Here is a 947,318-nt window from a genome sequence, read left to right on the forward strand (position 1 = left end):
TTGTTTTCTCAAGCATTACTGTTCACAGCTGCTTTCTTAAACTCAGGCTTATGCTAGAGGTAAAAATTGTGAACTTAGCCTCTATTTTGTATGTAAATAATTGTTATTAGAGAAACATGTGGCTGGCAAAAATACTGTTGGCTTCTTTACTGAACAGACCATTCAGTAACAATGGCCATACCCATTAATATACACCAGGACATAGTAGAGAAGATGTGTGTACAGTTGACCTTTGAACAACACAGGTTTGAGCTGTGTGGGTCTACTTATATGTGGATTTTTTTCAATAGTAAATACTACAGGACTATATGATATATGGTTGGTTGAATCTGTGAATGTGGAACCATGATACAGAGGCCAACTATAATTTATACTCTTATTTTCAACTGCACAGAGGTTCAGTGTCCCTAACCCCTGCGTTATTCAAGGGTCATATAGCATGACACTTTAAATGTGTCACATATAATCTCACATAAAATATATATTGTGTTTGGACTTCCCTGGTGACACAGTGGTTAAGAATCCATCTTCCGAAGCAGAGGACACGGGTTCAAACCCTGGTCTGGGAAGATCCCACATGCCATGAAGCAACTGAGCCCATGCGCCACAACTACTGAGCCTGCACTCTAGAGCCTGCGAGCCACAACTACGAAGCCCATGTGCCACAACTACTGAAGCCCACGCGCCTAGAGCCCGTGCTCCACAACAAGAGAAGCCACCACAATGAGAAGCCCACGCGCGCACCGCAACAAAGACTAGCCCCTGCTCTCCACACCTACAGAAAAGCCCACACGCAGCAATGAAGACCCAACGCAGCCAAAAATAAATTTAAAAAAATATATATATATAGTGTTAAAATATAAAAGACTGCAGTGATATTTACAATGATAATTATGTCATAATGGTCATTAAATTAAGGATCTTGATGTTTTAGTTTGATTCTATTGGGTTCCAGTGAAAATTTTAAACACGGAAAATATTATACAATACACTCATATAAAAGTCTCCCACAGCTGAAGGAATTTGCACACATACATAACGCTGTATACATGATTCATTCGAAATATTTGTGATATTTTACAAAAACACATGTACTACAGCGGCTACATACATATAAATATTTTATTATATTTAGCAAAAGTTTTGTTACCAAAACATTTTTCTAAAAAAAATTTGTTTTCTAAATTGTTTCCCTCAGTAAAAATTCTCTGAACTGTAATAAAGTATGTTTTACTGAAAACTTTCAGAAAGCCAAACGTTTATAAAGTTTTACTGTACTCTGATTTACCTGAGGTTCAGTGAAATATCACCTTTTAGTAAAGCCTTTCTACATTTGTTGTAACCAATAGATTTCTTGACTCTGATTTTTCCCATTACAGTGAGTTTGATTCATGGATGAGGCTTCTAAGCACTCAGGATTTTGACAGGAGTCTCCACTCTTGTGTGAGTTCACCAACATACAGTGCATACAGACCTCTCAATGGAAGGCAACTACATTCCTACCCCACAGAGAACAGAGAACACAAAGGACTGCCACGGAGCCCATTATGTCTCAGACCTAGAAGTGAATGACATCATTATGCTCACATTCCATTGGCCAGTTCTCATTCACATTGTCCAACGTGGTTGCAAGAGAAACTCAGAAATACAGACTAGCAATGTGCTGAGTAGCAAAATGAAATGTATATTGATAAAAACACTGCCAGGGTTTCTTCCGTGTGAGTTCTCTGATATAAACTGAAGGCTAACTTCTGGCAGAAGGACTTCTCACATTCATTACATGCATAGAGTTTCTTCCCCAGATATAGTTTCTGTCATACCAAAGGCTCTGAATTGTGGGAGGAGTGTTTTGTATAAATGTCTTTACATTGTTTCTCTTCTGTGTGTATTCCCTGATGTGTGGCAAGAGTGGGTCTGTGGCTGAAGGTCTTCCCACACTCATTACAATTATAGGGTTTCTCCCCTGAGTGAATTCTCTTATGTTTAACGAGGGATGAACTATTATAGAAAGATTTTCCACATTCGTTACAATCATAGGGCTTCTCTCCTGTGTGTGTTCTCTGATGTACATTGAGGGAGGCCTTCTGGCAAAACATTCTCCCACGTTCGTTACATTCATAGGGTCTCTCCCCTGTATGAATTCTCTGATGTTGAATGCGTTGTGACTTTTGGCAGAAAGCTTTCCTGCATTTGTTACGTTCAAAGGGTTTCTCCCCGGTATGAATCCCCTGATGTTTACTGAGGGTTGACTTCTCAGAAAAGGTTTTCCTACATTCAACACATTCGTAAGGTTTCTCCCCTGTATGAGTTCTCTGGTGTTTAAGGAGAACTGACTTCCCACAGAAGGTCTTCCTACATTCACTGCATTCATATATTTTCTTCCCGTGTGAAGTCTTTGATGTTTATTGAGGGTTGACTTCATATAATACATCTTCCCACATTCACTACATTCGTAGAGCTTCTCCCCTGAGCCTATTCTCTGATGTATAGTAAGTTTTGACTTTATACTGAAGAATTTCTCAAACTCATAACATTTATAAGGTTCTTCTCCTGTGTGAGACCTCTGATACACAGTCAAGTCTGACTTTTGGGAGAAAGATTTTCCACACTAACTACATTTATAAGGCCTCTCCCCTGTGTGTGTTCTTTGATGTTGACGATGGAGAGCTGACTTCTGGTAGAAGGTTTTCTCACACTTAGTACATTCACAGGGTCTCTCTCCTGTATGAATTCTTTGATATACAGTGAGGGCTGGCTTATGGTAAAAAGATTTCCCACATTCATTACATTGATAGGGTTTTTCTCCTGTCTGTGTTTTCTGGTGTACTGTGAGGTTTGACTTCTGGAAGAAGGCTTTTCCGCATACGTTACGCTCGTGGTATTTCTCACCCATGTGAAGTCTATGACGTTTCTTCCAGAGGACTGACTTATCACAGGTTTCCCCACATTCATTAAGTTTATAGTGATTCTTCCCTGAGTAAATTACCCCATGTAACATGAGGTTTGACTCATCCTTGACCGTTTTCTCACATTCACCATAATCACAGAGTTTCTCTCTTGTGTGAGTTCATTCTTGAGTAATGAAGAGGGCATTATCGTGGAACGCTTTAATGTGTTCATTATATTCAAATAGTTACTCCACACTGTGACTCTCCTGTTGCTGAATAAAATCCTCATTATGATAGCAAGTGCTCCCATTTTTATTAAAATCATTAAGTTTCTCTCCAATATGAGTTTTCTCATGATTAATTTCAGGAATCAATTTCTCGCACCCATTGGTATCATCAGATTTCTTTCCTGAATAGTTTCTATTATTATTGGTTAACTCTGATGTATTTTCTAAACTGATTCCATCTAGGTTATATTTACTGGGCATTCTTCTGGAAGGAATACAGTCTATGCAAAAATTAAATGGTTTTCTTAATACATTCTCTTTCACAGTAACTACTTTTTTGTTATTGATAAATGCAGCCTGCCATAAATGTCTGTCTTGGTTTTCTTTGCTCTTTATCATGCCATCAACTTTCAATTCACCTAAAAATAAGAAAAATTAAACATACATTATGAATTAAACTACTTATAAAATTGGGCTAATACACAAATACTATTTATCTGACTCTTTGGTTTCAGAATCATTCTTTTGAAATAAAAGTTCCATATAAATGTTTCCATTTCCTCCACTTTTCTGAGGAGCTGAGGGGACGGGGTGACAGTGAACCAACTAATCAAAGCTCCTGGGGTAGAAAAGGGGAGAGTAAAGTTGGCAATGAATGTACATATATTTATGTGGCCCTTCACGAATATACCTTCCAAAATGGATAGAAGGGGTGAAAGAAACATCAGGAATAGAGAATTAAAGGTTCAATAAGAATGGATGAATTACAAAGAGTGGAATTCACAGTAAAATATGCCCAATCAAGAGAATTATGCAGTAAATGTGACAGGGAGCACAAGTAGACAAGGATGTTGTTCTAAGAAATTACCAGAGGAATGAAGTATTTAGAGGAGGTAGATTAGAGTCCATGTGCCAATTTTGTTAACCCCACTATCAACATACACCCAGAACTCCATCACTTTATACACTCTGTCCCCCTAAACCTAGTCAATGGCATTATCTCTTTTCCTGACTGGTCTCCTTGCTTCTACTCTTGCCACACCTGTACATCATTTTCTCACAGGGCAGTCAGGTTCCTGTGTCTGTTTCCTGCTAATAAGTAAATTCCCTGAGAGCAAGGGACTTATTTCACCCACTGCTGTATCTCTTTCATTTAGAGTATGATTGGCATGGACCAAGTGCTCAAGCAGTATTGGTTAAGTTAATTAATTAATTAACTCCTGAAAACAAAAGGAGTCCTTAATAGAAGGGAATGTGGGCAACTGAGAATGCTTAGAGGAAAGGGGACTAACTAAGATAAAATATTTATTATGAGATAGGAATGAAATTCAAGGTACAGGTAATAGGGATTAAACTACTAAAAAGCCAAGCGAAAAAGAAAACATTTATGTGTGAGACTATATCTGGTGGTGAATTTAGGTATCTGAGGCATGTAGGCTAAACATCCTTAGTCAATTCCAAACAGATGGAGCCTCTAAATAGATTTGTTCAAAATGCTCCAAAGATGCTTATATCTAAAACAACCACCTGGGATCTAATTTCCCCTGGATTACTCACCTGGGTAACAATGGCTTGCAAATTCTTCCTCTAATATCCATGGTGCTTCTTGCTCTAACTTGAAGATCTCCTCTGGTTTGGCAATGCGATGCCCTGATAGTGGAAAGTGATACAGGACATAGAGAACACTGCCTGGCTTCAGGAACTCAGAAGAAAAACCAAGGACCAGCTTCAGGAACTGCACAATGAAGGAGCCCACTGGAATCTTTCAATGGGGAGGTGAAAACACAAACAATATTCCTAGTGTCCAAACCTAAATATCATTAAACTCTACAAAAGATCCATATGCTTTGGTAACAAAGAAAGGATAGGTCTGATGTTGTTACTTAGAGAAGCTCTGCTTACCCAATGAGATGAGGATTCTGTAGTTCTCCAGCGTCACATCCCTGCACAAAGTCCTCTGATCAGGGTCCAGCTGACCCCACTCCTCCTGGGTGAAGTTCACAGTCACATCCTCAAATGAAACTGATCCCTGTAAGAGCATATATCTGATCAATCTGAAATATTCACAACTGTATGACAGAGAAAAGATATTTAGGAACTAATTCCTCACCATGTTCACTGTTGAGTTTATTAGAAAAAGTTTTTATGTTTACCATATTCCCTGTTTTGTGTATACGTGGTGGGACAAAGAGAAACATAGTGAAAATACCCAATTAATCTATTAATTCATGCGTAATGTTGTCAGAGCGGAAGAAATTTTCCTCCACCCTTCTGGGTTCTTCTGGCTGCTCTAAGAATTAAATTGACATGAGAGTTTTACCTCTTCATTTCCAATTTGGATACCACAGAGATATAAAAAAAAATCGTAAAAGAGGCTTTGACACAGTTATATGCCAACAAATTGGACAACCTAGAAGAAATGGACAAATTTCTAGAAACACAGAGCCTGCCAAGACTGAGTCAAGAGGAAACAGACAATTTGAACAAAACAACCACTAGAAGTGAAATTGAATCTGTAATTTAAAAACTCCCTTCAGGAATTCCCTGGCAGACCAGTGGTTAGGACTCAGTGCTTCCACTGTAGGGGGCACGGGTTTGATCCCTGGTCAGGGGATCACAGGGGAATTCTACCAGATACATATCTCAAACTATTCCAAAAAACTGAAGAGGACGGAACACTCCCAAATTTATTCTATGAGGCCACCATTACCTTGATACCAAAACCAGACAAAGACACTACAAAAAAAGAAAATTACAGGCCAATATCTTTGATGAATACAGATGCAAAAATCCTCAACAAAATATTAGCAAACCAAATCCAATGATATGTAAAGAGGATCATACAACATGACCAAGTTGGATTTATTCCAGGGTCACAAGAATAGTTCCACATTTGCAAATCAATCAATGTGCTACACCACATGGATAAAAGGAAGGATGATATTCTCTAGGTCAAGCTTGTTTTCTGTATCTATGAGTCTGTTTCAGTTTTGCATATGCATTCATTTGTATTATTTTTTAGATTCTGCATATAAGCGACGTCCTACAGTACTTGTCTTTCTCTGCCTGACTTATTTCACTAAGCAAATATTCTCTAGGTCCATCCACATTGCTGCAAATGGCAGAATTTCATTCTTTTTTATGGCTGAGTAACACACAGCTTCTTAATCCAATCATCTGTTGGTGGGCTCGTGGGTTGCCTCCATGTCTTGGCTATTATATATAAAGTTGCTATAAACATTGGGGTGCATGTACCTTTTTTTTTCAAAAGATTTTTTTGATGTGGACCATTTTTAAAGTCCTTATTGAATTTGTTACAACATTGCTTCTGTTTCTTATGCTTTGGTTTTTTCGCCACGAGGCATGCGGGACAGCTCCCCGACCAGGGATCGAACCCATTGGAAGGCGAAACCTTAACCACTGGACAACCAGGGAAGCCCTGCATGTACCTTTTTGAATTAGTGTTTTCATTTTTTTCTGGGTATACACCCAGGTGTGGAATTCCTTGGAGAGTATGGCAATTCTATTTTTAGGTTTTTGAAGAACTTCTATACTGTTTTCCATAGTGGCTGCACCAATTTACATTTCTACCAAGGGGAGAGGGAAAGGAGGAGGGGTATGGGATTAACATAAACAAATTACTATGTATAAAATAGATAAGTAACAAGGATATACTGTATAGCACAGGAAATTATAGCCATTATCTTGTAATAATCTATAATGGAGTATAATCTGCAAAAATACTGAATCACTATGCTATATAACTGAAACTAATATAATATTGTAAATTAACTATACTTCCATAAAAAAAATAAACTGACATGAGAGAGATTAATAAAAGAAAATCAAACAAAAGTTTAATAAAATGTATACAGCAGAGAGACCCAGGAAAGCTAAGTAACTTGCCAAAATGGCTGAAACCCTCACTTTAAATACCATCTTGAGCAAAAGATAAAAAAGGATGTTAGTGGTAGTGATTTGGGACTTCAAAGGGGAGGAAGGCAATTTACACGGAAATGGAAAAGCAAAAGTTTGGTGAACAAAGGTTTACTGGGCCTGCAGAGACAATGGGACACAGAATAGACACTGATCTCTAGGCCCTGTAGAGCACAGGTCCCCAAACCCTGGGCTTTGGACCGGCACAGCAGGAGGTGAGTGGTGGGCAAGAAAGTGCTGCTCCCCATTGCTCCCCATCACTCACATTACCGCCTGAACCATCCCCGAACACCGCCCCCATCCCATGGAAAAACTGTCTTCCACAAAACTGGTCCCTGGTGCGAAAAAGGCTGGGGACCGCTGCTGTAGAGTTTCCCCAACCACATATAGCCTTCATTCTTTGCAGCTTCTCTGGTGACAGCTCTACTCCAGGAATAGGCCCTATATCTAAATTCTTTAGGTAAAAAGAAAGACTTCCTGAGTCTTCTGTTTCTTAAAAATAATCAGCCTAACGTATATACAGTGGTATATTACTCAGCCATAGAATGGAAAAAAATTGAGTTGTTGGTCATGAGGTGGATGGACCTAGAGTCTATCATACAGAGTGAAGTAAGTCAGAAAGAGAAAAATAAATACCGTATGCTAACACATATATATGAAATCTAAAAAAAAAAAAACGGTACTGATGAACCCAGTGGCAGGGCAAGAATAAAGATGCAGACGTAGAGAATGGACTTGAGGACATGGGAAGTGGGAAGGTTAAGCTAGGAAGAAGTGAGAGAGTGGCATGGACATATATACACTACCAAATGTAAAATAGATAGCTAGTGGGAAGCAGCCGCATAGCATGGGGAGATCAGCTCGGTGCTTTGCGACCACCTAGAGGGATGGCATAGGGAGGGTGGGAGGGAGACGCAAGAGGGAGGAGATATGAGGATATATGTATACAAAGTCGATTCACTTTGTTATACAGAAGAAACTAACACAACATTGTAAAGCAATTATACTCCAATAAAGATGTAAAAAACTAATAATAATAATCAGCCTAAATTCATCCTCATGCCAAAGAGACACATTTTGGTGTGGCAAATTTTGCTCCCTTACAGTGTATATACATACATAGATGTCCACACAAGCATAAAATACATTATATGTATGAAAGTGTCCTAGTTTCTGTGGATATATAAAGTACATAAAACACTGTTTCTACCCTCAGAAAGCTTAGAAACTGGTATGGATGCAAACTGGATTAACAAACAGCATAAAATCAGGAGAGAACTGAGTTTGGGGCTTCAGTGATATAAAATGCCCTGGTCTAGGGACTTCCCTGGCGGTCCAGTGGTTAAGACTCCACGCTTCCAGTTCAGCGGGCACGGGTTCGATCCCTGGTTGGGGAATTAAGATCCTGCATGCCGCATGGCATGGCCAAAAAATAAACAAATTTTTAAAAATGCCCTGGTCTGTTCAGGGAATAGATGATGTGTAATCTTGGGATTATTCCTTTACACAAAAGTGCTCCTAAGTCTCTGATAACCTACACTGCCAGGCACAACTTTTAAGCATCTACAAATTTGTGTTAATAGATAGGTATGTATGAATGTTTATGTCTATACAGATAGTCCAACTTCGCATGGTTCTAATAGGCATGAATTTCAGTCACCACAATTTAGTTAAATAACACCAGCCCAACAACACGGGTCAGATTTTTAGTTACTAGGATAACTGTAATTGCACAAAGTAGAAACTGCTTGTTTTTCAGTCCACAAATCACTACGAGATAACAGACACACATCATGAACAATGATCAATCATGTCGGTTTTTCCAAAGTCTGCCTGTGACTGGTTGCTGTGCATTCACCACACACAGCAAAGCATGTAGTTGTGTTGCCTCTTGTCTCTCAGCAATAAGACATTTGCAAAAACAGTTAACTGCAACAGGGAACTGGCCAACAAAGATGAAGGAGCAATAAAGAAATGAAAGGGGTTTTTTAGAAATGAAATTCAAATTGAATATAAATGGTGTTTTAGAAGAAATAGCTGTGGGACTGCTGACATTGCTGCCACTGGAGACATTCTAGACCTGCAGCTAGAGGAACTCAGGGAAGGGGAACTTGGTACTAAATATCAGCTGTATTATTTTTCAAATTCCATATATATTTATAACTGACAATTTCCAGCCTACCAATTTGCCCTACAAATTTTAGACTTGCCAGTCTCCACAATCACGTGAGCCAATTCCTTAAAATGGATGTATACATGTATGAATATATATGAGTATGCGTACATGTGTTATATGCATATATGTGTACAAACACACACACACACACACACACACACACACACACACTATTGGTTCTGTTTCTCTGGAAAACCCTGACTGATACAGGGTTTAAGGAATATTTTTCTTCACCTTGGTTTTCTTTCCATTCCATCTCCTCCCTCTCTCCCAACAGCCACCAGAAGCCAAAAGAGATGGGGAACAGAGTCTTCTCTAGAACCTTAGGCAGGAGTGCTGCCCTGACAACAGCTTGATTTCAGACTTCTGGCCCCCAGAACTGCGAGGCAATAAATTTCTGTTGTTCTAGGCCGCCAAATTTGCAGTCACTTGTTGCAGCAGCCATAGGAAACTAATATACTAACTCTTTGCAAAAACCCTATAGGAAAAAATCAACAGTTTGCTTTGAAAATATGTCTGGCCAGTGATAGGTCTTACTTACTTAACGAGGCACAAAATTCAGCTTCTGAATTTCAGATTTGGAGCGGTTGTCTCATCCTCGGATATAGTTGAAAATCCACATGGTATGAAATTAGTCAAGAACAATAGTAAGGTAAGAATTACAATGGACCGAGGAGGAATGCGTGGGGATAAGCTTTGCTAAAAGGCAACAGGAAGAAGACCATACCAAGAAGCAGACAGAAGAAATCATCACCTTACATCAACTGAGTCATGCTTTGGCTCTCTGCCTCCTGTGCCCACTAAAGAACAGTCAGAGAAGAGAAACAGAGGTAGCATTCACTTCACGCTTGTTAAGTGAGGTTGTCAACTACCACACTTTCATTAAGACAAAGAAATTTTTTTCAGACTTCAGGCCAGAAAGTCTTTATATTCCATGACGAGTTACTTTTGTTTATTCTTAGAGTCAAAGCAAAGCATTTTCCTTTTGTACAAAGTATCAGAGATAAATCTGCACATAATTATTATTGTAAAAATGAGTTATAAAATATGTGTAATATACATACTAACAAAGCAACTATGATTATCTCCATATAATTAAATGTTGACTTTTCCTTGTTTTAGATCTGTTAACTCTATATATTCCTTAATAATTTTTATCATTTTAATCTTGAATCATTTTTGCAATGGAAGACAATGTGAGAAATGAATAAACAAACAACTCACCGGGGACTTGTTCTTTTTCTGTTCCTTTTGGGAAAGTACAGAGAAGGCTGTATGTACAGCTATGGGAAAAGAAAACAGGAGTGGGTCATGTGAGATCTGGCTGCTAGGAATCTTTGAGCTTCCTAAGAACTTCTGCCTACCGGCTGGTTAAATGCCCCTCTGTGGGAAAAAGTTTCTCTGGCCTCTGAGGAGTCAGCAAGAACTATGTGGAGGGAGAATTCACATGTGCAACTCTGACAGCCAAGTTATAGAGCCTGGCTGAGCAATTTAACCCCGGATTTACTTCCTAATGATTTATTAATTTCATTTTTCTTTTAGAACCAATTCAGGACTAATTGAACAAATAATATTACATCAGAAGACAAACCATTATTTTCATCATCAACGCTGTAGAAAAAGTACTCAAGATATGTTTGCTTATATCCTACTGAGTTGCCTACCCTTCGAGTCAGAGAAATCACCCTGCAGAAAGGGATGGGGGAGTTCCTTCAGGAAAAGGTCTATTTAAAAACTTGTTTGTTTCTAACTGAGTTGTAATAAAACCTGGTGGGTGACTTACCCGTTATAACATGGACAGCCTTTTTCTACTCCTGGCTCCACCACTAACAAACTGGGCATCTATGGGCAGGTTACTTGTACACTCACAGTCAAGGTTTCTCAGCTTTGAAATGAAGCAGACACAGATGACCCTATTCTATGATGTCAGGGTAGATGCAGCAGCCAGCATCCCTCTAGGGGGCACACATCATGACGGATGTCACAGGAGAGCAGCTCAGAATTTGGAGAAAGTGAGTGGAGGCTGAAGGCATGGTATGCTTATTAAAAGCTGGGCCTAGTGATCTCTCTCTGCAGACCATGCCCACGTGAACCCTCCAAAGAATGAACACTTCCTTGCCCACCACTCTCAGGGCCCCACTCACCTATCTTTCCTGAAACTTGGTCCAGACCTTTCACCATCATGGTGAGGTCTTCTGGATGCAGTGATATTAGCGAAGCATTGCTCATTCTGAGCAGCATAAAGATTGTTACTTGCAAAGGAACAGGAACCTAGGCTTAAAGGACAAAATCATCTTATTTAGAAGTTTCATTCCGGGCTCCAAATGTCACAGAACTTACTTGTCTAAACTCCAAGGCGACTGAGGATGCTGAAGATTGGACAGTGTTGCAGTCCAAGCAACACATTATGTAGTCTGCCCCAGGGGTTCCGAGATGGCAAGAAACCCCAGAATACCTGACCACAAGGTGAGATTCACTCCACACACTTTGGGATTGTTTCCCTGTGCCCCGCGGGAAGTGCTGTGAGGAATACACTGCTGGTTTTAGGCTGGATATCTACCGTGGCTGTGTGACCTGGTGTATTTCACTTGAACCCTCTGAGCCTCAGTTTTCCTTTTTTGTCAAAATAGAAAACAGTTACATAAAGGCTGTTGTGAAGATTAAACAAAACAGCTAATGAAAACAGCAAAGTATCTTCCAAACACCTTATCAGCTAATATCAACTATACGTTATGTGCTATATGTAAAAACTTTACGTCCGTATTTTCAAAACGTATGTAAAAACTTAATCCTCAGAACAACCCCGTGTGGTACATATCAATACTCTCGTTTTACAGATGAGAAAACCTCGTCTCAGGTAGATCAATCATCTTGCCAGCAGTAATTAATTTACACCTGGCTCCGCCTGGATACAAAACTCACACCCCCCCTCCCGCAGTCGCGTGGATTCGGCAGCCTCTCGGGGCTCCGTACGTCCGCATCCCCACGACCGAGGCCGCCCCTTCCCCTGACAGAGGCGCCCCGACCCCGCCATCCCTCCTCGCAGCCGAGGCCGCCCCCATCCTTCCGCGCAGGCTCTCTCACCGGGGGTCACACCGCGGGGTTCCTTCCCACTGCTACCTCCCACCAGTCCTCAAGCCGCACCGGAACCCCTCGGCCCTCACCCAACTCGGGCTCACCCGCAGCTCTGACTCAGGCAGCACCCGCTCTCTGAGCGCGCGCAGACCTAGACGGTCCAGGATTTTCTCCGCAAGACACGGAAAAGCGAGACACCGGGGCTAGTGAACTGCACGTGCGCAGGACGAGCCGCGGCAGAGGGGCTTACTGAACCACGCGCAGTGTGAGCCAGGGAACGTAAGACTACATTTCCCATAAGCCCTGGTGCTACGCCCTCCCGGAGAGTTTAAAGGGTTATGCATGAGAGAGGAGGCTTCTCTACCCCGCGTGGCTTGGCTCTGTAGCTCACTGAGGCTAGTTCTTTCAGGACTGCAAGAGACTGCAAAACACCGCAGTGGGATGCGGAGCCGTTGAGTGAATCTGTTTGAAAGAATAACTTTCAGGGCTTCCCTGGTGGCGCAGTGGTTGAGCGTCCACCTGCCGATGCCGGGGACACGGGTTCGTGCCCCAGTCCGCGAAGATCCCACATGCAGCGGAGCGGCTGGGCCCGTGAGCCATGGCCGCTGAGCCTGCGTGTCCGGAGCCTGTGTTCCGCAACGGGAGAGGCCACAACAGTGAGAGGCTCGCGTACCGCAAAAATAAATAAATAAATAAAAATTAAAAAAAATATAATAATTATTATTATGGCAAAAAATGTTCAAGAGGAGCTACAGAGGACTTGAGATGGTACAGGGCCCAATTGTAAGCTTTCTTAAAAGTGATGGGCAGGCGGATTCTTAACCACTGTGCCACCAGGGAAGTCCTCAGCACCAGAATTTTTTCCTTTTTTACCTCTTTACTGGTATTTCAATTTTGTTTATACATTGTTTTCTTGACTTTGTCCATATCATCTTTTAGCTCTTAGAGCATGTTTCAGTTTTAAAGTCTTTATTTACTACGCCCACCATCTGGTGTTTCTCAGAGACATTTTCTTTAAATTCTTTTTTACCTCTTTCTTTGTATGCCTCGTGGTTTTTTTTTTTTTTTCTTGAAACCTGGACATTTGAATCGCACAACGTCGTGTCTCTGAAGATCAGATTTTCTCCCTTCCCTGGCTTTTAAGTGTGTTATTTGTTTGTTTAATTGTTATAGGATGTCTTTGGGCTGGGATCAGTGTGAGGTGAAAACTTAAGGTCTTCTCAAGTCTTTTCTGAGCCTGCACCTCTCCTTGGGCATGTGTGGTACTTTCTAAATTTTCCTGTATTTGTGGTTGCTTTTGAATATCCTCGTCTTTAAATGTATGATTCCCAAAGGGTGAAAAAGAGAAAAATGAAGGAGAAAAGAGTGCCAGCCCTTTAAATCCTAAGAAGTCAGTTTATTCAGAGGGGGAGTGGCTTACAGCAGTGGTATGGGGGGTGCAGCAGTGGCTGCCTGTCTCCGTGTCTGCCTCTCCACAATCAGAAGCAGCAGTGAGCAAACAGAGCACAAATCCCTCATATTTAGAGGACAGGGTTCTTAATGTCCACCCTGTCTCCTGCAAGCTGCATGCAAGGCTCCTGCAACCTGCATGCTCCAGGAACATGTGAATAGCTGACTGCCACAGGACTAGGAAGTGGGGAATGGATAACCACTACTACGCTAATAACTAAAATTGACTTAAATTAACTGCAATTTACTACCCAAGCCTTTCTGTGAAAAGTTTTTGGGTATTTGGGGCTCATTTTGATCTCAGGTAGACTCTTATTCGTCTTTTCCTTGCTTCTCTCTAGTAAACTACCTGTTCTGTGGTTTAGCCTAGATCTCTCATGAAACTACCAGCCTCTTTTTAATTGCTTTTCACCATACCTTCACTGATTTTTGAGTGCCTTTAGGCTTAACCATCCTGTACACTCTTTTAAATAAAGTCAGTTCCTTGGAGAGAGCTTTGGACCTCTTGATTCTATGACCTGCCTTTCCCCCTTGGCAAAAATCTCTGAGCCATGCCCCAGATGTAGGAGTGGATACAGCGGCATTCTTCTCTCTGTGACACAGGTATTTTAGGCGCATAGTGCCTAAAATATGGCATGGGCCATATTATGGGCATAGTAGCCTGTGGTCTTCTCATTTTCCCTTTTGGCCTGGAAGCTCTACCCTATTTAGTCAAAATGAGGGTGACTGGGGCCTCAGTATTCTCAGCATGGTACACCTGAAACAGGAGTGGGGTCTGGAGGAACAGGAGCTCTTGACTTCTCTTTAAATGGCACTCGCCTACAAGGCAGCCTCTAAAAGAGATTGCTGGAGGAATACAGGAAACACTGGGAGCCTGCCCCTCCCAGATAGATGCCATTGCATGCGACTGGGAGCTGGGAGGCAAGACAGCTGTTCTTTTGGCTGCATGTGACTGGAGTTACTGTCACACTGAGCTGGGGGGCAGGGGAGCTAGTTGAGGTTCAAATATGACAAACTCTTGCTGTTCTTAATGAGTTTTAAGTAGATTTCCTTGAATGTTTCTTTTTCGCCATATGCCTTTAGGACAATTTCCAGAGACTTTACTTTTTAAAAAAAAATTTTTTTTCATCAGTTTTGCTTGCTTCATGTGGGAGTGGATCTGTGGAGTGAGTCATAAGTACCTGTTTGTACTTTGTTGTGCCCATTAGAAAATAAGCTCTATAAGAAGACAGAGGTTTTTCCGAGCTTTATTGAGATATAATTGACATATAACATTGTGTAAGATTAAGGTGTACAATGTGATGATTTGATACACTTGTATATTACAAAATGTATACCACAGTAACGTTAGTTAACACATTCTTCACTTAACATTGATTACCATTTTGTCGTTATGGTGAGAACAATGAAGCTATGCTCTCATAGCAACTTTCAATTATACAGTACAATATGGTTGACTATAAAGTCCCCATGCTCTTCCTTAGATTCACGGAACTTACTCATCTTATGAATGAGTTTGTACCCTTTGCCCAACATCTCCCCATTTCCCCCACCTTTCAGCCCCTGGCAAACACCATTCTACACTGTTTCTATGAGTTTTTATTTTTATTTTATTTTTTTTGCGGTACGCGGGCCTCTCACTGTTGTGGCCTCTCCCACTGCGGAGCACAGGCTCCGGACGCGCAGGCTCAGCGGCCATGGCTCACGGGCCCAGCCGCTCCGCGGCATGTGGGATCTTCCCAGACCGGGGCACGAACCCGTGTCCCCTACATGGGCAGGTGGACTCTCAACCACTGCGCCGCCAGGGAAGCCCTCTATGAGTTTTTAGATTCCACATATAGGTGAGAACATACAGTATTTGTCCTTCACTGTCGACTTATTTCACTTAGCCTAATGCCCTCAAGGTCTATCAGTGTTGTTTCAATGGCAGGATTTTCTTCTTTTTTAATGGTTGAATAATACCTCATTGTATATATATATAATATGTATATATTATTTCTATATTTTCTGTTTATTCATCTGTCAGTGGACACCTAGGTTGTTTGTGTATTTTGGCTATTGTGAATAATGCTGCAACGAACATGGGAGTGCAAGTATCTCTTTGAGATAGTGATTTCATTTCCTCTGAATATACAATGAGTGGGGTTGCTGGATCATATGGTAGTTCTATTTTTAGCACTTTGAGGAATCTCTTTAGTGTTTTCCTTAGTAGCCTTACCAATTTATATTCCCACCAGCAGTGCACCAGACTACCCTTTCCTCCACATCCTCACCAGCATCATTTGTTAACTGTCTTTTTGATAAGATTCATTCTAACAAGTGTGAGGTGATACGCCATTGTCATTTTGACTTGATTTTCCCTGATGATTAGTGAGGCTGAGCACCTTTTCGACATCATTTGTATGTCTTTTTTGGAGAAATGTCTATTCAGTTCCTCTGCCCATTTTAAAATCAAATTGTTTGGGGGTTGTTTTGTTTTGTTTTGTTTTTTGGCCATTGTGTTGTGTGAGTTCCTAATATATTTTGGATATGAACCCCTTACCAGATATATGATTTGCAAATATTTCCCCCCATTCCATAGTTTCCTAGATCATTTTGTTTCTTTGGTTGTGCAGAAGCTTTTTAGCTTGATGTGGTCCTACTTGTTGATTTTTTCTTTTGTTGCTTGTGCTTCAGGTGTCTTATCCAAAGAATCATTGCCAGTGCCAAGGAGCTCTTTCTCTATGCATTCACCTGGGAGTTTTACAGTTTCATGTCTTATGTTTAAGACTTTAATCCATTTCTATTTTTGTGAGTGATGTAAGATAGGGGTCTAGTTTCATTCTTTTGCATATACCCAGCCCAATTTCATTCTTTTGCATAAAGTATACTTTGATTCCCTTTTCTTTATCTTGAGTGTATCTACTATAGGTTTCTGTTTTGTGGTTACCATGAGGCTTACTTGAAACATTTTATTGACATGACAGTTTATTTTAAGCTCAAAACAACTGAACTTCCATCGCATATAAAAGCTATACTTCTTTATCCGTCCCATTTTATGTTGTTGTCAATTTACATTTTTGTACTGTATATCCATTTACTATTATAGCTATAGCTATTTTCAATGCTGTTGTCCTTTAAGCTTTATACTAGAGTTAAATGTTTAACACACCACCATATTATAGTGTTAGAGTATTCTAAGTCTGACTTAGAATACTTATATTTACCAGTGTGTTGTATATTTTCATGTTATTAATTAGCACCTTTTGTTTGTACTTGAATAACTCCTTCTATTGGTAATGAATTCCCTCAGCTTTTGTTTGGGAGAGTATCATGCCTTCATTTCTGAAGGACAGTTTTGCTGGGTAAAGTATTCCTGATTGGCAGGTTTTTTTTTTCAGCACTTCAAGTGTATCATCCTACTCAGTCCTGGCTTGCAAGGTTTCTGTTGAAAGATCCACTGATAGCTTTATGATGGTTTCCTTGTATGAGAGAAAATTTTTTTCTCTTTTTGCTTTTTAAATTATCTCTTTGGCTTTGATTTTTGGCAGTTTTATTATAATGTGTCTTGGAAAAGATTATTTTGGATTGAAATTATGGGGTGATCTATTAGCTTCATGTAACTGGCTGTCCAAATCTCTCTCTTGGTTTGGGAAGTTTCCAGGCATTATTTCTTTCTTTAAAAAATAAATAGATAAATAAATAAATAAATTTATTTATTTATATTTGGCTGCGTGGGGTCTTCGTTGCTGTGCGTGGGCTTTCTCTAGTTGCAGTGAGCGGGGGCTATTCTTCATCGCGGTACGCAGTCTTCTCATTGTGGTGGCTTTTCTTGCTGTGGAGCACAGGCTCTAGGCGTGTGGGCTTCAGTAGTTGCAGCTAGCAGGATCTAGATCACAGCCCAGTAGTTGTGGCGCATGGGCTTCGTTGCTCCACAGCATGTGGGATCTTCCTGGACCAGGGCTTGAACCCATGTCTCCTGCATTGGCAGGCAGATTCTTAACCACTGCACCACCAGGGAAGTCCTGCCATTATTTCCTTCCTTCCTTCCTTCCTCCCTCCCTCCCTCCCTTTCATTCATTTATTTTATTTTATTTTTGGCTGCCTTGGGTCCTCGTTGCTGCGCACAGGCTTTCTGTAGTTGTGGCTTGTGGGCTCTAGAGTGCAGGCTCAGCAGTTGTGGCACATGGGCTTAGTTGCTCCATGGCATGTGGGATCTTCCCAGACCAGAGATCGAACCCATGTCACCTGCATTGGCAGGCAGATTCTTAACTGCTGCGCCACCAGGGAAGCCCCATTATTTCTTTAAATAAGCTTTCTGTCTCTTTCTCCCTCTTCTCCTGGGTCTCCAGTGATGTATACATTGTTTCACTTAATGGTGTCCCATTAGTCCCATAGTCTTTCTTCACTCTTTTTTTGTTTTCTCCTCTGACTGGATAAATTACAAGTGATATTTTTTCTTTTTGGGGGGTTCATTTATTCTTTCTTCTTTAAAATCCAGTCTGCTGGTGAAGCTATTCAATTCTTCAGTCATTGTGTTGTTCAACTAAAATCTTGTTGTGGTTTTTTTTCATGTTTTCTCTTCATTGAACTTCTCAATTTGATTTTGTACTATTTTCCTGATTTCACTAAATTCTTAATCTGTGTTCTCTTACAGCTCTCTGGGGATATTTAGAACAATTATTTTGAATAATCAAGCAATTCATGAATCTCTATTTCTTTGGGGTCAGTTACTGTAAGTTTACTGTGTTCCTTTGGTATTGTCATATTTCCCTAATTTTTCCTGATCCCTGTATCCTTGCATAGGTGTTTGTACATATGAACAAGCAGTCACCTCTTGCAGACGTTATGGACTGACTTTAGTAAGGAAAGACTATCACCTGTGAGTGGGGACATGCCAGAATGTTCTGTGATGCAGGTTTACTGGTGCAGGGTGCCAAGTGCTAGAGTGTGTGGCAGCTCTGGCTTGGTGGAGGGGAGGTGTGATGTCTCACTGGCTCAGGCCACTGGGGGCAGGGCACTGGCAACTATGTGGCCCTTGGTGGGTGCTGTGGGGGTCCCCAGTGGCTGCAAGGACTGATAGGGCTCTCAGCAGCACCTCCAGGTCCAGCAGCTAAGGATCAGGGCAGGCAGCAGTGGTGGCCAGAGCCAGTGGCACGCATACACTCAGCTCTGGGGCCGGCCGCAGTTGCTGTGAAGTGGCAGGGGTTGGTTGCAGACACAGAGTGGTGAGGACCAGGGCCAGAAACAAGGACCTCGGCCAACTGTGGGCACACTGGCTGCCGTGGGGCCCCTGGCTGTTGCTGTGCACTCCTGGGGCTGCAGCGTGTCTCCACAGGCACTTGCATGGCAGTGAGGCCAATGAAGGGAGTCAGGCCAGGAGCGTGCAGGTGCACAGCTGCAGGGGAAGCTGCAGGTGAGCCCAGTGGTGCAGGCCAGTGACTTGAGATACGGCTGAATCCAGGCCCAACAGCATTTATGCGGACCTTGGCTGACAACATGCACTTCCATGGCCACGGGACGGCATACCAGGTGTGCACATGGCAATGGAAGTTGCTGACAAGAGTTGGGCTGGCAGCATGCAAATGCACAGCTGGAGGAGGTAACCCCAAGGGTGCATATGGTGGTGGGAGTTAGCTGTGAGGGCTAGGCTGGTGCCTTGCACTCCTGCGGCTGCGGAGGCCTTCACTAGCTGCTGCTGTGGATCTCAGGCTCTGGTGGACGGGGGTGGAGCAGAAGGGCCTGAGGCGGACTCAGGCAGCTGGTGTCTGTAAATGCAAATACCTGTTGGGCAAAAACTGGTGACACCTGCAGGGAGTCTGTGGCTGTGCTGCCTATTGGTTTCTTCAGTGGGAAAGCTGCTGGGATCCTCTGCAGAACAGGTCACTGGGAACCGTGGTTGCTACTGCTGTGTGGGTGATACTGGTAGCCTCTGTTCTTCTTCCGTGTTCCTAGCTACCTCTATACATCTCACCTGTGCCGGTCTCTGGGTGGAGTGAAACTGAAGTGGGTCCTTCCTCTGGAACCCTGAAAGGCTGGGGAGGCTGGTTGCTCACCTGCTCCTCCTTTTCCAGTGAGAGCTCTTTCTAGCTGGGTTGGTCCGTCTGGCATTGAGCAGCGCGGGCCAGCAGGGTGGGACGATGCAGGCAAAATGAAGTGGTTCTTCCTTCCCTTTTTGAGTAGTTCTTCTCAGGTTTTTTGTTCTACTCTGTTGCTGAAGTTTGTTAAGTGGATTCCTGAGCTCTCCCACAGCTGTTTTTGTTCCTGGATAACTTGTCTAATTGTTGACCTTTGTTGGGGAAGGCTGGGGTCTCCTACTTCGCTGTCTTGGTGATGTAACTCTCCAGAGTTTTTTCTGTTTGATTTTCAAATAACTCCTAATCAACTGAGAAACTGACTCATATCTATTGATTGAATAAATATATTTAGAATTTACTTGCTTATCTTATTTAAGTCCTACAACTCTATAAAGTAGGTACCGCCATCATTCACATTTTAGGCAGGGATAAACTAAGGTTTTCAGTGGTTAAACTGCCTATCTAGACTCACAAATGTATTAAGTAATAGAATCTGGACGTGTATGCAGACAATAACTCCAAAGTCTATGCTCTTGAACCATGTGCTTTACTACAGACCACTAACACCCCACAGCCCCAGCTCTTACCGGACAGCCTTTAACAACCCTTCTCAATCACACTCATGGACCTCACGCCCTGGCGTACACAGCTTCAGAAAGATCTTCTGGAATAGAGACGTATACATTTTACTGCACACATCTGGCCACCGACATAGGGAGCTTTCCTCAAAGAAAGTAACAAATGCAACCACAGCTGATCCCCTGCTCAATTCCAGTCCTCACCCTCTCTCCTCTGCACCCTCCCCTTCACTCTAAAACACAGACCCTGGAGCACAGCCTATCCTCAAAGGCCTTTATCTGAAGGTAAGTCCAGGGTAGGCACAAAAATATTATGGACACAAATTAAAACATTAATGGGCCCAATTCAGAGGCATTTGGAGAAATTTTGGATCCTACCCACTGTAAGCTAGTCTCAACTCCTTTTCTCTCTGCCAAATTCCACAGAACCCAAAAGTGCACAAACTTCCTTTCCCGTTCTCTGTCCTGAACCAGGTCTCCAGAAGGAGCCTTAGGAGGCTGGAGACTGAACTGCACATGTGCTGAGCAAAGGGCTGCACCTTCCTTCCCCAGTGTCATCAGGCCCAATATGTCACATTTCTGAATTCAGCATCCATTAGCCTCAATGGTCCCTCCTTTAGTGCTCCCCCAAATAATCTCTTCTCTCTGGAGGTATTGCTCTTTTACAATTCCAAGGACATAGTTTAAAAATGGGCTATAATCACACCCTGACTCTATACTAACATAAAACTACCGCAAATATATGCCACAAATATATCCATTTCAATTATGGATATACGTAAAACATTTAAATAAAGCTGAAAACAGAGGCCAACAATTAAAAAGTGTCATATCCATGATCATCAGGGTTTCTCCTGGGTTGCAAAATACGTTAGATTCGAAAAATTACACAATTATTAAACAAAAATGGAAAAAAATCCAAAAAAGAAATACAATCCAAAAGAAGACCCCTGCTCTCAAAATTAACTTTAAGCACCAACTCTGACTTTTTTTTACAAAGGGTATAATGCTGTGTGACTGTCTTTTCATTAAATATATAGTGAAAATCTTTATTGGTAAATATATATATATATATATATTTTTTTTTTTTTTTTTTTTTTTTTTGCAGTACGCGGGCCTCTCACCGCTGTGGCCTCTCCCGCCGCAGAGCACAGGCTCCGGATGTGCAGGCTCAGCGGCCATGGCTCACGGGCCCAGCCGCTCCGCAGCATGTGGGACCCCCCCCCGGACCGGGGCACGAACGCGCGTCCCCCGCATCAGCAGGCGGACCCCCAACCACTGCGCCACCAGGGAAGCCCCGGTAAATATATTTTAAGAATATAAAGTGTCCCCCTTCTGTCCATGATGATAATATAGTCAAGAGGTATACAAGTTCAAAGAAAATAATATCTAGACATAAATAAAAAATATGCAGAGTCTATATGAAAGAAACGAACTTTACTGAACAATAGTTTAAAAGATTTGAGTAATAAGAGGTACAAATCATTTTCCTGACTACAAAATGAAGTATGTTACGGCACAACATTCCAAACAAAATCTCAACGAAGTTATGTGTCTTCACATTTTTTTTGTTCCATTGCTAGAACGAATGTAAATTTTATGTGGAATAATGGGAAGAGCCAAACATTTTGTGAAAATAAAGACTAACGCTTATCTAAAGATGTGTTGTTAATGGCTATAATAATCTAAATATTTTAGTTTTCAGTCGGGTAAAAAAACATGTGAAGTCCTAAGATTGTCATAGGAATTCAGTATATGATATTGGTAGTGTTTTAAAAAAAGTGAAGAGAAATGGGACTATTTAATAAATGGTGTTGGGGTGGCAGAAGATTAAGTGAAAATAACAGATTCAACAGGATAAGCCTTCCCCAGAAAAACACAGATAAAGGGGTAGGTTCAGGGCAACTACAGCTGCAGTCTCCAACTGGGGGCAATAAACAGGGGTAGTGGCTGAGGACCTCTAGGATACCCATGAATTAAACCCTCCCAGAGGCTATGGCTCCACCTTTCCCTGCCAAGCATAGGCATGATGATAGCTCATACCAAGCAAGGGGAGGTCAAGTTCAAGACAGAAAACGGGCCCAATTTTAAAAAAAAAACAACAAAAAACAAAAACAGGTTACACATGTGTATGTATTACACACATATACACACAACTTCGTCCAGATATCCAAGTGGCTCTTTTCCTCCACTTTGGCCTCCCCAATGAGGTCTTTCCCTCTCCACACTACATAAAATCAAACCATCTTTCTGACAACTTTTCCCATTTTATTTTTATAACACTTGTCACCATCATCTTCTCCCTTGCAGATATATTTTCTTGATATGGCTGCTGGTAGCAAGAAGGACACAAACTACCTGGTCACGATGACTTCTCAATAAAAATATTCTAGGATGGGTTCTCATTGGCCCATTTTAACAAAGCATCATTCCTGGATGAATACAGACGTGGAGCCAGGAATAGATGGTGCCATCTGGAGTAAATGCCAACTCCATGCTCACAAGAATAGGTTACATTACTAGAACAATGTAGAAAAGTTGCAATAGCCACTACATATTCTTGAGGAACTGACGTCTACTCTTACGCACCACTGTTTGAGAGCAAGTTCCTCTCAGATGCTTGAGGAGGTAGAGAAGTGATGCTTAATATCCTGCATGCCCCACCTTGAGCATGTCTGGAGTCCACAGGATGGAATGGTTGATGCTCTCTGGGCTCAGTATCCTCATCTACAAAATAGGGGTAGTTATCCCTATGTGAAAGAGCAGATCTTACCCTGAACTTACTTCCAATAACACACAGCCAAAAATTCTCAGTTGTCTAACCCCCCGCAAAGAAGCCCAAGTCCTTGAAGAATAAGACGGGGTTCAGAATTCCTTGAAGCCCCTTGTGAAGACATGCTCTGCTCTTGTCAGTCTTTAATCATATTCCTTAAAATAGAAGAGGAACTTGGAGAAGCATGGTGGCCATGACTGGTGCCCAAGGAGGCAGCGAAATTTCCTAAGCTTTCCTAGGACTGTGCTGATTAACCAGGGCCCATATTGAGAGAAGAGGGCATAAATACTCTTTGGAGTATAACGGATGACTACTCTTCAGACTCTACCCCAACAGTTACCTCCCCCGAAGTAACTATTGGCTTTTAGTTCAGCAGGTATCCTGGGCCTTTTGCCATGTATTTTAATCCATATATATCTACCTATAGAGAATTTATAAATACACTTATTTTATGCGCATTTGAATTTTGCCAATCAGAAATACTGTCAAAATATTATATTTCAATTAAAAATCCACACAAAAATGTACTCATTATAATATGTGAGGTAAACACCTACTCTTATTATGCTCTCGAGGGGGGTAACCAGTTATCCCTACTGGTCATATCAAGCCAACAAGAAAAAGGATGAATTAATCAAACAGTGCAGAGGACTGGCTATTTGGAAGAACAGAGAGCTGCTAACCTCACACAACTATGACAAGAAACACCATGTAGGGCTATATGAATAATCAGTTTAACATGTCTGCTTCACATATGCCAAAGGAAAGACATACCTGCCACAGTGCTCAGTTCCAAAAGGAATTTACTTTATGACAACGTAACAGCACAATGAGGCAGAAACACTTAACTTTCAACGAGTAGAATAACTTTATTTCTAATACTGAGCCTTTATATAGGAATTTACAGGAATAAAAAACATTGTGATGCTTATTCTCCAATAGCTCCACCCAGACCTTCCCTTCTACATTCTCTAAGCCCACTTGTGCTCACCTGCACGTGGCACCTGAGGGCTCTGGGGATTTGGTGCCAAAATTTTGGTAGTGACAATATCTCCTATGAGGAGGCCCCTTCTTCATAAGAGCAGCTCTTATTGGGCTCTGGTAACACTTGCTTCCATCCTTTGCCCCTTAAGGACTTAGAATGGTAATGGCTTCCTGGTGACACTAGTCTCTAGGTGCTTCAATATCCCTTGTTTTTGGCCCAAACTACTGTACTGTAATAAGTCTGCCACTAAAGTCTTCTTAGTTGAAGCAGAATTCTGTTTTTCACCAGAACCATGGCTGATACTAACAGCCATCCCTATACTAACTTGTCAAAAGAAGTAATTCTTCCCTAAAATTGCTGTATAGAACATTAACACTTAGACAAGAATTCATCTGTATCAGGGAACTGCCTTCAGGTCTAAGTAACAGACATCCCTGAGAATAAATAAGAAGCCACTTATTGCCACAGTAATACAAACTCCTAGTAGAGAGCAGGTCCAAAAAGAGTTGTGCAGCTTAGTGACGTCATCTCTGAGCCAGGCTTTTCCCATCTTGTGTACTGTTATCTTCAGGCTATTGTCCTTCAGGGTCACAACTATAATCTAGTGTAACATACAGACATGAAAATGTCCAGCAGAAGAGAGACAATCTCTTCCCATGTCATGACAATACTTTATCACTGAGATCTTTCCCCAAAGCACTGCAGAATATTTTCCAAATATCTCACTGCTCCCATGTCCATCCCAACAAAATCATTAGTATAGAATCTTCATGATTAACTTAGACTAATGTGGATTTACCCCTAAATCATCTGGGGGAAGGACGGACAAAGAGACAAAACAGCCCAGCAACTAAGAAGTAGGGATTGGCTGTTGGGTGGGCAGTATCTCTTGGAACTGCTTTCAATGTGTTCCAAGGAAGCAAAGGAAACACTAAGACAAAGGAGAGAGAGACAGTATATTACAGTCTATTAAATTAAATACATAGTTCCTTTGTTACATACAACTCGGATTACACACATCATGCCTAAATAGATACAGCAACAAAGCACCAAGAATATGACAGAGGCATTTCATTATACACCACTACTTTTTATTTGTAGAATGCAGTGAGCATTACTGTTCATAACTGATGTTAACCTTTGCGAAATTTATGTAAATATCGTTGTTATTAATAGCATTTGCATTATTGACTGACCCAAGGCAGCTGAGTAACCTCAGAAAAATATTGTTTGGCTCTTTTATGGAAGTGGAAGCTCAGTAAAAATGGCCATACTCATTCACATATGCCAGCAAAGTCAGAAGAAAGGTAAGCAATATGGTTGTAAAATAGCATATACTGGCCATACTACAGAGAGACTCTGGTAGTATTTAGAATAGGATTGATGCAGAGGTAGTTAAAAACCTCACAAAAACATATTTTGGCTTCTTTATTCAAGAGGCCATTCAGCAATAATGGCCACAGCCATTTATTTATATCAGAAAACGGAAAAAGGGGTATGTGGCTTGTACTTTAAATTTTCCAAATGTATTTTCATAAATACACAGTGATGTGCTACTGTAAATATGTGACTACAGGTTCTCTGAGAAAACAAAACCCTGATTTGTAGAGTTTGCCAATTATCATGGTGTAAATACTCCCACTAAAGCCAAGCTACCAACATGATGGCACTGAATGTAGAGCCGGGAAGAGATGTCCAGTAGCACATCATTATACAGTATTCACCATGCAGATTCAACAATACAAATAACCTAAAGAACAAAGATAACAGCAAAATACTGTAAAATAATTAGGAAGTAATGAGTGTTGAGTACTTATTACCTTGCTTTTTTAATATTTAACTGTAAGTTTATATAGTTTAATTTTTAAATAATGACTCTTTTTAACAACTGGCTCACAAAATTTCTGAAAATTTAACAATCAGCAGTACTTGCAAGCCAGTATAAGCTTACTGCAGTACACCACTGTGTGTTGGTATGTGTGTATAAACATATTTACATATCCATATGTACATAATTGTGTCAACCTATAAAGACACTGATGATATCTAGTGTGGGAAATATTAATATAGACCATAATAGTTACTTAACTAAGGGTTCAGAGTTTCTCTTCACAAGCATGTTGGGCTCTAATATACATATCAAGAATACCTCAAATTTCTATGATATTAGCATACTCACATAAGGCCTGCAAACATCAAGGACTCTTCACATAAATGTTTAATGCTGTTGTCATTTAACTTTTTTAAACTTATGATTCTGTGAATATGACTGTAAAAGAGTATCATCCATTAGATTTACAATTTTGGCATCACATCCAGAATATGGCACTACACAACATAAATTTGAGATAAAGGTTTTTGCCATATTATTTAAATGAATTTCCCCTCAATATAAATTTTCTGATGCAAAGTTTTAATTTTTCTTGAAAGCTTTCACATATTCAAAACATTATAAGGTTTTATTCTAGTACTAATTATCTGAAGCACAACAAAACTTCACTTTCTAATAATTTGTGGCATTCTTTGGGTTTCATTAATCTAATTTTAAAAACCTGTATAACGAATTTGAAAGAGTGGATAAAGGCTTCAGAATGTTCAGGATGCTGAAAGAGCTTTCACCCTTGTGTGAATTCTCTGATGTTTAGTGAGTACTGACCTCTGACTAAAGGTTTTCCCACATCCATTACACTCATAGGGTTTCTCCCCTGTGTGAGTCCTCTGATGTTTAGTGAGAGCTGATTTCTCACAGAAGGTTTTCCCACATTCGTTACATTTATAAGGTTTCTCTCCTGTGTGAGTTCTTTGATGTACAATGAGGTTTGATTTCACACAGAAGGATTTCCCACATTCATTACATATAAAGGGTTTCTCTCCTGTGTGTGTTCTCTGATGCACAGTTAGGGCTGACCTGTGGCAGAAGGATTTTCCACATGCATTACATTCATAGGGTTTCTCCCCTGTGTGTGTTCTCTGATGTTCAGTGAGGTTTGACTTCACACAGAACGTTTTTCCACATTGCTTACATTCATAGGGTTTTTCTCCTGTATGTGTTCGCTGATGGTTGGTAAGATGTGGTTTCTGACAAAAGGCCTTCCCACATTCAGTACATTCATAGGGTTTCTCTCCTGTGTGTGTTCTCTGATGTTGAGTGAGGTTTGACTTCTCCCAGAATGTTTTCCCACATTCACCACATTCAAAGGTTTTTTCTCCTGAGTGAGCTCTTCGAAGTTGGGTGAGATGTGACTTCTTGTTGAAAGTATTTCCATTTTCATTGTGCTCATAAGGTTTTTCCCCCATGTGTACTATCTGATGTCTAAAGAGGGTTGACTTTTCCCACATTTTGTGACTTACTTTATATTCATGGGGGATCTTTCTTGTGTAATTTCCCTGATGAATAATGAAAGCTGAACTGTCACAGAAAATCTGCCCATATTCATTATAAGGATTTTCCCCTGTAAGAGCTCTCTGATGCCCCAATCTTAAATCCATATAGAAGGACTTCCCACAAATACTGCATTCATATGGCTCCATTTCCAAATGAGTTCTCTGAGATAAATTAAGCTTTAAACTTTGGATGAAAGTTCTTCCACATTCATTATACTTACAGTGTGTCTCTCCTATCTGAGCTTTCTTGTTTGTGAAAGAGTCTGCCTCCCCATGGCAGCCTTGTCCATTTTCATTATATTCAAAATGTGGGTCAAAAATTGGCTGAGTGAGATCCGGGCTACGATTCTTTTTTTGATTATATTTATAAGATTTCCCTCCAGTAGGAGTTTTCTCATGCCGAATATCAAGGAGCAATTTCTCATATACATTAAACTCATCAGGCTTCTTTCCAGAATAGTTCTTTCTATTAATAATTAAGCCTGAAATATTTTTCAAACTCATTTCACATGTGTCACATATCTTATACAGAAAATTTCTTGAAGGAACAGAGTCTGTACCTAGATTTAAAGTTTTCCTTACTCTGTCACCACTATCTGTACTTAATGTTTGGTTGGTGAAAGCAAGTTGCCAAAAATGTTCATCTTCATTTTCCTGGCTGCTCTCTATCAGGTCATCAACTTTCCAGTCTTCTAGAAATGAGAAAAATAACCACGTCTTATAAATCCTAGTACATTTCTAATGGAATTGGACTTTTACATTAATGCCCTATTATGCAGTCGATTCTTCTGTTTTAGGCTCAGTTTTCTGGTGTAAACTAAATCCAAGTATACATTTCCTTTACCCTTCTAGTTTGAGTGGAAAATAAATACACGCTGCAGTGGAATACTTTATTAATATAACCTTTAAAGCTGGACAGAAAAAGGTGAAATAAATTCAAAGCACAGGGAACCGGTGAGTGGCTGATTCAGAAATCAGGAAGCTCAAGAGAATGCAGTGAGCCCAACAGAGACACTGAACACTGAATAAAGTGACACTGAAGATTAGCAGACAAGGGCTTTCAGGGGATGAACTATGTTTGGTGGAGACAGAACAGTCTAGTCCTAATCCCCTCAGACACTGATTGCTGGGTGGGATTCCTACTAGAGTACTTGCTTCTACTCTACACATCAACACCAGCCTAAAGTTCTGAAAACACCAACTTCCTCAGGTTCAGAAGAATTGTCCGCTAGCCCAGGATCTAGTTTTTCCTTTAATTCACAAGGAATAATTATTTTTTTTAATGCTGTAAGAGCAGCAGGCTAGAGAAGGTGAAATGAACTCAAGACACAGTGAGCAAGGGATGGAGATTTTCTGAGCATTGTTCATGTAGGGAGCAGGAAACTCCGAGAACTGGATGAGTTCAACAAAGGAGGTTTTTTGTTTTTGTTTAGTTTTTTTAAAGGAAAATAGGCTGTCTGAGAAACATATTAGAGGAAGCACTCAGTTTGACAGAGACAGATTATGGTTTCTTGTCCTTATCTTCCCACACCTTGATTACTGTGGTAGGATCCTCACTAATATGCATGTTGCCATTCCTCTTTTTCCCATTTGATATAGCAACATCAAAATAAATTTCTGAAAGCACCTATTTCCTCATGTTTTAAGGGACAGTGCTTTAACCCAGACTCTAACTCTCTATCTAGCTGTGATTCACAACAACACAAATGTCCAACAGGAAATACAAAATAGAGGAGGGGCAGACCATCTCTGCAAAACGACCAGGTTCATTTGGTTTTCTCACAGCTGTTAATGAAGTTGTCCCAACCATCAAGTCATATGTTTCTTTACTTCAGTCTGCTGGTCTACTTTTCCCCATAACAATTTTGTTTCTGAAGCAATACTGATTTTTAAGTCTGCTTTTATATCTAGGTTTATCTTTACAGTGAGGTTTTCTGCTTTCATATCTAGCCTCATCTGTGGCTTTTACTTACTGGTGAGACCCATAATGATCACATTTTTCTATATGGTTCTGAGACCTTCAACAAACTTTATCATAAAAAATTCTTGTCTATACTTTACTGTTGGTACCCAATGCAACAATGTTAATTACGTGTTAAAAAAAAAATCTAGAACAGTCCTGAGCCCACTGCTCCAAAGGCTAACTGATAATTGTTTTTATACTGGCAAACACAAATCAAAACAAAAACTAGATTCACAGTAAGAGCTCAAATCACAATTCCACAAATCCACTAAAAACTATCTGCGCAACTCTAGCTGGAGCGCTCATAAACTGTTCATTCCTAACAACACACATTTCACTTAATTAGCTACACTCCAGCCTTGGCTCTCCTTGGGACCTGGACATCCTTCAGGAAATGCTACTTACTTTAATTTAAAACGACAAACCACAAAAATATTAATAAAAGAACAAAAGCCAACAAACTCTACAACATCCCTACCATGTTTAGCTTCCACTTGCTGCCTTAGAAGAAGTTACTGTCTGTTTAATTCACTGTAAAATAAAACAAATCCAGTGCTCAATGCTAAATCCTTTGTCATGACCACAGTCTAGCTCTTGACAGGTGTTACCAAAATCCTGTTTCCTCTGACTTCATTGAGGACACGGTACATTAATCATTCTTAGAAAGTAATGTGCATATGAATTACTTCCAACCTGTACATGAGGACAAAATAAGGAAATGTGCATTTAGGAAGAGTACTACAGAATGCTTTCTGAATAGATGAAAAAGAGTGATCTCTTCTAAACTTGGCTCAACGAAGTAATTATTAAAATATCAGAATCAGGAAAAATATGAAAGGGCCTTCTCTTTGGGAAAACAAAATCTCAACAATGATAGAAACCCCAAGCAGCAGTCATATGGTCAGGTCTGAGTTTTGGGGATACAGATACTAGTGGGTTAGGGTTACAAAATATGGACTATTTAAGTTGCAGCAAAAAATTGATCTCTAACTTAAAATAAGTGAAATAATAACAAGCCATTACTATATACCATGCAATATTTAAACACTTTACATTTACAATTTTAATTAAGTTTCTGAAAAGGCAAAATAAAAGTAAAAGTTATAGAAAAAGGATAAAATATTTATAAGTGAAATTTAAGACATAAGATAGTATGAGTTTTAGTATAAACTCTGAAGAGCAGAAAGAAAGACTCTGAGATATATAGAACAGGACCACATTGTGACAGTCAATGGAAGGAGACTGTAAATTCATTTATTAATAAGGAGCAATTTTGTTAGGTTAGTGAAAGATAAATTGGATGCTTTAGGTAAAAAAATAAAAACCAATTAGGAATTAGATCAAGTCAGGAACGACAGAACAGAGACACAGTTATGGTTTTGAGTGACATCAGTGAAAAGTGAGAAAATGAAGACATGAAGAAGATAGAAAGGAAAACAATATCAGGAGTATTTGAAAAAACTAGTAATAGGGGATAACGGGTTCCATACCCTGATCCCATGGTTGCCATTTAAGGCAGTAATGGATGGTTGAATGTTCTTTATTTGACCCCTGGGAAACCAGGCTCTCTAATTTTCTTGTACCTCAGACTGTTCCTCTCAGTCTCCTCTAATGACGAGATTTAATGGATTTACACACCTTGTAAAAGTGGTACCATCCCAGGACTACCTCTCTCATTTACAATCTCTCTCTAGAAAAGGAGACAGCAAACTATGATTATAAGGCAGTGGTCCTAGAACTCAGGATGTTTTTTATGTTTTTAGAGGGAAAACAACAGAAGAGGCAGCAGAGAGGAGTGAGGAGGAAGAGGAAGAGGTAAGAGGAGGAGGAAGAGCAGCAGCAGCAACTGAGACCATGTGTGGCCCACGAAGCCTAAAATATTTACTCTCTGATTTTTTACAAAAAAGTTTGCCAATCTCTAATCTAAAACTCTTCATCTAGCCCCAACCTTTAACACCACCTAAAGCTGATGCCTTTCGAATGGATACTTCTAGCTCTGGCCTCATTATGTACTTCACACGATGTACATATGAAATCGCCTTTTCAATACCAGATTCTAACAGTTACCTCAGCTTCTTGTGTCCAAATGTAAAATTCGTAGTAACTCCCCTATAATCTCTCCTCCAAATTTTCTCTATCTCAGTAAATGGTACGCTAAGTTATCAGGTGCTTGAGACAAATCACTGGAGTCATGCTCAACTCCTCTCTCTCTCACACTCTGTATCCAACCCAATAGCAAATCCTCTTGGCCTCGTCTCCAAGATATATGTACAAATCCACCATTTCTCAGCACTTCCAACATAGCCTTAGCCACTAGCCTCTCTCCTCCCGAGTACATAGTAGTGTCCTGTTATTCCTTCCTTGATCGTGCCTAAGCATCATCTACCCACCACATGTTCACCACACAAAAGTCAGAGAGATCCTTTAAAACTGTAAATCCAATCTTATAGCTTAATCTGATTTATGTTTACTCAAAAAAGCCTGAGGATTTCCCACCTCACTCAAAACAAAATTAATGGGTCTCCCATGGTACATGCTACTTATGACATCATCTACTACCAATCTCCCCCAGGCCTTCTCACCTCCAGCCACACTGACATCCTTGCCATTCCTCAAACACCCTAAGAGCACACCTGTCTGAGAAGTTCAGCACCTGATGTTCCCTCTGTCTGGAATACTCAGAATCCACAGAGCTCACATTTTAATTTATTAGAGACTTGTCTATTGTGGACCTCATCAAAAAGGTTTTCTCTTGACTTCCATACCAAATAGCACATGCCATCATTCTCCAACCCCCTTTTCACTGCTTTAACTCTCTACAGTATTTATCACCACCCAACAAAATGTGTGTGTATACAAGCATGTATAACTCCGTATACATACACACACCTACACCTATACACACACGTATGCTTTTCTGTCCCTCACTGTAATAGACACTCTGTGATAATAGGGACATTCTTTTAATTACCTATAAACATAGTTGGGTCATATTGGGCGCTCAGCATATATTTGTTAAATGAATATATGGAAGTATTGCATGAATACATACTACCTAACAAGAGATATCCAAAGACAATACAGAGAAGGTGAACAATTTTAAAAGAGAAGGTGAACAATTTTAAAAGATAAAGTAACCAAGAAAAATTATCTCAGATGAAGCCAAATGAGTTTGGATTATGGATATACGTAAATCACTCTAAAATGTCAAATAACAAAGGGAAGCATTTATGAGTGAAAGTGACATATGGAGGAATGTGATTAAGGTAACAAAGGGATGTGGGCCAACTGTCCTTAATCACTTCCAAAGGTCTGGGGCTAAAAAATGTTTTTTTGGAAAAATAGTTCAAAGTTAATAAACCATAAACCAGTGCCCTAAGATCTCATTTCCTCTGGCTTCCATCTGCCTGTGAACTCACTAACTCACCTGAGCAGCACTGTTTTGGGAATCTTTCCTCTAATATCCAAGGTTCTTCTCCTTGCTCGATCTTGAAGATCACTTCTGGCTTAGTAATGCAATTCCCTGTAAAGAAAATAACACAGGACTATGGCTGAACAGCCTGGCTTCGGGGACTCTGAAAAAATGATAGGGAAGAAATGTATAGCTTCAGGAGCTACCTAAAAGAGGTGCCTAAATGAACCAATCCTTAAAGAGGTAAGAATATAGCATTCTTTATAGTGGCCAAAAGGGATCAGTCATCTGATCCCTTGAATCTCCATCAGAAAATTCCACAGAGAGTTCTTATGTTTCATCAACTAAGAAATGCATGCTCCTCGTTCACATGGAGAAAAAATTCTTACCTACTGAGACAAGATGGCTGTAATTTTCCAGGATCACGTCTCTGTATAGTATCTTCTGAGCAGGATCCAGCAGGTACCACTCTTCCTGGGTGAAGTCCACACACACATCTTTGAATGACACTTGTTCCTGTAACAGTATATTCCTTTTCTATAATGAAATTGTCAGAGCTCTATGAGTGGTAAATATTTAAAAGAACCAATCTCTTTAGAGTTTACTAAAAATTGGTATATAGGATTGCCTTCTTTTATGCTATTCTATGTAGGAAAAAAGTAATATCTTGTACAAATTGAGTTTCCACTAAGGGGGTGGAACTAGTTGCTACAACTGTTATTCCTGATAAGGAGACATACATATTAACATTTATTAAATTAGACATTGTAGGAGCTAGCATTATGCACAAAGTAGAATGGGGTTACCAAGAAAATGTTCTTTCATATTATCTTTTATATTATAAAGTTAACTGTCACTAAAGAAGTAAAACTTTCCGTTGTTAAAATGAACAGAGGAATTAAAATTAATATGGTACGGGCCCTAACCAAGCTCAACCCGTGACTGATTAAAGTGACCAGTCCTGTACTCTACCTGCCCAACAGAGAAACGGATGAATCCTCTCTGCTAAAAGAGATCATTTTCTGGAGCCTCTACCAATATTTGTGTTGTTAAATACAATGTTTGGCATCCAATAAAAAATTTCATGTTATATGAAGAGACAAAGACCAAGGAAAAAAAGAAAATAAAAGCGTACCCATAGGACACTCAGATATTGGAACAAACAAGAACTTCAAAATGAGTTATGATTAATAGGTTCAATAAAATAGAGGAAAATATGAACAAAATAAATGAAAGGATGGGAGAAGTTCAACAGATATGTGGTATGTGTGTTGTGGAGAAAGAATTAATAGAGCAGGCCTGAGACTGCTATCCTCTGAACGATCTGCTACAAGGGTGTTCCTCGGCTGGCATCTGGGAACTTGGATTTCAGGAGGGTTCTTACCAGTCCTTAATAAGAATGGTTCACTGAACCTAAACTGTTTGTGTAAACAATATGGTTTTTGCTGCACACATACATTCCTTCTGGAGTCTGGAATTCTGTTATATGCTAAGCAGAAAGTACCTATGTTACTAGCCCCTGATAAACATGCTGAACACTGAGTGTCTGTTGAGCTTCCCTGGCAGACATTTCACATCAGTTGCCACATCTCACTGCTAGAGGACTTAGGTGTGTCCTGGGAGAAGACTCTTAGAAGCTTGTGCCTGGTGTCCTCTGGACTATGCCCATGTGCCTTTTCCCTTTGCTGATTGTGCTTTGTACCCTTTCACTTCAATAAATGATAGCAGTAAGTACAACTACATACTGAGTCATCTTAGCAAATCACTGAACCTGGTGATGGTCTTGGGGACCTCTGATACATGTGTATACAAACACACACAGATACATACATACGTGCATAAAATGGGCATTCCAAAGTTGAAAATTACAATATCTGAAATTAAGAACCATTAGATGGGTTCAAATCATATTAGAGAAAGAAGACACAATCTGAAACATATTCATCTAACAAAAGAGTATCAAAATACATACAGCAAAAACTGATAGAAATGAAAGGAGAAATAGACAAATCTAAAACCATAGTTGGGGTCTTCTATCTTGAGTGATTGAGCAGGCAGAAAATCAGTAAGTATACAGATGACCTGCACAGCACTATCAATCAACATGATCTAACTGGCATCTGTAGAATATTCCACCCAAAAAAATAAAACACACATTCTATCATTCTATTCTAGCTCATATGGTCCATTCACCTAGATAGACCATAGTCCTGGCCACAAAACACACCTTATCAAATTTAAAACAATAGCTATCATATAAAATATGTTCTCAGACCACAATGGAATTAAATAGAAATCAATAAGCAAGAGATAACTGAAAAATCGCAAAGAGTTGAAAATTAAACAACATACTTATAAATAACCTGTAAGTCATACTTATAAATAACCTATAAGTCTAACCTATAAGTTTTAAATAACCTATAAGTCAACTTATAATAACCTATAAGTCAAAGAAGTCTCAAAAGAAATTTTAAAATATTTTAAATGAAATGGAATAAAAATGAAAATACCATGTATCAAAATTTGTGCGATGCAGTGAAAGCAGTGCACAGAGGACATTTATAGCATCAAATGTATACATTAGAAAAGATTAAAAATCAAAACCCTAAGCTTCTATCTTAGTAAACTAGAGAAAAAAGGCAAATTAAGCCTAAACCAAGCAAAGTAAAGGAAATAATAAAAATTAGAATAAATCAATTAAATTGAAAATGTGAAAAAAATACAAAAAGCCAATGAAACTCAAAGTTGCTTCTTTGAAAAGATCAATAAAATTAATAAACCTCCAATCTAACCAAGAAAAAAAGAAAAAAGAGGCAAATTGGAAATCTCAGAAATGAAAGATAGGTTGACACTACTAAGCCTAATGACATTAAAAAAATAATAAGAGAATACTACAAATAATTCTATTCCTGAAAAATTGGTAACATAGATGAAATTGACAAATTCCTTAAAAGACACAGCTACCAAATTCACACAAGGAGATACAGATAACCTGCATAGACTCATTTCTGTTAAAAAAAAAAAAAACTGAATCAATAATTAAAACACTTCCAAAATAGAAAGAACCAAACCCAGATGGCGTCACTGGTGAATTCTACTGTACATTTAAGGAAAAAATAATAACAATTCTCCATAATCTCCTCTGGTAAATAACACCTCCAAACTCATTACATGAGGCCAACATTACCCTAATACCAAAACTAGATAAAGACATTATGAAAAAAATAAAGACTAATGTCTCTCAATAACATAGATGCAAAAATTCTCAAATATTGGCAAATCAAATCTGACAATGTATAAAAAGAAATACAAACCACAACCAAGTGGAATTTATTGCAGGTATGGAAGGCTGGGTCAGCATTAAAAAAAAACAATCAATATAATCCAACATATCAATAAGCCAAAGAAGAAAAATTACATGATCATATCAATTAATGAAGAAAAAGCATTTGACAGAATCCTACAGTCATTCATGATAAAAAACTCTCAGCAAACTAGGAATAGAGGGGAACTTTCCCGACTTAATGAAGAAGCTAACATCATACTTAATGTTACGAGACTGGACACTTTTCCCCTAAGTGCAGGAACAGGGCAAGGATGTCCTGTCTTAGTACTCCTATTCAAGTCCTAGCTAGTACAGAAAGACCTACAACAAGACAAAACAAACAAAAAGGGCTTCCCTGGTGGCGCAGTGGTTGAGAGTCTGCCTGGCGATGCAGGGGACACAGGTTTGTGCCCCGGTCCGGGAAGATCCCACATGCCACGGAGCGGCTGGGCCCGTGAGCCATGGCTGCTAAGCCTGCGCGTCCGGAGCCTGTGCTCCGCAATGGGAGAGGCCACAACAGTGAGAGGCCCACATATCGCAAAAAAAAAAAAAACAAAAAAAAAAACTGAAAAATAAAAAACTGAAATGTGATTAGAAAGAAAAAATAAAATTGTCTTTATTTGAAGTCAACATTGTCTATGTAGAAAGTCCCAAAGAATCTACAAAAAGAAAAAGAAAAAAAATCCTGGAAGTAATAAGCAAATATAGCAACATCATAGGATATAAGGTCAATATTAAAAAGTCAACTGTTTTCCCATATCAGAATAAACAATTGGAATTTCAAATTTTTGAATGAAAAAAATACCATTTACAATATGACTACCAAAAACAAAGTATTCAAATATAAATCTAACACAATATATTTCAGGGATATGCAGAAAAACAAAAACTGATGGAAGAAATCGAAGATCTAAATAAATGGAGAGATATTCCACATTCATCAATCAGAAGACAGTATTGTTAACATGTCAATTCCTTCCAACTTAATCTATAAATTCAGTGAAATTCAAATAAAAATCCCAGCTATTTTGTAGACACTGAAAAAATGATTCTAAAATTTAAACAGGAAGGTAAAGGACCTAGAATAGCGAACGTAATATGGAAGAAGGAAAAAGAGGATATACATTACCTGATTTCAAGACATATAAAACTACAAGTAACCAAGACAGTGTGTTATTGTTGAAAGAGACATATAGATCTGTGAAACAGAACAGAGGTCCCAGGAACAGATCCACTGATATATAGTGAACTGATTTTTTTTTATTTTGTAATTGAGGTATAGCTGATGTACACTACTATATAAGTTTTAGGTGTACAACATAGTGATTCACAATTTGTAAAGATTATATTCCATTTATAGTTATTATATAATATTGGCTATATTTCCTATGTTGTACAGTATATCTCTGTAGCTTATGTATTTTATACATATTAGTTTCTACTTCTTACTTCCCTACCCCATCTTGCCCCTCCCCCTTCCCTCTCTCCACTGGTAACCACTAGTTTGTTCTCTATATCTGTGAGTCTGTTTCTTTTTTGTTATATTCACTAGTTTGTTTTATATAGTCAACTGATTTTTGACAAAGGCACAATGGCATTTAAATGGAGAAAAGATAGTCTTTCAACAAATGATTCTTCAACAACTGTACATCTATGCAAAAAAATGAACCTAGACACAGACCTTACACCTTATACAAATATTAACTAAAAATGAATCACAGACTTAGAAGTAAAATGCAAAACTATTAAATTTCTAGAAGACAATATAGAACATAGGAAATCTATGTGATCTTGGATTTGGTGATGAGTTTTTAAATACAACAGAAAAAAGCACATTCCATTAAAAAAGTACATGGGTTGGGTTTCATTTAAAATAAAATATTTTGCCCTGCAAAAGCCATTTGTAAGAAAATGAAAGGTCAAGCCACAGACTGGAAGAAAATATTTGCAACATATATATCTAATAAAGAAGTTACATTCAAAATACGCAAAAGAACTCTGAAAACTCAATAGTAAGAAAACAAATCACCTAATAGAAAAATGGACCAAAGATATGAATAAACATGTCAAGCAAAGACATATGGATAGCAGATAAATTTATGAACAAATGCTCAATATCATCTGTCATTAGGGAAATATAAATTAAAACAAAAATGAGATACCATGACACACCTACTGGAACAGTTAAATCCAAAACAATGACAACATCAATTTCAGTTCCAGATGCAGAAGAGGAATTCTGATTCACAGTTGGTAGGAATGTAAAATGATACAGCACTTTTGTAAAATTGGCTGGCAGTTTCTTACAAAGCTAAACAGTCTTAACATATGATCAAGCAGTTTCACACCCTAGCTATTTAAAAATGTATGTCTATGTAAAAACCTACATGTTTCTAGCAGCTTAATTCATAATGACCAAAAACTGGAAGGAACCAAGAGTCCATGGGTTAATGACTCAGAAATCACTTATACATGTATGCTGGAACTGAACAATTAAGTAAATGAAGTGCGGATGGTGGTAGACAGATTGCTGAAATGGGAGTTACAGACAAGCAAGGAGAGAATGCTAGAATGTTCCATGTGATAATGATTACAGCAGGGGACATCAGTGCGAAATAATACTTAGCTTAATGCAAACACAGACGGTTACATACTGAAACATTTATAGATATGTGTATACATGTGAGTTAGTATACATATATATTTTCTTGTTCAGTCAGCTGAGAGGGTCTCTAAGGAATTAGAAACCAGTAGCAATCCAGCCCCCCAATCTTGGTTTCTAATACCATGCTCCAATAAAAGGAACCAGAGCTCTTCAGGGAAAAATGGCTAATTGTAGGGCAGGAAATATAAGATGAGCCTGGAATATCTTCTACTACCAGAAAGTATAGAAGAAGTACTCAAACAAAAACACAATAATGGGGTACATCAGAAAGACACAGGAACCAGTTGAAAGTGCTCTATTTAATAACCAAGCTGAAACAATTTCAGCAACAAAATGACCAAGGTAGTACTGGACTATAAACAAGGTAAAAAATAACTAGCCGTGAGTTCATATTGATATTAAACACTGACTGAGTTAATAAATACACAAGTCTCCTGTGCAGAACTCCTAATAATTTATGTGGATACTCCACCATGAAGGAGGTGTAGCATAACTCCCCACTTTCTTCCAAAGGGTACAGTATGAAAACAGACGAAAAAAGAATAACTTTGCAGTGGAGAAAGTTGACCACATGACCTCAGCCACGTGATCAAAAGTGATTCATCATCTGTTGAAAAGTGAAAAGTCATGTGAAGAGCATTTACCCTGATAAGATGTTACCAAATGGCACTCTACCTCTGTGGCCTTTCTACATGAAAACAATTACCCCAATATAATCACGAGAAAAACAGCAGACAATTCCCAAGTGAGGGACATTCTACAAAACACCTGTCTTGTACTCCTCAAAAACTGACAAGGTCATCAAAAAACAAGGAAAGTCTGAGAAACTGTCACAGCCAAGGGGAGCCTAAGGAAACTTGATGACTAAGTGAAATGTGGTATCCTGAAGCAGAATACCTGCACGGAGAAAAAAAAACATGAACAATCATCAAAAGACAAATGATATACCAGAAAATAACTCATATAAAAGACAAGCATTAGTATCCCTAATATACAAAGAGCTAACCAGACATTGAAAAAAAGAAAAAAGCCAGAAACCTAAGAGCAAAATGGGCAAAAGATATGAACAGACAGTTCACAGAAATAGAAAAATAAGACACCTTTTAGATGCATGAAAAAAATCTTCAACCTCCCTCATAGTTAAGATAATTACAGATGTAAAGTACATAAAATACTAATTTTTACCTATCAGTTGCCAAAATCCAAAAGTGAACCACGTATTTCTATGGGAGAAGCTATGGAGAAAAAGCACTATCATGCAGTACCAATGAAAATACAAAATGATACTATCTATAATCCCACCAAAAGGATCAAGTTCATCAATTGTATTCAACCCTTTGACCTGGCAATCTCACTTCTGGGAATTTATCTGGTAGAATAAACCTACATGTACAAGGCTATTCATTAAAACATGGTTTGTAGTAGCAAAAGGTTGGAAATAGTTAATAACTAGTTTAATAAACTATGGAACATTCGCAATTGAATTACCATGTGATTGTTAACAAAGAAAGATGTTCTGTTACAGAAAGATCCCTGGGAATAGGCTGAAAAAAGAAGTGAAAAAAGGAAAAAAAAAAAAAAAAAGAAGAAGAAAAAGAATGGGAAATAGTGTATACACTCATTACTCAGTGTGGTTCCCTGAGCAGCAGAATCAACTCCATCTGGGAGCTGATTAGAAATGCAGACTCCAGGGCCCCACCCAGATATACTAAATCAAAATCTGCATTTTAACACGTTGCCAGGGATGTACAGGTGCATCTAAATTTAAGAAGCTCTAATAATAGATTCCCTTTTAAATAAAGGCGGGGAGCACATATTTTCTTTCAACTGAATAAAGAAACACTGGGAGGACAAACAAGAAATAGAAATAATGTATACTATAGTAGGGTGACAGTACACTGCAGCTCATCTGGGACTGTCCCAATATATGCCAGCTGTCTCAGCATAATTGTTAATAAAACTGCTTTCACTCTCAGTGAAAGTATCACAGTTTAGATGAGAAATAAATGGAGGAAGCATCAGCTACAGAGAGGATGGGGTGTGAATTTTTACTTACTTTTTTTTTTTTTCCATGTTTTAGCCGCACCAAGCAGCATGCGGGATCTCAGCTCCCCGACCAGGGATCGAACCCACATCCCCCCCACAGTAGAAGCACGGAGTCTTAACCACTGGACCAGCAGGGAAGTACCTTTACTTACTTCTTTTGTATCACTTACTTTTTTTTAAAACCATGTTAATATACTAACAATTTTTAATTATTTCATTTTTTAAAAAAAGACAAAAGCAGTCAGGAAAAATAGGTATACTGGGAAGGGCAGTTGGCTAAGGATAGATAAGCAGGGGATAAGCAATAAATCCAGGGATAAGCAATGTTGGGGCAAAAGGCAAAGCCAACTTCATGAGGGACAGAAGTTAGGAAAAGGAGAGCTAGGAGGGTAGTATCATAGACAACAACAGAGGAGACTTCCAAAACAAAGAGACTATGGATAATAGTACTAAATGCTGCAAAAGGGTCAAGTAAGACAAAGACAAAAACATGGATTTGATTACAATTTGGTGATCTTTTCCAGAACTGATTCAGGTGAGTGGTGGTGAAGAAGCAAGACTGCATGTATTAGGTGGAAATGGAAATGCAGAAACAAAAGCCAGGACTACCTGCTACTTAAGCTAGAAATACAAATGAGCTAACATGAGGTTTTATAAACCTTTAGAAACTTTAGAAAACGCATTTTAAGACAAAATGGCAATAAACAACAAAAAAAAACTCACCTGGGATTTGTTCATTTTTCACTCTTAGTGGAGGAGGGAGAGCTGAAGGAGAAGGAAGAAGGAAGTAAGAACTTGACCTGCCTTGTAGTTCCTGGATTCACCTGCCTACACAGCTCCACACACAAGATACTTACTTGTCCATGTGTGGCTCCGATTTATGTTGAGCTTAGACATGATACTTTTCACTGAGTGAATGTAAACATTTGTTTCTTATTGATTTATTACCAATTTAGGTTCTGTGACACAGAAAAATTAAAAACATGAGATGAGTTTAACATTGAACAGTAATCTAAAGGAAGGAACACTATGGATCTGCCAAAACTGATGTTGTAGGGGGAGAAAAACACCTCAAACCATATTGTTCATCTGGTTATCTGCTAACACCATTAATCCTATGAGGTCAGATAATCCAAGAAACCTCTGAAAAAAGGGATGGGAGTGTTTAAGGCAAATTCTTTTTTTTTTTTTAATGTTCTCACCTGCTTACAATTTTCAGAAGGATCTTTTAATAAAAAAACTAACTTTGACCTAACAGTCACAAAATGGGCAGTGGCCCACGAATCTGCAGACCTGACTTTCAACCTCGATTCTACCACTAACAAATTGCATGACGTCAGGCACTCACCTTCTCAGGCTCAATTCTTTTTTTTTTTTTTTTTTTTTTCATTTTTCAAGTAAGCAACAGATAACCCAAAAAGGACCTGCCTGCACTACCATCCTGTGCGTCTATCCAGCCGGGGAGCAGGAACCTCAGCACTTCTCTAGATGCCATGAAAAATGGGACACTGAGGGCGGCTCACCTCAGGAAAGAGTGACTGGAGAATGAGGGGAGGAGGAGGTGTTAGGGACAGACAATGACAGAATTTCCTTAGCTATGGCTGGTGAGCCTTTCAACCCGGACCATGCCTTCACAAACTCTCCAAACAGGTGACATTTCCTGTGCAGCCTGCATGCCCACCCATCTCAGCTCCAGCTCACCTCTCTCTTCTTAAATTTGTCTCAGACCTTCCACCGTCACACAGCCTTCGATGGCTTCAGGATACCGTGTCATGATTATACACAACAAATAACAAATGAATACATAATAAATAATAACTTGGGATCTGGGTGATGTTAGAGCCAGGAAAAGGCCTTGGTGGCTAGCTGGTTTAGCCCCCTCCAATCCCATTTCACAAACGAATTAACTGAGGAATGGAGGCCCTAGAGACTTATCCAAGCTCCAGCCGCCTGTATTACATACAAAACAATTAAATACAACAGCAGCCAACAAAACGTGAGCGCTCAAAACAACACAGTGGGGCAAGCACTCCAGATATCTGCATTTTACAGCTAAGCAAGACAAATCTCCCAGCGGCTATTTGGTCCAGGAAATTCATGTATTTCCGAGCCCCTTCCTGGGGCAGTCGTTCTCTCCCACATCCTCCCTGCGCCCCGTAATCCCAGCACGTCACTACGTAAAGCACACACACGCGCGCACACACACCCACACACAGACAGACACACACACAGAGACACACACACACAGAGACACACACAGACACACACAGACACACAGACACACACACACACACACACACACACACACACACACACACACACACACACACACGTCGCGCACGCGCACTCGCTCTTCCCCGCATTCCTCGCCCCTCCCCGCAGGCCCAGATCACACGTCACGCACGCGCTCTCCCCTTGACAACCCCGCTCCCTCCCCGCGGGCCTAGCGCACACGTCACGCACGCGCACTCCCCACGGGCGGCCACACGACGGCGCCGCCCGCTCAGCTCAAGGGCTGAAGAGCTGAGGACCGAGCGAGCCCGAGAGTCCGCGTTTCCGCGCGGGACTCCGGCCTCTCCAGGCAGAGGCGCCGCCGCCTGCAGTCCCTTCAGTTCTGCAGGCGCCGCAGACTCCTGGGGTCCTGCCGATGTTCGCGGGGCTCCAACCTACCACCCGGCACCGCTGCCTCCGCCGGCTCCCCGAGCCGCGCGGGGTCCCCTTGGCCCTCGCCCCCACCCTCTGGGGCTCACCCGCAGCTCCCTCGCCGCGTGGACCTGGAGGCCAGGGATTGTTTCCCACGAGGGGCTGGAGGCCGGGGAAGGACGAGCCGGGAGGAGAAGGCGGGGATGCACATGCGCAGAGGGAGGGAGCAGCGTGGCGCGGTGGCGGCGAGTTGGAAGTTGGCTTCTGGCAGCTTGGCTTGGAAAAGTGGCTCTACCTTTAGAAGGAATGCCTCACTCCTAAATTGTACAAAAGTAAGCTAATAGTAGTACAGTACCTAGCTAACGGTTTTTATGAAGATTAAGGGCGTTTACATTGTAAAAGCACTTAGGATGACGTCTGGCACATAAATTGTTCAGTACGTTTCTTAAGATTACCTTGCCCAGTATACGCCATGCGCACTCCTTTAGAAATCAGCTGGGAGAGTTTCTGCCTTGTTGACTGGATTGAGATATTACTCTCTGATATATTCACTCCTGCTACCTGGACCCTGGATTCTGTCCGTGTCCCAGAGATGTATGTCAAAGCAGTGTGCGTTTTCGACTAGACACAAACCAAGAGAAGCAAAGTGGTACATGAATTTAATTTATGAACGTGGACAGATGTTATTTTAGTTTTGATAAATTTATCTTCTATAGTTTAGACAGTAAATCTATGTAAACTAAAATAATATCTGTGAGCAGCCTAGTTATTCCGCGGAATGAGGAAAAAAGCAACCTAGCAATTCAGTATTAATAATAAAAACTGTTCCTATGTAAGAAACTGTTCACACACCAAACTTACGAAGAAAGCACTTTATCATCTCTCAGAAATGCTTTACCTGGAACCAAATATACATTCTTTTATGTGGGCATCCTCATGACATTTTTAGCACAGTATGAGCATATGGGTGTATTATTTTATGATGAACTTTTCATAAAAGAATATGTAGTTAACTCTTTTTGATCAATGTCATTTAACTTTTTTTTACTACAGATTTACAGAAGAGTTGCAAAGATAGTTCCCATATACTCTTCACCCAGTTTCACCTAATTGTTAACATTTATTTATTTATTTTTATTCGGCTGCATCAGGTCTTAGTTGCGGCACACATGGGACCTTCGCTGCAGCGTGAGGATTTCTCTAGTTGCCGCGTGAGGATTTCTCTAGTTGCCGCGCGTGCGGGTTCAGTTGCCCTGTGGCATGTGGGATCTGTTCCCCCACCAGGGATCAAACCTAAGTCTCCTACATTGGAAGGCGTATTCTTAACCACTGGACCACCAGGGAAGTCCCTTTAATTGTTAACATTTTACATAACCATGGTTACATTTACCAAAACTAAGAAAGTGATACGGGTACAATTGTATCAACTAAACTACAGAGTTTATTCCGAGTTCATCAGTTTTTCCATTAATGCGCTTTTACTGATCCAGGATTCAATCCAGGATACCACAGTACGTTTAATCATCAAGTCTGTTTGGTCTCGTCCCATCTGCAATAGTTTCGTGGTCTTTCCTTGTCTTTCATTACCTTCAGATGTTTGAAGAATAGTGGTCAGATATTATGAAGAATGTCCCTGACTTTGAGTTTGTCTGATGTTTTCTCCTGATTGGACTGAGGTTATAAATTTTTAGAAAGAATACCACAGAGAGGATGTGTCCTACCTATATATGAGGGGACACATGATATCAACACAACTTATATTAACCTTGGTTACTTGGTGAAGGTGGTGTCTGACAGGTTTCTCCACTATATCTTTAGGATTTTCCCCTTTCCAATCTATGCTTAGGTGTGGGTTACTAAGTCCAGTGCACTCAGTGGGAGCGGAATAAGCTCCATCTCAAATTTAGGGTCATATTTTTAAATCACCACATTTAGTAGTAAATTTGGGGCGAGAACCTTTAAGGCTATGCAAATATACTATTCCTACTTAGAGTTTTGGCCACTAATTTTAGCTTTCACTGGTGGCTCTTGCCTGCAACAGTTATTACTGTGGTGTTCCAATTGGTGATTTTATATTCCACCTCTTTCTTCTATATTTATTAACTGAGAATCCCCTGTAAGGGAAAACTTTCATTTCCAGCATTTATTTATTACATCATTTATTTATATCAGTATGGATATTTATTTTATTCCCAACCATGGTTATTCAACCCACCTTCTCACTCAACCATTGGCACTCTCTGATCTGTCTTCTGTTCTATAATTTTACCCTTTTCAGAATGTCAAATGGAATTACATGTATCTCCTGGGTTTGGCTTAGCAAAATTCATTTAAGATTCATTCATGTGGTTGCTCCCTTTTTTTTTAGGTCAGTTCCTTTTCCCTGACTCTTTTAATTTCATCCAATACTATTATGTTATTATGTTGCTCAAATTGTTCTGTGTTTGGGCATTGAGAGCTATCGTAGGTTAGCTTTTGGATCCTCTTAAAGTATTCTTATCATTTTTAAGAAATAACAGTTTTATTGAGATATAATTCATATAACATACAACTCACTCATTTAAAGTGTACAATTCAGTCGTTTTTAGTTTATGCACAGATAAGAGTGATCATCACCACAGTCAGTTTTAGAGCACTTTCATCAACTCAAAAGAAACCCCATATGCTTTAGCTATCATCCCCCTATACCTTCATCTCCGCAATGCCATGCAACTACTAATCTATTGTTGTCTCCATATAAATGGAATCAAACAATATGTGGCCTCTTGTGACTGATTTCTTTCACTTTACATAATGTCTTTCAAAGTTCTTCCATGGGCTTCCCTGGTGGCACAGTGGTTAAGAGTCCATCTGCCGTGCAGGGGACATGGGTTCGAGGCTTGGTCCAGGAAGATCCCACATGCTGCGGAGCAACTAAGCCTGTGCACCACAACTACTGCGCCGGTGCTCTAGAGCCCACGAGCCACAACTACTGAAGCCGGCACACCTAGAGCCTGTGCTCCACAACAAGAGAAGCCTCCGCAATGAGAAGCCCACACACTGCAACGAAGAGTAGCCCCCGCTCACTGCAACTAGAGAAAGCCCGCACGCAGCAATGAAGACCCAACACAGCCAAATATAAATAAATGAAATAAATTTATTTTAAAAAGTTCTTCCATGTTTTAGCACGTATTAATACTTCATTCTTTTTTATGACTGAATAATATTCCCTTGTATGGAATATTTTTGTTTTGTATCAATTTTCTTTATCCCTTCATCAGGTGATGGACATTTGGATTGTTTCCACCTTTTTGATATTGTGAATAACGTTGCTATAAACATTCATGTATAACTTTTGCTTGGACATGTTTTCGTTACTCTTGGGTATTTACCTAGGAATTAAATTGGTGATTCACATGGTAACTCTATGTTTAATATTTTGAAGAACTGCCAGACTTTTTTCCACAGTGGCTTCACAATTTTTCATCCTCACCAGAAGTGTATGATGGTTCCTATTTTTACACATCCTTACACACACTTTTTTTTTTTTTTTTGGCCATGCCACGTGGCTTACAGGAGCTCAGTCCCCCGACCAGGGATTGAACCCAGACCACGGCAGTGAAAGTGCCAAATCCTAACCACTAGACCACCTGGGAACTCCCCTACACAGACTTGCTTTTATCTGATATTTTATTCTAGTCATCCTAGTGTTATGAACTACAACTGCACTGTAGTCTTGATTTGCATTTCCCTGATGAATAATGAGGATAAACCTCTTTTCCTAAGTTTATAGGCCATTTGTATATCTTCTCGGGAGAAATTTCTATTCAGATCTGTTGCCAATTTTTAAATTGTGTTATTTTATTGTTCTTTTAGTATTGAGATGTAAAAGTTTTTGGTGTAGTCTAGATGCACGTCTCTTATCAGATATATGATTTGCAAATATGTAATCCAATTCTTTTTTTTTAAACCGATCAAGGCAAATAATTATCTATTTATTTATTTATTGGCTGTGTTGGGTCTTAGTTGCAGCACGCGGGATTTTTCATTGTGGTATGCACGCTTCTCTCTAGTTGTGGCGCCCAGGCTCCAGAGCGGGTGGGCTCTGTAGTTTCAGCACGCAGGCTCTCTAGTTGGCGTGCGAGCTCAGTAGTTGTGGCACGCGGGCTTAGTTGCCCTGCCGCATGTGGGATCTTAGTTCCCTTACCAGGGATCAAACCCGCGTCCTCTGCATTGTAAGGTGGATTGTTTACCACTGGACGACCAGGGAAGTCCTTGTAATCCAGTTCTGTAGGTTGTCTTTTCACTCTCTTGATACTGTCCTTTCAAGCACAAAAGTTTTGCATTTCAATGAAGTACAGTTTATATTTTGCTTAGTTGCTTGTACTTTTGGTATCATGTCTAAGAATTCATTGCCAAATCCAAGGTCATGCAGATATACCCCTATGTTTTCTTCTAAGAATTTTATACTTTTAGCTCTTACATTTAGGTCTTTGATCTGTTTTGAGTTAATCTTTTCCTATAGTATGAAATAAGGGTTTAACTTTATTCATTTGTAAGTGGCTATCTGGTTGTACTAACACCAGTTTTTTTAAACTTTATTGGAGTATAATTGCTTTACAATGTTGTGTTAGTTTCTGCTGTATAACAAAGTGAATCAGCTATACGTATACATATATCCCCATATCCCCTCCCTCTTGTGTCTCCCTCCCACCCCCTCTACCCCACCCCTCTAGGTGGTCGCAAAGCACAGAGCTGATCTCCCTGTGCTATGCAGCTGCTTCCCACTAGCTAGCTATTTTACATTTGGTAGTGTATATATGTCAATGCCACTCTCTCACTTCATCACAGCTTACCCTTCCCCCTCCCTGTGTCCTCAAGTCCATTCTCTACATCTGCATCTTTATTCCCATCCTTCCCCTAGCATCTTCAGAACCATATATAATTTTTAGATTCCATATATATGTGTTAGCATATGGTATTTGTTTTTCTCTTTCTGACTTACTCTAGGTGCATCCACGTCACTACAAAAACTCAATTTTGTTTCTTTTTATGGTTGAGTAATATTCCATTGCATATATGTGCCACATCTTCTTTATCCATTCATCTGTTGATGGACACTTAGGTTGCTTCCATGTCTTGGCTATTGTAAATAGTGCCGCAGTGAACATTGTGGTACATGACTCTTTTTGAACTATGGTTTTCTCAGGGTATATGCCCAGTAGTGGGATTGCTGGGTCGTATGGTAGTCCTGTTTTTAGTTTTTTAAGGACCCTCCATACTGTTCTCCATAGTGGCTGTTTCAATTTACATTCCTACCAACAGCCAGCGCCGTTTATTTTTAAATTATTCTTTCCCTATTGAATATTCTTGACACACTTGCCAAAAATCAGTTGCCCACAGATCTATGAGTTTATTTCTGGACTCTTAATTCTATTCTGTTGATCTGTATTTCTATACTTACGTCCATACTTCACTGTCTTTGATACTGCTTCTCTACAGTAAGTTTTAAAATTCATAAGTGTGAGTTTTCTTCTTCAAGATTGTTATGGCTGTTCTATGTCCCTTGTTAATCTATATAAATTTTAGAATCAATTGTCAATTTTTATGAAGAAGCCAGCTGGGATTATGGTAGGAATTGCATCAAATCTGTAGACTAATTTGGGGAGTATTGACATCTTAACAATACTAAGACCTGTGATCTAAAACTTTGGGCTTTTTTGGAACTTCCCTGGTGGTCCAGTGGTTAAGACTCCACACTTCCACTGCAGGGGGCACAGGTTCAATCCCTGGTCGGGGAACTAAGATCCCACATGCTGCGTGGCCAAAAAAATAAAATAGAATGAATAGTTTCTTTCCTTTAATTAGATTTTTGTTTCCTTTGATCAATGTCTTGCAGTTTTTAGGTGCAAGTTTTGTAATTCTTTTGTTAAAGTTATCCCTAAGTATTCTATTCTTTTGGTACTATTGTTAAGTAGTATTGTTTCTTTAATTTTGTTTTTAGATTGTTCATTACAAGTGTATAGAAATAGAATTGATTTTTTTATATTGACCTAGTATCCTGGCACCTGGTTGAACTCAAGTATTCTTTAGGATTTTATATATACAGGATAATGTCATCTGCAAATAGAGATTTACTTCTTCCTTTCTTTTCCTCTCTTTTCTTTATTTTTTTTTTTGACCACACCCCTTGGCTTATGGGATTTTAGTTCCCCCACCGGGGATCAAACCTGGGGCCCTGCCAGTGCGAGTGCTAAGTCCTAACCACTGGACCACCAAGGAATTCCTACTTCTTCCTTTCTAATCTGTATGATTTTTATTTATTTTTCTGGCCTAATTGCCCTGGCTAAGGCGTCTAGTACAGGGGTCCCCAAGCCCCAGGCCACGGACTGGTACTGGTCCATGGCCTGTTAGGAACTGGGCTGCACAGCTGGAGGTGAGCGGTGCGCGAGTGAACGAAGCTTCATCTGCTGCTCCCCATCACTCGCCATCACTCGCATTACCGCCTGAACAATCCCTCCCCATCCCCCAACCGTCTGTGGAAAAATATTCTTCCATGAAACCGGTCCCTGGTGACAAAAAGGCTGGGGACCACTGCTCTAGTACACAGTTGAATAAAAGTGGAAATAATTGGCATCCTTGAATTATTATTGATCCTAGGGGGAAGGCATCCAGTGTTTCATCATTAAGTATGATATTAGCTGTAGGTTTATATAGATGCTCTTTACCAGGTTGAAGAAGTTTCCTTTTATTCCTAACTTGTTGAGAGCTTTTATTATAAAAGGGTGTTGAATTTTGTCAAGTGCTTTTTCTATGTGTGCTGAGATGGTCATGTGGTTTTTAGTTTTATATTATTGATATGATATATGACATAGATTATTAAATGTTAAACCAACCTTGCATTCCTGGGGAAAATTTCGTCGTGATTTATAATTTTTTTGTATGTTATGTAAGATTTAGTTTGCTATTCTTTTGTTGGGGATTATTATGCCTATATTCATAGGAGATACTTGTCTCGTTTTTATTTTTATTTTTTGTCATGCCTTTGGTTTTGTTTTCAGCATAATACTGACCTCACAGAATGAGTTGGGAAATGTACCATCCTCTTCTATTTTTTTGGAAGTGTTTGTGAAAAATTGTTATTGAGTCTTCTATAAATGTTTGGTAGAATTCATAGTGAAACCACCTGGGCCTAGGCTTTTCTTGCTGGTAATTACTGATTAGTGACTTGATCTCTTTACACGTTGTAGGTCTGTTCAGATTGTCCATTTATTCTTCAGTCAGTTTGGATCCTTTGTGTCTTTCTAGGAATTTTTCCATTTGTAGTAAGATACCTAATTTACTGGCATACAATTGTTCCTAGTATTTCTTTTTGTTTGTTTGTTTTGTTTTTTTTGTCTGTTTGTTTGTTTGTTTTTTTGCGGTACGCGGGCCTCTCACTGTTGTGGCCTCTCCCGTTGCGGAGCACAGGCTCCAGACACGCAGGCTCAGCGGCCATGGCTCACGGGCCCAGCCGCTCCGCAGCATGTGGGATCTTCCCAGACCGGGGCACGAACCTGTGTCCCCTGCATCGGCAGGCGGACTCTCAACCACTGCGCCACCAGGGAAGCCCCCTAGTATTTCTTATAATCTATTTTTATTTGTTTCTGTAAGGTGGATAGTAAATTCCTCTTTTTTATTTCTGATTCTAGTAATCTGAGTCTCCCCTATCTCACTTCCTCCCTTCTCCCCTCATCCCCCCATCTATCTAGCTAAGGGTTTCTCAGTTTTATTGATCTTATCAAAGAACTGGCTTTTTGTTTCATTGATTTTCTCTATTGTTTTTCTATTCTGTTTTATTAATTTGTGCTCTAATCTTTTATTATCAGTTCTTTCTACTTGCTTGAAGTTTATTTTGCTCTTGCTTTTTAAATGTCTCAATTTGGAAGGTTGGGTTACTGATTTTACACCCATCGAGGAGCCCATGGAGGAGCCAACCCAGAGTTGCCTCATCAGAACAAAAGGAAATATCACCCAGGAAATTCCCAGAGTTTCATAAGCACTGTCAGGAACCAGGGTCAAAGACCAAATATTAGAAGAGAAATGCTTCTGGTGTTCTTATCACTTAGGAATTTTCAAGTGTTTTAGGAGCCCTGTGCCAGGAACTGGGGGCAGAGACCAAAATATATTTTCCATTATCGCACAGGCCCAAATAAACAAGTCTCATGATGCAGCCCAAGAGATCTTGATAAATTAGGCTAATTGACTCTCTTCTTCCTGCATTCAACTAGAACTTTAATTTATTTACCTCCAGATTTATGAGCATTTCTTCTGTGTGGAGGGGTTGTTACAGAAAAATTTTATATGTATATATATATATTTTAAATAAATTTATTTATTTATTTTTGGCTGCATTGGGTCTTCGTTGCTGTGCGTGGGTTCTCTCTAGTTGTAGCAAGCGGGGGCCACTCTTTGTTGTGGTTCACGGGCTTCTCATTGCAGTGGCTTCTCTTGTTGCAGAGCACGGGCTCTAGGCATGCAGGCTTCAGTAGTTGTGGCATGTGGGCTCAGTAGTTGTGGCTCGCGGGCTCTAGAGCACAGGCTCAGTAGTTGTGGTGCACGGGCTTAGTTGCTCTGTGACACGTGGGATCTTCCTGGACCAGGGCTCGAACCCATGTCCCCTGTACTGTCAGGCAGATTCTTAACCACTGCACCACCAGGGAAGTCCCTGTATGTATATATTTTTGAATTTTTCAAATATATTGAGCCTAGAATAGGGGTAAAGAGAGAAAAGATAAGGTCCTGGATTGTTCTTGAAACCCAGGTTGCTGTCTTGTGCTCAAGTAGGTCAACTTGGTGACCTCCAGGATGAACGCTTAGGGCCATAGTAACCTGCTATCCTAAGGGAGAGGCTCATAACATTGTGTGAGTGACCATCACAACTATATTCAACATGAGCCAAGACATAATTAAAAACACTATTGTTGAGAATATTTGTAAATATATGCGTGTGAATCAAGAATGGCACCACCTTGGCCCTACTGCTCCTACTACATTTACTTTAAGGGGGAAAACTTGTACGGGCCCTGAGGCCTGGAGTCTCCTCAGGCTTGAGGATTCTCTGAGTTTCTAAGACCCCTGAGGCCCCCAAATCTTGTGGACTAGGCATGTGAAGGTATATTAAAAACTCTGTCATTGATTTGGTAGTACCAAGAATGCTCCATGGGTGCTGGGAGCCTAGCAACCATGGGGAAAGGGGCAGTGACTTATGCTTACTTAAAAGAATATACTACATTCCTGAAGACACTATCTATCCTCTCAGGATATTGTCTTCCAATTGGCAACATAATTGAGTCTTTAGTAAGCCATTCCACCTTTCAAGTTAGGCCAGCTCCTTCTGGGTAATAGAGTATGTTGTAAGACCAGTTAATTCCATGGGCATGAGCCTTTGCTGTGAAATGAGTTTCTTGACCAGATACAATGCTATGAGGAATACTATGAGGTTGATAAGACATTCTTTGAGACCACAAGGGGTGGTGCTGACAGAAGCATTACACGTAGGGAAGGCAAATCCATATCCAGAATGTGTATCTATTCCAGTAAGAATGAATCTCTGCCCCCTCCATAATGGAAGAGGTCAAATATAATCAACCTGCCAGGAGGTAGCTTGCTGGTCCTCCCAGATAATGGTGCCACATCAGGAGTTAGTGTTGATGTCTGTTGTTGATGACAGATTAGACACTTAGCAGTAGCATTAGCCAAGTCAGCCTTGGTAAAGGGAAGTCCATGTTGTTGAGCCCATTCTTTTTTTGCCACCCCATGCAGCCTGCAGGATCTTGGTTCACGAGCCAGGTCAGGCTGAAGCTCCTGCGTTGGGAGCTCCAAGTCCGAACCACTGGACTAACAACAGAGAACCTCAGACCCCAGGGAATATTCATCAGAGTGAGGTGTCACGGAGGTCCTCATCTCAGCACCAAGACCCAGCTCTACCCAACAGCCTACAATCTCCAGTGTTGGAAGCCTCAGGCCAAACAACCAGTGAGATGGGAACATAATCCCACTCATAAAAAAAAAAAAAAAAAGGAGGAGTTACTAACAAAGAAACACAACAGTACTTCTTTTTATATTTGCCTATGTAGTTATCTTTACTGGTATTCTTTATTTGTTAATACGGCTTTAAGTTACTGTCTAGTGTTGAGTATCCTTCCTTTTCAGGCTAACAGACAGTTTAGAATTTCTTGTAGGGTAGGTCTACACTGACTTAGCTTGGACCAAACTTTAATCAGGCTTCTCTCGCCCTCATAAGCCCCAAACTTTGGCTGTCCCCCAGTGTGACCAAGCACAGAACTACAGAATATATCCTCCCATCCCTTAACAGCTCATTCCAAAAAGGGCTTAACAGAGTCAGACAAATTTCCAGTCAGACTACCCCATCACGCTGTTTGTTCACCTCCTCCACTCACTCAATTTCCTCTCGAGTTCCCGCTAATCCTTCTTATTCCTCCCTAGAAAAGAAAAGTCTTTTTCTATTTAATTTTGAGACGCTTTCCGATCCTTAAGTCAGGGCATTATTTCTATTGCAGTAGTCTTTTTTAGAGGCTTCTCTTAACCCGAAGCCTGGATTTATTTTTGATATCCAACGCGCCATCTTGCTATCTTTTTCACTGCTGAGAGAAATGCTACCATATACTGTTTACTTTTAAACAGTATCATCTTATTGCTAGTATTTCCTAGTATTTAATTCATTTAATTTCTTAGTATTTAAAGTAACTTTCCTGTTCATATTCATAATTCACATTGATTTACAACTTTGCTTCCTTGGGTAGCCTGGTGTTTAAAAGGCACACTGGCTGTGAGACTGTTTTTATGAGGTACTAAAAGAACTCAGGGCTGCATACAGTAGAAGTGATAACCCTAGCCCACAATCTCTGAATTGCTAAGGAACAAAAATGTTACTGAAATTCTTTCAAGGTACTGGGCGAGCAGGCTTCTGGGAAATGGAGTCTGGAAGTTCGTGAGCTCACCGCGCATGGTCACGGGAACCGGTCTCTTTTTCGCGTCTCCTTCTGCGCATGTCTGATAGCCTGGAGGCTCTGCCTCTAGAAAGCCTCGGGACGATTGTGGCAGACGGTCACGGAGCGTCCGGGTCTGCGCGCCGCTCAGGGCGCTGGTGCGGCCCTAGTGGGAGTGGCGGGCGAGGCAGAAGGGTTGGACGAGGGCCGGGGGGAGGGAGGGGGCGGCCCTGCGCGGCTCCAGGGAGTAGGCGGGGGGACTGCGGTGCCCGAAGGTGGGGAGGAGCAGGACCCGCGGCGTAAGAACCTGAGAGGGCAGGTGGTGGCGGCCTTGGCGGAGTTTCTTTCTGGAGAAGTCGTCGGCGTCGGGCGTGGGGACGCCAGACCTCGGTGAGGCTGCAAATTCCGCGACGCAGGCCGCCTGGTCTCTGCGGCCACGGGAGTGGGGCATGTGCACATACGTGATGGGTGCGCCCTGCCCGCGAGTGGGGGGCGGGTTTGAGGGGAGCTTGGGTGCAGGGCAGAACTAGGTATAAAGGAATTATCTGGGAAAGTTACCTACGTGAGGCTTCATTCTCTCGTCTGTGAAACTCAAGATATTAATAACGTGCCTCGTGGGGTTGTTCAGAGGATTAAATACCATAGCACAGTGCCTGGCAGTAAATGTTAGCTACCGTGGTTCATAGAAATAATTCTTCTTACTCGTTACTTTATGGCTCACAACCTGTCACTTAGGTCAGTATAACTCTCCCCACTGTAGCAGATTAGAACACTGAGACTGAGAGGACAGTTATATAGACAAAGCCACAAAACTATCAGATAACAAACTAGAAGACATACTCAGATTTTCTCCGAATGTCATGGTCTTTCGCATTTACTGTCTTGGTTATAAAAGCCAGCATTGCATCCTCCCCAGAACTTAGCAAAAATAATTTGACGTGTGAAGAAATAATTTGAACGGTTGAGTATTACTATGTAACAGCTCTGTTTCTGGGATTTCTAGATGTCTTCGGAGTCCTGGGGACAGACAGCATAATTGTTTCTGAGTTAGTTCTGTAACAGTCTAGTTTTGTGTTCTGAGCAGCCTTGGTTTGAGTTTATTGAAGGTCCGACCTGAGATTCTATGGAATAATGGATACTAAGAGTTGAACTGCGGGCCTGGGTGAAGGTTCCAATGAAAATGAATTTGTTCCTTAGGTGCATTTCTCATCTACCTTGGAATAAAGTACCTCTTGTGAAGTAAGGAGGAGTCTCTAGGAACAGAATCTGACGTGGGAGAGAACCACTCCACCATTTGAGCAAGTGTCTTAGCAGAGGCAGTAGTTCCTAGAAGGGAGCAGATCCCAGGTTTGCACCGCCTGCTCAGAATGAGTGAGATTTGGATGTTGCCACATTCAGAAGTCGTCACAGGCTGCCTGATGGAGGAAAGTCTGGACAAGTTTTCAGAAGGCAGGGGAACTGGGCTGAGAGGAATGAAGGAGGGTTAGGCTACTCAGGAAATATAAGTTCATTGGAGAGCTTTTGAGGACATGGTGTGAGGAAAGGAGCTTTACAGCTAGATTGGAATGAATTCTGTTTTAGCAATCCCAGTTAAACCCGCACTCTCTATTTTTCACTCACTCATCCCAGATTCTGAGCTCTTAGCACAGTGAATCTGGCATCTAAAAATACGCTGATGATTTTCTTATACAAAACAGTATAAGAAGAACTTTCTATTTGTCTTGTTAAAAGTTGGGAAAAATTGGTCCTGAGGGTGTAAATGAATTTCCCTGGCTTTGTGTTAGTGGCAGAGCCAAGAGTAGATGTTGAGTCTCCTGATACCCAGGCCGGCTGCTGCTGCATCATCATTGGTAAAATGTTTCTTAAAAGGCAGTCTTTTGAGGATCTATATATACTTTTTTGTATTTTTTTTTACTTTTATCCATATTAAAAATTTTTTTAATTAGTTGATTTTTAAAATTGAAGTATCATTGATTTACAGTGTTTCAGGTGTACAGCAAAGTGATTCAGTTACACATATATATATTCTTTTTCAGATTCTTTTCCATTATAGATTATTACAAGATACTGAATAGCTTTATATATATAACTATATTTTATAGTTCCTTGTGCTATACAGTAGGTCCTTGTTGTTTATCTATACACATACTTTAGAAAAACACTTAAAAAGTAGCCTTGAAATGCCTCCTTCCCTTTTTCCGTAGCTTTGGGTGAATTCTCTACCTCAAGCAGTAAATAAGAAAATATATGTGTACATTACAACATTTGCTGTATATCTTAATGAAAGCTTAGTGTTCCTTCATTTAGGGTATTGTTATTTGACCAATTTCCTTGTAATTTTTAAATTTCTTTGAAATAAAGGGGTACATATATTGTTTAAAAAAAAGTAGAAAATAATTACATTCACCCAGTGAAAAATTGCATACCCAAGCTCTGCATGACCATATCACAGTCACACATAGACATGTGAGTACTTTTTTTCATATGTCCCTTCCTGCCCCTTCTGCAGGATGAAAAGGATATTCTCCCACATAGAAACATTTTACCCGGGCTATTTTTGTAGCCATTTAAATAGGCAAATCCGGGAGTTGCAGGCAGTCTATATCTCTAATGACTTTATTCCTCTCTTTCTGTCCCAGCTATACCTTCAGAGATTTCAACATTTTTCCAAGACCAGCAAAATATGAAGAAATCTTATGTGAGTTGTTAAAGTCTTTCTACACTGTTTAACAATGTATTTTATGAGGTTAATGACTCCTATACTTGAAATGGAAAAGTAGAAATAGGTAAAATGAAACTGAGGGAAACAGCATAGCATAATGGTTCTCAAACTTTAATGTGCATTAAAATCACCTGGAAAGTTTGCAAAACATGGAATGGGGCCTGAGATTGCAGGTGATGGTGATATTGAGGTCTACAGGCCAGTAACATTGGAATAGCAGGTCACTAGAGCAGAATTGGCAAGGAGACACATACACACAGATCATAAGAAATTATGTGGTTACCAAAATTAAGCTGCAAATATTTATTTATTTAAAAATTAATTTTTATTGGAGTATAGTTGCTTTATGATGTTGTGTTCATTTCTACAGTACAGCAAAGTGAATCAGCTATATGTATACCTATATCCCCTCTTATTTTTTGGAATTCCTTCCCATTTAGGTCACCACAGAGCGTTGAGTAGAGTTCCCTGAGCTATAGAGTAGGTTCTCATTAGAGCTGCAAATATTTCTGACCATTCTGGTAGTCATGGCCAAAAAAAAGACTATGTTACATGGCTTTTATTGATCATGTGAATAAAGCTGCCTGCTTCCTTTTGGAGCCAAAAGATTTTCTGACATTGAAAGCTGAAAGAAGAAAAAAAATAAACCTTTTGTTTCTTTTCTTGTAAATGATGAACAACCTTTTGGTGGCAACCATGAAATCAATGCCTGTAATTATTCTTCAGTGGATGCAAAAGATGGTACCAAGCAAAACCCTTGGTACCAAGATGGTACCAAGCAAAACCCAGATTTTTCAGGAGGCCATATTACTGATGCTCATGTAGACAGCTTTCTGATGGTCTTGGGTTTTTTGGGGGGGCCCACCCCTGCATAAAACTAGAACATCTACAGAATAAATTGACTGCATGTCCTTAAAATAAATTTCTAAAATTCTTTGTCTTGCTCAGTATATAGAGTGTTCAGTTAAGAGAAGATTTTCTGGCAGGTGTTTCTGCACCTAATCAAATTTCAATCTGCTTCATGCAGAATGGATTCTGCCTCATCATTTGCTGGAATTTGGTCAGTGAAAGTCACCAATAATATATATTGTTTAAGTACATGTAAACAATTAACCATTTTAAAGTGTACATTTCAGTGGCGTTTAATACATTCACAGTATTGTGCAACCATCATCACTATCTAGTTCCGGAACATTTCCATCATCCCAAAATAAAACCTAATACCCTTTAAAGTCATTCTCTATTCCCCTTTTACCCCAGTCCCTGGCAACTACTAATTTACTTTCTGACTCTAAGAACTTGCCTCTTGTAGATATTTTACATAAATGTAATTATACAGTATGTGTTTTTTGTGTCTTTCATTTAGTATGTTTTCAAATTTCATCCATATTGCAGCATGTATCAGATTTCATTCCTTCCCCACCCCCCAGCTTTATTAAGGTATAATTGACAAAATTGTAAGATATTTAAAGTACATATCATGACAATTTGATATACATATATGTTATGAAAGGATTCCTCCCATCTAGTAAATTAACACATCCACCACCTCACATATTTTTCTCTTTTTTTGTGAGACATTTAAGTTCTCCGCAGATTTCAATTATACAATCAATACAATGTTATCAGTGTAGTCACCATGTTATACATTAGATCCTCAGACCTTTTTCATTTTATAGCTGAAAGTTTGTACCCTTTTACCAAGATTTCATATCTTTTCATGACTCAATATTCCACTGTATGGAGGTACCACATTTTGTTTATGCAGGTATCAATTGATGGACGTCTTTGTTGTTTCCACCTTACAGCTATTGTGAATAGGGCCACCGTCAACATTTGTGCACATTTTTGTTTGAAAACCTGTTTTCTGCCTGTATCACTGCATCTTTTCCAGTCTTGAATAGTCTCATTAAATAATTGTATTTCATTAAAAAAAAAGAAAACCTGTTTCAATTATGGGTATATACCTAGAAGTAGAAATGCTGGGTCCTATGTTAATTATTTTTAACTTAATGAGGAACCACCAAACTTTTTCACAGTGGCTCCACAATTTTACATTTTCACCAGCAATATATGAGAGTTCCAGCTTTTCCTCATCCTCAGCAACACTTGTTAACATCTGTATTTTTTTATTATAGCCATCCTAGTGTGTGCGAAGTCGTATCTCATTGTGGTTTTGATTTGCTTTTCCCTAATGACAAATGAGCACCATTTTGTGTGCTTCTTGGACATTTCTATAACTACTTTGCAGACATATTTTTTCGTGTCCTTTGTCCATTTTTAAATTGGGTTGTTTATTATAAGAGTATTTCGGGTACTAGGCTTCTATCAGTTATATGATTTTCAAATATTTCCTCCCATTCTTTGAGTTGTCTTTTCATTCTTTTGATAGTATATACTTTGAATCAAAAAGGGTTTTAATTTTTTTTAATAAATTAGTTTAGTGGTGCTTGATTCTTTTTTTTTATAAATTTATTTTATATTTGGCTGCGTTGGGTCTTTGTTGCTGCGTGCGGGCTTTCTCTAGTTGCAGCGAGCGGGGGCTACTCTTCGTTGCGGTGGGTGGGCTTCTCATTGCAGTGGCTTCTCGTTGTGGAGCACAGGCTCTAGGCACACAGGCTTCAGTAGTTGTGGCTCGCAGGCTCAGTAGTTGCGGCTCGGATCTAGAACACAGGTTCAGTAGTTGTGGCTTACGGGCTTAGTTGCTCCATGGCATGTGGGATCTTCCCAGACCAGGGTTCAAACCCGTGTCCCCTGTATTGGCAGGAGGATTCTTAACCACTGCACCACCAGGAAAGCCCAAGGGTTCTAATTGTGATGAAGTTTGGTTTATCTATTTTTCTTCTGTTGTATGTGCTTTTGATGTCGTATCTAAGAACTCATTGCCAAACCAAGATCACGAAGATTTACTGTGTTTTCTCCTAAGAGTGTTACAGTTTTAGCTCTTACATTTAGGTCTTTGATCTATTTTGAGTTAATTTTTGCATATATAACATGAGGAAGGGGTCCAGTTTCATATATTTGTATGTGGATATCCAGTTGTCCCAACACCGTTTGTTGAAGAGACTGTTTTTTTCACGTTGAGTGGTCTTGGTACTCTTGATGAGAAATAGTTCACCAGAGATGTGTAGGTTTTTTCCCAGATTTTCAGTTCTGTTCACTTGATCTATTTGTGTACCCTTATGCCAGTTCCATACTGTTTTGATTCTCTAGCTTTGTGGCAAGTTTTGAAGTCAGAACACGTGAGTCCTCTGATTTGTTCTTCTTTGTCAAGTTTATTTTGGCTATTCGAGGTTCCTTGCAATTCCACGTGAATATAAAGATCATGTCCATTTCTGCAAAAAAAGGCTGTTGGATTTTTCATCGAATTTGTGGAACACTGGGGAGTATTCTTATCTTGACTATATTAAGTATTTTATCCCATGAACAAGGAGTGTCCTTCCATTATTTAGGTCTTTAATTTTTTTCAGCAAAGTCTTGTAGTTTTCAGTGTATACAAGTCTTGGACCTCCTTGGTTAACTCTGTTCCAAAGTATTTTATTCTTTTTGATGGTATTGTAAGTACAGTTGTTTTCTTAATTTACTTTTGGATTGTTCATTAAACTGATATTTTGTGTGTTAATCTTGTGTTCTACAATTTTATTGAATTTATTAGCTCTAATAATTTTTTGATGGATATTTTAGGATTTTCTGTGTGTAAGATCATGTCATCTAAAGACAGAGATAGTTTTACTTCACTGTTTCTAATTTGGATGGCTTTATTTCTTTTTATTGCCTGGTTTCTCTGGCTGGGACTTCTTTTACAGTGTTGAATAGAAGTGACCAACGTGGGTATTCTTGTCTTGTTCTACATTTTAGTGGGAAAGCTTTCAGTCTTTTACCATTAAATACTAGCTATGGGTTTTTCGTAAAAGCCTTTTTATCAGGTTGGGAAGTTCACTTCTATTCCTAGTTTATTGAGTGATTTTATCCTGAAAAGGTTTTGGATGTAGTCAAGTGCTTTTTCTGCTTCACTTGAGCATCGTGTGGGGATTTTTCATCTTCATTTGGTATATTAAATTGATTTTCTCATGTTGAACTGCTCTTGCATTCCTGGTATAAATTCTACTTCGTCATGATTCATGATCTGTTTATTTATTTGTTTATTCATTCATTCATTCATTCGTAATGCACCACGCAGCTTGTGGGATCTTAGTTTCCCAACCAGGGATGGAACCCTTGCCCCCAGCAGTGGAAGTGTGGAATCCTAATCACTGAACCGCCAGGGAATTACCTATGAGCCTTTTAATATGTTGTTTGGACTCAATTTTGTAGTATTTTGTTGAGGATATTACATTTATATTCATAAGGAATATTGGCCTGTAATTTCATTTTATTGTGATGCCTTTATCTAACTTAGATATTAGGGTAATTAATGCTGGCCTCATTGAATTAGTTAAGAAGTACAGTTTACCCTTGAACTACACAGGTTTAAACTGCATGGGTCCTCTTATATGCAGAGTTTTTTCAATACTAGATATTACAGTACTACACAATCCATGGATGGTTGAATCTGCAGGTGCAGAACCGCAGATAAGGAGGGATAGCTCTGAAGTTATACTCGGATTTTTAACCACACTGAAGTCATCACCCCTAACCCCTGCGTTTTTCAGGGGTCTGAAAAAAGTTTTTCAGGGTTTTTCTTCCTCTTTTTTGGAAGAGTTTGGGAAGGATTAGTGTTAATTCTTCTTTAAATGTTTGTTAAAATTCAGCAGTGAAGTCATCTGGTTCTGGACTTTTCTTTGTTGAAAAGTTTTTGATTACTGATTTGATCTCTTTGCTTGTTATTCACATTTTGTATTTCTTCCTGAATCAGTTGGTTATTTGTGTTTCTAGGAATTTATTCATTTAATCTAAGTTTCTGATTTTTTGACGTAAATTGTTTTTAGTATTGTCTTATAACCCTCTTTATTTCTGTTAGGTTGGTAGTAATGTCTCCATTTCTGATTTGAATATTTTGAGTCTTTTTTACTTTGTCAGTCTAGCTAGAGGTTTGTCAGTTTTGTTGATTGTTTTTTAAAGAAGCACTTTTGGTTTTGTTCATTCTATTTTTTTCCCCCACTTATTTGTCTCTCCTCTAATCTTTATTATTTCCTTTCTCCTGTCAGAGACAAAGACCAAAATATATCTCTATTCCTTACTGTATCACAGTATCAGAAGGATAGAGACAAACAGAGAGAACACCATGTGATGACAGAAGCAGAGATTGGAGTAATGCAGCTTCAATCCAGAGAATGTCAAGTATTGCTGGCCACCATCGGAAATAAGGGGGAGGCAAGGAAAGTTTCTGTCTAGAGTCCCAGAGGGAGCATGGCCTTGCTAACACCTTGCTTTTGGACGTCTAGACTCTAGAACTATGAGAGGATAAATTTCTCATTACAAACCACCAGTTTGTGGGAATTTGTCATAGCAGCCCTAGGGATCTAATCCATGTGCCATAGATTTGTAATTATTGTTTTATGCTTTTAAGTTAGATAGAGAAAAAAGGAGTTATTAACCAAAAATATAATAATATTGGCTTTCACATATACCTTTATAGTTTTTTAAATTATTTGTTTGTTTGTTTATTTATTTTATTTATTTATTTTGGCTGTGCCAGGTCTTAGTTGAAGCATGTGGGCATGCGGGACCTTTAGTGGTGGCATGTGGACTTCTTAGTTGTGGCATGCAGGCTCCTTAGTTGTGGCATGTGGACTCTTAGTTGCAGCATGTATGTGGGATCTAGTTCCCCAACCAAGGATCAAACCTGAGCCCCCTGCATTGGGAGCGCAGAGTCTTACCCACTGGACCACCAGGGAAGTCCCTACCTTTATTGTTTAATGGTGTTCTTTGTTTCTTTAACTAGCTTTGAGTTAGTGTCTTCCATTCATTTTAGCCTGAAGGACTCTTTAGGTTTTCTTGAAGGACAAGTCTATTAGCAACAAACTCCCTCGGCTTTTGTTTATCTGAGAATGGCTTAATTTCTCTTTGTTTGGAAGAACAGTATTTTTGAATATAGAATTCTTCATTGAAAGTTTTTCTTTCAGCACTTTAATATGTCATGCCACTGCCTCTTGTCCTCCATGGTTCTGATGAGAAATTGGATATTCCTTTTCAGGATCTTCTGTACATGATGAGTCACTTCTCTCTTATTTCTTTCAAGATTCTCTTTATCTTTGACAATTGATTATACTGTGTTTTAGTGGGTCTCTTTGTGCGTATCTTACTTGAAGTTCCTTGAGCTTTTTGGATATGTAGGTTCATGTTTTTCATCAACTTTGGGAGGTTTTCGGCTTTTATTTTTTCAAATATTTTTTCTGTCTTTTACTTTCCTTCTGGTACTCCCAATATGCAAATGTTGGTGTGCTTGATGGTGTCCCACAGGTCTCTTAGGCTCTGTTTATCTTTCTTTATTCTTTTTTCTTTCTCAAACTGTATAATTTCAGTTTACCTATCTTCTAGTTTGCTGATTCTTTTTTCCATCTGTTCACATCTGCTGTTGAACCCTCTACTGAAGTTTTTATTTCAATTTTTGTACTTTTCAACTTCAGTATTTCTATTTGTTGATGTTCTCTTTGGTGGAACATCATTCTTCTGGTTTCCTTTAATTTACCCCCCATGGTTCCTTTACTTCTTTAACCTTATTTAAGACAATAGATTTATAATCTTTGTCTAGTAAATCCAAAGATTAGGCCTCCTCAGGGAAGGTGTCTGTGAATTTTTTTCTTGTGAAAGGGCTATACTTTCTCATTTAAATGCCTTATAATTTTTTGGTGAAACTGGACATTTTGAATATTATAATGTGTTAATTCAGAGATCAGATCTCCTCCCCAACCCTCAGAGTTGTTACTGTTGTGTGAGGCATAGTTTTTTGTTTGTTTTGTAAATGTCTAAACTATTTTTGTAAAGACTGTCTTCTTTGTTGCATGTCATTACTGAAATCTCTGTCCCATTTACATAGTGCTCAACTAGTGATTTAACAAGAGATTTCCTTAAGTGCCTGGAGTCAACAAAACCAAAAATCTCCCCAGTCCTTACTGTAGGGTTTGTATGTATTGGAGCATATCCTCAACACCACACTGGGCAGTTTAAAACTCTTCCCTCACCCTCACTTCTTATTTGTACAGAGCTTGATAGTCACCCAGAGTTGAGAGCTTAGGATTTTGTCAGGTCTTTTTTGAACATGTGCTTCATCCTAGATATGTGTGGGTCTTCTAGATTTCCAGGACTATATGGAAACTTTTCAAAGCCCCAAAGCATTTCACTCCCCAGCTTTTCTTCACAGACTTTTTTGACATATCTTTTGTTTGCTCCAGCTGACGTCCTTTGCCCCAGTGGCAGTAGCTGGTTCATTTGCCTTTAAATGTTTTCGGTAAATGCCCTTCATGTAGTCATTTCTCTGATGTAAGAGGTTCTGAGCATTCTGCTGTAGTCTTTTCAGGTCTCCACCAGACAGTTCAAAACAAACAACCCCAATTGTTGAGAAATAACTCCATTCTGCTCTCTCTGGCACCAGGAATCTACACCAAGAATATTGGAGTCCATCTTCAAGACCAAATGTTACTGGTTGAACTGCCTCCTGAAAATTTATATGTTAAAGTCCTAATCATTGATATCTCAGAATATGATCTTACTGGGAGAAAGGGTCTTTACAGAGGTAGTCAGGTTAAAGTGAGGTCATTAGAGTGGGCCCTAATCCAATACTAGTGTCCTTATAAAAGGGAAATTTGGACACAGAGCTACATATAGCAGGAAAACGTTGTAGAGTTACAGGGAGAAGACAGCCATCTGAAAGCCAAGGAGAAAGGCTTTGAATAGATTCTTATCTCACAGCCCTCAGAAGGAACCAGCCCTGCTGACATCTTAATCTTGGACTTCTAGCCTCCAGATCTGTGAGATAATAAACTTATGTTGTTTAAGCCACTCAGTCTGTATACTTTGTTATGGCAACCGTAGCAAGCTAATACAGCCTGAGAGGGTGAGATGGAGCAAGGGTAAGTTAAAACAACACAAGATCCCTCCTACCAGGTTTCAGTTGCATTTTTCTTGATTAATCATTCTCTTGATTGTTGTAACCTTTGTCTATTTTCCAGAGTTCTGCTAAAGTTGATTCTGATAGTTTTTGCCAGGTTTTTAGGTGTTCCTTTGGAGGGATGTGGCCCTGAGAGTTCTGTGCGCTGCTGTTTTCCCTGGTCAGAGTCTGTTACCAATGATACATTGCAGTTTTGGAGTTACTTGACCTCTCTGCATCATTTGACCCCACTGCCTGCTCTTCTGCACAGCCTCTACTAGCAGCTCCTATAACTTCATACAGCCCTCCTTCTACCCCTCTAGTGATGTCTCCTTCAGAACAATTAAGGACTTTGACTCCTGGCAATTAATGTATCCCTGTATATTAGTTTCCTGTTACAGCTGTAACAAATTGCCACAGATTTAATGGTTTAAACCAACACAAAGTTAGAGGGAAGTCCAAATTAACCTTACAAGGTGATGACAGGACTTGTACCTTCTGGGCTCTGGTGGGAGAATCTGTTTCCTTGCTTTTTTCAGCTGTTGTGACACCTTCCTCCATTTTCAAGGCATATCACATCAGTCTCAACTCTTTATATTGCCTTCTCCTCTTCTGTAGTCACATCTCTTTCTGGCTCCTTCTTATTTATTAGGACACTTTTGATTATCCTTAGCGTCCACCTGGATAATCCAGGATGCTCTCTTTTCAGGATTCTTAGCTAATCACATCTGCAAAGGCCCTCTTGCCGTATACAGTAATATTCACATGTTCCAGGATTAGGACATGAATATCCTTAGGCCATTATTCAGCCTACCACAGCTGGGTTTTCATCCTTGACTCACTGTTCATATACATGTTTATACATTTATATATATACATTAATTTCTCATTCTATTTGTGTAAGTAGACAGAAATGTATGTATCATGGAAAAATATATATTTTGTTTTATATGCTTCTTAGAATTATGTCAGTTATCTCATTTGATATGTAGGTTACTGTATCTCCGTTTTAAAAATTTTAATACTGTACTTAAGATTGGTCCAAATTTTTAATTTTTAATGTCATATAATATTTTATTATGAGACCATACCACATTTTAGTTTTCCATTTCTTTACTGAGAGATGCTTGCTATTTCCATTTTTCAGTGTCATGTATAATACAGGTGTACCTTGTTTTATTGTGCTTTGCTTTACTGCACTTCACAGATACTGTATTTTTTTTACAAATTGAAGGTTTGTGGTAAATCTGCATCGAGTCTTTTGGCACATTGTTCCAAAAGCATTTGCTCACTTCTTGTCTGTTGTCATATTTTGGTAATTTTCACAATATTTCAAACGTTTTCATTATTATTATATTTGTTATGGTGATCTGTGATCAGTGATCTTTGATGTTACTATTGTAATTGTTTGGGGGCACCACAAACCACACCCATATAAGACAGTGAACTTAAATGTATCTGTTTCGACTGCTCCACCAACCAGCTGTTCTCCAGTCTCTTTCCCTCTCCTTGGGCCTCTGTATTCCCTGAGACACAACAGTATTGAAATTAGGCAAACTAATAACTCTACAATGGCCTTTAAGTGTTCAATGAAAGGAAGAATCACACATCTCTCACTTTAAATCAAAAGCTAGATTAAACTTAGTGAGGAAAGCATGCCGAAAGCCTAGATAGACCAAAAGCTAGGCCTCTTGCACCAAACTGTTAGTCAAGTTGTGAATGCAAAGGAAAAGTTCTTGAAGGAAATTAAAAGTGCTACTCCAGTAAACACACAAATGATAAGAAAGTGAAACAGCCTTATTGCTGATATGGAGAAAGTTTTAGTGGTCTGGATAGAAGATGAAAGCAGCTACAACATTCCCTTAACCAAAGCCTAATCCAGAGCAAGGACCTAATTCTCTTTTCTTCAATTCCATGTAAGGCTGAGAGAGGTGAGGAAAGCTGCAGAAGAAACATCTGAAGCTAGCAGAGGCTGGTTCATGAGGTTTAAGGAAAGAAGACGTCTCCATAATATCAAAGTGCAAGGTGAAGCAGCAAGTGCTGATGTAGAAACTATAGCAAGTTATCTAGAAGATCTAGCTAAGATAATTAGTGAAGGTGGCTACACTAAACAACAGATTTTCAGTGTAGACAAAACAGCCTTAAATTGGAAGAACATACCATCTAGGACTTGCATGGCTAGAGAGGAGAAGTCAGTGCCTGGCTTCAAAGGACAGGCTGATTCTCTTGTTAGGGGCTAATGCAGCTGTTGACTTTAAGTTGAAGCCGATGCTCATTTACCATTTGCAAAGTCCTAGGACCCTTAAGAATTATGCTAAATCTACTCTGCCTGTGCCCTATAAATGGAACAACAGAGCCTGGATGACAGCACATCAGTTTATAACATGGTTTGATGAATATTCTAAGCCTACTATTGAGACTTACTGCTCAGAAAAAAAGATTCCTTTCAGAATACTACTGTTCATTGACAGTGCACCTGGTCACCCAAGAGCTCTGATGGAGATGTACAATGAGATTAATAATGTTTTCATGCCTGATAACACAGCGTCTGCAGCCCATGGGTCAAGGAGTGATTTTGATGTTCAAGTCTTGTTATTTAAAAAATACGTTTCATAACACTATAGCTGTCATAGACAGTGATTTCTCTGATGGATCTGGCAAAGTAAAAACCTGGAAAGGATTCACCATTCTAGAAGCCATTAGGAATGTTTGTGATTCATCAGAAGAGGTCTACGTATCAACATTAACAGGAATTTTGAAGAAGCTGATTTCAGCCCTCATGGATGACTTTGAGGAGTTTGAGACTTAAGAGGAGGAAGTAATTGCAGGTATGGTAGAAATAGCAAGAGAACTACAACTAGAAGTGGAGCCTGAAGATATTACTGAATTACTCCAATCTCTTGATAAAACTTTAACGGTTGAGGAGTTGCTCCTTCTAGATGAGCAAAGAAAGTGGTTTCTTGAGATCGAATCTACTCTTGGTGAAGATTGTGTGAGACTGTTCAGTTATGGGAAGAAAATACTCAGGTGCCTACCTACATTTTTTTAATATGAAAAAAAGAATGAAATTTTATATATAGATTGACAATATAAGTTTACAATTTATAAATAAATAAAAAGGTTTCCCAGAAGGAAGAGTAAGCAGATATTTTGGACACCCCTATTCTACAGGAGTTATATCCAAAATTATTCAATAACTCACTCCCTGAATAACTCCATAGCTCTTTATCTTATCATAGTCCCAAATGGTACTCTCTTATGTGCTAATTGCTTTTCCTTTAACTACTATTCTTAGAGGTATCCATGGTTATGCTGTTGCCCCAGGTTCATGACTGTTACTCTAATGTTGTTTAACCACTCAGAATTTTACCTCCTCAGTGAAACCCACCCTAATAGCAGGAATAGAACTTTTGTCCCCTTTGAAACCGCAATCAACTTTGCTCATCTTTTCGCAATAGTAACATCTTATTGTAGTTATATGCTTGTATATTTGTCTGTTTTTCAGATTATATGCTTCTTGATAACAGTAACATTGCTTTGTCTTCAGATTCCCCCAAAGTAGGATAGTTTTTATGGCATGCAAGCATCAATAACTTATATTAATAACTGGAGGGAATTAGTAGGGAATATCTGTTAGGATTTCTCCCTCTCCAGCCAAGTACAGTGCAGAAGTAGACATCCCAAAACGTATTTTGATTGACTCTGAATAGTGAACAGTATAACCATTCTCATGTAGCTTCTCCATGTCTTTCAATTCTGGTTACTTAAATTTGAGCACAAATGTGCTATTTCAGGAATCCTTATCATTTGAGGATGTGACTTTGGACTTCACCCAGGAGGAGTGGCAGCAGCTGGACCCTGCTCAGAGGACACTGTACAGGGATGTGATGCTGGAGAACTATAGTCACCTCGTCTCAGTGGGTAGGGATTGTTTTCCATGTAGATTCCTAGTATGCATGTCCTTTCTTGGTTGCTGACACCTGTGGAAATTTTTTGAGTTTGAAGATACTTAGGCTTGAGATCCAGGGTGATAAGAAAAAGGACTGCTGAAACACCATAAAGAATTTTTCTTATCCCAATAATAGATTGAAATTGGTCCCTGAAGCTTCATTTTCTGTTTTCTTCAGGAGCCGTAAAGCCCACGAGCCTAGCGCAATTCCCATGTCATTTCCCATTCACAGGGTATTGCATCCCTAAACCAGAACTGATCTTCAGGTTGGAACAAGGAGAGCAACCATGGGTATTAGAGGAAGAGTCCCCAAGCCAGAGCTCCCCAGGTGAGTTAGGCTGTATTAAACAGAAGGACACCTGGTGATAGGTACGAATTCTTATTAATCTTAAGTATTGCTCATGTGTTCATTTTTTCTTTTAACATCTTTATTGGAGTATAATTGCTTTACAGTGTTGTGTTAGTTTCTGCTGTGTGACAAAGTGAATCAGCTGTATGCATATGTATATCCCCATATTCCCTCCCTCTTGCATCTCCCTCCCACCTTCCTTATCCCATCCCTCCAGGTGGTTGCAAAGCACCAAGCTGATCTCCCTGTGCCATGCAACTGCTTCCCACTAGCTATCTATTTTACATTTGGTAGTGTATATATGTCAATGCTACTCTCTTGCTTCATCCCATCTTACCCTTCACACTCCCAGCGTCCTCAAGTCCATTCTCTACGGCTGTGTCTTTATTCCTGTCCTGCCCCTAGGTTCATCAGAACCATGGTTTTTTTTTTTTTTTTTTTTTTTTAGATTCCATACATATGTGTTAACATACGGTATTTGTTTTTCCCTTTCTGACATACTTCACTCTGTATGACAGACTGTAGGTCCATCCACCTTACTACAAATAACTCAATTTTGCTTCTTTTTTATGGCTGAGTAATACTACATTGTATATATGTACCACATCTTCTTTATCCATTCGTCTGTCGATGGGCATTTAGGTTGCTTCAATGTCCTGGCTATAGTAAATAGAGCTGCAGTGAACATTGTGGTACATGACTCTTTTTGAATTATGGTTTTCTCAGGGTATATACCCAGTAGTGGGATTGCTGGGTCATATGGTAGTTCTATTTTTAATTTTTTAAGGAGCCTCCATACTGTTCTCCATAGTGGCTGTACCAATTTACATTCCCACCAACAAGGCAAGAGTGTTCCCTTTTCTCCACACCCTCTCCAGCATTTATTGTTTGTAGATTTTTTGATGATGGCCATTCTGATCCGTGTGAGGTGATACCTCATTGTAGTTTTGATTTGCCTTTCTCTAATGATTAGTGATGTTGAGCACATTTTCATGTGTTTGTTGGCAATCTGTATATCTTCTCTGGAGAAATGTCTATTTACGTCTTCTGCCCATTTTTGGATTGAGTTGTTTATTTTTTTGATACTGAGCTGCATGAGCTGCTTGTATATTTTGGAGATTAATCCTTTGTCAGCTGCTTCATTTGCAAATATTTTCTCCCATTCTGAGGGTTGTCTTTTCATCTTGTTTATGGTTTCCTTTGCTCTGCCAAAGCTTTTAAGTTTCATTAGGTCCCATTTGTTTATTTTTGTTTTTATTTCCATTTCTCTAGGAGGGGGGACAAAAAGGATCTTGCTGTGATTTATGTCATAGAGTGTTCTGCCTATGTTTTCCTCTAAGAGTTTTATAGTGTCTGGCCACACATTTAGGTCTTTAATCCATTTTGAGTGTCTTTTTGTGTATAGTGTTAGGAAGTGTTCTAATTTCATTCTTTTACCTGTAGCTGTCCATTTTTCCCAGCACCACTTATTGAAGAGGCTATCTTTTCTCCATTGTATACTCTGGCCTTTTATCAAAGATAAGGTGACCATATGTGCATGTTTTATCTCTGGGCTTTCTATCCTGTTCCACTGATCTATATTTCTGTTTTTGTACCAGTACGATACTGTATTGATTAGTGTAACTTTGTAGTATAGTCTGAAGTCCAGGAGTCTGATTTCTCCAGCTCCATTTTTCTTCTCAAGATTGTTTTGGCTACTCGGGATATTTTCTGTTTCCATACAAATTGCGAAAATTTTTGTTCTAGTTCTGTGAAAAATGCCAGTGGTAGTTTGATAGGGATTGCATTGAATCTGTAGATTGCTTTGGGTAGTAGAGTCATTTTCACAATATTGATTCTTCCAATCCAAGAACATAGTATATCTGTCCATCTGTTTGTATCATCTTTAATTTCTTTCATCAGTATCTTACAGTTTTCTGCATACAGGTCTTTTGTCTCCTTAGGTAGGTTTATTCCTAGGTATTTTATTCTTTTTGTTGCAATGGTAAATGGGAGAGTTTCCTTAATTTCACTTTCAGATTTTTCATCATTAGTGTATGGGAATGCAAGAGATTTCTGTGCATTAATTTTGTATCCTGCTACTTTACCCAATTCATTGATTAGCTCTAGTAGTTTTCTGGTAGCATCTTTAGGGTTCTTTATGTATAGTGTCATGTTATCTGCAAACAGTGACAGTTTTACTTCTTTTCCGATTTGGATTCCTTTTATTTCTTTTTCTTCTCTGATTGCTATGGCTATAACTTCCAAAACTATGTTGCATAATAGTGGTGAGAGTGGGCAACCTTGTCTTGTTCCTGATCTTAGCGGAAATGGTTTCAGTTTTTCACCATTGAGAATGATGTTGGCTGTGGGTTTGTCATATATGGCCTTTATTATGTTGAGGTAGGTTCCCTCTATGCCTACTTTCTGGAGGGTTTTTATCATAAATGAGTGTTGAATTTTGTCAAAAGCTTTTTCTGCATCTATTGAGATGATCATATGGTTTTTCTCCTTCAATTTGTTAATATGGTGTATCACATTGATTGATTTGCGTATATTGAAAAATCCTTGCATTCCTGGGATAAACCCCACGTGATCATGGTGTATGATCCTTTTAATGTGCTGTTGGATTTGTTTGCTAGTATTTTGAGGATTTTTGCATCTATGTTCATCAGTGATATTGGCCTGTAGTTTTCTTTTTTTGTGACATCCTTGTGTGGTTTTGCTATCAGGATGATGGTGGCCTCGTAGAATGAGTTTGGGAGTGTTCCTCCCTCTGCTATATTTTGGAAGAGTTTTAGAAGGATAGGTGTTAACTCTTCTCTAAATATTTGATAGAATTCTCCTGTGAAGCCATCTGGTCCTGGGCTTTTGTTTGTTGGAAGATTTTTAATAAAAGTTTCAATTTCAGTGCTTGTGATTGGCTTATATTTTCTATTTCTTCCTGGTTCAGTCTCAGCAGGTTGTGCTTTTCTAAGAATTTGTCCATTTCTTCCGGGTTGTCCATTTTATTAGCATATAGTTGCTTGTACTAATGTCTCATGATCCTTTGTATATCTGCAGTGTCAGTTGTTACTTCTCCTTTTTCATTTCTAATTCTATTGATTTGAGTCTTCTCCCTTTTTTTCTTGATAAGTCTGGCTAATGGTTTATCAATTTTGTTTATCTTAAAGAACCACTTTTAGTTTTATTTATCTTTGCTATCGTTTCCTTCATTTCTTTTTCATTTATTTCTGGTCTGATCTTTATGATTACTTTCCTTCTGCTAACTTTGGGGGTTTTTTCTTCTTCTTTCTCTAATTGCTTTAGATGTAAGGTTAGGTTGTTTATTTGAGATTTTTCTTTTTTCTTGGGGTAGGATTGTATTGCTATAAACTTCCCTCAGAGAACTGCTTTTGCTGCATCCCATAGGTTTTCGGTCGTCGTGTTTTCATTGTCATTTGTTTTTAAGTATTTTTTGATTTCCTCTTTGATTTCTTCAGTGATCTCTTGGTTATTTAAAAGCATATTGTTTAGCTTCCATGTGTTTGTATTTTAAATTAATTAATTAATTAATCTATTTATTTTTGGCTGCATTGGGTCTACATTGCCACGTGGGCTTTCTGTTGTTGCGGTTAGAAGGAGCTACTCTTCATTGCGGTTCACAGGCTTCACATTGTGGTGGCTTCTCTTGCTGCAGAGCACAGGCTCTAGGCGCACGGGCTTCAGTAGTTTTGGCTTGCAGGCTGTAGAGCGCCAGCTCAGTAGTTGTGGTGCACGGGCTTAGGTTTTCTGTGGCCTGTGGGACCTTCCCGGACCAGAGCTCGAGCCCATGTCCCCTGCATTGGCAGGCAGATTCTTAACCACTGCACCACCTTGGAACCCCACATGTTTGTATTTTTTACAGTTTTTTTCCTGTAAATGATATTTAGTCTCATGGCATTGTGGTCGGAAAAGATACTTGATACGATTTCAATTTTCTTAAATTTACCAAGGCTTGATTTGTGACCCAGGATATGGTCTATCCTGGAGAATATTCCATGAGTGCTTGAGAAGAAGCACTCTGTTGTTTTATTCTGTTGTTTTTTGATGGAATGTCCTATAAGTATTAATTAAGTCCATCTTTTAATGTGTCATTTAAAGCTTGTGTTTCGTTATTTATTTTCGTTTTAGATGATCTGTCCATTGGTGAAAGTGGGGTGTTAAAGTCCCCTAGTATTATTGTGTTGCTGTCCATTTCCCCTTTTATGGCTGTTAGCATTTGCCTTATGTATTGAGGTGCTCCTATGTTGGGTGCATAAATATTTACAATTGTTATATCTTCTTCTTGGATTGATCCCTTGATCATTATGTAGTATCCTTGTCTCTTGTAATTGTCTTTATTTTAAAGTCTATTTTGTCTGATATGAGAATTGCTACTCCAGCTTTCTTTTGATTTCCATTTGCATGGAATGTCTTTTTCCATCCCCTCATTTTCAGTCTGTATGTGTCCATAGGTCTGAAATGGGTCTCTTGTAGACAGCATATATACCGGTCTTGTTTTTGTATCCATTCAGCCAGCTGTGTCTTTTGGTTGGAGCATTTAATCCATTTATATTTAAGGTAATTATCGATATGCATGTTCCTATTACCATTTTCTTAATTGTTTTGGGTTTATTATTGTAGGTCTTTTCCTTCTCTTGTGTTTCCTGCCTAGAGAAGTTTCTTTAGCATTTGTTGTAAAGCTGGTTTGGTGGTGCTGAATCCTCTTAACGTTTGCTCATCTGTAAAGGTTTTAATTTCTCCATCGAATCTGAATGAGATCCTTGCTGGGTAGAGTAATCTTGGTTGTTGGTTTTTCTCTTTCATCACTTTAAATATGTTCTGCCACTCTGTTCTGGCTTGCAGAGTTTCTGCTGAAAAATCAGCTGTTAACCTTATTGAGATTCCCTTGTATGTTATTTGTTGCTTTTCACTTGCTGCTTTAATATTTTTTCTTTGTATTTAATTTTTGATAGTTTGATTAATGTGTGTCTCGGCGTGTTTCTCTTTGGGTTTATCCTGTATGGGACTCTCTGTGCTTCCTGGACTTGATGGACTATTTCCTTTTCCATGTTAAGGAAGTTTTTGACTATAATCTCTTCAAATATTTTCTCAGACCCTTTTTTTTCTCTTCTTTTTCTGGGACCCGTAAAATTCAAATGTTGGTGCATTTAGTGTTGTCCCAGACGTCTCTGAGACTGTCTTCAATTCTTTTTATTCTTTTTTCTTTATTCTGCTCCCTGGGAGTTATTTCCAACATTTTATCTTACAGCTCACTTATCCATTCTTCTGCCTCAGGTATTCTGTTATTGATTCCTTCTAGAGTATTTTTAACTTCAGTAATTGTGTTGTTCATTACTGTTTGTTTGCTCTTTAGTTCTTCTAGATCCTGTGAAATGTTTCTTGTATTTTCTCCATTCTGTTTCTGAGATTCTGCATCATATTTACTATCATTACTCTGAATTCTTTTTCAGGTAGATTGCCTATTTCATCTTCATTTATTTGGTCTTGTAGGTTTTTACCTTGCTCCTTCGTCTGTAACACATATTTTTGTTGTTTCATTTTTCTTCTTTTTGATGGGTGGTGCTGTATTCCTGTCTTACTGGTTGTTTGGCCTGAGATGCCCAGCAATGGAATTTGCAGGCAGTTGGATAGAGCTTGGTCTTGGTGCTGAGCTGATGACCTCCGGGAGGCCTCACTCTGATTGATATTCCCTGGGGTCTGACGTTCGCTGTTAGTCCAGCAGTTTGGAGTCAGAGTTCCCACCACAGGAGCTCAGGCCCGACCTCTGGACTGGGAACCCAGATCCCACAAGCTTCGTGGCATGGAGAAAGAAAGAAAGAAAGAAAGAAAGAAAGACAGACAGAAAGGAGGAAGGAAGGAAGGAAGGAAGGAAGGAAGAGGCAGTATAGTATCAAAGAATATAAAACAAAATAAAATTAGAAAAGTAAAAAATATATTAGGAAAACTAAAACTGTAATTGAAACAACTGCAGCAAGGTAAAATAAAACCACAACAGAAAAAAAAAGGGGATGGGGTGGGGAACAAGCCAAAAGGAGAGATCATTAACAAAGTATAAAAAATAAAATAAAATTAGAAAAATAAAAGACTTATTAGGAAAAATATAAAAGAATCAACAAGGTAAAACAGAACCCCAGTCTAAAAGAGGAAAAAAGAAAAGAAAAAAAAAGCCTCGACTCTGGAGGCAGAGTTTAGGCAGGGGTTGTAACTTAGGCAGGACCTAGGCGGGTGGGGGAGTGACGTTTGAGTATGGGGTAGGGCCTTGGCGGGGTGACGTTCAAGTGTGGGGCGGGGCATAGATGGGGTGACGTTTGAGTGTGGGGTGGGGCCTCTGCTTCGGACCTGCTTAGAAGGGGAGAGGCAGCAGGCGGAAAGGAGGGCCTCTGGAATGTAGAGTTCTGGAGTTTGGAGGCAGGGCCCTGAGTGAGGGTGCCTGGGTGGGGTTTAGGCCCAGCCCGTTGGAGGGGGTCTCAGAGGGGGTCTCCGAGTGCAGAGGTGGGGCCCCGGGTGGGGGTGCAGGGCGGGGCTTGGGCTCTGCACGGCAGGAGGGAGGCTCCGAGGGTAGAGGATTAGGCCCTGGAGACCAAGAGGCTCCCCCGTGCCTAAGTGGGCAGGGAAAGCGCTGGCCCCATTACCCTCCGTTCCTTCATGCCCCTCCCCCACCATCTTCCCCGTAGCCACTGGACTGCTAAGCGTGGGTGGGTTCTGCTGGGTGTAGGAACTCCTTCCCTGCCCCAGCCACCCTTCAGGGTGCCGGTTCTGGAGGTCCAGCCTTTACTTTTGCTCCCCCTTCCCCCCCACCCACTCCCTCAGGATTTGGGCAGCTGGAGGAGGCCTGGGTGTGCAGAGGATCAGGCACGGGATCTCAGCAGATTCCTGGGGGTCCAAGTGGGCAGGGGAAACCTGGCCATGCTCCCTTTTGATCCTCTGCCCTCCCATTGGTTCCCCAAATTTCCCCTTCCTGTGTGGTATCACTTTCCCTCCCCCAGCCACCCCTCAGGAGCGCCAGTTCCCTGCCGCCTCCACTTCTCCTCCCCCTTTACTCCCCCCAAGCCTCATGTCCTACCCAGTCGCTGGGGGTTACTTCCGGCCCCTTAGGTGTCTGCGGTTCCCCACTGGTGCCTGGTAGGTGCTCTAGTTGTGAGGAGACGTGAATTCCACATCTTCCTAGTATGCCATCTTGACTCCCCCGCCCCGCCCCCGTTTTTTCATTCAACAGATATTGAGTACCTACGTTCATTACTCTGGTTTTAGGTGTTGGAAATATATCAGTGAACTAAATTTTGCCCCTGACCTCATGGAGCTTGCATTCTGATAAGGAGAGAAGGATAAGAAACAAACAATTACACATATATACACTTAAATGTGCCAGTAAATAGCTAGGAAATTAGAGAAGGTTAAGAATGATGGAGTATTTTATTTTAGAAAGGAGATCAAGAAGGCCTTTCTAATATTATCAACTTGAATAAAATGAGGATGAGAATCATGGGGAGTCTTAGTGGCAGAGATTACATCAAATGTCAGTCCACCAAGGCAGGGATATACTTGGTGTTTTTGAGGACACATAAATATGACTGTGGATTGGGGGAAATGAGTGAGTGAAGAGTAGAAAGAGTTGGCATTGTAGAGGTAACAGGAGCTGAAATTATGTGGTGCCATTTGGACCACGATAAGGATTTTGATTTTATTCTGAGTGAGATGAGAAGCCATTGGTATAATTTAACCCAGTAAGCAACATATGCTGATATGCTTTTTTAAATTGATTTCTTTGGCTGCTGAGCAGAGAAAATACTACTGAGGGCAGAGGGCTGAAAGCAGGCACATCAGTCAGAATAGTATTTTAATCTCTGTAAATGTGATGGTAGCTTACACTTGGTTGGAAATAGTGAGGAAGAATAAAAGTGATTGACTTATGGATTTAGTTTGAAGGTGGGACCTATAAGATTTGCTCTTGAATTGGGCAAGGACTGTGAGAGAAAGAGACGAGTCAAGAAAGACTCCAGGGATTTCATCCAGAAAAATTGGATGAATGGGCACCAATTGCCAAGATTGGGAAAATTGGAGAGAAACAACTTGGGAGGAGTTATTAGGAGTTTAAATTGCATATACCAAATTTCAGGTGATTATAAAATATCCAAGTTTATTGTGAATAAACATATGGGTATATAAGCAGAGGTAGATTAGGGGAGAGTCCTAAATTGGAGATATTTATTTGGAAATTATCAGCCATGGCAATATTTAAAGTTTTAAAATGCAGTATTTAAAGCTAAGGGATTAGATAACGTCTCTCCTTAGGAGAAGGAATGCACAGATTTGAGAGGCCTGAAGGCTGTACCCTGGGACACTACCTTTCAAAACCCATGAGAATGAGATGACTCAGCAGAAAAAAAGAGAAGCAGCAGTTTGGAGATTAGGGGGAAACAGAATGTGGTGTCCTGTAGCCAAGAGAAGACAGTGTTTAAAGGACAGAGTGAACTTCTTCAAAGAAGGACGTGTGAAGTCAGCATTGTCTCTATCCCTGCCTGCAAATCATCCAGAAACATTAAAGTAAGTGAGCAATATAAACTCCATTTAATAACACTAGAGAACATCTAAAGTCCCAATCAGTACAAATATAGAAGCTGCAAAATCACTGAAAAAATCAAGCAGGAGTGTATGTATCAGCAGATGGATAAAAAACAAAAGCATTTCTGACACTAAAAGGAATTGGCAAAGTACTTATCAGGGACAAAGTAAACGCTCTGAGGTGTGAAACCTAAATGTTTTGATTAACTACAATGTTGGGCACAGGATAGCTGGAGCCTTTTTAGATACAATTTGGTTCTGCAAATCAGACATACTAAGGCTACGTCTGGAAACAGACACATAAGCCATGTTTTTCAGTAGCACTATTGTTTCTCTGACAAGTAAGAAAAGAGAGACTTTCCATCTGTGGAAAAAAAACCCTCACAGACGCCTGTATGTGGGGAAATAAACATACATGTTATCTTAGTGGATGATCCTAGAACACAGAATTTAAAGCAAAAACTTACTTGATAAGTTAGTTAGGATGTGCAGACCTTAACAGTTACAAATCTGAGCAACACAGAAAGGCTATATCTCTTGATAAGGGGAGGCTAAAAACATGGAAAGGAATATAGTAATACAGTGAATTCTGTTAAAACAGGATGTGTGCATTCCTAAAAAATCATTGTTTTATGCAAAATAGTATATTAAAAATCACATGGCAATGGGAAAATGGGGTTGGGGTATAACACTTAAAAGCTGTCTGTGACACATTGAGAGAGCAGTATTGAAGTCTCTAGGTATAATTTTGCATTTGTTTATTTCTCCTTTTCAGTTCTATTGGTTTCTGCTTTATGAATTTTGAAGAATTATTAGATGCATACATATTAGGATCTTTATGTCCTCTTGATGGATTGATCCTTTTATGATTATGTAATGTCTCTCTATCCCTGAGAGAACTCTCTGTTTTAAAGTTTACTTTGATATTATTATAGTTACTCCAGCTTTCTTTTAGCTAATATTTCCATGGTATACCTTTTCCCATTCTTTTATATTTAAAGTGGATTTCATACAGATAGCATATGTTTGGGTCTTTTTTATCTAATGTGAAAACCTCTACTTTTTAATTGGAGTATTTTGACCACTTAAATTTAACATAGAATTTTCCAGAAATCCTTCAGTAAGACCACATATGTGGACACAAAACACACACCAAGCAGGATAAATAAAAAGTAATATATACTTAAGTACTATTAGTATAACTTGAGAACACTGGATCTTAATAGCAGCCAGAGAGAAAAATCACGTTACCGCCTAAGGAATGAGACATTGCCAGAGACATCTAAATTGAAGCAAAAAATATTTGTCAATATAGAATAATGAACTCAGGAAGCTATTTTTTAAAGGATGAGAGTTGTCAAAGAGAAATAAAGCCAGATACTAGTTAAAGGCAATATAGATTTTATTCAGTAACTATTGAAATAGAGGGATAAAATTTCAATAAAACTGAGCTTAACTCCAAATACAGCAAAGGCAGCTGGGAATTTGTAGCCAACAAGCAGAGTGAAGGTGTAAGTGAATAGAAAATTACTAAGAGGAGACATCAAGGGTAGGGATATTCTTGCTAAACTGGCCTAACAGAATTCTTGCTAAATGCAGGCCAAGGGTTTATAAATCATGGTTGGAGCATGAGGAACTTATGGGTGAGGAGATATCAAGGGTGAGGAGATTGTCACTAGACTGACAAGGTTTCTTGCTGAAACTGCTCAGTAGAGACAGACATGAAAGGCCAAGGTCAAGACCTAGTCAAGAATAAGTCTCAGAGGAGCTTAACTAAAATTTAGTCAAGGAGAGAGTCTTTGTCAGAGTGTATGATTAAATTTGGATTGGTCCTGAAATAAATTATAGGAACAATATCTTTTATTGTATAATTTTGTTAGTAAAATTAAAATAGAAATACTACAGGAAGAGAGAAAATGAAACCCAGAAGAGTGCTTGAGATGAGAGGAGTGGTAAGTTATAAGAAATTAGGAAATTTATAGCTAAGTCTAAACAACATGTGGATAGAATCATTATGATATCTAATTTGTAAGGCTAAAAAAGATACTATGATAAACTAAAAAATAGTTGCATAATTGAGTTGGGAGGTGATCAAATGACATTTGACTCTTCTCTTATTCAGAAAAAGAGGTTCAGGTTATAGAATCACCTTAGATTTTAAGTTAAATATTAATGACAGAATTTAATGGACAGCCACCTAAAGTGGAGAAACAGGTATGTATAACCTCCAAAGTTGTAAAGACAAAAAAGTGGAAAAGATTTTTAAAAAATCAGTCTAAAACAAAGAAAGAAAGGTACAATAAAAGTAGTAGTAAAACTGTGACAAATACAAAGTAGCAAGTAAAATGGAGACAACGTGACATATTTTAATAATCACCATAATTATATATAAAAGGACTAAATTTACCAGTCAAATTGTCAAATTGGATCTTCAAATAATAAAATAACCTATATCTAAGACATCAGGTTTTAGTAACTTTGTATCTTCAGCATCTTTTGCTCACTCAGCATTCTGTGTTTTATGTGTCTGCAGAACATCTCTAACAGGATACTCCAATTCCTCTAATGTGTCAAGAACTACTATTAAAATCATCATTCACAAATCACAATCTTCCCTACTAATCTTCATTTGTTAGGTTCTGTGAACCTTCTACTCTTAAAACTGACATAGCAGCATTTTATTTTTCTCTCTATCATCCTTTCTTACTGATATTAGATCACTGTTATTGGTTTTTTAAAAAATATTTATTTGGGTGCATCAGGTCTTAGTTGCAGCACACAGGATTGAGGCACACGGGATTGCAACATGCGGGGTCTTTCATTGTGGCACACCAGCTCTTTGTTGCCATGCATGGGATCTTTGTTGCGGCTTGGGCTTCTCTAGTTGTGGTGTGTGGGCTCCAGAGCACGCGGGCTCACTAGTTGCAGCACGTGGGCTTAGTTGCCCTGTGGTATGTGGGGTCTTAGTTCCCAGACAAGGGATTGAACCTGTGTCCCATGCACTGAAAGGTAAATTCCTAACCACTGGACCACCAGGGAAGTCCCTAGATCACTATTATTGTTATACTTTTGTAAAAGTATTTAAAAAATATTTTTATTTTCTCATTTTCCACTGACACCACCCAAAACACTAACCATATTGTTTTAGTTTGTTCTAGTTTCTAAGTGAAATTATACTTTTCCCCCCAAAGCATCTAATTTATCATGTTAGTAGCCTGAGTTACATTTTTCCCAATGTGTAATATATGAAATTTAAGTTTTTCTCTTTTAATGATTTTTTTTTAAATATTTATTTATTTATTTACTTAGGCTGTGCCAAGTCTTAGTTGAGACATGCGGGATCTTTTTTTTTAGTTGCGGCATGCAGGCTCATAATTGCAGCATGCGGACTTCTTAGTTGCAGCATGCAGACTCTTAGTTGCGGCATGCAGACTCAGTGGCGGCATGCATGCAGGATCTAGTTTCCCAACCAGGAATCAAACCTGGGCCCCTTGCATTGGGAGCATGGAGTCTTACCCACTGGACCACCAGGGAAGTCCCTTAATAATGCTGGCACAAAACTGGGGGTGCTAAACTCCCATTTAATCCTTCCTGAGTATCACCCATATATATGCTTTCCTTCCCTACAGCTCTATGTTTGATTCCTATGTACTCAGTGATTCTCATGAATTAATATGTGAAAAGTACATGGAACAGAGCCTGGCTCATAGAGATGGTTTGTTATTTTTCTTGTTGTTATTATCATATTAATATTTTTAAGCATTTTTCTTGTTTTTTTGTTTTTTTACTCTTTTTAGATTATTTCTTGACTTTGTCGAACATCTGAGGCAAAGGAGAAAAATAATATATTTCCATAAATAATTTTCTGAGCAAAAAAGAGCACTCTGCTTAAAATTATATTTTCACAAAACAAGTAATAAGATGAAAAATACCCAAACTCATATTTAGAATTTGGAAATTATCCCCTCTACATATTAATGACTAAATTGGTCATAGTTCAGTATTTGTACAGCAGATTCATATAATGCGTCATTTACCATGTTAAAAATTATTAATATTCAGAGGGAGCTATACATTTTGCCATTGTTTGATTTTCTTATTCATTTCAAAATATAGTACTAAAAAATGTTTTATAGTTTTTATATCCTTTGTAAGTCCAGAACAGCAACAACAAAAAAATTTCTACCCTTTCCTCTAAAAAGCCTTCATAGATCCCCTCAAAAAAAAATCTCTACCTGTTCCCACTCTCATAATCCTTCATTTCTCTTTTATGTGTTTATTACATTCTGCAATATAGTATAGCTGTATTTGTGCATCCACTTTCCACATTTCCTCTACTATGTACTAAGGTCCTGGGGTCAGGATTAAGGTTTATTCATTGATGTGCCCCTCCCAAAGAATTTGGTCTAATAGCTGGTATAAACTCAGTACTAGCATATTTGTTTTTAAATAATTTAGCCCTTTTTGGTTAGTGATCCCAAAAGGGATGTTATTCCACTATATAGAATGCTATATTTATTAATTAGTTTTTTTTTTATAGTCAGTGCTTGCCTTAAGGTGACCATCCACTGATTTTTATTTAAATACTTGTGGTTTTCTACTTCCTTTGTCTTTGTGCTTCAGATCCTGTCTTTACCATTCATGAAACAGAATAGAAACTATATCCATTAAAAATCAGTTTAGGATTTATTGATATAAAAGAGAAAGCTTGAAAGTCTCTGTATTTATGTGCTTTTTAACAGTGCTTTGAAATGAATGATTTGTTTTAAATATTGATTATATCCATTAATATATTTGTACATTATTTTCATAATAAAAATTACAGATTTAATAAGCAGTTATTTTTAAGAGGTATTTCCAACAAATCTTGGTATTTCCCATTAGCTTATAATATATGTGTATACATGTTGCAACATGTATTCACTTCAGTTTATTTTTAATTTTTATCCTTTGAAGTAAAAATATTTTGATAAATTTTAAAATTTAAGCTCAAGGTTCCCCAGCTTTTATGAAATGTTTTGTACTTGTTTTGATATACATTATCTGCTGTAGATTCTAATTCTTGATAGTGTATGGATATTGAATGAGGCTGTTTTCTTATGTATATTATGCTTTCTCCAAAGAGAGCATATCTTATTTTGTTATATAACTTATAATGGATATTGGATCATTACTTAATTGTTACTCTTGAGTGAGAGGGCCTTTATATTGATTCATTCAAAAGACACTACAAAAGAATTAACTTCTGAATGCACATATTGAATTTTAAACCTTTAGATTCTTGTTCAAAAATTACAGGTTTGAATAAAATTTGAGATTTGTGTTTTGAAAAGCACACTGCTTGTTAAGGACTATTATTAATTCCATATCCACTCAAGGTATTCAAAGGAAATCAGAGGTAAACACTTGTAAGACCATGGGTTATATTTGGGAAAAGAAGGGGAAAAAAAGAAAAGACAACTGAGTATTTTAAATTTCAGCAATTAATAGAGGATGTTTATGTTACAAAGGAGTATTGTCCAGTGTTGTGATAGAATGAGATGTACAGAATGTAATAAATTTTAAATTTCAGTGTGAATAGAACTTGAAATTGTAGAGATGTTTGTAAAGACATATTGGGAAGCAGATATGAGACAGTGTCATTTCCCTGATGTTTAATGTTTAAATTCTAAGCAAAGCCAAAATGGGAATGTAAACCAGCTTAGTGAAAGTCTTGGTTGAACTTGAACAATTTCTGGCAAATTAATAGTCTGTCATTTCTAGAAAGAATACATTTATTATGGCCTTGTGGAGTGATATTGTGGTTACCCAATATGAATATAGTTGGAAAAAGTATTTTTCCCCCCAGAATGTTAACTACAGTCTATTTTGTCTAATGATGCTTGGAGACAGTGGGCTCTGGACAGGTTTTTGAACAGGGTCATCATTGTTATATTGCAAATACTGAACAGGAAGATAACAAGATGAAGTCTAGCTGAGAATTCTTAGGATAAATAAATGTAAGTATCAGTGAATATTTTAGGTCAGGTCCTCCATGGTTTTAAATATAAATAAAACCCAGAAATGTAGAGGTCTGGGTTTAAAAACAAAAAATACATTAACATATTAAATTTGTCACAGAAAATTTAAGATGAGGAAAAGTTAGCATTTGATGGTTGGATAGGTTAACTTTTGCAAAAACTCTTAGAGAATAACCTGAATATACTAAAACTAAAAACAGGCTTCCCTGGTGGCGCAGTGGTTGAGAGTCCGCCTGCCGATGCAGGGGACACAGGTTCGTGCCCTAGTCTGGGAAGATCCCACATGCCGCGGAGCGGCTGGGCCCGTGAGCCATGGCTGCTGAGCCTGCGCGTCTGGAGCCTGTGCTCTGCAACGGGATAGGCCACAACAGTGAGAGGCCCGCGTACCACAAAAACAAACAAACAAAAAAACAAATGGATCTGGCCCTCTGGCAGTCTTCCTTGTCTCTTTGATTTTACATTTCTTGGTAGACATTTGTATTCTTTGTAAGTCACATGAGTAGAGAATGAATAAGAAAGTAAGCTACAGGTCTCCTTAAGCAGGAACAAATTAGTACTTTTCCATAAATTTAATTTGGTATTAACAGTATAATAAATTAGCAATATATAAGAGAAAATTAAAATAATTTTAAAAAGAGGAGAATTGAACTAGAAACATGTAAATCATAGAGATTTAGCTGCAGTATTTTAAGTATATCATGTAAAGTCTAATCTGTATCCTTCAAAAGATCAAATCAGTCCTCTGATATTTCTCCAGGGTACTCTTACCTACTAATCATTGCCTCTCTGCTTCTCTGCATTTCCAACACCTGGATCAGTCTTTTTTTTTCAAAGTCTGTCTTCCTTTATTCACTGTGATTTGTATTTATTTTTAACCTATATTAAGTCTTGAAGTACATATTTATAAATTGTTAAATGTAGGTGGGTTCATTCTAAGTTTTTATCCCCCATTTCTGCTCTGTCAGGTTTTGTTTATTTCTTCTAAGCCAAAAGGATGAGGGACACGAACATCTTGGATTACTCTTATTTCAAGAAACTGAGTCAATCATATAAAAGGGCATTTGTATGTAAGTGTAAGTTTATCATAATAGTAATAAAATTAATAACTTATAGTGTTTTTTTTCTCTTTTCCAGAAGTCTGCAAAGTTGATAATCAGCTAGAGCAGAGTCAGGAAATCCAGGACAGACATTTCGGGCAAGCTCCGTTTATCAACAACAAAACACTGACTATAGAGAGAGGTAATGTATTAGGAAAAATGTTTAATTTCAGCACATACCCAGTTTCTTCTGTAAAAATACCTTGTAAATGTGACACAAGTGGTATGAGTTTGAAATATATTTCAGAATTAATTATTGAGAAAAACTATTTAAGAAAGAAGTCTGATGATCTCAGCGCATATGGACAATTATTCCTTCATATTAACCATGAAAAAACTCATGTGGGAGAGATACCTTATGAATTCATTCAAAATGGAAAGTACCTCAGTCATAATGAAGACTTCATGCCATATGAGAAAATTAAAAATGTAGAGCATTCTTTTGACTACAAAGAACGTGGGAAAGATTTCTGTGAGAAGACACTTTTCATCACATATAAACAAGCTCACAAGGGACAGAGTCCTTGTGAACATAGGGAATGTGATAAAACATTCTGTAATTATTCAACCCCCCAAAAAAGAGAAAGTCTTTATGAGTTTAATGAATATGGTAAAGCCTCTGAGAAATTATCTCTCTTGAAACATAGAGTTCATTTGAAGGTGAAAGATTATGAACATACTGAAAAAGTAGATAATTTCAGCAGATCAAACTTTCCTGACACAGGAGAGAGAACATTTGAATCTAACAGCCTGAGGGAACCTTTCTGGGAGAAGTCAGTTCTTAATGTAACTCAGAGAACAGGCATAGGAGACAATGTCTATGAATGTAATGAATGTGAAAAAGCATTCTGTGAAAAATCAAAACTCACCAAACATCAGAGACTACATACAGGAGAGAAACCCTATGAATGTAACGAATGTGGGAAATGCTTCTCTAGGAAGTCACTTCTCACTTTACATCAGAGAATCCACACTGGAGAGAAGCCCTATAAATGTAATGAATGTGGGAAATCCTTCTCTAGGAATTCACACCTCACAATTCATCAGAGAACTCACACAGGAGAGAAACCCTATGAATGTAAGGAATGTAGAAAAAGCTTCTACCATAAGTCATATCTCACAGTACACCAGAGAATTCACACAGGGGAGAAACCCTATGAATGTAATCAATGTGGGAAAACCTTCATAAGCAACTCAGTTCTCACAGTACATCAGAAAACACACACAGGTGAGAAACCCTATGAGTGTAGTCAATGTGGGAAATTTTTCTCCAGGAATTCATACCTTACAGTACATCAGAGAACTCACTCAGGTGAGAAACCATATGAATGTAAGGTATGTGGGAAAACCTTCTGTCACAAGTCAGATGTCACTAAACACCAGAAAACTCACATAGGGAGGAAACCCTACAAATGTAATGAGTGCGAGAAAACCTTCAGTCGCAATTCAGGCCTAAAAGTACACCAGAGAACACACACAAAGGAGAAACCCTATGAATGTAATGAGTGTGGGAAATCATTCTCTGAGAAATCAGTCCTCACGGTACATCAGAGAATACATACAGGGGAAAAACCTTATAAGTGTAATGAATGTGGAAAAACCTTTTACAATAAGTCAGATCTCACTAAACACCAGAGAACTCACACAGGTGAGAAACCCTATGAATGTAAGGAATGTGGGAAATTCTTCTCTAGAAATTCATACCTTACAGTACACCAGAGAGCTCACACAGGGGAAAAACCCTATGTGTGTAAAAAATGTGGGAAAACCTTCTACTATAAGTCAGACTATACAGTACATAAGAGAACACACAGAGGGGAGAAGTCGTCTCACTGTGATCAGTGTGGGAAAACCTTCACTTGCAATTCAGTCCTCAGATCACATCAGAGAACTCACACAGGGGAGAAGCCCTATGAATGTAAGGAGTGTGGGAAATCTTTCTCTGAGAAATCAGTCCTCACTGTACATCAGAGGATACACACAGGGGAAAAACCTTATAAGTGTAATGAATGTGGGAAGCCCTTCTATCATAAGTCAGATCTCACTAAACATCAGAGGACACACACAGGGGAGAAACCCTATGAATGCAGTCATTGTGGGAAAACCTTCAGTTGCAACTCAGGTCTCAAAGTACATCAGAGAAGACACATAATGTAGAAACCCTATGAATGTATTGAGTGTGGGAAAACCTCTAAGAAATCAGTTCTCACAGTACATTCAAAATTACATACAGGGGAAAAAATCTTTTAAATTTAGCAATGAGAGAAATCTTAGTATGTAGCATTTCATACCTTGAAATACTATGGAGAATTCACACAGAACATGACCCCTATGAATGTCAAGTGGCAAATTTTTTTACCCTAAGTCATACTCCAAAGTAAATGAAAGAGTAACCACAGGGGAAATTACTATGAATGTAATGAATATCTATTAATAAGACAACTAAAAAATGAACACATGTAGAAGAAACCCTACTAATGTATATGGGAAATGGGGGGAAATATTATAAGTTAGGGCTTGTTAAACAAATAACTTATGTAGGAGATAATCCTGTGAATCAAATGTATGTAGGAAAATGTTCTTCCAGAACTTGGCCATTACTAACAGTCAGATAAACCACACCTGGGGAGAACTGTCAACATCTTGTTTTTTTTTGAAAACTTCATACACAAGTTGTATTTGCTGTATGTCAGGGAAATAATAGGGAAGAGACCTGAAGAATACAGCAAATATAGTTGAGCCTATTTCAAGAAATGCCATTTTACTGAACAAGGCGATGTTGAGATGAAGTCTTAAAGATGTTTTGTATGTGAAGGCTTTAACAGAATTCAGACTTTATTATATCTGAAGATTGTTTTGAAGGAAGTCTGTCAACTTAGGAAGTATGGACAGAAATTTTCCTTTAGATATGTTATTCTAAAAGTTATATTTTGCACTTATTTCAAATCTTTTAGTAGAAATAAAACTGAAAATAGACATTTATAAAAATATTAAGTGGAATATGAAGCTTTTTTAAAAGCACAAATAAATTGAATAATCTTCTCAGTCTCTGATTCTACTTTTGGAGAAACACGTATCAGCCCATGGCCTTCCACATCATGAGCCATCACATGTTTTTGATGAGTCTGCACCCCAACTGTGCTGTTACCCATGCAAATACAGTTGGTCCTTCATGTCTGTGTTTTCCTATCTGCGGTTCTGTGGTTGGTTGAATCCACATATGCAGAACCCAAGAGTATGGAGGGCCTACTGTAAAGAACTTGAGCATCAGCTGATTTTGGTATTTGAAGAGGTGTCCAGGAACCAGTCACCAGCAGATACTGAGGGATGACTGTACTGCCTAATTGTCCGGTTCATCCAGGGGCCTACCTCTAGGGGATCTCAGAATGGACTAGATCCCCAGAACAATTGCCAGGATCAGCCAGGGGCAGCATTGAGACTGCTTCTGCTTCCTCTTCTTAGGTTCAGTAACCAGAAACATTGAGTGTGAATGAAGCTAGAGTACTGGCTAGAATACTCTAGGACATAAGACCTCAGTGCTCCCATTTAAATTTACAGGAAGCTTTTCATAGCCCATTCTACATCCTATAGCTGTTACCACCTTCCACAGTACTCTAAATTTGGTTAATACTGATCCCACATGTCTCATTACTTTTACAATAATACACATATATTATTGCGTGTATGTGTGTGATATAACATTGTTTTACAGGTATATCACTGGGAACGTGTTCTGCAACTTTTGTCTTCAAATGCATGGTTTTGGTATTTATACATGTTGATATATTTTGCTTTAGTTGACTCATTTTAATAAAACGTAATATATGGGGTCTTCTGTGGCAGTCCAGTGGTTAAGACTTCACTTTCCAATGCAGCGGGTGTGGGTTCAATCCCTGGTCAGGGAGCTAAGATCCCACATGCCTTGTGGCCAAAAAACCAAAACATAAAGCAGAAGCAATATTGTAACAAATTCAATAAAGACTTTAAAAATGGTCCATATTAAGAAAACTTAAAAAAAATAGCATAATATATGACTATGTAACTATAACAATATTGTCCATTTTTCTATTTATGATTTTTAAATTTTTCAGTTTCAATATAAAGTAATAAGGTTTGCGTTTTTTTAAAATCAACTTTGAAGTATAATTTAAATGTGGTAAAATATACCCTATTTAAGTAGCTGATTTAATGAGTTTTAATAATAGTATAACCATATGTAATCACTTCTGCAATTAAGAAAGACAGCATACCCTTTATGCAGAAGTGTTCCTCATTCCCCTTCCCAGTCCCTCCTGGGATGTCCCTCTCCCTTCTGGCCCCTGGCAAACCAGTGATCTGCTTTCTAGCACTAGGTTAGATTGATTTTTTTAATTGCATTTCACATAAATGGAATTATACAAGATGTCCTCTTGTTTGTCTTCTTTCATTCAGCATGATTTTGAGATTCATACATGTTTTAGCATGTATCAGTAAATACCTTCATTTTTATTGCTGAGTGGTATTCCACTGTATGCATATATTACAGTTTTTTAATCCATTCGCCTGTTCTTTGCAGTTTTTGATTGTTAAGAACATAGCTGTAATGAACTTAATGTGCATTTTTGTGTAGACTGGTGTTTTTATATCTCTCGGTTAAATACTTAAGAGTAAAATTTCTGGGTTGGTAGGGTTATTATGTGCAATATCAAACTTTTTTGAAGTGGTTGTTCCATCTTACGTTTCCGTCAGCCGTGTGCAAGAGTTGCAGTTGTTCCACATTTTTGTCAATGCTTGGTATTGTCACTTTTTGATGTAGCCATTCTAAGGAGTGTATAGGTTTTTCATTGTAGTTTTCATTTATATCCCTGATGAATAATAACATTAGGCATCTTTCAGTTACTTATTGGCCATTTGTATATCTTATTTTGCGAAGCATCTGTTCATATCATTTGCCTCTTCTTAGTTTGGGTTGTTTGTCTTCGTATTATTGAGTTATAAGAGTTCTTTGTTAATTGTGAGTATTTTCCCCAGTCTGTGGTTTTTCACAAAAAGCTTTTCATTTTGATGAAGTTCAGCTTATCAGTTTTTTCTTTTCTTAGAAACCTTTGCAGATCCAATGGCATCGAAGATTTTTTTCCCATGTTTTCTAAATGTTTTAACTCTATGTTTAGGTGTATGATCTATTTTGAGTACATTTTGTATGTGGTCTTTGGTAAGGGTCTAGATTTATATTACTTCATTTGAATATTCAACTGTTTCAGCTCCATTTGTTGAAAAGACTACCCTTTCCCCACTGAATTAACTTGGCATCTTTTTAAAAATCATTTGATTATTTGTTTATGTGGGGGGATCTATCTATGGACCCTTTATTTTGTTCCTCTGACCTTTATATCTTCTTTACACTGTCTGTGTTCCCTTATCTTTATAGTAAATCTTTTTGGAAATAGTATAAGTTCTCTAACTTTGTTCTGTTTCAAAATTGTTTTGGTTATTCTAAGTCCTTTGCATTTTCACATACATTTTAGAATGAACTTGTCAATTTCTTTTAAAAAAAAAAGACTGCTTTAATATTGTTTTATGATTTCACTGACCCTATAAGTCAGTATGGGGAAAATTGGCCTCTTAATATTATTGACTCTACTGATCCATGAATATGATATATCTCACCATTCAATTGGTGTCTCAGTGAAAAGAGAAATCTTAGCCTGTGGAGGCAAAAAGTCTTCCTTGACAAGGTGCTTGTGCTGGTTGGGTGTCTCTTGTCATTTCGGCCCACCTACCTCTGTTTCTTGGTAGGGGAGGGGGGTGCCTCCCCAGGCTGCCTGTTGTTGGATGGGATCTTCTAGATCAGTCCCCTTTGCCAGCGGTTCTGGCTTGCCTGGAGCTGTCAAAAGGACTCCCTTTTAATCTGGGGAGAAGAATGAAACTACCTACTTTCTGTTGCTAGGTTGAGGGTTGGGAAACAGTGAGTCTGGATGGCCTTCTTCTGTTGAGTGGAGGGACGTGCTACAGTTGTTCCTCCAGTCCTGGGGTCATAAACCAGTTTGCCTTTTTCTTAACACTTTTCACAGTTCACTGTTGATTGTCTCATATTGTTTCATAGGAAGAGTTTTACAGAGAGGAGCAGGGAGAAATGGCTCTACACCATATTGTATAAACCAATAGTTTGCTTTTGTTTTTTATTTATCTCATCTATACTTTTGGCCTCCTTTCCTCTCACCTTTTTGAATTTGAATGTATATTTTCCATATTCCATTTTATCAGTGCTATTGGCTTATTTACTATACTTCTTTTTAAAATTACCATATAGATGTTTCTTTTAAATTTACAGTACGCTTCTTTAATTTGTTGAGTCTACTTTTAAGTAATAGATCATTTAATATTTAAAATACATGAGTGTACTTAAATTTCTCCTATTCACTGTTTTTATCATATTTTCCATTTCTTTGTTCATTATCAATCTCACGATATACTATTGTGCTTACTTTAAAATTTCTTTTTAAATAAATTTGAGTGAAAAGTATTTTATATTTGTCTCATTTTACCAATTTTGATGTTTCTTATTACTTTGTGTGTATTCACATTTTCATCTGATATCATTTTGCTTTAGCCTAAGAGAATTTCATTTAACATTTCTTGTAATGCAGTACTTCTGGTAATGAATTTTCACAGGTTTTCGTTTCTTTATTTGGAGGGGAGTTATTTTGCCTTTTTGTGAAGGTTATTTTAGCTGGATATAGAATTATATGTTGGTAGTTTGTTTTCTTCTAAGGCTTTAAAGGTGTCATTTCATTGTCTTTTGCCTTAGATAGTTTGTGATAAGTCTGAGGAAATTTTTATCTTTGTTCCTCTGTACATGTTCCCCCCCGCCCAAGACTCATATAAACTTTTTTTTAAACTTTTTTGTTCATATCTTTTTCAGGAAATTGATTATGATGTGCCTTGGTTGGGGTTTTTTTGTTTTTTGCATTTATCATGCTTAGGGTTCTTTGATCTTAGGGTTGTAGTTTTGGTCAGTATTGGAACCCATTTGCCTATTTATTTAAAAAATATTTTCCTGTCTCTCTTTTCTCTTCTTCTAATGCCTTAGTTACATATATTTTAGACCAGTAGGTTTGTGTCATTGACACTAAGCCTTTTATTTTATTTTATTTTGTTTTGTTTTTTCTGTTGCTGTATACCCCACAGCTATTTTCCATTATTAATATCTTTATATGGTACATTTGTTATAATTAGTGAACCAATATTGACACCTTATTGTTAACTGAAGTTCATATCAGTACTTTAATATTTAGATATCCTTAACTTTTCTCTAATGTCCTTTTTCTTTTCCAGAATCCCATACCTATCAGCACTTAGTCCCAATTATACCCTCATCCTCATCCCTAACAAGCACTAAATCTTCTTTCTGTCTCTATGGAGTTGCCTATTCTGAACTTTTTATATATAAATTGAGTCATATACTACGTGGCCTATTTTGTCTGGTTTCTTTCTCTTAGCATTATATTTTCAAGGGTCATCCTTGTTATAGCATGTAAGAATACTTCATTCCTTTTTATGACTGGATAATATTACATTGTAGAGTTACCATATTTTGTTTATCCATCCCTCAGTTCATGGACATTTGGATGGTTTCTGCTTTTTTTTTTTTTTTTTTTTGTGGTACACGGGCCTCTCACTGCCGTGGCCTCTCCCGTTGCAGAGCACAGGCTCCGGACGCGCAGGCTCAGCAGCCATGGCTCACGGGCCCAGCCGCTCCGCGGCATGTGGGATCCTCCCAGACCAGGGCACGAACCCGCGTCCCCTGCATCGGCAGGCGGACTCTCAACCACTGCGCCACCAGGGAAGCCCAGTTTCTGCTTTTTGACTGCTATAAATAATGCTGCTATGAACACATATATTACATGTTTTTGTGTGAATTTTTTTATGACTAGGAGTGGAATTACTAGGAACTTGCCAAACTTTTCCACAGCAGCTGCACCATTTTACATTCCCACCAGCAATGTATGAGGGTTCCAGTTTCGCTAATACTTACCAGCACTTGATATTTTGTATTTAAAAAATTTTAGGCATCCTAATGGGTGTGAGTGGTATCTTATTGTGGTTTTGATTTGCATTTCCCTAATAACTAATGATATTGAGCATTTTTCATGAACTTGTTGGCCACTAGCATGTCTTCTTTGGTGAAATGTCTATGCAGTAGATTATTTTCCCATTTTTAATTGGATTCTTTTGTTTGTTTTTGAGATATAAGTGTTCTATATATATTCTGGGTTGTATACCTTTATCGGGTATATAATACGCAAATATTTTCTCTCATATTGAAGGTTGTCTTTTTACTCTTGATAATGTCCTTCCTTTGGTGCAGAAATGTTTTAAATTTCAGTCAACTCCAATTTATCTTTTGTTGTTTGATTGTTTGGTTTCATATATAAGAAATTATCTAATTCAAGATTATGATTTTCACCTATTTCCTTCTAATAGTTTCATATTTTTAGCTCTCACACTTAGGCCTTTGTCTGTTCTGAGTTAATTTTTGTATATATTCTGAAGGAAATGTCTAACTGCATTCTTCTGCATGTCAATAACCAGTTGTCCCAGGACGATTTGCTGAAGAGACTGTTGTTTTTCTATTGAATGATTTGGTACCCCTACCCCCATTGAACATTAAGTGAGCATAGATGTGTGGGTTTATTTCTGGACTCTAAATTCTATTTTATTGGTCTATATGTCTATCCTTCTGTTAGTACCACACTGTTTTGTTTTATTTTGTTTTTGTGGCCGCATCATGTGGCATGTGGGATCTTAGTTCCCCAACCAGGGATCAAACCCATGCCTCCTGAATTGGAAGCACAGGGTCTTATCCACTGGACCAACAGGGAAGTTCCAGTACCACACTGTTTTGATTACTATAGCTTTGTAATGAGTTTTGACATCAGAATACGTGAATCTTGCAACTTTGTTCTTTTTCATTATTGTTTTTGCTGTTCGGGGTCCCTTGCAATTCCTTGTAAATTTGAGGATCACCTCTTCCATTTCTGCAAAAACAAGCTGTTTGGATTTTGATAGGGATTACATTAAATCTGTAGATTGCCTTAGGTAATATTGTCATCTGAACCATATTAAGTCTTCCAGTCCAGGAACATGAGATGTCATTTCATTTATTTAGGTCTTTAATTCTTTCTGTGATGTTTTGTAGTTTCAGTGATTTTTGTGGGTTAATCTTGTATAGTGCCACTTGATGAATTGTTTTGGATTTAATCCCTTTTTGTGTGAATTTATTGGGATTTTCTATTTGTAGCTTCACCTCAAATGCCATCCATCACCTTAGGCAACATCAGTCTGTAAATATTTTTGACAGATGCCCCCCAGGAAGCAACTTTAGCACTGGGCCAGTTTTGAATTAGCTGAAAGAAATACAAGGCCTTTGAGCTGTGCTATCAGACAGGTCAGATAAATATAAGTGTTTGTGAGTGGGGTTTGTTGTGATTCTTCTAATATTGGAAATGTGGGCTATTATTTTGACATTTTATTCCTAAGCTGGAGAGTGAGGACCATGATGGGGGCAAGTTAGAATGTCCCACAGTTTCACTGTTCTTACCAAAAATCAGCCATGTTCCTTGAATTTGCATTCTGACTTGGATGCAAGGCTTTAATTAAATTCCAGATTTCATAACGTTGATTCTGACAGTTTTTGCCCATATTTTTGTTGCTTTTATGGAGTTACATAATTTTGAGTTCCTTACTCCACCATTTTTGCTGACACCACTGTGATCTATTTTGAGTTAACTTTTTGCTAAACTTGTAGGTCTGTGTCTGTGGTCATTTTTTTGGATATGGATTTTTAGTTCACTCCCGTTTGTTGACAAGACTATCCTTTCTCCATTGAATTCTGATAAGAATGAGCTGGGTTCCTAGAGATGACTCTCTAAAGGCACAAAGAATGTAAGTTCTGGGACTTCCCTGGTGGTGCAGTGGTTAAGACTGTGCACTCCCAATGCAGGGGGCCCGGGTTCAATCCCTGGTCAGGGAACTAGATCCCACATTCATGCTGCAACTAAGGAGCCCACAAGCCACAACTAAGGAGCCCACTGCTTCAACTAAGACCCAGCGCAACCAAATAAATAATAAATACATATTTTTTTAAAAAGAGGGCCAACTTTTAAAAAAATTTATATATATATATATATATATATATGAATACAAATTCTACCAAGAAGGACTTTTGTTCCCTGAGTCCAGATTTTTAACAATATCTATAACACTTTTGAGATGAATAGGGAAGTTTTGGGGATTGGTAAAAAGGTTAGGTGGGCTTTGAATTGCTTCTACAGCTGCATTTTTGTTCTTGCTAAGACTAAATTCGTAAGACAAGGACAGTTGTTCTTAATTCCTTAGAGAGTTGGGTTGCAACCTGAATGACATCAAGAAGCTAACCCACTCATCAGACAGTATTATCTTTAGCTTGCTCCCTTATGTTATAGAGGAGATCCTCAACCACGATGGAAATCAGAAGATTCCATTGGTCTTGATTTAGAGCTGTTTCCCTTTGGAATGCTTTTCTTCCTCTGGGTACACAGTTTCATTTCAGCTTAGGGGAGAAGGCCTTTAAGAAGTTCCTATGGGGCTCTGAATATCAGCTTCCAGTTTGGTCAACTTTTGATCATAGTGCCCCTTAAAAAAATTTTTTTTCCCGATATCTTATCAGGTTTCAGCTGAGACAAACAGTAAATATACCTGTCAGTATTGAATAACCTCTTGGACACAAGAGGCCTCCCAAAAAGCGGGTGCAAAAGATACTGCCCTCCCAAGATGCAGAACCAGTCCCAAAGATAGCCAAAAGAAAGTAAGACAGTCCCTCTGGGAGCTAGCAATGGTTGATAGGATCCTAGCCGCAAATGGGGTGCAACCCACCTTTTCTGTCAGGCCACATTTTTTGGCCTCCAACCTGACTGTTGAGCTGCCTGCATATGTAAGAACCAACAATTTCCATGTCCCAGGCATGCAGAAAACCAAGCCAGTTCTCAGAACACAATATAAGACAAACAAGAAAGCAGTAGTTGTCCTTGGAAGAGAAGGGATGACAACCAATGGGTATCTCAAAACCAAATTCACAAGAATCTGAATTTGGAAAGAAAGGGACAATATGAAATTTTATCTTTCTCTCTCAACCAGGCACTACATAGATCTAGGACAGTTGACTCTGGTAAGAATTCTCACCCTTTGCTGGCTCTGCCAGTTTTCCTAGGATCCCATCTACAGGCTGTGGAGCAATTTGGGTAGAGAGAGAGTTGTCCCAGAACCTACCATACTTTGGCACTTTTCCACTAATTTTTAGTTTTGTTGCAGGAGAGAGAAATGTCATGTCCTGGGACATGTGAGTGAATCCCTGGGATGGACCACCAAGTAAGGGTCCTTGGCTTCAAGCAGGAAAGAATTCAAGAGTGAGCCAAAGTAAAGTTAAAGCAAGTTTATTTAGAGAGATACATATTCCATAGGCAGAATGCAGACGGGCTCAGAGAATGGCCCTGGGGTATAGGGTTGTTAGTTTTTATGAGCTGGGTAATTTAATATGCTAATGAGTGGGAGAAATGTTTTAACTATTTTGGGGAAAGGATGGAAATTTCCAGGAATCGGGCCACTGCCCACTTTTTGACCTTTTATGGTCAGCCTCGGAACTGTCATGGTGCCTGTCGTGGCACTGGTGGGTGTGTCATTTAGCATGCTTATGTATTACAGTGAGCGTACAATGAGGCATAATGTCTCCTGGAAGTCAGATCTTCTGCCATCTTGGGCCTAGTTGGTTCTAATAAGTTTCTGTCATATTCCGTTTTTCTTAAAGGCCATGTCCCCCTTCTCATTCTTTTAGTGGTTGTGCCCTGCCCCCCTTCGTTCCTTTCTCAGTTTCTCTTAGCTGTTTAAGGGAATAATTGCTAGAAGTTTGCTGGAGGATTCCTCGGAGTCCTGTCAGCCCTGGGAGTGCCCCATATGGTGTCTTCTCAGGGTGAAAATGGGGGCATTCAAGTTTTTATGGAAGGATTTGACAGAGGACAAACTTTTTTCCACTATCCCAGTTTATTACAAATGAGACACTAGTTTCTGGGCCAGTGTTTTGGTAATGGACCCCTAGGAGGGTGCAACAGGGGAGGCTCAGGTGTTCTAGGTTTCTGGCCTTGGAGCTGTTGCAGCTATAAGGCGACTAACTTGGTAGTCTTTTGTTTATAGCCTTACAATGTCTTCAGAGTGGAAAGGCAATTAAGATAGTTAGTAGACTGAGTACTCAGGTAAATGAGGGTAGAAAGGGAGTGGTTGGAGACACATCAGTCATTTAGTCTTTTGTTTCAGGTACCTTTTGTGTCTTTAATTTTTCATTAGCCTTTGTAATGAGTCTTTCAGTGATGCTGTTTTGGAATCTTGAAGTCTTTTGGAGGCTTCTGCATATAAAATAAGTATCCCATTCTGTTTGTTTGATTTGGGAGCCCTTGCTTTCAAGTGTACTTCTCAAATGAATGATCATATCTAATTGGAACATTCCCCATAATGGCCATTGTAATTCTAGGTTATCTTAGTAAAATTTTGCCATTTTTGGGACTACAGCTTTTAGGAGCACAGTTCTTGAGGTGTGCTGGAAGGTGGCACACTCAATTCTTTGAAACTTGAAGATCCCATTTCTTTAATCTTGGATCTCTCAGAACCATATTAATACCTAAGAGGGATGTGCCATTGGGTTGGGGATTTTGCGGTGCTTTACAGTGTACCTCATTGCAAGGAAATTTTCTCGAGGTTGACAGCTGACCTAGTGTCAATCTAACCCATTCCATGACTAGCTTATTTTAGCACAGGAGTCTTAAGAGTTAGGTGGCGAACACACCATTTAAGCGTTCAACCCATGCTCACCAATTTTGCAGGTTTGGTTTCTCAGTGAGATTCCCATTAATAACAGACCTGTTATTCCTTTATGTCATGTGTACATTAGCAGAAATCAACAGTAATTGAAGAAATAGAACTGTGGACAGCAGCAGTAATCAAAGAAATGGTCCTTTGGAGTGGCCAAGAGAAGGCCTTAGGTGTACACCAACAAAACCAGCAGTTCTTAAAGTGGAACTATGGACTGATCCAGTAGAACCCAACAAAGCAGAATTGTGGACTAACCACATTGAGGGTTAAATGTAAAATTGGGAAAAAATAAAAGAATTCATAAAAAAGAGAAAAAGGAAGGGAATGGATAGGAGAGGTAAAATTAATAGAAGGTACAGAGTAGATGGAATTTTAAATATATCAATATTAATTACAGTAATTGTAAATTGACTAGAGTACAGAATTTGACAGACCCCATTTAAAAATAGTATCTACATTTTATTTACAATAGATATAAAACATAGTGATATAGAATGAGTGAAAACAAAAGTATGGAAAACGTTTTACAAACACACCAATAGAAAATTAAAGTAAAATTATCTGTATTCACAGGTGACATGATCTAATATATAGAAAATCTTAATTCACTAAAAAACAATTAGAACTAATAAACCAGTTCAGCAAGTTTGCAGGATACACCAGTATACAAAAACTCAATTGTATTTTTACACATTTGCAAATAACAACTCAGAAATGAAATTTAAAAAGTCATTCTATTTACATAGCATCAAAAAGAATAAAATACTTAGGAGTAAATTTGACAAAAGAACTGCAAAACTTATAATCTGAAAAATGCAAAACATTGTTGAAAGAAACTTTGAAATGACCTTTAAGTACCTGGGAAAAACATCTCACATTCATAGATCAGATGGATACAATAAAGATTACAGCTGAGATAAATAAAATAGAAAAACAAGACAAAATGTAAAAAATTTCTTTGAAAAGATCAACAAAATTGGCAGATCCTTATTAGCTAGATTGACTTTTAAAAAAGAATTCATATTACTAATATCAGAAATGAAAGTGGGGATATTACTAATGATTTTACAGAAATGAAAGGATTATACAAGAATAGTATGAGCAGTTGCATGACAACAATCTAGATGACCTAGATCAAATGGACAAACTGAAGAATTTGTCCATTTCTTCGTGGTTGTCCATTTTATTGGCATATAGTTGTTTGTAGTAGTCTCTTATAATCCTTTGTATTTCTGCAGTGTCAGTTGTGATTTCTCCTTTTTTATTTCTGATTTTGTTGATTTGTGTCCTCTCCCTTTTTTTCTTGATGAGTCTGGCTAAGGGTTTATCAATTTTGTTTATCTTCTCAAAGAACCAGCTTTTAGTTTTATTGAACTTTGCTATTGTTTTCTTCATTTCTCTTTCATTTATTTCTGCTCTGATCTTTATGATTTCTTTCCTTCTACTGACTTTGGGTTTTCTTTGTTCTTCTTTCTCTAGTTGCTTTAGGTGTAAGGTTAGATTGTTTATTTGAGATTTTTGTTTCTTGAGGTGAGATTGAGTTGCTATAGACTTCCCTCTTAGAACTGCTTTTGCTGCATCCCATAGGTTTTGGGTTATCGTGTTTTTGTTATTTGTTTTTATGTATTTTTTAATTTCTTATTTGATTTCTTCAGTGATCTCTTGGTTACTTAGTAGCACACCGTTTAGCCTCCATGTATTTGTGTGTTTTACAGTTTTTTCCTGTAATTGATTTCCAATCTCATAGCATTGTGGTCAGAAAAGATGCTTGATACGATTTCAATTTTCTTAAATTTTCCAAGGCTTGATTTGTGACCCAAGATGTGATCTATCCTGGAGAATGTTCAGTGTGCACTTGAGAAGAAAGTGTATTCTGCCACTTTCGGGTGGAATGTTCTATAAATATCAATTAAATCTATGTGGTTTATTGTGTTATTTAATGCTTGTTTTTCCTTATTTATTTTCTGTTTGGATGACCTGTCCATTGGGTTAGTGGGGTGTTAAAGTCCCCTACTATTATTGTGTTACTGTCGATTTCCCCTTTCATGGTTGTTAGCATTTGCCTTGTTTATTAAGGTGCTCCTGTGTTGGGTGCATAAACATTTATAATTGTTATATCTTCTTCTTGGATTGATCCCTTGATCATTATGTAGTGTCCTTCCTTATCTCTTGTAACAGTCTTTATTTTAAATTCTATTTTGTCTAATATGAGTATTGCTACTCCAACTTTCTTTTGATTTCCATTTGCATGGAATATCTTTTTCCATCCCTCCACTTTCATTCTGTATGTGTCCCTAGATCTAAAGTGGATCTCTTGTAGACAGCATATATATGGGTCTTGTTTTTGTATCCATTCAGCCAGCCTGTGTCTTTTGGTTGGGACATTTAATCCAGTTACACTCAAGGTTATTATCCATATGTATGTTCCTATTACCATTTTCTTAATTGTTCTGGGTTTGTTTTTGTGGGTCTTTTTCTTCTCTTGTGTTTCCCGCCGAGAGAAGTTTCTTTAGCATTTGTTGTAAAGCTGGTTTGGTGGGGCTGAATTCTCTTAGTTTTTGCTTGTCTGAAAAGCTTTTGATTTCTCTGTCAAATCTGAATGAGATGCTTGCTGGGTAGAGTAATCTTGGTTGTACGTTTTTCTCTTTCATCACTTTAAGTTTATCCTGCCACTCCCTTCTGACCTGCAGAGATTCTGCTGAAAAATCAGCTGATAACCTTATGGGGATTCCTTTTTATGTTATTTTTTGTTTTTCCCTTGCTTCTTTTAATATTTTTACTTTGAATTTAATATTTGTTAGTTTGGTTAATATGTGTCTTGGTGTGTTTCTTCTAGGGTTTATCCTGTGTGGGACTCTCTGCACTTCCTGGACTTGGGTGACTATTTCCTTTCCCATGTTAGGGAAGTTTTCCACTATACTCTCTTCAAATATTTTCTCAGACCCTTTCTTTTTCTCTTCTTCTTCTGGGACCCCTATAATCCAAATGTTGGTGTGTATAGTGTTGTCCCAGAGGTCTCTGAGATTGTCTTCAATTCTTTTTTTTTTTTTTTATTCTGCTCCTCAGCAGTTATTTCCACCATTTTGTCTTCCAGCTCACTTGTTCATTCTTCTGCTTCAGTTACTCTGTTATTGATTCCTTCTGTTGTATTTTTCATTTCAGTTATTGTGTTGTTCATCTCTGTTGTTTTTTAGTTCTTCTAGATCTTTGTTAAACATTTTTTGTATTTTCTCAATCTGTGCCTCCATTCTATTTCCAAGATTCTGGATCATCTTTAGTATCATTACTCTGAATTCTTTTTCAGGTCGATTGCCCAGTTCCTCTTTATTTATTTGGTGTTGCAGGTTTTTACCTTGCTTCTTCATCTGTGACATTTTTTTTTGCCATGTCTTTTTTTTTTTTTGGTGTGTGGGATTGTGTTCCTGTCTTACTGGTTCTTTGACCTGAGGCTTCCAACAGAGTTTGTAGGCTGTTGGGAGGACCTCCAGGAGACGTCACTCCAGTGAATATCCCCTGGAGTCTGAGGTTCTCTATTTGTCCAGTGGTTTGGACTTGGAGCTCCCACTGCAGGAGCTTGGCCCGACCACAAGCTTGTGAACCAAGATCCTGCAAGCCACATGGGGCGGCCAAAAAAAAAAAAAAAAAAAAGAACAGTAACAAAGAGTAAAATATAAAATTAGACTGGGAAACTAACAGATATATTAGAATATAAAAATAGAAATATAGATGAAACAACCGGAAGGTAAAACCACAATAGTAAAAGAGAGGAGAACAACAACAACAAAAAGGTGGAAAAGGCCTTGGCTGTGGAGGGCCTGGCCTAATCAGAGGTGGTGTTTGGGTGGTGGGCAGGGTTTATGCTTAGGAGACACAAGGCTAGAAAAGGCCCTGGGGTGTGTGGGGGGTGGGGTTTAAGCTCAGCAGAACAGAAGGAGCCCAGGTGTGCCCCTGCTCTCAGAGGGTCGGGGACCCTGCCTCGGAGTCCAGCAGGCTTCCTGGGCCCAAGTGTGCGGGGCAGACATCCTCCGCTCCTTCTCCCACTCCAGTCCTGGAAGGCCCCACCCGCCTGTGTCTCCTGTTCTCGTCCTGGCTTCCTTCTTATGCCCCCAAGGCAGAGTCAAGATGGCGGTATGGGAAGACTCAGAGTTAGTGTCTCCCCACAACACCAGTGCCTGCCAGATGCTGGTGGGGGACCTCAATGCCCAAGGAGATGTGAGGAACCCCAAATGAACCAGTAGGATGTGCGGGGACTGGGGGATGTGGAGAAGTGGAGGCCTGACAGGACTGGCACCCCTGAGGGGTGGCTGAGAAGGGGGAGGGGTTCCCAGGGGACCCTCTGGGGCTCAGATCAGTGGGGCGCACACTGAGCATTTCCCCTGCCCAGCCGGCCAGGGAAGTCTGCCCTGCTCTCAGGCCAGGTCCTGTGCCCCCAGAGGCCCCCTCCGGGCCATGTTGATCCTGGGGGCATAGGAAGGAGGCCGGAGGGGAACAGGAGAGGCAGGCAGGAGGGGCCCTCCAGGACCAGAGGAGCAGGAGAGCAGCAGCAAAAGGCATTTGCTCTGCCCACTCAGGCCCAGGAAGCCTGCTGGGCTCCCAGGCTGGGTCCCCTGCCCTCCAAGGCCCCCACCACAGGCTGCATTGGTCCAAGATGGCAGAATTTAGATTGGAGCAGCATTTAACAATTCTATGAAGCGTGGGCAATAAAATAATTTTACTAGTAATGTAGCTGGTGGAGTTGGGTATTCTATTTTGCTTTTGTTATTGGGTTGCATTAGTTAAGTATGACATAAAGATGTAATTTATTATGAGATAGTGAGAAAATTAAAAAATGATACAGGGGGACTTCCCTGGTGGTCCAGGAGGTAAGACTCTGCACTCCCAATGCAGGGGACCCAGGTTCGATCCCTGGTCGGGGAACTAGATCCCGCATGCCACAACTAAGAGTCTGCATGCTGCGACTAAGAAGTCTGTGTGCCACAACTAAGAAGTGCGCATGCCACAACTAAGACCTGGCTTATTTTGGCTCAGCCAAAATAAATAAATAAATATATTTTTAAAAATGATACAGGGAAAACTGGCCACTGACATGGAAGAAAATACAGGAATACTGTGAGTAGGCATCAATTAATTTAATTTAGACAATGTTTACTGCTACATTCCATCAGGAAATTTGCTTTGATGTTACAACAGTCCAGCAGGTAAAACACATTTGAAAATAAATTCTAATGCTTAGTCTTGTAACATATAAATATAATGCACATAATATATTGGAAAAACCCCCACCTACCCATAGATTGCTATATTCATCATTTCTGAAACACATACCATATATAAAAGTATACCTTTACATTGGCTGTGATGTTTTCAGCTCTAAGAAAACTTAAATTTGTAAAGCACCAGATGGTAACTATCTTAGGCTCATTTTAGGCATGTGAGGCATAATACTCACCTCTGCTACTGTAATGTGAAGGCAGCCACAGGCAAAACAGGTACGAATGTTTTTTGCTTTGTTTTTGTATTAGTGTTGTAATAAAATTTGTATTTATAGACACTTAAGTTTGAATATCATATAATTTTCACATGTCACAAGATATTCTTTAATTTTTCTACCATTCAGAAATGTAAAACCATTCTTAGCTTGCAGGCAGTGGGCCAGATCTGAATCACTTGTGGAAAAATGTACAACCAAACCAAACAAAGGCACTACAGCAATGAAGTGAGGGATGAATGCTGGTAGTCAACCTTTTATTTATTTTGCAACATAATTCAAGAAATACAAATTATAATGATGATAGTATCTAACATATAGCTCTTCCTGTGTCTCAGACACTATTCTAAGTGCTTTAAAAATATTAACTTTTTACACCTCACAACAATCCTAACACATTATCACTTCTTTTTTATAGAAAAGGAAACTGAGGCACAGAGAGGTTAAGTGCATGCTTCATGCTGGAAACTGAGCCTGGGCAGTAGGAGTCCAGAGTCCACACTCTTAACCTCTATATCACGTTGCTTCTACCAGGAAGAAAAAGGTAGTGAAGAATGTTTAGGACTCTCATACAAAATACAAATTCAGACAGCTCTGCAATCTGCTAAAACAACACTAAGACAGATGTTTCTTTACATAGCATTTTTTTTATTGTGTAGGGTGTTTTCAGCTTTTTTTTAAAATGAACTTAGGTTTTTCCTATAAATGTATCCCTAATGTAAAATTTGGCTGACCATGAGTTGAAAAATTTACAAAAACATTTTTAGCTTCTTTCTGAAAGATTAGTTCAGTAAAATCCAAATCCATTCAGAAATAGGAGGAAAAGATACATTATAATTATAAAAGAGTATTACACTTAAATACACATTCTATTAACAAGAGTCACTGCTGAGACTTAATATCTTCATATACATAAAAGTTACTGAACTAAGGGCTTCCCTGGTGGCGCAGTGGTTGAGAGTCCGCCTGCCGATGCAATGGACACGGGTTCATGCCCCGGTCCGGGAAGATCCCATATGCCGCGGAGCGGCTAGGCACGTGAGCCATGGCCACGGTGCCTGCACGTCCAGAGCCTTGTGCTCCGCAACAGGAGAGGCCACAGCAGTGAGAGGCCCGTGTACCGCAAAAAAAAAAAGTTACTGAACTAAATAAGGCTACATATTTCCCTATGTACAGTTATGGATGGGTCCACATGCACATCAAACATCCACAATCTGTGTTCTGTAGCACACTGACATTCACACATAAGTCCTACATACTACAGGACTCTTCACATGTGTTTAATGATGTCACCTGGTTATTCAATTTATTTGTGCTTTTTAAGAAGCTCCATATATCTAGATATTTGCAGGTTTCTTTAAAAGAAAAACAATTTTGTAATCAGATTTCTGCAACATGGCTTCTAGTAAAAGTGTTACCCTAGGTACAGATTCTCTTGGAATTTTTGTTTGAAAGCTTTCACATATTTAAATACTTATAAAGGTTCTATACTTTATCACTGATCTGACATTTACCAAAACATCACTTCTTGATAAAGCCTTCCATATGTGTTTCAGTCTTTGTGATTATCCCCTTTTACAGTATTTTAAGTCCAACTGATATAAAAAGATTTCTGAATGGTCAGGATACTGATAGGAATCTCTCACTCACGTGAGCTTTTGGATGTCTAAATGATGGCTACCCTGACAGAAATTTCCTTACATTCATTTACTTACAGGATTTCTCTCATATGGTTTCTATGCTGTACAATAAAGTATGACTTCTGAAAGAGAGGTTTCCCTCATGTTTTACAATTTGTAGTGTTTCTACCATCTAAGTTGTCTGATACTTAGTAAAAGTCTGAAATATGGTAAAACTTTCTCCCTAAAATATTTACAGACTTTCTCTCCATGATGAAAGACTGTGGCTGAAATTTTCCCATACTGGTATTTCATAAGGTTTTTGTCTCATGTAAATTATCTGATTATTCTGAAGGATAAATTCAGAGAGAAGAACTTCCCAATTTATACTCTTTATAAGCTTTTCCCTTTGTGTGTGTCTTCTGATGTGCAGTGAGTTTTGATTTCTGGAAAAAAGTTTCCTTACACTCCTGACATTCATAGGGTTTCTCTCCTGTGTGTTTTCTCTGATGTATGACAAAATGTGATTTCTGAGAGAAGGATTTCCCACATTCTTTACATTCATAGGGTTTTTCTCCTGTGTGAGTCCTTTGATGTAATCTGAGGACTGAATTCACAGAGAAAGATTTACCACATTCATTACATTCATAGGGCTTCTCCCCTGTGTGTTTTCTCTGATGTTTAGTGAGGTCTGATTTATAGTAAAAGTTTTTTCCACATTTATTACATTCAAAGGGTTTCTCCCCTGTGTGAGTTCGCTGATGTACTGTTAGGGCTGACTTCTGGTAGAAGCATTTCCCACATTCCCTACATTCATAGGGTTTCTCTCCCGTGTGAGTTCTCTGATGAGTTTTGAGGTGTGAATTTCTAGAGAAGAATTTCCCACATTCCTTACATTTATAGGGTTTCTCCCCTGTATGTGTTCTCTGATGTACTGTGAGGTGTGATTTCTGGGAAAAGGATTTCCTACATTCCTTACATTCATATGGTTTCTCCCCTGTGTGTGTTTTCTGATGTACCATGAGGTATGCCTTAACGTAGAAGAACTTCCCACATTCAGTACATTCATAGGGTTTCTCTCCTGTGTGTGTTTTCTGATGTTCCATGAGGTGTGGCTTCTGGTAGAAGGATTTCTCACACTGATTACATTCATAGGGTTTCTCTCCTGCATGAGTTCTCAAATGTCTACTGAGAGATGACAGGTGGTAGAAAGTTTTCTTACATTCTTTACATTCATAGGTCTTCTCTCTGGTAGGAGTTTTCTGTTGTCTTGTGAGGTCTCCATTCCGAGAGACAGATTTCCCACATTCACTGGGTTTGTCCTTTGAATGAGTATGCTCATGTATTATGAGGACAGACTTCTGGCAGAAGGACTTTCCACATTCATTGCATTTATAGGATTTCTCATTGGTATGAGTTTTCTGATGTTTTGTGAGTTCTCCATTCCTAGAGAGAAATTTGCAGATTCATTAATGTATAAGGCTTTTTTTTTTTTTTGGGTCTGCTGTGTATATTTTCCAAGTAACTCTGAGAACCAATTTCTAGAGATTTTTGCAATATTCATTAGATTCATAGGGCTTCTCCATTGTGAATATTCTATGTTGAAATACATTATGGCTTAACATTTGGTAGAAGGAATTTCACTTGCATTATAGGTCTCTTAACTGCCTGAACTCCACTTTGTGTAATAAAGCCTCCCTTATCGTGTAAGTAAGAAGAATCAAAGGACTGTTGCAAAGTTGTAATCTCCTGATCTTGAATTATAAACAAGGTCTCTATTATGAAACAAGGCTTTCCCATTTGGATTATGTTCTTTGGAATTTTCTCCAGTGTTAGTTTTTTCACATTTATTATTAACTAGTGCTCTCTCACTTCTAGTACCCCCATCAAGACCCTTTCTTATGAAGCTTCTAATCTCAAAATTGAATTCTTGAACTTGCCTTGAATTTTTAGCTTGGCTTTCCTGGTATCTTGCTCCTTGGTCATGAGTATTCCATAGGTCTTCTACAAAGGAATCCAAAATTTAATACCATATAAATCTTAACACATTATTATGGTCATAGGGTGGATTCTTAGGCTTCAGGCCAATATCCTCAAATGAAGGAACTCTCAAGTGTAAACTTCCTCTATCTCAGTGGTTTAGAAGAAACATAAATAACACTAAAAACTGCTATAGCAGAGGGGAAGGGACCTGGTTATAAACCCAAGTATCTTTGACATTACAAATATGATCTTAAAAACCTGGAGAAGGTTAAGCCAAAAAAAAAAAAAAAAAAACAAAGAATTGGGAGCAGAGAACAAAGGACATTCAAAGTGCTGCTGAACAGGAATGTGAGACACAGAGAATGCTGTGAGTCCATTAAGGACAATGAATAGTAAGTAGGGTGAAAATAAAAATTAGTAGACAACTGTGTTCACTGGAAATATCAGAGGAAAGATTAAACTGGATGAAGGAGCTAAAGTATAGGTCTTTACCCACTCAAACCTAGTTTACTGTGTTAGGATTCCTAGTAATCAGTAGACTATAAACTTCCACTTTATTTCTCTTTACCCATAATACAACAATCTCGATGTCAACACTAAAGTGATTTTCTCAAAACATCCATTTTCTAATGTTTAGAGGAAAATTCCGCTCTGTCTAGTTGGCTTAATTTTTGCTGGTTCAGAAGACCCAGAAACACATACATCCAAAAGGAAAGATTAAAGAAAAGCAGAGTGCAAGCCATCCTTATAACAGAACGAATTCCCAGTTGTAGCACCAGAGATTTTCAATGCTGACCACCAAATACTGCATCTCCAAAAGAGAGTTACCTATGACTCAACACTAGTTTTATTCTGCTTTCACATCTTAGCTCCCACATGTCTGCTTCAATTTGCTACCTGATCTTTAAAGAGTAATTATTCAACATTGTTCTAAATCTTTATGGACCTTCATATTTATTCATCTTTAAATGCTTGAAAGAAAGTGAAAGATTATGAGCAGAGGCTTGGGGTTAGAATTTCATGGCATTTGTGGGGAAAACATAAAAAAAGTTGTTTGATAAGGACATGTGCAAGGTTAACTTGGATACTCATGAAATAAGATCTTACATATGAAAGACATTTAAGAGAGCAGATGAAATGAAAATTAGCATGTGTTCTGGGGCCACAAGGAAAAATAAGAAACAGGGCTTCCCTGGTGGCCCAGTGGTTAAGAATCTGCCTGCCAATGCAGGGAACACAGGTTCGAGCCCTGGTCTGGGAAGATCCCACATGCCACGGAGCAACTAAGCCTGTGCACCACAACTACCAAGCCCGCGCTCTAGAGCCCGCGAACCACAACTACTGAAGCCTGTGCACCTAGAAGCCTGTGCTCCGCAACAAGAGAAGCCACCACAATGAGAAGCCTGTGCACTGCAACCAAGAGTAGCCCCCGCTCGCTGCAACTAGAGAAAGCCCACGTGCAGCAACCAAGACCCAACACAGCCAAAAGTAAATACATAAATAAATAACAAGATGCAGTAGGCAATAAAGCGCCAGACTAGTTCTTGACAGAAAATTAGGTGTATTTTGTATCAACTCCGAAATAATATAACCAATGAAAGGCATAATGATTTGTAAACTGATTTCAGAGTTTAAAGAGAGAATAGGAAATTAAAATGGGTGCTGAAAAAACTAAGGCATTTTGTTGTTAATGAAAGGAGGAAAATGGCATTTGACAAAATTTATAAGACAGATTTTAAGATTATAGTTGCATACTTTAATGGCAAGGAGTAACTGGGAATTCTAGAAAAAAGACAAAATGGAAGTTTAAGTCAAAGTTAGTATATAGGGAAGAGAAGTAAATCTATTTTAAAAATGTCAAGCAAAAGAGGGAATTTAGATGGAGAACGAAAACTGGAATTGTGATTTATGTTGCTTACATATGCAGATCAAGTATCCTCAATCATTTCCAAAAGTACAGGGCATTTAAAAAAGAGATTCCTGAAAAAAAAAATTTCAAAAGTCAAAGGCACCAATCTCCTCACAGGTTATAATTTCTAACTTACCAGGGTACTTCTGACGTGGAAATTCTACTTCTAATATCCATGGCTCTTTTCCTTGCTTCAACTTGAAGACTGCATTTGGCTTATTCACACAATAACCTATTAATAGAAAGATAAAGAAAACAATACAAATTGCTTGGAATACAGCAACTCTGAAGGATAAGGAAGTGCAGTTTAGGAGCAGAACAAGGAAGGTTCCACATAGGCTTGGCAAATTTAGATTGCATCAGTGGAGTGCATGGGGACACACATATTTTTCTGGTACCCAAAATGGATTCATCAACTTTGACCCCTAAAACAAAGCTAATATTCAACCCTATAGGGGACTTAACAAATTCCAGTAACTGAGAAAGGAAATGCAAACCACTGGGAGTTACAGATAGGGAAGATTTCCTCACCCACTGAGATGAGGTGACGATAGTTCTCCTGCATCACTTCCCTATACAGGGTCCTCTGAGCAGCATCCAGCAACTGCCACTCCTCCTGGGTGAATTCCACAGTAACATCCTTGAATGTTACTGGTCCCTGAAACAACGTACTTCAGTTAAAACTGAAGCGATCAAAATACAGTACCATCAAAAAGACATGTGAACTGTTAATGTGCTAACTATAGTATTTATTCTGGAGAGTTAGATATACTGCCACCCTGCTTTATACATATATAAAATATTTGTTCAGTATATATTTACTCAGATACCACTCCATGCCTGGAACTCTGCCAGAGATACAGAGATGAATGAAAGCAATTCTTTTTTTTTTTTTTTTTTTTGCGGTACGTGGGCCTCTCACCGTTGTGGCCTCTCCCGTTGCGGAGCACAAGCTCTGGACGTGCAGGCTCAGCGGCTGCTCCACGGCATGTGGGATCTTCCCGGACCGGGGCACGAACCCGTGTCCCCTGCATCGGCAGGCGGACTCCCAACCACCACGCCACCAGGGAAGCCCCGAAAGCAACTGTTCTTGTCATCAAGGAGCTTACATGCTGACAGGGAGGCAAAGATTAAATTCTTAAATGCAATATGCATAGCAGTTGCTATGACAAAAGTATGTACAAGATGAAAGATGGTCACAAAGGATGGCCAAGATGGTGGAGAAGGAAGACTCTGAGCTGAGCTCCTCCCACAGGCACACTGAAATTACAACTATTCACAGAGCAACAATCTCTGAAAATTATCTGAAGAGTAGCAGAAAATATTCCCCACAACTAAAGATACAAAGAAGGAACCACAGTGACATGGGTAGGAGGGAAAGAGACACGGTATAGTCAAGACCCACATGCCCATGTAGGTGACCCACAGATGGGAGGATAACCAAAATTGTAGAGGTTGTCCCCAAGGAGTAAGGGGTCCGAGCCCCACATTGGGCTCCCCTGCCTGGGGGTCCTGCACCAGGAAGACGAACCCCCAGAACGTCTGGCTTTGAAGGCCAGTGCGGCTTGAGAGCCAGAGGACTGTAGAAAACAGAGACTCCACTCTTAAAGGGTGCATGCAAAAATCTGACACGTTCCAAGTCACAATGCAGAGGGAGTAATTTGAAAGGAGCCTACCTCAGACCCACTTGCTGACCTTGGAGAGCCTCCTGGAGAGGGAGGAGGCAACTGGAACTCCCCCTGGAGACATAGACACTGGCAGCAGCCATTTTGGGAGCCTGTTCTACCATGAGGACACTGGTGCTAATAGGGACCATTCTGGAGTCCTCCCTCTAGCCTATTAGTGCTGGAGGCTTCCATGCCCACCAATGGGTCATCACCAATCCCAGGACACTTCAGGCCATGCAGCCAGCCACGTTGGGTCCCATTCCAGGCACCCCACAGGCCGTGCAGCTAGCCAGGCAGGGACCCAGACCCTCCCAACAGTGGGCCGGGAGCCACTGGATGAGGCAGGGCCTGGCTTCCAACAGGGCTGAGGGTCAGCCCTGCCTACCAGTGTGCCCACAATAGTCGGCCCCACAACAAGGAAGGATTCATGTAGCCCACATATAGGGAACTCGTAGAGCTTATAGCTCTGGTGATCAGAGGGGAATATACTGCTGGGCCTCAGAGGACATCTCCTACATACGATTACTTTTCTAAGATTGAGAAATGTAACCAACCTACCAAATGCATGGAAATAAAAACAGAGGATTAGGCAAAAGGAGGAGACAGAGGAATATGTTCCAAACAAAAGAACAAGACAAAACCTCAGAAAAAGAATTAAATGAAGTGGAGATAAGCATTCTACCCTATAAAGAGTTAAAATATCTTTTATGAATATAAAGACGAAAACCTTTAACATATTACTAGTAAATCAAATCCAACAAAATTAAAAAAATAGATTATAATCTATACCATGACCTTGTGTGATTTATCCCAGGAATGCAAGAGTGGTTCAACATACAAAAGTCAATCAATTACAGTAATAGAGCAAAGGGGAAAAAGTAGAAGATCATTTTAATTGACACACAAAAAGTGTTTGACAAACTTCAACACTCTTTCATGATAAAAACACTCAGTAAACTAGAAATAGAAGGAAATTCCTCAAAATGATAAACAACATTTTAATCCACCTCTACCCCAGGTAATATCATACTCAGTAGTGAAAGACTGAAAACTTTCTCCTCATGACCAGGAACAAGTCAAGGATGCCTGCTTCTGCCACTTCTAATCCACACTGTACTGGAAGTTCTAGCCAGAGCAGTTTTACAAGAAAAGGATATAAAGGCACCCAAACTGGAAAGGAAAAAAAAAAAAAAAACTATATTTGCAGATGACATTAATCTACATATAGAATATCCCAAAGAATCCACAAAAACGAAAACTAATAGAGCTCATAAACAAAGTCGGCATGTTGCAGAATTATAAGATCAACCCACAAAAATTGGTAGTGTTTCTATATACCAGTAATGAAAATCCAAAAGAGAAATTAAGACAATTCCATTTAATGTAGCACCAAAAAGAATAAAATACCTAGGGATACATTTACTCAAGGAGGTGTAAGACTTATACACTGAAAACTGCAAAACATTGCTGGAAGTATTAAAGAAGACCTAAATAAAAGAAATGATATTCTATGTTCATAGACTATAAGATTTAATATAGTTCAAGTGACAGTACTACTCCAAGGAATCTACAAGTTCAGTGCAATCCCTAATAAAATCCCAATGACTTCTGCACAGAAATGGAAAAGCCAATCCGCAAATTCATATGGAATTGCAAGAAGTCCCTAATAGCCAAAACAAAATTGGGAAAGAAACAAAGTTGGAGGACTCACACTTATTTCAAATCTTACTATAAAGCTACAGTATCAAAACAGTGTGATTGGCATAAAGATAGACATATTGTGCAATGGGATAGAAATGAGAGTCTAGAAATAAAACCATACATCTATGGCCACCTGATTTTCAACAAGGAAGACAAGACCATTCAATGGAGAAAGAATAGTTTCTTCAACAAATGGCACTGCGACAACCAAATGTCCACATGCATAAGAACGAAACCTGACCTCTACTTCACCCCATATAAAAAAAAATTAACTCGAAATAGATCACTGACCTAAATATTAAGAGCTAAAACTATAAAACTCAGAAGAAAACATAGGAATAAATTTCCTTACCTTGAATTTGGCAATGGATTCTAGATATGACACCAAAAGTACAAGCAGTAAAATAAAAATAAGCTGACTTTATCAAACTTTAAAATTTTTATGGGGACTTCCCTGGCGGTCCAGCGGTAAAGAATCCACGCTTCCAATGCAAGGGGCGCAGGTTTGATCCCTGGTCAGGGACCTAAGATCCCACATGCCATGTGGCGTGGCAGCCAAGGAAATTCTATGTATATATATATATAACTTGTATGCATCATAGGATATTACCAAAATAGGAAAACGACAACTCACAGAATGTAATATAATATTTGCAAATCGCGTATCTGATAAAGGTGTTATTATCCAGAATATATAAAATATACTTACAATTCAATAACAGAAAAGATAACCCAGCCAGAAAATGGGCAAAGAAATTGAACAGACATTTCTTTAAGTTATACAAATGAGCACATGAAAAGATGCTCAGCATCATTAGTCCTTAGGGGAAATTCAAATCAAAACCACAATTATACCACTTCATATTTACTATGATGGGTGTTTTTTTTTTAAAAAAAAAAAACAACAGAAAATAACAGGTGATGGAGAGGTTGTGGAGAAACTGTAACCCTTATATATTGCTTGTGGGACTGTAAAACGGTACAGCTGCTGTGGAAAAGTTTGGCAGTTGCTCAGCAAGTTAAACATACAAATACCATACAACCCAGCATACTTGTACACAAAAGTTCATAGTGGCACTATTCACAACAGCCAAAAAGTGAAAACCACCTAAATGCCCATCAGTGGATGAACAGATAAACAATTGTGGTATAAACATACAATGGAATATTATTTTGCCATAAAAATGAAGTATTGATACATGGTATAGGGTGAATGAACTTGGAAAACATTATGCTAAGTGAAAGAAGCCAAATAGAAAAGGTACATATTATATGATTCCACTTATATGAAATATCCAGAATAAGTAAATGCACAGAGACGGAAAGTAGATTGGTAATTGCCAGAGGCTAAAGGGAGAGGGACTAGGTAATGATTGCTTAATGGGAATGGGGTTTTCTTTGGGGATGGCAAAAATGTTTTGGAACTATATGTTGTAGTGGTCCCACAACATTGTGGATGTGCTAAATGTCACCTAACTGTACACTTTAAAATGGTCAATATTATGTGAATTTCACTTCATTTAAACCAACAAAACCTTCTAACAAAGAAATCTTCAGGTCTCAGTGGTGAATTCCACCAAACATTTCAGTGGTGAATTCCACCAAACATTTAAGGCAGAAACAGTACCAATTATATGCAATCTCTTCCATAAAACAAAGAGGAGAGAACCGTTCTCAACTCATTTTATGAAGCCGACGTTACCCTGATACCCAAACCTAACAAAAGGATTATCAGAAAACTACAGTGGTGGCTTGCACCTGTTTGTACCAGATCAAGAGTGCTGATTGTCAAATTTTGGGCAATTGATTAACATCATTTTGTAGCTTGAAATTAGCCCTGGCAGGGGTATTTATACCATAGAAATTGGTAAACAGTACAAACCAGATTTCTCTCCCAGTCCCCAAAATCTGATTAAACATTTACCACCATAGTGACTACCAACCAATATCTTTCATGGTTATAAGTACAAAAATCGTCAACAAAATATCAGCAAATCCACTACCTGATTTCAAGACTTATTGCAAAGCTATATTAATTGTGTTACTAGCAAAAGGATAAACACACAGATCATTGGAACAAAAACAGTGTCTAGTAATAGAACCACACATATAATTTTGACAAAGGTTCAAAAGAAATTCAGTGGATTAAGGATAGTCTTTTCAAAAAACTAGTGCTGGAACAAATGAGTAGAATGGTGGTTCCCAACGTATGGGGGGAGTGGGGAGTTAGTGTTTAATTTGTGCGGAGTTTCAGTGTAGGATGATGAAAAGAGTTCTGGAGATGGATGGTGGTGATGGTTGCACAACAATGTGAATGTACTTAATGCCACAGAGCTATACATTTAAAATTGGTTATGATGGTAAATTTTGTTATGTGTATTTTACTACAATTAAAAATAAGTCAACTATAATTTTAAAAAAGAAAAATAAATAAAAGAAAACAACAAAACACTAAAAATAGCTGTACAAAAGCATCAAATATTAACTTAAGCACTAGAATTTGAGAGGTAAAGATCCAAGAAAAAAGTGAAATTAATTATGATGAGTCTTATACCTCTGGTTAGCATTTTCAGGGCATTTTCCAATTTCATAGCCAGGGCAAAAATGTAGAGCAGAAAGCAGCTCAGAGCCAGCATCTCTAAAATAAGCATAAAGAAAGAAATTCTGAATAGAAACAAATTCTGAGAAGCAAAGGAGAAGTTGATCTTAACCTTAACGAGAACAAGCCTCTAACCTAGTGTTTTCTAAAATCAGAGATCTGAGAATCCAAAGGTGAACAAAAGATAAAATTCAGAAGAGACAAATATTTCAAAAGACAACAGAAAACCACAACTTATTTCATTCTTGGGGGCAAGTAGGGAAGAGAGGAAACTGGTTCAACTTTTAACAAACTTTTAATGTTTGCTTATGGCCTTGTGTGATGTATTAGCATCCCTAAGACCCCTGGTCACAAAGCAAGTCAACACCAACTTGCCTTTTGATACTACCTGGTGACTGAGTGGGAGTTTCATATTCAAGAGGTCCCCAAACATAAGCTTAGTATTTGTAGAACTTTTTTTTTGTTGTGGTGGTGGTGGTATGTGGGTCTCTCACTGCTGTGGCCTCTCCTGTTGCGGAGCACAGGCTCTGCATGCACAGGCTCAGCGGCCATGGCTCATGGGCCTAGCCACTCCGCAGCATATGGGATCCTCCCGGACTGGGGCACGAACCCTTGTCCCCTGCATCGGCAGGCGGACTCTCAACCACTGCGCCACCAGGGAAGCCCCCTCTGTAGAACTTTTTTACTTCCTATCAAATGTCTCAAAGTGGTCAGTTTATTTTAAGTTGGGGAAGCAGTTTCTGGAACCAAAGGAAAGCTCCATAATTTATATGGATGCTCTGAAATACAAACACTCACCATTTTCCCCCCACAGGCCTTTACTGAGTGCATGGCCACAACCCTCCAAAGGCTGGAAGCAGAGCACCAGGGCAGGAAGAGATGTCTCTGGTGCTTAAAGCTCTACAGGGCAGCAACTCCTCAGTCATCCAAAAGAAAAGCTGGTGGCTAAGCTAAAAGCACATCAGTGGAGCTCTGGTGGTGTTCACAACCCAAGCCCCCTGAAGGGAAAGCCTTGATACTGCCCTCAATCATGTGAAGCTTGGTGGTGAACAGTACCTCACTAAAGCCCAGGGCCATCTCAGCTACGTATCTGACTTAGCGAGCAGACAGAGGAAGGGACGTGACTTTTTCTGGAGGTATTATTTACTTCAATCCCTACTGTACTTTTATATATAATGTCTAGCAATAATAAAGAAATAGGAGACATGCAAAGAAGTAGAAAATTTTGATTCATACTGAAGAAAGGAGCCTATTGAAACAGACCTACAGATTAACCTCGATGTTGGGATTAGCAGATAAGGATTTTAAAGTAATTACCCTAAAACTAAATAAATAAAACTAAATGACCTAGTGAAAAAAATTGAGAATATAAATGAAATGATGCGAAATCTTAGCAGAGAAAGAAAAACAAAAGAAAAAACAGGAATTTTTAGAACTGAATGATACAATATCAGAAGTGGATTCTACAGGCTTATGAGTGAAGAGAACTGACAGAGCAAAAGAAGGATGCCATGAACTTGAAAACAGTCAGCTCAACAGAAATATCCAAACTAAAGGACACACACAAAAAAAAACAACCCAAACTGAACAGAGCATCTGAACATTTAGGACAATATGTACATATTTCAACACTGTGTAATTGGGATTTTAGAAAGAAAAAGAGAATGATGCAAAGAAACTATCTGAAGAGTGAGTTCCAAGAATTTAAAAAAATGATAAAAGGCAACAACCTACTGGGCATATACCCTGAGAAAACCGTAATTCAAAAGGAGTCATGTACCAAAATGTTCACTGCAGCTCTGTTTCCAACAGCCAGGACATGGAAGCAACCTAAGTGTCCATCAACAGATGAATGGATAAAGAAGATGTGGCACATATATACAATGGAATATTACTCAGCCATAAAAAGGAACGAAACTGAGTTATTTGTAGTGAGGTGGATGGACCTAGAGACTCTCATACAGACTGAAATAAGTCAGAAAAAAACCCAAATAACGTATGCTAACGCATATATATGGAATCTAAAAAAAAAGGGAAAAAAATGGTCAGAAGAACCTAGGAGCAAGACGGGAATAAAGATGCAGACCAACTAGAGAATGGACTTGAGGATACGGGGAGGGGGAAGGGTAAGCTGGGACAAAGTGAGAGAGTGGCATGGACATATATACACTACCAAACATAAAATAGATAGCTAGTGGGAAGCAGCCGCATAGCACAGGGAGATCAGCTTGGTGCTTTGTGACCACCTAGAGGGGTGGGATAGGGAGGGTGGGAGGGAGGGACAAGCAAGAGGGAAGAGATATGGAGATATATGTTTATGTATAGCTGATTCACTTTGTTATACAACAGAAATTAACACACCATTGTAAAGCAATTATACTCCAATGAAGATGTTAAAAAAAAAAAAGGCAACAACCCACAAATCTTTGTCATCCTTCAAAAGGGATAAATGCAAAACAAATCATGCCTGTGTGCATCATGGTCTAACTATTGAAAACTAAAGATAAAATGAAAATCTTAAGCACAGAGGAAAAGAACACATTATATTCAGGTGGATAACAGTAAGATGAAGACTAGCTTCTCATCAGAAACAATAGAAGCCAGAAGACAAAGACATCCTAGAAATGCAGATACAAAGAAAACTCTCGATAAAGTTCTATATCCGGCAAAATATCCTTCAAAAACCAAGGTGAAATAAAGACATTTTCAGAAAGACCAGCCAAGTAAATTTGTCACCATCAGTGCTGAAATAATACATGAAATAATAAAATGAGTTGCTTAGGCTGAAGGGAAAAGATATCAGAGAGAACCCCAGACCTGTAGGAAGGAATAAAGAGCTCCCAAAGCAGATACGTACATAAACACAAAAGAGTTTTATTTACACACACACACACACACACACACATTTCTTTAAAAGATGAATACTGTTTAAAGCAAAAATAACAAGTATTGGGGGGTAAAAATATATGTATAAGTGAGATATAAGACAAGGACCACAGGGTGAGGAGGCTGTAAAGAGAATTATACTGATAAAAGTTTATTACACTGTTCATGAATACAGTATTTGAAGACACCATTATTTTAATGGTGCATGTTGTAATCTCCAGATTCAGCAATAAACAAAATAACACACAAAAATAAAGCTTCAAAGTCAATAAAGGAGATACAGTGTAATACACAAAATACTCAAATATTCAACCCAAGGGAAGTACAGTAAATCTAATTAGGATAAAAAGAAATATAGATATAAACATACTAGGATAAAAGATATCTTAAAAAGCAGCTAGCCCAAAACACAAATTTATTTCAAAGGTGTGACAAGTTAACAGGTGAATTTTCAATAGTACCAGTAGTAGAAGACAATGAATGCTTTTCAGTGTTTTAAAAGGTAAGAACTGTCAACCAGTATTTCTATACACAGTGAAAAAGCTCTTCGTGGATATTTCATATAAAGAAAACTGAGAATTTTCCACCAGCAGACCCTCACTAAAACAACAAGCAAGCAGAATAAAAACAATAACTATAAAGGATGTTTTCAAACAGAAATTGATGGCAGCAGAACTTGACAGATGCAAGAAGGAATAAAAAAGACTTTCTAATCTGGCCAAAATGCCTTTAAAAATCCAATTATCTGCACAAAATAAATTTTTCCAAGAGTAGGTAGTGATGACTGTACTTAAAACTACTTCAAAAAACAAAAAGGCTCACTAGTTATTTCTTTTGTTCCAGACTGACCACTCAGCAGTTAATTACAGAGCATAAGGTAAGAAAAACATCATGTGCCACACCTGAACAAATGCCGGATAAGGAAATTTTCATATATAAGGTATAAATGTGTTCAAGACTGACCAAAGCAGAACCGTAGAATAGGTTAAATTTTTCTAGAGTCTCTTTCTTTCCACCATCAGGCCTAAAGGCTATGATCTCTAATTAATAATAATGTCCACACTGAAAATTTATGTTATAGTAATAATAACAACACTTCAAAAGTTGGCTGTGAGAATTATGTAAGATAAACTACGTCAAGGGCTTACCAAAGGGCTGGGCATTTAATTAATTGCTAAATATGCTATTTTCTTTTTAAAAATTAAGTTTAAAAAGCAAAGAAATGGTTACCACAGAATTCAGGATTCCTTTTCTCTGGGTAATGGTGGGATGAGATTAAGGAAGGGCATACAGGGGCTTCAAAAGTACTAGTAATTTTCATTGCTTAAGCCAGATATGGGATACAGTGGTGTTACTTAATCAGTATTCCCTAAATTATACATATACATTATGTACATTACTTGCATAAAGTATGATTTTTTAAATATTTAATGAACCAATAAAATCAAAATTCATGTCTTCTACAGCCTACAAAGTCATATACATTCTACTCCCTTCTACCTCTTAGATCTTACCTCTTACTGTTCTCCCCCAAGTTCACTTCTCTCTAGTTTCAGTATCCTAAATACTGTTTCTGGAACATGCCTCAGGGTGTATGCATTTGCTATTCCTTCTATGTAGTATGCTCTTCCTCCAGATTTCTACCTGGCTGTCTCTCATTTAATTCAAGATATTCCTCAAATATTACCTTTTAGAGTGGCATTCCCTAACCAACTTATTCCCTGTTCCTCACTTCTAACACTCTGTCCTCTTAAACTGCTTGAGTTTGCCTCTGAGCAGATACATCAGAAATATTACTCAAGTGTTGACACATTTTATTATTTAATAAAGAATCACATTTGTTAATATCCTTACCAATCTCATCAGAAAAGTCTTTAAGTATCAGCATTTGTTAACTTCACAAGTTTTCCAACATTCTAATTTTCACTTGAAAGCTCAACTTTTAATATTAGCAACAAATACTAAGTTATTTTCCTTGAAATGACAGGCTCACATCACTCATTGTTGAGAAAATGTTTGAATACCATGTGAATACCGTAGTTTGTCTGCCAGTTGCTCTTTTACATAAAAATGATATTCCATGAAAAAAAGTGGCTAGGTGAGCTCACAAATCAATCACACAAGTGCTTTTCCTCAAGACAACCAACCATCATACTTCAGTATGCCGCAAAAGTACTTTAGCTGAACTTGCCATTTCATCCCACTGAATATTAAAAAGATGTGTACTCAAGGGTCAAGATTTAATAACATTACTAACTTTTACTGTTTCATCAAAGATATCCTTAAGTAAAGGTGGCAGTTTTTTTACTACTGCAGAGGAAGACAATGTCATTGGTGTCATCATCCTGATGTATGCCAGATAGGCAGCAATCTATTGCTTTTACACCATCAGTGCTAATGTCGTCAGTGTAAAAGGCAATTTGCATCCTGGTATTATGTTTTGACTTCACAAACCCTCGGAAAGGGTCTTGGGGCTCCCAGACTACACCTTGGAACTGCTGTTGTATTCAAACAGTATTTTCCCTGAAGGTGATTTTTAGTGATTTCCACTTTTCTAATTTAATATATGGGCTCTCTTTCATAAAATTCACTGAAAACACACACACACACAGAGTGAAATAAAGTTAAGAGGTAAATAAATGACTCACCCGGAACTTGTTCATTTTCTGCTGCTATTGGAAAGTATAGAAACTATGAAGTCAGAACAGGGAAAGTTGGAAGACAGAAGTCATAAGAGACCTTATCTTGCCGTCAGGAATCACCTGTGAGAAATTTACATACAACATTTTAGTAAAAGATAAACCTCTGGGAAAATGTCTCTTTGAGACATGAGAAGGAATAGGAAGGACCATGAGAAAGGAGTACCCACCTGTCCACTGGTGACTCTCATATAATCTTGATGAATCTGGGACATTTTTGAATCTAAACATTTCTTTCCTATTGGCTGTTTTGAAAATTATATGTCCATTACTAAATAACACAAAAGAATATAAAACTTAAATGTCCAATAATAACAGATTAGTTAAGCAAGGTATATAATATATATCCAAAGTATGGAACCCTATGCTGACATCACAAATGATGTTGAAGAGAAACATCTATTGATATGGAAAATCTTTTAAGTTACATGTCATAACAATTTTTCCTATTGATACTATAAACCCCACAAGGTTAAAAAGTCTTCAGAGCTCTCGAAAATAAGATGTTTCATCTCTCTAAATTTCAGTTTCTCCAGAATCACTTCTCCAAAAACCCTATTTTGACTAAAATATGGTACAGTGACAGGGAGGCTTCAGTTCTATGCTAAGCTCTGCTATTAACAAACCTAGTGACTATCTTAGTTTCTATGTTATTATCTTTTTTTTAACATATTTATTGGAGTATAATTGCTTTACAATGGTGTGTTAGTTTCTGTTGTACAACAAAGTGAATCAGCTATACATATACATGTATGTCCATATCTCTTCCCTCCTGTATCTCCCTCCCACCCTCCCTATCCCACCCCTCTAGGTGGTCACAAAGCACCGAGCTGATCTCCCTGTGCTATGTGGCTGCTTCCCACTTATGCTATTATCTTTAACATGAGAAGGAGTTAGGTAATTTTAAACAATCATGTACTATTCTGATTCTATAAGTCTTCATTCAGTACCACAAATCCAACAGAACCCCAGAATTCACTGTCCCCTCCAACCCTGGGCTGGGGCCTAGAGTAAAATGTAATTAGGCCTTGATGAATTCTGACATGGCCATCTAAACTGTTGACACTAACACAAATATAACTTCTAAAATAACAATTTGGCACCATAATCCCAAAATAGGCACTTCACATGGGGAGCAAAAGGTGCCAAATGCCGAGGTCCTTCTCATATGCAGAAGAAACCACTTCCCTGGTGCTTACATGATGCCTACTTACTAAAGCCTAGATACACCATCCAATAAGAGGCATTATGATATCACCTTCATAATATGGAGCATGGATGAAATCGCTGTTTTCATCTTTAAAAAAGTCTGTCCCATTTCCCCTCTGGCCTGGATAGGATTCTCATCTTCTCCAGTAAAACTTAAAATTCAGGGTTTCAACTATGGTTTAAATTCACATGTGTAACAGTCGTCTGGGTATCGAGACAGGTTAGAGAATGCAGGAAGGGCCTTAATTAACCTTTACACAGGAGTTTTAAGGAAGCCTCAAGAATTTTTGAAAATAGAATACTACATTGTACGATTAGGTCCACTACACTGTACTCTGGTGGTGCTTAGGGACAATCACTGGATTAAATACAACCCAAGCCTGTGGATTTTAGGGTGGAAAACAGCATGAGATACAGAGTAAAACAAATCCCTGCTAATGATGGCTAAGCCAGTTATCTCTCTGAACCTTGGTACTTGTATTTATTAAAATGGAGGTGGTAAATACGGATTCAAAGGATGGTTATGATGATTAAGATGATTAAATGAGCCAATAATGAAAAGAACAGCATACCTTTTAATGAGAAAAGCAGCTCACCTTTATTGAATCCTTAACGTACTTTATATACACTACCCTATTCAATACAAAAAACGACCCTAAAGCCTATTATAATTTTACAGATGAGTATCCGAGTCGTACCCAGATTAACCTGCCCATTTACCGGCGGGCGCTGGCCTTAAGCCCGGGCCCCTCAGGCTTTACAACCCACGTCTCCAACAGCCTGCGCCGCCCACGTGCCAGCGCCGACGTGACGGGTTTGGCATCCACGTCACAAACGGCTGTTCTCGCGCGCGTACGTCCCGCTATAAGCCCGGCGCCCCAGGCCTCCTCTAGCCGCCCCTTTCACGCAGGTCGAGAAACAAGGCTTCTGGGGAGGAACCGCACTGCGGACAGCCAGCCTCCCCGCCAGGCCCCCTGCCTGGCCTCTTCCCCAGACCTCCTCGGAGGCCAGTCCGGCGCTCAGAGTGGGGGTGGGGGGCGGCGGCTGCCAGGGCCTCCGACTCGGCGCGGCCGTGGAGACCGGCTTCCCCCCGCCCCCGGCCTAGCGCCCGCACCGAAGCCTCCGACACACCTGCAGGGGCTCGGCCTCAGCTCCCGGCCCGCGCAGGTTCCAGGCCCCGCCCTCCGCGGCGCCGAGCAGACTGGAGGCGCCTGAGTCCTCTCCCCGCCGGGGAGCGAGACGGAGAATGGCGGCTGCTGAGGGGAGGTGGATTTGCTCATGCGCGGAACACTCCCGCGCCCCACGCAGGCACTGCGCGTCCCGGGAGCCTCCCGGCGCCTCCACTTCGGATGACGTCACGAGGGTCGGCTTCTTCCCGCGGTCCGAGTGTTTTCTGCTGGCCCGGTCCTTTCCTCACTCGCAGCGGTAACGGATTAGAACTGGCCACCCGCTTGAAAGCAGGAAGCTACCTTGAGGTAGTGCGATGAATATCGATAGTAATCGAAAGGTAGTACTCGGAACTAAGTACAGTAATACATTCAAAGAATAACACCCTGTAACAGCTGACTTTATTTTAGGAGTATTAGCTTTCAGAATTATGGAAATGACACATGAAACGTGATGAAAACATGAATAAGCTAAAACAGAAGACGAGTCGCACACATGCCACTTTACAAAAGGAAAAAACCTCGCTTAATGTTAGGTGCACACTCTTCTGAGATTTTTACTCAAATTTTACGCTAATGGTATATTTTGACTATCACTTCACTAAGGAATATATACTGAATGTATGCTGATTTTCTGATCTAACTTTATGACATCAGTTTACTCTGGGCCAACAATAGAAATGTTTCCTCTCAAAGTAATTACAAAAATACTAAATTTTTATAATAAAATTAACTTAAAAAACGTGGAATCCATATAGAGAAAATATATATACATATCTGAATAATGTGTGCACATGTGTGCATAGCTGTATACACACACACACACATACACACCCCAATATTCCTGGGTGGGAGGTGTTGGGGAAATGATTAAAAATAGTCTCTTGCCAACCCAGAAAATCCTCTCCAGAAATGGAGAAAGAAAAAATTATTAATTATTATTAATTATTTTATTAATGAACTAAGCATTAAACTAGACTGCAATGCGCATTCCAGGCAATCTGCTAATGAGTTTGCAGACAGAAATATCACACTTTTATGTAACCAGGCAGATACAACCCTTTCTATGTACTAAGAGAACTTAACAACACCATTTACTACACACTGTTCATCCTAAATTCACACGGTAATTGGGGTGGCCATTTCTATTAGTTAATTGCCTTTATCCAAATGAAAAGTAAAGCTTCTTGCATCTCTATGACAAGCAAGTAGCTACAACTTGTAGCCAAAAGCCTAGGAGTTTACCACAGACACAGGGAGATAGGGTGCTATCTTCCTTGATGTTTATTTACATTTCAAAGACATAGCTCCAAGGCCTTTAACAAAGATAATCCTGGGTTGTAAAACTAACAAGAAGTTTATTTACTTTTAAAAACATTTGCATGCATCTCAAAGGGACAGAAAAAAGGATTTCAGTTACAAGTTTTCTCAAGGAAATGCTCTAAGAAAAGAGGGGAGAGAAATCTTTTCCCCTTTTTGAACCAGGGAAAATTCAATTTTTAAATATTTGTATTTACTCTTACAGGAAACTATAAAGCTTAACAATTTAAATCAAAATGACAATTTTTTTCTGAGAGTTTGGTTTCGTTTTCCTTGACAAATAATTTTAAACTTCATCAGGAAATATATAACCTCAGAGAATAGGGAGGAAATTTTATTGGAAATGCATATTATTATAAACATAATTTAAAAGTTTGGTGCTGGCTTCAAAGAAGAACGGAAACAGATCCAAATACATAAGAATTGAGTATATGTTAAAATAGTTATTTCAGGGCTTCCCTGGTAGAGCAGTGGTTGAGAATTCGCCTGCCAATGCAGGGGACACAGTTTCGAGCCCTGGTCCAGGAAGATCCCACATGCCGCAGAGCAACTAAGCCTGTGCGCCACAACTACTGAGCCTGCGCTCTAGAGCCTGCGAGCCACAACTACTGAAGCTGCGTGCCTAGAGCCTGTGCTCTGCAACAAAAGAAGTCACCGCAATGAGAAGCCCGTGCACCACAATGAAGAGTAGCCCCCGCTGGCCGCAACTAGAGAAAAGCCCGCGTGCAGTAACGAAGACCCAATGCACCCAAAAATAAATGAATACATAAATTTATTTTTTAATTGTTATTTCAAACAATGGAGATAGTTTGGAATGTTCAGTTAATGATTTGAGAAAATAAGGTTAATGGTACATGAATTCAGCATGTGAATTTAAAAAGTAAACCATCAATTACCTAGAATATAAATAAAAGATTTTAAAGAACATAATTTGATATAGCATGAAACAAAAGGCAGAAACCAGAAAGGATATAACAGAAAGTTAAAACACAAACTGAGAAAATATATTTAATAATTACGAGACACAGATTTCACACTCTTGATAAACTGCTCTTACAAATCAGTTGAAAGATGAACATCTAACATGCAATAAAAATAGAAAAAGAATATCCTGCTGCAGCTTTTCATTCAATCTACAATGCAGTGGACTGCCAGATGCCTCAATATTCTATTTACTATTGCAAAAGAAAATATATGGACAATTAAACTATGACATACCATTTACTTTAAGATGCATTACAAGATCCAATTTCAGAGCTGTTAACATACGAGAAAAAATGCATGTCTTAGAAATATTGAAATGTAATTATAAAAGAGAAAGTACAGGGACTTCCCTGGAGGGTCCAGTGGTTATGAATCTGCCTTCCAGTGCAGGGGACACGGGTTCAATCCCTGGTCGGGGAACTATGATCTCACATGCCGCAGGGCAACTAAGCCCAGGTGCCATAACTACTGAGCCCGTGCATCACAACTAGAGAGCCCGCGTGCCACAACTACAGAACCCATGCACTCTGGAACCCGTGCGCCACAACTAGAGAGAAGTCCACATACCGCAATGAAAGATCTCACCTACCACAACTAAGACCCAATGCAGCCCCCCAAAATTTTTAAGTAAATACTAAAAAAGAAAGTACAACTAGTCACTAAGTATATGAAAAATATGTAACATCACTAGAAATCAAAGAAATATTAAAACAAACATGAGACACTATTTTGTCTACAGTATTTCAAATTTCATTTCCTTTCAAATGTACTGCCTTAACTAAAACCCCACCTAGAATTTTCCCCAATTTTATTTTCTTCATACCACTTATCCAAGTGATTTGTATTTGACTGGTCCCAGGAAATGACAGTAGAATAAATTTGTAAAATGATGCTATTCATGTGGTCTAGACAGGAACTACTTTTAGATTTAGAGTAAATGTAACTTTTGAAAGTTTAGAAAGTAGGAAGATTTGAGATGGCATTTGTGGAGATTTGGAGTAATAGTATCATTATGACATTTTTTTTCTAGATACTAAATAGAGCCAAGGCTGAGTGAGAGAACACATTTTCAGCTTGTTGTGAAGAGTGGACAGTTCAATGAGACAAAGAACTGACTAGACTGGGGCAAGGGTTATTGATTATGGAGCTGTAGATTGGTAGCTTGAAAATCTGATGGGCATTTAGTTGGTGTAAATTTTGTTTGCTAGAATGATGACTTGTAATCGTTTTCTATGTGGTACTTGGTCAGTGGTTTTTCAGCTTGGGATAGACTTCGTTGCACTGGATAACAAATGTGAACAAGACTTTCTAAATGGTAAATAAACATGATTGTTACTCATTTTCTAAGACTGGATTGAAAAATATGTCCCTTAAATTCTAATAATATGTAGAAGCCTGAAATGTAGAAATGTGAGATGTGAGATATAAAGCAAAATTAAGTGTTAGTATTGTGGCACAGGCAAGGTTTTAAGGAAAAGTAAGTGAAAGTAAATGTGATTATCATGGTAGTTTACCTGTCAAACAACTATGATAGATCAATATTAAGGTATCACAGCCAAAATAGTCAGAACTAGATTGCCACAGGTGACTTAGTCTGCCATTGTTTTGTACTTTCTTTTGTACATTCCTGTGAATCATGGCTAGAAGGAAAATTAGAGTGCAATCTAATAACTCTTCCCTCAAACATGAGGCAGTTGGTGCATTCAGAGATTTACTTTGCTGTTATGTGTAGAATGGAAATAAGGGAAGTTCAACTGGAGCATGAAAACTTGTCACAATGTTATTAAAAACAATGTAGATTTGAGGGTATTAGACCTACTCTGTAGTCCATCTCTTTATTTTCCCCGTTAACACGTTTATCTACTTGTTTTCCTTGTCACTGAAATTACTCTTCATTAGCTCAGTTGTACCCATCCCAGTCTCTGTGATTTTCCTCCTACCCGAAGCTACCACTTCTGTAAAATCTTCCATCCTCTATTTGCTGTTTCTTGAGTTTACATTTTCATTTCTACCCACTTTGAAATTTCTGTTTGTAAAATGCTGAATCATTACGTCTGCCTATTATTAGCTTTTCTCCACATTTGTTTTCCCAAACAAACTAGATGGGGAAGAGTCACTTTGATCTTGAGAGACTCCTGAAACCAAAAGTCAAATATATAGTATGACATTTGTATCTTAGTCCAATTCTATTAGAAATCTGTTCAAATTCTTATGGTATGTTCAATATTTTCATTTCTAGAAGACTGCAAAACTCATGACCTAACATAGAGAATCCAGGACAACCAAAACAAATATTTGCCACAAGTTGCATTCAACAACAAAACATTGACTTCAGAGAAAGTTAATGCTTTAGGAAAATCATCTAATATGAGCACAACCATTGTTTCTTCAAGAATAATGCCTTATAAATATGACTTATATGGAACAAGTTTGAAAAATACTTCAGTATCAATTAGTAGTAATAGAAACTTTTCAAGAAAGAAGCCTGATGTGTTAAATATACATGAGAAATTATTTGTTATTAAGGAGGAAAAGTCTCATACTCAAGGGAATTCTTATGAAAATAATCAAAATGAGAAAGCCCTTGATTGTAATAATGGTATTATTCAACACCTAAACATCCAAACTTCAGAGAAGACGTTTAAATATAATAATGGTGGGAAAGCCTTAGAGAAAAAGACTGTGATAATCCCACATAGGCAAATTCATACAGGAGAGAAACTCTGTGAATATAACGGACATGAGGAAAGTTTCTGTGAGAAGTCCTCTCTTTTGAAATGTCATGGAATCTACGTGGAAATGAAGCAACATGAAAGCAGTCAAATTGAAAATAATTGCAGCAGAATGTCACACTTCACTCAACTTCAGAAAAATCAGAGAGGAGAGAGGCTATTCAAATGTAATGAATGTGGGAAAACATTCAATCACAAGTCAAACCTCACAGTGCATCAGAGAACACATACAGGGGAGAAGCGCTATGAATGTACTAAATGTGGGAAGTCCTTCCAACAGAAGTCAATGCACATGGTCCATCAGAGAGTTCACACAGGAGAGAAACTCTATGAATGTAATTTATGTGGGAAGACCTTCAGTCACAAATCAGCCGTCACAGACCATCAGAGAACACACACAGGAGAGAAATCCTACAAACGCAATGAATGTGGGAAGTCCTTTTACCAAGAGTCATCCCTCACTCAACATGGGAGGACTCACACAGGGGAAAAACCCTATGAATGTAATGAATATGGGAAAACTCTTTTCCCAGTTGAATGGTGATGGGTGATTCCATTAGGGGTGCCCTGTCCTGGGTGGGTGAGAGCAAGTGTTCCTGGGAGTGGGCAGTGGGGCCCCAGGCCACTCAGATGTGTGCGATGGGGCTGGTGGGGCTCATTCATTCTTCACATATAGAGGAAGGCCCACTAGGTGCAGGCGCTTTTCTAGGAACACCCATCATTTAACGCATCGAGCAGACATCAGTCCTGCCCCTCAGGGCTTCCGTTCTACTGGGGGTCACACTGTCACACCAGCTATCACATCCAGGTGTGTCCTCAGGACAGTCCATGTGACGCCTTCTTGGCCTCCTCTAGTTATGGATGCATCCTCCCTTACTCTGATGAGGACGGTGGACCCCTGCACCAGCTGAAAATGTGAGTGGGCTTTGTATGTATTCTTTTTTTTTTTTTTTTTTTGCGGTACGCGGGCCTCTCACAGCTGTGGCCTCTCCCGTTGCGGAGCGCAGGCTCCGGACGCGCAGGCTCAGCGGCCATGGCTCACGGGCCCAGCCGCTCCGCGGCCTGTGGGACCTTCCCGGACCAGGGCACGAACCCGCGTCCCCTGCATTGGCAGGCGGACTCTCAACCACTGCGCCACCAGGGAAGCCCTGTGAGTGGGCTTTGGTTCAAGAGGGAGGGACTCCCTTCTCCAAAGAACTGCATGGAGATGTGGGGTCTGTAGATGGGCAGGGCTGGCAGAACCCTGGATCCCACTCATCTGATGGTTTGTGCTGAGGGCAGAGGTCCGAGGGCTTCTCCTGGAAAAGAGGAAAGGAGTCCAAGAGTGCTGCGGACGGGGCTGGGGTGCCGTGAGGAACATTCAGGAGGTCAGAGGCCAGAGTCAGCCCCTAAGAGAGTCCACACCCGTCCCCTCTCCATCCCAGCCCTGCCTCCACCCCCCATTCTGGGACCCAGAACACAAGATGTGGAGAGCATCCGGCTCACTGTTTGATGGATCTGGTTAGCAGTGGTGCTCAGCAGTGGTGCAAGTCCATTTTTAATATTTTTTATTACATATACTAAATTGTTTATTCTATGATATGAAGTTCACTTAAAATAAAATTTAATAGTTTGATTATTTTAAATTGTACATGTAAATGGCAGTAAGTACATTCACAGTGTTACATAACCCCCTCTAACATCTATTCGAGAACACTTGTACCCTTTTGGTCGCTGAATAATTTTCATTCCAGAAACACACCACAGTTGGTTTTCCTTACATCTGTTGATGGACATTAGGACGGTTTTACCTTTGGGCTCTTGTGAATAGTGCTGCTCTGAATACTTGTGTACCAGCATTTGAGTGTCTGTATTCACTTCTTTTGGGTATTGATTGATCTAGGAGTGGAATTTTGGGGTTGACTGAAAACTGTATGCCTGTCCTTTTGAGGATCTGCTCAAGTGTTGTATACAGTGGTTTTTACAATTTGACAATCCCCCAGAATTTAGATGTACTATTCACTTCTTCATCTATGTTGCAATTTCCTCTCTCTCTCTCTCTCTCTCTCTCTCTCTCTCTATCTTTCTCTCTCTCCCAGGTCCCTCACTCTGGGGAAGAAGCCTGTACATTTTGAGTTGCTGACTGAAGAGGTCCCCGTGGCCTGGCACCGAGGGAGACCAGCAGACAGAGGAGCACCTGGGTCCTGACTCGAGTCCACAGCCCCAAACCCCTGGGAGACATTGGCAGAGGCCTCCAGCTGAGTCCTGTTCAATTCCTGGCCTACAGATAGTGTGAGATAATGTTTGTTGCTTAAGCCACTAAGAGTGGCTAATGCTGTCGCACACAGTGGATCACTCCCACGGCCATCAAGCACCAGGCCCTGGCCCTGCCCTCCCTACTGTCCCCTACTGTCCTCCCAAGCTCCCACCAGCCACACTGGCCCCCTTCTGACTCCCTCTCTGGCCAAACACATTCAGCTTCTATGTTTCGTGCCTTCTTCTAGGCTAATTCTCCCCAGATGTGTGCAGGGCTGGCTCCTTCTCGTCTCACTGCTGGGAACAGACATGTCACCTCAATGCAGCCTTTCCAGATCCCCTCACCTAGTGGACTCCAGGACCCCGTTGTGGCACCCTGCTGTTTTTCGATATAGAACTTGCTGTTTTCTTTCTTTTGTTTCTGTATTCTTGGTTTTGTCTATTTTCCCTTCCAGACTGTGAGCTGCTAGAGGGCAGGGACCCTGGTGGTTCTTTTCATCATGGCCCCATTTGAGGGCTCAGGGCACAGCTGGTGAGTAGATAAGAGGCTCCATCCTGCCACTGACAAGCTCAGATGTTAGAGATGGATGCTAATAAGAGGAGGTACAGGCCAGGTCAGGGGCAGGGGAATGTTCAGGAGTCCAGGGGACACTCTCCTGGCCCCAGTTGCTCCAGTAGAGCACACTGGACACATCATTCCCCCTGATGGGAACCACCCATACTACACACCAAGCAGGGAAGCCACAGCACAAAACATTCCTTTGTTTCAGAGACTGCAGGGCATCAACTTTCCTTGGGCCCCGGCATGTTGGGCCCCCCCCCGGAAAGGGGCCCTCTTGTCCACATTGGCCCTGTGGTGTCCAGTTCCCTTACAAGGACTCCTCAGCACAGCCAGTGCAGTGGTTCTTGCCTCAATTTCAAATGAGGACCCTGATGGTCTAACAAGGGGGAATTTCTTTTAATCCAAGGAAGAGTGATCCAGGTTTCAGTTATTGTCTTTCTTCTTTTCCATTTTTCACCATCCAAAGGTCCACTCCTTCCCTGACCCCATGCCCCATGGTCCCTCCCTATAATGTGTGAGTGTCGGTGTACACTTGTGTGGACATGCAGAGGAATCTACTCCACATGTTCGGGGGTCCTAGGAGTTCTAATTCCAAAGCAAGCCCTGTGGGAGGAGGCAGCCCTAGCCTAGGAGGTCCAAACTCTCCCTTCATCTCAAGACTCTGCCCCTGCCCAGTGCCCTGGGTTTTCCCTGCCCCCTTCTGGCCCTCAGTTTTCCAATTGTACAATGATGGGTTAAAAAAAAAAAGACGTTCTAAAGCCTGCACACAGTCTGACTAGCCTTCCACATCCCTGGGCTGGGTATGTCTTGGTGATACAAGCACCCTCAGGCATTCCTTACAGGTTGGAGTCACCCCAGTGGCTCTTGGGTCCCTCTGACCTGCAGCCAGGAAGGGGTTTCAGCCTCAATTAACCTTGTACACTGAGGAACAAGGGACAGTTCCCCAAGATGTGCTGAGGCACTGTAAGTAATAGAAGATGACATGGATGCGGACCAGGCCAAGGAATGGGATCTTCAGAATAGATGAGCCACCTTCAACCTTGCGACTGCCATGGTACCTACGAGGACGTTTCTGAGATGGGGATTGTCACGTCAAAGTTCACACCGTATTTCAGTGCAAAACCAATAGTTTCCTTAATATTAGATTTCCGTAATATAACAGAAAACCCAGAACAATACAGGCTTAGACAAGAGGCAGAGTTTTTCCTTTCTCATGTAAAAAGATCTATGAACTTGGACAGTCCTTGCTGACCCTGAAATGCACATGATTATAGTCAGCCATCATCTGTCTTTCTGTTCCAGCAGCTTTTACGTAGTGTCAATCCTCAAGTCAGTCTCCTACCCCAAAATGGCTGCTGGAGCACCAGCCTAGACCAGCCACCATGTCTTCATTTCTGAGGCAGGACGGAGCCGAGATGAAGGGCCATAGCTCCCACACAGCTGTGTCTGCTCTGTCTAAGCAGTCCCCAAAGCTCCAGGTAATCTTTCTATTCACAATTGATTTGCCTGAAGTTTGGCCACTCTGAGCTGCTAGAGAGGTTAGAAATTAGAGCCTTGAATTTGGTGAACTGCTGTCCTCAATAAAAGAATGAAAACCAAGTGTTGATGACTAGTACTCTTTTCCTACAGTAAACAGCAGGATGAAGAGTTAAAGATGGAATACTCTTCAGATGAGTTGTTCATTCATTTCCCCACAACAGTCTCTCCTTGTTGTTTCTTCATTCCCAGAGAAATTAGAGATGTGGTTTCTAACCAGGATATTCGAGTATTAAAGATTCTTTCAATTCCTGCTGGTGACTGGAAACTTTTGGTAGCTTTCGTTTGCCTGTACCTTGAAAGCAGCTCAGAGAAATTCCTCTTCTGTTCTCTAATGAGGTGGAGAGACATGGAGGGTGGTGTCTTTGGGGGAAGCAGCATGTTCAAAAAGCTGGATCAAAATTCAGTATCTGTCAAAAAAAAGATCTCTTTGATCAAGGAAGTAGAACTATCAGACATCGCCATTTTGACACTAGGAACCCATGGACCATCGTTTTGATTATTAGTAAAAATAATCCCCCACCCAATAAAACCCCACATGGTAAAACTTATTAGTGACTGAAAACTGATGGAAGGAGAATATGATTTAAAATTTTTTTGATACCCGTTATTTGACTCAGGTTATTTGACCGAGAACCAGTTAAGATCCCCTAAAGAAATCTTACAAAGGCAGACTCTGTAGTCAGTAAATTATGATTTGGACAAGAAAATGTGTCATTTATTTTTTTAAAATTAATTTCAAGTAAAACACTTTCAGGAAATTAAAAATAAACACGGGTATGCAGACCTGGGGTCCTGAGGCCGGGAGGCGCCCCGCCCCATCCCCTCCCTCCCGAGGAGAGAGCGCAGGCGTGAGCGGAGGCAGGTGAGAGGGCTACGCCGCTGGGATGCTGGGGCTCCTGAAGGACCGCGTCCCGAGGAAAGGGAAGTTGGAGACCGAGTCGGTCCCCACACTGTGACGCTCCCGGCGAGGTAGCAGTGCAGAGACGAGTAAGTACAGCTCTACCCGCAGCCCCTCACCAGGCGCCCCCCGGCCGCCGCCCCCCGCCTAACCAACAGCCAGGGGCCCGACCCCTCCAGCCCCGAGGGAAGCGAGCCTCCCTCGCTCCTCGGCTCCGGGGCCGCCGCCACCGGCCGCAGGGTGAGGACGCCGGGCCGGGGCCACGAAGGCGGCCGTTCAGCGGTGGGCGCCCCGCGCGCTCGCAGCCCTCCCTCCTCGGCGCCCCTCGGGCCTCCTCGCGGCGGAGCTGTCCCCACGCGCCCGGTGGGGCTGGCCTCTGGGTCTGCGGACGCCGGACTCGGCCCCGTCGCCGCGGGCTCGCGGGGCCTGGACGGGGAGGCGCCTCAGAGGAGCCCGAAGACGGGGCCGCGGGGCGGGCGTGTCGGGCGCGGTGTGTCCGGAGCGGTGCAGGGGCCTCTGCTCTCGGGACGCGCGCGGGTGATGGGCGCACGCACAGCTCGGGGATCCTGGACCCCCGACCGCCAGGATTGGTGTTCAGACGGGGGCCTCTGTGCCCTTTCCTGAAGCCCTCAGGAGGGTCAGCTCCAAAGGCTGAAGGTTCGCTTTCAGCGTTTTCACCCTTGATTAACTGAAATGACTCGTAACTGACTCGCAGAGCGCTCTCTGGAGGGTGACGTGGGACATAATAACATCTAACCAAAGTTTGAAACAAGGAAATTCTGGGCTTTTTGCGTATGGAGGGCTTTTTGACCAGTATGTTTCTCTGGTTTGTGTTACTCTTTTCCAGCAACAAGCCCTTGCGAAGCAGCGTTACTCTTAAGTTAAATGAGCATTTAAAATTTCATTTTTGAGTAGTTATCATAGATGCTCAAATATTTGAAAATTCTAGCTACTAAAAAGGGCTTGGTTGTTTTGGGGGGCTTTTTGGTAAATGTTGCATGAGGAAGGGAAGATTTCTGAATCATGAGAAACGTTTATTTCATGATATTCTGCCATGCAGCACTATTGTAATTTTGAGTATCTAACAGTGGGTGAATCTCGATTGTCCCCAGCAAATGCATAATTTGTTTGAGAACAGTTTGTTTTTTGTTCTGTGGGGGGTTTTTTTGTAGTATTTTGTTGGTACCAATCTACCTAATTAGCTAGCTTCAAATCATAATAGAATGTAGTCAGAAGTAGTGGTTGATGTAAGGTACAGTGCTTTGTTAAGAGAGATAGGTTGCCTTTCTCTATTGAAATTTTTTCTTGACTTAGCACATTTTCCACACAAAACACTCAGGAATGACTTTTAAAAACACTTCAGTTCCGTCTCTGGTAATGAGGAAGCAAGCACATGTTTTCACTGTTGAAAATAATGACACACATTTCAAAGATGGGGATCTGGTAACAAGAGGAATTGGAGCATTGAGTTTGGTGAATTGGCGGCCTCAATAAAACTGAGTTTCTCTTCTAAGGGAAAAAGAACGAGAACCACCTGGTGATGACCAGGGCTCTTTCCCTACACTAAACAACAAGAAGGGGAGGAGATGGAGTGATTTTCAGATGAAATGGACATTCATTTACCAACCACATACTTTCTTTTTGGTGTTTCTTGATTCCCAGGGAAATTAGAAACGTGGTTTCCTCACCAGGATATTTGAGTGGGAAGATTCTTTCAGTTCCTAGACAGGTGACAGAATCTGTTGTGTAGCTTTCATCTGCCTGTCCTTCTAAGTAGCTCTGAGAAAATGCTCTTCTCTAATGAGGTGGGCAGAATGGGAGGGTGGTGGACCCTTTTGGGGCAAGTGTTTTAAAAGCTGGACCAAAAGTGAATTGCTGTCTTCAAAGAAATGGACTGACTAGACCCCAGCATTTCGAACTTAAGGTCACTTGCAACGTCATGGAGAAATAATCCACACCATATAAAAATCCACCTCATCAAATGAATTATTGACTGAATATTGATGAAAGAAAATAACATTTTGAAGAATTTTGATGTCTGATATTTGACCTAGGCCAATCGACTGAGTACAAATAATGATTAGTAGACAGAACTTCCAAAGAGAGAATTTATAGTCATTCAGCTGTGATGTGGACAAGAATCCTGTCGTTTATTTGTTAAAAATAGATCCCAACCAAAATATTTTCAGTTTATTAAAAATAAACATGGATAAACTATAAATAATTTACTGTGCTGTGTTTTCAAAGCAGGATCAAGGAATTAAAATGTCTTTCTCAACACTATTTTTCAAATATTATTATAATGCTGATTGCAGTGTTTATTAAACTCAGTAAAAATTGTTGAGGAATTTAAGTTCTCTGAGGTCAGATCACTGGGTCAGAAGAGCAGGGTTAAATTGGAGGGCAAAACTATTAAAAATACAAAATTGACTTTTGTCATTTTAAATGTATTAGATCGATGGCTATTTAAGTTGATTCTATGATTAAAATTTTTGTGGGTATAGTAGTTTATGCTGAATTACCAAATAACTCAAAATTTCAGCAGCATATCACTCTCTATTTCCCACATCTCAGCGCTGGGTGGGTGTTCACTTTGAGGAGGCTGCACTCCTTCACGTGGTCGTTCAGGATCCCAGAGTCTCCCATCTTGTGCCTCTACCATCCCTAGGACCTCCATGAGCAGAAGGACCAAGAACCAGGAGAAATGCATGTGGGAGGTTAAAAGGGCCAGGTCTGGAGGGACACACATCAGTTCCTCTCCTGCTCCATTGACAACAAAGTGGTCCTGTGGCCACAAAGGAGGCTGGGAAATCTTCCAGCTGTGTGCCCCAAGAAGGGGAGCATGGATTTCCATAGACAAAGTTGTCAGCAACAGGAGTAATTCATTAGATTTACTGTGTTTTCAAATCTATATTGAGTATTTATCATACACCAAGCACTGTGTGGAGAGTAGAATGAGATTTGATTTTTCTTTAAGTATAATACTTTTATTGCACCTAGGTTTATTTTTTTTAATTTAATTTCATTAAAATTTTTTTTTAGGGCCTCCCTGGTGGCACAGTGGTTGAGAGTCCGCCTGCCGATGCAGGGGACGCGGGTTCGTGCCCCGGTCTGGGAAGATCCCACATGCCGCGGAGCGGCTGGGCCCGTGAGCCATGGCCGCTGAGCCTGCGCGTCCGGAGCCTGTGCTCCGCAACAGGAGAGGCCACAACAGTGAGAGGCCCGCATACCACAAAAAAAAAAAAAAAAAAAAATTATTCCTTTTTCGAATTCGTTTCCCATTTAGGTTATTACAGAATATTGAGCAGAGTTCCCTGTTCTATACAGTAGGTCCTTGTTGGTTATCTTTTTTAAATATTGCAGATGTACATGTCAATCCCAAACTCCCAGTCTGTCCCTCCGCCCCAGCACCCTTCCCCTCTGGTAACCATAAGTTCATTCTCTAAGTCTATGAGTCTGTTTCTGTTTCGTAGATAAGTTCATTTGTATCATTTTTTTCTTTTTTTAGATTCCCGATGTAAGTGATATCATATGATATATTTGTCTTTGTCTGTCTGACTTCCCTCAGTATGATAATCTCCAGGTCCATCTATGTTGCTGCAAATGGCATTATTTCAGGGGCTTCCCTGGTGGCACAGTGGTTAAGAATCCGCCTGCCAATGCACGGGACATGGGTTCCAGCCCTGGTCTGGGAAGATCCCACATGCCGCGGAGCAACTAAACCCGTGTGCCACAACTACTGAGCCTACACTCTAGAGCCCACGAGTCACAGCTACTGAAGCCCATCCACTTAGAGCCTGTGCTCCGCAACAAGAGAAGCCACCACGATGAGGAGTCCTTGCTCACCGCAACTAGAGAAAGCCTGCGCGCAGCAACGAAGACCCAACGCATACAAAACTAAATAAATTTAATAAATTTTTAGAAAAATGGCATTATTTCATTCTCTTTTTATGGCCGAGTAATATTCCATTGTATACATGTACCACATATTCTTTATCCATTCATTTGTCGATGGACATTTAGGTTGCTTCCATGTCTTGGCTATTGTAAAGAGGGCTGCAGTGGGCATTGGGGTGCATGTATACTTTTGAACCAAGTTTTTCTCTGGATATATGCTCAAGAGTGGGATTGCTGGATCATATGGTAGCTCTATTTTTAGTTTTTTAAGGAACCTCTCCGTACTGTTCTCCATAGTGGCTGTACCAATTCACATTCCCACCAACAGTGTAGGAGAGTCCCCTTTTCTCCACATCCTCACCAACATTTGTTATTTGTAAATTTTTTAAAATTTATTTTTTAGCTGTGCCATGTAGGATCTTAGTTTTCCAACCAGGGATGGAACCCGTGCCCCCTGCAACGAAAGCGTGGAGTCTTAACCACTGGACCGCCAGGGAAGTCCCCATGTTTGTAGATTTTTTGATGATGGCCATTTTGACTGGTGTGAGGTGATATCTCATTGTAGTCTTGATTTGAGTGTCTCTAATAATTAGCGACGTTGAACAGCTTTTCATGTGCCTCTTGGCCATCTGTGTCTTCTTTGGAGAAATGTCTATTTAGGTCTTCTGCCCATTTTTTGATTGGGTTATTTGTTTTTATGGTATTGAGTTGCATGAGCTGTTTGTAAATTTTGGAGACTAATTCTTTGTCAGTTGCATCATTTGCAAATATTTTCTCCCATTCTGTGGGTTTAAACTGAGAATTGATTGAGCAGCATCTTGGTCGGGGAGAAGCTCTGAATCCATAGAAGCAGAGAGGACATGGTATAAAGCGCCTGCCATCCTGGGAGAAAAGGATAAAGACAACCTGATCTGGAAGTTCGGGGGATGATTTTATGTTGGGAGCCATATGGGAAGTGCCTTTGAGTCACAGCACAGACGAGACCCATAGTATCAAGCAAAGTTGATGCTATCGGGTATAAATATGGAAAAGCAAAGTTCTCGTTTGCAAAGCTTCCTGCCTCCTGATGGCTGGTGCCGTGTAATTGGTCTCTCTTGCCCAGTGCTGTAAGCTGGGCCCTCTCTGGAGGAGAAACCTGGGTTCCCGAAGACATGTGATCAGAGCCGGGGCCCCGCCAGTTGGCGAGGGAATCCCAGGGCAGGTGCTGGGCGTGGAGGCCACGGGGGCATAGGCTACCAAGGTGACAGAAAACTGACCTTCTCTGGGGGCGCTGCACCTCGCTCACTCGCACACCTCACATCTCCCTGCTTGGCCCCGGAGGATGGCTGGTTAGCCAAAGACGGGTAAGATTCCTCAGGGAAGGAACAACCTAAGACAGGCACAGTCGCAGAGGGGCCATCAGGAGAGAACTTGGGGGCCAACAGAGGTGGGGCATAGACCCTCACCCCCCCAACTTTGCAGGAGCCTGAACCCTCACCCCTTTTTGAGAGAGGTCTCTTGTCCCCATGGCTGCTTCGCTTCCCACGCCCAGCTCAGATGAGAACCCAGGTAGCAGACCAGAGACCTGGCCAATGGCAACTGCTCTTCCACCGCAGCAGGGCTCTGTTTCCCATTTCCTCCGTGAACCACAGCTTTTCTCTGTGTGGAAGCAAAGCTTTCCTCTGTGTGGCTCCCCTTGTCTTCCCCTGCCTTTGCCTAAGGTGATTTTTATAGGATTGCTTTTGGTGTTGGGAAAAATGTATAGTTTTAATGCAGGGGTTTAGGAAAGACCCCAATTTAGGGTAAAAATCAAGAGAAGGATTATAGCTACTTTGGCTCCTTTAATGATTATATTTGTTAGGGAAATACAATGGTGGGAACATTTCTGCAGCAGCTTTGTACTTTAAAAGAAAAATTGCAAGAGTTATGGCCTCCCAGTGGAGTTATAAACATGCTGGGAAATACCTGGGTATGGTGACAAGGTTTTATGCAACAGTGGGTTTAATCAATGAGTTTACGGTACAATGTCCGCTCCCATGGTTTTTTAGAAGTATAAAAAATGATGTGTATTGTTTTGATTGTTTTGATTACTATTGTAGGTTAGGAAATTTTTGGGTATGGTGGTGGGAAGGTTTTATGCTACAGTGGGCACATAATAAATTAGATAGAGTAGGCTACTTGGTAGCTTTTATAAGTAGAATTGTTTTTTGTATAATTTAGTGCCTTGTTTTGATTATAAAGGTAGAAGAAAATAGTCTATAAATATTTACAATTGTTAAAAGAATAATGTGCTTGAGTTTGTGCTTTGAATAGTTGGCTGATTGAACAAGAACATATAGGTACAAGAACATTTAATTTTCTAAGGAAGATGATGAAACCACAGACTGTGTTCCTGACGTAGATGTGACCAACATGTGACTAACCACAGGAGAAGAAAGAGACTCTGGGCGATGGGAAAATTACCTAACCTGTTTTAATCAATCTGCTGATGTAAATTACCTTTGTTTTGTGACCTATGTGGGGGAATTTTTGGCGTGGGAATGAGGATGTTAAATTTGAAAATGAGATCACTTTATAGTATAAAAGCTTTTGGAATCTTGAAAATAAATTTGTCAGATCCTTGCATCCAAGAAGAGGTGTACTGAGTTCTGTCCACGCCGACTCCATCTTCTCCTTTGGGTGAATCCTGTTCAGCTGGGGCTGGTCCCCGGCAATTTTAGATTTGGAAGCTGCCTGGAGATAATAGGATTTGGACTCCACTTTCAGAGATGAGCAAGATACGGGTGTGGAGGAAGATGCAGCAGGAGCTGTAGAAGCAGGTCTTTTAAGTACAAGGTGTCATAAGGAATATAATGCAGCCATTAAATTCATATTTTCTAAAATTTTAAATGGATGGAATAATTACTAATGTTAAATGAAAAAGTGACCAGTAAATAAGCTAATCTCATTTTTTAACTCTATATAAATTTGGATGGAATTATATAGATATGTTGAGTGACAGTCTTCTAAAATTTTTTATGGTTAATTTAAACAGAAAAGTGCCATAAATTACATTGGTTGGATAGACTAATTCCTCCAAACCAGATACACACAGCTGGGATGTAGACAAGTGAACGCCAGCACTTTCTCACCCTTTCCCTGCAGGTCCTCTCCCTGTGAGGCATCGACCTCATCTCTATTCTCTGCTGTGGACCCAGGGCCGCCTGACTGAGGGGCTCATTGGCCTATTGTGTCATAGTCCAGACAAGGACTTCCACTAGAAGGCACCCCTCAGAAACACTGAATCTACAGAATTTGGTTTGCTCTAACAGCAGGACTGTGAAGGTGGGTAAGTGTGATTGACTTCTGCTGACAGAACTATAGAGCCCTGCAGCACTCTTCCCATTTCTCACAAGGCCACCAGCGGGCGGTGTGTAGCTGCTTCTGACAAACACACTGCCCCCTTCAAAAGCAGTCATTTCCAAGTTAGCCTTCATCAGAATGTGTTTTATAAACTTAGAGGAATTCTTTAAGGTATATTTGCTTGCTTTTCTTCTCCAATCTCATTTGGAAACTAGTGAAAATCCACTAAAAGTAACAAATATAAGGTGAGCCACTGACTGGATGTTGTCCCTTGTGATCTTAACAGGCATTTAAAAGTATGTGTCCATATATATGGAATCTAAAAAAAAAAAAAAGGTTCTGGAGGGCCTAGGGGCAGGACAGGAATAAAGATGCAGATGTAGAGAATGGACTTGAGGACACTGGGAGGGAGAAGGGTAAGCTGGGACGAAGTGAGAGAGTGGCATGGACTTATATATACTACCAAATGTAAAATAGATAGCTAGTGGGAAGCAGCTGCATAGCATAAGGAGATCAGCTCTGTGCTTTGTGATCACCTAGAGGGGTGGGATAGGGAGGGTGGGAGGGAGATGCAAGAGGGAGGAGATATGGGGATATATGTATACATATAGCTGATTCACTTTGTTATAAAGCAGAAACTAACACACCATTGTAAAGCAATTATACTACAATAAAGATGTTAAAAAAAATAATGCCAAAGGGAGTTCCCTGGTGGCCTAGTGTAAAAAAAAAAAAAGTATGTGTCCAATTCCTCCCCATGTCTGTCCACCTCTGGACCTTCCTCTCTCCCTCCAACCATCTATAAACATCTGTTTATGTAAAACATCATCTATGTAACATATTAGAGATATTTTTCAATCACATTGCCCCTTCTTTGTGCTGTGAATCTTTGGGTGGCACGTTGTCTGCTTGTAAGACAGTGAGAATGTCCCTGATGCCCTAGGAGACAATTGAAGGTGGGCAGTAGGTCTCAGTGGAGTCGGTCAAAAGTGGAGATCTCCTACTCAGCACAGCGAAGATCGGGTCCACATGTCTCCTATCCCCAAAGCACTGTCTGCTTTCCCCCTGGGGAACTTTGCTAAAATCCTGTCTATCCTAAAGGAGCATCAAGGTCATTATTATAATGGTTATAATAATTGTGGGAGAGAGGGACTTCCCTGGTGGCACAGTGGTTAAGAATCCACCTGCCAGTGCAGGGGACATGGGTTCAAGCCCTGGTCTGGGAAGATCCCACATGCCGCGGAGCAACTAAGCCCGTGAGCCACTGAACCTGCACTCTAGAGCCCGCAAGGCACAACTACTGAGCCCACACACCACAGCTACTGAGCCCGCACGCCTAGAGCCCGTGCTCTGCAACAAGAGAAGCCACCGCAGTGAGAAGCCCGTGCACCGCCACAAAGAGTAGCCCCTGCTCGCTGCAACTAGAGAAAGCCTGTGCACAGCAACGCAGACCCAACGCAGCCAAAAAAATAAATTAATTAATTTAAAAAAATAATTATGGGAGAGAGATGGGTTATGATTCTAATTACCTGGTACTCTGCCTACAACAGCCTTCACTGTATTACATTACAACTGATGCTCAACCTTCTGGCAGCAGAGTCTACACCTTGGTTTCAGTATATTACAGACCGCCAGCCCTGCACTTGGCAAAGAAGACAGGCCAATACTGCTGAATGAATACATTTGGGAAGCAAGATCTGACGGGTTTGAGAATGTATTTGAAATCAGGACTCTCCTAGAGCTGTCCTGACAGGAGGTCATCGTAAATCGGCTGCCACCTCACCTGCCAGGCCCTTTACACCTGCTGGCCTTCTCATAGCACCCTTCAGCCAGGACCCAGCTGATCCCAGGTATCTCGTAGATCAAATCTCACCATCTGCTGACTTCTCTTCCTCACTTTGGCCTCCTTGATTGTCCTACTGTGTGGCTGTCCACTCCAGGGCTCAGGGGATGCCTCTGATTCCCTTGGGGATCATGTTAGTGTACAGGAATGCACATGATTTTTAACATTGACTTTGTATCCTGTTACTTTGCTGAATTCATATATTCTAACATGATTTTTGTGGCATCCTTAAAATTACTCCATATGAAATCATGTCATGTGTGAACAGAGATAATTCTGCTTCCTCCTTTCAAATGTGGATGTCAGTGATTTATTCATTTATTAATTAATTAATGTATTTATCTATCTTAACTGCTGTGGCTAAAAATACTAGTGCAATGTTGAATAGAGTTGGTAAAACACAGCATTCTTACGTGCTTCCTGATCGCAAAGGGAAAGTTTTCAGTCTTTTACCATTGAGTGTGATGTTGGCTGTGCGTTTTACATACATGGCTTGGATTATGTTGTGGTAATTTCCTACAAACGTAGTTTTAGAGCGTTTTTTATCATGAAAGTGTGTTGAATTTTTTTCAGTTGCTTTTTCTGCAATAACTGAGATGATCATGTTTTTTACTTCATTCTGTTAATGTAGTGCATTACACTGGTACATTTTCTTAGGTTGAAACATTCTTGTATTCCAGGAATAAATCCCACTTGTTCATGGTATATATTCTTATTACAAAGTAGTTATAACTGATTATTATATAAATAGATGTATATGTTCTCCCAACCTCAGCTCAGGCTTCCCGAGTCCTGGTAGAGTGGCAGGTGATGGCCAGGACACAGCACTGAACCACAGAAGTTTATGCCTCTAATTAGTCGTGATTATTGTTATTACTAATCCATGACTGTTGTTTCACACAGTCAATGACTGTCTGACTGAGACCTGCTTCCCCCCATCTCCTGCCTCCGTCTCTCAGACTCCACTCCTTCCTTCTGGGATTCACTCACTTCTTCCTTCAATACATCTTTCCTCACGCTCAGTGAGAGCCTGAGAGAGGCAGACTCTTAGTCTTTTTTATCTGAAGATGTTCTTATTTTGCTTTTATTCTTGAGTGATAGTTTAGAATGAAAAGTACATGGACCTCACTTACCACCTCAGTAAAACAAAATGTCCCGCACTCCCCACCTCCACCCTGTTCCTCTGTTTACTTATGTTCAGACGCTGGCCTTATAATCAGACACTGGCTGCCTGAATCATGGGCTGTCTTATTCTGTTTGGGCTGCTATAACAAATACAAAGAGACTGGGTGGCACATAAACAATAGAAATTTATTTCTTGCAGTTTTACATGCTGGAATGTCCAAGATCAAGGTGTCTGGTGAGTGACCATCCTCTAGTTTATAGGTGGCCCTCTTTTTGCTGTGTTGTCACATGTGAGAAGGAGCCAGGGGGCTCTCTCAGGCCTTTTTTACAAGGGCACTCATCCCATTCATCGGGGCTCTGCCTTCTGACCTCATCACCTCCCAAAGGCCCTGCCTCCTAATATCATCAGCTTAGAGGTTAAGTTTTCAGCATATGTACTTGGGGGGACATAAATATTCAGTCCATAGCAAAGGCCTAGTAGCTTTCCCCTCAGGGGGGTCTCTTTCTTGCTCACCCAGAGCCCAGACAGTAAAGCTTCCTCAGCGAGTAGAATGTTTTCTAGTCCCCCTTCTGTTAGGGGCACAGTCCACTAGCAGACCTGGCTTTCTGTGTGTGTCCATCCCTGATCCCTGCCTCCTCTCCCACCAAAAGGCAGTGAAACTCAGTCCCTCACCTGGTTCTGTGGACCAGTAGCAGGAACCTCACCTGGCAGCTGAAACATTAGATCACAAACTTGCACCCAGCTTTCCTTTCTCTCTTCACTCCCAGAGCCTTTCCCTTGCTCTCTTCTGAGCTTGGCCAGGCCATCACACGACTGGGTGTTTTGTAGCACAAGGGTGTTTGGACTGTGTGGTCTGCATCTTTCCTGGACCAGGAGCTGTCACCTCCTTGGCAGCTGCAGTCTCCCTTGTTAACAATGAGAACATGCGTAGGCCTTTAGCTAACAATACTCTTGTGGATTTTTTTATGTAGTTTGTTTTTTTTTAAGCTTTCTGTGTGTAGAAAATAATTCTGGTTCTCCGTTGCTTTCTTTTAAAGTATCCTTTTAAAAATAAAATTAATTTAAGAATTCTGGGAAGATGGCAATTGTCGTGGAAGCATAGTCTTTGTCTTCCAGAATCCCCACATAAACACAGAGCGGTATTAAAAACAAAACCCATGGGCAATATTTACAACAAGACTAGATGACAAGGTATCCCCCTGTTACCACAAAATACAAGTGAACAACAGCCATGAGACCTGCCCAATATCACCGTGAGTGTTGGGAAAGGAAAAGGAAGCAACAGCGTAACGGGACGCCTGAGGGCCCTGCGCATGCTCAGTACAGGAGCAGGTGCGCCCGCGTCCGCCCCCTTCCCGGGAGAGCCCCACGCATGCGCGGTGCCGGAGCCAAATGAGGACCCGCCGCAGAGCCTTGAGCTTGTACAGAGCAGGAGCCAGGCCGGGAGCCGCAGCTGAGACTGGGAGGACTAGGTTCACTCCACCAGTGAGTGAGGCAGAGGTCTAAGGTAAGGCATGAAAGTCCTTGACTTCTCCCACTGAGCCCCCAGGGCTCCACTGGGACTGCACCCCACAATTGACATCCATTATAAGGTGTGTAATCAAAATAAGTACGATGGAAACAGTAAAGAGGAAGGACAGAGAAGCTCAACTCAATGCTTGAGCCAGGGTGAGGTGAGAAAGGCACTGGCATTAGGCACAAAGTTTCAGGGACACCAAACAACTCAGTAATCAAGATAACTGAAATTTTAATGCAATAATTTTTCGAAAACCAAATTCAATGCCAAAAAGTCCTTGATGAACAAAATATCAAACTTTGAAATAAAGATAGAATCATTAAAAGTCCCGTATTGAGCCATATTGGAGCTGGAGGCAAAAGGAAGCGCCAGTAATACTGACCCTGTCTTTATTACAGTTTCAGGAGAGTGTTCCAGGAGCCCTCCTTGAGGAATCTACTGAAGAACCAGCTTCAGAAACCACAATAACTAAAGAGACATTGCAATAAGGATTAGTGTGAGCAGTAAATATATAGTTACCTCTAGAAGTAAGATTAAATGCGGGTTAAAAAGAAGAGGTTATACTATGTAACTGATACAGATTTGGGCCCTTGGACTCTTCAATCAACATAAATTGATAAGAGGCCAGACAAGGAATTCAGGCAAGCCTTTATTGGGACTCATGCTGAAGCACAAGGGATAAAAACAAGTAACAGGCGCCCTTGCTAGCTCTCCAGTGGGGGGCCGATTCCTTCAATGGGATGAGGGTGGGGGAGGATTGGTAAGTCGGACTGAGGTGTGGATTAGGTATCCTGTCCACCCCCTTTGTGGTGCTGTGTGCAATGATCATGTGCAGTACCCTGCCTTTGCTCCTGGCACCTCAGAAGTGGTGGTTGGTTTGTGGCCTTTTAGTATCTTATTGTTCCTAATTGCCTCTACCTGGCTGGCATGAAGCTATTTTTAGTCCCTTATAGTTGCCTTCTATTCTGTTGCTGGAGGAGACGTTTGTCCAGGTGCAGGTACAAGCGCTCAGGTAGAGGGTCCCATGTCCCAACCCATCTCATAATGGCCTTATGATCTAAGAATATAGATATGGTACAAACAAAGAAATGGGGAAGGGAAGGAGAGAATTTCATGCAAAAAAAGTTTTAACTGTTTTCAGAAGTCACAACTAGTTCTGATATTTTATTGTTCTAAGGATATTATTTTTTTCAGGTATAGGTGACATATAACATTATGGTACTTTCAGCTGTACAACATAAGGATTCGTTATTTGTATATATTGTGAAGTAATCACCACAATAAGTCTAGATGAAATCTGTCACCATATATAAGTACATTTTTTTTCTTTCATGAGAATTTTTAAGGTCGACTCTCTTAGCAACTTTCATGTATTCGATATAATATTATTATCTATGGTCAGCATGATGTTTCTTACATCTCATGACTTATTTATAGCTGGAAGTTTGTACCTTTTCACCCTCAGTCATTTCACCCCACCCACCTCCTAACTCTGGCATCCACCAGTCTGTTCTATGTATGAGCTAGGATTTTTGTTTTTTTTCTTAAAGATTCCACGTGTAAGGGAGATCATGCAGTATTCGTCTTTCTCTCTCTGAGTTATTTCACTTAGCATAATGTCCTCAAGGTCCTTTCATGTTATCACATGGCAAGATTTCATTTTTTTATTTGGCTGAATAATATTCCATTGTATATCTATCTATACCACAGTTTCTTTATCCCGTCATCCGTCTTTGGACAATGGGTTGTTTCCCTATCTTGGCTATTGTAAATAGTGCTGCCGTGAGCATAGTGGTGCATATATCTTTTCAAATTAGTGTTTTCCTTTTCTTTGGATAAATACCAGAAGTGGGATTGCTGGGCCATATGGTAGTTCCACTGTTAATTTTGTGAGAAAATGCTATACCATATTCCATAGTGGCTGCACCAAATTCCATTCCCACCAACACCTCACAAGGGTTCCCTTTTCTCAACATCCTCTCCAACATTTGTTATTTCTTGTCTTTTTTGATAATAGCCTTTCTAATTGGTGACAGGTGACATCTCGTGGTTTTGATTAGCATTTCCCTGAGGATTAATGATGTTGAGCATCTTTTCACGTAAATACCTATTGGCCACCTGTGTATCTTCTTTGGAAAAATGTTTCTTCAGCTCTTCTGCCCATTTTTTAAAATCAGAGTGCCTCTTTGTTTGCTCTTGAGTGGTATGAGTGCTTTATATATTTTGGATATTAACCACTTATCAGATACATGATTTGCAAATATTTTCTCCCATTCCAATGGGCCTTTTCACTTTGTTGATGGTTTTCTTTGCAGTGCAGAAGCATTTTAGTTTTAGTTTTTGTTTTTTAATATTTATTTAGGCTGCACCCAGTCTTAGTTGCAGCACGTGGGATCTTCTTTGCAGCATGTGGGATCTTTAGTTGGGGCATGCAGGCTTCTTAGTTGCGGCATGCATGTGGGATCTAGTTCCTGGACCAGGGATCGAACCCAGGCCCCTTGCATTGGGAGCGCGGAGTTTTACCCACTGGACCACCAGGGAAGTCCCGAAGCTTTTTAGTTAGATGTAGTTCCACTTACTAATTTTTGCTTTTTTTCCCTTTGTTTTGGAGTCAGATCCAAAAAATCATCACCAAAACTGAAGTCAAGGAGCTTACTGCCTGTTTTTTTTGTGATTTCAGGTTTTCCACTCAAGGCTTTCATCCATTAACTTTTGTGTTTGTTGTAAGATAGTGGTCCAGTTTCATTCCTTTGCATGGGGCTGTCGAGTTTTCCCATCACCATTTACTGAAGAGATTGTCCTTTTTCCCATTGTATATTCTTAGCTATTTGTGATAAATTAACTGACCATATAAGCATGGGTTGATTTCTAGGCTCTCCCCCCTGTTCCATTCATCTATATGTTTGTTTCTATGCCAACACCATAGAGTTTTGCTTACTATAGCTTTGTAATATAGTTTGAAATTAGGGAGTGTAAATCCTTCAGCTTTGTTATTCTTTCTCAAGATCGCTTTGGCTATTGGGTGACCTTTGTGGTTCTATAGAATTTTAGGATTGTTTCTTCTATTTCTGTGAAAAATTCCGTTGGAATTTTGATAAGGATCGCATTAAATCTTTAGATTGCTTTGGGTAGCATGGTTATTTTAACAGTATTGATTCTTCCAATCCATGAGGTGGAATATCTTCCCATTTAGTGATGTCTTCTTCAACTTCTTTCATCTGTGTCTTGTATGCTATTATGGATACTGTTAATCTGAACTTGTGTGTGCATCAGTTGAGATGAAACAAATGACTAATTGGATATTCTAATTCAGTTATTCCACTGTGTCCTTGAGAACCAGATTTCCCAGTGTGGAGGAAAGGAAATACAGATGTCACAGAAGAGGTTAAGTAAAAACCTTACAGTTCTCAATTTGAATTGGGTATATCTGTATAACCTACCAGAGTATTGTCTCATATGTGTAAAATCTATCTCTTCCCACTGAAAAGACTAGAAACAGTGATCAGACCAGAAGCAAAGAGGATTCCTAACTTCACAGTGTTCAGTATTTAATATTCAATATTATTTCCCACTAAAGGAAACAAAGGCTTCTTGGAGAAATGACTGATTCTAGTCCTGGGAAGGAAATATACAAGATGAACTTGAAACATCTTGCCAAACGAGATATCATGGAAGTATTCAGACTATTAGGGGCATGTCAAAAGGACTTAAGAGTTAACCTGAAGAGGGTCCACCATGTAAAAGATGGGACAATGTGAACATCAACAGATATAATAACGGCCATGTATTGAAATCTATCACATATGTTTTAATTCTTCACTTCATCCCGGTGTGTTTAAATTAATTCATCATCTTTGGAGTATGACAGGGTAGAAATTTATTATCTTGGTAACGGATAAATAAATGAAAGAAGCATCTAATCTGCCTTTCCTTTATGAATGGTTCTACTGGGTGATGAAATAGTAGATGAAGGGAAGTATTTGTTTATTAGATTAATCCAGCTGATAAATAAAAAAATGATGTAATTAGAATATCATAATTTTCCACCCCCAATGGATTAATGAATGTAAGCATTGAAAATCATCCCTGCTGACATCTCAGTAAAGACAGACAACCTGAGATTATGTGCCCCTTGATGAAAGAGCACATCAATACCTAGAGTCTCATCAAAAATATTTATTCGAGTCTGGTCAAGCCTCTGAATACAGTTGAAAATTTGCAGGAAATAGAGAACAGAGGGATGTGTTGAACTGCATCCTGAGAACACAGTCTACAAAATTCTTACTGGAAAATCCCATGGGGGCAGGGCTAGGGTTCTTCCATGGATACAGTGTAAGAAAGAGAAAGGGATGGAGAAGGAACTTAGTGGCTAAGAGAGGATTAAAAGACATCAACAACGTGAGCAAGACTAAACTGTAGGTTCTAGAGAGCACACTTGGGTGATAAAAACTAAAAGAAACTCAAGGAGAGTAATGACTATAAAAATCAGGACAGTGAGTCCTTTTGGAAGTAGGAAGGTGGTTGAGATTGGGATGGGGCACAGGGAGGGTATTCTGCCATGGATGGAAAAGTAAAATTTTCACCTGGATGGTGGTCACAATGGTGTTCCTTTTTTTTAAATTAAGGTATAGTTGATTTACAATATTATCCTGGTTTCAGGTGTACAACATAGTGACTCAAAATTTTATAGATTATGCAGCATTAAAAGTTATTTAGGACTTTTCTGCTGGGCCAGTGGTTTAAGACTCCTGACTTCCACTGCAGGGGGCATGGGTTCAGTCCCTGGTCGGGGAGCTAAGATCCCGTGTGGTTCAGCCAAAAAAAAAAAAGAAGAAGAAGAAAGAAAAAGTTATTTAGAATACTGGCTGTATTCCCTGTGTTGTACAGTGTATCCTTGTAGCTATTTATTTATTTCCTTGTAAATCTCAAAATATTTATGGCTATGAGAAAGCAGCCAGATACAGAAAGATGTCATTCATATAAAATGCAGTGTTATCTCTAGTAGAAGAAATCAGATTAGTGGTTGCCTGGGGATGGGAAGGAGGGAGGTGTGGATTACAAAGGGACATGAGGAAACTTTTGGGGGCAATGGGTATGTTTTTTATCTTAATTAGGCTGATGCTTTACTGTGTATATACATATGACAAAACTCATTGAAGTGTATACTTTAAATATGTGCAGTTTTTTGTACCTCATTGGTACACCCATGAAGCTGTCGATAAAGCAGCACAGAGTGAATGATTTGAAGAGTGTTTCCCCAGTCTTTGTTGATGTTAAGAAGCCCCTCGTGCTGTGAAAAGTCCATGCTCCTGGTCCTGCTGCTGAGGCTTCCGTGAAGCACCAGGTGAACTCTGCTTCGAACAAGGCTCCCAGGAACTCTCATGCTCAGGGAAATTGGGAAACACTGGTATGAAGTGGGTGATAGCTGAGAAGGGGCCTTCCCTCCTAACGAAAACTCCGCCATCAACAGCCAGGGGAACACAAGTCTTCTGTTTCCTAGTGTTTCACACCAGTACATGATGGTTAACTAACATATAACGAAGGTTTGTTACCAGTCTCTCCTTGAAGGAGTCTTCTCAGCCCCCCAGCATCTTAGATCATTTGATTAATTGGGAAAAAGGTAAGCTGATGGGTGAAATGGCTCCTCCATAGAATCTGTGCTATTGCAGTTATCCAATCAAGACCCTATAACCTGTGAAAGAAGCACAAAGAGGTGTGCTTAGCCTTGCATCTTGAAGGGTATTTGCTTGTTTCTGTTGTGAAAGAGGTGCATTTCGTGCCAGGTAAAGCATGCTGCAATTTTTAAAAATTTGTATAAAAGTAGTGATTGGAAGTCATTTAAAATGCTCTTTTCTCATGGCTAGCTAAGGTCAGGGATAAATTTGAAATTCACTGACAATTGCAATTCCTTAGATGTGAGTTTTTGTTATGCCCTTTGTCAGATTTTCTATTCTTTTTTCTTAATTTGTGGTAACTTTGTATGTAATTGATTTTAACTCTTTGTCTTATCTATGGGGAAAATATATTCTTCCATCTATCACTTACTATAACTTCATTTCTTGTGTCTTTTTTCACTTATGGCAGCTGTGCTTTATTTTTTTCAGTAAAAACTTGAAGTTTTAAATTACAAGTATTAATTACAAAAAACATACATTGAACCTAGGAATGGAAGACAAAATTTTGTTTTTGTTTTTGTTTTGCGGTACGCGGACCTCTCACTGTTGTGGCCTCTCCCGTTGCGGAGCACAGGCTCCGGACGCGCAGGCTCAGCGGCCATGGCTCACGGGCCCAGCCGCTCCGCGGCATGTGGGATCCTCCCGGACCAGGGCACGAACCCGTGTCCCCTGCATCGGCAGGCGGACTCTCAACCACTGTGCCACCAGGGAAGCCCGGAAGACAAAATTTTAAACAATGGAAATGGAGGACGAATTTAAAATGGAAAACCTAAAATAACCAATTGTAGAGCAAACACTATGCTTGACAGATACAATTAAAGGCTGCTTTTTGGAAAAGGACAGTCTTGTTTTTCGATTTGGAAATAGACCCTGTCAAGCAAATAAAAAAAAAATTAGAAAAAATTAAAATTAAAAAAATAAAAAATAATGAAGAATTTCATACCTAAATAGTTCACGTTAGGCTACTTTATTTCTATAATGGAGTATACCAGATTTACAATGTTGTGATTGCCATATCCTCTGTAGCTCTGTTTTTTAGATTTTTAAGGAAACTGCATACTGTTCTCCAGAGTGGCTGGTAGCATTTTACATTCCCACCATCAGCGTAGCAGGGTTCCCTTTTCTCCACGCCCTCTCTGCATTTCTGTTTTTAGACTTTGTGATGATGGTCATTCTGAGTGGTGCGAGGTGATACCTGTTTGTAGTGTTGATTTGCATTTCGCGAATATTTGGTTGGCCATAAAGGGCGTTGGGGTTTTTCCATAAGGTGTTATGGAAAAACCCCAATGCCCATTAGGGCCAACCCAGTCATTGGCGATGTCCAGTGACTTGACTTTAATGTCGAGTCCAATCTACCTCTTGAAATCCGGTTCCTGCAATTCTGCCTTGTTTTCAAGTCCTTTTTGATTACTTACCCAAAGACATTTTTCGAGGGCAGGTGTCCTTTACAACCCTGCAGGCCTTGTGAGCGGCAATGTCCCTGAGCACCGGTTTTCAAGTTGTTGTTTCAGGAAATGGCCATAAGGGGACAGGATTTCTTCAAGCCCCACTCGGGTTACTGGGGCAACCTGAGCCTTCGAGAAAGTCCTCTTCCTGACTGGACATTAGAGTGGCCTGTGCCTGTCCAAAAACCCCAGGACTTGTGTCTCATTCCTCCCCCCCCCTTACCCTTCAACCCCGGACAAATACCAATCTGTGCAAAACTGGCTGTTGGAGGGTGCTGTCTTCCCCAGGTGGGGAGACTCTAAGGAAAGAGGCTGGAGGTGGGAACCCTACCACCAGGAGATGTGGAGATTAGGTGACTTTTTATATCTCTTCCTGCCCAGAGGGTGCACCATCCTTTGGGTGTCCCAGGCATGTTTAGCTGTAGGTTGGCTCCGCTGCACCTGGAGATTTGGGACGCATGGAGTGGGGATCAGGCAGTACAACTCCCGTGGGGCTGCATTGGCTGGCACATCCTCACCAGCTCCCTAAGCCCCTTGGCAACTCAGCCTTGAGAGCCAAGCCAGCGCTTGCTCCAGGGATGTGAGGCTGTGTTGGGTCACTGGGCCTGAACCAATTTAGTAACCATTTCTCTTTTTGTTGTTGTTGTTTGCTTGTTTTGCTAATTTAATGTTAATCATATAACGGATACAGCTGATTTACAGTGTTGTGTTTTTGTTGTACAGCAGCTGGAGTCACTTACACGGAGACATCTATATATTCTTTTTCCGATTCCTTTTCCATTGACGAAATTATAATGTGTTGAGTCGAGTTCCCTGTGCTATACAGTAGGTCCTTATTGATTATCTGTTTTCTCTCTATAAGGGTATGTATGCTAATTAAAACCTCCTAATTTAAGCCTCCCTCCCCCCACCTTTCTCCTTGGCAGCCAAAAGTTTGTTTTCTAAGTCTGTGCCTCTGTTTCTGTTTTGTAAGTTAGTTCATTTGTATCGATTTTTAGATTCCACCTATAAGGGATATCATATGAAATTTACCTTTCTCTGTTTGATTTATGTCACTTAGTATGTGTATCAAGGTCCATCCGAGTTGCTGCAAATGACCTTATTTCATTCATTTCATAGTTGAGTAATATTCCATTGTATATATGTACAACATGTTTTTTATCCATTCGTCCTTTGATGGACACTTTCATTGCTTCCAAGTCTAGGCTCTTGTAAGCAGGGCTACAGTGAGCATTGTGGTCCGTGTGTCTTGTCGATTTCTGGTTTTCCCCAGATTTACACCCAGGAGTGGTTTTGATGGATCCTAAGGTAGCTCTATTTTTCTGTTTTTAAGGACCCTTCATACTGTTCTCCAGAGTGCCTTTTAGCACATGTTAGCATATTTCATTCCCAGCAGCAGTATAACATGGTTCCCTTTTCTTCACGCTCTCTCCAGAGACTTTGTGGTGATGGTCATTCTGACTGGTGAGAGGTGATACCTCGTTGTAGTCTTTTTTTGCACTAGCATATAATTTCTGATGTTGAGTAGCTTCTGGTGTGCTTTTTTAAAAAAAATATAAAATCACTGTGAGGGAAATTTACATCTTGATATCTGGTTCCTGAAATTCTGCCTCGTTTTGAATTTGTTTTCCAAAACTAACCCCAAGACACAGGTGTAATTTACAGCCTTGAGGGCCTTGTGAATATGCAGGACCCCCAAGCACCAGTTTTCATGTTGTTGTTTCGGGAATCAGCCACAAACCTGCCGGATTTCTTCATGCCCCACTCTGGTAATTGGGACAAACTGAGCCTTAGGGAAAGTCCTTCTCCTGGTTGGAAATTAGAGTGGAATGTGCCTGGACAAACACCCCAGGGCATGTGTATCATTCCTTCTCCCCTCCTTTTTGTAGTTAGGATTTGCATGTCTCTAATAATTCGTGATATTGAGCATTTTGCCATGTCCTTTTTTTTTTAAGTGTGAGTAAAATTTACATCTTAAAATTTTCTTCTTGAAAATTTGACCTGTTTTGAATTTTTTTTCCATTACCGACTTAAGGACACTTTTTGAGGGCAGTTATCATTTATTACCCAGCAGTCCTTGGAAATATGAAGTGACTGTTAGCACTAGGTTTAAAGCTGCTGTTGCGGGAAATGACCACAAAGCGGCAGGATTACTACATTCCCAACTCTAGCTATTAGGGAAAAAGGACTTTCCTGGAAGTTGTGTTCCGAGGTTGTAAATTGGAGTGTAAAGTGCCAGGACAAACCCCCAAAAGCTTATGTCTCATTACTTCTTGCTTGCTTTTTTTTAAATTTAATTTTTATTTAACAGAGTAAATATCTGTGGAAATGTATTCATTGGTATCAATTTTTAGATAACACCTATAAATGATGTCATAAGATATTTGTCTTTCTCTTTATGACTGATTTCACATAGTATGATTATCTCTAGGCTCATCTATGTGCTGAAAAGGACATCATTTCATCCTTTTTAGGGGCTAGTATTCCACTGTGTACATGTACCGCTTCTTTGTACATTCATGTGTCAATGGACATTTTGTTTGCTTCCATGTCTTGGCTATTGTAAATATTGCTTCAGTGCCCATTGGGGTGTCTCTGCCTATTCGATTCTGGTCTTCTCCAGTTACAGGCCCAGTAGTGGGTCGGCCAGATCATATGGTAGCGCAATTTTTACCTTTAACGGCACCTCCATTCTGTTCTCTTTGGTGGCCGTTACCAGACTACATCCACAAACAGCATAGAGGTTGTGCTTTTCTCCAAAACCACTTCAGTATTTAATGTTTTTAGACTTTTTGCTGATGGCCATTCTGACTGGTGTGAGGTGATATTTTTTTTCTAGTTTAGATTTCCATGTCTCTAATGATACATGATGTTGAGCATTTTTCTGTCATTTTTTGTTTGTTTGTTTAAAAATTACAGTGAGAAAAATTTACCTCTTGAAATTATCTTCTTGAAAGTTTGCCCTGATTTGAAAGTTTTTGTAAATTCCCGATGCCAGGACATTTTTGAGTGCTGGTGTCTTCTAAAGCCCTGCAGTCTTTGTGAATATTAACTGACTGTTGGCACTGGGTTTAAAACTGCTGTTGCGGGAAACCGCCACAAGGTGACAGGATTTTTCCATTCCCCACTCTGGTCACCATGGCAAGAGAGCCTTCCTGGAATTCATGTTCGTAGGTTATAAATTGAAGTGGAATGTGGCAGGACAAAACCCCAATCTTATGTCTCATGACTTGTTGTTTCTTTTTTTTAATTTAATTTTTATTTTCTATCGGAGTAAATTTGATTACAATGCTGTGTTTGTTTTAGGTGTGCAGAATTTGGTTTATTTATACATATACATATACCTATTCATCTTCAGATCCTGTTCCTATGTAGGTTATTACAGAGTGTTGAGTAGACATTCCTTGGTACAAGGTGATCTTTGGTGATTATATATTTTACATGTATTAGTATATGTATGTTAAGTCCAGTATCCTAATTTATCCATTCCTCCCACCTTTCTTTTTGGTTAACCATAAGTTTGTCTTCTAAGCCTGTGAGTGTCTTTCTCTATGGAAATATGTTCATTGGTATCAATTTTTCGATAACACCTACAAATGATATCCTATTATGTTCATCTTTCTCTTTCTGACTTACTTCACGTACTATGATTATCTCTCGGTTCATCTATGGTGCTGCAAAGGGCTATGTTTCATTCTTTTTTGTAGCTAATATTCCACTGTGTACCTGTACCACTTATTCTTTGTCCATTCATGTGTCGATGGACATTTTGCTTGCTTCCAAGTCTTGGCTATTGTACATATGGCTGCAGTGCTCTTTTGGGTGCCTCTGCCTTATCCATTCTGGTCTTCTCGGGTTATAGGCCCAGTAATAGGTCTGCTGGATCATATGGTAGCTCAATTTTTACCTCTTAAAGGCAGCTCCGTTCTTTTCTCATTAGTTGCTATTACCAGTTTACATATCCCCAGCAGCATAGGAGGGCACGCATTTCTACACAACCCCTTCAGCATTTATTGTTTGTAGCCTTTTTGCTGATTGCCATTCTGCCTGCTGTGAGGTGATACCTCTTTGTTGTTTGGATTTGCATGACTCTAATTATTCGTTATATTGACCATTTTTCCATGTCCTTTTTTTTCTTTAAAAATTACAGCGAGAAAAATTTACCTCTTGAAATTATGTGCTTGAAAGTTTGCCCTGTTTGGAAATTTTTTGTCAATTCCAGACCTCAGGATGTTTTTTGAGGGCAGGTGTCATTTACAGCCCTACAGTCCTTGTGAATATTAAGTGACCATTAGCACTGGATTGAAAGCTGCTAAACAGCCACAAGTTTGCACAATTTCTCCATTCCCAGCTCTGGTTACTATGGCAACAGACCCTTCCTGGAAGTCCTGTTCCTAGGTTGTAAATTAGAGTGGAATCAGCCAGGACAAACCCCCAAAAGCTTATATCTCATTAGTTCTCATTTGAATTTTTAAAATTAAATTTGTATTTTTATCAGAGTAAATTTGATTACAAAGACATGGAGACAAACAAAATGTCCATGGCCAGATGAACAAATTTTTTTAAAGTGATACATGTACACAATGGTATATGACTCTGCCATGTAAAAGAATGAAATAATGCGATTTGCAGGAACATAGAGAAAACTAGAGATAATCATAGTAAGTAACGTAAGTCAGAATCAGAAAGACAAATATTATATGATATCACTAATAGGTGGAATCTTAAAATACACACCATTGAAATAATTGAGAAAACATAAACAGACTCAAGGACTTAAAAAAACACCATGGATACCAAAGGGGACAGAAGGGGACAAGGGAAAAATTAGGAGGATGGGATTAACAAATACAAACTATTTCATATAAAACAGATATTCAACAAGGATGTACGTATACCAAGGTAGGGCTATCAACTCTCTAATAATATATATGAGAAAAGAAGCCAAACATGCATATATATCTCTATATGTATAACAAAAAAATGATTCCCTATACCTACAACATACACAACATTGTATATCACTGTTACTCCAATAAAAACTAAAAATTATTCTAAAATTAATTAATCTAAAATTAATCTAATTTAAAAATTGACACGAGATTTGGGTGTTTGTTCTGGCTCACTCCTCTTCAGTTTACAAGCCACAAACAGCATTTGCCCTAAGGCTCTGTTTGCTGGGCAAGATGTTGGGCCGGAGGAAATCTGGATAATCAAACTCAAAACGATTGATTATGGGCACTTAATATTCACAATAACTGCTGAGCTCTAAATGATACTTGGCCTCAAAGAATGTCCAGGCCTAAGTGTTCAAAAATAATTGAACACAGGGCACACTTTCAAGAAGGCAGTTTCAACAGGTAAATTGTACTCACACTGATTATGAATAAAAACAGCCCATAAGAACATGCTCAACATAGAAATTAGCAGAGACATGCAAGTCAGAACTACAACGAGACATAACTTTGCACCGATTGGGAAGGCCATCATCAAAAATCGATAATGAATAAATAAACGGTGGAGAGAGCAAGGAGGAAAGGAGATACTTTATGGTCCTGGTGGGATGTAAATGGTAACAGCCTCAATAGAGAACATTACGGAAGTGCCTTTAAAAGTTAAAAATAGAGCCACCACGTGATCCGGCAGTGCTACTTAGGTAGTGCCTAAGACTATATGTAGAAAATACCAGAATTCGAAAAGACACATGGACCCATGCGTGCACTGATACAAAAGATGTGCAGACATTCAAAATGTCCATGGACAGATGAATGGATTAAAAAAAAGTGATACATGTACACAATGGTGTATGGCTCTGCCACGTAAAAGAATGAAATAATGCCATTGGCAGGAACATACAGAAAACTAGAGATAATCATACCAGGTAAAGTAAGTCAGAATCAGAAAGACACATATATGATATCATTTACAGGTGGAATCTAAAAATACCCACCATTGAAATAATTGAGAACACATAAACAGACTCAGGGACTTAGAAAGTAATCCTGTGTTTACCAAAGGGTACTTAAGGGGTCAAGGGATAAATTAGGAGGATTTAGTGCTTAACCAATACAAACTGTTTTCATATAAAATAGATAATCAACAAGGACCTATTTATACCTGGGAAGTCTATCGACACTCTCTAATAACCTATATGGGGAAAAAAGCCGAACATGCTTAGATATCTGTATATGTATAACTGAAAATGATCCTCTATACCTACAGCATATACAACATTGTATATCAATGTTACTGCCATAAAAAACTAAAAATTAATCTAATTAAAGAATTGGTAATGAAACACAAGATTTGCCTGTTTGTTCTGGCACATTCCACTCAAATTTACAACCCCAAAAAGATTTCCGCTAAGGCTCTGGTTGCCAAGTTAACCAGAGTTGGGCCCGAGGAAATACTGCGCCTTATGAGCATTTCCCTCAAAAGCAACCTCCAGACGATTGCTTCTGGGCACTTAGTATTCACAAGGACTGCTGGGCTCTAAATGATACTTGCCCTCTAAAAATGTCCAGGCCTAAGCGTTCAAAAATATTTGAAAACAGGGCACACTTTCAAGAAGGCAATTTCAACAGGTAAATTCTACTCACACTGATTATGAGTAAAAATGGCCCATAAGAACATGCTCAAAATAGCAGTTAGCAGACATGTGCTAATCAGAACTACAACGAGGGTTCCACTGGCAAGAGTGCAACGCCATCATCAAAAATCTGCAATGAATATATGGTGGAGAGGGCATGGAGTAAAGGGAACCCTTTTATGGTTGTAAATGGTAGCAGCCACTCTAGAGAACATTACGGAAGTGCCCTTAAGAGGTAAAAGAGAGCTACCGTATGATCCGGCAGTACTACCCCTAAGACTATATGCAGAGAATGCCGGAATTCGAAAAGACACATGCACCCAAGCGTGCACTGTAGCACCATTTACAAGAGCCAAGACGTGGAGGCACACAAAATGTCCATGGACAGATGGATGGATAGAGAAGAAGTGGTGCCTGTACACATGGAGTATGGCTCAGCCATGAAAAAGAATGAAATAATGCCGTTTGCAGGAACATAGAGAAACCTAGAGATAATTAAACTAGTGAAGTAAGTCGGAACAAGAAAGACAGATATCAGAAGGTGTCACTTATAGGAGGAATCTTAAAATGCACATGAATAAAATAATTGAGAAATCATAAAGAGTCTCAGAGACTTAAAAAAAAGTTACCTAAGTTTAAAGAAGGGGGCAATTGATACATTCTGAAGATTGGATTAAGAAACACAAACTCTTTCATATAAAATAGATAATCAACAAGGACCTATATATACCAAGGGATGTCTGTTAACACTCTATAATAATCTATATGGAAAGAATCCAGAGATGATATGTGTGTGTGTATAAATGAGAAAGTTTGTGTACACCTACAACAGAGACAACATTGCATATCAGTGTTACTCCAATGAAAAATAGAAATTAATAAAAAGAAGACCTGATGAGACCCGAGCTATTGGGTGTTTGTTCTGGAAATTTCCACTCAAATTACAGCCCCAAAGCAGGATTTCTACTAAGGCTCCAGGAGACGGACTAACCAGAGTTCGGAACAAAGAAATCCTGCCATCTTGTTGACATTTCCGGCCACAGCAATCTGAAAACTATTGCTTATGGGCGCTTAATATTCACAAGGACTGCTGGGCTTTAAATTATACCTGCCCTCAAAAAATTTCCAGTTGCAAGTAATTGAAAATAATTAAAAACAGGGCAAACTATCAAGAAGAAAATATCAACAACTATGTACAACTCACACCATTTTAAAAAAAACACATGAAATGATGCTCATCATGGCAAATTACTAGAGACTCGCCAATCAAAACTACCAAGAGACACCGCCATGCACCAGTGAAAATGGCCATTATCAAAAAGACTATAGACAATAAGTGCTAAAATAGGGGTTAAGAAAAGGGGACCCTCCTATGGTGCTAGTGGCATGTAATTGGTAACAGCCACTATAGAGAACACTATGGACATGCCTTTAAAAGGTGAAAAGAGAGCTACCGTATGATCCGGCAGTCCCAGGTTTAAGAGTATATGCGTTGAAAAGCAGAATTCGAAAAGGCACGTGCACCCAAGTGTGCACTTCACTATTTACAATAGCCAAGGCATGGAAGCAGACAACATATCCGTCGACAGATGAATGGATAAAGAAATGAGACATGTACACATGGAATATGACTCAGCCATGAAAAAAATGAAATAATGCCTTTTGCAGTCACCTATGGACCTAGAGATAATCATAGTAGGTTTAGTAAGTCAGAAAGAGAAAGACAAATATCCTAAGATGTCACTTACAGGTGGAATCTATAAATTCCTACAAATGAACTACTTTACAGAACAGATACAGACTTAGAAAACTAACTTCTGATGATCAAAAAGGAAAGGTAGGGAGAGGGATAAATTAGGAGGTTGGGATTAACAGATGCACACTAACATATATCAAACAGATAATCAAAAAGGACCTATAGAATAGCATAAGGAACTCTACTGAAAACACTGTAATATCCTATATGGGAGAAGAACCTGAAAAAAATACATATATGTCTATGTATAACTGAAGCAAGGTTCTGGACACCTAAGATGAACACAACATCAGAAATCAACTCTACTCCAATATAAAATAAAAATGAAATTACAAAAGAAAAAAAAATGTTGGGCCTGAAGTAATGCTTCTGCTTTGTGGCCGTTATCCTGTAACAACAACTTTAAAACTTGTGCTGATGGGCGCTTAATATTCACAAGGCCTGCGGGGCTGTAAGTTAAAAAAGCACCTGCCCTCAAGAAACGTCCTGGGGTAGGTCATCAAAAAAGAATTCAAAACAGGGCAGATGTTCAAGAAGCCAATTGAAAGAGGTAACTTTTACTCACACTCTTTAAAAAAAAAAAATCACATGAAAAGTTTTCAACATCGCTAAAGATTAGAGAAGTGGAAATCAAAACTGCAAGGAGGTTACCGCTCAGAATGGCCATTGTCAAAAAGTCTACAAACAAGAAATGCTAGAGGGGGTGTGGAGAAAAGGGAACCCTTCTACACTGATGCTGGGAATATAAATTGGTAAAAGCCACTGTGGCAGACAGTGTGGAGGCTCCTTAAACAATTAAAAAGAGAATGAAATAAGAATACTCCCTAACCGCCCCCCCCCACAAAAATAAACTCCAAATAGATTAAAGATCTAAAAGTAAGGACGGATACTATAAAACTCTTGAGGAAAATATAGGCAGAACACTCTTTGACAGAAATCGCAGCAAATTCTTTTATGATACACCTCCTAGAATAATGAAAAATAAAACAAAAATAAACAAATGGGACCTAATTAAACTTCAAAGTGGTTGCACCGCAAAGGAAATCATAAACAAACAAAAAAGACAACCCTCAGAATGGGAAAAATTATTTGCAAAGGAAGATACCCCCAAGGAATTCATCTCTGAAAAGTACAAACAGCTCAAGCAGCTCAATATCAAAAAAACAAACAACTGAATAAAAACATGGGCCAAGGATCTAAATGGACATTTCTCCAAAGAAGGCATACAGATGGCCAGAAAGCACATGAAAAGATGCTCAGCATCACTAATTATTAGAGAAATAGAGATCAAAGCAACAATGAAGTATCGCTTCTCACTGGTCAGAATGGCCATCATCAAAAAATCTACAATAGATGCTGGAGAGGGTGTGGAGAGGAGGGAACCCTCCTTCACTGTTGGTGGGAATGTAAACTGGTACAGCCGCTATGGAGAACAGTATGGAGGTTCTTTAAGAAACTAAACGTAGAAATACCACGTGACCCATCAAAACCACAGCTGAGCATAGATTCGGAGAAAACCAAAATTTTAAGACACCTGCACCACCACGATCATGGCAGCACTAGGTACAATAGCCAAGACAAGAAAGCAACCTAAGGGTAGAAGGACAAATGAATGGATAAAGAAGATGTGGTACATAAACAGAATGGAATATTACTCAGCCATAAAAAAGCATGAAATAATGCCATTTCCAGCCACAGGGAAGGAAGTAGAGATGATCATACTAAATGAAGTAAGTGAGACAGGGAAAGACAAGTATCATATGATATCATTTCTAGGTGGAACGTAAAAATGAATACAAGTGAACTTCACAAAACAGAGACAACCTCACAGACTTAGAAAGAAAACTTATGGTTACCAAAAAAGGGAAAGGTGCGGGGCGGGGAGAAATTAGCAGGTTGAGATTAACATATGCACATTACTATTTATAAAATAATCAACGAGAACCCACTGTATAGCACAGGGAACCCTACTCAACACTCTGTAATAAGCAATACGGGAAAAGAACCCAAAAAGAAACACATATATGTCTATGTATAAGTGAATCAAGTGGCCGTACACTTTAAAAACCCCCACAACATTGTAAATCACCTATATACTCCAATTCAAAATAAACATTAAAAAAAAGAAAGAAAAGAAAGAAATGCTGACCCTATTCCCGTCAGTCCTTGGTGATCTGGGCTGATGTCACATCCCTGGAGCCTGGGCAGGCTTGTGTTCCAAAGCTGGACTGTCGTGGGGCTGAGGGAGCTGGGGAAGACGTGCCAGTGAGCCAGTGAGGATGCCAGTGAGCCACTGAGCCCCTGGAGTTCCTGTTCCCCTCTGCGTGAGCCCACAGTCTCCAGATCCAGGTGGGCCCTCCTACAGCGAAAGCAAGCCTAGTGCACCCAAAGGATGATGGAGCCTCGGGGCTGGAAGAGCTTTGAAAGGTTTCCTGGGCTCCACGTCTCCTGGTGGTGGGGTTCCCACCTCCAGCCTCCTTCCTTAGGGTCGCCCCACCTATGGATGACAGCACCCTCAGCAGAGTGGTGTTTCAGGAGTTGGGATTTGTCCCGGGGATAAAAGGTAAGGGGGAAGAAACAATGAGACACAAGCTTCCGGTGTTTTTTCAGGCACGTTCCACCCTAATTGACAATCCTGGAAGCGGACTTTCCCTCAGTCTCTGGTTGCCCGAGTAACCAGAGTTGGGCATGATAAATGCTGCCGCCTTGTGGCCATTTCCCATAACAACAACTTTAAAACCGGTGCTGATGGGCACTTAATCTTCACAAGGCCTTGCAGGGCTCCAAATGTCACCTGCCCTCAAGAAATGCCCTGGGGTAAATCATCGGAAAAGAATTCAAAACAGGACCGACTTACAAAAAGCCAACTGCAAGAGGAAAATTGTATTCACACTGTATAGAAAACAAGCACATGGAAAGACATCCAGCATCACTGATTATTAAAGAAATGAAAATCAAAACTACAATGAGGTATCACCTCACACTGGTCAGAAGGGCCATCGCCAACAAAAATCTACGAAGAATAAATGGTGGACCGGGCATATGGAAAAGGGAACCCTCCTACACTGTTGGTGGGGATCCAAGTTGGTGCAGCCACTGTAGAGAACAGTATGGAGGTTCCTCAAAAACCAAAACATAGAGTTCCCATTGGATCCGGCAGTCCCACTCCTGGGCTTAGATCCATAGAAAATCATAATTGGAAAGGACAAGTGTACCCCTGTTTTCAAGGCAGCACTAGTTACAAGCCAAGACAGAGAAACCAAATTGTCCACTGACAGAAGAATGAAGATGTTGTACAGATATGCAATGGAATACTACTCAGTCCTGGGGGTGGGGCGGAGCCAGGATGTGGGTTCCTGGGCCTCTGACCGCAGGTGAGAGCAAGGAGGAAGACCAGTCCTGAGGGCAGAGGTTCACTGAAGTCTGTGAGCCCTGGTGCCCTGATGGGATTCATTCCCAGTGTGGACAGGAGCAGGGCCTGCGGTGGTTCTGTTTTCCACCCGGGCCCCTTTGATGAAGCCATGGCAGCACTGGGCCCAGACGTCTCCTGGTGGTGTTTCAAACTGTCATAGCAGTTTTACAAAGGAACAAGAGAATGAAGCTGAACCCCTGATGGCCACTCCTTTCTGGCTCTGAGTTGCTTCTATCAGGACCGCAGTCACACATAGTCTGCTGTGACCCACCTGCTTCCACCTGGCCTTTCCTCTTTCTCCCTGCGATGATTCCAGTGACGTTTCCAGCCTGGACCCCTCTTCCAGGCCAGATGCCGCTGTCCAGCCATTGCATCCCCATCTCACCTTGGGGGCTAACAGGCCCCTCAGAGGACTGTGATCCTGCAGCTCCCCAACCCACGAGGCAGCCCCACCTCCCCTGGCTGCTGAGCCCAGACACCTGCTGTAACCAGGCAGGACCCTATGGGGCCTTCCTGGAACAGACCCCTCCTTCATATCCTTTGTTGTAACTCCTCTATGAAGTACCTAGATAATAGTATCTGATGCACACTTCCAGAGTTTCACTGATACTAAAACCACCACCAAATGGAAGAAATTAACTACTTGATGATCATGAACACGTAGCCCCAGAGCTACTGGTGCCTAAGACTTTATAATGTTAACCGCCTTGTTACCTCACCATCAGCCAGAGAATTGTGCACCAGATGATCAGTTACCCTATGACCCCCTTCCCTCACCTGGCCTTTAAAATTGCTTTGCTGAAACCCTTCAGGTTTACCACGCATGGGTGCGTGGAACCAAGTTTGGTTTGGCAACACTGGCGCCTCCCTGGCTCCCACTCTCTTTGTGCCCCAGTGACTGTCAGCTCGTCCTCCAGAGTCTGTGGCCAGTCCTCAGGCTAATTCTCCTCTACACCCACAGCCCTGGCCCAAGCCCCATCTTGTGCCTGGTTCCTCCATCAGGCCCTGACAAAGCTCCGCCCACCCCCCCCACCCCCCCACCCCCCCCACCCCCCGTAACAGGGGAGAGCTAAATCAGACTCCAAGTCTGATCTGTTTCTTTGACTTTAACCTTTGCTTTTCATTGCTTTTGTTATTATAATACAGAATGTTCTGCCTAAGGGAACCCTGCCCCTCTGCCTGAATGTTAAACCAAAGTGCCTTTGTGCTTCCTGACCCTGACCGCCTGTGGCTGGCTGCAAGAAAGAAGACAGTAACACATGCCCTCCCGAGGCTGGCCATTCCTGGGGACATTTGCAAATCTTACAGCCTTTTTACTTTACTTCCTCATCTCCTCCCTCTCTCTGTTCTATAAAAGAAACCGGCATCCAAACCCCGAGAAGTTGGTTTTTCAGAGACAGTAGTCCGCCATCTTCTCGACCAAAGTCTTACTCCCTGCCTCAACACCTCGTCTCCGATTCATTGGCCTGTTGTGTGGCGAGCAGAGCGACCTTGGACTCAGTAACGCACTCGGCTTAGCCAGCAGGAGGCCTGCTGCTCTTGGCTAGCCGGCCCCCAGCAGGGAATATTGGGGCAAGTCCCCAGCAGCTGCCAGGACAGTTTGTTCTGAGGACCTTCCCTTCAGAGTTCCCTGAAGCAGCACCAGCTACCCCACCGCTTGGCGGTTGAGGCCAGGAACCGACCAACTCCCATTTGGGGCTACGGGTTGACGGACTCGATTTGATTCTGGAGGGTAAGTCACTCCGGCGTGCACGCCGGGAACATATTCCCCCCTCGATCTGGGCTTTTCCTTTACGGGATGAGCCAGTCTGGTTGGGTACCCTGCTGCAGGGGAGAATCGTTGTTAGACTCTACCTGATTCTGGGAACCGGTTCGCTGGGAACGAGTTCATTGGTTCTGTAGGGTAAGTCTACCTGATCTAGGAACTGGTTCTTTGGTTTTGTCTTGTTTTTTTGTGCATCAGTGCTAGAGTTTGTTTGTGCCTTTTGTGTTGGAATTTGCGCCTTTTGTGTCTTGGTGTTATCAAACTTTTGAAAATGGAAAATACTCCATCTATCCTGAAGGAGAGCCTTTTGGGGAATATATTATAAATGAGCAAAACGTAGCCGTGAGCCTATGACTAAGAAAGACGTGATATACTATTGTAATAGGGTGTGGACCCAATATATGTTAGGATCAGAAGAACGATGGCCCCTGAATGGCTCACTCAACTATTATACAATCTTCCAGTTAGAAATGTTCTGCAGAAGAGCAGGGAAAAGAGATAAGGTTCCCATATGTAGGTGTATTTATGCTGTTGCATGAGGGGGAAAGGAGTCAGAGGGCTGCCCCCTTATGGTGCAGCGGTCTGAAAGGAAACAGGGAGGGAAACCTGTTCTACACGGGAAGAGGGAGAAAATGAGAATGGGGACATGTCATTTCAAAACTTCACCCCCCCCTCCAGCCTATCCAGCTCCCCCTGTGGCCGAGCAGGCTGCACCGGCAGTTGTTCCACACGCTGCCAACATATTCCCCGCCTTCTGTTTCCCCTACCCATGGGGATCAAATAGAAGTTTCTATGGTAACCTCTGGGGCACAGGGACCTGGTTTAGTATCACCACGTAAGACCTGACAGGGCACCCAGTTTGGACCGGGAGCCACTTCTGCAGCAGGGCAATTTCCCTTGCCCCGATATCCTGAAGAGGCCAGGGGACTTCCGTGGACTTGAGGCGTCCGATTCTGATTTCCCCACAGGAGCCCGGGTAACATTGACAGCGGGGAACGAGTGGATTGATTTTCTAATAGATACAGGTGATCTTAAGAGGCTTGTAAATATTAAACAAAGGGGAAACAGTCATCTGAGGAAAAACTTGCCTGTATCTTTGAGATACAAATGTCCTATCAGATCTTCTCAGAAACCCTTACCTCTGCCATCTTTTTAAAATACAAATTTTAAAAAAGAAGGTAGTTATTTTTTAAAATTTAATTTAATTTATTTACTTCTATACAGTAGGTTCTTATTAGTTATCCATTTTTTACACATCGGTGTATACATGTCAATCCCAATTGCCTGATTCATCACACCACCATCCCCCCCTCCCTGCCGCTTTCCCCCCTTGGTGTCCATACGTTTGTTCTCTACATCTGTATCTCAATTTCTGCCCTGCAAACTGGTTCATCTGTACCATTTTTCTAGGTTCCACATATATGTGTTAATATATGATATTTGTTTTTCTCTTTCTGACTTACTTCACTCTGTATGACAGTCTCTAGATCCATCCACGTCTCAACAAATGACCCAATTTCGTCCCTTTTTATGGCTGAGTAATATTCCATTGTATATATGTACCACATCTTCTTTATCCATTCGTCTGTCGATGGGCATTTAGGTTGCTTCCATGACCTGGCTATTGTAAATAGTGCTGCAATGAACATTGGGGTGCATGTGTCTTTTTGAATTATGGTTTTCTCTGGGTATATGCCCAGTAGTGGGATTGCTGGGTCATATGGTAATTCTATTTTTAGTTTTTTAAGGAACCTCCGTACTGTTCTCCATAGTGGCTGTATCAATTTACATTCCCACCAACAGTGCAAGAGGGTTCCCTTTTCTCCACAGAGGGTACAGTAATTTAGAACTTGACTTGTTTTCCATAAATATTAGTAGAAAGGGTTTAGCCATCTAGACAAGTAAGCTTGATTTGCTCCATCTTCCAGAAAGCCAATAATCCAACCTCTTTTGTAAACTGATGGGTTTTATATTGCTGTACCTGACTTGGGGCTGAAAATGAAATAAGAACGATGATGTCTCTCTGTTAGTGTGTTTGATGTGTTTTTGTCTTTGGATAACATTGCTGAGGTTAATCTGTAAATGAGCTCTATTTAATTGGCTTAAAGAAAAGTAAGTGCTTACAAACCAAACAATTCTAAATATAAGAGAAATTGAGTTTCAGGTTCACGTGAACTGGGAAATATTTAGTATTAAATTAATACCTGGTATTAATGTTTAAGTTTGTTGATCTAATTAATATAGACATGTCTTTAGAGTCATCAGCATTAAGTATAGTACTTTCACTGCACGTAGGTTCAGTAAAAATTAGATAAAACCTGTCATATCTGTTGCAAATTTGTCAGCAAGAAAAACAACTTGATATAATGAAACTTTAAAGTAAATGTAAATGAGATAAGAGCTTTTAGGTAAACTGTAAAAATAATTATGTTCTGAAAATCATCTAAAATAGTTTCTCCAGATTTTGGAAACTATTACTTGCCTCTTATTTGTTACTAGAAATTAAGGTTTTTAAGAGTCGGGGATTCTAATTTAAATATATAATTAAAGTTACTAAAAATAAGACATTTCAGTGTTGTAGAATGTGTGTTTTCAGTGAAGAAGGTATGAGAAATGGAATTACATTTTACTGAGAAAGTTTTATACATGGTCAGGATTAACTAAATTTAGATTGAAGTTAACTAAGTAAATGGATTTTGTTAAGGTAATACAAGACTGGAATTTGATCTCTCTCTGTTAGAAGTGCTCCTTTTGATAACAGATTATGTAAGTTTCTGTGCCCTTAGGTGATCCATCTTTGTTTTCTTTTGATCACCCCAAAGGAGACCCCCCTCCCCCTCCCCTAGCCCTTGGCACCACTAACCCACTTCCTGTCTCTGTGGATTTGCCTGTTCTGGACATTTCATATAAACGGAATCATATAGTTTGTGGTTGTTCTTGGCTGAATGTTCGTGTCGCTCCAAAATTCATATGTTGAAATCCTCACCCCCAAGGTGATGCTATTAGGAGGTGGTGCCTTTGGGAAGTAATTAGGTCATGAGGGTGGAATCCCTATCATGGGATTAGTGTCCTTATAAAAGAGACTTCAGAGAGCTTCCTCACATCTTCTCCCTGTGAGGACACAGGGAGAAGATGCCACATACAACCAAGAAGAGAGCCTCACCAGATAACATTCAACTTGATTCAAACTTTATATTTGATGTTTTAAAACAAGGACAAATAGGCATCACTGTATATAATTCAAATTACTGTGGTGACAGCAATCCTCGTGCATTTACTGGCAATTCAGAAACTCTGAGCCACTTTACCAGGAGATTTGATTTTCCAGAATGTCAGAGAATTCTTGGTAAAGTTCTGAGTAACTGTGAGAACAAGCTTTCCTAGAATCACATTGTTGTTCTATTCCTGCAAAATTCAGCATATCTTAAAGCCGTACAGAAATAACTGGTGTGTGAAGTAGAACAGAGTCAGATTCTCGGCTTACAAAATCACGGGCAGGTCCTTCCCAGGAAGGGCGGGGAGCACGGGGCAGCCCTTCCTGCAGGAGGCCTGGCGGCTCAGGCCTCCCGCACAGTGTGCCCGAGAACCCCAACCTTTGTGTCGACCACAAAGGCACAACTCCACGTGTGCGTGGGAGAACCCAGCTGAGACCAGAGGTTCCCAAACAGGGACATGTGCCCCCCTGTCCAGGGCATGCGAGAGTGCATGGTTTGGAAGGAGTCACTTTGCAGCTGCCCCTGAAACTGGCCTGCCTGGAGCCCATGCGTGCAGAGCAGCTCACGTGCAGTGGGACCCTGGTGCAGTCCCCTCTTCCTGGGACATTAACTCCTTAAGGCCCCATAAACGCAAGGTGTCATAACTTGGCTACCATAACAAACACAACACACAGGGCTGCTTAAACAACAGACATTTATTTCTCACATTCCTGGAGGCTGGAAGTTCCAGAGCAAGGTGTCAGCAGGGCTGGTTCCTGCTGAGGCCTCTCTCCTTGGTGTGTAGACAGCCGTCTTCTCCCTGTGCCCTCATATGGTCATCCCTCTGTGTGTCCGTGTCCTAATCTCTTCCTATAAGGGCACCAGTCACGTTGGAGTGTAGCCCATCCTAGTGACTTCATTTTACTTTAATCACTTCTTTAAAGACCTCTTCTCCAAACACAGTCCCATTCTGAGGTCCTGGGGGTCAGGACTCAACATGTGAATTTTGAAGACATGATTCAGCACACAGCAGGCATGCCTGTAACACAAGACTGCCTGCCTTTCCTGGCCCGGGGATGTTTGTGTTAAGGGCGAGGACAGGAGATGGGACAGGTGGCCTCACCGGTCGGCAGGAAGTCAGCTGTGGGTGGAGTCAGGACAATTCTGCACTCGTGCCCCGTCCATCCTCCAACCACATGAGAACCACTGCCCCTGAGTGGGAGCCTACGAGGACAAGGTGTCCACAGCACTCGTGAGAGGGATGAAAACAAAAATGTGTCACTTTTTTTTTGAATTTTATTTTATTTGTTTTTTTATACAGCAGGTTCTTATTAGTCATCAGTTTTATACACATCAGAGTATACATGTCAATGCCAATCGCCCAATTCAGCACACCACCATCCCCACCTCCCCGTGGCATTCCCCCCTTGGTGTCCATACATTTGTTCTCTACATCTGTGTCTCAACTTCTGCCCTGCAAATCGGTTCATCTGTACCATTTTTCTAGGTTCCACATACATGTGTTAATATACGATATTTGTTTTTCTTTCTGACTTACTTCACTCTGTATGACAGTCTCTAGGTCCATCCACATCTCAACAAATGACCCAATTTCGTTCCTTTTTATGGCTGAGTAATATTCCATTGTATATATGTACCACATCTTCTTTATCCATTTGTCTGTCGATGGGCATTTAGATTGCTTCCATGACCTGGCTATTGTAAATAGTGCTGCAATGAACGTTGGGGTGCATGTGTCTTTTTGAATTATGGTTTTCTCTGGGTATATGCCCAGTGGTGGGATTGCTGGATCATATAGTAATTCTCTTTTTAGTTCTTTAAGGAACCTCCATACTGTTCTCCATTGGGCTGTATCAATTTACTTTCCCACCAACAGTGCAAGAGGGTTCCTTTTTCTCCACACCCTCTCCAGCATTTGTTGTTTGTAGATTTTCTGATGATGCCCATTCGAACTGGTGTGAGGTGATACCTCACTGTAGTTTTGATTTGCATTTCTCTAATAATTAGTGATGTTGAGCATCTTTTCATGTGCCTCTTGGCCATATGTATGTCTTCTTTGGAGAAATGTCTATTTAGGACTTCTGCCCATTTTTGGATTGGGTTGTTTGTTTCTATTGAGCTGCATGAGCTGTTTATATATTTTGGAGATTAATCCTTTGTCTGTTGATTTGTTTGCAAATATTTTCTCCCATTCTGAGGGTTGTCTTTTCGTCTTGTTTATGGTTTCCTTTGCTGTGCAAAAGCTTTGAAGTTTAATTAGGTCCCATTTGTTTATTTTTGTTTTTATTTCCATTTCTCTAGGAGGTGGGTCAAAAAAGATCTTGTTGTGATTTATGTCAAAGAGTGTTCTTCCTATGTTTTCCTCTAAGAGTTTTATAGTGTCCAGTCTTAAATTTAGGTCTCGAATCCATTTTGAGTTTATTTTTGTGTATGGTGTTAGGGAGTGTTCTAATTTCATTCTTTTACATGTAGCTGTCCAGTTTTCCCAGCACCACTTATTGAAGAGACTGTCTTTTCTCCACTGTATATCCTCGCCTCCTTTGTCATAGATTAGTTGACCATAGGTGTGTGGGTTTACCTCTGGGCTTTCTATCTTGTTCCATTGATCTATGTTTCTGTTTTTGTGCCGGTACCATATTGTCTTGATTACTGTAGCTCTGTAGTATTGTCTGAAGTCAGGGAGTCTGATTCCTCCCTCTCCGTTTTTTTCCCTCAAGACTGCTTTGGCTATTCGGGGTCTTTTGTGTCTCCATACAAATTTTAAGACTTTTTGTTCTAGTTCTAAAAAATTCCATTGGTAATTTGATAGGGATTGCATTGAATCTGTAGATTGCTTTGGGTAGTATAGTCATTTTCACGATATTGATTCTTCCAGTCTAAGACCATGGTATATCTCTCCATCTGTTTGTATCATCTTTAATTTCTTTCATCAGTGTCTTATAGTTTTCTGTATACAGGTCTTTTGTCTCCCTAAGTAGGTTTATTTCTAGGTATTTTATTCTTTTTGTTGCAATGGTAAATGGGAGTGTTTTCTTAATTTCTCTTTCAGATTTTTCATCATTAGTGTATAGGAATGCAAGAGACTTTGTGCATTAATTTTGTATCCTGCAACTTTACCAAATTCACTGATTAGCTCTAGTAGTTTTCTGGTGGCATTTTTAGGATTCTCTACAAATGTATAGTAGCATGTCATCTGCAAACAGTGACAGTTTTACTTCTTCTTTTCCAATTTGTATTCCTTTTATTTCTTTTTCTTCTCTGATTGCCGTGGCTAGGACTTCCAAAACTATGTTGAATAATAGTGATGAGAGTGGATACCCTTGTCTTGTTCCTGATCTTAGAGGAAATGGTTTCAGATTTCACCATTGAGAATGATGTTTGCTGTGGGTTTGTCATATATGGCCTTTATAGGTTCCCTCTATGACCACTTTCTGGAGAGTTTTTATCATAAATGGCTGTTGAATTTTGTCAAAAGCTTTTTCTGCATCTATTGAGATGATCAGATGGTTTTTATTCTTCAGTTTGTTAATATAGTGTATCACATTGATTGATTTGCATATATTGAAGAATCTTTGCATTCCTGGGATAAACCCCACTTGATCATGGTGTATGATCCTTTTAATGTGTTGTTGGATTCTGTTTGCTAGTATTTTGTTGAGGATTTTTGCATCTATATTCACCAGTGATATTGGTCTGTAATTTTCTTTTTTTTGTAGTATCTTTGTCTGGTTTTGGTATCAGGGTGATGGTGGCCTCATAGAATGAGTTTGGGTGTGTTCCTTCCTCTGCAATTTTTTGGAAGAGTTTGAGAAGGATGGGTGTTAGCTCTTCTCTAAATGTTTGATAGAATTCACCTGTAGAAGCCATCTGGTCCTGGACTTTTGTTTGTTGGAAGATTTTTTTTTTTTTTTTTTTTTTTTTGCGGTGTGTGGGCTCCGAACACGCAGGCTCAGCAGCTCATGGGCCCAGCTGCTCCATAGCATGTGGGATCTTCCCGGACCTGGGCACGAACCTGTGTCCCCTGCATTGGCAGGCGGACTCTCAACCACTGCGCCACCAGGGAAGCCCTGTTGGAAGATTTTTAATCACAGTTTCAATTTCATTACTTGTGCTTGGTCTGTTCATATTTTATATTTCTTCCTGGTTCAGTCTTGGAAGATTATACCTTTCTAAGAATTTGTCCATTTCTTCCAAGTTGTCCATTTTATTGGCATAGAGTTGCTTTTAGTAGTCTCTTAGGATGCTTTGTATTTCTGCAGTGTCTGTTGTAACTTCTCCTTTTCCATTTCTAATTTTATTGATTTGAGTCCTCTCCCTCTTGATGAGTCTGGCTAATGGTTTATCAATTTTGTTTATCTTCTCAAAGAACCAGCTTTTAGTTTTATTGATCTTTGCTGTTTTCTTTTTTCTATTTCATTTATTTCTGCTCTGATCTTTATGATTTCCTTCCTTCTGCTAACTTTGGGTTTTGTTTGTTCTTCTTTCTCTAGTTCCTTTAGGTGTAAGGTTAGATTGTTTATTTGAGATTTTTCTTGTTTCTTGAGGTAAGCTTGCATAGCTATAAACTTCCCTCTTAGAACTACTTTTGTTGCATCTCATAGATTTTGGATCATCATGTTTTCATTGTCATTTGTCTCTAGGTATTTTTTGATTCCCTCTTTGATTTCTTCAGTGATCTCTTGCTTAGTTAGTAATGTATTGTTTAACCTCCATGTGTTTGTGTTTTTTAGTTTTTTTTCCCTGTAATTCATTTCTAACCTCATAGCATTGTAGTCAGAAAAGATGCTTGATATGATTTCAATTTCCTTAAATTTACTGAGGCCTGATTTGTCATCCAAGATGTGATCCATCCTGGAGAATGTTCCGTGCGCACTTGAGAAGAAAGTGTAATCTGCCGTTTTTGGATAGAATGTCCTATAAATATCAAGTAAATCTATCTTGTCTATTGTGTCATTTAAAGCTTCTGTTTCCTTATTTATTTTCATTTTGGATCATCTGTCCATTGGTGTAAGTGAGGCGTTAAAGTCCCCCACTATTATTGTGTTTCTGTCAATTTCCTCTTTTATAGCTGTTAGCAGTTGCCTTATGTATTGAGGTGCTCCTATGTTGGGTGCATATATATTTATAATTGTTATATCTTCTTCTTGGATTGATCCCTTGATCATTATGTAGTGTCCTTCCTTGTCTCTTGTAACATTCTTTATTTTAAAGTCTATTTTATCTGATATGAGTATTGCCACTCCAGCTTTCTTTTGATTTCCATTTGCATGGAATATCTTTTTCCATCCCCTCACTTTCAGTCTGTATGTGTCTCTAGGTCTGAGGTGGGTCTCTTGTAGACAGAATATTTATGGGTCTTGTTTTTGTATCCATTCAGGGAGCCTGTGTTTTTTGGTTGGAGCATTTAATCCATTCACGTTTAAGGTAATTATCGATATGTATGTTGCTATGACCATTTTCTTAATTGTTTTGGGTTTGCTTTTGTAGGTCCTTTTCTTCTCTTGTGTTTCCCACTTAGAGAAGTTCCTTTAGCATTTGTTGTAGAGCTGCTTTGGTAGTGCTGAATTCTCTTAGCTTTTGCTTGTCCTTAAAGCTTTTGATTTGTCCATCGAATCTCAATGAGATCCTTGCCGGGTAGAGTAATCTTGATTGTAGGTTCTTCCCTTTCATCACTTTAAGTATATCATGCCACTCCCTTCTGGCTTGTAGAGTTTCTGCTGAGAAATCAGCTGTTAACCTTATGGGAGTTCCTTTGTATGTTATTTGCCATTTTTCCCTTGCTGCTTTCAGTAATTTTTCTTTGTCTTTAATTTTTGCCAGTTTGATTGCTATGTGTCTTGGCGTGTTTTTCCTTGGGTTTATCCTGTATGGGACTCGCCGCTCTTCCTGGACTTGGGTGGCTATTTCTTTTCCCATATTAGGGAAGTTTTTGACTATAATCTCTTCAAATATTTTCTCTGGTCCTTTCTCTCTCTCTTCTCCTTCTGGGACCTCTATAATGCGAATGTTGTTGCATTTAATGTTGTCCCAGAGGTCTGTTAGGCTGTCTTCATTTCTTTATTCTCTTCTGCAGCAGTGAATTCCACCATTCTGTCTTCCAGGTCACTTATCCTTTATTCTGCCTCAGTTATTCTGCTATTGATTCCTTCTAGTGTAGTTTTCATTTCAGTTATTGTACTGTTCATCTCTGTTTGTTTGTTCTTTAATTCTTCTAGGTCTTTGTTAAACATTTCTTGCATCTTCTCGATCTTTGCCACCATTCTTTTTCCAAGGTCCTGGATCATCTTCATTATCATTATTCTGAATTCTTTTTCTGGAAGGTTGCCTATCTCCACTTCATTTAGTTGTTTTTCTGGGATTTTATCTTGTTCCTTCATCTGGTACATAGGCCTCTGCCTTTTCATCTTGTCTGTCTTTCTGTGAATGTGTTTTTTGTTCCATATGCTGCAGGATTGTAGTTCTTACTTCTGCTGTCTTCCCTCTGGTGGATGAGGCTATCTAAGAGGCTTGTGTAAGTTTCCTGATGGGAGGGACTGGTGGTGGGTAGAGCTGACTGTTGCTCTGGTGGGCAGAGCTCAGTAAAACTTTAATCCATTGGACTGCTGATGGGTGGGGCTAGGTTCCCTCCCTGTTGGTTGTTTGGCCTGAGGCAACCCAACACTGGAGCCTACCTGGGCTCTTTGGTGCAGCTAATGACAGACTCTCAGAGGGCTTACTCCTAGGAGTACTTCCCAGAACTTCCGCTGCCAGTATCCTTGTTCCCACGGTGAGCCACAGCCGCCCCCTGCCTCTGCAGGAGACCCTCCAACACTAGCAGGTAGGTCTGGTTTAGTCTCCCCTCCACTAGCAGAGGAAGGTCACTGCTCCTTCCTCTGGGTCCCGATGCGCACACTACTTTGTGTGTGCCCTCCGAGAGTGAAGTCTCTGTTTCCCCCAGTCCTGTCGAAGTCCTGCAATCAAATCCCACTAGGCTTCAAAGTCTGATTCTCTAGTAATTCCTCCTCCCGTCTCCAGATCCCCAGGTTGGGAAGCCTGATGTGGGGCTCAGAACCTTCACTCCAGTGGGTGGACTTCTGTGGTATAAGTGTTCTCCAGTCTGTGAGTCACCCACCCAGCAGTTATGGGATTTGATATTTACTGTGATTGGGCTCCTCCTACCGTCTCATTGTGGCTTCTCCTTTGTCTTTGGATGTGGGGTATCTTTTTTGGTGAGTTCCAGTGTCTTCCTGTTGATGACTGTCCAGCAGCTAGTTTTGATTCTGGTGTTCTCGCAGGAGGGAGTGAGAGCACGTCCTTCTACTTCACCATCTTCTCTGCTTCATCAAAAAATGTGTCACTTTTTAAATACAAGTAGTTCTTTTCAGCTTTTCTCTACGTGAAAGGAAAGATCCCAGGAAGGTCAGGACAGAGTGATATTTTAAGGCAAGGCAAGACAAATTTAAGACATAAACTTTTTCTCTGCCCTTTGGCCTCCTCCCTCCCCACTAGTGTGCATGTGCATCTGCATTATGTGTTCACCTGACCTCCCAAATGGCAGGAATCTGCTCAGCCACAGAAATCAATTTTTTTCCTTCTGGCGACAGCCATGTAACTCCTTAGAAGATAACGTTCCTTTCCTCATCCTGTAAGGGGTCATGATGACCCACCACTCACCTTGTACATGCAGATGTCTTTGGTGGGCTTTATGGACAAGGCCACTATATCATGTCCCCTTAAATAGAATGGTTGGTGCAGAACAGACCGATCAGATGACCTGGGGAGATACTGGGCTGCACTTAAAGAAGTTCTTAGCTTAAATACTTATTTATGACCTTATTAGTGTCACTAGCTATATTACTTGTATTCTGCCCACTTTACAAGATTTTTGTTTCTTGCATTACCAAATGTGTGACTGAGCCTCTGCTAAAAATAGTGATGAGTAGGTGATCTAAAACAATTGTCAAATACATAGTTCTATAAGATCAGTGATTGTAATAGTGTAACTCTAGATATGGGAAGAAGCCACAAGAGGGAACCATTTCCTGGACCATAACAGACTAGTAGGACAGGCAGCCCAGAGGCTTTGGGCTACTGTTAACAGGGCCTGGTCCAGTAGCAGCACATTGAGTGGCCTATCAAGGAAATCCTCGCCTGACCTGGGAATGAGCATTCCTAGCACTGTGGGATAAATTGGTCATGAAATGCCTCCTAAACCTTGGTGAAAATTAAGACCAAAAGGGAGGGGATTGTAACATAAAGAAGGTTGCCCACCATCCAGTTCTACAAGAATTAAGTCATCAACCACCACAGTCGCTGACTTGCAGGACATCCTGAAAGGAATTCAGGGTAAAGACCAGGATGAAGCACTTTGTGCTCTGGGGAAACTGGCAGAACTGGCCCTCAGAGAGTTCAGTATTTTCCAGAGAAAATTTTTATGAACCTGGATTCTTGCCTCTTCCCACATTTAGAAAAGCACAAAAACCATTAAAGTGTCCGTTCCTCCTGAATAGCGTAACCTCCTACCAAGCTGTGTGCTTGGTTGCAGGTACCCCTTCATCAAATTCACATGTATATTGGCCTCCCCCCTCACCTCTTCGGAACAGTCCTCAGAGCTTTCTGAAAAACTGTGTCCTGGGTTATAATCCTCAGGTTGGCACAAATGAAATTTTCCATTTCTTTCTTAGATTGACCATTGATTAATTTTTCATTGACAGTATAATCATTACCTTGATGGGGGTACATGTGTTTCAAAACCTACCACATTGTACATTTTAAACGTGTGCATTCGTCGTATGTCGATTACACCTCAATAAAGCTGTTAAAATATCCCAGAGTTTTAGGTAATAATGCATCATTGCATGTTCAGCGGCTTAATGAGAAGCGGCGTTTTGATCTGTCTTGTTTTTGTGACTTAAATAGGAACCGTGTTCACCCCAGCTCCATTTTATTCTGATCTCAGCGGGGCTGCTTTCAGGGATGCGTTCTGCAGTTTGCCTCTCACTAGTTTGGTGAGCCTCCTCTCAACAAAAACACACACATTTTTCTTGCAGTGAACATTGAAATGAGTCTTGACTGTCAGAGAATCCAACCAGGCTGGTGGGCCAAGCAGGGAGGATGGACACGCCAATGATCTTCCACAAGCAGGATAAGCTAAAATACGCAGATTTGAAGAAAATGCACTTAAAGCACATCCTGCCGTAAGAGCCCTTTATTAAAATAAAATACCACATGCCCAAAGGCAGAATAAGATGGACAGTGTTGCAACTTTCCTGGGCCATCAGGTTAAGCAGGACTTTCTCAGTGAAAGAGTAGCTGATCAAATCGACAGCTGCTCAGTTCCTGAGCCTGGTGAAGCCTTTGTCCTGCTTCCCAGACACTGAAAAAGGATTCTCATAAATCCTCTTGAAAGGTTCCCGTGGTTTGCTTTCAACAAGATTGAAAGAAAAGCTAATCACATTGTCAGCTGGTAGGTTGCCAAACCTTGTGTGTAATATTTGGGTATTGTAATTGGGAAGAAATTGAAAGAATAAGTTTTTTTTTTTCTTTCTGAAGGTTTTTTTTTTTTTGATGAAAGTTCATAATACTGCAATTGACAAGGAAATGTAGTTATTTCTGAGATATACATTTTAAAGTAATAACTAGAATTATGACTTATAACATTATACCAGAACATATAAGATTTTTAGAAATTTCGTGTAATGTCTGAAACATTTACATTAACATATTTCCATACAAATAACCCAAAGAAAGTTTAATATTAGTTGTTGTTTTGTTTGTTTTTTATACTGCAGGTTGTTATTAGTCATCAGTTTTATACACATCAGTGTATACATGTCAATGCCAATCGCCCAATTCAGCACACCACCATCCCCACCCCACCGCGGTTTTCCCCCCTTGGTGTCCATACGTTTGTTCTCTACATCTGTGTCTCTACTTCTGCCCTGCAAACCGGTTCATCTGTACCATTTTTCTGGGGTCCGCATACATGCGTTAATATACGATATTTGTTTCTCTCTTTCTGACTTACTTCACTCTGTATGACAGTCTCTAGATCCATCCACGTCTCTACAAATGACCCAATTTCATTCCTTTTTATGGCTGGAAGCCTGGGAGGCTGGAATCAGGCCACTTCTTGTCTGTTCTTGCAGGAGACGGGGCTGCACTACAGGAAGTTCCTGGCTCACCCCTGGTTCCTGACCGTCACGTGGCCAGAGAAATTGGTAACATTTTTGTTTTGCCTGTTGAAATGTTTAATGACAAAAATTTTGTTCAGTTTCCTGATGTGGGTGAAGGGTGGAGCCTGATGTGATTTATTCTCCAAGAAATGTACATCCTAGTTCCCACATGGGGGTGAGCACCCTGTCCAAAGATGAGAGACCCCATGTCTGTGACCGGTACCTCCTAGGAGATCAGCCCTAAGCTAGTTTAAACCTGATCAAGTTCTGTCTACACAGTAGATTTAGACCTCTCCATGTCCTGTCTGCTGATTATGTTTAGAGCTGACCATGTCCCATCTGTAATAAGAACATTTAGACCTGACCGTGTTCTGTGTACGCTAGGACCATGGGGACCTGGGTAGAGACCTGGCCTGGCCTCAGTACTGGGAGCTTCATGGGGGATGTGGAGACTTGAGTAGAGCTCCGGCCTGGTCTCAGGACTGGAAAGCTCCATGCCTGCATCTGAATGTCAGTGCTTAGGTGTCTGGGGTCTGGAGCTGAGGTGGGCTTGTCTAGGTAACAGCCTCTGTTCTCAGTGTGGTTACCTGGTCCTCCCAGGGGTCAGTGCTGTGGTCAGGGCCTTAGTCTTTATCCCTGCAAGGTTCACCTTCCCTGGGGCTCGTGGAGAATCCTCAGGTGAGCTACCTGGAAATTATTCCAATTTACCAGCACATGCATGAACAGGGAGGCAGGTTTACCTGGTGAACTGATTGCAGGTTACACGGATCAGGCAAAAGGCTGATGGGCAACAGGTGAGGCAGCTGCTGTGCTCTCCTTCCGGTCAGCCGTCCCTACTCAGCAGAAACCTGAGCTGCCCCTCGTCTTTCAGCCTTGCTGTCCTGTGAGCTTTCTCCACACATCAGTGAGACAAGAAAGGACTGGGCCTGTCAGAACCAAGGTCGTGTGTTCAACTCTAGCATGAAAGCTTTAAAAGCAGTTGAAATCACACAGAACCAAAGTGAAAAGAGGAGAACTTGTCTGGGACAAGTATGGGGAGAGGAGACCAACCCTACATTTCCTTCTGCCATCCCAGGAGTTCCCAGGAACCCAGCTTGTTTCCACATTAGGGGGCCAACCAGCAGAGCCATGGTGTCCTGACCAAGGGGACGTATGACCCCAGGTGCAGGGTCTTGGGAGGTGGGGTCACCCTGGAGACTGTGGACGTGTGACCCCAGATGCAGGGTCTGGGGAGGTGGGGTCACCTGATGAGTGTGGACCTGTGACTCCAGGTGTTGGAGGTCTGGGGAGGTGGAGTCACCCTGGAGACTGTGGACGTGTGACCCCAGATGGAGGGTCTGGGGAGGTGGGGTCACCGTGGTGAGTGTGGATGTGTGACCCCAGGTGTATGGCGTAGGGATTGTGCCGGTCGCACCCCATCTGCATGGGTCAGGATCACGTGTACGGGGAGACCCCATATCTGCTGTTTTCCTGCAGTGTTTCTTGTCCCCTCTGAGATTTCCAACCTCTGTACTGAGGGTGTTGCCCTGATTAACCTGTGGTTCCTTTTCTTCTTTTAATCTTGTCACATTCATATGAGGTCAGGCACGTTTGAGTGGGTAGCTGCTCTGTGTTCTGGTGAGTGACAACGCTTGGTGGTATCATATTAATATCATAGCATATCATATATCTAATCCATGGGGGTCACCACTGTCTCGGTTCCCCTGACAGAGCTCAGGTGAGCACAGACTAGCCCCCCTAAGAATGGTCTCTCACGTGCCATGGGAGGGTACCATGATGGCCCCTGAGGTGAGGGACTGTGCTTGGGTCTCCCACATTTGTGATGAAGGGGAGTGGAAATGGAATCTCAATTAACAAGACATTATTTTAAGAATTTATTTTAAGTGAAATAAAACACACGTCACATACCCTTTACCATCATCACCATTTAAAGTGCACGTTTCTGAGGCATCAGATCTATTCACTTTCTCATGGAGCCATCGCCACCATTCCTAGAACTTGTCATCTTGCAAAACCAAAATTCCACCACCATGAAAGTCTCACTCCCCACTCCCTCCACTGCCCCTGGCACCGATATCCACTTCGGTCCCTGAGTTGTCGACTCCAGGGCACCCACTGGAGTGGAATCCTGCAGTGTTTGCTGACGGGTCACTTTGGAAGAGCTGACTTTCAGTCTGAAGCTCTGCCTGTTTGCATCTGAAGAATCTACATTTAAGGAGAGGGTGTATGAGGAAGGGGGTGTAAGAGGGACAAGGGTGTCCGGGGTGCGATGAGCCAGGACCTGACCAGCTGCCTTTTGGGTCCTCTGGTTCCATCTCTTGGCCTGGGCCTCATCTGCATCATCACTGGCCCCGCTGGCGCCCCTGGGGTGTTGTTGTCTGAGTGAGATTCCCCTGGTGCCCCTGCTCTCCTCCCCTCCTCCTGCTGGTTGGGGAGGGAACTGCTTGCTGTGTGGTCTCTACTCCTGAGGCATGAAGGACCCTGCAGCATGGACCTGCAGAGTGTGGGGTGTGGTCCCAAGAGCATGGGACCCACATAGGACACAGCACTGGGGCATGACAAGTGCTAGGGCTGCCTCATCACTGACAGAGAATGTTGCCAAGATCCCCCTCGGGAGGGCGTGGTGGGTGGCCTGGGACCCCAGAGACCCCATTCCTATCCTGGAGCTTGGAGAGTGCATCCCGCATGGGCTCCAGATTCACCCCATGTCTCAGCCATATCCCTCTGTCCTGTCCCTGAACTCAGGAAAACGACCTCTACTGGCCACTGTCCACAGCACAGGCCTGGTCCTGTCGGTATTAAGATTCTTTAATTTAGCCCTCCTGGGATAGCAGCTCTTTTTAGGCCTAAAGAAGGAAAAGCTCAGTAGTGTAAAACATTTTCAGATGAGACTAATATTCAATGACGTATCTCAACTCGGTTGTTGACTTCTATTAGTCATAAATCTCCTGTTTTAGATCTGATGTGGGGATTACAGAGGAGCCAACATTTAAATCTTCCTAATCTGGGGCTTCCCTGGTGGCGCAGTGGTTGAGAGTCCGCCTGCCGATGTAGGGGACACGGGTTCGAGTCCCGGTCCGGGAGGATCCCACGTGCCGCGGAACGGCTGGGCCCGTGAGCCATGGCCGCTGAGCCTGCCTGTCCGGAGCCTGTGCTCCATGGCGGGAGGGGCCACGGCAGTGAGAGGCCCGCGTACCGCAAAAAAAAAAAAAAAATCTTCATAATCTGTGTATTCGTAGCTTCATTATCAATACTGACCCATAGTTTTTATGGTTTGGGAGGAGTTATTGATTTCATGTATCACATAAAGGATTCACAATGATGATAGGGCAATTAAGATGATAATAATGGCTAGTAAATTGTTCAAATTTTCTCTACCTGTGCATCTATTTTATGTATATGAGTCAGTTTAGTTGTCAATAGTAGTGAAGTAATATAGAGGACTAGAGAACTTATTATAAAAATGATTATGAATATATGATTATGAAAAAGTAAAAGTTCTTCCATAATCGGTGATGTTGCATCTTGAGAGCTTGGATGAAATGGATATGCCTTAGTGATATACAGGATTTTAGCCTGTGTGACAAAGTTACATCACTTTTTACTTTTATCTCGTTTATTGAGACAGACATAATGGTTATGGTGTTGGCTTGAAACTGGTTGGAAAGGACTTGAGTCCTTCCTTCCTTATTTTATATTTCCATAGGTAGGATCTTCAAACATAGGATATGGTGGAGGGCATCCGTGTAACCATTCTGGGTTAGGAGTAGCCGTTTCCACTGCTGAGACTTCTTGTTTGGAAGCAAATGCTTTTCAAACTATGAAGATTATTAGCATTACTGCTCTTACTGAGATGAATGAGCCTAAAGACAAAATATTTCATGTTGTGTGTGTATCAGGATACTCGGAGTAACATAGCGACATCCCTGAGAGGCCAAGAAAATGCTGCAGGAAGTCACATTTACTGCTACAAATATTTGAATTTCTGCTCATGCTGAGTTAAGTGTATAACCTGAGAAGAGTGGAAATCAGTGTAGGAAGCCTCCTATGACAGTGAAGACTGCTCCCACGGACATTACGTAATTGAAGTGTGCTACTACGTAGTAGGTATTGTGGAGGAAACCACCTACTGTAAAAAAGGAAAATAAAGCCTAAAGCTCATAATATAGTGGAAGGTCATATAATATTACCTCCATGAAGAGTTGCTAATCATCTAAATACTTTTATTCCTGTAGGGATAGAAATAATTATGGAAGCTGATGCAAAGTCTGCTCATGAGTCGACAGCTGTTCTTCTGGTAAACAAATGATGGGTCCACGAGATAAATCCTAAAAAGCCAGTGGACATAACTCATACTATTCCCAAATAGCTGAAAGGCACTTTTTGTCCTAAATAGTATGTAATGATATGTGAGATTATAACAAACCTTGGTAGGCTATGAATACAGACTTCAGGGTGACTAAAGAATCAAAATAGGTGTTGGTATAGGACTGGGTCTCCTCCTGCAGGGTCAGAGAAAGTAGTGTTGAGATTTCTATCTCTTAACAGTATGGCAATTCTGGCTGCTTGGACTGAGAATGATAATTATAGTAATATGGCTATAGTTGGGACAGATTAAACAAATAATGGTGTTTTGGTATTGGGATAGAACTGCTGGTTTTATATGAAAGGCTATAGTAATAAAAATAATAGCACCAAGAATTGAAGAGACACCTGCTAAATTTAAGGAGAAAATGGTTAAAGAAAGAGGCTCCTGCGTGGGCCAGATTGCAGCCTAGAGCTGAGTATGTGGTTCCACTGATACCAGAACCACCTTCTACTGCTGGTGATACGAGCAGGAGTAAGAATGATGGGGGAAGTAGTCAAAAGTTTATGATTTTTTCAGGGAAATGCTCTATCAGGTGCCCCAGTTATTTGTGGGACAAGTCAGTTTTCAAACCCTGCAATCATAATGGGTCCAACTGTAAAGAAGATTATTACAAGTGCAGGGACTGTAATGACTACGTTACAGGTCTGAGCATCTCCAAGCGCTCCAGGTTAGCATAGCTCAGCCTGGATTAATAGACTTGAGGTGCTGCCTGCGACTCCAGCTCAAGCACCAAGTAGTAAATATAAAATGCCGATACCTTTGTGATTTGTTGCAGATAATCAGCAGTGTATGAACAGAGATAAAATGACTGAGCTAGCATTAGACTGTAAATCTGAAGACAGAGATTGACCCTCTTTTTAGCAAACCCTGTGGTGAATCAACAAATTGAATTGTAACTTCAGAGAGAAGCAACTTCAATTCTGCCGGTGATTTTCCTGCTTTTTTTTTTTCTTCTTTCTTGAAGGTGGGAGAAGTAGATTGAAGCCAGTTGACTAGAGGATTTACCTGTTAAATAAAAATAAGTTGGGTAGGGATGTCCCTGTAAATCTCCATGAAACAAATGTTACTCTGTTCTACAAGAAAGGGGAAGGTCGCAAGGCACGGCTTTCACCCTTCGAGGTCCAGGCCTGGCTGAGAGAAGGGGGTTCCTGCGCGGGGGGCGGGGGGCGGGGGGCGGGTTACCCTGCCCCAGAGCGTTCGTCCAGCCCCCAGTCTGGGTCCTCCCGCCAGTGCCCAGGCCTGGCTGAAGAGGCAGATCTCAGTTGGTGGCTCCCTCAGGGCCGGGTCCCCAGACCCTGCCCAGCCGTCATCGCTGAGGGAGCCAGGCACCCAGCACCCAGCTGGCCCTCAGGCTCCTCAGGCTGTCCAAACGGTGGGGGCCCGGTCGCTCAGACTGTGTCCCATGCAGCCTGCCGCTGCCATTAGGTCGCAGAGGCAGGGATGGGGGAGAGGTTGGTTCACCGCCGCCTCAGGGCCTGGGCCCGGCCAGTGGGCGTCGTGGCGAGGGCTCTGGAGCCCTGCAGGACACACCCCCAGCCTGTTCCCTGGGCCCCCAGCTCACCCGCCAGCCCGAGGCCGGGGAGCTGAGGGCCCCAGGGAGAAAGAAGGCCGGGATCTGCCTCTTACCTCTCTCCCCACCTGACGACAACCACTCCCCAGACCATTGGCTCAATGCCCCCACTAAGGGTCGCTCATTGACAGTTGCTCACTTGGGGGCGGGGCCCACTGTAGCGCCGACCAATGGCTGAATGGGGCCCTCTGTGGTGCTGACCAATGGCTGAGCAAGACCTCTAATGCAGCTCTAACCCTATGCATTAATGGTCTCCTGGTAACCGTTGCCTGTTAAGGGAGTGCGGCGTAAGGGCGCACAGCAATGGCCCAGTGCTAACGGCTGCGCCCTGCAGCGCTCTATCATACCTGCACCAGCTGAAAATGTGAGTGGGCTTTGATTCAAGAGGGAGGAACTCCCTTCTCCAAAGAATTGCATGGAGATGTGGGGTCTGTAGATGGGCAGGGCTGGCAGAACCCTGGATCCCACTCATCTGATGGTTCGTGCTGAGGGCGGAGGTCTGAGGGCTTCTCCTGGAAAAGAGGAAAGGAGTCCGAGAGAGCTGCGCACGGAGCTGGGGTGCCGCGAGGAGCATCCGGGAGGTCAGAGGTCAGAGTCAGCCCCTAAGAGAGTCCACACCCGTCCCCTCTCCATCCCAGCCCTGCCTCCACCCCCCATTCTGGGACCCAGAACACAAGGTGTGGAGAGCATCCTGGTCACTGTCTGGTGGATCCTCACCAGTGGGTACTCAGCTGGTGCTCAGGGCACCCAGCGACACTCAGGGGACAGCCGACCCCACCCTGTGCTGTGGGAGATGAATGTCAGTGGGGAGCGCAGTGGGGAAGGAAGGCCAGGCCTCTGACTCTGCTGTCCACCTGACTCCTGCCTAGGATGTCCTCCATCCTAGGCACCTGGCTGCACCATTACCCTGAGCATTTCCACCAGCCCCCAGAATTTCCCTGCCTGAAGATGCTTCCGGCTTACACAGAGCTCAGCATGCCTGGCTCAGACCTGGAGCAGCAAACCCACCTTCTCCTGGCACAGCTGGAGCACCTAGAGCCCCCTGAGGCAGAAGGTGATGGTGAGGGGGACTCAGGGTGGGTGATGGGGTGAGTGGGGAGGGGAAGGGGCAGAGCCACACAGAGAGAAGAGCCTCCAGAGGCTGGAACTGGGCCAGGAGCAATGAGGAGACTCAGATCACTGTTCCTCTGGACTGCAGTCTGGGAAGACTTCCTGGGGGTGGCATCTTGGACTGAGACTTCGTTGCTTGGCAGTGAGAAGTTTCCTGTCTTTGGGAGACCTGTGGGAAAGCAGTCCTATTGATGGTATTTTCTCTTCTTGGAGCTACAGCACCAGCTCCAGAACAAGCTCTTGAAATACCTCAAGACCTAGAGCCAGCAACACCTCTACTGCCCACTACAGCTCCAGAGCCAGAGCAAGCTCAAGCCACAGCTCCTATTCAAGTTCAAGGGCTAGATCATGCAAATATGGTAGCTCCAATTCCAGAGGCAGAGAATGCTCATGCCGTAGCTTTCATTTAAGCTCCAAGTGATGAAAAGCACCTACAGAGGCTCCAAATGGAGATCCAGAGAAGGTACAAGAAACAGTTCTCCTTCCGTAGTCAAAGGCTGAATCATCACGGAAACCTGTCGTGGCACTTCCTCTACAGCCTCAGCCAGTGTCCTCAACAGCCTCAGTTCCAGAACTTAAGCCAACCTCAACCAGGGAGCTACCCCTGGCTTTGGAGCGCCATCGTGCTTTGGAACCAGCTGTGGCCCCGGAGTGTTATTCAGCTTCAGTTCTAGATCTAGAGACCACAGCAGACCCAGTTCTTCTAGCAACTCAGGTGCTGCTCCCAGATTAGCAACAAGCACCAGCATTAGCAGTGCCTTCAGGGCCAGATGAGGAGTTGCCCCACTGCCAGCAGCAAAACTGGAGCCTTTCTTCTCCTCCCCCATAATTCCATTTTTAATGTATGTTTTTAAATTACATATACTAACTTGTTTATTCTATGATACAAATTTCACTTAAAATAAAATTTAATTCTTTCATTATTTTAAATTGTATATGTGAGTGACCTTAAGAACATTCACAATGTTACATAACCCCCCTCTGACGTCTATTTCAGAACATTTGCATCCTTTTTGTCACTGAATAATATTGCATTCCATGAACACACCACACTTGGCTTTCCTTTCATCTGTTGATGGACATCAGGGTTTTTTTCACCTTGGGGCTCTTGTGAATAGTGGTGCTCTGAATACTTCTGTACAGGCATTTGAATGTCTGTGTTCACTTCTTTTTGATATTGATCTAGGAGTGGAATTTGTGCTTTGACTGAAAGCTACGTGTTTGTCTTTTTGAGGAACTGCTGAAGTGTTATATACAGTGGTTGGACCATTTGATAATCTCCTAGAATTTAGGTGTACAATTTCCACTTCTTCATCTTTGTTGCCATTTTCTCTCTCCCTCTCCTCCCTCTCTCTCCCCTTGGTCCCTCACTCTAGGGAAGCAGCCTCTGAAGAGACTCTTGTGGCCTACCACTGAATGAAGCAGATCCTGACTCAGGTGAGTCCACAGCCTCAAACCCCTGGGGGATACTGGCAGAGGCCTCCAGCTCAATTATGTTCAATTCCTGGCCCACAGATAGTGTGAGATAATAAATGTCATTATCTTTCTTCTTTTCCATTTGTCACCACCCCAAGGTCCACCCCTTCCCTGACCCCAGGCCCTATGGTCCCTTCCTCTGATACTAGTGTGAGTGTCAGTGTATACTTGTGTAGACACACAGAGGAATCTACTCCATGTGGGTGGGGATGTTCTGGAGTCCTAGGTGCTCTAATTTCCAAATTAACCCTGTGGGAGGGGGGCAGCCCTAGTCTAGGAGGTCCAAACTCTCCCTTCTCTCAAGACTCTGCCCCTGTTCAGTGCCCTGTGTTTTCCCTTAGCCTCTCTGGGCCTCAGTTTTCCATTTGTACAATGATGGGTTAAACAAAGAGCTTCCAAAGTCTGCACACAGGCTATCCAGGCTTTCACATCCCTGGGTAGGGTATGTCTGGGTGACATGAGCAACCTCGGGCCTCCCTCACAGTTTGGAGGCACCCCAGTGGCTCTGTGGTCCTCTCTGTCTTGCAGCCAGGAAGGGGTTTCAGCCTCACTTAACCTTGTGCACTGAGGGACAAGGGACAGTTTCCCAAGAGCAGCTGAGGCCCTGTAAATAATAGAAGATGACATGGATGTGGACCAGGCAAAAGAATGGGATCTTCAGAATATACAGGCCATCTTCACCCCTGCTCCCACCATGGTACATGTGAGGAAGTTTCCCAGAGATGGGGATTGTCACGTCAAAGTTCACAGTGTTTCAGTGCAAAACTAGTACTTCCCTTAATAGTAGATAGCCATAATATAGCAGAAAACCAAGAACAAAACATGCACAGACAAGAGGGAGATTTTTTTCCTTTCTCGTGAAAAAGCACTATGGACTTGGATAGTCCTTGCTGACCTTCAACTGCACAGCACTGTAGTCAGCCTCATCTGTCTTTCTCCCCATCATCATTAGCTGGTATCCAACCTCAGGGCTGTCTCTTGGCCCAAAATGGCTGCTGGAGCACCAGCCTTGACTGGCAACCATGTCTTCATTTCTGAGGCCAGAGGGAACAAAGATGAAGGGCAAAGGAGCCCATACAGCTGTCTCTGCTCTAAGCAATCCCGTAAATTCCACATAATCCTTCCATTCACATCTGATTTGAAGTTTGTCTGGCTACTCTGAGGTACAAGAGAGGTTAGGCTTTAGAGCATTTAATCTGGTGAATTGCTGTCCTCAATAAAACTGAGTTTCTCCTCTTAAGGAAAACTTAATGAAAACCAATTGGTGTTGACCAGTGGTGTTTTCCTACTCTAAACACCAGGATGAAGGAGAGGAAATGCAGTAGTTTTCAGATGAATTGTTCATTTTCCCACCACAAACTCTCCTTGGTGTTTATTCACGCCCAGAGAAATTAGAGATATGGTTTCTAACCAGGATATTTGAGTGGAAAAGATTCTTTTAATTCATAGGCAGGTGATTGGGAACCATTTTGTAGCTGTTGTCTGCCTGTACATTGGAAGAAGCTGAGGAAATCCTGTTCTATTATTTAATGAGGTGGACATACATGGAGGGTGGAGTCTTTGGGGGAAGCAGCATGTTCAAAAAGGTGGATCAAAGTTCAGCATCTCTCAAACAGAAAAAGGATCTCTGTGATTATTGAAGTAGACCTGTTGGAAACCCACATTTTGACTGTAGGGACCCAATGATGGTGATTATTAGTAAATATAATCCACACCCAATAAAACCCCACATGGTAAAACTTATTAGTGACTGAAAACTGATGGAAGGAAAATATGATTTAAAATTTTTTTGATACCCGTTATTTGACTCGGGTTATTTGACCGAGAACCAGTTAAGATCCCCTAAAGAAATCTTACAAAGGCAGACTCTGTGGTCAGTAAATTATGATTTGGACAAGAAAACGTGCCATTTATTTTTTTTAAATTGATTTCAAGTAAAACGCTTTCAGGAAATTAAAAATAAACACGGGTATGCAGACCGGGGGTCCTGAGGCCCGGAGGCGCCCCGCCCCGCCCCACCCACTCCCTCCCGAGGAGCAAGTGCGCAGGCGTGAGCGGAGGCAGGTGAGAGGGCTGGGATACTGGGGCTCCTGAAGACCCGCGTCCCGAGGAAAGGGAAGTTGGAGACCGAGTCGGTCCCCGCACTGTGATGCTCCCGGCGGGGTAGCAGCGCAGAGACGAGTAAGTACAGCTGTACCCGGAGCCCCTCACCGCGCGCCCCCCGGCCGCGGCCCCCGCCTGCACAACAGCCAGGGGCCCGACCCCTCCAGCACCGAGGAGCGCGAGCCTCCCTCGCTCCTCGGCTCCGGGGCCGCCGCCACCGGCCGCAGAGTGAGGACGCCGGGCCGGGGCCACGAAGGCGGCCGTTCAGCGGTGGGCGCCCCGCGCGCTCGCAGCCCTCCCTCCTCGGCGCCCCTCGGGCCTCCTCGCGGCGGGGCTGTCCCCACGCGCTCGGGGGGTCTGGCCTCTGGGTCTGCGGACGCCGGACTCGGCCCCGTTGCCGTGGGCTCGCGTGGCCTGGACGGGGAGGCGGCGCAGAGGAGCTCGAAGACGGGGCCGCGGGGCGGGCGTCTCGGGCACGTTGGGTCCGGAGGGGTGCAGGGACCTCTGCGCTCGGGATGCGCGCGGGTGATGGGCGCGCGCACAGCTCGGGGATCCTGGACCCCCGGCCGCCAGGAGCGGTGTTCAGACGGGGGCCTCTGTGCCCTTTCCTGAAGCCCTCAGGAGGGTCAGCTCCAAAGGCTGAAGCTTTGCTTTCAGCGTTTTCACCCTTGATTAACTGAAATGACTCGTAACTGACTCGCAGAGCGCTCTCTGGAGGGTAACGTGTGACATAGTAACATCTAACCAAAGTTAGAAATAAGGAAATTCTGGACTTTTTATGTTTCTGCTTATGTAGGGCTTTTTGAACGGTTTATGTTTTTCTTGTTTGTGGAACTCTGTTCCAGCAACAGGCCATCTTTTCGCGAGGCAGTGTTCCTCTAAGTTAAATGATCATTTAAAAATTCGTTTCTGAGCAATTATCATAGACGCTCAAGTATTTGCACATTCTAGTTACTTAGGTGCTAGGTTGTTTTTTGTTTGTTTTTGTGTTAAATTTTGCATGAGAAAGGGAAGACTTAGGAATCAGGATAAGTGTTTATTTCATGACACTGTTCTATGCACTATTGCAGTTTTGTATTTATTTATTTATTTAATTTATTATCTCATTTATGTTTTTGGCTGTGTTGGGTCTTAGTTGCGGCCCGCGGGATCTTCGTTGAGATGTGCGGGCTCTTCATTGCGGTGCACGAGCTTCCCTCTAGTTGTGGTGTGCGTGTTTTCTCTCTCTAGTTGTGGCACACAGGCTCCAGGGCGCGTGGGCTCTCTAGTTGAGGCGCAAGAGCTCAGTAGTTGTGGCGCGTGGGCTTAGTTGCCCCACGGCATGTGGGATCTTAGTTCCCCGACCAGGGATCAACCGTGCGTCCCCTGCATTGGAAGGTGGAGTCTTTACCACTGGACCACAGGGGGAAGTCCCCAACTATTGCAGTTTTGAATGTCTAATTGCAGGTAAATCTCAGATTGTCTCCAGCAAATGCATATTTTGTTTGAGAATTTGTTTTTTGTTCTGTGGGTTTTTATGTATTATTTGTTGGTACCAAACGGCCTGGTTATCAGACTTCAAATCATAATAGAATGTAGTCAAAACTAGTGATTGGTGCCAGGTACAATGTTTGGTAGGACAGGAGTAGGTTGTTTTTCTCTATTGAAATTTTTTCTTGAGTTAGCAAATTTTCCACACAAAACACTCAGGAATGACTTTTAAAAACACTGCAGTTAGGTCTCTGCTAATGAGGAAGCAAGGACATCATTTCATTTTGAAGACAAAGGAATATGCATTTCGAAGATGGGAATCAGGTACATAAGAGTCTCCTGACGTACAAGTGACTGTGGCTTGTATCCACTAAGAGGCAACTGTTAATGAGTATTTCCCAGGCAGCGTGGGTTTTTAATGATTGCCATCATGGTTTAGTGAAGTTTTGATAAGGGCACTTGCCAATGATTGTGTTTTATGAAACTGTACTGCCTGTGGGGACATAAGAGGGGCAGAGAAACATTAATTAGGCATCGACCACAGCAAAGATGAGGCAAAAAGAGCAAAAGAGAGCAAGTGAGAGAAAGAGGAGAGAGACTGAGACAGAGACTGAGAGGGAGAAAAACAGAGATGGGCAAAGGCAGGTGGATGGAGAGAATCAGAGACAGACAAAAAGATGGACAAAGAAACTGTCAGGGTTGAAGGGGAGAGGAAGATGGAGAGAGAGGGTGTGTTAGCGAGCTCATTCTGGCATTGGGAAAGCAAGAATTGTCTCCTCAATCACGGATCTTTACTTTGGTTACTAGGAAGATGACTAAAGGAGAAATGATTATTTTCATGGATTGTAGATTGTGTATTTTGTGGAATTCTGTGCTCTTATTCAGAGATAAAAGCATTATTCTTTGTATAGTCTAGAGCCACCCATCAGAAAATACCTCAGGTCCGCCCCAAACTGGTGCTTGGTAGCAGCACGGGCCCTTTGAGCTCCACCTGCTTCTCAGTGTTCCTGGGTTCTTGTGGTGAGTTCTCCTGGTAGCTGGACAGCATTGCTTTAAGTGATGTTCTGAATTTTACTCGAGCTATTTTTCTTGGGACTTGGAGTGCTAAGAGGGTACTGGTTCATTCCCTAGGCAGGGATTCGGGGGGAAATTACTAGGCAAGCACCCGGGGTAAATTTAGAGTGAACTGGGTTGGAGCGAAATGAAATTTAGCTTAAATTGGAAAGATTATGTATATATGTCTGAACACACTGCTTGCTAGTGAAATGAGAGACTGAGCCTGCTCAGCTCTGAAGGCAAGAGGGGCTTGCTCCTTCTGGCCACAGGTGTTCTCACGCAAGCGGCTGAGAGAGAATGTAGTGGAGGTATCTGACGATCAATCCTCTTCACGGTTAGTGGTCCTACAGGGGATTGCACGCTAACCATTAAGTAAATTCCGCTCACCTGAGGGCACAATAAGACTGATCACCTCGTGCTCTGAGCATCCACAGCAGTGTTTCTGCCATATAGGGAAACTGAGACAAGTGAAAGAGTGGAACAGACTCAGGGGTAACTCCTTAGGGAGCTAGACCCAGAAGCAGCCCAAATTTGATCCATCACTCTGCCCTCAGAAGGTTGTTCAGATCATATCTGAATTAGGTACCAGATTAATAATGAGAAACCATGCCTCGAAAGCCAAACAGCTCCCTTGACAGACAGCTACCCATTGAAACTCAGGCTGACTTCATGTAGAATTGGAACAAAGGCAGTGCTTGCAAGCACTTACCTCTTAAATGGAGCTCTTTTGACATTCTAAAGCTGTAGAGAAGGCCAGCTTGAGAAAATATCATTTCAAAATTCTGAGCCTGAGAGAAAAAGTATTCCTAAGAGAAAGCTTGAAGTTATAACTCTCATTGTGTCCTGAAATGTAAACACAGCCTACATCACATGAGACTACAGCCTTGGCTCAGTTAGTAGAACTTAAAACTGAAAGGGAAAGAAAAGGAGGTTTTTTAAAACTCAAGCAAGGAAACTGAAATCTCTGTCTGTGTCTGTATGGATGGATGGATGTCTTTGTGTCCAACGTAGTGAAATTTTGTCCCATATTTGCTTCTAAGAGTTTCATAATTTTAGTTCTTACCCTTATGTCTCTGACTGATTTGTGAGTTAACTTTTATAAACGGTGTTTGCCGTGTCCAGCCTCTTTCCTCTGCACGTTCATATCCTGTTCTTCCAGCACCCTTTGTGGACAAGACTGTCTTTCCGGCTTGAATGATTTTGCTACTCTTGTCAAAAGTCATTTGACCATATGTGTGAGGGTTTGTTTCTGGGCTCTGAATTCTATTCCGTTGATCTTTAATTCTGTCTTTATGCCAGTACCACATTGTTATGATTCCTCTAATTTTGCAGTAAGATTTGAAATCAGGAAGTGTGCATCCTCCCACATTGCTTTTCTTCCTCAAAATTGTTGGCTATTTGGGGGTCTGTTGAGTGTAAGGTGAATTTTAGGATGGGGTTTTCCATTTAGGATGGGGTTTTGATAGGGATTGCATTGGAATTGTAAATTTCAGTGGGCAGTATTGAGGTCTTAGCAGCGATACGTCTTCCAGTCCATGAAAATGGGATATGTGGCATTCTCTTCGCAAAGTTAGGCAGTTTTCCTTGTACAAGGCTTCACCTCCTTGGTTAAGTTAATTACCAAGTAGTTTATTCTTTCTGATGCAGTTGTAAATAAAATTGTTTTCTTAGTTTCCTTTTCAGGTTGATCATGTTAGTGTACAGAAATGCACATGATTTTTAATGTTGACTTTGTATCCTGATACTGTGCTGAATTTATTAGTTTGGACATTATTTTTGTGACATCCTTAGGATTTGTACACATGAGATCATGTCGTGTGTGAACAGAGATAATTTTACATTTTCCTTTCAAATCACTGGATGTCAGTGATTTATTCATTAATTGTAAAATTTATCTGTCTTTCCTAACAGCTATGGCTAAAACTACCAGTGCTATGTTGCAAAGTGGTAAAACCCCGTATTCTTACATGCTTCCTGATCGCAAAGGAAAAGTTTTCAGTCCTTCACCATTGAGTGTGATATTGATATGGGCTTTACATATATGGCTTGAATTCTGTCATGGTAATTTCCTTCAAACCTAGTTTGTTGAGTGTTTTTTTTTTTTTTTTATCATGAAAGGGTATTGAATTTTTTCAGTTACTTTTTCTGCATTAATTGAGATGATCATGGGTTTTTTTCCCCTGTATTCCATGAATGTGGTCCATTACACCAATGTATAATATTTTCCTGGGTTGAAGCATTCTTGCATTCCAGGAAAATTCCCACTTGTTTATGGTGTATAATTCTTATTATATAGGTAGATATAAATAGATATATATACACTCCCAACCTCAGCTCAGACTTCCCTAACCCTGGTAGGGTGGCAGGTGATGGCCAGGACACAGCACTGAACCACAGAAGTTTATGCCTCTAATTAGTCATGGTTATTGTTATTACTAATCCATGACTGTTGTTTCACACAGTCGATGACTGTCTGACTGAGACCTGCTTCCCCCCATCTCCTGCCTCCGTCTGTCAGACTCCACTCCTTCCTTCTGGGATTCACTCACTTGCTTAAATGCATCCTTCCTCACTCTCAGTGAGAGCCTGAGAGAGGCAGACTCTCGCAGTCTGTTTAATCTGGAAATGTTCTTATTTTGCTTTTATTCTTGAGTGATAGTTTAGAATGAAAAATACACGAACTGTTTCTGTGATGTTTCATCCTTTGTGTCCTCAGAAGGAAGGGGACTCTCTCAGGCCTTTTTTTATAAGGTGTTCATTGAATTCGTGGGATGACCTAATGACCTAGGCACCTCCCAAAGGCCCCACCCCCCAATAACATCACCTTAGGGGTTAGGATTTCAGCATATGAATTTGGGGGAAACATACTTACTCAGTCTGCAGCACAGGCCTACAGTTTCCCCCGTTAGGGTAGTGTCTTTCTGGCTCACCCAGAGCCCAGACAGTAAAGCTTCCTCAGTGAGTAGAATGTTTCTAGTCACCCTCCTGTTAGGGGCACAGTCCACCAGCAGACCTGGCTTTCTGTGTGTGTCCATCCCTATCCCTGCCTCCTCTCCCATCTAAAGGCAGTGAAACTCAGCCCCTCACCTGGTTCTGCGGACCAGTAGCAGGAACTTCACCCTGACAGCGGAAACATTGGTCCCAAAGTCGCACCTGGTTTTCCCTCCTCTCTTCACTCCCTGGGCCTTTCCTGTTCTTCCTTTTGAGCTGGGCCAGGCCATCACAGGTCTGGGCGTGTGTAGCACGTGGGTGTTTGGACTGTCTGGTCTACATCTCTCCTGGACCAGGGGCTGTCATGTCTCTAGCAGTTGCAATCTGCCTTGTTAACAATGAGAACATACATATGCTTTGAGCAGACGATAGAGTCTGGTTTTGTTTTTTATGTAGGTTTTTTTGTTAATCCTGTCTGTACGTGACAAAATAATTCTGGCTCTCCACTCTTTTTTTTTTTTTTTTTTAAGTATCCTTTAAAAATAAATTAAGGAGTTCTGGGAAGATGGCAGTGGTGGTGGAAGCATGGTCTTATGGCTTCCAGAATCCCTATGTAAACACAGAGCGATAGGATATTAAAACCAAAACCTATGGAGAATTTTTACCAAATTAGGTGACAAGGTATTTGTCAGTGCACAAGTGGGAGCACAACAGCCACGAGACCTGCCCAGCATCACCATGAGTGTGGGGAAAGTCGAAGGAAGCAACAGGGTAACTGGATTCCTGAGGGCCCTGGGCATGCTCTTTGTAAGGAGCAGACTAGCCTGCACCAGCCCCTTTCCCAGCAGAGCCCCACGCATGCGCGGTGTAGGGACCAACTGAGGACCCACAGGAGGGCCTTGAGCTTGTGTGGTGCAGGAGCCTGGCCAGGACTTGCAGCTGAGACTGGGAGGGACTTGGTTCACTCCACAGTTAGTGAGGCAGAGATCTGAGGTAAGGCATGAATGTCTGTGAATTCTCACACTGAACCCCCAGAGCTCCATGGGACTGGAGCCCATAGAGAACAGCAACTGTTGGGAGTGAAATGAGCATTAAATATTTAGGATGGGAACAGTAAAGACAAAGGACAGAGAAGCTCTAACTCAGGGCTAGAACCGGGTGAGGCAAGAAAGGCACTGGCCTCAGGCACAAAATTTCAGGGGCCACCAAAAAAAGTCAGAAATCAAGATAAATGAGGTTTAAAGCAATAGTTTTTCAAAAAGCAAATTGTAATGCCAACAAGTCCTCGATGAGCAAAACATCAGACTTTTAAATATAGACTCATTAACAGTTCTGTGCTGAGCCATACTGAGCAAAAGGAAAAATCAGTAATATTGGTGCTGTCTTTATTATAGTGTTTCAGTACAGAGTTCCAGAAGCCCTCCTTGAGGAATGTACTAAAAAGTCAGCTTCAGAAACCACAATAACTAAAGAGACATTGCAGTAAGAAATACTGTGTGCAGTAAATATATAGTTATTGTAGAATTAAGATCAAATGAGGGATGAAAAGAGGAGATTGTAGTACGTAATGGCTTTATGTTCTAAGAATGTAGATAGGGTACAAACAATAAATGGGAGTAGAGGAGGAGGGAATTGAAATCTGTAAAAAATTTTTTACCATTTTCAGAAAGTCATAACTAGTTCTGGCATTATTTTTTTCCTAGGATACAGTAGTTACCTTATTTTTTATTGAGTTACAACTGACATAATATTATGTTAGTTGCAGATATTCAACATGAAGTTTCGATATTTATAGATATTGGGAAATGATCACCACAATGAGTCTCTCTAACATCTGTCTCCGTACATAGTTAGACATTTTATTCTGTAATGAGAACTTTTAAGATCTAGTTTCTTAGCAACTTTCAAATATGCAATACAGTATTATCACTATGGTGTTGCCATTCTGTGCATTACATCCCCATGACTTACTTACTTTGTAACTGGAAGTTTGTATCTTTTTACCTTAACCCATTCCACCAATCCTCAAGCTCCTTCCTCTGCAACCACCAATCTGTTCTCTATATTTATGAATGTCGGGTGTTGGAGATTTTTTTTCAATTAAAAAAAAATTATTTCATTTATTTATTTTTGGCTGCATTGGGTCTTCGTTGCTGCGTGCGGGCTTTCTGTAGTTGTGGTGAGCGGAGGCTACTCTTCATTGCGGTGCGTGGGCTTCTCATTGCAGTGGCTTCTCTTGTTGTGGAGCATGGGCCCTAGGCACACGGGCTGCAGTAGTTGTGGCACATGGGCTCAGTAGTTGTGGTGCGCGGGCTCTAGAGCGCAGGCTCAGTAGTTGTGGCGCACGGGCTTAGTTGCTCTGCGGCATGTGGGATCTTCCCGGACCAGGGCTCGAACCCGTGTCCCCTGCATTGGCAGGTGGATTCTTAACCACCACGCCACCAGGGAAGCCCTTATTTTTGTTTTTAAGATTCCATATATATAAGTAAAATCATGCAGTATTTGTCTTCTCTGGCTTATTTCACTTAGCATAATGCAAGATTTCATTCCTTTTTAAGGGTGAATAACATATATGTGTGTGTGTGTATATATATGTGTATATATATACACACTCACAGGTATATATTTCTTTGTTCATCCATGGATGGGCACGTTGTTTCCATATCTTGGCTGTTGCGAATAATGAACATGGAGGTGCATATATCTTTTCCAGTTAGTGTGTTCCTTTTCTTCAAATCCCCCGAAGTAGAATTTTTGAATCATATGGTAGTTCTATTTTTAATTTTTAGATTTATTTATTTATTTGGCTGCGCTGGGTCTTAGTTGCAGCATGTGGGATCTTTAGTTGCCGCACGTGGGAATCTTTAGTTGCAGCATGCAGGCTCTTAGTTGCGGCATGCGGGAATCTAGTTCCCTGACCAGGGATCAAACCCGGGCCCCCTTCATTGGGAGCGCAGAGTCATAGCCACTGGATCACCAGGGAAGTCCCTATTTTTAAATTATTGAGGAAACTCCATACTGTTTTCAATAGTGGCTGTACCAGTTTACATTTCCACCAAAGGTGCACAAGGGAACCCTTTTCTCCACTTTCTCACCAACATTTGTTATTTCTTGACTTTTTGATAATAGTCATTTTAGCAGGTGTGAGGTGGTATCTCATTGTGTTTATTTGTGTTTCCCTGATGCTTTGTGATGCTGAGCATCTTTTCATGGGTCTGTTGACCATCTGTATGTGTTCTTTGTGAAAATGTCTATTCAGAGCTTCTACCCATTTTAAAATCAGATTATTTGGGGTTTTTTGTTTTGTTTGCTATTGAGTTGAATGAGTTCTTTATATATTTTGGATATTATCCCCTCATCATATATAGGATTTGCAAATATTTTCTCCCACTGGGTAGGTTGACTTTTCATTTTGCTGATGGTTTCCTCTGCTGTGCACAAGGTTTTTAGTTTGATCTAGTCCCACTTGTTTGTTTTTGCTTTCATTTCCTTGGCTTTTGGAATTCCAAAACACCATCACCAAGACTGATATCAAAGAGCTTACTGCCTGTGTTTTTTTCTAGGGAATTTTATGGTTTCAGGTCTTACATTCAAGTCTTTAATGCATTTTGAGTTCTTTTTTTTTTTTTTTAGAGGGTAAGGAATTTATTTAACAATTTAATTTGATCACCTGAGCAGGAAAGCTCATGTCTGCAAACCATACTTATGAATCCCAGAAGCTTTTTGAAATTGAGTAATTTCAGATTTAGTAGCTGCATACACTGCTGTATCCAATTAGTGACCTCTAAGGGAATTTATTTTCCCCCTTAGGAATTTATTTGTTTATATCTCTGGGTCCATAAAAAGAAAAGACAGTTTCTTGTGGTCCTTTAAAAAAAATCAGTCTCATTACTATTGAACCACTGAGCCATATGATCATCAGGGGCAGGTCACACTCACCCTGTAAGATGAGCACAACATCACATATATATAGAATCAGATCGATCGGGAATCATTTCTCAGCTTTGTTCCTTATTAGCTGTGTGACCTTGGGCAAGTAACTTTATCTCTCTGAGGGCAACGTTTTTGTTTTTAATTAGTCAATGCAAATATTTTCTCCCACCTTGCAGGATTTTATGAGTTGAAGCACTAATGTATGTAAACCTCCACCAGGTCAGTAGGCTACATAAAGTATGCAGACATTGAGACTTCCCTGGTGGTCCAGTGGTTAAGAATCCGCCTTCCAATGCAGGGGACAGCGGTTCGATACCTGTTCAGAGAACTAGATCCCACATGCATGCTGCAACTAGGAGTTTGCATGCTGCAGCTAAGGAGCTGGAGAGCCATGACTAGGGAGCCTGCCTGCTGCAACTAATGCCCAGCGCAACCAAAAACAAGTATGCAGACATTGTTACAGTCCTTTGAAGGCTTCTGGAGACTAGGAGAATAGAACACGTTTCATAACAGTATAACATTTCATAGTGTCGTGAACCATATACCTAAGCTTTAGGTAGCGCTCAGGGCAGTTTGCTCTTGAGTTATAAATTGAGTGTTTTCTTTGAATTCTACTTGAATTCGTCTTGGTTGGTGAAGTTCTTGCCTACCACCATCGACTATGGGAATGTTTAGGACACACATAAGGATTGTTAACTGCTCAAATCCACAGCGCTGTGTGTATCTCAAACTTGCCGGCACTTGGGTGAAAATGCAGATTCTGATTTGGCAGTTGTGGGGTGGGGACCTGAGCTCTGCACTGCAAAGCAGCTCCCAGGTGATGTCCATGCTGGGAGTCACTCCTACCAGCCAGACCTCTTAGCAGGGCTCCTCAACCACCTCCGCACCGCAGATACTTGGGTCTGGAGCATTGCAGTGGCACGGGGTGGTCCTGTGCATTGTGGGAGGTTCAGCAGCATCCCTGGCTGCTTTGCCCTGGATGCCGGTAACTCCCACCCTCCAGCTGGGTTACCCCAAACACCTCCAGACATTGGCAGATGCCCCCAAATCGGCGGGTGGAGGACCACACCCTGTAGGATGCTATGAGCAAGGTTCATGCACCTCGGGGCAAGCCGGTAGGGATCCTGGAGGTCAGGGTGCAGTTGGGGAAACTGAGGCTAGGCTGTGCTGGCAGTGCCTGTGGCCCCTTGAGGCTGGATGGAAACCTCCCGTCCCTCCCGGAGCACCGCGCCCTCGCATGCTGCCCCCCATGCACTGCGTCCTCACTTGCAGCACGGCTACCAGAAGTGCCCCTGGTGCCCTCAACGCTCGAGTGCTGTGTGGCTGGTTTGATGTAGCCCTGGGGTCCCTGCCGCCTGCCTGGGGGTCCCGCACACTGCCCTGCTGCGCCCAGCTCTGAGAGCCTGCGGCCTACTCGCCCCCCCACCTGACAGCTCTTGTCTGAGCTGGCCGCAGGCTACCCACCAGAAGGAGGCCGTCCATGTCAAGGAGCAGTTGGCGGCCGTCAGAGCTGGGTGGGGGTGGGGGCTTGAGTTCATTTGTGTGTGTGGTGTAGGATTGTGATCCATATTGCTTCTTTTGCATGTAGCTGCCTGGTTTTCCAAACACCATTTATTGAACAGAATGTCCTTTCCTCATTGTATATTCTTGGCTGGTTTGTCATAAATTAATTGTCCATACACGTATGGGTTTATTTCTGGGCTTTCTATTCTGTGTCTGTTTTTATGCCAGTACCATAGTTTTGGTTACTGTAGCTTGGCAATATAGTTTGAAATTACAGAATGGGAGAAGATATTTGCAAACAATGCAACTGACAAGGGGTTAATATCCAAAATATACAAATAGCTCATACACTCAATATAGAAAAAACAGACAACCCAATAGAAAAATGTGAAAAAGACATAGACATTTTTCTAAAGAAGACATCCAGATGGCCAATAGGCACATGAAAAGATGCTCAACCTCACTAATTATTAGAGAAATGCAAATCAAAACTACAATGAGGTACCACCTCACACTGGTCAGAGTGACCATCATTAAAAAGTCTACAAATAACAAATGCTGGAGAGGGTGTGGAGAAAAGGTAACCCTCCTACATGGTTGGTGGGAATGTAAATTGGTGAATCCACTATGGAAAACAGTATGGAGAGTCCTTCAAAAATTAAAAATAGAGTTACAGTATGATCCAGCAATTTCACTCTTGGGTGTATATCCAGAAAAAAATGAAAACTCTAATTTGAAAAGATACATGCACCCTAATGTTCACCACAGTACTCTTTACAATAGCCAAGGTGTGGAAACAGCCCAAGTGCCCATAAACAGATGACTGGCTTGATATATATTTTATACACACACACACACACACACACACACACACACACATACACATACACACACACATACACACACACACACACACACACACACACACACACACACAATGGAATATTAGCCATAAAAAAGATTGAAATATTGCCATTTGCCCCAACATGCATGGACCTCGAGAATATTATACTGAGTGAAGTAAGTCAGAGAATGACAAATGCTATTTGATATCACTTATGTTTGGAATCTAAAATAATACAAATGAATCTGTTATTCACAGACTTAGAAAACATGGTTACTGAAGGGGAGATGGAGGGAGGGACAAATTGGGAGTATGGGATTAACAGATACAAACTACATAAAATAAATAAGCAACAAGGATTTCTTAGTACAATACAGTACCTTTGAATCATAAATAATTCCACAGGGGGCAGACAGCCAATTCTGGGTTTTCAGTTGTTTGTTTGTTCTGGAACAGCAAGTAAAACATTGACTAGATTAAACTGCTTTTGCCTTAGATTTTTGATCAATCAAATTGAAACAGCACCAGCTTAAACTGGTTGTCTCCTTAAACAGATTGTTGATTATTCAAACCTTGAGGCATTTTACAGAAACAACACTGCGCATGTGCAAACTGGGAACCCGTATCTCCAGGATGACCCTGGAACCAAGAATCTCGGTCTGCAGAACTCAAGGAATAGAAATGTTGCCACCTGAGCCCCTTAATTGAGAAGCCATTCAATAAGGAAAATCTGGCTTCCGGCAGCACGAGTAGCTTATATGGACTGATTCAAGACTAGCCAATGAGCTTCCAACTTTGAAATTCCCCTAACCCTTTACAAATTGCCCCAGACTCGGAATCAGGGAGACAAATTTGAGAGCCTTGCAGGTTAACCTCGCAGTAAAGCTCTTCTTTTCCAAAAGCCAGTGCCATAGTGTTGGCTTCTACGTGTGTCCAATAGGGAGCCCTTGCTAGGTAACAATTTGGGTAACAGAGTTTTCTACAGTGCCTGAGGCACTGTAGCTCCTGGTGGAGCAGGTACGCGCTCTTGCCACCATCCTTGAGCGGCTATCTAGACCAAATTTGTCTAGAGGGTCAGCTGTGGGGTTCCTGCTTCCCAGCCATGGCTCTTCAGGCTCCTCAGCACTACTTTCATGTTTTAGAAAAGAAACGGCTCCTGGACCAGACGCCTTTTGGGTGAGTAACGTTGTTAAAATGCTCCTGTGCCTAAATTGTCTAATAACCTCATCAGGATTGTGGGTTAGAGTCTTACCCTGGGGAGATTTTTGTCAAGTTAGAGTTCTGAGACAAGGGTTAGAGTCCCAAGGCTAGGACTGGGGATGTAGTCCCACTTTAGGGAGACAAGATAAAAGGTTACGGCCAGCGAGGTTCTCAAAAGGTTGGGTTAGAGTCTTGAAGCCTGGGTTGAAGTCCTAGCATCTTGGATTTCTTTGTCCATGTTTTTCTATGTCTAACTGTTTTATTTGTTAGGATTAGTTCATAGGGGTTTGTTCTTGGATGATTGTAGCAAAACTTTATTAAACCTGATATCAGTGAGGGTCCTCTGACTCAGGAGATTAATTACATTGCTCCCTGACTAGAAATGTTGCCTGCAGGAAGTGTCAGGGTGTTTCACCTGGGCCTAATGTAATTTCCTGGTGGTATTGATAAAGGTGTGCATTCTTTTTTTTTTTTTTTTTTTTTTGCTGTACGTGGGCCTCTCACTGTTGTGGCCTCTCCCGTTGTGGAGCACAGGCTCCGGATGTGCAGGCTCAGCGGCCATGGCTCACAGGCCCAGCCGCTCCGCAGCATGTGGGATCTTCCCGGACTGGGGCACGAACCCATGTCCCCTGCATCGGCAGGCGGACTCTCAACCACTGCGCCACCAGGGAAGCCTAGTGTGCATTCTTAATAGAACGAACCCTGATTACCTCGTTGGGGTGAGAGGATAAAGGAGAAAGGAAGGAGTGTAAAGCAGGAAAATTCACCCCAGAAGAACATACCCCATGCCTGGGTTAAAGGAATTTTATACATTTTTGGTTTTTCCTCACTGAGAATTTTAATCTTCTTTTGTATGAGCCAAACTAACAGGGAGTTAGCATTGAACTGCTCTCAAGTGTGTGTGTTTGTAACAGATTTACCAGGAGGAAGAAATCAGTGGTGGTGCTAGAGGCCATGGCCCATATGGAGGCCTTGGGATGAATAGTTCTACATGGAAGTTGCCCAGACATCTAGATTAACTTGTCTGTGATCTCTGCTGGGGAGATAAAATGTTTTAGTCATCTACCAGGAAGATTATACCTGTACCTGCTCAGAGAGGAAGTGAGGGCTTCAGTATTTCACCCTGTATATTCTTGAATTCCTCCTCAAATTCAGCTCAGATGTGTCTAAAACAGTCTCCTCACTTGCATTTCTTCAAGGTGGTACAGTCATCTCTTCTACCCTCCTCCTCATCCAGCAAATTTTTCAAGGTGATGCACGACACAGAGCCTGGACTTTCATAGGCTTCTCTGTAATAGGCAAGCCTGCCTTCAGCACATGGGGTGGGGGCAATTAGGAACCTCTGACCAGATTGGCTACAGCCTTGGACAGATTCCTTGGTTAGCTGGGTAGCATGTGTGACTTTCAGGCTACCGTGCTTGACAATCATCTCTAATGGAAAGCTGCGCAGTGTTCCCTAAGTGAACCCTCACATCCAAACTGGTCATCATTGAGACTGTCCATCTTCTGCAGTGGCTTCTCCAGGGAATTCTTCCAGCCAAATCGTGGATAGTTGCTACTGCATTTGCTTGCTTCTTTCCAGAAACCAAACTAGGAGACGGAATTGGTTCCTAAATCCTAAGACTCTTGCTTTCTCACGCCTCTTGAGGTTGTATGATTTCCCTGTGCTTTTTTTTGTGGGGGGGGGGGGGAGCTGAGGGAAAGATATTTTCTAGAGATTAGCAATCCATAGACTGTTTTCAGTTCTTGGGTTTTAACTAAGAACTGGGGTACTAACTAAGCCTTTGACTTAGGAGTTACTTGCATGTTTTCTCTCCCCCATCTCTCTCTCCATTCTCAGAGGGGCAGGCTAACCCCTCAGAACCGGCACTAAGGTGGAGAGTAGTTGAGGGGGGGCAAGCTGCTAGTGTGCCCAGGTGCTTCCTATAAAGGAAAGTGTGTTCTGAGCCAACAATTGACAAACCATGGCCCTTTCATTTTTCATGAACTCAGGGATTTTCCAGGTGCAGCCAACATTGCTGCATCACACAGCCCTGAGTTTCTGATGAGACTGCTGTTGACATTGGGCCCAATCCATGAAGCCTGGGAAGAGGTGGCAGGCATTTGCTAAAGGCACTTGTTCCAGGCTCTTCCGGGTTCTTGTTGGCTGAGAACTAAACTGTTGTGAGCGCTCACTGGAGGAAATCCAGTCAGCCAAGTGCAGAGTGCTGACTTCACTAAGGACTTGTTTTTCTTCGGAGGATAGACTCCCAGATGGAGAGCTCTTGGCTGTCCTCCCATCAGCTCTGCCTTGCACTGTGATCATCAGCTTTCCTCAGATCAAGAGTAGTCAGGAACAAGGAGTGGGCTCACAGCGTTTGACCTCGACTTGGCTTTTCTAGGTTATTCTGTACCCTGTTCAGCAGCTACCGGAGAGGCCCTCAGAAAAAGCCTGTCTTGCCTGCATCAGAGCCTCATGATCGCCACAATATTTGGCTTCTCCTTTGGTGCCTCCTGCGGTTCCCCTGCTGTATGAAGGGGGGAATCTCTGCGAGCCCTGCGGAGGCTTCCGCCAGCAGTGCTCCTAGAGCCACAGGTCTAGCCCTAGCCCCTTCCTTACCAGTTAGTCAAAAGGGATTGGTCTCCTCTCCCCGTACCTGCCAGGGTACTCAGTTCAGCCCAGGGGGTACTCTGCTTCAGGCAGGGCAGTATCTGCTGAGACCGGTTCCCGAAGGTCTAGATGACCAAAGTCGCCCCGGGGGATTTATATGTGTGAACTCTCCATTTTCTATCTCTGATCTATATAAGTGAGAAAAAAACATTTAAAGTACAGGTTTCTGTATGTGCCTGAATGTCCTATTCTCTTCTTGGGGCAAGATCTACTAACAAAACTAAATGAATTTTATCAGAAGAAGTAGGCATTAAAGTATTCCTAGATCAAGCCTATTCCCTCCAAGCTGGGCTTTTACTATTGGGAGGCAAGCCTCAACCAGAAGTCCCTGAAGAAATTCTACAAAAGGTAAGAGTGGATATTTGCACTGATGTAGGCCAGGAAGAGCCAAGACAGCTAACCCAATAGCAGAACTCCATCCATCCACCAAGGCTCCCAATTTAAAGCAATACCCTTTAAAGAGACTTGTGAAGGAAGGTATAAAGCCACTGATAACCACCTTTCTCAAGTGCCAATTAATCAGACCTTGCCAGTCCCCATATAACACTCCAGTCCTGCTGGTACAAATACTGGGGACCAGAGATTATTGTTCTGTACAGGATTTGAGAGCCATTAACCAAATTGTAGAGGATATACATGCAGTGGTGTATACTTACACTTTGCTTACAACTTTATTTAGAGACTTTTGCTGGTTTATAGTTCTGGACTTAAGATGCTGTTTACTACATACCCCTAAGTCCTGAGTCCCAGGAATTGTTTGCCTTTAAATGGCGCTACTGAAACACTAATATAAAAAAACAATATTGTTGGATGGTACTTCCACAAGGATTTAAGAGTGTCCCCACCATCTTCGGGGAACCCTTAGCCAAAGACTTAAGGAATTTCCAATTAAATGAGGGAGTCTTACTATGATACACTAATTGCTCGTAAAACTAAGGAAGCTGTAGGAAAAAATACAATCCTCACGTTAAGCTTTCTGGCAGACCAGGGATATAAAATCTCCAAGGGAGAAGTGTAAATTTCTCAACCAACTGTAAAATATCTAGGGCTTGAGTTAGCAAAAGGATGAAGAAACGTATTGCTGGATCAAAGGGAAGTATTAGCTTGGGTTACCATACACACCACCAGAAGGCAATTGAGAGGATTCTTAGGAATGGCTGGGTTTTGTCATATTTCGATTCCTAACTTTGGACTCGTGGCCAGACATCTATATGAGGCTCTTAAAGAAAATGGCATTGAGCTATTAAGCTGGGCTGCAGCTTGCCATAAGGTGTTCCATACCATACAAATAATTGAAGAAGTCTGTTCTCATGCATCTGACCTGACTGATGAGCCTTTAGAATATACAGTTAAGGACACGTTTATGGATGGGAGCAGCTTCATGGACCACAGACTTTGAAAGGCTGGGTATGCAATAGCAGCTCATCAGGAAGTCCTGGAAGCAGAAGTACATCTGCCCAGAAGATGTACTCTTATAGCCCTTATAAGATCCCTGCATCTTGGAGCTAAGAAAAAGGCAACTGTTTACACTGATTTTATGTACGCCTTCTCTGTCGTGTATGCACATGGGGCCATATGGAGAGAGGTCTACTGACAACAGGAAGGAAAGAAAGTAAACACACAGAGGTGATACTCACCTTACTAGATTCTGTTATGTGTCAGAAGAAATAGCCATGGTACATTGCCCGGAACACCAAAAGACTGATATATATAGCTAAAAGAAGTAATTTAGCTGATCAGCCATAAAACAGACAGCCAGAACCAAAACCCCAGATTCCCAAGGCCCTACACTCAATTCTGAGTGTGGATCAATACCTGTTTAAGCCCCAGTATTGTGAAATAGATCTAGGGAGAGCAGACAAATGGGGATTTCATGCTGATTCTTGAGACTTCGATGGTGATCAGTACCAAACGATCAAAGAAGGCTGGATTTATTATGAACAGAGAGACTTGTGCTTACACCCAAGCATTTAGTGGAAAAAATAATTACTCACCTACATCAAGGAAGCCATTAATGGGAGGGATGCAACCTGCCCCTGGCTACAAATGTTTATAGTTGGTTCACAAATGCAAAGGACCATCCAAAAGGTAACACAAAACTGATCTGTTCCAGAAACAATCCTAAAACCGGGTCACCCCCAATAATAAAAGGGGTGCAAACCTTAGGGACAAAACCAGGATATGGTTAGTAAATAGCATTTACTGTTACGCTAAGAGCTGTGGGAAATTACAGATATTTGCTGGTAATTGTGGACAACTTCAAAGGATGGGTCGAAGCCTTTCCATGCTGAACGGAGAAGCTTCTGAGGTAACAGTCCATACTAAAAGAAATTATCCCTCATTTTGGGTTGCCTCCTTCAGTTCAAAGTGACAACCGAGGAGCTTTCGTAACCAAGGTAACTTGGTGTCTGGGGCCCTCGGAATACAATGGAAGTTATATGCTTCATGGAGACCTTGGGCTGTGGGAAAGACTGAAATAAATTACACCGTAAAGTCAATCACCAAAATATGTCAAGAAACCAACCAAACTAGGGATGTCTTACTAGTTGCCCTGCTTAGATTAAGAGCAGCCCCTAGAAGCAAGCTTCAGTTGAGCCCTTATGGAATGTTATATAGGAGACCCTTCCTTAAGACTAAGTATTATTGCCAATTGAATCACTAAAAATGTTTACAATAAAATGTTTTCATGGATTCCCAAAGTAATGAGGTCTGTTTTGGAAGGACAGTTAAAATTAGGAGTCATAGTTCTAAGTATATTAGGGTTAATCTTTTCATTCACCAAATTTTGTACTTATTGTCTATCTCCTGTATTTAAAAAGCCCTCCCCCATTGGCAAGATGATTGTCTGAGACTTAAGGGTTCAAGGTGGGAATCACGAATATTTACAATTCAATGAAAAGCAATGTCATTTATCTTATTAAAAAATCCACGCACCTAATCAGAAGCTAGAATGGTCCTTGCCCTATTTCCCTTGATTTAGGAATGTACCAAAAAAAAAAAAAAAAGAGTTGAAGTAGCACATAAAACACTCACCAGCTTTAACTGGATTTGCCTCCATAAATAGGGTTTTGAATAATCAAACCTTGAATTATATTAGAGACAGCACTGCACATGTGCATGACAGGAACCCATGTCTACAGGATGACCCCAGAAGCATGAATTCTACGCAATTTAGTCTATGGACTGAAAGAATAAAAGTGTTGCCATGGGAGCGTTAAGATGTGTAAAGGCCTTCAATAAGGAAAATCTATGTTCCAGCAGCATGAGTAGCTTATATGGACTGATGTGAGAATAGCTAGTCAGCTTCCAAGTTTGAAATTCCCCTAACCCTTAAAAGTTCTCCACGAACCCTGGATCAGGGAGACAGATTTGGGAGGCTTGCCTCCTGTCTCCCTACCAGTTGACCTCACATTAAACTTTTCATTTTTCAAGAAATTTAACTATACTTGATTTACAGTATTGTGTTAGTTTCAGGTGTACAGCTTCAGATTCTTTTCCATTATTGTTTATTACAAGATATTGAGTATAGTTCCCTGTGCTATACAGTAACTTCTTGTTGTTTATTTTATATGTAATAGTGTGCATCTTTAATCCCATACTCCTAATTTATCCCTCTCCCCGCCCCCGGCTTTCTCCTTTAGTAACCATACGTTTTCTATGCTGTGAGTCTGTTTCTGTTTTGTAAATAAGTTCATTTGTATTATTTTTTTAGTTTCCACATGTAAGTGGTATATGATACTGGTCTTCCTGTGTGACTTATTTCACTTAATATAATAATCTCTGGGTCCATCCATGTTGCTGCAAATGGCAATATTTCATTCTTTGTATGGCTGAGTAATATTCCATTATATATATATATATATATATATATCCCATATTTATCTATTCACCTGTCCGTGGACATTTAGGTTGCTTCCACGTCTTGGTTATTGTGAACACTGCTGCTGTGAACATAGCGTGAATGTATCTTTTCTAATTAGCGTTTTCATCTTTTCTAGATACATGCCCAGCATTGGGATTGCTGGATCATATGGTAACTCTATTGTTAGTTTTTTAAGGAACATCAGACTATTCTCTGTAGCGGCTGCACCAATTTACATTCCCACCAACAGTGCAAGAGGGTTCCATTTTCTCCACACCCTCTCCAGCATTTATTGTTCGTAGATTTTTTGATGATGGCCACTCTGACTGGTGTGAGATGATACATCATTGTAGTTTTGATTTGCATTTCTCTAATGATTAATGATGTTTAGCATTCTTTCATGTGTTTGTTGGCAATCTGTGTATCTTCTTTGGAGAAATGTTTGTTTAGGTCTTCTGCCCATTTGGATTGGGTTGTTTGTTTTTTTGATATTGAGCTGCATGAGTTCCTTGTATGTTTTGGAGATTAATCCATTGTCAGTTGCTTCATTTGCAAATATTTTCTCCCATACTGAGGGTTGTCTTTTCGTCTTGTTTATGGTTTCCTTTGCTGTGCAAAAGATTTTAAGTTTCATTAGGTCCCATTTGTTTATTTTTGTTTTTATTTCCATTTCTCTAGGAGGTGGGTCAAAAAGGATCTTGCTGTGATTTATGTCATAGAGTGTTCTGACTATGTTTTCCTCTAAGAGTTTGATGGTGTCTGCCTTACATTTAGGTCTTTAATACATTTTGAATTTATTTTTGTGTATGGTGTTAGGGAATGTTCTAATTTCATTCTTTTACATGTAATTGTCCAGTTTTCCCAGCACCACTTATTGAAGAGGCTGTCTTTTTTCTGCTGTGTATTCTTGCCACCTTTATCAAAGATAAGGTGACTGTATGTGCATGGGTTTATCTCTGGGCTTTCTGTCCTGTTCCATTGATCTATATTTCTGTTTTTGTGTCAATACCACACTGTCTTGATGACTGTAGCTTTGTAGTATAGTCTGAAGTCAGGGAGCCTGATTCCTCCAGCTCCGTTTTTCTTTCTCAAGATTGCTTTGGCTATTTGGGGTCTTTTGTGTTTCCATACAAATTGTGACATTATTTGCTCTAGTTCTGTGAAAAATGCCAGTGGTAGTTTGATAGGGTTTGCTTTGAATCTGTAGATTGCTCTGGGTAGTAGAGTCATTTTCACAGTGTTGATTCTTCCAATCCAAGAACATGGTATATCTCTCCATCTGTTTGTATCATCTTTAATTTCTTTCATCAGTGTCTTTTAATTTTCTGCATACAGGTCTTTTGTCTCCTTAGGTAGGTTTATTCCTAGGTATTTTATTCTTTTTGTTGCAGTGGTAAATGAGAGTGTTTTCTTAATTTCATTTTCAGATTTTTTGTCATTAGTGTATAGGAATGCAGGAAATTTCTGTGCATTAATTTTGTATCCTGCTGCTTTACCAGATTCATTGATTAGCTCTAGTAGTTTTCTGGTAGCATTTTTAGGAATCTCTATGTATAGTATCATGTCATCTGCAAACAGTGACAGCTTTACTTCTTCTTTTCCAATTTGAATTTCTTCTATTTCTTTTTCTTCTCTGATTGCTGTGGCTAAAACCTCCAAAACTATGTTGAATAATAGTGGTGAGAGTGGGCAACCTTGTGTTGTTCCTGATCTTAGTGGAAATGGCTTCAGTTTTTCACCATGGAGGATGATGTTGGCTGTGGGTTTGTCATATATGGCCTTTATTATGTTGAGGAAAGTTCCCTCTATGCCTACTTTCAGGAGGGTTTTTATTATAAATGGGTGTTGAATGTTGAAAGCTTTTTCTGCATCTACTGAGATGATCCTATGGTTTTTCTCCATCAATTTGTTAATATGTTTTATCACGTTGATTTGTGTATATTGAAAAATCTTTGCATTCCTGGGATAAACCTCACTTGATCATAGTGTATGATCCTTTTAATGTGCTGTTGGATTCTGTTTGCTAGTATTTTGTTGAGGATTTTTTCATCTATGTTCATCAGTGATATAGGCCTGTAGTTTTCTTTTTGTGACATCTTTGTCTGGTTTTGGTATCAGAGTGATGGTGGCCTCGTAGAATGAGTTTGGGAGTGTTCCTCCCTCTGCTGTGTTTTGGAAGAGTTTGAGAAGGATAGGTGTTAGTTCCTCTAAATGTTTGATAGAATTCGCCTGTGAAGCCATCTGGTCCTGGGCTTTTGTTTGTTGGAAGATAGTTAATCACAATTTCAATTTCAGTGCTTGTGATTGGTCTGTTCATATTTTCTATTTCTTACTGGTTAAGTCTCAGAAGGTTGTGCATTTCTAAGAATTTGTCCATTTCTTTCAGGTTGTTCATTTTATTGGCATATAGTTGCTTGTAGTAATCTCTCATGATCCTTTGTATTTCTGCAGTGTCAGTTGTTACTTCTGCTTTTTCATTTCTAATTCTATTAATTTGAGTCTTCTCCCTTTTTTTCTTGATGTGTCTGGCTAATGGTTTATCAATTTTGTTTAACTTCTCAAAGAACCAGTTTTTAGTTTTATTGATCTTTGCTATCATTTCCTTCATTTCTTTTTCATTTATTTCTGATCTGATCTTTATGATTTGTTTCCTTCTGCTAACTTTGGGGTTTTTTTTGTTCTTCTTTGTCTAATTGCTTTAGGTGTAAGGTTAGGTTGTTTATTTGAGATGTTTCTTGTTTCTTAAGGTAGGATTGTATTGCTATAAACTTCCCTCTTAGAACTACTTTTGCTGCATCCCATAGGTTTTAGGTTGTTGTGTTTTCATTGTTATTTGTTTCTAGGTATTTTTTGATTTCCTTTTTGATTTCTTCAGTGATCTGTTGGTTATTAAGTAGTGTGCTGTTTATCCTCCATGTGTTTGTATTTCTTACAGATTTTTTCCTGTAATTGATATCTAGTCTCATAGCGTTGTGGTTGGAAATGGTACTTGATAAGATTTCAGGTTTTTAAAATTTACCAAGGCTTGATTTGTGACCCAAGATATGATCTATCCTGGAGAATATTCCATGAGCACTTGAGAAGAATGTGTATTCTGTTGTTTTTGGATGGAATGTCCTATAAATATCAATTAAGTTCATCTTTTTAAATTTTGGATGATCTGTCCATTGGTGAAAGTGGGGTGTTAAAGTCCCCACTATGATTGTGTTTCTGTCCTTTTCCCCTTTTATGGCTGTTAGTATTTGCCTTATATATTGAGGTGCTCCTATGTTGGGTGCATAAATATTTATAATTGTTATATCTTCTTCTTGGATCCATCCCTTGATCATTATGTCATGTCCTTCTCTGTCTCTTGTAATAGTGTTTATTTTAAAGTCTATTTTGTCTGATATGAGTATTGCTACTCCAGCTTTCTTTTGATTTCCATTTGCATGGAATATCTTTTTCCATCCCCTCACTTTCAATCTGTATGTGTCCCTAGGTCTCAAGTGGGTCTCTTGTAGACAGCATATATACGGGTCTTGTTTTTGTATCCATTCAGCCGGTCTGTGTCTTTTGGTTGGAGCATTTAATCCATTTACATTTAAGGTAATTATCAATATGTATGTTCCTATTACCATTTTCTTAATTGTCTTGGGTTTATTACTGTAGGTCTTTTCCTTCTCTTGTGTTTCCTGCCTAGAGAAGTTCCTTTAGCATTTGTTGTAAAGCTGGTTTGGTGGTGCTGAATTCTCTTAGCTTTTGCTTGTCTGTAAAGCTTTTAATTTCTCGGTCAAATCCAAATGAAATCCTTGCTGGGTAGAGTAATCTTGGTGTAGGTTTTTCTCCTTCATCACATGTCCTGCCAGTCCCTTCTGGCTTGCAGAGTTTCTGCTGAAAAATCAGCTGTTAACCTTATGGGGATTCCCTTATGTGTTATTTGTTGTTTTTCCCTTGCTGCTTTTAATATTTGTTCCTTGTGTTTAATTTTTGATAGTTTCATTAATATATGTCTTGGCATGTTTCTCCTTGGATTTATCCTGTATTGGACTCTCTGTGCTTCCTGGACTTGAATAACTATTTCCTTTCCCATATTAGGGAAGTTTGCAACTATAATCTCTTCAAATAGTTTCTCAGTCCCTTTCTTTTTCTCTTCTTCTTCTGGGACCCCTATAATCTGAATGCTGGTGTGTTTAATGTTTTCTCAGAGGTCTCTGTGACTGTCCTAAATTCTTTTCATTCTTTTTTCTTTATTCTGCTCTGCAGTAGTTGATTCCACTATTTTATCTTCCAGGTCACTTATCCGTTCTTCTGCCTCAGTTGTTCTGCTATTGATCCCTTCTAGAGAATTTTTAATTTCATTTATTGTGTTGTTTATGACTGTTTGTTTGCTCTTTAGTTCTTCTAGGTCCTTGTTAAACGTTTCTTGTGTTTTCTCCATTCTGTTTCCAAGATGTTGGATAATCTTTACTATCGTTATTCTGAACTCTTTTTCAGGTAGACTGCCTATTTCTTCTTCATTTGTCAGGTCTGGTGGGTTTATGCCTTGGTCCTTCATCTGCTGTGTGTTTTTCTGTCTTCTCATTTTGCTTAACTTACTGTGTTTGGGGTCTCCTTTTCGCAGGCTGCAGGTTCATAGTTTCCATTGTTTTTGGTGTCTGTCCCCAGTTGCTAAGGTTGGTTCAGTGGGTTGTGTAGGCTTCCTGGTGGAGGGGACTAGTGCCTGTGTTCTGGTGGATGAGGCTGGATCTTGTCTTTCTGATGGGCAGGTCCACGTCTGGTGGTGTGTTTTGGGGTGTCTGTGGCCTTATTATGATTTTAGGCAGCCTCTCTGCTAATGGGTGGGGTTGTGTTTCTTGCTAGTTGTTTGGCATAGGGTGTCCAGCACTGTAGCTTGCTGGTCGTGGAGTGAAGCTGGGTGTTGGTGTTGAGATGGAGACCTCTGGGAGATTTTTGCCATTTGATATTACGTGGAGCTGGGAGGTCTCTGGTGGACCAGTGTCCTGAACTTGGCTCTCCCATCTCAGAGGCACAGCCCTGATGCCTGGCTGGAGCACCAAGCACCTGTCATCCATACGGCTCAGAATAAAAGGGAGAAAAGAAAGAAAGAAAGGAAGGAAGGAAGGAAGAAGGTAAAATAAAATAATGTTAAATAAAATAAAGTTATGAAAATAAAAAATAATTTAAAAAATTTTTAAGTAATAAAAAAAGAAAGAGAGCAACCAAACCAAAAAAGAAATCCACCAATGATAACGAGTGCTAAAAACTATACTAAAAAAACAACCAAACAAAAAAAACGGACAGACAGAACCCTAGGACAAATGGTAAAAGCAAAGCTATACAGACAAAATCACACACAAAAGCATACACATACACACAAAAAGAGAAAAAGGGGAAAAAATATATATGTATCATTGCTCCCAAAGTCCACCTCCTTAATTTGGGATGATTCATTGTCTGTTCAGGGTTCCACAGATGCCGGGTACATCAGGTTGATTGTGGAGATTTAATCCGCTGCTCCTGAGGCTGCTGGGAGAAATTTCCCTTTCTCTTCTTTGTTTTCACAGCTCCCCGGGTTCAGCTTTGCATTGGGCCCCGCCTCTGCGTTTAGGTTGCCTGAGGGCGTTTGTTCTTGCCTCAGACAGGACCGGGTTAAAGGAGCCGCTGATTTGGGGGCTCTGGCTCACTCAGGCTGGGGGTGGAGGGCGGGGTTAGGAGTGCAGGGCGAGCCTGCGGGGGCAGAGGCCGTTGTGCCGTTGCCTCAGCCGTGTGTTCTCTCGGGGAAGTCATCCCTGGATCCCGGGACCCTGGCAGTGGCGGGCTGCACAGGCTCCCGGGAGGGGAGGTGTGGATAGTGACCTGTGCTCGCACACAGGCTTCTTGGTGGCTGCAGCAGCAGCCTTAGCGTCTCATGCCTGTCTCTGGGGTCCGTGCTGATAGCCGCGGCTCGCGCCTGTCTCTGGAGCTCGTTTAAGCGGTGCTGTTAATCCCCTCTCCTAGTGAACCGGGAAATAAAGAGGCAAGAAAAAGTCTCTTGTCTCTTCGGCAGCTCCAGACTTTTTCTCGGACTCCCTCCCTGCTAGCTAGCTGTGGCCCACTAGTTCCTTCAGGCTGTGTTCATGCAGCCAACCCCAGTCCTCTACTTTGGATCCAACCTCCTAAGTCTGAGCCTCAGTTCCCAGCTCCCACCCGTCCCAGCAGGTGAGCAGACAAGCGTCTCGGGCTGGTGAGTGCTGGTCGGCACCGAGCCTCTGTGCGGGAATCTCTCCGCTTTGTCCTCTGCACGCCTGTTGGTGCGCTCTCCTCCGTGGCTCCTGAAGCTTTCCCGCTCCGCCCCCTGCAGTCTCCGCCCGCGAAGGGGCTTCCTAGTGTATGGAAACCTTTCCTCCTTCAAAGTTCTCTCCCACTGGTGCAGGTCCTGTCCCCATTCTTTTGTCTCTGTTTTTTTTTTTTTTTTGCCCTACCCGGGTACGTGCGGAGTTTCTTGCCTTTTGGGAGGTCTGAGGTGTTCTGCCAGCGTTCAGTAGGTGTTCTGTAGGAGTTGTTCCACAGGTAGATGTATTTCTGATGTATTTGTGGGGAGGAAGGTGATCTCCACCTCTTACTCTTCTGCCATCTTGAAGCTCTTCTAAGAGTTTTATAGTATCTGGTCTTACATTTACGTCTTTAATCCATTTTGAGTTTATTTTTGTATATGGTATTAGAGAATGTTCTAATTTCATCCTTTTACATGTAGCTGTCCTGTTTTTTCAGCACCACTTATTTCCTTTTTTTTTTTTTTTTTTTTTGTGGTACGCGGGCCTCTCACTGCTGTGGCCTCTCCCGTTGCGGAGCACAGGCTCCAGACGTGCAGGCCCAGCAACCATGGCTCATGGGCCCGGCCGCTCCGTGGCATGCAGGATCCTCCCAGACCGGGGCACAAACCCATGTCCCCTGCATCGGCAAGCGGACTCTCAACCACTGCGCCACCAGGGAAGCCCAGCAGCACTTATTGAAGAGACTGTCTTTTCTCCACTGTATATTCTTGCCTCCTTTGTCACAGATAAGTGACCATAGTGTGTGGGTTTATTTCTGGGTATTCTATCCTGTTCTGTTGATCTATGTGTCTGTTTTTGTGCCAGTACCATACTGTTTTGATTACTGTAGCACTATAGTATAGACTGAAGTCAGGGAGCATGATTCTTCCAACTCTGTTCCTTCTCAAGATTGTTTTGGCTATTCAGGATCTTGCTTCCATACAAATTAAAAAATTTTTTGTTCTAGTTCTGTGAAAAATGCTATTGGTATTTTGATAAGGATTGCACTGAATCTGTAGATGGCCTTGGGTAGTATGGTCATTGTAATATTGATTCTTCCAATCCAAGAATACGGTATATCGGGCTTCCCTGTTGGTACAGTGGTTGAGGGTCTGCCTTCCAATGCAGGGGACACGGGTTCGTGCCCCGGTCCAGGAGGGTCCCACGTGCCGCGGAGTGGCTGGGCCCGTGGGCCATGGCCGCTGAGCCTGCGCGTCCGGAGGCTGTGCTCCATGGCGGGAGAGGCCACGGCAGTTAGAGGCCCATGTACCGCAAAAAAAAAAAAGAATACGGTATATCTTTCCATCGGTTTGTGTCATCTTCAGTTACTCACATCAGCATCTTAGGGTTCTCAGAGTTCAGGTCTTTTGCCTCCTTAGGTAGGTTTATGGCTAGGTATTTTATTCTTTTTGATGTGATGGTAAATGGAATTGTTTCCTTAATTTTCTTTCTGATATTTCATTGTTAGTGTATAGAAATGCAACAGATTTCTGTGCATTAGTTTTGTATCCTGCAACTTTACTGAATTCATTGTGCTCTAGCAGTTTATTGGTGGCGTCTTTAGGATTTTCTGTGTATAGTATGTCATCTGCAGATGGTGACAGTTTTACTTCTTCCTTTCCAATTCGGAATCCTTTTATTTCTATTTCTTCTGATTGCTGTGGCTAGGACTTACAAGAATATGTTGAATAAATGTGGTGAGAGTGGGCTTTCTTTTCTTTTTCCTGATCTTAGAGGGAATGCTTTCAGCTTTTCACTGTTGAGTATGATGTTAGCTGTGTGCTGTCATATAGGGCCTTTGTTATATTGAGGTATGTTCCCTCTATGTATACTTTCTGCAGAATTTTTATCATAAATGGATGTTGATTTTTGTGAAAAACTTTTTCTGCATCTACTGAAATGATCATATGGTTTTTATTCTTCAATTTGTTAATGTGGTGTATCACATTGATTGATTTGTGGATATTGAAAAAATTCTTGCATCCCTGAGATAAATCCCACTTGATCATGGTGTGGGATTCAGTTACATCCTTTTAATGTATTGTTGGATTCAGTTTTCTAGTATTTCATTGAGGATTTTTGCATCTATGTTCATCAGTGATATTGGTCTGTAATTTTCTCTTTTTGTGATATCTTTGGTTTTGGTATCAGGGTGATGGTGGCTTCATAGAATGAGTTCGGAAATGTTCCTTCCTCTGCTGTTTTTTGGAATAAAGAATGATAGGTGTTAACTCTTCTCTAAATATTTAGTAGAATTCACCTGTGTAGCCATCTGGTCTTGGACTTTTATTTGTTGGGAGTTTTAAAATTACTGATTCAATTTCAGTACTGGTAACTGGTCTGTCCTTATTTTCTATTTCTTCCTGGTTCAGTCTTGGGGGATTGTATCTTCCTAAGAAATTGTCCGTTTTTCTAGGTTGTCCATTTTATTGGCTGTAGTTGTTTATAGTAGTCTCTTATGATCCTTTGTATTTCTGTGGTGTAACTTCTTTTTCATTTCTGATTTTATAGATTTGGGCTTTCTCCCTTCTTTTTTCTTGATGAGTCTGGCTAAAGGTTTATCAATTTTGTTTATCTTTTCAAAGAACCAGCTTTTAGTTTCAGTTACTTTTTTCTGTTGTTTCAGGTTTTATTTCATTTATTTCTGCTCTGATCTTTATGATTTCTTTCCTTTTATTAACTTCAGGTTTTGTTTCTTCTTTCTGTAGTTCCCTCAGGTGTAATGTTAGGGCACTTGAGATTTTTCTTGTTTCCCGAGGTAAGATTGTATTGCTCTAAACTTCCCTCTTAGAACTGCTTTTGCTGCATCCCATAGGTTTTGGTTTATCATGTTTTTGTCTTCATTGGTCTCTAGGTATTTTATTTCCTCATTGATCCATTGGTTTTTTAGTAGCATATTTCTTAGCCTCCATGTGTTTGTTTTTTGCAGTTTTTTCCTTGTAGTTGATTTATAGTCTCATAGCATTGTGGTTGGAGAAGATGCTTGATATAATTTCAATTTGCTTAAATTTACCGAGGCTTGTTTTGTGGCCTAGTATGTAATCTATCCTTGAGACTGTTTCATGTGCACTTGAAAAGAATGTATTCTGTTTTCAAATGGAATGCTCTCTCTCTGTATATATAAATTAAGTCCGTTTGGTCTAATTTGTTAAGACCTATGTTTGCCTATTGATTTTCTTTTTCCATCTGTCCATTCACGTAAGTGGGGTGTTAAAGACACTTACTGTTGATTGTGTTACTGTTGATTTCTCCTTTTATGTCTGTTAATATTTGCCTTATATATTGAGGTGCTGCTATGTTGGGTGCATATATATTTACAATTGTTATATCTACTTGGATCGTTCCCTTCATCATTATGTAGTGTCTCTTGTCTTTAAAGTCTATTTTGTCTGATACAAGTATTGCTATTTGTTTACTTTTGATTTCTGTTGCATGGAATACCTTTTTCCATCCCCTCACTTTCAGTCAGTACCTGTCTGTAGAGCTGAAGTGAGTCTTTTGTAGGCAGCATATTTATGGGTCATGTTTTTGTATCCATTCAGCCACTTTGTTTTTTGGTTGGAGCATTTTGTCCATTTACATTTAAGGTAATTACCAATATATGTATTTATTGCTACTTTGTTAATTGTTTTGGATTTGTTTTTGTAGGTCTTTTTTCCTCTTTTCTTTTCTCTTGTGATTTGATGACTATCTTTAATATTTTGGTTGGATTCCTTTTCTTTCTTGTGTGTATATCTATTATAGATTTTTGGCTTGTGATTACTATGAGGTGTTTGTAGAGCAGTTTGTGTATATATATATAGACACACATATATATGTATGTACATGTATATGTATAAATATATCTGATTTTTTTAAGTTGCTGATCTCTTCATTTCAAATGCATTTTTTAAAAATAAGTAAATTTATTTATTTATTTATGGCTGTGTTGGGTCTTGTTGCTGTGTTCGGGCTTTCTCTAGTTGTGGTGAGCAGGGGTTACTCTTCATTGCGCTGCGTGGGCTTCTCATTGCGGTGGCTTCTCTTGTTGCAGAGCATGGGCTCTAGGCGCATGGGCTTTGGTAGTTGTGGCACACAGGCTTCAGTAGTTGTGGCTTATGAGCTCTAGAGCTCAGGCTCAGTAGTTGTGGTGCACAGTATGTGGGATCTTCCTGGACCAGGGCTCGAACATGGGTCTTCTGCATTGGCAGGCAGATTCTTAACCACTGTGCCACCAGGGAAGCCCCCAAATGCATTTTTGAAATCCTGCATTTGTATTCTCTCCACTCATGATTATAGTTTTCATATCATAGTTTACCTCTGTTTTGTGTATCCCTTAACTGCTTATTGTGGATACAGGTGGTTTTACTACTATTGTCTTTGAACCTCCCTATTAGCTTTGTGTGTGGATGATTCCATACCATTACTGTATGTTTGCCTTTACCAGTGAGCTTTTTTATTTCATAATTTTCTTGTTTCTAGCTATGCCCTTTTCTTTTTCACTTAGAGAAGTTCCTTTAACATTTTTTGTGAAGCTGGTTTGGTGGTGCTGCTTTTTTTCAGCTTTTGCTTATCTGTAAAGCTTTTGATTTCTCCTTCAAATCTGAATGAGAGCCTTGCTAGGTTGAGCAATCTTGGTTGTAGGTTTTCCCCTTTCATCACTTTAAATATATCATGCCACTCCCTGAGTTTCTGCTGAAAGATCAGCTGATAGCCTTATGGGGGTTCCCTTGTATGTTATTTGTTGCTTTTCCCTTGCTGCTTTTAATATTCTCTCTTTATCTTTAACTTTTGTCATTTTGATTACAATGTATCTTGGTGTGTTCTTTGGATTTATCCTGCCTGGGACTCTCTGCTCTTCCTGGAGTTGGGTGACTGTTTCCTTTCCCAGGTTGGGGAAATTTTCAGCTATTATCTCTTCAAATATTTTCTCATGCCCTTTCTCTCTCTCTCTTCTCCTCCTGGGACCCCTATAATGCAAATAATAGAGCACTTGATGTTGTCCCAGAGGTCTCTTAAACTGTCCTCATTTCTTTTAATTCTTTTTTCTGTTCAGTGGCAGTGATTTCCACTACTCTGTCTTCCAGCTCACTGATCTGTTCATCTGTATCATTTAGTGTACTATTTATTCCTTCTCGTGTATTTTTCATTTCACTTATTGTATTCTTCATTTCTGTTTGATTGTTCTTTATATTTTCTTACTCTTTGTGAACAGCTTCTAACTTCTCGCTCTGTGCAGCCATTCTTCTCCTGAGTTCTTTGATCATTTTTACAATCATTACTGTGATCTCTTTTTCAGGTTGATTGCCTATCTCCACTTCACTTAGTTGTTCTTCTGGGGTTTCGTCTTGTTCCTTAGCCTGAAACATATTCCTCTGCCACCTCATTTTGTCTAAGTTACTATTTTTATGTATTATGTGATAGGTTAGTTATATTTCTCAACCTTGGGGAAGTGGCCTTCTGTAGGAGATGTCCTATACGTCACAGAAGTGCACTCCTCTCTTGTCACCCAAGCTGTATGCACTAAGGGTTCCCCCTAGAGGGCTGTGTGGGTCCTTCTGTTGTGGCGAGCTGGCTCTGGGTGGTCTGGTAGGCTCGGTTGGCCCCTAGTCTGGTTGGTTGCCAGCCCCTGCCTCGTGTGGATGCTGCTGGCTGCAGGACCTGGTCACAAGGCAGCCGGCTGCAGAACCCTAGGTGGCCTTGGGGCTAGTGGTGGCTCAATGGTAAGCGGAATCAGGGTCCCAAAGACTCTGGGGCCATTGCTCACCTATTGGCAGGTGAAGCCAGATCCTGGGATTAGTGCCAGACTGTTGGCAGGCAGAGCTGGTTCCTGAAGTTAGGCTGCAGGGCCCAGGGATCCCAGATCTGGTTTCAGATCATTGGTTGTGGGGAAGGGGCAGTTCCTGACACAGTTGGGTATGGGGTCCAGGGTGTACTGAAGGTTGCTTTGGCCTGCTAGTGGGCAGGGCCAGGGCCCAGCTGGTCCCAGGGTAGGGTCTAGCTTGCTGTTGGCAGGCTCGGTCCGTAGGCTGCAGGATTCTAGTTTGCTGCTTCTGGTGTCTGCTCCCCGGTGGGTGAGGCTGGTCTAGAGGCCAGTACAAGCTTCTTAGCGGGAAGGGTCAGTGCCTGCCCACTGGTGGGTACAGTCCAGTATTTTTGGTGCAAGGGCTGTATTTGGTATGGATACCTGCCACATCTTTCCCCAGGGTGTGCTGGTATTTGTCCCCTTGATAGGGGGTGTGTTTGGTGTTGTGGTGACCAGAGCCTGCACTGGATGTTGGGTGGGGCCTCCTTTTTGCTCTGTGGTTGTCACAGCCCTGTTGGGGGCAGGGTCTGCTCCCCATTTGTTGGAGTAGAAACCCACAGGTCTTGTCCTAAACTGCATTGTGAGCTAGGTGGGACTGGAACGCTCCCTCTGGGAAAGGATTTCCTCCCCAGGAGCTGTCCGCTGGAACGTGTGACTCTGTGACACTACCCGCAACCCACTGTGCGTGCCCACAAAGTCAGCCCCACCTCTGCTGTGGGAGCACCGGTAATTGGCTCACGCGCCAGCCCCTCCTGCTTGCGACGTGTGCATGCTTGCAAAGCCCAAGTTCCCCGAGTCTGCCGAGGCCACGAGCTTTCAAAGCCCCCTGAAGCTGCCCCCCGATCTGGGAGCACCAACAGTTGGCTCGGATGTCAGCCCCAGTGTGTGCACGCTCGTAAGGTCTGCCACGGCCGGAGCCATGCCCCACTGTGAGCGCGGTGACAGTGCGGCTTCTGCGGCTGACCTGTGCCCTGCCCTTCACATTGATAATGGGGCTTCTGTGGCGGACCGGGGCTCCATCCCACGTGCACCCCCAGTTGCAGCCTGGTCCACACTCCAGGCCCTTTGGGCTGTCTCCGCAAGCCAAACCAAGTCCTCTCCCCTTGTCTGTCCATGAAGCCTGAGTTTCAGCACCCAAGCGCTGTGCGCAGCGGCAGGCGTGCGTCTCGGGCTGGGAAGTGCAGCGAGGTGGCAGCCGTTGGCACTGGTACCTCTCTGTCCTGCTTGGCAGCCAGCCAGCCCGTGCACATTCCTCTCAGGCAAAGTTCAGGCCCCTGCAGCTCCATCCCCGCTGGCAGAGGAGTTTCCCAGGGTGAGGGAAACTTTCCTCTTTCACAGCTCCCTCCCAAGGGTGCAGGTCCTATCTCAATTCCCTTTTTTTTCCTTTAGTCCTGCCTGGTCATGTGGGGATCTTTGTTGCAGATTTGGTTGCGTGAGATCTTCTGCCAGCTTTCAGTTGGTGTTCTGGGAGGACTGTTGCACATGTAGTTGTATTTTTGATGTGTTTATTGAGGGGAGGTGAGCTGCATGTCCTTCTACTCCACCATCGCCATGTCCTCCTAAAGCTTTCTTAAAAGCTGGTGCCGGAGTATTGAATTTTATGCTTATAGGGCAGTGAGTCTTTATTTGGTAACAGTTCAATTGTGAATCACTAGTTAACCTTTGCAAGTATGTTGACAAGGATTAAGTGACAGTCAGTTACTTTTGTGCTCAAGACAGCATTGACTCAAATCCTGGCAATGATGGTGCATTCTTTGGGAAAATGTGGCCAGAGTTATTTTAGTGGCTATAGGCTCATTCCAGTGGATGGTCAGAAAGGAAAGTTCATGAAACAGTGAAGCATGAGGCTGGTTGTACCATGGGTTTGTTCCTTTATTGCTTTTCTCCAAGGAGCTACCTGTGCCGAACACTTCATCTCTGGTCAGGTCTGAAAGGAATAATTAAAGGGTGCTAGCATCTGACCACAGTGCCTGGGACGTTACCTCAAGTCCACAGAAACTGGTTGTCTTTCTCTACTGAAGGTTTTTCTAGATTTATTAGAATTTCCACACAAAACATTCAGAAATGACCAAAAAAAAAAAAAAACGCACTGCATTTCAGTCTCTGGTAATAGGGAAGCAAGACTATCATTTCGCTGTTGAAGACAATAGCACACGTTTCGAAGATGGGGATCAGGTACATAACAGTCTCCAGATCTAGAAGTGACTGTGACATGTATCCACTGAGGTAACTGTAAATGAGTATTTCCCAGGCAGCGTGGGATTTTAATTACTGTTGTCCGGGTTTAGTGAATTTTTGACAGGGGCACTTACCAATGCATTGTGTGTTACAAAACAGTACTGCTTATGGGGACATAAGAGAGGCAGAGAGGGACTTCCCTGGTGGTCCAGTGGTAAAGAATCCACCGTACAATGCTGGGGACACGGGTTCGATCCCTGGTCAGGGAACTAAGATCCCACGTGCTGCAGGGCAACTAAGCCCGTGAGCCACACCAACTGAGCCCGTGCGCCTCAGCTAGAGAGCCCCTGTGCCACAAACTGCAGAGCCCATGCTCCCTGGAGCCTGTGCGCCACAACTAGAGAAGAGAAAAACCTGCATGCCACAACTAGACAGAAGCCTGCATGCCGCAACGAAAGTTCCCACGTGACGCAACTAAGACCTGATGCAGCCAAAAATAAATAAAATAAATAAGAAATATTCTTGAAATAGTAATTTAAAATTAAAAAAAAAGAGGCAGAGAAACATTACTCAGGCATCGACCACAGGAAAGATGAGGCAAAAAGAGCAAAAGAGAGCAAGTGAAAGAAAGAGGAGAGGATGAAACAGAGACAGAGGCTGAGAGGGAGAAAAACAGAGATAGACAAAAACTGGTAGAAGGAGACCGAGACAAAAGCCAACAGAGAAACTGTCACTATTGACTGGAAGAGGATGATGGAGAGAGAGGGTGTGTTAACGAGCTCATTCTGGCTTTGGGAAAGCAAGCATTTTCTCCTGTCATGAGTCTTTACTTTGGATACCATGAAGATGACTTAAAGGAGAAATGATTACTTCTATTGATAGCAGATTATGTATTTTCTGAAATTCTGCGCACTTATTCAGAGATAAAAGCATTATTCTTTATGTAGACTACCACCTTTGAATCACATATTTCCACTGGTGACAGATGGCCATTCTGGGTCTTCACTAGTTTGCTTCCTTATTTGTTTGTCCTGTTGTAAATCACTGCAAAAGATCTTTGGAAGTATGTTCATAAGCACTGAGTGACATTGGGTTCCCTATGTGTGCTTAGGATCGGTTTCAAAACCAATGAAGAAGAAATCTAAGGCAGAGCCAGGTGGTGTCCCTGAAAACCTTAAGAGAAGGGGGCAATTAAATCATCATCAACAGCCTCGGCCTTGGATTCAAAGTTAAGTACCCAGCATTTCCAAGCGCATTTCCTCAGAGGATCTCCTGGAGACAGGATCACCTCTGAATGTGAACGATAAATGTGTGGCAAAGAATGCTTAGGAGAGAAACCAACGGTAATTTGGTTCTTGCCCCATTAGTGTTGCAGATATGAGCATCATGTCCCTGGTTGTAGGGTGTGATGATGCACGGCCAGGAAGTCTTTGAATCTTCTGGTCCTGAAACTGCGAAGAAGTCAGAGTTCCCCTCTTCCACCACCTCAGCAACCTTATCCTAGGGCTACTGAGCTAGGGTTGTTGGGTGAGTACTTCTGAGCACTCAGTGGGGAGAAAGGTGGTGAGAAAAAAAAATATATGTATATACCTACATATATATGTATAAGATAAATTATATATAAATGATATTATATTCCATACATATCACACATTGTATCTGCACTGAATGTGCAACTGGCCTAAATCTCTTCTTTATTTGTTCTTCAGAATGCTTCCATAAAGGGGCCGGGAGAAAGTGGACATTCACCCCTCCATCTCAAACAAGTATCCTTGTACAAGCCTTCAAGAAGAACTGATTTCCTGGCATTGCAACCAGAGAAGAATTGGCTTGTCAAACAGGAATTCCAGAATCTCAAATCCAGGTAAGTTCTCAGTGAGTGGAACATGATTTGTCCCGTGTGGAAGGGTTGTTAACCCCTGAGATGGTGCTGGATACATGTAGGCTCTAGGGGTGGTTATCCCGCTGATTGAGGGCAAAGCTGTGGGTTGGAAAGGCCTGGCATTGCAAGTGAGAGTCCTTCCAAGGTAAGAGTTTCAAAATCAAATTGGCAGCAGTGCATATACGTGTAGAAAGAGTGGCAGGACAAAAGTGGGAGAAGTGAGCATTGCTCTCTCTTTGTAAGAAATAGCATCACTGCTGTTCAGGCTTAGCAGTGCTGTTATATTGCCCGAGAGATGTCTTGGTTATAAAAGTGGAGGCGCTGAACTGTGTGGCAGCACGTTTGTCCGTATCACATCTTGGGCCTCAAGGCCCTTGGACCTGTGCAGAGCCTGCCCTCAACCCACCCAGCCTCCCTCCCCTCTTGGAAGGATGCCTTAATGACGTAGCGTCTTTGACATTATCCTCAAGTGGGGGGAGGGACTGTTGCCCGGGTGAGAATTGTTGTTCTCCATACGTTACTGACACAGTGTTTGTGAATATAGGCGTCAGGAAGCAGATCCACAGGTATATGGAGACAGAGTCTCTGAAAGACTCACATTTGAATCAAGAACCTATGGCTGTGCTTCAGGTGGCTTGCATCTGTTCACCATGGACTGGGAGGAACCTCAACTCGATCAGGAGAGCCCCTTTCTTGATCCAGCCCAGAAACTTGGGAGTTGAATCTACACCCAGGTGATTTTCATCTGGACTCGGTACCTACCTGGCCCTGGATCCCTGTCCATAAGAGATGGGCTGGTGGACATATTCAGTGGACGTAGGGACTGGAGCCATGTATGTCAACTCACGCCTGATCCAGGAAAAGCATGCCATCCAGGAAAGGTGACTTTTCATTTGCATCCCAGGCACTGACAAATATGGGAAAGATTTGGAGCAATGCCTGTATAGCTGAGGACTTAGAGCCTAGTGCATAAGGAAGTGCAGGCAAATCTCTAACCATTCCCCACTGGACTCCTAGGGGGCTGATCTGAAGGCATCCATTTCCAGAAGAGGAGAGGGCAATAGAGGTGCTGGGCAGTGTGTGAAGGGCCTGACATTCTAGCCAATCAATAAGGGATCTGCTGGAAGCCAGGTGTCCAGTGTTGACATGACGTACACCTCATTTCCAAGGCCCAGGTTGCAGGTCTAGATCAAATTCCCCTGAGATTAGGCCTAACCGAAATTGCCCTCTGCCAGACAGATCGGGGCAAATCGATCTGGAATGTCTTACTTCTGATGTGCCTGCCTTCCTTCTTCCCTAGATGTGGTTTCAGAACTGAAGAGCTCTGCACCCAGAGCAGAGCAGAGGTGGGCCCGTGAAGGTACTGGCAGAAGGCCCCAGTGCCAGACTAGCTCTGACTGTTTCGTGGGACCAGAGCCACCTGTCCACTGCCCACAGTAGCTCTCATCATTTTCCTCCCTCCAGTCTGCTTGAGAGCATCCAGTCCTTGGCCACAGCAGCTCCTTTTCTCTCCCCCACGTTCTTTGTTCCTCGTGTTCCCTCTGGGGGCATGGGGGCTCGTCATTGAGGTCCATGGTGGTGCAGCCCACTCCGCTGTGCAGGGAAGAGAGAAGCTGAACCTCTGGGAGCAGTTGCAAGTCACTCCTAAGCAGGACCAAATCCGGGACTGGGTCTCCACCTGTTCACACAGCTCTCTGGCCTCCATCCCAGGGAACATGCCAGGAGAACAGCCTGCACACTGGCCTGGCCGCACTCCCCCTCCAAGACTGCCCTCAGCCTGACCTTGGCAATCCTCAGCCGCACCTGCAGGATCGGGCTCGGCCATGCACATCCCAAGTCATGCAGTGGTGGCGCTAGGGGACCCAAGTTGTCATCTCCAGATGGGAGCCTCAGGAATGGAGGGTTCTGCAGCCTGCACAGGCTGAGACACACGTCTGGCCACAGCAGGCACGCAGGTGAAGAGACATCTCCTCCGCTGGACCAGCACCCAGCACTTGGAAGCTCATCAAGCCTCTTAGATGGACTCTTGTCAGCCTCAGACATTCAGGGCAAGGCACAGCCTCTCCTGAAGGCGGATGCACGGGGAGAGGAACCACCGGGAATCCCGGGAGCAGCCCTCAGCAAGGAAGAATTTCAGGCTCTTCTCGACACGCTCCCAAGCTCACCAGGGCCTCAGACTTAGGAGGAGGAAGGAAACCTTCTCCCGAGCTCCTTCCAGGCCTTCTTTCCTGGGATGCAGGGCCATAATGATAAAAAGAAGGAACAAGCAACCCTTAGTGTTCGGGAGCAGCACCTAGGCAAGAAGACCCATCCTTCACTTGAAACCCCTCTGTCCTATTGGCAGCACTTGGTTGCCTCAGTGAGTGTTGCCCAGCTCCACACAAGCTCTTAGGAAGCATGGACACCAGGAGGGGCGCCCTTCCTGAAGCCTTAAGGAAATCTAGCATTGTAATGACAAAGGTGACCCAACTCTTCTGTCTGCGCCATCCCTGAACTGGAATCAAAACAAGTCAAGGAGATTAGGTAGAAGAAGGACTCATTCACACACGTTACCTTCCTGGCAAGATGGGAAGGTATATCTGAAGTGTGCTTGGTGTATAGAAGAGGAGGAGATGTGACATGGCTCAAACGTGGGTCCAGGAACGTGAGCTCTTACCATGGCTGTGAATGTCGGCTCTGGCGACTGGAAGCAACTTAAGCCTCTAACTAGCGATGATTGCTTCAAAGCTTCAGTCCTTCATACAGTGGCGACTTTGCATATTATTTGCCCCGGGAACATTTGCAATGTAAAAAATGGTGGGGAAAGGTACAATAGCATCTCTAACCCATCAGGAAAGGATAGGAACTTTGCTCTTTCCATCATTTTAGCATGTTTGTATGTATGGGCCTGTATATGTACCTGTACTTTTTCCATGTGGATTTTGAAAAAAGTCTGTGTTCTGAGGCTCTTGCATCAACAGGACCTGCTGCCTTCCTTTGAAAAGTGTGCCTTGGAGGCTTCCCTGGTGGCGCAGTGGTTGAGAGTCCGCCTGCCGATGCAGGGGACACGGGTTCGTGCCCCGGTCCGGGAAGATCCCACATGCCGCGGAGCGGCTGGGCCCGTGAGCCATGGCCGCTGAACCTGCGCGTCCGGAGCCTGTGCTCCGCAACAGGAGAGGCCACAACAGTGACAGGGCCGCATACCGCAAAAAAAAAAAAAAGTGTGCCTTGGATTTTCAGGTTGTATGTGACATTCCACTGATTCAACAGATACATCTTTGAACTCAGTCTGACTTCTTGGTTGTGGTTTGGTCCATTCTTACTTGTCCCAGCGTTCCGGTTCCCCTTATCTATATGTACAGATCTACCTCTATTTTCAGTTGACAGGAAGACTCTGTTACAATGGCCACACATAGTGGGATAGCGCTTCTGGAACAAGAGCCTGAACACAGTAGCCTCAGGACAAATGGGGCTTGAGATTTGGAAAGGGACTCCTTGTGGAAAGGATTGTGTCTTTCAATATAGTGAGAGGAAGCCTGCATCAGGGTGGCTGGAAACATTCAGATCCTTTGTTGGCAGGACTTCTGCAGACTGTAGACAGAGCTAAGGGCTGTGGCTTAGCCCCTTGTGTGTCCAATGCTGCCCGCTGTAGAGGAGCCCAGGGATGGGCACTGGAGCCCGCACCATCATCTGATGGCCTGTGTGGAAGTACATCTGCGTTCTCTAGGGATACCCTGGATGCTCTGCATATCAAAGCCTCTGCTCTGGGACTTCCCTGGTGGTCCAGTGGTTGGGACTCCACGCTGCCACGGCAGGGAGCCTGGGTTTGATCTTTGGTCAGGGAACTAAGATCCCGTAAGCCACATGGCACTGCCAGAAAAAAGGCCTCCGCTCTCACAAGCAGCCTACCACCTGAGTTGTCCAGTTGGGAGCTCGTAGAGGTCTGGCAGCCAGTGCTTTGGTGAGAGCAGCTATCTAATCAGAAGCTTCAGGGAATTTTATCCACAGAAACTTCCACCTTCTCGAGAAAGACTGTCCTGATCCATCAAGATGGTCCCATCACCCTTCAATATCTGGCACCTGAGAACAAGGGACCAGAATCTGGGTGTCTTCAAGACATTCTCCTGAGACTTGAAGACAGCTCTGGTCCCGGTGGCAGCCATCCATGGTACCACGTGATGACCATCTTTAGAGTGGACAGAGAAACAAGCGAAAACATGTAGCAGCCAGAATGGAGGAGCCCTAACTAAGACACAGATCCTGGACCGGGTTGGGGGTTTTATGCTTTCACAGATGCTACAGTTGAGGCCCTCCTTCTGAAAGTCGTTGGGCCCACGCTGGAGGCCTCAGGCAACCGCTTGTGCTGTAGGGCAGTTCTCAACAAGCCCTAGCTGCATCTGAGGGTGGAGAGCAAACTCCTATTTGGGAGGAATCCCGTGCTTCCACCAAACAGCATGTGGAGTTAAAATATGATGTTTTGGTTATGTAGAGCCAGTGGCCATTCTCCCAAACGTACATAAACACAAACACACATGTAAACACACTCACATCAGCATTATTTTAACCTAATTGATTTTAATGAATTGCTGGTATAGTTATTCTCATTCCCAATTCTATATAGGCTTACTTGTCTTCATCTAGTCCACATTTCTGAGTTTCATAAACCTGGGTGGGAAAAGAATACAGTAAAGTTGGTAATTTGTGTATTTTTTTTAATTTTTGAATTGTCACGAGACCAAACTAAACTGAAATGTTGGTGTGGTAGTATTTTTCATCCAAATCATTCCTTTCAAACACAGCTGTGTCATCCATCATCTAAGTTGCTGCCTTCTTTTTTCTTTTTTTTTAAACACACCATTTTTTAAATGTAAGTCGGTACTTCAGCTCTGTGTTTTGTTTTCGTGTTATGTATAACGATGTCTATCTTGGATGCTGTGGGGCTATCATTGTACTTCCCACCTTATTTGAATTGTCTTTTTCTTCTCACAAGTTGTGTCATGCCCTTCCTTTCTATATTTTCTGACATTCCCAGACTAGCGAAGGAGTAACCAGCTAAAGATGGTTAGTTTCCTTTCCCTTAAACCATTAAAGTTATGTCTCGTTTCCCTTTTGGGGATTCTGTCAGGGAACATTGCTTTAGAGTACATTGTATTTGTATGAGATGGGCTCCCCTCAGCCGAGCATTCAGTGATGTTGGGCATGTGTTGTTGGAATTCATGGAGAGAACATGACCTGGATTGACCTGGGAGATGGACCCAGGTAATGGAACCACCTCAAACCACCCCCCGAGCCTTGTCCTTGGAATGTGCATTCTGCTTGGTTTCCCCAAGAAGTAAGCTTAACAAGGACACAACTTTGAGATAGCAAGGTGTTGTTGACACCTTTGGACAGTATAGCTGACTGAACCATCAATGCCTCTATTTAACCTTTTTTAAGGTTCTGGCATACAGGTGGGAAACCTAATCGTTTTGTGGCTGCCCAAGACAAGCTTCAGAAGTAAGTTCCCTTGCTTGTTAAACATGCTACCTACCCTAGTGTGGTCTACCCCTTTCTTCAGACTCTCGGTTGCATGTGAGTAATGGGGTGGGTTTCAGATTACACCCAGGAAGCTGTCAAGAAGTTGGGACTCAAGACCGTGATGTGTGGGTAGACCCTGGACTTATCCATTCACCCTTAGTATTCGAAGTATCATGATCTCACCCTCAAATGAAGGAAATGACTTAGGCATGGAATGAAGTGGGTTTCTGGAGATGCTGAGGGATATGTGCAGTGTACACAAGGAAGCTAGGCTCTTCATTTTGGAAAGAACACACCCAAACCTAATCCTGAGGAACCCAGAGTGATGGACTGCAACCGAAAGCAAACTGTTTGAGTATGTGAAAACTAGAGAGCCCTGAAACAAAACTGTACTGGCGAAAGGATGAGGGCACCTTCAGAAGTACCGGGTAGCCTCTGAACTTGCCTTTCATTTAATTTCCACTTGCTTCGTGGGATTCCTTCAAGGTCATAAATTTTGAATGAGGGTTTACCGTAGGAAGCTGTTGAAATAAGTAGGGGTGAGGCATCCTTGTACTTGTATAAGTCCTGTGCTTCCACGAACTGAACAATTGGCCAGCAGCTTCTGTGCAGTCCAGGTGGCTCTCCCAACGTGGATTCACCAGCACATCGAGCGGTAAGTATACAGCAGCATCTGGACTTTGTTGTCAGATCATCCAGATGCCTTGATGCCCTTCCAGGGTTAACGAAGGTATAAGTGACCATTAAGATTGCAGTGACAGATTTTATTGGGCTGTGTTTCAGGAATCAATTGGGGAAAAAGGTTGAGAGTGGCTTGGGCGTTTTCTTGAAATGGAAAAGGAAGTTGGTAGCCCTGTTGCCCATCAATGGCTTCTCTACCAAAATTCTTAAAGTTGGTACTGTAATTGGATGGAATGCTACATAAATTTTCAAATGTTTTCAATTCAGTTGATAAAAATGTATGTTTGTTTTCCAGTAGACCAAGTTTGGGATTTTGAGTTGGTTTGGTTCTTTTTTGTCGTTTATTTTATTGTGTTTTGTTTTCAGTTTTCAGTGGTTAATTTCTATTGTGTTGAATGAAATAATCAACCAACTGTAGTAAGAATAGAAGAGAGTTTATTTTTGCCAAACTGAAAACTAGACCCCAGCAGACACAGATTCCAGAAGCACCTGAATTGTCTTCTCCTGGAGTACAAAATGGAGGCGGCTTATATAGGCAAAATCTGCAGTGTTGCACTTAGTTCCATGAGTTATTTCTAAAGAATTATAATTGGAGCTGGCAAGAGGTAAGGGTGTCGTTAAGCAAGTATTGGTTGGGGTCTGAAACCCTTGCCTACTCACAGGGGAAGACCTTGAGGCCATAAGTTTGCAGCTGGCAGCTTTTAACAGGTTGTTGGTTTTTTTTCTTTTAGAAGGGCTGGTGGTGTCCTGGAGTTTGATACAGTTCAGGAAATCCAAGATCTCTATGGTGCAGGAACGTGTCTGAAACCACATCCACCATGGCCATCTGGCTCCAGTTGGAATGCCTGAAACACAGTTGTATATCTTTTCATAACAAGGGACAAACGTCAGATATGGAGTACGTCACTTCAAGGTTTCAAGAGAGAAAGTTTAGCACGTACACAGCTAGGCAGCATGACCTCACTGTCTGGAAAGAGAAACTCATCCTCCAAGGAGAACCAGCCTGGGCATCATCAGAAAGGGGACATTTGCCCTTATCTTGAAAGTAGGTATTGAAAACAATCTGATGAAGGCATTCTGTGTTTTTTTAATAGTTCAAGCAGATGTGCAATGTACGTACGACAGGCCATAAGACAGGCGTTTCTAGTTAGCGTAAGCCATAATGACCCTCCCATGAGTCAATATGTGAAAAATTCTTACATCAGTTGAATGAAATCCCATTTTTCTATGGCTTTGCATTTCGTTTGCATGTAATTCTATGGATTATTTGTTAGTGGTTGGTAGATCCCAATAACATTGACTGTCATCTTTTCTGATAGGTGTATGTTGAGCTCCCAGTGTCCCATTCAGTTAAAAATGGAGTATAATCTCTGGACTCAGAAGTTTTACACGTGGCATAAAGACAAGAGCTGGGCTGGCACTATCGTTTTGCATTTATATGGAATCCCCCCTAAGACTTCTCCCCTTTGCTCTTCAGCAGGCGACTCCCAAGAGGACTGAAGAAGGAGACTTGTTTTGAAGCCATGTCAAAAGGATGCTGTGCAAGCACTGCTTCAGAAGAACCCTTACCCTCGTGTAGCTACCAGAGAACAGCTGGCCTGAGACCTTGGCATTCTAGAAAGCAGAGTTCAGGTAAACTTGAATGTCTTTATTCATTCTCTCAGGGTCCACGACCAGAAGCAGTCGGGGCTAAGCAATCTGGAGTCAATCTTTAAGGTCTGGAAATTTGCTTATGAGCATTAGCCAGATGGTGTCATGCAATGTGAACGAAATGAAAACACCCAACAAGTGAAAGTGACGTACTAGAGGAAGCGTACGAGATGAGGGTTTTCTCATGGCTTGAACGCCCAGTGTGCCGTCTGCTACAGGGACTTCAGGTTTGAGGGCACGCTGGGGCGGGGACGTACTTCTTTCTGTCGGTGCTTCTCTTCTGGGTGCTTGAGACAACAGTGACTCAAATCCTGGCAGTGATTGTGCATCCCTTGGGAACATGTGGCCAGAGTGAGACGAGTGGCTATAGGCCCATTCCAATGGATGGTGAGAAAGAAAAGTCCATGAAACAATGAAGCATGAGGCTGGTCGTGCCATGGAGTTTGTTCCTTTATTGCTTGCCTCCAAAGAACTACCTGTGAAGGCTTCCTCTCTGGTCAGGTTTGAGAGGAGTAATTAAAGGAAGGGAGTTAGCATTTGAGCGCAAGGCCTGGGACATCACAACACGTCAACAAAGATTGGCTGCCTTTCCCTATTGAAATGTTCTCTTGGTTTATCTAATTATCCACACACAACATTCAGAAATGACTGAAAAATGAACACACGTTGCTCTTTGGTCTTCAGTAATGAGGAAGTAAGCGCGTCATTTCACTGTTGAAGTCAATGGCGCACATTTCAAAGATGGGGATCGGGTACATCAGTATGTCCTGACCTAGAAATGACTGTGGCATGTATCCACTAAGAGGTAAATAACTGTAAATGAGTACTTCCCAGGCAGCATGGGATTTTAATTATTGTCATCTGGGTTTAGTGAGTTTTTGACAGGGGCACTTGCCAATGTACTGTATGTTACGAAACAGTACTGCCTAAGGTGACTTAAGAGAGACAGAGAAACATTACTCAGGCATCCATGAGGCAAAAAGGCAAAAGAGAGCAAGTGAGAGTCAGAGGAGAGAGACAAATAGAGAGGGAGGAAAACAGACAGACAAAGACAGGTAGAAGGAGGGAATCAGAGACAGACAGAAAGACTGACATAGAAACTGGCTGGTTTGATGGTAAGAGTAATCGAGAGAGAGGGTGTGCTAGCGAACGTATTCTGACTGTGGGAAAGCAAACATTGTCTCCCCCATCACGGGTCTTGACCTTGGATACCAGGAAGGTGACTAAAGGAGGAATGATTATTTTCTTTGATGCACGTTGCGTATTTTCTGAAATTCTGTGCTCTTACTCAGAGATAAAAGTGTTACTCTTTGGATAGTTATAATATATATAACTATATATTGTAATATCTATGGATATAATATAGAGCTTATGCCTTTGAATCATAAACATTTCCGTGGGGGGCAGATGGGCCATACTGGGTTTTCATTCGTTTGCTTGGTTGTTTGTTCTGTTGTAAATCACTGCAGTAGATCTTGGAAATAAGTTGATAACCTGTGGCTTAAATGAGAGCTAGGGCATGACCATTCTCTAGTTCTGGCTGAGGAGCTGGCAGTAATGCATATTCTGGCTCTTGAGCTTGAACAATAGCTGTGGCTTGAGCTTGCTCTGGCTCTGGAGCTGTAGTGGGCAGTAGAGGTGTTGCTGGCTCTAGGTCTTGATATGTTTCCAGAGCTTGTTCTGGAGCTGGTGCTGTAGCTCCAAGAAGAGAAAATATCATCAATAGGACTGCTTTTCCAGTGCCTCCAAAGATAGGAAACTTCTCACTGCCTTTCAGGGAAGTCTCAATCCAAGATGCCACCCCCAGGAAGTCTTCCCAGACTGCAGTCTGGGGAAACAGTGATCTGAGTCTCCTCAGAGGCCCAGTTCCAGCCTCGGGAAGCTCTGTTCTGTGTGGCTTCACCCCTTCCCCTCCCCACTCACCCCCCATCACCCACCCTGAGTCCCCCTCACCATCACCCTCTGCCTCAGGGGACTCCAGGTGCTCCAGCTGTGCCAGGAGAAGGCGGGCTTGCTGCTCCAGGTCTGAGCCAGGCATGCTGAGCTCTGTGTAAGCCGGAAGCATCTTCAGGCGGGGAAATTCTGGGGGCTGGTGGAAATGCTCAGGGTAATGGTGTAGCCAGGTGCCCAGCATGGAGGACACGGCCCTGGGGGGAGTCAGTTGGGCAGCAGAGTCAGACCGGGCATTTCCTTCCACACTGTGCTCCCAGGGTAGCCCTGGTTGTGAGGTCTAGGGTGACTGTCTGACTCCAAACTAGAACAGAAGCCCTGGAGGGCAGGACTGATGTCTGCTCGATGCATTAAATGATGGGTGTTCCTAGAAAAGCGCCTGCACCTAGTGGGCCTTCCTCTATATGTGAAGAATGACTGAGCCCCACCAGCCCCATCGCACACATCTGAGTGGCCTGGGGCCCCACTGCTCGGCCCCAAGGATCCCTGCTCTCACTCACCCAGGACAGGGCACCCCTAATGGAATCACCCATCACCTTGCACATGGGAAATACGTTCATCCCAAGGTGAGAGGCACAGTGACAACTGAGGCAGAGGCTTCCTCATGGGGAGGAGGGACATGATGAATTAGCACAACCACGGTCCCTCCAGCAGACCTTTCCACAGGCCAGGTCCCCAGAAAGCACTTTCCGTGAAGGACCCGCTGGTCTCTACAGTCACCGTAGGGGGCTGGTCCTCCCTTTACGCTAGTGTGCAGAGGGGCCAGCTGAGGCTCAGAGAGGTGGAGTGACATTCCCACATGTCACAGCTAGAAGGTGGCCGAGTCACCAAAGTCCCATCGGGAAAAAGTGCTCACCTTGTGAAGAGAAGGTCCAGCATCTGCTGGGGGGTAGGGAAAGCCCTGTAGGTGCCCAGGAATGTGGGGAGGTTGGAGGGGGCGCCGCCCAGGAAGGCAGGCACCAGGTTTCCCACCAGCTTCTCCAGCCTGCCTGCCTGGACGCTCCACACCATGCAGGTCTCATTCCTGCCCACCGTGAACACATTTTTCCCTTGGGGTGGAACAGAGGAGACATCTGGAATGGCCTACCATACAGTATTTCAAAGAGGCTTAATTTAGGCCTGCTTCTGGGAGCCACTCTGATCCGTAGCATGGCAACTGGCAAAGCCTTATCCCAAGTTAAATTAGTCTCGGCATATTTTAGCAGTGCTCCTTTTTAATGTATAATTCATTTTCTTGGTTTTTCCTGTTGATTGTGGTCTCCAGGATGAATGTAGCTTCCAATTTGCAGTGCTTTAGACACTTGTTGGGTTATGCTAGAGACAAAAGCAGGCCCATTATCACTGTGAAAGGTATTAGGCAGTCCATATCAGGGGATACTTTCCTTAAGGAGGGCTTTAACTAATCTGAGCCTCCTGGTATTTTGACAAGTCGATCTGCAGGAGAAGTGACCCTGTTACTGCTTGATAATTGCCTTCCTTTGCTGCCTTCTCTGCAGCTTGGTCAGCTAACCAGTTGCCTTTTATTATATGAGCTTCACCCTTTTGGTGGCCTGGGCAGTGCATTGTGGCCAATGGTGAGGGCTTGTGGGCTGCTTCTAATGGTGACAGGATTTAAGAAGCGTGCTTTATGTCTTTACTGTTTGAAGTGAGGAGCCCCCTTTCTTTCCAGATTGCCCCGTGAGCATGCATCACGGAGAATGCGTAGTGAGTCTGTGTATATATTTACTCACTCTCCTTCAGTGAGTAGTAGGGCTCTTGTCAGAGCAATGATTTCTGCGTTCTGGGCTGAGCTACCTGGGGACAGGGCTCTTTCTAAGGGTTACCACCATTACCCAGCACGTCACCTACCTTGGTCCATGAAGCTGCTTCCATCGGTAAACAGTTCGGTATCTGGCCCAGCCGAGGGTTAATCGCTTAAGTCCGGTCTGCTAGAGTGTACTAGCTCAATGACGGGTAGGCATTTGTGCTCCGGGGGCTGTGCAGCGTTAATTGGGAGCATTGTGGCTCGATTTGGGGCTGAAGTGACCTGAAGTCTTGCATTGAAATTGTCGAAGAGAATGGCTTGGTACTTTCCCATTCTCCCAGAAGTCAACCAATAGCCCCCTTTTTGTTCCAGTAAAGAAAGAACATGGTGAGGGACATACACAATGGTGGGTTGCCTCCGGGTAAACTTCTGAGTTTCCTGAAGTATGTCACAAGTAGCTGCTATAATTTGAAGGCAGAGGGGCCGTCCCTTAAGTCTGTTCGGGTTGTTTTGAGAAGTAGGAAACAGGTAGAGGGATATTCCCCAGAGGTTGAAATGACACCCCGAGACTTATGCCTTGTCTCTCATGTACATACAATTTGAAAGGTTTCTTTAAGTCTGGCAGTCCCAAAGCCAGGGCTAAGACTGACTTTGTTTTTATTGTTTCAAAGGCTGTTTGAAGCTTACTTTAGTCCAAGTAAGGGACTCAAGATCATGTCCCTTTAAAGTCTCATAGAGGGGCTTTCTATGGGCCCACAGTTCGGGATCCAAATCCGACAGAACCCTGTCATTCCCAGAAACCCCTTCGGCTGTCTGCGAGTCTTGGGTGTTCCCAAGCCTGCAGTTACCTGTTTTCTATCAGGCAAAAGATCCTGCTGTCCTTGGGGAAGGACAAAGTCCAGATACATGACTTGTTGCTTACATATTTGGGCCTTTTTCTGGGAAACCTTATATCCATTGTTGGCCAGATAGTTCAGGGTTCTGATGGTATTTTGTAGACACTTACACATGTAGGGCTCGCTATGAGCAAATTGTCCACATTTTGGAGTACGAGCCTTTCATCCAATATTAAGTTTCTAAGGTCCCTAGCCAACATTTCCCCAAACACGGTAGGGGAATTCTTAAATCCTTGAGACAGGACTGTCCAACAATACTGTTGGACTACCTGTGTTTCTGGGTCCTGCCATTCAAAAGCAAATAGCTGCTGTGATTCTTCTGCAATAGGAATGCAGAAAAGAAGTACCTTTCAAGTCCAAAACTGAGCACCACCTGTATCCCCCAGAATCGTTGTGAACAGAGTGTATGGCTCAGGTACCACAGGGAGCAAATCTTGGACTATTTCATTAATAGCCCTCAAGTCTTAGACGAAGTGATACTCTGCTGAGTTTGGCTTTTTGACTGGGAGAATAGGGGTCTTATACGGGGACCTGCAAGGTTTAATTAGTCCTTTTCCCGAAAACTTTTTTAGGATTGTCTCAATTCCCTTTTGGGCCTCTTGCCTCAGCGGATATTGTTTTAGATTAGGTGTCCCGGGGTCCTTTTTAACGGGATTTGTATTGGACATGCATTTTTGGCCTTCCCTGGGGTGCCGTCAGCCCATACTTCTGGCCTTATCTTTTCATAGACTTCGGGGGGAAAGAGCTCTGTCTCCTTTTCTGGGGTGGCCACGAGTGCCCTCTGTAGGCTTAAAATGTGCTTCAATGGGACCCTGATGTCAGGCTGTTCCGGTGAAAAAGTTACTTGAACATTTAATTTACAAAGGAGATCTTGGCCCAAAAGAGGGATCGACACGCTGGCATATATAAGAAACTGTGTTTCAGGGTGAGGTCCCCTAATTGGCATTCTAGAGGCTGTAAGAGAGAACGATTTTGTACTTGCCCAGAAACTCCCATGACCAGGATGGATTGAGATGTTTTCTGTGCCACCTTGGTGTTTACCACAGCATACGTTGCACCCGCATCTATCAGAAAGTCAATCAACTTGTCTCCCACAGTCAAAGTTACTTGGGGCTCCTATGGGGAAACTGGAATTGGACACCTCAAGTCCAAGGGAGCCCCTGGTTCTCTTCATTCATCATCAGAGTGTTCCTCTCTTTCTACCATATAAAAGGTTCCCGTCTTTCTTTTATTGTTTCCCGTCTTAATTTTTAGCCTAGGGCAATCTTTTTTCCAATGCCCTTCCTCCTTATAGTAAGCACATTGTTCCCTCCCCAATGGTGGCTTACCTCTGTTGGGGTTACTCACCTTCCGGGAGTCTAATGCTGCTGCCAGAAAAGTGGAATTCCATTTTGCATCATCTTTCTCTGTCATTATTCCCTGTTGCTGAACACTTTAAAAGCAACATCTACCAATTGAGAAGGGTTCATTCCAAATGCACCATCTGATTTTTGTAATTTTCTTCTTACATCTGGGGCACTTTGCCCAATGAAGGTCATATTTCCCATTCTCATATTTTTGGGACCTCAGGGTCTGCATCAGTGTAGCATCTATAAGCTTGATAAATTCTTTCTAGAAAGTCTCATGGATCCTCATTGGAGTTTTGGTGTATCTCCTGAATTTTGCTTAAGCTCTTTTGCCTAGGTACCCCTTTTGGAGACCCACTAAGATACACTTCCTATAATGCTCTAGATGCGGTATATCTCCATTATTAGGATCCCAGTCAGGCTCAGCAGTAGGAACCGCCCGACTTGCTTCTGGAGTTCCATTTGGATCTGCTGGATGAAGCTGGTGTGCTTCCTTGCTAGCCAGTGACCATCCTCCTTTCATCCCCAGTAAGAATCATATTCATCACCGTGTGAATGTCCACCCCGGGGGGATGGTGAGTGGCAAAGATAGAAGTGAAAAGTTCAGTCACGTGGAGGGGGTCCTCTCAGTAAGCAGGGTTATGGTCTTTCCAATTAAACAGATCTGAAGTTGAGAATGGATTGTGCATTCATAGAAACCCAGCTGGCTGGCCATTTGCATTAAGGCCTTCTGTGGGGTATTGGCGCAAGGGAAATCGCCCCAATCCAGAAGTGGCTCCCGGTCCAAATTGGGTGCCCTGTCGGGTCTTCGATGGTGATACCAAAGCAGGCCCCTGTGCCCCAGGGGTTAACGTAGAAACTTCTAACTGATCCCCATAAGTAGGGGAAATAGGAATTGGTAAAGGAGGACATATACTGGTGGCATGGGGGTGGTCAGAACAACTGCTGGTGCAGCTGGCTGGGCCAGTGGGGGAGCCGGCTTGGTCAGAGAGGGTTTACGTTTTGAAATAACATGTCCTCAGTCTCACTTTCTCCCTCTCCCTCTTGTAGAACAGATTTTCCCTTGGTTTTCCTTTTAGACTGCTGCATCATAAGGTGGCAGCCATCTGACTTTTTTCCTCCTGATGAATAACATAAATGCTTCTACCTATGGAATCTCATCATTTTTACCTGCTCTTTCACAAGACAGTTCTAAATGCAAGATCGTATAATAATTGAGCCATTCAAGGGCCATTGCTCTCCTGATCCTAACATATATTGGGGCCACAAACTCTTACAATAGAATATTATCTCTTTCTTAGTCATAGGCCCACAGCTGTATTTTGCCCATTTATTTGAGATACGCCCCAAAGAGCTTTCCTTAGGGACAGATGGAGCGTTTCCTATGTTTACAAGTTCAAGAGCAACAAAACACAGAAGGCATAAATTCCAATACCACAACCACAAACAAATTCCATCCTGAATGAACACAAAACAATAGCAAACGAACAGGTTCCCACAATAATTCTCCTCTCCAACAGGGTACCCCAATCAAATGCAAAACAAGATGGCCTTTACCTTACAGAAAAAGCCCTAATTGAGCGGGGGAGAATGTTCTCGGCTGTACACACTGGAGTGACCTACCCTACTGTACGGAGCCCATCGACTCCCAAATTCAATCACTTGCTCCAGCTGCCAGGCCCCAGGGCAGCCAGTGCCACTGCAGGGAATTTTGAAGGGAAGATCCTCAGGATAAGTGGTCCCGGCAGCTGCTAGCTAGGGCCTTACCCCCAAATTTCCCAACCCGGGCTGTCTGGCCACAAGCAGCGAGGCTGCTGGCTGGCTCACCAGAATTGATAGCAAGTCCGAGCTTGTCCTGCTCGCTGCATGACAGGCCAATAAATTGGGAGACAGTGTTAGGGCAAGGAATAATGGCTTTATTCAGAAAGCCAGCAGACCGAGAAGATGGCAGACTAGTGTCTCAAAGAACCATATTTCCCCAGTCAGAATTCAGACTTCTTTTATACCAGAAAGGCAGCCGGTGTTTGGTTGTGGAGAACTTCTTGGTGCAGAAATCTTTTTTTCTTTTAGCTGTCTATGTAGGTCAAGTCACGGTCAGGTCACGATGTTCCTGCAAACCTCCAACAAAACAGATACTATTCTCTGTTCTGCAACTTTTTAATCTGAAAGTGTAATACTCTTAAAGGTAACAGCCAGAGAAGGGGCTCAAGGAGCATCCCACGGTGTCAGACCAGGCTCATGTGGCGCCTGCCGGGCAGCTGGTGTGAGCCTGGGCCAGAGGTTGCCTCTCCCGTTGTCGCTACTCAAGGTAGCAGGTGGGCCGTCGCTGCTGGCTAAGGGTGCAGCTGTCCTGGAGCTTTCACGAGCCATGGTGGCTACCTCATGGGTGGCTGCCCCGCATGGCTGGAACAGAGGTGGTCACGGCCCCGGCGCGGGCTCGTCCGCTCGGACGTGTGGAGGCCCAGTGTGGCTGCGGTAGGGTCGCCACTGGGAGCAAGGGGAGGCCATGAAGCGCGGGCGTTCGCCCTCCCGAGGTTGGGGCGGGGACTAAACGGCCCCACAGGCGATGATGCAGCTGCCTGCATGTCCGGCCTGCTGGCTCCTACCAAGCCCTCTCCAAGGCGCGGCTGCACATACCTGGACAGGTGGGCTGGCCGGGGCTGCCCCACTAGGACCCAGGATTTGACCCCCAAGATGGCCCTCCACCCCAGTACAGGGGCCGTTCGGTGTGTGGGCGTGGGGCCTGAGGTGCTGGCTTGTGCCCAGCCACACGCCCAGCATCTGCTGTTGGACAGTGTGAACCCTTCAGCTCGGCTGCTGTCCAGGCCCCTGCAGCGCCCTCGCAGGATGTAACAGGGACGGAGTGGGCATGCAGCTGTTAGCGCAAGACCGTTAGCTTGGTGGTTAGAGGTCCTGCTCTACCCACAGTCAGCCTCGCAGTGGTCCTCGCAGCTGGGCGCCATGAGAGACAGATCCCAGCCTTCTCCCCGGGGCCCTCTGGGGCCTCCGGCCTCGGGCTAGTGGGCGAGCTGGGGACCTGGGGACAGGCTGAGGGCTGTGTCCTGCAGAGCTCCAGAGCCCTCGCCACAGCTGCCCACTGGCCAGGCCCAGGCCTTGAAGCAGCAGTGCACCTCTCCACCATTCCCGTTTCTACGACCTAATGGCGGTGGTAGTCTCCATGGGTCACAGTCCATGAGTACATGGACACTGCCTTAAGGTAACAGCTTCAGCCAGCTTCAGTCTCTCCAAGTTTCGAAAATTGGTACAGCTTAGATCAGTTGTCTACGGCTAGGAGGTGGCCAGAGGTCAGGGTTAAGTTGCAAGGACATGGCCCATCATTACTTAAGGTCCACCTCTGTGGTTCGGGTTATTCTCAAAAAGGACAATTGCTGTGAGCTGGGAAGGACAATTGTTAATAACCTGATTGGTATTTACTATTGATCTTATACAGAAGATTCTCTCCAGTTTAAATGAAAAGCCAAAGGGAAGGCTGGGTGCTGGGTGCCTGGCTCCCTCAGTGATGACGGCTGGGCAGGGTCTGGGGACTCAGCCCTAAGGGCACCGCCAGCTGAGATCTGCCTCTTCAGCCAGACCTGGGCACTGGCGGGAACACCCAGACTGGGTGCTGGACGAACGCTCTGGGGCAGGGTTAAGCGGCCCATGCAGGGACCCCTTCCTCTTAGCCAGGGCCTGGACCTTGGAGGGCGAAAGCTGAGCCTTGGGACCTTCCCCTTCCTTGTCAGAACAGAGAGTAACATTTGTTTTGGTGGAGGTTTAAAGGAACATCGTGACCTGACCATGACCTGACCTCAAGAACAAAGGATCTGACGCCAAGAAGTCTGCAACAGCTAACCACGCCTCTCCCTCACCTTTCCTGTAAAAGGGCTTCGCCGAAAGCTTTTGGGGAGTTCGGGGTTTTTAAGGCATGAGCCACCCGTCTCCTTGCATGGCCCTGCAGTAAACCTTTCTCTGCTCCAAACTCTGATGTTTTGGTATCGTTTGGCCTCACCATGCGTTGGGCACATGGACTTGGCATTCAGTAACATGGTGACTGTGCTGGTGAAGAGGGTGAGTGCGCAAATGGGGGCCAGGTCCTGTGGCCTGTGACCCAGGGAGACTGCGGCTGTGGGGACCACTGCGATGCTGACCAGTGGTGGAGCAGGACGGCTAATGGCTAACGGCCCCAAGCTCATCCCTCCCCCATTACAGCCCTCCCCTCAAGTCCCCCTTCCCCCCGCATGGAGATGCGGGGACGTGAGGCTGCCCGGGGAGGGCTCCCAGACGCGGCCGGGCCTGGACTGGCCTGCTCTAGGCCACCTCGTGTTCCCTTAGGGACCTCCTGGTAAAGGACCAGAGTCGTCCAGGTTAAGCATTGAACCGTCTAACGCATCTGAGAAACCTCCCACTCAGGGGTTTCCTGAAGCAGAAGCCCTGGGAAGTCAGGACAGAGCAGGAGAACATCCGTCTCTGTGAAGCGTCTCCAGCCAAGTGAGCCGGCTGTGGGGCTGTCGCTAGAACGTGTGTGCCTGGCTCCCGGGGCTCAGAGTTCTGTTGGGGTCTGTTGCCAAGGAGGTGACTTCACTTCCTGGGGGCCCCTTACTTGAATCCCCTCCTCAGACAACACCGCTACACACAGCCCTCTGGGCTGCCGACGGCTCACCCCTTCTCCACGCAACCCCATATCTCACACGGTCACACCTCACAGCCCTCTCCACTGCTCCCGGGGAGGGTCTGTGCACAGCTTTGAGGAGGCAGACCTGGGTTCCAGACTCAATTCCCCATTCTACCTGTTCTCCATCCTGGATAAGTCACTGTGTCTCTCAGGACCTTTCTGTTTCCCTGTCTGTGCAATGGAGACTATTGTGGCCTGTACTTCTAGGGATGTCCTCAGGCATATGTGGAATAATATCTATGCAAGTGGAGGAGTGGTATCACATGTTGGGAGTGCCTCCAAACCCTTTTTTCTTTCTCTTGTCACCTCCCTGCGTCTGTTGCTCTTCTGACACCACAGTCTAATGTCACTGTGTGTGTGTGTATTTGCCAGTGTTCACTCCCTGAATGCCCAGCAGAAAATGCCCACCCCCACCCTCCACCGATAGGGAGAAAATGGACAAGAACTTACCAAGATCTTAGGGTTTCTCATTACCGAAGCAATCCCTATGGGAGGGGTCTGAGCCTGGCCTAGAGGGTCATAACACACCCTTACTCTTGGACGCTGCCTGTTGTGGGCCCTGCGGTAGTCCCTGTGTGTTTATGGACCTCAGTTTTCAACTGTCCAGTGAGAGATAGATTCAGAAGTATAAGAACTAAACTCAGCATAGAGCTGTCTCTAGATCCCTCTTCCCTGGTTGTGGTGTGGACAGGGGTTCACTCAGGGTTCCCGTGACATAGGCACCTCCTAGGAGAAGAAGTTGCCAGATACCCATCTAGGCTGCAAAATGCTGTCCCTCTTCCCCATGCCATCTCCATATCTTCTCTAACTATACCAGCACAGCCTTTTCCAGAGCCCCTGAGAGAACCTGGGTGCAGCCAGGCCCCAGCTTTGAGGAAACAGAATTGGGTTCATACCTGGCTCTGCCTATTGGCAGTCTGTGGTTCTGGGCAAGGCAGTAAGGCTCTCAGGGCCTCCCCCTTCTCCACCCATGGAGGGACCCCCGTGGTCCCCACGTCCTGGTGAACACATCCTTGTGTCATCTCTTACTTTTGAGTGTGGACAGGACTTAGTGTCCCATTCTATTCCATGGAAGGTGGCGAAGTGATACAAGGTCACTTCCAAGGTTTGGTTGTCAACAGTCAGTGTCTAACCTCCCTCCTTCCCTGTCTCTCTCTCTGTTTCTCTCTTTCTCTGTCTCCCCTTCTGTCTCTCCCTCCTGCCCTCTGTCTGGTCCCTTGCTATCTGGAGAGGCCCACATGGCCCAGAACTGAGGAAAGCAACAGACAGAGGAGAACTCAGAACTTCAGTCCAAACTGCCTCTTTATACTGCTCCTTCAGTGAGGTCAGATCCTGACTCAGTTTTGTTCACAGCCCCAAACCTCCTGGGAGACCCTGGCAGAAGCTTCCAGCCGAGCCACGCTCGATTCCTGGTCCCAGAAACCTGCGATAATAAATGTTTGTTGCTCAAGCCAGCAGCATTGGGAAATGTTGTCCCATAGCAACAGATCACTAATTCAGTCATTACACAGCGGGCCACGCCTGCCCCATACTCTTCTCCCCTACTCTCCGCCCACGCCCCCTTCCAGCCACACTGGCCTCCTTACTAAATTCATCTCTGGCCAGATACATTCTGCTTCCGTGCCTCTACACAGCTGTGCATTCTTCTGTGCTGAGTATCTCCGGACCTGTGACTGGCTGGCTCCTTCTTGTGCTGCTAGAGATAGAAACGTCACTTCTGTCAAAGTATCTGGCACAGAACGCTCATATAACCATTTTTAATACATAACGAGCAAAGGAAGCAAGCAGAGGAGATTATCAAAGGGCATTAAACACTTCTCTAAATGCATTAAGAATGTTTATATCATCCATTCCCTGGTATAACACTCTGGTCAAAGTAGCTTGTACATAGCAGTCTTTTAAACATTTTCCTACATAGGTTTTTCAACAGTTCTCTAAATGCATTACAGAATGTCTTTCAAATCCAATTCCTTAAACAACTCTCTTCTCTGTGTAGCAAGCAGGTTTCACTGTTTTAACCATTATTCCATGTGTTTTTAAACATTTCTCTCGATGCGTTATAGAATGTCTATCATATGCATTCTCTGAAATAACACTCTTTTCAGTGAAGCTGATATGTAGCACTCTAATAACCATCTTTATTACATGTCTTTCTAAACACTGCTCTAAGTTCATTACAGAGTGGATATCACAACCATTCCCTTAAATAACACAGCTTTTTAATGTAGCAAATGGGTTGCACTCTTATAGCTATCATTATTCCATGTGTTTTAAAATATTTCTCAAAATGCATTACTACAAGGCTATCACATGCATTCCTTGAAATAACATTCCTCTCAAAGTAACATGCACATAGTACTATAACCACTCTTATTGTATTTGTTTCTAAAAACTTCTCTTAATGCATTAGAGAACAGCTATCACACCTGTTGCCTTAAATAACACTTTTGTCAAGTAGCTTGCATGCACACTTATATAACCATTATTATTACATGTGTTTTAATTACTTTCTAAATGCATTGCGGAATTCTGTCACTTCCGTTTTTTAAAATTAGTTTTTTTGGAGTATAGTTGATTACAATATTGTGTTAGTTTCTGCTGTACAGCAAAATCAATCAGTTATATATCCACTCTTCTTTTTAAACAACTTTATTGGAGTATAATTGCTTTACAGTGTCGTGTTAGTTTCTGCTGTATAACAGTGAATCAGCTATGTGTATACATATATCCCGATATCGCCCCCCTCTTGTGCCTCCCTCCCACCCCCCCATCCCACCCCTCTAGGTGGTCACAAAGCACCGAGCTGATCTCCCTGTGCTATGCAGCTGCTTCCCACTAGCTATTTATTTTACATTTGGTAGTGTATATATGTCCATGCTATTCTCTCACTTCCTCCCAGCTTACCTTTCCCCCTCCTGGTGTCCTCAAGTCCATTCTTTACGTCTGTGTCTTTATTCCTGTCCTGCCCCTAGGTTCATCAGAACCATTTTTTTTTAGATGCCATATATACGTGTTAGCATATGGTATTTTTCTGACTTATTTCACTCTGTATGACAGACTCTAGGTCCATCTTCCTCATTACAAATAACTCAATTTCGTTTCTTTATATGGCTGAGTAATATTCCATTGTATATACGGGCTACATCTTCTTTATCCAGTCATCTGTCGACAGACACTTAGGTTGCTTCCGTGTCCTGGCTATTGTAAATAGTGTGGCAGTGAACACTGTGGTACATGACTTTTTTTTTTTTTTTAACATCTTTATTGGAGTATAATTGCTTTACAATGGTATGTTAGTTTCAGCTTCACAACAAAATGAATCAGTTATATATATACATATATTCCCATATCTCTTCCCGCTTGCGTCTCCCTCCCTCCCACCCTCCCTATCCCACCCCTCCAGGCGGTCACAAAGCACCGAGCCGATCTCCCTGTGCTATTCGGCTGCTTCCCACTAGCTATCTACCTTACGTTTGGTAGTGTATATATGTCCATGCCTCTTTATCGCTTTGTCACCGTTTACCCTTCCCCCTCTCCATAGCCTCAAGTCCATTCTCTAGTAAGTCTGTGTCTTTATTCCTGTTTCACCCCTAGGTTTTTCATGACATTTTTTTTCCCTTAAATTCCATATATATGTGTTAGCATACGGTATTTGTCTCTCTCTTTCCGACTTACTTCACTCTGTATGACAGACTCTAGGTCTATCCACCTCATTACAAATAGCTCAATTTCGTCTCTTTTTATGGCTGAGTAATATTCCATTGTATATATGTGCCACATCTTCTTTATCCATTCATCCGATGATGGACACTTAGGTTGTTTCCATCTCTGGGCTATTGTAAATAGAGCTGCAATGAACATTTTGGTACATGACTCTTTTTGAATTATGGTTTTCTCAGGGTATATGCCCAGTAGTGGGATTGCTGGGTCATATGGTAGTTCTATTTGTAGCTTTTTAAGGAACCTCCATACTGTTCTCCACAGTGGCTGTATCAATTTACATTCCCACCAACAGTGTAAGAGGGTTCCCTTTTCTCCACACCCTCTCCAGCATTTACTGTTTCTAGATTTTTTGATGATGGCCATTCTGACTGGTGTGAGATGATATCTCATTGTAGTTTTGATTTGCATTTCTCTAATGATTAGTGATGTTGAGCATTCTTTCATGTGTTTGTTGGCACTCTGTATATCTTCTTTGGAGAAATGTCTATTTAGGTCTTCTGCCCATTTTTGGATTGGGTTGTTTGTTTTTTTGTTATTAAGCTGCATGAGCTGCTTATAAATTTTGGAGATTAATCCTTTGTCAGTTGCTTCATTTGCAAATATTTTCTCCCATTCTGAGGGTTGTCTTTTGGTCTTCTTTATGGTTTCCTTTGCTGCACAAAAGCTTTGAAGTTTCATTAGGTCCCATTTGTTTACTTTTGTTTTTATTTCCATTTCTCTAGGAGGTGGGTCAAAAAGGACCTTGCTGTGATTTATGTCATAGAGTGTTCTGCCTACGTTTTCCTCTAAGAGTTTGATAGTTTCTGGCCTTACATTTAGCTCTTTGATCCATTTTGAGCTTATTTTTGTGTATGGTGTTAGGGAGTGATCTAATCTCATACTTTTACATGTAGCTGTCCAGTTTTCCCAGCACCACTTATTGAATAGGCTGTCCTTTCTCCACTGTACATTTCTGCCTCCTTTGTCAAAGATAAGGTGACCATATGTGCGTGGGTTTATCTCTGGGCTTTCTATCCTGTTCCATTGATCTATATTTCTGTTTTTGTGCCAGTACCATACTGTCTTGATGACTGTAGCTTTGTAGTATAGTCTGAAGTCAGGAAGCCTAATTCCTCCAGCTCCATTTTTCTTTCTCAAGATTGCTTTGGCTATTCGGGGTCTTTTGTGTTTCCATACAAATTGTGAAATTTTTTGTTCTAGTTCTGTGAAGAATGCCAGTGGTAGTTTCATAGGGATTGCATTGAATCTGTAGATTGCTTTGGGTAGTAGAGTCATTTTCACAATGTTGATTCTTCCAATCCAAGAACATGGTATATCTCTTCATCTATTGGTATCATCTTTAATTTCTTTCATCAGTGTCTTATAATTTTCTGCATACAGGTCTTTTGTCTCCTTAGGTAGGTTTATTCCTAGGTATTTTATTCTTTTTGTTGCAATGGTAAATGGGAGTGTTTTCTTGATTTCACTTTCAGATTTTTCATCCTTAGTGTATAGGAATGCCAGAGATTTCTGTGCATTAATTTTGTATCCTGCTACTTTACCAAATTCATTGATTAGCTCTAGTAGTTTTCTGGTAGCATCTTTAGGATTCTCTATGTATAGTATCATGTCATCTGCAAACAGTGACAGCTTTACTTCTTCTTTTCCGATTTGGATTCCTTTTATTTCCTTTTCTTCTCTGATTGCTGTGGCTAAAACTTCCAAAACTATGTTGAATAAGAGTGGTGAGAGTGGGCAACCTTGTCTTGTTCCTGATCTTAGTGGAAATGCTTTCAGTTTTTCACCATTGAGGACGATGTTGGCTGTGGGTTTGACATATATGGCCTTTATTATGTTGAGGAAAGTTCCCTCTATGCCTACTTTCTGCAGGGTTTTTATCATAAATTGGTGTTGAATTTTGTCAAAAGCTTTCTCTGCATCTATTGAGATGATCATATGGTTTTTCTCCTTCAATTTGTTAATATGGTGTATCACGTTGATTGATTTGCGTATATTGAAGAATCCTTGCATTCCTGGAATAAACCCCACTTGATCATGGTGTATGATCCGTTTAATGTGCTGTTGGATTCTGTTTGCTAGTATTTTGTTGAGGATCTTTGCATCTATGTTCATCAGTGATATTGGCCTGTAGTTTTCTTTCTTTGTAACATCCTTGTCTGGTTTTGGTATCAGGGTGATGGTGGCCTTGTAGAATGAGTTGGGGAGTGTTCCTCCCTCTGCTATATTTTGGAAGAGTCTGAGAAGGATAGGTGATAGCTCTTCTCTAAATGTTTGATAGAATTCGCCTGTGAAGCCATCTGGTCCTGGGCTTTTGCTTGTTGGAAGATTTTTAATCACAGTTTCAATTTCAGTGCTTGTGATTGGTCTGTTCATATTTTCTATTTCTTCCTGATTCAGTCTTGGCAGGTTGTGCCTTTCTAAGAATTTGTCCATTTCTTCCAGGTTGTCCATTTTATTGGCATAGAGTTGCTTGTAGTAATCTCTCATGATCTTTTGTATTTCTGCAGTGTCAGTTGTTACTTCTTTTTCATTTCTAATTCTGTTGATTTGAGTCTTCTCCCTTTTTTTCTTGATGAGTCTGGCTAATGGTTTATCAATTTTGTTTATCCTTTCAAAGAACCAGCTTTTAGTTTTATTGATCTTTGCTATCGTTTCCTTCATTTCTTTTTCATTTATTTCTGATCTGATTTTTATGATTTCTTTCCTCCTGCTAACTTTGGGGTTTTTTTGTTCTTCTTTCTCTAATTGCTTTAGGTGCAAGGTTAGGTTGTTTATTCGAGATGTTTCCTGTTTCTTAAGGTAAGATTGTATTGCTATAAACTTCCCTCTTAGAACTGCTTTTGCTGCATCCCATAGATTTGGAGTCGTCGTGTCTCCATTGTCATTTGTTTCTAGGTATTTTTTGATTTCCTCTTTGATTTCTTCAGTGATCACTTCGTTATTAAGTAGTGTATTGTTTAGCCTCCATGTGTTTGTATTTTTTACAGATCTTCTCCTGTAATTGATATCGAGTCTCATAGCGTTGTGGTCGGAAAAGATACTTGATACAATTTCAATTTTCTTAAATTTACCAAGGCTTGATTTGTGACCCAAGATATGATCTATCCTGGAGAATGTTCCATGAGCACTTGAGAAAAATGTGTATTCTGTTGTTTTTGGATGGAATGTCCTATAAATATCAATTAACTCCATCTCGTTTAATGTATCATTTAAAGCTTGTGTTTCCTTATTTATTTTCATTTTGGATGATCTGTCCATTGGTGAAAGTGGGGTGTTAAAGTCCCCTACTATGAATGTGTTACTGTCGATTTCCCCTTTTATGGTTGTCAGTATTTGCCTTATGTATTGAGGTGCACCTATGTTGGGTGCATAAATATTTACAATTGTTATATCTTCCTCTTGGATCGATCCCTTGATCATTATGTAGTGTCCTTCTTTGTCTCTTCTAATAGTCTTTGTTTTAAAGTCTATTTTGTCTGATATGAGAATTGCTACTCCAGCTTTCTTTTGGTTTCCATTTGCATGAAATACCTGTTTCCATCCCCTTACTTTCAGTCTGTATGTGTCTCTAGGTCTGAAGTGGGTCTCTTGTAGACAGCAAATATATGCGTCTTGTTTTTGTATCCATTCAGCCAATCTGTGTCTTTTGGTGGGAGCATTTAGTCCATTTACATTTAAGGTAATTATCGATATGTGTGTTCCTATTCCCATTTTCTTAATTGTTTTGGGTTCGTTATTGTAGGTCTTTTCCTTCTTTTGTGTTTCTTACCTAGAGAAGTTCCTTTAGCAGTTGTTGTAGAGCTGGTTTGGTGGTGCTGAACTATCTCAGCTTTTGCTTGTCTGTAAAGGTTTTAATTTCTCCATCAAATCTGAATGAGATCCTTGCTGGGTAGAGTAATCTTGGTTGCAGGTTTTTCTACTTCAACACTTTCAATATGTCCTGCCACTCCCTTCTGGCTTGCAGAGTTTCTGCTGAAAGATCAGCTGTTAACCTTATGGGGATTCCCTTGTGTGTTATTTGTTGTTTTTCCCTTGCTGCTTTTAATATGTTTTCTTTGTATTTAATTTTTGACAGTTTGATTAATATGTGTCTTGGCGTATTTCTCCTTGGATTTATCCTGTATGGGACTCTCTGTGCTTCCTGGACTTGATTAACTATTTCCTTTCCCATATTAGGGAAGTTTTAAACTATAATCTATTCAAATATTTTCTCAGTCCCTTTCTTTTTCTCTTCTTCTTCTGGAACCCCTATAATTCGAATGTTGGTGCGTTTAATGTTGTCCCAGAGATCTCTGAGACTGTCCTCAGTTCTTTTCATTCTTTTTTCTTTATTCTGCTCTGCAGTAGTTATTTCCACTATTTTATCTTCCAGGTCACTTATCCGTTCTTCTGCCTCAGTTATTCTGCTATTGATCCCATCTAGAGTACTTTTAATTTCATTTATTGTGTTGTTCATCGTTGCTTGTTTCATCTTTAGTTCTTCTAGGTCCTTGTTAACTGATTCTTGCATTTTGTCCATTCTATTGTCCATTCTATCTCCAAGATTTCGGATCAACCTTACTATCATTATTCTGAATTCTTTTTCAGGTAGACTGCCTATTTCCTCTTCATTTGTTAGGTCTGGTGGGTTTTTATCTTGCTCCTTCATCTGCTGTGTGTTTTTCTGTCTTTTCATTTTGCTTATCTTACTGTGTTTGGGGTCTCCTTTTTTGCAGGCTGAAGGTTCGTAGTTCCTGTTGTTTTTTGTGTCTGTCCCCAGTGGCTAAGGTTGATTCAGTGGGTTGTGTAGGCTTCCTGGTGGAGGGTACTAGTGCCTGTGTTCTGGTGGATGAGGCTGGATCTTGTCTTTCTGGTGGGCAGGTCCACGTCTGGTGGTGTGTTTTGGGGTGTCTGTAGACTTATTATGATTTTGGGCAGCCTCTCTGCTAATGGGTGGGGTTGTGTTCCTGTCTTGCTAGTTGTTTGGCATAGGATGTCCAGCACTGTAGCTTGCTCGTCGTTGAGTGAAGCTGGGTGCTGGCGTTGAGATGGAGATCTCTCGGAGATTTTTGCTGTTTGATATTATGTGCAGCTGGGAGGCCTCTTGTGGACCAGTGTCCTGAAGTTGGCTCTCCCACCTCAGAGGCACAGCACTGAGTCCTGGCTGCAGCACCAAGAGCCTTTCATCCACAGGGCTCCTTAATTTGGGATGATTCGTTGTCTATTCAGGTATTCCACAGATGCAGGGTATATCAAGTTGATTGTGGAGCTTTAATCCGCTGCTTCTGAGGCTGCTGGGAGAGATTTCCCTTTCTCTTCTTTGTTCTCACAGTTCCCAGGGGCTCAGCTTTGGATTTGGCCCCACCTGTGCGTGTAGGTCGCCGGAGGGCGTCTGCTCTTTGCTCAGACAGGACGGGGTTAAAGGAGCCGCTGATTCGGAGGCTCTGGCTCACTCAGGCCGGGGAGTAGGGAGGGTCACGGAGTGTGGGGCGGGCCTGCAGCGGCAGAGGCCGGCGTGACGTTGCAGCCTGTGGCGCGCCGTGCGTTCTCCCGGGGGAGTTGTCCCTGGATCCCGGGACCCTGGCAGTGGCGGGCTGCACAGGCTCCCCGGAAGGGCGTGTGGCTAGTGACCTGTGTTCGCACACAGGCCTCCTGGTGGCGGCAGCAGCGGCCTTAGAGTCTCATGTCTGTCTCTGGGCTCCGCACTTTTAGCCGCGGCTCGCGCCCGTCCCTGGAGCTCTCTCAAGCAGCGTTCTTAATCCCCTCTCCTCGCGCACCAGGAAACAAAGAGGGATGTAAAAGTCTCTTGCCTCTTCGGCAGGTCCAGACTTTTCCCCGGACTCTCTCCCGGCTAGCCGCGGTGCACTAACGCCCTGCAGGCTGTGTTCACGCCGCCAACCTCAGTCCTCTCCCGGCGCTCCGACAAAAGCCGGAGCCTCAGCTCCCAGTCCCGCCCGCCCCGGCGGGCGAGCAGACAAGCCTCTTGGCTGGTGAGTGCCGGTCGGCCCGATCCTCTGCGCTGGAATCTGTCCGCTTTGCCCTCCGCACCCCTGTTGTTGTGCTCTCCTCCGCGGCTCCCAAGCTCCCCCACTCCGCCTCCCGCAGTCTCCACCCGCGAAGGGGCTTCCTAGTGTGTGGACACTTTTCCTCCTTCACAGCTCTCTCCCGCTGGTGCAGGACCCGTCCCTATCCTTTTGTCTCTGTTTAGTTTTTTCTTTTGCCCTAACCAGGTACGTGGGGGGTTCCTTGCCTTTTGGGAGGTCTGAGGTCTTCTGCCAGCGTTCAGTAGGTGCTCCGTAGGAGTTCTTCCACGCGTAGATGTATTTCTGGTGTATCTGTGGGGAGGAAGGTGATCTCCGCGTCTTACTCTTCCGCCATCTTCCCGGAAGTCCCATGACTCTTTTTGAATTATGGTTTTTTCAGGGTATATGCCCAGTAGTGGGATTGCTGGGTCATATGGTAGTTCTAGTTTTAGTTTTTTAAGGAACCTCCATACTGTTCTCCATAGTGGTTGTATCAATTTACATTCCCACCAACAGTGCAAGAGGGTTCTCTTTTCTCCACACCCTCTCCAGCATTTATTGTTTGTAGATTTTTTGATGATGGTCATGCTGACCCGTGTGAGGTGATACCTCATTGTGGTTTTGATTTGCAGTTCTCTAATGATTAGTGATTTGAGCCTCCTTTTATGTGTTTGTTGGCAATCTGTATATCTTCTTTGGAGAAATGTCTATTTAGGTCTTCCACCCATTTTTGGATTGGGTTCTTTGTTTTATTGATATTGAGCTGCATGAGCTGCTTGTATATTTTAGAGATTAATCCTTTGTCAGATGCTTCATTTGCAAATATTTTCTCCCATTCTGAGGGTTGTCTTTTCATCTTGTTTATGGTTTCCTTTGCTGTGCAAAAGCTTTTAAGTTTCATTAGGTCCCATTTGTTTGTTTTTATTTCCATTTCTCTAGGAGGTGGGTCTCAAAGGGTCTTGCTGTGATTTATGTCATATGTTTTCCTCTAAGACTTTTATAGTATCTGGCCTTACATTTAGGTCTTTAATCTGTTTTGAGTTTATTTTTGTGTATGGTATTAGGAAGTCTTCTAATTTCATTCTTTTACATGTAGCTGTCCAGTTTTCCCAGCACCACTTATTGAAGAGGTGGTCTTTTCTCCATTGTACATTCTTGCCTCCTTTATCAAAGATAAGGTGACAATATGTGTGTGGGTTTATCTCTGGGCTTTCTATCCTGTTCCATTGATCTATATTTCTGTTTTTGTGCCAGTACCATACTGTCTTGATGACTGTAGCTTTGTAGTATAGTCTGAAGTCAGGGAGCCTGATTCTTCCAGCTCCATTTTTCTTTCTCAAGATTGCTTTGGCTATTCGGAGTCTTTTGTGTTTCCATACAAATTGTAAAAAATTTTGTTCTAGTTCTGTGAAAAATGCCATTGGTAGTTTGATAGGGATTGCATTGAATCTGTAGATTGCTTTGGGTAGTATAGTCATTTTCACAGTGTTGATTCTTCCAATCCAAGAACATGGTATATCTCTCCATCTGTATCATCTTTAATTTCTTTCATCAGTGTCTTATAATTTTCTGAGTTCAGGTCATTTGTCTCCTTAGGTAGGTTTATTCCTAGGTATTTTATTCTTTTTGTTGCAGTGGTAAATGGGAGTGTTTCCTTAATTTCTCTTTCAGATTTTTCATTGTTAGTGTTTAGGAATGCAAGAGATTTCTGTGCATTAATATTGTATCCTGCTACTTTACAATTTTATTGATTAGCTCTAGTAGTTTTCTGATAGCATCTTTAGGATTCTCTGTGTATAGTATCATGTCATCTGCAAACAGTGAGAATTTTACTTCTTCTTTTCTGATTTGGATTCCTTTTCTTTCTTTTTATTCTCTGCTGTGGCTAAAACTTCCAAAACTATGTTGAATAATAGTGATGAGAGTGGGCAGCCTTGTCTTGTTCCTGATCTTAGAGGAAATGGTTTCAGTTTTTCACCATTGAGAACGATGTTGGCTGTGGGTTTGTCATATATGTCCTTTATTATGTTGAGCTGGGCTCCCTCTATGCCAACTTTCTGGGGAGTTTTTATCATAAATGGGTGTTGAATTTTGTTGAAAGCTTTTTCTGCATCTATTGAGAGGTTCATATGGTTTTTATCCTTCAATTTGTTAATATGGTGTTTCACATTGTCTCGTTTGGTATCAGGGTGATGGTGGCCTCATAGAATGAGTTTGGGAGTGTTCCTCCCTCTGCTATATTTTGGAAGAGTTTGAGAAGGATAGGTGTTAGCTCTTCTGTAATTGTTTGATAGCATTCACCTGTGAAGCCGTCTGGTCCTGGGCTTTTGTTTGTTGGAAGATTTTAAATCACAGTTTCAATTTCAGTGCGTGTGATTGGTGTGTTCATATTTTGTATTTCTTTCTGGTTCAGTCTTGGAAGGTTGTACTTTTCTAAGAATTTGTCCGTTTCTTCTAGGTCATCCATGGTATTGACATACAGTTGCTTGTAGTAATCTTTCATGATCCTTTGTATTTGTGCAGTGTCAGTTGTTACTTCTCCTTTTTCATTTCTAATTCTGTTGATTTGAGTCTTCTCCCTTTTTTTCTTGATGAGTATGGCTAATGGTTTATTATTTTTTTATCTTCTCAGAGAACCAGCTTTTAGTTTTATCCACTCTTTTTTAAATTCTTTTCCCATGTAGGTCATTAGAGAGTATTGAGATGACTTCCCTATGCTATACAGTAGGTCCTTATTAGTTATCTGTTTTACATATAGTAGTGTGTATATGTGGATCCCCATCTCCCAATTTATCCCTCCCCCACCTTTCACCCCTGGTAACCATAAGTTTGTTTCCTACATCTGTGACTTTTATTTCTGTTTTATAAACAGGTTGATTTGTAATATTTTTTAGATTCCACATATAAGCAATATCATATGGTATTTGTTTTTCTCTGACTGACTTCACTTAGTATGACCGTCTCGAGGTCCCTCCATGTTGATGCAGATGAGGTTATTTCATTCTTTTTTATGGCTGAGTAATATTCCATTGTGTATATATACCACATCTTCTTTATCCATTCCTCTGTCGATGGACATTTAGGTTGCTTCCATGTCCCAGCTATTGTAAATAGTGTTGCAGTGGACATTGGGGTGCATGTACCTTTTCAAATTATGGATTTCTCTGGGTATATGCTGAGGAGTGGGATTGCAGGATCATATGGTAGTTCTAATTTTAGTTTTTTAAGGAAACTCAATACTGTTCTCCATAATGGTTGTACCAATTTACATTCCTACCAACAGTATACAAGGGTTCCCTTTTCTCCACACCCTCTCTAGAATTTACTATTTGTAGATTTTTTTGATGATGGCCATTCTGACTGATGTGAGGTGATACCTCACTGTGGTTTTGATTTGTATTTCTCTCATAATTAGTGATGTTGAGCATCTTTTCATGTGCTTTTTGGCCGTCTGTATGTCCTCTTCTGAGAAACGTCTATTTAGATCTCCCACCCATGTTTTGATTGGGTAGCTTGTATTTTTGATATAGAGCTGCATGAGGTTTTCTTGTATTTCGGAGATTAATCCCTTGTTGGTTGCTTCATTTGCAAATATTTTCTCCCATTCTGAGGGTTGTCTTTTCGTTTTGTTTATGGTTTCCTTTGTTGTGCAAAAGTAAGTTTCATTAGGTCCCATTTGTTTATTCTTGTTTTTATTTTCATTACTCTAGGAGGTGGATCAAAAAAGATCATGCTGCGATTTATGTAAGAGAATGTTCTGCCGATGTTTTCTTCTAAGAGTTTTATTGTATCCAGCCTTACATTTAGGTCTTTAATCCCTTTGGAGTTTATTTTTGTGTATGTTGTTAGGGAGTGTTCTAATTTCATTCTTTTATATGTAGCTGTCCAGTTTTCCCAGCACCGTTTATTGAAGAGACTATCTTTTCTCCATTATATAGTTTTGCCTCCTTTGTTATAGATTAGGTGACCATAGGTGCTTGGGTTTATCTCTGCACTTTCTGTCCTGTTTCATTGATATATATTTCTGTTTTTGGCCAGTACCATACTGTTTTGATTCCTGTGGCTTTGTAGTGTAGTCTGAAACCAGGGAGCCTGATTCCTCCAGCTCCGTTTTTCTTTCTCAAGATTGCTTTTGCCATTCGGGATCTTCTGTGTTTCCATTCATATTGTAAAATTTTTTGCTCTAGTTCTGTGAAAAATGCCATTGGTAATTTGACAGGGATTGCACTGAATCTGTAGATTGCTTTGGGTAGTATAGTCATTTTCACGATATTGATTCTTCCAATCCAAGAACATGGTATCTCTCTCCATCTGTTTGTGTCATCTTTGATTTCTTTCATCAGTATCCTATAGTTTTCTAAGTTCAGGTCATTTGGCTCCTTAGGCAGGTTTATTCCTAGGTATTTTATTCTTTCTGATGTGATGGTACATGGGATTGTTTCCTTTATTTCTCTTTCTCATCTTTTGTTGTTAGTGTATAGAAATGAAACAGATTTCTGTGTATGAATTTTGTATCCTGCACCTTTACCAAATTCGTTGAAGAGTGCTAGTAATTTTCTGGTGGCATGTTCAGGATTTTCTATGTATAGTATCATGTCATCTCCAAACAGTGACAGTTTTACTTCTTCTTTTCCAATTTGGATTCCTTTTATTTCTTTTTCTTCTCTGATTGCCGTGGCTAGGACTTCTAAAACTATGTTGAATAATAGTTGAGAATGATGTTTGCTGTGGGTTTGTCATAGATGGCCTTTATTATGTTGAGTTAGGTTCCCTCTATGTGCACTTTCTAAATGGGTGTTGAATTTTGTCAAAAGGTTTTTCTGCATCTATCGAGATGATCATATGGTTTTTATTCTTCAATCTGTTAATGTGGTATATCACATTGATTGATTACTGTATACTGAAGAATCCTTGAATCCCTGAGATAAATCCCACTTGATCATCGTGTATGATCCTTTTAATATGTTGTTGGATTCACTTTGCTAGTATTTTGTTGAGTGTCTTTGTGTCAGTGTTCATCAGTGATATTGGCCTGTAATTTTCTTTTCTAGTGTGTGTGGTATCTTTGTCTGGTTTTGGTATCAGAGTGATGGTGGCCTTGTAGAATAAGTTTGGGAGTTTTCCTTCCTTTCCAATTTTTTTGAAGAGTTTCAGAAGGATAGGTGTTAACTGTTCTCAGAATGTTTGACAGAATTTGCCCGTGAAGCCATCTGGTGCTGGGCTTTTGTTTGTTGGAAGTTTTTAAATCACAGTTTCAATTTCAGTACTTGTTATTGGTCTGTTCATATTTTCTCTTTCTTCCTGGTTCAGTCTTGGAAGGTTGTACCTTTCTATGAATTTGTCCATTTCTTCTAGGTTGTGCATTTTATTGGCATATAATTGCTTGTAGTGGTCTGTTATGATCCTTTATATTTCTGTGGTGTCAGTTGTAACTTCTTTTTCATTTCTAATTTTATTGATTTGAGTCCTCTCCCTTTTTTTCTTGATGAGTCTGGCTAAAGTTTTATCAATTTGAGATCTTTGCAATTGTTTTCTTTGTTTCTGTTTCATTTATTTCTGCTCTGATCTTTATTATTTCTTTCCTTCTACTAGCTTTGGGTTTTTTTTGTTCTTCTTTCTCTAGTTCCTTTAGGTGTAATGTTAGATTGTTTATTTGAGATTTTTCTTGCTTCTTGAGGTAGGATTGTATGACTATAAACTTCCCTCTTAGAACTGCTTTTGCTGCATCCCATAGGTTTTGGATCATCGTGTTTTCGTTGTCATTTGTCTCTAGGTATTTTTTGATTTCCTCTTTGATTTCTTCAATGGTCCACTGGTTGTATGGTAACATTGTTTAGCCTCCATGTGTTTGTGTTTTGTACAGTTTTTTCCCTGTAATTTCTAATCTCATAGTGTTGTGGTCAGAGAAGATGCTTGATATGATTTCAGTTTTCTTAAACCTACTGAGGTTTGATTTGTGACCCAAGATATGATCTATCCTGGAGAATGTTCCATGTGCATTTGAGAAGAAAGTGTATTTTTCTGCTTTCGAATGGAATGTCCTATAGATATCAATTAAGTCTGTCTGGTCTAATGTGTCATTTAAGGCTTGTGTTTCCTTATTTTCTGTCTGGATGATCTGTCCATTGGTGTAAGTGGGGTGTTAAAGTCCCCCACTATTATTGTGTTACTGTCAATTTCCCCTTACATTCCTGTTAGCATTTGGCTTATATGTTGAGGTGCTCTATTTTGGGTGCACATGTATTTACAATTGTTATATTTTATTCTTGGATTGATCCCTTGATCCTTATGTAGTGTCCTTCCTGTCTTTTGTAAGAATCTTTATTATAAAGTCTGTTTTGTCTGATATGAGTATTGCTACTCCAGCTTTCTTTTGATTTCCATTTGAATGGAATATCTTTTTCCATCCCTTCACTTTCACTGTGTATGTGTCCTTAGGTCTGAAGTGGGTCTCTTGTAGAGGGCATATATATGGGTCTTATTTTTGTATCCATTCAGTCAGTCTGTGTCTTTTGTTTGGAGCATTTAATCAATCACATTTAAGGTAATTATCGATATGTATGTTCCTATTGCCATTTTCTGAATATTTTTGGATTTGTTTTTGTAGGTCTTTTTTCTTCCTTCCTCTTTTGTTCTCTTGTGGTTTGATAACCATCTTTGGTGTTGTGTTTGGGTTGCTTTTTCTTTCTTGTGTGTGTATTTATTGTAGTTTTGGGTTTGCTGTTCCTATGAGTTTTTGATATAGCAGTCTATATATGTACAAGGTTGTTTTAAGTTGTTGGTCTCTTTCCCACCTAGAGGAGTTCCTTTAGCATTTGTTGCAAAGCTGGTCTGTTGGTGATGAATTCTATTAGCTTTTGCTTGTTTGTGAAGCTTTTGATTTCTCCATTGAATCTGAATGAGATCTTTGCTGGGTAGAGTATTGTTGGTTGTAGGTTTTTCCCTTTCATCACTTTAAATATATCATGCCACTCCCTTCTGGCCTGCAGAGTTTCTGCTGAAAAAATCAGGTGATAACCTTATGGGGATTCCCTTGTATGTTATTTGTTGCTTTTCCCTTGTTGCTTTTAGTATTTTTTCTTTGTATTTAATTTTTGTTAGTTTGATTAATATGTAATATGCTCCTGATGGGTGGGGCTGTGTTCCTGTCTTGCTCATTGTTTGGCCTGAGGCATTCCTGCACTGGAGCTTGCAGGCTGTTATGTGGGATTGGGTCTTGGCGCCAAAATGTGGACCTCCTGCTGAGCTCATGCTAGTTAATATTCCCTGGGGCCTCTGCTACCAGGGTGATTGCCCCCACAGTGATCTACAGCCTATACCCGCTTCCCCAGGAGACCCTCCAAGACCCCTAGGTAGGTCTAGCTCAGGTTCCTATGGAGGTACTGCTTCGTGCTGGGTCCCAGTGCACATGAGATCTTGTGTGTACCCTCCAAGAGCGGAGTCTGTTTCTCCCCACACTGTGGGGTTCCTGCCCTCAAGCCCCGCTGGCCTTCAATTCTAAATGCTGTGCGGGTTCTTCCTCCCAATGCCAGACCCTCAGACTGTCTTGGAGGGTTATTTTTATGTGGGAACGTCCCTGTGTAGCTTGCATTTTTTGTTTGTTTGTTGTTGTTACGAGGGTTGTTTTCAGTATGGGTGTCTGCCACGTCTTTTCCTCAGTGTATGCTGGCCGTTATCCCCTTGATAGGAGGTTTGGCTGGTGTTGTGGTGACCAGATCCTGCACTGGGTATTGAGCGGGGCCTCCCCTTTGGTCTGTGATTGTCACCGCCCTGTCAGGGGCAGAGTCTGCTCCCTAGTTGTTGTTGAAGAGGCCCCCAGATCTGTTTCTTAGCTGTGTTTCTGATCTGCGATGCAAGGTAGATGGGATTGGAGCAGTCCCACTGGGAGAGAAGCCACTGAGTATTCCTCCTCTGGAGATGTTCACCTGTGAGCTGCTCTGTTGTGTCACCTTTCACCTGTTGTGCAGGCTCAGAAGTTACTCTGTTGTTGGCACTGCTCTCAGTCCCACCTTAACCATGGGTATGTTGGCAGTTGGCCCTGGTGTCTCTCAGGTGTTGTTTTCACCAGGCCACCAGCATAGATCCACTGAAGTCAGGTGCCAGGATTGCAGTAATCATGGATCTGGACCCATTGTGGGCGCTATGGGGACAGCCCATCCCCTGCACGTACTTGCCCACAAACCCCACAGCTGCTAAAGCTAGACTCGTCTCAGCTGCGGGAGCACTTGTCGACCATTCAGATGTTCTGCTGGTGCTGAGTTTACAATGCTGGTCATTGGGGGGGGTGTGATTCCACGGTTTGTGCAGCTGTGAGGAGAGATTTCAACTTCTTCCTTTGTTGCATGGCCCCTGGGACACAGCTGTGGTTTCAGCTCCACCTCTGCATGTGGGCCATCCACAGGTGTCTGCTCCTGAGGCTGCCCCGGAACACATGAGTCCACTCTGGTAGGGACGGGTCAGGCAGTGTATCCAGAGGCCTCGGGTACAGGAGAGCCGGCCCCAGCAGGGATGGTTGCGTTGCATGGAGAGCTGGCGGCAGCGTGCGTGAGAGAGCTGGCCTGGAGGGGTGGGGCACGTGGGGGCGCGAGGAGCCAGCCCTGGCGGGAGCCCCTCCTAGTACCTGGGGAGGCAGGTGTCAGCTGGTGGGGAGAAAGGCTGCAGTGGTGGCCACACCATTTGTGCGTCACTCACCAACTGGTGCCTTGCTCCTATGGTGGTCCAGGTTTCCTTCACGAGCATTCCCAGTTGCAGATTTCCTCACTCCCATGCCCTCAGGCTGTCCCCTTCTCACAGCCAACAGCAGTTCCCTCCCCGGCGGGTCTGTTCTCCAAACCCCACATTCCAGCACCCAGTCCCCATCCGCACTGGGGACAGACTTCTCAGGCTGGGGCCCCCAGGGCTGTGGCTCGGTCCCTCTGTTCAGGTCTCACTCTGTCCTGCCTGCCACAGTCTGGTTGTTGCACTCGCCTCAGAGCCCCTGAAGGACCCCTTCTGTCCCAGCTGATCTTCTGTCAGTGAGGGGGCTTCCCCAGATGTGGGAACCTCTCCTCTCCTTCAGCTCCCCCAAGGGGCGCAGGTCCCGTCCCGCATCCTCTCCTCTTCCTTTTTTCCTTATTCTTTCTTTTGTCCTACCCGGTCACGTGGGGATATTTCTTGCCCTTTTAGGTGTCCGACGTCCTCTGCTAGTGTTCAGCAGGCGCTCTGTGGGAACTGTTCCATGTGTTCCTGAGGCGTTTGTGGGGGGGGGGGGAGGAGCTCCACGTCCTCCTCCGCCGCCGCCATCTTGTCCCCCCTTTCACATTCTTTTCTTCAATAACACTCTTCTATAGGTGTTGTAGAATACAGGTTCCACTTTTATAAACATATTCACTCCATGACACAGTGCTGTGTGTGAATTACAAGTTTAAGGTATACAGCGTAGTAACTTGCCTTACCTATATTGAGAAATGTTTCCCACAGTAAATTCAGTTAATATCCATTATCTCATGGATATAGAAAAAAGAAGAAACGTATTTTCCTTGTGATAAGGATTCTTAGGATCTGCTCTGAATAACTTTCAAATATACCATACAGCAGAGTTAACTATAGCCATTGTGTTTTACATTATATACCCAGGACTTATTTATCTTGGAACTGAACCTTTATACATTTTGACCACTTTCATCCAACTGCCCACCCCCACCTACCACCTCTGGTAACCACAAAGCTCAGCTCTTTTTCTATGAGTTTGGTTTTACTGTTTGTTTGCTTGTTAGATTACACGTATAAGTGAGATCCTACAGTATTTGTCTGTCTCTGTCTGACTTATTTCACTTAGAATAAATCATCAGGGTCTTTCCATGTTGTCACAGATGGCAGGATTTCCTTCTTTTACGGCTGACTCTTTCACTGCATATAAATACAATCTTTTCCCTTCATCTATCAGTGGGTACTTTTTTTTTTAACATTTTTATTGGAGTATAATTGCTCTATAATTGTGTGTTAGTTTCTGCTTTATAACAAAGTGAATCAGCTATACATATACATATATCCCCATATCTCCTCCCTCTTGCAGTGGACACTTTCATTGTTTCCATGTCTTAGTTAATGTAGATAATGCTGCTGGGAACGTGGGGGTGCAGCTGTCTCTTTGACATAGTGTTTTTGTTTCCTTCATATATATTCCCACTAGTGGAATTACCAAGTCAAATGGTAGTTCTAATTTTTTGAGGGAACTCCACACTGTCTTCCATAGTGGCTGTTCCAAGTTACAGTTACAGTCCCACCAACAGTGCACAATAGTTCCCTTTTCTCCATATCCTTGCCAGCATTCATTTCTTAATGGGTATTCTAACAGGTGTGAAAGAATTTCAATCTAAAGTGGAACCAGGGACTTCCCTCGTGGTGCAGTTGTTGAGAATCCATCTGCCAGTGCAGGGGACACGGGTTCGTGCCCTGGTCTGGGAAGATCCCACATGCCACGGAGCAACTAAGCCCGTGCGCCACAACTGCTGGGCCCACATGCCACAACTACTGAAGCCCACGTTCCTAGAGCCCATGCTCTGCAACAAGAGAAGTCACCACAATGAAGAGTAGCTCCTCTCGCTGCAACAAGAGAAAGCCCAGGCGCAGCAACAAAAGACCCAATGCAGCCAAAAATAAATAAATAAATTTATTAAAAAAAAATAAAGTGGAACCAAAGGATATAAAATGGAAAATCTTATACATGTGCCCTCAGAAAAACAAAAGTTATGGACTGATTTCCTGTATGTGCCTGATTTACAGAAAACTGTTAATATTTGAATTTTCTTAAATAATAGGGAGTTGGTCAGGGGAAATCAACCTTGGGAAGTTTTGCTTATGGTTTCCAGAGTCATGAACAAGAAATGACCCAGGTCGGATTGGTCCCAAAAAAATAAGCTGAATTGAGCTTTGTTTGTATGACTAGACTGGTTTTGTCTGTACAGGGAATTTTCAAAGCTGACCTCTGGTGTGTGTGTGTGTGTGTGTGTGTGTGTGTGTGTGTGTGTGTGTTTTTGTGGTACGCGGGCCTCTCACCATTGTGGCCTCTCCCGTTGCGGAGCATAGGCTCCGGACCCGCACGCTCAGTGGCCATGGCCCAAGGGCCCAGCCTCTCCGCGGCATGTGGGATCCTCCCGGACTGGGGCACGAACCCACGTCCCCTGCATCGGCAGGCGGACCCCCAACCACCGCGCCACCAGGAAAGCCCAGTGTGTTTTGTTTTTTTAACAGACTCTAGATGAACTCTCTTTACATTCCCTGCCCATAAATACAGCCTACCCCAGACCCTCAGTGGACTCACTTGTAGCTTGCTTCAGTTTGCATGTCCTGATTTGTATTTCTCTGCTATTCCTGAATAGTCATTTTTTTGACAATTTGAGCTTGCCTCATTTTCCTTTTTTATTTAGGTCGATACAGGCTAGAGATATTATGGTTTTGATTTGCATTTCTCTAATTATTGAGAACCTTTTTGTGTACCTGTTGTCCATTTGAATGTCATTTTTGGAAAAACATCTGTTCAGATCCTTTGCCCATTGTTTAATTGGATGATGATGATAATTTGACATTGAGTTACATGAGTTCTTTTCATCTTTTGTATGTTAACCCTTTTCAGATATATATATGGGTTACAAAAATTTTTTTTCCCATTCAATAGGTTGCCGTTTCATTTTGTTTGCTCTGCAGAGCTTTTTACTTTGATGTAATCATGTTTATTTTGTTTCTTGTGCTTTAGGTGTTAACATGCAAAAAAAATCATTGCCAAGCCCCATGTCAAGGAGTTATTTTCCTATGTTTTCCAAGTCTTATATTTAGTGTTTAATCCATTTTGAGTTAAGTTTTGTGAGTTGTGTAAGATAGGGATCTATTATAATTCTTTTACCTGTGAATATCCAATTTTCCCAGCACTGTTTATTGAAGAAATTGTCTTTTCTTCGTTGAGTATTCTTGGCTCCCTTGTCAAATATTAGTTGACCATATATGCATGGGTTTGTTTCTGGGCTCTCAATTCTTTTCCATTGGTTTATGTGTCTGTTTTATGCCAGTACCATACTGTTTTGAACACCTTAGCTTTACAATATAGCTTGAAATCAGAAAGAATGAACCTCTGCTTTGTTCTTTCTCAGGGTGCTTTGGCTATGCAGGGTCTTTGGCTGTTCCACATAAATTTTAGGATTTTTTTTTTCTTCTATAAAAGAAAATACCATTGGAATCTTGACAGGGATTGCACTAAATCTGTAGATGACTTTGGTTGGTATGGACATTTTAATATTACTAATTCTCCCAACCCATGAGCACAGGATACCTTTCCATTTATTTGTGTTTATCTTCAGGTTCTTTCATCTGTGTCTTGTAGTTTTCAGTGTAGAGATCTTTAACCACCTTGGTTAATTTTTATTCCTGGGTATTTTACTGTTTTTGATGCTATTGTGACTGGAAGAGTTTTCAAAAATTCATTGTTAGTGTATAGAAATGCTGATATTTTAATGTTATTTTTGTATCCTGTAATTTTCCTCAATTTGTTGCTTAGAAAGAACAGGGTGGGGTTTTGTGTGTGTGTGTGTGTGTGTGGAGTCTTTAGGATTTTCTCTATATAAAATCAATGCCATCTGCAAATAGAGACAATTTTACTTAATCTTTTCCAATTCTGATGCCTATTTTTCTTGCATGAATGCTCTGGCTGGGACTTCCACTATTGTGTTGAATAGGAGTGATAAGGGTGGGCATCCTTGTCCAGATCTTAGTGGGAAAAGCTTTCAGCCTTTCACCACTGAGTATGATGATGTGGGCTTGTCATATATAGCCTTTATTATGTTGAGGTATATTCTTTCTAGACCTAACTTGTTATGAGTTATTATCCTGAACAGATGTTGAATTTTGTCAAATGCTTTTTCTGTATCTATCGAATGATCATATGATTTTTTTCTTTCATTCTATTAGAATGATGTATCACGTTTATTGATTTGTGTATGTTGAAGCAATCTTGCATCCTAGGGATAAATCCCTCTTGAATCATGGTGAATGATCCTTTTAATGTGCTGCGGAATTTGATTTGCTAATATTTTACTGAGAATTTTTCCATCTATATTCTCAGGGATATCACCTTAATTTTTATTTTATATTGGAGTATAGTTGATTAACAATGTGTTAGTTTCAGGTGTACAGCAAAGTGATTCACTTATACATATATCTATTCTTTTTCAAATTCTTTTCCCATTCAGGTTATTACAGAATACTGAGCAGAGTTCCCTGTGCTATACAGTAGGTCCTTGTTGGTTATCTGTTTTAAATACAGCAGTGTGTACATGTCAATCCCAAACTCCCTGTCTGTCCTTCCCCACACCCCCATCCTTCCCCCCTGGTAAGCATGAGTTAATTCTGAGTCTGTGAGTCTGTTTCTGTTTTGTAAGTAAGTTCACTAGTATCATTTGTTTTTTAGATTCCACATATAAGCACTATCATATTTGTCTTTCTCTGTGTGACTGACTTCACTTAGTATGATAATCTCCAGGTCCATGCATGTTGCTACAAATGACTATACTACCCAAGGCAATCATTAAGGATATTGACCCATAGTTTTCTTTTCCTCTGGTGTCCTTTCCTGGCTTTGGTATTAGAGTAATGCTGGCCTCATAAAATGAGTTTCAGAGTTTCACACCTCTTTGATTTTCTTTTTAAGAATTTGAGGATTGATTAATTCTTCTTTAAATGTTTGGTGAAATTCACCTGTGAAGCCATCTGGTCCTGGGGTATTCGATGTTGAGAGATTTTTTTTTTTATCACTGGTCCACTCTCATTATTTGTTATTGATATGCTCAGATTTTCTATTTCTCCCCGATTCAGTCTGTAGGTTGTACGTTTCTAAGGATTTTTCCATTTCTTCTAGGTCATCCAGTTTGTTGGTGTATACTTTTTCATATAGCTTATGATCCTTTGTTTTTCTGTAGTATCAGTTGTAATGGCTCCTCTTTCATTTATAAAGTTGTTGATTTGGGTCCTCTCTCTTTTTTTATTGGTTAGTCTACCTAAAGGTTTGTCAATTTAGTTCATCTTTTCAATGAACCAACTCTGTTTTATTAATTTTTTATGTTGTTTTCCTCTTCTCTCTTTTATTTATTTGTGCTCTAATCTTTATTATTTCCTTCCTTCTACTTTGGGCTCAGTTTGTTCTTTTTCTACTACTTTGAGGCATAGAGTGAGGAATCTTTCTTGTTTTGTTACCAAACCAAGTTTGTTTGCCTGACGTGCAACAAGCTAACATGCTGAGGCACTGAGGTTTGCGGCAAAGAAAGGGGGGAGATGGGAGAACAAGTCTCAAATCTGCCTCCCTAATGGTGGGGGGCTTGGAATATTTATGGCATAAAGAAGCAGGGTGGTCTTAGGTGTGGGGAAAGATGATTGGAGGTAGGGAAGAGGTGAGGCAATCTGTGTTCTGTGCAGGCGTATCTGAATTACGTTTTTCTTCATGGGATATAAGTTCAAAAATGGAGGCGTGCTACTGGGCATGTACCCTGAGAAAACCATAATTCAAAAAGAGTCATGTACCACAGTGTTCATTGCAGCTCTATTTACAATAGCCAGGACATGGAAGCAATCTAAATGTCCATCGACAGATGAATGGATAAAGATGTGGCACATATATACAATGGAATATTACTCAGCCATAAAAAGAAATGAAATTGAGTTATTTGTAGCGAGGTGGATGGACCTAGACTGTCATACAGAGTGAAGTAAGTCAGAAAGAGGAAAGCAACATATGCTAACACACATATATGGAATCTGAAAAAAAAAATGGTTCTGAAGAACCTAGGGGCAGGACAGGAATAAAGATGCAGACATAGAGAATGGACTTGAGGACACGGGGAGGGGGAAGGGTAAGCTGGGATGAAGTGAGAGAGTGGCATGTACATATATACACTACCAAGTGTAAAATAGGTAGCTAGTGGGAAGCATCCGCATAGCACAGGGAGATCAGCTCGGTGCTTTGTGTCTACCTTAGAGGGGTGGGATAGGGAGGGTGGGAGGGAGATGCAAGAGGGAGGAGATATGGGGATGTATGTATATTATAGCTGACTTACTTTGTTATACAACAGAAACTAACACCACTGTAAAGCAATTCTACTCCAATAAAGATGTTAAAAACAAAAGAAAGATATGTAATCAGGAAAAAACAAATGGAGGTGTGTAGCGTGATATGAGGGTTTAGTTTTGGGCACTCTGACATCAAAAAGCCATTCATCAAACACTTGCATAGGCCCAGTTTTAGGATTAGTGGTCCCAACCAGTCTTAATTGGCTCAGCTTGAACTAGACTCAGCTGACTGCAAGTTCCTGGAAAACAACTCAGGCAACCATTTTATTGTTTAAGCTACATGAAGCTTGAAGAGCATGTAATTTGCAATAAAATAATAAGGCAAGTTTGCTCAGTGAAGGCAGGCTACAAGCAGAGGGGTTTTTATAAATTTATTTATTTATTTATTTTTGGCTGTGTTGGGTCTTCGTTTCTGTGTGAGGGCTTTCTCCAGTTGCAGAGAGCGGGGGCCATTCTTCATCGCCATGCGTAGGCCTCTTACTGTCGTGGCCTCTCTTGTTGCAGACCACAGGCTCCAGACACGCAGACTCAGTAGTTGTGGCTCACGGGCTTAGCCGCTCCGTGGCATGTGGGATCTTCCCAGACCAGGGCTCAAACCCGTGCCCCCTGCATTAGCAGGCGGATTCTCCACCACTGCGCCACCAGGGAAGCCCCAGAGGGGTTTTTAGCAAGCTGTAATATAAACTCAATTTCTGTAAATCACCAGTTTCTACTAACCCTATGGGGCATGGTTTTAAGATTTTTTTTTTTTAACCCTGTGGGGCATGGTTTCAGTCTCTTTCTTTTTTTTTAATTTTATTTATTTATTTATTTATTTATGGCTGTGTATGGCTCTTCGTTTCTGTGTGAGGGCTTTCTCTAGTTGCAGCAAGTGGGGGCCTCTCTTCATCGCGGTGCGCAGGCCTCTCACTATCACGGCCTCTCTTGTGGAGCACAGACTCGACGCGCAGGCTTAGTAATTGTGCCTCACAGGGCTAGTTGCTCCGCGGCACGTGGGATCTTCCCAGACCAGGGCTCGAACCCGTGTCCCCTGCATTGGCAGGCAGATTCTCAACCACTGCGCCACCAGGGAAGCCCGGTTTCAATTTCTTAACACACTGTTTGACCAGGGGATTTTTGCAGAAACTAATGCCTGTGGCTGGCAATTTGTTATGTAAGTGAATATTGAAACACCCATGTTTGAGTAAATATCAACTTTTTTTGCACTTAATGTATTTATTTGAAACTTTGTACATGTCTTACTAAAGCATTCTAATATTTCGTTGGAGTGTGATAGGCAGTATAGCAGGCACCTCTGTGCAGGGGAACAGAACATCTATTATAAATATGCTCTGTTTCACTGTAGTTTCCCCTGGAAGAGCAGACTCTACACTTTATGGCAGCATTTTTTTTAGTCCTGTGGGTATTATTTCCTCTAGAATATGTTCTTTTATTTTACCTGATAGTCGACAAGGTGGATCGACTTGTGGGGGGCTCTTTTAGAAACGCCACAAGAAGGACCAGGTGCGGGACTACCACTACATTCACCAGAATGGTCAGTTATCCATTCTCTAGCTACTGCTAAAATTGCTTGTGAGTCATTTTATTCTGTGCATTAAGGCCACAATAAATTTTATTTATTTAGGCTGTGCTGGGTCTTAGTTGCAGCCTGCAGGATCTGTTTTAGTGTGGCATGAGGAGTCTTAGTTGCGGCATGCAGGATTCTTAGTTGCAGCATGTGGGCTCTTAGTTGTGACATGCAGAATCTTAGTTGTGGCATGCATGCGGGATCTCGTTCCCCAACCAGGGATCGAACCCGGGCCCCCTGCATTACTCAAATAGAAACCCATTTTCTTATACCATTTTCGAGTTTTCTGGAAGATATTGAAGTGTGCCAGTTATTGATCGGATCAATCAACTCCTTTCATATATTTATTATACTCTAATACATAAGTGGGCTTAGTTGTCTGATGGCCAATCCTTCTGTCTTCCTTTCTTGTAGATGCTGTGGAGGCGTCATGAATAGCTGTCACCATGCGGACTAGCCTCTTGTCTTTCCATATAAGAAGAATCACTTCTCCCTTCCGTAAGAATGTCATTTCCCTCCCCCCACATAGATTTTTAGATTTCTCCTTTAATTGGTTTGGTAGACGATGATTCTCTCTTATATTCCCACAAATTCTGGTTTTATTTTTCAACAATATTTCAGATGTGGACACACCATTGTAATAATTGTCTTGGTAAATATGGTGCCATGAACCAAGATAAGGTTGTAGGACTGATAATATTGTTTCTTGCGGTTTCTTTCCTTCCCTGTGTAAATCTCAAGGTTGCATATATATCCAGTTTCCCTTTAGCTAACCATCCTGACTAAAATTCCATATTTTGTGAGTTTTTACAGATTATAGGTTTTGAATCTGAGTCATCCTCTCCACTTTATCATTGCCTCATCAAGTGATAACTCTTGTTTGGGTATATAGATTGATTGAAATTCTGGTAGAAAATAATCCAGAAGAGCTTTAACTTTTGAAATTCTGTCTGCAGGAAGTGGAGTTTCCAAGTTATTGTTAAAGTGAAGAAATGTCCTTATTTGTTTGAACCTTCTTCTCGTCATAATCTTTGGAAAGATAGGTGTTTCAAGTAAGGGATCAGTCGACCAATATCCTTTCCAGTGTGACTTTCTTATTTGTGCCATCAAAATTATTAATCCAAGAAACTTCTTCATGTCACTGTTGGTTACAGCAGTCCATTTTAAAACCTTATCATACTTTTTATATGATTTTTCATTTTGTTGGTGATACAAGTTTGAGAAGTGACCAACTCGAACAAGTTACTAAAAATTAATTCTGTTATTTCACTAACACTTTGCTGGTTATTATATTCAGCAGTTACACCTGACACACCTGTAAAGTCTTCTAATTTTCCTGAAATGTTGTCTTCAATCCACTCTTCTGTAGAAGCAAAGGAGCATTCTCCAGCACTGTAAGTTTCATTTTCACTTTCTATATCAGAATCAGTCACTAAGATTTTTTTGTCTTTTTTTGGTCTAATATTCACATCATCTGAATCAGAACTATATTCTGAAGAACTATCATTTTCTGATACACTAGTATATATGCCTCTCGGACAGTCAGAGAAAGTATCTGCATAAAATTCACTGAAAAATTCTTCTTCACTCAAAATTTTGCAATGCGTCATTTTTGAAAACTTTATGGTAATAAACTATGCACAAGGTTGGAACAAAAACCTAACGGAGCAAAATGTGAATGATAACGGCAGTCATAAGTTGTATAATGAACCCTTGATCAATTCTAAGCTCTAACAACTTCGCATGGTGATGTAAATTGTGTCACTCTCTAAAAACATATCGATATGTCTCTGGTCAGTAACGTTTGGGTAACAAAATTAATACATCTCCGGTCAGTAATGTGTTAATGTAGGCATTTATTGTTATGAACTTTCCTCTCAGAACTGCTTTTGCTGTATCCCATAAGTTTTGGTATGTTGTCTTTCCATTTTTGTTTGTCTCAAGATACTTTTTTATTCCCCTTTTAATTGCTTTAAGACATTGGTTGTTCAGGGTGTGTTGTTATTTTCTGTGTATTCATGAATTTTCCAGTTATCCTCCTGTTGATTTTTAGTTCCTTGTAATTGTGGTCCGAGGAGATACTTGGTATGATTTCAATCTTCTTGAATTTGCTAAGATTTGTTTTGTGGCCTAAGATATGGTCTGTCCTAGAAAATGTTCCATGTGCACTTGATGAGAATGCATATTCTGCTGTTGTCGGATAGAATGTTCTGTATATGTCTATCAGGTCTATTTGGTATGTAGTTCTGTTTAAAACCGCTGGATGCTTATTGATTCTCTGGATGATCTATCCTTTTTGAAAGTGCAGTATTAAAATCCCCCACTCTTACTGTATTGCTATTTATTTCTCCTTTTAGCCCATGTAGTTTTACTTTATATGTTGATATTTAGTTGCTTCAATGTTGGTGCATAAATATATACAAACATTATATACCTTTTTAATGGAATGATCCCTTTACGTGTGTGTGTGTGTATAAAACTTTTCTCTTTCTCCCAGTGTCAGTTTAAAGTCTGTTTTGTCTGATATAAGTATAGTTACCACTGCTATTTTTGGTTACCATTTGCAGGAAATATTTTTTTCCATTCCCTCACTTTTAGTCTATGTATGTCTTTGAGGCTAAAGTGAGTCTCTTGTAGGAAGCATGTCATTGGATCTTATTGTTTTATCTAATTAGCCATCTTTGTCTTTTGATTGGAGACTTTAATCTACTTATGTTTAAAGCAGTTATTGATAGGTAAGAACTTACTATTGCCATTTTGTTAATTGTTTTCTGATTGTTTTGTAGACCCATTGTTCCTTGCTTCTTATCCTGCTGTGTTTGTGTTTGATGTCTTTTGGAATTAGTATACTTTGACTTCATTATCTTGTTTTTTGTGTGTATGAATACTACAGGTTTTTTCCTTGTGGTTACCATGAGGCTTACATAAAATATCTTAAAATTATAACACCGTGTTTTAAACTGATAACAAGACTTCAATAGCATTCCTAAGCTTTACACTTTTACTTCTCCTCCCCCTCACATTTTAGGTTATTGATGTTACAGTTTACATATTTTTCATATTGCGTATATAATAGATGTTTTTACTTATGCTAATTTTTACTGTTTTTTTTAAGTTTTAAACTGGAGTTAGGGAACTATGTACCACCATTACTGTATTACAAAATCTAACTTTGACTATATATTTACCATTACCAGTGAGTTTTGTCCTACCTCCTTATGTTTTTATGATTATATAATTAGTGTCCTTTTCTTCCAGAGAGCTTCTTTAGCATTTCTTATAGGCAGATCTAACGGTGATGAGCTCTCTCAGCTTTTATTTGTTCAGGAAGGTCTTTATCTCTCCTTCATTTCTGAATGAAGGACACCTTGGCTGGATATAGAATCCTTGGTTGACAGGGGTTTTTTTTCCTTTAGCATTTTTAAATTTATCATTCCTTTTTCTCCTGGCCTGGAAAGTTTCTGTTGAGAAATCCACCATGTCTTATGGAGGTTCCCTAGCATGTAACTTGTCTCCATTCTCTTCCTGCTTTGCAAATTCTTTGTCTTTGATTGTTGACAATTTAATTATAATGTGTCTCAGTGTAGCCCTATTCAGATTTAACATATTTGGGGTCCTTTCGGTCTCATGGATCTGGGTGGCCATTTCTGTTAGTTTGGGAAGTCTGACATTACTGCTTTAAATATGCCATCTGTCCTTTTTTTCCTTCTGGAATTCCTATAATGAGGATATTGTTGCTTTTGATGGTGCCCCACACATTGTGTAGTCTTTCTTCACTCTTCTGCAATCTTGATTCTTTTTGTTCCTCTGACTGGATAACTTCTAGGTCTCTGATCCTTTCTTCTGCATGGTTGAGCCTGCTGTTGAGACACTACAGAATTCTTCAGTGCAGTTTCTTTTTTTTCAGCTCTCAATTTTTTTTGATTCCTTTGTTGAACTTCTCATTTTGTTCATGCATTGTTTTCCTAATATCCTTTAAGTATCTCTGTTCTTGTAGTTTATTAATCTTATTTAAGAGGATTATTCTGAATTCTTTGTCTGACTGTTCCTAGATCTCCATTTCTTTAGGGTGTTACTGGAGCTTTATTAGTTTCCTTTCATGGTGTCATGTTTACTTGATTTTTCATGATCCTTGAATCCATATGTTGGTTTCTACATTTGAGCAAACGGTCTCCTCTTCCAGACTTCACAGGTTAACTTTGGTAAAGTCAGTTCTTCACCAGTCAGCTCAGTTTCGGTTTCTGGACATGTCAACTGGTAGCATACTTTGGGCAATTGGGGCTTGCTCTCCATCTCTTTTGGGGCAAGGCCTCTGCCCAAGCTCTGAGGTCAGGAGGGGCTGCCTCTGGCTGAAAACATTTGAATAGCAATTGCTGACTTGGTTTCCTGCTCAAGTGAGGCCATAGGATGGGCTCTGCTATTGCCTGGGTTCTCTGGTCAGGCTTCCTGGACAGTCAGGACTGGGTATCAGTACTATACTCAGCAGTTAGATGGAGCTATGAATGAGCTTCTCTTCCCTGGTGGGGTGAAGAACAGGTCCCAGGGCCAGCACAGCTCATTGTTTGGGAACCCAAATAAGGCAAGACTGTACGTCAAATTCCCTGGCTACATGGGGCCCCCCGATTTGCCCTGCAGATGAGGAAAGCCAAGGGCTTTGCTCTCTGTTCAAGTGCCATTGTAAGCAGGGGTGTTGGATGGGCTAGGCAGCTCCTCTTGTGCTCTGGTTAGGCTCCCTAATTGGATGGACTGAAGGCTCTATTCAGCAATGGAAGGGGCTACAAATTAGTTTCCCTATTAGGGTGGGCCCCTGTACAGGCCCTAAGCATGGCAAGTCTCTTGTTTGAGGATCAAATTAGGCAGAAATATGTACCAAGTTCCGTGACCGGACAGACCACTGTCCTAGCTCTGTCAAATGGGTAGGGCCACTGGATGGGCTCTCTACTCAAGTGCTGCTGTCATCAGAGTTGCAGGATGGGCTACACAGATTCCCAGGAGATCTGGCTGGGTTTCTTGGTCAAGCCAGGCTGGAAGCTGTATTCACTTTGGGTGTGGCTATAAACGAGCATCCTTGCCCAGTTGGGGCTGCAGATCAGCCCCCAAGACTGGCAGGGCTCTTTGTTTGGGGATCAGGTTAGACAGAACTGTGCACTAAGCTCCCTGGACAAATGGGGCCACTGTCTCTGTTCTGCAGACGCAGAGCTGCTGGCCAAACTCTCTGCTCAAGTGCCACTGCAATCAGGGCTGCAGGGTGAGCTACTGAGATTCCCAGGAGTTCTGGTTAGGTTTCCTGATTGGTAGTGTTGGAGGTTGTATTCAGCAATGGGTAGAGCTATGGAGTAGCTTCCCTGCCCAGGCAGGACCACAGAACTGGATTGAGGTAAGACCACAAAATAAATAGCCTTGCAAGGCTTGGTGGAGCTGTTCCCCCCACTCCAGCCAGGCAGGGGAGCTAATACATAGCCCCACCCTACCAGGAAGCCTGACCCGAGCGCCTGGAAAGCTGCTTAACCCAACAGCACTTCAGAGAGCATGGCCAGCAGCACTGCACATCTGCAGAACCAGGACACTGGGCCATGTCTGGCCAAGGAACTTGGGGCACAGTTCTCCCTGATTAACTCCCCAAACAAGAGTCTTGCCAGCCTTGGGGGCTGTTCTGTGGCCCTGCCTGGGCAGGGAAGCCACTCTGAGTTCTGCCCACTGCTGAGTACAGCCTCCGACTATCCTCACTGCAGAACAGTTAAAGAGCTGAATGACATCCTCATGAATCCAGATCTGTTCACTCTCTGCTCTACCACCCTCAGTCTTCACCTACTGCTCAGAGATGCAGGATATAACTAAGGGTCATGTCCAGACATGAAAAATTTCAGCTGCACAAGAAAGAAGCCTTTCCAGAAGTTTTCAGAACACCTCTGCAAACAGCTCTGGCCAGAATGAGGACATGTGCCAATCCCAAAGAAATCCCCGAGGAGAAACTTTTCCATGACTGGCTTAATCTAACCAAGGTTTACTCTGAGCATTCTAAGACTAAGGTAAAAAAATACAAATCAAGGCTATGCTACCAAGGGAAAAAAGTGAGTATAGGGAATGAAGAGTTTGTAAGAATCTTTCAATTGTTTGAAAGCTAATTCAAGAAATAACAGCTAATGCATGCATAAATAGTTCATAAATTATTCTGAGCACCGCTATGAAGTAGGCACTACTAATGTCCCCATTTTATAGATGAGGGTCTGAGTACAGATAGTTAATTTGTCACAAATCTTTTAAGAGCCAAAGCCAGAGAGCATATAAACTCAAGCAATCTGGTATCTAACTCTGTATTCTCCTGTTTATTGGGAAGAAAGGAATAGGAAAAAATATATACACAACATCATAATACAGATGTAAGTATTTCCTGTTTAGCTTGGATTATACAACTTATACCTAGATGTCTCATCTGAACATTTTAACAGGATATTTTCTTCATATAATGGAAAGCAATACTGTGTTGAATTGAAGTAGTTCAAATCTGCTTTCTTTAATTAACATGATAATGCTTATTTTGTTTAATTAGTATTTTCATGATACCCACTGGTAGATGCTGAGGCCATGAAAACTTAATAAACACAATGTTTAAATTCTTTATTAAAGAGTTAATAGAAAACACTGGCCATATGCACTTATATATGCCAGGAAACCATAAGAGAACGTATACTAGGTAAGGTAAACTTGACAACTGTAAAATATTATTTGCCTTAAAATGTATATTAAGAGAAATTGGTTAGCATTTAACGTGAAAAATCTTTGTCACATAGCTAAGGGGACAAAATATGTTATGTAATATATTCACATACCTTTAGCACAACACACGGGGATTCTTCACATACATACTTACTGCTGTTATCCTAATGGATCATCTTATTTGTGTTGTGTGTTTTTTAAGAACTGAGAAACTATTGGAGGGATTTTAGAGAGCCAACATTTCAGACTTTCTGTTTTTTATTAAGGAACAGTTATACTAAACTATGAGTATATATATAAATATTCACAATAACTTTTGCCAAGTGAATACACCTACAATCAATATGCAGATAAAAAACCAGAACACTGTTAACACCAGAGGAGCTCCCTCAAGTCAATCCTTGCAACTTGTCACCATCCAGGAAACTACCATCCCAACTTCCAACACCACATATTAAATTTGCCTTTTTGAGTGAAATACAGTATATACTCCTCTGTGCTGTTTCTTTTGTATGCGTGCAGTTGTGGTTGGTTCATTCTCAATCCTGTAGAGTGTATCACTGAGTGAATAGAGCACATTTATATATCCATTCTAGTGTTGGTGGACATTTGTGCTGTTGTCTGTATCCGGGCTATTGAGAATAGTACTACTGTGAATACTCTTTCAGTAAAAATATTTTTATTTATCTGTTGGATATATGCCTAGAAGTACAATTACACATCCAAAATATAGGGGAATTCCCTGGCAGTCCAGTGGTTAGGACTCCATGCTTAAGATCCCGCATGCTGCGCAGCACGGCCAAAAACGACAACAAAAAACTAGCAAAACAAACAAAAAACAAAAAAAAACCCGAAATTAACATGCATGCTCAGCTTTAGTAGAAAAAGCCTGTTTCCCAAAGTGTACAATTTAGATTTCCACCAAACTTGTATGAATCCCAGTTGCTTCATATCTTCATCAGTTTTTAAAAAATCATTTTAGCCATTCTGGTGTGTAGTGGTATTAAATTTTTGTTATAATTTACCTTTCCTTGATGGCTACTGAAGCTGATCAAGTTTTCACATGTTTACTTGCCAGTTAAATATACTCTTTGTAAATTATGTTCAATTTACGTTTTTCTGCTAACTTTTCTGACTTTTTTTGATTTATAGGAGCTCTTTACACATTTTGTGTAAGACTCCTTGGTTAGAAACATGCACTGCAGTTGTCTCCTCCCAGTATGCCACTGCCTTTTTTTTTTTTTGGCGGTTCGCAGGCCTCTCACTGTTGTGGCCTCTCCCGTTGTGGAGCACAGGCTCTGGACACGCAGGCTCAGCGGCTGTGGCTCACGGGCCTAGCCGCTCTGCGGCATGTGGGATCTTCCCAGACTGGGGCATGAACCCGTGTCCCCTGCATCGGCAGGCAGACTCTCAACCACTGTGCCACCAGGGAAGCCCTAAACATAACTTTTATATGCACTGAGAAAGCAGTGTGACTCGCTTTATTACAATATTTACTTTATTGCTGTGGTCCGGAACCAAGCCAATAACTCTGAGGTCTGCCTGTAACAGTCTAGTTATGTAGCAATCTGAGTCCTGCAGCTTTACTTTGCTATTTTCAGACTGTGTCAGCTATTGTTGGTCACTGCATCTGCAAATACATTTTAAATTCATAATTTCCAACAACAAAACCTGCTGTTGGATGGCAGTTAGGGTTGCATTGAATTACTCATTCAATTTAGGGAGAAATCAGTCTTCAAAGTCATCAACACTAAGTAAATCCTTTCATTTATTTTTGTTAACTGTTTTGGATTTGTTTTTGTAGGTGTTTTTTCTTCCCTTCCTTTTTTTGTTCTCTTGTGATCTGACGACTAACTTTAGTGTTGTGTTTGGATTCCTTTTTCTTTTTTGTGTGTATCTATTGTAGATTTTCAGTTGCAGTTACTATGAGGTTTTGATATAGCAGTCTATATCAAAAAAATAAGATTGTATTAAGTTGCTGATCTTTAATTTCAAATGCATTTCCAATATCCTGCACTTGTGCTCTCCTCACAATTGCTGGTTTTGATATCATATTTGTGTGCAGATAATTTACTATCTTTACTGTATGTTTGCCTTTACTGGTGAGCTCTTCCATTCATAATTTTCTTGTTTCTACTTGTGGTCTTTTCTTTCCCACCTAGAGAAGTTCCTTTAACATTGGTTGCAAAGCTGGTCTGGTGGTGCTGAATTCTTAGCTTCTGCTTGTCAGAAAAGCTTTTGATTTCTCTGTTGAATCTGAATGAGAAGCTTGCTGTGTATTCTTGGTTGTAGGTTCTTCCCTTTCATAACTTTAAATACATTGTGCCACCCCCTTCTGGCCTGCAGAGTTTTTGCTGAGAAATCAGCTGATAACCTTATGGGAGAGTTTCCTTGTACGTTATCTGTTACCTTTCCCTTGTTGCTTTTAATATTTTTTCTTCATCCTTGATTTTTGTCAATTTGATTACTATGTGTCTTGGCATGTTTCTCCTTGGGTTTATCCTGCCTGGGACTCTCTGCCCTTCCTGGACTTGGGTGACTATTTTCTTTCCCATGGTAGGGAAGTTTTCAGCTATTATCTCTTCGTGTATTTTCTCAGGTCCTTTCTCTTACTCCTTCTGGGACCCCTATAATGAAAATGTTTGTGTGTTTAATGTTGTCCCCAAGGTCTCTTAGACTGTCGTCATTTCTTTTCATTCTTTTTTCTTTATTCTGTTCCATGGTAGTGATTTCCACCATTCTGTCTTCCAGCTCACTTATCCATTCTTCTGCCTCAGTTATTCTATTGATTCCTTCTAGTGTATTTTTCATTTCAGTTATTGTATTGTTCATCTGTATGTTCTTTAGTTCTTCTAGGTTTTTGTTAAACACTTCTTGTATCCTCTCCATCTATGTCTCCATTTTTTCCCCACGATCTTGGATCATCTTTACTATCATTACTCTGAATTCTTTTTCAGGTAGATTGCCTATCTCCACTTCACTTAGGTGGTGTTCTGGGGTTGTATCTTTTTCCTTCATCTGGGACGTATTCCTCCGCTGTCTCATTTTGTCTAATTTTCTGTGATTGCAGTTTCCATTCTGAAGGCTGCAGGGTTGTAGTTCCTTCTGGCTTCTGCTACCTGCCCCCTGGTGGATGAGGCTGGCTAAGAGACTTATGCAGGCTTCCTGGTGGGAAGGACTGGTACCTGCGCACTGGTGGGTGGAACTGGGTCTTGTCGTTCTGGTAGGCAGGGCCATGTTGGGGTGTTTATCAGGCAGCAGTTTATTCAGGAGGACTTTAAGCAGCCAGTCTGCTGTTAGGTGGGGCTGTGTTCCTGCCCTGTTGGTTGTTTGGTCTGAGGTGTCCCAGCACTGAGCCTGTAGGCTGTTGGGTGGGGCCAGGTCTTGGTGAGAAAATGGCAGCCTCCAAGAGGGCTTAGGCCAGTAAGTACTTGCCAGAACTGCTGCCACCAATGTCCTTGTCCCTGCAGTGAGCCACAGCCAACCCTGCCTCTGCAGGAGACCCTCCAACACGAGCAGGTAAGTCTAGCCCAGTCTCTCATGAGGTCACCACTTTTTTCCCTGGGTCCTGGTACACACAAGACCCTTGTGCGTCCTCCAAGAGTGGAGTTTCTGTTTACCCCAGTCCTGCGGAATTCCTATGATGAAACCCCGCTGGCCTTCAAAGCCAGACTCTCTGGGGGCTCCTCCTCCTGTTGTCAGACCCCCAGGCTGGGAGCTCAGAACTTTCACTCCTGTGGGAGAACTGTGGTATAACTGTTTTCGAGTTTGTCAGTCGCCCACCCGGCATATATGAGATTTGATTTTATTGTGATTGTGCTCCTCCTACTGTCTCTTGGTTGCTTCTTCTTTGTCTTTGGATGTAGGGTATCTTTTTTGGTAGGTTCTAGCATTATTTATTTATTTATTTTTTGGCAGTGGTTGTTCAGCAGTTCATTGTGATTTTGATGGTTCCGTAAGGAGTGAGTTCACTTCCTTCTACTCTGCCATCTTGTCTTCTCCCCACAAGTCATTCTTAACACCCTTTCATTTATTTTTGTCTTTGAACTTCTCTTAATTTTGTGATGCACTTTTTGGATTTCTGGAACTGTTTTAGGGCTATTGTATGTCCAGTGACTTGAACATAATTATTTCCTTTATTTTTCTGTTTCCCCTTTCCCCAATTATGCCAGGCAGGAGAATAAATCTGTTCTTTGCCACCCTATCCAGGAAGGATGCAATTCTCCTGGCATCATTTAATTTTTCTATTGGTTGTTTATACATAAAAATATAATTTTTATATAGCCAGTTTGCTAAATTCACATATTTCTAATAATTTTTCCATAGACTTTTAAATGTAAACAATGGTATTACCTGCAAATAATGAGTTTTACTTCAATCCTCCCAGTTTTTAGGTCTTATTTTTGTTTTTATTTGGCCTTACTGACCTGACCTAGCTAAAACCTTCAGTCCACTGTTAGATAGTAGTGGTGGCAGTAACAAGCATTCTTGTCTCATTATTATTTTTTTTAATTTATTTATTTTTGGCTGCATCGGGTCTTCATTGCTGCGTGCGGGCTTTCTCTAGTTGTGGCAAGTGGGGGCTACTCTTTGTTGTGATGTGCGGGCTTCTCATTGCAGTGGCTTCTCTTGTGGAGCACGGGCTCTAGGCACGCGGGCTTCAGTAGTTGTGGCACGCAGGCTTAGTTGCTCAGTGGCATGTGGCAATCTTCCTGGACCAGGGTTTGAACCCGTGCCCCCTGCACTGGCAGGCTGATTCTTAACCACTGCACCACCAGGGAGGTCCTTGTCCCATTATTAATATCAGGAAGAAATATTCCAGTATTCGTCTACTTAATTTGATGTTTGTTGTATATTAGCTTTTTACTTGTTTTTAATGAAGTTTCCTTCTATTCCTAGTGTAGTTTTTTAATCATGAATGTGTGTAAAGTTCTATCAAATGTTTTCCACACCTACTGAGACACTAATATTGTTTAACTTATTTTTTTTTTAATGTGGTAGGCTACATCAATTAACTTAAACTTTTAAGTATTGCTTGGATATGATTTCAAACTTACTAAAGTCACTAGTAGAAAAAACTCATTCCCATTTCCCCCTGTGCACTGCATTTCCTCCATCTGTCCCTTGAGCACATACTTGAACTCTGTGTCTACACACACACACTCATTACTCTTTTTCTAAAGCATTTGAAAATAACCTGCAGACACGAGACTTCGTTTCCCCTATGTACTTGAGTGTGTATTTTCCTGAAACAAAACACTTACTTACCTATGGACCCAAGTCTGGAAATAAACACTACCATAGAATTTACACACTCTTTATTGTCCCAACTATTCTATTTTTCCTTTTTGTTTTTATTTTAAAACATCTTCAGTCTAGTCCAACCTGGAACAGTCTCCCAGTCTTTTCCTTTTATGTCCTTGACAATTTAAATACAGGCTTTACATTCTATAATATGACCTTTCAAGGGGGTTCATCTGATATTTCCGCATTAGCATACTCTGGCTATGCTTTCTTGGTAAGAATGCAGCACAAATGTGTTGGCTCTTCTCAGAGCATCTCACCAGGGAGTACATTACGTTGACCTGTCCTACCATTGGTGAAGTGAACTTTGATCACTTATGTTGGTGTCTGCCAGGTTTATCATAAAAATCACCATTTTCACCTTGGTAGTTGATTAGTATTTTGTGGCGAAATATTTGGAGATAATGCCAATACCTGTTCTTCATTAAACTTCTACCCACAAACTCTAGCCTATGTTGGCACCTACTTACTGAATCAACCACCAGTATGATGGTTGCCAAATAGTGTTTCTTCTATTGCCATTATTCCTCCTACATTTATTAGTTGGCTTATAAAGAAAGCTTTCCCTCCTCTATGTATTTATTCACTTATTTATATCTGTACAAATTATTGGATTCACATTTTTAAGTCACTTATATTATGATGCTATTTTTATTTGTTTTGATCAAACTGTCTCAAATTTGGCCACTGGAACCTGTCCAAGGTGGTTCTTTTGACATGTTTCCATAATTCTTAGAACATTTTCTTATTGTCTGGTAGATATTTCTCCCCATCTCTGACTTGGAATAAGCTATCACTCCAGAGACCTCCTCCATTTTTGGTGGGAGGATAGTATTTAGTAATTAATAACCTGGTAATTGGTGTGCTCAGTGCTACTGAGCTGTCAGTAGACAGATCCATAAAATACATACAAACACACACACAATGACTACTATAATTATTTCTGTGTAGTTAAAATGAGTATCATTCCAGTCCAACACTCCAGGTGGTTTTCTACCTTCCCCCCTTTCCATTTTTACAGATACCTTTTCTAACAGTGAGGAACCTGGCTTTCATCATCTTCAATACATTTACTTATCTGCTCAATGTTACCAGTATCTCAGCCATGCTAACCATCTCTTCCATTTGCCCCCAGCACTCTTGATGCAGGTTGGCACATCACCACAACACCTTTCTCATCCCTCACGGCAGGCCTATTCTGCCTCTTCAACGCTAGGAAGGGAAGGCAGAAGAGAAATATACAAAGTGCAAAGGGAGAAAGGAGAATGAGAGAGAGGAGTAGAAGGCCAAATGGATTGAATTTGAAATACTAAATCTATCCTTTGATTCCTCTAGTGAACATAATTTAGTCAAGATATATTGTCCTTTGATATGGCTGGAATTTTTTTAATTTTAGGATTTTGTATCTAAATTCATAAGATAGTGGTCTGTAACTTTACTTTCCTGAAATGTCTTAAAGGTTTTGGTATCAAAGTTGTACTGGCCTCATAAAGTGAACAGGAAAGTTCCTATCTTCCTATCTCTGGAAAAGTTTATAAAAGTTTGGTATTATGTCTTTTTTTAATATTTAGAACAAGTGCAGTGAAGCCATCTGTTCCTATGAGTTTTCTTTCTGGTAGATTTTTAAATATGACTCAGATTGTTTGCAGTTTGGGTAAGGTACAATCTACCTCTGGTATGACCTTGTGCTTCTATTGATAGCATGCTGTGTTTGCCAGGGGCCCAACCTCCTGGCAGTTCCTGAATTCTATTCATTTTTTTCTCAGTACTGAAAAAGAAAATCTACTTGTGTTTTTGAGATTAGATTTTCAAGTTCCTGCCCTGTGTCAGTATTCTCAAAATTTTGAGAAACTGGCTATGTGTTTGAAGCCTCTCATGTTTCAGAATTTTTCACTCCAGCCTTGACAGGCAAAGGTCACCATTCCCTGGCTTCTGGTCTCCCTGCACCCTAACCCCCCTTGCCCCACCAAGCTATAGCCCTCTGCCTGAGCCAAGCCCAATATTCAGGTTCCTCCCTGTAGCCAGAATTGGCAAGTGCTCCCAGGAAAAACAGCTATATTTTCCCATATACTTTCTGTCATTCACTCCCTTCCTGAATATTACCATTCTAGCCCTCTTTGCTTCTGCAATAGGTTGCAAGTAAATAGATGCTTTTTGTGAACTGCTTTTCTAGTTGTTCTTAGTGAGTGCACTGGTCTGCTGCAAACTACTGTATCTTACTCAGTAGTAAAATCTATTTGTGCTTTTTAAAGTTCCATACTTAACAATGTATATGTTTGTACATGAATGTTCTGCTTTTTAAAGAAACATGTTAAGTTGGTTGCAGTAAGTCACTTCACAGCAGGATGGCATCTGGCCAAACTGTTAAACACTGGTAAGGCAGAAACTACCTATATTTCATACCACTTCCACTACACCAGGTAGCTGCATTCAAGGAACCTACATTGCCCCTTTGATCCACCATTTCAGGACAGGCCACTCAAAATTAGTCAGCCTCACAATTAATCAGAAATCCTGCTGGCAAGCTCCTGTCCTATGTATATCACCAAGACCAGGGTATCTCTCTCTACCTGGACATCAGAAAATCTTCTTGCAGGTGGGTCCCCTTGCTAAAAATCTTCCCTTGCTTTCCATATGCCTCAGCAATAAACATGTGAGTTGCTTATAACCCCCTGGTTCCAGCTGATATCCAGTACCTTAAAGTGGAAGGAATAGCACACCCAGCAATAGGCCAAATTGTATAAATGCTATGTCTAAATGCAAACATTCTCCACATTTCCTAAATGCTAGACACTTCAGTTCAAAATTTCTGATGTATGATAAGCTTAGGTTTAATTTAAAGCTTCTACCCACTTAAATTACTATCTGATATCCACTGAAATGCTACTTCAAACATTTCACACAAGTCCAATAAAACACCAACTCATAGTAAATGCTTTCCTATAATTTGCTATATAGTTTGTGCCTTTTCTCTGGCCTGTGGATGAAGTCTTCTTTATGAATACTGATAGAGGTTTCTACCCTGTGTGATTTCTCTGATGTTTAGTGAGGTGTGGCTTTGGGCAGAAGGTTCCCTGTATTCATTCACCAATAGGTTTTCTGTACTCTGAGCTTTCTGATGCACTGTATGGTTCAAATTCCAGTAGAAAATTTTCCTATGTCCAGAATATCTTCATATTATTTTCTTCCCTCTGTAAGTTCTCTGCTGTATTACGAGAACTGACTTTAGACCAAAGATGTTCTCAAAATCTTAATAGATTTTTCTCCCTGCTTTGTGTTCTTTGTTATATAAACTCTTGACTTCACCCAGAGTGACTTCCCTCATTTATTATATTTATAGGGTTTCTTCCCAAATGTGTTCTCTGATGTACAGTAAGTTTTGACTTCACATAGAATGATTTCCTGCAAACATTACATTCATAGGGTTTCTCCCCTGTGTGTGTTCTATGATGTGCAGTGAGTTTTGACTTCACGCAGAATGACTTTCCACATTCATTACATTCATAGGGTTTCTGTCTTACATGAGTTCTCTGATGAACAATTAGGGCTGATTTCTGACGGAAGTTTTTCCCACATTCATTACATCCAAAAGGTTTCTCTCCTGTATGTCTCCTCTGATGTTCTGTGAAACCTGAGTAGTAGCAGAAAAATTTTCCACATTCAGTACATTCATAGGGCTTCTCGCCTGTATGAGTTCTCAAATGTTTAGTGAGCGTTGACTTCTCAGAGAAGGATTTCCTACATTCATTACATTCATAAGGTTTTTCTCCTGTGTGAGTTCTTTGATGTTTAATGAGGTCTGATTTTCTGAGAAAGGCCTTCCCACATTCATAGCATTCATAGGGCTTCTCCCCTGTGTGTGTTTTCTGATGTACAGTAAGGACTGACTTAAATGAGAAGGATTTTCCACATTCATGACATTCATATGGTTTCTCCCCTGTGTGTGTTCTATGATGTTGAGTGAGGGTTGACTTTTCACTGAAGGATTTTCCACATTCTTGACATTCATAAGGTTTCTCCCCTGTATGAATTCTCTGATGTTTAATGAGGTCTGAATTCTTGCAGAAAGTTTTCCCACATTCATGACATTCACAGGATTTTTCCCCAGTGTGGGTTCTCCGATGTCTTGTGTGGGCTGACTTCCTGTTGAAGGTTTTTCCACATTCATGACACTCATAGGGTTTTTCTCCTGTTTGTATGCTCTGTTGTATGCCAAAGACTAATTTTTCATTGAAAAAGTTTCCGCATTCATTATATCCAATAATACTGTCAATTGAGTGGCTTCTCTGAATTGGAATGAGATCTGACTTCTGGCTCAAAGGGTGAACATTATGTTCAAAGAGAATGGATTCCTCAAAGAAATTTTCTCCACATTCATTAAATTCATAATGATTCTCTTTTGGATGTGTTCTCTGATGAGCAAAGAGAGATGACATATCACAGAAGGTTTTTCTGTATTCAGTGTATTCACAGGTGTTCTGTCCTGTGTAAGGATTCTTATGTATAACAAAGAGTGAATTCTCTTGGAAAGCTTTCCTACATTCACGGTATTCAAAAGGTTGCTCCAAAATTTGAATTTTTTGATGCTGAACAGAGTCTTCATTAAGACAGAGGCCATTCCCATTTTTATTATATTCATAAAGTTTCTCTTCAGAGTGAATTCCTTCATGCTTTTCATCATGGAACCATTTTCTACCTTTGTTAAACTCATCAAACTTCTTTCTTGAATAGTTTCTACTGCTATTAATTAATTCTGAAATAAAGTGACAAGAAAGATTAGTTCACAAGGATATTTGGAGGAAATAGTTAGCATTAGGTTTCGGGGAGTTGATCAGTTTAGGTCTTATCTCTTCCATGCCTAGAATATGACAAGAGTGTATATGTCCAGTCTTCTCTCTCTTTTCCATTCTACCCAGCAGCAAGAAATCAATATTCTAAGAGCCCTAACTCATAAAGGAACAGTACTTCTTTTCTAGCTCTGATTCATGAGGAATAAAAATAAGCAACAAAAGAGCAAACTTGCCACAGATTCAGACTTACAGCTCTATTGTAGGTATGGTATGTTCCCTTTACATCAGAGTTGGTCAGCAGTGGACCTCTCCTGACCATCAAACCCTGTTTCAATCCCTTCTGGCTTTCCCCCAGATTTCACCTTCGTATCAGTTTTCAATCCTGCTTTCATATCCATGTTTCAACATCTCTGTATACCATGAAAACCGTAAGGAATAAAATTCTAAACCTGGTCCTAGAAATTTCTTTTACCTTTACCTTATGATTATCTGTGGTTGTTTTTACTCCTCTACTATCTACAGTATTCTATATCCTTGAGTTTAATGTCCAAAAACTGACAGTATATATTTAAAAATTTACTTTATTGAAGTATAGTTGATTTACAATGTTGTTAGTTTCTGGTATACAGAAAAGTGACTCAGTTATTTTTATATATATATATATATATATGTATATATATATATATATACATTTACATATTCATTTCCATTATAGTTAATTACAGGATATTAAATCTAGTTCCCTGTGCTGTACAGGAGGACCTTGTTGTTTATCCACTCTTATATATCCTAGTTTACATCTGCTAATCCCAAACACCCACTCCATCCCTCCCCCTTGGCAACCACCAGTCTGTACTCTATATCCGTGAGTCTATTTCTGTTTCATATGTAAGTTTGTTTGTGTCATATTTTATATTCCACATATAAGTGATGTGGTATATGTCTTTCTCCTTCTGAATTATTTCACTTAGTATGATAATCTCTAGGTCCATCCATGTTGTTGCAAATGGTATTATTTCATTCTTTTTTTCTATAGCTGAGTAAGATTCCATTGTATATATGTACCACATCTTCTTTATCCATTCCTCGGTCAGTGGACATTTAGGTTGCTTCCATGTCTTGGCTATTGTAAGTAGTGCTGGCTGCTATGAACATTGGGGTGCATGTATCTTAGAGTTTTGTCTGGATATATGCCTAGGAGTGGGATTGTGGGATCATATGTCAATTCTATTTTTAGTTTTTTGAGGAACCTCCACCTCCACAGAGTTCTCCATAGTGGCTGTATCAATTTACATTCCCACCAACAGTGTAGGAGGGTTCCATTTTCTCCACACCCTCTACAGCATGTTATTTGTAAACATTTTAATGATGGCCACTCTGACCAGTGTGAGGTGGTACCTCATTGTAGTTTTGATTTGCGTTTCTCTAATAATTAGTGATGTTGAGCATCTTTTCATGTGCCTATTGACTATCATCATCTTTGTGTTCTTTGGAGCAACGTCTATTTAGGTCTTCTGCCCATTTTCTTGTTGTTGTTGAGTTGTATGAGCTGTTTGTATACTTGGGAAATTAAGCCCTTGAGAACTGACTATATATATATATATATATATTTTTTTTTTTTTTGTGGTACGCAGGCCTCTCACTGTTGTGGCCATGGCTCATGGGCCCAGCCGCTCTGCGGCATGCAGGATCTTCCCGGATCAGGGCATGAACCCATGTCCCCTGCATCGGCAGGTGGACTCTCAACCACTGTGCCACCAGGGAAGCCCGACAATATATTTTTTTAAAGTATCACTGAGACAAAACATATTTTTTAGCCATCATTTTACAAATCTAGAATGACTATATTTTTCTTTGGGTAAGCCCAGCTGTTAATCCCCTATAAATTGCTCATTTTCATCTGCTGTCATCTACTCCTTGCTGTTACCCTGGTTCTGTCTCCTCTGTGTTCATCCACCCACCTGTAGATGTAATGATGTATGGAACTCTTTCTTTGGTGTCCTGGTGTGTTGGGCAGAGGATTTCTTGAGTTACAGATGGTTGAAGGGGAGTGACAAAATGAATATCTCAAACTGCCATGATGCTGACATCATTCACAAGGGTAATTTTTAAAAAACAGCTTTGTGTTATTTTGTGGCTACTACATCAGAATATGTGTGTGATTTGCACATAGGGATAGTTATCAGAAATGTTCAAGTATTTGTGCAAACACCTGGTAGTGTAAGAAAGAGACCTCAGACTCTCAGTCTGTGAGGAGTTTTACCTATAGTGCTGTTATTCCACTAGAAAGAGGTGTGGAATTTTTTCCTAAATTTAGCTGAAATGATACATGATCTCGCCTCAGCCTGGAAGGCATTTAAATCAGCTTCAACTGACTGGCCAGAGTTGTATGGATGGCAAAATGTGCCACAGACTTCTTCCTTGCAGACCAAGGCAAAGTGTAGGCAAAATATTAGTATACCCTGCTGCACCTGGGTACAGCTGGGCCAGGCAAAAGGCTAAGAGAAGAATTTGAAGAGGAAACTATCCAGCTTTCTACCACAGACCTTCATTGTTAAAAGGCTAAAACAAAATGAGGAATAGCACATAGGTAGAAAAACCGGCCAGAAGTCACCTATGGAGAAGTAAAATGAGTAGCACTGTGGGACTCTGGAAAATAATGTTACTTTTCTACACAGTTAGGCCTTTGTGAGCAAATGTTAATGAAACTTGGAACCTAAGGTCAAAGAATGAGATTGGGAGAGTAATTATTAAGGGTAGAACTCTAGAGAGATTTACATTTCAGTGCAGGTGCTGAAACCTGGGAGCCCTGATGACATCCTAGGTGTGAAGCTGGAGACAGTGGTCTTTTTTTTCCCCTGAAGAAATTTATATACCAAAAGGTTAAAGAAAGAATTCAGGATCCTCCCCAAGGGAGCAAAGGTTTTTCTTTCTCCTTTTAAAAGAGTAGGACAGCTACCTCTCCCTTCTACAGGAGCAAGCCCAGATTCATTTTATCAGTGTTCTTCACCTGCAATACCAACTTTGTGTGTATGTGTAGGACACCTAGCTTCTGTCTCACTGCACCAAGAGTAAGATATTAAGGTACGTTGGAACTACACAGTTGTTATTTGGTTTTACGTAAATAATATTTCACCATGTGTTCTGTTCCAGAAACTACATGTATTGTATTTATGTATTAATCAAGGTAAAAAATTTAACTCTGAAATTTTAAATCTCCATAAAAATAACTTCAGACTGAAATGGCTTTCTGAATTTGCAAATAAATAACACAATCTTGAAAAATCATCATGAAACAATGCTCAACTCATCTTACGAAAATAGAACAGTCTCCAACCCCAAACCTGGAAAGATTACAACAAAGGATAGCTACAGAATACACACAGAAAAACTCAGTGATTATAAAAACTGAATACATTATGATCAAGGATGATGTATTTCAGAAATATGAGATTGGTTTAATCAAGACTACTCACCAGTACAAACAGAATAAGTAGGAGAAGCCATATGATTTATCTCATACAGAGATAGATAGCGTTTGACAAAACTGAATTCATGTTTTTTTTTTTTAAAAACTCGAGGACTAGAAGAGAACATCCTTAAAATGATAAAGGGCATTTACAGAAATCCTTAACATCAAAATTAATGGTAACATACTGAACAGTATCTCCCTGAGGTCAGAACTTCTGTACGACACTCTACTGGCTAGGAATGCCAGTACAAAAGGCAAAAAAGTCTGTATTCATAAATGACAGAATTGTTGACATAGAAAATTTTTACAAATCTACAAAACAACTACCAGAAAAAGTGAATTCATCAGCAAGGTTGCAGGATACAAGGTAAATGTGCAAACATAAAGTTTTTCTATATACTATTTGTACTGTTTTTTCTATAATTGTTTAATGCTAGTATAAAGACAAAAATAATATAAAATATTTAGGAATATATTTAAAGAAAAATCAGCAAAACTGCTCAACTGAGAATTTAAAGACCTAAGTAGAGGTATACCTGGTCAAGATGTCAGTTCTCCCCCAAATGAGTGATGCAATCCCAAATAACGTCCTAACAGGTGTGTCTGTATTTATGGAAATTAAATTTTAGAATCACCTTGTTAATGAAAATACAAAAGACCTATAACAGTATAGAATTGTCCAGAATGTCTAAAAACATAGATATCATTTTAATACATTGTGTAGACTAAAGATGTTCTTGGCAACATTAATGCTGTAGAATACCCAAGAATCTTGAAGAAAACAGCAAACCTAGAAGGTTAACTCTGCCAGATGTCAAGACTTATAATATTATAATAAAAGACAGTGTGGTATTGTCATAAAGATGGATAAATCAGTCAATGGAACAGTAAAGAAAGCCCAGAAACATACATATATGATCACCTGATAGATGACAAAGATAAAACTGCAATTCACATGTAAGGCCGGATGCTATAAAACTCTTAGAGGAAAACATAGGCAGAACATGCTCTGACATAAATCACAGCAAGATCTTTTTTGATACATCTCCTAGAGTAATGAAAATAATAACAGAAATAAACAGGACCTAATGAAACTTAAAAGCTTTTGCACAGCAAAGGAAACCTGTAAACAAGACCAAAAGACAACCCTCAGAATGGGAGAAAGTATTTGCAAACGAAGCAACTGACAAAGGATTAATCTCCAAAATTTACAAGCAGCTCATGCAGCTCAATATCAAAAAAACAACCCAATCCAAAATTGGGCAGAAGACCTAAATAGACATCTCTCCAAAGAAGATATACAGATTGCCAACAAACACATGAAAGGATGCTTAACATCACTAATCATTAGAGAAATGCAAATCAAAAACCACAATGAGGTATCACCTCACACTGGTCAGAGTGGCTATCATCAAAAAAATCTAGAAACAATAAATGCTGGAGAGGGTGTGGAGAAAAGGGAACCCTCCTGCACTGTTGGTGAGAATGTAAATTGATACAGCCACTATGGAGAACAGTATGGAGGTTCCTTAAAAAACTACAAATAGAACTACCCTACGACCCAGCAGTCCCACTACTGGGCATATACTTAGAGAAAACCATACTTCGAAAAGATACACACACACACACCCTGCCCCGGCCATGTTCATAGCAGTACTATTTACAATACCCAACAGATGGAAGCAACATAAACATCCATCAACAGAGGAATGGATAAAGAAGATGTGGTACATATATATACCATGGAATATTAGCCATAAAAAGGAATGAAATAATGCCATTTGCAGCAACATGGATGGACCTAGAGGTTATCATATACTAAGCCAAGTAAGTCAGAATGAGAAAGACAAATATCGTATGATATCACTTATATGTAGAATCTAATTTTACAATGAAATGGATGAACTTATTTGCAGAACAGAAAGAGATTCACAGATCTCGACATCAAACCTATGGTTACCAAAGGGGAAATATGGGGGCAAGTGATAAATTAGGAGATTGGGATTGACATATACACACTACTATGTAGCTAATAAGGACCTACCTTACAGCACAAGGAACTCTACTCAATATTCTGTAATAAGCTATATGGGAAAAGAATCTGAAAAAGAATGGATACATATATATATTTAAAACTGATTCACTTTGCTGTATACCTGAAACTAACACAACATTGTTAATCAACTATACTCCAATAAAAAATTTAAAAAAAACTCAGCTATTGGCTTCCAGCCCACCTGATGTGAAATTATTCCTCTTCATACTCCGTGCCTGGCCCCAGTTGCCCTCTGTTCCACAATTTGTATGTGGATGAAAAGATGATGATATTTTAGAGTAGGAAGTACCTCTGCAGTGAAGTAGAAAATACAATATGTTCTTCAACTCAAAAGGAACAGTTCTTACTTCCTGGGGAATTCTGGAAATCATTCTTTGTATTTTTAAAAGCTGGAGAAATATTTTTTTAACAGTTTCACTTAGCTCCACCATGTGAAAAGAGGTAATAAGTAATTGGGGCCCATGCCCACCTCACCATCTTATATGATTATCATACAAGCACTCTTAGGCTGCCCAAACATAGAAACGTCAACTGTTTAAAACTGCCCAGCTCTACAGCAAACCTCCAACGTTGGGGAACACAGTGTGTTAACTCTGGATGTCTGAGTGAACTCCCTTCATTCTCTAAGGGGCCTGTCTGTCACGGTTATCTCTTCATCCACAAACTTGGGTTCTAGTTACATAGTCGTAAAAAAAAAAAGGAAATAAAAGGTGAATTGCAAAAAAAACCACAATTCAGTGGAAGGAAGGACAGTCTTTTTAATAAGCTTCTGTTTATGAGAAGATATCATTAAGAAAGTGATTGATAAGATGTAACTGAGAAGCTACTTTTCAATACATGAAGTTTGACAAAAGATTCATACGCAGAATATATATATTGTTAAACATTTCTAAATCAGTAAGAGACCAACAACCTAGTAATATAAAAAAAGTAAATGACCTGAATAATCACTTCACTAAAGGAGATATCCAAATAAGCAACAAACATATGAAAAGATGCTCAACATCATTAGTCATCAGAGAAATGGAAATTAAAACTTAGTAACACACCACAATGACTAGAATGAATAAAATTAATTAGACTATCAAGTTCTCAGAAGGATGTAATGTAACTGGAACTCTTACATAGCTGGTGGAAAACAGTTTAAATATTACTTTGGAAAACAGTTTAAATATTACTAAAGCTAAGTATATTTCTGGCTCTACAGCTAACAAAAATAAGAGTTTAGGTCCTCCAAAAGACATACACAAGAATACTTACAGAAGAGGAAATCAAGATGGCAGCAGTAGAGGACACTTAGCTCACCTCCCCCCAGGAACCATCTATTTTGGAGCAGGTCTCACTGAAAACAATGTGGAGACTGGCAGAAAGACTCTTACACAACTAAAGCTATTAAAAAGATTCATAGATTTGGGAAGGAAGGGAAGAGAAACAATCAGTTCAGGACCTGTGCCCCTAGGAGGGGACACAGAAGAGGAGGCTCAAAGATCCTCCCTGGGGGGGGGGGGGCCGGGAAGCAGTTCCAACCCCTTATTGGGCAGCCTAGCCCTGGGGTCCGACACCAGGAAGATAAGGCCTCTTGGCTGGTATGAAGACCAGTGGGACCTGCGGTGTGGGGAGCTGTGAGAAACTTGGACTCTGCTCTTGAAGTGCACACACTTGCTTGCTCAGGGAACAGGCAGAGGAAGCAGACTGAGACTGCAGAATTTGGGCTGGTTCCTGCAACTGACCCAGCACGTGCCCCAGCCCACACAAAGCACCCGCTCCAGCCCTTCTTGCTCCACAGTGCAGCTCCCCACTAGGGCAAAGGCTGTTGCTACTGAGGAGCCCATGCAGTTCGGGGCATGGAGCTAGGTTGGACCTGACACTACCTCTGAATGGTATGAGGGGGGGCCACTACCAGTGCAGGGAGGGGCAGCAGATCAGGAGTGTCCTAGAACACTGACTTGTGGGCCAGGACAAGTCAGTGTTCTGGCTCGCACTGGGCACACACGCCAGTCCCTCTTGCTCCAACCACTGCTGCCTTCTGGGGAACGGAACCAGCTCTGACCCAACCCTCCAGGCTTCTGCTCCACTAACTTAAGACCTGACACCGGCCCTGGCCCTGGTAGGCAGTGTCGACCACTGAGCATAGGAGGAGCCCTGGCTGACACCTGGCTTCTAGCCCCTCCACCTCCAGCCCTAGCCCTCAGCAAGGTGTAGGTGCCAGAATACCCTGGGGGGAGATACTCCCACCAAAGCCACTGGGCACACATAGACCATATAGGGACCCACCCAAGGACACCAATCCAAGACCAGGATAGGTAACTGTTTCCCCTAATTTCACAAAGACAGAGAAAGTTAAGAAAAATGAGAAGACAAAGGAATTTGTTTCAAACAAAAGAACAAGAAGAAAACCCTAACAAAATCAACTAATGAAACAGATATAATTTACTAAAGGTAGTAAAGCATTAGTAATAAGCATGATAACTGAACTAGTGAAAAGAATATATGAACACAGTAAGAATTTTAACAAGGAACTAGAAAACAGAAAAAAAACACTTGGAGGTGAAAAACACAATTAGTGAAATGAAAAATACACTAGATGGAATTAACAGCAGAATAGGTGATAGAGAAGGATGCAGAAGTGATCTGGAAGATAAAATAATGGAAATCTAATCAGATTAGCAAAAAGAAAAACTTAAAAAAAGAAGGATAGTTTATAAAGGACCACTGGGACAACATCAAGCATACTAATGCTCTCATTATAGGGGTACCAGAAGGAGAAGAAATAAAAAACAGGTAGAAAACATATTTGATGAAATTATGGCTCAAAACCCTGAACCTAAAGAATAGATATTCAGGTCCAGGAAGCACAGAGGGTCCCAAACAAGAAAAACCCAGAGACTTACACCAAGACATATCATAATTAAAATGGCAAACATTAAAGATAAAGAGAATTCTAAAGGCAGCAAGAAAGAGTCACGTATAAGAAACCCCAATAAGGGTATCAGCTGATTTGTCTGCAGAAATTTTTCAGGCCAGAAGGGAGTGGCATGACATATTTAAAGTGTTAAAAGGGAAAACCTTCCAACATAGGATACTCCACCCAGCAAGATTATCATTCAGAATTGAAGAAGAGATAAAGAACTTCTCAGACAAGCAAAAACTATAACAGTCATCAATACTAAACTGACCTTATAAGAAGTGTTAAAGGATCTTCCTTAAGTGAAAAAAGGTGGGAGGAAGGTACAACAAGAAATAAGAAACTATAGAATGGAGAAAATCCCACCAGAAAAGGCAAAAATGTAGTAAAATAAGCTACTGTTAAAGTTAAAAGACAACATTTGTAAAATAAACTAACTACAATAAACAGTTAAGAGATACACATGAAGATGTAAAATATGTTAAAAACCAAAACGTGGGGGAATGTAGATCTTCTAGAATGTGCCTGAATTTAAATGACTATAAGTTTAAAATAATTACAGTTCTAGGTCAACATATATGAACCACATGGTAACTACAAATCAAAAACCCACAATAGTTTGTTTTTCTAATAAAACTCCCAGCAAACAAAGGTCCAGGACTGGGTGGCTCACAGGGGAATTCTACCAAACACATAACAAACTGCTAATACCTACCCTTCTCAAACTATTTGAAAAAACTGAAGAGAATGGAACACTCCCAAATTCAGTCTACAAGGTGACAATTACCCTGATACCAAAACCAGACACAAGTACAGACCAATATCTCTGAGGAAAATAGATACAGAAATCCTCAATAAAACATTAGCAAACCAAATTCAACATTATATAAAAAGGATCATATGCCATGATCAAGTGGGTAGATTTATTCAAGGGATGCAAGGATGGATCAATATCCGCAAATCAATGTGACACACCACATTAATGAAAGAAAAAATGCTTTTTCTAGACACAGAAAAAGGATTTGACCAAATTCAACATTCTTTCACGATAAAAACTCTCATCACAGTGGGTATAGAGGGAGCATATCTAAACATAATAAAGGCCATTTATGGCAAACCCATAGCCAACATCATACTCAATGGTGAAAAGCTGAAAGCCTTCCTGTTATTTCCAGGAACAAGACAAAGATGCAGACCATTGCCACTTCTATTTAAACACGGTATCAGAAGTCCTATCCACAGCAATCACAGACACAAAGAAAAAATAAAAGGTATCCAAATTGGAAGGGAAGAGGTATAACTGTCACTATTTGCAGATAATGCTCCTGGGTATATATCCGGAGAAAATGAAAACACTAATTTTAAAGGATACATGCACCCTAATGTTCACAGCAGCATTTACAATAGCCAAGACACGGAAGCAACATAGGTGCCCATTGACAGACAACTGGATAAAGAAAATTATATATACACACACACATGCACACACACACATATATATACACACATACAACAGAAGAGTACTCAGTCATAAAAAAAAAGTAAATTCTGTCATTTGCAGGAATGTGGATGGACCTAGAGGATATCATGCTTAGTGAAATAAGCCAGAAAAAGACAAATACTGTATATCAATTACATATAGAATCTAAAAAGATAGTGCAAATGAATGTATATGCAAAACAGAAACAGACTCACAGATACAGAAAAAAAACATGGTTACTGAAGGGGTTACTGAAGGGGAGACTGAAGGTGGAGGGACAAATTAGGTGTTTGGTTTAACAGATACAAACTACTATGTATAAAATAGATAAGCAACAAGGATATATTGTACAGCACAGGGAATTATAGCCATTATCTTGTAATAACTTATAATGGAGTATAATCTGCAAAAATACTGAATCACTGTTGTATACCTGAAACTAATGTAATATTGTAAATCAACTATACTTCAATTAAAAAATATAACACCATTTTTCAAATACCCCCAAATGCAAAATAAATGTATTTTAAAACAAGTATGTTTCAAATATGTACCCTAATTATATTTCAATAATAGAATGGACAGATAAATTCTGGGATAGTCACGATGGAACGCTGCACAGCAATATAAAGCAATAAACAAACTACTAATGTATATGACATATATATCTCACAGACATAGTACTGATCCAAAGGCGGCAGACACTACACACACACACACACACACACACACACACACACACATAGTATATATACACATTTACATATTGTGTGTATGTATATACACAGTGCACATATATACATAGTACCTACTGTATGACTACAGTTACCTGAAGTGGAAAACAGGCAAACTTGATCTATGATAATAGAAGGGGGAGATGTTATTTACTGGGAGGAGGACACCAGGGAGCCTTCTGGGGTGCTAAAAAAATGTTCCATATGTTCACCTTGACAATGGCTATATGGGTGTATGCATATACAAAACTTTATTTACTTGAACACTTAAACATCTGTTAAAAAAAAAGGATACCATTTGTGTATAAGAGTGACACTGGGGAGACACTGCACGATTCAGTGACACTGGATATTTGAGTCATGTTAACATGCTACTTCCAAAGGTCCAGAGCCACTAAAACATGATTCCTAAAGACCATTTCAATGGCCTTAATCTCTGAACTACCCCTTTGTGATCTGGTTTCCTCCTAAACTCCGTCTGGCTCATACTCCCGGACTCACCTGGGACACTCTGGCTTGGGGACTCTTCCTCCAATATCCATGGCTCCTCTCCTTGCTCCAACTTGAGGATCACTTCTGGTTTAGGGATGCAAAACCCTGTGAATCAGAATTATATGACATGAGACAAATTGGATGAATGTCAGGGTCTTTGATACACTGTTCTCAAAGAGTATACAATAAAAAAAAAAAAAGCTCATCTCATCCTGTTATGGGGCAGAGGACAACACATTCTTTCTGGTACCCAAAAGGGATAAATTGTCCTTGACCTGTAAATCCCAAACCTAAATATTATTATATACTACAAAAATTCCACAGGTTTCTGTAAATAAAAAAGGACATGTATACTGGGAGTCTACATGGGAAATAAGCGCTACCTACCTACTGAGATGAGGTGGCTGTAGTTCTCCAGCATCACATCCCTGTACAGCGTCCTCTGAGCAGGGTCCAGGTGCTGCCACTCCTCCTGGGTGAAGCCCACAGTCACATCCCTGAATGACAGTGATCCCTAGAAAAACACACTTCGGCTCAATCTGCAGTGGTCAGAGTCAGGTGATGTGGAAAAAGAATTTTAAAGACTAATTCTTACCATTTATCCTGGTGAAAATTGACCAGAACATGTTACAAAAGGACCTCTACTATATAGCTTGTTTTGTGTTATACTTTGTGATTAAACAAGAAACCATGGTAGAAATACCATTGGTGGATTAATTTATTACTTAATGGAAAAATATCTGCATGCCTTTATGTGCCTATAAGTGTCCTAGTTTTTGAGAATTCCAAGTTGAAAAATATACTCTTCCTGGCCTCAAAGAGCTTATTCTCATAAGGAAAGATATAAAGATATACCTACCATAGGACTTAAAGGACCCATATCACAAATATGTACAATGCAGACAGATCATAAAGGGGTTCTGTGCAAGTTCATGTGAGAGTATCAGCACCCTGGATTTCACTGAGCAGATAAAACTTTCAGTGCTTAAATATAAATAGTAGTTTCTTTGCAAATATGCGTCAAAACTGCAAGAAATGTTAAGAAGACCTGAAAAAACATGTGGCAAGTCAATGGACTGTACAACAGGACAGGAGAGCAGGTCTGAACCTGTGATGAGATAGAGGCTGCAGAGGCAGGGGCAAAACGTTCAGGGGAGGAAACTAGGGAATATATTTGGCTTAAATTCTGTTGGTGATATCCAAATATTTCATCACTCATCTAATCCATAAAATTCTTGAGGAACCACCAGTTTTATTTATATTTATCTATAAATTAAATACTGTCAATTCACATATGAGGAGAGCTTAATTCTGTTCTTCTCAGATAAAAATATAAATAAGCTAATATTTTCTTCCCATGCCCTAAAGGACTGACAGTATATGATGTATGCAGAATTATCTTGCACACTCCCTTAGGGCACAGTCTCTCTCTCTTCCCCCATCTCCACTCACCCTAGGTCATTGCTGTGAACAGTATGAAGCCAATAGTGAAATGGAAATACACACTTCCGTCCTAGTTATATAAACTAATTGTTGCCGAGGAAGCAATGATCCCAAAGTTGGTTTGTTGTTTTTTTTTTCAAGTGAATCATTTAATGTGTGAGGCTCAGTTTGATATTACCATAAGTATTAACAGAAGAAAATGGGAAAGTATAAACATTTCCCCTTCTATCAAAAATGGGTTTGATGCCAGGATAAACTAGCCTGTTGATTTAACATAGCTGATTAAAAAGACTAGAGAATCTGGAAGTAAAAAATGTACTTGGAAGCAATGTCCTCTGAGGCTTCATTCTCCTGAGGGCAACAAAATGCTGAAAAATTTAACTGGCTCAAAAATTATATTGAGAGATCAAAAAGAAGAGCTAGTCACAGCTTGGGAAAAAAATTTGGAGAACAGATGACACTAAATGTAGTTAGATTAATAATTCTAAAGTTTCCCTGGAGTTATAGCACTCTGAGCTAACCACAGGGGCTATAAACTCATGCTCCTTTGAACAGAGTGGTCCTAAATGATAGATTCTGTAGTGCACCCAGCTGTATTTTCAAGTATAATTCTAGTATTTGTACCTAGCAATACAGAAGAAAAAGCAGCAGGGAGGAAGTGTCAAGTATATAGGACATGAAAGGATTTGGCAGCCCTAGAATTCCCAGTTTGAATCTTTGTCATCAGGAAAATCCCATTCCAGCTTAGTCCAAGGTGAGGCTGGAGGTGGTGCTGTGGATGGCCTGTGACAAGCAGGAGGCAACAGTGTAAGTGCTAAACTCTGGCTTTCTTCCTTCATCTGCTAAAGAAACTCAAAATAAGGCTGTATGAAGAAAACGTGGGATAATACACTGCTTGCTGATGGCCTTTTCTCAGGGTCTTGTTGCAGACAGAGCTGTACCAAGCTAAGGAAGACAGGAGAGAATGTTTTTGAGGGCAGTGTTTGCAATCTGTCACTATTTACTGTGCGAGTTCCACTGGAGATGTGTACACTTTCTCCAATCCCAGAGTCTACACCTGATCGGGAACTTTTCATTCTGGATTCTGATTGAGGGAAAATACTGATATCCAGTGGGCTCTAAGGAGGACCTTTCTGTAACAACATCTGAGTCCTGTGCATGTCCTGGAAAGGTACCTGCCCACTGGCCAATTCACATGCTGTAATCCCAACGCTGTAAATATCTGTGCTGGATCGCCTCTATTAAGAGGGGAGTCGCCTATATTATTAGCAGAGATGCTAAACAGGGAACTTGCTGAGCAAAGGAAGAGAGGAAGAGTTACTCCCAGAGGGTCTGCATGATCTGCCTTGGAGGTTCTGGAAACCTCTTGTCAAGTTTGGGGAAACAGGAGGAAGAGCAGGGTAGATGCACAGTGACAATGAAACAGACGCTAGACATACAGTATGCCAGATATCTTCAGAACATGGAAGTAGAAATATCAACTGGAAGTTTGGATAGATGAATCTGGAATTTAGAAGTGTAGTATGAAAATAAGGATTTGGGTGAAAATTGCAACTCTGTCACTGGAGTCACCAGAGTGAATCAGATGGTCACAGAGGAGACAAATTGAGGAAAGAAAAAATACCAGCACAGAATTTAAGGGATCACCAATATTTGAGAGGCTGGCAGAAAAAAGAAAAATAGGCTTTGAAGGCTGAGAAGAAATTTTCTGAAATGTAAGAACAGAACCAGATGACAAGAGAATAGTGGGAAATAACAACACAGTTTCACAAATAACTGACACTTCCAATTAAAGATGGTGGACTTAAAACACACATCTATCTCTGATGCCTCCAACAATATAAGTGGAAGAAACAATAAAACAAAAGTAAAACAAACAAATGTGCCAATAACAGAATACACCAGAAAGACAATTTTGTGCAACTTCTGGATGATATAAGTGGATAGTATCAGACAAAAGAAACTAGAAGCATGGTACCTACAATTTATACAAGCACAGAAGTGGGCAGAAGCAGCGGCTTCCAGCCACAGCCAAAGACTACCAATCTCTAAGCCCTCCAACCAGGGCCAGCGGTCAGCATAGGTGCTAAGATGAATGACTGGTAAAGTAAATCACTGACAAAGTAACTGACTCCTAGGGCACATTGGTGGACCTCCACTCTGTGGAGATCCAGCAGTTAATGAAAACCAAAGCTGAAGTGCAGCCATTCTATAAAGTCAGGACACTTTTTTTTTTTAAACATATCTATATACAGTTGGCCCTCCATATGCACAGGTTCCACATCCACAGATTCAACCAACCACAGAATTAAAATATTTGGGGGAAGAAAAACTCCAGAAAGTTCCAAAAAGCAAAATTGAATTTGCCACATAACAGCAATTATTTATATAGAATTTACATTGTATTTACAACTATTTACATGGCATTTACATGGTATTAGGTATTATAAGTAATCTAGAGACAATTTAAAGTGTATGAGATGATCTACCACAAAGGAGGTGAGAATATACAATGGGGAAAAGACAGCTTCTTGCTGGGAAAACTGGACTACTTTCTCACACCATAAAAAATAAAATGAATTAAAAACTTAAATGTAAGACCTGAAACCATAAAACTTCTATAAGAAAACATATGCAGGGGGGACCTGCTGGTTCAAGCCCTGGTCCGGGAAGATCCCACATGCCTTGGAGCAACTAGGCCCACGTGCCACAACTACTGAGACTGTGCTCTACAGCCTGCGAGCCACAACTACTAAAGCCTGTGCGCCTAGAGCCCATGTTCCACAACAATAGAAGCCACCACAACAAGAAGCCCTCACACTGCAACAAAGAGTAGCCCCTGCTCAACGCAACTAGAGAAAGTCCGCACGCAGCAATGAAGACCCAATCAGCCAAAAATAAATAAATAAAATTAATTTAAAAACAAAAAAGAAAACATACACAGCGTATTTCCCTGGCAGTACAGTGGTTAGGACTCTGCATTTCCATTGCAGGGGCCATGAGTTCAATCCCTGGTCAGGGAACTAACATCCTGTAAGCTGTGCTGTGTGGCAAAAACAAACAAACAAAAAACAGGCTCTCTGAACAAATGTGTGGACACCAAGGGGGGAAAGTGGCAGGGGGTGGTGGTGGTGGTGTGATTAATTGGGAGATTGGGATTGACATGTATACATTAATATGTATAAAATGGATAACTATTAAGAACCTGCTGTATAAAAAAATAAATAAAATTCAAAAATAAATAGGCTCTCTGACATCAATCTTAGCAATGGTTTGGATATTCTGCTCAGGCAAGGGAAACAAAAGCAAAAACTACCCAGTGGGACTACGTCAGACTAACAAGCTTTGTACAATGAAAGAAGCTATCAACAAAATGAAAAGGCCGCCTAATGAATGGGAGAAGACATTTGCAAATGGTTATCTTCTACAAGGGGCTAACATCCAAAATATACAAAGAACTCATACAATTTGACATCAGAAAAACAATCTGATTAAACCCAGGCAAGGAACTGAACAGACATTGATCTAAAGAAGATATACAGATGACCAATAGACACATAAAAAGATGCTCAACATCACTGATCATCAGGGAAATGCAAATCAAAACCACAATGAGATATCACCTCACATCTGTCAGAATGGCCATTACCGAAAAGAAAAATAACAAGTGTTGGTGAGGATATGAAGAAAAGGGAACGCTTACACGCTGTTGGTGGGAATGTAAACTGGTAAAGCCACTATAGAAAACAGTAATGGAGAGTCCTCAAAAAACTAAAAACAGAGCTACCATACAACCCAGCAACTCCATTTCTGGCTATTACTGGCTGTTTATCTGAAGAAAATAAAAATGCTAATTTGAAAAGATATTCGCTCACCCCCCCCACATGTTCACTGCAGCATCATTTACAACAGGCAAGATGTGGAAGCTACTTAAGTGTTCATCAACAGAAGAATGTATAATGAAAATGTGGTATGTATGTGTGTGTATACATACACACAGACACACATGTACACAATGGAATATTACTCAGCCATAAAAAGAATGAAGTCTTGCCATTTGCGACAACATGGGTGTACCTACAGGGTACTGTGCTAAGTGAAATAAGTCAGACAGAGAAAGACAAATACTGCATGATTTCACTTATATCTGGAATCCAAGAAACAAAACAAATGAATAAATATAACCAAACAGAAACAGAGTCATAGATAAAGAGAACAAATAGGTGGTTGCCAGAGGGGAGGTTGGTAGGGGAAGGAGAGAAATAGGTGAGGGAGACTAAGAAGTGCAAACTTTCACTTAACAAAATAAAAGAGTCACAGGTAGAAAATGTAGAGTGTGGAAAACATAATTATATAATATCTTCATATAGTAACAAATGACATATTACTGATGATCATTTTGAAACTTATAGAAATGTAGAATCACTATGTTGTATACAAGGAACTAAAATAGTGCTGTAAGTCAATTATACTTCAAAAGCAAACAGACCAACTCAGAGAAAAAGAGACCAGATTTGTGGCTACTAGACGTGGGAAGGAGGGGGAAGGGGAATTAGATGAAGGTAGACAAAACATACAAACTTTCAGTTATAAGGTAAGTGCTAGGGATGTAATGTACAACATGATAAAGATAACACTGCTGTATGTTATAAATGAAAGTTAAGAGAGTAGTAACTCCTAAGCATTCTCATCACAAGGAAAAAAATTTTTTTTTCTATTTCTTTAGTGTTGTACCTATATGAGATGATGGATGTTCAAAACACTAACTGAACACAAGCTAAAGGAATAGAGAATTCAGTGACCACAGATAAGAAATACAGACTTTGCAAACAAACAAAAGCAGTTTGGAAAAGTCATTTGGATAACTGTAGTCTTCAACAATCAAGAACAGCAAAATTTGGAGAAGAGCAAGAAAGTAATTTCTAAAATTACAACATTATGATACACAAATGTCCAGTTTCAACAACAAAATCACAAAGCACACAAAGAAGCAAAAAAACAAAGAAACAAAAAAGTATGGCCCAAAGGAAAAATATAAATTGACAGAAATGTCCCTGAGAAGACCAGACATTGAACTTCCTAAACAAAGGCTTTAAGTCAACTGTATTAAATATGGCAGGAGTCAAGATGATGGAGGAGGAGGACATGGAGTTCACCTCCCCCCAAAAACGCATCAAGACCACATCTGCCAATAGAACAGTTCTCACAGAGCACCTGCTGAACACTAGCAGAGGTCCTCAGACACCTAAAAGGACAAGAAAGAACCCCATGTAACCACATAGGACCAAAGGAAAAAAAAAAAGCCCAGAAACAGGATGGACTGCACCTCTGTTGTGGAGCTAAAGGAGAGGAGAGGTTGCCACACCCGAGAGCCCCCTCACCAGTGGCGAGATCAGTTGGGACAAAAGGGGAGCTTCAGGGGCTTGGAGGAGAGAGCAGCAATCTGTGGCAGGTCGGACAGAGTGAGACCCATAAAGGTGATCCATGCCACAGCCCTGTGCACCCCAGGCTGAGGTGCGTCCACCAGTACAACGGGGGCTGGGTGCTGGAACAGGGTGCTTGGAGAACAGATCTGAAAAGAGGACTGCTATTGGCTGCAAGGAGACAACGTGAAGGGGTGGGAGTGAGGAGCTCCATAACTGGGAATGCTCAGGGAAAAAGCCCAGGGGATGCCACTAGGAGGGGCTCCTGCCAGAGCGGGCTTATGTGCCCCTGGTGGCCGCCTCCAGCCCCTCTCGCCTGGGCGGGCACACATGGCAGTTAGTGGCCACCTCTACCCCCTCCTGCCTGGGCAGGCTCATGCACCCCTGGTTGCTGCCTCAGCCCCCTCCCACCTGGGAGGGCTTCATGTGCTCCAGGGCAGCCCCAGGAGCAGATGCCTGTGGGTAGCCCACGTGCAGAGGTGAGGCTGAAACCACAGCAGAGCCCCGGGACCCATGCAACTAAGAAAGAAGAGCTGAAATCTCTCCTCCCACTGTGTGAACCACAGAATTACACCCTCACAACTGGCTTTATAAACTAGCACCTCAGGAACATCTGAAGGGACAATAAGTGTTCCTGCAGCTGTGGACTTTGTGAGCAAGTACATGTGGGAGATAGGCCAGGCCAGAGTATGCATTGCCTCCACAGTGTCCACAGTGGTTCCAGATGCATGATTACTGCAGTCCTGGGAACTGACCTCAGTGGATCTATGCTGGTGGCCTGGTGAAAACAATGCCTGAGAGAAACGAGGGCCAATTGCTGGTGTACCCACGGTTAAGGGGGGGCTGAAAGCAGTGCCAACGAGATTGGAGTTTGTGAGCTCGGACAACGGGTGAAAGGTGATGCAGCAGAGCACACTCAGAAGTAAACACGTGCAGAAGAGGTGTACTCAGTGGCTTCTCTCCCAGTGGGAGTGCTCCAATACAGCCTACCTTGCACCACAGATCAGAAACACAGCTGAGAAACAGACTGGGGGGCTTCCCTGGTGGCGCAGTGGTTGAGAGTCCGCCTGCCGATGCAGGGGACATGGGTTTGTGCCCCGGTCCGGGAAGATCCCACATGCCGCGGAGCCGCTGGGCCCATGAGCCATGGCCACTGAGCCTGCGCATCCGGAGCCTGTGCTCTGCAATGGGAGAGGCCACAACAGTGAGAGGCCCGCGTACCACAAAAAAAAAAAAAAAAAAAAAAAGAAACAGACTGGGAGCCTCTTCAACAACAACTAGGGAGCAGACCCCACCCCCGACAGGGCACTGACAACCACAGAGCAAAGAGGAGGCCCTGCTCAATACCCAGTGCAGGATCTGGTCACTAAAACATCAGTCACACCTCTTATCAAGGTGATAAGCATAAGCTGAAGAAAAAGATGGCAGACACCCATACTGAAAACAGCCCTTGGACCAAAAAATGTTAAACCCATGCAGGCTACACGGACTTTCCCACAGAAAAATAGCCCTGCAGGGCTTCCCTGTTGGCATAGTGGTTAAGAAACCACCTGCCAATGCAGGGGACACATGTTCAAGCCCTGGTCCAGGTAGATCCCACATGCTGCGGAGCAACTAAGCCTGTGTGCCACAACTACTGAGCCTGCGCTCTAGAGCCTGTGAGCCACAACTATTGAGCCTGTGTGCAACAACTACTGAAGCCCATGTGCCTAGAGCCCGTGCTCCGCAACAAGAAAAGCCACTGCAATGAGAAGCCCACACACTGCAATGGAGAGTAGCCCCCACTCACCACAACTAGAGGAAGCCCGCGTGCAGCAATGAAGACCCAGGGCAGCCAAAAATAAATACATAAAATAATTAAATTAAAAAAAATAGCCCTCCAAGACAGTCTGAGGGTTTGACACTGGGAGGAAAAACCCCTAGAGCATTTAGCCTTGAAGGCCAAGCAGGGCTCGAGTGCAGGAGCTCCACAGGGCTGGGGGAAACAGACTCCACTCTTGGAGGCCGTGCACACTAGGCCTCATGTGCACTGGGACACGGCACAAAGCAGTACCTCCAAAGGAACCTGGCAGACCTATCTAGGGGTCTTGGAGGGTCTCCTGGGGAGGCGGGGATCGACTGTAGCTCACTGTGGGGGCAAGGACACTGGCAGTGGAGGCCCCAGGGAATAGTGATCAGCGTGAGCACTCCTGGAGGTCCCCATTTCGGCACCAAGACCCGACCCCACCCAACAGCCTGAAGGCTCCAGTGCTAGAAAGCCTCAGGTCAAACAACCAGCAAGACAGGAGCACAGCTCCACCCATCAGTAGACAGGCTGTCTAAAGTTGTACTGAGCTCATAACCATCTCAAAACCAACACTTTGACATGGCCCTGCCCACCAGAAGAACCAGACCCAGCTCCACCCTCCAGGCAGCAGGCACCAGTCTCTCCAATGAGGAAGCCTGCACAAGCCCCTGGACCAACCTCACCCACCAGGGGTCAGACACCAGAAGCGAGAGGAACGACTATCCTGAAGCCTGCAGAAAGGAGACCACAAGCACAGAAATTTAGACAAAATGAGAGGACAGAGAAATATATTGCAGACAAAGGAACAACCTAAAAACCCAAAGAAGAACTAAATGAAAAGGAGATAGACAATCTACCTGAAAAAGAATGTAGAGTAATGATAGTAAAGATGGTCCAAAATCTCGGAAAAAGAATGGAGGCACAGACTGAGAAGATACAAGAAATGTTTAACAAAGAACTAGAATACTTAAAGAACAAAACAAATAGAGATGAACAACACAATAACTGAAATGAAAACTATACTAAAAGGAATCAATAGCAGAATAACTGAGGTGGGAGAATGAATAACTGAGCTGGAAAACAGAGTGGTGGAAATCACTTCCACAGAGCAGAATAAAGCAAAAAAGAATGAAAAGAAATGAGGACAGTCTCAGAGACCTCTGGGGCAATATTAAATGCACCAACAATTGCATTATGGGGTCCCAGAAGAAGAATAGGAAGAGAAATGGCCTGAGAAAATATTTGAAGAGATAACAGCTGAAAACTTCCCTAACATGGGAAAGGAAACAGTCACCCAAGTCCAGGAAGTGCAGAGTCCCATCTGGGATAAACACAAGGAGGAACATGCTGAGACACATATTAATCAAACTAACAAAAATTAAATACAAAGAAAAAAACCTTAAAAGCAAAAAGGCAAAAGCATCAAATAACATAAAAGGGCATCCCCACAAGGTTATCAGCTGATTTCTTAGCAGAAACTCTGCAGGCCAGAAGGGAGTGACACAATATATTTGAAGTGATGAAAAAGAGAAACCTAAAGCCAAGAATACTTGACCCACCAAGGCTCTCATTCAGACTTGATGGAGAAATCAAAAGCTTTACAGACAAGTAAAAGCTACAAGAATTTAGCATCACCAAACCAGTTTTACAACAAATGCTAAAGGAACTTCTCTAGGCAGGGGAAGGAAAAAAAAAGAGGCCACAACTAGAAATAAGAAATCACAAATGGGAAACCTCACCAGTAAAGGGAAGGATACAGTAAAAGTAGAAAATCATCCACACACAAATATGATATCAAAACCAGCAGCCATTAGAAGAGGAGAGTACAAATGCAGGAAAAGGGGATTGCATTTGAAATTCAGAGACCAGCAACTTGAAACAATCTTATATAGACTACTATATCAAAACCACATGGGAACTTCAAACCAAAAAACTACGACACACACACACAAAAGAAAAAGCAACCCAAACATAACACTAAAGATAGTCATCAAACCTCAAGAGAACAAAACAGAAAGAGAAGAAAAAAGACCTACAAAAACAAATCCAAAAATATTCAGAAAATGGCAATAGGAACAAACAAATCAATAACTACCTTAAATGCCAATGGATTAAACGCTCCAACCAAAAGATAGAGACTGGCTGAATGGATGCAAAAACAAGACCCGTATATATGCTGTCTACAAGAGACCCACTTCAGATTTAGGGACACATACAAACTGAAAGTGAGGGGATGCAAAAAAGTATTCCATGCAAATGTAAATCACAAGAAAGTTGGAGTAGCAATAAGCATATCAGACAAAATAGACTTTAAAATAAAGACTGGGGCTTCCCTGGTGGCGCAGTGGTTGAGAGTCCACCTGCCGATACAGGGAACATGGGTTCGTGCCCCGGTCTGGGAAGATCCCACATGCCGTGGAGCAGCTGGGCCTTTGAGCCATGGCCGCTGAGCCCACGCGTCCAGAGCCTGTGCTCTGCAACAGGAGAGGCCATAACAGTGAAAGGCCTGCGTACCACAAAAACAAACAAACAAACAAAAACCATTTAAAATAAAGACTGTTACAAGAGAAAAAGAAGGACACTACATAATGATATAGGGATCAATCCAATAAGAAGATATAACAATAGCAAATATATATGCACCCAACAAAGGAGCACCTCAATATATAAGGCAAATGCTAACAGCCATAAAAAAAGGAAATTGACAGTAACACAATAATAGTGGGGGACTTTAATACCCCTCTGTCATCAATGGACAGATTATCCAGACAGAAAATCAATATGGAAACACAGCCTTAAATGACATATTAGACGAGATGGACTTAAATGATATTTAGAGAACATTCCCTCCCAGTGCAGCAGAATACACTTTCTTTTCAAGTGTACAAGAAACATTCTCCAGGATACATCACATCTGGGGCCACAAATCAAGCCTCATTAAATTTAAGAAAACTGAAATCAGAGCAAGCATCTTTTCTGACCAAAACGCTATGAGATTAGAAATCACTTACGGCAAAAAACTGTAGAAAACACAAACACTTGGAGGCTAAACAATATGTTACTAAACAACCAATGGGTCACTGGAGAAAGTGAAGAGGAATTCAAAGAATACCTAGAGACAAATGACAGCAAAAACATGATGACTCAAAACCTTTGGGACTGAGTAAAAGCAGTTCTAAGAGGGAAGTTTATAGCAATACAATACTATCTCAGGAAACAAGAAAAATCTCAAACAACCTAACCTTACACCTAAAGCAACTAGAGAAAGAAGAACAATCAAAACCCAAGGTTAGTATAAGGAAAGAAATCGTAAAGATCAGAGCAGAAATAAATGAAATAGAGATGAAGAAAACAATAGAAAGGAGCCACAGAGGTCCACATTTGTTCAGTGGGTTAAAGGACATGGAATGGAAAACCTTGAGGAGGAAGAAAAGAAAGTTCTGTGCCAGAATGGTCATACTTATAAGACATTTCCATGCTATAACCATTTTTTTTGTGTGTATTTTATTCCTCACTACTGTATATACAGTTGACAATAAGTACTTTTTTGAAATATCTAATCATTCTGGATGTTCTGAAGTGTCTGATATATATTAAAAGTAGAAGTAATAAAAAGACATTTTGTAAATATATTTTTGTTAAAATTCATATGAAATATTGTTCTTTATTTGGGGGGGGCAAGCTTGGCCAAACCACCTCTTTTTTTGGGGTTTTTTTTTTGCGGTACACGGGCCTCTCACTGTTGTGGCCTCTCCCGTTGTGGAGCACAGGCTCGGGACGCGCAGGCTCAGCGGCCACGGCTCAGGGGCCGAGCCGCTCCGCGGCATGTGGGATCTTCGCGGACCGGGGCACGAACCCGCGTCCCCTGCATCGGCAGGTGGACGCCCAACCGCTGTGCCACCAGGGAAGCCCCAAACCACCTCTTTGAACAGTATGCATTGCGTTTGTGCTCTGGTTCAAAGTCGGGTGGAGGAGAAAGAAGTGCAAAGACCTGTGCCAGTGTATTTATAGTGAGGCAAGATTAACTACTGTCTTTTTTATGTTCATGCATTTTGTTTCACTTTGCTGTGTATGAAGTGTATATGATGGACAAATGAGTCCTAATTTACAACATCTAGTCTTTCTAGATGTTATAAAGGTTGCCAGAATATGACAAAAATAGAGTTAGTAAATAGTACATTTTGTGTTAAAATTTCTGGGAAAGATTGTCTTCTGAAAACTTGGGCAGTATAGCTCTCTGGGTTGGTGGAGATGGGAGAGAAGGGAAGGGGGTTGGTCTTAGGCTAGAATGCACACATGTTAAAGACACTTTCAGATTATAACTGTCACATGTGTGTAGTTTATTCAAGACTTCTCTGTATATAGTGGACAAATTAAGTCCTTATTTGAAACATCTAGTCCAGCTATATGTTTAGAAGTGCCCAATGTATGGTAAATGTAGAGGTAGTAAAATATCTCTCTGTAAATATATTTTTGCTAAAATTCATAGGAAGTACTATCTTGGGGAATGTTAAATGTTAAATCACCTCTGTGAGCAGTATACTACTGTCTAACTTGTTCAGTGGTTTGGAGGAGATGAGAGGGAAAGAATTGCAAAAGGTAATATGCTAATGTGTTTGTACCTGGACATTTTCAGACAAAACCATTTTTTGTATGTTATGTATATTTTGTTTTGCTGTGTATATAGTGTATATAACGGACAGATGAGTCCTAATTTTGCAACATCTAGTCTCTAGATGTTAAAGGGGTTGCTAGTGTATGACAAAGTAGTACAATTAGCACATTTTGTACAATTCGTGTTGAAATTCATAGGGAAGCTTATCTTGTGTAAATGACTTTTGGATATGAATTTGCTCAACCACCTCTAAGATTACACATGCCTGTACTTGTCCACCGGATTGGTGGTGGAGAGAAGGAAGTGAGGGAGGGAATAGTTCAGGCCAAAATGGTCATATTTAGAAGATACCTCAGATTATAACCATTGTTACACGTGTGCAATTTTATTTAACAGTGCTATGTACATAGTGCACAAGTAAGATCTTATTTGAAATATCTAGTCTTTCTAGATATTTAGAAGTGCTTTATGTATTTAAAAGTAGAAGCAGTAGAATAATGCTTCTTGTAAATATCTTTTAAAAACTGATGGGAAATACTGTCTTCAGAAATGGAATTGTTAAACCTCCCCTCTGAACAATGTACTCTCTGCTTGTTCATTGGGTCGAGGGAGGTGGGAGGGAAGATGGCAGAAGATGTTTTGCCAGTATGTACTAGAACATTTCAACTTACCCATTGCTCTATATGTTATATGCATTTCATTTAACTTTACTGTATATATTATGTATATACTGGACAAATGGGTCCCAGTTTTATAACATCTAGTCTCTAGATAGTAAAGAGATTGCCAGTGTATGACAAAAGTAGAGTTAGTAAACTAACAAATTTCTACACTTTGTGTTAAATAAGATTCGTTGAAAAGCCGTCTTCTGAAAAGGACCTTTGGAAGTGAAATTGTAAATCATATCTAAGTGACACACACAAAAATTAATGTACGACAAAGGAGCAAGAACTATACAATGGAGAAAAGACAGTCTCTTCAAAAAATGGTGTGCTGGGAAAACTGGACAGCTACATGCAAAAGAATGAAATTAGAACATTCTTTAACACCACACAACAAAAATAAACTCAAAATGGATGAAAGACCTAAATGTAAGACCAGAAACTGTAAAACTCTTAGAGTAAAACATAGGAAGAACACTCTTTGACATAAATCGCAGCAATATCTTGTTTGATCCATCTCCTAGAATAACGGAAATAAAAACAAAAATAAACAAATGGGACCTAAGGAAACTTAAAAGCTTCTGCACAGAAAAGAAACCATCAACAAAATGAAAAAACAACCCAAAGAATGGGAGAAAATATTTGCAAATGACATGACCGACAAGGGATTAATCTCCAAAATATTCAAACAGCTCATGCAGCTCTATGTATGTAAAAAAAAAAAAAAAAAAAAAAAAAAAGGCAGAAGATCTAAATAGACATTTCTCCAAAGAAGAAATAAAGATTGCCAAAATGCATAAGAAAAGATGCTCAACATCACTAATTATCAGAGAATTGCAAATGAGAACTACAATGAGGTATCACCTCACACCAGTCAGAATGGCTATCACCAAAAAGTCTAAAAAACAATAAATGCTGGAGAGGGTGTGGAGAAAAGGAAACCCATCTATACTATTGGTGGGAATGTAAATTGGTACAACCACTATGGAGAAGAGATTGGAGGTTCCTTAAAAAACTAAAAATAGAACTACCATATGATCCAGCAATCCCACTCCTGGGCACATACCTAGAGAAGACCATAATCCGAATAGATACGTGCATGCCTATGTTCATTGCAGCACTGTTTACAATAGCCAAGACATGGGAGCAACCTAAATGTCTATTGACAGAGGAATAGATAAATAAGATGTGCTACATATATACAATGCAGTATTACTCAACCATAAAAAAGAATGAAATAATGCCATTTGTAGCAACGTGGATGGACCTAGAGATTATCATACTAAGCAAAGTAAGACAGATAAAGACAAATATCATATGATGTCACTCATATGTGGAATCTATTTTTTTAAAAAGGTACAAAGGAACTTATTTATATAACAGTGCAAAATCAACACACAACAATCAGGGTTTCTTTTTCTATACCAGCAATGAACAACCCAAAAAGTAAATTAAAAAAAATTCTATTTACAATATTATCCAGTAGAGTAAAATACCTAGTAATAAATTTAACCAGGGATATGCAAAACTACAAAAAAAAACTGTGAAAAGAACTTGAAGAAGACCTAAATAAATGGAAGGATATTCCATGTCCATAGATTGGAAGACTTTGTATTGTTAAAATGGCAGTACTGGGACTTCCCTGGTGGTCCAGTGGCTAAGTCTCCGCACTCCCAATGCCGGGAGGCCAGGTTTGATCCTTGGTCAGGGAACTAGATCCCATGTGCATGCTGCAACTAAAGATCCAGCCAAATAAACAAATATTAAAAAAAAAAAAAGCAGTACTACCAAGAGTGATCTGAAGATTCAATGCAATCTCTATTAAAATTCCAACAGCCTTTTCTGCACAAATGGAAAACCTGATACTAAAAATTATGGAATTGCAAGCAGTCCTAAATAGCACAAACAATCTTAAACAAACAAAAAGAACAAATTGGGAAGAGTCACACTTTCCTGATTTCAAAACTTAGTACAAAGCTATAGGTACTGGTGTAAGTATAAACATGAAGACCGGGGACTTCCCTCGTGGCACAGTGGATAAGACTCCATGATCCCAATGCAGGGGGTCCAGGTTTGATCCCTGGTCAGGGAAGTAGATCCCACATGCATGCCGCAACTAAGAGTTCGCATGCCACAACTAAGGAAACCGCATGCCACAACTAATGAGCCCTGGAGCCACAACTAAGGAGCCTACAAGTCACAACTAAGGAGCCCGCCTGCTGCAACTAAGACCCCATGCAACCAAATAACTAATATTAAAAAACAAACACAAAGACCACCAGAACAGTATAGAGAATCCAGAAATAAACACATACCTCTGGACCACTGATTTTCAACAAGTGGGCCAAGACCATTCAATGGGGAAAGAATAGTCTGGACCTGGGTCAACAGTATATCTCAAGGAAAGAATGATGTTAGACAACTATGTCAACACCATATTCAAAAATTAAATCAACATGGATCTAAATATAAAAGGCAAAGCCATAAAACTCTTAGAATGAAATATAAAATTTGGTAATGTATTTTGAGATATGACAGTAATGCATAAACAATAAAAGTAAAAACAGATAAATTGGACTTCATCAAAATTAAAATGAAAGTATCTTATCAAGAAAGAAAAAAGACAATATCCAGAATGGATGAAAATATTTTCAAATCATGTATCTAATACCTGATTATCCAGAATATACATAGAACTCTTACAACTCAACGAAAAGGAAAAACAGCCCAAATACAATACATTTAAAGGACTTAAATGGATATTTCTCTGAAGATTTTCTTTTAATGGCCAAATCATGAAAAAATGCTCAACATCATTAGTCATTTAGAAAATGCAAATCAAAACCACAATGAGGTACCACTTTACCCACACTAGGATGACTATAATCAAAAAGCAGAAAACACATTTTGGCCAGAATTAGAGAATCTGGAACCATCATACATTTCTGGTGGAAATGAAAAATGGTTCAAGACACTGGAAAAAACAGTTTGGCTGTTCCTCAAAAAGTTAAACATAAAATTGCCATATGAGCCAGAAATTCCATATTTATATACACACACACACACACACAGAGTAAAGTATACAAAAAAGCAGGCAAGTATGGTCCATGAAAAAGAAAAATATAAATCAACAGAATCTGTCCCTGCAAAAGACTTAATGGCAGATATATCAGACAGACTTTAAAACCACTATCTTACTAATTCTCAAAGAACTTGAAGAAGATGTGGACAAAGTCAAGAACATGATGTGTGAGAAAAATGGAAATGTCAGTGATACAGAAAACCTAAAAGGAAACCAGAAAGAAGTTATGCAGCTGAAAAGTACAATAACAGATGAAAAATTCATACAGATATTCAAAGGCAGATTTGAGATGGTAGGAAAAAGAATCAGTGAACTTGAAGATAGGACAATGGAAATTATCAATGCTGACGAACAGAAAGAACAAAGATTGAAGAAAAGTGAACAGAGCAATAGGACCTGTGAAACACCATCAGCTGGAGCAAAATACATATCATGGGAGTCTCAGAAGAAGGAAAGAGAAAGGGGCACAGAGAATCTTTGAAGAAATTCACAGAAATATACAAAAAATATTTGACAAACTAATATTTGAATGAAAAGTTCCCAAATTTAATGAGATACATGAATATAAACATCCAAGAAGCTCGACAAACTCCAAGTAAAATGAAATCAGAGGCCCATATCAAGACGCTTTATAATCATACTTTCAAAAGACAGAGTGAATCTTGAAAGCAGCGAGAAGAGACTCATCACATACAACAGATCCTCAGTTAAGATTACCTTCAGACTTCTCATCAGAAACTTTGGCGGTCAGAAGACAGCACGTCTGTATATTCAAGGGCTAAATGAAAACACCTGTCAACTAAGAATACTATATCCAGCAAAACTGTCCTTCAAAAAGTCAGGAAGAAACCAAGATATTTCCAGATAAACAAAAGTTGAGCGAGTTCATGACCACTAGATGTGCCCTGCAATAAATGCTCAAGGGAGTCCTGCAAGGTAAAATGAAAAGACACTAGACAGTAACTTGAAGCCGTACAAATAAAGATCCAATAAAGGCAAATACATAGGCAATTATAGAACTAGTATAACTATAGCAATCATTTTTAACTGCAGTTGATCTTTTTTATGTGATTTAAGAGAGTTATACATTTTTAAAAATTTAGAATGAAAGTATTAATGTAACTTTGGTTTGTAATTCCAAGTCTTATTTTTCCTACATAATTTGGAGACTAAGACATTTAAAAGAATTATTCGTTTTTGTTTTGGAGCACACATTATAGAAAGATGTAATTTTGTGGTGGGAGGGAGGGAGATGCAGGAGGGAAGAGATATAGGGATATATGTATATCTATAGCTGATTCACTTTGTTATAAAGCAGAAACTAACACACCATTGTAAAGCAATTATACTGAAAGATGTAATTTTGTGACATCAACAACTGAAAGGGGTGGGGACAGAGATATAAAGGAGCAGTTTTTTGCAGGTTATTGAAGTCAAGCTACTATAAATTCAAATAAGTAACCATAACAAAATGAAAACAGGTTACATTCTCAATATAAAGGGCAGAGTACTTCATATTAGAATTAAAATGTCAGGATACATATTCTTTACCAAAAAACATACTCATAAAGAATATGGAAAACCTTACTAAGGTGAAATACCCCCATGATGCAAAACCCTCAAGCACATCAAAGAAAGGAACAACTGACTGGTGAGTGAGAACTTATCATTTTACAAGTCAAGTGGTTTTCAGTTACAGTCACCCTCCATATGTAAGGATGCTGAACCCGCAGATACAGAGGGCCAACTAAGGGACTTAGGCCATCAGTCAATTTTGATATCCTCGGAGGGGATCCTGGAACCAATCCCCTGTAAATACCAAGGGATGACTATACTTGCTTTCAGTTGAGAGAGAACTTAATCAGAGTTACCAGCTGATAGATCATTAAAAGTATATTTTTCTTTGTTAGATCTTTAGTGGCATATGATTTGTAAGGATTCAAAAAATTTAGAGGCATTACTATAATAAAACTCCATTCATTCATATCTACTTATTTACGCAAATTTTCTCAATGCTTACATCCATGGAATTGAACTTGCAATAGAATTAATGCTGACTATTTCTCATTTTAGTAATTCTCATCCAATGATAAACTAGTTTGTAAAAAAATCTACCCAACTCCATCTCTGTAAGATGCTTTTCCAGTAAAATTTTACTTTTGTATTTAATACTTATTCCTAAATATTTGAAATATATTCACTTTGATTAATTGAAATAATAAGACTGAGAGTTTTATCATGACAGGAAACTTTTTCAAACAACACTTAAACATCAACTTATTCATATTTTTTACTACAGGGTAGTGTGATAAGGTGATCAATAAAACAGCTGCAATTTCTTAAAAAAGAATATGAAGCAGAATTTTGTGTGCACCTGAGTTACAAGGCTTTTCAAGTGTTCTATCAGTGCGCCCATCTCCCACTTGTGCCCCACTGAGAGCGCCTCTTTTGCAGGGGCCAATATTTCATTTTTGTTAGAACCTACAGTACAGAGCAAAGGATACTTAGTAGATTCTCATAAGTAGTTGCTGAATGAATACCTGAGTTAAATAAACATTAATTAAAAGAGATTTATTTTTGTGATGAATAAAGTTGTGATAAAATCAGTTGAAGGGTTCATCGATTTCTTATACTTTAAATATGAGTACAAGATATTTATGAGAAAACTGGAGAATTTAAGGAAAAATAATTCTAACTTTCATATGAAAAATGATCCATCTTATCCTGAGCCCTTGAGGATTCTCTGGATTCAATAACTACTTCTTGGTGATTTGTTTTTATTATTCTTTGCTTTGTAACTTTGTAAAACCCTAATACTATACCCAAATCTCCTAGTTTCTTTGAGAATGTCTCCAAGTACATCTATAATATAGGTCTTTGTAAATAAGTGAGACTAGATTTAACTTAGTGGGCAAACTACTCAGTTGACAGAGGAAGGAGATCAACATAGCACAGTATGATGTGGAACTCACCTCTCCCCACAAACACATCAAACATACACCTAGATGTGGAACAATTCTCACTTAAAACTAACTGGAGACTGGCAGAAAGAATCCTGTACAACCAAGGTTGTAAGAAAGATCCATACAGAATCAGGTAGGAAGTTAAGAGAAGTGATCAGGCTGGAACCTGTGCCCCTGAGAGAAGACATGGAAGAAAAGGGAGATTAGACAGATGGAAATCCTCTCTGGGGAGCAAGTGGTCGAGCAACATATTCAGGGACCCAACATAGGAAAGATGAGCCCCTCGGCTGGTTGGAGTGCCAGTAAGAGTAATAGGAAGGCTATGGGAAACCTGGACTTTGCCAGTGAGGAGCATGCACATGCTTGCTTGCTCCTGAAGCAAGGCAGATTGAAAACTGCATTCATGGCTGACCAATTTCCTGTGACTGACCCAGCAGGCACCCAAGCCTGAGCCCAGCAAATGCTCAAGCACCACTTGCTGCACAGTGCACCTCCTCACTGGGTGAGGTCCCAGATGTGTGTAACAGAGGTGGCTCAAACCCAATATGGCATCTGAACAGAGAAGGGACAGTCATTACTGGTGCTTACACAGTTAGCACATCAGAAGCAGCCATGATCTCCATCTGCAGTAAGAACACCACAGCCCATGCCCAGACCCACACTGAGAGCCCACACGGGCCCTACTTGTTCTACAGCACAACTCCACACCAGGTCAAGGGAAGCAGAGGGCAAGGGAAGAGCCCAGCTGTGAGGGAAAAAGGAGGCTCAGACCCAAAGCAGCGTTGGAGAAAGGTGGTGGGGGGGGGGCAGACATTGCTGGCACTCACACAGGCAGTGCATCAGCAGTCCAGATCTCTGCCCTGGCAGGACTGCCATGGTCTGCGCGTGGGGCTCAAGCCAAGTACCCTACCTTGCTCCAGAGCTGCTTCCCTCTGGAGTAAGGGTGCCAGTGCTGGGAATGGGAGAGCACATACTTAAAGAGAATGGAGCCAGCTTGGACCCAGCCCTCAGGGCTTGTAGACCAGCAACACAGAACCTACCCCCAACCCCAACAGGGCAGAGACAGCCACTGAGCAGAGGGGAAGCCTGAGCTCAAACCTGTATCCAGCCCTAGTCCCTACATCTCCAGCAACACCTACTATCAATGTGATAATTGCCAGCACAACCTGAGAAAAGACATGACTTGTGTTCAAGTCAAATCCAGCTATACCACCAAAGCCACTGGGCACACGCAGACAGTATGGCAATGCTCCCACATAAGGTCACCTCTTCAGGATTGCAGTAGATAACTGCTTCACCTATTTCATAGAGACACAGTAAGTTAAGCAAAATGAGAAGACAGGAAGAATATTTCTCAATTGAAGAGCAAGAGAAAATCCCTGAAAAAGCAACTACTGAAATAGAAATAAGCAATTTACTAAAGACTGTGAAGCATTAGTAATGAGAATAAAGCAAGTAATAAAATGGCAATAAGTATGTACCTATCAATAATTACTTGAAACATCAATGGACTAAATGCTGCAATCAAAATACATGGTGTGGCTGACTGATTAAAAAACAAGACCAATCTATATGCTGCTTAGAAGAGACTTACTTCAGAGCTAAAGCCACATACAGACTGAAAGTGAGGGGACGGAAAAACATATTTCATGCAAACAAACAACAAGAAAGCAGAGGTAACAATACCCTATCACACAAAATACATTTTAGAACAAAGTCTTTAACAAAAGACAAAGAAGGTTACATAACGAGGGATCAATACAAAAAGAGGATATGACACTCGTTAACATATATGTACCCAATACAGGAGCACCTAAATACATAAAACAGATATTAAATATAAAGGGGGAAATCGACAGTAACAATAATAGTGGGGGACTTTAACACCTCACTTGAATCAATGGACAGTCCATACAGACAGAAAATTAGCAAGGAAACACTGGCCTTAAATGACACATTAGACCAAATGGACTTAATTGATATTTATATAGCATTCCATCCAAAAGCAGCAGAATACACATTCGTTTCAAGTGCACATGGAACATTCTCCAGGATAGATCACATGCTAGGACACCAAAAAAAAAAATAAGCCTCAGTAAATTTAAGAAAACTGAAATCATATCACGCATCTTTTCTGACCACAACGCCATGAAATTAGAAATCAACTACAAGAAAACACTGCAAGAAACACAAACATGTGGAGGCTAGACAATATGGTACTAAACAACCAATGGATCACTGAAGAAATCAAAGGGAAATTTAAAAATACCTGTAGACAAATGAAAACTAAAACACAATGATCCAAAATATATAGGATGTAGAAAAAGCAGTTCTAAAAAGGAAGTTTATAGTGATGCAAGCTTACCTCAGGAAACAAGAAAAAATGAAAACCCTAAGCTTACACCTAAAAGAACTAGAAAAAGAACAAAACCCATAGGTAGAAGGAATGAAATAATAAAAATCAGAGCAATAAAAAATGAAATAGAGAATAAAAAAGTTCAATGAAACTCAGAGCTGGTTCTTCAAAAAGATAAACAAAATTGATAAACTTTTAGCCAGACTCATCAAGGAAAAAAGAAAGGGCCCAAATCAATATCACAAATGAAAAAGAAGTTACAACCGACACCACAGAAATACAAAGCATCATAAGAGACTACTATGAACAACTATATGCTAATAAAATGAACAACCTGAAAGAAATGGACAAATTACAATAAATGAAAATCTCCCAAGACTGAACCCGGATGAAATAAAAAGTATGAACAGACCACTTACCAGCAATTGAACTGAATCTGCAACTAAAAATGAAGCAAAACAAACAAACAAACCTCCCAACAAACAACAGTTCAGGACCAGATGGCTTCACAGGTGAATTTTACCAAACATTTAGAAAAGAGTTAACACCTATCCTTCTCAACCTGTTGCCAAAAATTGCAGAGGAAGGAATGCTTCCAAACTCATTCTACAAGGCCAGCATTACCCTGATACCGAAATCAAAGACACCACAAAAAAGAAATTACAGGATAATATCACTGATGAACATTGATGCAAAAATCCTCAATAAAATATTGGCAAACCGAATTCAACAATATATTAAAAGGATCACATACCATAATCAAGTAGAATTTTTCTCAGGCATGCAAGGATTTTTCAATATTTGCAAATCAACCAATGTGATAGACCACATTAATAACTTAAAGAATAAATCCATATGATTATCTCAATAGATGCAGAAAAAGCTTTTGACAAAATTCAATATCCATTTACGATAAAACTCCTCAGAAAATAAATATAGAGAGAACATACCTCAGCATAATAAAGGCCATATATGACAAACCTACAGCTAACATCATACTCAACAATGAAAAGCTGAAAGCATTTCCTCTAAGATCAGGAACAAGACAAGGATGTCCCTCTTGCAACTTTTATTCAACATAGTTTTGGAAGTTCTAGCCATTGCAATCAGAGAAGAAAAAGAAATAAAAGGAATCTAAATTAGAAAAGAAGAAGTAAAACTGTCACTGTTTGCAGATAATATGATATTATACATAGAAAATCCTAACAGATGCTACCAGAAAACTACCAGAGCTCATCAACGAATTTGGCAAAGTTGCAGGATACAAAACTAATAAACAGAAATCTGTTGCATTTCTGTACACTAACAATGAGAGATTAGAATGAGAAATTTAAAAACGATCCCATATACCATCACCTCAAGAAGAATAAAATACCTAGGAATAAACCTACCTAAGGAGGCAAAAGACTGTACTCTGAAAACTATAAGAGATACTGATGAAAGAAACTGAAGATGATACAAACAGATGGAAGGTTATACCATGTTCTTGTATTGGAAGAATCAATAGTGTAAAAATGACAATAATCACCCAAGGCAATCTACAGAGTCAATGCAATCCCTATCAAATTACCAATGGCATTTTTCACAGAACTAGAACGAAAAGTCTTAAAATTTGTATGGAAACACAAAAGAATCTGAATAGCCAAAGCAATCCTGAGAAAGAAAAACGGAGCTGGAGGAATCAGGCTCCCTGACTTCAGACTATACTACAAAGCTACAATCATCAAAACAGCACTGTACTGGCACAAAAAGATAAATATAGATCAATGGAACAGGATAGAAAGCCCAGAAATAAACCCATACATCTATGGTCAATTAATGTAAAACAAAGGAGGCAAGAATATACAATGGAAAAGAGACTGTCTAGTCAATAAGAGGTGCTGGGAAAACTGGACAGCTACATGTAAAACAATAAAACTAGAACATTTTCTTACACCATACACAAAAATAAACTCAAAATGGATTAAAGACCTAAATCTAAGACTGGATACTAAAAAACTCTTAGAGGACAATACAGAACACTCTGACATAAATCACAGCAATATCTTTTTCGATCTCCTAAAGTAATGGAAATAAAAACAAAACTAAACCAGTGGGAGCTAATTAAACTCAAAAGCTTTTGCACAAAGGAAACCACAAACAAAACGAAAAGACAACCCACAGAATGAGAGAAAGTATTTGCAAATGATGCAACCAACAACGGATTAATCTCCAAAATTTACAAACAGCTCATGCAGCTCAATATCAAGAAAACAAACAACCCAATCAAAAAGCAGGTGCAAGATCTGAATAGACATTTCTCCAAAGACAGACATATGGCCAAGAGGCACATGAAAAGCTGCTCAACATCACTAATTATTAGAGAAATTCAAATCAAACTACACTGAGATAACACCTCACACCAGACAGTATGGCCATCATCAAAAAGTCTACAAACAAAAAATGCTGGAGAGGGTGTGGAGAAAACGGAACCCTCCTACACTGTTGGTGGGAATGTAAACTGATACAGCCACTATGGAGAATAGTATAGAGGTTCCTTAAAAAACTAAAAACAGAGCTACCACATGATCCAGCAATCCCACTCCTGGGCATATATCCAGTGAAAACCATGGTTTGAAAGGATCTATGCACCCCAGTGTTCACTGAAGTGCTGTTTACAATAGCCAAGACATGGAAGCAATGTAAATGTCCATTGACAGAGGAATGGATAAAGAAAATGTGGTACATACATATAGTGGAATATTACTCAGTCATTAGAAAGAATGAAATAACACCATTAGCAGCAACATGGATGGACCTGGAAATTATCATACTGAGTGAAGTAAGTCAGACACAGAAAGACAAATATCATATGATATCACTTATACGTAGAATCTAAAAAAAAATAACAAGCGTTCGTGAAGATATGTAGAAATTGGAACCCTTGTGCACTGTTTGTGGAATATAAAATGGTGCAGCTGCTGTGAAGAACAGTATGGTGGTTCTTCAAAAAATAAAATTTAATTACCATGTGATCCAGCAATACCATTTCTTGGTATATATCCAAAAGAACTAAAAGCAGAGTCTCAAAGAGGTACCTGTACACCCATGTTCGTAGAAGCATTATGCACAACAGCCAAAAGGCAGAAGCAAACCAAATGTCCATCAACAGATGAATGAATAAACAAAAATATGATATATACACACATGGACTATTATTCAACCTCTAAAAAGGAAATTCTGACACATACTACAACATGGATGAACCGTGATGACATTACACTAAGTAAAATAAGCCAGTCACAAAAAGACAAGTCCTGTATGACTTCACTTATATGAAGTATCAAGAGTAGTCAAACTCATAGAAACAGAAAGTAGAATGGAGGATGCCACTGGCTAGGGGGCAGAGGGGAATGGGAAGTTTTTTTTAATGAACATAGAGTTTCAGTTTTGCAAGATGAAAATGTTTTCAAGGTTGGTTATACAACAGTGTGAATAAACTTAACACTACTGAACTGTACACTTAAGAATATTAAGATGGTAAAAAAACAAACAAGGATGCCTGCTTTGGTAACTTATATTCAACTTTGTACTGGAAATTCTAGCCAGGGCTATTAGGCAAAAAAATAAATATCAATAAAAGGTATTCAAACTGGAAAGGAAGGAGTAAAACTATCTCTATTTGCAGATGACATGATAGCAAATATAGAAAATCCTAAAGAATCTACAAAGCAACTATTAGAACTAGAACAAATGCAGCCAAGCAGGATATAAGATTAACACTTGAAAATCAGTAGTATTTCAACACACTATCAGTAAGCAATCAAAAAAGAAACTAAGAAAACGATTCTATATGCAATAGCATCTAAAAGAACAAAATACAAGCCTACACGGCTCTTTGGTGGGGCCAATGGCAGACTCCGGAAGGGCTCACGCCAAGGAGTACTTCCCAGAACTTCTGCTGCCAGTGTCCTTGTCCTCACAGTGAGCCACAGCCACCCCTGCCTCTGTAGAAGACCCTGCAACACTAGCAAGTCACCTTGCAGGACAGATCCCGGACTTGAGTACATGTCTGCAGTGACCTAAACACAGGTAGGACATTCCGCAGGAGTTCTTGGATCCCAGCACGAGGCCATGTAGGGGTCAGAGGATCCATCCAGGCTCTGGTATGGTCATAACACAGGTCCTGTCCAGCTGGGCTCACCCACCTGTGCCCATAATATGCCAGAGCATTGTCTTAGCTTTCCCAGGCCATGTGGATGAAAGGCTCTTGGTGCTCCAGCCACGTGTCAGGGCTGTGCCTCTGAGGCGGGAGAGCCAACTTCAGGACACTGGTCCACAAGAGATCTCCCAGCTCCACGTAATATCAAATGGCAAAAATCTCCCAGAGATCTCCATCTCAATGCCAAGACCCAGCTTCACTCAACGACCAACAAGCTACAGTGCTAGACACCCTATGCCAAACAACTAGCAAGACAGGAACACAACCCCACCCATTAGCAGAGAGGCTGCCTAAAATCATAACAAGGCCACAGACACCCCAAAACACACCACCAGACGTGGACCTGCCACCAGAAAGACAAGATCCAGCCTCATCCACCAGAACACAGCACTAGTCCCCTCCACCAGTAAGCCTACACAACCCACTGAACCAACCTTAGCCACTGGAGACAGACATCAAAAACAGCGGGAACTACGAACGTGCAGTCTGCAAAAAGGAGACCCCAAGCACAGTAAGATAAGCAAAATGAGAAGACAGAAAAACACACAGCAGATGAAGGAGCAAGGCAAAAACCCACCAGACCTAACAAATGAAGAGGAAATAGGCAGTCTACCTGAAAAAGAGTTCAGAATAATGATAGTAAAGATGATCCAAAATCTTAGAAATAGAATTGAGAAAATATAAGAACCGTTTAACAAGGACCTAGAAGAACTAAAGAGCAAACAAACACTGATGAACAACACAATAAATGAAATTAAAAATTCTCTAGAAGCAATCAATAGTAGAATAACTGAGGCAGAAGAACGGATAAGTGAACTGGAAGATAAAATAGTGGAAATAACTACTGCAGAGCAGAATAAAGAAAAGAGAATGAAAGGAATTGAGGACAGCCTCAGAGACCTCTGGGACAACATTAAACACACCAACATTTGAATTAAAGGGGTCCCAGAAGAAGAAGAGGAAAAGAAAGGGACTGAGAAAATATTTGAAGAGATTATAGTTGAAAAAGTCCCTAATATGGGAAAGGAAATAATCAACTCCAGGAAGCACATAGACTCCCATACAGGATAAATCCCAGGAGAAACAAGCCAAGACAATATTAATCGAACTGTCAGAAATTAAATACAAAGAAAAAATGTTAAAAGAAGCAAGGGAAAAACAAGTAACACACAAGGGAATCCCCATAAGGTTAACAGTTGATTTTTCAGCAGAAACTTTGCAAACCAGACGGGAGTGGCAGGCCATATTTAAAGTGATGAAGGAGAAAAACCTACAACCAAGATTACTCTACCCAGCAAGGACCTCATTCAGATTTGATGGAGAAATTAAAACCTTTAGAGAGGAGCAAAAGCTAAGACAATTCAGCACCACTAAACCAGCTTTACAACAAATGCTAAAGGAACTTCTCGAGGCAGGAAACACAAGAGAAGGAAAAGACCTACAATAACAAACCCAAAACAATTAAGAAAATGGTAACAGGGCTTCCCTGGTGGCGCAGTGGTTAAGAGTCCACCTGCTGATGCAGGGGACATGGGTTCGTGCCCCGGTCCGGGAAGATTCCACATGCTGTGGAGTGGCTGGGCCCGTGAGCCACGGCCGCTGAGCCTGCACTCCGCAACGGGAGAGGCCACAACAGTGAGAGGCCCGTGTACCACAAAAAAGAAAAGAAAAGAAAATGGTAATAGGAACATACATATTGATAATTAACTTAAATATAAATAGATTAAATGCTCCAACCAAAAGACATAGACTGGCTGAATGGACACAAAAACAAGACCCGTATATATGCTGTCTACAAGAGACTCACTTCAGACCTAGGGACATACACAGACTGAAAGTGAGGGGATGGAGAAAGATATTCCATGAAAATGGAAATGAAAAGAAAGCTGGAGTAGCAATTTTCATATCAGACAAAACAGACTTTAAAATACAGACTATTACAAGAGACAAAGAAGGACACTACATAATGATCAAGGGATTGCTACAAGAAGAAGATATAACAACTGTACATATTTATGCACTCAACATAGGAGCACCTCAATACATAAGGCAAATACTAACAGCCATAAAAGGGGAAATGGACAGTAACACAATCATAGTAGGGGACTTTAACACCCCATTTTCACCAATGGACAGATCATCCAAAATGAAAATAAATAAGGAAACACAAGCTTTAAATGATACATTAAACAAGATGGACTTAATTGATTTTTATAGGACATTCCATCCAAAAACAACAGAATAGACATTTTTTCAAGTGCTTAAGTTCTCCAGGATAGATCATATCTTGAGTCAAAAATCAAGCCTTGGTAAATTTAAGAAATTTGAAATTGTATCAAGTATCTTTTCCGACCAAAATGCTATGAGCCTAACTATCAATTACAGGAAAAAAATCTGTAAAAAATACAAACACATGGATGCTAAATAATACACACCTTAATAACCAACAGATCACTAAAGAAATCAAAGAGGAAATCAAAAAATACCTAGAAACAAATGACAATGAAAACATGACGACCCAAAACCTATGGGATGTAGCAAAAGCAGTTCTAAGAGGGACGTTTATAGCAATACAATCCTACCTTAAGAAACAAGAAACATCTCAAATAAACAAACTAACCTTACACCTAAAGCAATTAGAGAAAGAAGAACAAAAAACCCCGAAAGTTAGCCGAAGGAAAGAAATCATAAAGATCAGATCAGAAATAAATGAAAAAGAAATGAAGGAAACAATAGCAAAGATCAATAGAACTAAAAGCTGTTTTTTGAGAAGATAAACACAATTGATAAACCATTAGCCAGATGCATCAAGAAAAAAAGGAAGAAGACTCAAATCAATAGAATTAGAAATGAAAAAGAAGTTACAACTGACACCACAGAAATACAAAGAATCATGAGAGAGTACTACAAGCAAAGCTATGCCAATAAAATGGACAACCTGGAAGAGATGGACAAATTCTTAGAAATGCACAACCTTCTGAGACTTAACCAGGAAGAAATAGAAAAGATGAACAATTACAAGCACTGCAATTGAAACTGTGATTAAAAATCTTCCAACAAACAAAAGCCCAGGACCAGATGCCTTCACAGACGAATTTTATCAAACAAATAGAGAAGAGCTCACACCTATCCTTCTCAAACTCTTCCAAAATATAGCAGAGGGAGGATCACTCCCAAACTCATTCTACAAGGGCACCATCACCCTGATAACAAAACCAAAGATGTCACAAAGAAAGAAAACTACAGGCCAATATCAGTGATGAACACAGAGGCAAAAATCCTCAACAACATACTAGCAAACAGAATCCAACAGCATATTAAAAGGATCATACACCATGATCAAGTGGGGTCTATCCCAGGAATGCAAGGATTCTTCAATATATGCACATCAATCAATGTGATACACCATGTTAACAAACTGAAGGAGAAAAACCATATGATCATCTCAATAGATACAGAGAAAGCTTTCAACAAAATTCAACACCCATTTATTATAAAAACCCTCCAGAAAGTAGACATAGAGGGAACTTCCCTCAACATTATAAAGGCCATATATGACAAACCCACAGCCAACATCATCCTCAATGGTGAAAAAAAAACTGAAACCATTTCCACTAAGATCAGGAACAAGACAAGGCAGACCATTCTCACCACTATTGTTCAATATAGTTTTGGAAGCTTAGCCACAGCAATCAGAGAAGAAAAAGAAATAAAAGGAATACAAATTGGAAAAGAAGAAGTAAAGCTGTCACTGTCTGCAGATGATATGATACTATACATAGAGAATCCTAAAGATGCTACCAGAAAACTACTAGAGCTAAGCAATGAATATGGTAAAGTAGCAGGATACAAAATTAATGCACAGAAGTCTCTAGCATTCCTATAGACTAATGGTGAAAAATCTGAAAGCGAAATTAAGAAAACACTCCCATTTACCATTGCCACAAAAAGAATAAAATATCTAGGAATAAACCTACCAAAAGAGACAAAAGACCTGTATGCAGAAAATTAAAAGACAATGATGAAAGAAATTGAAGACGATACAAATAGATGGAGAGGTATACCATGTTCTTGGATTGGAAGAATCAACATTGTGAAAATGACTCTACTACCCAAAGCAATATACAGATTCAATGCAATCCATATCAAACTACCACTGGCATTTTTCACAGAACTAGAACAAAAAATTTCACAATTTGTAGGGAAACACAAAAGACCCCAAATAGCCAAAGCAGTCTTGAGAACGAAAAATGGAGCTGGAGGAATCAGGCTCCCGGACTTCAGACTATACTACAAAGCTACAGTCATCAAGACAGTATGGTACTAGCACAAAAACTGAAATATAGATCAATGGAACAGGATAGAAAGCCCAGAGATAAACCCACGCACATATGGTCATCTTATCTTTGACAAAGGAGGCAAGAATATACAATGGAGAAAAGACCACCTCTTCAATAAGTGGTGCTGGGAAAACTGGACAGGTACATGTAAAAGTATGAAATTTGAACACTCCCTAACACCATGCACAAAAATAAACTCAAAATGGATTAAAGACCTAAATGTAAGGCCAGAAACTATCAAACTCTTAGAGGAAAACATAGGCAGAACACTCTATGACATAAATCACAGCAACATCTTTTTTGACCCACCTCCTAGAGAAATGGAAATAAAAACAAAAGTAAACAAATGGGACCTAATGAAACTTAAAAGCTTTTGCAAAGCAAAGGAAACCATAAAGAAGACCAAAAGACAACCCTCAGAATGGGAGAAAATATTTGTAAATGAAGCAACTGACAAAGGATTAATCTCCAAAATTTACAAGCAGCTCATGCATTTCAATATCAAAAAAACAAACAACCCAATCCAAAAATGGGCAAAGACCTAAATAGACATTTCTCCAAAGAAGATATACAGATTGCCAGCAAACACATGAAAGGATGCTCAACATCATTAATCGTTAGAGGAATGCAAATCAAAACTACAATGAGATATCATCTCACACCAGTCAGAATGGCCATCATCAAAAAATCTAGAAACAATAAATGCTGGAGAGGGTGTGGAGAAAAGGGAACCCTCTTGCACTGTTGGTGGGAATGTAAATTGATACAGCCACTATGGAGAAAAGTATGGAAGTTCCTTAAAACAATAAAAATAGAACTACCATATGACCCAGCAATCCCACTATTGGGCATATACCCTGAGAAAACCATAATTCAAAAAGAGTCATGTACCACAATGTTCACTGCAGCTCTATTTACTATATCCAGGACATGGAAGCAACCTAAGTGTCCATGGACAGATGAATGGATAAAGAAGATGTGGCACATATATACAATGGAATATTACTCTGCCATAAAAAGAAATGAAATTGAGTTATTTGTAGTGAGGTGGATGGACCTAGAGTCTGTCATACAGAGTGAAGTAAGTCAGAAAGAGAAAAACAAATACCGTATGCTAACACACATATATGGAATCTAAAGGAAAAAATGCTCATGAAGATCCTAGGGGCAAGACGGGAATAAAGAGAGAGACATACTAGAGAATGGAGTTGAGGATGTGGGGAGGGGGAAGGGTAAGCTGGGACAAAGTGAGAGAGTGGCATGGATATATATACACTACCAAACATAAAATAGATAGTTGTGGTGGGAAGCAGCCACGTAGCACAGGGAGATCAGCTAGGTGGTTTGTGACCACCTAGAGGGGTGGGATAGGGAGGGTGGGAGGGAGGGAGACCAAGAGGGAAGAGATATGGGAACATATATATATGTATAACTGATTCACTTTGTTATAAAGCAGAAACTAACACACCATTGTAAAGCAACTGTACTCAAATAAAGATGTTAAAAATAATAAAAAAAATTTAAAAAATAAAAGAACAAAATACTTAAGAATAAATTTAAGCAAGTATATGTAAGTTGTATACTCTGAAAACTACAAAACATTGCTGAAAGTAACTAAAAACCTAAATTAATGGAAAAACATCTCATGTTCATGGATTCTAATACTTAATATTCTTAAAGTGGCAAGATTCCCCAAAGTGGTCTACAGATTCAATGCAATCCTTATCAAAATCTCGTCTTGGACCTCCCTTGTGGTGCAGTGGTTAGGGACCTGCCTGTCAATTCAGGGGACACGGGTTTGAGCCCTGGTTTGGGAAGATCCCACATGCTGCGGAGCAACTTAGCTTGTGCACCACAACTACTGAGCCCGTGCACCACAACTACTGAAGCCCACGCGCCTAGAGCCCGTGCTCTGCAACAAAGAGAAGCCCCCACTTGCCGCAACTAGAGAAAGCCCACGTACAGCAACACAGACCCAACTCAGCCAAAAAAAGAAAACAATTAATTAATTAGTTTAAAAAATTATAAAATCTCAACAGCCTTTTTGTGTGGAAATAGGAAAGCTAACATAAAATTCATAAGGCCTTGCAAGAGACCTGCTGCAGAACACAGTTTAGCAGTTTCAAAATAAGTTAAACACAGAATTATCACATGATCCATCAATTTCACTCCCAGGAAAGAACTGAAAATAGGTCTTCAGACAAAAACTTGTACATGAATGCTCACAGCAGCACTACTTCCAATAACCAAACATGGAGTCACCCCCAAATGCCCATCAAATGATGGATAAACAAAAGGTAGTATATACGTACAATGGAATATTAATCAGTCATAAAAGTGATGAAGTAGTAATACAAGCTACAACATGGATGGGTCTTGAAAACATGATCAGTGAAAGAAGCCACCCACAAAAGGCTTCATGATTCCATTTATATGAGCTATCCGGAAAAGGCAAATCCATAAACAGAAAACAGATTAGCAGTTGCTAGGGGCTGAGGGGAATGGGGAGTAACTGTTTATTAAGCTATATAGTACTGCTTATTAAGGGTAAGGGTTTTCCTTTTGGTGTGATGAAAATATTCTGGAAGTAGGTGGTGTTTATGGTTGCATAACATCATGAATGTACAAAATGCCACTAATTTCTACACTTTTAAATGGTTGAAATGTGAATTTCATGTTATATGTATTTTGCCACAATTAAAATAGGGGAATCCCTTGCCATATTCTACAAAGATTTATATTCTGCCCAGTCCTCAGTATTGTCACATAGCCTGCCTCATCCTACTAACCAACCTAGGTCACCCTGGTCTACCCAGACTTGTCCCTTCTTTGAACAACCATGAGTCCTAATGATGCTCTAATTCGTTTGAATTATTTATCACATATTTTTTTTCAACACTCAACTTTTCCCCTGGATTAGACAAAAATCATTCACTTTATTCCTACCACTTCTTTATGCAACTGCAAGACTGTCACTAGAAGGTTCACAATGTCACTGGACATCCCTGTGGCGTAGTGGTTAAGAATCTGCCTGCCAATGCAGGGGACACGGGTTCGAGCCCTGGTCCGGGAAGATCCCACATGCTGTGGAGCAACTAAGCCCGTGTGCCACAACTACTGAGCCTGCGTGCTGCAACGAAGAGTAGCCCCCACTTGCTGCAACTAGAAAAGGCCAGCGTGCAGCAACGATGACCCAACGCAGCCAAAAATTAAGAAAAAGAAGGTTCACAATGTCACCTAATGAGGTCTATCAAAAAACTTTTTTATGGCCCAGTTTCACAACTCAGTAAGATCACAGGATCTGCATTTACCTACATGGCACCTTTGTCCTACTGTTGATCTGCTGTTCTAAATCAGAAGTCAGCAAACCTTTTCAGTAAATGTCCACATAGTAAACATTTTAGGCCTGTGAGCCACACAGTCTCTGTCACAACCACTCAACTCTGCCCTTGTAATTTGACGGCAGCCACGGCCATAAATGAATGAGCATGGCTGTGTTCCAATAAAACTTTACAGACACTGAGATTTGAATTTCATACAGTTTTCACATCACAGACTACTACTCTTGATTTATTTCTCAATCATCTAAAAATTCTTAGTTTGTGGGCCATAAAAACACAGGCAGCATGCTACATTTGGCCCATGGACTGCAATTTGCTGACTTCTGTTCTATATTTTTCCTGATGTTAACATATCTATTTCTACTATTTCATATGAATGCATAGATATTTTATAAACCTCAAATAATCAGTGTTAAGCAAAACTGTGCATAAATTAAACGACTCACCTGGGATGTGATCATTTTCTGCTGCTCCTGGAAGAATGTAGAGAACTGAGGGGCTACACCTGAAAAAGAAGGAAAGCTCATGAGTGACATCACCTGCCTAGAAAGCTCCACATAGCAGCTGGCGAAACACCTCAGAATGGGAGACACTTTGAGAAGCAGCAGAAAGGATAACAGTGAGGGAGGGAAGCACTCTGGTGTCCATGCATGACTCTGGGATGATTATGTAATATTTGGACAAGTTCATTTTCAAATGTAAAAACATTTGGTTTCTGCTGATTTGTTAACAATGTATGCTCTAACACAGAAAAAATATAAACAACACATTTAACTAATTAACCCAATTAGGAAAAGCCGAGGAATAGAACACAATGCTTTCATTAAAACTGATGCTGAGCAAAAATATTCAGCACAAAAATTTGTAATGTTCATTACAAACCAGAGAATCTCAACAAGGTTCTGAAAAAAAGGATGGGGTATTTTTGGAAGGAAAAAAGGGCTGGTCTTTTTTGGAAGGAAAAAAAACGGTTTACTCTTAAATTGGTTTCAGGTCTCAAAAGTATTTTTTAATTTAAAAAAAACAAACCAAACCAAACTGGTTTTGACTTATCTGTTGTTAATGCAGAAAAGACATGCCTAGACCATCAAGAGACTCCATGTCTCCTCTTGATTCTGCCATAACAAAACGTAGAATTGTAACCACTTAACATTTTTGACCCACTTCTTGCCCACCCCAATCCAACTCCATCTTTTAAGTAAAGCAGAAATAGACCTGTCTTAAGTCCAAGTCTTAACGACCTGTCTTGCAGTACCATCTCTGATTCTGTAAGATCGGGATACAGGGGGCATCGGTATATCTCTAGTTGTGCCGAGTGTGGGAACAGCTCAGAGCTCAGAAAGAGTGGAGTAAAGAGTGAAGGAAGACGGTAATTCCCTCCCCTGTGGCTGGTCAGCTCTTCCCGCCACACGATGCCTTCACAACTCCCCAAGAAGCAGTATCTTCTGTTCCTTTTGTCTTGTCCTCCTATCCCAACCACAGCGTACATCTCTCTGGAAAGTTGGCCCAAGGTTTCCACCATCACCCAGTCTGTGAGTCTGCATATGACTGGTTCCGGCAGGAGGACCCAAATTGCTTCCAGCTGAGCAACAAGCGTCTTTGCACCTGGGCTCTGGATCTCTCCTGAGGTCTCAGGCGCACTGATTGTCCTACCGGGACAATTCCCGCTCCCGGGAATCCCCCTTCCTACCTCACAAAAGCCGCTTTGTTGCAAGAAAGGTGAAACCTAAGCCAGTTAGAATATTCATCCAAGATCGAAAGCTCCTGGACCTTAAGCAGGACCTCCTGTAAAAGCAAACTGGTGCTACTGAGGGCACAGGCAAAGCTGGAGGGGGTCAGAGGGGCCTGGACGCCTCCACTTATGTTCACAGGTTCTTTAGAAACAAGAAGAAATCCCCCCAAACCAATGCTGCATTCACTTCAAAACTATTTCCTTGAGGGGTTAGGGTACTCAAGCTGCTTACTGCTGCGACCGACTCATGCTCAGATTTCATGCTGGGCAGAGAACGAGGCATGGGATCTATCCTTGCTCCTTCCCCTGCTCTCTTCGCCACTTTGAATTCCTATCCCGTCTTGGAGCCTCACTGTTAGAAAGGGGACGCGACGCTGACCACAGGTGGTTGGGAGGATTCAGCGAGATACTGAGTGGAAAAGAACAAGGGTCTCCGCTGAGAAGAAAAGTGCGCATCTACTGACAGCCAAGGGCCAGTTTCCGCGCGGTCTTACCGAGGCCTCAAACGACAGGGCACCTTGGAGATGAGAAAATTAAGCGCTGGGACGTGCAGGTTCTCAACAGGTGCATAAAAACGGGGCCAGATTTACACCGAATCTGGACACAAAGCCGTTTCCTCTTTCACCCGCCTCTAGCCTGGAGCTTCATCTTCCCCCGGTGCTCCACAGCAGCGTCCTGCTCGCCAGCTGCCGGGCTCGCAGCCGCCGGAGGCTCCGCAACCATCTCCTCGCGAGACAGCGGCCGCGGAACGGGAACACGCCCAGCATCCGGGGGGAGGGGGGAGGGGGAGGCAGTGCACATGCGCAGAAGGCCCATAGTGACAGCCCCGTCCTGTGCCAGAAAGCTGTGCACGGTACATTTCCTGAAAGCCTTAGAGCCACTTCAATTAGAAAAGTCTCTGCGATGGAAATAAACTTATGGTTACTAAAGGGGAAGGGGGGAGCGATAAGTTAGGAGTTTGGGATTACTATATGTAAAATAAACAAGGACCTACTGTATAGCATAGGGGAATAATATTCAGTTTCTTGTAGTAACCTATAATGGAAAAGAATCTGAAAGTATTTTTATGTGTATGTATATAGATTATATAAAACTGAAGTTCTATATATATATATACACACACACATATATGACTGAATCACTTTGCTGTGCACCTGAAACTAATACAACACTAAATCAAGTATACTTCCTTCAATTAAAAAAAAAAAGGGTCGGTGACTTTGGGCACATTGGGTAAAATTGCCAGATTTAGCAAATACAAGCCATGAGACATACTTTTATTCGTTGTTCATCTGAAATAAATTTTAAGTATCTAAATATCTTTCATTAATTATTTTCCTGATATGTTGGCTCTCCTTAACAGTTCCTTGCAGAATTGAGTTATAGAATTTCTTCCAGAGACTGTTACATTGCTCCATTTTCATTATAACATATCTTCTACAGTAGTCACATCTCTCTTACTTCGTTCTTTGTCCATTGGACATTCATTAATGAGAAAAGACATTCAACTTTAGCGTTCTGAGCAGATATAATGGCATAAAGTTAACAACTCTAGGAATTGCTCTTCAGATTTGATTTGTTGAAACAATACCATTATTCATGGCAGAACTTGCCTTTTCCATTCTTCAGGATTATGATGGATCTCTTGATTAACAAGTTTTTAACATGCTGTCTGTCCACTGATAAAAGAAAACTTTTTGTCAGTTTTTTTCCTTTCCTTTTTAACACTACACATGACAATTCCACTTGTCCTCATGCTATAAGAGCAGTTAGTAACATCCATGTAAAAGAATCAAATTCTTCAAGAGATGAAACTCATTTCAAAATACAGTCATGGCAAGTACAATAATGATTATCCACAAGTTAAAATTTATTTTCCTATTCCTATTATTCCATAAGTAATGTTTTCCCTTTTAAGAACAGTCTGACATGAAGATTTCACTAAGTTTCATTAAACAGTGGAATATTTCACTAACACTTTTTGCTCTTCTTTCAATTTCCATAATCCTATTGCTAAAAAGATATTGAAATCTATGTACAAGAAATAAGCAAATTAGCTTCATTCAATGGAATATTTAAAAGGTTAAACAAGAACTGGGAGCCTTGAGAATTAAAATATTATTTCAGTGCTTTAAATAAACTGAGAACTCTTACAGCTGTGTTTGTTAAAGAGAGTCAATGAGTTTCTGAATGCAAGAGAAATGAAAAATACTGAATGCCAATTTAAAAAATCACAAAAATCCTTTAATCACTCAATTCAAATAGTATAAGTGCTGAAGTAAGAGAACAACTTCATGACAATTACTTCAACATCAATAGAAAGAACATCAGAAGCTATTTGAACAGCAAGCATTGTGCAGAATATGGGCAGCACAGTCATCATCTTCCACAGAATCATTCATGTTTTGTTTAACCTTGGAATAAACATGTCTGCACCTTTATGCAAACATCCACCAAAATTTGTATTTTTATTACCTCAACCAAAAGCAATGTAGAAGCAAGGGGAAAATATGTATTTTCTGCATTGTAATTGCTTGCATCCACAGCAATGATGCTAAAAAGAAAAAAGATGAGGGATTTAGAGCATTGATAATCTCTGTAATCATAACTGAAGCTATTTTTGTTGTTGTTGCAGTGGACTTTATCCTGGCACTTGCAATTTGTTTTTTAAGGTTTTTTTTTTTTTTTTTTTGGTACGCGGGCCTCTCACTGTTGTGGCCTCTCCCGTTGCGGAGCACAGGCTCCAGATGCGCAGGCTCAGCAGCCATGGCTCACGGGCCCAGCCGCTCCCCGGCATGTGGGATCCTCCCGGACCAGGGCACGAACCCGTGTCCCCTGCATCGGCAGGCGGACTCTCGACCACTGCTCCACCAGGGAAGACCCTTTTTAAAGGTTTTGAACTTTTGTCTACGTTGGGTCTTCGTTGCTGTGCGTGGGCTTTCTCGTTGCAGTGGGCTTTTGTTGCTGTGCGTGGGCTTTCTCTAGTTGCGGTGAGCGGGGGCTGCTCTTCGTTGCAGTGCGCAGGCTTCTCATTGCATTGGCTTCTCTTGTGGAGCACGGGCTCTGGAGCACAGGCTCAGTAGTTGTGGCACACGGGCTTAGTTGCTCTGCACCATGTAGGATCTTCCCCGACCAAGGCTCGAACCCGTGTCCCCTGAATTGGCAGGTGGATTCTTAACCACTGTGTCACCAGGGAAGCCTTGGCACTTGAAATTTTGATTGCAACTCTGGAATTAGAAAATACTCTGGCAGCAGTACATGCAGTCATTTGAGCTGAAAGACTGGTGATGATGTATGGCGTGGAGGGTATTTACAGCTTCCGCTGCAATTACTATATCTCAATCTGAATTCCTATTAATCAAAAAATTTATTTTATTTCTTTCTATAGTACTAGCTGAAGAAATTATACATCTCTTATGCTTAGCTGTTAGTATATGCCGGTTTATATCTGACTCACTACATTTTTTTTTTGCCTTGTGGCCACACTACACAGCTTGTGGGATCTTAGTTCCCCAACCAGGGACTGAACCCATACCCTTGACAGTGAAAGCATGGAGTCCTAACCACTGGACCACCAGGGAATTACCACTACCATTTTTACATACTGTAAAAAAATCTTCAAAGGGAATTTTTCCTTGCTTAATTAATTTCCACTTTTCAGAAAATTCATTGTAAAGTTTAAACTTGCATTTTTGTGTTTTAGGATTCAAATGTACACAAATAAAAACAGATAATAGCAACCACTGCAAAAATTGAAATGACTGAACTTGATAATCCTATGACACATTAATGTGTCTGTCATTCACACGTCTGAACTCACAAATAACCACAAACAGGTTGAACCATTGAAAGTGTTGTGAATTTTCAAGAGTGGCATCAGCCTTAGCTTTAAAATTTTTTGGTAAGAGTATAAGACCTTTTGTGTACTGATAATCAGCAGCACTTAGGAGATATAATTGATTATTTTATAATTTTTTATTAATTGGACCACATCCTTAGTTTGCAGGGGGAGTTCGAAACAGATATTCCTTTCCCCTTTTTCATTAAACACTGGGCCATTGGTCTCCAGGGATGGGCCCTCCTATCTTATATCACTGGGTCTGGGATCAAACTGTGACAACAGCACGGTGGAGAACAGCAGAGGATTTTGCAATAACATAACATTTGTGGGGAGCCATGGTCTCTGTAGGGTGGGTGCCCTCAAGCTGATCGTCACTAGGTCCTTCCAATTTAAGGATGACTAACCAGGTAGCATCCTGCTACCTAATGAGACAGGCTAGTATGTCTTTTGCATACAAGGAAAATAAGGGAGAATATTGGAGCAGTCCCTACCTACAGATCAAGCTCGCCAGGTGAGGGTGGGAGGGTAACTGTTCCCATCCCTTTAGGGAACCTTTGCTCAGTACGATAGCCAATTACCCTAAGCAGCCCTGGAGACCGCATCCAGACTAGGTGCATCACAACACATAGGGACCAAGTGGGGACCTCTTTGCTCAGACTACAGCACCCTAAGCTCAGGGTGGGCTCAGCTTTCTGAGCTCTGACACAATTGTACTGGATAACCAGAAAAACCCAACAGATACAACACTACGCGGTGGCTCCTAAAGCAAGTATGTCAACAGCCAGCAGAGCCTTCCCAAGCATTATGTGCTGTCAGCTGGATCCAGTTAGTAAGCCAAAAGCCGGCTGGAGACATATTATCCTCATCCGTCACTGAACCACCCGGCTCACTGCACCAATTGTTTTAAGACGTACCTGGGATTTGTTTTAATCAGGCATGATAAAATGATAGACATGGAGACAATTGTCTTTGAAAGAAGACTTCATTACTTACAATGTTCAAGAGGATGGGAGACACCACACCATGCAGGGCCACATGGGGAAACACCAGTCAAGAGACAGAAGACATGAAGAGAAATCATGAACGAAAGCCTTTCTTACTACAGTGGTGGTGATAAACTATAGTAACCTAACTATACTATGTTAGGTGGGGAAGTGCCCTATTGGGCACGAAGCAAAACACAGATGGTGGGGTTTTTATGCACCTGTGGAAACACAGGGATGGTATGTATGCCAACATCTTTAGCCATTAACTTGGCCCATGATTTCAAGATGCTAAACCATCAATTATAGAATATCAAAAATGACTATTACATTAATACACCATACTAACAGAAAAAACTCATATTGTTATCTCATTTAATAATATATGATTATCTCAATAGATGCAGGAAAACATTCAACAAAATCCAGCACCCTTTCATGATACAAGACAGAACAAACTAGGAATAGAATGGAATTGCCTCAACCTAATAAAGGCCATTTTTGAAAAACCCACAGTTAACGTCATATTTGATGATGGAAGACTGAACGCTTTCCTCCTAAGATCAGGAACAAGACAAAGATGTTAAAAACAAAATCTTCCAATTCAGAAGCCCTCTCCACATAGGTAGAAGGAAAGAAAAATCATTTCCTAGGCCCAGCATGATGCACTTATTTGTTTCACTTGGTGCGCTTGCCCAGCATGGTGTGAAACTGCCACTCCCTGCCATACCCCTTTTCTTTCAAAGGCCACATCATGACCAAATCAGGTGTCTTTTCCCCAAGGAGCTTCACAGCTACTCCATCCAGAGTACAGAATATGATAGCCTTTTAGTTGCACAACAGGTCTCTCCCCAATAGGTTTATAGAAGGATCAGGAGAAAGTAAGAACATGCATTCCCAAGTTAGAGGACCTATCTGCATGGGAATTGTGGAGGAAAAGGAACAAGTAGGAGACTGATGCAAAATACCAACCCTCTGTATCGATCTGCCTCCAGATGGAAAATGAGAAATTTCTGAGGAAACTGCAGAATAAGTAGCACCAGGCTTTATTAGAGCAGGCAGAGATTAGCCTGAGGGAAAGTTACCGACACATGTGGTTCACCAGCTCCCACCTCTGAGATTCTCACAATCTGCCAATTTTGAGCCATTTGCCAAGTATTTCCTGGCTGAAGGTTTTGTTCTAGGTCCTGCTGATTCTCTTGTCCCTGGGAGTCTCTCTCTACAGTCCCCTCTCGCTGATCCCGTCACAGGCTGAGTGGAGTAGGGAGCATTCCCTTTAGCAAGGAGTTCTAATTGAGCAGCCAACACAGAAGCCTTTCTTTTTTTCACTTTCTCTAGATTATCCCCAAAGTGAGTCGCTGCTGCTCAGATTTGACTAACAGTCTGTCCTTGCCATCCTCCCACTTTTCCTTAATTTGGATTTGGACAGTTGGCTAGAGAGTCAAAACAAAGGTTGCTAAAACTAGAGCATATTTTGACCTGACCCCAGGTTCACATCAGGGAATTTTGAGAAAGCCTCAACAAACCACTGACGGAAATCAGTGGGGGACTCACATGTCTTCTGGGTACACTGTTGCAGTATCTCCCAGCTCAACTTCAGTGGAAAGGCTTCGAGTACAGCTGTTAGCAACCCTTCTCAAAGAGTTCGTAACTTCCTTAGTTACTCCACAGTTACGAGGGGTGGCGTGGCAAAGAGTCAGCTTCCCCTGGCCACCTTTATGTAGTGATCTTCCAGACTCTAACGTGACTGCTCTATCAAAGGAGCAAAATCTGCTAATTACAGGATTCCACGCAGCTGCTGGTTGCTGAATTCTATGCAATAAATCAGTATACATTCCCATGTGTGGGCTGTAAGTTGAAAACACACTGAGGTGTATGTCTTCTGGGGCATGGGGAGAAGAAGCGTTTAAATGAGTAACATCAGCTGGTGAGAAAGGCACTTGAATTACCCAGGAGTCCTGGCTGGCTTCTCAATGGCATCAGCTGTGCTGGTGACCCAAATAGGATGGGCTGGTTTCCTTCATGTTGAGACAAGAAAAATATGAATCATGTGGGCACTTTGGTTTCCCTTCCTGTGTTTACATTAATCAGTTGAACACCTTGTTTGCCTTTTTCCAAGTGGCTAGTACAGCTACTCTCCATATGTTGCCTTACTACGCAGACTCTTTTATCCAAGCTCTTAATCTTTCCATGATTCTCCCTTTATCATATGTGCCTTCCTAGCTATGTGTGGATAATAAGGGACTACTTAAGGTGTCATCTGGTCTAAGACATGAAATGGACCCAGTCTAGGCCACAAAGTACAGAACTCTGTGTCCTCAAACCGAGCAGGTAATTTATTACCAGCTAAAGAAGTTGTGCCCTGGGCTTCCCTGGTGGCGCAGTGGTTGAGAGTCCACCTGCCGATGCAGGGGACGCGGGTTCGTGCCCCGGTCCGGGAAGATCCCACATGCCGCGGAGCAGCTGGGCCCGTAAGCCATGGCCGCTGAGCCTGCGTGTCCGGAGCCTGTGCTCCGCAACAGGAGAGGCCACAGCAGTGGGAGGCCCACGTACTGCAAAAAAAAAAAAAAAAAACCTGAAGGGAACCACCCATCTGAAAGATCATCACCTCACTCTTCCCCTAAGTCAGTTTCAGGCACGGAGGGGTAAAGACATTCAGGGAAAGTAGGAGGAGGGACAAGCAGAGTGAGGAGGAGTAGGGTTCTGTGAAAGAGGAAATGTATTTAATTCTCACATTTTTCTCTCCTGTTTTTTCGATATTTCCTTCTGGCTATCCAAATAATTTTTAACTCCTCTTAGGATAGTTAGAATTATATTCATCCCATAAATATCAGCAACTCACTTACTGGAATAAAGTCCTTCTAAGAACTTCTGCAAATCAAAAGAGTTGTCCTCTGCCCACTGCAGGATTGGAGTCTCAACGTGTATGCCCATTCCCAATGTGACAGACAGATACTAACTGCTTTAAAAAAAGAGACCTGCAGGCAACATTCCTGGCTTCCCGTATTTTCCAACCATACGGTGATCTTGATGAGAGTTTAGAGCCCATTATTACCCATGTTCATTCAATAGTAAAATCTTGAATTTGAACAGGGAGGTTTGTTTAGCCAGTATTCCAAAAAAGCATAGAGCTAAAATAACTTAGGGTCTTTTACTGACTATTGTGAGGCCACAGACTTTCAGTTGATTTGGCTCAAATCAAGAACTGCCAGACTCATCCCATTCTTATTACCAAAATTGTTGGAGAAATATAATTAAAAATAAAAATTTCTCCCAACACAGAAAACCTACTTACAAAGGTAGAAGACAAAGAATTTTATCATTGAATAAGCATAAAACCAGAATGTGATGTGCATTACAGGCAATCTGCTAAGAGACTGCAAAGACAGAGAGAAATCTCACCCTTTTATAAAGCCAAGCAGGTACAACTCATTACATACATGTTCTCAAGATAAACAATAACTAGTCCTTAAGTAAGAGGACTTGACAGTACCATTTATTGCACATAGTTCACCCAAAATTCATCTGGTAATTGGGATGACCATCTGTTGTCTTTATAAAAGGAAAAACAAGCTTCTCATATCTTTATGACAGGAGGCAGTTTTGCAACTTGGAGCAAGGAACCCATTGAAGTTAGGCTCCCACCCTCCCCCAGAAACTGGGAAAAAGGAGTGCTATCTCCCTGGAAGTATTTCAAAGAGATGGCTCTGAGGCTCCTTGAGAAAGATACTCTGTAGGGGTGCAAAACTGCCAAGAGGCTTTTTAAAAGCTTCATATTCATCTCAAAGGGATAAAAAATTTACAAGTTTACAAAAGAAAATGCTCTACAAAAACGAAGGGGGGATGTCTCTTCCATTATTTTTAACAGAGAATAATAATCCTCTTACTTTTCATTTCTATTTGCCCTTACACCACTCTCACCACTTCTAGTTAATATTGTACTGAAGGTCTTAACGGCAATTAGGAAAGAAGATGCAACAAAAGGCATACAGATGGGAAATAAAGAGGTAATGCTATTGCTATATGCAGATGGCATGACCTTGTATACAGAAAATGCTTAGAAACCCAATGAAAAATATTAGAATAAATGAGTTCAGCAAAGTTACAGGACACAAGATCAATATATATATATCAATTGATCTTGTATACACTAGCAATGAGCATTCCAAAAACAAAATCAAGAGAACAAACTTATTTGCAATAGCATCAAAAGAAAACAATTCTTAGCAGTGAATTTAACAAAAGGAGTGTAACATTTCTACAAAGAAAACTGAAAGACCTGTACAAGGCTTGCCTGATGAAAAGTTCACTGAAAGATTTTTAAAGATCTAAATAAATGGAAAATCGGCAAGATGGCAAAAATAAGATTCCAGCCCTCTCTCTCCCCAGAGACACCAATTTAACAACAATCCATGGATGAAAACCAGTATATGCAATACATTATGGAAGTCCCAGAAGGACAAGAGAAAGACAGCAGAAATATATTTGCATGTCAAAAGGTGAAAAATAAATCTGAAAAAATTCAGGAGAATTTTACCTTAGTGAAACTTCTAGGGGTTCAGTGGTGTAGAGCATGTCAAGATATCCCTTCTATACATGCTTGAAGTGTTAGTGGCAGATAGGGATGCTGTTTGGAGCCTTTGGTAAGCTCACTTCTTGTGAGCCAATTCCTTAAAACCAATCAATCTCTCTGGAGTTTATGCATATTTAATTTAATTATGCCTATTTTAAAAGAGGATGCGGTCATTTAATTTTCTTCTACGTTTATAGGCAATTATACCTTTATCATTAAATTACATGTCAATATCAGTTAGGGTCGCTTTATTTGAAAGTAACAGTAACAGCCAAGAAACCATTAAATAAATGTGCATGCACTCATGTAATTCCATATATGTGATCTTATAAAATCCACTTGGAATGAAGATACCTCAGACTCCTCAGCTTCCGTTCTATAGATAGCAGAGACAGTGAAGTTACACTGAAGGGCTGCAGTTAATAGAGGGAGGCAGAATTGAAGAAAATGAAAAAACTTTTTTTGCTCTCAAGCATCAGACTGATAAGAAGAAAGTGTGGAAGGAAGATGAATAAAACAAAGCTCAGCACCTACTCTCTGCCCTTTGGTTCCACGTGGAAACTATTATTACATCTTGCTCTTTTCAAAAGAATAAAAGTTCAAGTCTTCTCGATGTAAGATACCTACTCCCTGATCTGTCTCTATCTCACACCAAACACCCAAATGTCTACTCAGTCTTACTCATTGCCTCTTGCCTTTCTCTCTTATTTAGAGCCCTTCCACACCACCATTTCCTCATACCAGGCATTCATCACTTCTCATCTAAACTACTATAAAAGACTCCTTCCTGGTTTCCCTTCCTCACCTGAACTCCAATTCATCCCGTATATTCAATTTTTAAAAATCTTTTTTTAGGGCTTCCCTGGTGGCGCAGTGGTTGAGAGTCCGCCTGCCGATGCAGGGGACACGGGTTCGTGCCCCGGTCCGGGAAGATCCCACATGCCGCAGAGTGGCTGGGCCTGTGAGCCATGGCTGCTGGGCCTGCGCGTCCGGAGCCTGTGCTCCGCAACGGGAGAGGCCACAACAGTGAGAGGCCCGCGTACCGCAAAAAAACAAAACTTTTTTTTACTAAATAAAACACATATACAGAAAACCATACAAATATACAACATAAATAAATGTTATTAGGCAAACATCCTAGTAATTACCACTAGGTCAAGAAATAGAACTTTACCAGCCACCCTAAAAATCTTTCCCTTGCCCAATTTACCTCTCCCCATAGTAATATCATCTTGAATTTTAGAGTCATTCTTTTTTCGTTTCTTTACAGCATGTGTTATCTCTAAGTGTGCATCTCTAGCATTATAGTTTAGTCTTTCCCATTTAAAAAAGCAAGAAAATAAGAACTGATTATGGCTTTCAATTTTTTCTACAGATTTTCTTCTATATCTTTCTGTTCTTTTCAATTTGGCTTTGAAAAACCTGGGGCATCTGACATGGTGCAGTCCAGATTTTGCTGCTTACACATTCATGGTGCAGTCAGTGTTCCTTTGTCCTCTGTACTCCATGCAAACTGGCTGCTGGATTTACAGGCCTAATCATGCTGAGGGTGATCACTTTAGCAAGACCATATGCAGTGTGTGTTCTTTTACCATGAGGCATATAATTAACTAGTAGTCTCTCTTTGTAACAACTGATGATGCCATTAATTCACTGGACGAGGCAAAATAATGATGTCCTAATTCTGTCATTACATTTTTATATATAGACTTTGTTAGAATAATTTTAATTTATAGAAAAGACAGTACAGCGAGTTCTCATATAACCCACACTATCTAGCTCCCAATATGATTAACAGTTTATATCAGTATGACACATTTGTTACAATTAAGGAACCAATATTGACCAATTACTATTAACTAACATCCACACTTTACTCAGATTTCCTTGGTTTTCATCTAATGTCGTCTTCTGTTCCAGGACCCCATCCAGAATATCACATTACATTTGGTTGTCATATCAACTTAAGCATTTCTTGGCTATGACAGTTTCTCAGACTTTCCTTGTTTTGTATGAACTTCACAGTTTTGAGATGTACTGGTCGGGTACTTTTCAGTATGCCTCTTGGCTGAAATTTGAAATTTTTCTTAAGATTAAACTGTGGTTGTGGGATTTGGGAAGGAAAAGCACATAAAATGCCACTTTCATCACATCAGACCAGAGGTACACACCATCAACATGACCTACCACTGCTGATACTGACCTTGATCACTTGTTTGTCCAGTTTCTCCATGGTTGTTATATTTTTATGTCTTTCTTTCCATACAGTACACTTTAGAAGTAACCATGCAGAGCCACAAGAATGGGGAGTTATGCTCTTCCTCCTTGGTGGCAATCTACATAAATTATTTGGAATTTTACATAGGAGCTCTGTTGTCCCCCATTTATTTAATAATTTGTATCAGTATGATTGGCTCCTGTGGTCCTCTGACATATCCTCATCGAGGTGGTATTTTTTTGTTTGAGCACTTCCTTACATTCTGGTACTATAAGATGCTCCAGGCTTCTTCTATTTATTTCCTGCCCAAGTCCTACAATCAGCAACTTCTCCAAGAAGCCCTGGTTCCTTTTATGGGAATATGGTTTTAGGAACCAAGATCTGGGCACTGCATGTACATACTGCTATTAGGGTTTTGGTGTTTTTATAGTCTCTCAGATGACAGAGCAAGGGAATATTTTGTGTACACTAACGTGTACATAAGCCTATTTATATAATTCTCATATATAACCATATGTATCTATATTAAATTAAACATGAGTTCATACTGATGTTTCCAACTCTAATCCAGAGTACCACGTGGATCATTCTAGCCTCCTCTTCTCACTGATATGTAACCTTCCAATGCAATAGTGATAAACCTGGCTCCCTCATCTGCCATCCACTTACTTAACTGTTCCATTCCAGTATAAATCAGAATTGCTAACCTGTACCCCATGGAAAACAAGTTTATCACCTAGAGTGCTTATGTGCAGTTTCTTTTGTCTTGAGGCTAACAGTCTCATTTCCAAAGTTAGTTAGCACCTTTTCTGCCCACCTCCTTCAGGGAAGTTGTTACACAGATTCTCTTGTCATAGTCTGCAATACTTCCTGGTATTCCTTGAACTCCTCAATGATTTTTAAATTTGCCTACATTAAGGCTCCCTATTTGTGCTGTAAACTTCTGTGGGTTTGGACAAATGCATAATGTCATGTATCTATCATTATGGTATCACACAGAATAATAAACAGCTTCACCAATCAGGAAAAAATATTCTGTGCTTCATCTATTTAACCCTCCCAACGTCCCCCTAAAGGTCTTGCAAATACTTATCTTTTTACTATCTCTATAGTTTTGCCTCTTCCAAGGTCATATAATATGAATCATACATTGTACAGCCCTTTCAGACTGACTTCTTTCACTAAGCAATATGCATTTAAGATTCCTCTATGATTTTTAGTGACTTAACACCTCGCTTCTTATCAATGAATAATATTCCATTGTATAGATGTACCACAGTTTGCTTAACCATTCACCTACTGAAGCATATCGTGGTTACTTCCAATTTTGGAAATGAACCTGCTATAAATATTCATATGCAGGCTTCTGTGTGAATCTAAATTTTCAAATAAGTTGAGTAATTACCCAGGAGAGCAATGGCTGAATTGTAATGATAAGACTACTTTTACTTCTGTAAGACATTGCCAAAGTTTGCAAATATCTTCAACCTCAATTTACAGTAAGAAATACATTTAAATTCATGATCCAATGCAAACATTCATTCAACATTTTTTTAGAAGATTTTTGGCTGCGTACGGCCTTAGTTGTGGCACGTGGGATCTTGGTTGAAGCACGCAGGATCTTAGGTTTCAGCGTGTGGGCTCTTCGTTCCAACGCGCAGGTTTTCTCTAGTTGTGGCAAGCAGGCTCCAGGGTGCATGGGCTCTGTAGTTGTGGTGCGTTGAGTTCCAGAGCGCGTCGGCTCTGCTGTTTGTGGCACGCAGCCCTCTCTAGTTGAGGCGTGCGAGCTCAGTAGTTGCGGCACGCAGGTTTAGTTGCCCCACGGCATGTGGGATCCCAGTTCCCCGACCAGGCATTGAACCCGTGTCCCCTGCACTGGAAGTCAGATTCTTTACCACTGGACCACCAGGGAAGCCCCTCACTCATTGACTATTAACAATGTGCCAGTTTTAGGCACTGGATTCATAGTAGTGCGTAAAATAGATAAAACTCCCAGTTCTGATGGAGTTTATATTCTAGTGAGGGACTATAAAATAATAGAGACTAAGTAAAATATTTTGTATACTAAATGATACCTTGGCAAAAAACTAAAGTATTAAAGTGGGATAAAGAGTTTACAGAAAACAAAGAACTATGGAGACAATAAAAAAATCAGGAGTTGGGGTGGAGATGGAAGGACGAAAAGGCAGCGTGCAGAGGAATTCTAGGGCAGTGAAAATACTCAGTATACCATAATGATGGATAAATGTCATGAATACATTTGTCCAGACCATAGGATGTACAATACCAAGAGTGAACTGCAATGTAAATGATGGACTTTTACAATGTGTCAATGTAAGCTCATCAATTATAACATACACACCACTCTGGTGCGGGATGTTGGTAACACGGGAGGCTGTGCGTGTGTGGGAAATGGGAACTCTCTGTACCTTCCCCTTAATTTTGCTATGAACCTGAAACTGCTCTAGAAAGATTGTCTTAGTTTTTTTAAAAAAAGCTGCCAGAAGACTGATTCAATCTTTAGTACACACATGTACTAGTCTGCTAAGGCTGCTGCCTTAGTCATTCAGGCTGCTATAACAAAACACCACAGACTGGATAGCTTATAAACAACAGAAATTTATTTTGCACAGTTCTGGAGGCTGGGAAGTCCAAGATTAATGCACAAGTATGGTTGCATTCTGGTGAGAACTGTCTTCCTGGTTAACAGACAGCAATTTCTCACTGTGTCCTCACATGGTGGAAAGGCTGGGGTTCCCATTCATGAGGGCTCCACTCTCCAGACATAATCACTTCCCAACTGTCCCACCTTCTAATGCCATCACACTGGAGATTAAATTTCAACATATGAATTGGGGTGGTGGGACACAAACATTCAGCTGCCATAACAAAATATCACCACAGACTAGGTGACTTAACTGAAATTTATTTGGCTCAGTTTTGGAAGCTGGAAGTCCAAGGTCAAGGTGTTGGTAGATTTGTATTCTCCTTGGCTTGCAAATGGCTGCCTTCTCGCTGTGTCCTTGCATGGCCTTTTCTTTGTGCAATGATCATCCTTGGGTCTCCTCCTCTTTTTATAAGGACTCCAGTCATGTTGGATTAGGGCCCCACCCTTATGACCTCATTTAACTTTCTCTCTTTAAGGGCTCTACCTCCAAAACAGTCACATTAGAATGGATCTGGGGGAAAACCACTTCAGTCCAGGATAACATATAACTGACCTTAAATATTTTTCATAAAACAGTATTTACCTATATCTATAATGAATTCTGATATTATGTTTTATTTCTTTAAAAATGTTAGCTCTGATTCATTGAACTGATTTCACAGTTCCTTCATAGGCCAATGTGGTTGCTCTGTAATGTGTTACCTAGGCGAGACTGAATTACATTTCCCAAAATTCCTTTTCCTATATGTTTCCCATGGGGTGGACCATAAAAGAGATTCTTGTGCAAGACTTGGAGGGCATAAGTGATGTAGCAGCCATTTTGTATCTCACACGTGCTATTGCTGATCTACTGACCACCTCATTGGCATGAGACACCTCTAGGACTGTGTTCCACATGGATCCTTCAGCTCCTCTGATGCACATACCACCTCAGTGACTAAGGGGCCAAGCTTCTGTAGGACACCACACCATCAAGGTCAGAGGCAATGAGAACTGACTCCAGTTTTAACCCATCCTCGTCGGCGCCACTCATGGTTGTGAGTTCTCGTTTGTTTTTGCTCTCTTCCGCATTACATCCACCTTCCTTTCCTTATTGTCTGCCTTGTGGACTTCAAGCGCCTTCATCAGACATGAAGACAACAACCTTATAGAGACTGCTTAACCAGTTCCCACAGCTGTAGAAAGCCAAAGCCCTGTAATAAATCCCTTTAGACATACACACTCTTCTTATGGTTCTATGTCTCTAATTAAATCCTTCCTGAATCATAAATTTGTACCAAATTAGGTCTGGTTTTTCTGAACTGGGTCTGGTTTTTCTTAATTAGATGCTGTTATCTGACTAGAGTCAGATTTAAAGCTATTAAAGATCCTGTTTCAGTTGTAAAGGGTCACTGATAGTCCATGACATGCAGTGGCAATACAGATACACAAATTATTACCTTTAGATACCTGTAATCAAGTGCCTATAGAAAGCAAGGCTCTGGGAATCAAGTATTTTCTCCCCTAGATATTTAGTGAACACAAGGAGTATAATGGAACTGGTTGTTACTTCTAAATGTGCTGGAGAACTTTGGGGAAAGAAGATGAGAAGCTCGGGGATTTAAATTCCCAGCTCAAGATCCACACAGGGACCTTAAAGCTTCAATGATAACCTTGAAAGCACCTCATCCCCTAAAGCTGCAGGGCTGAGATTTATGAAAGGAAACCCAGCGACAAATCTGTTGGGTAGCTTAATTACTATGTAAACTGAATTTCCAACCTTACACAGCCTCATTACAAGTTAGGGCATTGACTGGTAGGGAACAGAACCCTGAAAACTGGGACAGGAAAATAAGAACAGAGTTCAATGGAGCCGAGATCCTCAATGCCTACAAATGCTTTCAGTATATCTGTTAACCCCATGCCCCCCACCCCTAAATCCACAGCTATGGCCTCATGAGGAGTTCCCTATGACCAGATGACTGAGAAAGAAAAAACCTCAGGCTTGGGTTAGATGATTCTGCACAGTATGCAGCCCCACTCTGAGATGGCCCTGAAAGTCAGTGGTAAAAGGAAATCATCCAAAGGGGAAGAAATTTGAGCAGTGCACCTGGTTTATTTTACCTGGAAGCAGAGATGGCCAAAGTTATGGGTCTACACGTATTTATGTACAGTGGCTAATGGTTTAGCTAAATGGTCAAGGACTAAGAAGGGGTACCCTGGAAAATCTTTGAAAAGTTCTTGGGAAGAGGTGCATGCCCAGACCTTTCCAAATGGGCAGAGTGAAGGTATTTGTGTACCATGTGAATGCTCACCAAAGAGTAACCTCACTGGAGGACTGAATAATTAAGGACACATTCTGTGGATGCTCATCCCCTTCTGTCAGTCAGGCCCTTTTCCCAGCCTCTTCTGGCATTGCCCAGTGGGCTCATGAATGAAGTGGCCGCAGCGGGAGTGAAAGAGATTATGCATGGGCTCAGCAAAACGGACTCACTCTCATCAAGGCCGATCTGGCTAAAGTCCCTGTTAAGTGCCTAATCTGCCAGCAGTAGAGACCACCAATTACCAACCAACTTGGCACCATTCCGTGGATGGATCAGTTTAGCTACTTGTTATCAGGGTGACTGCATTAGATCATTCCCGTCACAAAACAGATAGTATTTTGTACCTACCATCAAAAGATTTGGAGTACATGGATTTGCCTTCCCTGCCTGCAATGCATCTGTCAAAACCAACATCAAGAGGTTTACAGAATGCCTCATCCACCAGCACGGTATTCCTTGCAGCCTTGGTTTGGCTTCCAGGAGGCTGCTAAAGCCCCCACAGTGAAAGAGTCTCTGAGGGCATGAATGGGAGCACCTGCTGATTTCAATTTGGACTGGTTCTTGAACCTGCTTTTGGAGGAGGCCCTATACAAGTTGGGCCAATTTGAAAGTAACAGCATCAGTGAGATTAAAAAAAAAATTTAAGTGGGGAAATATGTTGCCTACAGAACCCCAAAAGGACTAAAGGACATATCTGTATTAACACTGTGTGTGTTAAGAACACACAATGGAAAAAAAAACAAAAAAAACAGTCAATAGCTGTTTCTTGACGGTGTCAGGGATGGAGCAGCCCTTGGTTTACAAATAATTTTCAGGAACTTAACTGAGGGGGTAGATCTTTGTGTTATGTGTGGTGAAATAACTTATGTCTCTTTTTGTGAGTTCTTTTGTGGGTATTTGTATGTCCCAAGTGGATTTGTGAAACGAATTTCCTCAGAGGAGGATGTCATCAATGTAATGTCATACCTGTGCTCCTGGAGAAAACTGGATGCAGTTAAGGTATTGCCCACGAAGACTATGCAATGGCAGAGTTGCTGAGGTATCCCACGGGTAGCCTGGTAAAGGTGTCTGATGTCCCTTCAGAGGTGAAGGCAAACTGTGGCTGAGAGGCTGTTGAAAAGAGCACTGAACAGAATATATTAGCCAAACCTGGAATAAGAAAATATTTACTACTTGCTATTTGGATGGAAGCAATAATTTTAATAAATTGGGTACTGGGTCCTTAACAGATGGGCCATAGCATTAAGGTTGTGATAATCCCTTGTGAAGCACCATCATTATTTCCAGACTAAGAATAAGCTAAACTGGACCATTAAACAGAGAAGCAGAGGTGATAACCACTTCTCTAGATAGGTCTTTATAATGGTTTCAGTTGGGGTATATGGTACACGGGGTCCCATTTTGTCAATTTGTAAGTGCCAAAAATATAATTTTATTATTCACTGGATCAGAGCATCCATGCCTTCTATGGGATTATGTTAAAATTAAATCAATGGATACCATGAATCTTAGGATGTTTCACCTTAACCAACAGAAATACTGTCTATTTCTTCTCAATGACTCAGTCTGTTTGGGCTGCTATAATAAAATACAATGGACTGGGTGCCTTATAAACAACAAAAATTTATTTCTCACAGTTCTAGAGGCTGAGAAGTCCAAGATCAACGTGCCAGATGTCTGGTGAGGACCCACTTCCTGGTTCACAGATGGCTGTCTTTTCCTAAGTCCTCATATGACAGAAGCAGCAAGGGAATTCTCTGGAGTTCCTATTGTAAGGGCACTAACCCCATTCATGAGGGCTCTGTCCTCATAACCCAATCACCCTCAAAAGCCCAACCTCCAAATACCATCACACTGGCGATTAGATTTCAACCTTACGAATTTTGGAGCAATACACAATTGAGTCTATAGCACTATTTTATGTTCAATAACTCCTCTAAGATTTTAGGGGTAACGTGATTACATTTAGTGGGATGCTCAGGTATAACTATAACTTGAACCCTGTATTAAGGCCATGAAAGTTTGCCAATGGTACATTTCAGCAGATACTAGAGTTAACACTAAAGTTAATTTGGAAGGTATAAAAGCCAATCAGCACTCTTTTATCTTTTGTTGTATAAATTATATTAGTAAATTCTGGATTTCCAATTGGGTCAAACTGTGGACCTAACTTACATAATATTGTACAGCAACTATACCTCAATTAAAAAAAAAACAAAAACAAAAGACTGTGGACTTTTGTATCAGTTATTTTGTTGTTTCCTCTCCCTGTGTCTAAGTCTGCCTCCCTCCCTTCATTCTTTCTTTCCATTTCTTTTCTTTTTGTGGTTACTGGATATACTTCTGAGGAGGAGGGGTTCTTTTTACTCTAATCAAACTTACAAATTTCTGTCTCCAGAGAGCATCCGATCAGGATCGTCAGGGTTAGGGGCCTGCTCCATGGCAATGGTTTCTGCATATGGCTTAAGGATCCCAGGCTTAAGTTGCATTTGAATTAACCTCTTTGCTGTGCCACAGGATGGGAGTTTTCCCCTCTAACTATGAGCACAGAATTTTTTTTCTTTTTTTTTTTTTTTTACAACATAGAAATAGGTAGCAGGTGGTGCAGCAAAAGCATGCTGGGCCCATAACCCAGAGGTTGATTGATTGAACATACTCTGTCTGCCATGGCTGTGGTCTTTTTTTCTGCCACGCAGGTTTCTTTCTCTCTGTTTTCTCTGTGCAAATTTCCTCGGTTATTTTGGATTTCTAGCCATGTAAAGTCTTGGCTTTCAGTTTTTGTCTCTATCCAATCACCCATGGCATGGACCTTCTGGGTGGTTACAAGGGGGAGTATCAAAGTCCAGCAGCCAGCCTCATAGGTAGCTTAGAGACCACCTGCCAAACAGACTGAACCCAATGGCAAGCCACACAGGGGCATAGCCAATTAATAATTCTCTCTTAGCGAAAACAGCCTCTCAGAGTGGGAAGGGAGAGCGACACTCCAAAAAAAGAACACAGAGCAGAGCAGGCCAAAGTGCAAGCCTACCAGCGATTGGTGGTTCTATCCCAAGTGGCCTCTGCCACATCACAGAACCAGTTAGCCAAGAGCAATGAGCTAACACTGACTAGGTGACCTGTCTTGGATGGATAATCCTGCTCATGATGCCAACTGTATTAACTGCCTTCTAGTCACTCTGTTGGTGGCGGGATTCCTGCCCTGGGGTAATGGAATAGCTGAACACATGACATCTCACACTGGACAGGTGAGATCTACATAAGTTTACTAGTTATGCATATTCACAGGCCAGGCAAGAGGGCACCACATGCCATCCAAGGTCACACAGGTAGTGCACTTGGGAACAGAGGGAACAACTAGGGGTTGTGGGAAATGGCTCTGTACTATCAAGAGGGTGCAGCGACCCCTGGTTCCTGTGAGAGGATGGGACTGGCTTTTCTGAGTAATCTTGCGGGCTGGTAGGGAAGTGAAACTTGCTACTCAGGGAAAAGCAAGAACCACAGGTACACCTGGTTGCCTTGGTAAAACAGGAGGATTGTTTGATTACAGGACCTTATCTGTGGGAGTAGAATGGGGAGGGAAATGTGCAAGTTAGGACATTAGAGGACCTTTTAGTTTTAGGTGGTAAGAGACTCTATTACACTGGGCCTTAAGTTGCTATAATTTAAAGTATTTTGGGGACTTCCCTGGTGGTACAGTGGTTAAAACCCCGCACTCCCAATGCAGGGGGCCCGAGTTTGACCCCTGGTCAGGAAACTAGATCCCGCATGCTGCAACAAAGATCCCGCAGGCTGCAACCAAGACCCAGCACAGCCAAATAAATAATTAAATAAATATTAAAATAAATGAAGTATTACGAAGACTATAAAAACAACCCAAATATTCATTAGTGGTGATTATAGCTGCAGTGCAAAAACGTATGACTGACAAGCAAAAACTTTAGTACAGAAACAAGATGTTATAATGAGAGGTAAGGAATTTAAGATAATTCCAAAAAAAGGTAATAAGTCTTAGAAAAGCAGAAAGCTGTAATTGAAGATATGCTTCAGTGGTTGTCAATATATGATTTCTGAGAATGCATTCCCCTCCCCAGCCCAACCCCACATGGGAAAATTGGTACTGAGTGATGTGAGTTTTCAATTTTGTAAATATGTAAGAAAGCATCCTCACAGATTAATCTATTCTGTTATATGAGGCAGGGTTGTTTATTTATTTAATACACTGCATTTTTTCGAGTAGTTTTAGGGTTACAGAAAAAATGAGAAGGCACAGAATTCCTATATACCCCTTCACCTCCACCTCCCTCCACAGTGTTCCGTATTATTAATATCTTGCATTAGTGTGGTACATTTTTACAACTGATGAGCCAATACTGATATAGTTTTACAACTGAAATCCATAGTTTACATTAGGATTGACCCTTTGTGTTTTACATTTTGTAGGTTTTGACAAATCAATGACATGTATCCACCATTACAGTATCCTACAAGATAGTTTCACCATCCTAAAAATTCTCTGTAATCCACGTATTCATCCCTCCCACCTTCACCCCGGACCCGTGATCTTCTTGCTCTCTCCACAGTTTTGCCTTTATGAGAATGCATTACAGTTGGAATCATACAGTATAAAGCCTTTTCAGATTGACTTCTTTCATTTAGCAATACGCATCTAAGGTTCTTCTGTGTGTCTGTTACTTGATAGCTCACTTCTTTTTATCACCTGCTTGAGCATTATATCCTGTAACCTTGCTGTAACTGCTTACTAGTGTCAGGAGATTTTGTTGTTGTTGTTTCTCTGGAATTTTCTACATAGACAATCATGTTATCTGTGAACGTAGATAGATTTATTTCTTTTTTCCAAATCTGTACCTTTTAGTCTTACTGCATTAGCTAGGACTTCCTGAAGGATGCTGGAAAGGTGTAGTGAGAGGGGACCTCCTTGCATTGTTCCTTATCTTATTGGGAAAGCAACTAGTTTCTCACCATTAAGTATGATGCTAGCTGTAGGATTTTTATAGATGTTTATTACCAAGTTAAGGAAATTCCTTAGTATTTATTTATAGTAAGTTAGTATTCCTAGCTTACTGAGAGTTTCTTATTTATCACGAATGGGTGTTAGGATTTTCTGAAGTGTTTTTCTGCACCTATTGATATGATCATATAATATTTCTTCTTTAGCCTGTTGACATGATGGGTTACATTAATTGATTATTAAATGTTGAACCAGTCTTGCATACCTGGATGAATCCCACTTGATCACGGCATGTAATTCTCTTTATACATTGTTGGATTCAATTTGCAGATATTTTGTTGAAAACTTCTATATCTATGTTCATGAGATATTGGTCTGTAGTTTTCCTTTCTTGTTATGTCTTTGCCTGGTTTTATAATTAGGGTAATGCTGGCTTCATACAATGAGTAAGAAGTATTCTCTCTGCTTTCACATTCTGTTAGATATTGTAGAGAACTGACACCATCTCTTCCTTAATTTGGTAGAATTCACCAGTGAAAACATCTGGGCCTAATACTTTCTGATTTGGAAGATTAACAACTGATTCAATTTCTTGAATAGATATATGCCTATTCCAATTTATCCTTCTGTGAGTTTTGGCAGATTGTGTCTTTCAAGGAATTGGCCCATTTCATCTAGGTTATCAAATCTGTGGTCTCAGAGTTGTCCATAACATTTCTTTATAATCCTTTTCATGCTCATGGGATCAGTAGTTATGGCTCTCTTTCATTCCTGGTATTAGCAACTTGTGTCTTCTGTTTTTCTTAGTTAAACTGGCTAGAGATTTATCAATTTTATTGACCTTCTCCAAGAACCAGCTTTTGGTTTTACTGATTTTCTCTATTGGTTTCCTGTTTTCAATTACTCTGATATCTGCCCTAATTCTCATTATTCTTTTGTTTTTTATTCCTTGGACTTAATTTGCTCTTCTTTGTCTAGTTTCCTAAAATGGAAGCTTAGACTCTGTGTGCAATCTAAGATCATTTGGTTATGTAATCTTAGATTATTAGCTTAACCTAATTATTTACATAATATGATCATGTAATTTAGTATATCACCTTTGCCCTGTCAATAAAAGCACCACTCTAGTTCTACTCTGGCCCTGCTCCAGGCTCAATCCTCCTTCTCACAGAATCAACAGTCATTAAGGGCCCAGATCTCTGGGTACATCAGACCCTGGAATTTAGTCTAATTTACAGCCCTGAGTGTCATCTAGTCTGAGGCTTCTTTCCTGGACCCTGTCTTGGAAAGCAGATGCTTACACAGGGTTTGGATAAATTTAGGCTGAAGGCTAGAGTATTTACATATGTATACTCAAGGCACATCATGGTTTGCGATGAATCATGGGTAAAAAGAGAAAAGGGGCAATGGGAGTAGGGCCTAGATATCCCCATGCATAGAATACATTTTATTGAACATTCTGTTATTTTGATATAGAAGTTTTAAAATGTTAGACATTAGCTTTGTGGGCTTCCTTTTATTGAACTGTTGCTCCAGGCCCTACACACATGGGAGATGTGCCTAATGTTGTTAACAACTGCTAAACTAGGAGTATCTATTTTCTATTCACAATTTCATTAAGTTCTGTGTAGGAAACATATAGTTTCCTACATATATAGCCCTGTGAACTTAAGGGATACTTCACAGGTGTTTAGTGCTGTTGCCCTAATTAGTCAATTTATCTCTGCTTTTAAAAAGCTTCATATTCAAATGGTTGCCAAAACCAGGGTGGCAGAAAGGCTGTGATTATTAATACAAGGAAACTTCTTATTGTGAAATCCTGATTCCTTTATAATCTTATTGTAATACAGATTCCAGATTCCTTTTTGATTTTGCAACCTGTGAAGGTTAACTCAAATATATAAACCATAAAATTTCATAGAAATACACACATAAACACACAGACCACCTGGTGAAATATGAATAAAGTCTGTATCTGACTTAGTAGTAGAGTACCATCAATTCCTTGTACTTGCTATGGTTATGTAACATTACTATTAGAGGAAGCTTCGTAAAGGGCACATGAGAATTTTATGTACTATTACTGCAACTTCTTGTGAGTCTATTTTACTTTTTTTTTTTTTTTTTTAGTTTTTAAAGCTTTCCATTGCACAATATACATCTATAAATTACAATTTGTTTCCTAAAAATAACTATGACATCAAAACCAAAACACAACTTCTAACTTCTAATGTCTGATTACCTCTAAAGAAAATCTTCAAGCCATATGTCTCAAATGGACAGACTTCTCCCCAACATAAATTACGACATAACCTAGTTTGTATTTTTGCTACAATTTTTACAAAATCAAAATATCTGTGAGGTTTTATGCCAGTATTAGTTATGTGACGTTCAATGGAATGTTACCTCTTAACAAGACTGTCCTATACTTGTTGCAGTCTAGAGATATGTCCCATGTCATTACTTTAGAGTAAAATAAGGCCAGTTTGTGGATGAAGGTTACGGAACATTCAGGATGTCAACAGAGCTTTCTCCATGATGTGAATTGTCTGAAATGCTCAACATTTCTAATATTCGCTTCAATCATAAGATTTTTCTCCTGTGTGTGTTCTCTGATGTACAATGAGGTTTGACTTCTGAGAGAACGTTTTCCCACATGTGTTACATTCATAGGGCTTCTCCCCTGTGTGTGATCTCTGATGTTTAGCAAGGTCCGATTTACGGTAAAAAACTTTCCCACATTCATTACATTGACAAGATTTCTCCCCTGTGTGAGCCCTGTTATGCACCGTGAGGGATGATTTGTGACTGAAGGATTTCCCACATTCATTACATTCATAAGGCTTTTCCCCTGTGTGTTTTCTCTGATGCAAAGTAAGTCCTGATTTCACACAAAAAGATTTTCCACATTCATTACATTTATAGGGTTTTTCTTCTGTATGCGTTCTCTGATGTACGATTAGAGCTGACTTATGGCAGAAAGCCTTTCCACATTCACTACATTCATAGGGTTTCTCCCCTACGTGAATTCTCTGGTGCTGAGTGAGCTGTGATTTCTGGCAGAAGGTTTTCCCACATTCACTGCACTCATAGGGTTTCTCCCCTGTATGTGTTCTGTTATGTTTAGTTAGGTATGATTTATTATAGAAGATTTTTCCACATTCATGACATTCATAGGGTTTCTCCCCTGTATGGGTTCTATAGTGTTGAGAGAGGGTTGACTTATGGCTGAAAAATTTCCCACATTCAGGGCATGCAAAGGGTTTCTCCCCTGTGTGAGTTCTCTGATGTACCGTAAGGTCAGACTTCAAGCAGAAGGTTTTCCCACATTCGTAACATTCATAAGGTTTCAACCCTGTATGAATTATCTGATGCCTGGTGAGTACTGACTTATGGTAGAAAGTTTTCCCACACGCACTGCATTCATAGGGTTTATCTCCTAAGTGTGTTCTCTGATGTTGTGTAAGATGTGACTTCTGACAGAAAGATTTCCCACACTCAGGACACTCAAAGGGTTTCTCACCTGTATGAGTTCTCTGATGTACTGTAAGGTGTGAATTCATACAGAAGGATTTCCCACATTCATAACATTCATAGGGTTTCAGTCCTGTGTGTGTTCTCTGATGTTTAGTGAGGTCTGACTTCTGGTAAAAAGTTTTCCCACATGCATTACACTGATAGGGTTTCTCCCCCGTATGTGTTCTCTGGTGTAATGTGAGGGCTGACTTGTGGCTGAAGGCTTTCCCACATTCACTGCATTCATAGGGTTTCTCCCCTGTGTGTGATCTCTGATGTTTAGTGAGGTTTGACTTCTCCCAGAAAGTTTTTCCACATTCATTACATTGAAAGCGTTTCTCTCCCGTGTGTATCCTCTGATGTCGAGTGAGGTGTGACTTCTCCCAAAAAGCTTTCCCACATTCATTACATTCAAAGTGTTTCTCTCCTGTATGAGTTTTCTGAAGCTGTGAGAGGTACAACTTCCTCCTGAAATTATTCCCACCTTCATCACATTCATAGTATTTCAAATATGCCCCATGATGTTTCAAAAGGGTGGACTTCACACATAAGGATTTCCCACAATTACTAAGTTCATAGTGATTTTCCTTTGGGGGAGTTATCTGATGGAACAAGAAGGCTGAGTTATCACAGAACCTTCTCCCATATTCATCATATTCACAGTCATTCCCTTCAGTGATCTCTCTTTTGTGTGTATACAATACTGCCTTTTCAAGGAAGGTTTCTCGATATATGCTATATTCAAAATTTTGCTCTAAAGTTTGAATCTTCTCAAGCTGAACAGGATCCTCATTATGACTGACCGTTTTCCCATTTTTAAAAAATTCACTTTTTTCTCTAGTGTGAGTTTTCTCATGTTTAATATTGAGTAGCAATTTTCCACAGGCATTAAATTCATCAGTCTTTTTTCCTAAATAGTTTTTCTTATTGATAACGAATTCTGAAACATAGTTGAAGTTCATTCCACATGAGTCACACCCACAGAGTATTTTTCTGGAAGGAAAAGAATCTGTGTCCAAGTTAAGTGGTTTTCCTATTACATTACCTTGTTCTTTAGTCAGCATTTTGTTATTGATGAATACAACTTCCCACACATGTTTAGGCTGGTTTTCTTGGCTCTTTTCTTTCATGTGGTCAGTCTTCCAGACTTCTAGAAACAAGAAAAATTAATCTCATCACATGAACATTAACACATTTCTTATGGGACGAGACCTATATACTATATACAAATGCCCTACATTATTTGTAGCTGACTTTGCTTTCTTGTCTATTCTCCAGGGATAAAAATAACTGCAAGTATGTATTTTTTCTATTTCTAGGGTTTCAGGTGAAAATACAAATGCAAGAAAGAAAAAGGCCAGTATAGTGGAAAAAGGGAGAGGAAACTGTTATTAGAACACATACATTTGGTTTGCAACATCTGAGGAATAACAGAAACTCTTTAAATTTGAATCTCTCCATGAATCCTCCAAAAAACTAAAAATATCAATATAAGGAGAACAAATAAAATTACCAACAACAATCCATGACTTTGGCACAACTAGGAGATACAGAATACTACTAACTTCATATCACCACTAAGTAAGGAAATAAATATTCAAATACAGAAGAAACTGAGATAGAGCCCAAATCTACGAAAAGAGTCAGCTAGAAACTGTGGTAAACACACGTAAAACAAGAGACAGAAAACTTAGAGGTGATTAACCACAAATAAAAATTACTCCCAGCAAGAAAAAGTTCCACTGTGAGTGGGAAAATACTGAGATGATGTCACAGTTCTGATAGAGCTCAGACTACTGGGAAACCCGAATGAAGGGACTTGTAGTATGTGGGACTAAGGAGACAAGCAAGGGCTGGTCAAAGAGAAACTGATGGCAATACAATAATAGTAGGGATAATATCCCACTTTTGTCAATGGATAATCCAGACAGAAAATCCATATGGAAACACTGGACTTAATCAACATATCAGACCAGATTAACAGATATACACAAAACATTCCACCCAAAAGCAACAGAATACACATTCTTCTCAAATGTACAAGGAACATTCTCCAGGATAGATCATGTGTTAGCCCACAAAATATGTCTTAACAAATTCAAGAAGACTGAAATCATATCAAGCATCTTTTCCAACCACAATGATATAGAATGAAAAAAACCAATTACAAGAAGAAAATTGGAAAGTTCACATATATTTGGAGACTAAACAAAATACTAGTGAACACCAATGAGTCAAAGAAGAAGTCAAAGGAGACAAATGAAAATGTAAACACAACAGACCAAAACTCACAGGATAAGGTGAAAGCAGTTTTAAGCAGGAAATTCATAATGACAATGCTTACATCAAGAAATAAGAAAAGTCTCAAATAAACAACCTAACTTTACAACTCAAAGAACTAGAAAAAGAGGGAGAAATGAAGCCCAAATTAGTAGAAGAGGAAATAACAAAGACTAAAGCAGATAAAAATGAAATAGGGACTAAAACTACAGTAGAAAAGATCAATGAAACTAAGAGTTGGTTCTTTGAAAAGATAAACAAAATTGAGAAACCTTTAGACAGTCTCAGGGTGAGAAAAAGAATACTCAAATAAATAATACCAAAAATAAAAAAGAAGATGTTACAAGTGACACCTCAGAAATACAAAGGGTAAGAGACTACTATAAAAAACTACACCACAATAAATTTCACAACTAGAAGGAATAAATTCCTAGAAATATACAACCTACCAACACTGAATCAAGGAGAAATTAAAAATCTTAACAGGCCAATTACTAGTAAGAAGTTTGAATCAATAATCAAAAAAACTCCCAGCAAACAAAAGCCTAGGACCAGACAGCTTCACTGGTGTATTCTAACAAACACTTAAAGAATTATTACCAATCTTTCTCAAACTCTTCCAAAAAATTAATAGGGAGGGACACTTCCAAATTCATTTTAGAAGGCCAGCATGACCCTGTTACTAAAACTTGACAAAGACACTGAGAGAAAAGAAAATTACAAGCTAATATCCCTGATGAAGACAGACACAAAAATCCTCAACAAAATATTAGCAAATCAAATTCAACAACCTACTAAAGGCAGCATACACCACGATGAAGTGGAATTTATTCCAGGAATGAAAGGATGAGTCAACATCTGGAAATTAATGTGATATACATCATATTAGGGAAGGATAAAGATCAATGATCATCTCAATAAATGGAAAAAAAAAGCATCTGACAAAATTCAACACTCATTCGTGATCAAAACTCTCAACAAAGTGGGTAGTGAGGAAATGTACCTCAACATAATACAGGCCATGTATGACAGGACCATTGCTAAAATCATAGTCAATGGTAAAAAGCGGAAAGATTTTTCTGTAAGATCAGGAACAAGACAAGGATGCCCATTCTTGACACTTCTATTCAACATGGTATTGGAAGTCCTAGTCAGAGGACATAGGCAAGAAAATATAATAAAAGCCATCCAGGGACTTCCCCACCAGAGAAGATAAGACTCCACGCTCCCAAGGCAGGCGGCCTGGGTTCAGTCCCTGGTCAGGGAACTACATCTCACATGCAAGCCACAACTAAGAGTTTGCATGTCACAACTACAGAGCCCGTGTGCTGCAACTAAGGAGCTGGCAAGCTGCAACTAAGGAGCCTGCCTGCCGCAACTAAGACCTGGTACAACCAAATAAATTAATTTTTTAAAAGCCATCGAAATCAGAAAGGGAAAAGTAAACTGTCATTATTTACAGATAACATGGTATTACACATAGAAAACACCAAAGACTCCATCAAAAAACTTTTAGAACTAATAAATGAATTCAGTAAAGTTGGAGAATACAAAATCAACATACAAAAATCTGTTGTTTCTATAGATTAATACAAACTATCAGAAAGAGAAAGTAAGAAAACAATACCATTTAAAACTGCATCAGAGAATGAAATACCTAAAAATAAATTTAACCAAGTAGATAAAAGACCTGCATATTGAAAACTATAAGACACTGATAAAAGAAACTGAAAAAGACACAAATGGAAAGTTATTCCATGCTCATAGACTGAGAGAATTATATTATTAATATGTTCATATGACCCAATGCAATCTACAGATTCAAAGCAATCCCTATCAAAATTTCAACAGCATTTTTCAAAGAAGTAGAACAAACAATCCTAAAATTTATATGGACCCACAAAAGACTCCTAATAGCCAAAGCAATCTTGAGAACAAAGAAGAAAGCTGGAAGTATCACACTTCCTGATTTCAATCTATACTACAAAGCTATAATAATCAAACAGCATGGTACTGGCATAAAAACAGACACATAGATCAATGGAACAGAATGGAGAGCCCCCAAATAAACCCATGCATACAAAATCAATTAATTTAAGACAAAGGATCCAAGAATATACAACATGGAGAGGACAGTCTCTTCCATAAATGGTGTTGGGAAAACTGTATAGCCACATGCAAAACTAACTCAAAATGAATTAAAAATGGGAACATAAAACCTGAAACCATAAAACTCCTAGAAGAAAATATAGGCAGTAATAAGCTCCTTGATAGTGGTCTTGGCAATGATTTTTTTTTTTCTGGATTTGAAACCAAAAGCAAAGTCAACAAAAGCACAATAAACACGTGGGACTACATCAAACTTCAAAGCTTTAGCACATAAAAGGAAACCAACAAAATGAAAAAAGCAACCTACTGATAGGAGAAAATATTTACAACTATGTATCTGATAAAAGGGTTAATATCTAAAACACATAGAGAACTCATACAATTCAATAGCAAAAAAAAATCTGATTTAAAAATGAGCAGAGGATATGAATAGACATTTTTCCAAAGAAGACATGCAGATGGCCACAGAGTACATGAAAAGGTGCTCTACATCATTAATCATCAGGGAAATGTAAATCAAAACACTACTTTTTAAAAAATTAGAATATATTTGACATATAACTTTATAAATTTAAGGTGTACAACATGTTACCTTGACAAATTTATAAGCTATACTGTGACTGCCACTGTAGCAATAATTAGCACAACTATCATGTTACATAATTATCATTTCTTTTTAGCAGAAGAATTAAGTTCTAGTCTCTTTAAGTTCTAGTCTCTTAGCAAATTTGATGATTATAATACCATACTGTTGCCTCTATTCACTATACTGTTCATTAGCTCTCTAAGGCTTATTTACTGATTACAAGTTGGTACCCTTAAATAGCATGTCCTATTTCCTCATCTTTCATCCTCTGGTAACCACCATGTCACGCTCTTGTTTTTAAGTTTGGCTTTTTCAGACTCCACATATAAGTGATATCATATAGTAACCTGTCTTTCTCTATCTGACTTATCTCACTTAGCATAATGTGTTCAAAGCCCATCCGTATTGCAAATGGCAGGATGACCTCCTTTTCTTGTGGCTAGATAATATTCCACTGTGTATACATATTGTACACATCACATCTTTTTTATCCATTCATCTGTTGATGGGCACTAGGATTGTTTCCATACCCTGGCTACTGTGAATAATGCTGCAATAAACATCAGAATGCATATATCTCTTCAATATCCTGTTTTCATTTTGGGGGGGTATACAACCCAGAAGTATAAATATTGGGTCATATTCTAGTTCTATTTCTAATTTTTTGCAGAACCTGCATACTGTTTTCCAAACTGGCTGAACCAATTTACATCTTAACCAACGGTGTACAAGGGTTCGCTTTTCTCCACAGCCTTGCCAACACATCTTAACTCTTGTTTTCTTGATGCTAACCATTCTAACTGGTGTGACGTGATATCTCATTGTGGTTTTGATGTGCATTTCCCTAATGATTAGTGATGTTGAGCACCTTTTCACATACCTGTGGCCATTAACAACACTACTATAAACTCATTAAGACATTATTTTTTTCACACTACACTCAGCTCTTACAGTATAGCAGGTACTCAAAAATTATTTAAGTCAAAAAATGGCCAATAACAACAGGAATGCAGAGCAATGGAGGTAGTAAGGCAGGCAACTGAAATTGCTTTGAGAATCATAGAGTAACCAAGAAAAACGAGTAAAGATGAGATGGGCAAAAACTCGACTACTGACAAATTTAATAATGATGAATATTCAAAAAGTGAATCAAAAGGAGAACATTTTTTGTAACAGTGGTATCTGGAGGTGTGATTCAAAATATCAGTATTTTTGTTTGTTTGTTTTGGGTTTTTTTTGCGGTATGCGGGCCTCTCACTGTTGTGGCCTCTCCCGTTGCGGAGCACAGGCTCCGGATGCGCAGGCTCAGTGGCCATGGCTCACGGGCCCAGCCGCTCCGCGGCATGTGGGATCTTCCCAGACCAGGGCACGAACCCGTGTCCCCTGCATCGGCAGGCGGACTCTCAACCACTGCGCCACCAGGGAAGCCCTCAAAATACCAGTATTTTAAGTCACTTATAAGGATTAGACTCTCTAATGTGATATTCTTCAAAAAATATTTTAAAGTTTTCAACCTCTGGACTAATAAATTCCCTGATGTTCATTTGTTCAGTACACATTAACTCACCTGGGAAGCTCTGTCTTGGGAATTCTTCCTCCAGTATCCATGGCTCCTCTCCTTGCTCCAGCCTGAAGATCACCTCTGGTTTGGTAACACAATACCCTGTCAAAATGAAATAATTTAGGACTTGGACCGGGTGGCCTAGACTTCAGGGACTCTGAAAGAGGAGGAAGCTTCTAGAGCTGGTCAATGAAAGTGCCACTGAACATTTCCTTGGAGAAGTAAATACAAATGTCTTCCTGGTGCCCAAAAGTGACCAATAAACATTAACTCCTGACTTCCAATCTTAAATATCATTAAACTCTACAGAATGTCCATATGTTTCTTAATTAAAGGCATTTTTTTTCATTATAAATTTGTGGCCAGGATGAGGGTCTGATTTAAGATTCTCATGCATTTATTATTACTTGATGCCTTAGTCAGTTCGGGCTGTTATAACAGAATACCACAGACCAGGAGACTTAAACAACAGAAGTTTATTTCTCACAGTCTGGAGGCTGAGAAATCTGAGATCAAGGTGCCAGCATGGTCAGAATCTGGTGAGGCCTCTCTTCCCGGTTTGCAGATAGCTATCTTTTTGCTGTGTCCTCACATGGTAGAGAATGCAGAAAGATCCCTTTTCTCCTCCTGTTTTTGTAAGTGCATTAATCCCACCATGAGGATCTAATAATTTAATCTAACCCTAATTGAGAATTAGGGTTTAAAAGAAAAATTTTAAATGCCATTGAGAATTACATAATAAACAGACCTTACCCACTGAGACAAGGTTACTGTAGTTCTCCAGCATCACATCTCTGTAAAGGGACCTCTGAGTTGGGTCCAGGTGCTGCCACTCCTCTTGGGTGAAGCCCACAGTCACATCCGTAAATGATACTGATCCCTGGAATTTCTGTTCAATCTGAAATGTTCAGAATTAAGGTGACATGGAAAAAGATGTATGGAAACAAATCCTTACCATGATTACTGTTTACAGATTACCAAATTGGTTTGCAGAATGTTTCTTTTGCTTTATACTCTGGGAGAAGAAGAGAAATCAGAGTAGAAATATTCTGCCATTGCATTAATTATCAAGCCCGCACAATGGATCTGCAACTATGCTAGTCCTTGGAAATACTAAGATTACTAAAAATCATCCTGTATTCAAGAAGCATATAATCTGGTAAGAAAACTTGCAGTAATATGTTACAAGCACTATTGTTAAAGTACACATATAATAGATTAAATGAGAAGCAAAAGTAGTTCTATTTTGAGCTTCACTGAGGAAGAACAGCTGTTGGATAAAGAGTAACACTGTGTTCTTCATGAACACAAGGCCAGGGCACAGGCAAAGGCAGTGGCCCTCTAACATCTTCAGGAGATGAGCAAAAAGGCAAACAGCAGAGGAGGAGTTGAGATAAGAAAAAGGGCCATGGATGTATTCAAGGAACAGATTACAGAGTAACTTCAGACCAATAGTCTCCAAAGTATGTGATAACTTTCCATGTTAAAGAATATTTTTGAACACTACAGAAGTTTATATTTATAAATTATAGAAATAAACAATAAATTTATTATGAACTTTAGTTCTATTCTTAGACTTAAAATGTAAAAAAAAAGTCTAATATTTTATTTCACTACAATACATATTCTAGGTTCCAATCCTTCAATTCAGAGACAATAATTAGGATGTGTAGAAAATGAGACAGGAAAGATTTTGGACCTACTGAACTTGAAATGTCTGTAGAACATATAAAAGAAGATATTCAATTGTATTGTTTTTGATATCATCTAGAATTCATGTCTCTACTTGAGGGATCACTGCTGCAGAGAAAGAGGAGCCAAAGAAGAGATTCAAGGATATACTGAAAGTATGTGACCAGGTTTTTATATCAGAACCAATTCTCTTTTTTAAAAATGGGAAGGGAAAGCTAAAGGACAAAACAACACCATTTACATAAACTACTAAAGTAGAAACTGGGATGCAAGTAGAGCACTGATAAAAGGAGATAGAGGGCTTCCCTGGTGGCACAGTGGTTGAAAGTCCGCCTGCCGATGCAGGGGACATGGGTTCATGCCCCGATCCGGGAAGATCCCACATGCCACAGGGTGGCTAGGCTCGTGAGCCATGGCTGCCGAGCCTGCGCATCCGGAACCTGTGCTCCACAATGGGAGAGGCCACAACAGTGAGAGGCCCGCGTACGGCAAAAAAAAAATAATAAAAAAAAAAGGAGATAGACAGCAACAGAATGTGATCAGCAATTCACGGACAGAAAAGGAAATGTTTTCTCAGGGTATATGCATGAACAGCTGTACAGATACTAGAGTCACAAAGCAAGCCAGCAACATTAGAAGAAAATAGATTGGGCACTGTACTTTAGCAAGATATTTCTTAACTATAATAAATTTGAACCATAATACTGGAGATGTAGAATGAAAATAAGGACTTGGTAGACATTAATAGTTTAGTAGTGTCTGAAGTCATCAAGAATGAATCAGAAGGCTCTCAGAAAATTAAGATTGAAAATAAAAAAGACTGGAAGCTGAGGGAAAATCACTTTTTAACTAGCTTACAGAAAAAGAACAGGTTATGAAGGCCACGATGGAATTTTCTAAAAGGTAGAATTACAAGAAAGAATAGTTTTTAAACCTAAGAGATGATGACATGACCAACTCAGTAAATACAGAAAAGCAGGATTAAAAAAAAAAAAAACTCTTGGCAAACTAGAAATAGGAAGGAATTTTCTCAATGTGATAAAGGATTTTTACGAATACCTCCAGCAAGTATCACATTTAATGGTAAAATATGGAAAGTGTTCCACTTAAAATCAGGAGCAAGATAAAGACACCTACTATCTCCAATTTTATTCAACATTTTTCTGAAGTTCTTTGAGTAATATAGTATAACAATCAAGTACACAGAAAATCCAAAAAAAAGTATCCAAAATAAAAGTTTTAGAAATTAGATACAAGTTCAGTATAGCAAATTTCAGAAAATTATATTTTTTAAAGGTACAACTCACAATAGCAAGAAAAATACGAAAATCTTTACAAAAAATAAAATGAAGGAAAATAAGAAGACCCAAATAAATGGAGGAATGTAACAAATTCGTGGATAGGCAGGCTCAATATTATAAAATATTATATTATAAAAAATATCAATTCTTTCCATGCTGATGTACAAATTCATAGCAATTTCAAACAAAATCTCAGACAAGCTAATTGTGAAATATGTGAAAATCGACAAAACAATATTGAAAAAAAATTAAGCCAGAAAGAGTATCATTTATCTTATATAATTATCAATATACCATAATTAAAACAGTGTGATACCAGCATAAGAATTTTCATATCAACAGAATGGAAGAAGAGGCCAAAAACAGACCCACACATATATGTCACTTGATTTATGACAAGGGTAACAGAAGGACAATCATTTCAATAAGTGATGCTAGTTTAATTACTGATATAATGAACATTTATTGCTACCTTAAGTGTAAAGAGAAATGTATTTTAGATGGTATATAGACCTAAACTTGAAAAGTAAAACAATAAAAATTTTGGAAAATGCCATAAGAAATACCTTCATGACCTCAGGATAAGTCAAGATTTCTTAAACAGGACACAAATTATATAATAATACTATAATATTAAGAACCTACCCTTATCAAAAGACAGAAAGAGAATAAAAATTCAACAGAGTGGGAGAAGGCATTTGGAATACATATACCTGACAAAGAAGTTCTATCCCTAATAAAGAAAGACACTATAAATTAACGAGGGGAAAAAAAGGCAAGTCATCTTGGTAACTAAACTGACAGCAAACCCTTCAACAGAAACTATGAAAATGAGAAGACACTGGGTAAAAATTTGAATAGGCCATTTGCAAATAAGAAAACAAAAATGGAATGTCATTTTAAGCAGCTAGGAAAAACGCCACTAGAAAATTCCAAATCCAGCAAAAATATTCTTCTAAAATGAATATATTTTCCACATAAGGGTTGAAAAAGTTATCAACAGTACACACAGACAAGAAATACTACAGTTATGGAAAATGATACCTGATGGAAGCACAAAGCTTCGGGAAGTAATAAATAAAACTGAAAATGGACTTTAAAGCAACAAGTAATGTCTTCTGGAATCTGTGACAAACACAAAAGTAAAATACAGCAAAACACTAGTAAAAGGATACTTAAACTGTTTTAAGATTCTTGTATTGTCTGTCGAGTGGTAAAAGCACTATTACAGTAGGCAAAAATAAGAAAACTGTAGAGGAAAAGCTCAATTCCTCTGTTTTACTCAGGTCACCAAATTTGTGGGAGTTTTTCCCACTCCAAGGAATTAACTCAACTCTGACACTATAGCGTCAGATCCCAGGCTCAGTCCCACAACACCACTCCCACTTCAGACATGAATTGAAAATGCAGATTGTCACGTGTACATCTCACCAATGGATATAAATTAAGGTTCCCACACCTTCCTCTTTTGGTTCAATAATTTGATAGAGTGGCTCACAGAACACAGAAAAATGATTTACTTACTAGATTAATGGTTTATTATAAAATGATACAACTCAGGAACACCCAGAAGGAAGAGGTACACAAAGCAAGAATGGGTAAAAGGATACAAAGCTTCCATGCCCTCTCAGAGCTCGCCACCCTCCCAGTACCTCCACATGTTCAACAACCTGGAAGCTCTCTGAATCCCATAAATTCAAGGATTTTTATGGAGGTTTCATTATATAGTCATGATTGATTAAAGCACAGGTCATTAGCAACTAATTCAGCCTCCAGCCCCTCACCCCTCCTCAGAGAGTTCCAACCCTCTAATCACATGGTTAGTGTTCCTGGTACCCGTATCTCATTCTTAGAGGCATTCCAAAAGTCACCTCATTAACACAAACTCAGGTGTGGTTGAAAGCAGCTTGTTATGAACAGCAAAAGACACCAATTCCACCTTAATGTCTCTAAAGCTACTTCAGGAACTGGGAACAAAAACTACATATTATAACAACAGATGCCCTTACAGCTCTTAGGGATATTATTAGAGTTTTAGGAACTAAGTGAAGGAATCCTGGAGGAACACCCAAATAAATATTCATTACATATAACAACATCACAAACACAAACTGTAATATCTAGAGTAAAAACTAAAAAAATACAAAATTTTATGACTAAAAAGCTACTAGATATAAAAAGAAAAAATTCCTCTCAAAAGGAAAATGGGTAAGTAAATTGTAGTATTTTCATGTAGTGGAACACTATGCAGTAATACAAGGAATAAACTACTGGTACAGGCAGCAACATGGGTGAATCTAACATATATTGAATGAAAAAAGCCTCATATAAAAGTGTACACACTAATTCTGTACATCTAAGTTTCAATAACAGGCAACATTAACAAATAATGATAGAACAGTGCCACATAAGGGAAGAGAAGTTGTTAAAGATTGGAAAGGAACCTGAAGGGGTGGTGGAAATATTAAATATCTTGACCTAGCTGGTAGTTACTAGGACATATATGTGTTGTTGTTGTTGTTTTTTAAAAAGCAGTATACAGGGCTTCCCTGGTGGCGCAGTGGTTGAGAGTCCGCCTGCCGATGCAGGGGACACGGGTTCGTGACCCGGTCCGGGAATATCCCACATGCCGCGGAGCAGCTGGGCCCGTGAGCCATGGCCACTGAGCCTGCGCGTCCGGAGCCTGTGCTCTGCAACGGGAGAGGCCACAGCAGAGAGAGGCCCGCGTACTGCAAAAAAAAAAAAAAAAAGAGCACTATACAGTTACGATGAATGCACCTTACACACTTTACTGAATCATGACATAGCAAAAAACAAAACCAAAAAAATCAGAATGCAAACAAGGAGGAAAATGGCATATATGAAATGGTGAATGAATTCATAAAAGCAGCAATAACAAGATGCTAGTAAAGTGACAGCCAGCAGCTGTAGGAGTTTGCAACAGGATAATTTATACCTTCTGAAAGGAAAGATATGAAGCTGTGACATTTTCTTACGCTGCTAATAAAGAACATGTAAATAAAATCTTTTTTATCTGTTGATGCAGATACATATCATGAGTACCAACACTGAGATTCCTTAAATATCTGAAGAGGGAGAGTACACTGAATGAGAAGTAAAGTAACATAAGTTTATGAAGACGTAAGGTGGAGAGAGATGATAAAATTTAGGTATCTTATGTTAAAACAGAATATTGCATTGTAAGCTCAGTGTTGAAAAAATGAAACAGAATAAAACATGTAATGAACAACCAACAAGAAAAAGTACAAATAAATATACCGTGGGATGGAAGGACTAAAACCAAACAACAATAAATGAAAATAGGTTAAATCACTCAATGTAAAAAACAGTTATCTTAAGCTTGAAAGTCCCACTTTTTCTTTCTTTCTTTTTTTTGACCAGAAAAAAATCCTAAGGAAAACAAAACAGGATTTTGTTTACATCTCTATTGTAGGACTTGTAATGATACAAAAATTATGTGTTTGTTTTAATGCCCTACATAATTCTAAGAGTTTCTCTTTATAAGGAGTTATAAATATATATCTCATTCTTCTTAGAATCCTCAGCTTCTGGCACACATTAGGACACATAATAAATATTCATAAATGGTTTCTGGAAGAATGAATAAAGAACCAATTAAGTTACATTAAGTGAATATTAATTTCAGGGAAAGGGAGACTTATCTGTGATAAAAATAGATGTGATCAAGTGGAACAAAGAGTCCAGACATAAACCCACACTTATGTAGTCAACTGATTTTTGACAGGGTGCCAATAATACACAATGGGAAAAGGACAGTCTCTGCAGTAACTGATGTTGGGGAAACTGGATATCCACATGCAAAAGAATATAACTGGACCCTGATCTTATACCACTCACAACAATTAACTTGAAATAGATCAAAGATTTATACATAAGACCTGATACATTAAAACCCCTGAAGAAAACATAGGGAAGAAGCTCCTTGACATGGTTCTTGGCAATGATTCTTGGATAAGACACCAAAAGCACAGGCAACAAAAGCTAAAATAAACTAGTAGAACTAACATCAAATGTAAGAGCCTCTGCACAGCAAAGGAAACAATCAAGAAACTGAAAAGGCAACCTACAGAAAGGGAGAAAATACTAAAACATTTTTCTGATAATGGGTTAATATCCAAAATCTATAAAGAACTCATACAACTCAAAAGCAAAAAAGCAAATAATTTAATTGAAAAATGGTTAAAGGACCTCAATAAGCGTTTTTCCAAAGACATATGAATGGCTAACATGTATATGAACAGGTGTTCAACATCACTAATCATCAAATGCAAACAAAGTCACAAGGAGATATCACCTCACACCTTAAAATGGCTATTATCAGAAAGACAAGAAATAACAAATGCTGGCAAGGATGTAGAGAAAAGGGAAGCCTTGTGCACTGCTGGTAGGAATGTAAACTGATGCAGCCACTATGGAGGACACTATAGTGGCTCCTCAAAAAATTTAAAATAGAACTACTATATGATCCAGCAATTCCACTTCTGGGTATAAAACCAAAAGAAACAAAATCACTATCCCAAAGAGATATCTGCACCCTCATGTCCACTGCAGCATTATTTACAATAGCCAAAACATGGAAACAGCCTAAGTGGTCCATCAACATATGAATGAATAATGAAAATGTAATGGATATATACAATGGAATACTATTCAGCGACAAAAAGATGGAAATTCTGCCACTGGAAACAATGTGGCTGGACTTATGCTATGTGAAATAAGTCAGACAATGAAAGAAAAATACTACTGGTAGCACTTATATGTGGAATCTAAAAATAACAACAAAAACAACAATAAAAGCCAATTTCATAGAAAGAGAATGAAATGGGGGTTGCCGGGGGTTGCTAAGGGCTGGGGGAACGGGGAAATGGAATGATGTAAGTAAAAAGGTATAAAATTTCAGTTACTATAACTTCAGAGGATCTAATGTACAGTACAGTGACTATAATTAATTATACAGTATTGTATACTTGAAATTTTCTGAGAGTATATCTCAAGCATTCTCACTGTCAAAAAAAAGAGTTAACTATGTGAGGTGATGGATGTGTCAATTATCTTGATCCTGGTTATCATCCCACAATATATATGCATATCATATCATCACATTGTACACTTGAAATGTGTACAATTACATTTCTTGATATAATTATATTTATTGGTATAATTATATTTGTTGACCTAATCCCCATGTATAAAATAAGTAAACTTATTCTGACTCCTGGTTTTAGCTTAATGTTATTCTTCAGACTTCTTTAGATAACTTAATTTGTCATTGTCACCTCTTTGTGATTTTTGTAATTTTTATTGAAGTACAATATATATACAAAAACAATGCACAAGTGTACTTAAGTGTACAAATGGCTCAATGAATTTTCACAGTGAACACACCCACTTAACCAGAATCCAAGTCAAGAAACAAAACTTTACTTTAAATCCAGAAGTTCCCTCATGCCCCTATCTACTGCCTATACCCTATCTTACTCTCACATGAAAACCACAATGACATACCACTATACACACTTAGATGTCTAAAACGAAAACGTCAGAAAACACCAAATGGAGATATTGGCAAGAACATGAAGCAACTGAAACCTTCATACCTTGCTAGTGGGAGTGTAAGTAAACATATACACGTTGGAAAAACATTTGGGAATTTCTTCTCAAGCTATATATAGTAATTCCTCCCCTAGTTATACACCCAACATGTGTGTTTTTCTTAACCAAAGGCCTGTAGAAAATGTTCACAGAAGTTTTGTTTTTAATAGCCAAAACCTAGAGAGAGCCCAAATGCCCACCAGTACAATGGAGAAATAAACGGTAGCAGAGTCATATAGTGGAATACTATACAGCAATAAAAAGAAATAGATATACTTAGCAAAAGAAATGAATCTCACAGAAACTATATCGAGTGAAAGCCAGACATAGAAGCAAAAGTAATCAACAATAACAGAAGTCAGAATAATGAGGAACTTGGAGCACCAGGGAATCTCATGGGATACTTAAGTTTGACACTTAAGTTATGTACACTTTACTTCAATGAACTGAGGGAAAAAAATACAGATATTTTTTGGAATTTATAACATCCGTTTGACTGAAAGTCTCTGAAATAAAACTGATACACTGTTCACGAAACGAATAGCCTGAAACAAAAAAGTATGAAATATCAAAACAAAACCAAGGCACTTTTTTAGGAGTGATGTGGAAATACAAAATTTTTCTGAAGTTCTTCTCTAGCTTGGATGAAAGACAAGCAATGGACAATCAAAAGATCTTGACGAGAAAGTACTATTTAACATACATATGTTAATAAAGAAATACAGATTCAATTACAACAATTACTAATGTGTTGGTAATCAGAACCAAAAAGCAGCAATCTACCAAATTAGAAAAAAAGAAAATAAATGTGACTAGCAGTGCATAAAGAACCAGAAAGTATGACAAAAAATATAATATAAAGAACATAAAAAATATCAATGATGTCATACTAAGATATGTATTAACCTAAATAGCAAAGACGGCAACTAAGCTATAAGATGGCATATGAATGTGCTAAATTTCTTATCGATGACAGACATACCTGACTTGAAAAACAAAACCTGCCACAGGTTATTTGTAAGAAAAGAACATGAAAATTTGCAAATAAAATGACGGGCAAAAAATCAAACATGCTGCAGAAAATATAAGTAAAATAAAAGTAGGTTTGGCTATATTTATATGAGATAAGGTAACACTGAGGGCCAAAAGAATTAAATGAGCAAAGATGATTCTCCAAGAAGAGAAATACACTAAGTCCCCTACATATGAACGAGTTCTGTTCTGAGAGCACGTTCGTAAGTCCAATTCGTTTCTAAGTCCAACAAAGATAGCCTACGTACCCAACTAACACAATCGGCTATATAGTACTGTACTGTAATAGGTTTATAATACTTTTCACACAAATAATACATAAAAAAACAAACACAAAAAATAAAGAAAACATTTTTAATCTTACAGTACAGTCCCTTGAAAAGTACAGTACATGGGAAATGGATTTGTAATAATTCATTGAGTTCTATAGTTAAGATATAGTTAAGATCTGCTACTTTTCTATAAACCTGCTATACATATACAAATAAGATTTATTAAAAACTAAGATACACTTTAATTTATTGATCAAAGAAGGCATGAAAATAGAAACTGAAGCCTGCATAAAAAAAAAAAAGCACTACATATTGATACCTGGATTTTGTAGTTAAAATGGTACACAGAGGATAATTACATCTTTAAATGCATACACTTAAAAGCTTTAAAATAAACTCATCTTCAACAAAAAGTTGGAAAAAATAGCCTATAACCAAGACAGCTGAAGCAAGGAATAAAGGTAAAAGTAGAAGCTAATGAAAATTATAGATCAATGAAGCCAAAAGCTGGTTCCTTGAAAGACTAATAAATACATATCTGTAATAAAAGTCACAAATGAAAAACTGTTAGAAATAAAAAGCAACAGATTAAACATTTTAAAAATAATAATACAGGGCTTCCCCGGTGGCGCAGTGGTTGAGAGTCTGCCTGCCGATGCAGGGGACACGGGTTCGTACCCTGGTCCGGGAAGATCCCACATGCTGTGGAGCGGCTGGGCCCGTGAGCCATGGCCGCTGAGCCTGCGCATCCGGAGCCTGTGCTCCGCAACGGGAGAGGCCACAACAGTGAGAAGCCCGCGTACCACACACACACACACACACACACACACACACAAATAATAATAATACTATAGACAAGTTTATGGAAAAAATACTGATGAACAGAATTATGCAGATCATTAAAAGAATAATGCTTTATGACCTAGTGGGCCTTGTTTCAAAACACAAAGATTAGTTATTAAGAGATGTGGAAATATCCCCCATAAAATGTTAAGAAAGCATTTGGAGAAATTAAACTCTCATTCTTAATAAGACTCAGTGAATACTTTGTGAATATGACAAAATCTACCCAGTCCAAGACAGCAGCATGCGTAATGAAGAAATATGGCAGGCACTCCCACTCAAATGTGTTTTGTTGGTGCTTGGTCAGGAAGTGTTATCCTTTTATTGTGCTTATTCTTCACAGACAGACAAAATAAAATTAGGTCCTTTAATCACATTACATATATATATACATACATACATACACACACACAAATATACACACATATATATTTTTAAAACTCCAGATGGATTAAGATACTATTTTTTTTAAAAAAAATTTTTTAAAAAACATACTTGGTATTTTTAGACAAAAATCATGCTTGGTATTTTTAGACAAAATAAAGAAAAATTTCATTAGGCCCTTGGGCTAAGGAAAACAGAATGAAAAATAGAAAGCAGGGACTTCCCTGGTGGCACAGGGCTTAAGAATCCCCCTGCCAGGGCTTCCCTGGTGGCGCAGTGGTTGAGAGTCCGCCTGCCGATGCAGGGGACGCGGGTTCTTGCCCCGGTCTGGGAAGACCCCACATGCCGCGGAGTGGCTAGGCCCGTGAGCCATGGACACTGAGCCTGCGCGTCCGGAGCCTGTGCTCTGCAACGGGAGAAGCCACAACAGTGAGAGGCCCGCGTACCGCAAAAAAAAAAAAAAAAAAAAAAAAGAATCCCCCTGCCAAAGCAGGGGACATGGGTTTGAGTCCTGGCCCAGGAAGATCCCACATGCCACTGAGCAACTAAGCCCGTGTGCTACAACTACTGAGGCTGTGCTCTAGAGCCTGCGAGCCACAACTACTGAGTCCATGTGCCACAGCTACTGAAACATGTGAACCAGAGCCCGTGCTCCACAGGGGAAGCCACCGCAATGAGAAGCCTGCACACCACAACGAAGAGTAGCCCCCGCTCACCGCAAATAGAGAAAACCCTCGTGCAGCAACGAAGACCCAATGCAGGCAATAATTAACTAACTAATTAATCAATTAATTTTAAAAAAAGAGTCTGCCTGCCAATGCAGGGGACACAGGTTCAAGCCCTGATCCTGGAAGATCTCACACGCCGCGGAGCAGCTAAGACCGTGAGCCACAACTACAGAGCCTGAACTCTAGAGCCCACGAGCCACAACTACTGAGCCTGCGTGCCACAACTACTGAAGTCCATGTGCCTAGAACCCCTGCTCTGCAACAAGAGAAGCCACCACTGAGAGAAGCCTGTGCACCTCAACAAAGAGTAGCCCCCGCTTCCTGCAACTAGAGAAAGACCGCGTGTTGCAGCAAAGACCCAATGCAGCCAAAAATAAATAGAGAGCACAGGAGGATTGTATAATATAAAAGTTACAGAAAATACACCATTAAATTAAAAGACAAAAAACATACTAAGAAAAGATAAGTAGTAACAATTACAACAAAAGATTACATTTAGAATACATACGGAATGCTTACAAAACTCAGTGGAAGAAAACAACCTGAAAAGCCATAAATTTATGAAAACTGCACCACCTCAGTAATCAGTCACAAAATTAAAGTGAAGTTTTTCACCCATTACTGAGGAAATAACTTTTATACCTGGTGAGGAGGGAAGAAAAGTAGTCTGCTAATGAATAACAAGGTACATAGAAAAATTAGAAATCCTCATATCCTATAACTCAAAAATATTAATCATAGAACACTAGAGCAGTGATTCTTAAATTCAGCAGGTATCAGCATCACATGAACACCTTGTTAAAACAGACTGCTGAGCCTCACCCCTGAATTTCTTTTCCAGTACGTTTGAGATAGGGCATGAGAATCTGCATTTCAAACAAGTTTCCGGGTGCTGCTGCTGCTTCTAGCCAAAGAACCTCACTTTGAGAAGCACTGCTCTAGAGTCCAGAGATACACTTGTATTTGTGCAGAGAGAATGACACGGATATTCATAGCAACACTGTTTATATTACTGAAAAATGGAAATTATCTAAATGTCTACCAATAAAATACCTAGAATGGGAAAATATAACTTTAAAAGGAATAAAATAAACTACATACGGATAGATCTCAAATTATTAGTGAATTGGGAGAAAAATGTGTATCATACATATGTTAAAATAATTTACATATTTTGTAAAAGCACCCAAAACAATATACAGTATTGTTCAGCTAACTATATATTTTTCCAATGTACATACAGGGGTAAAATAAGAAGACTAGTAGAACTTGGAACTAGACTCGGAACTGAACTATGGGACATAATGAGGAAGACTCCAGGAAAAAGCCATCAGAAGAGTGGTATCAGAAGTGGACAAAGGAGACTTTCCAGGAGAGGGTAGTCAGTAGGGTAATGTAGCAGTTGTTCAAGGAAGGCAACTACAATTAAGTCACTGGTGACCTGAACAGATTCTGAAGTGGAGAAGAACCAAGACAGAATGCTATGGGATGAAATTTGACTGAGAGGCTCAGAAACATTTACCAGAGAATTTAACTTTGAACCATCTGCTGCAGGACTTGTACACACAGCTGGGCTAAGATAAAGTAATTTTGTAATAGGCGTGCAGGCCATTTATTAATCTAAACACACCAAGTTGTATACCCAAATTAATAAGACTATCATAAAATTGATTATTTGAACCCTCTCTTGGACCCTTTTACTCCCAGTAAGGAATGGTTTGAGGCACTCATTTCAGGGAAGGTTACTTACTATGTGAGTCCCTGGAAGGTTACTCACTATGTGTCCCTACGTTAACACCAAGAAGAATATCTTCCAGTAAGAAGATATGTCTTTATGTCTTGATAGGAAACTGTATCCAAGATACAGTGTCTCCCTTTCTGCCATGGTCATCAGAAATGTATCTGCAGGTCAACTTAGAAACTATACATTATATAACGATTAGTATATATCTGTAAGCCAATTTGGTCCTGCTATTGATCTGTGAACTTTATATTTTCTATTAAGTTTGATTTTTATCTATAACTAATTTCCCATCTTAACATATGGACTCTTACAAATCTCACAAAATCCATTGTTAAATAAAGGAATGAATAAACAAACTTACCTGGGATTTATTCATTTTCTGCTGTTCTTGGGAAAATGTAGACAACTCTCAAGATACGCTGGGTTAGAAGAGGAGGACTGGGGTCATGAAAGATCTGGCCTGTGTGGCAGCTCCTGAATTCTCCTTCCCTATAAAGCTAAACACACCACTAGATAAGGAAAAACCTCAATGTCCCTTTGACCTTCAGAAGAGTCAGGGAGACAGATGGTAGAAGACCACCTACCTAAACTCTAATATAATCAGGTAGCTCTTGGGTATAAAATTGTTCAGAGTTAGGTATTTACCTCCTAAGGATATTTTAACAGTTTAAATCTCCCCTGGTGTTCACAAAAAAAGTTTAAATGATAAAACTGGTCAAAACGAATTAAAAAACACATTATGAAGGAACATTAACTCTTCACCAAAGCTGCTGTTAAAAAAAAACACTCAAGACTAAAGAAAAATAATAAAACTCAAAACTAAGCTGTTTATCAATTTCCCCACTAATATTACTAAACCTTTGGTTACTGACTCCACAGAAAGCTATAAAAAGCAGTGCTTTAAGACCCGTGTTTTAATTTATCTTTGTTGCTGTTTCTCAAAAGGATCTTTCATAAAAAACTTGCTTTTAGTTATATGGAAAAGTAAACAGTACTGGCTTAGGAGTCGGATCTTTTAGTCTTTGCCACTAACTGATCTGAACAAGGCACTAATCTTCAGAAACAAAAAGACAGAAATTCTATCACATGATACAAAAACCGGATAATTCTTGATCCTTCCTGAATGCTAGGGCAGGCAGAACAGAGAGACAACGTATATCAAGATGAAGTGATGGACATGACTGAAGAGCAGTTCGGAATCCAAAAAGCATAAATGGAGAACCATAGGCATGGGTATGTGTACAAAGCTAACTATTGTATTACTCAGCCTCGCGCGCTCTCCCCGCAGCACCGCCCACCTACCCCGAGAGGCTCGCTGCACCCGTCACGCATGCGTACTAAGCCCTCCTCCTGCGCCCTCAAAAAGGGGGCCTCTCAGACAGCCGCGCCAGCTCAGTGCTGGGGCTAGTCAAGCAGGGGCTTCGGCTTCTTTTCCTGACTGAGACGCCAGCTTCCCGCCGTCCCGGGGGTCCGCGGAGCTCCTTCCCACCACCGGGCACCGACCTTCTCCCTCCCGCCCTCCAAACCGAGGGCTCCTCACCCAACCCTCCCGGGCTCACCCGCCTCTCCCTCGTCGTGCAGCACTGGCCCTAGAAGAGCGCACAGACCCGCCAGCCCGGGAACCGCGCTTCCCACGCAAGGCCTGAGGAAAACAGAAGTAAAGGCTGCAGTGCACAGAGGCGGAAGTGCACAAAGGTGGCTCTAGGCATGCGCAGATGGCCCGCACGCAGGGCCAGACAGTCTGCGCCAAACGTCAGAAGTCTGTTTCCCTTGAGCCTCCGCGACTGGCGGTTCGGGATTGGCTGAGAGTGCAGCCTTACCTAGCAGTGGGAAGTTTGGAGTTTTAAGTTCCCTAAACTTTAAGCTGGTCAGGGACTCCCCCCAAAGTTACGGATTACAGCTGAGTTCTCTGTGCAGCCAGAATGCAAATTTACACACAGAGCTGTCAAGGAAAGAGAACCTGTATGTCAATTTCACTTTTTTTTAATACTGGGAAATAGACCCCATTAATAAAAGAATAATATGCGCCATCATCAGCGATCTGTTCAGGAATTAAAAAGCGGAGGAGGGGCGGACAAGAAAGCCAGTTCATTAAAATCATGAAAGCAATAAATGAAAATTGTAGATAAATAAGACACAATCCAAAAGAAAACAGTCATTTATATAAACATTCGTTCACCTGTGACATTAAAATTACTTGAATAAAGGGAGATATACCCTTTCATAGAAAGATTCAAAAATTTTGGACAAAATTCCAATAAGAATCTCAACAAATTTTTGCATGTACTTTTTTCTCCGTGACTTTTTAAAGTATTGTGTACTTTACAAAAGCATTCTCAACTACATCTGGAATAAAAATAAATCTAAATTAACAGCCAGAAAGCATTTCAAAAAGGAGAAAGCTGCCTAAGAAATATCAATACGTATAATAATTGCTCAGTTATTAAAATAGTTTGGCATCTGCTTCATGATAATACAACGTCCATGATTAAGAATGTTTTTAAAATGTAGTATAATAAACGTAGCATTTCAAAACAATGAGGGAAAGAATGAAATATTCCAAACATCAAGTCATTCCTAACAATTGGGAATAAAGTTTATATCCACAGATCACATGTGATACAGTTCACATGGATTCAAGGTTTGAAATGTTTAAAGTAAACCACTAAGTTAGTAAAAGAAAATAAATTGAGATGAGAAGTTGTGACACAAAGAAACCCATAAATTTAATGTGATACATTTTATTATAAAAAATAGCGAACAACTCAGTTCTAGTTTTTAAAAGATATTAAAAGCAACCAGGAAATTATATTTTTACTATATAAAAGAAAAGATGTATTACTTAATAAGATCTTTAAATCAATAGAAAGAAAAAACTTAAAATGGGCTACAGAACTAAGCAGCAATATAATAAAAAAAGAAAATTCAAATGAATAATACGTGTTTAGAGAAGTTGATTATGAGAATTGAAAGAAATGTAAATGTTTATGTAAAACATGTAAGATATCACTTACTGAGATTTAACTTTTTTTAATTTAGAATTTATATATATACACAGAAGTTCATTTTATTTGGTACAGTTTTATGAGTTCTGACACATGCATAGATCTGTGTAACCACCACTTCAGTCAAAATACAGAACTGTTTCATTATTGCCCCCCAAACTGCTTCATACCCTTTTGAAATAAAAACCTCTCAGCACTCTTAACTTCTGGCAACCACTATGTATTCTTCATACCTATATGTTTGCCTTTTTAAAAAAGTATTTTTACAAATACCTACAACAAATATTATAGTTAATATGGACAGTGTTCAACTTCAAAGTAGGACAAAAATAAGGATGCCTGCTATCTCCAACCTTATTCAGCATTTTTCTAAAGTTCTTAGAGTAATATAGTAAAACAATCATATACACAGAAAATTCAAAGAAAAGTATCCAAAATAAGAGTTTTAGAAATTCGATACAAGTTCAATATAAAAAATTTCAGAAAATTAAATTATTTTAAAGGTATACCTAATAATAGCATGAAAAATATGAAAATCTTTACAAAAACTATAAAATATAATGAGGGATATAACAAATTCCTAGATAGGAAGTCTCAATGTTATAAAAATATCAGTTCTCTCCATGCTGATGTACAAATTCATAGCAATCTCAAATAAAATCCTAATAGGAACTCCATGACTGGGGGAAGGGATTATATCAGGAAAGAGCCAAATAAGAATATCAAAGGGCATTAATGGATGTGGTTCCTGTGATTGTGCTCAAGATTTCAGCAGGGGCTTCCCTGGTGGCGCAGCGGTTCAGAGTCCGCTGCCAATGCAGGGGACACGGGCTTGTGCCCCGGTCCGGGAAGATCCCACATGTCTCAGAGTGGCTGGGCCCGTGAGCCATGGCAGCTGAGCCTGCGCGTCTGGAGCCTGTGCTCCGCAACGGGAGAGGCCACAACAGTGAGAGGCCCACGTACCGCAAAAAAAAAAAAAAAAAGATTTCAGCAGGAAGTTCACCCATGAGCTTGTGGGTGTACCTCAGTGAGGATCTCCCCACTGGGTCCACAGGCACCACCAATGCCCCAAGTGCTAAAACACACTTCCCACCACTCTGCAGCCAGCTCCTTGTGCATGCTCCCAAGAACAAAGGCAAAAGTAAGTCCAGTAAACAGAGTGCTATCAGGAAAACAGACCAGGATCTTTTTTTTTTTTTTTTTTTTTTTTAATTTTTTGGCTGAGTTGGGTCTTCATTGCTCTGCGTGGGCTTTCTCTAGTTGTGGAGAGCAGGGGCTACTCTTTGTTGCGGTGTGTGGTCTTCTCATTGCGGTGGCTTCTCTTGTTGCGAAGCACGTGCTCTAGGCACATGGGCTTCAGTAATTGCAGCATGCGGGCTCAGTAGTTGTGGCTCACAGGCTCTAGAGTGCAGGCTCAGCAGTTGTGGCACACAGGCTTAGCTGCTCTGTGGCATGTGGGATCTTCCCAGATCGAACGCATGTCCCCTGCACTGGCAAGCGGATTCTTAACCACTGCGCCACCAGGAAAGTCCCAAGACCAGGATCTTTGAGCAAGGAAAAAACCACAAACTTGACGTATAGTGCCATCTTCTAGAAAAAAGAGGTTTGTGGTAGCCAGCTTGGTGACTGGTAAAATTCAGAAGAGACATAAAAACTTAAGAATCCTTCCACAAGAGGGTAAGAAGAGTGGAGAAGATGTAACCATACGAAGGCAGGGGAAAAAATCCCTGATATATTAAAAAAAACTGAGCACAGATGTACAGTATAATCCACCTGAAGGCAAAGAGTAAAGAATTTAGAAGGTGTCTGCTACGTCAAATGTGAAAGCAGCAATGCAAAACTACAAGGAACATGAAAAATCAAGGAAACATGTCATCACCCAAAGATAGCAATAATTCTCCAAACACCAGGCTCAAAAGCAAAGAATTCTGTGATTGAGCTGACAAAGAACTCAAAAGAGCTGTTTTGAATAAACTCAAAAAGCTACAAGAAAACTCAGAAAGCCAATCCAATGGTATCAGAAAAAAACCCATAACCAAATGAAATATTTACCACAGAGATAGAAATCTTTAAGAAAACAAAACAGAAATTCTGGAGCTGAAGAAGTTAATGAATAAAATGAAAATGCAGTAGAGTATCTACATCAGAGCAGACCAAATGTAAGATAGTCTAAGTGAGCTTCAGAATATGAACTTTGAAATAACCCAATAAGGAGAGAAAAAAGAAAAAAAAATGAAGTAAGCCTACATTATTGATGGTACTCTACAAATGTACAAGTATTGGAATAACTTGGGTTCCAGAAGGAAAAGAGAGGGAAAAGGGGAACGAAAGTTTAAAGAAATAATAGCTGAGAACTTCCCAAACCTGGGGAGAGATATGGACATACAAGATCATGAGCTAATAGTTCACACTATTCTCTCAATTCAGAAAGACCTTCTCCAAGACACATTATAATGAAACTGTCAAATTCAAAGATAAAGAGAGAATGCAAATAGCAGCCAGAGGGGAAAAAAAGATTCAAACCTATCCAGGAACCCCTATTAGGCTACCAGCAAATTTCTCAGTAGAAATTCTATAGACCAGGAGAGAACGGAAAGTTGTATTCACAGGATTGAAAGAAAAAATACTCCAGCCAAGATTTCTAACCAGCAAAGTTATCCTTCACATATGAAGGAGGAATACTTTCCCAGACAAACAAAAGCTGAGGGGTTTCATCACCACTAGACATGCCTAGAAGAATTGCTGAAAGAAGTTCTGCAAGGTGAAGTGAAAAGACACTAACCAGAAACATGAAAATGTAAAGTATACACACATTGGTGAAAATAAATATACAATTAAACTTAGAAAACTCTAATTCTATAAAAGAATGGCGTGTTAACCACTTACCTAAAGTATAAAGCTTAAAAGAAAGAAGTATTAAAAATAATTATAGCTATTATGTGCTAATGAATATATATAATATAAAGAGGTAAAAAGTGATATCAAAAATATAAAAGGGGGAGTAAAAGTGTGAAGCTTTTGTAGGCAAAGTTAAGTTACTATCAGCTATAAATGGACTTTATTATCTATGAGATATTTCATGTGAGCCTCATGTTAACCATAATGTAAAAACCTAGAATAAATTCACAAAAGAAAAGAAGAAATGGGAAACAGAGGATTCCACCACAGAAAATCACAAATTTACAAAGGTAGGCAAGAAGAGGGGAAAAGAATATGTGGAAATACAAAACAAGCAGAAAGCAATTAATAAGATGATTTCAGTAATTCCTTACATACCAATGATAGCTCTAAATGTAGATGAATTGATTTCACCAATCAAAAGGCAGAGTAGCTGGACTGATAAGAAAAAAAAGACCTAATTATATGCAGCCTACAAACGACTCACATCAGCTTTAAGGACATATGGTCTCAAAGCGAAGGAATGGAAAGATAAATTCTGTGCAGGGTGACACCAAAAGAAAGCAGGGATAGCTATATAAGCCAAAAATGGTAACAAGACAAAGAAGGTAATTACATAATGATAAAGAGGTCAATTCACCAAGAAGATACAATTGCAAATATATATGCACCCAACATCAGAACATCTAAATATATTAAGCAAATACTAACAGATCTGAAGGAAGAAATACATAACAATGCAATAATAGTAGGGGACTTAAATACCCTGTTTTCAACAAGGCTAGATCATCTAGACAAATAAAGAAAAGTTGGATTTGAACCATACATTAGACCAAATGGACTTAACAGATATTTATAGAACATTCCATTCAACAGCAGCAGAATACGTATTCTTCTCAAGTGCACACAGATTTTCTCCAGAAGAGATCATATGAAAGGCCACATAAGTCTTAACACATTTAAGAATATTGAAATTGTATCAAGTATTTTTTTTTACCACAATGGTATGAAGCTAGGAATCAACAACAAGAAGAAAGCTGCATAATCTAAAAATAAATTGAAATAAACAGCACACTCTGAACAACCAATGGATTAAAAAAAGCAAAGGGAAATCAAAAAATATATTGAAACAAATGAAATGGAAACACAACAAACCAAAACCTCTGGGATGCTTCAAAACCAGTTCTGAGAGGGAATTTTACAGCAATAAATGCATATATTAAGAATATAGAAAGAGTTCAAGCAAACCACCTAACTTTACATCTCAAGGAGCTAGAAAAAGAGGAAGAAACTAAGCCCAAAGTTAGGAAAAGGAAAGAAATAACAAAAGTCAGAGCTGAAACAAATGAGAGACCACAAAAAACAATAGCAGAAAACAAATCTTAGATTTCAAAAATCTAAGTTTTTTTGAAAACATAAACAAAATTGACAAACCTTTAGCTAGACTCACTAAGAAAAAGAGACGACTCATAAATGAAATCAAAAATGAAATAACTGACATTACAGAAATACAGAGAATTGTAAGAGACTACTATGAACAATTATATGCCAATGTGTTGGATAACCTAGAAGAAATGGATAAAGCCCTAGACACGTAATTACATATACGAAAAAATATTCTCGTAGTTTATGCAGATACAGCCAATTCAAACTGAGAACTGTAAGGTTTTACTTAACCTCTTCTGTGACATCTGTATCTCCTTTCTTCCACACTGGAAAATCTCATTCTCAAGGACATGGGAAATAATTGAATTAGAATATCCAATTAGTCATTTGTTTCACCTCAAATGATGCACACACAAGTTCAGATTAACAATATCCATAATACCATATAAGACATTAATGAAAGAATTTGAAAAAGGCAGAACTAAACGGCAAGATATTCCATCATCATGGATTGGAGAATCAATATTGTTAAATGTCCATGCTACTCAAAGCAATCTACAGATTTAATGCAATCCTTATCAAAATTCCAATGGCATTTTTCACAGAAATAGAACAAAAAAATCCTAAAATTTATATGGAACCATAAAACTCACCCAATAGCCAAAGAAATCTTGAGAAAGAAAAACAAAGTTGGGGGCATCACACTCCCTAATTTCAAACTATATTACAAATCTATAGTTATCAAAACTGTATGGTATTGGCATAAAAACACACACACACAGATGAGTGGAACAAAATAGAGAACACAGAAATCAAGCCATGCATATATGTTAAGCTAGTTTATGACAAATGACTAAAAATATACAATGGGGAAAGGACCACCTCTTCAGTAAATGGTGATGGGAAAACTGGATAGCTACATGTAATGGAATGAAACTGGACCACTATCTTGACACATACACAAAAATTAACTCAGAATGAATGAAAGCCTTTAATGTAAGATCTGAAACCACAAAGCTCCCAGAAAAAAATAGGCAGTAAGCTCCTTGAACTCAGTCTTGGTGATGATTTTTTTGGATCTGACTCCAAAAGCAAAGGAAACAAAAGCAAAAATAAACAAGGAGGACTACATCAAACTAAAAAGCTTCTGCATGACAAAGAAAACCATCAACAAAATGAAAAGGCCTATCCCAACTGGGAGAAAATATATGCAATTCACGAATCTGATAAGTGGTTAATATCCAAAATATATAAAGAACTCATACCACTCAACAGCAAACAAACAAGCACTCTGATTTAAAAAATGGTCTGAAGAACTGAATAAACATTTTTCCAAAAAAGATAATATAGGTGGCCAATAGGTATGAAAAATGCTGAGCATCACTAATTATCTGGGAAATGCTCATCAAAACCACAATGAAATGTCACCTTACACCTATTAGAATGACTATTATCAAAAAAGACAAGAAATTACAGGTGCTGGAGAGGATTTTGAGACAAGGCAACCCTTCTGCACTGTTGTTGGGAATGTAAACTGGTGCAGTCACTGTGGAAAAAAGTATGGAGTTTCCTCAAAAAACTAAAAGTGGAACTACCATTTGACCCCAGCAATCCCTCTTCTGATACAAGGAAAACAGTAATTTGAAAAGATATATGCATCCCTATGCTCACTGCAGCATTATTTACAATAGGCAAGATATGAAACAACACGTGTCCCATGATGGATGAATGGATAAAGAAATTGTTGTACAGATATACAATGGAGTATTATTCAGCCAAATAAAAGAATGAAATCTTGCCATGTGACAACATGGAAGAATTTGAGGGCACTATCCTAAGTGAAATAACACAGACAAAAAGAAATACTGCATGATCTCATTTATATGTGGAATCTTTAAAACAAAAATCTTAGGAATAGAGAACAGATTGGTGTTGCAGAGACAAGAGGTGGGTGGGGTGAAATGGGTGAAGGTGAAAAGGTACTAACTTCCAGCTATAATATAACATAAATAAGTCATGGAGATGTAAGAAACAGCATGGTGACCATAGTTAATAATATTATATTGCATATGTGAAAACTGCTAAGAAAGCAAACCTTAAAAATTCTCATAAAAGAAAAAAGTTTTTGTACCTATGTATCTTGACAGATCTCAACTAGACCTAACATGGTGATTATGTCACAATATATACAAATAATGAATCCTTACGTTGTACAGCTGAAACTAACATAATGTTATATGTCAACTATACCTCAAAAAAAAAAAAAACTATGATATCCTAGGAACAATACAATATCAGAACTAGTTGTGACTTCTGAAAACAGTTAAAACTTTTTTTGCATGAAATTCTCTCCTTCCCGTCCCCATTTTTTCTTTGTACCGTATCTACATTCTCAGAACATAAAGCCATTGAGATAGTCTGGGACCTGGGATCCTCTACCTGTACACGTGTCCTTGTACCTGGGCAAACGTCTCCTCCAGCAACTGAATAGTATATAACTATACGGGACTAAAAATAGCTGCATGCATGCCAGTTGGGGGCAATTAGGAACAGTAAGATACTAAGGGCCACAAACCAACTGCTGCTTCTGAGGTGCCAGGAGCAAAAGCAGGGTACTGCACATGATCCCTGCACACAGCACCACCAAGGGGGTGGGCAGGCCACCTAAGCCACACCTCAGTCCGACCCACCAGTCCTGCCCCCACCCTCACCCCATTTAAGGAAGTAGCCTGCCCCTCTAGAAGAGTGAACAAGGGCACCTGTTACTTGTTTTCGCTCCCTTGTGCTGCAGCACTAGTCCCAATAAAGGCTTGCCTGAATTCCTCCTCCAGCCTCATCAATTTCTGTGAGTAAAGCGTCCAAGGGCCCAAATCTGTATCAATTACATAGTATAACTTCTTTTTAACCCGCATTTAATCTTAATTCTAGAGGTAACTATATATTTACTGCTCACACTAATCCTTATTGCAATGTCTCTTTAGTTATTGTGGTTTCTGAAGCTGGTTCTTCAGTAGATTCCTCAAGGAGGGCTCCTGGAACACTCTCCTGAAACACTGTAATGATGAGAGGGTCAGTATTACTCACTTTTCTTTTTGCCTCCAGCTCCAATATGATTCAATATGGGACTTTTAATGATTCTTTCTTTATTTCAAAGTTTGATATTTTGTTCATCAAGGACTTTTTGACACTGAATTTAGTTTTTGAATAATTATTGCATTAAAGCCTCATTTATCTTGATTACTGAGTTGTCGGTGCCCCTGAAATTTTGTGCCCGAGGCCAGTGCCTTTCTCACCTCACCCTAGTCCAAGCACGGAGTTGGAGCTTCTCTGTCCTTTGTCTTTACTGTTCCCATCCTACTTACTTTGATAGCGCTCCCAACAGTTGCTGTGCATGCATAATCCAGTCCCAAAGGAGCCCTGGCGGCTCAGTGTGAGAATTCAAAGACACTCATGCCTTACCTTAGACCTCTGCCTCACTAACTGGTGGAGTAAACCAAGTTTCTCCCAGTCTCAGCTGCAGCTCCTGGCCAGGCTCTTGCGTAGCACAAGCTCAAAGCTCTGCTGTGGTTCCTCCTTTGGTCCCTGCACCGCGCATGCATGGGGCTCTCCTGGGAAGGGGTGCGCGCAGGCTTGCTCTGCCTCTGTACTGAGCATGCGCAGGGCCCACATGTGTCCAGTTACACGGTTGCTTCCTTCTGCTTTCCCCACACTTAGGGTGATGTTGAGCAGGTATAACGGCTGTTGTCCACCCAGTTGTATTTTGCAGTAACAGGGGGATACCTTGTCATCTAGTCTCCTTGTAAATATTGCCCATGGATTTCGGTTTTAATGTCTTATGCTCTGTGTTTATATGCAGATTCTGGAACATAAAACCTATGCTTCCATGATCACACCAACTTCCCAGAATTCCTAAATACATTTTATTTTTAAAACGGTACTTCAAAAGAAAACAATGGAGAACGGAATTAATTTTTTATATACAGAAAAAAACTACATTACATTTTTTAAAACTACATTACAAAAGAAACCCACAAAAGGCTATTTTCTGCTCAAGGCCTAGACATGTTCCCACTGTCAACAAGGTAGCTTGCAACTGATAGGGATGTGGCAGCTCCTGGTCCAGGCAAGATGTAGAGCAAACACATGGGATGGCCTGGCCCAGCTCATAAGAGAGAAAGGGAAAGGCCCTGGGAGTGAAGAGAGAAGGGAAAACCAGGTAAAAGTTTGTGACCCAATGCTTCAGCTGTTAGGGTGAAGTTCCTGCTACTGGTCCATGGAACCAGGTGAGGGGCTGAGTTTCACTCCCTTTTGGTGGGAGAGGAGGCAGGGATCAGAGATGGACACACACAGAAAGCCAGGTCTGCTGGTGGACTGTGCCCCTAACAGAAGGGTGACTAGAAACATTCTACTCACTGAGGAAGCTTTACTGTCTGGGCTCTGGGTGAGCCAGAAAGACACTATCCTAACAGGGGGAAACTGTAGGCCTGTGCTGTGGACTGGATATTTATGTCCCCCACATTCATATGTTGGAACCTTAGCCTCAAAGGTGATGATGTTAGGAGGTGGGGCCTGTGGGAAGTGATGACGTCAGAAGGCAGCGCCCGCATGAATGGGACGAGTGCCCTCGTAAAAGAGGCCAGAAAGAGTCCCCTTTCCACTTCTGATATGTGAGGACTCAGCAAAAAAAGGACTACCTATGAACCAGAAAGTGGGCCCTCAGCAGACACAGAATCTGTAGGTGCCTTGATCTTGGATTTCTCAGCATCTAAAACTCTGAGAAATAAATTTCTGTTGCTTATATGCCACCCAGTCTGTGGTATTTGTTACAGCACCCCAAACGGAATAAGACAACCTGTGATTCAAGCAGCCAGTGTCTGATTGTAAATGCTATGGATATAAGTAAACAGAGGAAGAGGCTGGAGGTGGGGAGTTGGGGACGTTTTGTTTTAACTAGGGTGGTAAGTGAAGTCTTTGTGTCAGGGGGAACATGGAAGAATTGATATTTAAGAAGAATTCTATATGTTCACCTCCATAGGGCCTGAAAATGCACTTAAGAAAATTCAATATCCTTTTCTAATTAAAAACCAAAATAACACAACAAAAATGGCAATAGTTAGAAATGTCCTTAACATGAAAAAGAAACATGTATACGTCAAAACCCCAAAGCCAGAAAGAATCGCTATCACCAAAACATGCCCTGATCTCACCATGAACAACAGTAAGCAGAGACTGGGAGGATTAGAACCCCAACACCTTCATGAAATAGGTAATTTGATAAAACTATAAAAGAAATTACTGTAAATTGGTTGAAGACCCAAAAGATTGCATTGGAATCATAAGTGAATAACACACCATGAAAAAAAATACCAGGAAAATTAGAAAAACAGAACAAGATAAAAAAAATTCTAAAAGTAAAAAAACACTGCCATGGAAATAAGAACACTGCTGGGTGGATTAGACAGCAAGTTAACCGGGGTTGAAGAGACAATTAGTGAACCCGAACGTTGCAGAGAGATAAACTAATGGAGAATAAAAACAGGGCAAAGACAGTGAGACAGATGAAGTGTAGAAAGAAAGAGTTTAATATTCCCTGGGATTTTACGATGAGAAATGGGAGGAGTGTTAAAGACATAGGATTTGAAGACTTTTAGAATTACTGTAAAACATGGATTTTCAGATTCCAGTCCTGAGCAGGAAAAATAAAAACAAACTTGAACCTCACCCTACAGTATTGGATTGTAGAATATTAAAGATAATTGAAGACTTTATCACAGAGCAGGGAAGGCAGACCACAGTGAGACCAAACAGCAGCCCAGTCAGCAGTCACAATTCAGGGAGGAACACAAAGCAAAGACATCTTCATGTCAAGGGAAGCATCCAGAAACATCTGTATATTTTTCTCCCTAAACTATCACTCAAGAATAAAAGCAAAATATGAACATTTTCAGATAAAAAGGACTAAGAGAGTTTGCCTCTCTCAGGCTCTCACTGAAAGTGAGGAAGGATGTATTTAAGGAAGAAGTGAGTGAATCCCAGAAGGAAGGAGCAGCGTGTGAGAGACATGGAAGCAGGAGATGGGGGAAAGCAGGTCTCAGTCAGACAGTCATCGACTGTGTGAAACAACATTCATGGATTAATAATAGCAATAATCACGACTAACTGGAGGCATAAACTTCTATGGTTCAGTGTTGTGTCCTGGCCATCACCTGCCACCCTACCAGGGTTCAGGAAGCCTGAGCTGAGGTTGGGAACGCATATATATCTATTTATATAATAATTATTTATATCTATCTACATAGTAAGAATTCTATACCATGAACAAGTGGGATTTATTCCTGAAATGCAAGAATGTTTCAACCTAGGAAAATGCATTGGTGTAATGGAATGAAGGGGAAAAAATATGACCATCTCAAGGTAGAAAAAGCAATTGAAAAAATTAAACACCTCTGCATGATGAAAACTACTCAACAAACTAGGTTTGAAGAAAATTATCACGACAGAATTCAAGCCGTGTATGTAAAACCACAGCCAACATCACACTCAACGGTGAAACACTGAAAACTTTCCCTCTGAGATCAGGAAGCATGTAAGAATGCTGGGTTTTACCACTTCTATGCAACATAGTACTGGTAGTTTTAGCCATAGCAGTTAGGAAAGATAGATCAATAAATAAGTTAATGAATAAATCACTGACATCCAGTGATTTGAAAGGAGGAAGCAGAATTATCTCTGTTCTCACATGACATGATCTCATGCATACAAATCCTAACGACGTCACAAAACTAATGTCCAAACTAATAAATAAATTCAGCACAGTATCAGGATACAAAGTCAACATTAAAAATCATTTATTTCTATACACTAACATGATCAATCTGAAAAGGAAACTAAGAAAACAATTTTATTTACAATTGCATCAGAAAGAGTAAACGACTTAGTAATTAACGTAACCAAGGAGGTGAAGACTTACACAAGGAAAATTGCCAAACTTTGTGAAAGAGACTAAATGACACAAATCCCATTTTCAGGGACTGGAAGACTTATGACTGCTAACATCTCAATAGTACCCATTGTAATTCACAATTCCAATGCAATCTCTATCAAAACTCCATTCTAAATGGAAAGCCCCATCCTAAACTTCACTTTACACTGAACAGACCCCCAAAGAGCCAAACACTTCTGAGCAAGAAAAACAATGTGGGAGGATGCACATTCCCTGATTTCAAAACTTACTGCAAAGCTACAAGAATCAAAACAGTTTGGTACTGGCATAAAAACAGAATTATACCTCAATGGAATAGAATTCAGAGCCCAGAAAGAAACCCTCACATATATGGTCAAATGATTTTTGACAAGAACAGCAAGATTATTCAGGGGGAAAAGACAGTCTTTTCCACAAAAGGTGCTGGGAGAATGTGATATGAACGTGCAGAAGAACGAGGCTGGACTCTACCAACACCATTTATAAAAGTTAACTCACAAATAGGGACTTCCCCGGTGGTCCAGTGGTTAAGACCTTGTGCTCCCAATGCAGGGGGCCTGGGTTCGATCCCTGGTCAAGGAACTAGATCCCACATGCCTCAACTAAAAGATCCCGCAAGCCGTAACGAAGACCCGTTGCAGTCAAATAAACAAACATTAAAAAACAAAATAGGGACAAAATTTCATATCTTGGACACACAGACATACATACATCCAGATAGACACGGAGATCTCACAGTGTGCCTGCTTGAGTTTAAAAAAGCCTCATTCCTTTCTTTTTTTTTTTTCCTCTCTTAAAGTTTTAATTTCTACTAATTGAGCCAAGGCTGTAGTCTCAGGTGACGTGGCCTATGTTTACACTGCGGGGATGTCATAAGAGTTATATATATAAAGTTATACTTTATCCTAGGAATACTCTTGCACCAATCGCTAGTTTTAAGTACATTCTGTGATGATTTGAGCCCTGCTAACTAGGCAGATTTGTACCTAGAGAATAGCACACAAAAACCCACAGAACAAAACAACAAACTATTCTCAAACAAAATACACACTTGCTGGAGACAATCTGAGATTTACCTGTGATTAGACATTCAAAATTGCAATAGTGCACAGCAGAATGTCACGAAATAAACATTTCCCCTGATTCGGAAGTCTTCCTTTCTTCATGCAAAATTTACCAAAAAACCCCCAGAAAAACAAAAAAAACTCAACCAAGCCCGATAGTAGCGAGAATTTTCAAATATTTGAGCGCCTATGATAACTACTCAAACATGAAATTTTAAACGCTCATTTAACTTAGAGTAACGCTGCTTCGCAACAACCTGTTGCTGGAAAAGAGTAACACAAACAAGAAAAACATAAACCGTTCAAAAAGCCCTCCATACGCAAAAATATAAAAAGCACAGAATTTCCTTATTTCAAACTTTGGTTAGATGTTACTATTTCACACACCCTCCAGAGAGCGCTCTGCGAGTCAGTTACGAGTCATTTCAGTTAATCAAGGGTGAAAACGCTGAAAGCGAACCTTCAGCCTTTTGGAGCTGACCCTCCTGAGGGCTTCAGGAAAGGGCACAGAGGCCCCCGTATGAACACCGCTCCTGGCGGCCGGGGGTCCAGGATCCCCGAGCTGCGCGCGCGCCCATCACCCGCGCGCATCCCGAGCGCAGAGGTCCCTGCACCCCTCCGGACCCACCGTGCCCGAGACGCCCGCCCCGCGGCCCCGTCTTCGGGCTCCTCTGAGGCGCCTCCCCGTCCAGGCCCCGCGAGCCAGCGGCGACGGGGCCGAGTCCGGCGTCCGCAGACCCAGAGGTCAGCCCCCCGCCGGGCGCGTGGGGACAGCCCCGCCGCGAGGAGGCCCGAGGGGCGCCGAGGAGGGAGGGCTGCAAGCGCCCGAGGCGCCCACCGCTGAACGGCCGCCTTCGTGGCCCCGTCCTCACCCTGCGGCCGGTGGCGGCGTCCCCGGAGCCGAGGAGCGAGGGAGGCTCGCGCCCCTCGGGGCTGGAGGGGTCGGGCCCGGAGGGGTCGGGCCCCTGGCTGTTGGGCAGGCGGGGGGCGGCGGCCGAGAGGCGCGCGGTGAGGTGCTGCGGGTGGAGCGGCACTTACTCGTCTCTGCGCGGCTCCGCCGCCGGGAGAGTCACAGTGTGGGGACCGACTCGGTCTCCAACTTCCCTTTCCTCAGGACGCGGGTCTTCAGGAGCCCCAGCTTCGCAGCGGCACAGCCCTCTCACCTGCCTCCACTCACGCCTGCGCACTCTCCTCGGGAGGGAGGGGGCGGGGCGGGGCGGGGCGGGGCGGGGCGAGGAGGGGCGGGGCGAGGAGGGGCGGGGCGGGGCGGGGCGGGGCGAGGAGGGGCGGGGCGGGGCGGGGCGGGGCGCTTCCAGGCCTCAGGACACCCGGTCTGCATACCCGTGTCTATTTTTAATTTCCTGAAAGTGTTTTACTTGAAATCGATTTTTAAAAAATAAATGACACGTTTTCTTGTCCAAATCATAATTTGCTGACTATAGATGCTGCCTTTGTAAGATTTCTTCAGTGACCATAATTTATCCGCTGTCAACCGACCTGAGTCAAGTTAACAGGAATCAAATGTTTTCAAAATTCTACTTTCCTTCCATCAGTTTTCAGTCAATAATACATTGTGCCACGTGGAGTTTTATTTAGCGTGCATCACGTTTACTAATAATCACCATGAGGCCCATGGTCGGTAGGGTGAAAATGTAAGGGTCCATTAGGTCTACTACCTTGATCACAGAGATTCTTTTTCTTTTTCTTTGAAGACAGATACTCAATTTTCATCCAGCTTTTTGAACATGCTGCCTCCCCCAAAGACCCCACCCTCCTCGTCTGTCCTCTTCATTAGAGAATAGAAAAGGATTTTCTCTCAGCGGATTCCAAGGTACAGGCAGATGAAAGATAAACTGTTCCCAGTTGCTTGCCTAGGAACTGAAAGAACGTTTCCCATTTGAATATCCTAGTTACAAACCACATCTCCAATTCCTCTAGGAATGAAAAAACGCCAAGGAGAGACTGTGCCGCGGAAATTAACGAACAATTCATTTGACAAACATTCAATCTTGAACTCTTCATCCTGGTGATTAGTGTAGGAAAAGAGCACGGGTCATCACCATGCAGTTTTCATTCTTTTTTTTCCTTAGGAAGACAAACGCAGTTTTATTGAGGACAGTAGTTCACCAATTTTTTTAAAAGATATTTTTGATGTGGACCATTTTTAAAAAGTCTTCATTGAATTCGTTACAATATTGCTCCTGTTTTATGTTTTGGTTTTTTGGCTGCAAGGCATTATGGGATCTTAGCTCCCCAACCAGGGATCGAACTAGCACCCTCTGCATTGGAAGGCAAAGTCTTAACCACTGGACTGCCAGGGAAGCCCCAGTAGTTCACCAATTTTAATGCTCTAATTCCTAACCTCTCTTGCAGCACAGAGTGGCCAAGCAAACTTTAAGCAAATCACACCTGAACAGAACGATTATGTGGAACTTATGGGATTGCTTAGATAGGCAGAGATAGCTGTGTGGACACTTTGGTCCTTCATCTTTGCTCCCTCCTGCCTCAAAAATGAATATGATGTCTGGCCCAGGCTGGTGCTCCAGCAGCCATTTTGGGCCAGGAGACAGCCTTCAGGATTGACACTAGCTAAAAGATGATGGGACAGAAAGACAAATGATGGCTGACTACAGTGCTGTGCAGTTGAGGGTCAGGAAGGACTGTCCAAGTTCATAAATCTTTTTACATGAGAGAGGAAAAAGTCTCCCTCTTGTCTGAACCTGTATTGTTTGGGTTTTCTGTTATATTATGGAAATCTAATATCAAGAGAACTATTGGTTTTGCACTGAAACACTGTGTGAACTTTGACACCACAGTCCCCATCTCAGAGAAACCTCCTCGTATGTACCATGGAAGATGCAGGGGTGAAGATGGCCCGTATATTCTGAAGATCCCATTCTTTGGCCTGGTCTATATCCATGTCATCTTCTATTACTTAAAAGGCCTCATCAGTTCTTGGGGAACTGTCCATTGTCCCTTAGTGCACAAGCTTAGTTGAGGCTGAAACCCCTTCCTAGCTGCAGGGCAGAGGGGCCCACAGAGCCACTGGGGTGCCCAAAACCTGTGAGGGAGGCCTGAGGGTGCTCATGTCTCCCAGACATACCACATCCAGGGATGTGGAAGGCTGGGTAGACTGTGTGCAGGGTTTGGAAGCTCTTTGTTTAAGCCATCATTGTACAATTGGAAAACTGAGGTCCAGTGAGGGGCAGGGAAAATCCAGGGCACTGGGCAGGGGCAGAGTCCTGAGAATAAGGGAGAGTTTGGACCTCCTAGGCTAGGGCTGCCCCCTCCCACGGGGCTTGCTTTGGAATTAGAGCTCCTAGGACCCCAGTACGCCCCCACCCATGTGGAGTAGATTTCTGTGGAAGTCCACACAAGTGTACACTGACACTCACACTAACATCAGAGAAAGGGACAATAGGACATGGGGTCAGGGGAAGGGGGGACACTGAGGCGGTGACAAATGTAAAAGAAGAAAGACAATGACAGAAACCTGGATCATTCTTCCTTGGACTGAAGCAAAGACCACCGTGCTGGACCATCAGGGGCCTCATTTGGAATTGGGGCCAGATCCACTGCACTGGCTGTACTGAGGAGTCCTTGTAAGGGCACTGGACACCCCAGGGCCAATGTGGACAAGAGAAGGTTGAGGGAAGCTTCCAAGGTCACTCTCAAAGCCCCTGGTTCCTATGGGTCCTGTCACATTGCCCCCCTGGGGCCCAAGGAAAGTTGATGTCCTGAAGTCTCTGAAACAAAGGTATGTTTTGTGCTGTGGCTTCCCTGCTTGGTGTGTAGTATGGGTGGTTCCCATCAGGGGGAATGATGTGTCCAGTGTGCTCTACTGGAGCAACTGGGGCCAGGAGAGTGTCCTCTGGACTCCTGAACATTCCCCTGCCCCTGACCTGGCCTGTACCTCCTCTTATTAGCATCCATCTCTAACATCTGACCTTGTCAGTGGCAGGATGGAGCCTCTTATCTACTCATTCACCAGCTGTGCCCTGAGCCCTCAAATGGGGGCCATGATGAAAGGAACCACCAGGGTCCCTGCCCTCTAGCAGCTCACAGTCTGGAAGGGAAAATAGACAAAACCAAGAATACAGAAACAAAAGAAAGAAAACAGCAAGTTCTATATCGAAAAACAGCAGGGTGCCACAACGGGGTCCTGGGGTCCACTAGGTGAGGGGATCTGGAAAGGCTGCATTGAGGTGACATGTCTGTTCCCAGCAGTGAGACGGAGTCAGCCCTGCACACATCTGGGGACAATTAGCCTAGAAGAAGGCACGAAACATAGAAGCTGAATGTGTTTGGCCAGAGAGGGAGTCAGAAGGGGGCCAGTGTGGCTGGTGGGAGCTTGGGAGGACAGTAGGGGACAGTAGGGAGGGCAGGGCCGGGGCCTGGTGCTTGATGGCCGAGTGAGTGATCCACTGTGTGCGACAGCATTAGCCACTCTTAGTGGCTTAAGCAACAAACATTATCTCACGCTATCTGTAGGCCAGGAATTGAACAGGACTCAGCTGGAGGCCTCTGCCAGTGTCTCTCAGGGGTTTGGGGCTGTGGACTCGAGTCAGGACCCAGGTGCTCCTCTGTCTGCTGGTCTCCCTCGGTGCCAGGCCATGGGGACCTCTTCAGTTAGCATCTCATAACATATAGACTTCTTCCCCAGGGTGAAAGACCAGGTGGAAGGGAAAGGGGGGCGGGGAGAGGGAGGGAGAGAGAGAGAGAGAGAGGAAATTGCAACATAAATGAAGCATGGAAATTGTACACCTAAATAATTCTGGGGGATTGTCAAATGGTACAATCACCGTATGTAACACTTCAGCAGGTCTTCAAAGGACAAGCATACAGTTTTCAGTCAACCCCAAAATTCCACTCTTACATCAATACCCCAAAGAAGTGAATACAGACATTCAAATGCTGGTACACAAGTATTCAGAGCACCACTATTCACAAGAGCCTAAAGGTGAAAACATTCATAATGTCCACCAGCAGATGAAAGGACAACCCAATGCGGTGTGTTCTCAGAATGGAATATTATTCAGGGACAAAAAGGATGCAAATATTCTGGAAGAGATGTTAGAAGGGGGGTTATGTAACATTGTGAATGTACTTACTGCCATTTACATGTGCAAGTTAAAAAAATCAAACTATTAAATTTTATTTTGAGTGAACTTTATATCTAGATTAAACAATTTAGTAAATATCATAAAAAATCATATTAAAAATGGACTTGCTCTGACTCTGGAGCTGTAGCAGGCAGTAGAGGTGTAGCTGGCTCTAGTTCTGCAGAAGTTTCCAGAGCTTCTTCTGGAGCTGGTGCTATAGACCCAAGACTAGAAAATATCATCAATAGGACTGCTTTTCCATGTGCCTCCCAAAGACAGGAAACTTCTCACTGCCAATCAATGAAGTCTCAGTCCAAGATGCCACCCCCAGGAAGGCTTCCCAGACTGCAGTCCAGGGGAACAGTGATCTGAGTCTCCTCATTGCTCCTGGCCCAGTTCCAGCCTCGGGAAGCTCTGTTCCGTGTGGCTCCACCCCTTCCCCTCCCCACTTGCCCCCCTTCACCCACCCTGAGTCCCCCTCACCATCACCCTCTGCCTCAGGGGGCTCCAGGTACTCCAGCTGTGCCAGGAGAAGGCGGGCTTGCTGCTCCAGGTCTGAGCCAGGCATGCTGAGCTCTGTGTAAGCCAGAAGCATCTTCAGACGGCGAAATTCTGGGGGCTGGTGGAAATGCTCAGGGTAATGGTGCAGCCAGGTGCCCAGCATGGAGGACACGGCCCTGGGGGGAGTCAGGTGGGCAGCAGAGTCAGAGGTCTGGCCTTCCTTCCGCACTGCGCCCCCAGGAGAGCCCTGCGGGGACCTGAGCCTCTGAGCCTTCTGCTTCTGCCCATCCAGAGGCCAGTTCTACTCCACGTACCATCTAACCTGGCAGACTTGGCAGAGGGGACCTGGACACAGAGGAGGGGCTGGCAACGAGCCTGCAGAAGTGACAGCCCTTGATCCACGGTGTGTCCACCTCTCCACTTCTTCAGGGAAGCCTGACACACTGCTCTGTCCCTCTTCCGGCCCCTCCCCACTGGATGTCACCTCTGTGAGGACAGGCAGGGTGTCTGCTCTGGTCCTGCCCTCTCGGGAACACAGTAAGTGCTCCACGAATATCTGACCCAGGAGGGAACACACAGGCTCTATCTTCCGGTCCAGGCTTCCTGCGGGCCTCCTAACACCTCAGATTTACCTCCTGCACCCACATGCTGCCTCATCCTCTCGGAGCCCTGCCTGGCTCTCCTCCTGCTACTGACACTCATCTCCCACAGGGCGGGGTCAGCTGCCCCCTGCGTGTCACTGGGTCCCCGAGCACCAGCTGAGCACCCAGTGGTGAGGATCCACCAGACAGTGACCAGGATGCTCTCCACACCTTGTGTTCTGGGTCCCAGAATGGGGGGTGGAGGCAGGGCTGGGATGGAGAGGGGACGGGTGTGCACTCTCTTAGGGTCCTCTGACCTCTGACCTCCCGGATGCTCCTCGCGGCACCCCGGCCCCGTCCGCAGCTCTCTTGGACTCCTTTCCTCTTTTCCAGGAGAAGCCCTCAGACCTCCGCCCTCAGCACGAACCATCAGATGAGTGGGATCCAGGGTTCTGCCAGCCCTGCCCATCTACAGACCCCACATCTCCATGCATCTTCTTTGGAGAAGGGAGTCCCTCCCTCTTGAATCAAAGCCCACTCACATTTTCAGCTGGTGCAGGGGTCCACCGTCCTCATCAGAGTAAGGGAGGATGCATCCATAACTAGAGGCGGCCAGGAAGGCGTCACAGGGACTGTCCTGAGGACACACCTGGATGTGATGCCTAGTGTGACAGTGTGACCCCCGGTAGAACGGAAGCCCTGGAGGGCAGGACTGATGTCTGCTCGATGCGTTAAATGATGGGTGTTCCTAGAAAAGCGCCTGCACCTAGTGGGCCTTCCTCTATATGTGAAGAATGAATGAGCCCCTCCAGCCCCATCGCACACATCTGAGTGGCCTGGGGCCCCACTGCCCACTCCCAGGAACACTTGCTCTCACCCACCCAGGACAGGGCACCCCTAATGGAATCACCCATCACCATTCAACTGGGAAGAGTTCATCTCAAGGTGAGAGGCACAGTGACAACTGAGGCAGAGGCTTCCTCGTGGGGAGGAGGGACATGATGAATTAGCACAACCACGGCCCCTCCAGCAGACCTTTCCACAGGCCAGGTCCCCAGAAAGCACTTTCCGTGAAGGACCCGCTGGTCTCTACAGTCACCGTAGGGGGCTGGTCCTCCCTTTACGCTAGTGTGCAGAGGGGCCAGCTGAGGCTCAGAGAGGTGGAGTGACATTCCCACATGTCACAGCTAGAAGGTGGCCGAGTCACCAATGTCCCATCGGGAAAAAGTGCTCACCTTGTGGAGAGAAGGTCCAGCATCTGCTGGGTGGTAGGGAAAGCCCTGTAGGTGCCCAGGAATGTGGGGAGGTCGGAGGGGGCCCCGCCCAGGAAGGCAGGCACCAGGTTTCCCACCAGCTTCTCCAGCCTGCTCCACACCATGAAGGTCTCATTCCTGTCCCCTGTGGACACGTTTTCCCCCTGGGGTGGAACAGAGCAGGGACATGAGTCAGAGGCAGCGTCAAGGACACCAGGAGGGCTGGGGCTGGAGCTGAGACCGAATCCCCAAGCCTCAGGGACTCGAGGCAAGAGGTGGGACAGGAGTGCCCTCAGCAGAATAAAGGTTCTGGCTTCACAAGTGAATTGGCAGTGGGCGATGGTTACATGTGTTACTATCTCAGGGCAGTTTGTAGCACAGTATTGACAGCTCCCCCTGTATTAACTGCATCATCCCTGTGATTGTCATCAAAACATCCCATTCTGGGGATGAGAACACAGAGTCTCCCTGGGGCAGGAGGGATCAGGTTAGTCAGGCCAACATGGACACCTGAGGATGGAGTTAAAAGAGGAAAATCTGTAGAAAAATGCAGAAACAAAGTTGACTTAACATTAAGTGGGGGCTTCCCTGGTGGCGCAGTGGTTAAGAATCCGCCTGCCAATGCAGGGGACACGGGTTCGAGCCCTGGTCCGGGAAGATCCCACATGCTGCAGAGCAACTAAGCCCGTGTGCCACAGCTACTGAGCCTGTGCCCTAGAGCCCGCGAGCCACAACTACTGAGCCTGTGCTCTAGAGCCCGCGAGCACTGCAACGAAGAGTAGCCCCTGCTCTCTGCAACTAGAGAAAGCCCGCGCGCAGCAGCAAAGACCCACCGCAACCAAAAATAAATAAATTAAAAAAAAGTGAAGTGGAATCCTATGAAAGTCTCTCTCTGAGATTCCCACATATATGTGGATAGTGACTTTATAGCTGGACCGGGCAGGGCCTGGGCCGTGAGGGCGGGCGGGAGAGGAGATGGGGGCCCAGATTCATTTGGGAGCAGGACGCCAGGAGGGACCCAGGGGAGGGGCAGGGCGGCTCTGGGGCTTCCTGGGTGTGCAGTCTCCTCCTCGCTGGCACTCACCCTGAGTCTGCCCTGGGCTCTGTTGCTGGTGTGGGGCTCCTGCCCCTCCTGCAGGGAGATGGAGCAGGGGGCGCCATGGACCGGCTCCTGTGCGATCTCCTGTGTGGAGCCCTGTGAAGCCTCAGAGCCCTGCCTGCCGCCTGCGCTGCCCCTCAGACCCACCAGCCATGTCCACTGCAGACACACGCACACCACTCTCTGCACAGACCTCCTCCAAGGAGGGAAAAATGATGACAACCTGAGGGCCTTGGATCCACACTGGCACAGATAAGAGGCACCCCAGGAATCCTCTCTCACCCTTGTGCTTGAGTGCGATCATGACGGGACCACCAGCTGACCAAGTTCCCATCCACCCGTTCCTGCCCAGAGGGGAAACCTCCCCTCAAGTCCCCCTTCGCCCCACATGGAGATGCGGGGACGTGAGGCTGCCCGGGGAGGGCTCCCAGACGCGGCCGGGCCTGGACTGGCCTGCTCTAGGCCACCTCGTGTTCCCTTAGGGACCTCCTGGTAAAGGACCAGAGTCGTCCAGGTTAAGCATTGAACCGCCTAACGCACCTGAGAAACCTCCCACTCAGGGGTTTCCTGAAGCAGAAGCCCTGGGAAGTCAGGAGACAGCAGGAGAACATCCGTCTCTGTGAAGCGTCTCCAGCCAAGTGAGCCGGCTGTGGGGCTGTCGCTAGAACGTGTGTGCCTGGCTCCCGGGGCTCAGAGTTCTGTTGGGGTCTGTTGCCAAGGAGGTGACTTCACTTCCTGGGGGCCCCTTACTTGAATCCCCTCCTCAGACAACACCGCTACACACAGCCCTCTGGGCTGCCGACGGCTCACCCCTTCTCCACGCAACCCCATGTCTCACACAGTCACACCTCACAGCCCTCTCCACCGCTCCCGGGGAGGGTCTGTGCGCAGCTCTGAGGAGGCAGACCTGGGTTCCAGACTCAATTCCCCATTTTACCTGTTCTCCATCTTGGATAAGTCACTGTGTCTCTCAAGGCCTGTCTCCCCACCTGCACAGTAGGAGTTATTCTAGCATGTATTTTGAGGGATGTCCTCAGGCATAGTTGGGATAAGATCTAAAAAGTGTGGGGGGGGAAAAAAAAAGTGTGGGAGTCGTGTCACATGTAGGTCCTGCATCCAATCTTTCTTTCCTTCCTCGCATTACCTCCCCCATGTCTGTTCGTCTTCTGATCCCGTTCTGTCATCCTTATTTAATGTCACTGTGCACATGTATGTGTTTGTGAATGTTTGTGTGTGTGTATGACGCCAGTGCTCACTCTGGGAGCCCAGAAGAAAACCGCCCCCATAGGGAGGGATGGGTAAGAGCTTCCTAAGATCTTAGGGCTTCTAATTTCCAAAGCAAATCTGATGAGAAGTGTTCCAGCCTTGACCCAGGACATTAGGACACAGTGACACAAGCTAGACAGGTAGCAGGAGCTGGGATGACAGACTCACACAGTCTGGCTCCACTGTCCACACTCACAACCACTGTGCTGGCCGCAGTGAGACCGCTGCCTTCATGGGGCTCACAGCCTGACAAGCTCGGCTTCTCTGGCTGGACTCACAGTGGCCCAGGGACAGACTGGCAGATGACGGGCTGCCATCAGCACACAGACATGACAGTCTCATTTGCTTCTGCCTTTATGTTCCTGTCCTTAAATGCCTCTCCTCAATACTGAGGCTGGCTGGAACATGTTATAGAGGTCCAACCCCAGTATAAACAGAGTCAACTTTACCAGGAACAAGATGACGTTTAATCAGCTGGGGTAAGAGTATCCTCACAGACTTGCGCACAGACTTGAAACCTCCTGGTAAGCAGTGACTTCATTGGAAAGTAGATCAGAGTTGATCTAACCTCAGAAGTGTCTAACCTTTTTTTTTTTTTTTTTTGCAGTACACGGGCCTCTCACTGTTGTGGCCTCTCCCGTTGTGGAGCACAGGCTCCGGACGCGCAGGCTCAGCGGCCATGGCTCACGGGCCCAGCCGCTCCGCGGCATGTGGGATCTTCCCGGACCGGGGCACGAACCCGTGTCCCCTGCATCGGTGGGCGGACTCTCAACCACTGCACCACCAGGGAAGCCCCAGAAGTGTCTGCCTTCTGGACCTCTCTTCCCATCCCTCCCCCAACATCCATGTAGCTCCATTTCCCCACCTGCTCAAACCAGAACCTTGGGCCGCTGTCTGCTCCCTCTTTGCTCCTCACCCCCACATGCAATCAACTCGTCCCCTTCCCTGGATCCCAACTTCAAAATGCATCCCTCACCTCTCTGCATCTCCCTCCCCTCTTAGTTCAGGCCACCACGGACACTGTCCCTGATTCGTGCTCTTTGCTTCTGTTTCTCACTCCCTCTGATCCAAGGGAGGGATGTTTAAAAGACAGATCTTCTCCTGTCGCTCTGCTAACAGTCAGGAACTCAGCAGCACGTTGTGGAAAAGCCCCAGTCCTTAGCCAGACCTCAAGCCCCTCGTCCTGCCAGCAGCCCACCTGGCCTGCTCCCCTCAGTCCAGCCACACTGGCCTCTGTCTGTTCCTCCAAGGGTGCCCCCTCCCCAGCCTTCAAAAGCCCCAGGCTTGGATACCACTGAGCTCTTCACGTGGATGCCTCCTCCTTCAGGTTTTGCTGTAGGTTGCTCTGCCCGGGGCCCTCCGTCCCTCCCTCAGGGCTCTTTCCATGGTCCTGGGAGTTGTCATTATGGCCTGCTGGGCCCCAGTACTTGCCAGAGGAAATGGCAGGAGCCTGGGACCCTAGGCAACCTCAGGTGGTCGGCCCTGGGACTGCTTCAGCCACTGGTGGGCAGGTGAGCCCAGCAGGCTCTGTCGTCACCTGGCGACCCGGGGAGGAAAGGTCTCGCAGTGCTCTCTGAGCCTTGCCACCTGCTTGGTTTCCCAGGTGAAATTTAGAGAAGCAAGCAAGCCAGAGCTGGGGGCGGGGCTTCCAGATCCTGACCCGCCCCTCACAGGCCCCGCCCCTTTCAGTTTCCTAGGTTGGTGTCTAAAGATCAGTGGTCAGGGACACCCGGGTGCAAATCCTCACTTCTGCTGTTCCACTATGTGCTGGTACAAGTCACCTTTTTTCTTTTATTAAACGTGCTAGGGACTATTCTAGGCCCGGGAATACTTGGTAGGAAGAAAACCTACAAAAAGCCTGCCGGCTTGGAGTTTACAGTCTATTGTGGGGAGACCGATCGTCAACATGTTTACATCACTTGGATCCGGACCCTCCCATCTCTCTCCAGCTACTACCCCATCTCTTCTTCTCCTTAAAGCAAGCACTGTCAGATGCTTGTCTAGACTCCACTCCCACTGCTCTGATGGAAATATCTATCTGGGAGAAGAGCATTCTGGGTGGAGCAAACAACAAGCGCACAGGTGTGTTCAAGGGATTCAAATAGGCCAGGGCGCTGGGATGGGTGGGGAGGGCAGAGTGGGATGAGTCCTGGGAGGAACCCGTAGTGGGACGTGTGCTTTTCCTCCAAGGGAGGGGAAGGCAGGAGGGCTCCTGGCCTGCGAGTGGCAGGACGGACACCCAATAACTGAATCTTTTTGGGTGCTGCAGCTGAGAAAAGACAGCAGGGGACAAGAGAGGAGTCACAGGACCAGGTAGGGGCTATTGTGATATCAGGAGACCAGGGCGCTGGCGGTGAGAAGAGGCTGGATTCTGGTTCTAAGTTAAAGCCAGAGCGGATAGGACTTACTGTTTGATTGGATGTGGGGTTCGAGGGAAACTCACAAGTTTCTGACCATCAGAAAGGTTGGAGTTGTCAGGTTGGGGAAGGCTGTTGGAGAAGCACGTTCGGGGAGGGGGAGATGAAGAGCTCACCTTGGGACATGTCCAGTTAGAGCTGAATAGATGACCTCTAGTGGTGTTGCTGGTTAGATGCTGAGGATAAAAGAGACAAGAATTCACAGGAGGTCTAGGCTGGAAGTCAAGGGTGGGGAGTCATGGAGAGATGGCATTTAAATCCTTGGAACTAGATGAGACCATCCAGAGAGTGAAGGTGAAAACAGCAAAACATGTGGGTGTGTTGGGATTGAGGTAGGGAGTAGCCCAAGCCAGAGAAGCTAGGAGATAAGAGGAAAACCTGTAAGTGGGAGGGCAGTAAAGCCAAGGGAAGGGAGTGTTTCATGGAGAAGGGGATGATCCGCTGTACCAAATGCTGATGGGACAAGATGAGGACTTGGCGGGGGGCGGGGGGTGTCCCTGGATTCAACACCATGGAGGCCACGAGTGACCTTGACCGAGCAGCTGGGTGAATGGTGGGGGTGAAGGCTGATTGGAGTGGGTTCTAGATAGAACTGGAGGAGCAGTGCAGGGGAGTTTAGACGAGCCTCTGACAGTGTTTTAAAGGGAAGGAGAGATGGGGCAGCAGCTGGAGGGAGAAGGGAGGTGACCAGGCCTAACAGAGAGGTGAACATACTGATCCAGGACAGGGGAGAGTGGCTGGAGCGATGTCCTAGGGAGCAGAGCTTGACTTTGCAACAGCCAGAGCACCTCATGCACAGCAACAAGAGAACAGACTGTGTGCACAGATGCAGCTGGAGGGAGGGTTGCTTGTCAAAGTCCTCTCTCTCTTTTTTAACTTGTGAAATATATTTACCGAAAAGCACACAAAACACATATATACTATGGTATACCTGTGTAACCATCACCTGGGGGAAAAAAAAAGACATTATTAACACCTTAAAAAAATCTTCCCAGGGCTCCTGTCCAATGGGAATCTTTTCCTTCTGCCCTAGATGTATCCACCATTCTGCCTTCGCTGATGCTATTTTTAAAATAATTGTGCCATCTAAATGTACTCTTGAACCATCTTGACTGTTATTTGACTTAATTTGTTTTTTTTAAGTTAATTTTTATTTTTGCCAGCTTTCTTGGGGTATGATTGATGAATAAAATGTAAGATATTTAAAGTGTACAGTGTGGGGACTTCACTAGTGATGCAGTGATTAAGAATCTGCCTGCCAATGCAGGGGACATGGGTTCGAGCCCTGGTCTTGGAAGATCCCACATGCCGCGGAGCAACTAAGCCTGTGAGCAACAACTGCTGAACCCGTGTGCCACAACTACTGAAGCCCGCCCACCTAGAGCCCGTGCTCCGCAACAGGAGAAGCCACCGCGATGAGAAGCCCGCGCACCGCAACGAAGAGTAGCCCCTGCTTGCCGCAACTAGAGAAAGCCCGCGCGCAGCAACGAAGACCCAGTGCAGCCAAAAATAAATAAATAAAATTAAAAAAAAGTGTACAGTGTAATATTTGATGTGAGTATACATAGTGAAATAATTCTCCTCATTTTAATTAATATATCCATTACCTCACATATTTACTTTTTTTTTCTTTGGGTAAGAACATATAAGTTCTACCTTCTTAGCAAACTTTAATTATATAATGCAGTGCTATCACCTATAGTTACCACGTTATACATTAGATCCTGAGGCCTTATTTATCTTATAACTGAATGTTTGTACCCTTTTACCAACTTCTCCCTATTTCTACTACCCAAGCCTCTGGAAACCACTGTTCAAATCTTTCGTCTTTCTTTCTTTTTTTTTTTTAATTGGGTTGCTATTTCAGTTCTTTATTGCTGCATAAAAATCACCCTAAAACTTAGTGGCTTAATATCAACAATAATGTACTTTGCTCATGAATCTTCAATATGAGCAGCGCTTGGCCTCAGCTGGGATGATTTAAGGCTGGGGTTTGGACTTCCTGGAGAAGGGCTTCCTCACAGCATGGTGGTCTCAGTGTTGTTAGACTTCTTACATAGCAGCTGGTTTCCCCCAGTGCAAGCACTGCAAGACATCCGGGTGGGAGGTGCGAGGCCTCTTCTGATCTAGTCTTGCACGTCCCAGATGTGTTCTATTAATCAAGCGAGTCACTAAGTCCAGCCTGATTCAAGGGAAGGGAAATTAGATGCCACCTTTCCATGTGAGGAATAGTAAGGAATTTTTATCTCCTGCAGTTGCATAGTTTTTTCTTACTGATTTACAGAAATTCTTCCTATATTCTGTATTTGCTCATTGTTGTTATATGTTTTGGATTGATCTCTTCCACCGTGGCTTTCTTTTCACTTTCTTTATGTCTTGTCCTCCTTTGTGGCTAATGCTTTTTGAATCTTGTTTAAGAAGTTTTTCTCTCCTTCAGGGTCATGAAAATATTCTCTTAAAAACTTTCCAACTTTTATCTTCTAAAAGCTTTCTAACTTTGACTTCTTAATTTGGGTCTTTAATCCACCTGTAATTTACTTTAGTATGTAGTGAAGTATAAGTCTTTTTCCCATGTAGATATTTAAGTACCACATATTAAGAAGAATGTCATTTTCCCACTGCCCTGCTGTGCCACTTCTGCTAGATATCAACTGTTTGTTTATGTAAATATCTTTTCTAGTAGTCTGAATGCTTCCTTGATATCTACTTTGGCAAGATGTTTCAAGCCCATCTTGTACATTGCCTGCCCAAGACTAGAATCAGCTATTTCTTCAGGAAGGCTTGGTTTCCTTTATTAAAGACTACCGTTGGGATGTTAGGAATCCTCCTTGCTACTGAGTTGATCACTGTCTCTAGTTCTTTTCTGTGGGAAGAGCTAGAAATTACATATATGGTAGAACACTCTGGGAGTTTATATTGATACATCCAACTCATACAGAGAACTGTATAGTTTTTACTCAATTTCTTCTGTTACATCTGTATCTCCTTTCCTCCACACTGGCAATTCTGGTTCTCTAATTGAATTCGAATATCTAATTAGTCACTTGTTTTATCTCAACTTATGTACATTGATTCAGAATAACAATATCCATAATACCACATAGGCGATGGAAATTGGAGAAGATACAAATAAATGGAAAGATAGTTCATCCTCATGGATTGGAAGAATTAATATTGTTAATATCTCCATACTACCCAAAGGAATCTACAGGAGTCAGTACAATTCCTATCAAAATTCTAATGCATTTTTCATAGAAAAAGGGAAAAACAATCCTCAAATTTGTATAGAAACAAAAAAGACCCTGAATAGCCTAAACAATCTTGAGAAAGAAGAACAAAGCTGTAGGCATCACACTCCTTACTTTCAAATTCTATTACAAAGCTGTAGTAATCAAAGCAGTATGGTATTGGCATAAAAACAGACACACAGATCAATGCAATAGAATAGAGAGCCCGGAAATAAACCCACATATTTATGGTCAAGTAATTTACAACAAACAAGCCAAGAATATACAACAGGGGAAAGGATAGTCTCTGCAATCAATGCTGCTGGGAAAAGTGGACAGCTGCATGCAAAAGAATCAAACTGGACCACTATCTTACATCGTACACAAAAATGAATTCAAAATGGATTAGAGTCTTGAATAGAAGACCTGAAACCATAAAACTCCTAGAAAAAAATAGGTAGTAAGCTCCTTAACATCAGTCTTGGTAATGATTTTTTGGATCTAACACCAAAAGCAAAAGAAATGAAAGCAGGGACTTCCCTGGTGGTGCAGTGGATAAGACTCTGCATTCCCAGTGCAGGGGGTCTGGGTTCGACCCCTGGTTAGGGAACTAGATCCCGCATGCATGCCGCAACTGAAAGTTCACATGCCGCAACTAACTAAGGAGCCCACCTGCCGCAACCAAATAAATGAATATTTTAAAAATAAATAAAATTTTTAAAAATTTAAAAAAAGAAATGAAAGCAAACATTAACAAGTGGGATCACATCAACCTAAAAAGCTTCTGCACAGCAAAGGAAACAGCAAAGGGCGAAAGGACGATAATAAGAATTTCTTTTAAAAAGAGGAAAATAAAACCCACTTCAAAGTATTATAAAAAATTCATAAACAGAAACCTCAAAGCGAGTTGGAAAACCAGAAGGGGGAGCTCTCAAGTCCTGTGAGCACAGCAGAGCCCAACAGGAAGAAGGAAAACTCTTCTCCTGGCAAGGACTCAGCCCATAACAAGCCATGGACTCTGTTTACTAGAGCCCTCCCAAATCCCACGCCCCCATCCCCGCAGCCCGCTGTAAAAGTGTTCTTCCCTTGCTGTCTGGGGACTTGCATGAGGCTTGCCAGGATGCAGACCCCAAATAAACCCATCTTTGCTGGAGAAGTAACTAGTAATCTATTTGTGTTAGGTCCATAGTATATATCTAGAGAGAAATATTTTTCTTTACTTGCAGTCTTAAAATTAGGATTATGTCTGGAGATATAGTTAATACATGCTTAACTCATCGTCTAAAACACAGAGTATTATTCTGAGTTATGGCAGCAGCAATGTTCATTGTTGAAGAAAGTTCTAGTGCATGTAAAAAAGAGAAGTCAATGCAAATAAAGGTCTGTTTCAGAATTATCCCTTCAATGTACTCCACCCTTTTATACAATAAAAAAACTGTTGCTGTATTATAGACCTCGGATTAAAAAGAAAGTCAACCACATTCTTTGTTTATTTATAGTTTTATTTCCTTATTTCACTATTAAACTTAGGGGATAATATCACCACAAAGTTGCAGGCATCATTTTATAGTACAGACAATAGAATTATTTTTAGAAGAAGGAATAAAAATGGCATATGACATACCTAAAATGACTACTGAGGAAGTGCTGGACACTAGGAAATAAAAACAGTTAAAATTCAGTGCCTTTGATAAAGATGGGGACACTATTTTAGATGCAACTATGATACATGCCTTTTGCTTACAAAGCAAATATATAGCCATCTCTTTGGACAGTGATTTCTACACCCTCATAAATTAGAAGGATGTGAGTATCACTGAACATTTCACAGACATTTCCCAGAAAGCTTTCTGCCAAGAAAAATCAATGTGCTGATTCACCAACTTGAAGCCTATTTTAATTATTATTCCTCGAACCTGCACCAAACTTAGAGACAGTTTCCATGTGATTGAAAACGTGGCGGGGGGGGCATTCCTGAAAACGTTGCCTTGCCATAGCTCTAAGCACAAGCCCCAAAGAAATTTCTCTGGAGCGTTGTACGTAGGAGGCTGAAAATATCCACGTGTTACATGAGGAATGAACAGAGGATATGAAGAGAGGGCTTTGTTTAATGCTTGCAGAACAGTATGGATTCTCTCCTAACCTTCATGCCAAGCAAAACTACATGCAAGGATGTTTTAAGCCAAATTACAGAACTTCACCTGTACAAACAGAAGACTTATATGTATAGACTCTCCAGGCTCTCTCAGTATTTCCCTCACTAGGATCAAGGAGAGTTGACCAACCTGGTAAAACGTTTCCAAATTCCAGGGATAGAGTTGATTTTCTTTCCTTCCTGTCCTCTTAATTATATTTACTCCTTCAAATCTATTAAAATATTTCTCCTTGTTGCTTAGTAATACTTTATTAGGAAACCGTCATATCAGTGAACCATTTTTCCCTTAATTTACTTTCCCAGCTCAATGCCCTCCGGCTACAGTCGAAGTGTGGGGCATTGACGTACACATAATTCTGATAAATATTTGCTATATTAAGTATAAGGAGTTTATTAAACATTCAACAGCATTTATTGAATGTCTACTGCTTGACAGATAATGTGCCAGCCACAGGATGAGGAAGACCTGATTTCTATCATTAAGGAAATCACAGAATCTAGGATAAAAATAGTTCGGGGTTTGGTATGTAAATTGCAGAATGAATAAGTATTTTGGACTTCAAGAAAGAACAAAAATAAAGATTTATATTCTGAGGATAATCTTTTAAGCTTAAGATAAGATTATTTGGGTGAGGGAAGTGTTATTAATACTTCTTTGCAACTGAGAGTATAGCCTCCTTTTCCATTTCCTGTTCGTATAGAACGTCTCGTGTAACTCAGATGAGAGCCGCCCTGGATCTGGGAGATTATGTGGGGAGTTCCCAGCCCAGGCCAAGAACTGTAGGGTCTGAACTCTGTGCTGAGTCTTCCTGGTTCTACCAGAGTGACCACAGTCCTAACATTGTGCTAAAGTGCTTGGGTGTCCGCTTCCACATGTCCGAGTGCACTGTATCTCTGTGTGTGAAGCTGTGAATGTAATGTGTGTCCAGTTAACAACAAGTCTAACCCTTGTCCATCTTGGAGCCTGGTGACAAAATATTATGCAGTTCCAATCTTATGTTGAACACAGTCACTTTGGGAACTTGTTTTTCTTTTTGCATTTTTATTATCTCAACACGAGCCTCCTTTCTCAGGCAGTGACGCTAAAGCCAGAAAAAGAAAATGGAATATTCCTAGTTCTCCAGAGCCCTGGGCTTCTGTCCCTGGAGCCAACCTCTTAGGGCTGGAATATTTATTCTCACAGCATGAGTCCCAGTAGAGGCGGAATTCCTACAAAACGGAGGCATGAAAACACCAGGAGAGACAGCATAACCTAGGTCCATAAAGGCAAGTAGTAAAATTGACCTGCATCCTACTATGGGGTGGCGTTTGCACTGCTGTGCCAAGTTTGTCACGCATGACATATGAGAAAAAATATGGTTTTAGAGGAGGTGGTATAAGTAGGGCTGTCAGGTTGAAGAAAGGACCAGCATTTTGGGTGCTGTATGCTATACAGTTTCAGTCCATTTCGAGAAATACTACTGAGAAACCAAACGCCCGCTACCCAGCAGCTCTACTTGTAAGGTTGTCAGGCCTTAGGTGATCCTCCTGGAATAAAGTGGTATTTGAAATAAAATTCCAGGTTTACCAACAAACTGTGAGAGTTCCTTAGAGATCATTGTACTGAAATATAAGTAAATAACTCTGAGGGATACATAAAATCAGAATTTTTCAAGTGTTCTTCAGTTACAGCATTTACATTCATCATGGTAGTTATTTACCTAACGCCCTGACTCTATTTCACCTGTTTGCTATTAGAAGGCAAAAAGATGCTTTCATGTTGTTAATGAGTAAGAGCGTATGGGGACAACCCATTGAGTTTAAGGGTAAATGACACGTGTGGCAGAGGCCATGTAATTCCCTGGTGACAGAACTGGGCCAAAAGCTCAGGGCTCCTCATGCTAAGTTAGAGCTTCTTTGTGATACATTCACTTGTCCTCTGAAGCTCCTGGGATGTACTGTCCAGTTTCTCAGCCATACGTCCCCATCTGGGAATCGTCTCTACTCGGCTAAGTATGGGGCACCCAGAATGATCCGGAGGCTCTGCCTCCGTCTCATGTTGTCTCCATCAGGCTTCTCCACTGTGCCTGAGCCTTGGCACCCTTTTCCTTCCTGAGATTGACCTGAGGCAGCTAACTCTGCATCAGAGCTGTGCCCTCCCCCTTCTCACAAGTGATGCACAAAGGGCTCTAATCCTTCTCCAGAGCAATGAACTTGCCCATCTGCACACAGAGGGGTGGACAGAGAAAGCTGCAATGCCTTCTAGATCTTTAGCCCCTGCAGTTTCTTATGCTTATGCTTTCTTTCTTTCTTTTTTTTTTTTCCGTGAGAACTATTATATGTGAAAGAGTAAGTAGAAATGGAACTTATCTGGAGACTCAAGGCTCGATTTGAAGTCAAGGATGATTCAGGGTAATATGGTGAACCAGCAGAAAGACTACAGGTAGGTGATGGATAAAAGAGAGCAGAGCCAAGGAGAATACGGGACCAGAAAGCTCACTTCTCTTATCCACCTGGTAGACCCTGGAGAATAGAGAATGGGAGAACAGGGTCAGGGGTGCGCGCGCGCACACGTGTGTGCGTGTGTGTGTGTGTGTGTGTGTGTGTCGGGGGTGCTTTCTTCACGTGTAGTTTATTTAGGTTTGATTATTTTACTCTCAATTAAAGTGGATAATCATGAAAGCTCTGCAAACCTCATTCATATGGATTGAAAACAATTTGATTCCCATCTGGGGGGATGATCTTATGTAAATGCTGAATACCTTTTCTAGTGACAAGTCCTTTGAGAAATGCATGTGGAGCTATGTCTGGTTTTAAACACTTCACTACATCTTTGATTACACTCCTAAATTTTCCAAACTCAAAAGAATCTGTTTTTCTTATTTTCTTTTTCTGAAAATGACCTAAGAGTTGGACATACATTTCTATAAACAGAGTCAGTAGACAGTATTTAAAAGCAGTTTTCATTCACAAGAGATTTAAAAATAATTCGATAATTAAACCAGTAACAGAAGAGCTGACGTCTTGGACGTCTTTCTTTTCTTCCATTCTCAGCATCATAAAAGGACAAGGATGAGGAGATAATCATGTTTAAGTAGAGTTGTTACTAACCTTCACAGTTCTGCTAAAGCTTACGTTTCTTCATTTCTTAAATTTAATTCTATTCCTTTTTAAATACGGGAAACAGTCTTTTGAGAGGGAGGCAAGATAGGAGATTCAAAGAGAATGGGAATTACTGATGTACAGGGAGTCTTGAATCAGCATTCACAAATTTATTAGTGCCAGGCCAACGTGAGTAATAAAATATAGATGCACTTGCTCACTAGACATTTCACAGGTTAATAACATAACATTCTGTAGTTTGCTATACATGTTAGAAAATAGTCTCTGTTTTTTCTTATTCTTTGGTCGAATGTGGGCCAAAAAAATAATTCTTTCAATTATGCCGATTTGCCTTTTTTTGCCCTTGTCACGTGATTTCAAATATACTGGTGGAGGGTTGCTTTGACCGGTTCCCATCAGGTTTAACTAGAACGGTATTAAACCATTATGTTGAAGTTAAAGTTGACTTTTTATTACCTAGAAAGAGTTAGGTACCTCCTGGCACCAAAAGGATGACTTTCTCGTCTTCTTAGCCACAAGAAAGCTCGATATACCCTACCCATTGCTCAAGTGGACCTTAAAGAATCACTTTCAAGGGACACCACCTGCTGAAGACTAAAGAGTAATATTTATCAACATTAAATAGAACTCGGTGAAATATGCATAAATACATCTTCATATAAACATAACACAAAATTAAATAGTTCAGAAACACAGACACCACTGAGTACACTTCCACTGTTGTCAACATCTGCTGTAAACACCAGCTCACACTGAACACAAAAGCAGCTTCTACCCTGGCTCCGGGTTCACACCACGGAGACCCTGTACAGAGGGAAGATTTCTCCTCAGCTCCCCACCTCCCACCCCTCCCACTCCCCACACAGCCCACAAAAGGAAAAAAAAAAGACCCCTGACACCTACAGCAGCAACACAGACGACGGCTACAGCAGCAGCCCTCCCCTCCCCCCAATAGAACAGTTAGCGTTTGGGCCAATTCAGAAGAGAATACAAAATCACTTTTTAGAAATGTACTAAGGAAATCAATTTGAAGCAATACTTTTCAAAGTGTAATACTTTCTTTAGAGGACTTATGACTTCACGAACCCCACCCATTCCTGGGTAAAGGTTGCGCAATGAACGGCAGAAAGTACTGGCCCCAGCTAAGTGACAAAAGGTGTAAGCCCTTTTTCATTTAAATATGTCAAGTAGCAAGAAATCGAATCTCGTGTTCTTCTTTGCCCCTCAGAAGGTCTCTTCTGCTTTGCTCCATGTAATGCTGTGTATGCCATTCAAACGTGTCACTATTACTGAGTTTCAAGCAGGTAAGATAGCAAAGGTTTTGTTTGGAAACATTCAGATTTGGACCATTAAATTCAGACATGTGGATGTGGTTCATTCTTAGAGCTCAGAGGGGCCCCCATTCGATTTAGCTCTGTTGAGGGTGTCCACAGAGGTAACAGCTTACTCAGAGTCTGGTCGAACCTTGGTGCTCATCTGACTCACCAGGCTGACCGCTCCACACAGACCTGCCCAGAGGGCCTGGCTGTTCTCTGCTGCATAGTCTCCGGGAAAACAGCCCTGGTCTCCAAAACACTACACGGGGTTTAAGTTCACTTTTACGTTGTGTTAGGATCCTAGAGAAACGTCAGTCACCAAAGTACTGAAAGAATATATTGCCGGAATAATTTGCCGGTTCAGTGATTCCCCTTATATTATATACACTGTGTGTGTGTGCGTGGAATTCACACACATACACACACACACACACATATATACATATACACTTATGCATCTTTTATTTGTACGAAACTTGAACTGCACAAAACAGTACTCTGCAAGAATCAAGAATCAAGTCCACAAATAGAGTTCAACGACACACCAATGAGAAGACGGGGAGCTCTACAGGGACGAGAAGGTGAGGCTTTGCAACGTACGAAAGAATTTCAGAACCACGGATTCACTAGCCTGACGCGTTCCACGTGGGATGTGGATCGACACTTTGGGGACCCTTGGGGAGAACAGGGCAACTGGGCCCGCTAGTTATCCTCACCGAGATTCCAGAGCTAATGGGAATGAAAAGGCCCAGGCAGACCAATTTGGGTATATAATTGCTATGAAACAATTATTTCTTTCTCTTTAAGAAAAAACAAAGTCTATTTCAGAATAAATTTCTTCATATCCAGTAATAGGCTTATTTATTTATTTTTGGCTGAATTGGTATTTGACTTTTGATATGAAAATGGATTTATTTAATGGATCGGTAAACAGGCAGCTTCTTTCACATCTGGGTGATAAAGACATCTTTTATCAGCGCCAGGAATCACCCCCACCCTCGCCTCACTCCCTCCTAAGGTCTGTGGGTTGACGTGTGCGTTTGGTGACTGCTACTGACAACACACCTCATCCTACAAGGCCTGCTCGGGCGCCCGTTTGTGGAAAATGACTGACTGTCTTTGCTGGTACTGCTGCTTGCGCCTCTTCCTTTTGTCACACTGGCACAACAGCAGCATCTTGAAAGTGGTTCTGAATGTTTTGTTGCACAGGGCATAGCACACGGGGTTCACGGTGCTGTTGATGTAGCACAGCCAATAGCCCAGATTCCAATAGGTTTTGGGGATGCAGCTGTCACAAAAGGTGTTCACCAGAACCATAATGTTGTAGGGGGTCCAGGTGATAATGAAGGCAAGCAAGATGGCGCTGAGGGTCTGGGCCGCCTTCTTCTCCTTGATGAGGGACATCCGTTTCCGCTTGGTGATCTGGCTTCTGGTCTTCAGAGCAAACCTCTTGGCCAGAGTAGCTTCCTTAAAGGACAGAGGCAGAGTGGCCGCGGTCTTGCCCACTGAGGAGTTGACATCAGGGGCCTTGGCCGTGTCCACGGCTGACTCCAACTGGATGGGAAGCTTGGAGAAGCTTTTCTGAAAACTGCCTCCGTCGTCCATGCTCTTTTGGGCCTGGAGTTTGCTGGCTTTCGTCTCTAAGTCCACTGCCCCCAGCTCCTCCTCCGGCACCTGCAGGTTGTCTGACGAGGGTAACTTGGTGGAGCTGAGGATGGTGCTGTGACCCGGAAGCTTGAGCACGATGGAGTAGATGGCTCTTGTCTCCGAGCCCATGTCCTCCTCGTCGGAGGAAGCGGAATTTTCCAGGGAGGCAGCAGCATCGTTGTTATTCCAGCTGTCGCTGCTGCTGTGGTCTTGGTCAATCTGCTCGGCACTGGGCTTCCAGCTCTTCGTTGTGAACCAGAAGTGGCAGCGTCTGTACTTCCTCCTGGCTGAGCGTTTCATGCTTTGCTGTTGAAGCTCATAGCTGCTGCAGCTTCGAGAACTACCTGTGGGATGGACAAAGTTCTCTGCCTCTGCCTCTGTCCCAGAGGCCTGCAGCCCAGCAAGCTCTTTGGTACGTTTTTCAGTTTCCTTATAGATCCTCCAGTATAAAATAGTCATGATGGTGACAGGCATATAAAAGGCAGCGATGGCCGTGCCGAAGGTGATGGTGGGCTCACTGAGGAACTGGATGAAACACTCCCCTGGAGGCACAGTTCTCTTCCCAACAAAGTATTGCCAGAACAAGATGGCAGGAGCCCAAAGGATGAAGGAGATGACCCAAGCCAGACCTATCATCACACCAGCTCGCTTTGTTGTTCGTTTGGCTCGGTACGTGAGCGGCCTCGTGATGGAAAAGTACCTGTCAAAGCTAATGACCAGAAGATTCATGACGGAGGCATTGCTAGCCACGTAGTCAATGGAAAGCCAGAGGTCACAGGCCAAGTTCCCTAAAGCCCATCGGTTCATGATGATGTAGGTAGTAAACAGATTCATTGAAATGACCCCAATAATCAGGTCGGCACAGGCCAGACTTAAGAGGAAGTAGTTGTTGACGGTCTTCAGTTGCTTGTTGACCTTGAATGCCACTATCACCAGGATGTTGCCGATGATGGTCACCAAGGCCAGGACGCCCGTTAAGAATGCAATGAAGACCACCTGCCAGATGGTATGACCTCCCAGAGGGTCACTGGTGGTGCCATTTGGAGAGGAGGAATTCCCAGCTGCCCGAGAAATGTTGTAGCTGCCAAAATGAGTAACCGTTCCTGGGGGCAGCCCTGCCTCGGAAGGGCCGTGAATCCAGGAAGAGCTGATGTTCGGAAACAAAGGTGAGGTTGTATTGTTATTGTGCAAGGTCATGGTGACTCTCTGACATAGTCTGGGGAGAAAAGAGAAAAGACGGAGTCAGGACCATTTCTGCCTTCATCTGATTTGTTCTTTGCATTGCATCCTTTCAAAGTAGCACTCCTCCTATTACTGGATAATAGGACCTATATTACAGGCGAACCTGGGAGAGTCCAGCACATCAGTTCATCCCCTTATTTTAAAGCTGAGGAGTTGTCAACTTTATTTCGATAAAAATAGATAAATTAAATAAAGGTGAACAGCACAGGGCAGGCAGAGATCGATCTGTTCAAGGTAGGTAGCACGATTAGCTGGTGACATGCACTGAACATTGTGCTTTTTCTCCACAACTTCCACCTTTCTAAATACAGACCACATATACTTCCACATGATGTTGTCATCAAACAAGATCTTCCTTCCTTCTCTTTCTTTGAAAAGTAGGGGAAAAATAGTAGCTGCATATATGATCCTCATCCAACATAGCTTTATCATCACACTACGTGAGACATTGATCTTATTCATTTGCATTTTATCCACCTGGGCATTTTCCTAACCCAGGCTTCAAACATAAGCAACTTGAAGGCAATTCCAGCCATGTAAGCCTCACTGGAATAAGCAACAGCAACCTGGAGCAAGGGGGGAAATACGCATAAATCACTTTCCATTATATTATCTCTTTAACACACAGTTAGAAAAAGTAATGTATTGGCGCAGTGGTTGAGGGTCCGCCTGCCGATGCAGGGGACGCGGGTTCGTGCCCCGGTCCAGGAAGATCCCACATGCCGCGGAGCGGCTGGGCCCGTGAGCCATGGCCGCTGAGCCTGCGCATCCGGAGCCTGTGCTCCGCAACGGGAGAGGCCACAACAGTGACAGGCCCGCGTACCGCAAAAAAAAAAAAAAAAGAGGAGCAGTAAGAGTAAATATGGGGAATTGACATGGATGTTGGAAAGAGAGAGGGTAATTCTCTGTTCCTTGGGATTCCTGGGTGCTGGTGACTCTATTTATACCCACGTGGAAAAATCTGTGTTTGCTTGCTTCAAGCAAGCAAGAGATATGCGGGAAGCAGAGAGATGGGAGGGAACGTGGGGGAATAGAGACAGTATGATCATCATGGCCTCTCAAACCTAGATCTAGCCATTCCTGAAGTCAACGCTGCCTCTTTGAACTTGCCAGTTATGTAAGCCAACCATTTCCTTTGCTGCCTGGGCTACCTGAGAAAGGTTACTGTCATCTGCACCTGAAAGGGTCCTTATTAACATAACTGTCATCAGCTACATCAGCACTTCTCACTGAACCACTACTAGATTTAGGTCATTAAGACTGGTGCCGCTGAATTCAATAAGTCAAGACTCTGCCTTCCAAGGACGTACACCTTAGATGAGATACAGGACGTGGATAACGTAATTTTAAAAAGCACGTAGTTTTTAAGCACATGTCACATTGTTCACTGCAAATAACACATTATGTTTGTACAAATGAATATCAACTTATTTTGCTCAGTTGACCGATAATAGTGAAGAATATAAGTAGGAATTTTGGAAATAAGCCGGAGATCAATTCTCTCTTTCAGTTCATTTCTGTGAATCGTGAGGGCAATACACGTTATACAATATTCCAGTCCAATCATGCTTTGTTGGAATACAGAATATAAAAGAAACCAGAATTGAGGAAAGACACCTACACTTAGAACCAGCTTTCTATAATGGGTTGATTAAATACCTGTCCTGGTGTTTCTGGTGTCTAGGGGTATCTTGACTCATATCAGAAAACCTGTGAACCACAAATTGTTAGGTGATCTTTGACCTGAAATCTTTGGCATACTTACCAGTAGCCATTGTTCCTTTTATAATTCAACACTAATTCACTATCTAATATCACTTAAAAGTTTCAGATACTGTGTGCATTAGCACTATGCCTGAAAAAACAAGGTACATACTTTAATTAAAAATAATGCTGTTGGAAAAATGGCACTGATAGACTTGCTTGATGCAGGGTTGCTACAAACTTTCAATTTGTTAAAAATGCAATTATCTGTGAAGAGCAGTAAAGCTAAGTGCAATAAAACAAGATATGTCTTTCCTGGCCTAAATAGAGACTAATGTAACCAGAAATAAATCCAGGTATATACAGTCAATTGGCCTTTAAATACTCTAGTAGAGACAGAGCTTTGAGATAAAGTCTTTTGAGCTGCAAACACATTGATCTTTGAGCATTAAGGGATGGTGCAGTGGCCTAAACATTAGGCAAATAAGAAAGATCTCCCTCCCCCAACCTTCACTCAGGTCCCTGTACCTGAGACATTTTCCATCACCTTTTCTCTGGGCTCCATGCCACTGAGCCATATTCATCTCATAAAAAGGATCTTCCCATTCTGGAGGTTTGACAATTGATGTCTTGTTAGTACACAGTATGACATCAGAAGAACCTAATCAAAAGTTCATAAGGACTTCAACAAAGAATATCTAAAAGTTCTTATTAGACATGATAGTCACCCAACGCCTTTCTTCCTGTACAGCTATCCTTTCATGAGTAATATGTGACTTCCTAAGAATCAGGGGTTCTAGTTGAGACCGAGATGAAACAACGATAAACCTGACTAAATGTATTCTGTTTAAGGTGCTTTTTCCGAGAAAGGGACGTCACGTCTATGCTCCATGCTCTTTTCCTCATCCTGACTCAACAGCCTCTGTGCTGTACAGTTAGTATATTCTGAGTCAAGGGAGTTCATGGTTAGTGCTCATTGAATTGACTTATGTTGGTGAGGAGAGCTAAGGGAAACATTGCTTTTTAATGCTCAGGAAGAAACAGGTGGTGGGAACAGAGAGGCCTGTAAGCCTGCTGACCTTAGTACTTTGTAAGTGGTCCCAGGCAGGAGTTCTAGGAATGCAGCCTGCATAAGGGCAAATGGGGTTATCACATAGGAGCAGAAGGGGGCGGGGGGTGGCTCTAGATCCGCTCTGGGATTTACAGCAGGTTCCTGTCCAGGCTGGGAGCTGGGGGCTGTGGGGTCCCTGGGACATTCAGGGCGTTGCTACTGAAGTGGTGCAGGCCCAGCCCCCAGGCAAGGAGCTCAAAACTGAACATGATCCTGCCGGTGGGCGAGACAAGCACCTTCCAGAGCCCTCCTGGATTCTGGGAGGAGGGTCATCCTTCCATGTGGGTTAATTACAACTCTGTACATATAGGATGGTTCTTGATTTCATCTCTGAGTATATATAGATTTCCAGACCGTTTTCACTTCATTCCATCTAGCAGCACAAACAGAATTGATTCACTTAGTTTTTCAAAATGTAAGTCAGGAGCCAATTAGTGGGCCAGCATGAGAATAAAAAAGAAAAGGAAATAAACAGAATTGAATGGGACACAGCAGAACACGAACCACATAACGATAACAGTACTGTTTCATAAAAGTTCTGATTAGCGCATGTGCACACACACACCCACACATTCAATATATAGTCATGATGTAAAGTGTATTTTGTACTGTGGGTCACAGTCAACAATGTTCGAAAACCACTGCAGTTGATAGTTTGACATCTTTTTAAAATTTAAAAGGAGAAAGTGAAGGAGAAAATATGAAAGAACAATTTGAGAGTACTAAGTTTAGAGGAAAGCGAAGGACACTTGTGAGAAATTAACTCCCTTCCCCCTAGTTATGGAATAAAATTTTTCTGGGATTATAAATCTGTAAAATATATAGATAACTTAAAAAATGTTTAAATATCTGATATGAAAATACATGTGAAAGTTCTTAGAGAGTCCTAAAAGGCCAATATAAATCTGAAGGCTTTGTCTAAATCAATTCTACCTCTATTATTATTATTATTTTAATCATGAAGGCTCAGGGAAAAAAAGGAAAAATATCTTGCAATTCACAATCATGCTTTTTTCTAAGACCAATTATTTAGTGCTTCTTCCATATTCGAAATCTGGTATGCATCATGTTGCAGGGCTTGTTTCGGGTCTCTCTTGGACTGCGTTCTTTGCTAAGAGTGTCTCTGTTTTCTGTCATAATTCATCACAGTATTCAACAGCTAAAATGACTTTTCCCGAAACTAGCTTGGTCGGGCACAGGAAATGCCACCGCCGACCACTAGGTGGCAGAGCGGACTCGGAGAACAACCTCTCCAGCAGGCGCCAAAGAGCCGCCCGTTTCCCCAGGCTGGTGATGGGGAAACTTCAGCTTAGTTCAGTCATGCAGTCCGTGAAGGATATCAAACAGGGTCAACACACGCTCGGCAATCAAACATGTCTTTAAAGGGCATCCAACCTTTTCAGACGCGCACAGGCAGAATCAAACTTTGTGAACTCAGCTCGTGTTATTCATTTCAAGCCGCAGGGAGGACAGATGTGCCCTAATATGGTGCAGTCACTCCTGGTGCAAAACAACATCCCAGAAGCCAAAACTGGAACAGAATTCCATTTAAAAAGGACAAAGCTTGTTTTCAAAAAGTGGATGCATCGTGCTGCCTCCCTTGGTTGCCGCCTTTCATATGTTTTATTCAGTTTGACAACAAAAATGAAGGCTGCTTGGAAAAGCACTTACATCAGCACTGCCTAGGCATAGCAGTTGCTACTGAAATAACATGGTTTTTACCTTAAAAACAAAAGCCTAAATGGGACTAATGATTATCTGCTTCAGCACTCTCAAGCCTTTGTTATTAGAATTCTAGAGAAATGACAAGAAATGAAAAACAGAGGTGAAGCAGTTCTTTTAAAATATCTGGGGACTTCCCTGGTGGCGCAGTGGTTAAGAATCCGCCTGCCAATGCAGGGGACACGGGTTCGAACCCTGGTCCGGGAAGACCCCACATGCCGCGGAGCAACTAAGCATGGGTGCTACAACTACTGAGCTTGCACTCTAGAGCCTGCGAGCCACAGCTACTGAGCCCACGTGCCACAACTACTGAGCCCACATGCCTAGAGCCCATGCTCCGCAACAAGAGAAGCCACCACAATGAGAAGCCCGTGCACCGCAACAAAGAGTAGCCCCTGCTCGCCGCAACTAGAGAAAGCCCGCCGTAGCAACGAAGACCCAACACAGCCAAAAATAAAAATAAATAAATTTAAAAATAAATAAATAAATATCTGTAAGCCCACTTTGCCCACAGGAGTCCATGCACTCCCCCTGCAGTCCTTTTCTGAGGAAAAAAGAGGGACAGAGTGCAGCTGAATTCTGTTCTACTGCAAACCTTTATGACCTAAGGTACGTTCAGTATGGTTTCAACATTCTGCAAATTCATTGTTATTTATTAATATTTTGAAGACCGTGCTTTTGTAATGTTATTAGAGCTAACATAATTGTAGAAATAATTCTGATTGGAAATCTTTTTAATGAAAACAGTCATTTGGGCTAAATATTTCTTACATCTCTATTTACATACTGTAAGGACATCTGGGAAGAAAGTTCTTCTGGCTTGATTTTGACTTCTTGTGATTACTTTAAGTTAGAGTAGCTATGATATTTTTCAAGGTCCATATTTATCAGAGTATTTATTTTTGTATCTGGACATAGTCCATACATGTGATTTCCTTTTAAACTTCAGCCTACATGTGTCCTGCCCAATTCACACATGTACAGAAGACTGTCTGTTTGCAAAGAAAGTAGAAGTAAGTGGGAGACACGTAGAAAACAGTGTAACAAGCCCTGCCACGATGCATTAGGGTCAGAAACATACTGATTCTGCCACGTGGGCACATTATCTGAGTCCTCTGATCCTGCTTCCTCATCTATAAAATGAGGATTATCATACTTGAGGATTGGATAGAACGTGTAGAAAACACTCAGTATAGTCTGACGGGTCCATGGCAGTTTCTCAAAAATGGTAAGGCTAATTGAATAATTTTCTACGACTGTTTGATTTTATAGATTGGCGCTTTTCAAGGCTAACAAGAGCTGACATTTGTTGAGTATAAAGCACTTGTTGGGTTGAGGTCTCAACCCAAGGTGACTCTGTCTCCATCTGGCAATGTCTGCGGACATTTCTTGTCACAATTTGGGGAGAACGTGCTACTGGCATCTGGTGTGTAGACGCCAGGGATGCTGATAAACAACCTACAATGCACCAGACAAGCCCCTACAATAGAGAATTATCCAGCCCAAGCGGTCAATAGTGCTGAAGTTGAGAAACTCTACTGTAAAGAAAGAGAGGAGAGATTCAGAAAATGTTGCAACACTCCATTTGCCAGGAGAATCTGGAAAACGTCCTGGCACTCACATACCTGGCATGCTCTAAGTCTCTTCCAGAATCAGCTCACATTTAATTTCTCTGGAAATCACACTCTCCCCACTCCCCCTGAGGATGAATCTCACATTCGTTTATTTGGCTCTTCAGCCATTATTTCAGACAGTGAATGTGTCTGAGTGCTTACTGCAGGCCTTATGTGGAAGACAGAGTTCTTGCTGTCTAGGAATCACCTGGAGACACCATCAACTAAACAAAATCACTGCAATAGAAGGAGAAAGGCGAGGCTATTTTGTGAGTCTGAGGAATATAACTCCAGGCTGCCATGCCAGTAAAAGGAGAACACAGCATTCCGGAGGTAGTACACAGACGATTCAAAGCCCACCGCCCAGCGGTCCTGCACGCCCTGCACATCCTCCCATCCGAGCCCACAGCATTTCAACTTGTCTCCCTCACTACACCGAAGATTCCACCTTCTGCTACTCAACTCTTTCCTCCGACATCTAGCACAATTTCCCTCCCAGAGTAGACCCAGAACGATTGCCTCCACCCCAGCATTACTGAGATTAACACTGTTATACTTTGGACAGGAGAACTCATAAGGGCTCAAGGAGATAAGCTTGGAGAAGGTAAAGGCGGCAGGAAGGAAGAAACACATTGTATTTCCAACAGGCTGGGGGCTCCAGCTGTAGGGAAGGCTGACAAACTTCTCTGGGGTTCTCAAAGCGACCTCAGATATGGTGGCATTTGGCTGAGAATGACCCAAGAAAAGAAAGAGTTCGGTGGAATACATCTTTCAGGACTGGAAGAACCTGAGAGAGGAGTCTTCCCTTGATCACCAGGCCATTGCCCAGGGGCGGCTGCAGCCTCTTCCACCTAAGAGAAAGAGAGATGCGTTCTCAAATAACCACACCCTCTCTTTGAAGGTTCATCTGGTAGTTGTCACAATACAAACACAAGAGTTTTCTGGAAAAACAAGCATCTCATAATACACAAATTTTGTAATCACTCTTTGCTGCCCTTGAATGTACTCTGGACCTCAAACCCTTGACACTTGTCACGCACCCTGATGGCACTAGGAGTCCTGCAAGGTGGTACCCTCCTAGCTCACTGTTCACCCAGCTGTGGCATCTCCGGTTAGTTATGAAAGCTCGGAAACTCTCAGTCTCCACACACACCAGAAAATTCAGAATAGTAATAGCAGTAATACCGTATGGTTGTTAAGCAGATTCAGTGAGGTAACAGGTGAAGCATCTGATACAACTGCCATCACTCAATAGATGTTTTACAAGCAGGAGACCCCTCCCCTCCCACTTCATCCTCACACCCAGAACTGGGGTCCCTGGTGTTTCCAGTGAATTTGACGTTCTTGATGTCTCATCGCAGAAAGAATTCAGTGAGAAACAAAATGAGAGGTAAGAAGTGGATTTTTTTTAAAGAGAAACACAATACACAGAGCGTGGGCCATCTCAGAAGGCAAGAGGCCTTGGGAGAAACACGGTGTGGTTAGTTTTTATAGGCTGGGTAATTTCATAGGCTAATGAATGGAAGGATTATTCCAATTATTTCAGGGAAGGGGGGGAGATTTCCAGGAATTGGGCCACTGCCCACTTTTTGGCCTTTGGTGGTAGCCTCAGAACTGTCATGACGCTGGTGGGTGTGTCATTTAGTTAATGTATTACAATGAACATATAATGAGGCTCAAGGTCCACGGGAAGTCGAATATTCCGCCATCTTGGACCTAGTTGGTTCTACCCAGTTTTTGTGATGTCCTATGGCTATGTCATTCTTTTAAAGGTTGTGCCCTGCCCCCTTCCCTCCTGTTTCAGTAGGTGGGCCTCAGGGAATTACCAAAGTCTACACCCCTTTTTCCTTGTCTGACCTTAACCAATGCTGCACCTGCTTAGGCAGGTTCTCGGAGGACCGTAACCGCTTCCGTGAAGAATTGCAGGCCCTGACTCTTTCCTTGGACTTACCTGGAAGAATGTAAATATTGTCCTTTCCCACTGCTGCACCAGTGAGGAAAAGGCCCAAATTTGGGCACAGGCTACATGTTGCCCAACCACATAGAAACCCTGTGACAGCAGTACCTCTAATGGATCCCAATTGGGACTATCAACCAGGCCAGCCTGGTATCACTAGTAGGGATCACATGATCCTTTGCCTCACTGAAGGGATGAAACTATGCATAATTAAACCTGTTAACTATGATAAGGTTAAAGAGATCACCCAAGGCCAAGATGAAAATCCAGCCCTATTTCAGGCCCGATTGGTAGATGCCCTCAGAAAGTATACGAATGTAGACCCAGATACTTTCGAGGGACAAACTGTATTTGCAGCCCACTTCCATTAGCCAATCAGCCCCTGACATCCGTTGGAAGCTTCAAAAGCTTGCCATGGGGTCCCAAACCCCTCTCAACCTTCTTATTGACACAGCCTTCAGTATTTTTAGCAAGAGACCAGGCTGAGGAGGAAAAGAAGGAACAGCGTGACTTAAGGAACGAATGACAGGAAGCCAGGCTTTTGGCAGCCATCATGACAAGACCTAACCCACCACCTGATCATCCCAAAAGTACTCCCAGAAGACCTCTGCCAAGGAAGGGAGCCTTTCTCAGCTGTGGGAGTCCTGAACACTGGAGCAAGGAATGCACAGGAAACAGGTCCCAGCCTACACCCAAAATGCCATGCCCACTCTGCAACAAGATGGGCCACTGGAAGAGGGAATGCCCCGAGCACTGAAGGGAGTGAGGAAATTCCCCCACGCCAGTCATGACAGTGGTTGACTGATGGGACCTGGCACCTCCCAAGGCTCCTGAGGAGACTGTCATCATCACACGGGAGGAACCACGGGTGACCACTGACGTGGCAGATAAGCTTGTCCAATTTCTAGTGGACACGAGAGCCACTTACTCTGTCTTGATGTCTCATGCTAGGTCCCTTGCCCCTAAACCTGCTCTATCACTGGGGACAGATGAAAGCCAAAACTAAAATATTTCGCCACCCCTCTACCTTGCACCTGGGCAAAGACTCTTATAACTCACAAGTTTCTTGTCATGCCTGAATGCCCCAGCCCATTATTGGGGAGGGATTTTCTCTCAGCCTTGTGGGCAACTCTTACTCTCTCTGAAGACCAAAGCCAAGGAGTGTTTTTGGCTGGACTATGTATTATACAAGACACAGACAGTCCAGCCCAAAATATTTCCCCAGAAATTGAAAAACTTATAGATCCGCAGGCCTGGGATCAGGGAATCCCAGGGAAGACAAAGTTCGTCACTCCTATAAAAATCACCTTAAAGGAAACTAATAACTTCCCTTCCAGGCACCAACACCCCATAAAACCAGAGGTTTGACAAGGCCTCCAACCCCTAATCTCAAATTAAATATGAGCTCTCATTAAATATGCGCTTTTGGTGCCATGCCAATCTCTCTGTAATATTCCAATCCTACCTGGTCTTCTCAGGAACCCTCATCTCTGCCATCCTTATAAAATGCAAATTTTGCAAAAGGGAGTAAAGTAATTTAGAACTAGACTTGTCAAGTATAAGTAGAAATCCTAAGTGTCTTTTACTGTAAACATTAGTAAAAAGGGTTTAGCCATCTAGACAGGTGACCTTGATTTGTTCCATCTGCCAGAAGCCCAATTTGAACCCAACCTTTTGTAATTGATGGGTTTTACGTTGTACCTGACTCAGGGCTGAAATTCTGAAATGAGAACTATGAGGTCTCTCTGTTTGTTTATGTATTCATATGTATCTATATGTGTTTTTTGTTTTTGTTTTTGTTTTTGCGGTACGCAGGCCTCTCACTGCTGTGGCCTCTCCCGTTGCAGAGCACAGGCTCCGGACGTGCAGGCTCAGCGGTCATGGCTCACGGGCCCAGCCGCTCATGGCATGTGGGATCTTCCCAGACCGGGGCACGAACCTGTGTCCCCTGCATCGGCAGGCGGACTCTCAACCACTGAGCCACCAGGGAAGCCCTTCCGGACGTGCAGGCTCAGCGACCATGGCTCACGGGCCCAGCCGCTCCGCGGCATGTGGGATCTTCCCGGACCGGGGCACGAACCTGTGTCCCCTGCATCGGCAGGCGGACTCTCAACCACTGCTCCACCAGGGAAGCCCTCTATATGTGTTTTAAATGTATGGTATTACCAAAATTAATTAGTAAAAGAGCTCTACTTAATTGACTTAATTAAGTGCTTATATAAATACTCAGAAATATAAAACTGGCCAAAATGAATTTCAGGTTCATGTCATCTGGGAAATATTCAATACTAAACTGATATCTGGTATTAAAGGTGGCTTAAGCTTGTTGGTCTGATTAATACAGACACGTCTTTACAGTCATCACTGTTAAGTATAGTACTTCTATTGTACCTGGGTTTACTAGAGGTCAAATAAAACCTTATTACTGTATATCTGGCAAATTTGTTAGCAAGAAAAATAACTTAAAATGGAAATAAATAACTTTTAAGAAAAGTAGGATGTGTGTTTTCAGTAAAGAAAGTATGAGGAATGGAATTGCATTTTATTAAGCGAAAAGGAAGTAGGTTTGACTTAGAGCTGGCTGTTTCTGGATGGAAAAATAAAGTGATGGATACAGAAAGTGATGAAAGGTTGGTGGAAAGTGGACCCTGAGAAAAGAGTTGTGCATGATCAGGATTTTCTAAGATTGAATTACATCTAGTCAGGTAAATGGATTTTGTTGGGAATGGGCTAGGACAAGACTGCATTTGGTTTCTCCCTCCAAAGTATTCTTGAAATGCTGCCTTTGACAACAGATTGTGTGAGTTTCTTTGCCTTTAAGTGATTTGTATTTGCTTTTGAGATCTCTTGTAACTTTGGTTGAGAAATGTGTTGTCTCACAGTGCCCTATGATATTATTTGACCAAGTGTTTTAAAACTTCTTGACAAACTTCCCAAATATCAAATTTTAATTAAAGTTCTTTTGATTTCCAGTTAACTTTGGGATGCTTTGGGGGGGGCCCTGAGGTATCCCAAAGAAAAATATTTAACTAGGATTATTTGGTATGTTAAGTTAAATGTAATCATTTGTAATTCTGGTTACTGTAACCAAGGTTCTTTATCAATAACACTGTAATCAGATGTTTAACCGTGCCTCTTAAGTCTTTTGTCATTTTTAGATATTTCGTACTATGATGCTGTTACAAAAAATACTTCATCATCAAGAAGATCCACAGAAAGGCTATGGAAACAGTTACAACAGTTCCACATCAAGAAGGTGGCTATGTGAGGATTCCAGCCCATACCGACTTAAAACAAGGAGTTGTCCTGCCCCTGGGGCCCCTAGATCAGGCATACAGAGATTTTTTTACTCCCTGACAGGCAGGGTCGATGCCCCTACTCAGCACTGAAGCAGTTACAGAAGACGGACTGTCGCCCCTCTGCTTCCCGTAAGAATATGGGAGTAAAATCTCTGGAGGAGGGAATGAAACAGGAGGGAAGGGGGCAGGGCACAACCTTTAAAAGAATGACATAGCCATAGGACATGACAAAAACTGGTTAGAACCAACTAGGTCCAAGATGGCAGAATATTCAACTTCCAGTGGACCTTGAGCCTCATCACATGCTCCTTGTAATACATTAGCTAAATGACACACCCACCAGCGCCATGACAGTTCTGAGGCTACCACCAAAGGCCCAAAAGTGGGCGGTGGCCCAATTGCTGGAAATCCCCGCCCCTTCCCCAAAATAATTGGAATAATCCTCCCACTCATTAGCCTATGAAATTACCCAGCCCATAAAAACTAACCACACCATGTTTCTCCCAAGGCCTCTTGCCTTCTGAGATGGCCCACACTCTGTCTGTGGAGTATGTTTCTCTCTAGGTAAATCCACTTCTTACCTATCACTTTGTCTCTCACTGAATTCTGTCTGCAATGAGACATCAAGAACCTCAAATTTACCAGGAACACTACTACTTCCTGAAGGGGGCAAAGAGGCTCTGGCTACATTTCTGGTATGGAAGCATAAAGAGGCTTACAGGGCAGTAGGGCTGGGGAGAGACTGAAGATGGTGGAAGAGTATTGGGGTTTGGGTCCTCTGTCTGGGGCTCCTGTTCTTCTGGGTGCCACTAGAGAGGGCTTTTGTGTAGCCCGAATGGGTCCCAGTTGGCGAGGTTCCCTAACGTAGGACTTGCATAGCTCCAGGTTTTCTCTTAGGGCCATAAAAGCCTGTACATAAGGAACTTCTGTCCATTTCCCCTGCCTTTTGCAAAAGATGTCTAGCTGTAGGATGGCACTATAGTTGAGGCTCCCATTTTCTGGCCAGGCCTCATCGTCCTCAAGTTTATATTGGGGCCAGACTTCATCACAAAAGAAAATGAGCTTTTTTTGTTTTAAAGAATCTAGAGAAAATTTGTCCCAGTGACTCGAAATGCACCCGAGGGGTGAGTCCTTGGGGATGGAGGAGGTGTTCCCCATCGTTCCTTCAGGGAGAGAATGCTCCTGTACCAGAGAGAAGCACTAGCATTAAGAGGTCCCATAGGGGCTAAGACAGGACTGGTTCCAGGTGTCCCCATTCCCCTAGTCCTGTCGACTTTATCCACAATGTGGGTTAGCTACTTCCCCAGGAGGCAGTCTTTTTGGCCCCAGCATTCTGGGACACGTGTCCTATCCTGGCATCTGCAGCACCCAGGATAAGTGACCTTCCTGAAGGTTTCTCTATAGATTCTATAGATTAATCCCTGTATTCTGGGATATGTTGCCCTGGAATGGACATCCTCATGGTTCTAGGACCTATTTAAGTCCCAGCCTTTTTCTCTCCAAAGGTGGTAAGTTTTGGAAAACAGGCACTGGCCATTTAGGGAGATGGTTTGTGAAAAAGGAAAAAAACCCTCTCTCTTCCATTTCTTTTTGTGGGCGGCACCCCTGGGGCCTTGGTGCCATCCTCGCCCTCCCCTCTTCCCACATGTGCTCTGGCCAGTGAGCAGCGGGGCTGGGTGCAGGGGCGGATATGGCAGCTGAAGTGGAGGCACTGTGACTGTAGTTAGGGGGATGGAAGGCCCCATGACCCTGGAAGGACACTCCAAATCTCGTGACCCTGGGGAGGCAAGCACAGCAAATTCGGATCATTTCCCAAGCACGTATCCCCGGGCGCGGTCATGTGTGTGACCCACCAAGCTTGTGTCGCCTGCCCCGCCCTAACGGGATGGAGTCAGGGCAGACCCTGGAGGGGCCAGCCAAACACCAGGAGGTGGGGGTGGGGGGTGGGGGGGTAGGTGAAAGATGGTCCCACTACCCTGAGTCCCAACCATGTGGTTCAGGACCATCCTCCTCTTGATACCTGGGGGTCATGAGCACAGCCTGCCTACCGCGTGAGGGAGCTCCCGAAGGGATCACAGCTGCTGTAACCATGGCACAAACACTAAGCAAGGCTGTATTTCATATTTTTACACAACTGGACCTGTTAACAGTTAATCAAATGGTGGATAAGGCAAGCCCAGACGGCAAAGATCCTACGGCTCGGGTCCCTGGTTGCCTGTGACGATGGCTGGAAACTTTCTCTGACATGCCCTGCCCATATGTAACATTAAGAAGTGAAAGACCTACCAGTAAGGTTGGAGAGTACCTGGCAGATTTCTTTTTCCCCATTTGCGGCAGAGTAAGGCACAAGATAAGAGTGGAAAGAGTGAGGTAGGGATGCAGAGTTGAGACAAGGATAATTAGGTGTAGGTGGACCAATAATAAGCCTATGACAGTAGCCGCGGGGAGGGGGCAGTGTTATGCTTTTAACTGTGAGCCTGAAATCATTGCGTGGCAATTGCCTTGAGGTGGGTGGACAGACCTAGCATCTCTGTAGTCTGGGAGATCCACTTATCCTCTCACAGAGACTTCTTTTCCACGCCAAGTACCCTGATGGCTTTTAACTGCTTGTCCTACGTCCACATTTTTGTGGCAATAGGTCTGAAAATGAGACAGACTATAAGAAAGAGAGGGAGAGAGAGATGGAGATGGCTGGAAATAAGGCAGCACCTCTCAAGCACAAGGGAGGCAAGAGGCTGAGGCTTACCAAATTCTCCTGGCTGTCTCGCCAATATGGTCCTGGTGAATTTGATGTTCTTGATGTCTCATTGCAGAAAGAATTCAGTGAGAGACAAAGTGATAGGTAAGAAGTGGATTTATTTAGAGAAAAACACACTCCACAGACAGAGTGTGGGCCATCTTGGAAAGTGAGAGGCCTTAGGAGAAACATGGTGTGGTTAGTTTTTATGGGCTGGGTAATTTCATAGGCTAATGAGTGGGAGGATTATTCCAATTATTCTGGGGAAGGGGTGGAGATTTCCAGGAATTGGGCCACCGCCCACTTTATGGCCTTTTGTGGTAGCCTTAGAACTGTCATGACGCTGGTGGGTGTGTCATTTAGCTAATGTATTACAAGGAGCATGTGATGAGGCTCAAGGTCCACTGGAAGTCGAATATTCTGCCATCTTGGACCTAGTTGGTTCTAGCCAGTTTTTGTCATGTCCTAGGGCTATTTCATTCTTTTAAAGGTTGTGCCCTGACCCCTTCCCTCCTGTTTCACTGGGATATGCCAAGGTGGCCATGGTGAGGTGACCACTTGCACTTGCAGCCACCTGTGCCATTCCTTGTTTTTAAATGTTTGAAATATTACTTTGTGTATATATGAATTTTTATTTTACTATTAGGTTATAAACCTCTGGGGGCAGTAACAAAGGATTACTTTTTCTTTTCTTCCTCCCTTTCTTTACGTTTCCAAGTCTTTTTTTGTGATAAAATAAAGTGGTTTCCTCATAGGTAACATGTTTAATGTATAGATATTTGATACATATGATTAATAAATATTCATCTTTTTTTATAAAAGCAAATTAGGCAAGAAAAAGACATAGTAATCATCGTTTCTCTCAACAACTTGAAAGTAAAACGTCCTGAAGATCAAAATGAATTCTACTGAAGAAGAAGAAGCATTGAAGGATAGGGAGAAGGAGACAGAATACAAAATGAAAAAACCCCACCAGTCATGGGGAAAAAAAAAAAACCTAGCAAGATGGCTTTAAATACTCAGCGAAGAATTTTATCCATGGCTAAGAGATTTAAAAGCATTGTGGGAAACTGATACAACATTGTAAATCAACTATACTTCAAATTAAAAACAAGCATTGTGGGAAGGATAGGAAACTAGGTAAATGAAAACAAGACACCACAATTATATTTTGATTTCTTTTGTCCTTCCAGGGACATGCTTTTTAAGTTCTTTTTATATGACTTTGAGGACAAACATCATGATGACCTCAGGACACTGCAGGTTTTGCTCTCGGTGTTTCCTTTCTGCTATCGTGATAGCATCTGTTCTTCAGGGAGCCAGGTGCTTTTCTAGGTGATGTGCATGTGTTAACTCATTTAATCCTCATCATAATCATGTGAGGTGGAGGCTATTAGGCTTTCTACTTGAAGCTAAAGAAACTGGTATAGCAAGTGGTTAAAAGATCTGCCCAGAGTCCACATACAACTAATTGTAAGACACAGGTGTGCTGGCTCCGAGTCTATTCCTAACCTCTATCCTAGTAGCGGATTTGTCATGAACAAGCAAAATTTTCAAACAATACGTAAGTGTATAAAGCAGAAATTCAGTCCTCTTGCCCTTGCCTCTCTCATTCCCATGCCCTAGAGGTAACCACTGGCAACAGTTCACTTGGTAAATATTTGTTAGATGAATGGATATGTCCTTCCCAAACGTGTTCTTGTAATTACAAAATACATATGTGTGTTTTTAAGCACTCACTACGTGCCAGGCACTGTTCTCTTTGTTTACACACATTAAGTCTTTTAATCTGCCTAACAACCCTGTGAGTTAAGTCTTTTACTTAATGTCCAGATGAGAAAATGGAGGCACAGAGAGGTTAAGTGACTGAGCCAGATCACACAGCTCCTCAGTTGCAGAGTTAAGATGTGAAGCAAGGCAATCTGACCCAAAATTTTGCTCCCAAACAAACAATGGTATTATGTTCCCTAGTTTTCTGTTTTTCACTTCACAATGTATCATGGGCATCGTTCTCATTCAGTGCAGATAAACCTACGTCACACATACTTTAAAATGAACTCAAAAACATAGAGAGGGACTGTTGAGGATTCATCTATTGGCAGATTGTGTTCTTGACTCAAATAGAATTTTCAGGGCAGGTAAGGGCATGTTGCTATGTTTGCTGAGGGTTCTTTCTTTGAAGTGAAAGAGTGAAGAGCATGAATGCAGCCAATACAAATCCTAAGACACTCCAAAAATGAGTCTGGCGGGTATCCAAACTCATTTTCCCCCACAAGTTCTACTGTAATTTCAGAAGGAGTTAAAGGTCAGCCTCAGTTTATCAGTGTTTAAAAGAGCTATCCATTGACTACCTCGCTCACATCACAAAATTGTGTAGAAAACCAAACAAATGAATAGATATGAAAGCACTCTGATGAAGTATAAGATGGACCAGGAGCTTAAACAACTCTTAAAACACTAAACTCCAAGGGCATTTGCAGTTTTTGATTAAAAAATAAAATGGAAATGAAATTCTTTAAATATGACATACCAGTATAAAAAAAGAGACTATTTTATTGAAAGTACTACCTATCTCTTAAAATGAAACAACGAGAACAGAAACTGTGAGAATTGAAATAAAATAATAATAAAATGTATATTTTGGCACAGCCTGTATAATTAAATATTGGAAAACAATGATCTCTTGTTTTAAATTTCCTGAACCCAAATGGAAACTAAAACTCACATCACTATTAATTCTGGCTCCATGGGATGAAAAACAAAGAGGCCAAGGAAGAAAGTTGAGCTAGTCCAAAGAAACAGTGCGAATCCTCATCGTAAAATGCGAGAGGAATGTGAATTAAAAATTAAACCCTGAAAGTGTGAAATCAATAAAATGAAAAGATTTATCCAGGCAGAAAGGAAGAAATTATACTGGGGTTTATGAATAAAAACAAACAAAAAATAACTTCAGGTTGACTGTTGTGGTTTGGTGCCTGGAATTACTTTTAAAAGGAATCTGCACTTCCTCTGAGCGATATACTGGCTGCCTGGGCCTCGCCTGGGCCTCTTGGCATGAGAGTACTTTGCGCTGATGAGCTCAGAAGCATCATGTCTTATCACCTGCCCCTAAGCTTCCCGAGGTCAAGGAACTGGTCTCATACGTGTGTACAACCCAGCCGGTGGGTGATTTGGAGCCAGACACACCTTACAGCAAACTCCCCATGTACACCTAAGTTATCTGGGTAGATGACTTCACCCTCTGTGGTGAGGCTTGTGTTTATCTTCCCTGGGATAATATTTGAAAACATATAATTCAGTGGCTGAGATATGAAGTCTCTGTCTGCAGTAAATATTATTATTAGCTGTATCTTACTGTTGATTACATGCATGAAACACTCCATAGAATTAATATACCACAATGGGGGCAGCCATAATTCACCAAAGGAATTCTTTTAGCAATTGCCAACCCCCAGATTCAAATGATTTTATTTTATTTTTTTAACATCTTTATTGCAGTATAATTGCTCTATAGTAATGTGTTAGTTTCTGCTGTATAACAAAGTGAATCAGCTATATGCATATGTATATCCCCTTATCTCATCCCTCTTGTGCCTCCCTCCCATCCTCCCTACCCCACCCCTCTAGGTGGTCACAAAGCACAGAGCTGATCTCCCTGTGCTATGCAGCTGCTTCCCACTAGCTACCTACTTTACATTTGGTAGTGTATGTATGTCCATGCCACTCTCTCACTTCATCCCAGCTTACCCTTACCCCTCCCTGTGTCCTCAAGTCCATTCTCTATGTCTGCGTCTTTATTCCTGTCCTGCCCCTAGGTTCTTCAGAACCACTTTTTTTTTTTTGACTCCATATATATGTGTTAGCATAGAGTATTTGTTTTTCTCTTTCTGACTTACTTCACTCTGTATGACAGACTCTAGGTCCATCCACCTCACTACAAATAACTCAATTTCATTTCTTTTTATGGCTGAGTAATATTCCATTGTATATATGTGCCACATCTTCTTTATCTATCAAATGATTTTAAAGTCTTCAGGATCTAAGTGATTCAGCATGGAACACAACATTCGCAGTGGAGATTGCACTGTGTGTTGCAAAGTGCTGTGCGTATTGCTGAACTGATATATTTCAGGGTCTACAACATGGTTTATGACACAACCAATTCTATAATAACCGATAATACCTGTCATCCATTGAGTGCTTACTATGTCCATATATATGTTCCATATATGGCATATATGGAATATGCCTTCATAAATGCCATATAATGTGCCACTCCATATAAGGTGTGTGTGTATGTATATATATATATATATATATATATACACACACACACACACACACACACGTGTACGTAATATGCCTCCATAAGTGCCACACATATATATGTAATGTGCCACTCTGTATATGGCATACATATATTAATTATACATATTCAAAATATATATATATACATATTCATTAGGGTAAATCCTTATCATAACTCTATAAGGTGGATATTCTTAGTATTTTATGTTTGAGGAAACTGAGGCTCAGAGGAGTTAAGAACCTGCCCCAGGGACACTGGACTAGTTAAATACCGGTGCTGGGATTACTGTGTGTATCTGACACTGAAACACACTCTGTTTAGTTTACCCTACAGTGGGCTCCTCTTGTAATTGGCATTAATCACGTGATTATTGTTGTGTTCATACATTGCTAGTTTAAGAATCAACACATTTGATTCTTCTTTCTCTGTGACAGATGAACATGGAAATGGTTTGTAAGAGGGTGCAAGACTAAATAGGGTGAGGGTCTTCCGGAATTTAAAGTTATACTCTTTGATTGTCTTTTTCTTTTTTTTAATTTGTATTTTATATTGGAGTATAGTTGATTGACAATGTTGTATTAGTTTCAGGTGTACAGCAAAGTGATTCAATTATACATGTTATCTTTTTTTTCAAATTCTTTTCTAATGTAGGTTATTACAGAACATTGAGCAGAGTTCCCTGTGCTATACAGTAGGTCCTTGTTGGTTATCTATTTTAAATATAGCAGTGTGTACATGTCAATCCCTAAGTCCCAATGATTGTCTTTTTCATACTTAACCTGCCTCACTATGCTTGATGTCCTCCGGAGGGCCTGTCATTTAGAATTGGTAAAATTTTTTTTTTTTTTTTTTTTTTTGTGGTACGCGGGCCCGACCGCTGCGGCCTCTCCCACTGCGGAGCACAGGCTCCGGACGCGCAGGCCCAGCGGCCATGGCTTACAGGCCCAGCCACTCCGCGGCACATGGGATCCTCCCGGACCGGGGCACGAACCCGCGTCCCCTGCATTGGCAGGCGGACTCTCAACCACTGGGCCACCAGGGAAGCCCTAGAATTGGTTAAATTTTTGACACAGTCTCAGCGTATCTCAGCCCAGGACTGAAGGCTGAAACACTGCCCCATGAACACCTGCTAAAGTGAATGGACTGGTTCCTGGTCACCAGCTGCCGTGGAGATGATGAGGTACCTTGTTGTTCTCCATCACTGGTGTAGCCTGGTTGAACCAGCCTGCATAAGCCAAAAGTGATGGAGATGTACAGATCTTCCTCGACTTATGATGGGATTAAGCCCTGATAAACCCATTGTAAATTTAAAATATCCTAAAACAAAAATGCATTGAATACACCTAACCTACCAAACATCATAGCTTAGCCTAGCCTTAAAACGTGCTCAGAACACTTACATTAGCCTACAGTTGGCCAAAATCATCGAACACAAAGGCTATTTTACGATAAAGTGTTGAATATCTCATGCAATTTACTGAATGTTGTACTGAAAGTGAACAACAGAATGGTTGTCTGGGTACAGAATGGTTGTAAGTGTATCAGATGTTGACCCTTGTGATCACGTGGCTGGCTGGCAGATGCAGCTGCCACCGCCCAGCATCACAGGAGAGTATTTTGACCATATATCACTAGCCAAGGAAAAGATCAAAATTTGAAGTACGGTTTCTACCGTGTGTTGTTTTTCACACCATCGTAAAGTTGAAAAATCCTAAGTCGAACCATCATAAGTCAGGGCCGGTCTGTACACTTTATCCCTTTAGCTCTAACCCTTGTGTTCTGTTGCCTGTGCTTTGTCATGCAGTCTCTGCGCCTTTTGTAAAAGAATGTTGCCTATAGCCTGAAACATACAGGAGAGCCCATTCTGGCTCTGACCTTTAAAAGTGTAACACTTTTCCATTCATACAGAGATAAAAAGTTGCAGAACAGAAAACAACAATTGCCTTGTTGGAGGTTTATAGAAACATTCTAGCTTGACCTACAAGGACAGCTGCAAGAACAAAAGATTCCTGCACCAAGAAGTTGAAACAACCAACCACACCCAGTCCCCTTTTGGTATAAAAAAAGCCTGAATTTTAATTTAGAAAGATCGTTCTTTGGGAAACTAGTCCACCATCATCTTGGTCTGCTGGCTTTCCGAATAAAGTCTCTGTTCCTTGCCCCAATACCTCATGTCTCGATTTACTGGCCTGTCGTTCAGGGAGTAGTACGAGCTTGGACTCAGTAATACGCTGAGGTGACCTGAGACTTCTGGGCAGGTGTCACACTCCAGAGGAAGCAGCACTAAGATCACTGCCTTCCTCCTCTGGCCCTGGCACATTAGGAAACTTGGATGTGGGAAGTTACTGATGAAAATTAATTGTTTGGGGAAGCTGATTAACACACTGCTTGGTTTCTCCCTGAAGGCATGGACATGCATCAGAATAGATAGCTTTATCCAGTTTATTTTTCATTGCCATTCTTAATGACATATGAGTGTTGGTGTCAGAATGCATCCGTCTCCAGAGAAAAACACCACCATGACTATCAACACCACAACTTCAACAAGAAAAGCTTTCAACTCTAAAAAGAGACTGCAAAAGAAACGGCTTTTTATAAAATTCATATTTCAATATATTCCAACCAGGGGCAGATACAGATTTTGTGGAGACTGGAGCTTCTCTAAATCTATTGTCCTCCTTTAACAAAATGAACACAAAATTATGACTACAAAATGCCACCACTCCTCTCTCCCTCAGGGGTCCATGTAAGTGGTAGAACTTGAAGGTTCTGATTCATTAGATTCACAGTAAATCTTCTCCTGATTCCAATAAAAATTGAGATGATCTGGTTATGACTGAGATACTGAAAGTTTTAAAATCTCTGCACATAGCTAAGTAACTCAATATGTGTATTCATATATTTAGAGGTAATGAAAGTCTCTCCAAAAGCATCTCAACAAACGTATACAAATAGAATGGCTGGAAATCCTGATGCTGTAAGGAAGGAGATTCAACTTGCCCAGGTATAATGCATTTCAGGGAATTAGATGACTGAAGGTGTAATCAGCTTTGAAAATTGTTTGAGAACCCACAAGTTCCCACTGTACACTATCAAATGATCCCATCAAAAAAGGGGGAAATAGGGAAAAAAGGAAGAGCAAATTCCCTCTGTTGGTGAGCTGGTGTCAATGCAGAGCCAGAAGTAAGGGGACCCATCCCTGAACACAGGGAACACAAGGCATTGTGAGTCACATAAGCAAGTTCTTCAAGACAAATCGGGACATGCAAACATCACAGTTGGGGGATTTAGTGTTTCTGAGAATAATAAAGAATAATAAATAGGAGGTCACTTTTATAATACCACATGCCAAAGCAACATTTATGGGACAATTTTCTCCATGTATTTGGTACAATGTCATGCACAGAGGCCCAGTAAGGCTCACTGCAGCCCAGCTGCAATAAACAGCATATCTGTGACAAATGGTACTATATCCAGCTGCAGGCAGTTGTCTACTGTAGTTCCTGAAGGAATGTGAGGTTCAGCCAACTTAAAATTCTTAATTACAGATCTGGAAATGAACGCTAATGCAATTTTCTCATGATATTAGATTTGCAACTATTGTAAGAAGACCTGTGGAGATCGAAGGAACTGCCCACTATTATGCAATTTATTTAAAGAAAAACTCTGACCAGATGTTAGGCTATTCAAGGCCACTGAAGATAGAAGACATACAGAAGGATTAAGTTAGAACTGTTTCCAGGAAATATTTAAATAAGATATGATAATGAGACAGAAGAGCTGGCCCTGAAAAAATGTTTCCATGGGAACGTCTATTTTCTCCTCCCCGTGATATTTTAAATTAGAATACATATCCATCAGTGTTGGAAACCCTCATTGCACATACCCAAACGATTATCATTGGTCTTTAGCACATCTCCCTTCCGGTGGGAGACTCCTCTGCTGGCCATCCAGCGCTCAAGTTCAGTTTTGCAATGCTTACAATTGCAACCCAAGACTTCCCTCTCTCACCAAAGTTTGGGTATGAGAGAAGATTCAATTCAAGGCTTAGACTCTACTTCAACAAGGGTTGAAGGAGAACCATTCTTACCCTCCTTGCTTACTTAAACAATCACCGCCACATGACTCACTCTGGCTTGAAATAACAAAACACACCTAAGGAGAAATTAGGGGAGCAGCCTACATGGTACTAAATTTCTTAGCAAAACTCTTAGGAATAGTCACAAGATCGTTTAGAAACCGCTTCAGGAGCATTTTAATTAGCCTTCCCCTCAATAATCTAGTGAGGAACCAGAGAGAGGTTAGTTTCCATTTGACAAGATCAGAGAATGAGCAAGATGTAGGACCCACTTTAACCTGGTGCACTTGGAGCACTTAGCTATTTAGCTTAGTCGCCTTCCACTGCATGGGAATGGGCCTGCTAGGGAGCTAAAGGTTCCCTATGGGACCTTTAAGGGAAAAACCACGGCAGGTGTCATGTTTACAGAGGATTAATAGCTTAGTCACTGTATGGACATAGGAAGCACTGAGCAGGTGTGCCCTTTACTTGATTAAGGCACGATGTGATTGCTGGAGTACCCACTGCAGAAAGATGGTACCAAAGTTGTCACCAAATAAACTTATCTGCTGCTAAAAATACACTGAGGGCTTTAGCACAAAAGCAACGTAGTGATATTTCTTTCAGGGTACAGAAAATGATCGCCAATAACTGTCAACAAGCCAACCAGTTTTAATTAGATGAGTATGGGCTTCACTCATATGAGTTTCTTCAACCACTGGTTCTCAGAGTGTGGTCCCTGTCACACTTTGAGCATCACATGAACCGGTTACTTGTTAGACATGCACATTTTTGGGGCCTACTCCAGCTCTCCTGTATCGGAAGTTCTGGAGGTGGGGACAAGCAATCTGTGTTTTAACAAGTCTTCCAGGTATTTCTAATGCATGCTCAAGGTGGAGAACCATTGTCCTAGATGATTGGCATGTGTCTTCTATCTCACGGGTTTACAGAATCAAGACACCCTCACATACTGTGTACCATGGGGGCATTTCAGGGATATCCATTATTTTTCATTCCTTCTAAGGCACCTGCCTCTTACAATTTTTCCAACGATCTCTAAAAATTTCTCTTCAGGCATTCCTCCTGGTCGCCTCCCCAACCCCAATTCTTACCAGATTCTAAACGCGCAGTTAGATTGTAAACTCTTTGACAGTAAGAAGGAATCAAGACCAGTGACCTGATCCATGTCCTCTATCTCTAAGACATCTGCTGTTGGGGGCTAAGCATACTTTACTTGTTTTCTACCAGCCACTGAACAAGAATTCATTCTGCACCTTTCCTACCGATTCAGCCTCCTAAGGCCTTGAAAGATACTTAACAAAGTTCAAGGCACGTGTTTTTAACTCAGGGGATTATAGTCCAGCTGAAGAGAATGAAACAGAACCACTGAAGTTAAAAACAGGCTTCTGTTTCGCTGTTCCCTCCACAACGCCAAATAAAGTGATGGGCAGAACTTAAACAAAGACCTGCTGAGTGACTACCTAGGAAGAGTAATATTTAAAACTTACTAGTAAGCACCGTAGGACTGCTGGATTGAATCTGCATGCACAGGCACGCTCAGTAAAGCCAGAGTTACTAAAAGAAAAAAGATATTTCAAGATGCCTGTGGTGAGCTATTTTTCTTACCCCTTATCCATTTACACAAAAGAGATGAACCAGATCAGCCTCAAAAAGCTTCATTAAGGAAACTAAGAAGCATCACTATAATCATCATGTATCAGTGTGTTAGCTTCCCGTGGCTGCCATAACAAATGACCCCAATTTAGGGGCTTAAGAACAAGAGAAATTTATTCTCTCACAGTCCTAGTGGTTAGAAGTCCAACAAGGTGTTGCAGTTCCTCCAGAATCCCTTCCAGGCTTCTTCCAGCTTCTAGTGGCTCCAGGCATCCCTTGGTTTGTGGCAGTAATCTGCCTCTATGGTCACTTTGCCAACTCCTCTTTGTCTTCTCCTCTGGATGTCTTCTATAAGGACACTTGTCATTGGATTTGGGGCTCTCGTAGATAATCAGGATGATCTTCTTATCTCAGGCCCTTAATTTCATCTCTAATGACCCTTTTTCCAAATAAGGTAACATTCATAAATTCCACGAGGTTAGGATGTGGGCATATCTTTTGGGGGCTAAAGTTAGCATAGGATAAAGCAGGCAAATTTAGCTCTCCTCTTGAGAATAGAACTTTTATCAAACAGAGGCTGATGTTTGTGTTTGTTGATGGCATTCTCTTTTCATATGATGAATATAGTTCCTTTGGAATGCTAGCTTCATCAGTGTGTTTTTTATTTGCATTAGAAAAATTTTAAGAGGAGAGAAACACTTTCAATAATACTTCAAAAAAAAAAACACCCCCAAATTAGAGATGTGGATAAAGGTACATACAGATGCCGGAAGTGAAGTGGTAGGAAAGCAGACACAGTAGGTAGGGGGACATTTCATCCTCAGCTGCTTTACTTACATTTCAATTTCATTTATTCATATGTTTGTAACAGGGAAGAACACATCTGACTCCATATTAGATCTGTTTCTTTTACTTTAACCTTTATGCTTTGTTGCCTGTGCTTAGTCACGCTGGCTCTGTACCTTTTGTGAAAGGTCGGGACAGCCTGAAATATACAGGATAGCCCATTCTCAGGGTTCTGACCTTTAAGAGTGCATTCATATAGAAATAAAAAGTTACATAAATAACATTTGTCTTGTTGGAGGTTTAAAGGAACATTGTGACCTGACCTACCTGCACAGCTGCAAGAACAAAGGATGTCAGACACCAAGAAGCGTGCAACAAATAATCACGCTCCTCCCTCACCTGGCCTTTAAAAAGCCTTGCTGAGATCCTTTGTGGGGTTGGGGGTTTTTGGGGACGAGCCACCCGTCTCCTTGCATGGCCCTGCAATAAACCTTTCTCTGCTCCAAACTATGATGTTTTGGTTTGTTTGGCTTTACTGTGCATTGGGCACACAAACTTGCATTCAGTAACATGCTCATATGTTCAACAAATAAGAATTCAGGGCTTCCCTGGTGGCGCAGTGGTTAAGAATCCGCCTGCCAATGCAGGGGACACAGGTTCGAGCCCTGGTCCGGGAAGATCCCACATGCAGCGGAGCAACTAAGCCCGTGCGCCACAACTACTGAGCCTGTGCTCTAGAGCCCACGAGCCACAACTACCGAGCCCACGTGCCACAACTACTGAAGCCCGTGCGCCTAGAGACTGTGGTCCTCAACAAGAGAAGCCACTGCAATAAGAAGCCCGCACACTGCAGCGAAGAGTAGCCCCCGCTCACCACAACTAGAGGAAAGCCCGCGTGCAGCAACGAAGCCACAACGCAGCCAAAAATAAATTAATTAATTAAAAAAAATTCAATGTGCATGGATTGGTTAAAAGTAATGGCTGAACACAAACCCAGAGTTAGTGTGAGTTCAAACCCTTATTCCAGTTTTGTGCCTTTAGGAAAGTTATTTAATCTCTCTGTGCCTCAGTTTCCTCATCTGTAAAACGTGGTACGAGTGCCTGAGTGTGGGGATTAAATAAATTAAGCACTTCAGGGCTTCTCTGGTGGTGAGTGGTTGAGAATCTGCCTGCCAATGCAGGGGACACGGGTTCGAGCCCTGGTCCGGGAAGATCCCACATGCCACGGAGCAACTAAGCCCGTGCACCACGACTACTGAGCCTGCGCTCTAGAGCCCGCGAGCCACAACTACTGAGCCTGCATGCCACAACTACTGAAGCCCACGTGCCTAGAGTCTGTGCTCTGCAACAAGAGAAGCCACCGCAATGAAAATCCCTCACACCGCAATGAAGAGTAGCCCCCGCTCACCGCAACTAGAGAAAGCCCGCGCACAGCAACAAAGACCCAACACAGCCAAAAAAATAAAAAATAAAAAAAATAAATTATGCACTTCAAATGCAGAGCACATATAGAATAGGTCGTGTTTGCTAAAGACATAAAAGTGCCCGATTCTGTGCTTTTGGGATGAACAAGACAAATGAAAGGTTACATTCGAACAGAAAGGACAATCCTTCAAACAATGGACACAATTGTGGTGCTGCAAAGAAATAAAGCTCTGAGCTGAAGTTAAAGGGTATCTGGGGACCCAATTTTAGAAAATGAGGGGAGGGGTCAGCTCTTTAATGAGGCGCCATTTAACCTGAGAACTAAAGCATAAAAAAGTGAAGCCATGCAAAATGTGGGTGGGGGAGCATTATGGGCTGAGAGATGTTGGTTCTTGATAAGACAGACTTTTATATTTTACAATGATGAGTCGAAGGGGGGGCACTTATTCTATTGAGTAATTGGTTAAATGTCATTTGATGTTTCAACAGAACCTAGACCACAGGGGGTGGACACAGGCAGGAAATTCTCCAGAGCCACAAAGAAAACATCCCATGCAGAGGGAATGCATGGATATGTATTTCCTAAGCTACTACAGCAAGATGATCCTCAAATCACCTTGGAGAGAATCCTCCCTATTGTAAAAGGTAGCCTCAGAACTGTGGAGTACCCTGGAATAGAAATCCCACCCATCGGTAAATTTCAATTCACTATAGGTTTATCTGATACACGTGGTGCAGCCAGTTCGCTCTATATGAGGGTCTGCGAGGGACCCTGCTATGGCTGCTAGGCCATATGGCCTCGTTGTAGCAGACATACATGGTAGTATAAAGATATGTACATTTCAGGTTAAAATTTAGCATAGATTAGATTTTCCTTCAAATTTGTCTTATTGCTCCCATGCAAGTTAACAACTGACTACTCTCAGTGTTGCCTAAATATGCATGAATATGTGAAAGACGACACATGTGAAAGGCTTTAGGAGGTTACTATAGCTCTCTGTACCTCAGTTTCCTAAATGGTCAAGTGGAGATAATAGCACTAACCTAGGGTTGTGCTGGAATTCAGTAAATTACTCTATGTAGCTTGAACAGTGTCTGCACATAGTAAGGACCCAATGATTACAGTTATCCTTTACTAGTATCAAAGGGAAACCTCTTTAAAGATTATTTATTTATTTATGGCTGTGTTGGATCTTCGTTGCTGCGCAACGGGCTTTCCTCTAGTTGCGGCGAGTGGGGGTTACTCTTCGTTGCGGTGTGTGGGCTTCTCATTGCAGTGGCTTCTCTTGTTGCAGAGCACGGGCTCTAGGCATGTGGGCTTCAGTAGTTGCAGCAGGCGGGCTCAGTAGTTGTTGCTCACGGGCTCTAGAGCGCAGGCTCAGTAGTGTGGCATATGGGCTTAGCTGCTCCGCTGCGTGTGGGATCTTCCCAGATCAGGGCTTGAACCCGCGTGCCCTGCATTGGCAGTCGGATTCTTATCCACTGCGTCACAAGGGAAACCCCATCACTGGGAAACCTCTTAATTCAAAACCTCTTAATTAGTAAAAACAAGCCAAAGGAACAACTAATGATCACCATCATTTGGAGCAGGTCTGCGCTAATTAGCAGATGATTTGGGGCAAGTCATTTTTCCCTGAAGGCTTCAATTTTCTCCTGGGTGAAATGAGGACAATGGAGGAAATCATTGTTCTCCAGCTGTAACTTTGTAGAACTCTTGTGTTTCTAACCCCCTCAGTGCTTCTGTTGTTTCTGTAGGTTCTGTTGTTTCACTAATGGTCCATCAAGAGAGAGACCTACTGCCTTGCAGGGAAAACAACCATAAAAAGGTTTTCTTCCATTGGTGAAACTGGCACGCAAACAACTTCCTTTAAATAGTTATTCAAAGGGCACAGGAAGCAGATGGTTGAGGGTGAGTTCCAACTCAGTAGCTTAGGAAAGAACCCTGGGAAAATTAAGGTAAAATCTGGAGATGTGGATTTTTCTGTTTGATTTAGGACATGGGAAGCTTTGGGGAAAATGCGATTGCGGGCAGCGTGAGGCAACTGATAATTATCCAAACGAGAACCCAGGTATATTTGTGGATGGGGCCCCGATCAATCTGCACTCTTGATTGATTCCTTCTCTATTGCTTTCATTTTTACCCCCTTCTCCCACTTTCCTGTTAGGCCAGTTGGTGGCAGCTTTAGCAACCCGCACTGCCTCCTAGTTCACAGTTCTTTTATGGGGCACCTGCTCTCTGCCTTCATCACTAAGTGTCTTACTCTCTGCTTCCTCAGCTGAAAACTGGGATTGCTGCGGTTTCCTCTTCTGAACTCAGAGGAGTTCAGCAAATTAACAGGAACAAGAGATGTTTGAAACTCTCCATTGCATCTTCATGGCCGTCAGAAGCAGATATAATCGAAGTATGTTCAGTGCTGTTGTCACGACTGGGGAGGGGAGATTTTTATTGAGGCAGAGGGACCAGACACGAAGCTGTGTGTGATTGACTGGTTCTGCTTTGGACCAGTGAGTACTCCTCTAAGGGGGTTGGAGGGGCGAGAAGGAAGGAGGGCAGTTCTCTCTCCTCTCTGGCTTTCATCACTCTGGCTTCTGCTCACCCCCAACTGCCAGCATGTAGCCCGGTGCCTGGACCAACCAGTTCACTGGGGAGCCCGATTTTCAATTTGACGATTCATGGCTCCCTTGCTGGGGGAGTTTTCAGATTGAACGAAGAAAGCCTGACAGATTTATAGATGCTTTAGTAAACGTTTAGTGACACAAAATTGGTTTCTGAGGTAACGTGGCTATAAACACCAAATCGATAAAACCTGGAAAGCAAAGCCCAGTTTGAATGGCCTACTGAGGCTTGGGATGTTTAAAGCAGTGCTTCTCAAGCGGTGGCGGGGGGCGTCCAGTAGCAGCAGAGTCACTGGGGAGCTTGCTGGAAGTGCACAGTTCTTGGACCCCATGCCAGACCCGCTGAGTCAGAAGCTCTGGGGGTGACACCCAGCAATCAGGGTTGTTTTAACCAGCTCTCCAGGGGATTCTGATGCTCATTCAAGTTCAAGGACTACCTCTTTTCTTTCTGCTGTGTCTCTGCACTTGCCACTCTCCGGACCTGGAAAAGTCTTGCCTCACCTTCCAGGGTCACCTGGTCAAGTCCAGAAGATGCTGATAGAAAATCCTCCCCTCACCCCGCACGTCCTCAGGCTGGGTTAGGTGCCTCAGCTGGGCAGTCACAGAGCACCCAGCACGTGTTCTCACGTGGCAATGATGAAACCAACTGCGCTTCAACTGTCCGTCTGATTGTCCACCTCCCTTAGCACCTGTGGTCAGCTAAGGGTAGATTTTGTTTTTTTTAAATCTAACAATTTAAAAACACCGAGAAGATGGTCATCACATAACATTTTCTGTTAGAAAAAAATTCTGGAATTTCTTTGCATGGGAAGAAGCATGTCAACTGACCCCTGGGTCTGAATCCTCTCACAAAACTGAGCCTCAGTCTCTTCATCTGTAAAATGGAGCGATTATCTTTCTGCAGCAGTTTTGAAAGTTAGAAATCACCTACAGCTGTATCTAGCACATAATCGGCACTAAATAAATGACAACTGGTAGAATTTATTTACCGTGTAGTTGAAAATTTGATTCTTAAAAAAAAAAACAGGACTGTGGTTTCCCTGAAGTCCCCAACTTCCTATAGGATTTTAATGAAAAGTGCCTGTACGTTTCAAAATACACATCTTTCAGTTAGGTTCTGAAGGAATGATTATGATAGAATCTTAAGTGGAACCTAAATTACCTGTGAGTGCCTTTTAAAGATTAAAATTGCTAGCAAACACAAAGACTCTATGTAGGCCTGTGTTTATGAGAGAGAGAGGGAGAAATTCTAACATAAACTTGCTTTGTGTTCTGTAAGCCGCTTCTCGCGCAGCAATTTTCCAGACATTTTGTACTTGCTCTCTCTGTTGAAGATATCAATGATGATGACTTGTGGAAAGTGAAAACAAAATGATGTTTGTCTCTTCCTGAGAGCTGTTCAACAGGCAAGCGACTTTTTGCAAATCTGCCTGGTTTGAAACACTTTAGTGACCCCAAAAGTGAAGCTAAAAAAAGGGTCATGAGCATAGAGAAGAGACTTGTGGTTGCCAACGGGGAGGGGGGTGGGGGAGGGATGGATTGGGAGTCTGGGATGAGCAGATGCAAACTAGTATATATAGGATGGATAAGCAACAAGGTCCCAGTGTATAGCACAGGGAACTATATTCAATATCCTATAATAAACCATAATGGAAAAGAATATGAAAAAGAGTATATATGTGTATAACTGAATCACTTTGCTGAACACCAGAAACTAAAACCACAGTGTAAATCAACTATACTTCAATAAAATAAATTTAAAAAAAAGGCTATGGAGTGTTCAATAACCACTCTAGAAACTGATTGTTGGCATAACCAAAATTAAAAAAAAAGAAAAAAGAATATATAGTATACCCAGATGTAGAGTAACTTCAGCAGAAATCCCTCTGGTTTCCTAGTTTCTGCTATTTAACCCTGTCATGCTGGCACAGATGGTTGGCCAGAGTGAGCTGACCAGAGCAGGTCGGATGACATTCTTTCTCCCAAGAATGTGCATTTGGGACTGAATGGCAGGCGGTGGGTCGGTGGAGCCTAGTTTCCTGTACAGTAGAGATGTACCCTCAGGCTATGGATGTGTAGAGAAGTTTGGAGAGAGTTGGTCTGCCGATGAGACTAGGGCACAGCGGAAGACACAATTCTGCTTGGGGTCCTAATGGCTTTCCAGGTCCTAGTTAGGGCCTCACGTAAGCCTCGCCCTTTTCCCTGCCTCAGGTTCCCTGTGATACTTGTTATCATCTCACTACCTCTCTGTTTTGCTTACACTATCTCCAGCTGCTTTGGAGCTGGTAAACCACAGGAGCCGTAACCATAAACGCGTGTCAACCATAAATGCTTACCGATATTTTAACATTGAGAAATCAGATCAATTTTAAGGACGTGGGGCTCTTTATCTCTGTGTATAACTATCAGTTATGTGCGAAGACCCCGTAAATTGAAGCTGGTTATTCAAATAATTCCTATCCATTGGGCTAATACCACTAACAGTCAAAGGAGAGCTGGAACTGGGAACGAAGGCTGGACTGCCATTCTTTGATTTTGAATAATCTGCAAAAGTGGAGTTATCCAGCATGTTACCAGTGGGCAAGGTATGGAAATCAGCTTTTTGATGCCCCCATCTTCGCAAATTAAGGACGAAGATGCAGTCAAGTATAGGGGATGCTATTTACTTCTACAGCAATGTATAAAACTACCTTCGAGGAGGAGTTTGGGAAAGAGGCTGGGGTGGCAGTAAGTGTCCTGATTGGAGGATGGAGGGAGCAATTAAATACAAATTTCTGTCCTTTAATTCCTTTGAAATTGTCTCCGAAGAAACAACAGGAGAGATTATAAGAAGCATTATATAGAAAAATACTAACTTCCAGTCAATTTTGACCAATTGCTACTCATTTCCCCCAACATGTTAAATCAAACACCAAGATTAGATCAACAATCTGAGGCAGACTGAACATAAAACAGCAATGGCTACACAACACTGTGTGAAGATACAGCCCCTAACATCACTTTTGTCAATAAAAAACACGACTCAGTTACATCCTAATTGTCACACTGTTCCATAGATCAGGGGCTGACTGTGGACCAGATTTGACAAGCCCTCTTATTTTGTAAGGTCTGTTGAGCTAAGAAACGTTTTTACATTTTTAAGTGGTTCAGAATAAAATCAAAAGAATAACATTTTGCAATGCATGGGAAGTATATGGAATTCCATCTTTAGTCTCTATAAATAAAGTTTACTGGAAAAAGCCAGGCCCATTTGTTTATGCTTTCATGCAACAGAGCTGAACAGTTGCAAGAAAGACCATAGGACAGTGAAACCTAGTATTTATCTGGCCCTTCACAGAAAAAGTCTGTGGCCCCCTGCCATGGAAGCACACCTAGCCTTCTTTGTAACATGCATCTGCTCTCGAGCCGTTGGTCCTGAAGGGCAGGGATCTTGTCTGTCTTATTACTACTGTTTACCTAGCAGGTGGCACAGGCTTCCCAGGTAGTTGGCATTTCAGTATATTTGCCAAATGACTGAACAATGAACAATGACTTCTTGGGCATTTTTCTAGTCAGACAAATACAAAGACATATAATATACTGACCCTGCCTTTAGGTTTAAATTTAACCAGGGACATCGAACATAAACATGTGTGTATGTTCTAAATGAATACATATATGTGTGTATGTGCACATAATACACATATTTACATGTATATTTATTTAGAACATATATATATCCTAAAACTAAAGTTGCAAGGAAACCGTGTGAAGGAAACCTACACACAGGGAAGTTCAAATTGAGTTCACACTGGGTTCAAAACCAGTTCCAAAGACGAATGCTGGCACCTTTGGCAAGTCATTTGTCCTCCTGAGCCTGGTTTCCTCATCTGTAAAATGGGGATACTCTCTCTGGGTTCCTGTGAAGCTAAAATAAAATGATGTGTGTAAAATTCCTAGTCAGCTGGTGGGCATGAGATAAATGACAGTCCTCATGTGTTAAGAATTCAGTGAACACCCTGGAGACAGAGCCTGAGTGTTATGAACACAACTGGGAGGAGAGGGGGTTCTTTAGCTGGCCTGTGAAGAACCAGATCCTGGATCTAAGACGGCAGGTCAGCATCAGGAAGTATGTGGCACACGCAGTGGAAAATGAAACGAGGGTGGCAGTACCGGAGGGTGCACGTACAGGGAAATGGGAGAAAGACACACAGAGAAACAGCAAATTATGCATGGCCTGCTTCCGGGGTTCTGACTCTTATGTGAAAAGAATTGAGGTCTGCTACAGGAAGTGATAGCTGTAAAAAGCAGTTTTTAGAAAATTTCCCTGCACATGATCATGTTACCAGTGCGGGTTTTCAGCTTTTTCACAGTTCTAGCCTCGAAGACCCCAGAGGTGTTTGGACGCATACATCCCAGTGTCCTTGCTGAGCCCAGTCGTGATTTTAAAACCGTTTGAGGATCCCAGGAAGAGTCGTGCTTCCCTAACAATTCCTGGGGCCATCAATATCCTGGGACCATTTCAAAAGTACTTTCTGGAGACAACAATCTTCTGGTCCTCGATTCTGCACGTAGTTCCAGAAGGAAAAAAATATGAACTGAAGGGTTGTTCTGCAAATCTTTCAAGCCGAACAAGAGAAACTTTGACGAAAGCACTGTTCGGGGCAGGTGGCTTATGTTCTGAGGAATTCGGAGACTGCTAATTCCTGAGGTCTGTTCATGACATCGATCACAGCATGTATACGACTTGAAAAAACAGACTCGTGGTGCCAAAAATACTCCACAGTTTAGCCTGACTGCAGGCTGTCAGAATGTTATATTCTGATTTTGATACTTCCTTCTGATGTTTGGACATTTTCACAAGTATTATGTTTACTTTTTTTTCCCGGTTTTTCTTTATAAAAGTAGACCGTGTGGACTCAGGCTTAAAGGGCTACTTCAGGAAAGGATGAGTGTCGTGGCCCGCCATTTCTCAGTTCTTCTGGATAAATCATTTAGCCCCAGTTGCTTGTTGTGGAGATGATTTTGAGTGTGGGCCCCTGTCACACATAGGTAGTGAGCTAGTTCTCTTCAGAAAGGTTCTCGCCATAGGTACTCCTCTTCCTGGCCTAGCCATGCCTGAAGGTCTGTTGGGTATAACTGGAGCTTTGATTTGTCACAGAGTGTCGGAGTTGGAAGGTATCATCAGCTCACCAACCTCAAGTGACATGGCAGCTTCTTACCCCATTTTACAGACATGAAAACTGAGGCCTTTAGGGTTTCAGTCTAAAATTGAGAAGTGGTAATGACAAAGGTTCAGGTCTTCTGACTCACAGGAAATTGTATGTTGATCACACTATGTACAGTGTTTAATCAGTAGCTCCAGGTCAGAGTGGGCTGGGAACCCAGGCCTCATCTATGTAGTAAACACCAGCAATTCCCAAAGTGGCCAGGGGCTAGGGTGGCGGTGAGGTATGTTGGCCACCTTACCAAGGTTATCAGAACAACCAGGGACTAATTGTTTTGTGTTTCTATTTTCAGAATTCAATCAACATAATTGTCCAAATTAATTAGCAAGATGTAAAAAGTCTGCATATAAACATGGGCATATTTGTGGCCCAAGAACTTTTTTTACTCTTGGCCCCAATTAAAATTTTCAGTGTACCCCTCCTATTTGGCCAATCTTTGGGAATGCTGCCTTTTACTGAGGAGAAAAGGAGAACCTATTCTAGGTTAATGCACTTATATTAAGTCTAAGGCAGTAAGCATTTGAGCCCCAGAATCCCTTTTAGGCTGGGTAGCTCATGCAACTGCAAGTATCTACTCAAAATACAACGACAGGGACATATTACAAATTAACAGACCAAGACAAAGCAAAGAGAAGAAGAAACAAACCACTAATCATATATTCTGATTCAGGTTTACTACAGTACTTATTTCCACCCATACTGTACATAAAACACAGAAAATAGTAATACCATAGGCTACTCTGTAGTACTTCCCAGACATCCTCTGTATAAGTAATAATATGTGTTTAAATAAATGCCATTATAATTTTAACTTTTCACTTTTCTTGATCGTCTTCTCTCACTAGCAGTTTTGGAGCAATTCCACAATCCTCACTTTGCAGAACTCACTGGGAACATCTCACTGCTGGGGTAGGTCAGACATGGTGCCTTAGATCAGAAGGGCAGCGCATTAGCTATGAGTCTGGGAGACACAAGGAGAAGGAAAGCACAAAATTGCTTCTGTAATTGTTATCATTTTCATCCCTGCTCACTTGAAGTGAAGCTAGCTTTCAGCTATGCCAGCGGCAAAAACGAATGAATGTCATTTTAGTCTAAAAGAGGATAAACATACCCGGCACCTGTGATCAGTCACCTATTTAATGGACCAGTGAGAATGGATGGAAAGCAGGATCTCCTTAGAGCAATTCTGCTTTAGACAGGTTTTAATATTAAGGAAGGTGGCTAACGAGGTTGACAGCCATTCTGGAAGCATAACCGCAGAGTGATTGCCCAACACAAAACACAGAGGAGGCACTTTACTTCCTTCCAGAACGCCAGGTGAGAATGTGGGGAAAAGTATCTAAAGAACAAACAACAAAACCAGTCCCTGGAACCCTGAAACAGCTCACCTCTGAGACGGAGCCATCGCATCAGCTGATCCATTTTGTGTTTGAATTGTTCGTCTGTCCTAGCACTCACAGGAAGGGATGGTGTCAGATGTCTGGCACCTTGCTGACACTCAACAAACAATATTAATCCTTATCATATGACTTAATCGAAGGCCTGCACAGGAAACTAACAGACGAGGTTTCATCTGTCCTCCCTGCCCGGAAGGGGTAACTCCACTTATTTGGACAACTGTAAGGTGCCTGGGAAATGGAAACGCTCAGCTCTTTGCTTCTCACCTCTCCTAATGTCCCTAGGTCTAAACCTGTGACTGTACAGCATATGTGACTTGTAGGTCTACTTCCTTCTGTCAGCCTTGTACGCAAACAACTTTTCTTTCCTTTTTTAGATAATAAACTCCTCGTGTGCAAAGACTGTGCGATTTACACATTGAGAATCTTCCCAGGAGAGCCTCATAGAATGTTCCCTTATCCTATTCGGCTTTGAGAACCAAGGAGTAACTGGCCAAGAAGAATGCCAGAATGGCTCTCAAATAGTAAAGGATACATGGCAGTGGAAACAATAAGCCCCAACAGCCCATTCTGAATAGAAGACAATGCACCTGAAACCAAGAAACGAGTTGAACGTGACCGCAAGGGCTTCTCCCCTTCACAGACTCTCCCCTCCTTTCCAGATGCCTGAAACCTCTGGCACTCCAGTAATTAAGGAATTTATGTCCCATCAATGAATAGTTACCAAACATCCAGGTAGAACAAGGCATATAAAAATTTTAGACACAGCCCTTTCCTACAGGAATTCACAATTGGGGCAAATGATGACATACGCACAGGAAGAGAGAATACCTACCAAGAGGCCATAAATACTGTAATAAGTATAAATTTAGGGCTCTGGGGGTCAGAGGGAGGAAGCAGCCCTCGGGTGTGGATGGGATGAGCCAGGCCTCCTCAAAGGAAGCTGCAGGCCTCGGGGTCAGGTGAATTCTCTGTTCCACCTAATTGGCTAATTATTATGTTCCAGGCTGCAAGGCTGTTTTTGACTGCGTGTTCTTCTCAGACGGAGAGGTTAGAGCCGGAAGTGGGGAAGAACTGTTGGCTCATTCCTGGGGCTTGAAAAAGCATCCCTCTGACTTGCCTCCCACCATTGTTTCTGGACCAATTCTCAACTCTTTCATCTTCCTCCGAGCCCAGCTTTCAGTCTGCATCACACTGCCTTGTGTGTGGCTGACAATCTGTAGTATCACGTGCCATGGCTCCTCTCGGCGCATGGTGCTGGGGCGGCGCGCAGACCCCACTTGCACACACCCTCTTCATGTTCCAGTGCTACACAGCGTCCCTCCCTACTGCCCTGCTGTGTTAGGGCTGATAACTTACAGTGGTTCACCTGGGGCCCTGCCTTGGGGTGGGGGCCAAGTCTGCAGTGCAGGTGGGCTCCAGGGCTCTCCTGGGACTGGGTGGAAACAGGTTCCAGCCAAGAAGCACCCCTGCTCAGCTCCTGAGAACACTGCCCCAACCCTTCCAGGCACAGGAATTCTCACCACAGGCTCTGTTTCCCAGGAACCTGACCTAAGGTTTACAAAGCGATTTCACGGGTATTTTTATTTCATGAGAAGCAGGCTATTGTCCACATTTTCTCAATCTTGAAATTGAAGCTCAAAGACATGAAGTTGTAGCATCGGTGATAACAACAGGGCTTATTAAGCAGCAAAGGCTCCTGTCTCAGCACCATACTTTCATTAATTCACCTACCCTTCCCCCAAGGCCGAGATGGGGCTCCAGGCTCTGGGGTCTTTCCCCTGGTGCATGGCTGGAAGTATTGGATCTTCTTTTATTCACTTGAGCAGGGAGGCAGGGAGGAGGGTGGTAAAGGAGGATTTTGAGTATTGGATGGTGGTTGAGAATGAACTTGAGGACTTCCTAGGATGGGGTCACAGACTTGGCTTGAAGGTGTGGGTGAGGCAAAGCAGCAGGGTAGCATTCACAGTAAAGTGAGCTTTGTTTGGGTGTTTCCGTTGAAATATCTTTTATCTAATTTATCATTTAAGGTCAGGAGCTGCCACTTACAGAGAGAGAGAGACAGAGACAGAGACAGAGACAATGAGGAGAACAGCCCCTCCACGTGGGCTCTGGGTGGCAGTCCAGCTACACCACATGAGTAAATACACATGGTATTTGGCGACAGGTGTAAAATAAACATGCCCAGTGGAGGTTTGTACTAGGGTACCCTGATGCCACATTATCATTTAAGGTCACCAGAGACCACTTACAGCAACATGCTGTAGTAGTTCCCTAATATTCTCCTCTGAAAGCATCCAAGGCTATTGCCGAGCAGTTTAATTTCTTGCCCACACAGTAGTACTTTCCTGCGAACTCCTTCAGAGGCCCACGTTTCAAATTTGTTTACAGTGCATGGAGGACGGGAGAGGGAAAGATAAGGAAGCGCTTGGAGGAGGGGTGCCATGGGCACATCGTCGGGGGGCTTCTGCCTCATTTTCCTCCTTGGCTCACCCATGTCTAGCTGAATGTAAGACAGGTGACGGCAGGTGCCTCCAAAGTGCTCATGAAATGACACTGATTACCAGGAGCGACCCGGCACCCCCATCACTTCTGGGGCCTGGAGGTTTTGCCAGTTCCACAGCGCATCTAAGGCTACCTTTGGAGGGGAGATGGAAGATAACATAGGAGGTCGTGTGTTGTTCGGGGCCCCAAGTGGGCGTGGCTACAGACATAGCTATAAAAATATGCCATATTTCTCTGGGTACACTCGTAAGTTCTTTTATCATGAAAGAAAGACAGTTGTATACTGTATGTGACTTTCAGTGTCACAGAAAATGCCCTACTCCTAGTGGGTATATTCCTATTTCTTACGATCTGATTCACTTTTTTTTTTTTTTTTTTTTGCGGTACGCGGGCCTCTCACTGTTGTGGCCTCTCCCGTTGCGGAGCACAGGCTCCGGACGCGCAGGCTCAGCGGCCATGACTCACGGGCCCAGCCGCTCCGCGGCATGTGGGATCCTCCCAGACCGGGGCACGAACCCGTGTCCCCTGCATCGGCAGGCGGACTCTCAACCTCTGCGCCACCAGGGAAGCCCTGATTCACTTTTCAAATATGCAGAACATGATCATATAACCATTGATTTTGTATGTTCAGGCTTTGCTGTCCTCAGCACAATCTTCATTTAAAAACAGTCCTCTCCAGGAATAAAGATGCAGATGTAGAGAACGGACTTGAGGACATAGGGAGGGGGAAGGGTAAGCTGGGACAAAGTGAGAGAATGGCATGGACATATACACACTACCAAACGTAAAATAGCTAGCTAGTGGGAAGCAGCCGCATAGCACAGGGAGATCAGCTCAGTGTTTTGTGACCATCTAGAGGGGTGGGATAGGGAGGGTGGGAGGAAGACACAAAAGAGAGGAGATATGGGGATAATGTATATGTATAGCTGATTCACTTTGTTATAAAGCAGAAACTAACACACCATTGTAAAGCAATTATACTCCAATAAAGATGTTAAAAAATTACAATATATCTTAATATCAGATAAGGAAACCATGAAGTACAACTGAAATAAACTTTCTGTATCAGTGTAAAACAGGAAAAAAAGAAAAGTCCTCTCTTGGGTTGGTGTCAGGGAAAAGGTATTTTGTTATATTTATTTGTTTTCTAATTTTATTTCGATTTGAGCAATGTCCCCTCATTCTGCGGGTGCCTCACTGAGGTTTTGGGTTGGAGCTCTGGGCTAGAAAGGAGCTCTGTGCAAGCAGTCCTACTCTGAGTTTGGCAGGGAAGGGGAGGCCGCAGGGGCTGGCCTGGGGCTTCAGCCAAGGGGTCCAGAGTCAGACACACACATTTCCCTGCGGCTCTACCACACACTAACTGCAGGACCCCTGGCACAGCACTTTTCATGGATGAGTACCCATCCTTCCTATGTAAAATGGGGGCAGTGCTATCTAGTGTACCCCATGATCACTGGATCCAATAGCATGGTGCAGGCAAAATCCCAGGTAAAGGTTTATTAATCCTAGGTGCATAAAAATAAATGATATTTATTATTTTTCATAGACAATTCTTAACAGTGGGGTTAGTATTTATTATTCATTCTATATCCAGTCAAATGAACTTCCTTGCACAAAATGACTAATAATATTTGTTGAATGAAGGAAGGAATATGCTGTATTATCATTTCTTTTTCCTTAAACAGCTTCCACATTCATTACCTAATTTAATGGCAAGTGTAAGGATGTCACCCTAATTTTGCCGGGCTCAGTGTGTGCTGTTGTATTTCTTTTTTTCTGAATCCATGCTTTCCTCTTCAGGTACACTGTGACCATCCTCGTTTACAAAGGTATTTCAAACAGAGTTCAATGTACTTCAAGAGCACAGACTCTACAGCCAGAATGCTTGGTGAATCCAGGCTCCACCCTTCCTGGCTGTGACTTTGGGCAAGTATTTTTACACCCTCCCAACCTCAATTTCTTCCATCTATAAAATGAGGACAACAGCAGAAGCCTCCTCATACGTTTGCTGCCAGAATTAAACCAGGCCCTCATGGAACATTCTAGAACAGTGTCTAGCACATGGTAATGCCTTAGCTAGTCCTGCCTGAATGTCTCCCTACTCTGCACCAGGCACTGCTCTAGGCACAGGGGCTGCAGGGCTGAACCAGCATGAGTTTCTGTGCTCAAGGAGCTGACATGCAATGTCTTTTCTTTTAAATTTATCACCTCCATTGGTAACAGGTTAAGCTTTTAACAGAACAGTTTTGATCACGTTGCCTCTAATGAAAAGCCTCTGATGGTTTCCCATTGTCTACCAAGTAAAAGGCAGCCCCTTCAAGCCTGCTGTCAAATGCCCTACACAATGCTGCCCCAATGTTTCTACCTTTGATTCTTTTTATTCTTTTAATATTTATTTATTTGCTTGCACCGGGTCTTAGATGCGGCAGGCGGGCTCCTTAGTTGTGGCATGCAAACTCTTAGTTGCAACATGCACGTGGGGTCTAGTTCCCTGACCAGGGATCGAACCTGGGTCCCCTGCATTGGGAGTGCAGAGTCTTCTCCACTGCGCCACCGGGGAAGTCCTCTACCTTTGATTCTTGCTCTGTTCTTTCTGGTCAAACTTGAGTCGCTGTTGCCCTTTGAACATTCTCCCTCCTGCACTTTCCCAGCCCTACCCCTCTGCTCCAGCCTTCCCACCACATGGAACGCGCACACTGCTCCTCTCTGCCCTTACTCCTTCTCCAGGTGATGTGTCCTTCCAGCTACTTGGACCAGACCAGCCACTCATCTCTAAATTCCTGCCATACTCCCCCACTCTTCCTCTGCCTTCCCCTTCCTTCTTTAATTTACATTTTATTCATTTATTTTTGAGAAAGTAATATATTCGTATGGTTCACAATTTAAGAACTCCAAATGGAAATGTTTCCCTGACATCCTTAACTCCCAGACACCCGGTGTTCTACGCCACAGGCAACCAATGTTTTCAGCGTCTAGTGATTCTTTTAGAGATATTTTATGCATATGTAAGTTTACAGATTCTGTTTTCTTCTTTTCATCCAAATGGGGGCATGCTGTACACATATAAGCGTTTCTACTATAGATATTGTTCTCCATCTTGCTTTTTCTCATTTAGAATATCACAGAGGAGAATAATTCCATGTCCTTTCACAAGGAGATTCCTCATTCTCTTTATGACTGCACTGACTCCACTTCATGGGTGGGTCATGATTTAATCAACTAGTGGCCACTTAGGTGTTTTCTGTGTTTTTACTATTACACACAATGCTGCAGTGTACATTCTTCATTCTGTACTTATGTAACATGCATAAGTATTCCTAGAAATGAACTTGTAATTGTGATAGATGTTGTCACATTCTCCATCTTAGAAGATGTATCAATTTACACTCCCATCAGCAACACATGAGAGTGCCAGATTCTTCTCACTCTTGACAACATAATGTGTCACCATGCTTGTTAATCTTCTCCAGTCCGATAGATAAAAAATGAGATCTTGGATAGTTTAATTTGCATATCATTCTATACTTAGAGAATCCAAGAGAATCAAGTAAAAAAACTTTCAGATCTAGTTTCTTTTTTGATTGCAGTAACTTTAGAACAATGTTAGTAGTAATGGGGATAGTGACTCCATGCTTTCCATGTTCCCATTTTTAGGAACCAGCCATCAGTGGTTCTATTTGCTACCCTGTTTATTACTGATTAGACAAGAATGCTTCTACTGGGTGATGTCAACTGGCTGGGCTAAGGTTCTGGCCAGTGAGATCATTCATACTGCAAGGTTCTGGCCAGTGAGGTCATTCATACTGCAAAGTGACTCAGGACCTGATGTGTTCTGCTCTTGGAGATTCTGAGTCTGAGCTGCCCACACGGAAGGAACAGACAGAAAGTGGCCCTGGCTTCTGAGGGTCTCAAAAGATGATGACTGGGTCACTGCAGGCGCTGCAATGATAGCCAGAATAAAGACCAGCCACTGTCTCCATACTCTCAGAGGATGGCGAGCATGTCATTCTGCTTTCAGAGCAACAGGGTCCAAGCTTATATACAAAGTGTTTCTGCCTTGCAATTTACGAACCTACATAATATGAGATGCTGTGGTTTAGCCATTAGGAGTACACCGTTTGGAGCCGAACAAGCCCAGGTGTCGCTCCATCCTCTTTCAGCCTCCTACCACCCACTCCAAGACTCATCAACTGACTGCAAGTTCCCTCCAGGTAAAAACGCCTCCTGACATCCATCCTGAGGCTCAAAAATATTTATGTAAATATGGATTCTGTAACCTAACATCCACCTTAATGATCCAAACGTTAGGGACATTTTTCTGTGAATCTTTTTTTTTTTCCACAAGCATTTCATTTAGAATTATAGGGGTGAAAATAAATTAGAAAACTGTTGTGATAATTTTCCTAAAAGTGCCCCTTAATTTCATGGGAATCTATGCTGTGATGTATACAGCCTAATGGAAAGAAGGTTCTGTGAGTGTGGGCTGCACTTACGTGATTCAGAGCCTATGAGCTCCTCGTTTTTCTTTCTGCTTTATGAAACAGTGTGTGAGTCTTTGTTATATTTATTTTCACAACATGTTACTAATAGGCCACTTATAGAAATCAAATGAATAACTATCAAAACATTAAAGTTAATTATTTGTCTACATGTTCAAACACACTCTACCTGAAAATCTCTACCTCCAAGTGCTATGTTTACATGTCAATTCTTATTTTTTTGTGTGTTCTACCATCCTCTTGGGACTTAGCAAAGAAAAGAATTAAAAATAACCATGTCATTGGAATTGTCACTTAATGACTTCCAAAGTACAGTCACCACTGCACTGATTATTTTGATAAACCTGTGATTATGAATGTTTTTCTTCAATTTATGGGTAAATAAAGTCAAAGGGATGATGACTGTCCAAGCAGGTATGCTGCAGGGACATTTCAATTTTCTGATACAGCTTCCTTTTTAATACCCTAGATTTCTCAGATAAGAGGAAAATAAACCAGCATAAAAGTTGTTTTTTTCCTAAAAGTCTTCATAGTTATTGAGAAACTTAGCAAACTTCCTCTAGGGTTTACATAGTAGGTAACATTCACAAAATCATGAGAGAATTCCACAGACTTCAGAAGGCTTTGCAATCTTTTCCTTAATTTTGCGCCTTCATTGAAACAAGCACTCCTGTCTAAACTGAGAGGCTGGGGTCTGGATAGTGTCATGCCATTCCCCTACTGCAAACCAGAAAACCAGAGAGGAAGGCTGATTTACTGTTTAAGCTGTTCTGTTGGATTTTCCTGATGGCTCTGGGCTCCACAGTCTCAAAAGAGAGGCCTATTTCAGAGAATTCAATGTCCTATCTACAAAACTGTTCATCTCTCCTAAAACCATTTTTGTTCTTTCCACTAAAACATTTATTCACTTTTTAATGATTTGGTCAGCTTAATCCTTACTAAAATTATGTGAACTAAGAAGGCCCAGAAGAAGAAAACAATATCAAACACTGGATTGGAAGAGCTGAATTTCTCAGGGACATTTCCAAGGGCTTTAGAGATGTGCTTTCGGCTCTCAGGAGCTCTGCTACGTCTTTATGGAGAGGGGACAAAGTTCATGTGACCTTAGACACATCACTCAACATTGTCTTACCCCTGCCTTGTCCCACTTGGTCACATGAACAATTACAAGCCCTGTGTGACCCTGGACAAGCTGACCCTTGTACCTCTCCAGCCTCATCTTGGACCTTTCTCTGCACCATTCTTGCACTCCAGTGCCTCAGTTCTCTTTCAGTCTCTAACACTGGCCTTGTTTCTTTTCAACACATGCTGTTCATACTGTTTCTTCTGCCTGGAATTGGCTTTCTGTTTGGTCTTGCTGAATCAATATAAATTTATCCTTTAGATCTCAACTCCATCATCACTTCCTTGGGAAATCTTTCCTGATTCCCCATCTACATCAATCTCCCACTGCAGGCTCTCAAAATACCAAAACACTTGCTTTCAAAGACACCTCTCCAATTGTGATTTTATGTTTAATTGTGTGGTTACTGGACTAACAGTTCCTTCTCCTTCCTAAGCTCCACAGCTTCTTTTTCTTCACGTTGAATTCCTACGGTCTAGCAGAGGGCCTGACTCATAAAATATACTAATGGACATGAACTGAATGTTACTTATAATAGATATTAATTATAGAAAGAAAAAACCCTCTAAATTTTAGTCATAATTACTCCACTAAGTGACCTGTGAGATACTGGAGACTATACTTCTTTGGTCTTTAATTTTCTTAACCTCTGAATATGAATAATAACAACAGTGCTCAAAGGATATGATAAGAACAAAATAATAGTTGTGAGTGAAACTTCTAGGGATTAATTTAAAAGATATTTGAAATGCTTCAAATTTCTTAGATAAATGCTACCACCTACATATTTGATGCTAAGAATTTGAGCTGCACACTATTTACAATAGGCAAGACATGGAAACAACCTAAATGTCCACTGATGGATGGATACAGAAGATGTGGTACATACATATACAATGGAATACTCCTCAGCCATAAAAAGAATGAAATAATGCCATTTGCAGCAACATGGATGGACCTAGAGATTATCATACTAAGCGAAGTAAGTCAGAAAGACAAACATGTGATAACACTTATATGTGGAATCTGAAATATGACAGAAATGAACTTATTTACAAAATAGAAACAGACTCATAGAGAACAGACTTGTGGTTGCCAAGGGGGAGGAGGTGCGGGGGAGGGTTGGATTGGGAGTTTGGGATTAGCAAATGCAAACTACTATATATAGTATGGATAAATGACAAGGTTCTACTGTATAGCACAGAGAACTATATTCAATATCCTGTGATAAACTATAATGGAAAAGAATGTGAAAAAGAATATATATATATATGTATGTGTGTATATCTATATATATGCTTATATACATAGATATACACACATACATATATACACACACACATATATATATTTAAACTGAATCATTCTGCTGTATAACAGAAACTAGCACAACATTGTACATCAACTATACTTCAATAATTAAAAAAAAAAGAATTTGAGCTGCACAGACTAATTTCTCAATTCCACCCTATCAGTTGCTATCTGTATATTTAGGAATAATTGATGGACAAGCATATTTATAATTTACAGTTTTAGAAGGCTTACATTCTTAAAATTATTTTTTCTTCCTCTTTTATTGAAATATAATTGACATACAGCTCTGTATAAGTTTAGGGTTTACAACATAATGATCTGACTTATATACATCATGAAATTATTATCACAGTAAGTTTAGTGAACATCTATCATCTCATATAGATACAAAATTAAAGAAATAGAAAAATACTTTTCCTTGTGATGAGAACTCAGGAATTACTCTTAACTTTCATATATAACATACAAAATGTTAATTATATTTATCATGTTGTACATTACATCCCTAGTACTTATTTATCTTATAACTGGAAACTTGTATGTTTTGACCACCTTTCTCCAATTCCTCCTCCCCCCACGGCCCTCCCACTTCTGGTAACCACAAATCTGATCTCATTTTCTACGAGTTTGTTTGTTTTTGAGGCATAACTGACCTACAACACTATGTTAGTTCCTGTTACGCAACGAAGTGATTTTATATTTCTATACATTTCAAAATGATTACCAAGGTAAGTCTAGTTACAATGTCACCATACAAAGATATTACATAATTACTGACTACATTCCTCACTGTACATTTCACACCGTGACCCATTTATTTTGCATCTGGAAGTTTATGTCCCTCACCTATTTCTTTCCTCTCCCCGCCCCCTTACCGTCTGGCCACCATCTTTCTTTACTCTGAATCTATTAACTCTGTTTCTGTTTTGTTATGTTTGTTCATTTGTTTTGCTTTTTAGGTTCCACATATAAGTGAAATCATAACAGTATTTGTCTTTCTCTGTCTGATTTATTTCACTAGGCATAATACCCTCTAGGTCCACCCATGTTGTTGCAAATGGCAAGATTGCATTCTTTCTTATAAGTGAGTAATATTCCTCTCTCTATATATATATCTCCTTTATCCATTCATCTACTGATCTACTGATGGGCACTTAGATTGCTTCCATATATTGGCTATTATAAATAATGCTGTTATGAACATAGGGGTAAATGTATCTTTTAAAATTAGTGATTTCATTTTCTTTGGATAAATACCCAGCAGTGGAGTTGCTGGATTGTATGGTAGTTCTATTTTTAATTTTTAAAGGAATCTCTGTATTCTTTTGATACTGTGCTTATTGTTAAAGGCAGAAATGTAGGTATTCATACATTTAATAACATTAATGTTTTTGTATAATACCCTGTAGTTTACAATGAACTTTCATAGGCATTATTATGGTTCCATTTTATAAATGAAAGAACAGGCTTCTGTTTATGTTAAGTGATTGAGTTGCCCAAGTCACAGACCTAGTGAATGAAGAGCAGAAACTTGGCCAGAGATTCTCTGATTTAAGTTTAGTGCTCAGCTCCAACTCCCTGAGCAATTTCCACCACCGACCAATTCCTTAGCAGCTTTCTCCTCATTGTGGCCACATATGAGTTAGAGATAGATTTCCTTTCCAACTGCTGTCAAATTCTTTGGGCTGCACGTTGCGGCCTCTGCATTGTTTGAGGCTGGGTTTGAGAGTCTTTCTGAAGCTCTTTTAACGCCCACTTGAGGTCAAAATGATTTTGGCCAGATACGAATCACAGTAACCACAAGGACAATTACTACCGTTGTGACATATTGAGTACCTACTCTGTTTCAGAAGCCCTCCTGGATTCTTTTTATCTACTCCATGTAGTTTTTACAACGATCTTGCAAAATAGTTGTTATTATATCCATTTTACAGTAACCAAATGGCCTTGCCACAGGCCAGACTGCTTGACGCCCGAAGTATGAATCAAAACCAAGTCTGTCTGGCTCTAGTACTCCCCAATATACCCCTGCCTCTTTAATTCATAAAAGAGGATCTAAGTACGGAAGAGAAAGAGCGATCTTACATAAGCATGCATCTGGCTGACACACACTGTCATGGCCACGCCACTGTTCAAGGCCAGAATCTTTTTGGATTGGTTAGTAATAACCAAGCCATGTCTGTTGCTAAATACTTTTAGATTAACCTTTGACGTTAGGTACATACTTGGCACCTTATTGTTTGCTCATAGCTGAATCAGACATTTCTGAAAAATTAGGTTGTGTTGGTTTGTTGAAATGTCCCTGCTAATGGCAAAGCTTATATTTCTAGCAACTATCAATGGACTGTGATAGACGGAGCCACCAAATCTTCGAGTCATATGCAAATGCTAAAGGAAGAATATAATAGTCATGTGCTCACTCCTTCTCAAAATTACGACTGGGTATGAGAAATAAAGGTGCACATTTTCCCCATAGCAGTTTACATGAGTTTCATTTAAAGTGAGTGAAGTTCATCTCTGGATCCCGACTGGCTAAAAATATCAGTGCCACTAGAATACAGAACCTTAAAAACACTCTGCTCCACCCTAAGAACAACATCCTCACTGCTGATGAACCAAAAGCAATGAAGTAGCTGTCCTACTTCTGGTGAATTCCTGTATGACAGAGAGAAGAGGAGAAACAATTTTGATATCTTTGGGTAGTCAGTCATAAACATTAATCAATGGTGTAGTAAGAGAAGGAAGATACGGTCTTCTTTCCTATGCTTGTTCTCTCTGGCTTTCCCTTCTAACTCACATTTACTATCTGCAAAGTACTGTTCTAAATACCTTATATATAAAAATACTATACCTATTTGGAGATTCAGTGATTATATGTGTGTATTATATATATACACACACTTTTATATATATAGAACTTAGTTATATACATAACTTAGTACAATGTAGTATGACATGTAGTATGCACTATATAAATATTATTTGCTCATTCAATTCTTATATAAAATGGTACAAGATCAACAAGCATGCTCAACCTCATTCATCATTAGGGAAATGCAAATCAAAACCACAACGAGGTACTACTTCCTGGACATTAGGATAGCCATAGTAAAAAAAAAAAAAATCAAAATAAAATGGAAATAACAAGTGTTAGCAAGGATATGAAGAAATTAGAATCTTCATACATTGCTGGTGGGAGTGTAAAATGGTGCAGCCACTTTGGAAAACAGTCCTGCAGTTTTTCAAATGGTTAAACATAGAGTTGCCATATGATCCAGTAACTCTACTGCAAGAGAAATGAAAACATATGTCCACACAAAAACTTGTACACAAATGTTCTCAGCAATATTATTTCTAACAGTCAAAAGAGAGAACCAACCCAAATGTCCAGCAACTGTTGAATGGATAAACAAATGTGGTATTTCCATACAATGGATTATTATTCAGCCATAAAAAGTAATGAAGTACTGATACACGGTACCATGCGGACAAACCTCGAAAATAGGCTAAGTGAAAGAAGCATGACAAAAAAGGTCACTTATCGTGTCATTTCATTTATATGAAATATCCAGAATAAATCCATAGAGACAGAAAGCAGACTGGTGGCTGCCAGTGGCTGGGGGTAGGGGAATCGGGAGTGACTGCTTAATTTGTACAAGGTTTCTTTATGGGGTGATGAAAAGAACTTGAAACTAGACAGAGGTGATCATTACTAACACTGTGAACATACTAAATGTCACTGAACTGTACACTTTAAAAGGGTTAGTGGTTAATTTTATGCTATATAAATTTTACCTTGATTAAAACAAAATCCCGCAAACTGTATGAAGCAAGTACAATTATCTCTTCTTTTCCAAATGAAAATACTCAGGCACAGAAAGGTTAAGTAACTTGCTGCAAGTTGCATAGCTAGTGAGTGGAAGAACAAACACAGGAGTCTAGGCAGTCTGATTCTAGAGCACATACTCAACTACTTACAAACTATTCCTTTTTACTATTTACTCTTACTATTCCTTTTGGATGTTCTTTGATTGGATTCAAGTGACAATAAAAAGTAAGAGCCAGCTCTAAAAGGGGATGTGTGGAGAAGGAAAGGGATGATCTAATATATACTTAGAGTGAATGCATTCGTATGTATGATTAAAGAACACCACCATTTGGCTGTGCAATATTGTGAAATCACAAGGATGCCAGTTTGTGAGAGCTCTTGAAAACCAGTCAATGAATTTCACTGTTGATGCTTTCTTGCTGTCTAATAAAATGACCAGTGCATCACTGAGTGAATTCATTTGAAGTCATCTTGCTCTAAGGCAACCAATAAGAGAAGGATACAGTGAGAACTATATAACCTCTACCTTGTACACATATTTATAGCCATATTTCTATAGCATACAAATTGTTTAAACATAAACATTTTAACACCTAGATCGTTTAACTGACTAGGGACCACACTAGGTAATGTCCAAAGCAAGTTCAGATCATGTTAAAACATCTAAGATTTCAGAGAGATAGTAATAAAACATGATTAAAGACTTATGGATAATTAAACCCTTTGTCATCTGATAAATTATTTTAATTTTTATGTCCAATTGAACTAGAAAATCTGACTGTACTGTCATTCATTATGCTTATCCAGCTTCCCTCAAGGTCTCTTCATGGACCTGGACAAGGTTAAAAAAGAAAGCACTTCAAGTGATAGCCCAAATTATTCATAGAGAGCCTCTGGCATCACTAACTAATAAGAGTAATTTTTAAATAATATAAATAAATAAAAACAAATGGTACATATTAGTTCAGTTTCCTAAGACCTAGCTTGTAACTTCAAAACCTTTTGGAATTATATGATAAATTTTAGAAGGATGTTTTATTTTTATCTTGGTATTTTATATATATATAATTTTAAATTATATACACATGCAATTTTTTGGATTATTTCATCTTTTTCATCTTGAAAGCAATAAATCTCATCTTCTCATCTTTAGGCAACAGACTAGTATTTTTGCCTGTTTGTCAGAGTATCATTGTAAATCAATTTGGGAAAGGCGCCTTAGTTTTCATATACTAAATGTAAGGAGATTCTTGTTCCAAATAAAAATGGTTCTTTCCCTTTGGGAAGTGTGTTGAGATACTACCATTTAAAAAAAATAAATACTGCGATCAGTGGCTGAAAGTTATCCATCTTGCTTTAGCAACTTTCTGTTTGCCCCAAACTCGCCACTCACTCATTTCTACCCTGTGGCTTCTAGCTGATTTTCAAGTCCTTAAAGCAGACGCCTACAAAATCATCTAAGTTTTAAAGACACCCCTGAATGCTACTTGTCTTCAGGAAGATTTCTCCAATCAACTTGCTGCCACAAAGAACACACTGGCCAGCTCTACTTTTCATTTAGCAAGGGATTCGTTTCTTTTCTTTTCTTTTTTTGCGGTACGCGGGCCTCTCACTGTTGTGGCCTCTCCCGTTGCGGAGCACAGGCTCCAGACGCGTAGGCTTGGCGGCCATGGCTCACGGGCCCAGCCGCTCCGCGGCATGTGGGATCTTCCCGCACCGGGGCACAAACCCGTGTCCCCTGCATCGGCAGGCGGACTCTCAACCACTGCGCCACCAGGGAAGCCCTCATTTCTTTCAATGTGCTGTAGAGATTATGTTCAGCTGAGGGTTTGCTTAACATTTTCTACTGAGATGAGCCTTGCCTACTCTCTTTCTGAAATCTCATTCAGATAAATGTCAGCTCTTCCAAGAAGCCTTCACTTACTGTCTTAGCTTGTGCTTTCCCTTCCCCCCTCTCTCCTTTCCTCTCTGCTTCCAACCTCCCACCCATAAACGTTGATCAAGCACCATCTAGGTGTCACAGACACTGCGTTAGACACTTTGTCAACCATCCCTGCCTTTCATGGTCTGCAATATTCTATGGCTGCCAATTGTCTTGCTGGTAGTGATCTCATACAACCTACGCAGCTACGAGCACCTTGGTTCAAGAACTCTAACTGATTCATGGCTGCCTAAAAAAATCAGTGTGGTGAAGCAGAAGGAACAGAGATGGAAACACAGAGTTAGGTCAGTTAGCATCGGTCTCAAGGGAGCAGTGGATGGATGTAGCCAAAAAGAGAATGGAGAATATTAGATCTTTGCGGAAGCTAGAACAGCTAGACTAAAATTTTCAGTAGTTTGTAATACTTAAGATCTCCTGAAATGATCCCCTCTTGGAAACTATTAAAAAAGAAAACCACAACAACATAAAAATGAGTTACAATGATATGTTTGCTGAAATATTTAGGGGAACAAGTACCGATGTCTGCAGCTAACTTTGAAATCTACCAAATACACATGACAAATTGTTGGATGGACATGTGGGCAGATATGTGCCACAGCAAATACAGCACAACCCTAATTATCGACTCTTAAGAGGTGGGTTTAGGGATATTCACTGTAAAATTTCTTACAGCTTTTCAGTGTGTTTGAAAATTTATATAATCAATGATGGGAGAGAAAGCTAGTTATAATGTAAAAAGGCGATATAAAGAGATGTTCTCTTATTTTACCCACTGGTCAATCTATAAACAGATAAGTTTATCTGCGAATAAAGCCTGTGTGTGTGTGTGTGTGTGTGTGTGTGCACGCGCGTGCGCGCATGCACGCGTGTGTGTTGTGAATCTGAAAAAAGGTTCATTTGCTACCAAAACCCCACTAATGTTGACTAGGTTTCATAGGACACATTGATATATTAGACTAATGTGCGTTTATCTCGCTTATAGTCTGTTTTGTCCACATATAGTGAAGGAAATTCTTGTCTAACGTGTTTTGACAATAGTAATTCATCTGAAGCTTAAATAAAAATATTTGATGTAAAACTGAGTTATGTAATTTCTGAATGCATTTCACAATGAAGTTGCACATCAAAAAAGGTCCACTTCAAACCTAAAAATCCCTCTGTATTTTTTTTTACTCAAGTGCTAAAAAATATTTTGGGAATGTATGATGACTCATGATCATTTTGACCATTTAAAAGCCATTATTGGAAGGCAAGGGTTTAATCAAGGGACAGTCATCGTTTATGTTCAAGTAGGCATTCCTAAAGTAGCTGCGAGCAAGGTGGAATATGCTAAAGAGTGTCTGAAACACTTAATGCATCTGGATCAATAAAACATATTTCAATTTGCAAAGTCAAGAGTGAAGGGCATTACCAGAAACAACTGCATAATAAGGCTGTTCAATCTTTGCAGACTTTATGAATGAAGTTGACAACTGATACACAGTGAAAGAAGTACCTGACAAAAACTAGGAAATGGCTTTTATTCTTGAATCTGAGCAACGCAATTTGTAAAATGGAGCAATTAACTTTAAAATGCCTTCCCCTTATCTGAATTCTTTTGAGTCATTCAGTATTAAGCTTTAAAAGAGTGAAGAGAACATGCTAGAGCTTAAATTTTTCATATTTTCCACACAGTAAAATATTTCTGAAATCCCTAACAGCCACAGTGATTTAGAATGAACAGACTGGTAAAACCTTTGGACTTATCATTTCTTCCCTGCAAACAGTAACGACAGAGAGCCCATGTTTCATGGTGGATGTGATTCCTCAGGTACAAAGGCAAGGCAACAGGCAGTTTGGAAAGGATTTCTTTTTTTTTCATTATGAACCCAGGTGGCATATGAGTCATGTCTTCTGTCAATCACCTTCAGGCTAAAAAGAGCCCATAAAACTTGAGTACTTTGGCATTTGTCTCTTTTTAAAACATGCCCATTTTTTTTGCACATTGGACAAAGCATGAATGCAAGCTTAAACGCCTATGGATTCAATATATCTTGCTAAATTCCTTCATTCTAGGGACACGGCCACCATGACAGAGAGTGTTGTTTAATGCTCCTAAACCACAGAGACGTAAACAATTGTTTATTAAGAGACCAGATGATTTTAACAGACATCTTCAAATGAAATTACTATTTTTTTAGCTTCTTTATATTTGGACCTATAGGTTATGACCAAGAATTTTCCAGGTGTTATCAACAAAGAGGTTCATACGTAGAATAAAATGTGTTCTCAAGGATAACCCAGAAACAATCCACTTAAGCTTTCATAAATCACTGACTGCTCAGTTCCCACACCGCATGCATTTCAAACGGTCAATCAAGTGGGCATTAAGGCCAACTCTGTTCCCTATGGTGAAACTGCAAGAGCTTGCAATGTGGTTGGAAACCATTAGTGAATGACGAAAGATCGAATACGAAGGAGTTTTAATGAGGGTAGCATAGGTTACAGAAGTTTATTATTGGTGAGACACAGAAAGTATAAAGAAGTGATATATTTGCTTTAAACTCTCCTAACAGTTATCAGGGCATTGCTGGCCTTTGTAAAGTTAGATCTTTACAGTATTGGGAGAGCTTGAAAGCTCATGGAAGAAGGAGATTCAACTGGGCCAATTAAATTCAATATACTTATTAAAAATCCTACCCAGGAATTGCATTGTCATGTTGCCCTTTTGAGGAATATCTCTAGTCTTACATAAATGACAGTAAAAGCAGGAATCGTGGGACTTAATTTTCAAATCATCTTTGTAGATCTGTCATTGTTTTGGCTTTACCCTTGGGGTTAACTGGAAAGGAATGGCACATGGATGATTTTATATTTGCTAATTTACTCCTATTTAACTACATTTCAAAATATTCACAATACATAGCTAGCTCTCAATGCATATTTGTCCTATAGTCCTTCTAATAATTACCTGCAAATCTGATAACCTTATAAAATGACTTCTAAAGTAGCACATCATGACATGAAGTAACTTCCATTATAAAATCTTTTGAACTATATTTTAGAATAAAGAGTTCACTCTTTCATTAGATCCTTATTAAAAAATAAAATAGCAAAAAGCCAAGCAATCCAATTAAAAAATGGGCTAAGGACCTGAATAGACATTTTTCCAAAGAAGACACACCCCCGTGCCAACAGGGACGCTCAGTTATCTATTTTATATAGAAATAAATCTATTTGTGTCTCAAATGTTTTAAATTGCCCTTTATCATAAACTGCATTTGGGCTTCCCTGGTGGCACGGGTGGTTGAGAGTCCGCCTGCCGATGCAGGGGACACGGGTTCGTGCCCCGGTCCGGGAAGATCCCACATGCTGCGGAGCGGCTGGGCCCGTGAGCCATGGCCGCTGAGCCTGCGCGTCCGGAGCCTGTGCTCCACAACGGGAGAGGCCACAACGATGAGAGGCCCGTGTACAGAAGAAAAAAAAAGTAAAAAAAAAAAAAAAACTGCATTGATATTTTAAATGATTCTTTCTCACCAGATGTGTATATCTATATATGTATATGTGTATCTTTATCTGTATCTCTATATTGGTCATTTTATTGAATATTTTCAACCTTTCACATGAAACATCCTTCTCTTCAAAACATATGAAGAACATCCTTAGTTTGTCTTCTATACCATATTTTAACAGCTCACATCTTGTTCTCCAGCATTCAGTTAAATACTCTCCACTTTATCCATTTTAGGATTTAGGGAACAACAGTAATTTATGTTGATATTAAGAGCTTCCAAAACCGACACTGAATGAAAGCCTATGAAAATAAGAACAAATCATTTTCATTTTCTTACATTTCCAACTGTTTCCTTCTTTGCTGTACTCTGATCCTACTGATCTTTGCTTCTCAGAACTCTGTTTTCTGGGAAACATTTATTACTAGCTTATCATACTGTTGCTAGTGACTGGCATTTCTTCTTGCTCTCATACTGTTTTTTCTCACCTGTACTTTCATGGGTGAAACACACGATGCTGTGCTTTCATGCTCCTTGTCATTCCTTTCAGCTCAGGATACCACCTGTAAGCCTCATGAGGGAAGGGATTTTGTTGTAGTTGGTCAGTGCTGCATCCCCTACTGAGAAGAGCGCCTGGCACATAGTAGGAGCTCAGCAAGTATTTAATGAATGAATGACTAAATGAATGAATGAATATTTAAAGTAAATTCTGAATGATTCCATTTTCAGAGGGACTGAAGAGTAAAATCAATTCTAAAACCATGGATATTGCTTTTGATAGAATCCTGGACAGTCTCTTCATCTGTGTTGCCTATTACAGCTGATGTCTTTATGTAAATTTCAAAATTCTAAAGAAGAATGAACTTACCTTAATCAGGTATTTTTTTAGATTTCACATGACTCATATCTTAAATAAAATATCACATATATCCCTCTCCCCCAGAAGCTACATACACAAAAATCTTTAAAATTCTTGAAAACAGAGAGTAATGTATTTCTTAATTTCTCCACCAAGGTGGGCCTTTATCAAAACTTTGAGAAAATCAGACCAGATCCTTTCCTTTGCATTTTTTTCCAACTCTTTCTTTCCATTTAGTTCTAGTCCTTTATAATATGAAAATAATGGAAAGATAAGTAAGATCACTTTTACACTTAAATTTTTTTATGTGTTTGGAGGTGATGCGGTTTCATCCATTATCTCTTCTCCTTTCAACTTAATCTAATTTCAAAAATACCGATTTTCTATTGAGCTTTGCATAAAGGAGAGGAAAAAGAACACACAGGTGAATCACACATGTTCTCTGAAGATAAAGAATCTGCTATGTCGACAGGGAGACACACACTGATGAAGTTTTTACACAAATAAACAGTGGAGGTACAAAGAGTATTCACTTTTTCAAATTAAAAAAGCAATTAAATTCTACAGAAAAGGCAATTCTTTATAATGTTGGAACTTAGAAATATATTTCATTTTCTAAGTCACATATTTTTTGGCACTGAACTTTAAAAAATGTTTCAAAATGCTACATTTACTTTTACTTTCTACAATTTAGAAGTGTAAATTACATTTCACAACAGAATCTGCCTTTAAATTTAGTCTAATAAAACTAGAACTTTACAATAAAAAGAACTTAATATTTCCAACTCTTTAGATATTTAAAACCACTTCCCCAAACATTTATTTGGTTGTGAAGGAGATGCTGAGATTTAAATATAAAAGTAAAAAGAGGATGAGACCAAACCTTTATGAGATTACTTTTTAGTCATAAATGATTTCACTATATTAATAGAAGCAAAGAAAATAAACACCCTAGCATTCCATTTAAGAAGTTATAGAAAGAACAAAAACAAAAAACTCAAGGAGTAAGAAGAAAAAAAAAAAAGAAAAGAAATTGATAAATTTAGCGGAACACACAAAAGAAAAATCCAAGTAAAATAATGGCCTAAAAAAACCAACAACAGGAGCATTCAGAGAACTTCCAGGAGAGTGAACGTAGGCAGGTGCTGCAATAGTGATGCCTGTAGAGAGAGATAGAAGTTTCCAGCCCCTTCCCCATGTGCCTTGCCTTGTGCGTCTCTTCCATCTGGCTGTCCCTGAGTTATATCCGTTGTAAGAAACAGAGACCTTCAAGATGGCGGAGGAGTAAGACATGGAGATCACCTTCCTCCCCACAAATACATCAGAAATACATCTACATGTGGAACAACTCCTACAGAACACCTACTGAACGCTGGCAGAAGACCTCAGACTTCCCAAAAGATACCTTTTTTTTTTTCCTTTTTCTCTTTTTGTGAGTGTGTATGTGTATGCTTCTTTGTGTGATTTTGTCTGTATGGCTTTGCTTTACCATCTGTCCCAGGCTTCTGGCTGTCCGTTTTTTGTTTTTGTTTTTTAGTATAGTTTTTAGCAGTTCTTATCACCGGTGGATTTGTGTTTTGGTTTGGTTGCTCTCTTCTTTCTTTCTTTTTTTATAATTACTTTCTAATTTTTAATAATTTTTTTCTTATATTTTATTTTAATAACTTTTTAATTTAATTCTCTCTCTCTCTCTCTCTCTCTCTCTCTCTCTCTCTCTCTCTCTCTCTCTCTTTCTTTCTCCCTTTTCTTCTGAGCTATGTGGCTGACAGGGTCTTGGTGCTCCGGTTGGGTGTCAGGCCTATGCCTCTGAGGTAGGAGAGCCGAGTGTAGGACACTGGTCCATCAGAGGCCTCCCAGCTCCGTGTAATATCAAACAGCAAAAGCTCTCCCAGAGATCTCCATCTCAACGCTAAGACCCAGCTCCACTCAATGATCACCAAGCTACACTGCTAGACATCCTATGCCAAACAACTAGCAAGACAGGAACACACCCCACCCATTAGCAGAGAGGCTGCCTAAAATCATAATAAGTTCAGAGACACCCCAAAACACACCACCAGATGCGGTCCTGCTCACCAGAAAGAAAAGATCCAGCCTCAACCACCAGAACACAGGCACTAGTCCCCTCCATCAGGAAGCCTACACAACCCACTGAACCAACCTTACCCACTGGGGGCAGACACTAAAAACAATGGGAACTACAAACCTGCAGCCTGTGAAAAGGAGACCCCAAACACAGTAAGTTAAGAAAATGAGAAGATAGAGAAACACACAGCAGATGAAGGAGCAAGGTAAAAACCTACCCAACCAAACAAATGAAGAGGGACTAGGCAGTCTGCCTGAAAAAGAATTCAGAGTAATGATAGTAAAGATGATCCAAAATCTTGGAAACTGAATGGAGAAAATACAAGATACATTTAACAAGAAACTAGAAGAACTAAAGAGCAGACAAACAATGATGAAGAACACAATAAATGAAATTAAAAACTCTCTACAAGGAATCAATAGCAGAATAACTGAGGCAGAAGAACGGATAAGTAACCTGGAAGATAAAATGGTGTGAATAACTGCCAGGGAGCAGAATAAAGAAAAAAGAATGAAAAGAATTGAGGACAGTCTCAGAGATCTCTGGGACAACATTAAACACACCAACATTTGAATTATAGGGGTCCCAGAAGAAGAAGAGAAAAAGAAAGGGCCTGAGAAAATATTTGAAGAGATTATAGTCGAAAATTTCCCTAATACGGGAAAGGAAGTAGTCAATCAAGTCCAGGAAGCGCAGAGAGTCCCATACAGGGTAAATCCCAGGAGAAACACGTCAAGACACATATTAATTAAACTATCAAAAAGTAAATACAAAGAAAAAATATCAAAAGCAGCAAGGGAAAAACAACAAATAACATAAAAGGGAATCCCCATAAGGTTAACAGCTGATCTTTCAGCAGAAACTCTGCAAGCCAGAAGGGAGTGGCAGGACATATTTAAAGTGATGAAAGGGAAAAACCTAAAACCAAGATTACCCAGCAAGGATCTCATTCAGATTCCACGGAGAGATTAAAACCTTTACAGAGAAGCAAAAGCTAAGAGAATTCAGCATCACAAAACCAGCTTTACAACAAATGCTAAAGGAACTTCGCTAGGCAGGAAACACAAGAGAAGGAAAAGACCTACAATAACAAACCCAAAACAATTAAGAAAATGGTAATAGGAACATACATATCGATAACTACCTTAAATGTAAATGGATTAAATGCTCCAACCAAAAGACACAGACTGGCTGAATGGTTACAAAAACAAGACCCATACATATGCTGTGTACAAGAGACCCACTTCAGACCTTGGGACATATACAGACTGAAAGTGAGGGGATAGAAAAAGATATCCCATGCAAATGGAAATCAAAAGAAAGCTGGAGAAGCAATTCTCATATCAGACAAAATAAACTTTAAAATAAAGACTATTAGAAGAGACAAAGAAGGATACTACATAATGATCAAGGGATCAATCCAGGAAGAAGATATAACAACTGTAAATATTTATGCACCCAACATAGGAGCACCTCAATACATAAGGCAAATGCCAACAGCCATAAAAGGGGAAATCGACAGTAACACAATCATAGTAGGGGACTTTAACACCCACTTTCACCAATGGACAGATGATCCAAAAAGAAAATAAATAAGGAAACACAAGTTTTAAATGATACATTCAACAAGATGAAATTAATTGATATTTATAGGACATTCCATCCAAAAACAACAGAATTACACTTTCTTCTTAAGTGATCAGGGAACATTCTCCAGGATAGATCATATCTTGGGTCACAAATCAAGCCTTGGTAAACTTAAGAAAACTGAAATCGTATCAAGTATCCTTTCCGACCCCACCGCTATGAGACTAGATACCAATTACAGGAAAATAGCTGTAAAAAATACAAACACATGGAGGCTAAACAATACACTACTAAATAACCAAGAGATCATTGAATAAATCAAAGAGGAAATAAAAAAATACCTAGAAACAAATGAATATGAAAACACTACAACTCAAAACTTACGGGATGCAGCAAAAACAGTTCTAAGAGGAAAGTTTATAGCAATACAAGCCTACCTCAAGAAGCAAGAAACATCTGAAATAAACAACCTAACCTTAGACCTAAAGCAATTACAGAAAGAAGAACAAAAAAACCCCCAAAGTTAGCAGAAGGAAAGAAATGACAAAGATCAGATCAGAAATAAATGAAAGAGAAATGAAGGAAACAATAGCAAAGATCAATAAAACTAAAAGCTGGTTCTCTGAGAAGATAAACAAAATCGATAAACCATTAGCCAGACTCATCAAGAAAAAAAGGGAGAAGACTCAAATCAATAGAATTAGAAATGAAAAAGGAGAAGTAACAACTGACACTGCAGAAATACAAAGGATCATGAGAGATTACTACAAGCAACTATATGCCAATACAATGGACAACCTGGAAGAAATGGACACGTTCTTAGAAATGCACAACTTTCCGAGACTGAACCAGGAAGAAATAGAAAATACAAACAGACCAATCACGAGCACTGAAATTGAGACTGTGATTAAAAATTTTCCAACAAACTAAAGCCCAGGACCAGATGCCTTCACAGGTGAATTCGATCAAACATTTAGAGAAGAGCTAACATCTATCCTTCTCAAACTCTTCCAAAATAGCAGACGAAGGAACACTCCCAAACACATTCTATGAGGCCACTATCACCCTGATACCAAAACCAGACAAAGATGTCACAAAGAAAGAAAACTACAGGCCAATATCACTGATGAACATAGATATAAAAATCCTCAACAAAATACTAGCAAACGGAATCCAACAGCACATTAAAAGGATCATACACTATGATCAAGTGGGGTTTATCCCAGGAATGCAAGGATTCTTGAATATATGCAAATCAATCAATGTGATAAACCATATTAACAGACTGAAGGAGAAAAACCATATGATCATCTCAATAGATGCAAAAAAAGCTTTTGACAACATTCAACACCCATTTAAGATAAAAAGCCTCCAGAAAGTAAGCATAGAGGGAACTTACCTCAACATAATAAAGGCCGTATATGACAAACCCACAGCCAACACTGTTCTCAATGGTGAAAAACTGAAACTATTTCTTCTAAGATCAGGAACAAGACAAGGCAGCCTACTCTCACCACTATTATTCAACATAGTTTTGGAAGTTTTAGCCACAGCAATCAGAGAAGAAAAAGAAATAAAAGTAATCCAAATCGGAAAAAAAGTAAAGCTGTCAGTTTGCAGATGACATGATACTATACATAGAGAATCCTAAGGATGCTACCAGAAAACTACTAGAGCTAATCAATGAATTTGGTAAAGTAGCCAGATACAAAATTAATGCACAGAAATCTCTTGCATTCCTATACACTAATGATGAAAAATCTGAAAGAGAAATTAAGGAAACACTCCCACTTACCAATGCAACAAACAGAATAAAATACCTAGGAATAAACCTACCTAAGGAGACAAAAGACCTGTATGCAGAAAACTATAAGACACTGATGAAAGAAATTAAAGATGATATAAACAGATGGAGAGATGTTCCATGTTCTTGGATTGGAAGAATCAACACTGAGAAAATGACTATACTACCCGAGCAATCTACAGATTCAACGCAATCACTATCAAACTACCAGTGGCATTTTTCTCAGAAGTAGAACAAAAAATTTCACAATTTTTATGGAAACACAAAAGACCCTGAATAGCCAAAGCAATCTTGAGAAAGAAAAACTGAGCTGGAGGAATCAGGCTCCCAGACTTCAGACTATACTACAAAGCTACAGTAATCAAGACGGTATGGTACTGGCACAAAAACAGAAAGATAGATCAATGGAACAGAATAGAAAGCCCAGAGATAAACCCACGCACATATGGTCACCTTATTTTTGATAAAGGAGGCAAGAATATACAAAGGAGAAAAGACAGCCTCTTCAATAAGTGGTGCTGGGAAAACTGGACAGCTATATGTAAAAGAATGAAATTAGAACACCCCGTAACACCATACACAAAAATAAACTCAAAATGGATTAAAGACCTAAATGTATGGCCAGACACTATAAAACTCTTAGCAGAAAACATGGGAAGAACACTCTTTGACATAAATCACAGCAAGATCCTTTTTGACCCACCTCCTAGAGAAAGGGAAATACAACAAAAGTAAACAAATGGGACCTAATGAAACTTAAAAGCTTTTGCACAGCAAAGAATCCATAAACAAGACGAAAAGACAACACTCAGAATGGGAGAAAATATTTGCAAATGAAGCAACTGACAAAGGATTATTCTCCAAAATACACAAGTAGCTCATGAAGCTCAATATCAAAAAAATAAACAACCCAATCCAAAAATGGGCAGAAGACCTAAATAGACATTTCTCCAAAGAAGATATACAGATTGCCAACAAACACATAAAAGGATGCTCAACATCACTAATCATTAGAGAAATGCAAATCAAAGCTACAATGAGGTATCATCTCACACCAGTCAGAATGGCCATCATCAAAAATGTACAAATAATAAATGCTAGAGGGGGTGTGGAGAAAAGGGAACCCTCTTGCACTGTTGGTGGGAATGTAAATTGATACAGCCACTATGGAGAACAGTATGGAGGGCCCTTAAAAAACTAAAAGTAGAACTACCATATGACCCAGCAATCCCACTACTGGGCATATACCCTTAGAAAACCATAATTCAAAAAGATTCATGTACCACAATGTTCTTTGCAGCTCTATTTACAATAGCCAGGACATGGAAGCAACCTAAGTGTCCATCAACAGATGAATGGATAAAGAAGATGTGGCATGTATATACAATGGAATATTACTCAGCCATAAAAAGAAACGAAATTAAGTTATTTGTAGTGAGATGGATGGACCTAGAGTCTGTCATACAGAGTGAAGTAAGTCAGAAAGAGAAAAACAAATACTGTATGTTAACACATACATATGGAATCTAAAAAAAAAAAAAGGTCTGAAGAATCTAGGGGCAGGACAGGAATAAAGACGCAGACATAGATAATGGACGTGAGGACATGGGGAGGGGGAAGGGTAAGCTGGGACGAAGTGAGGGAGTAGCACTGACATATATACACTACCAAATGCAAAATAAATAGCTAGTGGGAAGCAGCCACATAGCACAGGGAGAGCAGCTCAGTGCTTTGTGACCACCTAGAGGGGTGGGATAGGGAGGTTGGGAGGGAGACGCAAGAGGGAGGAGATATGGGGATATATGTATGTATATAGCTGATTCACTTTGTTACAAAGCAGAAGCTAACACACCATTGTAAAGCAATTATACTCCAATAAATATGTTTAAAAAAACCACAACAGAACATCTTAATTTCTTATAGATAAAGAGAAAACAAAGTAAAAATTACCATGTAATTCTTGTCAATACATAAATTAGAATGTTCACAATGACGCATGAAATTTTTTAGTAAAACTACCATGTACAAACTTTTTTCATTTAATTTCTTCAAAATATTTTTGAGTATGTTGTTGTTTCAATTTCTTGTTTATCCATCACTGTTCATTTTCTCCAGTTTTATTGAGATGTAATCATTACAGAGCACTGTATAAATTTAAGGTGTCCAGCATAATGATTTGACTTACATCCGTAGAGAAATGATTACCATACCACAATAAGTTTAGTTAACATCCGTCACTTCATATAGATTAAAAAATAAAGGAAAAATTTTCCTTATGACGAGAACTCTTAGGATCTACTTTCTTATGAACTTTAAAATATACTATATAGCAGTACTGGTAATTTCTTGAAAATACCTCATGTCATGAATTCAAAGTATTTGCTGACTAATTCTAGAGTATATGAAAAATTCATAAAATATGGGCAACTTAAACCTTTCATATTGGTTGCTCCTAATCCAAGAGTATGGGCACCTTTTTCATTTACACATAATTTCCTGAAGAATTTATTGATAATGTAGGTCTGAATGCTGAATCAAGAGATCTGGATTTTAGTCTTAGCCACTATCCACGACTTCATGATCTTTGTTACAAATGAAAAACTCCCTGTCTGGAAGGACATATTAGTGCTTGTATCTGAAATCCTATACAAAGAATATAATTGAAGACTTGAAAAATATGCCTGTTGTTATACTTGCGCAAGTGCACGAGCATTATATTGAAAGGGACTTGAGAAATTTTCAGAGGCGGAAACGGGCTCAGAGTTATAATGACTAGACCAAGCTCACATTACAGTTAATGTATGATGGGAAGTGTCTAATTAATTGCTTTTTCAGTTTTGTCAGACTGTCCCATTTTCCTCCATGTCTCTTTTATGAAACAAACATAGCTTTTAAAAATAAGCCTTTTCCACGGCTTCCCTGGTGGTGCAGTGGTTGAGAATCCACCTGCCAATGCAGGGGACACGGGTTCATGCCCCAGTCCGGGAAGATCCCACATGCCGCGCAGCAACCAAGCCTGTGTGCCACAACTACTGAGCCTGCGTTCTAGAGCCCGTGAGCCACAACTGCTGAGCCTGCACGCTGCAACTACTGAAGCCTGCATGCCTAGAGCCCGTGTTCCGCAACAAGAGAAGCCACCACAATCAGAAGCCCGCGCACCGCAAGGAAGAGTAAGCCTGCTCACCCCAACTAGAGAAAGCCCACGCACGGCAACGAATACCCAGTGCAGCCAAAAAAAAAAAAAAAAAGCCTTTTCCAAAATACCCTAGCGTGATTCCTTGACTTGGTGAGGGAGAAACTTCCTTCACAGACCTTCAACAAACTCACTGTAAATAAGAATGGAGCCAGTTAATTGGAGTTGAATTAGAGTTGTTGTCTTATGTTTGTGCTAAGTTAACGGTGATAATAAACCAGATTATCTAAATCAGCACTTCTCAAAACTTTAGTGTGCCTACAGGGATTTTGTCAAATGCAGACCGCTTCCATGAGGTTGGGGCTGAACTTGAGATTCCTCAGTTCTACCAAGTTCCCAAGTGATGCTGATGTTGCTGGTCACTTTGAGAAGCCAATGTCTACTAGATGGTAGCAAAGTCATTTGGAGAAAGCCTTTCATTTCGCAACTAATTTTATATAGACTCATCCCTAGAGGTAAGGCAACTGTACCTTTACTAGGCTAGCTTTATTGAAACAAGCAAATAGTCAGTAGGTAAGCAGATGACAGCAAGAGTTCCTATAAATTAAGTCCTAGGCCACTGCTCAGAGCAGCACATGCTTCTTCCATATCTATATTATGACAATCCTGGCTTCCGAAGAAGGTGTCAAATTTTGCTATTTATTTCCTATCTGAAAAGGGTTGTGGGTCTTTAATAGGTTTCAGGAAAGTTTTATTTTTAATCAAACATGGTTGAAATCAAATTTGGAGTCTTTTATACCTAAATTTCATTTGTTAGACAATTGCATTATATGAAATAGCTTCTTCTCAACAAGTGAGGGGCAAGTAAGAGGCTTAAAAACGTGCCTTTCTGTGGTTCTGCCTGATCTTGCTACATAATATTGGAAGATAAAAATGCTTTGCTTGTATTTGCAATAATTTAGCAAAGATATATGGTTCTTCTGAAATAAAAAAGATGGAAATTATTTTTTCTTCGAATTTCCTTGGTATTTCAGAGTGATATGCATTCCAACTAAAGTAGCAAATAGTTTCTTAATGAAGGATTAAAGGCTCTAGATTGTGTTCTTCAAATTTTAGTTAATTTCTGAAATCAATGACTAAATTTGCTAGGTAACCATTACTCTTCAAAATGAATTACACTTTTTCATTTATTCAGTTCATTTTATGTTTTTCACTAGAAAGTAATAACAGTGAGTTCTCCTCATCAATATTGTTTTTTTCCTGAGCCAGACCAGCCTTGGTTTTACTCACTTTTCCCAGAACTTAACTATTTTCTTTGGGATACAGGAGCTGAATCTTAGGGTCTGTAACAGATCCAAGAATGCCACATGTGTCATGGAAGCCCATAGTTTGGGAAAGGGAGAAGTCATTTTTCTTCTGCTTGACAAAAATATGTGGGATGATAGGACCACTTACTCTCCTATATTGGGTAGATACGATTTTCTCTCTTACCAGTGAGAACATACAGCAAAAAGAAGCCGGTATGTCCCATAATTAAAAACTTACTGTCCATAGATGGCTGGTTATAACATATTTCTCAGCAAATGATGTCAGTTTTGAAAAGATTATATATTTCTTAAGTATTTTCCTAGGAATTTGGACATATTTATATTAAAAGTGTATGTCAAGTGTCAAAAAGGGAGCAGATACATTTCAGTAAGAAAACCAGGATTCATGAGCTGAAGATACCAATTACACCCATTACTAATATTAACAAGAATAGCTAACATTTACTGGTCACTTTCAAAGAACTTTACCTACGTTAACTCTCTTATTTCTTAGAAAAACCCCACGAGGCAAGTATCATTATCATCTCATTTTATAGATGAAGAAACTGAGGAAACAAGAAGTTAATCAACAAAGTCACACAGCTAGTGAAAGAATGGTGCTTCTTTGAACAAATCAAGATCAACCTACATCGAAAGTTTGTGTTTTCTATTTACAATAGTCAGGACGTGGAAGCAACCTAAATGTCCATTGACAGAGGAATGGATAAAGAAGATGTGGGGGGCTTCCCTGGCGCAGTGGTTGAGAGTCCGCCTGCTGATGCAGGAGACACGGGTTCGTGCCCCGGTCTGGGAAGATCCCACATGCCACGGAGTGGCTGGGCCCGTGAGCCATGGCCGCTGAGCCTGCACGTCCGGAGCCTGTGCTCCACAACGGGAGAGGCCACAACAGTGAGAGGCCTGCGTACTGCAAAAATAAAAAAAATAAAAAAAAATAAAAGAAGAAGATGTGGTACATACATACAATGGAATATTACTCAGCCATAAAAAAGAATGAAATAACGCCATTTGCAGTGACATGGATGGACCTAGAGATTATCATACTAAGTGAATTAAGACAGACAGAGAAAGACAAATATCACATGATATCGCTTATATGCAGAATCTTAAAAAAGTGGTACAAATGAACCTATGTACAAAACAGAAATAGAGTCACAGATGTAGAAAACAAACTTATGGTTACCAAGGGGGAAAGGTGGGGGGAGGGATAAATTGGGAGATTGGGATTGACACATACATCCTACTATATATAAAATAGATAACTAATAAGAACCTACTGTATAGCACAGGAACTCTATTCAATACTCTGTAATGACCTATATGGGAATAGAATCTAAAAAAGAGTGGCTGTATATATAGGTATAACTGATTCACTCTTCTGTACAGCAGAAACTAATACAACATTGTAAATCAAGTATACTCCAATAAAAACTAATTTAAAAAAACGTTTCTGCTTTTAACTACTACCTTAGAATACGGGAAGAATGTAAAATTATTTTATTAGGGTCTCTTTGTATTTTGCTGCACAATAAATATATGTGTTTTGTTTCTTGTAAATTTTATCATTTCATATGACAGTTTTTCTAGTATTTAAAGAGATTAAGTCAACAACTCCTATATAGACAGTATTTTAGGTCTGTTTTAAACTCAACCCCCAGGCATGCACTGCACCTATAATAGGAAATGTCTGTAGATGGAAGAAGGTAGCTGTTGGTCTTATCTTTGTGCTGCAATGATACTTGAATCATCACCAGTAATAAAGACTCCTGGGACAGGGAAGTAAATATGCAAAATCAGAATGGTATTCAGCGCCTTCCTCCATTGATGTGTTGGCTTTGCTAAAAACAGCCCAGATTTTGCCTGAAGTGTAAACTAAGCAAATATGACTAGAAGATACATAGGGAACAGATGTTGATTTTTAAAAGACTACTTATCCATCATCACTTTTTTATATAATCAGCTGAAACTAGCATTCTGTCCCTTTTCTTAAAATGCTTTAAAGTTTATCCATAAGGAATAAGTCTCAAAGACTCCATGGTGAAAATGGAATCATTTATTTTGAAAACTCTACACTGTTAATGATGGTTTGGTGAAATTTATTTGCAGATAATCAAATTATTTTCAATCTAATAGGACCAAGAATGTTCAGAACTGTATTCCTGTGCATGCTGTGTAAACACCATGGCACATTAATACCACAGTTTAATGAGTTAAGGTTTATTATTCTTGATAATAAACAATAGGCATGTGTTGTTCTATTATACATGAACATGGTATATTGAGATGCCCTTGCAGAAATACATTCAAATAGATATAATAAACACTTCTGAAAGGATTAATAGTCTCTTTCCAAATTGGAGAAATACAGCATAGAGTTTAGAAACTAAGACCAAAAAGCTTGCACCTGCTGCTTCCTAAATGTCGACATTAGGTTATTTAACCTCCACGCGCCTCAGTTTCCATTTGAAAAATGGAGATAAGATATTATGAGGATAATGTGACAATGTATACAGACCACTTAACACAATACCTAGCAGTCAGTAAACTGTAACAATTTTCTCTAATGTTTTGAGAGAATCATTAAAATCATATAAAATCAACTGCAACAACAGGATGTTTGGAAACTACTGATAAATAAAGCATAGTGTGATTTGATATGGGTTTGAACCTAGCAGAACAAATGACTGAGCCAACTAGGATAATTTTGAGAATAACTTTGAATGACAGAAACATTGACCACAACTCTTCCTACTCCTTTTGAAAGCATTTGTAATAGTGATTTATTGCTGAGCTGAGTCAGAGCTCATTTTATTGGACGGTATGAAAAAATTCTGAATTTAGACAATGTCTCCCTTGCCATGGATGGGTGGATATGTATATTACAATTAGGCAAACTTATGCATAAAAATCTTAACAAAAAGATATTTTAATATGAGGGTGAAGACTGGGTTAAATGGTGCTTATCTCCTATATATTTCAAATAATGAGATCAGCTTCCCACTATCATGAATCCATGTAGTTATTTTTCATTTACTTATTTTTCCCATGTAATTCAACATTACATCTATTTCTTTTTCTTTATTTCTTTTTGGTTATGGGCTTAAAAAATTCATACTGGTAAAAACATTAAAGCTTTTGTAAATTAATCCTTAAATGTATCTAAATCAAAGATAAATATTTATGTTATATATTATTTTATCTATTTTGGTGATTTCTGAGGCATGGCATATTCTAATAGCCTATGCTATACCCATCCTCCTTTTCTCTCTGAACTAAACAGATTCTCTACTTTTAGTCATGCATATAACCACTTAGCTAAAAGACTACATTTCCAATCTCCCTGGCAGTCCGGACTAAGTCTTGTTCACTGAGAAATAAAAGAAAATGTTGGCTGAACTTCCAGAAAATCTCCTTAAAAGAGAGGAGGGATATCACCCTCACTTTCATCTTATTTTTGAAATATGGATGTGATGGGTGGAGCTACAGCAGCCATCTTTGATCATAAAAATACAGATAGAACAGAACAGTGGAGGGAGTTTGAGGACTCTATAAACATGGAGCCCTGTGAGTCCTGTCCTGGCTCCTAAACTTCTTTTTACATGTAAGAGAAACAAGTCACTATTACTGAAGCTTAGTATCCTGTCTCCTGCAGCTGGACTTATTCCTAATCAATATAAAAGGTATAGTATATGGAGTACTCATCCAAAGAGATGTTCTATCCAAACTGGATTTCTTTTAAGAATTACTGCATGCCACATCTTTCCTGGAAATTCATCATTCATATTAACACAATAACTATAAGAACTCAGAGAATTCTGTAATAAAAGAAAACGCTTGACTTCATTAACTCACTGTTTCCCAAACTTATATGACCACAGCTTTTTTAATTGTTGGAATAATACCTATTAATATCCTGGGTTATTAGTATCCCTTCCACACAGTACACTGTGGGAAATGCTGTTCTGCATTGCTGTTCCTCTGAATTAGTATTCGTCACGAATTGTCCATATCACTCAGCCTTTTGCTAACTTGCTGCTTGGGAAGACCTGTCTCTCAGTTTTTTCTCAGACCTTGGCCAAGCTGGCACGTCTGGAGTATATTTCATTGTGTTGTCCATTGGTGCACTAGACTGAGACTCCTTTCCTTATGTGAAATGGAGGCAATTAGTTTTACTGAATTTAGATACAGTCTGTTGGATTTTTCTTGTGTTATAACAAAAAAAATCACTAGATATCTACTAGGAGTAATAATTTTTCCTTTATGTCTAGATAAATGTTCAAGTCTCAAATAGCCAATAACTATAGAAGTCCCAGGAATATAATTTTTGTTATAGGCCTTTCAAGAGAAAGCATTTTCTGAAATTTACTTTAAAAATGACATTGACACTGCTGTCTCTGTCAGAGAGAAAATTTACAAGGAAACAAAGCACAGATTTATTACAACAGCAGGAGCCCTGTCCTTGAAAACATCTATTAAATCACAGTTTTTTAAAAAATATTGTAAGATTAATTTCAAAATCGCTGAACCTGAGATAAGTGTGTTGATATATTTTCTTTTTTAGCAGTTAAAATGTTATTAGTATGCATTTAAAAAATATTTCCACCTATCCCTCTGTTGACAAATCACTCTCTACCAAATCTTCATTCTGTAAAATCAATGCAAATTTAAAATCCATTTTCATAAAGGCAATGCTTAAAAGTGATCCTTCTTTGGAAAAGCAAAAATAAAGGAAGATTAACCAGAGTAAGCAAGGGCCCATTTGACTGTATACGGTTTACAGTGATATAATATGTGTCCACTCTTGACATGTGTTTAGCATGTATCTGTAACATAGGTCAGAAGCTATAGTTTGACATGCAAGGCCTAAGTTTTGAACTGTTTTGTTGTTGTTGTTCTTTAGATTTACTGAAGGTTTTTTTTTCTTTAATGCCTCTTTATGCAAAACTGTTTCAGAAACAAAATGATGCTTTAGTCACTTAGTGAACTCCAGCAACTTAAAAAGTATTCTTAAAGTTGGAATAAATGGTGGGACCACGCTGAAATGACTACAAGAGCTGAGCAGACCATATACTGAGTGAAGCAGACAAGGTCTAAGACCATAGTGTATGGTAGGAACCTTCTGGAAGCAAGGACTCAGGTCCAGCAATGCCAGATTTGACTTTTCAAGAAAAGCATGTATGTAAACATTCTGATTTAAAAATATTGGCAACTAACTATTTGAAAAGCAAACACAAACAGACCTAAAACACACCCTTCCCTCCCCCAAATTAGCAGAGTAAAAATCAACTAAAAAAAAAAAAAAATATATATATATATCTGTGGGTCTAATTCCTGATTTGGCCCAGGGGCTGCCACTTTGCTACATCTTGTTTATACCATCTCTTTTCCTCACTCATCCATCCCCTCACTGAGGAAGCACTTCCTACAGTTTTCTAGTATCTCCTTATTCATTGGCTCTTTCATAGGCATTATGTAGCTTCTTTATACTGTGACTAAGTGGAGCTTAAGGGAAAACTCATTGTGAACTGGCTATAAGCTCTTTTCTGCGGATACCATGCCATTTAGCCCATCTGTGACCTTCTACCTTTCAAAGAGCGTATCCTTTGGAGGCAGATTAAATCTCCCCTGAATCTGGGGGTTGGTAACAATTTTTATGACATCTACTACAAGCCCCTTCCCTTTGTTTGCATTGCATTCCATCTACAACCTTCTCAGACCATGTTTATCCCACCCCTCTCCCTCCTCCACCTTCAATTACCAAAAGGGTATCAGTGTCTTGGTTAAGAACCTGGGCTTTAAAGTCAAATGCATGGGGGTAAACTACCTGCTCTGCCACTTACTCATCAAGTAACCCAGGATAAATTACTTAGTCTCTTCGTATCTAAATATTCTTATTGGTAAAATGGGCTTGATAATAATAGAATCTACTGGTGGGAAGGACTGAATGGAATAACAAATCAGAGTCTGCTCTATCCTTAACCGCAAATATTAGCGAGAGCTATTCATTTCATCATCATATGGTTCTTATTCCCAGGGAATTTTCCCTGAATTTGAGTTAAAATGCCATCTACTGGCCCCAGTGCTACTTCCTAGGGTTGAAGCAATCATGTTTCATCTTAAACGTAATTTCAAAGTGAACAGATGTGGTTGGATCCATCTGGAGAGGGGACTGACTATCACTTCCTTTATTCTAGATACTGACTGCATTTCTTTTCCTATAGTCTGGGATCACGTTTGCCATAGAAAAGAATAGTGCCTGACATCAATGACTCATACTGAGCTCACTGATACATCAAATCTCCTAAACTTTGAGTTTTGACTCTAAGTGTAGAAACTTAACATTTTTTCCTCCTGAAGACTTAGTGAAAAAAATATAATTTCAGAAAAAAAGTCGGCAAATAATGTCCTCTAGACATAAATTACCTGTGCATTATTGGTTGAAAGGGAAACTAAAACTAGCATCTTTAGGTCCTTGTTTTTAAAAATTTATCCATTTCTTTCCCCTTTTTTTTTTTTTGGAAGGGGGAAAGGGACCCAGTACTTTTATGTAGAAAATTAGTTTTTTTAGCTGGTAACATGTGGAAATGCTAACCTAAATTTTAGTACGGGATTAACCTAAATTAACCTAAATTTTAGTACGGGAAACTCTTGCTCTTTTATTGATAACTAAACCTTCTGCTGGATTTCTGCCTTTGTCTATATACGACCATTGCTGAATCATTCATGCCTCCAGCTAATCCGCTATATCAAGGCAAATGATAAGGCCTCAGAGGAATGCCAAGAAAAATGAGAATGCAACAGAATTTCTAATAGAGTAGGTAAGAAATATCTATCAAAAACTGTTAACATAAGTCAGCATGGGTCCCTGGGTGCTACAAAGGCACTGTTATAGAATGATTAAAGGAAGTGAATATCACATTCCACAGTTGTGCTAAGTTTTGAAGGATGGGCAAAAGTTTGGTAAATGGAGGTAAAGAGTACAATGATGATGTGTTTATGGGCAGAAGGATTAATATGAGCAAAGCCACCAAGTCATCAAAGCACAGTCCTTGTTTGGGGCCACAAATTTATATTACCTGGAACGTAAGAAGTAAAAAGGGTAAAAGGCAACAAAAGCAACTTGGGACAAGAAAGCCACGTAAGAGGTTTTGTCCTTATTCAGTAAGTGGTGGGATCTTATCTATTGAAGTTTCTGGAAGAGAGGAATGAGATGATCACCACAAAACTTTGGCTCTGATTTAAAGGATGGTCAAAACAATGGAGGTTCTAGAGGCAGGAAGACCATCTAGGAGTCTGATGAGATAGTCTGGGTGAGGGATGACAAAGATCTGAATCCCTCATGGTGGCCATGGGAATGCAAACCCAAGAGTTTTGAGATATGGTGATAATATTCTAACGTCTTTCAAATCTTCTGCTATACTCTATGTTTAAAGTGTGTGTGTGTGTTGGGGTAGCCTAGATGATCCATCTAACTCTGGGATTTTATGAAGACGCCTGGATTCCTAATACCTCAAAGTGATAAAACATCTGGGGCAAAAAAGATGCCTATATAGTTCTGTACTTTTCTCCTGTGTTTATCATTCCTCCCTCCCCTTCCCTTCCTTTCTCCTTCCAGCTCTCCCCACCCATCATCAATAAGGAAGAAGAAAATGGGATTTAAAGGTAAAATATTATAATTCTATGATATGCAATAATCATAGGGCTTGGGGATGGAGGGCATGGATTCAAATTTTAGTTTTGTTATAAGTTGGATAACCTTAAATAAATCCTTCAATACCTTTGACTCTCACTAGTAAAATTAGGGGCAGCCCACTTCGCCCTCACCTGAAGGAGATTTTCAAACTACATAGGACCAACAGCTAGGAATCCTCTGGAATAAATGAACTCCAAGTTTCCTTCCAGATGCAAAGTATTATTGTTCTATAATTCTATTTTGCACAATTCTATAATTCTATTTTGCACAATTTCTCTCCTCATCCTACCCCGTTTACTTCCAGTTTTCAGCCACTGGAGATAGAGCCAACTTTCTGTGGCTTTTGAGGCTATCCTTCGGGGCCATCTTCCCATTGGAGACAAAAATAAAAAGCCAGTTATGCCAGGAGTCACACACTTCTCATGACTCCAAACTGGAAAATGAAGTAAGTCTAGTCAGCTCCCGGGGCCTTGGCCGTCTGATTCTTGGGATTCATTTTCTACCTTAATTGTCAATGGATTCAGAATACCAAGTCCCGTAGCCTTTCACGTTTCTAACCACATGGAAAATCTCTTGTGGTGGAAAAATATGGGGCCCTGTGGGCCCTAATGAAAAATAGCAATTCAACAAATAATAGAGTTTTACTTCCTATCTTCCCCCTTGGAGACAGCTGGAAGTTTGTGAATCTGTACACAATAAAATTCTACAGTGCATCCCAACAGAAGATCGGAAACGAACCTAATTCTGTTTTACCAAAATGCAACATCAGGTTCAGACATGTCCCACCAAATCCCGTATTTCTTCTAAACTCATCTCTAGAGCATAATAGCTCAAGACTGATGTTGAAAGTTCAAGCAAATTGCCCCCCAAGGGCCAATATCTAACACACACTAACACTGTTATCATTCAACAAGAGGCTGATTCCACAAGAAAATTCGGAGTTAAGCGTACAGAGCTTTATCATATCTGAAGTCATTTCTCAATCTTTAAGGATCAGTGAAAGGCAATACTAGATGTTCTCACTTAATCTTCGCTCATTACTGAACAAGATGCCTCGGGTCAGTTTCACAGCAGACAGAGGCAGGGTGTCTTGAAGTACAATGTAAGTGGATGACCTCTGAGCAATCTGATAGCTGGGCCTTTGTAAATGGCCTAAAATTATGATGCTTTCTCCGTGTCTGCTGCTGCCCGCACGTGCACCATGAATCAAGGGACAATCACTTCATATGCCAGAGTGACAGCAATGAATATTAATCACAAAGAAATGGAACAAACAGTGACTGTGCTCAATTTCTGAACAGCATACTACAAATGGAAATAATCCTGAAAGTTTTGAAGAGAAAACACCACGGTAACTCTTTTTCTTATTCTAACTGATGTTATTTGAATTATGGGAGGAACATACAAATGCAAAAATGAGATTTCTATTGTCCGAATAGATTTTGTTTGGTGTGACTTTTAAAATCGGATCTTTATTTATTTATTTATTTTTTTATTTTGCGGTACGCGGGCCTCTCACTGCTGTAGCCTCTCCCGTTGAGGAGCACAGGCTCCGGACGCGCAGGCTCAGCGGCCATGGCTCACGGGCCCAGCCGTTCCGCGGCATGTGGGATCTTCCCGGACCGGGGCACGAACCCGTGTCCCCTGCATCGGCAGGTGGGCTCTCAACCACTGCGCCACCAGGGAAGCCCTAAAATCGGATCTTTAAAATGTTTTCTCTTTACCCCAGGATAACGGTCTGTACTTGATGAGTAATAATTCAAAATCTAACATCCTGCCGTAGATGAACGGTGTCCACTTCTGCTGCCCACGCCTTTTTCTTCAGGCCAGAAGACTACATTTTGATACTGCTATTTGCTTCTTTACAGAATATTCTTTTGTGTATTATCTGTCACTTTCCTCCAAATATCAGTTTGTCAGGAGTTCAGCTGGAACTGTAGACCAGATTGTTTCTTTGGACATGATTAAGAATAGGAAATCAACGCCCTGTCAAGTGTCCAAGGGCTGCCAGACAGTGACGGTCTCGAATGAGTTATGAGGCATAGAGAACAGGTTAATGGGGTGAACTCTTTAATTTACACAGTGTCCTAAGGTAACTGACTTCTTAATATCTTTAACGGGATGCCAGAAAGAAGAAAAAAAGACCACAACCAAAACAAACCCATGTATTTCTGAATGCACACATTAAGGTAAATTTATAGACAATTGGATGGATACACCCAAAATTGAAGAGTGTGGTTACATCTGGGGAGGAGGGTGAGACTGAGTGCTGGTCAAGGGAGATATTAGTTCCCTCTTTCCTGTGTGACGTTTTTGGAGTAAGAATGTATTCCTGCACTATTGTCAAAATTAAAAATAAATAAAACATGTAACAATTTCATTAATCACTTAAAAACTGAGGCCAAAGCTGGATTGCACTCTGCACCAGGAACTGACATTCTTCCTTGAGTGCTGGGAGGAGAGCCCATGTCACCTCCTTTTGTCTCTTCTTACTTCTCCTCCTGCAGTTCTGGTGCGCTGTGCAGAAGGACTGCTCACACCTCCCACTGAATCTAACATTGAGCCTCTCAAGGCATTCATGGCACTTCCTAACCCCCTTGTGAGCCACTTCACCCATGCCTCTCTGTTCAGAGGATACATATGAATAACTGGACCCTCAGGAGGTTCTGATTACTGACCCTGAATGTTTTTCTTTTAAATTAGTTAATCAATTAATTAATTATTTTGGGCTGTGCTGGGTCTTCGTTTCTGTGCGAGGGCCTTCTCTAGTTGCGGTGAAGGGGGGGCCACTCTTCATCGCGGTGCGCGGGCCTCTCACTGTCGCGGCCTCTCTTGTTGCGGAGCACAGGCTCCAGACACGCAGGCTCAGTAGTTGTGGCTCACGGGCTTAGTTGCTCCGCGGCATGTGGGATCTCCCCAGACCAGGGCTTGAACCGTGTCCCCTGCATTGGCAGGCAGATTCTCGACCACTGCGCCACCAGTCCCTGAATGTTTTAAAGCATTTAAATAGCTAGGGAAAAAAATGGTAATGTTGCTCCCAAGCACCCCGTTCTGACTTGGACGGCACTTCCCAAAGGCCAAACAAAGAACTGTCCCAGAAAGACCTAAAAGATGAGGTAGATCAGCACGTGGAACCACTGGAATAAATGATATGTCCCAAACAACATACAGCTGATAGCACTTTATTATTTAATCATCTCAAAACATCTTTAAGACTTCTCTGGTGGTGCAGTGGTTAAGAATCCGCCTGCCAGTGCAGGGGACATGAGTTCGATCCCTGGTCCAGGAAGATCCCACATACCGCGAAGCAGCTGAGCCTGTGCACCACAACTACTGAGCCTGCACTCTAGGAGCCCGCGACCCACAACTACTTAGCCCGCACGCCACAACTACCGAGCCCACGCGCCACAACTACTGAAGCCTGTGCACTCTAGGGCCCGTGTGCTGCAACTACTGAAGCCCGCGCGCCTAGAGCCTGTGCTCCACAACAAGAGAAGCCACCACAATGAGAAGCCTGCCCTTTGCAACGAAGAGCAGCCCCCGCTCGCTGCGACTAGAGAAAGCCTGCGTGCAGCAATGAAGACCCAATGCAGCCAAAAATAAATAAAAAAAACAGACACAAAAAAACAAACAAATCGTCACTCGTGTGTCAGATCTAAGGGCAGTGAAAGTGCCTTTGAATTAAGAGCCACACGATCTATAAGAACAATTATTTACTAGCATGATCTGGGGCAAATTAATTAGCCTTGATGTTCTTATTTACCAAACGGGGCATAATAACATCTACCATGCCTTTCTTACGGGGTTATTTGGAGGATCAGGTGTTTTGCAAATGGCCTGAAGGGTGATCAGAGGGAAGGGATATTTATTTTGCATCCTATATTTTCAAGGATGGATATAACGCTCCCTTCTTTTTACTCCTCCTCTTAGAAAATAGGTCGTCATCCAAGCTTTAATTTTCTAGATATGACACTTTGCTTGACATCTTCCTTAGTCTAATTTGAATCTTCTTGATTCTTCTCTGAATATATAAAAAAAACTAGCTGCGTTTTTTAGAAATGTCAGTTTCCCAGAAAATCCTTTCAAATGTCTGCAATAAGAGCTCTCTTTATTTATTACAATGTTTTACACATAAAAGGACCCATAGTATTTTACAGGGCTTGTGGTTAACAGTACATGAGAACTAGGTAGGGGGCAGCCCGTCACACAATGAGAAGTTCCCTGGATCTGGAGGAAGAAGATTCCAGTGTTCACTTAGTTACTAACTAGCTATGTGCCCAGATGACAAATCACCCAACCTCCTTGAGTGTGCTTCTCTTCACCTATACAATGGGATAAAACTTCATAGGCTCATGGTAAGGGACAAATGAGATCAGTTTCGTACAAAACGGGCATGGCAATTTTAAAGAGTTTACAAATTTTAAGAGGAGCAGTGAAAAAAGGAATGTGTCTACCATGTGTTCTGTTCCAGTGACAGCCAACACGATCCCTATATGTTGCAGTGTTATCCCACACTGCATGAAAACAGATGGTATTTGTGTAGCTTGGAATCTTCAACCACAAACATCTGTTTCTGATCAAATCTATTCCTTCTGCCTAAACACCTTCCCTGGTTCCCACAATCTAGAATCAAGTTGAAGCTCTGTTGCCTACTGTTGTCTGACTTTAAGCTACCCTTCCATTAATAGACCCCATTTTGTAGTCAAAAGAAACAGCTTCTCGTGTACCTAATACTCCTTGAAATTTCCTACCTCATTGTTTATCCACCTCTTAGCACACTCTGTCCCATTTTTACATGTCATTTTACATGTCCTGGTCTTTAGGACTCAATCCAAATGCCACTTGCTTAACGATCCTTCTTTGAGTCCTGTAGTCTGAAGTATTCTCTCTGTTCTTTAAAATTCCACAGAATGTTGCCATTTTATCATTTCTACCTTTTAGTATTGTTATCTCTGCACGCAATGTATCTTCTCCACGACACTTGAAACTCCAGAGGAGAGAGAGAGAGAGAGAAGGCTGCATTGAGTGGATACAGATAAGAGATTATCAAAAGGAGACCCCAACTCCGTCTTTAGGAGACTGGGGACTTGAGATAAACAAGTAAAATCAGCAAACCGATGAAACTGCAAAGGAGAAGTGTCTAGTAATCGTTATGTAATTGTGTAGTTAAGTGCTTAAGTGCAAAAATATTTTGCAGGAATTCAAATTCACTACAGTCATACAGTTTCTACTGCTCTGTTTCACAGTAGTGTTCTGTGGAGTATAACCTAAAACATATAACATAATGGAGCCATTAAACCTGTGGAATTAATTGGTTGCAAATGTCTGTCAGGGTTTGCCACTTTCTAAGGAGAGCAGGGCTAAGAGAGGGGAAGAGTGAGGACTTGTACCTGATTCCCTCTCCAGGGTCCCTCCCATCTCTAAACTATAATTGGCAATGTCAGGGACAGGACCACCTGGAGACAAGAGGCTGGGTTGGATGACATCGACAACTTCATCCTAATCTAGACCCCCGGATATTTTTCTGGCTCTCCTGAGCTATCATTAAGGATGTGTCAAAGGTATCATTTATTGGCTGTAAACAGACTCTTCAAAGGGTAAGCATGGAAATGAAAGAAAAGCAAGAGGCATCCCCGGTGCTTCACACACCCTGAGGCATGACAGATTCTCAATCCATGGTTTAGCTAGCATTTCACTGGGTGATCCACGAAGCACCAGGCAAAAGCGTTCCGTATCTTCTCCTACAACCCTATTTATTACGCATATCTGACAGCAGGAAATGATGCTATGTGCTCAAAAAGATTCCCTACCCCTCTATCCATCTTACACTTTAAGAAACTTTCTTTTTGTTACTGATTTCCATACACATCCACAGAGCTCCTTCCTGGAATCCTAAGAGGGTCTGCTCTCAGGTGAAAAGGAGCTCTGAGGGCTCTGTCCGGGGATAGTGGGAATAAATCTGGATCCCACACTTGCAGCAGAGGAGGGTGTTAAGGACAGACTGGTTCTTATCTCAGCTCCCCAGGCAAGAAAAATAATGGAATAGGAATCACATAATCACAGGGTTTCTTATATTTTTATCAATTGGAATATATTTATATTCTGCGTGTTTAAAAAAAAATAGAGAGAGAAAGATTTGATATGGCTTCATTCAGCAAACACTGTGCCAGGCTCAGATGCTTGGCTAGCCAACAGAATGCTTGGCTAGGCAACAGAAAGCATACTTCCTCTAAAGCTGCACCCTTTCTTGGTCTGAGGATAAGATTTTGGTTCTGAAATAGCTGAGAGAGACAGGGCTAAAATAACTTGCATTTCCTGATGTTTCGTTAAGTCTTCTTATTTCTTACTTGTGGATTTGTTGGTTGGGGAACTGGTCACCTTAGCTTCATCAGGAAGAAGCTAATATTCCCCTTGGTGAAAACAAGAGGTGATACCAGGTGTTTGGCTGGAATCTGTGGCCAGTTCTATCCACGAAATGCCATCCATGCCTGTGTACACATGGCACTGAATTCCTTCTCCTCTACAAATGTACCTCCATCAACTCAAAAGAAGCCGACCTCTAAGTAACCCTGCCTGAGTACATTCTTTCTGCACTGAATATATTACTGTATACATATGCACCTGTCCTTTTGCACTGACTTTATGGGCTATGCATGGTATTATTTCCTGGGTATTTTGATACAATTTTCACAGGGAAAACAAATGGATTTCTGGGGACATACGCAGAGCTCCATGAATTCAAATGCGAGATAAAGGAGACTGATTTATTCCCCTCATCCTAGCTGGCTCTTCTTACCTAGTTTCAACCTTTGTCCCTAGAATTGGAAAGGATTCTTTTTTTTTTTTTTTGACTTTGCAACTTTTATTTGTTCTTTCAGCTAGAAGAACAATCAAAACACATTAGTCAAAAAGATGTGGCTACATTAAAAAAACAAATTTATGGGCTTCCCTGGTGGCGCAGTGGTTGAGAGTCCGCCTGCCGATGCAGGGGACACAGGTTCGTGCCCCGGTCCGGGAGGATCCCACGTGCCGCAGAGCGGCTGGGCCCATGAGCCATGGCCACTGAGCCTGCGCGTCTGGAGCCTGTGCTCCACAACGGGAGAGGACACAGCAGTGAGAGGTCCGCGTACCGCAAACAAAACAAAAAAACAAAACAAAAAAACAAATTTATAACATCAATGGTAAGAATTACCTTTTTACTTACGGTAATATATTTCCTATTAGACTACTGTTTCCTAAATAAAATCATGCTATGAGTTCAGTGTTCCAGGAATAAAAGCTTAGAGAATAAGTACTACAGTTAGAGAATCTTTGAAATAGCTCCGACTAAAGGTATTATATTTATGGTAGGCTTTCCCCCTCAATGATACCTGTTGTAAATGCTTTTATTTATTTTTTACTCAAAGCAATAATGGCGTGGCCTTTACAGTTTAAATAGTTAACCCCTGCATTCTTATAACATCAACTCTGATCTGTTTTCCTGGCTTTGCAAGATGAGGTATTTTTGCTATGCCCAACTTTCCTCTTTCTGTCCCTTTTCCATCTTCTGCTGACCACATCTTTAGTATTTCTGTTGCCAAAACTGACATCTACATCCGTTACATTATCGTCATTTTCTTTATTTTGTTTTCAGGTTGACTCTAAAAGTTGAAAGCCAATAACGAACATTTCCTTTATTATGACTCTAATGCACGGCGAGTGAACTAGAATTGCATTTCTTTCTCTCCAGTCATGATTGATCCCTGTGCCACTAGAAAGAGAAGGTCCCCAGGTTTGTGGTCAGATGAATCCCCTTATGCACTACCCGTTCCAGGTTTTGCTACCTCTTAGTTGGTTCTGTGTTTGAATCATGCCTGGAAATGGTTCTTGAATTGGCTTTTTATCGGGTAGGTTCCCTGCTGGCTCAGCAGCACCACTCTTTCTACCGAGGTCACCTCCTCTGGAAAGCTCCCTGTGATGCCCCCCAGAAAACCTGCTTCATCTTCTCCTCTGCACGTAATACTTACTTTTCAAATGAGCCTTATCGCATTGTTTTGTTTTCTGGTGATTTACCTTTTTCTTATCCCCTACTAGATTACAAACCCTTTAAAGGGAAGGAACACGCTTACCTACCTGTGTTCCTAGCGACTGGCACATAGGAGGTTCACTCATATTTGTTACATTTAATTTGAAAATAAAACTCTAAAGATTATCTTGAAAATCTTTAAAGTTTTCCTTCAGTTGATGCAAAAGATGTGTTAGGGATATGGTTGGTTATTTCTTTAAGAAGACTGAATACACGAGCTTTCCTCAAAAACATTTAGACATCCAAGAAAGTGATCTTACATAAATGTATAGTATAGGATATTTACAGAAAATGACCTCGAGGAAAATACTAAAAGTGATTATCTCTGGGAGATGAGGTTATAGGTCATTTATCTAAATACTGCAATGTAATATGGTGAATATGTATTATTGATATAATAAAGATGATAAACAGTAGTCAGAAGACAGATATGAGGTCTTCCCATCAGTCTCCTTCTACTTGTTATGAATACTAACAATTGAAGCAGGACATTCAAAGAATTAGTTCATCTAATTCCAATACTCTAAGCATGATGGGATGCTTAGAGATAACACTTTAATACAGAATTGACTGGTCCTAGGAAGGAAGTTATAAAGTGGCACAAACGTGACACAGTTTTGGCAGTTGAGATCCTTGAAGCTTATAAATTTGACATGGAATCCTCTCACGCCCACTTTTCTTCTCATCTTCAGTTTCTTAAAACCTGAATTGCAATGACTTGTATACATGTTCATTGATTCTTCTGAATCAGTGGGCTTCTAACTTTTTTGACTGCATTTTACAGAAATAAAAACATTCTACCTTGTGATTCAATGCACACACATATGCATTCTACTGAGAATGAATTTCGTGTGACAATATCCTCACTTTGTGGGAGGTGTTCTGATGCGTTCTGTTCTATGCTATCCTAAATAAATAAAAATGCTCTTCCGAATCTACTAAGTTGATTTCATGACTCGAAATGTGAAAACCACTGTTTGAAACTCTAAGGACTTTGAGAACCAGTCTTTATTCATCTCTGTCTCATATGGTGCCTTCACACATAGAAGAAAGTCAAGAAATGTTGTTACATAAATATTTTTTCCTGAGTAAAAAGAATACTCTCTTGGACAGCACTACCCAAAAACCATCTTCTGATTTCTCTCCCTGTGTTTTGTGTGGTGCAGAGAACACAGTGGGAGCTGGACAGTCGCTTGCTGAATGGCCACAGAAATGTAGAAAAGATTCATGCTTTAATGTCTTCATTGAAGGAAGGAATAGGAAAAAAAAAAAGGGAAGAAAGGCAGAGCTATCTCTGTTCATTTTCAAACAAAAGGCATAGGAATGAGCTGGCATGGAGAAGCCAGGAAGACTGAAGATCTGCCGAGTTTCATGTTGGCCCACGAGAGCTCCATGTGATTTATATTTTATCATTGCTAGACAAAACACGTTAAATCAAAATGGCAATTTAAGGTGAAAGGGTAATTCTCCCTTGATCCCCAGCCCTACCACCTGAATCTTCACCAGATATGGCCTCTAACGTCTCCAAGTAACGAAAGCAAACTAAATTTGCCAGGAACCAAAGCTTGCCCCTATCTTCATTTGCTTTTCCTATAGCATTGACTTTAAATACACAATCGTGTGTACATGTTAAACTTTAGCCTAAATAGATTATTTTAAGAACCCTTCCCTAATGGATCTTATTCAAGCTATACGCAACGAGTGTCATTGAGAACTTGCTCCCTATCAGGCATAGTGCTAGACAGCATGAAAGGTAAGTGAAACCTGACCAGATCTCAGCCTACTTGGTGCAGGCAGCCGTGTACACAGTAAGCTTTGCTATGGTATTTCAAGCATCAGACCATAGATCTGAGTAAAGAGTTGTGTATACACAGAAAGAAAGTCTCCTGTTATGCCGAGAGTGAGAGGTAGAGTCCAGGGGGAGGACTTAACAGAGGAGGTGACGTTTGAGCAGGTCTTTAAAGATGGAATGGGAATTTCCAGAAGTCGAAGGGTAAGGGGCATTCAGGTTACAGGGGACTATATGAACTTGGCTGCCAGGAGCAGGTAGGTCTAGGATGCTTTAGGGATTGCTAAGTGGCTGGGTGTTTCTGTTGCTTAAAGGTTTATGGTACAAGTTGAACAGGAAGAAGCTGATATCCAGTTGAGAAAAAAACTAGAGTATCATGCTAGGCAGATGGGTATGTACCGGGCATTTAAACATGTACCACTGTGTTTATTCTTTAATTGCTGAGTGTGTGCAAAGCTTGTCCTCCTCAGTGTTTGTGATGTGGAATTATATAGCTGGAAGGAAACTCACGTTATTTACCCCCAAACCACTAATTTTATACATGACGAAACAGCAATATAAGTCATTTGGTTCAAAGGGTCTTTTCCCAAGGACTGGAGAAAATTCAGCCCATTTGCATATAGATAGAAAACAATCTTCCTGTTGCTGTTGTATAGACTGGCACTTAGTCAAAAAGAAAAACAGCTCACTGTTTATTTAAATTGAGCAGGAAGGAAGTGCAGGAGCAGGTGGGTGGACCCGATAATCTCACTATTCAGGGCACAGAGGAATTTAGTGTAAAGGTAGCTTTGAATTTGGACACCTTCCAAGGGAACTGAGCTACAGAAGTACCAGGAGGACTCGGTAATGAGGCAGTTTTATGCCGAAAGTAATCACAAGGCAGAGCCTCTGGACCCCACCAGGGTGTCTTTTAATTCAGTTACGAACAGCACACATAGAAGGTCTTCCCCTCCTTCGGGATTTAAAAGAAAATTCTCCCTAGTTAGTGAGTAGGAATTCCTCGGCCGGTAACAAGAAGTTTGGGGGTAGAGGCCGCTCCGTGAATAATACCCTGAGTCTAAGGGCATCGGCCTCCTTTGACGGGTCTTGTCTCGACCTCCTCTGGGATGTAGATCATAAGATACTGTGACCTCAGAAGAGGCTCTGAGAAGTCAGTGCCTGAAGGATTCTGAGAAAGCTCTCCTCTCAGGGGCTAGTTCTCGATTTCCATGGACATTAAATTCTGGCTTGTGGGGCCCCATCTTAAGCACAGGCCGTATTCATCCTAGTGACAGGACAGGCCTGGGTGTCTTTGTGTGAGCAATCAAAGCCTGCTGAGAAAGATCTCATCCCGAAGGAGGACAGAGTCAAGGTAATTAGCTCAGTCCAAGGAAAAAGCTTCCCTTTCAAGGGGAGGGACTGAGTCATTGAATTCTGGCTCAGTCCCAGCCCCATGGCACAAGGAAGGTGGACCCCAAATCAGGTCAATATGAAAGCAGAGCGCACTAACTCTCTGGGAGAATTAAGCCACAAGGCTTTGTAGCTTATGCAATTGTGCCCTGCACAACAGACCCAGTGGCAGTGTCCCTGTTGCTCAAGAAGGCCAGGGTGCCCTCTTAGCATATGCTCTAATAAGGAATAGATCCAGTGGAGGGTTTCTAAATGTCCCAGAATGAAGACAAATGCTAGGGATTTTTGCAAAGGAAAAAAATAATTCAAAGATGAACAAGGAGCCACGGAAATCCAGATGTCCTCATAGGCAGCACAGACACCAATAATCATTTGCTTTTCACATGATGTGGCAGCTTTTGTCTCCGTTTGACAAAATTATAATTGAAGAACAAGAATAGGACAAAAGGTAATCGGCTGGCAACTAACCCGTGGAAAAGCAGTTTCCTCCAGAAATCAGGAGGCTGGTACTACAACGGAGGGACCACACAGATTCACATGCAGCAGTTTTCTCTAAGATTTTACCACAAAATGTTAAGTGGAACATTCTGTCCTAGACCACAAGCAGGTAGAGTGAATTTTTTCCCTCATTTCCATAAAGGTCATGAGCAAAAAAAAGAGCACGACAGCTGAGGCAAAAACGTAATGCCGTAAATACACAGAGAAAACATATCACATAAAGAATGCTAACGCCCATTTGCTTTGGGGGAAGGATGCTTCTAAGACGAGAAAAAAGTCTAGCTACTCAAAAAGTCTTACTGCTTATTCCTGATAAAATATAAAAATATTGCTTTCAATCTGTATTGCTGATTTCATCACATGGTACTTAGTAAATTACGTCCCCGGAATGCTGCTGGCAAAGAGCGTGCCCCATCCCACAGGTGGGCTTTCGCTCCAGGTCAGGGCACCTCCAGACCTCACCTTTGCTTCTGGACTTCTGACTTAATTTTCAGAGAATGGATATTTGCTAGGCTAACTTTGTAATGATAAATTATCCCCTTCCTTGGAACTCTCAACAGTTCTATAATCTCTGTGATACTCCTTCTATATTGGAGACAAAATTGTGGAGGATGAGTTCTCATTTTTCTGCTCAAATCTGTTAAAATTGCCAGAACGCTTACCACCATAGTCAGGAATAGCAACATATTTTAAAAATTCATATACAGGCTTCCCTGGTGGCGCAGTGGTTGAGAGTCCGCCTGCCGATGCAGGGGACGCAGGTTCGTGCCCCGGTCTGGGAAGAGCCCACATGCCGCGGAGCGGCTGGGCCCGTGAGCCATGGCCGCTGAGCCTGTGTGTCCGGAGCCTGTGCTCCACAACGGGAGAGGCCACAACAGTGAGACGCCCGCATACTCAAAAAAAAAAAAAAAAAAAAAAAAAAATTCATAGACAAAGAAAAACGGTTCCTTCAGGTATTCTGCTAGTGTATCTGTTCCCTCAAGTCGGTCAAGAGGGTATTTATACAGCGCTTGATGCCAAAAGGCTTTCTTGAAGGAGTGAACCTCAGAGACCAGCAGCCTCCTGCACCCTTTCCTGGTGCATCCAGGACCTGGGGTGTAACCACGTCTGAACTGCACCCTTCAAATAAATCGCTCACGGGGAATGCAAGGATTACAGATGGAAGGAAGGCTTAGAAAGCATCTGATTCAGTATCTTCCATTTAGAGTTGAGAAAATGCAGAGATTAACCAAGTCCTCCAACAGTCTCTGGCCACTACGTAGTGTTTTGGGACCAAGCCGCTTATTCTGACTCCTGGTCGGGGAGCTATGCTGCTTTTACCCACCTCTCTGGGTGACAGGTGATGGAAAAGGAGATAAGGCAACATTGTATAGCTCTGACTTTCTTAAATGTGCTTTTAGAATACAAAGCCCGCATTAAAAAAACACCACCAAACACAAAGAAAGACGATTGAGAAAAACTCCTCATGAAATGAATAGGGGAATTTTCTGTCTCCCCAGTCAGCTGGTACTAGATGTTCTGAACTGGAGACAGAGGAGACACCAAACGAAAACACAGTAGTTTCAGGGTGGTGAGAGGCTACAGAGTGGTGCTGTGGAGATCACGTGCTGGCAGTGCCCACCCCTCAGGGACGTCACCTGTCCCCCATTGCCCACATGAGTCACCATATATGGCCTCATTTTCTTAGAAGCAACTCTCATCCAAGCGTGGTCCACTGACACATTTCATTTCTGACTCTTGTGGACATCATGTTAAATATTACATACGCTGCTTTAAATTAAGCACGTTTTGACTGAGGGTGAAGGATAAAGAATGTAATGTATTTTCCAGCACTTTACATACATTATCTCTTTTAAACCTTACAACCACCTCAAGAAGTACATATTTTAATTTATGTGACAGATGTAGGACTAGAAACTCAGAATCTCCCCAAATACATGGAGCCCATAAATAAGCAGGATGGGATTAACTGAGTTCTTTCTGATTTGAAAATTCATGGTATTTTAAAAGGCACATTTCACAGTCTGTCTTAAGTCACAGTTCCAGGGCATGGGTATCATTTTACCATTAAAAAGAATTCTTGGAAGGAGACACAGAGATTTTAAATATTAAGCCTTTTTCAAATTCTTTAAAAGGAAGGGTACAGTATTTGAGCAGGGTGAAGGAATGATAATTATCAAGAAGTCCTATTCAGCTTGTCCATGTGTCAGGCAATGCCCCGAGTGCCTATCAGACATGAATTTATTTGATCCTCAATCCTGTGAGGGAAGTATTGTTGTTATCTTTTTTTTAGAGATGAGCAAACTGAACACAGAGAGGTTGAGTAATTTGCTCAAGATCACACAGCTAGTAAGCGGCAGAGCTGGGTTTGAAATCCATGAGGTCAGGCTCTACGGATCCTGCTTTAACCATTCTGTTGGCTGGCATTCTCAGCCTCCCCAACCTGCATGCAGACAAGGCAGGTTGGAGAGTTTTAAGGAAGGCTGGTAGGAGAAGAAACACCAAAGACTGATATACTGAAATTGATTTGAAAATAAATGCTTCTTAAATATGGAAAGTAAAACACTACACTAGATAGCAGGTATCCTTAAAAAAAATCTCTCTCTACCTCCAATTTACCAATGAGGACCCTGAAATAAAGCATCCTAATGGAGGTCACAGGGCTCATGAGCAGTGGAGCCAGGGTCCAAATGACAATGTCTTCACGCTTCTCTTTAGTCATCATTTTTAATTTAAAAAACACCTTTTATTTAGCTACAGTGTATCAGGCATCGAGTTAAGTAGCAGGGATGCAACACAATGATGTAACCCCTACTGTCACACGGAACAGGGGAGCGGACAGGATGCCAGGCTGCCCGAGAGGCCAAGCCCCCCTGGGGTGATGGGAACAGGGATGCTTCACTGGGCACAGAGTTAATCCCTTCTCCATTGTAATTTCCGTATTAATGGTGGGGTCATTAAGCACCTTGGAGTGATTCAGCTTCTCCCTCTTCGTCCCCTAGAGTCTTCTACTGAACGCAGAGAAGAAAGGGGCTATTTCAGTAATAAGTTGCCTAAGCCTTGCTGTTTGGTTCTGTGGGTGGCCTTGAATCTGTAACTTTGCAGTGTGCCACTCTCGCTGCACTTCAGCCAGGTTTTTCTTGACATCTGAAGAGGCAGTGTCTCTAGAGAGTATATTTTTGTATTCCTCCATATGCTGCTTTTTGTCTCCTCACATATATTGCCAATAAAACTTGCGAGTTCCACCACAGGCCAGCTCTGCAACTTGCGTTTAGTGTTGGTCCGGGAAGAAATATATTATTATTATTTCCATTGGTTCATGTCTGTTCCTCTATTGTGGAAATGCGATTTTCTTGCATTTTCCCCTCAATATATTGATGCACTTTCTCTCATCTGATTTCACTCATCTTTTTTTTTTTTTTTTTTGATGTAGACTGTTTTTAAAGTCTTCATTGAATTTGCTACAATAGTGCTTCTGTTTTATGTTTTGGTTTTTGGCCGTGAGGCATGTGGGATCTTAGCTCCCTGACCAGAAATCGAACCTGCACCCCCTGCACTGGAAGGCACAGTCTTAACCACTGGACCTCCAGGGAAGTCCCTTCACTTGTGTACCTTATATGTCTCACAGGTTTCTTTTATTGATGACGGTACTTGCTTCCGCCCTGTTTCAAAAATCTATTTAATAAAGTGTCCTGCTTCTGTACTTATCTCAAAGCTTTTCGACTGATTACTTTACCTGATTCTTTTCATTTTTCCAATGCTGTGGATTAACGTAATTTTTTTTTTTCTTGTTTGGTTCTTTGCCACAGTCCTCTCCCTAAATATCTGCTCCATTGACCTTGGTTTAATCAGACTATGACTGTTGCATGACACTGAAACCAGAGGAAGGACTGACATGCTTTGATGCTGAAGAAGTTTCTCTCTGTCTCAGGTGGTGTCATTTTGCAATCATATTTATTATGTCTATCAAGCATATTTATCTTATGTTTTCAGTGTCTAGAGAACATTACAAATGACATCAGCATTATAAGATAGCAAAAGGGTCCCATTCACAAAGGAGTGGGGTGGGGGAATGAGCACGAGTGATTTTTAAAAACACATTTTAAAATTATGATAAAATCCATCCTCAGCAATTTTTAAGTGTACATATAGTTCGGTGGTATTAAGTACCTTCCCACTGTCGGGCAACCATCATCCATCTCAAGAACTCTTTCCATCTTGCAAAACTAAACTCTGTACCCATGAAACAATAACTCTCTGTTCCCACTCTCCCTGGCACCTGACAACCAACTACCATTTTACTTCCTCTATGAGTTTGACTCCTCTAGGTCCCTTATGTTAGTGGAATCATAAAGGATTTGCCCTTTGGTGACTGACTTATTTCACACAGCATAATGTCCTCAAAGTTCACCCACAATGCAGCATGCAACAGAATTCCCTTCCTTTTTGAGGCTGAGTAATATCCACTGTGTGGATACACCACATTTTGTTTTTCCATTCATCTGTCCATGGACACTTAGGGTGCTTCTTCCGTTTGAGTCCTGTGACCAAGGCTGCCATGAACGTGGGTGTGCAAGTATCTCTTCAGAGTGTGTGCAATTTTAAAAGGCTTAAAGTCACAGAGAAACACAGATATAGGATGAGAAGGGTGCACAAGCGCTTAAGTTTACCGTGGAAAGCATTTAACGTCAGACGGGAGCTCTGCAGAAGAGGGAACTGTTGAGTGGCACTTTCAAGGTAGCAAGAGTTTGGAAGCAGTACTCAGGGAGGGCACTTGGCCTATTAGTATTGTGCACAGAATAATCATAAACGTTGAGAAATGAGTGACGCGGGGCGGGGGGGTAAAATGCGGGTGGGACAGTGTCTAGGCTAGAACATACAGCACTGGCCAGAATAAATGAGGAAAATGCTATGCAATTGATATAAAACATTAAACATCATGATTTCCATGTTTCTGCAAAGAAATCATGACAATGAGAAAGTGAGTTTCTTAGAACTGAAGAGCTATGCATTGGACTGTACGTCCCTTGAGGGCAGGCCTAACCCACAACTGTGATCCAATGCCCAGCAAACAGTACTTGCACTGGCACCCAGGGGCACTCAGTAAACATCTGTCAAATACATGTATAAGTGATCTCCTCTAGGCACCTCATGCTCATACAACTGCAAAAGATGCTTGTTGCTGATGAAGATGGGCTAAAAGAGAATGCTGTTGTGGCTGGTTTTATCTGGAGGAATTAGGGCTGGCTGGCATAGCTCTAAGAAATAACAAAGGTATTGGATCTGAAACATGTTAAGAAGGAAGAATCTGTGAGACAAAAATGCTAGAACTCATTGGCTAGGATTTTGTTTAGATCTATTGTCAATACCCAAATGTGTTAGTTTGTTCTAAGTTACTTTAACTTTCTATAACCAATGGGTATTTTAACAAGGTGTTAATTTCTTTCCCTCTGCCCTGAGTGTGTTCTCAATCACTACCTTTCTTTTGCAAGGCTCGCCTGTAGTCAATATTTTCTTATTAAGATACTTGCCATCCTAAAGGATACAGAAGCAGAAACAGACTCACAGACATAGAAAACAAACTTATGGTTACCAAAAGGGAAAGGAGTTGGGGAGGGATAAATTAGGAGTTTGGGACTAACAGATACAAACTACTCTGTATAAAATAGATAAGATAAAAAACAAGGTCCTACTGTATAGCACAGGGAACTATATTCAATATCCTGTAATAACCATAATGGAAAAGAATATGAAAAAAGAATTATATATATATATATATATTTGAATCACTTTGCTGTACACCTGAAACTAACACAACATTGTAAATCACCTATACTTCAGTTAAAAAAAAAAGGAACACAAACATGATTCTAATTAACGGATATGCTTATGTTGTTATATTAGACTAGTCTATCTTTACTTCTTCCAGGGTGGAAAAAAAAGAAACAATGCATTCATTAATTATCTTCTGTTTATACACAAACAGTAGAGGTTTTAGTTTTTTCCCCTAAGTGTGATTACGTGACAGCAATAAACGGATGTGACTGGCACTGCACTAGAATTGAATGCTGGGATTTGATGGTTTTACGTGTTAAGCCAGGGAAGAAAATTTAGTCTACACTTCCATGTTGGAAACGCCCTGGCTGAAGGGACTGAGTCCACCTTGTGTATTCTCGGGTCCTAAATGGAACATGATAAATATGTTTGCTGACTATTTCTAGCACATATCGTCCTCAACATGGTGTTACTGGTAATGAAATTATAAGGTTTTCCAATCCTAGACTCAGGATATAACACAAACGTTTTACGGACTCGAGGTTGCCAAGGGGGAGAGGGGTGGGGGAGGGATGGACTGGAAGTTTGGGATTAGCAGATGCAAACTAGGATATATGAAATGGATAAACAACAAGGCCCTACTGTATAGCACAGGGAACTATATTCAAGATCTTGTAATACACTATAATGGAAAAGAATATGAAGAGGAATATATACATGTATAACTGAACCACTTTGCTGTACAGAAGAAATTAATACAACATGGTAAATCAACTATACTTCAGTAAAATATATTTTAAAAAAACACTGCCAAACGTAAGGTAGACAGCTAGTGGGAAGCAGCCGCATGGCACAGGGAGATCAGCTCGGTGCTTTGTGACCGCCTGGAGGGGTGCGATAGGGAGGGTGGGAGGGAGGGAGACGCAAGAGGGAAGAGATATGGGAACATATGTATGTGTATAACTGATTCACTTTGTTATAAAGCAGAAACTAACACACGATTGTAAAGCAATTGTACTCCAATAAAGATGTAAAAAACCCCTAAAAAAACCAGATGTTTTAGACTATAAAGATTAAAGATAGTTAATAAATATGCCATGAGAAACTGCAGTGAAATGAGGCATCGCCAGCGTGGGCTGAAGGCACCAACCCTGGTCTGGCCTTCCGTGTCCGGGTAGCAGACAGCCACGCACGTGCCGAGGAGGCAGCGGCCCAGGCGCACGGGGGCCCCTCCAGCTACTCTCAACATTTATTATTCGGGAGCTGTGTTCTTTAGGTGTCTGTGGAAGGTCAGCGTCTAATCTGGTTCCGCCCACAGCTGCACAGTTATAGTTTTCTTCACCGCATTTGCCCTCGTTTAGTATCATTTGACATTCTCTCTGCTTGGCAGTTTTCTCTTTAATTCCTTTTGGAAAACTATTTTTTCCCTAGTTTGTCATTTTACTTAAAAAATGTGTTCTGGAGTTGTCTGCTTTTTCTGTCTTTCCTATTTGAAACACCTCCCATAAACTGCTTACTTATGAGAAAAATAATTCATTTTATCAGCATCATAAAGTGATACCTATTTTTTGAACGGTTTCTTAAAGATGACCCGGACTCATTAGTAAGTTATTTCATGGGGAATGTTCTGAGCAATCAATGATATTCTCTTGACGATACTGACTTGAGGCTGAGAGGGAAGGGAGCAGGGACAAAGGCATAATGGTCCACTTGCTGGAAACACAGAATGCACAGAAGTGAGCGAAAGCTAGGCTCTGCCTTGGGCATCACGTAAGTGGCCTTCCTGGAACGAGGCTAGGGGAATTTGTCACCATCTGCTTGTCAACTTTCTTGGGAGCATTAGCTATCATCCTGCTTAAAGGGATCAGGCATGACCACGTGGTACCTGGAGGCCTTTTCTGGCTCTATTATTCCATAAGGCTGTTGGTTTTTACATTCCTAGCTTGAATGTCATTATGTCACTGATTCTAAGCCTCAGTTTCTGGAGGGGTATCACCTTATCTGCCTCCTTCATCAAGTTTTCTTAAAAATTATTAAACATAATGTAGGACACAGTGCTTTGAAATTAGATTATGTACAATGACAATGATCCCACTTTGACATAAATCTGTGATAAACTTTCCACCATTGGTTTGTAACATTTCACTCTCAAACTTCTGAGTACCTGACTAAACCAATCTTTCTGATATTAACTTCTCACCCTCCTCCTTATTATTATTGTTATTTTAATTATTATTTTTTTGAGACCAGAGTTCTAGTCTATTTCTTTGCCACTTTATAACTGTGGGGAAACTACAGCTGTTGGGTTTGGTTCTCCATGCATGTCCTTTTTTTCTTTTTCATTGATTTTTTTTTTTTTTACTGTTCATTGCTACTCTGGGTACCTATGTTACTCAGGTAATGATGCAAACAGTGCAAATTTCCTAGGCTCCTCAAAGACACAACTGAATGAAAAACATTTCCACGTCTCATTTTTCAGCAATGGTGTTAGCGTTCAGAACACAAGTTTCACTCCTATTGATTATTTATACATATTTTTTTGCCTCGCACGTTTGGGTAAACGTGGGGATAGATAATAGGAATCTTCGTTTACTAAGGTTATATAATAATTAACTTAAGTATAACTATACAGTTACCTTCCTGGATTGATATTGAAAAGCAAGATCTGGGTCTCAGTCTAAACTTTTTCTTCTGTGCTGGCAATTTTTCTAGTTGCAAAAGTTATTTGAAGAAGTACTCACTGCGTTTCTGGAGAATAACGATTCTTCAATATACTCACATTTCATGCTGGGTAAATTATCATCACTGTACACCCACCTTTACATGTGTTGAAACAGGTTCTGGTTAAACAAATGCACAGTCCCTGGAAAGTAGCCAAAAGCTTTTCTCCTGCAGTTCCCGGTACTCCTCTTAGTTAGCCTTGTGTTAGTTTTCTATCCTGTTTTACAAACACAAATACAAGTTATAAGACACTGTTCGGGAATCCCAGCATCAGAATTAAGTCATGTGTATTGTTAGTTGGTTATAAAAGAGCAATTATTATTATTATCATTTTTTTAACTTCTTTATTGGAGTAGAATTGCTTTACAGTGGTGTGTTAGTTTCTGCTTTAGAATCTTTGCTGGGACGAAGAGCAATTATTAATACTTAATTGTGTTGGTGACGGTGTCATAATTTTTGAACGGCATTATAATGTAGTGGATTAGATTTCTATCCAGAAATACTTCCATTAATGTTTCTCCTCTATTACTTTGCGAATGTTCAAAGTGCAGTTTTAGAAAACTGTATTCTGATTTTGGAATTTAAAGATTCTGTTCTTAGCCTTCAATAAAGCAGCTTCAAATCTGCCCCTTTTGCATTCCACAAGGAAGTGAGTCCTGGTGTGCATGTCGAGGGCACATCGACACGTGCCCTCAACATGTCTGGGAGACAGCACGCATAAGGCCTGGGGCCCATCCGCACCCCTCTGCCCTTCATCACTGACACTCCCTTGGCTCCTGGCTCTTGGTTTCTATTTCCCGCCCAGCACCAGGTAGTGCAGAATGGAAGTGAGTGTCATCAGAACGTGCACCAGAATCTGGGAATATCTTGATAACTGATGTGAGTGGAGAGTCGCTTCAAGACCAGCAAGGACTCCAAGTAAAGGCATCAGAGGGCCTTCACTGCCCTGTTTCCTTGGAGACAGATCAGATCGCTCCACATACTAAAGTAGATTAACTGGCGTAGAGGATGGGACTTGCTGTTGCCCATTAGATCAAGCAGAGATCAGTGTGTATGTGACTGATTACAGACCCTAACCACAGTATCACTGAAAGAGTTGGCCGACTTTATCCTACACGATGGACACACCATAAAGTAAATAAGGCGGCTTGAATTTTAACAACAGCTGAACTACAGATGCTTTCCTCTGATTTGGGAGCACCACCTAACCTATTACGTCAGAACATGCAGCTCTTTCTGCTGTTCACCTCCTTGGATGGTCTGCAGGCACATCAGAAGACAGAAATAAGTCCACAAAAATCACCATGGGTCACGACGTTTCTAGTTTGCCTTCAGTTTAACGATGCAAGAGAATGTAAGGAGAGAAGAGAAGAAATCTCATTCAATGCCTCTGTTGTGTGAGTCCCTAATGGACAATATACACATCTAGCTGTGGCCATTTTAAAATGGCTATAGCTTTTTTTTTTTTTTTCTGGCGGTACACGGGCCTCTCACTGTTGTGGCCTCTCCCGTTGCGGAGCACAGGCTCCGGTCGCGCAGGCTCAGCGGCCATGGCTCACGGGCCCAGCCGCTCCGCGGCATGTGGGATCTTCCCGGACCGGGGCACGAACCCGTGTCCCCTGCATCGGCAGGTGGACTCTCAACCACTGCGCCACCAGGGAAGCCTGGCTATAGCTTTAGTGTGAGATTGTTTAAAGAAATACAAAATTGCCCCTGAAATGTAAAGCAGAAAAAGCACAACTTTTGGCCCCTTGTTTTGCTGTCTCTCTTGAAGATCTGTGAGGTATCTTCCTATTTACTGTGCTGTAGAACTACTGGTTCTTCTGGGCTTGGGGATTCAAAAATGGATTATCTGAACACCCTGGAGGTCTTGCCCACCTGATGAACATGGGGTGCAGCCTCACCCGTGTCCTGGATGCCCCATGAGCACAGGGGCAGGTAGCTGTCTCTGGGGAAGCCCCTGAGACTGTGTCTAGAAATGAACTGTGAAAAGGGTGTGGACCAGGGTCAGAAGGGAGTAGGGGACCCCAGATCAGTCACACAGCCTCTTCATTTATGAGAACCAGAGGATGACTGGCAGGGCAAAACAGCTCTTAGACACCTCTAGCCTGCTCTGCACTTCAAGCTTTACTGTAAACAGCACATTAACAGGATGATGGTATTCTGATTTAGCAGCCTGACATATGTCAGAGCTCACGGTAACAGGGCTTCAGTGAGATTTTTTCCACACACGTTTCTTCAATGAACATTTCCACATAGAAATCCTTGCCACAGTCATCTTAATGACTTTAATCTTCACACTTATCTTTTCTACAGGCTTTTGTACGTGCATTTAACTTTCCAATTAACTTTCCCTGATCCTTTAAATGCGTATATATGCAGCTCGATGCCTTTAACTATCTTTCTCAACATGGCCAGAAAACAGTAGAAAATTGAGGTCAAATGCAGGCTGAGCTAGGAAGGGACTGTAGATCTATCTGTTTGCTACTCTTCTCCCTCCGAAGGAACCACAGGTCCCAAGATGATAGCTGATCTCTAGAAATATTAGAAATGTAACTGTGGAAAGTGTTGACCCAAACCCTTCCTATGCGTATGATGAAGTAACTGACCACGTGCCTCTCAGAGGGGTTCTAAGATGCACACCTGCAACCGTGGGACCCGTGCCCACCAGCCTCCGTTATTCCAGGTGACACTGGTTAGAGGGCAGGGAGGCAGATCTCCCAGAGGGGCACTGCTGCTCAGCTTGGCCACGGGCTCCGGTCAGGAAGGTGTGCTAAGTGGTGGGTGGCAGAGAGGATGACTGACATCCCTATAACATGAGGTGCTCTCAGGAGCACAGAGGACCCTGGCCATTGGGAGTCTGGCCATATGCATGACGCAGGACTGTGGCTCTCAGTCAACCGACTACATGTGAGGCAGGACTCTAGGACAAGAGGGACACATACATTTGATTTAATAACTGGAAACCAAGGGGTTGCCAGGGGGTGGGAGGAGCACAGGAAGGGCGAGAGTTACATTACTATGATGTGTGCTGTAAGCTGAAATGTGTATCCACGCTGCCCCCCCGCCCCCATTCTTACATTGAAGCCCTAACCCCCAAAGTGACCATATTTGGAGACAGTACATTTAAAGAGGTAATTAAAGTTAGATAAGGTCATAAGGGTAGGCCCCTAATACAGAAGGGACACAAGGGATCTCTCTCTAGGCATGTGCAGAGGAAAGAGCAGTGAGGATAGAATGAGCAGGTAGCCACCTGCAAACCAGGAAGAGAGATCTCACCCGAGACCAACTCTGTTGGCATCTTGATTTTGAACTTGTCCTCCTGAGACATGTGAGAGAATACATGACTGTAGCCTAAGCCACCCAGTCTGTGGTGGCCATCAGAGTAGACAGAGACAGTGTGGCAGACACCGCAGGTACTATTAATTCATTTAATTCTCAAAACCTCTGTGTGAAGCAGGCTTTATTATCTCCGTTTTATGCATGCAGAAACAGGCTCAGAAAAAGAAAGCCGTGTCTCTAATGCTCCATGGCAAGTAAGTGTCTCTTGACATTTGATCAGGGAAGGGGCACGGTAACAGCGGAGCTCGTTTTTTGACTGAATTGCAGTTCCCTGAGTCCGGAGAGGAGGGATCTCTTTATGATTTAAAGATCTGAGCTGAGAAATTGGTGCAAGCTTGTGGAAGCCAGTGGGTGGAGTAGTGGGTTTGTCGGGGGTGAGGCTGGAGGTTGTGCATGTGAGTGCTTATGTGTTAGGGGGAGGCATCAGCTGGGAAGAGCTGGGGGAAAGTTTGAAAGACTCTAGGTGGTCCCAAGGACCCAGGGGGAGCTCTGGACCATGACGATTTCAGTGGGGCTGTGTCCTATCTTGAAAATTTCGGCAGTTCTGGGGAGGGGACCGTTAGAGAATATGACTCACATCAAACTGACTGAGAAACCCCTGTTAGGAAGGGGAAGGTAAGGAGATAAAGGCGGTTGTGCAAAGACTCAGGGAAGGAGACCTTGAACGAAGAGCTAGCCTGGATTTAAGTAGGTCTTCAGGATTGAACAGGGAGCTTCCGGGATGGGCATTCCTGGCTCCCTAGAGAGGGTCACGAGTGCAGCGAACTCTCTATGTCCAAGTATTCTGCAAAGCTTTTGGCATACATCAGCTCATCTATCCTCACAAGTGCTTTTTGAAACCAGTACTAATATCCCTAAGTTTATAGATAAAGAAAGTGAGGCACAGAGAGGCTGGATGTAGTTTCTCAGGTCACACAGCCAATAAAGGGGCCAAGGTTTGAGCCCAGGTGGACTCACTCCCCTGTTCTTAACCACTAAATTCCACCTCCCGGTGACTTCCTGAAGAAATCCACCTTGCTCTGTACTTCCTGGACCAGGAGAGGGGCAGGCAGGCACGGCCAGCAAAGTTCTGAGCCTGGTATCCAAAAGGCTGACATTGACTCTTTTTCTTCCTCCACCTGTGTCTCAGTTTGCCTTCCTTCAAACAGTGTCATTCACTATAGATCTTACTTATAGACTCTCCGTGGGATTAGTGAGGCAGTTCTTGGAAGTTATTAATAATTCTGCTCAGGAAAACAGGATTATGTGGATTAAAAAAAAAAAAAGGAGCATTCCTGCTGGAGTAGTAAAGCAAGACTGTATTAGGAAAGACCATCTCTTTGAAGCAAGGCAAATACATTCCCTTAGCCTGAATCAGCTTCATGGGAATGGGTAGAAGCAGACATCAATCATACTGACGTGCGGCCTTTTCTGCCTTCTAGAAGCTTCTCTGCAGCCCTGTGGCTCCGCCAGCTATGAGAGCATCCAGATGGCATTAACTGGTGGGTGAATCCTCTGGGTATACAACACTGGGAGGAGAGTCTGAGGGGAGAAAGCTGACTAGAAGCCTGGCTTTGTTTTTTTTGTTGTTGTCGTTTCTCTTTTCTTTTTTTTTTTAATAATTAATTTATTGGTTTATTTTCGGCTGCATTGGGTCTTCGTTGCTGCGCACGGGCTTTCTCTAGTTGCAGCGAGTGGGGACTACTCTTCGTTGTGGTGCGCAGGCTTCTCACTGCAGTGGCTTCTCTTGCTGCGGAGCACGGGCTCTAGGTGCATGGGCTTCGGTAGTTGTGGCACGGAGGCTCAGTAGTTGTGGCTCGTGGGCTCTAGAGCGCCAGGCTCAGTAGTTGGGGCGCATAGGCTTAGCTGCCCTGCAGCACGTGGGATCTTCCAGGACCAGGGCTCGAACCCATGTCCCCTGCACTGGCAGGCGGATTCTCAACCACTGCGCCACAGGGAAGCCCCTTTTTTGTTGTTTTTGTTTGTTTCTTTCTTTCTTTTGGCTTCCTAAATGACTCTTAGCCAAAAAGAAAAAAAAAAAAGGCCAACCAGAATGAAATGTATTGATGTCTGATGAACTGTAATGACCTACTGTCCAATTTGTCATTGAGATAAAAGTGCCACATTGAGTTTGCTGAAGTGCTGTCACTACACATCATTCATCTGGAGAAGAGTCAATTAAGAGTGCAATTGAGAGATACATCAAATCCGGACCAAAGGTGTAGCAGGAGACCCAGGCAACGTGTGCCTCAAGATCAAATACAGGTTTCAAGATGAAAATGTCTCCCTCCTCCTCCTGAAGTCAATTTACCTCTGTTCAATGTTCAAATAGCGTTTTGTTTCACATTTGATTTAATTGCCTGTAGGCTGAGCCAGACCTACCTGGTGGCAAATATTCTGGCATCTTCTTTATACTTGGGTGTTTGAGCTCACTTCCTTCCTTTTCAAATTACTTCTTCTGAAAGATTTAAGCTTTCAGAAAGACTGTATTATATTATTGGGCTTAATTACTGTAAGTTCTGAAATAAGTACCATTTCAATGAAGATATGGACTTATGCATAGTATATGGAATCAGATAACAAGGCAGGAGGGCTCTTAGAATGTTTTAGACAAACCTTTTCATTTTTCAAATAAAGAAACTTGCTTAAAAATGGAAGAAAAGGGACTTCCCTGCTGGCACAGAGGTTAAGAATCTGCCTGCCAATGCAGGGGACATGGGTTCAAGCCCTGGTCTGGGAAGATCCCACATGACGTGGAGCAACTAAGCCCGTGCACCATAACTACTGAGCCTGTGCTCTAGAGCCCGTGAGCCACAACTACTGAGCCCGTGAGCCACAACTACTGAGCCCGTGTGCCACAACTACTGAAGGCCCCACGCCTAGAGCCCGGGCTCTGCAACAAGAGAAGCCACCGCAGTGAGAAGCCTGCACACTGCAACTAAGAGTAGCCCCCGCTCGCCACAACTAGAGAAAGCCTGCGTGCAGCAACGAAGACCCAATGCAGCCAAAAATAAAAATTAATTAATTAATTAAAAAAAAAGAAATGGAAGAAAAAATTTCCACAAAACAAAGTGAAGAGAGTTGAAATGTAGTTCAAAGTCACATATTCCCTTGCCTGGGAGAGTCCTGAAAATGAGTACGCTCTGATTTGCGATGACAGTACAGAGGAGGGTATACATAAATCAACACAGCTACTTTCAATTTTATTCATGAACCCTTTTCTGTAGCCTTCGATTGGCAAAATTGACTTTACCTCTGCCTTCTGATAACATGATGAGGTGCTAAAATGTATAAAAGGGATCGATGGGTGGTTTGCCAGAGGAAAGCGAAAGAAAAGCAAGTATACAGTAACATGAAGGATCAGGAGGTTCAAAAAACTAAAAACAGAGTTGCCATATGATCCAGCAATCCCACTTCTGGGCATAGATCTGGACAAAATTGTAATTTGAAAAGATACATGAACCCCTGTGTTCACAGCAGCTCTATTTACAATAGCCAAGACATGAAAGCAACCTAAATGTTCGACAGATGAAGAGATAAAGAAGATATGGTAGGGACTTCCCTGGTGGCACAGTGGTTAAGAATCCAACTGCCAATACTGGGGACACGGGTTCGAGCCCTGGTCTGGGAAGATCCCACATGCCACAGAGCAACTAAGCCCATGAGCCACAACTACTGAAGTCCCACGCCTAGAGTTTGTGATCCGCAACGGAAGAAGCCACCGCAATGAGAAGCCCGCACACCGCAACAAAGAGTAGCCCCCGCTCGCTGCAACTAGAGAAAGCCCGCGTGCAGCAACAAAGACCCAATGCAGCCAAAAATAAATAAAATTAAAAAAAAAGAAGATGTGGTAAATACATACAATGGAATACTACTCGGCCATAAAAAAGAATGAAGTCATACTATTTGTAGCAACGTGGATGGACCTAGACATGATCATACTGAGTGAACTATCAATAAGTCAGAAAGAGAGAGACAAATACCATACGATATCACTTATATGTGGAATCTAAAATATGACAAATGAACTTATCTGTGAAACAGAAACAGACTCACAGACATAGAGAACAGACTTGTGGTTGCCAAGGGGGAGGGGGTTGGGGGGAGGATGGATTGGGAGGTTGGGATCAGCAGATACAAACTGTTATATATAGAATGGATAAACAACAAGATCCTACTGTATAGCACAGGGAACTACATTTAATATCCTGTGATAAACCATAATGGAAAAGAATATGAAAAAGCATACATATATACGTATAACTGAATCACAGCAGAAATGAACACAACATTGTAAATCAACTATACTTCAATAAAATAAAATAATAATAAAAAGAAAAGAATCAGGAGGAGCCCAAATCCTGTTCCTATCTCTGAGGCCGACTCAGTCACACTCAGAAACCACTTGCTGTGCTGAAACACAATGCCTCATTTACAGCACTTCTGCGTGCTGCCTTCTGTCGACCCTCTCTTTCCCGAGCTCAGCCACTCATCAGCGTGCCTCATCCCTGGGATGACAGACAAATCAACATTACAGGCAATTTCACTGACATCCATAATGCTGAAGGTTCCAGCAGGTACACGTGGTAGTTACCGCAGGTGAAAGGAAAACCGGTGCATTCCCCCGTGGGTGGGGTTGGGGGAGGGAAAGGAAGCTTTGTGTGCTTCTGAAATTCACATTATATTTGTCTCCATGTGACTCAAGACTATTTCTCCTATGAGCGACTAAGAGGAGAAGCAGCCAACACTGTAAAGCAGGGAAGGCTGAGTTTGCCGAGAAATAACATCAGATAAACTCTACGGTGCCTTGTTTAAATCCCATGCGCAAGATTTAGATAATCCATGTGCATTTTGTGACACTGAGAGGGAGAGAGAGAGAAAGAGAAAGGGAGAGAGAATGAAAGAATGAGAGAAAGAGAATCCAAAAGAGAAAGAGAGAAAAGAGTGAGAGAGCGAGAGAGAGAAAGAAACCACATACTGAGCTTCATTCTCACTTTGATATTTACCATTGGACTTCTAGACCATGAGCACCTAAAGTGATTATAATCTATAATATAATCTATAATCTATAATATAATCTATAATCTTCTAGACCATGAGCACCTAAAGTGATTATAATCTTTCATTTAAATTTGGATTTAAACAGCGAAAAAAAAATCTCAGATTGGCCTTTTGCGATTATTTCATCCATTTTTCTTCTAAGGGAAGTTAATAACTTTCACAGGATTATTGTGAAGTTGGGTGTGAATAAAAGCAAAGAACTCTGTCACTGGGAAGGCCTTCCTACAACTCTATGTGTGAAAGTTGCCTTTACTTCACAGTAGAAAGAGGGCAGGTTTTAGAAGGAGATACATTGGTCTGTTACTCCACTACTTCCTAAAGAAGCTTCTGCAGAAAACTAGTTCCATGAAATTTTCTTTAAAAACATGAATTTAGCTTTCCCAGCACCATTTATTGCAGACTGTCTTTCCTCCATTGTACATTCTTGACTCCTCTGTCATGGATTAATTGACCATGGGTGTGTGGGTGTACCACTGGGCTTTCCATCCTGTTCCATTGATCTGTATGTCTGTTTCTGTGCCAGTACCATACTGTCTTGATTACTGAGCTTTGCAGTATAGTCTGCAGCCAGGGAGCCTGATTCCTCCAGCTCCATTTTTTTTCTTTCTCAAGACTGCTTTGGCTATTCGAGGTCTTTTGTGTTTCCATACAAGTTTAAAAATTATTACGCAGCCATAAAAAAGAATGAAATAATGCCATTTGCAGCAACATGGCTGTACCTGGAGATTATCATACTAAGTGAAATAAGCCAGATAGAGAAAGACAAATATCATATGATATCGCTTACATATGGAATCTAAAAAAAATGATACAAATGAACTTACAAAACTGAAACAGATCCACAGACATAGAAAACAAACATATGGTTACCAAAGAGGAAAGAGGGGTAGTGTATATATATATCCAAATCACTGTGCTGTACACCTGAAACATGACATTGTAAATCAACTACACTTCAATTAAAAAATGAATTTAGCAAAGGATGCCCACTATATTCTCCAGTTCAGAGATTCACAATACATATCAGTATACTAACGGTCCTAAGTACAACCTACACTTAAAAAGGTGGGGTGGAAGGTGTGAGAAAAAAATCTAACTTAGACTAACCAGAATTTCAAACACTTGTTTGATCAAACAAACTTTTCTCCATGAACTAATTTTGGCAAATATTCAGTTTCTCAACTGCTTCAGCAAACAGCATATCTCCTACTTCCCAGACTTATTCCAAATGGAGGGGAAGGCACTGAGAAATCCCAACCAAATGAAGTAATCACAGCATAGCAGTTAAGTCCCCAAGGTCACATAGGTGGGAAATGCAAAAGGACTTGATGCATGTGAAATGTTTAACAACATATTCTATAGTTTCTGGGAAGCCCTACCATGTACATCTTATAAGTAAGCACATACATGTTTATGGGAATATTCTCCATTTGGTAGGGGAGATTCAAACAAGTGGTTAAGGGAATTCCCCCAAGTTTCACCATCAGTTCTGGGAATGCCTCAATGAGACCCAGGCTCTGTTGCTCAGCAGTCACCAACACCACTGGATAGGACCTCCCATCTCACTGCTGGAGAGTCATCATAATGGCGGGACCAGATCATTTTTCCTCTAAGAGAAGTGATGTTTTCTACCAGATACTAGATTATAGCAAAAGACTCCAAGGGGACAAAAATCCTTCCCAGGATGGTGGCAATCAGCCAGTTCATGCATGATTGAAATGAAACCAAGCTTTGCTTCTGGTGTTGATCCCAGGATCTCTGCTGCTGAGTTGGTAGCCATGGTTTCAGGTTCACACAAGAATCCTAGATGTACTCTCTACACGACTGATATCCAAAGGTCTAAGAAATGGACTGAAAAAAGAGTAAATAGATACAACTACAAAGAGACTAGTATTATTATAAAACTTGTCCATAAATTTTCTTAGTATAAATCATGAATTTTAAAATAGTATTTAAAATAAGTAGGCTTAAAGGGCTTACATGGGGAACCCACTATAATTTCTATCCCCACTGTATCTTATATGTCTCGCTTTCCTATAACTGTAACTTGTGTTGCTAGTTTTGCAGGGTAGAGACAATATTTTTTATTTTTTGGATTCCACCTGACACATGTCAGGCTCTTGATATATTTTATCAAATGAGTGAATGAATGTATAAATGAAGGTGGCTTAAATAGTCATTTAGGGGCTTCCCTGGTGGCGCAGTGGTTGAGAGTCCGCCCGCCGATGCAGGGGACGTGGGTTTGTGCCCCGGTCTGGGAAGATCCCACATGCCGCAGAGCGGCTGGGCCCGTGAGCCATGGCCGCTGAGCCTGCGCGTCTGGAGCCTGTGCTCTGCAGCGGGAGGGGCCGCAGCGGTGAGAGGCCCGCGTACCGCAAAAAAAAAAAAAAAAAAAAAAAAAAAAAAAAAAGTCATTTAATCCACATTCTGTGCCTTGTACTTCATTTCATGCTGCTCACTTGCAAAATTTATCCGTTGGTCACTGAATAGCTTTACCTTCTATTCATTTTGGTTGCCTCCCCACCTGTGATACTTTTTGATGCTATAAATTCTGTTTCTTTTATCATGTTTTTAAATTGGGTTTAAAACATCCTTAAACTGTGATTAAAATAACACGGAACAGTTCCTTCTCCCTCTTGAAATTTCTCCTGAAGGACTCTGACATTAAATGCCTGATAACCATGGAAAAGATGCAAAGCATGAATCAACATGCAGATCTCATCCTCTCGACTCCTTTCCTAACTTCTAAAGGTTAGGAAGCCAACGGAACTAACACATGCCTTATAGACTTTGGTTTATGTATCCTCGTTCTATTGCGGTAAACTGTGCTAGTGAACTCAAGGTATCAAGAATGTCAGATTGTGTCAAAAGAATCTGAGAATAGCTTTCTTTGGCTGAAGCAAAGGAGGTGACAGGAGATCAGGGGAAAAGCTGTGGTTAGGGGAGGGCCAAGCTGCAGCAACCAGAGTGAGGAGGCTGAGGCTAACGTGAAGGGCTTTAGGAAACAGCCAGAAGCTCTCAGTGCCAGGGTGACAAGATAAAAGTGGCTGGCAAAGAAGATAATTTTCACATGGTCTTGGAGGGCCTGAGCGCAAGACAACAGGTCCTGTGGTCAGCGTGCTATCATGTGCCAGATGAGCGCCACATCATAATTGCTAAAATAAATCTAATCACAGACTACCTGGGAAACACAAAAGGCAGAGCCTCACTGTAGCATCGGTCCGCTCACACATTTCACAGACAGAGCATTCTCAGTGAGGCCCTGAAATGTTATCCAGACTTGGCAATCAGGATGGCTTTTACCAACAAGGTCAAATCATGGGCAAGTGCAAATTCATAAACTGCGTCTTGCTTTAAAAGAGAGGAGACGTTTTCAAAATTCACACATACGTATTGAGTATGCTTATGCCCGAATATGTAAGGTGGCAAGGTTGCTCTGTGCTCTTAGAAGCAAAACTTAGGATGCTTCTAAGGATATCTTGGAAACCATGGCTCAGTTAGAACCACACACAGGTACAGGTATAGGTACTCAGCAGTGAATTTACACTTACAGATGGCCATTTTCAGAAATGCTACCAGGGCAATATTACAATGTATGAAAGGTGAAATGAGGACAACTATTTTCCTTAGCCTCAAAGGGCTGATAAGCAGGTGGCAGTGTTTAATCACAACTTGGTAGTCCAGCCCCATTTGTTAGCTCTTACTAGCAAATGATCAACGTGTCTTTGGACTTGGCCAAGGACACACTACTGATAATTGCAAGTACTCTGAAATTTAACATTTATCACTTGGCCCTCTATGATAGGTTACTGGGAAACAAAACTTCCAATCAAGGCTTCCCTGGTGGCGCAGTGGTTGAGAGTCCGCCTGCCGATGCAGGGGACACGGGTTCGTGACCCGGTCCGCGAAGATCCCACGTGCCGCGGAGCAGCTGGGCCCGTGAGCCATGGCCGCTGAGCCTGCGCGTCCGGAGCCTGTGCTCCACAACGGGAGAGGCCACAACAGTGAGAGGCCCATGTACCGCAAAAAAACCCCCCAAATCAACCAAACAAAAAACTTCCAATCAATTCCAGGAAAGTAACATTTGAAGTACGTGGCACAGGTTTAAATTCTGGGATCCTAAGCACATAATTTGGAAATCCTCCCCCTTCCCAGTCCTTCAGGTGCATTCCCCTTGAAGATCTTGGGATGTGTTCCCCTGGCAGGGCGTTTTTTTGATCTCACAGGACGAAGTCGACATTTCCCAGGGCTAGCCTAGCTTTCCTCTGGAATACCAGCAGTGCGGTCCCCAGGGCCATGGGGAAGCGGGCTGTGACTTGGCCCCCAAGTGTCTGTGGGCTCTTCATCAGAGCTTCAGCAGGACAGCCAAGTGGGCCTTCAAGTTCTCCGGCATCCCTTTCATAGCCTGGGAATGCAAAGCTGCACAGATCCCTTTTTGGTGAGGATTACCTCACAGCTGGCATTTCAGCCCAGCCCCAGGGATTGCAAAAGGATACTTGGAAGAACAGTCATTACATTCTGACAGCGGAAGCACACAGATCATCTCGGGTCCCCTAAGCTTGGCCCAGGCTGATAAGCACAACGCTAACGGTGGCCACATTCCACACGTGGGCCTCCTGAGAATACACTGCATCTCAAGGCAGAGGAGGAACCTTAGCGAGTCCCGAGATTGAAAACTGCAACGGCCACAAATACCCGCTCCTCCTTGGTTGAGCAGACGCTGCCTTGGCCTTTCCTGAGCCTGTCTACCACCTAGGTGGAGAAGTGCGTGGCTTCCTTATCTTCTCATGTGGCAAATCAGCTCAGCTGAAAGGGCAAAAGGAGGCTTTGCTGAAGCAAAAAGGAAAAACAACAAGTGGGCCCAAGATGTACTCCTGGGAGGGGACAGTGCTGCGGGAGGGACGGGACAAAGAGGCGGGGTTCACGCTGGCTTCCGAGCTGAAATCTTTTGGGTTCAAAGGCTGATCTTTCTAAGCCATGTGGAGAAAAAAAATAGACTTTAGAGTCACAGACCCCTGGTTCTGACTTCCTTATTTCCTCCTTTTGTAAAGATTAACGTGCAGTGCTTCACTGGTAGCTTGTCAAGATACCACCGATAGGAAAAGACAGTGTTATAAATAAGCCTTTTCAATGACTGCCTGTCCACTGCATCAACACGAGCAGTCATCTGTGTTGGGTTTTATAGCAGAGCTGATTAATTCTTTTTAGTCTGTTTCTAGGGAATGCAAATACTTCAGGCAATTGTCTGAAAGGCTTATACAGAGTCTATGTACAGTTAAAGGTTATGAAGAAAATCAGTGGTTCGCCCTGATTCTTTCTTCATGATCCATTTTGAGTTTTAGGAAACAGAAGGGGTGACAGTCTTGTCACACCTGATTAATCAGCCCTATGGACACAGCAAAGATGATCACCAGGCCCTTTCCAGGTAACAAGTAACAGACTTCTTTATTCCTCCAGATCTGATATATCATTAGACCTAGAAAAGATCACCTGTATAAGAGTGAAAACAGTTCACATAGCATGTAATAAAGGCAGCATGAGGTTGTCTCCTTACCCATAGCACGATTCTAGGGCAAACTCTATTTGCCTCCCTTGTTTTGAATGCCCAACGTGAATTCCCACCTTCTCTGGTGTAGATTAATCCTGCCCATAGAATAAGCTAGCATTCTATTGAGTGATCAGGGCTGTAATGATTTACCTTGTCTGAAGGTCACAAAAAGGGAGAGACACAAAATAGACTTGCAATTCCTTTTTGCTCATCTGATTTCAGCTGTGACTCGTCATGACGTGTGCATACATTCTGTAAGGCTGTCTTTATCGAACTCCCATGCGGTAAATACTTCAGAGGAACTTGGTTGCAACTGGACTTTGGGGCTATTCAGATCTGGGTCAAAATAACCAGTGTCTTGAGAAAGACAAATATCATATGATCCCACTTCTATGTGGAATCTAAAAAAATGGTACAAGTGAACTTATCTACAAAAAAGAAATAGAGCTACAGATGTAGAAAACAAACTTATGGCTACCAGGGGGTAATGGGGGGGGATACATTGGGGATTGGGATTGACATATACACATTACTATATATAAAATAGATAACTAATAAGGACCTACTGTATAGCACAGGGAACTCTACTCAATACTGTGTAATGGCCTATATGAGAAAAGAATCTAAAAAAGAGTGGGCATATGTATATGTATAAGTGATTCACTTTGCTGTACACCTGAAATGCACACAATACCGTAAATCAACTATACTCCAATAAAAATTAAAAGCAAAACAAACCCCACCCCAAACTACAAACTAACCAGTGTCTCAAAATGACATTTACTAACAAAGAATTCAAATACATTTTGGAATAGTTCTCTTTAAAAAATCTGCATTTTAAAATAAATGTAATGCATAGTCGTTGTGGAACGGCTTGAAAAGAGAGCAAAGAAAAGAATAAATGAGATCATAATCTCTCATGATGCAGCCATCCAGCAGTGACTACTTTTAATTATCCTGGTGTATTTCAGCATTTAGGGATATGTGTGTATAAAGCAAAAAACTTGATTATGTGCATTTCCAATGTCTTACAGCAAATTTGCCTCCGTTACATGTACTAAAAAGAATAAATTAGAGTTTTTATTTGGTGAAGCTGATGAGTTAAAATACAACAGGGCACGTCAAGATCAAAGAGGAAGTGAGGAAAGCCAGAAAACATTTCACTTAAATATCTGAATGCCATGCATGATTACTAAGCCAAAGAAAAACTATTTATCTGGCCTGAAGAATGTTATTTAAATCCCAGGCTCATTCATGCTAAACAGAGGCAACATTTTCCATTCACTTCTCCAAGGCTTTTCTTCTCCTGGAAGAGACTCCCTTTTCTCCCCCTCTAGCATTCCTATTTATGAGCTTAATGCCCACAATTGAGAAGGATAAGTTTAGAAGGTATTCACTGCCAAAATGATGATATTTAAATGGTAGGACAATTTTAAACAAGGTGATTTTTTTTTTACGTTGTGCCAACCTATAAACATTATTCTTGCCATAAAACTCTAAACTAAAAACCACTAATAAAAAGGCCAGAAGAATAATTATTTACAGTGAGGTATTAGGGAGTTGGAGCTACTTTTCTTTCTCTAAAGAACAAAAAGGAACTACATTTTCAAAGATTAAAACGGTCACATGATCTTCTACCGAAATAAGACTTTTGCTTTTTTTCTTATATTTTCATCGTGTTAGCAACTAAAACCTGCAGATGGAGTGTTAGTCAAATCCCGAGACTTTGTTAGACACGGTCATCTAATACTAACCTCAAATAAAGAAACGCATTAATGGGAATTTTCATTATCATCACCATCAAAAGTCACAATGCAGCCACAGCCATTTGGAATATTCTTTGACCAGGGAGCAGCCTACGGAGAGATGACAGAATACATGCTTCTTTATGGTTCTTCCTGGAACTATTATCTTTCCATCTTGAAAGATAACGGAAGTACATCTAATATTTCTAGATGCCTTGTATACCTAGCTTTTCTTTCAGCGATTAACTTTCCTTGCCAAAATTGCCTAGTCTGCTTACAGATATAGAGAACAAACTAGTGGCTGGTGACCAGTGGGGAGAGAGGCAAGATGGGGGTAGGGGATTAAAGAGGTACAAACTACTGTGTATAAAATAAACAGGCTACAAGGTTATATTATATAACACAGGGAATCTCGCCAATATTTTATAATAACTTTAAATAGAGCATAAGCTATAAAAATACTGAATCACTATGTTGTACATCAGAAACTAACATAAAATTGTAAATCAACTATCCTTCAAGTTAAAATCAACCAACCAACCAACCAAAAGAACCCCTGCCTATTCTGAACCATGAAAAGAAAGTTAAAATTTGTCTCATGTTTTTAGAAGGGGAAACAGCATGCAGGTATGTATTTGTTTTCTATGATATATGTGAACACAGTAATGGCCCATTTCTCAGACGAAGCCTGGCCCTATGGCGTGTGGGCACACTCAAGGTCACGTGACCTGCAACACTACATGCCCTTACTCTGTAGGCCTGATGCATCTGGCCCACTAATTCACTTACTGCTGTCAGCTTAATTCCTGCAGTCAATCCTATTTTCTTGCTAAGCATATGCCCACTTACTCCTGATGAACTCAACAATTATAATCTCTGGAGGCCCACAGATGTGTATGTGGGGTGTAACTCCAACCCATACTGCAGGGTCCTGCTTAACACCTGTGCACAAGTGTTTTGTTTCTTTTTTTAAGTGAATGAGGCCAAGGCCATTTTAAGCAAGCAGTCAGGACACTGGAAGAGCAGAAGTTCTGAGATCTGAGATCTTCTTTCGGGCCTCTTATTCATTAGATGGCTGCTCGAAGCTGGGCAAAAGCTGCTACTGAATTGGAGGCTGGCAGCCGAGGGCTCATTCCATCCCAGAACCTCTTGCAGGAACCTGCTGACAGGAGCAGGGTAGGGGCTTTATGTGGAGATATGTCAAAAGTGTCTGGGCAGGCTGGGTTCCTTGATATCTTGGCCCAAGGAATCAAAAGCTTTCAAAATACAAAACTCACTCAGGAGAGAGCCTGTTTTTTAAAAAAATGTAGTACTGAAATACCATTTATTAAGACGCTGGAAAAAAACATTGGACACCCGCTGCGGAGCACAGGCTCCGAACGCACAGGCTCAGCGGCCATGGCTCACGGGCCCAGCCGCTCCGCGGCACGTGGGATCTTCCCGGACCGGGGCACGAACCCGTGTCCCCTGCATCGGCAGGCGGACTCTCAACCACTGCGCCACCAGGGAAGCCCCTTATGAATTTCTTAAGCTAAATATTCAATATATAATTATTGATATGTTTGCAGGAAAAGGAATTTATCTGCATCAATGGATACAGGTCAATGAATACCCTGAGCGAAGGGGTGTAAATATCTGTTCAAATTCACCTGAGGCCTATGAGTTACAGCTCATCATTAAGCAAGCTATGGTGGGTTTTTTTGTACACCAGGAGTCAGATAAACTGCGCTGGACCAGCAGCTCTGCCAACTAATCACTGTTATGAACCTCATTGATTCTCGTCAATTAAAAGGGCATGATACCACCCTCTCATTTGCAGGGATTAATTGAGATGCCAAATGAGAAGTGTGTAGCCCAGTGTGTCCTGAAACACAGCAGCTTCAACATGCAATAATTACTACTCTCATCATTATGACTTACTTTAGGTCTAGAAGGGAAATAATGCAAGAGGGAAGGAAATGAGCAGAGGATGACTTTAGGATACTGGAGGAATAGGAGATGGAAATGACTTAATCATCTTTGGGAAGAATGAGAAGAAATGAAAGAGTAGAAATATTAGTACAAAGATATGATAAAGGAGAAGAAAAGAGTTTGCACAAGTCACAGCCAGAGAGAAATCAAGAGGAAAACATATGAGAGCAAAGGGACACAGCAAAAAAAAAGCATCAGTGTGCGCAGCTAGGGAAGAAGATTTTGAAGAATGATAGAGCTCTATCTTCTGCTGCCTCCTCGGCCCCAGCTAGGAGGAAAGGACTGCAGTTCACTCAAGCTGAGTCATAGGATTTGGGGATGAACTTGCACATGCCCTGTGGACCACATGATGTACAGGAAAGATGCCGTGGAAGTCAGGGTCACCATCAGCCTGTTTCCCTTAGAAACCTGACTGCAAAACAAACTCCCTTCAAAACAAAAGGCAGTTCTGATCGAAATAGGATAAGACTTCTAACAGTACAAAGTGGTGGGGTAGCCCTTCTACCTGTGCCAAGTAGGAACAATACAACTCAAAGGCCCCTAACTTTGAGAATTTCCCAGGAGAGCATGTCAAACAGCAAGTGCACAGGGCTTTACCACAGGAAGAATAACTTCCCCATTGTAGTCCATTATGAATAAAGAAATGCAATGGATACCATGTAAGGATGCAATGGGACGGGATGGATCAAGTGAAAGAAAGTCAATTTCCCCTCATGGTTATGACATCTCGTTTTTCACTCCCGAGTTTTATTAAGCTTCTGCTTCATAATATGCTTCCTCTTTCCTGTGCCATTGTCCTTGGAAATATCTCAAAAGACAGTCGATTTTGTAAAAGCACCTTCCATGGATTTTCTCAGTAAAATCATAAAGCTGTCGTCACCCAGGAGAGATAAATGTTCCCCGAGAAGGGGAAGGCTGCCTCTCTCCCATTAGCATAATGTCTACTGCTCTTGGAGACTATAAATCCTCTGATCGTCATAGTTTAAAAAGTAAATTGGTTTGGTTGGCAAATCTGGCAAGTCTGACAATGGCAAGATACCAGTCTGTCTGCTGCTGTACCCAGGGCTACCACAGCAGAGTTAAATTCAGACAAATGCCATTGTGACTTAAGGCACTTACTGGGAGCTCCAATGGACCGTTCTGAAAGGGAGAGCTGGTGCCCTGCTTTTCTGCGTCACTTGATGAGAGGTCCGCTCTGCTTGGCAACGTGGTACATACCCTTAGCTGGCCCTCATCATTTAACTTGTTAACTATGATTACCTACCATATGCCTTTCAGATTTTATCTTAGCGGCTAAGACTAGAAAATTCATACTAAGAAAAAAAAGTTGATCTTTAAGAATTTAATCCATAATTAAATTTGACAGTGAAATGATCAGTGAGGATGGGTAGAGAAACCCGTCACCTCTTGAAATTCAAAGCTCTTTGAATCGGCTCCAGCTGATGAAAAAGGAAAACATTTCCCAGGATTCCTGCCTAATGTGGTGATACACCATGCTCTCTGGGAAATGTACTGTATGGCAGGACGGGAATAAAGATGCAGATGTAGAGAATGGACCTGAGGACACGGGGAGGGGGAAGGGTAACCTGGGACGAAGTGAGAGAGTGGCACTGACATATATACACTACCAAACATAAAATAGATAGCTAGTGGGAAGCAGCCGCATAGCACAGGGTGATCAGCTCGGTGCTTTGTGACCACCTAGAGGGGTGGGATAGGGAGGGTGGGAGGGAGACGCAAGAGGGAGGAGATATGGTGATATATGTATAACTGATTCACTTTGTTGTACAGCAGAAACTAACACACCATTGTAAAGCAATTATACGCCAATAAAGATGTTAAAAAAAATAAAAGGATTTGGTAAACTGACTCATGGTTTTGAAAGGAGTGTGATGATGAAAATGCATCCCTGGGTTTTTTTTTTGTTTTGTTTTGTTTTGCGGTACGCGGGCCTCTCATTGTTGTGGCGTCTCCCCTTGCGGAGCACAGGCTCCGGACGCGCAGGCTCAGTGGCCATGGCTCACGGGCCCAGCCGCTCCGCGGCATGTGGTTATCTTCCCGGACCAGGGCATGAACCCGTGTCCCCTGCATCGGCAGGTGGACTCTCAACCACTGCACCACCAGGGAAGCCCATGTCCTCTGTTTTTTAAGTACGTTATTCTTTCTGTGTTCCCCACTACAGCCAAGTGAATAAGTGATAAGCAAATATGTACCAAAGTTCACCTGCAGGATATGCTTTAAGGACAGTGTTGTCTGAATTTGCTGCCATGTGTTAGGCTTTGTGTTGTAATAACAGACTATATCAAAATGGCCTGGCACAAAGGATAGTTACCCAACCTCAAACTTCCAACAAGGTAAGACCTTGTGTCCCCGTGCATTAGGAAAAAATACAGCTTTCCCCCCTGCTCCGCTCTGAAGGAAGACTCTAAAAATATCTCCAGGGGCTTTCCTGGTGGTCCAGTGGTTAAGACTTTGCCTTCCAATGCAGGGGGTTGTGGGTTCGATCCCTGGTTGGGGAGCTAGGATCTCACATGCCTCGGGACCAAAAAACCAACACATAAAACAGAAGCAATAAAGACTTTAAAAATGGTCCACATCAAAAAAAAAACTTAAAAAAAATGTCTTCACACTGTGATGTGAGGAACTTAATGTATCATTTTCCTCAGGGATATTTGTATTGTAAAGACAATGGGAAGAGTATGGCCAGATTTAGCAGGAATCATAGTGTGCATATGGTGGATTTTAGCTTCGTTAGAAGAGATGCTTTCCTGTGGAGCAGCTTCCCTGCGCCTCTCGATCAAACCTCAAATTAAGATTTAGAGCTGACTACACATGCCATTTACATGTAGGGTGAGTCCTGGGTCCTTCAGCTTCTTACTCTCACAAAGGCTAGGCACTGCCGCTGATAAAGAGAGGGCACCACTAAGCCACTGGATGGGGTCTTTAGCATGTAATTCACAGGCATAGAAGTGTTTTGAACTGCCTTGCCGTGTGGCGTTTCAGCTCCTGTTGTATTTCTTGCTTAACAAGCTGTGTTAAATTTTTACATATTCTCAGCCGTCAGTATGAAATAAATTTAAAAATGATGATATCGTGTGGTTCAGAATCATATTTTTTCTTTAGCACATGTTTAATGTTTATTAGTTTAAGGGGAGAGATACAAAACCTCAGGGTTTCTACTTACCCTGGACCTACAGATGATCTCGGCAATGTCAGACTGTATAATTTCAAAGCGTCTTGGCTTTATCCAAACCCAAACCTCTACAAAAATCTCACTTCATAGAAATGACCCACTGTTTCTCATGTTTGGAAATGTCAGGGATTCATTAGAGGGAAGAGGAAAAATTTGGTCTATTTTTATAGGACGGAGAGCCATAATGAACAAGAAAAACAGACCTGCCACTGGGGCTAAAGTTCCTGCTTCACCCGCCCTTGGTCACCAGGGAGATCTGGGGGCAGCAGGCACGTTTAGCCTCATCCCATGATGAGCTCAGTGCATATTTGCTATCACAAACATGGAAGGTGTAGTGTCACAAGCATGGAAAAATCCAGAAGATGTCTGGATAGCTTCCAGAATGCTGAGTTGAAATGCAGAGAAGCGGAGCAGTCACTCTTTACAGCACTCCGGGTACTACTCTTTTTTTTTTTTTTTTTTTTGCGGTATGCGGGCCTCTCACTGCTGTGGCCTCTCCCGTTGCGGAGCACAGGCTCCGGACGCACAGGCTCAGCGGCCATGGCTCACAGGCCCAGCCGCTCCGCGGCATGTGGGATCTTCCCGGACCGGGGCACGAACCCGCGTCCCCTGCATCGGCAGGCGGACTCTCACCACTGCGCCACCAGGGAAGCTCTGAGTACTACTCTTTTTAATCCCATTTGTGTAAGGAATGAAACCCATTAACTGTCACCTAGTAATGCAATTTATAAAAGCTCATTATAGACACTCTTTTCCTTTAACTCTGATGGCTGCTTGGCAGGAAAAGTACATATTAGTGAGAAACTATTGATTTTCTCTAAGCCTAGAGCCGGGGCTCAGTTACTGAACAGAAAACCTAGTTAATCTTCTTATTGTTATCATGAAAGAAACAAGGAAGGAATAAATATCCCGATTCATAGGAGACACATTTCCGTAATTGTCAACGGCACTCCTTGGAAACACTGAGCGCTGCCAGGTGCGTCAGCCTGGTTTAGCCCAGCGTCTCCGTGGAGTCCTGGACAGAAGTGATATGGTCTGGTTCTAGCCCCAGGCCTTCTTACTTCAGGAGGATCTGAAACTCCGTACTTGACAGCAGGGACTTTGAGGTAACTTCTGGGGCAAACTACCCAGCTTCTCCAAGCCTCAGTTTCCTCAGATCCAAATGGAAACAACAGTGATATGGACTTGAGAAAATTAGCCTGATATTAAATGTGATGATATATGTTTTGTGCACGACGACTTGCTCATAGTAAGAGCCCAGTAAAAGTTAGTTATTATTATATAGAATGGATAAACAACAAGGTCCTACTGTATAGCACAGGGAACTATATTCAATATCCTGGGATAAACCATAACAGAAAAGAATATAAAAAAGAATATATATATAATCACTTTGCTGTACAGCAGGAATTAACACAGCATTGTAAATCAATTATACTTTACTTTAAAAAAACAAATAAACTTTTAAAAGTTAGTTATTATTAGACTAACTAGCTATTTGAACCTCCCTGGGTCCCCATTTCCTCATCCATACCACATTAGTGCTTCTGAAACTTTTCCACTAAAGTACCTTTAAGAGCATCTGATCACAACGCATCCCCTGGAGGCCAGCCGGGAGTATAACCCGAAGAGGGAATTTTCAACTGCAAAAAAATCCCTTCCATTTGTCTTACATTTTTATAACAGTTTACATTTTTAGTTTTACAAATTTCCTTAATCACATTTTGTATTCTGCTTCGTATTAAAACTTTATCTAAATATTTAAAAAAATATCAGAGCTCAAATTCTCTTCAGCCACATTTGACATTTCATGAAGAAGAACTTTGATCACCTCTGGGTCCCCTCAGCCCACCCACAGAGGTAGGCGGGTTGCGGGGGGGTGTTGGGTTCGAAATGCATTCCACCAGATCCCTGCTACGCGAAGTGGGGTTAAAGCACCGCTAGGAGCTGGTGGGAAATGCACAATCAGGCCTCCCTGCAGACCCACAGGAGCAGAGCTGCGTATTATAAAGATCCCTGGGTGATTAGTATGCGTGTTAACACTGAGAAGCAATGAACTTGATGATCTCCAAGGAACTACAGGCTCTAACCTACTGTGATTAAGATGGAGAAATCAGCAAACAGTCATTGAGCATCTAATGGGAGCCTGACATTGTGATAAAAGCTGCGAGGAGCACAGAGATGACAGTGATATGTCCCCCTTCTCTTGAGGGTTTCTAGCTGGAAACCAGGAAGCAGCAATGAGCTGGTCCCACTGGGACTTGCCATCTGCTCCATTAGAAATTTACACAGCTATTCTTTAGAGACCGCCCACCTAAAAGAGAAGTGCAAATAAAGGAAACTTGCGCTCTTTACCTGGAAATCTTAGAAAAACGACCATAATCCTCTTTCCATCTGTTCCCTTCTCCACCTCCCTACCTATATCCAGCCCTATTAAAAAATTCCTCAGCATTCTCATATATTATGCTTACATTCCTACACATATCACTAGTGTCGGAAAAAAAATAAATGACCTGGTATGAAGGAGAAATAAAAATCCATTTTAACAAGACCAGCAATAAGCAGTTTTCCTGAGGCAACTCTTAGGGTGCATAACGAATTGTGTGTGCATTGCAGACACTTGTTTGCGGCCTAAGCTTCTGACATGTGCTCATTTGACTCTGTTGCTAATAATTCATGGGTTCGTTGAAAGCTGCAAGGGAATGGATGCTTTTCTGTATTTTACAGAGCTCTTATTTTCTCCCCAAGACAGGGCTGCGCCGAGCGGCATGTTCACCTGAAGACAGTAAGATGTGCACTGTTAGAAAAGATGGTCAAGGCAGAAAAAGCTACGGCAGAAAAGTCAATGCAAGTCCAATAGGACTGTTTCTCCTAATGTCTACAAATGGACCTGGGTCACCAAAAGGGACAGGGTGGCAAGGTATCGTCTGTGGCATGGGCAGATAACAATAGAACCGATGGGTTATCTAAGAGGGTGGGCTGAGGGATTCTGTGATGTGGTTCCTCTGTCCTGGGCATAGGCAGGGAAAGGAGGGCTTATCTCGTGTGCATCAGAAGAGCAGATCCCTCTCCTCTGGCCCTACTCCTGGATCACGTTTATATCTTGGTCCTTTTCCTGCCTAACTTCCTGAGCCTGTTATCCGTACCAGCTGCCCTGCTTTCCCACATGCTCACTTGGAAGCTCATTCCATCCAGCCTGCATCCCTTCCCATCACTTAAATGGCACAAAGTCTACCCATGACCTCTTAAGTTTCAAGCCCAATGGCCTTTCAAAAGCTCTTCTTCTACTAGACTTTACTTCAATATTTGAAACAGTTTTGTCTTTCAATGTCTTATCTTCCTTTGGAACCTCATTTTTCGGCTTCTTTTCAACATATCTGGCCTTCTCTTCTGTTTTGCCTTTAATGGCTTTACCCCTCACCCTATCTGTTAAACGCAGCCACTTCCTGAGGTCCAGTCTCTGCCTTCTTCCAGCTATACTCTCATTTTTAGATACTCATCCACTCCAACAGCTTCAAATGATACTTCACTGAAAATACCTCTAGAATATAGGTATCAGCATCTGAGGTTTTTATTCCCCAGAATCCAATAATGAATCTCCCACTGTCTCCCTGGCATTTGCATAGGATTGGCAATCTCGCCATTTACTTGCATCTAACTCTAAACACTACCCATCATCCCAGGCTGAGCCCTGGTCTTAGCTGCGCCATGAAGCCTTCAAAGACTTCTAAGCCTATAACAAACCCCTCTCTTCCTACTGATGTGTGCCAGTTAAGATTTGCAAAGTAGTCTTTGCTCTTTGGTATTTCACAGAGCTATTTGTCTCCCCAAGACAGTGCAGCACTGAGCAACAGTTGACATTGTGCAGGGTGAGATTTCTGCCTTGTATCACTCTCTCATTCAGCAAATATTTATGGAGTATCCGCTGTGTACCAGGCACTGTTCTCTGTGCTAGGAACAGAGAAGTCTACAAACAGGTTTGCCATCAAGAAGCTTCTATTCTGGAATAGGAGGGGGACCTGGCCAATAATATATATCTATCTATCTCATGTGGTAATAAGCACCATGAAGGAACATAAATAAAAGTCAGTAGGAAGGAAATGACATGATTGTAGAGGATGGCTATTTATTTAGGGTTGTTCAAGGGGGCCTCTCTGACAGCCTGATATCGAACAGAGGTCTAAAGGAAGAGACAGCAAGGCATGACGATAACTGCAGGAAAGGTATTCCAGGTGCCCCTCCAAAGAGTATGTGTACCCTACAGGCGACACAGTGATGAAGCCGGTGTGGGCCAGGCAGAGAGGGAAGGGGATGGTGGTGGGAGGTGACACTAGAGAAGCACTGGGGAGCAGACCATCTGGGGCTCAGGTGTCAGCAAAGATTTTGGATTTTACTCTGGATAAGAGAAGAAGCCATATAGAGTTTTGAATAAGAGTGTTGGGAATGTAATGGATGTAAACGTAAGAATCGTGCTGACTGCCACGTTGAGAATATGCTGGAAAAACGTGTGTATTCGAAGATGGAAGCAGGGAGTGTAGTGAGAGATGATTAAAATAACTCGGATGAGAGTTGGGGGTGAACTGGACTGGGAAAAAGTGAGAGACTGGTAGAACTGGCTGGATATTATGGGGGGTTTTTTGGTCTGTTTTTTTTAAAGATAGAGCCAGCAGCAATAGGGGAGAAAGACAAAAGCAAGGATAACCCCAAAGTTGTAGATCTGAGCAAATGGAAAAAAAAGAGGTGTCAAAGGACAGAGGGGCAGGTTTGGGGCTATGGGAATACGGAATTTGGGTTTGGACCTTTTAGTTTTAAAGTGTGCATCAGGCATAGAATCAAGGAAGCAATTTGTTATATGTGCCCTAGTTGCTACACTCTTAGACGACCACTGCACTGAACACAGAACTTTTAAAATGCTGTATAGCAAAAGGAAATAGATCCCACAGGGGAAGAAATGAGGCATATCGCACAAGCTGCTACTGCTGTTTTGCACACTACACACTGAAAATAGCCATCCACTAAATAAAGTGGTTTCTATCATACAGTTGAGGTATTCCTTCGAACAGGCCTAACCATTTCATATTTTTAAACCAATTATTTTGGAAACAATTCAGGCCTTTGGTCTTACTTTCATTGCAAAAACTATTACTGTGATGTTGAGAGGAAATGTTCATATAGCTGATGAATTCATTTACTTTGTTTACAAACAGTAGCAAATGAAATATTCGACGTGGTGGTGTAGACGTGGTGGATGCCAAGAACAGACAATGGGAGCACGCCTTTCAGCAATGGAGAGAAAGCCTCTGAGAGGTGCGTCATCTAAGTGATCACCCACGGACATCTGCCAGTAGGCACAGGAGCCTAAAGTGAATAGCTAATTACACCAAAATGTACATGGAACCCACACAACTGATTTCTAGTCTCCATTCATTATTTATGAAATAATTGGAAAGTTACACTGAAACTCTGCCTACCTGCAAGGACCTCTTGTGATGTCTGTTCATTCTGAGACCTCTATACCTCTTAAAAATGTGATTTTCTTTCCCCTGTGACATACAGGTAAAATTCACTGTTTTTCACTTCCCTTTTATTTTTTTTTAATCCCCTGTGACTGCCTTCTTTCTTACTTCATCTTATTCTATTTTTATTTCTTCAACTCTAATGGAAAAAATAGAATACAGTATAGAGAAAGGAGGAAAATATCAAAACTCCAACACATATATGTGTAACTTTAGATGTTCTTCAAGAAAGATGAGGTTCCATCCAGGTGCATATTTAATATACGTTTGTTCAAAGCAGTAGTAATATTAACAGATGTCGTAAAACTAACTATAATAGCAATAGGATTTTCAGCATTTGCATGTTTTGATGAACTTAAAAAATACGCGTTGCCAGAAGACTCCAAGAAATATCTCTCTTGTGTTCCCCAGGCCAGAATGTAAATGTCACTGAACACAGTCAACATAAAAATATCAGCATAAACTCCCCTTATACCTCATCGTGTGGAAACGATAGTCTGAGCTGAGTATAAATAAGCTAAGACAAATTGGTCGGATCTAATCTGCTGTCAGCTAAGCAAACAAAAATTCTCAGTTATTCAAAATGCGATCCTTCTAAATCTGAAAAAAAAAAAAAAAGCTGTTCTTGAAAACACAAGGATGATCAACTTTCAGTAAAAACGGTGCCTCGTTCAATGTTTTCCCAATTACTGGGCTATAGTAAATCCATTCAAGGAGTCCGTTATTATCACAGATTAATAAAGCACTTTACAGAAGGTGGAAACAAATGGAGAAATTAAGAGAAAGGCTTTTATCTTTATTCTCCTGCCTGACTCCGATCAGCGTGTACTTGGACAATTAACAAGGACTGGAAGACAGCCAACTCAGACAGCAGGCAGGAGATCAGCTTCAGAAACGATTAATCAAAACACACCCTCTGAGACAATGATGTGCTACCTCACGGCATAAGGGGTTGGACTGACCAGTACCTGTACCAGTCACTCGTGACGCAATTCAACTCCACTGGTGAACAAAAATTAAAGCCGCTTTAGTCAAAGGCATATATTCTCTTGGAGGATCTCAAGAAAAATTACTCTTAAGGTTCCTCAATAAAAATAATCATTAAACCCATCTACTTCAGTAAAATTACTCTTAAAAGATCATCAATAAAAACAAACAAACAAAAATATTCCTTATTCCCCCTATTTTTTATGTCAGCTCATTTTCAAAATGCTACTCATGAAATCAAAGGACTTTGGATAAGTTAACACCAGAGAAGCCAATATTTCCTTAATTTGAGGTTTAATTAAAAACCTGGTTGCCACGGCAAAGATATTGATACTGATTTGTTTTTCATACAAAGAGTACAAAATAATTATTAAAGATGATTGTACCCTCTTAAGAATAACCAGTATAATATTGTAAGGATTTGGAACATCAAGAGTTCGTTTGCAAATGTGAGTTAATGAATAGATGAATAACCTGTCCTCATGTATGGATAATATAAACAACTTTGGAAATTGTCCAGTACTAGATATTTACAGAGATGTGATAACAAGTTAAGTACTGTTATCTGGCCAACACAGGGGCCATTCTGCTGTTTAAAAGAGCTACTAATTTCATTGATATGAACAGAAACATCTTGAAAATATAGAATGAAAGAGAAAAATGATGAAATGGACACATAGCAATGTATTATCAAATACTTGCTTCATCTTAGAAGTGGCTTCATATCTTATAAAATGTGCAAATTAATAAACAGAAACACTACTGTTTGTTCAGAGGGTGGTAATTAAAACTACTGTGTTAGAGCTGAAAGAAACCTCCAAATTCGTAGAGACCAACTCCCATATTTTACTGCTAGGAGAATAAAAACACAGAGAGATTAGGTATCAAGTGCCCAAGTGACACTAATTAAAACAAAGCACAGACTGTATATAGCAGATTCTTGGTTACCACCCCTTTGGCTCTAATGTCTGAAATCTTGCATGTTATAGACATATCTGTTTGATTTATATGATGGTCACACAATAAATCTAATACAAATGAGACGTCAGCCCAGGGGAAAATGACAAAACAGGAACAAGCTAATAAGTGGTGAGACAAAACTCAACGTCACGCGAAGGTGTTTGCTACACTTGTGAGGTGTTCCCCCAGCCATGCACACCATCATTATAGCAAATAGCCTACCATTTATTTTACAGTGCATTCCGTATGGTCTCCTAACATAAATGTTACAGCTAATAGCTGGAATATCATTTATTTTACTGCAATCTCTATATTTTCCATTCAGAAATATGGGCTGTACAGAAAAGAAGAATGTTCTGACCTAAACAGTTGACAGCAGGTAATTGGAGGAGAAAGTAAACATTTCATTTCTTGCAAGGTACACATTGGCTTACTCCTTCCTCGGAAGGTGGTGATAAAGTGAGAATTCCCTAAACTCCTCAGAAAAGCTAAGGAGATATGCCAGTTCCATCATTCAGGTTCCTTTGCCTAATCCTAGTAGATGAAATGCTTTTATGCTTAACAGCTCAAAAGATAAGAGCATTTACAGGAGTTTTCACTCATGATTCCAATCTGATATGTTTAACGCATCTGCCTGAGCAGTTAGGTAAAATTTTGGAGGTTTCTACGAATCATTTTTCTTCAGATTTGCGTCTGATTGCTTACCATCAGTTTTCAAAAAGTCCCTAACGTGGGCAAGCTCCCCCTCATTCTTTCCTGGAATTATGATAACCTGGTGGAGAATCCGAGAGGTGATTCCCATCAAAGGGAAGCCCACTGGTCTCACCAGTATCCTCCCCACGACTCCATCCCAGTGAAAAATGACGAGGTCATCATGATTTTATTTCTCCCCCTTCCAGGGGCAGACAAAATCTTAATCTCTTGTAACAGAAGATAAAATACATTAAAGCAAACAATCCTGCAGTAATCCCTAGAGAATTATGAAACCAGCATTATAATACCTTTAAGAATGGTGACTCTTTTTTTTTTTTGGTTGCCTCGGGTCTTAGTTGAGGCATGCAGGATCTTTCATTGCGGTGCGGGCTCTTCGTTGTGGCACGCGAGCTTCTCTCTAGTTGTGGCATGTGAATTTTCTCTCTCTCGTTGTGGTGTGCGGCCTCTCTCATTGAGGCACAGGAGCTCAGTAGTTGCGCCGCAAGGGATCTGCACGTGGGATCTTAGTTCCCCGACCAGGAATTGAACCTGCATCCCCTACACTGGAAGGTGGATTCTTTACCACTGGACCACTGGGGAAGTCCCATAACTCATTTTAAAAGGTGAAATTAAAATCCATAGCAGTGTTTTATGGAAGCTCAATAATTCATATTCTAAAATGGGGAAGATATCCAAGTGTGGGACACAGAATGAGAAATGACTAAAGCACATGGGGAGTGTTTCTTGAAAAATAATTGCAAGCTGAGTCGAACGCTCTCTAGCTGAGAACAGCAAGTTCAAGATTCGGCTTCCTATTGATACCTGTATCATAAAGGATAATCGTTTTCTATTTAATGGCATCTGTAACTTGGCCATTCACAAACACAGGTTAGGTCTTGCTCTAAGATGCCAATCATAGCTGTGTCATTCAAGCATGTCATGATTTACTGAAGACACTAGCAATGATATAATTTAATGCACAAGCCTCAAGCCTAGGGCCCAACACTCTGTGGCCCATGATTTGAATGTCCTTGGAAAGAACCAGGTATCCTCTGTGAGCCTTGAATTTTACCGTCTTTAAAATCCATAGTCCTAACATCCTGTAGTTTCGTACGAACACATTTTGATTTTAACAAATTGCTATAAACAAGGGGAGAACAATGAATTTGGAAGTCATCATATTTATAGTTTGTTGAATAAGAGGAAAAACTTAAAAATGATCTCATCCACGTGTGAACATTAAAAGACATGTTACTAGCTACTAGCAGGAAAGTGACTTTTGTCTGTGTCTTTTCTAAGGCTTCACTAGGAGCCTGGCAGGTAGGTAGGCTTTCTTTGGCTGATGTCTGAGCATTAATTCTCCATCTCAGAAGCTTTTTGCTGAACAGAATGAAAGCTCTCAGTGGGCAGAGCCTTCTGTTCACTGTTTCCCTGGTATCCAGTACAATGCCTGGTTCATAGTAGGTACTCAGTAATACATAAACTAACACACACATAAATAGCAGTTTTTTTCTCCTCCATTATCCTGGCAGTGAAAATCAGGGAGAAAAAAGGGCACAGGAAAAAGAAAGATTTTTTTTTCCTGCTAGCCTGATTCCCCAGTGGCCAAGGAGCTGAGAGAGAGAGGCTGGAAGGTAGCCAGAGCTGTGGACAGTGGTGACAGTGAGACACAAGGAAGGGGAAGTGAGAAACCGCTCCTGTATCCTGACCACTCACATGCCTCTTCTCCACACTGGACCCTTCCTCTTTGTTAAATCAGTATGCTGAGTAGGACTTATGAGACTAAATACATTGACATATACACATTACTATATACAGTATAGATAACTAATAAGGACCTACTGTACAGCACAGAGAACTCTTCTCAATACTCTGTAATGGCCTATATGGGAAAATAATCTTAAAAAGAGTGGATATATGTATAGGTATGGCAGGTTTACTTTGCTGTACACCTGAAACTGACACAACATTGTAAATCAACTATACTCCAATAAAAATTTTAAAAAATGACAAAATACATATATTTACACACACACACACACACACACATATTACTAAAGGCCTTCCTGTAGCTGCCCACTTACCCAATGTGGTTCTGGTAACTCCACGCCCCCATCACTTTCTCATCTTCACAGCTGAATCCATAGGCTTTCAATCCGCTCTCCTCACCCAACTTCACGAAGACCCATTTCCTCTTTTCCACACCATCTTAGTGCCTGTGTATTCTAATGGAATACTTTTTTTGTCCCCTTCAAGCTCTAAGAACTGGCAGAGATCACACTGAGCTTTCGGTTTGGTTCAAGACCTCCCAGGGCAAAGCAAGCTCTAGGATGGCGAGCAAAATCTATCATTACATCAAACATCAAAAAATATAACTGATGAGAAAAACTGAAATGCCAACAGTTGCATTTCTATGGCAGCTAAAGATGCAGAGACACTCAGACATGTTCACTCAACTCAATTCTCCTTGCTCTGCAGATCTTTAATGATATTACTAAAATTGCCCAATGTGCCCCTTTTAAAGAAATACTATTGATCTTGATACGCTGTAATACATGCTATCTTTTTTTCTTCAGAGACTCCTGCAGCTATTTGTCTATTATTTTTGTGCATGTGGAATTTTGCTAGTAAAAACACAAACTCGTTTATCTGTGAATAATTTCACTGTACATTTTCTTTTTTAACTGTTCTTTTCACAAAGTTACACATTTAGTATGACTGCAGAGTAGATGAAGCTTTACCCTCCAACTGACTCTGATGTCAATAAAGCTGTATTTTGAGGCACAAGCCGGGTCTTGGCTGTGTTGTGTCTATGCTCTAGGAGGTTAGTGTGATTTAGGAACTAATATTCCGTGCAAGAGGTCAGAGAACTGATCTTCCCACTTTTAGTTCTGCTACTAACAGTTCTGTGGTTGCCTCTGTTTAGGTTTTTGTACAATCGCCAGGCTAGAGGAAGGATATTTATCTTAAGTAATCCTCCGAAGAATAATGAGGAATTATCTCAGGTAATCCTCAAAAGCCTAAAATGGAACTAATTGTATATTTATTCAGCGTGGCTGGGAAAGTGGTATTCTAGTTAAAACAGTAAAAATATGCGCCTTATTTCTTATTGCTTACGTACTGGGCATACACTGGCTAATTTTGACAAAATTTATTTTCTCTTCCTTCTGAGCATACAGCTAGGTGACTTTCTCCAGCCTCCTTTGTAATTAGGGAGGTCTGAGTGCTATCATTGGGACGTGGGCAGAAGTACTGATGATCTGCACCACTTCAAGCCCCGCCCACAGCATCCCCTCCCATGCCCAATCTTACATGCTCTTTTCCTCTTCCCACTGGCTGCAACAGAGAGAACCTTAGGGTGACTGTGAAACTGTATCTGCCATGATAAACCCAGCGGTTGGAATGATCCTCAAATCACCACTTAGGGAAGACAAAGCTGACCAGAAAAATCCAAAGTGGACTCTTGCATAAGCGAAATATAAGTTAACACTGTTTTAATCCACTGAGTTTTTGGAGTTTATCCGTTATATCAGCTAGAATTGTCATATTTAATACAGATTCAATATTCTTTCAAATAATTTAAATAGCATAAAATATACCTTACTCTATAATTGAATGAAGTTTCATCTTTCTTTGGTGATTTAACATGGGCTGCAGAGTCTTACATTTGGGGTCATGCAAATGAAAAATGTAAAAAAATGCCTAGTTGCTGGAGCTCAGTGGTTGTCTGGTTTCCCAATATTAAAATATTTGCCCAAAATGGGATTCAAGGGAAGAAAAACACTTATCTATTTAATCTAAGAATTACAGTTAAAAATAACTATTCACATTACCAATGTACTTTAAATATATATATATATACATATATACACATACATAATAAAACATGTTATAAAACATGTTAAAAATGTTTTAAAATATGTTACATGTATTCAATAGATATAGTACATATATCACATATAACATCTTTTATATGTAAAATCTTTTTATATTGGCACATTTAATCCCCCAAATAGTCCTTGAGATACACAGTATTAACTTCACATGCCAGAAAACTGCTGGAAGGGTGTGTCGTCACCCACCTAAGACCGGAAAACTTGCAAATGACAGGGCTGTAGCGTGAACTCAGTTGTGCTGGTTGTCACGTTCCTTCTCATTAGAAGAGAAGCTGGAGAGAGCTGTCCCTACATCCTCTGAGCATGGGCCAGCAGGCTCACAGTGAAGTCTGCCTCTGCCTGTTTCACTCCACTGACCTATCTTCAGGTCACAAAGACCTCTGAACTGCCGAATCTACTGACCCTTTCTCTATCCTTATTTGACTTCTCTCAGAATCCAGATTATCGAACGTTCCTCCCACTGGAAACTCCTGTTTTAGATTCTAAGATTTAATTCTCTCCTGGTTTTCTTTCCCCCTGCAGGCTTCTTTCAAGCTTCTACGCAACTTCTGCTGCATCCTCTGCCCCATGGACTTCTCACTCTATATGGGAATGGCTTTACTTAACTGTCCGAGTCCCCTGCCTTTACCGGCTACCTCAAGGGGAACTCTATTTCTTCAAAGCAAATGTCCTCCGACTTCCAGACAGGCCTCTTGAGCTGCCATCGAACTTGCCATCTTTCCTTTCCCACCTGGTCTTCCTACGTTTTCTATACGAATTAGTATCATTCATCTATTTACAAAAGCCAATACTCTAGATCTGAACCTTTCCACCTTCCCTCTGGTTTATTACGGAGCCCACCAATTAGTCATCCTGATTTCTGTCCGGCCCCTGTGCCAACCACCTCGGCATTTAAGCCAGAGTGCTCTTTCTGAAAAAGAAATCTTATCATTGAATTTGCTTCCATAATGTCCTTTAACAGCAACCCCACACCCCGGCCCCCAATGTAACTTCAAACTGATTTAGCTACAAGATATTCCACAACCTATCCTGTTGCTCTCCAAACTCCTGTTCTGCACTGTTTACCCAGTTCCTACCCTGCCTTCCGCTGTGTTAAACGATGCCCTAGAACTGGTTGATGCTATACTGCTGTCTCTCTTGCCTAGTAACAGTCTTTGTGAGATAGGAATGTTGTGAGGATTAAATGAGGCAATACTTATAATGCACTTAGAATGACACTCAGCACATAGTATTTTATAAGCACTGGTAATAGTTACGATTTGCTTTTGCCTCAGCACAGCCTAGCACAGTGGGCAGAAAATGTTAATATGATGAACTATACATAACTGTGGGAGCGATTGCTCTTAGGATGTATTTTAAAAGTAAAATGAAATCAGACTGCATCTTGGCTATAGCAATACCAAGTCCTCCTGAAATTAAATGGACATCAGGAGAAGTACAGGCTAATGCTACCACTGGGGAAACAAGATGGATTAAAAGTGCAGCTGATGAACCCTTTAATGTATGTCAGTAACCTGAGATAATGTTTAAAATATTAGATCAGTTGATATAATGAAAGCACTTGGACCTATAAGATCACTTATACACACGTGAACCCACACACACACACACGATATTTTTTAAATACATAATTTTACCCAAAGAAAATATTTCCACTCGCTTGCATAGGAAAAGTTCCTAAGGGCCAAAGCAGGAAGGTTCTACAAATTAAACCTTTCCATGAAGATTAAAATAAAAACTATAGCCTCTTGGTGACAGCTGCTCCCACAATCAGTTTAGTCCCCATTTTTTCCTGAAGGAACTAACCCTTGTCAATCCCAGATAATACATGTGGGATCAGGAGAAATCATCATCCAAGGCAAACATGAGCTGAGAAGTCCACAAAGTATCAATAAGGTAATAAGAAATTACATAAACATCAAAAAAAAAAAACAAAAGAAAAGAGAAAGAAACCTCACACCGAAAGAAGACAGAAGAGTAGGGCAAACATCTCAAGGCAGAATAATAGAGACAGGGTGAGACTGTAACAAAGAAAACAAGCTATGTGGTCTCCATGCAGGCGGACAGAAAGCCAGGGGCTTAAGTGATTTATTTTTCTATTTTTACATCCTCAAATGCTCATCTCAACTAAATTCCAAAATCCATTTAAAACCATGCAGGCTTCATAACTCAGAATTTAACTTTAAGAAGTCACATAACTAGGTTTTATTTTTCCCAACTCATTAAGTTCACCTTGTCTATATAAGCGAAATCCTTCCAAATGAGGTTACAGGGGGTTCATCTATAATCATGGGCCAAGAGGATGCTGGATGGGCCTTGTGTGGTTTACAGGGGAGCAATCACATGGCAGGGGCTGGAAGGCTTCCCTCTGCCTCCCTCGTTTTATTTATACTGAGACCCTCAAATCACATGTAAGGAGCTGCAAGCTTTGCTGAGAGGTTGCAAAGCTGGCACAAGGGTGGTGGAAATATCGCCAAGTCAGCAAACGGACAGATGGCAAATTGGAAAGAGAGCAAGGGAGCTGAAGAGACAATGGAAATGCTAGACAACTGTGGGATACGACGCTGTTCGGTTTTAACTAACAATTTGGTATGCAAATCTAGTGAGCAATAAAAGAAGATAAAGACAACTAAATTCACTGAAAAGTGGAGCTGGAAGAGACATTAGAAATAACTTAGCCCCCTCTCTCCCCGACCACCCCCCCAAATATTTATACAGGGAGGCTCAAATGACTTACGTAAGGCATTGTCACTAGTAAGTTAATTCTGTCCCTAAAAAATACAAACAAATAAAAACAAACAAACCCATAAGTCAAGACTGATTAGTAAATGATCGCTGTAAATATAAAGAAAGGAAAAACTGTCCACTCCTCCTTCTGACAAGCGACTAGAAGATACTGTGAAACCACACTTTTTGAAGGAAGAAGAATGCAAACGGAGCTGCACTCAGAGACATCACCTTTCTGAACCTATAAATGAGTGTCCTTTAAGGATAGGACTTTATATGGTCACGGCAAGTGTTTATAATCAGAGAAGGAAAAGTTGGACAAAAAAGGCCAAAATGAATAGGACCTGGCATCCCTTGTAATTGTGGCTCTAAGGAGAGGAATTACAGGATTGCGTGTGGGTAACGTCCAAGTCATTTCTGAATCCAATCCAAATCCCCTAGCTGCTATCAGGAAAACTGTATGCAAACCAACGATTCACAACCATCCACCTCACAGAAAGGACTTGAGTTCTACATTACTGCCCTGTGAGAATCCTATAATGTTACTGGATGGGGGCCAGAGGGAGTGGAAATGATCACGGTCAGGAGGGGGCCGTTAAATTTGTATAAATTCTCATCTGCCAAGATGAATGTGGAAGAGGGAGCTGATGGAAGTCTACAGAATCAAAAGGGCACGGGTAGGGTAAACATGGAACTTCTACAGTCCGAGGCTGTTAAAACCCGGAGATGGAGAGAGGGTGGTAGAGGTGATGCCTTGGAGATTTCAGAAGTCAATTTAGGATAAATAAAAGTACCATTTAATCAGTATATAGTAAACTTTTGTCACTCATTACTTCAAGAATTGGTAAAGGGTACAAGGAGACAGAACTCCAAAAGACTTGCATAATATCAAGTCTAACAGTGCAATTTTATGCTTTGAGACTCTATCCCAGTAATGTCTTGAATTTAAGGGTATGGCCTTGCTTGCTGTGCTGCTCTTAGGCAGAATGCTGAGGTAGATGATCAAAGGTCAAACCCAGTTCTGTGTTTCTTATGTTCACCTGAAGAAAAGAAACTGGCCAAAGGCATATTATCAATACACGAGTATCCAGAAACACACCCTCCAACTATCTGAGGGATTTAAGTTTGTTGCTAGTGTCTTACATAAAAACCTGGAATACAGTCGGCTCTCTTCAAGCCTTCATTTTCATTCGCACTGCATTTGTGTCTAAATAGCATAAATCATTAGTTAGCCTTATAACCTGGCTGCTCAAAGAATAGTATAAGGTTATGTTTTCTCCCCTCTGTGCACCACCCACCTACCTAATTCCCTTAACAAAAACTTTGGACTTTGCCCAAATTTGGGGCTTACAGTTGACTGACTTAAACATGATACATTCAATGTTTCGTCTACGTGAAGTCTACGTTGATTATAACTATCCCACCTCACACATAGCACAATTTCCAGAAAAAAGTTTTATGAAATAATGTTCGTTTTCTTTTTCACAGTTGTTGATCCAATTAAACATCCATCTCCCTGCATTATTAAGCAATCCATATTCCTTTCAAGCACTGTACCCTGAGAAACTTTGTCTAATGTCTTTCTTAAGTCAAGATGCCCTCAACTGAAATCAAGACGCACAACATTTGACTCTACTAATCTCTTCTGTCAAATAGATGATGATGTTGGTTTGGCATGACTTTCTTTTGGTGAGTTCTTGTTTATTCCTAGGGATGTCTTCTATCTTCCCATTATTCACAATCATCTGCTTAACAAACTCTTCTAGAATACAAGTAGTACAGTGTATTACATAGACAGTCAAAAAACTTTGGTTGAGAGAATTCTTGTTCCAGCTCATGGATGAAGGATGTACTACTTTATATTCTGCTCTACAGTCAGTCGCCTGGCATGGTCCTCAATTAGTAGATCCTTTCCTAAGGGAAGAGTCCTGCTTTCCTCTCCTTCCTTTTCTTCTTCTTCCTCCTTGCCTTTCATAAAATTTTGTAAAGGACTTACGCTCTGACAAGGGGTGAGGGAGATATGGAGTATGTCATCTAGTTCTGAGTAGCAGCACTGAGAGAAATGAGAATATATTGAACAAACCTTTATGTTGTTATCCTATTTAATAACAGGTTAGACTATGTTTTAAAAATTAATTTAGGATATATTTATATAGGCGTTTACTATGTTTCAGACATTGTTGTAAGGGCTTTATGATCATTAATTCATGTAATCTTTATAACAGCTTTATAAGATAGGAGTTATTATTATTCCCATTTTACAGATGAGAAAACTGAGGCACAAGGTTGGTAACAGGTGGAGTCCAGATTCGAACCCACGGAGTCTGGCTCCGTGGTCTGTGCTTTTAGCCTCTACACTATGCTGCTAGGGAAGTAATGGGAAAAACATCTCCAGATGCCAAATCATCATTTGATGCCCCTTTCAACAGAGAAGATAATACAAAGAAAATGAATGGAGAAACAAATAACAAGCACAAAAGAAAGGAGGAATGCAAAAAAACCTATCAGACTTCTCTTATTGCGACATGTACAAAGCATGCTAGAACTTCAGGTGTACACATAAGTATACAGGTTAAAAGTCTCTTAAGGTTGAGATGCACCAGGGCATTATAGCTAAACCAATCTTTCCCAGAAAGCTCCCTTCTTAAAAACTCACCTGTACTGAACTGAAAACCTTTTTGTATCACTAGCAGCAGCCCTAAATCTTAGGCTGCTTCTCAAATTCTGCCCTGTGATAGCCTGTTGCACCTCTCCACTGATTACATAACGATAAGTTGCAATATACTGAACGTCTGTTTCTCCCATCACATGACGGTATTCTATAATTTATTTTGTACAATACCTCCTGCTTTCTTTCACTAAGCAGCCTAAAATGGAATCTTGAAATCAAACACACTACAGGCATTGCCGCAGTACACAACCAACCGAGGACAACAGCAACTGCTACTTGGGGAGATTTGGGGAGTTCTCAAAGTACAAGTTAAAGCCGAACTGAATTTTCTATTCAAGGAGACTGAGGACACTTCTCTTACAAAAGATAATATGTGTTTTTAAACCTTTTTCATGGCACAATTCTTTTCGGTAAGATTTTGAAAACTGAAAAATCCCTCCCATCTGGGTAGAAATCTTGAAGATTTTCATAGACAGTCCTACACTTTTTAAAAAGCTGACTGTATTAAATATAAAAAGAGTACCTGGAGTTTTCCAAATAAGTACTTTTCGGAGAGTAATACTTAATTGTGCAAGGCTGCAGTTCAAATATTCCTGAAGAAGTAAGTAGGAAAACTTTCAAGCTTCAAACTATTTCTTTAATAATAAATAGAAAAGTGTTACTGGATTATTAATGTGGATGTCAAAGATAAAGTTATTGTTTGATATTTTAGTAAGTCTCAAAACTAATCTGATTTTCTTTTTTTTAACTTACCTGAAGACACGAACTTTTTTTTGGAGCCATGATCCTAAATTAGAAAAGATATGGGAGGCTGTCAGATAAGGGAATGATATCAAATAGCACTTATTGCAAAGTTCACTTCAGTAGGGCTCCCAAAAGACAGAATTCATATAAAGAATACATGGGAGGTTTTCTGATTCTGGGTTTTTTTTTCCAAACCCTCTTTTTCCATGGAGATTGACTCCCTCTTTTATGACAGGAAGAGTTCCAGAACTATTGCACAATAAGTTTTAAGGAAGTTATTTCCCCTTCCCCAAATCCTTCCCTCTCGGCACCCTGCACCGCAGCGGCTGTTGGGAAATGTCTGAGTGGTACATGGTGTCTTATTTTTCTGCGAAGGGAAAACCTTCCTGGTCCTTTTTAGTAGTAGGGATATCTGACAAGGTGTGGATCAGATAGTTCTTGCTTCTAAATTGAGGGACTTTGCTCACATGGAAGCCCAGAGTTTGCAGAAAGCTGCCAGAAGGAAAGTATGGGTGAAGGGCCCTGGAGGTCAAGACGATCCTGAAGCACGAAACAGTCCCTTAGACTCATTTTTTTATTTAATGGAACGCCTGTCATTGTTGATGAACAAAATATTTTATTTAATCAAAGCTATGTCATCCAAGGACTTCGGATTCAAAAGAAATTTCATTTTGCGTTGGTTCCTAAATTAAATTTTCTTCTTTTACATCCTGATTGTACACATCTTTCTTCTCCCCATGTTGAAACCGTATTTGGCTTTCATGATTAAGCAACACAGGAACTGCTCTGTGTTGTGAGCACCTCACCACTCTCTTTAAATAAACACATTGCCAAGGTATTCCTACTTTGACTATTTAAATACACACTTGGAGCTTTAAAAGAACCTAATTTATATCTAGCCTGACACAGCCATGATTGTACAAAGAAAACTGACATCAGTGGACTCAAATGGAGACTGAAACTCAAGGATAAGGAAGAATCGATCAAGTTCAATCCCTGTGCCAAGACCAATAAAGAAGGGACCTGGATTGCTGGCATGACAGCCACGTGGTGCATTGCATTAGGCTTTGAGGTAAGTCATCTTGGTTGAGTCCTCGCAATAATACCGTGAGACATATAGTATCTTCTCCTATTTTATAGATAGAGCAAAATGTCCACAGAAGTTAAGTAATTATCTCAGGTTCCCATAGTTGCTAATAGCAGAACTAGAATCCTTCTGTGTAACTAAAAAATCCATGATTTTTTTCTAGTATATCTGAGTCCAATCACCTACCAATCTGACAATGGCTAAACGACACTGATGTAGAAGTTCTTTGCTCACTAAGAGGGAGGCTGCTCACTCATCCTCCCTCTGTCTTCCATTCTAACAAAATCCTTACATATTGAGGTAACAGTAGAGATTCCTTCAATTAAGAGAGGCTATGATCATTCTCCTACGTCTGAGGGTTAAATCATGATTGATTTAAACTAATCATCTTCATCTCACTTCCCTTAACTAGATTGATATGACTGGCCATGGGTAAGGGGCCAACGAAATGTAAGGCAAAGACTATTAGTAAAGACTTCTCTTTCACAATTAAAGACAAAGAAGAGAAGGTCTTTTGTCCTTACACTTTAACTCCTGCCTTCAATGTGGATGTGATTCTTGGTGGTGCAGTAGTCGCCCTGCAACCATAAGTCAACAAGGATGGGGGTCAAAATCAATGTGCTAAGAAACAGTAAAAGTAAAGATGAAAAGGGCATTTGCCCCTGATGCTACCATTGAGCAGTTAATTCAAGTTCAACACCTGCCTTCCTCTAGACGATCTCATATTTGAGACAAGTAAGCTCTTAACATTCTAGGCCACTCATAGAGTATTCTATCGTTTGCAGTTGAATACTTTCACTACAACTATAGCTATAAAGTCAACATTTTAGAATGAAATGTGCGTTTTGACTTATACTGCAACAAGCTCCTGCTTGTTCTGGCTGCTTGGATGATGCTGAAAACACGTAAGTACGTTAAGCCCTAAAGGACACCCGAATGTGCACTTTTCTCTTACAGATCATTAACGAAGAACCCTTTTCTAGATGGGGATGTTTAAAAAATTTTGCCATACGAGTCTATGCTGTAGACTTTACTGAATATTTTAAATTTCAGTGTAAAAATCTCCCTATCATATCACGAAGATACTCAAAATATTTCCTTAACTAGAAGTTTCCACCTGCATAGATTTGATGAGTATGTACTGTGTGCTAAGCTCTGTGCTGAGTGTGGGGATTGAGAAATGGTTAGAAACTAATTCTAAGAGTGGATATGGAAAATGGAACTAAGTATGCATTAAAATAAAGTGTTGGGAGCAACTTCTGCCTGAAGGGGACGGGAAAGTTGTGAAAGCAGGGGACATCTAGCTGGGGCTGTGAAATATAAGTAAGAGTTTGTCTGGAGGAGAAGCGGGGCAAAAGCCATTTAGAGAAAGGGAAGTGGTCTTTGTAAAGGGAGGGAGTCATGGAGTGGCATGGCAGCTATGGGAGTAGGGAGACTTTGCAGAGGAGGCAGGATGATGGGAGGTGACACCAGAGTAGAAGGCTGTGCAGATTGTGAACTTCCTTTGATGTCCTGATCAACTGCTTAGAGTTTATACTACAGATGATGCAGAATACTAGAAGGTCTTGAAACACTGGAGGGACAGAATCAGATTTGGGGAGAGAATTCTTTACTTCAATATTTTTCTATAACAAAAATATAATACATAATCATGTAAAAGTTCAAATAATACAGAATATATAAAAATGTAAAATATATACAAATGGAAAGTTTTATTGCCTTCACACCTATTCTATCTCAGGATAATCTTCTAGTAACATCTGGTATGTATTCTTCTGGATTTTTCTTTTTCACGTATACTGTCATCTATTTTATCTATTTGTCTGCATCTATATCTATCTCCCTCTGAGTATGTATCTATCTTTTCAACAAAGATAGAACCGCAAACAAAGATAGGATAACAAACGGGATATATCTATAGTCTACTGTTCACCTAGGAGTATACTTCCCTGTCAGCACATGAAGATTTATGTCATTGTTCTTAACATTTGCATAGTAATCTACAACAGGCTCAGCATTGCATGGGTCGAAGGGTCAAATCAGCACAGCTCTGTTTATGTAAATAAAGTTTTATTGGAAGACAGCCACACTCATTTGTTTACATATTGTCTATAACTACTTTCTTAAGAGCAGAGTTGAGTAGTTATGATAGAGACCATATAGCCTGCAAAGCCTGCAATATTACTATCTGGTCCTTTACAGAAAACATTTGCTGACTGCCAGTCTATAATAATGCACTAGAATAAATTTCATTATTTCCATACTGACAGACAGGTCACCCAACTGTTTCGTCACAAATAAAACTGTAACTAACATTTTGATATGTATATCTCTATCTGTTTAAGTGAATGCTTCTGTAGAAGAGTTTTCTAGAAGTAGATTTGCTATATTAGCAGATTTTCTTCTTTTTTCATTTTTTGGAGAGAATCCTGGTGGCAGTGTGAAGAGTCTGGAGTTAGGAGTCTTAGGGCAAATGGATCAATTAGAAGGTGATTCTTATCATCTAGGTTAGAGATTAGGCAAGTCCACAGGTGGGAATGGGCAGAAGTGTTAGAATTGAAGAGATTCAGGAGGGAATGCTGAGAATGCCACATGGGATAAAGTCAAGTTATTCACATTGGATAAAGTCAAGAAGGAAGGTGGGTGTTGAATGCTTCTGGGGTTGAAATGCTTCTGAAATCAAAAGGTTAGGTAATTCATCCACTGGAAAGAAAAGATAAGCACCATCAGAAATGTGAATTTAAGGAAGTGTATTTTACTTGAATATCACTGTTATGACAAATTGATATAAAACTCCCATGAGTACTTTCATTCTGGGACAAGTAAGTGTGACCGTCAACAAAGGTTTGGATTCTTTATTACCCATGTAAGTTTGTTTTTCTTGAAGTCTAGTGGATTTACACTATTACATTAGTTTCAGGTATACAACCGACACTAGTTTTTTTTTTTGCGGTACGCGGGTCTCTCAGTGCTGTGGCCTCTCCCGTTGCGGAGCACAGGCTCCGGACGCACAGGCTCAGCGGCCATGGCTCATGGGCCAGCCGCTCTGTAGCACGTGGGGTCTTCCCAGACCGGGGCACGAACCCACGTCCCCTGCATCGGCAGGCGGACTCTCAACCACTGCGCCACCAGGGAAGCCCCAACACTAGTTATTTTAAATCCAACAGTTCCCGGTGTGGAGGTCATCGCCCTGCTGTCTTTCCACTGTCCTTCGCCAGCCTCCCCTTGGTTCGCCAGCCTTCCCCTGGTCACCTACGCAGCCACCTTCCCTGCAGTCCTGTCCCTCACCCTCCCAAACAGCAGACAAAACTCCTAAGGCAAACACCCTTGCATCCTTAAATTCATGATCACTGAAATGTTTATCCAGGCGTCTAGCTTTCTTCTGAATCACATTTTCATAGGAAGTCACATATTTCCTGTGAATATCCCCACACCACAAGTTAAACATGTTTTTAAGTTTCACTGAGATTATCTCTTTCACTTGATGACCATTTTTCACAAATACACTTTCCACGTCACAGGCATTACTGATTAAGCTGAGACTGCCAGAGGCCCATAAAGTCAGATGAACTCATAAAGGCAGATGCTCCCTGGAACCCCGCCTCGTCCCAGAGCCCATGCAAATTTAGGCCTCCACAAACACACGTCCATAGAATTTGAGAGCAACAACACATAGTTGAAGAAAAGTTAATAAATTTGAAAATGCCATAGGTCAGTTGTGCTTTCCAAGCGCTGTGGGATTTTCCACAGTGGGCTGTTAACATGACTTATTACAGAGCTTTGGTGGGTATTAAACCAGAGTGTTCTAAAATCTGTAAGTATTTTTTAAATGAGGTAGTAATATGATAACATTTGTGGTTTTGTTTCTGCAATTTTTAAGAGGAAAGGAGCTCCAGTAATGGACAGAATTTGACCAAAAGAAACTGTGTTGAGGAAAGGAAGAGGTGGACCCTACATGATTCTGGACCCTGAGAAGAAAACATGGATGGAATTATTGAGTGATCTAGAAAAATAAGTTACAGAAACAAAGCTGATAGCAAAATGCCATGATCTCTTTTGGAACATGGTGCTTACACAACTTTTCTACATGCTGAATAGGTCAGTAATTCTATTACCAAAATTCACATGGTGAAGCAAAGATGATCTTAGGGCTTCTTGTCTATGAGAACCAGCAACTCTGCTACTAAAGTTCTTTGGCAGCTCCGAGTGTCATAACAACAGCGTAGATGCCTCTGCCTGAGACTTTTGAGATCAGCTCCAGGGAAGTTCAGACAAGACTGCTCAGAGCCTTGTTAGACCAGCCGAGGGTGCTACGGGCGCAGGTGGTGACACACAGTCATCCTTTCTACCAAATGCCTAGGTTCTCCTGACGCCGGCAGGGAAAAGCAAATGGACCACAGGCCCTACCACTCCCCCCATAAAGCAAATGCATTAAAGAAGAAATTCAAAACCTAGATGTGCAAAATCATGCAGGACATATTCTGAAGAAAAAGAAAAAATCACTCATGCTGTAACCCAGCCCCATGGAGAAGTAAAGCAAAAAAGAAACTTATGGTATGGTAAAAGGTTAAATCTTAAAAATGTACTCAGCCCTCGACATCTCTCCATAAGCAATTCCCACAGTGTCTAAAGATGTCAATAAAGGAAACATTGGATAAGGAAGAAAAAAGTAGAATTCCAAACTACTAACAAAAGTTTAAAATTAACAATTCCTCCCTTTATTGCTTACAGCATGTTTTTTTTTTCAGCCTGCAACTTAGAACTTATTTAATCCTGCCCTGAAGTTAATATTTTACACATTTATTTTCACCAGGTTGACCTCTCCTTGAAGGCACGAGTCCTGCTTTCTTCATCTTTGTATTCCCTATTCACCCCATCCTTTCCCAACTCCAGTTCCCACCAGGCATATATTAGGCATAATAATGGTTCTATAATTTCACCCTGTCCTGACTACTGTCAAGTCTTTATTACAGTGTTTTCCAGAAAAAAAAATTACCTTTAAACAGTCAGCTTGATGGAGTGCAATGCTTCAGAAGTGAACACTAACCCTGTATGATGCTTTATGAGAAAAAATTCCTACTGCCAAATAGATTTGAAAAATGGGGTATATACTATTCTCCTTCCGGAAGTCACAGGCACACAGCAAATTACAGGCTCTGAAAAGACCTGCATTGACATGGTCAGTTCAGTCCCATTTAGCTCAGTCTCACCTATTATGTTAAATAGGAGTACTTTTTTGTTTTAATCATTTCTATTGACCTACTGTGGAATTATCCCACTTTAGAACTTTGCTACTCAAAGTGTGGTCCATGGACCAGCAGGACTGACATCACCTGGGAGCTTGTTGGAAATGCAGAATCTCAGGCCTCTGACCGCAGCCCTACAGAACCCGAGCCAGCACTTTAACAAGATACCCAGAGTGATTCACACTACATCAATGTTTGTAGGACACACTTGAAATTCTGGCGTAACTGGAAAAGGCTTTAGCTTTGGAATCAGATGGATCTATCTGATTACCATGTTATCTCCTGCAAAGACAATATATATCTTGCATGGTCATTGTGAAGATAAGGTAATATACATAAATCACCTGGCTCATGATAAATATTACTAAATAAATTATAGCTATTAATAGTATGATTGTTATTCATACTTTATATATACTCCACTCATTATATAATATGTAATTATAGTTGTTCACTTCAAATGACCATCAGAAGTGATCTGTTAATAGTTTTGATTCTGTAAGGTTAGTATAATTAATGTTTATTGCAATGAAAGGGGAATTTTGTAACCTCAAAAGTTCCCCTTCACTTCTTCTCCAAAGGAATTGTTTTCATTACACGGACCTACACTTTCAGAGGAATCGGAAGCTGTTTTACATAAATCTGAGTTGGTTCTCTTTGGGTTGCTCTCCTTTTCCTGCAGGAGAAATGGAGGACACAGAATTGGAATTTAAGTCTCACGTCTGAAATGCTTAGATTCCTGAGGACACATTTTATGCCATTAATTTAATACACTAATATTTAATTAGCAATTCGACTTCTATTTATCTTAGGCATCTACAAACAATATCCATTTTTTAAATAACTGCATTAGCTTGCTTTCCATGTTGCATGTAGCAGACATTTACTGAGATACTGTCAGAAAGAAAAATGTACAAAAGTCAGTGGGAAAGAAGTGAAGCTAAATGAAAACAAAAAACAACTGATCGACGAGCAAAATCCTTTCTGTCCACATTTTCTATTTTTGCTACATTATTTAATATACATCCTATGAACTCCATTTTGCTTTAACTGGCCAAAACTTTTCATTTTTTCTTCGGATTAGGAAGTCCTAGGAATTATGTGTTTCAGTCTCTCTATAATCGTCTCTCTATATTATACATATGTATCATATATCATATATAACACACACACACAATGTCTACTTTTAAATGTTCAGAAGGTCCCTTCCCATTACCCCTCTTTAAATCTCATAATATTTTCCTAGAAGTAGAAGAGACACACACTATCGTTTTTTAATAGGATGCTTCAGAGGCCTGGGGGATTTAAGGGACTTTTAAAGGACTTTTAAGGGATACGTACGGTGTTTCACGGGCAACGCTAGAATAAGAAATCAGGGTTTTTGTGAATTTGTTGTTGTTGTTGTTTTGTATTCCATCTCTTTGCTAAACCTACTATTGCGTCAATATTAAGCCTTCTGGAAGGTTTTGTTCTAAAGCATAGGAGTCTGCATGTTCTTAAAGTAGCTTAGCTGGTTGGGAGCTTGACTGCCTTTCTTATGTAGAAACCACTTCCCCATCCACCTGGCCAGGAGGGTGAGTAAGATCCATGACCTTGAGAGCATGGATGTCCTTCCTTCTGGATTTGCTATAACCGGTATCACACAGGGAACACTCTAAGAGGAAGGGTTGGATGTTTCATAAACTCTCTACAGCTCCCTATGCATGCTTACTAAAATCAAGGAAAAACAGAAATGACATTAAGAGTTTACTGCATTTTAAAGGGGAAGACTTTTAAACTTCTTTATTTGCAGTATTGGTAAATAAATATTTATTTATTATGCTTAAAGGACCCTTGTTATTCATCCTGTATTTCAACAAGCTTTGGCAGGGCAGTGTGCTGAGATAGGTGAACTGTTTTTCCTCTTGTTTTCCCTTCATTTTATTTCTTCTATATGACAGCATATCTATTTATGGTAATCCCACATTTGATGATAAGCTCTCAGAATTTCAGTTATTTATACATACCACCTCTTCTTACTTCTCTCTCCCATTTCTAGTATGTATTTTTGTTAAGAAGATACTCATTCACTTCATCATTCCTTGCCAGTTTGATTTTTTCCCCAGTTTGACCATGTAGATGCATGCTGAATGTACTGACCTCTCGAGGGCCTTTCCAACATATTTCATACATTCTTACATCAAATAAAATAGACAAAAGTCAGAAGTTGGGCTCTTTTCCTACAATGCCACTTTTTGAGTAAGGACAGAAGTAGACTTCAGTTTTTATGACCAATCTGATACCAGCAACATCAAGAGATTCAACTACTAATCTTCTGTTCTAAAAATGTGTTTTCAGTTTATTTCTGTCAAATGTCACAGACTGTCAAAATAAAGTCTGCATAGGTTCCTATTTTCTGTTGCCATGAACAATTAGCATCACAAACATCATAACTAGAAAATAACAAAGCATTAACTGGACTTGACCCTGAACAGGACTTATTGTCATAGCGATGAGGACTTAAATAGCCAGCAAGGCCCAGGGCCAATGGCAAAGGGATCTCCCTGCTTCCTAGGAGGCAATGAACAGCAACAGGAGGACAGAGACAGATTCCCAGGCTCTCTGAATAGAGAGAGAGCTGGAGAGATGTTTGCTGGCTCCCGCAGTGAAAGATCAGCATTTCCCTGGAGAAGCCTGGGCAGCAGAACTGCAGTATCATTTGTACTTTCTGGACCACTGAGTAAGGCACCCTGTGACTGGTAGACTCTCCTCATCTCTAAAATGAGGGAATAAAATGATCATCTCTAGGTCCCTTTCATTTCTAGCCTGCTGTAAGTCTATGATTCCAGAAGGGCCTTGAAAATAATTTTTTTTCTAGAATATTCTGAGTTGTAGACTACGGAAAAGGCAGAGAAGACTTTCTAGAGTCATATAATGTTACCTCAGTGGTAGCCAGTCAACTGCATGACTAAATTCCTTCATATGATCACACTTGTTATCCAACCAAAGGCAATCTCAGGCTCATATGGACAAGACTCTCTTGAACAGTAACTATGTGGACATGTCTTTACCTGTTCAGAATTTGTCAAGCCAAGAGATAAATCCTGATGAGAAGTGGCCAGAGAATCGCCTCTTTTACCAAAATTATTCCATTGAGTTAATGTCACTTAATTTATTAACCCATTATGCTAAGTTTGGACATTCGCAAGGTACCAAGATTGCTTTCTGTTATGAAAACCCACACGCACACAGAAAGGATATGAAAGGATCCTGAGAAGTGGGGTTTCCACGGAGCTATTTAAAACTCCTTCAATTCAAACCCCTATTCCACTTCCTCACCTTTCCCATACCCAAGTCTCACGCCCGACACACACATCTGGGCAGCTGATCTGCTCCAAAGAATTCACTGAGAAAGCAGAACTGCCTCCCTGCCCTCTATGGGAACAGAAGCTAAAAAAGAGTAGACCTAGGTATAACTGATTCACTTTGCTGTACAGCAGAAATTAACACAACATTGTAAATCAACTCTGCTCCATTAAAAAAAATTAATTAAGAAAAATAAAAAGAGAAAACTTCCACAAGCTTCTTAGATAGCCTCATCCACCAGACAGAAGATGCAAGAAGAACTACAACCCTGCAGTCTGTGGAACAAAAACCACATTCACAGAAAGATAGACAAGATGAAAAGGCAGAGGGCTATGTACCAGATGAAGGAACAAGACAAAACCCCAGAAAAGCAACTAAATGAAATGGAGATAGGCAATCTTCCAGAAAAAGAATTCAGAATAATGATAGTGAAGATGATCCAGGACCTTGGAAAAAGAATGGAGGCAAAGATCGAGAAGATGCAAGAAATGTTTAATAAAGATCTGGAAGAATTAAAGAAAAAAAAAAGAGATGAACAATACAATAACTGAAATGAAAAATACACTAGAAGGAATCAATAGCAGAATAACTGAGGCAGAAGAACGGATAAGTGACCTGGAAGACACAATGGTGGAATTCACTGCTGTGGAACAGCCTAAAGAAAAACGAGTGAAAAGAAATGAAGACAGCCTAAGAGACATCTGGGACAACATTAAACGCAACAACATTCGCATTATAGGAGTCCTAGAAGAAGGGAAACAGAAAGGACCCGAGAAAATATTTGAAGAGATTATAGTAGAAAACCTCCTGAACATGGGAAAGGAAATGGCCACCCAAGTCCAGGAAGTGCACAGAGTCCCATACAGGATAAAACCAAGGAGAAACACACTAAGACACATAGTAATCAAATTGACAAAAATTAAAGACAAAGAAAAATTACTGAAAGCAGCAAGGGAAAAACAACAAATAACATACAAGGCAACTCCCATAACGTTAACAGCTGATTTCTCAGCAGAAACTCTACAGGCCAAAAGGGAGTGGCATGATAAAGTGATGAAAGGGAAGAACCTACAACCAAGATTACTCTACCCGGCAAGAATCTCATTCAGATATGATGGAGAAATCAAAAGCTTTACAGACAAGAAAAGCTAAGAGAATTCAAAACCACCAAACCAGCTCTACAACAAATGCTAAAGGAACTTCTCTAAGTGGGAAACACAAGAGAAGAAAAGGACCTACAAAAACAAACCAAAAACAATTAAGAATATGGTCATAGGAACATACATATAGATAATTACCTTAAACGTGAATGGATTAAATGCTACAACCAAAAGACACAGAGTGCCTGAATGGATACAAAAACAAGACCCATATATATGCTGTCTACAAGAGACTCACTTCAGACCTAGGGACACATACAGACTGGAAGTGAGGGGATGGAAAAAGATATTCCATGCAAATGAAAATCGAAAGAAAGCTGAAGTAGCAATACTCATATCAGATAAAATAGATTTTAAAAATAAAGAATGTTACAAAAGACAAGGAAGGACACTACATAATGATTAAGGGATCAATCCAAGAAGAAGATAAAACAATTATAAATATATATGCACCCAACATAGGAGCACCTCAATATATAAGGCAACTGCTAACAGCTCTAAAAGAGGAAATCGAGAGTAACACAATAATAGTGGGGGACTTTAACACCTCACTTACACCAATGCACAGATCATCCAAACAGAAAATTAATAAGGAAACACAAGCTTTAAATGACACAACAGACCAGATAGATTTAATTGATATTTATAGGACATTCCATCCAAAAACAGATTACACTTTCTTCTCAAGTGCGCATAGAACATTCTCCAGGATAGATCACATCTTGGGTCACAAATCAAGCCCCAGATTATTTAAGAAAATTGAAATCATATCAAGCATCTTTTCTGACCACAACGCTATGAGATTAGAAATCAATTACAGGGAAAAAAACTCAAAACACAAACACATGGAGGCTAAACAATACATTACTAAATAACCAAGAGATCACTGAAGAAATCAAAGAGGAAATCAAAAAATATCTAGAGACAAATGACAATGAAAACACGATGATCCAAAACCTACGGGATGGAGCAAAAACAGTTCTAAGAGGGAAGTTTATAGCTATACAAGCTTACCTCAAGAAACAAGAAAAATCTCAAATAAACAATCTAACATTACAGCTAAAGGAACTAGAGAAAGAAGAACAAACAAAACCCAAAGTTAGTAGAAGGAAAGAAAACATAAAGATCAGAGCAGAAATAAATGAAGTAGAAACAAAGAAAACAATAGCAAAGATCAATAAAACTAAAAGCTGGTTCTTTGAGAAGATAAACAAAATTGATAAACCATTAGCCAGATTCATCAAGAAAAAGAGGGAGAGGACTCAAATCAATAAAATTAGAAATGAAAAAGGAGAAGTTACAAAAGACACCACAGAAATACAAAGCATCCTAAGACTACTACAAGCAACTCTATGCCAATAAAATGGACAACCTGGAAGAAATGGACAAATTCTTAGAAAGGTATAACCTTCAAGACTGAACCAGGAAGAAACAGAAAATATGAAAGACCAATCACAAGTAATGAAATTGAAACTGTGATTAAAAATCTTCCAACAAACAAAAGTCCAGGACCAGCTGGCTTCACAGGTGAATTCTATCAAACATTTAGAGAAGAGCTAACACCCATCCTTCTCAAACTCTTCCAAAAAACTGCAGAGGAAGGAAAACTCCCAAACCATTCTATGAGGCCACCATCACCCTGATACCAAAACCAGACAAAGATGCTACAAAAAAAGAAAATTACAGACCAATTTCACTGATGAATATAGATGCAAAGATCCTCAACAAAATACTAGTGAATGGAATCCAACAACACATTAAAAGGATCATACACCATGATCAAGTGGGGTTTATTCCAGGAATGCAAAGATTCTTCAATACACACAAATCAATCAATGTGATACACCATATTAACAACTGAAGAATAAAAACCATATGATCATCCTAATAGATGCAGAAAAAGCTGTTGACAAAATTCAACACCAATTTAATGATAAAAACTCTCCAGAGTGGGCATAGAGAGAACCTACCTCAACATAATAAAGGCCATATATGACAAACCCACAGCAAACATCATTCTCAATGGTGAAAAACTGAAACCATTTCCTCTAAGATGAGGAACAAGACAAGGATGTCCACTCTCAACACTATTATTCAACATAGTTTTGGAAGTCCTAGCCATAGCAATCAGAGAAGAAAAAGAAATAAAAGGAATACAAATTGGAAAAGAAGAAGTAAAACTGTCACTGCTTGCAGATGATATGATGCTATACATAGAGAACCCTAAAGATGCCACCAGAAAACTACTAGAGCTAATCAATGAATTTGGTAAAGTTGCAGGATACAAAATTAATGCACAGAAATCTCTTGCATTCCTATACACTAATGATGAAACATGAGAAAGAGAAATTAAGGAAACACTCCCATTTACCATTGCATCAAAAAGAATAAAATACCTAGGAATAAACCTACCTGGGGAGACAAAAGACCTGTATACAGAAAACTATAAGACACTGATGAAAGAAATTAAACATGATACCAACAGATGGAGAGATATACCATGTTCTTGGATTGGAAGAATTAGTATTGTGAAAATGACTCTACTACCAAAAGCAATCTACAGATTCAATGCAATCCCTATCAAACTACCAATGTCATTTTTTACAGAACTAGAACAAAAAATCTTAAAATTTGTATGGAGACAAAAAAGACCCCGAATAACCAAAGCAGTTTTTAGGGAATAAAACGGAGCTGGAGGAATCAGACTCCCTGACTTCAGAGTATACTACAAAGCTGCAGTAATCAAGACAATATGGTACTGGCACAAAAACAGAAACATAGTTCAATGGAACAGGATAGAAAGCCCAGAGATAAACCCAAGCACCTATGGTCAACTAATCTATGATAAAGGAGGCAAGGATATAGAATGGAGAAAAGACAGCCTCTTCAATAAGTGGTGCTGGGAAAACTGGATAGCTATATGTAAAAGAATGAAATTAGAACACTCCCTAACACCATACACAAAAATAAACTCAAAATGGATTAGAGACATAAATGTAAGACCAGGCACTATAAAACTCTTAGAGGAAAACATAGGAAGAACACTCTTTGACATAAATCACAGCAAGATCTTCTTTGATCCACCTGCTTGAGTAATGGAAATAAAAACAAGAATAAACAAATGGGACTTAATAAAACTTAAAAGTTTTTGCACAGCAAAGGAAACCATAAACAAGACGAAAAGACAACCCTCAGAATGGGAGAAAATATTTGCAAACAAATCAACAAAGGATTAATCTCCAAAATATATAAACAGCTCATGCAACTCAACATTAAAAAAACAAACAACCCAATCCAAAAATGGGCAGAAGACCTAAATAGACATTTCTCCAAAGAAGACATACAGATGGCCAAGAAGCACATTAAAGCTGCTCAACATCACTAATTATTAGAGAAATGCAAATCAAAACTACAATGAGGTATCACCTCACACCAGTTAGAATAGACATCATCAGAAAATCTACAAATAACAAATGCTGGAGAGGGTGTGGAGAAAGGGGAACACTCTTGCACTGTTGGTGGGAATGTAAATTGATACAGCCACTATGGAGAACAGTATGGAGGTTCCTTAAAGAACTAAAAATAGTATTACCATATGACCCAGCAATCCCACTACTGGGCATATACCCTGAGAAAACCATAATTCAAAAAAACACATGCACCCCAATGTTCATTGCAGCACTATTTACAATAGCCAGGTCATGGAAGCAACCTAAATGCCCATCGACAGACGAATGGATAAAGAAGATGTGGCACATATATACAATGGAATATTACTCAGCCATAAAAAGGAATGAAATTGGGTCATTTGTAGAGACGTGGATACATCTAGAGACTGTCATACAGAGTGAAATAAGTCAGAAAGAGAAAAATAAATATCGTATATTAACGCATATATGTGGAACCTAGAAAAATGGTACAGATGGGGCTTCTCTGGTGGTGCAGTGATTGAGCATCTGCCTGCCAGTGCAGGGGACACGGGTTCGTGGCCCGGTCCAGGAAGATCCCACATGCCGCAGAGTGGCTGGGCCCGTGAGCCATGGTCACTGAGCCTGCGCTTCCGGAGCCTGTGCTCCGCAACGGGAGAGGCCACAACAGTGGGAGGCCCGCGTACCGCAAAAAAAAAAAAAAAAAAAAAATTAAAAACGTATGGTCACCAAGGGGGGAAAGCGGCAGTGGGGGGGGTTGTGGTGTGATGAATTGGGAGATTGGGATTGACATGTGTACACTGATGTGTATAAAATGGATGACTAATAAGAAAAATAAGTAAATTAAAAGAAACAAAGAAAAATAACGGATTTTTGAAAAAAAAAAAAAGGAAAAATAAGAAGAGCAACCTCCAGAGCACACAGGCCAGGAAGAGTCCACACCTCCTCCAGCCAGAGTGACGCGTGGGACATCTGCAGAACACTCTGAAGGGCACTGCCTTGGCAGCCTTAGACTAAAGGAGTTTTTGGTCCTTCCTAACAAATCTTAAAAGTAAGTCTCAAAAAGATGGAAATGTTTCCAACTTAAATGCATCCCAAAATGAAGATAAGACATTTTACAGGAGTACAAAAATACCAGTACCCCAGGGTGTAAAATTCACAATTCACAATAGCTGGCATCAAAGTAAAAAAATCCTCAGACATGCAAACAAGCAGGAACATACAATCTATAATTAAGAGAGAATCAATAGAAATGGACCCAGCCATGACAAAGATGATGTAATTTAGTAGACAGGATGTTAACAGAACACACACACACACACACACACACACACACACACACACACACACACGCATTCTCTCTCCGTCTCCCTCTCTCTGTTGAAGAAGGTAAAGGAAAGCATGAACACAATAAGAGAATTATACAAGATATAAAAAGCATCAATCAAACTGAATATACAGTGGATGGGATAAAAACAAAGAATGGAGTATCAGTGAACAGTGGAACAACATCAGATGACCATATAAATGGGTAACTAGAGTTTCATGAAAGGGGAGAAGAGAGGGAAATGGATAAACTACTTAAAGAAATATTGACTGAAATATGTCCTGATCTGATGAAAACTATAAACCCATCGATTCAAGAAGCTCAAAAAAATGCCAAGCAAAAGAAATATGGAGAGAAACCCCACCAAGGAACATTATAATCACATTGCTTAAAACTAGTGATAAAAGAGAAAATCTTAAAAGTGCTCAGAGAAACAAACAAATTCTATAGAGGAGTAAAGATACAAGTGACAGCCAACTTCTGGTCGGAGACACTGCAAAAATGCGTCAGAGAGCAGCCCCTTTAGACTCAACGAAGAACGTCACCTGCCAACCTAGAGTTCAGAATCAGAGAAACTATTTCACAGACAGAAAGGTGGGGTAAACAGAAGAGAGGAATCACAGGGGAAGAAGGGGATAGTGTAAGAAAAGGTGTGTGGGTAGGAGGAAGTAGTGTGAATTCAGGGAACAGACAGGAAAGGGGTAGCACCAGCAGTGTAAATGGAGGGACAGGGGTGGACATGAGGAGGGAAAGACAGATTAGCAACAGAGCTAAGAGGTCCTTGACTTTCAAGCCACAATAAAGAAACTATTTTTTTTTTCAAGTAAAGCGGAGACTTCAGTGAAAATTTTAAAATGGGATGATACATTGTACGGTACTTTACAGACCTTGTAAAGACTGAATAAAGACTGGAGAACCAATTGGTGAGGCAAAATTTTTAGAAATTATATGTATATGTAAATATATAAAGCTACATATTATACGTGTTATATATTATAGATGATGTATAGGATTATTTTAAATATGACTGTGAAAGATAAACAGACATTAAAGGACACATCTTAGAAACTGGTTAAAATTATTCGCCTACACCTTTCTAGGTGTTTTAAAAAATAATGTCTTATTTACTACCTATTTACTATTTACTTTTATTAAGGAGTAAAATTACACTGTAATCAACTAAGCACTCGAAATTTTGTTACAGGAGAAAGAGCAGGGGTCTGCACTCATTTCCTCTGTTCCTTCCTGGCTGCGTAAAAATGGGGAAACATGGCATGACCACACCCATTTTTCCGTTTCAAAATCTCTTAATTGTATAGTTTTTTCAAAATAAATTTAAAGTAACAATATGATTATTTTTTGCTATTTTTATACACAGACTGAAGAACAAATTTAGATATCAACAAACAAACAAACAAGAAGCCACAGTCAGTTTTGTTTCATTTTGAATGATAAAAAGGCTAGAAAATGCTGAAGGTTAAATCCTCTCGTCCCTTTCGTTTTGTGGTTACATGGCCAAGATTTATGCGGAATACCAAAAAGCCCGTTATTTTTTTTGCTTGCAGCTCCTTTCCTAAAGTATGAATGGTATCCCTATTCATTCTCCCTTTCTCTTTGATAAATTAATATGAAATGAAATCCCAGGTAAACTTAGATAATATATTAAAGAGCTTGTTGCAAAATAGCGTATTTTTTATTGCATTAAAATTCAGCCAAAAGTGTGTACGCATTTATTTTAAAATATGAGTTTCCTCTCTGCTAAAGCCCACAGACATTCTGGATAAGCCGCTTAAACTAAACAATGAGTTAGGAGGAAAATGTCCAAGTTTTGATTGGTCGTTCACTCCAGCTCTGATGATTTAGGTATGGCGCCATTTAATAAATCTGAATGCTTGACCGCAAACACTGTGGAAAAACCTACAAATTTAAGCGTCAGGTACCTGACTCTGAGACAATCTGTACAGTTGATTCCCTGACTTCTTAGAAAAGATGCCTGAGGCTTAGAATTTCCTGGCAGGACAGCTTAAATAGATGCATGAGAATGAGGAATCATATTGATCAAGCCCAAACTCTATTACATGAATATTTATAAAACAAAGTTGCCCACTTCTGAAATCAATCAATAACCACAATAATTTACCAAAAAACAATGTGAGATAAGAGTTTTCTTAAGAAAAAAAAAATCATGGAAGTAGAAAAAATATTCTTTCCTTTGAAATGCTATTAATAGACAAGGCAATTAAAAAAAAAGTTCAGACAGTTAACAATTCCTGTTACCTAAAGATTATGAAGCATGAAGACAACTCCCAAAATGTTGGATAAATTTGGAATCACCTACATAAATGTTTTTTATATATTCATATCCCAGTAGGCAATTGCCAACCATTTTCATGGAAATGTGCTGCTGCTTCTGCAGGATCATTACAATCATTACACACCACCTTGTGTGCTGGGGTGGGGAGGGGAGGCACCGGGGAAAGTACCACTCAGTGATGCATTCAGCATTTACTCACCAAGAGCTACTATGTGCAGGAGCAGAGCTGGATGCTTGGGGCAAAACTCAGAGGAACAGGAAATATCTCCTGCCTACCACCTAGTACACAGTTATGAAAAATACTGGCTATAAAAGGCTCTTTCCTAATGACAATTTTGAGACACTATTTAAAGTTTCAAGAGCTACAATCCTTGGAACGTATCATATTAGGTCGATGCAAGCTGTTTCTTATCCCTCACCTTCCAACCGCAGTCTTAAATCTGATATTTGACTCTCTATAAGGACCTACTCTACTGCATAGCGCAGGGAACTCTATTCAATACTCTATAATGGCCTATATGGGAAAAGAATCTAAAAAAGAGTGGATATATGTGTATGTCTGATTCACTTTGCTGTATACCTGAAACTAACACAACATTGTAAATCAACTATACTCCAATAAAAAAATTGCATTAAAAATATATATAATTTGCTAACTTTTTATATTCATTTTAAAATATTTTGGGGATATAGTCAGAGCTAAAATTTACTCTGGTAACAAGCAAGAGAAAGGATTCCTTTGAAACGTGTTATTCTTGACTATTATGTCCAATGAGATTGGGCAGTTTCAGGAATCCCTGCTAAGTCCAGGAGAGCTGTGTAAGGTACTCAGTGTTATAAACCAATATCAATAATTGTTATTTATGCAACAAACAGTTACGATCTAGCACTACTTTGTTGGGCAGTGCTGGGAATTATTAAATTCTACAAATTAACTTAGATTTCTTAACCACATATAAGATGTTTGCAGTTGAACTGACTGCTTCTGACCTAGAGTCACTCAGGAAGAGTGAGTTGCATTTAAACATCTTCATATCACCAGGATTAAGTGCTTCAGCCACTGCTGCCTTTATTAAGGTAGCTGCTTCCTTTTGTCTATTTCATGAGCTGGGTAAACAGAATGCATTAACATTCAACATTCATTTACCAAATGTTTATTGAGCTTTAAAGTCAGACCAGCAAAGGATTAAAATGGATTGCTTATACTGAACTTCTACTTTATAAAGCCACTGGCAAGTACATAAAAAATAATTCCACATCTACCACTCAGACATTCTTAATAAAGAAGTCTTCCCTATAGTTATTTTAAAATAGGTTGTATATACTGAATGGAGACATAACATACATTCATTAACTAAACAGGAAAGGATAAGACATGTGAAGTTGATCTTTCAGTATCTCATTCCTTGAATTAACAACTAGACGAAGTTTGGAATAAATAGGAATTTGAAATTATTTCATGAATGAGGAAGATAAATTAAGAACTGCAACAATATTCATTTCTGTACTGAAAAACCTTTAGCACCTTTGTCTTGAAATTCTCAAAGTCCTTTACAAACAATATTCACAACATTGTCATGTGAGGAAAAGAAATGCTATTTTATTCTCAAATGAGAAACATGAGGCTACAGCAAGGCATATGTTCTATTTTAGATTCCATTAAATAGATTATGTATAATTATACAACTCGTCAATGATTACAAGTCACTTGCATAATGATTAAAAATGCAAATGACAACCTACATCTCAGAATTTCCTCATAATATAAACAGTCTAAAAATTTAGCTCTATGTAGTAAGAGGGCAGAAATATTATGTTAAAAACTCAGGAAAGAATAAGACAAGAAGAGGCAATATTTGCTAAGAGCAACGATTTATCTATGCCGCCCACTTTGGGCATCAAAATATAACTGTAACTGGATAGTTCTATAATTCAAAACTTCGCATAGAAAACAGGTCAATCTTCCTCCCACCATTTTTTTTTTCTCTCAGAGCATCCAGTTCATTGTCTCAAAGCACTCCCATTGTTTATCATCATTTCAGTAACTATTACATTTTTCTTCCTTATCAGACATTGGGTATTAGAACAATAGTGACCCATACATACAAACATTTTAGGGCTATACATTTTACTCTATCAACATTGATTAGTCTTTCTCTGAAATAAATTGATTTCATTGAAATCATACTCTACAAATACAAATGCAATTATATTAATCTAAGAGTGATAAAGATATAGAAATAATGTTATATGTAAGCTTTAGTAATATTATGTAACAGTTGTCTTCTATTTTGGTAGCATCTGATTTCAGTCCAATTCCTCAATCCTTTTTATCCATACTAGTGCGAACTGAGTAGGAGAAGCTCTCTCTCTTTCCACCTTAATAAATGCTGGGAACTGACGATCTCATGCATGAACCAGCCTCAGGATACACATTAGCATGTGTATCTGAGCCAGGACGGACCCAAATGTGCATATGAGGAAACCAAGTGAACTACACACAGTATCAGGAAGTCTGTAGCTCAGAAACACACCTACCCTTTGAGGGGCATAAGAAAATACAGAACTTGCTGTGATCAGCTTTGAATCGTTCCAACTTTCAATGGTGGATTTCTCAACTGAATTTCACATACAACTGCCTCATCCAGCCAATTTTATTAGGAAATAAGACAGTCTAAATAAGCTCCCCCCACCAGACCACTATAGCTTAGTCTTATAATTAACACAACTTAAAAAAATTACAAATTTGAGGGGAACCTTTTAAAATATGCTACAAACTTCTCTCACTTCTTACGATACGGTTACCATGATCATCAATGACTACCCCTAGCTGGGCACCAGCCACGCTTCGGGAACCACCTGGTTAGGATGTTTCCTCTGGACATAAGAGCATGGCTCCAGACTCTCATGGTTTTGGACTTCCTCTATTGTTTTCAAATGTTTGATACCATTTTCTCTACCTTTTCCTCGCAAGGCTACAGGCAGGCTCCTGCTCCAGTCCCCAGCCTGAACTAAACAAGACCCTGGCTGTTCACTTTCCAATCTGTTGTAAGCTAGAGAACCAGGTAACCAAGCTCCTTAGGACTCTACGTAAATTGAAAATAAATTGACTCCCAGGAGACGCCAAAAGTTTTCCATTTGGGGCGTAAAAATCAGGAACTTTGTTCCCTGAGTTTACCATGTCCTAGGTATTTGAAGTTCACAGATAAGGCACTTCCTGATAAGTGAGGTTTTATTGTGTTACTGAAATAAAACACAATGGTTTGCAAAATTAAATCTGGGGGCTGCCTGACATACTTAAGGTAAATGAAACCTTTTAGAATGTTGATCACGACACCCCCAGTGGTTTTGAACAGATTTCCTTTAAAAAAATAGGAGGATAGAGGCCCCTGGAATATTTAACTTGGGTAATAGAAGCATTGATAAGGACATGCTTTAGATTTAGTTTTAAGAGAACAAAGAAAGGATAAATCTCATTAAGATGAAAACGAATTCTACCTCAATAAAGTAGGAAAGTTCTCGTAAGTTTTGATGGAACAGAAAAGTCCCTTAAAACGATCCCTAATCCTTTTAAGACTGGGTAGGACAGCCTTGGGTCTGCACATTTAAAATTCATTAATGATCTTAAGCTGAGAATTAGATTGGGCATTTTTCCCCACAATCAGGCAAATCATGAAAGAAAATCCTCCTTCCTCCTTCTGCCTCTTTCAGCCTCTGGAGGACCAGCCTATAACTCATGGCTTTGATGGGCTTTGATGTTTTTCTTCCTCACTGTCCTTTGGTTGGGGTTAACTCCAGGATCACGGCTCCCCTTATGAACGTAGCATTAGTCATCACAGATTCCGGTATGACTCTTTTCGTCTTGTGCCCCAGTGCGGGAACGGATTGCCTCTTTACATGCTTAGCCCGGGATGGATACCTAGAGTAGGAGCTTCAGGACACAGAAAGGGAGAAAGAATGACTTGATCTCTCCCAGGGCTTCTCAGTGGGGAGCCAGTGACATTTCGGGTGAAACCATCCTCTGTGGTACTGAGCTGTAGGGTGTCTAGGAATCTGGGTCTCTGCCCAGTATCCCCAGTCATTGTGAGAACCAGAAATGCTCCAACATATTGCCAAAAGGCTCCTGGAGGGGTCATACTGGCCCCAATTGAGAACCACTGTAGTCATTGCGCTGTGCTGAAACGTCTACAGAAACCAGCACTGTCTCAACAAACATAGCTTCAAATTAGGCCAGCAGTGATATTCCCATTAAACTGTTGCCAAGTCAGTATGAGGAAGATGTTTAGGTTCAGAATTATTTGTTCACATGGAACACAGATATTCACAGCTTGTAAATGTGGTTATCAGACGTATTTCCTCTGTACCAACCACTGCAATTGGAAGACATTTTCTTGGATCCCCCCCTTCCCCTCCCCTCCCCCCCACAGTCAGCCTATACCTAACAGCCTGGTGGTGACTTGGCTACATTTGCTTCTGAACTATAAGCTCATTTACAGTAGGGTGTCTTATTCCCCTTGCTTGTCACTGTAATCACAGTGCTAATAAGCACAGAGTCTGGCATAAATAAACACTGAAAACCAACAATAAATTAGTAAATGAATGAACTCAGCAAAGTCTCCACCGACGATTCAAGACACTCACAATTCAAGCAGGAATGAGCTCGGTCACACGTGACTTTCGAAGTTCAAAAGCTCAACAGAGGAAACTGTCTACTTCTATTGAGTTACATGTTTTACTCTGTTGAAAAACGTCTTTTAAAAAAAAATCTCTTGGGAAATATCCACTGTCGTCTTTGTAACAAGTGCAGTCATTTGCTAAATGACATCTTCCCAATCTGCAGGTTACCTATACAACCCAGGAGTCAGCTGGGGTCTCCCTGAAGCTCAGACTTCTACAATCACCCATTCATTCAACAGAATATGAGGATGCACTGTCTCTATCGTTTATATCTACACCTATATCTGTATCTATACCTATATCATCTATGTCTATAGATATAGGCATCCTTCCAGATCCTGGGGCTGCTCCTTGGTAAACAAGACAGATATAACTCTTGCCTTCAAGAAACTATAAAGAAACTTCTATGTTTTTCACCCAAAGTCATTCTAAGTGCTAATAAGCTTGGGAGAAGTTCATATGCTCACTCTAGATTTCAGAAAGAATATAAATGATTCTTATCTTATACACAGTAGTTTATGTCTTTGCAGTCTTGCCCTCTACCTTAGGTAGCTGATCAAAGTATTTCTTCCAAACAAATACTGTGCTGCCTAAAAGAATAATAATTTTTTTTTTTTTTTTTTTTTTGCGGTACGCGGGCTCCTCACTATTGTGGCCTCTCCCGTTGCGGAGCACAGGCTCGGGACGCACAGGCTCAGCGGCCATGGCTCACGGGCCCAGCCGCTCCGTGCTATGTGGGATCTTCCCGGACCGGGGCATGAACCCGTGTCCCCTGCATCGGCAGGCGGACTCTCAACCACTGCGCCACCAGGGAAGCCCACAAAGAATGAATTTAAAAAACATTACCTATCTCCGTCTACATAAATATCAATAAAAATGATGTATATCTTAAGCTTCACATTCTCTTTACTTTACCGAGATATGAAGAGGTTAACCCCGACCCTAATCCCTTTTTTTCCTCTGAGTTATGATGTGAATCCCACAACAGGTGAAGTCTAGTGAAAATACACTTAAAAATATAACTATCACATCAAATAGACAATCACAGAAATTTCACGATTTTCCAGTTCAGAAAAACTTAGAAAAACCAGCATAATTAAACTATTTTGTTTTTAAAAATGTCTGAATGGATACATTTGGCAATTGTTGGTCATAACTTCACACTTAATCTTATTCACCTTTGAAAATGGAAAACAAAATCCACATAGTACTTACCCTATATTTTTGCTGGCGATTTTCCAATTAGGAAAGATAACCAAGGTGGTATTTTGCTGAAAGTCAGTATTCTCTAATTCTGTAATACCGAGAACTGGAAACGATCTTGTAAAGTTTATTCCCACTCACTCATTTAATACAAGGAAAACCACAAAACTGTAAACTCTAGACAGGCTGGCTTATAATCTCTAATGTAGGCAATTTCCTTAAGACCCACGTGTGCTCTGCCAATCTTCTGAAAACTTCAATCTTCCGTAGAAGACTAACAGCTAACCAAAATTCATCTTCCTCTTTTTCCATAGAACCGTATGGCTGCCCAGCTACGTGTGTTCCTTTACCATCCTGCCTCCTTCCAGTTGTGAAAAGCTTTGTGACTATTTTTTTCTCCCAGTGCAATCTGAGTGGACCTGACAGATGCAATTTCCATGTCTGACCCTAAATCTCCCACATTTGCTTTTCCGTGTTCTTTTGTCCTTTCCGTGCTGAAATGATGCTAACCAGAGAGACCTTGAAAATGATCATATAAAATAGAACTCGCTGACTTGGAATACCTGTTGAGGAGGGTTAAGTGAACAATACATACACTTCTGCATTCCTTGAGCCCCTGGACTATAAGGAGTCTTTTGATAGAGCAGTGTAGCATTCTCTAACTAATACATAGCCCTGATGGACTCTTCAGCAAATTAATTCTGCTTTGTGTCTTCTTGCATACCTTTAAAATAATACTGTGTTAAAATTATTATAGCTCCTAGTTTTTCAATGCTTAGTCTGTGTTTCACAGAATGTTAAACACTTTACATGGATATTATTTATTTACCACAAACTCTCTCAGGTAGATTCTACTGTTGTCCCCATTTTGTAGATGAGAATACTGAGGCTCCTTGAATAACTTGGTGGTTCTGAGATGAGAATCACAGTGTGTCTGACTGAGTGCCTATGCTCTTTCTTCTGACCTGACGATTCTTTGCTTCTCTAGAATTACGCTAGCTAGTTATGCACATGAACTGTGACCCACAAGTCCATTTGCAAAAGAAATGTTGTTATGAGTAAAAACATTTTAATAAAAATCTTTATAAGAATCCCAACAATATGAACTTTATTTAGACGTCCGATGTCTACTTGTTCTTATCTTAACAGCACAAGTCAGTTTAAGGTGACTGATGTAAAGTGCAGATTTACGTCGCAGAAATTGACTGGGAGGCTGGCACCTTCAGCACAGAAACCTTGCGTTTGTCTTCCCTTAGAGCAGCGGTCCCCAACCTTTTTGGCACCAGGGACCGGTTTCGTGGAAGACAATTTTTCCATGGACGAGGGGTGGGGATGGTTCAAGCACTAATGCAAGTGACGGTTCAGGCAGTAATGCGAGCGACGGGGAGCGGCAGATGAAGCTTTGCTCACTCGTCCACGGCTCGCCTCCTGCTGTGTAGCCTGGTACCGGTCCGAGGCCCGGGGGTTGGGGACCCCTGCCTTAGAGCAACACGAAAGATGCAAATAGGAGGTAGCAACAATTATTCATTGAACATCCCTTCAAGGGATAATTATTTTACACATTTTGATGTTAGCAAGAAATCCCAGAGGGGTTCCTTCATCCTTTGTTAAGGATAAGATGAAAGAATCCATCAGGAGAAATTCGGTAAGAAGAACATTTTTGGGTGATGGCAATACAAAAATCTTTGAATGAGAAGTCCTCACGTGGAAAATGGAATTTGAAGAGTTGACTGAATGACGGCAGCAGCACAAGTTATCAAAGAAAGAAATTTCTGGATAAATGGCCCAAGTGCCTTTGACTACAATAAATATATGTCATTGGAGACTTCCTAGGGTATTCATTCAGCATAGGTATGATTTTTACAATTTCATTATTATAGCCTTTCATGTACTTTCTTCCCAGTGACTTTATATCTATTCATCTAATATTTTTCCATTTATATCGTGCACATTTTACTAAATCCTGTGCCAGCCAACCAAACAAGTAAGTTGCAAACTCTAAAGCTGAGTTACAGGCGCAAAGACGCAGGTAAGTACAGGTCAGAACAGTTACGAAAAGGAGTGCTCCAGAAAAGAGCAGTTAGAGGAGGTGATATGAATGGAGGAGTGGTAAGAACGGGTGATATTTAAGATAAAACTTGATGTAATAGGGTAATTATTATCCTGATTAGTAAGAATTCAATCTATGAATAACTATTTCTTCAACGGCAGTCATGGAGTATCCTAACCCTTAACTGAGACTCGAAGTGATAGTGTTATGTTATTTTGTATCATTCACACAGATCGTTATAACTCAAGTATCCTCTTACCATTTGGGTAAGTTCTTCCGAAATGGGTTATTTTATAATCTGAGGTCAGCATGTCCTACCTAAATTTTAATTTACTTACGAAAGAAATTCTGATTTAACCAAATGCAACCATTCTGGTTAATGATTTAACTGTCCTTGTTAAAATGGGCTTCCAGCACCCTGAAACTCAGCTCACACAATACGCAAAGCCACCCTCGAAACTTCGTGCCCAGCTCTCGGAGTTTGGAGGGATAACGAGAAGACATCTGCTTTCCTGCTTTAGGGTTTATCTGACCTATGCAGCCATGTACAGTGGTCTGATCAAAACCAGCCTCCAAAACGGAAAAAAAGATCCTATCTAAGTTCACTACTGAAAAGTCGTCAAGGGTCAAAAGGTAAAGTTTCGCCACTGGTAATGATTCCTTTCTCTACCACATAGTGCCTACTCCAAATTTTACTAAAAGAGAAAGCAAACATGGAGGGGTGAAAAATAAATGTATCCTTGGCCTTCTGAACTAGTGAGAAACACAGCCTGTGGCCTTGGTAACTGTATTGCTCATTGCCTAGGTTCTCCTTACGTGCACCTTAATGAGGAGCCATCATTACTGTGTATTTCAATACCGACGCTCATTTCAGCACCTGTTTTCTCAGAGTTAAACATCCATCACAGAGCCACCAGTGCAGCCTTGGTATTGCACACAAATAATTTTCCCTCAGGAAAGCCATCCACCCAACATGAAGGTCAAGTTATCTCAGTCCTGCATACATCTAGAGAAGGCCTAACATAAAATAGAAGGCACACCGGAATTTGCATACACCTTTGTTTTCTGCGAACTGTTCCTTGTTTATGAAGTTGGTGTGTAATGGCTAATTATATTTATCAAGTGAATTCAATTCATTCATCTTGGACTAATCACATATTCCCTGGCTGTTCCTTCTTTTCTTCCTAACATTGAGGTAACAATGAAGCAAGATATATGCAAACTGATACTAGGTAATAACTTCATAGTTGAAATTTTCCTGACCTCGAAGTCCACTTCTGCACAGAATTTACTACTTAGCTGTCCAGATATTTAATTAACTGAAAAACATATATTTAAAAATTTTATGGAATTAAAAAGCATCGAGGACAGGTGGGTATTATGATTTATCCTTTAAGGGTATGGCTGAGCAAAAGCACAGTATACAATGGGAGACTGATCAGGCTGAGAATTAGAAAGAATTGCCAATAAAATTCTGTCCTCATAACGAGAGAGCACTGATGTTTGGAAAACCAAAATAAGACAAAAATGAGAAATGTGACTCTCAAAATGAGAATTAACGATAAAAGTAGTTAATATCCAATACATTTTAGATTAGTGCAGAAAATGGGTCAGTGTGTGTACACCTTCTTCTGGAGCGGCGGTTTAAGATACCCCAACAGTTGATGATTGAGTACAATTTTATGAAACAGTGAGATCTACAGGTGTCTATTCAAATTAGAATAAGATCATTTCCTCATTCTTATTTTGATAGTGTTCCTTTATACATCAATATTTCTCATGGATTAAAACATTATTCTACTTGTAAAGTTGATTTAATCAATACATTTAAAACACTGAGCAAACCACACTTTTTCAGAGCAATAACTCTGTGCCTTGTGTTTTCTCATATTCTCTCCCTATCTGACAAAGGGTGGGGATTTGATAAGAAAAGTGGAGCAAGACCGGTTTCAATGGAGGAAAAATGTGAGCGTCACCACTTCTTTCTACAAAAGTTTCTCAGTCTGAGCTTCCTAATCACAATCCTCTGTGAAACTGATAAAACCTGCAAATGTCCTCACATTCTGATGGGAAGAACTCTGCATCTTTAAACTGTTCTGTGGACGACTCTGATGTACATCTTTCACTGAACATACCACAAACTTATAGTGGATGTCTGCTTCCAAAAGGCAGGGAGTTTTGTTTATTTTGTTTACTGTTCTCTATTTAGCTTCCAGAACAACGCCTCGTAGGGAGGGAGTAGGTGCTCAATAAATATTTACACTATGAATGATATTTATTGAGTCCCTTGATGAGAAAACGATAGTAGAAACCAGTCCATTCGAATGCAGGAAAATTCAAATGATTCTTAATCTTTTTTTACATGATACAAGAACAAATTTAGATTTTTCTCTTAATTTCATCAATTATTCACCCAAATTAGCCAAATATCTTCTTAATGGAATGACATACTTAAAGTAATAAATGCTCATCTTTAATAAGACTTTTAAGTCCTGGAGGGGAAAAAACAACCCTCCCAATTTAATTTTTTTCCACCCTTCATACCTATACCTGTGTGAACTAAGAATGCCACTTGCCATATCAATAAACAAAGAATGTTGCAGCCATGAAGCCAGCACATTACAGCTGCCCCAAAGGTGAGTCCTGAGGGAACTCAGGATGGAAACAGAATGCCCACTGCTGTAGCTGACCCCATCACAACAGTGCCCCCTGGGGAGACTCAGGATGAGAAAACACAGCATACTGGCCCCAGGTAGCTGAGGTGCATATCCAAGGAATGATTTCAATGAGCCCAGACTTTGCATCTTCCCATACACAGAAAAATGCTAATTTCTTTAACTTGAGAGGTCTGGTTTTCTTTAATTAACAGTAACCTTTTGATGTTCCGACTACCTGGTCTTTGCTGCAAAAACTATATATCCTGGCTCCCCATCTTGCCTCTTTGGAGCAGTCCCTCAGAGTGATCTGAGAGTCTTGTCTCCCAGGCTTGAAGTCCTCAGAAAGTCGGCCAAATAAAACATAACTCTCAACCTCTGGGTTGTGCATTTTTTCAGTCAACACTTGCATCATGACCAGGGATGCAGAAAGAAATACTTCGAAAGAAAGAGACTTGATATTTATTGAGATGGATGAATCTTCAACAGCACTCAAACCCTTCTAGGAGAAACAATATTCACAGGACCTTTCTGCTACCTGTCTGTGGAGATTTTGCTTTAGACATCAAGTATATTTTCTCTTAATAAGGTAAGCAGAGGTGAAATGGAAGTAACAGTCACTTCAGATAAGAGCTGTTATCCTTAGCCAAGTTATTTAAATCTCTGAGCCTCAATTTTGTCACTTGTAAAATTACACCTATACCACAGCATTTTAAAAGTTAAATGAAAATTCATGTGAAAGTTGCCTGGCACAGAACAGACATGCAAGAAATGTGGCTTTTCTCTCAATCTCCATCAACAGGAAGAACAGGCTCCCGTCTGATTAAGGGGAATTCCTTTAAGCAAGCTTTAAGGGATGCATATTTCTGGCTCCTATACCTTGTGTTTGGGCTAAATGCTCCATTGTTTTTCCAAAATGAAATAGTACAATCTGACCAGTATTACATGGCTGATGGTATTCTGGGATAGAAGACACGAGGGCATTTCTGAATTGCCATCTTTCTTTTTTTCTCATATCCCATTGAAATGGGATTTAATTTCAAGTGAGTTGGACAGGTTTCTTTAGGAACCAAGTAAAATGGTGAGCTAACTGTGGCACCTGAGGGTTCAGCCCTGTGGACAGAGATGTGAATATTTACAGTGTATTCACATTTCAAAATAGATGATAATTTTAGACCTTTCAAGATAAGAAAGGCCTTTAGGAAAAAGAAGTCAATCATAGCATATTATTCTCTAACAAAAATTATAATAAAGAGTAACATCCCTTTGCTGTACACCTGAAACAAACACAATATTGTAAATCAACTATACTCCAATATAAAATAAAAATTAAATAAAAAACTGTAAGGCACCCAGGTAGATGTCTTCCTGATGGGCACTATATAAACTGTGAAATAAATATATTTAGAGATTTTAACTGGAAGGCAAAGCAAACTAAAATGAAATGAAAAACAATGATGCTGTAGCTGTTACAAACAGGGGTCCTTTTAACTAGGGTTTGGAACCTGCTTCCTAAAGTCTGTAATTTCTTCTTAAATTAAAGACTATAAGGTAAAAAATATAAACTGGACTTATGTAGAAAGAAAGAAAAAAATGAGTAACATCAAACACAGATCACTATTTGTCTTTTCAGAGATAGTTTTCAACATTAAAGAGGTACATATAAATCTTTCCATAGCACTTAACCTGTACATCGTGTGACCATCACTTTCAACATTGTTGACAGTTATTATGCACATGAATTAAATCTTTCTCGTCTCCAATTTAACCTTCACTGGTCTGCTAGTTATTTTCTAAGGGATGCATCTGATCGTGTCACATTCCTGCTTAAAAGCCTTCAATGGCTCCCATCTGGTTGCAGAACAAATACTATATTTCTTAGTGTGTCATATAAAGATGTTAGCAATCTGGCTCTCCGGCTCTCCAATCTATTTCTCTAACCTTATTACCAGCCCCTCTCCTACACCCTTTCTTCTCCCTCAGTGTTGTGTCCTGCAAGTGGCCGCATCTGATGTTGCTCCCCACACTCCAAACCTCCCCACGTCCGGTGTCCTTGCATAAAGCCGATCCCTTCACCTGCCATGTCCTCTTCCCCAATTTCTGCTCCTAGATCTCAGGCAACTTCCTCAGGATCCTGCCCTGATAGCATCTCTCCCTGGACAAGTCACCACAAATTTGTTATTCTCTTCCCAATCTGAATTGCCACCGATTGAAACAGTCTATGAACCGATGACTTCTACAGGTAAGTACCAGCCCTGATGTCCTCCGGCAGTCTGGATTCTTACATCTATCTATTTATGTGTCTCTTCTACATCTCCCCATGGATGTTTCATAAGCATATGAAAATTAAAATATCTAAAACAAACCATCCCCTGCCAAACTGCCCTTCTTCCTGGCTGCCCTCCAGCCATGCTGGCCTCTTTGTTCTTTCCTGAACAAGCCGTTCATACTCCTGCCTCAGGACATCTGCAATTTTCTTTCCTTCTGCTCAGAACATCCTTCTTCCCTAGCTACCCGGCCCCTTGCTCAGTGAGGCTTTCCTTGAACTCCATCTAAAACTGATTTGATGACTCCCCCATCACCACCCCTGCCCCACACACCTTCCCTTTTCCTATTTTCCCTACAGTTTTTATCACTTACTTATATGCTATATATTTTATTACAGGCATGATGGGCGAGCTCGGCACCAAATTTCAATTCAGTGAGGCTGACAGAGGAAGCTTGTTAGAAGGTGTGATGCCTGCCCTTATTTGTAGAGGTGAGTAGCAGTCAGGCATACCAGCTTCCAATCTCCGCTGTGTAACACTCAGCAAATTTCATAATCTTTAAGATCCTCAAGATCCACCTTCCACAAACTAGGATTAAAAGGGATAATTGTTTAAAACTGCAATAGACACTCAAGAAACCTTAGTGCAATGGCAGCTGTTATCATTGTTTGCATCATTAGCTAATTTTATAGTAGTATGTGATTAGGGGATTCCTCCTTAAATAACTCAAGCCTACAATCCTCTAAGAAAGAAACTTGTTGCTAATGTAAAAAAAAAAAAATTCTCTCTTTCCTTTGAAAACCAATTTCAATTTTTGTGCCAGTACTATACTGTTTTGATGACTACAGCTTTGTAGTATAGTCTGAAGTCAGGGAGCCTGATTCCTCCAGAGTACTGCCTTCACCCCTACTTATTTATTTACCTATTTATTATTAATATGAATCATGATTGCTGATTTTTTGCAATTGCTTATAATTCATTAGTGTACTTAATTATTTTGTGTTCAAATTGTTTTTGATTTGACCAGTAGAAAACCTTCAAGCTATCTCCCTAGTCTTTGTAACATACTCCATTATTTATTTATTTTGAGCACTTCCTTACTTGTGGCCTAACAAGATGTTCTAGGCTCATCTTGTGTATTTCCTGTGCCAGCTCTGGACTCAACCATTTCTCCAAGGATTCCTTTTAGTGCAAAATGGTATTAAAGACCAAGATCTAGGTACTTGGTACACCAAGAGGGCTATTTTGTTTTAATTTAAGTATAGTTGATATACAATATTGTGTTAGGTTCTGATGTACAGCGAAGTGATTTGGATATATATATATATATATATATATATATATATATATGTATTTTTTCGTATTCTTTTCTATTATGGTTTATTACAGGATAGAGGGCTATTTTTAATAGACTCATAAGATGGAAGATATCCTGAGAGTTTACTTAATTGAGCTGTTATATCATTAAATCATTTCAACTCAATTATTCTGAGTGTTCAGAAAGGACATAGAGCTTAGATTTTAAAACACTGAAACAAATAAATGTGTAGCTAATTTAGAAAAAAAAGAAAACCAATTTTTAGTTCAAATTATAAATAAAGTAGGTACTAAAATGAAGGCATCCTCATTTCCTAAACAATTGTTAGCTTCTACTTAAATAGAAGTCATTTCTTTGTCTGACTTGTTTTACTTTAGGTTCCAAGGCATGGCTTCATTAAATATGACTAGATGTTAAACATATCCTGAAACCGTTTCCTTTTACAATAAATTATAGAAATTGGTAGCTTTTAAAAACATCTATATTCAGTTGAGGTTTAGGTAGAGCTAGATGGTGGTAAGTACAAATAAAATGGAAAACAGCAATACAGCTTTTTGGTTTTCTTTCAACTATCACAGGGCCATAGTTTCTGAATGAACTTGGTTAGAGGTTTAAAAATGACACCAGATACTTGTTTCATTAATATTGAGTCTTGCAACGTAAAAATCTTATTTCTCTTATTTGCATATCTACAACTAATTAAGTGGATTTGATAAAAATTAAGACCATGATAGATTAAACATGGTCACAAATTATTTCCCGCTCTTTCCCTCATGGGAGTGTATTTCCTCTCCTCCCTTGAATCCAACCTGGCCTGTGGCTTGCCTAATATTCAGTCTTGCAACATGAAAATCTTATTTCTCTTATTTGCATATCTACTACTAATTAAATGAATTTGATAAAAATTAAGACGATGATAGATTAAACATGGTCACAAATTATTTCCTGCTCTTCCCATTGTGGGAGTGTATCTCCTCTCTTCCCTTGAATCTAGGCTGGCCTTGTGGCTTGCCTTGACCAAGAGGATGTGAAGGTCCTAACGTGTAACTGCCCTGTCTGTTGCTTCTGCTCTTCCCGTCTTGGACTGGCTAGAGCGTCATAAGAAACCAGGCTATCCTGCCAGATCAGCCAAGTGAAGGAGGGCTGAGTCACCTGCAGACAGCCCCACCAGCTGCCACCCAGACTAGTGAGACAATGTGGGGCCGTGTGGCCTCTGCTGAACCTCCAGATTCATGAGTGACCCCAGGTGGGACCAATCCAAAGTACAGAAATGTCATCAAGATATGGTTATTGCTTTAAGTCACTAAAATTTGGGGTGGTTGTACAGCAGCTGATAACCGAGACAGCAGTTCTTAAAATAACTTAAATCACAAAAATATTTCCTAAAATAGGTCATTTTAATATAAAATTTCTCTTGTATCAAGTTTAGCCAAAGCCACATAAACAGAGAAGGACCAAAATATGTATGCATGCTGCAGTGATACGGCGAAAATTGCAACATTCTGTTCAAGCAAATACACATGGCAATTGTTTTCACTTATCTTTTTTTTTTCCCCCAGAAAAAAGTTGGATTCATCATATCTTGGAAGAAATTTAAAAGTTGAGAGACATTTCTCCAAAAGTGTATTATGAAACCAACTTCTACATTAGTTCTCGACTAACTGAACTCATGAAGTACCTTTTAGGTGCCTCACGTTGTACTTTGTGACTCATGAGACGCAGAATTCATACATACTTTTACACACTACATAATTAGGAGGCAAAAATGTCGAATTATTTAAGGGATAAACAATGTTAACTGCTAGGGCCTACAGGTCATAATTGAAATGGAACAGCTCTCTGAAAGAATGAGAGAGGCCTGGGATTTGGAGGAGTGTGAGAAGGCTTTGGACAGGGCAAAGATGGTCGGAGAAGATGGTGACAAGGTGAAGGGCTTAAGAGATGAGTAGAAGCCACAACTGCCATGATATGTGGGGCGGACTCCGCCCCATGCAGAGGCTGTTAGATGGGTAGGTGGAAAAGAGGCTGATGGGCAAAAGGAAATGAGATTTATTGTTTAGAAAGAAGTCTTACTTTCTTATCCTAATCTGCCGTGACTCTATCTTTGTAGAGCGAAACATAGCTTTGACTATGTTTACATACAAATATAAGATTGTGTGTGTGTGTGTGTGTGTGTGTGTGTGAATGTAAGTACATGTGAGTGGGTGTGGTGACTTATTTAACTGCAAACATCTCAGAAAGCTTTAACTGATTGAATTCAGCCAATACTCCATTGGTTTCAGTGATGGAATTCTTTTATTGGTTCAAGCCCAGATGTTTTACTAAAAGGATATGAGATGGCTTACAGAACACACACACAGAGGTGAGAAGAAAATATATGAATACATCAAGAAAAAATAAGAACAGGGAGTGATAATAAGATTAGGCTGGGGGAATCTTTTTTAAAAACAATAACGATTCATTTAACTAAATTTAACCTTCACCCTCACCTCAGTGCATGTTTGTAAAAACATCCTCAATGTCAACTTGCTTGGAAGCCAGCGGCACCTCAGAACGAGCAGAACTCATGTTGCTGCTTGAGCAGCTCTGATGGAGCCTAGAACATCTTGTCAAAATTCCAAACTTCCAGCTTTGAAAATTGGTAAACAATAGTAAGGAATAAAGAAATATTTTTTTCCCCTCAAATCCTAGACAAAGCACTTCATGGTATTATTTTCAAGAGATTTCCAGTTGTTGTTTGAAAGGAGAATAGTTTTCTTAACTTCAGTTTCAACCTCTAAAATTCCTGACCTAGAGAACATCCTTTTCCCTGACAGGAAGAAGACGGTTGTATGATGGAAAGTGACCTTGCAGGAGGCACCCATACTCCTCCCAGCAGGCTGACTCTGCTCCACTACTGAATCACTGTGCTCTGTCCTTTGTGGAATATTTCCCTTCCTTTTTTTGCTCTTCGGACTCAGAAACTAGCACATTTACTCCATGAATGACCATAGAGTGAAGTCCCATACAAAAAGACATCTCCCTGGACAGCTCTCCTATGTAAAGCAGCTCACACTCTCCCATTAAGTAACAGGACAAAAAGCAAAGTCAACTGGCCTCCAGATGCCAAGTACCCACCAGCTAGCAGTGTGTAAGACAAATCGATGTCTTTAAAAATATTAGGTTCCTGAATCATTACTGTAATCATCATACAGAATATTTCTATCATCCCAGAAAGTTCCCTTTTTGCCAATCTGTAGTTAATTCCTTTCTTTTATCTTAACCCTTGGCAATCGCCGACCTGTTTTCCACCATTGCAGTTCTAGAATTTAATATAAATGGAATGATTTATTCTGTACTCTCTGGTGTGTGTCATCTTTCACTCGGCATGGTGCTTTGGGGAGTCATCCACGTTGTTGCATGGATCAATAGTTTGTTCGCTTTTGCGGCTGAGTAGTATTCCTTCTTGGGATATGGCACAATTTGTTTATCTATTCACCAGCTGATGGACACTCCTTCCCTCAATCCAGGTTTTGGATGTAATAAATAAAAATGCTATGAAAATTCACGTAAAAAATAAAAATATTAGCTTACTGAAAAAAAAAGACATTAAGTTTTTTGACATCACTTCCACTATGTTCCCTGAGATGATTGGAACACACTCCCTTTTTTTACCTTATAGTATTTAAAAGAAGCCAAAAAAAGCATCTATACCTATACCTAACTCTCCTCTGGCACGTGACTGTGGCTATCAGGGTATATAATATGCAGCTGAGCTCTTCAGAATCACCCAGTGCCCTGGCATTATCCCTGAGTTGGCTAGTTCCCAGACTGGGTTGGGAAGCCCAGCATTCACCACCTTCATTCAATGTGAATCCTATAATATCTTCTGCACAAAGGAAATATCTTGCCTAAAAGTGAATGTGATTCAGCTCACCCGACAAGTTTTAAGAGCTACGTGATGTAATGTGGGAAGATGGCCACAGTTGGCTTGATTGGTACTGTTTTGGAAAAGTAAAGCTTTGGGACTTTTTTTTCTCAGATAAGAAGGGCAATACAAGTACAAGTCTTGAACTCCTATTAATAGACCCTGCAAGCACAGCAGCAAAGCCCAGTGCACGCCTGTTTCCAAGTGCCTCTGAAATGACAGGGAGTTTTCAAACAGCACTGGGCACTGTGTTTTTTCAATGCCGATGCATGTTGGTGCTGCTGCGCTCTGTCAAATACATAATATTGAAAAGCCCAACTGGACACCTATTTGCTACAATGTTCTTGGCTGTTCTCCACCCATCATGTCCCAAGATAGAACCTGCTCAGGGCAGCGAGTCAATTCTTAGGTTCTTCCAGTAGTGAACATTAACAGAACTATTGAAATCTATGGAAACAGGTAGGGATAGTGAGAGGGGAATGCGGCAGCGGGCGTATAGAATCCCTCAGGAGCAACCTCAGAAAAGACATGACACGTTCCCCGCTTCAGTAGTGACTGAAACGAGGCTTCTACCTGAAAAACAAGTCTTACGTGAAACCTATCCTTTCCGGGGCCCTACATGGATGGTCATTTTCAATCCTTTCCTAATAATACACAACTTTCTGAATAATATCTATTTTGTACACAGTGCACTGAGGACACTCTGCAAACCTCCTGAGAGCAGAAAGACTGCCCAAGTGGTTGATTTTCAGTGTCTGTTCCCAGTGCATAAGAACTGGGAAAAGAAAGTTTAGGCTAGGCTCTGGCTTTCTCTCTCTCATTTTATTCCTCATGTCCAAACATCTATTTAACAGGTTTCTAATACCAAACTGACCACGTCCAGCCATCCAAGAGCAGCGTCGAAAGACTGAAAACTTTCCCTGGGGACGAAATTTTTTTTTTTTTTTTTACCGGTACGCAGGTCTCTCACTGTTGTGGCCTCTCCCGTTGCGGAGCACAGGCTCCGGACGCGCAGGCTCAGCGGCCATGGCTCACGGGCCCAGCCGCTCCGCGGCATGTGGGATCTTCCCGGACCGGGGCACGAACCCGCGTCCCCTGCATCGGCAGGCGGACTCTCAACCACTGCGCCACCAGGGAAGCCCCACCCTAATATTTATACGGAGGCTTACCCTGATCCACAGAAGTGGATCCTACAACTATTGATGGCATCAGAGTGAGAAATGAAAAGCACAAGGTTATCAGGGATGAGGATGGGTCTGAGAGAAGGGACCAAAAGCTGATTTCCAAAACGCAGGTATAGAGTACGATTAAAGAAAAAGTCCAGTCACGTCGATGCTTTCCTGCAAAACTGTCATGGAATGAAACTCGCAACCCCCACCCCAATTCATTATTGTAAGAGGTTCTCTTAATTTCTGCGGGCAATTAAAGAAACAGGCAAACGAAGGAACCTACATCCATGAGTAATTACTATTATTTTTAATCGACCGTGAGAAATAAATACAGCTTTCACATGTGTTCTGATCAGTTTATTTCCATTTGTGGACTCAAAGGTGTGATCTCAAAGATACCTGGACAGGCATTTTTGTAATCCATCACGATTCTCTCCTAGGCAGGGTATTTTAGGAAGAATTTCTGAATTATCTATTACTTCAAACAAACCTGAGTGGCAGAGACAGAAGCATCGTGTTACGAACAGAGGCAATTCAACTCCGGAAAATATTTCTCTGCTCTAGGTCAACCCACAGTGCCAGGTCTAAGCTGCAAAAAGTAGTGATACAAATATGCAAGAAGAAAGTGGTTATATCTCCAGGGCGAGGAGTAGAGGGTATCTGAAAAAAGGAAGCAAGGTCAGAGCTGCCTGGCAGAGCTCCAGCTTTGAATTACGTGTTTGGGACTTTGGTAAATGGCATTTGAAGCATTTAAACACCTGCACCTATGGTTAGTGGTGTTTTGTTTTCTCTTTAAATAAACTTGTTACCCCAAAAGTAACAGTATCACAATTTCCTTGAGGGATCTTGGATCTAGGGGTTAGATTTAAGTTTTTAATTTTTTGTGGAAAATTCCTTTTTTCCAAAGAGATCATTACAAAGTGGCTCTACCCATTACCTATGGTGATAGAGGACAACAAAAGTTACTTTGTCATTTTATGAAAACGTGGCTAAAAATTCTGGTAAATAAAATAAATATGCCCCGGATGACTAATGATTGTAAACAGACTCAGGTACATCATTCTCAATATGTATACTTTAGAATGCTATGTTGCAGTGTGATTTGTACATGGGAAACATAGATATTAACTCAAATATATACTTAATTGCCCAGAAGTTAGTGTTTTTTGGGGAAAATCCTTGAAATAAACCCCAACAATAAACTATTTAAAAATATTTCTGCAGTAGCAGTAATTCCATACGAATATAAATGTGTTATATAAGTGTATCCACACATTTTTTAGCCAGACTAAACTTTCATGCTAAATTATATTAAGAGCAGAAAATCAGTTTCTGTGATTACTCAATGGAATATTTTAAGTAGATGCCAAGTTGCAGCCATTTTAGAAGGCAATTTCTTTACAAGTTACTTTATTACACTTTATTATGTTTAAAGAAACAAAACATTAACGACTCAGTGTTGCCAATTCAACCCTGGGGATGTGAATTTTGTTGGCATCATCTGTTATGGAACTAACATCAGTGAGATCAGCAATTAACCTTAGAAACATTTCAAAAACAATAAACTGACATGGAGTTTCAAATCTATGACAGAAAGCAAAATTTGTAGCATCCTGTATTAATCTTACAGTCATTAGGTTCAACATCTGGTACGATACCCTAAAATAAATCCTTTATTCCCATAGCAATAACTGTGGCACACCCATGTCCCTGCATATGATGCAGTTGAAGCTGGTGTCATTTGTCTTCAGGACAGTATTAAAGTGGAGATGGAGTTACGCAAAGATTTATCAACAAGTTTTAAATTCTTCTTCTTCCCCTTCCCTTCCTCCTCCTCTTTCTTCTTGTTATATTACTTGGTGACTGGCTATGTCTTTAACTGCATATTATTTTTAAGCAGATATTTTAACCTATTCATTCTCAAAGCAGTTGTGTTGAGTAGAGATTAAAAGCGCAGGGTTCAGAGCAGAATGCAGAGTTCAAATCCTTGTTCTATAACCCGTTGCCTAGCCTGTTGGCTTCGGCGCAGCTTATTTCCTAGACCACCAGTTCCTCATATGACATACATACCTACAATAATAAAGAATACCCGGGCTTCCCTGGTGGCGCAGTGGTTGAGAGTCCGCCTGCCGATGCAGGGGACGTGGGTTTGCGCCCCGGTCCGGGAGGATCCCACATGCCGCGGAGCGGCGGGGCCCGTGAGCCATGGCCGCTGAGCCTGCGCGTCCGGGCCCTGTGCTCCGCAACGGGAGAGGCCACAACAGTGAGAGGCTCGCGTACCGCAAAAAAAAAAAAAAAAGAAAGAATACCCTCCTTATGGGACTTCTGTGAAGATTAAAGGTCTTGATATATAAAAAGCACTAGAGCTACATATGGCACATGGAGAGAGAGCAGTTTCTGTTAGCTGCTGTCATTTAGTGGAGAACATCGTAACATTATGTTGGTTTAGTTCTCCTTGTCCTCATACTCAAATCTCAAGGGGAGAGGTAGTAGAAATGGGGATCGGGAGGTCATTAATTTATCTGTCCACAGTGTTTACAGGACTTCTTATTGCTGAAGGGTGTGACCAGCAAAACTTATGGCATATCCATGCATCTCCAATGAAATCCTCCTGTGTGGCCCGAGCAGCTAAATGATTTCAGTGTAACTGCTTTTCTGATGTATTTTGTTCGTGTAAATTATATCATAATGTTCATTTGTCAGCATTCATCTTAGGGGAGGCACATTCCAAGGACAAAAAAAAAGCAGTAATTGAACAAAATTCAGTCCTCCAGAGGTAATGATCAATCAAATGAAGTACTATAGATGGTCAGAGAAAAGAAATGTGACAGCAACTTACGCCTCAAGCCCAAATGCTGTTTCATTTATTATTTATTATTTTTAGTCACTGCTTTTAGTTTATTCAAAAGTAATGAATCCATGTCTGGGAAAAAATATGACAGTGACTTGTTTTGATCAAAACTCTTCCATGATTTTTAAATTGGCTTATCATTTTTTAAAAATAAGAAAAGCAGGGAAAAATTGTCTTTCATTAAAACTTGTCAGCTACAGGAAACATGGTGTTGCAGCAGACAGTGCTGAATACGATTATTTGGCAGTAGAGGAAACAGGCATGTGCAATGTGCTCTGAATACCCAATTTATGGATCAAGCAAATTAGCATCATCTATAATGCGGTGGCAGAAACTATTTGACTTTTGCTTTGAAAGAAGACCCATGTGGAGCCACTGGAGTTTGAGATCAGTCACAGAGATCTCAGCCAGGGTGACATCAGAGATGATAAACTCATGCTACATTGACTTTATAGTAAAGTTTTACGTTTCTGGGTCAGAGGACATATGTTCAGTCTGTTTTCTCCCCTAAAAAAATAGGTAAATTAAGAGTATAATAATACTTTTCCCATTCTGACATTACCACCATTTTGGAGCAAATACAAATACACTGTATTTCAAATGACTCTACCCTACAGAATAAAAAATATTTATTTTTATCTTAAATAATGGAAAATTTCCAACATACACAAGTGTAGAGATACTGTAATGAACTCCATTACCCAGCTTCAGCAACTGCCAACATATGGAAATCTTATTTCATCTAAATCTCCACCTACTTCTCTCTATCTTGGACTGTTTTGAAGCAAATCCCAGCTTTGCTTATATAACCACTTATACATAACCACTATACTGGTATCACACCTAAACAGTTCACAAAGATTCCCTGATGTTCACTAATGACATTTCCCTGATTGTATCATAAATGTTATTTTATGGTTTGTTCAAATCAGGATCCACACACTGCAATTGTTTGGCCTTAGTTCTCTTTTAATAGATGGGCCCTCCCTTTTTCCCCCTTTGTTGAAGATCCTGATTTACTTATCATGTGTAAATTTCTCATCAGCTTTTTCTACTAATGGTTTTGACAGTGATTGGTGATCACTGCTCAAATTCATTATTTCATTTACAGGTTAAAAAGTAGTGATTCTAACTTTGCCATTCTTCATAGGTTAACTGGAGTTCTAAAAAGACAATATTTCTCTCATCAATTACGTGGTACAGCCCAAGATACAGTTTGCAAAGGAAAGGCAGAAAAAATTCTTTCCTTTTTTTTTTTTTTAACCAGCTTTCAGAATATTAAGTCGAGTACTAGCATTCCTTGAAAATTACCAACTTTTTGGCATTATTACCACAAATCCATAGAATTGTAACACATTTAATATATTTCAATTATTTGTGAATACACTTTTTGATTTTCAAATTGTCCCATCTCTAACTAACAGAAGTCCGTTCAAGTTGAATCCAAGTCATTGTGACATGACCCCGGTAGTCTTTGGCCTCACTGTCAGCACAAGATACTCTAGGCTCATTCTGAACATTTCCTATCGCAGATTTGGAGCTAGCCATTTCCACAAGAGCGACTCTGTTCTTTAAACGGCAAATGATTTATAGAGACCAAAATCTGAATGCTTGAGATGCTCTTGCTATCAATATTAGGTTAGCTGCCTTTCATGAATAAAAGTTCTGCTTTGCAGAGCCAGAGGTAAAAGTAATGAAACTATTACTAAAAATAGTTTATATTACTAAAAATAGAAATAGTTTATATTACTAAATAGTTTATATTACTAAAAATAGAAATAAAAATAACTAACAATTGACTAGTACCCTCTGTGCTGTGTAAACGTGTGGAAAGTCTGCAGGATACAATGGTTTCTGTCATTTGAAAAACTGCTTATATGAAAATAAAATTTGGATTCACAACATCTCGAATCAAGTTAGTATAGTTTAATACCTTATACGAAGAAGTCTAAGAGAGGAGATGCTTTATATCAAATCGAACTAAATGAAATAGGTTTGTTAAGGACCTAGCAATGTCTGAAAGATCACAGATGCTTAAAATCAATTTACCTCCTTTCACCTTTCCCTACACAAGGAAAATATACTGGAGGCATACTTAAATTAATATTTGAGTTTAATTCTTGACTCAACCCAATTTCCTATTTAATCCTCATCTTCAACTTTACTTCATTTTTTATAACCTGTAAAAATACTGAATCACTATGCTGTACACCTGAAACTAATATAATATTATAGGGCTTCCCTGGTGCTGCAGTGGTTAAGAATCTGCCTGCCACTGCAGGGGACACGGGTTCAAGCTCTGGTCCAGGAAGATCCCACATGTTGCGGAGAACTATGCCCATGCGCCACAACCACCGAGCCTGTGCTCTAGAGCCCGCGAGCCACAACTATTGAAGCCCACACGCCTAGAGCCCGTGCTCTGCAACAAGAGAAGCCACTGCAATGAGAAGCCCGCGCACCGCAACGAAGAGTAGCCCCTCCTTGCTGCAACTAGAGAAAGCCCGTGCGCAGCAACGAAGACCCAACGCAGCCGAAAATAAATAAAATAGATAAAATTTTAAAATATTATAAATTAATTATACTTAAAAAAATTAAAAAATGAAATGAATGTACCTTGTGATAAAACTCAAGTACCTTTATAAGCACCTACAGAGGCTGGTAGCAAAACAAGAATTTATGGCTAGTCTCTAACTTAAGACTATATACCTTGAAAATGACTAAACAACAATAATAATAATGAAGTATTTCTTAGATGCTTACTATATGTTGGGCATATATATCTACAAATAGCTACTTGACCGCTGTTAATAGAACTTTTTGCCTCAATTCTCTCCAATTGTTCCTAAGTCTTTGAGACAGCTGGAGAAACCTTTGGAGTCCTCATTTTAGTTCTCAGCATCCTTCCTGCCCTTGGAGGCTCTTCCTAGCCTGCACAGCTTGGGGAGCTGTCCAGCTGCTGGAGCTGTCTCCGCTTTGTCTCATGACTGACTGAGGTAGCTGGTCCTACGGTTTGAAATTAGAGGCCACAGCAAGGTAACTTAAACAGGTGGAGAACTCAGGGAACAGAAGAATTTGGTCAACAGGATTAAGTGACCAGGAAAACAGAAGGTGAAAGGATAAGATGCTGTAAAATCTTAACTGAATAAAATGGCACATAGACAATAGAGACATCTGGAGGGAAAACAACACTTCTGAGAATGTAAGCAACGTTAAAATGACATTTGTTCCTCTTTTTGGATAAATTTAGCCCAATTAATCAAACAAAATGAGATATTAATTGTGATTATGTGATATGTTTTAAACAGCTTCATCTGAATCGCTGAATTTCATCTGTATGTGGGTAGAGGGCGGACCAAGTACCAATTTAGGGAAGAAGGGCCTCTGCTCAAGCAAGCTGTGTCCCATGGCTGTATCACTGAGCATCTTCTAGAGATTCTTCTGAGTTAGAAGTGAAATTTACAGGTTGCTAAACAACTGTGTTTGAACCTAATTGTCTACATTTGCTCTTTATAGTCTAGAACCACAATCCTCATAAAGCAGTTTAATAGACATTTAAAAATGTAAAACACAAGCACAAATGTCTAATTACTGGTTAATTTTTTCCCAGTTCTGGATCATCATTTTTGCCAAATCATTGAGGCCAGCAGTAAGGATTTTCAAGTGTTTTTTGAGGGAACAATTCTAATGGCTATTTATGATAGATCATAAATGACTGGCCAAAGATGCATTTGAATCTAAAGCAAAATTAAACTGTTTTAAATTATCTAAATGCTGCCAGCTATTTAAAAAGGGAAGATCTGTACTAGAAAGCGTGACAGTTTCTACACACATTCACATTCACTGCACTCTAAGCCACCCTCCCCTTCTCCCCACTCTTATTCTCGCTCACATGTAAGAATGCATACAGATAGCAAAATCGTAATGGCATATACCAACTAACTGTGACAGAGAATCAATCGTTGAATTCTTCAATTATGAATAAGTCACTAACTGAGGTCTTCCTTCATCTCAATCTTAGGTTAACTGAAGTTGAAAACAAAACTATATCCAATAAGGCTAAATGTACTACAATAGCTAATATCACTTGCAGTATAATACCTTTTGCCTTGTTCACCTCTTCCACTTTGATATCCTCAGACCTGCTCTGTGCTCATCCTGTACCCACTGCCTGAGTGATCTCAGTATCAGACCCATGGATTTGGCTGACATCTATATACTGATGGCTCCCACATCTCTATTTTTAGCCTCTGTGTTTCTCTTAACAGATGTATACATTCAGCTGCCCACTGGCTCTCTCCAACTGATGATCCACAGTCATATACGGCTCAAAATATTAAAGTATATTTATCAACACCACCCTTCCCCAATGTTTTCCCTCCTTTTTTTCTCTCACTCAAAGAATGGCATTATTGCTGTGCAACCACCTAAGCCTAAAAACTTAGTTATATTTTCCACATTCTTTATCCTCCTCTGCATTCAGCTGGCTTGACTACCAAGTACTATAAACATGACCTCGTTAACATTGCTCAAATCCACTCCTTCATTCTCCCCACCCCTGCCATGCTACTGCCTTAGTACAGGCTTTTATCAATCCTTCTTCAGACTATTGCAACGCAGTCCTAAATTACTTCTCCCTAAGCCAGTCTTTCCTAATGCCCACGTGAGCATCCACACCACTGTGAAGTTTATCCTTCCACCAGGGGAATCTTTCAATTGCTCTCACCACAGTCGGAACCACGGCCAACTTCTATTGCTCTCGTCTCAGCACCCGTGGCTCGCTCACGCAACCTAAATTTGCAGTCTCCAGAAAACTGTGCTCTTATCATCAGTTCCTCTGAATGGACTGTTCTCTCTACAAGAATGCCCACTCTCTCCTTACTGGCCTAATGTGTATTTGGTCTTCAAGATTCAGACAAACATCAAGATTCAGAGGAACTTTAAGGCTCAGATACAGTGATATTTCTTTCAAGAAGCCTTTCCTGTCCCACCTGTGAGTGAGAAGTCCTGCCTCTGCCTTCTCATGGTCTCCTTACAAATTTCTATTTCAATATTGCACGAAATATAATAGCTGTATTGCTTGTTCTGCTTCCTCTATTAAACTGTGAAGGTAGCGACTATGTGTCTTTGATTCTGCATTTCCATGTCTAAAACACTGGTTCTCAAAATTCTTGGTCTCAACTCCTCTTTACACTATTAAAATTATCGGGTACACGAAAGACCATTTGTTTATGGGGCTATACATCACAGTATTTACCATATTGGAAGTTAAAACTGATAATTTAAAAATAATAACAAGCCAATCACATGCTGACACAGATAACATATTTTTGTTGAAAAGTGGCTGTATTTTCTAAAACAAAAACTTAGTAAGAGTAGTACTGTTTTACATTTTTGCAGATTGCATTTATGTCTGGCTTTACAGAAGACAGATTCTTGTTTCTGTTTCTGAATTTGTTCATGAGATATATATTAATAGTTTTGGTTGATATACATGAAGAGAATCAGGGTTCATACAGATTACATAGTTAGAAGGAGAATATTATTTTAATACTTTTATTTCAGATAATTATGGGTATTTTACTTTGAAAATACACCCAAACTCAACAGTAGTCGTTTCTTAAATATGAAATGCAATGTGAAATCTGAAACCACACTTTTCATACAATGTTATATTAAAATCCACTGTATTTTGAATGAATCTTTTACCAATGCATAATTCTGTACCATCTTGCGTTTTTTAAAAAAAACATTGGTTCACTGACTTATGTAGATCTTCCAGATTTCAACATGTGTTTTGCAATACAAAATAGTCACATTAATTAATTATCACTGGTCTCATTACACCTGTCTCAAACTTTTAAAATATTATAAAGCTGTCAGACTCATGTGGTGGATATAATTTTTTGAAAATTTTAATTTTTACTTGAAAGGTTAAAAGTTACCATTGTCAACAAGTACTGTCAACTATTTTTCTTTAACTCACAGCTCCTTTCATTCATTTTAAAGAAAATATCTGCAAAATATTCAAGTCTGAATAAGCAGAATTTATCTGTTAGCTGTTCTTTCAAATACAAATGGTGTTCCATGAAAAAAGTGGTTTGTTCAGCTTGTGTCTGAAACAAGCACGTGTTTTTTTTCTAAGCCGAACATCATGCTTCAGTATGAGACAGAAATTTATGCATACTTCACACTGTGCACAGAGAATATTAAAATGATGTGTCCTCAAGGATAGAGATTTAACAAAATAGTTGGATTTTATTTTTTAACTGCTTCATCTCAAACATTCTTAAGTGAAATCTGTGTGGGCAAGGGGTGCTGAAGACTACAGTGACTGGTAGTTTTGATTCCTGCTAAGGAACCAGCAGTTTTATTTACTATTGTTTTTACATCATCAGTGCAAATGTCCACAGAGTATCATCTTAATACTTTAAAGAGTTCTGACTTGGTGTACTCCCTTCTGGAAGAGTCTCGAAAAAAACCCAAAAAACAAAAACCATCTCAACAGACCACACTTGGAGAACGGCTGATCTAGACAACACCTTAAACACGATGAGTACTCAAAACACTCCAAATGAAGAACTGAATGAATGAACCTGTGTTGGTTTTATCTATAGCAGTGATAGTCCTTTTGGTGGGTCAAAGGATACAAATAAGTGTGTATGCATGCATGTATGTGTGTGTGTGTGTGTGTGTGTGTGTGCGCACAATGGAGACCTGCCTGCTTATGAAAGATAGACCTCTGAGTCAAATTTAGAATGAAAAACAGAGACTCTGTGCCCAAATTTCCATTCTGATTTGGGAATATCCTAAAGGGAAAGGATGAAGTTATTCCATTAATTGCAATACCATCAGCTACAAGGGAATAAAACATTTCTGCTTCATTTTCTATAAAGACTTGTCAATGTACTCTATTTTAATTATTTTGAAAAAAATCATCTACATAACACATAACCAAACTACTATTGTGAACTTACAGAACAGGGGACAAAGATTGAAAGATCTAAAAGACTCGTTCAACCAAACTGAGTCAGGAATACTGACAGATGGACGTGGTGTTTTCTAGGAGATTTAGTTTTCTCCCCTAATCGTTGTACCTACAGTACCTCGTTTACCAGAGAGTTGGCCACAACATGCGTGTATCCTAATGTTGCATAAATCAGAAACTCAGGATTTCTGCCAGGCCCCCTAAGGTCGCAATCTCTTCTATCCTAATCTCACTCAAATGGCCTGTAACCCTGACCACCAATTTAGCTTCTCTCAGTGGGGGGTGACATGAGTGTGTGTATGTTCAGAAAGAGGCAAGCTGTTTCTTCCACTTAGACAGGAAACCTTTATCAAAAAAAGGCAGAGAGGGCCTCCCTGGTGGCACAGCGGTTGAGAGTTCGCCTGCCGATGCAGGGGACACGGGTTCGTGCCCCGGTCCGGGAAGATCCCACGTGCCGCGGAGCGGCTGGGCGCGTGAGCCATGGCCGCTGAGCCTGCGTGTCCCGAGCCTGTGCTCCGCAACGGGAGAGCCCACAACAGTGAGAGGCCCGCGCACCGCAAAAAAAAAAAAAAAAAAAGGCAGAGAGGCGGTTAACTCTAATTCTGCTGACATTGTGTGAAAAGGAAGTAGGTTATGTAGATGAACTTGGTTGGGTCATCTATCCCCTTTTTAAGAAAGGTATCTTTTTTCTTGTACTCTTCCAAAGTGACAAGTGTAATCCTGGAGAAGTTCAGTAAGGAAACTTCGAAGGCAGCAAGAATTCCTGACAAAACAGTGCGTAAGTATATTAGGTGCAGCGTGTTTGAGGTGCCCGTGTCCCAGGATTTTCAAACTGTGCAGATAGAAACTAAACAGATGTGAGGTGATTAGCTGTCCACTCTAGGAGCACACATGTGGAGAGCTTGTCTGTCTGTGGAGCAAGTTTGCAAATATACAGCCTGGGAGACTCACCAATGGCCTTAATGAAGCATGAACAATTCAGCGCTGAAAGCAAATGATGAGGTGTTTTTTTTTTTTCTCTCTCTTTTCTCCCCGCTTCTGTAATACTTCTCTCACATACTCTTAAAAAAGTCATTTGACCCTTGCTGATCTGTGGAGGCAGAGTGCCCAATTAAATTACTTCCATTATACAAGCACATACAGCCAAATACTTTTTATAGCACACGATTCCAAACCTATAATAAGCATCAAGGAGAAGTAGCACAAGAGCTTTTTAAAATTTAATAGAGACTTTTAAACCATTGGTAATACCAAAAAAAGGTCAGAGAGAGTGCCTCCCTGTCGAGGGCTCAATTGGCAGAGAAATTATGAAACTGACATTTTTGAAATGAGAGAAGATTTTAATATTCATTCTTTTGGGGTCAGGTCCAGGCTCCTCGGAATAACAATGATATCCAAACAGAAGATGAAGACCTTCCAGGAAGAATTACCTTCAAAACACGCTATACCTCTTCACTTGAGATTCATACTAGTACGTGATAATAACTTACGTACACAGAGAGGTGTCCATGTGCTAAGTACATTGTCAGTGCTATATTTGGATTTTACCATTTGATCTTCACAGTAACTCTGTGGCGTAGGTACTGTTATTATACTTATCATACGGGTGCCAAAACTGTGGCTTAGAGTTTAATGCGTGTAAAGCGATTGGGGTAGTGAGTGGCGGAGCCAGTATCCAAACCCAGCGTTGCTAACTCTCTAGAGGCGACACGCTTAACTACTATTCTGGTAGCCTTCCAGAACATCTACAATTCTCTACTGCATCATTAATTCAGATGATAAATATCTAATAAGCACTGTTATCTGTTACGCACTGTGAGATGCTGACATCATAAAAGTAAATAAATCAGTCTTATTTATTCACAAACACACAGTTTCATCAGTGCATCATTTCTTGGAGTTGGTTCCATAAGGCATTTATTGTCGTGTCTGTTTTCACAGAGGAAAACTAAAATAGAGACTGTACAGGATTTTATGCTCAATGCAACACAGAATTACTCCCCATTGACTTCAAGCCAGTGTTTTGTCCACTAAATATCACCATCTATCTTGTAGATAATCAGGAAAGTAATTGTTGAGGCCATAAAGGTGAGTTCTATCTCCCCAAACCTGGTAAACCACCTGGTAAACCTCTCTAGATACAGGAGTTACATTAATACTTTATACTTTGAAGTCTATGGTAGTCATATTTTTAAAAAGGTAAATCAAAATCAGTCAAAATATAATAGAAAAAAACTAAAAGTCCAACAGATGGTGTCTAGTTTAGTAATACAGGGCACATGAACTCCATGGGTATTATGAATTTACCATTTATTTTTATTTTTTCTGGCCGTGCCCTGTGGCCTGCGGGAATCCTAGGTCCCGCACCAGGGATTGAACTCAGGCCCTTGGCAGTGAAAGCGCTGAATCCTAACCACTAGACCACCAGGGAACTAATTTACCATTATTTTTTATTCAAAAGTTCAGTGCCAAGATGAACATTATTTATAATACACAGATAAAACATATAACCACTCACAATGTACCAAAATTACATATTAATATAAGTAAATCTAGACAAAAAAATTAGAAGAGCTAATATGCTAGATCAGGAGTTAGCAAACTTCCATTAAAGGACCTGAGAGTTTCTATTCTATCTGTGCAAACGGATGAGCATGGCTGTGTTCCAATAAAACTTCATTTAAAAAACAGTCAGTGGGGCACATTTTGCTTGAGGGCCCTGGTTTGCTGACTCCTGTGTCAGAATATGGGAGTATGGAAAAATTTAATAAATTTTAAAAAGGGGAAAACGTGCACATCTCAAGAATCAGACTGTACTGTTCCTCATTTGAATTCAAGCCAGCAACCATTTTTATTTTAACCCACTTCACCTTTCCTCCCTTGAAATAGTTTGCAAATTCCAGGCTGGATTTTAGGGCAAGGAGTCTGTCTAAACTATTTAGCCAGACAGCAGAACTCTCATTACTGTTGGGTAAATAATTCAAAATTCATGATCTGACCCTCAATCAGCCAATCAACAAGTATTCACAGACTGGTTACAGAGTGTTTTGCCTTTTCTAAGCACAGTAGGGATTCACACTTGTAAGAGTTTCCCTGTTGTCAAGAAGCTTAAAACCTAATAGGTGAGGCAACTATATCACCTTAATTTATGCAGTGAGACATTTGGCATGAAAAGTATGAACATCCATAGAAACAACTGGTGTGTCTAGTGACAAGAAACAAAAAGCACATCAGGTTGCAGAGGGTGGAATTATTCTAGTATATAAACACATGTATACTCTTGTATATCTGCATCCATTTTAAGTAAACATATATTCGATTTTAGTTTATATATGTATATTTCTACCTAATATGTGTATTCATTGAATTTATAATATTTTGCCAACAAATTATCAATAATTTATTGACTTCAGGTTCTTACTTAATATCCATTTTCCAAGCTTCAATTTAACTGTTACGATGGTAGAAAAACGGCCCCATCACTTGATAAAGTATACTAGCATTATACCACAAAAGCAAAGAAAATATAGTGCCATTATTCTCCAGACAATGATAAAGCTAGAATTTTTCTAATAGCAGAATTATTTTCAAAAAATCATTTCCTAGGTAACTTCCAAAGTGCAAAGTATGTTGAGGAAGGAAATTAAGTTAGAGAGGGAAGCAGCAGCCAGATCAACGAAGATGCTACCCTTAAACGCTCAGCTTACACTTACAGGTGATGGGAAGCATGCCACAGGGAGCATGCGCTGTAGAACACTGCTGGGAAGGGAGTGACGAAGGGTTATTAGGCAAGATTAAATGAGCGAATAAGTGATTGGCTGCTTTAGTAATCAGGTCCAGAGATGACAAGGGTCTGAAATAAGGCCCTGGTATAAGAATGCAGAAAATTTAGGAATATTTACATGGTAAAATCATCTTGGTCTTGGTCATTGATCGCATGTGGGACATAAGAGAAAAAAAAGGAAGCAACTAGAATTTCTAGCTTAGATGATTTGGTGAAAAGCTGAAATATGGCATGCCGAAAGACGATTAAGGTGCTCTATTTGAGATATGTTTAAAACATCCGTGTGGAGAAAATGCCAGATTGGTGAACCATTATTATAAACTATTCTAACATCAGCATTTATTAAATGTGTTCTTTGCACCAGGAACTGTGCTAAGCACTTGACTGTACAAGTTCATTGAATCCGCACGATAGCGCTACTGGTATACACATTCTACAAGTAAGGGACCTGAAGTCTAGTGAGGTTAAGTAACTTCCCAAAGCACACACAATTAAATACATGGCAAAGTCTGGACTTTAACCCATTAATTCATACTTCTCAAACTGACTCTTAACCACTATAATATCTTGTGATAATAAAATATCTCAATCTGAAGAACACTCCAAAAAATTACTGTTTTTTCTCAGTGCTGGCCCCACAGGTGCACTGTTTGGGCTTTGCCATGTGTCTCATCAACAAACGACTTGAGAAAGAGAATCACACTCACTACACTCCACTAGGAGCTCAGGACATGCTTCTGTTAATTGGGGAGGGTTATAAGAACTGGAATGTACTCATCATGCCCTCCTAAGCCGACATCCTTGCCAAGTGGACCACTGTTCCAGCATCTACAACACGGCCAACAAAGGCAAGGCTTCGGGCTTTGGCCAATATTGATTTGGACAGAGACAAAGGGTAGATTTGTAAGTTTTCAACTATGTTTGAAAGTAACAGAGATTGTACAGCTTGGCTTCAGTGACTATCAACTCAGGGCCCAAATATACTCATTCATAAAACGGAGTTTGTTTCCTGATTTTTTGTAGTGAAAGTCCCTGGATTTTCGTCAAGCTCCACAATCTGGCACTCAACCAAGCTGGGGCTCTAAAGATGCAAAACGCTACTAGTCTACAGGGGCTCAGCGGTGAGAAGAGAAGGGGCCACAAAAGAGCTGTATGAGCCCTGGGTCAGTAATTTCCAATCTAGTTCTAGAAACATTTCATACAATTCACCCCAAAGGACAGGGATCATATTTAATCAGTTGACATCCTACACATGATTAGTGTAGTGAGCTACAGCATATAAAGCACCAAACACTGTGTCTGGCACAAACGAATTGTTCAATATCTGTTAGCTATTATTATTATAAGTTGTGGTAATACAGTTTAGCAATAACATTAGGGGAGATTAATAAACATTTGCCCAATTGTTGAACTTGCCAGTCCTTGTGACCCATTATGCACTTTAAAGATAACGTTGAAAATACCAAGTCCCAAAAAAGTAAAAAATCTAATTCTGTTTATGTCGTTGCTGTCAAAAGATAATATAAACTATTAATCTTTCAAAGAAAAATATTGACAAGACATTAAAATTAAAAAAATAAAAGCTATAATTCAATTATACTTTAGAAAACTATTTTATCCTCATAATAAAGTACCTCTAGAAATTACTTAGGCCCTGTTTTATGCTTACTGAAGGGAACTGTTTCCTGTGTTTGGTATTTCTGGTAAATAACTGAGTGATGATGCCTTGCATATGGCTACATAAATTGAAGTAATGGCCTCTTTCTCATGAAAGCAGATTTAGATAGCACTGACATTGCAACTCAGCAATATTTTTCACATTACACAGAGGAAATAAGAGATAGAAAGCAGAGGGTACTGAGTAAATTCATAAGTCTCCATTGACTTCAAGTGCTCATCTAGGTTCTCTCTCTCTATATATATGTATCTCTCAATAAGGAGCTATCAAGCTTTAATCAAAAAAAATACTACAGTGATGACACAATCAACCAAACCTAGTTTGAATTTTATTTCCCTTTTAACATTTTATAATCTCTTAAGTGATATCTGCTCTATATCTACACTGGAATGTACTTAAGAAACTCACGAAAAAGAAATGTGGGACTCAACACAGCACAATTGTGTTTATGAATTGTGTCCTTAAAAAAGTGCATAGCTTTTCCAGGCTTATAATTCACTTGAATGATCATCATAAATGCAACTCTTGCATATGTTGGTTTAGCTCTAAATGAAATGTATTATTTGTACATTAAAGTTATCTTTAATAGTTTAAATATTGAAGATTCTTAACTCCAGTATACTTGCATTGCAGACGAGGCATTTGTATTGCTCAGTGTGCTTAATGAACAGTAACTCAATGAGTGAAAACTAAGATGAAAATAAGGCAATTGACTTGACCAAAGTCACAAATAGGAATATCTACAAGACTAGAATCTACATCTTCAGATATTGTCATTTGTGTCCTTTTTACTATTAAACTGCGAGAGGAAAGATTTTTCATTTGGTAAAAATAATACTTAAATTGGGGAGGGGGCATATACCAATAATATCTGTTTGTGCAGCTAACTAGGTACATCTGAGTGGTTAGGCCCACATGGCCAAGGGGCGCTAAGAAACGTGTCCCGTGGGTTCTTTTTGTTTTCTTAGCTATCACGTCAACCTGACTGAAACAAAGGCATGTTTCACAAGAGTAGAAGAAAACTGGTTTCAGTCAATCCTTTTAGCATTTTCCAGGTGACTACATCTTTATAAATCGCCTGGCAAAATCAAGTGGTTAAACTGCTTCACAGACTTTGGCTGGAACATTAAAGAAATTGAACAATTTATGCAGGAGAAGATCAAATAAGTTGCACTGTTTCTAAATGCTTATCCCTTGAACCAAAAGCTGAATGAGAACTGGGTAAATAATTACTTTTTTCATTTTCTTTTAGGATTTCATCGTCTGGAATACTTTTCCCTACCTTTTGTTGAGGGTACAAATTTTACCCATTTTCAAGGTCCTTCTTAAAAATACCTCACTGTCCTGGAAATCTCCCACATCAACTCCTTTCCCTTCCCTCACCTTCTGCAACATTTACTTTTTCATGCTACAATTTTATGTTTTTTTTGGTCTTGTTTGTATTTTTCTCCAATTGTTTCGCAGGTGCATATAACACAAATGAGTGCATATCATCTCCTACCAGATTATATAACACTTCTTTTGTATTTCCCATACAGTATAAAGAGAACACATTGATTATTCCATGATGAATTTTCAATGTAGGAATCATTTCAATGAAATGTTCTTTATTTGAACTGACAATATGTAAAAGATTTTTCTCATTCTTTTTAATCTCTTACGAGGGTACTGTTTCTGACCTTCATTAAAATATAAACTCCCATTCTGAGTTACTTTCAGTTGGAAACTTCGTACTGCCTCTTAATGAAATGCATTTATATTGTTCATGGGTTACACATTATTGTGTTTTAGAAGCCCTGAAACCATTAATGATTACTCAATAAAATGCCATTCTTAATGTTAAATGCCAGGCCTATCATTTAAACGTGGTTCTTCCCACTTGATCATGAAATCTCTGGGATTACGATCTTAGTAGAGCTATCTGAGCTGGGGGGAATGGTGGTCCTACTGTAAGGTGAGCTGGAGAAAGACATTCCTTTCTCACCTATCACTAACCTCATCTTCTGTATGCAGCATTCTCTTTGAAGAGAATTTCACTCACCGAATTATACAGGGAGTCTTTTATAGTATCTGTTCTGAGAACTGAAACACACTGGGTTTTCTGAGAAACAGACATCCTTACACAGCATGGAGTTTGGGCTTTTGACATATTCCCAGTTCTTCAGAAGAGTGCTCCTTTAATTGGATCACCTGAATAAAATTATCATTATTTAAAAATTCACAATATATAATTCCCATATTATAATAATTGATGGAGCTCCTTCCTTAAATAAATATATATCCTTCTCAAATCTATTTCAGTTGAGTGTAAATAAAACAAAAATAAAATTTAAAAATGCATACTGCCTCCAACACAATCACTCCCTGTCATAGATATTTCAAGAGGGAAATTTAATTCACATTGAAAAAAGTGCCTTTCAAAAAACCTAAGGGGATGACACTTGTCTTTATTTTCATTATATTCAAGGAGGTGACCACTTTGATGTAAGGGTCAAATACAATACTCATGATTTCCAACATGAATTTCATAAGACTTTGTTTTCTCTTTAAATCCTGCCTGTTCATGAACTTTTATACAGTAAAAGCTCTTGAGAATCAAGTAAGAGAAAATCTAAAAGAGAAAAAAAAAAACCACTCAAATTTCCCATATCTCTACAGACAAAACCCTTGAAGACTTGGGAGTAAGCATTTGGAAATACCAGGCATATTTAAAACATCACACTGAGCTCTTTGTTCACTTGGTAACTATTTGCAACACGTAAAAGTCCCGATTTTTTTGCCCTGAGAAAACTGGAGCCAAGTGGCATTAGAGAATTACTGTTTCATTTTAATGATCCAAGCTTAATTTGTAATATAACTTTTATTCTATCTTAAACTTTTTTTTTGATTGGGTGCTCCTCTGTCTCTGAATAAATGACAAGATCATGAGTTGCCAGTGGCTCTATGAAACCCAATATGAATAACATAAGCAAAGAAAACAGGGCAAAGTTTCCAGTTTTAGCAAACTACATGCTCATGTTCTATACATTCTGGATCATCTTCACTGAAACAATAAGCATTACCTCAAATCGCTACTACAGCATGGCTCATTAGTCTGCAGGTTGGATACACAGCCTGTCAAATCCCTTCCCCTGAACCATAATAAGGAGAGTAATGACACAGCTCTAACACAGTTTGCAGGTCTTCGCCTTGCTTCCGAAACTTAATGCTATCATAGGTCTCCTGTGTATGTATTTTTAGTGCCTAGTTCCTAGTTCAGTGTTTAAAAATCCTGCTGATCCTGGAGTTGGAACAAAACTTTAGGAAGCAATCAACTGCTCTTGCCATGACAGGTGCCAAACACACACACAATGTCCTTTTATTTGTGGAAATACACACAGATCTATTCTGCATGTGCTCAGAGCCCAACACAAACACCTCCTCTTTCCCACAGGCAGCAGGAAGGATGTGGCTTGAAGGGCACGGTTGCTTCATCCGAGTGTTCAGTTCTTCAAAGACCTCTTGTTTTACACAGAATTGCTGAACAACTACTTAAATTTAAGAAGATACAACTAGGCCATGCCTGAAATCCCACTTTTATTTAACTAAAATTGGCATTCAAGTAGATCATGCAATATTCTCCCCCTTACCTTCAGTGGACACATGTTGAAAGTGTGCTCATAATCAAAAGACATTTCCGTGAGCTGCTGACCCAGTAATTCCTTATGTCTACAGGTCAGCTGCAACAATACAGGACTAAAATCGCCAGATGAAATGGTCAGAATTACCCAGTGGCTCGCTAAAATCAGCTTACTTTGAGTCTAATCCAAGGATAAATGTATAGAAAGCTCCAAGCAGTGGAAACTATAAACACTGTACATCTGCCCCTGAAAGAGTAATACTGGCAAGTCTGTCACTGCCAGGAAAACAAATATTTGCTAAATTCTAGGGCATTATCTTGATTTTCCCTGAATGCAAACGAGGGCCAAATAATCCCAAGCTACTGCTGAATGGAAATATGGTTTAGTGGAAAATGTAACATGCAGTACAAGGGAATAATTCCATCCCTCCAAACAACTATAAACTCAGAACAAGCAATCCATCAAACCTGATTATCCCGCATTCCTGAAGCTCACGCTTCATCATTTCACTTCCGAAACCCCTGAACTCTAACTATGAACCTCTAATCCACAGCCCCGTGCTCTTTTTATTTTCTCCATTTTCTTGGAGTCATCCGCCTTTTCCAGTGTGTCAATCTACAGATGATGTCTTTTTTGAAGTCTAGCACCTTGCATTTCCCTGGAGCCCTAACTAACCCAGTATTTCTAAGCTCCTAAGAAACACGTAGGTTTTTCTCCTCTGCAGATTAAGTCTTTTTTGTGACTTAAACTTACCTTAGAAAAAAGATGTACTGTTAGTTACCAATTGCTTCTTCAGTTTTGCATGCAAAGTCTAGTCTCCTTTACGATTCCCCTGCAAAGTTACAGGCTCATGAGAATCTATAGTTTGAGAAAACTGCTTTGGCAACAAGACAGGGAAATTGCTGCTGGTGGTTACTTCTGAATTACCGCAAGTCGATTCTTGTGTTCTCTCCAGACACTTCTCTTTTTTTCTAACTAGTTTTACTATGTGTGATAGATAAAGTCACTTAGAACTACTGAAGTAGGCATCGACAGAAAGAAAAATGGAAATAGGATGAAAATATTTTATTGGTAACACCAAGCTAAAAACAGCGTCTTCTGAGAAAACATACACAACTCCATCCACCAGATGGACTGTTACTCCCACCCCAGGGTATTAAATAAGTGTCTATGTTTCCTTCCCCAAGCAGAAACAAATAGCTCTGGACCAATTGCCCGTGCCCTGGTCCTGCAGAAATCCATATCTGGCTCTTCTAAGATGCCAGGAAAATTTCACCTTGTGTCATGTTCCATGCTGAGAGGTTTGTGTAGCTCTTGTGTAAACCTTGGTCTCTAAGACACATTCCAAACTGAATTTATTTCAAATTCCAAACTGAGTTTATTCCATTCCACTCACTTAAAATTCCAATTGTGATCGGAAAATACACAGTTCATTTACCTTCTGTGCGGTGTTCAATGAACCACTTGCCATGTTTCAACCTTGGAAGCTGCATTTCAATCCTGAGTGTGTCTGTATATCCGTTGATTAAAGCTTTGCCATTATTTGACAGGAACATTATAACATGCACTGTTATCTTTCTCGGCATTTTTGGATACCATTTGTATACCATTATTTGCAAAATAATATGGTGGTTGCTATCCTTTTCCCTTACACCTATAACACTTACTTGTCAGTATGCAAAATCATGCTTCACATGAAGTGGAAATAAATGTAGAAAAATCCACTTCCCTGTCCTATTGTAGCTATGTCACTCTAGACACTGACATGGCATAAAATGAGCTCGCTTGATAAACTGCTGGAGTTAAACACAAATTACTACCATTTAGCCAGGGCAGGACAAGTCATTTCAGGACACTGCCTCAAGGAAAGTCAATTTCAGAGCAGGAAGGATAAAACCCAAGTCTGGGAGCGGGTTCTTTGTTCAGTGTTGGTGAATTTCCTGGACAACGTTTAAGCTAGAAGTGACAGGTAGCATAAAAGAGTAAACCACACTTTGAGAAAGCAAAAGGTATAAGCGTCCCCAACCTCACATTTCTGCCACACAAGGACTTTACCGCATGGGTCACTGCTCGTATCTGAAGAAATGTCACTTCAATCCCTAAATCCCTAACCAACTGATAATAATCAACAGCCACATTTAATTTACTCTTTAGTGACATAACTATGATAAATGTGTGTGTCTGTTCCTTCTTAAATTCTGTCTTAGTGTTTTCCAATGATGATGGAATTGTCCGGTAAGAAAAATATTTCCATTTCTGTCAAAGAAATGGCCCTAACTCCCTTCTGTGATACTGAAGTGTCCAGCAAGGTTCCCGTTATTCCAAAGAGTCTGTTCTGTGCTTTCTCGGTGCCAGCATAACAAAGTCAATACAACTGATTTCTTTCAAGGCCAGTGGCTACTTTCTCAGCAAGCATAGGTCCAGCATAGGTATAAGCCTTTTTGAGAACCTCACAATTTATCTCAGATCTTACACTTGAACTTTTACTTCTCTGGAAGATGCACTCATGACAACTTTATTCATGCCAAAAACAAACAAACAAAAACCCCACAGAACAGGGACGGTGATTAAGAATACCTGTCTTTCTGGAACTGAAGACATTTCAATTACTATTCCTGAAAATGTCATCTTATAACTATCTTCAGAAACATTTATTCTTCAAATATGCTTGTGTGAATGGCTAAAACCAAATTAAATAACAAACCTAAACCAAGCCAAATAAACCAAAACCCTCTTGTGATTCTCATCTTGGGAGAGAGCTCCCCTGATTTCCACCTTAGCTGCACCTGGGCTCTTCCCTGTGTCTCCTAATGTTTACTGAAGTGCGGGCACTTAACTAAAAAAAAAAAAGAAAATCATACTGTCTCAGGACTCACTGGCTAGCTTTCTTCATTATCACTTTAAAAAATACTATTTCTTCACTGTCCTCTAGCGCATGCTCTCTTTTGAGGCTTGCACTGTTTAACTATACCCCATTTTCCCCTGCGAACGGCTGTAAACCCAGTGACCCCCCTTTCATCCAACAAAGACTTTGGCACGTGGTTTAAAGTCTTAATATCCAATCCAAGACCCTGGGTGACTATAATGTCCTTTTGAATGACCATATAACGCCTCGCCTTACTCACTTTAATGATCTTCACCTCTACTCTGCTTCGGCCAGTCACATTCATGGCCACCCAAACTCTGTTCCCTCTTTAATTATTCACTCTGTGATATTCTCTCACCAGCACCGCCCCCGCCCCATCTTTTCAGCTTTCTTGATTTCACAGTTCCTCTACGTCTGTTCCACAACCTCATTAAGACTTTAACTCTCTTAAAAGTCACATTTTCTTGGATTTCCCTAGCAGCGCAGTGGTTGAGAATCCCCCTGCCAATGCAGGGGACACGGGTTCCATCCCTGGCCCGGGAAGATCCCACATGCCGCGGAGCAACTAAGCCCGTGCGCCACAACTACTGAGCCTGCGCTCTAGAGCCCATGAGCCACAACTACTGAGCTGACACACAACAACTACTGAAGCCCATGCGCCTAGAGCCCATGCTCCGCAACAAGAGAAGCCAGTGCGATGAAAAGCCCGTGCACCGCAATGAAGAGTAGCTCCCGCTCGCCCCAACTAGGGAAAGCCTGCACGTAGCAACGAAGACGCAACACAGCCAAAAAAAAAAAAAAAAAAAAAGGCCACTTTCTTTTTTCAATGGCAATGGTTGAATCGATGCTTCTGGCTCTACTCTTCCCTCTCTTCATCCTAGACGTCAGAGCCTATCACTTTAAACATGCTTTTGTCAATACCCACTGCTCCCCTGAATTCTTGCCCACCCTCCACATTCTCCTGCAAAATTTTAACCCAAGAACAATATAATAATTTTTATTTCTGCGCTGCTAAGTTCTGGAAAAATCCATGTGACTGCAGAATGGTGCTGATACAAAGTCCTGGTCTCAGTATCACTGGGACCTCAACGCTGTCCAACTCTCCTACCACATCCACTTTTCCTTCAAACATTATCTGTTCCTTCCAATCCAGTATTAGATACCAACCGCCACTTGCTCCCTCTCAGCAAAGCCCTCATTTCCTAATTTACATGGGCTTGTGCTAGCCCATGAAGCGAGAACTTACTCAGCTTCATCTCCTCACTATCAATTTATTCCAACCCAAATCTTTGCCTCCTAACCCTCACTCTCTTTACCTATTCTATCAGATATTTCATTTCTCATACAAACCTTCAAGCTTTCCCATTGCACCAGCTTCTATGCAGTGGCACATTGGAGCTGGTGGCTGATTCTACGTGTGTATATCTTTTTTTTTTTTTTTTTTGCGGGATGCGGGCCTCTCACTGTTGTGGCCTCTCCCATTATGGAGCACAGGCTCCGGATGCGCAGGCTCAGCAGCTGTGGCTCACGGGCCCAGCCGCTCCGCGGCATGTGGGGTCTTCCCGGACCGGGGCACGAACCCGTGTCCCCTGCATCGGCAGGCAGACTCTCAACCACTGCGCTACCAGGGAAGCCCCAGAGCCTTGACTCTTAATTATTATGATGTATAGCCTTAATCATTGAGCCTTAATGATTTTGATTTTTTCTTCTTCTGTGTCTCTCTGCCACTACTGTCACTACCTTGGTTCAAATTCTCATCTTCTCATGTTGGGATTGCTATGGAAGTCTCTTTCTCACTTCCATATACCTAGTCTTGCCTCTCTCTAGTCCATCATCCACATTGCAGCCAAAGAAAGCTAATGAAATCTGCTCATAACACACCCCACTTCAGGGTTTAACTACAGGGGGTGATTTAAGTCCGAATATCACAGAATGTTCTGATTTTGTGTTCCCATCTCATTGACCTATTGAGATCATAAGACAAGATGACACCCCTTTTGCTGGGAGGTTGTTTTTTTACCAATAGAAGGGTCATCTGCAGAGTCAATTATGGGAAGAAGGTAATCTTGGGAACGGAAACAAGGGCATTATAATAGGGTAAGAAAGACATGGCCTTATTGCAGAATTTTGGAGGATAGGGTCTTTTAATATCAAGAAGCATCTACATGTGTGAAATCACTCCCATTGGTGAATATAAGTCTACCCTTGCAACCTGGTGGTATTTTCTAGGTTAAGTAGTGATACACCTTGTTATAGACTCCATAAGGATGAGTGTGGGCTTTCAGGCTCCAAAAGTAGTTACTTCCGGGTAGTTTAGAGTTACTCTCCGTGTTATAATTCTCTTCTGTTTTCCCTGAACTTTAGTACAGTCTTCTAAAAGAAAGAAAAACGTCTCACAGTTATCCTCCTGGGGAATTAAGATCAGGTCTTTGCCCACTCTTGGGGATAGCATCCCATGCCCTGAAGCAGAATGAACACAAGACTGGTGTCAGATGGACAAAGTGAAAGATGAAAGGCAGGCGTGATGCATTTGTGAACCATGAAATTGCCCAAAGCTAGAAACTGGAAGTCATCCTTGGTCCCATCCTCACCTTCCCCCTCCCATATCTTACCAACATCACGTCGATCTACAGATTTTCCCTCCTGAGTATCAAGCCAGCATATTTCTCTCCTTTTGTAATCTATCCATCTTCCTCTCCAGCCAGGACTGCTATGAAAGCCTCCTACCTTGTCATCTTGCCTCTTCTGGTCCCCTTGCCTCTCAATCTATCTTACACAACTTAGGTGAGCTGATATATTCCAAGCACAAATCTGATCACATCCCCCTGGTTTAAGACTCTTCTGTTTCTTCCCTACCTCTTGTGATACCTCTGCAGCTTCATTTCCCACAAGGCTTTCCCTGACTGCTGTACTGTGTTCGGGCAAGTTCTGGCCTTTCTGTACCCTCCCACTCTTGTGCTAATACTCCCCTCCCACCACAGGACTTCGGCCCAAGAGATCTTCCACGTCTACTTTTCTTCCCTCACCAAGGTAATGCTGACTTATCTTTCTGATCTCAACTCAACTGAAGCTTCCGCAAAGAAAGCTTCCCTGAATATTCTTGATCAGCTCAGATCCACCTATTATCAGCTCTCAGAGCACCCTACACCTCCTTCTCTCTTTTGAACATTATCAGAAGCACAGCTTTATGTTTGGGTGATTAGTAATATTTATTTCTCTCTTTAGAAGGTGACCTCCACGAAGGATGGTCACATTCATGCTCACAACTGCACGCCTAGCTGTTTATGTCATGCTAGCTGTGCTGATCCTATAAATATCTACTGAATGAATGAATGCAGACCGTGGGACTTTCCAGTTTTTCAGGTGGGGAAACTGGTAGAAGATTAGATCTCCTGCAGGCAAGCAGAAAGCACTTCTAAGCCAGGAAATTAAGGCCTTGAGGTAGAATCTGACTTAGTAAGCATTGCTGGTTAGACATAGATGGATGACTTACTTAAGTGATATAAGAGAAATCTGTTGTTTTAACACTATGTCTAGTCTCAAGATGAAGGTTTAAAACCATAAAGAGCTGTATACATTTCTCCAGTTTCTTGCTTAGTCTCTTCTCCTTATAGAATATAAATAGAACATCATTATTTAGGCTTAAATAGAATGACCATACGATTTATCATCCAAACTGGGACATTTGCTGGTGAAAGGGGGTAATATTAATAATTATGCTGGGACAACACAGGTAGACTGTGGAGGTCCCTGGTAAACTGGGACATGTGGTCACACTAGCTTTAGCTGACATAACAGAATAAAATAGGTAAGTGCAAAACTCTCTGAGCATGGGAAACTGTGTCTGGAGTCACAGAATGATCAAATCCATTACACAAGGAGGCTTCTTACAAGGTGGTGTTGGCAGACATAAAAGGCAAACTTATGGTTACCGAAGGGGCGATAAATTGGGAATTTGGGATTAACAGATACACACTACCATACATAAAATAGATAAACAACAAGGACCAACCATACAGCACAGGAAACTATATTTAATATCTTATAATAAAGTACAATGAAAAAGAATCTGAAAAAGAAGATGTATATATATATGTATAGATATGTATAACTGAATTACTTTGCTGTGCACCTGAAACACTGTAAAACAACAATACTTCAATTAAAAAAAACAACCATATTTCAACAACAAAAGCATGTGGTGTTGGTGTCTATACAAACTGTTGAATAAGTAATGTTATCTCCAATAACGTATCATCGATAATATAATTGCACTCATCATTCCATATTTTATCTGGACCTTGTTCTGCTTATCATTTTATTTGATGACCACGACAAACCCAAATCAGTTCCTCAAAAGGCACTTACTGAGCACTGGACCAGGCACAACTGCAGACGTGAAGGACGCACAAGATATCAACCACTCCTACAGCACGGACAGTTTAATGATAAGGCAAGTAGTATCGCCCATATTTACAGATGGAGAAACTGGCACCCAGAACTCAGAAATGACTTGGGTAGTGTTATGCAGACAGTAAATCACAGAGCTGGAATTGTAATTCAGATCTCTGACTTCCAGTTCAGAGTTTAGTTTATTTGGCTAAGCTACCAAAATGGAGATGACACTCTTAAATGTGTTTTATGGTCTTGTCTACTACCACAGAGAAACGCCCATGAAGAACGTTTATACAGTCTCTGCAGAAGCAGACTGTGCCCAGGCTCAGCAGGCAGTGTTTGTGTTGCCTGTGTGGACTTCCTTTTTAGGCACTGGAAACTGGCCCTGCGACAAGGATTTAAAGGGGCTTTAGAATGCCAAACACATCTCTGATTGGCTCGTCATAGATCATACCCATGTTTAAATCCTGGGTAAATTAAAAGGCCAAAAACATGTCCTTTTACTTTACGGTCAAATTCCACTTCAGGGGAGCAATGAAATAGTCCAGATATAGTCACTCTACCCTTGGGGATAACAGACCATCTCTACCACACAAAATATGGTTATCCTTCTACTATGGAACATTTTACATTATCATTAACAGATGAATTCTAATCAGATGAATTCTAATAAGGTTAGGGTTAGGGTTAATTTATTGGTGCTTCGGGGTTCTCTTTCAGTCTTTACAAAATAGATCTTTCTATCACCTTTCTCAGGTTCTTAAGGGAAATTGCTTTTGAGATTGCCATTATGGTGATTGAAGCAATAAGCCATCGTGCTTATATCCTCCTAAATGTTGGCAAGAGGAGCTCATTAAAATGCTGAGTGTTTTCAATAGTCACACATATCCTCCCAGTTACAAAGACCTCTGGGTTTTCATTCATTCCAACCACAGAGTTCTATTAGTATATGATCCTACTGATAAACTCAAAGGTGAATTTTGATATTTTTAGTTTTTTTAAATAAGAGATTTCACTTATTTTACACAAGTATTTCTAAGTAAGAGATGACTTCCACACAATCTACTTTTCTCTTCTGATCTGAGGAGAATTTTGTAAAGGGCAAAAGGAAAATTAAAATAGCTCACAAATCAATTAAGTCGTTCAAATCACAACCAAGGATAACCAAAATAGAAGACAGCTGAAGTTGCCTGAAATTGATCAGGGACCAAGTTAACTGAGACAACAGAGTCCAGCGTATTTTCTTTTTAGCATCTACAAAAATCTTGGTCTTGTACTCCTGACAAAGATGAATAAGACTTGAGATAAAAGCAGTCGTTCCCTTTTTGGGTAGTCTAAGAGTTTCTCTTAAAGGGGGAGCTTCCTTTGTGGGAATGTTTCTGAACAAGCTTGCTAGGGATAAAAGCTGAGATCACGAGGAGCCTGTCTAGGAGGAGCTGCCCTGAGCGAGCTTTGGGGAAGGATCTGGCTGACGCTTTACACACAGAAAGGGGGACCGGGAGAGTGGCAGGGGACTGAGGGTTTGTTGTGTTTTGTGACCCTTTCCTCATAACCCCTCAAATCTTTGGTGAATCACTAACTAAGCTCATCAAATTCTGGAGAAAGTCAAATATTTTTTCTGGCAAATTGGGAAGGGGCTGAGTGGTGAGTCTGGGTGCTAGGGAATTACTAAGGCACGTTGAGCTTGGAATGAAGACACTGGTGATTGAACAGAAATTAACTCGAGTAATTTTCAGGACTTGTGGGGCGAACTCTGGACTCTAAGACAATGCAAAGTTAGATATGGGTGAATAAAGTTTACCAGATCTCAGAGGAGCAGAAAAATTCCAACTTGTTACAGATATAATCCATGCAGAGCCCCAAGGGCTCATGGTGTGGAAGGAGAGATAGACAGATGGGCAAGCAATGAACTAAACCTAAATAATCTCACCAGAGCCAGAGTGATCGCATCTGCACAAAGCCATGGGGGCCCCAGAGAAGCCCCCACTTATCTCACCTGGGGACTCAGGAAGGTGTCACGGGAGGTGTCATTTTTGGCAGGTCTTACAGGGTGAGCACGAGTGGTCAAATAATTGGGAAAACTCAGAACAGTATCCCTTCAATTCCCTAAAATGAAGCCGAACAAAACCAGAAAAGAAGAGGATGGGCTTTCCCAGCAGAGGGCAGAGCATGAATGAGGTTGACAAGGAAGACAAATAGGTTGTCTGGGGAGTACTGAAAAATGCTGGGTACATGGATGACAAGTGCTCAGAGACAGGCTGTATTTTTTTGTCCTTATGCACAGAAAGGAGTGATTTCCCAAGAATGAGACATAAGAAAATTTTATTACTTAATCTAAACTTGATATTCTATAGCTATCAAATTCTCTGCACTATACCTGATTAAATGATTAAATAATATGCAGGAAAATATTTTAATTTACATGCTTAATTGAGGCTTGCTTTGGAAGTGAACCTCAGGTTGCCCCCTTCCTGGGTCCCTCCCCATGTGTTGCATACACAGACCCACATCACATCTATCTCTACAGTTTCAACAGTATTAATCATTCACAATGCTATGTCATTACTCAGACAGCCCTGATGTATTTTCTGGCATTATCTGCCTACCTACTGATGTGAAATTACTAAGACTTTATGAAACCTCTGCCCAACTGGGATCGGGGAATTTTGCAACGATTGATCTTCAATGATACGAATATAGATATAGATAGAAAGATTGTTTATCTTTTAGTATTTAATTGGGCTATTAAATTGTCTAATTCACAATCTTTTGTTCCTGGGTTCCCATGATAAGTTCGACAATATTAACCAGGCTTCAGGGTCAATGATGGTGAAAAGAAATTACCATTATAAGAATCATCATCAGTTCCTTTCTTATCCGGCCATGGTATAGGAGGACCACATAGTTTCTTTTAGTTGTATCTCATGATACAATGACATTTTGTGCCAAATGCCAATTAATATCATTTTTAGCCTATATAATATGGATATTGTTTTGACTTATGGTATTGACTCTTTTTAAACACTTAGGCTTTAAGGATAAAATTAAACAAGCAGCTTTGCTACCAAGCAATTATTTGTCAGTAATGAAGAATTTAAATATACCATTGGTTACCTCTTTAAACTTATTTCTATTTAGTTACTTAACTAGAACTTCACAACAAATAAGAACCTGCCAGAAACTGCCTCCTAAGTCAGAGAACTCTTAAAAGCCTGTGTCTAGGGCTTCCCTGGTGGCGCAGTGGTTGAGAGTCCGCCTGCCGATGCAGGGGACACGGGTTCGTGCCCCGGTCCGGGAAGATCCCACATGCCGTGGAGTGGCTAGGCCCGTGAGCCATGGCCGCTGAGCCTGCGCGTCCGGAGCCTGTGCTCCGCAATGGGAGAGGCCACAACAGTGAGAGGCCTGCATAACGCAAAAAAAAAAAAAAAAAAAAAAAAAAAAAAGCCTGTCTCTAACACCAATTATTTCCAAAAGCAGCCAATAACCATTTAAAGGGATCCCAACCCCTCTCAGCTGATCCATTTCTAGAACATGGATTTCATTCATTCATTCATTCACTTATTCACTCATTCATTCATTATTTCAACAAATACGGAGTACCTGCCACATAACAAGGACTATTCTAGCTTGGTCTATATGGACAGAATAGATAACGTCATTGATTAAAAGGAACTGTATTCTAGAGGGGAACACAAAATTGCAGCAAAATTAATAAGATAACATTAGCTGCCTTACTGAGAAAATAAAGCAGGGTACGTATGTAAAAGGAGTAACTGTCTGGAGTATGACTATTTATTTTAGATCTGGTCATCAGTGAAAGCTGCCTGAGGATGGAGACATTTGAGCAGACCCCTGCTCACCAGGGGACAGTCTGTGAAAGCATTCTAGACAGTGGCAACAGAGAGAGCAAAGGCTTGGGGTGGGAACCGGCTTCGCGGTTTCAAGAAGCTGCAAGGTCAGTGTGACTGTACTCTGACTGTTAAAACTTTTGATGAATACTCTATTTAGTTGCAGAAAAATAGAAAGAGGAAGCATTATATTTTTTAAAATATGCAAATAACTAGGCAGGACTAGATAGATAGAGTTTTGGGTAACTTTTTTTTTTTTTTTTAAGTTGCAAATTTCTTTTTGGCAACATGGACCTTGAAGGCTGGTTGATGTTACTGAACTTGTCATGGGACCATAGGAACAAACTATTGCGAATGAAACAATTTAACAGCCCAACAAAAGATAACGATAAATAAGATCAAGTCTACCTTTACACTTCAGGCTCAGAAACCATTTCTACACCCAAGGAGGAAGAGAAGCTTAGAGACTCATAAAAGTTATTTAATTAATTAACCATTCTAGCCCTTTTGCCTCTGAGAAGTAGCTACCTTCTTAAGTTACCTTGCATATTTCATAAAAGGAACTCAAATATGTACCTTACATGCTCATAAACACCACTTCCAGGAAGGAGGAAAAGCTTTTTGATCTATTTTTGCTTAAGCCTACAAAGTAATATCAATTTGGATATCCTAATTTCTCAGAAAATTAATTTTATCATTTCTTTATGGAATATTTAATGCTAACACTGTAGGTTTATTTTCTTAAAAAAACTCAAGACACATTCATAGTAACTCTGCTAAGACATTTTTCTAATTCGAAATATATTTTCTTTCCTGGTTCTAAGAAGTGGAAACCTGAACAATCTAACCTCAGGAATTATATTTTCAGGTAAGACACATAACATGAAATCTTAGCTAATATAAGAGAGAACTTGTTGCATGGTTATTTATAATTTTGAAAATACTGAAACATTGAGATTACTATAAATGCCTAACAATAGAGAAATATTTAATTAGATGAAGGACTATTTTCTGAAATATTATATATCTAATAAAATGATAATTATCAATCTAATGAAACAATGTAAGAGTTCACATTATGATGGGAAATTTAATTAAGGTTCCAAAACATAATGTCTGTAAACTTTCACACATACTGTGATTATAACTAGGGAAAAGAATAAAAATGTTAATAGCTGAGTGAAATTATGACTATTTTTTTCCTATTTTCTAAAAAATTGTGTAGTGTCATATTGGTAGGATTGGTTTTTGCTTTGTTTTGTCTCCTGGCTATTTTTTCAATCCATAAAATAAGGTGTTACTACATAGACTCAAACATCCTGCAGGCTACATTCTCTCCCATGTTCCAGAATTACTACGTTCAGATGCTGCCGTAGTCTACTCTTTAAAAAGGTAAGTGGGTATTTCACTTAACAAAATATCCCAGAGTATTTATTTACCAAGTCAGAGACAGATTGAAAGAAAAAGCTAAAGTAGTATACATGAAAGCATTTACTGTCTATAACCTTATAAAAGATTGCTTCAAGGGCAAGGATACCCAATACTTTTCTATATTAAGTTATCCCAAGGTATGTTTATTTTCAATCTATGCTTAAGTTTAGCTACAGAGTCAGGGGTAAAGTAGGATAAGTGAAGGTATTTAATTACTGCTTTCTTTTCTACATTCTCAACAGAGTAAATGCTGACAAACTCTGTTGCCCAGAAAACGTCTACTGGAATTATTGCGTACCAAAAAATACAAAAGCAACTAGAAAAGGAGGATGTTTTATTTACATCCTATTTCAAAACCAGTGCTTCCGTGCTATTCTATTTCTCTGCAGGCCCAATATCACACATCTGCATTAAAAGTTTAGAATTGTTCCTTAAGTTTTCCTCCAACAAAATTATTGATACATTCATTTGAAAATGTAGACCTTATTTACTTCTAAAACAAGTATCTCATTATTCAGAACGTCTAGGTTTGCAAAGCTAAACAAACTGAAGGAAACTTTACACAAACAATAGTTACCACTTTCGCTAAGAATCATCACAGTGCCACAAAAGCCATGTGTTTTTCCATCCACAGATTCAGATTAAAATTTTTATTATCCAGTTAATTTCCTTTCAGCTTAAGAATAAGAGAGCAAGTCAGTCTGTGCGTAAGCACATGTTTAACTCTATGGGGAGTAACGTCTGGAATCCTTTTGCTTATGAAAATTAGAATTCATAATAATGAAAGAGTTATGGAACACTTATTGTGTTCTTTATATAGCTTATTTCACCTAATCCTCCAAATAACTGTATGACATATTTATCCCCACCTTACATAGCACATTAACCTAAGTTTGAAAGATTAGTTCATTTGTCCACAGTCACCCAGAAAACAGATTATGGAGCTCTGTGTAAGGCTGCCTCCCAGACTCCAAACTCTGTTCCTTCCACTCCTGTATACTGCCTTCACTTTCCTCATATATGTTGAAAGACATCATTTTGTTTTTTACATTTGTTTGGAAATTACTTGTATACTAAATTTAGTTTCTGTATGTATCCCCTTAGCACTTCCCTGTCTCTGGTGTGTGAGAGTATGCCTGTTCATACTCTCGTGTGTGTGTGTGCATGTGTAGGGCAGAGAGGAAGTAATTTTTTTTCTAGTTTTAAGAAGTTAGTGGGAGTCTCTCCCAATTCTGCTTCATGGCTAGCAAATTCTCCTCCTTCCAAACTTCCAAGAAGACAGTCCATCCAACACCATTCAAGATGGTGTTTGAAAACAGGGTTTTAGATACTGTCATAACGTGGAGTGGGGAAACGGTCTGCACACTGGGTCCTTGCTGTGTTCAGTGTCTTTTCCAACTCTTGGAAGTTGAATGAAGGTATTATTTTCCTCAATAAATTTTCCTTCCATCTTGTAATAAATTAACTATCCTCCCTTATATCCAAATTCCTCATCTCAGAGTTAAATTTTTTTAATTTGCATTTCTCTTTGTCTTCAATATCATTTACGTCTACCCTTTCCTTCACAACTTTGCATCCCAATCGTGTATAAAAGCTTATTTGGTATCCCAAGGTAATTTAATCACCTTGCACATATTGGCTACACAGCTCCACTGCCTAAAATAATGTCTATGTTCCTTATTATGAACATTAAGGCCACTTGATACATAAAATGAATCTCTTTCCCAGACCAAATTGTCCTTTTTCTCTCCTTTACATACTGTTACGGGTTGTTCTGTTTCCCTTCCAAAAGATATGTTAAACTCCTAGCATCTCATAATGTGACTTTATTTGGAGATAAGGTCTTAACAGAGGTAATCAAGTAAAAATGGGGTCATCCAGGTGGGCCCTAATCCAATATGACTAATGTCCTCATAAAAAGTGAAAATTTGTATACAGAGACATGGGAGAACACCATCTGAAGACAAAAGCAGAGACTGGAGAGATGCATCTACAAGCCAAAGAACACCAAAGATTGCTGGCAGGCATAAGAAGCTGAGAGAGAGGCATGGAAGATGATTCCTTCCAGCACTCAGAAGGAACCAACCCTGCCAACACTCTGATTTTGGACTTGTAGCCACCAGAATTCTGAGACCATAAATTTCTGTAGTTTAAGTCCTTCCATCTGTGGTCCTTTGTTACAGCAGTCCCAGGAAACTAATATATGCAAGTACAACTTGAACTATATTCAAAGGGGGCTATTTGCTTTTCTGCAACCATGTTCCATACTTTTTTCTTTTCCTAATTTATCTGGAGAGCCTTTTCTTTTCATATGTGTAGAGAATTTCTCATTAACGTTTACGATTAGCACAAAGATGATTTCCATGTAAATTCTTCTGCAAAATCCCTAGCTGGAGTAAATTTATTTCCTCTAAGCTCTCTCTAGCACTTTATCTTTAAAGTGTATCTTTATTATATCTTTATATCTTTATAAAGATATAATATCTTTATTGTATCTTTATTGTATCTTTATTGTATCTTTATTATAAATATCTTTATCGTATCTTTATTATATCTTTATTATATCTTTATTGTATCTTTATTATATCTTTATTATATCTTTATTATAAATACTAATTGTATCTTTATTATAAATACTAACAAATTCTTTATTTATATACTTTATTGTATCTTTATTATAAATACTAACAAATTCTCTCTTGCATTGTAGCTACTTGTATACATATCTTATCTTCCTCTAAGAAATAAACCAAGTCCTTTGGGACGAGGGCTACCTCTTCCTCCTTCTGGTACCACTCATGATGTTGATCGGAGTGCTCTACACAGAGAAGGTACTTCACTTGTATTGCACAAGAGAGATCCAGCTACTTGGAAAAAGGTTGCAGAGAACTGTCTTCCTGCTTCTGCGATAAGAAGCTAAAATACACTTTTGATAGTTTATTGTCTTTTCAACATTCTTTCAAATTACGTCTTCTTCATGGATCTGGTTTACCAAAATTTCCCTTTTTGTAATCCATACAAAAATTCAAATCACCATTCTGCAAAAAGTTCTTCCCTGACTGATACATCAGTTAAATGGGAGGAAGAATTCTCCCATTCATTTATAATTTTCAGGGCCAGCTCTTCATTGTTTGTTTCACCCCACACTTCCCCAAGGGCACAAGATGCAGAACCACTCTAAAGTTTGCACGTACTTTTGATTCATATGTGCAGCTCTTTCTGCTTTTTGTGCTAGTTACCTTGAAAGTTATTTGTTGTGCAGAAAGCACAGCTGATATAGACTACTTCCAAAAAAGCTGTGAAAGGGTGTTTCAAAAACTTTCCCCAACAAGATTTCTTCTTTAAAATGAACAAAGCTGGATTAAGCCTCTGAGACTTTCATAAAATATCTAAAGGACAAATGTTTATTACCATCCCAAAGAACTATTCCCCCAAAGTTCTTCCACTTCTTTCCAGCTGAAATGTCAAATTTATGGAAAAAAAAGTTATTCCTGCATTAATTAATAAACAAGTAAATTCTGAAGAGAGGTGAACCAAACACAAATTTCAACTAATTCTTACAAGATGACATTATTACTTATTAAAGTGATGTATATACACATCAATTTGTGTTAGAATTTGATTAAACCATTTCAGCCTAAAACTTTGAAGACACGTATACCAAAATTTGAATTTAATGCGTATTATGTTATTGTCTCACAAGAGCAAGAAGACTTTGCTTCCTTTATCGGGAATAAGAGGACACATATTTGGGGTAAAAAGAAGAGAAAATGAAATATTACCAGATAACAGTCATCAGCTGGTTGCCCTTATGCATTTCTTGATTTGTACTGTATAATTTCTCACACCTCTACCCAAAACAATAGAAATCAAACCATATCAGTAAACACAAATGTTTTTGTGTTTTCCTTAACCTGGCGCCTCCTGAATGTGACTGGGACCTGGAAGTGCCTCGTACTTTGCTTTCTGCCCACAGGCACAGCAGTAGTGAAGCCTACATCACCCAGTTAAAGGGATTCCAGTGTGTAGGGATATGTAATTTCCAGACAATTTAGAAACTTCCTCTGTCACCCTAGGAACCAGAAACTGGTGTAAATGTACAAGAGAATCAAGCAAAACTGAGTGTCTCAGGAGAGTAGAAATATGGCTTTTCTGTGTTGCTCTCTTTATGCAAGGTGGAGCCCAATGCCACTCTTAATTAGGGGCCTAATCAATATATTTCTGCAGTGGGTGATACAACTTTGAATTAATTATAACAATATATAATAGAGGGGGATGGGATAACTCAGTCTGTGGAATTTTGAAAGCACTTTAAAATTTTATCAATTCATATATGATATCTATTGAAGACTGTAAATGTTGAAATAAAGACACTGTAAATCAGGACAAACAAAAGAAGTTACTCATTGCATGCTACTTTTTTGAATGGAGACTCAAGTCTCTATAGAAATATATAACTCAGTGGGTCGAATTCAAGTCTTAAGATGTTATTGTGTAGCAAATGAGGAGAATTTTGTTTTTGTAAATGTTAGACATTTAGCATATGACATGAATTAAAAAAAAAGAATGGAGAAAAAGGCAATACCTACTTTTCTAGACTTAAACTGAACACACACACAATGCGTTCTGAATGAGCATTTGTGAAAGGCAGCTCAGAGTAGTGCCCATTACTCAGCAAAGGGAAGAATTTACCTACAGTTTATAAAAGAAGAACTGCCCACAGTGTCCTTCTTTGATAGGAATGCCAGAATTGAATCAAGATAGCCATGCTTGTGGGGCAAGTAGACAGCTCTTCAGAAATAGTTACAAGAGCTGGAAATAAGTTGGTCATCTCCAATATTATCCTCAGTGTAAATTCCACACTCAACCCATCAATCAAATTAATTCCATGATTAATCAGCGATTCATTTTAGCACCACATTCCTTTGAAAGATAACTGTTTCAACCCAAGAGCAATATTTACCAAGCATCAACTAGAGGATTGATGCTATTTCAGGAAGTGGTTTAGACCCAAGCATTAATTGACCTGGTGCCTTCTCAAGGCACTTACTCTCCAGCCCAGAAGGAGGAACATAACACAACTGGAACTATTAAGAGAGTGATAACAGAATATTTATTACCTAGATTTTAGCAGTTGACTTAAAGTTGACTAGTGTGGACCAGGGTAAATAAATTATATAGAGGAAAAGGATTAAATCTGGCCTTTAAAGAACAGGTAAGAATTGGACAGACGGGAAGGAGAATAAAGAATATCTTAAGCAAAAGAAATAGCAAGAACAAGAAAGGAGTGAGCATGCGCAAACACAGAAGTCCAGGCTGCCTAGGACAGTGGGTGGGTTTGAAAGGAAGGGGACCATTGAGGCCATGTACCCCACAGAGAAGAATCTGCATGGCTAACTACCATCTATTAAAAGACCAGGAGCAGAGCAGACATGATGAGTGTGATATATTAGGAAAATGGTTGGGTAATGTTATGAAAGATGGATTAAAAGAAAGAGTCAGCTGGCCAAACTAGGTAACTACTCACAAAACTCTAGGCCTAATTAGATGAGGGACAGCTCCCATCCATGAGAATGAGGAGAAGCTCCTGAGGGCCATTTGAAAGTCAGATCTCGCACAGCTCAGTGTCAAGTCTTGGTGAAGGAGGAAAGACTCAAAGACGAGAAAGGAGAGCTGAGCTTGGGGGGAAGAAGAACGTTTGTAGAACCCTGTTTCTGGGTACCTCCTCAACCTGGTCCTGCTCACCAGCTTATCAGCACATGACAGAGACAAAGCTTTCTGCAGACAACACAATCCTGTGAAGGACTGACAGAACCAGGACGCAAAAAGTTCTCCAATTTTGCCTTGGTGGACTGACTTTAGGAAAAGATAAGCAGTGGTAACAAATGCAAAGTCTTACTTAGGTTCAAAAAACTAACTGCACAAGTAAAAGACAGCCGAGAAATGACTCATCAGTTATGTCAAAGAGTGGAAAAATGTCTTAGGAACTTGAGTTATTATTAAGAAGACAAATGAAGAGTAAACAAAAGCCAAGAGTATAAATGGCTGATAAAAGTACTACATTGATTTTAACCCATTAGTGAAATGTAATGAAATGAGGGAGAGGACAGCTCTCTTTTCCTCCAAACTGTTCAGATCACCTACAGTACTGAGGTGAGTTGAGGAATCTACCCTTTAAGACAGAGGCCACAGAAACAGAAATGCTTCCAAAAGTCGGCAGGTAACTTAGGTGACTCATAACTTCTAGCAGTAGGAAATAAGGGGGAACCTGCCAGACCAAGGAAATCATGCCCTTTGGATCCTTCTTTTTTTCCTCCCAAATACTCAAGGATCAAAAACTAGGCTGCAGGCTGTGGGTTTATGACATCAGCTTTCACAGGAACAGGCCCACAGTGGAGAGCATCCCGAGGGGGATAGAATACTAATGAGACTCAAAGTCATATCACACGGGGACAGGGGCTGGACTGATAAAGAGTTATCCAGGAGAAGGTGGATTTGATTGCTCTTTTCAAATTTCTGAAGGTTTTCAAGTCAAAGTGGAATTAGATTTGTTCTTCATGATCCCTCCAGAAGGTAGTATCAGTATTAAAAGGACGAGGTGTCAGAGTTTTGGGCTTGCTATCTGGGGCAATTTTCCAACAGTCAGAGATGGATATCAGTAAATGAGACTGGCTTGTGAGATAGTGAGTTTCCTATCACTGAAGGTGATTTAAGATTAAATCAATACTTGCTGAAGATGTTACAGAGTGAATAGCATATATTAGATGGGATGTTGGTTGATAGCCTCTGAAATCCTTTGCACATCTAAGATTCTAGCATTATATAACATCGATGTCTCAGGTAGGGGAGAATGGAAAAGAATATTGGTACCCTGGCGGAAAGGTACAGAATAAATTAAAAAACTGAAGGCATATGGATCCAGGATTCCTTTTCCTTCCAGAGTGAAGGAAAATACAATCCTGCTGAATGGGAAGAAAATTAAGAGTAGGAAAAAGGAAAGATAAAAGAAATTAAATGTCTTCCCTATTTTCCTAAGGCTGGTTTCAAACATAGCTCTGATATTTTAACTAACATTTAAAGAGTTTTAATCATGTTTTTCTGTTCAGTGCTGTTAGGTTGAAGACATCCTTTTTCCATATTCCATTTGGCTATGTAAATTGGTACAGTTTATAAACCCTTAGCAAACGTTCTTCTCTTTGGTCAAATAATTCCACTTCTGAGAATTTGCACAAAAGTAATATGAAATATAGAAAAATATTTTATGTAAAAGATATATATCATAATGATATTGATTGCGATTAACAATTAGAAACAATCAAACAGTATATAATACAGTCACTTGTTTTAGTCTGCTCAGGCTGCTGTAACAAAACAGCACAGACAGGATGGCTTAAACAACATTTATTTCACATGGTTCTGGAGGCTGGGAAGTCCAAGATCAAGGTACCAGCCAATTCAGGCTAATGAAGACTCTCTTGTCTTGGCTTACAGACAGCCACTTTCTCACTGTGTCTTCCCATGACCTCTTTGTGCTTGTATGGAGAGAGAATGAGCTTTCTGCTATCTCTTCTTAAAAGGGCACTAATACTGTCAGACCAGAGCCCCACTACCACAATCCCATCTAACCCTAACACCTCCCAAAGACCCCATCTTCAAATACCACTGGAGGTCTGAGCTTCAACATAGGAATTTGGGAGGGACACAAACATTCAATCCATAACACCACTCATCCATGAGTTTTATAAAATTACGTAATAAAGCTGAACATACTTTTGATACATTAAATAAAGAAGTCAGAAATTACACATGTAATATTATTAAAGTCATGGTGAGAAAAACTTATAAAAAAACTCTTTAAAGAAAAATATCAATAGGCTAGCTGTGGTTGTGTGTGTGTTGAGACTATGAATGTTTTTAAATTTTTATTTTCCAGGTTTTAATAAATAAGTATATACAACTTTAAAACTGTGCTAGAGAGTTAAATTTGTGAGAACACACCTGCTAATTAACCCTCAAGAATTGACTGAGCCTCTACCACTTGTGTTATACAAGTGACTCCCAGGGGCGAGAGAGACACAGACAACCAGGACCCTGGCCATGAGGAGGTAGGGGCCATACACTGCAGTCACAGCCCATAAGACACACAGTCTACCCTCAGTAACTAGTTATTGAACTTATTGTTTCTTCGGGCTGAATACTACAGGGACAATGGGAAACTCAGTGTGGTTCTTCCCCAAGCAAGTGTATGTATTTTAGTTAATTAACCTTTTTTTCTTTTTTTGCGGTAAGCGGGCCTCTCACTGTTGTGACCTCTCTCGTTGCGGAGCACAGGCTCCGGACGTGCAGGCTCAGCGGCCATGGCTCTCACGGGCCCAGCCGCTCCGCGGCACGTGGGATCCCCCCCCGGACCGGGACACGAACCGTGTCCCCCGCATCAGCAGGCGGACTGTCAACCACTGCGCCACCAGGGAAGCCCAATTAACCTTTTTTATTTGGAACAATTAACTTTTGCCAGATGTGTGTATACTCGACTGGAAGTGCGTTATGTTTATTGTGATTTAAATCTTTTGTACTGCTGAACAATTGAATGGCCTCATAGCAATGTGTAATTTATTTCCTCTCCAAAATGCAATTGATTCACTTCACTCTGTGTCAATGAAGTATTGAGTAGAATTCCAGAATGTCAGGCATATCAGGCAGGCACAATTCTATCTTTTGAGCGCTCCACAACTGTAAATTAAATTACTGTAGCATGTAAAAGAATAAATCTGCCTTAAACTTTTTTTTTTTTTTTTTTTTTTTGCGGTACGCGGGCCTCTCTCTGTTGTGGCCTCTCCCGTTGCGGAGCACAGGCTCCGGACACGCAGGCTCAGCGGCCATGGCTCACGGGCCGAGCCGCTCTAAGGCATGTGGGATCTTCCCGGACCGTGGCACGAACCCACGTCCCCTGCATCGGCAGGCGGACTCTCAACCACTGTGCCACCAGGGAAGCCTTGCCTTAAACTTTTAAACTATTTTTTATATATGCTATTAAAGCACTGTAATAGTTCAGATTAATGATTTAGGAATAATGACCTTTAAAGAGGAAACAAGAGAGTAATTTCTCAAGATTTGAAATAATCTGTTCTTAATTATGTAGTAATGTCAAGTACAGACATTGTAGCATTCATAATAGCTGTCACAGTGCATGGTTTTACAAAATAATAATTACCTCTTAATGCCTGTTTCTAGAAAATGAATTTGACCAACTTGGTTTGTCATTTCTTTCTTAGAATCTTTTTTTTTTAATTGCCCCTGTGTATGAGTAATTCTCCAGTTCCATCAGCATGAATCCAAGGATGTCAAATTTCCTTCTCTTCCTCGTTTTCCATGCTGCCAGTTCTTACTCACTCTCTGTCCATGAGGACAGTGTTTTTTTGACACCATAAGTATGAAGGGAAGGATAGAGGGAATTTAGTGATCTTTCCTTTTTCTATTTTATTTTTCTCGGGAAAGGATTGGAAAGTGGTTTATACCTCTTGACCCCTCTCCCTGTGTCTGTGTGGATAACTCTGTAAACCAGGCTTTGGAGACATCACCGATAGTAGCGCAGCCAAATGCTCTGGAGGCAACAGTGAAATCAGTACGACTCTACCCTAAGCAAGGGCAAGTGCTTTAGTTATTTAGTCTCTGGCATTTTGGAGTAATTATCAGTCCTTGTTAAAACTGCCTTTCTTATACGTCCTGAGTCCGTGCCTCTGCCCTCCAACCCAATCCCACCCCATCCACTGGTTTCCGTTCTTAGGGACTGGTTCCTCTGCAACCCAAATCCGTCCACTTTCTACTGCTGTCATCTATTTACCTTCGTTTTCCCTGAAATCACTTTTGCTCAAGTATTTTTCCTTCTGAAACATGCTAAACAGTGATTATATTTGGAGAGTTGGATGGCTGGTGCTTTTGTTTTCTTCTCAGTGCTTTTCTGTATATTTTGAGCTTTTACAGCACATATGTATTATCTAGTTCAGAAAAAGAAATAGTATAAAAACTGAAAAATCACTTTTTTTCTCTTCTAAACATACAGACGACTCTGAGCATGTACTGCAAAGGCCAAGTACAAAAATGTGTCAGTATGCTGCTGAATATGTGTATTTTAATTATTATTACCTTTAACGAAGATAATAATAATAGTTATTTATTTTATGCTCAGAACCTTCCAGGTTCTTCTACAAGTGCTTTCCATGTATTTTCTTGTTGAAATTTCACTTTGCCCCAGGAAGGGAATGTTTTCATAATTCTTATTTTATAAATGAAGAAACTGAAACTCAGAAAGGTGAAGGAACTCATCCTAAGTCACTAGGCTGGTAAAAATGACAGGGATGGGATGAACTGTAGGAGGAGGACACGAGTGTTCATGTTGCCATCAAGACACCTACTCTGCGGCCCCAATGAGAGCTTGCGCTTAAAAAAAATTTAATAATATATTTTATTTAACCCTATATATCCAAAATATTAGAATTTCAACATGCAGTCAAATAAAAATTACTAATATGATATTTTACATTTCCTCATAACACGATGAACTTGATACTTGGAGTATCTCTTAAGTGCTGAATAGCTACATGTGGCAAGTGGCTACATTATTGGATATTCTAGCCACAGATAATTTTCTACTCATAATTTTATATTATTTCTTATAATGTCTCTTCTTTTGTTATTTATTCTTTTTTATTTAAAACAATCCCAGATTTATTGAGATACTGACATACAATTATATAAGTTTAAGGTATACAATGTGATGATTTGATTCATGTATATATTGAAAAATGATTACAACAATAAGGTCTGTCAGCACCTCCATCCCCATATATTATTACAGTTCTTTTCGTGGTGATAAAATTTCAGATCTACTCTCTTAACAGCTTTCAACTTCTACAAAGTGAGAGCATACAGGAGCTTGTCTTTTTATAGTACGTTACAGTTTACAAAAGATAGCACTTATATATATATATTTTTTTGCGGTACGTGGGCCTCTCACTTGGCCTCTCCCGTTGCGGAGCACAGGCTCTGGACGCGCAGGCTCAGCGGCCATGGCTCACGGGCCGAGCCGCTCTGTGGCATGTGGGATCTTCCCTGACCGGGGCACGAACCCGTGTCCCCTTCATCTGCAGGCAGACTTTCAACAACTGTGCCACCAGGGGAGCCCAGCACTTATACTTTTGACCCGAGATTTTCATACAAGCCACAGAGCAGGTATCATTATCTCTATTTTAATGATGCAGACCTGTAGCTTAGAGAAGTTAAGTGCCTTACCCACAGCCAGAATTTTAGCAAGTAACAAAGACAGGGCCAGGAATCATGTCTTCTGGCTTGAAATCCAAATATGTGCTTTCTATTACTTTACTTGATAAAGATGGTTTACATACTCTCTGTGTTGTAAATAATATTCTTAAGAGGTAATTTGTTAGTGCAAAGACGGAAAGGGTGAAGAAGATGTTGAAGTTAGAGGTAACGCTTCTTATATATTATTAGGCCTACAGATGTAATGCATACATTAAATGAAAAAAACATCAAGGTAAATGATTTTGAGGCAACTAGGTCACTTGAATTGTACATATCGTCTAGCATATTTTCCAAATAAGTGAAATTAAATAACTGCGTAAGTCTAGTTCAAAATCCAATTATAGAACAGTGAATCTGAAATATTTCAAAGAAAATGAAAATTCTTTCTCTGGTTCTTAAACATAATTTTGAGAACCAGATTCATAAAAGTGAGTTTCTTTCATTTTATCTAAATATGCCTACCCTGAGGCATATAAGGGAAAAAAGTTAGTTTGTCTAACTACAAAAATAGTTTAAAAAATTCTTACAGCATAGGTTGAATTTTCATCGCTTAAGCTCTTAGCAGGAACTTCAACCTTTATCGCTTTACATGTAATGACTGTAGTTGACTACATAGAGTTTACGGTGATGATTTTAGTCACTGGCTCCTCAAGATCTCCCACATTTCTTGTGAAAGTAAGAAAAAATAAATTTATGAGTAATATAAACGTTCCAACATGTCAAAGCAGTAAACCAAATTTTCCTAAATAAAAATAACCCACAAAATACCATTTTGTTAGTGCTGTGTATAGTAAAATATTTTTTTAAATTATCAGAAAAAAATTTAAATGTAAAATTAAAATATTCTTTAATATTCAACTCCAACTTTATGTGTCATTTCTAGGGTTCTTTTTGTTTTTGCCTGCAGCACAGATGTCAATGAAAAATAAACATACATCTCTAAAAGGTAAATAAAAATTGATGAAAATGAAAGTAGTTTTTATTAAAGTTACCTGTGTATTATTAATAAAATTGAGGATACTTTTCTTTACACTGAAGATGCAGATCAAGATTAGTGCGATACCTCAATGAGAAGCCTGTGCACCGCAATGAAGAGTAGCCCCCACTCACTGCAACTAGACAAAGCCTGCACGCAGCAACGAAGACCCAATGCAGCCAATAAAATAAATAAATAAAATAAATAAATAAATATATATATTTTAAAAAAAGATTAGTGTGATAAATTTCAGGATGTTAAGTTTATGTTAGAAGACAAATGATGACTCAGAATTTTTTCTTCAGTTCCATTTTTATATGTTCATTAATGTGCAAGAGAATGGAACATTTTAATTGCTTTGATTTTCAAGCCCAGAGTCTCAAGGTAAAAATGAAACAAAATATTTTTAAAACAGAGGGAGGGAAATCTCTACTGTTCTAACACCAGACAGAAAAAAAAATTAATTTACCATTATGCAAGAGCAAATTTACATTATATAAGCACTTCACCCAGTAGTGCCAGAGACCTTTTCTTATTTCTTGGAACATCTAATCTTGTTTCAAAGATTCAGAACTTAGATGGCTCATTTACACAAGGGCACCATGTGGGAGCACAGACATAATCATATGCCCGATTTGGCTGAGGTCCCCATCACCTGTGACAGATGATTTGTACTTTGTTCCTTCCGACCCAGGGGAGCTCCCATGTGCCCTGGTGGAAAATGAGGCAGAAGACCTTGCCTACATTATGTGACTTCATATCTTAAGAGAATATAAACATATCTTCATTATGACCATAAGTTTTGGTCATATATTGATCTATTTTTTTATGAATAAGACAAGTTTGAGAGGTAGAGAAGCTTAAGGGTGAGGCAGTATGGACTCTACAGAGGCTAGAACTGGTGAGAGGCAGTATAGACCAGAGGAGGTATGGACTCAAGACTGCTGAGTTCAGCTCCCTTCCCTGAGACTTGCACAGGCAATATCCTACAGCCTTAACTTCCTCATCTGGAAAATGGGCACAATGATCAGTGTCTACCTCAAAGGAGGACTGCTATGAGGAAGAGAGAAATTAATAAATGCAAAATCCTTAGAAATTTCTATGGCTCAAGAAATTCTAGGTCTGAGGATTCTCTAAATTTGCTAGATCATAATAAATCCAGCCAGTATCATGAAGAGGCTTCTGCATTCAATTATAAGCTTCTATAGCAAATCACCAGTCTTTGAGACAGTTCTTAGATTAATATCTATTACTTGTTCAGTCTTTCATTCTGGGCATTCATTCCATTATGAGCAACTGTTATCATCTATGTGAATACACAGATATAAGAATGAAACAGTTTTTTGTTCAGTGAAGTTTTAAACAGTAATGATAGACAAAACAAAGCTAAGTTCAAGTTCCATTCCTAACTGAAGCCTTCCTTAGCTGAATTCCTATTGCACTGGGGGGTAGGCATCAGATCACTTAGTCTTCAACTGGCAAACACAAGTCTTCAACCGTTTTTCAAATGTGACTTCTCTAACTATATTTTACATTTCTGAGCGTTGACTCCTGTCCTTAAATGTCTTAAATTTCGCAGATACCTAAAGGTCCAAAACCTGCATACCACACATAACATAAAGCTCATGGCATCCCAATACATTTAAAAAAAAAACCTTGCTATGTGTAAAGGAACTGAAAATCATCTTTCTGAAGTATGGCTTTCTGTCATTCATATATTTGTCAGAGGCTATCTTGTAATCATATTGGAAAAATAAGTTCCAGGGGAACTTATGAAATCAGGGGACATTCTGTTAAGTTTATCAACTAATCTAATATCATCAAAGCATTAAGTAAGCCCAATTTAAAGGTTAAAGGAGTATTCTCACATCTCAGGCATGGCGTCAACCAAGTCTCTGTTTTCACTCTGATGAAAAATGGCTGAAGGTAAACCTGCCTCAAGCTTTTCTCACCACCCTCATCTTCTCCCCAATACCTTGAGTTTCCCCACCTCTCATCTCTATTGAGATAATTATGAGAAAAAAGTTTCTTCTCATGAGAACCAATTTGAAACAAATGAAATTATGAGAGTCAAGCAGCAAACTTTCTTCTGTGTATCAATGCGCTCAGGTTGACATAACCAAGTGCTATAGGCTGGGGGGTTCGATAATATACACATTTATTTCTAATAGCTCTGGAGGCTAAGATATCCAAGATGAAGGTTCCAGTGGATTTGGTTCCTGGTGTGGGGATAGAGGCCACCAATCCTACACTATTAGGACCTATCCTTATGATTTCACTTAATATTTATTACCTCCTGAAAGCCCTGTCTCCAAATAAAATTGCATTGGGGGTTAGGGCTTCAACATATGAACTTGAGGGGAGACAGCTGAATCAATAGCACCCTGAAAAGGCAAAGAACTATTGGAGCTTTGTGAACAAAAAGGAGGTGGAGAGAGAGTCTATTTTGAACTATGTGGCCATCATTTTGTAGAGTGCTGAGGGCAGTGACCGTCAAACTTTTCTTACAAAGCCATGTGAAGAAAATACTGAGGAGATGTGCATGAATGCAAAGAATATAAACACGGGGCATGATCTGATTTCCTACTCCTAAAGGCACTTAAGACGTATTTCTCTGGAGTACATGAATAAATTCATAGAAATGGTTGGAAAAGGCTAAGGAGTCAACCTGGGTCAGAATTTACTGAAGCCAAAAAATAGATGAAAATAGATCTTCTACTCACCGTAACTCTTTGAACTATTACTATTCAACTTTACAATCTCTTTCGGTTCCCTCTCCTGCTATTTCCCAAGTTTCACTGTCAAGCAACCGTTCTCTTTCTGCAGTGGAAAGCCCTCCAGCCAGGAAGAGAGTAAACATGTACACCATCTTCTCTCAAGGAGCTACTCATGAGTTTCAAGAATGTTGAAGTTCTTGATGAGTTCTTCAGTTTTCCTAACTTTTCCTATCTTTTGTTCTGTTACTCATCTTTGTGATTATCCTTCAAACCCTCTTCAAATTCTCCACACTCCTCTTGAGTTATGGAACCAATACACTCATTAGGGTCTCACCAGTATTGAGCATAACAGCAGGATTACCTTACTATTTTTGAAAATAGCTGGCAAAACTTCAAAACAGAGAGGCACGACAGTTCCTTACTCCATCTCAGCTGCTATTTCTTATTCCAGGGGAGTCTGTCTTTTGCAACTGTAACTAACCACAAGCCTTCAATTATTTTTGACATATAAATCATCTCAAACTAGAGTTTAAATCCCAGAGTGTTGTTCCTTGAAAGCTTAATTCTCTTAAACTCCATAGATTCAGTGCCCCGCCATAGAACTCCTTGGCCCACTGCGTATGCAAAATTCTCTGGAGGATGAAAGGCACTGTCATCCACAAAGCCAATTTCTTCAAAAGAAAGATGCACTTATTTTTTTCCCTGCTCCACTGATTCCAGCCTCTGAATATTTATCTGGAAGATATTAAATATTTTGCTCAAGATGCCTAAAAGGTGGTCACCTTTCAGACTCAAGAGAAAGAACCTAGAACAAATTCCAGGGAATTGGCCTAGAGGAAACTGACATACCATGACATTTGAAATTGCTAATTCATTTTGAGAGAGTTGCATCCCCTGGGGTCTACTGCCTCAGGATACTTGTCAAAACATGGAAATAAGTACTCTTTGATTTCATTACTTCACAATTGATCTTTCCGGACACTTGGACTTGAGGGAAAATCCTCAAATGGTGTGCCTTAGGGGGCTGTAAGCATTGAGTCTAAGAGGGGACATTCTATTTCTCATCAAAATATGGAGAGAGCCAATTCTTCCACTACTTATAGGTGCCTCCAAATTAGGAGACATCATCATGACTGAACATAAAACCCTTAGAGTTCATTTAAAATTATGAATATTTTCTCCATAGCAACAATATTTAAAACTTCAAATGTATGAATTACTATATGACGAGATCCCCAGGTAGACAGGAGGAACATGGCTTAACGTCACTCTAATCTATCTTTAGACAATTGCTTAGTAATTATGCCCTCAAGCTGACACTTTATTTCCGTAGGCGGGCCTCTCACTGTTGTGGCCTCTCCCGTTGCGGAGCACAGGCTCTGGACGCGCAGGCTCAGCGGCCATGGCTCACAGGCCCAGCCGCTTCGCGGCATGTGGGATTCCCCCAGACCAGGGCACGAACCCGTGTCCCCTGCATCGGCAGGCGGACTGTCAACCACTGCGCCACCAGGGAAGCCCCAATTTAAATTAAACTGAATACATGGACTACATTGCCTATGTCTCTTCGCTAAATGATGAAAAGCTTGTAGCCTCTGACCTTTAAAATATTTTCTTTTTCTTGATTTTGGGTAAGACTCAGAAAATATTCAAACAACATGTTGAGTAACAAAAATGCTCTGAGCAAACACAAATCATATCCATGATATTTTTAAAAATTACTCTTATAATTGAAACCTTTGAAAGTCCTTAATCACACTTATCAATGCCTCCCTTTACAAGCAGATGGCCTCCTACAGGTTTACCATGAAATCCTACTGCTTCCTGGAGATCGTGAATCAGCCCTTCAAGCCCCTCTGCCCAGCTCCGTGACCCTGGATGATTCCTTACCTGAACAGGACTACTTCCTGGCTTCTCACACCCGAGAGCAGCTTCCTCTAGCCAGCATCAAGGGCTCAGCCCTTGACAACTCCCATCTGAGTGTGACACATTTTCCTGAGCGATGCTGGTTCCTTAGCTCTTTTGGTCCCGCCTAGGGACCTAGAAACCAAGGGTTTCTGCTTTTTTTGGGCTGCTCTCAGCTGGGGTCCAAGCATCCTTAATGACTTCAACTTCAGATACTCTGCAGTTTCTCAACTTTCTGGATTCCTTTCACTTGGATTTTATATATTTAGGTATTTTGTGATGAACAGATGAATTAGAAATAAATATACGTTAAAAGTTTCAGCCACTACATGTCACACAAATATTTTGAATTTTTAGGAATACTAACAAAAACAACTATATGCAACTCTTTTCAACGACGGTCCTTTTCCAAAGCAGGAAAAAATTATTTACTGTGAATTCCCATACAAGGGGTAATTTTTGAGAAACCTAGTCTTATTTTTAAGTGTTGTTTTTTTTTTTTAAGATGAAAAAGTACTTTTGCAAGAAATCTGCTCAATTTATGTTAATGTAGCCCTTTCTTTGGGTAATTATTTTGCCAAGTTGGGATCAATCTGGGAATTTCAAGTATTATACCTCCCCAAACTGGCTTTCACATTAAGTTGGAGCCACAAATTGGAATGTGAATGCATGGGACTCTGGGAGTTACAGCAAAAGGAAATGTACAGACTTTGAAGAAAAAGAGAAGTCCACCCAGCAACCTCTCCTTTCCCTCCCGAGGGTTAGGTGACCCTCTGAGTATTTTTTAGGACCATATGGGCTTAGAAGCACCAGCAGGGTTCTTATCCCTTCTCAGTTTACATGCTCTCGTTTCCAGGCCTTGAACTGCCATATAATAATATGAAATGCCACCAGATCGTCTCCAACCAGACAACTCCTGAAATCCAAACCTCCTGGGGGCCTCTCCCAAACCTTCCCCTTGGAATTCATCTAAGAACCTCAGATTCTTCATGTGCAAATCCTAACTCATGACCTCCCCTCCACTAACCCCTCCTACTCCAGGTCCTACTTCTAGAAGCAACACCAACACTGCCCTTTACACACCTCTAGCCATTCTCCCTTTTCCTGGAATCATAAATCCCTCAGACACTGAGCTGGTCACATGGCTACCTTCCTTGCAGCAAGGCGTGGCTATGCACGAAAGAGAAACACTCCCTTCTACTCCACACGCTCTTGGACGTTGTTGATGGGATGCAACCCTTTCCCTAATCTCTTCTTCACAGAAAAGCCAGAATGATTCCTCTAAAAAAATCCTTATAGGACTTCCCTGGTGGCACAGTGGTTAAGATTCCGCCTGCCAATGCAGGGGACACGGGTTTGAGCCCTGGTCCGGGAGGATCCCACATGCTGCGGAGCAACTAAGCCCGTGCACCACAACTACTGAGCCTGCGCTCTAGAGCCCACGAGCCACAAATACTGAGCCCGCGTGCCACAACTACTGAAGCCCACATGCCTAGAGCCCATGCTCCGCAACAAGAGAAGCCACTGCAATGAGAAGCCCGCGCACCGCAACAGAGTATAGCCCCCACTCACCACAACTAGAGAAAGCCTGCACGCAGCAACGAGGACGCAACGCAGCCAAAAATAAATAAATAATCTTATTTTTAAAAAAATCCTTATATTAGTTCATTCTGTAGCTCTGAGGGGGTTCAGGGCAGGCAGCCCCAGCATGTGTCACTTTGGCATGTGGATTATCTTGATCTGAAGACAATCAAGGCCCACCAGACTCAGGAAGAGCTTTTTACCTCCCCTTTAACTGCCTAAAAGCATTTGGATAGAAGACCTGGTCCAGGAAGAGGACCATCACCAGAGATAACTATAAAGAGTGTGGGCTGGTGTGAGAAGCTGCGGGGAGCCAGGCAGGGTGTTTGCTCAAACTCCCCTCTGTGTCCCATGGCTTCCACCTGGCATGGCAAACATTTGTTTACCAAACATTGCTCTTGCCACCGTCCTGTGAACTGTCTTCCTTTCCTTTGAAGCCCCAGGCCCCTCCTCCCGTCCCCTGAGCTCAGGATGGCGCATAAGCCTCAGTTGCCTGACCGTCTGGGAGCTTCTCATATCTATGTGAGATTCCCATATGTGCAAAATTAAATTTGTTTTTCTCCAGTTAATCTGTCTTATGTCAATTTAAATTAAAATACCTAGAAGGGTAGAAGAAAAGTTTTCCTCCCTTACAGTTCAAAGTCTTACAATGGCTTCGCAGATCAATTAGTACAGAATTCAAAGCCTTACAATGGTCTACTTGGCCTTTGCATGAACAGCTCGTCCTCCACTCATCTCTGGCTTGATTCCATTTACTCACCACTTTCCTGCTCTCCCTTCTAGGCTTGATGTCTCCTTTCTGTCTCTCCTCCAATACCCCAACCCTAGGGCGTTTGTTGATGGCTGGTTCCCCTGCCTGGGCTTCTTCTGGTCTCTCTTCGAATGTGACCTTACTAAAAACGACTTTCTTGAACACTCTCTATAAAAAAACACTGGAGCTTCCCCCTTCCCCCCACTGCCATGATTCTCTGTTGCCTTAATACACTTAATAAGACTGATTTCACTCGACACTGTGTATTTACGTATGTTCCTTCTATCTGCCCCTTACTAGGATATAACCTCTATGAAGGCACAGCTTTTTCTGTTCTATCTGCTGTCAGAGCCTCAGTACCTAAAAGACTGTCTGGCACAGAGTATGTAGTCAATAAATATCCCAGTTTTAGGATCTCTCAAAAGAGAAAATATACTCTTTTTGAAGATATAGTGCAAGGTTGGTGAAGTATAGGAAATACCAAATACAAAATAATTTTCCTATATTTGTGGAGGGAGTTTATGTTTTCTAATGTGCAGCATTTTCAAAAATCTAATTCATGAGTCCCATTATTTTACAATTTTTTCACTCTTATTAAAGAACACTCTAATCAGAGAAATTTACATTTTTATTCATGTTCTTATCACTGTTTTGTTTTGTTTCTTTGGGTACACGGGCTTCTCACTGTTGTGGCCTCTCCCGTTGTGGAGCACAGGCTCCGGACACGCAGGCTCAGTGGCCATGGCTCACGGGCACAGCCGCTCCGCGGCATGTGGGATCTTCCCGGACCGGGGCACGAACCCGTGTCCCCTGCATCGGCAGGCGGACTCTCAACCACTGCGCCACCAGGGAAGCCCCTTATCACTGTTTTATGTGAATGTTTACTTAAACTAAGCTTCAATGTAAATCTCTTTGTATACAAAGGTAGTGCTCAAAGCCAACGCAGCAACGTTTGGCTCCATTAATATTTTATTATTCATCATTCTTCCTGCAACTAAAACTTGTGACAATTCAATACAGAATTCTCCCCAGAAAAAAAATAAACTGAGAAAATCTCATTCTGCATCTTTCAACAAAACAAAGTAGTGACACTCAAACAAATCACATTTTTACTGTTACTAAAAACTTCCATGGAGAGACCTAGTGATGTTTACCTTATTTTAAAACAAAAAGCATACCTTCAGTCTTTATTCTCTGAGCTAAATCTTTAATTGTGACTTAATCAACGGTGAATTTAACATAATATTGGGACCAAAGTGATAGAGTCTTTCATTTGACTGTCAAAAACATGAGAGTAAATAAGATTTCAGTGCAAGATTAACTGTCCTGAAAACACAAAATGACTTAAAGGACTTTACAAGTGTCTGTGTTACTGCAACTTGTTATGCCCAGTGAGTATCTTTCTTTTTTGACCTTGTAACACAGATTCCTCAAAGCACCACCATCATTACTTTGCTACCTGAATTTGAGTTATATACTATGCATAAACCAAAGCGAATAAATATCTACAAGTCTTGACTTTTTATTAATTTAGTACACATGAGTAGTTTCATATTATTTCAATAAGAGTCTTAAGAAAAACATGAAAATTGAGAAAACAAAATCAGTTATTTATAAACAAACAAACAAAGAAAAAACTAAGAGAAGACAAAGTAACTGTTGAATTTTAGACTGAATGTGGAAAAGAATACAGTAAGGCGGACTCTAAGAAAAAAACCTACCGGAGAGGAGCTTCAAGATGGCAGAAGAGTAAGACGTGGAGATCAACTTCCTCCCCACAAATACATCAGAAATACATCAACATGTGGAACAGCTCCTACAGAGCACCTACTGAACGCTGGCAGAACACCTCAGACCTCCCAAAAGGCAAAGATCTCCCCACGTACCTGGGTAGGGTAAAATTAAAAAGAAAACACAGAGACGAAAGAATAGGGACGGGACCTGCACCAGTGGGAGGGAGCTGTGAAGGAGGAAAGGTTTCCACACACTAGAAGCCCCTTCGCGGGCAGAGACTGCGGGTGTCGGAGGGGGGAAGCTTCAGAGCCGCAGAAGAGAGCGCAGCCACAGGGGTGCAGAGGGCAAAGCGGCGAGATTCCTGCACAGAGGATCGGTGCCGACCGGCACTCACCAGCCCGAGAGGCTTGTCTGCTCACCCGCCGGGGCTGGGAGCTGAGGCTCGGCCTTCGCAGGGTTGGAGGCGTGAACACAGCCTGCAGGGGTTAGTGCACGACGGCTAGCCGGGAAGGAGTCCGGGAAAAGTGTGGAGCTGCCGAAGAGGCAAGAGACTTTTTCTTCCCTCTTTGTTTCCTGGTGCGCGAGGAGAAGGGATTAAGAGCGCTGCTTAAAGGAGCTCCAGAGACTGGCGCAAGCCGCGGCTAAAAGCGCGTACCCCAGAGACGGGCATGAGACGCTAAGGCTGCTGCTGCCGGCACCAAGGAGCCTATGTGCAACCACAGGTCACTATCCCCACTGCCCTTCCCGGAGAGCCTGTGCAGCCCACCACTACCAGGGTCCCGGGATCCAGGGACAACTTCCCCGGGAGAACGCACGGCGCGCCTCAGGCTGTTGCAACGTTACACTGGCCTCTGCCGCTGCAGGCTCGCCCCGCATCCGCACCCCTCCCTCCCCCCGGCCTGAGTGAGCCAGAGCCCCGGAATCAGCTGCTCCTTTAACCCCGTCCTGTCTGAGCGAAGAACAGACGCCCTCAGGGAACCTACACGCAGAGGCGGGGCCAAATCCAAAGCTAAGCCCCCGGAGCTGTGCAAACAAAGAAGAGAAAGGGAAATCTCTCCCAGCAGCCTCAGAAGCAGCGGATTAAATCTTCACAATCAACTTCATATACCCTGCATCTGTGGAATACCTAAATAGACAACGAATCATCCTAAATTGAGGAGGTGGACATTGGGAGCAATGATATATATATTTTTTTTCTCTTTTTCTCTTTATGAGTGTGTATGTGTATGCTTCTGTGTGTGATTTTGTCTGTATAGCTTTGCTTTTACCACTTGTCCAAGGGTTCTATCTGTCCGTTTTTTTTTTCTTTTTGGATAGTTTTTAGTGCTTGTTATCATTGGTGGATTTGTTTTTTGGTTTGGTTGCTCTCTTCCTTTTTTTTTTAATTACATAAAAATTTTTTTTAAATTATTTTTTTATTTAAATAACTTTATTTTCTTTCTTTCTTTTTTTTCTCACTTTTATTCTGAGCCGTGTGGAGGACAGGCTCTTGGTGCTCCAGCCAGGCATCAGGGCTGTGCCTCTGAGGTGGCAGAGCCAAGTTCAGGACATTGGTTCACAAGAGACCTCCCAGTTCCATGCAATATCAAATGGCGAAAATCTCCCAGAGATCTCCATCTCAACGCCAAAACCCAGATCCACTCAATGACCAGCAAGCTACAGTGCTGGACACCCTATGCCAAACAACTAGCAAGACAGGAACACAAACCCATCCATTACGAGAGAGGTTGCCTAAAATCATAATAAGGCCACAGACGCCCCAAAACACACCACCAGATGTGGATCTGCCCACCAGAAAGACAAGATCCAGCCTCATCCACCAGAACACAGGCACTAGTCCCCTCCACCAGGAAGCCTACACAACCCACTGAACCCACCTTAGCCACTGGGGGCAGACACGAAAAACAATGGGAACTATGAACGTGCAGCCTGCGAAAAGGAGACCCCAAACACAGTAAGTTAAGCAAAATGAGAAGACAGAGAAACACACAGCAGATGAAGGAACAAGGCAAAGTCCACCAGACCTAACAAATGAAGAGGAAATAGGCAGTCTACCTGAAAAAGAATTCAGAATAATGATATAAAGATGATCCAAAATGTTGGAAATAGAATGGAGAAAATACAAGAAACGTTTAACAAGGACCTAGAAGAACTAAAGAGCAAACAAACAGTGATGAACAACACAATAAATGAAATTAAAAATACTCTAGAAGGAATCAATAGCAGAACAACTGAGGCAGAAGAACGGATAAGTGACCTGGAAGATGAAATAGTGGAAATAACTACTGCAGAGAAGAATAAAGAAAAAAGAATGAAAAGAACTGAGGACAGACTCAGAGACGTCTGGGACAACATTAAACGCACCAACATTCGAATTACAGGGGTCCCAGAAGAAGAAGAGAAAAAGAAAGGGACTGAGAAAATATTTGAAGAGATTATAGTTGAAAACTTCCCTAATATGGGAAAGGAAATAGTTAATCAAGTCCAGGAAGCACAGAGAGTCCCATACAGGATAAACCCAAGGAGAAACACGCCAAGACACATATTAATCAAACTATCAAAAATTAAATACAAAGAAAACATATTAAAAGCAGCAAGGGAAAGGCAACAAATCACACACAAGGGAATCCCCATACAGTTAACAACTGATCTTTCAGCAGAATCTCTGCAAGCCAGAAGGGACTGGCAGGACATATTTAAAGTGATGAAGGGGAAAAACCTACAACCAAGATTACTCTACCCAGCAAGGATCTCATTCAGATTTGATGGAGAGATTAAAACCTTTACAGACAAGCAAAAGCTAAGAGAATTCAGCACCACCAAACCAGCTTTACAACAAATGCTAAAGGAACTTCTCTAGGCCGGAAACATAAGAGAAGGAAAAGACGTACAATAACGAACCCAAAACAATTAAGAAAATGGTAATAGGAACATATATATCGATAATTACCTTAAATGTAAATGGAGTAAATGCTCCAGCCAAAAGATAGAGACTGGCTAAATGGATACAAAAACAAGACGTGTATATATGCTGTCTAAAAGAGACCCACTTCAGACCTAGGGACACATAAAGAGTGACAGTGAGGGGATGGAAAAAGATATTGCATGCAAATGGAAATCAAAAGAAAGCTGGAGTAGCAATTCTTATATCAAACAAAATAGACTTTAAAACAAAGAGTATTACAAGAGACAAAGAGGGACACTACATAATGATCAAGGGATCAATCCAAGAAGAAGATATAACAATTTAAATATTTATGCACCCAACATAGGAGCACCTCAATACATAAGACAAATACTAGCAGCCATAAAAGGGGAAATGGACAATAACACATTCATAGTAGGGGACTTGAACACCCCACTTTCACCAATGGACAGATCATCCAAAATGAAAATAAATAAGGAAACACAAGTTTTAAATTATATATTAAACAAGATGGACTTAATTGATATTTATAGGACATTCCTTCCAAAAACAACAGAATACACTTTCTTCTCAAGTGCTCATGGAACATTCTCCAGGATAGATCATATCTTTTCTCACAAATCAAGCCTTGTTAAATTTAAGAAAATTGAAATCATATCGAGTATCTTTTAGACCACAATGCTAAGAGATTAGACATCAATGACAGGAAAAAATGTGTAGAAAATACAAACACATGGAGGCTAAACAATACACTACTAAATAACCAAGAGATCACTGAAGAAATCAAAGAGGAAATCAAAAAATACCCAGAAACACGGCTTCCCTGGTGGTGCAGTGGTTGAGAGTCTGCCTGCTGATGCAGGGGACACAGGCTCGTGCCCCTGTCCGGGAAGATCCCACATGCCATGGAGCGGCTGGGCCTGTGAGCCATGGCTGCTGAGCCTGTGCATCCGGAGCCTGTGTTCTGCAATGGGAGAGGCCACAACAGTGAGAGGCCCACCTACCGCAAAAAAAAAAACAAAACCTAGAAACAAATAACCTTTGGGATGCAGCAAAAGCAGTTCTAAGAGGGAAGTTTATAGCAATACAATCCTACATTAAGAAACAAGAAACATCTCAAATAAACAACCTAATCTCACACCTAAAGCAATTAGAGAAAGAAGAACAAAAAACCCCCAAAGTTAGCAGAAGGAAAGAAATCATAAAGATCAGATCAGAAATAAATGAAAAAGAAATGAAGGAAAAGATAGCAAAGATCAATAAAACTAGAAGCTGGTTCTTTGAGAAGATAAAAAAAATTGATAAACCATTAGCCAGACTCATCAAGAAAAAAAGGGAGAAGACTCAAATCAATAGAATTAGAAATGAAAAAGGTAGTAACAACTGACACTGCAGAAATACAAAGGATCATGAGACATTACTACAAGCAACTACATACCAATAAAATGGACAACCTGGAAGAAATGGACAAATTCTTAGAAATGCACAACCGTCCGAGACTGAACCAGGAAGAAATAGAAAATATGAACAGACCAATCACAAGCACTGAAATTGAAACTGTGATTAAAACTCCTCCAACAAACAAAAGCCCAGGACCAGATGCCTTCACAGGTGAATTCGATCAAACATTTAGAGAAGAGCTAACACCTATCCTTCTCAAACTCTTGCAAATATAGCAGAGGGAGGAACACTCCCAAACTCATTCTACGAGGCCACCATCACCCTGATAGCAAAATCAGACAAAGACGTCACAAAGAAAGAAAACTACAGACTAATATCACTGATGAACATAGATGCAAAAATCCTCAACTAATAGTAGCAAACAGAATCCAACAGCAGATTCAAAGGATCACACACCATGATCAAGTGGGGTTTATTCCAGGAATGCAAGGATTCTTCAATATACGCAAATCAATCAATGTGATACACCATATTAACAAATTGAAGGAGAAAAACCATATGATCATCTCAATAAATGCAGAGAAAGCTTTCGACAAAATTCTACACCCATTTATGATAAAAACCCTCCAGAAAGTAGGCACAGAGTGTACTTTCCTCAACATAATAAAGGCCATATACGAGAAGCCCACAGCCAACATCGTCCTCAATGGTGAAAAACTGAAAGCATTTCCACTAAGATCTGAAACAAGACAAGGTTGACCACTCTCACCACTCTTATTCAACATAGTTTTGGAAGTTTTAGCCACAGCAATCAGATAAGAAAAAGAAATAAATGTAATCCAAATTGGAAAAGAAGAAGTAAAGCTGTCACTGTTTGCAGATGACATGATACTATACATAAAGAATCCTAAAGATGCTGCCAGAAAACTGCTAGAGTGAATCAATGAATTTGGTAAAGTAGCAGGATACAAAATTAATGCACAGAAATCTCTTGCATTCCTATATACTAAATGATGAAAAATCTGAAAGTGAAATCAAGAAAACACTCCCATTTACCATTGCAACAAAAGGAATAAAATATCTAGGAATAAACCTACCTAAGGAGACAAAAGACCTGTATGCAGAAAATTATAAGACACTGATGAAAGAAATTAAAGATGATACAAATAGATGGAGAGATATACCATGTTCTTGGATTGGAAGAATCAACATTGTGAAAGTGACTCTGCTACCCAAAGCAATCTACAGATTCAATGCAATCCCTATCAAACTACCACTGGCATTTTTCACAGAACTAGAAAAAAAAGTTCACAATTTGTATGGAAACACAAAAGACCCCGAAGAGCCAAAGCAATCTTGAGAAAGAAAAACGGAGCTGGAGGAATCAGGCTCCCGGACTTCAGACTATACTACAAAGCTACAGTAATCAAGATAGTATAGCACTGGCACAAAAACAGAAATATAGATCAATGGAACAGGACAGAAAACCCAGAGATAAACCCACACACATATGGTCACCTTATTTTTGATAAAGGAGGCAAGAATATTCAGTGGAGAAAAGATAGCTCCTTCAATAAGTGGTGCTGGGAAAACTGGACAGCTACATGTAAAAGAATGAAATTTGAACACTCCTTAACACCATACACAAAAATAAACTCAATATTGATTAAAGACCTAAATGTAAGGCCAGACACTATCAAACTCTTAGAGGAAAACATAGGCAGAACACTCTATGACATAATTCACAGCAAGATCCTTTTTGACCCACCTCCTAGAGAAATGGAAATAATAACAAAAATAAACAAATGGGACCTAATGAAACTTAAAAGCTTTTGCACAGCAAAGGAATTCATAAACAAGACGAAAAGACAACCCTCAGAGTGGGAGAAATATTTGCAAATGAAGTAACTGACAAAGGATTAATGTCAAAATTTACAACCAGCTCATGCAGCTCAACATCAAAAAAACAAACAACCCAATCCAAAAATGAGCAGAAGACCTAAATAGACATTTCTGCAAAGAAGATATAAAGATTGCCAACAAACACATGAAAGGATGCTCACATCATTAATCATTAGAGAAATGCAAATCAAAACTACAATGAGGTATCACCTTACAGCGGTCAGAATGGCTATATCAAAAAATCTACAAACATTAAATTCTAGAGGGGTGTGGAGAAAAGGAAACCTGTTGCACTGTTGGTGGGAATGTAAATTGATACAGTCACTATGGAAAACAGTATGGAGAGTCCTTAAAAAACTAAAAATAGAACTACCATATAACTCAGCAATCCCTCTACTGGGCATATACCCTGAGAAAACCATAATTCAACAAGAGTCATGTACCACAATGTTCACTGCAGCTCTATTTACAATAGCCAGGACATGGAAGCAACCTAAGTGTCCATCGACAGATGAATGGATAAAGAAGATGTGGTACATATATACAATGGAATATTACTCAGCCATAAAAAGAAATGAAATAGAGTTATTTGCAGTGAGATGGATGGACCAAGAGTCTTTCATACAGAGTGAATAAGTCAGAAAGACAAAAACAAATACCGTATGCTAACACATATATGTGGAATCTAAAAAACAAAGAAACACAATGGTCATGAAGAACCTAGGGGCAAGATGGGAATAAAGACAGAGACCTAGTAGATAATGGACTTGAGGATATGGGGAGGGGGCAGGATAAGCTGGGACAAAGTGAGAGAGTGGCATGGACATATATACACTACCAAATTGTAAAATAGATAGCTAGTGGGAAGCAGCCACATAGCACAGGGAGATCACGTAGGTGGTCTGTGACCATGTAGAGGGGTGGGATAGGGAGGGTGGGAGGGAGGGAGACGCAAGAGGAAAGAGATATGGGGATATATGTATGTGTATGACTGATTCACTTTGTTATAAAGCAGAAACTAACACAGCATTGTAAAGCAATCATACTCCAATAAAGATTTTAAAAAAACAAAACAAAACAAAAAAACTTCTGAAAGACATACATTCTTTCCAAAATGTTAGTGACAAAATAATAATAATAATAAAAAAACATCTTTTTAAAATTAAAAACATTTTCATTAAAACTTAATTCTCAGTTTTTCAAGTTCATTCATTTATTTATTCAATTATTAAATAAAGCTGTACTGAGTATCTACACAAGGCCCTTGCTTAAGTACTGGCAACATAAAAACAAGTAATATAGGATTCTTGCTCATGGGGTGTGAGAGCAACAAACACAGTCTCAGCAAAAAAGATTATTTTCTGCTACACTACTGTGGCTCACTTTCCATGTGCTCATCCATGACTTTAATTCTTCACAGGAATTCTTAAAACTCACTTACTCATTGTTTCTGGAATGCTTACTATGTGTCAGAACTTAGAGAATGCAAAGATCAGTCATGCCTAATGTTGGCCTGTAGGAGGGAAGCCTTCACACTAGAACATCAAAGCTGTGTTACCTGGAGTTAGACACTTCATAGTCTCTGGGACATCACTTTTTCCCTTTGTCCCTCCCTCTACATAAAATTAAACTATTAAGGACCTTGGTGAGGTCTAAATTAAAATCACCATTCTCCAAACTCTCACCATGCCCAGGCATTCCTTTTATATACCTCATCTCACTGAATCCTTTCAACAGCCACTCCACAAAGTGGGCCTGATTGCCCTCATCGGCAGAATGAATGGGAAAGCAGAGGCCAAGATAAGTCAAGAAACAGGGAAACACAATTGGTAGGTTTTAATCCAGGTCTTGAATCCAGAGCTGCTGGGTGCAAAGCTGTTGCTCATATCCACTAACTATACTACTTACTATATGGAAGTACTGCTAAATAGCTACGCCAACATAAAATACTGTTACTCTTAAAGGAAGATGAGCATGTGTACAAATAAATAGGCACAATGTGCTTAGTAAACTTGAATAATTTTAGCATTCAAATAGACAGCAACTAGAACACTAAATATTGTACTGATAATGCAGTTTCAATAAAGTTAAAAAAAAAGGTTATTAGATCTTTGTTGAAAATCAGCATGATAAAATATTTGGGGGAAAAACCCAAAACAATGTGTTTAAGTTGATGGGAAATACACAGACACACAGAGAGTTATACATTAATTATATACATTATTACTTACACACTATTACATTTATATCAGTCCCTTCTGCAAATAGATCAATGAAAAATATTGCAGTATATTAAAAAAAAGTAACAGAGGTATATCCTTTTTCAGACTGGAAACTACGTTAGAAGCAGACAGTTTTGTGGCTTAATGTGAAACAGTATGGCACGATGCACTGATAACAGTAGTATTTGATGGTGGGAAAAATATAATTATAAACTCTAATGTATATATTTCTTGAGTGCACCTAGTTAAAGTAGGTCACATTTATATTAGTAAAGGCAGGTTTTTTATAATTTTGTGATACGAAGACCACAAATTTGTTTCTTATTCTCTATTAAAGGGTTTGAAACTTAGAATGGATTTAACTATGCAGTGAACTGATTTTTTAAAGTATATCTAAGTATCAATATGATCTATTTACTCAGAAAGATGATGCTGTGATAGTACTACATGAAGTTATTGTTCTGGAATGTTCTCACTCATAAACAAGACTGATGAATAACCTCTGAACCCGGCACCAGGGTTACCAGGTAACATCAGCTTCCATTAAAGAAAATTATTAACAAATAAATTTAAAGTCATAGATCAAATATAAAATGTGTAGATATTTTCTAAGCAAAAGTGAATCAATTAACTATTCTAGGGCATTAGAAGACACATCTCACATCTTGTTAATTTCCCCCCAACTTACTATAATTATTAAAATATAGTATTAATAAAAAAATAATGTTCCAGGTAACCTGGCACATGTTAGGCAATCAATACAAATCTGTTGAATGGACAACATTTGACCTTCAGTGATAGCTTTTTTCTTAATATTTTAATATCTTAAATTTTTTCTAAGTACTTATATTAATAAGTAGAGGAATTTGAATGACACAACATCTTTTTTTCTTTTTTTTTTTTGCGGTACGCGGGCCTCTCACTACTGTGGCCTCTCCCGTTGCGGAGCACAGGCTCCGGACGCGCAGGCTCAGCGACCATGGCTCATGGGCCCAGCCGCTCCGCGGCATGTGGGATCTTCCCAGACCGGGGCACGAACTTGTGTCCCCTGCATCGGCAGGCGGACTCTCAATTACTGCACCACCAGGGAAGCCTGACACTACATCTTTTAAAGGCGTTAAAGTTTTAGGAGTCACCTTCTAAAACATTACATTTTTCTCTATTTGGACTTTTTTTCCAACTATAAAAGGGTGAGAGTGTGAAAGCTCAAGTTAATGAAACTCACTGCTAATCTTTTTGGATGCTGGGGCAAATTAATTTATTGCATCATTTCCCTAGCTGCAAGGGAACGATAAATCAAGAGGGATTCATGGATCACTTAGCATTTACTCAATTCACAATAAAACATTTGTTTAGTGACTGTTTTGTACTGCCATTAAGCAATACTATGATGAATACGATGGGGGTGCCAGTCCTCAAGGAACTCAGTCTCAGGGGTAAACAATCAAGGAAATCAAGAAGTTGCAATATAGAGCCATAAGTGCTGGGTAACTATGAAGGGAGGGGTTGGGGAAAGAACGTGGTGAGCTTAACTCTGCCTGGGGAGAAGATGAGCAGGGCACGGGGAAAGATATCAGCATTCTGGTGAGATTCCATCTAGGTCTTGAAGATGAATACACATTTGTCAGGAAAGGGGGTTCAGGGTACTCCATGCAGAGTGATGAGTAGGTGCAAGCACAGTGTTTGTATAATTCTGAGGAAACAGTAAGACACCGGAATGTGGAGCATACGTAGGACGCATGGAAGAGAGTAGTTTATACGAGCTTGCATAGAAACTCAGTTGTGAAACCAACTGAGTTCCCCCCTCAGTTATGAAAACCAAACATGGTTCCAGACATTGCCCAATGTTCCCCTAGGGGACAAAATCACCCTGATTGAGAAGCACTGATTTAGAGGAAAAGGGTTTTGCATTAAGAGAGCAAAAGTTCCGGTTATCACAGTTTATCCTTCTTAGTAATTAGATAGGAATGACTCATGACATAATTTTTCTGTAACCCATTTTTCCTTGTTACATGTAAAGTGAGGACATTACTTATCTCACAGAGCTACTTTGAAGACTAAATAAGAGATTCTGAAGTAAACATATGTGTTAGGGGACTCACACAGGAACTGGACCATGACAGTGCCTTGGAAATGTGAGACGGTCCAGCATATTAAAGGGGAAACTCAATTGTGTTAATTGTTTTGCACTGTACAGATAATCAGTTTAGATTAAAATGGTTTTTATTAGTTGAAAAAATGTCTCAGAAGGATAGCTCTCAGAACCACCATGGTGATATTTTGTTTACAACTCTGAGACAGGCTCTCAAATGTCTTTATCTTTTTTTTCTAAACAGGAAATAAAGGTACTGCGATCAGAAGTTAAGACTATGCTCAAAGTCATTGGTAACTCACGGAAGACGAACATTAAGTTGAGATTTTGGCCACTCATTACTTGCTTCTATTTGCTACCATTGTTTCAAAACTGTGTGTAGTTTATAATGTGGTACTTGGAAATAAGCTATATGTTAATATATAATTAAGTAATTTACCAGGAGGAGAAGCTTTTTTAAATTAAAGACTCATCTTTTTTTATAGATCTATCTCTACTGGTTTTCCAAAATGAAAACAAGTCTTCACTCTTCTAAGGCCAGAATCCATGTGTAGGCATTCCCAACTCCCTTTTATCTTATAGAATGATGCTTGCAAAGTATGATCCCCTTTTTTACTTTTTAAAATGATTAAATTGCGTGCCGTGCTTTTATGAGGATTAATCACAACAATTTTCATATTGCAAAGGATTTGATAGAAGATTTAAAATGGGGTAGATTTCAAGAGCAGGACAACGATATAAAGCTTGTGCCATGAATCCAACAAGTTGCTGTCTAGGAAAATAAGTAGCACTTTACTTCTCTTTGTTCAATGGTCTCAGTCAAAGAATATATAAAGACTTGTCTTTTTTTTCCCCAAAAAAGCTCAGAGAGTAACAAATTAAACATACACGTATCATACACTACCAAATGTAAAATAGATAGCTAGTGGGAAGCAGCCGTATAGCACAGGGAGATCAGCTCAGTGCTTTGTGACCACCTAGAGGGGTGGAATAGGGAGGGGGGAAGGGAGATGCAAGAGGGAGGGGATACGGGGGTATATGTATGCATATAGCTGATTCACTTTGTTATACAGCAGAAACTAACAAAACATTGTAAAGCAACTATGCTCCAATAAAGATGTTAAAGAAACTACACATATCTAGTAGTAGCCAATATCATAAATAAAAAGTGTTAGGCAAACATGTAATTTTATGCCAAGAGAAATAAACTACAGAATTTAACTCAATAAAACTATCTCCACTTTTATGTGGACATAAGTCACATAATTTTGCAACTATACCTTCTACTTGTTTTCATAAAACATCATTTAAAATTTAGTGTTGTGGTAGAGAACAGAAAACAAAATCAAGACCTCTGAGCACAGTGAGGTTCAAAGGCTGATGGAATAAAATACACAAAATTCTGACTTCAATGGTTTTCTTTCAACCATCAGCTGAAGCATGACTACAAACATAAATAAAAAGGGGCTGATGGTAGACACACATGGTTCAGGACAGCTGTATCTCATTCCTACATCAGTAATCCTCAAATATTAGTCCAACGTTCCCACAGTATCATAAGCACTCTTCGCCCCTCCATTCCTATCAGATGTGTAATTTCTGTTTTTACAGAATGAGTATTTTAATGTTACGCAAATGTATCTTTTTCAGATAGCAGAATTGCCCAACAGAATTTTGCTTTAGACCCCACTAAACCCAGAGTCATGTCTGATAATCAACAGTCATGTCTGATAATCATGTCTGATAATCAACTGTTGGTCCCCAGGGTCTGCCTGTGACTGATGTTTATTTCTCAGTTGATTCTACAGTTTTATTTATATTTGTTCTGCCTTAATTTTCTATTTTGTTGATAATTATTAGGTTTTATTCTTTTTATAATCTATCCAAAATATTTTTTGGGGGGGTAAAAAAAGCAGAGTGCAGACATCAATACAAACAAGTGAACAGTAGAGAATGAAAATGTTTAAAGAAAAGAAATTAATAATATAAAGAGAAATACGTTTGAACATTAAGATGGCTAAGTTAAATATGGTAAAGTTCCCAATTGCAGAATACTTGTAATCAAAGTTATCATTGATCATATTATTAATATTCAGATAAAGTAAAATAATTTGTTTTAAATATCTCTTCAATATAGGAATATAACTTAGGGATCCTAAATATATGAAATTATTTATCCCTTAGTATCACATGTGCTACTGTTGTGATACTAAGAATGCAATATAATTTCAAAGTGAAATTTCACATTCTTCCAAGAAAAATAATTTTATGTATGAAGGGTTTACATTACTGTTGGCTGATGAGATCATCACATCCATTTGGACCATCTACTCTTTTTCTAAAATGCAAAAGTGAAGCAATGTAAAGCATATGGGACTTTAACTGGCTTTGAGCTTTGCCAAGAAAAGTCAGAAATTTAATAGGTTAGTAGATGGAGGCATAAGAATGATTCAAGTACTTCCTAGAGAGTTTACTTGGGTAGCACTATTACCTGATCAGACAACATTAGACTCTGTTCAATTATTCACAAGTGCAGAAATGCTATAGTGTTTTACCTCTTAATGTCCCACAAGCCCCTAGCAAAGTTTTTAAAGATAAGGCACCTCAATCAGGAGTCTTTAGACTAGAATGTCCCCTTAACATGACAGGTTAAAAAAAAAAGATTTTAAAGATGAAAATATCGGTGAAGGAGAAGAGGGAAGTGAACAGCCATGCCTTAATGAAATCAGGATGAGCTGCTCACCAAAATATTAGATTTGCTGGACCTTTGACTTTGTCCAAATCCTTTAAAAATGATGCCCATCTCTCTGATTCCACAGAGCATACCAGATATAATATCTGATCTGATGAATTACCATTTTTATTGGTCATTATTTTATATATTTAGTTCATTGGCTAAGTCAGTTCCTAGCTGTGGTATAATTTCATCTGCTTGTGCCTAAGATTAAAATGCATTTGAATTATTCATCATTCATTTCACAAATATTTTCTAAAGTCTAATATTGTTCAAGCATGGAGGATCCCGGAAGAATGTATCTTTTGTTCCAAAATGTTCACTCTTAAAAGTCAACACAAAGTGCTAAAATGATGATGGGAATAAGAAAAAGTCTGATATAATAGTAAATATCTATGACAAATATGTATATTTTTGGAGCTGTTTGATGTATTACTATAACATAACACAGATCTTCACAATCAACTCAGCGTCTATATTGTTCCTGCCCTATAATAAATATAGGATACATTTATCTTTTATATTAGATTTGAAAAATTAATCGTAATTAATTTAGGGAACCTCTCTGATTAAAGGGAGTTAATGGCAAGTGAAAAAAATAGTAAAAAATGCAAAGTGAAGTATGCTTAACCCAAGGTTCATTTCAGACACTATTAATTTCCCTCTCAATAGCTGTTTCATGTGGTGGCAGTATGGTAAATTTTAGAGAGATTTTTAATCTTCCTCTGTCCAGATCCCAGGCACTCAGTGATACAAAGAATTTAGAAAAATGGATTTATCTTACTGGAAAAGCTTTGTCTATACTAATGTAGAACCCTAAAACATAATGGACATCCCTGCCTGAATCCTTTCAAAGAAATTCCTACATGAGAAGAATCTGTGGCCTTATTACACCTCTGTTCACCACAGAGAAGAATTATACGCAAGGCCAATCCAGCTTGATCCCCAAAGGAAATACAAAGGCATCTTGTCAATAAGCACTATCTTGTACTGTGTCTAGGGATGCTCAGTGTGTATGTGCTGTGCCTCTCTGTGTATTTTGTTCTCCATTTGTCCTCCAAAATAAATATTTAGGAGAGAGCTGAAAATATCAACTGTTTCCTTAAATGTAAGGATAACTCTGCCCAGACATATTATTTGGGTAAATTAGGTCCCCTAAGGTAAAGGAGATAGCTATTCCTCATGAATTAATTTAATACCTAGGTAACAGAGTTTTCAGCATCTTTATTGGTCTCCATTACCTGAACATCGGAGGCACATTTTTGTCTTAACACGGATACTTGAACTTTTTATAATGTCAACTGTGAAACACTGATGGTTTTATATTGAAGGAAAAAAATGTCACCAGTACGAAATAAAGTTGAGTATGTTGTACATAAGGAGTGCTGACATGGACCCAAGTTTCCACTCAGCTTCAAAGAAGTTTGCATTTACTAGGTTTTTTTTTTTGCGGTATGCGGGCCTCTCACTGTTGCAGCCTCTCCCGCTGCAGAGCATTGGCTCTGAACGCGCAGACTCAGTGGCCGTGGCTCACGGGCCCAGCCGCTCGGCGGCATGTGGGATCTTCCCAGACCGGGGCACGAACCCGCATCCCCTGCATCGGCAGGCGGACTCTCTCTCAACCACTGTGCCACCAGGGAAGCCCTACTGGTTTATTTTTAAACTCTAAATAAAATAACATCACAGTATGTCAGAAGGTGTCTGACGAAAACTTTCTGATGACACCTTATCTCCTTCCCTTCCAATGGGAAGCGCACCGTCTCCAGTTATGGGTGGTTGGAGTCTAAAGGAAAGACTTCAGTAACTACCTCTATGGTCTACACAGTCATTACACAGTCATTCTGAGAAAAAAAGTCTCCACTGCAGCTCAAATAAATAATCGGATTTACATTTCTTGCTGGTGAAGAGGAGGAACTATATGTCAGACAGGCAAGAGATATGATCCCAGGTTTAACTACCAACCCCGACAAACACACATCCCTAATTCAGTTATTCTGCCTAAAAATTTACTAGTATCAACTTATTTTGCTGGGTGAATCACGCAACTACGAAGGAGTGACATTTAATAAACTTTGGTAGTTGTGTTCGAACACTAATCTTATAATAATGTCACTGCCAAACTATAAAATCCCTTTGCTTCTGATAGACGTGTGACATCAGGACACTGGCTGGATGCCAATTGGCAGAAGTCGGCAATGCTTTTGGCCTAAGGGTCACTACCTGGAGGGGCAGGCAAGGGGAAGGTATCGTCACATTAGGCAACAGGCCCCATGTGGAAATGGAATAAAATTTCCTTGGTACCTTCGGTCACACCTTTTGTGCCCTTTCCCCCATTTGCTTCTGATACTTAATGTCTCAATGAATGACTTGATCCTTCAACAAAGGCTCAACTCAGATTCTTTATTCAACCCAGGTAGCAATGATCATCATCAGTTGATATCATTACTGCTATTATTATTGAAGAGCTTTAAGCCAGGCATTGACCAGATATGTTTCTATTTATAAACAATGACTCTGGCAGTTGGGTGAAGATGAGATCGAACAGGGACAAGAATAGAAATGAGAAGGTGATTTAGGGATGACAGTGGAAGACGGCTGAGACCAGAAAGTGGTGAATGTGACTTGGACTGGGGGCATGGCCTTTGACACAGAGACATGAAGATGTTAGGTCAGTGGTTCGGAACCTCAGCTGCACATCAGAATCATCTGAAGAGCCTTCTACAGTTCTGAAGCCCAGCTCCACCCTCAGAGCTGTTGGCTTACTTTTCTGGGTGCAGCCTGAGCTCTCAGGAAATGACCTTTTCACAGTGAGGGCTGAGAACCACTGGGTCCCAGCAAGGCTTTGGAGGACTTGATGGATTAGACGTGGAGAGGTTAAGACGAGGGAGGTCATTTGTATGACAGCTACAATTGTGGCAGATGAGTAACTAGTTTACTTATAGTGCAATTTCCAGAGGAAAAGAAGACTGGAAGCCCAGATTTGAATGTGAACTCTCCTGATGGTTTTGATTTGGCAATTTTTTAAACACATGTGTATCAATTGTGTGTAGGCCAAAGAAAACTCACCAAAACTATAAAATAAACAACCTAAGATAGCCCTAACATTCAGGGGACCAGTCGCAACTTCTGCCTTAAATCAGGGAGGTTAAACTCTAATTATGGATCTCAGACTGTCACAGAATGCAGGAGTGAAATTCTCTGGAGACTCCTGGAAACACATCGATTAATTACTTGATACCTCATTAAGAATAAAGGTGACCTGGAGTATTTGGTGCACTGCAATTGTGAATTTATTTTCTCCCTCCTTCTCTCCCTCCTTCCCCCCTCCTCCTTTCTAAGGAAGCATAATTTGTTTTTCCAAGGTTATGGGTTAAGGAGCAGATATCTTATTAAGATATCTTAAGCAGATATTAAGATATCTTAAGCAGATATATTAAGCAGATATCTTATATCTTATTAAGTCTCAGGTCTGTGCTACTTCTCAAATGTGGTTTTCAGCAGACTTTTTTGGGGGGAGGGGGTGGTCAGGGGGGCTGTTATAAAGTTTTACTTTTGAAAATACAATTTATATACATCGGACGCTTTTCTAAATACATACCAGAATTTCAACAAGTCTACCACGTTCCCAACAATATTTTGAAAGTTGAATACAATAAAGCAATGAATCTCGTAATAAAGTATCTGTTAGTGATAAAATACCACACATACACACACACACACACACACACACACACACACACACACACACACACACACAGAGTACTCATCAAAGTAGTCTGAACTGAATTAAATCAGGAGTTCCAAGGCTTATATCTCATGAGAATCTAATTTCAGAATATTCCCTTCAAGAGTATTCATTAAACCATGAAACTTTCAAATACTGTATTTTTTTTGGTTTTATGTCATATTTATGTCATTATATACCAAGGGAGTACTTGTCACAAAACCTAAGAGGATCAAAGGATCATTAGTTAATTCCCATTTAGTTCATAATTTGGTACTCAATTTTGTCCAAGACTGAACTAATTTTGGGAAAAAAAGTTTACATCCTTCTGTTAGACTTTTGAGCTACAGATACTATATCTATAAACATACCAGGGGATCTGTCATATTTCATATACTTGAGTTCCATAGAGTTGTATATTAAATCTTATTAGTTTCAGAACCATATGAGCATGGAATTTCCTTTCTCGACTGGCATGAATGTATTCTTAATTTATATTAATCCCATAACAAAGGAAATGAAGGGTCTTGGGGAGTCTTGTAGGTCATACTATAAACACATACGCTAAGTAGAAAAGACAAAGGTCATCTCTGACACGTGAATTTTACTCTCCAGAACAAATTTCATCCTCAGTCAACAACAAGAAAAGCAGACATGGCTGAACATCCTTAGGTATGATTCAAAGAATGGGTAAGCAAACACTGAAGCTTTTATGTACCTGTTCCAGGTAGGATCATCAAACCAATCCAATGTATCAAGGACTGTGCTGTGTGCTGAACTCTCCGTGTAGAAAAAAACCAGATGCCATGTCACCACAAAAGCTGAAAACCAAACAAATAAAGAAGGAGTAAATAAATCTAAAACAAGGTAAAAGAAGAAGTAGGATACTTGGATCACTTGATTGTGAAATGGCATTTTAATTAAATGACAGATTTCATAAATGGAGATTTATCCCAGACTTTCCCCAAATGGACCTCATCAAGGAAACCCTTTCATTCCATAATACCTGTTAGCATCCTGCTGCAGGAGTGATCCACGGCAGTTACTGGGGAAACAGTGAGCTGTGTACCCTACTTTTCCACGAGATGCCACATCTCGTAGACTCTGTCATATACGGTCACATGTTCGCAGGTTGAAACTTCCAATAGCTGGGAGTACTTTATATGCTTCCCCATTAAAATATGCACATGAGGCACATATATTTAAAACACATATAGAAAGCTAAGTGTTGAGTTTCCTTCACAAGTTTCATAGCGAATTAGCGAAGAACCACTCACCTGACTAGTACAATTTATTTCATGGCAACAAGTATTTGACATTCATCCATCATTTTGATCAATATTTACTCAGTGAATAACATGAACCAGATATTGTGTTGAGAAAATGAATAGGACTTGGTCCTGCCTTCAAAAAACCCAAGTCCACTCAAGTGGGCAAGGCCACGTTGGACCCTCATCAACCCTGAGGACTCAGTCATTGTGTTCCCAGTGCAGACAGGGTACAGGGGTGGCATCACTGAGCAGAGAGTCTTTAAGCTGAGCCTTGAATGTTGAGTAGAAGAGTGACAGGCAGACAAAGAGATATGCCGGCGAAGCAGGGTTGAGGGAGGAGAAGGGTGTTATTCAGGCAGCATGTTCAAACACAGGAAGCTGTGAGGGAGAACGGCATGTTCTGAAAGCTGCCTTATATCGGGCCTACAATAATGTGAGGGAACAGAACATGCACAAAGGAAATGGCGGAACATCCTTTTACAGATTTAAAGGGCTGTAAATCAGTCCACGGCACGGCGGTACAAACGAAAGCACCCACTCCAACAACTGTATAGAAGCTGAACCTATTCCCAAGCTCCTCTACACACGTCATCGCATCGTGGCTTCACAAGGCTGAGGGGTCTGCCCAAGACCTGAAGGTAACTGGTGTAAGTTCATCTGTATCATTTTTCAGATTCTGCATCGATGGGATGTCATATGGGATTTGTCTCTCTCTGACTTATTTCACTTAGTATGATAATCTCTGGGTCCATCCATGTTGCTGCGAATGGCAGTATTTCATTCTTTTTTATGACTAATATACTTATTTACAAAACAGAAACGGACTCACAGACATAGGAAATAAACTTATGGTTACCAAAACGAAGGTGGGGGAGGGATAAATTGGGAATTTGGGACTAACAGATACACACTACCATCTATAAAGTAGATAAACAAGGACCTACTGTATGGCACAGGGAGCTCTACTCAATATCTTGTAATAACCTATAATGGAAAAGCATCTGAAGTTACATACATATGTGTGTGTGTGTGTGTCTGTGTGTGTGTGTGTGTGTATAAAACTGAATCACTTTGCTCTACACCTGAATCATTGTAAATCACCTACATTTAATAAAAATAAAAAATTTAAAAGCTTCATACAATTGGAAAAAAAAAGTGATTCGTGTAGACCAGTCCAGTGCCCTCTCTGTGCAGGGAGCGGTGCATGTGGCATGTGGTATGGACGTTCCAGTCTCTGTCCTATTTCATGACGTGTGCTTTCCCGACTGTACTGCCGTGTGGACTCCGGGTACAACCAAACCACGGCCACCATCACCTTTCCTGTTTCCAATTTCAGGAAGTCAAGCGTGGGATAGAAAAATTGTGATTAATTCCACATGTTTTCACCTGGATTTTGATATCTTTAATAAAAGAGTTCTCCGTGTGGCCATACTGAAGGCAAGACTGGTCCAGCAACCGTGGAGAAACCGGTGATTCTGTCTACACCCAGCTCTGATCCTCAAACGCCCTCTGTGGACGTAACTGTTATATATGAGCCTCTCTCAGGCCTGGTGGTTCTCGTTTCTGACTTCACCAGCACTTTAATAACTTTGCTGATGTAGTGTGTGGATAAAAGGGCTTTGAACTCTAGGCAGAGGTTGGAATTAGTGCATCTATTCAGAGAGGAATGGAGTCCAGCACTCATTCGTAACATGTAAAAATGGGGAGAGAAAGCATGGAGATGAGGGCAAAGCAGGTTTAGTAATGCAAAAATGAAGAAACCTTGTCTATGACACATAGCTTATATAAGAAAAACTCTAAAGGAGCCTGTGGCATTCTCCAAAGGATGAGAAATATAGTTGCTGAGGCTGGAAAGATTGTAGAGGATTTTTTCCCTTCCTCTTCTCTCTCCTCCCACTTTTTCTCTTTTAAACTCCTGAAGTGAAACTGCTTAGAATACATCTTACTCAGTTCAATTTCTCATCATGAAGGTGAGAGACTGGAAAAATATTTCGGTAGCCCTGAAATCTCCTCGCCCTCATGAAAGAGGATAGAAGTTTTTATTTTCAATGCTTTTCCAGTTGAGAAACTGTATGCTTGTTACAGGCTTTCTGAGACCTTACAACATATTAGGAATTATTTTGGCTTTAAAGAAGCGTGATGGCTTAAAAAGGCAGCTTCTGCTACAGAGGCTCTCAAGATAGAAACCAATGCCAGGCAACAGATGAACAGTAATGCCTAGAATACAGACAGACACTGGATGTAAGACAGACAAAATCCAAATGACAGTATCATCCAGATATGCAACTTCCAGCAATGACCTTGTGTTACAGCTGCTTGACAAACCACACTTGTTACCACAGAAGTAAGCTTGTTCTTGACATGCAGCAGAGAGCAGATGAAGCAGAAGCATTATTTGAAACCAAAACGTAGAAGCAAATAAACGAATCAAAAATACCTGTGAGCAACCTAATGGAAGAAAACTTGGATAAGTCATTTAAAAGAGAAACTGGACTACACACAACATTCTAAAATGAGTAATTTATGGAAAAAAATTATTTCGAATGTATTTCCCATTTGTTTGTATGAATACTTAGGAAATTCATGGGGTCCAACCGATTTGACCTCAGTGATTTGCTGTATAATCCAGCATTTGCCGGCACGATAGAAATTGGTTCTCTAGAGAAACCTGACAGGGCTTCCCTGGTGGTGCAGTGGTTGAGAGTCCGCCTGCCGATGCAGGGGCCACGGGTTCGTGCCCCGGTCCGGGAAGATCCCACATGCCGCGGAGCTGCTAGGCCCGTGAGCCATGGCCACTGAGCCTGTGCGTCCGGAGCCTGTGCTCTGCAACGGGAGAGGCCACAACAGTGAGAGGCCCACGTACCGCAAAAAAAAAAAATAAATAAATAAATAAAAATAGAGAAACCTGACAACTAGCCCCTGTAAACTCTGGAATGAGAAATCGGGTTCTATGAAAATTTGTACCAAAAGAACCTGGATGCTTAATCCATGCAAGAAGAAGTCGGGGCAGGTGGATTGGTAGATGAGATGAGGGAGGTACAGGCAGAGGGAAGGAGAATTAATTATTTCCCTTATAGTACTAACACACCAGGCATTGATTTCTCATCTGATCATCTCAACAACCTTGTGAAGAAGGTATCATCGTCACTAGTTTACAAATGAATTATTATTTTTTTTGAGAGGCTAATTTACTTAATACACAACAAGAAGTGGCCTGAACTGGGATTTGAAACTATGTTTGCCTGATACTTAGGTGATTTTCCTAATTAAAACCACAGTAATCCTCAAACAGTAAGCAATATGTAAATTTAAAAATCTCAATAGCAATCAAACAAACCCAAAATTTAAAAAATGACACAGACTGCATTAGCTACAATTATAAATAATAAAATGCAGATGGGACTATTGGGAAAACAATGGATAAACTCATATATTTTGGTGGTATTATGCATATGTAGAACCCACTGAATCACTGATCTCACACATACCTATATTTAGGGTCCTGAAATATATTCATATCTTTGGACCTACTAATCCCACTCACAAATTATCCCAAAGAAACAATTCAAAATTAGGAAAATGTTCATTGTAGCATTATTCATAATACTAGTGAATAACAGAAACTATTTGTGTATCCCACAGCAGGGCATCTAAGAAAATGTTTGTATATTAACTCCACAGTATATTAAGTAGCCAATAAAGTAATAACTAAGGCACAATATAGAGACGTAACCAGAATAAAGAAAATTGTGGTGCTAGGATAGAGTAGCTGTGAGTGCATTAAAAAATCTTAACCCCATTCTCATAATATATTTTAAAATTGTACTCATTTGAAATACCTACTGAATAAAAATGCAGACCCACAAACATGATATATATTTGGAATACGTGTTTACATGGTGAAATGGTCTCCAGCACATAAAATATTATTTTGTTACATCGTTAAGTATTTGATAGTGGAGGAAGGAGGTAGGAGATGAAAGAGATATACTTAGTATGATGCTGAGATTATATATATATACACATATTTTAACAGAATGGTGACAATCAATTTCTTATAATGACAGTCCACAGAAAACTTAGATTACAAAACCAAGAAGATCTGTTGACATAATTGCTAATGCATGTGATTTTAAATGAATCTATGATCAACAGTCTTTTCCACACTGTAACATAACTTTCACCTTCTTACATTCCCTCTATCCCATTTTCTAAAGGAAAAAAAAAAGCTAAAGAAAATTGGCTGAGCCTCAGAATCTCCCATTTCTTCATTTTCTTAAGACATCACCCCTCTCCCAAACAGAGTCTCCTCCATCCCTGGGAAGCCATTTAGTCTTCCCAGGGCAGGGAGAAGGTGCATTTGAAGAGACAATAGCTAACTCACAGCTACTGGCTTCTGTCTCACGTAAGAACAAGGGTGAACTAGCAAGTGTTCGTCATTTGTCTCAGATGGTATCTATTCATCTCTCTCTGGTCGGGATCTCATTCCTGGTTTTAGGCAGTAAATTTCTAGGATTTGCTGCTCCAAAATATCTCCTACCCTCTAGAAGTGAGAGTAAGGTGGAAAAACTACATGGCCTATCTCCTGGCTCAACAGCTCTTAGAAAGCAAAGGAACATCCATCCTAAGTCTGTAAATCTCACAAATCATTAGAAATTCACAAACCGAGCTGATCTCCCTGTGCTATGAGGCTGCTTCCCACTAACTATCTACCTTACGTTTGGTAGTTGCTTTGTGACCGCCTGGAGGGGTGGGGTACGGAGGGTGGGAGGGAGGAAGACGCAAGAGGGAAGAGATATGGGAACATATGTATATGTATAACTGATTCTCTTTGTTATAAAGCAGAAACTAACACACCATTGTGAAGCAATTATACCCCAATAAAGATGTAAAAAAATAAAAAGAAATTCACAAACCACATCCCCTGCCTCTCCCCCGGCAGTTGCTTATACATTTACATATAAAGAGAAATGCAAAATTAAATGTAATTCAAGTACTGCTCAATCTCTTTTGTGTAAGTCAGCCTTTCCATTAGCGTTCCTCTCTCACTCTTTCTTTAAACACACACACACACACACACACACACACACACACACACACACACACACACAGTGTAGAGGGGTATGGCTTCAGTAAACTCAGGAAGAGAAGAAACGTTCTGCATCTCAAAACATGACTTAGTCTATCTCCCTTGACCTATGCGGCAGGGCTCCTTATCCATGTGGGCGCTCCTAGCACGGCTGACATTTAGAATTAGGCTCGCCACTGGCATGCATACCATTTGTTACTTCTTGACCAATTAAAGTTGGGTAGACATTTCTGTTTAACTCAGCCTCATCCAACCTCCTGCTGACAGTGCAGCCTTCTCTGACGTCTGACTGCGATGCACGTTCAGCCCTGGGGTGCTGCAGCCCTCAGGTAAGAACCACTGACACATTCTGCAGCTGTCCGGGGTCCTATCTATGCCACACCAGAACGGAAGTTCCAAGGCTTTCCTCCGATTGACCAGGCTGAACTGCTAAGTTTGCTATGATGCTGGCAGAGGGCTGCATATGAAGTAGTTGCCTGTCTTGGTACACATGTCCTTCTCATAAATACAGTCCTCATTCTCTGGGCTGAAACTCCAAGAGAGAAAGTTGGGAGGCACGTATTAGACTGCTTCACTTTCCTTCCTTCCACCGTCATTCTTGTTTTGCAGAATTCCTCGGACTCAGCAAGGGGTCATGTTTTCCTTTTCTTTCTTGGTGTTGTAGTCTATTAATATCAGAGAGTGAGCCTAGATGTAATAAGTTGAAGGGTTTTTCCACCATATATGACTGGCATTTTCTGGGCTGACCCTTGATAAACTAAAAAAATCTAGAAAATTCTTTCTCGAAAACTAACTTGGATTTCCACTTTTAGCCATAACAGAGTACAGGGATGGAGTATAACCTATACCCTGGCATCCCCCCATCCCCCCAAAACCCCGAGAAAATATAATAAATGAAATAACTATTTTGAGGAATTGGATAAGTAGTATAGGACTGTGATGACAGAGAAGGGAAACCAAGAAGAGAAGAGAAACCTGTAACTGGGCTCTTGGTTTGGAAGAGGCTTCTGGGAAGTGGGCACAGGAAGGGGAAATCAAGCACAGCTTGGTTGCCTTACTAAATTGAGGAAGTGGTGATCAAAGTTTGAGGAGTCTAGTAGTCCTCTGAAGAAGATGCTCAACAACGTTAGTTACTAGGAAAATGTAAATTAGAACCACAATTAGATGCCATGACACCATTAAAACAACTGGTTATCGTAACCTTGGCAAGGATGTGAGGTAGCTGTAACTCTCTTACACTGCTGGTAGGAATGTAAAATGATACAGCCGCTATGGAAGACCGTTTTGCAGTTGATTATATAGGTAAATATACGCTTAATATGTAGCTGAGCAATTTTACTCCTAGCTATTTACCCAAGAGAGATGAAAATATATGTCTATAGAGAAACTTGTGTATCAACGTTCATAAGCAAAGCAACTTCATTCATAATCAAACTGGAAAAAAATGTCCATCAGATGGAAGGGAGAAAGCAAATCTTGTTACTGTCCTACAATGGAATTAAATAGGGATGCAATGCAATAAAAAGGGATGAATCACTGATACTATTTCACAATACCATGTATAAACCTCAAAAATATTATGCTGAGCAAAAGAACCCAGATATAAAAGTGCATACTGTGGGACTCAATTATTATAAAAGTCTAGAAAAAAGAAATCTAATCGAAGGATCAAAAAGCAGAACAGTGATTGCCTGGGACTGGGGTGGGATAGGGTGTATGTCAATCGACGAGGAAGGGCTACACAGGAACTCTGTGTGGTGATGGAAATGTCCTACAGCTTGATTTAGCGGTAATAGCATGGTAGGTAAATCTGTTTAACCTCAACCAAATATGTACTAAAAGTGAGTGCTTGTTATTGTATATACATTATATCTCAATATAATATTGAGATTAAAATTAACTTTACCTGGTTTCTTATTCTTTTATAATATCAGAACTGATCTCTTAAAATAGTTTTAAGTAATTTTTAATATTAAAATATTAATTTAGGTACAAAAGGAAATACACAGGTCTTACCTTTGTTTTAAAGGAATCCAGTGTTTGTGGGAAAAGGGTGCCACAGAAAATAAATAAGCTGGCCATGTACTGCCACTTACTGAAGGCAGGTGGTCAGCACAGGGGGTTGATTACGTTATTCTGTCTACTTTTGAATATGTCTGCAATTTTTTTATTTAAAACGTTTTAAACATCTAGTGGATTGCGTTTCTTTAATTAAGATATTCTTACTATATTAGTTAGCGGTAGATGTCTGCCTTAACTACTTCCTCTCCGCATCCTTATCTCCTGATCCTGTGTAACGTCTTTCTGCATCTTTGTTACATTTTCCATTTCATTCTCTGCTTTTCTCCTTTCATCTCTTAGTCAACAGCAATTTTCACAGAATCAACTTGTGTGACATGGATAAGTCAAGACCTGAATAATTTGAGAGAAAATTAATTAAACCTCTCAGTCTGGTCCTTTATATTCGACAATCACGAATTTCAGTAAGCCTACCTGCAGAAGAGAGGCCCTTTCAGGAACAAATGAAACAGCAAGGTGTAGAGAAACACCACTTTGTTAAGTAAAGCTGAATGACAGTCTGCTTAACGTGATGACTGAAACAAATGGAACAAGGAAACCAATTCAACACAGTGAACACAAAGAAAGAGTACGAAAAATTTAAAAGGGAAAGAAAATTGGACTTAATTATTTTCATCCTACCTTCCCCTTTTAAGGCATTCGGAGTATTGCTACCTTCAGGCAAAGCTGGCTCCAGGCTCCCAGTCACATGAGTAGGGTTCTGGTCCGGAAGTGCTGAGCCCGGTTCTGGCTAACACAGAGTGTACACAGACTCCATGCTGACATTATTTTTACAGATTTTATAAATCATTTTATAGATTTTCCAGGAGATTGAAGCTCACAATGAAGTCAGTCAAAATAGACTGATTAATGATATACTGAATAGATGGCAGTGTTCAACTATGTAGGCAGGGATGGTCTTTAGAGACATTAATGTTCCTTTCAGTTTCTTAGTGATGTATAAAATAGAAAATGGTGTTTTCCCCCGATCCTATTATCTCTAGAACTACCCGTGGTTTCTGTGTATAAGATCCCAAACTGTTTTTCTAATGAGCAAAAGAGTGGACAAAAAACATGTACTAATTACCAACAAAGAACGTAAGTGCTGCAATCACACTCTGATGTGCTAAATTAGAACTTTGTTCTCCAGAACCTAACCCCTTATGGACAAACTGAGAATTGTTCTTAATGTTAAACTAGAACAAGAAGGCACAGGGTGTTTAAGAGTGGAAGTTGTGCAGGGGCTACACACAACCCTATTATCACAGAGCTCTCATTTTCCTTTAGACACATTCCTTTTCTATCTTCTAGTAAAACGTTTCACCTTAGGAGCAAACTTAAAGAACAAAAATTTTAAAAACAGTCTGACTATAGAACAAGGGATATAGAAAAATTCCTAGGATCGGGACATATGACACCTGTCTCTTTACCAAGATGTTCTACATTTAATTATTCCAAAGAAATGCACAGGTAGAAAGCATGATATACTAGTGTCTTTGTGGGATGTAGAGAAGTGTAATTATCTTCGTTGCCTTTGGGAAGTTTATTTTCTCTTTTAGGCAAAAAGATAATCACGTCATAAGTAACATGATAAAAAGTTATATATATATATATGTATATTATATATATAATGTGAATCCATCCATCTATGTATTCATCCATTCATCTCTCTATCTATCCATCCACCCATCCATCTATCCATCTATCTATCTATCCATCTATCTATCTACCTACCTACCTATCTATCTCTCTATCTAACGTGGTGCTCGTGTTATTGGCAGTGAGGACTATAGCGTCATGGGAAAAGCACAGATTCAGAAAGGATAAACTGAGAGAGAAGGAAATGCTTTGTGGGAGATAAGCTAGATCTCAAATTATGAGTAAAACTCATAAAATAACAGGAGGGAGGTGCTTCAGGGATGGGGGACAATAAAAACAAAGGCTAAGAATCAAGAACAGAGAGGACACACCATGTGGGACCAAGGGAGAATGACACTGAGCTGAGATAGAGGAAATCAGGTTGGAGCCCAACTTGGGAAAGCCTTGAACGCTGGTCCTCAGGAACTCGTATTTTAGCCTGAGAGCAGCACAGTCGCTGAAATGTTTTGAGTAGGAGACTGACACACTAGAGGTGGTTTTTACATCAAAGAGATCTAGAAGCTATGCCGACTGGACACAGGGCAAGAGGCTAGAGAACCATAGGCCAAATCAAATTTCCAAAGCATTTCGACCTTAAGTGATGACTAAGGAACATTTCTAAGTAGTAGTAAATTCCTGATAAAATCAAGTGCTTAGAGTCTGCACACACTGTTCAATTTCAAAGTGATTCAACACAAAACACTGACTGCACACGGCTTTAAGCTGTATGAGAAAGACAACAGGGGTCATCACAGGGTTGTAAAGCCACAAGAGCAGAGAAGGATGAGTCTGGTGTCCCTCAGGCCCTGGAAGACAGTGAAAGAGGACAAAGAGGAAGTTGATTTGTGCTAGAACCTGTGGAGTGGGGTCAGGTTTTGACAAGAACACACTGAAGACGAGGGGATTCGGACACAGAGCGATCAGGAAAAGGTCGGGAGGCAGCAGCAGCGAACATGTCAGGGGGCTCCACGAGTGCCTGTCCCCGTATTTATAGGAGGTGGCATGTGCGGAAGGAGAAAATGAAGGAATATTTCCTTGAGAAAGTTACTTCTCCCCTTTGGGCTTCAGATTCTTCACGGAACTCTTAGGGAACTGTTGACCGAAACCACCTGCCTTAGCCAGGAATGAGGATAACTGCCTGCCTGAGTTGTCTCACAACAGGAGATCCCACTGCCTCCAGGAAAAACTAACTGGGAGAATTCAGGAGGGGCAGAAGGGAGGGAGGACACGCCAGCCCACAGTACATCTTGTTACACTAACCTGGAAGAATTCGGGAGGGGCCGAAAGGAGGAGGGAGGGGACCGACGACATGCCCTGCCAACCTCCCAGAAGCCCTCACGCTGGAATCCACCTTGGCTGAGAGATGCGCGTGTCACCAGGAAGGAGCCTGAGTCAGACCCAGCATGGGCCAAGCAAGATGACTGGCCAGAGGCAACCCGGAAACTCACCCCATTACCAGAAAACCTCAGACTGCGAGCCACGAGGGTTCTCTTCCCCTGCTGCTCTCCGCCCAGGCATCCCTTTCTAACAACGTCTTTTGCTTTGTCAGTATGTGTGTCTCCTCGGACAATTCATTGCCAAGTGTTAGGCACGACGAGTCCACTCTCAGGCCCTGGAAGGGGTCCCCCTTCCTGCAATGGAACTTTATATTTTTACAGTTTAAATTCACACTGAAGACCTGCCCAGAAGTTAAATGATAATCACCCTGTAACTGAGAGCAATGAAATAGAGGGATCGTGGGGTGCAGTCATGGTGGGGATCATAAGAAAAGACGAGGTCTTGATAGATCCTGGGAGATGACTGCAATGTACCAGGCACAGAGAAACAGAGAAGGATGTTCAGGTGGGTGGAATAAGGGGCAGGTGCCAAAGAAAACGTGTCACCAGAGTTCTGAGTGTAAATGCCTGACTTTGAGCTTTCTGACTGTAATGTAAGTTCCTGACATTAAGCACCCATTTCAAAGTCTCAATAAACATGCTGCCAGCTGTGTGACACAGCCGCTAATAAAGCCACTAGATAAGAAACCGTGCTGTCCCGCGCACAAGTTCCCCTCGTAGAAAGAACTGGGTGACCTAGATAACAACCTACTGAGTGACCCTGCTTTCCCCTTCCTGCACCCTAATTCCTGCTCTTCTGTCTTAAATTTGCCAATAAAGAGTGAACCTGAGAAACCCTAGTGACCCCACCCTTAGACGCCAATAAAGACAGAGTCTCGGGTCTGCACGCCCTCTCCCTCTCTCTACCCTTGACCTTGCTGTCTGGTTCTCAGGAGTGTCATGTACCCTCCAGGACCTGTGAGTAATAAATTTTGTTCTTCAAAGTTCCCTAATGGTTTTTGCTACGGTGCATCTTGCAATCATAATAGGAACCACAAGGGCTGGTCAAGCCACAGCTCTGGCTCTAGCTGGGGAAATGTCTGTGGTGGCTCAATACAAGTAATAATACAGGCCCAGGCATTCTTAGCCTATCAGTCACTGTCAACCTGCTGACCCAACAAGACAAATTCTCAACAGACTGGATACAAAAGACAAAGGTGATTATTTACATATTTTTACATGGTCAAGGAACCAGAAGGACAGTACTTCCTTTGAGATAAAAAGGGAAAGGGGTGTGTGTGCGTGTGTGTGTGTGTGTGTGTGTGTATTTCAGGAAACATAGTAAATAGATCTGTGTTTTCGAGATGCTGAGTCTGGGGTGAGGGGGACTCATTCAGCAAAACAAACAACTAGTAACACAGAAATTAAGCTTTGGAGAGAGAGTTGAAAGATTAAACATGAAGATGACCTACCTGCGTAACAGCTGGGAGAGTGACTTGAGAGATGTAGAAAAGGAAGCAAAGAGAGTGTAAAAGAGTAGAGGAAGACTCATTTTTAGGGAATCACTATTTCAGGAGGCAGGAGGTGGAAAAGAAGAATCCAGCCCAAACCTAGAGACCGGCAAGAGAAAGCAGAAGAACCCAAGGATGCTAAGATACTGACTGCAGTGTCACAAAACCGCCTCAAATTCTAAGAAGTTTTCAGGTAGAAAAACTGGGGAAAAAAAAAAAAAGCTCAGGTTAGGAAAAAGAAGGGTTCACTGATAGCGTTTAAAACCAATGTTTCAGGATAATTAAAGTGGAGACACTAAATGACAGTGAATTAAAGGTGAGAGGGGAGGGGAAGGCAGGGCAGGGCACACAACGCTGATGAATCTGGCAGTGAAGGCAAAGCAGGAAAATGCACGCGAGCTGGAGGATACAGCGCCAGGCACACAGCAGACACTGGAATCTTTCTGAAGGAGTGAAAGGAGGCTGGGAGGTGAGGTCAAGAAATATTTTACATTACAAAAATTTTTTTGGGGCCGTGTCACGTGGCTTGTGGGATCTTAGTTCCCAGACCAGGGATTGAACCCGTGCCCTCGGCGGTGAAAGTGCAGAGTCCCAACCACCGGACAGACAGGGAATTCCCAAGAAAAAAATTTTAATTAAAAAATTTTATTGAGGTACAATTGACATATAATGTTATATGAGTTTCAAGGGCATAACACGATTCGATATTTGTAAACACGGCAAAATGATGACCACAAGAAGTCCAGTGAACATCTGTCATCATACACAGTTATTCATTTTTTTTTCTCGTGATAAGGAAAAAATTGAGTTTTAATGTTTAAAACACCAGGATTCGAAGTCAGGAAATAGGCAGAAAGGGCAGATGTTAGAGACCAGGGAGAGGATGAGAGTCCAGGTAGAAATGTGAATGTCTTAGTTGAAGGGACATTTCTTCTTCAGAGACAGAGAAAGGGGCAGAATAAGGACAGATGTGCTGAAGAGACTGGAGGAAAGATGTGTGGGCTCTAGGTTTCTCAGAGAAGCAGGTCATGGGGGTATTCTAAGAGAGCTTGGGTCAGAAGGGCGGTGCATAGAATTAGGGGTGGAAATTGAAGGGGAACTTTCGGCAAAGCCACTCTGGAGAGTGGACTAAGCCATGGTGAAGGCTTGCTGAGGAGGCAGTAGGAGCCACAGTTACAATGAGCCTTGTCTACAAGCCTTGTGGCTTTGCCCAATAATATCCTGTGACACTGAAACATGAGAAGAGGCGGGCTTCAAGGAGGGTGACGGGGCAAGTCCAGAGGAAGGGGTGAGAGAGGCCGGAGCGTCAGAGAGGGTGGCAATGAGGGGTCTGGACAAGATGCCTGGTGTGGCCTGAAGGGAACTCGCAGCACAGTCTCCGTAGGAGACTGAGGAAGAAAAAGAGCCCAGAATTCACAAGGCAAGATTCTGAAGATAAGAGGTGTGGTCGGGCTTCCCTGGTGGCGCAGTGGTTAAGAATCCGCCTGCCAATGCAGGGGACACGGGTTCGAGCCCTGGTCCGGGAAGATCCCACATGCCGCAGAGCAACTAAGCCCGTGCGCCACGACGACTGAGCCTGTGCTCTAGAGCCCATGAGCCACAACTACTGAGCCTGCGTGCCTACAGCCCATGCTCCGCAACAAGAGAAGCCACCGCTATGAGAAGCCCGCGCACCGCAACGAAGAGTAGCCCCTGCTCGCCGCAACTAGAGAAAGCACGAGCGCAGCAATGAAGACCCAACGCAGCCAAAAATAAACACTAAAAAAAAGGTGTGGCGAACAAAATAAACTTTCTACATGGTACAGGTCTCTCCATCAAAGGAACAAGGGTAATTGTGTTCTCTATGTCACAGAATAAAAAATGAAAACGTTTGGAAAGTATTTTGGATATATATAGAAGGCCCCATTAGTTCAAAGGAAGCAAGACCAGTGTGCTTGCAACTTTCACTTTGTGTAGGGCACAAAGAACGGGGCCGCACACAAAGAGGAATTTGAAAAACTTTGATACCGTTGAATCAGTGATAAACCAAACATGGAATAACAGCTATTTTCCTTCCCTGGCTGTGTACATGAACTAATAGAGCTGGACTGAATAGAACAATTTAAGTGAAGATACTGTTTTATGCTTGAAAAGAAAGGAGTCTTAAGTATTTACAGACAAAGAGGGTTCTTAGATAACTGAATGCTTATCTATTGCTGTCTGACGTCATAAAAGTATTTTTAAGTGGAGATGACATTAGGATTTTGGTAGCTTTCAATACTTCATGGGGACCACAGGCAAGACCCAGAGGATAAATCCGAGTATCACATTTGTGAAACTTGGTTTCGTGACTAAGAAGAAATAAAACACTGTTATTTTTTATAAGTGTTTCATGTATATATATTAGAAAATTGTTCTGATATGTAATTGACTTTCACTTACCATCCAAGATTGTACCAAGATTTTATCCCACTGGTTCCCTAAGCTGATGAACTCATCGAAATTCCCCAGAGACTTCTTTAGAGCGAAAGATTTCTGGTACATCTCCAGAGATTCTAATTCTAGAGGCCTGAGACTGGGCACAAGGATGTGTATTTTTACAAAAAGTCTCCAAAGGAATACTGAAAGAGTCTTCTACTGGTAAGGACTGACTATAATTAACACACTGCAAAATAAATGTATTTTGATTGACATTGTACGAAATATAAGAGTAAACTGGCATTGGTCAACTCCTGTCCCAGATATAAGACTAGCTTGTTATTGCACTGGAAACCTAATACGAACGACTTTGGTTTTATTTATTCTTCCTTAAGAATATAAATCGGACTAAAGATAATTAGGCCATAAACTAGAAATTAATTTACCACTGTATATTCTTCCTCTCTCCTATGATTCCATTCCATTGGCCATTACAGCACTGATATGTGATTCGATCACCTTCCAGTATATTTGCAACAGGGAAGCATTCATGTTTCACTCTCTTGGGATGGGCAGCAAGGTAAAGAAAAGTAAGAAAAAGAAATGTGAAGTAAATGGGGTCTGGGAGTTTAGCAAACTGCTGACAAAATTAAAATTCATTGTGTTAATTCTTCTGATATTCTTGTAAGTTTGCTGAGATAAAAGTCAAAGCTCTCAGGGTGATCTGTATTGAAAGAGGGGAGAAGAAAAAGAAAGAACAAAAGAGGTGAGATTGAAAAACTTGAGGAAGCAGAGCGGACGGGACAGCAGCCCCTCTCAGCTCCAACTCAGCGCTGCTCCAGCACCAGGACCGCACTGGCTCCCAAACTAAGACCTCCTGTTTCCCAGACATGGGAATCCATGTGAGATATTTAGAAAAAATGAAAGAACACCAAAAAACCCCAAAAGAAAGAAAAGAAAGATGAAAACCAACCAACCTGTAACAAAAACAAAATCACCAAATAAACACTCCTATCCTTTTTTAACAATTGCATAAAACTGCTAACTTTAGTCAGTCTAAAATCGACTTGTATTTATTGGGAACCTATTCTTAGCAAGCTTAGGGGACAACAGTAGGAACCAAATAAATACAGTCTCTATGCTCATGGGTTACTTCAGATATTTCCTAAAAACTAGGCCTGATATTGTTTTGAGGCTATAAACCAGTTCTGCTGTATTGAAAAGAAAAATCAAGAAAAGACAACGTACAGACTGGGAGAAAAGATTTGCAAACGATGCAACCGGCAAGGGCTTAACTTCCAAAATACACAAACAGCTCATACAGCTCAATAACAACAAAAACAAACAACCCAATCAAAAAATGGGCAGAAGATCAAAACAGAAGTTTTTCCAAAGGCATACAGATGGCCAGTAGGCACATGAAAAGATGCTCAACATTGCTAATTATTAGAGAAATGCAAATCAAAACTATGAGGTATCACCTCACACCAGTCAGAATGGCCATCATCAAAAGATCTGCAAATAATAAATGCTGGAGAAGGTGTGGAGAAACGAGAACCCTCCTACACTGTCAGTGGGAATGTAAATTGGTGCAGCCGCTAAGGAAAACAGTATGGAGGTTCCTTAAAAAAACTGAAAATTGAGTTACCATATGATCCTGCAATCCAATTCCTGGGCATATATCCAGAGAAAACTCTAATTTGAAAAGATACATGCACCCCAATGTTCATAGCAGAACTATTCACAATAGCCAAGGCATGGAAGCAACCAAAGTGTCCATCAACAGATGAATAGATAAAGAAGATGTGGCATATATATATATACACATACCACTTGTATATAATGGACTATTACTCAGCCATAAAAAAGAATGAAATCATGCCATTTGCAGCAACATAGGTGGACCTAGAGATTATCATAGTAAGTGAAGTAAGTCAGACAAGAGAAAGACAAATATATGGTATCACTTATGTATGAAATCTAAAATACGATACAAATGAACTTATGTACAAAACAGAAACAGACTCACAAACATAGAAAACAAATTTATGGCTAACCAAGGGGAAAGGGGGGAAGGGATAAATTAGGAATTTGGGATTAGCAGAACTACTACACACAAAATAGATAAACAACAAGGTCCGACTGTAGAGCACAGGGAACAACTTTCAATATCTTGTAATAAGCTATAATGGGAAAGAATCTGAAAAAGAACACACACACACACACACACACACACACATATATATCTGAATAACTTTGCTGTACACCAGAAACTAATACAACATTGTAAATCAACTATACCTCAACTTAAAAAAATCAAGATACTCCCAGTATCTTACTAAAACCTGAATAGGTAGCTACCACATCCAGTCAGGAAGGCTGAAAAATGTTCAGACAAGAGCCATTTTGTCATCTATACCTTTTGGGTTAATTCTGTTATATCACATGGTTAAAGGCTTTCATATAGCATCCTATAACTATCATGTATAATCATTTTAGAAAACGGATACATTACGCCGGTGACATTTCATACCTACTAAAGTCTGGATGAAAGACTGTTCCTACTTACGTGAGGTAAGCTTACAATCATTACCAGAATTCTAAGATGGTTTTCAATCAGCTGGAAAATAGTTGTTTTGTATTTACAATAATCTCTGAAACAGTGACCTTCAACCTTTTTTGACTTCTTACTGGCAATCAGATCCGTATTTTTTTACATTGCAACCAAGTGTACCCATGTACCTGTGTACACAAATGAGGATCTAAAACTGCAACAAACGTTTCCTGTAACAATATTTATTCTCACAGTGCATGGTGTTCTTAGATATTTTGTGCCACTTTTTTCATTAATAAACTTTATTCTTTAGGGTAGTTTTAGGATTGAAGAAAAACTGAACAGAAACCACAGGGAATTCCCATATTATCTCTCTCATCACTCCCCCCAGCCTCCATTTTCCTTATAGTTAACATCTTGCATTCTTGTGGTATATCTGTTACAATTAATAAACACATATTTATACATCTTTATTAACTAAAGTCCATAGTGTACATTAGGGTTCACTCTTTGTGTTGTACATTCAATGGGTTTTGACAGTGTATAATGGCATGTGTCCACCATGACATGAAGAAGAGTTTCACTGCCCTAAACCACCCCCCCGGGGCTCTATCTATTCATCACTAACTCCTTCCCTCTCCCTCAACCCTTGGCAACGGCTTATCTTTTTACTATCTCCATAGTCTTCCTGTTTCCAGAAAGTCATATAATTGGAATCCCACAGCACGGAGCTTTTTTTGCTGGCTTCTTCCACATAGCACTATGCATTTGAGGTTCCTGCATGTCTTCGAGAGCTCATTCTCTTCATTGCTGTATAATATTCTGTTGTATGGATGTACCACAGTTTGATATTACTGCATTCTATCTCATTAAAACAGTCTGGCTGTGAAGTAGGCAAACAGTAAACTGATTTCAGAACCTACGAGTGGGTCATATCTGTGGTGTGGAAACTATTGCCTAAAATGTGATCTTAGGTTCTTGCTGGACACAAAGGAACAAACAGCTTGGTCCCTATATTAGGAGTTTAGACTGTTACTGGGAAGGAAAGGTCTACATCTGTGAGATGCTTAGTAATCAAAGGGTAAAACAGAACAGAACTAGAAATCCATTAGTACTGTTGAGGAACATGAAGAACTGGCAAGTCCCCTGATAGAAACTCTGTAAGAGCAGGACCTTACTGTCAATTACTGACCAGGAGACTGAGCATGGTACTTTTGGATGCCTCAGTTTCCTCATGTGTAAAATTTATATATTATTACTATCACACTGTGTACTATGAGAAGGAAATGAATCAGGCACATAGAGCTAAGAAGAGGATCTGGCACTTCAGATTTCAACCCATATTAATCTATTATTATTAACCACTCTTCTCTTTGCCTAGAATGTAGTAAAACTTCAATAGATAAATAATTTTTAAAGACTGGAGGATTCCACTTTTCACAGGCTTCATTTGGTCTGTGCAAGCTTCTGAGAAAAGCCAAGAAGTGAGCCTTGAAGAAAGTATATAGTTTGGTAAGTGGAGAGAGGAAGAAAGATATAAGTGGTTGAGGATATAGCATAATACTGGGCTGAGCAGCAGAAGGAAAAGGAGCATTTGGAGGGCAGTGATCAATTTGATTAAAGTAGAGAGTTAGGAGGTGCGAATGAGAAACGTACGCTGACTGCCTTTTAGACATGCTGGTGACAGATATTTTCTGTCATATTCGCAAATGACAGATATTTAAACTTCCTCTTTCAAATGGTCAGGGAAGAAAGACTTCAGTTACCTAAGCAGAAAGCAGAAAGTTCTAATGCTGTCAAGCATCTACTGTATGTAAGGGCTTAACTTCTCTTCTACGTATCTTGGAATAGTACTGGTTATCCTTGGAGAACTGAGAAGATAGATTCAAATAATTCTTGGTGTTCTGTGGGTGAGAAGGTTGACCCATTGCCCACTATTGTAGCCATTTTCCATATGGGAATGGTTGAGATTTAAATTAAATGCAAAGAAAAAAATAATTTCTTCAAGTCACGCTAGTTACATTTCAGGTGTTCAGTAACCACAAGAGCCTAGCGGCTACTTCACCGAACTACACAGATGTAGAACATTTCCATCATCATATCAAGCTTCTTAAGAGAAAGAAGGTCTGGAGGCTAGAGAGGCACCTGTCAGATGGGAAAAAGGGGATGAAAGCTGGAGGTGAGAGACAGAGAGAGCAAGATGAAGTGCAGCTTATAGTGAAATAGCAGAGACAAGTACATCTTTTATGGAGAGGGGAAGGCTCCAGACAAGAGGACAACAGGGCAGTTATTAGAAATCTTGGGAACAACTGAGCTGAGCTACAAGAGCTCAGGAGGGACAGAGGATAACGGCAGAGCAGAGGCTTACTTAGAGGTGAAGGGGAAAAGCCCCTTCTCCCCAGAGACATAAGGAGCAGAGGACAGGCACAAAAGCAGACAGTTTGAAACAGAAGATAAAGACACTCATACCTGTGCAGGTATGAAAACCTGGAGCAGAAGGAAAAACAACCATGGAGAATAAAGAACTTTGACTGGACTAGTGTTTTCACACAGTGGATATGGAATAAGTGTACCTACTGAAAATCAAAATCAGTAAAATTATTTTGAAGAAGCCAAGAGGATGCACAGATACTTCTTACAACTTGGCAACTTCTAGGTGCCACAATAGTGGATAATTTTCATATCCATGAATCAAACAATTATTATTATGTATTGGATCCTAATATACCAGGCATTCTAAGCAAACATAATGAAATTGAAAGTCTGGATTTATGGAAAGATCTTGGAGAACAACATAAATAAACGTTACATTACAGAGTACAGCTTAAACGTGTTATCTCAAATTAGGGGTGGCAACCCTCTGGCGCTCAGGCTGCAACTCGTTGCTCTTGTCGTTTTATAGAAATCATGAATCAATCTTGACATTCCTTCTGGTCGAGCCCAAGGAAGCCTCGGGATGCCTTTCAACACAAGACCCATATTCAGTCTACTAGTTAGTATGAGAAATAAAACCTATTTGTCAATCAGTACAAATGACATTAGAATTGTATAGTGAATCACACAGAGGAAGCCCATGGTAAAGCTACAGATTTATATGATAACAATACACCCATCTCACTGTTTGAAATCCAAAGAGAATCACTCATCAGAATAAAAGAGTAGACCTCAATAGATGGTCTCAGCTCTTTTAGGTATTTAACTCGTAATCTGGGAACTTTTCCTTATTAGAGAGACCCATAAACAGAGCATATTAATAACTGCAAATTGAACTTAACAGAGAGGCACATACTAGACCACTTAAGATAACCCCCATAAAATATACTCCATTGTCCTCAATTTTTCACTAAGGATGTAACAACAAAGCTGTCAGAGTAAGAAGATAAACCTTGCAATTTCTCTCCAAGGAATGTAGGAGGAAGAATATGTTAGTTATTTAAAGGACATATGAAGCCCACAAAGCAACCAAGGGCAGTGGAGACAGATGAGATTTTTCATGAGATTTTGCTTTATTTTAAAAGGCAGCCTACCACTGTGAACACTTTCTGAGGTCCAGTGACTTACCTGTCCAAACTTCAAATCACAGAATCAAACGGGAGTTAGAAATTGGTGATATCGTGAGATTTAGTACCTAATATAGATTTCTGATCGAGAAAAAAGTATCATAGTATAATAGGGAATTAAAGAAGAAAAGGGAGTCTCAAACACCTATTCTGGTAGCAATCTTGATGAATAGTTCACATAAGCTGCTGACCTTTGTGTGTTGAATCATCAGGGCCCATAACTGCTGAGCCCACCTTGTTAGCCAGTCAGCTCAATCCTTAATACCAGGTTCTGCAGTGGAAAAATTTTGGCAGGGTGGTGTTCTACCTTGGTTTCTCTCAATTTACTGGAAACATTCCAAATTGAGTGCAACAGTATTAAAGACTATTGTTTCCATTTTCTCAATATCCTGTGTAAAGCTGGGTAATTTTATAATGGAATAAAATTACAGAAAGAACACTGAGACGTTTTAGGTATTCCAGCTCCTCGTCATGTTCCACCGTAAAATGGCTGGTTCCAAAATAATTTATTCAGTATATGTCATTAAATAGAAGTTTAATGAAGTTGAAATAGTATATACATATATAAATATATCATGCGTAAACGTTGCTGCAAATACACCTATGGCCTTTCTCGTGAAAGGCCCTTTTTTATTCTTAGACTAAATCCTTTCTATTATAAAAAGTATATTGTATAAAAAGCATAGTATTATAATATCCTTCCCTTAAAAATGTTGTCAGTAAAGATTAGTTGCTTTAAGTGATCCCCATTTTCAAAACCCCAAATTCATAATTCTCTCTTGGCCTCCTAAGCTATTTTGAAATCCTAAAATTTGAGAACCATTGCTATAGAAACAAATAACTCCTTGATGCACACAATCATCAAAACATTTCAAGGATATGTCTTTTAGAAATAAAACACAGAAGTTATAAAAATGAAGTATGATGACTAAAGCTAGAAAAAAGTACTTTAGTAATGTTTTTTTAACTCATGTAAGTAGTATTTGTTCATTATGGAGAATATGAAAAGAAGAAATCATTAAAATTTAAAAAATCACTTATAATCCCAATACTTATATATATGTCAGTTTTTTTATGTCAGTTTTTTTTCTTTACATTTTCTTAATATTTATATTTACCAAAAAAGGGATGGCATCAAGTCGACTATTTCATTTCCTATTACTCGGGAAGCCTTTAGAAACACTGTTTATACAGAGTAGATGTTTCAAGATGACACTAATATCATGCCTGATTTGCAGGTTAATGAACTATAGAGATGGGAAGGCAGGTAGGCACCAAACTCTGAGAGTAAAGTGAGATGAACGCAGGTAATCCTCAGTCTAAAGAATTACACCAAGGGTGAAACTGGCCTAGAGCCACGTGTGGGAGGACATCTGAAGTATATTTAATTTTCAACTCTATGAAAACATCTTGAAACCAAGGAGCTCAAAAAGCCTTTCTTAGAAAGGCAGGAATAGATGAAAGTATGACTATCCCTCATTCAACAGATGGAAAAAACCAGGCTCAGCCAACAATCCAGGAGGTTAAAGAAGGGACTAAAGTTTCTGAGCCAGACTTGACCTCTATTGTTAGATCCTGCAAAGTTTCAAGAAAAACAAGAAACAATTTGACTTGACTTTGCTTGGTGTTTTGGCCTGCAAAAATACTAGGGCAGCTTGACATTTAGGCTACAAATTTTGCAGCTGTGTAATCAGTGGGGTCTGGGAGACCTTACTATACTTGGTTCAGCCCTTGAATGCCTTTTGAGACCAAGACAATAGAACATATTATTAGCAAACTACCATAAGTCTCAGAGTATGACACATGAATAGAATGCTTCCTTTTTCTCTTTGCCTGCACAGGGACATAAAAATAGAATAAGTAACTAGTGTATCTGCACATCTACTCACACTAACTTTAAAAAATATACCGAGAGATGGAGCTTGGCAAGAACGACACCCACTATGAGGTGAATCATTTTTATTTTCCTCTAACATTGAGGTTTCTTGCTGACATGAAAGAGTCAACTTAAACCTGTTAGAAAGGCATTTGTTGCAAACTGTTCTTTCCTTTCCATTCCCAGCGTTACAAATTCAGCTCAGGGTCTTATTACTTTTCCTGGGCCACAAAATATCTGCTGAGTTAGTCTCCCTACTCATTCCTGATTTAAAGCAACTCCCACTTGGATGCCAGATAAATGTTCTGAGACACATCCCTGGTCGTGACAATTCCCACCTCCAAAATAATAAATGACTAGCCATCAACGAGAAATTAGGAATTGAGCAAACAAGGTCCTTCAAAATCTGATCCACACCTACCCGTACCATTCATTTTTTCTTTCCACCCCGCTGTAATCTGGAGTTTCCAAGTAGATTTTTTTTTTAAATCCTTCCTTTATGTGCTTCAGGCTTTTCTGGCTCTGTTTTTCCTCATGCTACTCCCTCCAAGAAGACTGCACTGCAACTCCCTCTCAGGAGTCTCTCTCCCCCAAGGCCAACCATAAACACCTTCTGTCTCAGAAGCCCTGCTGACATACAACCAGATGCAGTCCTTCCTCTAATTCCTCCTTAGAAACTTTCCTCGATGCCTACTTGTTTAATTTTGTCTTACTCTTTAAGTATATGTGTCTCATTTTCTGCTGCTATGTAGGTAAAGAGCAAAACGCTTATCCCTTTTAAGTCTAGATCATTTTTCAACTATAGACTTTCTGGGATCTACATGCAGAGGCCTCTGTCTCTGAAGAGGGAACCAATTTCCTCTCCTCCCCATATGCAACCAGAGTCCACCTTCTCTCTTCCTGTCCAAGGGGGAATGGCCATATCAGTCACTGGTGGAATGGGGATTTGAATCCAGATCAATGTGCATTAAAGCCCACACTTCTCATCTCTATGCCAACACTTTTCAAATTTTAATCTGTGATTTAATGTGAATCACCTGCAGAACTTGTTAACTGCAGATTCCGATTCAGTAGGGCTGCCGGGGTGCTAAGACTCTGCATTTGCAAGAAGTTCCCAGATGATGCTGAGGCTGATGGTCCGGAGACCACACTTTAAGTACCAGTTTCTTTATACTCCCCTGAGACAGTGTTAGAGTGAGCAACTCAAGTCACTGATGTTCCAATTCTGGGGACTAGCTGGGGGCGGGGAAAGAGGGAAGGAGAGAGGATCCTGACTGCCTTAGCCAAGCCTACCGTTCAAGCTTCTCTGAATGCCCCTCACTGTTCCTTGTGCTATGCTCCATTGCTTCCAGCTTTAACTCTTCCCTTCCTTGTTTTCTCATAAGAATATTTTCATCTTGAAGCACAAAAGACATTATTTCAGATGATACTTAATGGTATCATTTTGTCTGGAACACAATCCTATCTACACTTACCTTACATCTATTTCATAATGCCCTGCTTTGCTCTTTGACGTGACACAGCAACTCATATAAAAGTCCCTAATTATCTAGATTTCCATCATTAAGCATCACTTTGTATTGCACTTGTTTGTAAAGAAACAAATAGAATGTGTTAGCTATTTTTTTCTAAGATGGAGAGGTCCAATGTAAGTCACAGGAGTTGCAAATGTGGGATTTATTCATCCATTTATCCACCCATCACTGTCCGGCCGCTACGGTACACCAGGCACTATGCTAGGTTTGCCCTCGTGATCCTTTGTTCCATTTGGAAATCAAAACATAATGTATATATATTTTATTACACTATTTTTATATTACGTGCATGATGCTATAAAACCCAGTAATTTAATTAAATAAATTTAGCTTACTTATTTTTAACTATTTTAGTGTACTTGTTCAGATGCTCTGATATAATGTGGTAATTAATGTCACTTCTCAATATAAAATCTCATTCCAGGGCTTCCCTGGTGGCGCAGTGGTTGAGAGTCCGCCTGCCGATGCAGGGGACACGGGTTCGTGCCCCGGTCCGGGAAGATCCCACATGCCGCGGAGTGGCTGCGCCCGTGAGCCATGGCCGCTGAGCCTGTGCGTCCGGAGCCTGTTGCTCCGCAACGGGAGAGGCCACAACAGTGAGAGGCCCGCGTACCGCAGGAAAAAAAAAAAAAAAAAAAAATCTCATTCCAATAACTCAGCCTCTGCAGATATTCATTCTAAAATGTGCCCATGCACACACACAATCTCCCCTCATCTTTAGTGAAGTGAAAATGAATCAATTTTTATTAAATTTATCAGCTTCAAAGGAAGGGCTTTGTGTCTTTGGCCACATCATCAGGCTTTAATTGGCTTCCATTCTGTTACAAGTGAAGTTTTAAAACCTTTGCCTTCAAATCACAAGTCATCTTCTCTCTCCCAGTCTTCATTCAAAAGTTCCCAATCTCTGGCTGTCCAGTGGAGCCACCCCTGACCCTCACTCACATCCTTTTTCTCGTTACACTCACTTGCTGTAATGCTGAGAACCTTGCATGTAATGTCTTTTTTACTCTCACAACAATCACATGTGGCAGGTCTATTATCTACCCCATTTTACAGATGGAAATGAAAGCTTAGAGAGTGAAGTAATAACCACTAACATTGACTAGAAATACATATGCTCTACAAAATTTACAGTGTTCTCACTTGTCACTTATCCTGCCTTTGGGTAGGGTCATCTTAAATCTCCACTTTTACACAAGAAGCACCCAGGCAGAAAGGGCCAAGTGCTTGATCCAAGTTGACACAGACAGTTCGTGATGGAGCCAGGATCCCAGCATTGGAGTCCAGTCCGGAGCCTGGGCTCTTACCCACCATCAGCTAACCTGATGAGGGTCCCACAGCTGAAGGAGAGTGGCGGAGCCGGGAGACAAAGGTCTGTCCAAAAACAAAGGCCCTAAAGTCGGTCACTGTGCACACGGCTTACTTTCTTCAGAGCTATCCTTCTCAGTCCAAAGGACAGGTTTAAATCTGTGCATTATTTGAACTCAAAGCAGCACGGGGAAAGTAATAATAATTTGATACTTGCTTCCCTTTCTGACCATCATCATCTGTCTACCCACTGGCATCTGTGCCCCTGCACCTATCCAGGGCCAACCCGGCCCACTGTTCTCACCCACTCAAGGTCTTTACTCCTGAAGTGCCCCGCTCTCCCATTCGCTGTCAGTTTATCCTTCCTTTCTCAATTATTTCCATCATTTTACAAACAGGCTATACAGTCTCCCAGCTTCAGAAAGCCTCACTTGGTCCCAGGTCCTGCATCTTCTACCTGGACCACACCACTACTGCACGACGTTTCTGCTGCCTCTCAAGGTCAACCTTGCCTACAAAGTCGTCTATACCACCTACCTCCATTTCCTCACCACCGCTTCATATCAGACTTTTATTTCTCTGGCTGCCAATATTTCTATGATAAACACTGTACTACTCTTATTATCAAAATATATTAAAATGTATAGGTAGTATGCTCTTATACAGGGTACCACACACACACACACACACACACATCTCATAACAAAAAATACTGTGACTCATTAAAACTGTGCGTATATGCCAATGTTACAGCTCAAGTTCCTATATATCACAAATTTATGTTATCAGTCTCGTCCTTTCCTCATTCTTGAGACTGAAATCTTGCTCCAGAAGATTTCATACAGATTTACCACCAGGTCAGCATGAGCTCTCCTCTCCTGCCAGCCGCCCCTGTGTGAGTCCCTTCCATTGTGACTCACGGAATCTCTAACCCATTGTGAACAGTCTACCAACTGGCTTCCATTTTTTCCCCTCACATCTTTTAGATTTACCTTGATAGCATCATGTTGCCTTTTGTTTTCTGCTCTTCAAACTTCCCCCTTTTCAGCTACCTCAGGCTCAAATGGAGGAGGAAAGACGGCTGGCTGTATTCAGGGCCACATCTAGGTGTACAATTGATGCATGCTACTGCTTCTTCTCTTTCGTTGTCCACGCCCTATGGTTACACTTCCTCTCAAAACCACTCCTACCTAAAGATAAATAGTGCGTCCTCTACCCCTAAGAAGCTGGCAGCACAGAGATGCACACACAGTGGTAATGCAGCATGAACGATCTCTAAGATAATGGCTCTCCAGGAGCACATGGAGGAAAAACTAGTTTACACTTGGGGAGAAAAGGGCAGGAAGAGATATCCCACACACACTTTGAAGATCAGTGGAAATTATCATGGCTAAGTCATGATCCAGTAACGGGAAGAGGCACCAGTGAACTTGGGAGACGGAGGGGCAGAGCATGGCCTGTTAGAGCATCTTTTTGTAAGGGTAGAAATCAGGGTGGGGGGCTTCCCTGGTGGCGCAGTGGTTGAGAGTCCGCCCGCCGATGCAGGGGACGTGGGTTCGTGTCCCGGTCCGGGAAGATCCCACATGCCGCGGAGCGGCTGGGCCCGTGAGCCATGGCCGCTGAGCCTGCGCGTCCGGAGCCTGTGCTCCGCAACGGGAGAGGCCACAACAGTGAGAGGCCCGCGTACCACAAAAAAAAAAAAAAAAAAGAAATCAGGGTGGAAGTTAGGAAATGGTGGGAAACAAAGCTCGAGAATTAGGCAAAAACCAAATCACACACTAAGAAAACTAGTTTTGTTTTTTTCAAGTCAAGGGGAGTCTGCTTACTTCAAACAATAAAATAGTTAATATTTACTGAGAGCTTACAATGTGCCATTTATTATCTTCACAACACTCCTGTGAGGCAAGTGCTATTATTTTTTTTCCATTTTATAAATAAGAAAACTGAGAGACACAGAAGTTAAGTAATGCTGAAGGTCAGACAGCTAGGAAGAGGCTCAAGTTGAATGATAATGAGACTTTGATTTCAGAAAGGTAAAGGGATGTATTCAGTTTCTGGGTTGCTCCTGTATGATGCACAGAAGGCTAGGACAGAGATATGGAGAAGTGGGGAGGGGCATGAGGAACAAAGCAATTCAGTTCCGCCATTGTGACTGGGGGTCTGGGGTGAAAGTCCAGCTACAGTGGTCCAGCTGGATGCACAGATGTGGACTAGGGAAAGACGTCTAGGCTGGGGGCAGAGATCTGAGTCACTGGGCTAAAGGTCATAGCTTAAGCCTGGAAGTTAAGTGAATTAGGCAGAAAAGAATTCTAAACAGAATTCTGGCAGGGGCAGGGAAGGGGATTTGTACTTAAGCAATAGACAGAAGAAAGAAACAGAAAGGAAGGAAAAGAGGGAGGGAGAAAGAAAGACAATGAGGGGAAAAGAGTACCAGGAGATTCAAGCAGAGGAAAGTTCCTTGGAATACAAGGAAAGAGGGAATTTCAAAAAGGTCATTGGTAACAAATTTTGCAGAGCAGTCAAGAAAGCTGGGACTCAAAAATTCTTGGTGTTTATCAACCAGGGGATCTTTCTCATTTTGGCAACTGCCGTTCCAGAGAAGTGGTGGAATCAGAGGCCAAACTGCAGCTGTTTGAGGAGTTCTGGGAACATGAGGAAACTGAAGGAAAGAACAGGGTCATGGAAGACGGGAGAAAGAGAAGGAGGGAGACACAGGAATCAAAAGAAAACCTAGGCAGGGGTGTTGTTTGCTTTTTCTTTGCGACTTGAGCCCATTTTCCATTTACATATGAGAGGCAAATCTTCCAAAGAACCAGAAAGTGCGAAGACCCAAGAGGCAGCAAACACAAAACGGATGTAGGAAGGACTCAGGGCCAGACTGTCTCATGCTGTCTTTTGAGTCTATTCTTTCCTCCTGCTGGAAGTTTCCTCTTTTGTCTCGAATCTCCTTTTTCCTGAAAAAGTTATCAATGTATCTTCCCGCTTTCAATCTATTTCCACAGAGTGTTGCCCAGTTAATTTTCCTCGTGTTATTCCCCTGCTCCTACTCTTTCAGTGTATTCTGTTATTTTCAAATGAAATTCCAAGCTCCTTTAGAAATATAATTATTCTCCTTTTGGTCTTACCCACTTTGCCCTGTTCTTAGAGCGCCACCCTGCCTCCACACAAGCCAGGTCCTGAGGCTGTAACATTCTGCCCTATACCTGTGATCCTTTGCAATGCCTACTGGGTTGTTTCTTTTTTTCTGCCCCTATAAACCCTACTTTTCCTGAAACCTCGTAATATGTCACCCTCTTCTTATAGAGGGGTCTCCATGCCCTTGAGGCCATATAAAAATGTTATCTTTTATTCTACCTTGGCAGGTCATCAACACATCATGAACATTTTCCAAAAGTTATATATGTTTATCACTGTGAAAAGTATCAAGAATATAAACATGCTAAAGATACAATCCATGACAACTATGGGGTCATAATCTGTTCGGTATTTAAACAACTTGGTCACATTATTTAAATCTGGTCTTATATTTTAACACTTACTAAAAACTGTGTGTATGTACCTTGTCATCAAAATTGGACTGCAAGCTCTTCAAGAGAGAAGCTGTGTATTAAAGTGTTAGCACAGATCATCTGAAATTTCATCTCAGGAACATACAGCAAGAATTGAATAAGTATTTTGCTGAAAGGAAACTGGACAGAATTTGCAATCTCAGAATAATAAGAAACTGTGTAAATTGAATTTTCTTTTTTCCCCCTATAATATGCTGGAATGTAAATATAGCACTTCCACAGCTTTTGCCTTTTATCACATTATGAGATCTTTTTTTTTTCAAGGCATTCTTATATGTGCTTTGGATTTATTTCTTCTTATACCTGCATGCATGCTGCATGTTGTTTCCTGTGAAGACTGTGCCTCTCATTTTCACATTCTTTTCTATGATTTTCACTGTAAGCCTATGAGCTTCCTCATTTCTCTTAGAATGTAATTTAATTTATTCATGTTATGAAACTGTGTCTAAAACCTTCTTTTAGTTAAAAAGTATCATCTACGAACTCCAAATTTGGATTTTTATGAAATAAATTATCTCTATTACTTTACCTATCACTCTTAGTTTTCTACAGCTACTCTCGTTATAATTTTTAGTTATCCCCTAAGATATATTTTATTTCCATATTCTGATACTATTTTTGTGGGTTCTTTGTTCTGTGTCTTAAATGCTACTCTGTGATATATTTTGATCATCTGATCAACTTATTTTGATTTTTTTCGCATTTTATTTGTGTATAGCATAACAAACAAATGATCCTTTTATTTAAAAATACGATCTGTGACTTTCTGCTTTATTTTGTTCCTGATCTGGATTTTCTTTTCCTTTTAGTTCAAATGTTCCACTGAGAATTTAAGTTTTTGTTTTTGTTTTTGTGGTACATGGGCCTCTCACTGTTGTGGCCTCTCCCGTTACAGAGCACAGGCTCCGGACGCGCAGGCTCAGCGGCCATGGCTCACAGGCCCAGCCGCTCCGCGGCATGTGGGATCCTCCCGGACCAGGGCACGAACCCGTGTCCCCCGCATCGGCAGGTGGACCCTCAACCACTGCGCCACCAGGGAAGCCCCTAAGTATTTTTTTTAAATGGATTGCTTTCAATTGGTTCATTTCTGACAATGCATTTGCTTTTTCATCTATTTCCGTGTAATGTATTAAAATCTTGCTAGAGAGCTATTAGACTTACTACCTTCACTTACAGTGCCTTCTTAAGCCTAATTGTGGGGCATTCCACGTGTTGGGCAGCAGTACCCTGGTGTGTAAGATTCACACTGGTGCCCTGAGACCCCCGTGTGGCCAGCAGGTTTTGGGCATGGGGCCCAATCCTCAGAGGCAGGTGTGGCTGAGCCGGGTCTGTGCTGAGCCTCAGGTCTTGCAGGCTGCAAGGACAATGGGGATTCCCAGTACCTGCTGCTCCTCCGAGATGCTCTGAGCACAGAGGAGGTGGGCTCTGCCACCCGGACGGCAAGTTCAGTGTCCAGACAGAGAGTGAGCTGCCGCCCCTCAGGGACCAGGGGCTGTGAGCAGATGGAGGGAGTGGAGGGACAGGTTGCCAAGGGGCCTGGGGCAGAACAGGGAGGAGGACCATGTGGACAGGATCCGGGCTGGGGGGTCCTGGAGAGAACAGCTCTCCATGGCAGGCCCACATCTTTGTCTTTACCTAAAGCTGGTACTTCTGTCCAGTACCTCCCGGACACCCAGGCAAGGGACCCCTGCCTCGGTTTGTGCATTACAGTCTTGCTTCTCAGAGCGCAGTCACTGACGGCAGCAGCTGGGTGCGGCGCAGAAATGCAAAAGCGGAGGCCCACCTGAGCCCTTGGGAATCAGGATCTGTATTTGCACAGGTGACTGTACACACATTTGCATTTGAGAAGCACTGCATCAGAGGACCCGCTCTGGCCCTCATCCTTTCCGAGGGACATGCCCAAGGGGAGCTGGGTTCCTTTTAGACCAGGCTTCATACTCAGGTCCCCAGAATCCCTTGCCCACAGGCCCAAGTCTGCTCATTTCTAGGGTATACAGTGGTGTTTTCACAAGATACATCCTCCCTTGCATCCAGGACCCAGCAGGTGGTCAAGAGACACCTGTGACACAGTGGGGAGGGGTGGGTTGGACTTCCAGGCTGAGTGTCCACATAAGGCCCTGGAGGAGCGGGAAAGCGCCAGGGGTGGGAAGGAGGGCGGGTCCAGGGCCTCCAATTATACTTTTGCTCCTGGTCCCTTTAGACAGGGTTGAGCCCACTTCTGTCCATTTAGAGCTGATATACACATCTAGTGGGGTCCAAGCTATGGGCAGGGTGATGGCTACAAAAGAATATATGCTTTCTACGAAAATTTTAAATATTTGATACTAACATGTTAGGCTGGATTCCAGAATCACTTGCCTTATTCTAAGAAATTTCAACATTACAGTTGTCAATGAAAGAAAGTAATAGTCATCAGATTCTCTAGGTATAATTTCAATTCCAGGAACCTTCTGAATGGCTATAAAATAGGTTTTAAACTTTTTATCATCTCCTTGTTCTTACAAAGCATCCCACAAATAGCAGGTATCAAGACTTTGGAGAGATCACTGATTGGAAATTACAAGTCAGCGTTTCTAACATAATACCTCATAAGAAAAAGTTATTTGTGAGTTTACGCTTTTCATTAAAACATTTGAAAACATTTTATTTGGAAATTCAATACTTAGTTTTCTTCCCAATACTTTTTCTTTTCTCTTCTTCTTTTTCTAAAACTTATTTTATTGAAGTATAATTGATTTACAATGTTGTGTTAATTTCTGCTGTACAGCAAAGGGATTCAGGGATACATATATACACATTCTTTTTCATATTCTTTTCCATTATGGTTTATCACAGGATATTGCATATAGTTCCCTGTGCTATACAGTTGCTTATCCATCCCATATATAATAGTTTACATCTGCTAATCCCAAACTCCCAATCCATCTCTTCCCCACCCCCCGTCGCCCTCGGCAACCACAAGTCTGTTCTCTGCATCAATGAGTCTGTTTCTGTTTTGTTATTTTCTCTTCTTTTAACACAAAGTATATGTATTGAAATTTTGTTCACGAAATTCCATATGGATGCCCCCAAATCCTATCTAATTTACCCAAGTACCTACCACACAAATATCACACATACCTAATTAAGTGAAAAAAGGTGAGAAGCATATACCCAGTTAGCCAGAGTTAAAAAAAGCTAAGGGAGCCAAAATAGGCAGAGTGGAGAAGGATACTCCTTCCCATCACATGAGGTGTGTCTTTAGGTCACAAATGTCTATTATTTCTGACTTTTATTGGAAGTATATCCTTTTATAAAGTGGATTTCCTTCCTTTGTACAATTTTTAAAACAGATTTTCCCCCTCAACAGATCAGCTTCAAACTTTTTAAAACATTTTCCTAACATATAATTATCATCTTCCAAAGATCCAAAAGTGCTGTCAATGTGACTGAAATCAGAACGTAAATATTTTATAAACAGCTGTCAAATCTCAACTGGCAGAAAACAAAAACCCCCCGAATTACTGTAATCTAACCACGAGGCTACATCATTTAATTGACAGATAAGACATTTTTCGAGCTTCCGTTTTCCCATCAGCATTTTAATACATTTGCATGGTGTGCCATCCTGGATCGTCCCTGTGACAACTGACTTGGAAGATGGAATTAACTCTGAAGCTCTCTAAGGGAGAAGCCTAGCACAGTAATTGAACTCAGTTTCATGGAACATTTTTCACACTCACTGTATTTGGAATGTCTGTTACTAACAGGGACTAAATATTGGCATCATGGGAATATTATGTTGGCCACTGGAAAGAAAGGCAGCTTTGCTCTTAGTAGTTCGATAATTTATTATTTCATTCTTTTGGGCCTTCATTCAACAAACATTTCCAATCATCTATGTGCCAGGCTTAACTAATAAATCTACGTAAGTTCCAAAGAATTGGGCTCTGTCACCCATCACCATAGATCAGAAATGCCACTAGTGCCAATACCAAAAGTGGTCCCTCCCAAGGATTTACTGCTATTTTCTGTGTGCACTGTTGTCTGTCCCTGTTCTCAGAATTTGTTTTTTCATCTTTTTTTTTTTCTTTCCGGTCTAGAGCAATAAACCCATCGGGGGCATCTATAAGCACTGTTTAATTTCTTTTGGGATATTTTGCCTAAGGAATTTTTTGACTCTACATTCAATAAATATTTACTAAGCTTCTTGCAGGGAACAGGCATCTTTATAGGTATTGCGGTTCAGGCAGTGAGGAAAAGAGACCAGAGAGGCCCTGCCCTCAAGGAGCTTAGACCATACAACAAACCATAAACACATGTCGGAATTCTTCATGTCTTGCCTAAATCCCTTAAGCTATACAAATAAGTACTTTTTCCATATGGGGGTATTTTAATATGCCTTAAAAATAAAACTTCTAAGTTTTTTTTTTTTAATACTTTATTTATTTATTTGGCTGCGTCGGGTCTTAGTTGCAGCACACGGGATCTTTGTTGCAGCATGCGGGGTCTAGTTCCCTGACCAGGGATTGAACCCGGGTCTGCTGCACTGCAAGCACGGAGTCTCAGCCACTGGACTACCCGGGAAGTCCCTAAAACTTCTAGTTTTTAAATGGAATTAAACTTGGAATAGTTCTCATTTAGAGACAGTGGTTAGGGAAGATTTGCAGCTGAGATCTCAATGGGAAACTTCAGGGACAGAACCTTGCAAGCCAGGGGACTGCCGTGCCAGGGCCCTAGGGAGACAAGAACACAAAGGAACAGAATGAAAGACAGGGCCACTGGTGTTGAGGAAGCAGGGAGAAAAGGCACAAGTAGAAGCCTGATTGTATCAGATAGGTAAGACGTGGTCATGTGTTTGGGTTCTACTCTAAATGCAGAGAAAGGAGTTGAAGGGTTTTGAGCAGGTCTCAGGAGAATAACAAGCTCTGATCTAGTTTCCCCAGACACTGGTCTTGCACACAGAAGGGATTTTGGTGTGGCAAGAATAGAAGCCAGGAGACCACCAGGAAGCTTACACAGTTGTCCTGGCAAGAGAGAATGATGACTTGGAGCAGGGTTGTAACAGAAGATACAGAAAGAAATTAAGAATTTCAGGATGTATTTGAAATAAAGGACAGCAAAAGGAAAATAACTGATAACTCTTTAGTTTAATGGCCAAAAAGAAGAAAGTTGACTTTAGTAGACACAGCATTTTCCTGCATTAGCAATGGACATCCAACAAGGTAAGTTATTATTTTATATTAAGAGAATATCAGAATATCATACACCCTCCATTTACACACAAAGAGCAAAGGTCCAGAGAGGTGAAGGAGCTTTTTTGAGCCTCCAAAGAGCTGGCTGTCACCTGCATTTCCCATCTCCTAGTTTCCAGACCAGGGACTTTTCCATTATCCAGCACTCCTCCCCTGACTCAGCTCAGTACCTTATTCAATATCTTGCATGTCTTTCTTTGGAAAGGAATTTTATTATATAATTTATCTTTTTCCTGCATTTTTTTCTGAGCCTACTGAGTGAAGTAATAGACACTGTTAGAAGGGAAGTATTTAATATTAGGACTGTAGCTTAAAAGCTTAGTTTTGGTGGCCATATTTAGACCATTAGTCCTAAACTTTTATTTCAAAAGAACAAAAAGCAAAATAAAAAACTTGGAATTAGTATTTCTTTCACCTGCTTTCATAGGCAATTTCAATTCATCCTGATTCCCCCAAACCAGAGTTTTCTCTTTCCCTTTTTTTTTTTTTTTTTTGCGATACGCGGGCCTCTCACTGTTGTGACCTCTCCCGTTGCGGAGCACAGGCTCCGAACGCGCAGGCTCAGCAGCCATGGCTCACGGGCCCAGCCGCTCCGCGGCATGTGGGATCTTCCCGGACCGGGGCACGAACCCGTGTCCCCTGCATTGGCAGGCAGACTCTCAACCACTGCACCACCAGGGAAGCCCCTCTTTCCTTTTATTTAAAAATATGGAATAGCCCCAGTTCACTTAGTTTTATAAATGGATAATCTAGTGGAATTTCTGTATTATTGAACGACATGCAAAGGATTAGTGCACTGATGATGCCACAAAAACAGTACAGGCTCCTGGCATCATAATGCCAGGACCAGCACTGACGTAGCAGAGTACCGGGAAGGGCACCTAACAGGTCCAAGTTCAAACCTTGCCTTTGACACTTACTACCATAGGACAAAGTTGTTACATCTCAAAGCATCAGTTTCCTCACTGTAAAATGGGGATCATAATACTTACCCGGATGGCACTACTGTGAAGACTAAATAAGGTATAGAAATACTTATCTAGCATCATGACCAGATATGAATGCTAGAATCAGCTAAGTCTGCATTTGACTCCGAGTATCAGAAGACCTAACAAGCTTGTGTAAGGGATTTATTTGTCTCGTACAACAGGAAATGTAATGGTAGCTTCACTAGAGCTTAAGAGTGTCATCAAGGTGTCAAGCTCCTTTTACCTTTCTGCTCCAATATCCCTGGTTGTGGCTTTTGTCCTTGTGATTACAAGATGGGGGCTGTGCTTTGTATTAATCATGTTTTTATTTTCTGTATTTTATGATGTTTTGACATCTTAAAAGTTGCTGACCAGGGAGAAACTGTCCGTCCCAAGACTAGCCAATTCTTAGAAATAGCAAAGGGTTTGGCCTGGAGCACATCTTTTGCATGGAAACCAAACAATCCTGAGTGTATAGTCCCATCCACCTTCTTATCTAACTCACACACCAAGTCAATATTTCCCCTGCCTAAATCAACACCCTGCCAAGTACCAGGCAACCAGAGACCACCCTTGCAGCCCAGGGCCCACCGACATTATTCTAACTGGCCAATCCTAATCTGTTTACCCTGCCCTGCCTCTCCTTTCCTGACGAAACTCCCAAGAAAGACACTGACCTAGACTTTCTCCTCATTTCTGTTTTCTGCCCCTTGACCAGACCTGGTCTTCCTCAGATGGCCCTTCATGGAGTGCTCCCTTCTCTCGGGAAATGCAAGTAATAAATTCTTCTTCCAGTGACACTGACTTCTCTGTGTCATCATTCAGTCACTTTCATAAATTAAGATCCTGCAGCCACAAATTTTAGAACGACTTTTCAGGTAGAAAGATGGGGCAATAACAAAGGAAAATGTTCCAAAAATATTCTCCTCTTGAAGCTCTGCTCTTTTATTTCAGGAAGGGAATTAATTCAGGAAGGGAAACCCTCCCCAGGGCCCATCACTCAGAACTCATTAGCCAGAAACGGGTCATGTGGCTGCAGCAAAGGAGTCTGGGAAGTCTTATTGTCCTTCAAAACTTCAGGAATTTTTAAGAAAGGAATAGGGGAGAATGTATATTGGGTAGGCTATCTGCACTGTCTGCTGAATAGAAAAAGTATTATGAACAATAACATTTAAAAAGGATTGAGCTTTTTCACAATGTTGCTCTTTCTTCATACTTACGATCGGATTTTGTACAGGATTCCAAATAAGGCGATATAAATAATCAAAAGATAATATTTAAGCTATGAATTAGGCAAGCTATAAGGTCCTATATTTGCTAAAACGTCAAACATTTTCCACTATTTAAAAACCCTCACATTACTACAGTTAAGATACAATACGTTTTTGAAATAAAATCAACTTATTTCATATTTCAACAAATTCCTTCATTGTAATTTTGAATCTGATGAACAAATTAGTAAAAAAAAAGTACCTTTACTGAGACACAAAAAGTTGAGCATGACTTATTTATATTAAGATGCACAGAGTAACAATTATAAATTGTACTGAAAAACACCAACCTAGAAATTCCTATTCTTCATTAACCTCTGCTCACAGATCAAGCCATCAGCCCCCTTTTTAAAGCAAAGAACTCAACTCAACAAAAGATCTTACCTTACAGTACCTTAGTGGAAGTTCTGAATGTCATGTATTTCGTCTCTAATCAGAAAACAGGTGCTAGAAGAGAACAAGAAAATAGGGTTTACACTAAGCCAGGACCCTGGAAAAGGGAAAGTCACTAGGTTACACACAATGATTTCTAAAAATGTAAGAACATCACAGAATTTTCTAGAAAGTGACTTCAAAGATCATGGTGCCCAACCGCCTCTTGTAACTGATGAGGACACAGGTGGTCAGAGAGTTAAGGCACCTGTTATTGGCAAAAGAAGCACGTCTATTGACTTCGGATGAAAGGCTCTTTCTGTAGTTCCACTCCTCACACCTGCCAAAGCTCCAGTCACAGTGAAAGGACATAAAGTAAGAAGAAGAGAAAAAAAAAAAAGCTGCTCATCCCTTAATTTTACATGTTAGTGATGGTGCCTTCCTTTTTCAGTAAATGACTTAGCGCTGTTGACTTTCAAAGAGAAGTCACAGGAATGACCCTTAGAAGTTCCAGTCCACTATCTTCTCCCAGACACTACTGGAAGTATATACACACCATTATCTTATGATTAGTTCAATTCTCATACAGAGATAGGATCAAATCTTTATAAATTGAATTATAATTGACAGACAATATTAGATTAGTTTCAGGTGTGCAACACAGGGATTTGACATTTGTACACATTATGAAATGGTCACCGCAATAAATCTAGAGACCATCTGTCACCATACAAAGTTGTTACAATATACTGACCATATTCCCCATGCTGTACATTACATCATTCTGATTTATTTTACAATTGGAAGTTTGATCCTCTTAATCCCCTTCACTTATTTCACCTGTTCCCCCATCCCTCTCCCCTCTTGCAACCACCAGTTTGTTCTCTGTATCTATGAGTCTGTTTGTGTTTTATTTTGTCCATTTGGTTTTTACATTTTGCATATAAGTGAAATCATACAGTATTTGTTTTATTCTCTCTGGCTTATTTCACTTAGCGTAGTATCCTCTAGGTATACCTATGTTGTCACAAACGGCAAGATTTTATTCTTTTTTATGGCTGAGTAATATTCCAGAATACCACCTTTTTATCCATTCGTTTATCAATACACACGTCAGTTGCTGCCGTATCTTGGTTATTGTAAATAATGCTGCAATGAACATAGGGGTGCATATATCTTTTCAAATTAGTGTTTTTGTTTTCTCCATATAAAAACCCAGAAGTAGAATTGCTGAATCATATGGTAGTTCTACTTTTACTTTTTTGAGGAACCTCCATACTGTTTTCCATAATGACTGCACCAATTTACATTCCCACCAACAGTGTACGAGGGGCTCCCTTTTCTCCACATCCTCGCCAACACTTGTTTTTCTTTTTTTTTTTTGCGGTACGCAGGCCTCTCACTGTTGTGGCCTCTCCCGTTGCGGAGCACAGGCCCCAGACACGTAGGCTCAGCGGCCATGGCTCATGGGTCCAGCTGCTCCGCGGCATGTGGGATCTTCCCGGACCGGGGCACGAACCCATGTCCCCTGCATCGGCAGGCGGACTCTCAACCACTGCGCCACCAGGGAAGCCCCTTGTCTTTTTGATAACAGTCGTTCTGACAGGTGTGAGGTGGTATCTCACTGTAGTTTTGATTTGCTTTTACCTTATGAGTAGTGGTGTTGAGAATCTTTTCATATGCCTGTTGGCCACCTGTATACCTTCTTTGGAAAACTGTATCTGCAGGTCTTCTGTCCATTTTTTTTTTTTTTTTTTTTGCGGTACGCAGGCCTCTCACTGCTGTGGCCTCTCCCGTTGCGGAGCACAGGCTCCGGACGCGCAGGCTCAGCGGCCATGGCTCACAGGCCCAGCCGCTCTAAAGCATGTGGGACCCTCCCGGACCGGGGCACGAACCCGTGTCCCCTGCATCGGCAGGCGGACTCCCAACCACTGCGCCACGAGGGAAGCCCTGTCCATTTTTAAATTTTATTTTATTTTATTTTTTGCGGTACACGGGCCTCTCACTGTTGTGGCCTCTCCCGCCGCGGAGCACAGGCTCCGGACGCGCAGGCTCAGCGGCCATGGCTCATGGGTCCAGCCGCTCCGCGGCATGTGGGATCTTCCCGGACCGGGGCACGAACCCATGTCCCCTGCATCGACAGGCGGACTCTCAACCACTGCGCCACCAGGGAAGACCGCCTCTGTCCATTTTTTAATCGGGTTGTTGGTGTTCTTTTTTTGACATTCAGTTGTATAAGTTTTTAAAATGTATTTTGGATTTCAGTCCCTTGTCAAATACATTGTTTGCAGATACCTTGGGATATAATCAAATCTTAAAGAAAATGCCCTAACCCCTCTTTGGACACTGATATTCACATTTTAAAGTGTACAGAGCCAGACATTTGGGCCAGAATCTTAGAAGAGCATCTCTCTTAGAAGGTTGATCCAGAGAAGGAAAAAGGCACCAAGTTCCATGAGAGGAGGAGGGAAGTGTGTTCTTGTGAGGGATGTCCTTGAGGACAGAGCATCCGTCTGGAAGGAACAGTAAGTGCTACAGGAGAACTTGAGGATGAGACCTGATAAGATATTACTGGATTTTTCAAAGGAGGACTTTGCAGTTTCTAGAGAGGTGAAGGGTAAGTCAGATGACAGGAGGATGAGAAGAGGCTGCGAGGTGAGAAGTAGAGGGATCCTAGGGGCATGTGCAGGGGGATTTCCTCAGCAAGAATGCAAGGAACTCCTCTGAGAGTCTGTGACAGGATAAACCCAGAGGTGGAGAAATGTTTGATTAATAATTTAAAGATAGAGTTTTACTTTACATGTCTTTTTTAAAAAAAGTATCAACCTGCAAAGGATTGGGAAAAAAGAAAAGAAAAAAAAGTCATTGGTCCTTCACAGCTGGAGAAGCAGTATCTCAGGGAACATCAGCCACTTTCCTGGCTCAAAACCACTCATCCCCCGACGCCCAGAGCCTCTCCCTCTACTACTGCTCCCAGCACTGGAACTATCAATCAAGGGACCCTCTCCTCCTTTTGGCAAAAGGCGGGCACCTGACTCAAGCGAGGCCTCTCAGATTGCTTCTCCCTTGGGGGCCCCAGTCTGAGAAGTGTGTCCTAAGGAAGGAAGTGGCTGGAGCCATTCTTTCATGAGAGCCATTCACTTTATGCGTGGGGAAACTGAGGCTGAGGGTGTGAGTGAGCAGAGGTCACTTGAATCCAGGCTGTCTGTCTCTTTCCACTCATTGCCCTGCTCCTTTTAGATACAAGCAACTCCTTAGGAAATAGTATCTCTACAATGGGAACTTCAGGAGAAAATTCAACGGTGTATTAACACACCCATTCCTACCAGAGGAAGTGATGGGTAAGTCATCAAACAAGGAAAATCAACCTTGTTGCCAAAAAAATGCAATCCATAAAAGTCTAAAATAAAGAAAGTATAATCAAGGAAGTCTACCAAAAACCAATATGGAGGCCTCTTTAATACTGATTTCTGTCTCTCCTCTCTATCTAACAAATAGACGTTTTCTGCCATACGGGGCATGCCAGTGAGCCTAGAATTCATCTTTCACCATAGACTCCTTATCGAATCTAACGACTTAAAGGGCAAGTGCTCAGTGAATTCCACTAAGCACGTGCCGGTCTTTTCACAGTAACTTACTAAGTGTCTTGCACCTAGTAGTTGCTCAATATGTCTTTGTTATATGGGTTTTATCATTAAAATTAATAAATATCCAGGACACACTTGTCTAATTTACAATTAAGAGTGTCCCAACATGCCTACATATTGAGATCCACATAACTGAAAATAAGCAAATACATATCTCTCAATAATAAAAATTAAGTGGCACGATTAATGACAAAAGAAACGAACACCATTCAGTCATTAACGTGTCTGCTAATAAAAAGACCTTATTCGCTAAATGAATTGGAGAACAATAAATAAGACTGAACACCCTGAAGTTTATCTAAGTTTCTCTAGATTAGATTCAGCAAAGCATTCATTTTGAAAACCAGCAAGGGAACTGGCTTTCATCCTAGCTTCACATTCACTCTATTGCAAATTAATTGCACATGACATTCATTTAGGGGTAAGCTTCAGATCTCTCAGTATAACTGACAGGTTCTTCCAAATCCCAGTAAACATGGTTCAAAAGGTTTCATAATCAAAATATAATTGGCGATTCTAGAGATCACTGTTGTAATTATGCAGTTAGCCAAATAGTGAGGAAAACAAAGCCAGAGACAGAATAACTTCTAGTATTTGGTGGAAATTAGACCCCAAACTCTCAGGGAGGACCTAGAATATTCCCCTATTTAATTTCACAACGTATCTTTAGTCTTTTAACCTCCTTATCTGATAACAAGTGCTTTGACAAAGTTGAGCCTGACAGCCTATTTCATGGGAATAGGATAAATATAGTTCCAAAAATGTATATATTATGCTAGGTCTGGTTTGCATTCAGTTCTTATCCAAAAACAGCATTCACTAAATATCTTTGCTCATTCAGATTTGCATTTTTATTTGTTCCCTTCAGAGCCCATCTTCTCTTTTTTATCCACACCATCTAGAGAGGGAGAGACAGAACTAATGAAAACATGCAACAGTTCTTACGAATAAACTCATTCATTCCTTTGTAACTGAAGGAAAACAAAAATCACAGCAGGTGAAAGAGGGTGAGAGAATAAGTGTTGTTTCCTGTGTGCCAGACTGGTATTACTCCCAATTTGCAGAGGCGGCTCAGGGATCAAATAACTGTCTCCAAGTTGACCAGTTAAGGAACTAGCTTAGATCCTTTCCATTTCAAATTCCATTTAATAATAGTAGGAACAACAATAGCAACAACAAACATTTACTGAATGCTCTCCATAGTCCAGGTGCTATTCCAAGCCCTTGACATACACCCAATCATTTCATCATCACAGCCCTATCTATTGCTACCCGCATTTTATAGATAAAGAAACAGATGCTTGCTTGCTCTGTGTAGAACCACAGCTCTACAGGGATTGTCGAGAGAAAACCTGGTGCTGCTTCATGCTTTTCCATTTACCATTATCCTCCTCTCTCTATCCTCCTTGTTTTACTTCACCTTGCTTATGAAATGAACACAACTCCTGGTCTGAATGAGTAGAGAGGTTCCTTTGGTCCATCAATCACTACAAGGATTCTGGGAAGTCATTTGGCTGTTTTGGTCAATAGGCCTTGCTCAGAGCAGCACAACGAGAGTTCCTGGTGGACACCAAGTGTTCTAAGATAGGTTCTACCTGGGCATTCCTGAGAGCACAACACTGTGGGCGGGAGGAGACCGCAAATGGGAATGGCATTCCGGAGCTAAAGAAAATCATCCACTTTGGGAGTTTTTTGTTTTTTCAATCAGTGAGCATTGTATCACCGCTGACTTCAGCGTGGAGACAAACAATGTTGCCTGCCACAACAGTAAACAAAGGATATTGTGGCCATCAAGCCGTCAGCCCGCTGCAGCTGTCCCCTGACTGTGCACCCCGAGGGGATTCAGGATGGAGAAAAGCAAGACACTGGCCCTAGATAGTTAAGATGCACATCAAAGGAATGGTTTCAATGAGTCTAGATTCTTGCATCTTCCTATACATAGAAAAATGCTAAATTCATTAACTTGACATGTCTGTTTTTCTTTAATTAACAGTAATCTTTTGATGTTCCGACTACCTAGCTATTTTGCAAAAACTCTTTTGTATCCCGGCTCCTCCCTCACCTCTTCAGAGCAATCCCTCAGAGGCTGTCATCTAGGCTTAAGTATGTCTGCCGAATAAACGTAATCCTCAATTTTTAGCTCGTGCATTTTTTTCAGTCGACAAGTATCTAAGGAGACACTGCAAACCCAGAATGAGATCCAGTGGACCAGGCTGGCAGACGGGGAGCACAGTTTCAGAAGTCTTCCAGGCAGGTTCCACACTTGTTATCAAGACGGCAGCCAACTTGGTGGTTCATATAAGCAGACAAGACCTCAGCCAGTGGTTGGGAACGTGGGCAAGATTCAGTATTTTGGGGTGAGTGGACTGGTAATGGTGGAGCAGATCAGATCATTAAGTCCCTTACCTTCACAGGAGGTATGCTGGCGAGGCGGTGGATGGCATCTACATTTAAATTAGAATGAGGAGAGCAAACCAGGATTTGGGGAAGATAAACTACAAACTGTCTCTTGCCAAGGCCTACCCCAGATCTCTTGTTGGTTCTCCCAGAAACTAACAGAAGGGGATGAATCTCCTCATTTACTGCAGAGACTGGGCAGGCCTGAGACCCGCAGTCTGCTAGTTTTCAATTCTTACCACAACCTGAGCCTGAGGCCTGCAGGAGTGGATACTGAGACTCCTATAAAGTCTCATTAGGCCAAGAGTTCTAGAAATTCGAGGCACTATCAACAGACAATTAAGTGAAAAGTACTGTTCTCCATTTCAATTTTGACAGAGTCTTAATGGGAGAAGGAAACAGTACCCCCATTCATGGAAAAGGACCGCTTGTCAATCCAATTTTGAGCAAACCTAATCTCGTACTGCTGAGGTAAAAGTTGGAGGCTAACTTCAGCTAGACACACAAAACAGGGTGAAGAGTATTCCCCAAATTTTGTAATTTCACTTTTTGCTCTGTGGACACAGAAAAGTGACTGAAAGGAACTTAACCAATAATATGAATGCTTGTTGGTTAGTTCTTTCTGTAATTAGATGTGAGTTTTGTGTTCTATATTTTAATTGGTTTTATAATTCTGAAAAAAAAAGTATTTAACAACTAATTAGTATTTCTACAGTGCCAGTTAAAGAACAGAAACTTGATGACATTTAACATCTAACTGAGGTTTAAACAGCTCTTTCAACACTAAAGCTATTTTAAAAGTAAAACTTTTTAAAAGATAGTTTTAAATGTAACCCTTTAGAAAGATATATGCATATATATATATTGCATAAAATGTTAACCATAAAGACATTTTAACAATTTAATGAAATAACGCATGACTTTATAAAATCAGACTTTAAAGATTATGACTGCTGGCTGGAAAAGGCAGTTAAATGTCACTTCAATTTATTGCTTTTACTAAAAGATGCACTGAAAACTCAGAAAGCAGAAACTTAGCATAAAGTGAAACATACACAACTTTAGTATCCTACAGTATCCTATGCCTATTTTTCTCCCTGTTATGGACTAAACTGTGTCTTCCTCAAAGTCATAATAAGTTGAAGCCCTAACCCCCAAGGTCGTAGGGTTGGGCCCTCATCCAATAGGACTGTGTCTTTATAAGAAGAGGAGGAGATACCCAGTGCTCTCGAGAACAAGCTCTCTCTTGCTCTCTCTCTACCGCCACCCCCCATGCATAGAAGAAAGGCCACACGAGGACACACTGAGAAGGCACTGTCTGCAAGCCAAGGACAGAGCCCTCCCCAGAAACCAACGCTGCTGGCACCTTGATCTTGGCCCATCAGCCTCCAGTTTAAGCTTAATCTGGTATTTCGCTATAGCAGCCCTAGAAGACTAAGACACTCCCAATTTTCTATTCAGTCCTACAGTGAACAAAAGCCTTTGGAAGATTATGTCTAGCTTTATCTGTAGGTTTGGCTTTTATTTTTCTTTAAAATCATAAAATCATAGAATGTTGAAGCTGAAAAGAATTAAAGAATCACTTAGCCCAAGTCCTACCATTCCTACATTTTGTCCTTGTCTTCCAAGTGGTGGATTTAAAATAAAATATGACCTTTGAGTAGAACATGTATGATGACAGAAGAGAAATATCCCTGTTTGCTAACTAACACCTTTCGGTATAAGGATAAAAAACAAACAAGCACATTTCAAAACCACAGCTCCTTTCATAACAATTAATTTGAAGGCAACTCATACCACTGGATATTCTGTGAGACCTATTATCTGAATGAGAGGGTGAAAGAGTAATTTATTGCATGTGATTCACCATAATATTTCTTAAACTGGTAAGACAGGGTGATCAGAAAGTAGTTAATCTGTATTACTGGTAGAAATGAGGCGAGAAGAGGGGCCATGGGTTACAAACTTTCACTTTTCCTTTTATCCAGAAAAACTATTATTTTCTACCTTTTTATTCATAGTGGAGATAGAGTTATTTATGAGTTGATACATGCACTTGTGAGTAAGTTTAGGAGACTAGCTTATTTACAATTCTAAGGAACCTATGGAAACAGAGTGGGAAGAATCCTCAGGGGCAGGAAGCTGTGTTGTTCACCCTGCTTCTGTCATTCATTTCCTGTTCTTAGGTCTTAATCTCTGTCAGCCTGAATTCTAGGCAGCCTAGCAACTTAGAAACAGAATTAAATGACCATTCCTGTATAACAATACATAATAAAACGCTTTTCTTTTTTTCTAAGTTATAAAGTTATTACTCACTCACTTATTAAGCTCACTTAATAAACCAAACAATACTTAGTTACATAAAAGGAAAAAAAAGATTTTGTCTTCCTCCCATTCTCACTCCCAAATTTAATCCCTTGAATGTTTACAGTTTGATGTTTATCATTACATGTGCTTTCACTTTTCATTCAAACTTACGCATTTCCTTTACTGTTATCCTGCCATTTATATTATTACGCATATTCCCTTCTCACTAAACAATACAGCACAAATTCCTCATCCATCCCAGTGGATCTAACACACGCTTTGTAAGAGCTGATGAACCCACCTCAGCATGGATGTGCCACAATTTATTCAATTCCTTTTACTGTTTATGAGAACAGGATTGTTTCCTTTTTTCTATTACAAACAATTTAGCAATAATGATCCTTTGTCTCTGTACATGTATGTTAATTTTTATAGCTATATATTCCTAAAACTATAACTTATAGGTCCTAAGATCATCACATTTATTTTAGTAGGAAATGCTATTCACTTATCAAAAATATTTAGCAATTTGTTTCCCACTTTCCTCACTGTAATTGGATATTATCTCTGTCTATCTACTGATCAATAGGTAAGTCTATCTGATTTTTGGCAAGAAAAACAGTGTTCTCAGCAGCATCTCTTTATTATCTGTTGGTTCTCAGAGGCAGTCTTGTACCAAGGGCAGACTGGAAACAACCTTTAGCCAATGTTCCAATGCTGTGTCATAAAAGGGAAATAATCCTTGGAAAAATATATTTCAGGAAAACAACAAGAACTACTATTCAGACAAAGGAGTTTTAAAGGCTTGTGTTGTATCAAGTGAAAATGAGTAAACACTCCTTTCAGTAAGTTGCTCTACATGGAAAAACACAGGAATCAGAGAAACACCTTAAAGGACCACTAACAAATTTGCAGTCTAAGATCTCTCCTTGGTAATGAGACAGCCAAACTCATCAATTACACTTTGGAATTCATTAGATGATGAAGAATTAGTAATCATATTAGCTCAGTTTAAAACGTCTAAGGCAGATATGTTTTTAAAAGTTAAAATTAATAATAATAAAGGCATATTTTTCTGTATGCCTAGAATTTGCTTGTTCGGAGAATAAAGTTTTTCTTTCTTTCTTTCTTTTCCCCCAATTTTTACTCTTCATTTCAGAACTCAGGAAATTTCCATGCTGGGTCTTCAGCAATAGAAGCAATTTGGACTCTGGATAGTTAATGTGATTCAGTGCCTTGGTTTTCTCATCCACAGCCTGAAGTTAAAATCATCAACCTACCTCAGAGGAATGATAAAAAAAATAACTGCCCCTTGTGAAAAAAGAGGAAGGAAATACTACAGCTAAATGATAATGTGCCTGTCTTTTAAATGATGGGAATGTGATTTTTAAAAATCTAACATTCTTATTTTCTAAGTTTTTTTTTTTTTTTTAATGGCCATATATTACATTCTAATGGAAAAGTAACTTGAAAACAAAGCCCCCACACGATGAAGGCTGAGCTCGTGTCCAAGTCAGAGAGGACCTGCCACACCTGATGCCCTGCTGGCCTCTCTAAGCTTCTGTCCTCACCACACTCTCTCTCTGGACTGCTAGGTTCTGAGGCTCCCACACTCCCTGTAGTTAAAAGTTTCCCTCACTCATCTATTCATGGGTCCATCTCTTTCACAAGACTGTAGGTAAGGACTGTGTGCCCCAAATGTGCCCTCAGGTCCACGCTGCTACCAAAGCAGACACACAGAGAAGACCAGAGCAAATAATGAGGTCCTGCCTGGTAAACTCTTAACTGCAGGCACCTCTCAGAGAGAAATGCAGCTAGGCCAGACTCCTTGGGAATACAGGTGATTAAAAGAAACAAACTTAACTGCAGGCAGAGACTGAGAAGATTTATAAATGCTTCTAGAAGATACAAGATAAGCAGGGTACTCAGGGATACTGTCATGAAACAGTAACTGTGTGGGGAAATAAAAGGGACTGTCACAGCCATTCGTTCCAGACACAAAAGGAACCTCCAGGGGACCATTCGAGTGGTCATCTGATCTACAATCTGTCATCCATTGTGTGTGTGTGTGTGTGTGTGTGTGTGTGTGTGTGTGTGTGTATGTGTGTATAAGGAACACAATGGAAATTAATATTAGAACTCATCATCATTCACAGTGCTGTATACTTTTGCTTATTAAAAATATTGATATTTAAATGCCACACTGTAGAACAAAGTTTTTGGTACAACAATTTATCATCTTTATAAACAGTAACTCTTGCTGGCATTGTAGCAGAGAGCCACCTTAACTGTCGGGATTCTAATAAATGACCAAGATGACAGTGTGTAGAGGAGAAAAATCGAGCAATCAAAGGACTCTTCATAGGTGTTTACAGTATTTTCTAGACTTCACCCCAAGTCCTAGGAGCTCCACAATATCCCAAAAAGAGATTTGCTGCTCAAATAAATTTGGGAAATACTGGCTTAAATACTATGTTATCATTATCTTTACAACAGGATTAGTCAGAAATGTTAAAACTGAGCAATGCACTGGAATTTCCTCAAGGCAGGTATATTCTGACTCTTGCTTCTCCCAATCTTGTCTGGCCAGGTGAGGTTTTCCTTAGGGGAACCAGGGTAAATGCTGCATTGCACAAACAGCTCAGGATCCTTTTGTAATTCAGAAAAAAGAAATCTATTCGTCAAAGTCTAGCCTAGCTTAAAAATTAATTTGCTCTTGAGTCTGGATAAGTATTTCTCTCAAAATTCAAAGACTCCATGACATCATGAAAAATAAATTTATTTTTCTGAAAAAGAAATACTGCATGCTATGCTGCAAAACAAAAACTAATTGATCTGAGATAGAAAAACCATTCAATGATAATATTTAGAAATACATATATTCGAACACCAAATTTTGAAATGCAACCATGACATTCTTAGATACAATCTTGAAAATCGAATGAACTCTTCAAAATGGATTTAGCTAAAATTCCAACCTCTCAAATATTTGGAAAGGTCAATTTTGATATGAAGAATTATAATTTTGTCAATTCCTACTGTACAGCTGTCCTCAGGAAATATAATACTGTTGGTGGCGTAAATAACGTATTTAATCAGTTTCCCTGGAGTTTTTCTTGTTAAATACCTTTCAGAAAATGCTCAAATGTCCTAAGCTAATATCGTTTTTTTCTGCTGGCTTAAGCAATGCCTTTGGTTGGTAAACGGTTAACACATGTTGCTGAATAACACCCCTCCTGGAGCCCAGGACCCCCAATCTATGAAGCAAAAAAACAGATGAAAGAGCTCCTTAAAAGAAACTCTCATTTAAAGATTATATTTTTAAAGAACAGTCACATGGCAAAATGTACTCTGTATTATATTAAGATAAAAAAACCAACCTAGGTATAATGTTGTCTGGACAACCTGTCCACAATCTTAAAAGCACAAATACACACATAAAGTAATCCTTAAAAAGACACAGAAAATTTAGGTTTAACCAAATGAATTTGCTGATTGAACAGGTCCCAAACAGTCAATTATCAGCAATTTCATATAGGTCAAATTGCAGATCAAAATGTTAACAGTGGCTATAACTTGGGAACTTGGGATTGTAGATCAGATGACCACTCGAACGGTCCCCTGGAGGTTCCTTTTGTGTCTGGAACGAATGGCTGTGACAGTCCCTTTTATTCTTTGTGGGTGTGTTCTTTCGCTTATTTTCGAAATCTCACAATGAGTTCTCATTGCTTTTATACAATACACCTTTAAACTTTTACAAGAAGACACAGAAGTAAAAACGTTAATGAAAGCACTAGGTTGTTTACTGGAGGGGAAGATAAAGAAACCGAAGGAAGAGTGTGGACTGTGATTTAGGTATCATTTTCAAAAGTCATATGTGGATTCCCACATCTCACTATAAAACTGATATGTAAGAAAGGATCCTGGCTTCCCAGAGTTTGGGGAAAAAAATGTTTGCTGCATCCAGTGTTAAAAGACTTCCCTCAGTCTGGGCCCAAGTAGTGGAACAAAAGAATGACACGAATTATATCAGGGAATAGGCACTATGGTAATGAAGATATTTGTATTATTCATGTAGTATTATTCTTCTTTCCCACTTAAGATATTTGACTCTCCTTAGTTCATTTGTGAGTTCCCAGATTAAAATCCTGAAAATACCTATAGACGTTATATTTTGTCTTGGGCTGTGTTTGTTGTTGAACAATCAATGCCTTCTAGTAAGCAAGGCTATACCCCAGTCTTTGTGAACCAGAAGCAGTCTGGAGGATGCCCAGGGCCAGGCCAGGGGAGGAGCTTATTCTTGATTGATGGCTGACAGCAACGGAGGGGTCCCTGTCTTCCCTTAGAAAGGTCCATCTGGGTTTTACAGAAACGGTCTCATTCTAGTAACACCCATTTTTCTGAGATCACCCCTGCCAAACTCATGGGCAAGGTTAAGGGAAGAAGAAAACAGACTTTAATAAAACTCTACTTGTTAGCCATTGGTTTGTTTTCTATGTCTGTGAGTCTATTTCTGTTTTGTAAGTTCATTTGTGTCATATTTTAGATTACACATATAAGTGATATCATATGTATTTGTCTGACTTACTGAAGTTAGTATGATAATCTCTAGGTCCATCCATGTTGCTGCAAATAGCATTATTTCATTCTTTTTTATGGCTGGGTAATATTCCATTGTGTGTGTGTGTGCGCGTGTACCACATCTTCTTTATCCATTCATATATATATATAATTGTATCTCTTTGCTGTACGCATGAAACTAACACAACACTGTAAATCAACCATACTAAAATTAAAAAAACTCTACTTGTTAAAAAACAACAGTAAGAATTATTTAAGGAATAGTCAACCAGATAACACTTGAAAATATATGTTGACTTTTTCCCACCTAATGGAGAGTAGAAAGAAGTGAATACTTTTCAAGCTAACAGTAGGGTATTTTTATTTGAATATTAAACCTTTGTATTCCATTTTGCTTTTTAAAATACACTAATCCCACTGTGAAATATTCATTACTTTGAAAGAGATTACCTACATTTTTGGAAATTAGACACTCATTTAGGGATTCAAAAAATACTCTAAGTGTAAACATTTCTGTAATACATGAAATCATTCCACCTTTGGATGTATTAAAGCACACTATTTTCCTTTAATCACACGAGGTATACTGAGAGAATACAAGTTTTCTTGGACGAGGTAACAGCCGGGCATTGTAACAACCTAGAAGGGCAGCACGAATCACTGGGAAATCTGAGGTACAGTTTAAAAAAAGATGTTGGAACTTAATTCAAGACTTATGTTTCCTAGGTATAGTATAAGCCTGTTCTGTGAATAAGCATTAAAATTATAACAATTATTTCCATGTCTTCCTAGTGTGACCTGACAACCACTACCGCACATACACGATATGATGAATCCTTAAACTCAGATTTTTATTTTGTCGAAAATTTCATACGTAACATTGTTCTTTTGCATCTTTTGGTTGCTCATCCAAATATTATCCAACTGACGTTTTCATTTCATCCTTTACAACTAAACAGTTGTAAGGGATCAATATTGGTTGCAAATTTGTTTTCAAATAAGTGGCTACTTTCCCAGCTTGTGTATTTCTTCCTAAGTCAGACTCATGAGAGATTAATTTTTGACGTGTAACTAGTCAGCTGGAGACACAAAACTCGATCTTGAAGAAAGCACGGGCCAGGTAAAGGGATACTTAACTTCCCTATTCTTATCCTTTTCTCATATGCAATGCTGCATCTTTCTTGATTATTGCTGTCATATTTCCATTTCTGAATAATTAAAGTCATTAATATGTGTATGTGTGCACATGTGTAGGACAGAAAGAGAGAGACTGAGAGAGACAGCATGAGACAGAATGAGATAGAGTAAGAAACACACACACACAGAAAGACTGACAGAGGGAGAGAGACATAGACAGAAACATAGATAGATACACATATACAGAGTGACAGACATTTGCTTTTCTTCCCCTTATGGTCTCTTTGTTTTCATTGCTCTTGTACCTACAGACCTTTCGGCAACTAACATTACTCATTTTGAGGGCTGGCTCACTTTAGGCTTTGCCTTTGTGTGCTGGCATGAGACTGACAGTGAATTAAGTTATATTATGTGGTACTTGAGGCTGGGAGATTTTAAAAATACATCATCTGTGTGATCCTCATTTTCCTGTAACTACAAACCCTATATTTAAATATGCATAAAGATGCACATTGTCTTAATTCTATTTTTTAAAAAAACACAGCAGTGTGTTGCTCTGAAATTGCTTGTTCTTCTCCAAGTCATCAGTTATTCCGCAAAGATAATCGGCAACAGGGCAGAAAAGGCTATAAGAAGGAGGCTACCTAATTTAGCCTTTGCTTGTGCACAGTCAGTGCAGTTTGAACTTGGCTTAGCAAAAACTTGGGCTGCATGAATGTCACATCACTTCTTCACTCCCCGCTTTGGTCCCCCTCGGAGTATTGGAAGAGTCATACGGAAGAGGACGAGAGGACACCCCAAATCACATCTGCCTGTTCTGCAATACAGTTTCACCCTAATCCTGAGTTTACATCCAAAAACGAAAGAGCATACATACCTAGCACTTAACATATCCCAGATGATTTTCATGAATTACCTCCTGTAATTCTCATGATAACTCAATGGCAAGGGTACTCTTATTATCATCCCTGTAACTGAGTAGCTTTCCTCAAGATGACACAAGTGGTGAGGGGCAGCGTTTGAACCTAGGCCATGAGGCCCCAGAACTGGGGCTCTTCTCCCCCAAATGCAATTCCACACTGCTGCTGGGTGAGTAAATCCCACCTCACCCCACAAGGAAACACAGTGGGGAGTAAGTTCCATGGATAAGTGTGAGACAACAGTCAGCATTCTTTTAGGTGCATCCTGCAGGGAAAGGGAAAAGAAATGATGGAGAAGAGAAGAAGAAAAAACCCCAAAAAACCCAAAGAAATGAAGCTGCTTCTGGGATGGTGAACAAGACCCTGTCTCAGTTGATATTTCTCACTGCATAATGAAGAGTGAGTTTCACAGGCAGTGAGGAATGGGCTGGGTTCTGTTTATCTGTGGGTTTGATTGCTTTTTTCTTAGCCGCCTGAAAAAAGGGCATGCAATTTACAGAATGAGAAAAAAGATATTTTCTGATTTAAGGAAAAGTTTTAAATCCTAAAGAGGACTTTGCAAAACCCAGAAAGTGTTGCTATCTTTGACTTATAGAAGTGGCAATTCATCATGCAAAAATGCACACTACAGCTATCTATCGATTAATAAAATTACCTAATAAAAATTAAGTAAAATCTGCAAAATGATATGTGGTATTATGTCTTGTGACATACCAATGAAAATAAAATTTAAAATCTGGCATATGTTTTCTAAGAGTCTCCCTTCTAAGAAGGTTAGGGCAGCAGAAATTGTGATTATCCCTTTGACATGATAAAATACTGAGATTTAAGATAAAAAAAAAAGACATGGCATTTCTATTTCTGAGTATCTTTAAGCAGAGAGAGTTTATTGCCAGGTTCATGAGGAGCTGATAAAGGCAGAGATCCACATTAGAAAAGCCACAAGAGCCATTCTAGCTCTATGACCCAGTCATTTTATGAATGAACCTAATTGCATAAATTTACATAAATTAGAATTTTATAAATTGTACTTAGAATTCTTCAATTAAAATTTTCTCTTTACTTCATTTTTCATTAACATTGATATCATAAACTTCTTAATTATAACCTGTTGACAATAAGTTTTAGGTAGATCTGTCCAAATTTGCCATGTTAGAGAATTTTGTCTACACAGGCTACATAGAGAAATGACCCTCCTTAAATTTTCTCTGAGGCAAAAAATTCCACTTATAAACTTTGGCTCTAGCCAATGCTTAACGGAGTGTCTGTTCATATGATACTATGCTCTTGGAAGTCATGTTGTAAAAATTAGCACGTAAGAGTGTATCATATTCAATCTGTATAAGGGATAAGAACTCAGATTACAATTTACATATTTTTCCAGTAAGCTAAACTTTGTTTTCTTTCCTCCCATTACATATATTTCAGCAATTTCACTGCTTAAAAAGGAAAATAAGATAAAACTGAAAATTTTCTTTTGTACAAAGGTTAACTGGAGAGAGAAAATTGAGGCATGATTTATATTCTGCTGATACTCTGCAAAAAGATGGTTGTCCAGAGCAGTTTTTGAAAAGAAAAATTTCAAGTTTTTAACAGAAGCACATATTTCAAGTTTTTAACAGAAACACGTACGGGAACTACACAGCCTGATGTGAATCCTAGCTCTGCCACTTACTTGTGGCCTCAGGCAGGTGTCTTCCCTTTCTGAGACTCAGTTTTCTCATTTCTAAATGGGATCACAATAGTACACCCAAGCTGTTGTGAGGACTAATTTGTGTAATGCATGTAAAGGGCTTAAAACAGCTTAGTGCCTGGCAAGTTTTAGCTATTCTTATATCTATATAAAGCTACAAGGTTTCATAAATATACTACAGATATGGAAAAGCATTAAAAAGAACTTGATAACCATAGCGTGAGAAATGGGACAGCAATATATCGTCTAAGAAGAAGTTATAATCTCATATATACAAGACATACACATTAAAATATAACAGGCACAAATAATGATATCAGCTCTCAAAGCATGAACAGTAACACTAGAAATGGTTCACATTTTGGACCATTCTTTTAAGATCAATTTTAAAGGATATGGAAATCTAGTTTGATGAATTTATGGATTAAAAGGTGATTTTAAACAGCATCAAATTAGCTCTAAGTTTTAGTTTATAGAACTATACCTGAAAAGTGGGCAAAAAATTGTTATACTCAATAATAGGATGAACAGCCCAACAGAAAACATGAACAAAATATTTCAAAATATATTAGACACTTCACTAAAGAATATACACAGATGTTAAATAAGCAACATGATAGATGCTCAAGATCATGAGCCATTAGGAAAATGCAAATAAAAATCAGTACCACTGCACATCTGTTAGAATAACTAAATATTGATCATAGCAAGCTTTAGCAAGGATGTAGAGGAACTGGAACTCCCATCTGCCGCTAGGAATGTAAAATCTATAACCGCTTTGAAAAACAGCTTGGGAGTTTCCTACAAAGTCAAACATACACCTACCGTAAGACATTCTAATCCTGGGTATTGAACTAAGAGAACTGACATCATTTTCCATACAAAGACACGTACACAAACATTTAGAGCAGATTAATTTTAACAACTCAGTGCTGGAAACAAGCCAAATGTCTATTAAAGATGGATGGATAAATAGTAGTGTATAAGCATAATGGAATAATAATAAGCAACAAACGGCAGAAACTATTGATACACACAAAAATATGAATAAATATCAAAATAGTTATGCTGAGTGAAAGAAAGTAGATCAAAAAAGAGTGCCTACTACAGGATTCCATTTATATGAAATTCCAGAAAATGCAAACGAATCTATACTGACAGAAAGCACGTCAGTGGTTCCTGGTGATGGAGAATGACCCGTGGGAGGTGGAAGGGAGGGATTACAAAGAATTACATCACAACACTTTAAAAAGTGACGGGCATACTTATTATCTTTCGTTGACAGCTTCATATATGTATACATTATGTTATAAGACAGAACGGTACACTTTAAATATGCAATTTATAGATAAAATTTTTGCTTTAATAAAGCTGGAAAATAATAAATCAACTCAATTTATAGTACTTTTCAATGTCCTGTAATTTATACAAATAGAAACTAAAGAAGAACTGGGGGGCAGAGTCAAGATGGTGTACTAGGAGGACGTGGAATTCGCATCTACTCACAACTAGGGCACTGACCATGCACCGGTGGTAGACCACGGGCACCTAAAGGGATGGGAGGAACCCGCAGCAACTGGTTATTTCAAATATAGTTTTACTTTTCCTAATACATTTTTTATCTTTCTAACTTTATTTTTTGATATTGTACTGCTCCTTTTTTCCTTTCTTTCTTACTTTTTTTTTTTTTATACCATGCCACAAAGCTTGCAAGATCTTTGTTCCAGGCAGAAAAGTGAACCCAAGATCCTGTGGTGGGAGGTCTGAGTCCAAACCACTGGACTAACAGAGAACCTGAGACCTCAGGGAATATCAATCACAATGAGGCCTCCCGGAGGTCCTCATCTCAGCACCAAGACCCAGCAATATCCAACTGCCTAAAAACTCCACAGCTGGAAACCTCAGGCTAAACACCCAGTAAGACAGGAATACAGCCCCACCAATAAAAAAAAAAAAAAAAGAAACGGCAAAAAAATATGTTACAGACAAAGAAGCAAGGTAAAAACCTACAAGACCAAATGAATGAAGATGAAATAGGCAACCTACCTGAAAAAGAATTCAGAGTAATGATAGCAAAGATGATCCAAAATCTCAGAAAAAGAATGGAGAAAATACAAGAAACATTCAATAAGGACCTAGAAGAACTAAAGAGAAAACAGTGATGAACAACACAATAATTGAAATTAAAAATACTCTACAAGGAATCAATAACAGAATAACTGAGGCAGAAGAACGGATAAGTGAGCTGGAAGATAAAATGGTGTAAATAACTGCCACGGAGCAGAATAAAGAAAAAAGAATGAAAAGAATTGAGGACAGTTTCAGAGACCTCTGAGACAACATTAAACACACCAACATTAGGATTATAGGGATCCTAGAAGAAGAAGAGAAAAAGAAAGGGCCTGAGAAAATATTTGAAGAGATTATAGTCAAAAATTTCCCTAACATGGGAAAGGAAATATTCAATCAAATCCAGGAAGAACAGACAGTACCATACAGAATACACCCAAGAGAAACACACTGAGACACATATTAATCAAACTATCAAAAGTTAAATACAAACAAAAAAATATTAAAAGCAGCAAGGGAAAGGCAACAAATAACATATAAGGGAATCCCCATAAGGTTAATAGCTGATTGTTCAGCAGAAACTCTGCAAGCCAGAAGGGAGTGGCTGGACATATTTAAAGTGATGAAAGGGAAAAACCTACAACCAAGATGACTCTGCCCAGCAAGGATCTCATTCAGATTCAATGGAGAAATTAAAACCTTTACACATAAGCAAAAGTTAAGAGAATTCAGCACCACGAAACCAGCTTAATGACAAATGCTAAAGGAACTTCTCTAGGCAGGAAATACAAGAGAAGGAAAAGACCTACAATAACAAATCCAAAACAATTAAGAAAATGGTAAGAGGAACATACATATCAATAATTACCTTAAATGTAAATGGATTAAATGCTCCAACCAAAAGACACAGACTGGCTGAATGGATACAAAAACAAGACCCGTATATATGCTCTCTACAAGAGACCCACTTCAGAACTAGGGACACATACCGACTGAAAGTGAGGGGATGGAAAAAGATATTCCATGCAAATGGAAATCAAAACAAAGCTGGAGTAGCAATTCTCATATCAGACACAATAGACTTTAAAATAAAGACTATTACTAGAGACAAAGGACACTACATAATGATCAAGGGATCAACCTAATAAGAAGATACAACAATGGTAAATATTTATGCACCCAACATAAGAGCACCTCAAGTCATAAGGAAAGTGCTAACAGCCATAAAAGGGGAAATCGACAGTAACACGATAATAGTAGGAGGTTTAACACAACACTTTTATCAAGGAACAGATCATCCAAAACCAAAATAAATACGGGAACAAAAGCTTTAAATGACACATTAAACAAGATGGACTTAATTGGTATTTACAGGACACTCCACCCCAAAACAACAGAATACACTTTCTTCTCAAGCGCTCATGGAACATTCTCCAGGACAGACCATATCTTGAGTCACATATCAAGCCTTGGTGAATTTAAGAAAATTGAAATCATATCAAGTAACTTTTCCCACCACAATGCTATGAGACTAGATATCCATTACAGGAAAAAAACTGTAAAAAATACAAATACATGGAGGCTAAACAATACACTACTAAATAACCAAGAGATCACTGAAGAAATCAAAGAGGAAATCAAAAAATACCTAGAAACAAATGACAATGAAAACAAAATAACCCAAAATCTATGGGATGCAGCAAAAGCAGTTCTAAGAGGGAAGTTTACAGCAATACAATCCTTCCTCAAGAAACAAGAATCATCTCAAATAAACAACCTAGCCTTACATGTAAAGCAATTAGATAAAGAAGAACAAAAAACCCAAAGTTAGCTGAATGGAAGAAATCATAAAGATCAGATCAGAAATAAATGAAAAAGGAATGAAAGAAACAATAGCAAAGATCAATAAAACTAAAAGCTGGTTCTTTGAGAAGATAAACAAAATTGATAAACCATTACCCAGACTCATCAAGAAAAAAAGAGAGGAGATTCAAATCAATAGAATTAGAAATGAAAAAGGAGAAGTAACAACTGACACTGCAGAAATACAAAGGATCATAAGAGATTACTACAAGCAACTATATGCCAATAAAATGGACAACTTGGAAAAAATGGACAAATTCTTAGAAAAGCACAACCTTCCAAGACTGAAACAGGAAGAAATAGAAAATATAAACCAATCACAAGCACTGAAATTGAAACTGTGATTAAAAATCTTCCAACAAACAAAAGCCCAAGACCAGATGGCTTCACAGGCAAATTCTATCAAACATTTAGAGAAGATCTAACACCTATCCTCTTCCAAAATATAGCAGAGGGAGGAATACACCCAAACTCATTCTACGAGGCCACCATCACCCTGATAGCAAAACCAGACAAAGATGTCACAAAAAAAGAAAACCACAGGCCAATATCATCGATGAACATAGATGCAAAAATCCTCAACAAAATACTAGCAAACAAAATGCCACAGCACATTAAAAAGATCATACACCATGATCAAGTGTGGTTTATCCCAGGAATGCAAGGATTCTTCAATATATGCAAATCAATCTATGTGATACACCATATTAACAAACTGAAGGACAAAAACCATATGATCATCTCAATAGATGCAGAAAAAGCTGTTGACAAAATTCAACACCCATTTTTGATAAAAAACCCTTCAGAAAGTAGGCATAGACAGAACCTACCTCAACATAAAAAAGGTCATATATGACAAACCCACAGCCAACATCGTCCTAAATGGTGAAAAACTGAAACCATTTTCCTCTAAGATCAGGAACAAGACAAGGTTGTCACTCTCACCACTATTATTCAACATAGTTTTGGAAGTTTTAGCTACACCAATCAGAGAAGAAAAAGAAATTAAACGAATCCAAATTGGAAAAGAAGAAGCAAAACTGTCACTCTTTGCAGATGACATGATACTATACCTAGAGAATCCTAAATAGGCCACCAAAAAACTACTACAGCTAACCAATGAATTTGGTAATGTTTCAGGATACAAAATTAATGCACAGAAATCTCTTTCATTCCTATACACTAATGATGAAACATCTGAAAGAGAAATTAAAGAAACACCCATTTACCACTCCAACAAAAAGAATAAAACACTTAGGAATAAATCTACCTAAGGAGACAAAAGACCTGTATGCAGAAAACAATAAGACACTGATGAAAGAAATTAAAGACGATACAAGCATGGGCTTCCCTGGTGGCGCAGTGGTTGAGAATCTGCCTGCCAATGCAGGGGACACGGGTTCGAGCCCTGGTCTGGGAAGATCCCACATGCCACGGAGCGACTGGACCCGTGAGCCACAACTACTGAGCCTGTGTGTCTGGAGCCTGTGCTCCGCAACAAGAGAGGCCACGACAGTGAGAGGCCCGTGCACGGCGATGAAGAGTGGCCCCCGCTCGCCGCAACTAGAGAAAGCCCTCGCACAGAAACGAAGACCCTACACAGCCAAAAATATAAATAAATAAATGAATTTTAAAAAAAAAGATACAAACAGATGGGTATACTATGTTCTTGGACTGGAAGAATCAACATTGTGAAAATGACTATACTACCCAAAGCAATCTACAGATTCAATGCAACCCCTATCAAACTACCACTGGCATTTTTCACAGAACTAGAACAAAAAGTTCACAATTTGTATGGAAACACAAAAGACCCTGAATAGAAAAAACAATCTTGAGAAAGAAAAACAGAGTTGGAGGAATCAGGCTCCTGGACTTCAGACTATACTACAAAGCTATATTAATCAAGACAGTACGGTACTGGCACAAAAACAGAAACATAGAGCAATCGAACAGGATAGAAAGCCCAGAGATAAACCCATGCACCTAGGGTCACCTTATCTTTGATAAAGGAGGCAAGAATATACAATGGAGAAAAGACAGCCTCTTCAATAAGTGGTGCTGGGAAAACTGGACAGCTACATGTAAAAGAATGAAATTAGAACACTCTCTAACACCATACACAAAAATAAACTCAAAATGGATTAAGGAACTAAATGTAAGACCAGACACTATCAAACTCTTAGAGGAAAACATAGGCAGAACACTCTATGACATAAATCACAGCAAGATCCTTTTTGACCCAACTCCTGGAGAAATGGAAATAAAAACAAAACTAAACAAATGGGACTAATGAAACTTAAAAGCTTTTGCACAGCAAAGGAAGCCATAAACAAGACGAAAAGACAACCCTCAGAATGGGAGAAAATATTTGCAAATGAAACAACTGACAAAGGATTAATCTCCAAAATTTACAAGTAGCTCATGCAGCTCAATATCAAAAAAACAAACAACCCAATCCAAAAATGGGCAGAAGACCTAAATAGACATTTCTCTAAAGAAGATATACAGACTGCCAACAAACACATGAAACGATGCTCAACGTCACTAATACTTAGAGAAATGCAAATCAAAACTACAATGAGGTATCACCTCACACTGGTCAGAATGGCCAGTATCAAAAAATCTACAAACAATAAATGCTGGAGTGGGTGTGGAGAAAAGGGAACTCTCTTGCACTGTTGGTGGGAATGTAAATTGGTACAGCCACTATGGAGAACAGTATGGAGGTTCCTTAAAAAGCTAAAAATAGAACTACCATATGACCCAGCAATCCCAGTACTGGGCATATACCCTGAGAAAACCACAATTCAAAAAGAATCATGTATCACAATGTTCACTGCCACACTATTTACAATAACCAGGACATGGAAGCAACCTAAGTGTCCATCGACAGGTGAATGGATAAAGAAGATGTGGCACATATATACAATGGAATATTACTCAGACATAAAAAGAAACGAAATTGAGTTATTTGTAGTGAGGTGGATGGACCTAGAGTCTGTCATACAGAGTGAAGTAAGTCAGAAAGAGAAAAACAAATACTGTATGCTAACACATGTATGTGGAATCTAAAAAAAAAAGGTTCTGATGAACCTCGGGGCAGGAGAGGAATAAAGACACAGACGTAGAGAATAGACTTGAGGACACTGGGAGGGGGAAGGGTAAGCTGGGACAAAGTGAGAGAGCAGCACTGACATATATACACTACCAAATGTAAAATAGATAGCTAGTGGGAAGCAGCTGCATGGCACAGGGAGATAAGCTCGGTGCTTTGTGACCACCTAGAGGGGTGGGATAGGGAGGGTGGGAGGGAGATGCAAGAGGGAGGGGATATGGGGATATACATATGTATATAGCTGATTCACTAAATAAACTAACACAACACTGTAAAGCAATTATAGTCCAATAAAGATGTTAAAAAAATGATGAAAAATTTAAAAAAAATAGAAAGAATGGGGATGTGCAAGAAAAAATAATTTTGAATTGAATTGCTTTATATAGCATGTACAATTTGTCAAGTCAAAAATCTTTTTTTGCTAACATCATGTCTAATAGTTTTGTATTTAAATTTTTGTTCTGATGAAAATTGTCACATTTTGTCTAGAATTGAGTAATGGAGCTGATAAACTTTGCCCTTCCTTAATGTTCTTGCGTGTGTGCCACTGGCTAGTGGTGTCATTGTTACTCTCTGCATTAGCATGGTGGTACTCAAAATTACCAAATGAGTTTTTCCATGTTCTAAATCACAGAAGTACCAAGGTTTATTCTTTTATGGTTTGGCAAGAGAACTATGGTACTTCCTTGCATGTAAAATATCCATGTTGCTTACTTTAGGGCATACAGAACAATTAAAACAGATGGAAGTATCTAGCAGGAAATATCCTTGCCAACAAGAATTTTGTCAGAGCAACTCTTTTCCAAGACTGTAATTTATTAAAACCCACAAAAGTTCATTTCAAGTAACTATGTTTGGAATATTTTCAAAAGCAACCTCTGAGCGAAGGAGTTATATGTGATAAGCACTTAAGGATTCAGATGGCAGAATACTTGGGTTAAATTTTGCATCTACCATGGAATATTTTCAAAAGCAACCTCTGAGCAAAGGAGTTAGATGTGATAAGCACTTAAGGATTCAGATGGCAGAATACTTGGGTTAAATTTTGCATCTACCATGATGTTTATCAAGAAATCTCAGCCAATGACAAATACGCTTGATTCATTTGTAACTAAATGATTCCAAAATAAAGTTATACATAAACTTCAAAGTTTTACTACAAATAATATATTTAACATAGCATGTTGTTGCAATTTATTATATTTACTATGACACAAGGTTGGCCCCATAAAATAAAGGAACTTAGAACCTGAGAGAGTATGAACACTGCTGTGCTTATTAATAAATATTTGGGCATTTCTTTCAGTGAAAATGCACCTTCCTTTAAAAATACACAGACTCCTAGAAGGCAATGGGAAATTGCCTAATGAAAGCTTTCCCTAATTCTAAATGCAAACAAAAGAATGAACACTGATGTTCCAATATTAAAATAGAACATAGGGTATAATTTATTTTTCGTGCCTAATTGCTCTGGCTAGGACTTCCAGTACTATGTTGAATAAAAGTGCTAAGGGCAGGCATTCCTTTTTTGTTCCTGATCTTAGAGGAAGCTTTCAGCTTATCACTGTTGAGTATGCTGTTGGCTATGGGTTTGTCATAAATGGCTTTTACTTTTTTTTTTTAATATTTATTTATTTGGCTGTTCCAGGTCTTGGCTGTGTGGCATGTGGGATCTTCATTGCCATGTGCAAGATCATTTTAGTTGCAGCATGTGGGATCTTTTAGTTGTGGCATGTGGGATCTTTAGTTGTGGCATGTGGGCTCTTGTGGCATGTGGGATCTAGTTCCCTGACCAGGGATTGAACCCAAGCCCCCTGTATTGCGGGCATGGAGTCTTAACCACTGGACCACCAGGGAAGTCCCATTAAGTGGCCTTTATTATGTTGAGGTACATACCCCCTATACTCAGTTTGTTGAGAGTTTTTATCATATAAGAATACTGAATCTTGTCAAATTTTTTTCTTCATTTATTGAGATGATCATATGATTTTTATATTTCATTTCGTTAATGTAGTGCACCACACTAATTGATTTGTGGATGTTAAAACCATTCTTGTAGCCCTGGAATAGGTCCCAATTGATCTTATAGTTTTAAGTTTACAACCACGACTTACATTGCAAAAGCACTTCAAAATAAATCTAAGGAATGCAAGTTAAGTTTATATATTTTTCAGATCAAGGAATAAATTCCAAAATTAATTTTTAATACACACACATACACATATAATGGAATGGCTGATTTAAATTGAACTTTCTTTGGTTTTCACTTTTATATTAGTGGCATACCAGTGAGATAAATAATTTAAATAAAATAAAAATAAATTTTTAAAAGTTAAATAAAATAAAATTTTTATGACAAAGAAAAAGCTGAGTCAGGAATTTGAAAAAATTTGCCAGTATTCCAAATTATTAAAGAAACTGGGCCCACAATTAACATCAGTCTTACATGTACTTTTATTTTCCCTAGGTATATAAAAGCAAGGAATACAGGCAACCTGCAAACCAAGAAAAAGTTGTCTCAACAAGATGCCTATGCATTTGTTAATGGGAATTTGACAATTTTTTAATAAAAATACAAACAATAATTGGGTACTTTTTCTACAGTTACGATGTACCAGGAATTATTATAATCACCTTTAATTTACTAATTCGTCCCTCCCAACAATCCTATGCAGAATTATTGCATTGTTATCAGCCTGGTATAGCTGAGAGTACCGAGGCCCAGAATGATGAGGTAATTTGTCCCAGGGAAACAATGGGGTTAGCCTGTTGGGCTTGCCCATAACACATAGACTTTTATTAATATTCTTTTTATGTAGAAACTTTATTTTGCTCTTTAAGTTTAGAAAATAACACATTTCTACCTAAATGAAACCTTAGCAGCAAGAGGGAAGAGAGGGCATGTGGATGACAGTGAAAACCCAGTACCCTCTTCAGATAGAGTATGTGACAGGATTGCAGTCAGGAAACTAAAACTTAGGTGTTGCCTGATTTATGTAATCACACATTTTTTATTGATGTTTAGAGCATTTTTGGTGCATAGAAGAGACTATTTTTAGGTTTACTTCGGAATTAAAATTTCAATTTGAATTTGGAATTCAATTCATTAAATTTACAAATCAAAATCAAGGTTTCCTTAGGCATTTTACTTAGCCTGTCTTACTTTATAAATCTGGTAATTTTAGCAATCATTAGAGTAGTGAGTCTCAAAGTTTTAGGACTCAGGATCCCTTGACACTCTTAAAAATTACTGAGGACCCTAAAAGAGCTATTCTTAAATGAATTACACCTGTCAACATTTACTGTTTTAGAAATTAAAACACATTTATTTAATTCACTTAAATCAAAAAATAAATTCTTAAAAAATTAACATAAATAATATGTTTTGGTGGAAAATAACTATGTTTTTCAAAACATAAAATGTAGTAAAAATGTGGCGTTGCTTTACGTTTTTGCAAATCTCTTTAATGTCTGGCTTAATATAAGACGGCTGGATTCCATCTGCTTCTGCAATCTCTCTGTTGCAATATAGTACCTTCATGAAATCTATGGGCAAGTCCACTGGACATGCTGAGGGGTAGGAGTGAAAAAGGCAAATAGTCTCTTAGTAGTATTATGAAAATAGTTTTGACCATATGAAACCCCTTAAAGGACCTGGAAGGACCCCAAAGGGTACCAAGGCACACTTTGGAAACTGATCCCAGGGTGACCTTGAATGATAGTTGTTCTCAATTGGTACGTCTAATCCTTTTAAAGTGTTATACATGCTTGAATGGAAAATTTCCCTAAGTATTAGGTAGTTCTCATAACCTAATAAATTAACCTTACAAATGCCACAAACTTTATCTTAAATATTCTAATGGAAAATATAAACAGTGAGATTTCTGGTCAAAATTTCAAGTTTAAATGATTACACATTTTAAAGTAGAATTATCAGACTAACTCTACTAAGACAATCTTAAAATGACATGTCTGTAAATTACCAAATATGCACGGATTCTCCTTAAAACAAAAATGTTAATATTATGGTCTTGATTCTTTTAAACATTTATATTTTAATTCCACATCTTCTCAGAGTTGAAAGATGCTTGCTTTGTCAGCCTGATTGTGAGTCCTTTCGACCTGCTCCTTTGGCCAGGGTTTTCATGGGATTTTGTTGCTCAATCTTATGAGAGGCACTAAACTCCACATGGTCATTATATCAATGGCTCCATCACTGACTATCAAGAGGGGAGAAAACACGTGTTCCATAACCCTAAATTCAGTTATGGGCATGACCTATTTTTTCCTTCTACTAAAATAGTCTGAAACTTTCACACAGGCTGATGGCTTGATTAGATTTTGAATATATCTAGATCTTAAGATATGTAAATGTCTTCTTGCATAAAAACTTTTGAATGTGACAATGATTCTTCACTCATTTATATTATCTGGACCGTACAACCATACAGATATTTAAAATGTTAGCTGATTAAATTTTGGATAGCTCATGTGGTTCTTCCTGGCGTAAAAACCAGTATAACTCAACCCATAAATGACTCATGAGATATGTATTTCATCCTACCTCTAGAAATATATTATCAAATCCAATTTTTCTATTAAAAATCTTAGTCATTAAATAGGGCATTCTGACTGAAAATAAAGAGACCTTAATGAAATGAACTCATACAATCATAAATTAAGAAAGCAACACTGAAGAAACTTACTCTGTAATTAATCATCCCAGAAATAGTACCTTTGAAAGGTACAGAAATTTAAAATATTAGTTGGCATTCCACTTTCCCCAACGGCACCATTTCAGAGGAACGATATCTGCAAATGCCTAGATTAAAGGAACAATGGAAATATCTAAAAATTCTCAGGTTGAAATGCTTCTGATGACATTGATGCTGGGACCTATTTCTCTTGGATTATTTGTAAGCCACGGAAAATGACCCCAGTCTCTGGAGATGCACAGTCTACCACTTCATTAGAGGGCAACTGTCACCTGACACGCTAAGTGTACAGGGGAAAGAGAGCCAGCCAAGATTCCCTTGGCTCTAGACATAAATCTCAGAGAAGCAAGTATATTGCTAGACATACTGTCAGAGACTGCAGAGAATCTTTCCGTTTCTCAATAATTTCAAAAATAGGTGAAAATATATTCAAGAATTCATCTAGCCCAGGAAATACAGGGGTCAGGTAGATGAAATCAATGAAGTGAACGAATATCATGGCAGTATACTAAAGCTGTGTTTAGAAAACTTAAATTTTTTCACATTGCTTTTGTCATTAAAAAAGAAAGAATCCAACCTCAGTTTTCCCAGATAGGCTAAGTTTTCTAACCCATTTACAGTTTTATTAAATTTCCAACCTAAGAAATGCTATTTCTTAGAGTGTAAATAATCAACATCTTTCACTCACGGAACACAAAGACACAGGCAAGAAATGTTTACTCCTTTATCTTAAATCTCAAACTCAACAACAAGGATGTCTAATTCAAAGAAAAAGGATTTACTTAAGGAGAGAAATTTTTAAAAAATATATTTCAATTTTTAAATGTACAATTTATGAGCCCTCTTCATTTTTATTAACATGTAACTAGGTATCTTCTTGTTCTTATCAAAGTTCATCTTTTACTGCATGTCTGAAACTTCATAATACCACCAAAGAAAATCAAATAGAATTTGGGCCATAAAACCACTCTCTCCAGTGGCAAATGACTAAGCTACAGAAAAATACTTATAATTTTCACTCCAAACAGAACTTAATGTAAAGCTGTTCATTTATTGTGAAATTTATCATATCTATGAACTATCCATAATGTATCTGTGTCTACGTGTGTGTATAAAATTTTGTTATATATGTGTGTGTATGTGTAGACAGAGATAGATAAAATGATACATGGTTAAGGTTAAAAGAAATGCCCATGCACCCCAACTTACCTTGAGGTTCATTAATCATATAAGGCTCTTTTTCATGGGTCACTAATACATTTTCTCTGGTAAAACAGAGGGTCAGTTTCTAGACCCAGACTGAAAAACCCTTGGCTATAATAAAGGTCAAACCCAGAGCTCACTGGCTTTTACTATACATGCTTACTTTAGAGACAACTTCCTTCCAAAGGCTAAGGAAGACTGAATAACCAACCTCAGGTGAGAACTTGGTGATGAGTAGTCTATAAATAGCATGTCCAAATAGCATGTCCAATAGCATGTTTTGTCCAAGACAACTGAATGCCCACCAGGATACAAGATACGTGGCCTTGCCTATCACTGAATAGCGGTAGTAGTTATAGCATCTGTTTAGAATAACTCAGATAGTCTTGAAGTAACACTTTATTATTTATTCTTGCCTTATCTATCTTTCCCAAAAAGTTAACTTTGCCTAAATTCTTGCCTTTAATTGCAGGAATTCCTTACAAAAAACTTCAGATAAAAATAAGTACTATATTTCTTAAAAATGTTATCCTGTTGTGATAAGGGACTATTAATATTTCCATGTTACTTCTTTTCCATAGCAAACAACAACAATGAACTAGAAGTACTATAATATAACTCTGTATTCATTTACTATATATTTAAAAAATTAAAAAATAATTCTAAAAATTAAACAAATTGAACTATATCGAAATTAAAAACTGCTATACATCAAAGAGTATAATCAACAGAGTGAAAAGGCAACCCCCAGAATGGGAGAAAATATTTGTAAATCATATATTTGATAAGGGATTATATACAGAATATTTAAAGAACTACTGCAACTCAACAAAAACAACTTGATTGAAAAATGTGCAAAGGACTTGAATACACATTTCTCCAAAGAGGATATACAAATGGCCAATAAGCATATGGAAGGATGTTCAATGTCACTATGATTAAGGAAATGCAAATCAAAACTACAATGAAATACCACCTCACATCCATTAGGATGGTCACTATCAAAAACAAGAAAATAACAAGTCATGTTGAGGACGTGGAGAAATCAAAGTGCACTGTTGATGGAAATCTAAAATGTTGCAGTCCCCATAGAAAACTGTATAAAGGCTCCTCAAAATAATTAAAAATTGAATTACCAAATGATCGAGCAATTCCACTCCTGTGTATATATATCCAAAAGAATTGAAAGCAGAATCTCAAAGAGATATTTGCACACCCATGCTCATAGCAGCACTATGCGCAACAGCCATGAGTTCTGGAAGCAAGCCAAGTGTCCATCAACAGATAAATGGATAAACAAATGTGGTATATATCAATACAAACAATGGAGTATTTATTCAGCTTTCAGATTTAGGCTACAACATGAATGAACCTTAGGACATTATGCAAAGTGAAATAAATCAGTCACAAAAAGACAACTACAGTATGATTCCATTTACAAGAGATATCTAAAGTGGTCGACATATAGAAACAAAGAATGGTACCATGTGTAAAATAGATAGCTAGTGGGAACCCGTTGTATAGCACAGGGAGCTCAGCTCGGTGCTCTGTGATGACCTAGATGGGTGAGATGAGCGGGGGATGGAAGGGAGCGCAAGAGGGAGGGGATACATGTCTACATATAGCTGATTCACTTCGTGTACAGCAGAAAGTAACACAACGTTATGAAGCAACTATAGTCCAATTTAAAAAAAACAAAAGAAACAAAGAATGGTGGTTGCCAAAGGCTGGGGGGAATGAGGAGTTGTTTAATAGGGACAGGGTCTCAGTTTTGTAAGACGAAAAATTCTGGAGATTGGTTGCATAACAATGTGTATGTACTTAATGTAATTGAACTGCACATGTAGAAATGGTTAAAGTTCCTTACATTATTATTGCAAATAGCTTGAAAAAGTGAAGTTTTCTACAGATTTTTAGAAAAATGCTTCTAGTCCTATAAGACATACTTCCAGCAGGCTTCATAAATAATTGTTTGAATACTGAGCATTACTTCAAAAGGTATGTATTAAGCATCTATTGTTTACATGTTATTTAAAATGCTACCTTTTATTGTGTAAAGATCTATCAACGAACACTTTTTTTGGTTTGAGTCCAGGATGTGCTTTTCTTGACAGACAGATATCTGTTTTCTCCTACCTGAATGCATCACTAATTAAAACCCCTTATTAGGTCAGTATTTCACACTCCCAATTATTTAGTTTCTTCTCATACCAAAATTCATGATCTTAAATGGAGACTTCACCCCTAACAATACTGAAAGTTGGGACTTCCCTGGCAGTCCAGCAGTAAAGACTTTGCCTTCCAAAGCAGTGGGTGCGGGTTCGATCCCTGGTCAGGGAACTAAGATCCCACGTGCCTCACAGCCCAAAAGCCAAAACATAAAACAGAAACGATACTGTAACAAAATTCAATAACAACTTTAAAAATGGTCCACATGAAAAAAGAAATCTTAAAAAAAAAAAATACTGAAAGTTGTCCAGAATTGTTACTAGAATTAAATTTTTATTATAAAATCATAATCTTAAAGTCAGACATAACTCCTCTTACTCAAAACACGATTTTTTAAAAAAGGACCAAATTATTGGCATTTATATTGATATTAAAGGTTTTATGAGAATAAAGGAGGAAACTACGGAAGCTTTAAATTGAAGACTAACACGGTGGAAAGGTTATTGCACAACTAGGAACGAAAGGATTGAGACCAAATTGACATAAAAAGCATACATACAGACAAGAATGAGAAGCCCAAGAATGTCTAAGTAACAGCCATGAGAACAGCCACCAGAACAGAACAAGAGCCATCATTTACCCATTTACTGAGAACTCAGGCTTTAGACCCTCTTACACGTTTTCTAGGTTATCTATTTTATTGAATCATCACAATAAGTACATGAGGTATACTCTTTCCCCTCATTTCAGAAATAAGACTGAGGTTCAGAGAAATTAAGTCATTTGTCCAATGTCACACAGTCTTGCTTTCATGAGCCTACTTTTATTTCCTCCCTAATGGGTCATAGAACTACAAAACTGTAAAAAAAAAAAAAAAAAACTCAGAAGTTTCTCTAAAACTCTAAACTCATTCCCATTTCTTTCCACTTTATTATTCAATACTCTCTGCCAGATTTTCATGCATATTGACATTTCCTTTAAGAAAATACAGTTTAAAAACCACTTCTGTCACAGGGGATCGATCAGGTCACAGAAATTATTTGCTTGTTTTACGGATCAGGAAACAACCCAACATTGTCACTCCTTGTACCACCACCACTCAAGAGTCTATGCTTCTCTAAAATCTCCCATCAATCACCCGCCCCAGACCGCAGCAAATTAACTGGAGAAAACACAAGATTTGAGAGTGGAGGATGGCAGGAGGTGGGGCTTGCTGAAAGGAATGATCCAGCATGAGACTCGCTCCCTTAGGAAAAGTAATACCTTTCCTGAAATGTGAAGATCCACTTAAGAAATTACATAATCCTCTCCACTGGATTCTTGAAAGTAATATTTCAAAGGAGAACCATGGCCCCAGCCTTCGATCACTGGGCTTTAAAATTACCCCTCTCCCTCTTTCCCATCCCACGTATTTAAATCAATGGGTTTAAAAATCTCAAATACACTTCACATAATGTAGGAAAACATGTCATGCCTAGAGATTAATGCTAAGGGAAACATGAATAGAAACAAAGACGGAAGGAGTGAAAGAAAAGTAGAAAGAAAGAAGGGAGGAACAGAGGGAGGGGGGAAATATTCCTTTGATCTTTCCAGAGGTACTTGCATACAGGAGAAAATGCCTCTTTCTTGAGCTTCCCTGAGCAACCCTCATTTCATCCGTCTCGTTTTCATCCTTATTTCCAATTTAACATCTTCCAAGGAAAAAAGTCATCCCCTGGGGAAAAAAAGCAATCTTTCTCATTTCCATTCCTCTTCTTGGATATTAACCTAAGTGACAAAATCTGAAAAAAATACCTATTGGTTCACATGGTGGTAACACTGGGAGAGGGGGACCAGCAGGTCACACAGAGCACGGCCAGAGTCAGCCTCTCTGGAGCTAGAGCACAGGGCTTTCTGTACTGATACGGCTTATAAGCACTTAGCCTTAACTAGTTCCATCCTGAGAAGGGGCAGGCGGTGTGGGGAAAGCCTGGAGGGGCTGCGAATCATAAAGGACACTGTTTGCCACAGAAGCCTTCATTCTCATTCTTGGAGCCGAGGAAGCCACTGCAGGGTTTTAAGTAGGTAGGTGACATCAAATTTACATTAAGAAGTTCATCCTGCAAAAAGAGGGTGGAGGAGGGATTGGAGAAACGCAGAGCTAAAGAGAGAGACTAGTTAAAAGGTGCATCCGTCTGAGTCCTGGCAGGAAACAGACTGGCACACTTGAAGGGTTTAAGAGAAGACGTTTTACCGAAGGGGCTGTTTACAGAGGTGTGAGCAGAGACAAAGAACCACCAAAAAAAGGTGAAGCACCAGAGACCGGTAACAGTGAAAACCTGTTACCAGCCCAAAGCAGAAAGGGGCAGGAGGGAGCCATGTGAGAGCCTGGAGAAAACTGGGGATGGAAGGAGGGCCTCCCTGGAGGAGCTGTGTCCCTGGAGAAAGGCAAACAAATCAAAACCATGGGGACCCAACCTCTCTCCTCACTCCCTGTCATCCTTCAGAGCCTCCCATGAATCTAGTTCAATAAGAAGAGCCCACACGGTAGTTAGCCTCCCAGGGCTCCATCTAGGAGGAAGGGCAGAGAATGTACTGGGATGGGGGTGCCCAAGGGGGACTAACCATCAAAATGCCTGATACCATCACTGTTGAGATGATGTGGGCTTTAAAGGGAGTGGCAGCAAGGATGGAGAGGAAGAGGAGGATACCAGAGATGATCTGAGAGTTAAACTAAATTTGACTTAGTTTTGGATGGGATGTGAAGAGGGGGAAAAGAGAAGCGTTCACAGACGACTTCGAAGTTCCTGGTTTTGCTGGTGAGTGGCATGGCTTATAACCAGGAGAAGAAATATACATGAACATGTAGGTTTAGGGGAAAATTAGCTCTTATGTGTGCATAAAAGGAGTGGCCAAGTGGGCATATAATGGACGTTACTGGGTTGGGTCTTATACTACCTTGGCAGGAGGTATGGGTAAGACATCAACTTTGGGCATAATCAGCAAGTGAGTAGAAGTTAAAGCCAAGGGAAAAGGATGGAGAGCCCTTGGATATGGTATCAGGAAAGAAAAATGGAGGGTCAGGGAGTAACCCTGTGGAACACTATTAATGTTTAAGGATCCAAGAGAGGAAGAAAAGCCACCTAGAGCCTGCAAAGGAGACTGACAAAGGATGAGAAGTAGGCGAAAGTCTGGGAGGAGAGAGCTGTGTCGAGAGTCACCGTGAGAGACAGCTGAAAGGCGGAAGGGTGGAGAAGTGGAGGAGGGTCCAGTGAGTCTGGTGATGAGATGGTCTTTGTTCATCTGAGAGAGAACAGTTTTATTGAAGGCAGAATCTTCATGGCCGCCGGTGCAGCTGAAAATGGGAGATAAAGAAATGGACAAAGCCAAGTCCCTCTAACCTCTGAAGAAGTTTGCTGGTGACGGGAAGGTGTACAGCAACGTCTACACGGAACACACAACAAAGGGAAGGATCTCTTTTCAAAAGAAAAGAGCTGAGTCCAGGCTGTGGAAAGGAGCTAAAAGAGCGAGGGGTTGAAAACACAGAGAAGAAATAAGATGCCAAAAGAGATGTCACAAGAGGAGGGAGCAGCTGAGACAGGATGATGGAAGAGCCAAAGTGTGCGCGAGGGGGGCCTGAACTTGGAGGTGGTAGCATGGGAAGTCCTGGTTGTGTTTGGTGGCCTCTGTGCAGACCTTGGTGGCAGCACAGGTTTGGGTTGGGGTTTGGGGGAGAATACGATTAGCCCTCAAGCTCGTCTCTTCTGACTTTCACAGCCCACATTTGGAAAAAGCACTCTCAATTTTGGCAAAAAAAAAAAAAAAGAGAGAGAGGAGAGGGGGGAGAGGGCACTTTGGTGTGTAAAGGAGAAAAATTAGTTCAAAGCAGTTTACATCCACTCAAAATCTGAGAGCCAATTAAAGTGTAAAAATGGAAACCTTTAGCGCTGCTTCCGCAAACAAGTTGGGGGGCACCGACCCTTCATCTGTGACTCTGTGCATGGGTCATATTCATGTACTATCCGTAATCAGGAACCTTGAATCAAGTGACCCTACCTTTAAATTTGGGGTCATGGATACAGCAAACTCCATTTAACATCACTTCAGTGAAAATACAAAGTTATTTATGTCCCAAGTTCTACTAAGACAAGGTTGCAATCCCAGACTTAGAATCAGAGTCTCCTGAGCACTAGTCCAGCGACCTTTTCATTACATCAGTTTCACAAGAATATAAAAGTAAGGGATCCTGATGTGTCTCAGGGCACATTCAAGATGCAAGGGAACCAGGAAATAACACGCTTTCTTATCCTCTCTGAATCAACAAAGATCCAACTTGAAGCCTCTGTTCTGCTGGGCTGACAAGGGAAATCTAAAGAATAATAACATAACAATAGCAATCTCAATAACGACTGAGGCTTTTCCCAGGTCCCAGTGGTGTCTTACGCAGCACCGAAACACGAGGGAGCCCCTCACCACCCTAGCAGTCATTTGTCAGCTACCCACTTTGGGTTCTACCTTCAACGTCCCGGCTCTGTGCTATGATGAGGCATGAGAATTAACTGTATAATTAAGAACTAGATGTCTAAACCCAGAATCTTTCTAGAACGACCTCTGAAGACGTGCTGTGTCCCGCACTGAATTATACAAGGGACCCCTATTCTCAGAGACCTCAACTGTCAAGAGTTGTACTTTTGGGGGAAAGGAAAGCTCGAGCAAATCATTTCTTCTCTTCTTGTTGCCCTCACAAGATACACTGTGGCAAACAATCCTGTCAACAAGTTTAGGCTTTAACAGAAAACAGGAAATATTCCTGATAGAAAAAAAAAAAAAAATACAAGAACCTAACCAGAGGTAAGAAAATACTAAAGCATGGCTATATGCGTGAAGTGGGGTCTGGGGACAGCTGGGAGAATAAACACAAGTTAATATTGTAATCATTTAGCCTAATATTAATGAGATTAAAAAAATCAAAAGGTATCATTAGAAACAATTCATGATGAGAAAGCTAATTTGCAGTCACTTCATTAAAAACAACCACCAAAAGAACCCACTAGACCAGAAACTTCTAACACTACTGTTTTTACTGTGGTTTTACTTTATACTTTGGACAAGATTTCTCAGCATCCTCTACATGTTAGCTACTGGTAATTGTGCTATTATATACCATTTTACCTTTCGGAAATAAATTTCCCTCTTGATAAAGCCATTGAAACAAAAATAAAGGTGCAATTATTTTTTTCCAACATAAAAAGTGAAAACAGATTGGAATCGCTAAACGACAAGAACATTCTGTATACCCTCTTGTATCCTCGGGGCCCTGCTCACAGGAAATGTCCAAAAATGCATTCTGATGATGATAATAAATGGTAGGATGATGTAAAAAGAGGAATATTCCCCAAATATAAGTTGAAGTGAATTATAATTGAATTCTCACCCATACATCTTTCACTTTAATTTAATTCAATTTACTCAGATGTGTTTATTTTACTTTTTATTTTGATTCTTCAGCTTAAACTCTGAGCTATTTGGAAAATTTTAAAAATTACTTATTTTCTTTGTGAAAAGGCTCTGGTTCTCAGATTCTCCCTCCTTCCCTCTCTCCTTCAGAAACACAGAGAAGAATGAAGCTTCTTTTGTTTTCTGTTCCCCTGAATCTTGCTTAAAAACTTGTGGTCACTTCCACAGCACTAACAAATATACAAAGTATTTGTATTTATGTGCAGATACTCAAAAGAAAAAAACATTTTTGTGTTCTCTTGTCCATTAAATATTAAATGTTAATATTAAACTTTAAAATCATCAACAAAGAGTACCTCTGCTTCCTCAGAAAGTGCTGCAAATTCTGAAACACTGTGACATACATGCATTGCTGCAAGAAAGCACCCTTCTCAAAAAGTGTGATGGTTAGAGCTGGAGTCCATTCTCTGAGTTAAAATTAATCAATTTCTTTATGAATTAAAATTTAGTATTATCAGGTGATATACTCATTGCTGCTAGAATTTTTTATCCATCAAACAGAAACCGCAGAGTTATGCAGCTATTTTTTTTTTTTAATTTGTCATACTCTCCAAGGAGTAAAACAATGGCTTGTTATTTTTGCTAAGAATATTTTAAACACTAGAGGCTCTACTGTGGTTCTCTTCTTAGGACTTTCCTTATGGATGAGCTGCTTGTTGTCTCTCCTTTCGTACTTGCAGCAATCTTTCACTTAAAAAATAAAATAAAATAAAACTTTCAGGGACATATGGCTTTTCTTCCACCTCCATGTTTCAAATTTACTTCAAAACACCTACACAGAGTTGGAGGTTCCTGAAGTGTCAACAGCTGAAATGTCCCAGGAGCTGCAAATGCTTTTCTTGTGAAGAGTCAGAGGTGGAAAATTACTAGATTTAAAGAAGGCATTCTTAGAGGGGTTATCTCAGCATTGATTTATTTCTAGTGACTTCAAACAGTCTAGTGAAAGTTGAGAGATGGAAGAGATATTACATATCGAATTTAAAAAATTTGAGTTTCATAAGTCCATCCAGGTGAAATGTACTTTAAAGTGGATTTTTTTTCTCTAATTAAAACTAAGAAGCATGAACAAACACTGATTCCTAGTATAAAGACGCTGTATGTTGTAGGCAAGGTTCTGTCTCTTAAATAAAACACATGTAACAACATGTAGTAAGAAAGACTGGTGTAATAGTGGTCAAAATTATGGGACTCTCTGCAAAAACTTGCAGTATTCTAAAAATCAACTCTAAAATTAAGGAAGTAAAGTTGAAAGTAGAAAAATAGAACTAAATTTTGACAATGATGTTTATATTGAACATATTTCCCCTGGTATACAATCCAGTTTCCAAGCAGCACTGGACCTAGTTTTACCATTTTATGGCAAAACGGTTAAGGTAGGTTTAGATTTGTTGGAGGAGAATTCTAATCTCTTCCACCGAAATGAATAAATACAAAACGTCATTTCAATGACTACTCACAATGTTCACAACCTTGAAGAGCTGGGGAACTGAAAGAGAAGTTTAGAAAAATGCTTTAATATAAGAAACATCTTGGAAATACATGAGTTTTGAATACTTAAATAAATCCAATGTTTTTGTGCTTTATAAAAATAAAATATAGATAAGTGATTACAGTAGAGGTCAACTTGCATATTTAATACCTTAAGTTATGGGAAATATTTCTGAAGACTTAAGTCTTTTTTTCAGTTAACAAATTCATACTACTTCCTTTCTTAAAATACTTTAATCATGCATGCTGGCAGCTTTCTGCAGGCTACTGGAATTCTAGCTATCAAAAATTGAAATATAGTGAGACTTTGATCAAACCTAGAAATGGCCACAAATGTATCTGAAATTATACTTTCTCAAAATACCATCAAAATTTGAAACACTGAAGACAGTCTTAAGCAGACTTTGAACTTATGTGAGCCTTTCCATCAATATCAAGTAGGTTCCAGAACAATAAATTCACAGGTTTTAGACAGTAATTTATAGGTACAACAGTATGACTGCTATATTCACAATTAAGATATTCCTGTACAGATACAAACAGTGCTTGTTATAAACACAAACATCTTGCAAAATGCATTCTCTGCCAATGCATCTCACGATAACATAACACATATAGAAAATGAACCATTTGGGGAAAAGTTTTGTTGCTGCCACTTTTAGTCTCCTAAAACAAAAGTCAACAAACTCCCTGTAGTACAACTGTGCTTATCAAATTTTTCTGGTTTTAGAAATGCAGTTTTAGTGCCTTGCTTGTAAATCAAACGAGTCATGTGCAAAGTACTTCACTTCTGATTTCCAAACGTTAAAACTAATAACATTATGTTGTGTCAGAACACAGAATACAGAAATACTTTACACCTAGCAGAATGTTTTGGACATCAAAAGGGAGAAAAAGTTTATCTACTTACAAGTTTTACGTAATTCCTGGTATATCCCAAGGCCACTGGTAATCAATACAGATTCAAAGGGGAAAAAAGATGCCAATGATATGGAAAATACCTAACAGCACAATTAAAGTGGTTATATAAAGCAGCAAATGATAAACTTGCTTATCTGTGGATTTGAACTTCAGGGGTTTAATTACAATTCTGAAGATTTATTTTCAACTTAATAGCAATTGCTTTTGAGTAAGGGTTAAAGGTGCTAGGGATTACTTTTGAACAAATTGGTTGCTTTTATAACCAACTGTTCAACTGCTGTAATATGTCAGTTACATCTTTAGGCCTGAATGAAGGTCTCTATCAGTTGATGTTTTTCTTCACCTGGTGGTTCACAGACGGCTTGACACTGTGTCCTCTACTTGAGAAATGCTACCTTACTGGACTCGCCATAGTCCAGAACTACACAGGGTATTATTCATCTTTTAACTCAAATTACTTCAAGTTGTGCTTCTAGGGAAATTCTGAGCCTGATAAAGAAACGTCTATATTCTCTAAACTGAGGTTAAAAATAGGCAACAGATTTGAAATTGCTCTTCTAAGTTGGTCCGTAAGTACATATTTTTAGAGAAATCAGTAAAAATAAGAGAAAATGAAAAAAAAAAAAAAACAAAACTCTACTCATTTGTTCGTAGAAATGGAGAAGGGAAAAGTCTGGGGGCGGCTGCTGAAATTAATATAATTATTTACTTTTAAATATAAGTTAATACAGTCTTTTTTTTAGATGGCTTGAAAGTAATATTGAAATTATAAAAACCTAGTAAACAGATCACAGAGTTGATCTCAGCCAAATGAGATAAAATATTTGAGCTTCATTTTTTTTTAAAGGAACGTTCTAAAGTAAGAAATAAAGTAAGAAATAAATCAAGTTAATCCAGTTATTATACTTTGGTCTGACATCCAAACAAATTTTGGAAACTAAAGGAGAAATCAGGTCCTTCAGGCACTAGAATGAAGATTAAAAAACAAAGAAAAAGCAAAAACAAAACACCTGACAATTTCTATAGAGGAAAAAAAGTGGCAGGGCTACTACAGATGCAGATTTAAAGTTTAGTTTTAAGGTCAATCACGGTAGATCACTTCGTGCTCAAATAATTATAAGGGCACATGTTTCCAGACTAGCTGTATTTCGGGGAAAAAAAGCCCAAACCTCTTCACTACAATGAAGCTTTCTGAGACTAAAATTCATTTTTCAATACAGCTCTGCCACTATAACATCTAGGCCACTAAGGAATGTACTAGTGTCATATATCAGGGACTCCATCTATTTTTAATGAAGACATGGTGAGAAGTCCTAATTCAAATGAATAAGCTCCACTTACAGAAAGCCAGCTTCTTTTCAAGAGAGAAAATAAAAGACTGGAACTCTGCAAGCCTGGGACCCTGTGTTCTGCCAGCTCAGAGCTCTGGAGCAGGGCTCTGGGGCTCGCCAATCGAGACCTTTGAACTCTGACATCCCACGCCGAAGCTGAGGCAGCTACCTCCCATTTCACTTACTGCATTTTCTCTCCAGGGGAATGAGGGAGTGGAAATGGCACCCCTCTTCCTTACAAAAACAGACAAAATACTGTCTTTTTTTTTAATTTCAGAAACACTGTCATTTTTCAGGACATAAAATTTGTAGCAGTTCTACTTAGATAAACTTCAAACTGTGTTACTTTGCTACATTCTCAGACACAAGGCCCCGAAAACGTGTGTGGTGGGGACTCAGTTATTCTCAACTTTCAGCTGAAGCCCCCATGCATTCATTTAAGTGGTTATGAAAACTCCAGTTTAGAGTATTAGTTCAGAGTCATCTTCTTATTTCTTGTATTTTTTAAAAAAATAAAGACCACATGCAGGGTGAATTTTGCCAAAGTCTTTACTTTAAAATTAAAAAAGAAAAAATAACCCTTCATCAGTAGTAAGTTTAAGTCCTTGTTTTAGCATTTTTAAGATGGTGTGGCAATATTCTTTCACCTTAGCTGTGAAATGAATACAAGAGACAGAAGAACAGGCTGATTAAACGTAAAGGAGAGACAATGACGTGTGTAAGCCCTGTCGCTGGTGCCAGGGAATGTCAGAGAAGCAGAGGCAAAAGGGAGAGGTTAAAGAAGAAAGAAACCCAAAGTTTTCCATCTGGGTGGACGTAGAGCAGAGATGCTACGAATGGAAGCCTGCATTACAGGGAGAGTGCTTGTGGAGGGAAGCAAGAGCAATTCAATTTTAGATAACTGATTGTGGACTGTTTGGATTGAAGAAGTGATGGAACAATTGAGAATTGGTACAAATGGGTGAGAGAGCTGCTCAGCAGATGGCTGGAGCTGAAGATCAGGATGCTGGCCAGGGCTAGTCTAGAGATGCATCTGTGAATGGTCTTCTCCAAAAGAAGCTTTCAGGTTTTCCACAGTTTTCAATATGACATGCAGAACCAAACGGATCATTTTTCAGATGTGTTCCGCCCAGTGCCCAGCACAGTGAGCATAATTCTCACTGTGATGTGAAGACATTTTCCATGAATGCCAACTGTGAGCAAGGAGGTGAGTTACATTTTTAGCAGCTACATCCTGCAATGGGCTTATATTTAAGTTTGTAGCCAACTAAAATCCTCAGACCTTTTTTTTTTCCCATGTAAAACTGTGCTTCTCTTATCTCTTATACGTATGATAAAATTTTTAATTTAAATATAGGATTTTATGTTTATTCCAGTTATATTTAATCTTTTTGGTTTTGATCCAGCAATTCAGACTGCCAAAAATTCAGACTGCTAAATAAGGGATACCAATCCTTTATTTTCTATCTTCCCTGGAGAAACTAAGGGACTTCAAGTTAAAAATGCATCATGAAGAATTTGGGTAAGAGATAAAGAGTTTCCTATTGGGAAGATCAGGGAAGCTAGAATAAATATAGGGAAATTTTGGGTCTCTACTTTTTTTTTTAATTATAAAGTTTCAATTTATTAAAAATGGGTTAAACCTAGTCCTTTAAGTAAACTTTCTTCCCTGCCTCAAAGAGAACCGGCCAACCTTTCCTTGTGTCCCACATGCATCTTGTTTTATACGTAGGTCATAAAACTGGTAAGATGTACTGCCCTTCTTTGCCTATTTGTCCTCTTTTTATGCTGGACTGTAAAATCCTTGGGGATAAGAATCATATCTTATTGGTCCTTATATCCCAAGATATATCATGGGCATTTAACAGATTTTTAATGGTTAACTTAAGAAACCAGTGAATGAATTGAAGATGAAAGTATTAGGAAAGAGGATTCAGTCATCTCATCAACAAACCTTCAGCACCTATTATATTCCAGGCAGAGCTAGAGATCCACAGGGGCAAGGCCACCATCTTGGCCTCCTGGGGAACAATGAGAGAAAGGGAATCAGACAGACCAGGTGATCTATGAAGGTGATGTTGAGTGCTGTGGACCCATCACATCCATAATTTTAGGTCCAAGACAATTTACAGACAAACAATACAACATGCCTCAGAGAGAAATCTAAAATAAGATTTAAAAAAAATCAGTGATACTTAAAATGTGGGTTTTCATATAAAAATAAAAGATACCACTACTTTATGTTTATCACTAAGGCATTTTATGGCATTTGTAAATAAGTGGTCTTGTATCTAGTCATACATTTAATGGAGACTTATACAGTATTTCAGATGCAAAGTCTGAAATATATAATTTTATGTAATTTTCATGCACTAATATATGATTCTTTTTCATGAACAGTGCTTACATTTTTAAAAAATAAATTTATTTATTTTTGGCTGCATTGGGTCTTCGTTGTGGCTTTCTCTAGTTGCAGCGAGGCGGGGGCTACTCTTCGTTGCGGTGCGTGGGCTTCTCATTGTGGTGGCTCCTCTTGCTGCGGAGCACGGGCTCTAGGTGCGCGGGGTCACTAGTTGTGGCTCGCGGGCTCTAGAGCACAGCCTCAGTAGTTGTGGCACATGGGTTTAGTTGCTCCGCAGCATGTGGGATCTTCCCGGACCAGAGCTCAAACCCGTGTCCCCTGCATTAGCAGGCGGATTCTTAACCACTGTGACACCAAGGAAGCCCAGGACAGTGCTTACGTTTAGCACCTTGAATCATCTTTGGCAGAGAGATGTCTACATGTGTAGGAGGCTATTTTCACTCAGTTGAGTGATTTAGTAGATATTAAAATTTGGTTTTGCATTGTAACCAGTACACTGATTATTCATAAATTAATACATTTTTCAGTTCTCACTTATAATGATGTTTCAGTAACTCACTAGGGTAACAGTTTTGCTTTCTCGTAACACCTGGAGGTCTAAGCTGGACTCATAAACCAACTTCCTTTTCTACAAAGTGCTCTGGGCATTTGTGAACCACCATATACACGTGCATATACTCCTTCCACTGCTCTGCATATCTAAAGACTGTGCAGGTTTTTGTAAAATGCTATTATGAGCAGCAGTGCACCCAGACCTGCTGGCATTCTGGTTCCTTTGCCACAGAGCAGGACAGTGGGGCACATGACAGTTGAAATATATAGACGTCTTTTTTCTTTTTTTAAAGTGTCTCAATGCTTTTTTTTTTTTAACTTTGCTTTAGATTTTCAAAATCGTCTTTCGTTCACAGGATGATTGTGCACTAAATCACTGCAATATAACATCTAAAAATGTAAAATGCAAAGGACAACTGAACATTTCTAATGGGGGCTTGATTATGGCCATGCATTAAGCACAGGAGCATTTATTCAGGCAACAATTATTTGTTGAATTGCTCCCAGATACCATGCAATGTGCTGCATACCAGAGGTCCTCTGCATACCAGAGTTCTTGAGATGGGTACTTTGTTAACAACAATAAAAATACCTCCATACAGTAGAGAGGCACTTGCAGATATGTCACTTCATTTCCAACTGGACAGTATGAAGGCTGATCAATATTCTAAACGATGGCTTCATAAATATTGTCCCTCACCTATTCCTTGCGAGCTGCAGGGGTGGTATTCTAACTAGCAAATGAACCAATCTGCATACGTGCTTAAATCAAGTTTGTTTAAAATTAGAAAATGGCATAATGTATTCAATTCATAATGTTTTTATGGAGGATTCACATAGAATTAAAAATATGCTACATGATTTGAATTGGGAGAGCAAAGATATGTAGCTGATCTATGGGTCTAATAGGATATTCAAAACCCAAATTTCAGAAACGTTTGCACTTAAATAAAAGAAAAAAGAAAATCGCAACGCATTAGCCTGTTCACTGGTCTAATGAAAGTATAATTAGCATGTGTGAGAAAACTATATTGGTTATGTCAGGTCTGTAAAATTTAAGAAATTCTTGGGGCTTCCCTGGTGGCGCAGTGGTTAAGAATCCACCTGCCAATGCAGGGGCCATGGGTTCGAGCCCTGGCCCGGGAAGATCCCACATGCCGTGGAGCAACTAAGCCCGGGTGCCACAACTACTGAGCCTGCGCACCTAGAGCCCGTGAGCCACAACTACTGAGCCCATAAGCCACAAATACTGAAGCCTGCGCGCCTAGAGCCCGTGCTCTGCAACAAGAGAAGCCACCGCAATGAGAAGCCCACATACCGCAACGAAGAGTAGCCGCCGCTCGCCGCAACCACAGAAAGCCTGCATGCAGCAACAAAGATCCAACACAGCCAAAACTTAAAAAAATTAAAAAAAAAACATTCTGGAGCTTCTTTTGTTGCTTAGCACAGGAGAAAATTTCTTTATATATGAATCTGACAGGATGTTTCTCTTTGCCAGAACATGCTTTTGTAACCTTGGCCAAAATTGCTGAATTAAGCCCTACAAAAAATGACTTTGTTACTTTTAGGGATAAGAGAAATGGAGAAAGGAGGGAGAGCAGGACAGAGAGACAGACAGATAAACAGAAAAATAAAACAGAGACTAGAAAGTGTCTGTGGGTAATTTAAACAGTTTTGCCAACCCCACTACCCTTAAGTGCATGGCCTGAAATTCCCCTGCGCTGCATGGGCACCCCTCTGCTGCATGGGCACCCCACTGCTTCCCCACATCCCTACTCTGCCTGTCAATGAAGGAATCTCTTGAGGAGAAGCAAAGTCTTTTCTGGTGTGTGTGTTTGGGGGCAGGAGTGGGGTTGGGGGGAGGAGACCCTCTTCAACATCATATCCCTCTTTCCACTATATTTGTCATCAAGAGAAAGGGAGCTGCAGTAAACTGACTAAAAGGCTGGCCTCTACAGGTGTTTTCATTTACAGGATGGATGGCTGAGCTTACTCCTTAGGTGGGGGTGGGTTGCATGTCACTGCCCCGTCCCTGTGGGCACATCACAGACCTGCAGGAAGGCACCAGGACCCAGCCGGCTGCTCCCTTCAACACTGGTGGTAAGGCTCAGGGCCCACCTTCCCAGAGGGTGACCAGGAGGGTCACCCTGCTGACTCTGGTCTGAATGTGTGAGGTAAGGCTGAGGTCGACCACCTGCTGGCTCAGGTAAGGGACGTGCACTCAGATTTCTTGACAAGTCTGGAAAGGGACAGCCCTGAGGACTTACAAGGAGCCCAGATTTCTCCACCAGCCGTGTTTTCAAATCCAGCTTTACCCCAAACACCTGCCTATCAAGAGGTGTCAATGCTCATCCTAAATAAAGCTGACCTTTCAACCTTCCTCTTTCTCTCTGCCAGACAGATTCTAAAAAGAAGAGAGGTAATAAACTGGAACACCAAACTTCCAGTACCAACCCTGGAACTGGCTGTCGCTCAGGGAGTATCACATAAAGTGCAAGAAAATAATTTTAACTTACTCAAAAAATTTAAGAAGCTTACATAGCACATTTTTTCCCCTGAATGTCGAACTTATAATTTTCACACAGGAAGAAAAAGGAAGTGTGCAACATATCTGCTTTATAACATCTGAATATATATAATGAAAAGAACTGAAATGTTTCGCAAAGAACACCTGAATACTTTACAAATAAATTAATGGTGAATTTAAGAATAATCTCCTTCAGAAGTTGAAGAATGAGAAGGGGATTATATTCTGGCCTTTAGTTTTGGTTCTAAGAGGCACCTAAAATTTTCTTTCTGTCTGTGTTTTGATTCATGAGTATCCAAAGCCCTGACATTCGCTTTGAGAAATTTCCACGCAGCAGAAAATAGGCTGCAGTCCAAGCTCACCTCTGCGGTTTTCACAGAGAGACCTTTATGGCGGTGTGGACCACAATTATATATTAATAGGCTATGGTGTAATTCCAGAGCTAAAATTCACTAAGAGACAGCAACAAAAAACATCTATATAACTTTGTATCAGTTCTGACTCTGATACAAGTTATATAGGTGTTTTTTGTGACTTGGCCTCAGGTATTATTTCGTGAAGAATCTAAACATCTTTAACACGTTAATTCACAGACTTTGGAGGTCTGTCTGGGGCTGTCTGCTTCCTAAGGCAGAACAGGGTAGAGAGAAATATTCTTCAGAAAGGCAGCAAGTGGGGTAGAAAGTAGATGGACTGCTGACCTAGAAGTTCTGGCTTTGCATCATGATTGATTAGTTGAGTTCTAGCAGGGTTGCTTGACTGGGCTGGAGTATTCTCATCTCTAAAATGGGAATGATAAGTAAAACTGACATTGCAGAGTAAAAACTTTTTTTTTTTTTTTTTTTTTTTTGGCAAAAATGAGAGCAAAGCGCCTAAGAAATCGCAAGTGTCCATTAACATCTAGTTCTTTTTCTCCTCCTTGCATCCTACTGAAAATTCGATATAAGATGGTTACCATAGTTTACAAACCAAGTTAATCCTATGTGGTCATTCAGAATTCATGTTTTTTGTCTTCTTTTAAAGTACAAGGACTTACTGAAATAGAACTCCTCATTGGCTTTCGTAAGATTCAGCCTGAAGAAGAAGGTAATGATGTGCCTGGCAAGCATTTCCAGCATCTTCAACTGCGATCATTAGACACAAGCTGTCCTGGATCCAGTCAGCTCCATGTTTATTTGTGAATACTATTTAGGGAAAGGCTGAGGGGTGACTTTTATGACAAAATGATCAAAAGTGAGGTTTCTCCTAAACTTCTCTGAATTACCACAGGTTACAAAGGGATCTGTTCCATGCATGCATCATATTATCTCTTCCTTTAATAAGAGGAGTCACTTCCTTTAATTACATTAGACATAACTGGTCAAAATGTTTTCCTATTGACCTCAGCTTCACCTGTCTCTCCACTGTCACCAAACTGAAACACCCTTTTCTCCTGAGCAGCTAGTTGACTCTCATAAAGGTGCTGAGCACCTATTTTTTCTCCCAGATAACACACCTGGAAAATCCCAAGGGAGGAAGGGCAACCACCCCTTATTCAACTGGAATTTCCAGATTATCATCCTTTTAGCATCTAAGTCCTTAGACTTTGACTATATTTTACATATATGAATATGGGTCCTAAAGTATGCATAGATTTATATATATTCATTATATCTCCAAATGATCACTTATGTAATTTTTCAAGTTTTATTTTGTTGCTTTCGTGATGAACTACTGCCTCTGACAGTAGTAAGCCATGGACCTGTTTGAATCACTCCAACCAGAACCTAGTGCAAAAGTTCACAAAATTAATTCGACTTTAGAATTATGATATGGATATCTCAGTCAATATGAATTTGAGGTCTTAAGGAGCTTCAAGAGTATCAGGAACTACAACTGACATGACACACTGCTGGTCAACATGATGGCCACAAAACCAACAAATGCATTTCAAACCGGCATCCTGAACGAGATTATGAGGAACATACTGTAAACAGAGGAGAGGAGGCTAAATCTGGACACCCATGAGAATTACTCTAATCCCAACGCTCCTTGACGCTATCTCAACACAAGGTTGTAGCTACTCATCAGCTTCCAAAGAATTCATCATTTCTGTCACTGTACTATTTTTTTAGTCTATTTTATGTTTACCCTTACCCCATCTCTCTTCTTTTCTTCCATGTGTTCTTAAATACACCACTAAAATATTTGAATTCAGCTTAACAAAACTATAAAACAAAACTAAAAAAAGAAAAACACAAAAAACTTAAGAGCCCAAGAGTTTGAAATAGACAGGAATCATCTATATCTTTGTTTTCTATCTCAGTCACTCAGAATGGTTATTCTAATTGAACCTGAGAAATATACAGCCTTGCTCTGACATTCTGGGGCCCAGCATGGTCTGGAAGAGTAAGGGGGCTCTGTGGTCAGGAAGCCCCAGTCGGCAAGGGGAGAAACAGACCTTATCTATTACTCAAGGCTTAATCTAACGGAGTCATGAGGTTTGAGTCTATGGTGTGTTCGCTGGTCAACAGGCTAGAAGAGAGCCCATTATTTAAAGTATTTTTTTCTAAATAGTCACAAGACTTTTTGTAAAATTTCCCCAGCTAGAGTAAATAAAAATGAATGATTAGTAACTATTCTGACAATAAAAATGTGCTGGGTGACAAAAAATAAAACAAAGTCCTCTTACAGTGATTACGCTGATAACTTTATGTTGTCATGATGCCAAATGAAGGGAATTAAATAAATCTTACATTTCTGCTGGGAAAAGTGGGTGTGTGGGAGGAGTAAACAGAGAGAAAAGCAAGTCAAAATTAGTAAAATTACTTTCAAAGTAATTCCTAGCTAAGTAATTAGTCACTAAGGATAGATTCTGAGACCTGGTACCCCTACACTAGATTGGCCTCAATTACCATAGTTCTTCGTGTCTGTGTTCTATCTTCCCAATTAAACTGTCCAAAACTTTGAAGACACACTATGCCTCATATCTCTTATATTTAGCACATTTTCAAGGCAGAGCAGAAGAATTTACTAAATATTTATTGAACAAACGCATTATTTCTTGTGCCTAGCATTTAGTCATAAACATAATGGTAATTAACATAAATATTTTTGAGACTGCTGATGTATTTGAGTATTTCCATGTTTTATATCCTCAGTAAGTCATCTGTAATTAAGCTATAAACACATATGCATATTTAATACAAAATACACAAATAGTTATTAACATACTGACTTCCCATATGGTTTATTCACACATGTGACCTGCCTTCACAGAATCTCACCCTCCCAAGGAAGACAGATATTAAACTATCACTGTAGTATGGTGAGTGGTGATATGGGAAATTAGTCTGGTCCAAAGTGAGCAGCGTTTCACTGAATGGGTGACAAGGAAGATGTTAGCCAGACCAGTGAGCAGCTCATGTGAAGGCATGGGTGTGAGTAAGCTCTCATCCAGAAAACTGAGAGACCTGCCGACTGGCTGAAGGGCAGCAGGGAAAAAGGAAAGTGGCTTAGCCGGACTCTGGAGAGCTCACCCAGGACCATATCAGAGAGTGTCTTGCAAGTCAAGTTAAAGCCACTGGACTTGATCGCCATGGAAGACATGGAAGCGTTCTGCGTGAACTCACAGCTTGATCTCATCAGTAAGGCCCTGCGTGATTTTGGAAGGTTCACATTAGTTGTTATGTAAAGAATGGATTCCAGAGGGGAGAGATTAGTTAAGGCACAGGCTATGGTGGTGTTTCAGTAACTCAGGTTAGAGACGGTAGCACTGTGGATTAGGATGGGGTTGGAGAGGTAGCTTTGAGGGAATGAGAGAAAACAACGTGCTCGGTATGAGACGCCTGCAGCACAGAACAGGTGATATGCAATAAAATGGAGGATGTATCAGTCTGGAGCTCAGTGGATTCTTGCTAACCAGGGAAATCGTCTGAGAGCCACAAGCACATGGCTGGTAACTGAAGCCAGGCTGTGTGTGGGTCTCAGGGAGACCACGTCTTGAGAGATTTTCCACTTGAGTGAACAATTTTTCTACAGGTAACAAACTGCATTAGCGATAAAATAATACTCAAAAGGTAAGTACCCCAGGCATACATTATTTTATACAATGGTTCATTTTTCCCAGTGAGATGATAATATAGTTTAGAAGTAAGCATTTTTAGCAGACAAACTAGGCCCGTAACTTCTCCAATTCTACAGTGCAGCCTGAGTCCTCCTTGGTTTGATGCTGTCAAGTTAACAAGAACATAAGGAAAAAACTCATAGAGGTTAGCAGGTTGGCATAATTTGTATTACCCAGCAGTATCCAAAGTTTCTAGCACATAAACTATGGTTGTACTTAGCACACAATTTAGTGTCACGGTGCCCTCTTACCAGAAATTCAAAGTTTTAGTTATTTAAGTGACACGTATTTGCAAAGTGGGTAGGTTAAAAAATGTCCTACAAATACTGGATATTTATAAGTATTCTTTTATTGTCACAGCATTACAGCAGGGATGAAAAAGAATAAAAAGAAAGACCTCACAAATCATCTGTAGGACTTATTTTTCTCTGCTCTGTATACTCTTGAAAAGTAGGAAAATTTTTCTCCTAATTTTTCTTCTGAATGGTAAAGCGGTTAGATACACAGGCTTTGGAGTCAGGCAACCTAAGTTCAAGTCTTGGCTTTTCCGTTTACTTACTAAGTGACAACTTAATCTTCTGAGCCTCAGTTTCATCATCTATCAACTGGGGATATTACCAACCTTTCAGGATTACTATGAGCATTAAATGAGACAATGCCACCAAGACATTCGCACAGTGCTGGTCACCTACCAATCACTCGACACATAGTTAACCATGGTGAATTGTATTCATTTTGATTGGGCCTTAATCATGTCAGTACCCAGAGGTGACCAGCACAGGGAGTTCAGTTTTGCAGGTCCTCAATAAATGTTTGCCCAAAGGAAACTCTGCGAGCATTTTACACACAGATACACAGGCAAGATAGAGTGCTGGTATCAGACAGGCCTGAATTTGAATTCTAGCTTTGCCACTTAACAGTTGTGTGTCCTTAAATAATTTCTTACCCTCTAAGTTTTGATTGTTTCCATCCAAAAGAGAAGAACAATAACTACTTCATAAGGATGCTTTAAAACTTAAACAAGATAACTTGTTTATGATAACATACTCCTCCTCCTTCATGTTTTTAACATTCTCATTTGAGAAACAAAACCTTACATATGAGAGTACAGGGTCTGTAGTGGTACCATATGGCTCATATAATAACTTCCTGTCAAGAAACCCTAAATTAAAATGAGCATCTGTCTTGAAAGGATTAGAAAAAGGGGGACAAAATGCAACTTCGAAGTATCCTGAGGTCTGTGTAAAGGGCCACAACGCCCCTGGGTCACTGTCAAGTGCTCTGAGTAAGACCCAATCAACATACGTTTTGGTAGTCAAATGCCCTAGACGTAAAGAATCGTCTGCTTCCAATGTAGAGAGATGTGCTCACCAGAAAACCAACGGGAAAGAGCATTTTCACTGGAATCATCTGCATGTTAAACATCACATTTCTTAATAATTCATGTATATAACTAACATGAGTATATTTTATATATAGGCAAAGTGGTACATATAAAACCACATACAAATATCAAGTGGGAGTGAGCTCTGGTGGATATTCTGACACTAGGTCTGGGGGTGAGATCAGAAACATTCCATTGGATTATCAGTTTTCAGAAATTCTCGAGGACCACAAATCAATCACTTAACAGTTTTTTCTTTTGTTGAGTGAGGATAACAGTGACTTCTCAACAAGGCATAAACAGTTGCTAAACTATTTGCCAAAATAGAAGATTATATAAATAGTTGAAAAGTGTGAACTGCATGGAGGAATTTTAGTTTCCTTCCTTGGTAGATAACAGCATACTAACAATTTGGTTAAAAGTGAAGAAAAGATGGAAACTGAGCGTAATACTCGGTCGAATATGTTTAGTTAGTTTCTTTTCAACTTACAATGGACGTGTTCATGTAACTGTGCGTGCATGTGTGCGTGTGTGTCTGTCTTCTGCACAGTACCGTCCGGTTCCAAGAGACTTGGGAAAATATGGGGAGAGAAGTAACGTTCTTCTGTGTATTCATAAGTTCTCTTAGTAATAGAAGAAGGGGTAGGTAATGCTTAAGAGAATCAATGTGGATGTGAATTCATACAGTATTAAGCTATTGATGAACTATATGGACAAATGGCACATAACGGAAGACAGGTAAGTAAAGAGACCGTCTGGCACAGTGGTTAATATTTGGAGCCAGACTGCTTAAATTCAACTCTCAACTCAGATATCTTTGAGCTGTAGGACCCTGGATGGATTACTTAACTTCTCTGTGCCTTGGTTTCCTCCTCTGTAAAATGGTGATAATAATAGTGCCTATCTCATAGAGTTTTTGTGACGATTAAATAATAAGTTAATACACGTGTATAAAATACTTATAGCAATGCCTGACACACAGTGAGTACTAAGTAAGTATGAACTATTATTAAGGACAAATAACACCATTTCAAAAAATCTAAAACTCACACTGAGTGAACAATAATTATTAAAGGTAAGAAGAACTGTTCTAGGAGTAAGTAAGCTCACATTTAGTGCTTCTGAACAGTGGACTTATGTTACTGGATGAAAAAGTGAAAGAGAAAGTGAAAACTCTTCAAGTTTTCATAAATTTCTGTCTTCTCTGTCAAGGAGAATGAGCTTCTAAGTGAATATGAAAACTGCTAAGGTGAAATCTAAACTCCATGACATGAATGCAGGGATTATACAGGGCTGCTCTGTGAATTCCAGTATCCTGGCCTCAGGGAAAATACCTTTAGAGGTACTGAAAGGATCCACAAGTAAGAAAACTTCTCTATGACCTGAGATCTTTAAAAGATTATACAAAATAAGAGTTCCTACAATTCTGGAAAATGACATATGCTATTCTAATTTCTAAGAGCAATGTAATTCGCAATATTGAGATTAATATGTTTAATGATTCTATAATAGATTAGCACAGCAATGGACATCATGAAGAGAGACTTGCGAATCCCTAAGAACCAGTATGGGTTTAATAAAACCAGTATGTGTCAAACTAACTTCATTGTTTTCTTTGGTAGAGTTGGTAGATTGGTAACTTAGGGAACTGTGTAATATCATAAAACGTGGGGTCAAAAAGGCATTTAACAAGGTCTGTCACAATTTCTTTCATTCACTCCTCTCATCATGCATTCAACAGATATTTAGTACATGCTAAAATTATGCCAGAATAGAATCTAATTCCTCTATTTGAGAGAAATGGTGAGACATTTATGTTAATACATGTAAAAGCTGGACAGTGAGATATTTAAACTGTAAAGTCAATAGGATCATGGGGCTTCCCTGGTGGCGCAGTGGTTAAGAATCTGTCTGCCAATGCAGGGGACATGGGTTCCAGCCCTGGTCTGGGAAGATCCCACATGCCGCAGAGCAACTAAGCCTGTGTGCCACAACTACTGAGCCTGCGCTCTAGAACCCGCATGTCACAACTACTGAGCCCATGTGCCACAACTACTGAAGCCTGCGCGCCTAGAGCCCGTGCTCCGCAACGAGAAGCCACCGCAATGAGAAGCCCGCGCACCACAACGAAGAGTAGCCCCCGCTCTAGTTGCTCACTGCAACTAGAGAAAGCCTGTGTGCAGCAACAAAGACCCAACACAGCAAAAAATAAAATAAATTTATTAAAAAATAAAGTCAATAGGATCTTGTTACTTAATAGAAGGGGGATGAGAAACTCTGAGGTTGCTCCAAGTTTTCTGAACTAGGGCCACAGAGATCAATGATTCCCAATGGTCCATTGAAAGGTGTCAACCTGGCTACGTAAGAATCACTTGGGGAAGCCAATTACATCTGTGCATCCTGGGTAGGAGACCTGGAGACGCTGGGTCAGGGGACTGGGCAGAGTCCTGGTGTAACTTGCTTTTCAGGTGGTTTTTTCTAAAAAAATTTGTTTATTTATTTATTTATTTATTGCGGTACGCGGGCCTCTCACTGTTGTGGCCTCTCCCATTGCGGAGCACAGGCTCCGGACGCGCATGCTCAGCGGCCATGGCTCAAGGGCCCAGCCGCTCCGCGGCATGTGGGCTCTTCCCGGACCGGGGCATGAACCCGTGTCCCCTGCATCGGCAGGCGGACTCTCAACCACTGCGCCACCAGGGAAGCCCTTCAGGTGGTTTTGATATTCATCTAGGCTTGGGAACCGCTGAAAACACAGCATTTAATGAAGAGCTCAACCCGGGATAATCATATTCATTTTATAAAATCCAACACATTCCAATCTATACTTTCTAGTAAGTCAGGTCATCTTCACAATAGTCACGTAAGAGATTATATACTAACGACAAAGAAAATATCATTGATTAAAACATGATAGAGTGCCTCTTGTGGAATGCCCTTCAGATTCTGCAGTGTGATATTTTGAATGCTAACCATGGTAGTAAATTTTCACCTTTATGGATAGATTTGATTTTTGGAAAATTTCCAGTTTTTCACAGCTAAATAATATTAATAACGTGCATAATCAACTTGTCAATAATTTTCCTGAAGAAAGTGGTATCACTGAGATATATGTAATACATCTTTGTAAAACATAGTAAATAGTTTTGGTAAACATAAAATATGAAATGTAATATACAAAATCTTAAAATAGACGCAAACTTTTCTTGTACAAGAAACTGAAAAGCCACAAGACACAAATTCATAAATGTATTTACCATAATTGCACACATAGATGGGGCTAAAAATGACTGGAAGGTGCCAAAAGACCTAGCTGGCCTCCCATAAAGACAATCATCTGTGTGATAGGACTTCAGGGATACTCAGGAGCACACGTCTTACAAAAAAAAACAAAAAAAAAAAACAAAACTCATTTCCTTGGTCCACTGCACGCATTTAAAACCTAACCATTAGCGTTCTGTTCCTCAGGCTTTCAGCATTGACTGTTACAAAAATGCACATACCCTTGGGAAGAATGACATAATAAGCCCTGTCAGACATTAATGTCTTCACACCAATACGTCTATCATCTCCTTCAGGAACCAGGTTTTGTTAGAAGCTAATTATTCTCACGAGGGATCGGAATGCCTGTGCTGGTCACTTTAAGGGAATGCAAACAAAAGGGGAAGTGAGGACGCTGCAGAGGACTTGACTCCTTCAAGATAATGCATGGCTTGGGCATATGTGACATAGCAACCAACACATAAATCTGACAGGAAATAAGATGAGGAAAAAAAATAGGATATTACATTCAAATGTGAGCAATTCGCTGCAGAATTTTACAATGGAATAGGTACCAATGCAAAATTAGGAAGCAGTTCATACTCAGAAGCAATCATTCTGAAACCTAAGTGCATGTTTTAACAGTTGTAAGGATTTATATAACTGATCACTCTGGAACGGCAAGGAAGGGGAGGGGATGATGCGCGGTGTGCACGGTGTCGTGTGAACACGTGCTGTTTGGCTCCCGTGCAGGAGAAGATCACGTGTCAATCCCAACCAAGTCGGCCATTGTCATCTCAGGTGAAGAACTGCATTCATTATGAATTTTCTCTGACCAGCTTATTGTCCATTGTTTTTCAAAATGTATTTGAAGAAATATAAATGAGAAATATACTTCTCATTTTGAAATTACAAGGACAAGGGTCATAGCATAACTTTATCAGTGAATACACACCAAAAGAAAGAAAGAAAAGAAAGAAAAGAAAGAGAGGAAGGGAGGGAGGAAAGGTTAGACCAGAATAACCCCTAGTCAGAGATCCATTAGAAGCCTCTGGATCCTAGTCAGAGACCCATTAGAAGTCCTTTACACGTGTTAGAGGAGCAATTACAAACAGACGAAGTTTCTAATATTTCACTTTCAACTTAAAGTCTTCAAATGGTCTTGAAAATTCTCAACTGTTTTTGATCATTTTTTTGCCTTTGGAAATGTTTTTTATATGGAGAAGTAAGTAGTCAAGCTTTACAGCTAAAATCTCTATGTGTTTAATCTTCACGGAGGATTGGGCTTGTGCATGTTTGCGTGCACAATGTGTGTCTTTCTGAGTGACACATAAGGAGCCGTGGGTCTCTCTGCTGTGATAAAACACCTGTAGGCCATGGTCACTGCAGAAATGGTGAACTTTCATATTTCCTCATCATGAACCGAACTGCTCACGAGTTACTCCTCTATTCCTCGCTTAAAAATAGAAGCTGTTCTAATACTCTCTGAGGCCACTTTCTGAATAATCTCAAGCACATCCTATAACCACTATAATTTCATTTACAAATGCTATTAACTGTGACCCTGAGAGGAAGGGCACGGAGCGGGGAGAGGTCTAGTCTCACAAGATGAATAGAAACAAGAAGTGGTACGTGCACACAATGGGATATTAATTGGTCTTAGAAAGGATATTCTGACACAGCCTACAACATGGATGGTCATAAAGGATATGAGCTAAGTAAAATAAACCAGTCACCAAGAAGACAAAGACAGAATAAGGCAAAAAGTCTGATTCCACTCATATGAGGCACCTAGAGGAGTCAAATTCATAGAGATAGAAAGCCAAGCGATGGTTGCCAGTGGCTGGGAGAGGAAGGGACGGGAAGTTAGTATTTAATGAGGAGAGTCTGTTTTGCAAGACGAAAAAGTTCTGGAGATTCACTGCACTTAACAATGTGAATATACTTAACACAACTGAACTGTATACTTAGAAATGGTTAAGATGGTAAATTTAATGCCATGGTTTTGGTTTTTTTGCCACAATAAAAAAATAATTAAATATGTGTGTGTGTGTTCAAAATTTTAAAATTGTACACAGCCCATGGAAGGGCACGCATGCACATGTTCAGACCCAGCTTGTCATCACATAGCTGTCCTGCTCAAGTCCTGATGGATGGTTGCATATGGCCGTAACTGACCAGAGGTGACACCTTCCTGGCTCTGATATCCCATAGATTTCCCAACCTCTAGAAGGGAATCTTATTTTAGCAGAGAATCTAAATGACTGGCTTGACCTAGGGGAAAACATGAAGCCCTTTGCCAGATACCACGAAACATCCAGGACTTTCAGCCCACACCTATCTCTGGTGACAGAGACCTAAATCAGGAGCCAGAATTGACTCTGTGTCCTGGGCATGATGTCAGGCCCATCCTCACTCTCAAAGGTGTTCTACTTTCTCTGGAAAGTGAGAAGTGGTGAGATGCAACCAATTCAAAGCACAGTAAGTCAGAAAGTACTCTGGTTCCTCCTTGGAGATTCTTGTAAGATATTAGGAATAAAATAATGGGAGCTATTTTGGTTGTCCCTGGGCTTTCCTAGGACTTGGAGTTTCTCTCTCTGCATTCATGATAGACTGATGACCTTGGTTAATCAGAAGTGAATGAAATACACCCCCCAAGACTCTTAAGCCTACTCAGCAAAAAGAGGAACCATCACCACCTTCTGTTCTACTTTACTCAGAGAATTTTAAGGGCTGAGTGCTAATAAATATGAAGAATCTTTCTTGAAAATCTATTGTCCTAAAGGAAAAACTTCACCACAAAAGTAATATCCCAGCTGGAAAACAAAAAACTCCTTAACTTAAATCCTTCCATTCTTATTTTAGGACATACAAAGTTTAAAGAGTTTCATTACACTGACGTATTTATTTTACATAAGAATCAAGGCATAGTTTCTGCCACTATAAAATCGGCATTTTAAGATTCTGGAATGGCGTCTTCTGTTCTATGGGTAATATTAGGGTCAAATCATCGGTTGGTTAAGATGAATACTTCCATCCAATAAATATTTTTTGAATACCAAATATATGCTGAGCATTGTTAATCTAGGTGATGCTGATGATGGTAATAATAATACAGATGAAAATCATTGCCATTATTGAATATAAATTATGGCAGAGGAAATAAGACAATAAGCAATAAATCCAATAAAAAAGTAAATTATATACATCAGAAAGTGATAAGAACATGGCAAAAATGAATAAGTAGAGAAAGCCAAGAGTGGCGGGAAATGCCTAGGGTTCAGTGGGGAGAAAGGAAGGGCAGCTGGCTGTTACACAAGGCAGTCCAGGTAAGCCTGGTACAGGAAGTTAGATCTCACTGAAGACTTGAAGGAAGTGAAGGGCGTGTCCTAGTGCATCTGGGAGCTGAGGGCTCCAGGCCACAGTGGAAGCATGTGTGGCAGGTATGAGGACCAGCAAGGATGACGGGCTGGAGAGGAGTGAAGAGCAGAAGTAGGAGCGGAGGCTTGACAGCACATGGACACCCAAACCACGCTGAGCTTCAGGACTGTGTGAGGCCTCTAGCTTTGACACTGTGTGAAATGGGGAGCCCTGGTAGGGATATGGCAGCAAGGCAGTATGCTCTGGTGTATATTTTACAAGGGCCACTGTGGCTGCTCTGCTAAGAGTAAGCGAAAATGGGGCAAGGAGTTGGCAGATCGAATCTCTCTTCCACTTAACAACAGTTGTGTGCAGATAAAAGAACGACTCTCAGGGGTTGTCAGGGTAAGTCAGTGTGGATTGCTTGTACGTGTGATGCTATCAAGGCTGCCTTGGTACAGGGCGAAGAGCACTAGATCAGGAGACAAGAGATCAGATCCAACCTCTACCACTAACTGCATAACTAACTAGGAGTCTCTCTAGGGCATGATGGTGACCTCGTGTGAAAGACAAGGTCCAGGATGATAAAGCTATGGGGATAGAATTATATGAAAACTGTGGGCCAGAAACGAAAGACTTAAAAGAAATACAAGACTAACAGAGTTATAAAATGGGGATTTCAGCTCAGAGAGATGATCTGAACAAAACTCAGAAGAGAACAGGACAATTGTAAAGCGATTTGACTGGGGAACCTGAGGGTCACCTAAAGGAGATCTTGGCCAAAATGGCTACTACCAGCAAGAGAGCTGAAGGGGATTAAGAGCATGGTTTATGGGGACCTATGCTGCATTGCTATACAGTATTATGTACATTCGTACAAGTTCTTTAACACAGGTTATGTGCATTTAATACAATCTTGTTCTTACGCTATGTAGTGAAATCAGTAAAGAACTTTAGCGATCACCTTGGGAAGAATATGGCTTGGAAAAGAGAATTTCCTGGGACTTGCCAGGGAACCAGGGCCAAATTCTGGCCCTGAGATGTATCCATGTTAAATTGATCAAAGAAACTTCCTACAGAGAATCTCTTGTTGTGTATCAAGGTAATATTGCTCAGCATCTGCATCTCTCTGATCTTCATCACCTAGAGGGCACTGTCAAACTGCCTGGTTAGCTAATCAGCATAGCACTGGAAGGGTAGAGCCAGAGATCAGAGACGAAAAGGGAAGGTGATGGCTAAAGGGGGGAAAAAAACGGGTCTGAATAGCAGTAGGAGAAAGGATGCTGGAAAAGAAGATGAGCCTTGTAATGGAAAGATGTAGGGAATGGAAGAAAAGATATAAGGTCTTTGTGCGCTATGTCTTCCATATATATATATATATATATATATATATATATATATACACACACACATACACACACACACACACACACACACACACACACACACACACACACACACATATATGGTGTATACTCCATATGGTAGTTCAAGGGTCACGTATGCCAAAGAACCCCTGGAAGCTTGGGTGAAATGGGAGCGAATACAATACCTATTCAGTGAAGCAGAAGAATGTTTTAGAGAAGAAAGAGTACTGGACTTGAAAGGCAAATTCAAAAGAGGGTTATAAATAACCACAAGCAAGAGAAGGCTATATATCAAGTATACAGGCTTATTTTTCTCTCTCTTTACTTTGAAATGTTTTGTGGAATCCTTAATAACATGACTTTGTTCTTTGAAATAAAGCAATCACTTTGAAAGAAATTTGAAACAATGACTATGTATATATAATACATGTACCAGATCACATAACTTAATTATCTGACCAGAGGAACATCGTTGCCTCAAAATGATGTATGAAATCCAGTAATTCTTGAGAACAAAGATTTGACATATTAAGTACCTAATGGAAATAGAAGCCATCATTTAAATAAAATGGTTTAAAAGAGCAGTGGAGACAAATACAAATTTATGAAGTTGCTCATTGCCGATGGTTATTCTTTATGATGAATACTGGCTGGAAAACATCTGCATTACCCTGATGCCAGTTTATATTGAATTAGGAAACCTCATCCAACATGACCCCCAACAATAGCAGAATTCTAGCAGTAATTTCCTGACATACAGCCTAGAAATTACTAAAGCTTCTCATTTTCGGACCGGAAAATCAGCAGTATCTGGTATCCACATAACTGCCTGAAAAAGAGGACTGAATTTGTGAAAAAGTGATCCATTGAAATCTCTTCTCCACCTCATCAAGGTGGCCCAGGAATTCTTCAGCAGTCACTATGCAAACCCCCCCGGGGCTCAAAAATCATTCTGGGTAAAGGAATATTTCCCCCAGCTCCTGCATCTGTAATCCTGTGCACATGTGTTAAGTCCTAGTTGGCAACTCATAGGAGTTGCTAAACTAGCTAGTCATGCAGCTTTAGGTCAAATCCAATTTAAAATGGGGAGCACTGCAACTTTCCCATAGAATGCTTGTAAAAGTAATTTAGACATGATATGTACATTACTGAGCATGGCATCTGACACATGGCGAGGCAGGACATACTGGCTGAGCTTTTATCCTTGGGAAAAGAAGTCAAGGAAGTCAGCCCTGTTCCAATGCACTGACCAGCATCAAGAGGTTGAATCTGAGTGGGAAGAAAGAGGCACATGCCCAATGCCCACGTATCTATTTGCATTTACAAACTAGTACAAAGAATACTTTTAAGAGAAAAGGAGCTGGATCTTTGACCATTTCCACTTGGGGTTGGGCATATTAGGGACCTTGCTGATGGGCTGCAATTGTCCTGACCGAGCAGGAGAGAGTAACGAAGTGTGGGACAGAGATCACTGAGAGTAAAAGAAGTGCAAAGCAGTGTGTGACACTGCACAAAGCTGGAGGGGCCACAGGGAAGGTGACCGTGGGAACAAGGGACAAAAAGGATCACTACGAGATCTGTATCGTTAAAACTCTTGAAGCCTTTATCTGTCATTTCACCTACTAAGCTCTGCTTACCATTAAAAAAAATAAAAAAATCCTGGGCTTCCCTGCTGGCGCAGTGGTTGGGAGTCCGCCTGCCGATGCAGGGGACACGGGTTCGTGCCCCGGTCCGGGAAGATCCCACATGCCGCAGAGCGGCTGGGCCCGTGAGCCATGGTCGCTGAGCCTGCGCGTCCGGGGCCTGTGCTCCACAACGGGAGAGGCCACAACGGTGAGAGGCCCGCGTACCACAAAAAACAAAACAAAAAACAATCCTGTGATGTATGTACTTGTATATCCACAGAGCAAATTAAAGTTTACAAAATGAAGCAACTGTCTTATTGCTGTGTAGCTAACAGACGACAAGATTATTGTATTTACATACGTAGGTATGCACATGCATCCCATATATATTTAAATATTAGAGATAATACGACTGTAAATATTAGACCAACGTATTCTACTTTTTCTCCTTTAATTATATTCCAGTGTAGCCTTTCCTTTTCTGGACACAAAATGAAAAGAAACTGACTGTCTAATTTAGCAGGAGACATGAGAGCCAGGCATGATACATAGAGAAAAGACTTGCTGAATCCCAGTCTCTCTCCTTTAATTTCTCAAGACCTAAGCACAGGCACTTGAGTTGCAGATGTCCCAGTGCGTAGAGACCATGCCCCTATTCACCCTCTGGGACTAATTATTAGGCTTGTATCCAGAAGAAGAAGCATGTCATCCAGGAAAAGCTGCCCTTGTGCGGGTCCTGGGCTTCTGCTCTTCTCCAGGACCCACACAAGGGTGCGAGGTAGGTGTTCTCTACTTTGCCCTTCTTCCTGCATTGTCCACGGGATGGGAGGGTGGGTTAAGGAAGAGAGAAGAAAGCATGCCCAGCAGGGCTTTTGTCTCACCTTCCTACCTTGGACTCAGGAAAGAGGCTGCCCACACAAGCCTGGGGTATAGCCACGAGAAAGGAAATGTGGCTGCCCTGCAGGACTGAGCACGAGAGACCATGCAAGTTCCATTTCCTGGCCTCCCCCTGTTCATGTGAGGTGCAGATGGGCTCGGAATTAGCTGAGAGGCTGCCTGCAGACTAGGGCAGGTCATCATAGCAGGGGGAAGGGGCTGCTGAGTGCCAGCCCAGTTGGAGCCCAATGGGATAAAGTGAAGACCCCATGGGGGCCTAGAGAGAACCCACCAGCGGGCGCCATGGAGAGGGGGAGTCAGGCAGGGAAAGCCACCAGGCTCGGTGCCAAAACAGAGAAGTCTCCATGTTTCCACTAATCCATCTTTCATCCTTACATGCCAACAGGGCAAGCAAAGCAGAGGTAAGGAGGGCAGCATCCTGGAGCCCAATGGAGACAGCCAGAGGGCCCTGGTCCCCAGTGACGCGCATCACATCCTCCATGATATAATGGAAGCCACACACTCACCTCCACTCACAGAAGCAATCTTCACCTGTGGGGGTGGTAGGTGGCCTGAGGCTGATCATTTCCATCAGAGAATGTGAAGTATCTAAGGCACTGTTTAAATAATTGCTTCAAAATAAATTCTCAAAGTAGTTTACAGTTACCATAGACGGTATGAATTTTATCTGCATATCTGTGTTGTAGAGAGAACGAAAATCTTGACTACATCATAAAGAATTCTTTTTTAAACTAGCATGGACATAAAGAGAGCTTATCAGTTTTAATGAGGTCATAGATAGCTTAAGTAGCCCCTAACAGTAATTCTTAAATACTTCTTTGATGGGATAGTTACAACTTTGTTTACTGTTGAGAAGGGCCAATTCTTTGCTGAAATTTCAGCAAAGAATTAAATTTAACTTTCTGAGATACTTATGAAATAAATGATTACTCCATCCAATCATTCTAATACAATGATGCTTTTCTTAGAATAAGGTCTTCTAGTCATTCTGGAATAAAGATCTTGAGCTAGTTAAGTTAACTCTATACAAATGTGGTACATTTCTGCAAAGAATTTTTAGTCTATCATTGAGAATACACTTGTACCCAGACACATTATATGTATTTGTGATTAGGGAAAGGAATCATATTTGTTTATCTGGAGAAAGCTGTACTTTGTGGGTAACCCTTCATCTTGGGGCCACTGCTCTGCCACTGGACCTACTGCTCCATAGGCTAAGAGCCTGGCAGTGCTGATGAGCTTAAAACTCAATACTGAATTACAAACATTTGACCTAAAGGAGAGCAAGGAATCTTCCTCAAAGTTCCCTTCCAATCTACATTCCTAGGAGAAATCTTCACGTCCCAAAGGGAATTAATGTCCCATCATATTTCACAGCAATTTAGGATAGAAAGTAAATAATTAGCCTGGATCCAAAGAATTCTTCAAAGGTAATAAACATATACAGAAGAATCTGAATCAAAGGGAATGGAAATTAGGCATCTAAGTAAAGACGAATAACTCAGATACAAAAGATATAATGTGTTTTAATAACTACAGCCTCCCATTCCATTAGCAGGTACAACTGCTGCCACTTAAGCAACTAATATGTCTCTTCTACCTCTTATTACTAAGATAAATTGCTAGTGGAATGCATTGCAAAGTGAGTAATGTCTTGCTGGACACTGGTAATTCACTTCAACTGATTAACATAATAACAGACACAATGACATAATCTCCGGATTCACATTAATATCTAGAGCTTAGCTGGCTCTTGGGGATGTGCAGCTGAATCAAAATTAAAGATGCTTGAAATGACAACAGTGTTTTACCCATGCAGTGTTGTTTTTTTTTTTTTTAACATCTTTATTGGAGTATAGCTGCTTTACAATGTTGTGTTAGTTTTTCCTGTATAACAAAGAGAATCAGCTATATGTATCCATATATCCCCATATCTCTTCCCTCTTGCGTCTCCCTCCCACCCTCCCCATCCCACCCCTCTAGGTGGTCACAAAGCACCGAGCTGATCTCCCTGTGCTATGCAGCTGCTTCCCACTAGCTAGCTATTTTACATTTGGTAGTGTATATATGTCAATGCTACTCTCTCACTTTGTCCCAGTTTACCCTTCCCCCTCCCCGTGTCCTCAAGTCCATGCTCTAAAGACCCATGTGGTGTTTTAACATATATCATTTTCTCAGTTGGACATGCTATAATACAAAGCCAGATCAGAGTTTGTTATCTTATCTCCTTAATTTTGTTAACCATGATAACAAATTGCCTGAATGTGAGGAAAAGTATCACCAGAAAACAAAACAAAAACAAGAGAGTTTTTCACCTGATTGTGCCAATTTAGAAACACCTAATAGCAAGTATTCCAATCTACTTCCAATAAACATCATGAGGAACATTTAGGCAAGAAATTCTTTTTAGGAATTTAGACATTTAGGCAAACCATTTAAGCAAGGTTTCTTTACAAGAAACCTTGTAAAAAAAATTTATAGTAAATTAAATCATTTTTTATCGAAACATTTAAAACTTGATTTCTACAGCACTTAGTTGGCACAGAACAATAGATAGCTTTATAGCATGACCTCAGTAATTGAAAACAGATTAAATATTTGGGGTGAAAAGTAATTTGGATACAAAGATATTTTCACCCCAAACACTTTCCACCTTGCACTATTTACAGTTATGGTAGCTTTCATTAGTTTTAGTTAACTAAAAGCTCTAGTTAACACCTACATTCTAATATATTCCCAAACTGCATCAGATGTAAAGCTACTAGAGAATAGAAAACTACATGTTGCAGCATTCAGTAGGATGAATAATGCCCCCCAAAGATATCTTAATCCCTGGATTAGGATGAAATCCCTAATCTCTGGAATCTGTAAATGTTACCTTATTTGGAAAAAGGGTCTTTGCCAGTGTGATTAAGGATCCTGAAGTAAGGAGATTTTCCTGGATTATCTAGGTGGGCCCTAAAGGTATTACTTATGTATAAGAAGAAGGCAAAGGGAGATTTGACCTATACAGAGGAGGAGGTGATGTGAAGGTGGAGACAGAGATAGTAGTGCTGTGGCCACAAACTAAGGAATAAAGGCAGTCACCAGCAGCTGGAAGAGTCAGGGAACAGATTCTTCCCTATAATTTTCAGGGGGAGTGAGACCCTGTCAACATCTTGATTTTGGACTTCTGTCCTCCACAGCTGTGAGAGAATAAATTTCTATTGTTTAAGCCACAAAGATTTTGTTTTGTTCTGCTTTTTAGTAGTGGCAATAGAAAACTAACACACAGCATTTGATTTTTGTTCCTCTCAACCAAATAAAATTTAGAATCAAGGAGATCCTTATACTAAGACATGTGTGTCATTTAAAAAGTGTCATAACATATTTTTTGCCTAGCTGCGTCTTCTTAATGAACCTAAACAAGAAAAAGGCAAAACTTCCAATGCACATGTATTTCTGTTAAAAATATAGTTAGTTGCAGTGGCTAACCACTGCAATAGATATTTTAGGAAATATGATTCTATTGGCAACCATGAGAACAAACATGGTTTTAAATATTTAGGTAATATTTTGAAGAGAATAAAGAATTAATTTCTCTGTTTCACTATGTAAAATAGAAAGAAAAGTAAATCTTTTGTGTGTGTGATGAAAACACTTCTACTCTCTTAGCAAATTTTAAATATGCAATACAATATTACTTAATGCTGTAGATTAGATGCTCAGAACATATTCAGTTTTATAACTGAATTATCTGTACCCTTTGACAAACATCTCTGCATTTCCCCCACCCTCTAGCCCCTGTAATGGAAATCTCTTTCTTTATGGGGTCTTTATAAAGAGATTACATTTAAATTTCTTGGGATGATTTTAAAAAGTAATAATAATAGTCCTACTTACAGGGAATGAGTTCCATTAAAGTATTTTTCCAGGTTTCCTCTATATATGTTTTTTTCTTTCTTTCTATTGAACATTCTTTATTCTTTGGGCCATAGAAATGTGACTTTTCTGAATACTTAATGGAAATCAATTTTCTATTTTACATTAAGGCTATTGAACCACATAACAAATATGCTTTCCTTTTAACTGATGGTAGACTAGTTTGCTTTTCTACATTAATTGTTTTAATAGATCTTTACTGGAGTATAATTGCTTCACAATACTGTGTTAGTTTCTGTTGTGTAACAAAGCAAATCAGCCATGTGCATACACGTCTCCATATTCCCTCTCTCTTGAGCCTCCCTCCCATCGTTTCTATCCCACCCCTCCAGAAGAAGTAAAACTGTCACTGTTTGCAGATGACATTATACTATACATAGAGAATCCTAAAGATGCTACCAGAAAACTACTAGAGTTAATCAATGAATCTGGTAGAGTAGCGGGGTAGAAAATTAATGCACAGAAATCTCTTGCATTCCTACACACCAACAATGAAAAATCAGAAAGAGAAATTAAGGAAACACTCCCATTTACCATTGCAAAAAAAAGAATAAAATACCTAGGAATAAACCTGCCTAAGGAGGCGAAAGACTTGTACTCAGAAAACTATAAAACACTGATGAAAGAAATCAAAGATGACATAAACAGATGGAGAAATATACCATGTTCTTGGATTGGAAGAATCAATATTGTGAAAATGACTATACTACCCAAAGCAATCTACAGATTCAGTGTAATCCCTATCAAACTACCAATGGCATTCTTTGCAGAATTAGAACAAAAAATGTGTTTCCTATGGAAACACAAAAGACCCCAAATAGCCAAAGCAATCTTGAGAAAGAAAAACGGAGTTCGAGGAATCAGGCTCCCCGACTTCAAACTATATCACAAAGCTACAGTAATCAAGACAGTATGGTGCTGGACCAAAAACAGAAATATAAATCAACGGTACAGGATAGAATGCCCAGAGATAAACCCATGTACATATGGGCACCTAATTTACAACAAAGGAGGCAAGAACATACAATGGAGAAAAGACAGCCTCTTCAATAAGTGGTGCTGGGAAAACTGGATGCTACATGTAAAAGAACGAAATTAGAACACTACCTAACACCATACACAAAAATAAACTCCAAATGGATTAAAGACTTAAATGTAAAACCAGACACTATAAAGCTTCTAGAGGAAAACATAGGAAAAACACACTTTGACATAAACCACAGCAATATCTTTTTTGACACACCTCTTAGAGTAACAGAAATAAAAACAAAAATAAACAAATGGGACTTAATTAAACTTAAAAGCTTTTGCACAACAAAGGAAACCATAAACAAGACAAAAATACAACCCTCAGAATGGGAGAAAATATGTGCAAATGAAACAACAGACAAAGGATTAATTTCCAAAATATACAAACAGCTCATGGAGCTCAATAACAAGAAAACAAAGAATCCAGTTAAAAAATGGGTGGAAGGGTTTCCCTGGCGGCACAGTGGTTGAGAGTCTGCCTGCCGATGCAGGAGACACGGGTTCGTGCCCCGGTCTGGGAAGATCCCACATGCCACGGAGTGGCTGGGCCCGTGAGCCATGGCCGCCGAGCCTGCACATCCGGAGCCTGTGCTCCGCAACGGGAGAGGCCACAACAGTGAGAGGCTCGTGTACCGCAAAAAAAAAAAAAAAAGGGTGGAAGACCTAAATAGACTTTTCACCAAGGAAGACATACAGATGACCAAGAGGCACATGAAAAGATGCTCAACATCACTAATTATTAGAGAAATGCAAATCAAAACTACAATGAGATATCCCCTCACACTGGTCAGAATGGCCATTATCAAAAAAGCTAGAAACAATAAATGCTGGAAAGGGTGTGGTGAAAAGGGAACCCTCCTACACTGTTGGTGGGAATGTAAATTGATATAACCAGTATGGAAAACAGTATGGAGGTTCCTTAAAAAACTAAAAATAGAGGTACCATATGACCCAGCAATCCCACTACTGGGCATATACCCTGAGAAAACCAAAATTCAAAAAGAGTCATGTACCACAATGTTCATTGCAGCTCTATTTACAATAGCCAGGACATGGAAGCAACCTAAGTGTCCATCAACAGATGAATGGATAAAGAAGATGTGGCACATGTATACAATGGAATATTATTCAGCCATAAAAAGAAACGAAACTGAGTTATTTGCAGTGAGGTGGATGGACCTAGAGTCTGTCATACAGAGTGAAGTAAGTCAGAAAGAAAAACAAATACCACATGCTAACACATATATATGGAATCTAGAAGAAAAAAAGGTACTGATGAACCTAGTTTCAGGGCAGGAATAAAGAGGTAGACATAGAGAATGGAATTGAAGACATGAGGTGGGAGGGCGAAGCTGGGGCGAAGTGAGAGTAGCACTGACATATATACACTACCGAATGTTAAACTAGTTGGCTGGTGGGAAGCAGCAGCATAGCACAGGGAGATTGACTCGGTGTTTTGCAATGACCTAGATATGTTTTATGGCATGTGATCTACACATGTTTCCTTTGTCTATTCTAATTCTTGTATCTTTGGGGATTTTTAACTACTTTTTATACCAGTCCTTCTGTTTCCTTATTTGGAACAATTAAGTGTTGTTTTATAAAATGTTACTCATATTCTACTTTACATTAGGTCTCTGGATAATTTTTTCAATGTTTAGTTAATCTTCATTATTCTGTAAAACCAATTCTAAGTGTTGAGTTCAATACAGTGTACTTTTTATGAATGACATAAGCCGAAATTTGTTTCCTCTTTATTCTACTTGAAGTTCTTCATTCTAGAATCATTTCTAAGTAACCAAGGTTAGAAATATATGCATTATCTCATTAAAGACTTCCTGACATGGCTAAGCACTGAGCTTCTAAAAATCACTTTTTGCTATTAAATGTTTACAGAAATCTGTGACCGGAACGTCAGCGTGCTTTTTGAACCATTTCCTGTTCTTGTTCCCGTGCTCATGAAAAAGAGGAATGCTTTAGATAAACCAGCTGCTGGATTTCCTACAACAGTAAATTATTCTAACACTCCTATTTGAGGTGATCCTGCCACACTTTTTTCTCCAGCAGGATTTCCTCATTTTTCACAACTATTTGTTTCCACTTTAAGTTAGCTTCCTACAAACAGCCTCTTGTCAAATGCATACCTAGCTATCCACACAGTTACCATAAATAAAGAGACCCTCCAATTCACTACACCCATCTCCCTTTAATTATAAAGTCACAAAACACAGCTTTTTCACTGACATTTTGCCTCCGTGTCTTAAAACAGGTCACTGCTATAATACAAAAATATCAAAATTCTATGAACCCATTTGGAATTCTGAATGATTATTGAGTTACTACACTGTTAAATGCTTTGGATTAAAAAACAGCAATCATGAAAAGTCATTCAAATATCTGGAGAACTAGTATAAAAGTAATTCAGATTTATTTCTAGTTTTTTAGCTTAAGCCATTCTTATCTCTTTTACCTTTCCTATTTTCCCCAATATCGGTTATTTTAATGACATTCTGATGACTCTGTATTAAGTTAGCTATCTGAGAAACTAACAGTTTGATGCACGCTCACCTTCCTGATTTGAGGTAAGCTATGTCTGTGATGATCTACTTATTCTTGGAAACAAATAAACACTCATAATTTTGATTATATAAACTGAAGGAGACAACTTGCACCTGGATAGACCTTTTTACGGTCTCTTTTCTTTTTGCTCCACATCCACCCTGGAATAAGGAAAACATTACCCTTCTTGAGAAGGTAGGTAAGCCTCTGAGGTTGTAAGCATTTCTAGAAGATAACATAAATTCCATCAGTGCAAATTATAATGATGTGATTATATTAATGGCATAAATAAAACATCTGTTAAAATTTTCAACAGCAATTTATTGTTTCTTTGCCCATATAAATGATGAATTCCAGTCTCGTCTATTTCACTACCTGTGTAACTTTACATAGTAAAACAAATATTTGAGTCTGTGGAAATCTTCTAAAGGAATGGCACTTGTCTCCTTTAAAAATGCTCTGAATAGAACACTAACATCCAGAATCTACATGAAATTTAGTCATTAAGTCTCAGGAAGTTTGGGTAACAGACACAAACCTTTTCTTCTTATGATGTTGTACTAACAGTTTTTGGGTTTGGGCACCAGCAACCCTGGGTACAGATTTCAGTTCTATGACATATTAGCTTCACGAATCATAATCTCAAAGGCTGTCTCTTCATCTGACAAAAGGGAATAGTATCTATCCTATTGTTAGGAGGATCAAATGACTTAAATGTAAATATGTAAATGAAAAACAAATAATGAGGATGGTCCCTAACATTTTATCTCACTAAACGGGTCCCCACTTTCTTCATACTTTTCTTGCAGAAGTCATCAGATGCATGTGGCCTACAGGGACTGGGTCAGAAGTGACTGCAGCTTCTAATGAAAAAGATTTTCAAACTTCCAAATGTTTTGACCCCATATGTAGACACTAATATGGAAATTAAAACAATTGCTTAAACATGGTACAGTGAACTCGCAAAACGAATTTATGTATGCAGTGTTGGGCAGGGAGTGCAGTAAAGTTAGTCCTGCTGTACAAGGGTTGGTGGGAAGGAAAACTGGTATTTTGGGGTATGGGGACTATGGATTAACAGGCAAAACATTTCTCCCAAGGCCAAAGGTATACAAGCAAAAATAAACAAATGAGACCTAATCAAACCAATAAGCTTTTGCACAGCAAAGGAAACCGTCAACAAAACAAAAAGACAACCTATGGACTGGGAGAAAATAATTGCAAATGATGCGACCAACAAGGGATTAATTTCAAAAATATAAAAACAGCTCATACACATCAATATCAAAGAGGTTGACAACCCAATCAAACGGGCAGATGACCTAAATACACATTTCTCCAAAGAAGACATACAGGTGGCCAACAGGCACATGAAAAGATGCTTAACATTGCTACTTATTAGAGAAATGCAAATCAAAACTACAATGAGGTACCACCTCACACCAGTCGGAATGGCCATCATCATAAAGTCTACAAATAATAAATGCTGGAGAGGGTGTGGAGAAAAGGCAACCCTCCTATACTGTTGGTGAAAACGTAAATTGGTGCAGCCACTATGGAAAAGAGTACGGAGGTTCCTTTAAAAAAATAAAAATAGAATTAACATATGATCCAGCAATCCCACTCCTGGGCATATATCCCGAAAAGATGAAAACTCTAGTTCAAAAACATATATGCACCACCAATGTTCACAGCAGCACTACTTACAATAGCCAAGATATGGAAGCAACCTCAATGTCCATGGACAGATGAACAGATAAAGATGGATAGATATGTATAATGGGATATTACTCAGCCATAAAAAAGAATAATGCCATTTGCAGTAACATGGATGGACCCAGAGATTATCATACTAAGTGAAGACAGACAGACAAATATCATATGACAGCACTCATATGTGGAACCTAGAATATGACACAAATGAACTTATTTACAACACAGAGCCTCACAGACTGACAGACATAGAAAATAAATTTATGGTGACCAAAGGGGAAGCCAGGGGAGGAATAGATTTGGAGTTTGAGATTAGCAGATACAAATTACTATATATAAAATAGATAAATAACAAGGTCCTACTATATAACACAGGGAACTATATTCAATATCTTATAATAAACTATAATGGAAAAGAATCTGAAAAGCATATACATATATATTGTATATATATACACATAGCTGAATCACTTAGAATTAGTTTTTTTTTAATTAATTAATTTATTTTGGGCTGCACTGTGTCTTCATTGCTGTGCACGGGCTTTCTCTAGTCGCAGTGCGCGGGAGGTACTCTTCATTGGGGTGCGCGGGCTTCTCATTGCGGTGGCTTCTCTTGTTGCTGAGTATGAGCTCTAGGCACGCGGGCTTCAGTAGTTGTGGCTCACGGGCTGTAGAGCGCAGGCTCAGTAGTTGTGGCGCACAGGCTTAGTTGCTGCGCGGCATGTGGGATCTTCTCAGACCAGGGCTCGAGCCTGTGTTCCCTGCATTGGCAGGTGGATTCTTAACTGCTGTGCCACCAGAGAAGTCTAGCTGAATCACTTAGGTGTACAATAGAAACTAACACAACATCGTTAACTATACTTTACTTAAAAATTTCTTTTTGACTGAGAAATTCTATTTACACAATTTATAGTAGTAAATCTTCATGGATTTATTCATTTATTTAGTAATTAATTAGTGTCTACCGCACAGTAAGCTCTATTCTAGGTTCTAGGGATAGAGCTGTGAGTGAACAAGACCAGGCTCTTTCTCTGCTTCCATGAAGCTTACATTCTGATGAACAGATGTACTGTATAATAAGCCAATGCATGAGTGTTTAAGAAATGGTACATATATGAAGGAAACACAATGTGGAAGTCTGTTTAGAGTGGCTGGAGTGCTCCTTTTGCACTCAACAGGCAGGAAGCCACTGAGAGAGATGACATCCATTGAATCCTTAACAAAAGGGAAGAGGCATCTGGAGTGTGAGGGGACAGCATTCCAGCCCACAAAGACAGAAAGTTGCCAGCTTGGTAGATAAAGAGGGAAAGTGGAGGATGGTGGGAGGAGATGAGAAACAGGCAGGTCATGATCATAGGGAGCCGTGACAGCCATAAAAAAGTTTAGATTGTATTCAAGTATTCTGAAAGCCCCTGCAGCACTGTGAGCAAGTGAGTGATATGACTGACACAAGAGTGGTCATGGGAGAGCAGGAGAGAAGGGATCACCTGGAAGGGTCCAGGCAAGACTGATGGACTAGATGGAACTGGCAGAGTTGGAAGAAAGAGGGCAGATTCACAATGTGTTTTGAAGACTGAGTCAATAAAAGTTATGGATGAACTGAACATGGGGAATGAGGAAAGAAGAAAAACATCTAGCCTTTGGTCTGGATCCCCTGGGAATAAAGTCTGGAAAAGGGAGATTAGACAGATGGGAGAGAAGCAAGTTTGGGGTTAGGTGGGCAAAATCTACAGAATTTTTTTTTTTACTTTTTATTTTACATTGGACTATAGTTGATTTACAATGTTGTGTTGGTTTCAGATGTACAGCAAAGTAATTCAGTTATACATATACATATATCCATTCTTTTTCAGATTCTTTTCCCATATAGGTTATTGAAGAGGTTTTTTTTTTTTTGCCGTACGCGGGCCTGTCACTGTTGTGGCCTCTCCCATTGCGGAGCACAGACTGCGGACGCGCAGGCTCAGCGGCCATGGCTCACAGGCCCAGCCACTCCGCGGCATGTGGAAATCCTCCTGAACCGGGACACAAACCCGCGTCCCCTGCATCGGCAGGCAGACTCTCAACCACGGCGCCACCAGGGAAGCCCTATTGCAGAGTATTGAGTAGAGTTCCCTGTGTTATACAGTAGGTCGTTGTTGATTATCTATTTTATATATAGTAGTGTGCATATGTTAATCCCAACCTCCTAATTTATCCCTCCCCCCACCTTTCCCCTTGTAACCACAAGTTTGTTTTCTGAGTCTGTTTTGGACAAGTTAATTTAGGCATTCAAGTAAAGACACCATCTCTGTTGCATGGAATCTTATTGTCAGAGAAGGGATCAGAACTGGAACTGTCATCTGAACCTAGACACAGTCTAGGCCACTGAGCCTGTGCGGAGGCTGTGCTCCGCAACAGTAGAGGCCACAACAGTGAGAGGCCCATGTACCGCAAAAAAAAAAAAAAAAAAGTATGCAAGGATGTTAAAGAAAGTTGTAATACAGAATGATTGAAAACAAACTAAAGTATCACCATAACACACCATAAATTATGATATATCCATACAATATGTTATGTAGCCCTTATCTTCTAGAATAATATTTAGAGGAATGCAAAATGGGAATGCACCATTATACTTTTAAGACGAAAAAGGTACAAGTACTGTGATCCCACATTTGTATACATATATATAAGTTTTAGAAGACAAGAATATAAAACTATTTGAAGAGAGACTTTGGCTGACTGCGACTGAGGTGGCAGCTGCGCTCCTTCCTGAGAGCTTCGGGTTCTCCGGACTGCCTTCACTAGTTTCGGTGTCTAGAGCGAGACTATCTTTCAGTTTGCATACATCAGAAATACATCTACACGTGGAACAACTCCTACAGAACACCTATTGAATGCTGGCAGGAGACCTCAGACCTCCCAAAAGGCAAGAAACTCCCCACATACCTGGGTAGGGCAGAAGAAAAAAGAATAAACGGAAACAAAGGATAGGGACGGGAGCTGCACCAGTGGGAGGGAGCCGTGAAGGAGGAAAGGTTTCCACACACTGGAAGCCCCTTTGCGGGTGGAGGCTGCGGTTGGCGGAGGGGGGAAGCTTCGGAGCCGCGGAGGAGAGCCCAGCAACAGGGGTGAGGAGGGCAAAGCGGAGAGAGTCCCGCACAGAGGATCGGTGCTGACCAGCACTCACCAGTCCAAGAGACTTGTCTGCTCACCCGCTGGGGCGGGCGGGGCTGGGAACTGAGGCTCGGGCTTCGGACGGAGCGCTGGGAGAGGACTGGGGTTTGCGGCATGAACACAGCCTGCAGGGGGTTGGTGCACCACGGCTACCCAGGAGGGAGTCCAGGAAAAGTCTGGATCTGCAGAAGAGGCAGGAGACTTTTTCTTCCCTCTTTGTTTCCCGGTGTGCGAGGAGAAGGGATTAAGAGCGCTGCTTAAAGGAGCTCCAGAGATGGGCACGAGCAGCAGCTAACAGCGCAGACCGCAGAGATGGGCATGAGATGCTAAGGCTGCTGCTGCCGCCACCAAGAAGCCTGTGTGCAAGCACAGGTCACTATCCACACCTCTCTTCCGGGGAGCCTGTGCAGCCCGCCACTGCCAGGGTCCCGGGATCCAGGGACAACTCCCTCGGGAGAATGCACGGCACGCCTCAGGCTGGTGCAACGTCACTCCGGCCTCTGCCGCCGCAGGCTTGCCCCGCATCTGTACCCCTCCGTACCCCCGGCCTTAGTGAGCCGGAGCCCCAAGATCAGCGGCTCCTTTAACCCCGTCCTGTCTGAGAAAAGAACAGATGCCCTCCGGCGACCTACACGCAGCACGCGGCCAAATCCAAAGCTGAACCCCGGGAGCTGTGCGAATAAAGAAGAGAAGGGGAAATCTTTCCCAGCAGCCTCAGGAGCATAGGATTAAATCTCCACAGTCAACTTGACGTACCCTGCATCTGTGCAATACCTGAATAGACAACGAATCATCCTAAATTGAGCAGGTGGACTTTGAGAGCAAGATTTATTATTTTTTCCCCTTTTCCTCTTTTTGTGAGTGTGTATGTGTATGCTTCTGTGTGAGATTTTGTCTGTATAGCTGTGCTTTCACCATTTGTCCTAGGGTTCTATCCGTCATTTTTTTTTTTTTTACTTTAAAAAAATTTTTTTTTCTTAATATATTTTTATTTTAATAACTGTATTTTATTTTACCACACTTTATTTTATTTTCTTTTATCCTCTTTCTTTCTTTCAACTTTTTCTCCCTTTTACTCTGAGCCGTGTGGATGAAAGGCTCTTGGTGCTGCAGCGAGGAGTCAGGGCTGTGCCTCTGAGGTGGGAGAGCCAACTTCAGGAAACTGGTCCACAAGAGGCCTCCCAGCTCCACGAAATATCAAACAGCGAAAATCTCCCATAGATCTCCAACTCAACACCAACACCCAGCTTCACTCAATGACCAGCAAGCTACAGTGCTGGACACCCTATGCCAAACAACTGGTAAGACAGGAACACAACCCCACCCATTAGCAGAGAGGTGGCCTAAAATCATAATAAGTTCACAGACGCCCCAAAATACAACACCAGACGTGGACCTGCCCACCAGAAAGACAAGATCCAGCCTCATCCACCAGAACACAGGCACTAGTCCCCTCCACCAGGAAGCCTACACAACCCACTGAACCAACTTTAGCCTATGGGTACAGACACCAAAAACAACAGGAACTACAAACCTGCAGCCTGCAAAAAGGAGACCCAAACACAGTAAGATAAGCAAAATGAGAAGACAGAAAAGCAGACAGCAGATGAAGGAGCAAGATAAAAACCCACCAGACCTAACAAATGAAGAGGAAAAAGGAAGTCTACCTGAAAAAGAATTCAGAATAATGATAGTAAACATGATCCAAAATCTTGGAAATAGAATAGAGAAAATGCAAGAAACATTTAACAAGGACCTAGAAGAACTAAAGATGAAACAAGCAACAATGAACAACACAATAAATGAAATTAAAAATACTCTAGAAGGGATCAATAGCAAAATAACTGAGGCAGAAGAACGGATAAGTGACCTGGAAGATAAAATAGTGGAAATAACTACTGCAGAGCAGAATAAAGTAAAAAGAATGAAAAGAACTGAGGACAGTCTCAGAGACGTCTGGGACAACATTAAACACACCAACATTCGAATTATAGGGGTTCCAGAAGAAGGAGAGAAAAAGAAAGGGACTGAGAAAATATTTGAAGAGATTATAGTTGAACACTTCCCTAATATGGGAAAGGAAATAGTTGATCAAGTCCAGGAAGCACAGAGAGTCCCATACAGGATACATCCAAGGAGAAACACAAGACACATATTAATCAAACTGTCAAAAATTAAATACAAAGAAAACATATTAAAAGCAGCAAGGTAAAAACAACAAATAACACACAAGAGAATCCCCATAAGGTTAACAGCTTATCTTTCAGGAGAAACTCTACAAGCCAGAAGGGACTGGCAGGACATATTTAAAGTGATGAAGGAGAAAAACCTACAACCAAGATTACTCTACCCAGCAAGGGTCTCATTCAGATTTGATGGAGAAATTAAAACCTTTACAGACAAGCAAAAGCTGAGAGAGTTCAGCACCACCAAACCAGCTTTACAACAAATGCTAAACGATCTTCTCTAGGCAAGAAACACAAGAGAAGGAAAAGACCTATAATAACAAACCCAAAACAATTAAGAAAATGGGAACAGGAACATATATATCGATAATTACCTTAAATGTAAATGGATTAAATGCTCCCACCAAAAGACACAGACTGACTGAATGGATACAAAAACAAGCCCCATATATATGCTGTCTACAAGAGACCCACCTCAGACCTAGAGACACATACAGACTGAAAGTGAGGGGATGGAAAAAGATATTCCATGCAAATGGAAACCAAAAGAAAGCTGGAGTAGCAATTCTCATATCAGACAAAATAGACTTTAAAATAAAGGATATTAGAAGAGACAAAGAAGGACACTACATAATGATCAAGGGACTGATCCAAGAGAAGATATAACAATTGTAAATATTTATGCACCCAACATAGGAGCACCTCAATACATAAGGCAAATACTAACAGCCATTAAAGGGGAAATCGACAGTAACACATTCATAGTAGGGGACGTTAACAGCCCACTTTCACCAATGGACAGATCATCCAAAATAAAAATAAATAAGGAAACACAAGCTTTAAATGATACATTAAACAAGATGGACTTAATTGATATTTATAGAATATTACATACAAAAGCAACAGAATACACAATTTTCTCAAGTGCTCATGGAACATCCTCCAGGATAGACCATATCTTGGGTCACAAATCAAGCCTTGGTACATTTAAGAAAATTGAAATTGTATCAAGTATCTTTTCCAACCACAACGTTATGAGACTAGATATCAATTACAGGAAAAGATCTGTAAAAAAATACAAACACATGGAGGCTAAACAATACACTACTTAATAACGAAGTGATCACTGAAGAAGTCAAAGAGGAAATCAAAAAATACCTAGAAACAAATGACAATGGAGACATGACAACCCAAAACCTATGGGATGCAGCAAAAGCAGTTCTAAGAGGGAACTTTATAGCAATACAATCCTACCTTAAGAAACAGGAAACATCTCGAATAAACAACCTAACCTTGCTCCTAAAGCAATTAGAGAAAGAAGAACAAAAAAACCCCAAAGTTACCAGAAGGAAAGAAATCATAAAGATCAGATCAGAAATAAATGAAAAAGAAATGAAGGAAACGATAGCAAAGATCAATAAAACTAGAAGCTGGTTCTTTGAGAAGATAAAATTGATAAACCATTAGCCAGACTCAACAAGAATAAAAGGGAGAAGACTCAAATCAATAGAATTAGAAATGAAAAAGGAGAAATAGCAACTGACACTGCAGAAATACAAAGGATCATGAGAGATTACTACAAGCAACTCTATGCCAATAAAATGGACAACCTGGAAGAAATGGACAAATTCTTAGAAAGGCACAACCTGCCAAGACTGAATCAGGAAGAAATAGAAAATATGAACAGACCAATCATAAGCACTGAAATTGAAACTGTGATTAAAAATCTTCCAACAAACAAAAGCCCAGGACCAGATGGCTTCACAGGCGAATTCTATCAAACATTTAGAGAAGAGCTAACACCTACCCTTCTCAAACTGTTCCAAAATATAGCAGAGGGAGGAATACTCCCAAACTCATTCTACGAGGCCACCATCACCCTGATACCAAAACCAGACAAGGATGTCACAAAGAAAGAAAACTACAGGCCAATATCACTGATGAACATAGATGCAAAAATCCTCAACAAAATACTAGCAAACAGAATCCAACAGCACATTCAAAGGATCATACAGCATGATCAATTGGGGTTTATTCCAGGAATGCAAGAATTCTTCAATATACGCAAATCAATCAATGTGATACACCATATTAACAAATTGAAGGAGAAAAACCATATGGTCATCTCAACAGATGCAGAAAAAGCTTTCGACAATATTCAACACCGATTTATGATAAAAACCCTCCAGATAGTAGGCATAGAGGGAACTTTCCTCAACATAATAAAGGCCATGTATGACAAACCCACAGCCAACATCGTTCTCAATGGTGGAAAACCGAAAGCATTTCCACTAAGATCAGGAACAAGACAAGGTTGCCCACTCTCACCATTCTTATTCAACATAGTTTCTAAGTTTTAACAACAGCAATCAGAGAAGAAAAGGAATAAAAGGAATCCAAATAAAAGGAATAAAGAAAAGGAATAAAAGGAATCCAAATCGGAAAAGAAGAAGCAAAGCTGTTACTGTTTGCAGATGACATGATACTATACATAGAGAATCCTAAAGATGCTACCAGAAAACTACTAGAGCTAATCAATGAATTTGGTAAAGTAGCAGGATACAAAATTAATGCACAGAAATCTCTGGCATTCCTATACACTAATGATGAAAAATCTGAAAGTGAAATCAAGAAAACACTCCCGTTTACCATTGTAACAAAAAGAATAAAATATCTAGGAATAAACCTAACTAAGGAGTCAAAAGACCTGTATGCAGAAAACTATAAGACATGGATGAAAGAAATTAAGGATGATACAAATAGATGGAGAGATATACCATGTTCTTGGATTGGAAGAATCAACATTGTGAAAATGACTCTACTTCCCAAAGCAATCTATAGATTCAATGCAATCCCTATCAAACTACCCTTGGCATTTTTCACAGAACTAGAACAAAAAACTTCACAACTTGTATGGAAACACAAAAGACCCCGAATAATCAAAGCAATCTTCAGAACGAAAAACGTAGATGGAGGAATGAGGCTCCCTGACTTCAGACTATACTACAAAGCTACAGTAATCAAGACAGTATGGTACTGGCACAAAAACAGAAATATAGATCAAGGGAACAGGATAGAAAGCCCAGAGATAAACCCACGCACATATGGTCACCTTATCTTTAATAAAGGAGCCAGGAATGTACAGTGCAGAAAGGACAGCCTCTTCAATAAGTGGTGCTGGGAAAACTGGACAGGTACATGTAAAAGTATGAGATTAGATCACTCCTTAACAACATACACACAAATAAGCTCAAAATGGATTAAAGACCTAAATGTAAGGCCAGAAACTATCAAATTCTTAGAGGAAAACATAGGCAGAACACTCTATGACATAAATCACAGCAAGATCCTTTTTGACCCACCTCCTAGAGAAATGGAAATAAAAACAAAAATAAACAAATGGGACCTAATTAAACTGCAAAGCTTTTGCACAGCAAAGGAAACCATAAACAAGACCAAAAGACAAGCCTCAGAATGGGAGAAAATATTTGCAAATGAAGCAACTGACAAAGGATTAATCTCCAAAATTTACAACCAGCTAATGCAGCTCAATAACAAAAAAACAAACAACCCAATCCAAAAGTGGGCAGAAGACCTAAATAGACATTCCTCCAAAGAAGATATACAGACTGCCAACAAACACGTGAAAGAATGCTCAACATCATTAATCATTAGAGAAATGCAAAGCAAAACTACAATGAGATATCTCACACCAGTCATAATGGCCATCATGAAAAAATCTAGAAACAATAAATGCTGGAGAGGATGTGGAGAAAAGGGAACACTCTTGCACTGCTGGTGGGAATGTGAATTGGTGCAGCCACTATGGAGAACAGTATGGCGATTCCTTAAAAAACTACAAATAGAACTACCATACGACCCAGCAATCCCACTACTGGGCACATACCCTGAGAAAACCGTAATTCAAAAAGAATCATGTACCAAAATGTTCATTGCAGCTCTATTTACAATAGCCCAGAGATGGAAACAACCTAAGTGCCCATCATCAGATGAATGGATAAAGAAGATGTGGCACATATATACAATGGAATATTACTTAGCCATATAAAGAAACGAAATTGAGCTATTTTTAATGAAGTGGATGGACCTAGAGTCTGTCATACAGAGTGAAGTAAGTCTGAAAGAGAAAGACAAATACCGTATGCTAAGACATTTATATGGAATTTAAGAAAAAAAAAATGTCATGAAGAACCTAGGGGTAAGACAGGAATAAAGACACAGACCTAGTAGAGTATCAATTTGAGGATATGGAGAGGGGGAAGGGTAAGCTTTGACAAAGTGAGAGAGTGGCATGGACATATATACACTACCAAACGTAAAATAGACAGCTAGTGGGAAGCAGCCGCACATCACAGAGAAATCAGCTCGGTGCTTTGTGACCACCTAGAGGGGTGGGGTAGGGAGGGTGGGAGGGAGGGAGACGCAAGAGGGAAGAGATATGGGAACATATATATAACTGATTCACTTTGTTATAAAGCAGAAACTAACACACCATTGTAAAGCAATTATACTCCAATAAAGATGTAAAAAAAAAAAAAAGAAAAAACTTACTTTGGAGTTTTTCATTGCTAAGATTAGAGGTGTTTGTGTTACTTTTTGTATTTTCAAGTTTATAAAAATATGGAAAATTAATGGTCATAAAAACAAATGTCTTTAAAAATATCAGTTAGCTTATGAGTTACAATAAAACAGCTGAAGGTACTAAAAGAGATTTAGCAAAAATAGTTTAACAATATTTCATTTTGTAAACATTACTGTAAATTTATTAACTAAGAGGTATTGATACATATTCTAATTAATTTGCTTGTATATCACTTAACAATTTTTACAAAACAAAAATTTTCTATGTTTTGTTCCTGTTCTTCGCATACATAAATGTTTGGTCCCAGAGAATTCTGCATACAATGTGCCATACTTCACCGTTTGTACCTTTTATTATGAATAAGTGGTACGTAGTTAGTTCATCCATCACTCTTAAATTTACTTGGAAAAGTGCAATGTGAGATCCACTGCTGTTAATTCCAAAACAAACAGACTAGGGACATGCAATGTTTTATTTCCCCTTAATGGCTGATTTGCACGCCACATTGGGAATGATCAATTGTGTGAAAACTGGCTCTGCAAGGACAAAACGGGGGAAAGAGTGGGTAAGGTATATCATAGTCACTGGACTAGTGTTACATATATCTGCAGTTAAGGAGTTAATGCAATATCTTCCTTTATAAAATATACATTCCCATGATCATCCAGTGAAATGTAACGATATAATTAACTCAGGCACAATAAATGTTAATTAGCTTCCTGCACTAACAGTAATGTCTTATTTACCAAATTAACCCAATCACTGTGCTGTCTTGAAATTCTACCTAATTTTTCCTGAAATCTTATGAAGGAAATCTTATATTTATAAAAATCAAGCCCTCTGAATTTGGTATTAAAATCTGATGCAATAGTTTAATACGTCAGTTGTTGGCATTTAATTAAAAATGTTTGAATGTAATGAAGAAATTAGGGAAAACGTGTTATATAATGGTATTCAATGTCAAGGTTAAGGTCAAAGTTAAGCTGAAACCCAAGATTTGATTTTAAATATATGTGTTTAGATAAGTAGTCAAGCTCATATTAGAACATTCCTTTAGGAAATACACCGTAGGGATACTCTTACCAGACCTATGAATTGGTGAATCCATATAAAAAGATCATAACCCAAGTTCAGAGCTTTCACTGGTTATCAGTGGCTTTCTACAGACAATAACGGAGACAAATTGCTTTGCTTATATGATCTTTTCACAGGTTATAAAACTCACAGTCTTCGGGAAAGAAAGGAAAAGGAAAAGTGATGGGGAATGGCTGTGACTGTTCTTAGATGTTTCTGAGACAAGAATTCACTCAGCCCGTGTTTACTGAGCATCCTCCAAGTGTCCAGCACTGTGACAGGTTCTATCTAGGGTTACAATGGAGAACTGAAAATACTTCTGCAGGAGAAGCTCAGAGTCCAGTTAGGGACGGGAGGATGAACATACAGACAGCGAAGGATTATCAGTTTCCTACATACTTAGTAAGTAACAGCAGAGGAGCTGACTCAGGTGACTCAATATTCTTACATGAGGCAAAACCTTGACCCATATGTTGACGGATGTGTAGTCATTTTCCAGGCATAAGAAAAGGTGACGTTGGGCTTCCCTGGTGGCGCAGTGGTTGAGAGTCCCCCTGCCGATGCAGGGGAAGCGGGTTCGTTCTGCGGTCTGGGAGGATCCCACGTGCCGCGGAGCGGCTGGGCCCGTGAGCCATGGCCGCTGAGCCTCCGCGTCCGGAGCCTGTGCTCCGCAATGGGAGAGGCCACAACAGTGAGAGGCCCGCGTACCACAAAGGAAAAAAAAAAAAAAAAAGAAAAGGTGACGTCATTCTAGGCAAAGAGGAGAACATGCGTTAGTCCACTGGCCGAGTTATACAAAAGACTGTAACTCAGGTAATAGTTTAGAATGCTAACCCAAGTTCAAATGTTTGGTGCATGATAGGGTGTGGCTGGATACATTTGGAGTATATCTTGAAATCAGATATTGTAGGGCATTTTATTCTCATTCAAATGTGTCTGGATTGTAAATTTCAAGGCAAAGGGAGTATGGCTACAGGAGATATTTATCCAAAGAGTAAAATATTCAGATTTGTGTGTCCGAAAGAATCCCAACGGCAAGGGCAATGACATGCTAGTAGGGAGTAGTGCTGGAGTCAGATAGATATTAAAATGTTTATGGCCACAATCTAGGATAAACTGCAGGGCCACATAGTAGTCATGGCAAAGTAAAGAAGAAGATTGTTTTAAAGGCTATTAAGTGATAGAGTCACCTGGATTGGTCACTCATCTTGAATAAAGAGGCCAGGGAACTGAGAAAATGACTCAAATTCTAAAGTGTAACTGCATGGTGGCACCTGCAGTAACCATAATAGGGTTTAAGGGAAGAGAAAAAGGGTGAAATTAATAAATAAATTGGCATTTGGACTCACAGAATTGTAGTTCTTTTTAGAATACCATTAATTCATTGCTTCAAACAACAAACATCTAGTGAGCACTTCTTCCAGTTCTCACTATACTAAGAGTTGGCTATAAAGATGAAGACACTGAGAAACTAAAGAGCTACTATCTAAACTGACAGAAAAAAGTAAATGAGGTGAAGATTTTGAAAATGTATGAGTTACAAAGGACAAATTACCCAAGAAAAAAGGCTGAGAAGAATTTAAGGGGATTAGATTAATAACACTCGTTTTCTGTTTTGACTGTGACCCTCAGTAAAAAACACATTTTACCATGTAAGTCAGGCACACATGTATATACAAGTTATTAAAAATAATTATGGAATATAGTCTTTATTGTATTATATTTCATTTTAAAATGCTGATGATAACATACTAAATTGATTTTATGATTGATTCTTAGGTCATCCCTGAAGTTTGAACAACACTGACAGAGAAGGTAGATGGCAGGACTAGTTTTGTTCAGCAGCCAGCAAAACAAAGAAGTGTGGGTGTCAGGAACAATGTGATCAAGTCGCCTTTCTCACCTTTCTCGTTAGCAGGAAGAAGAGAGTCTGAACAAAGGAAGAGAATTCTCTCTCTTAATTATCTTTTCCTTACTCTGCACAGCCCTTGAGGGCCCCCTAGCCCAACACATGAAGGAAATAATGAGATTAAAGTCCATGACCCAGTTACTTTTTAAGATTAAAAAAAATAAACACTTTTATTAATGTATTCTAAACTTGTAGCTGATCTCTCAAGTTAATAAACAGGAGCATTATTCAATTCATCTAACATTTATTTCCTTCTCCTATGTGCCCTGCTTTGTGTTAATTTTCCAGGGAGAGCTATGAAAAAACTGAAATAAACAACCTAGAACTCTTTATATATACAGGGTTTTTCTTTGCCTTAAATTTGCCACCTCTACCTTGCAACTTACGTGCCTCTTCCTTGTGAAAGGTGCAGATGCAACCCTAACCTAAGTAAGGAAGCCTCTGACATTACCATAATCTGTTTAATGTATTTTAATAGGCTTAATATTCAGAGTATTGTAGTCGATTTATTTTTCTGCATTATTTGATATGATTATACAGTTTTGACACTCAAAAAAATTCAGTTTTAATTACTCTATTATTCAAGTGCTACATTTTGCAGGTTGTTAGTACCTAGGGTAGGGACCCAATTTGTCAACAGTTTTTACTTTGGCAGACATTTCTTTATTTTTGCTCCCTAAATGGAGTAATGAAAAACAGCAGAATTAGCACTGAGGCACTATTGGCGTTACTCGACCTCAACACTCTTTTTACCCCATCATCAAAAAGCCATTAGACCTAATCATTTGACATTATTTTCTAACCTAGATTTTTTTAAAAAACTAAATTCAGAAATGAAGTAAGAACAGCTACGAAATCTTTTGTGGCACATTTGTGTATCAAGCACTGATTTTTACATCAGTGGCATTAAAGTTAAATGATCTTGATATGAGAAAGTCACCAAAACCGTGTATTCAGAGTTAAAAAGTAGGTAAGTTTTCAAACATGAACCTGTGATTCATGGAAAGAAAGAAATATTTTTTAAATGACTGCACTGTTATAAGGTTTTTCGTCTTCCCCCAAAGGAATGGTCTACTTTATCTATCATTGCAATCAAAGTAAACAGAGTTTCATATCCACTTACTTGCTGAGCTTAATAAAGAGGTCATTATATTGTATCCAAAACCACTAAAAATGATTGACTCACTGTCCAGTTGGAAAACTGGCTCATAACAGTGAATGCACGCCTGACGCTTTGTTTTTCCAATTTTTGAATTGTTCCTTTTGTCACAAGCACTAGGTGCACGTCTGATATCACACTTCTTATTAAATAACCTATATGAAACGAATCTGGTTCCATAACCAACTTTCGTGCAATTAGGTAATACAAGCACAACATGCCCGCATTATTCCGTGTTTCAACACAGAGAGGACTTGAACTTCGATTAAAGAACAAAAAAAATTTAGAAATCGCTTCTCTTCCTTCAGTGTAATTTTTCCCCCTTTGGGTCTCACAGGGTTCAAGTTTTCTGTCCCCCATCAGCCGACTGCACTCTCAGTGCAACCTGGTGATGTACAAAATAGTCTCGGGGATTTTTCCTTTAGATTCTGGAACACCTACAAATATTCTTAAAATGAATAAAGAAAATAAGATAGCAAACATATGAACTATTTAAAAATAATGACTGAGATATGTTATCAGAATTTCCCTTTCTGGAAATGATTAAAATATGAAGTTTTGGTGAGTAAGAATTTCAAACTCTGTAATCTGAAACTTAGAAAAAGTTCAAAACAAGAATTCTTTTTGCTATAGAAACGCTTTAGAAAAAGTTCAAAACAAGAATTCTTTTTGCTATAAAAGAAATGGCTTTTATTTAAAATTAAATTTATTACTATTTGTATATACATGTATTTAGTGATATATATCACTCTATATAAATATATGTGTATACGTGTGTGTGCGTGTATATATATATATATGCATAAACGCACACATATTCTATTCTACTTCCTTTCTTTCCACCACCTGCCCTCTCACTCCCCAGCGGCTACCTAGAAATATAAACTCCATGAGGACAGGAACTTTGTTTATTGTTCATAGCCCAGGGCCTACTACATAGAAGTAAGTCCATGAATATTTGTTGAATGAATACATGGGATACCTAAGTTCTCCAGTTTCATATATTTAACTAACATAATTTAAAACATGACTTTCTTTTCAGGTAATGTAATCCCCTTAACTTTCAAATGACTTCCAAATATTATAATTATCTTCTTTATTAAAAAGCAGGTGCTTCTTTTTTTTTTTTTTTTTTGCGGTACACAGGCCTCTCACTGTTGTGGCCTCTCCCGTTGTGAAGCACAGGCTCCGGACGCGCAGGCTCAGCGGCCATGGCTCACGGGCCCAGCCGCTCCGCGGCATGTGGGATCTTCCCGGACCGGGGCATGAACCCGTGTCCCCTGCATCGGCAGGCGGACTCTCAACCACTGCGCCACCAGGAAAGCCCCAGCAGGTGCTTAATTTACAAAGCACCTGCTGTTTAATTAAAAAAAAAACAAAAAAAAAAAACAACCACTTCTTCTTCAAAACTATCTCTGCTTCCTAGGCATGTTTGGTATTACATTTATATTTTCTTTGTTTGGGTAAATAGAGCAGTTGAGTGGCACATCTAAGGGACAGTAAAACCCTGGTGGTCTCTGTCCATCATACAGAGAAGCAAAATGTGAGATGAATCAACAGAATTCTTTTCAACTAATTGAGCTGAAAAGAAAGAGTTCATGTGAAAGCATTTGGTGGGATGTTAGTGGATATAAGATACTTATTGAGACCAAGAATATTAGTCTTCATCTCGTGGAATCAATCAATTAATGCTTCCACACATGCTCATAGCATGGTATTGACACTGACCATTAATGTGAAAAAAATAAAATGGAATAAAACTTGTTAAATGAAGATATTATCTGACTTCAAGGATAAACGGTTCAATCTTAAAAATGGTTAATGCGTTCTCCTGAAAGACACCTGCCTGTATCTGCTTGAGGACATGTCTCTAACAGATACAGATTCTCATTTTCATCCATATCAATTGCTGGAGAAGGATAAAAGGGGAAATCTTTAATTATAAGGTTATAAGCTATTTATTCTTCAGAATATTAAATAAGCATGACTTAAAACCTGAAGCATATTATATTTTCAAAATTCATTTTATTTTAAAAGTAAAATTAGTTTTCTAATTCCACATATAAAGTATTATGCGCCTCCATATTTATGTATCATTCTATAGTGGTGAAGCTGTCACAAATTTAGGTTATAGAAATATGCATATAAATTGGTAGGGTACCCTGCACATTATACATCTCCTCCTTTGTAAAGAGAAGATAAAGCCATCCTTGCAGAGCTGTTGTGAATATTAAAGGATGCTGTACAGTGAAACCCCACTGCATAGTTACTACCTTAGTAGATGGTGGCCATTATCAGCATTATCATTAAATTTCAACATGCAACTCTAGGTCCTTTAGCTAAAAAGAATGTCAGAAAATGGTCACCAAGTTACTGTAGTTTCAAGACTAATACATAAAATAGAGACTAACAAAGTTATCAGGAAACAACCTGGAATTCTATCAAATGTTACCTTTGGGCACAGTTTTAAAAATTCCCAGTTCTTTGAAGAATATTATTCTTGCTGCATTGCTCAACCTACTTGAGCATATCAAAGCTTGCATACTGTGATAATACCTACATTACTCCACTATATTTCTGCTTACACAACTGGATGAATATTCTTAATATAGGATTCATTCAAGCATTATGCCTTTTTGCTTAAAGCATGTCAAGCTAAAATAGCTCATGCACTGAAAACTGGAGTACCCTGTCAGCCCATTTTCCTCTCTTAAAGATGTCTTTATTAGCTTAATGCTTTCCACTTATCTGTCTACAGCCATCTGTGAAAGCTGAATGGCTTGAGATACCCTGTGCTACTTATAACTCTTCCTAGTTAGCCCATATTGACTCCTCTGTGTATGACTGATGTACACTAAGTAACAAAGATGAGAGTCAGAGTGTTTCCATACTGATTTGGTGGACTTAACGGGCTTTCCTGTTAAAACAGTACTATTCAAGAATATTTAACCTAAACAATTTTAAGTCCTCCTCTGAGTGATATACAGTTACCGAAATAAATTTCAGATAAAATTTCAGTTGGCTCTATAACAAAGGTTTTGTTTATTGACTTAGAGAGCTTTTGGGGATTTGGTTATGTTTCCCTCTAAGTTTTTTTAAAAAACAGCTTGAACCTATAGGAACCTTTGATTACACTTGATATATTCCTCCTCTCTCAAATAAAATTAGTAGTTGACACCCTCTATGAACATGAAATATATATGTGTGTATATATATATATACACATATATGTAGTAATGTATTATATACAATTAATATAATAATATAAAACCCTAAGAACTGTTTTATTGTTGTCTTATTAATTTACATGGAGGAAATCATGCTAACTTCTGTCAAGATGAGGTCAAATAATTCTCATCATTGTTGAAATGTTGTTCTAAAAACAATATGCTTAATGATAAACTACTAAGGAAGTCAGTAGGGTGAGTTATACATTTTCAAAATTCCTGTTACCTTTGGCTAAAAATGTTGAAATGATACAACCTTCATGGTATGCTGAAAGTGACCACTTTTCATTTTTCTGTTTATACTTTTTACTGACTTACATTAATAACAATTTTACTGACTAAGACAAGGAGTGCCCTCAATAAACCAAAAATGTAACAGGAAAGATGGATACTGCTATAGACTGAACACCCCATCAAATTCATATGTTAAATCCTAATGCCCAGTGTGAGAGTATTTGGAGGTAGGGCCTCTGGGAGGTGATTATTAGATGATGAGGGCGGAGCTCTCATGAATGGGATTAGTGCCCTTATGAAACATAAAAGAGGCTCAAGAAAGCCCCTTTGCCACTTCCACCAGGTGAGGACACAGCAAAAAGATGGCTTTCTAGGAAACAGGCCCTTACCATACATAAAATCTGCCAGTGATTTGATCTTGGATTTCCCAGTTTCTAGAATTGTGATTAAATTTCTGTTGTTTATAAGCTACTCAGTTAATGGTGCTGTTTTAGCAGCCCAAAGAGACAAAGACAGAAATGTCAACCAATTATTGCAAAAGAAGTGAATGTGTTCTATCAAAGAGGCATCTATACGGTACAGAGGTTAAAGAAAAGGAGGCAACAGTCAATTTTAAGAGGATTAAGGAAGTTTTCATAGGTGGCGGAGCAGGTAAAATGAGTTTGGAAGGAAGCATCAGAGTTTGATGGGCAGTATCTGCAAACATTAGGAGGCTTGCGGTGTCACACAGGTAAGGCTGGGGTGCTTCTAGGTAGGGCTTGGTCAGCAAACAGGTGGCCAGCAAACAGGTGGAGGGGTTCTGCAGCAGGAAAACAAGAGGGGGCCACATAAAGCCCCCCCCAGGGCACTAACAACTCATCTGATTCCACTTCCGGTGACTCTGCAGCAGACATTCAACTTTAATGGACTCATCTTCTGCTTGTCCTCGAATACCTCCCGCTCATTCACAACTGTGAATGGGAGGCTTAAACTGTTCCCTTTATCTGGATGATGCTACGCTTAGACTTATAGCCTGACAAAGTGTGCCTGTTGTTAAAGTCCCACTGATACAGACACTTCATCTATCTCTGTCTCCAAATTACAGGAGACTTCAGTTCTGAATACCCGAGGTCTCCTCCAAACTCTGGTACTTCTCTCTAGTTTTTAGAGATATTGTTTTATGAAATACTAGACTGACATCTAAGTCAGACTCCTTTAGAAGGAGACATCTAAAGTCACGAACAGTTTTTAAGATTAACATCACAAATCCATAATGGTCATGGAAATAAGGACACATGAGTACGACTGTGTTCCAACATCATGACCCTGCTTTTTCATTTTATTACACCCTAAATCCTAATATGAGAGGTCAAAATGTGAACGCTGGCCACATTAAAGGACTGCAAGTATGGAATGAGGCAGGGCCCAGGAGAAGCAGGACAGAATAAGCACCATGGTCATCTCTCACCCGGGGCCCCAAGCAGGGTCAGCAAAGCAGCAGTCCAGCCTAACACCACATCCATGGTTTGTGGGCTCCTACCTAGGAATCCACCTCCAAAACCTTTACCCTCAAAAGCCTCCTCCAGAAACATGATTTTCCATGTCAGGCACAAACTCTATAAAGGCTAAAGGTATTGCAAAAATAAGCAACAAGAATAAAAGGGAGTGCGCACAGAAGCATTCAGTAATGTTATAATCTGAGTTACAGACAAGTCACATTCCATTGACATGCAAAAGACTCTCTGGCTGCTGATTTAGATGGATACAGAGATGGACCAGACCCAACACCGCCATTGTTTCAGATGGTGTATAATTAACACGTGAGAGAAAGAGACTGAGCTTTCTGTTCTGACTGACATATAGCAGCCAGACAATCTACTCTTGGATTACGGCCCCAGCTTATCAGTATTTTCCACCTTGGAAACAAATCGTGACTCATTCGAAAAATGCCACCCATTCCAACTACTGAATTTTGTCCAATACAAACCCAAAAGACAATACTTGAAATTTCTTCATAACAAGAACAAGTAGAGAGTCTGTCTTAGAGCCTAGGGTTATGAAAGTGGAAGTTCAAACCCTCACTCTCCATTGTTTTGTGACACATATTCTACATTTCCATCTCCTTTCCTCTTTCTTCCTTTTCTTTCCAGAAAGTCATTTTAAATGTGGTAACAGCCCAATCTTCCTAACAAATTAAATAATGAGCTGATGTTCTCTGTTAGGCCTAAAAAAGGCCAATGGATTTTTGTCACCTTTATTTTTTAAATCAGGATGCCGTATTTGTTATGTTTGTACTTGTAATTTGATTTAAATTATTGTCTGTCTTTTTTGAAATTGTGGATCTAACAAAGCAAATCCTATAATTGAACACATTTCTAAAAGTCCCCTAAATACAACGTATTGCAAAGACACTTTCAGAATCAGAGAATCTCTCATTTACATTACTTTATAATTGCATTACATAGTAATTTGCAATTATACCTCCACAATTCCCAATGGTGATAGCCTACCCTTTCTTGCCAGATGCTGTGTTCCACCATCCTAACAAAAGCATTATGGAGTATATTGTAATTATTCCCATTCTATTTCTCATAAACCGAGGCTTCAAAAAGTTCAGTAACTACTTTAGATTTCACCATTAATTCATTAATGGTTTTGAACCTAGGACTTTCTGATTCCAAAATCTGTAGTCAGCACCAAAATCCCATGCTCATCCAGTGAATAATAATCACTAATGCTGATTGGCTACTTACTGTCACACAGTGCTCCTAAGAGCTTGACCACATTAACTCATGTAATTCACACAACAACCCTATGAGATAAATACTCATATTATTAGACCCATTTTACAGATGAGCACACTAAGGCACAGAGAGGTTAAGTGACTTGTTCAACACTGCAAAGCAGGAAAATGATGAAACTGGGTTGTAACCCCAGGCAATCTGACTCTACCACTCCCTGCCCCACCCCTGGCCCCACCACCATACTTAAGGACTACACTACAATATCAGCAAGTGAATGTATGTTACCTATTTTTAAGATTTTTGTTTCACTTATATGTAAAAATTTTATTTGTGTAATAAACCATGGCCTCTTCAATGGTAATCATAACTAATTTCTGGAAAAGAATTTCCAAACCAGTTTTATTGCACTGACCCGGTTACGTAATAATTTGTTTAATTTTAGTGGAAAAGTCTTTCTCAATATTACTAAATATAGTTGTCAAGATTTTCATTTACAGTCTTTTATTTTAAACAGGCTAGCTGTATTCTGTTGGCTAAAGAGAATGGTCAGATGAGGTGTTAAAGAGATTTCAGTAAACAAAAAAATTAATACATTAAACTGAAGGAGTAATATCTGATCGAATTTCTATGTTGCTCCCTTGGGATCCTGAAATTAAATGATACATAATAAGTATCTAGTGTATCTTGTCTCCTCCAAGAATAAAACACCTAAAAATAAACTATAATAGAGTAAACATCCTGGAGATCAGAAGTAGAAACCTAATTATTATGGTTGGTGGGGATTTGTGTGTGCAGTGTGTGTGAGAAAAGTGTTTTTTCATATTTCATTTAAACATAACTTTCTGAAATACAAAAAATAATTGGGGTCATGAGTTAACGTTAAGTGTAATTTTATCATTTATCTCTTAGGTGAATAACAAATAAAATGTTAGACTCTATTAACCAATTTAAAAAGAACACTGTGGTCACAACTTTATTTCCAGCTCCCTACTTGTAATAATAGTCAGCCACAGACGATATCTATTTTTATGGGGTTTTACTGTTAATAATTTCACATTCATTATCTTATTCGTCCTTTAATCTTGTGAATTAGGTAAAGCAGAAATTCTTCCTCTCATTTTGCAGATGAAGAAACTGAGCCCTAGATATTTAAGGGACTAGTCAGATGATAAATGTTGGAGCTGGAACTAAAATTAAGGGAATTGAGTAGAATTTCCTTTCAATGACACCATAAACAACCTATGTCAATTACCCGTATGATACTTGTGTAAGTGAAAGTGTATTAGATACCCTGTTAGATAAAACTGCAATAAAATTGAACTGTTTCACAATATTAAACTAAGTAAAATTTTCAGGCTTACACTGATTTATATGATATTAAAGAACCAAAAGACACTGCAACTTTTTATTCAGTTAAAAGAGAGGTAAAATTCTACACTTCTAAACTCTGCCTATTTAGATACATATATATTACCATATCAATATGCACACATATACATAACAGATACATCTAAACCTATTTTTTCCTTTTGCAGTTGGTTGGTACATAGACTAAGTCTAGCCAATTTCATAACAGCAAAACAAACGCAAGTATTTTGTACACTTCTTGCAAGGTAAGTGCACACTGTGCTGAAGAGCTCAATATATAACCATGTAAATGGTACTGAACAGAGAATACTTACTAGTGAGGAGCCTTGGCGGTGTACATCATGATGGGAATGGGTACAGTTCAGTCAATCCACAGTCCACTGAGCGACTCATAACTGAAACAAGCGCCATCACTGTTCAGACCTAAGCAGGCACACAAAGAGTGGACAGTCAGTAAACACCATTTCGTACCATTTGCACAAGAGCATCTTTCCAACCTGCAGCATTAAAAAAAAAAAAAAAAAGTCTGACAAGCAATCCAATGAAAGGGCTTTAATTTACACACCTCTGTTTTCCATATTATGAGCAATATAGCAGTGGAAACACACTGTACAGTCAGTAAAGAAGTAATAAATTTAGTGATTATGTAGCAATTAGGAAGTAATAAATTTAGTAGTAAACTGGTATCACATTACTGGAGGCTATAAACTTATCAATAACAAACTGAACCAAAAAAAATTAACATACTCTGATGTAAATTTTTTGGGGGCGGGGCTATGTGCTGAGCATTTATAGGACGTCTCTGTATGGAATTTCATTTAGTCTTGACAACAAAACTGCAATGTAGGTAATCTCCTCACTTTACAACACTTAAGGCTTAGAGGAGCAGGGCGGTTGGTGCAAGTCCCTATTCTATAGCTTATGCTTCTTCTCCACATCATGTGGAGTGTGCCAAGCACACACTTTTTCCTATGCTGACTTGTGCTCCATGTAAATTACAATATGAAAAGCAGATACCAAGAGGATTATATAAAGACGTATCTTTGTTTCCCTGTTAGAAACTGTTAAAACTGTCAGAAGACAAGCACTGTATTCTACTCATCTTTGTATGCCAAAATGTAAAGTGAGATCTTGTTTTGGGATACAGTACCTGGCACACACTAATATTTGCTGAGTAAATAAATGAATAACAGCATCAACAGAAGTAGGAATTGGCAAATATCTTTTGTCTCAAGTCACACTTTTTGCTTTGTCAGTCCTTTCACTTACTTGCCAAACTTGTCTTCCTGTTTGCAACACAATCTCAGGAAAAAGTAGGAAGAAACATGTAAAAATCATGTGAATGAAGTTCAAATAGAATCATTCAAAGAATTACAAACTAGTCAGTAGTCAGTTTAATTTAGTTCAATTGGAGAGGTTTCGGAAGAACAGCAAAAGGTAAAGTAACAAAAATTTTCCAGAGAGGGAGAAAAGAAAAAATCCACCTTTCACTTCTAGGTCGGCCATCAGCTGGCTAACAAAACCTAATCACCTTTCCTGTGGTCAGATCCCAACAGAGGAGAACACTGAAATGACTAAAGGCTCCAGGTAGAAACTTCATGATCACAGGAAACTAAGAAGTGCTGCTTTGGATTGGAGATGCTGTAGAGAAGCAGCCAGACTGGAGACTCTGATGGTCAGACCCTAATCTACCCTGCAGACGAACAGCGTCTCAGCACCCTGCCTATGTAGGGCAGGGCCTGGCAAACCATAGCCTGCTGCCTGTTTTGGGGTAGCCCGTGAGCTGAGAATGGTTTTTGCACATTTAAATCGTTGGAGGAAGTTAAAAGAATCATATAAGTGTAAATTATTTGAAATTCAAATTTCAGAGTCTGTAAATAAAGTTTTATGAGAATACAGCCACAACCACTCACGTACATATTGTCTCTGGTTACTTTCATGCTACAACAGTAGAGTTGAGAGGTTGTGAAAAAAATAGTATGACTTGCAAAGTCTAAAATATATTTACTATTTGACCCTTTACAGAAATCATTGGCTGATTTCTGGTCTAGAAAACTGTTAGTTCTCAATTGATACTAGAGAAAGGGGCTGCTTCAGGGCAGATTGGAAGCAGGAGGTGGGAATCCACTTCCCTACAAAGACCCATGGACAGTGCAATATTATGAATATAGCAGGAGTTTTTCTGGGGGCAGTGGGGCTCTTCCCTGGAGGAAGCACCAGAAAGGAAGGTAAATTCAGCCACACTCAATCTGGCACACAGGCTGGGCCCATGAGGATGGATGGAGAAATCTGGCTACCAGGATGTCAGTTTTCAATATAGCAGAATGAAGTTCTCATGAAGGAAATCAAACCTCCAGGGCTCTGATTCTCTTCCCATATGTGCCAGCCTCAAGAAAGGCAGATAACTTAGGCAACCAGTTTTGTTTTGTTGTTTTTGCTGAAGGTCTGAAGAAGAAGATTACGAGAGCAAACGGAGAAACCCTACGCAGGTAAAAGACACTCCATCTATCCCACAGAAGGGCAAATGGTGGGCCATATCTAAGGATGGATAAACAGGTGATGAAGCAAAACAAAACAAAGCACAAAGCCTATATAAAAGAATCTGCTACATAACACAAGGAAACCGTAGATGAAGTATGTGCATTTGAAAGATATCAAAGAAAGTTAAAATAATGTTTTGTAGCACGTCCGCTTTGTGCTTTTGATGAAGTTTGAGACAACACAGAATAAAATCCCAAAGATTTATCTTTAGAGAAGTTAATTACACCCCAATAAATGGAATGACACTTAAGTGGTTTCCCATTTAAATTTTAATTGCATCTCGGTGAAGAGAAGAGGGATTTTGATCTCAAAGACTTGGGTCTGAACATCAATTCCACTTATTTTCTTGCTGTACGACCTTGGACAACTTACTTTCTAAGTCTTATTTCCATCACCTCTTCAACAGGGTTATTCTGAGAGTTGTAGGACAAAATATGCATAAGAAATCCAGCATACTGCCTGCCACATGGGAGGCACAGGATACTTAGCAGCTTCGTATGTTCTTTCTGGCCCTGCTTACTTTCTCACCCTCTTGTTCTAACAGCAATCAACTACCGCGATCATTACAGCTGTAGGAAAATGGCTGCCGGACACGTAGGTCTCATCTATGCTGTCACATTTGACTTTGCACCTTATTTTCTCTAGGTGGACTACACCTTTTAACTTTGGGCTCTTCTCTATTTAACTGGTAAGACGGTATTCACTTGAAAAAGAATTTAATTCAGAAGGGAATTCTGTAGCCATCCTTAATCCCTTAGGCAGAAATATACAGCCACAAGATTTTGCGCATTAAATCTATTTTTATGATTAATACTGTATTATTATTTATTTACATGTGTCTTTCCCAGGAGGCTATATCTTGGTCAAGTGCATTGATAGGATACATCAAGAGGAAAAACTATGGTCTCATGGGGAAGACAGACATGGCAATGGAAACACACACACACACACACACACATACACTTGGCCTACATTTCTGCCTATTCACTGACCTCGCAGTGGACACTGCCCCCAAGTCTTTTGATCCTTACTGAATGGACAGTACCTCCTTCATGCAAGATGCAACCTGGAGTCAAACAGTGACTTCATCAATGCTTGGTGAACAACAGGCTCTATTATTTTCTTAAGGAATAAATAAAGAATGATGGAAAGGTAAAGTTGGTGAGGATTTGATACATAAAAAATGGACATTTACAACACTGTTGGTGACCCTGACCACTTAATTATCCTGGAACACCATTTGGAAATATGCACAAAATTGTACAAATGTCTTCATTTTACACACTTGGTTATTAAATCATCTTTAGAAGTAGTCCCCAGTGACAAACTTCTCCCATATCTTAAACATCTACCATGTGCCAGATTCTGGTAGGTACAACCTCTAAGTAGCTATTATTATTCTTTTTTTTTTTTTTTCAGAGGAGAACATTGAAGGTGAGGAAACAAGAGAATTTTTTCTTGACTAGTATCACACAGGTAGTAGAGACTTAAGTATATCAAATTCTAAAGTCTAGGCATTGCCATATAAGAAACTAAGCTTGGTCTCTACATTGTAAAAAGATGTTCTTAACAGAACACTAATTGTGCAAACAGTTGATAAATGGTAGCTGTTATTACTACTATTATTAATACCATAACCCAACAAAAGGCAATCAGTTCAACACTACGGAATGTTACATTGTTAAATGTATATGATACTTTATTGCTATAATAAGTATGAAAGTTATGCTGATATAAGGAAATGTGTACATAAATGCAGAATACAAAATATTACATATAGATTCATTAAAATTACAGGCAGTTCCACATAGGGTAGCTTAACAAAAATTAGAGGACAGTGTGATACATATAATAAAATTTTCGATTATAGGTAACTTATTTGAAGTTCATCAATTTATTTGAGAAAGTGAAAATTTGCTTGAGTTCAAATTTATGTTTAAAAAAACAGATATGTATATACATTTCTAAAAGTGGTGATAACATCCTAGACCTTCTCCACATTTGAAAGCTCATTTTTTTCTCCGAGCAAGATAATATATTACTATTGTTTCAGTAAAGAGCTGTTTGTTTGTCCATTTATTTATTTTGCTGTTAGGAGTGGAAACATTTAGGGGCTGATTTAAAAAATAAGAATGACTGAAGTTTTCTTTGAAATGGAGTCATTTAAACCATCTACTCTAATCAAAACAGACATCGTTTACTTTAATATTTCCCAATTAGCATAAGCAATCAACATATGATGATGCTAACTCCTATACACAAAGGTTTTATATGTATATATTATATATATGTGATACATACACACACATATATATGAGAAAAAGAGACAGCTATTTCAGCAGAACCTCAAAAAGAATAGTGTCAAAAGTCATTATCCAAAAAAGGGTGAGAATATTCGACAAGAGCAACAGTTGAGGCTCAAAAACGTGTGGATTTGTGCTCAGACAGCTATCTGAAAACTAACCCCACCAGAGGCTATCCAGCTCACTGCTCTTTTTAGTTGCAGACTTTCCTCTGAAGGCAGTTCTAATCAGTGTCACCCACTCACGAAGCATATAATGTTCTTTTATTCTCATCACATTATAAGAGAACAAAGGTACAAAAATTCAAAGAATTCTGTTTGATCAAAAGCACCTTTTACCAGTGAAGGTGCAGGAAAGTGACCTTGATTGCAAAGCTATGAAACCTACTCATCTAGGAATCAGAAGCGTCTCCTCCTGTGTGAGTGGGTGGCTTCTCTTCCCTATGATGATTATGTCAAGAGTTTAACGCCTGATTTATCCATGGTTTGAGCAAACTAATAGTTAGGTCTGAGGCAAATAGTGATATTCCGGATGAAAATATACATTTTAGCTAGGTTTTCCATAACTTGAAGACTATTTGAAGAGTATTTTTCTTTCTTCGTTGACTCTAAAATTATTTTTCACCAGGCTTAACTATTTTAGTAACTGCATTTGATAGCCACAGTGGTAAGGTAGAAAATAATAAACCAAAAAGAATGACAGCCTCGGTGAAAAAGGCTCAGGCATAAGCAAAGTAGGAGGTATATCTCTAAGTCTGGTTTAAATTGCTACCGGGCAAGTTTATATGTGTGTTTACATTTGTAATGAGGCAACTGTCACTTCATGTTTACGTTTATTGGCTATTAGAGTTTAAAGAATAGTTGTACTGAAAATTAACTTCTATGTTTAGTCTACATTTGCTCTCCTAGTGTCCCAGTCATCTTCTCTCTTAAATTTAACTAAAGGACAGTTAAATTAACTAGACAAAAATCAGTGGATTATTTTTCATATGTAGTTTACAAAACAGAGACAGCCGGCCTCCAACTCTATTTAAATTTTAAATCAAACTCCAACGTTATCTAATTGGGTTGACACAACCATTAGACAGACTGTGGATAAAGGGCTCTCTTATGAATCAGTGCTGTCACGATGGTACAGAAGTGGTTAAACTGTCAGACAGAGGGGACAGGGGAGGTGAGCTAATGCAGAAAGGTCAAAAGTTAGGGCAAAGCCAACACAGAGAAAGTGGGAAGCAGTTTCTATTGGCTTCTCCTTTAAAAAAAAAAAAAAAGAGGAAAAACCACCTTTCAGAGTCTCTCATCATGCTTTGTAATTGCACTTTAGGTGAGAACTATGTACATGAAAGAAAGAGATATTTGGAAAGCCCTCCCCAAATGGTACAATCTCATTATTTCAGCCACTACACGCTCCTGCTCTCCCCTTTCTTTTTTCTCTTCTGCTTCTCCCCAACCCTCGCTTCTCTTCCTTTTCCTCTTCTACCTGTCCTTTTTAATTTTCATTTATTTTATTTTATTTTATTTTTTTTGCGGTACGCGGGCCTCTCACTGTTGTGGCCTCTCCCGTTGCAGAGCATAGGCTCTGGACGCGCAGGCTCAGCGGCCATGGCTCACGGGCCCAGCCGCTCCGCGGCATGTGGGATCTTCCCGGACCGGGGCACGAACCCGTGTCCCCTGCATCGGCAGGCGGACTCTCTACCACTGCGCCACCAGGGAAGCCCTCTACCTGTCCTTTTTTAGCAGGAGCATCATCATAATCAGTGTTACTTATGTGCCTTCCCCTGTGCACAACACTTTGATGGGGGCTTTACACGCGTATCTGTTTTCTTTTCAATGTCTTCCAGAATTGCTATTACTATCCATCTTTTAAAAAGCTGCGGTTCTTATCAAGTGAATTTTACAGCCAAATAGCCAGTGAGTGAGCAAGTGTAGGAATCAAATCTGATTCAATCTAATTCTTTTATTAGTAAAAGAAAGATTCCTGGGAATAGAACTCTTTGCAAATGCAGAATTTAGCAGAACATCACAGACCCTGAGCATCTAAGGTATTAGGATGTTAGGTGGGGTGGTGGAATCTGGGAGCTGAATTAAGTTATCCTTCAAAACACAATTCCATATCAGAGAGCTATTCACTTAAACATTCTCAAATAACAACAACAGATAAGTTTGGGAACAAATGAAAGTAATTTCTGAACCTTAATGTTAGGAGGGACAATAGGGTCAATGTACCAGTTAACTTATGGATGATAAAAACAAAGACAGACAATTGTTACTAGACCAACAGATATGTAAACAGGCAGGGTAGTTAAAGGGGTATTTCTTTACCAAACTGCAACAAAATTAGCAGTCTATGACTACCTCGGCCACCTGAAATATGCTAGGAATATTAGAGATGGAACCCAAGAAAAGCAAACTTAAAAGTCACCTTTGAAACCTAAGAAATGAAAGAAAAGAAAAAACAAAGAAAGAAAAGAAAGCTTAATTATTACCTTAAGACCTCATAGGACCCACTATTGGAATGAGGAAGCTTTCTACCGGAATACATCCACAGAGGCAAAATATTCATTTACATTGAGATGGAAATGGCGCCCTTACAATTTCTAAGCTGTCTGCTAGAATGCATAATTACTTTCAAGTACTTGAGAAGCCCGTGCACTCTTGATTCTGAAACCTGAAAAGGCCTTTGGTTTCCTGGAAGCACAGTATGAAGGAAGACAGCCAAAAAAGCATAGAAAATATTCAGGTGGGGGTTTTCTCTTTTCACATTACCAGCCTGGACTTTTAGATGGCTATCTTCGTGCATGTCTTTGGATACTTTCCTAGTTTTGTCTTGAAATGAAATGACTTATGATTCAGAAATCATAGTTAGCTCAAGTGGATATGACGATTTTCAAAAAGTTGAGGGCTTCCTAGTATCTTGGGTATAGAGATGCCTCGGGTATGTTTTGGAGTTAAAATATTTACAAATTTCACGAATGCCATTTAGTCTTTGGAAGTGATCGCACTTCCTTTAATCCCAGGGCACAGTTAAAAGACAAATGCGGTAAGCATTCCTTAGTACTAACATTCAGATCTCTCTTGACTAAGTGAGAAAGACTGCAAGTAAACAGGGCAACAGGATACTGTGTGCTTAGGGCAGAAAGAGGACAACCTCATCACTTAGGATGGCAGTAAGTGTGGCTTTTGCATTCAGTACTTCAGATGCATCATTTCATACAGCTGTCTCTCTTAGCCCAAGTCTCCTCTAACCTCTACATTTAAGCAAGGGAAGTATCATTTTAAATAAGGATAAAAAGAGGGCCTTCCCACTTATATATTAGAGAAAGTACGTTTTAGGTTACTTACAAATTGATATCAAGGATATTATTAAGAAACAAAGAATAAGCAATAATCCTAAAGTAGAGGGCACGATAAAGGCTTTGGATAGGAACTCCTCTACCATATGTGTATATACACAGATTGTTCTTAAACTATGCATTTATACAGTGAGGCCAACCATTAAGATTACTGACCTTCCTGGCAGTTACCCGCTGAATTCCATAAGCCTCCAACTTCCTGATGGACATAAGAACACGGGCTGGCAGCCCCACCAGTAAACTCTAAGCCAGTTAGTAGAATGCACTCTTCACAAAGTTTCCCTTCTTCCTCAGTCACAGCTCATGAGTATTAATCTTGAAGCTATGTTCCCCATCCCAGTAGAGACTGTTTGCCATTGGAGGAGAATGCCTTTAGCCAAGAGAATGCTAGTAACCATGTCCTCCGGCTAGGACTAGAAGTAAATTATTCAGCTAGAAATAAATTACTGAGATAGAATGGGGAGTAGTCAAACCACATTCTCCTCTGGACATTCTGGGAACTGGAAAACCAAAGCCAAGGTTAGAATTTAGGTAATTCATCCAACGAAAGGAAACGTGACACCATGAGGATAGTCACATAACCCTAAACCAAATGTTATTCCTGCCTCCTGGACTCCAAATACAGAATGGAGTCGGGAGCAACAGACTTAAGATGCCTCACGGGCTTGGAACTAGCAATGCATTGTTGAAGTCTAAAGCATGCTTTCTCATACACGCGGTAGGCTTGCAACTTGAAAACAGTGCATGCTGTTCAAGATACCTAATCTGCCTCAGCCTCATCAGCAATGCCAGGTGAGGCTGCATCCCTCTGGTTCGAGGTCAAGCTGCAACAGCCTGTACCTAAAGGCCCGGATGACAGCCTCTTTCACAGCTCTTGCCTCTACTCCAGCCTAACCGATGGCCCCGCCCTCAAAAGCCACTGACCTCCATGAGGCTGACTCCTTGATTCTAGGGAACAAGCTTCAGAAGTACCAACAACAGGTCCAGGCCAGGAAAACGGCTGAGATTCCCAAACGAAAAAACAAATGTAGGGATGAGGGGAAAAAAGATCTTCCCAATAGGACAGGATTCTTAGGCCTAAGCAAAACCCAAGGGCAACACAAGGAGCCTGAAGAAGTTGCTGACAAGAGTGTGAAAGTGTTTTCACAAGGTAGATCCCACACTCAATGCGGGTCTGGGGTTCTAGAAACACAGGGCCTAAGGGGGAAAAAAAGAAATGCAAAGGACTTAAAATATACTAGATAGGAAAGAAAGGTCTCAAGTAAGACCTGGTGACTGGGGTTCCACTGAAAGTTGGTAATGTGACAGCAACATGATGAACTTCCCTTTTAGGAGAGAAGAGACAGATAGATTGAGATCTTTTTGCCCCAGATATGCTGAGTGCATAATACCAATATTAACTAACAGAAAGATTTCTCCCAAGTTTTAATCTATCTTCCTTCCCTCAACAAAGATTTGGTGCTGAATTAATTCTACTACTCAGGTTCTGATAAAAGTATAAGCATTTGGTGGAAGAAAGTTGTAAAAGCAGCCCAGGCTGCAAATGCTAACGACCAACCTAGAATGTAAGCTGCATGAGAGCAGAAGCTCGCTCACTGCTGCCTCTACAGCATGTAGCACAGTTGCCTGGAAGGTAGTGGAATATCTTTGGATGGATAAGCATGTTATAGAAACACAGCATCTCCTAAGTAAGTCTTCACTGAAGTTTAGCAGCTCCTAGCAGTGGTATTACACCCTTCAATCAATGACAGCTTTACTACAGCACAGATTATTATTTTTATTATTCTGTATCATTTAGTCATCTTCTCCCGCGAACTAGGTAAAATGCTAGCTGTTCCAAATATGGACTGTATCGTTTAATCCTTATCACAACCTTGAAAATATATATCAGCCTCATTTAACAGATTAAGAAACTGATGATTCAAACTTAGGTTGAATTTTGCCAAATTTCATTCACTTTCCACCATACAATAATTTCTTTATCTTCTGTCACAGAGAATGTTCCTGAAATCAGAAATAATAGGTAGACTTCTGGAGGTGAGAGGTGGCAGCAAATTCTGGCATCATGATGATGTTGTTATATGATGGTAATCTAGCCAGGGATTCACTTCCCAATCTATGAAATGGGATAAAATAAGTTAATAAACACGTGAACATGTTTTGAAAATTAAGGATGTAGAAGCGTATATCAGTGTGTGTTCTCTAACGAACATTTCCATTCTGACACTCATGTAACGGTGAGGGAAAGTAGCGGGGGACAACCAGCTAACCAGCAAGAACAGCCAAGTCAGCCTATACTCAATGGGGCAACAGAGGTGGCAGGCAGATTAGCCTCACTGCTAATGTAGTAGTCTACCATCATGGAAGACTGAGCTTAATTACGGAGGTTTTATTCAGTAGGTTTTATTATCATATTCACATAAAAATTGAGGAATAGGAAGAACAGAATGCTTTTCTTTTCTAAAAACAGAGTGATTTGGCCTTTTTTCCCCCTAAAGGAGAAAGAAAATGTTCCCAAATATATTACTCTTTAAGGCTTTAATTAAGGGGGCATTTTGCAAAAATAAATCTTCTGTTTCATGCAACTAATAGAGTGAAAATTTAAGACATAAATAATATCTCAGCTGAATCCGCTTGAATCCTTTTTGTTCTCATTTCGTTAGAGGTGACTCTGCATACATTTATAGCAAAATGATATTCAACTACCAGGCAATCCTTTCTCTTACATTTTTCCAGTATATTCCTGATGACTTTCATACCTAACCTCCCAATTTTCAGTACACTTTGCTTTTTTTGTTATTTTAGGATCTTAACGTTAAACTTTATCAGGTAGAGTGAACTCCTACATATCTTGTAAGAAAAATTCATCTTAGAAGCCCATTCTAGAGCCATTCTTTTCTACAAGACAAAGTAAAAAGGAGACATATTTTCCTTAGAATTAATTAAGTGCATGGTATCTTGTAACACTTAATCCACAAAAATTCTATTTTAAGTAGAGTTACAGAAAATGCTTCTAACATTTTATGACACCTGACATGATCAAACTATATGAGTTATACTCAATCCCTAAATATAGTCATTGGTTCCATTAAACTATTTTTTAAGTTTCTTATGAGATGTTCTCATGATCCTCTAACATTTTAAAATATAATTTTCCTGTACACCTTAAGCTTACACAGTAATGTATTCAATTATTTCTCCAAAAAACTGCGAAAAAAATGTAATTTCCCTCATCTAAATTCATCATCTCTATCAAATATGTAGTTTTTTCCTGGTTTTGGCCCCAAAGCTTTTAAAAAATAATGGCCAAATACAATAATGAGAAACAAATTCTGAAATGAGTCCTGTTTATTCTTTTATCATTGCTATCAAACTCATTAACAGAGTGGTCCTGGTACAAAGCTTGACTCTAGTCCCCATGAGGCTCATATATGGCTTGGGTAGAGGAAATCTCATTCTTCTAAAAGTATACTAAGCAATGGAATGAGATAAATTTTGATACAACTTTATGAAGTGACACGAGACAAATAATTCAATGTATAAAAGAGATCACATGCATACAAATTTCCATACATCTGAATGAGGGGGCTACTGAAGAGAATGAGATGATGTGCACGTCAAATTGGGTTGATTGAGGAAAGCTTCCCAAAATACATCTATTTGAACGTGGACTCGATGAGAGCAGAAAAATTTGAGAAAAGGACAGCCGGTGCTGTACATGGGAGAGAGGTTTTGTTAGTGATGGCAAGTCAGCTAGTCTAGTGTAGAAAACTAGGTTGCCTGCATTGGAGAATAAGGTTTGGTCAACAGGATAAGCAAAGGGAAAATAAATGCACTCCTTTCAAGCCTTTTATCTTTGAAATGGCAAAAACAGAAAAGACAAATTTAAAAAAAAATCCCTCAACTTTCAATTCTTGTTTTCTATATTTTAAGATAAAGCATAAAGAAAATACAAAATTATGTGAATTTATTTAGAAAGAATCTACATCCGGTGGAATTCACCCTTTTTTAGTATACGGCTTGTTGAGTTTTCATAAATGTTCACTGTAGTGTATCCATGCCCACAATCAAGATACACATCTCCACTGCCCTAGGAAGTTACCTGTGTCCTTTGTAGTTAGTACCCTTCTACCTCCCCAGCCCTGGCAACCACTGCTCTGCTTTCTACTCTTGCAGTTTTTCCAGAATGCCTGATAAATTAAACGCTTTTGTGTCTGGTTCCTTTAATGGGGCATATGTTAATATGTGGAAGACTCATAATTGTACGAGTTTATCTCTAGATTCTGAATTATGTTCCATTGATCTGTATATCTGTCTTTTTAAAAAACTTTTGATTATTTTGGGTCCTGTGAATTCCCACATAAATTTCTGGATCCACTCATCAACTTCTGCAAAAATCTGAGTGGATGTTAATAGATTTTAACTGAATCGACTGATAAACTCGGAAAGAACTACCATCTTAATATTAAGTCTTTCAATCCATGATCATGCGATGGCTCTCCATTTATTCAAATCTTCATTAACTTCTTTAAGATAACATGTTCATTCTTCAGAAAGTTCCCTCAGAAATGGTTTGTAATTTTTGATGTATACGTATTGTACTTCTTTTGCTAAATTTAATCCTACATATTAATTTTTTGTGAATAAAATTATTTTAATTTCATTTTCAGAAAGTTCATTGGTAGTATATAGAAATACAGTTGACTGCACATTGATCTTATATTTTCTGGTTTTGCTGAACACTTTACTAGTTCTAATACTACTTTCATGGATTGCATAGGGTTTTCTACATACAGGATCACATCAACTGCCAATAAGCATAATTTACTTCTCTTCTAATCTGGATGTCTTTAATTTACTTATCTCTATATTTAATTTTGGCCTTATTGCAGTTGCCAGAATGTCCTGTACAACTTTGAGTTTTAACTTGAGCGTCTTGTCTTTTTTTCTATCATAGGGAAAAAAGATTGTCTCTCATTCTTTTTTTTGCAACATCTTTATTGGAGTATAATTGCTTTACAATGGTGTGTTAGTTTCTGCTTTATAACAAAGTGAATCAGTTATACATATACATATGTCCCCATATCTCTTCCCTCTTGCGTCTCCCTCCCTCCCACCCTCCCTATCCCACCCCTCTAGTTGGTCACAAAGCACCGAGCTGATCTCCCTGTGCAATGCGGCTGCTTCCTACTAGCTATCTATTTTAGGTTTGGTAGTGTATATGTCCGTGCCACTCTCGCACTTTGTGCCAACTATCCTTCCACTTCCCGTATCCTCAAGTCCATTCTCTAGTAGGTCTGTGTCTTTATTCCCGTCTTACCCCTAGGTTCTTCATGACCTTATTTTATTATTATTATTTTTTAGATTCCATATATATGTGTTAGAATAGGGTATTTGTTTTTCTCTTTCTGCCTTACTTCACTCTGTATGACAGACTCTAAGTCCATCCCCCTCACTACAAATAACTCAATTTCGTTTCTTTTTATGGTTGAGTACTATTCCATTGTATATATGTGCCACATCTTCTTTATCGATGGACACTTAGGATGTTTCCATGTCCTGGTTATTGTAAATAGAGCTGCAGTGAACATTGTGGTACATGCCTCTTTTTGCATTATGGTTTTCTGAGGGTACATGCCCAATAGTGGGATTGCTGGGACGTATGGTAGTCCTATTCTTAGTTTTCTAAGGAACCTCCATACTGTTCTCCATAGTAGCTGTATCAATTTACACTCCCACCAACAGTGCAAGAGGGTTCCCTTTTCTCCACACCCACTCCAGCATTTACTGTTTGTAGATTTTTTGATGATGGCCATTCTGACTGGTGTGAGATGATATCTCATTGTAGTTTTGATTTGCATTTCTCTAATGATTAGTGATGTTGAGCATCTTTCATGTGTTTGTTGGCAATCTGTATATCTTCTTTGGAGAAATGTCTATTTAGGTCTTCTGCCCATTTTTGGATTGGCTTGTTTCTTTTCCTTATATTGAGCTGCATGAGCTGCTTGTAAATTTTGGAGGTTAATCCTGTGTCAGTTGCTTCATTTGCAAATTGCTTCATTTGCAAATATCTTTTGCTGTGCAAAAGATTTTAAGTTTCATTAGGTACCATTTGTTTATTTTTGTTTTTATTTCCATTTCTCTAGGAGGTGGATGAAAAGGATCGTGCTGTGATTTATGTCATAGAGTGTTCTGCCTATGTTTTCCTCTAAGAGTTTGATAGTGTCTGGCTTTACATTTAGGGGTTTAATCGATTTTGAGTTTATTTTTGTGTATGGTGTTAGGGAGTGTTCCAATACCATTCTTTTACATGTAGCTGTCCAGTTTCCCCAGCACCACTTATTGAAGAGGCTTTTTCTCCACTATATATTCTAGCCTCCTTTATCAAAGATAAGGTGACCATATGTGCATGGGTTTATCTCTGGGCTTTCTATACTGTTCGATAGATCTATATTTCTGTTTTTGTGCCAGTACCATACTGCCTTGATTGCTGTAGCTTTGTAGCATAGTCTGAAGTCAGGGAGCATGATTCGTCCAGTTCCATTACTCTTTCTCAAGATTGCTTTGGCTCTTCAGGGTCTCTTGTGTTTCCATACAAATTGTGAACTTTTTGTTCTAGTTCTGTGAAAAATGCCAGTGGTAGTTTGATAGGGATTGCATTGAATCTGTAGACTGCTTTGGGTAGTAGAGTCATTTTCACAATGTTGATTCTTCCAATCCAAGAACGTGGTATATCTCTCCATCTATTTGTATCACCTTTAATTCTTTCATCAGTGTCTTATAATTTTCTGCATACAGGTCTTTTGTCTCCTTAGGGAGGTTTATTCCTAGATATTTTATTCCTTTTGTTTCAGTGGTAAATGGGAGTGTTTTCTTGATTTCACTTTCAGATTTTTCACCATTAGTATATAGGAATGCAAGAGATTTCTGTGCATTAATTTTGTATCCTGCTACTTTACCTAATTCATTGATTAGCTCTAGTAGTTTTCTGGTAGCATCTTTAGGTTTCTCTATGTATACTATCACAACATCTGCAAACAGTGACAGCTTTACTTCTTCTTTTCCGATTTGGATTCCTTTTATTTTTCTTCTCTGATTGCTGTGGGTATAACTTCCAAATCTATGTTGAATAATACTGGTGAGAGTGGGCAACCTTGTCTTGTTCCTGATCTTAGTGGAAATGCTTTCAGTTTTTCACCATTGAGGACGATGTTGGCTGTGGGTTTGTCATATATGGCCTTTATCATGTTGAGGAAAGTTCCCTCTATGCCTCCTTTCTGCAGGGTTTTTATCATAAATCGGTGCTGAATTTTGTCAAAAGATCTCTCTGCAACTATTGAGATGATCATATGGTTTTTCTCCTTCAATTTGTTAAATATGGCGCATGACATTGAATGATTTGTGTATATTGAAGAATCCTTGCATTCCTGGGATAAACCCCACTTGATCATGGTGTATGATCTTTTTAATGTGCTGTTGGATTCTGTTTGCTAGTATTTTGTTGAGGATTTTGCATCTATGTTGATCAGTGATGTTGGCCTGTAGTCTTATTTCTTTGTGACATCTGCATCTGTTTTTGGTATGAGGGTGATGGTGGCCTTGTAGAATGAATTTAAGAGTGTTCCTCCCTCTGCTATATTTGGAAGAGTTTGAGAAGGATAGGTGTTAGCTCTTCTCTAAATGTTTGATAGAATTCGCCTGTGAAGCCGTCTGGCCCTGGGCTTTTGTTTGTTGGAAGATTTTTAATCACAGTTGCAATTTCAGTGCTTGTGATTGGTCTGTTCATATTTTCTATTTCTTCCTGGTTCAGTATCAGAAGGTTGTGCATTTCTAACAATTTGTCCATTTCTTCCAGGTTGTCCATTTTATTGGCATAGAGTTGCTTGTAGTAATCTTTCATGATCCTTTGTATTTCTGCAGTGTCAGTTGTTATTTCTCCTTTTTCATTTCTAATTCTATTGATTTGAGCCTTCTCCCTTTTTTCTTGATGAGTCTGGCTAATGTTTTATCAGTGTTGTTTATCTTGTCAAAGAACCAGCTTTTAGTTTTATTGATCTTTGCTATCATTTCCTTCATTTCTTTTTCTTTTATTTCTGATCTTTATGATTTCTTTCCTTCTGCTAACTTTGGGTTTTTTTTGTTATTCCTTCTCTAACTGCTTTACATGTAAGGTTAGGTTGTTTATTTGTGATGTTTCTTGTATCTTAAGGTAGGATTGTATTGCTGTAAACTTTGCTCTTAGGACTGCTTTTTCTGCATCCCATACGTTTTGGGGCATCGTGTTTTCATAGTCATTTGTTTATAGGTATTTCTAGGTTTCCTTTGATTTTTCAGTGGTATCTCGGTTATTAAGTAGTGCTTTGTTTAGCCTCCATGTGTTTGTATTTTTTACACATTTTTTCCTGTAATTGATATCTAGTCTCATAGCATTGTGGTGGGAAAAGATACTTGATACGATTTCAATTTTCTTAAATGTACCAAGGCTTTATTTGTCACACAAGATATGATCTATCCTGGAGAATGTTCCATGAGCATTGAGAAGAATGTATATTCTGTTGTTTTTGGATGGAATGTCCTATAAATATCAATTAAGTCCATCTTGTTTAATGTATCATTTAAAGCTTGTGTTTCCTTATTATTTTCATTTTGGATGATCTGTCCATTGGTGAAAGTGGGCTGTTAAAGTCCCCTACTGTGAGTGTGTTACTGTCGATTTCCCCTTTTATGGCTCTTAGTATTTACCTTATGTATTGAGGTGCTCCTATGTTGGGTGCATAAATATTTACATTTGTTTTATCTTCTTCTTGGATTGATCCCTTGATCATTATGTAGTGTCCTTCCTTGTCTCTTGTAACATTCTTTATTTTAAAGTCTATTTTGTCTGATATGAGAATTGCTACTCCAGCTTTCTTTTGATTTCCATTTGCATGGAATATCTTTTTCCATCCCCTCACTTTCAGTCTGTATGTGTCCCTAGGTCTGACGTAGGTCTCTTGCAGACAGCATATATACAGGTCTTATTTTTGTATCCATTCAGCCAGTCCACGTCTTTTGGTTGGAGCATTTAATCCATTTACATTTAAGGTAATTATAGATACGTATGTTTCTTTTTTTTTTTTTTTTTCGCGGTACGTGGGCCTCTCATTGTTGTGGCCTCTCCCATTGCGGAGCAAGGCTCCGGACGCACAGGCCCAGCAGCCATGGCTCTCGGGCCCAGCCACTCCGTGGCATGTGTGATCCTCCCAGACCGGGGCATGAACCCGTCTCCCCTGCATCGGCAGGCGGACTCTCAAACACTGCGCCACCAGGGAAGCCCATGTATGTTTCTATTACCATTTTCTTAATTGTTTTGGATTTGTTATTGTTGGTCTTTTCCTTCTCGTGTTTCCTGCCTTGAGAAGTTCGTTTAGCATTTGTTGTTAAGCTGGTTTAGTGATACTGAATTCTCTTAGCTTTTGCTTGTCTGTAAAGGTTTTAATTTCTCCATTGAATCTGAATGAGATCTTCTACCCATCTTGCTGGGTAATCTTGATTTTAGGTTTTTCTCCATCATCACTTTAAATATGTCCTGCCACTCCCTTCTGGCTTGCAGAGTTTCTCCTGAGAGATCAGCTGTTAACCTTATGGGGATTCCTTTGTGTGTTATTTGTTGCTTTTCCCTTGTTACTTTTAAAATTTTTTCTTTGTATTTAATTTTTCATAGTTTGATTAATATGTGTCTTGGCGTGTTTCTCCTTGGATTTATCCTGTATGGGACTCTCTGTGCTTCCTGGACTTGGTTAACTATTTCCTTTCCCATATTAGGGAAGTTTTCAACTATCATCTCTTCAAATATTTTCTCAGTCCCCTTCTTTTTGTCTTCTTCTTCTGGGACCCCTATAATTCGAATGTAGGTGCTTTTAATGTTGTCCGAGAGGTCTCTGAGATTGTCCTCAATTCTTTTCATTCTTCTTTCTTTATCCTGCTCTGCAGTAGTTATTTCCACTATTTTATCATCCAGGTCACTTATCCGTTCTTCTGCCTCAGTTACTCTGCTACTGATCCCTTCTAGAGAATTTTTAATTTCATTTATTGTGTTGTTTATCACTGTTGTTTGCCCTTTAGTTCTTCTAGGTCCTTGTTAAACGTTGCTTGTATTTTCTCCATTCTATTTCCAAGAATTTGGATCATGTTTACTATCAATATTCTGAATTATTTTTCAGGTAGACTGCCTATTTCCTCTTCATTTGTTAATGAAGTTAACACCGGGGAAGTTGTCCCTGGATCCTGGGACCCTGGCAGTGGCGGGCTGCACAGGCTCCCTGAAGGGAGGTGTGGAGAGTGACCTGTGCTCGCACACAGGCTTCTTGGTGGCGGCAGCAGCAGACTTAGCGTCTCATGCCCGTCTCTGGGGTCCGCGCTGTTAGCCGCGGCTCGCACCTGTCTCTGGAGCTCCTTTAAGTGGCGCTCTTAATCCCCTCTCCTCGCGCACCAGGAAACAAAGAGGCAAGAAAAAGTCTCTTGTCTCTTCGGCAGGTCCAGTCTTTTCCCCGGACACCCTCCCGGCTAGCCGTCGTGCACTAACCCCCTGCAGGCTGTGTTCACGCCGCCAACCCCAGTCCTCTCCCTGCGCTCCGACCTAAGCCCGAGCCTCAGCTCCCAGCCCCGCCCGTCCCGGCGGGTGAGCAGACAAGCCTCTTGGGGTGGTGAGTGCCGGTCGGCCCCGATCCTCTGTGCGGGAATCTCTCAGCTTTTACCTCCGCACTCCTGTTGCTGTGCTCTCCTCCGCAGCTCCATGGCCTCCCCGCTCCGCCACCCGCAGTCTCCACCCGCGAAGGGGGTCCTAGTGTGTGTGGAAACCTTTCCTCCTTCACAGCTCCCTCCCACTGGTGCGGGTCCCGTCTCTATTCTTTTGTCTCTGTTTATTCTTTTTTCTTTTGCCCTACCCAGGTACGCGGGGGGTTTCTTGTCTTTTGGGAGGTCTGAGGTCTCCTGCCAGCATTCAGTAGGTGTTCTGTAGGAGTTGTTCCACGTGTAGATGTATTTCTGATGTATTTGTGGGGAGGAAGGTCATCTCGGCCTCTTACTCTTCCGCCATCTTGAAGCTCCTCTCTCATTCTTAGTATAATGTTAGCTGTAGGGTTTTTTGTAGATACCGTTTTTCACAGGCTAAGAAAGTGTCCTTCTATTCTTAGTTTGCTGAAAGTTTTTTGTTTTTGTTTTTAAATCAGGAATGGATGTTGGATTGTGTCAAATGCTTTTTTGCATCTACTAAAATGATAGTGTGTTTTCTCCCTTTATTCCATTAATTTGGTACATTACATTAATTGATTTTTTTTCCAATTAAACCAATTTTGCATTCAAACAACAACTTACACTTAGTTAATTTATACATATTGGTTAATTTATACATTGATTTGGTTTGCTATTTTTGGTAGAAGAAAAGGATTGAGACTAGCACCTGAAGCTAGTACTGAATCTGCATCAGGTAACTTCTGAAGATGGATGACTATAGGGTTGATGTAAAGATGAATGATAAATGGACTGAGGTAGGAAATATATCGTCAGTGAAAGTAACAAAATTAACAAGACACCTGATAACTATCAGCTATCTAAGCTTCAAAATGAAAGGCATTTTAAATTAGAGCTTTCTATACTCACTTCTCAGACTATCATATCAGAGCAGATGGTACTCACTAAACTGAAGATATGCTATATTCCATGATGTATTATCCCTGGAAACAGGGCAAGATTTGCAAGTATTTCTTCAGTAACAATTTTTAAAATCTTGTTTTCTTTCCTCAAAGGGAACCATTGCTGAAACACTTCAAGTACTAGAAAAAGACATCAGTGGGTTGAAAAGTGAATGGAAGAGGAGGAAGAAGATCCAGCTAGTGTAGACTAGTCTTTTAAGCCCGAATAAGAAGGGGAATATCCTTAATGGTTTTTTGAGTTATTCCAGAAGAAAATATGTTGTTACGACTGTCTCCATCCCAAGCTAAATTGAGGCTCTTTTATTTCCATCTCTAACCTCTGCTGTTCCAGGATCTACAGGTCCTATTTGTACCAAAGATTGTCAACTACACTTTTCAAGTCATGTTTTGGCATTTCCTGTAGCTGGATCACTAGAATTTAGAGGAGGACACCTTGTTTACTCTGTCATCCTGATGACCTGCACCTTCAAACAGATGGCCAGCCAAAAGCCCAGTGCAGAACAGAAAGGATCTACAGAAAGTGTTTATCCTGTTGCCACAAGAGACATTCAACAAGACGTGCCAAGCCTCTCACTGATCAATACATCACATACTCCCTGCACGACAGCAGGAATCAGTCCTGCTGAGTATTAATGAGACAGAATCTCAAGACTTGTCATATCCCATCACACAACGAGGTCTAGCTAAGAGACGGCTGACATGGACAGCTGTGATCTGCCATCATCTCAGTATAAGACAAAGAAAGCAGCAACATGAAAGGGTTTTACTCCCTCTTGAATTCATCCATCCATTTACTCACTTATTAAATAATGATAGCTACTGACATTTATTAAAGGCCTTCTATGCTAATCAGTTTTACATTTTCTCTTAATCCTCATATCAACCCTATGAGCGTTTTCATTTTGGAGATAGAGAAGTTAAGGAACTTGCAAGAGCTCACAGGTTTCCATTCTGTGCTGAGCACTTAGCAAAATACAAAAATACAAAATACATGTCATCACACCCATCATTATAGAAATTAACTGTATAGTATGAGAAAACAGATTTTTATAAAACTGTCTACAATGAGATGGTAATAAAAATAGTTAGTATTTTAAAAATGCTTTCTAAATAATATGCAGTTGTGTATCTTTCATTATCTATCTTTTAATATTCATAAGCCTCTGAAATAGGTTCTTTGATTATCTTTAACTTCACAGATGAGGAAACTGCGGCTTACAGAGGTTAATTAAATTGTCAGAAGTTTTCAGGTAGTAAGTGATGAATGCTGTGATTGAGATATTTACCGTATGCTGTAAGAACACAGGGAAAAGAGCAATTAACCAACTTGGATGCTCAGTTAAAGCTTCAAAGAGAATAGTTTGACATTTGAACTGAGGCTTGAAATTTGTGAGTGGGAGTTCACCTGGAAGGAGAGAGGAAAAATTTCACACTTAAGGAACAGCACAGGGAAAGATATGCAATTGTCACAGGTTCAGGGAACAACCAGTAGGTCGGGAGTGCTTGAGGAAAGGGTGGGTGAAAGTGGCAGTGAGTGAGAACACAGAAGGATATAAAATGGAGTTTGGGAGTAGGTTGTTTGAGGGCCTTGCATATTTTTTAAGAAGCCCAGTTTGAACAACACAATGGTTAACAATTCAGGCTCTGGGAATAAAATAATTCTAGGTTGGAATCCTCTTAGCTCTATCATTTATTAAATATGTTACCTTGACTAAGAAACTTTATGTAACCCACTGCTTCTTCATCTGTAAAATGGGAATAAGTAGAGTAACTATTTTGTAGGTTGTTACAGCAGTAAATGAGATATAGCACTTGTAGAAGACATTTTGGTATGTAAATGTAAAAAGAATCCAGTGAAAGTTATTCTCATCATTATTCATATGCTTATTACCATTATGGATGAGACAGACGTAGTTTGCAGCTGGTAGAAAATAAAAGTAAAAAAGGAAAAATCTAATAAATGAAAAGGGGTCCCTTTCCCCTGCTCCCTACTATCTGATAGGAGTCGGTCCTCAAATATAGCATCAACATTTCACTTGCACTTAACTGCAGCAAAGGAATCAGAGCAGGAATGTGTTTGCTGAGGCCAGAAAATGTCTTGCTTATTAACGCTATGGGAGCCCAACCCAGCCAGGGGCCGCTAGCAATCATTGGTACCCAGGCCAGCCTCCATAGTCAACACAGAGGTCAAATCCAGTGGGCACGGTGTGCCTTGGTACCTATAAAAACACTGGGACGAAGTAGAGTTGTTGGGACTCTAATGTAAAAATACCAGTTATTCATTGAGAGTACAACTTGAGCCATAATTTGGAGGTTCAGGAAGCAAGATTTAGCTCTGCAAAGAAAAGGAGCAGAAAAAAGTACACAAGAAGAAGATAGACATTGATCATACTGACTACAGAGGAAGAGGGACTACTGGGTAAGGAGCCCTGTCTTATTGGTTATTCCAATGTGGAGACTATATGGGTGAGGATGTGGACAACAGGAGAAGAGTCAGGGGTGAGGCAGAGTTTGCTTCAGCACAAGAGGTCTGAGTAAGGCAGGCAATACCACTTAATTTTGATTGCCCCGTAAGACGGAGCTACGACTACTTCTCTCCCTCCAATCCCCCATCCAACCAAGCTGAAACTCCCGATCAGTGCTTCCTAAACCTGGCTGCCCAGTGGAATATCATCTGAGAAGATTTAATAAGTACTGATACCTGATTACCACTCCTAGGGACTCTGACTTAAGTGGAATTGGGGTGTCTTGAGCACTGGGTTTCTAAAAGGTCCCTGGGTTGATTGTAACATGTAGCCAAGGTGGAGAACCGCTGGGGTGGACAATATGTTATGCATAGTATCTCATCTCCTGCCTACTTGACATTATTCCAAATAATGATAAAACAGACAGAAAGTTGTCCTGTTGAAAAATGCATCACCGTGAGAGTGAGTAAAGAGCCACAAATTTAATCTACTTTCAGGCGTTAAAATAAAAAAATATACGCTGTCATGAGATAGTGGGTTGGGGGAAGGTGAAGTGGTACATATACGTATATTGCCAGTTAATTCATTTATTTCTCTAAAGAACAATCTGGGAATATGTTATGATTTGCATTATTCAACTTAAATTGAGCCTTTGAATTAAACCCAAATAAATAGCTGAATCTGTACATAATTGTTAATACTATACATGATTAAAAGTTTTTTAAAAAGAGAGAAAACCAAAATGCCTAACAATATAATAACCGGTAATCAAACTAGGATACAGCAATACAACATCATGTGGCTAGAAAAGTAAACATTAGGTTGACTATCTTAATACATGGATATCTGTATAAGAAAAATGAAGCCAAAAATGCACAATAATGTATTCTGGTTAGTATTTTGTAAAGGATGTTGTGTTGACAGATTGGAATGCTTGAACTTGCTCTTATTTTCATTTTACAAAACTCAATATAAAAAAACTTCTTCATTTATCCAAGTACTAAAATAAGGGATTAGATTTTTTTTCCCTAAAAATATGATAGATTTGAGAAAAATCAAAGAATAGTGATTGGAAGCAATTTTTCTTGACCAGGCCTCTGAACTAAGCCAGGCTACTGGGAAGAATGCTAAAGAAGCTGCCGCTCAAATAATCTACTTACATTTTATCATTTTCTTTTTTCAAAATTTTATGTTTATTTAATCATTTAATTTTATTTATTTTTACTGTTGAGGTAACACGTGGTTCACTCTGATTAAAATTTAATAGCCAAGACATAAAAGCAACATAAATGTCCATTAACAGATGAATGGATACAGAAGATGAGGTATATATACAATGGAATATTACCCAGTCATATAAAATAATGAACTAATGCTATTTGGAACAATGCTATTTGGAACAACACTTGGATTATCATACCAAGTGAAGTAAGTCAGACTGAGAAAGACAAATATATTATATCATATATATATATATATATATGTGGTATCTAAAAAAATGATAGAAATGAACTTGTTTACAAAACAGACTCATAGACACAGAAAACAAACTTATGGTTACCAAAGGGAAATTGTGGGGAGGGATAAATTAGGAGCTTGGGATTAACAGATACATACTACTGTATATAAAATAGATAAACAACAAGGTCCTACTGTATAGCACAGGAAACTGTATTCAATACCTTGTAATACACTATAATGGAAAAGAAAAAATATATATTATATATATAACTGAATCACTTTGCTATACACTTGAAATTAACACAACATTGTAAATCAACTGTACTTCAAGTAAAAAAAAATTATTATTAAAAAATAAAATAAAATTTAAAACTGGAAAGGAAACTTGATTTTCATGCTCAGGTTATGACTTCAGTCTGAGTAATTCACTGATTATATTTAACAGAAAAAACCCTATGATAACAATTTTCTTGGTTACATTTATGAAATTTTAGCTGGATAATAACCAACCCAAAGGATGGACCTGGCAACAAATAACTGAGTTCTTTGTCCATGTTTTCAAAAAACTACACCTCTATATAGATACAGAGCAATGTTGCTGGGATGATGGCTCAAGTATTACAAACAGGAGAGGAATTGACTGAAATCAAATGCCAAATTGCTGGAAACAACAATGACAAGGAGCTGTCTTCTTGAGAAGATAAAAACATACGCTGTCAATAAAATTTGCACTTAGTTTGAAAGTCATAGAAGGCCTGCTTTTGGAAAAAAAAATAGCAAATAATAATATGCAAAACTGGTATATATATTTTTTATTTAAATCAGTAGGAATCCAGAATTATAACAGGTGGGGTTATTGGATTTTCAAAACTGTTGAAGGGTAGGGTGCAGGCTTAATGATTTGGGTGGTTTTAACACTTAAAAGCTGAGAAATGTGCCTTGAAATTATACAGGCATTCCACAACTCAGGCCCTCCTGTTATCAGTTCCACCCTATAGATCCTACTTTCTAACAAACTTAACTGATTTAATATACTCATCATGAATATCTCATTTATTAATTTATTCTTTTATTTATTCAATTTCCTGATCTGACCACTCTTTTTCTGATTGTAACTTTTGTACTAAATCACAAAAATCTGAACAGCAAGGTTTTATGTGACACCATTACGCTGTTTCTTGCCATTAATTTCATTCTACCTCTATCACTTCAGCTATACTTTTGGCCCTTCTGAAACACTGTTCTACCAAACAGTGAATAGTTTCTTGCTAATTGTTACTGGATGCCTCTATGGTACCTTTTATGTTCCTGGTTCTATTTTGATCAAGAAAATAAACTGAAATAAGAATTTCAGAATTAGAATATGACAATAACTGAGACATAAATAAGAATATAAAAAAAATTAAGATAGAACATTTTCACATACGGGGGACAATGGATTCAGATTTTTTTTTTTTTATCTTAAACCACATGTGTCACTCTGATTATTTGCATTCATCAGCTTATCTGGAACTGTGAAATGATATTTTCATTTGCAAAACATCACTACTGAGAAATTAATTTCCTATTGCAGTGCTAGCATCTAGAGTAGAGAGTTGTGAGCCAGGCATCTTGCTTGGACATATGTTACTTACTAATGATGTGTAATCCTGGGCATTATCTTTACATTTAAGACTTCTAACTCCACCATTAAATGACCAAGCAGGACTAAAGAGATCATAAGGCTACTTCAAACTTCAAGAGTGTAAGTTTCAAGGATTCTTACTATGTTGCCCCTTCCTTAGTAAGACGGAACAGACCAATATACAGAACTGACTTGTTTACTATAGTATATTCTGAGATAACCAGCTGATGAAACAACAGGCTGAAATAAAAACCAACTATTCAACAATTCACCAAATATTTAATGGGTACCTACTGTGTGCCAAGCCCTCTGCTAGGAGCTAGGAGTATATCTTGGAATAAAATTTACCTGTTCCTGATTTTGTAGAGCTGACATGCCAGTGGGGAAGATAGATGATACCCAAGTAAACAAATACCTCAACAGGTAATTACACTGTGACAACTGCTAGGAAGAAAATAAAGAGAGTAATGAAGCAATGGGGGATGGGATGACTTCTTTTCTAAGGGGGTGACTTTGGGCAGGATCCTGAAGGATGTTAGTGAACTAGTCATGTGCAGAGGTGGAGGAAAAGCTTTCCACGAAAAGGAAACTTGGACAAGTACACACACGTGTGCCTGTCTCTGTGGTGCTATATTCACGCACTGTCATTTAACTGCCCGATCTCATGAAAGGCCCCCAAATGAAAGGTTCGGAAATGCAGGCAATAAAGAAAATTAACTACATCAGAAGAATTGTATTCAATTTCTTAGAACTAAGTTGATCTCATTTTGAAACGCTGAATTTAGTGAAACATTCCAAACGTAACATACAACTTTTAACTTTTCTAAAAGTTATCTTTTAACATATTTGTGGAAGGCAAAATATGAGAACTCCTAGAGCAGGCTGAAACTGCTGGATGGCAGCAATGATGATTTGCAAATTAAAACGGCACGGCATTTTCACTCAATAATATCCCATTTATTCCACCTTGGAATGCGTGAGAGATTGCTATGGAAAATTTGGGGGCAGTTTTGAATTGCACTGTGTGGACACTGTCCATATTTTTGATAAACCATTTTTGACAATACTTCTATCTGAAATCACTAGAGAAATGTTTTTGATAAAATAATTCATTAATAGCAAGTTGGTATAGACAGATATTCTCTCTTCCAATAATCTGTAAAACTCGAGTGCAGGAAACAGTAAAACTAAATGGCACAAATCCTTTGATGATTCTGAAAGAACCTCAGGTCAGCATTAAGAATATCATTATCAATGTTTGCTCAGTTAACAGGCATGGCTGTGGAGTAAGATGCTGTCTGTGATTTACTCTCTAAAAGTTAAGGCTAGGGAACTCCCTGGCTGTCCAGTGGTTAGGACTCCATGCTCTCAGTGCCAAGGGCTCTGGTTCGATCCCTGGTCCGGGAACTAAAATCCCACAAGCTGCTGTGCAGCAGGGCCAAAAAGAAAAAAAGTAAAAGCTAAGCCTAGGTTTTGGGATGATTCTGCTGCACAACTTTCCATTACGTGTGTTTTGAAACGTAGTCAACCCCTCCACAGGTATTCTGTGGATGCCTGTTGCGTACTTGGCACGATTACACTAGAGTTCTTTAATTTATTAGAGGAGACTAATTAACACAATTATTTCTTGATGCTGAGTGATAATACATTTCTGAGGCATAGTGGGAAGATTTTAAAATCAGAGTTGTTTCAAATTATCGCTCTGAAGTTAGTTCTGGGATGGGCCTAGTGCAGACAACTTCTTTAGCTTAAGTTTCTTCATCTATAAAACATGTAAATAGTGGTTATGAAGATTTTTGAGAAAATTTTATGAGGTGACATCTCTGACTTGACACACTGGAAATGGTTATTTATTGTGCATTGTAAGTGGTCGGTAAATGGTTAGAATATATGTATGTGTGTGTACGTGTGCATATGTACATATATAGTCATAAATGTTTCTACATGCAGGTACGTATAACATATATTACCTACTGTGATAATGAATTTTGTGTCAACTTGACTGGGTCACAGGGTTCCCAGTACTTGGTTAAACATTATCCTGGGTGTGTCTGTGAGGGTGTTTCAAGATGAGATTAACATCTGAATTGGCAGACTGCATAAAGGAAACTGCCCTCCCCCCAGTGTGGGACCTGACTAGAGCAAAAGTGAGAACTTACTCTCTCTGCCTGAAGGTCTTGAGTTGGGACAATTAATTGTCTTCTCCTGTCTTTGGACCCAGACTGGAACTGGCACCACTGGCTCTCTTGGTTCTCAGGCCTGCACTCAGACTGGAATACCCCATGGGCTCTCCTGGGACACCAGCTTGCCCGCTGCAGCTCTTGGGACTTCTCAGCCTCCATAACTGGGTGAGCCAACTTTTTATGATAAATACATACACATAGTTGACCCTTGAACAACATAGGTTTGAACTTCTCGGGCCCACTTATATGTGGATTTTTTTCAATAAATATGAACTACAGTACTACAGCTTGAATCTGCAGATGTGGGACCACAGATACTGAGGGCCCACTTAAAATTCTATGGGGGCGGGGAGGGTTGGTTCCCTTAAGCTTGTCGTTATTCGAAGGTCAACTATATATGTTGCTTCTACTTCTCTGGAGAATCCTGACTAACCCATCTACATATGCAATCAGCTTGACTTTTGTCATTTTCTGCTTTTTCAGTGCTGCTTTTCACGTGGGTTAGACAGGTGGGAAGAGACCACACGACACCACCCCCTGGGGGCTAGATTAATTCTCTGCTCCCGTTAATCATGATGTCTGATCTTATGAGGCAAGGCTGGAGCTGACTCAGCCTCCTACAGCAGAGCCTTCCTGGGCCCTGGAGTCCATATGGACACCCCCAGATGTAGTTGACATTGCAGACTCAAGAAAGGATTGTACCAGGTCTGAAAAGTTCAAGTTTCTGCTAGACGGCCACCTTTTCTTCTGTGAGGTTATATAACCTTTCCAGAAGCATTTAAACTAACGATGGATGTATCAACTTTCGTAGGGGAATGATTAGAAACACTGAGAGTGCCTTGTTCTTAAATTAAGCTCAGCATCTGCAAGGCCACATACCTCTTGGAAGGAAAAAATGGACTCAAAGGCCTTTAACTGAACAATGTCTCTACCTCCTGATTTTCAGTAGCCAGAAAGCCCATTTCCCTACAGGCACAAAAGGAGAACATATAATGAATACATATGGCCAACAAAGATCAGTGTCTGCCATCACTTGCTGCAGAAAGTAATCAAAAACATAGTGGCTCAAAACAATAATAATGTTTTATTATTCTTCATAGTATTTGTTGGACAGGATCTGGAGAAGAGTTTGACTGGGGATGTCTACTTAGGGTCTTCCATGCAGTGTAGTCATGTGTTGGTTGAGCCTGGAGGCCCCACTAAGGGCTTTATTGGAGCTGGGGCATCAGCTTCCCAGGAGGCTCATTCGCATGGCTGGTAAGTTGGTGCTGGCTGGTGGCCTAAGGCATCAGACCCTCTGCACGGCCCTCTTGCTCCACAGGATGCTTCAAGGTCCTCCTGACATGACACCTGGCCCCGTAATTACAACAATCCAGGACAGCAAGATGGACCCGGTAACGTCTTTGATGGCATGGAAATCAAAACCTCTTATTCTAAGAATTGGGGCAGTGACAACAGTCTGCCCGTGTTCAAGGAAAGAGAACACATTCCCATCTTTTGACAGACAGTCATCAGCATCACGCTGTAAGAACAGTACTATGGCCAAAACAATATACAACCTTCCCACATACAAAACAGAGGGTAAATATGTATGTCCAGCTGTGCAAAAAAAAGTTCACTATCTTTTCATAAAATCAATGCATTGAAGAAATCCTTTGACAGTTTAGCAGAATTCACATGGTATATTATTTCAATACTAGAAATTACTTCAAACATTTAGTGAATAACCAAAAAATGCATAGTATATATTCATTCTATTTATGGGAACAATTATTACTATGTCAACACTGGAGAATTTTATAGATTTATGCGAAGCACAAGTTTTCAGTGACTAATCCTGGAAGGAAGCTGTCTTCCAGGAGGATGAAGAAGATCCACTGTTTTCTTGTGTTATTCAGAGACCCACTGTCTTCACAAACCCACCTGTAGTCCTCTGGCTTTACTGGAGCCATAACTCTGAAGGCCTGTGTCCAGGAAAATAGTTTCCATGTCATAAGAGAGGTGGGAACAGGGCAACACTGCGCTTAGCAACGACCATCTGTCGACCATGGGAGCGCTTCAAACTGGTCTGTGTATTGATTACTACAAAAGAAGATCTTTGGTCTTTGGCTGATAGACAAAGTCTAGGTTATGGCTGTGCTTGGAAGTAAAGCTAATAGATTTCTGGATGCTGCTACAATGTGGGAGGACCATCTAATCCAGTTATTTTAATAGAAATCAGAATAATCAAATACATTCTAAAGGATTTCCTGCATATGTCTATTTTTGCACTCTCACTGCCAACCCTGATTCCTTCAAGTTCATACTGGGTCAGATCACTGTCTTTTCTGTGCTTTACTATTATGTAACTCCAAACAGACAGTATTTTTACCAAGGTGCACTTGAAACTCTTCATAAGTTTGTACTAACAGTATGTCATGTACGTACAAAATGCTTTGCATTGTAGTTGCCTTTTGAAAGTCAACAAATGCCTTGACAAATACCTGAAAGCTTCCCTAAAACAGGGTCAGTATTAGATCTGCTCAAGGGAGCTCACTGCTGCAAGGCCTGGAAGAACCTGGGAAGGTTGCTATTTTAGTTATTGATTTGACTTAAATTATGACAGGTCTGCTCTACTCTTAAACACTAGAGTACTTGATGACCATAAAACATTTTTATCCTCAAACTGTCCTGATTTCAACTTAATTTTTTGTGTGCATTTCTTGGATACAAGAATACTAATACACTATGAGAATTAAAATGGTTTTTTCCTCAGGAATAATTGAGCACATTTACAGTTAAACATTTGGTATTTGACATGTGAGACAATACACTTTGAACCTTAAGAGATGGAGAAAGGAAAAGAATAAGAACCAAGGAGCTAGCTTTTAAGCAGGAGAAAATGACAAAGTAAATTTAAATGGCAAGGAAACTGGGAGAACAATTCTCTTACAGATAAATATTTGAGATGTCAAAATAAATTTGATGAACATTGAATATTCTCTGTTAAAAACCTCTCTGCTGGGGTTTCCCTGGTGGTGCCGTGGCTAAGAATCCGCCTGCCAATGCAGGGGACACATGTTCGAGCCCTGGTCCGGGAGGATCCCACATGCCGTGGAACAACTAAGCCCATGTGCCACAACTGCTGAGCCTGTGCTCTAGAGCCCGTGAACCACAACTACTGAGCCCATGCGCCACAATTCCTGAAGCCCGCGAGCCACAACTACTGAGCCCATGCGCCTGGAGCCCGTGCTCCACAACAAGAGAAGCCACCGCAATGAGAAGCCCATGTACCGCAATGAAGAGTAGCCTCCACTCACCACAACTAGAGAAAGTCCGCGCACAGCAACTAAGACCCAAAGCAGCCAAAAATAACTAAATTAAATAAATAAAAATTTCTAAAAATCTTAAAAAAAAATCTCTGCTAATAATAGTTTAGAGTTATTTCAAAATAGGTCTTGTTTTGATGATAAAAAGAATACTTATGCCTACCTTCACCCAATTAATGAACTGTTTAACATATGAATCCCTAAAAATTCAAGTGCCAAACACAGAAACCAGATTTCTAATATCAGTGAAAGAACTACAAAAAAACTTTGCAAGTTAATTTTGGTAGGTCTTAAAACATATGGGAAGATGCTATATTTGTTAAGACTGCCTCATAACAGATGCATTTTTAAACTAGAATATGTAATCATAAAATTTGAGTTTAAATTACTACAGAGAAAAATCTGTACAAATTTTTATTTATCTAGATAAGTGTGCACCACACACTAGATTTTTATATTATTTACATTGAAGAAATTACATTCCAATTATCCCTAAATTACAGTCAAACAAAAATATAGGTTTATGACTTCTGAGAGGCAAATCATTCTAATGCAAATACCATTAGTCCATCATTCTGTGTCTATAGTAGCCTCTGTATCAAATACAGACTGGGCTAAACTCAGAAGAGGGATGAGATCACGCTAGACAGGAAGGCACGCTGTCTTCCTGTCTTCGGCAGCCCAACCACTGTCCCTCGGCCTTTTAAACAAGGGGATTCATCTGCAACAATTGCACATAAACTTCCTCCTCATAAGTACTGGTGTACACAATTTCTCATAATGACCCTAAATCACGCTATTGTCTTCACTGCATTTAACGGTCAACTTCTAGCACCGGTTAACTTCCTGGAACTAGCTTCTGTTTCTTTCCCCCCAAACTTCTGATTTTGAAAAATTTCCAACCTGCAGAAAATTGAAAGGGTCTTCACCCAGATTAACAACTGTCCACATGTGGCCGCATCTGCTTTCTCCACCTTCCACCAAGAGCACCTCATGGGATGTGTCTTTTGTGGACCTCAGTTTGGGAGATTGTACAGCATATGTCACTGAACCCAATCAACTACCCTTGTGCTTATATTATGCAACCCAAATCCAGTTGTGAAGTTGAGAATGATTTGGGTTGACAAAAGGGGTGCAGTGGGGTTAAATGATGATTGGACTTAGATAGGGTCAAATCCACATTTACTTGATTCTCTTTTATAAATGGTTGAAATGCTTCATCTGTATTTACTATTCCACTGCATATATTTAATGAGTTTATTACTTTTGCTTATTACAGTTGGCCTAGAAAATTAATTTGACTATTTAGTCTTCCCTCGTGCTCTTTAAAAAGCAATTAAATTAAAACATGTGTGGAAATTATCTTTATCTCATCAGATACACTGATTATTCATCCTCAGTTTGCTTTAGTTAATTGTAAAGTAGAATATATAAGACAATCAAAACAGTGCTTTCTAAAATGTGTCCTTCCAAAATGCTTATTCCTTAAGACAAAAGTAGTCCCTGGAGAAAAATCAAAAATAATTCAGATGATAAAATTTTCTTAACTCCATTATACTCCTAGAAAGTCTGAAGGACACTCTTTGCCTGAGTTTCATTAATATCAACTGATAACTGAACACCCCATGTATCACACTTCACTAAACTCTGGAGCAACTTTATAAGGTATATATTACGTTTATGGTAAACTCACGTTGTTCATTTGTCCATGGTCTAAATGAAAAACACAGCAATGTTCACAGATGTAACATAAATGGGAAAGCTAAGATTTTGGAACTAAGAAAACTAACACTTTGCTTAGTTAACTTATTAACTGAGTGAAGTCAGGCAACTTAGTCTCTTTTTACTTCAGCTCTTAAATCTGTGAATTGAGAGAAATAACCAATCCTAACCTAAGCGTCAAGGTTTTACTGAAATACTGTAGTCAGTGATAACAATAGCTAGCATTTTTCAAGCATTTATAACGTGCCAAGGTTTACACACATTTTCTCCTTTAATTCTCTCAGAAAGCCTAGGAGGTTGATGCACTGGTTTTCCCCAATTCAGAGGAAGGGAACTGAAGCTTTAAGAAGTTATAGATTTTCTAGCATCTCACACTCTAGTAGAAAACAATATGGGCTTAACCAGAGTCTTTGATAATAGGATTATCAAAGTCTCTGACATGAGAATAAGAGCTCAGAAAATACTCAGATGTAGCTGTCATTAATATTTATCAGGCTATGTACGTGCAAAAACATCTTTACAGGCAACATCTGCCCTAATTCTCACAGTAGCCTTGCAAAGTAAGTTTGATGCCCATTTTACAGAAAAGGGAATTGAAGGTTGGAGCTTGTGTTATTTTCAAGCTTGCAGAGAAACTACTTGCAAATAAATCTCTTAGCATATTTCTTAGCTATATCCCTTTACTTAATATGTTTTCATAATTGCTTACAATATTCTTCCTGCTAGGAAGGCCCTCTTACATATGGTGGATTCCCTCTAGAAAGAGAACGAGATATCATACTAGAAGGACTAGCCTACAAATGGTTGCTGCAAATAAGCAAAACATTAGCAAAAACATAAGCAAAAATTAACTCTGAGCTTTCTGCAAATCTAGAGAAAAAAAAAAAAAACGGGCAGGGGGGAAGCAATGAGTTATCTAGCTCTTAATACCATTATAAGGAGGTTATCAGGAATAAGGTGCCCTATGGTTCCAGTCAATAACCAGCCCAAAGAATAGCAGTCTTAATTTCATAGTTCATGTTCCTAAAATGTCCAGAGGCTTTTAATGAGCTTTTATCTTAATAAACATAAAAGTCATAAAAATTTAAAATATAACATGTTTTAGATATCTAACTGGTTATTAATGGTATTACACTTTTATTCATTGTGAACTGAATACGTCAAAATCATTTTGTACTATCTTGGCAAAACGATGACGGAGTTCAGTGTATTCACATTTTATTCATTAGACATACAGACTTCTGCCTGCTTAAAAATCTGATGCAAGGAGTTAAATACATTGTCACTTCTCATTTCTCACAATATTTGTTTATCTGCAATGCTTCTGAAACCATGCAGAATGCTTTAGAAAAATAAATAAGTTAAATCCAGAGAAATAACTCTCCCTTTGTTTATGGCAGAAAACCAGGTTTGCAACAGACATTGCTTTTCATGAAGTATAAATATTGTGAAATTCTTTAAGCTAAGAAAACGTATTGCCCCTACCCCATCCTTATCCCAGAATTTTTTTAAAAGTGAACAATTACAAATTATTCTAGATGTTCCATTAAAAGTTACAACGATATGACACATTTTCTGCCTTTTGAGTCGTATGTACTTTTTAATCTTATTGTTTATTCATAAAGTCAATATATGATCAGAAGCCACCTGAAGTCTTCCCAATTTTTAGATAAAATCTTAATTTATTTTTTAATAAGAATTTTAAAGAACTTTTGATTTGAATATTTAGTTTATTTGTAGGAAAATATATACAATTATCAAACACTGGCAACATTTTAAGCATTAAAATATGGCCAGTGAATACACATACTGATAGAGAAAACCACTGTATTTCCATGAGCATTATATTTACTCACATTTCTGTTATTTATTTAAAAATAGATGATGTTGACAAAGGAAAATATTTGTAAGTTCTCAAAAATTCAATGGGATAATTTTAATCTTCATTTTTTGGGGTGATATTTGGGTTTAGAGAGGACTTTATGAACTGAGTCTTGCAAATTTCAAAATTTTATTTGTGTCATGGTCCAACACCAAATAATGGAACACTTCCCCCGGCAAATTTTCTTCTTGATCAAGTTCAGCAGACAGCAGTCAGGTTTGAGAATTGAACTAAGTAATGCAAGTAAAACACTTAAGTTCTGCACACAGAAAATGCTCAAAACCAGTTAGCTGAAAAAAGGGACCTCATGAGAAACTAGCCACCTTCCCGGTAAGATCGTCAACAGGCCAAGGATGTTTCCTCCGATCAGATCACTCCTTTTCAACATTCCACTGGAAGTCCTAGCTAATGCACTTTAAAGAAAAAGAAATAAAAGGAATATGGATGGGGCAGGAAGAAATAAAACTTGGTTTACATATGACATGACTGTCTATATAGAATGTCCAGTAAAATAATTTAACTCCTGAACTAATAATACGTGAGTGTAGCAAGGTTGCAAGTTCAAGGTTAATACACAAAAGTCAGTCACCTTCCTATATACCAGCAATGAACAAGTAGAATTTGAAAGTACAAATAAAATTTACACTAGCAGCCAGAAATGAAAAATTTTGTTATAAATTTACAAAAAATAAAACAAGTTCTACCTGAGAAAACCCAAAACTCTGGGTGAATAAAATAAGAAGAACTAAACAAATAGATATTGCATGTCCATGGAAAGGAAGAACCAATACTGTCATGGTGCCAGCCCTTCCAACTTGATCTATAGGCGCAACACAATCCCAATCAAAATCCCAGCAAATTATCTTACAGGTATTATCAAAGGGATTCTAAAGTTTACACATGGAGAGGCAAAAGACACACAATAGACAGCTGAACATTGAAGAACAAAGTTGGAGAACTGACACTACCTGACTTCGAGACTTACTATAAAGCCAAAGTAATCAAGACAGGGTGGTACCTGAGAAAGAAAGAATAAATAGATCAATGAGCCAAGAATTAGACTCACATATAGTTAACTGATCTTTGACAGAGGAGCAAAGGAAATCAATGGAGCAAAGACTGTCTTGTCAATAAACAGTGCTGGAACAACTGGGCATCCACATGCAAAAACAAACAAACAAAACAACAACAACAAAAAAACTAGACAGAGATTTCACACCCTTCACAAACACAAAATGGGTCACAGACCTAAATTTAATATGCAAAACTGTAAAACTAGAAGATAACATAGGAGAAAGTCTAGAATGACTTCAGGTATGGCAATGACTTTTTAGATACAACACCAATGGTGTAATCCATGAAAGAAATAATTGATAAGCGTGACTTCAAATAAGAAAATGAACAACGCAATGAAAAAAAATAGGCAAAAGACCTGAACAAACTCCTCACCAAAGACGATATACAGATGGAAAATAAGCATGTGGGGAGATGCTCAACATTCCATGTGATTACGGAATTGCAAATTAAAACAAGATAGACACCTAATAAAATAGGCAGAATCCAAAAACACTGACAACACTAAACGCTGGCAAGGATGCAGAGTGACAGAAACTCTCATCCGTTGTTGGTGAGAATGCAAGATGGTACCACTGCCTTGGAAGACGGTTTAGCAGTTTCTTACAAAACTAAACATACTCTTACAATGTGATCCAGCACTCACTCTCCTTGGTCGTTATCCCAGTTAGTTGAAAACTTACGTCCACGCAAAAATCCATACGTGAATGTTTATAGCAGCTTTATTCATAATTGTCAAAACTTGGAAGCAACCAAAATGCCTTCAGTAGGTGAATGGATCAATAAATTATGGTATATCAGACAATGCAATATTATTCAGTGCTAAAAAGAAATGAGCTATCAAGCTGGGAAAAGACACGGAGGAATCTTACATGCATATTATTCAGTGAAGGAAGCAGTCTGAAAAGGCTACGTACTGTATGATTCCAACTATATGACATTCTTGAAACAGTAAAACTGTGGAGTCAGCAAAAATATTAATGGTTGTTCAGGGTTAGGAGGGAGTGAAGGATGAACAGGCCGAGCACAGAGGATTTTTAGGGCAGTGAAACTACTCTCTAGGATACTATTATATAATGGTGGGTGAATTATACATTTGTCAACACCCACCGAATGTATAATCCCAAGAGTAAACCCTAATGTAAGCTAAGGACTTTGGGTGATGATGTAGTGCCCATGTAGGTTCATCGACTGCAACCAATATATCACTCTCGTGATATTGACAGTATGGGTGGAGGGTGTGGGGTATGCGGGCACCCACTGTACTTGTCCCTCAATTTTGCTGCGAACCTAAAACTGCTCTAAAAAATAAAGTCCAATTTAAAAACAAACATGCACCTCAAAGTAAGCTGTACCCTGAGGCACAATTTCCAAAGGTATCTTTATTTTCATTCACAAAAGAAATTCTAACTGAAATAAGTAAATAATGTGTTTGTTCGGAAAGTTTATTAACAACTGAATCTCTAGTGCCCAGAACAGTAACTGTCCACTGCCGTGAATATCTGTTAAATGGCTAATTGATCAGATTGGTTAATTAATATCTTAAATAATAGGAGTAAATGACTTATAAAAAGATCATTTAAAAATTTAGAATTTTGAATATCTACTTTACAGAAAATGTTCTATTTCCAACTGTTAGAAAGTTTATAAAGTTTGTAGAAAATAGGAAAAAACCCAGCATCGATGGATATTTAAATAAATAAGTTATCCTTTTCAGAAAAACGAGACAAAATTAAAATATACAGATTTAAGTTAATTTAATCAAAGTCCAAAAAAAAAGAAAGCATCAGGTTAAGATGCCAAAAGGCTCATAACTGTATGCTCTTTTTGTTATCTTCTATTGTATTTTTTACAATACCTATTAAAACATTTAAAACATATCACTGGAAAATCAGCTGGTATTGGACTAACTTCCCAAATACGGATTTCTAACATCAGAAATCCTGATGTTTTGTAAAATGTAAAATCTTTTCCAATATAAAATACCTACCTATGCTGGAAAGGGCATGAGAACGTGCATCACCCAACTGCATGGCTTACCTCACAGCAACATGAGAAAAATCACCAGAGCCTGGGGTGGAAGGGGGACTCTGACAGCCGGGTTGTTGGGCTGCTGCAGAACCACAGATACTCAGAGACACATCCCTGCCTCACTGCTCAACCAGGAGTCTCGATTCTAGTAGTTTTTCTTGGGGAAAGAGGTTAAGCCTTGGACTCATACAAGGTATGGAACTGACACCTCCACATTAAGCTAAGTCCCTTAGAGGACTGGATACACATTCAAGAAAATGGGGCAGCAGAAAAAGAATGTCCATCAGCAAAGGGATATGGAAGTAGAAGAGGAAGAGGGGGGAGGAGGGAGGGAGGGAGGGAGGTGACAACGAGCCTCCAAAGAGAATAAACACCCTGAAGTGCTTGTCAAACAGTAGTGGAGTCAACAAGAGGCTGAGGAGGGGGTGGGGGTCAAGGACACAGTCCTGAAGCTCAGGCCTCTGCTACTTCCTGTGCCTTCACTTTTAGTCACTTTCCCATGAGATCTCCCAGACAGACTAGGCATTCATTCAAGTAAAATCTGCTGAGTTGAACTGAAATCCTTTAGCTACCACCTGAGCTCAGAATGCCCCCACATCTCCACGCACCTGACTGGAGCCCTGAATGCTACCTGCGGCTTGAAAACCTGGACTTGGGCATCCCATTTTTTGCATCATGACTGTCTGAGAGTGAACTGGGGTTTCCACCAAAACCACACCCTCTCCAGGTTGGATCATCCTTCTTCGGGATTCCTGTTTCTCACTCAGTCATTCTCCTGCTCACCTGTGAAGTCAATCTTTCACCTCATGCTGGTTCCTTCCATCCAGTTTCCAGGCCAGTGTCCTAGCCCAAAACCTCATCCAAAACAAGTCCCTCGTTCCATCTTTCTTCTCTTAGTCTTAACCCTCCAATCCACGTACACATATCATAACCAGTGGGTACTCCTATAACATTCCTCTCTTTAAATAAGTGAATTAAAAATGTACTTGCAGTAAAAAGTCAAAGATATCATTTATTACAGTTGTGATTACCTTACAAAGCTTATTTTGCTTCCCTGATCTATGGATTTGGCAATGACAGGATTTTAACTTTTGTTCTCTCCTTCTGAACTTCCCATGAAACACATTTCATTCCAATCAAGAAGTAAATATGAAAGTATCAGTCTGTACTTTATGGAATTAAATTTAATCAAAATATTTCATTGGTTATCTGCCAGGCAAAAATTCTCCAAATTCTTCTCCCAACATAACCTGGTCCAACTCCTAAATAAATTGAGCCTGATTTATTTATTTATTTTTAAATGATTTCAGCTATGAATCCCCCATAGTTGAAATCATTCAACAAAGTAAAGACAAAAATGGAAGAGACATAGCTAATCTTTTTGGAAATTTATTTTTTAAGGAGAAAAATAACCATAGAGATCAGACTTGACACTTTCATTTTTGAACCCTTTAAAACACTTAATCTCACCAGAAGAAAATGAATTTATTTTCAGTTACGGAGTAACAAAATTACAAGAGCAAATTATAAATCTCACCTTTATAATGATTTGATCTTAAATACATCTGCAAGATAACAACTATGAGAAAAATGGAAACAGGAAACAATAACCTCACAGCTGTAGATGACTGATTTACTCCATGTGTAATTAATTTTTCAAACATATTATCCACAGTACTGGAAAGTAATATCCATGGTTCTAGACTGCCCTCATAGTTGTTAATAAAATAAAACTGCACGGAATTAATTTGATGAACACCTCTCTCCAACCTCCTGCATCAGAGTGCATAAGCTATAAACACCGACCATGTGATGATCAACACAGAATACTGTTCAATTAATTGCATCTGGTACTTTTCTTTGATTCGCCTTTGGACATTTCACTCCTCACATAGAATTGTTTCTCTCTTTAATATTCTACCTTTGTTGCTGTAGTTTCATTTTGTTCTTCTGGACTATTCTATCTCACCCCTAAGATTTCATTATCTATTCTGTATCTGTTAGGAGGTTTTCAACTACACTGAAATTTAATGTAATTTAATGACAATTTCAATGAGATTGTCATTTCATTACAGCTGAAATTTATTATCTCACATTACAATAAGTCTAGGGTGTCAGCCAGGGCTCCAGGCACGATCCAATCCAATGATGCCACTAAAGATGCAGGTTGTCCCCCTCTCTCAGCTGTGCCGTTACCTTCTCAGTGATGGTAACAGGATGGCTGCAGCATCTGTATTTCTTAACACCCAGAGAAAGAAGAGGGAACAACTTTTCTTATGTCTCTTTCTAATGAACAAAAAAACTTGGCAGAAGTCTCCAGCTGACTCTGCTCATGTCTCGTAGGCCTGGATTACTGCACCTACTCTTCTCTAAACCAGTATTTGGTAGGAAAAATAGAGTTACCTTGTTTGGCTTACCCTAATAATCTGGAAGTATGATATATTTTGACAAATCAACCTCAGTGAAAACTACAGCTTTTTCTATGGTATCTCAGAATTCTTACACAGGATAAATAGCTTTCACTTCTTAAAAGTTTTCAAGCGTTGACTAAGCAAATAAAACTCATCAAGACACAATTCCAAAGCAAAATGCATGCTCAGAAACGCACAGACACATATTTTTATGCACTGAATTTATTCTAAAACATAAAAATAATGTTATTCTTATAGACATTACAATAGCATAAATAAAGTTCAGAACAGCATGCCATTCTTTTTTTTTTTTTTGAGGTACACGGGCCTCTCACTGCTGCGGCCTCTCCCGCCGCGGAGCACAGGCTCCGGACTCGCAGGCCCAGCGGCCATGGCTCACAGGCCCAGCTGCTCTGCAGCATGTGGGATCCTCCCGGACCGGGGCACGAACCCGTGTCCCCTGCATCGGCAGGCGGACTCCCAACCACTGCGCCACCAGGGAAGCCCCAGCATGCCATTCTTAAAAAAAAAAACAAACACTGTTTCTATCTGCTACCTACAGTATCAACATTTCTCTGTTAACAGGAATGGTTTCACATGATCCCAGAATTTTGTGAATTTCTGGCTGGAGTGATCACTGGAAACCAACTCCAGCTGCACCTTAAGGGAAACATTTACAAGTATCTTGCATACAGATTTTCCCAGAGTCAAAAGCATGGTTGCTGGAAGAAAATTCTAGGTTAATTTCTTCTTTATATAAATGAAAATAGCCTATAACTGGGTATTCCCATTAGTGGAATTTATTAAAATAATTTCAAGACCACAATAGGATATGTAATTACTCAAGAGTTAAAAAAAAAATCTTCTAGCTGTAACATGTCCAGGAAGAGAGGTAACAAGAAAGAATATTTTTCAAGAAATAATATTAATCAAATATATTTATTCTTCCCCTGTACATTTTCACTGGATGGTTTAGTTAAATCAAGAAAGTAAAATAGTAGCTTGATTCTGAAGAACTTGTGTTGGAACTAAAGTGACAACTTCCTTATCACTAAAATACCTGGTTCAGAGAGTGTTATAAGTGTTTATTACACTAGAGCAATTTATACAGCGTGAGATTAAGGCCTAGTCCTTTAACGGTTTATCCAGTATATTTATTTGGGATTGTTTCTTTTGAAAAAAAATCCTGCTTCTTCTAGTCTTATGCACGGCTGACAATTCAGGCAAAGCTGACTTTTATCACATTTTTCAAATCATCATCTCACAACATAGAACTGAAAGGGCCCTCAGGAGTACACAGTTCAACGGATGACAAAGCCAGAGTTGAAGGAGATTGATGACTTGTCCTATATCACAACTAGTCACAGAGCACTGAAATCATAACAGAGCTTATTTGATACCTGATTCATGGTTCATTTGATCAGTAATTATATGTTGAAGACGTACTACGTCAAAAACACCCAGCTAAGCTTTAGGAGTGATTATAGAAGCATCATACACATGTTTGTGTATTTCTGGAACTTACAATGCAGATCCAAAGAGAATACAAACAGAAGAAAAATATTTGAAGACAAATATTGAATACTGAAGACAAAGAGCCAGCTCAAGTTCATACAGGATTAACTTGCCGGATGGTTTTGGAAGTCCTTAGCTACTAACAACTTAGAGGAGGAAAGAGCTACGGAGGAGAGAATTAAGTTTACAGGAAGAAGAACTCCAGAGAGGTGTCTTAGGAAGGATAATACATGTATAGGTAAGAGGGAGGTCTGGGCCGGTTATACTAAGAAAGAGGAAGGGCACACTCAAAGGCTTAGTATGGGAATAAGTTTCTGGACCTCCAATGTTAGAATTGCCTGTTACACTTATTGGCTTCAACACAAGGTTATGATTCAGGAGATCTGGAATGAAGCTTAGAAATCTGAATTTTAAACAAGCAGAACAGGTGTCTTTAATAAACATCAAACTTTAGAGTACCCAAATGTTAATTCCAAGACAATAAGGACCTCGTCCTACTTTGTCAAGTGTTACATCCCACCGTATAAAAATTGTGTTGGCATGTACACTAAAGTATTTAATAAATGTTTGTGGAATGACAGTATGCAAGGAGACAGATGACTGTAGAACATGATTAACATAATTCTTGTTGCCTTTGTTCATAAGAGGACCCATAACACTTTAACTTTCATGCTCTAAAAATAGGCAAAAATACGGGAAACATTCTGGTCCTCTTTGTAAGCTTCTACTCTTTTCCATAAGAATGTGCCAACTGGAATTATAAATAGGAGGTTATGGGTGATTATACTTGAAGTAAAAACAGAGGGCCAGATCATAAGTCAATCATAAGTAAAATCAGAAACCAGACTTTGGTGAGCTGAGAAAGAGAACAGAGACCACTGTTACCCTAAAACTTAGAAGAGGAAAGAATATTACAAGTATTAGATTGAGAACAGCAAAAGCAAAAGTAATTAAAATACGGCCAAAGTAGAGGTGGTGAAGTTAAAAAAATAAACAAACAATAATAACAAAAACAACACAAGGAATTCATTTGTGTCCATATTTGGTGCTTAAACATGTTTTTTGTATTTTAATGAGAACTTCTGACATTCATGATAATTCACTCAAATTCTAGAAAATATTGAGGGACACAGTTTGAGATCCCATTTCACTGTACAAAAGTGCCCAACTTCATAATAGCCCTTCCATATTCAACTACCAACTACTCTAAAACTGAGAATGTGTAGCTTCACTTCCCATTTGTCTCTGAATACTAACCCGGCGAGAGCGGATCTAATTCTTTTCTTTGGAAACTAAATTTGAATAAAATTGATAGTCATTTCCAGTGACTCTCCAAGATTTAAAGAAGAAGCTTCTCTAGTATCACCTTTTCTGGGAATTCTTCCTCTGTCTTCCCAGTCAGAGGAAGCTGCAGGTTCTGTAGCTTGTGCTTGAAATAATTACTGCACTCTGCCTTGTATTCTTATCAGTCATATACCATGGAGGTCTTCTCAACTGTGTCTTCAATTATCAGTCAAATGTCTGCTCTTCTCATAAGCACAAAGCTCACATTTTCAGGGACTTTTATATAAATTATAGGGATATGCCCCTCATATCCTAAACCCCAGAAGTCCAAAACAGAATTTATCTTTCTCACTCTAATGCCTGTTCTTCGACAGTCCAACAAGCACAGCTGTGCTCGACTTACAAAAATAAATGAGACAGGGCTTCCCTGGTGGCGCAGTGGTTGAGAGTCTGCCTGCCGATGCAGGGGATACGGGTTTGTGCCCCGGTCCGGGAAGATCCCACATGCTGCAGAGCGGCTGGGCCCGTGAGCCATGGCCGCTGAGCCTGCACGTCCGGAGCCTGTGCTCCACAACGGGAGAGGCCACAACAGTGAGAGGCTCGCGTACCGCAAAAAAAAAAAATAAATAAAAATAAATAAATAAATAAAAAATGAGACCAATTCCCTGAATTCCGTGAGTTTTAGTCAATTCACATAAACCAGTCCAGGCGATCTCTTTGCTTTCATCCCCCTCATCAACATCATCATGATCACTGTCATCGTCATCACAACGAACAGATACCGAGTACTTACTACATCTCAGGCACTTTTCTAATTAATTCCACTTATTTACCGTACCATTAAGAGGCAAGTACTAGTATGATCCCCACTTTTAAAGTTGAAGAAACCAAGGCCAAGAATTTTCAACAGATCGAGAACTTTCCCAAAATACAGAGCTGGTAAACAGGTCTGTTTAGTTATTATTAAACTATGTCTCTAGTTATTATTAAACTATGATTTATTAATATCATCAATTATAGTATACTATAGTATTAACTATACTCCAAGTATTAACTATGTATTAATAATTAATGCTATATAATAAATACTAAAATTATATATGAATGTAGATGAGTATTAATATAGATTGATGATATAATTAATTAATAAGACTTAAATCTATTTAATTATCATTAAACTCCATTATAACATGGAGTTATTGAACAGTAAAAATCCATTCTTTTAGCTTGGGCAGGGCTCAGTGGGAATGGCCCCTCTCCACCTGGAGCAGCTCAACCGAGGACTGGGGGAGCCACGTTCAAGGTGTCTCACTCACAGGGCGAGCATACTGGTTGCTAGCTGCCAGCTGTGAGCCCAGTGGGTGCTGAGGGCAGGGGGTCTCGGTTCCTCTCCACGTGGGTTTCGTCTTAGTCTGCTTTGGGGCTTCTTCACAGCATGGTAGGTGGGTTCCTAGCATGAGCATTTCAAGAGAACAAGGTGGTAGTGCGTGTCATTTTTACGACTTGGTGTCTGAAGTTACCTCCACTTTATCTACTGGTCAAAGCAGTGACAGAGATCTCCTCAGGTTCAAGGGAAAGAGACACAAACTCTACCCCTTGATGGTGGTGGTGGTGGCAGAGTCCAAGAAGAGCTCATGGGATGGGAGACATGGTTCCATCTCTTTTTTAAAAACACAATCTTTGGGGCTTCCCCAGTGGCACAGTGATTAAGAATCTTCCTGCCAGTGCAGGAGACATGGATTCAAGCCCTGGTCTGGGAAGATCCCACATGTAGCGAAGCAACTAAGCCCGTGTGCCACAACTACTGAGTTTGCACTCTAGAGCCTGCGAGCCACAACTACTGAGCCTGCATGCCACAACTATGGAAGCCTGTGCTCCTAGAGCCCATGCTCCGCAACAAGAGAAACCACTGCAAGGAGAGGCCCATGTACAGCAACAAAGAGTAGCCCCAGCTCGCCGGAACTAGAGAAAACCCTGCAGCAACGAAGACCCAACGTAGCCAAAGATAAATAAAATAAATTAATAAAAAAAAATAAAAATAAAAACACAATCTTTGGCACTTCCCTGGTGGCTCAGTGGTTAAGAATCCACCTGCCAATGCAGGGGACACGGGTTTGATCCCTGGTCCGGGAAGATCCCACATGCCGCGGAGCAACTAAGCCCGTGTGCCACAACTACTGAGCCTGTGCTCTAGAGACCGTGAGCTACAACTACTGAGCCCGCGAGCAGCAACTACTGAGGCTGCGTGTCACAACTACTGAAGCCTGCATGCCTAGAGCCCACGCTCTGCAACAAGAGAAGCCACCACAATGAGAAGCCCGCGCACCACAATGAAGAGTAGCCCTCTCTCGCTGCAACTAGAGAAAGCCCGTGAGCAGCAACGAAGACCCAACACAGCCAAAAATAAATAAATTAATTTATTTTAAAAACAAAACAAAACACAATCTTTCACCCAGCCTTGCACATTAAGGTCCCAATTTATTGGGTTGGCCAAAAAGTTTGTTCGGGTTTTCCCATACCATCTTACAGGAAAACCCGAACGAAGTTTTTGGCCAGCCCTACACCTTCCCAAGCTTAACTCCTACCCTCCAAAGCCACTGAAAGCTCCTTGTAGCCATACATATCTCAACATTGTTTCCTTTGCCTAACATATAACAAGTATCCAATAGATGCTTACTGAATGAAGTCATGAGTAACTCATCCTTCTGCCTAAAATGTCTACCTTTTAAACCCGATCTTGAATACTATCTCCTCTGAAAGGTCAATCCTGATCTCCCTGCTAGAAATAATCTCTCAGTCTGAACTACAAAAGTCCTTTATTTGTACCTCCTTAAAAGCCTGTGATACTAGCGAGTGATCTCCTAAATCCAGAAGCCAAATCTTTTCTAAATCATGGGACCATCAGAGGTAACAGACCAAGTTGGAGAAGTTCCCACTTTGTTTCTAGCCATTCCCCAAGGTGGCCTTCCATTTTACAATCCCAGCCACGAATGAAATTCAGGTCAAATAGTTCCTAAGAGTCTTCCACATTGCTTGGCACTGAAGAGGTTATAAAGATAAAAGTTCTTGAATGCAAGCATGTTTACGTCTACTAGGGAATGTGGATTTCCATAAGAGATTGTGCGAAATAAATTAAAATAGGCATAGCATACCACGGAGGTGGCAGGTACATCTAAAATGTAATTGAACAGTGGCTGTAAATACCCAGAAGCTGGAGCTAATCTCTTAGTTTTATTAAATATCTGCTCTCCAGCAGGACAAGAGGAAAAAGATACATTTTACATGCAACTCTTTATTAGTTTACACACAAAATACATCAGGTTTTGCCAGACACCTACATTTCAGCTCATGATATTAGGGTGTTGTCTATTACAACACTGATGAATAATTTATTCATCAGTCAGAGAGAGACAGTTTTCTTAAAATTCTCTGAAAGTCTGTACTCATGGTGTATGTTCCTCTATTTTGCTTATTCATAAAGCAACCTTTGGTCTTCTTTGGGTCCACCTGCTCTTTAGAAAACTGAGATTGCACACACACACAAAGCTGTAGAATTCATGCAGTGGAAATTTAACTTTATTTAAATTAAATATATTTTTCACGGAACAAACTATGTCCTGCAATCTACTTTTGTAATTACTAGGTTATCTTGAATAATAAATACAGTGACTACAAAAGCCAAGAATGCGTGTGACTAATAATCAAATTTAAAGTGCCAGGTAGTTCAAAATCTCTAAATCCCTAGCATAAGTTTAATTCTTATTGTTTACAGTAAAACTTGACGCTTGCAAGATCTTTAGTTCCACCAGGCAAATGTCTTGATATGGACTTATATATGATGAAAAAAAGGTTGAATAAAGCAAATATGTAATTCCCCAAATCAACAGTGCTCAATGTCCATATCTGACTAGCAGTTCTCATCACTGGGACCTCAATCTTGCTCCATTTGCAGCCCTATGACAGAGAGTCATAGCAGTTAGTGAGTTATTAAGACATGTTTATATCAGTTAGTAATTAGCTGTACCCCAGTTGTTCCCATGCTGCCCAGACAGGCCTGGTTCATAACCCAAGACACTCTAGAACTTTTCCACTGGAGACCTAGTGAGTGGCATGGTGGGCTCCCCGCTCCAGCACCATGGCCACATCCCTTCTGACCGGTTGCCGTCTCTATTATTCCAGTTGTTTTAAATGGTTTACATGTCACTCATACCCAGTTTCTCCTCCCGATTTTCTCCAAGCATTGGCAATGGCCTCATTCCTTGCTAGGTCCATCACCATTACTTTGCCCTGGCCTCACTCATACTGCCGTTTTACCTCTCTCCTATCACCTCAGGAAAAAGAAGGCAAGGACAAAAAGCGAGTATTATAGATGTAGAGTATTACAGCCTTAGAGAGTCTCTCCACTTTCTATTATTCTTTAAAGACAGCAACTTCCAGATAAGGAAAGGAAGACCTCGGAACAACACTGTGATCTACTTCTTACTCATCCAAGTAATGTGTTGGGGAAATAGTTCATGAACAAGCAAAGTACTAAGACAATGAAAGAAGCACAAATAGACATTCAACCGACACCCTCAGTGTGTTGCAGGGCTTAGTGACAGTCTCTGGCGCTGCCCTGCTCCGTCACTACTTGCCATCATTACTACCGCATGGAACACTACTTAATAATGTCTTCGTTGACATATTTTTTCCAAAGTCTGTTTAACTGGAATGTATATTAATCAGCCTTTTTACAATCCCTAGAGAACACTGGATAAAATGAAAAGTAATTGCGAAAGCAGGGCCTTGAGCCTCTATTCCAAAGCATAAAAGGAATGACCAGACTGACCCTCATCATCATCACCAACGATCTTCCGAAAAGTTATCACCGTTTCACATTCCTTGGAATAACATTTCTCTCTAAATTTACTCTCCAAAAACAAGATCCTGGTTACTCTTTTCAATAGGCCATATTTGGGAACTTCAATCCAACTGTGTTTTCTGGGTCTGCCTAGGTATTTTAGCATACACCCAAACCAAAATACTCCTCACTAAAAGCATAAGAGGTGGAGTTCAGCAAATGTACGTACACATATAGATAAGAGGACTGGCCAGGGAAAGTGGATTTTCAAAAGCAATGATGAGGCAGACAGAATGGATTCAGTAGTAGCTTTTCTTCAGCAGAGAACATCAGGGATTCATCAAAACAGAACCCAGACTCAAATGGAACTTAAGATCATAATGAAATGGTATTTTACACCTGTGAAACGGGTTTTTAAAAAACACATCAAACAACAGAAGTTATTGTTGAGAATGTGTATTCATGGAAATTGTATGCCCTGTGCGTGGGTGTGAACTGATTTAACCCACTCTGAAAAGCAATCTGTATTGTCTTAAAAGCTGAACATGTGAATAAACTATATCTCAATAATTGTCTGCTAAAAAAAGGATCCTGACTGCAGGTTAAAAAAATAAAATTTAAACAAAACTTCAGAGTAATTATGGTTCCCACATAAAAACTGTGTGATGTTAAAAATGCCTCACCTGTGTTGGATAACTGTAAGTATCAAGACAAGCAACTGCTTAAAATTAATTTGTAGTAAAATCTGGAGAAAAAAGAGACAAGTTATCATTGCAGGAAAAATATTTATTATCCCCATATGTGTTATATATATGTATATATGTGTATATACATATACACATACATAATATATGATAGATTATGTCAGCCATTATTCAGATATTATCTTCTTCAATCTCTAACATAATCCACATGGTAGATAGTATACATATTTTACAAAGAAAGAAACAGGCTTAGTAAGATAAAAATAAACTCATAAAACTAGCAAGTGTAGGGCTGTAATTTGAATGTAGATAATTGGTTCAGTCTCTCCAAGCCTTGGAATTCTAACACACAGAATGGAAATAATAGTATCTGTACTGTGGAAGGCCAGTTCCTGCTAGCCTACCCTCAGATGACACCATTATGCTATTTTCATCTGGTTTGTGCCTTGAATGATTTCTGCATCTACATCCCCAAGAAAAAGTGAAATATAGAGACATAAGAAAATAAGGCGTGGTGGAGGCATCATTTTAGAGAATGCATGAAAGACGATGAATGTCCTTAGGTTCCAGCACAGCACAGAACTAGGCACTGGCGGTAGCAGGAAATATTGCTCCAGGACCCCTGGTCCCTCTGACAACCCAGTAATAGCAGATATACTCTCTACCCCTTTGCCCTTGTAATCCTAGTTATTTTATAGGTTGAATTTGGGTAGGAGAAGGGAAATCCAAGACAGGGTGTGCAGGAATGAACAAAAACAAGAGCAGTGGCACAGTCATCATGAACAATAATAGCTAATACTTAATGAATGCTTACTATGCACTGGGGACTTTACATGGATTTGTTGATTGATTCTTCAGTATTCTGCAACAGCAGTTATTACTATCATTCCCATTTTACACACGAGTGATCTGAAGCTGAGTGTGACTAGTCTGAGGGCTCACAACTGGCAAAGAACAGAACTGGATTCAAAGGGAGGTAAGGCTGACACCCAAGCGGGACCTGTCTGCTACTTAGGCAGCCCTAACCCCCATTCCACGGTGACCACAGAGAATGTAAGTCCTACCACAGACCAGCTCAGGATAAACAGAAGTATTTCAGAGGTGGGAAGGAGCGGGTGGTTCACAGGAAAGAGTCAAATTTGCACACTGGAGCGAGTGGTTAAGGAGGGCTTCAGCTAAAAGGAAGGTAAATTATAGGGAAGAGTGATAGGGGTAAAGTCCACTGCCTGCCTGTTTCTTGAGCTGCTCTCTTGGTCTGGGCTTTTGTCTAAGAGCTGATGGTTTAATGCACAGAAAACCCAAATATCTACATGGATTCCAATGAGTTTAATTCTGAGGACACTGATGTAACCCTCCTTCTCGTAGTACAGTTGGCAGACAAACTCAGTAACAATACATGAAGCAACATAAATACTGCTGAGTCCTGTACCTATTATGTGAATTTTGCAAAACTGCAGGTAGAGCCACTAAGAATTTTGTATGTCATTAGAATAGAAGCTGTGATATGAGGGACCGACTGCCCCAGTCCAGACAGACATGGAAAAATGGAATAGTGAACAACGGCAATGAATGCTTTAATATCAAGATGATTAAAAAAGAAGACCCTGGGGCAAAGAAATTATTTGTATCTGCTTGGAAGAAACATTTTCCCTAGGGAAGAGATGAAGTAAAAAGCTGAAAATATGCAAATATTTTTGGTAACCTATTTAGGTGTCATATGTGCAAATATCCACATATGTATGTTCAATATCAGGTTAATAGTCTACTGAAGTGAACATAACATGAATTCAGCCAGGCTCAACTAGTGCTTTTATCCTTAGTATACAGTCTGTATTTAAGGACCCTACTGGACACTATTAAACCTCAGAACCTGGATTAGTTGACTTTAGAGTTAAATCACATTGCAAGCTGGGGATTTTAATCTTCTGCTCAGTAGGAACCTATTAACTAAATACAAAACCCTTATGAGCCTTAGTGCTTTTCAAATCCCTACTGTGTGTTTGGAAGTCTATCCAAATAATTTTTAAAGCTATTTTTTTTAAACAAAGTTTTCAAGAAACTTCAACTATAAATAAATTTCCAGCTTATAAATATGTGGTAAGAGCAACTTCCCACAGAGATTAATTTAGCTGAGATATTTTCAGTACAGGATGGACAGGATTTTTTATAAAACCCATGTAATAATTGGGTTGTGGTTCAAGGTAATAACCTGTCAAGTAAAGCCTGGCCTATTGTGTCTAGTTTAGCAAGAAAAACACAGTTCTCCAAATAGTAACTGGGGATCTTTCAGGTGGATCCAGATGTCTTACTGAGAAATTGTACTGGTCATCTTGCATGAGTCTACATAAAAACCATTAGTAAATCAGCAATGTATAAGTCCATCAGTTGTAGATTTCTAATACTTAATTACATGAAACACAATTCCCAAGAGTCTTTTGTTTTTAATATTAGTGGTTCCTTGCAAACTCTTTTTTTTCTTTTTTTGTGGTACACGGGCCTCTCACTGTTGTGGCCTCTCCCGTTGCGGAGCACAGGCTCCGGACGCGCAGGCTCAGCGGCCATGGCTCACGGGCCCGGCCGCTCCACAGCGTGTGGGATCTTCCCGGACCGGGGCACGAACCCGTGTCCCCTGCATCGGCAGGCAGACTCTCAACCACTGCACCACCAGGGAAGCCCCCGAACTCTTTTAATTACTGGAAGAGAACTAAACCTGTGCCTTAGTTTCAGTTCAGCTACTGTCTCAAATTATACAAGTTTCTTCATTGCTTTGAACCTCAGTTTCTTCACCTATACACTGAGAGGCTCGCAGTGGTGAGTTCTCAGGACTATTTCAGGTCTTGAATAGTATAACAGTGGAGTTTTGAGGAGACTCAATAAGTACCATCTGTCTTCTCAGATGAGTTTTGGACAAATGAACAGTAAGACCAAAGAGTCAGAATATGGAGGTCTTCATCACCCTGACAAAATCTCTCCTGGAGAACAGGCTGATTGAGGTTGACTTCACGTACCTTGTTGCTGACAGCTCTGGACCGGGCAGGTCCCCTCTGCCAAGGTGGGGGCTTTACGCCCCGGTTCACAGCCTTGCCCAGAGCAGCAAACACCCCACCAGGTTATTCTGCCCACATTTCTGCTAACTCATTTTCCCGGGGGCGGGGCAGAGGAAAGAGTGAGAGAGTACACTGAGCCCAAGTGCGTTTGGGCAAAAATACCTTCCAGGAAATCAGGAGTAGAGGGAAAAAAAAAAAGTTTAACAAATTCAACTGTGATTCCTGCCATACCCAGCTATGAGGCAGGAGGTCCCGAAAATATGTTAAGGTTTAGATTACATTCATTACAGTGATATAAGTGATACTTAGTATGAGAAGCTGTGTTGTTACTAACCTAATAAGTATTTTTCATACTCAAAAATTGCATCCTGCCTTTCTCTGGTGCAAAGTATCTAGGCAAAGCTTGATAATCTTTATTTGCAACAAGACTATTGTTATAAAGATAGAATATGATTAAATTGAAAATAGACAGATATAAATTTTGATATATCTAAAATCAATTTCCACACCATCTCCTGACCTACTATAGACACTATGCTACAGACACTAATTTCTTACTAACTCTTCTGAAATTTTTATGCATATCAAGTGCAAAACAACTTATACAGAAGAAACTGTAACAACATGCGTAGAACAGTCTACATCTTGCTTTCTTCCCTCTATATTTTGAAGACTGTCCTATAACAATACCTACAAAACTGTCTAATTCGTTTTAATAACTACTTAGTAGTCCAAAGTACTGATTTACCGTAATTCAGTGGGTCTCCTATTAATGAACATTTAGGTGTAACCACTGTAATTTCAATAACACCTTTCAAAATTACACAAGTAGGAAATCTTCCTAAGGGGGGGAATTTGACTCTTGGGAAGAGTTGAAGGAGATGTGCACTTCACATTTCAAAGCTAACCAAACTGCCTATCAACAGCTCTATACCGATTTACACTCTCAATCAAGAGGCTGTGAAGAGTGCCCATTTACCGATACCCTTACTATACTGAGAATTAACAAACCTTTTAATCTTTGCCAATCTAGTAGTTTAAAAAAGTACCTCATTTTAATGTGCATTTCTTTACTTAGTAATGAGGCTGAGCTTTATTCCCATATGGTTACTGTCTACTTATTCAAATTTCTTTAACTGTGAGTCGCTCTACGCTTAATTTTCTATTTCGTGGTTTGTATTCCTCTCTTTGTATTTTAAGGATATTTCTCTTCTGTCTATCTGTTGTTGTTGTTCTTATTGTAATTGTTTTTGCAACTATTATACAAGCATGTTTGTCATTTGACTTTGTATATATAGTAGTATGGATTTTTTGAAAGGAAAATATTTTTCCTTTATAGATTAAGATTTATAAATTTGATATGATTGATAAATTTGATATTATCTTAGGTTTATTTTTCTAGCATCTTTGTAAGTATTCCTAAAATAGTACTTTGTCATTTTGATTGGGAATGCAATGTAGTTAGAGATTAATTTATGGAGACTTGATATTTTCACGATACCAAATCTTCCCACCTAAAATCATGCCATGTGTTTCCATGTATTCAGTCATTCATTTAGGCCAATAGTGGAGGTTTGAAGTTTTTCATGTGATTCCTACATACTTATTACTGAATTTCTTCCCAGATATGTTATCCTTTTTATTGATATTATACATGAGGGCTCTTCTTCCAAAATCTAAGTATTTATTTGTTGTGTTTATGAAAAAAAAGTTTATACTAAGTTTCCTACAATACTTTAAAAAATTAGACACTACTTAATTCTCTTTTTTAAAATTTGTTTTCACTGAGATTTTCAGGCTTATCATAGATACTATTAATGATAATTTTATAGTTAATTTGAAAGGCTAATGAGATTTTAATTGGGATTTTGAATGTTCTTTACCTAAACTATCATGCACAAAAATCATAGAAAATAGCTTTGTCTTGCTATCATACTTTAATGTTTTAAATGAGAGCTTTTTTCCTTACACTTAATTGGAGTTGACTGATGCTACAAAATTCAACACATGTATGGTTTCAATTTTCCTTACTGGTTTCCATATTTGAAAGGAAGAAAGAGTAGTATAACTATAACAAGAATTTGGTCTTCCCTGCACCGGTTTTTACTGCTTTTTTTCACTAAGTTCTATCTAAACATTTGGAATTGTGATACATGTCAAAATCCAGAAATTTCAGTGAAATAGAGCAAATGTTTATTTCTAAAATTTTAGATCTATTTTTTATTGAGGTAATGCTGATTTATTACATTATATAATTTTCATGTCTTCATATTTTCATTCACTCAACACTGAATGCAGGAGATATAAAGAAGAATGACACTTGACCCTGTCACCCAGGAATCTGTCGTCTTGCTGAGGAGGTAACCACTTTGTTACAGTAGATATGATAGAGGCGAGTGCCACAAATCAAAACAAGAATTCTTTTCTGGTGGTGACGATGAGAAAGCATCAGAGAACAGAAAATTCGGCAACACAGACATAGAGGAGGACATTCTAAGTCAGGAGTCAGTAAACTACAGTCTGTCAGCCATCTGTCTTGTAAATAAAGTTTTATTGGAACATGCTTTTTCCTTTACATCTTCTCTGGCTGGTTTCAGGCTACAACTACAGACTTAGTAGTTTCAACAGAAACCATGTGGGCTGCAAAGGCCTAAGTAGTTACTCCCTGATCCTGTACAGAAAAAGTTTGCCAACGCTTGTTCTAAACCATGTCATGATCAAGTTCCCATAGATAGAAAAGAACTAGATATTTTCCATTGTTTGTGGGGGACAGTTGGAGGGTAACAGGATGGAGAGCAGATGGGGTTTGTGGAGAAGTAAGCTGGGAGTTAAGATACAAGACTGTCATGTCCGCAGAAGGCACTGTGATAAATGAAGGCTGGAATACAGGGCAGACCACAGCTAGACTAAGAAAAGCCTTCAACTCTAAGCAGTTTAGAATCCATTTGGTAGCAGGAGGGATTTATAGATGTTCTAGAGGGTGGGGCATGATCAATATAGAAACTAAGAAAGATACACCTGATGTCTGTACAGGAGATTTTGCCAAAAAAAGACAGCTGAATGAGAACCATCACAGCAGTCGGGGAATGTGGCTTATTCAGCGCTGTGTCCCAAGCACATCACACAATGTTCAACACCCACCGACTAATAAATTTCTCTCCTTGAATAAAGAAAAGTAGCCAAGTTATTGCATTTGTTCAGGAATAAGTTAATGATGATAACCCGAGTAGGTGCTTAGTGGAGATGAAAAGGGGAAGATAATTTTGAGAGGATTATGAAGAAAAAAATATAGACTTTGCCTAACAGTACTGAGGAACTTAAAAATAACATCAAAAGGAGCACTGGGGAGGGGTGGGGTCATTAACTGAAATAAAATATTAAGCAGAGGAGCAACTTCTCTAGCTTTAACAGGAGGTAGTCACTTTAGCATTAGTGAAACCAAACTCGAGGTGAAAGCAAAGACTGCTCAGTGAAAATGCCCATCTCACATCTGCAAATGCAGGGCTAGAGTTTGCGGTCAAGGATCTTAGTAAGGAAACTTCACAGGTGACACACATGCTTTTGGGGAGCAATCTTTTAAAATCAAGAAGTTTTAAAATGAAAACCTAATACCTGCTTTCTCTTGAAATAATCGGGAAATTGGTCCACACTGTGCCCAGATCATGCATGGCAGGGACGAGTAGGAGTTATGTAGGGACTATTGCTCAGGACGGGATGGGTCCCCAGGGGGCCACAGCCCTGCCATCCCTTGATGCTTCCCAACACTGAGGCCAAATCTCATTTGCAATTTATCATTGAGCTGGAATTTATATCTTTCCCTAGTGGAGATATACTTCTCTATTCCCACATCTCTTATCAAAAGAGAGAAGGAGGGCTTCCCTGGTGGCGCAGTGGTTGAGAGTCCGCCTGCCGATGCAGGGCACACGGGTTCGTGCCCCGGTCTGGGAAGATCCCACATGCCACAGAGCGGCTGGGCCTGTGAGCCATGGCCGCTGAGCCTGCGCATCTGGAGCCTGTGCTCCGCAATGGGAGAGGCCACAACAGTGAGAGGCCCGCGTACCGCAAAAAAAAAGAAAAAAAGGGAGAAGGAAAAGGCAGACCAAGATTGGTGCATGTTTCAGAAAAGAGATGGGAGGTGGCATATGGTCCGAGAATGAAAAGACTAGCCTTGCCCATTTAACAGCAAACTCCCGGCCTGCTCTGTGACTCCTGTGGACAGGTAAGCTTTGTGCCCTAATCCTATGAACCTGAGACACAGCGAAGACACAGGTGACAGCTGGGTTCCCAGGCATCCTAAGATAATGAAATTTGTCCATAAAGTAATGTTTTCATAGCGGGATAAAATAGATAAACACAATAGATAAAAATTAATAATGCTCCGTTTCAGAATATTAATTATGACCTTATGTCATAGTGAACGGGGAAATGTTTAGCCAAAATCAAGTTGACTTCAAGATTGCCACAATGGAGTTGTGCACTATCTTCCCCTTCCCAGCAAGATCGGACAGGTGAACATACAGGTTTACGAAAATGTATGCATTGAAGTTCACTTACATTATTTTCTCTTATATGAGGTTTTATTTTACAGAAGGTTTTGCCATAAGATTCCTTTTAGATCTTAACTTTGCTTTCTCAGAACACAGCAACCTGAGGGTCTAAGTTTCACACTGTGAGCTTCGCACCATGTCACTGCCTCGGTCGAGGCAGGATGCCTAGCCCTTACAACACGTCCACTCCTGCCCCCGTCCCCATGTCTGACTCCCTTCCATGCTTGTAACTGTGTTGTTCTTGCCGGAGTGAGATCCTAGAAACACTTTAAAAATAAAGATCTTGGGCTTCCCTGGTGGCGCGGTGGTTGGGAGTCCGCCTGCCGATGCAGGGGACACGGGTTCGTGTCCCGGTCCGGGAGGATCCCACATGCCGCGGAGCGGCTGGGCCCGTGAGCCACGGCCGCTGAGCCTGCGCGTCCGGAGCCTGTGCTCCGCAACGGGAGAGGCCACAGCAGTGAGAGGCCCGCGTACCGCAAAAAAATAAAAAATAAATAAATAAAGATCTTTTGGAGATCCTGAAGGAATGTTTCAAAGCTGAGAAGATTACACATTTTGTTAATAACATTACGTGATTCAACAACGTCCACTGCAGTGGAATTATTGTTTTCCTTCCCATATAAAATAAGCATCCAAAAGATAGGTCGCTAAATTAATATGTGTTACAAGTAGGCAATATCCTGGTCTTATAAGGTCCACATTTGCCGTGATACCAAATTATCTTTTCAGCCAATGTGAGGGTAGACACAGAGCAAGGGCAATGGTCTACCGACAGCCTAGTTAAATGGCCAAGACAGGGGCACGACGTGCCGCTACTTTATTCATACCATCTTCTGTTTACGTAGACTCTGTCTCTGAGGTGCTGAAATAAGTTTTCAGACAGTATCCCATTAATCTGTAGCTACGTAGGTGTCAGCATTTCAGATTAAATTATCTTCCAGTCACTCCCTCATTAAAAAAAAGAAAAAAGATGTCAAGCATGTGACAAAGCATCTTGTCAAAAACGACTTCCCAGCTGAAGAAGCTTTGCAAAAGGAGGGCAAACCACTCCCATTTGCTCCTGCAAACCCAGGTTTGTGCCTCCCCCGTCCACTCTTTTGCGGGGCGACCATATTCAACTACTTGGGCTCCATCTGACTGGGAAGTCCAACAGTGAACGGCCTCTTTTACGGTGGTGTGCAGGATATGAAAGACCACACTGGGAACCCAGGCAGGGTATGATTAGCTAATTTCACAGAAGCACAGAAGAGCAGATTAGAATTACAATGAGAGCTTATGACAGTGAGAGCTTCTTAACAGCTTCTGGAAAGGAGCAGTTTTCTACTGGTGCAATATTCTTAAGCCTCATTTTAGTCAGCAAATCCTTAATGCCTTCCTGTATAATAAAGGTTAGAATAATTAGAATGTAGAAGATGTAGAACAGACATGTAATAGCTGGAAGACCTGTAATACTGACTTTCTGTGAAGTGGTCTTTTCAAACACTTTAACAAATCTGTTAATTATTGCTAAGTTCACACTAGTATCCTCAAAATAGTCTCCTTACCCCTCTCAAATTTACCTTCAGAAGGCAATAAACCGAAACTAAAGAATTCATTTGATTCAAATGGTGCCTCTTACAAACATGATTATGAAGTCAGAACAGATATACTGTAGTGTCTTCTGGGGGAAAAAGCTATGTTTTACAATTCTATGAATACAAAAAATGCTAGACATGAAAAAAGTCCTGAGGAATTTAGTTTCAAGAAAACAATAAGGAAATACCTTGCTATATTTTTATATCATGTCATTCATTCATTCATTTAACAAATATTTGCTGAGAGTCTACTAAATTCCAGCATCTAAGCTAGGAAGTGGTCATAAAAGATGAATATGACAGACATGAAACAAAACTGAATGAAACTTATAGCTCAGTGGAGAATTCAGACAAACAGGCAACTGCTCCTCAGTGTAATAACAGAAATGTATCGTTCAGGGTTGTGTAGATGCAACCTGGGTGTGGGATGTCAGGGAAGCCTCCCTAGAGGAAGTGAATCCATTCTGAGAAGTGAAGGATGAGCATGGGTTAGCCAGGTGAACTGAGGGTGCTGGACAGAGTGGGGACGAGAAAGGTATTCTAGGCAAAAAATGTAATCTTTTTTTTTTTTTGCAGAGAAAAGAAACTGTAGTCTGGTATGTGCTACTCCAAGCTCCAACCTGCTACTCTGTGGAGCAGAAATAGGAAAACTGTCCCTTTTGTTGGCTTCAAGTCCTGTGGGGGTATTTCTCCCTGAAAGATCCATACTGTTTCCCATCACAGTTTCATGTCCATGTGGACAGAAGTTAAAAAAAAAAAAAAAAAAGACATGCAGAAAAGAGAAATAAAAAAAAAAAAAAGAAATGATATATTCAACAGTGGTGTGAGAGAATACTGGTTCTATGAGTAAGCAGAGCAGCTCAGAAAAGCAGGAGGGTGTCACTGGGCTGCCACGGCCATGCCCAGGCAGGGGAAGAAATGCCAGAAAAAGAGAGCAGAGGAAAAGGAAGTGGAGTCAAAACATGGGAGGGGAGGCTGGAAGAGTAGGAAAGGAGAAGAGAAAACGAAGGGAGTCCTTATAATGGCAAAGAGGACTGACTTAAAACTCTGCGTCAGAGAAAGAACTCCTTGCCGATTAATCTTTCTGAAATACTCTTAAGTCTGAGGGACACCCTGTTCAAAACCCATCAATGGAACCCCCTTCGCTCCACATAGGGCACCAACCTACCTTCATCAGCTCATCATTTTCCAAAAAAAGACTCCATTTCACCAACACATATCTACACTTTTCTGCTTCCCCATCTGTGTATCATTCTTGCCTAAAGTGATATTATTTCACAGCTCAGCCCCCAAAACACTACCCATTCAGCATCTGTTCAAATATTACCTCCTGCATTATGTATTATTCTAAACAGTCCTATATATTTCTGTGTTTGTCTCTTACACCAGAATTTATTTATTTATTTTTTATTATTATTATTTTTTGGCTGTGTTGGGTCTTCATTGCTGCACGTGGGCTTTCTCTAGTTGCAGTGGGCGGGGACTACTCTTCGTTGCGGTGCGCGGGCTTCTCTCATTGCGGTGCCTTCTCTTGTTGCGGAGCACAGGCTCTAGGCACGCGAGTTTCAGTAATTGTAGCACATGGGCTCAGTAGTTGTGGTGCACAGGCTCCAGAGAGCAGGCTCAGTAGTTGTGGCGCACGAGCTCAGCTGCTCTGTGGCAGGTGAGGTCTTCCCGGACCAGGCCTCAAACCCATGTCCCCTGCATTGGCAGGCGGATTCTTAACCACTGTGCCACCAGGGAAGCCCTATACCAGTATTTAAAAGAAATTTTACTATTTAATATTACCAACACCCTTTTAATTTAAGGTCAATGAATATTAATGCCTATATACCAGCACTTAAGCTGGGTAAAAAGGAAAGAAGTAATGGCCTCTGCCCCTAATAAGCTTATGTGTGAGTCCTCCATTAATTTAGTGTAGTGAACTAGGCTTTTTAAAATCAGGCGAAGAAATCCTAGTATGTAGTAAAAATTTTAAAAACACCAAAAGTGAGTGCTGTAAAAAAGGAGGTCTCTCTTTCAATCCTGACCCTCAAGTTCTAAAGCACTTCTCCTTAGATTCAAAATCTCTTAGCAGTTCTTATGTATTGTTAAGAGCTGGTCTCTCTCTATGTGTATATGTATTGAATGTGTGTTTGTGCATAAAATCATCAAAATATGCATATTTATATTATATATATATACACACACACACACACACGCATACACACACACAGACATAAATACACTATTCTCATTATATTCAATCTGGACTTTTTCCACTTAAAATGATGTCATGGATATTGCTCTAGGTTAGCCCACTTAGGTCTCTGACTCCAACAGCTGCATAATATTCCATCAAATGGAAACGCAATAATTTATTAAAGTTTCCTATGTATAGAATCAAGTTATTTTCAGTCTCCTATTCATACAAACAATGTTAAAACCTTGTTCATCCATTTTGGAGTATATGAGAGCAAGGGCTGACATTTTTGTTTTGCAACTTAGAGGCTGTAGGGTGTTAGGTAAGTGACTTCACTTATCTGAGCCTTGGTTTCCTAGTCTATAAAGTAAGGGCTATAAACTTGAGCTATATGTATAAAGAATGGTAACCAGGCACACAGGAGGCACTCAATAAATCATATCTCTTATTTTTGTAAGATTGTATTAAGTACTGTGAGGTGCTGCTCACGTGCTATACATCTCCCAGTGCATTGCTATATATAAGCTCTGAAGAGTTCAGTTTTACAGATAAATAAATATATATGACACAAGGACAGACAGACATACACCAAAAAGAGCCCTTTGTTTTATCTTCATTCTTTTGTTGTTCTTCATTCTTTTCTACAGATCTGAGTTTTCATCTGGTATTACCTTTCAGCCTAAATCATTTCTATTATTTTTAGTATTTCCTTTAGTGCAAATAAGCTGTCAACACAGTGCCTTAGCTTTTGTCTGCCTGAAATGTTTTACTGAGTCCTCATGTTAGAACAATATTGATTTCTAGATGTGGAATTCTAAGTAGACAGGTATTTTCTCATCACTCACTCCATCATCTTTTTGGCCTCCGTCGTATCTGATGAGAAGTTAGCTGTTCTTATCTTTGTTCTCCTGTAGGTTATGCACCTTCTATTCTGGATGTTTTAAGATTTCCCTCCTGGGCTTCCCTGGTGGCACAGTGGTTGAGAGTCCGCCTGCCAATGCGGGGGACACGGGTTCGTGCCCCGGTCTAGGAGGATCCCACATGCCGCGGAGCGGCTGGGCCCATGAGCCATGGCCACTAAGCCTGCGCGTCCGGAGCCTATGCTCTGCAGCAGGAGAGGCCACAACAGTGAGAGGCCCGCGTACCGCAAAAAAAAAAAAAAAAAAAAAGATTTCCCTCCTATCTTTGGTTGCAGCAGTCTGACTATATTACATATCAGTACGGTTTTCCTTGTATTCCGTTTGCTTGGGTTTACTAAACTTACTGGGTTTGTAGATTGCTGTCTTTGTTTAATTTTGGGAAAAAAAGATATTATTTATTCAAATATTTCTTCTGCCTCATGTGTTTCTCCTCTCTTAAAGGGACTGCACTTACACTAACAGAAGAATGTTTGATATTATCCCACAGTTCGCAGGTATTTTGTCAACTTAATTTTACTTAGCAAATAAATCATCCCATGTTCCTAACAGTTTTGTTGTTCTTCACAGAACCTCCTCTTAATTGTGTATATCTGTCTGGTACTCTGGTGCCCCAAAGCTAATACAAAAGTAAAAATATAGTTTAACTTTATTCTTGTGAGTAGGCAGTATCACTGGCTCTGCTTATAGCCCCAAATACAATAGCACAGTGTAAGTATTACCAACTTATTATTTTTATTATTTATTTTAATTTAACTTTTTGATGTAAATACGGCATAAAGTTGTAGACTTTTATCAATTTTGTAAGAAAGGAGTTGCAGTCAAGACTTACCCCCTCCTCTGGCTGGTCGTGCCCTTACACAGCTTTGCGTAACTAGCCCTGGTGCCTTCATTCCTAGGTCTCTTTATCGGAGGCTTTGGGCAATTGTCTTCTTCAAGAGTCTTTGCCAAAACCTCCTCGTGAAGGAGGAGAGCAAAACCCTGAAGACACCTTTCTCAACTCTGACTCAGTCCCAGTACTCTTCCACTCCTTTACCCCTTCGGCTACCCCTTCCCCACTCCAGGGTCCATAAATCTGCCGGAGCCTATAGTTCCGGGCTGGCTCCACAGTGAGCCATCTGGGCTGGCCCACCTGACACCCACCAGTGCGCCGTTCCGTAGGGGAAAATGGGTGAGGGGCCGTCAGCGCTTTCTCCCACTTTAACCTGTTGCTTGCGTCATCTCGTAAAGTGATTAAAGGCTTAACTCTTTCAGTTTGGGCTTGGCGCTTTAATGGAATGTTCTGGCAACGCCACACTTGGCCGTTCAGCCCTCTCCCAGCTCAGCTGAGCTCCTGAAGCCACTCTTTGACCAAAAAAAAAAAAGAAGAGAGTGCAGCAACAATGAAATACCAACTAAAATTTAGTCTCATTAATGCAGAAGTTATTTTGAAATTCTTCCAAGTACAATTAAGGAGTCATTGAGTTATCTCATATAATCAGTGTAATATCAGTGTAGTGAATGGACGCCCATTTCTTAGGACTGTTTAAGAGATTATAAAAATGTATAGACTTTATATCTAACTGTGAAAACACGAAACAATGCCATATGGTGTTATTATAGTGCTAGCCTCCACAATGAACTGGGAAGAGAGAATGCAGGGAGCTTGGCAAGTGTGACAGGTAGACACTGAGGCTTCCCTGGAAAGAGTGCAAGAAGAAACCACATCGTGGCACAGTCTAAGGAAGGAAGGAAGAACAGGGATGTTTTCTGGCTGGTTGCTTTGGTTTTCAGTTGGTCAAAACTCAGTAACCAAGGTGTTGGCAAGGTTGGTTCCCTGGGGAGGCTGTGAGCGAGAATCTTTTCCGTGGATCTCTCCTAGACTTTGGTGGCTGCCGGCGGCTCTTGCTGTATCCCTCCACCCTCTGCCTCCATCTTCACATCACTTTCTCCCCGTGTTTCTTATCCGTGTCTTTGTAGCTCAGATCGCCCTCTTCTCTCCTTTATAAGGAGAGCAGTTATGGGACTTAAAGAGATCATCTTAAGATCCTTAATGCCATCTGAAAGACCCTATTGCCAAATAAGGTCACCATCACAGGTGCCAGGGGTTAGGACTTGGTCATACATTTCTGGGGACCACTATTCAATCCCTCACAAGGTGAATGGCACAGACAGAGCTCAGTGGGTGGGGTGCAAGGGCCACACAGCCCTGGGGTTTCACTGCAGACTCCAGCCTGTTCAGGAAACTTGACAAGGGCAGGGGTGGACACAGTCCCAGAAACAGGTGGTGCTTTTGGAAAGGAGGCCATGAAAGGAATCTGAGAAAGTGCTCAAGGTTTGTATCCAGAACATACCCCAAATTTATTTACTTATTTAAAGTTAGTGTGAAGATCTTATGTCATAGTAATGATTAGGAAAATAATGTTAATCACACATTTCTTAAGAACTTTCAATGTGCTAGAAGCTGGAGATAAGATGATTCAGAATCAAACCTTAATGAGCTGACAGTCTAACAGGCAGAGAGGGACATGTGAAATAAATGAATAGAATAAACTGCAAGGACAAGGTATGGAAGGAAGGGAGACAAAGACACAAGTATGATCTATTCTACGTGGAAAGAGTCAGGAAAGTGCAAAACACTTCAACATGCACTGTATCATCTGACCGTTCACAACAATTCTGTGATAAGTGCTAGTTTTAGAGGAGGAGACCCTGAAACCCAGGTTGAATAAATCACCCAGACTTCCCTGTTGGATAGATGTCCATTACAGACTAGAACTAGCACTTTTGACCCCTAGTCAGATTTACTGTTCTCTTTACACTTGCCTTTCACATGAATTAACCACCTCTGGTCTTCCCTTATTAATTCTGGCTTTTATAATCCCAGTATAATTTTTCTTTCTGTAGGAACATACTAGTAAGTTGATATTGTTTACTAGTAATTGTCTGCTAATGAATCTGCTGGACTTGTGTACAGTTGGCTCCTGCTTTACTTGGGTTTCTGGTCCTATCTTTCCTAATCTGGCTAAGAGAGCGGACCTAAGGATCCACACAGTACGTACCGGAGTTTCATAGTTTGCAATCTGTGTTTGAATTCCCCAGGAATGGAGTTCTCAAAGTGACAGGGTCATACTAAGTCTTTTCAATGTTTTTTTGCACATGAGACTACATCGTTATTACACATTAACCATTTAAAGCATATTTTTGACACTAAATTTGAAGATAGAGTCATAGGAATGACATTCAATTTCCACTGTTTTTATTTTCAGTATGTCAAATGCTAAATAGTAAAATGGCATCGTTCCAAATACTTGAGTGTACCATCTACAGCAAAGAATTTAAAGATCTTACTGCTGTGTCTAGGAGCGAACAAAGCAGCAAATTTCATTTCCTCCTAAAACAGCAAATTTCATTCATAGAGGACTGGCAACTATCACCCTCATGTTGCCAGAAACATAATGCCAGATATTAACTTCAACAAAATTAATTTTTGTTGAAAAACTATACTTTAAAATTAGTGCTACTGAGTCATTATTCATAGAAAAAATATATTTATCATTTATGTAATGGTAGAAACACACTCTAATGATAAAGACAGCTGAAGACTCTGAAGCTTCAGAGCAAACTCAGTATTACTCTCATAACCTGCTTTATTTCCCTTCTCAATAAAATTAAGAATCATGGGCACTTCAGAAGTGGCAGTGAGAGTCTATTAAATCATCATTTCTCAACCGCTAATCCAAAATGGACACGCACTCTGGGAAAACAGCAGTGAGTCAGAATAGGGAGAAGCAGAGATTTCTTTAAGCCTTACACAAGAATAGGAAAGCCTATTCCATTACTAAGCCTAAGTTTTGGAGCTCTTTAAAGAAGAAAATTATAAGGGGCCATGTGCTTTTAGCATAATTGGTGGAGAAAATGATCAGTTTTATTTTCTTTATTTCCCCGAGTGTCATCCTTAAAATAGAACTGATCTAACCCCCTGAGCCAAAGAAGAGCATGACATTCATCATAATTCCCTTCAACTCAAGATTCAAACTATCTCAGCAAAAGTGTTATGCTTTTTAAATAAAGTCAATAAGTAAAGCTTATAGAATATACCCAGTGTCACAGCAATAATTTTCCCCAGATACGTTTTTTTCTTAATGTCTGTGTGTTCTTACTCAAGATCTAAAGGCATTTAACTCAACAACCTGTACGCATTTGCCTATCTCTGGGACTTGTTCATCCAGAGACTTTTTTTTTTTTTTAAATAAAAGAAAAACAAGCACTCATTTTCAAGGCATGCAGCTCCCATGGATGGAGTTCTTAAAGTGACAGGGTCACTTTCCTAATTGCCAACTGTACCTTGTTAAAGAAAAAATACTAAATTACCAGAGGAAAAAATTCAGTATACTTTATCACCTTTTTTTTTTTTTTTTTTTTTTTTTTTTTGCGGTACGCGGGCCTCTCACTGTTGCGGCCTCTCCTGTTGCGGAGCACAGGCTCCGGACGCGCAGGCTCAGCGGCCATGGCTCATGGGCCCAGCCGCTCCATTTAAAGAGGACAACAGCACAATGTTTCTTTATTATTTTCAAAGCTCAATTTCTCTTTCTCCAGGATTATACTATCTTTAGAGTAACTAGAGAGAGCATAGCGACAGAATTCCAAACATGTGAACTTTATTCCTAGTCTTGCACTTAATCAGAGAAGTGACCATGAGAAGCTGATTGAAACCTCTTGGACCCAGTTTCTTCATTTGTTAACTACAGATAATATCATCATCCTGTCCATATTATGGGATTTTTGGTGAATCTTCCAAATTGGAATAGAAGTGTAATTTATAATTTAAAATAAGAAATGCTACATAATAATGAACTGAAAGTGAAGAATCTTCCTTCTCAGAAATACATTTCACTACTCAGATTTGAAGGTTTGGAATTATGTAGTCCAACTAAGCATCATCTGAATCTAAGCTACCTGGTCATCAACGTGGCTGTAGTGACACGGAAGAGCAAAACAATGACCCTTAACCTTGCAAACCTCCTAGCTTGGCTGTGGAACAGAAGCCACAAATGGCGAACAAAAGTACGATCACCACAGGGGGAAACTGATAAGCAAAGCACTTTCCCTACTCCATCTGGAGCCTGCTCAACCACCTGCTGGGCTGTATCTCACACCTATGGAGGGGTCGTCAAGGTCCTCACCCTGTCATTCAAGACTCTCTACTCCTATCTCATCCTTCCAACTTCAGTCCAGTTTTACTGGACACATATCCTATGCTGTAACCAGAATGGACAGCTCACTGGCCTCTAAATGTCTTGGGTCATTTCCAGAGTTTTCCTTTCCCTTACGCCTTCTCACAAGGCTGGAAAGTTCTCTGTTACCTCACTCCTCTCTAGACAGCCCAGAGCATAGCTTTCACTAACGTTCTGTGAGCTGAGAGATGGGACCACAATTTCCTCATCTCTGCCACATCGGCACCTAGCCCAGCACTATGCAGCTATCATGGGTGTTCAAGATTGATTTGCTTGCTGTATAAATAAAGAAAATTCGGAAAATATAAAATCTCCATTTTACATTTTGATATTATGATGAAACGTGTAGAGAAATTATGTAGGCACCTAAAGAAATGGAACTGATTTGGGGCGAATAAATCAAATTAGAGGCATAGATCTGGAAATCTGCAAGGAGAGCCTTTGGCTCACGTCTCTTTTATACGTGCATTCTCCACATTTCAGGGACTTGTAACTCTGCATCAGAAGTTAATTACTGCTCTTTTTCTAGGAGGCACAGGTAGGTACATATACACACAGAGGTCCAGGATTATTTTTACAGACTCCTGGAACTTCGAACACTTTAACAATGCAATTTTTCATTAAAATATACATTATACCTCAAGTAGATGTATATTCATACATAAATCAAAACCACGTATTACATATCACACATTACTAAAATATAAGTGATGCACCCAATGGAAATTTTAAAATATTCAACAAAAATACTTAGCAATGCAATTTATAATATTTACTTCCTACACCTAAACACACTGTCTTTCACACTGTACTTTGGAGACTACTCTTTTGGGGAAAGTCCCAAATTAAAACATAAGTTAGGGCTTCCCTGGTGGTGCAGTGGTTAAGAATCCGCCTGCCAATGCAGGGGACACGGGTTCCAGCCCTGGGCTGGGAAGATCCCACAAGCCGCGGAGCAACTAAGCCCGTGCGCCACAACTACTGAGCCTGCGCGCCACAACTACTGAAGCCCGCGTGCCCTAGAGCCCGTGCTCCGCAACAAGAGAAGCCACCGCAATGAGAAGACCACACACCGCAACGAAGAGGAGCCCCCACTTGCCGCAACTAGAGAAAGCCTGCGCGCAGCAACAAAGACCCAATGCAGCCAAAAGTAAATAAATAAAATATATATATATATATATATATATAAAACATAAGTTAGAGTCAGGAACCCATTACAGTCCTTTCTTTCATAAAAGAAACAGAACCACCTCAGGGTAGTCAGATTTTCTACACGGAGGCTTGGGGAACGAGCGCTCTAGGAAGACAAAAGCAGCCGAAGCTGCCCATCTCTTAAGGCAGAGTGTCCCTCTGCCACATTGTGTCGGTCAGAGCATGACAGAGCTTGCCCATGGCCAAGGGAAAGGCACACGGACATCACACCTCCATGGGAAGAAAGTCAAATAATTTGTGGTCATCTTTAATCCATCACACCCAGAATAAACATGAAACTGCAGGTATACTTCTATTATGGCAGAGTGAAGTGTTACATTGGCTTTGGGGACGAGAAAAGAGCACTGTCCACACAAGGGGAGAAGTTCCCCCATGACGGTGGAGGCTATAAGGAGTTGGCAGGAATGGGAAGTAAAGTCCACCACGAGAAGAAGAAACACCAAGCAAATGCAGAGAACGCACGCCGATGAGAGGTGGAAAGGTAAGATACTTTGGCTTTTAGATTCTAACTGTAAGGGCAAATGGGAGATAGCTGAACATTTACTTGCTGAGAAGAGGTCTTGTGAAAGTACTATTTAAGAAAAATGAATACGGCAGTGATAGGTCACAACTGGGAGAGCCTGATTCCGAAAAGTCAGCTAGGCTGCTAACATCAAACAGGATGGCAGAGAAGTGCAGTTCTTCTAGGAAAAGAGCAAAGGAATGTGCAAGGAGGAATAAGGAGAGGCAGGATGGAACACTGTCATGAAAGCCTTGGAAGGCTTTCAGACCTCACCAAGAAAATTTACTAAAATTAGCTTATATATGGAAAAAAATTCTCTCCTTGGTTGAAAATAAGGTCTCATATCATTGCAACACTAATATAATCCGGTTGTATTTTTTTCCTTATCCACTTCATTTATTTGCTTACTAGTTACTATCATTATTTATTACATACAAGACTCTGTGCCAGGAGCTTAGTATTATTTCATGTCATCATCACAACCACTACAAGAAGATGTTAATATCCTCCACTTGGCCATCTATGTTGTTCAATTAATGAAGTAATTATGCATAGTCTGGAATAATATCAAAATGTAGTCATGTATATTAGCTACATAAAATAAACTGCTTTTTCTAGGAATCATGACTCATTAATTTTCTCTTTTCCTCTTGTCATATACTTGCTGAATGGTGATCAGAAAATTTTGTCAAAGTATAAGAAATATTATACCAAATGTCCAAAACGGATTCCATAAAATGTACAAATTAAGTTTAGTTCACACTATGGGATTTTAAAACTTTACGTTAATGTAATTAAGAAAAAAGCTGCAGAAATAGTTGTCAACCAAACTTGAGATATAAGTTCAAAACTTTATAAAATTATTTTTAGCTGCAAACACACTATGTACATAAAGTTAATCTAAGACTTTATCTTACACATTTTAAAGTTATCTCTACTAGAGCATTTCTGAGTAGTTTAATATCAATCATCTATGTTGCTATCCTAATCTGCCAGAAAAGTGAACTTGTAGTCCAGTTATTTTTACACATACCCTGCAAGCAGCTGTAAAAGTGTGAATGTACAAAATGAAATGCTGACTGTTTTTTGTATCCCTGGGATGCATTATATTATAAAAAACAAAAGTATTTATGATCTGGAACAAACATAAATACAAAAAACTTTTTTTTTCTTTTGATGACAATGGGCTTTCAGAATCACAACTTTTGAAACAAATAACTTTAGGTAACAAAAACTGGTTCTTGTTAATATGACTAACCTTGTATAACCCAAAATACATTATTTATTTTGCCAGTGAAAAACAAAATAACAATAACAAACCAGTAAACACTTCTGCTCAGAGGAAACGGTTTGTGGAAAAATAAAAGGAATGCCTCCTGAGTTCTCAAATTTAGTATATGCCCCTAAATCTCATTTTCCACTTTAAATAAATTCAGCACTTATGCTTTTTATGTTTCAGAGAAAAGGACAAAAAAAATTCACAATTATTTACTAGTTAAATGGATGCAGGAAACAGAAACTCAACTCATAGCTAAATCAAATATAATTTTAAAAATTAATATTTCTACTTACCTTTGAAGAGACATGGTATTATCTGGGGGTGGAGGGGCCCAAGGATGGTTCGACAAAAGGTTGGTTTTTCCTGTCATTTTACTTATTTACTTTTGAAAGGGGAAGGAATTGAGAATGTGAAGTAGAAACACCTGGTAGGAAGGGAAACAGTGAAGAAAAATAGGCAACCTGTAACTGGCAAAGATGTCCCCAGAGGAGCTGGGAGGGGCTGGGAGATGCTGGGGATGGGCCATGGTAGGAAGTGGGGAGAGAATTAGGGTAGAAAATGGTTACTAGTGACCTTCCAAGGGAAAGGGTCTATGTTTGCATGTACTGGATGAAACCACATGGTAAATCAACCTGAAATACCACCTGAAGAGCCCATCCTGTCAAGGGACTTTCATACACATATGTACATATGTATTGTACCAATATATAGAGAGACAAGCACATTCTCTAAGGTTTGCTTGTGTAGAATGTTCGCTAAGCATACACCAAAGAAAAACAGATGTAAAGGAACCGTGAAGGTGTAAAGGAAGCCAATTCTCCCACAATGTAATTTGTTTAAAAATAAACAGATAGATAGATAGATAAATAAATAAATAAATAACATAAGCGGGCTTCCCTGGTGGCGCAGTGGTTGAGAGTCTGCCCACCGACGCAGGGGACATGGGTTCGTGCCCCGGTCCGGGAAGATCCCACATGCCGCGGAGTGGCTGGGCCCATGAGCCATGGCCGCTAAGCCTGCGCGTCCGGAGCCTGTGCTCCACAATGGGAGAGGCCACAGCAGTGAGAGGCCCGCGTACCGCGGGGGGGGGGAAAATAACATAAGCTTTTGCAATTTCTGTCATCTTTATTTCTCCCTGAGATGGTCTGAGACTCAAACGTCATTATCATCTATGTATATTGAACAGAAAATGCATCAGTTTACATCTCCTCTCAGAGGAAGTCATACACAATTTCTAAATTTGAATGCTTTCATTATACAATAAAAGAAAAACAATTTAATTTTTAAAATAAACATGATCAGAAACTATAACTCATATAAGTCTGTCCTTCTTTATTGGCACAGCATATCTAAATTTAAAGCATTTGTCAGAGAATATAATCTTGAACTTTCTTCTGCAAGCACACTGAATTTGATCCTTGAATCAAGCCAGAATAATCAGGACATGCACGTGGGAACCATGTCATGTTTGACCCTAGCAGAACTGTTTTGGCTGAATTTTTCTTGGATATTATGTTATAGACCTCGATAAAGGTCATTTTAAGAAACAGTCCAATGTATCTTTTGTATACACTTTTTAATTTACCATCAGTATCACAAATGACACTCATTACTTCACACAATATCTCTATATAAGGAACTATGGAAGTTTCTCTCTGTGGCACACAGATAACTACACTTCTATTCATCTTTTCAAACCCAAAGAACACTGCATTTTACTTTATATTTTCCTTTCTGTGTGGATTACCAGGAGTCTATAATCCTATTTGTTTCCCATCACTTTTAAGTACACATGAATTGATGTTAACTTATTTCCAGTTCTGCTTTTTTTTCCTATCATTATTTTCCTTATCTCCTTTATTTCATTTTATTGTGGTATATTTGAAGTATTTTTGAAAATTGCCTTAAATCTTTTTTGGAAAAAGTTGTATAGAATCTTTTTTTTGATGTAAAGGAATTTAGGTTAAGGAAAGATGTTTTACTTAGATGCAAAGATCAGTAATATATAAAGACGGAGGATAATTGCCCAAAGCATTAATGAAGAAGAAAAAAGACAATACAATATGCAGCCTTGGGTTGAAATCAACCACTAGCTTCCCTAGTTACAAATCATTCTCCAATGGTCTGTGTTGGGCAAACCCATCCCCTAATACGAAGTGAGTTCATTGGTTTTCACCACGGAAAAGATGAATTAAGGTACAGCTCTCTTAATACACTGGAGCATCTCCCCAGTAAGCATCAACGCTTCAGTTACGATGGGAAAAAAATGGGAGTTGGAAGCCCATGTCCAAGAGAGAACAGAGAAGGAGAAAAAGCATATATGGATCCACTTCTTCCCTGAGCCATTTTTTTCTTTTACCTTTCCATTCTTCCCTAATACTTACTCCTTATACTTCCTGACAAGCTAATGGAGAAACAGGGGCCAGCCCTTCTTTCCCAGACACAGTTTCCTTTTCGGAACATATTCTGGAGCCAGACTCCGTGGGTCTGAATCCAACTCCACCACTGACTAGCTTCGTGACTTCAGCCAAGTTATATAACCATGCCGTGTCTCAATTTCTCCATCTGTATAATGGAGACAGAAGTAACTTCCTCATAGGGCTGCTCCGAGAATTAATCTCAATGAATATGTGTAAAGTCCCTGAATAGTGTGTGACACACAGTTAGTGCTCTTTTAGTAAGAACCATCCCAACATCACCCAGACCATGCATTTAGCTCTGCTTCCCAGCCACACACTACACCCCTAAACCCAGCCAGCGTCTTAAAATATGGGCCTTTGGAAAAACAGTCACAGTTTATGGTAACCCTTGTCACTCAAAACCAAAGCCTTCATTTCAGTTTTATTTTTCTCCATAGATTTATCAGCACTCAACATACTATATATTCTACTTTTTCTTTTTTTTTTAATTTTTAAAAAAAATTTATTTATTTTATTTATTTATTTTTGGCTGCACTGGGTCTTCGTTGCTGTGCACAGGCTTTCTCTAGTTGGGGTGAGCGGGGGCTACTCTTAGCTGCAGTGCGTGGGCTTCTCATTGCGGTGGCTTCTCTTGTTGCAGAGCACGGGCTCTAGGCGCACAGGCTTCAGTAGTTGTAGCTCACGGGCTCTAGAGCGCAGGCTCAGTAGTTGTGGCGCATAGGCTTAGTTGCTCCGCGGCGTGTGGGATCTTCCCGGACCAGGGCTCGAACCCGTGTCCCCTGCATTGGCAGGCGAATTCTTAACCAACATGCCACCAGGGAAGCCCTCTACACTTTCTTTATATAGTTTCTTAGAATATATATTCTATTCTTTTTTCTCCCGACTATATGCAAGCTACTAATACTCATCTGTCTCTGTGGTATGTAATTTCCTGGACAAAACACAAGGGCAGCACAACTGAAACCCACAAATTTATACTTTCACACGAGGAGCAATTTCCATAACTGGCAGGGGCCAGTGATAAAACAGTTTCACAAATCACTTGGTTTCGGTCCACACAATACTGTATTGAATCCCACTGTTTATAATTGAAAATACTTTACTTTTTTAAAAAATTAATTAATTTTTGGCTGCATTGGGTCTTTGTTGCTGCACACGGGCTTTCTCTAATTGCGGTGAGCGGGGGCTACTCTTCCTTGCGGTGTGCAGGCTTCTCATTGCGGTGGCTTCTCTTGTTGCAGAGCACGGGCTTCAGGTGTGCGGGCTTCAGTTGTGGCACGTGGGCTCAGTAGTTGTGGCACACGGACTTAGTTGCTCCACAGCATGTGGGATCTTCACGGCCCAGGGCTCGAACCCGTGTCTTAACTACTGCGCCACCAGGGAAATCCTTTACTTTTTAAACTATCCATCATGCACATTCTCAAGCAGTTTATCATTTTATGGTGAGCATTTCTCACTAAGCAACAAAAGTAACAAAATGTGTATCATTTCTTGATTAGCAAACCAGGTCTCTGAACTGCAGGTGTCCTGGCCTCCATCCAGACAGGTAACACGCTTCCTTTTATCCATAAATCTCAGGGTCCTTGACATTTATTTTTGTTCTCAGAAGTATGAAAGCTTAGTACACTTCATGAAACTTGCATTTTGCTTGCAAATAGGCAAAATGTCACATTTAAAATCTACAGCACTAGACACGGGCCTAATTTGGTACTTTATGGACCTCTGACATCACTTATTCTCTATTAAATATTAAGTTGAAAGACTCAGTTGGAGCTTTCAAAGCAAAGCTCCTCAGCTCAAATGGAAGCAATATAACATATACAGTAACCCAGATATTTCTGGATAAGAGGATGAAATGGATAGATAATAGAAGGATACTCAAAAATTACAGTCACAATAAAAACTGCTAAAGTTTTAAGGTGCTTAACACATGCCGAGCAGCATATTGAGAGGTTTATATGTGTTCTCTCATTAAATCCTCACTTTCCACCTTTTATTTTATTCTTACCATTTTACAAGTCGAGAAAACTGAGGATTAAAAAGTTCAGTAACCCTCCTAAGATCATACAAAAAAGCCAGGTGGAGGGCTGAATCCGAACTCCCACTGACTGCCCTGGTTAGAACCGGGAAAGGATCATACGAACGTCAAAGATGCAACAAGCAGGAGATTCCTGTGGAGTGGCAGTAGCAAGCTGTTTGCTTCACTGCTGGCACTCAGAAACAGGAGGGCTGACACTTAGACACCAAACCACAAAATACACGCAAACATCTATGAACGACAAAACAGGTCTCAAATGCCGCTCATTTGTAAAAGATGAATTTTTACCTCTTACGTATTAGTCATTAAGGTGGCCACAACGTTGCCTGCTCAGAGCTCCCGTTGATAGAACCTGCTTTGGGAAGGGGTCGTTGCCTCAGCCCGGAGTTATTGTATTTTTTGATCCGCTGTGGTGTTCACAGCAGGACACGTGCCCTCCATCAGGCCCAGGACCCCTGTCCCCCCCACCTCCAGGCACTCCCAGCCAGTGGTCAAGCAAGGGCAGGTCCTAGAATCAGGCTACTTCTGCCCATCTCTGTGCCTCAGAGACTTCCTATCAACCTGGCCAAGCTTTTCTCCAAACTGCACTGTAGTCTGAGACTCTCCCATCCTATTACTTCCCTCCCCCTTCAGAGATGCCAGACCTGCACTGTGGTTTGAAGGTCCTCCTGCCTAGCCCCATACCCTTCCTCTTCAGCCTTCACAGACACCTCCCCCAAGAAATCCCTGGTGCAACCATTTTGGTGCCTGTTTCTGAACTGACAGAGTTAGATTTGCTCATGAGACTAAGAATCCTTTGTTTCAGAATCTTTGCAGTATCTAAGATTGTCTAATAGGATGCATAATTAATGTCTTGTCTAGTAGAAGGTGTAATTTACATCTATGGGCATCCTTTTTTTAACAGCTAAACTTGTCCTTTCATTTTGGAACGTATATGTGTTCAGTGTGCGGAAATATAACTGGGCAACATCTCGTTTCTAACATGATATGAAATGTGGTCACGCAACAGTTTGCACAACTGTACAGAGATGTAGCTTTGCCATTTAAAATGAGAACATGCATGTTATTGTAGACACGCGCATATATTTAGATGAAACCACATTAAAAAATTAAATCTGTTTCTAAAAGTAGGCATTTTAGCTTAGCTTTTGCTACAACACATGGGATAGCAACAAAGTCATTTCCATTTATTATTCTGAATTAGCTCTATGTTCACAATGATAAACACTGTGAGGTAGGAATGAAAGATTAACAGCGAAAAGACTTCCTCTTTCTTATTTCTTGGAAGTAGGGCTGAAATAAGATGGAGAAGTTAAATTATGTTCATGACAGTACACTGAGCTTGAACTTCGGGGCTTCTGAGCAGACTTCCTGTCCTCCTCGTCTCTCTTACCATCCTTCTCCCCACCATCGTTTAATTAGAAGCAAGGCTAAATCAAGAGTCTGTTTCATCCTTCCAACTTTCACTGCGTTCTGGAATAGAAACGACATTCTTTTCAAATGTAACTGTCAGATATTAATCTAGAGTTTTCTTACAATTTATACTCCCTTTGGGTAATGCATTTTGACACTTCCATTATTTCTTTGTTTGCTGACATCAGGCAATAGACTCTGATTGATCCAACATTATTACAGTGAACTTACATCTTGGTGAAATATCTTGGCTACAGTGAAAATTGATACTGGAAATACTGGAACATATTCAGCAGTTCAGTGGTTTTTCAGGCAGAGATATTTTAAAACAGGAAACTGTTTTTAAAATCTGGGCTTAATGAAGCAATTAATTTCTAGAATTCCTGGTCTTTTTCTCACTCTAGTTGCAACCCCGTGGAACTGTCATCAGTCACTTATTGCTGTAGCTATTCGTGGCTAGGTAATGAGAGTACTGTTAACTGTTTAATAATAAATACAAACTTTTTAAAGAAACATATTCCGATTAGCTTGAATAAATGGCCAGTGATTTCTGCTACATTTATGGAATCCAAACTCAGGTTAAAAACTAATTAAGACACATGTATTCATAATTATTTTAACTTGTAAATTTTTGTTTCATGTGTTGAAAATCTGGGTAGAATGGGACTTTGATTTATAACATGTGGGCATCAATTTGTATTACATAGTTATGGGAAATGGATAAACACCATCTTTTAAAGGATGGGCATATTATTTTATGGAAAGTATATTTATGCAAGAATGTTGTATAATGTAATAACAATACAGGCCAGTCTGTTTAAATTTCACACTTTCCTTAATTTTTAAATATATGGCATTTAATCAGTTGATAATTTTATTTCTAAAATCTAATTAAAAAGTTATATTAAAATATAGTATTCAATTTAAAAAGGCAATAGGATTTAGGAAACGAAGATCAAATATTTTATGTATTATGTTCATTTTGACTACCTTATTCATCTATTTTGCATTCAGTAATACTGCATTGTACAATATATTTTCTTTTATTTTTTCCCATCCCTTGGCTGGATTTTTTTTTGATTGGCTACCAGGTTAAAATCATTAAAATGATCTTACTGAAGTTTGCAACCCTGATTAGAAAATCTGATTAAAAAAATATGTTCCAGGCACTGTTTAAAGTGCTCCACAGGCGCTGAATTCATTTAATCTGCACGACATCTGTGAAGTGAGTCTGTACCATTCCTATCCTTGGTATGCCGGAAGGAAAGGAAGGCGCCAGAGCTGGGGTAAGCTGCCCACGGCCACATCTAAGCCAGCATCCAAATCCCCATTCTGTGCCCTCAATACCATGAGAGGCCACGTTTGTGACTTAACACTCTCTTCTTACCTCAATATGCATCCTTGGCAGTAATCTTGGTATTGTCCGGTATAACTTACAAATTTAATTCTGCTGGATTATAAAATATAGGCTGTTTTACCTCAAATTCAGATGGCTAGGGTGTGCTTTCTCTACTCACTGAGCACTTACTGGGCTGATACTATACAGTGCCATTTAGCACCGACACATTCCATCTATCACTTCACCACTATAATGTGATTCTTAGGATCAGATCCACAAATGTTCTATTTTATAAGTAATACCTCAATACTGGCTTGAGAAGAATGATTAAAGGATTTAAGGGGAGACACCTAACCAAAGATAAATTATCAACATCTTGTAATGCCACATGATACAAAATGAATATATCACCACTGCGGGCATTTACGAGCCTGAGTAACCAAGGAAAATTATACCAGCAGAAGGAACTCCCAAGCATTGTGAAAGAAGTCTATATCCTTTTTTAAAGGACGTTTTTACACCTAGCTTCATGATTTTTTTCTAAACACTCATAATCAAAAGTGGGATAGCTACAAACTCAGTTTTCATGACCATATTTATCCTCTACACAGCTAACACTGTGTGAGAGAGGAAATCTGTCATAGGCTAGAACGAGGCCAGTCCTAAAATTAACATACTGAAATGACAGGGTTGTTCAACGAAGTGACAGAAATGGCAGAATTTCATATTTTTTTAATATCATCAACAATTAAGAATCAACTTATAGAAATACATGACACATAGATTAGAAACAAAAAGTGGGAAAGTGTAATTCATTCTGCAGATTTTAACTCGGCACTTATTTTCCAGAGCAGGCTCTGCGCTAGACCCTAGGATTCAAAATGAATAAGATACAGCCCCTGCCACCTAGAAGTATGTAGTCTAGGGAGCAAGACAGACAAGTAGTAAGTCATTAAAATACGGTGTGATGAGTGCTGCCCTTGCAGGAAGAGCTCAGTGAAAACAGGCACTACTGCACTAGGCTAGCAGAAGTGAAAAATGATGCAACCTCGCTAGGGGCCCATTGGGCAGTATATTTCCAAAGTATTAGAAATGCACATGCCCAGGAATTCTCCTTCTAGGAATTTGTCCTACAGATATAGTATTAGATGTGCACAAGAATCCTTTGTTTATAAAAGAAAAGTATGTTAAATAGCCTCGATGGCCAACAAGAGAGGAACTCTTACATTAATTACACTCTACCTGTGTGATGGACTATTATGAAAATATTAAAATAATGTTTTCTAAGAATACTTAAAGCTTTTAAAAATGCACATGATCTAATATTAAGTGGAAAACAGAATACAGGGGTATATACATACCAGTTCCTGAGTTGATTTTGTTGTTGTAACTGCTTGCTTTTCGGAGGAGGAGAATGGGTGTGCATAAACAAATTGGAAGAAACTACACTAAAATACTAATGATATTTATCTCTAGACATGGAGCTATGTCTAGATGGTTGATATTTTATGCTTGATATTTTTAACTTTTTATTTCTATATTTTTATAGAATGTATTTATATTAATTTTAGAAGCAGTATATGTATATTTTTAATTGAAATAAAATTGACTTACAATATTGTGTTAGCTTCAGGTGTACAACACAGTAATTCAGTTATATTTTTTTCCGATTATATCACATTATAGGTTGTTACAGGGTATTGAATATAATTTCCTGTTCTATACAGTAAATCCTTGTTGCTTATCCATTTTATGTATAGTAGTTTGTATCTGTTAATCGCATACTCCTAATTCGTCTCTCCTTCCCTCTCTCTCCCCTCTGGTAACCATAATTTTGTTTCCTATGTCTGTGAGTCTGTTGGAAGCAGTATATATTTTTAAAACAAGAGATAACTAAAGGTACCTTAGAGAAAAGCTTTAGAGTAGACGGGGAATTTGAGATGGGCACAGAAGTATGATAAAACTCTCACCTGGAGGAGGAGGGGGAAAAGCATTCTTGACAAAGGGAACAGCATGTGCAAATGCAGAGCCATGAGACGCTTAAGAGAAGTGGGATCTATTCGGCTGGAGGAAAAGGTAAAGAACAGTGGCTTGAAAGGCACAAAATGTGTAACTTGCAAAGGTCCCTATACGATTAACAGTAACAGGGAACCCATATTTACCATATAATTTTGAGTTTCCAGAATTTGAGAGCCTTAACTAAGCCTCCAACAATTTACTTAGTGTAAGTGGGCACCTACCTGACACATGGCTGAGCAGGGACTTGAATTTGGGTGCTCTAATCCCAAACCCATGTCTCCTTCCACTGCACGTTGCTGCCCTGCCACTTTATGCTACAACTACACACACACACACACACACACACACACACACACACACACACACACACACACACACACACAGCAGAAAGTGACAAGTCATCCTAAATAATAGAAAGCTGAGAAAATGAAGTCTGGGGAAAAAACACTGTCATTAAGTAAATTTCTTGTCTTGGTATCTATTCTACTTAATACAGAATAGAATTTAGAACTACCTGCAAATTCCACACCTCTTTTCAACTCCTCCATTTTTACCCTGGGATCAAACCAGAGTTGAAACCAGAATCAATCTGTGGGAAGGAGTATGAAAAATTATTTTTATATGTTAAACATCCTTCCGTTTTTCAAGTCTCCTTCAGCCTCACACAGTGATCTTTATAATCACCTTCTTTGCAAGTTTGATGATGTTGGATTGTATTGTTCAGGTTTGGGCCCAGTAATTTTCTTTTGTTCTTTTTTCTAAATGATAAAGCTAAAACATTGTTTCCTTTAAAAATAAAAAAGACTTTGTTGGTATTGCATTGCTAAATACCTAAATAGAGTTAAATATGCTAAAATTATACTAATAATGTCTTGGGGGGTTGACCAGATAAACTAAATTGAGCTGTCATAAGCCCTCTTAATTTACTTGCCCAGCAGAATTGTAAATGTAGCAGAAAACAGCTTACTGTAATGTAAACAGAGCTTTCCCTGCACTGCGCGCAGGACAAGTTTATTTAACGTAATATATTACACTCACCCATCATTGCTACCTTTCAGTTTATACTTTTATGGTAACAAACGGTTATAATAAACAGAGCCGTTGTGTTAAAAATCAAATGGAAGGCTCAGTGTTCATCCTCTAGTTGAAAAGAATCTGATATTCCTCAACTTTATACTTTGTGATACCGAAGACCCCCAGAACAGAGTATTTTAAAAGTAGACAGGCTCTCAATTCCTAATATTGACCCACGGAGAATTTTGGTCTCAGTTTGTTATTTCTAGTCCATCCTCTAGTATCCTTTTTTCATGGTTTAGATGATTTACAACCACATTGAAAAAAATTAACTATTTGCCTGAAGTAAAATTACTTGGTGTTTTATGGGAAGATTATTACCAATACTTCTTTTAAAATTATCTTATAACAACAGCAATATTTTAGTCATGATAAATAAGTCTGTTGAAACATCATTTTGAATGTTTACGAAAGAACATTTATTTCAATTTTTAGGCAACTTAGGTAATCTCTTCTCTTATGAGGTAAAATTGGGCTAAATATTTGTTACAAACTTGATAAAGTGTTCATGTTCTAAAAAAACAAGTATTTTTACCCCAAGTTTGTAACAAATACTACATATCACGTCTTGGCAAAATAATTCACTATATTTGAGGTATCTTTTAATGAAATATATGCTAGGCTCCAACCTAATGTATTAATAACTTGCCAAGTATGTTATTTCATGTATAATTATTTAAAAAATAAAGTTAATAATTTGGCTAAGACTCTGATAGAAAGTGAATTATATAGGAACACTGTGTCCACCTTTCAGAACCTTTCAAGAGCAGAGTAAACAACACCCTGACAGTGCCTGATCTAGGAAAGAAACATTTCTTGAGCATTTATGATGTGTTGGACGCTTTGCTAAATCTTTTCCTATGTTGTTTCATTTAATCCCACCAAATCACTTTACAAGGCGCCTTTACTATAAAAACAAGGCTTAGAGAGTTGGAATAATTCCCCCAAGACCTTGTGATGGTGAAGTGGCAGAATCCAGACTGGAATCCAGGTCTGTCTGACCTGAAGTGTGTGTTTTCTCAAGGTCAAAGTGTTGGGTGGGGTTTACACCCTGTAGTGTGGCTGGAATGCATCTAGCATTGAATGATGACACACCAAACCCAGCCCAAAACTGAGAAGATACTAAAAAGAGTGTAGAGGTCAAGAAAAACACTCTAATTCATAATGTCAACTCCAAAGATGCCTTCTTGATAAGTTGATTCCAACTTGAAGGCTCTCTTTTTCCTGTTTGAACCAAAAGCTCCTACTATAGTATTAAGAATTTGTAAATGTTTTGTTTGCTTTTCTGGCACTCAGTTGCTCTTGAAAAAAATGTATGCATTTTTTTTTTCCTCCAGAACTTTCCTTTGTGCCCTTCCCTCTCTCTCTCCCCAAATTCTTGGAATATTCTAAGAAAATACGTATAGAAACTAACTTAGAAAAGCCACTTTCACTTAATCCTGTCGTTCTACATCTTTTTTTGTATAAAGATTCTTAAGACATTTTCTAACATAATATTTTTAGTATTGGGAAGTCATGAATCCCTCTTTATCTCTAAAAAGAAAAATATATTACCAGCCCTATCTTACAAGCTATTCTGAAAAATCAAAGTGAAGTCATTTAGTAAATATTTTAAAATCTTAATCAATTTTAAGTTGGTGATGAAATTGATTACGTACACACATATTCATGAATAGATTCTAATTAAATAAAATTTCTAAAATGTGGAAAAACCAAAAAAGTCACTTGTAGACCTGCTACTCCCAAACCCAATACAATAGCAAAATATATCCTCTCGGGACTTCCCTGGTGGTCCAATGGTTAAGACTTCGCCTTCCAATGCAGGGGGTGCGGGTTCGATCCCTGGTTGGGGAGCTGAGATCCCATATGCCTCAGGGCCAAATATCCAAAACAAAAGACAGAAGCAATATTGTAACAAATTCAATAAAGACTTTAAAAACCTTTAAAAAGATTATCTACTTTTAAAAAAACAATATATATGTCCTCTCTTTTTATGAATGCCTATATTTTTACATACATAATTTTTGTATCCTGCTTTATTTATTTAATATTATATGGGCAATTTCCATGGTATTGAATAATATTACTAACGCCCTTCTAAAAGATCCCTTATAGAGTCACTGCTTACTTAATCATTCCCCACTTCTAAATGAACATTTAGATTACTCCAATTTCTCCTGCTTAAATAGGGCTGAAATGGAAATGCACATCGCTTTCACCACACATAACAGTATTGCTGTAGAACAGGCCATACAGTATTACACATATTACTAAGTTGTTTTTTCAAGGATTGTACTATTTATACTGCTGTTGGTAATTCATGAGTTAGCCCATTTCACTGCACATTATCAATGAAAATGTCTTAAAAATGTGTGTCTAATCTACAAAGGAAAAGTTAGCTCATAATGGTTTTAATTTATATTTTTCTGATTACTGTTTAAATTGTAGTGTTTTTGTTCTTGTTTAGACATGTTGATCACTCTTTAGCAAATGGTTAGTCACATACGTTGATCGTTAATCTGAGATGTTTACTAATTTCTTAACAGTTTAATTGATACCATTATATACTCAAGACAGTTTCCCTTTATTTTGCTACAAGTTATATTCACAGGTTAATAAGCTCCTAATTTGATTTTTCATTTGGTATAAAAGTTATAAATAAAAATGCATTCAATTCTATTTGTTATATCTTCTGTCTTCAGGGCTTAGAAAGCACACACCACTTAAGATGTTCGATAATTAACTCCATCTTTTATTTTTAAGGGATCAGTACCCTCTGCAGTTGGCTGCTTTGCTTTCCTCCCCCTTGGACTGTTCCTTAATGGCAGGCTCTGTCTTTCATCTCAAATCCCCAGTGCTTAGTAAACAGCACTCCATAGTTACTGGCTCTATGGATGGATGAAAAGATGGATGATGATGCTAATAATAATGGCTAATATTATTTGACTTCTTACTAAGCACTGTTCTAATCACTTTTATAAACATTAACTTGAGGCACTGAGGTTTCTATTCTTAATCATACCTACATAATAATCTTGGAAAGAGTCACAAATCCATGTTAAACAGCCTGCTTTTCTAATGAAGGGGCATTAGAGAATAAACATCAAACTTATGCCTCCACCCTATGCCTTAGAGGGTGGCCACACTATCCACCAGCAACTGTAAAATAAAGCAGTACGCAGAGCGCCATGAAACATTAATGACATTCCAGCTCCTGTTGTTAATCCATATTCTCACTCCTAAACTCAGATGCCTTAGTCTTGAAACGTGTCTGTTATATGCGTAGTCACTTTCCATTACGTTCTATGTGTGTTTTTTCCTTCATCAGTAGAAAGAAAATAATAATACAATCTCTTTCATAAGGGTGCAATGAGGAGTAAATGGGGAAATACTTAGGGCGATGCCTGACCCCTGGAAGAGCTCAAAAACTCTCAGCTATGATCACCAGCATCATTTTTATTAGACAAGCTAGCATCACCTGTGTCTTCATTCTTTCTCCTTTGCCAAGCTAGACAAGTTTCTGAAAAATTATTATTTCATATCTGTATGGTTCAACTTCCCCAACTTTCACATATTCTTCCGCATTACAATCGGATTACCCTTCATGAAGATAACCACCTCCAGTGTCAATCATCTCCTCGGTGCTAAATCTGCTGGCCTGTTGCACAAAATGAAATCATCATCCATCCCCCTAAACCTTCCACACCTTCCATCCTCCCTGTCACTAATGCCAGAGACCTTGGTACCATCCTAGTTCTTTCTCTTTCCATGTGCCCCTACAAGTAAATCATCATCAAACGAAAAATCATCCAATCCAATCCTTCCACCTTAGAGAGGCTCTCCATCCTTTCCACTCCAACTCTCTTATTTCAGGTCCCTCCTGTATGCCACTAGGACATATGCAACATTCTCTGTTCTCTTTTAATTCTCTTTTTCTTCAACTAAAACATGTTATATTCTTTCATCAGAGTTATCATTCTAACATTCAGTTGACTTTCCCCCCTAAATTCTCTGAGATCAACTGAATTGAACAGACTTTTCAGCGTGACATTCCAGGTGTTCCCTGATCTAGTTCCACCCCACCCCCTACCCCCTGCCTTGCAGTCTTCCATCTCCATCCCTATCTACTCCTCACACTTGACGTCTCTCCTTAACAAAGATCTACCCACCTTTCAGATCCAAGCTCGCCCATCAGGGCCTCTAATGAAGTCCTTCTTATTCCCTCCAATACAAATTAATTGCTTCCTCTTTTATAAATCCCTAGTATTTTATATCCTCCTCAATTTATTAAAAACACTCTTTTTATTACAGTTGTATATGAAATGCCTCTCTCTCTTATTATAAGGCAAAATGTCTTGCTTACCTTTGTAGGACTGGTTGTATCCAGTAGAATCTGTGTGTGTGTGTGTGTGTGTGTGTGTGTGTGTGTGTGTGTTATTTAACTCTTTTCATCTTATTTTCTTCTTTTTTAAAAGAGAGAGCAATTAAAAATATAGAGAGAGAAGCCATATGGAGTTAAAATATAATGGGCTTTCATATTTTCTCTGCTACATAGGAATTGTGTGACTCTTGAGGGAAGACCCACAACCAGCTTAAGGCTTTTTTTTTCTTTTCTTTTTTTTTCTTTTAGCCCATCTCTAAAGCAACAATACTAATAACTAAGCTGAAGGGTTCTTGTAAGAATCGAAGAAGACATATACATGACGTACCTGGCATGCTTGGTTCTTAGTACAAAAAGGTCATGATTGCAAGTATTAAAAGTGAATGTTTCACAAGCTCCTTTTTGGGTAGGCATTGCATAACACAATAAGTGTAGAAAGATTTTGTTAACTATAAAATATGAAACACATTTTATATGAAAGAGCTCAAATAATACAATTAGGAGAAAAGGAAGACCTCAACAAATGTTTAATTGATTCTTCTTTCAGTCTCTCTCAAATTCTCTGTGATGACTCAAGTTTCTACTCAACCAATTTGAGGCATACCTAGCCTTTGACAAGTCAAAATATTATACGACTAATGTTTAAACGAAAAAAATAATAATTTTCTTTAAATTTTCACTTCCTAACCATTTCTTAGAATCTTCATTAAAGTAAATAGTCTCCAACAAAGTACTCTGTATTTATTATATACAACTTTTGATGTCACAGTCAACTTAAAAAAAGTCCCCCAAATCTCATCCTAGCATCTGTTCTTCCCCACAGACACTTTGATGTGATCTTTGCAATTCCAACTTCATTTGTGCTTATGTAAATGTAATAGTTTACTGCAATTTTTTCCAGACTTGATGTTCTCATAATTATTTATTTAGAAGAACTGGTATCAATTTTATACCCGTAACACTACAAAAAAAGTTCTCCTTAGCTGCCGAAGACTTCAGTAAGAAATATTCACTTTGATACCATATTAGGAGACTATATGACTCATGAGAAATTATGCAACCATCAGATTATTCCTCAAATACATGACTCTTCTATAAATGACTTTCAGCCCCTACGAACACCAAAAGCTGCAAGTCACATATGGGAGGAGAAAAATACTGTAAATTCACTTCAAATATTTTTATAAGTGAGAACAATGACCTCAGACTTTTGAAATTCACTATTAAATGGAATAAAGTAAGCTTTGTTATCTCACAATAAATTAAACACAAAATGTTAAAGATAGGTGCATCTATTAAATTGACATTTTATCCTTATTTGTAAATACATTTTTTTAAACCTCAGCCTTGGGTAGAAGGCCTGTGCATATTAACAACTGGCACGCCCACTGTTGGGTAGAGAGAGGAAACCAGCACAAAGAATTCACCAGAAAAAAAACTACACAGGTTCTAAGTAGGAAATGAGTATTCTGATTTTCTCTCCCAGGCCAGTTCTTGCTGCACACATTTGTTTCCAGAGACAGTCCATACCTCTCAACCTGAAAAATTCATTAACCTCAAGAACACAGAAAGAAAGAAAAACGTCGTGTCTATCTACGCCGCATCAAGAACTAACATGCATTTGATGTCCTCAATGCTAAACGTCATACAAGCTGACAGGACCTGATATTCAGCCCTGCTATGTGAAAGGAAGCATTTGAGAAAACACACAATTATATACACTTTGACAATTAATATATGGGCCGCCTCTTCTCTAGGTATACAATGAAATTCAAATAGCACCGCATGCTAAAGACATAAATGATGTATTTGGAGTTGTATCTTCATTTCTCTTAAGTGTTTGTTCTCGAGGATTTTAAGATTCTTCACCTGTGCGTGGTAACTTGAGTTCGGCTAATGAGAAGGGTACGGATTCTTACACACACAAACAGCTTTATAAAATAAACTGGTCAGGGCAAGAATTAAAAATTTTGTCTTATTTAAAATTATTAATTACAGCTACGAAAAATAAGGAAGAGCTTTAACAACCTGGGAAATCCTTTCCTAGTCTCTCTCAAGAACTTACTTGTAAGGATTTTCACTGCTTTATTTTATCACAGGTCACAAGCATTTCCACTGTCTACGGACCTTTCCAAAATGTCCTGGCACTTGGTTTGGTCCATTTAGTGTCCATCCCCCTCCCCAACATTTGAAAACCGGTCTATTATTGGTTTGCAGACAGATGTGCCCAGCTATAAATCTACTAATTCTTATACCCTCCATTTGTAGATTCCATTCTGCTCAAATGTAGAGAAATACTGGGAGCTCTGAATGAAAAATGAAGCAAAAGAAATGTCAACTCGCCCCTCTACCTTTTTATAGGGAAAAGAGACTTTAAAACATCTTAGCGATACTGATGAAACGTACAAGTGTCCAAAGCCTTACTCAGAACGACACAGAAAAGCATGAAAACTAGCTCCGATTTAGGTAATGGTCATGGTTTTGCTTCCTTTTTTGTTTTGTCTTACTTCTGCTTAACTCGGCTAGGAACCAAGAGCTCTAATAATTTTTCCAATTATAAATGTTCTTTCACATTTTGTTTCCATTTCAGATCTATTCATCAGCAAATGATGATGCATGCTTAAAATAATAACCAATAATTTGGGGAAACTTTATAAACCTTTCCTCTAGTTAATCATCACTATCAGGAGAATTTATTTCTGCTTATTTTTCCATTTCTGTCCTCAATCTGCTGATTTATAAATTTAGCTGTCAATACCCAGAGGACTAAGCAATCGAATGACTGTCAAAGAGAGTACCGTCTGCCTTACAAAGAGTAAATGCAAATTCAATCACCCAGGGGAGACTGAACTCTTTACGGAGTTTAACCATAAAGACGTCAGAGCTAATAGTACAGGTTTCCAGGCAAGGATTAAGAAATTACTTAATTAGGTACAGTTTGGGTGACGTGCCATTTTAGCACTATTCGAAAGGATACATTTGTTAACTGGCTAAAGAACAACAGAGCACTGAGACCTGTTCTCTGACAAAAAAATATTACATTCAGTAAGTACTGATATGACTATGAGATAGGAATACTTTGACCCTTTAAACATCACTTTAATGATAAAAATGCCTTATGTTCCTCCAAGTTGGAATGACCTAACACATGCATATAGAGTTAGTCCTGCCCTTAATGCCAGTATTTCTCCTAAACAGGACACACACATTGTCTGAGACCAGCAGACCAAGATTTGCTGGTCTCCTGTCCTCTTTTCTTTTCCCCTGTGATTCATTTTCAAGTACTAGCTTCTTCACTTTTCACTCATGTCTAAACCTACCAGCCTCCTGGCCTTGTAGTGAGGTCTTTTAAACTTCCTGACACCATCTTCTTGCACATTATTTTCTAAGATCTAATGGGCAGATGCCTTGTCCTAACTGAAGACACGACTGCCTTTTGCTCCCTAGCAAACCTTCTCTGTACTGACAGCCCCAGCGTCCTAGACATGCCCAGCTTGCACCATTCAGGTGCAAAGGCCCAGCCATAACAATCTCGAAATGACTATAATAGATCCTAATACCCCAATGAAACCTAAGTTTAAAGGAATTTTAACAACCTGGACATCTTTAAGGTCAACTTCGTATAGTATGTTGGTTGACTGCCTTCTCCATTATTCTAAAAAACACAAATAATTAGAATTTGTGCACAAGCCCTCTCTTACCTTTCTTTGTACCCTACTTCAATTTCCCCCTTTCCTGTCCTTACACACTTCCAGGTGTCCAGTGTCCTGGTGCTGGCCAGTAGCATCCAAAGCTCTGACCCCAGCGCCCCCCAGAAGCTACTGTCCTCAGAAGCACCACAAATTCTAATTCTACTTTTCCTTCCTCCATAAATTTACATTTTCCCACAAGTGACTAAATATAAAAATACATTTTCCCACAAAGTGCTAGTGTTATTATTAAAGTCCGTAGAGCCATTTGGATTTAGGTCTCAAAAGACAGCCACATCTTGACCTGACCACCTACGATAACCCAGGAGTTCCAATCCAACCCAGACCCAAGGCACATGTTTCAAAACTGTATTTGTTACTAACCATGATCTAGTGGCCTTCAATGGAATTGCTGGGCTACCCAGGGCCATGCGCCCTTTTCAGTAGCTGCCACTAATGTGTCTGAATCTAGATTTTCACACTAAGTACTCCAAGAGAAGATACTGCTGCAACTATTTAACAAACTGGATAATAAGCTAGGCTCAACTTACACAACTCTTTAGAAGGACGGTGATTATTGTTCATTACAATCAGAGTTGTATTTTGATTCCATATGAGACATTCTTTGTTTCCAGAGTCCCTAAGTTCTGTTGATTTGGTTTTTTATTCTTTGATGAATGGTGCACATTTGGGCAACCTTTTGCTTAGGCCCTTTCAGAATTCTGGAATAGGTTTCAGAAGCCCATCACTACTGAAAAATATTACACTGTGAAATAAGTACGTTTTCTTTGATTGCACACAATCAGAAAGCCTCGATGCTCTTTATAAGAGATTCACAACTTGATAAAAATATCCATTATCTCTTCTAACATATAGATCTCTTAAACCTTCCGTAGCTCAGAAAAGCTTCTCATAACTCAAATATTGAGTCACTGCTGGGACTGACAAAACAGTTCTATCAATTTCATAGTAACTGCAGGTTCACTATGACTCCATGTCATACAGATAATCTACAGGAAGGAGCTTATATGACAAACTTTGGTGTATCACAGGAAAATATAAAAAAACAGACTCCAGACTCCACCAGGGTCAGCACGCTAAGATAAGCAGCATAATGCCTTGTTCAGCTCGAGCAAATCAAAGCAGAATCTTGTTCTTTATTAGTTAGTTTATAAAGGGCAGCTCCATTTTCAGCTGGATACGAATTTGAAATCACAGAGTTGGCTTTACTTGAATATGTCTGTGTTTATGCATGTGTCGAAAATCTGCACTATTTATAATTTATGTAAGTTTTACATCTCAATTACACTTCAGCTATCATTTGAGAGATTACATCTTTTTTAACTATTAAGAAACATCCCGGGGTAGAAATAAATGTTAATGTACTTAAAATATAATATCATGCAAGACGGTTTAGGTGAGAATGTGTTTTGGTATATTTTAAAATGCAACATGCTTATGGCTGAAGAAGAAATACAGTGCATAAGGAGCCGCTAACGAGCTTTAAGATCCGTGGTTACATCTGCCATTTCTATTCCTGTGACCTACACTCTGTGATTCCTCCATTCCCTACTTCAATGACCCCAGTGGGGAGCACAGTTATTCAGGAAGCAAAGCACTAGGAAGACAATAAGGCCTTAGAAATCTGCAAGAATAATTCCAAAATCCTTCTAGTTTTCATCTCAAACAGATGAAATGCTTTGTACTTTTAGCAGCAGCGATCAAATGCTGTCCATGCTCTCTAGTTTCAGATTCCAGTCTCAGATTCCCTGAGCTGTTTTGGTGAACCTTTTGGACTCTCATTTCTATTTGGTCACTGTTCGTCTTCTGCCACTTCAGCAGTCCAATCAGAAAGGCTCTCCATGCCACCACAATCCCCAAGGTCCCCAAGACCACTGGGGGTGGGGGAGAAGACAGTGTCCCAGAGCAGAGATGGTAGTATTATTTCAAAGCTCTGAACGAAGCATGACAAAGGCATCAAGAACTGTTTAACTGGGACAGAAGTTCAAGTTTGCATTACTCAGTAGACTACAGACTATGTGAGGCCACTTATTTAAGAGAAAAAAAAGACTTCCTGTGTGAGCTATGTTGTATCTGGTGAGTCACTCACATGGTCTAGAACTGGAAATCCCATGAGAGGTCACTTCATGGGGGCTTCCTTCAGTGATAAGGTCAAACAAAAACCTGGGGAGGCAAAAGCATACCTCCCAATAAAGACGGAGTAAGAGTAACACTCAAGCCTGGGTTTTATCTGAGAAGGTGCTGGAGAAAACAACAAGGCATAAAGACAGAAGCCTACCTTACTACTAAACTTAATATGTCTGCCCTAGAAAAAGGAACCATTTCTTTGACGTTTTTCATCTGCATAACATTTGAAAAAGAGGTTACAAGAAATCCCATATAAAAAAAGTATCTGAGTGCAATTAATGAAGTGAGAGAAATTCATAAAGCTCTTTCACTTTCAAACAAAACAAGGACCAGCGACTTTTCCCTGGCTGGTTCGGACAGGTGGGTGAAACAGAGGAAAGAGTACAGCAGCAGACACAGGAGCAAAGAAAGCTGTGTCATCCCCACACACCGCCGGGCTGCCCACAGTAAAATGCCACGGGGCAGGGGCCGCCTGCCCACTCAGTTCATGGTGGTCTCGCGAGAGCTGCTCAGGACCCACAGCTCTGTTTGCCGTGGGGAAGCACGTGCTCATCCTGGTGCCTCTACCCCCGAACGCTCAGGACCAACGGTCCCTTGAGAACCTCCAAGTTCCAAATGGCTGGTGTCCCTCAAACTAACCAGTTCAAAGACGCCTTGACTAGCTGAAAGTGGTCTCTTTTAAATTAATGTGTTTACAATCTGCTGGAAAACTTCAAGAAAACTCTTCCAAACCAATCCTACTGTCTTTTAAACTACTAAGCTAAATAGCCAAGATTTCGCTCCCTCTCTTTCTTACGTGCCCATGAGCGCGCACCTGCACACATGTGCATATACAGATTTTTTTTAAAAAAATTGTCTCATTATTATTTACAGTATCTTTCAAACTTATTTTCAGAAAGTACCACATATCTTTAATTCTCAAAAGAGAAATGTGATCCTCCTAACAATGCCTTACATAAAGCCCTAGCAGTGCAAAACATCACACTATGGAAATGCTGAAAAAAAGGCAGGACTTCCCTGGTGGTACAGTGCTTAAGAATCTGCCTGCCAATGCAGGGGACAGGGGTTCAAGCACTGGTCCAGAAAGATCCCACATGCCGCCCAGCAACTAAGCCCGTGCACCACAACTACTGAGCCTGTGCTCTAGAGCCCGTGAGCCACAACTACTGAGCCCATGCGCCTAGAGCCCATGCTCTGCTACGAGAAGCTACTGCGATGAGAAGCCCATGCACTGCAACGAAGAGTAGCCCCTGCTCACCGCAACTAGAGAAAGCCCAGCGTGCAGCAACGAAGACCTAACGCAGCTAAAAATAAATACATAAATAAATTTATGAAAAGCTTAGACTTTCGGCCTAAGTTATAATATATAGCGCATAATTAAAAAAAAATAAGGCTATAAAATTATTTCCAGGAAAAGCAAAGGTCCGTTTGAGTTCAAGATTAAATCTAGGCACTGAAGAAACATGTTGGGATTCACCTTCTACACTTTATCTGTAAAGCATGAAAAACAGCAGAGCATCTTTTTAAAACTATGCACATTTGCCAAAAATAAATATGAAACTTCCAAATGCCTACCTCAGATACTGATCTGTAGGAAAGCTATAGGTATCAATGCAAACATTCATTCACTTATTCACTCAGGATTTCCTTGGGATAAGAAAATCCCACCAGCAATAGTGGGGAAACTTTTTATGCCCTCCTTAAAAGCATTGAACATTACTAGTTTTCTTTTAAATTTCTAAAAAAAAGTTAAATAAACGCTCCTATAATTTTCTTTAAGTTTTATAAAACATTTATTAATTGGAAATACATGGGAACAATACTGCCCCCCACAGGCAGTAAAGTCCTACAATGAAGTCCTAAGGTGGCAGCCGGCATGAGAAAAACCACGAGGAGATCTCAAGAGGCCTGCTTCGCTTTCTACAGACTGGTATTTGGAAATCTCAAATTCTCAACCAAAATACCCATTCCTGTTTCCTTTCAAAGCAATTACAATTCCATCATTTCATCTCAAGGTATCCTTCTTTCCTTCTTTCTCTGTCCTCTTGCTTCCTTCTTTCTCTCTCAATACCAACCAAATATTATATATGCTAGAACATAAATTCATGTATGCAGGGATCTTTCATTCACTGTTTCATTTACTGATGTGTTATAAGCACTTAGTGCCCAGCAGACAGTAGGTGCTCAATATTTGTTGACTGCCACTGAATATGCCCATTCCTATGAAGACAGTGGTAAACAAGACACAGTTCCTGCTCTCAAAGCAGTCACTACATATTTGAGGAAACAGACCAGATTATCATATAAACACACGTGCTATGTGGTAAGTTATAAGAGTCATGAACAAAAGGTTCCTGGAATACAGAAGGGCAGCATAGTAACTCTACTCCTATATAGATGGGGGGTCTTAGGAAATATCCAAGAGAAGATGTTTCTCTTAAGAGGAACAGGAATTAGCTATACAGACAAGGCAAGAAATGGCCCTCCAGGTAGACAAAATAGGACATGTAAAGACTTGGAGTATGAGATCACAATATACTGCCTGCCCAGCTACTGAGAGGACTGTTTAGAGATGACGGTGCAGAAGTTACCAGGCATTATCAAGGCTCAAGCGTAACTGACGGGAAACCAAAGAAAAAGTTTAAACAAAGAAGTGATTTGATCAGACTGTGATCTTCAAAAGCAAGTTTTGAGGTAGGGGGAGGAGGAGAGGTAGAAAAGACAAGAAGACTGAAGCCTAAGGATTAAGTGCATTTGTTGAAGCAAAAAATGAGAAGAGCCTGAACTCAGGCCATAGAGGTGCTTTTAAAAGAAAGAGAATGGATAAGAGAGATATTTAGGAAATGGGATTGTCATGACTAAATGACTCACGGTGAGAGCAGGGGAATTTAGGCTGATCTGAGCTTTCTGAATTGAACAACTGAGAGCCTCTGAGTTCCATTCACTGACACCATGGATAAAGGTGGCTGCAGAGGTTCTGATATTTGGGGAGAGATAAGTTTGGGTCCTGGGTTTGAAGTGGAGGTTTGGGGCAACTGATGGAGCCATGGATCGGAGAGTTAATAACACTGGTAGAGATGAACACAGAGCACTGGGCTGGCTGAAAAGCCTTAACTGATAAAGTCATGTTTGGGGTTAAGGTAACCCAGAGTGCGGTGGGAGAGGATAACGAAGAGGACAGAACTTAATAAAAAATTGTTGAATTAATAAAAGGACCCAGGATAATATCCTGGGAAGCCCCAGTGCTCAAAAATAAAAGAGCCTATGAAAGCAGCTTAGACAGTGATATTTGTGTATTATTTGACAGACTATCTTTGGGTAGAAAATGCATTCGATGGAATTTGAGTTTCTCTTTCAAGTCTGTGGTACCAAAGAAAACTCATCTTCTTTCTAAATTAGATTATTAAATGATACCGTAATTGGCTTTCATACATTCCATTTTCATACATATCCTACTGTTTATCATACCATATATTCATAAATGAGCATCAAAACCAACTTTTCAAAGTAAACAAAATAGATATCCTAGCATAGCACTTATAAATGGCATACCATGGGGTCAGGACAGGCCAAAATTAGTTCACCTTTGCAAAAGCAGCTCTGCTTACAATCTACGTGCAGAGCGTTTTCCCCAGTAACTCTCCTTGTAGCAAACAGCGGCAGTATAGCGGTAGCTAATTAGGTAAGATTAAACGCAAATGAAACCTAGATGACTAAAGAAGAGGATTCATGTATTTCATTATAAATATAGAAGATGAATGCATTTTCACATCTATCATGTCAAATCACTGAAGCACAGACCGGCTGATTGAATGCCCCTGAGAAGTTATCAACCAATAACAAGATGTTCCCAGAATTTTCCCAGAAGATAACAAAACTGCTTATGGAATGACTGAGTAGGTCATCACCTAACAGACCACCTCCAGATGGGATTTTGAATTTGAACTTCTCACTTGTCTTTTTCCCCTTCCCCCTCTAGACCCCCTTGACAGCATCCATAAATCATCTTAGTCCCCTTCAAATCCACATCCTTTGAGGATGAGAGAGATGGTTACAAAAAGTTTGTGTTGGGTTGAGTGAGGACCAAGGGGAGCCATGGTCCCCACTCTCCCCCCAGGGCAGGGGCTTGCTGAGTGTTTATTAACTCAGTTCATAAACAGTTACAGCTTCTAGCACTCCTGGAGATGTACCCTCAGCAGAAGAATCCCTGACCCTTGGGAAGAAGTATCTGGATACAGTAAAATGGAAATGAAAGTAGTTTAGGATCATGGCCCAGAAGTTTAGTTAGTTAAACAGCATTTCAAAATCCCACAAGGTAGGAAAAAGGTATCCTTGTTAGCTTAATTTCTTCAAAGGGCACCAAACACTATCTCTTTGTATCTCTCATAGTACTTAATAAGCACTAAAGAAGGAAATGAATCATTATACACTCAAGTGGTAACTGATGCTATCTTTGACTTTCAATTACAGCGCATGGGAAAGGCAAGCAACCTCAGGGAACTTCACACTAACAGACAGTAAGTCTTTCACTTCGAAAAGCAGGGCCTGACCTTGAACTCCAAGTTGATTTTTGCTCCAACCTAAGCCCACACACAGTACCTTTTAGTGATACTCTTTATTTCCTTGTTCCTAAAGAGGCTATTGTGTCTTGTAGAGCCACTGAACCTTGTTAATTTCATTATTTGGCATGCCTAGTTTTATCCTCAGGCAATTTAATTACTACTTTATAGGCTTTAAAAATCGTTTTCCTGGAAATGAAAATCAATGAGGCAGACTCGATCATCTGTGGAGGACCGACTGAACAAAAACCTGTTACGTGACCCTTATGAACCTATAAATTTATCTTAGGGGGTAAATAAGCTAGGTTGCATAGATTTATTATGTAAATTAATTTTACTCCTATTGTACCCCAGAGCATTTTATAAGCATAGTAGGTACCTATAAATATTTCATGAACAAGTGAATAAATGAGTTAATATCATTAGACTTTTCAATATGTAAGGGTTATGAAAGTCTTATTCTATCATTCACGGTGAAAACTTTGGCTCAGTACTGTAATGCATGGATCAGAAGCAGAGACTCGTTTAAAAGGAACTCCGATGTCCACCAAGAGGAACAGATGTTATGATTTTCGGTATGTTGAAAATGCTTTTCTATTATTCACTGAATATTAAAAGTAACTAAGATATCCTTACTTAGATATTTGAAGATATATGTATATACACACATATTTGTATCTGGAAGGTAAAAAAAACCTTATTTTTAGGTATGGAAAGTGTTTTTCTAAAATTCAGTCTTCCCCGCAGATCATATGTCATCAGGGAAATGCAAACTAAAACAAGCGAAATATCACCATACCCATTAGAATGGCCAAAATCTGAAACGCTGACAATACGAAATCCTGGTGAAGGTGCGGAACAAGACGAACTCTCATTCATTGCTGGTGGGAATGCAAAATGGTACAGCTACTTTGGAAGACGGTTCGGCAGTTTCTCAAGAAACTGAGCATATGCTACCCTACAATCCAGCAGTCATGCTCTTTGGTATTTACCCAAAGGAGCTGAAAACTTATGTCCACACAAAAACCTGCACATGGATGTTTATATCAGCTTTATTCATAAATGCCAAAACTCGGAAGCAACCAAGACATTCTTTTTTAATAAAATAAACTTATTTATTTTATTTATTTATTTTTGGCTGTGTTGGGTCTTCGTTGCTGCACGTGGGCTTTCTCTAGTTGCGGCGCGCAGTGGCTTCTCTTGTTGCAGAGCATGGGCTCTAGGTGCGTGGGCTTCAGTAGTTGTGGCTCATGGTCTCTAGAGCGCAGGCTCAGTAGTTGTGGCACACGGGCTTAGTTGCTCCGCAGCATGTGGGATCTTCCCAGACCAGGGTTCGAACACGTGTCCCCTGCATTGGCAGGTGGATTCTTTTTTTTTTTTTTTCTTTTCTTTTTTGCGGTACGCGGGCCTCTCACTGTTGTGGCCTCTCGTGTTAAGGAGCACAGGATCCAGATGCGCAGGCTCAGCGGCCATGGGTCACGGGCCTAGCTGCTCCGCGGCATGTGGGATTTTCCCAGACCGGGGCACGAACCCATGTCCCCTCCATCGGAAGGCGGACGCTCAACCACTGCGCCACCAAGGAAGCCTGGCAGGCGGATCCTTAACCACTGTGCCATCAGGGAAGCCCCAAGATATTCTTCAGTAAGTGAATGGATCAATAAACTGTGGTACATCCAGACAATGGAGTATTATTCAGCTCTAAAGAGAAATGAGCTATCGAGTCATAAAAATACATGGAAGAAACTTAAATGCACATTACTAAAGGAAAGAAGCCAATCAGAAGGGGCTACATACTGTATGATTCCACCTGTATGACATTCTGGAAAAGGCAAAACTATAGAGACAGTTAAAAGATCAGTGGTTGCCAGGAGTAGGGGGGATAGGAAGGGGTGAAATAGGCAGAGCCTAGAGGATTTTTAGGGTAGTGAAAATATTCTGTATGATACTATGCTGATGCACACATGTCATTTTACATTTGTCCAAATCGACAGAATATACAATAAACGCCAAGAGTGAACTATAATGTAAAGTACAGACTTTGGGTGATTGTGATGTGTCAGTGTTAAGTTCATCAATTGCAACACATGTACCGCTCTGGTGGGGAATACTGACAGTAATGGGGAGTGCTATGCATGTTCAGGTGCAGTGGGTATATGGGAAATCTCTGTATCTTCTCTGCAACTTTTCTGTTAACCTACAACTGCTCTAAAAATAATCTCAAGGAAAAATAGTGAGTCTACCAGTTTATCTGTGTCAATATTTTCCCAAAATCCAGCTGAACATGGTTTTCTTCTGATCACTTTGGCCAATGAATGAAAAAGTATCCAGTGGTTACATGAAAATTAACCTATTAACTTATCAATGTTGAGCCTATCTTAGACAGATGCATGGTGGTAGCTTGTGAGAGTTTATGAAACTCTATGCATTTGGGGCATTTACTGACTTAACTTGGAATCAGAAGTGAAAATTCAAAAAATGTGTAAAATTACAGATTTCACCTATTATTGCACAGTGCAAAAATATTTAAAGGACTGTCTGTGCATTTATTTACTTAATCAAATGTTTTTTTATGATCTGAACATGTATTTTATTTAACTGTAATCACATGTTTAAGTGATATATGTATATACACACATATTTGTATCTGGAAGGTAAAAAAAAGAAGTATAAAGATGGCAGAATCCTTGTGTAGGTAGTTTTGGAAAATGCAAAAGAATTACCGTGAGATGGTGAGAAAAACTCATGATAATAAAGACGGGCAGAAAATACTGACAGAAGGGAAAAAATAATTAAATGCAAAGAGAAGAAAAATGCAATCAGACCAGCCAACTAAAAACACCAGATATGAAAAATCAACACATTCTCAGAAGTGTAAAAGAGCAAAGCACAGAAAATATGTGCCACATGCTTGAGCTCTGCGGTGTTTGCTGGGGCAAGAGTTAAACCCATTAAACAAGTACTGGTTAATAACAGTTACATCACGGTTTTATAGCATATGTTACAGTGGGTATGACTACGGAGATCACAGCTAGCCTTTTTGATCTAGTTTGAAGTGTTACAGCAAATAATTATTAGATGGAAATAAATCACAGATAATGACTTAAGAATCATGTATTCAGACTTAATCTTTAACTTCGTACTCAGGGATAATGGATTTTAAGTCTGTTTGTTAATTTCCCTCTTACCCAGAGCTACTACCATTTGCATTCTACAGGCCTAAAGATTAAAAACCACCAGGTTTACCTGGTTGAGGGACTTGTTAGATATGCAAAGGGCTGAAGCAAGTAAAACTGTATTTATTCAAAGGCAAGCTTAAGCAACAGTAATATCAACTAGCTGTAAATTGCATCAAGATCCCTACCAATGTTTTTGACCCTAGTAAATTGATTTCAGGAATTCCAAAAGATTTCCTAAGGAAACAACCAAATACTCAAGGGGAAAAATTCTGGGTACAAAGACCTCATCACAAGTATATTGATAATAGGGAAAAACATGAAAAAACACAAACTCCCAGTAACATGGAGAAAGCTAAGAAGACCATCTTGCATCTTCTGGACAGACTATTATTCAGCCACTAAAAGTGATGGCTATAAAGTAATAGAATGCCCATCATATAAAGCTAGTAAGGAAAACTATACATAACTGTATATATAATATGTAGAAAAAGAGGGCAGAGAGAATAACGACCTTGAAAGGAATTTATCAAAGGGATGGCTACGTTTGCCTATTAAAATTTTTGGTGTAGTTGGTTTGCTAATGAAGTTATATTTTGTAATGGAAAAAATCAACTAGAAACATACAGGGCAAATGTTACTTTTGCGGATCCTTTGGTGAGATGACCAACAGTTTAAGAAGAGAACAATTCTCCTATCAAGTATTTTCATGACTAAATGTTTCTGCAACTAAGTTTTATTTTGTTTTACTTAACAAACATTCAGGGAATGTTTCCTATATACTATTCCCTTCCCTATATGCATTTCACTCATAATTCAAAATGCTAGTCTCCTGACATTGCCTACTAAATACAAAGTCTTTTATCTTTTTCCTCTAAACTATCCCATGCAATGATTTGGGATTCCTTGTCCAATTCACAACCAGGTCATACTTTGCATTCTGAACTACCTACTCAAACTGTAGGAGACCAAGCCTAGTACTATTAAACATTTATGTCAAATAATTCACCACCAGTTTTTTTTTTTTAAACATCTTTATTGGAGTATAATTGCTTTACAATGGTTAAGTTTCTGCTTCATAACAAAGTGAATCAGCTATACATATACATATATCCCCGTATGTCCCCCCTCTTGCATCTCCCTCCCACCCTCCCTATTCCACCCTTCTAGGTGGTCACAGAGCACCAAGCTGATCTCCCTGTGCTATGCTGCTGCTTCTCACTAGCTAGCTATTTTACATTTGGTAGTGTATATATGTCCATGCCACTCTCTCATTTCGTCCCAGCTTACCCTTACCCCTCCCCATGTCCTCAAGTCCATTCTCTACGTCTGCATCTTTATTGCTGTCCTGCCCCTAGGTTCTTCAGAACCAATTTCTTTTCCTTAGATTCCATATATATGTGTTAGCATAGAGTATTTGTTTTTCTCTTTCTGACATACTTCACTCTGTATGACAGACTCTACGTCCATCCATCTCACTACAAATAACTCAATTTCGTTTCTTTTTATGGAATATGCACCACATCTTCTTTATCCAGTCATCTGTCGATGGACACTTACATTGCTTCTATGTCCGGGCTATTCTAAATAGAGGTGCAATGAACACTGTGGTACATGACTCTTTTTGAATTATGGTTTTCTCAGGGTATATGCCCAGTAGAGGGATTGCTGGGTCGTATAGTAGTTCTATTTTTAGTTTTTTAAGGAACCTCCATACTGTTCTCCACAGTGGCTGTATCAATTTACACTCCCACCAACAGTGCAAGAGGGTTCCCTTTTCTCCACACCCTCTCCAGCATTTATTGTTTGTAGATGTTTTGATGATGGCCATTCTGACTGGTGTGAGGTGATACCTCATTGTAGTTTTGATTTGCATTTCTCTGATGATTAGTGATATTGAGCATCCTTTCATGTGTTTGTTGGCAATCTGTATATCTTCTTTGGAGAAATGTCTCTTTAGGTCTTCTGCCCATTTTTGGATTGGGTTGTTTTTCTGATATTGAGCAGCATGAGCTGCTTGTAAATTTTGGAGATTAATCCTTTGTCAGTTGCTTCATTTGCAAATATTTTCTCCCATTCTGAGGGTTGTTTTTTCATCTTCATGGTTTCCTTTGCTGTGCAAAAGCTTTGAAGTTTCATTAGGTCCCATTTCTTTCTTTTTGTTTTTATTTCCATTTCTTTAGGAGGTGGGTCAAAAAGGATCTTGCTCTGATTTATGTCATAGAGTGTTCTGCCTATGTTGTCCTCTAAGAGTTTTATAGAGTCTGGCCTTACATTTAAGTCTTTAATCCATTCTGAGTTTTTCTGTGTGTATGGTGTTAGGGAGTGTTCTAATTTCATTCTTTTACATGTAGCTGTTCAGCTTTCCCAGCACCACTTATTGAAGAGGCGGTCTTATCTCCATTGTATATTCTTGCCTCCTTTATCAAAACTAAGGTGACCATATGTGTGTGGGTTTATCTCTGGGCTTTCTATACTGTTCCATTGATCTATACTTCTGTTTCTGTGCCAGTACCATATTGTCTTGATGCCTGTAGCTTTGTAGTATAGTCTGAAGTCAGGGAGTCTGATTCTTCTAGCTCCATTTTTCTTTCTCAAGATTGTTTTGGCTATTTGGGGTCTTTTGTGTTTCCATACAAATTGTGCAACTTTTTGTTCTAGTTCTGTGAAAAGCGCCATTGATAGTTTGATAGGGATTGCATTGGATTTGTAGATTGCTTTGGGTAATAGAGTCATTTTCAAAATGCTGATTCTTCCATTCCAAGAGCATAGTATATCTCTCCATCTGTTTGTATCATCTTTAATTTCTTTCATCAGTGTCTATAGTTTTCTGCATACAGGTCTTTTGTCTCCTTAGGTAAGTTTATTCCAAGGTATTTTATTCTTTTTATTGCAGTGGTAAATGGGAGTGTTTCCTTAATTTCTCTGTCATATTTTTCCCCATTAGTGTATAGGAATGCAAGAGATTTCTGTGCATTAATTTTGTACCCTGCTACTTTACCAAATTCATTGATTAGGTCTAGCAGCTTTTTGGTAGCATCTTTAGGATTCGCTATGTATAGTATCATATCATCTGCAAACAGTGACAGCTTAAAACAGTGACAGCTTTACTTCTTCTTTTCCGATTTTGATTCCTTTTATTTCTTTTTCTTCTCTGATGGCTGTGGGTAAAAATTCCAAAACTATGTTGAATAGTAGTGGTGAGAGTGGACAACCTTGTCTTCGTCCTGATCTTAGAGGAAATGGTTTCAGTTTTTCACAACTGAGAACAATGTTGGCTGTGGGTTTGTCATATATGGCCTTTATTATGTTGAGGTAAGTTCCCTCTATGCCTACTTTCTGGAGGGTTTTTTTAAATCATAAATGGTGCTGAATTTTGTCAAAAGCTTTTTCTGCATCTACTGAAATGATCATATGGTTTTTCTCTTTCAAGTTGTTAATATGGTGTATCACATTGATTGATTTGCATATATTGAAGAATCCTTGCAATCCTGGGATAAACCCCACTTCATCTTGGTGTATGATCCTTTTACTGTGCTGTTGGATTCTGTTTGCTAGTATTTTGTTGAGGATTTTTGCACATATGTTCATCAGTGATATTGGCCTATAGTTTTCTTTCTTTGTGACATCTTTGTCTGGTTTTGGTATCAGGGTGATGGTGGCCTCGTAAAATGAGTTTGGGAGTGTTCCTCCCTCTGCTATATTTTGGAAGAGTTTGAGAAGGATAGGTGTTAGCTCTTCTCTAAATGTTTGATAGAATTCGCCTATGCAGCCATCTGGCCCTGGGCTTTCGTTTGTTGGAAGCTTTCTAATCACGCTCTCAATTTCAGTGCTTGTGATTGGTCTGTTTATATTTTCTATTTCTTTCTGGTTCAGTCTTGGAACGTTGTGCTTTTATAAGAATGTGTCCATTTCTTCCAGGTTGTCCATGTTATTGGCATAGGGTTGCTTGTAGTAATCTCTCATGATCCTTTGTATTTCTGCAGTGTCAGTTGTTACTTCTCCTTTTTCATTTCTAATTCTATTGATTTGAGTCTTCTTCCTTTTTTTCTTGATGAGTCTGGCTAACGGTTTATCCATTTTGTTTAGCTTCTCAAAGAACCAGCTTTTAGTTTTATTGATCTTTGCTATTGTTTACTTCATTTCTTTTTCATTTATTTCTGATCTGATTTTATGATTTCTTTCCTTCTGCTAATTTTGGGGGTTTTTTTCTTCTTCTTTCTCTAACTGCTGTACATGTAAGGTTAGGTTGTTTATTTGAGATGTTTCTTGAGGTAGGATTGTATTGCTATAAACTTCCCTCTTAAAATTGCTGCATCCCATAGGTTTTGGCTGGTCGTGTTTTCATTGTCATTTGTTTCTAGGTATTTTTTGATTTCCTCTTTGATTTCTTCAGTGATCTCTTGGTTACTTAGTAGTGTATTATTTAGCCTCCATGTGTCTGTAGTTTTTCCAGATTTTTTCCTGTAATTGATATCTAGTCTCATAGCGTTGGGGTCAGAAAACATGCTTGATATGACTTCAGTTTTCTTAAATTTACCAAGGCTTAATTTGTCACCCAAGATATGGTCTCTCCTGGAGAATGTTCCATGAGCACTTAAAAAGAAGGTGAATTCTGTTGTTTTTGGATGGAATGTCCTATAAATATCAATTAAGTCCATCTTGTTTAATGTATCATTTAAAGCTTGTGTTTCCTGATTTATTTTCATTTTGGATGATCTGTCCATGGGTGAAAGTGGGGTGTTAAAGTCCCCTACTATGATTGTGTTACTGTTGATTTCCCCTTGTATGGCTGTTAGCATTTGCCTTATGTATTGAGGTGCTCCTATGTTGGGTGCATAAATATTTACAATTGTTATATCTTCTTCTTGGGTTGATCCCTTGATCATTATGTAGTGTCCTTCTTTGTCTCTTGTAATAGTCTTTATTTTAAAGTCTATTTTGTCTGATATGAGAATTGCTACTCCAGCTTTCTTTTGATTTCCATTTGCATGGAATATCTATTTCCATCCCCTCACTTTCAGTCTGTATGTGTCCCTAGGTCTGAAGTGGGTCTCTTGTAGACGTCATATATACGGGTCTTGTTTTTGTATCCATTCAGCCAGTCTATGTCTTTTGGTTGGAGCACTGAATCCATTTACATTTAAGGTAGTTATCAATATGTATGTTTCTATTACCATTTTCTTAATTGTTTTGGGTTTGTTATTGTAGGTCTTTTCCTTCTCTTGTGTTTCCTGCCTAGAGAAGTTCCTTTAGCATTTGTTTTAAAGCTGGATTGGTGGTGCTGAATTCTCTTAGCTTTTGCTTGTCTGTTAAGCTTTTAATTTTTCAATCAAATATGAATGAGATCTTTGCTGGGTAGAGTAATCTTGGTTGTAGGTTTTTCCCCTTCATCACTTTAAATATGTCCTGCCACTCCCTTCTGGCTTGCAGAGTTTCTGCTGAAAGATCAGCTGTTAACCTTATGAAGATTCCCTCATATGTTATTTGTTGTTTTTCCCTTGCTGCTTTTAATATTTTTTCTTTGTATATAATTTGTGATAGTTTGATTAATATGTGTCTTCGTGTGTTTCTCCTTGGATTTATCCTGCATGGGACTCTGCGCTTCCTGGACGTCACTGACTCTTCCCTTTCCCATATTAGGGAAGTTTTCAACTATAACTTCACCACCAGTTTTGAAATGGAAAATACTGAACTCTTGCACATGTGTCTGCTACTGTCAGACTCCAAGAGACTTCAGAAAGGAGTGGCCTACTCCTTTATTGTTGCTGGCAGTTACCACTGTCTTCCTTTCCTGGATAATGTCATGGTGGACTCAAGGTGATACTTCCCCATCTCCCCTCAGGCACCTTTCACAATGTGTGCTTGCAGACACAGGAGCACACATGGAACAGGAGATACCGTGGGGGGAGGAGGGGTCCACCTTTGAGGGTGGCACACTTTCTACCTCTCTCTTCACATTTGACTCAAGAACACTGACATTGGATTTTACAAATCTGTTTTTGTGCCTACCACCAATTTCATAACTTTGTCTGAAAATCACAATGTGAAGTAAAAATAGTCACCAAGGACCCTAAATGGCTAATTTTACGGGCATTCTTTGGACTTTTGTTATTAGATTGTTCCCTTGCATGTGACAATTGTTTCCTCTTTCTTAGACCACTCTTCCTTTCAGCAAAACTACCCACTCCTGGTTTGCATCTAGTCTTTCTGGATGCCGTTTCTCAGGCTCCTTCTTCTACCTGTCTCTTCAGTGTTGGTGCTTCTTAAGGTTCTGTCCTGGCTCAGTCTCTACATCATCTCATTGGTTATTTTCCACTTGCCATTCTAAATCCACTATCATACTCTCCACCTTTCTCTACCCTGCTCTGCACCCAAGGAAGATGACCTCTATGGAGCCTCAAGGTGTTTCCTTGCCCTTTGGTTTTATTATGGACTTGGCTAATGGGAGGCAGAGGGCAAAGGGCAGAGGGTGGGCAGAGAGGGAGGACATCAGATGTATCCCCCAACCTCTTCTCTTGCTGGGCCAAGTTCTGGCAGTGGCTACATTCCTGTACTGAAGGCTATAGATACTACTGGGCAACTCTCTCCTGCAGCCACTTCTACAGATTCAGCTTCCACTTGTCCATCTTCTTCCCTTTGGTCCCTCAGGCCTGAGTGGTAATAGCTCTCTGCTATTGCTAATCCCAGTGTTTCACCAACTCAGCTGGTTTCCTTAATCCTTCCCATACCCTTTATGAATAGTCTTCTCATCAAATTCTCCTTCATTACCCATTTGAGAATGACATCTGTTTCCTGCTGGGATCCTGACTAACACTCCATCATAGTCTCACTCAGCTTTAATTACCACTACATGGTAATTACTTTAATTCACTAGAACCCAATCTCTTTCCAATTTCCAAATACATATATATTTCAAAGCACCGCCTAAGTATTCTAAAATAACATCAAGTTAACATGCCCCTAATTAAACTCATCTCTTTCACCCACCTCTGCCTTCCCTTCAACCCACATGTCTCTTCAATCCATATCTCTGCCTGCATTCTCATTTTAGAGAAAAACAACCATCCACCACCTGCACCATCTAGGAAATTGGCAATTATCTTCTGTTCCTCATTCTCTTACTGGTTTATCAAGTGCTCTTGGTTTTGTCTCCTATATAGTTCTTAAATCTATTTCCTCCTCTTCATCTGCATGGCCTCTCCTTTAGTTTAGAATCCATCTTCATTATATTGAGAAGGAATTCCTGCTGTCTCTCACCAACTAGTTATAATCAATTTGAGGAAAGAGACAATCATCTGCTACATTCACCAGTTAAGTGCATTGGTTGAATGAGTGATTGAGTGAGTGAAGTACAAAATGAAGATTAGAATAGAATTTCACTTTTTCCACAGGTCTTACAAATAGCTTCAGGTCACTTCAATTTGCACTTGCACACACACATACGCGATGCACACACACGCGCGGTGCACACACACACATCTGTTTGAGAATTAATTTAATTCACCAAACTTAATTTTGTTTTGTATTTTGAATTCATAGCAATGGTGTGCTAGAAGATAATTAACAACCAGCTTTCTGAGAAAAAAAGCCACATCTCTGATGTATAGCATGTGCCAATTTCCATGGTGAAAATACTGCCATCATTGTCAATTTCAAGCTACCAAAGCAACATCACTGAAGAAGGAGCTAGAAAAAGATGGGCACATCTGGCTCTCCTGAGCTGGCTCCAGCATGCCACTGAAAGACACATCAGAGATTTCTGAAAGAACACAATTACAAGGAATAGAGTATCTCAAGATTGTACAGGAAAAATAATAAAAATAGTACATAAAGCTAGAAGCATCATGGGAATCTGATCATCATTTGGAGAAAATTTAATTTTGCCCCGTGAAAAACTTCCCACCTTTGTTTTCTTTCATTTGACTCATTTGAATAATCATTTACCATATGCCTATATTTTGTGGGTCTCTGTTCCAGTGGAAGAAGCCAAACGTGAAAAAGAAGCTCTTTGACCAAGGTTTACAGGTAAAGTGGAATGACTTAATGCTTGAGACTCGGGCTGTTTCTTCGCGAGGGAAGACAAGTGAGGGCAGCTATTTCTTTCTTTTTTTTTTTTTTAACATCTTTATTGGAGTATAATTGCTTTCCAATGGCGTGTTAGTTTCTGCTTTATAACAAAGTGAATCAGCTATACGTACGCATATATCCCCATATCTCCTCCCTCTTGCGTCTCCCCTCCCACCCTCCCTATCCCACCCCTCTAGGTGGTCACAAAGCACCGAGCTGATCTCCCTGTGCTATGTGGCTGCTTCTCACTAGCTATTTTACATTTGGTAGTGTATATAAGTCCATGCCATTCACTCACTTCGTCCCAGCTTACTCTTCCCCCTCCCCGTGTCCTCAAGTCCATTCCCTATGTCTGCGTCTTTATTCCTGTCCTAAGGCTGCTATTTCTAACTGGGGAGATCCACGAAGTGCTCTTGGAAGATGAGGCTTTGAGCTGCACTCTGGTGAGAAATATTGTAATAAATTGAGAGACAGAGGAAAGGGAAATTAAAGTCAGCCAGGGAACCTGGCATTGTGTTTGACACATAGTAGGCACTCAACAAATATTTGAGAGAATGAATAAATAAGTAAATGATTCACTGAATAAACGACTGAGTGAATGAATTAAGGGGGAAACGTGGGTAAAGGCAGAAATGTGAAAAAGCATTTGCACTGGGTTTCACCTATTGGGCCTAAGGCTGTGTCATTTGGTGCCCATATTAGCTCTTTAACCTTGATTCTTAGTACTCCTAATTCACTTGTAGTGAAGTTATTAATTCTTCTTTGTCCCGGTATCCAACTGCTCTGTCTCCATCACCAGCACTGGTGTCTATGCTTCCAAGGACTGCACTAGCCCCTTGGAAACCTCAACCAGAATCCTCTCTGGCCCTGCTCCACTGCATCACCCCTGCTGCAGCCAGAGTCTGCTTTTCAAAATGCCAAAATGAACGTCTGGTGTTTTCTGCCACCCTGTCACCGCTCATTTAAGATTTAGGGTCTTTCCACAGAGAACAGACTTGTGGTTGCCAACAAAGAGGGGTGGATTGGGAGTTTGGAGTTAGCAGATGCAAACTATTATATGTAGAATGGATGAACAACAAGGTCCTACTGTAGACTGTATAGCACAGGGAACTATACTCAATATCCTGTGATAAACCATAACGGAAAAGAGTATGAAAACGAATGTATATACATGTGTATATATGTATATAACCGAATCACTGCTGTAGAGCAGAAATTAACACAACATTGTAAATCAGCTATACTTGAATAAATTTCAAAAAAGAGATTCAAGGTCTTTCAGTGGTTTGGACTGTTCTGATAAGTTTGACTCATAAGAAAGTCAATACTCCTTAATGCGGCCTCCAAGGCCCTATCTGCTCCGGCCCCAGTGCCTTCTTCAGGCTGATACCCATGACCCTGTCCATAGATCCCCTTGTGCTGACCCCACAGCCTTCTCTTAGGCCGTCAAGTGGTGCCTGCAATGCTGCTCATTTTGTTAGGAATCCTCCCCCTTCTCTCATCACCCAACTGCACATACACTCTGTCCTCTCTGACCAGGTCAGGTGCTGCCTTAGAGCTCCATGTACCTCTCCTGTGTGGAATTTATCACAGTTATAAATGTGTACTTACTCTTACAACTGTTTGATTAATGCTGATCTCTCCCACTAGTTCGTAAGTTCCAGAGGGAGAGGCTATATCTGCTTTCACTCAAGTGTTTGGCACAAAATAGCTGCTTAATAGCTATTTGTTGAATGAATGAACAAAATGAGATGTTCATTTCAATCTCCACATCTTGAAAGATTGTTCTCCTTCCTGGAGTGACCTTACCACCCTGCACCTTCATGTCCTGCCATGAATGCAAATCTAACATTTCTTTCCATGCCCAGCTCAAAAACCCATTATTTAATGCAACGAATATTAACAAATTCTTCTATTCCAGGTTTTGTGTTAGGGGCAGGGACTATATGGCTGCATAAGTTCTTACCAGCTCCCCTGAGGATGCCTGGTCTACCCAGGAGGATACACCACTAACTGCCACGTTATGTGTAAGGAGTACTAATATCGGTATGACTAGAATTTATGGAAGCACAGTGGAGAAACAGATTAATACTCTCTGGATATTCAAGATGGCATCACAAAGGAAGAAGCATTCGGACTGCAGTTTTATGGCTTTTTTCTTGAATGTTTTTCTATTTCTTAGGAAAAATATGATAATGACATATATAAGTACATTTTTTTTTTTTTTTTTTTTTTTTTGCGATACGCAGGCCTCTCACCATTGCGGCCTCTCCCGTTGCGGAGCACAGGCTCCGGACGCGCAGGCTCAGCGGCCATGGCTCACGGGCCCAGTCGCTCCGCGGCATGTGGGATCTTCCCGGACCGGGGCACGAACCCGCGTCCCCTGCATCGGCAGGCGGACTCTCAACCACTGCGCCACCAGGGAAGCCCTATAAGTACATTTAAACCTACTACTTATTGGGCTTCTATTCTGTACCAGTCACTCTGATCGAAGCTTTTTACAAATTTCCTAATTTAATCCTACCTCATAATAGTTTCTGACTCTAAATTTTAGTAACATGGTTTCACAACAAAATCCCACCCAAATATACATTGCACGATTGTTATTTGTATTGTTTCACTTACTTGGCTTGGCTTTCCCAAATGCTGCTCAAAAACTGGAATCTGATACTGTATCTTCCCTCATCCCCACTCTTCATCCTCCTCCACAGTGCTGTGCTAGATGCAGGGTAACTGATTAATGGATACCTTTGGATAAATGGAATCCAGGTGGTCTTTGAGCATGTGTGGTAGAGTTTCTATTCCAGTCAAAAGTGTTGCATAAACAAGTTATCTTCATCATGAGAATTTTGACTTCCTAATTGCATATGATTTTCTTTTAAAGGCAAAAATATGAGGATCAACATTGCGCACCTGCTGTTCATATTTTTTAATGAATGTCCTAAAAAGACCAAGAAAAGAATGAGAAAGACAGTTTCTTGGGAATTTCAATTAATTCCCCCCAAATTCCTTAGATACAGGCACCATGCAGGTGACACTAACAGGCTTTAGTTCATTTTGTCCTAGCTACAGCCCTTTGGGATTGGTATTATTACGTCCATTTTACAGATAAGAAAACAAAGGATCAAACAAAAGTTACGAAACTTGGCCAAGATCAAACAGAACTGGCACCCAGAATATTTGAACTTAAGGCTCATCCTCTCTGATCACACATTTTCTCAACTGCAAAATGATCTCTCCAATGACTTGCTCTGTAAGATCACAGCTTTCCTGTGTTAAATGGGTATTATTCCCATTTAACAAGTCATTATCATTATAAAAACTTAACCTTCTCAATGGCATGAGACTGTCTTTTAAAAATAAAAAAGTGGAGCTCAACACAGTACAACCACAATCCATATTTTTCTAACGCTTGTTCTGAAGAAAATAAGTAAAATAGAAAAAAGAAAATAAAACAGAAGACTGTTTACTGACTTCCCAGAAAATCTCCAAATACATGCACTGGGCAAGTCATTTCCTCAGGATTTACAGGGTCTAACACAACTTTGTTGTTGTTCAAGTCTGCAACAGAAAAAATGTAGTCTATGTCTAAAAACTGTAATCAGAAAGCTTCCTTATGGTAGTATTATTGAGACCACTGCTTATTTTTGCATTAAAACATTTTGTAAAATATAAAAGGAAGATAAACTACCCTTTTTTTGGCCATAATTGGTAAGCTGTTTCTTGCCTCATTTATTATCTCTTGGCTAAGGTGTCAACATGGCCTTCACTTTTCTGTAATGTTATCTGTGTTATAATTTAGCAATGGTGACATGTCATCTACAGAGCATAATTACCTGTACACATGTTAAAATTATTGTATTTTGCACATTCCATGGTGTAATATAAATTATAAGCTGAATTCTTCACATGTTAAAAAAAAATTAAACATATTCGTTAGTCCAATAAAAAAAAATCTGGCATCAGTACGATGTGGTTTGGCAATGAAAACTAGAGACTGTAAAACTAGCCTAATATAGAGAAATGGAGAGATAAAGAATATATTAGAGGTGAAGCATTCCACAGGGTAAGTCTCACACTGATGTTGGAATTTCTCAATAAAAAGTTAAGAACACTTAATATTTCCTAAACTACGTTCTGGAGGTCAAATCAAGAACGATAGCTCAATCTCTGGAGAGCAAAGAAACTTTTATAAATAGAAAGTCACATATTTAAAACATATAAAAGTAATGCATCAATGCAATTTTTAAAACTGACATTATTTACAGGGTATCTTAAAGCAGAGGTCCCCAACCTCCGGATCTAATGCCTGATTATCTGAGATGGAGCTAATGTAATAATAACAGGAATAAAGTACACAATAAATATAATGCATTTGAATCATCCAGAAACCAACACTCCACCGTCTGGTCCGTGGAAAAACTGTCTTCCACGAAAGCGGTCCCTGGTGCCAAAAAGGTTGGGGACTACAGTCTTAAAGGATAGTTTAATATTTAAGTGTAATTAAATGATAAGTACTTATTAGCAAAAAGATAGTTAAGTTTATATAACTCAATGCAAATTTATCCCCTGCCCAAGTTATTCTACTCTAATGAAAAGGTCAAGGACTCCAAATAAAGAACTTAAAACATTGTGGCATTTCATACAAGGCAGTCAGAAAATGAAAAGCATATTCTAGTTATCACTAATAGACACCATGTTTCCAAGGTAACTGCTTACTAAACCTGAAAATCAAAAAGTAATAAAATCAGGAAGAATTCGTTTTAACAAGCATGCTAAACATACAGCATAATCTTGCCATTTCATGACAACCAAATGTGCCTTATAGATTCACAATAAATATCTGCTGAATTATTAAAGAAATTTGGTGTAGTCTAAAAAAATCAGTAAATTGGAATGTTGTATTATCCATTTCCTTTAAAAAAATAAAAAACTAACTCTACCTACATGCCATCTATCTTAGAGGTTTTACTCATTTCCTGTAGACTCTTTTGCCTTTTCTCACCATTAAAAACATGATTTTTTTTTTAAGTAGAATAACTTGTAAGAGATTACATGAAGTTATCAAACAGCCACTAGATCTACATGTCAATATGCGAAGGGGAAACAACTTGCATCATGGTGCCCTGATGTTTCAATGTTTTACTATCATAATACATTTATATAACTTTTGCTTTCTTTGTTCTTAAAAAATAAAGATATATTGAGGTCAAAGATACATTTAAACTTTGACCATTTGCATAAAACTTACTAAAAGAGAATAACTGGGAAAGTTGGCATAGCTGTCCCAGAGGATTTATACTGAAATCAATACCTACTTATCAATCTTAAAAGATAGAGGGTACTTTTAATAATTTTATTCAGAATGAGGAAAAACTAGAAAGACCTCATAAGATTCCTTATTCTGAAACTCATTTTTAGGTTAAAAGTGTAAATTTCCCTTAATTAAATTGTGTTGACGCTATTAAGTTTGCCAAAACTTAAACATCAAGCTCAGTGGCTTTCAACTCTGTTGTAAATCAAGATCCCCTGTGAAACTTTAAAAAATCTGCTGGCTCACATCTCCCAGGTAGAGTCAGAGCATCTGAATTTCTTAAAAGCTCTGCAAGAACTTTGAGCATTCCAGTTATGAGTTTATCCATCCAGCGTATGTGCCTACTATGGAAAGCGTTGGGAAAGCACAGATGCAGAAAACATTAAGTCCTGTCGATAAAGAGGGAAACAGTTGTTTGTGGTAAGTGTGGTAAGTTTACCTCAGATAGAGGCAAGCAAACAGAGTGCTCTGGAACAATGAAAAGGAACCCCTAAGCCAGATGTGGTTTTGTGAGAGAGCTCAAGTCCTCAACAATGAGAAGCCTTCTCACTCTCTTCCTTTGACTAAAGGTCCTGATCTTCAGGGAGCCTGAGAATAAAGAAAAGACCTTCCCTAAAACCATGTTAGACCTTTGACCATTAGATGGAGTATACAGTCTAACCACTGAGTTCAGTCCGTGCATCTGACAGGAGGACCAGAAAGTCACTGGACTGTAGATTTTCATTCAGGGGCAGGGAAATGATCAGTCCCACTGAAATGACATGAAGCAGCAATGGGAGAAAGATATAAATACAATTGCTTTCACTGGCACCACACTAGTTGTGCTTGTTCAAGGTAATGGTTCCCTAGTTCAAGCGGTGTAAAATAATACCAGGAAAAATGATGCAAAGCACAGTGAGAAGGCTGAAGTTATTTCAATTTTAATCTTTCTAATACAATAAATTGCTCCCCATTTGCATCCTGACGATTACATGTGGACATTGTTAACATTTAATTTATTGAATTGCTGGAATATATGAACAATATGGACTACAGACTCAAGTCTGAAAACGTTAATCATATACAGTCTGATCCTTCTTTAAACTATCATCCTTCAAAATAAAAGGTAGATGAATTAAATACTCTTATATATTCTTCTCTTGTGATTTCCTGACCTCAAAGCTTAAATCCAACTTGTATGTTGTTATAAACTCAAAGAAAAATCTAAATGTCAATACAAATTATACCTACACATGGAAATGTTATGCTGACTCTTCCAAAAAGCATTTCCATCCTGACTCTTCCAAAAAAGTTAATCCATATGAAAAGGTTGGGTGGGAGCTCACAGCACTAAAATTTGTTTGACTTGAATAAGTAGACTATACTTAAAAGAATCCTCTTGAGAGCTGGACATATAGAGTCAGATCAAGTCAAATTCACTGAGGCAATACTATGGATTAGAGAGAGAACAGATGTCTCTACCGTCAAAAACATAAGTCAGATAGACATCTAACAGACAGAGGTAAAAAATACAAGAACCCTTAGACTAGAATGTGCAGACACCAAGAGTGACTGCACCAGTGTCCCATGAAACTGCAATGAGGAAACCAACCAACCAAATGACTCATTGTCATGGGAGATGTTTCCCTTCTCAAGTGTTACACTTGAGTCCCACTCCAGTATCAATATCAACATAATTTCTCCCTGAGAAACATTGAGGGTAAAAGGAAGAATACATTGAAAATTTCAGTTCCTTCATTTAAAGCAAGCAGATTTTATCTATTGATACTTGGCATGCTACAAATTGGATAACTACCATTATCGTACTTTCCATTACACACATAGATTTTCTTGCTCATCATTTTATTACTAGTGGCTAGCACAAAATAACTGTTCATTTTTGGGGGGCTTTCTTGCAGTGTTTTTCTACATTGAAAAGAAATCCATGTAAGCACTCTTTCATGCATTTATTCACTGACTTTTGGTGTATGATGTATGTTAATATTGGATTTAATAATAGATTAATAATGACCAAGTCCATTCTAGAGTGATGTAGATGGAATTTCTTAAAAAAACAAAAATACACATTACATATGACCATAACCAAGTAGTACAAAGTTGTGATATTTTACTTATTCTTTATGAAGAAAATAAAGGACATTCTTCCTATACATGGTTAGGATAAATAAAAATAATTTTAAACCTTTCAAGGTTTTCAAGAAAAAAAAGATAACCTGAAAAAACCAAATTTCTCCCTAATATATCAAATAGACTAAAAAAATCACAAATGCTTCTCAGACAATTTATAGAACACTGTGTGCACACACAAATGAGTTCCTTAAGGCAGATTGCAAAGTGCCTGCCGCCCAGATGATCTGATCCTGGTAAATCTTTTGTTTGCTTATGCAATATTTAAAAAATAATACATATAAACATCTATAGCATATAAATATATACATATAAAGCAACATCTAAACATTAGTAAAACTCATGTTAAAAACTTGATTTTAAGCATCCGTTAAACACATAGAACATCTGACAATAGAGGGTCAGCACTGTCGTGTTATAAAGACAGGCTCAGGTGAGCAGTGGGTCACCTTCACAATGGTGTGCACCATCTACTTGGCCTGAGTCCCTACCCTCTCCCAGGGGCTACACTTTACATCCACTTGGCCCACTGCCTCACTGCTGTAGGCATCTGAGTTTAGCATCCCTGCTTCAACACCCTAACGTATATATGTTTTAGCAGTCATTTATGAAACTTTTAACTAATAGAGCAGTCTAGGAAATCTGATACTTAGTTTGCTTTATTTCTTATTAAGGTGTATAGGCATCCTATCTTGCGTAGGTTTTAGCTCAGAAGCAAATATTTGGTGAAGGTAAATTAAAAATCTGTTGAAAAGGAAAAATAAATCTGTTACAATTGGTTATCTGCTGTTAAATAGTTATAACAAAAATCATGACCTGGATTATTTTTTTCTTCATTGTATTCATGTGTCTAGACTTAAAGATTTGTGCTTTTCAATTTGTATTTAGTTACAGGGAAACCTACGGAACTCAAAGTTAATAAGTCGTTGTCAACTTCTAAAATTTAAATTTAGGAATATAGAAAACAGATGTCTTTGGACAGTCAAAAGTCATTTCTGATACCAAATTACATTCTAGGGGATATACATATTATGTGTAAAATTATGGAAAGCAAAAATTAAAACATTAATTTTAATAATTTTCCAATCTCATATGCTGGCTTAAAACATAAATTTACAGTGACTGTCTAGGATAATAAACATACCACCATGCACTCATAATTTGTTGTCCATTACAAAGTTAACCTTTTGATATCTATGGCAATCTCCTGAAACAAAAGATGCGACGCCTGGCCAGTAGGATGCAGCGACTGAGAAGCGCAACCAGGAATAACTTTTTTTTTCTTTTAAGAACCAAATGGAACAAGCACAAAGTTTACCCAGAAGCACAGACCGCTTGTTCTAAAATATACCATATTCTTTATTCAATCATGAAGTCTATGAATTTCATTTCACAAAATCTTTCTCCATCGACACATTTTTTTTCTTTCGAAAACAGCATGTGTGAGCAACACATATTCACAGCTGAAATTGTTTTCTTCACATCTTAGGAGAATGATGAAATGTTAACATGCATCTTTCTTCCCGAAACTCAGAAGCAGAAGGTAAGGGTGACTGCAAAATCACCTAGTCAATCTGTTATCAGTTGCCTCTGATACCATGGGTTTCCATCCTTTTCAAGGTTTTTTTTTTCTTCATTCTACAAATGAACTTTAAAGCCTCAAATAGTAATAATTTATCCCCTTGTGCAATACCCTTTATCCACGAACTGGAGAAGCAATTTTGGCACCACATTCCTTCCTACTGGTCTCCTGCCTCCACCCTCAACAATGGCATGACCCAGTTCCTCATCTTTCTGAACTGTCCATCCTCGTATCTAAAGGGAGAGCTGAGGTAGCTTACTAGCTGGCGGTAATCTGGGCTGCCAAACCATATCCGCTGGAGGGGAGAAGGGTTATAGATGTACCCTTCTGGAAGTCTTGTAACGTACCAACCATGGAATGAGTCTCATATGTCAGAGCATAATCTTTGTTAAAGCTTATACTTTTTTTTTTTTTTTTTTTGCGGTACGCGGGCCTCTCCTGTTATGGAGCACAGGCTCCGGACGCGCAGGCTCAGCGGCCACGACTCACAGGCCCAGCCGCTCCGTGGCACGTGGGATCCTCCCGGACTGGGGCACGAACCCGTGTCCCTTGCATCAGTAGGCGGACTCTCAACCACTGCGCCACCAGGGAAGCCCTAAACCTTATACTTTTTAACTTAAACTTTCCCCCTCTTCTTTTGACTTACAAAGTAGCACTCCATGAAATCACTTTCTGAAAAGAAGAAAACTATTAATTGGCAGCAAAAAGAGAACATAGTTTACACCACTACTGATAACTTGCAGTCATTAGTGCAGGTGGATATTTTTCCTTGGAAAAAAGATACCAGAATATTTCATTCTAGTTCACACTGCTGAATAGTTATCCTTCAAAACAATGAGACTCATTAGGAAGCGAATGAAGTGCCTGTCAGAGGTTCTCCTCCCCACCCCAGAGAGGGTGTTCTATAGAGAAAATCTTTTATGAAGGGGAAATATCCTTCTACTTTACCATACATGTCAATGGTTAGTTTATGTATTGATAACATGTTGTAATTTGTTTGAATCTAAACTTTAAAGTCAGTGTAGATAAAAATTATTCTACAAAACTAAAGTATCATTTAATTAAAAAAAAAACCTTATAATCACTGAAGACCCATGACCATATGAAATATGATCGCTAAGATTTTATTCTTTTAAAAACAGATTTTGAAATTCAGAGCAAATATGGTTTCCCCACAATACTTAATTCTGTTCTTGAAGAGCCCTTCTTTTAGTTCTCAACAGACTGATGATCAAGGAAGGTAGGTACAATGGCAATGTCCCACTAGCCCATGTTCATATTTGAACAGTCTGCTCTGCTTCCCTTAATTTTCATCTACTTGGAAAATCTATACCAAATATAGAAATTTAGGATTTCTACTTGTCATCTTTTATATCAGTTATGCACTGTTTACATAAGACCACTGAATCAGTTTCCAAGTTGCACAGAGAACATTATACTCAGAGCCCTGGATGATCCTACTTAAATGAATAAAATCACATATTATTGGAATCTGGTTATAAGTCTGACTACTAAAAAAAAAATTTTTTTCCTCTCTAGCTGCTGCTTAAGCAGTTACTAATCTTTCTTCTTTTAGCTTCACTGGTAATGAAAATTATCATGGGTATGCCACAGCAATGCAGCTAAAGAATTATACTTTTAGATATATTAAAATTTTCCCTATCCAAATTTGGGTCCCTTACTTGTTTACAACTTTATTTTTTCCTCCAGTTACTTTCATTTTCCTGCTTTTCGTATTTTTATTGTGGCCTTAATTTTTTAAATTTAATGAGCTGTTACTGTGACACGTAGAAAGGAATATAAGAAGTAACTTCTGTAAAAAGAAAACTTTTTCTCTGATCAGTCTGTGAGATTCATGTTTTTAGTCCAGAGGTTGCAAACGTCTTTAACCAGAACCGAACACTCGTGTGTTTGAAACCTGATCTGGACAAGTCATTTAACCTATCTGTGGTTTACTATATCCATCCATTAAACAAGAGAGAGTACTTATCTTGTATATTGTTTCAAGAATTAAATGATACATTACACAGGGAAGTATTTAGCACTGTTCTAACACAGAGTAAGCACACAATATTTTGTAAATATTAATATTTATATTATTGTCAGTGAATCATTCTCTAGAAAGGCTCAAACTGTGGTTTCCTATAACCTAGTTGTATTTGCACTAAGAGCCATTGTTCCATTAAGGGCAGGAGCTCCCAATAAACTGATCATAAAATAAAATACATTTTCAGCTTCTACTCTATACATTGAATTAATCCTCCTTAATCCCAGCTGGACTGAATTTAAAGAAATATATAAAATTAGGCAGACTGTCTATGCTACTCCGTTGTCTCGAAATGTCTGTTATGTGATCTCAACTATTTTGTTCTGTTCCAGATTTTTTACTACCTGCTTTGGAGCAAACATAAGGTAGAGGTTGATGCTTGTGTAATGTCACATAGCAGAGGCCAATGGGACCGGATGGAAGATAGTGTGTTCCAAATAACATCAAATGGTTGTAAACACTTGCCTTAGGTAGATGCAACCTAAATGAATATTCACATTACTTAAGTTTACGAAAAATCAAAGTAAGGAAGGGATTAACCCTTTTTAAAAAAGGTAGGCCACTTGTGTGATTCACTGAAGAAGTATTCTTCTCATTATGTCAAAAACAAGTATTTAACTGTCATCAAAGCCAGTGGGTTCAATACAAAATTAATTATGAATAGAAAGCAAGCAAAGGAATAGATGAAACAGTATAGCAGTGATGAGGTGTGCCTGTGCCCAGAGATTCAGAACGTTTAGATATTCAGCTGACAAACACCACCTGTTCCTAATGGCAACACAGGGGCTGCTTATAAAATTACTGTGGAGGCTCCACTAATGATGAGAGCCTAGAAGAGCCTCAAATGCCAATTATTTTTGTCAAGAACCCTGGTTTCTTTTCAACAAACACCTCCCCCTTGGGTTTATATTATTCTGATATCATCAGTATGATTTTAAAGCACCCAAGCAAACATTTGCAATGGAAATAATAACAACGGGAAACAAGCTGGCATTTGGTTATTTGTTTAAAATGTGTTTATACATGTATATGTGTATCCTCTACATCTCCAAACCTCACTAGTGGCAAAGAAACATCTAAATATACTTGATTTTCAGCCTTTCCATTTAATTAATTAGCTAAATACCCTGGACAAGTGAGTTCTCCATTCCAACATAGACACTCACTCTTTCATGATTCAGTTTTCTTCAAATGATATTGATTTTAATATGATTGAAGTTCATAAAATATAGAACACTCCTAAAAGACAGCATACAACTTACATTCAGATTACAGAAAGTTCCCACCTTCATAGAAAATGGGCTTGTCTTGTCAGGGCCAGAGTGTAGGAAGGTGAGGGCAGCAGTGGCTAACCAGCAAACCTCAGTCACACTGAAAAGAACTACCCTTCTCTCCTTCAAGTGGTACCTGCCCTGATTGACCCTTGAAAAAAGTCTGCAGTATGGTAGACCATTAATAGTAATTCTAATAAGTATGAGTACATTACCACTGTGCAGGACTCTTAACTTATTCTACGGTAAGCTCCTACTCTACTCATATTGTCCCATAGAAACTTTCCATTTAAGACATGTAATGGAAAAATAAATGAGTATACAAACAGTATACACAGTAGCAGTAAGTTGTTATTACCTTTTTGGGGTGTGTACTACATGCAAGTTCTAAATTAAATTTTTTTTTATTGATTTATTTTTCAGCTGTGCTGGGTCTTTGTTGATGCGTGCAGGCTTTCTCTAGTAGTGGCGAGCCGAGGCTACTCTTCATTGTGGTGCGTGGGCTTCTCATTACGGTGGCTTCTTTTGTTGTGGAGCACAGGCTCTAGAGCGCAGGCTCAGTAGTTGTGGCACACGGGCTTATCAGTTGCTCCGTGGCATGTGGGATCTTCCCGGACCAGGGCTCAAACTTGTGTCCCCTGCACTGGCAGGCAGATTCTTAACCACTGTGCCACCAGGGAAGTCCTACATGCGAGTTCTAATATGTACTTACATATACACTCATTTAATGCTCCTGAGAACCAGGAGAGGCCAGGATAGTAATTATCCTTCTCACTCTGCAGATAATAAAATTGAAGAACTCTGAAGAAAAGAAACAATATGGGGATGGGTATAGTGATGGAAAAATCCTAGAGGACAGCTACCTGGCAGTTCTAGAGAGCAGCTAGTCCTGACTAGAGCAAAAGGCTGGAAGACTCCTGAGGAGATGAAGGACAGGAAGGAAGGAAAGGAGGGAGGGAGAGAGGAGGGAAGGGAGGGAGCGGGAAGGAAGGAGAGGAAGGGAGACTATGAGACACTATTAATTCCAAGAAAACCAAAAAATAATACAAAAAAAAGAAAATATCAAAGGTCTCTAAATGGTTCAGTAATGAGTAAAACATATAGTCAAACATGCTTGCAATGAATTTGATATAACAAAAATTTTAATGATTCTCTTGGGAGTAAAATGATTTCTAACGGGCTAAAACATTTTACATAGTAAGAAGTAACAGCCCTCATTTTATATAGTAAGAAGTAAATTCTAAAAGTCAAAAAGCAAAACATAGCCGTCTGGGCATGCTATTTAGAAATACGGAAGTAAATAACAGAAAAAAGAGCCTAAAGAGATGAAAATGGTTGCCTCTCATGAATGGGGATCTAGGAAGGGTGGGCACTGAGGATGCTATCATTTTATTGCAGCCTTGGAAACTCTGCGACTTTCTAAAGGCCTGGGGTACTACAAAAGCTTGAAAACTCTTTGGTGGCACAAGAATGCAAGGACTGTGTAAAATCATATTAAAAATACAACAGAGTGGACGTATCTAGGCAGTCCTGTATCTCAACTGCACTTGGGTGCTGGGAACAGGCAGATTTGCCAGGAAGAACACAGCCAGCTTAGGACTCCCTGAGCCAATGGGGCTGAAAAAAAGCAATAAGAAGCAGGAAGATACATGAAATCGTGCTTGGATTTTCACATTTTGCCTCCGAAAAAAATATACTGATCTTTTCTACTGCTCAGAAACCAAGTATTAAGGGACATCCCCGTCGACGTTTTAATGGAAATCCTTCTCTAGGGATAGCTGGTGAGTCTACACAGGGACCAGTCCTGAAGGATCAGAGCATTCAACTAAGAGATGGCCATGGAGGAAGGGGGTGAGAAGGGATCCTGCAGACTTCAGTGAGGGAATCATGTCAACACTGCAGTACTTCTGGGGAGAGGAGAGAGAAAGGGGACTGAGGGACTGTGAGTGCGGTGGGGCATGGAATCACTCCTGCCTTCATATCGTCCTGCTATAAATGATTAAAGCATGCATTCTATGGGGGTGATATCACCCCAAAGGGGGTGAGAATGAGTTCTTAGAGGGTGAAAATGTCTTAGAGATTGCAATGGTTTCTGACTCTCTAAATGGTCACATTTTATAAACAAATACACAATAAATGTATGGCATTAAAATTTTCATGATTAAGGGGAAAAAAAGTCTAAAAGCCTCCTAGGATGGGGAGGGCATTAATGAGGAAAATCCACTTGAGAAACACTGGATTAAAGGAAAAGGTAAAAGAAGAAATAATGGTTGGAGAACTTGGGAATGTAAATTGGTAAACACTCAGAAGGACCTTACAAATTCTGGGGGCATGAGGGCATTTTGTGATTGAAACAATTTTTAAGGTTAATATCAGACATCTAATACCATACACCAGAAGCTTCTTTAAAATGTTAGAAGGGAACAGTAGATACCCTCAAATCAAAACTGCCCTATTACCTAGATCACTGATTTTGTTTTAACAAAAGACATTCTCTCTTCAGTGAATTCTTTGATACCAACTCCAAGCATCTCATTACCTTTTAGAGATCAATGAGCCAAGCTCATGACCATCCCAAATTCTATTTGACCACTAACCTATGTGATCCCAGAAAGATATCTTCCTAACTTTCCAAATATCTGCTTTGAAGCCACACCTACACAAATATTGTTTTCTGCCTTGATTCAGAGCCCAGACCATCAACGGTTTTCACATACACATATGGTTTCAAGATCTGAGATGGGAAAAATTCAGGCCCAACTGAGGTCAAGACAGTTTCTAAACTTGAGTGTGTGTGTGATTTGGTGAGGCCCAGGTTCCAAAGAAACCGTATCTCCAGGGAGTGCCTTCTACCCAACCACCAACAGAACACAATTTCCAGTATTAGGGATGCTGATCTGCTCATGATTATGCCCACATCAGCATCCTTCAAACCAGACTGTCTCTTACATTATACTACTTTTTAAAGCTACTTCTCAATAGAAAGAAAAATTAGTTGATTCACTCAAACCTCAAACTCCATTAGGGCAAGACCCTGTCTTCTTTCCTCATCACTCTGTCTCCAGCACGGAGCAGCATCCTGGCATTAGCGGCTGCTTAATAAATGTGTGATGGATGGAAAGACAGAAAACATTACCTTCAAGCATGTTTAGCAATATTTCAAAACCTGGACTTGGTTGTGAAAACGCTAACAGAGTATACCATTTCATTATTTTAGATAGACTCAGCATAACTGAACCTCTATAAATCATGTTAGCAAAGTAACGTAGAAAATTAAGTATATTATGACATGTCAAGAGCATCCCAGGCCAACATACTCTTGTGTATCATGTTTTGCACAGTGAAACACGGTAGGCACTCAACCGCTGACTTCCTAAAGTATGACACAGAATCCCAGCTACAGAAAATCTCTACTCCATCTTCCTCTTCCATTTTACAATGAGAAGAATTTCTTTACTTCCTTTTTAAAGCATATGTTCGTAATTAAGTCAGTGGGCATTTACAAAAATAGAATTGAAAAGAATAAGAAGGCAACAAGTTGTTTCTCTCTTATCTAATTCTAACAGAAAAACAGGGTCAAATAGCATTATTGAAAAAAAAGCTGGCCATATTCAATTTGATTGAATGTGCTAGTTTATTTCATTATTCTTCAAGCCTACTATTGTTAACCTGTAATCTGTTATTCATTGTAAATGATGCTATTAGTGACTATTTCAACATGGATGTTCAAAAGAAAAGGCCCTGGTTGAAAGGAAAATATGGGATAGGTTTGTCAGTTTTCCCTTCTGCAATAAGAAAAATAGGGGCAGAGCCAAGATAGTGGAAAAGGAGGATGCAGAATTCGTGCCTCTGCACAACTAGGGCACCTACCAGGCACCGATAGGGCACAGGCACCTAAGGGGACGGGAGCAACCCCCAGCAACAGGCTTGCAGGATCTTGGTTCCCAGGTGGGAGGTCGGGCCCAAGCTCCTGTGGTGCGATCTCCAAGTCCAAACTGCTGGACTAACAGAGAACCTCAGACCCCAGGGAATATTAATCAGAGTGACACCTCCCATAAGTCCTCATCTCAGCACCAAGACCTGGCTCTATCCAACTGCCTGCAAATTCCAGTGCTGGATGCCTCAGGCCAAACAGCCAGTAAGACAGGAATACAGCTTCACCCATAGAAAGAAAGAAAGAAAGAAAGAAGAAAGGAAAGAAAGGAAAGAAAGGAAAGAAAGGAAGAAAGAAAGGAAGAAAGAAAGAAAGAAAGAAAGAAAGAAAGAAAGAAAGAAAGAAAGAAAGAAAGAAAGAAAGAGAAAGAAAGAAAGAAAGAAAGAACCAAAAAAAATGTTACAGACGAAGGAGCAAGGTAAAAACCTACAAGACCAAATAAATGAAAACGAAATAGGCAACCTATCTGAAAAAGAATTCAGAGTAATGATAGTTAACATGAGTTAGAACTCTTGGAAACAGAATGGAGAAAATACAAGAAACATTTAACAAGGATCTAGAAGAACTAAAGAGCAAACAAATAATAATGAACAACACAATAACTGAAATTAAAAATACTTTAGAAGGAATCAATAGCAGAATAACTGAGGCAGAAGAAGGGATAAGTGAGCTGGAAGATAAAATGGTGGAAATAACTGCCGGGGAGCAGAATAAAGAAAAAAGAATGAAAAGAATTGAGGACAGTCTCAGAGACCTCGGGGACAACGCTCAACACACCAACATTCAAATTATAGGGGTCCCAGAAGAATAAGAGAAAAAGAAAGAGTCTGAGAAAATATTTGAAGAGATTATAGTCTAAAACTTCCCTAACATGGGAAACGAAATAATCAAGTCCAGGAAACACAGAGACACCCATACAGGATAAACCCAAAGAGAAACACGCTGAGACACATATTAATCAAACTATCACAAATTAAATACAGGGAAAATATTAAAAGCAGCAAGTTAGAAAAACAACCAATAACATACAAGGGAATCCCCAGAAGGTTAACAGCTGATTGTTCAGCAGAAACTCTGCAAGCCAGAAGGGAGTGGCAGGACATATTTAAAGTGATGAAAGGGAAAAACCTAAAACCAAGATTACTCTACCTGGCAAGGATCTCATTCAGATTCCATGGAGAAATTAAAACCTTTACAGACAACCAAAAGTTAAGAGAATTCAGCACCACCAAACCAGTGTTACAACAAATGCTAAAGGAACTTCTTTAGGCAGGAAACAAGAGAAGAAAAAGACCTACAAAAACAAGCCCCAAACAATTAAGAAAATGGTAATAGAAACATACATATCAATAATTACCTCAAATGTAAATGGACTGAAAGCTCCAACCAAAAGAAATAGACTGGCTGAATGGATACAAAAACAAGACCCGTATATACGCTGTCTACAAGAGACCCACTTCAGACCTAGGGACACATACAGACTGAAAGTGAGGGGATGGAAAAAGATATTCCATGCAAATGGAAATCAAAAGAAAGCTGGAGTAGCAATTCTCATATCAGAAAAAATAGACTTTCAAATAAAGGCTATTACAAGAGACAAAGAAGGACACTACATAATGATCAAGGGATCAACCCAAGAAGAAGATATAACAATTGTAAATATTTATGCACCCAACATAGGAGCACCTCAATACATAAGGCAAATGCTAACAGCCATACAAGGGGAAATCAACAGTAACACAATCATAGTAGGGGACTTGAACACCCCACTTTCACCAATGGACAGATCATCCAAAATGAAAATAAATAAGAAAACACAGGCTTTAAATGACACATTAAACAAGATGGACTTAATTGATATTTATAGGACATTCCATCCAAAAACAACACAATGCAATTTCTTCTCAAATGCTCATGGAACATTCTCCAGGAGAGACCATATCTTCGGTCACAAAAAAAGCATTGGTTAATTTAAGAAAATTGAAATAATATCAAGTATCTTTTCCAACCACAACGTTATGAGACTAGATATCAACTGCAGGAAAAAAAACTGTAAAAAATACAAACACATGGAAGCTAAACCATACACTACTAAATAACCAAAAGATCACTAAAGAGATCAAAGAGGAAATAAAAAAATACCTAGAGAGAAATGACAATGAAAACACGATGATCCAAAACCTATGGGATGCAGCAAAAGCAGTTCTAAGAGGGAAGTTTATAGCAATACAATCCTACATTAAGAAACAAGAAACATCTCAAATAAACAAACTAAACTTACATGTAAAGCAATTAGAGAAAGAAGAACAAAAAAACCCAAAGTTAGCAGAAGGAAAGAAATCATAAAATCAGATCAGAATTAATGAAAAAGAAATGAAGGAAACTATAGCAAAGATCAATAAAACTAAAAGCGGGTTCTTTGACAAGATAAACAAAATTGACAAATCATTAGCCAGACTCATCAAGAAAAAAAGGAAGACTCAAATCAATAGAATTAGAAATGAAAAAGGAGAAGTAACAACTGACACTGCAAAAATACAAAGGATCATGAGAGATTACTACAAGCAACTCTATGCCAATAAAATGGACAACCTGGAAGAAATGGACAAATTCTTAGAAATGCATAGCCTTACGAGACTGAACCAGGAAGAAATAGAAAATATGAATAGACCAATCACAAGCACTGAAATTGCAACTGTGATTAAAAATCTTCCAACAAACAAAAGCCCAGGACCAGATGGCTTCACAAGCAAATTCTATCAAACATTTAGAGAACAGCTAATACCTATCCTTCTCAAATTCCTCCAAAATACAGCAAAGGGAGGAACACTCCCAAACTCATTCTACTAGGCCACCATAACCCTGATACCAAAACCAGACAAAGATGTCACAAAAAAAGATAACTACAGGCCAATATCTCTGATGAACATCGATGTAAAAACCCTCAACAAAATACTAGCAAACAGAATCCAACAGCACATTAAAAGGATCATACACCATGATCAAGTGGTGTTTATCCCAGGAATTCAAGAATTCTTCAATATATGCAAATCAATCAATGTGATACACCATATTAACAAATTGAAGGAGGAAAACCATATGATCATCTCAATAGATGCAGAAAAAGCTTTTGACAAAATTCAACACCCATTTTTGATAGAAAAAACTCTCCAGAAAGTAGGCATAGAGAGAACCTACCTCAACATTATAAAGGCCATATATGACACACCCACAGGCAATATCGTTCTCAATGGTGAAAACCTGAAACCATTTCCTCTCAGTTCAGGAACAAAACAAGGTTGCCCACTCTCACCACTATTATTCAACATAGTTTTGGAAGTTTTAGCCACAGCCATCAGAGAAGAAAAAGAAATAAAAGGAATCCATATAGGAAAAAAGGGAAGTAAAACTCACTGTTTGCCGATGACATGATACTACACACAGAGAAACCTAAAGATGCTACCAGAAACTAGAGCTAATCAATGAATTTGGTAGAGTAGCAAGATACAAAATTGATGCACAGAAATCTCTTGCATTCGTAGACACTAATGATGAAAAAGCTGAAAGAGAAATTAAGGAAACACTCCCATTTACCACTGCAGCAAAAAGAATAAAATACCTAGGAATAAACCTACCTAAGGAGACAACAGACCTCTATGAAGAAAACTGTAAGACACTGATGAAAGAAATTAAAGATAATACCAACAGATGGAGAGATATACCATGTTCTTGGATTGGAACAATCAACATTGTGAAAATGACTCTACTACCCAAAGCAATCTGCAGATTGAGTGCAATCCCTATCAAACTACCAGCGGCATTTTTCACAGAACTAGAACAAAAAATTTCACAATTTGTATGGAAACACAAAAGACCCTGAATAGCTAAAGCAATCTTGAGAAAGAAAAATGGAGCTGGAAGAATCAGGCTCCCTGACTTGACTATACTACAAAGCTACAGGCATCAAGACACAAAACTGACACAAAAACAGAAATACAGATCAATGGAACAGGATAGAAAGCTCAGAGACAAACCCATGTTATATGGTCACCTTATCTTTGATAAAGGAGGCAAGAGTATATACGATGGAAAAAAGACAGCCTCTTCAATAAGTGGTGCTGGGAAAACTGGACAGCTCCACGTAAAAGAATGAAATTGGAACACTCCCTAACACCATACACAGATATAAACTCAAAATGGATTAAAGACCTAAATGTAATGCCAGACTCTATAAAACTCTTAGAAAAAAACATAGGCAGAACACTGTATGACATAAATCACAGCAAGATCCTTTTTGACCCACCCCCTAGAGAAATAGAAATAAAAAGAAAAATAAACAAAAGGGACCTAATGAAACTTCAAAGCTTTTGCACAGCAAAGGAAACCATAAACAAGACGAAAAGACAAGCCTCAGAATGGGAGAAAATATTTGCAAATGAAGCAACTGCCAAAGGATTACTCTCCAAAATATACAAGCAGCTCATGCAGCTCAGTATCAAGAAAACAAACAACCCAATCCAAAAATGGGCAGAAGACCTAAAACAGACATTTCTCCAGAAAGATACAGACTGCTAAGAAACACATGAAAGGATGCTCAACATCATTAATCATCAGAGAAATCCAAATCAAAACCACAATGAGGTATCACCTCACATCAGTCAGAGTGGCCATCATCAAAAAATCTACAAACAATAAATGCTGCAGAGGGTGTGGAGAAAAGGGAACCCTCTTGCACTGTTGGTGGGAATGTAAATTGATACAGCCACTATGGAGAACAGTATGGAGGTTCCTTAAAAAACTAAAAGTAGAACTACCATACAACCCAGGAATCCCAGTAGTGGGCATATACCCTGAGAAAACCATGATTCAAAAAGAGTCATGTACCACAATGTTCACTGCAGCTCTATTTACAATAGCCAGGACATGGAAGCAACCTAAGTGTCTATCGACAGATGAATGGATAAAGAAGATGCAGCACATATATACAATGGAATATGTCAGCCATAAAAAGAAACGAAACTGAGTTATTTGTAGTGAGGTGGATGGACCTAGAGTCTGTCATACAGAGTGAAGTAAGTCAGAAAGAGAAAAACAAATACCGTATGCTAACACGTACATATGGAATCTTAAAAAAAAAAAAGGTTCTGATGAACCTAGGGTCAGGACAGGAATAATGATGCAGACGTAGAGAATGGACTTGAGGACATGGGGAGGGGGCAGGGTAAGCTGGGACTAAGTGAGAGAGTGGCATGGACATATATACACTACCAAATGTAAAATAGATAGCTAGTGGGAAGCAGCCGTATAGCACAGGGAGATCAGCTTCGTGCTTTGTGACCACCTAGAGGGGTGGGATAGGGAGGGTGGGAGGGAGACGCAAAAGGGAGGGGATATGGGGATATATGTATACGTATAGCTGATTCACTTTGCTATACAGCAGAAACTAACACACCGTTGTAAAGCAATTATACTCCAATAAAGATGTTAACAAAATAAATAAGAAAAATAAACATGGCACTGCAAATTCCCTGGTGGTCCAGTGGTTAGGACAGCAAGCTTTCACTGCCGAAGGCCGGGGTTCAGTCACTGGTCAGGAAACTAAGATGCCAGAAGCCAAAAAAAGAAAAAAAACAGTCAGCAGGGCTTCACTCCTGCAGGCTCTAGGAAAAGCGCATTGCATATCCATTTAGTCATTTAGGGTTTGACAGGAGCCTACTCTGGGCCAGGCAGTGTTCTAGGAACTGGATATTTAGCAATTAAAATAAAAGATTAATTCCTTGGTCTCACAGAGCTCATGCTGTAGTGGGTGTAAACAGACTATAAATGAAACCAAAAAAATTAATATGTATTGTATCAGGTGGTGATAAATGCTCAGAAGAGAAAAACAACAGATTAAGGAGATGGTGAATGATGAAAGAGGTGCATGCTGTTTCAGATGAGGTGATCACAAAATGCTGGCCTGATAAGGTGATATCTGAGGACATATCTTAAGTGCAGAAGCAAGCTGTATAGGTTTCTGGACAAAGAGCGTTCCAAACAGAACAGTAAGTGCAAAGGATCTGAGATGGAGTGTTCATGGTATAGACCAAAAACGGCAAGGGGTTTTCACATGTAAGTTAAGTTTTGCCTAAATATTCTACCTTGCGTCTCCATCTATTTAAACCTTACTGGTCCTTTTACAGTATCTCTCCTCAAGTGAAATCCTTTACAACACCAAGTACCTGATAACCCTCCAAAAAGATCTGGCTTCTTCACCCTTTGAATCCCAAGAACAACTTGGCCCAGAAAACTCTGTTTTACAAGTGAACATCGTTGTAGATTATAAGCACATATCTAGGGTCAAGACTTGCTGCAAATTTGTATAACCCCTTCTGAACCTAGCTGCCTCAAAACAATCTTGTCTTAGAAAGTCAAAGGCGGTATGTGTAGTTGGTATGGGTTTCCCAGAAATTTAGAGTCAGTGGGCACTAATTTTCATAGCTTAGTGTTGTTTGGACTTGATATGGCACCCTCGGTCTTCCAAAAGACATGCTTGTGTTCATGCTTTGGTTAGTTATTTCCTTGCTGAAAAGGGGATACAGGTGGGCTCTTCATCACCAGGCTTTGGGCCAGCTTTCAGTTCTGTAACAGTGATGCTAATCTTGGTTTATATATGTGATTTGCCAGATGTAACTTCTGTTCCTGTTTCATTTTCTTTGGACTCTTGTAGCCAAAAGTAGATCAAGTGAAGTAGTCAGGCAGAGAGTATCTAGTATCTTTGTTTCTTCTGTCACAGGAAAATGAAACATTTGTTTCTCATGTTATATCTGACAAAGTTAACACATTCTCTAGATCCACCCAGTGTATTCATCTATGCCTCAGCTTGAAAAGACTATTTTAATTTTCATACAAAAAGAACACTGGTAAAAGTACATTAAAGACTCACTGTTATATCATAACTTCAGCAATATATGTGATTTTCAAAAAGCATTTCAAAAATGGGTTGCCCTGCATTTGAAAAGAAACAGAGCAGGTAGCCACATGGAAAAGTAGATGCCAGGGAGTTTTAAAATGGTCACGTTTAAAGGATGGAATCCATGGCACATAGTAGCAACCGTTACCTCTCATTCATGTGAAACTGACAACATTATTTTTCATATCAAGTGAATCATTTTCAACCTCATTTTAATTTTCAAAACTTGACTCACTCATTGGACACACAAATGCAGATGTTTGCCATCTAGTGGCAAAAGTTAGTATCAGCAGTCTAATTTTTCTAGAAAAGCAGCAGTATTTTGCCGAGAAAAATTTAATCTAAACCCCATGTTTAAGAGGTGAGGGGAAAGTAAAGCCTAAGGAAGATCACACATCTAATTGGTTACACTATCCTAATACCCCCATCTCCTCTCTTCTTGACACTAAGTAGGAACAGGCCTGTTTAGAAAACCCTGGGAATATTATTCCAGGTTTCATGGATTTGAATTCACAAAGACATAAGTTCCATGAAAGCAGAATGACTATTCATCTAATTATCTCTAGCATCTAGAACAGTGCCTGAAACAATTCAGGAACTTAAATTTAATGAACAAGTGAATGGCCGGTAGAAAAGCTGAAAATAGGCCAGACTGTGTGGGTCCCCTACCAGAGGAATTTCTAAAGTTCTAAGGAACAGAGTGATCGACAATTTTGTTTAATTCTCGTAAAATTTATGTTATCGTTTACATTAAATCTGTGTGAAAGTATTAGTTGTACTGTATATGCTTTTTAAAATGCACCCACGTCTAGAAGATCTATTATAAAATGCCCTTTAATTGAGCAAAACTAATCTATGTCCATTTCTAAGACCATTCATAATAATTAAACTACTGTGCACATATGCAGCATTTATAGACTATTTTGTCATTCCTTTATTGACACCCTGTTGTTCACATCAATAATATATGTGATGTACTTGCTCAGAAAGTTAGACTCTAAATATAGCATTATACACATGCAAAAATGTGGTCCGCTTCTGATATAGTTCCATGGTACAACACAAGAAACAAAGAAAAAATGTTCAGGACTAGATGTATTTGAGATCATTTGTTTTTATAGCACCTTGTGAACAATGTTATCCATATTTTTAAAAAACTATATATTTAGTTACCAAGGGGTACATGTGATGGAAATGGTTTCACCTTAATTCTATACCTGAGACCTCAGTCATTCCTCAACTGTGTTTAAATTTCAGTGGAAAAGAGCACTCTGCCCTTCCTCAGAGCCTGAGAAACACCCGAAATTGAATGGCTCATTTTACCAGAGAACAGCCTAAGATAATGTACCCCTTGCCAATCCAGGCTATTAATCTACTTTAAAAAAATACAAAGTGTTTCTCTAGCTCATTCAATCGTTCTCTCAAACAAAATATTCTGTCTCTCTCTTCCATTAGTGGATTTTAAAATTTAGCTGGCAGAAGTATCATTCAAGGTATTTATTTAAAATGCAGATTGCAGACCCTGCCCCTCCCCCCATTCTAATTCAGCTGATCTAGTTTCAGTCCCCAAGGCTAAAGTTTAACAACTACCCCAGGTGATTTTGGTCAAATGATCCTAGGCCACAATGGTAGAAACATCACCTTAAATCCCTGTCATGGAAATCTTTTCAGTGATTATGAAAAGCCCTTAGGAGACCTGGCTACTCATAGCAACTGGTGATCAATGAAAAATGACTCCTTCAAAAGTCCTGGCCACTAGAACAAGTTGGTGAGAAGAGCCCTAATTTGTTACATGTTATCTGAGAGAACAATGCCTCTCAAAATATTAGGGTCACCAGGGCAACCATTATATCCTTGCAGACAACGCTTCAAGCAAGTGAAACTCTGAGTCTGACCTGGGATAATTTTATTATGTTCTGTATCATATTCATCAAGAACTCCTTACTGTTTATTAACATGTAAACTATCCTGTCATTATCAAAATACACTGAAAACTTCTAAACCTCAGATTTCTTCCCCCACCCCAAAAGGAACAGTAAGAAGGAATTCATTCAAGAACAAATAGTTAATGCGAGTACTACTGCCAAGCACTGTTTAGACCCTTGGACTGTATCATGCATAAAACATAACATAAACATCTCTGCCCTGACAGAGATCTAACCATCATTCAATATAGTGAGTTGCTCATCCCCATTTCACAATGTGTAAGTCCTGGGTATAGAGAAATAAATAATGGGTGGCTCCTGATAAGAAGCTCAAAATCCAGAGGAAAACTTTGATATTTGCATCATTTATTCTAGTGGAAACAAGTATGGCAAAGAATAATACACTCAAGGGGCATGGGGAATGAAGAGACGAATTGTCTTAGAGGAGGCATGCAGGCCTCCTTCTGTTTGCAGGACTGCTAAGGCCAAAGCTAGGGAGCACATTTCAGGAAGTGTGGAGGGTCTACCTAGAGGCACATCCCAGGACCCTCAAAGCAGGCTGACGTGGCTACAGTGCCACAGCAGAGGGGGGAAAGGAAGAAGGGACTGAAAGTTATGGAGAGTGAAACGGTAATGGACTTTGATCTCATTGTAGAATAGGTAAAAGCAAACAAAGCAAAAAGACAAGTCAGAGGCCATCGGGACAGTGCGGGGGTGGGTTGGGGGGTGTTGGGGAAGGCCTGTATCAAGAAAATGGGAGTGGGAGTAGGAAGGAAGGAACTGATGAGACGGTTCAGGAAAATCCAGTAGGATTTAGAGACTGCACGAGAGGAGGGAGGGTATAAAGGAAATGCAGATTGGAGATGCTTCAAGTCTGAGCTCCTAGGATGACTGTGATGCAGTCAATTAATACAGGAAAAAAATAGGAGGAACAGCATATCTTGGAGAAAGATGATGGGTTCCAGAGTCCAAATGGTACATGAGAGGTGCCTGATTGATATTCTTTGTGCAAATGTCTAACAGGGTGCCAGCATGGAAATCTAGCACTCAGGGGAAGAGCTACGGCCTACAAAACTACGTCTACCGACACTTGAAGCCCTAAGCGCAGCTGAAATCACCGAGAGAGGATGTCAAGCGAGAAAGAGGTGAGTTGGGTCCTGAGAAGAGATCTAGCATGAAAAGATAGAGAAAACCAGACACAGAGTCAAAAGATCCAGGCCTGTGAATTTTGGGACCCTGGGTGAATCACTCAACAGGATGCAGAAATATTCTTTTTATAATTTCACTAACTCACACTGCAGAAATCTCATACAGGTTCAAAGTTTTCTCCCCTTACTGTCTTGGCATTCTAGTTTTAAGTATTTCTTCTTAAGACACAACCAATTTTGCTGACAATTCTAGATTCCCTGACCATATACCTGCCCTCCCACTATCCAGGAAAATTATCTTCCAGAATTCTACCACAAACATTTTTCTAAATGACAAATAGGGTAGCAATAACAAACATTCATCATTATTAAGATTTCTCTCTTCCCACATGCCACGGAGCGGCTGGGCCCGTGGGCCATGGCCGCTGGGCCTGCGCGTCCGGGGCCTGTGCTCCGCAGCGCGAAAGGCCGCGGCAGGGAGAGGCCTGCGTACCACAAAAAAAAAAAAAAAAAAAAAAAAGATTTCTCTCTTCAAAATTCTTAGGGGAATATTGATTACAAATTCTAAAGGAATTCTCTTTTCAACAAATGTGTCATATTGTGTCTTGACTTACTGGCATTCTAAGACACAGATCATTATGATGTTTTTTCTCCATACTTCTCCCTAAATTGTAGTTTTATTGCACATACAAGATGTTGTCGTCTTTGTTAAAGTTTTTCTGTTTTTATTCCAAACTTATATTCATTCATGAAACAAAAACAAATATACATATATATGTGTGCGTTAGACAGACTAAAATGTCCACATTCCGAATTCAAAATGAGTCACCTGTACTTTATGGATCTAAATAATGCAAAAGCTTCAATTTCAACATAAAAGTTAACGATCTGAGAGTGCATGTCATCAAACATGATGATTTTAATCTGGCATCGAAAATGAGTGACCACTGTACCTCCATTAGTCCACTGGCCGACATTAGCCTGAAGGCATAAGAACAGCTTGTGTCTTCTAGGGCAGTGTTTGTGTGTTACTCTTACAAATCTGAAGTGTCTAGTATGATCCTGGGGGCAGAGAAAGTGCTGAACATAGACATGCTTAACTAATCAGAAATTCAAAGCAAACGGATTTCTTTATTGCTGGGCCACTTTAAGTGGATTGATTTTTATGCAGTGAAATCAGTCAATCTTTTAGAACACACTGCAGATTTAAAAATCAAGGAGGTAGATTTACATTTGAAGTCAGCTCACAAAAGTCTATTATTATCCCAGTTTTGCATGAATGTTAGGATATGTACAGAAAAATATCAGAGGATTATGCATCAAACTGTTAACCTTGGTTATCTTTGGGGGCACTGGGTCATGATGGACTTTTACTTTTGACATAATATATTTCTTTCATGACTGAATTCTGTGTAATCTATATTATTTTTATAATGAGAAAAACATCAAACCACTATATTTACATACTTTATATGTCGATATGTATATTGAGCATTTTATGGGGATGACTCCATAGGAAGTACTTTAGGGCAATCAAAGACAAATGCAACATGGCATCATCATTCAAGCACTTCACACTCTAGTATTTGAAATAATTTATACACACGCACACACACACAAATAAGAGTGAATGTGATCAGTGATAAAACTGAGAATCTGATAAAGTACTAAGAGATGAATTCACAGTGAAAAGTGGCATTTCAAGCACTTTGTCCTTGACAAATTGCTAAAATTTGGACCCATGAGGATGTGGAAGAAAGGGCATTCCAAGCAGCATGAGAACATGTGAAAATCATGAAAATGGCAGAGGGGGTGTACAGAACAGCAAGTACTGCGGGTAAAGTTAAAGGTGACCTTGAGACTTGAGATTGAATTTAATGTAAATCCAAACCATGGAACATATGGAATGCTAGCTGAATGCTGATGTAAGAGATTTCATTGTTATTCGATAGGTAATAGAAGGGGATGTCAGAGAAGTGTTTTGAGGATAGGAGGGAAAAAATGATCAGATTTGATCTTCAATAAAAGTAATCTCTAAAGTGGATTAGAAGAAGGGACTATAATCAGTGAAATCAGCTGGGAAGCCTGGAGACTCAGAGAAATGTATAAAGGTCTGATTGCATCAGCATCACCTGGGGGGGGGGGGGGGGGGGTGTTAGAAATGCAGATCCCCAGGCCACGCTCCAGCCCTCCTGAATCAGAGTCTGCCTTTATCACAAGATCCCCATGTGACCTGACTGCACATGAAAGTTGGAAAAGCCCTGAACGGAGGTGTTGGTAGTAGGAAAGAAAAGAAGCCAAGAGGTTGAGTGAGCTATTACTTGGTTGAATTATTACAATTTGGTATCGGACTAAATGTGGGAAACTATGCAAGAGAACAAATCAAGATTACTCAGAAAACTCCAAGCCACAGGGTGGCCACCCTAGGCATGGAAACAGGAAACCTCAGGGGAGCAGGGCGAGGAGGAAACAAATGAAGGCGGTGCTACCCAGCAAGCTCACGGAAATGCCCCTTCCAGAAGCCACACCAGGCTTGGAGATGATAAGATGGGTGACCCACATTGAAAAGTAGTGGAAATCATGACAATGGATGAAGTCACAAAAGGAAAAGGGTGCAAGAAAGGCATGGGAGTCAACGGAGGAGAAAGACCTGCAGAGCCTCATGCAGCTCGGGAGACGGTGCAGGGAGGCTGGAAGGCGGAAGAGGAACCAGAGGAGGAAGACAGCCAGGGAAGTACAATGCTTTGAAAATGAAGGGTGGTTGAAGGTGCTGCTAAGAGAGGAAGCGGGATGCCCGGGAAAGGGCCTTTTGTTTGTGACTAAGAGGGGACAGGTGGTTTTTGGCCGAGCGGTTTCTGTGAACCTCCTGAGGATGGAAGCCAGAGAGCAAACGTTACAGTCAGAAGTCGGTAAAATTAGAGATATGTGGATGTTACTCACCGAGTGTAAATGAAGATGTTAGGAATGAACATGAAAAGTTAGAAGAGGCGGAAAGGGCTAGGTTGACTTAACTTGAAACTATTGAACTTGATAAAGATTTTCTTATGGAAGAAAGATCAGAAGTATTCCCATCATAATTTTCAGAATGATTAGGAAGGCCAACAGGCACAGTGAGTAGGAATTGGATTTCTGCCTCAGCTGTAAGGAGGCTCTGCCTCTCCCTGCTCTCTGGAAATGGAATGAGACGCGTTGCGGGCGTTAATTTCTCAAATCGTACAAACCACACAGTGGGACAATCATCAATGGGGAGTCACAAAGTAGGATGCCCTTCACTGATGACTTCTGCTGTGAGCCGAATGACGGCCCCCCCAAAAGATATGTCTGTCTACGTCCTAATCCCCCAAACCCATGAATATTACCTTATATGGTAAAAGGGTGTGAGAGCTAAGGCCCTTGAAAGGAGGAGCTTGTCCTGGATTTTCTGGGTGAGCCCTGCATGCAATCACACGTATCCTTATAAGATGGACACACAAAGGAGGAAACACACAGACAGAAAGGGAGGAGACGATCTGACTCCGGGCAGTGGCGAGAGGCAGTCACAGGTCGGGGAATGCAGCCACGGCCATCAGAAGCTGCAGGGGGCAAGTACGAGTTCTCCGTTAGGGCCTTTGAAGGGAGTGTGGGAATTATGAGACGGTACATTTCTGTTGTTTTAAGCCCTAGGAAGCGAATACAATGTCTAACATCACCTTCCAGTTCTGAGATTTCTGGAGCTGCTCTCACCTCATATTGATCACGTGCTCCTGAAACGCCGAGCCCCGGACTCACCCTTCTGAGCACCCAAAAAAAGAATGTCCACTGTGCCTGGCACATTAGATAACACTAGTTACCACAGGGATATACACTCCTGTGTATAAGTGAAAAGCAGAGATGGCTGGATAGGTAGACAGATGATTGACAGAGAGAGAGACTCATTTTACTCAAGCAAGCATTTATTAAAGTGTACTTATTAAACACTCTCATGACTTAACTTCTTTAGAAAGAATCATAAATACTACCTGGGTTACCCTTGACTGTCGACTTTAATATTAAAGATAGTGAGAACAACCAGAACTCAGATGAGGGACATGTGGCTTGTAGTTGCTTAGATATGTTTTCAGTTTCTTATTATTAAATGAATTGAGGGGTTTAAAATAACTTATCAGAGGGAAAGCAGGGTGATAGCCGCACTCAAGGAAAGCTGAAAAAGGTTGGCTGGTTATTGTGTGATGAGAAGGGTTTGGGGATAAAGAAGGAAGAAAGGAGGACCCCATGTAAAGGAACCTTGTGGCAATGCCAGTTTCCCTGCAGGGCTCCCTTCCCACGAGGTAATGCACGTGACATGTGTTATCACATACGTGAGAAATCATAGGCAAGGAAGACAGGAGGCTCTTTGCTTCCATCTCATGTATGAGAACTTCTTTCCAATGCAATTGATTTGAGGGATCTCTGCATGAGAGACGTTGTGCTTTTAGACTATTTTGAACTAAAAAAAATTGAAAATCACCAAAAAAATCACTGTGCTCAATAATACTTTTAAATGAATGTACACAGATAGATACAGATAGAAAGACATAGAAATAGAGATAGAGATAAATAAAGATAGATACATAGACACACAGATACAGACACACAGAACCCAATGATACTTGAAATGTATACGGATTCTTGGAGTCTACACAATACCACTGGATTGGGGTCCCCTGGAGGTGAAAGCTGGCTGGATGAAACTGCAAATGGTTGTGCGCAAGAAGTGGTACCTAGCTAAGCAATAACTAGGTTTCTCTCCAGACTGGATCGCGCCGGCAATTCTAATGAGGTAATCTACTCCAAAGTGATAAATACAAAAATACTGACACAGACTGTCAGCAGATGCCTTTTCCCAGAGCTTACTGACAGGATATTTTTGTATGAATCTAACGCCATGGCCATACCTACTTGTGATCAATTAGAAGGCTTCAGTGGAAGAACATCAAAACACCTCACGACCGTAAAGGCACAGCCTTTGCAGTAGACACCTGGTAGCCCGCTCCTCTCTGAAACCAGCTGGTAGCATTTTACTCTGGTTTAACCTCACCTGACTTTTATCTAAACAGCAGTCACTGGAGGATATCCTGCTCAACCCAGGATGTCTAGACGAGCACCACTTCCTGCAGTAGAGGTGACTGAAGGTAGAATATGTCATGGCTCAGCTGGTGTGCCGGATTTCAAGGGAACACCGGGGACAGGAAATAAGCTGGGGCTAGGCTAGAACAAATGACCTAATGAAGGATTAATTCCGTAGTGGAGAGTCAACAACTCAAATTACAGTGGCCAGGAGGAGAGTGGAGAACAGAGATTTGATCCTGCCAACAATGACACACAAGGAGATTTGTCAAGTGGAACCTGGCAGCACAAGTCTCCAGGCAGAAATGATACACTGTCCCAAGGGTGGCCCTGCCTCAGGCCTAGCTAGGGGTTTGTCCACTTCAGGGCTGCAGCAGAGACTGGCAAGGGAAGGAGTAAACTCCTGCTTCTGGACAGAAGTTCTTGGAAAGGGTGAGACGAACTGTCAAGGTCACGCTAAAGTCTTTCTAGGCACAACTTCAGTCCTGCAAATGCAAACTGAAAACATGAGAAAAGCTTAGTCCTACGAAATGGCAAATATGACGAGGGTTGCAGAAACCGAGGCTAGCTGGGCATGGCAATCAGTAGAGCTCACTAGGGTTAGGGCAGGTAATCCCATCTCAGACTCCCTTCTTCTGTTTCTGCACCGGTTGATGAATCAGGAAGGCCAGCCCTGCCCCCACCCCCAGTCTCACCAGAACAGGGCTGGGGAAGGCAAGAGCTCAAACCCCACAGCGCACCCGCCAGCTACTGTGGTTTTTTTCCACCATTGTTCCTCCTCAAAGTGTTCACATTCTAGCTGGCTTCAGGATGAGCTGGCACAACTGGCGAGAAGAAGATGGCAGTGGCTCAAATATTCCTGCTGTTGGCTTGCTGTCATCACCAGTAGATCCCAGGTCCTGTGTCAGCGTGGCCAGCCGCAGCTGCACCTCCGCAGAGGAAGTCTGAGAAGGTGCACGCCAGCCAGAGGACTTGGCCCTTGGGAGCTGATGAGCAGGAAGTTCCAACAGGTGGGAGAACAAAACTGCCAGCCTGAAGGGGTGAGCCTGCCAGAGGCAGGGGAGTCTGCAAGCTGCCCAAATTTCTGGACAAAAAGGAACACACAGTAGCCAACTACTGAGCCAGAGGGACACCTACACACTGGCTCTCCATGCTCGACGCCAAGGAATATAAAGGTGGGTGGGCAACCAAATCGCGCACTGCATTTTACAGTGCTTTAGAGACTGATCAAAAAGTGTGTGCACAGGCATCACGCCTTTCAACTCTTAAACCCACTCTGCAACTACTGTCCGATCATCTCCATCTGTGCACTGGGAAAGACATGCTCTGGAGAGGGACGCAGTCTTCCTGTAAGGCCCACTGTGATTCCACATTTGCAGTAGCTTCACTGCATCAAAACTCTTCATTTCTTTGTTTGAAGACAATGCTAATGCAGATCTGTACTGCACAGGATATGCAACTTTTAGGGAATGGAGACGTCTAACAGAGCTCTCTAGAGACGCTGGGTTCACAACGTAAGGGGGGAACCTTTGCACTTGCACAGCCTTTCTGCGGAGCGTCTATGGAGGAAGAAGTACAGGGACAACTGATTTAGGATTCAAAGTGGCTACTTTGAATTTGATAGGAGCAAGGACCACTTCCTTAATGGAGAAGATAGAGACTGTCAGATTCGAGAAATTGAAATTAATTTCTAATTTGACTAGCTTTGCCTCCTGTCAAATTCCTTCAATGATCTCTTCACATTCTCCCTCTAAAATTAAAACTTTCCATTCACGGTGAAATTTTATCCCAAAGTTCTGTTAAGACTAATAACCAGGATAGGGATTCCTCTGGACTAAATGAGATCGAAAGGTGAAAAATCTTGTGGAACACGTCACTGCCATCACACCCGGGAAAGCACTGCATTCAAGGATTAAGCATGAGACACATTTTATTATCCTGATTAATTTTAAAAAATCATCATGGTGGAGGGATTTGCTTTTTTTTTTTTTTACTGGAGCCATATATGCCTTTTTGATACTCTTCTGTAAGAAAAACGTGTTTTAAATTCACCAACCCATTGTGTAAAATAAAACATTTCCAGTCACTCACTGATACTTCAGAACCACAACGTGAGGAAAATGCTATTAGTCACAATACATTATGACATCAAATTAGGTCCCATAAGTGAAGGGCAGATGCATCTCTCTGCGTCCCGATCAGAGGCTCACGCTTCATAGGCGTCACAGTTCATTCATCTCCTATCTGAAGTGCCACTACATCACAGCTGTTCTCAACATAAACTTCCCTGCACTGCAAACAAGACCCAGTTTCTTAATAGTTACACTGACAACGTCCAGGCCATTTAGGGGTAAGCAACTAATTTTGCCAATGTTAACAACTTTATTAGGAGAGAACACTATGTTGGCTCCGGGAACGATAGAGAAAATTACTTTCTTATGTTCAAATACACAAGGCAGCTTTGCTTTTAATCATACGGTTTAATTTTCTGTCTAATCAGTTTCCTGGTATGGATTCAAGAAATTCTAGTTCTGCAAATTTCGTATTTTTTTCTAGACTCATGTTCAACAGGTTGTCTGCAATCAAATGCTAAAATATCATGCAAAGAAGTTCATGTTTTTACACACTTAAAATAACAAAGTTTCTTTTTGTAAGGAAATAAATCAGCTGTCTTTATAAGGATGAGAAAATGAAAGGGTGCTCCCTAAAGAACTTTTAAGTATGCCTAAATAATCTTCAGAAATAAATAATATTTTTGAAGTTATATTTTTACCTTTTGTCCCAGGAAGACAAATGAGGTAATAAACAATCACCCATTTCTCTAAACTTTAAAGGAAAGTTTCCTAAATAACTTTAAATGCAGGTTTAATGCAGAGCTACTTATTACTGTAACACGCTGGATCATTCTGCAAATCTTAACCAATTCCATAAACTTGCTTTCCTTTTCCCCAAATTACACTCTTCTCATAATTTTCCACGCAAAAGGTATACACTGTCGAGGATCCTTTTCAAAATCTACTTTTCATCTCATATTCTTTTTTAAATATCAAGCACATTGGAATATGGGTTGTTATTTAAAAGTCAGTATTTCAATACTACTATTTTCATATTAAATTCAATCTTATACCACCCTCCCCAGCCTACAGAAATGGTCTGAATCAGACCTGCAATGTAATTAATTTTAAATTAGTAATTTAAGCTCAAGTTACAGTTCCATATGGAAACCCATTTCAAAATTAATGTGCTTTCTAGCTCAACAATAGCTATTTACATATTAAGCTAATTGCAAAAAAACATGTACACAAAATCTAAAGATGGGTTATTCAGTGACAGGAGTGTATGATCAAAACCACGTATCTGTGGCATGCTGAATCCACACTGGAGAGGCACGCGTGTTCTACGTATACTCCACAGTACCAGCTCCCATAACAAGAGGGTGCACCCAACGCCATATCTATCCCACCACATTTGGAACAGAAAGACCTCAGGGTTTTTCTTCTTCTTCTTCTTCTTAATTAATAAGCTACTATCACAACCCTGTCTATATGCATGGATTTGTTCCAGCGTCAGCTCTCCCCTTTCTGAAGTGTATGTTCTTGTGTAGTGCCTCTTAAGTAAATACAGGGGCATTGTTTTAAACACAGAAAATAGTGATGACTGCTTCATGCAATACAATGATCTCACAACGTAAGATTATCGGGCACTATATAACCAGCCAATATACTTTTTACAAAGATTATTTTTCCAATCATAACCCCAAAAGACCCCACATGGAGGACTACTGGCTTGCTGGCATTCAGAGGCCAAGAGAGAAATGATGGGTCTGTGCAAAGCATACAGTGAAATAATCAGTGTCCTTAACAACATAAACGCTTAAATTACCTCCTAAGGAGAGCCATCGTTTCACATTGCAAACACGGACACCGGGAGGGAAGCATATCCTTACAGCCATCGAACAGGTTCAAATAGCACTTGCAGACAAATGAATGTTTGCGTTTTGAAATCTGTCCATATGGGATGCAATTCCCAAACCTCTGCTTCCTCTACCACTTCCAAACTGCGTGCTAGGAGAGTTGCACACACGCCGAACAGGATCACCATGCCAGCACGCACAAGCGCCAAGTAGACAAGTGAATTCTGCTGCTTGAGTCAACCCTCCCCTAACCCCCACCGCTTCAAATCACACAGAAATTAACCCAGCTGTAAGGAGGCTGCGCTGGGGGAGGGCTCCAGAGAGAAGATCCGCCGCAATCCAGCGGCTGCCGCTCCGCGAGCGCAAACTCTGCCTGGGTCAGTGAAGACGAGCACCCGGGCTCAGTACCTTCGCCCAGGTGTTACACTAAGTGCCAAATTTGCCTCTTTCGTCCCTGAAATGCAATCCGAGGTAGCGGCCCCACTGCAAGGTTGGCCGGTGTCTGCTTTAACCTTCTTAAAAGCGTTAGGAAATCAAATGGGGGGACCTACACACGCACCACACACACATACGCGCGCGCGCGCACACACACACACACACACACCGACCCAAGAAGCTCCTCTTGTCCGGACACTCCGTGCCTCGGATTCCGCATTCGGGGGACAGAGAATCCAAGCGAAGGAGCGCCGGGTGGGGCATCCCAGGTTCTTTCCCGGCCACCGCTCGTATTATTCTCGTCGCTTTCCCCGCACATGGTCACCCCGGCGTTTCGCACCCTTGGTTCCAGAACTCCAACTCCGCCCCAGATGCCGCTCTCTCCAGGTTCAAGCCTCCGCCCGGCCCCCCAAATCGACAGACCAACTCTCTCCTCCCTCCCCAGTACCCGCTTTAAACTCCCCATAGCAAGGGCATTTCCTACTCGCGCAGAAAACTTTTTCCTCCTTTTGCAACGCGACAAGGCAAAAAAACTAGGTCAACCGCTACCGCCACCCGCTTTGCCCAGCGCCGGCTTGGTGCGGGCAGTCCTTACCTGGCCGCTGCGCTCCAGGTGGCCGTCCCACGCCGGTCGTCTGCGCTTCCCCAAAGCGCGGGAGGCGCCCGGTCCACCGTCCGTTGGTCGCCTCCCGCTCGGCGTTCAGGAAGCGAGTGTCCTAGGACCGCGCGCCCATGCCCGGAGCCGCCCTTCGGTTCATCGCCTGTCTTTCCAGAAGCGCCTATGCCGCCCCGGCGAACTGAGGAGGAGCGTGGGGATTCGGGATGGTACCGACTTGCCCCGCGGTGTGCGCTCCCGGGTCCGAGAGCGCTCCGCCCGCGGGCAGCTGCGGCCGCGCGTCACATGCCGCCTCCGGGCAGCAGCCGCGGCACCTGCCCAAGCGGCGGCGCTCCTGGCTCCGCACTGCCGCCCCCGCGCCTCGGGCTCCCTGCACGATCTAGCCCTTTCGGTTCACGTCCTTTTTTCCTCTATCTCCCCCCTCACTTCTTTCCCCCGCTTCTTCTTCCCGTCTCCTCCTTTATCTTGTATTCTCTTTTTCCAAAAGCAAATGCCAGGCGCTTCAAGTGCGAGGAGGGTCTTTCCTTCCTCGCGAACTCTTCCTCTGCCTGGTGGTGGCGGTCGTGGCTACTGCTGGCCGCTCCTCCTCTTCTGCCTCCCCCGCTCCTCCCTCCTCCCCCCCACCCCCCGCCTCGGCTGCGTGCTGGTGTAATGCACAAGCTGCCTGGGTGAGACCCAAACCTGCCGGCCTTCTGAGCATGCCCAATTGCCCCGCCGGCGTGGCGCTCGACTCCCCCGTGCTCGCTCGGCTCCGCCGGTCGCGCCTGGTCGGGGGCGAGGGCGCCCAGCTGTGGGAGAGCCCAGCGTCCTCCTCGGGCGGGCTCCCTGAAGACGCAAGACTCACCCACCCACCCAGCCCGGGCACACGTGTCCCCTAATCGTGCGCCTGGTGCTTCAAGGACGGCTTTTGTTGGCCAATTAGTTTCGTCGTGTTCTCTTATAAATTGGTTTGCTTGAACTGCCTGGAAGGACGTAGATTCCTGGGAACAACTTACTGACGAAAGAACATCAGCTCAGTTACGGTATACGACTCGGCTGAAAACCTTTCCCCAGAGAGCAGCCTGAGGCATTCATTTTTTGACATTTAGTGAGAGTTTGTTCATACAGAGCAATGTACTAATAAAGGACTTCTTGGCCTTTCCTTCTCTGGAAGTTTACGCCTTAGGAGTAAATGAGACAAACGTGTGTGGAAAAGACACAGGTGTGCGGACACACACAAACACACAGTTGTTTTATTTTTTAATCAGAAAAAAAAAAAAAAGATAGGACCTTGCTAGCCAGGCTTTTAAGTTTCATATATAACTCAAGAGGAATGGGAAGCTAAAAGGAAAGAAAAGGGAAAGAAGAAAGGGAGGGAGGGAGGAACGGAAGGGGGAAAAAAGGAAAGAAACGAGGGAAAAGGAAAGAAGGGAGGGAAAAATAAATTTCTTACTAAATACTTTCAGCTAACTAGTGGAAAGATCTCAAAGTGGCAAAGATGCCAATGAGGTTACCCCACAGAAGGCTGAGGGTATTTTAAAGAGTATGCAAGGAAAGATTATAAGAGAATCCCACAAAGAACAAAGATAATCAACAGTGGTAACTGGGGAAAAAAACAAGAAAAAAAAGAGCACAGTATGAAATTAAACTTTTTAACAATATTAAAAGAGGCAACATGATTTTGTTAATTCTATCTGGAGCAAGACAAACAGAAAAAGGTAAACCTCTTCTTGGAGAAAGTAAGTAATACTAAGGGAAGAGAGAAATATAAATATACACCTTCCTTTCTGAGTCTATATAGTCCCTTCTAGGTAGAACAATCTTTAGGAGAGAAGGGACTAAACATTGATTACAGAGAATAAAGATCATAACAGGAAAAAAGATAATGAGAAAACGTGTGGCTACTTAAATTAATTCAAATATCCAAGCTCAGGTGAATTACATGCAGATTACTAGAATGACAATGATATCAATATATAAGCCATCTTGTTTGGATAACTCTCAAAGGAAATAACAATAGTTGTCTTCATATATTACCCTAATCTTCAAAGCAAACTTTCACACAAATATTTTATCCCCATTTAATAAAGCACAGGAATTTAAAGGTCTAAGTAAATTGCCTGTTACATAGCTAGTAAGAGGAGTATGAAATTGCTATTTGCCTGTGGGAACAGGGGTAACTTTGATAATATTTGGTAAATCCATAAGTAACAGACAAGGGGCCAGAAGAATGGGCATAGAGATATGTTCTATTTTTTTAAGTAGATTCTGTTATCTATACAGTGATTAAGTTTGAGATGGATCCCTGGCAATATTCTATAGAAGATCCTGAAATGAATTTTTTGGCAGTAGTCAGAAAAGAATAGGAAACAACTACAATGTAGTAAAAAATATCTTACCAGGTTAACTTCATTTCTCTTTGTAAGTAGCCATTAAACTGATACATATGGCATTTTCTAATTTCAGCCAACCTTCCTATTATCTTTATGAACAAGGTAAATGTAAACTGTGTTAATATTAAACAAACTAAAAACTAACAGTTTGGACAGGGTTGCCCCAAATGTCCCAGTAAGGAGATTCTTGCTAGATCAGAGTAAGGTGTTTGATTCTGAGCTTATTGCCCTACTGTTCAGCAGATTTATCAAATTATACTTAAGAGAAAAATATAAAAGGGATACTTATTAGATTTGAGAATGAGCCAAAGGAAGGGCAGTACTAACTTGCGAGATGCCAAAATCAGAACCCAAAGAGTACATTACTTCAGATGCTGATCTAAAACAAAGGAGATAAACTAGAACTAAAATATATTTTGAAATCTTGCATTTTAGGTTTGTTTTTAAAAAGAACAGGATAAGCAAAAGATTTATTCAATTATTAGACAAGACTTTGGATATGGACAAGACAGACAGTTTAGCCTTCTACCATAAAATAACTACGTAACCTGGACCAAATATATAAAACTACATTTTCAGTTATTAAAAGCAACCAACACGGGGCTACAATGTTTGAGTCAGGAGCCCACTCACACAGATATTTCCCTAAGGGCCATTTTTTCCAGCAGAAGTACTGGAAAGTTGAGACTAAGCAGCGAGTTTCACCAGGCAGAGGACACATAGCTCAAGAGCTTGGAGCTGCAAAGGTAACTGAGATTTGGGAGGGCACGAGAGAGAGGGACATGGAAAGGAAACCCCAGAAGTCTCTGCGGAAACTCCTGTGCATTCCTTAGCCGAATGCCTATGCTGCATAGTCCCAGGGCAAGATTCTGGAAGCCTGATAGAGTGTAGTGGCTGAGAAGTGGAAATCTGAGTACAGATCCTGAAAATCACACAATTCTGGGGAGATATTTAAGTAGGGACTTTGGTGAACACCTTAGACATTTGGTTGATTGAGACCACCCCGAAGGATACTTTCTGGGTGTACAAATAACGCCCTAGGAAAATGAATAAAACCAAAATAGATTCGCCCTAATAAAACTAGACCTTTTCAGGGCTTCCCTGGTGGCGCAGTGGTTGAGAATCTGCCTGCCAATGCAGGGGACACGGGTTCGAGCCCTGGTCTGGGAAGATCCCACATGCTGCGGAGCAACTGGGCCCGTGAGCCACAATTACGGAGCCTGCGCGTCTGGAGCCTGTGCTCCACAGAGAACAAGAGAGGCAGCGATAGTGACAGGCCCGCGCATGGTGATGAAGAGTGGCCCCCGCTTGCCACAACTAGAGAAAGCCCTCGCACAGAAACGAAGACCCAACACAGCCATAAATAAATAAATTAATTAAAAAAACAAAAACAAAAAACTAGACCTTTTCAGCATTAAGATGATCCACCAACGCTTTAACTATTCTGCCACAGCACAACTCAAAATTCATTGGAGGAAGAAAATCTAAGCTAGAACTTTTGCAAATGCAGTATGCAATAAAAACTTAGTAGACATGAAAAGAAGAAGAAAAGAAGGAAAACAGAAATTTGATGACAAAAATTAATAATAATACATTTAATAGACAGAGACCAAGAAATGATCTGGAATTAACAGTCAAGGACTTTTAAATAACCATAAATAATATATTAAGTAAACTACCCTGGAAATGAATACAAAGATAGAGAATTTCAGCAGATTATTACATTCTATGAAAAAGAATAAAATGAGCTTTTTGGACTGCTAAATCAAGAACTAACTAGATGCATGGCACCTGGGCAAAACAGGAGATGGGGCTGACGGTCTCATATACAAGCTCATAGGAAATATCTGGAAAGACGAGTAGGACCAGAAGCAACATTCAAAGAAACAATGCATGAGAACGTGCCACGTCTAATGAAACGTGTCAACCCAGAAATTCAAGGAGTTCAATGAACCCAAAGCAAAGAAAACATCAACGAGGTCCGTAAGATTCAAACTGTTGAAAAGCAAAGATAAAAAGAAAATATTTAGACCAGCTAGAAGAAAAAAATGTCACCTTTGGAGGGAAAATATGAATGAACACTGACTTCAACAGAAAAATCATGGAAGCCAGAAGACAATAAAAGACATATTTAGGGGACTGAAAGGAACAAGAAACCCGTCAAGCTAGAATTCTATGCCCATTGAAAAAAAAGCTAAAATTGCAGGGGGGAAAAGATACACTCAGACAGACAAAAGCTGAGAGGATTCATTGTCAGCTAACCATAAACTACAATATCTATTGAAGGGTATTCTTTTTAAGGTGAAGGAAGGTGATCCTGGTCTGAATCAGAGAAGTGTAAGGAAAAATAAACAGCTCCATAAAAGGTAAATGTATGAGAAAATAGACTGTTGTTTAAAGCATAAATAATGGGACTATTTTGTGGGGTTTTCTAAAATAAATTTATTTATTTTTGGCTGCATTGGGTCTTCACTGCAGTGCACGGGCTTCTCATTGGGGTGGCTTCTCTTGTTGTGGAGCACGGGCTCTAGGTGCATGGGCTTCATTAGTTGTGGCACACAGGCTCAGTAGTTGTGGCTTGCAGGCTCAGTAGTTGTGGCTTACAGGCTCTAGAGCACAGGGTCAGTAGTTGTGGTGCACGGGCTTAGTTGCTCCGTGGCATGTGGGATCTTCCTGGACCAGGGATCAAACCTACATCCCATGTATTGGCAGGCGGGTTCTTAACCGCTGTGCCACGAAGGAAGTCCCCCTTGTGGGGTTTAAAACATTCACTGAAGTCAAACGTATAATAACAATAACACTAAGGTGGAAAGATTAAATATTCTCTTCTTGAATTTGGTAATGATTTAAGGTATAGAGTATTAAGGATGATTCTTTTTTAGTGTAACCAATGGAAGAATGATACCTATAGGTATAAAAAAAGAAGGTAATAGAGAAGATAAAGTTGAATTGTCAACCATATTTGATTGCTGTGAAAGAAGGCAGGAAAGGAAGAATGAATGAACAAAGAACAGATGGGGCAGATAGAAAACAATAGCAAGATAGAAAACGTAAAATCCAACTGTATTATTAATTATATCAAATATAAATGGCCTTTAAAAAGGCAAATATTTTTCAGAATGGGTTCAAAAATTACCCAACTATTTGTTGTTTACAAGAAACAAACTTTAAATGTAAGAATATAGAACGGTTGAAAATAAAAAGATGGAAAAATTCTAGCATGGAAATATTAAACACTTTAAGACGTTGAATCTCTTCAAATGGGTCTACAGTTCCAGGGTGATCTCAATCAAAATCCCTACATTGTATGTGTGTATGAATTAACAAGGTGATTCTACAATTTGTAGGTAAATGCATGGGAGCTAGAGTAGTTAAAACAGTACTGAAGAATTTAGAAATTGGACTTTTAGGCTTCCTACCAGATTTTCAAATTATTATAAAGTTACAGTAATCAGGACATTATGGTATTGTCAGAAGGAAAAGAAAATAGACAAATATAGGTTCTAAAGTTTGTACAAAGACACTGTGGACACAGAATAGCCAGCTCAATACTGAAGGAAAAGAACGAAGTTGGAGGACTGACATTACCCAACTTCAAGGCTTATTATAAAGCTATGTAATCAAGATAGTGAGGGAGTTTGGGATTGACATGTACACACTGCTATATTTAAAATGGATAACCAACAAGGACCTACTGTACAGCACAGGGAACTCTGCTCAATAATATTATGTAACAACCTAAATGGGAAAAGAATGAAAAAGAATAGATACATGTATATCTACATATATCTATACAGTATATGTATAACTGAATCACTTTACACCCGAAACTAACACAACATTGTTAACCAACTATATGCCAATAAAAAATAAAAAGTTTTAAAAAAGCTTTGCAATGAAGATAGTGTGGGAATTGCGAAAGAATAGAAAAATAGATCGATGGCACAGAATAGAAAGCCCAGGGGCAGGCTTGGAAAAATATAGCTAATTAATTTTTGGTAAAGGAACAAAGGCAGTACAATGGAAAAGAGATAGTCTTTTCAATAAATGGTGCTGAAACAACTGTACATCCATCCACATGCAAAAAAAAAAGAATCTAGGAAAAAAGCTTACATTTTTCACAAAAATTAACTCGAAATGGATCATGGATCTAAACGTCAAATGCAAAACTATAAAGCTCCAAGAAGATAACACAGGAGAAAAACTCAGTGCCCATGAGTATGGCAATGACTTTTTAGGTACAACACCAAAGACATGATTTGTGAAAGAAATAATTGATAAGATGGACTTCATTATGATTAAAATCTTCTGCTCTGTGAAAGGCAATGTCAAAAGAATGAGAAGAGAAGCCACAGACTGGGAGAAAATATTTGCAAAAGACACATCTGATAAAGGACCACTATGCAAAAAATACAAAGAACTCTTAAAACTCAATAAGAAAACAAACAATCCTATTAAAAAATGGGCCAAAGACCTTAACAGACACCTAACTAAAGAAAATATGTAGATGGCAAATAAGGATATGAAAAGATGCTTCACATCAGTGAAATGCCAATTAAAACAACTGTGAGATACCACTACACACCTATTAGAATGGTCCAAATCTGGAACACCAAATTCTGACGAGGATACGGAGCAAAGGAACTCTCGTTCGTTATCGGAAAGAATGCAAAATGATACAGACATTTTGGAAGACATTTTGGCAGTTTCTTACAAACAAGATATAGTCTCACCATAATGATCCAACAAGTGCACTCCTTAGTATTTACCCAAAGGAGTGGGAAACATGTCCAAACAAAAACTGAACATGAATGTGTATTGTAGCTTTATTCATAATTGCCAAAACTTAGAAGTAACCAAGATGTCCTTCAGTGGGTGAATGGATTAATAAACGGATACATCCAGACAATGTAATATTATTATTCAGCACTAAAATGAAATGGGCTATCAAGCCATGAAAAGACATGGAAGAACCTTAAATGAATATTACCAAGTGAAAGAAGCCAATCTGAAAAGTCTATATATTGTATGATTCCAACTATAAGAGATATACTGTAAAAGGAAAAACTATGGAGGTAGTAAAAAGATCAGTGGTTGCCAGGGATTGGAGGGGAGGAAAGGATGAATAGATGGAGCACAGAGGATTTCTAGGGCAGTGAAAATACTCTGTTTGATACCAAAATGATGGCTACATGCCATGATAAATTTGTCTATAGAGAGTACAACACTGAGAGTGAACTGCAATGTAAACTATGGACTTTGGGTGATTATGCTGTGCCAATGTAGGCTTATGAGTTGTAGAAAATGTACCATTCTGGTGAGGGATGTTGATAATGGGGGAAGCCGTGCACGTGTGTAGACAGGTGGTAATGGGAAATCTTTGTATCTTCCCCTCAATTTAGCTGTTAACTTAAAACTGGTCTAAAAAACCAAGTCTTAAAAAAAATAAAATTTAAAAAACAGTAGAAAGTAATGGAAAATCCATAAACTCACACATTTATTTTAACTTAACAATCAAATCAAGAACAGAGTAAACGAATTTATGGTGGTAGATAGTTACTTGATTGGAGGGGAGTATTTACAAGGAAGGGAAAAGAAGAAATTTGTGGGGTGGGCATAATGTTCTATCTTGATCTGAATGGTGGTTACCGAAGTAAATACATATGTAAAAATTTATCAAGCTGCACACTTACAATGTGTGCACATTTCTATGTGTATGTCATATTTCAAATTTTAAAAATTGTATGTTGAGTATCTATTAGAGGCAAAGCACTAGGTCCAAGACGAGGTGGAGAATGCAAACTTCAGTGACACCGAATTCCTGCTCTCAAGAATGGGGATACCTGGCCGGTCTAAAGTTCATTAAAAAAAACTTGGGATTAACTTGTTTAAAAACGTGTACAATTTTCTTTGTGTCAAGAGAATAAAAGTAGTAATTTGATTACATGAGGAGATAATTCCTTAGCACTCTCTTTTGGACAGAATACTTTTGATTCTTCAGAGTTAGTCCACCAGATTTTAAGAAGTGAGAACCAAGGATAGAATGATTGAGATTAATTTTATTTTTTCATGCATCCCCTTACTCATTCACTTACTTTAGATCACTCATTGAACTTCGCTAAATGCCAGACAGTAAGCTGTGCTTTCTAGATTTCAAGACACGTCAAGTAATAGTTAAAGAATGTAGCTCTTCTTAGAAGACTTAGAGGACATGAATGGCTCTTTTAAACTTTTGAAGAAAGGGTAAACAAATTGTGTAGTTCTAGAGGAAGTTATGGGGATATGGGCTCCAGCTCATGATAAGGAAGACGTAGCTTAACCTTTATAAAGTGTCCGTCTGTCCTAAAGAAGTGGTGAGATTTTAATCTCTGGAAACATTCCAATATAGAACAATAGTAACAATCACTCTTGAACCCCACCTTTGTGCTAGGTAAGGTGCTATGAACTTTCTATTTATTTCAACAGCTTCCTTTTCAGGAAATTCATATTATTGCCCTTTCAGAGATGGGGAAACTGGACAAGTGACAGAGCAAAATCCAAACACAGTTGGCCATTTACCTCCTTTAGATGATGATTTTTTTTTTTTCGGTACGTGGGCCTCTCACTGTTGTGGCCTCTCCCATTGCGGAGCACAGGCTCCGGATGCGCGGGCCCAGAGGCCCTGGCTCATGGGCCCAGATGCTCCGCCGCATGTGGGATCTTCCCGGACCGGGGCACGAACCCATGTCCCCTGCATCGGCAGGCGGACTGTCAACCACTGCGCCACCAGGGAAGCCCTAGATGATGATTTTTAAATAATGTTGGCAGAGGGATTCCTGTAAGGTTGGAGGACACATATGACCTTTAAAGTCCTTTCCAAATCAAAGATGTGTGAATTTATCCAGTATGCATGGATGGACCCTGGTTTGGGGCTGAGTTTTCTTCAGGAGAAAATAACATACATTTATGAATACTAAAATAGCCCCAAGGCCTTAGAAGAGTGCTCATACAAGGAGAGACTGAAGTTTGAGCTTATTCGCTTCCAAGTTAGTCACCCTCTACCTATTTGTCATAAATGCCTCTGGTAAGGAGCTGCTTATGACAGGTTTCTCCAGTAGAATTTGGAAAACGGAGATGACAGCTGGACCTCTGCTCTAGGACACCTTGACAGCTAACAGGGAGTGACCCAAGAAAGTAGCTGTGAGAGAAAAGGGGTCCATGACTGGCTGGTGAGAAACATGTTGGTAATCACATATTTCCTTTTCTCTTGTTCTGCTTTTGCCTCTATTTCTTCTGACAATACTGTTTGTTGGAATGTGGTTTAACTGGAGCTCTGGTTTATTTCTCTCCCTGTGTCTCGGTGCTCCCTTAGTTCCCCGGAGCCCTTGGCCCTCTTCCTGTTGCTCTGTGTTCTATACTTGAGCCATCCCATCTATAGCCAAGACTTCCACTAGCTCAGATTTAACGATGACATATTAGACATTGCCCAGTGGAACTCATCTTCCCTCCTCTCCTCCACTTCCAAACCTTTTTTGCTTCTGAATGTTTCATGTCGCCTAGTGACAGACCTCTCCAGTCTATTACATAACAGTCCTATGTTCCCTTGACTCATCACCTTACACATTAAACAAATCACTAATTGTCATTGAACTCATTCTTTAAAAATTTCATAAACTTATAAATATATTGAGGTTCAAAAATAAGAATGTTAATATCAAGATTAAGAACAATTTTAAAGCAAGAAAATGACCTTTAACTTGGTAGTTGAGGCAATGTCATATCTGGGAACAATATGACAATATTGTGTATGATAATTATAGGTAATACTTTAATACATTGAATACTTTTATTTCTGTTATTTTGATCTTTTGATGAAACTCATTCTGTAGGGGTGAAAACAGGCTAGAATAGGCATGAATGTCTTATTAAATGTGACAAAAATTAATAGATGGCAGAAGTTGGATTCACATTTAGTTTTCCATCAAGCTCAAAATCACACAGTGCTGATTTCTGCCTACAAATAAAATTATTCTGGTGATGGGAACAGTTGTTCTTAAGTAAAACAAAATGAAATAAAACTTTATGCTATTTATTATGACTCAAATGACTCTGCTCATATAGTTTTTTATAATATATAAATTTAAATTTTTTTATCATGTATCCCATTTACCATGGATTACCTATGGTGTAATTTTAACTCATGAATTTCCTTCCCATCATCTTACAAGCTTTGGAGTTTGTGTGCTCTAGAGGGCCTGTGCCCAGGAACACAAAAGAATTACAACAGCTGCCAAAGTAAGAAATGCATAATTTAGAAACTGAATGTCCTGGTAAAAATATCATAAAACCAAGTTAAAAGACATCTATACATTATTCTTGATTATCTGTTGAATTATTAATGATTATAATTAAGACTTATTTACTTATCATCAAATATATTGACTGGTGCTTCCAGAGCTATTAACCATGTAGATTGTGCTAAAAGGACCCACAATCTTGTGTAAACAGTGTGAAGACTGTATTTTGACTTGTAACAAAACTTTCTATTACTGTTTCAATCTCTGTCTATAAACCTTTCATTTGGTTTGGAGTTTTTTTGTTTTTTGTTTTTTTGCCGTACGCGGGCCTCTCACTGTTGTGAGAGCACAGGCTCCGGATACGCAGGCTCAGTGGCCATGGCTCACGGGCCCAGCCGCTCCGCGGCATGTGGGATCTTCCCGGACCGGGGCACGAACCCGCATCCCCTGCATCAGCAGGCGGACTCTCAACCACTGCGCCACCAGGGAAGCCCGAGTTTTGGAGTTTTGATTCCTCCTCCTTCTTTTTGCTGCCATACCTCCCAGACACTGTGGGATTCTGAATTCCCTTTCCTCCCTCCCTTCTTCCTCTCTCCCTCCCCCGCTCCATTCCTCCTATCTTCCTTTCCTCCTTCCTTCTTCCCCAGTATTCCAAGGTTCATAAATCAATAGGTCTCTCTCCCAACATTTAACAACGATGTACTAGCATTTATTAGTACCATATATGTGTCTTAGTTTTTATTGCATCTACTCTTCTCTACCTCTACTACTTTATTCTAAACAACTGCATGTCTCTAATGAACTTTTCTAGGAAGACCCTGCTAGTTTCTCTCCCAACTTCTCTATTTGATCTTCCCCACTGCAGATAGAATAATATTTTGAAGTCTTTTGATAATGCAAATTCTATCTCTGTATTCCCTGGGGGAGGAGGTCCCTTAAAATATTGACTTTTAGCATAAAGTACAAATTATTTCACACACCCTGTAAGCCCTACCCAGTTTTAGTCCCTGCTTATGTATCTATAGTTATCCTTTTCCAATCCTCATTCCAATCCCCACGCCCCACCCTCCACTCTATTTTATAAGCCCTCTCTCTTTCTCAGGGAATTCTCACCAACTCTTCCCTCTCCTAGAAGGTTCTTACCTCTACTGTTCTCCTAGATAACCATTCTTTATCCTCAAGAGCTCAGCTTAAAGATGAGTTTCTCAGGAAGGCTCCCTAAACTAGGTTGGATTGCCCCTCTATCCTATGCTTTTCTTTTGAAAAAAACTTATGCTCATATTCTGATGTTCCCATAGGACTGTGCACCCTATAGTGGCAGGGACCTCATTGCTTTTCTCATCACTGTATTTCTAGTAGCTCAATTTTGTTCTTTTTTAAAAGTTTTGGCTATTCTTAATTTTTCACATTTCCATAAAACTTTTACAACCGGTGGTAGCTTCCCACTAAAAGCTGCTGGATTGTTAATTGGGATCACATTCAATCTACAGATCAGTTTGGGGCAGAAATGACACCTTCATAATATTGAATCTTGCAATTCATGAATATGATATATCCCATCATTAATTTAAATATTCTTTAATTTCTCAAAAATGCAAGCAGTTAGTCTAGACTCAGACAACCTTAATCAAGTCTAGCATGAGTTGATTTGAAACTCAGTTTTAATCTAGAGAGAGCTGCACAATTTCCAGTTTGCCATCTAGGGTTTAGTTTTTCAAGGGCTCCACCTGAATGCCTGGGATGGTTACCAGGACCCTTATATTTGGCCAGCCCTGAACTTCAGTTTTGGTTTTCTTATCAACCAGAGATTGCTGATAGTCTGCTCTGCTGCTTAACCTTTTAGTCCCTGCTTCCTGCTAGGCTATTCAGCTGTTGGAGGTCATCAAAAGGACTTGAGCGTTGGTTGACTTGTGAACTGGATCCGGCCAATCAGTGGCCCCTTACCGTCCCCAGTGTCCTTGGAAAGCACCTTCCACCCACCATTCCCATAGCCTGAGCTGTTTCAAGGATGCAGTCTTCAGAGAGTAAAGTGTTGTTGAGACCATCTGGACAATATGTAACTGCACCTCATTAAAGCCTCTGTATAAACTTTTCAGATTCTGGCAGAGATCTCATCTTGCAGCCGCCCAAGACAAGTCTTGTACGTAAGTTCCCTTGCTTATTCAATCTGCTACCTGCCAACCTGGGGTGGTTTGCCTCTTTCTTCAGTCTCTCCTTGCCCTGTGTGTAAGGGGGCCACTTTCAATTTCACCTGAGGACCCGGGAAGTTGCAAACCAACATCAGCTACTTGGCTCACAGAGACAAATGTCTCTAAGGGAAAAGTAGTGAATCACAAGGCTCACCCCAATATACTTTCCTCTTCTTGGAGATGTTGGTCCCTGGATCCAGGCTGCATTGACAGCAGTTTAATATCTTTGATTTTTTTAAAAGAACATTATCCACAATTTTTAGTTGTTCTCCTTGGAAAATTTGGGTTGATTGTTACAGATGTCAATAACATAGAGCTACATTTGAAGGTTATGTACTCAACAAGTCTGAAGCCATCTTAAATGAAGAGTTATAATTGTATAGGGGAGGCTGAAAATTAGAATTGTGTATGAGAGAAGTGGTGTTAATACTTGTCAGTGACATTAGTGGGATCTTACTCTCTATTCTGCTCAGATCAAGTTCTTGACTCTTACCTGAACTTATTAGCTGACTATTTTTATCCTATTTCTGTATGGGTGATTTTTATCCTATTTCTGTATGGGTGATCCTATTTCTGTATGGGTGATTATCCTATTTCTGTATGGGTGATTAAATTTGATACATATAAAATAAAACTTCAAATTAACTTCACCATTAGACATAATAGAGACTCAATTACCTCACCCATAAAAAAATCTTAGAAGTATGGTAACATTGCAATCACCAGGGAGGCATGTTCCTGCCAGCTTTCTGCTTCAACAGAAATCTGTAGCTTTCATCAAGATCTCTTCATGGTCTACAGTGGTTGCTGGAGTTCCTGTAATGATGTCTGCGCTGGAAGCAAGAAAAAGGAGGAAGTGGAGAGGAGAGAAGATAAAAGGATAACCTCGGGCTTCCCTGGTGGCTCAGTGGTTGAGAGTCCGCCTGCCGATGCAGGGGACACGGGTTCGTGCCCCGGTCCGGGAGGATCCCACGTGCCGCGGAGTGGCTGGGCCCGTGAGCCATGGCCGCTGAGCCTGTGCGTCCAGAGCCTGTGCTCCGCAACGGGAGAGGCCGCAGCAGTGGGAGGCCCGCGTACCGCAAAATAAATAAATAAAAGGATAACCTCTAGCCTGGGATAGACCACTTTAAGGTCAAAAAGATCCATCCAGCGTCTGCCCCTTTACTTATCATTATCAATTCCATTTGCAAAAGAAGTTATGAAACATTGTTCTTTGCTTAGACTGTAATTGCAGTTTTGTAAACAAGAAAGGGAAAATGAATATCAGATAAAAACACTAACAATCTCTGCTGCATACTCCCTTTTCTCTTAGGATTAAGGTATACCATATTTAGAAGTATTACCTACTTTTAGCCATAAGGCAGTCTCTAACACAGAAAATTTTACTCATCCTTTTATAATTCTAGTGCAATCTATATCACCACCCTATTTATAAAATAGATTAATCTGTATAACTGATTATGTTGCTATATGTACATTTCTATGTCATCCTAAACAAGCCTAGGAGCTAACACTTAGCTGAAGATCATATGGGAATATCAGGTACTAAAGGTTGTTTTCATTTTCTTAACTGTAGGCTTCATGTAGGTAGAAAATAAGTTTTATTCATTTACATATGCCCCAAACTTAGTCAAAACCTTATAAAAAATTAGTCAAAATGCATAAATGAGAATACAAATTAATTGAGAAAAAGCAAAAAATCTTCCAGGACTCTCAGAAGTTGTGGTGCTTTCACTGATACAGGCAACCTGATTTAAAAAAAAAAAACTTATTAGCTGACTATTTTTTAGCTCTGTATTTGTGTCTTCTGCAAAGGACTGGGCACATTTTGAACAAATATATCTAGTATACCTCCTATGGCTACAGATAGTTTGCGGGCCCTCAATGCATGTTAAAATTAAACTTTCTTCAAACCGAAGATAACACAAAGTACACAAACCCATGGAATCAATGCCTTATCTCTGAACTCCCTGAGCTCATTAAGGCATACCACTTCAGGATTTACAAGCACTCTTGGCATTAGAACTCACCCCACATCATTCCTTCATATTGACTAAAGTTTTTTCTTTAACTTCCTTTAAAGATTTTTTTGATGTGGACTATTTTTTTAAAGTCTATTGAATTAGTTACAATATTGCCTTTTTTTTTTTTTTAATGTTTTGGTTTCTTTGCCTGCAAGACATGTGGGAATCCTAGCTCCCTGACCAGGGGCTCGAACCCACACCCCTGCATTGGAAGGCAAAGTCTTAACCACTGGACTGCCAGGGAAGTCCCTCTTTAAGTTCCTTTAGTTTGGCATATCATTATTTTTAAGGACATTTAGTTATTAAGTCTTTACCAACATTTCAACCAATTTTTCATTTCTCAGTCTTTTTTTTCTTTTCTGTACCCATTCCAAAATTCTGTAACTAACTCAGTCTTCTAATATATGTAAAATGAGATCTACCACAGGCTCATTATATTATCAGCCTCTTGCCAGTTACAGAATGCATTTTATTTGGGATTTTAAAAAATAATCTCATAATATTCAGATCCATATTTGTTCCACTTTTAAGACTGAGGAATGAATAGGGTCACTGGAGAATAAAATTTACCAGACATTTAATTTCTCAGTATAAAAAATGTGATCAAATCAGAGCAGATGACTTTTCAGAATTGTTCCTACTAAAAGTTATTATTTTTTCCAATTTTAATTTGATGCAGTGGAAAGAAAATGATTTAGTTGTCAGAATTCTTTTTCTCACTGGGCAAATGTATGTTGAACGTCAGCTGTGTAGGTCCTATTCTTCCCTAAGAACACACAATTTCTGAAGTGAACACACAATTTCTGCTGTGAGAGAAAGAGAGAGAGGGAGAGAGAGGTGGAAACAGAGAAGAGAAGAGAAAAGAGGAGGAGGAGAAAGAGATGGAGAAGAAGGAGAGAGAGAGAGAACAAAATTGGTTATAGTGGTGATTAAGAGCTTAAGCTACCGTAGTTACATAGATGAGTTCAAATCCCATACCTCCCCACTAATAACTGGTTAATTAATCTCTTTACATCTCAATTTCTTAAATTATACCCTAAAAATGGGGATATTTGATTCAAAGGAATGTTTAGAGGAATAATTGTTTGTAAGGTTACTATCACAGTACCTGAGACATATTAGATATGTATTAGGCATAGAATGACACTAAATTATTCCGGTAAAATGTGATTATTACATAAATAACTAATAAGTAGAGTGATTTAGATCAAACCGTATTTGGAGAGCACTGAAAAAGGCCCTGGATGCAACAGGAGTAATTGTGGTGTGACTGAGTCGATGAGTGATAAAGCAAGGCTTCCTAGAGTAGTTAAAGCCTCTGCTGAATCTGGACAGACAAGCACAGTTATCCAGAAAAAAACAGAAGAAGAAAGAGCATTTTAGGCAGGAAGGACAGTGGGAGTAATGACATGTTAGCAATAGGTAGCACAGTGTATGTGTAGAACTAAAAGCTGTTTGACTACTGCCAGAGCAGAGTGTTGGTAGCAGAAGGTAAATGCACATGTTTGCTAACAAGATAGATAAGGCCAGACCTTAGAAAATTCTGTATCTGATTAGTCCTATAAGGTGTTTGCATTTCATCTTGTGGTTAATAAAGCATCACAGCTGATGTGTGAAATGGCAGCCGTTACGGGAAACATGGGCTTGAAGAGGAGTTGACTAGAAGAGAGGGGTTACTTGAGAGGCTGTTTCAGGTAATACAAGCAAGAAGTCAGGAGGAAGTGATTTAAGAGGATAATGCAAGAGTGATGCGTGGGTGATAGGTGGGCTTATGATATTTAAAATCCAGGCTGTTAGTTCTGGAGTATGACTTTGTTTAAGAGTGAAGATGGTGATTTCAGTGTTTCATTTGTTGTATCCACTATTCTACGGGAAATAAAAGTGGAGATGTCCATCAAGCATTTGGAAATAATACTCTGAAGATTAGTGTGGGTCTCACATTAGCAATGTAGATGTGGGTGACCAGCATCT

General features: G+C 40.2%; 6 protein-coding genes and 2 long non-coding RNA genes across 27 annotated transcripts; 3 read left to right on the forward strand and 5 right to left on the reverse strand.

Moving 5' to 3' along the window:
* Nucleotides 1-724: 724 nt before the first annotated feature.
* On the reverse strand, nt 725-44,006 carry ZNF248 (zinc finger protein 248). 7 transcript variants are annotated; one of them, XM_079900104.1, is made up of 6 exons: nt 32,918-32,991; nt 11,372-11,503; nt 10,452-10,510; nt 5,018-5,144; nt 4,673-4,765; nt 725-3,534 (listed from the first exon to the last, which is right to left on the reverse strand). In XM_079900104.1, the coding sequence occupies exons 2-6, from the start codon at nt 11,466-11,468 to the stop codon at nt 3,134-3,136; spliced, it is 777 nt and encodes a 258-aa protein (XP_079756230.1). In that variant the 5' UTR covers nt 11,469-11,503; nt 32,918-32,991; the 3' UTR covers nt 725-3,133. The 7 variants fall into 7 exon arrangements, with proteins under 7 accessions (XP_079756230.1, XP_079756229.1, XP_079756225.1 ...); XM_079900103.1 differs by lacking the exon at nt 32,918-32,991 and adding an exon at nt 12,407-12,520; XM_079900099.1 differs by lacking the exons at nt 725-3,534; nt 4,673-4,765; nt 5,018-5,144; nt 10,452-10,510; nt 11,372-11,503 and adding exons at nt 21,802-28,219; nt 33,292-33,418; nt 41,662-41,703; nt 41,796-41,897; nt 43,689-43,740 and having other exon boundaries at nt 32,918-33,013.
* A 10,616-nt stretch (nt 44,007-54,622) lies between these two features.
* Nucleotides 54,623-130,523, forward strand: LOC307175207 (zinc finger protein 37A-like). Of its 2 annotated transcripts, XM_079900108.1 has the most exons (7): nt 54,625-54,709; nt 57,191-57,249; nt 69,097-69,223; nt 69,484-69,579; nt 85,320-85,424; nt 118,854-118,887; nt 130,199-130,523. In XM_079900108.1, exons 2-6 carry the CDS (start codon nt 57,235-57,237, stop codon nt 118,856-118,858), a joined length of 348 nt encoding a protein of 115 aa, XP_079756234.1. In that variant the 5' UTR covers nt 54,625-54,709; nt 57,191-57,234; the 3' UTR covers nt 118,859-118,887; nt 130,199-130,523. The 2 variants fall into 2 exon arrangements, with proteins under 2 accessions (XP_079756235.1, XP_079756234.1); XM_079900109.1 differs by lacking the exons at nt 85,320-85,424; nt 118,854-118,887; nt 130,199-130,523 and adding an exon at nt 81,795-81,869 and having other exon boundaries at nt 54,623-54,709.
* On the reverse strand, nt 102,841-123,245 carry ZNF25 (zinc finger protein 25). Of its 3 annotated transcripts, none has more exons than XM_079900107.1 (7): nt 123,050-123,245; nt 120,880-120,954; nt 120,659-120,772; nt 109,689-109,815; nt 109,294-109,389; nt 107,206-107,269; nt 102,841-106,711 (listed from the first exon to the last, which is right to left on the reverse strand). In XM_079900107.1, the coding sequence occupies exons 3-7, from the start codon at nt 120,671-120,673 to the stop codon at nt 105,628-105,630; spliced, it is 1,386 nt and encodes a 461-aa protein (XP_079756233.1). In that variant the 5' UTR covers nt 120,674-120,772; nt 120,880-120,954; nt 123,050-123,245; the 3' UTR covers nt 102,841-105,627. The 3 variants fall into 3 exon arrangements, with proteins under 3 accessions (XP_079756233.1, XP_079756231.1, XP_079756232.1); XM_079900105.1 differs by having other exon boundaries at nt 120,880-120,980; XM_079900106.1 differs by lacking the exon at nt 120,880-120,954.
* Nucleotides 130,524-224,719: 94,196 nt separating the features above from the next.
* LOC307175268 lies at nt 224,720-226,052 on the forward strand. The gene is made up of 3 exons (XR_013824282.1): nt 224,720-224,910; nt 225,093-225,247; nt 225,810-226,052. It is a non-coding gene; the product is annotated as an uncharacterized lncRNA (long non-coding RNA).
* A 1,955-nt stretch (nt 226,053-228,007) lies between these two features.
* Nucleotides 228,008-304,822, forward strand: LOC307175267. Of its 2 annotated transcripts, XR_013824280.1 has the most exons (5): nt 228,008-231,416; nt 232,174-232,487; nt 232,920-233,074; nt 270,497-271,476; nt 304,202-304,822. It is a non-coding gene; the product is annotated as an uncharacterized lncRNA (long non-coding RNA). The 2 variants fall into 2 exon arrangements; XR_013824281.1 differs by lacking the exon at nt 304,202-304,822 and having other exon boundaries at nt 270,497-271,543.
* Nucleotides 273,041-334,867, reverse strand: ZNF37A (zinc finger protein 37A). 2 transcript variants are annotated; one of them, XM_079900238.1, is made up of 5 exons: nt 334,471-334,867; nt 332,691-332,749; nt 298,420-298,546; nt 298,042-298,137; nt 273,041-286,856 (listed from the first exon to the last, which is right to left on the reverse strand). In XM_079900238.1, exons 2-5 carry the CDS (start codon nt 332,703-332,705, stop codon nt 285,406-285,408), a joined length of 1,689 nt encoding a protein of 562 aa, XP_079756364.1. In that variant the 5' UTR covers nt 332,706-332,749; nt 334,471-334,867; the 3' UTR covers nt 273,041-285,405. The 2 variants fall into 2 exon arrangements, with proteins under 2 accessions (XP_079756364.1, XP_079756365.1); XM_079900239.1 differs by lacking the exons at nt 332,691-332,749; nt 334,471-334,867 and adding an exon at nt 321,117-321,154.
* Nucleotides 332,700-395,726, reverse strand: LOC307175265 (zinc finger protein 33B-like). 6 transcript variants are annotated; one of them, XM_079900236.1, is made up of 7 exons: nt 380,773-380,958; nt 379,575-379,710; nt 366,337-366,481; nt 365,590-365,685; nt 360,093-360,197; nt 351,529-351,687; nt 332,700-332,749 (listed from the first exon to the last, which is right to left on the reverse strand). In XM_079900236.1, the coding sequence occupies exons 2-6, from the start codon at nt 379,587-379,589 to the stop codon at nt 351,578-351,580; spliced, it is 471 nt and encodes a 156-aa protein (XP_079756362.1). In that variant the 5' UTR covers nt 379,590-379,710; nt 380,773-380,958; the 3' UTR covers nt 332,700-332,749; nt 351,529-351,577. The 6 variants fall into 6 exon arrangements, with proteins under 6 accessions (XP_079756362.1, XP_079756363.1, XP_079756359.1 ...); XM_079900237.1 differs by having other exon boundaries at nt 351,529-351,639; nt 380,773-380,956; XM_079900233.1 differs by lacking the exons at nt 332,700-332,749; nt 351,529-351,687; nt 380,773-380,958 and adding an exon at nt 395,587-395,716 and having other exon boundaries at nt 354,628-360,197.
* A 21,268-nt stretch (nt 395,727-416,994) lies between these two features.
* CHRM3 (cholinergic receptor muscarinic 3) lies at nt 416,995-930,892 on the reverse strand. Of its 4 annotated transcripts, none has more exons than XM_079900504.1 (6): nt 930,466-930,892; nt 789,260-789,368; nt 695,601-695,663; nt 658,780-658,882; nt 512,534-512,654; nt 416,995-419,430 (listed from the first exon to the last, which is right to left on the reverse strand). In XM_079900504.1, the coding sequence occupies exon 6, from the start codon at nt 419,409-419,411 to the stop codon at nt 417,639-417,641; it is 1,773 nt and encodes a 590-aa protein (XP_079756630.1). In that variant the 5' UTR covers nt 419,412-419,430; nt 512,534-512,654; nt 658,780-658,882; nt 695,601-695,663; nt 789,260-789,368; nt 930,466-930,892; the 3' UTR covers nt 416,995-417,638. The 4 variants fall into 4 exon arrangements, with proteins under 4 accessions (XP_079756630.1, XP_079756629.1, XP_079756628.1 ...); XM_079900503.1 differs by lacking the exon at nt 930,466-930,892 and adding an exon at nt 792,479-792,555; XM_079900502.1 differs by lacking the exon at nt 930,466-930,892 and having other exon boundaries at nt 789,260-789,535.
* Nucleotides 930,893-947,318: the final 16,426 nt, after the last annotated feature.

The sequence above is a fragment of the Stenella coeruleoalba genome (assembly GCF_951394435.1).
Source record: "Stenella coeruleoalba genome assembly, chromosome: 16".
Classification (NCBI taxonomy): Eukaryota; Metazoa; Chordata; class Mammalia; order Artiodactyla; family Delphinidae; genus Stenella; species Stenella coeruleoalba.

Excerpts from the sequence above, each read along its gene's own strand:
- CHRM3 (XM_079900504.1), bottom strand. The coding sequence starts at position 419,411 with ATGACCTTGCACAATAACAATACAACCTCACCTTTGTTTCCGAACATC.
- ZNF248 (XM_079900100.1), bottom strand. Across the intron at positions 33,014-33,291 it reads CAGCCATCTTGTCTCAGTAG|GGAATTGCATTACTAAGCCA; the intron begins GTAAGAATTTTT and ends TTTTCTTTACAG. Across the intron at positions 28,220-32,917 it reads CCCAAAACAGTGCTGCTCAG|AAGACTGGAAAGTTGATGAC; the intron begins GTGAGTTAGTGA and ends TCTCATTTCTAG.
- LOC307175265 (XM_079900233.1), bottom strand. Across the intron at positions 365,686-366,336 it reads CAGTAACCTTGTCTCAGTGG|GGTATTGTGTTACCAAACCA; the intron begins GTAAGGTCTGTT and ends TCATTTTGACAG. Across the intron at positions 360,198-365,589 it reads CCCAAGACAGAGCTTCCCAG|AAGTCTGGAAGACTGACCAC; the intron begins GTGAGTTAATGT and ends TCTTGTTTCTAG.
- ZNF37A (XM_079900238.1), bottom strand. Across the intron at positions 298,138-298,419 it reads CAGCCACCTCATCTCAGTAG|GGTTTTGCATCCCTAAACCA; the intron begins GTAGGTAGCGCT and ends TCTGATTCACAG. Across the intron at positions 286,857-298,041 it reads CCCAAGCCAGAGTGTCCCAG|AATTAATTAATAGCAGTAGA; the intron begins GTGAGTCCGGGA and ends ACTTTATTTCAG.
- LOC307175207 (XM_079900108.1), top strand. Across the intron at positions 69,224-69,483 it reads TAGTCACCTCGTCTCAGTGG|GGTATTGCATCCCTAAACCA; the intron begins GTAGGGATTGTT and ends TCCCATTCACAG. Across the intron at positions 69,580-85,319 it reads CCCAAGCCAGAGCTCCCCAG|AAGTCTGCAAAGTTGATAAT; the intron begins GTGAGTTAGGCT and ends TCTCTTTTCCAG.
- ZNF25 (XM_079900106.1), bottom strand. Across the intron at positions 107,270-109,293 it reads TCCACGTCAGAAGTACCCTG|AAGACCTATGGAATACTCAT; the intron begins GTAAGTTAGAAA and ends ATTCCTTTGTAG. Across the intron at positions 106,712-107,205 it reads AGCCAAGCTAAAAATTCAAG|GAATGGAGAACTCACAAAAC; the intron begins GCAAGTTCAAGA and ends ATTTCTCTCTAG.